The sequence below is a fragment of the Pongo abelii genome, chromosome 7 (assembly GCF_028885655.2).
Source record: "Pongo abelii isolate AG06213 chromosome 7, NHGRI_mPonAbe1-v2.0_pri, whole genome shotgun sequence".
Lineage (NCBI taxonomy): Eukaryota > Metazoa > Chordata > Mammalia > Primates > Hominidae > Pongo > Pongo abelii.
In genome coordinates, this window is record NC_071992.2 from 75896446 (window position 1) to 77049878 (window position 1153433).

The following is a 1153433-nucleotide window of genomic DNA, read 5'->3' on the forward strand; positions in this document are numbered from 1 at the left end:
GTGCTGCGGCCGGGTCAGGAGGGGACATCTGAGGCCCGAGAGACCCGCGCTCATGGACAAGTGTCGCCCGCGCCGGGCAAGGCCGTGGAGACAGACCACGCAGTGACAGGCCGGAGGCGGCTCGAGGGATCCATAATTTATGATGTTGTTCTTACCAGTCCGGTTTGGGATTTCACAAGCTTTGTCAGTTTCCTTCCCATTTGTTGCTTCCGTCTGTCCTTTTGGAGAAAACTCTTTCCCTCCCCAGGACAGAAGCAGTTGCCCTACTGAATTAATGTGATAAGGAGAAAAAAAAAGGGATTGATGGTTAAGAGAATGAGTGAACACAGGTAAGGGGGTGGGGCTGAAAGAGAGGTTGCTTAGTCCTTTGTGTACCTTCGACCAATTTTACCCAGACCATGAAGAAAAAAGTAAAGCCATTTTCAGAGAGATGGGGTGGAGGGTTCATGCTGAGAGGTAGTGAGAGTAGATCTTCCTCACCACTACCACCAATCATCCTCCTCAATTACAAATAAGCCCCTTGGCCCTAAGATTTTTCTTTTTTCTTTTTCTTCTTCTTCTTTTTTTTTTTTGAGACGGAGTCTCTCTCTGTCACCCAGGATGGAGTGCAATGGCACAATCTCGGCTCACTGTAACCTCCAACTCCCGGGTTCTAGTGATTCTCCTGCCTCAGCCTCTGGAGTAGCTGGGATTACAGGCGCCCACTACCGTGCCGGGCTAATTTTTGTATTTTTAGTAGAGATGGGGTTTAGCCATATTGGCCTGGCTGGATTCGTACTCCTGACCTCAGGTGATCCACCCGCCTCAGCCTCCCAAAGTGCTGGGATTACAGGCGTGAGCCCCCGTGCCTGGCCAAGATTTTTCTTAAAGCGCTGCAGGGCGCACCAAAATGAACTTGGGTCTCCAGAAGGTAAGGGGTTAATTGTTCCTCCTTGCAGCTCCCGATCTGGGCTGATCCCTGGGAGGGACCCGCGTTGAGGCACTGCAGCCTTAGTGCTCCTAACTTAGGATACATTTGGGGACCCTTGGGCAAAAGGACACACCTGTCTTGAAAATTCCTTAAGTTGCTTTAGTGATTGGGGAAAACTTTATGGATTTTATTAACTTTTAGTGCAATGAATAAATGTTAGGCACAACAAAGAGCCCTGAACTAGCTGGGGGAAGTTTTTCTCAGGCCACTTTTCCAGTTTTGTTTTGCTTTTTTCTTGAAAAGGAATTTATTCTAGACCCCTTCCTTTTCTCCTTTGGACTTGGTGTTGCTAAACGGAACTCAGGCCAGAGCAGCTGTTGCAAATGCCTGCTGCGGTTGCCTCTGCAACACAGGCCTGTAAAGACGAGTAAGAAGAGGTTTGAAGTGAGTAGCTCCCTCCCAGATGCTGCCAGTGCAGAGGCAAGGGGAGGGTGGTTCCATCCAGGGGCTGCTGCCATTGCTCCTGTGGGTGAGGAGGGGACAGGCATGGGAAGAGCCACGAACTCCAGAGCCAGCAGCCCCTGCAGATGGCTGGGTCATTTTGTGGTTTACAAATGACCAAGTCAGGTTGAAGCCATAGTCACTGTGGTTACAGGCACCCGTGATTAGTCACACAGTTAGTGACCCAGTTACGGCACACCCTCTTTTAAAAAGGACATTATTCAACATCTTGCTAGCTTGATTTCAGAAATGGTCCCTGTATATAAGGAAAATGAAAACTGCAAGGGGTGGGGGATTGAAATCTAGGGTGTGTATTTAGGACTGCCAGGAGTTTGGTCTGCTGAAAAGGAGCACAGGTGGGGTGTGACTTTTGTGGCAAGTAGAATTCCACTGAACTTGAACTAGAGATTGCCTTCCAAGTTCAGGTATGACCCTTTCACAGGGGAGTCTCAAAGGGGTCTGGGAGAGAAAGACAAGGGCCTCCTGAGCTTCGACTTGGCTCATGTGTTTGTGGCCATCTGTGAAAAGAAAGTGGGGAGTGAGGAAAGCAGGAAGGGGAAGAAGAACCCTGAATATGGAGACTTGTGTGGGTTTCTACTTTTTAAAAATAGCATTTCTTTTACCACAATGCTGCAGGAACTTGTAAACATGAATCCCCAGCAATAGTAAACAAATTAGTCTAAGTTCTTTTATGTGAAAAGTAAGTAGAGCAAGTGTCTCTTGGTCTCTGTCTCTCTGTCTCTTTGACTCTCTCATTTTTTTTTTCACTAAGAGAAAATGCAAAACAAAAATATCCCCTCCTCTTAAAAGCTTCTTTGCTGGTGAGTGTTTGTCCAGGAACAAATAGTCTTTTATTCGAATGGTGTCCAAAAGTTCATAAGCAAAAAAAGTGCCCAACGTCTGGTTACCCACAATACAGTCTCTGGCTACATAGTGGAGCTTTTCTGTCCTGAATTTGTGATCTGCTATCAGAGTCCTTTAATTTCTCTGAACAGAAGCCTTTTTGGAAGAAGAAAGGATGGGGGTGGGGAGCAGGGAGCAACACTGGAATCGGTCTTTTTTTTTTTTTTTTCTTTTTGCTGTTTTCTTCCAGTCAGCAAGTAGTGCTTGGATTCTTCTGATCTTTCCCAGCATCTTCCTGAGGTGCGGGCCACGGAAGGGTTAAGGAGGCTGCGGGCAGGTTTCCCTGCAGGGGTGGGGCAGCTGGGCAGGCACCACCCACCCCTGAGGCCCTTTATCTCCTTTGGAGATTTTCTTTTTACAGCGTGTTTAATGCAATCTTCAGTGATGACCGTCTTTTTAAAGCCATAGGTTTCCTTTAACTGTCGGGAGTCTACAGATATTCTCGACATTCCAAATGTAGGATCTGGTGAGATGAAAGGAAAGAGGCAACCGATTAGGGAGAAGATGGACTATTGTTTTGAGAGATGGGCAAAAATAATGATTTGAAACTAAATTTTAATTGCTGATAAACAATCATTTTAAACATTTGGCTGCTTTTTGTGGGTGGAAGCTTCCATTTCAATGAATTCAATTTGACACACTTTTACAGAGCAGCCTTGGTAAAAGCCAGGTGCTCTCCTATGTGCCCCAGATGCAGGTGAGAACAGGGTACCCCAAGGCCATGCTCTCATGGAACTTTTATGGGGTGGTGGGGGCTAGGAAGTAATTTTAAAAATAACTTTTGGATAGAGATAAGTGCCTTGAAGATAATAGAATAGAGAGGTTTCTCTGAGGAGTTGATATTTGAGCCAACCATGGTGCCCCTTGGAAGACATGGTCCAGGCAGAGATCCACATAAAGGCCTGAGGCTGAAATGAGCCGCGTGGAGGCCCCTGTCACTGGGATGGGGAGAAATAGAGTGGAGAAGGGGTTCAGGGTCCCTTCACCCACCGATTCCTCTGTGCTTACCAGAGTTGGTGATTTGCACAACCCCAGGGGTGCTGTCATTACTGTGGGCTGCCTGTAACCAGCATCTACTGTGATTCAGGTCCAGTTGCAAGCCAGTAACACAGCTGACAGTTCAGACCCCATCCCTTTTATCTGTAAATCTCCTTTGCCTTGACTTTAAAGCCAGCCATATTTATTGAAAGCAGCAGAAGCAGCAGAACAAAGACAAATAAATGGTGTCTGATGTGCAGGAGGGAGGTGCAAAGGAGTGTGTCTTGGGAGCTGGCAGACTGGTGGGAGGGGCTGGGTTACAAAGGTTTGAGGTGAGAGATCCATGACTCATCCAATGGAGGACAAATATTCCTCTCAGGTGAATTTTGTACCCACTGGAAGCAGTCCTCTCTGACGTGGGCAGGGCTTCCTTTCTCCTCTTCCTTTGATTCTCCTTCTGCCTATATGTCCCAGAGGCCTGAAATTCAGTCCCCGAATCTGCCCCACATGTCTTCCTGGAGGCCTGCGGCTCTTCACTCACACTCTCTGGCCTGGGTGGTGAGTCCAAAGATTTGATTGTTCTCCCCACAAAAGCACCAAGTCAACTCGGAGTTCCTGGGAAAAGAGGTTCTCTCTCCTCCCTTCATGCTTCTCTCTCTTTTTTTTTCTTTCTTTTTTTTAGATGGAGTCTCACTCTGTCACCCAGGCTGGAGTGCAGTGGCACCATCTTGGCTCACTGCAACCTCCTCCTCCCGGGTTCAAGTGATTCTCCTACCTCAGCCTCCCAAGTAGCTGGGATTACAGGTGCATGCCACCACACCTTGCTAATTTTTTTGTATTTTTCGTAGAGATGGGGTTTCACCATGTTGGCCAGGCTGGCCTGGAACTCCTGACTTCAAATGATCTGCCTGCCTCGGCCTCCCAAAATGATGGGATTACAGGCGTGAGCCACCGTGCCCGGTCCCTGCTTCTCTTTTTTCCTAAACTTAGGTTCTTGATGGACAAGTGTTTTCTAGTCCTTGGGAAGAAATATGAGGGAGAGGAAGAAATAAAGGAAGAGTAAATGAGGCAGCAGGAAGAAGAGGAACTAGGGGCTGAGGTGGGGGTGGGAGGACTCTTCGGCCTTCACCCCCGGGTCTCCATGTTGGGGAAAGAATTGTTGTCAGGTGTAAGTAAACTCAGGCGCTAAGATTGACTGTTTCTGGCATCTTTTAAAATGGGGTGCTGTGGACACCCCAGCTGTTTGCCTCAGGCAGGTCCCCTAGTGGGGTCTCTAAATGGGTGGGTCTGCCCACCTCCTGTTCCTTTCAGGGTCTCTGTCTCCTGCCAGGGCTGCAGGGAGCTTTACGCATGGGCCCTGGGAAGTTGATTGGAAGCTAGCAGTTCATCTCTGCTCTGCCAGCTCTCAAGGGCCCTTTGGCCTGCTGAAAAGCACTCAGAATGGCAACCCTGGGGCTGTTTACAGTCAGGAAGCAGAGAAGACTCTGGAGAAGCCACCTTAGCTCACTCTTTTAGGCAGAGGCAGCTGCTGGGCAGAGGCAGGGACATGGGTCTAGAGGCCTTGGGCTTCCTTCTCTCCTGGCCTCTGACTATCACCCTCTCCTGGTCCCACTCATCAGAAGAGAAGCTAGGCTTCCTATCTTTGTCAACTTCAATTGTCTTCCACAATAGAGATTTCTGCTTTGTTTCATCAAGCTATCTAGAGTCACAGAAAACTGATATTCCCCTTCCCCGACCCCACCATTCCATCTTTCCCTTGATCTCCCAAGTTCCAGCTTTGAGTTCCAAGACAATGGGTCTGAGTCCTAGCTCTGCTGCTTTCTGGCCATATGACCTCAATAAGCTGTAGGCTTTCTTGGAGCCTCAGGTAACTCATTTGTAGAGTGAGAATAATAGTGGCACCCATCTCATAGACTTGCTGTGAGAATTAAACAAAGTCATTGATGAAAAGTTCCTCAAAACATGCCTTGCTCATGCAAAGGGCTTAAATACATGCTGGCCATTACAACAATCAGCACTGAATCTTGCAAGCTAGCTCCTCCTTAATCTCTCTCCTCTCTTGGCCTTCATAACCTCATATTATGCTCTGGGGATGGATTCTAGTCTCTGCTTTCTCACTCATTCCTTGAAGTCCTCCTTCCATCTTCATCTCTGCTCTTCTTGACTTAACTGGCAAATTCCTGTTGGCCCTATATTTGGCTCACACTGTAGAAGCTCCTTCATTCATTCTTCCACCATCACCTCTAGACAAGTTACCTCCAAATTGTCATTTCTGGCCCTTGCCTCTCTGCAGCTGGTGTCCTGCCACTCTGAGTGTCACTTGGACTTCTTGTGCCATCACAAACCCAATTAGACTCTCACAAAACCAAATCATCATCTTCCTGCTAAACCAGAAATCCTTTCTCAACTTCCAAATGTCTTGGAGCCATACTGGTTCCATCTTTTCCTGAACACTCTTCTTCTCTACCACTGTCCTCATCTACTGAGACTGGTCCAAAGCCTCTTTGTTCTTACTGACTCCTTCTTACAGCTATTTCTTTTCCAAGACCATCATACACGCCTAGATCCTGAGCCCCTCATGGCTGTGATGCTCTAGTTGCTATATAACCAGGCCCCCAGGTTCCACATTCTCTTCTCTGATCACAGGATGGGCTCAGCATTGGAGATATAACAGAGCAATACCCTGCCTGCAGGGAGTTTACAATCAAACCAGGGAGAAACACAATCAAGTAATTACAATGAAGGTTGGCAAGTACTCTGGGTGGTCAGGCACAGAGGTCACAGGGCCACATACGAGGGATACTTAACCTTAAGTTCAGAAGATCAGAGAAGACTTTGTGGAGGACATGAAATCTAAGCTGAGGCACAAGAGAAGAGTAAGAGCCGCTAGGTAGGGGAGGAGTTCCACACTGAGAGGCACAGGGAACACAAAAGTCCTTCAGGCAGAGAAGCATGACATGTTTGAGGAACTGAAAGCGGTTCAGCCTGGGCAGAGTGTGGGCAGGATGCTGAGACACAGGACTGGAGAGGTTACAATGAACAGTGCCCTGGAGACCATGCACATGAGTTTTGATTTTACCCTAAAAGGAAAGCCATGGGAGGGTTTTAAATGCTGCTGCGCACGCGCAAGCATGTGAGTGTGTGTGTGTGTGTATGTGTTTGTGTGTACACTGACCAGACTTGAGTATTGGCTGTTGGAGAGGAGCAAGACCAAGGCAGGAAAACCAGCAAGGAGGTTGCGGCCTGCAACAGGGAGGTGGTGGAGCCTGCACTGGGGTGGGGCAGAGAAGCAGAAGGATAGGGGCAGTATTTGAGAGATTTGAGATAGGTTGGATATGGGAAGCTAAGAAGGGAGGGTTGAGGAGAACTCACAGGTCAGAAACCTGGGAGGATATTAGTGACATTCATTGAGTTTGGAAACACTGGGAGCATATGGAGGGAAATGGATGGGTTCACTTAATGAATACTGAGTCTGAGGTTCCTGAGAGACATCCACATGGATATGTGTTTGGGAGCACTGGTCATGATTGGCAAAGCCAGGCAGAGACTTGTGACTTAAGATTCTGACAAAGTGTGTGTTTATTGCTTCTGTAGTTTGAGATCTTTCTTTCTTTTTCTTTCTTTCTTTCTTTTTCTTTCTTTCTTTCTTTCTTTCTTTCGTTCTTTCGTTCTTTCGTTCTTTCTTTCTTTCTTTCTTTCTTTCTTCTCTTTCTTTCCTTCCATCTTTCTTTCTCTCTCCTTCCTTTCTTTCTTTCTTTCCTTCCTTCCTTCCTTCCTTCCTTCTTTCTTTCCTGTCTTTCTCTCTCTCTCTTTCTTGTTTTTTGAGACAAGGTCTCACTCTGTTGTTCAGGCTGTAGTGCAGTGGTACAATCATAGCTCACTGCAGCCTTGACTTCCCAGGCTCAAGCTATCTTCCCACCACAAGCCTCCCAAGTAGCTGGAACTACAGGTGCACACCACCACACTTGGGTAATTTTTTAAAAAAATTTTTGTAGAGACAGGGGTCCCACTATGTTACCCAGGCTGGTCTCTAACTCCTGGGCTCAAGCCATCCTCCCACCTTGGCCTCCCAAAGTGCTGGGATTACAGGCATAAGCCACCGCACCTGGCTTGTAGTTTGAGATATTTTTATTGCAGGAAAAGAAATTCACTCAAGCTAGTTCAAATAAAATGTGGTATTGTTCAAATACAGAGGGCTCCATGGGAAACATTGTCCACAGGGAAGCCATGAGAATGGGAAAAGCTCTTCTGAACTACACAGGAGGACCATATGGCCTCTTGTTCCTCCATTTCTGCTTCCCTCCCTCCTTTGTAGGCACGTCTTCTCTGCTTATCCATGCGGCCTCCATCCTCTGTTATCTTTGCTCTCTACGGAACCAATCCTTTCTACTCCCCCAACTGGCCTAAGATCTGAATTGAAAAGCTTACACTAGACTTTACCACAATTTATACATCTCCTTACGTAAGTTATTGAGAAGTTAATGGCTCAGCAGCTTTGAGTCAGGTGACCATTCTGGTCCAATCAGTGACAGCAGTGTGTGTGTGTATGGCGGGGAGGGGGATTCTGTGTAAGGAGTATAGTCAGACCAGTTCAATAGAGTGATTTTTGGTAGGACAGGATGTTACACTTATTTATTTGTCTAACTTATTAAATGTTTCTGTTGCTACTACGTCTTTCACGTAGCAGGAGGAAAGCATAAAACACTGAGTGTGAGTGGCCCCTTTACCAGTGAGATCTTGAGCAATTTACATGCACTTTGAGAGCTTCAATTCCCTACTCTGTAAAATCAGTGCCTCCTTTACCAGCAGAGGGAATTAAATGAGATAATGCTGTGATGTGCCCGACAGACAGTAGGAAGCACTCATGACTGCTCCTTTCCTCCCGTTACTTCTTCTTATGCTCGTTCAAGTCACTGTTTTTTCAGAAAACAGAAATTGTACTTGTCAAGTCACTTTTTTTGAGTTATTCCTATACATAAACATTAACCAATATTTATGGAATGATCATATATTTTATTCCATTAGCAAGTAATTATAACCACTCAATAACATCTTGGAAAACTGAGATGAGAAAAAATCATTTACTCATAATCCTGCCATCCAAATAAAAACATAAACCATTTGATTTATTTCTTTTTAGCTTTTCTTCTAGGCATTTTTTTAATTTTACATAATATAATCATAATTTATACATAATAAAATGTGTTTTAAGATGTTTAAACGTAAATTATTTGCAGAATGAAAAACATACTTTGAAAGCATTTGATTTTCATTAATCTAGAATATCGATTGACATCTTATTGTAGTTTCCTCTGTTTCACCCAGAACATCTCAGGATGGGGCAATATTTGGTGAGAACCATATTGGATTCTACCAAATTACAAATATGTTCCAGGTAAGAACTATGTCCATTCAACCGCACTTTGAGATGTTAGATTTAATGCAAGGCTAATAAGGCCAAGCCATAGGTTTCATTCTCACAGGAGCCAATTAGCCTTACTACTATATCCACAGATTTTACCCCAATCCTGGTTTCCTACCTTGAAAATGAGTGCCAGGGGTCATAAGGAAGACTGAAAGAGGACAGAGTTCAGTGCAAATCCATTGCCATTACTAGACAGTAACTCAACAGCTTCATCTTTGAGCCATTAGGTGAACTTCTATTAGGTGAAGTTCCATTAGGTGAACAATTAGGTGCATTCTAGATACAGCTAGAATACAACTAGTCCAGAACCAGCTCTTTTCAAGGATGTGATATGTAAAAATCTCTCTAGCTTCAAATGAAACAGGGTTAAGCAGCTCTAAACAGTGATGAACACTAGAGAATTCCTTAAGCAGTGAAGTCTTTCCTTAAATAAATACCACTCAGCTGGTTGGAGTTAGTAATTCTGAGAAAAGTAAAGTATACCTGCTGATTGTTCTATGACATGAATAAGCCTTGGAGAAGATCTTGAAAGCACTTGTGAGAGGTTGGAGAAATTGATATATGCTGACTGTCTTAGTCCAGCTATAACCAAATCCCATAGACTGAGGGACTTATCAACAACATACATTTATTGCTCACAGTTCCGGAGACTGGGAACTCCACAATCAAGGTGCAGGCAGTTTCAATGTCTGGTGAGGCCCTGGTTCCTGGTTCATAGATGGTGTCTTCTAGCTGCATCATCACATGGAAGGGGTGAGGAGTCTCTTTCAGGCCTCTTTTATAAGGGTCCTAATCTCATGATCTAATTACCTCTCAAAGGTTCCACCTCCTACTACAATGGCTTTGGGGTATAAGATTTCCACATAAGAATTTGGGGAGGACACAAACATTCTGACCATAGTACACATTATCGCATTTACCTGGGGACATCTTAGAGCAGACGAAAATTTTAAAAATTCCATTAGAGAAAAATGCATCATGTTCTTGGGGAAATTTTTGCAATTATACCAAATATTTGTCACTGAGAATCTGCACTGATAGCATTTACTTTCTGTGTGCTGATGTGCTTGCTTTTAAGGATGGCCTGATCACTCACTCACTACTCCCTGCAACTCCATGGAGAAGATATAAGCTGTCAAAAATGTATTTGTGAGTCTGATGAGCTCTTTCACCCAGGTGACAGGGGTTTCTGCCATACTAATATTCTTATTCTTCTTCACCTTTTGTGTTTCAGTGCTGGGCCTGGAGAAGGCAGGGACCTTGGCTCTTCCATGGTGGCTGTTCATCAGCACTCACACATCCACTACACCGGTTTAGTCGCATGCTGGAAGGTAAATGTGTACCATGGAAGATATCGGGCTGTTTTTGTAGCATCTGGATTGCCACTGCCCCCTCCCCTCCACTACCCCAAGTCCTCTTTTCTCCTCTTTGGAGAAGACACAGTTCAGGCTAAGAGCTCATGTTTGAGGCCTCACTGAGTTGCTGTTTGATATTGTTCTTGCTTCTTACCACATTGGTGGCATTGAATGTCCTTATTGATTTTTGCCTGATTGGTCTAACTTGGAACAGGATCAGCTTCATAAATGGGACATCTTGTGGGCTGAAATATGAGATTTGTTTTAACAAACCACTCCTAACCATCATCTCTTTAAGGGAAGCCAGGAAAGGCAATTGCTGAATTTCTTCTTGGCTTTCTCTCTGGTTATCCCTCTCACTCCTCCTACTTTTCCTTTTCTCTTTCAGGCTGCTTTCTCCTACTAGTTACAAAACAAACAAAAAACAAACAAACAAAAAAAACAACAAAAAAAACTAAACTAAACCAAAAACAACAAATGCCAAACAATACTCAAAGAACTACCAAATTATTCCCTGGGCCCCTGAATCAGATGGAGCTGAATCATTCTGGCTGCTAACTGAGTGAAGGGTGTTGGGAAAAAGTGCCATTGTGTAAGTTAAGGAAAGGGTCAGAGAACCGAAAAGACGGCAGCTGTATGAAAGGGCTTCTGTGCTGGGATTCTCCTTTTAAGCTATCCAAAGTCACAAATCAAGAACCGCAACCTTGGAGATATGACAAATGAACACAATTCTGGTTTTTTGTTTTATTTTAAAGTGAAATTCCACTGTTTCCCAAGAATTTGCACATGAAGCTTTACATATTTTTCATGTCAGCCCCCTTCCTTGCCACCTTTGTTTTCCAGCCTGCCTCCCCTTAACAGCTGGACACATCACCGTTCCATTTTTCTATTGGTTGTGACTGAAGTAGCTTGAGGTCAATTATTTCCCCAGCAATTGACAAAGAATCTTGATGAAGAGGAAAGTGACATTGTCCCTTGAACAACACTGCTCCCTCCTCCCCCTGCCCTCCCGGCTGAGAGGAGAGAGCAGGGCAGACTTTCCTTTTGCAAGGAGCCCAGCAGGGCGGTGGCGGTGGGGTCTGTGGAAGTGCGTGGGTAACATATGGTAAGTGGAGAAAATATTTATATTCATGGTGAAAGAGCAGGAGAAGATCCAAAGAAGGTCATTCCACAGAGATTTCAAGCAAGAGACACTGACTTGATATTGCATCTTTGACCTGGATACAACAGAGAATTTAAAGAAAGAGTTTTCTTTTGTGGCTTTCCTGCCACCTTTACTCCCAACAATCCGAATTATTGGCAATTTAAAAAAGAAAAGATTCCGCCCACTAAACTTGATAAAAGTATCACACTGGCCCTTCCCCGGGCTCTGGCCAGGCTGCCACGCCTTCTCCCCTCCCCCTGCGCCTGGTCCCCAAATCCAGAATGCGGAGCTGCAGTCACCGAGCCTGTGCCTTGGGCCTGCGGGCGGTGTTTGTTGTTGTGACTGGGCGGCTAGGTGAGACGGAGCGCACGGGCAGAGTGGGCATTTGGGGCGACTGGTTCTTGGGGGAAGATATAAATAATGAATCGGTGTTAGATTATTTTCTGATGAGACACATGAAACCTCCAGTGCTTTCAGCAGGCATTTTGCATCACAGCTTCCTAAGAAAAGTAAAAGGCCCTCTTTCGGTCCCCCAGTGGCAAAATTCGCAGCTGTCGCTCAGCACCACAATCAAATGCGTGCGGGGCTGCGGGACGGAGGCGTCCTCGCGTACCCTCGGACCTACCCACACGCGGTGGGGCGGACAGACACGTGCGCGTCTGGTCTCCCGGACTAGCAGCTGCTTGCGTCCCCTCTCCCGCGCACGGTGGCGGCCCCGCACCAAGACCTGCTGAGGAAACGAAGGGTAGGGTCATTTCCTATCTTGCCGTCGAAAGTTTACCCCATTTCCCGGGTGTGCAGGAAGAGATGGCGCGAGGGCAGGAAGGTGTGAAACTGGGGTTCTGCGGGAGACCCACTGTGGCTCTATATTCACTCTCGTTTGAAAACTGCCGGCGTTCCACTCCCCCTAGATTCCAGTTCCCGAGGGGGAGGTAGTGAGATGGGATACAGGTGCGTCTGGGTCCTCGCTTGGGAGGGGTTCTCCCACTTTGGGACCCCTCGTGGAGCAGCCCATAACCGAGCGGCCTGCTGTACAGAGGCCATGCTTAATGGATTCTTGCAGATAAAAGGGCCTGGCTACCTTTCTTTCCTATAATAATGGCCCCTGAGGCTAATGTCTTAAAGAGGAAACAAAGGGATTGTTTTACAGCACACAACGGGGGTGGCGGGAGGAACAGGGAGAGGAGGAGGAAGGGGCACTGGATACGCAGAGGGGGAGGAGGCTCCCCGCTTCTTAACCCTTCATCTCCTGCGACCGCCCAGGTCTCCCGAACTCCGCACCCTCATCCAGGACCCGAAACAGCGGGGAGGAGGCGACAGTGCGTGGAGGGCCCCGCCCTGTGACTCGACCTCCAGCTCTCCTCGCCTCCTTCCCCGTCTTTTTAAAGAACTTCTGGAAGGGAGAACGGAAAAGATCAGGGGACCCATATCTCGTGAGCTGCAGTTCTGAAAAGTCCGTTCTAGAGGGGTCGTCTCTCGCGAGGCCCGGGTGCCCACACAGGATCGACGCGTGGCAGTGCCACCTGGGCCCGGACTCTGGGACTGCGGGAGGCGGGAGCGCCTGGGGCCAGGACCTGGGCGTGCGCTGAGGGCACCCGGTGAAGGCCGGGGAAAGTGGGGCAGCTCCGAAATGAGGCCTGCACGTCGCCCTGGGAGTCGTTCCCGGCCCCCTCTGCAGACACAGCCTTCAGGTGTGAGTGGTGTGCGCGCCGGCCGGGGGCGTCTCTTACAGGAAGTTTACATTTGCAAACTGGGCGGGGAGCGGGGGGCGCGGCGGGAGAGAGAGAGACTCAGTGGCTTCTGCTTTCTGGCTTTTCTGTTCTGGCTCCAGGAAAAGATCAAAACAATAGTTAAATAGCAATTGAAGACAAGTGATGTAAGAAATAAATAACTCGACAACAAAAATGCCCATAGGGATGGTTTTTTAAAATCCTTTATTATGGAAATCAGAGCACATGCACAAAAGGAGAGAGAAAGGTATTGTGTAGTGGGTCTCAAATTTGATCAAGCATCGGAACCGCTGAGCGAAATCCTCTGGAGGGCTTGTTAAAACACAGATTGCTGGGCCCTAGCCCTAGAGTTTTTTGTTGTGTATTTTTAAGTAGATCTGGGGTCAGCTCCCTCCCGAGAATTTGCAACTTGTTAGAGCCCTCAGGTGGTGCTGCTTCTGGTTTGGAAAGGACACTTTGCCATCCACTGGTCCAATAAATCTCCGCGTACCCTCTCCCACCTTCAATATGTACAACACCTCCCCACTCTGTTCCTTCTATCCCCTCCCACAGTTTGGTTTGCTGGAGAATTATAAAGCAATTCCTAGCCATCCTATCATTTCACCTATATAGATGATTTATGATTCGGTGGTTACTTAAGCCGAGAGGACTGCAGGCTAGGGAGGTAGGAAGTTCAGGCTTCCTTGTGGTCATTTCACACTGGGGCAGAATCTGGTACCTCTCTCTGGGAAAGCCATGCCCATATCTTGGTTCTGAGACCACCCTTCAGGAGTTCCTTTCCAGCAAAGATTGTCACGTGCCCAAACACCACCACTGGATCTGCTGGCAAGCTGGCCTGGCCTGGTCAGGGCACCACCTGGTCCCCATCTTTCATTTTCTGGTCATTGTCCCCAATCTGTCATCATGTACTCCCACAACCATCGTTTCTCCTGAGGTATTTTCCTAACAAGGCGTCTTCCCCCCAGGGTGGAGTTCTGAGTGCTCAGGGATGGGGTGGTACCCACAACAGTGCAAGCCCATAGGATTATTTGCATCAGTTAGGTCCAGGACTCACACCCCAAGGGGAGCTTCTCTGGGCTACTTGACCCTCCTTATAATTCCTGATTGGAAAAGGGGACATTCTAGGCATAGCTTCTGGGAATGGCCATCACTGACATCTGTCATAACCTCCCTTGATTGTCGGGCCCTAGCTCAGTCTGGCTATCTGTGTTGCTTCTGTTCCAGGAAGGCTCCAAGTACTCTCTTAGACTCCACCTGGCTAGTTCTAAGTGTGCAGGCTCTACCTATCTCCTTGCCTCTCCTTTGGGCCACTCCGAATCAAGCTTCCCTTCTTTCCCTCCCCTCCCCATCCTGGTTTAGGATACCATCTGCTCCTTCCACAACTTTCTCATCCTAGCCCCTCCCAGTCCTACCCCCACCTCAACCCTCAGAGGTCTCTTGGGCTGTTACAAAGTTTAGACTTTTTTTTATTTTTATTTTTTAAACTTTTAGAGATGGGGTCTCACTGTGTCACCCAGGCTGGAGTGCAGTGGTGCGAATTCGGCTCACTGCAGCCTTAACCTCCTAGACTCAAGTGATCCTCCCACCTCAGCCCCTAAGTAGCTGGGACTACAGGCATGCATCACATAGGCCGGTTAATTGTTGTATTTTTTTTTTTTTTTTTTGTAGAGACAGGGTTTTGCCCTGTTGCCCAGGCTGGTCTCGAGCTCCTGAGCTCAGGCTCCTCGAGCTCCTGAGCTCCTGCCTTGGCCTCTCAAAGTGCTGGGATTACAGGCATGAGCCACTGTGCCCGACCTAGACTCTTATATTGTTCCCTTTCTTTTCCTCACTCTTCATGAAGCAAGCATACTATATGAATTCTTCATTTTTCCATCTGCTGTTAAAGAAAGCCCCGGGGATGGAGTAGGTTCCTCCACCCCAGAGCTCTGTTCCTATTTTCATATTGCCTCATCTTCCTATGTTTTTCTTCCTTCACCAGCCTGGAATTAGCTGTCACTTTTGTATTTTCTCATGAGTCCTACCACTTGCCTTTGCTTTTCTAGCCTTTCTCAAAGAAATGCAAACAGCTTGTGTTTTTTCCCCTTGGGTCCTATTGTACCTACTTTTGTTTGATGGGCTCTCTGTCTCCCATGATGCCAGTGAATGTAGCAGTTTCTCTCCACTTCCACCAGTGCCTGGGGAAAATTTGGTATTGGCAAATTTGAGTTCTGCCTTTTTACAGCTTGCATTGCTGGATTCAACCTTAGGAGCCTCAGTTCCCTTATTTATTCACGCGACACGTCTGTATGAGCCTTTACTACATGCTAGGTGCTATTCCAGATGCTGGGGATACAGCACTGAGCAAAACAGACATCGTCCTGACTTTATGGAGCTTTTGGAATATGTAATTATAAATGTTATATATTTTAGCCTGGGAGACAGGCAATAAGGGAAGTAAGATGGCATACTAGAGAGTGATTAAGTGCTAAGGTGATACATGGGGTCGGATGTGTTTACATAGGGGTTGGTATGGATATTTTGTTTTTGTTTTGAAACAAAGTCTCACTCTGTCACTCAGGCTGTAGTGCAGTGGTGTGATCATAGTTCACTGTAGTCTCAACCTCCCAGGCGCAAGTGATCCTACTTCCTCAGCCCTCTGAGTAGCTGGTTCTACAGGCACATGCCACTGTGCCCAGCTATTAAATTTTGTTGTTGTTGTTGTTTTGTAAAGATGAGGTCTCTCTATCGCCCACGCTGGTCTTGAACTCCTGGGCTCAAGCAATCCTGCCGCCCTGGCCTCCCAAAGCGCTGGGATTACAGGCATGAGCCACCGCACTTGGCCAGTGTTGATATTGTAGATAGCATAACCAGGGCAAGCTTCCCTGAGAAGTTGACATTGGGCAAAGGCCTGATGGAAAGGACCTCCTCTGTTGAATGTGGGTATTAGTATTTCACACACTTGTGAGTAAGTGGGAAGATGTGTGTGGAAAGCTGCACATAAAGATAGAGCCACTTGCCTTTGTCTTGTCAATGCCGTCTTCTGAAGTTGGTGGTCGCTAAAATCGTCTCTGAACAAATACGAGGTTAGCATTCCTCTGATGGCTTTGGCGGCCATTTTTCCTGTTACACACTTCTTTAGGTCAGCCCTGGCTTGTTGGAGAGTCTCAGTGGGAAGCCTGGCTCATTCTTCCCTAACTCTGCAAAAACATGATGTCACTGGGGAGGTAGGACAAAGTACCCATGGGCAGGACTAGGCGGGGTGTCACTCTCTCCCTTACATTTTTGTGGCCTCAGTGACAGTGCAAAGGAAGTGATAATGCAGAGGCTGATTTTTAATGAGAGGAGGTAATAGTGGTCAGGGGAGAGTTCCCCATGAGAAAGAGGATGAATTATCTGGCTGAGGCAAATGCTGAAACTAGGTTGTAACCGCAGAAGCAGCAGCAGCAGCAGCCGGTTGTTATATTCATTATAGTTGCTGTGCCTTTTAGCAATCATCCTAGCTGCTGTTGCTGGTTGTTTAGTAGACCAGAAATCCTCAGGGCTGTTCATGCCCCATCCTGTTGGGCATGCAGCAGGTGCTTCTCAGCATGCCGTGGTCCAGTGCTTCATACTTCCCACTTTTTGGAGGTCATCCCTGGTGCTGGGCTGTAGCTAAAATGAACAGCGAGGGCCACGCTCTTTTCAGCCTCCATGCTCTCCTCAGAATGATGTAGGAAAGGAGGGGAAGGTGCATTGTTTACCTTCTCAATTCTTGGGGGTTCTTGGCTATACCAACTCCAAATTTGAAGAGCCTTGTAACCTGTTTCCCTAAAGTAAGACTGCCTGGCTCTCCCTGTTCTCTTTGTCCCTGTTTAAAGCTGTATTGGTCATGACACAGATGAGTCTCTGTGCAGTTGCCACTCTCTATACCCAGGTCTCTGCTGGGGAAGCTGGTGCTTTGAATCCGAAAGCAAACCTTAGTGCTGCTGGGAAGCCCTCCTCCCCATTCCTGGAAGGTAAAGGAGCCACTCTGGCTACTGCTGGTGAGTCCCTGGAGCATTTATCATCTTAGGACTGTAGAAATGAGCCATCTGATCCCTGGAGATGCTTAACCCTCTCTGAAGAAAGTGTGAGGGGTGTTTCTGGTCTCTGTTTTGGAAAAGTAGATAGACTGTTGGCCAAACCTTCTCAGAGAGAATTCAAGAGGCAGGCTGGGCTGGAAGGACACAGTCCACTTAACCGCTTGTCCCGGGCTCCTCTCAAAGTATCTAGTGAGTGTGGCTGGCTGGCAGGAAGGGAGAAGCAGCTGAAGGCAGAGGATGTGGTTACTTTGCAAGACCCTAGTTCTGTTACAGGATCAAAAAAAATTGTTGCAAAACACATTTATGTTACAATTTAATAGGTGTGTACCTGCTAAAACAGCTCAGCTTGTGTCTGTGTGTGTGTGTGTGTGTGTGTGTGTGTGTAGGTGTTTGCCTTGGTATTATATGGAAGGTCTTGGTCACAATACACTTCTGTGGTCAATGAATGTTAGTGTGATCCGTATAGTTTACCCAGAAAGACAATCATATCTCACTGGGTTAGTTTTCTGGGGCTGCAGTAACAAAGTATCAGAGACTAGGTGGCTTAAACAACAGAAAGTTATTTTCTCACAGTGCTGGAGGCTGAAAGTCAGAGATCAAGGTGTCAGCATGGTTGGCTTCTCCAGGGCCTCTCTCCTTGGCTTGTACATGACTGTCTTCTCCCTGTGTCCTTACATGGTCTTCCTGTGTACACATCTGTCTGTGTCCTAATCTCTTTCCTTAGGGACATCAGTCACATTGGATTACTGCCTACTATAATGGCCCCATTAATGCGATTAACTTAGTCACCTCTTTTAAAAACTTTGTCGCCAAATGCAGTCACATTTTGAAGTACTGGGGTCAGGACATTAACATATAAATTTTGGGGGGACACAATTTGGCCCATACCGCACACATCAAGAGTCACCATGGTGCAGAATAGGTTCTTGGAGTTTAGAAGGTATAGGGGTTTAACCATGAAAAAATAAAATGTATTAATAAGTTTTTTTTTTTTTTTTTTCTGAAAAGAAGAAATGCTTCACCCTGGGAGGTTGAGGCTGCAGTGAGCCAGGATTGCGTCACTTCACTCTAGCCTGGGTGATATGGCGAGACCCTATCTCAGAAAAAAAAAAAAAAAAAAGAAGAAGAAAGAAAAAACAGCAAAAACATTTTAGTACTTTTCGGAACCAGTTATGCTTTGTTTATGCTGCGGAATAAAGACAGGTAAATATAAAACTAAAGTATTTATGTTAGGGTGGTAGAATTTGGGTCATTAAATTTGTTTCTATTTTATTAATTTTATTGGTATGTGTTACATCACCCTTATTATTTTATATATATTTATTTTTTTATTTTTTTGAGACGGAGTCTCAGTCGTCTGTCACCTGGGCTGGAGTGCAGTGGCGCGATCTTGGCCCACTGCAAGCTCCACCTCCCGGGTTCACGCCATTCTCCTGCCTCAGCCTCCCAAGTAGCTGGGACTACAGGTGCCCGCCACCATGCCCGGCTAATTTTTTTTTGTATTTTTAGTAGAGATGGTGTTTCACCGTGTTAGCCAGGATGGTCTCGATCTCCTGACCTCATGATCCACCTGCCTCGGCCTCCCAAAGTGCTGGGATTACAGGTGTGAGCCACCGCGCCCGGCCCCATCACCCTTATTATTAAACGTTGTCAATGCAGAGTGAATAGAGACATTGCACATTAGAAACTACTAATTTCTACCTCTTCATTTTAGCATAAGAAGTTGAGACACAGAAAGACAGAGTGAGCTGCCAACCCCTGGCCCCCATCTGCCCACACTGGGCAGGTGAAACCCCCTGACTGCATGGATGTAGTTGGGTTGGTTCTTAGATTCACACAGGCTGACGGAAATAGACTGGAGTTATTACATGAGATGATCATCCTCTGATCCGGAGTTGGGACTTTTGCTGCTGTTTCGGAGAATACTTTCCTTTGTTTGTTTTTCTGATAAATCTTGAAACCAGTGCAGACTCTTCCGCAGCCTCCACAATACCCAGGTGAGACATGCATTGTCTCATCTCCCTTCTCATCTCTGCCCGCAACGCCCACACAAACAAGAGTTGAGACGGGGTGAGTACTAGAGTCCTTCCTGATTCTCTGAACATAGTAGTTTATTCCTTTCTTTGTAAAAACAATGTGAAAGCACCAGATCTTGGTGCTGCTTGTTTCAACAGGAGGCAGGTGTGGCATGAGCTGGTCCTTCATGGCTTCCCACTGTTCCACCACAGCCCTCCTGGGAAACACTTCCTGCAACACAGGAACTGCCCGTCAGCACGCATTTATCATGAGCAGCACCACACTCTCTTTTCGGAGTCTGATGGGAATTAACATCTCGGGTTGCATGAATGTCTCCTGAAGGCCAACTAGTGACTTCCTAAGTCAACTGCTTCTTTATTGCAATTACCATTAGGATGCACAGATGTTTATTTATAGGTCTGAGGAAGGATACGGTATTGTTTGATATGTGGAAAGGCTAGTGTGTGTGTGTTTTTAAAGTCATTCCCCTGAGTCCTGAGCTAGATGGTTTATTTCTTAATGACATGGAATCCCTCAGCCGTTCCTTGCTGTCAAGACCAAACTTGCCATCTGCTCAGAGACACTCTGGGTCTGTGCCCAGGATTGTCTAGCAGACCTCATGTCCTCCGCCTTTTCCATTTCTTCCCTCTTCTCGGAATATGCAACTTTCCCCCTCTTGCCCTTACCTGCATCTCCAGAACATACTCCCAGAACGTAATTCCTTATTTCTACATTTATGCAAGTCTCAAAGTTTTTCTTTTTCTTGATTTGGGATAGCACAATTCGTCCCAAATCACTTTTCGGGAGCAATATTTAAAATTTGTGGTAAAATGTACATAACATAAAATTTTATTTTAACCATTTTTTTCTTTTATTTTAGGTTCATAATGTACATGTGCAGGTTTGTTACATGGGTAAATTATGAGGCTTGATGTACGAATGATCCCACCACCAAGGTAGTGAGCACAGTACCGAGTACGTTGCCTTCCCACACACACACTGTCTCACCTGCCACCCTCAAGCAGTCCTCTGTGTCTATTGTTTCCATCTTGGTGTCCATAAAACCTAGTTTTCTTTTGTTAATTTTTAAAATTGAATTTTAATTAATTAATTAATTCATTATTTTTTAAACTTTTATTTTAGGTTCAGGGGTACATGTGCAGCTTTGTTACATAGGTACATTGCATGTCACAGGAGTTTGTGTGCAGATTATTTCATCACCCAGCATAGTACATGATAGTTTTTTGATCCTCACCCTCCCCCCACCCTTTACCCTCAAGTAGGCCCTGGTGTCTGCTGTTTCCTTCTTTGTGCCCATGTGGACTTAATATTTAGCTCCCACTTACAAGTGAGAACATGCAGGAAGAAATTGAATCCCTGAACAGGCCAATAATGTGTTCTGAAATTGAATCAGTAATAAAAAGCCTATCAGGCGAGGCGCGGTGGCTCACACCTGTAATCCCAACACTATGGGAGGCCGAGGCAGGTGGATCACCCGAGGTCAGGAGTTCAAGGCCAGCCTGGCCAACATGGTGAAACCCTGTCTCTACTAAAAAAACAAAAAATTAGCCAGGCGCGGTGCTGTGTGTCTGTAATCCCAGCTACTCAGGAGGCTGAGGCAGGAGAATTGCGTGAACCTGGAAGGTGGAGGTTGCAGTGAGCCAAGATTGTGCCACTACACTCCAGCCTGGGTGACAGGGTGAGGCTCTGTCTTTAAAAAAAAAAAAAAAAAAAAGAGCCTACCAATCTGAAAAAGCCCGGGACCAGATGGATTCACAACTGAATTCTACCAGACGTATAAAGAAGAGCTGGTACCATTCCTACTCAAATGATTCTAAAAAATTGAGAAGGAGGGACTCCTCCCCAACTCATTCTATGAGGCCAACATCATCCTGATACCAAAACCTGACAGAGACATGACAAAAAAAGAAAGCTTCAGGCCAATACCCTTGATAAACATAGGTGCATAAATCCTCAACAAATCCAAATCCAGCAGCACATCAAAAAGCTAATCTACCACAATCAAGTAGGCTTCATCCCTGAGACACAGAGTCGGTTCAACATACACAGATCAATATATGTCATTCATCACATAAACAGAACTAAAAACAAAAGCCACATGATCATCTCAATAGATTCAGAAAAGGCTTTTGATAAAATTCAACATCGCTTCATGTTAAAAACTCTCAATAAACTAAGCATTGAAGGAATATACCTCAAAATGAGAGCCATCTATGACAAACCCACAGCCAACAGCATACTGGATGGGCAAAACCTGGAAGCATTTCCCTTCAGAATCAGAACAAGACAAGGATTCCCACTCTCAGCACTCTTTTTTTTCTTGAGACAGGGTCTTGCTGTGTCACCCAGGCTGGAGTGTGATGGCATGATCATGGCTCATTGCAGCCTCGATCCCTTGGGCTCAAGCCACCCTCCCACCTCAGCCTCCTGAGTAACTGGAACTACAGGTATTACACCACCATGCCTGGCTAATTTTAAAATTTTTGGTAGAGATGAGGTTGCACTATGTTGCCTAGGCTGGTCTTGAGCTCCTGTGCTCAAGTGGTCCTCACACTTCAGCCTCCCAAACTGCTGGGATTACTGGTGTGAGCCACCATGCCTGGCCCATTTTAGCCAGTTTTGAGTGTACATTTCAGTAGCATTAAGGACTTTCCCAATGTTGTGCAACCATCATCACCATCCATCTCCACACATTTTCTGTCATCCCAAGTAGAAACTCTGCCTGTTAGACATGAACTTCTCATTCTCCCGTCCCCAGTCCTTAGGAGCTTCTATTCTACTTTCTGTATGTATGACTTTGCTTAGACTAGTTGCCTCATATAAATGGAATCATAAACATTTGTCCTTTTGTGACTGGCTTATTTCACTTAGCATAATGCTTTTAAGGTTTATCCATATTATACCATGTGTCAGAATTTCATTCCTTTTTAAGGTTGAATACCATTCCATTGTATGTCTATACATTTGTGCATTCATCTGTTGATGGACATTTCTATCAATGATATTGTTTCTATCTTTTGGCTATGTACAATGCTGCTATTAACATTAGTATACGACTATCTGTTTGAGTCCTTGCATTTAATTCTTTGGGGTATATACTTAGAGGTCGAAATGCTGGATCATATGGTAATTCCATGTTTAACTTTTTGAAGTCCTTACAAAACCAGATTAGATTTTGAACACCTCATCATAGTGCATGGTCACCAGTCATAGGGGCATTGTGTACTTATTTGTGAAAGCAGGACCATTTCCTCTCAGAGATAGGACATCAGAGGTCATCAGGTTCAGTTACCTCTCCTGATGGGGCTGAATAGGACAAGGGTTAGGTACTCCTTGGTGCCAGAAAGGCAGGGCTGAGTTCCAGCTCCCTTGCTTCCAATCTGTAATCTTGAGTGAGTTACCTAAACACTCAAAGCAACCATTTCCTGGAAAACAAAAAAAGGCAGGGGTTGCAATCCTAGTCTCTGATAAAACAGACTTTAAACCAACAAAGATCAAAAGAGACAAAGAAGGCCATTACATAATGGTAAAGGGATTAATTCAACAAGAAGAGCTAACTATCCTAAATATATATGCACCCAATACAGGAGCACCCAGATTCATAAAGCAAGTCCTGAGTGACCTACAAAGAGACTTAGACTCCCACACATTAATAATGGGAGACTTTAACACCCCACTATCAACATTAGACAGATCAACGAGACAGAAAGTAAACAAGGATACCCAGGAATTGAACTCAGCTCTGCACCAAGCGGACCTAATAGACATCTACAGAACTCTCCACCCCAAATCAACAGAATATACATTTTTTTCAGCACCACACCACACCTATTCCAAAATTGACCATATACTTGGAAGTAAAGCTCTCCTCAATAAATGTAAAAGAACAGAAATTGTAACAAACTGTCTCTCAGATCACAGTGCAATCAAGCTAGAACTCAGGATTAAGAATCTCACTCAAAACCGCTCAACTACGTGGAAACTGAACAACCTGCTCCTGAATGACTACTGGGTACATAACGAAATGAAGGCAGAAATAAAGATGTTCTTTGAAACCAACGAGAACCAAGACACAACATACCAGAATCTCTGGGATGCATTCAAAGCAGTGTGTAGAGGGAAATTTATAGCACTAAATGCCCACAAGAGAAAGCAGGAAAGATCCAAAATTGACACCCTAACATCACAATTAAAAGAACTAGAAAAGCAAGAGCAAACACATTCAAAAGCTAGCAGAAGGCAAGAAATAACTAAAATCAGAGCAGAACTGAAGGAAATAGAGACACAAAAAACCCTTCAAAAAATCAATGAATCCAGGAGCTGGTTTTTTGAAAGGATCAACAAAATTGATAGACCGCTAGCAAGATTAATAAAGAAAAAAAGAGAGAAGAATCAAATAGATGCAATAAAAAATGATAAAGGGGATATCACCACCGATCCCACAGAAATACAAACTACCGTCAGAGAATATTACAAACACCTCTATGCAAATAAACTAGAAAATCTAGAAGAAATGGATAAATTCCTCGACACATACACCCTCCCAAGACTAAACCAGGAAGAAGTTGAATCTCTGAATAGACCAATAACAGGAGCTGAAATTGTGGCAATAATCAATAGCTTACCAACCAAAAAAAGTCCAGGTCCAGATGGATTCACAGCCGAATTCTACCAGAGGTACAAGGAGGAGCTGCTACCATTCCTTCTGAAACTATTCCAATCAATAGAAAAAGAGGGAATCCTCCCTAACTCATTTTATGAGGCCAGCATCATCCTGATACCAAAGCCTGGCAGAGACACAACAAAAAAAGAGAATTTTAGACCAATATCCTTGATGAACATTGATGCAAAAATCCTCAATAAAATACTGGCAAACAGAATCCAGCAGCACATCAAAAAGCTTATCCACCATGATCAAGTGGGCTTCATCCCTGGGATGCAAGGCTGGTTCAATATACGCAAATCAATAAATGTAATCCAGCATATAAACAGAACGAAAGACAAAAACCACATGATTATCTCAATAGATGCAGAAAAGGCCTTTGACAAAATTCAACAACCCTTCATGCTAAAAACTCTCAATAAATTAGGAATTGATGGGACGTATCTCAAAATAATAAGAGCTATTTATGACAAACCCACAGCCAATATCATACTGAATGGGCAAAAACTGGAAGCATTCCCTTTGAAAACTGGCACAAGACAGGGATGCCCTCTCTCACCACTTCTATTCAACATAGTGTTGGAAGTTCTGGCCAGGGCAATTAGGCAGGAGAAGGAAATCAAAGGTATTCACTTAGGAAAAGAGGAAATCAAATTGTCCCTGTTTGCAGATGACATGATAGTATATCTAGAAAACCCCATTGTCTCAGCCCAAAATCTCCTTAAGCTGATAAGCAACTTCAGCAAAGTCTCAGGATACAAAATCAACGTGCAAAAATCACAAGCATTCTTATACATCAATAACAGACAAACAGAGAGCCAAATCATGAGTGAACTCCCATTCACAATTGCTTCAAAGAGAATAAAATACCTAGGAATCCAACTTACAAGGGATGTGAAAGACCTCTTCAAGGAGAACTACAAACCACTGCTCAAGGAAATAAAAGAGGATACAAACAAATGGAAGAACATTCCATGCTCATGGGTAGGAAGAATCAATATCATGAAAATGGCCATCCTTCCCAAGGTAATTTACAGATTCAATGCCATCCCCATCAAGCTACCAATGACTTTCTTCTCAGAGTTGGAAAAAACTACTTTAAAGTTCATATGGAACCAAAAAAGAGCCCGCATCGCCAAGTCAATCCTAAGCCAAAAGAACAAAGCTGGAGGCATCACACTACCTGACTTCAAACTATACTACAAGGCTACAGTAACCAAAACAGCATGGTACTGGTACCAAAACAGAGATATAGATCAATGGAACAGAACAGAGCCGTCAGAAATAATGCCACATATCTACAAGTATCTGATCTTTGACAAACCTGAGAAAAACAAGAAATGGGGAAAGGATTCCCTATTTAATAAATGGTGCTGGGAAAACTGGCTAGCCATATGTAGAAAGCTGAAACTGGATCCCTTCCTTACACCTTATACAAAAATTAATTCAAGATGGATTAAAGACTTAAATGTTAGACCTAAAACCATAAAAACCCTAGAAGAAAACCTAGGCATTACCATTCAGGACATAGGCATGGGCAAGGACTTCATGTCTAAAACACCAAAAGCAATGGCAACAAAAGCCAAAATTGACAAATGGGATCTAATTAAACTCAAGAGCTTCTGCACAGCAAAAGAAACCACCATCAGAGTGAACAGGCAACCTACAAAATGGGAGAAAATTTTCGCAACCTACTCATCTGACAAAGGGCTAATATCCAGAATCTACAATGAACTCCAACAAATTTACAAGAAAAAAACAAACAACCCCATCAAAAAGTGGGCGAAGGACATGAACAGACACTTCTCAAAAGAAGACATTTATGCAGCCAAAAAACACATGAAAAAATGCTCACCATCACTGGCCATCAGAGAAATGCAAATCAAAACCACAATGAGATACCATCTCACACCAGTTAGAATGGCAATCATTAAAAAGTCAGGAAACAACAGGTGCTGGAGAGGATGTGGAGAAATAGGAACACTTTTACACTGTTGGTGGGACTGTAAACTAGTTCAACCCTTGTGGAAGTCAGTGTGGCGATTCCTCAGGGATCTAGAACTAGAAATTCCATTCGACCCAGCCATCCCATTACTGGGTATATACCCAAAGGACTATAAATCATGCTGCTATAAAGACACATGCACACGTATGTTTATTGCGGCATTATTCACAATAGCAAAGACTTGGAACCAACCCAAATGTCCAACAATGATAGACTGGATTAAGAAAATGTGGCACATATACACCATGGAATACTATGCAGCCATAAAAAATGATGAGTTCACGTCCTTTGTAGGGACATGGATGAAATTGGAAATCATCATTCTCAGTAAACTATCGCAAGAACAAAAAACCAAACACCGCATATTCTCACTCATAGGTGGGAATTGAACAATGAGAACACATGGACACAGGAAGGGGAACATCACACTCTGGGGACTGTTGTGGGGTGGGGGGAGGGGGGAGGGATAGCATTGGGAGATATACCTAATCCTAGATGACGAGTTGGTGGGTGCAGCGCACCAGCATGGCACATGTATACATATGTAACTTACCTGCACATTGTGCACATGTACCATAAAACCTAAAGTATAATAATAATAATAATAATAATAATAATAAAAGAAAAAAAAAAAAAAAAAAAGAAAAAGCAGAGAATCTTCTTTAAATAAACTTCTTGAAAAGAAAAAAAAAAAAAAAAAAAAAAGCAACCATTTCCAATGAGAAAAACGATATCTACTTTTAAAAGCTATCATGAGAATTAAATGAGACAATGTGGGAAAATGCTTGGCACAGTTCCTGTTACAGGGAAATCCTCAATAAGTGGTAGCCATTGTTGTTTTTGTGACCATATTTGTAGATGAGGATGCCGAGGCCCAGAAAACATAACAGTTCTGTGGTTGCTTCATCCCATAGCTGGTTTTGAAGTTTTGATGTAGATTACCATGATATACAGTTTAAGGTCTAATCCTCCTGTGAATCTTGTTCATCTCCTCTCTGCTTTTCATGCAGGTTGGTGGTTCAATAGTTGGTTGATGATGCTGGTCCAGCTAAAATATTTCAGGAGGCAGCATGATTTTACACTATCCCACTTGCTACTTACTAACCATGTGGCCTTCAGGGGGTCACTGCATCTGTCTAATCCTTGTGTTCTGCCATAATAGAGGATATCGTATCAAATGCATGGAGCTGTGAGTGGAGTTAGGCAAAACCAAAAGTCCCTGTACCAAAGCATTTGCTGAAGGACAATTTCCATAGTCCATCAAAACAAAGACATTAATTGTAAGATGGGCCAACTTAGTTATTACACAAAACAGAGGTGCCGTGGACTATAAAATGCATCTCCATATCAGAGATGTTAAAAGGTGAAGAATACATGCACTAGAACTGATGAAATACGGTAACTGCCATTTGGTGACTTCCTAAGGAAAAGGCCATACAGGGAAAAACAGAAGCTTGGAAACTGCCTCACCTTTTGGAAAAGGAGCAAAGGAACCGGAGCAGTTCTGCTTTTCCTGTGATTAAATTGGGACCACATCTGGGTCAGCACTTTTATGTACTCCTGTCCAAAGAATTCAAGGGGAAAAAACTCTTGGAAATGCAAGCTCAGCCTGGCACCCAGAATGGAAGATGCAATGTTTTCGGGGAAAAAAAGCTCTGTTATCTTTTTGCGTACCTTGCAGAATGCAAGCAGCGTCATTCACTCAGCAGACTTGGCTGGTGGCTGGTGAACTGAGCTGGGGGATGGGGGAGTCCTCTTCAGTCTCTCCAGGTTAGCTAAGGTCCCACTACCTCGACTCTTTTTATCCAGAGTATCTTACACGATCAATCCATCTGATGGTGCCAATTATAAGAAGGTGACTAATTTCTGAACCTCTGAAACACCAACTTGTTGGGTTTTGATGCAACTTTACAGGTGACCTTAATAATGGCCTTGCCTACAAATCACATTCCCATAACTGGTGGTAGTTCAGCGGGTAGTAGAATCTAGGACTTTCTAATCCCTCCCCAGCATGCACATCGTCTCCCATAATTTTACAAATGAGGTTAACTATCTTGTGAGAATTTGAAGAGGGTTGCTAGTAATATTCCCCAGATTGCTTGGACTCTCAGCTGACTAGATTAACGAAGTTTCTTTTTCCTTTGGTAGAGTTAGTCTCTGATAGCTGCGACCTATTCAAAGTTCTATGGTTAACAGTCTGTACTTTCGATATTCTCTTCACTCCTTAAACTCTTCACTGGCAGTGAGCAAACACTGAGCATTTGCTGTGTTTCAGGCATAGCTGGAAAAACTTTTATGTTTGGAAAGGTCCTATAACATTCCCATTTCATAGACATTGATCAAGCACTGGAGAAACTTGTCCACTGTTATGCAGCAAATTTGAGCTCTGACTCCGGAGACTAACTTTGCAATCCAGGGTTTCAGTGCCTCCGTTGATTGACCTAGGACATCCTCCTCAGAACAAACAGAAGCCTGCAGATGAGAACACACTCAATTTCCCTCCACTAAACTTACAAACCTACCTACATCTGCACCCCATGTTCTTTCTTTGCACTCCTTGCCTGCCTTCTCAGGGACCTCACTCCATGACCATATTTTTTTCTCCTATAATTTCAACCTCTTGTTATCTACTAGCTCCTTTCCTAAGTTAAGTATCTCTCATATTGAAAAGGAAATACAATGCTCCACCCAAACCCTTGTGCCTACCTCCCCATATGTGTCTTCTACGCTTACTGAATGGGTCGTGTCAATTCCTGCATTTGTCTTCCCACCTTGCATCACCACTTCTCAGCAACCTGGCTCCACCACTGCTACCCCTTTAAATCTGGTCTTTCCAAGGTCACAGTAGCCTCCTTGCTGCTAGATGTAGTGAACGCACCTGAGTCCTTATCTCCTTTGCCTAACTGAGCATCTGACAGCATTCCCACTCCTTTCTTACAGAAACACTTCTTTTGCCTTCTCTAGTGCTCCTCCAAAGTCAGCATTGTTTTGGGCTACTCTCAGAGGCATTTGAACCAGAGTGACTCCACCTTGAACAGGGGCTGGGTAAAATGAGACTGAGACTACTGGGCTGCATTCCCAGGAGGTTAGGCATTCTAAGTCAAAGGATGAGCCAGGAGCTCAGCACAAGATACAGGTCACAAAGACCTTGCTGATAAAACAGGTTGTGGTAACGAAGCCAGCCAAAAGCCACCAAAACCAAGACGGTGAAAAAAGTGACCTCTGGTCATCCTCACTGCTCATTGTATGCTAATTATAATACATTAGCATGCTAAAAAACACTTCCACCAGTGCCATGACAGTTTACAAATGCCATGGCAACATCAGGAAGTTACCCTATATGGTCTAAAAAGGGCAGGAACCCTCAGTTGTAGGAGTTGCCCATGCCTTTTCAAGAAAACTCATGAATAATGCACCCCTGGTTTAGCATACAGCCAAGAAGTAAATGTAAGTATGCTCAGTTGAGCAGCCCAGGCCACTGCTTTGCCTATGAAGTAGGCATTCTTTTTCATTCCTTTACTTTCTTAATAAACTTGCTTTCACTTTACTCTATGGACTTGCCTTGAATTCCTTCTTGCATGAGATCCAAGAACCCTCTCTTGCGGTCTGGATCAGGACTTTTTCCAGTACACTACGGTGATGGTTAATTTTATGTGTCAGCCTGACTGGGCCATGGGGTGCCCAAACATTTGGTTAAACATTATTTCTGGGTGAGTCTGTGAGGGTGTTTCTGGATGAGAGTAGCACTGGAATCAGTGGACTGAGTAAAGCAGGTTGTCCTCCCCCGTGTGGGTGAGGCTCCTCCAATCCATTGAGGGCCTTCACAGAATAAAAGGCTGAGTAAGGGAGAATTCACTCTCTGTGCCTGTCTTCAAGCTGGGACATCTGTCTTCTGCCTTCAGACTCAGACCTTGTCTGGAACTACAACATTGCCTCCGTCGGGTCTCCAGCTTGCCGACTGCAGATCTTGGACTTTTCAGCTTCCATAGTCACATGAGCCCATTCCTTATAGTAAACCTCTCTTTCTCTATATATCTATATCTACATCTGTATCTATCCTATTGTTTCTATTTCTCTGTGAACCCAGTCTGATACAGCTACTTATCTTCTGATCTTCCTCCTTTAGAGAACAAGCCCCTTTTCCTTTTGGAAACTTCCCCTGCCTTACTGGTGGGACTGTCCATGAAAGCGCTGATCTCCCTCACCAATCCACCACTTGCCCTGGACTGGCCCACATGCCTGGTTAGGGAGGAATGCTTGTTTCTTGCTCTTTGTTTCCTGCTAACTGTTTCCATGTGGAGGGATTTCACTAGAGCACTGGTTTCCAAAGCATGGACCCTGCACCAGTGGTGTCAGCATTCCTTGGGAATGTGCTAGAAATGAAAGTTCTCAGGCCTCACCCAAACTCACTGAATCACAATGATTCCCAATCAGGCTCAGCAATCTGTTTTATCAAGCTCTTCAGGTGACTCTGATGCACATTAATGTTTGAGAACCACTGTACTACCGTAACACTCCTATTTTGTTTTTGTTTTGTTTTAGGTTTATTGAAGTTTAACTTATAAATTGTAGTATTCACCCTTTTAAGATACACAGTTCTATAAATTTTAACAAATGCATATAGTCATGTAATTACTATTATTAATGAGATATCTAATACTTCTATCACCCAAGAAGGTCTCTTCATCCCCCCTTGTATTAATCTCCCCCTCTACTCTCAGCCCCTGGCAAAGAGTGATCTGAGTTTTGTTCCTATAATTTTGCCATTTCCAGAATGTCATACAGATGTAATCATCCAGCATATAGCCCTTTAAGACTGGCTTCTTTCTTTCTTTCTTTTTTTCTTTTTTTATTTTTAGCATCTTTATTTGAGAAGTTAATTCTGCAGATGGGTAACAGTTCCAAGTGTTGACATATCTCAACCATTCTGTACAGAAAATAACAAATCAAACTCAAGCAGCCAGTCTCCCCACATATGCTTCAACCACATCCGGAGTACCCACCATCAGTCCCTTGGCTACTTTCAAACCAGAACTTAAATGCAGACTGTTTTCCTTATGAATCATTCCCCCAACCCAGGTTTTCTTCAGAGTTCTTTTTCCAGGACAGGATTCTAGCCCCACTTGAAGACTAGGTGGATATAGGACAAGTACCATCCTAGGCCTGGATCACAGCCAAAGTCCATCATCCATTTTCAGCCCCGAAGAGCAAGATCTTCACCAGGTTTCGTTTTTGTAGCCCCCATCCAGGGACAGCACCACTGAAGTTTTGCAAGATAACTGGGTTCAGTGAAGTATTTGAAAACAGAATATAGCACCATTGGAAAACAAAGGCCTACAGCCACACTTGATCACCTCCACATTAGACAGATAGGAATTAGGATCAGGAACACAGATCAATACAGAGGCCAAAACAAAACCTTTGGCTACTATATAAAACCAGGAGTGCTCCAAGGCAGATTCAGCCAATAATTAAGAAAAAAATCATCAAAGCCTCAACCTTTGCTTACAATCTTTATTGGAGTTATACAAAAAGAATCCTCCAAAAGTGAAAAAATACATTATATACAAAAACACTTTCCCTTGGGAGGAGGGCTGTGCCCCCTCTTTACATGCAGTGCTTTCAACTGTAGCTCCGCCTCCACTGTCCCCTCCACTGCCGCCCAGCTTTCAGCCCGATTCTGAGCCTCCTCCTCCATGTTTTCTGAAACTTCATTTCCACTGGGGGCAGCATCTCCACTGCCTCCATTCACCTCCCGCTCTTGTTTGGCTTTCTTTGCATCATCTTTCCGGGGACCCTGTTCCTCTGGTTTCCTCTTCTTTCTGACAAGGTGGGAAATATCAGTCACACAATTTGATGAGGAAGCACCATCTGTTGGCTTTCTACTGGCAATCATGGAGACTGAAGAGCCTCCTCCACTAGGAGTGAAACCTGAAGTAGAGCTCTCCACCAGAGTAGCTTTCAGAGCCAGTTCAGCTACATTCCCAGTACGCTGAGACTCCTTTGCATCTTCTGTCTTCTCTCTAATTTCGGGTAGCAGTTCCTTCAGTTCCTCGATTTCTTTCTTGTATTCAGCAGACGATTCTTCAGCCTCCTTCACCTGCTCGATTAGTACAGCCATTCTCTTCTCAATGACTTCAATAGATTTGCTGAACTGTGCCACTGCCTCATCATACTGAGAGTTGTACCCATAAGCCAAGCCCAGCTGGTAGTGGGTCTCTGCAAGGAGACGGTCGTGGGCTTCCAGGTACTGTTCCTACGGGTTTAGGCAGGACTGGAACTCCTTCACAGCTTGCACATAGTTTTCAGATTCAACACTAACTTCTCCGAGTTTAAGATGTGCCTGGGCAACATAAAGCTGGGCTTTTGTTTCTTGCCTTTTAAAAACGATCTTTGCTAAATCCAGCATATCCTAGGCAAGCTCTAGGTTCCCAATTTCCTCCTCTTCATTTTCTTGAAGAGACTTGTTTTCAAGGACTGAATCATTTGGCATTTCTTCAGTCTTATCATTTTCTTTATCATCCTCTTCCGAGCCTTCAGTTTCTTCACCCTCTTTTATCTGTTCTTCTCTCTCTTTTGTCTCTTCATTAGCAGCTATCTGAACTTTGTCTTCAGGTGATTTCTCAGTAGCTCCCTGGGCTACCTTGGTATCAACCCCATCTCCAGCTGCCTCAGACTCATCTACAGACAGCTTAGTCTCCTCCTGACTAGGAACCAGCTTTGCCCTGACCTTCTCCTCTAGTCCTGAGCCATCTTTTGTTTCTGTCAGTCTTTCTATAGAAGTCTGTGGTTCAGTAGGAGTCTGATCTCCTATAGCTGACAGTCCATTAACTGCACCATCCTTAGGGAGAACTGTAGCCTCCTGCCCAGGCTTTTCAGAGACTTCTGATCCAGCCTCTACAGCTGAGGCCTCTGCAGCCTCTGTTGTCACCTCTGGTGACTCTTCAGCAGGTGGCACTTCTTGACCTACCAGTTGCTCAAGAACCACCTTTCCTGCCTCATTTTCAGAGGTAACTACCTTCTCCTCTGGCTCGTCCTCACCCACATCTACTGGCTTGATTGTTGGGTCTAAAGATTCTGCTTCTACCTCCATTGCAGTGCCCTGCTTTTCTAGAGTCATCATAGGCTGCTCTTCTGAAACTTCTTTTGGCTTCTCCTCTATGCTCACAATTACCTCTCCATGCTTCTCCCGATCTCCTTTTTCTCTGCACTCTTCTTGGACATCAGTTTCAGAAACTGATTTTTCTTCCTCAGCATCTGGTACTTCCTGTTCTGACTTCCCAGAAGTGACCTCAGCTTCATTCCGTCCTTCTGGTGCTGCTCCTCCTTTTGCCCCTTCAGAGGTTTCAGTTAACCAATCTAGAATCAAGTCAACTTTTTCCTGTGGCTCCTCTGCAGATTCACTTATATCCATATCTTCTCTTCCACCCTTCTCCATTTCACTGTCCTATTCTTTTTCAGTTTCAGGCTTTGCCAAAGACTTGTCTTCTGTTTTTTTGGCTTCTTCTTTTTCTCCCATGGCGTCATAAACCTGTTCTCTCAACTCTTCCCTTGCTTCCTCACCTATGTTATCATTATTTTCTACCAGAGATTCATCTTCTGTTTTTTCTCCTTCTTCCTCTTCCACATACACACCTTCCAAGGTGTTTCCCAACACACCGTTCTCCATTCTCTCCACTTTATCTGCAGATGTAGAAGGAGCAGGAACATCTTCATTTTTGTCGGCAGAAACCAGCTCCACGGTGATGGCGGCAGTGGCTGTGGACTCCGTGGCCATCATTCCCCTGAGGTGGCAAACCAGCGAATGGAATAGAGCCTGTGAGAAAAACAGGTGATATGGGATGCCAGAGACTCACTCAGGGACAGAAAATGGCAGATTGAGATTGGCTTCTTTCACTTATCACCATGCATTTGAGATTCATCTACATTGTTGCGTGTGTCTGTAATGTCTTTCTTTTTATTGCTGAGTAGTATTCCATTGTGTGGATACTAGAGTTTGTTTAATCATTCACCTGTGGATGGGATATTGGATGGTTTTCAGTTTTTGGTGACTATGAATACAACTTTTATAAACGTTCACTTACGGATCTTTGTGTGGACATAGATTTTCATTTCTTTTGGGTAAATACTTAGGAATGGGATTGCTGGGTTATATGGTAAAGTACATTTAACTTCATAAGAATAGTCTTTCAATGTGACTTTACTATTTTGTGTTCTTATCAGCAATTCCAGTTGCTCCATGTCCTCATCAGTGCTTGGTATTGTCAGGTTTTAAAATTTAAGCTATTCTAATGACGATGTATCTGGGATGTCCGCCCCCCGACCTCCATTATTCCCTAGGGGATGGTGGGGAGTGGGTGGGAAGGAGGGTAAAGAGGTAGGTAAATTTAGGAGGAGGCACGTGTGGCTCAGCTTCATTCTCCCACTCTTCTGCCTGAAGAGAAGGTGCATTATGATGAGAAAATATGTTAGGATGCCACATGGCCAGCTTAGCTGGGTGGCCTGTTTTCCCAGGATGTGCCCCTGCTAGGGCAGCTGGCAGTTGTCCAGTGTGGCCTATGACTTGGGTAACTTTTATTCTTAGGTGCAATATTAGAAACCTAATTTTTTGCCAAACACGTAAGTCATGTCTCCACTATAGCTTCCCTCCCCATCACCTTTAAATCTGACATGTAGACTCTGTGGACTCTGCTTGCCTTCTACACTTATCTCTCAATTGATTCTAAATTTGGAGTGAGGGAGAGTTGTCCCAGTTTTTTCAGGCTGCTATAACAGAGTACTATAGGTTGGGTGGCTTATAAACAATAGAAATTTATTTCACACTATTCTGGAGGCTGGGACATCCAAGACCAAGGTGCTGGCAGATTTGGCATCTGGTGATGGCCCACTTCCTGGTTTATAAATTGTATTTCAAAATATGTTCTCACATGGAAGAAGGGCCACAGTGGTTCTTTGGAGTTTCTTTTATAAGGGCACTAATCTCATTCCTAAGGGCTCCACCCTCATGATCTAACCACCTCCTAAAGGCCGCACCTCCCAATACCATCATATTAGAGATTAGGTTTCAACATATGAATTTTTTTTAAACATTAAAATTATTTATTATCAAGGGATTATTGATAACATTTTGGTATATAGTCTTCTAATCTTTTTTTTTATACTTTAAGTTTTAGGGTACATGCAGACAACATGTAGGTTAATTACATATGTATACATGTGCCATGTTGGTGTGCTGCACCCATTAACTCGTTATTTAACATTAGGTATATCTCCCAATGCTATCCCTCCCCCTCCCCCTCCCCCCACCCCACAACAGGCCCCGGTGTGTGATGTTCGAATTTGGAGGACACACAAACAAAAGGAACTCATCTCCCTGGCCCCTAGGATTGGTGTAAGGTAAGTAAGCAACAGGCAAGGCTTCTTCCTTGAAGATAATATCAGGCTGGATGTGCCAGGAGTTGTCTTTGTCAATAGAGCTTGTCTGAGAATAAAGGCAACGCTAGGAAAGCTGATCTGAGAAATGGAGAGCGGCAGGGGTGAAGATGGCAAGGGCAGGAGAAATGATGGCATTGCACCAATTTCCCCAAGTGTGCCTGAAAAATTATATGTTGTTTGTTCCACCCTTCATCTTTTTAGTTATGGTGAACCTGTAAATTCCCTCTTATGGTTAAGTCAATTTGCACTGGGCTTCTGCTCCTATAACAGAAGGAGTCAATTTTGCTTAAGTGGGTAAGAATGTGGGCTTGGAGACAGCACCTGAGTTGCCATTTACTAGCTGCCTGGCCTCCGGTAAGTTACTTATACTCCGTTTGCCTCAGTTGCCTTATCTATAATAGAAGGAGACTAACATAATAGTACTTACCTCAAAGGGGGGCTGTAATGATTAAATGAGTTAACACCTCCTATCCATTTAGAACAGTACTTAGCACATGCAACATTTTAAGTAAATGTTGCCTATTAGGAATACAACTGTATTTCTAGTTTTCCTCCTGTTTCTCTGGGCATTCTTACTTAGAATCCTTTGAGGCTTCTTATCTACTCATGTTGGTGAGTCCTCTAGTTTCTGTCCTAGACCTTCTCCTTGTCACTGCATGCTCTCCCATGGCTTTGGCTACTATCTCTGTGTGAATAATTGCCAATAAACTCCAACATTGACCTCTGTCTTGAGGTCCAGACCCAATATCCAATTGCTTGTTGACTATCTCCAATTAGATGCTGTATTATTTTAAACCAACACATATCTATTATCTTATGGTGTCCATGGGCCAGAAGTCCAGACATGGCTTGACTGGGTCCTCTGCCTCTTCTCATGAGGCTGCAGTTGAGGTTTCAGTTGGGCTGTGTGCTCATCTGGAGGCTTGACTGGAGATGTATCTGCCTCCAAGCTCACTCAGGTTGTTGGTAGAGTTAATTTCCTTGTGTCTATATGACCAAGGATCCCAGACTTTTGCTGGCTGTCAGCTGGGGCCATCTTCGGGTTCTGGAGGCTACTCACAGTCCCTTGCCACGTGGCTTTTTCCAATACAGCTTTTGCTTCATAAAGCTCTCAGTAGAGCCTCTAGTTTCAGCAGGCTAAGAAAAAGTCTTATAGGAGTTACATTCTATTGATTATAAAGAAATCACAAGTCCTGCCTACACTCAAGGAAAAGTGATTATCCAAGCGGGTGAACACCAGGAGGATGGACCATGGGGCCACCCTAGAGTCTGAGTGACACAGATGTCCATCATCAACACCCCCCAAGTGGCACTTATCACCTCCTGACCACCACTCTGCTCTTCTTCCATGAGTCCCTGCAGGAGGGAATGGCATCACCATTCAAACCAAAGGCCAAGAGGTCGTCCCTGATTCCTCATTTTTTTTCTTTTGAGACAGAGTCTTACTCTGTCATCCAGGCTGTGATCTCAGCTCACTGCAACCTCCGCCTTCTGGGTGCAAGTGATTCTCCTGCCTCAGCCTCCTGAGTAGCTGGGATTACAGGCATGTGCCACCTTGCCCCACTAATTTTTGTATTTTTAGTACAGATGGGGGTTTCACCATTTTGGCCAGGCTAGTCTCGAACTACTGACCTTAGGTGATCTACCTGCCTCGGCCTCCTAAAGTGCTGGGATTATAGGTGTGAGCCATTGTGCCCAGCTTCCGATTCCTTCTTCTAGCCAGTCTTTCATACAATCAACCATCAAGCCCTAATGATTTGCCTCCTAAATGCTTCTTGATTCCTTCATTCTCTCCACTGTGGTTACTACAGCAGCCACCTACTTGCCTTCATTCTTTTCTTCCTACAGCAGCCAGGGACATCTTGCTGAAATACAATTCTGATTACATTGTACCCTTACATTCTACTTAAAGTTCTGTGATAACTTTCCATTGATCTTGGGATGTGGTTCAAATTCCTTAACGTGGCCCATGAGATCCTTTGTCATGGGGCTTCCCTCTCCTTGCCAACCTCTCTCATGCTGGCCTTTACATGTTCTGTCCCTTCTGCCTGGAACACTCTTTCCCTCCCTTTGCTTGTTGTTTGCTTCCCTTTCCTTATGTTTCCCTGAGTTCTGTGAGCTTCCTTCACCCATAGTCAGGCCCCAGCTTCCATGCTGCTTCCTTCAGGAGGCCCTTCCTGACTGCACACCTATATTAGCCACCGCTGGCCCCCACACTCAGCACCCTGGATTTCCATGTTCCCCACACTCAGCACACAGAGTGATCACCTCTTGTTCACTTGTCCTTATTCTCCTCTAAACCGTAAGCTCTGTGAGGCTGGGGGACATCCCCTCTCTCATGCTTTCAACACTCTAAGTCTGCAAATAATTGTCAAGTGAAGAAAATGACAGATGAAGCCTTGGATCTCAGCCCACCCTTAAAAATATTTCCACCCTTGCCTTGCAGCAACGTTCAGGGTTCACTCTTGATGGGCTCTGTTCCAGTTGGCAGATCTTTTTAAGTAGAAAGTAATATATTAAAAGAGGCACCTTTGTTTTGGGTAATATTTCCTTCCTATTATGGTCAGTCCAGGCTCAAGACCTTTACTTGCTACTGATACACTCCAGCGACATGAGAGCTGGGACATCATCTATTTCCTCCTTATGCAGTGTTTGTCCTTCTGCTGTGTAATTGGAATTTTGTAAAAATAGCTGACCAACTGCAGTACATATAGTTCTATAAACTCGCTGGGAACAGTCCCCTCTGTCCACCCTATGGAGGGGCCCACAGCTGCTCCCCGGACATTCCAAGAGATGCTCTCATCCACTGAGAACAGAGGGAGCATTTGTTCCCTCAGCCCACTTTGGAGGGACAGCTGAGGCTTGGCCTCATCCAGCCAGGTTGGCCTGCCCTGGGCTTCGGGTCTAGTTTCACGCAACAAGCAATTGAGCTTAATTGACAGGTGTGAAGTGTGTCCTCTCTAATCCATCTCGACTTACTTCTGCCTTTAGGGGTGAGACAAACTCACTTGGGAGCCCAATTAGCATGTCATGTTGGGGGGTGAGTGTGTGTGTGTGTGTGTGTGTGTGTCTGTGTGTGTATGTGAAAGAGAGAGAGAGAAAGGGAGAGAGAGAAAAGAGAAAAAAGGGAGAGAAAAACCTCAGATGCAGAAAAACAGAGAAAGAGAGATGGAGGGAGAGACTCAGAAAGGGAGAGGTAGAGAAACAGAAGGAAACAAAGAGAGAAGCAGAGAGCTGGGAGTAGAGAGATGGACAGATAAGAGGGCTTTGGAGCTGGTGCAGACAGGCACCACTGGTGGCCTTTTAGTTGGGTTAAGTGCACACAAATGGAAAATGAGATAGTGTAGAATGTCAGTCCCATCTGGAGGACCATGTGTGAAATAATGACAAAATGAGCATCTATATGGTCCTTAGTGTATTCCTAATGGGCCAGGAGTGAATTCTGGGAGGGAGTTGGGCTGGGATGAGATTAGACTGGGACACATGTGTGTCCATGGCAGGAAGCATTACCCTCAATCCCAGTCAGCTCTTGTGCGCACGTGTGAGGCTGAGTAGGTGAGACCACCAAGTCATCATACTGGGGCCAGGATGGCCTCAGATGTGAAAGCCAGTTCTGCATGGAGTGAAATCATTCTCTGGAATGCTTAGGGGTGATGGTAGCATACAGAGAGTCTGGATACCCAAACAAAGGCAAGGACAAGGTTTTTTTTGAGTTTTCATTGACTTCAGAACTCCCTCTAAATGAGGCCTCCAAGTGTGCATAAAGCATGCACTATTCTGTGCACTTTTCGTTTTTGTTTTTCTTTTTTCTTTTTTTGAGACAGCGTCTTGCTCTGTCATCCAGGCTGGAGTGCAGTGGTGCGGTCTCAGCTCACTGCAACCTCTGCTTCCCACGTTCAAGCGATTCTCCTGCCTCAGCCTCCCAAGTAGCTGGGATTACCCATGCACCGCCATACCCAGCTACTTTTTGTATTTTCAGTAGAGAGAGGGTTTTGACATGTTGGCCAGGCTGGTCTCAAACTCCTGACCTCAAGTGATCCGCCGCCTCAGCCTCCCAAAATGCTGGGATTATAGGCGTGAGCCACTGTGCCTGGCCTCTGTGCGCTTTTCAAATATTGTCAGTTAGTGCTCACAAAACCCTTATGTGGTAGATACTATTATTGCCTCCGCAGCGGAAGTTATGGGGTAGAGAAATTAACCAGCTTGCACAATACCCCTCTGCTAGTAAGTGGTAGAGCTGGACTTTGAAGCCGGGAAATCTGGTTCCAGAATCAGTGCTCTTCCCACTTTGCTATACTATGCACTGAGATTCAGCTCTCAAACTAAATCCAGTTCTTTGTTCAGGAGTCTTTCCAGAGAGGAAGAAGAGTAGCATGTAGTAGAAAGAACTGACTTCTGCCTTGATTCTGCTGTCCCTAGCACTGAGATTTTTAGATAGGCTTTGTAAGCTTCAGTGGGGTGAAATGACTAGGTGCATAGACTCTGGAGCCAGACCCAGCTAGCCCACCTGCCACCACCCTGGCCCTTACCAACTGGGTGCCCTTGGTCTTTTACTTAGCCCATTGACACACAGATTCTTTCTCTGTAAAAGGAGGACAAAACAGCTATCCTCATGGAATTGTGAGGGTTAAACAAGGTTGTGTATTTAATGCAGGTAGTAAGCCGTCCATAAATGTTACCTATTGTTATTATCTATTAAATGGTGGCCCTTCCTATTTGATATACTTATGGTAGGAATGATACAAGATGATGAATGTGAAGTGCTTTGTAAACATTTCTGCATTACTCAAGTGATAGTATTATTGTTTTTATGCATGTAAGGTACATGTATAAGGTGGATGAATCAATAGCTTTAGCAGATAGCAAGTCGAGGAGGCTAGGATGGGCAGGGTGGGGGAGGGGCTGAGAGGAGGAGTAGACAAGTCACTGTAATACCAGATTGAACATGGAAGGTCCCACCAAAGAATTCCAGCACCATGCTCTGGAGTCCTGTAGAAGAAAGGATCAGAAAAGACTTAATTGAAAAACTAATATTGGAAAAGGCTGTGAAAATGCATTCATTCAATGCATATTGAGTGTCTACCCCTTGCCAGACACTGTGTTGGCTGCTGGGAATATAGCCATGAATAAGGCATAGTCATGGCACTCAGGAAATGGTCTTTGGGATCAGGCTTCAGCTGGGATGGGGATAGTTTGGAAGATCATTTCAACAGGAGGAAATCGGGTGAGCAAAAACATAAAGAGGAAAAAGATAAGCAAGCTTTTTTTTTTTTTTTTTTTTTTTTGAGACAGAGTTTCACTCTTGTTTCCCAGGCTGGAGTGCAATGGCACGATCTCGGCTCACCGCAACTTCCGCCTCCCGGGTTCAAGCGATTCTCCTGCTTCAGCCCCCTGAGTAGCTGGGATTACAGGCACGAACCACCACGCCTGGCTAATTTTGTATTTTTAGTAGAGATGAGATTTCTCCATGTTAGTCAGGCTGGTCTTGAACTCCCAACCTCAGGTGGTCCACCCACCTCAGCCTCCCAAAGTGCTGGGATTACAGGCATGAGCCACTGCACCTGGCCAGATAAGCAAGCTTTATAAAGCATCCAGGAGTCCACTATCGCTGGTCTGAAGTTTGTTGAGTAATGGAAGGGGAATCCAGAAAAGGTGTTTGAGGTCATACTTGGGCAGTCTTGAAGGACAGTCTGCAATTAACGTGAATGGCAATGGGGAGCCTTTGCAGGGCGGTAGTGTGCCTGCAGCCACACAAAGGCCACTCTCAACTAGGAATTCATATTAGTGCAACGTATTTTTACTATTGTAGAGATCATGTCTTAAATATACACGATAGCTTGTCCCAGAAGAGATCTACTCAAAACTTTTTCAGAGCATGAGAATGTACACTCAGTCTTTGAGAGTGATATTAAGTCAATTGCAATAAACCAGCAACTAGCACTTGTCATAGATTTAGTACACACACACTCATGCATACACAGTAATAGATCGAATTTTAAAGTCAGTTCTGAGTTTGAGGGTATTTACATGTGTCATTTTCTCTTTCAGTTTCAAAATTTAATGTGTCAATATATAAAATTTAAGAATAAATGTATATGGCAGGGTAATTGTTCAAGAATTAAACTATATGCCAACAGAACATTGGCAGGCTTTATTTTGTGACATTTAGGGATCTTGTCTTTGCAATTTTTTCTTGTGGAAAAAGAGGTAGATTGGAAATCATTGCAAATCAAAGTGATGCTTTCAACCTCTGAAACAAACGCTAGCTTGTCTTTTTCCACTTTTCACACATTAGCGTAGATCTGTCAACTGAATCTGAATTTTTTAAAGGGTAATGTGTAGTACAAAGTTATGAACACCCGCGTACCACAAAATTGCTCTGCCCCTCTCTTCTTCAGTTCACAGCCCCATGCCCTTCCCCTCACCCTCTCAAGAGCATGTTCCTCTCAGAAGATTTGGAAAGAGCTTAATGAGATGGAGTCAGAGCCTTAATAACAAACTAGTCACTGCCAAACAGAACAGAACTTTTAAGTAGGAGATGACCTCTCCCTGCCACTGTTCCTTGCCTGTGAGTTGTTTTGTTTTGTTTTTGAGATAGGGTCTTGCTTGCCCAGAGTGGAATGCAGTGGTGGGATTTTGGCTCACTGCAGCCTTGATCTCCTGGGCTCGAGCCATCGTCCCACCTTAGACTCCTGAGTAGCTGATACTACAGGCGCATGGCAGCACGCCTGGCTAATTTTTGTACTTTTTTGTAGACACAGGGTTTGGCCATATTGCCCAGGCTGGTATCAAACTCCTGGGCTCAAGCGATTTGCTGGCCTCAGCCTCCCAAAATGCTGGGATTACAGGGGTGAGCCACTATGTCTGGTCGAGTTTCTGTGTTTAATTGCAGTTCTACAGATAGTCAGAGAAATGTGTTTTCAGATGTTTCCCAGTGAAACAACCAGAAGTATCTCGTGGCCAGATCCGAGTACTCAGGTGTGCATTCCCCCTGGGGGAGAAAATCTGCTCCTGGCTTCAGCCGGGTCAAAAGGCCTCAGAAGTGGGTGGGTGAAAACCCAACTGGCACATGCCACTAGCCCATCTCCTTCAACTGTAATTTATGGATCTGCACAGGGATCCAGTGATTCATTTGACTCTGATTGGCTGCCAGCTCTGCTCTAATGTATTGTCAGACACCACTCCAGTGTGCAAGAAAGTCAGCTCTGCTTGCATTTGGGTTACTAACCACAACTGCCAAGGACTTGAAAAGAAACAAAACCCCGGGGCAGGCAGGGTCTTGATTCTGTATATGTTTTGTTGTCTGTTATTTTTATTCCAAATTAATAGTGCAGATCAAGCCCACAGTTAAATAACACATCTGCCTGGGGTTTGGGTAGCAATTCACAGTATGTTTTTATTCATTATTGCTTTAATTATGGCTCAGGATTCTTTTGGATCTCTCCCAAGTAACAGGTGGTTTTCTGACCATGATAAATGCTAAATGCTGCTCAGGATAAGGCAGCTAAGGCATTGTTTTCTTAGCTGGGGTTACACCTAGGCCCCAGGCAGCTTCTGAATTAGCAGCCTGCAACAGATTGGAATTCCTGGGGGACTTCACTTAACCCTTAGTTCTGCCAAACTTGTTTTCAATGCACTGTTGCGTGGGGGCTCCTCGTTGCACCCAGCTGTGTGGCAGATGTGCTTTTTGTATTCTGGGAAGTAGCAGGAGGGTTTGGGGTAGGTCAAAAAGTTAATATGTCAATGTTCTGAAGGGTGATGGGAGTAGAAACTTGGAGATATTAAAGATGATTTGAATTTAGATTCTTAAAAAAAGAATAAAAGCATTCTTTTATATATCTGCAATGGATAACAATTAAATAAGTCACACATGAATCATCAAAATTAGAGTGAGGGCAACGACCTATTAGATCATCTAGCCAGTTCCCCAGTGAACACAGAATTATTCCCCGCAGTGTTTTCAGGGGTGCTTTGTACAGTGTCTTTTGAAAGACTCGAGCAATTGAGGCCTTCAATTATTTCCTTAGGGAGACACTTTCCCTTATAAAAGGCCATAGTGTTTTCCTCCTTTGCCTGATAGTCAAGCTAAAAAAATAAATGTCTGTATGGTACATGCAAAATCATTTGCACAATGACACTGATCAGAGGTAGAAATTATACCTATAGGTCTCCCAGAAAACAGTGAGCGTGCAGTTGGCATTCTTCCCTGCACTATTTCAAGTTTTTACACTTGAATTTGCATACTTCATGGAGGTGGCAGTAGTGAAATATCCCCGGCAAGCCTCCCTGTTTCCGATACCACTATTGCAAACTGGTCAGAGGTAACATTGCATCTCTTAATTTGAAACTAGGTGGGAAAAGCTGTTTTGAATAAATTCTGTTCAGACTGTCCATGTTGTCAGGGTAGAGAATACTCAGTCATCCAGGAAGTAGCAACTGCTTACAATTCCTCTCTCTTTGGAACAGACTGGTATTGTCTTTCCTGGGTTGTTTGTATTGGAGAGGTTGCCGATTGTGCACACACGTGACGGGGGCTGTAGGATAGACAGCCCCCAGATTTTCAGCCTTTGAAACCTGGAGCTGCAGAGCCAGTGCCCGCAGGTGGGGCACACACAAGGCTTCCTGCTGAGTTGCCATGGCTTGTGTCACAGTGCCCTTAACGGCAGTTTTCAGTTCAAAGAGGTCAGATTTTGCAGAGTTATAGACAATGGAAGGGACAAATTGTCTCGATTTCCAGAACTCAAGAATGCTGTGACTTGAACACCTCCTATCCTATTCCCCTCCGCCTTCATTAGAGTCCAATGTACCGGGCAGTGAGTTTGGAAATGGCAAACAAGGAATCACATTTCCCACCTTGGAGGACCTCATAAGGCAGGCAGGGAGGTGTGGAAATAATTTTGAAGTATTGGAGTGAGGGCTATGAGCTAGGTAAGCAGGGTGGCCACACAGTACAGGGAAATGGCACTCAGGAAATCCTGGGTGTTGGAAACTTCCCAGGGAAGCGGAACCGAAAGGACAGAAGGCAGGAAAAGCAGAGGGAAATGCAAACAAGAAAGGAAGTGACCAAAGCAAGGCAGAGGCATAGGGAGCAGTTCCAGTGGGTGGGGGAGTGGGAGGGTGTGGGGAGGTGGGGCTGAGGTAAAGCACCAGGAAGCCTTGCCTGCCATGCCAACTTCAACAGTCTAGAGAGGGGGCTTGCCATCATCATTTTGGAGGTGAGGACACTGTGGTTCAGAGAAGTGAGGTGGCTTCTCTGAGGTCACACAGTCCAGTGAGAGAGCTAGGATTTAAACCAGGTCCATCTTAATCCACTGACTGTGCTATATCAGGAGAGAAAGGTATGCTGGAGTGCAAATTTGGGGTGGGCATATTTGTGGCTTCCTGAAGGGAGCAAGTGGCTAGAGGAGCTGCAGAGCTCTGTGGGGCTTGAAAGGTGGCCATAACCTTCCATTATCCACCTTGACTGGGACAGAAGCATTAGTTCATGGGAGAGCAGAATTTGGTTCCTGCAGAGTTTATCAGTTCTTATAATTATCCAGAATGACTCATGTTGCGGCCAAACCAAGTGCCTTCTGCAAACAGGCCATCTAGACCAGGGTTGAGTCAGCTGCGTCAGTGGGAGCCACACGGGGCTTGTGGCCATGGTCAAGACAAATATGTAGCTTTGTGGTCAAGGCCTTCTAGCAGGCATGAGAAATATGGGGAAGTCATGGGAGCACTTCATGCTTCAGAACTAAAGGGAGGGATTAGGAAGACAGAGCAGCAGAAGCAGGAGGTGAGCACTGGGGCATATGCAGCAAGTGCGGGTGTTTGGGGTGCTTGTTTCCATGTGGGCACTACTTCTATTGGAATAATAGTTCCACCTCTTTCCTTATGTCTTGCTCATCCCTTACTCTGTTATTTCTGCCACACCTACTGAAATCTGCTCTTATGGTGCAAAAACAGCCTAGACTATATGTATATGAATGAGTATGGCTGTGTTCCAATAACATTTTTATGGTATTGTTTTAGTCCTTTGCAGCTGCTATAACAAAACACCATGAACTGAGTGACTTATAAACAACCAAAATGTACTGTACAGTTCTGGAGGCTGGGAAGCCCAAGGTCAAGGAACAAGCAGGTTCAGTGTCTGACGACGGCCTGCTTCCTGGTTCATAGATGGTCGTTTTTTTTTCTTGCTGTGTTCTCACATCATGGAATGGGAAAGGCAGCTCTCTGGGGCTTCTTTTATTTATTCATTTTGTTCGTTTTCTTTTTTAGAGATAGAGTCTTGTTCTTTCACCCAGGCTGGAGCACAGTGGTATGATCATCACTCACTGTGGCCTCGAACTCCCGGGCTCAAGCAATCCTCCTTCCTCAGCCTCCTGAGTAGCTGGGACTGACTGCAGGTGTGCACCACCACACCTGGCTTGGGCCTTCTTTTATAAGGGCACTAATCTCATTTATGAGGGCTCCACTCTCATGACCTAATCATCTTCCAAAGGCCCTACCTCTTAGTACCAACACAGAGGTGATTAGGTCTTCAACATGTGAATTTTCAGGGATACAAATATTCAGACATAGGCCCCAGGCAGCTTCTGAATTAGCAGCCTGCAACAGATTGGAATTCCTGGGGGACTTCACTTAACCCTCAGTTCTCCCAAACCAGTTTTCAATGCGCTGTTGCATGGGGGCTCCTCGTTGCACCCAGCTGTGTGGCAGGTGTGCTTTTTGTATCCTGGGAAGTAGCAAGAGGGTTTGGGGTAGGTCAAAAAGTTAATATGTCAATGTTCTGAAGGGTGATGGGAGTAGAAACTTGGTGATATTAAAGATGATTTGAATTTAGATTCTTAAAAAAAGAATAAAAGCACTCTTTTATATATCTGCGATAGATAACAATTAAATAAGTCACACATGAATCATCAAAATTAGAGTGAGGGCAACAACCTCTGGGTCTTGAAAGGTGGCCATAACCTTCCATTATCCGTTCATTACCATAGCAGGTGCTGAAATTTGAATTTTATATATTTTCACTTGTCACAAAATAGTCTTCTTGTGGATTTTTTCAACCATTATAAACATATAAAAACCAATCTTAACTCATAGCTGTACAAAGACAGGTGGTAGGTTGGGTTTGGCCACAGGCTGTAGTTTGCTGATCCTTGATTTAGGCAATAGTCAGGTTGCCTGTAGCTAGAAAACTTCTTGGATCATTGATCTCATCAAATACGTGTTGGTTTTAAATGTAATTATTAGGAACAAACTTATTTTCAATTGGTAGGGTGTATTACACTTTGCTGTCTCTCTTTTCCATGCCTCCTTCCCACTATGTAATGGCTATACCTACCTTGTAGTCCTATATACCTTATATGTGAGGGCTAAATGACATAACATAGTGCCTAGTGCCTAGTCATATGAGTTTTCACTTCCCTTTTCTTCTAAGGTTGTGCTTGGAATTTGCCATCAGCAATGCCGAGGCCTGGCCTTGGTGGAAATGCAGGTGCTGCTTATCTTTTCTTCCAAAACATAGTACAAACCCAGTCATCCTGATGAGTAACAAGATTGCTCCATAATACAACCTAGTGAGTAATCCCTTTTGCTAATGGTGAGTGGTATGGAGAGAAAAACATGAAAGTGCCCTGTGGAAATAATGCCAGTAGCTCCCACCAGAAATCCCTTAGGCTCTGCCTGTTAGAGCTAGGGTACACATCTAGAAAATGCCCCTTTCTTTACCATTACCCAGCATATAGGACCTGTTAACCCTGCTCATGCTTTATGTACACATTGAACGTTTATCTGGCTCTTGATGCCATCTCAAGAAAAAGACTCAACACCACAAAATACTTAAGAGAAGTGCATATGATATGGTTTGGCTGTGTTACCATCCAAATCTTATCTTGAATTGTAGCTCCCGTAATTCCCACATGTTGTGGGAGGGACTTGGTGGGAGATAATTGAAGCATGGGGGCAGTTCCCCCATACTGTTCTCGTGGTAGTAAATAAGTCTCATGAGACCTGATGATTTTATAAGGGGTTTCCTCTTTCGCTTGGTCCTCATTCTGTCTTGCCTGCTGCCATGTAAGACATGCCTTTCGCCTTCTGCCTTGATTATGAGGCCTCTCCAGCTACATGGAACTTTGAGTCCATTAAACCTCTTTTTCTTTATAAATTACCCAGTCTCAGGTATGTCTTTATTAGCAGTGTGAGAACAGACTAATACAATATATTTTACTGAAGATATTGTGAACATCAATAGGAAGAATCCACAATGCATTTCACACTGCAAAAATACAATAAAACACCCCCATTAAACATATTTCTTGATTTTCAAAGAGCATTTTTCTTTACCAGCTTTCTTGTCTCCCTTTCTTTTCTTGCTTCAAAACACTCTATTCTCTGAGCAATTCAGCTCAGTGTTTCTTGTCCTAACAGAGCATTCTGCAAGGATCATGTTCCTTCTTCCACATATTCATCCTTTAGATGTTTCTTTCATGAGAGGCTATGAGTGGTAAACTGTTTCGGTTATTGTTTCACCAAAATGTTTTTATTTTGCTATCATTCTTGAAAGGTAACATTTCTGAGGACACAGTTCTAGATTGACAATTATTTTTTTCAGCCTTTGATGACATGATTCCACTGTTTTTGTGCTTTGTTATTTCTGACAGAGGTCTGCTGTCAGACTATAGTCATTTTGTAGTAGATGAGCTATCTTTCATTTCATGTGACTTAAACCATTTTCTCTTTTGCTTTGGTGTTTTACAGTTTCACCTGATGTGCCTAGTGTGTGTGACTATTATTATTATTATTATCATTTTTTGAGATAGGGTCTCACTCTGTCACTCAGGCTGGAGTGCAGTGGCATGATCTAGGCTCACTGCAGCCTTGACCTCCTGGGCTCTAGTGATCCTCCCACCTCGACATCCTGAGTATTTGGGACCGCAGGCACATGCCATCACACCTGGCTAATTTTTTAATTTTTTTGTAGAGCTGAGATCTCATTATGTTGCCCAGGCTGATCGCAAACTCCTGAGCTCAAGCAATCCTCCTGCCTCAGCCTCCCAAAGTGCTGGGATTACAGGTGTGAGCTGAGATGCCTAGCTATATTTGGAAATTTGTCCTTTATTATACTTCCTGTCTCTGAGGATTCATGTCATTCATTAGTTCTAGAATTTCCTTAGCCATTATCTTTTGGAATGTCTCTCCCATTTTTTCTATTCTTTCTTGTGGGACTCTGGGTGTATGTTAGAACTTCTCATTCTTTCCTCCCTTTTTCTTACTCATTGTATTCTCTCATCTTTTTCTTGCTGCATTCTGAGTGCTTTCTTAAGATCTGTCTTCAGTTCACAAATTCTTTAGTCATTTATGTTTATTTTGCTGCTTCACTTATCTATTAGTTTATTTATCTTTGCATTCATTCATCTATGTATCTTTCATCTACACATGTACATACATATATGTAGTTTAATGCATATTATTTTAATTAGATATAGTTTTATTTCTATACATTCTATTTGATTCTTTGTTAAATCTGATCATTTTTGATAGTCCTCTTTTTCTTATTAATTTTTTCTATCATCTTTTATTTCTTTTAATATCTCTCTATATATAACCATAATAAAAACACAAACATATATATACAAATATATATATACAGATATACACATAAATATATACATACACAAATATATATACATATATTTGTGTTTTTATTATGGTAAAATATATATTTATATTTATGCTTATATTTATAAATGTTGAAAGAAATAAAAAGTGATAGAAAAAAATTGATACAAAAAAACACAAGTATATTTGTGTTTTTATTATGGTAAAATATATATGCTATGGTTTGAATGTCTCCACCAAAACTTGGGTTGAAGTTTAATTGCCATTGTAACAGCACTAAGAGGTAGGGCCTTTAAGAGGTGTTAGGTTATGATGGCTGTCTCTCATGAATAGGATTAATGCCATTATTGTGAGAGGAGGTTAGTTATGGAAGGAGTGGGTTTCTGTTAAAAAGAAATTTGGCCTGATTTGTCTCTGTCTTGTGTGCTTGCTTCTGCCTTTTTCCATGGGATGACCCTTGCCAAATGCCAGTGCTATGCTCTTAGACTTCCCAACCCCCAGACTGTGAGCCAAATAACTTTAAAAACCAAATGACCCAGTCCATGATATTCTGTTAGAGCAGCAGATAACAAACTAAGACAATACATAACATAAAATTTAATATGTTAGCCTTTAAGTATATAATTCAGTGGCATTAATTACCTTCACATCATACATAGTTATATTCTATATCTGATAATTCTAATATTTGAAGTTGTTGGAGTTTCAATCACACTTGCTGTTTCTGTTGGCTCCCACTTATAGTCATTGGCTGTCTTGAGGTTTGGTAAAATTTTTCTCTTTTTAAAACATATTTAATTGAACTTAAACTGTTGGGAATCCTCATGTAACTGTGTAATGAATACTTTGTTCTGGAGATGTGCACTTCCCTCTGCCAGACATTTATTTTCTCTGTTTGGAGTTTTCAAGATTCACTGGGCAGTAAAAATTTGAACCTGAGACCTATGTAAAAATTGTAACTAGCAGTCTCATAGTTAAAACTTTTCAGGGGAGACCATCATTATTGTTTTTATTATTATTATTGTTACTATTATTAATAATATTTTTTACTTGAAGCTGTGGTGAAGGTAGATTTCCCTCTGGATTGTTTTACCAACAGTTTTTGTTTTTTTTCTAGTCCACTTTTTCCCTGGAGGGTATGTCCCTTTGAAGATCTAAACTATATGTGAGTCTCGGGTTTCTCCTTTTCTTTGTACAGGCCCAAAAGACTTCATTTCCCTGAACAACTATTAAAAGTGTTCAGAACGGGTAAGGTGGTAAATATTTTAGGCCTGTGAGCCATATGGTCTCTGTTGCAACTACTTAACTCTGCTGTTGCAGCACAAAAGCAGTCACTGACCATACATAGATGAATGGGCATGGCTATGTGCCAATAAAACTTTATTTACAAAAACAGGTGGTTGGCCTGTATGCTGTAGCTTGCCCACGCTGCTCTAGAATCCTGATATTGCCTTTGTTTCCTAAGCAGCCTTGACTCCTGATTTTCTTGCTTTTTTGCTCATGGCTTATTTTGTTTTATCTTACTTTATGTTTCTGGGGATTTCTCTTATTATCTTGAGAGTTAACCAATTCACTTAATATTGCAATGTATCCAGCATTTTAATGCTTTGCAAGGGAGGGATTTTAAAAACAAATAGTTCTAGTAGCAAAACCCAACAATTTCTCTCTTTCTTTCGGCTTACATACCCTCTTAGCTAAACAAAACCTAAAATTAGCTAAATGACAACCATCTGTTTTTCTTTAAGCATCTTCCCTAGTCCTTTAGCATCCTGTCACACCAATTTATAGCTACTCTTCTCTCTGAGAGCTTATGGTCTCAGGGTAGCAAGATTTCAGAATAGAGACACTAAGACTCTGACCTCCCTTCTGTCATGTCAGAGGATACATAGAAGAGACTTGGGTATTGTGTGTGAATGTGGCCATCTGAGAGCCTTTTCAGTTGTGTTCATTGAACCTCTTTTATATGTCTCTTACTGTCTTACGGCCTAGAATTCACAGGTGGAAACAACCAAAAAACAACAAAAACCTGTTCTCTTGGACTTGGTATTTTTTTTTTTTTTTCTTTTTTTGAGACGGAGTCTTGCTCTGTCACCCAGGCTAGAGTGCAGTGGCACGATCTCGGTTCACTGCAAGCTCCGCCTCCCGGGTTCACAGCATTTTCCTGCCTCAGCCTCCCGAGTAGCTGGGACTACAGGCACCCACCACCACGCCTGGCTAATTTTTTGTATTTTTAGTAGAGATGGGGTTTCACTGTGTTAGCCAGGATGGTCTCAATCTGCTGACCTCGTGATCCGCCTGCCTCGGCCTCCCAAAGTACTGGGATTACAGGCATGAGCCACAGCGCCCAGCCTGGACTTCGTATTTTAATTGAAAGGGACATAAAATAAATAGGCCAGGTGCGGTGGCTCATGCCTGTAACCCCAGCACTTTGGGAGGCCAAGGCGGGTGCTTCACGTAGGTTGGGAGTTTGAAACCAGCCTGACCAACACGGAGAAACCCCATCTCTACTAAAAATACAAAATTAGCCGGGTGTGGTGACACATGCCTGTAATCCCAGCTACTCAGGAGGCTGAGGCAGGAGAATCACTTGAACCTGGGAGATGGACATTGCAGTGAGCTGAGATCGCACCATTGCACTCCAGCCTGGGCAACAAAAATGAAACTCTGTCTTAAAAAAAAAAAACCAAAAAAAACACCACGAATACAATTAGAAAAATATTAGATAATGGAAGTGTTATGTTGAAGATGAAAGAAGTTGTTTTAATAGGGAATGACAAACAGGTTGTTTTTGTTTTTTATTGTTGTTGTTTTAGATGGATAGAGGACTGGATGAGGAGGCAACATTTAAACCTGACTTGAATGATATAAAGGAACAAGCTATGGAAAGATCTGAGGCAGGGGAGGGGAACATTTTTGGTATTTTCAGAAGTCAGAGAGAATGTGAGTGTAGCTGAGATATGGCATAGCAAAATTGAAATGAAAAGGTCTCAACAAAAAAAGAAAATGAGAATCTGAGAAACAGTGGGACTAGCCTAGGAGTGCAATGAAAAGGAGCCCGGGGATGACAGCTGTGCAGCAGTCTTAGGAAACAATTGGTCCAAATTAGAACAGAAGAGCTGAGGGCCCAAGAATGGATTGAATGAGAAAGGGGATTACATGGCACACCTGATATAATGAAGAACCTGGGAGATTTGCATGATAAGATGGGGACATATGTCTTCTGTTAATCAGAAAATAGTACGGTAATGGCAATTGTGGGAAAAATAAATATTCAGAAGAAATTTATAGTTTAAATATGAAGTAAGCTGAAATGTGGCATGACAGCAGTTGATTTAATTTAATTAAACAGAAAGTATTTGATCTTGATGTCTGGTACTTCTTTCTGTAGACAGTACAGGCTTAGTGATGTATGGTATGGTTACTATATTGAGTTTTTTAAAAACAGCTTTATTAAGATATTGACATATAAAATTGTATATGCTTAAGATGTATGACTTGATGTTTTGATACATGTATACATCATGAAATGATCACCACAATGAAGCCAATTAATGTATCCATTACTTCTAATTGTTACCATTTGTGTATGTATTATGTACTGACTTTTCTATGAGAAAAAGCACACTCCTAAGCACTGCAGTAGATGATGATTATGCAATAAAGGTAGTATTATAGATGTGGTTTCCAAGTTCAAAGTTTTAGAGTCAATCTATGCTAACAAAACAATAAAGACCCAAATATAGTTATAAACAATACAGCATATGGACAAATATAGTTATAAATCTTGATGCTGTAGAAGTGAGCACACAGGTGACCAAGGATGGGAGAATGATGAGCCCTAGGTACGATTATCTCCTCATCTTATGTGGTGGGTCTGAGGGGCAAAGGTTTGAGGGAGAATTTAAATCTTCAATTTTTGGATATGCTTTAAAACTTTTAAAACTCTTCTTGTATCATTTTTACATGTTTATTTTAGAAAGCATTTTCCTTTAGTTCTTTTATTCTACAATATTTATGGATCATTTTCTATGTCCCATATGTCATGTACTGGGAAATAAGAGGAGAACAAGAGAAAAAAATCCTTGTCCTCATGTAGCTTGTATTCCAGTGGGGGAGAGTGTGCCTTTCTATAGCATCACAAAAAATGCAAGTTAAAGGAATGGGGTATTAGTGATGTTTTTGTCGCATTAAGGAACAAGGTTCTCATTGAGCAATAAGGTCATTTTGATGACTCCTAAATCTCTATCTTCAGACCAGATCTTGTTCTTGAGCTTCAGATCTGCATATCTGAGTGCCTAATGGGCATCTCCAAACCTGATCTTCTTCCAGCATCCTGCAACTCCATCAGAAAACATCTTTGTCCCTCTTCTACCTTCCTTCTTCTCTCACCCTCACACCACTTTAGGTCCAATCCATGACCAAGGCCTTCAGATTCTACCTCCTGCATAGAGATTGACTTCCTGTGTTGGTACTGTACTCACCGCTCCTTTTCAATCCTGGCCATCAATCCCTCAGTTGAATTATTGCAAACACACCCTTCACTGCTCTCCAACCCATTTTCCACATGGCAGCCAGAGCCATGTTTCAAACAAGTCTGAACATCTTGTTAATGTGCCTAAAGTACTTCAGTGATGTCTTATTCTGTTTTGTGCTCCTATAACAGAATATCTGAGAGTAATTTATAGTGAGCAGAAATTTATTGGCTCACAATTCTAGAGGCTGAGAAGTCCAAGATCAAGGTGCTGGCATCTGGTGAGGCCCTTCTTGCTGTGTCATTTCATGGTGGAAGGGCAAGAGCACAAGAGAGTGCACCTACCCCCATTTGTATAATGGCATTAATCTATTCATGACCTAAACACCTCCCTTTAGGCCCCACCTCCCAACACTGTCACATTGGGGATTAAGTTTCCAACACATGAACTTTGGGGACACATTCAACCCATAGCAAACAATTTGCCACGACCCTTAGGAAAAATTTCAAATTCTTTGGTATGCTTGCAAAATCTGTCTTTCAACCTTATGCACACATGTGTATGCACACTCATGCATACACACACATAAAATACCCTCCCCATCATCTAGCTCTCCTATGCCAGGGACTCCCCTCCCTGCCTGCCTGCCTGCCCAGCTGCCTCTGTTGCTGGTAGGGCACCAGCCCCATGCGTGGCTATGAGAGTCTGCTTGTTTTTGTGTCCCTTTGATAGTGTTTGGGGTGGAGTGATTCTGGAGTTCAGGCTCTGGGGTCTCACCCTCTTGGTTCAAATCCTGATTCTACTACTTCCTCAGGCAAGTTACTTAACTTCTTGTAAGCTCCATGAGCATCTGTAAAATGGGGATCACAGTGACCTCACTTCACAGAATCATTATGAGGCGTGTGATGTGCCCTGTAACACCCAGCACTGAGAAACCCCTAACCCCTTGTGAATGTTAGCTAGCCTCTCCACTGCTGCTGTGACTCTTACTGTGACTCTCTTGATCTGGTCTCAACTTAATGAGGTTCTCTGGGTGGCCTCCCCATGCCCTCTACCTCTGTGGCTCCCACATTTCCCCTCCATGACACATGTGCCCCTCTATTGTAAGCATTCCTAGACGGTTAGCATGTGAACTCCTGTTTTCTACAACATTCCCAGGGTTTTCTACAGTGTTGGGTACCTGGTAGGGCTCAGTATAAAAGAAATAGATAAGGAATACATGAGATAGATGCCGAATTCAGTTAATCCAATTTGACCCTGGAAAGAACATTCTGACCTTGAGAAGTACTGGATGGACCCTGGAACCACTGAGCAGGACTGTTCCACTTCTGGAAATGCATCTGTCATTCTATAGTTGTTTAGAAGATCTTGAATAAGTGAATTTCTTTATTGATTTTTAAAAAAATGCTTGTTTCCCAAGCATGTTTCTAACTTAGAGACTATTAGGAGGTGTGTCTAGATGTTGGAAGGGTGGAACCACTTCCACCGGGTAAGTGAAGAGAGGTGGAGTGCTACACTGGCAGAGTGCTGTACAGGCCTCAGTGCAGTGTCTTTCTGCCTGGGAAAGCTTTTCTTTCATGAGGCTGTGTCATTTATTCATGCATGCCCTCATGCACACCTTCCGCAGGGCCAGCCAGCCCTCCTCTTGCAGGAACCTTGCTCTCAACTGAGGCTGGTAGACTGATGTCTGGGTAGGTGTGACATGAGTTTAGGCAGTAATTTGGCTCTTTTAAGAGTGCAGACAGTCTCCTGGAGTCCCACGGCTCCCATCACTCTGCAGCCAGGAGCAGAGTCCAGCTGTCCTCAGGCCCCATGGGGACCTCGCTGTGTTTACATGACTTGTCATATGGTAACCTCTTACAGCTCTTGGGCAGGCTGCACTGTTACCTCATCTGCAGTCCAGTGACCTCATCCATGTAGAATGTAGCGAGTGCAAGCTGGGAGTGGAGCGGGCTCAGCCTCTCACTTTGAGCCCAGGAGAAACGTCCTCCACGTGGGCTCAGGGAATCCACCAGGTGGAGAACTGTCCACTTAGTAATTATTCCCAGCAGGGATCCGATTGGGAGCCAAGAAGATGTGTTTTCCAGGGGCTGGGGCTGGGAGGTGCCAGTGCAGACATGTGTGTGCCCATACCTGGAAGTTAGTTATCTCATGTGATTTGTGTTGCCTCCAAGAAGGGCTACTGACCCCCGGCACAGCAGAGTTGCTGTCCCTCTCAGCCTGTCAGGTAGGAGCCTCCAAGATGGTGGTGTGCAAACAGGCTGTGAAACGCACCACAAAAGGGACAAGGAAGGCACAGTCTCAGAATGGGGGTGGAAGCATCACTAGGTACTGTTTTTATTGTTTATCACTTTCTTTTAATTATATTTGCTCTCCCCCTCCAAAAAATATTGCATGTGATGACTAGGAATATAAAATAAATTACCTTTGCCATAGGCTGCTGGGTTTATTAGCCTCTTTCAAACTCTTCACAATGTAAAGGACAGGCTGACCTACAGTGGCCTCCTCCTTCCAATAGGCTCTCCCTCTCTCCCCCTCACTCCCTCCCTCCCTCTCTCTCCCCGCTCCTCTCTCTGTGTAACAGGAGCTCTATTTGTGCATTTAACAGCTTAACCTTTTGAGTTACTTCAGAGCTCTGTATTTCTTCTAAGATTTCTTTGGGATACAATTAAAATTTTTCCACCTTTATTAAGGTATAATTGACAATTAAAAATTGTATATATTTACAATGTACAACATTGTGTTTTGATATATGTATACCTTGTGAAGTGATGACCAGAGTCAAGTTAATTAGCCATTGCCTCATGTGGTTATCATTTTGTGAGTGTGGGGTGAGAACATTGAAGATCTACCCTTTTAGCAATTTTTAAGGATACAATACAATATGATTAACTATAGTCATCATGCTGTCCAATAGACCTCCAGAACTTAGTCATCCTCTCTTACTGAAACTTGGTACCATTTGGTTAGTCATTTTAAATTTTAGGTGCTGATTTAGCTAATATATATATATATTTATTTAAATTTAGCTACCTTACATATTTATATTTAGAAAAAAGGCAAAGATTAAAAAACAAGCTTAGGAAACAAAAATGGCAGAAATAACACAAAAGTTAAATACCTCCAGAGGTCAAGAATTTATTTGGGGGCTGGGCGCAGTGGCTCGCGCCTGTAATCCCAGCACTTTGGGAGGCTAAGGCGGGTGTATCATCTGAGGTCAGGAGTTTAAGACTAGCCTGGCCAACATGGTGAAACCCTGTCTCTACTAAAAATACAAAAATTAGCCCATTGTCGTGATGGGTGCCTGTAGTCCCATCTACTCGGGAGGCTGAGGCAGGAGAATTGTTTGAACCCAGGAGGCGGAGGTTGCAGTGAGTTGAGCTCACATCACTACACTCCAGCCTGGACAACAGAGTGAGACTTCACCTCAAAAAAAAAAAAAAAGAAAGAAAAAAAAGAAAAGAATTTATTTGGAAAAGCTCTGGCAATGAAAATAATACTCCCGAGGGGGAGGATGCTAATTTTAAGGAGCAAATGTTAGTAAACTGACAGAGTCAGTCATTCCCCTGACTATGTGGAGATCAGTGAGGAATATAGGACTCGTTGCTCCTGGTCTGTAAATGTGGAACAAAAGCCATTCTTAAGAGTGGGATCTTAGTCTTCTTGGGGTGAGAGGCAAATGCTTGGCTATAATGAGCAAAAGAGCTGGGGTCATTATTTTGATAGTGTGTTTGCTGCCTACTTTTAGTCATGCACCTGAGACATTCTTTCTTATTAGCAAGCTTGGAGCAGCAGTGGAGTGTTGAAATAATTTCTCTCAAACCTGGGCTCTACGACGGTCCTCCTGCACACAGATGAATGCCCCTGTGAGCAAATTGCCTCCCCAGCCTGTTCAGAGTCACCTATGCTGCTGGCAAATGGTTTTTCAGAGCAAGGTAAGCACCGCAGAGACCCAGAGGCTGTATATTTAAACAATTACGGCCTGTGTGTGTCTAAGCCTCCTGCTGCATGCTCCTGAGCAAGATGGTGTAATATGTGCACTTTACATATCAATAGCAGAGGAGGCTGTTTCCAGATGGCTGTACCTATTTCAAAGCCACCTTTTTATGCAGAAGGAAGACTGTGTGACCTCCCTCCAAGTAAATGTGTTTTGTAAGTCCTGGGAATGAATGCTTAAAAAATGGTCATGGGCTATATTTCATGTCCAGTCCAACATGTTGTGTGTGCACAGCTGTTCGGGGCTGGCATGTGGTAGCATATTAAAAGGAAGATTAGCATTTCCAATTTTTTCCCCTTCTGAAAGCTTGATATGCATATATGAAACTTGTGGAAAAAAATATGCATAATGGGACAGGGATGTTGGGTCTCAAGGCACTAGTCGGTGCACATCTGGAGTTTCTAGCATTCTAGAGATAGTTACTTATTCCCAGGAGCCGCCGCCGGAGTGGGAATGGTAGCCCGGTATCCATGGTGAGCTTCCCTATCTTACCGTGCCAGGTGTGCGTGTGTGTGTTATTTCTTGGAAAGGCTGTCCTCTGAGGGGGTGGGGAGGGAAGAAGGCAAGAGAGGAGAGAAGGGAAAAAACAGAAGGGAGGTAATTAGGCGCCACCTTGCCCAATGGAGCCTGCTCAGGCGTCTGAAATCAAGGATGGGGATTGGAAGGGCGCTGATGGAGTCTGATGATTCCCCCTGCCTGCCAACTCCACGCTTGTTTCTATGGGTACAAGACCAGGGGAAAGAAACCCTGGGGTCAGAAAAGAGGCATGGATCACAATACCAAGCAGGATGGGCCTTGCTACTTGCCTCTTCTGCAGTGTGATATTAGTCTTGAACTGACAACCTGAATTCATGCTGATTTTTTCCCCCAGTTTAGACATCGGAAGTGTTTCAAACTTCGTAGGCTGTTATTTAGAAAAAGCCTTCATGGGATAGCATTTTTTTTTTTTTTTTGAGACGGAGTCTCGCTCTTTCGCCCAGGCTGGAGTGCAGTGGCGCGATCTCAGCTCACTGCAAGCTCCGCCTCCTGGGTTCATGCCATTCTCCTGCCTCAGCCTCCGGAGTAGCTGGGACTACAGGCACCTGCCACCACATCGCGCTAATTTCTTTTTTTTCTGTATTTTTAGTAGAGACAGGGTTTCACCGTGTTAGCCAGGATGGTCTCGATCTCCTGACCTCGTGATCTGCCCGCCTCAGTCTCCCAAAGTGCTGGGATTACAGGTATGAGCCACCGCGCCCGGCCGGGATAGCATTTTAACTGCATAGCTCACTGGCTGATTTTATATTCCCACTTAATGGATAGAGAAATTGAGGCATTAGGAACCATATGGACCTGCCTTACTCTAAGAGGGAAATAGGAGCAGGCCTGGGAAGTTTTCCCAGGAAAGAGAGTTTGTTATAGCTTCATAGATTCATGGGATGCATGAATTTTTTTTTCTTTTTTTTTGAGTTGCAAGACTGTGAGGTTGCAGATGCTCTGTGTAAAACAATGCCCCACAGGGAGGGAAGTGTGAGGTCCAGCCTGAGGCCACCCTTAAAAAGGGCTATAAACAGCAGCTGCTTCTATTGTGCGTGCCAAGTGCTGCCTATTAGTTTAGGTTTCCAAACTCCTTGTTTCTTTCTCTTGAACCAGATGTGACCAAGCAAGAGTTTGTCAATTCAGAGGTAGAGCCCAGATGGTGGGAATCAAGGGAGGGAAGTGAGGGGCACACGGGCCCCTGGGGGCTGAGGCAGGAGACAGCTCTCTGCCTTTCTCAGGTACTCTGTTTATCTGTCTTGGTGTCTGATCTGTCCTTCCTTCTCCTCGGGGTTTGGCAGCTGAAGCAGAGTGGGAAAGAGTGTCTGTGGTGTCTGATCTTCAAGCTCACACATGAGCACATGGAGGGCTCAGGACACAATGGAGGGGGATAGATGATAGTGGAAGAGCACTCGGGAGCCCCATTAGGCACCCCTGATGGAGGGCAGGGAGGGGGCAAACAAAAGAGCCCCAGGCTGCTGGGCCACACAGAACCTGGATGATGAAACAGGAGGATGCAGGCAGGAAGACAGAGCCACCTCCCTCTGCTGCCCCTGGCGAAGGGGTGCATTCGTTCCCTGGTTGGTGGGGGAGAGACGCCAACCCAGAGCCATGTTATTTCTGATTCGTGGTGTGTGGCATTTTTATTTACCATTTATGAAACTGTGGGTTCAGATGTGTGTGTTTTTTTTTTTTGTTTTTTGTTTTTTGTTTTTATTTTTGAGACAGAGTCTCTTGTCACTCAGGCTGGAGTGCAATGGCATGATCTCGGCTCACTGCAACCTCTGCCTCCCAGGTTCAAGCCATCCTCCTGCCTCAGCCTCCAAAGTAACTGGGATTACAGGTATCCACCACCATGCCTGGCTAAGTTTTGTATTTTTAGTAGAGATGGGGTTTTGTCATGTTGGCCAGGCTGGTCTCCAACTCCTGACCTCAGGTGATCTGCCTGCCTCAGCCTCCCAAAGTGCTGGGATTATAGGTGTGAGCCACTGCGCCTGGCCCCAGTGTTCTTAATCTCTTTTATTTCTCTTTCCCTCTTTCTTTCTTCTTCCAAGGTAGAGGACCTTTGGAGATGTGAATGAAAACAGCTGTCTGAACAAGTTGTACCCTAACTAGCGCGGCTGCGAGTCTGAAACTTGAAACGGGGAAGTTGGTCAGCATGGGTGAAGCTATGCAGCCCAGGTGAAGGGATCCTCAAGCAGCAGCCTCTGCCTTTTTGTCCTCTCCTTTTCATGGAGATGACAAGAATCACCCCGGGACTTATCTTCTGAGGTGCTCAGCTGTGCTCCCAGAGCTGCTTTGGTCACTGCTATGGCGGGTGGAAGCAGGATGGGTGAAGTCATTCTGGAGAACAATGTAAATTATAGCCAAATTATATATTTGCACATGCTATGACCCAGGATCCCAATATATGCCAGAGAAACTCTTGCACAGATTCATGTGGAAATAAACATAGTAAAGATGTCCTACATATCTTTCTGGGTCCCAGGGAGCTGGAGGGAACTTAGGTACCCATCACTTGGAGAACAGAGAAAATGTGGTGGGAGCTTATGCTGGAATACCATGCAGCAGCTGAAGTAATGAATGAACACAATTCTTTAGCAAGACTGTTGAATGAACATGTAAGAAATAGGACAGTATCTATAGCACGGTGTCATTTTAATAATGTTAACAGAAGCATACACGTACAAACAATATTGTATTTTTACGTTTCTAGGCACAAATTTCTTATACATGACATTGGGTGGAGAGAGAGGAAGGAGACATGTCATGGGGATCAAGGTTAGAGTGAAAAAATTCAAATAAAATTAAAGAATAGAGAGGGTTTAAAATGCCCAGTTATGATAATTAACACGCCATGAACTGAAGAAACAACTCAGTTTTGCACTTAAATTCCTATGTATGGAAATGGAAATTCTCTTTGTCTCTCTTCTATCTACATATCTTTAACATACCATAGTTTCTGTGATAAAAAGTATCACAGAAATGCATAAATGCATATGAAATCTCACCGTCAATAATCAACCATCAAATATTCTCTAAGCCTATACTATGGATGTAGTCCTGTGCTAGGTCTGATGGAACATGCAAGAGCATAGGGTATTGTCCTTGTTGTTACCATGCAGATTGGAACTTACATATGAAACAAGAGCATGCAATTTAAAATAGCATATAATGAATGCCCAAACTGTGTAAGACATACACAAAGAGGTGCATGAGAATTAAAAACAAAGATGGCTGGTGAGGACAGGAGTGGTCAGAGAAAACTCACTGGAGAAACAAGCTCTGCACTGGGCGGTGAAGGATGGTGGTATTGGCTTGGCAGAGGGAAGAGGAACGGAAGCCGCATAGAGACAAAAATCGTGAAGCTACCAAGGGGACCACGAGTGCAGTAGCCAGACCCCAGCAGAAGGGGCCGGCTTGAGGTGTGGGTGAAGCAGGGTGCAGTGCATACTTACCCTGTCGTCTGCACAGCATTCAGCTTCTGGGAACCATGTGTGGCTGCCTCTAGCTCCTTTATCACCAGGGCTTCTCAGAAGCCATTTATACAGACGCTTTCAGGCCTCTCCTGCCCACTGCTCAGGGTGTGGGTGCTGAGGGTGGGATTTGGGATTTGGCCAGGAGGAAGCATCTGCCACCACCGGCATCCCTTTTGCTTTCTTTTCTCTCTTACGAGTACTCAGGGCTGCTTCCTAGCTTTGCCTAATTGCTCTGTCCACGGACCAATGAGAGCGGGTGACGTTTTAAAGTGACAATCCTACATTGATAATATTTTCTAGAAAATTCTCCACACACCTGTGGACTAATCTTCCAGAGATCATTTAATTTAATTAATTTATTTAGAGACAGGGTCTTGTTCTGTTGCCCAGGCTGGAGTGCAGTGGTGTGATCTCTGCTTACTGCAGCATCAAACTCTCAGGCCCAGGCTATTCTCCCACCTCAGTCCCCCAAGTCGCTGGGACCACAGGCCTGCCCATGGCGAATTGTTATGTATTTTTTGTGGGATGGTGTCTCACTATGTTGCTCAGGCTGGTCTCAAACTCCTGGGGTCAAGTGACCTCCCACCTTGACCTCCCAAATTGCTGGGCTTATAGGTGTGACCCACTGTGCAAGGCCGGGCGCAGTGGCTCACACCTGTAATCACAGCACTTTGGGAGGCCGAGGCTGGCGGATCACCTGAGGTCGGGAGTTCGAGACCAGCCTGACCAACATGGTGAAACCCTGTCTCTACTAAAATACAAAAAATTAGCTTGGCATGGTGGTGCACGCCTGTAGTCCCAGCTACTAGGGAGGCTGAGGCAGGAGAATCGCTTGAACCCGGGAGGCAGAGGTTGCAGTGAGCTGACATTGCCCCACTGCACTCCAGCCTGGCCACAGAACAAGACTCCGTCTCAAAAAAAAAAAATCAGATTTATAACCTGTATGAGTTTAATCAATATTACTAACAATAACTAATATTGTTACGTTTGTTAAGAAAACTAGGGCAGGCATGGTGGTGCACACCTATAATCCCAGCACTTTGGGAGGCTGAGGTGGGCAGATCACTTGAGGCCAGGGGTTTGAGACCAGCCTGGGCAACATGGCAAAACCCCGTCTCTACAAAAAATACAAAAATTAGCTGAGTGTGGGGGCATGTGCCTGTAGTCCCAGCTACTTGGGAGGCTGAGGTGGGAGAATCACTTGAGCCTGGCAGGTTAAGGCTGCAGTGAGCTGCAGTCATGCCACTGCACTCCAGCCTGGGTAATAGGACAAGACTCTGTTTCAAAATAAAATAAAATAAAATAAAAAAATAAAAGAAAGAAAAGAAAAAGAAAACTAGGAGGCCAGGCATGGTGCTATGGATGTTCACAAAGGGGGTCCTAATGCATGTGTTCTGAACAAACATGTATATTACATACGAGCCATGTTCACCTTGTGGTGGAGACAACAATGAAGTGTATCACAATCAAGCTCTATACGTCAAAAGGTGAAGCAGGGACACCAAGGCACTCAGTGTACAGCCTCTGTAAACCAGCCAGAACCAGTCCATGGTCAGTGGTCTCTTATCAGGAGAAAGTTACTGAAATAAAGCTCTTATCCAATCAAAGCTGAGCTGTAGTTATGGCTGTGGAACAGTGGATGGGGGTTAGTCAGGTGGTGTCTGGTGGCTGGCGAGCTGCAGTTGTTTCAATATTGCTTATCTCAGGGCCACTGCTTGTTTGGCTGCCAGAGAAAAAGAAAAACCCTGTAGCCCTTAGGACATAGTATACTCTTTAAGTGTAGGGGTGCATGACTTAACCCTTGCCTAGCATGGCCTTAGGTTCTGTTTAGAATTCGGTATCTTACTGCCACAAAGATTCTGTTCTGTCAGCCTTACGATCTCTGTTTTAACATTAATGCTTGTCAGTGGTTGTGTCTAAACCATAAAAGAAAGGGGATATACGTGTTTGACGTCCTATCCCATCATGGCCAGGAACTCAGTTTTTAAGGTTTCTCTGGGATCCCCTTGGCCAAGAGGGTGAGGTCAGTTCAGTCAGTTGGCAGGGGCGGGGATTGTTAGGATTTTATTTTTAGTTCTTATTGATTTTATGTTGACATATTTTGGATATATTGAATTAAATATAACACACAGTCAGCCCTCCCTATCCATGGATTCAGCATCCATGAATTTAACCAACCTAGGATCAAAAATATTGAAGAAAAAAATTAAAAATAAAACAAATAAAAAAGCAATACAGTATAACAACTATCTATAGAGCCTTTACATTGCATTAGATATTATAAGTAATCTAGAGATGATTTAAAATATACAACAGGATGTGCATGGGTTCTATGCAATTACTACACCATTTTATATAAGGGGCTTGCGCATCCATGGATATTGGTATTTGAGGGGGTCCTGGAACAAGTCCCCTCCCCCGATATACCAAGGAGCAACTGCATTATTAAAATAAATTTGAGTTCTTTTAAAAAATGTGATTACAAAACATTTAAAATTACACACGGAGCTCACATTCTGGTTCTGCTGGGGAGGGCTGCTCTGGATTAAAGTTCTTCTTGGTTTATTTATTTGGTTTTCCATGCACTTTTCAACTCTGATTCTATGCCTGTGATCTGGATCTCCTCTTGAGATGTGGATTCACATCCGCCATTCTGTCTCCTCATCTTCTGAGAGGTCTGCCCTGGAGCCCTCTGCTGAGCTCTCCTCAGGACTGGCTGCTGGTCATCCTGAGATCCCTCTTCACTAATGTCCTGGGAATTTCCTTTATTGTTCTACTGTGTTGAAGCCTGTTTCCTGGATCTCGTTTCTTCCTCCTTGGTTAATTCCTTTATTTTATGAAACATGCTCTCCAGTTTCCTAAGAAAAGTGTGTGGGAGGTTAATTTTTTGCAACCTTATATGTCTGAAAATTTGTCTGAAAATCACGTGCCCTTGATGCGCAGTTTGGGTAGGTGAGTCCAGGATGGAAATAATTTCTCTGAATTTGGAAGGCATTGCACCCATGTCTTCTACCTCTCTGTATTGCTGTTGAGAAGTTCTAAGTCATTTGACTTCTTAACCTCTGTACATGACCTTTCCTTTGAAATCTCCACTCCCTCTTGCAGAATCTTCTTTTTCTCACCAATGCTGTGAACTTTCATGATGATGTGACTTGGTATATGTCATGCCATTCAATTCTGGGAAGTTTCCTTGAATTATTTTATTGGTGATTTCATCCCCTCTATTTCTTTAGTTCTCTCTCTTTGGAACTCTATTATTTGGATGAAACAGATAATTGTTAGTCTGCACTGGTCTTCTGATTTTTTTATCTTTTTTATTTTCCATCTCAGTCCTTTGCTCTCCTTTCTAAAAAGTTTCCTCAACTTATCTTCCAACTCTTCAGCTGAGTTATTTATTTATATTATTATATTTTAAATGTCTAACAATCTACCAACTTTTTTTTTGTTGTTCTTTGACGACTTTTCCTTTTTTTTTTTTTTTTTTTTTTTGAGACAGATTCTGACTCTGTCACCCAGGCTGGAGTGCAGTGGCACAATCACAGCTCACTGCAGTCTTGACCTCCTTAGCTCAGGTGATCCTCCCACCTCAGCCTTGCGAGTAGCTGGGAATACATGCACCCACCACCACATCCAGCTAATTTTTCTGTATTTTTTGTAGCGATACGGTTTCGCCATGTTGCCCAGGCTGGCCTTGAGCTCCTGGGCTCAAGCCATCCTCCTGCCTCGGCCTTCTGAAGTGCTGGGATTACAGATGAGAGCCCCTGTGCCCGGCCTACTTTTCCTTTTTAATAGCATCCTGCTCTTCTTTGTTTTGTGGGTGCAGTATCTTCTACATCTTTGTCCCCAAGGACAGTAATGCTCACTTTGATTTTAATTTTTCTATTGTCTGCATAGTGTCTGTTTCTTCCAAATCCCCTTTTTTTCTGTGTATTTGGTCTCTTTCATGATAAAGTCTTCCTCAGGTGCAGAGTAAACCTGGGTTGTTTACACATGTTTATTGGCATGGGGGTTGCCTGCCTATAGCTGGGGTCCTGTGAAAATGAGCCTGTCAGCAGGGCGGCTGTGAGGAATCCCTGAGTGAGTTGCTTTAGGTCTTCTAGAGCTGTTCATGTTTCCCAGAGGAGAATTTGCCAGTCTCCTGCCCAGAGGGTAATATCTTGGCTGCCAGCATTCTGAGAGCTGAATCGAGAAGACGGTTTGGGATTTCAACATTCAGGAAGTATACATCACCCCCACCCCCACCTTCCCCCATTTCTCTTTGAGATACCCCGGGCTGCTGTTGGCTGCCTCTGTCAGTTTTCTATTTTTGTGTAACAAACTACCCCAAAACATTATGGCTTGCAAGCAATTGTATTTGCTCATGATTCTTAGGGTCAGGAATTTGGTAAGCTCAGCTGGGTGGTAGGTCTGATCACGTGGCCTCAACTGGTGCAGCCGCGATGGAAGGTTCACTTCTGTGCTGGCTTTGTCATTCTCATGGCTGGTGTGCCTTGGCCTGTCTGTCTCTGTCTTTGTAACTGTCTTTCTTTCTCTCTCTCTATGCTGTCTCACCCATTAGGGCCTCTCTGTGTGACTTGGGCTTCTGACAGCATGGTGGTCTCAGTGTGGTCGTGAAACAGCCTTTGCAAAAATCATAACAGTGAGAAAATTATGACAGTGAAGGAGATCAGACCTAACCAACTCCATCTTGCCTTTAACCTCCAAAGTACCCATGGTCATTCCTGGGCATGGGTCAAACTAACTCTGGGAAAAATTTAGTGTGTAGTTTAAATAATAATAGCCCTCTTCAAACTAAACTTAAAAACTTAAAATTAATCAGTTTATTAATTTTAAAACTCATGAAAAGACACCAGGTTAGGAGGATGAGAGGGGCCTGAATTCCCTTAAGATGTAGGTATAGTTAAGTGATTACCAGCCATTATTCTGGAGGTCACGAGATTAGCAACTTCTGCAATTATTCCTGTAAATAACATTATTATTGTAGAACCTAAGGTTGGCCTTTTGAGATGTCTTTTCAGGCTTTTGCATTTTTGATGACCAGATGGCCCTACCTGGACCAGCAACTCCTTTGTGGCCCCCACCCATAAGTGGACTCAGTGCAGGAGGACCGTTTTCCACAACGCTATGATTGCATCCCCAACCAATCAGCATTTCCTCTTCACTAGCCCCATGCCCATCAAGCTATCCTTGAAAAACTCTAGCCTCCAAAAATTCAGGGAGGCGGATTTGAATAATAATAAAACTCTTGTTTCCCTTTTAGCTGGCTCTATGTGTATTAAATTCTCTCTATGCAATTCCCCATCTTGATAAATCGACTGTGTTTGGGCAGTGGGCAAGATGAACCCACTGGGTTCTAACTTCCAGCTGCTGACTTCCAGTGGGCAGGAGGCAAATGCTGCCAGTGCCGGGGTGGTTGAGGGCTATGCCCAGAGCTGGCACAGTGTTGCTTCTGTTGGTCAGAGAAGTCATGGGGGTCTGTCCAGATTCAGGGGTATGAAGAAAGAGACTCCTCCTTGGGTTGGAAGAGAAAGGGCCCGTTGCAAATGAGCATGTGGGTTGAAAGATTGGCCATCTTTAGAAAATTTAACCTGCCACACTGTGCAAGTTAAAGTTGATTTAAAAAAATGTTTAGTGAGCATGATTTTCATTGGGTAGGAATATTTATCAATTGTTTTCTCTTTATACAAAATTAAAGATTGTGTTAAACTTACCTTCTGCTTTTGGAAATAAGTATATTTCAGAGATAAACATTTGCTATGAGTTTCCAAAATTTTTTCTGTTTGTTTACTTGATCTTTTCGTATTGTCATTGATGATGGGTATCTGAGTTACTGGTGGCGAATCTGTATGGGTCTGTAGCAACCTCAATTCTTGCCTCCTCAGAAGAAAGAATTCAACTGAGGGGCATAAGGCAGAAGAAGAGACCGAAGCAAGTTTTAGAGCAGGAGTGAACATTTATTAAAAAGCTTTAAAGCAGGAATGAAAAGAAAGTACACTTGGAAGAGGGCCAAGGGATCATCTTGGAGGTCAAGTGTGGGGTTGCCTTTTGACTTGGGGTTTTATATGTTGGCATGCTTCTGGTGTCTTGCATCCCTTTTCCCATGGAATGCCCCCAGAACGTCATATACCAGTTAAACTCTTTTGCCTCATAATGCTCATGCTCGAGCTCACTTGCCCAGCTCCTGAGATCTTACTGGGAAGCTGCTGATCGCCAGTTTCAGGTGTTTCCTATCACCTGATGGTCACCTGACTCTCCTGGGTGGGGGGATGGGGGTGGAGGCCCTCTCCTGTCCTGTTCATGTCTGACTAGCTGCCCACTGTAACAAGATGATCTGTGATTTTATTTTTATTCTTTTGATTTGCTTTTTCCTTTGGAAGGAGATCTATATTTATTCAGTTTGGAGTCTTGAGATGGTTTTGTCAGTGATTGTGTTGGTTCCTGTTCTCTAACTCCCGAAGGGGAAATTTTATGTTTTTATTTATTTGGCAGTTTTATTTTCCTTGTGTAGGGATATATTCAGCTGGGAGAAGTTGTTGGAAGGCAGTTTTCCCTGAGGAATTCACTGCTTTTTTCAAATACTTTTTTTTAAGCCTCTGTGGGGAGGTGAGATGGGGGCACTCCCCAAGTCCCCCGCCTCCACGAGTCCCTCCCGGAGGCCAGCAGCTCTGTTTGTGAAGCCCTGGTGGAGCTGCCAAACTGCTCTCATTTGCCACCCTCCAGAGTCCCATCCTCTTCCATTTCAAGTTTGAGAACTTCCCAGATCTTTGGGGAATCACCTACTTGATTCCCACAGGGTCCTTCCTTTGTGAGTATTGAACAGGGCTGTCAGTACTTTGATCCATCCCTTCACAGGCACCAAATTACACAAACATTGACTTCCTCAAAGTTTCTAGCTCATTGATACCATGCTTATTTTACCTTGATGTGATAGAGTTTTCTCCCCACTTAGTATGACTCTCTGATTCTTTCAGTGGAATTTGGGAAGGGAAGGACACTAAATATGTCAGCTTAAGTGTCATTGGCCACTTTGGTTTTGGTTTTAGTCAACTGGTTTATTAAGAATTGCTCCAAATAGAATGGCGTGAACCCGGGAGGTGGAGCTTGCAGTGAGCCGAGATCGCGCCACTGCACTCCAGCCTGGGCGACAGAGCAAGACTCCGTCTCAAAAAAAAAAAAAAAAAGAATTGCTCCAAAAATTTGATGATATTTGAAAGAGTGAATATTTTATTTGTTATGGCTTAGAAGAGAGACAAACATCTACAGCAGTAGCTCTCAATCCTGGCTGCACATGTGGATCAGCTGGAGGGGCTTGGATAAACTGTTGATGTCCAGGGCACACCCTCAGAGGTTATGATTTGATTGGCCTGGCCTGGAACCCAGTCATCAGCTTTGAGAAAAGCTCCCTGGATGGTTTTGGTACTCAGAGTGCTGAGAACCATGGATCATAGGGTAATGGGTGCAGATCCTAAGCCTGTGAGTACCCTTGGAATGGGGAAAAAGGAAGAAAAGGAAATAGCAGGAGTAAAAAGGAAGACATCATAGATGAGAGAAAAAAGCACAGGATTTAGAACCTGTGTCTGATTCCCAGTGCCACAGTTGAATGCCTGCATAATCCTGCATTACTTTTTTGAGCCCCATTTCACTCTTTGTAAAAGAGCACTAATGTTGCCTACTTCATGGCACTGATGCAAGACAAAATTGCATGTCTGGGAAAGCAAATGTTTGTTATTATTTTTAAAAACTAGGGTTTTGTAGTGGCACTTAAGTATAGGATCTTGAGATGAGATTATCTTGGTTTTAGGGTGGGTCTAAATCCAACGACTGATATCCCTATCAATCAGAGACTGGAACTGGCAAACAGACACACAGACACACAGAGGAACAGGTCAGGTGAAGATGGAGGCAGAGGTTGGAGTTATGCTGCCACAAGACAAAAATTTCCTGGAGCTCCCAGATGCGGGAAGAGGCAAGGCAGTATCTGGAGTTTCAAAGGGACCATGGCCCTGCTGACACCTTAATTTTGGACTTCTGGTCTCCAAAACTGTGAGAAAATAATTTCTTGTTTTGAGCTGCCAAGTTCGTGTTAATTTGTTATGACAGCTCTAGAAAACTAAGACATCCTTCCCCACCCCCTCTTCCTGCATTGTCTTCTTCCTCTTTCACATTAATTATAATATTTAAGAAATAATTCTTGTTCTTAAGAGGGAGCTAGTTGTGCTGGAGTAAAGAACCCATGTCCCAGCAGAACTTAAATGATGTGAAAGTTAAATGGTCAAGGAGGACCATAAGATGGAGATGCCACAAGCCACCAGGAGCCAAGCGCTAAGTGAAGAGTACATACAATAAGTACAAGCAGGCCGGGGGCTTCTCTGCCCTGAGACCCAATGTTTCTCTTGATCAAACTTTCCTTAATTTTGAAAACTCGTTTTCTCTTTTGATTCCCTAGAAGATGTACCTCATTGAGTGACATCACTTTGATCTCTCAATTCTGACCTTCTAGCTTTAAATTTTTTTCCAATTCAAGTTACCAGCATGTTTCATACTTTTCCTGCCTCCTAAAGGAATTTTTAAAGAATATCTGTGACTTAAAGATGGCAGACAAAAGTCACTGGGTTGTTTAATCCCTGATGAGAGACTATGAAAAAGCGAAGACCCACATTGAAGAAATGCTTTTTCATGTTTGGGAAAACATGTACTTTGAAATTTGAATTAATAATTACTTTCTCTATCTTGTTTCTTTTCTTTCTTTCTTTTCTTTTTTTTTTAGAGACAAGTTCTCACTCTGTTGCTCAGGCTGGAGTGCAGTGGCATAATCATGGCTCACTGCAGCCTCCACCTCTTGGGCTCAAGCAATGTTCCTGCCTCAGCCTCCTGAGTAGCTGGGACTACAGGTGTTTGCCACCAGCCCTGCTGTCTATCTTGTTTCTAAATCAAAATTAAGCACTACTGGGTAATGTCATGGGAAGATGGTGGAGTAGGAAGCTCTAGGAATTTAGGACTTGAGCGTCAGCTAGGAACTGTCTGAATCAACTATTTTGGAACTCTGAAGTCTAATAGAACAATTGAACATTCAGGTGAGAGCTTGATAAAGAGACCTGCAATTTTCAATGAATTTCAGCTCTTTGTCTAGCAGTGGCTACCACCCTTATCCCCTGGCCCTGCATGTGCTTGCCATGGGGGTGGTGGTATGCATTCCTGATGAGGCTTTCTGCCGCCCAGTGGGGCAATAGAAACTTTATCCTCCAAAAATTGGGGTTGTGTGTTTTGATTGCTGATCACTGCTTTTGATTGTGGAGGGGCTGGCACAGAGGTTGGCCATTGTTTCAACTCACATGGGCTAAAACAGCTCCCGAGGGGATTTAAAGAGACAGGATCTATTCCCTACCTGCTAGTTTCACTCCTCCATCCCCTCAGACACTTTTGGGAGGTAGACAGTCTGGAAATATCTGTCAGTCATTGGCTCACTGCAGAGGCAACGGAGCAGAAACTTCACTGACCACAAAAAACAAGTAATATACAATTGCAAAATTTGTTTAGAAAAGTTCAAAATAGTTGGCCCTAGTCCTCCAAAAGCAAGATTTGGCAATTCCTGAGATGTGGGAGAATTAAATCTCTGGAGTTACCATAACATAACACTCAAAATATTCAGTTGCTAACAACAAAAATACAAAATATACAAAGAAATGGGAAAATGTGGTTCATTCACAGGAAAAATATAATTTGACAGAAATAATCCCTGAGGAATCTGAGACACAGGAATGATTAGTCAAAGACAGTAAATCGACAGTCTTAAATATGTGAAATCAGTTAAAGAAAACCATGCCAAAGGAACAAAGTAAATCAGAAAAATAATATATGAACAAAATGAGAATATCAACAAAGAGATAGAAATTATGAAAAGGAACCAAATAGAAAAGTTGAAAAGTGCAAAAACTAAAATGAAAAACTCACTAGAGATGCTCAACGGCAGATCTGAGCAGGCAAAATGAACTTGAGACAATTGAGACTATCCAGTCTAAGCAGCAGAAAGAAAAAAGAATGAAGAAAAATGAACTGAGTATGAGTGATGTGTTGGATATCATTAAACACACCAACATACAAATTTAGGATTTCCAGATGTAGAAGAAAGAAATATTTGAATAAATAATGGCTGAAAACTTTCCTAATCTGAGGAAATACATGAATACACAAATCCAAGAAGTTCAGTGAACTCCAAGAGGCATAAACTCAAAGAAATCTACACAGAGACACATTATAGTCAAATTCTTGAAACCCAAAGACAAAGAGAGAACTTTGAAAGCAACAAGAGAAAAGCGACTTGTTCTGTACAAGGAATTTTCAATAAGATTAACAGCCAATTGCTCCTCAGGAATCATGGAGACCAGAATTCCTTATGTAAAGTCCTGGAAGAAAAAACTGGAAACCAAGAATTGTATATCTAGCAAAACTATCTTTTAAGAATAAAGGGAAAACTAAATATTTCCAGATAAACAAAAGCTGAGGGAGCTCATTACCAGTAGGCCTGGTACAGAGATGTTAAAGGGAATCTTTCAGGCTGAAAAGAAAGGGCAGTAGACATTAATAGTAAATTGAAGCTATAAGAAAAAGAAAGAGCACTGGCTAAGGTAGCTACATAGGTAAATATAAAGTCCAGCATCATGCTTTTGATATGGTATGTATCTTCTTTTCTTTTCCTAGATAATTGAATAAGCAAATGCATAAAACAATAATTATATGTTAATGGGCATGCAATGTATAAAGGTGTAATCTGTGAGAAAAACAATATAAACAAGGAAGAATGGAAATATATATGAGCAGAATATTTGTATATTATTGAAATTAAGTTGGTTTGTTGAAACTAGGTTGTAATAAGTTTTAAGATGTTAATTGTAATCCCAAGGTAACCTCTAAGAAATAACTAAAAAAGGCCAGGTGCAGTGGCTCATGCCTGTAATCCCAGCACTTCGGAAGGCCGAAGCAGGCGGATCACCTGAGATCGGGATTTTGAGACCATCCTGGCCAACATGGTGAAACCCCGTCTCTACTAAAAATACAAAAATTAGCCAGGGGTGATGGCACCTGCCTGTAATGCCAGCTACTCAGGAGGCTGAGGCAGGAGAATTGCTTGAACCCGGGAGGTGGAGGTTGCGGTGAGCGCAGATCGCGCCACCACACTCTAGCCTGGGTGACAGAGTGAGACTCCATCTCAAAAAAAAAAAAAAAAAAAAAAAAAGAAATAACTAAAAAAATACAGGGAAAGAAAGGAATAAAAATGGTACACTATAACACTATAAAATCAAGCAAACTAAAACCATTCCAAACTGTTTCAGAGTACCTTCTAATGGTTTTATTAGTGGATTCTCACAATCTGGCCTGTGTGAGAGGAGCCACCTACATATTCTATATTTTGACAACTTGAAAAACTTAGCTGTGAGGTAGCACACTGAGCTAGTTTTACAAGGCCAAGCGTAGACCTTATGTTAAAGAAAGAACATAACAGAGTGGAGAGAGCATTGGACTAGAAGCTAGTAGGACTGGGTTCTAGTTGCCTGAGTTATTTGTGCTAGCAAGCCAGGTGACATTGAACAACTCTCTTTTCTTATCTATAAAGGCGGGTTGTTGAACTAGATAGTCTCAAAGGTCCCTTCCAGCCAGAAGATAAGCATCAAGGTTTGCACACAGCTCCCCTCGATGGGGCCTGCCCTCTGAATTGAAGAGTCTGTGTAACCAAGACCTCTTTCTACCCATTTCCAGCACAGATGTGCACTCTCTGAGGCTAATTTTAAAAGAGACAAAAATATCGTATGGCTGGAAGGAACCTTGAGAAATGACTTAGTACAAGAGCAACAACATCTGCAGCAGTACTGATTCCTCCTGTCTTATGGAGAGTTTCAGAATTATCTCTAGAGGCATCCCTCCTGGTATCTGCTTTGAGTCTTGAGTCAGGTAAGGCAGACATTCAACTGAAGTAAACAACTATGTATTGAGGGTTTTGTGTGTGTGCCAGGCAATGTGTTCAAATCTGCACACAGAAAAATAAGAGCAAGTCCTGCATTTAAGGAGCCCACATGGTCCACCAGCCCCAGGTGAGGAAGTGATGCTTAGAAAGGCAGTTTTGTGAATGAAATTACACAAGAAGATTTGTAGCTGGGGTGGGAAGGCAGGTCTGATTTTTAGAGAGAGGTTGTCACACTGTCAGCCTGCCTGGGTTCAACCGATGCACCATTTTCATGAGGTCCAGAAGAAGTGATTGTAGAACTCTTTTGGAAAATAAACTCTGGTCCAGTGCACCTTACTATAGGGATTTTTTTCTAATCACTATCAGGCTGAAGTTAACACTTACTTCCTCTTGTTCTATTTAATTGAAAAAGACATGATCTCTGCCCTTTTTCACTTCTGGTCAGCAGCGTAAGTTCCTCATTCAACACTTTGTAGAAGACATAAATACAACACCCTTGGGGCAGGATGAGAGGCTGAGGAGGGAGAAATAGAACTGCTGACCCAAGCCCTGTGAGATCATCAGGGCTCAAGAACTGCACAAGTTCTAACGGCCAGGTTTGCAAAGCGTGTATTTTATTCATCTACAGGCAAACAAACAGTCCTGTGTCCTCTTCTAGGTCTTGGTGAAAACTTATAAGGCTTTGCCTTTTCTTTAACCATTACCTCAATCCTTAACTAATTATTTTAATGAGCTTTGGCATGGATGTGTATTTAATTTAATTTGGTATCAATCTTGTCACATCTTTGAAAGCATTTTATGTCTCTGTGTCATAAGACTCAGGGCTAGAATTGTGTGGTCAATAAAGAATTAAGCATAGAAACAGTAGTGGGTTCAATGCCGGCCCCAAAGACATCAGGTTCTAATTCCTGGAACCCATAAATGTTACTTTATTTGGAAAAAGGGGCCGGGTGGGGTAGCTCACGCCTGTGATCCCAGTACTTTGGGTGGCCAAGGCTGGCGGATCACCTGAGGTCAGGATTTTGAGACCAGCTTGGCCAACATGGTGAAACCCAGCCTCCACTAAAAATACAAAAATTAGCTGGTATGGTGGCACATGCCTGTAATCCCTGCTACTGGGGAGGCTGAGGCATGAGAAATTGCTTGAACTCGGGAGGCGGAGGTTGCAGTGAGCCAAGATCGCGCCACTGCACTCCAGCCTGGGTGACAGAGTGAGACTCCATCTCAAAAAAAGAAAAAGAAAAAGAGTCTTTGCAGATGTGATTAAATTAAGGACCTTGAGATGAGATCATCCTTTTGATGGACCTTAAATGCCGATCAAAAAGACTCAAGAAAGCACTCTCATAAGAGAGAGGCAGAGGGAGAGGACACACAGAAGAGGAGGAGGCCATGTGCGCACGGAGGCGGAGACTAGAGTGACATGGCCACAAGGGGGAGGGATGCAGAAACCACCAGTAGCTGGAAGAGGCTGGGGATGGCTTCTCTAGAGCCTCCAAATGGAGGAGGGCCCTTAATTTCAGCCCAGTGATGCTGATGTTGAATTTAGGAGAACACATTTCAGTTGTTTGAAGCCACCAAAGTTGTAGTAATAGTTGCAGCAGCCACAGGAAATTAACACAGGAACAAAAAAGTTTAGGTCTCTACTGTTACAGCTGTCTGGCAAAGCCTATGGATTCCTTCTCAGAACAATGGTTTTAAATCACACAATAAAATACATAGGAGTATGCCACAAGCCAAATATATTGAAATACAGATGCTAGAACATAAGAAAATGAATTTGTGTAGCTTTGAGCACATGAATCAAGACAGTGCATTTCACATACAGGCAAGTTAAAGATGATTTTATTTGTGAAAGATATCAGCATGTTTCAAAACAGGCTGCTGCTCAGTTTGACTCAGCACACTGAACTGTGTGGAGTGGCCTGCAGGAAGAAACGTGGGGATCACGTGTTGTCCACGGAGGGGACTCATACTCGCTGTTGCTCTGCAGGCATGAAGATAGTAGACAGTGTCCCAGGATAGTTATAGTAACTGCAATGTCATTGTGCAAGTATCTGGTGTTCCCTGGTGGCTAAGATCTGGGGATTGCTGATGCTCTGTGGTTTGTTCTATATTCATAATTGGAGGAGATGCTACATTTTAGTTCATGAACCTCTGAGTGGCAGAAAGTACAGAGGAACAGCAGCTTGAGCGGCCAGGGTGAGTGTGGAGTCCGGTCTGCAGAGAGGCCGAGGATGGCAAGGCTTGGTGTTTGTAAGGATGGAGGCCTGTGCAGGAGCGGGACCCCTCATGAGGGCACCCTGCGAAGCAGGAGGCGCAACGAATTAGACGGGTGTCAGGCTGACTGTGAAATATGACAGATTAACAGCCAAAGCTGGTGGTGTGACCTGCTTTCAGACACTTCATTTAGAAGTTATCATTTTGCTGGATGCTTCCTATAATTTGTGATGATGCTGATTGTGATAAATCATGAGTTTCTGGCAAACTCCGCCAGTCTGATCCAATGGCTGAACAGAGAAAATGTGTAATTCTGTGGGAACATTCATGCCACGAATGAGAGCAAGGGTCTGGCCGTAACAACAGAATGCTCAGTCAGTGAACAAAGTAATTAAATCAAGCTAATTAAATCACAATAAAAATAATTTTAATTTAATTAATTTCTTTGCACTGATTGAACATTATGTTGAAGCCAAGAGGCTTTCTGAACACTAATAGAATTTAGGAGCTGGGACACCAAAGTTGTGGTCACTGGTGTGGTACGCGGGTTATTGTTGAGAGAATGAAATTAAATACATTTAACCAGATGCTGGAATGTTGACTGAAGCACAAATAGAAAATGATTTTGGAATCAAGATAATATGGTCTCTTCCTTTCTCAGTTAGATTTCCGTACTAACTGGGCCAATAAATGTCAAATTTGGTAATCCTTTAAAAGGCCTATGTAAAGTAGACCGCATACAATTGCCTCACTGTGCTGGAATTGGTGAGAACCTTTAGGTCAGGATCTCGGTGGTGAGTGGAAGTTCTAGGACACTTGCCTATTGTCACCACTGCCCCCAGCCCCTGATACCTAATAAAGACCCTAGAAGCATTAGAACTGGAATCCTTGACTAAACAAGTAGCAGTGAGGTTTTTAACTGCAGCCTGAAAGATCTAGGTGAGGCATCTAGAAGAACTTCCTGTCTGGGCCAGATATTACCCAATAACCAGTTACTACTCCTTGAAAATGTGATGCTGGGCATGGTGGCTCATGCCTGTAATCCCCAGTGACTCAGGAGGCTGAGAAGGGAGAATGGCTTGAGACCAGGAGTTTAAGGCTGCAGTGAACCACAATCACATCCACTGTACTTAGCCTGGGTGAGAGAGTAAGAACTTGACTCAAAAAACAAACAACCCCCACCCCAAACTGAGTCATGCTCTGCCCACCCCATCCCCAGGGCTAAGCAGAAAGACTTATGCTAGCTGGTACTCATATAATTATTATTAAATTGAATTATTGAGGTCTCTTAAGGAATTTCTTCCCTGAGGGCTTGAAAATTAGGATGGATACTCTGTTTCCGGGGATATTTAAACATCGTACAGTCTATGAGCAGGAGGATGCTCACACAAGACACCTCTCAAGGTCACCTCTCTGAGACTAATTTTGTCACATAAGCAACACTGGAATTCTGAGTGTGTGCTAGCAGGCGCTCACATAATTACCAACTGCGATTTTAGAGGAGTTCTGTGCTTTGGATCCCAATATTATTTATCATGCACGTTATTTTAATTAATATGTTGTGTGTGTGCCAACATTTGAACCAGACCTCATTATGAGTATTCGGGGCACTGCATTGTTTGTTGAGTGGAATTGTTTTCCGGGATGCAGCTGGTTTCCCTCCCCAGCAGCCAGGGAGGGCAAGGGAACCAAGGAGCCAGCATTTGCAAAAAGCCTTTGCTGCCACAAAGGTTTTCAATGATCGTCTGTACTAGACACTAACCAGCAAGGAATTATTTCTCCATCAAAAGGATAGGGTGTGAGGTGCCCCCAGGGAAGACTCTGGAAGCTCAGTGAGGTTTTGCAGGGAGAAGGGAGGGAGCATCAGGGTTTGTGATATCTGAGTGCTGCACCCAGTCCCAGGAAAGAAGCATATCCAGGTGGCTTGGAAGAGGGAATTGGCACCTTTGCTGTTGTCTGTTGTTGTGTAATTGTGCACACAGTGTGAAATCCATGGAAGCGCAATGCCCATGAGCTGCAGCTGGCAGTTCATCTCTGCCTGAACAATAACCAGAGACCCCCACTTCCTCCTACAGCCTGGTAGGACTTTTGGGCAGGTCTTCCTTTTCCTGGTAGAGCTACCCTCCCACAGCCCCCGCCAACACATGCCGTGCCCTGAGGTTCAGAACATGAACATTTTCCAGAAGAATTTTCCTTTTTGGAAGGGAGAACTTCTGGCTTGACCTGCATTCCAGCCAGTTGGGATGGCTGCAGCCCCAGCCTAGCCTGTACCCTGACCCCGACCCCAGCACCTCCTGGGTCCCTCCCTCCCCTGCTCCTTCCTCACCAGTGGGAAAGGGTGGTGAGGATGACCCTGGAGAAATCCCTTTCTCCCTAGGATATCTTTCTCATTCCAGCACCTGCTTTCCACCTGTGTGTAGCTTCTTGTCCCAGTATTTGCCAATGAGAATTAAGACCCTATTGTCTTTAACTGCTTGTCTTCACAAAGAGTCATAAGGTCTAGTTTTTTTCTTTTTTTCTTCTTCTTTTTTTTTTTTTTTTTTTTGAGACAGAGTTCCGCTTTTGTCGCCCAGGCCGGAGTGCAATGGTGGGATCTCAGCTCACTGCAATCTTTGCCTCCCAGGTTCAAGCGATTCTCCGGCCTCAGCCTCCTGTGTAGCTGAGATCTGAGATTACAGGCACCCGCCACCATGCTCCGCTAAGTTTTCTATTTTTACCAGACATGGGGTTTCGCCATGTTGGCCAGGCTGGTCTCGAACTCCTGACCTCAGGTGATCCATCCACCTCAGCCTCCCAAAGTGCTAGGATTTCAGGCATGAGCCACCGTGCCTGGCCCATAAGGTCTAGTTCTATTCATACCATTAAAAATGCTTCAACTAATACTATCTTTCATCCGAGGTCAAATATGTGCCCCGCAATGTGCTAAGCATGGTACCCAGATCATCACATTTAATTTTCCTATGGACTCTATGAGGTAGGTGCTAGTTTTATTTTCTTCTTGTAGATGAGGAAATGGTGGCTTCAGAAGTTAAATAACTTCCCCTAGGTCACAGCTAGGAAGTGACAGAGCTGCTCCTGGAATCGAGGTTCCTGTCTTTCCCAAATCCCTCCTCTTAACCCCCTTGCTGCCTCTGGAATGAATCAGTGGTGGAGAAATATTCTGTAAATGTTCTGCAAGCCTCTCAACACAGCGCTGCCCACCCATATACATGAGTTCATTTGCACCCTTTGCCCAAGTGAAGTCCTCTCCAAATCCTCTTTTCCAACCCTGAAAGCTATTTTACAGAAGGAAGATTTCGGACCAACTAAGAATGCTAGGGCTATTTTTTCTTCTCTCAGAAAGTCAATTAACTACACACTGTGCATCTATATTGGTCCAAGGATTCTGTCACGGGAGGAAATCTCTTTAAAAGATTTAACTCAGAGACCTCAGGACACCTCCAACATGGGGCTTTCAATCCGTTGTGAGTCCCCAGCTCCTGCGCATGCCCAATGTCCATGGCACACAGCTGTGCCAGGCCCTGCTGTCGGGATAACTGGCACCAGCCACGGGCAATAGATGACCTCAATCTACCAGCCTGAGAGCTCCACCTTGATCGCCACTGGTCCCCCTCTTTGATCTCTTTCTCTCTTTCTGCTCATTGTTTCTCTTTTTCCCTCCAAATGGACTTTGTCCACTCTGGTTCCCATCCTTGTGCCAGCCCCCCCATTTCCTGTCATCTTGACTCTGTGCAGTTGGCTCCACACTACGCTTGTTCAGGTGGCCTTTGCCTGCCTCATAATTCTCTGCTGAAACAGAGTAATAATAAAAAACCCGAGAAAAGAAAATATTTACCAGTTCTGAAATGGCTTGAATTAATGAAATAATGTTTTGGGGCATTTAGATTGAACCCGTGTAATTGTAGGTTGCAAAGTATAATAGTAGCTCATGCAGAGATATCATTTTGTGCTATTTTACTTTCAGGTTTTTGTTAATCCAGTGGGTTTGGTGGAATTAGAGGGCTGCTGTGAAAAAAAAAAAAAAAAAGCCTGAGCAACCTGCTGGCGAGAGAACAGCTTTGTCAAACTAGCAGGTAGCTGCACGTTTAGCCTTTATCCGGCATACAATAAGGGCAATCACCATGGCCTGTAGAAAGAGTATTGAACTGTCGACACAGGACATTTTTGTTGAAAGTAGTCCTTTTGATTTCATCTTCCGAGACTAATGTAATAAAAACAGACATTATGGAACACATTCATCTCAGTTTGATAGGGACCATCCTGAATACCCAGCAATGTGTGCAGTCATAAAGGTTATCCAACTGCTGTAAGTAACTTGGAAGATGATTGTAGATGCAAAGGTTATGAACACCTCTTCCTAGATAAGGATGGACAGCTGTCACAGGGGCAGGCCACTGTGCAGATAGACTTGCCACTTTATTTCTACTAGAATGTTAAACTTTGAAAATATTCTAAATTTCAGCCACAAGTCCATTTTCTCTAATTAACAAAACCTTGAGTAGTTATCTCCAAGGAAGAAGAAAGGAAAACAAAGTGAAGAATCTTGCACTTATTTTTGCTGATCGGATGGCTGTTTCTATGGAAACAGAAACAGAGGCAGGAACCAGCCATGAACAGCCAGGGTCAGAGGCCTGGCTTGTGTCAGCTTCTCCCACTCTCTATATTCCAGAATTCCATACTCTTTGACTTTTGGAGTTTATGACCTCAGTGGGGACCATTTGCAAAGCAAAGAGCTTCACATAACTTAAGAACTTAGGAGTTTTCTCTCAAAAAGCTCGCAGGAATTGAGCCAACTCTGGAACTGCGGAAGATTAGAACTTACGAAACCTTCTGATTTCTACCTGAAGCATTCCAAATCTGTTGCTAACATGGTAAATATTACTCCCAACATTTATGTGTATACTTACTAAGGTGCTATTTTTCGTGCACTCACTAAAGGGCACTGAAAGGAACTGCTTATCCTCCATCAATTATATCCTGCCATAAGCTTATGGGTAACATTGTACTGGGCATTAGAATGAGAACAGGTGGGTAATTGCAGATTGAATTTGAAACAGTATAGTAGTATCGTTCCTCAAACTGAATAAGAGGCATGACTTGATATTTCTTTGAGACTAGAAAGGCTTATGTGTCATTGTACTCATCATTGCTGTTGAGTTCACTGTAGTTTAACCTATTCATTTGCTCATGCATTCATTCAGTAAGCTGCCATTGAGTAGCCACTGTGTGCTAGATATCGGATTCTGGGAGTTCAGACAGAAGACACAGTCCCTGCTCTCAGGCAAGTGACAGTCCAGAGGCGTTTCTAAGACAAAGCAGATGATTACAATGGAACGTGGTGAGCGCTGTGATAGGGAGATGCCCAGGGTACTGGAGGAGGAGCTGGGAGGGGAGCCACATACCCAGCTTTGTGTGTGTGCATGCTCACATGTCTGGAAGTGCATAGTTTAAGAGTGGCTTCCTGATGGAAATGATGTCTAAAATAAATCTTGAAGGATAAATAGAAGCTAGACAATGAAATGGAAATGGGTTACGTTGCAGACAAGAGCAAACGACATCCCAAGAACTACCAGTTACTCTGTGAGAGCTACGGTTACTTGAGTTGTGATGGTTGAGTCTGGAAAGATTGGCAGTGCTCTTGAGTTTCATGCTAAGTTGCCTGTTTGTTGGAGGGAGGAAGGAAGGAAAGAAGGAATGATAGCAGGGAGTCACTGAAGAATAGGAAAGGATCTAAGATTTACTTTCTGCTTGGGCCTGGTGATTTAAAAAAATAAATGATATCTTTCAATAGTTAACCTCTGAACCTCCATTTCCTCATTTATGAAAAAAAATATATCCTTACTTTACAGGGATGTTATGAGGGTTAAATGAGATACTGATATCAGGCACTAAGCACAGTTCCTGACACTTCATTCATGCTCGGTAACAATGGTCATCATTATCATGATAAGCATGGAGGAAAGAGTGTGTAATAAAAGTGCCAATGAGAGCCAGTGTGGTGGCTCGAGCCTGTAGTCCCAGCTACTCAGAGGCTGAGGCGGGAGGATTGCTTGAGCCAGGAGTTCGAGACTACAGTGAACCGTGATCGTGCCCTCCAGCCTGGTGATAGAGCAAGACCAAATCTCTTAAAAAAACTTAACAAATAATAAAAGTGCTAGTGAGAGACGATGGTAGTCTGAAATGGGGTGGGGAGTGTGCCAGGAATCTGAGAGACATCTGGGAAGGTAGGATTTGCAGGGCTGGTGAGTGGCAGATGTGAGGGAGAGGAGAACCAAGAATGACTTCTGATTCCTGGTTGAGCATGTGGCTGTCCCCTCACTGAGATGGATGCAGAGTGAGCAGAGAATGTTCACAAAGAGAAAGACCATCCAACACCAAAACCCAACTCCATTCTTGAACTGGAGAGCTTTTCAAAAAAGGACCCTGTAGACCCAGTCTCTACTGGGGGGTGCAGAGACATCTCCATGCAAGTGGTGGGGGGAGAAGTTAGTAGCAACCCAGATGACCTCTCCTCAATGCTGAGAAGAGGAGGTGCAGGTAGTTTTCCCAGCCTGCCCACCTGCCAGATACTGGTGCCTGGGCCAGCTTCTCTCCAGCTCCCAGAGAACCTGTAAGAATCAAGCTGCTCCCATGGGCCCAGGTTCCTCATTAGGACATATGACCTGTGATGCCGGTGACCTTTGATATTCGCTGCACACCAGAACCAGAGTCATTCTATGTAAAACAGCTGCTGAAAAAAAAGAATTATGAATTCTACTTCTTAATGTGCTAGCCAGAGCAATAAAATTTATTCTCAATACTAATTCTGCAATTTAAATTTATTATCTTTGTGCTTTACAGTATCCATAGCAGTAAAATCTATTCCCAAGAGTATGATTACAATTTCCAACTACTTAAGAAGGAATTTATTTTTGTTTATGTTTTAAAGCCACAGCAATAAAATTTAACACCAACAATAGTACTCCAACTTTGTATGCCTTAAAACTTGCCATAAATGATAATTGTGAAAAGAATGTAGGGAAACATGTAAATGTTTTTTCCAGGAGAAAGTAGCTTTTTTGGTTTGTCTTATAGAGGTTCAGGTTCTTTTTTGCAACAGAGTCTTGCTCTGTCATCCAGGCTGGAGTGCAGTGGCATGATCAAAGTTCACTGCAGCCTTGATCTCCCAGCCTCAAATGATCCTCCTGCTTCAGCCTCCCAAGTAGGTGAGACTACAGGTGTGGGCCACCATGCCAGCTAATTAAAAACAATTTTTTTTAGTAGAGATGGGGGTCTCCCTATGTTGCCCAGGCTGGCCTTGCTTGAGCTCAAAAAATCCTCCTGCTTTGGCCTCCCAAAGTGTTGGGATTACAGGCGTGAGCCACTGCCCTAGCCCCAGATTCTTTTTTTGGTTTTGTTTTGTTTTGAGATGGAGTTTTGCTCTTGTTGCCCAGGCTGAAGTGCAATGGCGTGATCTCGGCTCACTGCAATCTCCACCTCCTGGGTTCAAGCGATTCTCCTGCATCAGCCTCCCAAGTAGCTGGGATTGCAGGCATGTACCACCATGCCCAGCTAATTTTTTATATTTAGTAGAGATGGAGTTTCACCATGTTAGTCAGGCTGGTCTTGAATTCCTGACAGGCAATCCACCCACCTTGGCCTCCCAAAGTGCAGATTCTTAACAGAGCATTGGAAACACACTCCTTTCCACTTAGTCCACAAGTTTTGTTGATTCCACCTCCTAAACATTTCTTGAATTGGCCCATTTCTTTGTCTACATGACCCCTGAAGCTACATGCTACTGCTCTAGTCTGGGGGCTACTATCTTGTGCCAGGGCAAGTAACGTGGGCGTTTCAATGTCCACTCTCCCACTCTGTATAATCAAATCTCCACAAAGCGGCTAAGAAAAAATTTTCAAAATAAATCTTGCCAGTTTTCAGGAAAACCTGGGTAATAGAAAACAAGTTATATGATACTGCAAGAAAGCAATCAACTAAGTGCAGAATGTGGACAGTGTTCAGGACAGATGACTTGGTTGCTCTACTAAATCCATGGCATAAAAGTGGCAGAGGAGGCTAGGTGCGGTGGCTCATGCCTGTAATACCAGCACTTTGGGAGGCCGAGGCAGGCGGATCATGAGGTCAGGAGATCGAGACCACCCTGGCTAACACGGTGAAACCCCATCTCTACTAAAAATACAAAAAATTAGCCTGGTGTGTTGGCGGGCGCCTATAGTCCCAGCTACTCTGGAGGCTGAGGCAGGAGAATCGCTTGAACCCAGGAGGTGGAGGTTGCAGTGAGCCGAGATCGCGTCACTGCTCTCCAGCCTGGGTGACAGAGCAAGACTCCGTCTCAAAAAAAAAAAAAAAACAGGAGGAGGAAACAATGATGGAATGAGAGAGAACTAAGAACTATGAACACAATGTTCAGGTATCATCAGTGGATTTGTGTGGCTCCTGCTAATTCCAACAAGCTAACTGTGTAAAGACAGTTTTTGCCAAAATCAGGGAGGTCTGATTATGGTCTGGACGATAGATGCTGCTAAAGAACTGCTGTTAATTTTGTCGGCACAGGTTTATGTTATTAAAACAAAGCCTTTATCCATTAGAGGTGCTCCTTTGGGTATTTACAGATAAAATGATATGATGTCTTGCATTTGTACTAAAATACCTCAGCCCTCTTCTTCCCCAGGCTGGATGGGTGGTGGGGATGGGCAAGGATCAAGATCACCAAAATGTGGAAATTTGTTAAAGCTGGGATGAGTACACAGGAGTCTATTATGTCTACTCTGGTGAATGTTGGAAAAGTGGCAAAATTAAAAGTAAAAAATTTGAGAGAATAGGATAGATGAACCATTTGTTCTTTTTAATAGTAGCTGATGTTTTCAACAAAGATGGTTACTCATCACCTATATCAATTAACCGGTTTTTTTTTTGTTTTTTTTTTGAGACAGAGTCTCATTCTGTCACCCAGACTGGAGTGCAGTGGCATAATCTTGGCTCACTACAAGCTCCGCCTCCTGGGTTCAAGCGATTCTTCTGTCTCAGCCTCCCGAATAGCTGGGATTACAGGCACCCACCACCACATTTGGCTAATTTATTTTTGCATTTTAGTAGAGATGGGTTTTCACCATGTTGACCAGCTGGTCTTGAACTCCTGACCTCATGTGATCCACCCGCCTTGGCCTCCAAAGTGCTGAGATTACAGGCATGAGCCACCGTGCCCAACTAATTAACAGATTTTTTACTGAATACCTATCTTTTGCAAAATTGAGTAAGATGCAGCTTGTGTTTCCCAGAAGCTTACCATCTGGTAGGAAAGGAAAGACCTACATTGGTGAAAAGCTAAGTAATATTAATAATAACAATAATAATACTACTACAAGACGTAAGTCAACAACATACAAAATAGTCGAGAGCTAGCACAAAAAAAAATTGAAGGTACAGAACACTGCATGGTATGCTACTTTTTGTATATGTAAAGAGGAAAAAAGAATTTCTAGTCTTGTTTGCTCTAGTCATATGTGTATAGGCATAAAGGAAGTCAGAAAGGGCACATATAAAACTGAAAAATTGTTATCTATGTAGGAGAGAGGAGAACCAAGCCAGAAAACACTTTGTACTGAATAGCTTTTATACTTTCTGGTTTTGGAAAACATGTGAATGTGTTGCATATTCACAAATTTAAAGTGAAAAATACTCCATCTCCTTCCTCACAGCAGATCCTTATCAGATTCAGATCCTATTACCCTTGGTGTATAATCGGAAGTCCTTTTCCTGGCTTTTCAGGACCGCCACAATCTGCTTCTGTGTCCTCTTGTCTCATGCCTGTCAGCCCTTGACCTCTGAGCTCCCCAATGCTGGACTCTGAGACTCTCAGCTCTGCCATGCTCCCTCTAACGTGGAATTCAACAAACCAGGACCTCTGCTTGGCTTGTTCTCTTTCACCCTTTGGCCTGATCAAGCCCCACTCCTTTTTTTTGTTTTGTTTTTTGTTTTTTTGTTTTTTGATATGGAGTCTTGTTCCGTTGCCCAGGCTGGAGTGCAGTGGCATGATGTGGGCTCACCGTAACCTCCATCTCCCGGGTTCAAGAGATTCTTTTGCCTCAGCCACCTGAGGAGTTGGGATTATAGGAGTGCGTCACCGCATCCAGCTAATTTTTGTATTTTTAAGTAGAGATGGGGTTTCACCATGTCGGCCGCACTGGTCTTGAACTCCTGATCTCAAGTGATCCACCCGCCTTGGCCTCCCAAGGTGCTGGGATTACAGGCGTGAGCCACCACACCCGGCCTCCTGTTGCTTCTTTAGGTTCCTATTGAGATGCCACTTTCTCAGAGCAGCCTTCCCATGCCATCCCCTGAGCCCAGTCAGCTCCTTGCTTAAGTCCCTTTACTATATGCTCCCAAAGAATGGCCCATGTCTCTTCTGGTAAGGTAACATGTCCAATTTGTAAGAATTGTCTGACTTTATATTTTTTACTCATCTGTAAACTCCATGAGAGCACAGCTATGTCTCATTTTTTTCTCCTGTGTTCCGTCACCTATTTCCAAGCTTCGTATTGAGTGGAGTTTAATATAGAATGCTTAGGAGAGGGAGCCACAGTTATAGGAAATAAAGAGAAGATCATTTTGCCTGTGCATGATACATAGACTTCAGGAGGAGATGGAGTTTCCCTGAGAAGCAAAGAAAGAGAAAGACTGCTGGAATGATCAGAAAGATGTGGGTGAGACGTAAACAAGAGGAGCCATCTGAAGCAGAGGTCTCTCTCGAATCAATGTAATGGAGACAAACATTTGTACTGGAGAGAAAAAACATTTGGGAGTTTATTCAAAAGGAAAAGGAAGCAACTAGGATAGGGGTTCTTAGAGAGTGTCCCTGTTTGGTAGGTCAGCGAAGCTCTAGCAACTGCACAAAGGCTCCGTAGAGGTATCTACAAGCATACTTTTTTTTTCCTGAGTAAACTTGATTGCTTTTTGAGGATTCTAAGAACTGGAGATTTAAGAACTAAAGATCTTGTCAGGCTTAGGCAAATGAAGAAGAGCAAGACAGGACCCGTGAGACAGGGAGAAGTGGGAGGTGAATTTGAGAAGTGTTTCAGAGGAAAGAGCAGCAGTGAAGGAAGGCGAGGTGGTCTGGAGGGCATTAGGGAAGGTCACGGAAGGACAGTGAAACTCAGTGGAGGAGCCCTGTCAGGGCCTGGATTGCCAGCAGGTCATTCGTTTCCTTGAACCTTGCTTTTACTGTGAGGAAGAAGAAAGGGGGCTGGAGCACTAAAAACCACCTCCTCATCAGCCTCCTGATGTGGCCATGAAGGGATGAGAAAGAGCCCTAACACCTGGAAAACAGTGGGGCTCGTTCTTGCTTTAATTTGTTCTGTCTGTCATTTCCACCACATGTGGTGTACAGATGATGACGGTCACCACCGATTGGTGGGAGGGGCTGCCCCCAGCCCAGCTTGCTCTCTAGATCTCAATACATTTCTGGAACTGTGAAGAAAGACTTCCAGCCTCTCCCCACCCTACACAATCTAGTCTCAGTTAATGTCTATACTGCCAGTGTGGAATGGCTCTATGCTTCATTTCTGTCACATCTCCAGTGTGGAATTTGGCTCTAGCACCCGGCACTCTAGAAGTGGTTTCAGACAGTGGGAAGGAAACCTGTGGGCCCCCGTGTGCTCTCGTCTGTGCTCCGCTTGCTGGCTGGTGTCTCTGAGCCAATCGCTTCACCTCTGTGCCTCAGGCTTCTCATCTATTATATGGGCATAACAGTCATCCTGAGCCCAGTGGGCTGTGGTGAGGATGATCTGGTTTAATACGCAGGAAACCCTTAGGGGAGCCCTAACCACACAGGCTGCTCGATAGTTGGCCCCTCTGACTGCCTCCCAGCCTGGTGGAAGGGCAGCTCCTCCTGAATAGCCAGGATGGGTCAGCCCTAACGTGGCCCATTGCACAGCGGCTAGCACCGCCTCTTACTAACCTCCCCCATCAACCATTTCTCTAGAGCTACCATTGGGTAGCAGGTTTAAGGTGATGCCTGACTGTCCCTGGGGCAGCAAGTTTTTGTCCAGTGCTTCTGTCTTTAGGGAGCTGGGAGATGCCATTTTCTTTTCAAGGCCGTGGAGTGAAAGTCAGAAGATGTGTTTTTATTCTTCCTCTGGCCTCTTGTGATTCTGAGATTCTGAACTAGTTCCTTTCTGTCATGGAGCCTTTCTGTCCTTGCTCCTAAACTGAATATATAGGCTGTTGGGAAGGTGCATTAGTCTGTGAGGGCTACCATTATGACGTGCCGTAGACCGGATGCTTAAACAGCAGAAGTGTGTTTCTTCACAGTTTCGAAGGCTGGAAGTCCACAGTCAAGGTGTCAGCAGCATTGGTGTCTCCTGAGGCCTCTCTCCTTGGCTTGCAGATGGCCATCTCCTCCCTGTATCTTCACGTGGTCCTTCCTCTGTGTGTGTCTGTGTCCTAATTTCTTCTTATAAGGACACCGCTTGTATTGGTTGAGGGCCCACCCTAATGACCTTGTTTTAACACAGTTATCTCTTTAAAAGCCCTGTCTCCAAATACAGTCACACTCTGAGGGGTTAGGACTTCAATATATAAATTTGAGGGGGACATAACATAACAAAGGGTTGAACGAGAAACTGTATGGTAAAACTCAGCATAAAGCAAGCATTTGGTAAACAGCAGTTAAAAATATTGATGCATGTCCCTGCACTATGTTTTGCTAAGCAAACCTGTGGTCTGTGAAGGAGGATGAAGCTGCTACTCTGACTTGGCTGAATTAGCAGTCAGGCCCTATTTTCTTCTGTTTCACAGGGCAGATCTCTTACAACAATGCCTCTCTACCTGATGGGCTACCACTGGCAAGGGGTAAGTGAATGGTGAGCTGATAACATTAAAAAATATTTCTTTTTTGGCTGCAATGCTATTGAATGGAAAAATCTATTTGGTAAATCTCCTTAGCCTACATATTATTAGGGTTATTATGACATCATCTCTTTTGTCTGGATTTTGCTTTTACTGGTCACATGCCCTGTGTCACTGGAGCACGAGCTCACAGTTGGCATCTTACGAATAAAGGAAAGTCTGCCTGAGCCATTTGGGTTGCATGCCATATCTTTACAAAATGGCTTTTCAGTATCTCTTCAATTAAAACAAAAGCAAGCAAACAGCAGCTATCACAACAACAAGAGAATGACGACAGCGGGAGAAAGAGCTACTTGGTTCCAGATATAAGAAAAGTGGAAATTTCTCTTTTAGCTGGATCATTCTCTTGGACCCTCCACCACCAGGCCCACCTCAGACAGTTTCAGAATGGTAGCTGTGACTGCTGTTGGGCCTCTATTCTCTTTCTTCTTGTTCCCGGGTTCCCAGGTGACTAATGCCACCACCAGTTATGTATTCCTTTGTGTGGTGCTCTGGTGGCTGTCTGTCACTCAAAATGTCCCTCTAGCTGAGGTTAATGATGGTGAGCAAGGACTTGCTCATTGGCACCTACCCTTCTTCAGGAGAGAAGCACACAGAGGCTTTCAAGCCCTGCGCGATTGCCTGCAACCTCTGACTCTCCAAGGCCTCTACATCCTGACCTTCTCTGCTCTTTTAGTTAATGACAATTATAATGTTCAAGAGGCACACCACTGAGGCAAGAGGCCTCGGCTAATTGGGCTACATGATTAAATGGAGGTAGATTCCCACTCTCACCCCCGTCCCCACCTTGGTACACAGCAATGTGTATTTCAAGAGTATAAATAATGAAATAAAAAAAAAAGATCTGGAACCTAATAGAGGTTTAAAAGAAAAAAATTTAAATTTGGATTTTGGGAAAAAATATTCCTGGTTGCAATTTTTGATTTTCTTGATGGATGGATTTGCTTCAGGTGGGGGATGTCAAAGGCTCAGGTGTGTGTGGCGGGGGATGGTGGACTGCAGCTGCAGTGCGGAGAGGCCAGATGGCTTGTAAGGAAGGAGCGAAAACTCGGGGAATTCTAATGATGAGAAGCCCTCAAAGAGCTTTCAGAGAGTGGGCAGACATGCTGGGAATCCTGGGAGCTGTCACAATTAGCATCTAGAAATGATTGTAGGACATCCTTGCCTAAAATACAGGTTTACAGCACAACACAGCCTCAGCATCTGGAGTGTGTGCTGAGAACAAATACACAGACCAGCCAACTATATAAATATTTAGCATCTATATGCATGCATATATATTTATAGATCATATACAAATAATATATATACATATATAAAGGTTGTACACATTGTTAAATCTATGCTGATTAGAATGGAGTCATATAGGGGGAGGGTGGCTGACCACAAGGGTTCACAGTCTCCATCTGTCATGAACTCTCCTATGTCACTATCAGGAATGAGTCCCTGGCTGCCTTTCTGGGAAGGGAATGGCTTCCTGTGGTGATGAACGATGCCAGCCAAGCGCAGGTTGAGGCATGCTCTCCATCCTCCCTAGAAGCTGTGCCACCAACGATAGGTGAGGCTGCCACCATCACTCAGGCTGCAGTGCAGCTCTCTCGAGCTGAGAAGAGCCTAAGACTTTTTTCTTTTAAACAGTGCAGGATCACCTTGAATAACCAATGTTCTAAGATTCAAGTGGAGTTCACTCAAAAAGAGATCATAGCCTTCTTGGGACTCTTTCTAGTTCTTAAGGTGCTTCTGTGTGTGTGTGTGTGTGTGTGTGTGTGTGTGTGTGTGTGTTTGTGGAGGATGGTGGGAAGGTTGGGAACAGGTTGGAAGGAAGGCATCATCTTCCTCTTTTTAAGGAAAACAGATGCACTGAGTTTGTGATTTGCCCGTTGTCTCTCAGAAGAAAGGAACCCACGTGGGGACTCGTAGTTGAGTGCTCCCTCAAGGAGGATGTAAAACAAAAGGAGAAAAGTGCCTGGTCCCACTCTTTTACCGACAGTGCTGGGGCTGGTAGTTGGCAGCGATTTGAGAGCAGGACATGCAGAGGGAGAGGAGGGGTGCTGAGTCAATGCTGGAGGGCTGGCTGGCAAGTCCTTACCCACACCCTACCTACTTCCTGCCTATCCCACTATCATCTGCCACTTCAGCCCCTTGAGCCTTATTCAGTGAACTTATTTGACCTTGATTCCACTGCTGCAATGTCACACCGGAATACCCGACTTAAGTTTCATATGAAGTGTTTGCCCTGGTGGTGAGGGGTTAGGGGTGAGGGTGGGGCGTCCTGTCTTCTCTGTGGCCATGAGAGCCTGCCTGCCTGTTTGGCTACCATCACACTTGGTGACACAGGAGATGGATTAGGGGACAAAAAGAATTCCTGCTGAGCTTGGGGGTACTGTAGGAATTCCATTTACTTCCCCCACCCCCTGCCTCTGGCTAATTTGTGCCTTTTAGAGCAATGCTGCATTTTCTGCTATTTGGGTTTGTTCCGGGTCTTTGGAGGGGAATAAATATGACCCTGAAAGTCTCCGTTTAAAAAGGAAGAATCCACAGCAAAACAGTGTATTTGTATTTGTATATTTTGCAGCTTTTCCCTGCACCTGTAGTAGAGGTTTGCTGAGCATCTCACCCAGTGTCAGTTGAGCTGCAGGTAAGGTGGCTTGGGCTGCCGGACTCTGCCTGCTGGGATTTTCTTTCTTCTTTTCCTTTTTTTAGTATTTATTTGCCCCCAGGGAGTGCTACAAAATACATTGAGGATGAGAAAAAAGGAAGCACAGAGAAGAGCCTCCCAGGTTTTACAGCCCAGAGTGGTTTGAGAACCCAGGAGACAGTCCTGCCATTGAGGGCCAGTGTCTTGGGGTGTGATGGGCATGTGTGGGATCGAGGTGACAGGGGATGGAGTGCAGGTTGGGAGAGGACTAGTGACAGCATTTGAGATCCAAAGCTCACTCTAAAGCCAGCTCAGAGCCAAACCAGGGTGTTTAGCTCTAAGACGGAGCAAGACTTCTAGCTGGTTAATTCCCTTCAGCTTAGCGTGCGGTGCTACTACTGGCTGGCAGTTACTGTGCAAAGGAACATGGGCAGAGAGCCAAGAGAAGAGGAAGCAACCTGGGTAAAGCTGAACTGAGCAGAGGCCTGGGGAGAGGTGTGACAGGCCAGAAATCAGAATGAGAACATGGAATAGTATATGATGAGGAAGTGAAACAGTGGGGTATGGTAGAAAGGCATTGCTCTCTGGGGGCAGAAGACCTGGCTCTGACCTCTGCACTTTATGAACTGGGAAGCCTTATGAAAGAGATTTACCATCTGTAAAATGGAGCCAGTGATCATCTCCACCCTGCCTACCTCACAAGGATATTGTGAGAATTAAATGAAAACATTAAAGCCCCACAACCCCAAATCCATGCCAACATACTACCTGGCCAACTGTGATCACCTAACAAATTTGTTTGAATAAGTAAGTAGTATAAAACAGAAAATAGATAAAAGATGATTAATGAAGCAAGAGGGAGCTAGGTGGAGAAGGTAAGAAAGAACCAAATGGCGATGGTGTTGGCAAAGGCATCAGACTCACTCAAAAATGGGGGAAGACAGTGGCAGTGTCCAATGGCTGTATAGCAGTACTCTTGCTGTGAACACCTGTAGTACCAGCTACTGTGTTGATGGGTGGGAGGGAGGTACAGGGAGAAAGGTTCACAGGGGAGAAACGACTGGGTGAAAGCGGGTAAGGGAAAGTCTAACAACTTTCTGTTGTCTGTTTTAGGGAGGCTGAAGGGATAGGCAGGAAGTTGCATAATAATCAGACAGATGGAGTTGGCTTGGATGGGTTAGAGTTGAAAGTGAGGAAGAGCTGCATCTAAAGCCTGAGGCAGGTCACCTTATTTGAAATTCAAGATAGAGGAGTTCTTTATTCAAAATGGCAATCTAAGGAAGAGACTAACAATTTTCTCAGGAGAGACGGTATTCACTGATTTGCTCTGAATCCAATGATTTGGTTCAAATTGGAAGTTAAAGCAAACATAAAAGAGACCAGAGAAAGAGAGTCCCATCTCTAACTGAAGAGACAGCAAGTCAGGCTTCTGTAATTCAGTGTCATGAGACGAAAAGGAAAGGATTTCTGGAAGGAGGTGACTACACTGTTTTTCCTTTCAGGAAGGGAGTCAGTGAACATGGAATGATTGTAGTTGATTTAAGGGGTAAAAGTCGAGAGGCAAAGGACAGCTAAGGTTGAAAGGGCTTCTCTGAGTAGTTCTTTTGTTCATGGGCAAGATGTTGCTGCTGATGGGTTCAAGGGGAGTGGGAGGGCACGGGAGATGTGGGAGGGATGATGGATTGCCAATGAACCTATGAAGAATGAGGCAAAGCAGCATGAAACCATTTGTTTGGGCTTTATAGATTTTCTAATAAAAACGTCAAGGATTTTTCACACCATTTTGAAAATGTCATCAAATGCAAAACAGTTCTCCTCATGCTCGCGACAAAGGCTGAATTTCCAATGGTAAATTCCAGCTCAAGAGGTAAGAACAAACCTTGTGGGGTTTTCCTCCAAGTCAAGCCAGGGGTCAGGTTTGGTACAGGGTCCTTCATCAGGGTGACCTTTGACCCTTCACAGTGACTGAACCCTCCCAGTAGAACCCAGAACTTTCCTAGTTGTGAGGTATTTGGCAAGTGACTGAGGGTTGGTGTTAGTCCAGTGGGAGCATCAGGTAGTCCACTTCTGAGCCATATTTGGGGAGTGGAGTTCAAATCTCTGAGCCTCTGACTCAATCAGGTTCTTCCTGGTGCAGCCATTAAAAACACCTTTCAATGGACTTTCTTGTCTGTAGTCTTCCCAACTTGCAATCTACCTCACACACCCCCTTAAAGTTATTATCATTATTATTTTAGAGCATCTCTCATCAAGTGACTTCCCAGCTCAAAAACCTTCAATGACTCCCCTGTGGCGCCTTTTGCTGTTTCCATTTCATTATATTTTTTGGTCTTATTTTTGAGTTAGGGTCTTGCTATATTGCTCAGGCTGGTCTCACTTGAACTCCTGGGCTCAAGTGATCCTCCTGCTTCAGTCTTCTGAGTAGCTGGGACTACAGGTGCACACTACCATGCCTGGCTCCCATAACATTTTTATTTAACCCAAGAGATTCAAAATGCTATCATTTCAAAACATAATCCACATCAGAATGATGTCTAAGATATTTTCTATCCTTTCTTCATACTGAGCTTCAGCATCCAGTGTGTGTTTCACCAGTTACAGCACATCTCAATGTGGAGATTACATACTTAATCTGTATTTTGCTTTCATAAGATTTACAGGTGTAAGAGAAGATTCACAAACCAAGTTGTCCAGACACACCTTACAGTTTTCTAATAACTGAATCAAATATTAGTCTTTAGAGCTGAATTAAATTTGAATCAAATGACAAATCCTTGTCTCACTGCAGCGTAGTTTCCCATTGTGTGGATGGACCACTCCCCTTTGCCTTTTAAATCAAGCGCAAACTCCTTTGACTGGCTTTCTGCATCCTAATTCCTTTGCAGCCTTATCTTCTTTCATTCCTTGGCATGTATCCCAAGCTCTGGCTAAACTCAACATACTTTTCCCCCATCCCCAGTGCTTTGCCCCTCTGGCTCTGCACTGCTGGGACATTCTTCCTTTACATCATCGTTGCCTATTGAAATCCCACCATTCCTTCAAGATTTGTCTCAGAAGCCACTTTCATGAAATCTTTCCTGACTCTCTCAGTCTGTCGACTGTGATTTCTCCTTTCTTTTGTACCTTCTTTAAAGCATGTTGTGCCTTCAATCAACCCACTTTTTTTTTTTTTTTTTGAAACAGGGTCTTGCTTGTTGCCCAGGCTGGAGTGCAGTGGTGCAATCTTGGTTCACTGCAGCCTCCGCCTCTCAGGCTCAAGCAATCCTTCAACCTCACCCTCCTGAGTAGCTGGGACTATGGGCATATATTAACATGCCTGGCTAATTTTTGTATTTTTTGTAGGTATGTGGTTTTGCCATGTTGCTCAGGCTGGTCTTGAACTCCTGGGCTCAAGGAATCCTCTCACCTTGGCCTCCCAAAGTACTGGGATTACAGACAAGAGCAACTGCACCCGGCTGATCAATCCACTTTAACATGTATTCTAGTTCCTGTATGCTTGCTTGTTTCTTTTTTTTTTTGACAGAGTTTTGCTGTTTTGCCAAGGCTAGAGTGAAGTGGCATGATCTTGGCTCACTGCAGCCTCTGCCCCCAGGTTCAGGTGATGCTCCTCCCTCAGCCTCCTGAGTAGCTGGGATTATAGGCACCTGCCACCATGCCCGGCTAATTTTTTTTGTATTTTTTAGTAGAGACGGGGTTTCACCATGTTGGCCAGGCTGCTCTCAAACCCCTGACCTCATGATCCGGCTGCCTCAGTCTCCCAAAGTGCTGGGATTACGTGTGAGCCACTGCGCCCAGCCCGTATGCTTGTTTAATCCAAGATGCTCATCTCCTTGAAGTAGAAAATCATGCCTTACACATTTGTGAGCCCCCAATACTTACCATCTGCAATAAAGTTTGAGTTGCCTCCTTGCGGGCCACCATGGTTGGGAAAGAGAGAAAGAATTCATCTTGGAGTCAGTCTTCTTTTTGAGTTCTTCTCTATTAAGTTTTCCTTGCTAAAAGGATCATATATGGTGGAGGGTCTGGTAGAAAAGGAAATAAGAAGGCAGGGCCTTGGGGTTTTGTGTCTTGGTCTAGTCTAGCCTATCAAATCTGCTGCCTTACATTTTGCTTTTGCAGGTGTGTCTTTCCTGGGCCAAGAAGCAGAGCCCAAGAGTGGACTTGCAAATATGCTGTCCTCTTCCCTTGCTGGCTCTCTGCAGCTCAGAGGTACACAGTTAAAAGGCAGACAGATAGGTAGATAGAGAGAGCGGTTTCTGAGAAAATTCTGTTACACTTGAGTAACTTCTAGAAGAACTTGCTTTGGAGGGTCTCTGGTTGGGTCCTGCTCCAAACATTTCCTCTTGGATCTTCTAAGCATGAGGTTGTCACTGCATGCCCCCCAACACTGGAAGGGGTCACTTTCAAGGATTAGAGAGAACAGAGAAATTATCTTTTTTGACTTAAAAGAAAAAGTATGGTTCTGGGGAGGGGATAGAGGGAAGGTAGTAAGGGTTACCATGATTTTTCTCAGAACAACACAGGGGTCAACTCAACAGGCTCACCACCTTTGGCCTGTCAGGAGCCACCAACATGTTGGAAGTCAGGTGAGTGAGGTCTAGGCAAGAGTTTTGTAGTATGCAGGAAGATAACTTTGAGAAGCTTAATAAAGCAGCTCCCAGCCACAATTTCTGGGGTGCAGGAAGCTACTGCAAGGATAACTGGCAATGACTCAGTTTGTTAGTCACAGAATTTGATTGTTTAGCTCTAGATCTACCAGTGCCTTATGGTAGAATCCTGAACTGGTCCGTCTTGTGCCCGGGTTTCCATATCTGGGAGAGATTGTTACCTGTCATTTCTGGCAATTTGACCAAACATTATGACTGTTTTGCCTTTAACATGGAAAGACATGCAGCCTTATTTATTCATCCATCCATTCGTTCATTCACTTAACAGGTATGTATGACGTACCTGCCATGTACCAGGAGAATACAGCAGTGAGCAAAACAGATGAAGTTTCTGACCTCATACACAAACTAGCACAAGTAAATATAGATACACAATATTAGGTGGTGAAAAATTCTCAAAAGAAAGATAAAGACAAGGTAAGGGGGCAGGAGGTAATGCAGTGCTGTTTCAGACAAAGCAATCTGTCTAAAGGAGCCTCATTTGAGGGGGTGGCATTTGAGCAGGGATCTGAATGAGGTAAGAGTGTCCCTGGGGAAGCTCCCAGGTACCTGAAGAGAGAGAGGAGTCGATTCAGACAAACGCATAATAATAAGTTCTGTGAGCCTCAGTTTCCATGGTTTAAAATAAGGCTAATAATGCCGACCTGGCAAGGTGCTTGTGTAGATTAAATGCAATAGCACATATAAAGTGCTTTGCGCGTGGTAGAAAGCCTCAGGTGGGTGTTTCAATGTTAGCGGATGCTCCTTTATATATCTTGGGTGAGCAGACTGGGAGCTCATTCTGTTCTTCCCCAGGACCACTTCAATCTGCAGTCTCTCCAGGCTTCTTTCTCAGCCTGTAAAGGGAGGAAACAACTCTTGTCCCTTCCTCAACGGAATGCAGGCAGCCAGATGAGGAAGCATCCATAAGAATGCATTGAGCCAGCTCTTGGGAGAAAGGTCCCCAGAAAGCCAGAGCCATGTGAGAGGCCAGCCCTGACTGAAGGCTCAGTTCGGACTCCAAGACCAGGCCTGGTCTTTAAAAATGTAAGGTTTAGACTGTGGCAGAGACAGATTTGCTAGCACAAGAGAGAGCTGGGAAGAGAGCCAGTCCCCAGGATGGAGGCTCTGCAGAAGGGCAGGCTCAGAGTGACCGCCAGGAAGCAACAAAGCAGCGACACAAACAGGAAGCTGGCGACAGGGTGGGTCCTGCGCGGGCCTGGAGGAGCTGGCAGCAGGGCTGCGGGGGAGCTGGGATGCACCCGTGACGCACCCTGGGGCAGGAAGGGAGGCCTCTGCCCGGGCCCCGCAGTGAGGGTTACCTGCCATTCAAGTACCAAATAAAGCTTCCCCTTTCATTTTTCTTAAAAAGGACATCAGAAAGCTGCCTATTTTGTAACCCCCTCCCCAATTCCCATCTCCCATCTCTGTTGGGAAAGGTGTTTTTTGTTTGTTTTTTGTTTAAAACAAAACAAAACAAAACACAACCCTCCTTCTTACCGATGTACACATCCACCTGGTAATTAATGAAATGCCATTTCATCCCAATGTCTGTCATTGCACTCTGTTGAGTCCAGAAGCTGGGAATCCATGCCAGCCTTATTATTTAGAAAACTGCCCGATAGGGGCATCTTGCAGATGACTGACTCCCAATGACAACAGGATCTGCATCTAAAATAACATGAGTAGATTGCGGATTGATTCATGGGATCCAGCATTGAGCAGCCCAAACTCCATCCTTTCAAGTTTCATCTCCGAACTCCTGTCAGTCTCAAAATTGATAGAACAGCCTGAAGCCATTAAACAGAGTTATGTCGGCAATCACCTTTCTCATTCTCTCATATGGGTGCCAATACCTCAAGGGGACCCAGGCAAGGGAAGAACAGGGTGGCTTTTTTTTTTTAGCATTATGACAAGCAAACGCTTGAATACCAAGGAGCACATGAGCTTTACAGCAGCAGGGAAAAAAGAAAAGAAAAGAAAAAAAAAGCCCCCACATGGACGCCTGCCTCCAACTCCAGTGGCCCTGCACGGTGCAAAAAGGAGATTGCTAACAAAAAGGTTATTCAGCGCTTCTGCGAATAAACCCAAAGGTAACAAGTATGGACGGAGCAGATGTCAGGAGGCTGAGCGCTACTTTGGAAAACTGCCGAGATATTTAAAAATAGCGCTTTCTTATTAACCCGAGCATAATGCTGAAAGTCCTTTAAAATAAAACTTCCCAGATGCCACCTGCATCTGACATGGCAATAGGATGAATGCCAGTGTGCCCACTGATACTGGAAATGCTCTCAAGAAACAGCCTCGACTGATTGTTCCGGCACAAACAAATCACAAACTAATTTATGTATTCCTGCAGCTGCACCCCAGCCGAGGCGGGGGAGTCGGACCAATTCACAGTTGACTAGTGCTGCCTCATTCTTTGCAGATTTTGGCATTTAACTATAATTAAGATTTATTGTTCACTAGCTTGCAGGTCAGGGCAAGCATGACAATATGGGTGACTTTTCTGTTTACTAGTGAAATGTCTGGTAGGAGGAAGCCTCAAACCTTCCAAGCAGAACTTGACAGAAATAAATAGCGCCTCTTCTCTCCAGGACTAGCACATTACCGATTTTAATCAGATGTGAGGAGTCACTTGAAGGGAGGGCACGGGAAAATCGGAAAGAGCTAGTGAACTGTGCTGTTGCTTTTGCACCAGAAGGGTAATGGCCAGAAGCCAAATCAATTATTGCTGATCTTCTGGATTTGGGAAAGGGATTGTCTGCTTGGTGTGGGAGGGAGGGAGCCCTTGATGGTTCTGCAGAGACTGGGACCTGTAGTTTCTCCTGGCCTCTCCTTGCCATTGAAAGGAGAACCATTCCTCATCTCTTCTTACTCTCAAGGATGCCGTTGGACCAGATCAGATGGCCCGAGGAGGAGGGAAGCAGGGTTCAGCAGTCCGCGGCCACTCACCTGCCTTTACTGTCTGTCTGCTGAGGTCCTGGGCAGGTGACCCACGACACAGTGGGTGTGAAGAAACAAATGATCCTGAGCAGACAGATGAAGAAGGGCATCCCATCCCCACTGCTTTATTAGAAGGCAGAAATGCTAACGTGCAATGTGCTTCCATTTTCTAGCATCTATAATTGATTGTACATCACCGTTTGGACTCCTTGGGATATTTTTGTCGCTGTCTATATAAAACAGAAAAACATCACTTACAAGGACCAGAGGTTTGAAGCCTGAGCCTGCTGTGTTTCTCTTGTTCCCTGACAGAGGAGGAGGGAAAATCCTTTGCCCTTCTGTAGTGCTGCTAACTACAGAATGTAATTATATATAATAATATAAAAAATGCCTTTGTATCTCACCTTAAGCTGTGAAGGATTCAAAATATGGCTTTCAAATGTCTATACAACACTTTAGGGAACAAAGGTGAAATAAGTGAGTGAGAAAATTGGGTGATTCCTGCGTTCTTCTGTTTCATGCTGCCTGTTAACATTAGCGCTACCAGTTCCTGGAAGCTGAAGTTCCTGGTTTGATTCAGTACTGTATAATGCAGGACTTAATTCCAGCGCATTTGTTTTTCTCTTTATCAGAAAAGGATCTCGAGATTCTGAGAAGTAAAAGGAAACTTTTGTTTTAACATTAGGAGAAGGCTGTAAAAGCAAGCATTTTCCCCAAGGTAAAAATAGTGTGAAATTAATTTTAGTGGTGTTTAGATATGAGATCGGAAAAAGGATTTAAAAGAAAATTTTTCATCTATTTTAGCAAGTGAAGATGTTTTATAGTAGCAGATTACAGATTGCTAATGCTGTGGAATTCAGTTCCATTGAAGTGTTACTGAATCACGGAAGAGGAAAATGGAATTGTGGGAGGGTGGATTCTAATATTTAGATTTGGCTATTTGTAGTATTTTTAACCACTTAAAAAGTCAAGTTCTTGGTTGCACTAAAGTCACTATTGTTAGTTTAATTTTCAGATTTTGCCAGTTAGATCAGCATCACTTTATCCTAAGGAAACCTGAGACAGGCATAGAAAGATTCCAGTAAGTCTCCCAGAGAGCAAACCTGACCCTAAATGCAAGCCTGGTTTACTAAGCCATGGAATTTTGAACTTGGTGATGCTCTGTAAGGTCATCTCCTGAGAACGCAAGCAGCCACCACGCCACTCCCGCATTGCTGATAGAAGCAAATCACATTTATAAACACGGGCATCTGCCACTGTGGACACAAACCGGCACAGAAAAGGACGTGCAGGACACAGCGGCCATTTAGTGGACGGGACGTCTTTGAGCGCACAGCCCCTGGGTACAGACAACGGAAGGGGGAGGGAGGGAGCAGTGTGGCAGGGCCATGCGCTCGGAACAGGTGGGAAGCTGGAGGAAAATCACTTTGCTCTCAGCTGGGGAGGGCTTTGTGGAGGAAGCAGGATTTCAGGAGCTGCTAGAGTGATTGCAGGAGACAGCTTGACGGGATGGGATGGGGCAGGATTCCAAGCACAGGGACTCCTGCCCAGGAACGAAGGAAATCTTGAAGGAGGGAATATGTGCTTAGTTGATGGGGCAGTGGGAAGAATTCCAAGGAAGAAAGAGGAGGAATGGGCCATTTATTAGTAGGGCAACTTGGATGCTCAGGACGCAGATCGTCATCTACTCAAACATTGTCGCTGTTTTCCCATCATCCCTGAACGTGCAATTACTTTGTTACAGTCCTCCACATTTAAGCTTTGTTTTTTTCAACAATAATATGGCACCCAAATTGGTCACCACACTCATAAGGGAATATTAAAAATGAGACATGATTCATCAAGCTGCCTTCAGTAGAGATAAAATGGATCAAAACATAGGCAAAATAACCCGATTGTTAGAAAATTTTTCTAAAAAATGTGTTTTCTAAATTAGAGAAGAGAGGAGTACCACGGAGTAACTATTATTTCCTGAGACAGTAAGAATTGGGGATTTACTTTTTTTTTTTTTAAGAGATAGGGTCTCACTATGTTGGCCAGGCTGGAAAGCCGTGGCACAATCATAGCTCACTGCAGCCTCAAACTCATGGGTTCAAGTGACCCTCCTGCCTCAGCTTCCCCAAGTAGCTGGGACTACAGTCATGTGTCACCACAGCAGGCAGGCATTCACTTTTAAGAGGAGGAGGGTAAACAATAGTTTTCTATCTTCAAGGAAGAAACAGAGATGTTAGAGATTTCAGGTCCTTGTAACTGATATTGCTGAGTTACCCTGCAAAAATGCTGCAGGAATATTTACTCCTACGAAGTTTGTGAGAGACTGGCTGTTTCCCCAAATGCTTCCCAGGAATAGAAGTTATCAGGACTCATGATGTCATAGGACAAGACAAGTATCTTGGCCTAGTAAAACAAAACTAGTATCTTGTTTTACTTTGATCTTCCCTGGGTGTGATGGGGAGCATTTATTTAAATATAAATTTCCATATCTGAATCTATATCTATACCTAATCTCTTTTGACCGCTTGCACCTCTTCTGTGAATTGGCTATTCAATCCCTTTGGTCATTTTTTCTGTTAGGCTCTTTGCCATTTATTATTTTATCTAATTTATTTGCATATTAGGGATACATATACCATTAGTATAAGAGAGTATACATTCTATTGTGCCCTTGCCAGCATTCGGTAAAATTGACACTCTTACAAATTTTTTTTTTTTTTTCTGAGATAGGGTCTCCCTCTGTTGTGTAGCCTGGAATGCAGTGCCTCGCCCTCCCAGGCTCAAGCGATTCTCCCACGTAGCCTCCTGAGTAGCTGGGACCACAGGCGCATGCCACCACACCAGGCTAATCTTTTAATTTTTAGTAGATACAGCGTCTCCCTGTGTTGCTCAGGCTGGTCTTGAACTCCTAGGCTCAAGTGATCTACTCGCCTTGGCCTCGCAAAGTGCTGTGATTACAGGTGTGAGCCACTGTGCCTGGCAAACTGATATTCTTAATTTGCCAATTGAAGAGTCTAAAAAGAGTATTTTGATATTTTTGTTTACATATACTTGCTTATTAATGAGGTTGAACTTTTTTCATATATTTATTAAAAATTTTTATTTCTTTTGCAAATATCCCCTTGCCCACTTTTGGCAGTTGCCAATTGTGTTTTTCTTATTGGTCTGTAGGAACTCTTTATGCGGCATGAACCCAACATCTCTTACTTGTTATACATATTTTGTCATGCAAATTTTAGGCACTTTAGGTATCCTATGAGCTATCAGTGAGTTTTGCACTTGGTTTGCAGAGACACTGTGGATGGGGTGGGAGAAAAGTGTGTGTTTCAACGCTGGCTTGTGTTCTAAGTTTCTGAAATCAAACATAATTCACTATCTTGAGGATTAACTTCCTGTGGAAAAATACCCCATTTGGTCTATATAAGAAATGGCTTTGACCGTGCCATACAACACAGCAACCCTGGCCTTATTGTGCCAAAGGTACATTTGCTTGATATTATTACCATTGAGCTGATGAATTCAAATGCCTCTCCTTGCTCCCTTGACCACAGGAGCTGGGGCTGGGATGGGAATGGGGAGGGAGTAGGGGATCAGTAAATAGACAGCAGAATCACTAAGGTGTAGGAAGGGCAGGGAAAAGACTTGAACCTGGCCCCAAATGTTGTCTACTCTTGCTCCATTCACCTCTGCCTGTTGCTGACTTCTGACTTCCTCTAATTTTCTCCCTTGGTAGGTTGGCCTTCTTCATGTGACAGAAAATATCTTGCACTGTCCTCCCCTGAGAGAGGTAGACTCGTTTGTCTTTTAATTGCATCCTGCAGAAAGCACTCTCTTGAGGGCCCAGTCCAGGTCATGAGTAAGGTTGATAGATAAAATACAGGACAACTGGATGCATTAGAATTTCACAGAAGCAACTCATCATTTTAAAGTTATAAGTATGTTCCACAAGTTGTATGGGATACACTTATACTAAAAAGTTATTCATTGTTTATCTGAAATTCAAATTTAACTGTATGGCCTGTATTTTTATTTGCCAAGTTTGGCAAACCTATGCTGCTCCTGGACCAATTGACCTAGAGCCAGGGAGCTGAGGTTCTGTCTACTCTCACATCAATTAAAGAGTGGGCCAGATTATGTCCTTACTGTTGCCCGTTTGTTGATGGTGGGGATGAGGGGGTGGTTAATTACACTAAACAGGCAATTCTATGAGTATCCACCATACCTGTTCTACTTAAAGCAGCTGGTCTCTCTGCCCAGAATGGACTTTCTACCAGCTCTCCTGCTCCCAGGCTGGCTTGCCTGCATACTGCTTACTCTCTGGCACAGCCCTCTCAGGTTCCTGTCATTGTTTGTCAACTCTCTGGGTCTTTGTTCTGTGCTATGATGTAAGCTATGTGAGAAGCAGCGCAGCGCCTGGCCGGGGCTTCTGCAGTGCATACCCACATTTCATGCAGGGCCCGGCACATGTTAGGCGGAAGGACACACTTGGTTCGCACCAATTCAGCCAAGAGTCCCCGCTATCTGTTACATGCTTTTCCTTCCACCCCTGTCCCGTCACCGCTGTAATAGGAGACCCGACACTTTGATCTGGAGAGACCATGCATGTGCTTGTCCTTTCTACTTCTTCATAGTTTTCGCTTGTGTAGATGAAATGACTGTAGTCCCAGCTACTGGGGGAAGCTGAGGCAGGAGGGTCTCTTGAACCCACGAGTTTGAGGCTGCAGTAAGCTATGATTGTGCCACTGCATTCCAGGCTGATCAACACAGTGAGACCCTATCTCTTAAAAAGAAGTAAATTCCCAATTCTTACTGTCTCAGGAAATAATAGTTACTCTGTGGTACGCCTCTCTTCTCTAATTTGGAAACCACGTTAATAAATTGTTCTAATGATGGGGTTATTTTGCCTGTGCTTTGACCCATTTTATCGTATTGCAGGCAGCCTGATGCATCATGTCTTTTTTTTTTTTTTTTTTTTTTTTTTTGAGGTGGAGTCTCGCTCTGTCACCCAGGCTGGAGTGCAATGGCATGGTGTCGGCTCACTGCAACATCCACCTCCTGGGTTCAAGCAATTCCCCTGCTTCAGCCTCTCGAATAGCTGGGATTACAGGGGCCTGCCACCACACTCGGCTAATTTTTGTATTTTTAGTAGAGACGGGGTTTCACTATGTTGACCAGGCTGGTCTCGAACGCCTGAGCTCGTGATTCACCCGCCTCGGCATCCCAAAGTGCTGGGATTACAGGTGCGAACCACCGTGCCCAGCCCATGTCTCAGTTTTTAATATTCCGTTATGAGTGTGGTGACCAATTTGGGTGCCATGCTATTGTTGAAAAAACAAAGCTTAAATGTAGAACACTGTAACAAAGTAATTGGGTGTTGGGGAATGATGGGAAAGCAGTGACTGTGTTTGAGTGAATGGCGATCTGCATCTGTTTACCTTCAGTGTCTTCCATTCCGGCCTGCCTGGTCACTGCCAAGCCTCACGCCCATGCAGGGGCTCAGCTCTGAGTGGAGAAGGCCAGTGTGTCAAGGCACACCTTTTAGCCAAGGGAGACAGTGCTAGGGCAGATGCTCACCCAGAATCCGCTCACCCAGGGATGCTGGACCCTGCATATCCTGGGAGGCTTCTTAGCAGATGGCTCTGGAGAGCAAAGGTGTCCAGCTTTCCCCTTCCTGTGTTCTTCCCTCCCACTCTTGCATTTCCTCTTCCTCTATCTGAGTCTTCTCCTCCCCCAGTACCCTTCCCTCTAACTTCCTTCCACCCCACAACCTGTCCTGACCACACTGCCCACCTTCTCGCTTATCCAAGCTCTTTTGCACTCTCTCTCTTTCCTCCCATTTAAAGAACATTTGTTATATACTGGGCACCTTAGTACCTTACATACTTTTTGTTTTCATTATATCATTTTTCCCAATGCTATAGTGTAGCAATATTTATTTCCATTTTGCAAATGAAAAATGGAAACATTAGGAAATGAGAACTGTGAAGGAGATCCAGCCCAAGAGGGATGGAGATGGGCTTTGAACCTGGATCTTCTGACAGCAGAGTCTGCACTTGTGAGTGTCGTGTTGTACTGCCATGCAGCCCTCAGAGGCTGACGTTTCAGCGTGCATGACATGTATATGGGTGGAGTGGGGAGGGCCAATGTTTAGGGGTAGGTGTCCTGTGCAGCACTGCGCGAGTCCTTGTCCAGCTTCATCCATGACCAGGCTTGGTGCTGTGCTCCCCAGCTTTTTCCATCTGTGCCAGCTCCCACCACCTCCATCATCACCTGTCTTCACCCTGCTCCTTTGTTTTTCATTCATTACACTGTGGGCTAGCTTCTTCCTCCTCACGTCTAGGGAAGCATTATTACTTTGCAAACAAAACATGTCCTGCTTGCCCTAGAAGATGGGTTGTCTGCAGAGATTTCCTGCAGACTGCTGTGCTCATCGTGGCTGAGGATTCTTGTAAACTGCAGTCACAGAGGGTGGCACTTCCTGCCGGAGGGAACCTTGTCCTCTTCCCTGGCCCCTGCCTTATTATCCCTTGCCGTCCATCTTGGAATCCCTCTCCCATTTGCACTGAGGCCCTCCTGCTACCAACATCAGGACATCCCAGTCAGGGAGAGAACCGTGTCATTTGGAGATGGCAGGGGACAGACAGACATTGCCAAGTGAGCTGTTTTCCTGCCTCGGTCCTTCCTGGCCATTTGGTGGGTCTACATCCTGACCCTCCCCCATAACCACTGGAGGCCAAGACTTGCAATGTTCCTGAGCCCCAACACAGCCAATTATGCCGCAAATAAATAAAGATGGAGAGAGCAGGGGGCTCCTTCCCATCCTCCACATAGAGCCTTCTTTGAATGACATGGCTCTGGTCCCCAGCTGTGGCTGAGAATGTGTTTCAGGGCTGTACCTCAGACAATGCTGGCCCAGTCTCCTTCCCCAGCTCCCAGCTGCATTTTGCCTCTGGCCTGGGAGTCTCTGCATCTCTCCCCTCTCATGCTCTCTTTCTCTCTCTCGGTCCTTTGGTCATTTTCTTTCCAGATTTTAAAAAGGGGAAGGGACTGGAAAACAAATTCAAACCCTGATTTTTGAGTGGGGTGAAGCCTTCTGCATGAAGAAATAAAAGAACATACATTGATAGCTTGGAAAACAATGGTAATATTTAATTAACCTTTTGAAATGGCTGATCTGCAAATCTGCACGTGTCAGCTCATCTTCAGAACAGAGGCACTGTGTGTGCCGATGCCAAAATCAACATGCTGGTCCATGGATTTCCTCCATGGGGATTTCACAGGGGGAAAAAGTAAGAATATATTCCGTGACCCCTCCTCCCACCATCAGTTGTGTTACTTTTAAAAATTCATGTGATCCAGCTGCCCTCGCCAAGGTTGGACGCAGCCTGTTGTGCTGCACATCTGAGGACCCCGAGCTGAAGCTTGGCTCTTGTCCCTGTCATTGTAGCAGACAGGCCTCGGGCCTCCTGGGGGACTGAGGGTCAGTTCCGATGACAGCAAAAATCAGCTCGATGCACTTGGAGTTCTCCCAACATGGTGCATATCCACAGGACAAAGGGAATTAGACTCATCTGCAAGTGTCAACTCTCTGACTTTTTTAGTTTTTTTTTTTTCTTGTAAAGGTGGCATGGTCTCTTAGTTTGAGAAGTCATGTCATCCAGGGAGCATGGAGGTTGGCTCATTAAAATATCACTTGGTTAAAGTTAATCAGTGTTGATGGAATTGTTTAAGGTATTCCCCCTCATGGAGCTGGTGTGCCACGCTGATCAACTTGTTACTCCCATCACCATAGGCTATGTGGAAACTCTTCCTTTCTACTCTGTACCCCATACCTGCTTTAATGAGCATGTCTCCAAATGTAATCGGAAGCCTGAGTTGATGGGCGGTGACTCATACATTTCATTTCCTTTTATCAATGGCAGTAGCAGAAAGAATCAGGGAGGGTGATATTTTGCTCTTTGGGACTTCTAGGAATTAAAGGAGTATGGGCATCAAGAAAATGAATATGAAATAGGTGATTTCAACTGTACGTACACATCAATCAAGCAACAACATGCACTTTGAAATGTTTAAAGAAATTACTGTAACTTATGAGAAGTCTTTCGTTGTTTTTATGTGTTTTGATTGATCACAGAAAAACGCATGGGGCTTTTAAGAAATGTGTGGCAAAACTGTAAAGCTTTGAATAAGGAAGATTTAAGGCTTATGAAGATTTGATGAAGGTAGGATGATGCACAGTGGGGTAAATGAGGTAATTATTTAATTGCAAAGGTCACTTTTTCCTAATTGGAAGGACACAGCATAGTTGGGCAAAACAACTGCAAAATAATCTTATCTCTGTCATCCTGGCAGGCTCAGTAGATGTGGGGATCAATAAATGAGGCTGGAAGGTATGAAGCCTTCCTTAAGTGACCAGGAGAGTGCCTTTCTAGAAGAAGTAGCTCCTCTGTGACGGCCTGACCATCAATGACTCTGTTCACAGGGCAAGGACAAGAAAGCCAATGACCACAATGACCCAGAAGTGTTAGAAATATCAAATCTGCCAGTGGCAATTGCCAGGCTGAGACCCAAGGTCTTTTTGGTCCCAGAAAGCATGGAAGGTAGCAGGAAATAAGTTTTCCTGGAGGTAGAAAGAATATTTGTGGTTTGGCTATAAGCCTACACATAGTGACCACTTGCTGCGCTTCAAGCTTATAGTAGGTGCTTTACGTGCCTTATCTCATTTAATCCTCACAACAAACCTGTGAGGTATTTACTAGTATTAGCCCCACTTTATAGTTGAGGCAATTGAGGGACAGAGAGGCTAAGTAACTTGTTCACAGTCACACAGAATATACTGATTCTGAGTAGCAATTGGAGAGTTGAGCTGAAGAGGAAGGTTATCTGTTATATCCAATGGTTTGTATTTGTTCAATGGATTTATCTTGTTTTAATAGTGTTTAGTAGTTGGGCTCAGCTGCTCAATGTGACTTGCACAGTGTATAGTAGTGTTCAGACGGTCCAATGTCAGGCTTTCTTCAGAAGCTGATCCAAACTACCTCATCCACTCTGAGTCACATGGTCTTTCTTCTGTGAAAGCAGCAACAGGACAGATCTTAGATTTCTGGAAGAGCTTCACCATCCTGAACACACGTGGGAGAAAAGTGAGCCAAATTGAGAAAGCAGAGCAGTATGGTGGAGCAGGGGTTGGACACACAGAAACCATTCCCCTCCCCTACCTTTTGTTCCCTCAAAATGGACCTCTCAGCTTCCAGAGGGAATTAGAATATAAAATGGAATGGCCAACTAAAGGAGAGCTTATTGGTAGAAAAATGTGATGGCTTCCATCTGGCCTTCCACCGCTTCCATCCCAAAGCTTCCAGCCCAAAGCTTTATCTGACCCCTAAGACTGGCCTGAGCATGATTAGACCACCAGAATCAATAAAATATGGTGAGCTGGGTGGTTACTCAATAAGGAAATACAGGTTGAGCATGCCTAATTTGAAAATGCCAAATCTGAAATGCTCCAAAATCCAAAACTTTTTGAGTGCCAACACGACATAGTGACACCTTTGCTTTCTGATGGCTCAGTGTACACAAATTTTGTTTCAGGCACAAAATTAGTACAAATATTGTATAAAATTACCTTCAGGCTATGTGTATAAGATGTATATGAACCACAAAAACATCTTGTGTTTAGACTTGGGTCTCATCCCCAAGATATCTCGTTCTGTATGTGCAAGTATTCCAAAATCCCAAAACCCAGAAATCCAAAGTACTTCTGGTCTCAAGCATTTTGGGTAAGGGGTACTCAACCTGTAGCACATGGATGTGATGCTATGGAGGCCCCACGATCCAAAGTCTTATGGGTCATAACACAAACAGGCTTAATCCCACTCTTAAGAGGTTTATCTTGGGCGGGGGAGCAGCCCCTTCACCAAGGGCTCTGTCTGACATTATGACTAGAGGCCACCAAAAGACAAGGTAAATGACAATGTCACTGATGACTACTGACAGTGGGAACATCCACCAAACCTAGGGACTTTACTCTGATGTCTCATGTATTCATGCCTGTCTAATTCCCTGAGCAGCTAAACGATCACTTTCAGTGATTATCACTCTGGCAAAATCTAAATGGACTCCCAGGGGGTGGGGAAAGAAAACTGCATGTGCATACATAAGAGTGGAAGCTGCGTAAATGTGTGTGTGCTTGCATTTGTGCATGCAAGTGGTGAGAAGCTGAGGGTCTGAGCAGTTTTCCGAGACTCCCCAGAATACAGAAGGCTTGTGGTGCATATGGGAGAACTGACAAGTATACCAGAAGGTGAGGAAATGGCTGGAAGCAACACTAATGCCACTCCATCTGGAAAGAGGGGTACTGTTTAGTACGTCTGGAAAGCATTATTTCTGCAAATAGCTCAACCTCTATCAACTTTCAGGCAGGGATCCCGATCTGCTGCCAAAATGAGATCTCCCTTACGGCAATGTGGTGGGAGCGGCTGAGCAAATGAACTAATAGCACAAAGCAGGAAATCTGTAGAGATGGCAGCCGGTAAGGTACCACACAGCAAGCACCTGCCTCTCTCCAAAAAGACAGCCAGGGCTTCGCATCACATTAGGCCAGGGCTGCACTGGGGGAGAGCCGAGCCTGGTGGGATTTTTGGGCTCAGCAGCCATTTCCAACAATTTCTCACAATTTTTGGGCTCAGAAAAGCCCCAAATAGAGTTAGCCAAATGGCTTTCCTGCATTGATTTTTATACCCGTGGGTATTTTGAAGGAAATTAAATCCATGTGTTTCTGATTCGGTTGCCATTAGCACATGAAAACGCTGTTTTGTGAGAATTATGGTATGCCGTGGGTGCCTTCGCACAGTGCCGCTAAATGCCATAAAACCGTCTAGCCAGACATGGAGGTGCAAGAAGCCGGGTGCGTTCTGCTATACGCCATTTCCCTGCCTGTCCAGAAGGCAACATGTTTTTGTCATTTGCATCCTTTCTGAATGTAGCACAACATGTTTTCTCATGCCTGTTAATCATCTATCATTTCCAATTTGAATGAAGCAGTATTGGTGTGGATGATGAGAAATTGCCCTTAACCACTAATAGCTGGACAAGATTCATAGGAAAGCTGCCACAAGGACTGGTGCTGGTCTCCAGGTCCAGGGGCAAAGAGGCCAGCTGAAAAGTATCCCCAGAAAGGCCATGCAGGCTCCAGTCTGCAGCCTTTAGAAGCAGGTGAGCATGCACTGGCTGTGAGAGAGATTGAGGAACCCTGGTCTGAGATCAGGGGTGGGGAGGCTCCTCTGGGCCCTACTACTGACTGCCTCTGAACTTCCTCTGTATTGATCACCTGGTTGAATGCCATCAGTTTAGGGCTCTTTCTGGGCCTGACATTCTACGAATTAAAATCTAGCCCCAATACGTCCTTAGTGATCAACTTCACTGCATGGTTGCATATATTAAATTCCTACTGTGTTCAATGTTTTATGCTCAATGTAGTTGAGGGCAGAAAGATGAAAAATCTGTTTTTGCCTTTGGAGAGAAGATGAAAAAAGGAAGGGGAGAGGACCAGTTATTGACTGTGAGTCAGGCAGAGTGTGTGGGCTTTATTCGTCAATCTCACATCATTGGCAAGAATTTTCTAACGTATGCATTATCACCCCTATTTGATGAATGGAATTTTACTGAGTCAGGAGGGGTGAGTAATTTGCTCTTGGACAAGAGCTTGGAAATGGAGGAGTTGGGATATGGGGTCTTTTTTCTATGACTCCAAATTTCTATGACACAAATTTCCTCCTTACTGTTTCTTATAATTTAATGTGATAAGTTTCAAATATACACATATAATCTAATATTTTATATCTAGAATTACAGGGAAGGAGTGCCTAATTCTGCTTTGGGAAGATTGGAAGACTTCACTAAGAAAATGACATTTGCTTTGAGTTTTGAAAGATGAGCAGGAGTTGACCCAGTGGAGATGGGAGATGGGTTGGGGATAGCAGAGGGAACAGTGTGTGCAAAGACATAGAGTAAAAAGGAGGGCAAAGTGTTTCAGGAACTGAAGTCATGCCACTTACCTCATTTCTGTAACACTGATTAATGTATAAACTGCTGAAACATTTCAGGTCACATTTCTTCTATAGACACAATTATATCTTGATTGTACGTTTTCTGGAGCTCCAGTCTAGTCTCATCATTGCATCTACTGGGCTACGGAGGATCATCTTTGAGATCAGGCAGCATCTCAGCAAGTGGCTTGGTTGACTTTGACTTTGGCAGCCTTGATTAACTCAGTGGAAAAGGGGTTTTCTACATTTACCTCCATTCACGTTATTGTCTACAATATTTTGCTCCTCACTTGCAATAGAAGAAAGAAAGTTAGTCGAGAGCACAGCTGGTGGCAATTTTGCTCTGAATTCAGAGGTTGTGGAGCAAACAGGAAATTTCATGCTGCAGCCGTGGTGGAGGCCAACTGAGCTTTAGTGACTTACATGGTGTGTCCACAACCTGCTTCCCGTGAAATTGCCTATAAGCATGGACAACCTGGGAAGCTGCAGCTGAGTTGCTTCTCTAGAAGCCTCTCTGGATTTTATAACTAGGCTCCTTCTAGCATTTAGTAAAACTGTACTCTCCTATGCCTTAGATTGACTGAACTTGGCCTGTGCCCTATTTTAAAAGTCAGCTGGGCTTCTAAAGCATGAGAGTAGGCAGTCCATGGAGAGTCGTCTTCTCCCATCATAAAGATTCAGGAGATCTCTCAACTCCTGGCAAGGAGTACGCTGTGTTCCTGGCTGAACGAACTCACTTACCTCAGTCTAGAATTTAACCTGAGGCACGCACACCTTTGGTAATGTTTGTGATTCTAATGATGTCTAAACTGATCCTCCTGGCCTGGTGTCAGCCACTTGTGAGAATCTCACACTCCATTTAGACTCAGGAGACCTACTTCTCATCCAGAATATTTTCCTAAAAAAAAAAAAACTTCATCCTATGTCAAATGAAAGGGTCAAACTCAACAATCACTAAGGTCCTATCGGCTCTAGAATGTTCTAATTTATTTTATTCTAGCTTTGCTGGAAGTTGAGACCAGCTGCTTATTCTCATTAAAAGAGAGTCTCACTCTCCCATTATCATTCTAGAATGTTTTAAGGTCCCATATCCTCATCTTAGCTTTCTCTCTTTGCTCCACTAAAGCAAATCTCCATTTATTTGGCCTTTTCTCAGAGGGACAATTTTCCCAAACATATCATCATCCATGTGGACATGGAACTTTTTGGGACCCTCTCTAAGGTCTTTACATCATCCTCCAATTGTACCTTCCAAGCAGAACACCAATACAAGCTTAACTGGAGTGAGGTGATGTGGTTGGGTATGGATACAGTCAGATTCTCCCTTTCCAAGCCTTGCTTCTGTAGGAGCTAAACAATTTCAGGGAGCTTGCAGCCCACTGTCATCTGCAGTTGGGTTCATTCAGAGTAGAGGCCATGTTAGCTGTATTATAAACATGGTGGCCAACAATTAATGGCCTGGACTCATTCTCCTCTTGGCTTGTGCAGAGAGAGGCCAGTCAGGTGGCTTAGAGACGTTGTTGGCAGGAACCATCGCTCCCTCTATTTGGGAATGAAGGACCATAAACGGTGGCTGCCTTCCAAACTGCCAATAAATAAGTAAATATAGAGAGTGTTGACATTGGTCTCCCTGCCAAACACCAGTCTGCTTCTATTCTCATTTTGGGGGAAACGAAAGAGAGAAGGGTTATTGAATAGGCTTTTGAGAAGTAGCCTCAGTTCTACTTGGAATCTCTTCCCTTTTTGGAAACATTTCAGTCGGCTTTCTGGCCCTTATTGGAGAGAGGGACAATTCTGTCAAACATGAGATTGTGTTAGTTTATTCATAATAATGATCAGCAATAGGCTGAAATTGAGCCACTTCTAAGGTTGAACTGTTGTCAACAGATACTTCAGCTATAGTTTGGAATAACAGCTTAGCCCCTGAAAGGGAGGGTGTGAATTTAGCATGCAGCCAACTCCAAGAGAGTTTAAGGTACTGGCCAAGCACGTGGCACTTTAGGAATACTCAGCTTTAGGGCTCAACTTCCTCTCAGCCCACAGATTTACCATGTTTTTAACCCCTGCCTCCTGAGTTAGAAGGTTTTGTGAATTGATTCAGTCTGAAGTTGGACAACATGGCAGCATGTTTCTGAGCATGGAAGGCATTGAGAAGACATAGCTTGCTTACTTTTGTATGCCTGATGCTTAACATGGTGTCTGTCACATCAAAGGCACTTAATATATACTTGTGGAATGAATGAATGAATTTAGAGATGCTTTGCTTCCTCTCTGCTGTTATCAATAATCTCAGACTGTTCCTGTATTTTGAATTATTCCAGAGCCACACTCTAGGATGTCTGAAGTTTTAGGATTTGGCTCTTTCACATGCTTCTGTTGCCACCTACCCATGCCCAACTATCTTCTCCTTAACACCTACCCCACCAGCATGGTGGAGGGCTCTATATAGGCTCTCCTAGCCCATGCTGCACACACTTTTTCCTGTTCTGAAGCATGTCGCTAGAAATTCTACACACTTGCTTCCCCCCTTTAAAAAAATCATTTCACTCCTTTCCTGTTCCTTTTCCCATTTCTCTTGAGAACTTTCAAGAGCCTGCAATATAAACAGCTCTAAATGAGAAAATCTGACTAAGAAACTGAGGAAAGAAAAGGCCAAGGGCCAATGGAGGAGTCGGGCACAATAACTTCTCTTTTCATGAGATTCGGTGGGATTTTCTCCTTGGATGGCTGGTCTCCTGGGCAGAGCCGCTAGCCTTAAAGGGCCACACACTTTAGATTTCTACAGTTGTGTTTTGTTTGTTTGTTTTTGAGACGGAGTCCCACCCTGTTGCCCAGGCTGGAGTGCAATGGCACGATCTCGGCTTACTGCAACCTCCGCCTCCCGGGTTCAAGCGATTCCCTTGTCTCAGCCTCCCATGTAGCTGTGACTACAGGCACACATTACCATGACTGGCTAATTTTTTTTTTTTTTTTTTTTTTTGTATTTTTAGTAGAGATGGGGTTTCACCATGTTGACCAGGCTGGTCTTGAACTCTTGACCTCAGGTGATCCGCCTGCCTTGGCCTCCTAAAGTGCTGGGATTACCGCATGAGCACACCCGGCCTCCATGGTTGTTTTGACAGCTGAAGTGCAAAGGAATTAATTTTCTATTTTATGTTATTTTAAAAATAATTTCACCTTTTATTTTAGATTCAGGGGGTACATGTATAGGTTTGTTACATGGGTATATCGCATGATACTGAGTTTTGAGTTATGAATAACCCTGTCACCCAAGTAGTGAGTATAGTATCCAATAGTTATTATAGTTTTTCAGCCCTTTCCCCTCTTTCTTACTGGCCCCTACCCCCAGTAGTCCCAGTGTCTACTGTTCCCATCTTTATGACCATGTGTACCCAATGCTTAGATGCCACTTATAAGTGAGAACATGTGGTATTTTGTTTTCTGTTCCTGTGTTAGAAATTAACCCTTTAAGTCAAAGTCTTCTATAGTTTAGTTACTGCTTTTCTTCAAAGTGTGATTTATTATTCACCTCCTAAGGCATGAGTGTCAGCGCACATTCACACACACATACACACTGGATGCTATTGGGTTTTTTGCGAGTTTAGACATGACCGATTTCTCTGCACATCCTCACGGCATCTGAATAACCCAAGACTTCCTACTAATGGTTTCAAGAGGAGACTTTCAGGTAATTAGGGAGATTCTGTTTTCCAAGAAAAGCTCTTCTTTTCAGAAGTCTAATTCCAAAGAGTTGTAGATGATTGCTTCATTTTGGGAGGTGGTATAGTTTAATGGGCAGCTTATGCCACACTGATCTCTAGCATATTTGTATCGACAAGGAGACACAAGCCTGCATGATTGTCGTTTTTTCCCTAGGTTCCTAATAGACCTTTGTTATTTATATTTTTAATTGTGTGAAAGTACCTGAAAGCTTAGTGGCAAAGAAGACAGTTGTAAAAAATTGAATAAATAAATACATTTAAAAAAATCCAAGTTAGTGATATCTGACTTCCTCTATTCATGTTATTGCTACTCTTGTTGCTTTTTGGTTTTTGTTTTGCTTCTTGACTGTTGTTGTTTTCCAGGAAAGCTGTCATTTATCGTGAGAACAAGAGCAGCCATGTGTTGATTTTTCTGGATTCTTTTTGGATACTATCCCAGTGCTAATGAAGGCCCTTCCAAAGTGCTAAAGAGCTGGTGCCAAAATCAGTTACGCTGAAAACAATAGAGAGTGGTACACAGACAGCATATATATACCCGTATATGTATACGCACGCCTCGATATCTGAATTAATACGTGTGTGTGCACCTCCCTCTGTTTATGCAAATATATACACGCATTTGTGCAAACACATAACGTGTGCGCCGGAGCTACACTGAGGAGAATGTGACGGCTGCATTTTAATAAAAGGACTTTTTATAGCTGCTTGCAGAAAATTTTTCTTTGATCAGGGGATAAGCAAAATTTCTAGATGTTGCAGCACCCGAATTTGTCAGTTTGGAAGCTACTAAAAATGTACCTTCATCCATTAAAAAATTTAGGGAGGAAAATAAATATTATTATAGATCGTATTTGTTTTACTAGGAGATGAGGATACTACTACAAGAAGCACCTGTAAAGTGCTTAGCATAGGCATGGTTGCTGTGCTTATATTAACAAATTCTTTAACATCGATCTTTGCGTACTTTAGAGGTAGTTTATTAGCTGAAAGAGGGGACATTTTGTAGCTGGGCTCTCTGTGCCCTCAATAGATTCTCCCTGCCTTTCTCCCAATGTGTAATTATTCTGTCCTCAATTTGTTTACACAGCTTGGAGACGGGGACAGAGTTCTCTGGCGACCATGCAGCGGCGTGCAATCGCCCTAAAGAGAAACATTTAGAAGCGATAAAACCTAAATGCCCTGCCATGCACCATTACATCCCACAGTTATTCAAATTTAGTAAGTTAAATTAAATAATATCAAATAACTTGATTTCGGGGCTTTAAAAATTCATCTCTATGGTGCCCAGTAGTCAATTTCCTTTATTATTATTGTTCATCAAGCAGGATTTATGTTTTTTATGAATCAGGATCCTCGCCTGCGCCGTCCGCAGCGCTCGTGGCGGGCCCGGTGAGTCGCAGCTCGGAGCGCCATCTACCGGCTGCTTTCTGCACGGCCGCCGGGAGGTTGCGCGCCGGCCCCAGGGTGGGGGAGAGGCCCAGGGAGCCAGGACTGCCCAGCGCGCTGGCCCTGAAAACATCAGAGACAGGACAGAGCTCTCAGCCGCTGTGCTCACAGCTTCCTTGGTCTCGGTCACTGGGGGTCCGCCTGAAGTCGCAGGGAGAAGCCAGAGAGACTGGCTGCTGAGGCTGGAGGAGTTTTTCTTCTGCTGCAAAGCTGACACGTGTGGTGGTGTTCCGCGGCTCCCGTTCTTCTTTATAAAGGCCCAGACATCCAATTGAACTGCTGTGTCCCGGCGTATCTGGGAAGCCGTTCCTGCATAACTCAAAGCCTTTCTCTGCTCTCGCACATTCCTGTTAGACGAGGACACTGGATGTTTAGGCACAGTGGCTGCTGATGCCAAAAAGTCCCCCAGGGAAAGACAGTGATAAATTTTGTCATGTGTTATGTTTTTAAAAAGTATTTTACTTCCAGGGAAATCTTTTCCCTTTAACATTTCTGAAAAGGAGTTGAATTCTGGTGTGGTGGGGGCAATGGCAAGCCATTGGTTTTCTTAGTGGCAGGTTTCCATTTAAGCTTAATTTGATTGTGGTTTAGCAAATAAACAACCATCAGACAATGGCAGTGTGTGTTGAAGGGAGAAAATCCTTTCAAAGCAAAGTTAAACTATTCCCTAATTCAAACCTCTCTGGTACCTTTGTTTGATCTATCTTGCTTCAGTAAAGTTCCATAAGTGTGACACTTAGAAGTTTGCTCGCATTTTCAAGTAATATAATCTGAGCATCCCAACAGGGCATCCAAGAAGTTCCTTTTCTTCTCTAAGCTTCTAAACAGAGTGCTCAGCATGGATATGTGTGTGTCTGAAAGTGCCTTGCAGTTGATCAGCTGTCTCCTCTCTCTCTCCCCCCAGTCAAGTGTTTCAACATAGCAACAGATGGTGTTTTAAGCTTTTTGCTGAGTTTAGTATGGTCTTTTTTTTGCTTTCCCAGGACGACTGTGGTGATAAGTCCACTCTGCCATTAATAAGTCCAAATGAGATGGTACAACTTTCTCTTAGAAATTAAACTGACTTCACTGAGTCCCATGATTTAGTGTTGTTAATGCATTTTTCTTTTCTATTTTTTTTTTTTAGACAGAGTCTTGCTGTCACCCAGGCTGGAGTGCAGTGTTGTGATCTCTGCTCACTGCAACCTCTGCTTCCCGGGTTCAAGCAATTCTCTTGCCTCAGCCTCCCAGGTAGCTGGGTTTAGAGGGACATGCCACCACGCCCGGCTGATTTTTTGTATTTTTAGTGGAGATGGGGTTTCACCATGTTGGCCAAGCTGGTCTTGAACTCCTGACCTCAGGTGATCCTCCTGCCTCGGCCTCCAAGTGCTGAGATTACGGGCATGAGCCACCATGTCTGGGTGTTAAAGCATTTTTCAAAAGGAGCTCTCCTTCCCTTTCCTTAAAAGTAAACCTCTCTCTCTACCTTATACCATCACTCTATAGTTTCCAGGCATTTTCTTCAGATGTTTGTGCAGAAAAGAAATGTAAGAAAAAAGTTGCCAGGCTGGAAGCAAAATCACACAATTTATATTTATTCTGCATGTGTTAGGTTACAAATCTCTGGAGATTTTAAGACCATTCTACTCTTCAAGCAAGAGTCAAAACTAAGTAACATCCTCCATTTGACTTAAGAGGAACAGAGTGAATCATGCTAGAGGGTCTTTTTTCTGAGATTGCATTTACCAAAGAAAATTCAATTCTTAAAGGACTCCAGAGAGCCTTCCTCCTTGTTGTTCAGTGGTGTGAGGAAAGACCAGAGACTCTTTTGCTAGGTTGTTGAAGTTCAAGGTGGAATCATCTTTTCTTCACTTGTTAACTGAAGGCAAACCCTTCGAAATATCCTGGCCTTGTTGTTCATGTTGTTTTCGCATTTTTATCATCAGGGTCGCTTTCGTTATAGATTTGTCATAGTGTGGATCAACCTGCATTCTGTCAGGATTTGCAAGCCTCCCTGCCAACGTACTGATCTGGTGCCTGTCCTGGAGTTACCCGGCTCATCCTGGTCTGTCTTTCTTAGCACAATGACCTTCTAGCTCTAGCCTAATACAATAATTTGTTTGGTGGTTTAAAGGAGTTGGCTAAGAAACACAGGAAAGAGCTAGCATTCCTAAACTCAATCCTTAATCTGTTTGTCTTACTTGTTTGTGGAGAAAAACAGAAACAAAATCACCCTAAGGTTGTGCTATCTGAAACCAAAACACCTCCAGGAAGATGTTCCAGGCTGAACGTCCCACCCCCCTTCCCTCCCCCAGCTACCCCTCCAATTCACATGTTGAAGTTCTAATGCCCAGTACCTCAGAATGAGACTGTGTTTGGAGACAGGGTCTTTATAGAGGTACTTAAGTTAGAATAAGGTTATTAGGGTGGGCTTTATCCAATATGGCGAGTGTTCTTATAAGAGGAGGAAATTTAGATACAGACACGAGCAGAGGGAAGACCCTCTTCATGAGAAGACACAGAAAGAAGACGGCCATCTAAAGCCAAGGAGAGAGGCCTGGAATGGTCTTTATCTCACAGTTCTCAAAAGGAACCAACCTTGCCTACTCCTTGATTTTGGACTTCCAGCCTTCAGAACTGTGAGACAATAAATGTCTGCTGTTTAAGTCACACAGTCTGTGACGCTTTGTTATGGCAGCCCCCGCCCTAGCTGAGGTGAAGGAATTAATTCAGTCATCTATATATTTTGATATTCCAAAATAACTTCTATTATTTAGAAGAGCCTGCAGGCAGGGAGATGTGGTGTGCTTTGGGAAGTCTTGATGGTGTACTAAACGAGGCCCTTGGAAGATTCCAGCCTGGCCCTGCCCAACTTAGCTGCTGAATCCTCCGCAAACCATAAGGTAGTACTGAAGTCTGTGGAGCACTACTACTATGTGTAAACCACGGCTAATCATAGAAATAACTTGTCTTCTATTTAGCTTCATGTACCTAGACACAAAAAGCACTTTCCTGGTGAGAAGCTAACACTTCAAGAACATAGGGCTTTATGCACCTCTTTTGCAACTCCTTAACATGATTTGGAACAGAGTTAAACTCTGTGGACCTGCAAATTTAACTCCAGAGGTATTGCCGCACCTGTCTATGCCACCCAGACAGAAGGCTCAGGTGAGAGCTTTCTGCTTGTGCACTTGAAAAGTGAGGCCTCATCAACAAATACTCTTTATGAAACTTGCCTGATTAGTCTTTCCTTCGTTGCAGCTGTTTCCATCAATGCAGTGTCCCTTTAAGAACCTGCAAGATTACTAATGGATACAGGTCACGGTGACGGACCTAAGTAAACCTTCAGCAATAAACAATCATGTTGAGTTTTCATATGATTACCATCATCTCATGCCTATCCCAATAGGGTGAAGAACGCATGAAGGAAATGAACATGATGGATCATATACATCATACTGTCATCCCCCAAGAGTGAGACAAACAGTATCTTGAGGAGGCTCACACTGTCTTCCTGATAAAAGCCAACAAGAATGTGCATTAAAATGGATCCTGTATTTTATGATAAACTATTCTCGTCCTGTGTTATATTGTGTTTTACACATATACACACCCCACCTTTATAGAATAAAAATGAATTCAGTAGACATAAGGCATTTGCTCTGGGGATTTGGGAATTAAATACTGGAGGACTAGACAATGTCAAAAATTGGAGTGGAATTAATAAAATTAATAAAATGAGCTGTCTAATTCAAAATTATATATGTATGTCATCTTTGCTTGGGGTTCATATCTCAAGACCCTGCATAAATTAAGTTCATGACCTGACCCATTTAAAAATAACTCTCTTTTGCTGTTGAAGTCTTTAAGGTCAAGTTCAAGAAGTGTCAGCACTACAATGATTTACCACTTCATGATTCCTTACTGAGTGTTATTCTCTAGCATTGGTGTGTTTTTTCTCTCCCCCTCCCCATTTGCATTAGAGAACTGATGGGCTGTGTATTTTCAATATCCAGTGTCTGGTTAGAAGATGACAAACATCTGCATTATTTTTCATTTTTCACTTGTCATCAGGATATTTGAGGCGATATACCAAATATACTCACATGAAGTCACATGACTTAAAAATATCATTTTCCTCAAGGTAATCTCATTCTAATGTTCTCATTTAGAAACATGATTTTGTTTATTGGTGAATCGACCACTCTGTGGTAAGGTGCATTAAGCAATCAAGAGAATATTTTCATGGCTTAATAGAAAAGATCCCGATGTTTTTCCTATCTGAATGGTCCTTGAGATGAATGTGGTGTAAAAATATGATACATTTCCCTGCTTCAGAAGCAGCTCAGTCAGAAATATACGTGTAACGATGGGCTAACAGCTGCAAACACAAGGTGACATCTTTAAAGATAAGGACACTGAGGTATTGATTAGACAAATCTATTTGGCAAGGCAGCAGTGATGTATAGATAGTGGAAGGGGATGTCGGGAGAAACCTGTGAATGCACATATTAGAAAATATCTTGCACCGTTCATAAATAATAATGATTATAATAAAGGCTCTCCCAGTGGTTTAAGGATCCGAGTAATATGAATTGATTGTTAACATTTCACTTTAAAGATAGATTAATTAATGCTGAATCATACGGTAATTCTTATGAAAGTACTGTACATATGACATTGAAATTAATACCAAATGAATTCATTACAAGTGAGATAATTACAATGAATACCCAATAAATTGGCCACGACAGGACATTTAGAATTCTAGGCATTAAAGTATTGAGAGTAGTAGCAAATGCCCTGGCCACTGCTGAGGTGTCAGGTCACCTCAAACTTAATTGGGTAGGTTCTTGGGCCTTTCAATGTGAGTTTCCTTCTGGTTGGGTATGGGAAGGGCCATGTTGGCTGTGCTGGCTCAGGTATGCTGACAGTGGCTATGGTGGTCACTGGGCCCTTCTACGGGGGTGGGTTGTTGCCACAGTCTCCTTAGCAAACTGTTACCAGTGAAATACTGATGAGCCCAAGCAAACCACTAGGACTCAGTGAATAAAGAACTTGCAAAGATTCTCCAGCTGAGGTTCTGCTTGGAGCACAGAGAGCCAACTCCTTTGATTGATCTTCTTATCCCTGCTGTCTGCTGCCATATTCTTACTGTCTGCTAGAGCTTCCTCTGGCCTACAAGGGCATTTTGTAAAACTCTCTCATTTTGCATAGGTTTGTGCTGGAATGCAGAGAAGTCAAGGGACTTCCCCAAGAGCAGACATCTGTAAATCCCCAGCCTAGGGTTCTTGTTTCTAAGCAATCTGACTAGGAGACAACAATAAACATAATAGCTAATATTTATTAAGCAAGTAACACAAGCCAAATGTTGTGCTGAATGTCTTATGTGTGTCTTCATACAACCGCCTGAGGGAGATGGTAACTCTATTTTGCAAACAGTCCACACAAGTTGAGTAACAAGTGCAAGGTTACCTAGCATGTGAGAGGAGTGTTGGGGACTCTAACCCAGGTTTATTTGTCACCATCACTTGGCTCTCCGACAGCCGTGAGGTTCCACCTGGTGTTGGTGAGGCATGGTCTCCTGCCAAAGTCTGGTTTACTGCGAGTTCCCTGCAGCCATGCCAGAAAACTGGGTCAACTGTGGGAGAAGAACAGTGGGAGGCGGGGCAGAGACGCAGCTTCTGGGATGTGAGCAGGTGAGTGGGAAAGAGGCTGCCCCTTCTCATCGAGGGTTTGAGAGTCAGGACTTCCTTTCCTGCTTCCTTAACTCCTTTCTGCCCGGGGATGGTAGAGCCTCGAGACGAATGGGGCCTGCTAACAGGGAGCCCAGGCAATGGGCTGCTTTCCACATGAGAAACAAATTTCTTTTTTTTTTTAAATTTTTTTATTATACTTTAAGTTATGGGGTACATGAGCAGAAAGTGCAGTTTGTTACATAGGTATACAAGTGTCATGGTGGTTTGCTGCACCCATCAACCCAAGGTCTACGTTAGGTATTTCTCCTAATGCTATCCCTCCCCTAGGAGAAACAAATTTCAATTGTGTTAAGTCATAGAAACATCGGGGAGTATTAGTTCCCTAAACTAAAATGGGAGGTACACAACAAGGATGCAGGTCTTGGGTGGCTTTAATTCCTACTCAGCTCCATCAGGGTGACTTTATAGCTCCTACACATTGCGTCAGGATCTGTGACAGTTTTCTGGGAGGAAAGGCCGCCCTAGAGCCATCCCTTATGTAGAAAAGTCGAGGTGTGTTGCATCTAAGGCATCCCTGCAGGAGTCCCAGATGCCACTGGAGGCCTCCGTGAAGCTCTGGCCCAGCCGGCCTCTGCACCCTGTGGGCTGATGCTGCCATTTGGCAGCAAGTGTGCCATTAGGCACACCCCGGTGGAGACGGCCATGTGTTGACCACACGAGCCTCACTGGTAAGGCTCCAGGAATCAGACCAGAACACTCAATAGAAGTGGGACCAGGGCTTTAAAACATTTAATTCAGAAATAATTTTAGTGTTAAACAGAAGAACTGTTTCTCTCCATGGAACTTAGATCACTTTGCAGGAGAGAAGGGAAAGAGAAGGCGGCAGGGGCGTGGGGGGGCAAATCCTGAATCAGCTGAATCTATCCAAAAATGTTTGAAAAACAAATCTAGAATTGGTGAAGTTATGAACTGGCAAGACTAAATTTTGCAACATTAATGGAGATGGGAGCTAGAGAGATAATTGTTTGGTTATAGGGAAATAAAGGCGACTGCATCTTTGCACACATGCTACACACTCTGTGTTCAGACCCTGCAGTGTAGCACTGGTTAATACTGGGCAAAGCTCAGTCTCCTTCAGGCTCTATTAATAGTTGATTGTGACATTGTAACACTGGGACGGGAATCTGCCCAGCAATGCAGTTTGTGCCGGGAAGGTGGCTGTGGACAGGGGTCATTTATTCATCCAACCAGTATTTATTGAGTCCGTATTATGTGCCAGGCATCAGGGCTTCCAAGGTGCTGAGAAAGTCCCTGCCTAAAAGGATGACTTTTTTACTACCTAAAATTTCTTACATTCCTGAGCAACATTGTCTAAATACTTTGCTGAGGTCAGCCACCACGAGGGAGACAGGCAGAACAGTAGAAAGGTGTAGATTTGGGATTCAGGCCACCTGGGACCAAATCACATCTGAGTTTGTAAATTTGGATGAGTTATGAACTCTCTTAGGGCTTCGCTTTTCTCATTTGTAAAATGAAGATAATAAAAATACCTATTTCGGTGCAGTGTTGTTGTGAGGATTAAGTGAGATAATTTATTGAACCTCCAGAATATATTAGCTCTGAGTCTATGAAGCTCTGGGCAACTGAGTACATTGAAGCTATTATAGTTGATGGAAAAGAATTTTGGTGAGAGGAAGGAAAGGAAGATTCTGCAAGAAGAACAGAACTGAAGAGAATGCCAGGGCCTGGTGCCTGGGCAGCCTGGGAAAGGGGATTTGGGACAGAAGAGTCTCAGGGAAGTAGAGGACACACACCTGCTCTGCCACCCTCAGCACAACACCTGGCATGGCGCCAGGTCATCAGGAAGCTCAACTGCAGGGTGGTGTTTGCAGAGCCCTTCGTATGGGCTTCCTGGTGCCATCTTCCCCGGAAGTGAACCGTTCCCCACCCAGGAGCTACCCTGCCTCCGTTCCCCACCTCCAGCTCTGTCTGTCTCCACACCAAGACTCAACCAGAGCAAAATGCTAAAAGGGCAATTTCTGTGGCACTGTAGAAGTGAAAAGCACCAGAGTGATTTACGATGCCCCAATTTTCCTCTGTGCCTTTTAAGAAAAGCATCGTTTTATTCCTTTGGGGTTCACATTGTTATTCCTTCATTATTCTCTGTTTGGAGTAGTAAATGAACACAGAACTGCACGGCAGAGGAAATAAACAAATTGCAAAGTTCCTGGCCGTCGAAAAACTTGAAGTGTAGCAGCGTGAGTGGCATAAATAATAATTCAATACAGAATGGGGACAAGGTGATTAGTGGCTTTTACCAACGATGTCCTCTGTGGACCATGTGGGGTTTCAGTAGCAGCAAAATACAGCGGAAGCAAGAAAACACAAATTGGCATATGTTTTAAATAAAAGGGAAAAATGGGGCGAGGCGGGGGAGAAGTTACAAAATTAAGATTTTACAATAAAGAAGATAGACAACTGAGAATTTTCTGGATTGGATAAAAGGACTCAAAGGAAAAAATACGATAAAATATGGGGGCAATATAGTGGTGGCAGTTTTGGTTTTCAGACAAAGAAACAGGATCTTCATGTAAGTTCAGAGATATTGAGTGTTAAAGAGATGGCAGTGTGGGAACAGGTTGTACAACCCAGCCAGAAATAGCTGGCGCAGGGGGCAGAGCCTGGGCCTGGGAAGTGTAGCAGCACCAAGGATAACCAAACTCTACTCTTGGAAAGAGCTGCTTCTATCCTGAGAGGAGAGACTGTGCCCTGGGGACAGGCAGGGCACCAGGGGTGACAGGAGCAGGAAGGGGCCTGGGGCTTCGGAGCTGAGTCTTGTGTTAAAATATTCCTGCCCCTGTGGTCTTCATGATTGGAGCACCTCCTTCTGCTTTCTCACACCCAGTCTAAGCTACAAGGCAGAGAATGGACGCGCTAACAAACTGCCGCTTCACTATGGTTTTGCTGCCTTGCCTTTGATAATCTCTGGGTGTCAGAGTCCTTTTTGGAAGCAATGCCTATCTTCCTATGTGAGTAATGCATGTAAAGCAGCCCAGCCCTAAAATGTTGCTGTCCAGGGAGCTGATGGCCATCGACAGGAGACCTCTATTACCAGTTAGGCCTTGGGGGCTTCAGGGAATATCCAGGCCTCTAAGCTATAAAGAAAAACAGGACCTTGAATGAAGCCAGAGGACTGCTTCTCTCTCTGTGAAGCGCCTCTTCCATTTAAACATCCAACACACGAGATTCAGGTATGAGAAACCACAGAGGAAGAGCAGGTAATAGGTAAAATAATATTTATTTCTTCTTCCAGTGCTTTCTGGCTTCAAAATTTCTTCTACTCATAAGTAAAGTTGCAATGAAGTTGGTAAAAATGAGCCCCCATGGGAAAATCCAATAGGAAGTATTGGCAAGCTATTGCCTCAAAATACTATCTGTAAAATTTCTGAAAACTCTAGAATTTGAGACCAGGAGTTTGAGACCAGCTTGGACAACATAGTGAGACCCTGTCTAAAAGAAAGAAAGAAAGAAAAGAAAGAAAGAAAGATGTAGCCAAGTGTGGTGGTGCACATCTGTGTCTCAAAACAAAACAACAACAGCAACAACAACAAAACCCCAAAAAACCAATAGCCACTGCTTAGCTCTTCTAAGTCTAAGGACCTGCACTCCAGCTGGAAATGGTTCTGGCCTGGTGTCTTTCCCCTCCTCCTGGGGTAGCCGGGCAGCCTGGCTTGTTCTTCTCCCAAGGATGACAGAAATGCAGAAAAGCAAGCAGTCACAAGTCCTTTGCTTGCATGAAGTCTGCTGTCATCCCATTATCCAGAGCAAGTCACAGGGCTGGGGAGGAACAGGGCAAAGGTCCAGAGAAACAGCCCCTCACACGGAATCTCTTACTGGGTGAGGAGGGAAACCTGTCTCCCTCAGTCAGAGGGGGAGTGTGGGTGGGCCCTTCCTCACTCTCCTGCCTCCACGGACTTGTGCCACTCCTGGGGAATTGCCCTCGACTGGCCACGGTCTGGAACAGCCTGGGAGCTTTTGGGCAGAACAGCTCAGATGTAACCACCTGGCTGGGGGGTCACTTCTGCCTTTAGAAGGGTCTGTGTCCCTGGCCACTGCTCAAGCAAGGAGCTCCCTCAGGCTGCTGAAGGAGAGTCTACGTTTCCTGCTACAAGTCAGCGCTGCACCAACCCTGACAGATGAATCAGGTCTTAGAACATATGACATTTATATTGAAAAACAAGAGAGACTGATGTTTAAACTCTGCAATGGACAATAACACCCTGTGAATAACCGTGGTCTTAGAGACTCCGGCTTGGTCATGACATTGAGAAAAGTCCTTTGCCAGCTCTTCTGGCAGCATTGGCTCTGCCAGGTCTGCTTGATCATCCACAAGTTCAGCGGGAGAGGCCAGGGCCAGATCCATCCACAAGTTCAAGGGGAGAGGCTAGGGGCCAGGGTCACATCAATTTTCACCCTGGGCCCGCAGCTCCAGGCCTCAGAAGCCAGCACATCCTTTTCTAGAGCTTGAGAAACTGGTTGTGACTGTCAACACTTGGACACCTATGAGCCACCAACTAACAGGTTAAGAAGTTTTACTTATTTCATTTCATTTATTTATTTATTTATTTTTAATTGACAAATTATAATTGTATATGTTAATGGAAATGTAATGTTATAATATATGTATACAGTGTAGAATGATTAAATCAAGCTAATTAACATGTCCATCACCTCAAATGCTTATCACTTTTTTTGTGGTGCAAACTTTGAAATTTACTGTTTTAACTATTTTGAAATATACAGTATATTATTAACAATAGTTGCCATGCTGTGCAATATATCTCAAAAAACTCATTTCTTCTGTCTAGCTGAAACTTTGTACCATTTGATCAACAACTCCCCATCCCTCCCCCAAGCCTCTGTAATCACCATTCCCCTCTCTGCTTGTATGCATTCAATTGCTTTACATTCCACATGTAAATGAAATCATGCAGAAGTTTTACCAATTCTCTCAGGATCTTGCTTATGTAATTTGGTGAACTTCCACTTCAGCACTATCACAAAAGCCAAGAACAACTTTGAGTAAAACTCTGAGTGAGATTTTATTTTACTTGCAATGGCGGTGAAAATGATATTCAGTATTTTCCAAGGGAATGCCAATACAGTGGTTACAAGAAGGAAGCAGAGGACTTGAAAACAGAGAGAGATTACAGGGATCCAGAAAATCAGGGTACATCAGATCAAACTACAATAAACAACTTTCCTGTGTTTCCAGATGTTCTGGATCATAGATATAGTCTCCTTTCTCAGATTCACAACTGGGGCCTAATCCTTTAAGTTTAATCAATACTTCATCAGAAAAGGGTCCTTGAGGGTGAAGAAAAACATTAAATATATTACTTTAATATCTGTATTATTCAAAAATTAGCTTATCATGTGTTTTTTGATATCCTGAAATTTGTGTTTAGGGTTCAAAATAGAGTGCAAATTGTATCAAGCAAAATAAAACTCTTGAGATTGCTGCTTTTTCATTTTTCTTTCTTTCTTTTCTTTTTTCTTTTTTTTTTTTTGAGATCTGCAGCTTCTAGTTTTCTACCCTGACCTCAATACAATTATGGGGAGGGTTTGAGAGGAGAGTCTGAAATTTTTCATTCACTAAAGCTACATCATTCCTGAGAGCTCAAAAATCATTTTCCAGTCTGATGTTCTATGTTATTTTCTTTTTGTTTTTGTTTTCACAAAGTTGACTGGTCAAATGATGACGAGATACCAAAGAGTAACTTTAGGATTTTGCAGCCTCAAAGGCTGAGAGAGATTGCCAGCAATTTGAATCTGATCCTGAAGAGTAGATGTGCAATGGGCTGGGCTCTTGTGGCCGGCCCCGAGCATCTGACCTGTCTCACCGTTACAGAGAGCTGGTCTGCATTGTCCGGGCATCGCCAGGATTCAGAGAGGGGAAAAAGGAAGCTCTGTTTAGTGTAATCTAAACACCAGCACAAAGCTGCAGGTGTCTACCCAGAGAAACACAAGTGCCATTTCTCTTAGGCACAGGAAGTCTTCTTCAGACTTGTTTAAAGAAGAAAGACCAGGCAGACACCTCAACAATGATGATACATTATGTCTTAAAGGGAGTAAAGTGCTAGCGAACATAGATCTTCCCCTCCTCAAATCCTTTCTTTTTCCTCTTCAAATTGCTGTTTCTAAACATTATCCTGACATATGAACTGGTTTAACCTGACATTCATAATAAAAACATATTTATCTGAATAAATTTCAAATCAGTGACACTTTTGTGTGCACCTGATGCATTTTGCTGTGGGTAGGTTGATACTGTTCAGGCACAGCCTCCACGGACTTTCTTTCCTATAGCTTCTTTCTCCACTTCCCTCCTCATTTCCCACCCCTGCCACCACGGCCTCCACCACAATCTACACCACACTTACATTCTGGCTTTGCTCCTGTAGCATTAAAGCATTTGTATTGGCATTGTAGGTTGTCTTACCACTTTAAATGCAAAGGAGACGGTGAACTAGAGCAAAGGAGAATGGGAGAGTTGATTTTGTTCCCCTACCTACCAAGGAAAGGGAAAGAATAGCTAGAGGAAATGAGGTCTTCTGAAACTCAAAAATGGGACTCGAGAACAATGCAGCCTTCTGGAAACTGTGGAGTGTTAAGGGAAGTTATGCTCTGTCACAGGAAGGGTGAGTGAAACACTGTGCCTTGTGAGACCTCTGGCCAGGCTCTGTGGCAGCTGCAGGTGGGGCAGCAACCTGGGAAACAAGAGGTGACTTCACTTGGTAACACTCAGACTTGGATTGAGGAAGATCGGAGGCCCACCACTGAGTTGTTTGTATTAAAAGGTGTGCATTAAAGGGGGCCAAATCGTTGACTATGGCTTGACTTTTAAATTTTAAGAAGCTGAACTTGAAGCTTATTGTCCTCTCCTCCCCCTCCTCTTCCCTCTCCCTCCTTCCTTCCAGAGAACTAGTAGAGTTTATTGGTTAAGAACATGAGATCTGGTTTGCACGCCTGTGCTGACAAGTCTTAGCTATGTGCTTTTAAGCAAGACATGGATCCCTCTGTGTCTCAATTATCTTTCCTGTAAAATGTGGGCAATAGTAGCAGCCACCTTGCGAACGTTTGCCATTAAGATTATGATATGACTTTTTAATCTTTGGGAATGAAACTCTTCTTTCAGAAGTACAAGATACAAGAATTTAACACAGCTTATCATTCTGCCTTTCTTCTTGAGTCTTCTCCAGCCATCCATTCAAGGAATATTTGTAAACACCCATCGTGGATGAGACGTGGGGTGACATGATGGGCCTCTCTGACCAGAAAAGAGGAAATATGAAAGCTCCACTAAATTACAGCTAGAATACAAATTTAGTATGTGACTCACATTTTCAGTATTTCTACATCAATGTTTATACAAGTACTGCCATGAAACTAAAAACATTCATTTGCGTGGTAATTAACACTTAATATTATTAAATTTTATTATAAAAATTGTGTCAAATAGACATGAAATTTACCATCTTAACCATTTTAAGTGTTCAGCTCAGCTCAGCTCAATAGTCTAAAGTCCACTTACATTTTTGCACAATTATCGCCACCATCCATTTCCGGAATGCTTTCATCATCCCAAACTGAAACTCTGTACCCATTAAACAACAACTCCTCGCTCCCTCCTCCCCACAGCTCCTGGGGATTGCCATTCTTACTTTCTATCTTTATCAATTTGACCGCTCCAGGTACCTGGAATCAGTGGAATCATACATTATTCATCATTTGTGACTGGCTTATTTTGCTTAGCATAATGTCCTCAAGGTTCAGCCATGTTGCAGGAAGAGACTGGATTTCCTTCCATTTTAAGGCTGTATAATATCCCCTTGTATTTATGTGCCACATTTTAAGGATCCATTCATCCATTGATGGACACGCGTGTTGTTTCCACCATTCAGCTATTGTGAATAGTGCTGCCATGAACGTGGGTCTACGTAAGCACTTAGGATTTTGATAATGACAATCTCTTCAAATTTGATAGCAGAACACCTGCTTAATAGTAGGTAACAAGATTTCAATTTTATAAAGAGACCGCCTTTACTACTTCAACAAACACTCACTATCTCTGAGTGCCAGGTGCTGGTGTCCAGGGCAAACCCCAGAGCTGTCAGAGAACTTCAGTCACCAGGGAGGCAAATAGGAAACAGGCAAACACTCCAGTTGGCATTTATCATTATTCATGGCAGCCAGTGCTGTGAAGGAAGCAGCAGGACGCGCTGAGAGAGCCCTGGCTGGGTGACCTGGCTCTGGCAGGGTGGTCTGGGAGGGGCTTTCTCACAAGGGGATCTTTGTGCTGAGGCCTGAGGATGAGAAGAAACCAGGGCAGTGCAGAGTGGGAGGTAAGAACTTTCTGGGTGAGAGCACAGCAAAGGAGAGTTCTGGGTAACACACCTGGACTGTCCCCCACTCTGTAGATCAGTTCTGACTGTGCTCCTAGTTGCCGAGTGTGACTTGAGTTCCTGACATTCCGGCAGCTCAGTCTTGGTTTATGAATCAAGCATAAAGTTGCCTGCTATTGACACATGCTTTGTAACCTTGGAACTGAAGCATCTCAGGAGTGGATAGAAGCATGAATATCCTTCTGCTTTGGTGGCTCCCAATCCAGCCCTGTTTTAGGGTCTGGGTCCCCAGGGAGTTCACAACAAAAACTCCTTGCTGGTGTTTCCCATATGAGAGGAAGGAGGGTGCTGTTTCAATATGGAGCATCACTCAGACAGAGCCCTTCCTTGGTGAAATGTGCTCTAAAGCTTACACATTTCCTCCTGTCGTATATACATACATATGTCATATATATACACATATATATGACATATATACATATATGTCATATATACATATATGTCATATATATACATATATATGTCATATATACATATATGTCACATATATACATATATATGTCATATATACATATATGTCACATATATACATATATATGTGTATATATATCTCACTGTGTCCCAAATATGTATTTATTTGTCCCAGAATGGAATAAGTCTTAAGTCAGGCAATTTTATATTGTGGAATGGATTGCTAAGGAAAAGATTCTGGATTTCCAGGAAGCCAACACAAATAGCAAACTACAATGATGTAAAGTAGGAACAAAAAATGACTTCAGTTTTGGAAACTTCTATCTCAAGCCCATGTCAGCCTCCCCCGTCCTCATTGTGAACGTGCATGTGTCTTCTCAGGCCTGTTCATCAAAGCCATTTCCTCAGACCCACTTTATAGAGAAATGAGTGTTCAGCGCATGTGAACTGAAGGTCCTTTTGTGATATGAAGTGACTCCGGACACTCACAAACACCTGTCTGTACTAGATGTCCCTGAGATAGGATGAACCTATTTCACTGAAAACTTAAATAGGTTAAGCTCTTTGCTGTTACTGTTGCTGATGTAATGTCACCCACATTTTTTTTATTAATATGATCCCTTAGGATATGAAAATATTTATATTAGTCTCAGATAGCCAAGGAACACACTTTTGTTTTAGTCATTCAATTTTTTCTCACATAATGCTAACTCAGTGCCGACTTTGCCTCTTGGTCTGAGGCTGGCCTATTTTGTTTATTGTTGTTAGTGTATTTTTATATGTGTTGTGTGCAGTCCTTTTTGAGGACTAGGACAATAAGAAATATATTTTACTTCATCTGAATTAACAGATTTTCACAAAACAACATTTATTACTTACTCCAAGAGACGCATTCTAGTATCTTCTATTCTATAATAGTCTCTTTAATTATGTTCTATTTCATCTTTAAAAATGCTAGCCCAAACCTACTAAAGTGCCATGATTCACTAATGGGTTGAGCCCTGCAATTTGAAACACACTGTACAGTCAAGCTGTGGGGACTTCTGTGGCTCACTACCTGTCCAGAGCACACAGGCTCCTTCAGGTAGCATGGTGGTTTCTTTCTGAAGGCTCAGTACATGGCAAGGGTTTCCACTAGATAATTGTTGAATCAAGTGACTTAATTTTTGTTTCTTTTTAATAATTTGAACTTTTTTTTTTTCAGAGGTAGAGTCTTGGTCTGTCACCCAGGCTGGAGTGCAGCGGCGTGATCACAGCTCACTGCAGCCTCCACCTCCTGCTCAAGTGATCCTCCTGCCTCAGCCTCCTGAGTAGCTGGAACCACAGGCATGTACCACCACGCCTGTCTAATTTTTTATTTTTTGTAGAGACAGGGTCCCCCTATGTTGCCCAGGCTGATCTTGAATTCCTGGGCTGAAGCCATCCTCTCACCTGGGCCTCCCAAAGTACTGAGATGACAGGCATGAACCACTGAGCCCAGCCTAATTTTGACTTTTATTTTAGATTCAGGGGGTACATGTACAGGTTTGTTACATGGGCATATTGCATGATCCTGAGGTTTCGGGTACAAATGATCCCATCACTCAGGTAATGAGCATAATATCCGATAGGTGGTTTTTCAGCCCTTGACCCTCTCCCCCTCACTCCTTCTAGTAGTCCTCAGTGTCAGCTGGTCCCCTTTTTGTGTCCATATGCACCCAATATTTAGCTCCCACTTACAAGTGAGAACATGCAGTACTTGGTTTTCCATTCCTACATTGATTTGCTTAGCATGATGACCTCCAGCTACATCCATATTTCTGCAAAGGACATAATTTCATTCTTTTTAATGTCTGCGTAGTATTCCATAGTGTATATGTACCACGTTTTCTTTATTCAGTTCACCATTGATGTGCACCTGGATTGATTGCATGTCTTTGCAATTGTGAATAGTGCTGTGATGAACATATTAATGCATGTGTAGAACAATTTATTTTCCTTTGGGCATATACCCAGTAATGGGATTACTGAGTTGAATGGTAGTTCTGTTTTTAGTTCTTTGAGAAATCTCCAAACTGCTTTCCACAGTGGCTGAACTAACTTACATCCCCACAAACAGTGTTATAAGCATTCCCTTTTCTTTGCAGTATTGCCAGCATCTGTTATTTTTTATCATTTCAGTAATAGCCATTCTGACTGGTGTGAGATGGTATCTCATTGTGGCTTTGATTTGCATTTCTCTGACAATTAGTGATGATGAGCATTTTTTTCATATGTTTGTTGGCCTCTTGTATGTCTTCTTTTGAGAAGTGTTGGTTCATGTCCTTTGCTTACTTTTCAATGGGGTTATCTTGTTGAGTTGTTTTGAGTTCCACACAGATTGTGGATATTAGACCTTCGCTGCATGCAGAGTTTGAAAATATTTTCTCCCATTCTCTGGGTTATCTGCTTACTCTGTTGATAGTTTCTTTCACTGTGCAAAAGCCGTTTAGTTTAATTAAGTCCCACTTGTCAATATTTTTTGTTGTTGCAATTGCTCTTGAGGACTTAGTCATAAATTCTTTGCCAAAGCTGACATCCAGAATGGTATTTCCTAGTTTTTTTTCCATGGTTTTTGTAATTTGAGGTCTTAAATTTAAATCTTTAATCCATCTTGAGTTAATTTTTGTATATGGTGAAAGGTAGGGGTTCAGTTTCATTCTTTTGCATATGGCTAGCCAGCTATCTCAGCACTATTTATTGAATACAGAGTCCTTTTCTTATTGCATATTATTGTCAACTTTGTTAAAGATCATTTGGTGTAGGTGTGTGACTTTATTTCTGGGTTATCTATTTTGTTCCATTGGTCTATATGTCTGTTTTTGTAACAGTACCATGCTGTTTTGGTTATTGTAGCCTTATAGTATAATTTCAAGTCAGACAATGTAATGTCTCCAGCTATGTTGCTTAGGATTGCCTTGGTTATTCAGGCTTTTTTTTGGTTCCAAATGAATATTAGAATAGTTTCTTTTCTAATACTGTGAAAAATGGTGTTAGTATCTTGATAGGAATAATGTTGAATCTATACATTGTTTTGAGCAGTATGACCATTTTAATGACATTAATTCTTCCAATCCATGAGCATGGAATATTTTCCCATTTGTTTATGTCATCGCTGATTTCTTTCAGCAGTGTTTTGTAGTTCTCCTTGTAGAGATCTTTTACCTCCTTGGTTAGCTGTATTCCTGGATATTTTATTTTTGTGTATGGCTATTGTAAGTGGGATTGCATTCCTGATTTGGCTCTCTGCTTGAATGTTATCAGTGTATAGAAATGCTACTCTGTGTTCGCTTCGGCAGCACATATACTAGAAATGCTCCCCACTTTTGTGCATTGATTTTGTATCTTGACACTTTACTGAAGTCATTTATCAGGTCTAGGAGCATTTTGGTAGAGTCTTTAGGGTTTTCTGGGTAGAAAATCATATCATTAGTGAAGAGAGATCATTTAACTTCTTTTTCTATTTGGATACCTTGTATTTCTTTCTCTTGCCGGGATAGGACTTCCTGTTTTTTGTTTTTTGAGAGAAGATCTGACTCTGTCATCCAGACTGGGCTGCGGAACCTTAATCTCTTGAGTTTTGAACTCCCTGTCATTGAATTATAAGAGAAAAAAAATTTTTTGATGGATACTCTGCAAATTAAGAGTTTTCTTAACTAGGACCTCCTCTGGTCAAAGCTCCAACCAGCTTGAATCCCTTTCTTGCTATTGATTGCTTCCTAATTTTTTTGGTCATAAATAACCTTAAGGAGGCAATTCAAACTTTGGCCACTTCTCTAAGAATGAGTTTTCTCATCCACAAAATGAGGAGAACTCTCTCATAAGGTCATGAGGATTAAATAAAATAATTTGGGTAAAGCATTTAGAATATGTGGTAATTCCTCACTATTAACCATTGTTATTGTTGTCAATTTTGCTTTCAAATATGTTAGCCCCTAAGAATCCACAATATTCTCTATCTTCATATTCTTGTATTTCAGCCTGTGATGTTAAGAGGAAGTCATCAAGAGAAGACCTTCTTAGTCCATTCAGGCTGTGAAAACAAATGATCAGGAACCAGGTGGCTTATAAACAATGTATGTGAAATTTGTTTCTCACAATTTTGGAGTCAAGAACAAGGCAGATTTGGTATCTGGTGAGGGCCCACTCTTTGGTTAATAGACAGTGTATTTTCACTCTGTTATTTTGTGGAAGGTAGATAGTTAGCTTTCAGTAATTTCTTTTAAAAGAGCACGAATTCCATTCATGAGGGCTCTGCCCTCCCGATGTAATCATCTCCTCAAGGCCCACCTCCCAATACTATCACATTGGTGGATTTCATCATATGAGTTCTGGGGAGATAGAAACATTCAGATCATAACAAGGTGGCAGAAAAAATTTTCAGGAGGTCAGGGACTGTATCTTTTTCATCCTTATAGCTATAGCAGCCATTATAGGTTATTACTTTATAAATATGGCATTGGAAGGGAACAAGAATGAAGAAGAGAATAGAAGGAAAGGTCCCAGTGGAAACTCATGATCTGTTGCCTAAATTCCAAACATGAGCCAGTTCTCAGACGCGGAGCCCATTAGTTGAGGGTCAAGTCCCAGTAAGGAAGGATTCTGCAACACTGAGACAAATGTATACTGTAGGGATTCCTCAGTTCTCCTTTAAAGGCACATATGGGTGTTTACTCGGGTAACCCTTGGGAATAGGTTATGTCCAGCTTGTTCAAAAGCTGTTGGTTATAGGTCTGAGTTGATGTTGATTCCTCCTAACCCAAAGCACCATCATCATGTCCCTGTTAGAGGAGGGCTTTATGGGGCAAGTAATCAATGGAGCCATGGCCCTGAGCCATCGTGAGATGATGGGTCTCCCAGGTCCACAGACCAACAGATGGTCACTTCCCAAATTCCTGAATACATACTAGGTAAGAACATACTTATCTTGGCAGAATCCTCATATTTCTTCCTGACCTTGAAGTAAAAGCTATTGTCATAGGAAAAGCCAAATGGAGCCTCCTGAAACTGCCTTCCCATATCAGGGTAGTTAATCGAAAGCAGCGTGGTATCCTGGAAAGAATGGCAGAGGCTAAGTGCTACACTAACTGACACATGACGCAGAGGTAGTGGCTTTTATCTTAATCATCAGTCTGGTTCTTACAAAACCAGATGGATCATAGCAAATGACAATGAACTATTACAAACAACCAAGTAATGGCTCCAATTACAGCTGCTTTGTCAGATGTGCTCTCTTTACTAGGGCAGATTATCACAGCCTCAAGTATGGGGGATGCAGTTATTGATCTGGCAAATGCATTCTTTCCTATAAGGTAGGAAGAACAGAAGAAATTAGCATTTAACTGGGATGGACAACAGTACACAGTAATGAACTAGTCCCAGGTATATGTTGATTCTCCTGCCCTCTGTCACAAGATAGCCTGAAAGGACCTGGATTGACTGGGCATTCTGCAGGACATTGATCCACTAATGATAGGTACTCTAGATGCCTTAGTAAGATAAATTCTTCAGAGAGTGGGAGGTAAACTTGCCAAAAATTCAGGGATCTGCTACATTAGGGAAGGTTATAGGTGGTCCAGGGGTCTGGGGCATGTCAGCAGGCCCTCTAAAGTAAGTAACAAGTACCTTATTCTTAGTAAGGAAGAAAGTAAGGAATAAATGAATACTTTGCACCCACTTCTACTCAGAAAGAAGCACAATTGTTAGCTCTTTTTGGGTTTTGAAGGCAGTATATTCTGTACTTGAGAATATTTCTGATTCATTTATCAAGTGACATGGAAGGATGCTACTTTGGAGTTGGACCTGAAGCAAGAAAATTCCTTATATTATAGGTATTCCTGCTGTTTAGACTATATGATCCAGCAGACTCCATGATCCTAGAGGTATCTGGGTAGAATGGGATGTGGAGTAACAGCTCTGGAAAGCCCCCAAAGGAGTTACAGCACAGAACCTGTGGTTCTGGACAGGGTCACACTATCTGCGGCAGAGTGCTGTATGCCACGTGAAAAATATTTCTTGGCATGCTATTGGGCACTTGTAGAGACAGAACATCCAAACACAGAATACCAATTGACCACATGCCAGTCATGAACTGGGTATAATCAGCCCCACCAAGATATGAGGTCAGGCAGGCCCAGCAACAATCTGTTGTAAAATGAAAGTGGCACATCCTGGACTGGGCTTGAGCAGGTCCAGAGGATACAAATAAGCTACATAAACAGGTGGCCCAGACCTCCACATGATCTACCACTTCGCACTGATGTCTTTCCCTCAACTCACACCTATTGCCACATAGGGGACTTCTTATGAGACCAGCTGAAGGAGGAGAAAAAACAACCTTGGCACACAATAGCTGAGCATATTGACATGAGCTGAAAATGGACTATTGCTGCACTATAGCCCCTCTTGTGGTCTTGAAAGACATTGGGGTGCAAAATCCTTCAATCGGTAGAGTCTCACACCAGTACTGCCTCTGGCCATCAACTTTGTACAGAGGCCATCAACTTTGTATAGAAAGAGAAGAGGATTAGGTAAGAATATACGTGGGTTCTGGGGAAGTGACTCAACTCATTTTTAAGGGGCATAGAAAAAGAGGAACAAAAAATTTTGGAGAAGAGGTATGTGGACAGACCTATGGGAGTGGTCCTAAAGTGTGATCTTTGGATTGCATGTAAATGCACAACAAGAGCCACTGCAGCAAAAGTACAAACAACCAAACAGATGGGATGGATTGGCCAGTGGCTGCCAGCCTCTGTCCTTGGCTTCCCCAGGGCATGATCAATGGGCTCAAGAGTGGAGCTATCATGAAGGCAGAAACAGAGGCTATGCATGAGCCCAGCAGCAAGAACTTCCTCTCACCAGGGCTGATTAAACTACTGCTGCTGCTAAACATCAGATTTGTAAGCTCAAAAAAGCTAAGATCCTGAAGCTGATCAGCAAGATGTATGCGGTAAATTTATTCCAGAAGCCTCTTCTCACCCTGGTTAGAATAGTGATTCACTCACTGAGACTGAGACATATTCTGGATATGGCTTTATCTTTCCTGCCCACAAGACCTTGACCATCTCACTATCCAAGAGCCCAAAGAGTGTCTGCTTCACTGACAAGGGATCACCTATAACATCTCTTTGGACTGAAGACAAACTTTATGGCAAAGGAAGTGTGGCAGTGTGCAGACAACCATGGGATCTACCTATTCTACCCCATGCCACATCATTTAGAAATTGCCAACCTGAAAGAATAGTGGAAAAGCCTCCTAAAGAAGCAGTTGAGTCACCTTCTTGAGTACGGCACTCCAAGTGGGTGAGGGACTACTTTAGAATGCAGTAAACTTTTAGAACTAATGCTGTTGTAGCTAATATACCTAGAGGTAGAAAACATGGTTCCAGGAAGTAGAAGTGGCTTTGTTCATCATTTCCATCATCATGACTGACTGAGGAAATTTGTATATTCCACCCACACAATTTTAGGTAACCTGGTTCTTGGAGGTGGCTGCTTCCATGAAAGAACATAGTCAGGGTCCTAGGGAATGTAAAGACATGGCTGTGCCTCTGGCCACTTTGGTCTTTTTACGCTAATAGACAACCAGGCATAGAAAAATGTACTATAGATTCTGGATATCAGCCCTATGTCACATGAGTAGGTTGTGAAAATTTTCTCCCATTTTGTAGGTTGCCTGTTCACTCTAATGGTAGTTTCTTTTACTGTGCAGAAGCTCTTTAGTTTAATTAGATCCCATTTGTCAATTTTGGCTTTTGTTGCCATTGCTTTTGGTGTTTTAGACATGAAGTCCTTGCCCATGCCTATGTCCTGAATGGTAATGCCTAGGTTTTCTTCTAGGGTTTTTATGGTTTTAGGTCTAACGTTTAAGTCTTTAATCCATCTTGAATTGATTTTTGTATAAGGTGTAAGGAAGGGATCCAGTTTCAGCTTTCTATATATGGCTAGCCAGTTTTCCCAGCACCGTTTATTAAATAGGGAATCCTTTCCCCATTGCTTGTTTTTCTCAGGTTTGTTAAAGATCAGATAGTTTTGTAGATATGTGGCATTATTTCTGAGGGCTCTGTTCTGTTCCACTGATCTATATCTCTGTTTTGGTACCAGAACCATGCTGTTTTGGTTACTGTAGCCTTGTGGTATAGTTTGAAGTCAGGTACTGTGATGCCTCCAGCTTTGTTCTTTTGGCTTAGATTGACTTGGCGATGCAGGCTCTTTTTTGATTCTATATGAACTTTAAAGTAGTTTTTTCCAATTCTGTGAAGAAAGTCATTGGTAGCTTGATGGGGATGGCACTGAATCTATATATTACCTTGGGCAGTATGGCCATTTTCACGATATTGATTCCTCCTACCCATGAGCATGGAATGTTCTTCCATTTTTTTATATCATCTTTTATGTCATTGAGCAGTGGTCTGTAGTTCTCCTTGAAGAGGTCCCTCACGTCCCTTGTAAGTTGGATTCCTAGGTATTTTATTCTCTTTGAAGCAATTGTGAATGGGAGTTCACTTATGATTTGGCTCTCTGTTTGTCTGTTATTGGTGTATAAGAATGCTTGTGATTTTTGTACATTGATTTTGTATCCTGAGACTTTGCTGAAGTTGCTTATCAGCTTAAGGAGATTTTGGGCTGAGACAATGGGGTTTTCTAGATATACAATCATGTCATCTGCAAACAGGGACAGTTTGACTTCCTCTTTTCCTAATTGAATACCCTTTATTTCCTTCTCCTGCCTAATTGCCCTGGCCAGAACTTCCAACACTATGTTGAATAGGAGTGGTGAGAGAGGGCTTCCCTGTCTTGTGCCAGTTTTCAAAGGGAATGCTTCCAGTTTTTGACAAATTTACAAGAAAAAAGCAAACAACCCCATCAAAAAGTGGGTGAAGGACATGAAAAAACACTTCTCAAAAGAAGACATTTATGCAGCCAAAAAACACATGAAAAAATGCTCACCATCACTGGCCATCAGAGAAATGCAAATCAAAACCACAATGAGATACCATCTCACACTGGTTAGAATGGTAATCATTAAAAAGTCGGGAAACAACGGGTGCTGGAGAGGATGTGAAGAAATAGGAACACTTTTACACTGTTGGTGGGACTGTAAACTAGTTCAACCATTGTGGAAGTCAGTGTGGTGATTCCTCAGGGATCTAGAACTAGAAATACCATTTGACCCAGCCATCCCATTACTGGGTATATACCCAAAGGACTATAAATCATGCTGCTATAAAGACACATGCACACGTATGTTTATTGTGGCACTATTCACAATAGCAAAGACTTGGAACCAACCCAAATGTCCAACAATGATAGATTGGATTAAGAAAATGTGGCACATATACACCATGAAATACTATTCAGCCATAAAAAAGGATGAGTTCATGTCCTTTGTAGGGACATGGATGAAATTGGAAATCATCATTCTCGGTAAACTATCGCAAGAACAAAAAACCAAACACCGCATGTTCTCACTCATAGGTGGGACTTGAACAATGAGAACACATGGACACAGGAAGGGGAACATCACACTCTGGGGACTGTTGTGGGGTGGGGGGAGGAGGGAGGGATAGCATTAGGAGATATACCTAATGCTAAATGACGAGTTAATGGGTGCAGCACACCAGCATGGCACATGTATACATATGTAACTAACCTGCACATTGTGCACATGTACCCTAAAACTTAAAGTGTAATAATAATAAAATAAAAAAAATCATCATCCATTAATGAGAAAAAAAAAGAAAAATGTACTATATTAGAGGAACAATTGATCCTGATCATCATGGGGCAGTTGGACTGCTGCTACACACAGGAAAAGGGAGGCACGTGTTTGGTGTTTTGATGCACCTCTGTGGTGGTTCTTGGTGATCCTAGGCTCAGTTTAAATTGCAGTTGGACAAGTACAGTAAACATAGTTGTTCAGGAAAGGTAACAAGGGCTCAGATCCTGCACAAAAGTCACCTAGAACTATAGAGGTGCTGACCAAGAGTGAGGGGAATCTAGAATGTGTGGCAGAGCAGGGCATGGTAACTATCAGTGATGGCCTTGGACCAACTGCAGCAGAGGAGCTGAAGTTCATCTCACTGATAGTGCTCTTGTAAGCTCCTTAAGAATCATGACACAGAATCCTGCAGAAGCCATGCCTGCATGGAGTGAACTCAGTGTGAGGAGAAAGTGGAAATTAACAGGCAAAGGGTGGGTTGCAGCAGGTACCACTTGAATCCACTTTCCTGGGCTGAATGCCCCAGATGTTGTGTGTGCCAGTAGCTTACAGCTAGCAAGTCTTTCCTTCTCCCCCAAATTTCCCGCAGCTGATGGGAGCAGCTTTGCCCAGCAAATTCAAGCTATCTCTCCAGGTTAGGAGGGTCCAGAGGCAATGACTGACTGATATAGGGGTATAGAAGGCAGGACCTCTTGCATCAAGCGGTGGTGGTAGTGGTGGAGAAGACCACTCTGCAGTTCTTTTTGTGCTATGGAGCTCCCCCAACCTCCCACCATGGACCAGGACAAGGCTAGAGTCTACCTGAGACAACAGCCTTGCCCTGCTCTCTCCCCTCCCCCACCATCCTTCCCTCTTCCCCTCCCTCACTGTTTTTTTCTGTAAGGCACTCCCTCCATCAATCTTATGCACCTGAATCTTTGACTGAGGCTCTGATATCCTTCTTCCTTTGGTCCTCTGTCCTGGAGAGTAGGGATTCTTTAAATCATCCCGTAAAAAATTAAATACCCTGGTGAATGGAGCCACCAGAAGGGTCCAGAATTTTGAGGACTGAAGGGTTCCTTAGAGGACAAAATTTATTCAGGGACACCTCTTACTTTTGCACATTTTATTTAAGCATAATGCATACACTGAAAGTAAACTGCAATGTATAGCCTGCTGAATTTTCACAAGGACATTATAGGAAGGGAAGAGATGGGGTTACAGTGGCACCCACTTTTCTATAACACAGTCCAGGAACAATCATGGCCCTCTCACTGACATTTCACAGGCTGGAGCTTGTCACATGGCCCACCCACAAGAAGAGGGGAGAACTGGACATGGGCAAGATTAGGGATCTCTATAGCAATAAACACAAGTCTGACCAAATCATTTTTTTCTCCATTGAATTTTCTTGCATATATCAATTTATCTCCCTTTCTCCAGTTTTGGTGGCCAGTTTAAACCGTCTCAACCAATATACAGAGATAATGCATTTAGGGTGTTTGTTCCAATGATAAATTATGAAGAACTTCATCAATTTGATTTGGCTACATTTAGTATATCATTAAACGATAGGAAAGTCACCTTTACCACAATCTGAGGTCCAATTGGAAACAAAACGGTAGTCAAAAAACTTTCTACTGGGACTATCTTCTGCAATTTTTAAATTTGCAGTGAAATTTTAGATAGAAGCCTCAAAGACACATAGAGAGAGGCTGCAAAGACACATGATTACACCAAGAAAGGTGTACAATTTAAAGGATCACTGATGATACTAGGAAAAATGTAAAAATAATTATAGATCCTTTGGTTTTAATGCACATTCTCATAATGACCACCATTACTGGCTTTGGGGCCACATGCCATAATGAGTCATTTTTTAGGACTTAGTGTGCATAGAAGTGGCGCTGAAACTGTGTTTCTATTAATGAATGTATAGTTCTAAGCTGCAACAATGGCAATCCTGTATTATTCTGTGAACAAAATTCTGCTGAATTCACAGACAGGTGACATTGTGTGGGCAATAATGTATATGGTGCTCTCTGTTGTAATAAGGCTGCTATTGTCTTTAACACAATACTGCTGAATGTGCGCTGGACTTACAGCAGGTGCTGTTAGCTAAGACTGGACTTAACTCTTTGGAGTCTGATTTAAGCACCCTCTTACAGCCTCATCAGTGGCTGCCAATCTCAAAAATTCCCATTCGTGTCTTTAATTTAATTTTTTTTGCTGTGTTCATCCTCCCTTTCCCTGCCTCCTTGTATGTTTTTGTAATGATGCCATTTGCATCCAAATTCTTCGATATGTGGAAATGCATATTTTGCCTGCTTGTCTGAGGAGGTTGTTGACTCATCTCTTCATTCTTTCTGTCTGGGGGAGATGCACCCTTGTGCTTTACTTGCATCTCCCACCCTGTCCCCCAGTCTAAGAGGACTCTATGTGGGAGTATCATTTCTTTCAAACACTGCATTCTCTAGCAGCAGTGAGTGCTCTGGGATGGAAAAGGACATTAAACATCACCAATGATTTGACTAGGACACAGTGTGCTGGGCCAACAGAGGGTCATACAAAGCAGGAAGAAAGCCCTGGCTCTTGTCTCTGGTCCCTTGGCCGCCAGCAGCCCAGGGCCCAGGCGCACACGTATCAGGCAGTCTCCATGCATAGAGAGGGCTGACCTGGGCACACAGAGGGTCCTCAGGGACATTTCACTCTTCCCTTTTATCTGCCTACAGATGATCAACTTTTGAGATTACCTGGGAGAGGGCAGCAGCCGCTCGTCCATCTGGCCTTAGCTTCGTCATTGGTTTCCTTCCTCGCGTTTGGCACCTGTCTGTGGCCTGCAGCCCAGCAGTGGCAGGGAGAGAATTGGGAAGGAGAGCCACCATATCTCTGGGCAGCTATTTCTGTCAACTGAAAAGGCCATTTAAGCAAAACACTTAATTACCTTTCCTCTTCCCTGCCACCCCTGGGAAAGTATGAGCCAGTCAGATAATGAGCTTAGAGCGAGTGAGCAGCTTGGGAGGGCAGAGATTTCCATCCGACTGAGGAGTGACCTCCTCTGATCCCATCATGAAATGGGGAGCAGAGACAAGAGCAAGGGGTGAAGTAAACAGGCTCCTCTGCAGCATGGCTTCATTATCTCACCTGTCACGTTGCAGATTCCTAGAACATTAGAGAGCTCTAATTCACAGGTAAAGCACCCAGGCCTGGACTGGGATGAGCCAACTCTGAAATGGAAGCTACCTCCACAGCATGGTGCTGTGCAAAGAGCTCTAAGCTGAGCATCTACCCTGCATGGCTGTTGCCAGCTGGGAGTTTTGGGCAACTCACTCAACCCTCTGGGCCTCAGGTTTCTGATAGATAAAAGGAGGACATTGGACTTGAGGGTTGCTAAGTCACCTCTAAATTTTATAAAGCTAGAAAAATTGCTTCGGGTGTAGGTGAGTTGGGAAAATGGGGTCCCCTCCAAGCTGGGAGCCTGGCTGAAGCTGGGGGAGGCACTGTGGCTGCATTCTGCACCAGGTGCCCCTTGGGGATGTGTGTCAGGCCAGGGGAAGATGCCCTCCTGGGCTTGTCAGAACCAGTTGTTGGGGTCCCGCCCACAGAGGCACAGCCTGCCAAATGAAAGGCATGGAGAGCCGCTGGCCTGCAGGGAGAGCCCCACATCCGCAAAGAGCTCACGCCAGCCCTGTCTGGAAGGGGCAGCAGTTTGCCTGCCTCTGTGGCTGAGCTCACTGGGTGTCTTTCTTGGTTCCCATCCATTTTTACCTCAGTGAGTCTCATGTTTTCTGTTCCCTCATTTGCCCTGCTTGGACCCAGCATCTGGCCCTGCTGGCCCAACAGAGGACAGTGGCCATGGAGTGCCCCCCAACTGCAGCTGCCAGGCCATCCCCACTGCTGGGCCCTGCCCCACCCCTGGAATGTGATATCCCACCCACATTTTCCCTGTTGCCCAGGCCTCCTGTCCACCCTCTGGAGTCTGGCCTCACCTTTGCTGGCTGGACTGTGCCATCCGGCCATGGCCTTGGCCTGGGCTGTGACCCTGTGTTGCCTCCTGGTCCCTGCCTGGGGAACCATCAGTGAGGGGGGCTCAGAGGCTGGGACGGGCAAGGGGGATTGAGGCCACAGCACCCCGTGGGAGACAGATTGGAGGACTGAGAAAGCCACTCCATTTAATTCACACATCAGTCATTGCAAGCTATCCTTAGGTGTGGAGGTTATAGCATTGAACACACACCACCACCACCTCCCCCTGTGGTGCCCAGTGCTGGGGAAATAGAAGAGGACCAAAATAAATAAGCCAAAACATTTTGAAAACCTAACTAACTAAATAAGTAAAATGATGTTTAAAATAAAATGAGTATGTGTAGTAGAAAGTACCCACTAGGATGGGAAAAAATAAAACCATGAAGGGTGACAGGAATCCCCAGAGTGAGGATGGGGTTTGCAGGGTTAGACAGGGAGCAGAGTGAGGATGGGGTTTGCAGGGTTAGACAGGGAGATCAGAGGGGGCCTCACTGAAAGGGAAATTTCAGTGAAAATCTGAAAGACCCAGGGAGGGAGTCATGCCGAGATCTGGGAAAAGAGGACTACAGGCAGAGGGAACGGCACATGCAAAGGCCCTGAGGTACAATCGTGCTGGTGAGCAAGAGGGCTGGCCAGGAAGCCCGTGTGCCCTGAGCCGAGGGAGGGGCAGGCTAGGAGATCACTCCAGAGAAATAATGGGGATGGGTGGCCGAGAGCAGGTGGCGTGGAGCTCTGCAGGCTGCTGTGAGAGTTTCCCTCTGAGTGAGTTGAGGGCCACTTCAGGGCTTTGACAAGAGGAAGTCATTCTCTGGCCATGCTGACAGATTCATTCTGACCGTTGACACGAGAGAACACTAAAAGAGAACCAGGGCACTGATGGGTGCCTGGTTGGGAGGCGGCTGTGATCACACAGATGAGGCATTACACGACTTGGCCCAGGTTGGTGATGGTGGAGGGGGTAAGAAATGGCTGGACTCTAGATGTAAAGGTGGATTGACATGATTTACTGATGACCTGGATGTGGCATGTCAGAGAAAGAGTGGAGACAAGTATGTTTTTGAGATTCTTGGCCTGAGTAACTGCAGGAAAGGAGCTATGGTTAATGGTAAGGAGTGGGGTCGACCAGGAGCTCAGGGCTGAATGTGTTCGTTTCAGACGCCTGTAGGTCACGAGATGGAGGGGAGGAGTCTGCAGTGCATGAGAGGACAGTATAATTTGGGTGCCCACAGCAAGTAGATGGTATTTAAGGTTGCAGGATGCAATGAGATTACCACTGGAGTGCAGGTACAGGCTAGAAGAGAGAAAGGTCAAAGGCTGAGCACTGGGGCCTCCAGCATGAGGAGGTTGGAGTCAGGAAGACGAAAGAAAGCTGGGAACGAAAGGCCCAGATAAGAGGAAAACCAGTGCTGTGTGCTGCAAGGTAGATGCAGTGTTTCAAGGAGGAGGGAGTGGTTATCCATGTCAACTAAGATAAGGTCTAAAATGACAATTGGGCATAGCAAAGTGGGGGCTATTATTGAGTCCCATTTTCTGCATGGAAAATTCATTTATTGGACTGAGGATCCTGGCCCCTAGCTTTAGCAACAGGGAAGACCACGTGGCCCAGGTCTGGCTTACAGGGAGCTCCTCCCCTGGTCACAGAGATTGGTTCAGAGATGGGACATGTGGCTCAAGCTGGGCCAATTAGAGTTCTCTCTGGATGCAGTGATTGGTTTAGAGATAAGCATGTGGCCCAGGCTGGGCCAGTTAGGGTTCTCTTTGAACATTCTGTCCTGGAGCTGTCAGGAAATATTGGCTCCTTTCTCTGGAATTGCTAAGTGTTAGGATGCAAATCTTGGCCACTAGCAGACATCCTACATGTCGGTGACTCGCCATTCCTAAGATGAAGAGAGAAAGATCCCTGACAATAGCATTTGAGGCTATTCTGGCTCCAGTCCTGCCCAAGGCCTGCTGCTCTCTTGGACTTCCATATTTCATTTCCCAGACAATAAATTCTCTACTTGAAGCTGGTTTGAATCAGTCTCCTCTCTCTTGCATCCAAAATGTCCTAGCCAATTGAAGGAGATTTCTCTGAAGCCAGCTGCTTAATAGTGGGAGGCGCTTCCGCAATAGTGGGAGTGCAGCCTCCTACGTGAAACCTTATGGAGCAACCCCTGGATTCAGGACTATTTTTAGCTGCCGCAATTGCCTGGGGAAAGCCGCCGCCCTGGGCACGACCAAACAGGGTCAACTCCCTATCTCCTCCTGCAGCAGCCTCTGACGCAGGCCTGGAATCTGGGGCAAGGTAGGGTTGCGACCAGAGAAGCTGGATGAGGGTATCAGATTCCACCCATAACCCAAGAGGTGGCATCCTGTGGGCTGCCAGGGATCAGTACTGGGAGTTCCCCAGGACCTTATGACAGCCAAGCAGGGAACTGCTGCAGGCTTAGAGGGTGACAGGGTCAGCATCTGGGGAAAGCAGACCAAGTAATGGGAGACCAGGGTAGGGGAAGCGGTTGCTAAAACAAACTGACTAATCCTGCCAGATGATGTTTCTCTGGCCTGGAGCTGTTATTTAAAGGGCCAGCCACACACAAATGGCAGCGTCTTAAAGATAACTGGTGCACAGCCCCATTCATGCTGGCTTTTGGCTTTAGAAATCCAGTCTGCCACCTTTGGGTGTCTTCTCGGTGTGTTAAAAAGGAAAGCACTTTGTACTATTCTTTGGGTCCACATGCAGATAAACAGGTTATTCAGCCTGCCTCATCTCTTTCCTATACCTGGGCAAATAAATGCATGAGTCACCCATGGGAAGAGCTCTGAGCTTCTCACCCTGCACACCGATAAGGATAAATTATGCTCCAGTGATCATTTCTAGCTACTTACACTCAATAAACCAATCAAGGCCTCATAGAGCCTTGGAATATCTATGCACCAAAGGACTTGGTATAAATCCCTTTTGTCCAAAATCATTACCTCATTGCTTGCTTCTATTTCAGGGTTTCTTTTGTTCTTGGAGAAGACATATGTTTCACACCAACCCTTTCATTATCTAACTGTGGTTGAGACTTCCTTCCAATCGTGTAGTTTACTCTCATCATGGAATAGAAATGATACCGACTCAGAAAACCTCATTAAATGAAGTGCCACACAGTTGGAATTTGTAGCATTTGACAGAAGCTAAAATGAAATTCACTTGTTGCTCAGATAATTACAGGTAGTGCATATTACTAGACTAAACATATTTGTAGGAAGGGTGAATTTAAAGTGTTTAAGAGAAAAACTGTCTTAAACACCCTCAAGCACTTTAAAATGTCACGTTGCACCCAAATAAGCCAGGTACACATCAGTCTTCTATAGTCACAAAAGCAGATCTTCCAAGATTTCTGGCAGGCAGTGGTTGTTTAGCCTATTTTTAATTTACCGCAATAAAACTACATAAAAACCGTATCATTCACCCTTTTTGCTGATTTACTTCGGTCTTCCCCACAATCAGTCTGAAAAGGAATATTCTACTTCATGACTTTACCCTTCAGTGAGGTATATTCTTGGTGCCATAATTGAACTATCCTTTCTAAATCACATAAAGCGAATGTTTCCCAAACCCTTTCCATACTTTCTGTAGATGGGACACAAATTGCAAGAGAGAAATATTGTGGAGATGTAGAAGCAGACAGGCCTTCCCTTCTGATGAGAGTGGTTTTGTTCTTCTGGCTGTTGTGTTTTTAGACTCATGATCTCTATGAAGTGAGCAGAACCAAGCCTCTGGTATATTGGTCAAGGGAGTGTGAACTACTACAATAGGAAAATCCTCACATCCTAGCAGCTTTCCATACTAAAAGCATGTATCTTGCCCGTGTAACTCTCCAAGGCCAGTCATTCTGGCTGGGCAGCTCTCCTCCATGATGTGGTTCAGAGGCCTGGACTCCTTACATGTGTGGCTCCACCAGGCTTAACATGTGGCTCCCAGCACAGTTCCAGGAGTCTCATTCTGGTTGGCTGGGGGGAGAAAAGCTCATGGAGGACTACACAGGGCTGTATGGTGCAGATTTGGGATTGGTGCAGACTTATCAGCTCTGCTCATTTCACACTGACCAGTGTAGGACTGACGTTGGACCATGGTCACACCTTCCTCTAAGGGAGGTTGGGAAGTATCATTTGGCTATGTGCCCAGGGTCTGAGTAAAGAGGCAGTAGTTTCTGCCTCCTGTGGCCATAGTCAAGAGGCTTTTGACTCCAACAGTGGCCAAGTTCTTACACCAAAGGTATTTATAAATACTAATTGGGGTAGGTCCCAAAAAACTGAGTAAATTTGGTTAATTTCCCTTTTTTTGTTATTCAGTTTTGCTTCTCTATTTTTATCTCATTGATTTCTAGAATGGAATTAAACATCTTAACATCTCGGTCTCCAATAATATCTCAGAAAAGCTACATGGAGTCTGTAGCAAAAGAAGTCTATTTGACCCTGTTTTCTTGTAAATCATTGGAAAGTGACAGGCTTCACACCAAAATATTCTAGTGGTCTGAGGCAAACAGCATCATGATTACTCTCTCTTTCTTTCTCTCTGTCTCTAAGACCTGCATATCAGCGAGTGCCTGACTCATAATTCAGGACATTAGACTTCACATAGGCCACCCTGCTGTCTCCACACCTGTGAATCACCTCCTTTCCTTGGGCTGATGTGGACACAAATCTCAAGCCCACCACATTGCAGCTGTGAAGTTCTGGCAACTTATTTAACCTTCCTCAGGTTAAATTATTCCTTAAATTATTCTCCTTGATTCCTTAATCTGTGCAAAATCAGATTAACACTTCCCATCTCTTGGGACCTTGAAGGGTTAAGTTAGATATTGAAGGAGAAATCACAGAGCACAGTGCCTGACATCAGCTAGACAAGCAATCCCTACCGGCTTCCTTCCTGCTTTGCTCCGCTCAGGGAAAGGTAAAGCGCCAGGGTCTTTATCAGAATGGTGGTGCCTCTGCTAGTGGAGCTCTCTCTCCTCCCCCACACCACAGACTCCATGAAGACCCAACTGCAGCAACAGTTCTTTCCATTCAGGCAGAAATCAGAGGGTCTGAGGGTGAGGAGGGAGTAGGAGCCAGACAAAGGCACAATTACCCCCACATGACTGCCTGCTAAGAATTCTGGCTGCAGAAGAGGCTTTTCTGCAGTTTGTTTTTGCTAGTTCTGCTCCAAGAACCCAAGAGGTAAGGCCTTCAGTCAAGAGGACAGCCCACGTCTCATTGTTCCAGTGTAAGTCAACTTAGCTAACCTCTGGCATTTTCTATGCTTCACCTCTTCTCTCGTGTATTTTCTTGATTCATAAACAGCTATCTACCCCAGTTAGCACAATTTCTATTGATTGAGCCTGGCTAAGCTTAGCACACTTCACACACACACACACACGCACACGCACACACATCCCATCCAAGGAAAATTTGGCCTCTAAATGAAGGATGGGTTTGTACTCTCTGTTTCTTAGGCCATGCCTGAGTACATGTTGGAGGAAGATGAAAATCACTTCCACCAGTTCTCTTGAGCTAAGTTTATGAGAATCAATTATAATCCTTAAATCTTCTCATTCTTATATAGGCTTATTTTGTACTTAGTTCTGGTATCCCACTCTGAGCCAGTCAGAAGAAAAAAAAAACCTTTGCATTTGTGATACTGCACAACTGTGCAGCAACCAGGATGATATTCTGGGATAAATCAGCAAAAGACTTGGCTGTTTCAGTCGTAATCCTAAAGATCAACAGAAGAAATTGCTTGAAGTGGGTGGATAAAATTCTTAGAATAATCCTGCTCAAGCCCTCTAGAGTTCTTTTATGATGCCTTTATATATTTCAGCCTTTCACCTAGAAAGATTCCAAAGCATCACCCTACCTCGTGGGCTGTGCTGTAAGGAAGGAGCATGACAGCTGCAAAAGGGCTTAGACTCGAAAACGTCTTTTGAAGGAGTGTTGGGAGAAAAGGTCCCATTGAGGCTAATGATAAATCTGGGGAGGCGCTTTAAGAAAGTTTCTATGGAAAACAGACGCAGTAACTTTTCTCTGTTGAGAATGTCAGTCAAAGTGTACGACCTAGCTAGACATACAGTATATGACCAAAGTGTCGACCTAGCTAGAAACTTGTTCAGCAGGCTGAACTGCAGTGGGGCATCCTGCTGGTGAGCTTATGACAGGTGCATTTTGGCAGGCAGGGCTGAGGCTGGTGTGCAAAGTCATTGGCAGCTGGCAGTGTAAATTATTGAGGGGGTTTGATGGGATTGTGCAGGACAGGATGTGTTTACTGCATGGATCAAGACCGGAGATGGAGACGTGGCTGGTGTTTCAGAGGCACAGGAGCAAGAAGCTGGGGCTACAGCTACAGATCATGCTATTTCTTGACAAGAACCTTTCTTTTATGGCCTCTCTTTTTCTGGTCCAGAATTTCACAAAACTTAATAGCAAAATATCAAAAAGATACCATATGTGGAAGTTACTTCTGATTGACCACCAAAATCTGTTCTCCCCATTATCCATAAAAATGGAGGGCATGTACTTTTTAAATTGAGGTGGAATTGACATACAATACACCACAAATGTGGAAAGTGTACAGTTTTCTAATTTTGACATATGCCATACTACCATGAAATCATCACTGCTGTCAAGATAGTGAATATATTTATCATTTCAAAAAGTTTTCTCGTGCACCATCCTGATCCCCTTTGCTTCTGTCTCTCCTTGCCTTGTCCCTTCTTTGATCTGTTTTCTGTTATAATAGTTGCATTTTATAGAATTTGATATAAATGGAATTATATAGTGTATATTCTTTTTTTTTCCTGGCTTCTTTCACTTGGTGTAATTATTCTGAGATTCATCCATGTTCTTGGTGTGTTTCAAAAGTTCATTCCTTTTAATGAATGAGTCATATTTTATCATAGATATTATACAGTTTGTTTATCTGCTCATCTTTCAATGGACATTTGGCTGTTTCTGAGCTTTTAATATTACAAATAGAGCTTCAATGAACGTTCATGTCTGAGACTTTTTGTGGACATGTGCTTTCTTTTTTGTTGGGTAGATATCTAGGGGTAGAAAGCCTGGGTCAAACAGCAGCTGTACATTTAACTTTTTGAGAAACTGACCACTGTTTTCTATTTGATTGTGCCATTTTTTTATTCATACATTAGCAACATATGAGAGTTCTAGTTCCTCCATACCTTAACGAAAAATTGATGTGACGAGTCTTTGTAATTTCAGTCATTCTAGTATATGTGTTGTAGTAGCTTGCATTTCCAGGATGACTAATGATTAATGATGCTGAGTATCTTTGCAAATGCTTATTTGTTATCTGTCTGTCTTTCTTGGTGTAAGTTCAAATCTGTCCACTATTTTTGAACGTTTGGTTTTTTTATTCCTGAGTGTTGAGAATTCTTTATACATTCTGGATGCAAGACCTATATCACATATATATATATCTTGAAAATAGCACGAGGCTTGTCCTTAATTCCCTTAATAGTGAATGTATCCCAGCACTTTGGGGGGCCAAGGCAAGTGGATCACCCGAGGTTAAGGAGTTTGAGACCAGCCTGGCCAATGTGGTGAAACCTCATGTCTACTAAAAATAGAAAAAATTAGCTGGGTGTGGTGGTGGGTGCCTCTGATCCCAGCTACTTGGGAGGCTGAGGCAGGAGAATCACTGGAACCTGGGAGGCGGAGGTTGCAGTGAGCTGAGACCACGCCACGGCACTCCAGCCAGGGCAACAGAGTGGAACTCTGTCTCAAAAAAAAAAAAAAAAAATAGTGAACGTATATTTATTCTGCAGCCTCCCTTGCCAAGCGGTATGGCCATGTGACCAAGTTCTTACTCACAGAATGTGAGTAGAAGGGCAGATGTGAAGTATGCTACTTCTGCCTTCAGTCCTTGAAATAGTGTGTGTGCTTCTCCAACCTCTCTTTCATGCCCTCAAGTGGATGATACAGCTTTGATCATGCTGGTGAGGACAGTGCCCTGGCGATTCTGGAATGACCTTGGCAGTAGGATCACTCACCTTTGGGCTGTAGCATGATAGAGGATTAAACCTCTATCTTTTAAAAAAATCACTGAATTTTGGAGTGTCTTTTTTGTCCTTAGCAGCTTAGTCCTTACCTTAACTAATAACAACAAGAAAGACATTCCTTCTTCCTCCTTCCTTCCTACTTTGAGCACTTTCCAGCAGGACTTTAGGTGGGCCTGAGGATGAATTCATTTTTCTATAGAATAGAATAAACATTTCTTGAGCACTCAATCAGGTACTGTTCTATGTAATCAGCCTGCAAAGAGGAATAAAACCCAACCTTTGCTCTTGAGGAAATGATGGTCCAGTGAAAATCTTTGGATTTTGGCTCATATCTAGCCAGTCTGAAGTTATAGAGCTGATCATTCAGCAGTTTAGGGATTTTGTTGAGCTTAGAGGAACCTGAAAAAAATGCAGAAATTTGGCTTTAAATTGGTATTTTTCTCTTAATGTTCTGCAGAAAATCACATTAACATGAACTGCACTTTAACCCCTCAACCTGTGAACTGAGAACAGGTCTCAATATCTAAGTGCCCACAGCGCCCCTTCCCACCCCTTGTATTCAGTACTAGTCTTTCCAGGTTAAGTGGTATCATGTAGTTTCCATTTATTTGAGTTATTATCGGGGCATGGACTCTACCAGACAATATAATTCAACTAACTTACTTCTCTCAAGAAATAAATTGAGGTTTACAGATGAGAAAACTGATCCAGAGAGGTTAACAAACATGCCCGAGGCCACGGAGCCAGCTAGAGATGGAAGCAGGGTTTGAAACCAGGCCTGATAACAAAATCTGAGCCCCATTCCTACAAACTCTGCTGCCTTTCATGGGAGCAGCTTCAGACATGGACTCTTCAGAGTATTGCTTTAGGAGTTTTCTTTTCATGGGAGAAATAACTTCACAGACTCAGGTTGTGTTTTTATAGCCTCTCAGCTGCAGACTTGATGACCAGACTCTGTTACTCAGAGGGACCTGTGTCACTCCCTGCCTCTTTATATTCAAGCATCAACATGTTTGGCTTTTGTTTTCAATCCAGAACCTGTCCTGGATTTTATAAAACAGAACTCCAGCTTCACAATGATCACAAAGTGACAGTTGATCACTGGCAAACAATTTAGAGCCCAGTTCCCGATTTTTACACAAGCTGAAGTCACAGTTTCTTATTGGATTCTTCCAATGCCAGGACACCTTGGTAAGAGGTTTCAGCCATATCAAACCAGAGGTAAAGGAAAGAGGCTCTTTCTTTTTCTTGCTGTTCCAGATCAGATAACATTGCCTGATTAGTTTCTCTGCCATGAATTCTTACCGCACGTACCCATATGCCAGTCCTTTGCTACCAGGCCATCAGCTGTATTGCTTCCTGCACAATCATTCATATTTTGCCTCATGTTTTCCCTTCTCCACCTCTGTTTCCGGCTCCTCCCCATGAAGTAGCACAAATGTTTGAAAAGAAAATGTGACAACAGGTAAAATTTATAGGAGTTTCCTGGCCCACACAGAAATAAGAACCACAGCCATCCCCAAAGGAGGGATTTCCTTACCCAGACACTGAGCCTCTTGAATATGCCCTGATTCGCTCACATGGGAGTTCTCTAGAGAAACTGGTTATCTTTTTTATGGAATCAGAATATGGAGCTCCTCTTTGGGAAGGGTGGCTTTCAGAAATGCCAGGGGGATTATCTAGTTGCAGTTACAGAAAAACCCAACCCAAACTGGCTTAGTCAAAAAAGGAATTTATTGACTCACAGAAGCTGAAAAGAGGAGGGCGAGCTTGAGGCATAGCTCCATTCAGGGCTCCAGCATATCTGTAGCACCTGGGCATTTTTATCCTTATTTCCTTGTTTTGCCTTCTGTTATGTTTATTTCATCCCTGAGTTTTATGGAAACTAGAAGGGTCTCTGTGAACCCATTCATTATCTTATGTTTTAGGTCATAGTTTCTTTTTCAAAAGATGCAGTGAAAAATGTCATTATGCCTCATTGCTTCTGACTAGGTCACGTATGAACTATGAACATCAGTGGACAGGGAAATGAGACTTGCTGATGGCTTAGACCTGGGTCAAAACTCCACCCCTGGGATGCCACTCCGTGGAGTCAGCTTAATGTGACTGCATGAAAATCCTGTACAGTTACCAGGAGGTTACTGGAAATGTTCACTGCAGTGAGTTTTGCCTTCTAAGAAATAATGAGTGTGTATCTACTGCACAAGCCAGCTGCACACCTTGAAATAACCAGTGTCTACTCACATAAAATAAGAATTTACACCCAAAGCCAGGCGTAGAGACAGGGTTACTTACTGATTTAATCTCTAGGAGCAAAGGCAGTTTGCCAAAATGTTGGTGTAACTACATCAGTATAGAAAACTTACTCCAGAGTTTCTCTAAAGTCAGTAGGAAGACCACCCTACATTCCTTAAAACAGGAAGATCCTCCACTGGTTTGGTCTTGAAGCCTATTGCAATAAGCCTTTCTTACCTGTTTTCATTGAGGGCTTGCTTTTGTTTTTATTTTCTGAGAGGACTATGGTATTGAGCGATAAGGAAGTCTATGGCAGGATCTGGCTGGTTCTGGATGGAGTAGAGTTTATGGCAGAAACATGAAACTTGTGAAGTCGCTAGAAGCATTTTGACTGCATTATGGTCCACGGGCCAAAAGAAGTGCCCTTATGTTGTTCTTTCTTCCAGTCATTCAGCTTCTCCACATGTCTTTCTAAATAAATGTCTGCGATTAGGTTATTCATTCTTCTTACAAACTCCTGACTTTAAATGTTCAACCCTCTAACTACTGAACAATTGTTAGTTACTATGAAATTACCCAATACTATGTTATTATGTGATTGCTATGCATTTCCTTTCTTTAAATATTTTGTTGTTTATTGTGTATCAGACTCTCTGCTAAAGCACTTTATATGCATTATGTCATTTATTCCTCGTAACTATGACATCGAAACTATTATTATTCCCATTGTTTGAAAGATAAAACTTAGGCCTAAAAAAGGTTAAATATCTTGCTCAAGGTCACACAACTAGAGCCAGAGATCTTAAAACCATGCTACGTAAGTAAGACAAAGGCTTTGCTCTTGCTCCTCTGGTGCAGAACAGGAAGACAGACCTATAAATAAACGAGTGCATTGAATGCTATATTAGCCACGATAATGATCTACACAGGAGAAAGTGAGGAAGCGAGAGAGAGAGAGAGAGACAGAGTGAACAGTCATTTTCCTGGTGGGGGGTGAGGGGTGAAATGGCTGTTGGTAAAAGTTCTCTGGAGGAGGCTAAGCTGAGGTGCACGGGAAGGTATTTTCCAGCTAGAGGGTGGTGTTGAGAATAGCATTACAGAGACAGGGACTTGTGCACGTCAAGCACAGAGACATCTAGAAGTGACACAGGACAGGAATATTGCAAGCTGTTTGGCCTGGCTGGGGCACAGGGTTCAAGAAGGATGGACACAGGAGAACACGGCAGGACCCAGTACAGGTAAAGCCTAGTGGGGGTGAGGAATTTGATCTGAGAAAATGGAGCCATTGAAGGGTTTGAAGGAGAAAGGCGGCATTCATTCCAACATTCATAACCAGTAATTTAAAAACATTCCCAAGCTTTATTTTTTGAGCTTTTTAATTGTATAAGATACATAACATAAAATTACCATTTTAACCATTTGAAGCCTATAACTCAGTGGCATTAGGTATATTTACAATGCTGCACAATCATCCCCCCTATGTTTTCAGAACTTTTTCATCGTCCCTAGTAGGAACTCTGTACCCATTAACCAATAACCTCATTTCTCCATTCCCCAGCCTCTGGTATCCTCTCTTCTACTTTCTGTCTCTATGAATTTGCCTATTCTAGGTATCTCATATAAGAGGAATTATACAATATTTGTCCTTTTGTGTCTGGCTAGTTTAACTTAACATAATGTCTTCAGGCTTCACCATGTTGTAGCATGTGTGAGAATTTCATTCCTTTTTAAGGTGCATGATATTCTATTTTTTGGACATACCACATTTTGTTTACCCATCCACCTCTCGGCAGACATTTGGGTTGTTTCTGCCTTTTGATTACTGGGACCAATGCTGCTATGAATAATGGTGTACAAATATCTTTTTGAGTGCCTGCTTTCAATTTCTTTGGGTATATACCTAGGAGTGGAATTGCTGGATCATATAGTAATTCTACATTTAACTTTTTGAGCAACAAACTGTTTTTCACAGACGCTGCGCCATTTTACACTTCAACAATGAAGTATGAGGATTCCAATTTCTTCACAACTTTGCCTACACATTTTGATTCTAGTTGCCCTAGTGGTGTGATGTAGCATTTCATTGAGGTTTTGATTTACGTTTTCCTAATGACTAGTGCTGTTGAGCATCTTTCCATGTGCTTCTCAGCTATCTGAGTATCTTCCTTGGAGAAATGTTTATTCAAGTTCTTTGCCCATTTTTTTTTTTGAGACAGAGATTCAGTCTTGTTGCCCAGGCTGGAGTGCAGGGGCACAATCTCGGCTCACTGCAACCTCTGTCTCCTGGGTTCACACGATTCTTCTGCCTCAGCCTCCTGAGTAGCTGGGATTACAGGTGCCTGCCACCACCTCCAGCTAATTTTTTTTTTTTGAGACGGAGTCTTGCTCTGTCACCCAGGCTGGAGTACAGTGGCACGATCTTGGCTCACTGCAAGCTCTGCCTCCTGGGTTCACACCATTCTCTTGCCTCAGCCTCCCGAGTAGCTGGGACTACAGGTGCCCGCCTCCATGCCTGGCTAATTTTTTGTATTTTTAGTAGAGACAGGGTTTCACCAAGTTAGCCAGGCTGGTCTCGAACTCCTGACCTCAGGTGATCCACACGCCTTGGCCTCCCAAATTGCTGGGATTACAGGCATGAGCCACTGCGCCCAGCCAAAACTAACATTTTTTAAAGGACTAATATGTTCCAGCCACCAGGCTGATCAGATTTGTAGTTTAGAAATGCAGTTGTCCCTCAGTATGTGTGGGCAATTGGTTCCAGGACACCCTCAAGGTTACTAAAATCCATAGATGCTCAAGTCCCTTATGTAAACGATGTGGTATTTGCATTTAACCTATGCACGTCCTCCCGTATACTTTAAATTACTTCCAGATTCCTTATAATACCTAACACAATGTATTAGATAATGTAAATAGTTGTTATATTGTATTTTCTAGGGAACAATGACAAAAAAAAAGTCTGTGTATGTTCAGTACAGATACAATCATCTTTTCTTTTCCCCTGAATTTTTTGGTGCTTGCTTGTTTGAATCCATGTAAGTGGTACCTATGGATACAGAGGGCCGACTGTACTGCTCTGGATGTATTTGAGAGGGGCACAAATAAAGGTTTTTGCTGTAACCCATATAAAAGGTGAAGGGAGACTGAATTGAGTCAGGAGCAGTAGGGGTTGAAACCAAGGAGCAGATGCATTTTCAGTTCTATATAGTACGAGACATCACTGAATCACTGATCCTATTATGTTGCTCCTATTTTTTTAATCTCTTGAACAAAATGAGTTAAGAAAATTTGTTTTTTGTCTTATTTTAACCAGAGTATATGTTATTTTGCAGGTGCAAGAAGCAATAGGCAAGCTTTCTCAGAAAGCTAAGTAAGGGTATAGTATATAGAGTAAATTCTTTGGTGTGGAACAAATTGCAAATAAGGCAGTCTAGTTAGATTGGTAACTTTTGGTGAAAAATTTGTGGGTTGTGTAGTGGAAAGCTTTTTTGTTGGTAAAATTGGAGATGACTTAAACATTCATCAATATAAAAATGATTAATAGATTATGAAATACTGGGCAGTGGATCAATACACATAGCATGTTGTGACTTGGAATAATCCTCAAAATACATTGTTAAGTAAAAAATGAGACCTAGAACATAACATACAGCATGATCACATTTATGATAAAAACAGTCTTTTTTTATGTGGACATATTTCTAAACATATGTATGAAGATCAGGGGTGTATTTACACAGTGCAATTGGGAAGGACGTAAGGGGGTAAAAGTGGAGGGTAACTTTGTGTTGTATCATCTTTATTGTTTTCAGAGTTTACCAAGAGAATATGTTCATGTGTTCATTATATATTTAAAAAAGTGTTAGTGGCCAGGCATGATGGCTCACCCCTGTAATCCCAACACTTTGGGAGGCCAAGGCAGGTGGATTGCTTGAGCCCAGCAGTTTGAGACCAGCCTGGGCAACATGGTGAAACCCTGTGTCTACAAAAATAATTTTAAAATTAGCCAGGTGTGATGGTGTGTGCCTGTAGTCCCAACTACTTGGAGGGCTGAGGTGGGAGGATTGCTTGAGCCTGGGGAGGTTGAGGCTGCAGTGAGCTGTGATTTACCACTGCACTCCAGCCTGAGCGACAGGGCAAGACCCTGTCTCAAGAAAAAAAGAAAAAGTGCTAGTGTTCCTAGATTGATGGCTATAAAATGGCTTTTCCGTTTTCTCCTCTACCTGTGTTCTTCTCTATCCCACCTCCTCCCAAGACATTTCTACTCCACAGTCCCTGGGGCATGAGCATCATTCTCCAGAATGCCCCTGTGGGTCAACGGAGGTTGCCCTGAAAAACAAGGGGAAGCAAGTGTACACATTCTCAATGTACAGTAATGTGAAGAACATCGCAATTCGTGCTTTTTAAAAATGAAAAATGTCAATGACACACAACATTTCAGGGGAAAGTGTCCATGCAGTGGTATTTGTGTGTTGTTCCTGCCAAATTAGCCAGAAAGTTGGGAGTGTTCCATTATTTCCATACATGTCCATCTGTAGTTTTTCTGCAAAAGCCAGGCTGGTGCCACACATGGCTGTCATAACTAACACGGCTGATGAGCATTCCATGACTCCAGTCTAGTCATCAAACACACACTGAGCACGTGCTGTGTGCACAGTCCTGAGTCAGAAGCCATAAACGGGGGGGGGGTGGGCAATGATGTTCAACCTTGAAAGGAATGGGTCACGAGAAGGACATTAACACGTTGATCTGTGACATAAGGGGGGACGAAATAATTTCTCCTATACCCTGACCTGTATTGACTGCAATTTCTCATTGATTTTTATAGCACTAATTGTATTGTAATTTTACATTAGTTTAAATATCTTTTTGTATTAATTATCAGACTGTTAATTCCATAATGGCAGACACTTCATCTACTTTTGTCTCTTCAGTCTCTGACGCAGTTCTTGGCACATGGAGTGTGCTCGACAAATATATATTAAATAAATGGTTGCTAAATTATATATATGTGTGTATATATAATATGTGTGTACATATATAATTGTATTATATAATTATATATGTGAGTATATATACTTATAATGATATATATTATTAGTTGATATATTATTATAATGATCATTATTATAATGATATATTAATAATATATCATTATAAGTACAAGCCATAGCTATGAGAGCACAAGCAAAAAATCCAAAATAGTTCAAACTATTTTTTAAAAAGCTACCACTTCAGGTCCTGGCACAGAGGCTCATGCCTTTAATCCCAGTGCTTTGGGAGGCCAAGGTGGGAGGATTGCCTGAGGCTGGGAGTTCGAGGCCAGCCTGGACAACATAGAGAGACCATATCCTAAGTGAATTAATACTGGAACAGAAAACCAAATACTACATGTTCTCCCTTATAAGTGGAAGCTAAACTTTGGGTACTTATAGACATAAAGATAGCAGCAATAGACACTGGAGACTACTAGAAGGGGGAAGGAAAGAGGGGGTCAAGGGCTATAAAACTAACTATTGGGTACTATGTTCACTACCTGGGTGATGGGATCAACCATACCCCAAACCTCAGCATCACACATATATCCAGGGAACAAACCTGCACATGTACCCCCTAAATCTAAAATGAAACTTGATATTGAGAGAGAGAGAGAGAGAGAGAGAGAGAGAGAGAGACCTTGTCTCTACAAAAAATCAAAAAAAAAAATTAGCAGGTGTGGTGGCTAGCTCCTAGGGAGGCTGATGCGGGAGGATTACTTGAGCCCAGCAGATTGAGGCTGCAGTGAGCCCTGATTGCACCACTGCACTCCAGCTTGGATGACAGAGCGAGACTCTGTCTCCAATTAAAAGAATATATATATATACACACACACACACACATATCAAAAAGCTACCACTTCAGAATCAATAGCTTCTTCAAGGCCTTAATACAGTTTCACTATGGCTAAGACTCCAGGGTGGGAGAGCTGTGTGAGTTAGGCCCACTAATCATATCTCCTCAAGAAGGAGAGACACACACAGCAGCCGGCACTGTGCTGGGTGCGTGGGAACCTCTAACTGGTGGCCCTCAAGCTTACAGGATGTTCAGACAGAGTCACATACCTACCCCTTAGGGCTGATGAATTAGGAGATATTTATAGCCTCCCCTGACTCCTCTCAAGACCCATTATCAATTCCTGCTCCCTTCACTCTCAGCAGATACCCTCATCTCATGAGTCACTGGGGACGCTGAGGTCATCAGTGTGCTTTCTGGTAATTTCCCAGTCTTCTACAATTTGCCTGCACCCATGTCCCTCCTCCAAGCCAGGCCTCCAGCCAGGGGAGATAAGGTGGCCTCCTTGCCACACTTTCTGGCTCTCCCAGGGTTTGCATCCTCTTGTCCTGTGCCCCTTCCTTCATCTGCTCCCCACACCCACACCTCCTGGGGTCTCTCGAATTGTTCCTTCTGTTCCTACCGATGCCCCCTCTGCCTAGGAAGGGTCTCCCACTAATGTTCCTTTTCTAGATTTCTACTCCAGCCTGAGACTCTGTTTTGTGTTTCCATTTGTACCTCTTCCACAGTGCAGACTGAAGAATTCTTTTTTTTTAGAAGGAGTTTCATTCTTGTTGTCCAGGCTGGAGTGCAGTGGCATGATCTCGGCTCACTGCAACTTCCGCCTTCCGAGTTCAAGTGATTCTCCTGCCTCAGCCTCCCAAGTAGTTGGAATTATAGGTGTGCCCCATCATGCTTGGCTAATTTTGTATTTTTTTTAGTAGAGACTGGCTTTCACCATGTTGGTCAGCCTGCTCTCGAACTCCTGACCTTAAGTGATCCACCTGCCTCGGCCTCCCAAAGTGCTGGGATTACAGGCATGAGCCACCGCGCCCAGCCAGAATTCTTTTTACAGTGTAGGTCATAGGCCATTCCCAGTGCACCAGCTCTGACTTCCTCGCTTTCCAACATTTTGAGAAATCACATCAGACTGTGAGTAAGAGTGACACTAAATCCTTCTACTTTTTCCTTTCCTTCTTTCTCTCTCTATTCCTTCCTTCCTTCCTTCCTTCCTTCCTTCTTTCTCTCCTTCCTTCCTCTGTTTTCCCTTTCTTCCTTTTGAATGTAAATTATATGCATACTTGAGTATTTATCAGCAGTCACACTTTCTTTGGTGCATCTTATAGCAGATAGGACACATCAGTGCTTGAGACATCTTGACCCTGTGGCTGGGCTTGTGTCTTCCTCTGCATCTCATGCACCTTGCCTTGTGTTTCTGCTTCCTCTCACCTAGTTCACTTCTTGTTCTCAGTTCTGCTCCCAACACTATACCCTCATTACCACTGTCAACATCTGCCCCATCCTTATCTGTTGCTTCTGCCAGTGTTGCTCTTGCAAGTCCTCTGACTTCCTCACCACATTCTTGAGGCTTTCCTTTTTTTCTTTATTTTTATTTTTAATTTATTTTATTTTATTTATTTATTTATTTTTGAGACAGAATCTTACTCTGTCTCCCAGGCTGGAGTGCAGTGGCGCGATCTTGGCTCACTACAGCCTCTGCCTCCCGGGTGATTCTCCTCAAGTGATTCTCATGCCTCAGCCTCTCAAGTAGCTACAGGCGTGCACCACCATGCCTGGCTAATTTTTGTATTTTTAGTAGAGACAGAGTTTTGCCATGTTGGCCAGGTTGGTTTCGAACTCCTGACTTCCCGTGATCCACCCGCCTCGGCCTCCCAAAGTGCTGGGATTCCAGGCATGAGCCACCGTGCCTGGCCTCTCCAGGTTTTTCTTTAATGGCTCCTTTTCTCTTTCCTTGGCTGCCTCGTATTCTGCCTGCCCCTGAGGCCCTGTCCTCAGGGTTCTGCCTTCTGCCTATTGCTTACTTTCCTATCTCTGCAAGCTTCCTGTGGGATATTTTCTGTGTTTTGTGTGCGTCTCTTATATCACATGCACTCCTCTTATTTTAGTGTTGTCCTCTGGGCCTTCTAGTACTTTGGCCCACCATTGAGGCTTGCTTGCTGGGCTACAGTCATGATTCCGAGGAGGATTATATTGTGATTTTATGAAAGTTATCCTTTTTGTTTTATTGTCAATACTGTTCCTAAGGGCAACTAGCATTTTGATGACATTTTTCAATAAAGCAGCACATTGCCTCAAGTTTTCAAGAATTTCCTGTTTTCCCATCTTCCACCCCTCTGCTTGCTGACATGAGGAAATGCTCCTCAATTCAGAGGCCTGGCAGGGTGTGGTGGCTCATGCCTGGAAAACCCAGTACTCTGGGAGGCCAAGGCAGTAGGATCACTTGAGCCCAGGAATTCAAAATTAGCCTGGGGAATATTGGGAGACCCCATCTCTACACAAAATTAAAAAATTATCCAGGCACAGTGGTGTACATCTGTAGTCCCAGTTACTCAGGAGGCTGAGGTGGGAGGGTTGCTTGAGCCCAGGAGATCAAGGCTACAGTGAGCCATGATTGCACCACTACTGCACTCCATCTTGGGTGACAGAGTGAGACCCTGTGTCTCTAACTTAAAAAAGAAATAGAGACTTGAAGGAGCACCTATGAGTCTCAAACAGTGTTCTCTGGTTGGGGCCCTTCCTCTTTGATCTATGTAGACAGCTTTTGTAGGTGCACCCTCTTCTCTCTTGCCCACCTTCATTAAGCGTCTTTCAAACCTTCCTGCTCCTGTCCACAGAACCAACATCCCGCTCTTGACCTGTAACTAAGTACGTTTTGGGCAGATTCTGTGAGCCCAGTTCTATGCAGTGGAGGCAGCAGTAAAAAGAGACAGGCCTACCCTGGAGGAAAGTCCATTTATGAGGCCAATGTGTCTTTACCAGAGAAAGGCATGCAACTGCGTGTTTTGCTACAAATGGAACTATTTTTCCAAAGTGTGTTCTTTTCTTATTGCCTCTGTAAGAAAGTATCTGACAGGTCTGAAGCCAGAAGTCTGAAAACATTTTTATTGTGTGCCGAAATCAAGGTGTCAGCAGGGCTGGTGCCTTCTGGAGGCTGTAGGGCAGAATCAGTTTCCCTGACTTTTGTAGCTACTGGAAGCCACCAGCATTCCTAGGCTTGTGGCCCCTTCCTGGCATCACGTTAACCTCTTGCTTCCATAATCATGTCTCCTACTTCCTCCTATGCAGTCAGATCTCCCTTGGCCTCTCTCTTATAAGGACATCATAATAACATTTAGGGTCTACCTAGATAGTTCACGATAATCTCCCCAGCTCAAGTTCCTGAATTTAATCACATCTGCAGAGTCCCTTTGGCATATAAAGTGACACGCACAACTTCTGCGGATGAGCATATGGATACCTTTGGTTGTAGGGGGACATTCTTTAGCATACCATGGTATCTTACACTGAATTTCACTTGCCCTTTTCCTACCCAGTCACATATCTTTGTAACACTTTCTTGAGTTTTATTCTGACTGTAGACTGCTAGGTAATAAGACATTTTCCTTTAAATACATGCAAATGCACATACAAGTTGACTTTGAAAGTCAGCTTTCAAGGTGTACTGACACATCTTTAAGAAAGAAAACCAATTTAGAGGGTGTGGTTTCTGTTGTCAGTGCTTTTGTTTAATTTCACGCACACACACACAAATCACACCCTGCCACTCTTATTTCCTCGTTCAGCCTGTTGAAAGAGAGCCCCTGTGAGGGCACATCAAAGTGTCAAGGGAGGCGTCTGAGTCATGGAAAGACGTTGCGCTGGCTTGCTCAGATGCGGGTGAATGGCCACCTCTTTCTAGTCTCTGAAGCCCCGAAGCCCAGAGTGACGGATGCTTTTCCCTGTGTGATCTGTCAGCTGCACGTCCTGGTTCATCTCCGGCTTTCCTGGCTCCTCCTTTGCTTTCCTCAGCTTCACCCACTGCCTTCAACACCCAGCTGGAGAGATTTTCATGAGGCCTCTGTCCTCTGTCCACTTCCCCACTCTGTGGCATTTTTCTTTGTTAATCTCATCTCCTTATAGAGCTTCAACACTCGTCCATGAAGATGCATTCCAGACCCATGTTTCTAGTGTAAAATATGAAAAGTAAATATTCCTTTGACAGTTTCCTAAGACCCTCTCTTATTTCTCTTGGTTGAAGATGTTTGAAGGATGACATTTTAATCTATAGACCTTATATATTTTAATGGCTCATCTTGGTTGAATATTTGGTATGGTAATGCTCTTATTCCAAGCATGCGTCCAAAACAAACCTTACTTAAAAGAAAAGCTACGAAAGATGCATTCTAAACAGATGCATTTGTTAGTTAGCAAATTACACTAACAAAAATTTGATTTACAGCATTAAAGTTTAGAAAACCAATGTAAACACAGCTAATGGGTCCATTCATTGCTTCTCACTTATAGCACCAATGGGGGTTTGATTACAGTGCTCACGTAATGAATGAAATCCCACTTCCCAGCTCACACTCTCACATAAAATAAAATAACACCATGAACCATAAGTATATGTTTGCTAGAGAACAAACCATTTTCCAAATAGAATTGCCTAGCTATTGCCTTTAGGTCAAATATCTCAAGTCTCTGGGAAAATCTAGCTTAGTGAAATGGAATAATAAATTCCAAGTGAAATGACAAGGCTTTCCTCCATTGAAGTCTATAATTTTTTTTGTACATGGCTATCCTCTGTTCATCATATTATATTACCAGTAGTTTTAGCACTTTCTCTGGGTTGAGCTCTTTTTGTCGGATTTTTACACTTATTATATTTATGACAAGGAATGGGAGCAGTATAGTGTTGGGTTTCAATTCTGAAGTAAAAATTTCTTAAAACACTCCTTCTAAGTTCCAGTTCATTTGCTAATTAAATGCTTGTCAAGTTTAGGAAGAATCAGATACATATCTTCTGCTTCTAAATCACTTCAGAAAAAAAAATTACAATCTACTTGGAAACTAGAACAATTATCTATATTGCTTGTTCTTACCATAATTTCTTTGCCTTGTGGAAATTACTGTATTCAGTGGTGTAAAATGTTTGTAGTTTTAGGCCTCTATAAACCATATGCTGTCAGATTTCCTTTCATTGGCTTCTTCTAATAGCTTCTAAGACCATGACTACATTTTAAACACATGGAAATATGTTGTCATGAAGACATGTTTGTAAGGAAACCAACAAAGCCACAGATGAGACTTGTCTCTTCGAAAGTGGGCAGTGATTCTTCATAGAATCTGTTTGTTCATTCACTTATTCCTTCCCCGTTTGCATACCTGTTCATCGCCCACTTACTGAGTGTTTAGTGGGCAGTACCCTTTGCTTTGCTATAATAATAATATAATTTATTATAACTTAAATAATATCCATCATATCTAATGATAGATATTACTAAGCATAGAGTTTGCTTTTCATGAGCCCATAGTCTAATACAGTACTGTTATAAAAAATTATAACTAAAAATAAATATGTAAGGCCAGGCATGGTGGCTCACACCTGTAATCTGAGCACTTTGGGAGGCCAAGGCGGAAGCATGGCTTGAGCCCAGGAGTTTGAGACCAGCCTGCACAACATAGTTAAATCTCGTCTCTGCAAAAAATACGAAAATTAGTTGGGTGTGGTGGTGCATGCCTGTAGTTCCAGCTACTTGGGAGGCTGAGACGAGAGGACTGATTGAGCTAGGGAGGTAGAAGCTGCAGTGAACCATGATCCTGTCACTGCATTCCAGCATGGTCAACAGAGCGAGACCCTGTCTCAAATTTAAATATGTGTGTGTGTATGTATATATTTTATATATATATATATAAATATATATGTATGTATATATAAGTATATGTGTATATATATGTATGTATATATAAGTATATGTATATATGCAAATAAAATATCTCTTTTCATTAGACCATGAGACCTGTGAGGCAGAAAGCTCAACCTATGTCTTTGCTTTTGTACATGAGTAAGATCTGTGGTCTGATCTTGACCTGGATTTGAACCTGGATACTTTGTGTACTAGCAGCGTGGTCATTACCAAGTTACTTATCTTGTTTTGCCTCAGCTTTCCCATCTTAAAATGATGATTGTGGGAGTGGGTGGATGGTGGGGGCAGTGCAGATAATAATATTACCTTGCAGGATTGTTTGTAAAAACAAAGATGAATATAAAGTACCTGACACTTAGTAGGCATTTAACAAATGTTAAATGAATACATACCCTTGGAATTAACAGAAATGAAAGACTACTCCCAGCTTGACTGAATAGAGAGGGCTTCTAAATGTTTTATCTGATCTCAGAGAATCTGGGGAGAACCACACTTTTGAAATAGAAAATCATCCTCCCCCCCTTTTAAATGCTTTTTGATTTCTTTTTCCTGTTGTTCAGGCGGGCATACACAGTTTCTATGATCCTGCTCTAATCTTTACTTACACCTCTTCCGAAGGCAGCATGCCATCCGTGACCCAGGCTGAAGGGAAGGACTTTCCAGCAGCCTCAATGCTTGAGGAATGGGGGGCACTGTGGACAGCTCAAGGGGAAGGGGCTGGTGGGATGCTAGACGGTGGCAGGTGGCTATTTTCACGTAGCAGTCAGCAGCAAATGAAAGAGGTGTGTGGAGATCATTCTCCCCAGAGGCCATTCATTTCTCTACAGCTGAAAGAGCAATGGGTTGATCCAAAACAGGACCAAAAGTTCAAAAGGATTATGACAGATCAGTCAAGCACCCCCAAGTTTATCTGGATAAAAAAGCATAAGCACCCTCCAGTGTTGACAAAGCTCCAACATCTGCAAAGGCTGAAAGGGGAGGATCTGAGCTGTGCTAAGAGGGCTGTTACATTTCCCTAAATGCATGAAATGGATCCAAATTAAAATGAAGTACCTTTTACATTGGTGACATCTTTCTAACCTTAAACTAAGATGGAAACTACTCCAGGCATGATGCAAGTAAAAGTATTTCCTGAATTATAAGCACCTAATTATGATTGTCTGATAAATATGAATGACTGGTTGGGCACTGGTTTCCCTCAGATCTCTTACACCCTTTTTCACCTTCTGCCTTTTACGTTTCCTCCTCTGTCTTGACCCAGCAGCGCCTTGATTGCCCATGCAGTGTCGCTGATATAAGGCTGGTACCACTGTGCTACCTTTGCCTCCTCCCTTTCACTGCTCTGTTAGTTCAAGCTGAGACTAACTTTTTCTCACACATCCTATCCAGCCTCCTTCCTTCTTCCCTTACATCTTCCATCTCCTGTCCAGTTAGATTAGAAAAATTAATATTAGTTTTTCTACCAAGAGTTGAAGCTGTGGAATGAAATAAGGAATACAGAGTCCCTGCCTTTACTGAGTTTAAAATCTAAATTAGAAAATAATTTATCTCTACCTGTGTCTATCTATCTATAAACTCATCATGAAATGAAACAAGGTGTGTAACCTGGCATGACTCAAAAGAAAGTTACCCATTTGCTACAGTACTGTAGCAAAAGTCAGTTTTACAAATTTCTTTCTTCTTTCATTTATTTATTCTTTCTCTCTCCCTCCCTCCTTCTCTGTCTCTCTTCCTTTCCTCCTCTCTCTCCCTTTTAAAAGAACCATTTGGTAGCATTTAGTCTGTTCTATGTTCTATGCTTTTCCCCATTTACAGTTTATGATTATGTTTATTTTTCAGTTACACATTGGTATGCAAAAAAACGCATGCATGCTGGGTGGGGACCTCTTTGTCTCTCCTTAGCCTTTTCCTTTTCCCTGTGAAATCAGATATTCACAAGAAAGGGCTAAGATCACAGCACGTGTTAGCAAATGTACTGAGTAGCCTGTAATCTCTCTCTCCTTCTGTGCTTCCATTTCCTGACTATCTAACATATCAGGGAGTGTTTTTCTGCAGTGCTGGCAGGATCAAAAGTCAGGCAAAGACGATTCGGGTTCCATTTCTATTATGATATAATTGTCCTATCTGCATGATAATACACACATATATTCCTGCTAAATTATCTACAGCCTAAGCATTCATTCATGCCCCAGAGAAGATGATGAATGTGCCAGATGCTTACATTTGTGGTAAGATCACCAGGATGGGTGGAGCAGGGCAGCTTGCCAACTGTTTGGGTGGCTATTTGTCAGGAGAACGAGTCATCTCTGCAGCTCCTGCTGCACCACCCCTGATATTGGTTTTAATGTGCTCCAGTGGAAGAAGGCCAGAGCCCCTACACCAAAATTTAGGCCCATTTGATGCAATGGTATATTTCCCATATTACCCTTTTCCTCCCTGCAAGTCCCCGGCTCAGCCATTCTGTGCCTGTTGCGGATGATCTGCGTTTCCCTGAGGCGTGGTCTGAGGCTTTGTTCTGAGAATGGGACTCCTGTTTTATATTTTACATTTGGACCTTGAAATATTCACCATAGTGCGTTCATTACAGGGCTTGGGTCAGGACTTAGCTTAGAAACCGTATGATCTAATTTTCTTTATCTTTTTTTTTTTTTTTGACGGAGTCTTGCTCTGTAGCCCACGCTGGAGTGCAGTGGCGCGATCTCGGCTCATTGCAAGCTCCGCCTCCAGGGTTCACGCCATTCTCCTGCCTCAGCCTCCCGAGTAGCTGGGACTACAGGCGCCCGCCACCACGCCCGGCTAATTTTTTGTATTTTTAGTAGAGACGGGGTTTCACCCTGTTAGCCAGGATGGTCTGGATCTCCTGACCTCGTGATCCACCCTCCTCGGCCTCCCAAACTGCTGGGATTACAGGCGTGAGCCACTGCGCCCAGCAGATCTAATTTTCTTGAAAGTGATATCATTCAACTATTCCTGAGCTCTTAAAGTCAAGGGACCCTCTAAAATTATTATTCTTTTTATTATTATTATTGAGACAGAGTCTCACTCTGTCGCCCAGGCTGGAGCGCAGTGGCGCAATCTCGGCTCACCACAACTTCTGCTTCCCGGGTTCAAGTGATTCTCTTGCCTCAGCCTCCCAAGTAGCTGGGATTACAAGTGTGCACTACTATGCTTGGCTAATTTTTGTATTTTTATTAGAGACGAGGTTTCACTGTGTTGGTCAAATGAAATACTCGAAAAGCTTGTGCCAGCAGACCAGGATTTGAAATTGATGCTTGAAGGAGAAGAGAAAGAGAGGAAATGCTCTGCTCCCTCCCAGCACTGGGAGGAGCCTAGGGCTGCCCATGAGTGGGCCCAAGGCCATGCCGGAGCCATCTGCGAGGATTTTGGTTGGGGCCCGCTGCTCTGCAAGCCTCGTGATGTGTGAGCTGCTGCGTTGCCATGCAGTGGGCAGGAAGGGGGCTCCGGCTCCTCGGGTGGCTTTTGTGTTCTTGAGATAGACTGAGCTGGCTTGACTTGGGATCAGACCTCCCCTGCTGTCCTATTGTCTTAGCAAGTAGTACTGGGGCGGAGGAAGCCGAGGGGAGCGCTGATCTGAAGTTTTAAATAGAGCCCCAGTGCAGGCTTCCCTGGGTCAGGATCCGAGGCAGGCGTGTCTGCCTGCTAGAGCTGCGTGTCTCCGGGGCGCATGAGGCAGCTGATAAAAGAAGCTGTGTGGTATGGGCTGTGGGAAGGAGAGAGCTTTATTTGTTCTGCATTCTGCAGTGTGATTATGTTAACCTGTCTGTGTGACCTTGACACACACAGCGGAATTGCCCGCTTGTGTGATGTGACGAGGGCCAGGTGATTACTTCTATTTGCTAAATTGGGACTGATTTGGACTGGGACACCTGGCTACTTAGAGTGTGTGTTTGTTTATCTGCCAAGTTCAGCAATCAATCCAGGGTGGGAGGCCAGGCATGGTGACATTTCAATGTCTTGGTCAGAAGTGTGGAAATTCTAGTTGCAGCTTATATCTATTTTCATGGCCATCTTGATTTGTGCTGCTGTTCGGTTTTCTATGAGCCTGGAATGCCTGCAAACCTAAGATTCAATGTGAAATCTCAGAAGCCTTCATCTAATTCATCCTGAAACTGATTGGATTTTTACTCTAATAAATCTAACAAGTTTCGGGGACACTTTTGAGTTCACTAATTTTCCTTCTCTTATTTTTTTGGGGTGTTAGTCAACAAAATCCACCAGTGTGGAAGCCTCAAGGCTTTCTTCTGTATCTTGAGAGACTCCTTTTTAGTTTGCCAATTAGCTCTCCAGGGCTAATGATGTTTCCCTAATCATTTTCAAAGAACTGGATATCATTGCAACAATGAAGTTATATAAATTCATTTTTAAATTAAATTCCAGTGTTTAAAAACTATTACCTTATTATATAATGTTCAATGTTAAAATGGTTAGCTGAAAAGTCAAATTAGCCCAGTGAGAGTATATTTATTTATAGAATTTTCCAAAAACATTTGTGAAGGTTGAGAAAAAAATAGGTAGAAATAATTTAAGATCAAAAACATGCCAAAGACCAGAACATCAAAATGTCTTTCTCTGAAAGATGTTATTGGGGGAAAACTCAAAAAACATCTGGTTTAGATTATAAAATATAAGAGTAAAAAGAGTAGTGGTGTTTGAGACATCAGCTTTATACTTCTGGAATTTTATAATTGCACTGTCTTTCTTTCTTTAAAAACAAAGCAAAACAAAACCTTTTGTTTTTACTATTTATGTTTTATTCCCTTATTGGGGGAGGGGTGGTTTGGTGAAGCTGAAGGGATATGTCACATATGATATTAAGGGAGGCCCATGTGATTTCTTTCTTTACTTTTCATATCTCAATTCCCTGACCATTCAATTTAGTTCCGGAAGTGCTGACAGCTGGTAATATGTTAAACTGCAATCCACTTTTTGGAAGTTATTGATATTTCCTAACTGAGGTTTAATGGTGTGAGTTGACTTAGGTGAAAATGTGCCAAGGTCTTGGGTCTCCTGTGCCTCATTCAGGTTTGTTGGAGTTCCAGGAACATACTGCCAGGAGCTAGAAACCATGTGGCTCCCTGGTCCTACCAAGTCAAATGAATCTCAATTACCTATGACTTTCAGCATGCCCTGCATAGACCAACAGAGGGACCAGACTGTGATGCTTTCTGAGGGCTGTTTATTTGTTTGAGTTACAAAAGCTGTTGAAGGTCAGAGATTTAAAACATTTACTTCTTCAAAATTAATAGCTGCTTACATTTTAGAAAGTAGTCCCAATTTATTTTAGCAAAAAGCCATCAGGAAAAAAAAAACCCACGTCAATAGATCTGGAACTAGACAGCAGTGATGGTTGCACAGTATCGTGAATGTACTAAATGTTACTAAATGTTACTAATGGTAAATTTTGTGTAATGTGTATTTCATCACAATAAAAAGAAGTCAGTAGAAAAAGTTCACCTTACTCTAGTGGCTAAGAATGTTGATGCTGATTATTATTGTAGCTGTGTTGTTTCTAAAGAAGTGGAGGAAGAAACGAATGGATGCATGGGGGTAATACTTCAAACTCAGAATAATTTATTGTGGGCACTAAATTTTGTCTATGGAAAGTAGCAAATATTGTGAATATTCTTCTTAATATAATATTTTCGATTAACAGTAAGGACTTAACATTTGTGGTGGTCACTATTTGTAACAAAACAAAACAAAACAAAAATGGCTTAAGGTGCATAATTTATAGTAATTAGTCATTTTGGAACGATAAAAAAACAGTATATATTACAAGTCTACTTGGCCACCAGTAGCTCCCCTGGTTATGTATTGCCAACATATGTATAATAATATTCATGAGGTGATACAAACTTTGCTTCTTTGGGTAAAACAGTCATCACTTAAAAGATAAAAGTTAAAGAAAGATAGAAAATGACATAGTTTACATGTGGAGAGTTGGTAAATACATAGATGCCGACAGAATCCCCCTTTAACAATAAAGGGGGATTTTAAAACAACTATGAAAATCTCTGAGTTCTAGCACTTGGGATTCATTTATTTCCTTTGTGAATGTCAAGGATATACCGTAATCTACTTTATTCAATACATCAAAACCATAATGAATGGGCTAAAACCCATGGATTGCCTTCTTAAGATAACTTGCTTTTGGTTAAATTAAAGATATGTTTGTTGAGTAATTATTGTTTGCAAAGCATTGTGCTGATTGTTTTGGAAGAATATGGAGATTAGTAGGGTACAGACTCTGTCCTTACAGAACTAGAAATATCATAGGTAGAAAAGATAGATGCCCAAAAGACAACAATCCTTTAATAAAAGATTGATAAATGCTGGAAGTGAAAGTGGCCTGGAAGTTCACAAAGGAGAGAGGAAGTGAGCCAGCAAGAGTTAGCTCTTGGCTGTAAGGATGAGAAAAGATTCATAAAAGAGGTGGTGTTTGAAGAATAGATAAGAATTCAACAACTGAGAAAGCATTTTAGGTGGCAGAACTGAAATGATAACACAAACGTATGGAATAAGAAATGGCTGAGTATTCAGAAAATGTCTACGATCTTAGTTTGGTTGGGAGTAGCTTGTTTGCAGGAGATCAATAAGAATTAAGATTAAAAATTGGTCTTAACTGTTAGGACTAGGAATGTTGTATTTAATTTGGAAAGCTTTGGGAAGACACTGAAGGTTTCTGAGGAGGCACTGAAATGATCCAAGTTGTGCTTTGCTGCTAGGACTGGACTAAGTTGCTTGGGAAGAGATCTGCAGAGAGCTGATAGAGTGCCCTGTGAAGAAGAGAGAGCAGAAGGAATGAGGGCCTGGGCTGGGCTGGTGGCAGTAAGAAAAAGAGGCAGAATGTACATGATTTGGCAATCAATTGGGTGCAACTGGATTAAGAAAGTTCTTGGGAGATGGTAACATAAGTGTGTCCAAGCTTCCCCCCAAGCACATACCCCTCTCCTGAGCCGAAGCTTGCTGAGGCCAACAAGCATGTTAAGAGCTACAGGGGGTAAGGATGGCCCCAGCTCTGACTGATTCAGTTAGGGAGGATTGCTGCAGGATTTTTCTCCTGAGACCCTTATGAGAACCTGGAGTTAGTGAGAAGAGCCTTGGTGAGAAAAATAAAATAAATTGTATCCTGGAGACCAGAGATGGGCATGTTGGTGATGATGTTATAAACAGAATAAAGAACTTCTGGCTTCCAGTCTGGTATATAAGAAAATTAGAAGTCATCCCTTCCACAGTCACAGCAAGAAAAAACTTAACAAACTGAAAATCAACAACTCTTTCTAGATCCATGAGAGAGTTGGGTCATAGGACAAACCATTTTTCCCCAAATTAGAGAGACAGACAGGAAGTTACAGACAATCACAGCTCACTGAAGCAGAAATCCAGGAGCAGAAACCTCTATGAGAACCAGTATTGGGTTCCTTTTACCCAGTACATCCCATTCAGCTTTCAATAAAAAATGACAAGGCATACTAAACGACAAAAGCACAGTTTCAAAAGACAAAGCAAGCATTAGAACCAGGCTCATATATGGCAGAGATGTTGGAATTATCACAGTGGAAATTCAAGACAATATGGTAAGTGCTCTAATTGAAAAAGTGAACAACATGCAAGAATGGATGGGTAAGGTAAGCATAGAGATGGAAACTCTAAGAATCAAATGGAAATATTAGCAATAAAAAAATTCAACAGAAATAATGTCTTTGATGAGCTTCAATACACTGGACATGGCCAAGGAAAAAAGTCAGTGAGCTTGAAGAAATGTCAATAGAAACTTGCAAAACCATGCAAAGAGAAAAAGATTTAAAAAGGCACAGTATATGTAAGAGTTGTAGGATAATTGCAAAAGATGTAATATGTAATGGAAATACTAGAAAGAAAAGAAAAAGAAAAAGGAAGAGAAAAAATATTTGAGGGAATAATGACTGAGAATTTTCTAAAATTAATGATAGATGCCAAATCACAGATCCAGGAAGCTCAGAGAGCATGAATCAGGAAAAATACCAAAACAAACAAACAAACAAACAACAACAACAAAAAACTGTGCCTTGGTAGATCATATTTAAACTGCAGAAAATCGAAGACAAACAGAAAAATCTTGGAAGAAGCTGGTGGCAGGAGGGTGGGGAAATACCTTACCTAGAGAAGATAAGAATCACATCATAGTTCTCTTCAGAACCCATGTATGTGAGAGTGGAGTGAAATATTTAAAGTGTTGAAAGAAAAGACACACTAACCTAGAATTCTGTGTCTGGAGAGATTATCCTTCAAAAGGAAGGGAGAGGCCAGGTGCAGTTGCTCATGCCTGTAATCCTAGCACTTTGGGAGGCTGGGGTGGGAGGATTGTTTGAGCTCAGGAGTTCAAGAACAGCCTGGACAACATGATGAAACCCCATCTCTACAAGAAATTAGTCTGGCGTGGTGGCACATGCCTGTAGTCCCAGCTACTAAGGAGGGTGAAATGAGATGCTTGAGCCTCTGGGTGACAGAGAAAGACCCTGTCTTAAACAACAACAACAACAACAAAACAAAGAAACAAAAAAGAAGAAATAAAGATGTTCTCAGACAAACAAACATTAAGGAGGTTTGTCACCAGTCAACCTATCTTTCAAGAAGTGTGAAAATAAATTCTTCAGAAAGAAGGAAAATGTTATAGGTAGGAGAACAGAATCTATGTAAAGAAAGGAAGATCATTTGAGAAGGAATAAATGAAGGGAAAATAAACAAAAGGGAGAGAGTAACACTGGACTCGGTAGCTATACGTGCCACTCTCCTCTGCCTCCCAAGGTGCCATGGTGGTCCTGAATAAAGTGGTTCCCACTTTCTCTACTTTAAGGCTGGATGAGTGTGAGAAGGCCAGAGAGCAGAGAGGCATCATCTTGGTGCCTTGCCAGGGACCTAGCAGCCACTGGGCCACCTGAGAATATACGACTGCATCTTCCACCATTCAAGGAGATCCAGGAGTTGAACCTGAGGGCCAGTGTACAAGGGAGAAGAGCAGCCCAACTGAGGGGGTTTGGGAGTCAGAGGCAGGGAGAACACAAAGACTGAGACCTGGACCCTAATGAAACTGAGCAACTGGAGAAGACAGGCATCAACGTGAACAGAATAGGAGCCTTGAGGAGATTCAAGTGCAGTACTGAAAACATTTTTTGGGATAAAAAACCCAGGATGTTATTTAACATTGGAAAATTGGTAGGTAAATTAAAGGAGAAAATGGCCATTATTGAGTGAAAAACAGAGTATATAGATCTATGAAACCTGATACACGGACTAAAGAAATTTCAGAAGAAGAAAAAAGATGGAGATGGAGGAAAGACAATCATTGAGTACATGGTAGAAGAAAATTTTCCTGAGCTGAAGAAATTTATGAGTCTGCAGTTTGAGAGAATTAAATGAATTCCTGGTGGGATTGATTGGGTGTGGCGAAATAAAGATGTACATTTACTATATTCTGGTAAATTTCTTGACCCCTAATGATAAAAACAACATCTTACAAGTTCCCAGCTGGGAAGAACAAATTACTAAGAAAGGGACACTATCAGATTAGACTCAATTTTTTTTAAATGTATTCCCCTTTATGCTAGAAAATGGGGTAAATAATAACATCCTTAGGCTACTGAGAAGATAGGACTAAGATTGAGAATTCAATACCAGACAAGATAACACTTACCTGGCAGAACAAAAGATATTAGTGAATTTTCAAGGATTGAAGACTATATCATCCATTAAAATTTGTTCTGGTTTTCCTATTATTTTATCTATTTTAGCACTGAAAATTCTACCTCCTGGAGAACCATTTAGTCACAGGCAAACCAGGACAACTAGTCAACTTATAATATAACCCACCTGAAGAAAACCAGCATCAGGTGGAAAAAGAACAGCGACTTTAAGGTGGGGAGTTCTCAACCAGGGGTGATTTTGCCCTCCCCTCCCGTCTTGTCGTCTTTCCCCTTCAGAATTTGGCAATATTTTTGATTGTCACAGTTGGAGCAATGGGGGAGAGAGTTCTACTACTAGCTAGTGAGTAGAAGCCAGAGATGCTGCTAAACATCCTGCAAGGCACAGGATAGCCCCTCACAACAAAGATTTATTTTGCCCAAAGGTCAGTAGTGCCAAGGTTGGGAAACTCTGAGATGGGGGGAGATAATAAGAAGTGGAAAGAGTAGTAAGCTTCAAACCTTGCATATATATTTAGATATATGAAATTTAAATGTAAGTGGATAATGAAAGATTGTCTTGGGATGTGTAATGTAGAAACCTGTGAAAGTTTCTTGAAATAGAAGAGACAAGCTGCAGAGAAATCCCAATACTGATCTAAAAGTTTGAAACTGTCTCCCCAAAACCTAGTCATTGGGGGTAGAGATAGAAGAGGCTGATGAAAGAGGTGAGGCATTCAAGTATTTTCCAAGGTTTCAATTTATTGGAATGGGAATGAAGCTAGTCAGGGTATAAGATGTCTTAGAGTAGAAAATCATAGATATCTTGTTTTCACATAATAGTAAAAAAAATGGTATGTCAATACCAGGAAAATGTTTTGCCAGGAAAGGGAATTAGTGGAACGAAAAAGTACATCAGAACTGCTATATTAGCAAAAGGCTGAAAGGGATTGAGCAGCAACTTGAAGAAACCTGGGAAAATATGAGAAATGATGCAGGTATTTGGAAGGGAGCAATGTCCTGCCAGCCAGTTTTGCCAGCCATGATTCTAAGAGGGTTGAATAATGTCGCTGTTTTATTTCTGTATACTATCCAGAGGCTGAAAATCCATAGCCTTGTAACAAATATGTGTGGTTTATTTCAAAGTTCTTAATGAAATAGTACAACAACAATTATTACTTTTCCGCTGTCCCAAAACATGTAAGTAGGTCTATGGCATGACATTATTGGTTAATACTTGTCTCCTTCGCTAGACCCCAATCTTCACGAGGGTAGAAATCATGTCTCTTCTCTCTCATCATTGCATCCCCAACAACCTATCAATGTTTATTAAACAAACAAATCAATAACAGCCTCTCAATCTATGATTAGAAGACTAGATATAAGGAGAAAAAAAGCCCCAAGCAAAAGTTCGGGCAGTTGCACATTTTACTGAGATTCGTGAAAAAGAAACAAAGGAGAATGTAACAATGCATGACCTTGCCAAGCGCGGTGGCTCATGCCTGTAATCCCAGCACTTTGGGAGGCCGAGGCAGGTGGGTCACTTGAGGTCAGGAATTCGAGACCAGCCTGGCCAAAATGGTGAAACCTGTCCCTACTAAAACATAAATAAATAAATAAATAAATAAATAAATAAATAAATAAATAAAAATAAAAAGACGGCACAGTGACTCACACCTGTAATCCCAGCACTTTGGGAGGCCGAGGCGGGCAGATCAGGAGGTCAGGAGATTGAGACCATCCTGGCTAACACGGTGAAACCCCACCTCTATTAAAAATACAAAAAAAATTAGCCGGGTATGGTGGCGGGCGGGGTGGCGGGCGCCCGTAGTCCAGCTGCTCGGGAGGCTGATGTGGCAGAATGGCATGAACCGTGGAGGCGGAGCTTGCAGTGAGCCGAGATCGCGCCACTGCAAGCCAGCCTGGGCGACAGAGCGAGACTCCCTATCAAAAAAAAAAAAAAAAAAAAAAAAAATATATATATATATATATATATATATATATATTAGCTGGGTGTGGTGATGTGTGCCTGTAATCCCAGCTACTCAGGAGGCTGAGGCAGTAGAATTGCTTGAACCCGGGAGGCAGAGGTTGCAGTGAGCCAAGATTTCGCTATTGCACTCCAGCCTGGGAGCCAGAGTGAGGCTCTGTCTCAAAAATAAATAAATAAATAAATAAATAAATAAATAAATAAATAAATAAATAAAATGCATGACCTTATGAGTCAGTGAAGTCTGACTTGAAAACCTAGGAGACTCAATTTGCATAACATTAAAGTTGTAAAAGAAACTTCCTCCTTAGACTAAGGTTGCCAGATTTAGCAAATAAAAATACAGGACACCCAGTGACATCTGAATTTCAGTTGAGTAACGAACAGTTTTCTGCACAAACATTTTCCGAATATTGCAAGGAACATACTTATACTAAAGCAATATTCATGGTTTATCTGAAATTCAAATTAACTGGTTTCTTGTATTTTTTGGGTAACTCTACCCTAGACCATACATAGTAGCAATATTTTCTGAATAGCTAAAGAAAATTATTCAGGAAATGGGTTACTTTTTTTTTCCAAGTTGGCATTTGAAAAACATTACCCAAATATAACATCTATTAATGTTTTAGTAGCAATCACCTTCTATGAATTCCTGTGACCTTTCAATTATATTTTATTTTCTCCCTAATTATGTATTATTTTCTAAGAGACTTTGATCCTGTCTCCTACGGTTATTTTCTGGAACATAATCTCCAAGGTAGTCAAGGAGGAACTATAATCCTAACAGTAAAGGCAAGTTGTATTCGTGTGGTGCTTTCACCCCTGTATCCAGATGATGCTTGCCTCAGTGAAGCAGGTAATATTCTCCCCATTTCATAAATGAGGTCAAAAGTTGTTGTGTACTCATGATAGTTGCTGTGCTGGTATAATGCCATTGAGGAGAAGCAGCACGAGGTACAGGGCTAAACAGGACAGACCTGTCCAATGGCCCTGGGTGCTAACTCCCAGGGTGAGGACCTTCTAGCACATGCAAGCCTGAACTCCATCCTCCAGCTCCGAAATCAAGAAGGAAAGCAGGCTGGGCCAGTGAGCTGTTCTGGACAGGACAAGAGAGAATGAAGTTGGGACCAGGAGACATGAATGTTTCCTGTGGAGCAGATGTGGATTGCACAGGCCAGAGGGCTATGGTCTATCAGTGGTCCAGCAGAATCCCTGTGCAGTGGACCACTGGGAAACCGGGAAGGGGGGCATTGAGGCAATGGAGTGAAATGCATGGCGTACCACATGGCTGTCACTGTTGAGTTCTTGCAGAGACCCCCAAAGGGATCCTTGAGGGAGTCAGGTCTAGAATTTGACATGTCCAGTGAGCTCAAGGTCAGCTTATGATTTTTTCCATCAAGTGAGGTCATTCTGTTTCTTTCCTCTCCCTCCTCCTCATGCTCCAACTCAGAGGAGGATTTGGTAGGAGCTGCAGGGGTTGGCTGTGGAGGGAAGCATAGAGAAGAGGAGTAGAACTTAGGTGGCGTACTGTGACGTGCCTGGTGGGTGGAAGTGAGGGAAACAGATCTCAACATTGGATGAAGGTTGAAGATGCCCTAATTTCTGATTTGAGTCAAATAAGATGACTGTAGGAATATCTATCATGTAGAAATGACCAGCAAAGTCATGGGGCCTGCCAGCGTTTTAATCCAGGTGTGGGAAGGGAAGGGTTCCCCAATAAACTAATTTTAAAAGGATGGTGGGAGAGTTTTAAAACTTTATCTTGAATGCTGAGTACACTTAAAAATATGTAATATACATGTAAATTATTTAATAAACCCCATGAATCCACCATTTGACTGAAGAATAGAAATGTTTCTTAAAGTTCCCTGTGGGCTTCCCCAGTCCTATCTTTTGTCCTGCTCCCAGTTAATCAATATCAATATCTTGATATTTGGTTTATTTTCACTGCCTTCTGTTGTTCACAATTCTATTACACATATTAGGATTCTATAACATGTTTTGTTTGCTTGACTTGAACTTTATTAAGTGGCATCAAACTATATGTATGCATTTTTCTGTGAATTGTGTGTTTCACTGATTCATCCATATTGAAGCATGCAGTTATATTTGTTTGTTATCAACTGCTGTATAGTGCCCCTCTGTGTGAATAATGTAGCAATGTAATTGCCCGGGCACGATGGCTCACTCTCGTAATCCCAGTACTTTGGGAGACCGACGTGGGCGGATCACTTGAGGTCAGGAGTTCGAGACCAGCCTGGCCAACATGGTGAAACCACATCTCTATTTAAAATACAAAAAATTAGCCAGGCATGGTGATGCTCACCTGTAATCCCAGCTACTTGTGAGGCTGAGGCAGGAGAATCACTTGAACCTGGAAGGCGGAGGTTGAAGTGAGCTGAGATTGTGCCACTGCACTCCAGCCTGGGTGACAGAGCGAGACTGTCTCAAAAAAAAAAAAAAAAAAAAGTAGCAATGTAATTATCAATTTTCCTGTTAATAGATACTTGGATTAGTGGCATTTTTCTGTTATATGCCACAGTGCTTTAAACATTTTTAAAAGGGCATGTATGCAAGTGTTTGCTCAGGGTATATTCCTAAGAGTGAGATTGCTGGGTTTATAGTATCACTTTTTAATTTCTACCAAATCCTTTTCCAAATTAGTTGAATCAAATTCTGCCCTTCCATCCCATTTTAGAAATGTCCATTTTTACACATCCCAGGCATCACTTGATATGGTCAAACTTTTTTTTTCTTTTCTTTTCTTTTTTTTTTCTGAGATGGAGTCTCGCTCTGTCTCCCAGGCTGGAGTGCAGCAGAGCGATCTCGGCTCACTGCAAGCTCCGCCTCCCGGGTTCACGCCATTCTCCTGTCTCAGCCTCCCAAGTAGCTGGGACTACAGGCGTCCGCCACTACGCCTGGCTAATTTTTTTTGTATTTTGGGTAGAGACGGGGTTTCACCATGTTAGCCAGGATGGTCTCGATCTCCTGACCTCGTGATCTGCCCACCTCATCCTCCCAAAGTGCTGGACTACAGGCGTGAACCACCGCACCCGGCCTAGACTTTTAAAATATTTGCCAATCTAGCAGGTTTAACATGATATCTCATTGTGGTTTTAACTTGCATTTTTGTAATGGCTAATAACCCTATTTTCCATTGCTCTAAATTAATAAATTTCTATAATTTAACCAAATTGGAATTGCAGAAATCAGATGGAAAGGCAGATAGATGGAACATTCTGTCTCTAATTTATACTCCAAATAACAAATGATTCACCAAAATGTATGACAAATTATTCTAGAACAAAGTCGACCTGATTTAGGGTTTGGCCAGAAATGGTGCTGTAGGTTCTGGGACATATGTGGTCCCACGATGTGACTCTTCCTGGCAGAGCAGACCTCTGGTACCCTGCTGACCACACATGCTGGAGTCTCTACCTGGTTTATTATTTTTTTCCTGTAGCTGGGTCAGTGGATGGGAAGTGAAATGATGGTTTGATTACTGCTTCTTTAGTGTTCAACTTGCCAGCAACGAGAACTCTAACTCGGGAAATAAGGTCCTTGGAGCTATCACTTTCAAAAGAAGTTATGAAGAATCTACCAGGCTGGGCATGGAGGTTCACACCTGTAATCCCAGGGCTTTGGGAGGCTGAGGCAGGAGAAATGCTTGAGGCCAGCGGTATGAGACTAGCCAGGGCAACATAGCAAGACTCTTATCTCTACAAAAAATAAAAAAGACTAGCTGGGCATGGGGGCATGTACCTGCAGTCCTAGCTACTTTGGGAGGCTGAGGCAGGAGGGTTGCTCGAGCCCAGGAATCCAAGGCTCAGGTAAGCTGATTTTGCCACTGCACTCAAGCCTGGGTGACAGAGTGAGACCATGTTTTGTTTTGTTTGTTTGTTGTTAAAAAAAATCTCCCAGGAAGCAGGTTCTGTGACTTCATTTACCATCTAATACTAATTTGGTTGCCTATGAAGAAGTTCTCCCTAATACTTCCGGCTGTTATTTGAGCAGCCCCCTCCTTTCTTTGATTATTCTTTAGTAGTCCTCGGCATCCTCTGGGCACCACTGTTTTACTTTTTAGTACTCATTCAACTTTTTCCTGTAAGGAGATATATCACAGTTGAAAGGTCTTTCAGATAATATCATGTCCTAGCATGTAACTTGAGATTTAGAGACCTGACGTACCTTAAACACACATTTAAGAACTTTGAATGATTGTATTCTTTGTCCATAGTGCTTCATAACACAGTCAAGTCCATCCTTCAGAAGTCACGTGTACTTCCCTTTATTAATTATCCTGTCCATGCTGTCTGTGTCAGGCTGAATAATGGCCCACAAGGTTTTTGAGAATGTTATACCAGCAGAAGCACAGCCTGCTTGCACTGAACAGGACAAGAGAGGATAGAAGGAAAGAAGCCTGTTGGACTCCCAAAATTCGATAGGCAGAAAACAGGCTGACAAAATGACTCAGCTGCAAACATGTGCTACCCTTTAAAAAAAAAAAGCGTGATTCCAAGGGTGGATCCGTGAGCCAAGAGCCACAGAAAATCATTCCCAGGCCCTGAAATGCAATGGAGTTGTAGGCATGACCCATGCCCCCCACCAATACATTTGCACCCTAATCCCCAGAACCTGTGCCCATTACCTCACATGGCAAAAGGAACTTTGCAGACGTGATTAAATTAAGGATCTTGCCATGGGAGATTAGCCTGGGTTAGCGAGGTGGGCTTGAGGTAATCACAATGGTCCTTATAGGAGGGATGCAGGAGGAGTGAAACACAGAGGAGAAGGCCATGCAAAGCAGAGATCTGAGCGATGTGGCCAGGAGCCAAGGCATGTCAGCAGCCTCTAGAAGGTGAAAGAGACAAGGAACATTTTTCCCCCAGGGCCTTCAGAAATAACCAGTCCTGTGACACCTTGATTTTAGCCATAGAAGACTCATTTTGCTCTTCTGACCTCTAAAACTCTAAGACAACATGTTTTGTTGTTTTAAAACACTAAGTTTGTGGGAATTTGTCATAGCAACAATAGGAAATGAATACACATTCTCTGTTGGGCCAGGGTCCTGACATGCTCTTTTATATTCAAAAACTTTAGCTAGAGCCATTGTGTGAAAATGAATGAGGGAGCAGATTTCTTTTTCCTAGGTGGACTATTTAATTATAACTGGTGAATCTATTTTTTTCTCAAACAAAATAATATTTTTAAACAAACTACAAAAAAGAACTTGAGTTATCGAAAGCCCTTTATAAAACAAATGTTCTCTAATTCAGCAGATACTACCTGGAGTATAATACTTCAGCTTTTACTAAATATCTAAACTAAGCATACTAAATAAAAAATCTCTCTCTGGAAGACCTAAGGCCTTTTTAGGAAAAAAACTAACAATGACACATAAAACTACCTTTGCCAAAATGTCAGTAAGGTCACATTATTAATATTCTTATAAAATCCTGATAGGAAAAAAGTGCCATGGTTAAAACTCATGAGGTGTGTCTTTGATGGGGCTGGTTATTCAGGACAAGTTTGGGCAGACCTGGCAAGACACAAGAAAAATGTGTGAGCTTCCAATTTTAGGGAGTTAAGAAATTTTTTGGTCTTCATCCTCATGTTTACTTTCTTCTTTTGATTGATCAGAGATGCCAATGGGTGGCATTTAACTCATTTACACTTAATGTATGGATGTGAATTATTTAATTAGAAAATAATTGTTAATGATTTCCATTTGAAAATTATGTTTAGACATGGTAATATCTATGTTGTGAAGCCAACTAACTTATAAGCTAGCTTTTTTCCCCTTAGCATTTGAACTTTTTCCATTAATTACCAGTTTGCGTTTATGTCCCTGTATCAGTAACAGTGCAGTCAGGAAACCAGGCATGTAGGTTATATATGTGATGGACAACCTGTAGGCAATCAAGGACAGTGGGGCGACTTCTACAGCTTGGCAACAACAGGACTCTGCTTCCACACTCAGTGCTTGAAGACTCATAAGAAGAGGTGGAGCGTTCATCATCTCCCACTGCTGTAAAGTCACCATAAACGCAGTGGCTTATAACAACACAAATTTACTGTCTTATAGCTCTGGAAGTCAGAAGTCCAAAATGGGTCTCCCTGGGCTAAAATCCAGGTGTTTGCAAAGTTTCCTTCTTCTCTGGAAGCTTTAGCAGATAATCGGTTTTCTTTCCTTTTCCAGCCTTGAGAGGTTGCCTTGGCTCGTGGCCCCTTCTCCATTTCCAGGGCCGGGATTCACAGGTTAAATGTGCTTCATATCACATCACTCGGAGACAGACTCTTTTGACACCTCTTCTACATTTAAAGACCTTCGCGATTACCTGAATAATCCATGATGATTTTCCTATTTTGACATCAGCTGATGAGCAACCCTAATTCCATCTGCAATCTTAATTCCCCTTTCCCATGTGTCATAACATATTCACAGTTTTCAGGGACTAGGACTTGAACATATTGGGAGGCCATTATTCTGCTTCCCAAGTGGTATCACTGGGATTGGAAGCTGAGCCATGGCAGGGATTATGGCCATGGATAGAGCAGTGCATGTACGAGACACATCCCCGACAATATGGGGGAGGAAAGAAAGAAGCACCTTAGCTCCTCACCGCAAAATGGGAAGGGCTCAGTAGGTAAACTCCTGGTTCTAAAACATCTGACTCCTTTCCTTTTCTTTCTTCTTGTGTATTCTCAAAAGTTTGTTATTAGGTGGTAGGGAATATATTTTCTTCTGCTTATACCTTACTGTGTATATGACAGCTATGTACATCTTTATGATGTATACCAATATAATGGAAAAAGGACTGACTCAATCAAAATAGACATACCAAGCCACACAAAACTGTCCCCTATATACCTTGAGTTGTTTGTGTGGGAAAAATCATGTGATTAGAGCCATTCTCCTTAAGCGCTTTTCATAACAATGGCTAGTGCAACGATTTGTAATGCAGCCTCTATGGCTGTAGCATTCTTCCTGGACTCAGGCCAAGTGAGGTGAGTGTGGGGGTCCAAAAACTGTGTGGGTCATTCAGGTTTTTCCCAAATACTGGGAAAAGATAGCTCATTATAATGTGCTTACAAAAAAAAAAAAAGTCATTTTCCTGTCATTCTGCAGAAATTTACAGCAAATGGGATTCAGAGGATTACTGCATGAAGGAAATGTCAGTGTTAAATCTATAGACAGTCCCTTTAGTGCTGCATGTCATAAATTAAAAGCAAGCACTAGTGAAAAGGCTTGGTGAAAGGGAAAATAGTGAGGCACTAAGCTGATCTTCATTTACTTTTCTTTCTGGAACACACATGCTTAGCTGCTTTTTCTTGGACCCCTCCCCCCCAGCAAGAAATCACTGCATTTATGTGTGCATCCAGCTCTCTTCAGCTACCTTAGCAATGCTGTTTCAGCAGCTTGCTGCAATGCCAGCATCAGGTGTCACAACTACTATGGTGACTGAGTTAATGGCTGTGCTGTTTTCCCTGGAGAAGCAGGGACAGACAGGCCAGTCTTTGTCTCTGCCAGGAGAGGTCTGAATTTAAAACTTCATCCCAGACAATGTGCCTGGGAGCCATGGGGTTTTCGTCATTTGGCCTGGCTTATTCTCTGCTCCATCACCAGCTCGGTGAGCCTCGGGCTCACTGTGCACAGCCAGGCACTTGTTTGAGGGGAGGAAAACGCATCTTTCTTTTCTTCCCTTTATTCTGAGCCCAAGTTTGTTTCAAGTTTTTGAAGTCAGACCTGTGAATGGACTGCCTTCTGCTGGACTCGCCTGTGGCCCCAGCAATTCCTGCTCTGAGATACCAGTGTGTAGGAAGCAGGAGGTGGGTGTGGAAATCATGTTTTCATCTCTCTTATTTATCTTGCCAGTCCTCCCACCACTATGGTTCTAATGCAAGGACTCAGGGCACTGACACTGGGGGTGCTCATGTGTACTGTCCTCTGAATGCTGCCTCATTGATGATGATGAAGACCACAGCTAGGAATCCCTGAGCTCTATACAGTGCTGAGTGCTTCATGACATTGTATCAGTTTATCCTTAGAAAAACTCCAAGGCTATTAATATTATCTTCTCCTTTTTATGCATGGGCAAATTGAGGCTCACAAGGTTGGGTAACTGTTATGTGCTGAATTGTGTCTCCCTCACCAAATTCACATGTTGAAGCCCAAAACCCCAGTACCTTAGAGTGTGACTGTATTTAAAGACAGTCTTTAAGGAGGTAATCAAGATAAAAACGAAGTTGTATGAGTGAGCTCTTATCCAACTTGACTGGCGTCCTTGTATGAAGAGTAGATTAGGACATAGACACACAAACCAAGGGAAGTTCTGCTGAGGGCACAGGAAAAAAACATTCATCTCCAAGCCAAGGAGAGAGGCCTCAGATAAACGAAACCTGCTGACACCTTGATCTTGGACTTCAAGCCTCCAGAACTGTGAGGAAATAAACTCTTGTTCTTACCCACCTGATCAGTGGTACTTGGTCTTGGCAGCCCTAGCAGACTAACACAGTAACTTTCCCAAAGCTACACCCTTGGGCAACCTGACTATAGAAGCCATGTTTTCAATGTAAACTCCATAATTATTCTTTGTTATGTATATTTAGGCATTAGTTAATATTTTGTAATATTTAGCATTTAGTAATATATTTAGGCATTAGTTAATATTTTGGAAGGATGTGTTTTTAAATACTGATTAAGTCTCTATCTCCTTTCATATTCATAACATATTTACAGCCAAATTTTGAAAGAAGCCACTCTGAGAACTGAACTCGCCCTACCTAGTTATCTCTAGGTGAGCTGTGAATTTTTCAAAACAAAACTTAGTCAATTTTTCTTCAATTAAAGAAGAAAAACCAACTATGCAAAATAGCTCTTGCTGTTTTAGGGGCAGGAGGTAGGTTTCAGGAAATCAAACAAACAATAAGGTTTGGAAATCCCCCATGAGTGGGGCTTTCTGACCCCGGAGCAGGGGCTGGCAGTCTCTCAAAGAAGTGGAGTATTTCTTATTTTTCCAAACGTTGAGACCATGGGTGAGAGGTGAGAGGTGAGAGGTGAGAGGTGAGGGACTGGGGCAGGAGAGTCCGCACAGGGCGCGCCTAGGAGGTGCTGGGCAGGCAGTGTCCCATGGAAACCCAGCTGAGCGGGAAGGGTGCCTGCAGCCCTTCTTGGTCATCCCCAGGTAGGCCAGCGACCTACTGGTTGATCCTGATCTACTGGTTGAGAAAGCTTCCCCGAGAGGATCTTACACAACTATGTATTCAGAGTTTTCCAGAAGACTTGCTCTCACTCTGTTCTTTGATCTATGATAGGGTTTCACATCAACACATCAAAACAGAGACCCCAAGCATAGGGATCGGGATATTTGGTGTTTCAAGGCACGCTGGGATTTTTATTTTTAATGCCTTAAGACGTTTATCCCATTAGTTTATCCCATCAGATATCTTTTTTAATGTAGTTCATGAAAAAGCAACATCAGCCCAGTTTCCTGATTTCCGCTGCAGATATAGTTCATAGCATTAGCTACTTCTTCATCAATTTCTTCCTAAAAACTACCCAGGGAATCAAAAAAGCATAGTAAACAACAGTTTTTATCGCATCCATGTAGATTTCAACAGAGGAAACAAAGAAGAGTCAATGTCTGCAGGAGGTAAGGAAATGGGATCGCGCTGGCAAGTCTTGATTGGCTATGACCTTGAGTATAATCAATAGGCCACTTCCCCTTTTGTCAGGCAGAACTGAATTCCACGTATTTTTTTTTCTAGCAAAGGCAACTTACCTAATGATATTAAAATTTTAATTGATTATGCTCGATGTTCTGAAAATTGAAACAGCTCAACTCAAACTCACTCAACCCGCTGGCCCTCCAGCCGCCATTGACTTATGGATGCGACAGCTATAAATAAATGCTGCCACCTACAGGAGAGAGTGGGTTTGCGCAAGGCAAACTGCATCCTCTCGTCCTCTGCCTTCTGTCTTATTTTCTGCCTGGAACTCACATTTTACTGCTTTTCTTTCCTACCCTCTTCTCCATATGATTCAAAAAATCAGGATATGTATTTGTTTGAATTTCTTGATTTTGTTTTAGAATACAAAAAGAAAACCCCATATTCTGTAGGAAAAATGATTCTTTATAGTGAATCTCCAGATTCTCTAAGACTCATATAGTAAGTATTAAAATAGGATGTAAATATTTAAAGTGAAGCCTGGAGAAAATAATTTGTGAGACTCAGTGTCTGAACTAGTAACCAAACACTTCACACACTTCTATTCAGTTTTTCCCCCGTTATACCAGAACGTGAGTCAATAAGGCTTCTCACTCTAAAATGTCACGTAACACAACTTCCGTCATGCTCGGTAGCTCTGCTTGAGTTTAGGAAGTGGGCGGTGGCCAGCCCACTCCATCTTGGGTTGGCACTATTAGCAAGTGTGCCCTTCCAACCAGCCCAAATGACCATCAGTCAATGAGTGGATAAAGAAAATGTGGTGTATATATACCATGGAATACTACTCAGTCATAAAAAGGAATGAAATAATGGCATTTGCAGCAACCTGGATGGAATTGAAGACCATTATTCTAAGTGAAGTAACTCAGGAATGGAAAACCAAACATTGTATGTTTTCATTTATAAGTGAGACCTGAGCTATGAGGATGCAAAGGCATAAAAATGATACAATGGACTTTGGGGACTTGGGGGGAAAGGGTGGGAGCGGGGTGAGGGATAAAAGACAACACATTGGGTATCGTGTACAGTGCTTGGGTGACAGATGCACCAAAATGTCAGGAGTAAGCACTAAAGAACTTATTCATGTAACCAAACACCAACTGTTCCCCCAAAACCTATAGAGTTTTGTTTTGTTTTTGTTTTTGTTTTTAAAGAAGAAAGCGTGCCCTTCCAGTGGATTAAAATGTGTCCATGCATTGGGCATTGAGCCTGGATCTGTGTTTTGGAATGATGAAGAGAAAGCAGATTCCCTCTCTCACAGGATAGCATTTCACATTTATGAAGACGGTCATCACAGCTCCCAGGGTTTGGCCCTTTAGCCTGCTTTCTTTGCCTCACCTCATAGATGTGATTCCTATCCCTCACCCCAACTAACTGGCCACTTGCTTCTCTGGATGTGACAATTCACTGTTGTCCTCTCCACTAGCATCGTATTGTTTTTCAGCATCTGTAACAGAAATGCATGGATCCTGCAGGATTCTGTGAACCCTGCGTTCTATTATCTCCACTCTCAGACATCAACTTGAGTAGCAAAAAGAGCACTTTACACAGTTAAAGGTCTCTAAACCCACTATTAAAAACACAGCATAGGCCGGATGTGGTGGCTCATGCCTGTAATCCCAGCACTTTGAGATCCTCCTGCAGGAGGATCACTGAGGCCAGGAGTTTGAGATCAGCCTGGGCAACACAGGGAGATCCCACCTCTATTAAAAGTAAATAAATAACCCAGGAGGCGGAGCTTGCAGTGAGCCGAGATTGCACCACTGCTCTCCAGCCAGGGTGACAGAGCGAGACTCCACCTCAAAAAAATAAAAATAAAATAAATAAATAAATAAATAAATAAACAATTAATAAACAAAAACTCAGTGTATATGGTCATTTGGGAGAAGTATGGTGAGTGAGCATGATGCTATTTTATGAGTTCTCACAGTACTGTGCCTTTTTGCCCTCAGAAACTAGCAAAGACAGCACAGGTTTCGGTTTCACTCATGAGAGTTTCCAGGACGTGCTGCTTGTGCATTTCTCTAGAGTGGTGTGAGCACAGGCTATTTTGTGGTGGAAGAAGAGAGAGTTCTCTGCTTTACAGACTATAGTACATGTGAAATTGTGAAGGATGCTGTTTCTGGCTTTCGGATTTGAGTCTCTCATCTTGGCACCAAGTCCCTCTTATTTTGGAAAACCTCATCACTATTAACTTCAATGTACCTGTGCTGGGTGGAGGGTAGGATTTGCTGTTATCTATGTTGGTGTAGACTTAATTTGCAGGCTAAAGACTCTGCTTTACTACCCTGAGCAGTATTTGTGCTTTAACTCTTCTCTGTAATTTGAAAAGGATTTGGTTTCTATTAAGGGAACTTCTATAATCTACAATCACGTGGAAGAATGGCTTAGGGGCAGTGGATCTTGTTGATATCCCTAAAAGTTCTTCCAGAAAGCCTATTTTAAAAGAGCTCACATTGTGCCAGTCTGGGCACCATTGTGATACCCTGTCTCTACAAAAAAATTTTAAAAAAATTATCCAGGTATGATGTCGTACACCTGTAAGTCCTAGCTATTTGGAAAGTTGAGGCAGAAGGATTGCTTGATCCCAGGAGTTGGAGGCTGCAGTGAGCTGTGATCTCACCACTGCACTCCAGCCTGGGTGACAGAGCGAGACTCTGTCTTTCTAAAAGAGACAGAGAGAAAGAAAGCGAGCAAGGGAGAGAGAGCGCAGACAAACAGCTCATATTGTGGTAGGTGAGGATTGCCCTCATGGTTTACATAAACCCTGGGTTGGGCCAATACTCATCACCTCAGGGTGATAATGGAACTATGCATTTACTCACAGTGATTAGGAGGGCTCTGCTCAGGAAACAGGTTTATTTAGGGAAACCGTGAAATCAGATTGAAATTCCCTTTTAGGGAAACTGATATGTATATATATATTTGCATACAGGTTCTCTGCTATATCTGAGTTCTGATTGTTGTGGCATTTGGGGTTAGCTCAGACCAACATTTCTGCTAGAGCTTTTAATTACGCATAATAACCATCACACTTTGTTCTTAGGTATCACTTTCATCCAAAGCTCAAAGTGCTCTTCAAGCATTATTAGCTCATTAATCCTTGCAACACTCCTGGGAGGCAGATTGGAGGCAAGATGATTAACCCATTTACCAGATAGGGACATAGAGGCACAGAGGATTTCAGCAACTTCCTTAGGGTTGTATGAGTCAGAGTTGGGTAGAGAACTGAGCCTACTCATATCCACCCCCAGTCTGCCTCTCTGAACCTTCCCTCCTCCTAGGAGCAAAACCTAGTAACATTTGGGTCTTGGGAATTGTCTCTACCTGTTTTCTGCATATCAGTGTGCTTCAATATACTGAACATTTTGCCAAAAATGAAGCAAAAAAAGTTTTTTATTGAAATGTAAAGCCTATGCTCTTTAAGGGGAAAGAGAGTTGTATATTGATCACTAAAACAAAATAGGGTAATCACTTAGAGCCTTCATAGTCCTCAGCATCTTTTAATATAGACCCTTAAACTTCTCTTACATAGAATCAGGAAATTCCACTTGGCCCAGCAGAAATGAAACTTGAACTTCATAAGGGTTAGGATTCAGGTCGTAACTGAGAAGAGCTAACATCTGTCTTTTAAGTTTGACAAACAACGTTTTCTCCTTGATTTCATTTGAATGCAGGCTAGTTTCACATGGACGTCATTGTTGTTTCAGTGGAGTTAGAGGAGGGGAGGGGCCATGGTGTGATCTGGTGGGCATCCAAAAGGAGAGTTAATGTTTGCGGAGCCACTGAAGGCCTGGAATGGGGTCAAAGGGCTCCCGAGAGCGGCTGGAGAGGTAGAGTAGCAAATTCAATGGGAAGCCAGGACTCTCCTTGGGCCTTTGTCTTTTTTTTTAATGATTCATTTATTTATTTAACAAACATTTTTCGAGTATTTATTATATGCCAGTCATTGGCTGGATTTAAGTAATTGTAAGGTGAATAAGATGTAATACTCATCTTGCAGGAGTATAAACAAGTGAACAAATATTATATACAGTCATGAGTGATTGTGGAGATATTTACAAAGCGTAGTCAGGGTGAATTTGCTTGAATGGCTGAGAGAAATCTTTCTAAAAGTATCTCTGAAAGACTACATAGAGGGAGGGAGGGTCCAAAGAATGAGAGAGTTTGGCGAGCAGGTCTCTGGGACTAAACTTTCGAGGGTTATCTGTTGAAAGTTTATTGTGATTGACATCATCATTTACAGCAGCAGCAAGTATTTACTGAACTTCTAATGTGGGCAAGCTAATATTCAGGCTACTGGGGATATAAACACACATCAGAAATGATTCCAATCCACAGACAAATTGTAATCTGTTTAGAAATACAGAATATACTTAAAAATACAAGTAGCAATATAATCGGATATATAGTTACAGCTACTTTGGAACACAGACAATAAGCACAATAGAAATCCAAAGAAAAGAGGGTGATAAATTAGAATGCTAGAATTAGGACATTTACGACACATGGGAAACACCATCTTCCACCTCCCTTTTCACTCTCCAAAGGTGTTAATGCCATTGAATTCCACTGCATGTGTGTGGATGACTGATGATTAATCTATTTTATCCATGACCAAAGGCTCCTTTCAAGGTATTTTCTTAGGGTAACAGAATTTAACTAAGAAGATGAACTTAGTATTTTTATTAGGCAGGACAACTTGCATGATTAGGACAATGGGTACCAATGACAATGATCATGACACTCAATGCATTATGAGGCACTGACCCTTTGAGCTGTTAATCACTATTTTATTAATCACTATTTTATAGCATAGACAAAAATAATACAAATAAAGCTAGTGAGTGGTCTAAATTAGTGAGTAAGTCCCAGCACTAGAAATTACATTAGAACTTCGAATAATGCCCAGACATTTTTTTGGATACTCTTTGAAGCTTCTTTGTCTTCCCCACAAAAGCTTTGAAGGAACACAACTTTCAAGTCACAGTTTGCCTTGAATACAACTTTCAAGACTTTTAAAAATTGTTCTTCCCTTCTTTTTTCAAAAACAGCTTAATTGAGATATAATTCACATAATCAATTCACCCATTTAAATATATAATCAATGGCTTTAGTATATTCACAGATTTGTGTAATCATTCACCACAATCAATTTTAGAGCATTTTCATCACCCCAAGAGGAAACTTCATAGTCCTTAGCCATCGTTCCCAATCCACTAGGTGCTGTTCCCACCTAGCACCCTCTCCCACAACCCTAGGGAACCACAATTCTATTTTCTATCTCTGTGGATTTACCTATTTTGGACATTTAATATGGATAGATCGTCCTTTTGACTGGCTTCCTTTACTTAACATAATATTTTGAAGGTTGATCCATGGTGTAGCATGTATCAGTACTTCATTTTTTTTGGTATTGTTGAATAATACTCCATTGTATGTATATAATACACTCTATTGTATGTATATAATACACTCTATCCATTTATCAGTTGACAGACACATTGATTGTTTTTACTATTATGAATAATCCTGATATGGACACTTGTGTTCACATATTTTTATGTACAAATGTTTCATTTTTCTTGGTATTTACCTAAGAAGTGGAATTGCTGGATCATATGGTAACATGACCATACATTTAAATATACATTTAAACATTTGAAGAACTGCAAGACTTTTTCCAAAGTGACTGCACTATTTTATATTCTCACCAGTAGAATATGAGGATTTTAATTTATCCACATCCTCACCAATACTTTTTGATTCTAGCCATCCTCGTGGGTGTAAAGTGGTATCTCATTGTCATTTTAGTTTGCATTTCTTTGATGATTAATGATGTTGAGCATCTTTTTATGTGCTTATTGTGTTTGCACATCTTCTCTGTATAGACGTTTGTATGTCTTACATGTGTTTGTATATCTTCTCTGGAAAAATGTCTATTCAGATTCCTTGCTCATTTAAAAAAATTTAGTTTGTCTTATTACTATTGAGTTTTAATAGTTCTTTATATGTATTCATGATACAAATTCCTTATCAGACACCTTATATGCAAAATTTTTATCCCATTCTGTGGGTTGTCTTTTCACTTTCTATGTGGTGCTTTTGAAATGCAAAAGTTTTTAACTTTGATGATGTCTGGTTTATTTATTTATTTATTTGCTTTTGGTGTCATTTTGAGAAACCATTGGCTAATCCAAGGCACAAATATTTACCCTTAGGTTTTATCTACAAGTTTTATATATTTTTAAGCTCTACATTTATATTTTTATTACATTTTGAGTTAACATTTTAAATATGGTGTGAGTAGGAGTCCAAGTTTTTTTTTTCATGTAGATATTCAGTTGTTCCAGCACCACTTATTGAAAGACTATTCTCTTATCATTTAGTCTTGAGGCCCTTGTGAAAAATCAAGTATCATAAATGTAAGGGCTTATTTCAAGACTCTCGATATATTTCGTTGATCAATATGTACCACAGTACCACACTGTTTTGATTACTGTAGCTTTGTAATAAGTTTTGAAATTGGGAAATGTGAGTTTTCCAACTTGGTTTTTTCTTTTCAAGACAGTTTTGACTATTGTGAGTCCCTTGAATTTTCTTATAAATTTTGGGATCAGCTTGTCAAATTTCTCTAAAGAAGCCAGATGAGATTTTGAGCTGGAGATTGCATTAAATCTGTAGATCAGCTGAAGGAGTGTTGCTATCTTAACAATAGTCTTTGTCTTCCAATTCATGAATGAATATAGGATGCCTTTTCATTCATTTAGTTCTTTCATAATTTATGTCAACAATGTTTTATAGTTTTCACAGTATAAGTTTTACCCTTATTTTGTTAACTGTATTTCTAAGTTTTTTTTATTGTTTATGCAATTGTAAAAAAAATTGTTTTCTTAATTTAATTTTGGTTTGTTCATTGCTACTGTATAGAAATACAATTGATTTTTGTACATTTATCTTGAATCCTGCAACCTTGTTGAACCAATTTATTGGTTCTAATAATTCTAAAAATGGCTTTCTTAGGGATTTCTATGTACTAGGTCATATCATCTGTGAATAGAGATGGTTTGACTTCCTCATTTTCAATCTGGATGCCTATTATTTTGTGTTCTGCCTAGTTGCCCTGGCTGAAAATTATAACTTCTTGAGAGGGTACTATAGACCATAGTAAAAAGCTCCATGACCCTCACAAGCTCTTCACTCCTAAATGCTATCATGGGGCTGAGGTATCATGCTGGGATCTACTGCCAGGTCATAAGGGGCAAAACTTATGAATATAGGAAAAAGGAAAAGAGACAGGGAAAAGAAAGAGAAGTGAGAGGAAAGAGAAAGAGGAAATAGAAAGAGGAAAGAGCAGTTGGAGGAGGAGGAGAAGGAAAAGGATAGAGAAAACAAAAAGGTAGCTCTCAGGCTGAAGGCAACCTCCCTGAGCTCTATGAAGGCAGTAGTGACAGAAGTGAAGCTGTTAGTTTTTATGGGTGATCTTCTTGCCACCGGGAAAGGTAGGCAATGATAGTAGATCACAGTGAAGACTTTCATTTCGTTTATGGAAGGTAGAAGAATATCAAATTTTTTTTATGTAAGGCAGACAACTTTAAAGAAAATAGCACCAGGTTGGCAAATGATGTAACACAAGGTCCCATGTAGAAAGCAGCAATACTTTTCTTTGCTAGTGGGCCTGAAATGACTTTGAGCCAGGACTGGGAGGGTGAAGCACTGTTTGAGTTGCTGCTCTTCCTTGGCCACTGGTGAAGATCTAGGTGTAAATGAGGGATAGCAGTGAAAAGGCAACCAACCATTTAAATCTAAATGGCCCTACTCCAAATGCTGCTGTTTGCTAAGGACCAAAAGTAGCTATGAAGATTATTGATTTATGATTAACTTGTTCAGTCTCTGGGTGAGGGTGCCTATTTTAAATTGGATAAACTGAGAGTAGTTCGATCTAAAAAAAGATTAGCATCTGAAAGAAGGATGATTCTTCAGAGGTTTTGGGGTTATAAGTAAATATCCTTGGGGGTCCATGGCTTTCTGAAGAAAATTAATCAGAAAATGTGCATATCAGAATGCAGACAGCACATAGCTATGAACTGTGCCACTTCTGGAATAACAAAAGGCAAGCAGGACCTTAAGGAAATGGGCTGGTTTAGAATTATGAATCACTGAGCCCATTTCTTTCAGTGATTAATGATGAATCACTGTTTTAACTTTGGATGAAATAATAGGCTGCATCTGAGGAGCTTCATTAATCATCATAAGAATTAGGCTTGTGCCAATTCATTACTGCAGGGTCGACATGTGCTGAACACTTGAGCTGAATTTCAGGAAGGGGTGAACTTTAGGCAAGGGCTTGCTTAAAAGAATGCAAACATCAGGGGTCTATTCTTGCCTGGATGGGTGGGGATTTATGAGTAAAGAATAGATTCTAATGTATCATCCCTCATCTGGAAGCTTAACAAAACACTAACTACAAAATCTTTGGCTTTTTGTTATTCAGGGTCATGATACAATAGATAACCAACATGTGTCATAAAATCTGATACTGTTATCTGTTGTTCACTTTGCATGTTTCCTGTATTCAGAAAGTGACTAACAATCTACTGGACATTTGGATTTCAGCAGGCATGAAAATAAGCAAATTTAGCTCATTGTTCTTCTTTGAAGAGCAAAATCATCCTTGCAAAATCCTAGAAAAAAAAAGCTCTCCTTAAAAACTTCTTACTATAGAGAATGAAAACCTGAGCTACAGACAGCAAAAGAAGAAACCTGGTTCATACAAACAAGAAATCAGGCTAGATTCATCATTTGGTGAACTTCAAAGACCTTGAGCTGAAATGAGGGTTAAAAAGTTGTTCCAACAGATTTAAATTGACGTGCTGCAGAGATATATAGGTAGCGTGTATGTCTCTCTTGCAGTAGCCAGAAGTGATGGAAAGTCCAAGGTAATTTCTTGTAGTCCTTAACTCCAACAGATGTGATTTTGATAAAGTAGGAGAAAAATTCACCCAAGTTATGAAAGATGTATATTGTTATGTCTTAATGCTTGATTAGTTTTAGTAACCTTTAAGAATCATGAACCCATTCACATCATTTGAAAAGTTGGCTTATTTTTTATAATACATTTTTATCCCAAATCAAAAGCATATGGGTTTTTTGAAGGAAAAATCAAGGATTGGATCAGAATGTTAAAATATCATTATTTTTAAATTGACTGTTTTAGAGACCAGGTCTTGCTCTGAGGCACAGGTTGGTCTGAAACTCCAGGGCTCCAGTGATCCTCCTGTCTCAGTCTACCAAGTAGCTGGGACTACACTGTGTACCACTGTGCTGGCTTACATTTGTTTTACTTTATTTTTTTATTTATTTAGATAGAGTCTCGCTCTGTTGCCCAGGCCGGAGTGCAATGGTACGATCTCAGCTCACTGCAACCTCCGACTCCTGGGTTCAAGCAATTCTCCTGCCTCAGCCTCCCAAGTAGCTGAGATTACAGGCGCCCACCACCACACCCAGCTAATTTTTTATATTTTTAGTAGAGACGGGGTTTCACTATGTTGGCCAGGTTGGTCTTGAACTCCTGACCTCAGGTGATCCACTTGCCTCGGCCTCCCAAAGTGCTGGGATTACAGGCATGAGCCACTGCCCCCGGCCACATCTGTTTTAATTTAAAAGACTAACTATATTTGAGATATTTTTAAATATAGACTTCCTTAAGGTAGTGTTCATCAGTATTTACAGGAGAAAAAGAGTGAATTGAATTTGAAAAACAAACTTGAATCACTTAGAAGTACATATAAAACTATTGGTTATAACTTACACACATACACATACATGCACACACACACAATTTCACATAAAGCTTCTATTATTGAGATTTAATAGCTTTCTAACTGATTTATTTGACCCCAGGTTCTTTCTTATCTAGTCCATTTTTTCAACCTATCAGAGAGAACTTCTTTAAACATAAAACTCGTCTTACTCTGCCTACTTAAAACCCAGTGAGGTAAGCATTAATGATTCTCAGCTCTTAGGGCTCAGGTTCCTCAGGCTGTGGGAGTGGAGAATGGGGCCAAGGGCAGCACATGGCCAGGGACATGAGGCCTTCCACACACCAGGTACTCTCTGTGCCCCGAATAAGGCCTCACAAATACTTGTAGAGATTGTCATTTGTAAATAAGTAAATTAATTTCAAGGCATGTATCATTGTATTCTCTTTTCATACATATTTTCTTAATCATAGGACATTAAAAGCACAATCATGTTAGGGTAGGAGGTCCCTGAACATTTTTTTTTTTTTTTTTTTTACTTTAAAAAGGGATCCTCCTACTCCCCAAACTTAGGAATCAGCAGCTATAGGATAAAGGACAAACTTGTCATGGACTGCAACCCGTCACAGCCCAAATTGGACCCGTTGAACAAAATCGCTCCAGTTTTAGTTGTTCTCCCGCTCATGCCCGCCCTGCGTCTGTCTGCCTCCAGGGATCCCTTGGAAACCGGAAGCCGGTTGTAGTTCTGTCTTCCTTTGCTGTGCCATCGGCACTTGTGTGTTCCTGTGTACTACAGCATGTTTCCTATCATGCTATCGTTATTTGCCTGACTACCCTACTAGACTGTGAGCAGATTCCACCACGCCTTCCTCAACTTCCTCCTTTTGCTCCTTCCCTGGAAGAGGTGGAGGAGCCCTTTGTAGCCTCTCAGTTAAGGTTTGTTTAATTGAACTGTATTTTAAAGCATGAAGCCAGTGCCAGAATTTCAAAGTGGTAGGAGAAGGCCATACAAGGAATTCTCTAAAAAACAAACAGGAAACAAAACAACACACAAGCACACACCAACTACAGGTGGGTGGCTCGCTGTTGATTTTATCAGCCAAATAAAAGATTTCTAACAACGTTGAAGTGATGGAGCACAGGAATGAAAACTCGATATTCAAAGAAACATAGAATGCAAGCTAATGCGCATTTTGGAAGCTGGGACGGAAAAACAATCCTGGAACAGGCTTTCATACACAAGCTGGATGCTGGGGCGGCAAACAATAAGGGGTAGGAGGATTAGAGATGAGGAAAATGAGCACGGAGTCCAGGCCTGCCCAGTACACCACAGGAGGAGTTGCTGGCACCTCCGTGCAGGCGGTGGAGGGTGCTGTGCCTTTGAGCCTTTGGCAAGTTCACAAACAGCCCAGGTGCAGGTGGCTTGGACCAGCTACTTGGAAACCCACGGAGATGCCTGGATTTTGTTCCCCTGCATTCAGAGGAATGACACAACTATGGAAATTTTACTGGGTAAACTCCCAGGTACTGTGAAGCTTCTAGATAAGAGTCAGCCCAACTCTGCCTGGAGGCTCTTACCAATACATTGAGACCAAAAGATGGGGCTTACCATCTCTGGAGGCGGGCAAGCAGAGGGCCACGTGCTCAGTGCTGGGTGGAATGAATGAATGAACGAGGAAAGGGTGAACATACAGCTATGTGGTTCCATATGACAACCTACCTGCTGGGAGTGCTCAGGCCATGACGGTTCCAAATTCCATAGAAGATGGTTTTGGAGGGCTGTGTGGAAGCAGGTGAACTGCCCTTCTCCTCTCTCCCATAAATGATCCTGATGGATTTTAGACACTTCCATTCATTTTATGTCCTCATTACTCTGACTGAGAAGGCAGACTTGATACAAACTGGACAATTTGAAACTATAAGGATTGGTTTGCAAATTAGAGAGAGGGAGACGTGCTCTATCTAAAGGCTGGACAAGAATTCATGTCTGAAATCTTCCTTCTCACTGCCAAATCGAATTGAATAATGTTCTTAGTCTAGGAGACCCTTTTAGTTGGTTTGGGCTGCTGTAACAAAATACCTTACACTGGAAAATTATACACAACAGAAATTTACTGCTCACAGTTCCAGAGGCTGGCAAGTCCAAGATCAAGGTGTCAGCAAATTCATTGTCTGATGAGGTCCTGTTCCTTATAGATGGCATCTTCTAGCCATATCTTCACATTGGTGGAAATGGAGAACAAGCTCCCTTAAGCTTCTTTTAGAAGGCACTAATGCCCTTCATGAGGGTGGAGCCCCCATGACCTAATCACTGCCCCCAAAATGCCTACTTCTTAATGCCATCACGTTGGGTGTTAGGTTTCAGCATAAGAATTTTGGGAGGACAAACATTCAGACCATAGCAAGGACTAACCTGGAGATGGCAGATGGTTCTCCGTGAAGATGAGCATCGCTGCTTCTTCATCTGTGTCTCCCTATTACGTTACTAAGCACAGCACCTTTGTTTGCTGAATTGAACTAAAATGTCACCTGAGCTGCTTTAAAAATATTTCCCTCATTCCTTGCAGTTTTCAGAATTCAAATTATTGGATTTTCCTTTGGATTTGGTGAAATTGTGAACCAACATATTTTTATGTTCTCTGGTTATTTATCAGCTGAAATTTAATTCATTCAACAAATATTTATTGAGTGTTTACATCAGACACTATTCTAGACACTTGGGATTCATCAGAGAAAACCACAAAAATAACCAGGCACAGTGGCTCACGCCTGTAATCCCAGCACTTTGGGAGGCCGAGGGCAGGTCATTTGAGGCCAGGAGTTCGAGACCAGCCTGGCCAACATGGTGAAACCCCATCTCTACTAAAAATACAAAAAAATTTAGCCAAGCATGGTGGTGCATGCCTGTAGTCCCAGCTACTTGGGAGGCTGAGGCAGGAGAATCACTTGAACCCTGGAGACGGAGGTTGCAGTGGGCCAAGATCATGCCACTGCACTCCAGCCTGGGTGACAGAGCAAGACTCCGTCTCAAAAAAAAAAAAAAAAAAAGAAAACCATAAAAAAAATCTCTGCCCTCATGGGTCCTACATTTAGTGCAACAAAAATCTGCAATATTGGTTGCAAATATATGGTAACAGCTAGATTTCTCTTGTACAATAAAATGAGTGATATTTAATAGGCACTTTTCTATGCCATTCATTATTGTTGACAACTAGTCGGTTTTGCAATTCTGGTATCCAAAAGCTCTAAATGGCTCCATAGATCTCTGTTTTAATCTATTCCAATCTCTGTTTCACTCTTTCTCTATATGTATATACACCCTGAGATAATATGTGCATCCTTAACTACACTTGGAAGGAAGGATGAAAGAAACATATATTACTATGTAATACTTCCATGGGTAAGCCTAAGTCAGTCTATTAGGGCTTCCAAGAGATCTCTTAAGACCCAACCACACTAAATATGAATACTAATCCAAGGGTTGGTATTTCATCCTAACTTTATTGTTTCTTCCAGTTACAAACTTCTCACTCAAAGTTTCACTCATATTTATGTCCCCCTCTATCTGTGATTACAAGCTTAGCGCCAAGTCTGGTTTTAACATTTCAGAAGGATCTTTTTTCTTTACTGAGACAGACAGCCCGAGTCAGGGGCCTGAGGGTATTCTCAGTTCAGCCCTCATATTTAAGATAGTGCTCTGTTGGTTCTAAGTCACATTGCCTTAAGCAGGACAACAGATTTCCCTGCAAGTGACAGAGAACATTTTACTCGGCCAGATGCCGGATGGAGGGAAAGGGGTGAGGAGGGATTTTTCCCATCCCCTTTGGGATTCACATATATAATTTTCTACTTGGAGTTTCTCACACTTGACTAAATGCTGGCTCAGGACCTGGTGTGATCGGGGAGAGGGATTTGAGAGGTTCCTTTTGGAGGGGATTGTAGAGGCTGCTATGCATTCTGGCTGGGGTTGGGGTCGTACTCGTATCCACATTCTGCTTCTTCCAGTTACTTCTGTGTGCACTTCCATTTTTTTTCATTTGCAATGTAAGGAAAATGTTACTCTTAAATAGTTGTTCCAAAGTCTAAATGAAGTAATTTCCATCAAAGGCCCTGGCACCTGTGAACTGTTGGAGCAGATGGTGTTGAGGTCCCACTTAGGGTCACCAAATTTAGCACCTAAAAATACAGCACACCCGGTTAAATTAGAATTTCAGATGAAGGACAAATGCTTTTTAGCTATAATACAATACATAAATATAACCAAATATATTACACAATAGAATATATAGTAACATAAATATTTACAAATTTAAATACTTCAGTATAAATATTGCATGGGGCATATTTATACTAAAAAATAATTTGTTGGTCATCTGAAGTTCAAATTCAGTTCAAATGGCAACTGTAGCTGCTATGGTTTGCATGTGCCCTCCAAAACTCAGGTAGAAACTTAATCCCCAAAGGGTCAGTATTGAGAAGTGGGGCTCTGAAGAGGTGATTGGATCATGAGGGCTCTGCCTTCATGAATGAATGAATCTATTCATGGATTAATGGATTATGGGTTAAGGGATTAATGGTTTATCATGGGAGAGAACTGGTGGTTTTATAAGAAGAGGAGGAGAGGCGTGACATAGTACGTTAGCACTCTCAGCTCCCTCACTGTGAGATGCCCTGCACTGCCCCAGGACTCCACAGACAATCCCCACCAGCAAGAAGATGCGCCCAATCAACCTTGGACTTCCTAGGCTCCAGGACTGTAAGAAATAAATTTCATTTCTTATAAATTACCCAGTGCCAGGTAGTTTATGAAACAGAAAACAGACTAAGACATTAGCCTGACTTCATCCCCTCCTCTGTGCCTGTGCGCTGACTCCCAGCTGCCCTGAGTGTTGGCTGCTAACGGTGCACAGTTGCCCCTTTTTATTGAGGCCTTGGCTGAATCGGAGCTGTCTCACTTGGGAAATTAATCCCCCTCCCACCACCAATGGGGTCAGCCTGTAACCCTGACTGCCTGGCAGGTGCAGCAAACATTGGCTGCCTTTTCTCAAGTAGGGGTAAATTCTGTGTGCTGTTAGGGAGCTGCCCTGAGAACCAAGGCTGTAGCTAGACTCCAGTCAAGACCACGTCCCGCTAGAATTCTTCCCTTGTTCTCTCCCTTCCCTCTCTTCCTTTTTGAGAGGGCTTCCTCAATTATTCCATGGAATCCTCATCTCCAGTTTTGTCTTAGATTGAAACCTAGTCTAAGGCAGCAATCCATGAATGTGGATTTTCCCCCTTTCCTATAATGAAGACATTGTGAGGGTCTTTTAAAAAGTGGGATTTAAAAAAGAAGTTTTTTAATTTAATTGTGGTAAAAACTATGCAACATAAAATGTACCATCTTAACCACTTCTGAATGTACAGTTCAGTAGTAAGTATATTCACACTATTGTGCAACCAAAGTCTAGTCTAGAACTTTTTCACCTTGCAAAACTGACAATCTGTACCAACTAAACTACAGTTCTCCATTTCCTGCCTCCCCTACCCCCTGGCAACCACCACGCTACCTTCTGTCTCGAGAAGTTTGACTACTTGAATTATCTCACATAACTAGAATCATACCGTATTTGTCTTTTGTGACTGGCTTACTTCACTTACCATAATGTCCTCAGTGTTCATCCATGTTGTAGTCAGAATTTCCTCCTTTTTTAAGATGGAATAATATTACCTTGCATGTATAGACCACATTTTGTATACCTATACATCTGGTGATGGATATTTGGGTTGTTTCTACTTCTTGGCTGTTGTGGATAATGTTGCTATGAATATGGTGTGCAAATATCTCTTTAAGATCCACTTTCTCATTTTTTGTATATATACCCAGAGATTGGATTGCTGGATTGTATGGTAACTAAATGTTTAATTTTTTGAGGAAACTTCATACTGTTTGCCATAGTGGAATACAGTAGGAATTCCTGAAAAAAGTAGGAATTCCTGAAAAAATGCAATGACGCTCAAGAGAGTGTTTTCAGATATTGATATATGGCTTTCACTGTGCAAAATATTAGAAAATTCACAAACATAAAAAATCATACTATTTTATCAGATTATAAGTCCCCTTTTAAATGACAGTTGATTGCAAAAACAAGATGGTCTTCTTCCTCCAAAAGGAGGAAGAGAAGGATGTCATTTTCCCAAAATGATGAGTCAGTATTTTCTTTGGTATCTTCTTGGTTTGTACTTTTGATATAGGCAGACATGCTAAATTATCCTTCAGATTTGGGACAAAACAATTGGGAATGGAAAGGAAACTGAAATCAGCATCAATTTGTGATTTAATATTTCACATTTAAACTTTAATTCAATTGAAACTTATTTTAGTTAGCAAGTAGTTCCACCTATATTTATGGATCATTTCCATATTGGTTGGGATGCTACCTCTATCACATATTTGTTTAAATGTGGGCCTCTTTCTGGTCTTCTGTTCTGTAAATCTTTCTGCCTAGCTCTCTGCTATTAGTATACTGTTTAAATTCCTAAAACATATTTTAGAATATAGGAGAACAAGGCTTTCTTTATTACCCTTCTTTAAAAAAATTGGCTATTATATAGTCCTTCTATCAAAAAGTTCGTCATTTTTATAGATTTTAAAATATTTCATTGAAATTTTAATTGAAGTTGTATTAAATTTATAGATTGTTTTGCAGAAAATTGGCATTTAATTTTTCCAGAAGATCTCCCCAATTCAGAGTCTTCTTTTAATAAAATTCTTTAGTAAACTTCAGCAAAGTTTTTTTCAAATCAGTACTGCAGAATTCTTGTTGAATATCCCCTAAGTATTTAATTTTTGTTTGCTAAACAAAGGAATATGAATAGTTAAACTAAAGTTGTGAATAAGATCTTTTATTTCAAATGACTGTTACAGAGAAGCAAAAGAAAGAAATAAGCCTGATCTGCATTCCCACCACCTATCATAATCACCGTTATTATTTTAAAGTTCTCCATGCCACACACACACACACACACATACACACACAGAGAGAGAGATAGAGAGAGAGGTTCATATTTTTTTCCTCTGACCATATGTAAAGTTATAGAATAAGGCCTACTTGATCATGGTGTATTAGTCTCACTAATGTATGCTATATTAAATTTGCTGACATTTAATGTAAAATTTCATGTATTTCTATTGTAGATGAGGCCATTTCTATTGGCCTATCATTTTCTCTCTTTTTCAGCATTTCTAAGATTTTGTATCAGAGCTCTGCTACGTTGATCAAATAATTGTGAAGCTTTCCACATTTTTACAAGTTTGGAATAATTCAATAGGCAGCGAGATTACTTTTTCCTTAAAGATTTGAAATAATTAGCCAATTAAAGCCTGTAAGTGAATACCGGATATGTATTTTTATAAGAGATTAGAGGTAAGGAACTTGTTGCCTCACTATTCCAGTAGATGTAGAGCAGAGATCAGTAAGATAGATTCTAAAAGGTCTGAGAGGAGGAGCCTTGATTGAACCTCAGACTGGAGAAGCAAAAGGACCTGTAAGCTTCAGGATTGGGTTTGGGTCCTTGTGCCACCAGCAGATGACATTGCTCATCTCTGTAGTTTCCTTTTTTTTAGTCTGTAAAATGGGAACAATCATGCCAACCTTCAAATAAGTGATAACTGAATCAGCTATTTTTGCAGGAACCTCTGGGAAGCTCTGAACACATGTGGAAAGTTTTGGATGCTTGGTGCAGACAGTACTGCAATTTGGGAGGATATCTCCTCCCAACTATCACTTCTGCATTGACCGCTGTATTGCTGTGGCATCTGGAGCATTGGAAACTGTGAGACACAGGAGGCGGCCCTCACTGTGGTTATCCACAGAGGCAGCCTGAGGCTCCCTATGTGAGAAGCAGAACTGCAGAGAAACAAGGTGGGCACTCCTGGTGACTGAGCTGGTAATTTGGCCCTTGGGCACATGGGGACATCAGTGGGGACTTTCAGAAATACATGGGGCAGGGAGTTGTGGGGTGATGCAGGGTAATGGAAGTTTTTGAGAACAGCAGAGCAAAAATAGAAAATTGGGTTAATGTTGTAAAAGTGACCTGCTATAAACCCGCAGGCTGCTGAGTCCTAGGGAATGTCCAGATGAAACAAGCATCATATTTTGAGTGGTGCAGATGGGTCAAACAACATGGGGAGCAAAAGGAAGGAAGATACTAGTTACCAACCTGGTTACTTTTGAGGTGAGCAGAGCCATGTGGGAGAAGCCTGCTTTAGACCTGAACTTGGTAATCCATCTGCAGGAAGCCAGCTTCTTATTGCATTATCCAGGAAGTGACCCAGCTGCCCATAGTTCACACCTTCTATGCAAAAGAGACAAAAGACTGAAAAACAAGTTGGACCCAGGAAAGTGTTTCAAGAATGCAAGTTTCAGGGTTAGCAGCCATGCCATGCAGTGTCACCTGGAAAGGATGGCTCTGCTTACAGCACCTGCAATGACACCCGCCCATCAGTCCTATCCTACCCTGGGTCCCGGCTGGTAAGTTAGCCAGGTGTTGTGGGTGTGTGCCACCATGCCCAGCTAATTAACTTTTTTTTGTAGAGACGGGGTCCCACTATGTTGCCCAGGCTGGTCTCAAATCCCTGGCTCAGGAAATCCTCTCGCCTTGGCCTCCCAAAGTCTTGGGATTGCAGGCTGAGCCACTGCACCTGGCCCTGGGTATATTCTTTACATCAGATGACAGCTGACTTTTGTGTAAAGGGCCAGGTAGTAAATACTTTAGGCCTTGTGGCCCTGTATCAACTACTCAACTCTGTCCTTGTCTTGCAAAAGCAACCACAGATGACATGTAAATTAATGATAATGGCTGTGTTCTAGTAAAACTTTATTATGGACATTGAAATTTGAATTTCAGGTGTTTTCATGTCATGAAATATTATTCTTCTTGTGTTTCTTTCAATCATTTAAAATGTAAAAATCATCCTTAGCTTTCAGGCTTTACAACTGGTGGCAGACTATAGTTGCTTTACTCATACAAAAGATTCACTTGCTTTACCAAATCCCTTGGTGGGATCAATCCCACCCATAGACATAAAACTAAACAGCAAAGGATCTTGCTGAAAATTCAGTAAAGCATCATCTACAGCAAATTGCCCAGAAAACCCTAAAAATTTTGAGCTAGCTAGTCTTCCAGACAAATGCTCTCAGGTAGTGACTTTAACAGAAATGATGTAATGAAAGACCAGATTCCTAGATAAAACCACTCTTGCCTTAATGGTTCAAAAGAAGAAAATACAACTACACTGTCAGTAGTTTATTATACTGATAAATTAATGTTTATCAGCCAGCTAGCTGCTACACTGCATTTCTTCCCCTTTGAGCAAGATGGTGAAGCTAACACCTAGTACATCATTCTGAGTTTAAAAAAACATCATTGCAAGTGAAACAGGTATTTACCAAGAGTTCTAGAATGGCCAGAAGAATTCTTGATATATTAAATATCTTATAAACATCTAATGAAAGTGAATAGAAATCTTTATTTTAGCCTTCTCAAATCTCAGGTTTCATCTTTTGTTTCTGTACTTACATTCTCAAGTCACTGAGTACATACTACTCTCCTATTTTTTTGAAAACCCAAACAAAACAAATATAATAACAAAAAGCTTCCAGTGTCTTCATGTTAGTATAAGATGGCACTGGAAGATCAGAAAAAGCTCTTGAAGCTCTGGAAAGTACCATACAATTTTCTGCGTTGTCATTTTCAATCACTGAAGGTGCATAGAAGCTGGACTTTTGTAAGTTCCAAAAATGATTGTATAACTTTTTCCCCAGCAGACATTGTTTGAGCCATCTCTTTGTAGAGGAGACATTAAAGCATAGTGTTCAAGGGCAAAAATTTTAGCAAGACAGAGCACTAGGCTCAAAATTCAGTTCTGCTACTTACCATGTACAACTTTGGACAAATTACTCTAAATCATAGTATTCTCATGAGCAAAACAAGGCTGATAATAACCATTTCTCACTGTTATTGTGAAACAAAATGAGATATTGTATGCAAGGCATTTAGTACAATGTCTAGCACATAGTAAGGATTTAAAAAAATGGCAACTCTTATTTTTTCAACTATTGGATTTACTCTGTGTGTGTGTGTGTGTGTGTGAATGTGTGTATCTGTTTGCGTGTATTGGAATATATTCCAGGAAGAATCATTGAAACATGTTTGTCTTGTGACACTCACAGATGGATATAAAAATGTTCTGGGAAATAAAATTATCATACAGAATTTGTGTCTCAATCCATCAGGTTTTTGCAGAAGAATCAAATTCGGAGTGAACGGATATTGTGGCCTGTGAAATCAAAGAGAGACGCTGAACATTTCAAGTATGTTCTTTGCTGACTGTCAAAGCAAAGTATACACAAAAACAGCAGGACAGTTCATAACAGAAACACACCCACCCACACACAGACATTAATGCAGTTGGATGTACATTCTATGGCTCACACTTGCTTAAGATAGCACAGAATAGAAATTCTCGAAAGAGTCCTAGAGGAATAAAAAGCTGCATGAATGTGTGAAAACTATTCATATTGGAAGTGTTTCCTTCGAGAAAAAAAGAATGCCAGCAGAATAAAGACCCTGAAATACAACAGGAGGACTCAACACAGTGGGAGGTAAAGAATTAGAAGCCATTGGTGCATTACAATACCTGCAGATTAAACACCACCACCACTGGATTTGGTGAACATTTCTTCTGGATTTAACTATAAAACCCCCAGAAGGATCTAAAGCCACTTTCTTCAGCAATAGCTGGATCTGTTGGTAGACACGACTTACAGAAATGACCCAGGTAAAAGCAGCTGATTTAGTTACTCTCAAGCTGCCTCTGCTTGTAAGTACAGAGCAAGATAAGAAGAAAGAAAGACTATAATACAGATACTGGTACAGTTTTGTCATATGCTTCTGCAACCATAAACGTTTTGGATGCAGGACACGGTAGTAACTACATAAATAATGTTATTGCTGAGCAGGATAGTAAATAATTCAAGCTTCATACTCAGGATCCTTACAATTGTTGCAAAATTCAGATTATTTCCAGGTACTTGGGCCAGGGATATAGATTGCCAGGAAATCTGTCAAACACATCTTTCTGGTGACCTAGTGGCAAGCCTTTGCAATCTCAGCCTTTGGCTCATCTTATTTTATGCTGAATCCTATTTATCAATGTCCTACAACGTGTGAACGACATCAGCCTATATTAAGAAAAAAAAAAAAACACACACACACACAAGAAAACAGCAAGCAAGAAGTGAAAGACTACATAAAAGTGTGAAGTTAATCATTTGAGTTTTTAGAGCATTGTGAAAGTGATAAAGCATTAACACCAGAGGAGGCTGCAACTGCCCAGGGGTTAGTTCAGAAAAGAAACAGGTGTGGATAATACCAAAAGACCAAGGTGCTTTTGACCAGCTTCAATCCTTTCCCAGCTCTCTGGCTCCTTTGCTGAAAAAGGACACTCAACTCTGATGGCCTCAAGTACAGAAAATGTGATTTTCTGCATTCACTCTTAATGTTCGTGGTTTCTTCAGTTTTCATGTTTCTGCATGCTTTTTATAAACTGGTAAAAACAAAAGAGATATCTACTGCTTTAAAAAGTCTCATAGTGGCCAGGCACGGTGGCTCACACCTGTAATCCCAGCACTTTGGGAGGCCGAGGCAGGTGGATCACCTGAGGTCGGGAGTTCAAGACCAGCCTGACCAACATGGAGAAAACCCATCTCTACTAAAGATACAAAATTAGCCGGGCATGGTGGTGCATGCCTGGAATCCTAGCTACTCAGGAGGCTGAGGCAGGAGAATCACTTGAACTCGGGAGGCGGAGGTTGCCCTGAGCCCAGATCACGCCATTGCACTCCAGCCTGGGAAACAAGAGTGAAACTCTGTCTCAAAAAAAATAAATAAATAAATAAAAAATAAAAGTCTCATAGTTTATATCTCCCTTTCTAGAAAACAACACAACATTTATAAGTCAATTCAATCAGTAATGTTGTGGCTATTTTAAGTCACTCTTTCCTGATTTACAGTAAAAATCACTGTGACATTTTATGACCTGGGGGAAAAAAGAAGTTATAAATACATTTGTATGCTACTAAGCTAAAAATTATATGTGGTAAACATAGTTCAAATTGTTCTCCAAATTTTCCTTTTAATCAAGAATGTTTTGGAGAAAATTTTAAAATCCTAATTTTTTCCCCAAGGTTTCAAAATAACTATAAATATTTTTTTCTTCATTATTAACTTAGTAGGAAACTTTGCTCCAAAAAATTGGGGAGGGACTCACCAATGTATGCTATGCTGATTTGGGTCATTCTTTTGTGGAGTTTTGTACATTTCAGGTCAGTCGGTGTGCATGGACTAAAGCCTGTGGAGGAATGGCCTTGTGCAATGGAGGTGACCCCTGCTCACTCAGCCAGGCTGGCGTTGGCTTCCACTGGGCTTCAAACCCTGTGTTTACTCTGCAGTCCAGCATTTTCTTTGCTACAGCCTGATCATCAAAGCAGACAAAAAAGAGAGTTGGAGCATGGCGAGGAGGATGCTATTGCTTCTTTCCTTTCTTTTAGTACCAAACATAAATAGAAGCAAGACAGGACTTCAGTTTGATTCTTAAAGAAGGGTTTAAAATGTTTTGTTCTTGCGCAACAAAGGCACAGAGACAAAAAGACTCTTACTTTCAAAGCAAAATTTATCTATCTTAAAAAAAAGAAATGGATGAAAATCAATCATTTTAAAAGTTGCTGAAACTTTAGTAAATTATCCATGGTTTTGGAAATGAGCAGATCACTGTTCCTGTGTGGTTATACTTCATGTTCAAACCCTTGCAAAAGAACAACACTACAAAATCCAGTGTGGTTGAGTTTTAAAACCACGAGTCGAATTAAAGCAAGGAATATATATAACCAAACAATGACACTTAGGAGGTCTGAAAAAAATAAGCAAACTACTTCATATGATATTCCAGGATTTGTTACTGAACAAGATGAATAGTTTCCAAAGTGGTCAACTTGTTTGACTGGACTTGATTGCATTTCTTTGTTTTAAAGGTGGTTCATACCTGTCCAGGCAAGGCCGTCATTTCTTAGAAACAGAGCACGCTATTGTCTTATGTTGATCAACTTTTTTTTTTTTTATTTTTAATAGCTCCTGTGTCTTGTCCCCTCTCTAGTTGATCTGATCTATTTTCTTGACTATTTACTAAATCACAATGTATTATTGTTGTTCCTTTAGACCCTTTAATGAATGCCCCAGACTTTGGTACTTACAGGCTTGTAATCTTGCAGAAGTCACTTATGGCTGATGAGCCTCAAACTCCTCATCTGGGAGATGGCAGTGCATCCATCCACTCATTCCTTTAAAAATTGTGAATGTCTCCTAGATGTGGGGCATTGGGTGCAGAAAGACAAAGACAAATCAGACCTAGTCCTTGCTGTCATGGGTTTCGCTGTAATGGAGAGACAACCACGTACATGCCATAAACGTCCTGAAGTGTGATCAGTGCCTCATGTGCCAGTGAGGGTGGGATGGTGTGATCAGGTCTACTTGGGGGTGAGAGGAGTGGGAAACATCAGCACAGGTGAGAGAGGTGAGTGAGACATGTTTGTAAAAGCACTTGGCTCATAACGGTAGCCAACAATCATGAGCATTTCCTATGGGCTGGGTACTGGGCTGAGCGCTTGAGAGACATTTCATCCCGTCTCTCCAGTTCACCTCTTTGGTAGTTACTCTTATTATCTCTAAATTGATAAGGAAATTGAGGCCTTCTGAGATGAAACACTTTGCTCAAGGTTACACTCAAAATGACAATCTCAAGGTTCTACCCCCGGCATTAGAACCCCAGAACCCTCTTGTTTAACCACTAAACCATGCAGCCTTCCCCTTTCCTCGCTTTGGTTGCAGAAGCACCAAGTATTTGTTTGCATCCTCCACGGCGCAGCAGTGCCCATAGCTATGGATGGTTTTGGGGTCAGGGGGAAGGCTCTGTGGGAGAGCAGGACAGGTTGTAGGGGGTTGGGTGCAGAGAGCTGAACAAAGCAGCTTTACCCATAAGGGGTTACTCAAAACTAAAACAAAAACTAAAAAAAGACATAAGTTCAGTTCCTCATTTTGGTCTTTCTCTTCCAGATAATATTTCTTTTCTCACTTAGTTCAAACTGACTGAAAAAGACATTGGTGATTCCCAACACCTTTAAAACCCAAGATCAAAGGAACAGTGGGTCCCACAATAGACGCAAATGGACTCTCATACTTGGGGGATTTAAAATAAACAGCCAGGCAACAAACTTTCAACTATTGTTTAAATTCAGTCCAAAGGGATTTTCTAATCTAAAGAATTCCACTGTTTTATTTCAGGGTCAGAGCAAGTTCCCACTTAGTACACAGAAAGGTTTTCTATGAGGGAATTTTAAAAAGACATATGCAAATATACCAGAGAGATTAATAGGACGGCATAGCTATGAGACACACAAAATGAAATACAATGACACATAATATATTTTAGTTTGATTTTTCAATATTATATAAATGCTCTTAATTAATATTAAAACAACAATTAATGGAAAACAGCCTAGTTGGTTTGATAAATGGAATAAAGCCTTTTTCAAGGACTTTTTTTTTTTCTGATTCCAAGTGTAATATAGTTGATTGTGGAAGAATGACAAATGCATGATAAATATACAAAGAAATGGAAGTCACCCCTTTGACTCTAGGCTCTCTAAGCTCTACTTACAGCCCCACTGTGGGCCTTCTGGAGGTATGCCCTGCCACTCTTAGGAATACTATAGCACATTCTCACTTCTCTCTTCTCTTTACACACATATGCACGCACACACATGCATGCACACACACACTGTCTGACTCTCGGTCCAGCTACCTCATGGCCTGACCTGTCCTCCCACCCAGCTCTCACCCCATCTCCCATACCAGCCACAATTGTGGGTGCCACTGCACTGTGGAGAAAGCAGACATGTACTGAGTGCTTCTGCTACCAAATCAAAGAAAGTGGAAGGCAACTGGGTTTAGTGGTTAACCATCAGGGTCTGGGGTTCCATTGCCTGGGTTAGAATCTTGCCTGGCATATAGTAAATGGTCAATAAATGCTTGCTATTGTTATAACTAGATTTAGTATATACATTATTGTTTCACAAAATTGGGCTTATAAATTGTATAGTTTTGTATCCAACAGAACTGATAATATTAAAAAACTTTAAAGTAAAATAACAAGGCAAGTTATATTAATCAGGGTTCTTTGCATTGTAAGAGGCAGAAACCCAACTCAAACTACCTTAAGCACCAAGGATTTGTTGACTCATTGTATTTAAAGTCTGGGAAAATTTCTCTTCTTTGCACAGCTGAATCCAAGTGTTCAAACAGTGTTGTCATGTTCACTTTCCTTCCTCTCATTTCTCAGCTCAGCTTGTTTCTGTGTCTTTTGTTTGCATGTTGGACTTATTCTCTCCTGCTTTACACAACCTTTCTCTACATTGCTGACAAGCCTTGAGTTGACATGATCCAAAAAGAGAAAAAATGGTATTCCCTTAAGTAGCACAGAAGACTCTAACCCAGCTTGAGTCAAATGTCCATTGTCAACCAATTTCTGTGTTTCTGATGTTCCTCAATTGGCCTGGAACCTTCCTGCAGTGTGAGATGGGGCTGCTCATGATCTTGGAAGGGGCACAGTGACTTTCCCACAGTATAGGAATTTTCCAAAGGAACCAAAAAGCGTGAGTTAGTAACTGTGCTGGGTAAACATAAAGCTTTAGCAATCAGAGTTGTCATTCTTAGTTTTTAAGAAGATATGGAATCAACTTTGAATTAAGCCTCAGAATTGCTTCTTGGCCTTCGGCTGAGATCAAGCTTTTTTTTTTTGAGATGGAATTTCACACTTGTTGCCCAGGCCGGAGTGCAATGGCGTGATCTCAGCTCCCTGAAACCTCTTTCTTCTGGGTTGAAGCCATTCTTCTGCCTCAGCCTCCCGAGTAGAGTAGGTGGGATTACATGTGTGCGCCACCATTCTGGGCTAATTTTGTATTTTTAGTAGAGACGAGGTTTCACCATGTTGGTCAGGCTGGTCTATGAATTCCTGACCTCAGGTAATCCATCTGCCTTGGCCTCCCAAAGTGCTGGGATTACAGACATGAGCCACTGGTGCCCAGCCTCAAGCATTTTTTTAAGCCTCAGAAAAAAGGTACCTATACAGTGGGGAAAAACAACATAATTTTATATGTACAGTACATTTTTAACTGGAATATGCCTGATTTCTTATGAAGTATTGTACAGATATTTGGTAGCACACTAAGTATTTTGAGCTGAATTGATTAACTGATGAGATATATCTTTGAATATATATATATTTTTCTTTCATCACACATTCCAGTTGGATATTCATTTTCAAACAGCACCCTTGCAAAGTCTAGACAGATATTCCCTCTCCTCATTCTTTTTTCTAGATACACAGTCTATCTATAAACCATGTAAGCCAAATACTACTAGTATTCTATTTTACAGAATTAACTCTCATTATTGGAGAACCATTCCAATTAGTAGTTAAGATGAGAGACACCTGTTCTTCAGGTGACTGCCAACAGGGCTAAAAGGCAATGCTTGTTGGATGGATTTTAAAAACACAGAGATGATGTTGAAAGCAACCATAGTGGGTAAAAATGGTTATTTTGAAAACTCATTAACCAGCTGCCATGGAGTGTTCAGTTGATTGAGTTTACTATTTTTTAAACATGATTTTTGATGTCAGCATGGCCAAATATCTGATTTTTTGAGTTCTTTCTGTATGTGACCATGTAAATCTAATATCTCTAAAGCTATTTTCCAGTCATGATACCAAGATTTATGCATAAGTACATCCAATCTGAAAGTTACTGTGCTCTCACTTGTTTCCAGGAAGTCCCTGCAGCAAGGAGGGGTAAGGCCTAAATTGCTCCAGTCATGTGGGTTATGTTTTACTTTTCATCATCATTTGGATGCTTTCAAATATATTGGACTCTTTGACAGTCAGAACTGGCCACAGATGGGTCTATTCAGTTGATCTTCATCATCTATGCTTTTTCTGCAATTTTTTTCTCCATGTGTAGGGTTCCTTTCTTTATATCTTTTTCTTTCTAACAATTGTTTTATCTTACTGCAAGCTCCTGCAATGAGAAGCCCTGATTTGATAAGTCATGTAACATGGCATGAAATCTAGGGTCCAGAGGAGAGCAGGACACAGGTGGCCACCAAGTGTGGCCTCAGTCCCTGTGCTCTTTCATCCTACCCTGGTGCTTCTCAGCCTGGTTCAACGCTTGGGTCAGGTTTGACGTTCAGTACGTGAAGGTACCTCTCCATATGAAGATGCCTTTGCATTTTTGCAGTATGTCTCTTGCTTTTCACTCTCAACCCAGCCCCCTGAAAACTGTGTTGCTGACTTAGACACTTCTTATATCAAGTCGCTCCATCTACCTGTTTTCTTACTGTCAAAAGAGTGGATCTGATCTCAGTTTGTTTTGGGAATAGAAGATAAACTTACAGTCTTAGAGTTTCTTTTCTTACTCTTTAGAGTGATTCCACTGTTCCCCCTACTGCATAGTGTTTCTCTCCTGTTATTGGAATTCTTAATGCTTTAGTAAGTGATTTCTTTTTTATTGCATTTGATACTGTTCCAGCATGGTGTTCACCGACTCTTATTTCCACAATGAGAAGATCTCATTTCAGAAGCACATCAGGTTTCCTTAGAACATCAACCCTCAGCTGATTCATTGTTGCAAGGTACACCACAGGTACACAAAAGAGATAGAATTTTCTGTAGCTAAATGGAACTATGTGGAGAGTAACTCGTGGTTGCTGTTGCTAGATAATTTAACAGCAATTTATCACATTATCTGTTTTGGAGAAAGAAAGGCAGAGTGGAAGCTTTTCCTGTGGTTGAGTGAAGTTTGTCTGCTTAGGGTGCGTAGTGATTACAGTACACTGATTTGGGCACCTGCTGTGCAGCTATGAAGTAGAGCTCCTGGTTCTCTGTATAGTGCTACCAGAGGGATGGTGAGGCTTCCACATGGGCTAAACCTGCATTTACTGCTTCTTCCTTTAAATCTGTCTTTTTTCAAAATGTAAACATGTAGGAGTATCTTTCTTAGTCCATTTGGGCTGCTATAACTAACTGCTATAGTCTAGATAGCTTATAAACAAGAGATTTATTTATTTTTTTAATTTCTAGAGGCTGGGAAGTCCAAGATCAAGGAATTGGCAGATTCTGTGTCCAATAAGGCCACTTTCTGGTTTATAGATGGTGTCTTCTTGCTGTGTCCTTGCATGGTGTAGGGGAAGACCAAGCTCCCTGGGGCCTCTTTTATGAGGGCACTAATCCCATCAGCGAAGGCTTTGCCCTGTGATCTGGCTACTTTTCAATGGCCCCATCTCTTAGTACCATCACCTTGGAGGTTAACTTTACCTCTCAGTGACATCAGTGTCAAAGAATTTGCAGACATATTTTAAAAGCAGCACACCTCTCTAAGACAGTGTTAATATATTCTTTAGATTTGAATCTAAAGGCATGCCTTGTTTCTGTAATTCTGATTAATCAATTGATTGATCAATTGATTCAAGAGTTAAGGCCAGGTGTGGTGGCTCATGCCTGTAATCCCAGCACTTTGGGAGGCCGAGGAAGGTGGATCACTTGAGGCCAGGAGTTTGACACTAGCCTGGCTAACATGGTGAAACCCCGTCTCTACTAAAAATACAAAAATTAGCCAGGTGTGACAGCATGTGCCTGTAGTCCCAGCTACTTGGGAGGCTGAGGCAGGAGAATTGCTTGAGCCTGGGAGGTGGAGGCTGCAGCGAGCTGAAATCATGCCACTGCACTCTAGCATGGGAGACAGAGTCTCACTCTGTCTCCAAAAAAATAAAAATAAAAAATAAATAAAAATAAAAATAATTTTAAAAAAGGAGTTAAAAAGCACACATCTACTGTAAAGTTCCACCACAGGTCAATATATTCAGTGATATCTCCTGAGCAGTATTGAGCCCTTGTGCATACCACATTGACCCAATTCATGCCAAGCATTTTATAGACAGTTAATAAAGAGACAAAATGAATGAATGGATATATAATGAATTAGTTCACCTATCTGTCATCAATCAAAAGAGCTTTTAAGCCAGACAGATTAGAAGCCAACAGAATGAATTATAACTTGGTATCTTGGGTGAGAAAATATGTTTCTAAAATATAATTAGTATAACATTTGTTTTGCTTTGTTTTGTTCTGTTTCTACATATAATTTAGTTAAAAGGCGTATATTCAAATAATTGACTGATTTGGTGGCAGAAGGCAAATGTTTCCTGAAGAGTATTAAGAGGCTTCCAGTCACATGTTTGAAATGTACAGGTGATAGTAACCCCACACCTCTCCACTGTTGGTGGAAAAAACACTGGGTGGGCTCAGAAAGCTGGAAGATTGCTGCCAGAGGCTCCTTAGGGCTTCCCTGGACCCCTTTCTTTCACTACAAAATTGATGCCAGTGCAGAGGCCTAAGATAGTTCTAAAATTCCAGACTCATCAACTCATAAAAATATCACTAATCATTCATACAGTGAGGCAGGATTTTAGAGGAGTATTTTGTTTGGGCCCCCATTTTAGACATGGATGTCACGGGCTCTCTTCTACTTCGAGGTTATTTTTCTATGTGCCCATCTGCATATCTGGAGGTAGTTCTACATGAGGATCATGTGCCTGAGCCTCAGTGGCTAGTCACCACCCTAATGTGAGCCTCTTACCAGCCAACATTCTCCCCTAGGGAGACTCTTCCCTATGCCCTGGGTAGGACATTATCACTGCAACCGTGGATTTACACAGGATTTTGAGACAAAACATGTCTGCCCTGAGCACATATGCATTTTAGGAATGAGGAGAATGGATTCAAGACAGAGAAAAGATGACTGGAGTGGGTCAGATGTAAGGTGATGAAGGCACGAATTATGCAGTGGTTATGCAGGTGAAAATTAATGCACATATATGAAGAGTTTGCGGAGTCAATTTACAAATTATATGAACTGCTTGGGGCTGAGGGACAATATTGGGCTGGGAGTACATTGTGTTTGAGCGTTTCCATCTGTGTAGTGGGAGTGTGACTCACTGAAAGGTGAGGAAGGACGGGACTTTGGCTGGAAGGTAGGGAAGAAAAGGGAACTGGGAGAAGTTGTTCTTGGTTATTACACAGGAAAACATGACCCCCAAAACTTTGTTGCTGGCAGAGAAGTTTGTTGCTTAGCAAAGGGCATTTACTTAATGCAAAGAACTTCCTTTTCTAGGGGCCAGATTTTTTTTTTTCTTTAACCATCGCTACTCAAATAACAAGATTTAAGTGAGTGCTGTTTTTTAAAATCCAGACTTTTTTTTTCCTTTTTAATTAAAGGGCCTAATCAAGGGAATGGAAGATGAGGAGAATGAAGGCTCTGGGAATTTATTTTCATCGTGGACCAGACTTTTTATCAGCCAGGAAAAAGGTGAGTAATTATGACCTGGTGTTTTTGAAAACTGCATAAACTTCAGTGCTCGGGGATTTCCTGAAGGTGGCTCTTAATGGGGGCTCTTCCCCTAACACCCAGGAGACCTGTGGGTGTGGGAAGGGGCCATCTGATTGCCACAACGACTGGGTGGGGTGCCTCTGGCACTTCCTGGGAGGCCATCAGGGGTGCCAAGTGAGCCACGGTAAGTGGACACTCACACATAAAAGTCTTAAAGGCTTGTACCTCTCACAAAATGCCAATAGCACCTGCTCGATGAGCTCGCACCAAGGGCTCTGTGATTCCTTGACTTTAAGCTCAACCCTAAACTGACTGAGTCTTGTTGCCTAAGGTCTCTTTGGGAGGGAGCCCGCAGGCTGAGCTGGGATCAGCTGCTGGCGGTGAAAACCGATGCTGGGGTTGCGACAGGGGAATCCTGGGGATGAGGAGGCACAGGAGCTGTGCATGCCAGGCCTGGTGGGAAAGACTTTTCCAGAAAGCACCCGGGGCTGGAGAGACACAGTCCTGGGGACAATGCGGGCTGAGGCTTTGGGCAGGATGTTCGAGGGTGGCTGAATGAAGAGACTGGCTGAATGGGGCAGGCTTCCGGGTCTGTCAGATACCTGCCCCCAAGAAGCAGTTTCTAAAAGAGAAAAGAGAATCCCTGTCTTGTGTCCTTCTTTCCATCACAGATGTCAGCATCTGATGGCATTTCCCCTTCTGTGTGGCACAGTTCAGGGCTATTTGTTGGGTTTTACTAGAGAACAACATGTCTCCTGGGATTCCGTAGTGATGAGGCTTCCGCGTGAAGCTTCAGATGTTCTAAAAGCGGGGTGCAGGGCACAATGAGCTGCGGAGTGATGAAGTGGGGAAAGTTCCCCAATGTTGCTGCTGGGACACAATGCCTGACTCCCATAAGTAAAGCAACACCACAGGGGTGGCTTAGGATTCACACAGCCTGCCATTAGTGGAGCAGGGCATTTGGTTTCCCCTAACAGGGATGAGGCACCATCATTGCTGCTCTGTGCCAGGTGTGGGAGGAAGCTTTTGTGGGGTGGGCCTCACAGGATCTGGCCTGGAGGCCTGAGCGGCACTAATCTTTTCATGACGAAAAGCAGTCAGATTCTGAACTGGAGCAATACTATCTTCCAGCACCTGAGTCCTATAGCAACCAGCATGCTTCCACTGCAAAGTCTGGAAATGCATCTGAGAGGCATCAACCAAGGGCCAGATGCTCTGCCTGGTAGGGGACACCAGGGGACATTGCCCTCAAGGAGTTAGCCTGCAGGGAAGGCAGACGGGAAAGCAAACAATGTCAATGGAGTTCAACACATGGCCACAATAGACAGCTGTAAAAGATAGGAAGGGGGCACAGACGAGGTGGTCATCAATTCTGCACAGGAGGGTAGAGGAGGCAGGGCAGGGAAATCTCCCCAGGAGATATGATGGCTGAGTGGGGCCTTGAAGTGTGGGTATAGAGTAGCCAAGATGACAAAGGGATGTGGAAGTCCAGGAAGAAGCCGTGGCATAACAAAGGCATGGCTGTGTGGAATAACACATGGAAGTTGCAAGTAGGTCCTTAGGGCTGTTTATGGGGGTGAGCTGGGAGCAGTGGCAGCTGGCAGTCAGGTAGGGGCCAGACCAAAAGATCTTTTGTGTCACATTGAGGAGCTGAGAAGTCATCCTGTGAATGAAACGGCACCTTGAGGGGCTTCAGATTGGACAGCAAGGCAGCCGTAGTTGTGTATCTCTGCTGGAGGATGCTACACTGCCAAAATACATCGGAAGGATTGGGAAGGGGAAAGATTGGGATTTGCAAGGTCAGTTTTAGGAGGCCATTGTGCTGAAGAGTCTTGGTGATGAAGCCTGGGATGAAGGCACTGGCCCTGGGGTAGTTCAAGGGCACTTCTGTGATATACTCAAGAGGTGGACACAACAGGATCTCACGGTTCCTGGGAAATATGATGGGGAAAAGGGAAATATAGCTCTAGAGCTCCAAATTGGGTGACAGAGTGAATTGTGGTGCTAACAACCAGGTTAAGGTGTATAGGAAAAGGTTCTTTGTTTTTGATTGAGAGTGGTTGGGTATGAGAGGTGGGGAGGAAAAAGACAGAGAGAATGACCTCAATGGAGTTAGTTTTAGACCCAATGCATTTGAGATGTTTATGAGATGTTCAGGTGGAGATGTCCAGCAGGCAGTTGGGTGTATAGTGGAGCCCCCTATCATTCACATAATTCATTTACTCAAATTTAAGGACACACAGTCAGCAAACAGAGAGACACAGAGAAAGAAACAGACAGTTTAAAAAGTGTTGATCACTCCACTCTGCTCAGCACATGCTTAGGACAGAGGATGAGATGGAAGACCCCCACCCTCCAGTGCCTCAGTGGGGCCCAATTGCCAGTTGCGCCTCAAAGCCTGAGCATCTGGCCTTGCTGAGTGTGGCTCTAGGGTGGGGTCAGCAGGCCTGTGCGTAATGGCCAGATCTGACCCGTCACCTGTTTTTGTTTGGCCAGTGAGCTAAGAATAATTTTTAAAATTCTAAATGTTAAAAAACAAATCGAAAGAATATCTCATGACATGTAATAATTTTATGAAATCCAAATGTCAGTGTTTATAAAGTTGCATTGGAACATAGGAACAGGGAGTCAGCAGGGCCTTTCTGGAGGCTCTAGGGGAGAATCCATTCTCTTGCCTTTTTGCAGTTCCAGAGGCTGCCTGAATTCCTGTTTGCAGCTCCTTCTCCATCTTTAAAGCCAGAAATGAGGATTGAGTCTTCCTCACATCACAGTGACTCTGACATCACTCTTCTGCCTCCTTTTCCACATTTAAGGACCCTTGTGGTTACACTGAGCCCACCCAGGTAATCCAGGGAAATCTCTCCATCTCAGGCCAGTTGATGCACAGCCTTAATTTCATTAGCAACCTTAATTCCCCTCTGCTATGTAACACAACTCAATTACAAGTTCTGGAAATTAGGACATAGACATCTTTGCTGGCGGGGCGGGGCGGGGGGGTGGGTGGGTAGTTTTATCCTGCTGACCACAGATAGGGATACAGACTTGGGAATTCACAGATTTAGGGTGGTATTGAAGAGCAAGAGAATGGATGGTACAGCTCATGGAAAAGGCATGACTGAGATGAGGCATAAGGAAAAATCCATGGCACACACAAGGCTTTGAGTGGCACAAGAAGAAAATCCTAAAAAGGAGATGGAAACAGGAACAGTTCAAGGAAAGTATCCGATCTAGAAAGCCAAAAAGAGAAAAGAGTTCCAAGCAGAAGAGAGGAAAATGCTATATGGCAGCCAGGAGAGATCTGGGCTGAAAGGCAGCCTTCAGACTTGGCGACTACGCATGGTGGCTTGGCAAGACCTGTTGTTAGCACCCTCGTCCCCTTCCAAGCCCCTGTGACTTGTCTGGGGAACAAGAGTGGAGCATTTGATTTAGGCCTATCCACAGCATTGCTTTTTCCCGCCTGTAGGAGTTGGTTCAGGGCTGAGCACTTGATTCCATGTGCGTCAATGAGAAGCAATGAGCAGCCATGAGACTGTGCTGGGATGATTTTAATGTAGGGTTTTTCCAGGCCTGTGGCTTCCGTGACCATCTTTACACCCAAGTGAAGAAGGTTTGATGATGGAGTAAGGGAGAGAGGAGAGAGAGTAGGAATAAGAGCAAGAGAAAGGAGAGATTGAGAAGAAGAAATCAGGTCAGGTGACATCATGTGAGCCCTGCTGAAGCCAAGACTGGACACCTCACTTCTGGAACCAATATTTTTGTTTTTATTTTTCTGAAGTCAGTTGAAGCCTGGCTTTCTGTTACTTGAGCCATATGAATCCTATCTGATCTGGGGGCCTTTAGCATCTTTTGCCATGCAGAATCGGTGAGTAGAAGCTTGAAGATGGTGTGCTAAAAATGCACCTCACAAAAGAAAAGAGCCTCTAGTAGAGATGCATTCGCCTTGGTGACTACCACATGTTAAAAGATGAAGCCCGTAGGATATTCAGAGAGGGCTCCCCGCTGGGCCTGTGCCCTCTCGGGCTCTCTGGCTGACTCTCTGTGGTGATGACTGCTCTAGAGCAGCCGCTCTGGAAGCATGGACCTGGCACAAGCCACATCAGCATCACTTGGGAATTGGTTAGAAATCCAAAGTCTCAGATTTCTCCAGACTTGCTGGATGAGAAATTCTGGCGACTGTGGAAGCCTACAGTCTATTTTTAATAGGCCGTTAATGACTGTGATGTACACTAAGGTTTGAGAACCATTGTTCCTGGACTGCAGTTTCTAACTGTTGCAGGGAAGAGTATCACTGGAGGGTCATATTGGATGCACGTGGAATTCAGTGGATCTTGAGGTCAAGGGAGGCTGGAGATGTGATTTCCCTGCTGAAACTGACACACTCAAATTCTTACCTTTAAACACTTGGTTCACAGCCTCACTGCAACACCATGATTTTGTGATAGAAGTTGAAACACGGGTTTGGGTTTTCCTGAAACATCAAAGTGCAGTGATTTTTCAATTGCAAAGACACGGCATCAACCTAAATGCCCATCAATGATAGACTGGATAAAGAAAATGTGGTACATATACACCACAGAATATTATGCAGCCATAAAAAAGAATGAGATCATGTCCTTTGTAGGGACATGGATGGAGCTGGAGGCCATTATCCTTAGCAAACTAATGCAGGAACAGAAAACAAAATATCACATGTTCTCACTTATATGTGGGAGCTAAATGATGAGAATACACATGGACACATAGAAGGGAACAACACACACTGGGGCCTTTTGGAGGGTGGAGTGTGGGAGGAGGGAGAGGATCAGGAAAAATAACTAATGGACACTAGACTTAACATTTGGGTGATGAAATAATCTGTACAACAAAACCCCATGACACAAGCTTACCTATGTAACAAACCTATGCACATGTAGTCCGGAAGTTAAAATAAATGTTAAGAAAACAAAGCGCAGTGATTTGTGAGTTCTGGTTTCTTTTCTGGAAATTGTGATGATTGATTTAGATCTCTTTAGTCACAGCTGTATAATCCCACTGGCTCCTGACGAAGTGTGGTGTCATGGAAAAGAATGATCAGTGAGGAAGCATCCCACTTCTCCAAGTACAACGGGGTGTACGAAAGCGGGTGTCTTCTATATAAAATAGGAAATGAAGCTCTTCTATATAAAATGGGAAATGAAGCTCTTCAATCTAGGGCTTGACTGGGCTAAGAGCTATGTAGCATGCTGCATTATAGAAGACATTTAATGGGGTGCATTTCAGAGACACAGAAATCCACCAGGACTCCCAGTTAAGATGGAGGGTGAAATGACCTTGGGAAAGTCTGAATCACTTTCCCCAGAGGTAGGAGGTGAGTACCTGCTGGTGCCAGGTACTTTTGCTTTACTTCTTACAGCAGAGTAAACATTCATGGAGGGAGAAAACATGGGCTTAGAAGTCACAGAGCCTGAGTTTGAATCTTTGTTTTCTTAACATTTATTTTAACTTCCGGACTACATGTGCATAGGTTTGTTACATAGGTAAGCTTGTGTCATGGGGTTTTGTTGTACAGGTTATTTCATCACCCAAATGTTAAGTCTAGTGTCCATTAGTTATTTTTCCTGATCCTCTCCCTCCTCCCACACTCCACTTGGTAGCTGTGTGACCTTAGATATGGAACCAAATCCATCTGAGCACCTGTTTTTCCATTTAGAAAATGGGGATAATACTTGTCTTCTTCAGTTGTCATGAGGTGTAGAAGGGATGTAAGAAGCACTTGATACATAACACATACTCAGTTGATTTTCCTCTCCTCTAAGCCATCTATTACGCTTCCCCAGTCTCCTTTCCTCAAGTGCCGAGTGTCTTCATATTGAGTGTAAGTCTCAAGTCTTACACTCTTGCCAGACTGTTTCTCTGCTATGTCCTCAAGTCTTCGGAATTACTTTCCTTTCCTCCTCCAATAATAACCTCCCCTTTCCAACATAGCCACGCTCGATGTTGCCATTACCATCTAATTAAAGAAACTGATGATCCTGCTGAACTTGACAGGGCAAGGCCCCCCGGGTGCTCACTGCTTTGCACTTTCCAGTCTGCAAAGGAGCTGATTAAGCCACAGGACTCTCCCGCTGGCAGGTGTGTGGAGAAGGTGCACCTTGGGGCTGATAGGTGCTTCTGGGATCTCCTGTCATGGATGCGTTCTCTCCTGCCTCCATTCATTTATTCATGCAGTGAACAGGTGGAGGGTCTGACGTACAGGAGCCAGGTACTGTGCTGGTTACAGGGGAAGGAAAGATGAATGAGACAGTCCTGCAAGTCAAGAAACTCAGACCTGGAGAGTAGACAGACTCAGAAAGTTATAATGAAGAATAGAGTATTTGGGGAATGCAGAAGAGGAGGCCTAAGTCAACAAGATGGGTAGAGTGTGCCCGTCAGGAAGGGAGGATGCCTTCAGGAAGGTTTGAGTCTCAAAAGATAATTAAATAGGTGAAGAGGTCAGGAGACGGCCTGTTAGCTAAGGAGCCAGTATTACCAACAACAGAGATAAGACACACAGGGTGTGTTCCTGAGAACCTCAGAAAATTACAATGTTCCTCTGTACAGTTTGAGAGAATGTTTGAAGATAAGGCTGAGTTAGGCTGTGGCCTGCTAATTTTATCCAATGAATGGGCAGCCCCTATAAGTGTCCATTGGGCATGGACAGGGAGTGGCTGATCAGACTTAACTAAATTTCTAGCTAAAATGTCTTGAGTGCTTACCACGTGCCAGGCACTGTTTTAAGCGTTTGACTGTAATTGAATCATTTAATGTAGCTCCCTCTAGTACAGAGGGGAGGATGGGCTTGGGAAGGGGATATGGGGGGCAGGGAGGTTGATCAGAAGCAGGAATGAATGAACATGGGGTGAGGGAGGGGGGACAGGGGTCCAGTGGGTCCCCAGGAGTCCAGCGCTGGCAGTGGTCTGAAGAATGGTATCATGGACCGAGCCAGAGAAGGGGGAGAGCAGCAGGCTCCCAGGAAGGGCTGAGTTATCTCTGGGAGTGCCCCATAGAGCTGGGCGTCACATCTCATGGGGAAAGGGTAGTTTGTCCTTGGACCCTGAAGCTGGAAATCTTGCATTAACCCCAGGTCTGGCCTTTGTACTACCAGGTGTTGGCTCGCTCTTTCCCGGTTGTAAATATAATATCTCTGCCTCACACACATCTTTGTTCCAAACCAGATCTCTTGCAGGAGAGGAAAGTCGTCCGCGACAACGGCTTCTCCTTGCTCTTGTTGCACTGAAGCTTTGAGAACTGCTAGAAGCAGCCGCGCTGCGGGAAGATAGCTGAACATCCTTGCCTCTCCAGGATGCCCTCAAAGGAGGCGAGTTTCTGCTACGCCGCCCTTGACCTCTGCCTCTGCCCCAGCGCTCTGCCCTCCTCAAAACGCACGCGGGTAGTGAGGGGCTCATCGCCAGGCGCCGCCGGTAGCGCCGGCGGCCAGCAGAGGGCAGCATTGAGACACAAACGAGGGAGCGCCCGCGAGGCGCAGCTGGGGCAGCGGAACCGCAGGACCCCAGCTCCGTGGCGGCTCCAACCTTTCAAACGACTCCCCCGGGAACCCTTTCTGCCGGGTGTGGGCTGCCGAAAATGAGCAGGTGATAGGAGTGAAAAATGAAACAATTCTGTTCCGCAGAATGAAAATGAGTTGTCAATTAGCGTCTTATCTGCCGATGTCACCTTCTCCGCGCTTTAAGATGGCTTTGTCTGCCGGCAGGAGCCGGGGACCTCCCCAGGGCAGAAAGTGGTGGCGCCGCCAGCAGCGGGAGGGGCGTCAGGGGACCAAGCGGAGGCCGCGGGCGGGGGCTAAGGACCCAGGGCCAGTGCAGAAGGGAGGGCGCAGGCGTATTTCCAGCCTGCTGGGGCCAGGTGGAAGGCGACAGCCCTGCCTCAGGGGGAGGCACCGGGAGGGCGCGAGAGAGGGCTTCCAGGATCGCGCTTCCCCTCCGTGGCCGGGGTCTGCTTCCACGTCGGTTCTGTTTATCAGGAGGGCTGGGGGTGGGGGTATGTTTGGAGTTTTCTTTGTCCTTCACGGTCTCAGTTGAACCTCTGCGGCCCGGCCATTCTCCTTGCCGGCTCCCGCTCGTGGGAGAGGGCGATTCCTGGGCGCAGCACGAGGCTACACCTGGTCCTGGATCCTCTCTATTTGGCCAGAAGGGAGGGAGTCTTTTTGTCTCCATTTCCTGCTTCCACACTGTGGAGGCTGAGCCACGTTCCAGAGTCTGAGCTGGCCCTCAGCGGAGCTCTTGCAGGAAGCAGCTGAGGTGCGTCTCCGCCACGGACCCCAAGCTGCCCAAGTTAAGTCCTTCTAGAAGGGCGCATTCCATGGAGACCAGAAAGAGAGCAGCAAGCGAGCTGGGAGGGCTGGGTTAGCAGGAGGCGGTCACCGTGAGATCCCCTTCCTTCAGACCCATTAATGATTTTATTCTTGGGCGAAGGTTCCTTGCTGCTACAAAAGCGGAATCTTTGCTGTTCCCCAGCGTGCTTTATTTCTTTACAGATAGTATTGATTGTTTCCTCTGGATGGTTACCCTCAAAGCCCCAATTTCACCCGCACTCATGGTCTTGGTGTAAATGAAAGCCGTCTCATTTGATGATCATGAAGACCATACATTAACCTCCGCTAAGAGATTTGGAGTGGAGGGAAGCATTTCTTCCGTCCTATTAGAAGTGATACACTTGGTTGGTTGAGTCAAATTCCTACCCGGCACCAGCAAAGGAAATGCTTGTAACTAGTTAGAGAACCCAAAGCATATTTAGGAATATGTACTTTAATCTTTTTTATTATTTTATTTTATTTTTTATTTGTTTTTATTTTTTTGAGACGGAGTCTCTCTGTGTCGCCCAGGCTGGAGTGCAGTGGCGCGATCTCGGCTCACTGCAAGCTCCGCCTCCCAGGTTCATGCCATTCTCCTGCCTCAGCCTCCCGAGCAGCTGGGACTAAGGCGCCCGCCACCATGCCAGGCTAAATTTTTTTTTTTTTTTTTGTATTTTTAGTAGAGATGGGGTTTCACCGTGTTAGCCAGGATGGTCTCGATCTCCTGACCTCGTGATCTGCCCGCCTCGATCTCCCAAAGTAGTGAGATTACAGGCGTGAGACACCGTAATTTTTTTTTTAATTAAAATTTCTTGGAAAAAATTCCTGTTGTTCAAACATGTGTCAGTGGTGACATATTACAGTGGTGGGACCTTAACTGAGTCAGGCACCTCTCTCCTTGTTACCAAGGGAGTGGTGAGAAAAGAGCAGAGATTTTGTGATCAGACGTAACTGGGTCTGAAACACAGCTCTGCCTTTTACTAATTTTATTATTTCACTTATCTGAGCTCATCTGAACTTATCTAAATGGGTGTAATAATGGCTGACTCACCTTGAATGCAAATACATATAAAGTAAAATAATGTGTATAAAATGCCTGCAGCCCTCTAGGTCCTCCATATTAACTTCCCTTTTCTCATCCTCTTCCTGCTTCTCCTCCTCCTTTTTCTTTTCTTTCTTGTCCTTCTCCCACTTTGCATGGTCAAAAGGCCATAAAATAAACATTCAGACAAATGGAGCCTACCTTATAACCTCAGTTGTATACAAACTCACTTAAGAAAAGTTACAGCATTTGGCAAATGGAATATATGTGTGTCTTGTGTGTGTGTGTATGTTATGTGCATACACACACATATTTATTTCTATATTTATCTGTAAGTTGAATACTGGCCCCATTGACCAATATATTGGCTTATGTATATATATTTTACATATGGGCCTATAGGCCAACAATGAACATTAATTCTCTCTCTCTTTCTCTCCATCCCTGCTACACTTTTCCTGGAGATGAATACATAAAAATAGGTATTATACGAGTTGAGTACCACTTACTCTCACAAGGCTCTTTTGTGAAGCCCAAGTCACAAATAATACTTCACTTATTCACTTATTTTAATTAACTTTTGTACAGAATATCAGGATTGGACAAGATTTTGCTCACCTGATTCCACATTTCATTTGATAATTTTTGATATGTCTGATACTTGCCTCCACTTCCCAGCACAGGACAGGTGGTTGGCCAGTCTCTGCTGGTGACATAGTTCCAGAGTCAGCCCCGTCTACCATATGATGGCCTTAGCGAGTCTGCTTTTATTTTGAGCAGGGCTCTATTGGCCCTGATTCTGTTTTCCGAAATACTTCAGATTTGTAGGTGTCCATCGTCCCTTAATCTTTTCTTCTGGCTAGGCATCGCTGTTTTTCTCAGAAGTTTCTTATACAGCACAGTTTTTCTTGTGCACAGGCCTCACCTCTGGATTATAAACTTGTGCAGACCCTCTTTGTAACTCTCACAGTAGCCAGTGATATGGTTTAGCTCTGTGTCTGCACCCACATCTCATGTCAAATTGTAATCCCACATGTGAGGGAGTGACTTGGTGGGAGGTGATTGGATCATGGGGGTGGTTTCCCCCATGCTGTTCTCATGATAGTGAGTGAGTTCTCATGAGCTCTAATGGTTTCAAGTGTGGCACATCCCCTATCTGTCTCTTTCTTGCTGCCATGTAAGATGTGCCCTGCTTCCCCTTCGCCTTCCACCATGATTGCAAGTTTCCTGAGGCCTCCCCAGCCATGTGGAACTGTGAGTTAATTAAACCTCTTTCCTTTATAAATTACCCAGTCTCAGGTAGTTCTTTATAGCGGTGTGAAAATGGACTAATACAACCGGGACGTTGGCCTTGCCATGAGTAAGTGGGCCTCACTTAAGTCTCACTGGCTGATTGAGAAGCATCACTAGGAAAAAAGGGAAAGGAAGAAACAATGCCTGCCTCTTGCCATCACAGATAAAGCATATCAAGTTGAGGCTACCAGACTGCTTGGCAAATATGTCACCTTTCTTTTTTGTAGCCTTTCTTCCTCTTACATTGAGTCCTGGCCTTCTGGGGAGACGCTGAAGCTGAGCAAAACAGGCTTCTCATGCTTGTCTTGTCCACTTTAATTTATGAGAGTACAGCTCAGATTAGAGGGGAGGAGGGGGAAACAGATACACACCTTCTGTAATGCCAGGAGGGATTGCTCCTTTCTGGTTGTTCTGATCTGGTGATACTTTCATAGAGCAAGTGAACCCAGCTTTCAAACCTCTTCGACACTTGTGAATGGACATACTTGCTATTAAAATGAGAAATATAGGATTAACCACCCAAGCAAATTAAGATGGAGAGATGAAACCTCCTATTGAAGGAAGGAAATTAATAGCATTCTTGTTTGAATTACCTAAACTTGATGAGTTAAATTGTTTTCTCTTCAGCTATTGATAATATCCATTCTCAACTTTGCTTTGTATGTGATCATAATCTTTAGATTCGAATTAGATTCAAATTAGATTGAAATCCTGAAACAGAAACAAACAAGGGAAAACAACCCACCACACCCACCAAGACAAATCAGAAACCATAATCTTAATTTTGGATAAAATATACTTTTAAAAATACTCTTGAGGCCAGATAGGTAGAGTCAAGGAAGTAACCCTGTCCTTGTGGTGCAGCAACTGTGGTGACCTTACAGTCAACACAATAAGGCCCAGGATTCGTACTGTGGTCCAGCTCATTCAAACAAGGCTATCTTCAGCAGGGAATTTCCCCTGTAGAAAGCATGATTTTACCTGTCCTCAAACTGCTCATTCTAATAGTAAAAAACACACTCCTGGGTGGAGATTTAAGATGCTAATGAGACTTGTGACATATGAGCAAGCATGTACAGCTACTGCGTGTGTGCACTCAGAGAACCACCCAGAACATGCTTACTATTCCCACCCCCTTATGAATAATCATGTAGGACTCCCATAAAGAGAGTTTCCCTAGTGCCAGTCTTTGCTGTCTCATCCTTTTATGAGCAGCCTGCCCTGAATTTTCTCTCTCAGAGTGTACTGTCTATTCTGAACCTAATTTTAAAAATATTATTTTTATTTTACAACATATTACTCTATGCTGGATCTTCTTTGCTGTGCTCTTATTTAAATTCATATATATAATATGAATATATTATATATAATATGAATATATTATATATAATATGAATATATTATATATAATATGTATATATTATATATACGTAATATTCTCATATTTAAATTCACATATATAATATGTATATATTATATATACATAATATATATACACATAATATTCTCATATTAAAATGAGAAACATGAGATTAACCACCCAGGCAAATTAAGATGGAGAGATGAAACATCCTATTGAAGGAAGCAAATTAATAGCATTCTTGTTTGAATTACCTAAACTAGATGAGTTAAATTGTTTTCTCTTCAGCTATTGATAATATCCATTCTCAACTTTGCTTTGTTGTTTATGTATATACATATATATATATATATACTTTAAGTTCTGGGATACATGTGCAGAACATGCAGGTTTGTTACATAGGTATACACATCCCATGGTGGTTTGCTGCACCCATCAACCCATCACCTACCTTAGGTATTTCTCCTAACGCTATCCTCCTCCTAGACCTCCCGCCCCTGACAGGCCCCAGTGTGTGATGTTCCCCTCCCTGTATCCATTTGTTCTCATTGTTTGACTCCCACTTTATGAGTGAGAACATGCAGTGTTTGGTTTTCTGTTCTTGTGTTAGTTTGCTGAGAATGATGGTTTCCAGCTTCATCCATGTCCCTGCAAAGGACATTAACTCATCCTTTTTTATGGCTGTATAGTATTCCATGGTGTAAATGTGCCACATTTTCTTTATCCAGTCTATCATTAATGGGCATTTGGGTTGGTTCCAAGTCTTTGCTATTCACTTTGTGAATAGTGCTGCAATAACATATGTGTGCATGTGTCTTTATAGTAGAATGATTTATAATCCTTTGGGTATGTACCCAGTAATGGGATTTCTGGGTCAAATGGTATTTCTGGCTCTAGATCCTTGAGGAATCGCCACATTGTCTTCCACAATGGTTGAACTAATTTACACTCCCACCAACAGTGTAAGAGCATTCCTATATCTCCACATCCTGTTCAGCATCTGTTGTTTCCTGAATTTTAATTATCGCTATTCTAACTGGCGTAAGACGGTATCTCATTGTGGTTTTGATTTGCATTTCTCTAATGACCAGTAATGATTAGCAATTTTATTTATTTATTTATTTTTTGAGACGGAGTCTTGCTCTTGTCGCCCAGGGTGGAGTGCAATGGCACAATCTCAGCTCACTGCAACCTCCGCTTCCTGGGTTCAGGTGATTCTTCTGCCCCAGCCTCCCCAGTAGCTGGGATTACAGGTGCCCGCTGCCACACCCAGCTAATTTTTGGTATTTTTAGTAGAGACAGGGTTTCACTATGTTGGTCAGGCTGGTCTCGAACTCCTGACTTCAGGCGATCCTTTCACCTTGGCCTCCCAAAGTGCTGGGATTACACCTTGGCCTCCCAAAGTGCGGTGTGAGCCACCGCACCCGGCCAATGAGCTTTTTTCCATATGTTTGTTGGCGGCATAAATGTCTTCTTTTGAGAACAAAAGCCAAAATTGACAAATGGAATCTAATAAACTAAAAAGCTTCTGCACAGCAAAAGAAACTATTATCAGCGTGAAAAGGCAACCTACAGAATGGGAGAAAATTTTTGCAATGTATCCATCTGACAAAGGGCTAATATCCAGAATCTACAAGAAGCTTAAACAAATTTACAAGAAAAAACAAACAACCCCATGAAAAAGTGGGCGAAGGATATGAACAGACACTTCTTAAATTTTTTTAAAGTAAACAGATAAGAACCGTGATATCACAACAGCCGTCAACACATCCTCTGAAATAAAAACGTTGGGGTTGGAGTGTGATTGGTTTTCTGAAAGAATAAAAGGTGACTCTTCAAATACGGTAAGTACAAAGACCCGTTGTACTGTTTACATTTCAAAACTAGGTTTAAGCTGATAGCTTTGAAGATGAAACAAGAGGAGGAGGAGCCAGGCCAGGTCCTTGGGGGCATCTTGCCTGTCCTTCCCCCTCCTGCTGCCTCAGTGTCTCCAGTGTCTGCTGTGCAGAAGTTTTTTAGTTTATTAGATCCGATTTGTCAATTTTGGCTTTTGTTCTCAAAAGAAGACATTTATGCAGTGTCTCCAGGCTTTTCAGTTACCAACCCCTCCCCTCGGGCAAGTCACACATGCACCCACAACTGCTGGAAACAATTGTGATCAGTGGATATGGGCAGTTATGATGTCGTCTCTTTGTGGGGCATTCACAGTATCCAAGGTGGCCGCTAGCATGCCTCTTCTCCATGCATTTGATCTCATCATAATTCTGTCACGTAAGTGTTACAAATTCCCAGTTCTGGGTAAGGAAACGGAGGCACAGAAAGATTAAGTAATCAGAGGAAGTTTCTTCTGTGGGTTACTGGAAGGCTTCAGATTTAAGACCAGTTTCCTTCTACCCCAGCGTGTTTCTCAGACCTATTGCATTGCTGTGCAGTCCGAAAATGCATCCTCCTTTGTTTCTCATGGTGAGTGGCAGCAGTGCCCTGTTTGGTTGTTTGTATCTGGAGGCTGTCATCACCATCAATATCAGTTCCAAAATCTTACTTTTCTTGCAGCATGTGGCTTCATAGGAAAAAAAAATTAAATGCACAGGACTTCAGCTTGTTATTAGCTGAATTCACATGTGAAATACACTTTTTTAAAAGAGGGAAGTATGTCACTCTGAGTCAAGGAAATAAGTATCTTAGCATAAACCTATGAACCTGATATTCCAAGTTTAACCCCTATTTAGTAAGGATTAAATGGGGTTCTAGCTGCCATAGAAAAGGAGGAAGGGGTTCCAACTGATAGTGGAAGGCAGGACACAATCCCCAAGAAAGGACTCTGAGTAACGAGGGAGGATCCCCCTGGAAATGGGGGTGCTCTCCATGAAATCTGTGCCCAGGCCCATGGAAGACATCCTGCAATGCCCTCTCATCAGAGAGGACTCACATTCCCTACAGTGGCACCACAGATTTGTGAGTGGCATTTAGGGAACCATGTAGCATGGTGAAATAAAATAATATTCATATTAGAAAAACTGTTCCTGATGGATCACATTTCAGCAGATAAGATATTAGTTCTTGGCCTAATAATACATGGCACAGAATCAACAAGGAAGAACAGGACAAATGGCGAGGAGCATTATTGGATTGGGGATGCCCCCAGCCATGCTGGCTGAGCTTCACCAGCTGCCTCACTTAACTTTATCTGTAGTTTGCTCTATCTGTCTGCATCCATACACATGTAAATAAATGTTCACACTGTGACTTGTATACAGCATTTATGTCACAGCATGGTGTGATGTGAATTCATATCATCAACACGGTGGTGGGGTCTTCACAAAGTCTTTAGTTAAAGACACCCTTTAGGTATTGTTTTGGCGACATATCTGAACTAGGTATGTATGCTCAACCCGCATGTGAGGTGACTCTCCTGGTGGCCAAATTGAGCAGGTCAGGGCAATAGCAACCCTTGCTAAAGAGCAGCTGAAATAGGACCTCCTTCTACTGGGGGTGTCCCCTTTATAAGATGGAGAGCTTTTCACAGCAGGTGAACAGACTGGGCATTGAAAGTCCTTGTTGATGCTTCAGCCTGAGGGAGGAAGGGAATGACGTGTTTCCAGTGCAAATCTCAAGCTGGCTTGGGGAAAGACCTAGTCATGAGCAAGGGCTTTAAATATCCAGACCTCAGCTTGAAGCGTCACTCAATGAAATAGAACAGCTGAGAGATTTTTCAGTTGTTTTGATGGCAGTTCTATTTCTCGGAAGTTAAGAGAGGTGGATATTGCAACTGTGGAACTAGTTTAGATCAACTAGGGGAATACATAGTAGTTGAAAAAGCCCGGGTGTAAAAGAGAATGTCATCTGAGCCATAAAGACATTTCTGGGCATAGTAGTTATATTGGGCACCTATGCATTTAGAAATCCAGTTTTCAAAATGTCCTAGATAGGTGTAACTCTATTTAATTCTTGTGTGGGTTTCTTTTCTATCACTTTCTGTTGTACGCTCTGAAAATGTCTCCATATCCTCAAATAAAAAGTATGAAAAACAAAAGTAACATAGGAAAAGGCAAAAACAAATGGAACTTGCTTAATTCCTGTTTTCCATTTAAATATTTCTCAGGGATAAGAATTTTATTGGAAATAGTGGCATTGACTACCATAAAAGGAACTCAACATTGGATCAATGCTTATAAAAGCGAGTCTGTTATGGTTTACACATTTTTAAGTCTCTGGCCAAACTGGGTTGTATCATAGGAAAGTGAGAAAAAAAACTTATATATTCAATTGCAATGACACTGTCAGGAACCCCTGAGGGGTCTTGGAGCATGATCCAGGGGCCTTATAGTAAAGACAGAATTTTCAAATGAGAAAAATCAAAACCGTGTATTCTGAACTGGTGAGCCTATATATAGTTTAGGCAATATTTTAGAACACATGTTTAGAACATAGTTTTAAATGGGAGTTTTTGAGTACTCCAAGTCAGGAGCAGTGATCTCTCAAATTCAGCATTGGTTCTTAAGGATGTTCTGTCACACTGACAACCTTTCTTTATTTTTTGAGTCCTGAATGAATGTATATGGTATACTAGAATTTCAGCAAGATGTCTTGCATATTTCTCACTTATGTGGACTGTCTCCTGTCTCATAATATTGTTAGCTGGATCAGTAACTGCTTGAATACTCATATTCTTTCTCTGTCCCAGCCTGGGAGATGCTTTTATCACAACACAGATGAGGAGGTGGGTGGCATGCTTATCAAATCTGTGGTGACATATGGGAGGACAGTTAAAATCCTAAATGACAACATCCACAGTACAAAAGAACAATATTAAACAGGTGGCCAGATGGCCTCAATAGAAAAAAGTCAACACCAGGCTCCTACCCTTGCCTGCCCCTCCCCACTCTCATTGATACAGTGAGAGGCTACTCGTGATGAGGTTTCGCGGTAGCATGTGATGGATAGATGCCATTTTTAGTTGGCTGAGAGATTAACAATGGAGAGCTAACAAGATACAGGTTTCTCCAGGTTTTTGCAGCTTTGGAATTTGAGATTTAGAAGCACAGTTGATACCAGTGTGGTGTCCAGAGCAAGGGAGCTCTCTGATGGGCCCATCTTTCCTGTGACAGCCAGACCAAATCTAGACTGCTCTATCCCACTTTGAACAGTGCATTTTTAGAGAGGCATTGCTAAACAGGTGTATATGATTGAAATGACTGAGGAATATAGATGTTCAACCAAGAGAAAAGAAGAGCGATGTGTGTGTGCCGACACATGTGTACGTGTGTCATGATATCTGGGTTCAAACACAGCAAGAGTCACTTGCGGAAAGAGGACTGGAAATATGTTATGTGATTCCAGGAACATTCCAATTGCAGCTCAAATCTCACTTTCTCAGAGGCTCAGAGGACCCATTTATGGCCCCCATAGAAAGCAGTCCCTCCCAGGCACACTCCCGTTTAATTTCTGCTATAAACACTTAGCATACGTTGAAATTTTTGTTTGGTTGTTTTCTTATTTAAAAAAAAAATCCACTAAAATATAATCTCCATGAAGCAAGGGCCTTGTCTTTCTTGTTCAATGCTGTATCCCAGGTGCCTAAGCCAATACACTGCACACAGTAGTTACTTACTAAAAAAATAGTTGAAAGAAAGGGAGGAGAGGAAGAAGAAAGGAAGGAAACAAAGAAAGAGAGAGAATCAGCCAGGCAAAATGGCTCATGCCTGTAATCCCAGCACTTTGGGAGGCTGAGGTGGGTGGATCACCTGAGGTCGGGAGTTTGAGACCAGCCTGGCCAACATGGCAAAACCCCGTCTCTACTAAAAATACAAAAATTAACCAGGCATGGTGGTGCATATCTGTAATCCCAGCTACTTGGGAGGCTGAGGCAGGGGAATCACTTGAACCCGGAAGGTGGAGGTTGCAGTGGGCCAAGATAACGCCACTGTACTCCAGACTGGGTGACAGAACGAGACGCTGTCTCAAAAAGAAAAGAAAAGAAAACAGAAAAAAAGAGAGTATCAGTGAATTCCAATGCAGAAAAGTAGAAGCAGTGGATAGAGTTGTGGGAGACTCATTTGAACTTAACATGAGGTGGGATGTTCTAATAATTGCATCTGGCATTTGAGCCAGCTCTTTCTGGAGACAGTCCCTCTAACTGGATATTTTCAAAGAGAATATTGTAGCCCAAAACTAGAAGGTGAAATAGATTCAATGACCCCTACAATTTATTCTGACCTTGAGATTAAGCTAAAAATATATTTTATACTTAAAATTTGCCATCCTTTTTAGGAATTCAACATTCTATAACATCAACTAAGCCTTATCAGCGTAAGCCATGTGGATTCTGCTTAGTAAGGAAGCACATAGCTGCGGGTGAGGGGAAGAGGTGAGAATGTGACTGTGCTCAGAATCTGTGACTAACACAAGGCTGAAAATCCCACTTTTGAGTAGCTTTGGGAAAGTCAATTTTAACTTTTTGTTTCAGTTTTCTCATTTGAGAAACGTGTGTGTATGTGTGTGTGTGTGTGTGTGTGGATGGACTCGACCTGGTGCAGGCCAGGAAATCCTTTGTCAGTGAGATGGGAACCCTTGAAAGACATGATTTAGTTTCCCACATTCCAGTTTTGCTCTTCTCCAAGCCCAGGAATGCCTTACTTCTGGCCCAGCAGGGGAAGGCACAGAGCTTGCCAAAGGAAAGCTACACAGAGAGCCAGGGGCATGGCGCTTAGGACTTCCCACGGTTGACCAGATGCTTGGGCAGCTTTTGGTGACTTATCTATTCCTTTCCACATTTCTCTAAGCTTAGTCTCCTGAGACCAGATGCTAGGGGAGACTGGCCTTTGTCTCATTCTCCACACCTCACCCCCACATCCAGTTTCCATGGGGGTCGGGGGCGGTTGGGAAGCCTGGCTCTGATTCCACCCCCGGCCCTCCTCCCCTCCCACCCAGACCATGTTGGGAGCTTGGCCCCCTGCCCACAGTGCAGATCAGCAGTCCAGCAGAGCTTCCTCTACTGCTTCAGGGGTGAGACAGCAGTAGCTGTGCCAAGGAATCCCAGCTGGTGTGTGCATGTGTGTTGCTTGCCTAGGTAGCATCCACCCTTCGGTACATCATGGCCACTCCCTCTTTTCTGTGGTTTCACTTGAAGCTGTGGCTCAAACTGGCCCAGTCTGGTCTGGTTCCTGGAGTTGACATGTAGACATTGCGACTGATGAGTCCACTTTTCACAGAGGTTGCTATGCTGGGAGGATGAGCATCTAGACCCCTGAAAGTCAGCGTTCCTGGCCACAAGCAAAAAGCTACCTGCAGCAGGTGAGTTGGCCACAAACCAAAGCACAACCTCAAATGGAACCAGAGAGAGCCAGGGACATTCTGGGGGCCTGGATAAGCCAAATGTGGGAGCCAGTGCACCCCCAGACTATGTTTGAGCAGTTTAGATTTGTCACTTGCAAGAAAAAGAATTTCAATGAATGCATGAGCTACCAGTGGCAAGACAGGCACAAACTCTTGTATCTACTTATAGGCAACAGAAAGGCAACGAGAGGGGAAGAGAGGTGAGAGCCAGGCTTCTGAGATAACAGTTTAGCAGCTTGGTGGAATTTGGAAGGTAGGTACTGAAGTCAAGGGGGCTGTTCAGAAGATATTGCAATAAACAAAATGGAAAAGGGTCCAAATGGTTAAACTAATATTTACTGAATATTGAAATATTTATTTATAGGCCCTTGAGCTCTATTCTTAATTACGTTATCTTGTTCATATTCGCAATAACTCTATGAAGTATATTCTCCCCATTTTAGTCATGAGAACAGTAAGGCTTAGTGGGGTTAAATTACTCTTTAAAGACCCCACGCCTAGAAAGAGGCAGTTTTATGGAGTCTAGATCAGCCTTATTTCTGTTTCTAGTACCCCCAAAGACTAAGAAGTCTTTAAGAAAACCCTTTAAGAAAAGTGAGAATAGGGCCCTAAGGAGAGCTGTGTGTTTTTGTGAAAGACAGGATATCAAAGCAGGGGACAGTAGGAGGCAGTGAGGGATGGGAGCACCTGGGCCCCGGGTGTGCCTTTCACAGGGGCAGGGGAGAAGTGATGAGTCCAACTTTGGATGTGCAGAGTTCAAGAGGGCCCCTGCTGGTTCACCCAGGGCCTTGCACAGTGCCTGGCATCTAACAAGTGGCTCACAAATATTTCCTGAAAGAAGTAGTTTCTAATTCATGTCTTTTTCCCTTGCTAGGGGTGATCCTGTCAAATATAAGGCCCCTTCCTTGCTGAATTTCTGATCTGAGGTCTTTAGGGTCCTAGTTTATGAAAATTGAAGTAATGAGTTGGAGAGCTTTAGAGGAAGGCAGACGTCAGATAAACATCCTAACCTTTGCTCCTCTCTCTGCCTGCTGGGCATGCCATGGAGGAGGATATTTTGCCCCCCGCCCCCAACTTTCTTTTCTATTTCTTCTTCTTCTATTGGCTGGTGTGGGTTAAGATTATCTATCTATATGTCTTAGCTCAGGCTGCTACAACAAATTACCATAGGCTGGGTGGCTTAAACAACAAATATTTATTTCTCACAATTCTGGAGCCCAGGATGCCAAGATCAAGGTGCCAGCAGATTTGGGGTGCAATGAGGGCTCGCTTCCTGGTTTGCAGATGGCTGCTTTCTTGCTATGTCTTCACATGGCAGAGGGAGAGCACAAGATTGCTCTTGTATCTCTTCTTGTATGGGCATGGATCCCATCATTAGGGCCCTACCCTCAGGCCTTCATCTGAACCTAACTACCTCCTGTCTCAGCCCGTTTGTACTGCTATAACAAAATACCACTGCATGGGGAATTCATAAATAATAGAAATTTATTTCTCACAGTTCTGGAGGCTGGAAAGTCCAAGATCAAGGCTCCGGCAGGTTCGTTTGTATGGAAAAAGCTGCTTTCTTCTTCCAAGATGGCGCCTTATCACCACGTCCTCACAAGGCAGAAAGGGTCAATATTGTGTCTTCACATGGTGGTAGGCAGAAGGGCAAAAGCATTTAGCTAGGTCCCGTCCCTTCAGTCCTTCCATAAGGCACTGATCCCATCCATGAGGGTGGGGCTCTCAGGGCGTAGCACCTCTCAAAGGCCCCACTTCTCAGTACTGTTGCACTGGGGATTACATTTTAACTACATTTTGGAGGGGATATAAGCATCAGTCCCCAGCATCTCCTAAAGGTGCTGCCTCAAAATACTATCACGTTGGGGGTTGGGGGTTCAACATACGAATTTTGGAGAGTCACGTGCATAGCACTATAGGTATCTGAAAATGGTGAGTAGTAGATTAGGAATAGGCCAAGTGCAGTGCCTCACACCTGTAATCCAAACACTTTCAGAAGGTGGGTGGATGACCCGAGATCAGGAATTCGAGACCAGCCCTGGGCAACATGGTGAAAGTCGGTCTCTACAAAATACACACAAAAAATTAGCCGGGCATGGTGGCACACACCTGTAGTCCCAGCCACTCCGTAGGCTGTGGGGGGCTGCACTCCAGCCTGGGTAACAGAGCGAGACCCTGTCTCAAAAAAATAAAAAGGGAAAAAAGAAGAAGACCAGGGACAAATAATAGTAACCACCAAATTATTTTCTCTATGCAGAGCACAAGCAAATTTTCAAAATGAGTAATAACAAATTCAGTATTTGAACCATCGTAAATAAGGACTTGAAATGGACAGATTTGCATTTTAGAATTGCCAGTTCAAATGCTCAAATATGGACTTTTGATGCCTAATCAAGAAGCTGCAATTAAAATTTGAAATCTCAATGTTCCCAGGAAAGCAGTCACGATGGTGTGCCAAATGCTTGCCTTTGGAGGCTTTGTGAAAATGTTTACAGGTTAGAAGAAAGAAATGGCTCTCCCAGATGGTGGCTGTGGGCAAGGGATTTCTCCAGGGTCAAGGGTGTGAAGAAAATAACAAGTGCTGCTTTGTTTTGTTTTTGGCAGCTGGCAAGGTAAGCAGGAAAATAAAATCCTCCAATAAGAAGAATAAAGGCAAGCAGGAGAGCAGGTTTGCACCACAGTCGGGCAGCTGAGAGACTGGGACCCAGCACAGCCCACACTCAGGGCTCTGAGTCAGCCCAAGGGAAGGTGCCTCGTGGTCTCAGGGCTGGGAAAGGAGATGGGGGTTGCCTAGAAAATCTGTGCCCTGCTTACAGTGTTCACTGCCATCTGTCCCTGCAAAATGATGGTTCCAGTGCTTGTCCTGGGTCTCAGGTAGTCTCAGGGATATTGGAGGAAGGGATGAACTTAGGCCACCTGGCAGGCCTGAAACTGGTGTCCTGGGGGCATTTTCAAGCAAAATTGCACCAATACAATTGGATGAGGTTTAGATGTGGAAAATAACTTGTCCTTTCCAAGTCCTTCAGGATCCATTTTTAGCTACATCCCTAGGTTTTTAAGAGTGAATATCTGGGAGCTGGACAAAAAATCCTATAAATCAGACACCACTTTCTTCTTCCCCACAAAGAAAAGAGTGGCAAAAGGAAACCCAAGGCAGCAATTACAAGAGACTCAGCACTGTTCCTGCTTTTGTTGCTTCTTTTCTGTAGTTTGGTCTTGCTTTCGCTTTGCTATCCTCCACTGTTCACACTATTAATATGAAACCCAAGATGCTTTTTTTTGTTTTTGTTTGTTTGTTTGTTTGTTTTTTCCTGGTGGAGCATGTCATTTTATGTTTTAGGCAGGCAGACATTGATTTTTGTCTGCTCTGAACGAAGCTCTGAATGAAAGTGGCTCTATTCAGCTACAAAATCAAATGCAGTGGAGGTAACATCTTTTCTCTTGAAAACATTTCAATTCAAAAATCAGAAACAATCATGACATAAATGGTAGCTACCAAGCTTATGAAGGCAGTATACCATTTTTTGATAGGGAGTGGGGAGAAAAAATGTTCTGTTTTAACGTATGGTTCAATATAACAAAAAAGGGAGCAAAATAAAATAAACAAAACCCAAAGCAACATCAGAGAGTGCCATGGACTTGAGAATGCATCTTAGTTAGGAGCCAACAGTGAAGTCTGACAATCCTTTGTTCAAGTTCAGGATTAATTAGCCCTGTAGCCACGGGCAAGTTATTGAATGTGGACACTGAGCCTCAGTTTCTTTATCTGTAAGATAATAATAATAAAACCTTCCTTAGAGGATGGCTGTGATAATTTGAGGAGATCTATCTCCTTGAGAACTGTAAATAACTTAACTATGAAGTTCATTATTCATAGCATAGAGTCAATGTTCAACAAATCTTAGCTATTGTTATTGATCATTTCCTTGTAAATTCAGCTGTGGAGGGAAGAAGAAGAATGTGAAAAACAGAGAAAGCATGAGCTGTCCAGGCCAGCTGATGCTAATTATTCTCACATCCATTAAAAGGGCTCAGCAGGCCCATGTGAGTAGGTGTGTGTGCATGTGTGCATGTGTTTGTGTGTGTGTGGTTGCACAGGTGCCTAGAAGGTGAAGGAGAGTCGCAGGCTCTGGAGCTTTGGGCTGAGCAGGCCTGCACAGATGTTGTCAGAAACAGGAAATACAAAATTTCGAACAAACTGCATGTTAAGTTCATGAAGGCTAAGTGCGTATTGTGGGTTGTGAGTGTGTTGGATGTCATATATTTGGAAAACCCTCCAGGATCTCTCTCCTAAAGGATACGCATAGCACCTCTACATTGTCTTGATTGCTTGCAAGTATCTACAAGGAGTGTTTCCCCACTGCAGGATTCTCTGCACTGTTTGACAAATAACCCACAAGAAAATGCCCCTGCTTGCCTACATTGCCTTCCCCTATCCTGAGTCTGCCAAAAGGATGGCAACTATTAATTAGTACTACAATATCTCCTTATGAAGGTAACACCAGGAATCTGTGCTTCAATCACTGAAATCCTCTTATGCTTTGGGATAAATCTCTGATTAGCCTTTTAATGGTGATTATTCAAATGTTCTCTAAACCTTAACTTATTTCATGCCAGTAGGAACAATTATTTTTTTAATTTCAGAATGAGACTTTTGAGTGAAGGAAACCACAGTACTTAACCCCAAAATATACATCTTTGGCATATTTTGATAAGCCTATTTAGACGGGCTGCAAACCATGGGAAAAGCTGTGAAAAAATTTTCTTTTGTGGGAGAGATTTGCATCTGTAGAGAAAATCCACATGGGTAAAATAAATAGCCAGGCTTTCTCTGAGGCTCCCCTTATGATGAACTCACAGGAAAAGGAGACTAAAAGCCTGACACCTTAAAGGTCCCACAGAGAAACTGTTACCCCAGGCACTCATCTGTTCTTTCTGAGAGCTCCTCCCTGAGGGATGTCATCTGTAAACAAGATAGCCTGTTGTGGGCCTGGCCCATAATGTCTCACACCTGTAATCTCAGAATTTTGGGAGGCTGAGGTAGGTGGATCACCTGAGGTTCAGGAGTTCGAGACCAGCCTGGCCAAAATGGTGAAACTCTGACTCTACTAAAAGTACAAAAATTAGCTGGGCGTGGTGGTGGGTGCTTGTAATCCCAGCTACTCAGTAGGCTGAGGCAGGAGAATCGCTTGAACCCGGAAGGTGGAGGTTGCAGTGAGTCAAAATGGCGCCATTGCATTCCAGCCTTGACTACAGAGAGAGATTCCATCTCAAAAAAAAAAAAAAAAAAAAAAGCCTTTGCGACTTTCCTACCCTCACTCTCCCATCACCTGTGTCTCCACCTCCCCCGAGAAGCTCTAAGCCCCTATTCATTCTGTAACCTCAGGATAATATAAAAACCTCAACCGTCTGGTCCCTCCTGTGAGTCTCATACTTCGGATATGGCTCCTGTGTCCATGTGCATGTTAATAAATTTGTATACCTTTTTTTTTCTATTAGTCTGTCTTTTGTCAGTTTATTTCAATAGACTCAGACTTAAATTTTCACAGGGGAAAGTCTGAACTTTCCTGTACAAGAAAATTCTCAAAAGTCAATACAATTTATAGAGGATGTGTGTCTGTGTGTTTTGTTTCTTTTTGAGTTTCTTTTCCATTAACAAGCACTCAATATATATTTAAAAGATTGCTACACTATGATTTTGATAAATAACAATAATAATTGGAAGGAAAATTTTTAAACAAACCTTCAAAAAGGTATATCTGCCATGGGTTTTAAAAAATATTATTCCCAAAATGTCAACTTACCTGTGATAAAAATTACTGTAGAGTTTATGAAGGGGAAATAGGAAAATAAAAATTGGTCAGGCCACTTACTCCTTAATTTTGATTTAGGGCAGCATAAAAACTCTCAATATATCTGTCCAGTGCTGTAGCACTGATGACGTTTCCAAGCAATTTTCCAGAGATGGGAGTCAATGGCTCTGCATTTATAATCAAGGGGGGTCCCACATTGCAGAGATCTATGAAGCACCTTGGGCAATTCTTTTTTGATTGCAGAAGGAAAACAATGCATTTTGACTTCACACTTCATCAATGCCAAAAGCTCTTTTGAATGTATTTCCTTAGGTTTTCCTAAACCTATAAGAGCCTGAAAAAGTGGTATAGAAATCGGGCCTCAGGTATAAAGGCACTCTAGCTTGTGTCAGTTACCTCCCTAGGCTGAACTCTGGATTCTGGCCCCTGCTAAGGGTAGGCTCTTTTTTTGCATAAAACACATAAAAGTAAGGCTAAGTCCACACATAGGCAATTAAATGATTTTTAACAGACGCACTAAAACAATTTAACAGGGAAAGGAAAATCTCTTCAACCAATTGTGCTGAGATAACTGAATATTCATATAGAAAAATCAAGATGTTTGACTTATCTAGCCATACGCAAGAATCAACTGAAGATGAATCACAGACCTAAATAAAAAAGCTAAAATGATAAAGCTACTGGAATAAAATATAGGGTTAGCTTCAAAGTTATGAAGCTAACCCTATATATCTGTACAAATTTCCTAGAGAGAACCCAAACCCATAAATTATTAAAAAGAACAAACATTATTTGTTTAGGCTATCGCAATTAAAAATCTCTGTGCATTAATAAAAAGCATCAAGAAATTGATAGTCAATTCACAGACTGGGAAAAATAATTCACAACACATATATATGACAAATGGCTTTTATCTAGTATATAAAGAACTCCTACAACTCAATAATAAAAAAGACAACAAAATAAAAAATGGGCAATGGACCTAAACACTTCTCAAAAAATGATATATAAATGGCAGTAAACACATGAAAAAGCAAATAATATCATCTAAGAAATGCAAATTAAAACCATAATGAGATGCAACTACACACCCACTACAATGGCTAAAATGAGAAAGAATATGAGCCAATCAGAACTTCCATACATTGCCAGTGGGAGTGCAAAATGGTATACCATGTTTAGCAATTTAAAAAAGTTAAACATACATCCAGTGTATGACCTATGTATTTATCCAAGAAGAATGAAAACAACATGTGAAGGATGTTATAGCAGCCTTATTATACACAGTAGCCCCAAACTGGAGACATCCTGCATGCCTATCAATGGAATGGATAAACTATCATTTATTCAGGTGATGAAATATTACCCAGAAATGAAAAGGAACAAACTATTGATGTTGGCAACAATATAGATGAATCTCAAAAACATTATGCTGAGTGAAAGAAGCCAGATCCCCCATCCCTAAACTACATAATGTGTGATTCTACTCATATAAGATTCGAAATGGGGCAAAACTATGTTCCATGGTGATGAAAATTAGATCAGTGGCTATTTCTGGAGGAATAGACTGGGAAGGGGTGGAGACACTCTCCAGGGCAATGGAAGTGCTCACCATTTGATGTGTGTGTGTTAAGACTGATTGGACAGTACATTTAAGATCTGAGCACTCAGTGTGTACAAATTAAACCTCAATTTAAAGAAAAGAAAGGTAAAATAAAAATCACAGCCAAAAGAATGCCAAATGATCATTGGTAGCAAAATTGGTAGCTTTGATTGTCTTGCAAGTGGCCCCAGCAGAAGATAGAGCAGTGCATAATGAAGGGGCTCAGGTGGCCTGGGTTACTAGGATAAAGCAGCTCTCACAGGCCTAACCAGGAGGGACAGCAGCAAAATGAGACTAGGAGTGAGGTGGGGCCAAGAGCAGAAAAGAAAGGAGACTAACGAAAGATCTCACTTGAAATGGATTCTGAAAGACTAAATGACAATGGTAAGAATAATAAAAAAAAAATTTGCAACAGCATGCGGACATGATATATAGTAATAAAATAATTCTCTTTTCTTTTTAAAATGTAGGTCTTTTAAATTTTTAATTTTTTTAAAGACAGGGTCTTGCTATATTGCCCAGGTTGCAGTACAGTGGCTCACAGCCGCCTCAACCTCATGGGCCCAAGTGATCCTCCCACTTCAGCCTCCAGAGTAGCTGGGACTACAGGCATGCGCCACCATGCTCCGCTAATTATAGCTGGGACTACAGGCATGAGCCACCATGCTATAATTAAAAACACTTTTTTTTTGGTAGAGATGGGGTTCTCACTTTATTGCCCAGGCTGGTCTCAAACTCCTGGGCTCAAGTGATTCTCCTGCCTCAGCCTCCCAAAGCGCTGGGATTGATTACAGGGATGAGCCATGCAATGGCTGAAAATGGATTTCTTTATGTTCCTCGGCTGTGCTTACAACTGACATTGTTGGGCAGAACCATATGTTTAGGAGATGCTAAACAAATACTTGTTGAGTGCATGTTCTTCTGGAGGGGCCTTCTTTTCTACCTTAACCTATCTCATCTACCTTAAACTTCTCTTCCTACTTTTGCTAGCTACTCCTGGGGCTGGCATGATTTAGGACAAGCTGCAAAGGCATGCTCAAGAAGATAATGCTGATAAAGGATGCTGAAGTGGATTGTACCAAAGGAAAAACTTTGCAAAAACTGCTGGATATGGGGGAGATGTACTCCTTCCCTCCTGGTGAGCAGCTTTTAAATAACAGCCTTTTGTCTCCATTAATCAAATTGGATTTGAAACAGAGAAAAGCACTTTTATTTCCTCAGCCTCCTGAGCTATCTAGTCCATCCTACTGGGGTGGATCTTTTTCAGGCACTCAAATCATTTATCATGAATGAAATAACTCACTGAGAATATGAAATGTCAGAGTCAAGTAATGGACCTAAATCAATTAGAGAAAGTCAAACCTTCATGCCTTTAATTTATTGTCAGGAGAGAGAATGGCTGGTGTGACATCCCTCTGGAGCTTTGTCATGTGTGTAACAGAAAGAAAGTGAGCTATGTCCTGAACAAAACACAGAGGGTGCAAGAGCAAGGAGACATCAAACCATTGTCTACACCCAGGAAAGGAATTCAGAGTGGTTAGAATCACCTTGATTTTCCTGTGCATTCTCCAACAATTTGTGGGAGGCCTTCAGAAGTATTTATAGTTCCTTTCCACCCAGGCTTAGACTTTTGCAGATAGAAGTGGCTGACACTTCTTGAGGATAAACTTTTGATCTTGCTGCTCACTGTAAGTGGAGCTGAGGGGTGGTACATTTCCATTTCTTCTCTGGCCTGAGCTTCTCTGCTGAAGAAACAGAGGACAGATTAGGTCTTCAGATGAGGATGGAAGAGCGCTGTTTGTACAACTTATAAGATTTAGCTGAATTCTAACCTTAAATTTTTACATACATATTGATAGTAGAAATTAATTGTACAATCTTCGAAATCAGTACCAATATTAAGTCAATAAGCCATTAAAAATGACTGAAATCAGTATCTGATTTATGGGGAACATTTGCTTGTTTAGCTTTTATTTTACCATTATGATTCCTTAGTATGTGAAGGAATCTATATTTAGTAAACAAAATAAAACAAGCATCCTCCCAAAACAAAAACAATTCTACCAGAGCCTTCCTAATGCCTGCCAACTGTGGCAGCCCAGGGGAACTGGCAGTCCAGACTACAGGAGCAGAAGGAAAATGGAAAAAGGAGAGAAGACTTGCTTACATCTCTACCCTCAGGACCTTAGAGTATCCCCACCCACCCTTTTCCAAAGATTGTGCTTCTAAATTTCTAAACTACCTCTTCTTGTTAAGAGATGTTTTTTTTCCTGAGATTAATTAGTAGCCAGGTATAAATGACAGAAATAAATGACTTTTTTTGGTGGGCATTTACTTTTCAGCAGGGATTTGTTGAGTCCAGTTAAATATTTAGAGGATGGAATTGACAAACACCCTCTCCTTGACAAAACTTTATCCAGGCTTCTCTGAGTCTTTTTCTTGACTAGGCCTCAACCTTGCCTCTGTTCTAGCCAGGTCTGCATAACCCAGTCTTAGCAAAAATCCTGCTGTCACTTTAGCAAGAATACTCTCGTAGAAGAGGAGAAAATATTTGCAAACCACATGTCTCATAGGTTTTTAATATCCAGGATATATAAGTGACCCAAATAACCCAATAGTAAGAAAATAAATAACCATATTAAAAAATAGACCAAGGAACGGAATAGACACTTCTCCAAAGAAAATAGATAAATGGCAAACAGGTATATGAAAAATGCTGAACATCACTAATTATCAGGAAAATGCAAAGCAAAGCCACAATGAAGTATCAACACACACCTGTTAGAAGGGTTATCAAAAAGACAAAATATAACAAGTGTTGGTGAGGATGTAGAGAGAAGTGAACCCTTGTACACTGTTGGTATGTAAATTTGTACACTTATTATGGAAAACAGTATGGAGTCACCGCAGAAAACTAGAAATTACCATATAACTCAACAATTTTACTTCTGGCTATATCCCAAAAAAATTGAAATCAGTATGTGAAGAGACATCTGCACTCCCATGTTCATTGCAGCATTATTTACAATAGTGACAACATGGGTTTGACCTAAGTGTTCATCAATGGATGAATGTATGAGGCAAATATTGAATACTATCCAGCCTTAAAAAAGAAGAAAATTCTGTCATTTTTGAAAACATGGATGAACATCTAGGACTTTATGCTAAGTAAAATGAGCCAAAAGACAAATACTACAGGACTTCACTCATATGTGGAGTCTAAAAAAGTGGAATTCATAGAAGCAGAGAGGAGAATGGTGTTTCACAGGGCTGGGGTTAGGGAAGAAAAGATGTTGGTCAAAGGGTACACAATTTTAGTTATGCAGAATGAATAAGTTCTAGAGATCTAATGCATAGCATCATGACTATTGTCAATAGTACTATATTTATACTTGGCAATCACTACCAGAATAGGTTTTAAATGTTCTTATCACAAAAAAATAAATACGTGAGGTGATGGCTGTGTTAATTAGCTTGATAAGCATTTTTAAACTGTGTATGTATATCAAAACACCACATTGTACACCTTAAATATATACAACTTTTACCTGACAATTATACCTCAATGAAGCTGGAGAAAAAATGCAAGGAAATATAATTCTATAGTCACAACTACTTTTTGACAAAAAAAAAACATAGTGTTGATGAAGATAATATGCAAATGTTTGGATAATAGCAAGAGCTGTGTTTGAAAGATCACTCTCTTACCTTCTTGCCATCTTTCCCAGAGCTCGGAGAAACTTTGTCCCAGGCCATTGTATGGTCTTCAAGCTCATTCAATCACTCAGAATTGTTCACTATGCTTCAAAATTGCCTATATTCCCCTCATTTTCTTCTCCCCTATGAAGAAGATAGTTTAGCCACAACCAAGTGGCCTTTCTTTGAATCCCATATTTGCAGGACTACTGCAGACACTTGTGTGTTAATAAATTTGTATGCTTTTTCTCCTATTAGTCTGCTTATTGTCAGTTTGTGTAGCAGACATGAACCTTCAGGGAGTGAGGGAAAATTGTCTTGGCCTCATGGATTTGGCATAGCTGGCAGGATACCAAAACCACTCTTGCTCCTTTGGAATCTGCAGCTGAAAGAACCTAGGACTGAAAGGCCAGCAAAAATGGGAAGAATTTCTTACCGGTCAGACTCCTGGTTCTCTGTCTATGAACTCCAGCTGAATGAATGGCAAAACACACTATTTTCTCTCTTTCCTATCAAAATTTAGATTAATAGGGGAAAAGCATTTGTATGGACTGGTCCTCGGGTATAGCAACTCCAGTGTATTTTTGGTATGAGCACTCATCTTGTCTGATCCTTTTCCTTCCAGAAATGACCTTTGTTTTCCTTTGTCTCTATCTTTCTGTGTTGTTTGTCACAAAGAAGAAAACTATTGGGTACAACATGGGCCTAAGGCCCTTATAAACCTGTTGTTTGAGCTAGCCTTTTGTCTTGTTTTATATCTCGAGAGCCTGGCTTTTGGGGCCAAGTGAAAACACTCTCTCCGCTTGCCTCCCAGCTGGGGGCATGGTTATTAGATCACATCAGGTGGCCAGTCTGAAAGGCCTGGTAACCCATGACATGTAAAATTATTAAGTAATACTCTCTTTTCCAAAGTGCCAAACTCACAGGGGCATTTGCCTTAATAAGAAGTCTCACCCATGGGGCTTTCTGTCATTTCAGCCTTTGTTGCCTTGTTAGTCCTAGGAAAGTCCAACCCCAGAAAACTCTGCCTGGACTCACAGGTTGGTGAGTCTGTGACTGAAGGCACCCCCATGTGTCCATGTGTCCACATATTCATAAGGAGACCAGAGACACTGTTTGCACAGACACCAGCCTTAACCATCTGTGTCAACAGGATCTTTTGACTTCTTTAGTCTATTTCTGGGAGTGAATTTTTGGGTATCATGGGAGCTGCCTCTTCCACACCTTCTTTGGGAATGCCTCTTACCTTGATGAAAAATTTTATTCTAAACTTAAAAAAATTACCTCCTAGTCTTTCCTTGAAGAGGTTTACTAGATTACGTCAGTACTAAAATAAGTACACCATTGGGGACCCTAATTGTCAATGACAGATAATGGATCTTTTGACTTAGAAAGACTCTATATGTAAAAAAACGATCTCAGAAAGCTCTCCCTCCAAGCCGTTGCCTTACGTGTATTTGTTACGGATAAGTCTTTGTTCTTAGAGCTCCCAAGATGGTGGTGGGCTGCTCCCAAGATGGCAGCAAGCCTTTTGCCCTGTAACCTGGGGTACTTGGCCTCACAGATTCCAAGGAATGGAACCTTGGGCCATGCGGTGCGTGTTATAGTTCTATTAGAAGCTGTGGGTCATGGAAGAGAACCGTGGAACCCAGCAACTAGTGTTCAGCTTGATTAGGATGAACTCGGGCACTTAGCCTTGCAGGAACGATCACAAGCCTTTAGGCCAGTGGGGAGTACCAATGGGTGCCTTGCTGGATCCGAAACGCAGCAGACAAGGATCTGGAGGGGTGGAAGTCAATGGCGTGTCTGCCATGGCGGCAAACAGCTGAGCAAAAGCTCAGCTCAAGCTGGAACAAACACGGACCAGAAGAGTGTGTGGCTGCAAGATTTAATAGAGTGAAAACAGAGCTCCCATACAATGGGAGGAGACCCAAAGGGGGTTGCCCACTCCCGGCTCGAATGCATGGGGTTTATATCCCAATCATTGTCCCTCCACCTGTGCTCTCAGGCGATAGATGATTTGATTATGTCTTTACCTCCTGTTTTTAGCCTAATTGGTATTTTAGTGAGCCCTCTTTACTACCTGATTGGTCTGGTGTGAGCTGAGTTAAAGGCCTGTGTTTAAAGATGGGTACGGTCACCTTCCCCAGCCAAGCTTAGGAATTCTTAGTCGGCCTAGGAAATCCAGCTAGTCCTGTCTCTCATTGCTATTATAGGAGTTATTAAGAAATTATTTTAGACAGATAGGGAGGAAAAGGGTCTTTGGGAAGTTATTTTTCTTTTAAAGCAACTCCAGAAATATTTCTTGTCTAGCAGGAAAGCCTTGGCTCTTAGAGCTGGGCCGGCAAGCTTTGGTATGCAAATACAGGCCATTAGAAACTGTGTCCACCCAAACATTGCGATTCCCGCTGTCTTCTTGCCCTTGCTCCAACATGTGTCTGACAACATGGCTGCCCCCACAAAGCCCCATGTGTGCAGAACATCATGGCGCCCTGAATTTGCATATTAAAAGGCTAGAGTGGGAGGGCCAGTTTTTTCCCCAGCAGGCTACATGAATGACATGCCTGGTCAAACCAATCCCCTGAGCCCTATGCAAATCAGACACCACCTCCTCCAACTTCCTCATATAAGCAGCTACTTTTCCCTCCACACAGGAGGTTTTCTCTGTTGGAATCCCCCCTCCTTCTGTGTCTGTATGGGGGAGCTGTTTTCTTCTTCCTTCCTTCTTTCTTGCCTATTAAACTTTTTGCACTTTAAAACCACTCCATGTGTGTCCATGTCGTTTTATCCAAACCTGTGTGAGACCAAGAACCCTGATGTTCGTCCAGTCATTGGAGCCATATTATTACCAGGGGTCCTTGCTCATAGAGCTTCCAAGATGGTGGTGAGCCGCTTCCAGGATGGTGGTGGGCTGCTTCCAAGATGGTGGCAAGCCTCGTGTTCTCTGACCTGGGGTTCTTGGTCTCACGGATTCCAAGGAATGGAATCTTGGGTCATGCGGTGAGTGTTATAGCTCTATTAGAAGCCATGGGTCATGGAAGAGAACTGTGGAACCCAGTGACTAGTGTTCAGCTCGATTAGGACAAACCCAGGCACTTAGCCATGCAGGAACAATGGCAAGCCTTTAGCCTCATCGGGAGTGGCAAGGGGCACCTCTTTGGTTAAGGAGCATGGCAGACACCCTGCTGGATCTGGAAGAATGGAAGTCAGCGGCGGGTCTGTGACGGCGGCAAAACAGCAGTGGTGGATGGCGAGCAAAAGCTCAGCTCGAGCCCTAACAAATATGGACCAGAAGAGTGCAGTTGCAAGATTTAATAGTGAAATAGAGTGAAAACAGACCTCCCATACAAGGGGAGGGGACCCAAAGGGTTGCCCTTGCCGCCTTAAAAAAATTACCTCCTAGTCTTTCCTTGAAGAGGTTTATTAGATTACGTCAGTAATCTAATAAGGGGGTTGCCCTTGCCAGCTGGAATGCCTGGGTTTATATCCTGATCCTTGTCCCTCCCGCTGTGCTCTCAGGCAATAGATGATTGGCTGTTTCTTTACCTCCTGTTTTTGCCTAATTAGCATTTTAGTGAGCTCTCTGATTGGTTGGGTATGAGCTAAGTTGCAAGCTCTGTGTTTAAAGGTGGATGCGGTCACCTTCCCAGCTAGGCTTAGGGACTCTTAGTCAGCCTAGGAAATCCAGCTAGTCCTGTCTCTCAATATCACTGCCTTTGTATTTCTTAAATGTATTTGATTGATATCTCATGCCTCCCTAAAATGCTAAAATGTATAAAACTAACCTGCACCCCGACCACCTTGGGCACATGTTCTCAGGACCTCCTGAGGGCTGTGTCACGGGCCATGGTCACTTATATTTGGCTCAGAATAAATCTCTTCAAATAACTTACAGAGTTTGACTCTTTTTGTTGACAATAGCTTTTGATTTTCTATTTTTCAAATGGACTACTTGTCTTTTTTGATTTTCCATCAATGGAAACATACATGTTATCAGCCTTTTGTGTGCATGTGGCCAACCAAAGGTTGGGAGCTCCCAAAATATAGCAAGGGAAGAATGTGGGTTACATATTTTTGTGGCTAAGCATCTAAGCCGGTTTTTTTTTTTTTTTTTTTTTTTTTGCCTGCCTTTGGGAATGCTACAGGTTTGAAAGGGCTGCATCTTTTCTCCCTCTTTATAGGCCTTGCTTAAAAGCCCTTATTTATTTTATTTTATTTTTTTTGAGACAGAGTCTTGCACTGTCACCCAAGCTGGAGTGCAGTGGCACGATCTCGGCTTACTGCAACCTCTGCCTCCCGGGTTTAAGTGATTCTCTTGCCTCAGCCTCCCAAGTACCTGGGATTACAGGCACCCGCCATCATGCCCAGGTAATTTTTGTATTTTTAGTACAGATGGGATTTCACCATGTTGCCCACTATTTTATTGGTCTCAAATTTCTAACCTCAGGTGATCCTCCTGCCTCAGCCTCCCGAAGTGCTGGGATTACAGGTGTGAGCCACTGTGCCCGACCTGAAAGCCCTTATTTATTTTGGTCTCATGTGCTTATTTGTTTCAGCCTTATGTCATTTGAGACATAAATTTAAAATTTTAAATTTCTGTTTATATTTGGAGCATAATAAAAGCTTTTTTTTTGTTTCAATTGTTTGTTTGCTTTCTCCCTTCTCTGAGGTAAAAGAGAAATTTATACTAAAAAAAGTTTTTTTTGATTAGTAATTACCCTAAGCCGCTAACCACTTGTATTATTTCTCTGTGCCTTTTGAGATGTAAACTCTTTCCTCAGTCTTACCTAAGAAACTACCCCCTTTAAAATGCAAATTTCAATGCAGAAAGCCGGGAAACAGGAATTTCTACTGTTTGCCCAGCTAAAACCTAGTAATAAAATAGTTTAAAAAATTTAAAAAGTTCTATGGTCAAAAGTCAGCCTAATTAAAAGGTAATGCTTAGGTCACAGTTTTTTTTTTTTTTTCTTTAAGAACTTTCTTCTTTGGATCCTGTTTTTTCCATAACTTTTTTCTTAGTCAACTGAAACACCTTTTTTTAAATTAATAAATTTATTAATTTATTTTAATTTAATCAATACATTTAAATACATTTGCTTCCTTTCTTGATGACATAAATTTTGCCAAAGATAATGTAAAGTTTTATTAGACTTGTGGGAAACTGAAGATCTTCTCAGTCTGGTTCCCCTGAGTCTTGTTCTTTTATTTGCTTCTGCTCCTTCTATCTCCTTTTTACCTTCGATCTTCCATCCAGCTTCCTTTAATTTTTTTTTTTTTTTTGAGACAGAGTTTCACTATTGTTGCCCAGGCTGGAGTGCAATGGTGTGATCTCTGCTCACCGCAACCTTCGCCTCCTGGGTTCAGGCCATTCTCTTGCCTCAGCCTCCAGAGTAGGTGCCACCAGGCTCAGATAATTTTTTTTTATATTTTTAGTAGAGACGGGGTTTCTCCATGTTGGTCAGGCTGGTCTCGAAATCATAACTTCAGGTGATCCACCCACCTCAGCCTCCCAAAGTGCTGAGATTACAGGCATGAGCCACCATGCCCCGCCCAGCTTCCTTTAATTTTTAATGTGTACCCTTCAAGCCTCTACCTTCTCTATTTGGTGTCAGTGGATAAAAATTACCGTGAGGAAACATCAGAGTTCTGTCAGAGGCGTTTGAACCACAGCAACTCCATCTTGAATAGGAGCTGGGTACAATGAGGCTGAAACTTACTGGGCTGCAATCCCAGATGGTTAAGCTATTCTAAGTCACAGGATGAGATAGGAGGTCAGCAAAAAGTCGCAGGTTATAAAGACCTTGCTGATAAAACAGGTTGTAGTAAAGAAGCCGGCTAAAACCCACCAAAACCAAGATGACCATGAGAGTGACCACTGGTTGTCCTCACTGCTACACTCCCACCAGCGCCTAAACAGTTTACAAATGCCATGGCAACGTCAGAAAGTTACCCTATATAGTCTAAAAAGGGGAGACATGAATAATCCACCCCTCGTTTAGTGTTTCATCAAGAAATATCCATAAAAACAGGCAACCAGCAGCCCCCAGGGCTGCTCTGTCTATGGAGGAGCCATTCTTTGTTCCTTTACTTTCCTAGAAAACTTGCTTTCACCTTACTCTATGGACTCACCCTGAATTCTTTCTTGTGAGAGATCCAAGAACTCTCTTGGGGTCTGGATCGGGACCACTTTCCTGTAACATGACTACCACATGAAGAGATCTAAACGAGACTTCTAACAACCCTGAGATCCCCTAAGAAACACAGAAAAGGTGCCACTAGCCCTCTTTTTGGGGTCTTCTTTCTTCTTCATTGAGGCAAGTCTATATGTATTACAGCCATAATTCAACGGTGACTCCTTGCCCTGGCTTTCTAGCCTTGACAGGCTTTTAAAAGAATAATCTAACATTCTTTATTAAAAATTCCAACAAAGCAGACTTAAAAAGAGCCTAATCAGTCACCAGTCTTGTTAGACTTATGTAAATGGTCAGGGCAAGTATAACAAAACTAATTTTACAAGTAAATTAAACTTGCTATGATTTATCTTTGGTAGCAATGTAGAGAAAATAATTATATTTTAGAAAAACCTATAGTATACCTGTTATTAGATCCTAGTTCATTGTTTTTGAGATTTTATTATTTATGTACAATCTGGACTAAATACTAAATTATTTTTGTTTCTTCCAACATCTGGCTGCAAATCTCCAAACTAATGTTTCCAAATTTTCTCTCACTCCTCTGACCTGGAATCACAAAAAATTAAAACTGTGTTTTTCCTGAAGCTCTGCAAGCTGAAGCTAGTCAACCTAATAAATAAACTCCAGAGAAATCATTGTGATGGCTTGTATATGGACAGCCTTTATGATATTTAACCTGCACACCAGGATATTCTGTCAGATTGCTACTGCATACCCTGCTCCAACTGAAGATGCTTCAGACCAGATTTAAAAATATTCTCAGCTGACTGCTGTCCAGTTGCAGACTAGATTATATACTGCTCCAGACATCAATTTTTAATTTTCTTTTGCTTCCATAGACAAGTCTCTTATTAAATACCTGTATACTTGCACCATATTGAGACCTAGCCTTGATGGAAGTCCTACTGTCTCCTTAAATGAGCTACAACTGTTTAATTGGATTGGCCAGGATTGGGAGATGGGTTTAGTGGTATCCTTTGCCACTTAGCTTCTAACTCAAATTCTGTCTCTCCAGCCACCAGTTCAGCTTTTAGTGTGTGTGAAACTTCTAGGGAAGTTTCAGACAGGGGTATGGCAGGGCACAGAGACTGATACCCCAAAGTATGGTGCTTTGGCATGCTTTCAGTTAAAGGAAATTGGAAGACCATAGAAGCTGCCTCAGAACCAAAGACTTTTTAACCTTCACTTTTTGTCCCCACCAAGCATAGGGAGAGGCTCTTTCTAAAAGTTCCTTTACCTAACTGAAGAACAATTATTTCCCCCAAAAATACAGCTGTCTTAAAAGCCCCTCCCTAGAAATCTCATCAAATAGCCAGAAAATAATCAACTGCTGGGAAAAAAAAGATCAAAAGTCATTGTCTGTGCTCAGACAGCCTGTTCATTTATTCTTCTAAGGACAAATCCAAAAAATGACCTGAGAGACTTTATCTACATAATAAGACAACCTTTGTTCACAGCAAAGTTCCATTCCACTCTTTCTTACCACTGCCCCGAAGAACCAGAAGTATTTTGTCTCAGGCCGTTGTCTGTTATGTGGGCTCAGTTAATTCCCCTAAAATCATTTACTACCTCTCAAAATTGCTTACACCCCACCTTTCCCTCTCCCCTATAAAGATGGTGTTTAAGCCTCAACCTTCTGGGCTTTCTGTGAGTCTCATATTTGTGAGACTGCAATGGCTAGGTACACATGAGTAAGTTTGTATGCCTTTTCTCCTGTTAATTTGTCTATTGTCAGTTTGTTTAACAGACTCAAATCTTCAAAGGGGAAGGAAAAATTATCTTCACTTTTATGTGGGCACCTAAGTATATATTTGCTCTACTCCTCATGCTTCCTAATGATACAGAAGCTACTTATTATTATTGTGGTGCTTTTATTGAAGTATAATTAATATATAATAAGCTGCACACATTTAAATTGTACATTTGTAAATTTTGACATATACATATATATATACACACACATATACACACACAAGTGAAATCATCCCACACTCAAGATTATGAGCATACCATTATCCCCCAATAGAAGCATTATTATTCACACCGTTTTACTGATAAGATAGTTGATTTCATTTGTTGGGCATTACACTGGCTACTATGTGGTGAGCCAGGACCTGAAGCTGTGTCAGCTAGATTTCAGAACCATCTCTCTTCCCACAGCATCAGCTTGTGTCTATCTGTCTGTCTCTGTCCCTCTCTCTCACTTTCTCCCCCTCTCTTTCTGTTCTCCACTCTACCTCTCTTTCTGCCTCTGTCTCTCTGCCTCTAATATTGGGCACTCACTCTGAGTTAAAGGGTATATATTTAGATTCTCAACACTGTCATTGTAAGCCAGTAACAATGATAACCAGAAATGCCAATTACAACTAACATGTATGACAAATCACTGTGAAGAATTCCTTATATGGTGCCATATTTGAGGCAACATGGCCCTTAAAATTTTGACCTTGCAATCAGGCTGACCCAGGTTTGAACCCTACTCCTCATATTTCCTGAATAACCCTGGGTGATCCAAGCATCCTCTCTGAGCCTTGACATCCTTACTGGAAAAAAGGAGAATAATGCTTATTTTAGAACCGATGTGAGAATCTCATGGCATAATCTACTTAGCACCATATTTGATAATAGCAAGTATTCCAAAACTATGATTATTAAAAGCATCATAGCATGATTTTCCTCCTTAAAAAATAGAGTTCTTCCTACACTGGTAAATGAATATACACACAAGAGCATGTCCTGATTTACCATATTGTATAACACCAGAACAACAGAAAATATAGTGTTTTTGAAAAGGAGTAGAGAAAATTGGAAATGGTTAACATCTTCCTTACTTTCTGTCCTTGTGTGTTTATTTTTAGTAAAAGATTTTGAGTAAAACATATGACTCTTTAGATATTAGTAGGTTTTTTTTTCTTTCTTTTTTTTACAAGTTTCCATTTAACTGCCCAGGTGTCAGGCCAGGAATGAGTTTCACAGCTTTCTGTTAGTCCTCATTTTGTTAGTTTTAAATTCCATGGCTCAAATTTCAGCATATATGCACAATCATCTTTGAGCAGATCAGCAAATTTGAAAACATTTTCCAGGTCCTGTGGTCAATACAAAAATCAAGTTAATAGATTGTCATTGAAATAGATAGTTATTGAAATAGATAGTGAATTTGAATGTTCAAGAGATCAGCAGGTCAATACTGGAGAGAAATTAATCAGTATAAAAAGTGTGTTGGAAGAGGGCCAATTTAAGTGGATTTTTTTTTCTTTTAAATGAGAAATAATCACAGCAGGGGTTATTCATATCTTTGGAATGTAACTGAAATCTCATCTTTTAAATCTTGGTCTTACAGACATTTCAGGAAGTGATCAGAACGTAAATAACCTACTTTGGAAACCTGGTCATTTGCCTTCTGTTCAATAAGGAGGTGGGAAGTTTCACAAAGGGTATCTTTGTTCACTCCAACTCTCCATATGGCTTCGCTGACAGTAGCAGAGGGCAATATAAAATGAAATAAGTCAACAGGATTTGTTCTTTCCTCCTTTTAAAATAAGCATGCTAAGGAGCAGGCAATGTATTAGATGCTGAGTGCACAAGGGGATAAAAGCCACATTCCTTATCTCTTAAGAGCTATACATCTTTAATTTTAGCTAGGACAGCTAAGTATATCCATATTAAAAAATAAAAAAAATAGTGTATGGCTAAAAACAGGCACCACATGAACGATATGGATGAGAAATACTTTTGTAAGAAAGAAATTACTTTGAGCTAAAGTCAGGTTACTGTGGTGTGGAAGTCAAGCAAGCGTGGAAATCAAGCAGGCTTGGTGCAAGACATAGATTCTGAGCTGGACTCAGGGTTGGATTTTATCAGGAAGACTGTGGAGAATGACAAAAGCAAATCCTCAGTGAATGAAAGGTCAAATTCACCTCCAAACTCTTGCTGATCACATATTCTTCTGCCTAGTCCATCTGTACTATGACTCTTCCCAATCCCAAACTGTCTTGAAATAGGATTATTAGACTTCATCCATCACTTCAACATATCAATATATTGTTGTTTCGTTAATGACTGCATCTTTTGTCTATGTTAGGTATTCTTCCAGGTTACATAAAAGGCATTTGAAGAGGGCACTTAGAGGTTTTTGGCTCATGCTGTTGGAGTGAGGATATTGTTATTCAGCCAAGTAGGAAACATCAAAAGAAGACTTTATTTGGGGGAAAGATCCTTAGTTTGGTGTTGAATAAATTGAATTTGAAGTGACTTTGAGACAACTTGTGGGATTAACTATAGCTATCATTGAGTGTTTTATGACAGAAAATTGTTATTTTCTCTTTCTCACTTTTCTTTCTCTTTGCAAGGAGCAACAATTTTGCAAAATATGTAATGCACATGTATTATTTTAAAAGTAGAAAAAATAAAATAATAAATAACATGAACAATTCAAGAGTTTTTAAAAATTAATATTACTCATGAGATTTTATTTTGATCCAATTATTTTATAAAAATGTGAACAGCAAAGCACCAAATTTAGAGGCTTCATTACAGAGGGTATCTTCAACTGCTGCCATACAAATCTTTAAAATGTGCAATGTCTCAACACAATGAAAATTTATCGTTTTTTCACATAAGCACACAAACAGTGTTCCTAACTAGTGAGCAGTCTCCTCCAAAGGAGAGTCAGGGACCTAGTACTTTCCATCTGTGGCTCTCCCATCTTTAGTGTGTGCCTTCTGTGGTTGCTACTGTTGTCTTCTTTAGGTGATGGAAAAATAAAAAGCATGGAGGATTTTTCCATGAGGCATTTCTTTGCTCCAGACTTGAAAGTGGCACAAATCATTTCTTCTCATATTCCACTGGCTAGAACTAAGTTACTTGGGGTTATCTTCAATGGAGGCTGGGAATTATATTCTAGCTTGTGTGTCCAGTAAGAATAGTGAACAGGTTTTGTGGCAAACTAGGAAAATTCTGCCTCATGTGTCAAGTGCGCATTTAGTACTTTCCCTCTACAATGGCATCTTACTGGCATCTTTTCAGTTCCTTCTTTAATTATTATCTGGTTAACATTTTCATATGCACACACACAAGTAGATAGGGTATTAGTGGTTTTGGTGCAATTCAGAGATATAAGTAAGCATTCCCCTGGAATATCAACCTAGTAATGCTGTGTTAAAGAAAATGAAGTTAGACTGAAGTGATTTGTTCTGACTGAACGAATCACTCTTTTATTTTTTAGTGCATATCAACATTACATTAAATATTAATTTTAGAAATTTGTGGAGATCAATGTGGTCTTCGTTTGGGTTTGGTTTGTTCTCATTTCTCTAGTTTCTTGACGCGTGAACTTAGATCGTCTATTTGTGCTCTTTCAGACTTTTTGATGTAGGCATTTAATGCTGTGAACTTTCCTCTTAGCACCACTTTTGCTGTATCCCAGTGGTATTGATTGGTTGCGTCACTGTTATTATTTAGTTCAAAGAATTTTAACATTTCCATCTTGATTTTATTGTTGACCCAAAGATCATTCGGGGGAAGGAGACCCTATGATTATCACAGCATATTGCCTAGAGAGTTTCCAGGCTAAGAGAAAAGGGGAGCTCAGGCTATGTCAAATGAAACTAAGGTGATTGGAGTTTGCAGGCCAGTGTACTAGAGGAAACAGAATTGTGTATAGAGGAAACTCTGGATATGTTCAGAGGGTCCCCTCAAGTATTCAGCCGAGTACTGATCAGCACATGCATGTGAGGAAACTACCTGAGTCTGGGGATAGAACCAGCTGAGAGGATTAGAGGTAATAGTGTCTGATATTTATGCACAACTGAAAATATGGTTTATTTTTGCCAGTTAAACTGGAAAATGACAAGATTCATGGGGCATTGGTTAGAGTGCTGATTGGCAGGTTCTGGCATCTGTAATGGGATAATTAGCCAGAGAATGAATACTGCTCTAGTCCTGTCTGACAAATATCAAAAGCAAGATCTGAAACAATAAAATAGTTTTCAAGTAACTTAATTTCACTCTAGAAAAGAGCTCAAGAATATTTAGAATGAAACAAAAAATATTGCTCAACATGGTAATATTCACAATGTTTAGCACCTCCCCAAAATTTCCAGGCAAACAAAAAAGCAGGAAAATACAACCTATAAGGTCAAATCAATTAAAACTGGCTGCAAACCACACAGATGTTAGAATTAGCAGTCAAGGACACTAAAACTGTATTCTGTGTATTAAAGAAGTTAAGTCATGAGAGGAAGGAGAATCGCTTGAACCTGGGAGGCAGAGGTGGCAGTGAGCTAAGATCACGCCATTGCACTCCAGCCTGGGCAACAGAGTGAGACTGTCTCAAGAAACAAACAAACAAACAAACAAACAAACAAAAACCATATATTTTAAAGACCCAAATTCCACTTCTAAGGAAAAAATGATAATGTGCGAAGTTAAAAATACACTGCATGACCAGCTAGAACTCTCTAGCTAAGTAAATTGTTCCCCAACCAGTATTTTTTGTTGGAATTCAGAATGACTTCTTGACCATTATAAATTACGGTGCCTCATGAATTTTAGGGCTTGATTGAGAATAAAGTCATGAATGTTAATTCCTCAATGATTAAGAGTTCATTTATATTTACAAGTGGAAAATTGTACCTGGCTTCAAGAACTTACAGTTTAATTGGAAAGACTGAACCCTCATGAAGGTAAGAAGAGAGTAAATGCAAAATGACATGGTGAAATGTATTGAAATTTTTATCCCCCCCCATCAGCTTCCCTTATCATTACTCTGTTCTATAAGGGTAGAGTTTTGAGGGTCAAAAGGTCTTCTATTTTCTGTCTATAAGAGGTGTTTCTTGTTAACCTAAGAGTGGAGACCTAGGACTCAAGAAATTCAGTTTTACTATCTTATGTTTGAACTTTTTAGGTTGCTTCTGGCTTGCAAGTCCTAGGATGTTGAGGTCTAATAGTGACTCTACTTAGTAAGTCATAGATAGGTGTTGTGAGTTGAACTGTATTTCTCCAAAAGAGACATATTGAGGTTTTAATTCAAGTATTTATTTGCTATGGTCTGAATATTTGTAGCCCCCAAAATTCATATGTTAAAACCTAATCTCAATGTGATGGTGTTAGAAAGTGAGGCCTTTGGGAAATGATGAGGTCATGAGAATAGAGCCCTCATGAATGGGATTAGTGCCCTTATAAAAGAAGCCCCAGAGAGCTGACTTGTGCTTCTATCATGTGAGGACACAATGAGAAGGCACCATCTATGAACCAGGGAACAAGCCTTCATCAGACCCTGAATCTGTTGGCACCTTGACCTTGGACTTCCCAGCCTCCAGAACTGTAAGAAATAAATGTTTGTTGTTTATAGGCCATCCAGTTAATGGTATTTTGCTATAGAAGCCTGAATGGACTAAGATACCTTAAATGTGACCTTATTTGGAAATAGGGTTTTGCAGATATTATCAAGTTAAGATGAGGTCACCCTGGATTAAAGTGGATGACTAGTGTCCTTATAAGAAGAGAGAGATTTAAAGGCACAGAGGAAACACAGGGAAGAAGGCCATGGCTATACAGACGCCGAAACTGGAGCTGTGCTGCCATAAGCCAAGGAATGCCAAGGATTGCCAGCAACCACCAGAAGCTAGGAGAAGTGAGAAAGGATGATCCCCTAGACCCTAAGAGGGAGCATGGCCCTGCTGACATTCTCAGACTTCTAGCCTTCAAATTGTGAGACAAAAAAATCTCTGTTGTAAGCTTTCCCATTTGTGATTTGTTACAGCAGCTTTAGGAAACTGATACTGTAAGAAAGAGTGCCATCTTAGCTCAACGTCTGCCTAATCAATGCCCATGCCCCAAACTTGTAAGGTGGCAAGAAGTTGTTGCCATCCCTTTCCAGAGTACTTCCTGACTTGCCAACTTTCTCCAGACCAAACACACTCTAGATGGAGAGACATATAGTTCCTTTACAGAGTTAAGGGCAATTGCAGCAATAACCTCAATTTTAATGTCTGTCTTTATTCATTCTCTTTGAAAGTGCTTTTTCATACTGGGTTTGGATCTGTGGTGCTGTTTTGTTTTTGTCTGGTCAGTGGGACAGTAGCAAATACAATTCAAGCAGAGATATAGGATGTGCTTGAACATCTGGGGTTGCCCTCTTATTGCTCTCAGACCTTATTGCTATGTGAACCCACCTGGGAGAGGCTGTTGGAGAATAAGAGACATCCCAGTCATTCCACCTGAGGCTTTCATAAGCCAGTCAGCTCCACCTGGCTCACACACTAACCCCGGACTCATAAACAAGCCCAGCCAAGATTGACAAGGCCCATACAAGAGCAGAATTTCTGCCCAGCTGAAGCCAGTCCAAGTTACTCTTGTGAATTTTGTTAATAAGTAGGTATTAAAAGTATAGCTACTATCAAATATGATTATGATTTTTTTTTTTTTAATTTTAAAAGAAGAGGGGGTAGGGCCAAGATGGCTGACTAGAAGCAGTGGTGATCAGAGGCTCACATTGAAAAGAATCGAAAGAGTGTGTGAATCCTGCACTGGCAACCAAGTATCCAGGTTCTGTCATCAGGACTGACTAGGCGGCTGGCATGACCCACGGAGAGGAAGGAAGAGCAGTGTGGTGCGGCAGCCCACTGGAGAGCCACATGGGGTGGGGGAGCCCTCACACCTCAGCCAAGGGAGGTGATGAGTGAGCTTGCTACCCAGCCTGGGAAACCGTGCCTTTTCCACGGATCTGTGCAACCCCACAGATTGAAAGATCCCACTCATGAGCCCACACCATTGGAGCCTAGGATCCCAATCATGGAGCCACTCAGATTCAGAACAGCCACTTGACTAGAATCTGCCTAAGTCTGCTGAGTTCCTAGGGGGAGGGGTGGCCAGCACCACAGCCCAGCTGCCTGCTGTCTAAGCCATCTGAGTTCCTTGCGGGAGGGGTGGCAGCCAACACTGGGGCTGCTAGCTGCCTAACACACTAAGCTCCCGGAGTGGTGAGGGGGCGGGGCGGGGGACAAAGGAATGGCGGCAGCCATCTCTATGGCTCCAGGCAACACTTTTCCCCTGCTGGAGCCAAGGAGAATGGACCTCTTGGTCCCAAGAAGTATTCCCCACAGCCCAACACACCGGCTGTGGCAGATTGTGGCCAGAGTGCCTCTTCAGGCCGGACACTGGCCCATTTCTCCTCACTGGGCAGGGCCTCCCTGCAGGAACTTCGACTCCAGCCAGGGGCTCAGGGTCAGAACTCTGATCTCACTGGGCCTGAGCCACTAGCAGGAGGGGTGGCCATAGTCTCCATGGACCAGAAGAATTAGTCTTTCCTCCTGCTAGCTCTGAGGAATCCATCAGCCCAGATGAGTAAGTTTCCCCCAGTGCAGCACACCCCTTCCACCAAGGGACAATCAAAGTGCTTTGTTAAATGGGTCCTGCTTCCTGTGCCACCCAACTGGGTGAGACCCTCCAGCAGGGGTTGTCAGATACCTTATACAGGAGCTTTCTGACTGGCATCAAGTTGGTGCCCCTCAAGGTCAGAGATTCCAGAGGAAGGAGCAGGCACCCATTTTCGCTGTTCCCCAGCCTCCTCAAGTGACATTTCCAGGCATGGGAGTGAACCAGAAGAATAGGGACAGAAGGGAACCCCTAGCAAACTGCATAGCCCTACAGAAGAGGGACCTGACTATTGAAAGAAAAACAAACACAACGGAAAGAAACAACAACAGCATCAAAAAAAAAAAAAGTCCCCACAAAAACCTCATCCAAGGGTCAGCAGCCTCAAAGATCAACTAGACAAACTCATGAAGATGAGAAAGAATCAATGAAAAAATGCTGAAAACCCAAAAGGCCAGAGGGCCTCTTCTCCTCCAAATAATCACTACACCTCTCCAGTAAGGGTGCAGAACTGTATGGAGAATGAGATGGACGAATTGACAGAAGTAGGCTTCAGAAGGTGGGTAATAAAAAAATTCTGCCAAGATAAAGCAACATGCTCTAACTCAATGCGAAGAAGCTAAGAACCTTGAAAAAAGGTTACAGGAGCTGCTAACTAGTATAATCAGTTTAGAGAGGAACATAAATGACTTCATGGAGCTGAAAAACAAAGCACAAGAACTGCTTGAAGCATACACAAGTATCAATAGCTGAGTAGATCAAGTGGAAAAAAGAATATCAGAGATTGAAGACTATCCTGTGGAAATAAAGCAGGCAGACAAGATTAGAGAAAAAGAATAAAAATGAATGAACAAAACCACCAAGAAATTTGGGGCTATGTAGAAAGACCAACCTATGATTGATTGGAGTACCTGAAAGAGATGGGAAGAATAGAACCAAGCTGGAAAACACACTTCAGGATATTATCCAGGAGAACTTCCCCAGCCTAGTAAGACAGGCCAACATTCAAATTCAGGAAATACAGAGAACAACACTAAGATACTCCATGAGAAGATCCACCCCAAGACACATAATCATCAGATTCTCCAAGGTTGAAATGAGGAAAAAATGTTAAGGGCAGCCAGAGAGAAAGGCCAGGTCACCTACAAAGGGAAGCCCATCAGAGTAACAGCAGATCTGTCAGCAGAAACCCTACAAGCCAGAAGAGAGTGAGGGCCAATATTCAACATTCTTAAAGAAAAGAATTTTCAACACAGAATTTCATATCTGGCCAAACTAAGCTTCATAAGCCAAAGAAATAAAATCCTTTCCAGACAAGCAAATGCTGAGGGATTTCATCACCACCAGGTCTGGCTTGCAAGAGCTCCTGAAAAAAAGCACTAAATATGGAAAGGAAAAACCAGAATCCACCACTGCAAAAACACACCAAAATATAAAAACCAATGACACTATGAATAAACTGCATCAACTAAAGCACAAAATAACCAGCTAGCATCATGATGAAAGGATCAAATTCACACAAAAGAATACTAACCTTAAATGTAAATAGGCTAAATGCTCCAATTAAAAGATAAAGACCGGCAAATTGGATAAAGGGTCAAGACCCATTGGTGTGCTGTGTTTTAGAAACCCATCTCACATGCAAAGACACACATAGGCTCAAAATAAAGGGATAGAGGAAAATTTGGCAAGCAAATGGAAAGAAAAAGAAAGCATGGGTTGCAATCCTAGTTTCTGGAAAAACAGACTTTAAACCAACAAAGATCAAAAAAGACCAAGAAGGGCATTACATAATGGCAAAGGAATCAATTCAACAAGAAGAGCTATCCTAAATATATATGCACCCAATATAGGAGCACCAAGATTCATAAAACAAGTTCTTAGAGACCTACAGAGAGACTTAGACTCCTCCACCATAATAGTGGGAGACTTTAACACCCCACTCTCAATATTAGACAGATGAACAAGACAGAAAGTTAACAAGGATATTCTGGACTTGAACTCAGCTCTGGATAAAGTTGACTTAATAGATATCTACAGAACTCTCCACCCCAAATCAAGAGGATATACATTCTTCTCAGTGCCACATGGAGCTTATTCTAAAATCAACCACATAATTGGAAGTAAAATACTCAGCAAATGCAAAAGAACTGAAATAATAACAAATAGTGTCTCAGACCACAGTGCAATCAAATTAGAACTCAGGATTAAGAAACTTACTCAAAACCACACAACTACATGGAAATTGAACAACCTGCTCCTGAAGGACTCCTGGGTGAATAATGAAATTAAGTCAGACATCAAGACATTCTTGGAAACCAATGAGAACAAAGAGGCAATATACCAGAATCTCTGAGACATAGATAAAGCAGGGTTAAGAGGAAATTTATAACACTAAATGCCCACATCAGAAAGCTAGAAGGATCTCAAATCAATACCCTAACTTCATAATTAAAAGAACTAGAGAGGCAAGAGCAAACAAATCCAAAAGTTAGCAGAAGACGAGAAATAACTAGATCAGAGCAGAACTGAAGGAGATAGAAACATGAGAAACCCTCCAAAAAAATCAATGAATCCAGGAGCTTGTCTTTTGAAAAAATTAACAAAATAGATAGACCACTAGGTAGACTAATAAAGAAGAAGAGAGAGAAGAATCAAATGGACACAATAAAAAATTATAAAGGGGATATCATCACTGACCCGAGAGAAATACAAACTGCCATCAGAGAATACTATAAACACCTCTATGCAAATAAACTAGGAAATCTAGAAGAAATGGATAAAATCCTGGACACATACACCCTCCGAAGACTAAACTAGGAAGAAGTCGAATCCCTGAACAGACTAATAACAAATTCTGAAATTGAGGCAGTAATTAATAGCCTACCCACTAAAAAAGCCCAGGACCAGGTAGATTCACAGCCAAACTCTACTGGAGATACAAAGAAGAGCTGCTACCATTCCTACTGAAACTACTGCAAAAAATTGAAAAGGAGAGATTCCTCCATCACTAATTTTATGAAGCCAGCATCATCCTGATACCAAAACCTGACAAAGAGACAACAAAAAAATAAAACTTCAGGCCAATATCCTTGATGAATATCAATGCAAAAATCCTCAAAAAAATATTGGCAAATCTAATCCAGAAGTACATCAAAAAGCTTATTCACCATGATCAAGATGGTTTCATCCCTGTGATGCAAGTCTGGTTCAACATATGCAAATCAATAAATGTAATCCATCACATAAACAGAATCAAAGACAGAAACCATATGATTATCTCAATAGATGCAAAAAAGGCCTTTGATAAAATTCAACATCACTTCATATTAAAAACTCTCAATAAACTACATATTGATGGAACATATCTCAAAATAATAAGAGCTGTTTATGACAAACCAACAGCCAATATCATACTGAATGGGTAAAACCTGGAAGCATTCCCTTTGAAAACCAGCACAGGACAAAGATGTCCCCTCTCAGCGCTCCTATTCAACATAGTATTGGAAGTTCTGGCCAGGGCAATAAGGCAAGAGAAAGAAATAAAAGTATTCGAATAGGAAGAGAGGAAGTCAAATTATCTCTGCAGATGACATGACTCTATATTGGGAAAACTCCATAGTCTCAGCCCAAATACTCCTTAAGTTGATAAGCAACTTCGGCAAAGTCTGAGGATACAAAATCAATGTGCAGAAATCACAAGCATTCCTATACACCAACAATAGACAAACAGACAGCCAAATCATGAGTGATCTCCCATTTACAATTGCTGCAAAGAAAATAAAATATCTAGGAATACAGCTAACAAGGGACATAAAAGACCTCTTCAAGAACTACAAACCACTGCTCAAGGAAATAAGAGAGAACACAAACAAATGGAAAAACATTCCATCCTCATGGATAGAAAGAATCAATATCATGAAAATGGCCATATTGTCCAAAGTAATTTATCAGTTCAATGCTATTCCAATCAGACTATCATTGATGTTCTTCACAGAATTAGAAAGAACTATTTTACATTTCATATAAAACCAAAAAAAACCTGTATAGCCAAGACAATTCTAAGCAAAAAGAAGAAAGTTGAAGGCATCATGCTACCTGACTTCAAACTATACTACAAGCCTACAGTAACCAAAACAGCATGGTACTGGTACCAAAACAGACATATAGAGCAATGGACAGAACAGAGACCCCAGAGATTATACCACACATCTACATCCATCTGATCTTTTTTTTTTTTTTTTTTTTTTTTTTGAGATGGAGTCTCACTCTGTCTCCCAGGCTGGAGTGCAGTGGCGTGATATCTGCTCACTGCAAACTCCACCTCCCAGGTTCCTGCCGTTCTCCTGCCTCAGCCTCCCGAGTAGCTGGGACTACAGGTGCCTGCCACCGTGCCCAACTAATTTTTTTGTATTTTTTAGTAGAAACGGGGTTTCACCGTGTTAGCCAGGATGTTCTCGATCTCCTGACCTCGTGATCCACCTGCCTCAGCCTCCCAAAGTGCTGGGATTACAGGCATGAGCCACTGCGCCCCGCCCAACCATCTGATCTTTGACAAACCTGACAAAAACAAGCAATGGGGAAAGGATTCCCTATTTAATAAATAATGCTGGGAGAAATGATTCCCTTTTTAATAAATAGTGCTGGGAAAACTGCCTAGCCATATGCAGAAAACGAAAACTGGACCCCTTCCTTACACCTTATATAAAAATTAACTCAAGATGGATTAAAGACTTAAATGCAAAACCCAAAACCATAAAAACCCTAGAAGAAAAACCTAGGCAATACCATTCAGGACATGGGCATGGGCAAAGATTTCATGACAAGAATGCCAAAAGCAATTGCAACAAAAGCTAAAATTGACAAATGGGATCTAATTAAACTAAAGAGCTTCTGCACAGCAAAAGAAACTGTCATCAGAGTGAAAAGGCAACCTACAGAATGGGAGAAAATTTTTGCAATCTACCCATCTGACAAATGTCTAATATCCAGAATCTACAAGGACCTTAAACAAATTTATGAGAAAAAAGCAAACAACCCCATCCAAAAGTGGGCAAAGAATATGAACAGACTCTTCTCAAAGAAGACATTTCTGTGGCTAACAAACATATGAAAAAAAGCTCAACATCACTGATCATTAGAGAAATGCAAATCAAAACCCCAGCGAGATACCATCTCATGTCAGTCAGAATGACGATTATTAAAAAGTCAAGAAACAACAGACGCTGACGAGGCTGTGGAATGTAAATTAGTTCAATCATTGTGGAAGATAGTGTGACTATTCCTCAAGGATCTTGAAGTAGAAATATCATTTGACCCAGCAATCCCATTACCGGGCATATACCCAAAGGATTATAAATTATTCTACTGTAAAGATACATGCACATGTATGTTTATTGCAGCACTATTTACAATAGCAATGACATGGAACCAACCCTAATGCCCATCAATGATAGACTGGATAAAAAAATGTGGTACATATACACCATGAAATACAATGCAGCCATAAAAAGGAATGAGATCATGTCCTTTGCAGGGACATGGATGAAGCTGGAAGCCATCATCCTCAGCAAACTAACACAGGAACAGAAAACCAAACATCGCATGTTCTCACTCATAAGTGGGAGTTGAACAATGAGAACACATGGGCACAGGGAGTGGAACAACACAGACCAGGGCCTGTGGGCGGGGTGGCAGGCGCAAGTGGAGGGAGAGCATCAGGACAACTAGCTAATGCATGAGGGGCTTAAAACCTAGATGATGGGTTGACAGATTCAGCAAACCACCATGGCACACGTTTACCTGTGTAACAAACCTGCGTGTTCTGCACATGTATCCCAGAACTTAAAGTAAAATAAAAATGAAAAAAAGGAAGATTCTTCTATTAATTAAAGATTATGTAACTGTAAGTATATCCTCTGAATTTTCACTATTGGCTTTTAATGATGATCAGATGACATAGTAAATTTGTCCTGAGTTTCCTGTCATATTTGTTATCTCAACCAACTCTTTGTCAGACAGTTAATTTTTTTATCGCTTCTCTGCATCCTGAGAGCTGAGGTGAATAAATGGTGTTGTTATACGCAGCTAAATTTTGGGGTGGTTTGTTATGTAGCAAGTGCTACCTGATAGAGAAAGGTTGGCAGATCCCACAGAGAAGCCACACTAACAGCCCCCAGGGAAGAAGCCTCAGGAAGAATCAGACCTTCAGAAATAAGGATGTTTTCTTCCTCTTAGCATTTGCAACTCCTATTTCTCACTCTATTAAGGAAGAGATTTGAATATTAGAGAAAACTTAATTGAATCTAACACTCCCCCACCCCGAATGAGTAAGTAGAAGCCACTCACAGCTATCTTTCTTGATGCATATGACAAGCTCAGGACAAAATCAGATGACCCTTAGCAGAGCAACATTAGGGTATAATAAAAGACATGCTAATGGGAAGATGTGTTTTCCTCATATAAGAATATAACATGTTGTTTCAGAAAAAGTAATGTCTGCTGTAGGAAAGTGTGCCAGCTTCCTAGGCAACTTCCAAGGAAATCAGCTACAGCTTCCAGGTGGGGAGATTGAATTGGAATAAGAAGCACTGACAACCCCCTGCTGACCCCTTAATAATACCAGAACCTACTTGACCCCTTTCAACTAACCATAGGAAAAATTTCATTAGCTTCCAGCCCAAACTTGAGAAACTTTAGTTTGTAGAAAACAGGAAGAAGGATCAAGGAGTGTAAGGAACCTCTTCCTCGCATGGGGAGTGGGGAGTCAGGACACCCAACCAAGGCATTGGAAGTAGGAGTCTGGGGTAAGAGGATGGACATCGAGGAGAGGAGAAAGTGAGCATTTGTGTAGATATCAACTTTCCAAAGTCTTAATCCTGTCAGGACTTTCTTCCTGTGCAGTGAGGATGAGGCAATATATGTACAAGAAAAAGACTTAGCCTCACTCACAGCACTGCTTCTACCAGGCGCGGGAGGCACAGTAGATCCTCTGAAATGGCACAGAAGCAAACTTCAATTCGTTTTATGTGGTGTGCAAGGGGTTAAGGGAAGGCTGTAGCAGAGAAGCAGTGGCGGGTGCCTCAGCCCTCCCTGTGGGACACTAGACTGTCTTCACTGGGGATCAGCTGCCTAGAGAGAAAATGGTAGGCTGGAGAGCCAGCAAAACGGAAACTGAATTTCCTCATTATCTTTGCCTGCCCCCCACCATCCCACTGCCAAACAAAAGATGCCAGGAAGATACCTGGGTGAGAGAGAAGAGGAGAGGATTTAGCACAGCTGGGGTATACAAAATATCCACAAATGCAAGTGATAGCAGACCTTTAGAATAAATAGATCCCTAGAGGAGTAAGGAAGTACTCAGAAAGAATGGTATTATCTGATAAACATTTGAAAAATCATTTTATTGTTTTTCTTTGCTGATAAAATTAAATTAATATGCATTCATAACATACAATTTTTAAAGTTCACAGAAAAATAAGAGAATACTACCTACAATATTTTCGTGAATATATGTGTGTATATTTATGTTTACATGTGTGTATATAATGGTTTTAGGTTTTTTTCTAGACACATATTTTCCAAAATTGGAATCATACTATGTATAGATTTGTAATCTATTTTAATTTTTATTTAATGTTATATAACAATTATTCTTAAATGCCATTAGACAGTATAGTTTTTTTTTTTTGAGACAAGATCTTGCTCCATCAGCCAGGCTAGAGGGCAGTGGCAGCATCACTCTGTTTGCAGCATTGACCCCTGGGCTCAAGGGATCCTCCTACCTCAACCTCTCAAGTAGCTAGGATTACAAGCACACACCACCATGCCCGGCTAATTTTTTTTTTTTTTTTTTTTTTGCATTTTTTTGTATAGTTGGGGTTTTGCCATGTTGCCCAGGCTGTTCTTCAACTCCTGGCTTCAAGCTATCCTCCTGCCTTGGCCTCCGAAAGTCCTGGAATTATAGGCATGAACCACCACTCCCAGTTAAGAATTGAGTTTTAATGGCTATACTGTATCAGTCTTACAAATGCAGCCTAATATTTTTTACATTATCCTCTATTTTTAAATGTTAGTTAGCTTGTAACTACATCACATTTCCACATTGTACTGAAAATTTCTGTAAATAAACTTTATGTATATTTCTGACTTTTTAAAATGATAAATTATTAGGAATTCTACACATTAGAACAAAGCATATGTACATATTTTAGTATTTAAATACTAAGACTTTGGGTTCTGGAGCCAGAAATCTTGGTTTTGGCAACCAGACTGTCATTTACTTGTGGTATAGTCTTAGGCTATTAATAATATCTTTTCAGGGCTCAGTTTCTTCATTTGTAAAATGACAATCAAAATAAAAACACCTAGCTTCCAGAAGGACCATGATAATTTAATGGGCAAATACAAAAGCCCTTAGCAAGGTGTAAAGGCTATACCAATGTTAGTCATTCGTATTACTGCCATGTTTCCAAATCTTGTTTCCTCCCTAGTTGCCACTTGAAATATGACAGCCATAACCCTGTTCTGTATATGCCATGGAGATAAGGACAGAGTAAGCAAGGCTGTTCTTCAGGGCTAACGGGTGGGGGAGGACGCTTCCTACCTTCCACTAGAAGTCTCTGTAACAAGAATTTATGTCTCTCTGACATCTCACGCCAACCCTGCATGGCCTGTGGGGAAAAGGGTCACAGAGAGTACGCAGCTAGGTTAACTTATTACCATAAATGTGCTTGGAATTGAAGAAGAAAATCAAGTAAGGGCAAATGGGAAAAAGGTGCTGTCTGCAGCTGACATTTACTTTCTGCAAGATTAAAACATTCAGCTGGATAAATTGATGTCATATCTCTGTAGCTGGTCAGGGGCACATAATGAAATAAAAATGTAATGCAATTGCAGCCCCCCTCAAGAGAAGGTGCAATTTTCATTCCTTCTCTGCATACCTGAAGCACTGCAAGCATTGAGAAGGAAAGACAGGTGAGGCCAAGTGTCTCAGGATGCATTGGGATGTGTGAACTTGAAGGGATGAGAGAGGGAAGAAAGTGACAGATAAATGCTCTTTTGGAATCAGGGCCAATCAAACTGCCTTTCCTCCCATTCCCCACCGTTGTGGTTTTGCTAGGTGGAAAGTATATATGAGAACAATGAAGAATGGGCACTATAACTATTTGAAGAAGGAGAGAAAGAGAAGACAAAAGAAGAGAGGGAGAGAGGAAGGGAGGGAGAGAGGGAGAGAGAAAAAGAGACTCTGTAATTGAAAATAGTTACAACAGATGCCTTAAAATAACCTTGAGAGTCTGGCAATTGGACTTTTAAAAATGTAAAACTCCAAACATGTTTCATCTAGCTCTGTAGTTTCAGAAAGGAGTGAACCGACATGTGAGGAAGGATTTTGGACAGAAAGGGCAGTTGGACTGAGAAAAATTGTAGCACCTTCCCTGAGATATTTAAAAATAGCCTTATTGCTCTGGGATGTTAAATGTGGGTATGTCTGAGAGTGGGGAAAGTTCAAGACCAATCTTGGTTTACTCAGATCCTGCTATGTTGTACTACACAGCTAAACTTATTTCTTTTATAGCTGACAACATGAAATGGAAGCCTAAAGTATAAAACTTTATATACAGCGATGAGTGTTTCCAAACATTTTCCAAGGCATTGCAATATTTTTTTTTCCCACAGAAAAGACTCTCATCCATTCAATGAGCATTTTCGCTTTGAGGTGACATTTGAACTGGGTCATAAAGGCAGAAATTGATTATACAGGCAGACAAAAGGAAATAAAATTACCATTCATTTAAGCATGCAGGATATCCCATATTTATTATAGCTCAAAGTAATAAAAGATTTGTTTTCAGCAACCTCATTTCCTTATTGTCTTTGATTTTCACACAGCTTACCACCTCAAGCCTTTCCTTTTACCCAACATTTGCTCTCACAAAACATGTGCTGACCTTCCCCCATTAAAAAGCCTTCAAATCAAGCCATTTAATGTGATAATAAAAGGAAAAAGGCAACTATTCTGTGCCAGACATTGTGATGTATACGGTACATTACTCATCTCGCTTGGTCTTTACAACAAACTTATTTAATAACCAAAGTGCAGACAAGTTTGACAGTTTGCCCAGAAGACCAGGATTTTGAACCCTGCTTCTCTCCTTCCTTTAGACTTTGCCAGATATATTCTATTTCCAGTAATGTCAGGCTTGGTTGCTTGGACCAGCTGTCTCAGTAAAAACAGCTAAAATGAATGTATTAAATATATGATAATCTATTTTTTAAACTTATAAAATAAGTATATGTAAGATAATATCTATATATAAAATGTTATACATAGATTATATATAATTGATTATATATGTATACATACATGTACACACATATATGTAATATTTATTTATTAATATTTATTATTTAGAATATAAGATATAATAGGATATATTCACGTCTTCATAGATATATTATAGAGCTGAGAAAGTACTAGGTTAACATTGCAAGAGAACAGCAACTCAGAAAAATTGCACAAGCATCTGGAAGCTAGTCCTGAGATAATTCACTGAGACTGACAAATTTGAACTTTTGTTTTGATGGCTTTATGAGATGTGAGGACAGAAGTAAAACCAGACCTGCATTAAGATAGGTAATGTAGCTGAAAAATTAGCTGAGAATTTGAAAAACTCTACTCTCATTATGATGGTGAATTGGATGTAGACTAAACCTCTCATGACATTGAAGCCCAAGTCAAATCATTCAGGCTTGAGTAAAACTGCAAATCTTGAATTTAAGTTAACTTGTTCCTGATAATGTTAGTTCAGCAGGCATGGGGCAGAAGCAGACAAGTGCTCTTTGGTGAAAGGACATTCATTCTAGACCACAGAGTATTCACACAAATAACTTTTAAGGCATAATGACCACAAAGATAGCCAGGCATACAAAAAAATCAGAACACATTAAGGACAACCTAATAACAGACAACAGAAAGATACAGAAAAAGACCTTATTAACTAAAATGATCAAAAACAGATTATGCTGAAATAAATTTGAGAAAAACTTGAAACTAGTATTATTCTTAAACAAATTAGAGAAGAATTTGAAAGCCGTCTGCAGGATATAGGAAATGTTAAAAGGGAAATCAATATAAAAATTAAAATTGCTAAAATTAGAACCTTTATAACATGTTAAACAGTAGGCATAGCTAAAGGCAATATTAATGAACTGGAAGACTAATCAGAAGAAAATTTCATGTAAGTAGCATAATATGGAGGAATAAAAAGAGGAAAAACATGAAAGAAGGTAAGTTATGGAGCATTCAATACAGAAGAATAATTTATATTTAAAAGAAATGCTCTGTAATTCTTTAGAATGCTTTAGAATTTCCCTTTAAGAAAAAAAGGAATGGGATATAGGTAATATGTAAAAAATAATTATTAAGACTACTCAAATCAGATGAAAGATTATAAACTACATTTGCAGAATACCAAGAAATCCTAAGCAGGATAAATTAAAAGAATTATACATTTAGATATATTGTAGCAAAACTATAGAGAAGTAGAGACAAAGAAACATACTCCTCGAAAAGAGCAAATCCAAGACACATAATTGTCAGATTCACCAAAGTTGAAATGAAGGAAAAAATATTAAGGGCAGCCAGAGAGAAAGGTTGGGTTACCCACAAAGGGAAGCCCATCAGACTAACAGCGGATCTCTTGGCAGAAACTCTACAAGCCAGAAGAGAGTGAGGGCCAATATTCAACATTCTTAAAGAAAAGAATTTTCAACCCAGAATTTCATATCCAGCCAAACTAAGCTTCATAAGTGAAGGAGAAATAAAATCCTTTACAGACAAGCAAATGCTGAGAGATTTTGTCACCCCCAGGCCTGCCCTACAAGAGCTCATGAAGGAAGCACTAAACATGGAAAGGAACAACCGGTACCAGCCACTGCAAAAACAGGCCAAATTGTAAAGACCATGGATGCTAGGAAGAAACTGCATCAACTAACAAGCAAAATAACCAGCTAACATCATAATGACAGGATCAAATTCACACATAACAATATTAACCTTAAATGTAAATGGGCTAAATGCTCCAATTAAAAGACACAGAATTGCAAATTGGATAAACAGTCAAGACCCATCAGTGTGCTGTATTCAGGAGACCCATCTCACATGCAGAGACACACATAGGCTCAAAATAAAGGGATGGAGGAGGATCTACCAAGCAAATGGAAAACAAAAAAAGGCAGGGGTTGCAATTCTAGTCTCTGATAAAACAGACTTTAAACCAACAAAGATCTAAAGAGACAAAGAAGGCCATTACATAATGGTAAAGGGATCAATTCAGCAAGAAGACCTAACTATCCTAAATATGTATGCACCCAATACAGGAGCACCCAGATTCATAAATCAAGTCCTTAGAGACCTACGAAGAGACTTAGACTCCTACACAATAATAATGGGAGACTTTAACACCCCACTGTCAACATTAGACAGACCAAAGAGACAGAAAGTTAACAAGGATATCCAGGAATTGAACTCAGCTCTGCACCAAGCAGATCTAATAGACATCTACAGAAGTCTCCACCCCAAATCAACAGAATGTACATTCTTCTCAGCACCACATCGCACTTATTCGAAAATTGACCACATAGTTGGAAGTAAAGCACTCCAGCGAATATAAAAGAAGAGAAATTGTAACAAACTGTCTCTCAGACCACAGTGCAATCAAATTAAAACTCAGGATTAAGAAACTCATTCAAAACTGCTCAACTACATGGAAAATGAACAACCTGCTCCTGAATGACTACTGGGTACATAACAAAATGAAGGCAGAAATAAAGATGTTCTTTGAAACCAATGAGAACAAACACACAACATACCAGAATCTCTGGGACACATTTAAAGCAGTGTGTAGAGGGAAATTTATAGCACTAAATGCCCACAAGAGAAAGCACGAAAGATCTAAAATTGACACCCTAACATCACAATTGAAAGAATTAGAGAAGCAAGAGCAAACACATTCAAAAGCTAGCAGAAGGCAAGAAATAACTAAGATCAGAGCAGAACTGAAGGAGATGGAGACACAAAAATCCCTTCAAAAAAATAAATGAATCCAGGAGCTGGTTTTTTGAAAAGATCAACAAAATTGATAGCTGCTAGCAAGACTATTAAAGAAGAAAAGAGAGAAGAATCAAATAGACTCAATAAAAAATGATAAAGGGGATATCACCACCAATCCCACAGAAATACAAACTACCATCAGAGAATACTATAAAGTCCTCTATGCAAATAAACTAGAAAATCTAGAAGAAATGCATGAATTCCTGGACACATACACTCTCCCAAGACTGAACGAGGAAGAAGTTGAATCCCTGCATAGACCAATAACAGGCTCTGAAATTGAGGCAATAATTAATAGCTTACCAACCAAAAAAGTCTAGGACCAGACGAATTCACAGCTGAATTCTACCAGAGGTACAAGGAGGAGCTGGTACCATTCCCTCTGAAACTATTCCAATCAATAGAAAAAGGGGGAATCCTCCCTAATTCATTTTATGAGGCCAGCATCATCCTGATACCAAAGCCTGGCAGAGACACAACAAAGAAAAGAGAATTTTAGATTAATATCCCTGATGAACAAAGATGCAAAAATCCTCAATAAAATACTGGCAAACCAAATCCAGCAGCACATCAAAAAGCTTATCCACCATGATCAAGTGGGCTTCATCCCTGGGATGCAAGGCTGGTTCAATATATGCAAATCAATAAACATAATCCAGCATATAAACAGAACCAAAGACAAGAACCACTTGATTATCTCAATAGATGCAGAAAAGGCCTTTGACAAAATTCAACAGCCCTTCATGCTAAAAACTCTCAATAAATTAGGAATTGATGGGATGTATCTCAAAATAATAAGGGCTATTTATGACAAACCCACAGTCAATATCATACTGAATGGGCAAAAACTGGAAGCATTCCCTTAGAAAACTGGCGCAAGACAGGGATGCCCTCTCTCACCACTCCTACTCAACATAGTGTTGGAAGTTCTGGCCAGGGCAATCAGGCAGGATAAAGAAATAAAGGATACTCAGTTAGCAAAAGAGGAAGTCAAATTGTCCCTGTTTGCAGATGACATGATTGTATATTTAGAAAACCCTATCGTCTCAGCCCAAAATCTCCTTAAGCTGATAGGCAACTTTGGCAAAGTCTCAGGATAAAAAATCAATGTGCAAAAATCACAAGCATTCTTATACACCAATAACAGACAGACAGAGACCCAAATCATAAGTGAACTCCCATTCACAATTGCTTCAAAGAAAATAAAATACCTAGGAATCCAACTTACAAGGGATGTGAAGGACTTCTTCAAGGAGAACTACAAACCACTGCTCCACAAAATAAAAGAGGACACAAACAAATGGAAAAGCATTCCATGCTCATGGATAGGAAGAATCAATATTGTGAAAATGGCCATACTGCCCAATGTAATTTACAGATTTAATGCCATCCCCATCAAGCTACCAATGACTTTCTTCACAGAATTGGAAAAAACTACTTTAAAGTTCCTATGGAACCAAAAAAGAGCCCGCATTGCCAAGACAATCCTAAGCAAAAAGAACAAAGCTGGAGGCATCATGCTACCTGACTTCAAACTATACTACAAGGCTACAGTAACCAAAACAGCATGCTACTGGTACCAAAATAGAGATATAGACCAATGGAACAGAACAGAGCCCTCAGAAATAATACCACACATCTACAACTATCTGATCTTTGACAAACTGGAGAAAAACAAGAAATGGGAGAGGATTCCCTATTTAACAAATGGTGCTGGGAAAACTGGCTAGCCATATGTAGAAAGCTGAAACTGGATCCCTTCCTTACACCTTATACAAAAATTAATTCAAGATGGATTAAAGGCTTAAATGTTAAACCTAAAACCATAAAAACCCCAGAAGAAAACCAGGCAATACCATTCAGGCCAGAGGCATGGGCAAGGACTTCATGACTAAAACACCAAAAGCAATGGCAACAAAAGCCAAAATTGACAAATAGGATCTAATTAAACTAAAGAGCTTCTGCACAGCAAAAGAAACTACCATTAGAGTGAGCAGGCAACCTACAGAATGGGAGAAAATTTTTGCAATCTACTCATCTGACAAAGGGCTAAAATCCAAGATCTACAAAGAACTCAAACAAATTTACAAGAAAAAAACAAACAACCCCATCAAAAAGTGAGCGAAGGATATGAACAGACTCTTCTCAAAATAAGACATTTATGCAGCCAACAGACACATGAAAAAATGCTCATCATCGCTGGCCATCAGAGAAATGCAAATGAAAACGACAATGAGATACCATGTCACACCAGTTAGAATGGTGATCATTAAAAAGTCAGGAAACAACAGGTGCTGGAGAGGATGTGGAGAAATAGGAACACTTTTACACTGTTGGTGGAACTGTGAACTGGTTCAACCATTGTGGAAGACAGTGTGGCGATTACTCAAGGATCTAGAACTAGAAATGCCATTTGACCCGGCCATCCCATTACTGGGTATATACCCAAAGGATTATAAATCATGCTGCTATAAAGACACATGCACACATATGTTTATTGTGGCACTATTCACAATAGCAAAGACTTGGAACCAACCCAAATGTCAACAATGATAGATTGGATTAAGAAAATGTGGCACATATACACCATGGAATACTATGCAGCCATAAAAAAGGGTGAGTTCATGTCCTTTATAGGGACATGGTTGAAGCTGGAAACCATCGTTCTCAGCAAACTCTCCGGACAAAAATCCAAACACTGCATGTTCTCACTCATAGGTGGGAATGGAACAATGAGAACACTTGGACACAGGAAGGGGAACATCACACACCTGGGCCTGTTGTGGGGCGGGCGGATGGGGGAGGGATAGCATTAGGAGATATACCTAATGTAAATGACGAGTTAATGGGTGCAGCACACCAACATGGCACATGTATACATATGTAACAAACTCCACGTTGTGCACATGTGCCATAGAACTTAAAGTATAATAAAAAAAAAAGAAAAACTCTTCAAAGCAATGTCACAGAAATGACAGTAGTCTTAACAACAAAAGTCAGAAGACAAGGAAATGTTTTCAGTGTACTGTAAGAAAACGACTGCCAACTAAAATTTTCTACAAAGTTTTCTACAAAACTATCAAGAATGAAGTTAAAATAATGTCATTTTCAGACAAAAAGAGATTTTGACACCTATGGAACCCTACTAAAAGAAATTCTACAAGATGCACCCAAGCAGAAGAAAAACACACCCTAATAGAAAGTCTAAAATGCAAAAAGAAAGGAAAGGCTTAGGAAGTGTTAAATATTTGGGTAAATTTAAGCAAACATTGTGCTAAACAATAGTATTAATGTCTTGAGGGATTAAAACAATAACACACGTATCAGTAGCATATAAATTGGAATGTAAGTAAATGAAAGGAATCCATTCTAAGTACTTGTAATGTCTTGGATTAAAGTTATTATTTTTACAGTTTGTAAAAGTTACATATGTATGTTTTAATGGATAGATAAATACTATATAAGAGAAAGAGGGTATATTCATTTCAAAGTCTTAGTGGGGAAGCAATGTAATGAAAATACATGTTTGATTCAAAGAAGAAAAGGAAGAAGGCATGATAAAGCAAACACCACCAATGGATAGCATAGAATAAAATGGTACATTTATCCCAATGTGCCAGTAATTCTATTAAATGTAAATGACTAGATGCTCCAGTTAAAATATAAAGATTGTCAGCTTGGATAAAAGACAAAAACCATTTATATGCTGTTGAAAAAATGCACATCTAAAAATTAAAGTTAAGCAAAGACCAAAAGCCAAAGATAAAAGAAATATATGTTAGCCAAATACTAACCAAAGAAACCCTGGCATTATTTTGCGTTTTCTTTTGAGTAATGTCTGATATATCAATGTCAGACAAATTAGACATTAAGTTGGTGCATTACTGGAAATGAATTGGGATAGTTCACAATGATAAAAGGTTTAATTCAACATGAGAATTTAGCAATTTTAAGATTTTATGTTTCTATTTATATAGGCCTCCTTTCCCCCAAGGGAAATAGACAAATAAATATCATGATGGGAAATTTTAACACACATCTCTCAAAAGTTGATGGAAAAGTCAGAAAAATTAGTAAAGTTATTTAAGATTTCAATAACACAACTATATATGTATTTATGTATATAAATTCATACTTAGATATATAAAAATTCATATTCCTTTGAAGAAATGCAGAATTTATAATCTTTTCAGGCTCATATGAAACATTTTTTAAAAACAACCAAACGTCATGCTAAAACAAAAATTTATAAATTTCAAGTACTATGTTAAGTATATTGAGTATTTTATTAAGTATATTCTTTGACCACAATACCAGTAGCAAACTGAAAATTAGAAAATTCTCATATGTTTTGAAATTTTAAAATACACTTCAACTGACAATCAAAAGAGAATCATAATACAAATGAGAAAGAATTTTGAACAGAATGATAATGAAAATATTATATATCAAAACATGCGGGATACAGCTAAAGCTAGATACAAATCATAGCTTTAAATGAACTCATTAGAAAAGAGGAAAGGCTGAAATTTGATGCTGATGTTAGAAAAAGGAGAGCAAAATATACAAGTAAGTAGTAGGAGCAAATAACAAGAGCAAAAATTAATAAAATATAAAACAAACAGAGAATCAACAAAGTCAAAAGTTTTTTTTAAAGACTGATAAAATGGACAAACCTCTAGTGAAATCAGGAAGGGTGGGAGACAGAGATTGGGGGAGAGAGAGAGAGAGAGATTCCAAATGATCCAAATCAGGAATTAAAAGCTGAATCACTGCAGAATTACATTTTCTCCTACTCTTAAATTTATTCTTACTAATAAAGTATTTTACATACTTTTTCTCACTTAATATATTGTAGTGAGTACTTATCACGTAAAACAAACAGCTGGTGCTTGCTTAGTTTTTAGTCCTGGCTTTTTTTCCCTATGATGTGCTTATTCAAAAGGAAAGTGTATTTTTTTCTCAATTATATTTTACTTAGAATTAAGGATTATCTTAAATCATAAATGACTGCCATATCATAAAAGAATAATTAGCTTTTCATTAGATTCATGCAATCTGAGCTCCTGAAAGTTTGGAAGTATCAGATGAAAATATATGAGAAATTATTTATTTCAAAATTTATTGATAGAACAGAATGGTCCTTGAATTTAAAAAAGGGGGAAAAGTGAAGATGATGATTATGAGGAAGTTAATGACTGGGAAAGGTAGAAATGATGAAGAAACAGTGAGACTTGTAAATGTGAATGGCCACAGTAATAAAGAGTAAAAGTAGAAAATCAGTAATTTCAGACAAATCACTTTATTTACAAGTATGTAATTAAAACATCCGTGTACAATCATTTCTATAGAGACTATCTTACAGAGCTGTTTTGTGTCTTTGGAAAAACTACATATGAGTTTTGGGTTTCAGCTTCTTTTTCTACTAGATGAGTAGACTGGATAAGATAATTCCAAATCTTCAAAATAGGATGGTTATTATGTTAGAAAGGAAACATTCTAGAATAATTAAAAGCATAGACTTTAGAGTCATGAATTCATTTGTTCATTTAACAAATATTTATTGAACAACTATTAAGTGCCAGCAGCTCTGTGTTAGACCCTGAGGATAGAGACAAGGTCTTTCTCACCATAGAATTTCTCTTCTATTAAAGAGATGGGCTCTAAACAGGTAAAATATTATGCAAAAATGTAAAATACTATGTGACATGTGCTATATGAGTAATAGGATGTTGTGATACAGATTAAAAGATGTTTGAAAGCTTCTTGGTACTGTACCTAACTTATAATAAAATGCTGGTTGAGATCATAATTTTATTCTAGAAGCCTATAGAGCTGATCTTTAGTCAGGACTCATTTCGTTGCAAAAGGTGGAAACCCAACCAATATTGGCTTAATTAAAAAAAAATGGAATGTGTTTATTCATGTATTTTGGAAGCCCAGGGTTGGCTTAGGCACAGGTGAACTTGGTGTCTTGAAGGATATTGTCAGGTTTACTTGTTCTTACCTGTTTCCCCTACCCTACTGCCAGAGATAAGCTTCATAAGAGCAGACATTATCTGCAGCTTGAGTGTATGGTGGTTACAGTCAGGGACAATAGAGGAATAAACCTGTTTGTGGATTGCGGTATTTAGGTCATTGTGCCTGAGGCAGACAGACATTTCCCCCTTTGCTCTTTTGGTAATAACATCTTCATAAATTTTATTTAAGCATGTGGCCATCTAACTAGAGAACATGTTTCTCAGTCTTCCTTGCAGCTAAGTGTGGCCAATTCTTCAACAATGCAATGTGATTGGAAGTGATGTGTGCAACTTCTGTACCACTTTTAAAAATCACTTGCCCTCTCCCGGCTCTATCTCTTTTCCATGTGCTGAAATGAAGACACAGTGTTGGTTTCACCTGCTTCATCCATGTAGACAGCACTCTAGCAGCCTTTCTCAATCAGGGGTTTCAGAAAAGAATTAAGCCCTAATGCCCTCAGGCATGAGGCATCCATTGTATAATGCATTCAGTTCTCTCCTATGCATCAAGAATGGTATTAGCAGTAGTTTCATAGCTTGAGGTCTTAAGTCTTTAATCCATTTTGATTTGATTTTTGTATATGGTGAGATATAGGAGTCTAGTTCCATTCTTCTGCATATTGATATTCAGTTTTCCCAGCACCATGTATTGAAGAGACTGTCTTCTCCCCAGTGTATGTTCTTGGCCCCTTTGTCGAAAATGAATTCACTGTAGACATATGGATTTGTTTCTGGGTTCTCTTGGGTTTGTTTCTGGATTCTCAATTCTGTTCCGTTGGTCTGTGTGTCTGTTTTTATGCAAGTACCATGCTGTTTTGATTACTGTATACTGTAGCTCTATAGTATAATTTGAAGTCAGGTAATGTGATTCCTCTAGTTTTTTATTGTTGTTGTTGTTTGTTTGTTTGTTTTTGAGACAGAGTCTTACTCTGTTGCCCAGGCTGGAGTACAGTAGTGTTATCTCGGCTCACTGCAACCTCCACCTCCTGGATTCAAGCAATTCTCCTGCCTCAGCCTCCAGTAGCTTGGATTACAAGCACCTGCCCCCACACCCAGCTAATTTTTGTATTTTTAGTAGAGACGGGGTTTTGCCATGTTGGCCAGGCTGGTCTGGAACTCCTGACCTCAAGTGATCCGCCTACCTCGGCCTCCCCAAAGTGCTGGGATTACAGGCATGAGCCACAGTTTCATTCATACCCAGTATGGCTTTACTCTCCACTGTGAAAGGGCAGCACCAAGTTCAATGTAAAGTCCTACAGTCACTGTTCTCTCCCTCCCCCAAGTGCACAGACTCTTCCTGCTACACAGCCATTGCTGGGGATAGGGGAGGGGTGGTATCTGCAATTCAATGCAGTCTTTCTGACCCTCCTCAGTGCCTCTTTCCATGATATGAAGTTAAAGCCAGGTGCTATGATTGTTCACCTGATTTTTGGTTCTTGTGATGGTGCTATTCTGTGTGCAGATAGTTGTTAAAATTTGGTGTTCCTTCCGGAGGTACAAATGGTGTAGGCTTCTATTCTGCCATCTTGCTTTGCCCTGTCCTTTTGTTTCTTGAGAGGTATTATATTAAGGGAAATCTAATATACAACCCACAATTATGCTCTTGAAAGTCCCTTCCTCTTGTTTTTAATATTTAAATTTCAATAGCTTTAGGGGTACAAGTGGTTTTTGATTACATGGATGAATTGTATAGAAATGAAATCTGGGTTTTTATTGTACCTGTCACCTGAATAGTATACATTGTACCCAATAGATACTTTTTCTTCTTTTTTCAGAGGTAGTCTCACTCTGTCACCCAGGCTGGATTGCAGTGGCAGGATCTTGGTTCACTGCAACTTCTACATCCTGGGTTCGAGCGATTCTCCTGCCTCAGCCTTCCAAGTAGCTGGGATTATAGGTGTGCACAACCATGCCCGGCTAATTTTTGTATTTTTAGTAGAGATGGGGTTTCACCATGTTGGCCAGGCTGGTCTCAAAGTCCTGACCTCAAGTGATCCACCCGCCTTGGCCTCCCAAAGTGCTGAGATAACAGGCGTGAGCCACTTATCTCACGCCTGGCCCCAATAGATATTTTTCATCCCTCACCCGCCTTCCCTCCTCCCTTCTTCTAAGTCTCCAAAGTCCATTATACCACTCTGTATGTCTTTGCATACCCATATGTTAGCCCCCACTTATAAGTGAGAACATCCTGTATTTGGTTTTCTATTCCTGAGTTACTTCACTTATGATAATGGCCTCCAATTCCAACCAAGTAGCTTCAAAAGACATTATTTCATTATTTTCTAAGGGTGAGTAGTATTCTGTGATGTATATGTACTACATTTTCTTTATCCACTTACTGGTTGATGGGCACTTAGGTTAATTCTATATCTTTACAATTGTGAATTGTGCTGCAATAAACACTCATATGCAGGGGTCTTTTTGGTATAATGACCTGTTTTCCTTTGGGCGGATACTCTGTAGTGGGATTGCTGGATCAAATGGTAGGCCTATTTTTAGTTCTTTGAGAAATCTTCATACTGTTTTCCACATTGAAAAACCTAAGAAAAACTCTTCTGGACATCGGCCTGGGCAAAGGATTTATGACTAAGACTCCAAAATCAAATGTAACAAAGCCAAAAATAAATAAATGAGACATAATTAAACTAAAAAGCTCTGCGCAGCAGAAGAAATAATCAACAGGGTAAACAGACAGCCTAAAGAATGGGAGAAGATATTTGCCAACTATATCTCCAAGCAAAGGACTAATATCCAGAATCTATAAGGAACTCAAACAAATTAGAAAAAAATACAAATAATTCCATTAAAAATTGGGCAAACAACATGAACAGACATTTCTCAAAAGAAAATATACAAATGACCATCAAACATGGGAAAAATGCTCAATATCACTAATTATTAGGGAAATGCAAATTAAAACCACAATAAGATACCACCTTACTCCAGCCAGAATGGCCCAAAAATCAAAAAACAACAGATGTTTGTTTGCATGGATGTGGTAAAAAGGGAACTTTTATCACTGCTGGTGGGAATGTAAATTAGCACAACCTCTTCTTCTTTTCCTCAGGTGTTTTGTGTTGTTTTGCTTTGTTTGTATACAAAGCTGCTGAAGATACCTTCTGTGCCACATGATCGAATGTCTTGCTCATTCCCAAAGGGGCTTTGTCCCATCCCACTTTCCACCTTTTTATGTAGAGAAACTTGCTTTCTCTGCTAAGTCGTCCCCCTCATATTTTACCTCTGTTGGTTAGTCTCCATTATTAGTTTACCATTCTCTAGTCTATGTAACCAAAGATAAGGGATCTTGTTGGGAAAGTCAAGGGTGCTCTGTTGAGGACTGAAAGGGGTGGTGAGGCATTGAGCAGGCAAGGACAACCTTCTGTTTAGTAAATTGTAAAGGAGGAAAAATATAAACACTCAGGAGTTAATAAAGCTATCACTGCAATGTTACAACATTAATATATTGTGAAAATTTTCCATGAAAAAAACAAGTGCATACTTAATTTTTATTTTTTGAGATGGAGTTTCATTCTTGTTGCCCAGGCTGGGGTGCAGTGGTGTGATCTCGGCTCACTGCAACCTCCATCTCCTGAGTTCAAGCAATTCTCCCACCTCAGCCTCCCAAGTAGCTGGGATTATAGGTGCCTGCCACCACGCCAGCTATTTTTTTTGTAGTTTTAGTAGAGACGGGGTTTCACCATGTTTGCCAGGCTGGTGTCAAACTCCTGACCTCAGGTGATCTGCCCACCTCGGCCTCCCATAGTGCTGGGATTACAGGCATGGGCCACCGCGCCCGGCCTACACTTATCGTTAGTAATGACTACACAATGCATCATTCCATATACAGGTGGTATCTATATATATACTCTATTTCCTATTGGTGAGTACTTAATTTGTTAAAAATGTTTTATTAATATAAAACCTGCTGTGAACATCCATGGACATACATCTTTGAGTATTTTTCAACTTATTTATTTTGAGCAAGTTTTGTAAAGTGAGATTGCTGGTCCAAAGGAATGCACATTAATGAAAATTTTGCCTTATTGCCCTTCAGAAAAATTTACCAATTTGTCTTTTACTAATGATGTGAGATATCATTTGTCCCACAATTATGCCAGGACTAGTTATCATCACTTTTTTAAGCTTTGTCAATCAATAGGCAACGTAATTATTTCATTTATTTCTTCATTAGTGAATTTGAATTTTTTTGTTTTTATCTTTTTTTGTTTTACTCTTACTGATTGTTGATTTTTAAAATCATATATTTGTTTCCTACTGAGGTTGAATTGTAATTTAACATTTGGCCAAGTACCATATGATTTTGGGGTTGGAAAATGTTTTCAAGATATTGTTAGCCATAACATATCATGGTGAAATTTACTAAATTGCAATCCTTTCCTTGACCTCCTTTTCAATCATTTGCCCCTATAACTCACACACACACAAAGCAATTCCAGCAGAATGAAATAAATTCATCCAATAAATTTGATAAATCGAACAAAAAAGTTTTGTAATAGAACCATATAGCTCTTATCGTCTAAGGGTCAGGACCTTATTGCTTTTAAGGAATAAGATAATCATGATGGGTTAGCTAACCTTACAGATGGAATGAAGCTCAGGAGGCCTAGCCAAATTAGTGATAGCAACACAGTACATAGGCCAGTTTTGTGCAGTGGCAAGTAAGAAAAGTTAGTATGAAGAAGCGGAAATGCATTTCCCGAAGCTTCTGAGCAAGGGCACAATCAGGACTCAAACTCAGATCTGTCTACAAATCAAGTGTCTTTTTCATAAAAAACAAAAACAAAAAGCAAAAAAAGACCAAAGGAAATCTAGAGAAAGAAAATGATTGTTTCTTTTGTAGGACAGCTATGGTTGATTAGAGGAGGCAGGACATGTTCAAACCTTTCTTTCTAGCATAAATAAAAGGCTGATTTGGTCATAATGAGAAAAGTAATGTTTATGGTCAGTAATGTGATGGGCCAAAGAGATCATGTTTTTAAAAGTTCTGTGTTTTAATTATTACATTTATTGCCCTTTATTCTGTTTCCTGACAATTAGAATCCCCGTTGTTCTAGAAGGCTGGTGCCTCCTAAGTCTCTCTTCTTCTAACAAGTGTCTGTTTGAAATGCTTGTTCTCCACTGCCGTAAAGAAATAGCACTTGAACATAAATTTAATTTACTCAGCAAGGCCATTTTTATACTTTCTGCAGAAAGGGTACACTTGCCAGCAGTTTTGCCATGAGAGTACACCGAACAAAGGAGACAGGGTCATTTATAACCTGACAGATCCACCCTACTGCTGTGTCTGGTTTCCATTGGCTGGAACAGGATCTCACATTCTGTATTTGTCCTGATTGGCTAGCAACTTAGAACTTTTTAAAAGAGGCAAAGGTAGAGGAGAACAAAGGAAGGAGGAAGTAACTTGTGGAATGCTGAGAAAGGTAAAAACACCTTTAAATAAGGAAGAGGAACAGGTTATGTCCTAATGCTTGCTTGGACCATTATAAGCATGCCAGGGCAAATATTTAGGCTAAGTTATAGGAGCTAAGAACATAAAGTACATTGATTTCTTTATCACAGCTAGCAGATGTTTAAGAATGTCCCCTGGCGTGATTCCGTCCTGCGCGGCTGTTCTCTGGAGCAGCGTTCGTTTATCTCCGTCTGCCCTTTCTCCTACCTAAGTGCGTGCCGCCACCTGATGGAAGATTCGATGGACATGGACATGAACCCCCTGAGGCCCCAGAACTATCCTTTTGGTTGTGAACTAAAGGCCAACAAAGATTATCACTTTAAGGTGGATAATGATGAAAATGAGCACCAGTTATCTTTAAGAACGGTCAGTTTAGGGGCTGGTGCAAAGGATGAATTGCACATTGTTGAAGCAGAGGCAATGAATTACGAAGGCAGTCCAATTAAAGTAACACTGGCAACTTTGAAAATGTCTGTACAGCCAACGGTTTCCCTTGGGGGCTTTGAAATAACACCACCAGTGGTCTTAAGGTTGAAGTGTGGTTCAGGGCCAGTGCATACTAGTGGACAGCACTTAGTAACTGTTGAGGAAGATGCAGAGTCAGAAGATGAAAAGGAGGAGGATGTGAAACTCTTAAGTATATCTGGAAAGCAGTCTGACTCTGGAGGTGGTAGCAAGGTTCCACAGAAAAAAGTAAAACTTGCTGCTGATGAAGATGATGATGATGATGATGAAGATGATGATGATGAAGATGATGGTGATGATTTTAATGATGAGGAAGCTGAAGAAAAAGCGCCAGTGAAAAAATCTATACAAGATACTCCAGCCAAAAATGCACAAAAGTCAAATCGGAATGGAAAAGACTCAAAACCATCATCAACACCAAGATCAAAAGGACACGAATCCTTCAAAAAACAGGAAAAAACTCCTAAAACACCAAAAGGACCTAGTTCTGTAGAAGACATTAAAGCAAAAATGCAAGCAAGTATAGAAAAAGGTGGTTCTCTTCCCAAAGTGGAAGCCAAGTTCATCAATTATGTGAAGAATTGCTTCCGGATGACTGACCAAGAGGCTATTCAAGATCTCTGGCAGTGGAGGAAGTCTCTTTAAGAAAATAGTTTAAACAATTTGTTAAAAATTTTCTGTCTTATTTCATTTCTCTAACAGTTGATATCTGGCTGTCCTTTTTATAATGCAGAGTGAGAACTTTCCCTACCGTGTTTGATAAATGTTGTCCAGGTTCTATTGCCAAGAATGTGTTGTCCAAAATGCCTGTTTAGTTTTTAAAGATGGAACTCCACCCTTTGCTTGGTTTTAAGTATGTATGGAATGTTATGATAGGACATAGTAGTAGCAGTGGTCAGACATGGAAATGGTGGGGAGACAAAAATATACATGTGAAATAAAACTCAGTATTTTAATAAAGTAAAAAAAAGAATGTTAGCACAGTTCTTTAAATAAATGTTGCTTGTAAGATAAGTTACTATTTATTTCTAATAAAATAGGGAGGAAAGTCTTTGAAGAGGAACCTTTATTTTTTACATGTCCCATGCAGGTCAAGCTCATATGGAACTGTTTGACATTTGGAACCTGTCCCACTCAACTTCCAATGGATTATTTTACAGCTTCTCTTGCTTTCTGAACATCCTTGGATGTTATTCCTACTTGCCCCTTACACAGATTGCTAGCATCCCATATCAGAAGTTTAATCCCCAGTGCAAAGCAAGGCACACAGTAGGGTTTATTGTAAATGCAATGTGCATGATCTAATGATGACTTAAACAGCTCTACAGAAAGATTCAACCAATATTTATGAAGCAACTGCTAGGTGGTAGTTACCTTCATATAAGATATTAAACTCTTAAAATCATCCTGCCGTGTAGAAGATATTGGCCCATTTTTCAGATGACAGGAATGAGGTCAAGAAGAGTCAATTAATTTCTCAAGATTCCACTCTCAGTGGGGCTGGGATTTGAATTCTGGTTTCTTGGCATCAAAGCTGGTGCTCTTTTCACAGACCCATGCTCCTGCTGGATTTGCTCAGCATAACCTGATCATAGGTGGAAGAGCTTTGCACAGAGACCTCTAATGACTGAAGAACTTATTGACAGACAACGAGAAAAGAGTATCGTAATTATTTTTTTGGTTCTTGCTAACCAAACCCCATGGTGCCTATGTTCTTGGGCAAAGATTGATTTTAAAAAGCAAAATAAAGTACAGAGAGACAGCTTTTGCATTGAAGCGAAAATTGATGGGTTTTCAGGAAGCAAATTATTGGATTTGTGACTGTTTTCTGCTAGATAAATATCCAAGCAGAATTTTCAGGGGCTATAAATGCAAATTGTTTACACTATTAAAAATATACTTAATGCTAAGGACGTTTTAGCATGCCTATAGAACTTGACTGTTTCTGCCTGAAAATGTTAAATGTAGGCAAAGCATAATGAGGCTTCCTAAACATTCTGTAAACGACATTAAGTACATTATTTCCTCATTAAAAATAGAAGAATTTCATAGAACAAAATAAATGTAAGTGCTACAAATTGCTTTGTATAGCCACTTTTCGATTAAAGCAGATTCCACTATAAATGGGAATCCAGCTGCATTAAGCTCTCATAGGTCAGATTATTCCACTAATAGATCACCAGCAGTACTTAGTGTAATTCGTTTGCTTTCTTCAAGAGCTTTTGTCACTAAAAAATAGGGAAAAACCATACCCATCCCCCCACCAAAAAGCAAAATTGGAATGGTTTGTGGGTGTCAAATTTGTAAACTACAGTTTGAGGATGTATGTGTTTCAAAATCTGTTGTTTAAGCCATTAGAAATGGTTGAACTTTTCATAAAGAATAATTGCTTACAAAAGAAATTTTAGAGATGGATAGAATTGTTTCATCAGTGGAAAGAATGGAAAAATCTGCCAGGTTTCAAGAATTCATACATCACAAGGGAATTCACAAACCTAATTATGAGAATGCTGTTTAAAAATTTAAAAAAAAATTTTAAAATTGTGGTTAAATATACACAACATAAAATGTACCATGTTAACCATTTTTAAGTTTACAGTCCTGTGGCATTAAGTCCATTCCCATTTTTGTGAAATGATCACCACTGTTCATCTCCACAAGTTTTTCATGTTTCCAAATTGACATTCTGTACATTAAACAAGAACTCCCTACTCTCTATTCCCCCCTCCTCCTCACTCCTGGCAACCACCACTCTACTTCCTGTCTCACATCAATGGAATCATACAGTATTTGTCCTTTCGTGTTGCATAAAGACTTCAGGGTTCATGAATGTTGCAGCATGTGTCAGAATTTCCTTTCTTTTAAATAAATATTCCTTTGTACATGTATGTTACATTTTGTTTATCTATTGACTCATCAGTGGATTCTTGGGTTGCTTTTATCTATTGTCTATGCAGATAATGCTGCTATGAACATGATGTGCAATATCTTTTGGAGTCCATGCTTTCTATGTATCCTGCCTTTGGGTATATTTCCAGAAGTGGATTTGCTGAATCATATGGTAACTCTATGTTTAATTTTTTGAGCAACCACCATCTAGTTTTCAAAATGACTATATTATTTTACACTCCCACCAGCAATGCACAAAGGTTCTCATTCCTCCACCTCCTCATCAACACATGTAATTATTTTTTGAAAATAATATTCATCCTCTTGGGTGTGAGAGAAGAATGTTCTTAACACTAAACTTAAAATTTTTTTTATTTGCTAAAGTTCTTTAAACTCACTGATCTCTTCTTAATTTTTTATATTTTTAGATGTAATTTTATACTTTTTTGATATTGTTATTTGACTAGTTCTGTCTCTCTCATTAGCCTGTAAGCTCAAAAGAGTGCAGAATATGTCTAGTTAGCAAAATTTTCCAGCATATGAAGTGCTCAATAAAGTAAGTATCTGTCGAGTGTATAAGTAGCAGAATTAATAAATTCCCAGGTCAGTACTTTTCTAGTTCATTTTCATTCTATTCAGCAAATTTGAATGATCACCTACTATTTACCAAACAGTATTTAACAGTATCCTGAGAATACTGTTAAATATCTTTGCTCAGATGTTGTCTTTCTTAAAACTGGCTATCTTTGTTAAAACCCTAACCCATACCATCAGAACTTAAGGCAATTTGTCAGAGTAATATCCCCACTAACGTCATTAATCCAATGAGTATATATTCAGGACTGTGTATATGCAAGGAAGTGTGCAGTAGGTTTGGAGCAGGAGGTGGTGTGTATGGTAATGAACAGAATGACTAAAAATACAGGGATATCAGTTTTTTTCTGTCTGGGGAAATCTCCAGTCCCTACTAATTAATACTTTACTCAGCATTGAGGGCTTAAATAAATATCACTTCCACTGGGAAACCTTCCTTAACTCTCTAAGCTAGATTAGACTCCCTTGTTATGAACTGCCTTACAGCATTTATCCTAATTTTCTTTCCTTTTTTCTTTCTTTTTTTTTGAGATGGAGTCTCGCTCTGTTGCCCAGGCTGGAATGGCACGATCTCGGCTCACTGCAAGCTCCGCCTCCTGGGTTCACGCCATTCTCCTGCCTCAGCCTCCCGAGTAGCTGGGACTACAGGCGCCCACCACCACGCCCTGCTAATTTTTGTATTTTTAGTAGAGACGGGGTTTCACCTTGTTAGCTAGGATGGTCTCGATCTCCTGACCTCGTGATCCACCCGCCTCGGCCTCCCAAAGTGCTGGGATTACAGGCATAAGCCACTGCGCCCGGCACCTATCCTAATTTTCATTAATTATTGAATAATTTTCTTCCTAGTAGATTCTGAGGTCAATGATGGAACAGCTGTATGTGCTTTCTTCACATCTTTCTCTGGTTCTAACACAAGGCCTGGCCCATCTCTATCAGTCAGGAGACATTTGATGAATGAATGAAAGAGCTCATGAAGCATCTTTGTACTGAGGGAGACTGCAGTCTAATAGGGGAGATACAAAATGCCTTAGCATCGCAAATATTAATATAAATAAACCACTGTAGAAGCAAAGAGAAGGAAAAAGTAATTCTAACTGCAGAGGAAGGGAATCTGAAGACTCAACGGTGAAGTTGCTTCTGAGCCATGCTGTGCATGGGCTTAAGTGAAGTTCAGAGGTGCACAAGCTCAAGTGAAGTTCAGAGGTGCACGGGCTCCAGGGATGTGCAGAGGTGCATGGGCTCCAGGGATGTGCAGAGGTGCATGGGCTCAAGTGAAGTGCAGAGGTGACCCCAGCATCCTAACTCACAGACTCTTTTTATCTTTCTAAGTCCTCCTTCAGTCTCTGCTGTGTGCATGCACAATTTTTACATTCTTGTGACCAATATATATGCAGTTTCATTGTCTGCAGATACAGCTCAACATCATACCACAATTTTACAGAAAAGTCTATAGTTTTCTGTGGCTGAAAATATTCCAGGTGTGTGGCCACAGATATTCCACTCTAAGCCTCAGTTTCCCATTTGCATATTGGGTTTTGGTAAGGGGGAAATGACTATAATGTAGTTGGTTGGTAATTTCACGTGGTTTCCGGCCGCGCAGTGTATCTCGGGGAAAGGTTTAAGTTTTTCCGCCACGATTTTCAGCTCAAACTTTGTTCCCAGGGAGGGCAGGTGAAGCTTGAAAAATCACTCAGGCTTCCCAGGCAGCCCAGTTTACCTGGTTTTTCAGACACTGGAAGTCCTTGGAAAGATTTCTGACTGATATTTCAAGAAGCTGTATTAGCCATGGGAATGGATACACCCTGATTATTGCAGGTAGATAAAAGCGAGGAGCAAATGGTGGGCTTAGCGGCCACAGCCAGCAGGAAATTCAGGAAATTAGCTCCATTCTCATCACCTTTTCTCAACGAGTCTTGGTCTTACAATGGAAGTGAAAATGCAAAGTCAGAAAACAGAAATGCCTTCAAATATTTTATTGCACACTGATAGATGAAGTAATTTTTCTCTGTGATCCATCACCAGAACACTTCTTAAGGGAGGTTATTTATTAGTTTCACAAAATGATAGATTTTTTCCAGGCACACATGCTGATTTAGTTTCAACTGTATGGCAGAATTCCTTAAAGACCCTATCTTTCATAGACTTTGGAGCAAGGTATCCAGATTATTAATTTTGAAGAAGGGGCTCTGACAAAATAGCAGATAAATCAGAAAAATATTACATTCTTACTCTTTCCTGGCAACAGCTGCAATAGTTTAAGCAATTAGCTTTAAAAAATTGCAAAGCTGAGGTAGATTTCACATTTTAGGTACTAAAATATTTTGCAGTGTTTGAATGTGAAATTCAACAAATTATAAAAATTATCAGAACGTATCTGCTGGATAAGAAAAATAATTTACTATATTGACTGCACCCCATTTTTTTTTCTTTTTTTTGAGATGGAGTCTCACTCTGTCGCCAGGCTAGAGTGTAGTGGCACAATCTCAGCTCACTGTAACCTTTGCCTCCCAGGTTCAAGTGATTCTACGGCCTCAGCCTCCTGAATAGCTGGGACTACAGGCACGTGCCACCATGTCCAGCTAATTTTTGTATTTTTGGTAGAGATGGGGTTTCACCATGTTGGCCAGGATGATCTCAATCTCTTGACCTTGTGATCTGCCCACCTTGGCCTCCCAAAGCACTGGGATTACAGGCGTGAGCCACAGCACCCAGCCTTTTCTAACAGGATTGGAGTTGTTTCCTCATAAATCCTCTTGGATTCCTAAGACACAGCTGTGGGCAGGGGTATAATCCCATTAAAAATAGTGTAAAAGATGCAAAGTGATCTCACAAAAACTAGCCAGTTGATAGGGCAGTGTAAGTCCTCACACTGGAAAGTAAGTCCTTACTAGGAAAGCCAGTTTTCCTAAATTTAGAAGCTATTTTAATAAATTTCTCCATTGCTGAAATATCAACCTTTCTGCACAAACATTGACCGTATTTTCAAAGTAGGAAAAACTAGAACTTTAAGGAAGATGCAAAATGAATAGACTGAATCATGGATGTGTAAGGCAGGCTCAGGGGCCAATCTTTAGGCACCCAGCTGTAGGGCTAAGCTTGTTTTCTTGGTTTGGAGGCTGCAGTGTTGGCTGCCCAGGCTGAATTGCCTCCAACTTAGAGAGTTTTATTTCATTCTCATAGAAAATGTTCATTGTCACATTTTTACATTTTGCACAACTACGAAAAGAGATAAACTGAAGTATGATAGAACATTGGCTATAGTGTGGAGTTGGGCAGGCAAAGACCATAAGCATGGTGACCTGCTTAAAGACTATGTACTATAGTTGTCCAGGGTAAAAGATGACCATTGCCTGATTGAGGCAGACACAATAGAGACGGAAGAAGAGACCAGTTCGACTTTGTGTTGTCTGAATGAGTGGTGAGAAGAAATGAGTCCATGATGGTGGCCATGTTTTTCGACTTGAGCAACTGGGTTAAAGTTAACTGAGCCTCTGAAGAGAGGAGGAAAGAGAAGATTTAAGGAAAAGGTGATTGGCTTACTTTTGCACATGGTTTGTCAATGCCTGTGATGTCTCAGATAGCCAATTAAATAGATGAATTTCAAGGTCAGTGTGGTAGGCAGAATTCAAAGATGCCACCAATATCCTTGTACAATCTTCTTTTGAGTGTGTTTTTGTGGTGGGGATTGGGAGAGTAACTCATAACTTGCTTCTAACCGATAAAGTATGGCAAAAGTGATGGGATGTAACTCCCATGATTTGATTTCACTAAAGGTATAGGGATTTTGCAAATGTAATTACAGTAAATACTCTAATCAGTTGACTCTGACTTCATCAAAAGAAAGATTATAATGGGTGGGCCTGCCCTAATCAGGTAAGATCTTTAAAGCAGGATCAGGTCTTCCCTGAAAGTAAACACTCAAAGTGAGACACTCCTGTTACGTTTGAATGTATGTGTCATGCTAAAATTCCCATGTTGGAACTAAATGTCAAGGTGACAGTATTAAGAGGTGGAATCTTTTGGGAAGCAGTTAAGGGCTCACCGTAATGACTGGATTAGTGTTTTTATGGAAGAGGTAGAAAGGAGTACTCTCCTGTTTCTCCCACTTTCCTGCCATGTGAGGACATATAAGAGGGGACTGTATTGAGGAACAGCCCTCACCAGACACTGAAACTGCCGATGTCCTGGTCTTGGACCCCCAGGCTCCAGAACTGTGAGAAATAAATTTCTGTCATTGATGAATTACCCAGTCTCAGGTGTTTTGTTATGGCAGTGGAAGAAGACTGAGATGACTTCCCTGCTGCCTTTAAAGAAATGAGCTGCCATGGCATGAGAGGGCCTGTGAGAAGGCCACATGGCAGGGAACTGTGGAGCTTCCAGCTGCTGAGAGCTTCCAGCTGCTAATGTAGTTGACAATTAGCAAGAAGTCAGGGCCTGAGTGCTACAGCTGAAAGGAGCTAAATTCTGCAAACAACCTCGTGAGCTTGGAAGAGAACTCTGGGCTCCGGAAGGGAATATAGCTTATGTACTATCTAGACTTGCACCCGAGGAGAAATAAGTCCTGCCTGGACTCCTGAACTATGGACACTGTGAGATAATAAATGTATGCTGCTATATTTGTTCACAGCATAGAAAACTACTGCAGGTAGCACTAGGACTGGACATATAGATTGGGGATTCCACGACATAGAGAAATAAATGCTATCACCCAGGGACAGCCTGTAGAGTAGGAGATCAGTGTGTCAAAGAAAGAGCCTGGAAGAAAACCTACATTTTAGGGAAGAGAGGGAGACTTGCTACCAAAAAAAAAAAAAAAAGGAATCTGGAAGATGCCATCAGGAAGGGATGAAGAGAGCAAGGGGAGAGTAAAGTAGAGGAAAGCCAAAGGGATGGAGGGCTTAAAGAAACACCAAGTGGTCAACCATGTGCAATGCAGCGAAGAGATCCAGGAAGTGAAGACCAAAACATGGCCAATGTAGGAATCGTGGGGGACCTTCTGAACAGTTTCAGTCAGGGGTGGTGGTGAGAAATGTGGGGGTCATATACAATGGGCTGAGGAGTGAAGGTGGGATGATTTTTCAAAACACTAAGTGAAAAAATAGTCCTTAGAGATTCCGAGAATCCAGTGAGGAGTCTTTTGTATTTTGCTCCTCCTCCTCTCTCTTCTTCTCTTCTTCCTTCCCTGTCCCTCCTCCCCTCCTCCCTCCTCCTTCTCTTTCCCTTTCCTTCCTCTCCCTCCTTCTCTTCCCCCTCCTTCTCCTTCTTTACCTTCTCATCCTTCCCCCTTTACCTCCTCTTCCTTCCCCCTTTACCTCCTCCTCCTCCCCCTACTCTTCCTTCTCCTCCTGTCCTTCCTGCTTTTCCTCCTCTCCTTTTCCTCTGCCTCCTCCTCTCCTCCTCCTCTTCCTTCAGAATGAGATAGTTCTGAAATGTTTGTGGGATGAAGGAAAAGATCCACCGGAGGGCAAGTCTTTGGGCTTAACTTCTCATGAGTCATTCATGATTTGCCACTCACTGTGTGCCAGGCAATGGCTACAAGTACAAATCTGCTTCTTGCTTTGAAGGCAGCTGTGCTAGGCAGAATTACGGCCCCCCAAAGACATCCTTATCTTAAGCCGAGACTGGCTATGTTTCCTGTTACTTTGCAGATGTGATTCAATTATGGATCTTGAGACAGGGAGGTTATCCTAGAATACACGGATGGGCCCAATATAGGGGTTCTTATTATAGGAGGGAAGCAAAAAGGTCAAAGTCAGAGAAAAGAGCTTTGAAGCAGAGGGAGGTGGCATCAGAGGGAGATGCAGAGGCTCTGTGGCTGGCTTTGAAAGGGAAGGAAGGGGCCACAAGTGAAGGAAGGTAGGTGGCCTCTGGAAGCTTGAAAAGGCAAGTGACAGATTTGGCCCTCTATCCTCTGGGGGGAGTATGGTTGTGCTGACACATTAATTTTGGCTCAGTGAAACCTGTATCAGACTTCCCATCCCCAGAACAGGAGATAATAAATTCGTGTTGTTTTAAGCCACTGAGCTTGCAGTTTGTCGCAGTAGTCATAAGAAACTCACACAGAGGCTGATGGCAGAAGCAGCCTCTCCGCCCTCCAGTTCCATGCTCTCCTTGGGAACCACCAGGGCTGCAGCGTCTGGGGAGGAACTCCTGGAAAGCTTTCCCAGGGAGGTAGTGTCTGAACAGGGTTCAGAAGGAAGAGTGGGGATCAAACGGCGACAGAGGTAGGCAGAGAGGTGGCGGGGGACATTTCAGAGAGGGAGCATCAGGGACAAAACCTAGGGTCAGGAGTGTGCAGGAGAAACCCCAGATGCCTCAGAAGGTGCAGTGGGGGCTGGACTCCAGAGCATGGAGTGGGGAGCCCAGGGTACTGAGGCTGGTGCTGCCCAGCTGGCCCCAAGAGATCCTGATGACACAGAGGAGCCGTCGAAAGGCTTGTGTAGGGGAATACACATGGTAAGATGTGGATGTTGGGGAAATGATTTTGGAGGAAGAGGGAGGAAGGGATTGGAAAGCTGGAAGCAGGAAGTCCAGTCACGTGGTTGTCACAGTGATAGGAGCTAAGATGGTGGTGTCAATGGAGAGAAAAGACAGAGTTAAAATTCCTTAAGGCCACAGAGCGGGTGTGAATAAGGTGAAGTTCTAGGGAAGACAGAAGATGGGGAGCTGAGTGGACACTCCTCAGCCGGGCTGCTGCCAGCAGGGAGGCGCCTTGGAGATGAAGCAGGTGGGGCAGGAAGTAAACCTCAAGGGACCAGCAGGTGTATGTAGTGGTGCCTGACTGCCTGCTTCCCTAGTGCCCTCCATCATCTTCTGGCAGTGCCAGTGTTGGGGACAGGTGAAGCTTGGAAACACCTGCTTAAGAGATTAATTAAGGATCTGACCAAGCCCAAGGGTTAGGTTAGTGGCTTCTTCCAGCTCATCCTAGACCTACATTTTGGTCTTCTTCCAGCTCATCCTAGACCCACTATCCCTCCCCACTCCCAGGTAGCATTTAATATTTGGGAGTAGGTTGCACCTTCTCCCATCCCCGGGGACATCTGGACGAGGGAAAAGGAGGCTCTTATCTGCTCTAAGCTTCTTGGTTTAGTGTCACCCCTCAGGGATATTCAAGGCTCAGTTTAGGTTCCCAGTTACTGAAATGTGTCCACTTGCTTCACTCCCAGCTTCCAGCTCTGTTCTCATGTTCTAAGCATTCCTTACAGGGAGCCTCTGATCTTTGACTGCTGCTAATCTCTGGAAAGGACTGGTTTGCCTTTCCAGCACTCCCATCAGCTTGCAGGGCTGTAAACACCCTGGGACCTAGCTTTCTGCCTGTGGGAGGAAGAAAAGAGATTTTAGCCACACAGTCACCCCTCCTATTGATAGTGCAAACCATTAAAGAGTCTTTGGGGTTACGAGGGTCCCTTTTCCAGGTTAGCTGATCACTCTGTGTACACGGAGGGAACAATTCTCCCTCTCAACAGGGAGGTAGGAGCTAATTTTAATGGCATAAGTAATTTGTATATAGGCACGGATCTTGGTGGCAGATTTACTGGCAGCGTGTAACATTGGCCAAGTAACTTACTGTATTCGTTTGCCAGAGCTACTGTAATCAAATACCACCGACTTGGTGGCTTAGACAATAGAAATGTATTGTCTCAGTTCTGGAAGCCAGAAGCCCAAGAGCAAGGTGTCGGCAGGCTGGTTTGCCCTGAGCACTCCCTGCTTGGCTTGTTGATGGCCATCTTTGGTCTGTGTCCTCACGTAGTCCCCCTTCTGTCTCTGTCTCCTATTTTCTCTTTTTATAAATACCTCGGTCAAATAGGATTAGAGCCCAACCTAAGAATCCCATTTTAACTTTAAAGACTCCATCACCAAATCCAGCCACATTCTGAGGCACAGGGGTTAGGAATTCAGCATACGCAATCTCAGCTGTATATCTGCAAGGATGCACTGGAAATTGGTGATACAGGCACTGTGTTTTCATGTTGAGTCTGTCTTTTGTTGTAAAGGAAATTAAAAAAAAACTTTGATGTGGGCTTTGTTCTGTTCTTTTTCTCTCATGTAGTATCATAATTTTCATTTCTTGGTTGACATATTTAATTACATCAACATTTTAAAAAAACTTTCTTTTTCTCCTCAGCTTTATTGAGCTATAAGTGACAAAAATTTGTATATATTTAAGGGGAACAATGAGATGTTTTCATATACATATATATTGTGAAATGATTACCACAACCAAGCTAATTGACATATTAATAACCTCACATAGTTACCTTCTTTTTTTATGGTGAGAATACTTAAGATACAGTCTCTTAGGACCAGGTGCGGTGGCTCACACCTGTAATTCCAGCTCTTTGAGAGGCCGAGGTGGGCAGATCTTTTGAGGTCAGGAATTCAAGACAAGCCTGGCCAACATGGTGAAGCCTCATCTCTACTAAAAATACAAAAATTAGCCAGACGTGGCGGCATGCTTGTAATCCCAGCTACTCTGAAGGCTGAGGCAGGAGAATTACTTGAACCAGGGAGGTGGAGGTTGCAATGAGCTGAGATCGTGCCACTGCACTCCAGCCTGGGTGACAGAGTGGGACGCTGTCTCAAAAAAAAAAAAAAAAAAAAAAAGAAAAAAAAAGGTACATTCTCTTAGCAAATTTGAAATATACAATACGTCATTATTGACTATAGTCATTACGCTGTACAATAAATCTCCAGAACTTATTGCCTTTGTTTAAAACTTTGTACCGTTTGACTGACATCTCTCTATTTCCTTCACCCCTCAACCCCTGGTCACCACCATTCTACTATCTCTCTTTTTTAAAGATTCCACATACACATACTTCCTTTCCCCTAAGGGTGCAAGGGTCATGCAAACCTGTGGTCCAATCCTCAGAGACTCTGATTTCATTGCTAAGAGGTGTGACCTAGATGATAGTTTAAATGTCTCCTCGGGTGATTCTAATGTCTCACTCAGCATTTAGTGTAACTATGTTCCATGCATATTAGAGACATACTTATGCTACAAAAGTTTCATTGTCCTGCGTTGTATCCAGTAATTCTGTGCTTGCTCTGGCACTTTTGAAGCTCTGTGATCTGTAATTTTAACAATTCCCTGGTGATTGTGAGGCACATGAAATTTGAGAAAGGTTCTGTACTACACCAACTCCCTAGTGGGGAGTTAAGTCATTCCTTCATTGTGTTTTGTTGGCTATCTTTCTTAGTGTTAATTTTTCTCATGTGATTTTAAATGATAGTTCGCAGTTGCATTAAAAGTAGGTTATTTTCAAAACTCTCCCTCTTCTTGTTTTCTCCTCTCTGTCTGGTGTATCTAAAATTGCCTTCATCTGGTCTCCTGTGTGTCCAGAAGCAGCTCATTTGTTGGCAGCTTGACTTCCATGGCAATCTTTCGAACAGTGCAGATCTAGTCATCAATCCAGTGGGCACTTTGGCACAGGACCAGCCTGCCCTGCTCTTCTGCCTCATTTTTCTGCAGCTTTGGTTTCATTTAGAGCTGTGCTTATTTCTGGTCTCCATATTGTATCTTTTGTTTTTAAGTGCAATTAGGCTATACAAATAAAAAGAGAGAGAGAGAAGAAAGAGCATGAGATAATCATTGATGTGCTTAAAACAGAGAGAGAGGCTGGTTGTGCGGGCTCATGCCTGTAATCCCGGCACTTTGGGAGGCCAAGGTGGGTGGATCACCTGAGGTCAGAAGTTTGAGACCAGCCTGACCAACATGGTGAAACCGCATCTTTACTAAACACACACACACACACACAAATTAGCCGAGCGTGGTGGTGCATGCCTGTAATCCCAGCTACCAAGGAGGCTAAGGCAGGAGAATTGCTTGAGCCTGGGAGGTGGAGGTTGCAGTGAGCCGAGATGGTGCCATTGCACTCCAGCCTGGGCAACAGAGCAAAACTCCATCTTAAAACAAAAACAAAAACAAACAAACAAAAAACAAAGAGGAAAACTTACAATGACAACAGCATCTTTACAAGAAGTAGTTACAGCTATTGTGATACAATTGATAAAATTAGAAATACATATTTGGTCTTCATCCCTGATTCCCAGCACAGAGCTCTTGATACCCTTATAATTTTCTGAGTGATAGTGGTGATAGAAGCATCTTTTGTTAAATTATTTGGTCTTAGTCTGTGGTTCCTGACATAAGAACCTCAAAGACACTTGAAACTCCGGAGTTATGAGTGTATTTTGTATGCTAACGAGATGGCTGGTAGCTGGGGGCCCTTAAATAGCTTCAGGATGGAGCCTGGTCACTAGAAAGACCAAAGCATGATTAGAAGGTTGAGACTTTCAGCCCCACTCCTGACCTCCAGTTTGCGTTAATCATCAATGGCCAATTAGTCAATCATGCCTACATAATGGAACCTTTGTAAAAAGCCTAATGATAAGATTTGGAGAGCTTCTAGGATGGTGAATGTATCCGTGGGCTTGGAGCGTGGTGCACCTGGCTACACAAGGCCAGTGGCTTGTGTGCTTGGGACCTTTCTGGACTGCACACTATGCACCTCTTCATCTGTGTGCTTATAAAATCATTTATAACAAACCAGTAAATGTAAGTAAAGTGCTTTCCTGAGTTCTGTGAGTTGGTACAGCAAACTATGAAACCTGAGGAAGTGGTGGTAGAAACCCCCAATTTGTAGCCAAGCTGGACAGAAGTGTGAGTAATCCTGGGACCCACTACTCACGATTGGCATCTAAAGCGGGTGGGGGAGTCTTATGAGACTGAGCCCTTTAGCTGTGGGGTCTGTATTAACTCTGGGTAGTGTCAGAATGGAATTAAATTGTGGGACAGCCAGGTAGTGTCTGCAGAGAACTGGAGAATTGGTTGCTGGAGAAAACCCACACATTTAGTGTCAGGAGTGTGGTGAACAGATGAACAATATTCTTTTAGCTATATTCTAATTCCCATTTCTTTACTCAGTGGTCTAGTGGCAATCAAAAAGTATAATGATGAATCTTTAAATGCGATTGCCTTCTGTGAGTCAAACTCATGAAATCCACTGTGTGAATGGGTTGGTTGCCTGTGGAAGAAGCCTAAGGGAGGCAGAAATGTGTAAGAGCTAGGAACGCCCCAAATCAAAAACTGCTGTTAGAGAGTGGCAGTACTGAAATAAAACTCTAGCTCAGAAAGTTTAGCTCTGATCTCTTGAACAACATCTCAAGAAACACTGCAACACAGGTAACACTGTCATCACTGAGCTCAGTATGGCAATCCCATGGAACAAGAATTGTTTTCAGAGCTGCTGGGAGAGTGTGCCCTGAAGAAACCCCACAAGTGCATATCTTCTTGGCAGGTTCACCTTACCGTGAGGATAGGCTCAGCAAGTGACAAAAACATTGGTGAACCAGTCTTGACGGTCATTCATTGTTAAGGAATGAATTGTGTTCCTCCAAAACACATGTTGAAGTCCTAATCCCCAGTACCTCTGAAAGTGACTGTATTTGGAAATAGGGTCTTTAAAGACGTAACTAAGGTAAAACGAGGTCATTAGGGTAGGCTGTAATCCAATAAGACTAGTGTCTTTTTTTTTTGTATTTTTATTAGAGACGGGGTTTCACCATACTGGCCAGGCTGGTCTTGAACTCCTGACCTCAGGTGATCCCTGCCTCAGCCTCCCAAAGTGCTGGGATTACAGGCATGAGCCACTGCACCCAGCCTAGTGTCCTTTTAAGAAGAAGAAATTAGGACAGATGTTGCGGGAAGTCAGGGACCCCAAATGGAGGGACCGGCTGAAGCCATGGTAGAAGAACGTGGATTGTGAAGATTTCATGGACATTTATTAGTTCCCCAAATTAATGCTTTTATAGTTTCTTATGCCTGCCTTTACTGCAATCTCTAAACATAAATTGTAAAGATTTCATGGACACTTTTCACTTCCCCAGTCAATACCCTTGTGATTTCCTATGCCCGTCTTTACTTTAATCTCTTAATCCTGTCAGCTGAGGAGGATGTATATCACTTCAGGACCCTGTAATAATTGCATTAACTGCACAAATTGTACAGCATATGTGTTTGAGCAATATGAAATCTGGGCACTTTGAAAAAAGAACAGGATAACAGCAATTGTTCAGGGAATAAGAGAGATAACCTTAAACTCTGACCGCTGGTGAGCCGGGTGGAACAGAGCCATGTTTCTCTTCTTTCAAAAGCAAATGGGAGAAATATCGCTGAACTCTTTTTCTCAGCAAGGAACATCCCTGGGAAAGAGAATATGCACCTGGAGGTATGGGCCTATAAATGGCCCCCCCCAGGTGTGCCCGTCTCTTATGGTCGAGACTGCAGGGGTGAAGTAGACCCCAGTCTCCCATAGCACTCCCAGGCTTGTTAGGAAGAGGAAATTCCCACCTAATAAGTTTGGTCAGACCAGTTGCTCTCAAAACCCTGTCTCCTGATAAGATGTTATCAATGACAATGGTGCCCAAAACTTCATTAGCAATTTTAATTTCGCCTAGGTCCTGTGGTCCTGTGATCTCGCCCTGCCTCCACTTGCCTTGTGATATTCTATTACCTTGTAAAGTACTTGATGTCTGTGACCCACACCTATTTGCACACTCCCTCCCCTTTTGAAAATCCCTAATAAAAAATTGCTGGTTTTTGCGGCTTGTGGGGCATCACGGAATCTACCGACATGTAATGTCTCCCCCAGACGCCCAGCTTTAAAATCTGTCTCTTTTGTACTCTGTCCCTTTATTTCTCAAGCTGTCCAATGCTTAAGGAAAATAGAAAAGAACCTACATGACTATCGGGGCAGGTTCCCCAATAGACGTAGATATGTACACAGGAAGATCATAGGAAGACACAGGGAGAAGGCAGCCATCTAAAGGCCATGAAGAGAGGCCTCAGAAGAAACAAACCTGTTGACATCTTCATCTTTGACATCTTACCTCCAGAACTGCGAGAAAATAATTTTTCTTGCTTAAGCCGCCCAGTTTGTGGTGATTTGTTATGGCAGCCTTAGCAAACTCATGCATCCGTCCAACTTTTTGCACCTGATTTCAGATGCCTGGGGTAACTTTATGGTTATAATTTGATCCATGTCTCTGTCCTTATGGGCAAAGAATGCATTGACCATATATCATGAGAATCCTGGCCCACTTGGCAGCTCTGTTTCCCACTGTGAGTTTAACTGGCATTCTGGTTAATGCATCTGTCTTATGAGCATGGGTAGGGTGGCTCATTTTGAATACCTCTCATACTTGTGTGTGCTGGCAAAATTGAGCTCCTGGACCTGAAGAACCATTTTCACATTGAAAATGTTTTGGCTGTAATTCCTATTGTGTAACATAAAGTAAATATTTAGCTTTTCAAGTGCCTTTTATTTTTTATTTTTTAAAGAAATTCGTACAGCAGATAGCCCCATTCCAACCCTAACCACTTATCTTCTGAAGTTTTATGGTCAAAGATGGGATGGAGGGATGGGATAATGTTTTGGCACATGATGAGGATGTCAGGTATTCAAAGAACTTAGAAAAATAAGCCTTAAAGTTTAGTAGTTTATTTTTAAGCTGTATTAAATATCCTAGCAGTCACTTTAAATGGGCTATATAAAAGTATAATTATACTTTTATAATGGGCTATATAAAAGTAGCATTAAATTTATTGCTCTGGCCACATGGCACATGGTCAGTGGGAATGTACATAAAAATAGCTCAAGAGGTGAGTAATTGTACTAAAGTCACTGTGTACCTGAGCTTGACAAACTGTGAATTCAAGCTGCTTATTATATTGGGTCAACCTCATGAGCTAGCTTGTTTTCCAGTGATTGAAGGTAAAGTTTAATGGATGTCTTTTTTTACTACGATTATGGAGAAGAATCAAGTTTGCACTTGAATTTTCATCAATCTATAAACAGGATCCTACTAGCTAGAAGTTTGAAGCCTCATATTTCCTCCTTTGTATTCAATGGCGTTGAACTTGGAATTGTGGCCCTGAAATTGAAAATGTGTGTGTGTGTGTGTGTGTGTGTGTGTTTTCTGTGTGCCATCTTATTCATCCATGTAAAGGTTTCAAAGTCACTGCCAAGAGAGGTGGAATTTAATTGACAATAGGAGAGCTTTGTTGTTTTCCAGACTGAGTGCTGTTGCTACTCAGGAAGCTGACCTTGGGTAAATGGATTCCCGTCTCCTACCACCCCTGAGTCATTCCACCCCTTGTTCACTCGATTTCTTGGATCCTTTTCAAGGTGTGGACACAGCAACTGAGCAGTGGAAACCCAATCCTGGTTTGTGAAAGGAGTTATCTTATACAGGGCAGATTAACTAACAAGCAGGATGGGAGGAGAACGGGGAGAAAATATACGCTTGCCTTCACTTTCTCCTCTCCTAGACTGCCTTGGGGATTGAGATTTCTTTACGGTCATCGTGAATTTAGAGTTCTCTTAATAAAGAGTGTCGCCATCTGAATTGTACACTGACTTCTCTCACAGGATAATAGATGAAATATTGGCACAGGCTCCTTACTGTTGAAATCGTTAAGAACTCACTGTCACATGGCAAAAACTGGATGCTGAGGGAATATGATTGAGAGACTAGAATCCTTAAGAATAGAGTGGAAGATCCCCAAAGCCTTGCTAGCCAAAAACATGCTCTGGAAGCCACAGAGTGCTCTTGAGATATATCTGTTGAGCTCCATCCACCCTCTAGTCTGTCTGAAGGAAGTTTAGCAGACCTTGCTAGTATTTGTCTTTCAGCTTCCTCAGAAAGATGAAGATGCTGTTTCATTGGCTAAGCTTTGCATCATAGGCACTCCAATGTGTCTGTGCATTCGAACAGAGAAGAGGGGCTTATCTGAGAGGAGGAAGATGGAGGAACCAGATTGATTTCATTACCTTGGAAGCAGGATTATAAGATGACAGTTTAGTAATAGTATTTTATCCAAGGCAGGGAAAAAATATTGTAGATATAACAAGGATTTGAACCCACAGTTTTCTGTTTCCATTATGATCTGGCCCCTCAACCTGTGCAAAGCAAGGAGACAGCTGAGCAGAGTTCAGCCTCTGCCTCAGAGCTAAATCTTAGTTTGGATCCCGAGAGCCTAGCAGATAGTTTCTGATCATGTGAATCTTGGGCAGATTTCTTATTGGTGTTCTTTTTTATGTCAGTATACAGTCTTTGAAAAAATATCATTCAATTCCTGGGCCATTATACATATATTTTCCTTCTGAAGGGTGAAACAAATGCACAGATTTAAGCATTTTTAGTCTTTCTAAGTTCTCCATTACACATGAAAAGTTTGCTCATCACTCATCTAGGTCTAAATTTTCCATCTTCTCTTTTCTAAAATACAATTTTAATGAACCAAAGTTTATTGAAATCTCAGCTCCTCTAAAATTTTTCATTATCCTTTCTGAGACTTTTTCATGATTTTCCTTCAATTTTCCAAGTGTTGTGATATGTAGCATCTCATAACTATAGGTGGATTTGGTTTTGATTTATAAAAGATCTCTTATACTTACAGAATAGAAAGTTGGAGTTGCAGATATTCCTCATTCACTGAGATAGTAAACACCATGAACCACTAGAAGAGAATGGGAGGGGCCAAATGAAAAGGGCTATAGTGCTGATTGTGACTTTTTATTTAACAGACTAGCTAACTTTAAGGGGAGAAGGAGGAGGGAAAGTAGCCTGCAACAAATGTTCAAGCTCTTCTAAAATGTCAATGCTACGAATAGTGTATTTTGGATCAAAGGTATGTCTCAACTCTCCATTTAGCTCCTCCTTTAGAATATTGAATATATTAACATCATGGTTCAGTTTAACACACTTCAATTAAACGTGTATTATGTTCTAAACTGTGGGCTTGATACTAGACTTCATAAAAACTGGCCTAGGAAAGCACAGGCTGTTTAAGACCTCGATTAAGACCTCGAAAGCACAGGCAACAAAAGCAAAAGTAATCAAAGTAGTTGATTTACCAAACTAAAAAATTTCTGCACAGCAAAAGGAAACAATCAACAGAGTGAATAGACAACCCACAGAGTGGGAGAAAATATTTGTAAACTACTTATACAGCAGAGGATTAATATCCAGAATATACAAGGAACTCAAACATCTCAACAGCAAAAAACCCCAATTTAAAAAATGGACAAATGATATGAATGAACGTTTCTCAAAAGAAGACATGCAAATGCTAACAAATGTATGAAGAAACACTTGACATAATTAATCATCAGGGAAATGCAAATCAAAACCACAGTGAAGTATCATTTCACTCCAGTTAGGATGACTACTATCAAAAAGACAAAAAATAACAAATGCTGGTGATGATATGGAGAAACGGGGACTCATACATTGTTGGTGGGAATGTAAACTAGAACAGTCACTATGGAGAGCAGTATAGAGGTTTCTGAAAAAACTACCAGTAGAAATACCAGATGATCCAGCAATACCACTACTGGGAATTTGTCCAAAAGAAAGGAAATCATAATATCAAAGAGACATCTGCACCTCCATGTTTATTGAAGCCGTATTCAAAAATAGTCACAATATGGAGTCAACCTGGGTGTCCAAAAACAGATGAATCGTTAAAGAAAATGTGGTGTATGTATACCACGGAATACTATTCAGCCATAAAAAAGAATGAAATACTGTTATTCACATCAACATGGAAGGAATGGAGGAGATTATGTTAAGTGAAATAAGTCAGGAAGAGAAAATTAAACACCACATGTTCTCACTCATACGTGAAAGCAAAAAGAAATTGATTTCATAGAAGTAAAAAGTAGAACAGAATATACTAGAGTCTGGGAAGGATAGGAGAAAAGGAGAGGAATAGGGAGAAATTTGTTAAAGGACACAAAATTACCCTGATCTGATTACCACACATTATATGTATTGAAACATTACTATGTACTCCATGAATATGTATAATTATTATATGTCAATTAAAAAAAAAAAACAAGGCCAGGCATGGTGGATGACGCCTGTAGTCTCAGCACTTTGGGAGGCTGAGGCGGGTGGATAGCTTGAGGTCAGGAGTTCGAGACCAACCTGGCTAACGTGGTGAAACTCCATCTCTAGTAAAAATACAAAAAAAAAAAAAAAATAGCTGGGAGTAGTCAGGGGAACCTGTAATCCCAGCTACTAGGGAGACTGAGGCAGGATAACCACTTGAACCTGGGAGGTGGAGGCTGTAGTGAGCTGAGATCGTGCCATTGCACTCCAGCCTGGGCAACAAGAGTGAAACTTCGTCTCAAATAAAACAAAACAAGAGGCAACAACTGAGCTCAAGGTACTCACAATTGTTGGGGGGAGATGAAGGTAGACAAAGAACCTCACTAGAATGTGGCTAATGCTCAGACAGAGGTGTTCATAGGATCTCTGAGGTCACTGAAGGACAGAGTAGTGGGAAGCTTAGCTAATGGCTGCAGTCATTTATTTTTTATTTTTTTAGTAGGTCTTATTAATTCTTTTTCTTTTTTCTTTATTTCTTTGTTTCTTCTTTTAGAAAAAAATGTGATACATGTGCAGAACATGCAGGTCTGTTACATAGGTATACATGTACCATGATAGTTTGCTGCACCTATTGACCTGTCTTCTAAGTTCCTTTCCCTCACTTCCCCCCACCAACAGGCCTTGGTATATGTTGTTCTCGTCTCTGTGTCCATGAGTTCTTGTTGTTCAACTCCCACTTATGAGTGAGAACATGTGGTGTTTGGTTTTCTGTTCCTGTGTTAGTTTGCTGAGGATGATAGCTTCCAGCTTCATCCATATCCCTGCAAAGGACATGATCTCATTCCCTTTTATGGCTGCATAGTAGTCCATGGTGTATATGTACCACATTTTTCTTATCCAGTCTGTCATCAATGGGCATTTGGTTTGTTTCCATGGCTTTGCTATTTTAAATAGTGCTGCAGTAAACATATGTGTGTATGTGTCTTTATAGTAGAGTGATTTATATTCCTTTGGGTATATACCCGGTAATGGGATTGCTGGGTCAAATGGTATTTCTGGTTCTAGATCCTTGAGGAATTGTCATACTGTCTTCCACAATGGTTGAACTAATTTACATTACCACCAACAGTGTAAAGGTGTTCCTATTCCTCCACAGCCTTGCCAGGATCTATTGTTTCCTGACTTTTTAATAATCGTCATTCTGACTCGCATGAGATGGTATCTCATTGTGGTTTTGATTTGCATTTCTCTGATGATCAGTGATGTTGAGCTTTTTTTCATATGTTTGTTGGCCATGTAAATGTCTTCTTTTGAGAAGAGTTTGTTCATATCCTTTGCCCACTTTTTGATGGGGTTGTTTGTTTTTTTCTTATAAATATGTTTAAGTTCCTTGTAAATTCTGGATATTAGACCTTTGTCAGATGGGTAAATTGCAAAATCTCCCATTGCATTTCTGCCATTCTGTAGGTTGCCTGCTCACTCTGATGATAATTTCTTTTGCTGTGCAGAAGCTCTTTAGTTTGATTAGATCCTGTTTGTCAATCTTGGCTTTTGTTGCAGTTACTTTTGGCGTTTTTGTCATGAAGTCTTTGTCCATGCCTACATCCTAAAAGGTATTGCCTAAGTTTTCTTCCGGGGTTTTTATGGCTTTGAGTTTTACATTTAAGTTTTTAATCCATCTTGAGTTGATTTTTGTATAAGGTGTAAGGAAGGGGTCCAGTTTCAGTTTTCATCATATAGCTAGCCAATTTTCCCAGCACCATTTACTGACTAGGAGATTCTTTTCCAATGGCTTATTTTTGTTAGGATTGTTGAAGATCAGAGAGTTGTAGATGAGTGGTGTTATTTCTGGGTCTCTGTTCTGCTCCATTGGTTTATAGGTCTGTTTTGGTACCAGTACCATGCTGTTTTGATTACTGTAGCCTTGTAATATAGTTTGAAGTCAGGTAGCGTGATGCCTTCAGCTTGGTTCTTTTTGCTTAGGAATGTCTTGGATATAGAGGTTTTATTTTTATTTTATATGAAATTTAAAATAGTTTTTTCTAATTCTGTGAAAAATGTCAGTGGTAGTCTGATGGGAATAGAATTAGATCTGTAAATTGCTTTGGGCAGAATGGCCATTTTCATGATATTGATTCTTCCTATCCATGAGCATGGAATGTTTTTCCATTTGCTTCTGTCCTCTCTTATTTCCTTGAGCATTGATTTGTAGTTCTCCTTGAAGAAGTTATTCATGTCCCTTGTTAGCTGTATTCCTAGGTATTTTATTCTCTTTGTAGTGCTTATTTTATTCTCTAGTGTAGTGCTTGTGAATGGGAATTCGTTCATGATTTAGCTCTCTGCTTGCCTATTATTGGTGTAAAGGAATGCTTGTGACTTTTGCACACTGATTTCGTATCCTGAGACTTCGCTGAAGTTGCTTATCAGTTCAAGAAGTTTTTGGGCTGAGATGATGGGGTTTTCTAAATATAAAATCATGTCATCTGGAAACAGAGACAACTTGACTTCCTCTCTTCCTATTTGAGTACACTTTATTTCTTTATCTTGCCTGATTGCCCTGGCCAGAACTTCCAATTCTATGTTGAATAGGAGTGGTGAGAGAGGGCATCCTTGTCTTGTGCCGGTTTGCAAAGGGAATCCTTCCAGCTTTTGCCCATTGAGTGTGATATTGGCTGTGGGTTTGTCATAAATAGCTCCTATTATTTTGAGATATATTCCATCAACACCTAGTCCATTGAGAGTTTTTAACATGAAGGGATGTTGAATTTTATCAGAGGCCTTTTTCTGCATCTATTCAGATAGTCATGTGGTTTTTGTCTTTGGTTCTGTTTATGTGATGGGTTACATTTATTGATTTGTGTATGTTGAATCAGCCTTGATTCCAGGGATGAAGCTGACTCGATCACAATGGGTAAGATTTTTGATGTGCTGCTGGATTCAGTTTGCCAATATTTTATTGAGGATTTTTGCATTGATGTTCATCAAGGATATTGGCCTGAAGTGTCCTCTTTTTGTTGTGTCTCTTCCCAGTTTTGGTATCAGGATGATGCTGGCTTCATAAAATGAGTGATGGAGGAGTCCCTCCTTTTCAATTGTTTGGAATAGTTTCAGAACCAATGGTACCAGCTTGTCTTTGTACCTCTGGTAGAATTCAGCTGTGAATCCATCGAATCCTGGGCTTTTTTGGTTGGTAGGTTATTAATTATTGCCTCAATTTCAGAGCTTGTTATTGGTCTATTCAGAGATTTGACTTCCTCCTGATTTAGTCTTGGTAGTATGTTTGTATCAAGGAATTTATCCATTTCTTCTAGGTTTTCTAGTTTATTTGCATAGAGGTGTTTATAGTACTCTCTGATAGTAGTTTTGTATTTCTTTGTCAGTGGTGATATCCCCTTTATCATTTTTTATTGTGTCTATTTGATTTTTCTCTCTCTTCTTCTTTATTAATCTAGCTAATGATCTATCTATTTTGTCATTTTTCTTTAAAAACCAGCTCCTGGTTCGTTGATATTTTGGAGGGTTTTTTCTGTCTCTATGTCCTTCAATTCTTCTCTGATCTTAGTTATTTCTTGTCTTTTGCTACCTTTTTGGATTTGTTTGCTCTTGCCTCTCTAGTTTTTTTAATTGTGATGTTAGGGTATCAATTTGAGATTTTTCTGGCTTTCTGATGTGGGCATTTAGTGTTATAAATTTCTCTCTTAATACTTCCTTAGCTGTGTCCCAGACAGTCTGGTACATTGTCTTTTTTTTCTCATGGATTTCAAAGAATTTCTTGATTTCCACCTTAATTATTTACCCAGGAATCATTTTATTCAGGAGCAGGTTGTTCAATTTCCATGAGTTTCTATGAGTGAGTTTCTTAATCCTGAGTTCTAATTTGATTGCACTGTGGTCTGAGAGACTGCTTGTTATGATTTCAGTTCTTTTGCATGTGCTGAGGAGTGTTTTACTTCCAATTATGTGGTCGATTTTAGAGTAAGGGCCATGTGGCATGGAGAAGGATGTATATTCTGTTGATTTGGGGTAGAGAGTTCTGTAGACATCTACTAGGTCCACTTGACCCAGAGCTGAGTTCAAGTCCTGAATATCCTTGTTAGTTTTCTGTCTTGTTGATCTGTCTAATACTGACAGTGGGGTGTTAAAAGTCTCCCACTATTATGGTGGGGTAGTGTAAGTCTCTTTGTAGGTCTCTAAGAACTTGGTGCTCCTGTATTGAGTGCATATATATTTAGGATAGTTAGCTCTTTTTGTTGAATTGATTCCTTTACCATTATGTAATGCCCTTCTTTGTCTTTTTTTTTGATCTTTGTTGGTTTAAAGTCTGTTTTGTCAGAGACTAGGATTGCAAAAAAAAAAGACCTGCTTTTTTCTCTTTCCATTTCCTTGGTAAGTTTTCCTCAATTCCTTTAATTTGAGCCTGTTTGTGTCTTTGCACATAAGATGGGCCTCCTGAATATAGCACACTGATAGGTCTTGACTCCTTATCCAATTTGCCAGTCTGTGTCTTTTAATTGGAGAATTTAGCCCATTTACATTTAAGGTTTGTATTGTTATGTATGAATTCGATCCTGGCATCAAGATGCTATTTGGCTATTTTGCACACTAGTTGGTGCTGTTTCTTCATAGTGTCATTGGTCTTTATATTTTGGTGTGTTTTTGCAGTGTCTGGTACCAGTTTTTGTTTTCTACATTTAGTGCTTCTTTCAGGAGTTCTTGCAGGGCAGGCCTGGTGGTGATGAAATCTCTCAGCATTTGCTTGTCTGGAAAGCATTTTATTTCCGCTTCACCTATGAAGCCTAGTTTCGCTGGATATGAACTTCCGGGTTGAAAATTATTTTCTTTAAGAATGTCGAATATTGGCCCTCACTCTCTTCTGGCTTGTAGGGTTTCTGTTGAGAGATCCACTGTTACTCTGATGGGCTTTCCTTTGTAGGTGACCTGGCCTTTCTCTCTGGCTGCTCTTAACATTTTTTCCTTCATTTCAACCTTGGAGAATCTGATGATTATGTGTCTTGAGGTTGATCTTTTCATGGAGTATCTTAATGGTGTTCTCTGTATTTCCTGAATTTGCATGTTGGCCTGTCTTCCTAAGTTGGGGAAATTCTCCTGGATAATATCGTGAAGTGTGTTTTCCATCCTGGTTCCATTCTCTTCAACTCTTTCAATCAATTGTTGGTTTGGTCTGTTTACATAGTCCCATATTTCTTGGAGGCTTTGCTCAAACCTTTAGATTCTTTTTTCTCTATTCTTGTCTGCATGTCTTATTTCAGTGAGGTGGTCTTCAAACTCTGATACCCTTTGTTCTGCTTGGTTGATTTGGTTAATACTTATGTATGCTTCACGAAGTTCTCGTGCTATGTTTTTCAGCTCCATTAGGTCATTTATGTTCCTCTTTAAACTGGTTATTCTGGTTAGCAATTCCTCTAACCTTTTATCAAGTTTCTTGGCTTCTTTGCCTAGCTTAGCATAGATTTTTATTAACCATCTTCTAAAGCCTACTTCTGTCAATTCATCTATCTGCTCCTCCGTCCAGTTTTGCCCCCTTAATGGAGAGATGTGATCACTTGGAGGAAAGAGGCACTCTGGCCTGTTGGGTTTTCAGCATTTTTTCATTGATTCTTTCTCATCTTCGTGAGTTTGTCTAGTTTCGTTCTTTGAGACTGCTAACTCTTGGATGGGGTTTTTTGTGAGGGCCTTTTGTTGTTGCTGATGCTGTTGTTGTCATTTTCTGCTTGTTTGTTTTTCTTTTAATAGTCAGGCCTCTCTTCTGTAGGGCTGCTGCAGTTTGCTGGGGGTTCACTTCAGGCCCTATTCATCTGATTCACTCCCGTGTCTGGTGATGTCACTCAAGAAGGCTAGAGAACAGCAAAGATGAGTGACTGCTCCTTCTTCTGGCACCCAACTTCGAGGGGCACCAACCTGATGCCAGTAGGATCGCTCCTATATAGGGTGTCTGACAACCCCCGTTGGGGGGTCTCACCTTGTTGGGTGGCATAGGGAGCAGGATCCATTTAACAAAGCACTTTGATTGCAATCCTAGTCTCTGACAAAAGAGACTTTAAACCAACAAAGATCAAAAAAGACAAAGAAGGGCATTACATAATGGTAAAGGAATCAATTCAACAAAAAGAGCTAACTATCCTAAATATATATGCACCCAATACAGGAGCACCAAGATTCATAAGACAAATTCTTAGAGACCTACAGAAAGACTCAGACTCTCTCAGTAGGGAGAATTTCTAACCCTCTAAGTGCACCATGAATTCTCTTTTGTAGCTTTTAGAGAAATAGAAATGAATGATATATTCGTGTTTTACCAAAGTAATTTTATAGTTTGGAAAATGGAAATTTAAAAATATAAATGTGGCTAGGCATGATGGCTCATGGCTGTAATCCCAGCAATTTGGGAGGCTGAGGCGGGTGGATCGCTTGAGTTCAGGAGTTTGAGACCAGCCCGACCAACATGGTGAAACCCCATTTCTACTAAAAATACAAAAATTAGCCTGGGTATGATGTCATATGCCTGTAGTCCCAGCTACTTGGGAGGCTGAGGCAGGAGAATCACTTGAACCCTAGAGGTGGAGGTTGCAGTGAGCTGAGATAGTACCATTATACTACAGCCTAGGCAATTGAGCGAGACTCTGTCTCAAAAAATAAAATAAAATAATAAGAAAAAAAGAATGTAAAAATTTCTTTATGCATAGTAGATGGTTATTATTAATTATGGTCAACCACCTTTTATACTTATGAAATCCTGAAAAACAAGCTTTAAAAATCACACATTGTTATTTTTAAGTGTAATTATTTGCAGCCTTATTTCAATGCTCTGAACTTGTTAAGATTTGAAAATGAGATTTTTCCACTGGATTCTCAAATCTGAGCAGTTTCAGCGCCAAAGGGATTTTTCTAAATTCATATCATAGTTACCTTTACTGGTTTTACAGGAAATGAACCATTAGTATGATACTTGAATAAGAAGAAAAAAAATCCTACTTTATTTTTTCCTGTGCAGAATGTACAATTCAAATGGTGGAAAGAAAATGCATTCTATAAGCCAGCATGTGTATTTCAGGCAATTTGCGCAATGTACAATGGTCTGAGCCACTTACCTGGACAGTACCACCCAGGGAAAATGATTAGTTGGAATTAATAGAATTTGGGCTTCAACTCAGTTTATTGGCAACTCCTGTGCTTTCATTAATCCCCAGGATGCATCTGCCTTTCATGGTAGTGCTTCCTCCTGGGTAGCAACTGCTAAATGTAGTGCACTGAACAAAGTATGTGCAATCCAATTATACCAGGAAAGATGGTGTAACCATTGGGTTTCTAATGTTACCACGGCAAAGTCATCTTTGCTTATTTGTCAAGACATTTTATGTAAGCTTTTTAAGAAGAAAAAAACAAATTCTGAATTTCCAGTTTGAGATGCATGGACGATACCACCTAACTTTGACTACAGTGAACATAATCATTGTGCTTGTATCAGTATTAGAAGTGTTGCAAATGGAGCAGAGATGCATACTGAAGTAAAATTAATATGCTCCAGAAACAAAAAAGCACAAGCTGGTCATATCATTATTTTTATAAAACCTACTGGCTCTTTTCAAGATCGCTGAATTAATTAGTGAATAATAAATGTCACTTTTTAAAGGAAAGTCAGCCCACAATTTTTTGTTCAAAGGTATTATTAAAAATCGTTTCAGAAAATTGACTGCGTTCTTGCCTTGCAAGACACTAATGAAATTTGTTTTAAAAAATTGAAACAAACTTTTCAGACACTAAAAGTTTTCCAACTTCAGCCTTGGCCCTTAAAACTATAAGGTATTTTTCTCACATGAGCCCTTTAATTTTGTGCATAGCTGACTTTGTGGAACCTGAGTGTTAAAGAAGTATCAAATCCTCCACTTTGTATCTTGATGTTTTCTTGGAGCAGCATTTGTGACTGAACTATTTGCCTTTGAAATCAATAAAATTTAGAGTGAATGAAGAATAATCTTGGAATCTTCCTTATAATGACTTTTAAGATCAAAATCATCTTCTGTTCACTGGCAATCATGTAAGCTGTCCTGTAACATCAACTCTTCATTTTAACACTGAGGCTGGGGAGGGAAGAGTGTCAAACTGGGGGGAAAGATAACTGGTTGCTATTTGGTGTCAGCAGTGATAACTCACACCCATCCAGCGAGGACATCGGAAAGCAATGGGCTCTAAAGAGGATGGTGCAGCTGCAGTAATGACAGTCTCCCTTTAGAAAGTAATTTGAATGAATAAGAGTTCCTTTCTGATGATCCAGGGTTTCAGAATTATATGAAGAACACCTGCTATATTACGAAAACATGTTTTTTTTTTGTTCAGCTTCAGTGTTAAGTTTAGCTTTTCAGAAATAGTTCAACATTATATCGAGGGCTGATTCTAACTGATAAGATCTGAGTAGTTGGAAGGCACACTACAAGACAAAGCTGTATTGTCAATAGGTGGACAATGTTTGCATGTGCCCTTAGCAGTGTAGATGTGTCCTAATAAATGAGCAAAGTAGATTGATTCTACCATAGACCAGCAGTGCTATTTTGAATTAATTCTCATTAAGAATGAAGTCCCTTTTGGATGTGAGGAATTAGCCCTTCAAGGATTAGGCGAGAAATGCTTTTTTTTTTTTTTTTTTTTAAATATGTTGAGGTCTTATAATATTTCTGATCAGGTACACAGCTGTAAAATCTGATTCTGGGAAGCTATATAATCACATTTCCAGCAGTCCTTTGATGTACCCTGAGCTGAAACCACACCATTACATTTTCATGAGAACTTGCTGCTATTTGCCTCATTATAAGCATTTTGTCACATTCTCTCCTGTTTAAATAATCCAACTTAAAAAGAAATACATTGAAGGGACATGAGTCACTGTTTTCATATAATTCTTGTTTTAAATCTGCCAATAAATTAGTAGTTATTTCCCATAAATGTGACATAGTTATTCTCATGTTTACCTTTTTGCTGTTGTGATCATATTTAAATGGAGACAGTCAGAGAGAAGGCTCATCTCGCTCTCTGTCAAAGGTCAGTTGCAAAAGAAGGAGTGTCATTTGGAGATACTTTATATTGGAACAATTGATACCCAAAAGTTAAGTTTTTACAGTCAAAGATGTCTGGGTTCCCAGTAGGGTGAGGTGAGGGGTTTTCCTGGGCACAGGACTTTCAGTGCTAAAACTGTGAAGGCCCAGATAAAAAAATACTGTTAGTCAATCAAGTGATTAGTTGAATAATAGAGCAGTAAGGAGAAAGAGAGGGAAGCCTGGTGGGAAGAGGAAGTGTTTCCTGTTTGAAAATAAAGTACACAGAATACAATACCAGAAGTGATGTGAAGACAAAAAATGAGTGCCCTTGGAAAGTGGAGTCTGTGGGATTCTGTGTTAAGTTCCAAAGAGAAGTGACTTTTTCTGAGAAAGCCTGTTTTTAGGTTTCCTGAATTTTTGGTATGTCTTTTTATTTTTCTAGTAATTTTTTATGATCCATTTTAAAATTTGATTTTATTTAAAAAATTTTTAATTGACAAGTAAAAAATATATATTTATAGTAGACAATATGTTTTGAAATATGGATACATCATGGAATAGCTAAATCAAGCTATTTAACACATGCATCACCTAAAGTACTTATCATTTTTGTGTGTGTTGAGAACACTTAAAATCTACTCTCTTAGCAATTTTCAAGTATACCATGTATGGATGCTCTTCAACTTATGATGGGGTTAGATTCAGATAAACCCCTCATAAGCTGAAAATATAAGTTGAAAATGCATTTAATATACCTAACCTAGCAAACATCATAGCTTAACCTAGCTTACCTTAAACATGCTGAGAACACTTATACAGTAGCCTATAGCTGGGTTAAATCATCTATCACAAAGCCTATTTTATCATAAAGTGTAGAATATTTCATGTAATCTTTGTTTTTATGAGTTCTACTTTTTTACACTCCACATGTAAATGAGATCACACCATATTTGTCTTTCTCTGCCTGGCTTATTTCACTTAATATAATGTCCTCCAGGTTCATCTGTGTTTTTGCAAGTAACAGAATTTCCTTTTTTAAGGCTGAATAGTATTCCACTGTGTACATGTACCACATTTTTAATGCATTTATTCATTGGCAGACACTCAGTTTGAGTCCTTATCTTGGCTATTGTGAATAATGCAACAATAGCATGAGAGTGCAGACATTTCTTCAACATACTGATTTTATTTCTTTCGGATATATATATATCCAGCAGTGGGATTGCTGAGTCATGTGGTAGTTCTATTTTTAAAGGAACCACCATGCTGTTTTCCATAATAGCTATAGTAATTTACATTTCCACCAACAGTGTGCAAAGTCGCCCTTTTCTCCACATCCCACATCCTCCCAACACTTACCTTACATCTTTTTTGATGATTGATGATGTTGAGCACTTTTCATTTACCTATTGGCCATTTGACTGTCTTGAGAAATGTCTATTTAGGTCAAGTTTCCCTGAATTTCAATGAGTAAGTTAAAGCTCAACAGCTAAGTGGTTTGTCTCATCTACTCACTCATTAATTCTTTCAAAAATCTTTATTGAGTACCTCTTCTATGCCAGGCACTGTCAATGGAAATAGAGAACAAAGCAGTGTTCCTCCTCTTGTGAGATTTACATTCAAAACAATGTCCCTGGCCCTTACTGACCACTTGCCTCATGCCAAATGCTTTACCTGTGTTCCCATTCATTCCTCATGACTAATTCCTGAATCCTTTTGTTAGCCCCACTTTCTAGACAGCAAATTGGAGGCTCGGAATGACAAAGTAGCTTGGTGAAGGCAGAAGGTGGGATTTAAGCCACTGTGAGTCTGAAACAAAAGCCCCATGCATGACACTTCACCACACTGGCAGAGGGAGTGTTCTCTCATTCTTGAAGAAAAGCCCTGGATTCAAGAAACGCCTGAGTCATGGGGCATTCACCTTGTGCCAGGCATGTTTATTTCTTCTGAGACAGAGTCTTGCTCTGTCACCCAGGCTGGGTGCAGTGGCGCAATCTTGGCTCACTGCAACCTCTGCCTCCTGGGTTGAAGCGATTTTCCTGCCTCGGTCTTCCAAGTAGCTGGGATTACAGGTGTCTGCCACCATGCCTGGTTAATTTTTGTATTTTGGTAGAGACAAGTTTTCGCCATGTTGACCAGGCTGGTCTCAAACTCCTGACCTCAAGTGATCTGCCCACCTTGGCCTCCCAAAGAGTGGGATTACAGGCCTGAGCCACCGCTCCCAGCTGAGCCAGGCACATTTCTAATAGCCTTCACCTAGAGTCCTCTTATTTGACGTTCACATCAGCTAGGAGAAAAATGCTGAGCTATCTGAAAGGGACCCTTCTCTCTAAGATCTGAGAAGCTCTCTGTTACCAATGATCCTTACACTATGGTGAGGGGGCCTCAGGGTCGGGGAAGGAGTGTTAGACTAAAAGGGAAGATAAGTGAGAGGGAGGAATAAACTAAGGTTGAGGGGAGTGGTCACAGATAAGTTCTTCAAGGCTGTTTTGCTGAACCCCGAAGGAGACCACCTTGTAGCCTGTTTCTACTTTTCTTTGTGAGGGCCAATAATCTTAAATGTTAATACGAACAGAGGGACAGGATGTAGCACAGTGGTTGATCTCACAGACCCTGGACTGCCCAGTTCTAGATCCTAGCTCTCCCATTCTTGGCTGTGAGATATTGGGCCCATGACTAACCTCTCTGAACTTCAGTGATCTCATCTATAAAATGTTAATGATAAAAGTAGCATATTTTTGAAGCTTATTAAGAGAAATTAATTAGGTAATAGACATAAGCACTAAAAATGGCAATAAGTATTGTGCCTGGAGCACAAAATTATCTTTTTAGCTATAATTATTCAAGTCTAAAGTGTATTGATCTTATGTGTAAGGCAAATATTGCTTTTATTTAAATTAACCTTAATTGTGTACTTTATAATTTGCTGTTTTTTCTTTACTTCCCCCTTTTCTGCTCATCACTCAAGCTTCCTACTTGAGCTGAGCAGGATTAGCCCCTTGGCTTAGCGTGTGTCTTATTCTATTTGGGCTGCTATAACAAAAATACCATAAACTAGGTGGCTTACAAACAACAGAAATTTATTTCTCACAGTTTCAAATGCTGGGAAGTCCAATCAAGACACTGGCAGATTTGGTGTCTGAGGAGGGCCTGCTTACTGGTTCATAAATGTCACCTTTTTGATGTATGCTCACATAGTGGAGAGGGCAAGGGGGCTATCTGGGGTCTACTTTAAGAGAGTACTAATCCTATTCATAAGGGTTCTGCCCTTACGACCTAATCACCTCCCAGAGCCCCACCTCCTAATACCATTACCTTGGGGATTAGGTTTCAACATGTGTATCTTAGAGGCACACAAATATTTGTTTATAGTAGTATGCAAAACTGGACAATGTTGTCTATTTGGGGATGCACGACTCAGGGAGGCTGGCTTTCCTAAAAACTGTTTGAATCCATGAGCCAGCCAGGCCAATACCCATGACAGAGTCTGCTGCCATTATAAAAACCGCAAAAGTTCAGGTTAACCACCTCCAGTCTCTTCCTGCAAAACCCATGCATACAGGCACCTGTGCTTGCACACACACACACACACACACACACACACACTCTAATATTAGGAAACATCTCTTATTTTACAGAGCAGTGATTTTCAGCTCTGGATACCCATTAGAATCATGTGGGGAGTTGTAATAGAATTTCAGTTGAATGAATCTATGAAACTAGAATTTTCTGAGTGTTGGGGTAGGTCTCTGTATTTTTTAAAAGATCTCTAGGTGATTCTGATGTGCAGTCAAGGTTGAGACCCACTGCTCTAAAGCAAATCCATTCCCGTTGTCCCTTCCTCCCACCCACCTTCCTGGCACAAGGAGAGTTTCACCTCCTGAGTATAACAGAACATTTTTGGAATTCACCTATTGTATTATTTAAGGTATTATGGATGACAAATAACAGAAATCCCAGTAGAAACAGGATCACCTGGAAACTTGCTGGAAATACGAATCCTCAGGTCCTGTCCCAGACAACAGAATCTGAAACTGGGAATGGGGGAGGACAGGAAATTGCCTGAATAAATTATCTGGGTAACGCCAGCATAGGCTGAAGTTTGGTGTAGACCAGTAGGGACCCATCCCTAGCAAGGAAGTTGGGATCACTTTCAGTGGAACCTTACCCATGCTACACAATGCAGGAGTGGGGGGCAACGGTGGATGCTGGGGAGGTGGGCACAGTGCCCTCTATGCATGTATTTTGCTGAAGTAACATTGGATGCTTAGATCCTAGTGCTCCAAGGAGCAGCCAGAGAAGGAGCCCTAAGTTTTTTTTTTTTTTTTTTGTGAGACGGAGTCTCGCTCTGTTGCCCAGGCTGGAGTGTAGTGGTGTGATCTCGGCTCACTGCAAGCTCCACCTCCCGGGTTCACGCCATTCTCCTGCCTCAGCCTCCCAAGTAGCTGGGACTACAGGCACCTGTAGCAATGCCCAGCTAATTTTTTGTATACTTTTAGTAGAGACGGGGTTTCACCGTGTTAGCCAGGATGGTCTCGATCTCCTGACCTCGTGATCCGCCTGCCTCAGCCTCCCAAAGTGCTGGGATTACAGGCGTGAGCCACCGCGCCCGGCCGAGGAAAGTTTTAGGATAGTGTTAAGGTACAATTTGCACTGGAGACCTCCAGTTAGCTAAATGCAAGAGGTCTGTTCCTCATTTGGGAGGCCACATTTGGGACTTTTGTGAGTATGGAAAGTTTGTGGATCTTTTTGAATAAGAAACCAGGCTTAAAATAAAATCTTATGTAACTCCCCAAATCTCCAAACTAGTTTCCTTCCTTTGAGAGATTCATCTCTATAAAATATTTTACTAAATAGAAACTGATCAGATCTGCATGTGGTGGTGTGAGAAAGAGGCTGCCATAAAATACTCCGTAGTCTTCTTAATATATGGATATTCATAAATCTAGAAACTTACTGAACGACTTCCACACCCTCAATTTCCATATTTGAATATCCTCTGTCTTGGACTTTTTGACCCAGCATCATGCAGTTACCTTGGCAATTGTCTGACAATGTCATTCTATCTGCCCTAGGAAAGGTGGGACTAGTTGGACAAAGGGCAACAGTATTACTTATGCTTTATCTCAACATTTTGCATTAAAATTAACCACATTTGATCATCTCTTTAACTCCTCATTGATGTTTGGAATTTTCTTCACTTTTCATCTGTTTCCTAGAATCTCTGGAAAATAAAAAAATACATAAAAACCATATAACCATATAAAATTTAGTAGAGGGTAAAATATGTTTTTTAAGCATATCTGAAGAAGATAGTAATTGTGTTAATACTTTTCAAAAACTCATTATTTATTAATCAAATGACAAACACCTTAACAGGCATATGAACATTTGACAGTTTGAACCTTCAAAAGGAAATCACTTAAGAGGAAATTGTACCCATCCTTCTCCCTCAGTAATAATTGAGAAGTATTAGGAAATAAATGTTTATCTACCAGACAAGTTAAGCAAGAGTTTGTAATTTTGTGTTCCACTAGGTAAATGAGAATTTTCAGGGCGTCAACACATTCTGAACACCCTTGCCTTGTTAGGACCTCGGAATTGGAGGATAATTGTTATTTCAGTGTATGATATTCGGTGAGGTACGAACAGGGAATGGATTTATGTTTCTCTTCACCATTGTTGTCAGCCATTCTCTATCAACTCTTTCTCCTTTCTCTTGCCATAGTGAAGTCTCAGAAAGAACCCGTAGCTTTTTGTAACATTTGGTTACTTAAAAGACAGACTCTGTATCAAAAAAAAAAAAAAAAAAAAACGGAAAGAAAGAAAAAGAAAAAGAAAAAAAAAGTCCACGTCAGTCAGGTCTAGTTTAAGATTTCAAACTGCTTCTGGCTTAATTCCCTACTCTTAGAACCAGACTCCTTCCCATTCTGCCTCCAGAGCCATGTCTCCGGGCTGGGTGCCCCCTGGCTTCTCACTGCCAGGTCTCCTCTCCTGGCAGCCTGCCCTCCTGGCTGGGAAAAGGGCCTGTGACAGGCACAGTGTCCGTGGAGCCCAAGGAGACAAGCGTACATCCTTGCTGCACGGGCTGGGGGTTGCCACACACTCCATTCTCTGCCCGGTGGGTGAATCAGCAAGTGGGCTGGATGAGGCTGCCCCAGGCTGACCTCATCCCAGGGAATGGGAACCCAGCCTCTTGTCTCCGCACATCCAGTGTTTGGCTTGGTTTTCTTGGAGACTCGCTCTCTCTCCCTTTCTTTTGGTGAGTAGTCCCTCAAAGAGAGAGGAAATGATTGGATGGTGAGTCTTTGCCCTGGAGGAAGTGATACTCTTTTCTTCTTTCCCTGCCCTACTTGGGAAGGGATGATGGGAGGGGCTGAGGCGGCAGTGGCAAGGGTAGGAGGGTAGGCGGGCCAGCTTTCTGGTAAATCCTGGAGGCCCACCACAGACCACCAGCGTTAGGGGTTACCAGCCCAGGGGCAGAAGTCTGCTCTGGCCAGGGGGTAGAGAATGAAGGTGAACTGGATCCTGTCCTTGGCTTGGCTGGACTGTGTGCATGTGTATTCTGGCGAGAGAAACAGCCTGGTTCGACCAGTGCCTGACGTCACTTGTTCTGCTGTGTCAGCATGGCACAGGAGCCTGTATCCCCTTGATACATTTCTCATGAATCACAATAGCTTACATTTCCGGAGTGCTTTTTATATGCCAGATTCTGTGACGGAAGTTCAGGGTACACAGCACAGAAAGACATGTCCTTTTTCTCACATTGAGGGCAACTAGAAGTTCGTATATCCAGTCACAATGAGCCAGGGAGATCCAATCAAGATGAGGCACACATTGAGACTTTCTGGGCTTTCTACACGCTATCCTGTTGCATCCTCAGGTCCACCCTAGGAGACGAGGGAATTGGATTATCCAGTTTTCATATGAGAAACCTGAAGCTTAGGTGTGTGCATAACTTGCCCAAGATCACACGGGTGGACAATGACAGAGCCCAGGTTCAGTTCCCAGCCACTGGTGTTGACGTTAACCACTATCCTTTATGTGGCACTGAGTCTTTCCCAGCCTAGCAGATATGGATCTCCGCAGAATAATGGGGATGCTCAGAGCTCACAGCCCTCAGCATAACTGGTGTAATTTTGCTGTTTTTCATAGTTAGGTCTTTAAAAAAAATAGAGTGGACAGAATGGCTGCTATGGTTAGCTTCTACCCTGCATCTCTATGGAGCAGGCTGTCTTCTTTGTATGCGATATACAGTCCTAGGCAACTTCGGAATGAACATTGTCATCCCAAACAAAGTGAGATGAGTGATGCTTTTTCTGACTGGTCTAATTGCAGCTCACAGATGAACCTAGTAGCCACTTAAATAGGCAGTCTAGGGAACTGGGCATAGCTGAAGGCACTAACAGAATTTGTGGAGACAGCATCTCAATGACTCCGCTTTCCTTTAAGCAATTGCTGGTTAGATTGTGAAGTAAAGACTTCAAAGGTCAAAACACAAGCATGTGCGCAGAACACGAAACTGTCCCAGCTGCCTGAGGAGCTGTGATTGTCCCAAAATTGACCAGAGAAAGTACCCATGCCTGAGGGTGATTCCATTGCAATGCTCTGGCAAATTGCAGAGGACTCCAGTGAGCTACATGGAAATGCTTTAAAAAAAGTGGTTTCAGGAGGCAAGAATTTCAAATCACAGATGCACTTACCTAGTACTGTGCTGTTATCAATAACTACAAATAACTACAATTAAAGCTTAAGAAAATGGAACTTGAGAGGTCACATTTTGTAGAATAGTTTTTTGTTTTATTCAAATTTAGCCCAACTTGCCACTTCATTTTCTTAAGGCTTCTGAACATGTCTTTCAACTAAAACAATTAAACATTTTGAAGGCAAGATTGTCTAGAAAGTAGAGACTAGTAGGGGAAAGGAGAGTTTTCTGTTTGTCTGTACACAATCCTTTTCCTTGCCTGATATATCAAGGAAGGAAGTCTGCATATGTAAGGAGGCTGGAACTCACAAACATCAGGTGATTTGAGTGGAAAGTTAATATATGAATGCCTTGTTCCCCAGCACACCCTCTGTTCTGAGGTTAAGACAGAATGTACAAGCCACTTCTTGTTGCTAGAGATAGAGATCATTAGGGCCAAGATCATTTGAGACTTTACTTCTGTGTTATTAGTCCCCATCTCCAACCTGGGAGCCCTGTGGACAAGAGCAATGTATCATCTGGCACATGGTCAGATGACCCGACACTACTGGGCTGTTAGGTTTCAGACCACAAAATTGGAGGCTGGGGTCCAATCTGTTGAGAGTTGCTATCTCTGTGAGGATCCTTTGTTACCCTCCTGGACTGCTTTCCACCCTTGGTGAGAAAGCAAAGTCTGCCAGTAATGAGTTGGCTGTGCCATAGATTCCCAGGTGAGCTTCCTTCCATTCATCTTGGCTGTGCTGATTTGATGCTAAAATGAGGCAAGGCACTGCCAGGGCCAAGGGTAGAGAAAGAACAGTACATTGGCTAAGGGCATGAGACATGGGCACAACACCTGAAGCCAGAGAAGGGGTGAATGAGAGCCACAAAGGGTATGAGACCGATATTTACACAGTGGCTCAGAGAGGCAGTAGATGTGGTGACAGCACCAATTAAAGATGAATGTGTTCAGCTCGTACATCATAGGGTCCGGAGTGAAACCTACCTGCTAGATGTTAATTTCCAGTAGCAGCAGGCCCTGAAAAGGACTCCTTCCAAGATGAAGCCTGCAGTGGGGCATGCCGACATTTCTGAGACAGTCTGCTGCTCACTTGCTCAGATGTCCCTCTGGGACCTAGAAGTCTAACCAAAAACAGAGCTCTGGAGTTGAGAGTAAAATTTTACAAATGCAGCAGCAGCAGCAGCACTGTTCCTGGGTGGGCAGCCTTTTTCTTTTTGTGAAATCCCGTCTCTCCTCCCTGTGCTCAACACCTGCTAGGCTCTTTAATAGCTCCCCAGGGCCTAGATTCAGCTGGGCTTCATTTACACAAACAAGAAGGATTACATGTTTCTAAATGGAAAAGACTGTAGAGATCATGGAGTTCACCGACCTCATTTTACAAATGAGGAAATGGTGGTCAAGAGAGCTGAGTCGCTTCCCCAGGTCACAGAGCTGGTGCAGGGAATTAGCTCCAATGGAAGAGCCGCACTTGGGATGAGACAGGTCAGAGAGCCAACACCTGCACCTCTGACTGCCTACAATGCTGGTGGATGGCAGAATAGAGTGCAATTCATTAATGAACAAAGTTGTGTTATTAATATGGCTTCATGAACAATCTGGCTCAGAAACACTTAAATCCTGTCTTCAAGATAAATCGATTGATTCTTTATGTGAAGTCCCAAAGAGAAATATAACCAGGGGAGGATGATCAGTAAGACAAAGGGGGATTTTTTAAATTAGCTGGACCTTTGTTATCCAACCCAAGAGAAGTCCAGTGAACTAAAGTCAAACCACAGGATGACTCCTATTTTCAGCATAGCTGGCCAAGGTAGCAAGCCACTGGCCACTGTGATAGAGTCCATTTCAAGAAGGTTGTTGGTCGTGCCTGCAAGGGCAAAATAGGAGAAGAAAAAAAATGGAGGCCAGGCATGGTGGTACATACCTGTAGTCCCAGCTACCCAGGAGGCTGAGGCAGGAGGATCCCATGAGCCCAGGAGTTTGAGGTGGCAGTGAGCTATGATTGCACCATTGCACCCCAGCCAAGGTGATAGAGCAAGACTGGAAAAAGAGGAAAAATAAGAGGAGGAAGTTCATGAAGAAAAGTTCTTCTCTATTTTGAGAATCTTGAAGCCACTGAGCTGAAAGGGACCTCAGAGGTTGTTTCTCCAAACTTCCTCAATTACTAACCTAAGAGCTGAGCATATTGCAGTCTAGAGAGGTAAAGTGAATTATCCTTCAAGTTTGACAAAAATTCTAGGACCTTGGGATAGGTCATGGCACAACAGACTCTCCAGAAGGCAGGGGTTTGATGGGATGCTACAGAGGCTGGAGAGGTGTGAGGAGGGCCCACAGATAAGCAAAGGCCTGTGTCCTACCTATGAATCTGCAACATGTGGAGATGGTCAGACCAAAAAAGGGTGGGCCCTTTTGTTCTCTCCAAAGTCACGGGGATTCAGAGACACAGGGAGCCCAGAGGATGTGCGGTAGGCTTTCTGCTGCCTTAGGGTCACGTAAGCCACAATTTTGTATCCATCCAGGTGCTCCCATGAGAGGAGCCTGGGAGAGAGCAGAACTCTGCAATACTGAGGCATCCAAGCAGAGGCTGAATTAGCTAAAGAGACAGTTTAATTACTGGTTTGGTCTGAGAGTCTGATTTGGTCTAAGAAGGTCTAATTTGTAGGGTTCCTCCTACCCTGTCCCACACCTCTTCCTGACACAGCAGGGGGTCCTATAGAAGATCTGCTTTCTTATTTAAGAAATAAAGAAGCTATGAGATCATTTGAGACTATGCTGTAAATATTTTAAAAAGAGAAACAAAAATTACCTATAATTCTAACACTCAGAAAGGACCTTTGGCTACGGTTTTTGTCCCTTCCTTCCTTTCCTCCCTCTAGCCTTCCTTCTGTCCATTTTTCCTCTTCCTTCCCTTTTCCTTGCCTCCCCTTCCCTCTCTTTCCTTCCCCCGCTTACTACCCTCCACTGTTTTCCTTTCTTTCTTCTGACTGTCCCTCTCCTCCCCTCCTGCCTTCCTTCCCTCCTTTTCTTTTCCCCCCACAAAGAGATATGTTATTAGAAGGCTGTGGTGCGACTTCTGAAGCAAAGAGGATGGCTGTTCTGGGCCTGAGCTGCTGGTAAACCAGGGAATCTCTGCTCTGCTTCCCTTGGCGAACGGCTTCATTCTGTTCTCCAGATGGATGGGTTTTCTCTGCTTCTCAATTCAAGTGACAGGTAGAGGGCCCACCCACACTTGCAAGCTCTTTCTGTTTCCAACAATTACACTCTGCCAATTGGCATCATACCACTCTTGGTTTGAACAAAATTTTTTTATACTTTACTTAATATTTTACTGTGTGCAATTTTTCATGCTATTAAATATTCTTTAAGAAGATTCCATCAAATGAAGATAATTTATTTAATCAATCTGCTATTGGAGCTATTGAGGTAGTTTCTAATTTTTCACTCTAATGGATATCTTTAAACATCAATCTTGGTCCATACCCAGGACTATTTCTGTAAAGTAAACTCCTACATGCTGAGAAGGAAAATTCTCTTGTTTAAAGATACATATGTGTTAGTGGTCTTGATACATTCTGCCAAGTTTCTTTCAGGAAGAAGCAAACCAATTCACACTCCACCACTCCCAGCAGATATAAGAGTGTCCATCTCTGCCACTTCAGCATTTTACCTTTGCCACCTGGACAGTTGAAAAATCGTATCTAATTTTTGTTTCAAAACAAAAAACTATACCTCTTTAAATAACTCCTTAAATAGCATGCTATTAACTGCTTTGTTTAATTTCTTTGTTTAATTTGTTTAATCCCCTCTGTAATTTTATTTGTTACCATTTTATACAAATGTACTATTGCTCCATACAGTTGTACATCGTAGAACCTATGCAACTGGACATATCAGCCCTGCAGAGACATTGTTTAACATTGGTAGAATCACATGTAGAATTTCTGCATATTTCTTTTGTGATTTCTTTTATTGTTACTGTGCTTAGAAAGCCACGCCTTATCTGGAGATCAATTATGTTCTATTATAAGTATTTTTTTTAGTCTTTTAATATATTATTTTTTTAACCAGGTGTGGTGGCTCACGCCTGTAATCCTAGCACTTTGGGAGGCCGAGCTGGGAGGATTTCTCGAGACCAAGAATTCAAGACCCCACCTGGGCAACGTGGTAAGACCCCTGTATCTACAAAAAAATTTAAAAATTAGCTGGGCATGGTGGCTTGTGCCTGGAGTCCCAGCTACTTGGGAGGCTGGGGTGGGAGGATTGCCTGAGGCTGAGAGGTCGAGGCTGCAAGTGAGCCAAGATTACACCACTGCACTCCAGCCTGGGCAACAGAGGGAGACCCTGTCTCAAAAAGTAATTATCTTTTCAATACAAAAACTCATTTTTGAAAGTGCTTCCTCTGAGCCAGTTTTTATGATAAGCTTTCACGCAATATGTATTTTTTGACATGTATATCAGTCCTGTGAGATTGAGACCCTTGTTATCTTCTTGTTTGGAAAATAAAGGCCGTGAGACTCAGAGGGGTGGGTACCATGCCCTGGGTACAAACCCAGGAGGCTGCAGAGCCATAGACTTAGTTCACACCCCTTCCGTCAAACACAGTGCTTTTCCCCAGTAAGCCACTAGGCGAACTCACTTCTTATACAACTGGGATTTGTTTTTAATGTAGCCAAGTCTTTCCACCATATAGGGAAAATCCATTTTCAGTAGAAGAAAACAAGATCAACAAACAATGAGAAGTAGAGATGAGATTACAATGGAGAGGTTATAGCGCTGCTTTTTTTCTGCTTAACCTCTCCCCAACTTCCCACCACCATTAGAATAAAAGCAAACTCCCTGCATGCATCACTAGACCTGGTCTTTTCTTCTCTCACCTCCATTCTCCCCCGTGCTCTCTGTGCTCAACTCTCATTGACCATTTTCCTGTTTCTTCAACAGGAGGAGTTCATTCCTGACTTAGGGCTTCATCTAGTGCCAGTGCCTGGACTTCCCTTCACACAGAACTTCCCAGGGCTTCCTCCTTCCTGTGACTCCACAATAGCCCCCTGCCGAGCAATTGGTCACTCTCTGTACATCACTTTGAGTCCATTTTGTCAAACAATTTCTATGTGAAACACGCTGATTTATTTGTACATATCTATTTGTTTAGCCACAAAAATTTATGCTGCAGTAAAGGCAAGATCTTTGTCTATTTTATTCACAATTGTGCTCCCAGTGCCTACATTCACCTTAATTGGCTACTTTGCTAGTTTCACATATTGATTCCAATGGTAAATGTGTTGGTTTGTTTTCGATTTGTGTGCACTGTAGTATGTTATCTGCAAATACTAACACTTTTATTATTATTTTTTTCACCTGTATTCTCCCACCCCCATCTTACTGCACCAGCTAAAATCTACAGTGCAACATTATACAGAAGTGGCAATAGTGGGCTTTTTTGCCTTGGCCTTGATCTCATGGGTAAAACTCTCAGAATTCTAAAATGAATGATGTTTGCTGTAGGTTTTTTTTTTTTTTTTTAATAGCAAACTATCTTCATCCATACAAGCTGCTATAACAAACTACCATAGACTGGGTGGCTCATAAACAGAAATTTATTTCTCACAGTTCTGGAGGCTGGGAAGTCTAAGATCAAGACACTGGCAGATTCGGTGTCTTTTGAGGGCTGCTTCCTTGTTCACAGACAGTCATCCTTACATGGCAGTCACCTAGCAAAAGCCCCACTTTCTGTCACCATCACATTGGGCATCAGGATTTACCATATGAATTTTGGAGGTATACAAACATTTAGTCTATAGCAACATCCTTTATCAGATTTAAAGACATCTTCAATTCATAGTTTATTATGAATTAGTATGAATGAATTTGAATTGTAGCCAATGCTTTTTCTGCAACAATTAAGGTGATTATTTGATGTTTTTAATTCATGAGATGAATTAGATTTTCAAATTTTCAACCATCTTTGCATTTCTGAGATAAGTCAAGTTTGTCATAATATATTATCTTTACTAAATGCTGTTGAATTCAGTTTGCTAACTTTTTTTAATGATTGCTTTGGGGAGAATATATATTCCAATATATAATCTTAACTTTTCACAGTTCACTTAGGGTTAAAGATTGTACCACTTCATGTAAAAAGTATAAAAATTAAAAAAATGCAAAATACAAAGATAAAAGTAGGCTTACAGGTTTATTTACACTCTCTCCACCATTTTTTATGGTATAATTTTCATTTGTAGTACATCTACATACATTAGGAACCTTGCAAGACTGTGTTGAAATTTTTGCTTAAAAATGAGCGTATATCATACAAAAGAGGAAAACCAATATTTATGATTACGCAAATATTTACCATTTCCGAGTCCTTTTATTTCTAAGATCTGAGTTTCCTTTGTGAATTATTTCAGTTCTTCCAGAAGAAATTTCTTTCACATTTCTTGTAGTGCATCTGCTGGTGGTGACTCCTTTTAGTCTGATTTAGTTGGCCTTCATTCCTGAAGGATATTTTCACTGGATATAGATTTCTGGCTCCACAGTTGTTGTTTCTTTTCTCCAGTACTTTAAACATATTTTTACAGTCTCTGTGGTATCTATTTTTTCTAAACGTGCAGTCATTGTTTAATTGTTGTTTCCCTGTATGTAATACTTTTTTTTTGTTCTGACTTCTTTAAAGATTTTCTACCCATCTTGAGATTTTAGCAGTTTAGCTATGATATGATCAGGCATGGTTTTCTTCAACTATAATCCTGTCTAAGGCTTGCTGAGCTTCTTGAATCTGTAAATTTGTATCTTTCATTAAATTTTAGATATTTTTAGTTATTATTTCTTCAAATTTCTTCTGGCCCCATTCTTTCTCTCTTCTCATTTTGAGACTTCAGTTATTCATGGTAGATTTTAAAAATTACTCCACATATTTCTGAGTCTCTGTGTATTTTTCCAATCTTTTTTCTCCTTCATTTTCAGATTGAATTGTTTCTGTACATTTACCTTCATGTTCTCTGATTCTTGTTTCATCTCTTTCCTGCTCTTTGAATATCTCATGGATTTTAAATTTTCAGGTATTCTCCTTTTTATTTTTAGAATTTCCATGTTTAAAATATATTTTCTAAGGCCAGGCATGGTGGCTGATGCTTGTAATCCTAGCACTCTGGAAGGCCGAGGCGGGAGGATCACTTGAGTCCAGAAGTTCAAGACCAGCCAGGGCAACATGGCAAAACCCCGTTTCTACAAAAAATAAAAAATTAACCAGACATGGTGACACATGCCTGTAGTCCCAGATACTCATTCTGGCTGAGGCAGGAGGATTGCTTGAGCCTGGGGCATTGAGTGAGCTGCAGTGAGCTGTGATTGTGTCTTTGAACTCCAGCCTGGGCAACAGAGCAGGACCATGCTTCAAAAAAATAAATAGATAAAAATAAAACAAAATAAAATGTATTTTCTATTTCTCTGCTGACCTTTCCTCTCTTTCATTGTGAACATATTAAAATTGACCTCTTTGATCATAGTAATAATGGGTGCATTAAAATCCTTAGACTGATAACACTAGTCTGGTTCATCTCAGAGTTATCATTTGTTGTCTTTTCCTTTAACAATAGGCTTCATTTTCCTTGCTTTTCTTATGTGGAGAAATTTTGAATTGTATCTGGATCTTGTGAATGTTGTTTTTCATTTTGTCTTACTGTTCTGGGTTCTGTCATATTGCTCAGAAGAGTATTCATTTAATTTATTCAGGAAATTAATTTGGATAGAATTATATGGCAAATTTTCTCATGCCAGCAATGGGTGGTTCAGATCTAAGATGAGACTGCTCTTCTTTTTTTAAAAAAATATTGTACATATTTAACACGATGTTGTAAGATACATATATACAGTAAGATGGTTACTATAGTGTAATGTATTAACATATATCAGGTTTCTTTTAGGCTGATTCACACACGCATGATTCAAGGGCCAGGCAGAGCCTTGGGCAGAATTTATATACAGACTGGTATTCATCTAGAGTGTCTTTTACCGGAGTCCGTACTCATTCTTTGATCATCCTGGTTGCCCCAGGCTCCCCATCTGGTTTCTCCGGCCCAAAATATGCAGGTTTTTCTATTGGGGCTTTAGTTGTCTGTCACTGTCACCATGACTGTGACTGACCTCACAAAAAGCCAGAAACATGAGTAACTTGTTGTTAGTTTTTCTGATTTATCTGTTTCACCCAAGGTGATAAATTTGTTGGCATAAATGTATTCATATTATATTCTGGTGATTTTTTAATGTCTGTAGGATCTGTAGTGATGTTTCTTTTTTTGTTCTTGATATTATTTAAGGCTTCTCCCTGTCAAGCAGTCTCACTAAGGGTTATCAATTATTTTAGCCTTTTAAGAAACCAATTATTAGCTATTTATGTCTACTGTATGGTTTATCTGCTTCATTAATATCTGCTCTTTCACTGTTAGCTTCCTTGTGTTTTCTTTGGGTTTAATTTGCTGTTTCTTCTTCAGTTTTTTGAGATGGATACTTTACTCATACATTTTTAAGATCTTCTTTTCTAATATAGCTGATTCTCATTATTTGTGGCTTCCATATTTTTGAATTCACCAAAATTTATTTGTATCCCCAAATCAATACTTGTTATGCTTTTGTGGTCATTCATAGAATGCACAGAGTGGTGAAAAATTTGTCACCCAGGGCAAACATTCCCAGCTGAGGTTGAACCAAATTGCTTGTTTCAGCTTTCATGCAGAGATGACCAGAGGATGGAGACAGTAGGGGGCAGTGCAGTATAGTGCATTGTATTTTTTTTTTAAATCCTTTAGTTCAAAATATTTTTAAATTTTCTTTTTTATTTCTTCTCTGATCCATAAGTTATTTAAATATATTTCTTAATTCCCAAATATATGGGATTAATAAAAAGGTTTTGTTACTGATTTATTTCTTAATTGCACTTTGGACAGAAATCATACTCTCCATAAAAAAATTATTAGAAAGTCGTCTTGTTTTATGGCCTAATGTATGATTAATTTTTGTAAATATTTCCTGTACATTCAAAACTATATGTTTCTGAAGTTGTTGGATGTAGTGCTCTACATATGACAGTTAAGTCAAGTTTTAATGTTGTTCAGTTCTTCTGTAGCTGTACTAATATTTTGCATGCCTTGTTTTATTAGTTGCTGAGAGAGATTTGTTAAAATGTCCATAATGAAAACTTATACAACACCAAAAAGGAACCCCAATATAAACTATGCACTTTAATTAGTGATAATGCCATATTGTCTCATTAATTGTAAAAAATGAGCCACATGAATGCAAGACATTAATAATAGTGGTTATTTTGTATGTGGCATGTGTGTATGGGGGTATAGGGGAACTCTGTACTTTCTGCTCAATTTTTCTGTAAACCTAAAACTGCTCTTAAAAATCTATTGATTTTAATCTTTTTAAATTTTTATTTATTCATTAAAAAAATTTTTTTACTACACTTGTAACAAAACTGCAAAAAGTCTATTGATTTTTAAAAGTTTCCATATGATTGTGTATTTATTCACTTTTTTCTACAATCCTGTCAAGAAATTAGGTTATGTAATTACATGCATAAATAATCAGAATTTTTATATCTTTCTGGTATATCCAGCCTTTTCTCATATGAAATGCCACTTTTTACTTTTAACAATATTTATCCTGATGACTGCTTTGGCATATAGTAATACAGTTATACTGGCTTCCTTTTGATTAGAATTTTTATGGTGTATTGTTTCTCATCCTTCCACTTTCAACTTTGAAGTCTCCTTACATATTAGAGCTGTCTTTTTTTTTTTTTTGACAGAGTCTTGCTTTGTTGGTAGGCGATCTCAGCTCACTGCAACCTCTGCCTCCCGAGTTCAAGCAATTCCCCTGCCTCAGCCTCCCGAGTAGCTGGGAACACAGGCACGTGCCACCATGCCTGGGTAATTTTTTTTTTGTATTTTAGTAGAGATGGGGTTTCACCATGTTGGCCAGGATAGCCTCAATCTCCTGACCTTGTGATCTGCCTGCCTGGGTCTCCCAAAGTGCTGGGATTACAGGTGTGAGACACTGCACCCGGCCAGATCTGTCTTTCATAAGAAGCATATAATTGTATTATTTTAACATTAAATCTGACATCTTTTATATTTTATAGTTGTCTTTTTCCATTTATATTGTATATAATTACAGATATACTGGGGCAAACATCTTATATCGTCAGCATCTTATATCTTACTATTTACCCTCTATCCTGTTTCATTATATACATGAATGGATATATATATACACATATATAAATTATACCTTTTGGCTTTTTTTAAGTTTATTACTTTATAAATTTTATTTCTTTCCTTATTATTAGCTTGGTAGCTATACACCATTTTATTATTATCTTAGGGATGGCTAGAGGGCAGGAGGGCAGTGTTGTGATCATTGGTCATTGACACCTTGACCTACTGGGTTCAAGGGATCCTCCGTTTTCAGTCTCCAAGTAGCTGGGACTACAGATATGTACCACCACACCCAGCTAATTAAAAAAATTTTTTTTTTTGTAGAGACTGAGTCTCACTATGTTGCCCAGACTGGTCTCAAAGTCCTGATGTCATATGATCCTGCTGTCTTGGCCTCTCAAAGTGTTGGGATTATAGGTGTGACCTACTGCACCCAGCACTGTCTTATATGTTTTAAGATAAATGAATAATTTATCTCTTCCAAGACAAGGCAGCACATTAACATCTTTAAACCTTTTTCTCTTCCTTCCCAACTTTTTTTTTTTTTGAGATGGAGTCTCACTCTGTCACCAGGCTGGAGTGTGATCTCGGCTCACTGGAACCTCTGCCTCCCAGGTTCAAGCAATTCTCCTGCCTCAGCCTCCCAAGTAGCTGGAATTATAGGCATCCACCACCATGCCTGCCTAATTTTTGCATTTTTAGTAGAGATGGGGTTGCACCATGTTGGTCAGGCTGGTCTCGAACTCCTGACCTCAAGTGATACACCCGCCTCGGCCTCCCAAAGTGCTGGGATTACAGGTGTGAGCCACTGCACCAGGCCTTCCTTCCCAACTTTTACATTATGGTTATATATTTTAGTTCTACATGTAAAATCTCAAAAGCCATTATTATTGCATGGCATACTAAATAATTACTTAGATTTATCCATATATTTACCCTTTCAATTGTCCTTAGCTTTTTCTTGAAATTCCTCTATCTGCAGTCCTTTTCTTTATAGTAGAACAATGGCTCTTAGTGTTAGTCTTAAAAAAATTCTTAATAAAAATAATTTGGGTTGAAAACTCTTCCAGTTTTTGTTTGTCTGAAAATGTTTTCATTTTTCTCCCATTTTTGATTACATATATGTTCTCTCTAGCTTGGTAGTTATTTTCTTTCTTTTTTAAAAAAATTTTATTTTAGGTTTGGGGGTACCTGTGAAAGTTTGTTACATAGATAACTACACGTCATGGGGGTTTGTTGTACATATTATTATATCACCCAGGTATTAATCTCAGTATCCAATAGTTATCTTTTCCGCTCCTCTCCCTCTTCCCACCCTCCCCACTCCAGCAGACCCCAGTGTCTGTTGTTTCCTTCTTTGTGTTCATAAGTTCTCATCATTTAGCTCCCACTTATAAGTGAGAACATGCAGTATTTGATTTTGTGTTCCTGCCTTAGTTTGCTAAGAATGATAGCCTCTAGCTCCATCAAAAAACTTGATCTCATTATTTTTTATGGCTACATAATATTCCATGGTGTATACATACCACATTTCTTTATCCAGTCTGTCATTCATGAGCATTTAGGTTGATTCCATGTCTTTGATATCGTGAACAGTGCTGCAGTGAACACTCGTGTGCATGTGTCTTTATGGCAGAATGATTTATATTCTTCTGGGTATATACCCAGTAATGGGATTGGTGTGTCAAATGGTAGTTCTGCTTCTAGCTCTTTGAGGGCTAAGAGACATACTGATTCCACAATAGTTGATTTAATTTACACTCCCACCAACAGTGTATAAGGGTTCCCTTTTCTCTGTAACCTCATCAGCGTCTACTATTTTTTGACTTTTTAATAATAGCCATTCTGACTGGTGTGAGATGGTATTTCACTGTGGTTTTTATTTGCATTTCTCTAATGATCAGTGATATTGAGGTTTTTTAATATTCTTCTTGGCCACATGTATGTCTTCTTTTGAGAAGTGTCTGTTTATGTCCTTTGCCCACTTTTTAATAGGGTTGTTTTCTCTTATAAATTTGTTTAATTTCCTTATAGGTCCTGGATATTAGACCTTTGTCAGATGCATAGTTTGCAAAAATTTTCTCCATTCTGTAGACTGTCTGTTGATAGTTTCTTTTGCTGTGCAGAAGTTCTTAAGTTTAATTAGATCCCATTTGTCAATTTTTGCTTTTGTTGCGATTGTTTCTGGTGTTTTTGTCATGAAATTTTGCTTATTCCTAGGTCCAGGATGGGATTGCCTAGGTTGCCTTCCAGGGTTTTTATCGTTTTGGGTTTTACACTGAAGTCTTTAAGCCATCTTGAATTGATTTTTGTATATGGTGTAAGGAAGGGGGTCCAGTTTCAATCTTCTGCATAAGGCTAGCCAGTTATCCCAGTCCCATTTATTTAATAGGTAGTCATTTCTTCATTGCTTGTTTTTGTCAGCTTTGTCAAAGATTGGATGGTTGTAGATGTGTAGCCTTATTTCTGGGCTTTCTATTCTGTTCCATTGGTTTATGTGCCTGTTTTGGTATTAGTACCATGCTGTTTTGGTCACTGTAGCCTTGTAGTATAGTTTGAAGTTGGGTAACATGATTCTTCCAGCTTTGTTCTTTTTGCATAGGATTGCCTTGGTTATTTGGACTTTTCTTTTTTGGTTCCACATAAATTTTAAAATAATATTTTCTAGTTCTGTGAAGAATGTCACTGGTACTTTGATAGGAATAACATTGAATCTGTAAATTGCCTTTGGACAGTATAGCTATTTTAATGATATTGATTCTTCCTATCCATGAGCCTGGGATGCTTTTCCATTTGTTTGTTTGTTCTCTGATTTCTTTGAGCAATGTTTTATAATTCTCATTGTAGAGATCTTTCACTTCCCTTGTTAGCTGTATTCCTAGATTTTTTTTGTGTGTGTGTGGCAATTGTGAATGGGATTGCCTTTCTGATTGCGCTGTCAGTTTGGTTAAAAATACTTTTTTTGAGATTTTGAATATGTTTTATTAATCACCAAGTCATTTATATATATATATGACAGTATGTACAATGTAAGTTATATTTTATTCAGTCTGTCAACAATGCTTAGAGTGCAAATAGATAAAATGATCTCCAATCACACCTTCATATTGTGCCTCTAAGACCCCCAGAAATCCTCTCTTATTTATTAAAACCTACAACCTGCTATAGGATAATCTGATTGTGTGATTTTATTAGGGCATATAATACATTTATGCTAATCATACACTTGAGGTTAATGAGTGATCGTCAACTATGATCTATATGAAATGCAATTCTTTTTTTTTTATACTTTAAGTTGTGGGGTACATGTGCAGAATGTGCAGTTTTGTTACATAGATATACATGTGCCATGGTGGTTTGCTGCACCCATCAACCTGTCACCTACATTAGATATTTCTCCTAATGCTATTCCTCCCCTAGCGCCCCACCCCCTGACAGGCCCCAGTGTGTGACGTTCTCCTCCCTGTGTCCATGTGTTCTCATTGTTCAACTCTCACTTATGAGTGAGAACATGTGATGTTTGGTTTTCTGTTCCAGTGTTAATTTGCTGAGAATGATGATTTCCAGCTTCATCCATGTCCCTGCAAAGGACATGAACCCGTCCTTTATTATGGCTGTATAGTATTCCTTGGTGTATATGTGCCACATTTTCTTTATCCGGTCTATCAATGATGGACATTTGGGTTGGTTCCAAGTCTTTGCTATTGTGAATAGTGCTGCGATAAACATACACGTGCATGTGTCTTTATAGTAGAATGATTTATAATCCTTTGGATATATACCCAGTAATGGGATTGCTGGGTCAGATGATATTTCTAGTTCTAGATCCTTGAGGAATCACCACACTGTCTTCCACAATGGTTGAACTAATTTACACTCCCACCAACAGTGTAAAAGCATCCTATTTCTCCACATCCTCTCCAGCATCTATTATTTCCTGACTTTTTAATGATTGCCATCCTAACTGGTGTGAGATGGTATCTCATTGTGATTTTGATTTTCATTTCTCTAACGACCAGTGATGGTGAGCATTTTTTCATATGTTTGTTGGCTGCATAAATGTCTTCTTTTGAGAAGTGTCTGTTCATATCCTTTGCCCAGTTTTTGATGGGGTTGTTTTTTTCCTGTAAATTTGTTTAAGTTCTTTGTAGATTCTGGATATTAGCCCTTTGTCAGATGTATACATTGCAAAAATTTTCTCCCATTCTGTAGGTTGCCTGTTCACTCTGATGATAGTTTCTTTTGCTATGGAGAAGCTCTTTAGTTTAATTCGATCCCATTTGTCAATTTTGGCTCTTGTTGCCATTGCTTTTGGTATTTTAGACATGAAGTATTTGCCCATGCCTATGTCCTGTATGGTATTGCCCAGGTTTTCTTCTAGGATTTTTATGGTTTTAAGCCTTACATTTAAGTCTTTAATCTATCTTGGGTTGATTTTTTGTATAAGGTGTAAGGAAAGGGTCCAGTTTCCGTTTTCTGCCTAGGGCTAGCCATTTTTCCCAACACCATTTATTAAATAGGGAATCTTTCCCCATTGTTTGTTTATGTCAGGTTTGCAAAGATCAGATGGTTGTAGATGTGTGCTATTATTTCTGCGGCCTCTGTTCTGTTCCATTGGTCTATATATCTGTTTTGGTATCAGTACCATGCTGTTTTGGTTACTGTTGTAGTATAGTTTGAAGTCAGGTAGCATGATGCCTTCAGCTTTGTTCTTTTGGCTTAGGATTGTCTTGGCAATGTGGGCTCTTTTTCGGTTCCATATGAAGTTTAAAATAGTTTTTTCCAATTCTGTGAAGAAAGTCAGTGGTAGCTTGATGGGGATAGCATTGAATCATAAATTACTTTGGGCAGTATGGCCATTTTCATGATACTGATTCTTCTCATCCATGAGCATGGAGTGTTTTTCCATTTGTTTGTGTCCTTTCTTATTTCCTTGAGCACTGGTTTGTAGTTCTACTTGAAGAGGTCCTTCACATCCCTTGTAAGCTGTATTCCTAGGTATTTTATTCTCTTAATAGCAATTGTGAATGGGAATTCACTCACGATTTGGCTCTCTGTCTGTTATTGGTGTAAAGGAATGCTTGTGATTTTTGCACATTGATTTTCTATCCTGAGACTGCTGAAGTTGCTTATCATCTTAAGGAGATTTAGGGCTGAGACGATGGGGTTTTCTAAATATACAATCATGTCATCTGCAAACAGAGACAATTTGTCTTCTTCTTTTCCTGTTTGAATACTTTTATTTCTTTCTCTTGCCTGATTGCCCTGGGCAGAACTTCCAATACTGTATTAAATAGGATTGGTGAGAGAGGGCATCCTTGTCATGTGCCAGTTTGCAAAGGGAATGCTTCCAGTTTTTGCCCATTCCATATGATATTGGCTGTGGGTTTGTCATAAATAACTCTTATTATTTTGAGATACGTTCCATCGATACCTAGTTTATTGAGAGTTTTTAGTATGAAGGGCTGTTGAATTTTGTCTAAGGCCTTTTCTGCATCTATTGAGATAATCATGTGGTTTTTGTCTTTGGTTCTGTTTATGTGATGGATTACGTTTATTGATTTGTGTATGTTGAACCAGCCTTGCATCCCAGGTATGAAGCCAACTTCATCATGGTGGGTAAGTTTTTGATGTGCTGCTGGATTTGGTTTGCCAGTATTTTATTGAGGATTTTTGCATCTATGTTCATCAGGGATATTGGCGTGCAATTTTCTTTTTTTGTAGTGTCTCTGCCAGGCTTTGGTAATAGGATGATGCTGGCCTCACAAAATGAGTTAGGGAGGATTCCCTGTTTTTCCATTGTTTGGAATAGTTTCAGAAGGAATGGTACCAGCTCCTCTTTGTACCTCTGGTAGAATTGGGCTATAAATCCATCTGGTCCCGGGCTTTTTTTGTTTGGTAGGCTATTAATTACTGCCTCAATTTCAGAACTTGTTATAGGTCTATTCAGGAATTAGACTTCTTCCTGGTTTCAACTTGGGAGAGTGTATATGTTTAGGAATTTATCAATTTCTTCTAGGTTTTCTAGTTTATTTGCATAGAGGTGTTTATAGTATTCTCTGATTGTAGTTTGTATTTCTCTGGGATCAGCGGTGATATCCCCTATAGAATTTTTTATTGTGTCTGTTTGATCCTTCTCTCTTTCCTTCTTTATTATTCTTGCTAGCAGTCTATCTATTTTGTTGATCTTTTCAAAAAACCATCTTCTGGATTCATTGATTTTTTGAAGGGTTTTTTGTGTGTCTCTGTCTCCTTCAGTTCTGCTCTGATCTTAGTTATTTTTTGTCTTCTGCTAATTTTTGATTTTGTTTGCTGTTGCTTCTCTAGTTCTTTTAATTGTGATGTTAGGGTGTCAGTTTTAGATCTTTCGTGCTTTCTCTTGTGGGCATTTAGTGCTATAAATTTCCTCCTACACACTGCTTTAAATGTGTCCCAGAGATTCCGATACATTGTGTCTTCATTCTCATTGGTTTCAAAGAATGTCTTTATTTCTGCCTTCATTTCGTTATTTACCCAGTAGTCATTCAGGAGCAGGTTGTTCAGTTTCCATGTAGTTGTGTGGTTTTGAGTGAGTTTCTTAGTCCGGAGTTCTAATTTGATTGCACTGTGGTCTGAGAGACTGTTTGTTATGATTTCCATTCTTTTGCATTTGCTGAGGAGTGTTTTACTTCCAATTATCCGGTCAATTTTAGAATAAGTATGATGAGGTGCTGAGAAGAATGTATATTGTGTTGATTTGGGGTGGAGAGTTCTTCAGATGTCTATTAGGTCTGCTTGGTCCAGACCTGAGTTCAAGTCCTGAATATCATTGTTAATTTTCTGTCTCATTGATCTGTCTAATATTGACAGTGGGGTGTTAAAATCTCCCACTATTATTGTGTGGGAGTCTAAGTCTCTTTGTAGGTCTCTAAGAACTTGCTTTATGAATGTGGGTGCTCCTGTATTGGGCACATATATATTTAGGATAATTAGCTCTTCCTGCTGAATCGGTCCCTTTACCATTATGAAATGCCCTTCTTTGTCTCCTTTGATCTTTGTTGATTTAAAGCCTGTTTTATCAGAGATTACAATTGCAACTCCTGCTTTTTCTTTTGCTTTCCATTTGCTTGGTAAATATTCCTCCACCTCTTTATTTTGAGCCTATGTGTGTCTTTAAACGTGAGATGGGTCTCTTGAATACAGCACACTGATGGGTCTTGGCTTTTAATCCAATTTGCCAGTCTGTATCTTTTAACTGGGGCATTTTATCACATTTACATTTAAGGTTAATATTGTTATGTGTGAATTTGATCCTGTCATTATGATGTTAGCTGGTTATTTTGCTCGTTAGTTGATGCAGTTTCTTCCTAGCCTCGATGGTCTTTACAATTTGGCATGTTTTTGTAGTGGCTGGTACCAGTTGTTCCTTTCCATGTTTAGTGCTTCCTTTAGGAGCTTTTTTAGGGCAGGCCTGGTGGTGACAAAATCTCTCAGCATTTGCTTGTCTGAAAAGTATTTTATTTCTCCTTCACTTATGAAGCTTAGTTTGGCTGGATATGAAATTCTGGGTTGAAAATTCTTTTCTTTAAGAATGTTGAGTATTGGCCCCCACTGTTTTCTGGCTTGTAGAGTTTTTGCCGAGAGATCAGCTGTTAGTCTGATGGGCTTCCCTTTGTGGGTAATCCGACCTTTCTCTCTGGCTGCCCTTAACATTTTTTCCTTCATTTCAACTTTGGTGAATCTGACAACTATGTGTCTTGGAGTTGCTCTTCTTGAGGAGTAACTTTGTGGCATTCTCTGTATTTCCTGAATTTGAATGTTGGCCTGCCTTGCTAGATTGGGGAAGTTCTCCTGGATAATATCCTGCAGAGTGTTTTCCAACTTGGTTCCATTCTCCCTGTCACTTTCAGGTACACCAATCAAACGTAGATTTGGTCTTTTCACATAGTACCATATTTCTTGGAGGCTTTGTTCGTTTCTTTTTATTATTTTTTCTCTAAACTTCTCTTCTTGCTTCATTTAATTTATTTGATCTTCCATCACTGATACCCTTTCTTCCAGTTGATCTAATCGGCTACTGAGGCTTATGCATTCGTTACGTAGTTCTTGTGCCGTGGTTTTCAGCTCCATCAGGTCCTTTAAGGACTTCTCTGCATTGGCTATTCTAGTTAGCCATTTGTCTCATCTTTTTTCAAGGTTTTAACTTCTTTGCCATGGGTTCAAACTTCCTTCTTTAGCTCGGAGTAGTTTGATTGTCTGAAGCCTTCTTCTCTCAACTTGTCAAAGTCATTCTCCATCCAGCTTTGTTCCGTTGCTGGTGAGGAGCTGCATTCCTTTGGAGGAGGAGAGGCGCTCTGATTTTTAGAATTTTCAGTTTTTCTGCTTTGTTTTTTCCCCATCTTTGTGGTCTTATCTACCTTTGGTCTTTGACGATGGTGACATACAGATGGGATTTTGGTGTGGATGTCCTTTCTGTTTGTTAGTTTTCCTTCTAACAGTCAGGATGCTCAGCTGCACGTCTGTTGGAGTTTGCTGGAGGTCCACTCCAGACCCTGTTTGCCTGGGTATCAGCAGCGGTGGCTGCAGAACAGCGGATATTGGTGAACAGCAAATGTTGCTGCTTGATCTTTCCTCTGGAAGTTTTGTCTCAGAGGAGTACCCGGCCGTGTGAGGTGTCAGTCTGCCCCTACTGGGGGGGTGCTTCCCAGTTAGGCTTCTCAAGGGTCAGGGACCCACTTGAGGAGGCAGTCTGTCTGTTCTCAGATCTCAAGCTGCATGCTGGGAGATCCACTACTCTCTTCAAAGCTGTCAGACTGGGACATTTAAGTCTGCAGAGGTTTCTGCTGCCTTTTGTTTGGCTATGCCCTGCCCTCAGAAGTGGAGTCTACAGAGGCAAGCAGGCCTCCTTGAGCTGTGGTGGGCTCCACCCAGTTTGAGCTTCCTGGCCACTTTGATTACCTACTCAAGCCTCAGCAATGGTGGGCACCCCTCCCCCAGCCTCAATGCTGCCTTGCAGTTTGATCTCAGACTGCTATGCTAGTAATGAGCGAGGCTCTGTGGGCATAGGACCCTCTGAGCCAGGCGCAGGATATAATCTCCTGGTGTGCCGTTTGCTAAGACCGTCGGAAAAGTGCAGTATTAGGGTGGGAGTGACCGATTTTTCAGGTGCCCTCCATCACCCCTTTCCTTGGCTAGGAAAGGGGATTTCCCAACCCCTTGCACTTCCCGGGTGAGGCGATGCATTGCCCTCCTTTGGCTCAGGCTTGGTGCACTGCACCCACTGTCTGACAATCCCCAGTGAGATGCACTGCGTACCTCAGTTGGAAATGCAGAAATCATTCGTCTTCTGCGTTGCTCATGCTGGGAGCTGTAGACTGGAGCTGTTCCTATTTGGCCATCTTGGCTCCACGCCCCTATTTGTTGTTTTTTGTATATTTTTTTAGGTAGAGTTGTAACATTCTGGGGATTCAATGAGATGACACTACCTTGTAAAACTATAATTCTAAAGCTGTAGGGAAGACAGGATGAGATCACAGAATATTTCAGTGGGAAGAAACTTGGAATTCCTTTTAAAACAAGAATATTGATTTCCAGAGTGTTGGGGAGAGTGCTTGAGGTGGCCTGACTGAATTAACAGTAATGCTAAAGCAGACACTAAACATCTGATCTTTTGAGAGAATTCTGGTACCTTCACATTACCAGACTTCTCTTTAAGCTTCTTCCGTTATTCATTCACTTAGCAAACGTTTACTAATCATCTAAGAAACTTGCTAAGTGCTGAGGTTATAGCAGGAAACACTACAGACAAAACCTCAGTGCCAGCAGAAGTCGAATTCTTGTCTGTATGTGTGTGTGGAGAGGTGAAGGAGCGAAAATAAACCAGTAAGCAAAGGTATAACATAATTTCAGCCATCAATAAGTTTTATTCTATCTCCTTTATGAGCTTCTCCTTATCATCATTCCTGTCCTACAAGTAGATTTCTAAGAACAAAAAGGTCTTGTGTTTGGTTCCAAGGCACGTCTTTTCAAGTAACACAATAGAGGAGGAAGAGAGGTCAAATAAATCTCTAGGGCAGCACGTTTTGTACTATCTGTCAAAACAACCAAAAGATTTGCCATAATTTAAAAAAACCCTGAAACTTGACCTTACTATAAGAAGTAGGCCTTACTGAATGAGAAGAAGATGTATACTTTTGAAATCGAAGTATCATCTTTGGCTTAAGGAATGTGTAATTCAACTTTCTTTCACATGAATTACATATTAGTGCTTTGAATAACAAAAATATTATTTGAGTTTTATTTTTTATATGATAAAATATATATAACATAAGATTTACCATTATAACCATTTTAAGTGTATATTTCAGTGGCATTCAGTACATTTACATTGTTGCACAATCATCACTACCATCTGTCTCCAGAGCTTTTCATTATCACAAACTGAAACCCTATTCCCATAAAACAATAACTCCCAATTCCCCCATCCTCCTAGCCCCTAGCAACCACCATTTTACTCTCTTTCTCTATGAATTTGGCTACTAAAGGTACCTCAGGTATGTGGAACATACAATGTTTTAAAATATTATTTTAGCCAGGTGCGGTGGCTCACGCCTGTAATCCCAGCACCTTGGGAGGCCGAGGCGGGCAGATCATGATGTCAGGAGATCGAGACCATCCTGGCTAACAGGGTGAAACCCTGTCTCTACTAAAAATACAAAAATTAGCTGGGCTTGGTGGTGGACACCTGTAGTCCCAGCTACTCGAATCGCTGAGGCAGGAGAATGACGTGAACCCGGGAGGCGGAGCTTGCAGTGAGCCAAGATCGCGCCACTGCACTCCAGCCTGGACGACAGAGCGAGATTCTGTCTCAAAAACAAAAAACAAAACAAACAAACAAAAATATTATTTTAAAAACTAACCTACTCTTTATCTCAAAAACAAAAACAAAAAAATTATTTTAAAAACTAACCTAGTCTTTATAGGAATCAAATGTCAAATTACTAGCACAGGTAACTTTGTTCTGGCCACTGTTATTAATTGTGGTTTTTATGCATTTTGCTTATTAGAATTGTGAGGTGACAAGTGAAGGAAGCAATTTTAGAAAATTTCAAACCAAATAAATCTCTAGAGCCTTGCCATGTCATGCAGAGCTTCTATTGGCTTAAAGAAGTCAAGTTTTGGAATCCAGAGCTTCTTAATTACTTTTACATTATTGTTATTGATTTCCTTACTGCAGGTATAAGTTTATAAGACCTGTAAGGTATTATACTGTGTAGTTTTGGGGTGATGTTTCCCATGCAAATGAAACAATTTTCCTAATGTTCAACATTATTTTTCCCCTGAAACAACACGAAAAAGATGGCTTTGATTGATCATAACACATACATTTTATAATGGGGTAAAATCAATTATAGCTGCACCATTTGATTTAAACAAAACCCAGATTGTGGGGATAATGCTAACAAATGCGTTAGCAGCATCACTTTCATTTTCTGTCCCAGTGCTAATTGAGTAGACAGATTTTTCTTTTGCAGCAACCAAATACTGATAAAATCCCTTTTGCTGTTCTGTCACCTATTAAATTGATGACGTTCAGGCCTTGACTTCCTACAAATTTGGTCTATATTCAGCAAAGCTATACATTTAAAAATCTTGACTTTTAAGATTTTATTACATTTTAAATATGTTTTAACTCAAGACCAGAAACATTTAAATTATATATGATTCAAGCATACTTGAAAAGGCTAGGTGAATGATTTTCAATGCCTTCAATTCTCTGTCCTCTAAAATTAACTTTGGAAATGCTCCTGTCTGCTTGTAAAGTTGGAGTGGTAAGATTTTGCATGTACCATTGCAGAGCAAAGGCTGAAAAACCAGTAAGATCTGTAACCACGTTACAGTGGGCTTACTGAGTATTTTTCCAAAGTTAAAGGGATGAGGGTTGGGAGACTTACCTAGAAAAAGCTGAATAATTAAGAGGAAGAAAATGGCAAAAGGAACCCAGGACCTAATTTAAAAAAATAAGTAGGCTGGGCTTCATTGATATGTTTATAAAGAGATATATTAACCTAAATCTGGAGTTGAGAAAATAAATATGCCTCTGTGCCACTCATTGGCTCATGCTGCTCTGAATTACCATATATATATTATTTATGTGTCTTGTTTCTCTAGAATAGGAGACTTGCTATGCATTGCTAGTTTATAAAATATGTATTGGTGGCTATTAATGTCAATGGTGGTGGTGATGATGATGGTGGTGGTGGTAGTGACTACTACCACTGAGACAGCCAGGAGCAGGGGGAAAGGCAGGACAAAAGGAAGAAAGAAATGCATGAAGGAAAGCCATCAGTGAAACCTCCTAATAGGGCAGACCCATCCAATCTTCTCTTCTCTGCTCCCACGGGCCATATCTCTGTTGCACAAATGCTCTTGCCTTTTTTAATTTAGATGGTGGCAAATCTCATTTTAATAGCAAAAGCCTTTACTGACAGTGATTTTGATAATGAACAAGAAGTGGAACTGCAGATTTTTGGGCTACTGCATGTGTAAAAGTTTCTTGGCATCCAAGTAGTCAAGATAATAGCATTCAGCAAGAAAGCAACCTGCCTCAGTTTTCCAAAAGATTGACTATTTTATATTTTAAAAGATTATTTTTTATTCTATGTCCCAGAGAGTGCAAAGTAGTGCCACATACCTTGTGAGGAGAGGAGAAGAAAATGTTATTTCATATCATTGAGCAAATGCATATCAGGAGGACATTTCTGAATCAGGCTTGAGTCAAGTACTAATAAATGCAGCCCAGTGGAGGGAGGGGATCAGGAGACAGAAGCATCTAACAAAGTGCAAGTTAGTTGCACCAGCAGAATCAGTTCTCACCTCTGTGACCCCGGCATCTTACCCGAGACTCCAGAACAGGTTATTTATTGCTCTCTTTACCCAGGGCTGCTGAATGGCTTTCACCTAAACCACGGAGAACATCCTTTGTGAGTGAATTCAAAATCGCTACTGAGTTTATGTCATGAAAGGGAGTTGTAAGTGAATTTCTGTATACTTAGATTAGAACTTCCATCTACTTGTCTAGTACAATGATTACATAATTAACATAATTAACATTCTTGTTCCTTTAAGTGCATATTCTGCACAACAGAATGTTTTAGGGAAAAACAGTGCCTAACTTTGGTTCTATTTTATACATTCCAAAGGTATAGAGTAAACAGAGAGGAGGAGGTTGATACATGTTCCCTAACTGCATCCTAATAGGTACAAAACATTAAAAAGTTCCAATGTCTAAAAAATTGTATTATTACAGATTCCTAAGTAAAGCTTAGGAAATAATTATGTGGTCAAACTACCACAGTATTGTAGCAGGAACATGTGTTAAAAATCACATACAAAGTGATTTAATATATCATCTCTGTTTAGAAACTGAGGCATACCATTAGCAAGTAACTCCAGCGAGCACATCTAAAAAATGAAATACAATAGCTAGTGCTTAGATACTTGGAAAGTCAAGCTGTTTTTCCTGGGTGGGTTTTCCATTTGGCTGAGGGCTGACATGAAAAGTGATAGGGGTTTCCTCCTAGCTTCATTCACAGAACTCCTATTTTATAACAATTATTGCACCATGGTACATTCACTCATATATAAGCTGAGATGTCAGAGGAGTTCCTGACCTTGACATATCAGTAGAAATTCCCAAAACACAGCAGGTCAGGTAGTCCTTAAATGTCCAGACAATGCTATTTAGGCAGGAATCACTAACATGATATTTTCCTTGCAGGGAAATTATTGCAAGGCATCTATCATATGCAGTCCTGCGTGGAGTTTGATTAACTATGGCAGTAACTGCAGTCAAGGCTTTTAGGGCAAAATCAAAGATCTGGTAATAAAAGAACGAGATGATGTAGGCAGCATGTTGCTCATGTGCATCATAAGGAGAGAGATTTCAGTAGCGCGGCGCATGCAGCAAGCATCTATGCATTCAAAGCCACCTTCTAGCTCAGAATTTGAAAACTGGTGCTGGTTGGGCTCTCTGAAGCACTGAACATTGTGAAGAATTTCATGGGTATTTATGGTTAAGAGCAGACAAGGAGCAGGATATTGGCGGTGTGGCAGGCTGCCTCAGCTGCAGCTGCGGGTATATCCCTGCATGCAGAGGGTACTCAGACCCCAGCTTCCCCTGCTGCAGCACCAGGCTTGCAGGAGAGTCTGCAGCACCACCTTACATTTCCTCCTTTACCCAGTCATGTGGCATAGGGCTGCAGTAACTCCAGAGCCTGCTAATTGCTCCCTTCACACGTGTTGCCTCTGCCTAGAATGCATAACCCCCATATCTGATTTCTCCCCCTTTGCTTTCAGTTTAAATGTCACCTCCTTCCCTGCCATCGCCCTCCCTCATGTAAAGTAGAATGGCAGCTACCTGTCTTTATTACTCTATTCTGGTTCCTTCTTGGTTCTCTTGAGAGCACTTATATGCTATATTTTGCTTATTTGCATGCCATTCAGTCCATTTTCTTCCTTTTTTAAACAGGGATATTAATGGCCAGAGAGTTAGAGAAAGTGCTTGAGCTTACTTATTTAAATTAATAGTGGTGCCCTTAACTATGTCTATAACATCTGAAAGTGCAGGGACATCTGAAAGACCATTTGTTTGCAAATAAAACTGATGATTAGTGATAAAGCAAACAGCAAACTCATAGTCCAAAGGAAAGAACAAAACATTTTTCCTTAGGCTGCTAGCAGACATCGGTTCTCCCTCTTCTTCCTACACAGCCACTGAATAAGAATAAGTACATTTACCCCTCTCTCTGTCTCCTCTCCACCTCTCCATACCAGGGCTTCATCATTTCTTTCTCTAACACTCTGGACAAAATATTGGTTAATAGGATCTGGAGTGGGCATCTGGGAGGGGCATCTGATCTTCAGGGCCTTCAGGTCTTGCTTATAAAAGGAGGAGATAAAGAAAAGTGGTCCTGCCTGGTCCAGCCCGAACATATTGACAGGCTCCTAGGGCCCAAGTCCTGTGCTGAGTCTTTTGTCCGGTTTCCATTTTCTATTACCCTAACTTGATAAGGGCCAGCTCCCCAGAGGAAGCAAGGAAGCACCCCGATCCAGAAAGTGAGTCAAGGGGAAGTAGATAACCGTGCTGAGGAAGTCATAATGGTGTTCAGAATGCAGACACAGAAACACAAAGCTTTGCAAACTTGGTGTGCTTGAGAATGATACAAGGAGCTTGTTTCAATTCAAATTCCCGGGTTTCCCTAACCGCTTGAAATTTGGATTCAGTAGGTTTGGGTGTGAGTGTTAGACCTCAGAATCTACATTTTAAAGAGACATCTGATAATATTGTAAAAGTTAGTTTTATATCTTTACCTGTCATCAAAGAATCAAGCATCTGTGGCTTGAGCTCTGTGATCTAGGTCAGAGCTTCCAACTGGTGTGTGTTCCAATACTGCTTCCCATAAGTGGCTAGGAAGCCCTGGTCCAGAGGGATGACCCTTGACCAGCCCCATCCCTTTACCTTGCTGTACCTTATAAATGCTATCATTTGTTCTGCGTGTCTTCATGTGAAAGCAGTTGTGAAACACTGGTTAAGCAACACTATTTTATAATCTCAAATGGGTTTACTATCCTTTGACTAACAAAGTTAATTTCAGAACTAATAGGAGTGAAGAAAAGATATAGTTCAGGGTTAGTGTTGAGTGCAAGAGGGGCCCCTGTTGGATATTGCCATTTGCCACCCACTCTACAAATCCAGAAAGACACAAAGTCCTGGAGACTGAGTGTGAGTGCCAGAGATGGAACGTTTTTGTCCCCCCACCCCACCCCACATTTATAGGTTGAAGTCCTAACTCTCAATGTGATAGTATTAGGAGGTGGAGCTTTTGGGAGGTGATTATATCAGGAGGGTAGAGCCCTCAGGAATGTGATTAGTGATCTTATAAAAGAGACCCCAAAGAGCTCCCTGGTCCCTTCTCATGTTAGAAACCAGTCAGAAGGAGCCATCTGTGAACCAGGAAGGGTCCCTCATAAGAACCTGAATCTGCTGATGTCTTGATCTTGGACTTTGTAGCCTTGGAAACTGTGAGAAATAAATTTGTATTGTTGATAAACCACTGAGTCTATGGTATTCTGCTTCAGAAGCCTGAAAGCATTAAGACAGTGAGGACTCCATGCTGCATGTTCTTCAGGCAAGGGACCCACTCTTCTTGCATTGAATCACTGCTTCTTTTCTTTTTTCTACCATTTGGCAGCAATTCTCATTGCTGTGTGTGTGTGTGTGTGTGTGTGTGTGTGTGTGTATTTTTTGGAGACAAGATCTTCCTCTGTTGCTCAGGTTGGAATGCAATGTTGCAATCATAGCTCACTGCAGCCTTAAATTTGTATTGTTGATAAACCACTGAGTCTATGGTATTCTGCTTCAGAAGCCTGAAAGCATTAAGACAGTGAGGACTCCACGCTGCATGTTCTTCAGGCAAGGGACCCACTCTTCTTGCATTGAATCACTGCTTCTTTTCTTTCTTCTACCATTTGGCAGCAATTCTCATTGCTGTGTGTGTGTGTGTGTGTGTGTGTGTGTGTGTGTGTGTGTATTTTTTGGAGACAAGATCTTCCTCTGTTGCTCAGGTTGGAATGCAATGTTGCAATCATAGCTCACTGCAGCCTTAAATGATCTGAAGTGATCTCTTTTCATTTCAGTCTCTCATGTAGTGGACAGTACAGGCACATGGCCACCATGCCTGGTTAATTAAAAAACAATTTTTTTGAGATGGGGTCTCACTGTGTTGCCCAGGCTACTCTTGAACTGCTGAGCTCCAGTGATCCTCCTGCTTCAACCTCTGGACTAGTGGGGATTACAGATGTGAGTGATTGTGCTCAGCTGTCTTGTATTTTTAAAACACGTCATAGGATGCTGCTTGTCTCTCCAATAAAACAGAGTTCACTCATCAAACATACAGTCACCATGTGTATAATCTCAGATACTCCAGGCACAGTGTCTATAATCTCAGGTACTCAGCAGGCAGAAGTAGGAGGACTGTTTGAGCTGAGAAGTTCAAGACTAGCCTGGGCAACATAGTGAGACACTATCTCAAAAAAAAAAAAAAATAGAGTCTCCAGGCACATCTGATGAGAATTGAGAAGGTTTTTTATTACTTACTCTGAAAGGAGGAATTGTACCACTTCAAGCAAAGCACAAACTTGTCTTTGACTTCAGCACCTGGAAAGACAGAGATTAGGCATCCTCCCTCTGCTGACCAACACCCATCTCATATTTGGATGAGTTTTCCCTTGACACATCACTTCTTGCCTCCCAGGTTGCAGGCAGAGTGCACAGTGACAGGGTGGCAGGCATTCAGGATGCTCCCACCCTCCCTGTTCTTTATGGTTGACTTGCCCTTTCTTGCCTCGGGTCTGCCAGGAGATTCAGAGCTGCAGCAGCAAAGAGCACTCATTGCTCTAGGAGCCTGAGGCACCACACATCTGCTCCTGATGAAGACACTGGAACTGAGGGTTGTTGGGGGAAGCTGCCCATGATTTAAGATGATCTTATGGGCAATTTAGTTAAACCTGCTGTGCCACGTTGTCTCAGGGCAGGAGGATGAATGTAATTTTTAGTGATTGAATCAGCTGGCATTCGAAAGAGGAGGAGCCAGAAAGAGTCACCTCCTTGGGAAACTTGGTAGACGAAAAATGACCCAAAGATGTCCCCTGCTAAGTATTCAGCTTGATTGGCACAAGGTACTGAAAACCTCTTCATATTTACAATAATTTACTTAAGATTTCTGCTAAAACTCCCTGCCATTTCCCCAGCAGAGGATGGGGTCTGGGTTTTATATATTGCTATTTTTTACCCCCATGCTTTTCTTTGAATATAAATTATCAATTATTTGTAATAACACAAATATACAATTGTGGTTTAAAAATGAAGTTTATTTTCAGTTGACTTTTGAATATAGTTTTGTATTTACATATGAAAATGTGTTTCATGCTTTGAGAATTCATGTTTAGCAAAATAATGAAGCCCCACTGGGTAGCTCTCCTTCAGCAAGTGTTGGAAGGCTGCTCAGTTCCTGTCTAACTCCTTTCATTGGCTCTTATTTATAATCCATGATGTACTGAGATTCAACAGTATCAACCTTTAGACATTTTGGCTAGTAGGAGAAAGGTAAATATTTGCATTTCTACTTTTTCTTTTTTTGATGAAGTGAATGGAAGTTGCAAACACTATAATGCAGCATACTAGGTGTCCTGAGCAGGCATGGCATTGCAGAAAGATCATAGGAATTGGTATCACAAGATATGGGGTTGAGTCCTGCTACTTAATAATAGAGCCTTAGGCAAGCTATTTAGTCTCTCTAAGCATTAGACCTTCCTCATTAAGGGTTATCATTGCCAGTACCCTGTTTATCCCATGGGATGGTTATGAAGATCAAATGAGATGGTAGATATGAAAGCATTTAGTAAACTGCAACATGTTCCTTTCAAGCAGTCTAGGGTTCTGGCACTAAACAAGCATCTTGGGTTGAGAAAGTGGTAATTGTCACAGAGATTGAGTGTGAGAGTTTCTGTTTACAAAGAGAGCGACTACCTGAAATAATTGCAAATGAACTTTCAGTGGACTTTCAAAAATTTATCTTCAAGCTGAAACAGTGTGAAAAGGAGGTATCAGAACAGATACCCTCATGCCAAAATGAAGAGAACCTATAATAGAGGCTCAAGCTGGCACTTGAGCCTCTGACATTAGTTGGTTGCAGACCTTGTCTTTTTCTTCCCTCTGTATCTCTCCGGGTGATCTCATTCAATCCCATGATGTTAAATGCTTTCTATACACTTGAAGATGCTGAATGTTCTAGCTCCAAATTGGAACTTTCTCTGAGTTTAATGATATGAAATGGGGTCTGCTCACCTGGTATGGTAATATCAGATATGCACACCGAAGGTTGCAGTGGGAGAAATGAAAGGCATTTATTTTCAGGGTGCCAAGCAAGGAGGATCAAGCAGCTAATGCTTAAGTCCTGACCTCCCCAGTAGCTTACAGGTAAGGGTCTTTTAACAGCAGGAGTAAATTTCAGGAAAGCAGAAGTTACAGGCAAAATTGTAAATCAATACATCAAGGTTGCACGTTGGTTCTGGCCTAAAAGGGCAGGATATCTTGAAGTGGAGGCTTACAGACTGTAGTCAGATTCAAAGATTTTCTGAATTGCAATTGGTTAAGGAAGAGAAGCTTTATTTTAAAATTTGGGGTCAGCAGAAAAGAATGTTAGCTCTGGCTTATGAGTGTAACTTCCTCCAGGCCCCTCAGGAAGACATTTAGAACACAGAATGGTGGTCAGAGTTCAGTTTCCAGTTCCCCCTTCTCTGATGTCCACATACCAGCAGAGGTGAAGTTTGTAGGAATGGAGATCTGAAGTTGGTGGGAATTGGGGTTTCTGAAAAACAACTCAGAGACATACGTTGTGGGGTTATCTTTAGTTTTTATAGGAAACCAGCTGTCCCATGATTCTAGCTTCATTGGTTATTGTTTTAAGCTACTTTCTTGCTTATCAAGTTGTTTATTTACTTCTCAGAGCGCTAGGTGCCTGGAGTTTCCCTTGAAGGAACTCAAGATTTTCCTTTATTTCCATGCTTGGAGTCCCACAGGTCCATAAGGGGAGGTCCTGACTCCTCATGAGCTCCAAACATACATCCAGTTAAATTTTCAACATTATCACATGGATGTATGATAGGCATTAGAAAATTAACATGGCCTATACTGAGCTACTATCTGCTCGTCAAATCTACTTCCCATCAAGGCTTATTTATCTCAACAGATGGCATTACCATTCACCCACTGGTTCAGGCCCAAATTATGAGAAATATTCATGCTGGACTCTGCATGGAAGTCTGCCAAGTGTTCAAATCCCAGGTCTGCTGCTTATTAGCTCAGTGACTTTGGATCAGTTACTTAATCTTTCTTTACTTCAGTTTCCTTAACTATAAATGGGCATAATCTATGTCTCCATTTTTAATCTGTAAAGTCAGGATAATAATAGTACCTATTTCTTTGAAATTTTGTGAAGTTTAAATGTAAAGCACTCAAGTTAGTGCCTAACACATCGTAAATTCTATGAGAGGTTTGTTGTTATTGTTATGATTTTCCCACTACACCTAAGTTTCACTAGCATGTTGTCAGCTCTGCTTCCAAAATATACTCTAAATTTGACCACTTCTCACTATTCCATTATTACAGCCCCTGTCCAGACTGTAATTCCTTCTCTGTTGAAGTCCTGGATACTTCCTAACTTGTTGCCTGCTCCACTTACCCTCTGTTACTACAGAGCAGCCAGCATCTGGGCCCCTCACCAGGCCTGCTGGGCCACAGCCACTCAGGTCCTGCCTCCTTTCCCATCTTATGGCTTCTCTCTACCTCATTCAGAATGAGCTAGCATGCCATGATTGCTCTTGTGCACCAATTATTTCTCAACTCAGTTGTCACCCCTTCCAAGAGATCTTCCTCTGTCTCCACAGAGAAGCCCCCCTCGCCAGCCATTGCCTGCCATTGTTATTCCATCTGGGTTTATTCCTAGCTCTTAGCAGGATCTGAGTTCTAGCAATGGACAGGTCTAAGGCCTCCTGTTCGTCTCCCCATGAAATGTCAGATGAGAGCCTGTCTGTTTTGTTGCTATGTCCTGACAATGTTAAAATTTACCTGATTTCTGTGATCCTGAAAGACAGCAGAAGTTGAGAAATCCCTTTACCCTTTGTGTCCTGGGAAACAGCTTACTTTAAAAGAACCATCCTTCCCCATCCTTATCTTTGATAAGATTAACAGATGACCTCCCTTGTTTACTTGTGACAATGCCAGACACAAACCCTCCAAATTTTCTTTCTTTTCTTTTTTTCTGCCTCATAAATGCATAGCTGAACTGCTTTTCCCCACTGGCCAATCCCCACTGATCAATTGGAACAAAATGCTTTTTAACCAAATTTGGTTAATATCCTTTTCTTCCCCCAGGCCAAAGAACTTTGGCTCACATTCTGCTTGAGCCAGCAGACAGCCCCAGAGACTAGGTTGGTCTCAGGGTAAAACATTCTTGGACCTACCATCCAATCATGCCACCCTTTCATCCTATTTCTCCACATCTATTTGGGTCCTATTGAAATCCTTTTTCATCCTATTTGTCTACACATGTTTTTCCTAGCCTCTTTGCTCCTTCCTATAAAAAAAATGCCCTTTTTGCATAACCCTTGAGATGATTACAGATCAGTGTTGTCCCTGTGGCAATAGCTTCACTCACCCTATGCAATAGTTCTTTTCCCCTCTTGCAATAATCTTTTCAAATAAAGTCTCTCTTAATAAATCCAGATTTGTTTTCTTATTTGACAGTCCCCAGTGTCTAAAAGGTGCCTGGCTCATGATAGATAGCTAATGGATATTTGTAATGGACTAAAAATAGATTGCTATTTGGGATTCTAGCCAAAATATTGTAGCTCTTTTGTGTCAACCCATATGCCTGGTGAATCCCAATGCTTGTTGTTGAAATCCCAACACTGTGGAGCCACACAGAGGCAGTTTCACTTTGAACTGGCTGCAGGATGCAGAGACAGAATCTCAGGAGAGACAAGGCATTCAAACCCAGAATGGGTGCCTGATGGTAGAAATAAAATTGCCATTAACCTATTATCTCATTTCATTGTATTCACTTGCAGAAAGAAATACATGTTCTGATCATCTGGAGATTTCAGTTTCCTTGTTGCCCACTCAGTCCTTCACAGCATACCACCAGCGAGAAAGATAAGCGTAGTGTGGGGGCATGTCTTTGTATTTATGGAGACTAACTATCCATGTAATCCAAGGGTATTATTATTATTATTTTTTAAGTTTTTCATTTTTCAATTATGTATTTATAACTTTATAAATCTTGTATCTAAATTTGTGTTGTGTTCCTGGCTGCATCTAAAAATTAAGACCCACAGAAACAAAATAGAATAAAATAAGCCATAAATCCATTCTCTATCTCCAATACATACACACATCTATATCCGTCCACTATTTTTAAAGTTTTCTTTGTTTTAGATCAGTCACATTTAGCCTCTGTTTTTTGAGCATGGGGTATTTAGCCAACTATAATTTTATAGGAAAAATTATCTTTGGCCTTGAAAGATAGACCCACTCGTATTTCCCATATCCTGCTTAAACAGCTGTGATTTAAAAAGCAAACAACTTTCCATACCAGTTTAGATTTTCCTCTTCTTGTGACTAATCTAAGCATCCTTCTCAACTGCAAATATATTAAATGATAATCATGACTGAGGTACATAGCTAATTTGGGTTTATTGCCTGTTTATACATATAACAAATGTAAGCTTTCGAAGTTAGCATGATTATGTTTCAAGACTCATAAAATAGGCTTTAATTTATCGTTAACTATATTGTCATTTTGAGTTAATTTATTTAAGAAAATTCAGCTCACTGCTATTAAGAAATCTTTTTCAAAGTCAAGCATGAAAAAGGCCATTAATTAACTCTTTATTGATGGATCGATCAGAGGAGGAGACTTTGCCATTCATGGGCCCTGCTGGATACTGAACACAATATAAAAGTCTTGTTGCCAGCTGTATGGGGATAAGAGAGTCATTCTGAATATGTAAGTATCAGAAATGGCTAATTATTCTGGCTAAAATTTCTTAAAAATAACATTCAGAATATTTTAAACGTTTCACGTGGTATTAGGCAATCAACAGTAATTTATTGAACACCTTCACTGTGCCCAGCATTGTGCTGTGAGCCATTGGGTGATTAAAAGATGCTGTAATATTCATTCTTTCAGTGCTATTTTAGGGAATCTATTTCATTTTGTTGCCATCTGCTTGGACTAGATTAAATATTCTTTGACTTTTTATATTCCCTGCATTGATGCTGAATGTACTCACTTATTCTAGTGGAAATTAGCTCTATTTCCCTGAGCTTAAATCTTCTTGATGGTTATTGATAAGGTCATTTCTCTACCCCAGTGAATCACTTAACCAAGGACATACTTAATTCCTTTGAACTTTTACCTTGTTGTTTTCTTCTCCCCCTGCATCTTAACCAAATTCTGATTAGTGAGTTCATTACCATTTGTGCCTTATTTCTTTAAACATGTAGCGAATCTGAGATGTTTTCATCAAATCTGGAAAATTGCTACTTCTCTCTTTCATCACGCCGAGATTGATTTTCAGGTCCCCAAAATTCATCTTCATTTTGAGGATGCATCATGGCAAAGGAGCACACAATCACTGGCTATTTTTAAATTTGAGTAGCTTAAAACTGATTTAAAACACATCCTTTCTGTTTAGATGGAGTTACTTGAAATTTGGTGCTACTTTCTTAAATTAACACTTGTAGTTTCTTATGTCTTCATAATTCATATTACAACTCTGTCCATTTCTCCAAGTACAAATAGGGTTGTCAGACAGCTTTAAAGACTGCAATCATTGAGTAATACATAAACAGTCCAACTGAATAAATAATTTATTGGATGGCTCTCTGGTGATGCAAAGAATTAATGAAGTTTTTAAAGGTGCCCAATTTGCAATCAGGAATATAAATTGCTCAGATGCTGGGAAATTTTGACTTCAAGCCAAAAATTAAAAAAAGAAAGAAAGACAAAAGGCTATAAATTATTATAATTGAAGTGGAAGAAAAATATTATCGAACCCAGAGATTGCAAACAGGAGACCTCTAGGCTTGGCCTGGCCTAAAGATTGCTTTTATTTTTTATTTTTTTAGTTTTTATTTTGAAGGTCTTTAAGAAATGCAAACTGATCTTCAGTCTACCACATTCCCCACCATTACTGCTGCCTTATTCCTGACCCCATTTATGAATTTATGCTACCTGCCTGGCACCTAGATGCATTTAAATCTGTGACCCAGTTTTTATCAATAAGGAAATGAGAAAACTGTGAGTTAAGTAATTTATTCTAGGTAACTGGTTAGCAATATGTTTCACACACAGTTTACTTCCCAAATATCCTGATTACCCATCTTGCATCCTTTCCACTGCATACATGGTTGTATTTATTGAAGAGATTAAAGTCACAACAAACTAAAAATTTAGGTCGTTAATATAACACTTCATATATTTGTGAAACAACAAAAGTATGTTGGAAGGAATAGTAAAAAGGAAGCTTAGTTCAAAAGGTTGAAGAATTTGACCAAGCTAAGGGAGAAAGCTGAGTTGTGATCTTGAGTTCAATCCCCCACACAGGCTAAATTTATTGCTCATTTTGCACAATGAAGAAAACAACCAGTAAAAACCAATTTGATTATAGCATTTCTTTCTAGAAGCTTAAAGTTAGTCTCTCAAAGGTCTTACCTTTACAATACCATTGATCCCTCAAAAGAACAAACCACTGAATTCAAATAAATAAAACCCTATGACAGGTTTAGAAATTATTCTCTCTTAGCCATCATGTTGCTCGTGCAATATTTCTTTATGTCAACAGGACTTCATTTTAAGAAGATCATATGGTTTTGCATAAGAGGCAGTGATATTTCATAATTTAAGTTGCCATTAATATGGTTAATCGAGAGTCACTGCTACACCATCTAAGCATTAAAGGGGAAGAAAGGTTTAGTTTGTGAAATTCTGGATTTCTTGCACTTTCTGACTCAGAGCTGAACATCCATTAAGAAAACTATGCTTGGGATTTTCTAAGATACTTGGATTAAGCCATTAGCAATCAGCAGGGAAGGTGCCTACAAAATGAAGGACAAAATCCAGATTGGTAATTCGAAAACACTCTCCTGTCATTCTTGGTCCAACCAGTTGCCATCAATATCCACCCACATTAGTTTACACTCTATTTTCAATTTCTTCCCTTCCCTTCTTATTTCTTATTCCCTGTGTGGTGAATGAACTTGGAATATATTTTTCTTTTCCCCTTTGCTCGTTCTGGTTTTTCTCTTCTAGGGATAATCCCAAACAGTCCCAGCGGGAGGTTAAAAAGATTGCTCAAGAAACCCTTGCATTCATGCACCAGTAAAGTTGTACTTCTGACAAAATTCTCTTGTTTGTTTTTAGATCTTAATTAAACTAGACTCAGTTTTTAAACCTCTTCAGTGCTCCACAGCATTTTTCCATAGCTAGCACTTATCAGATTGCACTATAATTATTTGCTCACATAATCAGCTCCTTCCTTTGGCTTTATGTACCTACCTCAATGACAAATGATTATGTCTTAATCAGGTTTGCATTCCTAGCACTTAACACAGTAAGTATTCTATTACTGAAAGAAAAAAATGAATAAAATGATACAAGATAATAGGTGTTTATGAAAAGTCTTACTTTTTTTGTTTTTAAAGATTCAAATGTTAGTTATTATGTAAAAACAGAAAAGCGACCTAATGGTTGAACTGGGAGGGTCAAGGAGGACAAGTTATGTACGGGATGGTGCCCTCAAAGGAAGGGAAGCTGGCTTCAGTCCAATGTCCCAAATAGATCCGAGCACAGTGGCTACTATTGTTCTCTCTGTCAAATTTTTCCTTTGATGCCTTGTTCCTTACCCTTTTAACACCTCTTGATGTTTAGGAGAGCTGTTGCTCCTACTGGTAAATTCTTTATCAATACCTTTTTATTTTATAGCTGTTGACCTACTCAGTCTGACTGGAGTCAAGTCTTGCTGACTCAGGAGCCACATTCTCTCTTTCTCTCCACTGATACAGCACTTAATATACCACGCATGTTCTAAGCACCAAGCACTACCTTTAGGCTGAAGAATGAAGCTTTTGCCCTCACCCTGTGCATACCATTTCCCTAGGATGAGGAGCTCAAGGTGCACAGCTCATGGATATCTGGAGTCTATACAACACTCCCATGTTCCAAGGACCAGGACGCAAGGATCTTCTGCACAAATTGTCCCCAAACCTGCATTCAGGGCTTGTGTGGACCTCTGCATAAGGTCCTGCTTCCTGAGGGTGCCTGAGCTATTGGTTTGGGGTCAGGTCAGATGAGCTTTGTTGTGTATGATGTCCGCACACAGATCTGAAGCCTCCAACGATGCAGGACAAAGACACAGGTGAAGACAGAAGGGATGGTCTATGGGTGAGTATAGGGGAGGTTCTGTTTTTACTCTATTACTACTTTCAGCTCCCATAAATGTTAAAGCTAGGCCTGCTAGGTGCTTTATATATATGGCCTCATTTGTTCTTCCCAACAAATGCATGGGGGTGGGGGTTAGGGAAGAAATAAAGTTCTTATGGGGAAAACAAGATTACAGGGAATTACTGAAGTCTCAAGTAAACTCATCTTTTCAACAAATATTTGTTGATAATAACGTCCATAGATTCTCAATTAGGATTAACCCCTGACATAAAAGACAGATTAATGAGAGAGAAACAGAAGTTTATTAGCATGTATTTGAATTCCAGCTTATATATCATCTTCAACAAAGAACAGTACTTTAGAGAAGTGACAAGACAAAAAAAAAGGACTTTGAGTCTCTGTGTGCAGCAACTAGTGGGAAGGCAAATAACTAGCAGGTAAAAGTTAGTTAGTAAAGCTTGTTAATGTAGATTCCTCTGGTATCATGTCCAGTCCTAGAAGGGTCTAAAGCTGTCCTCAATGGTTAACTTTTGTTCTTTCTAGTGGTGGTCTGGCGGGTGAGTGGGGAGTAGATACCTATTGTCACTGTAAATCTATGCCCTAATTTTGGCAAATGGTGGGGGCCGAGAGCATTCCTGCATCTGCTTCTTTTTAATTGTCTTCAGCTCAACAATCCTTCATATTTCAGGAAGGTATATTCTGATCTCCCACAATAAACATAGTGGTGAGCAAAAACAGAAGGCCTCTTCTCTCTTGAAACTTTTTACGTCTACTAAATAAAGATATAAAATATTCCAGTAAGCTAAGGAAACACTATGCCATTGAACATCTCTTTAAATAGCATAAGTTTACTGTAACACTAATTTCTGTTTACCAGTCTTGGATTGCTAGAAAATGTTTATGCCCATCTTCCTCTACAATTTTAAAAGGATCCTTGTATAGATGTGTTTCCTTTTTTTGAGCATTTTCCTCCCATGTCCTGTTTTCAAAGCAGATATTCAAAATTTTTCTGATGTTATAACTTGGAGGTGTTGGACATAACTTTCCAAGATCTCTGCTAGTGTTAATAGCACAAACTTATTTGGTTATATGTGTTAGTGAATGTCATCAGGGATTAATGTGTGTGTGTATAGATGTAGATATAGATATAGATAAAATATATTTTTCTTAGTGAAACAGGAGCCTTGAAATAATTGAAGGTAACTTCTTTCCTCCAATGCACACCCTCCAGTTTAGGGCTGTGCCCCTTAGAATGACTCAGTGGGTCTCCCTCAGAAGAGGTGATTATCTTGGAATCACTGAGGGTGGCTTTGCCTTGGGACATGAGGATAGTTGTTGCCTTCCTACTCCCATGCTCCTGGGGCCTCTGGGCCGAGCTGGTGGTGAGCACTGGTGCATTGACAGCACAAGCTTGGGACAGGGGCCACAGCAATGGATCAGGCATCCTCACTGACAGGCTGGCACCACCTGCATAAAACTGTTACCAGAGATGGCATGTGGCTGAGAGAGTCATTGGCCATAGTGGGCCAATCAAACTCCATCTCTAGCTTCTCGGGTGTGGGAGCCGGGGCCTCCCCTTTGGACTGACTTAGCTTTTGAGGTATGAATGGAAAAATCTGGGGTGTAAAAAGGCCTGAAGTGTATATCCCTGCCCCAGCTTTCCTCCTCCTTACAACACAGCTGTGCTTGGTGATGTCATGACAAGCACCTACTCAGAGCTGGCTCTTATTTTGCATCCCAGCTCCAGCTTCCCATCAGGCAGTGAGGCGAAGGCCATTCTTGGCCAGAGGTGCCTTAGTTTTCTCATCTCTCCCAAGTCTTCATGAAAGAACTCTGCTCCCTCTGCCTGTTGCTTTATATTTTTTTCCTATTCCCAAAGATCAATTCCCTCTTTTTCTAATGATCTCTCAGAATACTGACTTGCAAGTTACAAACGTTAAAACCAAACTCTTGTAGTAGCTAAAAAGACCTGCAGTAATAATTCCACAAAATTTGAATAACTGCATTCAAATTTTGCAGAAAGAGGAACTCATAGCAGCTGGAATGCATTCAGACATGATTTGTAGCATCGATTTGCCAAACCATAACTCCCCTCTGATGCCCTATTAAGATATCCACTGAAAGCTTTGGGAGGCCAGAAGGATGTAAACTTGAACTACATCACAAGAATGTAATTTGAGATAATCAGTGTTATAGGATACACATGTAAGTTGGATGTTTGATTGGTTTAATATTTATTTATGAATACATCTATATAATAAATATGTTAAACATGATTTTAAAACCTAGTAAATATTTTATCCAGTTTCAGAGTCTGAATAAAATTTTTGGTAAGGTTAATGTGAATTCAGAAATAATACTAACTTTGAAATTGATTAATTGTCATTAGGAGAAATGAGACCTCATCTAATATGATAGTATTTGTCATGGAGGTATAAAATTACATGAATAAAAGAGTGTGAATTTTAAATATCTTATTTTAAATAAGATAAAAAATCAGCATAGCAAATATTTTCTGTACACATTGTTATTCATATTATTCAAAGCGTGGGGTAAAAGGGTACATTTTTAAATTAGATGGATAGTAAGTAACAAACTTAATTAAATACTCACTTGCTACTGTTTATCTTCTACATTAGATAAACTTGTTCTTTTGGAATTCAAAATGATGTCGAATTTCTGCTGAATCCATTAAAAAATCAGACTACTGATATTTGGTATTGATGAGTTATTTTATCATAAGTTTTATAAATATTATTCGAAGTTTATGGTAAGTTTTATGAGAAGAAGAGAAAAAGAAGCAACTGGTATTAGCAGGGGAAATGGTGGGAGATGCCATGATAGAACCTGATTACAACATCACAGGAGCTGACACTGAAATATGACAACTTTTAGTGCTCCAAAAGGCCTGATAGCCCAGTCCTTCTGGGATTCACATTGTATAATAGAATAGTGGTTCAGAGAATTGACCTTGGGAACAGGCAGATGTGGGTTACAATCCCAGCTGCTCAAATAATTCAGGCATGTTACTTAAACTCTTTATGAATTTATATTGAAATTGAAAAGGAAAATAATTAAAATAGTAAGACCATTAAATATCTGCATTAACATATGCCAATAAAGTATTTTTGTAAAGAAACTAGATATACATTTCCGTGGGCCTTGCCTTATTCTTTGTGGCAACAAAGTCCCTTATTTGTGAATGTAATAGCTCAAGAAAAGAGGAAGTCTTGGGATATTCTCATATTCTTCAAAACAACTTTAGCTCTCATAAGTGATCATTAATTTTTTTGTGTGTTTTTTGTAGAGATGAGGTCTCACTATGTTGCATCACATGGTCTTGAACTCCTGGGCTCAAGCAATCCACCCACCTAGGCCTCCCAAAGTGCTCAGACTGCAGACCTGAGCCCCCGTGCTTGGTGATCATTAACTTATTAATGTGCACATACACATCTTCATAGTCTTTTTCCCCAAATGGCATTACATTCTCATTTGAGAAATGCACGTACTTTTCAGTGTTGGAGACAATCCTCCTCAAATCTATACTCAGAAACTTGAATTTGCTGCATTTATTCTACACAGTTCTCCTTTGAGCAGAATCAACAGCATCATTGCAAAAATCTCCAGAAAACTTCAAAGAAATGTAATTTTTCCTTCGTTCCTGAAATGAGATATATTGAAAGTCTTCATCAGTTGTTAAGCTGCGTGAGAAGGATGAGTACAGGGCTGTTCATCACCTAAAGGGTAGGGAAATGCATTTGGGGGTATTATAGACTTAATTATGTCCCCCAAATTCATATGCTGAAGCTTTAAACCTCAATGTGATGGTACTTGGAAATGGGGCCTCTAAGGAAGTAATTAAGGTTAAATGAGGTCATAAGGGTGGGGCCCTAATGTGATAGGACTGATATAGCCTCATAAGAAGAGAAAGAGACATTAGGAATGTGCATACACAGAGAAAGGACCATGTGAGGACACAGTAAGAAGGTAGCCATCTGCAAAACAAGGAGAGAGCCCTCATCAGAAACCAATCCTGCTGGCACTCTGATCTGAGGCTTCTAACCTCCAGAATTGTTAGAAAATAAATTTATGTTGTTTAAATCACCAAATGTGGGGTATTTTGTCATGGCAGCCCTAACACACTAGTACAGAGAGTGCCCTTCCATTTACTGGTTCATCTCTTTCTGTATTTCTGCCGCATTTCCTACCTCATCCCACTAGATATCCAAGGCCCTCTTGCTGTACTCTGCATCTTCAAGGTATCCACTTACCTCCTGTATCCCAACCTGCCCTTCTGATTCGAGATCATTTTGGACACTCCAGCCACATAAATATACTACTCTTATATCTCAAATCCTAGGAACATTTCCAAGTGACTGGCTTGCCAATTTTAGTCTTAAAAACTGCAAAGATCTTCATATAGCAACAAATAACTAACACGCCATGAAATTCTGAACACCTTTTGCAATGCCCTTTGAGAAAAGTGCCCATGGGTGTTTCATTACAATCATGTCACTTCCACCATCACCCTAGCCACAACTAATTAGAACAAAGGTTGGTGCTGAGCAAAAGGCTAATAGCAATGGGAGGCCTATTATGCTGCCTATGAAAGCATCTTAACTGAGCAGACTACTCTTCACCTGATAATGACTAAATAAACCAAACAGACTGTGGTTCTAAGAAAGTTTGAATGCAACATACAAAAAGAATCTCAGTAAGTAGAAGACAGAATAAGGAAAGTTGCAGATCGAACTGGCAGTAGGCAGAAGGCTTGAGTAGCAGAGGCCATAATTAAGGAGGGATCATGAGGTAGAGGGAAGAAGAGAAAAAGAAGCAGCTGGTAGAAGCAGGGGAAATGGTTGGAGATGCCACAATAGAACCTGGTTACAAGATCACAGGAGCTGGCATTGAGATATGACAACTTTTAGTTCTCCAAGAGGCCTGATAGCCTAATCCTTCTGGGATGCAGATAATATAGCAGAACAGTGGGTCAGAGCATTGATCTTAAGAACAAGCAGATGTGGATTACAATCCCAGCTGCCCAAATAATTCAGGCATGTTACTTAATTTCTTTATGAGTCAGTTTTCCTGGAAAAATGGGGGCAATACAAGTACTCCCTCATGTTATTACTGTGAGGATTCAATGCCATATTGCTTGAAAAGTTCTTGCTATAATGCTTATACATTGGGAAAGATTAATAAGTTTTAGCTATTATTATTACTATAAATTGTGTATCCTTATAATAAGTTCCCATCTGATAAAGTAAATGAAGTATGGATCTATTTCCTGCAACCTGAAAGGGACTAACACATAGTGTGGCTCAGATAATCGAATGAAAAGTCGCAGGAACAAAAAACTTGGGATAGGAAATGGAAACTATAGTACTCTGTTTTCATAGGTCTCCAAACACTCCCTGGCTTCATTCCCTCCTACCCAGTGATGCTGTGCAGCAATGAGTCATCAAAATGTCAAGTGCCTTCCATGATATGGTCTGGACAGGAATATTGGATAATGGGGGAAGGAGAGTTCCTCCAGAGGAGTACTGGTCAGGCAGAAAACATGTCTTTACTGTAGCAATTCATCTGAGATCCCACAGCTAAATAAGATTTGAATGAAAGTATTCTCTCTCCAACTTCCATGCTCCTTCCTCAACCTTTCTGATATCAGTTATTGAGCTCTTTTAAGTTATAGAACTGATCATTTTGATAACAGCGGTTATGCCACCCTATTTGGTTCACTGTAGACATTCATTACAGGTTGAATTACTTTACTCTTCCTTTCTGTCAAGAATTTCCAACCTTGAGCACTTCCTGCTGTTTGATGCTGTGCAATGGTCCTCTGGGATGAGTATCAGTATACAATGATGCAGCATTAGATCTTTGCTTTTAGTCTCTCAAGTCTTGCAGAAATATGCTTGAGTTTGTACTTCCTCTTGAAAGTCTACTACACATCAAATACTGCCACCTTTTCCAGCTCCATGCAGTCAAGTAGGACCAAATTTCTTATACTGGTCAATGGGCTATGAGTAGAATGATGTACACCACTTCTAGGAGTGAGTGAGTGTTCTCATGTATACATTTCCCCCACCATGATAGCTTTCAAAATGATAGAACTTTCTCGAGTCTGAGTTTGTGGAGTAGAGATCTTCTGTTGCCCTACACCTCATCTCCCTGCCAACATAGCATCGAACCTCTAGCCTGAGAAATTAAACTTTGTTGTATCAAGCCTCTGAGATCTTTGGGTTTATTTATTATTGAAGAATAGCCTATCATGTCCTGGAAGTGAAGTGCTGAATTAAAAAATAAATTGTGTAGTGTTGACCTGGTGGTTGGCAACACATGGTTAGGAGGCTGATATTAAAGGTGGGAAACAGCAATTTGTGTTGTGCAGTCATAAAACATTTGGTAAAATGGTCACCTGCAATAACTTAGAAGTAAGTTATTCCAATATATTCCAATATATATTCCATATATTCCAATATATGGAATCAGCCTAAGTGTCCATCAACAAATGGATGGATTTTTAAAAAGTAGTATATATACACAATGGAATACTATTTACCTGTAACAAAGAGTGAAATCCTGACATTTGTGGCAACATAGATAAACCTGAAGGTCATTATGTTAAATGAAATAAGTCAGATAGAGAAAGAAAAATATCTCATGGTCTTAGTCATCTGTGGAATCTAAAGAGTTGTTGTCATAGAAGTAGAAAGTAGAATAGTGGTTACCACAGGATGGAGAGGGCAGGACAGAGGGAGGGTAATGAGATACTGGCCACAGATACAAAATTACAGTTAGAGAGGATGAATAAGTTCTGGTGTTCCACTGCTATAGCAGAATGACTAGGGTTAACAATAATGTACTGTATATTTCAAAATAGCTAGAAGAGAGGTTATTGAATGTTCTCATCACAAAGGAAAAAGTAAATGTTTAAGGTGATAAATGTACTAATTACCCTAATTTTGTCATTACACAATGAATATATGTATCAAAACATCATATTGTACCCCATAAATGTATACAACTATTATGTGTCAATCATACAAAAAGATTGTGTACTTAATTCAGAGGTTTAGTGAGAAGTGGGTAAAGACCAAAGTGTCAGTAGTGTGTCTTGGTTATTACTTGCTGCTTTTGCAAGATAATAAACAAAGAAAAGCCTGGTTATTAAAGTGGAAATAAAGAAGAATAAATATTTCCATAATTGCAAGGTCTTGCCATGTTGGAAAAGCCAATCCATTTTTGCTCCCAAAAGAAAGAGGAAAAATTAAGTAAGCATTTGAGGCAAAGTCTGTTAAAACTAAATATTTTTGCCAAGAATAAGATGAAGGGTGTGACCTTCATGTCTACTTAAAATCTTTCAGTGGTTTAGAATGTCTCAAAGAAGAGATGAGGTAAATGATCTGGCCTTACTACTTACCACTCCAGAGAGACTCACATACATTATGAAAGATATAGAGGTGAAAAAGCAAATAAATATAGCAGATCAAAGCTCTGTGCCTCTAAAGACCTATGGTGTGGCTACTGGAATAGGGAATTGATTAAGTCAGATGGAAGTTGTGCCTCTAAGGTCTTCAGACAGTTATACTTCCAAGGAAACTATGAGACTGTACTAAAAAAAGTCTGTGGAGCCTTACAGAATTAAAATAAGCCTTGGACTTCCAATCATCTATGGGAAGAAAGTAGCACATCCCCCAGGGATATGTTTCAAAATACTGTAAAGAATGCCTCATCCTGTTTGTAAATACTTATTTGCAACTGCCTTACTTGGGAAATTGGCTAGATGTGAACTTAATTTGATTTTACACTGTTTAATGTCATTCCAAAGGAAACTGGGCTACTTTGATAAGCATATAGGTCCTTTGCACAGAACAGATTAGAATATAATCATTCAGTAAGTTCCTTTCCTTCACTTGCCCTGATTGACATTGTGCTGATGTTTTGCACACTCTGCTTGACCTCCATTTCAGCTCCATACATGGAAGCTGCCTACATATTTGTTTACCAGGATTCATCCATGGACCCCTTTGTGCATAAACAGTCAATGGCAAGAGTGAAGGCCCGGCCTGCTTATAAGCATCTTTTATGCTGCCTGACCTTGCTCCTGGCACACCCAACTCAGTACTCATTTCTGTACTCCTTTAAAGGCACTGTTAATGTTGGGTTTGCTGTGATGTAGGTTAGCGTACAGGAGGAGTGCCTTCTGTGTGTTGACCAGTGACAGGTAAAGGCTCTATCCACGTGAGGGTGCACTGAAGTAGAGAGTCCAGGAATAATGGGCTTAATACCCAGAGAAATACCTGTATTTATGAAGGAGATGTCAGGATGATTTTATAATGGTGAAACAGCACATTGTTGAACATGTGACTAGCATGGATGTTTAAGAGCCAAGAAAATGTGTGATGAGTAAGGTCAAATTGTAGAAGTAAGAATATTCTAGTTAACTGGATCATATTTTGTTTTCCCTGTAGCTTTTTTTTTTTTAAGCACATAAGACGTTGTCATTAATATTTCTATGATCTAATGTGCAGGCCATTTTTTTTAAGTTTGAGTTTGAATTAGTCAGCATAGGCTAGGTAATGCTGGAAGAACAAATTAACTCTGCAGCCCCAGTGACTTCCCATAACAATGGCTTCTTCTTTGTTCACAGTGGGAATGGAAATTTGAAATGAAGAGGGGGCTAGGTGAGACCGTGTTCTACTTAGTCACCTGGGGACTAAGTAACGAATTGTCATAGCCCATGGCCAGAATAAGCTCATGGCCCTGCCCATATGTAATAGGGCTGGGAAGTGTGGGCAAGCATCAGGATATTAGATGATCAGCCAATATTTCTGCAATAATCTGCTCTAGTGGTTATCAAAAATATCTTAGCCCCTGTGGAGCCATAGAACATAGAACTTACCACCCATGTATCACACCCAACCCATCTCCAAAAATTCCTTCACTTGCTGCAACCATTTCTCAATTTTGAATCTCTAAGTTTTAGATGGTTGTCTTATCGCTACATCATTTCCAGATGTGGATTCTCTCATTCTGGGAATAGTATGTTGTTCCAGGCATACTTGTAAGTGCTTGGGAAGTAGTAGTGAACAAACACACAAATTATCTGCCACATGGTACTTACATTCCATCAGAGAGAATGACTAAACAAATAAGTAAATATATAATACTATTTCAGAGTTGGAAGAATTCTGATGACTTTAAAGTCTTTGAAATATATGATAGAAAGATTACTTTAAAATATTTAATAAGTTTTCTAACTTTTTAGTAAATGTGAAAACTTTAAGCAAATACAAGTAAGAAAATCAAGTTATCTTGGCAAAAAGAAAATTTACTCTTAGTGATCTAACTAATTTGAAAACTGGGGAAAAATGGGAATGCTGTATTTGATATCTTGCTTTCCTTCACTTAACACTTTGCAAGTATTTCTTTTTTGGCCTTAACCAGTTTTCAAAAATATGTTTTAATAGCTGTAAACATTACAGGCTATATAAAAATTAATGCTTTTTTATTTTTTGACAATTTCTATGATCATAAATGAAATTTAGACACATAAATCTTTGCATATCTGAATATATCCCTAGCATAAGGTACGAGAAGTGCAATTACTGGATCTAAATGCCATGTATATTTATGACACTGGATATACATTGTGAAATAGATTTGTAAAAATGTTATGCTTTCTCACTATTATTCCAACAATATAAGACATGCATATTTAAAACTTCAGCCTAAACTGCCATATTAAACTTCATATTTCCATTTACTGGTGAGGTTGATATTAAAAAAAATGTATTTATTATGCATCCCCATTTCTTCTGTAAATTGTCATTTAAAATTCCTCCTTTTTTTCTAAAAGGCTGTTAGTGTTTCTCTTATATGTGATACTTTGTGTATGAAACATCTACTTGCTGCAGTTTTTTAAAGTGGTAATTTGTATTTACTTTTTTTTATATTTTGACATTCAGGAGTGTTTTTATACGCTCAAACTTACCGATCTTTTTCTTTTTTATGTCTTCTATTCCTCTTGTGCTTAGAAAACCTTCCCTAACCTGAGATCGGTAAAATATTTCTGTTCTTCTAGTTATATTTTTAAATTTTATATTTTTGATAAAAACATCTATGTGTAATTTATTTTGGTGAAATAAGACTTTGATTTGAGTTTCTTCAAATAGTTCATTTTCTTAATACCATTGTTAGTAAAATAATTCATCCTTTTTTCTCATAGGTTTGTGATACTTTCTTATCTATCAAATTTACACACACACACACACACACAGACACACACATCTGATTTTGCGCTTTCATTAATCCGTTTGAAATATTCTATTTTTAATGTTGTGTGGGGAGTGATGGCGCCGGTACTTTTTGTCCCAGATGTTAACAAAATTACAAATAATTATTGGTACGTCTCAACGGAACCAGGGAGGGTTGTGGTACGGAGGCATTTAGGACCCAGGGGAAAGCTAGGCTCGGTATAGAAGGACAGAGAATCGGGCGCACACGCCTCCTACCAAAATCACAGACCCGTGTGGAGCCCGAGCTCTCATTCACAGCTTTCTAGAGAAATCTGAGCCCGAACCTGCCAGAATAGGGGATCTCACCCACCCAGTTCAGCAGCGAGGACACCTGCAGAAATACATTCCCAAAGCAAGGCTGGGCGGACGTGTGAAGGTATTTGTTACCTTTTTTCTCCCCTCTGTATTTGCCGAGCCTCCCCGCCTTTCCCCCGCTCTTGCGATGCCATGGCTGCGGCGTTTCAGCACTTCGGTATGTGGACAGCTCCCATCTGCAATCCCTCTGCACGCCATCCCTGCCGCACCGCACCCCGCTCCCCGCCGCCTCCGCGGTCCATCCTCCTCCCGGCGCCCGCTCAGCCTGCGCCCCCTTACACATCAGCACCCCCATCTCCACCATCACCGTCATCATAGCCACCATCACCAGCGCGGTAACTATAGTCACACAACTGTGTCTTGCCACTTAGACAAAGCCCGAGGTCCGCAGGATAGAGGGAAAGAGCTCAAGTTGACAGGCATAGGAAGGAAAGTTCAGGTGAACAAACCCCTGAAAACAAAGAGAGACGCCTGTTTGCGAGAAAGAGAAAGTGAAGGCAGGAGGGAGAGACCCCAGGCACGGGGACAGATGGGGCACTTGCCAGACACCAGCAGTTAGCCAGCTGCCTTTCAGCAGATTAGGGTCTGTTTAGTTGAGGAAATTAACATGGCCTAGGGCATAATGTGATTCCAGAAAAATAGAAATGTAAGCTCAACCTGTGTTTCTGGTTTTCCAATGGAGAATCACCAGGAAGCAGGGTGGGGGTGTCCGATGACTCATATTCACCCACACGTCCGTTTCCTTTCCTAAGTGTTTAATGCAGAAACTCCAGAATTAAGTTTTTTCTTCTTTTTCTACTAAAATGTTTTGTAAAATAGGGATCCTAAAGGTTAACTCTGTCCAGAATAAAAATAAAAATGATGGTAATGATTGTAACTTAAGAAAGGGGGCTCTCATTCGAATGAACTATTTGTTCCAATGTTTCTTCCTGTCTACTTATTTCATTTCTATTTTCCAATCTTAAACCTCTCTTTGAAGCAAAGAAGATAGATCCCTTGCCCAAATGGCAAAAGTAGTAATCATATTCAGACCAGATGGCCTTGCTTTGTTCGTCACCAGTCAAGGACTGGCTCAGATTTGGAAGACGAGATTTTTGTGTGCTTTCTCAGTAATCAGGTGATAACACCATTTTCCTATAATAGTGAAGGGTAATAGAATGCCAAAATTGAAAAGGCATTTTATGTAACTCCATTCTGCCAGGCTCTGCTTTTAGAGTGCTATCATTTTCTATCTCAGCTGAAGGGAAGTTGGAACATCTTTCAAATGTCTGATTAATTTGAACCTGAAAGTCTAAGCCCAAGTCATAGTCCCTATTTGATTTAGCCAGGATTATCTGTTTTATAAGAGCTAACAAGCACCAGAAAATAAGTGCCTGAGCCTGTCATCAATAAAAATATTTTGCTGGGTGCTCATTTAATTGATTTTTACTGAACAGTAAAGCATTGGGATTTTTTGACAAGTTATTTTCTTATGAAATTAACATCTTAATCAAAAATGAGATTATTTAAATGAGAATAATAGGTCACACGTGACAAGAAAGTTTAAACCAGAGCACAGAAAAGCTTGATTTTAAAATTGCTGTTGTGTATTTATTCTGCCTCTTAAAGACACTGTAGCAAGTTTCATCTAAACCAGCTTGTTCACCATTAGAGGCATTGCCGAAAATAAAGACAGTCACAAATATGTATCTTCCAGAAGAAGTTCTGAGGAAAATTCATACTTGATTCTCTTTGAGAATGAGAAATAGTAGCATTGTGTCAAAAGTTAATTACTGCCACTAATTATATAGACATAATTCCACCTGCCTCTAAAATTCATTCACTTTTGGATCCCAAGCAAGAAAACTAGTAAAATATGTGGTGAAATGGATTTTATAGAAGAAAATTTGGTCATTCACATAATGTCCTTGGCTTGGTAATATCCACAGTAACCAAGACCTCTTAAAAGTCCCTGAGAAAGGAGATTCTTAAAACTCCCTTTTCTATCTGTAAAGAATGGTTCAGCTCAGACAATTTTTAAAAGTGTACATATTGCCAATTCTAGCTGCTTCACACCAGAAACGCAGGCCAGGAATCCAGTGCCTCTAGAGCTTCTGTCTTCCTCTGTTTAATACAATCTCCTGGGGCTCGGGAAATTTTAAAACAATGCTGCTTCAGTGAGATTTACAGGCATCTGTCTGTAAGCAATGACTTTTCTTGACTGAAATGTTATGCTGAGCTTATTAATTTTTATAGAATGACAGTATCCTGGCTTCCTTACTTAAATCTTTTCTATTGTGAGCTATTTCGCCTATAAAAAATATTTTCAATAACAGAAATTACTCCTTTTTATAATGGATTTAAAGGTGAAGAGAAAATGTTTACCAGCCGAGTGTCATCATATATTTTTGTAGACATGCTCATAGAAGAGTGCATCATTTTAGAATCATGGAGTAGACAGCTGGAAGGTCTTTCATTTCCCAAAAGGCAAAATCTTGAACTTTTCAGAATTGGTAGTGTCTGCTCACTTCTGAAGGTTTTACAAAGAGAGGCACTTTATTATCCCTAAGAAGTCTATTCACAACTTTACGTACTCCCTGAGAGCAGAGCCTTCCATCCTTAGTAAATGGATCCAGGCTGACTTTGATCTTCTCTACTGTTCCTGTTACACAGTGACTCAGACATAGGAGGCAGCACAGCAGAATGAAGCCTGACTATATGCAATCAGTCCAGAAATATGTCCTCAACATTGCCAAGAGAGACCTTCTTTTCAACCTCCCAAATATTGCTTGTTTTGATTGTTGTTAATTTTATCCAGATATCGCTGGAATAAAATTGTTTCAAAAGAAGTTCCACAGTGTGAATTTTGACAAGTCTGCAACCTCTAACTGATGTATGTCTCTTTATTGAAACTCATGCTTAATTGCCAATCTAAGTTTTTCTTAGTTTAAGGGAAGCTTATATTCTTTTGCTTGATTCTTTATGGATTGAAAATGAACTGGCCAAACATCCCCTGCCCCATAAAAGGCTTCCATTTATTGAGATAATAAGTTCATTTTTCTTCCCTACCTCTGATGCCTCCCACAGCCCTTTATTATACCTTCTCAGGTCAGGTTGCCCTAGGCTCTGTCCCTTTATGCACCTATTCTGTGACAGGGAGTATCAGAGAAAGTTTCCTGTGTGGTAGGCTAATTTCCTGTGAGCTTTTGTGCTTCCTAATTTCTGAGCCAGCAGAAATTTCTCCACATGTGTTTGAGATGATCTGCTCTTGTTTCCAGGATGCTTTTAGCCAAATCTGTTCCTAAATATTGTGCAGACCACTGATAACTCCTTTTCTATCTATGCTCCTTAAAATAGTATCAAAGATCTTAGACAAAGTTCCATATATTTGTGTGTGTCACTTACATGGCTTATTCAATGTTCATTATTTTATAGTTTTGGAGGAAGTAGGAGAGAAGTTATGGGCCTGGGAATAGCATGTTGTAGGGGGGCATGTTAAATTATAGGATCCACACATAAAAACTTCTTAATGTGTGGTCAAATTAAAACAAAATAAACAAAACCCATGAGATCTTTCTCTCTTTCCTTTTTTCTCTTCTTCCCTCCTCCTTTCCCTCCCTCTCTCTAAATTTCCCTGCCTTCCTCTCTTCCTTCTTTTGTGGTTGATATATAGAGCATGCAAACATAGTGAGGGTAATTAACAGGGTGATCTGATAAACTATTATGAGTGCCATTGCTCCATAGGTAAAGAACACATTGTGGGTACTTCTATGTTCCTCCTGGACAGTGCATTAGGGCTGCCCACAGACAGCGTGAGTTCTGGCCTCAGAGGCAATTAACCTACCTCTCAACCCCTCTGGGTCATTATAAATCCTCTGGACCAGCTTTTCTCAAACATTAATTTGCATACAAATTGCCTGGGGATTCTGTTACCTGTTCAGTAGGTCTAAGTAAGTCCTGACTTGCTGTGTCACTAACAAGCTCCTGGGTTCTGCTGCCACTGCTGATGCATGGACCACCCTTTGAGAAGCAAGGGCAAAGAAAAGTTTTCTTTTTAACATTCTCACTTTTACATCTGACTATTAAATAATAAGACCCATTCTAAAACAAAACAAAAACCACCCCATGTTCTGAAGAAATAAGAGCTCAGAAATTCTATTTCTAATTGAGGAGAAAGTTATAAAAATAGCCTCTTTCCTCCTACCTCACCCTTAAGCATGCTGCTGTGTTTTACTTTTGCCAGGCAGTTTTCTTAGCTGTGATTCCTACTGCTGCCATTGTCTGTGCAATCACATCCAGAAGAAGGGTCACGGTTACATGGATCTGCTGGGAAAACATTTAGTGGAAAAGGGGGCAAATAGAGTTAATGGCCGTTTTTGGGTGAGTCCTACCTTTCTTATCTTCCTTTAGGTCCTCTTCCTTAAAAAAGAGAGTCTATTCTTAGAGAAATACTCTTTCCCTTTGAAGACAGAAGGGTCAAGGTTTTTGTTTGTTTGTTTGTTTTCCTTTCTCTTCCCATTGATACCCCTAGGAAGCACAACTAATCCGTTTTAAAAATTGAGGTATCAACTGCCAATGACCTCTTATGGGGATAGTTGAACAGCCTACGAAACATTCCAGTCTAATATTCTATGACTCAACAATTATTTCCCTATATATTAACTTTGTTTAAGATACATTGAGGTGTAAGGTAAATGCTACTTCAGTTAAAGACTTTTTCTACCAAACACAGTGAGGAGGAACAAAAATCTCATACTTTATAAGTTGGCTTTCCCCTCAACTCCTTGCATTATTTGCCCCAAAGAAAACTGCAAAATGGTTCTAGAATCCTCTGTCACATAGGTCCTTCTTCCCTGAGTTGCAGTCTGTTCTAATTCTGACCTGGCAACTATTTGGGTTCCAAAAGTTTTCAGTGTCTCTACTCTGATGGAGCTCATTCCAGTCTGCTTTTAACATTCCTTGAGAGCAGGACCAAATGGGAGCAAATGATTGTGTGCTTCTTTGCTGTTTTAAAGGGAGCCAAGGGAGTCTACACAATGAGTATTTATGTGGCAACAGTTAGTCCTAGGCTAGGACTAAGCTAAAGGTGGTGAAAGGTGGACTGTGTAGCATGGGCTAAATTCTGGTCACACCATGCTTTCAGATAATTCAGAGTCTCCTCTCTATCTTTGTAGACTACTCTCCCTGCCCCTAGTACAGATAGTTTATATCTGTAAGTTGGCTAACCTTTAAAGAAAGTCAATGAATTCGGGGTCACTTTTTACCCACAGGTCTGATGTTCCTTAGCCAGTACTTATGCAGAATTCCTACAAACCATAATGACCAACCTGAAAATTCATCCTTCAGAAAAAAGACTCCTTCTGGTCAGCACCATGGAACATGTAATCAACCAGCCTCTGAGATTTAAATATAGGCTAAATAGGCTGTAAGGGAGTGTATTATCTTTCAAGAAAGATTTCAAATAGAGTTACACTTAAAAAGAAATATTTTTGGTCACTATGATTTTCAGTTTTGGCTTAGATATATCAGCAGCATCTATTTTTATTTCATTCAGTATAAAAATTCCTTTTGGTATTCCTAGGTAAAAATTCATATTCAATTTAAAAATTTGAAGTAAGTTTTTAGCAAGGTAAAGAGCTATAAGGGTTAACCCAATTCAATATATATTAAAAATTTGGAAACATAAATTCACACATACCAATGGATGAGGTAGTTGGTTAGACTTTCATGTACAAAATGTTGTCACCGGTATTAATTTTTCATCCTTTTCTTGTAAAAGAAACCCACAAAACAAATATGGCTATTGTTTCTTATTTTATATTTGTATTAATTTAAATTTATGTGTACTTAAAAATTGTTCTTTGTATTACTAAGAACACCCAGAAGCCATGCAAATTTGAGGTGTTGTTCAGCAGTTATTGATGTTCTTATATTTCAAATAATATTTAGGCTTTACAGATTTTATCTTTCTGATGATGACAACAATATTCTATTTCCTCCCCAAATTTGGGCAATTTTGCAACATTCCTTAAATGATGTCCTTTAGGACTGACAGGGTGTGGATGTGTGTCTATTATGTGAGTGTAGCTGAGTGTGAGGGCACCAATACTCAGAGTGATGTTAAACAAGGCACCTACTTGGAGAGCAGAGTCTTGGACAAACCGTGGGTAAAGTAGGTTTGAGTGCAAATCTTTGTTCTTTCAGCCATATCTAAATCTCAGATTCATCTTTTCATCTAGTAGTAATAAGCTACCTTTAAGGATTGCTGTGGAAATTAGACTATATAATATCAAAGACCTTGGCATCTACTAAGTACTCCATGAATATTTGTTGGTTTTCCAACTCTGAAACAAGCTCATTATCTGACTTAGCTGTTATGTACCCCGAATATTTACCTGGATACAGCATAATTATAATATCAACAGGAATTTACAGTTAAAGTAAAGTAGATCTTTTCCTTTCACAAGCAGTTTTACCAACATCATGTCACAGAATTTTACCTTAGCACTTCCCAGGGAATTATCTTTCTTCTATCTATTGCAGGATCATTGTAACAAAGAAAAAAGACAATTGATATAAAATGCTTTGAAATACTACATACACACATACATATACATATTTTTAGATGAGACATTGCTAATAAATTCTGACTTTTTCCTAATATATTGTATGTGTGTTTCTGAAGATTATAATAAAATAAATAAATGAGAATAGATCATAAAATTACCAAATTGATTTCATTTGAATTATCATAGTTTTCTGAAAGTATTTTTATGCTTAAACTCTTTGACTCATAAGGAATATGGTGTATGTTTGTAGATGTACTTTCTTAATACTAAATTCTGTATGAGGAAATACAAAAGGATTTTTTTCTAATGTAAACTTGAGATGAAATATAAAACTAGAATCTACAGATAACATTATTTTAAATATCATAGTATGGATACTCTTCTTTTCTCCCTCTCATACAAAAATACTATTACCTAATTTTCTGGTTCACTGGAAAAGGTGTGGATTGGAGTGAAAGAAGGTATCCTCCACCTTGGCCTTCCTGGAGAATGTTTGTGAATTACTCTCCATGCATTTGAAATGGTGTCAAATACAGAATCATTTGGGACTAAACCACATTGCAGGGAGATGGCCTCTGAGGCTTATATGAATCTGCCTAAAGTGGCCTGTTTGATCATCAAGCACATTTCAATGCTGACATTGAATGCCATGCTTGGCATTCTGCTAGGCATGGCAATCAATCCTTTAAAGAGAATGACAAGATCTGTTATCTTTGATCTGTCATTTTTGCCAAAGGAAAATACCTAAAGGAAGAACAAAAGTTAGTGAATGCTAGAAAAGGCAGAGACAGCTAGATTTTGAACAGCACCAGTCATCTTCCAATGAAGGAAGGAGGAAAAGATGGCAACTGGACATCTGTAAGGCAGAGTATTAAGCCACCCAAGAATATCTATTCATCCACTGGCATATTTAGGCTCATAGAATGGTAAGTTTGAAAGGAATTTTAGGGAACCAGAGTGAGGTTCTGAAACTTGAAGATGGTCACATAGGTCTTAAATCATAAATAATAAAATCTCTCTGCTACACATAAGATACAGGGCAGCATAACAGTAAAGAGCATGGGTTCAGAGAAAGATTAGTTTTGGCTGAATCCAGTTTCTGCCTCTTAGTCTCTGTGTAATTTGGGGCAATCATTTAACCTCTCTGTGCCTTAGTTTCCTCATTTGAAAAATGAGGACAATAATATACTCATTTCATATAGTTGGTCTGAGGATTAAATACTGTAGTCTATAAAAAGAGAATCTGCAAATGCCTAGAACATAATAAATAGCTATAATAAATAATAAGTATTATTATTATTAATATTGCCAGCACAGAAAACCATTTCCACTTCTTCATGTGATACAAGTTCAATGTATCCATTTATAATTTGGAAAAGTTGAATGAGAACCAAGTCCTTTATGTGAACAAAAGATTATAGTCAAATGAAAATGCTATATCCTGGTGAACATTCTTCATACAGCCTTTCTAGTGCCTTAAATATTATCAATTGAAGTTGTTATTTAAGTAGCAGTCTATTCAGACTTCTGGTATGAAGAATTTGCCTTTAACAGAAAATATCTATGTTATCCTAAGTTATGAAACCCAGTGACCCTGGCTTAAGCATTCTCCCCAGAAGCTTCTACTGTATGCTGAGCACAGAATAAAGATATAGATTGAAGCAAATTTATTTCAGATATTATAGATTGGAGGCATAGCTATATGTGGAAGCAGGCCATGAAAAATGCAACCTCAACTTTCCTTTTGAACTCATAGTAATTTATCTCAGAAACATTGTTGAGTTCCCTGAACTGTAAGGTAAGTAACTTGCCCCACACTTTAAATCCTCTGTAGGGAATAAGTCATGGCTGTGCCTTGTGCTTTAAGCACTGTGCTCCATGGCTTGGAACTGTGAACATTACCTGGCATGCTTGCTTTAGGAAGGTGAGAATCTGAAGCACAACGTGCTTAGGCTAAATTCTCCAGGAAAAAAAGTACTTTGTAGATGAGGAAAGACATTAATCCATCAGACACAACATCTCATTTAAGGATAAACTGTCCTGGAGGTACTGAAACACTTATTCACTCATTCAAACATTTTGACTACTTTCTTTATTCATGTATTCTAGGTCTATTTACTGAGCATCTACTTCATGGCAGGCACTGTACTAGGCACTGAGGATGTGGTGGTGAATGCAATGAAGTCACTCTGCTCATGGAGCTGACCCTCTTTTGGCCACACCCTGTATCAGGGATACACAGATGAATTAAATCCAGTCCTTCCCTGCAAGATGTTCTGGATAAAGAGAGAAAAAGGAAAATGGCAGTAGAATGTTGTATGGGACTACTTTGACTTCTGAAGGCCAGGAAGGGTTTCCTGGGGAAATGAGTTTCAAGTTTACTTCTGAAGGGCAAAGAGGAGTCAATCAGTGGTTATTCTAGGCAGAGAGTGCAGCTTTTACCAAGGCACACAAAGGTGAGAAGAAGCTGCCGATGGCTGCATGGCCAGACAATAAATCTGGAGAGTAAAGAGACCAGAAGATGAAAGGTCTTGAAATCATGTTACATAGTTTTATACTTTATCCTAGGACAACTAGATGCTAATGATGGATATTAATCAAGGAGTGACATGAGCATATTTCAACTGTAATACAGAGAATGGGTTGAAATGCAAAGAATGGACTGGCAGCAAGCGTATCAATAGGGAGAATGTCACAGGACTAAACAGATGAGTAGTGATGCAGTCTAAACAAAGACAGTGATCATGGGGATGGAAATAACTGAGAAACTTTGAAAAATATTATGGAAGTGATTGCCTGATAGTGGGCGATAAGAGAGAGAGTGGAATAATAGTTGACTCCCAGATTTCTAGTGTGGGAAACTGCATGGAAAATGATGTCATTCACTAAAAGACAAAGACAGAGGAGCAAATTCAGGATAAGGAACTATGATTAGTTTAGTTTTGAACAGATCGAGTTTGTGTTGTCTGTGAGTCAAGAAAGTGGAGATGTTCAGTGGCTGTAGAATGTGCAGTCTGAAGATCTGAAGGGAGCTACGGACTGATATTGTAAGTGGCAGATCATGGGGGCAGGATCTTAGAAAACACTAGTATTGAAGATGTGAGCACAGAAGGAGAAGATGGAGTAGAGAGGGACAAAGGGCTAGGTGACAAATCAAGGGTACATGGAGTTACAGAAAAGAATGGTAAAATGTGAGAAGGAGGTCTAAGAAGGATGATGTAGTCAACATCAAATATTGAGAAAGCTCACCTACAGTAGGTGCGGAAGTTTGTTTATTGGATGTAGTAACAAAAATTGTATCCATTAGTAGAGTGACCATCTGTCTGAGTTTGCTTGGAACCCGTTGTTCTAGCATCATTATTATTAACACCCTGTAGTGCGTAAGTTTGGATAATAAGTTAAATCATCACCCGTGTCATTGATCAGTGTGAGTACTTTCAGCAGCATGTCAAAGATAGATTGCAATGAGTGTAGGGAAGAACTGGAGAAGGAAGACATTGGGTGAGGCCGCTTTCTGAAAGGGCTTTTGGAGAAGGAATTTTAACATCAGGTGGGCATTGAACTAGATAGATTTTGAAACTTCTTACAGTTCTGGGAAGAGTTTGTAATACTATTTTCCTTTACTATTATGAGTCCTCAAAATTAGTGAGAAGTAAGACTCTTCTGTTTCTTAGAGAACATCACAGAGCTAAATGCTATTTTCTTGCAAGTTATTTTGCAAAGCCGATATTTTATAAATAAAATTATTTTTATTATTCTGTTGTCTTGAAAATGAATACCAGTTACTTTTTTTATCTCCTCCATATCCAAAGACATATAAAGTAGAAATATGTGAGCTGATTGTCTCTCTTAAGAAATTACTGTTAGTCCTAAATTAAGCAGAACAATCATCATTTAAGTAATTTTGTATGATAAAGCATTACCAATAATGATTAGATTGGGAGTAAATATTCTGCCTCTTACTGAAGATAAGATTGACTAAGAAAGCTAGGAAAAATAAATGCCTCTAAGTTTATTTATATTTAGTGTGTCTTCTGATTTTGGAAACTTCCAGGTTAGACCAAACAGATGTCTGCAAGAGTTTAAGCATTTATATTTAAAATAAGGTGGAAACAGTATGGGTGTTCCTCTGTATACCATTTTGGTGGAGAAATCATAAAGGTTGTATCTGAGGGGATTAAAATATCATTATCATAAGTAAAACAGCATCTTAGGAAAACAGGCAGGTTATATACAATGGAAGGATTTTTAAGCCCATATGGACATTGGGTTGGGTAGAGAGCCAACCAAGAGTCTCAAGTCCCTCTGCTTTCCTAGTAAAAGAATGGCAAATGCAAATAATAAAGCCATTTGCAAACGTCCCTATGAGTCTCCTTGCCCATTGTTGAATTTGATTATTGGAGGTCAAGTTTCCAGCCATAAGCCTATCCCCACCCCCACTCTTCACAAGTACTGGTGGAGGAATCCTGTGAGTCACTGACACTGGTGGGGTTAAAATAGGGGAAGTTTTTTATAGTTAAGATGCAAATGGCTGGCTTTAAGAAAGTGGGAGAAGGGGCATTTCTGTGAAAGATACTTCTGTTTGAGAAAATAGGCCAACGGGAAGCAATAAATTGTACCATAGCTATAATTTCTCTGCCATATCCAGGCCTGTGAGTGGTCCCATAAAGCATGCTGTCACAGAGAAGTATCCTTCTCTCCTCTCACTGTTTCTTAAGGTAATTAATAAAAGTGCATGCTATTGCTAATCTGATCAAGCACTATTACGTTAACTAGTCAATGGAACTAAAACGTTCCCAAACATATTTCAAATGTTAGATTTTCAAGTTGTCTATAATCAACTTATGCTCAATACCCCATTTTAAGGATAATTTATCATTTGTTCTTTGGACACCTAATCTAATCAGACCCACAGCCTAATATACTGTTTTTCTATCTAAGCTCCAATTAATTTGCCCAGACTTTCTTTGTATCATCTCTCTTCTGTTTCTTTTGTGTGTATTTGTTTTTCAGTAAGCAATGGCCTCAGTTTTGCTTCTCTTTTGGATGAACACCACCACATAGGGCCTGAATGTGAAAGAAGACCCTCTATTTGTCTGTTGCGGGGCAGCCTGGTAGTAAAACACTGTTGAATGGGCCACAGTTTCAGCAGACCATCAGGTGAATGGGACCAGTCTCTCTTCTTCCAAAATATCAGAAGTTAAACACTTGGAACGGAGATTTGGCCAAGATGACCCATTTACAGGCTGGACTCAGTCCAGAGACTATAGAGAAAGCTCGCCTGGAACTGAATGAAAACCCCGATATTTTACATCAGGATATTCAGCAAGTCAGGGACATGATCATCACCAGGCCTGACATTGGATTTTTACGTACAGATGATGCCTTCATCCTGAGATTTCTCCGAGCCAGGAAGTTTCACCAAGCGGATGCCTTTAGACTCCTGGCTCAGTATTTCCAGTACCGCCAGCTAAACCTGGACATGTTCAAAAACTTCAAGGCAGATGATCCCGGCATTAAGAGGGCTCTGATCGATGGGTTCCCCGGGGTGCTGGAAAACCGAGACCACTACGGCAGGAAGATTCTTTTGCTGTTTGCAGCCAATTGGGATCAGAGTAGGTAAATGTAGATAGTGTCTTTACTTGGTTTTTCTTTGCTATAAGCATTATCACTGCATGTTTGGGGTTGTATGGCTTTATATGTAATGGACTTTCATTAAAAAATATTTCACATGTTCACCAAGGAATCTTTAAGGCCACAGTTGTGCTGTCTTCAAAAGGCAATTCCAGATGAACAATAGAATTGTAACATTAGAGTTGTAAGAGACCTTAGAAGTCATTATTCTTTTCATCAAAGTGGGTCATTCACTTTAGTAAAATTGAAAGTGGATCTTCTAGAAGAACCATATATTCTGTCTTTGGTGTTCTCATCTTTATTAACAAAAACAAAAATGGAGTTAGTAGACGGCTTAATATCAAGTAGTTTCAATGCATAAAATAATTTCTTGGATCCTCTCCATGACTTGAATTACCTCTATTTCTCCTGAGTGCCAGACATTTCTATCCAAATCCCTGCTAGACATTTCTCCCTGAAAGACCTATAAGGGACCCAAAACTTGGCATATCCCAAACTGAAAGCATCATCTTTCTCACTCTACCTGCTCTTTCATCCACCTAGTCTCTCAAGCCAGAAATCCAGGAGCCATCCTTGACTGCCGCTTGCTTTGGTCTTTACATCCAATTAATTTTCAAGTCCTACCACTTTTTTCTTATAAACCTGTGAAATCTCTTCACTTCTCTTTGCTCCCATTAGTATTGCCTTAGTTTAGGTTCTCATCATTTCTTCTTTCATTGCTGCAACAGCTTCTTAGCTAGTATCCCTGCCTCTAGTCTTATCTCTTCTGAGTCATTCTAGATTACACCGTAGCCAGGGTGACCCTTCCAAAATTCTGTTACATCACTTCCCTGATTAAAGTTCTTCAATGACCCGCAAAGCTATCGAAATAAAGTAAGGTTCTTATGATCCACCTTCAGCATTTCCTGCTCTGCTTCATCTTCTGACCTTCTTCACATCCTCTGGTCCAGCTGGTTGGGACTATAAGCCTTGCCTTGAACAGTTAAGCTTTTTAAATACCTCCAACCCTTTGGACTTGACCTGTCAGACACCCAAAGGAGAGACAGCCATCCCCTATCCCAACTCCAATCATCCAACTCCAACAACACAATTTGCCTACTGATGCATCTTTATGGTCCTTGAGGAAGGTAGTCTTCTTCTACTTCCCTCCCAACCCTGTTTTCCTCAGGCGCCCTACCTCTGTTTATATTTCTATGAATGCAGTTACAATGGAAATGTAACAGCTATCATTATCATAGCTAACATTTTGAATACTAATGACAAGCTCTGCTAAGCATTAATATATATTACCTAATTTAACCCACCTGAGAACTTTGCATGATAGATATTAGTACTATTACCCCTCTTTTACCTTTGATGATATAAGGCTTTTAGAAGTTAAGGAACTCACTCATGTTACACAACTAGTGAATACGGAGTGGGAGTTGGGCAATGGTAGTCTGATGTGAGAGCCAGTTGTCTTAAGCCGACTTCATTGTAATTGTGTGTATACTTTGTGTATTCTTACTCCTCCTCCCAAGACTGCAGGTTCCTTGAGGGCAGGGGATCATGCCTTTTTCATATTTATGTCTTTGGTGCATGGTGCAATATCCAATGAATATTGAATGAGAAAGAATAATGAATCAATTTCCAAAACATCACCTATGAATTGAGCTTTCACAGAGATGTAATCATTAACATTCTTATGTTTCATGGGGAGACATGGGTTTAACCTAAAAATATATCAACCCCCATAACCATTAAAAGGAATTTCTAAAGTGCCTCTTCACTCACTCACATCACTACTCTTCCTCTTCAAGATGATAACAGTGTTGGGCACCTTGGTGACCACTGGCTGTTTTGTGGTTGATAATTTGGGGTGGGGCTGTCTAATCTTGGAAAGGTATTTGCATATTTTAACACTATCAGTCTAGAATTTGGTCAGGACCCCACCTGGGCCTGGGCTACCTTTCCGTGTTTCTACTCTGTTATTCTGTAATGATATGGAATAACATATCATATATCATATCATCATTAACATAATTAATGATGAGTCTCTCACTACATTGCTTCACTGATGAGACAGATTTTTAGGTGTTATGATTCATCCATCTTTATCATTCACTCAACAAACATTCAGTGAGTATAGACTTTGTGCCAGAGCTTGTCTTAGGGCACTGAGGACAGCGATGAGAACAGACAATCCCTGCCGGTGAGGACCCCATTGTTCAGCTGGATGCTTAGCAATGGTGCAAACATATAGATGGCTCACTCCAACTGCAATAGAATAATTCTTTCTGAGACACACAATTCATTGGTGCAGGACACCAATGTAAACTAGAGGCAACAGCTGTCCTCCCAAAAATGGCACATTAACATTTTGGATTTTGAAATAGGAGAGTATTGATAATTCTGGAGAATAATTTTATTAGTCCATTCTTGCTTTGCTATAAGGAACTACCTGAGACTGGGTAATTTATGAAGGAAAGAGGTTTAATTGACTCACAGTTCTGCAGGCTGTATAGAAAGTATTGCGAGGGAGGCCTCAGGAAACTTATAATCATGGCAGAAGGTGAAGGGGAGGCAGGCACATCTTCACGTAGTGGAGCAGGAGAGAGAGAGTGAGGGAAAGGTGCCACATACTTTTAAACAATCAGATCTCCTGAGAATTCTGTCACCAGACAGCACTAGGGTGATGGTGCTTAACCTTTAGAAACCACCCCCTTGATCCAATTACCTCCCTCCAGGCCCTACCTCCAACACTGAGGATTGCAACTCAACATGAGATTTGGTTGGGGACACGGAGCCAAACCATATCAATAATTGTGCTGACTTCATTTATGCTTAGTTGTTTTCAGTGTTCTAGAACTTCCATCTGCTAAGACAGATGAGGTAGAGAACATCAGTAAATGGAGACATACACATAATGAAATCAGCCATAGTAAAATATTTTATTTTGTGTTAGGATTTGGTCCATGTATATCCCAAAGTATGTTGTTAAGAAAAGGAGACAAATCTCTTAGTAAATAATCCAAATGTTTATGATTATGATAACCTCAAACAAATTACTTCACCTCTCTGTTTCTCAATTCTCTCTTGTGTAAAATAAGAAGTTTGAACTATGTAATTCCTGAGATACCTTCCAGCTCTAATGGCTCATGAATGTGAAGCTTATTCAGCCTGATCCTATGGATGGGAAGGGACTTAAAAATTCACTTTATGGTCTCCTAATTCGCTAGACTTTTCAAAGTAATCTCTCTTTGCATTCTCCCACTCCACATTTTTCAACCTGTGCAATATTATTTGTCCCAGACCATTATGGTTTTAATAAAAAGGTTGTAATGACAAGGCTATTCCATTGGCAGCCAAATATTCGATGCAAACAAGCCTCAGTTTGAATTTAGATATTCTCATGTTGTTTACTGGTTATATAGCTTTCGACAGGCAACCTCCCTGAGACTCAGTTTTCTCATCTGTAAGTTGGGAATGAGAGTGATGTCTATCTAACAGTATGGTTGGGAGGATTGAATGACATAACGCACTGAAAAAACACAGCTTATTGTTTGATACACTGTAAGCACTCTAGATATTAGCTTCTAGTATTATCACTAATACTATAAAAGATTCCATGTAAAAACTAATAGAGGACAGATGGTAAAACGAATTGCAACCAGGGGCTGGAGTACAATATTTGAAAATGGGAATGGGGCAATGAATGTGAACTACGGCATGCCCATCCTAAGCACCTGTTTGCTTTCTCCCCAAATGTGTTTCCTTTCACCCAGACCCAGCCCTGTGGGGCCCAAAAGGCCTGGAAAGGCTGACACAGCTTTGCAAGGAAATGACTTCATTCTCACCAGGGGCCTGAGATGACTGGGAAGTCATTTGAATATCTCATGTGAAGGGTTTACTAAGATTAAAGTGGTTATGAATATTTATTAAGACAGTGTAAATCTCATTAATCTGGACCCAGACACATGGACAAAAGCTCAGAACAGTGAGCAATAGGAAACACTATCCTGTGAGGGCTCATGCCAGGCTCTGCCTGCTTGGGTTCAACATGGCAACTGAGGTATAGGCAGTGCCTGGGCTACCTGAGCATAAACTGGCCTTGCCTGGACATTGGACCTCAGCAGAGAGCTAACTGACTTCTTCATTTTTTGAGGCTGCCAGGCTGAACTGAAACCAGATGGATTCAATCAGCTCACATGTATTTATTCAAAAATGAACTTGGCCCTCCCAGAGTGAGCAGAGTTTGTATCCCAGCACTCCAGCTTGGTATGTAACGGAGACCTAGGGGACACTGTTGGTCGATGAGCCCTCTGATTTTTCCCACCTAAACTTGTGTCAGCATTGGCAATAATTCACCATTTGCCCCTTTAAGATCTGATGAAAAATAAATTCATTTCTTGCTTCTTTCTAAGCTGCAGACTTGCACTTGGTCATAAGCCCAGTTTGCCATGAATGCCCCAGCGCTGGAGAAGAAAAACTGAGCATAAAGGGACACATCTATTTTTTTCTGGATTTCACTCAGTTAAAAAGAAAAAAAGGTTAAAATTGGTCAAGTAATTTTACTTTCTAGGGCCTCAATTGTATCAAGTGGAAACGATAAGATATCTGGCTAATGGGGCTGTTGCAACAATTAATCACAATTGCCCTTTTTGGTGGTGTCCAGAGGCCAAATAGAAAAGTGATTAAGTGCACAAACTCTGAACCCCGATGGCCAGCTTCCAATCCTAGCTCCTCCTAACCTGCCATGGGGTCTTGAGCAAGTTGCTTAAATCCTTATTACCCTCAGTTTCTCACCTGTACAGTAGGGGTGACGAGGGTCATGGGTGAGTACTAGTTGGTGCTCAGTAAATGGGAATTGTTTCTTAAGAAAAAAAATCAAATCAGGCAAATACCTAGGATACTGGGTCAAAAGATGTACTGTCTTTTGTAATAATTTGTTATTGAGGTAAAAAATATATATATACAATTTAACATCTTTTTCATTTTTTAGTGTACAGTTCAATGGCAGTACCTACAATTATATTCTTTGTTCCCCCTTCATCCTCCCTCCCCGCTCCCCTTACCCTCTCTGGTAACCACCAATCTACTCTCTATCTTCATGAGATTCACATTTTTACCTCCTGCATGTGAGTGAGAACATGAAATATTTGTCTTTCTGTGCCTGGATTATTTCATGTAACATAATGGCCTTCAGTTCCATCCATGTTGCTGCAAAGGACAGAATTCATTCTTTTTATGGCTGAATAATATTTTGTTGTATGTATATAAACTCTATTTTCTCTTTTTTAACTTTTAAGTTCAGGTACATGTGCAGGTTTGTTACGTAGGTAAACTTGTGTCATGGGGTTTTTTTTGTACAGATTATTTCATCACCCAGGTATTAAGCCTAGCATTCATTAGTTAGTTTTCTTGGCCCTCCCTCCTCCCACTGTCTACCCTCTGAAAGGCCCCAGTGTTTATTGTTCCCCTTTATGTGTCCATGTGTTCTCAACATTTAGCTCTCACTTATGAGTGAGGAAATGTGGTATTTGGTTTTTTGTTCTTTTATTAGTTTGCTAAGGATAATGGCTTCCAGCTCCATCCATGTCCCTGCAAAGGACATTATCTCACTCTTTTTTATGGCTGCACAGTATTTCATGGTGTATATCCAGTCTATCAGTGATGGGCATCTAGGTTGATTCCATGTCTTTGCTATTGTGAATAGTGCTGCAATGAACATACACGTGCATGTGTCTTTAACAGAATGATTTATATTCCTTCAGGTATATATCCAGTAATAGGATAACTGGGTCAAGTGGTATTTCTGTCTTCAGGTCTTTGAGGAACTGTGACACTGTTTTCCACAATCTTTGAACTAATTTACACTTTCACCAACAGTGTATAAGCATTCTTTTCTTTCCACAACTTCACCACCATCTGTTATTTTTTGACTTTAATAATAGCCATTCTGACTGGTATGAGATGGTACCTCACTGTGGTTTTGGTTTGCATTTCTCTAATGATCAGTGATGTTGAGCCTTTTTTCATATGATTGTTGGCCTCTTCTTTTGAGAGGTGTCTGTTCATGTTCTTGCCCCCTTTTCTATGGGGTTGTTTGTTTTTTCCTTGTAAATTTGTTTAAGTTCCTTACAGATGATGGACCATTGTGGGATGCATTATATGCAAGAATTTTCTCTCATTTTGTAGGTTGTCTGTTTACTCTGTTGATGGTTTCTTTTGCTGTATACCACATTTTCTTTACCCATTCATCTGATGATGGGTGCTCAGGTTAATTCCTTATGCTGGCTATTGTTAGTAGCATTGCCATAAACATAGGAGTGTAGATATCTCTTTAATATATTGATTAATTTCTTTTGGCTGTATACCCAGTAGTGAAATTACTGGATCATGTGAACATTCTAGTTTGTGTTTGTTGAAGAACCTCCATACCATTCTCCATAGTAGCTGTACTAATTTACATCCTCTCCAACAATGTATGAGGATTCCCCTTTCTCCACATCTTTGTCAGCATCTACAAGATGTACCCTCTAAAGGCTGCAGCATTTGAGGCCATTACCAGGTTTCCTCCACCTAGAAAAGTACACAAAAATACAGCTGAGAACCCTTAACGGTATGCACTATGGGTACATAAGTGCAGACGGTCCTCTGCAAAGACCTCTGCGATAGTTCAGTTATGGTTGAGAAGCTCTGAGAAGTCACCTTTTTTTAGTGATCCTACCTACTACGTTTATTATATTCTCAAGATATAAGAAATGAATGGGGGTTGGTGTTGAATCCAGATAATAAAAGCCCCAGAATACACTATAATAGTATCCATTAGTGTTGTGTAGACCAGCTATGGTCCCCAAGTACCCTGATGGGGAAAAAAACAGTTGGAAATGCATTGCAAGTCATAATATATAAAATTACACTGAAGATTCTTTTGTCAGTGTATTATTTGTTTCTCATAATTAAAAGCTCAGAAATCAGCAACCAGGTTGAAAACTAGATGAAAAATTCGTTCCTTAAGGAAGAAGAGGTACTTTAAGGATGAGTTAAGTTACGGTAATTTACTAGAGAGGAAAGAAAGTTGGTAAACAATTTGATTAGAGTCATTGTAAGAAGGCCAAGGATCCAGGAAGCTCTTTCTCCCCAGAATACAGAGCAAGGGCCAAAAGGTTGGATTGAAGATGAAAAAGTATGAGGCAGGACCTCAGACTCAGGGTTGTAAAGGTGAGGGATAGGGCAAAATTTAAGGGGGCACCAAGAAACTCAGTAATTAAATAAATAATATTGTAATAAAATATTTTAAAAACTCACAATGCAAAAAAATTCTTGATGAACAAAATATCCAAATTTTATTTATTTACTTTGTAAAGAAAGCATGCTTACACTTGCCTTTTATTGCTAGATTTTTTTTATTTTGATAGATTTAGGGGGTACAAGTGCAATTTTGTTACATGTTTATATTGTTTAGTAGCAAATTCTGGGCTTTCAGTGTAACCACCCCTTGAATGGTGTACATTGCACCCAATAGGTAATTTCTCGCTTCTCCTCCCCCTCCCACACTCCCACCTTATGGAGTCTCCAGTGTCTATATATTCCACATTCTATATCCATGTGTACATATTATTTAGCTCCCATTTATAAGAGAGAACATGTAATATTTGACTGTTTCTAAAATATCAAATTTTTAAAGAAGGCAGGATCAGTATTATTGATTTTCCTTTGGCTTCAGGCTCCAACTTGGCTCAGAGAAGCACTGCTCAAACCAATCAGATTTCTCAGGGGAAGAACTTTAAGTTGGCTGCTGGTCAATTATAGTACAGTATATAATACTGCACATATATAGACTCTTCAGCTGCATAGTCTTTATGGTTCTCAAGCATTTCCATGTACGTTTTCTTATTTAATGCTCATAAACATTTGGCAGTTTCAGTATCACTAAGTTACTAATGACATAAAAATAGTTTCAGGAGGAGAAGACACTTTCTAGTCAAGAAGCAACATGACTCATCAATGGGAAAACTTGGCTCAGACTCAGAGCTTCCAATTCCAAGCTCATCCCAAAGGCATCTGAAGCTAGTCACTCAGCCCCTGAGTGGTTAGATGTTTCAAAATATCCATGGAGCTTCTGAAAGACTGCAAGTGGGTTTCTTGGCGGAGAATGAGCATGTGCATGCGCGCCATGAGTCACGGTGGAGGGGATCGGCGGTCTGGGCTTAGTGCTTCTTAGAAAGAGCAGAGTCAGCAGGGGGAGCTGCTCAATGTTATCCGGTAGAACCGTATTAAGCACCATGAAATGCTTAGCATCCCCTCTTCTGGGCACTGTGATAACCCAGAAGACCTCCATATTTCCAGCACCCTTAGGGGAGCTGGGGCCCACCTGGAGAGCCCCCGATTGGGACTGTCTAGAAACATCTTAATATCAGCATCAATAACTACCAGTTGTTAGGTGCTTTTGTGCCAAGTGTTTTGTATACACTATTTCTAAGGCCTGCCGTAGTCCCATAAGGATCTATGTTTCTATATGTGTACTATGTAACAGTGATGGAATTATTCCCTAGTCTGTCTGCACGTAAGGACTATGCTTTGCCACTAAGTCCTACTTATGATCTCATTCCGACCCTGCACTCAGTTTCCAAAGTCTTTTTCAATCAAAAGCTGAATCACTGGTATGCTGTTAAGTGGCAAAGTAGCCCCAGGGTCCAAATTCAAGTTTGTTTCTACATTCTTTCTTCAACTCCCTCTCCCAGCCAAGAGGTAGAGGGTGGCTTAATGTAAACAACGAAGCCATTCCGTGTGTATTCGAATGGGACTCAGGCAGTGATGCATGTGCATTAGAAGTTGGGTGCACCAGAAGTTGAGATGATTCTGAAAGCTCAACATCCAGGGCCTATTCAGTCCTCGATGTGAGTGGGAAGAAAGAAAGTGGAGAGGGACTTGTTGGTTCAGTTTGAAAGTGAAAGGGGTGTTGACCAATTGACGAGGCTTGTTATGCTTTAATGGAATGAATCCGAGTCTCCATTCCTTCATGCACTCTATAATACATATACTAAATGGTTACAGTCATCTGTCCTTGTGTGTTTCCTGAAGGTTCCAAGGTTGCATTCCTGTTCTGAACTCATGGTCTCAGAATGACATCTCACAGCAGTTCTCTCACCTCCAAACCCCTCAGGCATTAAATGATGAAAAAATGAATGTTACTAGGATATTTGACCTTCTTTCCTTCACAATTGTGAACATGAAGACACTGTCATATTTACTTTCTAATGTAGAAAAACACCCCAAATCTGTTTGTTCTTAGAGGACAGGTGCTTTTCCACTTGCCCTTGTTTCTGGGAAGGTGTTCAGCTGTTTCTTGTCCCCTCATGCCTTGCAGTAATTTATTTGATGGATACGCTGAAGACAGCAGCTTCTTCAAATGTCACCAGTCACTGCTGACCTGTGGCAGTATCTAAAGGGCTAACATTGCAAAAGCCCCCATAGCTCTGTGGTGTGATTTGGCAGTGGGAGATGAGCATTAAGCAGGTTCCTTCTTCTGATTAAAACCCCGAGGCCGTAGGTGGGATATAACTCTTCAAACTATAAATAAGCCCACTGATTGAGATTTGCCTTTGGCTTTTGCAAGAGTGTTAAAGAGCTTTTTACAAGTAGCAGGAGGTCTGTGCCTCATTCAGTTTGATTGTCCTCAGTTATAAGAACTTGTAGCATGAAAGGGAAAGATTTGTAATGTATCCATGGTGAATATTGGTGAGGAAAGAAGGGAGGAGGCAAGACAGGGAGATGTTAGGCTTCTCACCAGGGTCATAAGGTAACCCTGCCCCCAAAGCCTATTAAGAGAAACCCAAGAAAAGGTTTAACTGTCTGCCCTTCCCACCAAAACATTTCCTGAATCTCTCTGGTGATGATCAATTTTTCTTTTGAGTTTGAGAATGAGTAAACATAAACGGAAGAGAAGGACAGTTATTACAACCATAAAAGCAAACAATATTGAGTGCTTACTAAGGCAGTAATGCTCTTACGTAAGCACTACTAATAGCCATATTTTGCAGATGATGAAATTGAGGCTCAGAGAGGTTAGGTGATCTGTCCAAGGTGACACAGCTGGCAAGTGGCTAAACCTGGCAAGATCTCAGACCTAATTTCTCAGTTAAAACACTATGCTGCACAGCTTATCACTTATCACTGGAACTCATTCACCAAATTTGGGGGCTGCAAAATCAGACATTAACGACAGGTCTCCATGAGCTATCAGTAAGCAAGCCTTCACCTGTCACTTGAGGTCTCAAAATACTTTGAAAGGACCTCCTAGCTCAAAAGACAAATCCTGTTGCCACATACTTCAATCTCACAGAAACCTAGCCAACCAAATGTTCAAAATCCTTACCCAATGTCTGCCCTAATTATCTGACAATAGGAACAGTGATGACAAAAACAACTTTGATTTTTCTTTTAATTCCAGCCCAGCAAAGGACACTGGATATTGCTTGAAATGTTTTACAAAATTTGGTTCTAATCTAAGCCTGATTTAAGACAGCGATTGAAGGCATCATTTCTGCCTTGCATTGAAATGAGTGTTCATATAGACTTTCTGTTGGCAAACAGAATCTCAGCTCAGCTGCTACCAGTGTTGTGACCTTGGCAAGATTTGTACTCCTTTTAGCCTTGTTTTTCTCCTTTGTTTGGTAACAATATGTATTCTGTAGAACTGTGAGGACGAAATGAGGTACTAGAGAAGAAGAGGTCAGACAGGCAGATAGTCATTTCCTTTCTTCCATAAGTGAGGTGGTTTTCCTATTTTGACCTAATCCAGAGCCTAAAATGCTCAAGATATGATTTCTCATTCAGTGTAAATAGCTGATAAAATACAATATGTCTCTGCTGTGTGCTTCTAAAAAGGTGTTGATTGATGAGGGATGAAGTTAGGAGAGTTTATAATGTGCCTTGATTCCGGCTTCCTCGACCCACTGCATGTGTGTATGGTGTGCCATGTGTGTCAGCCAAATAGTTCTTTGAATATTTCTTTTATTCTCCCTTCTCCCTCTAACAATCTCCTTGTCAGGTATACTCTACCACTCACTCTCTAATTCCACTTCATCCAGGGCTCAGCTGCTTTCTGCCCACCATCAACGTGCCCTTACAATTGCACTCAGGACCTTACAAACTTGTCTGTTAGAAGCCATCTTTCCCACAGATTGGATGGGAGAGTAGTTGGGTCTCGGCTCAGAGATAACACAACAGTGTACATCCCCGTGTGCCCAGATGGCTGCCCACCAGGAAGATGTGAGCCATTACAGGGCTCGGAAAATGTCGTTACAAAGGCAAGGTGGGCTTGCAGTGAGGGGGCTGTAGTGACCTGGAGAACAAGGTTTTATTGACAGCATATCTTTCCAGGCCAGCTGCTCCTCTGAAATTCTCACTTATAAACTCAGAAGCTAAAAAGACATAACATTCATTAGCTCATAGATAAAAAAGTCTCCTCTGATAGCTAGAAATTCAAGGGCCTAAGAATAACTTCTTCCTTCTCAGAGCAAGTCCCAGTGAAGGCAGCCAATGCTAAGCTCGCTCAATTAGTTGATTTGAAATTGTGCTGCAATCCAGGAGCATGACCTGTGTTTGCTCTTCCAAAGGTCAGTGTCAGTAAAAGAGGGCACGTAGAAAAGGCGTTTTAAAAACAATGTTGCCTGTATGCTACATTCACTGTTGGATTTTGTAATAAGCATAGCTGGCTTCCTGAATGAATGCATTGCAGGTTATGAGGCCTTTTCCTGCACTGAAGCTCTTCTGGGCTATTCATTGCTTTCCCCAGTTCTCAACAAGCCAGGAAAGCAAGTTTTGTCCCCTTCATAAGGAAGATACTGTACAGCCGAGAAGGAAAGCCCCTGGCACAAGCCCAGACTCCAACCCCCAATTCCTGTGCCCAGAGCCTCACCTCTATAACCATCTGCCAGCTCCCCTGCCCTTTCGATATGGTTCCCAGATAATCACTCGGAACAGTGATATACAGAACCTTAAACAGCCACTGGGAATGATTAAGTGCCCATGCTTCACTCCAGTTGTAAATCAAGCTCCAAAGCCATTTATTGTGAGTGTTCTATAAAGCAGTAGAAGTTATTGCCACTATGCTGCAAAACATAATGTCAGACAAGAAAATAAAGATGGAGTAAATTTTGTTGTGAAGGTTTTAAAGTGATGTGTTGTTTTTTCTTTGCACATTCTTTCTGTTTCTCACCATTTTTCTCTTCTCTTTGCTTCTATTTTTTCCCTATCTCCAATAGTCCCTGATAAGTATCTCCAGATCTAATTTCAAATATGGCATTCCCATCAATAACAGCAGTGCCTTTCTGGATTACAGAGTGTTAATGTTAATAATGCTCCCAGGCATTGAGCACTTACCTGAGCATGTGGTTTCATTTAATCCTCACAACAATTTATGAAGGAGATGTTGTTATTCTCATTTTAAATAGAGGGTATTTAATCTCAACAAAATCGCAAAGCTCGTTAGTGCTTTGATCTCTCTCTCCTTCTTCATGTTGCCTAATTATGTTTGGGGCCTGCTGTCAGGGATTGTGCCACTTAATCTCTGATGACTCACAATTTGTTGCAAAGTTCTTACTAAAGAATCTTTATGGCTTCCTAATAAAATTGGTTCAGTCTCTTTGCCATACATTTTGGCACATAAAACCTTAATCATTCAGCATTACTTTCCTTATCCAAAGGACATCTTCCACTTGAGTCAAACGATTCTCCCCACTCTCCCCTCCTGCTCCTCCTGCATCACAGCTCTTCCCACCTTCGAGTATACGGTTCCTCCCATTCAGTCTTCGTTCTTATAATGTGGTGAACATGGCCCTACATGAGAAGAGGCCTCGAACCCAGCGGGGAAGCTGGGACCTCAGAGGAATCATACTACAGGTCTTCTCTAGCTTTAAGGAGAAGTCAGAGTGAGCAGGTGAAGGGAAGGGAGTGTGAGGGAGGCTGCTTGAGACAAAACGGCACACCATGTAAAGGTCTTGGAAGAAAGAGCTTGCCAAGCTGGGGAAACTTCAGTTGGTTCTAGTGAGCACAGAAAATAAGGGCCCACATGGTTACAGTTGAGGCTGAGGAGGTGGGCTGAGGCTGGGAATGGAGGAATTTGGGCTTTATCCTAAGGACAAATCAAGTTCTGCTCATGTTTCCAAGCTCATATTCACACAAAGGATTGGAATAGATATGAGCATGCCAGTCATTTAGGAAAGAACACAGGAGGGATCAATGCTGCCTTAGCCATGGCAAGGGATGCTCCTCTTTACCTTACACTTTCTCATGCTTCCTGGAAGCTCCTGGAGACAGGGAACTGTGTCTTTTCTCCTTGGTATCCATGAGTACAGTGCAGGGGGCAGTGGTGTCCTGTTGGTTGCCTGACTTGTGGGGAGAAATCTGAAACAATGAAAAGCCCAAACTAGAGAGACTCTTTCTAGACTCTTCCCAACAACAGCATTCCTGTTGAGATGACTGGAGTTGTGTGCAATTGAACTTGAGAATGAGGGAGGAAGAGACTAGGATGCTCTTGCCTAGCTCTTGCCTACTTATCCACAACATGGCCTAATGTAGATAGAGAGCATGTCGTCGAGGCAGCAGTGGGAGGAAGGGCACCACCTGGGAGTCATGGGCTCTGCAGGGGCTGTGTCCACTATGTGACTTGAGCTCTGGGTGACAACTTCCTCTTCTGATAGTAAGGATGTGCAAGCGGTTGACTCATCGCTTTCTCTCAACTCACAAATTTTATATTCTTTGTGTGTCATTGTGCACAAGATAGAGTTAAGAAAGGCTTCGACGTTATAGAAATCTCCACTGTTCAGGATGCTGCTTTCCATGGAGAGCTTGGGGAAGGGAAGCTTTGTGAATGGCTTTTTTGTACTCAGTGTCCCCTTTCCCTGACAGGTTCGTGTAGATTCTGGTGAATCTCGTGAGTTTCTGAGGAGTTAGTCTGTCCTATAATTTTATAGCATGTGTCTTGATTAGTATATCACACCACCATGGGTAGGGTATTTCAGTTTGATATTTAATCTCTAAAGTTTTCTAAAATAATACTGTAATGCCTCATTTACTTTAAATCTTTGTAAGAGAAGAGAGCATTCCAGAAAAATTAAATTTCCAAGTAGTTGAGGTCTACATTTTAAAAGCCAGTTTTAAAATTTTATTTTATTTAGGGCTGGTTCAAAACACATAAGCATACAAAAGAACTTAAGAACTTGAAAAAGCAAAAATAAAATAAAATAAAAATGAGGAAGCTAATCTTGGAATGTATTCCGTACTCTCTTCCCTTGTTAAATTAATACTTTCTTCATGACGCATGGTGACTACAGTGAATTTAAATGATTATACCCTGGGCTGTGAACCAACCATCCTGATGAAGATTCTTAGAGAATTATGAAGAGCTCTGTTCCCAGCTACATGACCCATACTGCCATGTTTTATAAGTCTTTCTAATATCTTTTTGTTGTTGTTGTTGTTACTTCTTTCTCCTTTTAGCTGTTAATTCAACTTGCTGTTAATGAGCCTGCTTTGAAAACTCCTCTCTTTCTAATTTTCTGTAGATTAGGAAGCCAGAAAACTGAGCTTGTTGAATTATGTGTTATAGGCGAGAACCCATGGGGAATCCCAATAAATAAAGTAAATGATCTGTAGCAGTGCATGAATTTTATAACGTCTCATCGGTATGCTTGGAAATGTAGTTCTGCCCAATGGACCAGCAGGCAAGCATGAAGTATCTTCCACTGCAGCATCTGTTTGGAGCTGTACAAAACGGAAAACCTAGGCAGTTTTTCTTCAAGGTTTCTCCAACCTTGGATTCATGTACTATGTCCATCTTTGATATTTGTACTTTTCTTCTCTCTAATACTCTCCCCAAACTAACAGAAAGAGACTTGCATTTTCATTTGAACTTGAACTAAAACCCATTTTTACCAAAGTGGTGTCAGTCCTTTGTATTTTAATTTTAAGACTTTTTGAGCTATTAAAGATAAGGCTTTGTCTTTGAGCAAGGATGTATTGGGGAGGGGGAGAGATAAAGTAGCCTATCTTTCTGTTTGTCTTTTAGTACCTTCCTTGTCTTCCTTCCATACTTACTTTAAGGTAGTGAAAATCCAAATAGCATTGCCACTGGGCTCATTCCCTTTGGTGCCCTCATCTGAGCTACCCCTTGCTTATTTTCAGGGTGGTCATCATGATATACATGACTGTGATCCTGCTACCATGGCCACAATTTTCATATTTATAGATTTACATTTATACTGCTTTGGTTCCTCCAGTACCCAGATACGCACAGATAGGGACAAGGGCAGGGACATTGACAAGGGCCACCAGCTCTACAACATCGTAGTGGGGGAGGGAAACATGGGTCGTACTTTCTTCCCTCAACTCTGCAGTGGTCTACGTGGTTGAAGCTGTTGAATAAGTGGCACCCCTTAACCTGGTTTATTCTTTTTTTATATATATATTTTAAGTTCTGGGATACATGTGCAGAAAGTGCAGGTTTGTTACATAGGTATATATGTGCCATGGTGGTTTGCTGCACCCATCAACCCATCATTTACATTAGGTATTTCTCCTACTGTTATTCCTTCCCTAGCCCCCAACTCCCTAACAGGCCCTGGTGTGTGATGGTCCCCTCCCTGTGTCCATGTGTTCTCATTGTTCAACTCCCACTTATGGGTGAGAACATGCATGTTTGGTTTTCTGTTCCTGTGTTAGTTTGCTAAGAATGATGGTTTCCAGCTTCATTCATGTCCCTTCAAAGGGCATGAACTCATCCTTTTTTATGGCTGCATAGTATTCTGTGGTGTATATGTGCCACATTTTCTTTATCCAGACTATCCATTTGACCCAGCAATCCCATTATTGGATATATAACCAAAGGATTATAAATCATTCTACTACAAAGACATATGCACACGTATGTTTATTGCAGCACTATTCACAATAGCAAAAACTTGGAACAAGCCCAAACACCTGGTTTATTCTTAACCCAAGGATACTGACCTTTGCTCTACAATTGGCTACTGCGAATACATGAATCTCTTGAAATGTAGACACGTGCATTTGGTGGAAGAGAAGATACCCAGCTTCTATCAGATTCTTAAGAGCTTCACAACCCAAAGAAGTTTAAGAATCACCATATTATATTCTCCTTTACTTGTTAACTCAAGAGTATAATTCTGTGGTGTACTGGGGAGGCAAATATCCTATTGGGATAGTGTTACACAATGACCTTCAAATGAATTGATTGCTCAATCCTAACTATGAAGTGTTGCACGATTGTAAGACTAAGCATTCTCATAGAAGAAAATAATGAAAATAAAGAAAGTGTAAGGACATTAAAAATTATCTCATCACTTAGAACCACAGTTTACACTGAGAATTAAGATATATTTTGCTCTCTCACACATACACATACAATTGAGCATCCACTGTGTATAGATTTCTGAATCTAGATGGGACAGCACTGTGATGAGAGCTCAGGTGCTATGGCTAGATTGTCTGGGTGTGAGTCACGGCTCCATCACCTTCCCATTGCCTGAGCCTAGACAAGTTAATTTAAACACTCTGTGCCTCAATTTTCTCACCTATAAAATAAAGATAATAGTATCTACCTCTAAGGGTTGTATTGAGAATTAAAGGAGCTAATACAAGTAAAAGTCCATAAAAATGTCTGGCCCCTTATTAGCACATAATAAAGGTCAACTATTTTTATTATTCTGCTTTTTATCACTTAAAATTATATTGTGGTCACTTTATTAGGTTACTAAATATTGTCTTAGTTCACTTGTGTGCTACTATAACAAAATACCTGGGGCTGGGTAATTTATAAACAACATAAATTTATTTCTCAGAGTTCTGGAGCCTGGGAAGCCTAAGATCAAGGGGCTGACAAGTTACATTGTCTGGTGAGGGTTATTCTCTGCTTCCAAGATGGCGTCTTGTTGCTGCTTCTTCCAGAGGGCAGGAATGTTGTGTCCTCACATGGCAGAAAGCAGATAGGCAAGTGAGTCAAATGCTGGGGGAAGCCACTTTTACAATGACCTTACTCCCTTTCCAGAGGGGAGGAGTCCTCATGATAGTTTAAAATTCAATCCTGGACATTAGGCTATTTCCAATTTCTCATCAGTATAAATGTCTTTATATATGAATATTCTCCCACATCTTCAATTTTTATCCCCTAGGATTAATTCCAAGAAGTAGAATTAATGAGCAATAAAAATGTTTAGGGCTCTTGGTCCATGCAGTTTTCCAGAAATGTTGTTTCATCTCTATTTCCACCAGCAATCTATGAGAGCACCCATTTCTCCTTAGCACCGCTGTTGGTCTGAACAAGTATTATTTTTTTCTTCACTTCTCCACTTTCTCTTCTGGTTTAGAAGTTATCTATTTCTATATTTTACACGTTATTTCCAAAATGTTAATATAGATGCTTAGCAGTATATTTTGCTTAAAATGTCCAAAATCAGTCAATGTCTCTATTCTCATCCTGAATAAAAATGCTTCAGCTCAACTCTGAACTCTCCTATCTTTAAAATCACTGCCTGCTGTCTATTGTTACCATTGTATTGTGTATTCAACACCATGGTTACTATTATTGTTTGTTATTACTTGCAGTGAAAGCCTGTGCAAATTTATCAAGGTGTTTTACCAACGTCTTTGCTCACTATGAAGCCTTGCACCCGACTCCTCTTTGTGGGTTCATTTCCCTTCCTACTGAAGTAAGGGACTGTAGCTAGTAAACTCTCTTAACAACCTGTGTATGCTTGAAAATGTCATTTCTCCTTTTTGCTTAAATTATGTCAGCGTGTATTTAGTTATAAATTAAAATTATTTTCCTTGAACTCTCTGAAGATGTTAATTAATTGCATTCTGGTTGCTTTAGAAAGCGTGTTGTCAGTCTAATTGCTGTTTCTTCATAGTAATCTGGTTTTTCTCTCTGGTGGCTTTAAATTTTTCACTTTGTTTGTGGTGTTCTGTAGTTGTGTTAAGATGTTTTTAATATCATTTTTTTTAATCCTGCCTGACACTTGATATGCTTTTTGTTTCACTCATTTTATTTATTCTTTCAACAAATACTTATTGAACACATACTGCATGCCAGATGTTTCCTAGATACCAGGAATACAGAGCTGAACAAGGAAGAAGTTCTGTTTCCAAGGACCTGAAGTACTCATGGAAGAGTTTATAGTCATATGCTCAGATTTTCAATCTCAGGACTCATGCATTTCTGTAGTTCTAGAAAATTATCTTTTATCTCTTTATTGCCTCACTTTTATTATTTTTATCTTCATATGAAATTCCCATTTGTCTGTTGCCAGAACTTCTCATTCTATTTTCAAGACTTTTAACTTTTCTTTCATATTTTCTAAGTTTTTGTCTTCCTGTACAGCCTTTGGGAAAACCTCTTCATCTCCTCTTCATTTTCTCCCAGTTCTGCACTCCAGTTCCCTAATTTTCTTTTAAGCCACATCTGGTCCTTTTGTTTGTTTGTTTGTTTGTTTTAAGAGATGATGGGGGTCTTGTTATGTTGCTCAGGCTGGTCTTGAAGCCCTGGGCTCTGAAGAGTGTTCTGCTTTGGCCTCCTAAAGAGCTGGAATTACAGGCATGAGTACCTGTACCTGACCTAAGTCTCATCTGTTTTTAACTCAATGTCTATAGTTTTTATTCTTATAATTTCTATTTGAATATTTTAAATATTTTTTCATAATGTTTATTTTTATCTAAAATATTCTATTTTTTATCTTTGAATATTTTAAACACACATATTTTAAATTTTCTTCCAGATTATTCAATTAGCTATAGTCCTGGATGTAATTTCTCTATGTCTTTTGGTTGTTGACTCTACCATGGCATTGAATTTTGTCATGTTGTTTGTGGTTTTTGTCGTGAGCTCATTGTGGTGGGAATGATCTTCTGCAGAGTCTCTAAGTGAGTCCTCTGCTGTTAGAGCAGCCCTATTACCTTTCTGTGGCCTCACTAATTCTGTACCCATTTTTATATTGCTTCCTTATGCAAGGATTTCTAACCAGATATTGGGTATTGCACCAATTAGGGGAGGTTAAGGATTAATTTTTGGTTTTGGCTCATTATTTTCCCCCATGGACCTAGATGAAAGCCCCATTCTGTGTCATGCCCAAAGACAGAAAGGCAATGTTCTCTTCACTCCTGTTACAACTAGGATTCCTCACTTCCAGCTCCTCATTTTATGTGGGGAGACAAGTTTTAGTTTAAGTCCCAAAGCCTTGACTTCCATCTCATCACTATGGAAATGTTAAAGCCCCAGCTCCTGAGAGGTAGATCTAGTTAATTTGCTCCATAAGGCTTCAAGACCCTCATTCCTCTGATGAGTCCTGCTTATTTGTGACTCCTGGAGATTTCTTAGTTTTGACTCCAGTTATAAATTAGCACTTTTAAATGTATATTTATTCCACATTTTTGTTTGGTTGGGGAAATGTTAATGCTTTATGGCATTAGCTTATGCTGCCACTTAAGCAGGATTTCTAATATAGAAAAATAAATGTGTTTTTGCATATTTACCTTATATTTATTCACCTTATTTCTCTCATTTTCTTGAGTCTCAAACATACAATCATATCATCTGAAAGGTTGATAAATTTGTTCTCTCTCTTAATAAAAAAGTTATGCCTTTAATTATTTTTGCATATAGTCTGTCATAAGCTGATAAGAGTGTGTCAAATTCTTCTAATGTAATTGCATTTTTATCAATCTCTCTGTAGGTTTGGTTCCTTAAGTACTATACTATTCTTTATGTATCCAGCATTTATTATAGTTTCTATCCATATAAAATTATGCCATTTATCCTTCTAATGATTCTGACTTATCAGATATTAACATTCTGTCTCTACATACAGCTCTTTTTTGTAGTTATCTGCTCTGCCTTTGAACACCTTGTTTCAAGCTTTTCTGTATTTTGTTTTATACACGTTGCTTGTAAGTTATAATTGTTGTGGATGATGTTACTGTTTAAAGATTTTTTCTTTTTGCGATTTATGTGCTTTTTGTTTGTTCATTTTTGCTGTATACATTTTATTTTTATTTGCTATTTTTCTGGCAATATTCCAAAAGATAAGTTTTTTTTAAAAAAAAGATAAGCATGTGCTTTCAATGACAATACTGCTTAACTTAGATTTTTCAAAGACAATCCTTGATCTGTACTAAATTAACTCTTACAGTAAATACAAAATTGGTAGTTTTAAAACCTTTTGTCTTAGTTCATTTGGGTTTCTATTACAAAATACCATAAACTAGCATCTAAACAACAGAAATGTATTTCTCACAGTTCTGGAGGCTGGGAAGTCCAAGATCAAAGTACTAACAGATTTGGTGTCTGGCGAGGGCCTGTCTCCTGGTTCATAGATGGTACCTTCTAACTGTGTCCTCACATGGTAGTAGGAGAAAACAAGCTCTCTAGGGCCTCTTTTATAAGGGCACTGATTTCCCTAGTGCCCTCATGAGCTAATCTCTTTCCAAAGGTTCCACCTTCTAATTCCATCACCTTGGGGGTTAGAATTTCAACTTTTGAATTTGGGGGTTGGGGAACACAAACCTCAGACCATCTCTTGTGGAAGATAAGAAATATGGTACTGTTTCCCTTTATACTAGTTTTTCCTTTACTTACTCTGTGTTATGGATGCCATCAATTGTTTTCTATTAACTGAAAAATAAAAGTGATCTTTTCATTCACTTAAAAAAAACTTTTAATCTATTTTATAACCATTTAAAACATGCTTAAAACAAACATTTAAACCCATCTCTGCAACTTATTCATTTTTCTGCTCAATGTCTGTTTTTCCACCAAGATTTTCCCATTCTGGAAATGTTTGATGTGTTTTTCATTGTCCTGGTGTAGATTTTTCAGTGGCTTATTCAGGAAGCTTGCCTTGGCAGGAGAATTCTGCGTGCTTCAGTAGCTGAGGACCTGCTTGTGTTGTTTTCCCATGTGAAGGGTGAGCTGATGGGGCACAAGCTCTCAGGCTTTATCCACAGAAGTTCTTTGGTGGTTTGCTAGCTTGCCTCCCAGCACTTTCACTTGCTGAGGAGTCTGAGAACAACCTGATTTTGATGTGGATTTTTTTTTCTGGGTGACCTGATTTTTTTTTCTTCTGGATGCCTATAAGATTCTCTGCTGTTCTTCTTCTTCCTCTTTTTCTTTTCAGATCCTGAAAAATTCCCACTGCATATGCGTGGGAATGGTTGTTATTCTGACATTTTGTTTTCTTGGAACATAATGCAAACTCTACATTCTCTACCTAGAGCATTTCTTTGTTTCAGGCAACATTTCCCATATTGCTTCGGCTGATGACTCTCTTGTTACTCTTGGTCAGCAGTAGTGCTATACAGGTCTATGCAGTTCCTCCTACCAGGGTGACCCTCTTCACATCAGCTTCTTAAAGTTCCAGAGATGCCATATCCTCTGGGATTATTTTAAAAATGACAAATTAGAAAATTTTATTTAATTTTCAAATATTTTCTCGTTTCTTATAAGAAATCTACTTTAGAGGGAGAAATATCTTCAATCCTCTCTCATTCAAGTTTTTGCTCTGCTGTCATATTCTCAATGAGACTTACCTTGACCACTCAAGTTAGCATTGCAATCCCTCTTCCTACTTGTACTCGATTCCCCTGATTCTATTTTTTCTTTTCCATACATCTATCAGTTTCTAAAACATTGTATATTTAGTTGTTTGTTTAACCTATTTTTTTATGGTTGTCTTTCTTTCACCTGTACCCTAGCTTCACTAGAATATAAATTCCCAGAAGGAGAATAGAGATCTTTGTATGTTCTGTTCCCTGATATATCCAAGTACCCTATACATCCCCTGGCACAGAGTAGGTGCTCATTAAATATGTATTGGATGAATGACTAAATTCTTCAGTGTGAGTAAATATCCAGGGATTTATTTTCTGTTTGCCCATATTTACAGAAACAGATGTGTTCTTCTCTAATATTCATTACAGGCATGTAGAATGGAAATATGGTAGATCCCTTTGGAGACTGATGTGGATCCTTGGCAAGCTCTTTCAAGTCCTGATAGACATAAGAAAGGAAAAGTGCACATTGACTATAAATTGGTGTCATCCTTCCAAAGATTCTGAGCCTCACATGAGGGATGAGAGATGGAATGATGAGTAACTACAATATCATCTCTCTCCTGCACAACTGCCCCTGTGTGTTTGCTCTGGGTGCCTACAGTTTACTTAAGTAGTAAACCTTAGGGATTTCCAGTGCCATCGGTGGTGTCAAAATTCTAGCAGCTCACCCAAAGAGGGTTTTACTCACTTTCTCTTATTAAGTAATAAATATAGAGAAGTTTGTTGTTAACTGAAATGGAAAGATAAGGAAGCTCTTACTTTCTGGAAACAGGAATGGACTATTCATAGGTTAGAATGATTCTTCCCATCTTCCTCAGCCTACTCTTGCTCTTTTTGGAAGCAGTACTCTTCTCATCTCAATTAATCAATTGATTAATAAATTACTCCAAGAAAACTGAAGATTTCTGCTTGTTCTTCCTTTAACTAAAACACTTTTCAAGATTCAGTTTAAAGATTATCTTAAATATAGATATTCACCAGTCTTTCCAAACAAAATTGAGTCTCCCTTACTTTGAACCTCCCAAATTTTACTGCTGTGTCTCTTGTGGTACTCCGCACAATCATCCTTAAATGTATCCTTAAGAAAGTGTGTGTTTTCTCTCTTCTAATACTTTATAGGCACCTAAGGAACACAAACTGTCTTAGCTATGCATTGCTACATATTATTGCTTGCCTTTCCTATTTCTTATGATTCTGTGTGTTGACTAGGTGGCTTTTTCTGGAAGCCCACTCATGTGATGCATTTATTTGGGAGCAGGGAGAGTGTCATTTAAGTACTGAGCTCAGCTGGAATAGGTGGGATGGCCAGGCTTCTCTTTCAGCCCAGGTTTCTTTAGGGTTGGGATTCTCAGGACAGTTCTTCAAGAGGGCAAAAGCAGAAGGTTTGAGGCCTCTTGAGGTCACAGCTCCTGCAGTGTCACTCCTACTCCATCCTGTTCACCAAAGCACATCACAAGACCTGTCCAGATACAAGGGGTAAGGAAGTCCATTCCACCTCTTGGGGGAGGAATTGCAAAGTAACATTGCAGAGGAACATGTAGGTTGAAAGAAATTGTTGAGTCTTTTATTGTTTCAAGATCTATCCTGTGCCCAAAATAATTCACACTTCTCTCATATGCAAAATATAGTCACATTCCACCAAAAGTCTCACCTCAATTTTCGGTGTCAAGCTCAAAGGCCATGTTTTGCATCAGATCCAGAAGTGGACAAGGCTTCTCTGGTGCAGTGTCTTGAGAGCAGTAACTCTTTTTTTTTCAACTTTTATTTTAAGTTCAGGGTTACAAGTGTAGCTTTGTTACATAGGTAAACTTGTGTCATGGGGTTTGTTGTACAGATTATTTCATCACCCAGGTATTAAGCCTAGTACCCATTAGTCATTTTTCTGGCCCTCTCTCTCCTCCTGTGCTCCACTCTTCAATAGGCCCTAGTGTGTGTTGTTCTCTCTATGTGTCTATAAGCTCCCACTTGTAAGTCAGAACATGCAGTATTTTGTTTTCTGTCCTTGTGTTAGTTTGACAAGGATAATGACCTCCAGCTCTATCTGTGTCCCTGCAAAGGGACACATTCTTTTTTATGGCTGCATAGTATTCCACAGTGTAAATGTACCACATTTTCTTCATCCAGTCTATCACTGATTGGCATTTAGGTTGATTCTATTTCTTTGTTATTCTGAATAGTGCTGCAATGAACATACATGTGCATGTTTCTTTATAATATAATGATTTATATTCCTTTGGGTATTAATGTGGTTTGGCACTGTGTCCCCACCAAAATCTTTTCTTGAATTGTGCTCTCATAATTCCCATGTATTATGGGAGGAACCTGGTGGGAGATAATTTGAATCATGGAGGCAGTTTCCCCTATACTTTTCTCATGGTAGCGAATAAGTCTCATGAGATTGGATGGTTTTATCAGGGGTTTCTGCTTTTGCATCCTTCTCATTTTCTCTTGCTGCCACCCTGGAAGAACTGCCTTTCACCTCCCACCATGATTCTGAGGCCTCCCCAGACATGTGGAACTGTAAGTTCAATTAAAGCTCTTCTTCTTCCCAGTCTTGGGTATGTCTTTATCAGCAGCATGAAGATGAACTAATACAGTAAATTGGTACCAGGAGTGGGGTGTTGCTAAAAAGATACCAAAAAATGTGGAAGTGACTTTGGAACTGAGTAACAGGCAGAGGTTGGAACAGTTTGGAGGGCTCAGAAGAATACAGGAAAATGTGGGAAAGTTTGGAATCTCCTAGAGATTTGTTGAATGGCTTTGATAAAAATGTTGATAGTGAGTGATATGAACAATAAGTTCCAGGCTGAGGTGGTCTCAGATGGAGATGAGGAATGGATATTGCTGGGTTGAATGGTATTTCTGCCTCTAGGTCTTTGAGAAATTGCCACACTGTCTTCCACAATGGCTGAATTAATTTACACTCCTACCAACTGTGTGCAAGCAGAGAACAGTAATTCTTGATCTAGAGATCTGTGGACTAAAATGTCAAGCCATCTGCCCATACACCCAACATACCATGGCATGGATAATTGCAATAGGCACTTCTGCTCAAAATAAGGAAGAACAGGAAGCACACAGCAGCTCCTAGCTCTCAACAATTTTGAAGTCCAGATGGGCCATATTGCCTACTTTAGGGACAGAAAATGTTCTTTGATAGGAGCTTGTTTCTGCATTTTTGAAGTGGTTTCCTGGTTTATTATTCTCCTTGGCAATTTGCTCTGCCCTCTGGGCTCCTGGTTCTCCCCTCTGAGACATCTTTTCTTTTCCTTAAGAAATAACCTATGTACACACACACACACACACACACACACACTAACTATGTGAGGATGTGAACATGTTAGGTAACTTGATTGTGGTAATCATTTCACAATGTATACGTATATCAAATTATCATCTGTATACCTTTAATATGTACAACTTTATTTGTCAATTTTACCTCAATAACTTTAAGAGAAATAAGCTATGTTTGCAGCTGAGTAGTGTTCTATAGAACATTGAAGGCCCAGAGGGCTCTTTGCATTTTGGACTAGCAGTCTATTTTGGTCTAAGCTATTAGTGTTTTTATCATTATGACTCTCTTAAAAACATTGTGAGTTTCCTATGAGTCTTCTCATTGTTCATTCCATGAACCATAAGCCACATCTATTCTTGTTTTGAGATAGACTTCTCTGTATTTTAGGTGGATAGCTGCTGTGTGACGACAGCTTGAGTTTCTCAGATGTTCTTTTATCTAGCTGACAGCATCTACTGGGCACCATCTAAAACCTTTCTGAAGTTTTAACAAAGTCCAGCAACCATAGCTGTGATTTGATGTTTGTGTTAAGACCATCTCATACGTTGATAATTGTTTGCTAGCAGGAGAAACTGACTATATGAAAGAGTTTTATTTTCCAACCTAACAAATCCTGGCCTTATACCCCTCCTCTAAAGTATACTAACAAACTGAAGAGTTTCCTATTTATAGTTCATCTCACCCTGACATAATTTATCACACATAGAAAAATGTGCCAAATAATCCTTTCCACTTTCTGCCAATCCACAAGTTTATTAGGCGCACTTTCCATGCTCTACATTATCTCAGAAAACACTTTTGCAAATGTAACACCACTTCGTAATACGAGTTGCCTTTCCCCAGCCTTAGAGATTTCCCCAGCCCATAGAGATTTCCGTACTGCTCTTCCAGCTTTTACTAATAGTCTTTTCACTGCCTTTCAGCCTTCATTTGCAACACAGAACTAAAACCAATGTTATATGTTTTAAGTCTTTGTTACAACAAAGGTACCAATTTGGGTCTGTTGTGTACTTTGGAATAGCAAGCTACATCAAAACTTAGTGGCTTAAAATAACAGTGGTTTATTATTTCTCATGATTATGTGACTTGAATGCCTGGTTCTTTCCTGATTTTTGGTGGGTTCACTCATTTGATTGCATTCAGGTGTAGGGTCAGCTGTTAGTTGAGCTTAGCTGCAAGAGATGGAGAGCTTCAGGTAGTCTTTGATCTTGGTCTTCTATACAGTATAGTGGCCACAGAGTTCCAAGAGAGAAAGGGCAAAAGTTGTGAGGTCTCTTGAAGTGGACTCTGGAACTCACAGATTCCTTGTACCACATTCTATTTGTCAAAGAAAGCTGCATAACCAGCCTGGTTTGAAGAGGTGCGAGAAGCCTGTACCTCTGGGTAGGAGGTGCAGCATAATCACAGTACAGAGGAAGATGTCACCTGAGATGGGAGGAATTTGTGACCATTAAACAATGTACCACATAAACCAAATCCTCTTAGTTTTTGTATTCTTTATGGCATAAAGCAGATCATCTAACATAAATAAATACTATAATCGATATTTATTGAAGTGAAGGAGAACAAAAGAATAATTGAGGTCAATAATTCCAAATCTGATGTTCTATATGAAATAGACTTAACATTCAGATACTTTCAAAGGCATTTTCTTCTGATGATGTAGAAGGATTTCACTCCACATTATAAATGTAGCCAGAAAAATGCTGATTTTATCTTTTAATTTTCGAAAACCATAAAAACATAGTTCAGTTCAGCTAAAGGATTTTCGATTTGACAACTCTTATGAATACAATATTCAGGCTATCATTAAGAGTGAGCTAAAGTAGGTCTTTTTATGCTGGAAAATTCACACATATGAATATATCTGGCCATATATGTCTGAGTACATGAAACCATTAAGGAATGTAGACAGCATGAGAGAATTCAAAGTGAATCCTTTAGGAATAGGGCCAATTTTTTCTCTTTAGTGAAAAAAAAGCATTGTTTACATATATATTGCAATACATTTTTTCTTGAAGTAATCTAAATGATTTTAAATTCTAACAACTTAAAGTATCTTTGGTGTTGAGCATAAACACCTATAGATATTGACAAATTAGTGTTCTAATTGTCGTGATAATGCTCTATTGTTTACAGAATCTCATTTGATATTTCTACTTATTATGGATAAAACAGTGAATAAGAAATTTCAAATTACTTTTAGACTATTATTTGAATATAAATATTTTCTCTTCTAAATAGGTGCTTTAAAGGCAAAGTCTACATATTATCTACTTTCCCATCACTAGCTCAGATCATTACACTAGCTCAATATTTGCTGAATTAAATCAAATGGAGATTCAAGTTCAAATTTCAACTATGACTCAAAAGTTTCAACTTTTTCATATGATTTGATTCCTGTGTGCACATTGAAAGTAAATGTTTTTCAGATGTGTTCAAATGCATTTTTCTCTTCCTCATTTCAAGAGGTGTCACAAGGCCACTGACTCTACACCTAAGTGTCCTTGTACCTGTGTCAGGACTAGACTCAGTGGCTTACCCCTACCTATCAACATTTAAGACCCCTCACATTATTAGTAGCATGGATTTCTCCTTCTCTATGCAACAGTCTGTGCAGTGGCCTTCTCTGGTTGATCAATCTATATGGATTCAATAATATCCACCATGTGCCTGGCATTAGGACACTGAGGAGGGAAAAAGTAAAAGTCCCTACTTTAAAGACATGCATTGTTTAATTAAAGAAGTATTTACATAAATAATAATATTTGTAATCACAGCAGCTACCATGTTTTTGCATGCCTACTCTTTGCCAAGGGCATTTTACATGTTATCTTCCTTTCATCCAAGCACACTGTAAGTTAGGCAATTGTTATGCCCAATTCGTGGGTAGGGGAATAGGCTCTGGGAGTTTCATGAACTTGCCTGAGACCATAGCTGTAGTAAATGGGTGAAGCAGGGATTCCAACTCAAATTCAGTGTCACAGGCCATGCTTTTGCTGCCTTCTGATCCAGGGAATAGCTGGATAGGGACACATGGCAGAAAATTTAGAAAGAACCCAAAATAAGAGTGTGGGATCCCAGCTAAAGGAAAAGAGGAGGGAGGAATTATTGTTGTATTTTCTAATGGGGTATGTTTTGTGGCTTAGGTGGAGCTTGAGCTTGAATTGAAAGGTGAGGGTCAACTTGGACACACAGGATGGGCAGGATTTACATGGACCAGCTACAGCTGGGTCAAGGTGGGCAGGCTGCCTTAGCCCCTTAGCATACATTGCCAGCTGTCCCCTTTCACCTTGCCTTGGCCAGTCTCTTTTTTTTTTTAAATCACTTCCCTTATCCTCATCAAAGAACTGTCATTTCTTTCTTTATTTAAAGCATCATACAAATCGATTACTTCCATAAAGCCTGCTCCAGACAGAAAATTCCCAGATGCCTTAGAAGCTCTCTAGCATGCATGTTCATTTCTCCTCTGCCTTAGATAGATTTCTCTCATCTGTGTTTTCATGTTTTCCCACTTACGTTGGTTGTCTCTCAGCAGGAGGGAAGTCCCCTGGAAGCAAAGATTTGTCTTTTGTTATTAACTCCCCTCTATCCTCATCCTGCACCCTATTTACACTGGACAGCTGAAAAATGTTACCAACAGACTAACTCAGAGGGATGTTGAGGGGAATAAATTAAGTCAATAAAATTATGAATGACAACCCACAGAAGCTTTGCTGAATGGCATACCATGTCTAACATGGAATTTTTATTATTGTTTCTGCAAGTTAGACCTCTGCATTCTTGTACTTTTATCTTGTCTTTATTTGCATTTAAATAGTTTATTCCCCTCTTTAACATTTCTACATTTTCTGTTTTTTCTCACTTTCCCTAATAATCTTCTTTCTTTTAATTTAATTTTTGTCAAGATAATAATGTAAGTCATTTTGAAAGTCAAATAATAAAAACCTTTAGCGAGTAGGCAGCATCTTCCTACCCCTCCTCATCTCTCTCTCTCTCTCTCTCTCTCTCTCTCTCTCTCTCTCTCATCTCCTTGCTCACGGGCAAATAATTTTAACTGGCCTAACTGTATCTTCTAGCATTTACTTGCATATTTTGAAATAGCATGCACATACTGCTATTTGTTGATTAGTTTAGTTTTAGCTATTAGTTAGTAATCCTACTATGAATGTTTGATCCCACCTTGAACATAAATTTCCCCTCTTTCCAGCCTTTCCAAAGAGTTAAATCAATCTGGTGTTCAATAGATCAGCAGGGTGACTACAGCTAATGTTATTCAATTGGACATTTCAAAATAGCTGGAAGATAATAATTGAAATCTTCTTAGCATAAAGAAAAGAGAGATATTTAAGGTGATGGATGCCCCAATTACCTTGATTTTATTATATGAATGTATCAAATTAGTACTTGAACCTAAATAAAGTACATCTATTATGTATCAATAAAAGAAACAAAAACAGTTAAATCACAATTTGAAGCTAAATCAATATTTGTCATTTATATTATGATCACTATGTAAATATTATTTATAGTTGAGTCACATTAAAAAACTCATTACATTTTAAATGTTCCTTTAAGTGAAAACCTATGATGACATTCCCTTCCCTATATAACATTTTGCCATCCCTTCAGTTAGTAATTGCTTTAACAAGAATTTCTTGACTGCTCTATGCACCCAGTACTGCCTATTGACCTGGGGGACAAGGGCCCCTTGTCCTTGCCATGAGCTTTAGACTCTAAAGTTTAGAGGATTCCCTTTAGATTTCCCCTAGCCTCAGCTTTCGCCATGCAGCAAGAGACCCATGGTGGGGAGGGAGGGAGACATGCCCACCTGCAGCTGGTACCACTCTACCTTTCTAGACATTGCTTTTGAAACCCAGGACCCCAGAATTCCCTGCCCAGATGATCCCAATTCCCCTTCCTGGTCCCTTCTTGCAAAGCTAGGTGGTGCTTCTGTGTGTACCATCTCCAAGGCTGAGGACTCCAAGGCTGAGGACTGACCAAGAAGCAGCTGTTGTTACAGTGTCCACGGACTCGTGCAAGAACCCTCATGGTAAAGAAAGGAGCTTTACCATGAGGCTTCTCGTGCAAATCCAGTTAATAGTTGGAAAGGGACACACGGCAGAAAATTTAGAAAGAACTCCAAATAAGAGTGTGGGACCCCAGGTAAAAGGAAAGAGGAGAAAGGAAATATTGTTGTATTCTAATGGGGGACGTTAGAAAATACATGCCCCATTTGGATAGCATGGGCTGCAGGCTGGAGGTCTTCTCACTCTTTACCCAGCCTTCCAATGTAAGGGACCTGTGTGTGTGCACTTAAGATTAATTCACCTTCAGCAGTGATGGGACTAAATCTCCTCTCAATTTGTTCAAACACACTGACTAATATCTTTAGTTAGAGAAGTCTCTCCTTTTACAGTCATCCAAATCCACCAGCCCTGCTATACAGATGTACATCACTTCTCTTCTTCATCTTTTTCGGAATCCCTTTTGGTTTGTTTCTCCCCTGTGTTGTCTCTGCTATTTTCTGGATCCCACAGCATCTTCTTTCTTGATTTGTCTTGAGATACACTGCAGGTTGAAAAACATTGTATGGTGCTGGACTGGGCTTGGTGTCTCATGCCTGCAATCCCAGCACAGTGGGGGGCTGAGCCAGGAGGATTGCTTGAACCTGGGATTTCAAGACCAGCCTGGGCAACATACTGATGCCCCATTTCAAAAAAAAAAAAAAAAAAAAAAAATTAGCTAGGCACGGTGGCATGTTCCTGTAGCTACTCAAGAGGTTGAAGTGGGAGGATCACTTGGGCCCAGGAGTTGGAGGCTGCAGTGAGATATAATTATGCCACTGCACTCCAGCCAGGATCCAGAACAAGATCCTGTCTCAAAAAAAGAAAAAGAAAAACATAGTATGGTGTCCTCACATTAAGCTTGGTATCAAATTTGTAGGTTGGAAATTGCTTTCCTTCAGAATTTTGGAGGCATTTCTCATTTTTGTTAAGCTTCCAATATTGTCATTAAGTCCAAAGATATTTTAATCCTTGGTCCTTCACATGGAATGTGAATCTGTTTTTTTCTGGAGCCTTTCCCAGGAAACATTTCCTGGTGTTCTGTAATTCATATTGCGGTGTTTGGTCTGGGTCTTTTTTATTTACTCAGTTGAGCACTCTATGAGCCCATTCAGTCTGAAAAATCATGTTCTTCCATCCGGAGGACTTTCTTACTTTATTTCTTTGTTAAATTCCCTCCTCCATTTTCCCTGGGTTTTATTATTATTATTATTATTTTTAACTTTTGTTACTTGAATGTTTGATTTCCTGGAATTGCCTTCCCAATTAAAAAAAAAAACTCTTTTCTTGCCAATTTTGGTTTGTCTTTTTGTTCTACTTTCCGGAGATTTCCTCAACATGATCGTCCTGTCCTTCTCTGCGCTTTTCACATAGGGCATAACACTTCCTCTCTAAGTGTACTTTTTTGGCTATGGTTGTCAATAACATCCTATCCTGCTTTTCCCCCACAGATGCAGTGTCTTTTATTATATCTCTGAGGATTTTAATTATAATTCCTTTTTCTACATTTTCTCATTTCCTCCAGCTGCTTCCTCTTCCTCTTCCTCTTCCTCTTCTCCTCCTCCTCCTCCTCCTCCTCCTCTTCCTCCTCCTCCTCCTCCCCCTCCTCCTCCTCCTCCTCCTCCTCCTCCTCCTCCTCCTCCTCCTCCTCCTCCTCCTCCTCCTCCTCCTCCTCCTCCTCCTTTTCCTGTAAGCTTGTCTGTTCTCCCTAGGTTGGAAAGTTTCCTCATGTGTCACTGATTCCTGGCTGACAAATCATCCCTTGGATGGGGTGCACTAAAATTCCTTGTGGAAGTTCTGTCCACATGCGAGAGTTCTGCCGACTCTTGCGGTTCATGGCGGCATGGCAGGGCAGCACGCTAGCTTTGCATTGGAGTGCCTCCAAGTGTTAGTATCTGTACATCTTCATCCTCTGAGAAAAGTCCCCCCAATCTCTTAACTGAGGGAAAAGGTGGCTGCCAGCTTTCTGGGGGCTGAGTAAGGGACGGGAGCAGGTGGTTTCTCAGTTTGGGATGTAGACTTTCATTTAGCCCGATTTGGCTCCTTAGCCTTGACCTTTGCTGTGCTTGGCATCCTGAAGCCTCTCTTTTCCAGAACCCTCAGACAGTAGATTCTTCCTCTTCTGCTGGGTGGGATCTGGGTGTTGAGCTGCTCCTTTAAACCCTTCCATGGACTCTCCTTGTGTTAGTTGCTTGTCTCTACCTTCAGAGGGACTCTACCTCCTGGGTATTTCTAGGAGTTTGTGGTGCAAATTGACTGCTTTTTGCTGGCTTACTTTCTCTGGACTCTTAGGACAGTGACTATTTGTCTATCAGCTTGCCAACTTCCGAAATTTGTTGACACTTCTAATCTGCTATCATCTCATATTTCTCTTTGTTCCCTAAGTTTATGCATTAAAACATTCCTTTACTCTTATGTAAATGGAGTTTTAAATGAAGAGGAGATAAACTCACAAGTTTCTTTTTTAATTTTTTTGAGACAGAGTCTCTCTCTGTCGCCCAGGCTGGAGTGCAGTAGTGCGATCTTGGCTCACTGCAACCTCTGCCTCCTGGGTTCAAGCGCTTCTCCTGCCTCAGCCTCCCGAGTGAGTAGCTGGGATAACAGGCATGCACCACCATGCTTGGGTAGGTTTTTAGTAAAGAAGGTGTTTCACCATGTTGGCCAGGCTGGTCTTGAACTCCTGACCTCAGGTAATCCACTCACGTTGGCCTCCCAAAGTGCTGGGATTACAAGCTTGAGCCACCATGCCTGACCTAAACTCCCAAGCTTCATCTTCCATCTTCATGTATAAACAGAAACTCTACCAACCTTTATTTAGTTTCGTTCATATGTTTTGTTTCCATTTTCCCATGATTCTGTTCTTGACGATGTGAGTTAGCATTTAAAATAGCTATATGAATTATCTTTAATGCCATCGAAGTTTTTTCCATTTCTTTTCATATGCATTTACTGATTTTGTTTTTATTACATTGCTTAGGAAGCAAAAACATTCAAAAATATCCTATCAGTTAGGGTAAGAATAAGCAAAACTATGGAGAAATTTGAAAGTTTAATAAAGTTTTTATATACCCAGTGGCAAATAGGTAAACACCATAGTAAGAAGTACTTACAACCAGAAAACTCCTTTACGTATCAAAGCTCAGTCATTGAATTGTGACAGTTGACAAATCTTTACAGGCCACAGATCTTTATAGTGTCCTATAAAGATTTCAAGAATAGTAGAGGATGTGACTAGTACAAGAATAACTGCAGCCTGCAGGAAAAATAAAACAGAAAGAAAAGTCTGGGAAATTAGAAACATTGAGTTTCAAAAATGACAAAACTAAGCACAGTTTCAAATTTGTGCCAAGTGCTTATTACTATGTGAGAATAAAAATACTGTCAACTAAAAACCAATCTGGATTAGTAAGGAGAGACCATTCAAAAGGATTAGAGCAAGTAGAGGACAGGAAATGTCGCAATGGGGAGAACTCTGGGAACACAAGATCTGTAAACTCTCAAGGATTAGGCAAAAAGGGTTTGCTTTTATTTTTAACTTTTATTTTAAGTCCAGGGCTACATGTATAGGTTTGTTACTTAGGTAAACTTGTGTCATGGGGGTGTCAGATTATTTCATCACCCAGGTATTAAGCCTAGTATCCATTTGTTATTTTTTTCTGATCCTCTCCCTCCTCCCAACCTCCACCCTCCAGTAGACCCCAGCGTGTGCTGTTCTCTTCCATGTGTCCATGTGTTCTCATCATTTAGCTCCCATGCAGAAGTGAGAACATGTGGTATTTGGTTTTCTGTTTGTGTTAGTTTGCTGAGGATAATGGCCTCCAGCTCCATCCATGTCCCTGCAAAAGACATGATCTTGTTCTTTTTATGTCTGCATAGTATTCCATAGTATATATGTACCACATTTTCTTTATGCAATCTATCACTGATGGGCATTTAGGTTGATTCAGATTTTCTTATAGGGAGGAATCAATGAGGTTATAAGAACCAGGTGTGAGAAGTGGAATGAGAGAGAGGCATGATTGGATAGTAGCTCTGATGCCAGCAAGTGGCTGAGTAGGGGCCTAAGTTCAGGGGCCAGGAGGAAGGAAAGACTTTTAAACAAATTTGGTTAACAAGCATTTCATTCTGACTGATCAGTGGGTATTGATCAGTGGGGACGAGAAGTTTAGCTAACCATTTATGAGGCAAAGAATGGAAATTTGGAGGGTCTGTGTCTGGCCTTGTCCTAGACAAGCAAGAGGGCCTCTGTGTCTTCTCTAAGTCCTATGGGAAGTGGGATTCTTTGTAGTCAACTGGTTCCTGGAACACAAAGGGCAAGGGATTTCTCCGCCTTTGCTGTTTTCAGGATCACAGGAATCAGGTAAATTTAACACTGTCCATATGAGTAAGCAAGACAGCTATCCCAGGAAAGCAAACACGCTAACATGAGAGAAAACTAGTGAAGTATTTCCCTACAATGTAGTAAGTGCTGGGACAAACAAATATATAGGTTGCCATGGTGATACAGAGGAGAGGCACTTTCCACTGAGGGGAGGGGTGGGCAGCTGAGGTGGGCAGCTGAGGTGGGTCTTAATGGATGGCTGGGATCTGTCCAGGTGGGAACACACCATTTGGGCCAAACTGTAACTGCCCAAGGGGTTCACATGGCCAGCTGCCTAGACAGAGCCAATTCACCAAGACAGGGGAATTGCAACAAAGAGTAATTCACGCAGAGCTGGCTGTGCAGGAGACCACAGTTTTATTATTACTCAAATCAGTCTCTCTGAGCATTTGGGAGAGGAGCAGAGTTTTTAAGGATAATTTGGTAGGTAGGGGGAAACCAGTGAGCCAGGAGTGCCGATTGGTCAGAGATGAAATCATACGGAATTGGAGCTGTCTTCTCATGCTGAGTCAGTTCCTGGGTTGGGGGCCAAGATCAAGTGAGCCAGTTTATTGATCTGAATGATGCCAGCTGATCCATCAAGTGCAGAGTCTGCAAAATATTGGAAGCACTGATTTTAGGAGTAGTTTAGGGAGAGTCAGAATCTTGTAGCCTCCAGCTGCATGACTCCCAAACCATAATTTCTAATCTTGTGGTGAATGTTAGTTCTACAAAGGCAATCTAGTCCTCGACAAGAAGGAGGACTGCTTTGGGAAAGGGCTGTTACCTTCTTTGTTTAAAGTATAAACTAAGTTTCTCCCAAAGTTAGTTTAGCCTATACCCAGGAATGAACAAGGACAGCTTGGAGGTTAGAAGCAAGATAGAGTCGGTTAAGTTAGATCTCTTTCACTGTCTGTCATAATTTTGCAAAGGCAGTTTCAAAACCAGAAAATATCACTGAAGATCATCAAAACCAAGGTGCTCTGTAAGCATTGTGTACCCAAGCTTATGCACAAGTGGATGAGGGAGAAACAGCCTTTTCTGATGAGAGATTTTCCTCCTTAGGGCTGTTGTGACAATTTTCTTCAGAGTAGGAGTCTATTTGTAAACATCTAGTAAAAATCTAGATAACATATAAGAATTTATCTAGAGTGTATTTTCCAACTTAAGGCGTATATTGTCTTCTAGCATCAAAAAGTGTCAAACTCCTGCTTTATTCTTTTTGAGAAGCAGACCACTGCAAAACCAATTTTTTCTCTTGCACTGCAAACAGAGTATAAAAGCTAGGGGAGCAGACATCAAAGCATCCCAGATGGGGTGCGTGTTCCCTGCATTTTGTGTTTAGGCCTGAGTTCCTTGCTGAAGGAAAACCTACTTGTTCATCAGAATTTAATCAGCAGTGACATAAAATATGGTGGGTGAGGGACACTTTTGGAGGCTCACAGGTTGGGAGACAAGAGTCAGGGAATAGAGGTATGGCTGCCTGAGGGTAAAGGCACAGCCTCTCAGCGAACAGGATTCACTGAGAAAAGCAAGAGGACGGGTCTCTGCTGAACCCTCATTCCCACTTTACACTGCTAACCTGGGTCGGGGAACTGCAGGACTCACAGCAACCCCTAGGAGTTGTTATGACGCCATTCAAATTTCCTTCAGGATACAGTATCACCATATATCCTCCTTGAGAACATGCAGGATTTAACCTAATTTGAGACTCATATTTCCTTCTCAGGGGTAATGGGGGTCTGCTTTGTTATTTCTTGATCATTGTGGCTTTTATTTTAACTTCTAAAATGCTATAGCACTTGTAACAAGAGGGAAGCAAATGTCTTCTTCCAATTATAGAGGATAGTAAAACACAACATGTCCTAAATACAGAGCCAGACTGCAGCCTGGCAGTGTTTCAGTGGCTTCGAGTTTGGCATCATGTCTCTTCCTGCACAAAGGGTCCTCACAACCAGAGAAACCTCTGCCCGGCACCCCGGGTGGTACAATAGAAGTGAGCAGAACCCTCCCTGGTACTGGTAGGCACCTGTTATGGGGCCCACAGAGGTCTCTGTGAGAGGAAAGGTGTGCATAAAAGGAGAAAAGAGGCCAAAGCAGAAAGAGGAGACTTACAGAAGTTAAAGTCAACAACAATAATAACAATAATAATCCAACAGAATGGGAAAAAAAGGAGCCAAATACCTTAAAAATAAAGAATAGCCTAGAAAAAAGTAAGGTAAAGATAGAAAAAGCCTGTGCATGTGAAAATACATAAAGTTTCACTAAGGTAGGTGGTGCAAATATAGGTATCTAAGAAAGGGCAAAAAATGAGTGTCATCTGCCAGTAATAAATAAACAGGAAAAAATAAAACAAACAAACAAACAAAAAATTAAAACCTCTTCTGTATCCAAAACTACAGAGGGAATAGGATATGGCAAAAAGAGCCAATTGGGAACCATAAGGTAAATTCAGTACTGGTTTTTTGTGGGAAATTCATTGTTCCAGGGTAAAAATTTTGGGGCTTTCTCAGCTTTCTTTTCTCAGACTGAATGCTTGACTACAGTAACTGACAAAGATGATCAATTGCATCACCCAGATTTCCACATTGACTACAAGATCAGGGAAACCAAGCTCCTACTCTCTGTCTACGCCAATCCTTTTTTAGACCAAAGTAGTAAACACTTTTAAGGGCAGGTTCGGCCCTACCTATGTTTTCGGGCAGTCCCAAGCAAGTCTGCTGATATTTCACGTATCTCGTGCCACAAGTGGGTGAGTTATGAAATAATTTCCCTGTGAGGTAGGTCCAAGGGCCTTGTTTTTGCCCTCTTAGCCTCCGGGTTCTCTGTATACTTTCATTTCATATTTACCCTATAATTGCCCGATGAACTTGGAGCCTAGTTCTTGGTTCCTGGTTCCTGGCTAAGGTTCTCCCACTGCCCAGCACTGGACAGTCCCTCTCCCTGACTTGCACGGCAGCTGAATGGCTTGCTTTAGAGTGACTGCCCCTCCAGGATTTCCGCCCTTCCAAAAGCACAACTAAGACACCTGCCAAGTTTGAGATATTTCCTCCGCTGTGTTCTGCCTTCCAGATCGGCCCCACCAGATCCAACCAATTGCAGTTTGTGATGTGGGCTGTTTATGTGTCTTCCTGTACAACCATTTAATCTGCAAAACAAATGTGTGAGGGTGGCTATTGTGATTTTTATTTTCAAAAGGAGGAAACTGAACACCAGAATCATGAAGTAATTCACCCAAGGTCAAACAGCTAAGGGAGTGTGGCAGGGCAGGGGTCTAGATCCTGATTTGGGTGACATCAGGAACTGACTTGTTCTACCACATCATGCAGAGGACTAGAACACATCTTCTTTATAGACCTCATTTTAAAATGACAATAAAGAAAACAAAGATCACAGAAAGTGGTTTGCTTAAGACTATACAAATGGTTAGTGGAAAAACTGACTTTTAAATGATCTCCTCACCTCCACATGATCTCCTTGTTTCCAGACAAGTAACCTGCAGAAGACCTTGAGACTTGGCACCCTAATAGGGAGAAGTTTCAACAATTTTCAGTCTTTACGTCCTCAGGAAAAGATCTGGACCCTCAATGTCACACTCGGAGCCCAGCGCAATCCATCTTCTCTCACTTCATTTTGTGTCCCTACAATGCCAGACACAGAGCCTCCATTTCTGCAAATATTTCAATTAAACTGAATTGTTATAGGTTTGAGCAATTTTTTTAAAACTCTATGCTTCTTTATTTCAGAATAGGAAAATGGAAAAAAAGAGGCTGTCATTTGCCAAGCATTTACCATTTCAGATATTGTAATAGGCACTTTTAAATTGACCAGTAATCTTTTAAACTTAAAGGTAGACCACAGTTACCTGAAAACCTCCTTAAAACCAAACATTTCTGGGCCTCACCCCCAGAGTTTTTGACTCTGTAGGCACAGGGTGGAGTCTGAGAACCTGCATTTCTAATAAATTCCCAGGTGATGCTAACGCTGCCATGATCAAGAGACCACAGTTTGAGGCTCACTAGCACAGACAATAGTCTGTACTTATGCAATAAGGGTATCAGGATTGCAGCACACATTTTCGGGTTCCAAAACCATGTGCTCATTCCAAAAATCATGCTCCTCCATATGCAGCAGATTCTCAAAGGAGCAGCTGGCCCGGTGTCTCTCTCCTTTCTGGTGCAGGAGCCACACACAGTGCTCCCACACTGAGGTCAGGGCTGGCAAACACACCGAGGGACCCCCCCACCTTCCCCTGCCCCCTGGCTCTGGCTCAGCTGTCATACCTCTGCCCCGGGGAGGCCCTTCCTCTCAGCCTCTGCCCCGGGGAGGCCCTTCCTCTCAGCCTCTGCCCCGGGGAGGCCCTTCCTCTCAGCCTCTGCCCCGCGGAGGCTCTTCCTCTCAGCCTCTGCCCCGGGGAGGCTCTTCCTCTCAGCCTCTGCCCCGGGGAGGCCCTTCCTTGCTTGCAGGGGAGCTCAGGCCCAGTGGCAACACATGGACTAATTTACAGCCCCTCCCTTCCTGGCTCTCTCAGGTCAGTAGGCTTGGCCACCAAAGGGAACACTGTGTGTGTGTGTGTGTGTGTGTGTATGCATTTGTGTGCATGTGTGTGTGTGTGTTTCTTTTGAGGAGGCTGAGGATGCTTTGAGGTTGGAGAGGGGAAGATGGGAGATGACTTATAAAGACTAGTGGGCCAGGACACTATGCCTTCAGCCTCTGGTAGTGTCAGGGGAGGCCAGCATGAGCTGCTATTGTGGGTCTCCTCTGCCCTTCCCTCATCCTCTGTAAAAGGAAACAGGAGAAGCATGGTGGTCGAGTGAGAACGCATATCAGACCTCTCGCCTGCCCCGTCCCATCCTCCATTCCCCAGCAATCCCAGTCCCTTGCATGGTGGGCAGGGCCACATGGACAGAGCCTCAAGGCAGAAGTCTAGGAGTCAGGTTTTAATACACTTGGAATTTTGCTTAAGGTGGGAGAGATCTTTATATCCAAGCAATTAAGAACCAAGTGGAGCTTGACTACCTATGGGCATTTAGCAGCTGTGAGAGGCATGCAAGTGGCCCAGCCCAGAGCTGGGCCTGTGACCTGTCCTGTGTCCTTGAAGGTCACCCATGTCCCTTAAGGGGCACTGACAGAACCAATTACTCACCTGTGCCCAAGGGGACCCCTGGACATAATTGAGAGGTACTCTACCAAACTGAAATGTTTGGCCTATATCTCATTAGCAAGCAGGTATGCAGGAGAGTAACCCTCAGGCAAGCTGATGAACTGAGAAAAGGAAAGAGAGAAAGAGAGAGTGAAAGAGAGAAAGAGAGAAGGAGGGAGGGAGAAAGAGAGGGAAGGAAAGAACAAGAAAGAGAAAAAAGAGAGAGGAAGGAAAGGAGGGAAAGAAAGAGAGAGAAAGGAAGGAAGATAAAGAAATAGAAAAAAGAAATAGAGAAAGAGAAGGAGGGAGGGAGAAAGGGAGGGAGAGAAAGAAAGAGAGTGAGAGAAAGAGAAAAGAAAGAGGGGGAAAGGGAGTGAGGGAAAGAAAGAAAGAGAAAGAAAGTGAAAAAGAGAAAATGAAAGAAAGAGGCAGAAAAAAGGAAAAGAAAGAAAAAAAGAAGGAAAGAAAAAAGAAAGAAAAAAGGAAGGAAAGAAAAAAAGAAAGAAAAAAGAGAAAGAAAAGAAAGAAAGAAAGAAAGAAGAGAAAGAAAGAAAGAGAGAAAGGGAAAGAACCCTGCATTGTCAGAAAGTTAGGAGACGAGAAAGTTAACATAAACATTACCTTGCACATGTAGTTTTTATGGTGAGAACTCTTAAAATCTACTTTCTTGGCAATTTTCAAGTATACAATACATTGTTATTAACTATAGTCACCATGATGCACAATAGATCTCTTGAACTTATTCATCCTGCCTAACTGAAATTTTGTGTCCTTTGACCAACATCTCCCCAGTCCTCCAGCCCCGGGTAGCTGCCCTTCTACTCTCTGCTTCTGTGAGTTCCACCTCTTTAGGTTTCACATATGAGTGAGATCATGCGGCATTTGTCTTTCTGTGTCTGCTTATTTCACTTAACACAATGTCTTCCAGGTTCATCTATGATGTTGCATATGACAGGATTTCCTTTTTTTTTAAGGCTGAATAGTATTCATATATATATATATATATATATATATACCACATTTAAAAAATTAATTCATCCATTGATGGACACAAGTTGATTCCATGTCTTGGCTATTGTGAATAATGCTGCAATGAACACAGAATGCAGATACCATTTCAACATACTGATTGCATGACTTTGGCTATATGCCCAGTAGTAGGATGGCTGGGTCATGTGGTAGTTCTATTTCTAATTTTTTTGAGGACCCTCCATATTGTTTTCCATGATGGCTGTACCAGTGTTAGATACATTTCTAATTGGAATGAATTTCAATATTATATTGTTTGAAAGCAAAAGGAAATTTTGGTTCTGATTAATTCCTCTCTCTTTTTAATTGGTTCAATAATTTTTAAACCCTGGGGTGGGTGGAATGTTTTCAGATTGGCAGTTTTGGGAATGTGAAGACAATTTGTATTTCCTGGTTTTTGCTTTGTTTTGTTTTATAACTCAGTATCCATGCTGTCAGCTCAGTGCAAACATCACAGGCAGGATACAAGCACTGAAGATAATAGCTTTCTCTTAAAAGTATTGTCGATAAAAACATACCTTTAATGCACTGAAAAGAATAAATTATGCCTCGTAGGGAAACAATAGAAGATATCTCCTTTTTGGCTTCGTGATCATTTCAGTGTTTGTCATTTCCAGCCACCACAACAAAATGAATCCTGTTTCACATGTTGGTAAGTCCATCATTCTGTCTGGAGGGAACTGGGTCTGAAAATTGCACTGGGACTGAAATTGGACAGCAGCATGAAGTTGTTAAAGATAATAGACCTGTGTTAAAGCCAACAAATGAATGGAACCGTTCTCTGGCCTGCAGAAGAGCGCTCATTGTCCTCTGCGGTCCATTTTCCACACGTACAATGTGTTCACAGCTGGCTGTTCATTCTCTTTTGGAGACACTTGTGAATATGCATATCCCAAATCACAGGCACAGCTTAAGGGCCAGGAACTCACGTCCATGTCCACTTCCTCAAACATCAGAGAACCCTAATCAGTTCGACACCCACCATCCAGTTTCCTCATTCTGGTGGGCCCTGTCTTCCCTCAAATGCACACCTCCATGAATGGCAATCCAAGCTGATTTGTTTTGAGCAGTCACTAGGATGGGCATTTCCCCTGGGGTTGAGGATTTTGTTTCAGACAAAAAAGATACATGTAGGAGACAGTCTCACAGTATTTTCTATCTTTTAAAGGTGGAGGTGAAATCCAGGGGTTGTACTAACAGATTGGGATGGAGCTACTGGGATCTAATTGATGGCTTTTAACGGAATTTTGCAAGGCTGAAGGTGTGAATGCCCCTGAATAAAAACAGCTGCTGTCTTCTTTTTGAATGGATGCTGAAATCACTGCCATTTCCTCCAGGGGCTTTTAGTGCTGAGCATTTTAAGAGTGGCAGGTTCAAAAAGTCATGAAATGTGTTACTTGGCTTTCCAGTGGAAAGTAATAGAATTTCTGAACTTTAGCCACCCCTGAACACCACAAATTCCTGAGGGGTGTTCACAAGGAAAACACTAGGAAGTTTGCCCAAATCTCTCTGGTAGGTGCACGTGTGGTAAAGCGGGTGACTCTTGCTCTTCTCTCTTCTTTGAAGTGTCCTAGTAGGGATCTACTTTTCAAGACCCTCCTCCTGCTCAGCCTCACCGTGACTCCATTCAGACTCCTTTAGAGGATGAGAAACATCTCCCCAACCAGAGCCGGCTTAGGCTCCTTTTAATTGCATCATTGGCCTGGTGGGAGGATAGAGAGAAAGGAGAGCAGAGTAGAGCAGAGCCCTGAAAATGGGGGATGGTAATGGAAGGAGGAGAGGACTCTGAGCTCCTCGATGGCTAAAGCAAAGAAATGGAATTCTGACACTTGTTGCCTATATCCGCTCTACACAGAGCTCCCTGAGAAGCCCCTGTCTGCCTTGCTCCCCATCTTGCGCGCCATTCCGCTTTTCGCACTATATGTCCTTGGTTTTCTTCTTGATCTCCCCAGTGATGAGCTTGAAAGCAGCGTCTGTTCTCTCCGTGCTTGTGCTGGGCCTGCATCTGGCACAGCGATTGGCGTACGGAATCCAGTTAACCTTTGGCGAAAAACATGAGCGATATTCATTGCCCTTTTTCAAACCTCAATTATAACAAATTGCAATTATGTGGCGGTTCGGAAAGGCTGCCGTGCACATCACATGTAGCCATTTAGAAAAGAACTCTGGCATCCTAGAGCAGCAAATTTGGAAGGAGGACATTCTGAGGCCTTTAGGAGATCAACTGTGTGCTGGACGGACTTTTCAAGCTATAATGTAATTATAATGTGTTATAATTTAACTTTGAAAGGATAGAACAATATCCAAAAGAGGAGATGTGTTGGGCACCCAAATAATCAAAGGAAATCACAGTTGGGAGAAGAACAAAAAGTAGAGGGAGAAACATGGACACAACGTTTAAAAAGTCTGAATTTTTTAAATGCCACCTGTTTTCAGGTATTAACATTGGAGTGATTTTCGTATCTCTGCACTCGATGGAGACCTCACTGTTCCACTCAATTTAACAAAACAAATATGACTTCAAAGTAACTTTGGGTATATTTTATTTAGCATTAGCAGGTACAGCATGATTCTGTTAAAATACATAAAAGCACTTTCTTCCAATTGCCCAGCCCTTGCCCATTCTGATTTTCTGGCTATCTTTGGATTTATAGCAAAATGTTTGTTTTTCAAAAGATAAAAATATATGGGGATGTTTATTGGCTGAAGTTCTAGCTAAGTATTAGAATGCAAATTTTATTATGGTTGTAGGTGGCTAGTGGTGAGGTAGATCCACCTTTAGAACAAGTCTAAAGAATATAGATGAGATAATAGTGTGTTGAAAGATCAGTCATTTAAAAACCAGTGGGATGTTGCTGCAATGGTCTGTGACAGTATGATTCAGTTACTGCTGAGAGTTCCCAGGAATTTTCAGGATGGCATCTCCAGAGCTAAAGACAATGTACTTGTACTACATAATTTGGTGTCATGCTCTTTTAAGCAAATCTGAGTAATGAAGAAAAGCATCCAAAAACAAAGTGGAGGATTAGAAACCTAAGACACAAAAATCTTAGCCTAAAGTCAACAGTCTGGGCAATGAGGGTTCAGGACTGGGTCTTGGAGCCAGTTGCAAAATTAATGCTGAATATGGAAGTTCTCGCCACATTCCTCTGATTCTCCAAAGTGAAATCCTCAGGAGACACCTCTTAGAGACAAAATTTTTCATTTTGGTGATATGTTTGAGGAAATATCAATACCCCGATAACATCCTAAAAAGAAAATGCTGTATAAAATAAAACATTTCTGCTGTCATCTCCTTAATCCACTTTAAATCTTAATGCTAGGCTAAGGGTATGAAGAAAAATAAAATCCATTTTCTGTCTTGAAGGAGTTTGTTGAACATGATATACATACATACATATACACACATTCTTAATCTAAAATAGAATATGGTCCTATGCCAAACGACCAATATGTGCAATAATAATTGCTAATATTTATTGGGCACTTAATGGTAGGCCCTGTTCTGAGTTCTCTTGAAGGCATCAATTTTTTCACAAAAATTATATGGATTTGGCACTATCATTTCAATCATGCGGGTGAGGAACTTGAGACACAGAGAAATTAAAAAAAGAAAAAAAAAAGAAAATTTGACCAAATCAGAGCTAATAAATTTGTTTTACTTTTTCCATATTAGTCAGGTTGGTCTTGAACTCCTGACCTCAGGTGATCCACCTACATCAGCCTCCCAAAGTGCTGAGATTACAGACATGAGCCACCGCACTCGGCCTAGAGCTGATAAATTCAAATCCAATATCCAGATTCCACTGTCTGGCTCTAGAGCTCCCACACATCTCAATGACTGTCAAGGTAACAATGCAAGATTAATACCTCTTTAATTCAGTAGGACCAGGCAGGGCAAGAAGCTTAGCTCAAAATGGTAGGGTTAGACAGCTCCAGGGAATGGAGCAATCTGGTTCTACTGGATAACCTCTCCCTCTTCCATGACCCGTTAGCAATCTGCTCAGCCCTCAATTGTGGCATGTTGCTGTATAGACTAGAGTTTGTGCAGATGTCCCTAATCTCAGCTGTCCAAGCATGGAGCAGAGGACCCGCATATAATGGGGTACTTCATAAATACATGAATAAATGAATATCCAACTAGGAACTGAGATCGTACTTTTTCCCTTGTTGAAGGAGCTAACTTTATTTTTTTTCTTGGTTCCCATACTTGCCTTAACTTTAGCCATGGGACTTACTTCTTTGGTAAGTAGTAATATTAAAACCATTTTAAATTGAAGTTTTGCAGAAAGCATACTATTTGGGGACTGGCAAGAAAAAAAAAGTGCAATTCCAAAGAAAGTGGAAAAGTACCACATGGACTGGATAAAATGGAAAATTATATTTGTGTGACCTACTGTGTTACCAAAAGGCAAATGTGTATTTTGTTGGCTTGGATTTGCTCGTCTGCTGCTACACCTCCTTCTCGATGCCTCTTTGGTGGCAATTTTCTAAACTATCTTTATGTTCAAGGTTTTAATAAAAACAAGTCCTCTGTTAACCTACATTTGAGAGTGCATTTCTACTGAGGAGCATTGGCTCCTGATTGCCTATCCACAAGAGCCAAGATGAGGCAAGTTCCACTTGATTTCTCAAGGCAGTAGGCCCCATACACTTGCTACTCATTTTCCTTTATTATAATCTTTGGGACAATATTTTCCCATTATTGACAATAACTTTTATGAAAACTCCTTATAAAAGCACATTTGCATTTTTATTCTATTTTATTTTATTTTCATTCTCAAAGCAAAGGCTGGGCTGACATTTTCGATATTCAAGAATCCCGATACGACAAGTGCAATGTAGTAGGACGCTCTGATAGGCTGAAGGGCATTTGGAAAGCTCACGGATGCAGAGGACGCCGTTTTCTAAAAGCAGATGGGTGCTCAGGAACAGAAGCAACAATTAAAAGTCCTGGCTGAGAAAGAAACTCTTAATTACATTTGGATGACTTGATGTTCCCTCGAATATGGTGCCTGCTCTTTTCTTTCTTCCTTGTTTGGAGCCTCTAGGGATATGTGTGTGTGTGTGTGTATGTGTATGTGTGTGTGTGTGTTTGGTTTGACAACATGTGTTACTATTACTCAGTTGTTTTAGGGAAAGAATAGTCTTTGAAAAGTGAAGAGATAGGGGAAAGAAAGAGGTAGAGAAGAGGAAAGGTGGCTGAACAGCCTCTATTCCTACCTGGGGAGGGCTGTAAATGGTGGCAGAAGGTGTCAGAGAAATGAGATCTTGTGGCTGGCAGGGTCCCTTGGGGTGAGGCTCAGGAGAAGGCTTAGCTTGACCTGTGGGGACAGATATTTCAGGGAACTCAGCCAGCTCAAGAGTGACACTGCTGTACCAAACCTATATCTGATTTTTAATTATTTTAATTGTTTATTTGAGAGAGTGCATTTATCTCTCTTCTGAGTTACTTTAAGAAGTATATTGGCCTAATGGACTAAAAGGTAAATCTTTGTCCATCCATTCCCAAAAATAAATAAATAAATAAATAAACTTCCAATTTCCCTGCATTGGGCATTTCCCTGAAGAGTTATTCGCACATGGTATGGAATGTCAGTCAGTGTTTCTTAACCCAGGGTGCCTGCGACTCACTCTAAACGATTACATCAGAATCTCAGGGGGTAAAGCAAGGGCATTAGTGTCTTGGAAAAACTCCCCAGAGGTGAAGCCAGGGCTGAGAAGAACTGCTCCAGACATTTGCACACACTGTTCTCTTGGTCTGAAAGTCTCCTTGGTCTGAAACAGCAAGGAGACTTCACACAGAGAAGCAGAGGTCGCAGATGAGGAAACTAAATAGAGTGAGAAAATAATAGGGATGGGAGTCTTTTGGAGACCCTTAAAGCCTTATAGATATGTTGTGCTCACTACAATATAATAATAAAGACTCCCAGCCAGTCCTAATGATGACCTTTTACATGTCTCTAATTAAAAGGCAGCACACAATTAATTTCTGTTTGTTATCCCTTCTCACTAGGAAACCATCAATATTATCCTCCCCTGATGTCTCCTTGTAAACTAGTTTTGACTTTTTTCCCCCAGATAAAGTACTCATTTGACAAACACTGAGCCCCCCTTCCTGTGTAAGGCATGGTGCCAGGAGCGTGGCAGATCATAGTCCCGAAATCATGGGTTTCCATCTAATGGCAGAGACAGTCACACAAATAATGTCTCATCTAACTGTGTAAGCACAAATGTGATCAATGTTCAGAGAGAACAGGGTGCCAATGAATGGAAAGCAATTGTTGCAGATCTACTCTGAGACAGATAGTTAAGATCTCCATCTAAAAGAGCAAGGGTTATTCTGGACCAAGAGAAAACAGTCTGTACAGATGACTGCAAGTGGTAAAAGACATCATATATTAAGAGAGCTTAAGGAGGGTAATGAAGCTAAAAAACAAGAGTTTGGGTAGAGAATAATCCCCCCATGTTGTACAACTAACTCTAAGGAGCATGAATCACAAGAGAGGGCTTTGGCAGCACCAAGAGGGGACCCCTAGTTGCCTGAGATGAAGGCACAGACATGCTGAGCCTTGTAGGTCATCCTAAGAAATAGCAGTAGCAGGCCATGGAGGCCTTCAGCCAAGGAGCATCTCAGCAGTTTTGTCTCTGAAGAAATTCTCTCTGCTTGTCAGACTGCAAGGAGTGGAGGATTGCAAACCTGAATTCAGGAGAGACCAGTCCTGACGCTACTTCCTGCAGAGAGGAGATGACTGAATTAGAGAGGTGATGGTGGAAACGAGACCTGACACATTGAAAGCTATCACTGTACAATTTCACTTACCTATGAATTCTAAGAAATTGTACTCAAAGGAGCAGAGAGTAGAGTGATGGTTACCAGGGGTTGGCATGGGGGGTTGGGGATATTAATATATGTTGGTCAAAGGATATAGAATTTCAGCTAGATAAAAGGGATAAATTCAAGATATCTGTTATACAACATGTTGTACATGTTTGTTAGATGTTTATACATGTTTATTTTATTAGCTCAATTTGACCATTCCATAATATATATATATGTCCTGAAGTATACATTGTGAAATGGCCAAACTGAGCTAATTAACATGGGGCATGGTAGTGCAAGTATTTCTTTGACATATTGATTTCATATCCTTTGGCTATATACTCAGAGGTGGGATTGCTGAATCATATGATAGTTCTGTTTTCAATTTTTTAAGGACCCTACACAGTGTTTTCCATAATGGCTGTACCAATTTACATTCCCACGAGCAATGTACAAGGGTTCCCTTTTCTCCATATTCTTTCCATTAACATATGCATTGCCTCACCTACTTGTCTTTTTGTGATTAGAACACAAAATCGACTCTCAGCGATTTTCAAGTGTACAATACATTGTTATTAACTATAGTCACCATGTTGTATAATAGATTCCTGACTTTATTATTCCTATGTAACTGAAAATTTGAATCCTTTAACCAACATCTCCCCAAACGCAACCGTTGTCCCCAAATCCCTGGTTTCCACTATATTACTCTCTGCTTCTATGAGTTTGGCTTTTTAATGTTCTACATATAAGTGATATCATGCAATATTTGTGTTTCTGTGTCTGCTTGTTTAACTTAGCATAATGTTCTCAATCATAGGTGGGAATTGAACAATGAGAACATTTGGACACAAGAAGGGGAACATCACACACTGGGGCCTGTCATGGAGTGGGGGGAGGGGGGAGGGATAGCATTAGGAGATATACCTAATGTAAATGATGAGTTAATGGGTGCAGCACACCAACATGGCACATGTATACATACGTAACAAACTTGCACATTGTGCACATGTGCCCTAGAACTTAAAGTATAATAAAAATTAATAATAATAATAACTTAGCATAACGTCCTTCAGGTTCATTCATATTGTTGCAAATGACAGTATTTCCTACTTTTTATGGCTGAAAAGTATTTCCTTGTGTATATATGCCTCATTTTCTTTATCAATTTATCTACTGATGGACATTTAGGTTGATTTCATATTTTGGCTATTGCAAATATTGCCTCAATGAACGTGGGAGTGCAGGTATCTCTTCGACATACTGATTTCATGTCCTTTGACTATATACCCAGAGGTGGGATTGCTGGATCATGTGGTAGCTCCATTTTTAACTTTCTGAGGAACTTTTGTATTGTTTTTCATAATGGTTGTACTAATGTACATTCCCACCAACAGTGTACAAGTGTTCCCTTTTCTCCATATCCTTGCTAACACTTGTCATTTTTCATATTTTTGATAATACTTGTCCTAGCAGGTATGAAGTAATATTACATTGTGGTTTTAATTTTTATTTCCCTGATGATTAGTGATGTTGAGCACGTTTTCATGTATCTGTCGGCCATTTGTATGTCTCTTTTTGAGAAATGTTTATTCAGATCCTTTGCCCATTTAATTGGGTTGTTTTCTTGCTATTAAGTTATTTGAGTTCCTTATATATTTTGGATTTTCACCCTTTGTTAGATATATGGTTTGCAAGTATTTTCTCCCATTCTGTAAGTTGTCTTTTCACTCTGTTCATTGTCTCCTTGGCTGTGCAGAAGCTTTTTAGTTCGAGATAATAGCACTTGTCTATTTTCCCTTTTCTTGCTTGTGCTTTTGGAATTTCATTCAAAAAATTATTGCCCAGACTCATGTCATGGAGCTTTTCCCCTATAATTTGTAGTTGTCAATTAAAAAATAATAATTTTTCAAAAGGAAACAAATGAAAAGCTATCAGGAGATAAAACCAACAGAGTTGGGCCACTGATTGGATATGGGTGAGAGGAGGAGGAGGGAAAAGAGGGTCAAGGACACCTCTCAGATTTCTGCATGCAAACCTGTGCTTGGGGTGGTGCCATCCCCTGAGGTGGGGAACAGTGAGAGGACCAGGTTTGGGTGGGCAGATGGTACGGGACACATACCAGGAAGATTTTTCTGTTTTTGTTTTTTAGGTTTTATTTTTTCATTTTTCTGTTTGATCTTCCATCTTAATGTTCAGAACCTTCTTAATTTTCTGTTTGGAATCAATAAGAAACAATCTGAATTACTTTGCAATTCTAATGTTCTTGATCCCAAACTCCCATACTCCCCTGGTTTGGAAACGCCAAAAGTCAAAAATAGAAATCCAGAATAAGGCTTCATAAATGGAAGTTTCACACAGAAGTGATTGCTGGTTGGTAAAGGATTGCCTCCTGGCTCTCTAGCACTCCCCAAACACAGTGTAAGTGTGCACTACCAGCTTGCGTCTTTTAAGTTTCATGCAAATAACCCCTGAACTGCATCACCGAGGCACATGCTGTCTTTGCCACGTAAGAATTTTTTTCAGGAAGGTTTAATTTTCTCTCTTGGATAGACTAATACATGTATGGAGTATTAAATTAACTAAAAAGCATTAAACCATAACATTAATATATGTTGGTCAAAGGATATAGAATTTCAGTTAGATAAAAGGGATAAGTTCAAGATATCTGTTATACAACACGTTGTACATGCTTGTTAGATGTTTATACATGTTTATTTTATTAGCTCAATTTAGCCATTACATAATATATAGGTATTTCAAAATATCATGTCCTATACCAAATAATAAATACCTATTTATCCTTCTCCTGAGGGTTTTTGACCACTGAAGAGAATCAAGTATCCCATTTGGGTCATTGCTTACTTCTTTTTCCAGAGGTCTAGTTAGCGTCTCTCACCCAATACATTTTCTTCACTTCTCTCTATTTCCCAAGTGAGCTATTTCTCTTACAACTCTTTGTATTTGGCATTATTTGATTTGTATCAGAACATACTTTTCTCCCTATCATAAACTACTGTGATAATGCATTGCAAGAGGGAACCATTTCAATAAACCATTAGGAGATTTTTGGATCCTGAATGGCAGTTTTAGTCTGAAGATAAGGTAATGCTGTAATCTACCATCTTGTTAAATGTACACACACATTCAAACAATTGTCAGACTGCAGGCAGCTTAGAAAATACATCTCCTCTTTTCCACTCTTAACACCATTATGTCTTTGTGCATGTGCACTGAATTCAAAGGTAAAGCAAAAAGGAACAGAGCAATTATCATGTAGAGTGGAGGAAATTAAGCTGAGTAAAAGCTTTTAGTTAACTATGTGATTCCCAGTCACCCACACGGCAGCAGCAACAGAGAGCTCAGGGGCATCTGGTCATTTCCTGTCATGGCTTCTGCACCTCTCTCTGGCTGTGGAGTTGAATAGTGATTATATACTGCCACTCTGGTAGACATGGTGGGCTGAAGGCAGTTCCTAGGTAAGCCTGGGGTGTATGGAAGGTTGGTGAGGCATTGATACATGTCCTCATTTGTCCCAGGAAGATGTGGTTGTAACCGTGCTTGGTCAGCAACTTGTTTTCCCTTGCAGACCATTTTATGGGTATCCTCTGAATCTGGTCCCTTCTCTCCACTTGCTCAGGTATGGATTTTTTTCTCCAAAAGATCCCACATAGCAGAAGCATCCCAGGATGTTCTAAATAGGACCATATAAATGCTTCAGCAATTGATTACAAATTCTCTGGAAACAAATAAAAAATTAGAAAATCTCAGTAAAGGAATAGAAGTTATAAAAAAGAACCAAGTGGAAATTATGGAACTGAAAAAATATAACAAAATAAAAATTTTAAAGTGTTGTTTTAAACTTGAAATGATAGGTTCAATAATAGAGTGGAGACAAAAAAGGATAAAGCCAGTAGGTTTAAGGACAGATCAATAGAATTTACCAAATATGAACAGAGAGAAAATATACTGGAAAAATAACTGAATAGAGACTCAGGCTCCTGTGGGACAACATCATAAGATCCAATATTCATAGGATCAGCATTCCAGAGGGAAAAGAGGGAGTGGAATGAAAGAGTATTTTAATAAATAATGGCTGAAAACTTCCTAAATTTGATAAAAAAAAAAAAATACAAACTTACAGATCCCAAAAGTTGAACAAATCCCAAACAGGATAAAACAAATGAACACACATCATAATCACACACTTATAAATAAAAGACAAAGGAAATATCTAGAAGGCAGTCAGAGAGAAAGAACACATCACATGCAGAGGAACACCAATTCAAGTGACACTGAATTTTCGTCTGAAACCATGGAAGCAGAAGGAGGAGGTACAACATTTTTCAATAGCTTAAAGAAAATAGCTGTCAACTGTGACTTCTATATCTGGTGAGACTATTCTTCAGAAATAAAGAAGAAATAAAGATATTCTTAGACAAGAAAAAACTAAAAGAATTTGTTCCTAGCAGACCTACCCTTAAAAGCTGGCTAAAGAAATTTCTTTAAATGGAAAGTAAAAGATAGAAGAAAGAATCTTGAAATATCAGGAAGAAGGAACAAGAGGAAGAGTAGAAACGTGCATATAATAAACTATTTTTTACCTCATGAGTTTTATAAATCATATTTGATGATTGAAACACAAATTCTAACACCATCTGCTATTCAAGACAGTGATATTTAAAAGAGGGAAACGTACAGGGACTTTAACGGTAATGAAGCTTCTATACTTCATTGGAAATGGTAAAATGTTGATACTGTACCTATTATGTCTCATATGTATACTGTAATGCCTAGAGCAATCACTATGAATATCATGTAAAGAGGTATACCCAAAAACACTCTAAATAATTCAAGACAGAATCCTAAGATGTTTAAGTAACTCAAAGGAAAGAAAGAAAACAGAAACATCTCAGAAGAAAACAGAAACAGAGGACTGATCATCAGAGGAAATAAATAGAAAAGAATTAATAAAATGGTGGACTTAAGCAATAATATAAAAATAATTATGCCAAATGCCAGTAGTCTAAGAGACAGAGATTAGCAGTGAATTAAGAAATCAAGCTTCAACAATATTTTACAAGAAAATCCGTTGAAATTCATTAACATAGACTGAAAGTAAAAAGATATATCATGCAAAGATGGATTTAAAAAAATAGACGTGGCTGTATTCAGATAAGGTAGTCTTCAGAGGAAAGGAAACTACCATAGATAATGAAGGAAATTGCATAATGATAAATGGATCAATCCATTAAGAAGACATAAATAAGTCAGCCCTCCATGGGTTCTGCATCCACAGATTCAACAAATGGTGGATCAAAAATATTTGAACAAAAAAGCAATAAAAAAAAACAATACAACAATAAAAAATAATACAAATAAAAACACCAACACAGCATAACATTCACTTAGCATTTACATTGCATTAAGTATTATAAGTAATCTAGAAATGATTTAAAGTATATAAGAAAGTAGGTTATATGTAAATACTATACTGTTTTGTATAAGAGACTTGAGCAGCCACAGATTCTGATATCCTCAGGAATCCTGGAACCAATTTCCTGTGGATATTGAGAGATGACTGTATCTTAAATGTGTGCATACATAAAAAGTCTCACAATACACAGAGCAAAAACTAATAGGGCTTAAAAGAGGAATAGATAAAACTGCAATTATAGTTGGGGACCTCAACCTCCCCACCCTCAGCAACTGATAGAACTACTAGACAGAAGATTTGAACAACACAATCAACCTACAGGATCTAATTGATATTTATAGAACACACCACAAAACAACAGCAAGGTACACATTTTTTAAAGTGCTTGTGGAACATTCATCAAGATAGACTGATAGATCTGAGGTCATAAGGTAAACCTTAACAAATTAAAATAAATGAAATCATACTAAGTGTTTTGTCTGACCATAATGGAATCAAACTATTAATCAATAACAGAAAGAAAACACAAAAATCTCAGAAGACACGGAAATTAAACAATACACTTCTAAATAATCTGTAGATCAAAGAAGAAGCCTCAAAGGAAAATTTACTTCTAAATAATTTATAGATCAAAAAAGAAGCCTCCAAGGAAAATTTAAAAATTATGTCCAACTAAATGAAAATGAAAATGCAGCATATCCACATATATGAGATGCAGATAAGGCAGTGCTGAGAGGGAAACAATATGAGATGCTGATATTAGGAATGAGGAAAGATCTCAAGTCAAAAATCTGTTTCTACTTCAAGAAACTAAGGAAGAATAAAACAAAATAAACCCAAAGCAAGCAGAATAAAAAAATAATAAAGAAAGAACAAAAATCCGTGAAAGTGAAATTAGAAAAACAAATAGAAAATCCATGCAAAAAGTTGGCCCTTTAAAAAAAATCAACAAAATTGATAAACCTCTAGCTAGACTGACAATAATAAAAAGAGAGAAAACACAAATTAGCCATATTGGAAATGAAGTAGGTGATATCACTACAGATCTTACAGCCATGAAAAGGAAAATGAAGGAATATTATGAACAACTTTATCCTCATAAAGTCAATAACTTAGAAAATATGAAGCAATTCCTTAAAAACTACACAATGTGAAAACTCAATCAAGGTGAAATAGATAATCTGACTAGCCCTATAGCCTTCAAATTCGTTGAATTCATAAATTTAAAACTCTTGAAAAAGAAACTTCTGGGCCCACGTGCTTCCACTGGAGAATTTTACAAATATTTTAAGAAGAATTAACGACAAGGTTGCATGTTCTCTTCTAACTCACTTTATGAAGCCTATTCGACATCACTAGTTATTAGGGAAATGCCAATCAAGACCACAATGAGATACATGCCTATCAGAATACCTAAAATAAAAATTATAATAGCAGGAACACCAACTGTTGTTGAGGATATAAGGAAACTGGATTACTCATCAAGATTGCCAGTGAAAATGTAAAATAGTGTCATCTTTCTGGAAAGCAATTTGGTAGTTTCTTTAAAAAACTGAAAAAAAAAACTGTACATGTGATTACCATACAGCCCAGAAATTACACTCTCGGGCATTTATCTCAGATAAATAAAAACCTATATTCACACAAATCCTATACACAAATATTCACAGCACCTTTGTTGGTAATAGCCAAAACCCAAAATCAGCACAGTTGTCTAACAACAGGTAAAATGGCTAAAAAAAACTGGTACATCCATACTGTTGATTACTACTCAACAATAAAAGGAATGTACTATTTATATATGTAACAACTTTGATGAATCTTCATGTAATTATGTTGACTAAAAATGCTAATCCCTAAACATTATATAGCATTCAATTTCTATAACATTTTTGAAATGACAAAATTTTAGAAATGAAGAACGGATCAGTGATTACAGGTTTTAGGGAATGGGAGGAGAGAGTTATAAAAGGGCACCATATAGGGTCTTTGTTGGGATGGATCTGTTTAGTATCTTGACTGGCTTGGTGAATACACCAATGTACGTCAGATAAAATTTTATAGAACTAAATAAACACATACACATGCACACATACAAACAAATTATTACAACTGCGTCTGAATCTACAATTACCTCAATTTAAAAAGTATTCTGTTCTTCCTTGTTTCTCCTAACTATGAAGTTGGTTCCACTCCCACCTACGCCCAAAACAAATGTATCTTGTCACCACTTTCTGCTGAGCTTTGATATAGCACTTGCCTTTCTCAGCTAGAGCTCTTGCAGCAACAATCAACTGGTCAGAATTGTTACTGAATTCAACTCTATTGGCACATCATCTAGAAAACAATCTTCCAGAAATATTTAGCCTGAATCCAACCAAGCTTGTGTACCTCATTCCAGTTTAAGAGGAATAAGTTAAATGGCATCAAGAGAAAACAATAGGCTAAGCCAAAATTTAAGACGTTCTACAGGGCACGTGGCATGGAAATCATTTTTTTAAAGTCATGATCTTTCAGCTTATTTTTAACTGTACCTATATTGATGCATACATATGCATAGAGGATAGATAAAACAACCATGCAAAATGTTGACAATTGTTGAATCAAATGGTAAGTATATCACTGCAGTATTTTTCCAACTTTTCTGTTTGCCAGGACATTTTTTTTCCTTGTTTTTCTTTGCTTTTTTTTTTTTTGCTTTTTTTTTTTTTTTTTTTTTGAGATGGAGTTTTGCTCTTGTTGCCCAAGCTGGAGAGCAATGGCGCGATCTCGGCTCAATGCAACCTCCCCCTCCTAGATTCAAGAGATTCTCATGCCTCAGCCTCCCGAGTAGCTGGGATTACAGGTGCCTGCCACCATGTCTGGCTAATTTTTTGTATTTTTAGTAGAGACAGGGTTTCAGCATGTTGGCCAAGCTGGTCTTCAACTCTGTTGGCCAAGCTGGTCTTCAACTCCTGACCTCAGGTGATCCACCATCCCTGGCCTCCCAAAGTGCTGGGATTACTGGCGTGAGCCACCGAGCCCGGCCACCAGGACATTTTCTTAATAAAAAGTTGGTGGAAACAGATTCTACTGTCTGACTGGGATTGATGATCTTTCAGATCCCTTCCCACTGTGATATTCAGACACAAAGTTCAAATCTTGACTCTGATATTTATTAGCTGTGTTCTCTCAGTCTCAGTTTTTCTTATGTATAAAGATGAAGGATTTGGAACAGCTCTAAAATCCTGTTTCTTAAAGTCAACAGAGAATTGATTCACAATCTTTCAGTAACCTACGACACGATGAAGAACCGTCCATGCCAGCACATTTTTCTTCCAGTCTGGATCTTTCAAACAGTAATTTAAAGATTTCTTCAGCTTCTGGACCCAATAAAGTAGGAAGGAAGAAGATAAACTACTGACTTCTTTAAATGTTTGTAAAATGTTATTTGTTTGACCCTCACCTACCTCCTTTCCTATGTTAGTCATTTCCAGCAAGTAAAATCAACATATAATTATATTGTACACTGTGTGCAAGCCTTGTTAGCTTTCCCATTATGCATATTTAGTCATATGTGACTTTCCTCTGTATCTTTCCAAAGTCTATCTGCTCAGGCTTAGTCAATTTTATTCTATCTCTCTGAACTGCCCAACCAGTATATCTTATCCAAGGGTAAGTCCCACATTTGATCAGAATTTCAGGCATAGCATCATCATTCTTTTCCAAGGTACAGTGGTGAACATGATTATAAAGATTTGGGCCAACACATATGCTCACACTAAATTAAAACAAACAAACAAACAAAAAACAGCTTTGGGAACAGAGGATTGAGAACCCATCTTCACTATTGAGGTCTGAGTATGCCCAGAAGAGAGGCCACCCAAACAGAGTATTAGAGAAAGAGCAATAGAATGTTAGAATATAACCCAAGTGATCAAGACACTATGAGGCTGGGTGTTGGATACATCGGGCACATAGATTTAAGTTGTCCACCCAAATGTATAGAAGGCCTTATGAAACCTTTTCCTTTTGTACTTGTTCTTATTTAAGTATATTTAAATGTATATTTTTTCTGTTTTTTTTTAAGTTATGGAAGCATACTCAGCTATCTCAGCATATTTTCATGCTGCCTTGAAAATTTGTATTATTATAATTTAAAGTTTAATCCACTCTCAGTTATATTCTTTCTTACAATCATATTTCTTTTATGGATTTCTGTTTCCTGAAATTATCTTGTTGATATGAAAGAAATGGTTCTAAATTTTGCCTTGAGAAATGTTTTTGTTTGCTGATTATGGTTTATTATGACTGCTATTTACAAATTAAGCCCTCATCATTCAAAGAACTAAGTTACCAACCACACTGGCTCAAAGAGTTAGGTTCCTGTAACTGGATTATGTCCACCACGTATGATTAAGTTTTCAGACCTTTTTAAGTGGGTATCTGCTACAGAATTGGAGGAGAGAGAAATTGCTCATTTCTAAAATGTAAATATAAAGGTGTGTCTCTGTTTAATGATGGTAGAAAAGACTTTTTTTTTCTTTTTTTGAGACAGAGTCTTGCTGCGACCCCCAGGCTGGAGTGCAATGGTGTGATCTCAGCTCACTGAAACCTCTGCTTCCCAGATTCAAGTGATTCTTCTGCCTCAGCTTCCTGAGTAGCTGGGGTGATAGGCAAGTGCCATCATGCCCGGCTAATTTTTGTATTTTTAGTGGAGATGGGGTTTCACCATGTTGGCCAGGCTGGTCTTGAACTCCTGGCCTCGGGTGATCTGCCTGCCTCGGCCTCCCAAAGTCCTGGGATTACAGGTGTGAGCCACCATGCCCAGCCAGAAAAGACTGTTAAAATCAATTTAGATGTAAGAACTCTGAACCTAGTATAAATATGACTGCATTTTACTAATAGTCAACTGGGATCATGAAGAAGTTATATAATTTGTTTAAGTGTATATAATTAACCTATGGCAAAACCTGGTTTCCTTTTCCCCTATTAGATGTTTTTTTGTAGATGAGTGATAACAAACTGGTGGGCCTGTGTCCCCCTGGCCTGCTTCATTCGCTCACATGTCCTGCCTGGCGTTCCTAGGCATTTGAGTTGCCAGCTGCTGAATCCTGTATCTGGAGCTCTTTGGGATTACCTAGCACCTGCTATCGGCATGGCCCTCCACTGAACAGGGATAACACACATCCCAGCCTCTGAAGCAACTTGCAACTCTACAGAGTCATTGTAGGCAGGCCCGCAGGGAGTTTGGGAAAGGGCAGACTTGAGTGGAAGTGGGTAGTACTCTGCGCATTGAGATCTGGAGGAAAAAACACTTAAGAGACCACTTAGGATCTTCAGTTAGAAGAACACACCTTTCCCACTGCATTAAGACGCCTTCCTGGTCTTCCCAGAGACCAGGATTTGCCATGGGTGACTGGCAAGAAAATGCTTTCTAATCACCTTTAAAAAACCCAAAAAAAACTAAAGCAAGGTTTTATTTGGGATCTAGATGATTCCAGAAGTCCCCTTTCTCCATTTCCAACCCAGAAATCCTCTGACTATGGAAAGCATCCCATAGTCAGTGATAAAAGTCTGGTTGAACAAATATTTTGTATGCATGCATTTAAAACAGAATTGCCAATCAATCAATCAGTCAATCAATCAAAAACGCAAATATTACCTTCTTCTAAGAGAGGCCAGCCCAAGTAAAATTTAGCTGGAACAAACTGTCTTTTGGCTTGTAAATGAATAAGCTCTGTGCTCTTCTGAGATGGCTTTGTCCAACTTACTGGAGCTACATAAATTCAGAAGAAGTTTCTGTTTTGTTAGATTTCAAGATTAGTCTGAAGTTTTTGTTTTTGTTTTTAAAGTATGATGTTCTCTTCTTGACAACTTTGCATTAGGCATAAGAAAGAATATGTGAGATGCCATTTTATAGCACCGATGTGGAATAATAAACACAAGCTCTTTCACTGATTCTTGAAGAATTTGTGATGACTTGCTTAAATAATAAGCAATAAATGTTATAGTTGATTTTCTCTAAGAGATGTTGTATTAGTCCATCCTTGCACTTCTATAAAGAAATATCTGAGACTAGATAATTTATTTTAAAAAAAAGAGGTTGAATTAGTTCATAGTTCTGCAGGCTGTACAGGAAACAGTGGCTGCTGCTTCTCCAGAGGCCTCAGGAAACTTACAATCATGGTGGAAGGTGAAGGGGAAGCAGGCACATCTTACATGGCAGGGGCAGAAGGAAGAGAGAAAAAGGGGAGGGGGTGCTATACACTTTTAAACAACCAGATCTCACTATAAGTCACTTACTCTTTATCACCAGAACACAACCAAGGGGATGGCGCTAACCCATTAATGAGAACTCTGCCCCCATGATACAATCACCTCCCACCAGGCCTCACCTCCAACAATGCAGATTACAATTCAACATGAGATTTGGTGGGGACACAGATCCAAATCATATCAGATGTCTTCAAGCTTTCAATGATGACTAATGTGTCAGGGAAGAATGCACAGATTAGTAGAAATGAATGTGTCCAGTAAGCATGGAATAATAACTGAAAGAGTCTGCCCTACTCAATAGTATCCCAGCTTTCATTTTGTCCACATAATCCCAAGATGCTAGGTTGTCTCTTTTGTAAATTAAATACCTCAAAGGACATTCTCCAAGTCTTTTAGAGACTTACTTTTCCCTGTCTCATAGGTTGACACAACTGTCTGCCTTGGCTGTAGAGAAAGCTCATTAGGACAAATGAATGCAATAAGTCTTCCCCATAGCCCATCTCTGGCTGTACAGAGAGAGTTCTTCAGGGTCTTATTACAGAAGGAACAACCCAGTCTCGATTGCATTCACCTTATTAGAAGTTCCTTTATCTCATCCACCATGTTTCTATCCCTACTTTCAGGTCAACTTTCCCATGTGGAAACAGCTATCCAGATAACTCATGTTTGGAATATATGCATGTGATATATATTCATTTATTAATATTATAAAAGAAATGGTATACACTGGACACAAAATGACAAAAAAGACTTTGCTCAAGTGTATTGCAATAGGAGGTAAAGGCTACTGTAATAGAGTACAGAGATTGAACACAACTCCAAATACAACAGGAACAAATGAGAATTTATAGCCACAGGCAGAGTGAGGCTGTTGATGAAAAATTACTAGGAGGAACGTAGTCAGGTGTCAAGGACAGAGTGAGGAAAAAGAGGAACTTGATTAATATCAAGGGTAAGGGGATTCTCAACAAATTGGCTTAGCAGAGTTCTTTGCTAAAACTGGGCTTTGAAGGCTGAGAACATGGGCCAAGCATGAGGCCTACTCAGGGAAAGGGCTCAGAGTTTGGTCAAGATGGGAGTCATTGTCAATACTCTGTGACTTCCTGCGGTAGGAAGGTCTCCCTAAGAATGGGACATTTGGCCAAGACCTGAAAGATGAGAAAGAGTCAGCTCAGTGTGGAGAAGGGAAAGAATTTTCTAGGTGGGGAAGAAGAGGAAAGAATATTCCTCATTTCATACGTTGGTCAGTCTCCCCTTACAGTCATTTCTTTCTTTGAATGTTCTGTAAGTCTCACAGACATGTCAAGCACACTGGACCTAGGAGTCAGGAACCTTGTACTCACTGTACACATAACTGCTCATCTGGTTTCACTGAGCCCTTCCAGATCTGAGTTTCATTATATAACAGAAAGAGGTTACTACCATTTGGATGGGATATTATTCTGGGGGTTATATTGCACATTGCAGGATATTTATAATACTGCTCTCTGCCCAATAAATGCTGGTAGTATTCTCTAAATATTCTGAAAACCAGTAATGAAGTCCCACTTACACACATTTTCAGAGGTCCCCCAAATGGGAAGGCGGTGAATTTACCTCCAGTTGAAGATCACTATGTAATTACAAAGATTCCTGTTAGCTCTCAGTTGCCTGATTCTATCTGAATTGTAAATCCATCTGGAAGAACCAGCCTCCATCTTAATTCACTCTCTCCCCAGGCTTCCCTGATACTTCAGCTTGCTGCAGTCAGCAATTACTTACAATATTTATATGTTGCCTCAGGGTTCAAAGAATTATGTAGGTGGGTAAGTATGACTCCTGATTTCTGAATGTGGGTGAAAGAGACAGCTCTTTTCTCTGGGAAGGTTCTATATGAGCCAGAACTAGGAAAGCACTCCTTGTAACTTAGTTAATGGAAAAAGAATAGGTAATGGGGTCATCAACTTGTAGCAGGCAAGGATTAAAGCAGGAGGTAAAATTTCAGATAGAACTTTCCAAGGGCAGAGCATTCACATTTTTTCCTCTTTTCCCCTTTGGAAATTAAACTGCTGATCTTTCTAAGCAGTCTCCTCAAGGGTTTCTCTATTGAGACAATCCCTGAGATTTTGTTAAGATAAATATAGGCACCGACATCCTTCTCTAGCAAAATCCTAAATCCTAAAATGTTGTATTTTCTCCTTGTGTGAGAATTTAAAATATGTAAATTGTGTCTATATACATATTTAACGCATTTTCTAAATTCTGTTTGCTATTCAGAGTGTAGGATATTTTGGACCCACTTTGAAGGGAATGTACGCTGATGTTTTACAGTATCTCCTGCAGTGTAGCTACTGTTAAGTGGCAGTGATAAATAATAACCACTGGCTCTGATTGCTTAGAGAATTGCCAAGTGATAATTTGTGATGTAATTAAGGAAAAGAAACCAATGTTTTCTTTCACCACTTTCATAAAATAATTTCCCAGTGAGGCATCAGAGCTTCTGTGGGTAATGTTACCTGGTAGAGCAAAATTAACTCTCCAAACACACAGCACTTTGGATAGGAAAAGTCAACCAGTCCACTGGGTTTTGTTGTTATTGTTGCTAAATGAACTATGTTGACCCCATGTTCCTATGTTTGTTCTTTTGTAAACTTATTAAATGCTATCTCTTGTTTGTTTCTGATTCTTAGAATTAAGCTGGAGCCTATGTTGTGACCAGGGAACAAAAGTAGGTCCAATAGAGCTCTCAGCCCACTGGTTTATGAAGAGAGTGCAGGGAGACGGTGAGGCCACTCTTTAGTCTCTGTGACCTGCCTGACTTGGGCTAGGCTGGGGCGCCATGGGTGTGTCTGTGGGCCCTTCTCTAGAAAAATCATAAGAACTCCCACATCTCTATCCTGAGACGTCTGGTCCTGCCAATTAACTCTTATATTTACAGCGCTCTAGGCCCCAAATGACTTTGGAAACCTCCAAAGGTGACTTTTCTGCCCAAGTTAAGCACATATTCACTTCTAGAAGAAGTGTAGGTAGCATTTGCAGAAAGTTTTTCCCCTCAGGGCTATGGGAATATATTTAACCTGGTTTTAAAGGATGAACAAGCCACCTATCATTATTGTTACTTGTTAGCCACCACTAGGCATTACAGGAGTTGGTCAAGACCAAGAGTTCTTTCCATCAGCCTTGCCTTATTGGTGCCAAAACTCAGAAATAGTGTAGTCAGTGGTCAGGGTGTTCCTGCACCTCAGAGCTGTGGAAGTCACAGCAGCCTTATATCCTGCTAGCTCCAAGAATCTAATAACCATGATGTGTCTTGAGGAAGATAAACAGTTGAAGGATGATACCCAGGTAGAAGAATATCAGCCTGCAAAACAGCCAACAAGTTGCATTTCTATCAAAGCTGCCTTGAATGTATTACCTATGAAGATAAGACTTTTCTTTCAGTTACATAATAACTTCCTACAGCTCATTCCTTCTAATATTTCATGAATTTGATTGCCTACTTCTGTTTAGGTTTCTTATGATTAAGAAGGATAGAATTTGTAAAATGGAGAAAGGATAAACCAACTTTGAAAACTTAAATCAGACTACAGACTCTCTAAGTTCAATCCGTTTCTATTAGGTGTGAATCACCCATATTTTTCGGGGTTCAGATTTCTCATTATAGGCAACTAATTTTAGAGCCTTGGGGCTTCCCTTGGTTGTAAAAGCTTGTTATCCTTTTAGAATGTATTGATCTCTTTATTAAATATGGAGGTTTGGAGTTTTCATTGGAGTAGGCAATTTCCTGAGTTAATTAAAATTACGAGATGCTGTATACTTCTAACTCAAGTTAGAGGTGTGCTTCCCGTGAAAAGCAATACCTAGAGTTGCTTTACTAATTCACTATTGAATTCAAGTTGCCTTGCACACTGTTATCAGAGTTTATGATTTCAGAAAGGTCCCTCTTGATTGCAAGAGTGATTGCAGAATATCATTGAGAGGGAAGGAGCTCAGGAGTGTAAAATCATTCAAAGCAATGTAGTACCACAGGATAGATATTTTTCTTTAAAAAAGCCTCATCATATTATCCAATTTCTTATCCCAAAAGTGATTTTATGGTTGTAAGATTCAGGTTCAGGAGAAAGAATATTCGATTTCAGGTAGTGACTAGCACATTTCCATGAACCCAATGCAAGATTTATAAATGTCGGCCAGGCGCAGTGGCTCACGCCTGTAATCCCAGTACTTTGGGATGCCGAGGCGGGTGGATCACCTGGGTCAGGAGTTCGAGATCAGCCTGCCCAACATGGTGAAACCCCGTCTCTACCAAAAATATAAAAATTAGCTGGGTGTGGTGGTGGGTGCCTGTAATCCCAGCTACTCGGGAGGCAGAGGCAGGAGAATAGCTTGAACCCCAGGGGTGGAGGTTGCAGTGAGCTGGGATTGCACCACTGCACTCCAGGCTGGGTGACAAGAGTGAAACACCATCTCAAAAAAAAAAAGAATCTATAAATGTCAATTGAAGTAGGAGTAACGTGACCATCTTACTTAATTCACTCATGTCAGGGGGAGATTTTGCTGTTTGTGGCTCTGAGTAGTCTGATATGATCCTAGCTCCATGCCTAGTGTTCAAGAAATCTTCATGGAATAGTTAAAGAATCATCTCCGAAGTCATATGTTTGTAATTTTAGAAGATGCCAGTTTACAGTGTGTGTGTGTGTGTGTGTGTGTGTGTGTGTGTGTGTGTTTGTGTGTATGTTGTCCATCATGAATTGTGAAATCACTCTATGTCGTTAGACAGGAAGGCTGAGACATCTGGTGACCTACTGCCTGCTTTTGGTTTATGGGTGTAGAAAAACCCTGGTGTAAACCTTGACTGAAAATAGAATGGCCAAAACGGAAGTGCTTAAACCAATGCTAATTTAGCTGTTTTAAGCGCTTATTTGCATTCTTGAAACTCTTCCTAGTTTTTACTTTCTGCAGATCCTCAGCCAAGGGATTTACTAGAACAGACAAGCATGAAATTAATTTTTTATATTTGTTTAGTAATCGATGGGAAGATCATAGCTCACTTCCATTGGGATGGTTTTTTGTTTTGTTTTTAATTTCTTCTGCTGCTGCTGTCTATGGGCCCTGGTGCAATCTCTATCCAGAGAGCTACATGAAATAAACCCTTCACCATTTATATTTTGGGCTGTCTTAAAATGGTGTTTGAGGACCAGATCTTTCCCAATGGCTAAGAGTCTCATGGTATAGAAGCCTTCCTGTTTGTAAGCATCCATCTAGCATTTGTTATTCACTGTTCTTGACTGCATTTTATCACTGACTGCATTCACACTACATTCACTACATACACTACTGCATTCACACACATCTGGCCCTCTCCTAAACCAGAATCAAATCTGTTTCCTTTCCTCCTCTTGGACCCAAGGTGCTCAGTAATACATTGTTCTCTATAAGCATGAGTCATAATAGAAAAAGTACTTAAGGACACAAATCAGACATCAGCAATGAGCATGAGAAACTTTGAAGAGTAAGGAGATTCAACCACTAGTGATCTCAGTGTTGGTCAAAGCAAGTTGGCACCATGCCTACCTTCCTTCTTTCACTTAGAAACATTTGCTGAGCATCTACTATGTATAGGTACTGGGGATTTTCAGGGATTCAAAGGCAAATGCATCAAACCCCCAGCTTGAATGGAGCTGATGGTCTAGACTAGCAGGGCAAGCATTCCTTTGTTATAAATAGGACAGGAAATACTCTCTTCTGCAGACATGGCACCTGCTTATGGTGGTATTTTATCACATTTGGTAGACCCTACCAGCCCATATACTTCTGAGTAACCCTTGACAGCCCTGATATCAAGTAATGTTAATATTAATATTGTGTGATACTGTGCTGGGTGCTGATTCTTACTGTGTAAGAACTAGTCACAACTACAGCACCTCTGACTCACTCCTACCTGACTTAGTTCCTTAGGTCCTTCCTCTCTTCACACCCATATCTAATTGGTACCTAAGTCCTGGCTACTATCCTTCATGGTTCCTCCCACATCTCTATTATTTCCATTCAGCTCTCACCCAGTGTATTGCATCACTTCCCTTTAACTGAGCTGCTCGACTCCTGTCCCCTGACTTTGATGCACATAGTTCCTGCTGCCAGCCCAAATCTCCCTGAGGCACAGAAGCCATCATTTCCTTCATCAGCATAACAGTCAGCAATTCTCCCACCAAGCAGAATGAGATGAATCACAATCACATTTCTGATCTTATTTTTATCTTCCTTTTCATTTGCCCCATGGCACAGGAAAACTCTGCATTTCTTCAATACATGATGTCTACACACTAAGCTCTTACTGTTGTTTATGTGGCTCCTTCTGCCCTTTCCTTTCTATGTCCAGTGTCCAAACCTCCCCATTTCTCATGACCCAGTGGAAGACTTTCCAAAACTCCCCAATCATAAGTGATCTCTCCTTCTTGTAATTCCCAAGCATTTTGCAACCCCTGTTACTTTTTCCTTCATGTCATGTTTACTCAGGTAATAATGAAGACTACCATGACCATCAGCATTTTCTGTGCATTACCGTGAGCTGCTAAGGCTTTATGTGCACTCTGCACTTCATCGTTACCAGTGAGGTGTAGGTGCTGTGATCCTCCTTCTACAGATGAGGGAATGAAACCACACAGAGATTAAGTTACTTGCTAACCTTACATAGGACAGCTGGGATTTAAATCAGACTCTGCCGAACTCTAAACCCTCATTGCCTCCCATGTACATATATTTTACTGTCTCCTACTGATTTCCATCTACTGGCAGGAAAGTAAAATTACTTTTTTCTCTTTGTGTCTTCCACAACGTACAGAATGATTAAATCTTTGAACAAATGCCTCCTGACTCCTTATTACAGTTGCAGGTACTTCAACAGTTTTAAAAGAAGACATTGAATAATAAGAAATTGCATTAAATTTTGAAGTGAAGAAATAGATGCATTTGATGCTAATTTCATTCTCTTCAATTCTTGAGAGAATATAGAAGCACCTGGACCAAATGTGATAAAATGTTGGTTTTTATTTATTCAAACCACTGCTTTATTTAAACCAAAGAACTAGAGGGAAGACAACATCTAGGGAAATTAACTGTAAATGGTGAGTTATTGCACATGCACACACACAGTGATACATACTCTATTTCTCCGCAGAAACACAAATGAAAAACTATCCTGGCATGTTGGAGTTTAAAAGCTTTAGTTTCAAGTGTCATTTTAAGTGGTGGATATGAATGCTTTGCACTCTAGTGTCTATATCCAGAGATGGATAGGCCTGCCAGGAGTGGTCTGGAGAAACACAGGCTCTTATTTCCATGCTGTACTTGAGAGAATATTGTCTTCACTGTTTTTGTCCAATATTCTCTATGCTATTTCAAAATCAGGGCCTTGTTCTTGGACAAGAACATTACCCTTTGTGTTTTGTCCTTAGTAGCATTGGTCAGATAGGGGTGGACTCGGGCAGAGGATGACAGTCCCCAAACTCTCTCCATATATTGTTGCCGTACTTGCTAGAGAGACACACATTTGCAATGACTCTAGCTGTTTTTATAAAATAAACACTGTTCTTAGTCAAGCGTCTGTGAACTGAACTGAACCAAAAATTCAGAAGCAGATGAAATAATGTAGCTGGCTCCCTATCTAAAACTCCACCTGTGTGTTATCAGATGTTTGAATAAAATAGTATTCAATACATTATTTTTAAAAATCTGATGCTGAGGCTTTGAATGCCAAGTATTCTTGAATTACAATTAATAATAAGTTAGACAACTCATTATTCTGGTATTTCAGAGAATTATATTCTTATGCTAATACAATTCCAAAAGTTTCCAGTACTGATTGAAATAAGATAAAATTCAAAGAGATGAAAATTTGCTTGCAGGATTTTTTCTTTCCTTTATTTTCCTTTTGTTCTTTTCTTCTCCCTCTCCCTCCCTCCGCTCTTCTTTCTCATCCCTTCTTTGTTCCTTTTTGCTTTTCTCTTCTTCCCTTCCATCCTTCCTTTTTCTTCTTGAGAATGTGAGCCTCATCAAATTATGTGAGATGGAGTTAAATCCAGGCTTCTGTTCTCTTTGTGACCAACTTTGCTGAGAAAAGTGATTGTCTAATTTAAGTTTCCAGCTAAGATTCAGGGTAGTAAATTTAATACAATCTTTTGCTAATATTAATTCTACTAGAGCAAAGCCAAACATTTTTCATTCACTGCTTGAATCTCATATTTTCAGAACACAATTTTTTTTTTTCTTTCTCCTTCATTATCTCACTGAGAAATAAGGATTTATTTGCTTAGGAGCATGATGGCACATATTCAGCTAAAACCTGAATTATCTAAGAATTATTACAAACCATTTAAGAAAGTGTCTCACATGCATTCCCATTTTAGACAGTTTTTCAAAGACTCACAGGCCTAGAAGAGGAGAAAATAAGCTCACCTGGAAACAAAACAATTAAAATTTGCACACTCCCTATTGTCCTGCTACCATCATCATCATGAAAACAGTGACTAAGAGGGATATCTCTATAATTCATGTAAATACAAATACTGCCTCCTGTTGGGATAGGAGGCTCCTTCACATGTATTATTTTGGATAGTGCTAGTAATAACCCTACAAGTGTAAGGAACAGGAAATTGTCCATTGCTGAACTTCAGTTTGTATGGATGGTTGCATGTTTGGTGAGTGGCAGATCCACAGTGTTAAGCTCAATCACCTTTCTCAAGTACAGGCCCTTTTGCCAGTTTGCCAAAGGAGGATTTTTCCCCAGTCTAGAGGCCAAAATACATCAGCAGATGTACAGAAGGAGCACATTTGCCTCTCCACCTTGGCTTAGACATCATTATCAGAGGAAAGGCAAAGCACACTCTGAAACTGTAAGGACCACATCATAGTTATTTTAGGAAGTATTTTTGGGAGAAGTTTCAAATGGGACGAAGGGAGGAAGACGTGGTGGATTGCAATGTTTTTGCACCTATAACCAAGACATAGATATTTGGCGAAAATCATCTGCAAAACCACTTTGTGGTTTGTGGTGGACCTTAAGAAATTTCCAAAATCAAATCATCATATTAAGTGTGATGTCAAGAGGTTTAAAGACAGAACTGGCCAAAGAGTTTTTTTATAAAAAAAATTTTATTTTTTTGTTTTTATTTCAATAGAGTTTTGGGGGGAACAGGTGGTGTTTGGTTACACGGATAAGTTCTTTAGTAGATTTTGGTGCACCCGTCACCTGAACAGTGTACACTGTACCCAATGTGTACTCTTTTATTTCTCATTCCCCTCCTATCCTTCCCCACAAGTCTCCAAAGTCCACTGTATCATTCTTTTTTTTTTTTTTTGAGACGGACTCTCATTCTGTCGCCCAGGCTGGAGTGCAGTGGCACGATCTCGGCTCACTGCAAGCTCCTCCTCCTGGGTTCACGCCATTCTCCTGCCTTAGCCTCCTGAGTAGCTGGCATTACAGGCGCCTGCTGCCACACCAGGCTAATTTTTTGTATTTTTAGTAGAGACGGGGTTTCACCGTGTTAGCCAGGATGGTCTTGATCTCCTGACCTCGTGATCCGCCCGCCTCGGCCTCCCAAAGTGTTGGGATTACAGGCGTGAGCCACGCGCCCGGCCACTGTATCATTCTTATGCCTTTGCATCCTCATAGCTTAGCTCCCACTTCTAAGTGAGAAGATATGTTGTTTGGCTTTCCATTCCCACGTTACTTCACTTAGAATAACGGTCTCCAACTCCATTCAGGTTGCCGTGTATGCCATTATTTCATTCCTTTTTATGCTTGAGTAGTATTCCATGGCATACTACATTTTCTTTATTTTCTCGTTGATTGATGGACATTTGGGCTGATTCCATACTTTTGAAATTGCAAATTATCCTGCTAGAAACATGCGTGAGCAAGTGTCTTTTTCTTATAATGACTTGTTTTCCTCTGAGTAGATCCTCAGTGGGATTGCTGGATCAAATGGTAGATCTACTTTTATTTCTTTAAGGAATCTTCATGCTGTTTTCCATAGTGGTTGTACTGGTTTACATTCCCACCAGCAGTGTAAAAGTGTTCCCTTTTCACCACATCCATGCCAACAACTATTATTTTTTGATTTTTTTGATTATGGCCATTCTTGCAGGAGTAAGTTTAGGTATTGCATTGTGGTTTTGATTTGCCTTTCCCTGATAATTGGTGATATTGTGCATTTTTTCATATGTTTGTTGGCCCTTTGTATATCTTCTTTTGAGAAGTGTCTATTCACGTCCTTAGCCCACATTTTGATGGAATTATTTGTCTTTTTCTTGCTTATTTGTTGGAGTTCCTTGTAGATTCTGGATATTAGTCCTTTGTCAGTTGCATAGTTTGCAAATATTTTCTCCCACTTTGTGGGTTGTCTGTAACAGACGTCTTGCTGCAGCACAAAAAATAAGTATAGGAATATGCCCTGTGATTTCAGAATTGACTAAGAGGCTGCCTCATATTCCTTCTAAAAAAAAATGTCGCCTTCAACTCCATCATATCTTTACGTGGTTATCTGATCACTTATAGCCTAATTTTTCTTATGAGTCTAGCACTGGGATCAAGTTCTGGAATCTCCACTAAAAACTCAAAGCACAAATGGGCCATGTCTTGAAACTTGAATACTTTCTCATTGGTAAAAACTTACTAATTTCCACTATTTTGTGTTTTGTTTGTATTGTGCTGTTGACTTAGGTTTTAAAGCCTCAGGTGCTTAACTCATATATACAACAGTAGAACCTAAAAATGAGTCACTATTCATAATCTCTAACTGCTCACAGTATAATGATGAAACCCCTGTAGATAAATATTTACTAAGTCCTAATTTGTATAAAATTCTTTATGGGGAAAAAATTTAAGTTTTCTATTTTCTGCTAATAGAGTTCTCTACATTTCACTGGCAATTTGCAGTTCACATAGTCCTCTCACATACATTATCACATTTGAACTTATAATTAATTCAAAACTAATATCCATAACTGACTGTATAAATGCTATTAAAATTATAGAAAAGGGTGGAAGAAATGTAAATATCCATTTGTCATGTTAGTTCATTTTGATAGAAGTGCTAAAATACTCTGATAGAATTGTGATTGCAGGCAATAAAATAAATCAAAAAAATTTTCCCCCTGAGTTTTTGGAGTTAAACCATATATAAATGTAAATGATTTAGTAGAATGAAGAAACTCTAGATATGTCTTCTGTTCTCATTTCTGCAATTTGCATAAAGTAGGTGAACTGCTTATGACCATTTTTGGTTTGCTTAGAATCCTTGTTAGAATATTTATGAAGATTTATTCTGGCAGATTATAAACTCTAGAGGGCATCTATTTTTTGAAAATAAACTTTTTATTTACAACAATGTTAGATTTACACAATTACTGTGAAGACAGTACAGAGACTTTCCCTATGTCCTGCCTTCTAATTTTCTCTATTATTTTCAGCTTATAGTAGTACAGTGTTACTGTTATGACTAATGAACCATTATTAATACGTTATTCATTAATGTCCATACATTATTTGGATTTTTTTTTAGTTTTTACTTAATGTCCTTTTTCTGTCCCAGGATCCCACCCAAGGTCCTACATTACCTTTAATCTTTATGTTTCTTTAGGCTCCTCTTGGCTGTGACAGTTTCTCAGACTTTCACTGTTTTTTGATAAACTTGACAATTTTGAGCAGTACCTGTCAGGTATTTTGTAGAATGTCCCTCAATTGGAATTTGTCTAATGTTTTTCTCATGATTACTCTTGGGTTATATTTATCTGGGAGGAAGAGCATAGAGGTCAAGTGCCATTTTCATCACCTTAGGAAGAATAAATACAGTCAACATGATGTATCACTGGCTAGGTTGAGCTGGATCACCTGGCTGAGGTAGCATTTCTCCAGTGTACAGTAACTCTTCTTCCTCTTTCTATACTGTACTCTTTGAAGGGAGCCACAATGCTCAGCTCACTTATGGAGTGGGGAGTTATGCTCCATGTTTTTGAGGGTGGAGTATCTACATAAATTATTAGGTCTGATAGCCATTTTAAATTTTAAAAAGCTAGGAGTCCAGAAGTCAAAAGGTGTTGTAAAAAGTGAAGAGGAAAACAACGAGGAAATTCATACAAGGAAGCCAAGAACTAAGGAAATCAAGGTAATGACTGCAGCTAAGGTAAGAGGTAGGTTCACACTCCTCCACATTGGCAAAGCTTCATGACTCGAGACACAGTCCATGCAACTGTTTCCTGCCTGCCCGGTTTCTCTGGAAAAGTAAAGCATTCAAACATTTGGAAACTGTAATGAAGTCCATAAACCTTTTACTTTTCTCCTGGGATCATCCCAGGAACATAACATTTCCTTCACTGCCAGTGCCTGTGCTTCAATAAAGGTTGTGGTCTCCAAAATACATAGAATGGTTTCCAGGCAGAGCTCAGTATTTTCTCTTGGAGTGGATAAGTGTGGATATGTGTTGAAAAGACGTGCCAGCTTGTAGTTAAAGGAGTAAAATGAGATAGAGATTAAGTAATTTGCTTAAGATCTTCAAAATTAATTATTTCTATCTTCACCATTCAACTAAAAGTGCTCTCCCACAACCCCCCAAAGAGTATTTGTTGTGAAATTCAATGGTCCTTTCTCCTTCCTATTCTCCTTGATCTTTTTTTTTCATTTGACTTTGTTAACTACCTTTTGGTGTTGAATAGCTATTGCTATGTAACAAACCATCTCAAAACTCTGTGGCTGAAGAAAGCAATCATTTATTGCTGCTTATGCACCTGTGGGTAGCTGCCGTTTATCTAGGCTGGGTTCACCTAGGTAGCACTACTTCTAATGAAAACCTGCTAGTTGGCTGGGGAGTCACTGGTCTGTGTGTCTTTCACCCTTGTTCACAGTTCAGCATGCTGGCTGTGGCATATTTTTTTACTATAGCAACGGTAGAAGGGCAAGAGAACAGTGGTAACATCTGAAGTCTCTTAAGAGCTAGGCTTGGAATTGGCATCCTGTCATGGTGCCAGTGGTTAAAGTTACTAATAATGTTTACTGTCAAATCAAGTCACATGAACAAGAGACAAAAAATACACTGTATCCTCAAGGAGGCCATAGCTAGTGTGTGGATGCAGGGATAAGTGAAGAATTGGTGTCAGTAACACAGTAATGCAATCTGTCATACCCTTGCTTCTTGAAATATTCTGTTCTTCTTCTTTTTCTTTTTTAACACAACCCTGATCCTCTCCCCTTTTATTATTTAATTCTTCTTCCTTCAACCTCAGTACTGTATGTAAGCTTTACCTTAGGCTTAACCTTTCCATCCTGACTTTCTCTGTGTTTATGCTCTTCCTAAGAAAGCTTATCTCGGCTCAGACTCCCTGATGCCCTAATGATAATTTCCGGTTTACCAGTTGGGCATTTCCATTTGGAATTGCCTAAACTCATAATCTTTGCTCCCTTGCTCCTCTTAAATCAATGTTTGCTTCCAATACAAAGCTGTATCTCTGAAAAAGACTTGGGTCTTTGGATAATTGTTTTGATGTGAAAGGAAAAACAAAAGCACACAAAGTCCCAATGAAAACCTATTCTACAACAACAGGAATAGGACATCTCTAAAAATGAAAAAGGAATGTATCTGAAAGGAAATAATGACAAAAATAGTATTAAGAACCATTTTCTATGAGAAAAGGTTAAAGTTACAATTTTTTTTTTAATCTAGAGATTATGTAGGGTATCATGACCACCATGCTTAGATAGTTGAAAGTGTGTGGTGTGGGGAGACTTGAGGGTTTTTTCTATATAGCAGAACTACCCCCACTGGGTGGATTTGAAGGAGGAAAATTTTGGCTTAATATAAGGAAATGATTTTTAGTAAGAAGAACTATACAGAAACAGAATGGGCTAATATCTTTATTTTTCATCTGTGTCACTTCTCTCTCCTGAAAAAGTCTTGCTCCCCCTTTTCCCAATTATCCATAAAATTCCTATCCATTCTTCAAGATTATCCCGAGCCTTCATCCCTTCATAAACTCTTCCCTGACTACTCAAATTGTATTGATTCCTTGCATGTTGCTAATCTACCACCCCACCCCAACTAAATTAAGAGTCCTTTGAAAGTAGAAATAGGACATTCTAATTTATAACTTTAAGCATGAGGCATAACACTGAGTTTACACCAGGCATTCAGTATATTCTTACTGGCTTACCTTTTTTTTTTTTTTTTTTTTTTTTTGAGACAGAGGCTGGCTGCAACTGCCAGGCTGGAGTGCAATGGCACGATCTCAGCTCACTGCAACCTCCACCTCCTGGGTTCAAGCAATTCTCCTGCCTCAGCCTCCCAAGTAGCTGGGATTACAGGTGCCCGCCAACATGCCCAGCTAATTTTTGTATTTTTAGTCGAGATGGGGTTTCACCATGTTGGCCAGGCTGGTCTCAATCTCCTGACCTCAGGTGATCCACCCGCTTCGGCCTCCAAAAGTGCTGGGATTACAGGCATCAGCCACCGCGCCCGGCCCTGGCTTACATTTTTATCACAGATTTCCTGATTTCTAATCTGGAGTCATTGGCATTTGAACCAGATTGGAATGCTCAAGAATCTGACTGTTTCACACTGATTTCACAAGAGGACTTGGCTTCTGATTTTAAGGAAAACTTGAAGGGAGTAGCAGATTTTGCCATCACTTGCCATCCAAGCTCATATTTTCCTGCTCACCAAAGAAAAACACTGAATCTAGAGATCCTCTAAGATCTTAGATTTATAGCTGAGATAATTTACTGAGTGAAATAGAGTGAATTTGCCATCACTTCTTCATGTCTGAAAATTATTGAAAGCAAAAATCACTTGGCAAATGGGCATATATGATGTGGAGGAATACACACAGAACTGGAGAGCTGTCATTCTAGTTTGTTTTCAGGTCTGCCTGTTGTCATAGTTACTGATGTACCCAAAGCGAATTCCCTCCCAAACCACACTCTGTAGACCTTCACTGAAAATAAGTCATACTTCCTGTTTTATTTTTCTCTATCCAAGAATTGAAGCTAAAAAATAGCATCAATGGCATGAATGTTTCTACACTCTTAGCAGGATTTTTTAAATACAAAGGAAATAAAAGAGCTTTCATCAAAATAAACACCTCTGATTGAGGCCTCACCTCGTTTGTTCAGCAATGATTCATTGTACTGGGGAAACAACTATGATTATGGCCCAATCCCTACCCTCAAAGACATCAGAGCTCTGTGAGAGAGAAAGATGGGTAAGAGATGTATTTCAACAAAATGCAACTGGGGCTGTGGAGGAAGCAGAGTATGGAAAGCCACAGGAACACAGAAGAGGGACATCTCATTAAGTTTGGGGTGCAGATCCAAGGGAGGTGTCCAACCTGCAAGCCTTGAAGCATTATTGCTATGAAGTTTAGCAAATGTATTTTCAGTCCCTTTGGGTACAGGATGCCAATGTGACCCTGCAGGCTGGGTTCATGGAGCAGTGGCATGCGGAGGCCAGCACTGTTGCATGCAACGTGCTATCACCTGCTTATACTCACACACAGCTCTCTTTCTACTCTGGCTGCAGGAACTCCTTCACAGACATCCTTCGTGCCATCCTGCTGTCATTGGAAGTCCTAATCGAAGATCCGGAGCTTCAGATAAATGGCTTCATTTTAATTATAGACTGGAGTAATTTTTCCTTCAAACAAGCCTCCAAACTGACACCTTCAATCCTTAAACTGGCCATTGAGGGGTTGCAGGTATGTTCAATGAACGCGCAATACAAGACCATGTGTGGCAACATACTTTTTAAAAAATTATTGCAACCAAAGTAATATTTATCCTTTGGAGTGGAAAAAGGAAACATGGATTAAATTCATCTGAGTACTCCATGTTTTTGCCTCAGCCAGAGTTTTAGATGCTTTTTAAAATTAACTTTCATTTTCATTAATAACTCCAAATTACTGTTACCCCAGGCACAAATTATCCACTGTAGCAATAATGAATAAAGCTCCAAGATGTTCGGCTTAATCCATCAGAGAGTTCACAAAAATTAAAACTAGGAAACATCTGCTTTATGAGCATGTCATATACAGGGGTGGCATGGGGCTTTCAGAAGCATTTTTGTGCCCCAGAAATGCACCCTGCAGATCACTACTTCCAAGAGTGTAACGTGCTACCGAGCTTGCGCTCAAGTGGATCACTTCAGTGCAAACAAAGGAAGCAGATGAAATTACCTCCTGTTTGTATGACCTCTTATGAGGATTTTGGAGAAGAGGTTTCTGGGCTACATGGAGGGTAGAATGGTTAGTCTTTAGGGTTCTTTCTACTTTCTAAGGATCTGGGATTCTATGAGAAGTAACTCAGAAAGGCAATGCTGCTTAGCTTTCTGGTGACACATTATTACAAATTACTATTACTATAACAAATTAAGGGCATAGTTTGGAGACATTTCAAATCAGTGTAGATAAAACTTATGTCCCTTCTTAATTTCATAGGCAGATTAACTCTATGGAGTGACCCTCCCCCCATAGATGGCAGTTATAGGCAGCTATGTATACAGCAAAATATGACATTCTCAGATCAAGTAGTCATTACTCATGCTCTTCAAAGTGCAAGACTAGGACTCATTTCGATCATCCATTACACTCCACTGCAATAACTGGTGGGTCTGTTTCTTACATTATGGCTTCTTCCTATTTGGCCACCAGCAAATATCTGGCACCTAGTGGGCCTCTGATAAGCATGTATTTATTGAATGGATCTTATTTTATTGAAACGTATCCTATTTCCCAGAGGAGGAGAAGTAGGGTAGGCATTTCAGAAAAGAAACAGCAAGTCCACATTGTTCCAGGGATGCCACATTGTCCTGGGTGGCTACATCATATAGTGTATTTGGGGGACATTTGTAAAATTGCTTTTGAATGTACAGACTACATGGAGCATCCTGCCTTGCCTAATCATAGACTTCTGTGTTCTTTTCCATCAGTCACTTCCTCTTAGCTCTAACTCCTTTTCTCCAACCTCCTCTCACCTAAGCCTCTGAACATCTGATCTCTCTCTTTAAAGCTTTTATCAAAGGAAGTTTTAAAGTAAGCTTCAGGGCTTATATCATGCGCTTAAATTATGCTGACCATATTTCCAGGAATTTCTGTACAAGCTGCATGTAATCTTACCTTTTTAAAAAAAGATAATTTATTACATGTGCAAGTAGCTGTGATTCAAGTTCTAGCCCTTTATAAATTTTTTTTCTTAAATCAGTAAGAGAAATGTCCTTTATCCAACCCTATGTTCCAATTTTTCTCCCTGAAAATGTATGGATTACTTAATACGTCCCTTGAAAAGTTCAGTAGGTTGACGTGAACCTACTGAGATCTTACTGAATTAATCCATGTGAATGTGTTTTAAAAGGTAATGCTACACATAAATCAAAGCTATTCTTGTGGGAAATACTAGAGGACCTTTGGAGGGGCAACTTGGGTCCCATTTGGGCCTTCAGTTGTCACACTCCAGGGTCCAAGATGAATTTCATAATGTCCTACGGCTTTTGTTAAGGAACAGCCCGCCTGTCATGGGGAGGAAGCCCATGGTCCATGGGGAGCTGAGCTGGGGTACAGTTCCTTCATCAAGGATAGGGGCTCCACCATCCCATGCTTTTTAGCTTGTTGACTTGGCCATGCTGAGGAAGCACTCAGGGCTACTGAAGACAATTCTGCTCTTGCCCACAGTGGATGGTCAACTCTGCCCAGCTACTTAAAACTTCTCACTTCTGGCTATCCGCTCTCTGGTTTTGGGATATTCAGATGCCTCGGTCAATCTACCACTGGCTCTCCTAGCAACTTTTTTCAGGTAGCCATTAACCCCTCTGATGTCTTGAAAAAGCCATAAGTGGTACTAAGCAGAATTCATTCCTTTGTGGTCTGTATTGTGCAAGGAGGGCCCAATACAGGTGTCCATTTATTAGCCACAAAAATTCAAGATAAATTCCAACACCACTGGCAGACTTTAATAGGGAAAAGAAAAGCCGCATGCAGCCAGCATTGATGAGAGAAGACAAGCCACATGCTTCCTTCCTCCCATGCACCCTCAGAGAGACCTGAAGAAGCCAGGCATCCTTTGGACATGTGGGAGGTTGTGAGGGAGGGAGATCCTGTGTTCCCGTGCAGAGAACTTGCTCTCTCTGCCATCCTGCCTTCTCTAGGGTAGGAGTGAGAAAGTGGCCTTGTCAGGGGAAATAAGCAGTCCAATTTGGTGCTAGGCCATCTGGTTTGGGATTTCAGCTGTTTGTTTATAGCATTTGTCTAGGATTACCTGCTTCTCAACCTCTGGAGAATTTTGGGCCTTAGGGTATGAAACCCTCCCCACCTTCCCCACCCTCCCCCATCTCCCCCACCAAATAGGTAATACAATACCTCCTGCAAGGACAAGGTGGTTGGGCCCATCCCAGACAGCTCAATCTTTAGGCAGTGAGAATTTAAGGTCATTCTGGGTCAATCCTGCACTTTGCATCACAGCATGGTTCCAGAACCTGAAGCTTTAGTCCTATTACCATGGTTCCTAGTTCTCCATAAAGACAGTTGTTGAAGGAGAACTTTGATTAGTAATTGCTACACGTTGGGTTCTTTGATTACTAATTGTTACACTTTGAGTTCTCTGGGGAGCAGACTATGATGTGACTAACATGCCAAAGATTTATTAGGGAGTGCTCTTTGGGTCAACACCTGTTGGGGAAGCTACTACAGAAGAAAGTTGGACAGTAGGAGAAATTAAGCTGGCATTCAGTCATCTCCAGTGAAGCCTCAGACATTCTGAAGCCGGAATGAGCATTTGCAGTTTGACTTAACAGTCAGGGCCTTTATATGCACACAGCGCTCAGTCACTGTGCTGGCTGTACTAGGAAAAGGTAGTAAACTTGGGCAAAGTGGTTCTCTTCAGCTAGAGGTTCCAAAGGGAGCTGTTATCTGAGGACTTTCTGGCAGCCCTCTCTGTGGCTGGGCAGCATATCAGAGCATCTGTAATACGCAAAAGATGTTTGGAATATCTCTTGGAAAAGCCATTGCAATGTAACATCAAGGAGCTTCTATTATTCTGAATCAGAATATATACCTGTGTTTTCTGGATTACTCACATTCCCAATAGACCCCAAAGTGGATGTGATTCTAGGTACTGTAGAGGTAAGGGGTACTGGGCTAGCAAGCAGGGGACAGTCTTCTATTTTGGTCTACCAGTTGTATTTCTGTGCTTTAAAAAGTAATTAATACTGCTTCTGACCATAATCATTGAAAAATGGCATGTGCATGGAGCTTGGTTATGCCCTTCACAGGCTTATTAATGAGTCATTATAATAATCATATTGAAGGCCTCTCTTTAGGGATCATCAGATTTTTACATCAAAATTTATCTTGTATCAGCCAGTCATGAAATGCTAATAGTGTATGTATTATAAATTCCTCCTTTTAGAGCAATGCTTTGAAGAATTGTCATTGTTTAGAATATTAAGTTGCCCCAGTTACATAAATATTCTATAAATATTAGTTCAAAAAATCTTAGTCAAAATACTAATTTTGAGAGTGCTTGAAAGTCATGTACTCCTGCTGGGCCGTTTGATCTTTAAATGTGGTCAATATAAAGTCTAAAAGAGCCGTTGTATCTGTTCATTACAATTTGTTTAAATTTTAATCAAACAAAGTAATATTTATGCTACCATTTTAATACAGCTCAGCGTTATTCTCAGTTCTGCTAGGGATTTCTGGCAGAATGAGAAGTCCTGCTCTTGAGCATTGTGACGTGTCCAAAATCAACTTTTGACATTATTTTTTATAAATCACTGCAGCCCAGTGATTACAATCAATGTACTGTGTTTATCAATGTTCAGCCAACCCAGATACTTCAAGAGCTACCTTCCTCAAGTGTTTCACTTAGGAAGAGTTACAGTCTTGTGTCCTGTAGGCGATTTAAAAATATTTGATTCCTTGGAGGACCCAGATATTTGTTACGGATTTAGAGAAGTGTGTTTTTCACTTTTTGGAAGAGATCCAGAAAGCGATCTATTTTTTGTTTTTTTCTCATTTTCATGCTCATGTCATTATGGTCTAGCCATTCTGAAAACTTTATGCGTTCATTAACTCTTTGTTCAAGGTTTATTGTGTGACTTTTTTTTTCTGTTAAAGCTGTTTTTTATGACATTTATATCAACTTTGATTCAACTTCTTCCAACAGTTTTGAGCCACTTTAGTAGAAAAGGAGGTCTGTTGCTTTTCCAACTCTTTTCTTTTTTTGACCCTAAATGATGACTTTCTAACTTTTAGTCCAGGTAGGATGGAACATGGAGCAATGCTCAGAGGCTTAGCCAACTGCAAATCACTTATCTCCCTAGTGTCCTTTATTTATTTAATTATTTTTTGTGTTGCGAGAATTACATTTTTTTCCTTTCAACTTTTATTTTAGGCTCATGGGGTACATGTGCAGTTTTGTTACATGGGAAAACTGTACATTGCTGAGGTTTGGTGTACAGATTATTTCATTACCCAGGTAGTGAGCATAATACTCAATAGGTAGTTTTTTGTTCCTCACCCTCCTTCCACCCTCCAACCTTAAGTAGGTCCTGGTGTCTATTATTCCCTTCTTTGTGTCTATGTGTACTCATTGTTTAGCTCCTACTTATAAGTGAGAATGTGAGGTATTTGATTTTTTGTTCCTATGTTAGTTTGCTTAGAATTATGGCCTCCATTTGCATCCATGTTGCTGCAAAGGACATGATTTCATTCTTTTTTTTTACGGCTGCATACTATTCCATAGTGTATATTTATCACATTTTCTTCACCCAGTCCACTGTTGATGAACATCTAGGTTGATTCCATGTCTTTGCTATTGTGATAGGGCTGTGATGAACATATGCATGCATGTGCCTTTGTGGTAGAATGATTTATATACTTTTGGGTATTTACCCAGCAATGAGATTGCTGGGTTGAATGGTAATTCTGTTTTTAGCTCTTTGGCATCTCTTTTTTAATACTCCTCAAATCTTGATTTATTCTCTCTGGCTTCCTTCCCACAGCCTGCCCCCTTTTCCAAAACATGATATGTTCACTTCCCTTTGGCAAATCCAAACTGCCATATTCACTCAAAAGATTAGAACAATGAAAATTCTGTCACATCAATGGGCAATGGTAGTTCATGAGTATCAATGATGGATCATATTGTGATTAGTAATTTTGACAGTCAGGTTGGGCAGATGCATTTCAAGGTAGCAATATTAATATATTCACACCAATTCTGCAGTCCATACGTCAGATATGCAGATATCCTGACTCATGGTGTATTCATCCAACATAAAATATGGGTCAGCTAGTCTTCTAAACAGGAGTACAGCAGGGAAAAAAGCCAACCTGGCTTCCAGGTGCTTACAGTCAGTCTAGGGCCTTCCTTCTCCAGGTGTAGTCCACAAACCAGCACTACCAGCAGAACTGAGAGCTGGTTAGAAATGCAGATTCTCAGGCCCTGCCCCAGACATACTGAATCAGAGCAGTATTTCAATGAGTCCTTCAGGTGATTTGCATGCATGTTAAAGTCTGAGAAGCCGTGCCCTAAAACATGGTATTATAGTAGAACGTGATGGATATCAACTTTAAGCACCGCAGACGCCCATGGAGGGTTAGTTACAATCCAAAGTGCTGACCCCACTCCCAGAGTTTCTGATTCCATAGATCTAGAGCAGAGCCCAAGAATTTACACTTCACACACACTTCCAGAAGATGCTGATGCTGCTGGTACAAACCACACTTTGGTGTGGGTGAGAGTAGAGTCCACTGTCTGGGCTTCAGTCTTGGCTCTGCCCCTCAAAGACTTCAGGCAAATCATTCACTTTCTGGGTCTCAGTTTCCTCATTTGTGAAATGTGGTGTCAGTACCCTCCTCCGAGGTTTATGGTGAAAATCAAATAGTACATGCAACATGCCTGGCAGACAGCCAGTGGCTACTCAATGTTAGAGTGTTGTTGAAAGAATGAAGAGGCCAGCCCTTGTCTGTGGGCCCATGTGGTTCTAGTGCACTCATTTAAATGAAATCACTCTCCATTGCCCCAGCGTTGTAATTTGGATCTCTGAAAATTAGACCTTACCAGCCTGTTCACTGGCCCTAAATAAACAAGAGAGTTCCTTATTTCTGCTCACTATAGGTAACGACTTAGGGCGAGATTGGTGTCACCTGCCCACGCAGTGACCCTTGAGGCACTTTTTCTTTCTGTTCATTGGTGTGATCATTTTAATTATCACCTGACAATTGAGGGATGAATCCTTTCCCAATGCCTTTGCAGTGTGGTGATTAATGAGGCTGAAATGCACCTCTTTCATCCTGTAGGACTCTCTTCAGTGGTAACATTTATAGCATCTTTTATTAATTTTTACAGTTTTCATGTATTAAAGAATATCGGATAGAACAGATGGAAGGAAAAGGATATTTGCATTTTGTCAAGAAGTTTTTTAATTCATGTTTTCTAAACACTCTGGTGATGCTTGAAGGACACTTTTCCTCTAGGCAAACTATGTTTTACTTCCTCAGGTCACAAAGCTGTAATTTTGAATTTGCAAGAGTGCATTATGTTATGATATGAATATTAGAAGAATAAATATCTCCTCTAATGCTCTACCTTATTAAGTATCAATTAAACTCAGGAAGATAATTTGGGCTAATGACACTCTGGTGATTCTGATGGCAGGCTCAGTATGGCCCATTTTAAATAGTTCCATTTAAATGAGTTTATCTTTGGTGTACTTTTGATAAATGGTGTTTTCAGACTCCCATGCATTATAAACCTCACCAGCCCTCTGATTCATCCATTTAGGAAGCAGTCACTAAGCTGTTACTTCCAGCCAGTCACAAAGATAAACAGATGCAGTTCCTCTTCTCAGGAAGGTCATAGTTCAAAGCAGAGGTGGACTTACAAAGAAATGATTTCTTTAAAATAATTGGAAAAAGAGACATGTACCAAGCTAATAAAATCCCAGAGGAGGAATCCAATCTAGCCATGTAGAGTTAGGAATTGCGTCCTGGGCAAGGCCAGGCCTCAGCTGATACTCAGCAGGTGAGCGTGGAATAGTAAGTGAAGATGCAGGAAGTGCTTACAGACAGTGGAGAGAATATGGACAAAGACATAGAGACAGCTCAGTAGGAGAGAGAAACAGAATTAATTTAATTTTTCTGGAATGCACAAGCACCAGGCAAGGAGCTTGTGTGCCCCTGGACCATGCTAAAGAGTTTGTTCTCTTCCTGCAGACTTAGAGAGCCACCGGACATATGGAAGCAAGATGGCAACACAGATTTATATTTCACATGGGATTAATTTGGTGGCTATGAGCAGGGAGGGGTTAGAGGCAGGAGAACCAATTAAAAGGCAACTGCAATAATTTACGTAAGAAATGATAAGCATCTAAACTAGGAGTGATAAAAGGGATTCAATAACCACATAGGAAGAAAGATAAGGCAATGGTTGAGGGTTGGCTGTGTGGCAAGTGGTGGAGGAGGAGTCAAGGATGAAGGTCAGGTGTGAAGCTAAGGTGAAGGGTGAATGGTGATGCCTACTGGTGAGATCGTGCAGACAGGAACAGGCAGATGTGGGAGGTAATGAGCATTTTTTAGGGGTTAGATATGCTGAATTTAAGATACTGTGGATATCTTCATCATTTACATTAAATCTGAGCTGAAGGAAGAGGAAGAGGTTTAGGATGGATCCATAGATTTGGTGGTACTTGAAATCAGAGGAAAGAAAATATCATTCAGAAAAAACCTAGGGAGGGAGAAGCAGCGACTGAGAAAAGAACCCAAGTGAAGAGCAACGTGTCATGAACAAGGTAGATGAGAAGCAGGAGAACAGGGAGATCGGGACAGAAAGCTGTGAGAAGAATTAGGACAGAAACTAAGGAACTGGGGCTTTGGAGAGAAACCGTGGCATTGCATTGGTGGGGGTGTCATCTACAGAGCTCTGGATTGAAAGGGGGTGGAGAAAGGAAGATAATTGTGCTAAGAAATGTGTCCACAAACCACAGGTGGTGGGGGCATAGAGGAAACCGGAGGAGAGGTAGCAGGAGCATGGTGGTGGAAGAAGTATTCCATCATACTCTCCGTTGGGCAAGATTTTCACGAGAAGAATATATTAAGGGTCTTCAAACAGCTGGGGGAGATTGATCTTGACAAAGGACTGGCCTCTGTGAATTGTTTAGTTCCACGTTAATGTTTCTCAGTTCACCAAAGAAGAGATCTCTGCCTCTCATTATTATAAAATGAAGTGTGGTATGGCTGTCCAGGGACTCTGTTCTGAATACACTATGTAATATATTAGCAGAAATAGAGACTATTACAGGTTTCTAGTCCTGTCAGTGTTCTAGGGGAGCTAGCATCAGACTTAAAGCAGCATTTGGCTTTCTTGAAGGGACTCTGTTGGAAAGAAACTCTGTGGAGAACCTTGCCCTGCACAGCCCACACTCTCTGGTGATTAAACTACAGGTGTTTAAAATAATGCCCTTGCAAAAGAATTAGTGAAAAAAAAGAGGAGAGGAGGGCATTTACATAACAGGACAATTCTCTGTATTTTCCAGGCTGAGCTAGACCAGAGTTGAAGTTGAAACAATGTCATGGAAACTATCACTTTTTTCTGTCCATCTCTGTCTCACTTTTCTCTGTACTGACTTTATTTTCGGTCAGGATTTTTTCATAAGATAACAATGAAGACTGAAAGTTTCAGGTATGGGTGACCTCTAGTGTCTGCGTTGTCTGCGTTCTTGGCAGGAGTGAGGGGATTGAGGGGTGCTTTGGCTAAATGAGATCTTGAGCCCACCCAAGGTTCTACACCTGAACCATAGAGACTAAAATGTTGGGGAGTAGTCCCCAAAGATGCCAGGCAATGACAAGCATTTCCAATTAGAAACTTAATGAGGTAGAAATTTGAGGGACTTTTTTGTTGCATTTTTTAACTTATTGTCCAATACACCACCCGGGAATTGGAAAGTTGATTATTGTTTCCGTTAGGCAACTAATTCCATAGATATGCTTGGGAAAATTGCTTGACACCTGGAGACCTGAGATTCTTTATGAGCAAGAACTGAGGGGATTGGACTGCAGCAGTGGTTCTCATACTTTATAACTCCCAGAGTCACTGGAGAACTTGTTAAAACCTTGATTCTAGAATCCTAACTTTGGTGTGTGTGATTCAGTAGTTTGGGGTGTGAGGGTAAGAATTTGCATTTTCAACAAATTCCCAGATGATGCTGCAGGTGGCTGAAGGACCACACTTAATAAACCCTGGACTTCATAAATCTTTACAACCCTTCTCATCTTCTAATGCTATGAATCTGTAATTTTACCTCTACAGAAATAGCCTTAGAGCCTAGGTCAGAACGGGAAATAGGTTTGCTCTCACATATCAAATTTAAACAATTAGAATGAAGTATTGAGAAGAATTCTGATGCAAACGCCATGCTCAGCTGAAAAAGAGTACAGTGATTGATTCATGATTTTCCTTCAGTGTGGATGGTACCCAGGCAATCCTGCCACATATTGGCCCTCTCTGATGTGGGAATTTCTAGCTCAGGAGGCAGTCTAGTGTTCATGATATAAGTCTAGTGTTTATGATATAAGAAATAAGCAAAATAACCATAGGGAATGACAAATATCTCAAGCTCATTTTTTCTAGTCTACGGTAAATACAAGGATGCTGCTGATGATGGTAATGATGATCATGATGATGATAGCAGTGATGGTACCTATTAGTCTGGCACTTAAAATACTTTCACAAACATTATCTTATTTGATCCTCCCTACACCCCTTTCATTAAGTGGAGCAGGAGAGCAACAAATCATCACTTCAAAATAAGAATACGAAAAAGATTGATTGAAACAATCAAACATCAATTTCCAATAAAATTTTAATTGCCTTTGAGGCCAACTAAAGACCTTGGACTTTTTGTTGTGTTCCACCATGAGAGAAAGTATACTTTGTTTGAATAAATAAGTGGTAACATATAGTCCAAATTCACCAAAGAAGAACATTTGTTGCTAAGAAACTAGTAAGACCGGGCGCGGTGACTCATGCCTATAATCCTAGCACTTTGGGAGGCCAAAGTGGGCAGATCACCTGAGGTCAGGAGTTCAAGACCAGCCTGGCCAACATGGTGAAACTCCATCTCTACTGAAATACAAAAATTAGCCGGGCATGATGGAGGGTGCCTGTAATCCCAGCTACTCTGGAGGCTGAAATGGGAGAATCGCTTGAACCCGGGAGATGGTGGTTGCAGTGAGCCAAGGTCATGCCACTGCACTCCAGGCTGGGTGGCTGAGCAAGACTCCATCTCAAAAACAAAAACAAAAACAAAAAGAAACAAGAATTGTTAGCCCTTTATAGCCCAAAGACAAAATTCCACTGTACAGTTCCTTTTTTTTTTTTTAAATTTCAATAGGTTTTTGGGGAACAAGTGGTGTTTGGTTACATGAATAAGTTCTTTAGTGGTGATTTCTGAGATTTTGGTGCACCCATCACCCGAGCAGTGTACACTGTACCCAATGTGTAGTCTTTTATCACACAACCCCCTCCTAAACTTCCCTCTGAGTCCCCAAAGTTCACTGTATCATTCTTATACCTTTGCATCCTGATAGCTTAGCTCACACTTATGAGTGAGAGAATACTATGTTTGGTTTTCCATTCCTGAGTTAGTTCACTTGGAATAATGGTCTTTAATTCCATCCAGGTTGCTGCTAATGCCATTAGTTTGTTCCTTTCTGTGGTTGAGTATTCCATGATATACATATATCACATTTTCTTTATCCACTTGTTGATTGAAGGACATTTGGGCTGATTCCATATTTTTGCAATTGCAAATTGTGCTGCTATAAACATGAATGTGTAAGTATCTTTCCCGTATAATGACTTCTTTTCCTGTGGGTAGATACCGAGGAGGGGGATTGCTGGATTTTTATATTTCAAAGGACTTAATTTTTGTGTAAAAACTCTTTTGATGAGTAAGGTACATTGACAGAACTACCCAAATCATAAGTGTGTAGCTCAGTGACTTTTCAGAAAGTAAAAGCATCTAGTAAACCAAATGCAGATCAAGAAAAAATAGTAACTGTGACCCAGAGATACTACGTACCAGTGATTGACCCCAGTGGTGGTCACTATCTTGACTTTCAAAACTATAGATCAGCTTTGCTGCAGTCCAGTTTATACAAAAAGAAGTGACTGACCACTTATGTCATGGTGTTCCTATCTGAATCAATCATTTTTTTTGGTTGGTTCAGACAGGAGCACCATGACATAAGTGGTCAGTATGACAACACCTTGGTATCATATCTGTTTGTAACATTTTTATAAAAGATCTGAAACTATTAATGTCTATATTTAGAATTTATTAAATAAATTATTCTTGAAAATTTTGAGCCTAAAAAATGCAGTAGCATATTGTCTTTGTGGAACTTAATTATACAGCAATTGTATCTCCTAAAATATAGGATATGCAGCATCAAATAAGTGTCACAAAATGGCTGCACTAAGCCTGCACACTTCATTCTTTTTTTGTTATATCTTTTTTATTATTTATTTTTTAACTTGAGACATAGTAATTATAAATATTTATGGGGTACATAGTGATGTCTCAATCCGTACAATATATAGAGATGAGATCAGGCTAATTGGCATATCATTATCTCAAACATTTGTCATTTCTTTGTGTTGGGAACATTCAACATCCTCTCTTCTAGCTATTTGAAAATATATATTATTGTTAGCTATAGTGATCTTAACAGTGCTATAGAACACTAGAACTTATTCCTCCTATCTGGCAATAAATTTTGTACCCTTGAACTAATTTCTCCCATTCCCCTGCTTCCCCCTAACCCTCCCTAGCCTCTAATATCCTGTGTTCTACTTTTTCCTTCTATGAGATCAACATTTTTAAGATCAACATTTTGAGCTTCTGCATATGAGTGAGAACACGCAGTGTTTTATTTTCTGTGCCTGGCACTTAACATAATGTACACACTTTATTCTTAAGAAAACCCCTCAAACTTCCCTTAGAGACTGTTTATTCTAATTTTACACATAATTCTTGTTGATTTGGTCATGTAGTTTCCAACCTCACCACATACTAGAAGTCTCAATAAAGAATTTGGGTTGAGAGGCTAACCCACATTAGCATATAGACAATATCAAGAAATAACAGGGCCAAGCACGGTGGCTCACCCTGTAATCCCAGCCCTTTGGGAGGCCGAGGCGGGTGGGTCACAAGGCCAGGAGATGGAGACCATCCTGGCTAACATGGTGAAACCTAGTCTCTTCTAAAAATACAAAAAAAATTAGCCAGATGTGGTGGCATGTGCCTGTAGTCCTAGCTACTTTGCAGGCTGAGGCAGGAGGCTCTCGCTTGAACCTGGAAGGTGGAGTTTGCAGTGAGCCAAGATTGCACCCCTGCACTCCAGTCTGGGTGACTCCATCTCGAAAAAGGAAAAAAAAAAAGAGAGAGAAATAACAGCCGACAGCCAGGGAAGAAACACAAATAACATAAAATTTTACAACTGAAGCTAGAAAGCACTATGACTGAGGCCATTTAGAGTCATGTATCTTAGTAGCCCTGAGAGCACTGGCATATCATAGAATCAGATATGACATGCACAGCCATGAGCTTGAGCTATCTGGAAGAGTGTCAGTCATATTCAACAAGGATTACTGAAGCCATCACGGAAGTGCATAAAATATTAGAGAGATGTTCATCTAAAATAGCTATAATATGGTATAAAATGTACAGCTTAAGAGATAAACCTTTGGTCATTTGTATATCTTGGAAGCTCCAGAAATTATTAATACTAATTTTTTAAGGTTTTATGAGAGTAAAAAAGTCATTTTATAATAAAAATAGTTTCCATATGACCAAGAAAGAGCTCTTTGAAGGTTTGCCTTTTAGATTTCCCAAAATGGAAGAATAATACGTGTTGTAAATGCCTGGAGGTTGAAATCCATAATATTGTCTAAACTCAACTTCAGCTTGAAAAATCCTACTCTTGGGAGTTCCTTACACATGCCCACTGTAAAAAGATTTTTTCCTTTAAATACTGCTAATTCTGATAAATAAAAATGAGAAAGTGCAAATTATATCCAATCCTACTCAGAAATAAACATTTTAAACCGGGCATCTGCTCTTTTCACTTTAAAGTGAACAGCTTTCTAGCCCTTTAAATATTTTACTTCATTGTTTACAATGACTACATCATTGTTTAGTTATATGATCATGTATTAACCAATTCCCAACTGTTGAATGTTTAGATTGTTCCCAGTGCTTTCGGTATTGTGTGAAATTATGACATGAATAATTCTTTAGCTAAATTTTTGGCCACAGGAGTTAACTCCTTAGGATAAACTTCTAGAGGTGAAGAGCATCTTGAAAATGCTCTGCAGAAGGGCTTTTTAATATTCACCAACAATGTATGAGAGAGTCTGTTTCCTTAACCCAAACCAACACTGGGTACCAAACACAAGTTTTTGTTGCTTGTAGCCTCTCCACAATGCCTATACTGCATAGCATCTTTTTTTTTCAGTTTGCTTTGATTACTAGTGAGGTGCGACAATTTGCCGTATGTCTATTAAATGTTTGTATTCTCTTTTCTGTGTATTGCCTGTTAATGTACTTTAGCCATTTTTTGATTGGGGTTTTAAAACTCTTGTTTTATTACTAATTTGTAAGATATTCTTGTTACTTAAGGAAATTAACTTTTTATCTTGTCACAAATATTTTTCATAGCTTAAATTTACAAGTGTTTATTTTTGCTGTTCTTTTTTAAAGCAGTTAAAAAAGCTTATATAATCAAGTCTGCTAAACTGCCTTTGTTATAGCAAGTCTTTATCCCAAATGTTATATAAAACTCACTACTGTTTTCTTCTAGACTTAGATTTTTTTTTGTATTTTAACATTTTAGTCTATCTGGAATTTATATTTGAAGAGATACGAGCAAGAAATCTAAGTTAACTATTTCTCTATGTATTTTGATTTGTCCTAATACTGGTTATTGGATAACACATCCTGAAACGCACTTTAGAAGATGGATAAAATCAATGCTGAGGACCTATTAAGAAGGACAGTGATGCCAGAGCTAGTTATTCATTGAACTCATTCTGTGAGAAATGTCAGCCAATCTTTGATAAGTATGAGTAATGTGAATTTGCAGAGGACAGAAAGATGAGACTTACTTCAATTCAGCAACTATTTATTCAACTTACCATGTGCCAGAATTTTTAGCAGTATAGTTGGAGGAACCAGCTGGTCGTACTCCCAGGACGGGATGAAGATTAACTTGATGTTTCTTTGGGACCACCTGGAAGAAAAGGACAAATGAGATGGGTAAGCCAGACACAGGGGTAGTTGTTGCAGGGCTCAAAAGCTGGACTGAAGAGTTTGGAAAATACCTTCACTACTGAGAATTCTAAAGTACATAGAAAAATGAATTTTTCTGCCTTAATAATAGACTGGATTTTAGTAATTTAAAGATGTTTAATGGATAATATTAACAATGTGAAATAACCAAGAAGATTAAGCTAATGCTAGCTCAAATGAAATGTCATTTGTTGAGAGGAGTAATCCTTAATGCCCTAATCTGTAGACTCATTAAGGATTTGGAAGAAATTATGAATGACCTTTTTCACTAACTGAATGAGGATTTAATTAAGATATTCCTTTAATAAAAGAGTATAGGGCAGCATTAAAGGGGATTTCAAGACTTTGGAAGGGGAAAGTTTGTTCTAAAAGAGCATCTATAGAGAAGACCCAGTTTTATAGCTCAGAAGCTATAAAAGAAATGACATCTTGATAGAGCTAAAACATGAAACATTCTGCAATTCTTTTCTCAGGTCAGAGCATGTTATCATTAAGTACTTTGGTACAAAGTTCAATTTCTTGATTGTTCTTGTGGTTTTGTTCTATAATGCTTGCATTTCTTTAAGTTTATATAATAACTCCATTAGCCCAAGTATAATACATACATAGGGAAAATAATCAACTTTGAACGTAAATCTGATATTCAGTATTTGTGAGCTGTCCTAGCCTGGGCAAGATGGTGAGACTCCATCTTTACACAAAAAATTTTAAAAATTAGTTGGGCATGGTGGTGCAGGTCTATAGTCCCAGCCACTCAGGAGACTGAAGCAGGAGGATCTCTTGAGACAAGGAGTTGGAGGCTGCAGTGAGCTATGATTGCACCACTGCACTCCAGCCTGGGCGAGAAAGTGAGACCCCATCTCAGAAAAAAAAAATTTCTAAATTGGCCTACTCTACTCATCTAAGTTTGTTGATCAGTGCTGACTAATGGTGCCCTCTTCCCTGCTCCAGTTATCTGATTTTCTCTGATTACAAATCAACTATAAATTATAAAATTATAAATTCCCATTTCTGCATTCCCACTGGTACCTCAGCCTGTAGTATTGCCAATCCCCCTACCCTTTTACCTCTTAAAATCTTATCCCTCACTTATGATTAGAATGATAGCCTGGCACAGTGGCTCATGCCTGTAATCCCAGCACTTTGGGAGGCCGAGGCAGGTGGATCACTTGAGGGCAGCAGTTCGAGACCAGCCTTGCCAACATGGTGAGACATCATCTCCTCTAAAAATACAAGAAAACTAGCTGGGCTTGGTGCCACATGCCTGTAATCCCAGCTACTCAGGAGCCTGAGGCAGGAGAATTGCTTGAACCTGAGAACCAAGATGGTACCACTGGCACTCCAGCCTGAGCGACAGAGCAAGACTCTGTCTCAAAAAAAAAAAAAAAAAAGATAAATTTTAAATCATTGTTTAATTCTTTTTCTTTTATTTTTATTTTTTGAGAAAGAGTTTTGCTCTTGTTGCCCAGGCTGGAGTGCAGTGGTGCTATCTCGGCTCACTGCAACCTCCACCTCCTGGGTTCAAGCGATTCTCCTGCCTCAGCCTCCTGAGTAGCTAGGATTACAGGCAGGTGCCACCACGCCCGGCTAATTTTGTATATTTAGTGGAGATGGGTTTCTCCATGTTGGTCAGGCTGATCTCCAACTCCTGGCCTCAGGTGATCTGCCCGCCTCAGCCTCCCAAAGTGCTGGGATTACAAGCATGAGCCACCACACCTGGCCGAATTCTATTGTTGAAATTTTCGAGTGTATTTTGTATTTCTCTAAGTATGTCTTTCATTTCTAGAAGTTGTGATTGTCTTTTCTTTATGATATATATTTCTTTGAAGATTTTTTCATTCATATCCTGTATTTAAAAAAAATCTCTTTAAGTTGGTTTTCACCTTTCTCTGGTACCTTCTTGAGTAGCTTAATAATCAACCTTCTGAATTCTTTATCTGGCAATTAAGAGGTTTCTTCTTGGTTTGTAAACACTGCTGGAGAGCTAGTGTGGTCTTTTGGTAGTGTTATTGAACCTTGTTGTGTAATATTACCAGAATTACTTTTCTGGTTCCTTCTCATTTGGGTAGACTGTTTCAGTGGAAAGATCTGGAACTCAAGGGCTGCTGTCCATATTCTTTTTTTCCCATGGGGTGATCACTTGATGTTGTGCTCTTCCATTTCCCCTAGGGATGGGGCTTCCTGAGAGCCAGACTGCAATCATTGTTATTTCCCTTATAGGTCTAGCCACCCTTTGGGGCTACTAGGCTCTGGACTGGTGCTGGAGAATGTCTGCAAAGAGTCCTGTGATGTGATCCATCTTCAGGACTCCCAGTCATGAATACCAGCACCTGCTCCAGTGGAGGTGGCAGGGGAGTGAAGTGGACTCTGTGGGAGTCCTTGGTTATAGTTTTGTTTAGTGCACTGGTTTTCTCAAATGATGGTTATTCTAGCAGGGAAGTTGTCACCTGCTCAGACTCAGAACCTCTGGTTAGCCAGGATGTTGCAGGCAATGGAATTGGTGGTTGTTTTCTCCCTCTTTGGAGCAGGATTGTTCTGTTATCAGTTGCTTGAGTTGGTTGGCCCAGGAGGTGACACTTTCAAGAGAGCACCAGCTGTGGTAGTAGAAGGGGGATGTAAGCTTGCCTTATGTTGGCCAGGATAAGTATTCAGGTTTCTTAGGTGATGGGCTGGGCCATAGAGCTCCTGAGTTTATGTCTTTTGTCTTTGGCTACCAGAGCATGTAGAGAAAAACCATCAGGTCGGGGCAGGGTTAGGTGGGTCTGAACTCAGATGCTCCTGGGGTGGGGCTTGCTGCAGCCACTGTGGCGGATTGGCGGGGGTTCTCAGGTTATCAGAGTTATGTTCCAGGGAAAATTATGGCTGCCTCTACTGGGTCATACAGGTCATCAGGGAAGTTGGGGAAAGTCAGCGGTGACAGGCCTCACCCAGCTCCCATGCAGCCAGCGAGGTGAGTTTCACTCCTTCCACGCCTCGCCAGCAGCACTGAGTTTATGTCCAGGCAGCCAGCATGCAGGGCTCTCCTTTTAGTTTTTTTGAGGAACTGTCATACTCTTTTCCACAATGGCTGTACCAATTTACATTCCCACCAACAATGTACAAGTGTTTCCTTTTCTCCACATCCTCACCAACACTTATCATTCATCATTTTAATAATAGACATTCTAACGGGTATGAGGTAATATCTCATTGTGGTTTTAATTTGTATTTTCCTAATGAATAGAGATGTTGAGCATTTTGTCATATATCTGTTGGCCATTCATATCTCTTCTTTTGAGAAATGTCTGTCCAAATCCTTTGCCCCATTTTTTTACCAATTGTTTTCTTGCTATGGAGTTGCTTGAGTTCCTTATATATTTTAGATAGTAGCCTCTTATCAGAAATTTGGTATATAGACACAAGTGGAATACTATGCAGCCTTTAAAAAGAAAGAAATGTCATTCATGACAACATGGATGGAACTGAAGGACATTATCTAAACGAAATAAGCCAGGGACAGAAAGACAAATATCGTATGAAGTCACATGTGGAAACTCAAAAAGGCAATTTCATAGCTGCAGAAACTAGAAAGGTGGTTACCAGAGGCTGGGGGAGAGGGGGAGGAATGGAGAAAGGGGAAATGTTGACCAAAGGGTACAAAGTTTCAGCTAGACTGGAGGAATAAGTTTTAGTGATCTCTTGCACTGCGTGGTGAACACAGTTAATAATAATGTATCTTATATTTCAAAATTGCTAATAGGCTTTTAACATTCTCACCACACACACAAAAAAATGATAAATCATTGAGGTGATGGATATGTTAATTAGCTTGATTGAATCTTTCTATAATTTATACATAGATCAAAAATAACATCATACCCCATAAATATACACAATTATTGTCAATTCATAACAAATGAATAAAAAATAAATATTAAAAGAAAAAGATTGCTGGGCCCACACATGGAGTTTCTGGTTCTGTAGTGTTGGGGTGGGGTCTAAAAATCTGCATTTTTATCAAATTCCCATGTGATGATGCTGATGTGGTTGGGCCAGAGACTACTCTTTTACACTCACTGTTTTAGAGTATCTTCTTATACAAATTCTCAATGAAGAATCAAAGTGTTTTGTTCAACATTACAAAGCTAGTTAGTGACACAACTAGAAACGTCATCGTAAACTTCAGGAGTGGGTGTTTTCAAGGTAAGACATTTTGACTCTCAACCTGTGCTTTAAGACTATTTTCTCCTTAAATAAAAATTGATTTTGAAGTAATATACATATTTTCCCACACTTGTCAGTTATTTCTAAGGTATTGATAGGTTCCACCATTCACCCACTTATCCCAAATGGAAACTCTGACTGAATTCATGAATTTATTCTTGTTATGTATATAATTGGTGATTTTCCTCAATATTTTAAAATGTTCCATCCTTTTCACTTTATCCCTAGAGCCACTGCTTTGATTTGGGACTTCATTAGTTGTTTCCCAGAGGACAAAACAGTTTTCCTAACTTTTCTTTCTGCCTTGTCTAGGTTTGCTTTAATTCATTCACAAGTTTTCATATTCCTCTTTCTAAAAATCAAATCTGTCTTTTAGTATATACCATTTCCTTTTACTGTAATTTGAATACATATTTTAAATTGTAAGTTTAAAAAATAAAAAGTAATAAAAAATTGTTGCAGCATTTTTCAAAATTCCAAAAAGTACGAAGAAAAATATAAAAATCAACCATAATTCCTCAGCACAGAGAGAACCATAATTCATCTTTTGGTGTATTTTCCTTTCATCTTTCTGTTGGTCACAAAGTTATATTTTTAAAATTTAATTTACTTTGGGTTAGACAGCTTAATTGAGATATAATTCATATGCCATGTAAGACACTCATGTAAAGTGCACGGTTAGTACTTTTTGGTATATTCACCGTCGTGTAACCATCATCACAATTTAATTTAGAACATTTTCATTACCCCCAAAAACACTTCATACCCACTAACAATCATTCTCTGTTTATTACTCTCCGCTTTTACAGAGATATAGGCAACCACTAGTCTACTTTCTGTTTCTATAGATTTACTGATTCTGGACATTTCACATAAATGGAATCATACAATATGTGGTCCTTTGTAACTGGCTTCTTTCTCTCAGTGTAACGTTTTCAAGATGATTCCACGTTATAGCATGTGCCACAACATCATTCTTTTTCATTGCTGAATATTTTGTTGCATATCTATACCAAACTTTTTTATTCATCTGTCAGTTAAAGACTATTTTGGTTGTTTCCACTGCAGGCTATCGTGAATAATCCTGCAATGTACATCCCTGCACATATTTTTGTATAGATATTTGTTTTCATTTTGCTTGGTTATATATCTAGGAATAAAATTGCTGGATCATATGATAACTCTATATTTAACATTTTGAGAAACTGTCAAACCATTTTCCAAAGTGACTGTGCCATTTTATATTTCCACCAACAATGTGTGAGAGCCCCAATTTCTCTACATCTTTGCCAGCCCTGGTTATTGTCCATTTTTGTTCTTGTTTTTTTAAATTACAGCCATATTTGTTGATATGAAACAGTATCTCATTGTGGTTTTGCTTTGCACTTTCCTAATGACTAATGGTATTGAAGTCTTTTTCATGTGCTTCTTGGCCATTTTAATATCTTTTTTGGAGAATCATTTGTTCAAATCTTGTGCCAACTTTTAATTTTTTTAATTTTGGAGTTATAAGAGAAACATGTTTACATATAATTCCCTGGTAAAATCAAATATTTTCTCTCATTCTGTAGGTTGTCTTTTTACCATATTAACAGAATCTCTTAAGGCATAAAGGTTTCAATTTTGATGAAGTTCAATTTATGTATTTTGTTGTTGCTAGTGCTTATTGGTGTCATATCCAAGAAACCATTGCCTACCCCAAAGTCAAGATGATTGACTCCTATGTTTTTTCTAAGAGTTTTACATTTAGATCTATAATCTATTTTGAGTTGACTTTTGTGTATGGTGTAAAGTAGGGCTCCAACTTTATTTTTTGCATGAAGATATCCACTTCTCCCATCATCATTTTTTGAAGACTCTTCATTTCTCATTGAATAGTATTGTTTCCTTTGTTGGAAATCAATCGACCATAAATGTAAGGGTTTATTTCTGGTCCCTCAATTTTATCCCATCAGTCTATATGTCTGTTGTGTGTTAGTACAACATTGTCTTGATTATTATAGCTTTGCAATAAGTTTCAAATCAGAAAATGTTAGTCACCCAGCTTTATTTTTATATTTCAAGATTGTTTGGGCTATCCAGCCCCTTGCATTTTCATATGAATTTAAGGATTAGCTTGTCAATTTTTGCAAAAAAAGGAGCTTGGATTTTGATAGAGACTGCAATGACTCTCTAGACCTACTTGGGGAGTACTGCTATCTTAATATTAAGTCTTTCCGTTTATTTAGATCTTTAATTTCATTTAATAATGTTTTATACTCTTTGTTTTATAGGTCTTACTTTTTTTTTTTTTTTTTTTGAGACAGAGTCTTGCTTTGTCACCCAGGGTGGAATGTAGTGGTGTGATCATGGCTCACTGCAGCCTTGACTTCCCAGGTTCCAGCAATCCTTCCACCTCAGCCTCCCAAGTAGCTGTAACCACAGGTGTGCACCACAATGCCTGGTAAATTTTTGTATTTTTGGTAGAGACGGGGTTTCACCATATTGCTCAGGCTGGTCATTAACTCCTGAACTCATGTGATTCACCTGCCTCAGCCTCCCAAAGTGCTGGGATTGCAGATGTGAGCCACCATGCCCAGCCTAAGTCTTGCATTTCTTTTGTTAAATTTATTTGTAGGTATTTTATTGTTTTTGATTTTTTATTTTCAACTTTTATTTTTAGTTCAGGGGTACATGTGCAGGATGTGTAGACTTGTTACATAGATAAACGTGTGCCATGGTGGTTTGCTGCACAGATCATCTCATCACCTAGGTATTAAACCCAGCATCTATTAACTATTCTTCCAGATGCTCTCCCTCCTCCCTTAACTAACCCTCCAACAGGCCCCAATGTGTTGTTCCCCGCTTGTATTCACATGTTCTCATTATTCAGCTCCCACCTAAAAATGAGAACATGTGGTATATGGTTTTCTGTTCTTGTGTTAGTTTGCTAAGTATAATGGCTTCCAGCTCCATCCATGTCCCTGCAAAGGACATGATCTCACTCCTTTTTATGGCTGCATAATATTCCATGGTGCATATGTACTACATTTTCTTTATCCATTCTATCATTGATGGGCATTTAGGTTGATTCCATGTCCTTGCTATTGTGAATAGTGCTGCAGTGAACATACACGTGAATGTATCTTTATAATACAATGATTTACATTCCTTTGGGTATATACCCAGTAAAAGAATTACTGGATCAAATGGTGTTTCTGCCTCTAGATCTTTGAGGAATCTCTAAACTCTCTTCCACAATGGTTGAACTAATTTACACTCCCACTAACAGTGTAAAATTGTTCCTTTTTCTCCACAACCTCTCCAGCTTCTGTCGTTTCTTGACTTTTTAATAATAGCCATTCTGGTATCTCGTTGTGGTTTTGATTTGCACTTCTCTAATGATCAGTGATGTTAAGCTGTTTTTCATGTGTTTGTTGGCCACATGTATGACTTCTTTTGAGAAGTCTCTGTGCATGTCCTTTGCTGACTTTTTAATGGGGTTGTTTTCTTTTTTCTTGTAAATTTGTTTAAGTTCCTTGTAAATGCTGGACCTTTGTCAGATGGATAGATTACAAAAATTTTATCCCATTCTGTAGGTTGTCTGTTTACTCTGATGATTTCTTTTGCTGTGCAGAAGCTTTTTAATTAGATCCCATTTGTCAATTTTTGCTTTTGTTGCAATTGCATCTGGCGTTTTCATCATGAAATCTTTGCCTGTGCCTATGTCCTGAATGGTATTGCCTATATTTTCTTCTAGGGTTTTTATAGTTTTGGGTTTTACATTTAAGTCTTCAGTGCATCTTGAGTTGATTTTTGTATATGGTGTAAGGAACGGGTTCAATTTCCATTTTTTGCATATGGCTAGCCCGTTCTCCCAGCAACCATTTATTAAATAGGGAATCCTTTCCCCATTGCTTGTCTTTGTCAAGTTTGTTGAAGAGCAGATGGTTGTAGGTGTGCAGTCATATTTCTGGGATGTCTATTCTGTTCCATTGCTCTATGTGTCTGTTCTTATACCATTACAATGTTGTTTTAGTTACTGCAGGCTTGCAGTATAGTTTGAAGTTGGGTGGCATGATGCCTCCAGCTTTGCTCTTTTTGCTTAGGATTGTCTTGGCTATTTGGGCTCTTTTTGCTTCTATATGAATTTTTAAATAATTTTTTGTAATTCTGTGTAGAATGTCAATGGTAGTTTCATGGGTATAGTATTGAATCTATAAATTGCTTTGGGCAGTGTGGCCATTTTCACAATATTGATTCTTTCTATCCATGAGCATGGAACGTTTTTCCATTTGTTTGAGTAACCTCAGATTTCTTCAAGCAGTGATTTGTACTTGTCCTTGAAGAGGTCCTTCACTTCCCTTGTTAGCTATATTCTTCGCATTTCATGCTTTTTGTGGCAATTGTGAATGGAGTTCATTCATAATGTGGCTCTCAACTTGCCTGTTGTTGGTGTATAGAAATGTTAGTGATTTTTGCACACTGATTTTGTATCCTGAGGTTTTGGTGAAGTTGCTTATCAGCTTAAGAAGCTTCTAGGCTGAGATGATGAGGTTTTCTAGATATAAGATTATGTCATCTTCAAACAAAGATAGTTTGGCTTCTTCTCTTCCTTTTTGAATATGCTTTATTTCTTTCTCTTGCCTGATTGCGCTGCCCTGAACTTTCAATTCAATGTTGACGAGGAGTGATGAGAGAGTGCATCCTTGTCTTGTGCCAACTTTCAAGGGGTATGCTTCCAGCTTTTGCCTATTCAGTATAATACTGGCTGTGGCTTTGTCATATATGGCTCTTATTATTTTGAGGGATGTTTCTTCAATACATAGTTTATTGAGAGTTGTTAACATGAAACGATGTTGAATTTTATCAAAGGGCTTTTCTGCGTCGATTGAGATAATCATGTGGTTTTTGTCTTTAGTTCTGTTTATGTGATGAATCACATTTATTGATTTGCGTATGTTGAACCAACCTTCCATCCAGGGATGAAGCCTACTTGATTGTGGTAGATAAGCTTTTTGATGGGCTGTGGGATTCAGTTTGCCAGTATTTTGTTGAGGATTTTTGCAATGATATTTATCAGGGATATTGGCCTGAAGTTTTCTTTTTTTGTTTTCTCTCTGGTATCTTTTTGATATTTTAGATAAAATTAATTTGTTAATTTTATTTTTGGATTCTTCATTGCTAGTGTATTGAAATACACTTGATTTTTATATACTAATATTTTATCCTGAAACCTTGCTGAACTGACGTATTAGTACTAATCATTTTTAAAATTGGATTCCTGAGGATTTCATACATACTAGATTGTGTCAACTGAAAACAAATAATTTTACTTTTTCTTTTCCAATCTGGATACATTTTACTTATTTATTTTTTCTTGCTTAAATGCCCTGGAGAGAACGATGTTGAATAGAGGTAGTGAGAATACACATTCTTGTCTTGCTCCTGATTTTATGTGAAAAGCCTTCAGTCTTTCGTAATTGAGTGTGAGGTTAGTTGTGGGGTTTTCATAGATGTCCTGTATCATTTTGAAGAAGTTTCCTTCTATTCCACATTTGTTCAGTTAATCACCACTACCTTATTTTAAAATCTTTAAATAGGGAAATGAAGGACTTCTTCAAGGTGAACTACAAGCTATAAACCACTGCTCAAAGAAATCAGAGGCGACACAAACAAATGGAAAAATGTTCCATGCTTGTGGATAGGAAGAATAAATATTGTGAAGACGGCCATACTGCCCAAGGCAATTTATAGATTCAATACTATTCCCATGAAACTACCATTGACATTCTTCACAGATTTAGAAAAAAACTATTTTAAAATTCATATGGAACCAAAAAAGAACCCAAATAGCCAACCACGATAATCCTAAGTAAAAAGAACAAAGCTGGAAGCTCCTTCTGTTTTGTCCCTGCTCTTCACCTAATTGTACTCCAAGACGCAGCTCAAGTGCTGGTAATTTCAAAAAATATGTAAATGCACTAGATCTGGCTTCCCCTCTTACGTATTCTCATAACATAATGCACATATTTTCATGCCAGAATTAAACTTACTGCTCTGCATTGTTGATTTAAGTTTCTGCCTCTTCAAGTAGAGTAAATTTCTTATAGGCAAGGGCCTATAAGAAATCTTAGGTATCTTTTATTCACAAGGCCTGGAACCCACTCAGTAAATTGATGGACAGACAGATGTATGTATGTTGAGATTTATGCCATGTTTTAATTAAGCATACATAAATTAATAAAAATACTGACACAATTCTAAAATTCTTAGTAGCCATAAAAAACAAGAGACCCTAAGGGCAAATGGAGTTGTTCTAGGGCCTCTGGAATGTAAATTTGGGGAAAAATGATTGGCAAATTAAAAGGCATGTCGAGCAAAAAAAAAAAAATGTTGGAAGCTGGAGTCCTCACAGAACTTGTTTGTCTCTATTCCTGGAAATAATGCTCTATGACATATCTTCCTAGGGGTCCTTATACCCCTCACCCACAATCCCCAATACCAGTTATTATATATTCTATTCAACTCAGAAAATATGGCAGGACATATGTTAAGTAATCAACCAGGTTCACATACAAAACAAATGAGCACTGTGGCCCGAGATCACAATAAACCAAGTTTCACCAACTGGTTAATGTGCACACACAATTCAATGAGATATTAAAAACAGATAATTAAATACTAAAATGAACAGTATAGACATTAGGTCAGTGGATGGAGTGACTCATTTGTTAACAGTTATTGTGTGCTAACAATATTCCAGGTACCGGGCTACATGGTGAGTATATAATGTTGAATGATTCAGAATCCATGTGCTCAAGGAATTTGTAGTCTACTAAGGGAGTTGTGCAACTTAATCTATAACTTATTATTGATTCAGCAAATTCTTGTTGAAAATTATCACAGAATCTATCCTAGCAGTGCTGTGAATACAGCTATGAATAAAAAAGACCAAAATATCTGCCCAGATAAAGGATACATTGTGCATACATACATTGGGGAGAGACAGGCAAAAAAACAATGTAGTTTGAGTGTGCGTGCGTGCTTGCGTGCGTGCATGCAGGCATGTGCATATATAATGCTAAAACATGCTAAATACTATTAAAAAACAGGTTAGGGTGATTGAAACTACTAGGGTATGAATAAGAGTGGGTTGCAATTTAAAGTAGGGTCATTGTGGTTGGCCTTATTGAGGTGACATTGGAGTCAAGACTTGGAAGAAGAGAGGTTGTTGGCCACACAGCTATTGAGGGAAAAATGTTCCAGATAGAAGAAACAGTCAGGGCAATGCTTTGGGATGGAATCATGCATACAGTATTCACAGAATAGCAAGGAAGCTCTAGTTCTAAAGTAAAGTGACTGGGAATAGTGGTATGGGATGGGTCAGAGAGTGGGAGGCCCTGTCAGCCTTGGGAAGAATTCAGTTTTAGTAAAGTGGAAACAGTTGGAGGGCTCTGGGCAGAAGGGTGATGCAATCCAATTTATGTTTTAAACAGATTAATCTGACTGCTTGTGAAGAATAGACTTAGGTACAAGAGGAGACGCAGGGAAACCAGTTGGGAAACCATTGCAATAAGCTAGTTTTGAGATTATTCTAGTGGCTGAGATTGGGATGGAAACAGTGAAAGTGGTGGGAAGACAACAAATTCTGGATGTATTTAAAATTTGAGCCACTGGAATTGGATGTGTGATGTTTGAAAACGAGAGGAGCTGAAGATGCATTCAGAATTTTAGTGGGGCTACTACTTAGGAGACCAGAAAAGGATGGGGACAAGACTGAAGACTTCAGGTAAAAATGACTGGGGATGGACCCAGGGAGATCAGGAGTTCAGTTTTGCATGTTGTAAACATTAAATATTCCAAGTGGAAGACTTCAGCAGTTGGATTTGTATGTACTAAAACAGAGCTTGGCACAGGATTCCACGAAAACATGTAGAAAGGAAATCTACCTAATGCTTCCCAAGGAAATGGGAAACGCTGCTTCGAGAAAGCAGAAGTTGGCTGTGTGTTCAAGAAGGCGTCAGGAAATGAAGTGGGCATTGAACAGTGGGAGCTATCTGGCTACAGAGGGTGTTGTGAGAGAATTCCAGACATAAGGAATAATCAAAGCAAGACCCATAGAATGGAATAAGCAGAGTGAGTTTGTGAGTGTGAGCAGAACCCTGCCTGGAGTGAGGATTCTTACGGAGCTGCTGGCAGATAAACATGGATGGGTGACTTAGGGCCATATTTTGGGGGACCTTGAAAGTCAGGCTCCTTTTAGAAAAGCATCCCTTGCCAATTGGTCAGCTTGGAGCTTCTTTCCAAGCCCTCTGCAGCCAGAGTTCACATTTCCATCTCAACACCATCCAGAGTATTCTGTGAGTCTATTCATTTACTTTTCTCTCAACCTCATGGGATTGTATGTTTCTTGAGGGCAAAGACCTTATATTTTTATTTTTATCTACCCCAAAGATTCATTAGTGAAAGCTGAATAAATGTTTGTTCAAAGAATAAATTATATTTGATACACACACCTCTTGATCATATTTTCATTTCAATACCCATGGGAACTTCTTTTGAAAAGAAAAATCTTTGTCTGTAATGAATAGGTGAAAGATCCAGTACAATTATCTCACATTGTAAGAGCTAACATTGCTGGAAAGATTGTAGAAAACAGTTTTTCAAAACAGTGACTACTGAGTGACAAGAGGCAAAGCCCCTTAAAGCTGCTAAGGAGGAAACATTGGAAACTTGAAGGTAGATAAAAGACCAGGTTTTTAGGAATAAATTAAAGAGAGGGAAATGGCTGGTGGATTTGCAGGGAGGGAATTTGTCCAGGCCAGTTGCATATTGTATAAGGATGGAAGAGTGAAAACGCTTACTGCACCTCAGGTATAAGAACTTCGGGAATTTGGTGATCATCCCTTCAGAGACCTGCCAGCAAAATGCTGGGCTCAGCATTCCCACAAGGACCCCAAGATGAACACCATGGTTTACAGAGGAGGAGATTCAATGTCAAGCTCAATCCCCAGATCTGCCAAAGAGGATGGGAGGGACTGAGTGGCTGACAGCAACCAGTTACCACTGACTGAGGGCTGGCCACCAGAACCAATTGTGGCTCTGCTCAATGTGGGCTCAGGGGAAATAGCTGCTGCTTGAGTCACCAACAATGCACTCCTGGGTATGTTTGAATGTTATGAAGAACTTTCTGGGGAGTAGTGAATATATGCACTAATTCATTTAAAATAATTCTGTTAGGCACTATTCTAGTCTTGTCTCTAGTCTTAACTCCTCTGATTCATAGAGTCGTATGTCCATTAGCTCATTTAAAAAACTCCATTACTTGTTTTTCTTAAAGTAACAGGGTCAGTTTGTTCATTGGAGAAAACATCTGCCACAAACCCAAGTCTGATTATCCCTAGTTTGCCATTTAGTCATTCTTTCACATTGAAATGGTGTTTAAGTGTAAAAAGCAGCTAGTTCAGCTCCCAACTCAAGCAATTACACAAGGGCATTTCCACAAGACAACATTCATACTTACCATACAGGAGCAGTGTTTCATGTGTACTTCCCATTTCTTCAACAGAATATTAAAAATATGTGTATTCTGGCCATGTGCAGCAGCTCACACCTGTAATCTCAGCACTTTGAGAGGCCAAGGCAGGAGGATCACTTGAGCTCAGAAGTTTGAGACCTGCCTAAGTAACATAATAGGGCCCCTCTACAAAACATAATGAATAAAGATGTGTAGTCAAGGGCCAAAATTTAATAATGTTACTGTTTTTTACTACTTTATCAATACACTGATAAGTGGAACTGACATATATATATATATATATATATATATATATATTTTTTTTTTTTTGCTCCTGGGGCAAGGCACTGTGGAAGATGAGTTCTAGCATAGTCAGGTGCCGCTGTCTTAATTTATATTGCACCACTGGTACAAATGACCACACAGTGAAAATGGGAAATAACTCAATATCATTATGAAGATAGTTTTGACCTTGTGGCACCCCTAAAGTGGTCTCAGGGATCCCTGCAGATGGCAGACCACAATTTAAGAATGACTGCTATATAGAAATTTCTTTGCATATACTAATTTTTGTGTACTTCACATTCTTGAGTCAAAGTCTATAAAAATACTTTAAGGTGCCTGACATGTATTAACAAATTGCCTTGCAGATAAGGTCCACCTAAATAATTCACACTTCCCTCTGCAATGTATGAGAGTCCATTTTATCAGCCAAACACTCTACAGCATTAAAGCTCCTAAGTATGTCCTGTTTGTAAGTAAGATGGAGGCCAAATTGTAACTCATTGCTCAATTGTGTCTGAGCTAAAAGCAGTGATTTCTCTTCAATTTCCGTTACTTCTCCCAGTTTAGATATTTCAACCATTCAATACATTCCTCACATAAACTCCAAACCATTCTACAAAACAATACCTGTCACAACAGATCAGTGAATTTAGAGAAGAAAAGAAATAGTGATAAAAATAAGTTCATGACCCATTACTTTCCCTACTCTGTGCTTCAAGAAGCTCTTCTTTTTAAACTAATTCACTACATAGGCTAGCAATCAGTTGTGTTCCAGCTCCTTTAATCTAAAAAGTGATTTTTAAGCCATAATCATTATAATAAAATTCCAAGGCAAAAATATTTAATGTATAGTCCTAGGAATGGAAGGAAGAAAATGTAAGCTAGTTTCTGATTAATTCACGTGATTCCAGGAGGTTTGACATAATTTTTTTTTTTTTTTTTTGGAGATGGAGTCTCGCTCTGTTACCCAGGCTGGAGTGCAGTGGCACAGTCTCAGCCCACTGCAATCTCCTCCTCCCGGGTTCAAGCAATTCTCCTGCCTCAGCCTCCCAAGTAGCTGGGACTACAGGTGCACGCCACCTCTCCCGGCTAATTTTTTGTATTTTTGGTAGAGATGGGGTTTCGCCGTGTTGCCCAGGCTGGTCTCAAACTCCTGCGCTCAGGCAATCCACCCACCTCAGCCTCCCGAAGTGCTGGGATTACAGGTGTGAGCCACCGCACCCGGCCGACATCAAATTCTTTCTAGGTAAAATGGTCTAATCAAAAATTCTCTGAAGGACAAGATTCAGTAGTTTTAAGGATTTTACTAGGTATATTGAACTTGATTATAATTAGTGATCATTTTAATAGGATAAGATTTATCTTAGACACAGATCAAAGGGATTTAGCTACCTAAGGGATCATCTCATAATGTACATCACATCGCACATAATAATCCCACAAAGGGAATTCCTCATAGGCTGAGTGCTGGGCAGAAAACTCCAGAGAACATTTGGTTGATGTCTAACTTATGAAGAATACTCAGCACCATGGCTAGAACATACCTAAACACACAACAGATATTTATTCATCCTTTCAAAGCCTGGTCCATCATCTGTAATTTCCCCTCATCAGAAGAGGACATGTGTTCAAGAAGGAAAGTGTTATTTCTAAAAAGGGATGTTAAACCTCATTAAAAAACACAGATATTAGTATTTTCAAATGTAATTATGCCTAACAGACTATTAATATTGTAAATGTAATCTTGTGGTTAGGATTTGCTAAATCAACACATCAATAAACTCTAGCTGTTCATACAATTATAAAACCTATTTTCACACTTATAAAAATGACATTTGAAAATTAGAATAAAGCACGTAAAGAAACATTTCATTGTGGGTGACAACAAATTTTGTGCAACTGACTTTTAAATCAATTATTGGAGGAAAAATAGATTCAGTTTAGTACAAGTTCCATTGATTCTCAAGAAAGAAACTGAATGTTCAATAAATAAGTAATTAAATAAGGCTTTTAAGTTAAATATGCCTTATAATGCATATTGAAGCTTTTAAACAATACTAAAAATATGAGAGAATTCTTTTTTAATTTTGAATTTCAGGGATCTCAATAATTGTATTAAGTGTGGTAGAAAAGGGTGATCACCAAGAAGTAAGGGCCAAGCCAGAGACTTTTCTTTGCCAGTTCAAGTGTTTCAAAAGACAATGTTCCTGTCTAATGGAGAGACGACTTAAATGTACTTATTCACTGGATGAGGATTTGTTAAGTGTTTTTCATTTGCTAAGTTTTGTGTACAAAACTCATCAGATCTGAGCCCTAATATTCCACCTATTTATACTAGTATTTACAAAGGTTTACTAGTATTTACAAAAGTCAGACACTGGTCCAGGCACTTCAAACAGGTGGGAGGCAGGATAGACAGGGTCTTGCTCTTCTGGAGTTTATGGTCCATTGGGCAGTAGGGAGAAAAGGGACAATAAATGATAAACAAGTAGGCAAATGAATGAATGAGACCATTTCAGAGATTAGTGCTAGCAAGAAGACAAAACAAGAGGATGTAAGGAAGCAATAGAAGTACATCTCAAGAGGTAAAATTTGAGCTTAGCCCTAAATGACATGAGGAAGGCAGACATGCAAAGAACCAGGGTGGAACTTCAAGACAGGGGAAACGGCAAGTGCAAAGGCCTTTAGAAAAATAGTTAAAAGAGATTTGATTGAAAAGACAGTCAAGTGGAACCTTCCTCCTTCTCCCAGCTGCCCAACTCACCTGCCCCAAGTCTTTACTACATGATATTAGAATCTGATCTACTTCTTTTCTCCGGACCTGGAAATCAACCCACCAGGCCAGGGGACTGGGTTTTGTGTGCCTCTAGCAAATTAGACTTGATTTTATCTACTTAGCTGTATTTAGGAGTTTTTATGTTTTACATGGAAGCAGTATTAAATCAAACAATTTATAAACCACTGTTTATAAGTGAAGAAAGTAGGCTCTAGCCTGTAAGAGCAATTTATAGTCAAGGCCAGGGTTAAAATACCTGGAACTCCTGCTGCTATTCATCTTGGGGAGACACATTACCTTTTACCTTCAGTCACTCTTGGGCCGAAACATGACAGCTGTTGATCTACTTGAGTGTTGTTAGCAGGTTGAGAACAGTGATCTATAGAGTAAAACACTCAGTGCATTAAGAAAAGTTGGCATTTCAAAGATAGATACCCAGAGTTTATGGGGAAACGATGGTCTCCATATTGTTGACGGAACACCCCAAATCCTCAGGCCACTCATCAGCATGGTTATTAATCTTCTTCTCCAAGTCAAAGGAAGAAATATATCAGGCTTAAAAGCCCTAAGGGGAACAGAAAAAAAAAAAGAGACACGGTAATTTATAAAAAACCATTTTGAGTTTTGTTTTGATTTTCTTAAAAAGGACAATTTGGTGAGACTATTAAAATCAGACATATTTCAATATGACTGACACATATAATATATAAACATTTTTAATAGGTAATCCATTCACAAGGCATATAAATCAAAACGATATAAAGAGGTAGTCAGCAAAATGTTTCTACTTCATTTCCATCCTTCTTTTCCACAAGGGTAAATTTTTATTAGTTTCTTTGTCTTTGTTTTTTTGTGTTACATAAACAGAAGTATATATTGTTATTTCTCCTCTTTTTTATACAAGATTTCATATTATATATAGTGCTGTACACTTTGCCTTATTATTTAAACAGTATGTCTTAAGGGTTTCAGCACAGTATTTCAGAGAATGGAAATCTTTCCCCATCAGTCCATAGAGAACTCCCTCCTTATTTCTTTTGAATGTGCATAGTATCCCATTAAATAAATGTACCACAATTTGTTAAACACAGTCCTTTATAAATGGATATTTAGTCTAATTCCACCCTTTTGCTACTACAACCAATGCAGCAGTGAACGTTTGTTCATAATATCATTTTGCACATGTGCAATTATCTACAAGTTCTCAGAAGAGGGATTTTTGTGTAAATTAAAATTATCCATTTGCAATTTGGGTTAGTCCATGCGGAGGCGGGGGGGTGTGCTAAAGTATCCTCTACTGCCAATCATGTATGAGAATGTCTACTTACCCAATAGAATGTTTCCTTACATTCTTAGATTTTTGACAACCTGGTAGATGAAAAATGTCACAGTGAAATTTTATTTTGCATTTCTCTAATTATGATTGAGATGGATCATTTTTTCATGTTTAAGTGGAATTTGTACTTTTTGTTTTGCTAATTTGTTACTAATATCCCTTTCCCATCTTTTTATTATGTTTTTCTTAATTTATATTAAGGAGATTCACTTTTTGTGCTATGAATTGCAAATGTTTCTCAATTTTCTTTCATTTGTCCTGGCTTTACTTGCAGAGTTTTTTTTTTTTTCTTTGTTTTCACTAGGTAAAAGGATATTTTGTTGTAGTATTTATCAGCCTTATATAGCTTCTGGATTTTCTCCTAAAATTATATAGCTTAATTTTACACTTAAATTCTTTATCCATTTGCAGTTTATCATACTGTACAGTGTGAGGTGTTTTGTTTTTGTTTTTGTTTTTTTTTCCTAGGAGACTGCCTAGTTGTTCCAACACAATTTATGGAAACATTTATTTTCCCCCTTCTGATTATACTTTCCATCTCCATCATATGCCATATATACTTGTGTCTATTCATGTAGAGATACCATGCTGCTTTAATTATTGAGGTTTAAAAATAAGTTGTAACATCCGGTAGATCGACTTTCTTTACATAATTCTACATAATACAAATCCATCTGCTGTGAATAGAAATAGAGTTGATTATCCAAAGCCCATTGTGCAATTTCTTGGGTCAGAAGCCTTTTGGCCTCCATCAGAACAGCCTTCTTCGCTCTACTTCTATTCTCTGCATACCCGCCCCACTCTCCACTCCATCAGATTGCTTTGTTTCTTTTTCTTTTTCTTTTTCTTTTTTTTTTTTTTGAGACAGAATCTTGCTCTGTCGCCCCGGCTGGAGTGCAGGGGCATAATCTTGGCTCACTGCAGCCTCCGCCTCCTGGGTTCAAGCAATTCTCCTGCCTCAGCCTCCCGAGTAGCTGGGACTACAGGCATGTACCACCACAACCAGCTGATTTTTGTATTTTTAGTACAGAGGGGATTTCACCATGTTGGCCAGGCTGGTCTTGAACTCCTGACCTCAAGTGATCCACCTGCCTCGGCCTCCCAAAGTGCTGGGATTACAGGTGTGAGCCACCACATCCGGCCAGATTTCATTATTAAAACTGACATTTGTGGGCACCGAGAACCTTGTTCTCCTCCTGCCCTTGTGCTCTCCTCCTATTTGTCAGATGGACAAATGCAGTGCTTTTTAAAGCTTCCACATGTGGGGGACCTATATCTGCATTCTAGGCTGTTGGATCCAAATTCTACAAGTTGTTCTGGAGAGCAAATAATCATTAAGTTTTTGTAGATTCACTATAGAAATATATGCTTCCAAGAATGTGTGTAGGAGAAATAAACATAAAGGACATAAGGAAAAAGAAAAAATAAAAAAGTTGTTTTTCAGGTTCCAGAGGTTGTTGCTTGGCTTTGAGCAAAGCACTGAATTCCTCCTGTCTGCAAGGCAGCCTCCGCCCACCCCGCCCCTGTGCTGTGAAGTGACAGGTAAGCCCCTGACAGCTAGAGAAATTAACACAGAAGCAAGGCTCTATGTCTCCTCCCCTGTCTGAGCAATGGAGACAGAGGCTGGGTGGGATAGAGAGAAGGAGAGAGAGAAGATAGAGAAGAGACTGCAGGAGCAGAGAGAGAGAAGTGGGATAAGATAGAGAAATAAATTAAACACACAGGAAGAAAACTTCAAAAACCCTATGCCAAGGAAGCAGCTCTCCAGGACTAGTAATATTGCAGTCATTTTTAAGAACCTCAGGCACTGACAGCATTTTCTCCGTGGGTACTTCTAAAGAGGGATAGTCCTGTCACATTTGTGGTCACAGGTCACAGGAGTGGGAGCCCTGGCAAACCTCCTTTACTGGATGAGCCCTGGCCTTTCATCCTGAGCCCTCCCATAGTGGGTCACCTTCCTTCTCTTCTTGGTCCCTAGTTCAGGGCTGTCATGCAACAGATATGTCACCCCATGTGGTGCTTCAGAGTCTGGGAGTGGCCTGGGCATTTGGATCAGAAGATGCAAATCCAGCGTCCACCACAACCCACCTTGGGCATTTTGGATATCTGAGGGTCACCCTCATCCCTTCCTATAACACAATGTGAGGGTGGAGGTGGGCCAAGTACTCCATGCTGGAAACTGGGAAAAAGGCCCAAGGGGCAGGGAAGCCTTCATCGAAACAGGGTGAAGGCCAGGGCTGGCCAGTGGATGGAGGCCTGGCCTCTTCCTAGCAGTGATCATCTTAACACTCATTAGCAAATATTTCCTCAGCATTCACACCACACTAGGTCCTGGGGATAAAATGATGGGAAAGGGAAAGTTCCATCCTTACAGAAAGTGATGATTTGCTGGAGGATGTGAATATATATACCATAATTAAAACATACATTTTTCATTATTTCTAATAAAAATGTTAGAAGTTAAAAAAGAGCACACATACTATGAGATATGTACTGACAACCACAAAAACACAGGGACAGGACCAAATCAAAGAAAAAGCAAAAACAAAGTACTGTGAAGGTTTGAAAAAAACAAAACAAATGACCACATGTTGTGGGGGTCTCAGTGGAGACTTTGGGAGGAGAAGGATTTGACTCAGGCTTTCACTCAGACCTCAGAAAATAGGTTGAATTACGACAGAAGCTCTGTATAGGTATCTACTGTGGCTATAAGAAGGGATTACTGGTAGGGATGGGGCTGGGAGGCATTCCATGGTATTCATGAATCTTCCTTACTTGTGCACAGCCCATGTGCTCTCAGGTATGCTGGCAGTGCACCTTGTAACAACCACAGATGGGGCAGCCTCCTGCTCCTCTGCCATTGCACCTCCCCTGGTAATGTAACAACAGTCCCAGCAGACACACGTTTTCCAGGAACAACAGGAGCCAACTTAGCTAAGACTAAACCACACATAAGGGGAGGTAGTGAGAAATTAGGCTAAGACCTGGGTTTGAGTTACTTTTTTAGAGGGCCTTGAATGTCAGCTAATGAGTCAAGAACTGGTGATAAGAAGCTCTAAATTCGTTAGCTTTTCCTAAACCTTCTTATCAGAATCACCATAGGGGTCACTAAATTGCAAATCTTCATTCTCCTTTGATTATACTAGCTTTTCCCCCACACTAATAATGGATGCTTATTTCCTCTTCAATTTTTGCCTTCCTGACTTATGTTTAGAGGCTTTGGTGCATTTTTGGATTTAATATTTTGATTTAATCTATGTATGAATGATCCTTAAGGGCTGTGGTAAACAACTTGTTATTTTATTGAGGCCTTTGAAATTAGCGAGTCTAGAGAAGTAGCATTTCACTTAGTACTGAGAGTGTGGAGCCCAGCCCAAGATCTATATTCCAATCCCATGTGAGTTCTATTTGAAACCCCATGTTGTGGGGTGGGGGGAGGGGGAGGGATAGCATTAGGAGATATACCTAATATTAAATGACGAGTTAATGGGTGCAGCACACCAACATGGCACATTTATACATATGTAACAAACCTGCATGTTGTGCACATGTACCCTAAAACTTAAAGTATAATTTAAAAAAAATGAAACCTCTGGTAGAAGATTTATTTTATGGGCAACTCGTATGCTACAGTAATATTCACAAAATACAAAGGATTTATTATATTCCATTAGCATTGCAATGCAGTTGTTTTTGGTTATTCATGGCTGTTGTCCTGAACCCCTATTAACTTCAACAGGAAAGGTACCAGATTCAAGAGGCCAAAGAAGAGACCCAGAGCCAGCTAATGAGACATGGGGTTTTATTCAAGGCTTACATATAAGGGAAAGACTCCAGTGATGGTGGGCTGGACAGCAGAACCGCATTAATTACAGAAATGATCCAGCGGCATGGGATGGACACAATCGTCCCCTTACCTACAGTCCAGTGGTGGCAGGCCAGGCAGAAAAACTGCAACTGCTTACAAACAGCATGCAGTTTATATAGTATTTTCACTTAACACCCTCCCCTTAACAACCTCCATCTGGCAACCTTCATGTAACCAAAAACTCAAGGCTTCAATCCCCTGTATGGCTTGTGTTTCATGGGATGGACTGGGGGCTCAGGTGTTCCTCATAGATAAGGAACAAATCTCTGGGTTTGCTACTCCTGGATTCCCTAGCCTGGACCAACATTCAGGTGTGTCTGCCATGCAGGGCCATTCTAAGTATGTTCAAGGTACTGCTGCCAGAGGCATTTGTCCTACAATGGCTAATGCACAGGGTGCCTCCTTAATCCCAAATATGTATTTGCAGGGAGTTACTGATGATTCCAGAAATGTGATTACGATTCTGGGCATTGAACTTACAGGGAACTGCATTTCTAGTCTCAGACAACTGATTAATAAATTAGCCTGGAGGACCTAGACAATCAACAGATATTGTGATGTGAGTATGGTGTGTGCCCACCAATGGTAATAAGAACAACGTGAAATAAAATTAAATGAGGGGAGGGAAAAATAAATCTGGCTTCCTGCCCCAAAGTGGCTTACACCCTTATAAGAAAGATAGCTATATTAACAAATAATTACAAAGAAAACTGAGCATATGATAATAAAGGCATTCCCAAGTTGCTATGAAACTCTGAGAATGGAATGCATAACGTGAGAGTTGGTGTGATTAGAATTAAGAAAGGCTCCGTGGCTGAAGTTGGATATGCCAGGTGATTTTCAACAACAAAGAGGTTATTAAAGATGAAGAACACAAAGGGCACTGCAGCTTCACTTGGAATTTACCAAAATTGGTTTTTTTTCATATTTTTCCATTCTTTTTTTCTACTTATATTGAGCTGAGATTTTTTGATGGCACGAAGTGGGGACAGAATGAGGTATCTGTGATAAACAAAGATGTATTGTGACCTGCCAGGTCTCTGAGTTGTTTCTCCAAGAGATTGAGAAATGCCCTCTGTTTTGGCTGGGGTTGCGAGTAGATCAGAGTCTCCCAGACTGGTATAAGGGACCAGCTCTTCTTACCTTTGTCTTTACTGTTACCAACCTATAATCAACTAAGGAAAGCTGCAGTCCACAGACGAAGAGAAAGAGAAACACCCTCAAGGTGTTGAGAGTTAATATGATTAAAATGAGCCCATCTGTGCAGGCACAAACCCTCACTGATCCTCTCAGTCAGGTAGCTTCCCCCAGGCCTGCTTGGACAGATGAGATGTCAAATGTGCTTCTCATCCTCACAGCACCTGCCTCTGCTCTAGGTTTTCCAGCCAGGGACAATCTGCCTACTTATCAGGCAATTTATTAACATATTTTATAGATTCATAAAGTTTAACTTATTCTCCTTACTTCATTGTAAGCCACAGAGTGGCAGTAGTTGGGAGCCATTTGAGATTGGGAAATGGGAATAGTTAACCGAGGTTTCCCAATCCAAAAAACGGAGTGATTGCAATGCTGCTCTGGGCAAAGGCCCAAGGCTTTTGGCTTAATTATGCTCACTGGCTCTTGCCTCATCTGTATTCTGAGACCTTTTCCCCTCAAAACACTTCTCTCTGTTTTTCTCTACTCTCACAGGCTTTGTTACTTCACATTGGACCCACTTTTTGTGTTATTCATTTCTGCCTAACACTTCCCTGAGGGTAGGAGCAAAGGGGGCAGCCTCTGAGTGGTGGCCCAGGTAGCCACCCAGCATAGCCCCATGCTAGAAGCCGGGGCACCTGCCCTGGAGGTCACAGCATCTAGGGCTGCACTGCTATCACAATCCCAATCTCTTCATTTTGCAGTAATCAATTTGTGGTGGGATATTATCTAGTAAAATGGGGTAAAATCTGTAAGAAGAAAAAATGACACTAGGACATTCTCAATTGTCTTTCAAATGATTATGGCTAAGCCTTCTTAAGGTAAAAAAACTTTATTCAAACACATCAAAATAATCAACTGTTCCATAGATTCTCTGCTCCTTGTCATCAAAAATGCCTGGGCAACTGCTCATGGGATCACAGAGCTTCCAGAATGTTAGCAGAACTGTAGTATTCCAGGGGCCTTAGAGCAGCATCTTCCACGGGTGCCAGTAAATGCTCCATACTGTTTGCGTTCAGACATGCACAATGTTTCCAATGACTGGCCACCTACCCTCTTCATTGAAGAGATGAAGTTAATCGCACATGTGTAATTAACAAGGGAGCAGACTAGTGATCCCAAATGGTACACAAGATGATCCACTGATGGATAGGAAGAAAAATTTTATTTCCTATCTTCATTGATTTTTATCCATACATTAATTTATGCATGAATACACACTACCACAAAGTTTGGAGACCCCTGCACTAGAACCTGACCAGCACAAAACAAAGCCTGGTGAATTCTCTGTAACACTCATCCAAAGCATACGTGCATGGATGCTTTCCTGCTATGTGTGGGCTGACTGGGGGTTTCCAGACAACACTTGGACTAGAGCTAAGAGGCATCCTAGCCACCTGCAGATGTGGAGACATGTGCTTGCATGACAAGGTTATGGGACTTGTAAAAGAAGAAAATAAATAACAATCTTCCTGTTTTGCTTAATTTATGGAATTTGAGAATTATACATGTATTTGCAATAGTGATATTTTTCTATTACCATTTTTTCCTAGATTTCAACAATGGTTTCCTAAAAAGCATTAGTTGAACAAGATAGATAGCTACATAGATAGATAGATAGATAGATAGATAGATAGATAGATAGATACATACATACATACATACATACATATAGACATACATACATATTCCCATGTCTATAATAAATACTAGAAACAATAGGTGGGGAAAATAATGAATTTTGTATTGGTTCATCCCAAGAGGATCTGTCACTGTGTTCAAGGCCTTCATTCTTCTCTATTTTTGCTGTCTTGCAAAATATGAAACACTGATGTAAAACACCCTATTGAGTCTCACATTTCTGCATAATGGGCATTAGCTCCATCAAAAAGAGCAAGAGAAACACCCAAGAAGTGCTGAGAGTTAATGTGATTACGATGAGCCCATCTATGCAGGAACAAACTTTCACTGACCCCTCAGGCAAGTAGCTTCCCCCAGGCCTGCTTGGACAAAACATGTGCAATCAATGGACAGAGCTTCCGCCTAGTAATAATGCAAGAATGGAAAAGGGGTAACCTGAGTAACCATGGAAACCTTCCTTGATGCAGTTGCCAGCTGAAGCAGCTCCACTTTTCTTTGATTATTTACTGTAATCTACCAGATTATGGTTCTATACCTTGGGCTTTAAAGATGAAATTTAGTCTTGTGAGATGAAAAGTTCCATCAGCCAGAATTCTAGAGAGTTTGAGAGGGTGGAAGAGGGATTTGGCCAAGGCAGCGTGAGGCTGATTCTTAAGAGAATAGCAAGCCTAGTGGAAGCCACTTCTCACTGTGTAGCAAGGGAGGTAATTGACAGCAGTGGTGACACAAGGATGGAGAAGGAGAAAATGATCTGAGGGCATACTTGGCATAAGGAGACAGAGAATGACAAAAGAGATGGGGAAGACAGGCAGGATGAGTGTCAAGGGGTGACCATGGGCTGGAGAGAGAAGAGAAACCTTGTCGGGGAGTTGTTGCAGGGCATGGAATGAGGAGGAGAAAGACAATGATCTCTAAACATAAAATTAAGAAATTCAGCTTAACATTAAGAAAGCATCCGAATCCTCCACTCTGGCCACTTGTGAAAAGCACTAAATACAACACTGTATTTGAGAAATACGGAATACATCTGAATCTATGCTATATTTTTTCTCCCAGATGTTTGTTTCTTTGAATGTGATACAAAGCAGAAATTGAGCCACGTAAAAGTTTAATTTTGCTCCACCTGTCGGACTTTCTGGTGTTCTGGCAGGACTGCTTCAAGTGCCAAAGTTTTCTGGCTGCTTACCTGCCCAACTACAGGTGCACTGAATTTCTTTGACCACTGTGGGATGTCACCACTATAAAATCACTCCTCTTTTCAAAGAGCCTTCCTTGGAGAAAGTAAAGACTCCTCAGTATATAAATTAATTTTTACTGGCATAAAATATAAAAAGCTATTCAAAACAGAGAATCAGGTCAGAAAATATCTTATGGCATCTTCCAACTAGGTACTCACAACGCAAAATTATCCATACCTACAAACAAGAGTCACCCTTAACCTACTTCCTTGTGCCAGAGTTGGGTGCTGTGGCCTGAGAGCCATCTGATGATAGCCATTAGCTCTCAGGGGATCTGGATTCAGAAGGGAGAAACCTTGAAAGGGTTATGAAGACCTTGGTGTCTTCCACCTGGTGGCTGTCCTCACTCTCAGAGCCAACTGGTCTACAGTCAGTCCTTTCAGTCAAAATGTCTTATCCCCCGGTACCAGAGCATTTCATGTTGCTTTGGTACACTGCCCTAAATCTTAACAAGTTGCAATGTGCTTGTTCTACAGAAAGGATACAGCTGCCAGGGGCAGAAATCTCGCTCTCAACCAGAAGATCTGGAAGGGAGCCCGGCTCTGCCTGCTACTGCCCCTGTCACCTGAGCAGATCCTGGTTTTCCCCCAGGCTCAGTTTCTTCAACCATAAAAATGAGGAATTGCTGGTCTCAACCTCATAGGATTGTTAATTTTTTTAATGTAAAATTTATATTAGAGTCAGGCATGTTGGTGTGCAACTGTAATCCTTGCTGAGGAGGCTGAGGCAGGAGGATCGCTTGAGCCCAGGAGTTTGTGACCAGCCTGGGCAACATAATGAGACCCCAACTCAAAAAAAACCAACTATTTGTTATTACTTACATTGCAGACATAATGCATGCTTATTTTACCCAATGAATCAGGTGCTAACACCTGTTACCTAACAAAGCCGAATAAAGCAAAGACAATTTTCTCCCTTACCCCCTCTATTACCACTCTTCTGCTATAGGCAATACACATTCTATTACTAATGTATATTCTTTTACCCTTTCCCCATACTCATACAAACATAGATAAATAAATATGGTGGAATTTCATTTTTACCAAATAATACCCACAATATATACATTATTCTGAAATTAGATTTTTTCCCACTCAATATATTGTTGTTTTGAGGAGCAAATGAAATGAGACTCGTGAAAGAGCTTGATAAATTGTAGTCACCACTCTTTGAAGCTTACAAGATGATCAGGCGGCTTGGAATTAGGTCACTCAACTTACTCTCCCTAACATCAACAAGAGAGCAGCTGAGTGAAGGAATGAGTGAGAGTTGATTGAACACAAGTAAGTCAGTAATGCTGTTGCAGAGAATGCAAAATTGCCACATATGCCTGCCCTGGATGGAGGCTGCATCAGTGCCAACAATGTGAGGACCCAGGGGCTGGGGAAGAAGCGTGCCAGGAACACATTGTCCATGTTTGGCCCTAGAACCAAGTACACTGCCTGGCACAGAGTGGCCAATAAATATGGGATGAGATGGGAGAGGTGTTGGATGAATTAATGAATAAATCAGTGAACTTTAAAAAGAACAAATGAAGGCACAAACAAGGCCACAAATAAAAATCATTTATTGGCTGGGCGTGGTGGCTCATGCCTGTAATCCCAGCACTGTAGGAGGCCGAGGCGAATGGATCATGAGGTCAGGAATTCAAGACCAGCCTGACCAACGTGGTGAAACCCCATCTCTACTAAAAATACAAAAATTAGCTGGGCATGTTGGCAGCTGCCTGTAATCCCAGCTACTCAGGAGGCTGCGGCAGGAGAATCGCTTGAACCCAGGAGGCGAAGGTTGCAGTGAGCCGAGATCACGCCACTGCACTCCAGCCTGGGTGACAAAGCAAGACTCCGTCTCAAAAAAAAATATATATATATATATATATATATATATTTAAAAGGTGTTGTGGTGAAAATAAGAAAGAAAATAATGAGGGAAAATGGGGAATTTTTTCTAAGAGAGTTGAAGATGCATTTGAATAAGCAATGCAAAAAATTGCTGACATGCTGAAGGCTGATGGCAGGGGACCTGTACTTGTTTCATCAGCCAAGGGAACTCCAGAGCTGAACTGGAAACCAGGCTTCTCCTTTACCTTTTTACATTAATACAGTTTAACATACTGCTTTGGAAACCTCCTCAGGGAAACCTGCCTCTGAAAGCAGCTGACTCTAGGAACTGAATGCCTTAGTTATTCTCTTTTTCTTTCTTTAGGCCTCTGTAGGCTCTCAGGCTTTCCTGGCATAGTGCCCTGATTCCAGATGCTTCTGCACTGCTCCTGTTAAACTTAACTGCATATCTGCAAACTGCCTGTCAAAGACATGACATCCAAAGGGTCCAAGACTGACTTTTAAACTAGAGTTTCTAAGAATAATTTCCTAACCCCTTGATATTTGCTGTTCACCTATTAGCATTATTAAATAAGCTTGTGAATATTGGCTTGATGGTAAAGAGCAAGTAACCGACCTGTTAATTATACAAGTCTGGAACCTTTAAAACTGATTATTATTATCTAATATCTTTCAATAACTTTCCTCCCTTTTATTTCATGGAACTCATACTCAACATAGGAATTCCTGAGTCAGACTGCTTGCATTCAAATTCTGACTCCAAAGGTTGTAGGTCTTAGGGTAAGTTAGTTAACCTCTCTGTGACTCAATTTTCTCACTCATACAACAGAACTGATAATATATTGCCTTTCATAGGGTTGCTACAAAAAGCGTGTGACAGAGGGTCTGACATATGGTAAATACCCAATAAAGGTTGAAAAACAAGCTTTTAAAAAAACATTGTTGGCTGGGTGCAGTGGCTCATGTCTGTAATCCCAGCACTTTGGGTGGCTGAGGCAGGCAGATCATGAGGTCAGGAGTTCGAGACCAGACTGCCTGGCCAATATGGTGAAACTCCTTCTGTACCAAAAATACAAAAATTAGCTGGGCATAGTGGCTCCTGCCTGTAGTCCAAGCTATTCAGGAGGCTGAGGCAGAAGAATCGCTTGAACCCGGGAGGCAGAGGTTGCAGTGAGCCGAGATCTCACCACTGCACTCCAGCCTGGGCGACAGAGCAAGATTCCATCTCAAAAATAGAAAAAAAAGTCATTATTTTAGGAATGATGTCTATTAATCATTAATTTATGTTTATATTGAATACTCAAAAACATATGCAGCCAGGCACGGTGGTCACGCCTGTAATTCCAGCACTTTGGTAGGCTGAGGCGGGCGGATCACCTGAAGTCGAGTTTGAGACCAGTCTGGCCAACATGGTGAAACCCCATCTCTACTGAAAATAGAAAAATTAGCTGGGCATGGTGGCGGGCACCTGTAATCCCAGCTACCCTTGGGAGGCTGAGGCTGGAGAATCACTTGAACCCAGGAGGCAGAGGTTGCAGTGAGCCAAGATCGTGCCACTCCATTCCAGCCTGGGCAACAAGAATGAAACTCCATCTCAAAAACAAAGAAACAAACAAAAATATGCAACTCAGTATGCAAGTTGAGAGAAATAGAAATTTAAAACTAGCATCAAATATAGGGTTGTTTTTGCTTTTGAGGTGCATTGGAGGTGGTTGGTGCTTTGGTTGGGATAAAAGTTCCATTCTGAGGCAGACTCTTTGAAACACTGAAAGTAGATGCCTAGAACCGAACCCGTCAGAGTACTCCAGCTGGATGCCATTGTTCAAATCATGGACTGAGAGGCTGTAAATGCACAGCTGTACCACCACAAGCATCACTCAGCAAATGATGATTGTCATGGTGCAGCAAAGTGGGCCTGGTGAGGAGTATATAAAGCAATGCTCTGCAGAATAAAGACAAAAATAAAGCAATGATACACTAGAGCTGTAAGTCCACTCAGGTCCTCTCAGAGGGTGGTACATGTGTAGGGTGTTTCTCCAGCAATAGAGCCATCCTCCATCTAAAGGGTAGCCCATATCTGGCTGATTCTGATGAAAGCAATCCCTATCACTATTGAGCTGAACTCAGGGTGTTTCCAATCTAAGCTAACTATAATGCCCTAGCACTATGAAAGGGACTAAACTTTTTCAATTTATGATTAACCCAGCTATACCATTCCTAAGTGCACAGCAGGCAGGCTCAACTCCGCTGGATGTGGTATCCAGCCGAACAGGTTGCTGTATGTGTTCCACTTCCTTATAGGACCAACTTCACAGCTCCTCAATCAATTTCCATCTCCTTCTCTGGAAATAAAACAATGACATGCTGTTGCTGCCTTTTCATGTTGGAAGCCAATGCTTGTAGTGAAATGTGAAGAGAGAGCCAATTGCTACTTCATCCCTCTGTGGTCATGCTAGGAACCTTCATTCTGTAGTGAAATGGAAAGATCCAGCTAAAGCAGACTCCTTCATTGGATGAGGATCTTACAGCACTACTTCCTGCTGTGAACACATGAATTGAAACATCAGACCCACATCTGAAAATATTGGGCTTTAGTCAGGAAACTGTGTTCAAATAATCAAAGAGGATTTTCTTGTTTGGGAAATAGTGTGAACTGGATGATTCTACCTCAGTTCTGAGTGTGATTCCTTTTGCCAGGTTTTTGTTTTTTTTTTTTTTAAGAACATTTTTTCTCCAGCTTTAAAGGCCCTCAAAAGTAGAGTGGATTACATTGAACTTTCTAATTAGAAGCAAGGAAAAAAACTTAAAGGATCTCTGAATAGTCTGACCTAATGTCAATGGACATATACATACATGTGTGAAATTGGAGATGACACATCTGCTAACATAACGTGAACTCAGTCATTTAGTGACTATTTACCAAGTCCTTTCTAGTTCCTGATGTTGAGTTGAGTGCTGGGTCTGCAGCACGTGAAGCATGTGTGATGTCTCCGTCATGGGGAATGGGATCCAGAGGAGAGGAAAACAGGACAAATAAATAAATAATTAAAGATCATAGAGAAAATGAAGAAGAAAAAATGAAGAAGAGAAAATGAATCAAAGTTATTTGCCTTGGTAAAAAATTATCCTTAATTAAGCTTTCCTCCTATTAGTCTCCATCATTTTGTCCAATTGCTTCAACTATTTTCTTTTAAGGCCTGATGTATACCTAGTGCTTAGCTTTCCACCTGAAAACACAAACCGTAGAAGTTCCAGTGAGGAACCATATAGTATTTGAATAGCGTTACCTAGAATATGGAGGAAAACAAGTGATGGAATAAAAGTATGAAATCACTTTTGAAATGTGAATCACTTTAAGAAATAATCATATAGGGAAACTTCTTAACTGAACAGACTCTTTAAACCCCAGGATCAGCTGTCTGTGCTCTGGAAGACTAACCGAAAGAGTAAAAGCAGAGGAAACCTGCTGATCAGCTGTGTTCCCTGGTCTGCCCTCTTGAGTTAGTGAAACAACAGCAGGCACCTAAAAAAGGAGAAGAGAGATAAGCCCCTTCCCCGGTGGACTGTACTCCGGGTGGGAAATCCCTCCTACAGAGAGCTGAGTGACCAGGAGGGAGTCTTTTGGAAGATGAATGGACTGCTATTAGCCTTCAGAGTCCACTGATGGTTCTTAATGGGAAGCTACAAGGATCAAAGTGCATCTCAAAGCATTGTCAGAATGAGCCCAATGCACCTTGCACTGTCCCACCCCTCCTCCTCTGACCCTTCCTGCCGAGGTCACTTCCCTATTAGTCAACTGCCCCCACCTCAACCCCTGGGCTCTTTCCCAGTCTGTGGCATCAGAACTAGGTACTTATTTCTTTAGTGCCTCATGTAATCCTGATATTCATATGAAGTTCCCACTGCTTTAACATTAGCAGAGTTTAGTGACACTAAAAATTAAAGCATTCCTTAAGCCAGGCCATGTAGAGAATTACTTAATTTACAGAACACTTCCAACTAATGATGCTCATTAGCTTACTCAAAACAAATCGTTATGACTTTCACCTCTTTTCTAGGACAGGCCAAGCATAGAAATATTATATAGGGATTTCTTTCTACAGGGGACACCTGCTTTCCTTTTCTTGCCTAGTTATAAAATATCTTTCAAAGTGAAATCCTGGCAGTGTTATGTAATTGTGCTTATAAATGTTTGTTCAATAAGAGAATGCCTGGTAATGAAGAGCATCCTAAATCTCACCAAGGATGTGTCAAAAAATAAGTGTACAAGTATAAACCTGTATGGAAAAATTGCAAATGTTATATCTGTGCTCCAAATTCTACAAAATGGGCATATGGGTACTGCCCACATAGATTTTATGCAGATTCTTAGTATATTATAAAGTCTACTTATTGGCCACCAATACTCACACACACACCCTAGTGTCTCTCAGGTATGAATGGACTGAACTAAGGTGGAAATGTAACTTGAGCAACATTGAAGGATGAAAATGGTTAATTTGCAAATATGAGAATAATAATTTTCTGTATGTGGCAAAGGTATCTAATTTAGAAACAGTAGTTTGCAGAGACATGGAAACATATATCAACATTTTATGACATTATTATTTAAGGCTTCAGAACACAATTTATAACCTCTATCCTCATCTCTCCTCCCTTGCACACACACACAAATATGCACACACACATACAGTACAGAGCCACCTGTGACATTGCACTAAACACAGATAAACCTGTTGAACTCTACTGTAATGAGGAAGACTCATTAGCAAGTTCACTCATTAGCTCCTGTAATTTTTCCCAAAGTTGTCCACTATAATCATTCACCTGTGTTCTTAAATTGTCTGCCATTATTTGCTTCATTAGTGCCTCTCAGTGAATGCTTGGATTTCACAAAGGTCTTACACTTTCCATGGAGCAAAGCCTTCAGGGTGCTGAGGGTTGTGAGAAAAGCATAGAATTTTCCTTGATAAATGGCTACTCTTCAGCACAGAGCACTGCAATGAAAGACTAATTCCTAATTTGTTTGTTCTACATGTTCAGCAGCAAAGAACCATAAACACGAACACATAGATGTCAAACTAGCTTAGACGAACTTCTATAAATAAGTTATAATTTGCAGATAATTTATTGCCATGTAACAGTAGAAGCTTTATTAACTAAGTGGTAGTCTATGTAGACTTGCCTTTATTACTTATAAAATTGTACTTTTCTTCTAAATTTACTAGTACACAAATATCACAATTAGAGCATGTATAATAGTGCTTTAGTTCTTTTTTTCTGATGTCTTTCCCCCACCAAATTGTATCCTGCTCAAGGGAGGCTACACAGTTACTCTATCTTTTTATCTCCAATATTCCCAGGTACAATGGGTCTTATTAGATAAAGGTATCTAAGAATTTGGTGTGCATTCCAGTTATTCTGTCAAAATATGGGTTTTCTGAAGTTGGGACTATTCACAAAAAGGAAATGTACATAGAAGATTATAATAATGAATCTTGAAGATTACATCCCTACCTTTTATGCAATGCAAATAAAATTATCTCTTTCTCCTTGCTATGAGTTATTTATCCACAAGGATATTAAGAATAGAGCACTGACATGATGCTCAAAGTATATGCTCATTGGGGCATTTAGGATTTTGGATTTCCAGATTAGGAATGCTGAACCAGTATGTAATGTAAATATTCCAAAATTTGAAAAGATTTGAAATCTGCAACGCTTCAGGTCCCAAGCATTTTGGCTAAGGAATACTCAACCTGTGCTACTACTCAAATTTATCAATAAATGTTTGTTGGTTGAAAGATCAAATGAACCAGTAGCCCATCTACCAATCCTCTGATACACAAACAAAATATTTTAAGCTCTAGGTTAATAAGCCCATGCTCATTTGCATTCAGGTCTTCTGTTTAAGGTACTTTGCTTTTCAAAAGAATAATATTTTTCTCTATTCTAAGATTATTATTTTCATTGGGTAGGATGTTAATCCCCTTATTTTCGAGAATAAATCTAATTCATTATACTATGCACCAGGACCTGTATTTTGGATTCTCAAGTTCTAATGTATCTCATCAATATATATCTCAACAGTGATTTTAAAAAAAATAAGTTTTATTAAGACATAATTCACATACCACAAAATTCACCCATTTAAAGTGCACAATTCATTGGCTTTTAGTGTATTCATAGAGTATTGCAACTATTACCACTATCTAATTCCAGAATGTTTCATCAACCCAGTAAGAAGCCCTCTGACCATTAGCAGTCACCCCCAGTACTCCCCTCCCCTAGCCCCATTTAGCTATATCACAATTGGGAAAATTGTTTTAAAGGCTTAGTTTAGCATTTTTTGTAATTAGAATAAGCAGTGGACTTTTCTGGTGTGGTCGTTTATCACTCCTATGCCACTCACTTATTCATTAGCTCTACAAATATTGACTGAATAGTGTCTGGGGCATAAAAGTGAGGGAGAGTAGGCAGTTCCACATGTCACATGCTGTTCTTTCTTGAAGAAAGCTCAGACTACAGGGACTATGTCTCATTTCTGTGCTTGATTTCTGTAAGATCAGATACAACACCATTTTGCATGAAGTTAGAGCATTAAGTTACTAGCATACCATCATCTGATGTATCTCACCCTTTAGAGCTGTGATTACACTCTTATAAGGATGCAGATTATGCCTGTGGCCTACAAGTTTATCCAGAGTTAGAACCTGGCTCCAATCAGAAGAGACCACAAGGAATATAAATGAAGAAGCCTGGCATGCTTCCATCTCATACTCCACCCCTATTCTAATCCCTTTCAGGGGAAACTGACCAGATGTGGCCAGTGAGCACCAATTCCTCATTCCTGTGCACATGTGCCTTCCACTGGGTGGTCCATAGTTTTACCTTAATATACTCAAGTCATTATTTTGAGTATTTACTTCTGTTGCACAAATCCTTTGATGTGGGAGAGGTTTACCTAACAGACAATTCCTGCAGTACCTTTTTACTTCTAGCTCACGATTGTGTGCATCACTGCATATGGGCTTATAATATTTGCTAATTGTACCCTGTATTTGTCTTATTTTCCCAAATAGATAGCTTGTGTCAGATGTTTCTGTGTCTCTGCCCCATCCCAGCACCGTCACCTCATAGTGTGTCCTCATGCCATTTATGTATGACGATTGATGGGAGTTGGTTTAGTTGTCAGTAGAAAGCCATAGGTTGAATCACCTTTTCTCCTGACCCCCATTTTCTGACAGTATTCAGTGGAGGATTGGGCCCCTGCCAACTGGTATTGCTGAATCCCTGCTTTTGGTCTGCGGTCCTAGTACCGTCTACCACTGGGTTCGCCTGGTGTTTGAGGACGTGTCATATGCCTGCCTCTGTGCTAGGTGTTGGAAGACAGCAGCCCTCTTCTGTGCTTATCCTGTATCTTCATTTTTATCACTACATTGACCACATGAGGTGAAGGATGTTGTGTTTGCTGTCTTTTTTTCATAGGCTGTGAGCTCCTCATGGGCAGATTAGAGTCTTACACAGAGCCTGGTACACAGGCCCTTAGTATTTGTCATGTGAATAAATAAATTAAAAGGCAGTTGTTAGCAGCTTTCTGACTAGCTAAAAAGGCAGCACACATACATTTGAAACAATGAGAGAGCAAAATAGTATCATCTAAACTGCTAATTATGTAAACCAGACAACTCATAATCCAAATACACTTCAGGTACCCATGGAGTATGGTGTTCACAAAACATTTCAAGTACAATCCTACCACTAAAACTCATTTAAAAGTCAATTAGAGTTTTGTTTGCATCTCTTAAAGAACTTTAAAGGATATGTAATTCACTCAACAGCATAACTTCATAAAATCAATCATCTTTGTCCTCTCAACTTCTTATACCCCTTTCTGCTCTGTAGCCTATCACTCTCCAGTTCCCATATCTCTCCCCATACCCTCCAGCGCCTGCTTTCTGGGTATCTCCCCCTTCCCTTTTTCTCAGTGGCAGACTGAGTTAGCCTTGCTGGCTTCCTTTATTCCCTCGCTCAGTCATTATCCCAAGTCGGTGCTGCAAAATAAGCCTGGACCCAACCCAATCAGCAAGAGAATCTCTCCCCTTTAGAAAGTGAGAGGATGGGGAGGGGAAAGAGTAAACAGCAGTTGTATAGGGAAAGATGATCAATACTGCAGTATTGGAATATGAATGTTTGTCCTTATGACAAGTGCAATAAGATTGGGAAATGGGGAGACTCTGCCAGGGCTGGTAAGGAGTCTTGCTCTCCATTTTGGGGGTGCTGTGGATTTTATACATTCATCCACTGAATCCTCACTGTCACCTGCAGAATCCTACCAGGAGGAAACTGGGCTCAGAGAGTTTAAGTTATTTGCCCCAAACCACTTATAAGTAGCAGCAAAAATGTTTGTGCCTGCAATGTGATGTCACATTCTCAAAGGTTTCCATAAATATATCCTTTCTGGTAACACTGTTAGGATGGAGCTAGTTGAAATCGTGAAGCAGGAAAAACTAGCAGTTGGCGCCTTTGTGCCTTCCATCGCAGGTCTCCTTCTCAGGAGAGCCCTACAAACATTCATCAATGTTCCTTCCTCCACCCCTGGCACACAGACACACACACACGATATGCACCAATAACACAAAACCCAAAACACACTCCAAATCTGCTCCTAGGAAATAATTAAATTAAAACAATTGGAGTGTTACCCTGATAGTGCTGTCTTTATTTTAACAGGAGATAAAGCTCTATGGCAAAGGGATGAATGTTTCATGATGCATTTGCCAGTTTCAGAAGAAGTGGAGATTTGTAGTCATCCCTAAGATAACACCCCATTAGTCACAACTGAGTCCACCTGCTTAGAAGGCGGCTTCTACATTTTTTTCTTTTGTAAATTTGAATGCATTTAGCCGAATTTAGGATGCCCATTGATAACTAAGAAAGAAAATATAAAAAATATTGATATGTGTCAATTGCATGCTGAAGTCTGTGAAATGTGTGTGTGTGTGTGTGTGTGTGTGTGTAAAGAAAGGAGAGAAAGAGCAAAATAAAACTTTTATCTTGAGCAAATATTCAATCAAAATACAATGGCTAATAATAAAATGGTAACATGAAACTAAGAAAGGATGATGGCATTACAACCTCCAGAATAAGAGCCTAGGAAATGTGTACCTTCTGAGAACTGTTCCCTTTAAGTATTGGATTTCTCATTTCTTAAGAAAGTGCTTCATGGAGGGCATGTGGCTAGGATAGCAGATATGAATTGTGCTGATAGAAAAAGGCACATTCCTCCCCTTACAGCAGATCGAAGTGCTCCCTGATGATGTTTTCCTACAGAGAAATATAGTCAACCCCCATTATATGCTAGGGATTGGTTCCAGGACCTCCACGTATACCTGAATCTGTGCATACTCAAATCCCACAGTGGGCCCTGCAGAACCTTTGTACAAGAAAAGGTGGCCCTCCCCATAAGCGGGTTTTGCATCCCACAGATATTGATCCACAACTGGTTGAAAAGAATCTGTGTATAAAAGAACCCCACAATTAAAACCCACGTTGTTCAAGGGTCACTCACACACACATACATACACATATTAAGTATATACACATGTAAGTATGTGTATGTGTGTCTTAGTTTGTTTGTGTTGTTATAGCAGAATACCTGAGACTGGGTAATTTATACATGGTAGAAATTTATTTGGTTTACAGTTTCAGAGGTTGAGAAGTCCCATATCGGGGTGCTGGCATCTGGCAAGGATCTTCTTGATGTGTCATTCCATGGTGGAAGGGCAAAAAAGCCTGCCTGCAGCTGGGTGCGGTGGCTCATGCCTGTAATCCCAGCACTTTGGGAGGCCGAGGTAGGTGGATCAAGAGGCCAGGAGTTCGAGACAAGCCTGGCCAACCTGGTGAAACCCTGTCTCTACTAAAAATACAAAAATTAGCTGGGTGTGGTGGCTCATGCCTGTAATCTCAGCTACATGGGAGGCTGAGGCAGGAGAATTGCTTGAACCTGGGAGGTAGAGGTTGCTGTGAGCTGAGATTGTGCCACTGCACTCTAGCCTAGGTGACAGAGTAAGACTCTGTCTCAAAAAAAAAAAAAAAAAAAAAAAAAAAAAAAAAAAAAAAAGCCTGCAAGAGAAAGGAAAGGGTTAAAATTGTAAAATTCATCTTTTTATCATGAGCCCACTCCTGCAATATTGGTATTAATTCATTCATGATGGCAGAGTCCTCCAGATCTAATCACCTCTTAAAGTTCCTGCCTCTCAATGTCATTGTATTGGGGATTAAGTTTCTAACACATGAACTTTGGGAGACACATTCAAACCATAGCCATGTGTATGTTTGGAATCATTATATCCAAAAGCATTTCTTAAAGATCATAGCTAATACTTAAAGCCTCTAATCTGAAATAGAATAGCTTAATGGTATAATTTTCAACAAATATAGTGGCTTTTGGTGGTATAAAATACTTATAAGAATTTGTGTTACTAATAAAAAGCATGAAAGCCACTTTTCCCAAGGTGTAATATAATAATGGTGGTGAATTTTCTCAAGTCAAAAATATCTGATTTTATTAGTAATAATTTTCTCTCTTTTGGCCCTTAAATTCCCAAAGCTTCTTGTAGCTAAGTTAAAAGCACAAACAGTAGAATTTTAGCATGAGCTGCTGTTTTATCTGGAACCATTTCTATCCTATTTGCTTTCCTTTGTTTTTAACTATCAATGTAAGCTTCCCTTTTCATAACAAAAATTACTCAAATACTTGTACTGATTTACATTTACTAGGAAGCTAATGCACTTTTTTTAAGTTGTGCCCTTAAAACAACACTCAGACCAATGAAATACACAGACAAGTGTGTCAAGACTGTTGCAAAGTCTATATACCTATCAAAAATCTTTTGCAAACACCTTTATGAATCATAGATTACAGATGCATCAGTTCTCTAGAGTTGCTTAAGTCAAAGTTTAAATTTTATGGAACCATGTGGTTGTTGTATGATTTAGCAAGCATTTTCTTTAGATAGTGGAGTAAGTGGTTACAAAGCACTCTGGGCCCATCCAGCATTGAGGACAATGGAGCAGAAAGAGGTATATGAGATAATTTTTCAGAAAGGAGGGGGAAATAAAACTCCCCCCAAGGGCATTTACTTGTCTTCCATGTCCAAGGCATCTTTTCCCTTCCAGCAAATCAGCGAACTCAAATCTAGGCAGTGAAAAGCAATATTTTCTCCATGTGTGAAATGACTCCCAACTCCATGAGGGGCCTTACTTAGGATCAGAGGAACCCAGGCTGGCTCTTCTCTGGGTCCCAGGTTCCAGTGATTTACAAGCTGTCTTTCTGTGCTCTGCTATTGCCAGGTCCTGCTCTCAGGACAATATCAAATTAGGGTTCAGTGTGTGCCAATGTGTTATGCTCTGCCCTAATCTCAGACAAATATGGGCACCATTGAAACTGTAATGGACAGTGCACTTGTTTTGCAGGATCTCAGATCAAGGACACTGAGTGGAATACAGACTGACTCCTCAGGAGGTTCAGTTCTTCTGTTCTTATTTTCTTCTAGCAAGAAATCAGTGGGCTTCTCTTTCAGGACATGAAGATGACGGCAAGCTGGGTGAAATATGAATAATAGAGATTTCAAATGACTAAAATGCAGTTCTAATTTTAAAAAGGAGACAAAATAACTACTAAACTCGCATGCTTGCTCCCTAGAACTGTATGACTTTCATAATAGATTGCTTAAAATAGTATTCAACAATATTTAAACTGTCACATCACCATCTCAATTCTGATAGATCTGATACCTGAAATACATTCTTTTCTCACTTACATAGAGAAGTCAGTAAGTCCAAAACTTCCTCATGTGGATTTTCTAGAACTTTTTTTTTTCTTTCTTTCTTTTTGGCTAATAGATAACCTTCCAAAAATGGGTCTCATGGTGGGGAACATTTGGGAAACAATGTATTAAACAACGTTCAACAGATTTCTTGTGTAAGAGATTTTCTCAAAGGCATTAATTAAGTATACAGACATATCCCTTTGTCTCCCAAGAGGAGGCCGTGTATAAAGTGTAACCTGGAATTCTTTTTTGTATGTGGAAACCCTTCAGCATCAATAATGTGCAGCACTTACTATGGGAAATACTAGTTTAGTCTCTTCTTTCTTCAATCCTGGTGGCATGGCTGACTTCCCACATAGCTACCTGCTACCTAGCCAGCTTTTAAAATTCAAATCCCTTCCCCAACCTCTAGCCTGCTACCTTGTTCATTTTCTAGGGTAACGTGTTCTGGCATTTTCTTTTTTTCTTTCATTCTTTTTTATTCTACTTTTTAATTTGTTTATTATCTCTCTCTTCAAACTAGAGTATAAGCTCCTTGAAGGCAGGGACTTTTAATCTCTTTTGTTCTTTGACGTATCCCCGGGTCCTGAAATTTTAGGAGTCTACCTGGCTAGAGCAGGCACTCGATATATATGTTACATAAAGCGATGGTAAATTCAAACTATCCATGCCAGAAAATTTCTGTGTTTTCCCACATGGTTAATTTGTTTCTTCACTTAAATAATTATTGAGTACCTACTGTGTGCCAGGTTCTGTATTCATTGCCAGGACATCCTTTTTAGTGAAATGTAGAAAACGTTTCACCAATATCTTTTTGTCACACTCTGCCTATCTTCAAAGACAAGTATTTGGTTTCCTCTGTGCTTCCAGCTCTGGGTTTGGCCAATGCATGTCTTTCAGCTGAGCCTTGTAGGTTTTGTTTTCAATGCACAATGCTCATCTATGTTATAAAAAAGTATGCCTTAGAATGGATGAAAACAGCTATATAAAGTATGAGACAACCAAATTCGAATGAGGAAGTGTGAGATCTCTTTGAATTAACATTAGAACTAAATTCTTGGACTAGACCTCACCTAGTATCAAAGGGTAAAAACTTTGCTGGATCCCATGAAATCATCATTCACTTAACACTATTATGGGATGAATTGTTACCCCCCAAATTCACTTGTTGAAGCCCTAACCTTCAGTACCTTAGAATGTGACTATATGTGGAGATAGGGTCTTTAAAGAGGTAATTAAGGTAAAACGAAGTCATTAGGATGGACCCTAATTCAACATGATTGGTGTCCTTATAACAAGAGGAGATTAGGACACAGACATGTACAGAGGGAAGTTCTTGTGAAGATGCTGGAAACAGACAGCCATCTGCAAGCAAAGGAGAGAGGCCTTGGAAGAAACCGGCCCTGCCTCTGCCTTGGTCTTGAACTTCCAGCCTCCACAACTGTGGGAAGAGAAATTTCCCTTGTTTAAACCATCGAGTCTGTGGTACTTTCTTATGATAATGCCAGCAAACTAATATAAATATCTGTTATATAAATAGACATAACAAAAATCTTATTCTTGACTCAGTAGTTTGAGACAACAGAGTATAAACCAAAAAGTGACCGAGGCAGATCTCAATCAATTCGAGGCTTATTCTGCCCAAGTTGAGGATGTAGGTTGAGGAAAAAGAAACACAAGCCACAGTAGGATCTGTGTCCTGTGCTTTTTCCAAAGAGAGTTTTGAGGACTTCAAAATGTAAAGAGGAAAGAGCGAGTAGGAGGGGAAGGAGGAAAGGAAAAAAGGGGAGGAGGGTAGGCAATGAGGCCAGTGCTCACTCTGTCACCCAGGCTGGAGTGCAGTGGCACAATCACAGTTCCCCACAGCCTCAACCTCCCAGGTTCAGGTGATCCTCTCACTTCAGCCTCTTGAGTTACTAGGACTATAGGCACCCGCCACCACACCTGGCTAACTTTTGCATTTTTTGTAGAGAAGGTATTTCACCATGTTGCCCAGGCTGGTCTCAAACTCCTGGGTCCAAGTGATCCACCCACGTTGGCCTCCCAAAGTGCTGGGATTACAGGCTTGAGCCATCGGGCCAGACCAGCGGTTGCATTCTTGTAAGGCTTGTTATTAGTGTTCAGTGATTCTGTATTTTACACATGAAAAGAGTAGGTGGAGAAGTCAATTACACATTGTCTCAGGCTCTCAGTAAATCTACATTTTACATACAATAAAGTAAACATGTGAAATTACAGCTACCTGTTTGTGAACAAAAGGAAGTCAGATTTGTTGTTGTTTGTTTGCATGACTCAGTGCCCTAGCTTAACTTTCCCTTCGGCATGGTGAGTTTGGGAGTCCTGAGATTCTATTTATTTCTTTCTCAAGAGAACTAAATAGATAATTATAATTATCTTCAATAACTCCTCTGATGGAGATGCTTACACGGTGCCCTGGAGCAGGCATACCAGGAGCATCTGACTCCGTGGGCTTCGAGTCAGGTGGGCAAGCTGGGAGGATGTGGCCCCTGGACCAGATTTGAAGGGCAAGTAGAAGTTGGAAATGGGACGACCCTGGCCAACATGGTGAAACCCCATCTCTACCAAAAATACAAAAATTAGCCAGGTGTGGTGGCTGGCACTTGTAGTCCTGGCTACTTGGGAGGCCGAGGCAGGAGAATTGCTTGAACCAAGGAGGTGGAGGTTGCAGTGAGCCAAGATTGTGCCACTGCACTCCAGCCTAGGTGACAGAGCAAGACACTGTCTCAAAAAATAAATAAAACATATCATTCATCTAAAAAAAAAAGTTGTAGATGGGCTAGAAGAGGGGGCTTCCAGGCAAAGCGAGAGGCACGAAGCAGTCAGAATTGGGCAAAGTCTGGTAGGATCCTGGAGGGCTACTCTGTGGCTGCAGGACACAAAGCTGAAGTAAATAGAAGTCAGATTATCAGGGCTTTTAATCTCTTCCAGGGAATTACAAGTTTTACTTAAAGTAAAGTGATGGGAAGTCACTGGAGGGTTTTCATCAAGGTCCCCAGACCCAAATTTTAGCAACATTTCTTGGGAAGTACAGGGAGGTAAAGAAACCAGTAATGAAACTGGTATCGAAATTCAGACACAGAATTTAGAAGGCCACATCTAAAGTTGCATGTAAAGAAAAAGCATTTAAGAGATAGTAAAGGGAATGAACATGGCTTGAGAATAAACAGTGAGCATCAATTGTCAACGAAAAGAGTCAAACTCTGTAAAATATTTGAAGAGATTTATTCTGAGCCAAATATGAGTGACCATGGCCTGTGACACAGCCATCAGGAGGTCCTAAGAATGTGTGCCCAAGGTGGTCAGGGTATAGCTTGGTTTTATATATTTTAGGGAGGAGGCATGAGACATCAATCAAATACATTTAAGAAATACATTGATTTGGCTCAGAAAAGTGGGACAACTCAAAGAGGAGGGCTTCCAGGCTATAAATAAATTTGAACATTTTCTGGTTGGCAGTTGATTGAGTTTATCTGAAGACCTGGGATTAATGGAAAGGAATGTTCAGGCTAAGATAAAAGATTGTGGGGACCAAGTTTTATTATGCAGAGGAATCTCTCAGATAGCAGACTTCACAGAGAGCACAGGTTATAAACTGTTTCTTATCATTGGACCTAAAAGGATGCCTGGCTCTGAGTTGATTATCTCCTGGGTCTAGAGAGAAAGGAAGGAAAACAAAGAGGGAAGGGGATTCTCTATAGAATGTGGATTTTTCCCACAAGAGACTTTGCAGGGCAATATCAAGATATGGCAAGGAAATATATTTTGGGTCTAAATATTTTTTCCTTGTGTCACAATGTTATGCCAGAGTCAAACTGAAAAGTAAGTCACAATATATAGGGTCAAATAAAACCTATCTGATGAGAATGTATCGTTTGTAGGGCATGACTCCCTAGACCCCTTAGGTAGGAATTTGGGCAAGATAAGAAATCAGAGCTCACTCCTTAATATGAAATACCCCCGTGAGAAGGTTGGTGGGAAGCAGAAGAGACAGAGACTTGAAATATGGATCCTAGGTTTAGCAATAGTGCAGCAGAGTGAGGCCCCAGGCCCTGAAAGGGAAAAACAATCAAAAGCAGCAGAAAATAAGGAGTCAGCCCTCAGGAGCTATTTTTTTTTTTACTTTAATTTTAGGAAGCACTTCTGCTTCCTTCTCTTTGGAGACTTGCATTCTTAAAAGATTTTAGCCGTTTGTAATGAGTTAGAATTTTGTCTTTAAAAAATCTCCTTAGGGCCATAGTCAGTATGATTTCTTGAATATTTTCATTCTTTGGCACAATTCAATTCAATTCCATAAACATTTGAACTTCTATTGCAAGGTAGACAGTTACTAGAGCGTGATTCTTCTATTAAGTTCATTTTAATGGTCCTAAGATTTAGGTGGCTTAAAAGGGATAGCATATTAGTTAATAGTGAAATGATTGTGATAGTAAAAAAAAAAAATGCTTCACATATGTATATACTTTCTGATGCACCACCATAAAGCATTTATCATTTGCAATTCAGAGCAACACTGTGAAATAACTGAAGACTTCTGTCTTGTACAGATAAAGATGTAAGGAATATAAAATTAAGGCAGAAAATTTTATTTTTATTATTGTCATTTTACAGTCAGTTTTTAAGAAGGAGATCAAAACCATTAATAATTACTCAGGATTGGCAAGTTTCATAAATTCTTGAATTCATTTCTCCCCTGATTGTAAGAGAAACAATTGTTCATTGTAGAAAAAAAATTAGAATACAAAGTCACCCTATTTGTAACACCCACAAATAAACACTATTAATATTTTAGTGTGTATTTTCAAGGTTTCAAATATTTTTACATGTTTTCACAAGTGTGTAATTATCTACACATTTTGCAGTCGCTTTCTCATATAATGTCAGCTCATAATTTAAACAGCCTACAAAATAGCCTGTACTAGAGCCTAGTCCACTTCCTTATTCAAGGACCTTATCCTTGAAAAAAGTCAGTCCTCTCACTTGCATAATCAATTATTTCCTCTCTACTGGGTCATTCCCACCAGCTCACAAATGCGCTGCAATGTATCTCATCTTAAAGCAAAACAAAACAAGAACCACTTCTCTCTGAATACCACATGCCTCTTGAGTTTCTACCTTTCCTTTTACTGTAAAAGTCCTCAAAATATTTAGCTGCACTTGCCATCTTGTACTCTCTCTTCGGTACATTCCGGTCAGGCTTTTGCTCCAACCACATCACTGCAACTGCTCTTGTCAATGTCAACGACCATCACGTGGCCAAATTCTAAGGACACTTCTCAGCCTGCATCTTATTCAGCCTCTCAGTAGCATTCCACACCATTGATCACCATGTCCATTGCAAAAATCCTGAGATACTCTGAAAATGCTCCCTTCCCTTGGCCTCTAGTACACCACATTTGTTCCTCCGTTAGTCACCACCCCTCAGGCATCTATCCTGGATTCTTCTCATGTTTCTGCCCTTAAAACACTGGCAAGACCAAGGGCTTAGTCCTCAGATCTCCTTTCTTCTCTATCTCCACTAATTTCCTGGGAGACGTCACCAAACTTAGGGCATTACATATCATCTACAAGCTGATAACTCCTGTAGGGGTGTGGGAAAAGCTTCCCTTCTGCCCTTTTTGAAGGTTGGCTGGAATGAACTGACAATAGATAGATTAACAGGAGAAAAGGCATACAAATTTACTAACATGCATAAGCACAGGGGCCATATAAAATATGAGACTCAAAGAAAAGCCAGATGCTTGAGGTTTAAATACCCTCTTCACAAGGGGAAGGGAGGTAGTGAAAATGTAGGGGTAGTAAATGATTTTCAGGGGAAATGAATAAGCCCAAAGAACAGACAATAGTTTATAAATAAACAGTAGGGAGGAGTCTATCCAGATAAGTTTAGACAAAATCATTAAATTCCTTTGTGGTACTTCTCCTTTTCCTTTGCTATAAGGTCATACAGTTCACCAACACTTGTTTGCTCTTCCCAGGAGCATGGCTAAGCTGTCTGGGTGTGGTGACAACTTGTAATCCCTTCATTTGTAAATAATTCTCTTTGGAAACTGAATGGGATGAAAAAGTCACTGGAAAGGTGAGGGGTGGAACTGTACTGTGAACAAGGGTTATTTTATTACACAAATAAAGTTTTCAGGTAATTTCTTGAAGCTACCTTCAGAAGAAACCACAAACAAATTTAATGACTTTGTCTAACTCTGTCTTAAAAGAATCCTCCCTACTGTTTATTTTGCAGATAGGTTATTGATAGTATTTAGTATGAAGAAGCAATGTGTACTTAGCAATTAGGGGAGGAAATGTATCCAAATAGAAGAAAATTTATAGCTGACTAAAATCTCCTACAGAATAAGGCAATTTATAATAAGTACAATGCTTCCTAATAAGGCAGGACCAATATGGAGATATGCAAGTTCATTTTTTATACTTTCAGAGTGCTTACTAAGAATACTTGTTCATTCTGTTCCAATAACAACTTTAACTTTCTTTAAATGACAACATTTTCAAATCATGGTTCTCTTGTCAAAGTCAAGTCAAACACGTGCAGCTGAAACAAGAATAGGAATTTTAACTTGGATTTGAGATGTGAGTTTATGAAATTTTAATTGCTTTGTTTGAATTAGTAAGCGTATGCATCCTTAAAGTCCCACAGGAAGATGATCAATCGTTCAAATTTTACTGATGTGTAGAATTTAAATAAGCCAATAGTAGAGAAATATAGTAGAGGAAATAAGACCTTGAACTGTAAGATCTGACAGGCCTGGATTCAAATTCCACTCATCCTCTGAATTGATGTGTGAACTTGGACAAGTTTTAAATTTAATTTAATTTTGTTTAATTTTAAGTTCTGGGGTATATGTGCATGATATGCAGTTTGTTACATAGGTACATGTGTGCTATAGTGCACTTATCAACCCATCACCTAGGTATTAAGCCCAGCATGCATTAGCTATTTTTCCTGATGCTCTCTGCTCACACCCTCAACCTCCCCCAACAGGCACCAGTGTGTGTTGGTCCCCTCCCTGCGTCTATGTGTTCTCATTGTTCAGCTCCCACTTATAAGTGAGAACATGTGGTGTTTGGTTTCCCATTCCTGGGTTAGTTTGTTGAGGATAATGACTTCCACCTCCATCCATGTCCCGGCAAAGGACATTATCTCATTCCTTTTTAGGGCTGCATAATATTCCATTGTGTATATGTACCACAATTTCTTTATCCAGTCTATCATTGATGGGCATTTGGGTTGATTCCATGTCTTTGCTATTGTGAATAGTGCTGCAGTGAACATACATGTGTGTGTATCTTTATAATGGAATGATATATATTCCTTTGGGTATATACCCAGTAATGGGATTACTGAGTCAAATGGTATTTCTGGTTCTAAATCTTTGAGAAATCGCCACACTGTTTTCCACAATGGTTGAACTAATTTACATTCCCACCAACCAGGTAAAAGCGTTCCTATTTCTCTACAACTTCCCCAGCATCTGCTGTTTCTTGAATTTTTAATAATTGCCATTCTGACCGACATGAGATGGTATTTGGATAAGTTTTTAATCATTCTAAGTAAGGTTATGTTTCCTCATCTGTAAAATGGGATAATATAGATAATATAATATTGCAACCTTTATAATATTGTCAAGAGTGTTGCATGAGACAATATGTATAAAAGTGCTTAACATAGTTCTTGATGCATACTAAGTAACCAGTAATTCTTAGCTATTAAATTATCTATACTGCTTTTAAGGTTTTCTCTTAAATTGTATCTGTTAAGACTTTAAAATGTTATTATACTTGCTTATTGCAAACTTCGTTACACACTAAAGATATTTGTGTGATTCAAATTTACCACTTGCCAAAGATGTTGCTTTGAATGACTTCCGTATTCCTTCCATCATGCTTCCTTCTCCAAGAGACACCATGATCTTATGAGTTTAAGCACTAACTGGCAGGTTGCATCATATGAAGCATACTGTCACTTCTGGCATCGATTTCCTCTGCACATCAGCGATTCAAGTGATCTGAGTTTCTCCATGAAATGGCTTTTAAATAATGAGCAATCATCATCTGTTAACCACTTAGGGGCCCTCAGGGAAACCTGAATGAAGATGAAGTATTTTGTACTAACCATAATGTATTTGGTATTTAATAGTCAAACATAAACCCTTTTTAAGGTCACTGTGGTTAGAGAAGTTGGAAGTGATTTTTATGGCAAATTAAGTTTCCATTGTTTGAACTCAGTTCTGCTGATTGAGAATGCAGGCTGGGTGGATTTGCATTTCACTCCTTCTCTCCTCCCAGCTCTAACAGTGCTTTACCTCCTCACTCATCTCACCTGGGCAGCAATAGGATTGCCAAAACAAGGAAAGGATAAAATTCTCCCACTTGAGCTCTATTAAGCAGAAAGTAAAAGAAGCAATTGAGATTATCTTAGTTTCTTCATACTAAAGGATTTCCTACCAGGAATGAGGCAGATAACTGTAATCAGTATGTTCTTTAAATGTATAGTCACATTGTCTGTTGCCTTGGCAGAAATTTGACAGGTTTGTACCATGAGATAATTTTTCATCTATCACTTCCCTCTCTGCTTTCACCCCTCCCTTCTTTTGTGTTTTTTTTAATAGAGATTATCTATAAATTTATGATTAGAAAAAAAATGGGACTAAGAAAAATGTAGGGACCAACTCTTAAAGACGCTCAAACATAGTCAAATATATCTCTTCACCATCAATCTTTTGCTAGCTCTTTCACGTAAGGCTTTTTTATCTGCCCTCTGCAGGACATTCAGCCTTCCCTTTGTCTTCATGTCTGGTTATCTAAGCAATTTATTAGCTCTTCCCTAAGGAACTACCATAAATAACAGAATCTAAACTCTGCATCTTCTCTTTCCCTCAAATAAAGCATTGCCTTTCTCCATCTCTCTCACTGGCAGATGAATTAATTGAAGACAAGGAATTTGTCTTGTATATCGCTGCACCTCCTGCATTTTACTCAAAGCAAGAGCTCAATAACTACTTGTTGAATTATTGAATATAGAAAACATAATAATACAACCTCTATAATATTATCAAGAGCGTTACATGAGACAACACATATAAAAGTGCTTAGCACAGTTCCTGATGCATACTAACTGTCCAGTAATTCTTAGATTAAATTATCTAAACTGCTTTTAAGGTTTTCTCTTAAATTATATCTGTTAAGACTTTAAAATGTTATTATATTTGTTTATTGCAAACTTCCTTACAGACTAAAGATATTTATGTGGTTCAAATTTACCATTTGCCAAAGATGTTTGCTTCAAATGCCTTCCATATTCCTTCCGTCATTCTTCCTTCTCCAAGAGACACCATGATCTTATTTGAATTGTTGAATATAAAAGGGACAATTAGGGAATATTGTTTAGGTTGCAGCTAGGAAAGCTTCTGTGCTTGATCTGCTGATCTGGGCTAGTTTTGCAAATGCCAGTTTTGCTTAATATGGTTAGGACAATTGCCAAAGAGTTAGAACTGTTCTAAGATCTGCTTAGAAAACTTTATCTTCTGGTGCGCTCTGATATGAACCTGCAGAAAAAACCTAGACCCCTGCTAACCTCAAGGGAACACTGGGTTGGTACAGCTTCTCGGACATCAACAGTGCCTTCTAGGAACATATATTCTAAGAAAATCCATTTCCTGTTAAGATACGGAGTGGTTGCCTAGTTTCTTTTCTAATGAGTGCATTCTCTTCTCTCTTATGTTTGCTCTCTTGTGTTAATATAACAAAAAGAGCATTTGGTGTGTAACTGCTATTGCATGAGCTCTTCATTTTCTTGCAAATAGGTGGATATGTGACTTCCTCACTAATGACTGTCACATGGTATAAGAGAAACCCATCACCATAAAATATAGCATTCTTAGAAGACTCTTTCGCATCAATGAAATCCACTTAACGCTGCTGAAAATGTTTTTAACCTGTCTGCTTCGATGTGGGAAATGGATGTCATTGGTAGGACATGCATGAACTGAATAGATAAAGCCTAACTTCGTGCTGTGTGCTTATACCACCTGCAGATCTGCATGCATGCAGGTATGTGACTAAAGGACTCCTCCACCCAAGCCCTGAAAGACGGTCCTCCCTTACACTAAAGGGAAGGAGACAGAAGATTTCAAAGTCAGCTCCTGTGTCATCTTCTCCCTTTTCTTCTCCACATTTGTTTTTCAGAGGAATCTTAGTAGATGGAGGGAGTTCATTGTATTTGCAACTTGGAGGGGTCTCATTTTAGTTTTCACATAAGAGCAATAAGAAGTGATAAGGACAGATGAGAGTTATAAAGGGCAGCCAATGTGAAAGAAGCTTCCCAAGGCAAGGTGATATTGAGTTCAGGTATGTTTTGAATCTTGTTGTGAGGTATGTTAGCCTGCAAGCATTACAAATCTTAGAAAATGGCACTAGTAAGTCCTTCATTATCCAGCAGAAACTGAACCAACGGCCACTGGTGACATCTGTATCTGATTGTTGAAGAGAGAGAGGGAATACTTTTGCCTATATTATGTTGCTCCTAAATTCTGACTGAACACAAAACAAGGCAGTTGAGTGATGCTTGTATAGTGCCGGTGGGAAAATGAAGTGCAAACAAAGTGCCCATTAAAAAATGAAGTGCATTTCTAATGGGTTGCAAGAATCACTTAACACTGTCTGAGACTCCTAAAGAAAATCAAGAGATTCTGAGACTGAATGTACTGAAATGTATCTTGTGCCTTGCAATTTATCATGGCACTTTTTGGTTTCTTTTTTAACATCCCATGTAAGGCAGAAAAGACCATCCTTCTTTTGTATATCAAGGTACAGAACATTCCATCATCGCAAGGATGGCCCATGTTACCCTTTTATAGCCACACTCACTTCCCTCAACCCCACCTACTCAGCCCCTGGCAATCACTAATCTGTTCTGTTTCTATAATGTCATCATTTCAATAATGATTTCATCATTTCAATAATGTCATATAAATGGAATCATAGAGTATGTAATTTTGGGGGGATTTCCCTTTTCACTCAGCAAAATTCTCCAGAGATTCACCCAGGTTGTTGTAGATATCAACAGTTTGTTCTTTTTTATTGCCAAGCAGTGTTCCATGGTCTGGCTGTACCAGTTCACTTAACCATTCTTTTATTGAAGGACATGTGAGTTGTTTCCACTTTTTATTACAAATAGAGCTGCTGTGAACATCTTTGTACCAGTTTTTGTGTAAATATAAGTTTTTATTTCTCTGAAATAAATGTGCAGGAGTACAATTGCTGGGTCATATGGTCATTGTATGTTTTGGTTTTTAGAAAACTGCCATATTATCTTCCAGAGTTCCTATACCATATTACACTTCTATCATTGTATGAGCAATCCAGCTTGTCCATATCCTGACCAGCATTTGGAGGTGTCACTTTTTTTTGAGACGGAGTCTTGTTCTGTCATCCAGGCTGGAGTGCAGTGGCGCGATCTTGGCTCACCACAACCTTCACCTCCCGGGTTCAAGTGATTCTCCTGCCTCAGCCTCCTGAGTAGCTGGGATTACAGGCATGCGCCACCACCCCTGACTAGTTTTCGTATTTTTAATACAGATGGGGTTTCACCATATTGGCCAGGCTGGTCTCAAACTCCTGACCACATGATCTGCCCGCCTTGGCCTCCTGAAGTGCTGGGATTATAAGGCATGAGCCACTGTGCCTGGCCGGAGGTGTCACTATTTTTTTAAGCCATTCTGATGGATTTGTAGTGTGATATCTCACTGTGGTTTTAACTTGCCTTTCACTAATGGTTAATGATGTGAAATATCTTCTCATGTACTTATTTGACATCTTATATTTTCTTCGGTAAAATTTTCTGGCATGTTTTTGCTCATATTCTCATTGGATTTCTTGTTTCAATACTGTTATATTTGAGAGCTTATTATATATTCTAGATACTTGTCCTTTGTTGGAATGTAATTTGCAAATATGTTATATCAGTCTACAGTTTTTGCTTTCATCTACTTCACATGAGCTTTCACAGAGCAAGTTTTTAATTTTTGCAGTAACCAACTTATTGTCTTTTTATTTGTTTTATGGATCATGCTTTTGGAGGCAAGTCTAAGAACCTCTTGCCAGTCCTAGATCTTGAAGATTATTTCCTATGTTTCTTTCATTCTAAAAGTTTTATGGTTTTATTGCATTTAAATTCATGAGTTAATTTTTGAATCAATTTTGTATGAGGTGTGAAGGTTAATTGTTTGTTTTTTGTTTTCTCTATGGATGTCGTATTGCTCCAGCATCATTTGTTGAAAAGCTATCTTTACACCACTGGAATGCTTTTATACCTTAGTCAAAAACCACTTGAGCATTTGTGTGGTTCTATTCTTGGGTTCTCTATTCTGTTGCCTTAATCTATATATCTTTTCCTCTACAAATACCACCCAGTCTTGATTAATATAACTATATGATAAACCTTGAAATTTGGTAGAATAATTCCTTCCACTTTATTCTTTTTCCAAATTATTTTAACTATTCCAGGGCCTATGCTTTTCCATAAAAATTTTTAAATAATTCTATCAATATCTGCAAAAATAAAATTCTTACTTGGATTTTGATGGATGTTGCATTAAACCTGTTTACCAATTTGAGGGGAATTAACATATGTATTATCTTAAAATCTACAAACGTATGTCTTCCATTTAGGTAGACCTTTTTTTACTTCTTTCATCAGAAATGTGTAATTTTCAGCATACAAATTCTAAATATGTTTTGTTAGATTTAAACTTAAGTATTTAATATTGTGAGCAATTATATATAGTAATGTATTTTTAATTTTGGTGTCTTCATATTTATGCATTGTTGGTATAGATAAATATAATTTTTTTATATTTATCTTAAATCCTACAACATTGATAAACTCATTAATTAGCTATAGGAAAGGTACTTTTATAGATTCCTTGGGATTTTTTAATGTAGACAGTCATGTTATCTGCAAATCGAGACAGCTATATTTTTTCCTTTTTAATCTGTAAGCATTTTGGTTTCTTTTCTTGTCTTTTTGCTGTAGCTGGAGCTTCCAGCATGTGATGAATAAGAGTGATGAGATCAGATACACTTGTCTTGTTCCTGTTGTTAGGGGAAAAATATTCAGTTTTTCACCATAAAGTATAACATTAGATATAGGTTTTTGGCAGATGTTTTAAAATCATGTTTAGAAAGTTCCTCTCCAATTCTATTTTTCTGAGCATTTTTAACATGAATCAGTGTTGAATTTTGCCAAAGTCTTTTTATGTATCGGTACATATGATCACATGACTTTTCTTCTTCGGCTTGTTAATATGATGAATTACTATTGTGAAAGTACCAGGGATTTGTTTTAATCAGATACAGTAAGACAGGCAGACATGGAGTAACTGCTATGATAAGTTTGTTACACTCACAGATCCCTAGAAACAGGGAGCATTCCATACTACAGAATGGAGTCACATGGGAAAGCCCCGAGGTTAGTCAGGAGGCAGCGGAGTGAGTAGAGAACTTGGGCAAGAGCCTTTATTGTGATTTTCATAGGAAAGAATGGGTAAGGCTGGGAATGAAGTCTCAGCAAGTTTAGGATTGATTGGCTAGTCTGAATCATTTTGGTGGACCCTTGCGGGTAGGTGTTGTTGCTAGTTGTCTAGTAACTGACCCTGGGGTGATTAGGATAAGGGAATAGTGGCCCAGAGCATAGGAGCCCAAAGGAGGTGGTTGGAAGTATGGGTGCTAGATTGGTCAGTTTGCATACGAAAGGGGAGCTCCCAGGCTAGTCATTTGTTATCTCTAGGAATCAACCAGTTGGAGCAGCTCCTCCCTGGTCCAGAAGACCTCAGATGTCAAAGCATTAAATATAGAAACTAGAAAACATGATTAATACAATTACATTGATTTCTATAATATAAGTTAGCCTTGCATCTCTGGAATAAACTCAATTTGATCATAGTGTATAATTCTTTTTATATATTGCCGAATTCTACATGCTAATATTTCATTAAGAGTTCTTACATCTGTATTAATGAATGATATTGATCTATAATTTTATTGTTTCATTCTGTTTTTATCTTGTTTGGGTACATAAGGATTGATATAATTTGGATATTCATCCACTCCAAATTGTTAGAGGCAGAGCCTAGTGGGTCATGGGGGTGGATCCTTCATGAACTGCTTGGTCCTCATGGTAATGACTTCTCACTCTAGTTCCTGGGAGATCTGATTCTTATAAAGAGCCTGGCACCTCCCTCCCCTCTCTCTCTCACTTCCTGCCATGTGATCTCTACACACCTGCTCCCCTTCACCTTCAGCCATGAGTGGAAGCTCCCTGAAGCCCTCACCAGAAGCAGATGCTGGCACCATGTTTCTTATGTAGCTTGCAGAACCATCAGCCAAATAAACCTCCTTTTTTTTTTTATAATTTGTTTGATCTTGGGTATTTCTAGCAAAACAGGCTAAGACAAAGGTAATACTAGCTTCATAAACCAACTGGAAAGTGTTACCTTCACTTCTATTTTCTGAAAGAGACTCTGTAAAATTAGTGTTAATTCTTCTGTAAAAGTTCAGTAGAATCTCCCAGTAAAATCGTTTGAGTCGGAACATTTATTCTTGGTAGCTTTATAAATTACACATTTAATTTTTTAACAGTTAAAGGGCTATTCAAATTACCTTTCCTATTGGAGAAGTAGTTTATATTTTATGAGAAATTGATCTGTTTCCTCTAAGTTGTTAAATATATGCATGTAGAGTTCTTTATAGTATTCCCTGCTTATCCTTTTGGTGTCTGCAGGGTCTATAGTAGTATGCCCTATTTCATTCCTAATGTTGGTAATTTGTGACATCTTTTTTTGTTCCCTTGTCAAACTTGCTAATGGTTTGTTAATTTTATTGATCTTTTCAATGAATCAGCTCTTTGTTTCATTGATTTTATTATTTTTCTATTTTTAATTTTATCAGTTTCTGCTCTTACCTTTATTTATTTATGCTTACTTTGGATTTATTTTGCTCTTACCTTTATTTATTTATGCTTACTTTGGATTTATTTTGCTCTTCTCTTTCTAAATTGTTGGGGTAGGGGCTTAGATTATTGATTCAAGACTTTTCTGTTTAATAAAGAAATATGTATTTAATGCTACAAATTTCCCTATCAACAGTGCCTTAGCTGTGTTCCACAAATTTTGATATGTCCTATGTCTTGATCTGTTTTCTGTTGTTATAACAATATGCCTGAAACTGGGTAATTTATAAAGGAAATAAATGTATTTCTTACCATTATGGAGGCTGAGAAGTCCAAATTAAGGGGTTGTATCTGTTGAGGGCCTTCTTGCTGGTGGGGACTATGTAACATCCCAGAGTGTCATAGGGCAGTTCGTGTTGAGTGGGCTGAGCATGGTAGTTCAAATCTCTCTTCCTCTTCTTAGAAAGCCACCAGTCCTACTCTCTTGATAACTCATTAATCCATTGGTCTACAAATGGATTTATTCATTCATGAGAACAGAGCCCTCACGACCCAATCACTTCTCAATACTGCCCCCACCTCTCAGTACTGCCACATTAAGGAGTAAGTTTCAACATGAGTTTCAAGGGAGAAAAAAACATTCAAACCATAGTGCTTTATTTTTGTTTTCATTCAGTTCCATGTATTTTAAAAATTTTTTGAAGATTTTTTTTTTGGCCCATCTGTGGGTTATTTAGAACTGTGCTGTGTAGTTTCCAAGTGATCAAAGATTTTCCTCTTATCTATTATTGATTTCTAGTTTGATTCCATTACAAACAGAATAATCTATATTATTTCACTGGTTTTAAATTTGTTGAGGTTTGTTTTATGACTTAGGTATGGTTTATCTTGGTGTATGTTCTATGTGCACTTGAAAAACAAAGTATATTCTTCTGTTTTGGGGTGAAGTATTTTATAAATATCAATTGACTTCTGCTGATTAATGATGTTGAGTTCTTCTATATCCTTGCTGATTTTCTGTCTAAAAGATTATCAGTTGTTGAGAGAGTGATATTCAAGTCCCCAGCAATAATTATGGATTTGTCTATTTCTTTTTCCAGTTCTACTAGCTTTTGCTTTGCATATGTCGCAGCCTATATATGTATATTTGGAGTGAGTTTCTTATGGACAGCATATATAGCAGATCATGTTTTTTAATTTACTATGCTAATCTCTGTCTTTTAATTAGTATACTTAGATCGTTTATATTTAAATTAATTATTGTTATGTTAGGGCTTAAGTATGCCATTCTAACTTTTTTTTTCTATTTGTTCTTTCTGTTCTGCATTTCTCTATTTTCTCTTTCCTGCCTTCTTCTGGGTTACTTGTACTTCCTTTTCAAATTCTGTTTTTATTTATCTATAGTATTATTAAATATATCTTTTCATGTATTTTTTTAGTGATTGTTCTAGGTATTATGTTATGCATTCATAACTGATAGTCTTTTATGTTGTCATTTCACCAATTCAAGTGAAGTATGGAAAACTTGCCATCCCTTTTTCCTCCCTAATTTATAATATAATTGTCTTAAATATTTCCTCCCCTACATACATCTTTGAACCACATCAAAGTATCATAATTTTTACTTCAACTATCAAAGACAATTTAGAAAACTCAAGAGGAAAAGAAAAGCCCATAGTACTTACCAATAGTTTTCTTACTGTGTTCTTCCTTCCTGATGATTCGAGAATTCTCTTATCATTTCCTTTCTGTTTGAGGAAAGGTTATTTTATAATTTCTTTCCTGTTTAGGAGAACTGAGCTATGCTTTTAGAATAAATCTACTGGCAACAAATTTGCTTAGTTTTCCTTAACCTGAGAATTTCTTGATTTCTCTTGATTCTTGAAGAGCATTTTTACTAGAATTCTGGGTTGACAGTATTTTATGACTTCTTCTGGCCTCCATGGTGTCTAATGAGAAATCTGTTGTTATTTCATTTGTTCTCCTCAAGAGTCAAGATTTTTTTTTTCTGTATACCTTCAATATTCTGTCTTGAGCTTTCAAAAATATAATTATGATATGTCTTGGCATCAATTTATTTGAGTTCATACTGTTTGGTATTCACTCAGCTTCTCGAATCTGTAGGTTTATGTCTCTTTCTAAATTATGGAAGTTTTCAGCCATTATTTTCTTAAGTACTTTTCCAGCCTCGATCTCTCTCCTTCCTTTTAAGGACTCCAATGACACAAATTTTAGATTTTTTTGTTATAGACCCCAAAAAGGAAGGTTTCTTCATTCAGTTAGTCTATTTTCTCTCTGTAGTTCAGGTTAAGTAATTCCTATTTTTTTCTATCTTTCAGTTCACTGATTCTTTCTTCTGTCACTTCTTTTCTGATGTTCAGCCCATCTGCTAAGCTTTTTATTGGACTTTTTTGGTTATTTTTCAGTTTGAAATTTCCAAATGAGCCAGGCACAGTGGCTCATGCCTGTAATTCCAGGACTTTGGGAGGCTGAGGCAAAAGGATCACTTGAGGCCAGGAGTCTGAGACCAGCCTGGGCAACATAGTGAGACCCTCTCTCAAAAAAAAAAAATCCATATGGTGCTTTTTTCTGTTTTAAAATTATTTGCTATCAATTTCTATTTCTTTTCTAAAACTACTTTTTCATCTGCATCATACATGTTCATAATTGCTTTTGAAACATTGTTCGTGATGGTTAAATTAAAATCTTTGTCAGATAATGCTAACACCTCTGTCATCTGGTGGTGTCCTCTATTGACTGTCATTTTTTATTTAATTTGAGATCTTTCTGATTCTTGGTGTAGAGAGTGATTTTTTAAAATCTGGACATTTCTGTATGATGTCCTGAAACTCTGGATCTAATGTAAACCTTTTGTTTTACCTGTTTTTTTTTTTTTTTGACACCACTCTGGCAGTGAAAGTGGGGTGTGCTGCCTCATCATTACCAAGTAGAGGTAGAAGTCCACGTTCCTCACTCAGCCTCTGTTGACACCCAAGTAGGGAGGGCCTCCTCATTACTCCTGGGCAGGAGTGGGAGTTCTGGCTCCCCATATGGTCTCCACTGACACTGTGGTGGTAGTGGCTTCATTAACACTGGACAATGATTAAAGTCTTGACTGTCTATTAGTCCCCTTCCAACACCATCAGTGGAGAAAGGGAAGGGATTCTCATTACTGACAGGTGGGGGAGGAAGTCCAGTTTACCCACGTGGTCTCCACTGACACTGCCAGTGTGAAATAGGGTCTCATTATTGGCTAGGAAGAACAAAAGTTCTGGCTCTCTACTTGGCCTTCTATAACATTATTCTGACAGGGATGTTATGCATCTTGTTACAGCCTTGCTAGGGTGAAGATCAGGCTGTCCACTCAGACTTTGCTAGCATGGTTAGGAAGGGACCACAGTTTTTTTCCTGTGATGTTTGACTGGCATAGAGCAACTGTTATCTAAATATTATCTATTTTGCTAGACTGCCTGTTACTAGTCATTTCATTAAAGAGCAGCCTTTTTTTTAAGTTGCTTTTTATTTATTTATTTGTTGTCTGCACCAGTTGGTTTTTCCAGGTACTGCCTTCTTCTGTCCCAAGTCTTTGATATATAGAGCTAAATAAAAGGAATTCTGGGGAACTCTCTATTGTGTCCTTCCTTGATCTCAGAGTCCCTGGCTGATTTGTCTTCTTCTCTCCACCTTTGAAGTCTTCATATGTTTATTTTATACACACTATCCAGGTCTTAGTTGTACTTAGCCAAAGAAATAGGGGAATGTATGACTACTTCATCTTTGCACAAGGAGGAAATTAATAATCATATTTTATGAGAAAATCTTGAAATACACTTGGGACCTTCAGTTACCACTGTACATGCAGAACTCCATTGTTACAGCAGAAGAGTGCCTGTGAGACCCCTCAAGAGGACACCTTTTTGCTAGACCATGGCATTATGCTCTCATCTCAGAGGCTCTATGGGGAGAGTGATGTATTTTAAATTTAAAAACATAAAACAGAAGAAGAGAATGCAGCAGCCTTAAATGGAGTCTAAAAATTGAGTAAAGTTGGGCTGCACCACCTAAATGAGGGTAAGCTTACCACAACTGTTCCTTTGCTGTGGCATTTGAGACTATGAATTAAATGGAACTTTGAATCAAATAATAAGTTTTTTAAAAAGCAAAAACCTTATGCTTATCTAAGGTTTACAGGCTTCATTTTTTTGAGAGGTTTCAACTTTACATAAAATGAAATCACCATAAAATGATATCACCATAAAATGAAAGCTACTAACCTCAGCAGTGTAGGATGTGAGTAGAGCTGGTTAGAGAAGGCAAGAAAGGGGATAAAAATCACAGAGGGCCCTGGTCACTAAAGTACACTTTAAAGAATATGCCCACTGTTTGTCATGTAGTAGACACTCATAAATATGTGCTGAATTGAAGAGGTGCAAGACGTGAACTAATTGTTAAGGCAAGAATTGAATACACTAAACATATCATTATATAATTGCTGTTTTCAGTTATCCTCACTGCCCTGAAGACTCTATATTTGTATTTTTCAATGCATTAAGTGAGACATACTGTAGGCCATCAAAAATAGTCATTATATTCAATTAAAAAATGATCACATTTAAAAAGGACAGAAAAAAAGAGAAGTGAAGGTTTGGCAGAGTTTGGGTAATTATTACTGCTATTCACCAATACTTTTGGTCCTTTTCTTACTGGAGACATGGTAGATTTTACTTTCTGATCCCCTGGAAGCCAGGCATGAGTTTGACCTTTAAAATGAGGCAGATGAAGCAGGTCACTTTCGGAGCCAGCTTTAAGAGCTAAGGTATGATTCTTCCATGTGGTTTTCCTGGGCTATGTCAAGCAGCACTGCTCCAGATGGAGGAGGCTGCATCTCTGGCTGCAGGCAAATCAAGAAGGGCAGGACATTTAGTGTGAGCAGGAAATTAATCAGGAAAGACAAAAATCAAGCAAGACATTTAATGTTAACAAAGAATCAATCTTTACTGTTTAAAATGATTAAAAAAAAAAAGCACGGGTTATTTGTTACTATAACATTACATAATCCATCCTGAATAATAGAAAATAGTAAGAGTGTGTCTTTGGCAGTAGGATTATAGGGGCTTTTTCTTTTCTTTTTTCTTATCTTTTCGTATTTTGTAATTTTTCAAATAATGTTTTTATCTATTTTTTACTTTTGTAGAATGTGTATGGTTTATAATAAGGAAACAAAATTAACTTAAACTGGGGGTCAGACACATTTTTATGATTCAAATATGTTTAAAATTTGAAATTATGTTATATTTTATTGACAAATATATAAATGTACAGGATTAATGCCATTTTCTTGAACTTAGAGTATGTTGGTGCATGCTCTTTAGTCTCCAAGAACACTGAAAGACAAAGTGTTACACTGTCATTGAACCAAGGCCTATGATCTTGAGATACATCTGCTCTAGCCCTTAAGAAATGCTCTTCTAGGAGGGTGGTAGGCCTCTTGGGGTTCTGGGAGACTTTTGTGTGACTGACAACTTCCCTTTTGTCTGCAGTTGGTGGATGTGATCAGGCAAGAGGCAACGAATAATGATGTGTTGACCATGAGAGGGGTTTGTTTGCTGATTTTCCCTTCCCTCACCTTCCCCTCTGTACAAAACACACACACACACACACACACACACACACACAGAGAGAGAGAGAGAGAGAGAGAGAGAGAGAGAGAGAGAGAGAGAGAGAGTACAGAGAGTAGCATGGCTGGGTTCGTTCAAGAAGACCCAGAACATCTGCACATTGCCTTTATCAGACAGGAGGCCTTTCATGTGAATTGTATAGGAAGTACCTGAATAAAAGTGATTCTGTTTCTATTCTGGTACAAGCTCAGAACTTCTAGACACAGGGTTCACATGTGTTTGTCTGCACATATTCACTGGATGATTTGAGTCAGATCAATAAAAGCCCATGCCTTCAATCTGGCAGAATCATCAACCAGGGATAATATAGAGAGTAATTACAGAGTCTCAGCACTATAATTTTTCTTTCAACCTCCCCTGACACAATCAGAAGATAGTTTTTGATGTCTTTGATGATTGAGGCTTCATAAACTAAAACTAAGAATGTCTAGATATTTTAAAAGGTTAATATTTTGCAACTTTGCCTACTGTCAAGTATTATTTAGAGTTCCACTTTAGTAACCTAGAACTATATAACACACCATCAATAGAAATAAACCTCTTATTGGTCCCATTAAAAAAGATAGTGAAGCCCTGGTTTTATAAATAAATGCTTGTTTCTTATTCTTTTCCTATCACCCCTCAGAACCACATTTAGTATGTGAAATAATGAATTCTACTTCTAAATAAGAAGTTAAAAGGAGCCAAAAGAAGTGATAGTGAATAGCACTTATTATAAAGGAAACGCTTTCAGGAATGGTCTCTTTTTTTAAGGAACCAAAAAACTTTTAGATCCTAAACTGTACCTGGAGGAAAAAAGATAACCTTATTAAGAACCTTTACATTTCTCCAATTAGTTTTGGAATAGCAAGTTAGTATAAATGATCTCTCTAGCCCTACACTTCTTCTGTTAAGTTTTTGAAAATAAAAGAAACAAAACAAAACGTATATACATATTCTGAAAGCAAAGGCCTTTTACTGATATTATCCAGTTTAGCCTTCAAAATATTTAATGCCTTTCTACTCTAAAATGTCTAGGTAGAGGAAAAAATTATTTTTAAAGTTTTTCAAATGGCAACCCTTAAGTGCAGTTCCATGCACTCACACTGGAAACTAGGTCTTGGCATGGAAGATGCCTGGGGATCCTGTAGACTCAAAGGGTTCTGAAAAAAAGTTAATAACCTTTTTTCCTCGTTACTAAAAAAGACCCGGGTGAGGCATCTCATATACCCACAGGGAGCAGGTAGCTGCTGAACCATTTCCTCTGCCAGCCAGACTCCCTCGGCTTTCATCTCATCTTGCTAACATTTTACAAAGATGTTTGTGGCAATGAAATTGATAGCAAACTTGACAATTCATACAGCATTAGAGGTTCCTTCTTTTTCAATTCTATTAACTGAGATGAACCCAATCTGCTGAAGCCATTCATTGGGAGATCTCAGGACCTGGTCTTATAAGACTAGCTCAGACTTTCTGGCCATGGTCCCTTGTTCCGTAGATCTAATTAGCACTGAGAGCAGCTTCTTAGCATCTAAAACATAAGCTGATCTGGATTCTAATGCCCTGATCTGGATTCTAAATTTGGAATCATTTTTCTTAAATGCTCTTACTTCCTATTATTTACGAAATAGGTTGATCTGCAGAAAAGGTTGCTCATATTCCCTCAACTAGCAGAATCAGCTAGCCCATTAATCAACAAGTATCTTTTCCCTGGGATCTACTATGTGCCGCAGGGTGCACTGGAGCTAGTACTGCAATCTGTGAAAAAGTTGTTATAACCTTGTTAGCATTTGGTTGATTCCACAGAGCTCCATCTCCTAAGAGCCTTTGAAATCCTTTTTGCAACTACTTCCTACACAGCCAGCACTCACTCACCCAGAAAGTTCAGTTACTGTCATGATTAAGCCAGTGGAGAGGGTGGGAGTGGGAGAGTGGAAATGAGGATAAAGAGAGAGATCTTGTGCTGAGAGCCTGGAAGCCTTCGTTACCTAATGCAATGAAGAATTCAGATTCCCCTCACTCCCCAGGCTGCATGAGCTTCTGTGCCAAGTAGAAGGTCATGTAATTGTGATTTGAAAAGGACAGACCTGGAACCCATGCACAATTTTAAAGTTACGCATGGAGTCAAAGGGAGAGAAGGAAGGCAAGGGGAATAAAGACATCCTTAACAACTAGGAAGTGAGTGTGTTTCCTTCCTCTCCTCATCCTGAAGCTAGAGCTTCTACCAGGCAGGAAAAACAGGTTGTTCTTTGGGGCATTGTTCCTGCTGGTCTAGTCTAACAAGGCGTGCTTACTAATTGGTGTGCATTTCTCTCTTTCTGCCCCAGGACAGCTTTCCTGCCCGCTTTGGAGGAGTCCACTTTGTCAACCAGCCCTGGTACATTCATGCCCTCTACACACTCATCAAGCCATTTCTTAAAGACAAGACCAGGAAACGGGTAATGAAAACAAATGCATCATGTAAATTCTTGGGACAATTATGGTGCTTCTATTTTCTCTCTCCCCTCCTCTCTCCTTTCCCCCCTTTTTCTCTCTTTCTCTATCTTTCACTGTGGTTTTTATACAGCCCCTAAGCATTTAAGCCTCAGCTGGAGTTTGCAAATGGCCTGGTTTAATTAATAATTCGGTAGAACTGGGTTATTTTCAGAGTCCCAGTGATGAACCAAAAGAAACTTTGAAGGCATGCAAATACCAGATGCCCATGTTACTGTAAATTCTAATGGGAGATACTGGGTCCAGCAGCTTTCTTCTTCATAAAATATTTTAGTAGCTAGCATTTTGTTCTGCAAATGTATTAGTGCTATGAAGAATGATTACAATTTTTCTTCCCTCCCATAGCTTTGGGTGATAACTGCTAATTCCATCACCTGTAAAGCTGGAAAAGCATTCTTCTTTGGAAATAACACTGCTCTTATGAGGAAGGCTTTTACAGTCTTAATTATATCAATTGATAACACTTGGGAAGCCAGCTTTTTCCATCAATCAGAGTTGTGCTTTTTCATGGCATTTTGATGAGCTGAGTAACTGAACATTCCTTAACCACCCTGAATCTCAATTTTCTCATTTATAAATTGGGGAAACTAACACCTACATCACAGAGTTGTTGGGGAAATCTAATGAGACAGCTAACGAAAACATGTATCATGATGCAGTTGGTACATCATGAGACTTGGTGACTTTTATTTATCTTTACCATTTAGCTCTCTTTTCTTTTTTTCCCAATGTTATTAAGGTATAATTGACAACTAAATATTGGATATATTTAAGCTGTTCAATGTGATGTTTTTATATACCTATGCATTGTGAAATGATTACCACAATCAAGCTATCAACACATCTATCACCTCCTATAGTTATGATTTGTGTGTGTGTGTGTGTGTGTGTGTGTGTGGTGAGAACACTTAAGATCTACTCTTTCAGTCAATTTCAAATAAACAATACAATATTATTATTACAGTATCCATACTGTACATTAGGTCTCCAAAATCTATTCTCATCCTATATAACTGAAACTTTGTCCTCTTTTTCCAATGTCTCTCCATTTCCCCCTACTCTCAGCTCCTGGCAACCACCCTTCTATTCTATACTTCTGTGATTTCAACTCATTTAGATTCCACATATAAGTCTGATCATGCAGTATTTGTTTTTCTGTGTCTGGCTTATTTTTGTTAATACAATGTTCTTTAGGTTCATCCACATTGTTGAAAATGACAGGATTTCATTCTTCTTTAAGGTTGCATAGTATTCCACTGGGTATATATCCATTTGTCTGTTAATGGACACTTAGGTTGTATCCATATCTTGGCTATTATGAATAATGCTACAGTCTTATCTTTGAGACTTTCTATTTTCAGCTACCTCCTGGGTCAGGAACACCACTCCTTATGGGAACCTGGCTAGGGTAATCCTACAACACCTTCTCCTGACACCCAGGGTATCTGACACTAGGGAAGAGCTCTGAGTATTCAGGAGGGACTGATAATGTGAGGGATTCCCCGCCACCTCCCACACTCTGCAGGGTTTCTAACTCCTAGATCTCAGATGCTTCCAGGTCCTTTAGAGAGCATTGCAATGGGGTAGGGCAGGGGTAATTTCCCTGTTCTCAAACAAGTTTGAAACCAGGAATTAGAACTCACTGGGATCAGGAGGCAGAAATGTTTTAAAACCCATCTGGGGCTCAGGACAGTGCTAAGAACAGAGAATTGTTCTAGGACTGTTCTCAATATGGCTTCAGGCTTTCCAGCAACTTATTCTTCTATTCAGGTTGGAGCGAGAGAGAATTCCTCCCATGGTGGACACTTGCTGCCATGCCATAGGTGGGCATTTTTGGAGCTTTGGGCACAGGATAGACTCTAACAGGTAGAAGGTCCAGCCTCCTCCTTCTGCATTCCTCCATTCCACAAGACCCGCAGAAGGGAAGGTCACCTTTAATAGCACTCTTTGTCCTTCAAAAACTGGACATGTTGGGTGGAGGGTTACAAATGTTTTCTCTAAACACCAGGGCTGATATTTTGCTCCAGCATGTTTCATATACAGCACCCTCTGAAAAGTTTTATAAAAGCCAGAAAAGTGACTTTCTTCAAAAGAAATAATTCTTATTAAAATTCAGTCATACTCAACTGCAATATCAGAAATTTTGATATTTTGATATACTTTCTGAAGTTCTCCAGTAGTCTTCTGAAGAATTAGCACTTCTTGTCCCCTTCATCTTTAAATGATGTCATTACATCATGAGTTAAAATCCATACAATAGAACAAGGTATCAAGTGTTTATTATTGAGGTCCTCTATGTAAGTATTTAAAAAATCACATATAGGCTGGGCGCGGTGGCTCACGCCTGTAATCCCAACACTTTGGGAGGCTGAGGCATGCAGATCACGAGGTCAGGAGGTCGAGACCATCCTGGCTAACATGGTGAAACCCCGTCTGTACTAAAAAATACAAAAAAATTAGCCAGGCGTGGTGGCGGGCACCTGTAATCCCAGCTACTGAGGAGACTGAGGCAGGAGAATGGCATGAACCCGGGAGGGGGAGCTTGCAGTGAGTCAAGATTGCACCACTACACTCCAGCCTGGGCGACAGAGCAAAACTCTGTCTCAAAAAAAAAAAAAAAAAAAAAAATATATATATATATATATATATATATAGATAGATTTTTTTTTTCCTGAGTTGGAGTCTTGTTCTGTTGCCCAGGCTGGAGTGCAGTGGCAAGATCTCAGCTCACTGCAACCTCTGCCTCCTGGGTTCAAGCGATTCTCCTTCTCCAGCCTCCTGAGTAGCTGGGATTACAGGCATGCGCCACCATGCCCAGCTAATTTTGTATTTTTAGTAGAGACAGGGTTTCAACATGTTGGCCAGGCTGGTCTCGAACTCCTGACCTCAGGTGATCTGCCCACTTCGGCCTCTCAAAGTGCTGGGATTACAGGCACAAGCCACTGCACCTGGCCCACGTTTATATTTCATCATGGTTATACTGTATGTATATGTGCATGCATGTGTGTATACCTGATGATCCTATACTTGGGTGCACCTTATGTGTTACACATAATTACTTCATGCCTGCAACATGAAGAAGTGTGGGAACTGACATTAGTACATGGATACACTTTAAGTCACCTTTCAGAGTCAACTCCTAAATTGCAGTCAGTGCTAATTATCTATTCATGGCTCATCCACTTTGTGGATTTGTCTGGAAATAATTGTAACTTGGAGGTGTGCCTTCTCTCCTGCTTGACCAATTTTTATCACTATGTATTGTATGTTCAGAAGATGCAAACTTGTTTGGACTTTAGTCCCCAATCCAGACAAAAATGGAAAATTGCAGCAAAAATATCTCACGATAACTTCTCAGGCTGTGGTTTTTGATTCCATTAAATAAGAATTGATTTTCTTCTACCTTATGCCCACATCACCCTAGGAGCTAAGAAGCATTTCAAAGGAGTAAGAAAACACCAACTTTTTCTCTAGATATTTTCCCCCTGTGGGGAAACAACACGTAAATGAACATATCAGAAAAAAAAAACGAACAAACAAACAAAAACAGAAGTCGGCAGTCAGCAGATACTGAAGAATTAATTGGAGGGTGGTTGGAAAGAAGCAGAATAAGCAGTTATCACCAGGACGAATTAGGAAGAAGCTGCAACTTTGTCTAGGCCAGGGAAGGGGGGAAAGATCTGGAGGACTGGGTGAGAGCACACAGATGGGAGAGCAGAGCAGTCTGGAGATCCAGCAATAGCTGGGGTTTCAGGTGGTCTGCACCATCACTCCTTTTACCAACAGGGATAATTAGGAGATGACTGTATGTGTAAATTTGGCCCACAGCCAAGTAACGCTCAATCTGTTCATAAACTTCATTTTTAACGACTATTAATTCAGCCCCTTTTCTAAGTAATAAATTAACATTTTATGAAGACTAAGCTACAGTCACAAAATCAATGCCTCTTTAAACACTGTGATCACCAGCAGTGCATCCAATTTGTCATTGCTAAATTGTGTATTAGATGAAATCCTTGGTCGTATGTTTTGGATTTTGTATTGCTAATTACTTTTTTTTTTCCTTACAGATTTTCCTGCATGGAAACAATTTAAACAGCCTTCACCAGCTAATACACCCTGAATTTTTGCCCTCTGAATTTGGAGGAACTCTTCCTCCTTATGACATGGGAACTTGGGCCCGGACGTTACTCGGTCCTGACTACAGTGATGAAAATGACTATACTCACACATCCTATAATGCAATGCACGTGAAGCATACGTCCTCGAATCTGGAGAGAGAATGCTCACCTAAGCTGATGAAAAGGTAAGGCCTGGGTTATCAGAGCCCCCACCAGTCAGAGGTCAATGGAATTTTTTATTTGGACCTATTGTGAATTATTAATTAAAGACCTTTATGGGCACAGAACTTGAATGAAAGAAATTGCAATGCATTCTCAGCTGATTTCACTAAAACTGAAAACAGATGGGGCTTGGCTGGCCCAGAACTATAGTTGTCCCCATTGTATCAAAGGAATAGTTAAAGGTTAGGACCTCACTCATGCCACAATTATAGCCCTGGTCTTTAGGGAGTTTGTTAATACACACAGAATAAAATGTTGGACCTTTGAGATACACTAGATGGAAAAACAACCTGCTAAAAAATGTTCCTATCATTCATTTATTTGGAACCATTTATTGAGCATTTACTTGGCTGCAGCACTGATTAGGGACAAGAGGTACAAATGAGAATAAGATGTCAAAAGAACAGAGAAGTATGCCTCAGGGAATCTTCCAAGTAAGACTTTTGCAGCATATTTATAAAGCAGGTGACATTCAGTCTGAGCTCTGGAGACCAGCAACCCAGGCTTGGGAAATGGCATATAGCAATCCAAGCAGAGGAGACAGACTGAGGCATGTAGGCATTAGAGTGATGGAATAATCTGGTGTGGTAAAAAGGCATGCAAGGGTGGGAGATGGGACTGGACATGAAATAAAGCTCCAAAAACAGTTGGATCCAGGTGGTGAAGACAATTGCATACTATAGTCAATGGAGTGCCATAAAAGAGGGATTAAAAAAATTGATAAGCGGGTATTTTCTCATTATAAAAATTAAAACCTGATTTTTAAAATTTTATTTTATTTTTCCATAAGTTATTGGGGTACAGGTGGTATTCAGTTACATAGGTGAGCTCTTTAGTGGTGATTTGTGAGATCCTGGTGCACCCATCACCCGAGCAGTATACACTGCACAATATATGTTGTCTTTTATCCCTCGCCCCCCTCCTACTCTTCCCCCCAAGTCCCCAAAGTCCACTGTATTCTTACACCTTTGCATCCTCATAGCTTAGCTCACATATCAGTGAGAACATACGATGTGAAACCTGATTTTTAAGACTAAAATCCCCTTCAGCCACTATTCTCAATCTCAGCCTCAATCCCATTTCCTCCCAAATGGTAACCACTGTAGAGGTGGGCCCTTGTAATTCTGTTTTCCATACATCACATGCATCTATACACACCCATAAAAAACATCTAATATTGTGTAATTTCTAGGGCTGCTGTAATAAATTACTACGGACTGGGTGGTAAACAACAGAAATTTATTTTCTTACAGTTCTGGAGGTTGGAAGGGCAAGATCAAGGTGTTGGCAAGGTTGGTTTCCCCTGAGGCCTCTCTCCTTGGCTTGCACATGGCTGCCTTCTCCATGCGTCCTTACACGGTTTTCCTTCTGTGTGTGTCTGCCTCTGTCCTAACCTTTTCTTATAAGGACACCAGTCGTATTGAATTATAGCCCACCCATAGAACCTTGTTTTACCTTAATTGCTTCTTTAAAAGTCCTATATCCAAATATAGTCATATTCTGAGGTACTTCAACATATGAACTTGGGGATGAGGAAGACTTCAGCCCATAGCATATTGTTATGAAACGTTTTTCCACGTCAGTATATTTAGACATATGAAGAGACTTGAAAATATTTGTGGAAAAATAAGATTAAAAGATAAAAATTCAAAATATAAACTTATATGGCTCAAGGACATCAGTTCATATATGTGTGTATATATATTAAGTATATATACAAACACCTTATTTTTCAGCCTAAGTTCCATCAAGTTCAAGACACTTTTGTGAGTGACAATACCAGCCATTTAGTTTATCCCTAAATAACTGAGGGTCCTAGGAACTTAGCCATGTCAAAGTGGTCTTTTTTACATTAGATGAACAAAAATGGATGCCCTTGAAATATTACTAAGATTAGAAAACAAAAAGAAGTCAGAAGGAGCCAAATCAGGACTGAAAGGTAGTTGCCTAATAATTTCCTATTGAAACTCTCATAAAATTGCCCATGTTTGATGAGAGAAATGAGCAGGAACATTGTCATGGTGCAGAAGGACTCTCTGGGAAAGATTTCCCAGGAATTTTTCAGCTAAAGCTTTAGCTAACTTTCTCAAAACACTCTCATGTTAAGCAGATATTGTTATTCTTTGGCCCTTCAGAAAGTCAACAAGCAAAATGCTTGGACCAGCCCAAAAAACTGTTGCCAAGACCTTTGCTCTTGACTGGCCCACTTTTGCTTTGACTAGAGCACTGCCACCTCTTGGTAACCATTGCTTTGCCTGTGCTTTGATTTCAGGATTGCACTGGTAAAACCGTTTCATCTCCTACTACAATTCTTCAAAGAAATGCTTCAGAATCTTGATCCCACATGTTTAAAATTTCCATTGAAAGTTCTGCTCTTGTCTGTTCCTGATTTGAGCACAATGGTTTTGGCACCCAAGTGGAAAGTTTGCTCAACTTTAATTTTTCAGTCAGAATTGTGTAAGCTGAAACAGTTGAGGTGTCTGTGGTGTTGGCTATTGTTTGTGCTGTTAGTGTTTGGTCCATGAACAAGATAAATTAGGTCATGAACAGGACAAATTTTTTCCTGGCAAATTGATGTAAAATTGACATGAATTGATGTCCACGACTGAGGGCTTCACCATCAACATTGCCTTGTCCCTTCTTAAAATGAGTTATCCAATTGCAAACTGCTCATTTCTTTGAGGTATTGTCCCCATTAGCTTTTTATAAAGCATCAGTGATTTCACAATGTTTTTACTCAACCTTCACCATAAATTTGATGTTTGTTCTTGCTTCAATTTTAGCAGAACTCATGTTGCTCTGATAGAGGTTCTTGTCAAACCTGATGTTTCTGATGTCTTATCTTCTTAGTGCCTCAAACTAGATTCTGTTCAGACATGCTATAACAAGTTAGCACAAGTTTATTTTGGTACAAAAATTTTTTGAACTCCATGCATAATTTTTTATAATATGCATTTTCCATGAACTTTGTGAAGACCCCTCATAGACCATGTGTTTAATACTGCATGCTATTTTAGAACATGGATATACCACAGTTTATCCATCTCCTCATTGCTTTGCATTTGGGTTTTTGAGGTTTTCCTTTTCTAAATAAGGTTCAATAAATGTCTTTGGTATACCTCCTTCATTTTCTTAGGAAGGTTCCTCTGAGTAGACTCAGAACCCTGTAGTTGGTGGGTATGTGCCTTTAAAGTTTTAGTTCACACAGTTTAAAAGCCCTCCAAATGACACCAATTGATACTCCCAGCTGTGTATGAGAACCTTCTTCTCTACACCCTGGAAAAATGCAATATGATAAGACTTTAATTTTAATGATAATCCTGTGATGGGAAAACGCTATGTCATTTTGTTTTCATCTTTATTTCCTCAACATACATAGTTAGGCAGAGAAATGACATAATAAGATCTGGGTTTTATAAGGATCATGAGATTAGCAAGGAAATGGTTTGTGCATCAGAGACTAAAAGCCACTAGAAGGCTGGTGCAGAGACTTAGTTGGGAAGATGAGAGCCAGAACTAATGCCAAATCAGAGGAAAACTGGCTCCAGCCTATAGATGTTTGGCTATGGAAAAGGAGGCGTAACATTCATGAGGGTTGGGCTCAACTTCTTCCAAAGTCCTGTTAATGTGGATATTTTGACCTCTTCCCATGAATCTTGAATGTTCTAGAATGGCGTCCAGAATGGTGAATCCTTTCCAGGAAGTTTTCAATTTACTTTGTCCAGATCCATCAGACAAATCACTATCTATGGTAGCTATAGTCTTATGAAATGTTTTTTTGTTTGTTTGTTTGCTTGTTTTGTTTCGTTTTGTTTTGTTTTTTGAGACTGGAGTCTTGCTCTGCCACCCAGGCTGGAGCGCAATGGCATGATCTCATCTCACTGCAACCTCTGCCTCCCACGTTCAAGCAATTTTCATGCCTCAGCCTCCTGAGCTGAAATGTATTTCTTAAGTAATAAGATGTGAAAGTCATGGACTGCAGAATGGATGTTGTGTTGGGCATGAAAACAACCTTCACCTCCTTGTACATATCCACCAGAGCTCTTGGGTAACCAGGAGCACTGTCAATAAGCACTAATATTTTGAAAGGGATCTTTTTTTCTGAGCAGTCTCGTCAGTAGACTTAAAATTCTCTGTAAACCGTGCTATAAACAGATATACTGTCATTCAAGCTTCATTGTTCTATTTATAGTGCACAGGGAGAGTAGATTTAACATAATTCTTAAGGGTCCTAGGATGTTTAGAATGGTAAATGAGCATTGGCTTCAACCCAAAGTCACCAGCTGCATTAGCCCCTAACAAGAAAGTCAGCCTGGCCTTTGAGGCTTTGAATCCAGGCTTTGACTCTCCTCTCTAGCTATGAAAGTCCTAGATGGAAGAAGTCTATTCTTCCAATAGAAGGCTGTTTTGTCATTGAAAATCTGTTGTTTAGTGTAGCCACCTTCATCAATGATCTTTCCTAGATCTTCTGGATAGCTTGCTTCAGCTTCTATATCATCACTTGCTGCTTTACTTTGCACTTTTATGTTGTGGAGACAGTTTCTTTCCTTAAGCCTCATGAACCAACCTCTGCTAGCTTCCAATTTTTCTTCTACAGCGTCCTCACCTCTCTCAACCTTCATGAAATTGAAGAGAGTTAGGATCTTGCTCTGAATTAGGCTTTGGCTTAAGGAAATGTTGTGGCTGCTTTGATCATCTATTCAGACCTCTAAAACTTTCTCCATATCAGCAATAAGGTTGTTGCACTTTCTTAGCGTTTGTGTGTTCACTGAAGTAGCACTTTTAACGCTCCTTTGCATTCACAACTTGGTTAACTGTTTCATGCAAGAGGCCTAGCTTTCAGACTTTCTGAGCTTTCAGTGTGCCTTCCCCCCCCCAGGCTTAATCATGTCTAGCTTTTGGTTTAAAATGAGAGACGTGCAACTCCTCCTTTCACTTAAACATTTAGAAGCCATTGTAAGGTTATTAATTAACCTAGTTGCAATACTATTGTATCTCAAGGAATAGCGAGGCCCAAGGAGAAGGAGAGAAATGAGAGAACATTTGATCTGGAAGCAGTCAGAAAACACACACCATTTATCAATTAAGTGTATTGTCTTAAATGAGCACGTTTCACAGTACCCCCAAAACAATTACAATAGTAACATCACAAATTTTTTTATCACAGATCACCATAGCAGATATAATAATAATAAAAAGTTTGGGCCAGGTGCAGTGGCTCAAGCCTGTAATCCTACCACTTTGGGAGACCAAGGCAGGAGAATTGTCTGAGCTCAGGAGTTCAAGATCATCCTGGGCAACATGGTGAAACCCCGTCTCTACTAAAAAAATACAAAAAAAAATTAGCCAGGTTTTGCGGTGGGTGCCTATAGTCCTAGCTACTCAGGAGGCTGAGGTAGGAGAATTGCTTGAACCTAGGAGGTGGAGGTTGTAGCAATGAGTCAAGATCGTGCCACTGACTGCACTCCAGCCTGGGCAACAAAGCGAGACTCTGTCTCCAAAAAAAAAAAAAAAAAAAAAAAAATTTTGAAATATTGTGAGAATAACCAAAATGTAATACAGAGACACAAAGTGAGTCATGCTGTTGGAAAAACGGTGCCAATAGACTTGCTAAATGCAACATTACCGCAAGCCTTCAAGATGTACAAAGTATAATATCTGCAAAGGGCAATGAAGTGAAGCACAGTAAAACAAAGTTTGCCTACATGTAAATGATTTAATATTAATGTTGAATGAATATTATTATCTCCAAAACCCATCCTTGGTACACGTGTCTAATTGCTTCAAAACCGATTAGTTGGCTCTCAGATAGAAAGAGCCAATTCCTCCTCCCTCCCCCTGTCTTTAACAAGGCTCTCATGGTTCCTGCTTGTAGAATCTTACATCCTGGTAGGAAAGAGAAAACGTGCCCCAAATAACTATAATGTAGAATGTGAGAGGCACTACAAAGGAGGAGCAAGAGGCTGCTACAGCGTTCTGAGGAAGAATCACTAATTTTGTCCAGGAAGACTCTCAGAGAAGCCTCCATGTGGAAGGTTTGGCTGACCCAGGGTTTGGAGTAGTATTGCATTTCATTACATATGGGAGCCAAAATTCAAGACTAGCTAGCAGGAGAAGCTAGCAAGTGTGCACACATTTCATTTTCCCCACCATGGCCACAAGGATGTCCTGCCCACTGCTGCTGCCCTTTGTGATGACTTCCTTGAACGCTTGCCTGGAGATTTCAGGCAGTGGCAGGATGGGCAGAGACTAGAGAGGAGGGATCAGCCCTGCTGTTGGCATATATCTCCTGTCAGGCACCTCACTGATAAGGAACAGAGCAGCCACTATTCATTGTCTTTTTGACCCCTCAGAACCCACATGGATGTGCGAAAATTGGGAACAGAATTGGAAGAGACCTTACAGGTCATCTCTTCCAGTCTCTCACCCGATAGAGAGGTCTGTTCTCCAGCACAGAACATCAGCCAGCCTCCGCTTGCACCGTCCAGAGACAGGCAGGCAGCTTTCTGGGCAGCGTGTTCCCTGTGGTGTGGCCTTGTTAGAAAGCACCTCCTTATTCTGAGTGAGATGACATAGGTCTGCCCTCTGAACAGCACTGTAATCTCCAGTAGGTTCACATCATCTATTTTTGTAACCCCGTTACCTGACCCCCATAGTTCCCTACATGCTTCAGGTCCATTTGGATTCAAGTGGGCTTTGTGCACCGACCTGGGGACCCAACCACTTTTTGTAATGTGGCTTTTGGGCACAGATGGCCACTGTGTTCCAAAGCACTCTCGACCCATGCTTTCTGGTATCCATGTAGAGTAAAAGCCAAGACTCCCGGAATTCTCAGTGAATGAGTGGTTCTAATGAGCTCTTGTTTTTTTCTTTGGATAATTGTAGCTCAACCCTTATGTAGAAAAAACAAAATAATGATTGGTTTAGCTGGAAATTCCTCTAAACAAATTATTTCAATATTGTTCTGCTATTTAATACAATAATGCCATGGTGGGCTTTTGAGGTGTGTGGCATTCTCTGCTCTGGTACTAAATGACCCTGAGTTTTATATTTTTAACTTTTTATTCCTGTTTTTTCTTGTTGTTGTTATTGTTGTTTGAAACAGAGTCTTGCTCTGTTGCCAGGCTGGAGTGCAGTGGTATGATCTCAGCTCACTGCAATCTCTGCCTCCCGGGTTCAACTGCTCCTCCTGCCTCAGCCTCCCAAGTAGCTGGGACTACAGGCATGCACCACCACGCCCAGCTAATTTTTTTGTATTTTTAATAGAGACAGGGTTTCACTATGTTGGCCAGGATGGTCTCGATCTCTTGACTCTCGTGATCCACCTGCCACAGTCTCCCAAAGTGCTGGGATTACAGGCGTGAGCCACCATGCCTGGCCTTATTCCTGTTTCTTATTTTATTTTTCAGAAGTCCACTTCTTTGCTCCCACATCGTCAGCTGTTTTCTGTTCTTAGGAGTGTATGTGTGAAGCACCTCATTTTCTCCTATCTAATTTACTCCTTGAATATGTTTTAGGCTTGGTGAATAGGTAACCCAACATTAAAACTGTCCAACAAAGAATAGTAAATAAGGTTTGTATTAGTTATTATTATTTTCACTGCAAGAAAGAAGAAAACCCGAATGAACTGCTTTAAACAATGAGGAAAATGCATTATTTCACAGGAGACATCTTGAAGACAGGTGACTGCAGGAGTGTTATTCTAGGGACTCAGTAATGGCCACAAGAACCAGGTTCTCTCCACTGTGTCCAGCACAACTGGAGACTTCTCAGGCAGGGGCTGATTTCTGACTCTCACAGGAGATCACAATGCCTACATGAAAGGAGCTTTTGTTGGAGAAAAACGAAGAAAGAATGGCTTAGGGCTGGAAACCAACAGTCCTGCTACACACAGGCTTATTCAGGGGTGTAGGCTGGAAATTTCTGCCAGGAAATTTCTGCATTATTTTTTAATCAGCATGTAGAGTTTGTGACCTTTAATTGTTAGGCCATATAAAGCAATCACTTTCTGGTTCTTGCCTTTATTGCTGATAAAGTAATTAAAATGGCTATAGATATTATTGTTATTTTATTATTTTTTTTTGAGATGGAGTTTTGCTCTTGTCACCCAGGCTGGAGTGCAGTAGCACGATCTCAGCTCACTGCAACCTCCACCTCCCGGGTTCAAGTGATTCTGCTGCCTCAGCCTCCCGAGTAGCTAGGATTACAGGTGCCCACCACCACGCCCAGCTAATTTTTTGTATTTTTAGTAGAGATGGGGTTTCACCGTGTTGGCCAAGCTGGTCTCGAACTCCTGATCTCAGGTGATCCACCCGCCTTGGCCTCCTAAAGTGCTGGCATTACAGGTGTGAGCCACCGTGCCTGGCCTATAGATATTATTTAAAAGGCACGTGTGCACACACAGAAACACTATCTTGATGTAACTACTGGTGAAGGATGAGCCACTTTGAGAGGTCTTCAAATATATGTATCTGTATATATACACACAGATATACATGTACACAAATATATAATTGTTAAAAGATTACTGGTGATAAACCTCATGTAAATTTTGTCCTGTGATTTTGATTGAGGGTAAGAAACTTGAGCCATTCCCTGGAGTTGAATCCATCTAAATGCAAATTGATCCAAAGGTAGAGAGTTCTGGGGACAGTGCTCATTAGATGCAACACGCAGAAGGATAAGTGATGACGGGTGCCCTTGCAGCAGGTTAGAGATCACAATTGCTCTCAGACGCGTCCTTTCATTTGTTTCATTTATTCTTAGCCAGTCCTGACAGCGGCTATTAACAATGGACTTGATGATCTCAAGGAAACAAAGAGCATCTTTCCTGGTATTTCTTGGCAAAAATAAAAGGGGGGGACTCTGAAAAGCCAGGTTTTGTGCTGCCTCTGAACCCATCACCATGGCCAGGGAGAGGGTGCGTTTGATTTCCAGGAATGAGAAGTGTGTTCGTTCTGGTGGACAGGCACGGGTGCAAATCCTGGATGAAACAGGATTATTATAGGAAGGGGCAGTGGTTTCCCAAAGAAGAGGTATGGACCATATCGAAACTGTATCCCCACCATACAGGAATGGCAGGTAGTTCCTTCCACGGCCAGCAGGGGGAGAAAGTGGGGATTTTAGGCTGTCTTCTTATTGAGCTTGAATGGGTTCATCTTGGCTGTACCACACTGCAGAAGCCTCTGTTTGCAGGGTAAACATTCTCCACAAAAAGTTTATATAAAATACATTTTATTATTCTTCTTATTAGCGACCTTTGAAAGTTTAGATCTGGAGGAAGTCCTTAGATGTCATCTAGGGATCGTCAGACTTTCCACCACTAAGGACCTCTTCTGTCCCCCACAGGGTATATGTGTGCAGTGAAAGATGCTGGCTACCAAAAACATTGCATTTGTTAAATAATCACAAATTCAGTGTAATCAGTGTTAATTCACAGAATTATCCTAAGAGACTGAATTTTAATAAACACAAACATATTTTAGATTTAATTTAAATTTTAGTCTCAGAGAGAGTAAATGTGAAATTTCTATAAAGTTTTATGGAATATTAACAACAATGTAAAACAAACCTTTTGCTCATTACTGCTTATGTGAAATGGCTGGGATGAAAACTCAAGGCCCCTAACTTTGAGTCTTGGGGATTTTTCTGTGCTGTTTGCTTTTCCAAAAGCATAGTGTCTTGCACGTAGCAGATGTTCCTTTCATAGTTAATATTTTAGTTTAAAAAATATAAGTATATGGTGCATAGATGTATCCTTTTCACAGTGGTACTAAGATTTAAAAAATGTTTGTTTGTTTGTTTGTTTTTTCTCTCATTATCATAGCTAAGGTACTGAGAAGTTCTACAAGGAAAAAAGCTGCATCACCAAACCTCTCTTGTCCTAGGATTCTTTCTGGGTAGAACAGCTGTTAGCATCTCACTGCACATTTGTCTCTCAGAGACTAGAGTATAGAAAATGCTACTCCAGTGATTGAAATGGAAAGTTGGGAGCAATTTAAGTTCATGGAAACCTAACTAAGCTGAATCTTGACTGACAATTTTTATCCTCTGTTTCCTGGAGGCCCCTCCCTGGTGTTTGCAAAATCATCTGCATTTCAGCCTGAGCTCAGTCTGATATCCCAGCCATATAAGTAAAAGGACTTAAAAAAAAAAAAAAAAAAAAAAAAGGTAGTTACTATGTGGTATTTCAGCCTCATTCAGCTCATGGACTTACCAAATAAACATTTATTTCTCAGCACTGAAAGAGAAACTCACAGTCTGATGACAGTGGAGCCACCGCTTCTCGGAATTCCAGAAACTACCAGGGGCAGAAAAGCACATTTTAGCTTCCCTTTTGTGGCCAGTGAGCTGAATGGAGCGATAACACCACCCCACGAGGTGCTGCCCTCTGCCTGTAACACAGCAGCACAGCCACCTAGGCCAAACAGTCTGAGGAAAAGCAGAGATAGAGGGACCTCGAAGAATCATGCAGAGGTCTTCTAATGTGGGCAGAATCCCAGGAGAGAGCAATGGCCAGCCTACCCTGTCCATGTCCACTCAACAAATATTTACCGAGCATTTTCTCTGGGCTGAGATCACAGGCTCCTGTGTTTCATGGACTCAAAAGACCAGTGTCAGCAAAGCACCTCCATGCAAAAAGTGACAATATTACACCATCTGTGCAGATCACAAACATAACATTTTAGTTATTAATTCTGCACTGACTTCTTAAATTGGCATGACATATGCCATAGAAGACCTACTTCTGATTCTTACGGCCAAATACCTTCATCCTTACGTTCTGTAAATACCCCTCCTAGATCCCGCGTGGAAGAAGTGAGATGTCATAATGACATGGTGAGCCATCTGATTTTGGGGGTGGGTGGCAGGCTGCGAATGCCCGGATTAAATTCAAATTTCTGAGCCAGAAGGAAATTTTAGGCCATGTTTCCCTACTTGGCCCCTGCCTGGGTGGTAAAAGTCAGCTTAACTGTTTTCAGCTGTCAATAGAATTAGCTGTGACCTTGGTGATCTTTGAGCATGTAGTCCTCTTTTTATAGGGTGAATTTGTGCATTTGCTGGATAACTACTCATTTCCGGCAGAGGTAATACATCATCATGAAATACCATCTATATGAAAAGAATAAGGGGTGGCAGTGTGGGAACAGGAGGGCCGTTGTCTTCTGAGCAGCCAGGGCATGGGGCCTATTTTACTTCATGGCTTGGGAACAGATGTTCCATATGGCTGTTCCATTCAACAACACTATATAATGCATCATTTCTTAATGAATGATCCACAGTCTCCACTGTCCTCTAAATTGCCTTTGTCTGATGTTCAACTAAAATGTGATTGAACTTCTTAGTTGTGGGGTCTCACTGCTACTCAAGCAGCTAATGCCTGAGATGTATCATCACTTCTAGAAGCAAATACTTCTAAGGTAAGCCATAAATTCCCAGTGTTTTATGCTGGTTATTGGATACTGGAGTGTTCCACAGATGCCAATAGGAATTTGTTAACATTTCTTAAAGAATGAAGAAAAATAGCTGTATAGCCTCATCATTACTTGTACATCTGGTCGAGATGGATGTCCTGCTTACATACAGCTTTCTTTTCTGTGGCATAAATGAAAGGACCATCTTCTTACAAGCACATCCTATACAGCTGTGTAACATTGGAGTGAAAGAAAATCTATATAATGAATTTAGTTAATAAGAGAATGAATGGGGCTAGTTAAAATGTTGGGTACAGAGGCATGTTTTCTCTTAAAGAATGATGTGAAAAATTATCAGATAAAGAGTTCTAAGCTACTGGCAGACAAAAGAAATAGAGTTGAATTAGAAGGAAATGAGCGGATGTGAGTAAACTGCCTGGTGTAGTTTCAAAAATGAACTGTTTGATTACTCACTGTGTTATGTTCTGAAAAACATGCCTGTTTGCTGAAGCACCATGCTCAGATGCAATTACTTGGAAAGGGAGATATAGCCTAGGCAAGAATGACAAGGAATATTTATTTCTTGTGACATATTGCTGTTGGTAAACAACCATTCTGCCCAATTCCAATTAAGCTGATGCTGTTTGTGCCTAACATCTAGCCAGCAATGAATCTCTCTTAGGAGCCGTAATGATCATATGAATGAAAACAAATATTTGACATAATATATGGTAGAAGTCTCTGTGCAATATTTTCTTAAAAACTGTGCAGCTTGCATACTATGGTTGAATTTCTTTTTAGGTTTAGGCAAACTTTGTTGTAGATATCAGCTGAGCTTAAGATGTTCAAATGGTGGTATTAGAGTTTTATGTCAAGCCCATAAATGAGCATTGTCAAGCTTTGAGCATTTCATTGGAAACTCCTTCACAGCCCCACTTAGAACGCACCTCTCAGGGTTCCTGTTGTCATGGTGATCAGCACCAACTAGCGCCCTCACTGTGCTCTGCGGCTGTTCATGATAGGCCTCCAGGGCTCCACGTACACAGCCCAACACCCTGATCTCACTGGCTTGTTTCAGCCTTGTGACTTTGAGGCCGTGATTACACTGATCTTTTCCTTTCTATGGGTCTTCATTTTCCTATCTGGTCATTTTCTTACACTGGTTATTTTATTTACAATACCTTGGGCGGGTCATGTAACCTTGCTGAGTCTCAGCTTCCTTGACTACAGAGTGGATGTAACATGTGCAAGAGCTCCGGGCTTGCTGTTAGGGTCAGAAGGCAGCAGAGTGAGAAAGTCAACTGCAGAGCACCACAGAAAAACAGCATGATGGCTATTACCTTTCTTTCCTTCCCAGCGTTGTGTAGAAGGCTTGCCATTTTGTCACGGTTTTGATTTCTTTCCAAATAAAAGTTTTCTCACTAAAAATGAAAAATCCTAACTCCCTAGCAGAGAAGCATGGTGGCTTGAAATGATTATACGTGGTGGCTTGAAAGGAGGGGCCTTGAGTTCCTGATTAGAAGTCAGACTTATACTGCCTCTTTCCCTCTTCTTTGCCTTAGTTTTTGCCTAGGGTCAATATAAGGCTTTTGTACCCCTGGAGCCCTGCACCCAGAGCATGGCCAGGCACCTTGGGAGCGGGCCACAGAAAGCCAAGCCAAGAAGAGGGTGGAATTAGCAGCACAGCACCCCCGCCTTCCTTCCTCCTGGTCTGCCAGGAGGGCTTTGCGGTTACAGGAGCCCTCATTCCCCACTTGCCAGTCCCCTCCCAGTCTGAGCCTGCCCCCTGGCCTGGAGGACAATGACATTTTTGTTGGGTCTTTATTAGTGTTGCTCCTTTTGCTCCAGCCCTCAAATCTAAACTGTTATCCCTGTGGTCTTGAGTGTAATTTTTGAAGTCATAATGATGCTTCTCCTCCGCCTAACTCCCTCCAAAGCCTTCCCCTGGCCTCCCGCAGGCCCCTCCCAGGCACACACAGCCCCTGTCACACTGGCTTCCATCCACTCCTTCTGCATCCCAGGGCTTGTACTTGCTCCAGGACAGCCCTGCTCCAGCATGCTCCTCCCCTTGCTCAAGCCAGCTCCTCATTCACTGGGTGCAGTTTATACCTCCGCTCCTCTCAAGGGCGCTCGTCCCGCTCCCCATGCCCCTCTCTTCCCATTTGCTATTCTCTATCACTGAATTCTGTTTCTGTCTTAATAGGGACCACAATTCCACAATTATGCATTTATTGGTTTACCTATGTATTATATCTCCTTTCTGAAGATCATATGTTTTCCAAGGGTGGGGATGATGCTGTTTTATTTACCACTGTGCCTCACTTATTCCCTAGTATATAATAGGTGCTCATGACATAGTTTCTGGAGAGGGGAGGGAAGGAAAGAAGGTAAAAAAGACATGGGGGGAGGAGAAGGAGGGAAACAAAAGAGAGAGAGGAAGGAAACAACAAAGGAAGGAGAGAAGAAAGAAAGGAAAAATCGTGTAACAGTAAATGCTGTGAGGAACACTCTATTTTGTAGAGTGATGAGGAAGATATCGTCAACCATCCAAAAAGGAATAAGACATGGTCTTTGTAATCAATGTTTCATTAGAATTTGAAATTCTCTCTAAGGTTATCAATAACCAACTCCTTAGTCTCATTATTTCTCCCAGTTTTTGAATTTCCATTAACAATTAACATTTAAAATAGTTTTTGAAAATTTTATTCATTCATTCAATAATCATTGAGTATACATTTTACACAAGTAGGATAGAGGGCAGTTAAGAGAACAGAATCAGTAATCAGATTTTATGCGTTCAAATTAATAGCTGTGTGACCTGAGTAGCTACCTCTCTGTGACCTACTTTTCCTCTCTATAAAGGAGATAATAATAGATCTACCTTATTATTGTGCTGTGAGGATTAAAGGAAGTCAGTGCAGGTGTTATCTGCTGAAGATAGAGTGGTTAACCCGGCAGACACTGCCCCTGCAGTGTCTCTGAGTTTGTGGTCTATGAAGGGGGACAGACTTTAAACACATTACCCATACAAACAGCTGTTTCATGGTCGCCATAAGTACTTTGAAAAGTTAAAGTGTGCCATGAGGATACAGGTGTGTAAGGAGGATCCTAACCTAGTCGTGGGTGGGATTCTAGAAGCACTTTCCTGAGGAAGTCACATATAAGCCGAAAACTGGAATATGAGAAAAGTACCCCAAGCAAAAAGGGAGGTGTGGGAGTGGGATTGGGAGCAAACACCCTGCATTTGGAAGGGCCAGTGTCAGGAACTACTGTGTTCTACCAATTAATTATAAGATGAATTTTCCATCACATTAAAAATCCCTGAAATGAAGACATGTCCTACAATTGATGACATCTGAAATTCACGGAATTAAAAAAAAAAAAAAAGACCAGAAACATTGGAGAGGAGAAAGCGAGGGCGAAAATGATGGGGGTGATGCACAGGTGCCCACCGTGCAGAGCTGCATAGGGCACATATGAATATTGGACTTTGTCCTATAAGCAATGGACAGTTTCAGAAAAGTTTTTGCAGATGAGTGCAATGAATAGATAAGTTTATTAAAATTTTCACTCTGTTGTGAGAACAAATTGGAGGTGGAAAGAATAGTAAAAGAAGGCTGTATGAGGCTACAGTAATGGTGCATGTAGGAGATCATTGTAGCCTGGATTGGAGTGCTGAGCGTGGAGGTACAGAGAAGAAGATGGACTCAAAAATGTTTAGTGAATAGAATAAACAAGTTCTGATGATCAAGTGGATATTGGGATGAAGGTAAGATGCTTCAGGAATGACCGGAGGTCTTTCACATATGTAAAAGATGCAATGCTGCTGAATGGAAAGCAGACCCTTTTCCCAAGATAAGGAACTCTGGAAGCAGTGCTGACTGGAGAGATGATTGTGAATTCAGTGTTGGACATGATTAGTGAGTGGGCTAGTGCAGTATGTGGTTAGAGTAGTCATGTAGGCTGTTGGATACCTGGTTCTAAAGCTCAGGAGAAAATTCTGGAATGGAAAAAATCAGGAACTCAAAGGCATAAAGAAGCAAATGCAAGCCATGGGAATGAAGGAGAACTCTCAGAGAGAGCTTGTAGAAAGAAAAGAAGAATGAGTGCCTAGGTTTGAGCTGAGAGGAAGTTCGGTATTAGAATGTCATGCAGCGCAAGACACCATTCTCCAACATGGAGAATGGTAGGAAGTAAATTACATGTGGTGTTGCAGAAGCCAAAGGAACAGAGAGGATTTCAGGAAGGGTGGAGTAATCAACTCTATTTACTGCTTCTGAGAAGCCAAGTAAGGCGAAGATTTAACGTATCCGTTGGACATAATGACTTGAAAGTTATAGTAAGCCTTCGCAAGAGCTGTGGTGGAGTCACATGGCTGGTTATGAAGATGCAGCAGGCTCAGAAGTAGGTAGGATGTGAGCAGAGGGTGAGAGACTATAAGCATTTATGTTGTGAGGTTTGGCTGTGAAGATGGGGAAGATATTTGTATCTGGAGAGGCACGTGAGGATCCAGAAGGCTTTTTTGTTGTTTTTCTATTTTCTGACTTTGTCTTCCTCTTTATCTTCTTCTTTCATTGAAACTGGGAACACTAGGATATTTCAATGCGAATAGCAAAGATCCAGTAAAGAGGGAGAGTTGGAAGATGGAGGAGAGGGAACAATTGGTAACACCAAGCAGGTAAGATGGGTTAGGACCCCGAGCCTGAGTGGAGGAAGTTGTTGCTTTTCTAAGAGCAAGAAGCTCTCTTTACAGTAATCAGGCACCTGTGCATGTGGCACCCCAAAGCTGAGAAGTTCCAGAGGATTCTATTTTCCCAGTGAAGCAGGGCAAGTCTTTTTTTTATTATTATTATTACTATACTAAGTTTTATCGTACATGTGCACAATGTGCAGGTTTGTTACATATGTATACATGTGCCATGTTGGTGTGCTGCATCCATTAACTCGTCATTTAGCATTAGGTATATCTCCTAATGCTATCCCTCCCCCCTGCCCCCACCCCACAACAGTCCCCAGAGTGTGATATTCCCCTTCCTGTGTCCATGTGTTCTCATTGTTCAATTCCCACCTATGAGTGAGAACATGTGGTGTTTGGTTTTTTGTCCTTGCGATAGTTTGCTGAGAAAGATGGTTTCCAGCTTCATCCATGTCCCTACAAAGGACATGAACTCATCATTTTTTATGGCTGCATAGTATTCCATGGTGTATATTTGCCACATTTTCTTAATCCAGTCTATCATTGGTGGACATTTGGGTTGGTTCCAAGTCTTTGCTATTGTAAATAGTGCCGCAATAAACATACGTGTGCATGTGTCTTTATAGCAGCATGATTTATAATCCTTTGGGTATATACCCAGTAATGGAATGGCTGGGTGAAATGGTATTTCTAGTTCTAGATCCCTGAGGAATCACCACACTGACTTCCACAAGGGTTGAACTACTTTACAGTCCCACCAACAGTGTAAAAGTGTTCCTATTTCTCCACATCCTCTCCAGCACCTGTTGTTTCCTGACTTTTTAATGATCGCCATTCTAACTGGTGAGAGATGGTATCTCATTGTGGTTTTGATTTGCATTTCTCTGATGGCCAGTGATGATGAGCATTTTTTCATGTGTTTTTTGGCTGCATAAATGTCTTCTTTTGAGAAGTATCTGTTCATATCCTTCGTCCACTTTTTGATGGGGTTGTTTGTTTTTTTCTTGTAAATTTGTTTGAGTTCATTGTAGATTCTGGATATTAGACCTTTTTCAGATGAGTAGGTTGCAAAACTTTTCTCCTATTCTGTAGGTTGCCTGTTCACTCTGATGGTAGTTTCTTTTGCTGTGCAGAAGCCCTTCAGTTTAATTAGATCCCATTTGTCAATTTTGACTTTTGTTGCCATTGCTTTTGGTGTTTTAGACATGAAGTCCTTGCCCATGCCTATGTCCTGAATGGTATTGCCTAAGTTTTCTTCTAGAGTTTTTATGGTTTTAGGTCTAACATGTAAGTCTTTAAACCATCTGGAATTAATTTTTATATAAGGTGTAAGGAAGGGATCCAGTTTCAGCTTTCTACATAAGGCTAGCCAGTTTTCCCAGCACCATTTATTAAATAGGAAATCCTTTCCCCATTGCTTGTTTTTGTCAGGTTTGTTAAAGATCAGACAGTTGTAGATATGTGGCATTATTTCTGAGGGCTCTGTTCTGTTCCATTGGTCTATATCTCTGTTTTGGTACCAGTACCATGCTGTTTTGGTTACTGTAGCCTTGTAGTATAGTTTGAAGTCAGGTAGTGAGATGCCTCCAGCTTTGTTCTTTTGGCTTAGGATTGACTTGGCTATGCAGGCTCTTTTTTGGTTCCATATGAACTTGAAAGTAGTTTTTTCCAATTCTGTGAAGAAAGTCATTGGTATCATGATGGGGATGACACTGAATCTATAAATTACCTTAGGCAATATGGCCATTTTCATGATATTGATTCTTCCTATCCATGAGCATGGAATGTTCTTCCATTTGTTTGTGTCTTCTTTTATTTCATTGAGCAGTGGTTTGTAGTTCTCCTTGAAGAAGTCCTTCACATCCCTTGTAAGTTGGATTCTTAGGTATTTTATTCTCTTTGTAGCAATTGTGAATGGGAATTCACTCATGATTTGGCTCTCTGTTTGTCTGTTATTGGTGTATAAGAATGCTTGTGATTTTTGCACATTGGTTTTGTATCCTGAGACTTTGCTGAAGTTGCCTATCAGCTTAAGGAGACTCTGGGCTGAGACAATGGGGTTTTCTAGATATACTATCATGTCATCTGCAAACAGGGACAATTTGACTTCCTCTTTTCCTAATTAAATGCCCTTTATTTCTTCTCCTGCCTGACTTCCCTGGCCAGAACTTCCAACACTATGTTGAATAGAAGTGGTGAGAGAGGGCATCCCTGTCTTGTGCCAGTTTTCAAAGGGAATGCTTCCAGTTTTTGTCCATTGAGTATGATATTGGCTGTGGGTTTGTCATAGATAGCTCTTATTATTTTGAGATACGTCCCATCAATACCTAATTTATTGAGAGTTTTTAGCATGAAGCGTTGTTGAATTTTGTCAAAGGCCTTTTCTGCATCTATTGAGATAATCGTGCTTTTTGTCTTTGGTTCTGTTTATACACTGGATTATGTTTATTGATTTTTGTAAGTTGAACCAGCCTTGCATCCCAGGGATGAAGCCCACTTGATCATGGTGGATAAGCTTTTTGATGTGTTTCTGGATTCACTTTGCCAGTATTTTATTGAGGATTTTTGCATCAATGTTCATCAAGGATATTGGTCTAAAATTCTCTTTTTTGGTTGTATCTCTGCCAGGCTTTGGTGTCAGGATGATGCTGGCCTCATAAAATGAGTTAGGGAGGATTCCCTCTTTTTCTATTGATTGGAATAGTTTCAGAAGGAATGGTACCAGCTCCTCCTTGTACCTCTGGTAGAATTCAGCTATGAATCCGTCTGGTCCTGGACTTTTTTGTATTGGTAAGCTATTAATTATTGCCTCAATTTCAGAGCCTGTTATTGGTCTATTCAGAGATTCAACTTCTTCCTGGTTTAGTCTTGGGAGGGTGACTGTGTCGAGGAATTTATCCATTTCTTCTAGATTTTCTAGTTCATTTTCGTAGAGGTGTTTATAGTATTCTCTGATGGTAGTTTGGTAGTTTGTATTTCTGTGGGATTGGTGGTGATATCCCCTTTGTCATTTTTTATTGCATCTATTTGATTCTTCTCTCTTTTCTTCTTTATTAGTCTTGCTAGTGGTCTATCAATTTTGTTGATCTTTTCAAAAAACCAGTTCCTGGATTCATTGACTTTTTGAAGGGTTTTTTGTGTCTCTGTTTCCTTCAGTTCTGCTCTGATCTTAGTTATTTCTTGCCTTCTGCTAGCTTTTGAATGTGTTTGCTCTTGCTTCTCTAGTTCTTTTAATTGTGTTGTTAGGGTGTCAATTTTAGATCTTTCCTGCTTTCTCTTGTGGGCATTTAGTACTATAAATTTCCCTCTAAACACCGTTTTAAATATGTCCCAGAGATTCTGGTATGTTGTCTGTTTGTTCTCATTGGTTTCAAAGAACACCTTTATTTCTGCCTTCATTTTGTTATATACTCAGTAGACATTCAGGAGCAGGTTGTTCAGTTTCCATGTAGTTGAGCAGTTTTGAGTGAGTTTCTTAATCCTGAGTTCTAGTTTGATTACACTGTTGTCTGAGAGACAGTTTGTTATAATTTATGTTCTTTTACATTTGCTGAGGAGTGCTTTACTTCCAACTATGTGGTCAATTTTGGAATAAGTGTGACGTGGTGCTAAGAAGAATGCATATTCTGTTGATTTGGGGTGGAGAGTTCTGTAGATGTCTCTTAGGTCCATTTGGTGCAGAGCTGAGTTCAATTCCTGGATATCCTTGTTAACTTTCTGTCTCCTTGATCTGTCTAATGTTGACAGTGGGGTGTTAAAGTCTCCCATTATTATTGGGTGGGAGTCTAAGTCTCTTTGTAGGTCTCTAAGGACTTGCTTTATGAATCTGGGTGCTTCTGTATTGGGTGCGTAGATATTTAGGGTAGTTAGCTCTTCTTGTTGAATTGATCCCTTTACCATTATGTAATGGCCTTCTTTGTCTCTCTTGATCTTTGTTGGTTTAAAGTCTGTTTTATCAGAGACGAGGATTGCAACCCCTGCCTTCTTTTGTTTTCCATTTGCTTGGTCGATCTTCCTCCATCCTTTTATTTTGAGCCTATGTGTGTCTCTGCATGTGAGATGGGTTTCCTGAATACAGCACACTGATGGGTCTTGACTCTTTATCCAATTTGCCATTCTGTGTCTTTTAATTGGAGCATTTAGCCCATTTACATTTAAGGTTAATATTGTTATGTGTGAATGTGATCCTGTCATTATGATGTTAGCTGGTTATTTTGCTCGTTAGTTGATGCAGTTTCTTCCTAGCCTTGATGGTCTTTACAATTTGGCCTGTTTTTGCAGTGGCTGGTACCGGTTGTTCCTTTCCATGTTTAGTGCTTCCTTCAGGAACTCCTGTAAGGCAGGCCTGGTGGTGACAAAATCTCTCAGCATTTGCTTGTCTGTAAAGGATTTTATTTCTCCTTCACTTATGAAGCTTAGTTTGGCTGGATATGAAATTCTGGGTTGAAAATTCTTTTCTTTAAGAATGTTGAATATTCGCCCCCTCTCTCTTCTGGCTTGTAGAGTTTCTGCTGAGAGATCAGCTGTTAGTCTGATGGGCTTCCCTTTGTGGGTAACCCGACCTTTCTCTCTGGCTGTCCTTAACATTTTTTCCTTCATTTCAACTTTGGTGAATCTGACAATTATGTGTCTTGGAGTTGCTCTTCTCGAGAAGTATCTTTGTGGTGTTCTCTGTATTTCCTGAATTTGAATGTTGGCCTGCCTTGCTAGATTGGGGAAGTTCTCCTGGATAATATCCTGAAGAGTGTTTTCCAACTTGGTTCCATTCTCCCTGTCACTTTCAGGTACACCAATCAGATGTAGGTTTGGTCTTTTCACATAGTCCCATATTTCTTGGAGGCTTTGTTCATTTCTTTTTATTCTTTTTTCTCTAAACTTCTCTTCTTGCTTCATTTCATTCATTTCATCTTCCATTGCTGATATCCTTTCCTCCAGTTGATCGCATCAGCTACTGAGGCTTGTGCATTCGTCACATAGTTCTCGTGCCTTGGTTTTCAGCTCCATCAGGTCATTTAAGGACTTCTCTGCCTTGGTTATTCTCATTAGCCATTCGTCTAATTTTTTTTCAAGGTTTTTAACTTCTTTGCCATTGATTCGAACTTCCTCCTTTAGCTCGGAGTAGTTTGATCTTCTGAAGCCTTCTTCTCTCAACTCGTCAAAGTCATTCTCCATCCAGCTTTGTTCCGTTGCTGGTGAGGAGCTGCATTCCTTTGGAGGAGGAGAGGTGCTCTGATTTTTAGAGTTTCCAGTTTTTCTGCTCTGTTTTTTCCCCATCTTTGTGGTTTTATCTACTTTTGGTCTTTGATGATGGTTACCTACAGATGGCTTTTTGGTGTGGATGTCCTTTCTGTTTGTTAGTTTTCCTTCTACCAGTCAGGACCCTCAGCTGCAGGTCTGTTGGAGTTTGCTGGAGGTCCACTACAGACCCTGTTTGCCCGGGTATCAGCAGCGGTGGCTGCAGAACAGTGGATATTGGTGAACCACAAATGCTGCTGCCTGATCGTTCCTCTGGAAGTTTTGTCTCAGAGGAGTACCTGGCCGTGTGACGTGTCAGTCTGCCCCTACTGGGGGGTGCCTCCCTGTTAGGCTACTTGGGGATCAGGGACCCACTTGAGGAGGCAGTCTGCCTGTTCTCAGATCTCAAGCTGCATGCTGGGGGAACCACTACTCTCTTCAAAGCTGTCAGACAGGGACATTTAAGTCTGCAGAGGTTACTGCTGCCTTTTGTTTGTCTGTGCCCTGCCGCCAGAGGTGGAGCCTACAAAGGCAGGCAGGCCTCCTTGAGCTGTGGTGGGCTCCACCCAGTTCGAGCTTCCCGGCCCCTTCGTTTACCTACTCAAGCCTGGGCAATGGCAGGTGCCCATCCCCCAGCCTCTCTGCCGCCTTGCAGTTTGATCTCAGACTGCTGTGCTAGCAATGAGTGAGGCTCCATGGGCATAGAATATTCCGAGCCAGGTGCAGGATATAATCTCTTCGTGTGCCGTTTGTTAAGCCTATTGGAAATGTGCAGTATTAGGGTGGGAGTGACCTGATTTTCCAGGTGCCATCTGTCACCCCTTTCTTTGACTAGGAAAGGAATTCCCTGACCCCTTGCACTTCCCAGGTGAGGTGATGCCTCACCCTGCTTTGGCTCACACACGGTGTGCTGCACCCACTGTCCTGCACCCACTGTCCAGCACTCCCCAGTGAGATGAACCCGGTACCTCAGTTGTAAATGCAGAAATCACAGGTCTTCTGCATCACTCACACTGGGAGCTGTAGACTGGAGCTGTTCCTATTCGACCATCTTGGCTCCACCCTCAGGGCAAGTCTTAAGAGTGAGATTAGACTAGGGTACAGAAGGGTTTTTAGGTAAGATGGTAAAGACATGCATGGGCTTGAAATTGCCTTGGGGGAAACATTGAACGGGGAATGCTGTTTTAAGGGTTGGTAGGAGGGGTAATAATGAGTTTACAGTGACCTCTGTATTCTTGGGTAGTGTGATCCGTACTTCTCAGCTGCTCTGTAGCTGACATGGAAGAGGAATATTGTTGGAGTCATCCAGAGCTGGGATTTGATTAAAGGAGCTCAGTGTATGGCCAAGAGAAAGACTGAAGTGCCTGATTATGCATTCTCGGTTTAGAGGAAAGGAAAGGAAGCTAGGACAGGCTTCGCACTTAAGGGGACATAGGTGTTGTTGACCTGTGAGGGCTGACTAAGGAGGTAGACACATTACCAGTTACTGACTAATATGAGCTAATGGAAAATGTGCAGCTGTTCATCCCCCTGAGCCCTAGCTCTGCAATTTGGTGTATAAAAACTAAAATAGGGGGAGGTTCCAAGATGGCTGAATAGGAACAGCTCTAGTCTGCAGCCCCCAGTGTGAGTGACACAGAAGACGGGTGATTTCTGCATTTCCAACGAAGTACTAGGTTCATCTCACTGGGGCTTGTCAGACAGTGGGTGCAGCCCACAGAGCAGGGTGGGGCATCACCTCACCCAGGAAGCGCAAGGGGTCAGGGAATTCCCTTTCCCAGCAAAAGGAAGACGTGACAGATGGTACCTGGAAAATCTGGACCCTCCCACCCTAATACTGTGCTTTTCCAATGGCCTTAGCAAACGGCACACCAAGAGATTATACCCCATGCCTGGCTTGGAGGGTCCTGCGCCCACAGAGCCTTGCTCACTGCTAGCACAGCAGTCTGAAATCAAACTGCAAGGTGGCAGCAGGGCTGGCGGAGGGGCGTCCGCCATTGCTGAGACTTGAGTAGGTAAACAAAGAGGCTGGGAAGCTCGAACTGGGTGGAGCCCACTGCAGCTCAAGGAGGCCTGCCTGCCTCTGTAGACTCCACCTCTGGGGGAGGGCATAGCTGAACAAAATGCAGCAGAAATTTCTGAAGACTTAAATGCCCCTGTCTGACAGCTTTGAAGAGAGTAGTGGTTCTCCCAGCATGGAGTTGGAGATCTGAGAGTGGACAGACTGCCTCCTCAAGTGGGTCCCTGACCCCCGAGTAGTCTAACTGGGAGACATCTCCCAGTAGGGGCCAAATGACACCTCATACGGCTGGGTGCCGCTCTGAGACGAAGCTTCCAGAGGAAGGATCAGGCAGCAACATCTGCTGTTCTGCAATATTTGCTGTTCTGCAGCCTCTGCTGATAATACCCAAGCAAACAGGGTCTGGAGTGGACCTCCAGCAAACTCCAACAGATCTGCAGCTGAGGGTCCTGACTGTTAGAAGGAAAACTGACAAACAGAAAGGACATCCACACCAAAACCCATCTGTACGTCACCAACATCAAAGACCAAAGGTAGATAAAACCACAAAGATGGGGAGAAACCAGAGCAGAAAAGAGGAAAATTCTAAAAATCAGAGAGCCTCTTCTCCTCCGAAGGAATGCAGTTCCTCACCAACAATGGAAAAAAGCTGGATGGACAATGACTTTGATGAGTTGAGAGAAGAAGGCTTCAGATGATCAGTAATAACAAACTTCTCTGAGCTAAAAGAGGATGTTCGAACCCATTGCAAAGAAGATAAAAACCTTGAAAAAAGATTAGACAAATGGCTAACTGGAATAAACAGTGTAGAGAAGTCCTTAAATGACCTGATGGAGCTGAAAATCATGGCACAAGAACTATGCGACACATGCACAAGCTTCAGTAGCTGATTTGATCAAGTGGAAGAAAGGGTATTAGTGATTGAAGATCAAATGAATGAAATGAAGTGAGAAGAGAAATTTAGAGAAGAAAGAATAAAAAGAAATGAACAAAGCCTCCAAGAAATATGGGACTATGTGAAAAGACCAATTCTATGTCTGATTGGTGTACCTGAAAGTGACAGGGAGAATGGACCAAGTTGGAAAACACTCTTCAGGATATTATCCAGGAGAACTTCCGCAACATAGTGAGGCAAGCCAACATTCAAATTCAGAAAATACAAAGAACACCACAAAGATACTTCTCGAGAAGAGCAACTCCAAGACACATAATTGTCAGATTCACCAAAGTTGAAATGAAGGAAAAAATGTTAAGGACAGCCAGAGAGAAAGGTCGGGTTACCCACAAAGGGAAGCCCATCAGACTAACAGCTGATCTCTCAGCAGAAACTCTACAAGCCAGAAGAGAGAGGGGGCGAATATTCAACATTCTTAAAGAAAAGAATTTTCAACCCAGAATTTCATATCCAGCCAAACTAAGCTTCATAAGTGAAGGAGAAATAAAATCCTTTACAGACAAGCAAATGCTGAGAGATTTTGTCACCACCAGGCCTGCCTTACAGGAGTTCCTGAAGGAAGCACTAAACATGGAAAGGAACAACCGGTACCAGCCACTGCAAAAACAGGCCAAATTGTAAAGACCATCAAGGCTAGGAAGAAACTGCATCAACTAACGAGCAAAATAACCAGCTAACATCATAATGACAGGATCACATTCACACATAACAATATTAACCTTAAATGTAAATGGGCTAAATGCTCCAATTAAAAGACACAGAATGGCAAATTGGATAAAGAGTCAAGACCCATCAGTGTGCTGTATTCAGGAAACCCATCTCACATGCAGAAACACACATAAGTTCAAAATAAAGGGATGGAGGAAGATCTACCAAGCAAATGGACAACAAAAGAAGGCAGGGGTTGCAATCCTCGTCTCTGATAAAACAGACTTTAAACCAACAAAGATCAAGAGAGACAAAGAAGGCCATTACATAATGGTAAAGGGATCAATTCAACAAGAAGAGCTAACTACCCTAAATATCTACGCACCCAATACAGAAGCACCCAGATTCATAAAGCAAGTCCTTAGAGACCTACAAAGAGACTTAGACTCCCACCCAATAATAATGGGAGACTTTAACACCCCACTGTCAACATTAGACAGATCAAGGAGACAGAAAGTTAACAAGGATATCCAGGAATTGAACTCAGCTCTGCACCAAATGGACCTAAGAGACATCTACAGAACTCTCCACCCCAAATCAATAGAACGTACATTCTTCTTAGCACCACGTCACACTTATTCCAAAATTGACCACATAGTTGGAAGTAAAGCACTCCTCAGCAAATGTAAAAGAACATAAATTATAACAAACTGTCTCTCAGACAACAGTGCAATCAAACTAGAACTCAGGATTAAGAAACTCACTCAAAACCGCTCAACTACATGGAAACTGAACAACCTGCTCCTGAATGTCTACTGGGTATATAACAAAATGAAGGCAGAAATAAAGGTGTTCTTTGAAACCAATGAGAACAAACAGACAACATACCAGAATCTCTGGGACACATTTAAAGCAGTGTTTAGAGGGAAATTTATAGTACTAAATGCCCACAAGAGAAAGCAGGAAAGATCTAAAATTGACATCCTAACAACACAATTAAAAGAACTAGAGAAGAAAGAGCAAACACATTCAAAAGCTAGCAGAAGGCAAGAAATAACTAAGATCAGAGCAGAACTGAAGGAGATAGAGACACAAAAGACCCTTCAAAAAATCAGTGAATCCAGGAGCTGGTTTTTTGAAAAGATCAACAAAATTGATAGACCACTAGCAAGACTAATAAAGAAGAAAAGAGAGAAGAATCAAATAGACACAATAAAAAATGATAAAGGGGATATCACCACCAATCCCACAGAAATACAAATTACCATCAGAGAGTGTTATAAACACCTGTACACAATTAAACTAGAAAATCTAAAAGAAATGGATAAATTTCTGGAAACATACACCTTACCAAGGCTAAACCAGGAAGAAGTTGAATCCCTGAATAGACCAACAATAGGTTCTGAAATTGATGCAATAATTCATAGCCTATCAACCAAAAACAGCCCAGGACCAGACGGATTCACAGATGAATTCTACCAGAGCTACAAAGAGGAGCTGGTACCATTCCTTCTGAAACTATTCCAATCAATAGAAAAAGAGGGAATCCTCCCTAACTCATTTTATGAGGCCAGCATCATCCTGATACCAAAGCCTGGCAGAGACACAACAAAAAAAGAGAATTTTAGACCAATATCTCTGATGAACATTGATGCAAAAATCCTCAATAAAATACTGGCAAACCGAATCCAGCAGCACATCAAAAAGCTTATCCACCATGATCAAGTGGGCTTCATCCCTGGGATGCAAGGCTGGTTCAACATATGCAAATCAATAAACGTAATCCATCATATAAACAGAACCAAAGACAAAAACCAGATGATTGTCTCAATAGATGCAGAAAAGGCCTTTGACAAAATTCAACAGTCCTTGATGCTAAAAACTCTCAATAAATTTGGTATTGATGGGACCTATCTCAAAATAAGCTATTTATGACAAACCCACAGTCAATATCATACTGAATGGGCAAAAACTGGAAGCATTCCCTTTGAAAACTGGCACAAGACAGGGATGCCCTCTCTCACCACTCCTATTCAACATAGTGTTGGAAGTTCTGGCCAGGGCAATCAGGCAAGAGAAAGAAATAGAGGGTATTCAATTAGGAAAAGAGGAAGTCAAATTGTCCCTGTTTGCACATGGCGTGATTGTATATTTAGAAAACCCCATCGTCTCAGCCCAAAATCTCCTTAAGCTGATAAGCAACTTCAGCAAAGTCTCAGGACAGAAAAACAATGTGCAAAAATCACAAGCATTCCTGTACACCAATAACAGACAAACAGAGAGCCAAATCATGAGTGAATTCCCATTCACAATTGCTTCAAAGAGAATAAAATACCTAAGAATCCAACTTACAAGGGATGTGAAGGACTTCTTCAAGGAGAACTACAAACCACTGCTCAATGAAATAAAAGAAGACACAAACAAATGGAAGAACATTCCATGCTCATGGATAGGAAGAATCAATATCATGAAAATGGCCATACTGCCTAAGGTAATTTATAGATTCAGTGTCATCCCCATCATGATACCAATGACTTTCTTCACAGAATTGGAAAAAACTACTTTAAAATTCATATGGAACCAAAAAAGAGCCCGCATTGCAAGACAATCCTAAGCCAAAAGAACAAAGCTGGAGGCATCTCACTACCTGACTTCAAACTATACTACAAGGCTACAGTAACCAAAACAGCATGGTACTGGTACCAAAACAGAGATACAGACCAATGGAACAGAACAGAGCCCTTGGAAATAATACTGCACATCTACAACCATCCGATCTTTGACAAACCTGACAAAAACAAGCAATGGGGAAAGGATTCCCTATTTAATAAATGGTGCTGGGAAAACTGGCTAGCCATATGTAGAAAGGTGAAACTGGATCCCTTCCTTACACCTTATACAAAAATTAATTCAAGATGGATTAAAGACTTACATGTTAGACCTAAAACCATAAAAACCCTAGCAGAAAAGCTAAGCAATGCCCTTCAGGCCATAGGCATGAGCAAGGACTTCATAACTAAAACACCAAAAGCAATGGCCACAAAAGCCAAAATTGACAAATGGGATCTAATGAAATTAAAGAGCTTCTGCACAGCAAAAGAAACTACCATCAGAGTGAACAGGCAACCTACAGAATGGGAGAAAATGTTTTCAATCTACCCATCTGACAAACGGCTAATATCTAGAATCTACAAAGAACTTAAACAAATTTACAAGAAATAATAAATAAAACCCATCAAAAAGTGGGCAAAGGATATGAACAGACGCTTCTCAAAAGAAGACATTTATGCAGTCAACAGACACATGAAAAAATGTTCATCATCACTGGCCATCAGAGAAATACAAATCAAAACCACAATGAGATACCATCTCACACCAGTTAGAATGGCGAACATTAAAAAGTCAGGAAACAACAGCTGCTAGAAAGGATGTGGAGAAATAGGAACGCTTTTACACTGTTGGTGGGACTGTGAACTAGTTCAACCATGGTGGAAGACAGTGTGGCGATTCTTCGATGATCTAGAACTAGAAATACCATTTCACCCAGCCATCCCATTACTGGGCATATACCCAAAGGATTATAAATCATGCTGCTATAAAGACACATGCACACATATGTTTATTGCAGCAGTATTCATAATAGCAAAGACTTAGAACCAATCCAAATGTCCACCAATGATAGACTGGATTAAGAAAACGTGGCACATATACACCATGGAATACTATGCAGCCACAAAAAATGATGAGTTCATGTCCTTTGTAGGGACATGGATGAAGCTAGAAACCATCATTCTGAGCAAACTATAGCAAGGACAAAAAACCAAACACCACATGTTCTCACTCATAGGTGGGAATTGAACAATGAGAACACTTGGACACAGGAAGGGGAACACCACACACTGGGGCCTGTCGTGGGGTGGGGGCAGTGGGAGGGATAGCATTTAGGAGATATACCTAATGTAAATGACGAGTTAACGGGTGCAGCACAACAACATGGCACATGTATACATATGTAACAAACCTGCACATTGTGCACATGTACCCTACAACTTAAAGTATAATTAAAACAAACAAACAAATAAATAAATAAATAAATAAATAAAATGGGGGAGCGATGCCTCCAATGGGGTCAGAGGGAATGGGAACAAGAACACAGACAAGGAGCTCAGCTTTGAAAGAGGTACTCAATGGGACAGGTAGCATGTTTGCTTTTTGCTTAGTTTTTTTTCTCATGCCTTGCTCAGAGGCAGGCCAAAAGTAAATGTCCAGTACAGATTCTATGAATGAAGAATAAACGAAGGAATTAATGAATAAAGAGGGACAATGTTAGTAGAACTATTCTTACAAGAACTCATCTAGTTAGTCTTTGGTGTTTGACTAAAATCGTAGTTCAGGCTACTGACCTGGATGTATTACTGTAAAATCTGACTTTTACGGTATTTTGAAATTAACCTTTAATTTGAACCAATGTAAAACAATGATTCAAACTGAATCTCAATAATCCTTCACGTACCGTAAACTGTAGATAGAATACATCTTTGCAGTTGAATAATGAATTGTAGTGTTGAAAATGGAGGAGTTGAGGAGGTAACTGTGGATCAATAGCAGAAAGGAAGCATTGAATTCTCGCTCCAGGTGAAAGAATGAGGAGGAATAACTGGTCCTGCTACAGGTGCATCACATTGCTGGAGACTCCTCTTGGTGGAAGTGCATCCTCACTAAAGTATCATGACCCCTTTCCCTGCCACCCTGATTCATTTGCACTTACCCTTTCCAAAATTTCCCGTTTGCCTATGTGTTCATTGTCTCTATCAGCCCCCACCAACTGTGCATGCTGAGGCTTATCTGATTGGTGCAGTCCTGTAGCCCAGCACCTAAACTAATGCCTGGTGCCAATAAGGGATTGAGAAATATTTGTTGATTTGATTAAGATACTATTCCAATTCACTTGGAGTGTTTCCTACCTGTGTGTGAGTTGTTGCTAGCTCTAGAGCAAAGCTTTGAAAATTTTATTTGAAAATTTTAATAAGCATACAAAGCACCGAGATCTTGTTAAAATACAGATTCTGATTTAGTAGGTCTGGGCTGGGTCTGAGAATCTGCATTTCTAACCAGCTCCCAGGCTCTGCCTGTGCTGAGGGCCCAGGGACCACAGTTTGAGTGGCAAGGCCCTAGAGTGTAGTCGTTTCCCACATGTCAGACTGCAATATGGATGTTCCCTGGACTTGTTCTGAGGGTTCTTGAAAACTGAGCCATTCAAGTTTTGAGAATTTAAATAAAAAATATAGATTTAAAAAATATATTTAAACTAGATAAGAATAGATAGGTTATTATCCACATTTTATAGATGAAGCGGCCGAGGCACAGAGCAGTTAAATAACTTACCTCAGATCACAGAGCTAGTAGGTGGCAAAATATTTTAAATTCAGTTATTTTTATTCTAAGTAAAATGCTGTCTCCTACATCGTGTTCTCACACTATTTGTGTATTCACTCATTCATTCTTCAGTGGTTTATACAGTATCTTTTTTGGGGATTTACATTTGCTTAAACTACTATTTTGGATGTATGTTCTCATTCCTGGCAGCCCAAATTCCATCCTGTTTTTAAGACAGTTGAAAAGCAAGTTCCTCCATCACAATTTTCGTGCACTGCACTGTTCCCCAAACTCCATCCCTAGTGGGGAGGATACAGATATTCAAGAAGAAAATTTATATTTAGGCTAATCTGGTAATGCCAAAGAAGATCCACTAATATACTGTCATTTGACTCAAAAAACATAACTATGAAACCTACTTTTTACCGGTAACACGGGCCATCCTTTTCAAACTCATCCTGCAGAGGGAATGAGTCATCAACACTCCTTCAGCCATTGACAACTTCTGGCATTTCTCTACCTGCTTCAGAACACCATATTTTCTTCTACCAAAGTAACTGCACTGAGCGTGTGCACCCCAGTTTCAGAGGGAGTGTGATAATTAGGGATGCTGTGAAACTGACTGGCAGCTCTTTGTGCCAGTCTAATTCTAATGGAAGATGACTGTTCAAAGCAGGTGGTGTAAGCACCTGTAGTCATTTTCTGTTATGATTGGTAGTAGAAAAAAACCTTCCAGAAATATCCACATGATTGAAATGCATGGATTTAACACTCCTTCTGACCATCTCAGAACACCTGAACCCACACCAAAAATGTATGTAGTAGCGCATTCCACTCCTCAAAAGTCAATAAACCTATACGCATCGAATTTTGAACGTCTAAGGCTTCTATACATCTCCTGCTGATACCTGGGGTTCCTATGAAGGATTTGGGCACAACGCACACTAGTTATGACCTTGAATGTTCTCACACTTCAAGCTATGAGGGTGACTCTGTTTAATGGAATTTTTTTGTTGAATTGCTCAGTAAAATTAAGAATAACTTTATAATGTAAATAATCCACTGTTCCATATCTGTTTTCTCAGTCTTTTGTCTTTTCCTTGATTTTCTTCAAGTGGGTAAATACGGCTATTTCTGTTATCAGATATGGCAGAGTATCAGTAGTTTATTCTCAGAAATATGATACTCTAGGAAGTGTTATAAAATGATAAACACTTCTGATTTAAATAATTTCTCCTTCAAAGAGCTCCAAGCACTTTATTGTATCTTTTATCTTTCATGGCCCTGTGGAGAATATGGCAATCATTTATCCTCGTTTTACAGATGAAAAACTGAGACGAGTGAGCTAATATGGCAGGAACGCATAGTTTCATAAAGAGCAATAAGCCCTTTTGTAGGTAAATTAAGCAGACTGTCCAGCTGTGGCTGCCAGTTTCCACGGTGGCCTTCCCTGGCTCCCTTCTCCCATTCCTTCCTCCCCATCTGCAAGTTCCAGGATGGGTGTGTCTTCTGGCAGCTGAACTGTGTTCTCAGTTAAGTCTAATCCACTCCCTTTCTCTACTCTCATCAACATTCAGTGTTGATGGATTGCAGTTCTTTATAGATGCTGCCAGATATTTGGGTGAATGCAGTACATTTAGAAGACAGGATCTTGAAGTATTATTAAATAATACCCTGCTGATGATTAGGGATAAAGTATGATTCTATAACCTATACATTCTTAGAACACTTTTTTCTCAATAATGATCTATTTTTTATTTCATTTGCTGTGCCTAAAACAAACATTTTATAAATTAACAGCTGATTAATGTAAACTATTGGATTCATTAACATCAATGAGAGAAATGGTTCTATGAGAACTTCAATATTAACATTTACTAATATGAATATGCATGTTCATGTCCTTTCGTTTCTTACCAAGGGTACTTTTTGTACAGTATAGCACAAGAGATAGTGCTTAAGAATGTGGACTGTAGACTCAGATCTGGGTTCCCGTTCTAGTTCCACAACTTACTGTGGAATATTGCACATATTCGTTACCTTCTTGGAGGCTCAGTTTCCTGATCTGCAAAATGGAATTAACAATACCCAGCTTAGATTATTGTGAAGATTTATTTATTTATTTATTTGTTTGTTTTTATTTTTTATACTACAACCATGACAGATGAAGATTGTTGTGAAGATTAAATAAAGATAATGCAGGCTAAATACCTAGTGCAGAACCTGGCATGTAGTAAGTGTTCAACAAATGGTTGTTGATGATGATGATGATGAAGAACAGCTGTGGAGATATGAAACACTGCTGTAGATATTTCTTAAAATAGTCAAATAAAGTGTATATTGAAATCGTCTTTTCCAAAATGGTATCAGACTGATTTCAGATATGTCAAACAAGAGTTACTGAGTGCTGCTTAGAATTGTGGTGCACATCTGGAATATGCTTGGTGATTACAATTCAGACTTAAAAGAGTTTGGTGGGAGCTACTCTCTGTAGCAGGAAATTGCAACCTGAGGGCAGACTACTCGTAGCAATACAATACTTTAAAGAAACTAAAACTTTATTAACAAGGACACAGGCAAATAGCTATTAAGTAGCACCTGGCAGCTCTCAATTTAACGTTTAGAAATTTATGGAAGTCAGGCTGGGCACAGTGGCTCACGTCTGTAATCCCAGCACTTTGGGAGGTCAAGGTGGGCGGATCACTTGAGATCGGGAGTTGAAGACTAGCCTGGCTAACATGGTGAAACCCCATCTCTACTAAAAATAAAAAATTACCCGGATGTGGTGGTGCGCTCCTGTAGTCCCAGCTACTTGGTTGGCTGAGGCAGGAGAATGCTTTGATGCTTTGAACCAGAGAGGCAGAGGTTGCAGTAAACCAAGATTGCGCCATTGCACTCCATCCTGGGCAACAAAAGCGAAACTCCGTCTCAAAAAAAAAAAAAAAAAAAGAAAGAAAGAAATTTATGGAAGTGAAAAACATTTATAAAAGGTAAATTGGGCCAGGCTCTGTGGCTCATGCCTGTAATCTCAGCACTTTGGGAGGCTGAAGCCGGTGCATCACCAGGTCAAGAGATTGAGACCATCCTGGCCAACATGGTGAAACCCCATCTCTGCTAAAAACACAAAAAATTAGCTGGGTGTGGTAGTGCATGCCTGTAGTCCCAGCTACTCGGGAAGCTGAGGCAGGAGAATCCAGGGGCGGAGACTGCAGTGAACCGAGATCACACCACTGCACTCCAGCCTGGGTGACAGAGCGAGATCCGTCTTAAAAAAAAAAAAAAAAAAAAAAAAGTAGGTAAATCGGCTGTGGCTCATGCCTGCAATCCCAGCACTTTGGGTGGCTGAGGTGGGTGGATCACTTGAGGTCAGGAGTTCAGGACCAGCCTGGCCAACATGGTGAAACCCCGTCTCTACTAAAAATACAAAGTTAGCCGGGTGTGGTGGCGGGTGCCTGTAATCCCAGCTACTCTACTTGAGGCTGAAGCAGAAGAATCGCTTGAATCCGGAAGGCAGAGGTTGCAGTGAGCCAAGATCGCACCACTGCACTCCAGCCTGGGCAACAGAGCCAGAAGCCACCTCCAAAAAAAAAAAAAAAAAAGAAAAAAAAGAAATCATTTTGACTCATGAAGCCTAAATGTATTGGGCACATCCTAACTTTAGGAAAGGCCAAACTTCTGTAATTTTTAGACTTTCTAGGCTTTTCTAGAAGGAAGTTAAAGCAAATGTTGAGGCAGAGAAGTGCTTAGACTATTTGAACAAATTAACTTAAAGTGTGAATTTTAGAATTTTGAAAAATAAAATCTAATTATTTTCAAGAACAATTGGTGATTGTAGTCCAGTCTAGTAGTATGCACAGAAACTAGTGACTAAAAAATGTGATCTTGTTCAAAATCATTGTTTTACATGGGATCAGAGTAGCTGTGTGAGCTGCTTCATACTGGCACAGCAAGTTAGTGACATGAGTGACAAGAAGAGGTGCCCAAACCATGGCCCAGTGCTCTTAGTTAATCTACCTCTCAGAGGGCCCTTATCATGAGCAGCCACAATCATCTGCAGTCATAAAGTTAATGTTAATTTTGCTATAACATCTTCAAAAAGAACTTATTTTTTAAGTAGTTTATATTACTTCCTGAAGCTTTTTTGTAAGAAATGCATAATTTATTAAGAGAGATTAAATTCGAACTTTCTTTATATTGCACTACATGTTGCAATAGCAATTTCCCTGGATGCTGTAACCTCACAGAAGTGGGAAACTAATATTAAAGGGCTAAGAATGCTAACTGTTCTTCAGGTGTCCTTAAAACTAGGCAGAGTTAGCCTGATCAAAAAAGCAGGAGAAATAATATTTTGGCTAAACAAAATAGCGTGAACACTTACAAATGGAAAAAGCACAGACGATTGTTACTTCCTCCAGTTTTATTCATGTTATTTATTTATTTTGAGATAAAATTACAAGTACAATTTCACTTTTATCTAAATGATAACAGATGAATGGAGTCTAACCTAAAGTTTCTTTCCAGTTAGAATTTAAATAACAACAGTGATACTAAGGACATAGCTCTCCTATCATGGGGGCAGGAGGAGGGCTTTGTGAGTGTCGGTTTGAGAACTAAATGAGCTGATACATGGAAAGGGCTTGAAACAGCGAGTGCTAGTGATGACAGACACTGATGTTGTTACCAAAACTCTTTAACATGACTATAGATTTCTAAGTAAGGATTACTAGATTATTCTAGGTTCAGCCACAAGCATAATGGAATGAATGAGGCTCCAGACCAATGCTATCCAATGGAAAAATGTGAGCCACATATGTAATTTTGAGTTGTCTAATAGACATGTTACAAAAATACAGAGAAACAGGTGAAATAAATTTTAATGTCTTCTTTAATCTAATGTATCCAAAATATTATAATTTCACTGTGTGAGTTAAATAAATATTAATGAGATAGTTTACTTTTTTTGGTACTAAGTCATTAAAATTTGGTGTGTACATTACCTTTTATAGTCCATCTTCATTCAACCTTGCCTAAGTTCAAGTCCTCAGTAGCCTCTTGTGGTCAGGGCTGTGTACCGGACAGTGCAGCTCTTCATGAAAACCACGCACTTCCATCCTTTCTGAAGGTGCACATGTTTTTTTGGGGGGGGTCTTTCTTCTTTGTTACAAGATGGGCAGTCAATGTCCAAGCCCACCACATTTTGGTAGAAATACATGTTACATGAGTTATAGTACATATAGACAAGAGCTGGGAATTGAATGTTTGGCTCACTCTAAAAATAGTTTGCTTCAAAAGTAATAGAATATTTATTTTTTTGGACTGGTTTTCTTATATTTCCAGTTCAGTAAATTGTGGAAAATTGTATTGTCAAAGCAGAGAGAGGTTTATTTATTATTTTGTTTACTTTGATAGGGAAAAGATTTGCTGCTTAGGCTTCTCTTTAAAAAATTATTTATTGGGTTCAGTAAACATTAATTGTTCCCAGTGAGCACAATCATTTTGCCTGCTAGGATGATTCTGATTATGAAGAGTTTGGTAGCTGAACAGAAGAATACATGTCCTACAAATATTCCTTAAGACTCCTTATCAAGGTCACTATTGAATGCATTATAGTAGAAACAAACGTCGTAGCTTTACACAGTTGAAAACAACCATAACTATATTGCACTGAAGCTACATAAATAATTGTTAAGCAGATGGAAATTTCTGTGTTATTTCTAAAAATTTAAAGATATTAAGTAAGGTAATAAGGTTAGCTTTTATGTGAAATTATTTTATCAATTATTTTGATTTTTTAAAATACTAGACTTCATCCATTTTGAAATGTTAGTTTTTCATTTATTAATCATATTACATAATGTGTCAGTACACTCAGTTGTCTCTTGTAAGTCTTTTAGTGGGGCCATGGAAATTTTGAGTTCAATTCATGCTTTGTGGCTAAATTTGTAAATGGATATCAATCAATATTCCTGGACCTTAATTTTCTTATCTGCAAATGGGGAAGAATAATAAGAGCTAAAAAGAATAAACGTGTATACCCAGCTGACACTGAGCTAAACACTTTCCACACCTTAATTTATCTAATTCTCATCATCCCTAGCACCCATGATGTGGCCACTATCCTATCTTCATTTTTACACATGAGGAGGCCGAATTCACCCAAGATCACAAAGCAAGTGATGGACCCATCATTCTTCAAGTGCAGGCCGGAGCTTGTCTGGGGAATTTCCTCGATACTTAAAGTTATTTGGGGGAAAAACTGAGCAGAATTACTTAGAATTATTTGAAAATACCATTTTAAAAACTTATTTCTTCCTGTTTAGAAGTCTTTACATAGGCTTACTAAGATATTAGGCAATTCTGTGTTATTCCATAAAACCAAGTTTGTTGTTTACTTTAAGAAAGAAAGCTGGTACTGTGGAATAGTTCCTTATGGAATGATGATGTTGGTCCTGGAAAACAGATGGGTAGAACCTGATTCAAATGCAGGTTTGACTGAATCACTCCTGAAGTTCCTTGTAGCTAGGGTGTTCTATGACTCTTGGTGAATGCCTGGGGTTGGAGAGCAGCATTCCTGTCCCTTTGTTGGGGTCCACATAACTCAAGAAGGCAATGCAGGGCATTAGTAAGAAGAAGAAAAGGTGAGTGTTAGCTGTTGAGATAAGGTAGCTAAATAAATTTTTGAACATAAAAGTAGACCTGAGAGCAGAACTCTCAGTCCAGTTGTAGGTCTGTGCAGAATGGACTGAATCATGGCCAACATTTTCCATTTTCATCTTGTTCTTCATGAGCATTGATCACCACTAGAATCAGCAAAAATTAAACCACAGCCATAGATCTTTAATGAAGTGGAGAAAGTTCCAATTTTGGGGAAGAAAGGGGAAAGAGAGAAAGGGAGATGGTGAAGTAAGGGAGGGTAGAGTAAAGGAGGGTGGAGAGAGAGAGAGAGAGAGAGAGAGAAGAGAGAGAGAATAGCAGGAAAAAAAAAAGTGGCTATCTAGGCTAGAATGAAGCCTTGTTAGAGTTGCCTACTATGCCACTGAGATAATGATGGCTGAAATAACTCAAATCACTCCCCTGCCTGCCCTTGGGGTTGAGCTGGCTTTCAGTGTTGGAAAGAGAACCCAAAGAAATGTTTGTTTTAGCAGACATGTTAAGCTTCTTGTGAGAAGACAAAGCCACCGAATGAAGTGATTACCACCAAGAGTGATCTGGACAGCAAAGCCTCAAAGCAAGTGGCTTCTCGATAGTTAATGTACTAAGTGCAGAATTCCTAAACACTCTGTTCAGAAGTGGTGGAGACATGTTTGTCAGTGAGCAGTTGATTGGTCTTCCCTGAGAGCATTTTGAATTAGCTGAATGTATTGAGGGCAAGATTTAAAAGGTTGTGTCTCTTGGCTTTATTTCTTTTTTTCTAGAGGTTTTGAAAAGCAACAATTACTTTCTAATTTTTTCCAGTGAATTTAAAATACTTCATAACATAGTGTGCTACTTATATCAAATGTTTATTGTGTGACCAGGTAACTAGAATTATGTCATGCTGAAAGTAAAAAGACTGTATGGTCATCTTCTCACTCAGGGAAAATGTAAACCAGGAAAATAAAAAGTTATGTTTGGTTCCTCGGCCTCACTATCTCAGAGTTGTCTTATTGCTACTCACCATTCAACCATGGCACAGTTTATTGGCAGAGGTAAGAGAGCCTGCATTCTGGGTCTGTGCTGCCAGTACATCTATTAGAAGAAATCATGTAGATCCCAATTTGACTCATGTGGAGGGGGAAGTGAAAGTTGGCTACCTGAACAAGAACTATGAATAATGTGTGAAAGATAATTTTTTCTTCATTCCTTTTCTTTCATGTCTAACACCTTCCCTTCCCAGAACTGCCTCTCCTCTGACTGGGTAATGGGGGTGCCTGTCACAGTGATTTTAAGTCTGTTTGTGGGTCTATGGCTGGACAACTGAAGCAGTGTTTCCACAAAAGCATAAAGGTTTTGGCACATTGCTCATAGTCCGTTGCATACAGCAGATGTTCACAAATATTTCTTAGCATGAGTTTGTGAATAAATGATTCTTTAAAAACTCATTATTTGAGAATTTGATTTTCTTTTCATAGTGCCTCCCAAAACAGTGAAAGGGGAAGTTTTGAAACAGATCCAAAACACAAAAATCCCATATAATCATTTGGATGGGTAACAAATTTCAAGATCCAAAAGGATGGAGATAGATTGGAAACACGAGGCGAATTCAATAAAATGAAATTTAATACCCAACCATGTACCTTTGAGAAGGGAGAGAAATTGTTAACAGCAGCATGGCAGCATGTGTAAATACAGCCAGATTTCCCTTTGGTTGTGTTGTATCAGTGCTAGAGAGGCTAATGCAATTCTAAATTGCCTCAACAGAAGCAAACAGAGCAAAAAACAAACCAAAACTCAAGAAAGTGAAGCAATTATTTTATTCTGAGGTCACACCAGGAGTATGTGGGCAACCCAGCTAGTTGATGAAGAGATACAGGATAGTGCTAAGGTGGCCAGTTTTAGAAACCTTGGCACAAGAGTAATCGGACTAGCCTTGGCTGGGCAGGTGTGGGAGGGCTGAAAGGTACTTGTGTCTAGTATGGTGGCTCCAGGAGAAAGAATCAGAAATTGTACATAGAAGTTTAGAAAGGGCAGAGCTGAGTTCAATGTAAGGAAGAATTTTCTAGCTGAGTTGCCTGTTTAGGGGCATGGAGGAGCAGATTCCTCAAGTTAGTTATGTTCAAGAAGAGGCTGCACAACTCCTTACTGAAGATTTCCTATCAGGTTGGTCTAGATGAGTCACTGTTTCCCTCTAACTCTGTGGCTGTGGTTCACATGCCATGTTGTGAAATAAAGTGAAGTCATATGATAGAAGGTAAATGGAGTTTAAGGTCTGTAAAAGTAGATGGCCATCAATATTTTCCATTTCCACAGGGTCCGTAGGTCAAAGCAGGCAGGCAGCTGTCCAAGGTGCTGGAGGGAGGTTGGGCTGTGTCTCTGGTTGTGCTCCCTTGATTGTCTTCATGCTTGCTGTTTGTTTTAACGCCTCTGGATTTTCTGCTTTCCTGTTCCTTGTACAAACCTACACTTCTCCCTTCCCCACATGCACACTGGGCCTTAAACTAAAACAAAGAGAAAAATGCACTGGAAATGTGTTGGGGGCTGGGGCTAAACTACAACCTAGGGCTTCCTTCCTCTGCCCTATCCCAGCAGTAAAAGAGCCATGAGTCCATTTCACTTTCAAAGGTTCAGCTTGATATATAAGGTTGGACTGTTTGAATGGATTGTTAGTTATAGTAGAAATAAATTTTTTTGAGACACTTTTACTGATTTGCTTCTTGATTTCTTAATTTTATCCTTTCTACAGTACATACATATCTTGAAAGGAGACAGGAATCTTAGGCAAAACAACAGTGATGTTTATGGTAAGGTGGAAGGAACACTCGATGTTTTAGCTAAACACGTCTGTGGCCTTTGGTATACCCAGGAGCTGTGTGTTGGTAATAAACCTGTCAACGTCTCCACTTTCTATTTGTGTTGCCTTTTATACATCATTTGACTTCTCAGTCCCTTAGTTTTTTAGATGGAAAAAACTAACGGTTGTGAAAATGAAATGTTAATATATGTCAATGTAAATACATGTTAATATACAACTATGCATTATGAAAATGAAATAAGCTAATATAGGTCAAGAACTTCTTAGAACAATACCATGCACAAACATAGTGTTTTAGTATGTTGTGTTGAGGGGGTCCTCAAGACCACCCTTTTCTGTATTTGCTAATTTTGATAATGTCTTCCTAACTTACTAGAAAGACCCACAGGACACAGAAAAGTTGTTAGACTGACAGTTGTGGTTTACTACAGAAAAGGATATAGGTTGCAATCAGGAATGGAAAGCCATGCATAGGGAGGAGTCCAGGAAGGACCAGCTGTAAGTTTCCAGTTGTCCTTCCAGTAAAATCACATGAACAGAACTTAATTCTCTTAGCAATGATGTGTGACAACATCTGCAAAGTGTTGTCAACCAAGGAGGTTCATCTGTGCCCTGGCTTCCAGGTTTTTATTGGGGGGGGGGTGTCAGTCTCACGGGCATGCAGTACCTTTGTGACTGACCTTAACTGCTCAGTCCTCAGCCTTCCCCCATTCCCTCTTGTTACCAGACCCCACCACTTACTTACCCAAAGTTAGTCTTTGGGTCAGGGGTTTCCTCAGTATCGTCCCTTCATGGTTCATCAGAAAGATGTTACCGGAAAGTGGTCCCAATTCAGACCCCAAGAGAGGGTTCTTGGATCTCATGCAAGAAAGAATTCAGGGCAAATCCATAGAGTAAAGTGAAAGCAAGTTTATTCAGAAAGTAAAGGAATAAAATAATGTCTACACCATAGAAAGAGCAGCCCTGAAGGCTGTTGGTTGCCCATTCTTATGGTTATTTCTTGATTATATGCTAAGCAAGGGGTGAATTATTCATGCCTCCACTTTTTAGACCATATAGGTTAACTTCCTGATGTTGCTATGGCATCTGTAAACTGTCACGGTGCTGCTGGGAGTGTAGCAGTGAAGATGGCTGGAAATCACTCTCATTGCCATCTTGGTGTTGGTGGGTTTTGTCTGCCTTTTTTACTACAACCTGTTTTATCAGCAAGGCCTTTATGATCTGTATCTTTTGCTAACCTCCTATCTCATTCTGTGACTAAGAATGCCTTAACCTTCTGGGAATGCATCTCAGCAGGTTTTAGCCTTATTTTACCCAGCCCCTATTTAAGTTGGAGTTGCTCTGGTTCAAACACCTCTGACACTCTTACTGCCTTAAAAGGGTCAAACTGATACAGTGTGACCTAAAGCCCAGACATACAAAAGCAAGCATGCACTATAAATCACACTGTTAGCATAAACTACTTGGCATGAACTAAGGTCTCAGATACACAAAGATCTTCTTATCAGGTAGACTATTCTAAGGGCTCAGAGGAGCCAAAGGTCAGTCTTGAAAACTTGTAATGTGTAGGGTTTGGGCACCCCAGGTCTACCGAGTTAACAATTTACTGCACATATATGTAAGTTTTACTTATTTGAACAATTTAACCATTTTCATAATAATTTGTTTTTAGTTGTGAACATTTATTAAATATCTACTGCATAGCTCCTTTTATAACCTTTTCTCCGTAAGCTGGAAAATAATTTGGTTTAATTCATATTATAAACTTAGAAAAAATCATTATTACTCCAGTATGAAAGGACACATAAAAAACTAATGATCATTACTAGTATTGCAATAGTGGTTGGTCATAAGAGTGCTTCATAAGTTTTAACTATAATTCCATGCCAAATGCTCTATGCATATTATTAGTTGTAGTCTTTATCAACAACTGTGGGAAGTAGGTAATACTTCTAGTATACAGGTGAGAGAATCAAGGTCCAGAGAGTTTCAAGAACTCCCCCAAGCTTCCCAGCCAGTAAGGGACAGAGTCTAACTTTACCATCTGATTCATGGTCTTAACATCATGCATGGTAGTTTCCAACGACTCTGAGAAAAAAAAGGTTTAAAAGGTACACTAAAACATTAAAAATTCAACAAACTTTATATATCTCAAGGTACACAGAATATTTAGATGCTGGGGCAGAGTGTGGCTAGAATACATATGTCCCTTTTACCAAGAGAAGAGACCACTGCGAAGAATGTTCCAGTACTCCAAAATGCTTTTTTGCCATAAACATATGGTTTAGCAAGCAAAAGTAAGAAAAACAGAGATATGAAAGGGAATACATTATGTAGTTATTTTGAGTGTCTTTATTTCTTATTTTTATTTTGGAGACAGGGTCTACCTCTGTCACCCAGGCTGGAGTGCAGTGGCACAATATGGCTCACTGCAGCCTCAAACTCCTGGGCTCAAGCGATCCTCCCACCTCAGCCTCCTGAGTAGCTGGGACTACTGGCATGTGCCACTGCACCCAGTTAATTTTGGAGTGTCTATTAAAAAGAGAAATATAAAATCCGGATGTCTTCAAAGGTTCCAAAATTGTCACCATGAATTGTTTGTAATTCTGTCTTTTTCCCTCCCCTGTTGTTAGATCTCAGTCTGTGGTAGAAGCTGGGACCCTGAAACATGAGGAGAAGGGAGAGAATGAGAACACTCAGCCACTCCTGGCTCTGGACTGAACCCTGAGTCACCCCAATGCTCCCGCACACTGGCCTTCAGTGGTATCAACCACCCAGGAAGCACATGCGCAACTGACCCACACAGACACGTGTGTTCTGCTTGACACAAGGTCCTCCACTCCTGAACCCCTGCAGTGACTGTCACCAGCCATCGGTCTGAGCAGCCAAAGTTGGACAAAGACTTGAGAGATGCTTTTTCTTCCTTCCCCAGTGAGGGGACTGGAGGATGATGCAAGGCATTTATGTAAAAAAGATTCTCCCTCCTTTCATATTTATGGTAGTAAATTGAAAAAATAAAGACTAAATTTGATGCACACACTGCATTAGGACAAGAATTTTTCTGGGGTATCACACAGGGACCCTCTCCAGTTTTTGAAAATTAAGTGCATTTCCAAGTAAATGTATCAGAGTTAAACTGTGCAGACACCACTCTCAAGTTTCATGTAGTACAAAGCCCTGAGACAATAGTATCTCCAGTAATTTCCATTCTTACTGAATTATTTCCTTTGACCTCATCACCAGCATCGAATTGTTCAGCCTAAGAGCATGTTCTCATAGGTCTGGGTATTTGCAAAGTTTGCTTATTTTGATGTCCTGCAAAAAATTATTTTGATGTCACATCTCTTGTCAGGCCACTAGCTGACTGTCATGAGCTGACTTTAAAGGAAGACACATGCACATGAAATACGATTATTTCATCTGAGCAATGTGAGTTCCCACAGGCAGCTCAAAAGCCCATTAGTGCAGCGTGTGTCTGCAGAGGAGATGTCTCATGAAAATCACATGTCAGTGATTAATGAATCCATTCCAGTTGCCTCAACTGGGTCACTACAGCAAAGAAAAGTGCTGTCAAACCATTTACCCTTGCCCCCCTAACCCTCCTGCAACCATTAAAGATGTGGAGAAAGAACATGGTTGTTGCTAAGAGGGTAAATATTCAATCATGGAGCATGACCAATATGGATGGCTAAATATGCAAGTTCTGAAGTAAGAGAAGACTAGAAATGCAGGATGAAATGTCAAAGGTCATTTTATTTACCTATTCTCCTTAGAAATGGAGTCCCCAGCTACTCATTCAAAAGAAATCAGACATAAAATAAACAGACATCATACGATATGATATCCTTACTTGTGCCATGTTTTCCAAGACCAGTGCATATTTTTAGATATCTTATTGCCCAGCCATCTGCATGACATGGGTATTTATTGGTATTACCAGTTGGTGCTCGAAGTCAAACAAAAATATTTTAGTTAATAATGGGCAGTAAAATATGATTTTACTTTTTAAATATTTGGGAGAGTTAATTTGTTAGCTAAATAATTCAAGGGAAAGAGATTATTCAACTGGTCATAATCACCCCTGATGATATTATTACTAATCTTAATTATTTATTACATCTCTTTCTCAATGGATCTAATGTTTTAATTTTTTTCCCTATTGGTAGAGAACAATAACAGAAGTAATTTTTATATTATACCCTTGGAGAAATAAAGTTGAAACAGAATTAAAAATATTTCTCAAACAACTGTATCACAATATAAATTAAACTAATTCATTTTTGTGCAGACATTTGAAATCACAAAAATAATAACATTGAAATAATTCTACCAATGCAGTGATGGAAACACTTATCTTATGTACCAAGACATAGGTGAGAGAAATAAAGAGTTGAAGTGAATTAGAAAATCCATTTTATTGCTTGGGTTTAAAATAGTTGTGGGATACAGGTATTTACAATGCTATTGGAGTCAATTATTGACAACACTTTGCAACAGTAATACCATTTCTAGCTTTTCAATTGGCAATACTTAGAACCCTACTGTAGTGACCTGATTTTAAATACCATATTATATTTACTAAGTTAAGAGCTAGTTTTTACTCTCTTCCATAATTTCATTACATGAATGTAAGATGATGGCTCAACAATGATGACTTATAGTTTGAATTTATGTGTATGCAATATACATATGAGAACCAAATTCAACAAGTGACACGAATGTTAGTACATGAGCATTGAATTGTATTGCCCTTGTCAGTTATTTCCTCTGTTCAATAAATACTGAAGGACACAAATACCTTTTTACTTTTCAAGAGTTTGCCTTCTCTTCTCGATTTTAGTAATTAATTTGGATATTTTTCCTCCCATGCCTCTTCATCTGATTTAGTGGGATGTTTTCAATACCAGCAAAACAAAAGAACAGGAAAAGTATTTTGCAAACTCATCTACTGGAACCTAATCTCCTTAAGGTCAAGCAAAAAGGGTCAATTTCAATTTCAAAGAGCTGTTTTTTAAATGAGATAAAGAAAGTCTCCTTTTGTTTTTAGATGGAAAAGAAAGCACAAGTTTTTTGTACCTGTGAATGAACTTTGGTGATCTATGTGCCATTCATGCAGCATTTTTGTTAATATTGGCTTAGAATTCAGTGCATGAATATCATTACATTCTTATATCTAACATTTCTAGTTAGCTTTGATTCAAAACATACAAAATCTGATGCATGAATACTTTACTAGATTAATGACTTGATCATCTTTGGAATGAGTAGGCAAGACGATATTTACCTGTTATTTCTATGTTGTGGGTAATGTTAAAACTAAATATAGATGATAATAATTGCTATGTCACAGTGATGTTTAAAATGGCAGAGATTTCTCAAGCCAGAGAGATGGGACAGTCTTCCAAACTCTTTCATCAAAAAGGAAAGCAATCTGGACCTCCTACACCCAAGAAAAAGATCCCGGCATTCTTGGTAATCCTTTACTCTGCCATCCTTAATATTTCTACAGAATTGTAGCAGAAATCATCTCCAAGACTCAAGAGCTGGCTTCCTGACATTCACATGGATCTACCATAGGCAAAGACACTGTGTTCCCAGCCCTTGCCTCATGGATGGCAAAGCAGCCAGGAGCCAGACAGCCTTGCAGCCACCTATCCACCTAACCCTGAAAGAACATATTTTTATTTCCATGAACTATACTTTTTCCCCAGAAGCTCTAAATAATTGGCATTAAAAAATTTGCATCTGGGATTTTTATAACAATATAAAATAATTCCATGCTCTTTTTTCAGTGTGAAAAGTTCCTCTTTGAAAGAAATAGGATTTTGTCAATATCTCCACCACTAGCATAGTGAGAAGAGGATCTCAATCAAGATAAAAAAAACCAAATGACTCGAGAGTTGGGAGGGGTACAGTTCATAGACACTGACATAATGACCTCTTTCTTTTTTTGTGTTAGGAAAATAAAACTGCTTTTTTCATGAGTGTCTTTTACTAAGAAGAATTAAAAGAGGGAGGTCTGAGTTCCCCAGTAATGCTACCATTAAATAGCTAGAAGTAAAGCATTTATACAGCTTGCCATTAAAATCAACAAAATGTAGTGGTACATGATGACAAAAGAGTCTAGCTACACTAGAAAAATATAACTGCATAGAAAAATTACAAACTAAAGCAATCCATTCACAGTTTCTACATATGTTCTCATTATACATTGAATTAGACCTATTCTATGTGGAAAAAATATCTTTGGCTGGTAAGGTAGAAGCTATCAAATGTTCACCTTAAATACTGGCAAAAGACCAGTGCTGTCATGAGATGACACACAGCAGGGTATTTCCTAAATGAATTGCAGCAAGGCAAATATTCCCTTTAGTGTCTTCTAACCCTAGGAGGAGGCTTAGAATTACTCAGGCTGCAAGTCAAGGGAATTGAGTCTTGGTGTTCGAAATTCTATCCTCACACCCAAGGAGATGGAACCGGAAAGGCAGCCTCTCTCCAGAGTTTCCCAAACTTGCATGAATTCATGCTAAATTGCTGGAAGGCTGCGTCTCTGTTGTGGTGTCAGTTCCGGATGCCACACATCCACGATGAATATCAGCCGGAAAGATGCGGCATCCTGCCATACCTCGTGCTCAAAGGAGTCATCAAAGATGAGCACCTTGCCTTCCTCCCAGGTCCTGCAACAGAAAGACAAGGATTCCTGAATATAGTTTTGTGTGGTTCAGATGTCTGAGCATCAATTCCTGTCCATGTGTGAGAACTACCTTTGGTAACAACCTTTGGGACATAACCAAATAACTAGAACATCAAGCCCAAGTTTATTCTTCCCTTGATGATGAGGAAAGAATTTCAGAAATCTTGCTATGAACATCAGTTTTCATTGCTCAGCGCTGGAGATGTACAAACAACAGAGGATTTGTGATGAAGACATATTGGTCTCATTACATGCCTTGCAATTATTCTGTATATTATTACATGTCTTGCAATTATTCTGGTTTAGACATATGGGCAGTGACTGGGTCTCAGGCATCTCTATGCCTCTCAAGACACTTCCAATCAATTGTCTTTTCAGCTCACTCCACTTGTTCAAGTTTCATTTTATGGAAGAAAGGAATCTGCTTAAACACAGTATCCATAAAGCAGAAAACTAAATTAGGAGTTTCCTAGCTAGTATTCCAGCTGAAGAAAATGGGCAGATTGGGAATAAATTTTGTTTATATTTTTAGTATCATCTTCTATGCAAGTGGGTTATCCATGGAATATTTTAAATCAATGCTGCAAAACACCCTATAGAGCTTCCAACATTACCTCATAAGATATCTGTATAGGGACTACGATCTAAATATGGTGTTAGTCTATTAAGAGAGAAACATACAGGAGGCAGTACCACAATGCTTTGCAAATCCAAAGAGAGTTTATGAGGGACACTGATGGTTCCTTATTTTAAAAATAGATATTAACTGCCAATATATTAAATACCAAGTTATGTTTTTAAAATAAAATTTTTGCTAGAAAATTTTCCTTAGATACTAAAATGCCACTTAAGCCTTCAAAATTTTACATCCTGGATTAGCAAATAATTATAGCATGGGAAATGCTAGCTTGATTTCAAGTTACTGTATTATCATAAAGAGGTTTTCTGTGCGAAAACTAGTGGTGAATTTTTATGTTCCATATCAGGTGATTAACTAATATAAACTGAGCAATACTACATATATTGCAGGGCTTCACAACCTTGGTACTACTGACATCTAGGCTGGATCATTCTCTGTTGTAGGGGCTGTTCCACGCACTGTAAGATATTTAGCAGCATCCCTGACCTCCATCCACTGTATGGCAGTAGCATTCCCTATACTATTAGGTTGGTGCAAAAGTAATTGCAGTTTTTGCCATAGTTGTGACAACCAGAAACGTCTCTAGTCATTGCCAAATGTCCAGGGTGGGAGCAGGAGCAAAAATCATTCTAGTGGAAAATAACTGACATACTGAATAAGCCTGATAATAAAATTTCCAAGTTATGTAAACTAACAGATAAAGTACTGAGTATTTGCAAGTTGAAAGTTCACTGAAGTTGGGAACTGAACCTCTACTTCTACTACCCACCTTCCCACCTCCACCCAGTGTGCTACTCATACACTTCATGATATGGTTTGGATGTGTCCACACCCAAATCTCATCTTGAATTGTACTCCCACAATTCCCACAGGTTGTGGGAAGGACCCGATGAGAGATAATTTGAATCATGGGGGCAGCTTCCCCCATACTGTCCTCATCATAGTGAATAAGTATCATGAGATCTGATGGTTTCATCAGGGGTTTCCGCTTTTGCATCTTCCTTATTTTCTCTTGCCGCCACCATGTAAGAAGTGCCTTTCAGCTGGATGCGATGGCTCGCGCCTGTAATCTCAGCTCTTTGGAAGGCTGAGGAGGGTGGATCACAAGGTCAGGAGTTCGAGGCCAGCCTGGCCAACGTGGTGAAACCCCCATCTCCACTAAAAATACAAAAATTAGCCAGGCGTGGTGGCGCATGCCTGTAATCCCAGCTACTCAGGAGGCTGAGGCAGGAAATTGCTTGAACCTGGGAGGCAGAGGTTGCAGTGAGCTGAGATCATGCCACTGTGCTCCAGACTGAGTGACAGAGCAAGACTCCATCTCAAAAAAAAAAAGAAGTCCCTTTTGCCTCCCACCATGATTCTGAGTCCTCCCCAGCCATGTGGAACCGTAAGTGCAATTAAACTTCTTTTTCTTCTCAGTCTCAGGTATGTCTTTATCAGCTGCATGGAAACGGACTAATACACCTTGCCTCATCTCTTGCATTCAACACACACATGTTGATTGGCTCTTTTACAACTCCTCTGAAGGTTTTTAGAGTTCCATTGGAGTTCCATCAAGGGTAGCAAAAGACAGAAATCTATGGACTTAGGAGAAAATGACAGAATATGCATTCATTACCACGCAAAATCCAACTTGAGAAGAAAGGCAAAACCAAGGCGGGGAAATACGCTGACAAGAGAAATCAGTGAAACAGTCCACAGCTTCCACAGTTAGGCAGGCATTTTCTAGGTCTCAGTGTTGTCACCGGGATTAAGCAATGTCAGTGGGTACCACAAACGAGCCTATAATTTATGTAGAAGATGAGGGAGGAAGCGTACTCAAAATGAAAGGCAGTGCACCTATGTTCACAGCAGCACTATTCACAACAGCTAGAAGGTGAGAGCCACCCACGTGTCTATCAATGAATGAACAGACAAACAAAATGTGGTATACACATACAATGGAATATTAATTCAGCCTTAAAAAGGAAGGAAATTTTGACACATGCTACAAAATGTATGAACTCTGAGGACATTATGTCAAGTAAAATAAGCCAGACACAAAAAGATAATTACTAGTTGATTCTACACATCTGAGGTCCTAGACTAGTAGTTAAATTCATAGAGGAGAAAGGAGAAGAGTGGTTGCCAGTGGCCGGTGGGAGGAGGGGAATGGGAGTTATTTAATGGGTATAGTTTCAGTTTTGCAAGTTAGAAAGAGTTCTGAGGATAGATCGTGTTGATGGTTATACAATATGGATATGCTTAATGTCACTAAACTGCACACCTAAAAATGGATAATATGGTAAATTTTGTTATGTGTATTTTACTATAATTAAATAGAGAAAAAAGGGAAAGGCAAAGGAGAGCACGTGATAGAGGAGAAAGAGAGAAGCAATACAGCAAGATGGAAATTTATGGTCTTTGAGGGGAATCCTCTTGACCTTGGCATTTATTACTTATGGGACCTAAGGTGAGCTACTTAGCATAATTGATTCTTTGCATCTTCATTGGCATAATTGATGTGAGGATTAGCATATGATTGGCAATAGTAGATATTCAATTAATGACAGAAAAATGAAAATATAAAGAAAAATAGGGAAAAGATAAAAGACAGAGGTGAAATGTTGGGAAGTGGTATGGTACCAAAAATGACCTTGGCATCACTCTTTATGAAATCTGCCTTCCTCTGAGACAACTAAAAACTTCCAAGGGAGATGAGATATAAAAACATCTTCAGAGCATCTGTGAAATGTAACTTGTACAGCAATGACAAGTGATTTTCAAAGTTTTTTGGGTGGCAGAGAACCTGGAAACTACTTAAAACACTAGAAGTAATTAAAATAACTGAATAGAAAATTCTAGCCCACACAAAATGACATTTTTCACTAGATTATGATAGGTATAACAAAGCCAAAGATCTAGAATTGTTTTCTGGGAAAAAGGCCTTAAGCATTCCATTCATTAAATTAAATTCCCTGAGAACTGGGAAAAGTTATTAGCACCGCAACACGCTGGTCACTCATGGAAGATCAGTGCATATAAAAGTAGAACTTAAGAACCACAGGCTTGCAGCTGTCCAGATACATTAAGTACAATACAGATTAGTGTAAAGCATTAATTAACCAATTTTATAAATGAGAAATTTGGGGAGGTATCCCAAAGGGTTGTTAATTGGCCTGTTTCAGGGTCATAAAACTCTATGGGGAAAGTGAGTGCTGTCAGACTTATTTGCCCTTCCACTTTCTTTCATACATTTCCCCAGACAATAGCAAAGATAGTCAATAACATAATGTAGATTTTTTAATCTAGATTTCTTCTGAATTCTTTAAAAAATGGTGTCTTTCAATCAGTTATTAGAGACAGAACGACTAAAACTATAGTCACGATTCACCTAAAAGGGGAAAATGAAGAACAATAAAACCTCCTACAAGCCATGTCCAGACTTAAGTGACTCCAGGTTAAATTCGAGATGTATCACATGCTTGGGAAAGGATGAATGTTTTATTTCCACAACAAAGGGAGAGGAGCATAAAGATGTCAAATCGCTTCTGACTGAAAACCAAAGACTCTCATTAGAATGTAAAGAACTAGTTTTCAGGCCACTTGCTTTGTGAACAAAGCTCCATCAAATAAGATTAAGTTACACTCGAATTACGACATAGAATCAGCCCTTTGGAGAAACAATCTTCAGAGTGGCCTGTGACAGAGGTCTGCCTGGAAGTACTGCTACAGCCCTTGTCTAAGGACCCAGAGAAGCAGCACTGGGGGTGGGCACTGCTCTCCATCCCTGGAAGCTTGGCTCACTGTTGGAACTTCCTCTTTCCCTTCCTCTCTCTCTTTCTCTCCTCCCACCTAACCCTTTATTTTTTTCAAGATAGGATTTGCTCTGTCACCCAGGCTGGAGTGTGGTGGCACCATAACAGCTCACTGCAGCCTCCGCCTCCCAGGCTCAGGTGATCCTCCCCACCTCAGCCTCCCGAGTACCTAGGACTACAGGTGTGTGCCACCACATCCAGCTAATTTTTGGATTTCTTTGTAGAGATGGGGTTTCCCCATGTTGCCCAGGCTGCTCTCCAACTCCCGGGCTCAAACAATTCTCCTGCTTTGGCCTCTCAAAGGGTTGGGATTACAGGTGTAAGCCACTGTTCCTGGCCTTCTGTTAGAATTTCTTACCACTAAGAGAAGAAAGCCTCTCTCTGGGTTGTCAAAAGATATAAGAATATCTCGTCCTAAGATAAAACAGTATTCCATAATCTGTCAACTTCTCAAATTATTACAATTATAAATAATGATAATGATAAAATGGTGGCAGTGCATATTTAATAACTATAATTTGGTCACAGAATTACCATTGATATTAATAAGGCTAAGTAATGATACTAGGTGCTTATAGAGTCTTCTACCTACAAATTTTATAGATAATATCTTAGCTATCTTTGCTAAAATGTTCTGAGATAGGCAAAGGACATGACTGTGATTTTCATGCAAAGGAATCACATGGAAACAAGTTCAGATGTCTGCAGTGACACTGTGATTCTGTGGCAGAAGCAGACAGTCATTACAGCCCAACACATTGACTTAAGACCATGGTCCTAAGAGACATTTCTTAGTGCCTGTAGATGACATGCTGAGGTGGCCTGCAAGGCATGAAACAGGCTGAGTTGAAAACAGAAAAGGGTCAAAGAGCTCAGGAGTAAGGATATTTGACACAGCTCTTACTCATTCTGATCTACTGAAATTCCCCAGTTCAGACTCCATTGAAAGCCCTGGCATGGCACACACTGTAAGCAAAATGTAAAACTGCATTGTCACACTTCCTCTTCTCTCTCTCCCCTTCTAACACACACAAACAACTTCTGCCTTCCTCCTCTTAGTTCCAGGTCACCAGTATTTAAGGGGTTTGTAACTCAGATGAAGGCACTGAAGGAGGAGGAAAAAGAAGGGGAAAAGGGAAAGAAAAAGTCATAGTGTTACTGGAAAGGGGCCCTGATCCAGAGCCCAAAAGAGGGTTCTTGGATCTCAAACAAGAAAGAATTCAGAGCGAGTCCATGGAGTAAAGTGAAAGTAAGTTTATTAAGAATGTAAAGGAATAAAAGAATGGATACTCCAATGGCTACTCCATAGGCTGCTGGTTGCCCATTTGTATGGTTATTTCTTGATTATCTGCTAAACAAGGAATGGATTATTCAGGCCTCCCATTTTTAGATCGCATAGGGTAACTTCCTGACATTGCCATGGCATCTGTAAACTGTCAAGGCGCTGGTGGGAGTGTAGCAGTGAGGATGACCAGAGGTCACTCTCGTGGTCATCTTGGTTTTGGTGGGTTTTAGCTGACTTCTTTACTGCAACCTGTTTTATCAGCAAGGTCCTTATGACCTGTATCTTTTGCTGACGTCCTATCTCATCCTGTGACTCAGAATACCTTAACTATCTGGGAATGCAGCCCAGTAGGTCTCAGCCTCATTTTACCCAGCTCCTATTCAAGATGGAGTTGCTCTTGTTCAAATGCCCCTGACAATAGGGCTGTAGAGATGGGATGCCTTCCTCCTTTCCCCTACCTCTCCAGTTCCAGGGTAGGGGCACAGAGAGAAAAAGGAGAGATGTGAGTAGGGGGGAGGGTCTCTGCTGCATTCTTGTCACACCTCCCTTCTTCAGGGTCCCTCCCAGCTCCAGGCCTATCAAATCACACCCCTATCTGTACCACTCCTTCACCTGCCCTGGCCCACACGAGCAGCTCCTATTTCACTCCTCCTTCCTAACTCCTTAAAGTCCCTTCCCCCATCGCTGTCAGAGTACTCACTGCAGGCTGTAAGCACCACCTCCAGTGTTATGAGAGTGCTTGATCTCACTACCTGGAACATAAGGGCAGAAGTTTCCATTTCTGCAGCAATCAGACAGGAGGATAATAAAAGCTCAAATATACTGATTGCATTTACCACACAACACTTTATAAATACAGTTCTGAGTGCATTCGTATGGATTACTTTAATACTCAAAACCATACAAAGACATACTTTTACTCTTCCTAATATACAGATGGGGATATTGAGGCTTAATGAAGTTTTGCAAGTTGTATAGAGTTACTCTTTACAAGAGGGAAAGCCAGGATTTGAACCCAAGTCATGCGACTTCAACGTTCTTAATATGTTTTTATGAAGATATATAACACTAAAATCTGAAATAAAAGCTCAGGATGCATTTTTTCCTACAGAAACATTACTATAAATAGTCACTGGTTCTAGAGCCCTATTAATAAAGATTATTAGTTAAAAAGCTTCTGGGAGCTGACCTAGAAACCGCCACACATCATTTACTATTGCCAGAGAAAAATGGATCCCAACTTTTCACCAATCAGTTTAACAAACAAATGTTTGGAACATAATCCATTTTCCATATGGGAACTGCCATTCCCTGTGGAGGCAGAGAAATGTATGTGTGCACTTTCTATGTACTCATGTGTAGGAACAGCCACAGACACACCACTGGGTCACAGAGCAGGGGTCAAGATATGGTATGGATGTGTTTAACTCACCAAGTTGCTCAAATGAAAGGAGGAAAAAATGTTACTATTCAATAACAAACCTTCAGGAAAACATCCTATTTGGTTAAAAACTGTCCTTTTTGTCCTAGATGGGCAAGCTTCAGTGATGACCTGTGGATAAGGTCACACTGCAATGCAGATGAAGATGGGAGAATATCTTGTGGAACAGAAGGTTTATGATTTCAGGAAGAACAGTAAAAAAAAGGAGAAAGGAGGGATGAAAATATTTGGCTCTAAATGATTTGGTAAATTGCAACTTCCACATGTGATTCAAAAATTTTAAGACAGTAAGTCTTAAAATTATCTCCTTGGACACTTTATGAAAACTAAACAATTATTGTCTATGAGGAATTCATGATGGATTAAAAAAATTAAATCTCTCTTACTGTTAATATTTTAGCACGACTTTCACACAATCTTCCTAATTGGAACCTTGAGAAATGAATGAAAATATATGTTATAAAATACTTGAGGTCTATGGAGGAAGGCCATTATTTCTACAGCAATATAGAATTATATAGGATTAAATGACTGATTGCCAATTCATTTTTTCAGTCTGTCGCTAAGTGACGCTAATGTAGATGTGCACTTTCCTGACAACCTATCAGTCTTGTTCAACATTTCAGGCTAGTAATTTGCAGGCAATAATGCTGAATCTGTAGGAGAGCTCCAAGGTCACGGTTCCTTCTCTTAGCACAGTTCCAGCACGCTGTGGAATGCCCTTGGAGATTCAGAAGAATGAATTTCTCTCTGGGATCATTCAAAGCTCACAAACTCAGCCACTTCCTGAGTATAACAATTAATTCCCACTCGGTGGGGACATGTTTATCCCCTGACTCAAGTTTACTCAGCTCTGGATCAAAATTGCTAATGAGTTTATCTTTTTTTTTGAGACGAAGTTTCACTCTTGTCACCCAGGCTGGAGTTCAATGGTATGATCTCAGCTCACTGCAACCTCCGCCTCCATGATTCGAGCGATTCTCCTGCTTCAGCCTCCCGAGTAGCTGGGATTACAGGCATTAGCCACCATGCCCAGCTAATTTTTGTATTTTTAGTAGAGACTGGGTTTCACCACATTGGTCAGGCTGGTCTTGAACTCCTGACCTCAAGTGATCCGCCTGCCTCGGCCTCCCAAAGTACTGGGATTACAGGTGTGAGCCACCACACCCAGCTCTAATGAGCTTATTTTACAGACCACAAAGCATGGTCCCCCTGAGGTGACGTGAACAGAAGGCCCAGAAAGGGAAACTCCCAGCTGCTTTCTCTACTTGTCTGGAAACAAAAACCAGCATTTGAAGTGATCACCTTATAAGTACAGCATGATCCTAATTTTATAAACTACAACAAAATCCAAAAAGCCCAAGCAAGGCTATGTGATCATGTCTAGAACACAAACTTTCAAGCCAGAATGCCTGGGACTGAACCCATTACTAATATTGTAGTGGGCTGAATGTCCCCATAAGCCGCCCCGCCCCCTTCCCCGCTAAAAAAGATAGATCCATCTGGAACCTGTGACTATCACCTGATTTGGAAAACAGATCTTAGCAGATTGAATTAAGTTAAGGATTTTGAGATAAGATCAACCTGGATTAGGGTAGGCCCTAAATCCAATGATAAATGTTCTTATAAAAGAAAAGAGGAGAAGACTCAGGGAGAAAGCAATGTGAACACAGAGGCAGGGACTGAAGTGATGTGTTTATAAACCAAAGAACACCAAGGGCTGCCAGTAGCCAGAAGCTAGGACAGGAGAACAGATTCTCCCTTAGAACCTGCAGAAGGAACAACCCTGCCAACACCCTAATTTTATACTTGGGCCTCCAGAACCACGAAAGAATACATTTCTGTTGTTGTAAGTCATTCAGTTTGCGATAATTTGTTGTGGCAGCCTTAGGAAACATACATAATTGTCAGCCTCAGGCAAGTTATTTATCTTTATACCTCAGTCTCCTCCACTGTAAAACAGGAATTTTAATAATCCTAATTGTACAGGATTTCCATAAGCATGAATGAGTTAATGTATGTAGAGTGCTTAGAGCGGTGTTTGACACAGATATAATTTTGGAACAACATATATTATTACTATCATCATTATCATCAATACACATATATAGACATTGAGAAGCACCTGGCAATAGCTCTGGGTATTGGAATAAAACAATACATTTTTATTGAGCTTCTCTGTGTTACACAAATTGTGTGTGACGGACATGTATCAGTTTTCTAATCAGAAGGCATTTATTAATTTGAAATAATAATTTCATTTACAGTGGTAAGGGCTGCATACCTGCCAGTTCATCCTCAGAGAGCTACGCTATGCTTTGCAGGGATGGAATATTTTAACAGTATACACACTGGTGGAAATCTTAATCTGATTATTAATACCTGAGAACAACAATGTACAAATTGCTACAGATAACCTCCTCTTGTAGAAGTTGAGACAGTCTGAAAAATTGCTGCCTTTGGCTAGCACAAGGAAACTGATTTCTTGGTGTGTGTGTTTTTCTTTCCATGCCAAAAGTACTTCTACAATCATAGCACAGAACTTCCAGATTTCATACTAGACTCTTTCTGTCCTCAGAGTTTATAAACTGTCTACTATCAGATTTCTAGCTCTTTTCACTGGAAGCATTGCACAGCACTTTAATTGACCCATTTCTCTTATGAAAAGTCCTATTTTGTAATGAAGTGCTAAGCCCAACTCAAACACCCTTGAGTTAAGAAATATTAAGGATGAGAATGTAACACAACATAAAGCTGGTACAATAAAAAGAATGTGGAGAAGGGCTGCTGACTGGCAGTCATGATGAGGCAGAAGGGCCCCTGTGCTCAGCAACTCTTGAAGGAGGAGAGGACAGAAGCATTGCAGTCTCCCTGGCCCAATAATAGGCAGGTGAGTTGCAAGCGCTTTTAAATAATCACTGTGGATTTGCAAAATACACTGTCTGCAAATTATTATTATCAGCAGCTCCTTCCTGTCACACAAAGTAGGTTGTGTTTTACCTCAGCAGAAACTGAGGGGCTGCCAAGTCAATGTTCTCATTCAAGATCCCCCTCTGAGTGGGCTGCAGTGGTCCTTCTAACTCGCCTCTGCCTCTGCTAGGTGAAGATGGTTAACCTAATTATGTTTTAAGCTTCAGGGGAGGGGTTGGCGGTTGTTTTCTTTATCAAGCATGGACACAAGGTGTTTGCTGGGAGCCTGGGGTGGGGAATGCACCTACAAATGTGCTCCTGAGGCAGGTCTCCCAGCATCACTCCTGCATTTGTTTTTCTGTTTTTTTAAAAAGATGGGGTCTCACTATGTTTGTTGGAGTGCAGTGGCACAGTCGTGGCTCACTGCAGCCTCAAACTCCTGGGCTCTAGTGATCCTCCTGCCTCAGCCACTGGAGTGGCTGTGACTATAGGTCCATGCCACCATGCCCAACATGCATCTTGAGCCCTCTGTGACTTTGTGCTAAGCCTCCTGGCACCATCCACCTGCTCCCGTTCTTGGCTGCCACACCCATTCTTCCAATCTTGGCTTTCTCTTTCTGCCTCAGGCTACTGAAGACTAGGCTCAGTCCCATCTCTCTTCCTCTCCCTGCCTATGCCTAAGTAGATTTTTTTTTTTTTTTTTATTTTAGACATGGTCTTGCTCTGTCACCCAGGCTGGAGTGCAGTGGTGTAATCACAGCTCACTGCAGCCTTGAACTCCTGGGCAATTTTTTTTAAAGTTGTTTTTGTGGCTGAGTGTGGTGGCTCACACCTGTAATCCCAGAATTTTGGGAAGCCCAGGCAGGCAGATCACGAGGTCAGGAGATCAAGACCATCCTGGCTAACACAGTGAAACCCCGTCTCTACTAAAAATACAAAAAATTAGCTAGGTGTGGTGGCAGGCGCCTGTAGTCCCAGCTACTCGGGAGGCTGAGGCAGGAGAGTAGCGTGAACCCAGGAGGCAGAGCTTGCAGTGAGCCGAGATCGCCCCATTGTACTCCAGCCTGGCCGACAGAGCGAGACTCTGTCTCAAAAATAAAACAAAACAAAACAAAAACAAAAACAAAAAAACTTGTTTTTGTGGAGACAGGGTCTTACTGTGTTGCTCAGGCTGGTCTTGAACTCCTGGCTTCAAGCAATCCTCCTGCTTTGGGTGCCCAAAGTTCTGGGATTATAAGCATGAACCACCTTGCCTGGCCCTAAGTGGATTTTTCTCTAGTGATTTTGTTCCAAGTATCTACAAGCAGAATACAGAAGAGAAGGAGGAAGGCAGGAAGGCAGGGAGGCAGGGAGGCAGGGAGGCAGGAGGCGGGGGGGGCAAGGAGGGAAGGAGGGAGGGAGAGAGGGAGGCAGGCACGCAGGCAGAAAGGAAAGAAGGGAGGGAGGAGGAAGGAAAAAAGGGAGGGAGGGAGGGAGAGAGAAAAAATAGGAGGTAGGAGGTAAGGGAGAGAGCGAGTGAGCTGATGAAAGAACAAATAAGCTGTAAAAGCCTAAGGAGCACTGAGGCATAAGGCTGGGTGCTCTTCTCCATCTCCACTGCCTCATGCTCTCATGAGATCTCCAAGGAGTTACCTTGTCAATCTCTGCCTGCTCCAGCATTCTCCCACCTCCTCTCTGAATTCCTTGCATCCCCCAATGTGTCCCTGATCCTTTTCACTTTGGCAGAGAGACCCTGAAGACCCAAACCGAGTTCCCAATGTAAGACAAGATTCATTCCATGCCTGAAGAAACTTCTACCTGACCAGTGATCCCCGATTCCTCCTCCTGGTCTACCCGATTTTGCCTTTCTTGCCCCATTTCCTTCTTGGTTCTCCTTCCTCCTTCTGTCTTCTAAATACAGATGTTTTCATGGAACTTTTTCATTTCTGTCATCCTTCGATTGTCTCAAGCTTCCTCTAGAGGTTCCTGCTAAGTCTGACTCTCAAATCTTTATCTTTAGACTTACCTTCTCCCCTGAGTGCCAGGTCTCTATTTCCAGCCACCTCCTGGATGGTTCTACAAGTATGTTCCAATAGCAACTAAATAAAATACATAAGCACTAAATTCATTTTCCTTTCCTTGAACTTGCCTCACGCCTCCCAAATTCCCAAGGTTTGCTCAAGCATCGCCACCCACCACTGTCCAAAGACTGTGATTGCAGCAGCATCTTGGATGCCCCATTTCTGTACCACACATTCAAGGGTCAACTGATATCTCTTGCATCTGCTCTCTAGTCTCCATTTCTTTCCAGCATCCTAATTCCAGCTCTGTTTATCTTTTGGGTGGGCCGCTGTGACAGCCTGCTAATTGTTCTTCCCACTGTCCCCACAGGATTCACCCATGGGTTCCACAGTAACTTCCTAACAAAGGTCTGATCCCATTAGTTTGGGATTCAAAGCCTCCTATGATTTAGTTTCTAAACGACTCTTTCACTTTGCAACCTTATTCTTTATGTACCATGCACTTCTGGCTGCTGAACTATTCTTCAATATTCTTCATATGTGGCCATAATTTTTGGCCTCTGTGCCTTTAATGGATACTGTTCCAGAATACCCCTCTTTAGCTTTCAATGTCCAAATCCTTCTTATCTTGAAAAACCGCCACTCTGCAAGTTGAGTGTCTGTGAGCAGGTAAGGCTCCTGCTCATGGAGCCATCTGTAGTATTTTTAGCTTATCTGTAGAGAGGCCATCTGTAGTACCTCTTCTATGTGACCACTGTGGCCTTCAATCTTGTGTTATCTTCCTGAGCAGACACACCCAGCAGAGGACGGCCCCTTCTGAGTCATCTCTGAATTTCCCACAGCACCATGGGCTGCCCAGGGCAGTTATCTGCCAATAACCAAATAGACAATTCTGCAGACCCCTGAACACTCATCCTCCACTCAGTCCTCTACTAAGGACAATAAGAAATGTGTAAGACAACAATAACTTGGTTTCTGATCTCCAGGAGCTTACATACAGCTTGCTGTGGAGATAAGGGTAATATATATTAATGAATAAAGAGTAATAGAAGATAGGGAATGGGATTACTGAGGATATATACTCTGAGAGGTTCTATTTTTATAAAACTAAATTGGATCTTAGTAATAGGTTTATTTTGGACAGGTGAAAAGATGGGCATTCTAGGGACAGAGATTATCAGCATCATGGGTACAGAAGTCAGAGCAAGTATGGTTTGTTCAAAAGATCATGAATAAACCTGTCATGATTAGTAAAGTAACACGCAAGGGAGGGAGAGGAGATCTAACATTCATCACATCCCTACTGATACCAGAACATGGACTGAGCACCTTGTAGGCATTATTCCAGTTAATCCATACAACAACCCTGCAAAGTAGATGTTGTCACTGCTAATTTTATAAGCAAGAAGGCTGATGTTTGAAGGGATTAAGTAACTAGCCAAGGTTACACAGGTTAGGTGGCAGAGCTGGGATTTGAAAAAGGCAGCCAGCTTCCATTGCACCATACCATCTCCTCTAGATCAAAACGTATAAATATCATGGGATGAGTTCTTCAGTTAGGGGGACTTCTTGTATTCATGAATAAGTCAAGTTGCAAAGCAGGAAGCACAATGTATAACATCTGCAGGGCTCAATGCATGTTGGCTGACTCTGAATGCACATATGTCTACCCAGAGAGAGAAACAAGGCAGCTCCTCAACTAGATAAGTACTCTGCTGAGAAATAATGGAGGAGAGCAGCCCCAGAGCTGGGCAATGTCTCCAGGCTAATAGAAAGCACCAAGAAGGGATATAGACTCAAGAGTTTGGATTAATATCACTTTGCTCCAGTCTACTTCAGCTACAAAAGAAGATAAGTAATCCAAAGGAACACAGCTCTGTTGTAACAAACTCTCATCCTCAGAGGTGATGGATATGATGGATAACAGAGGATACGTACTTGGTCTCATTAGCACATCGAATCTTGCAGCCTTCCTTGGGAATCACCAAGCCCAGGTGCATTCGGAGCCTGCAGTTTGTGGGCCCTGTGTGCGGCCACACGTGAGTCCCGGGGTGCATGATGGAATATTTGATCTGCATAGAAAACATGACACTCCGTTCAGCCATTTATCAAGGTGTGGAGGAACTGCTAAGTTAAGGTGACAGTACAAAATTACTGTCACTTTGGATTAGAGCCTTTGTAAGATTTAATATTTATATTCAAGTCATTTCTTTGTGAAGGAACTAAAAATAAGCACTCACATTTTCCACAAAGCGATAAACACTGAACATTTTCTACCCTCAATTCTGACGTCAACCACATAAAATTATGTTTCAGTAAAAAGGGCATGTAAAAAGAGGCATTCATTGGGCCAAAGGAAACAACCATTTCTTTGTAAAGGTCAACACACCCTTATTCCTAACAATTAATTGTATTCTCCCCAGCACGACACTCTTGGTACCTGTCCTCTTCTGCATCCTGTTGTCTCGGGGAACTTTTCTAGTAAGGCACAAGTTTTAGGAGCTCCTTTGCAGGCATTTTCATTTCTTCTTCCTAGAATAAATAACATAATTGTTGGAAACAAATCACAGTAAAGCTTAAACTTATCCCATTTAGATGAGGTGAGAGCTATATGTCATCCTCACTGCAGGAATGAGAAGATTGAGTAACATGAGAAGATGAAGTAGGAATGCAAAAGGCTTATCGGAAAAAAATAAAAATTTATCAATAAACAAGACGTGTCTTGCTCCAATAGGTAGTGACTGGCAGAGCAGGGATCCAAATTCTTCACTCGGTGTTCGACTATTTGACTAAGAATGTCTAACAGACAAGACGCAGTTTAAAGGCAGTTGACCTTGAACAACACAGGGGTTAGGGGCTTCAATCCTCCATGCAGCCGAAAACCTGTGTATAACTTTTGACTCCCCAAAAACTTAACAACTAATAGCCTACTGTTGACTGGAAACCTTACCGTATATCATAAATAGTTGATTAACATATTTTGTATGTTATATGTATTCTATACTATAGTCTTACACTAAAGTAAGCTGAAAAAAAGAAAATGGTATGAAGAAAATAATAAGGAAGAGAAAATACTTTTACAGTACTGTACTGTATTTTATCGATAGCATAAGTTTATATCATCTGTTTACAAGATGAATTGAATGTCTGAAATGGCCTGCAACTACAGGTACAGACCTTAATCTACAGTACATATCAAGCAATTCAACTTTTTGTTGTAGGGTTATGACTTTTCTCTGCTTCTTGGCAGCATTTCCAGCATCACTAGTTGCTCTTTGTATAGGTCCCATGATGTTATTCGAGGTTTGCAGCATTGCATTAAACACAAGGAAAAATACACAAGAACCATAAGAGACCACTTTTCACTGTGATATGCAATTTAGCAGAGACAGGAACTGCTCACATGGAGACGACAGTATCACATGGCATTTTAAGCGGATGCTGAAAACACTTGAGCTTGCCAAATAGTAACAGGAGGCAGCTATGAAATCATTACAGTAGTATAATCTGTACTACAGTTAATTTAATGGAGTTATGATTTAACACTGCATCTTCATGTTTGTTTACATTTCTCTTGACTATGAATGGTGCTATGTATGGTCTGTAAGTGCTTCCATGCATATGTTGATAAATTTTATTTCTTTATAATAGATTCGTATATATATAGTAAATGATAAAATAGATTAGTACCTATATATATTTCACGCATTCATGACATACCTAATTTTTCTTAATTTTTAAAAATATTTCCAGGCTATAAGGTTCATCTGCAAGTTTTTTTCAGATTGTCACAAATCTCAAAAAATTTTCCAATATATTGACAAAAATTCTTATGTAAGTGGACCCGTGAAATTCAAACTCATGTTGTTCAAAGGCCAACTGTACTTATTTTTTCCCCTGTGACAGGCAAAATAATAGTCAGCTCCCAAAAGATGTCCATACCCTCATCCCATAACCTGTGAATATGTTACCTTTCATGCAAGGGGGAATTAAGGCTGTAAGTGGCACTGAGATTTCTTATCAGCTCACCTTAAAAAAGGGGATTATCCAAGATTACCTGGATGGGCCCAAGGTAATCACAGCATCCTTAAATGTGGGAGGAGGAGGCAGATGAGTAAGTGTCAGAGTGATACAGCATGAGAAAGACTTGATTGGCCACCGCTGGCTCTGAAGATGGAAGGGGGCCACAAGCCGGGGAATGTGGGCAGCCTCTAGAAGCTGGAGCCTCCAGAGGGAATACAGCCCTGGTGACACTTGTATTTTAGCCCAGTGTGATCTATTGTAGACTTCTGACCTCTAGAACTGTAAGATAATAAATGTGTCTGTGTTTTAAGCTATTAAATTTTGTGGTAATTTGTTACACCAGCCACAGGAAACTAATACATCCCCTAAAGAAGGAAAACAGCTTATATTATATTTCTAACTTAGAAATGCATTTCTAGGACTATATTAGTTGCCAAAACACTATTTTTATTGGAATTTAATGTCTTTTCCAATATCCAGATCATCCTTTATATGATGATAAAGAATAGGATTTAAATGAAGAAGGCGTCTTTGAGAGGGGACATATTCTATGATTAACTGTCAAGAGCACAGATTCTGGGACATGTCATTTAAGTATCCTGAACTATGCAAATTTCTTTACAGTCTATAAAGCCCCTGCTTATTAGGGAAGATGTGCTCAGAATGTACATAGTATCATCTGCTCTCACGGGGGAGTAAAACAATGGGATTTTTAAAAGTCAGAGACATTTTAATTCCCTATTCAAGATTCCTACAAGAGACTGCTACATCTAAAGCTGAGTTTAATTTTATTTAATTAATGTTAATTGTGTCCTAAGATAATCATATACTGAGAATAAAATAAGAGTTACAAAAAATGCAACTAAAAGGTATTCACCCCAATCAAATGGAGCTCAATGTTTTAGAAAACAACTTAGCTTTTTCTAAGTAACCTTTTTGGCTCTTAATTGAATAAAATGTTAATTGCTATTTTTAGTTATTAATGGAGCTCCCCAAATGAACAATAAATGTCAGTTTGGTTGAATATTACATAAACCTACGAGTCATCGTAAAGCGTTTTTGAGCCCGGGCTTTCCAAGGCTTCTGGTATGCAGGGCCTGGGGCTGCTTGGCAGGAGTCCCCAATTCTGAGCTCTGTGCTGTCCAGGCAGCAGTTAAGTGAAACTGGTGGCTTGGGGAACAACCATAGGTGGCCTGGAGTTCTCACAAGCACCAGGTGGCTGAGCATGTACTACCTGGAGAACAGATGTGCCTTACCTGAATGACAGGTGATGAATGGGTAACCAAATGGGTTGTGTCCCTGAGATTTTCAAGGGATTAGAGAACACCTCTAGCTCTTTAGACACATTTATCTTTCTGGTCTGTAAACCCAGATTCTCTGTGCAGTAGACTCTGGGCATTCATGCACTGTCACTGGTCATTTTAACTATTCACACCTGATCATGAGGGTCCAAGGAATGCAACGACAGTTCCTTGATGCTCACCACAGGCCAGGAACCACTCTACATGATCAGAGTGCCTCATTTGATGTCTACAACATGCCATAAGAGAGCCTCGATTAGTGTTGTATTTTATAGAAAGGCAATTGGGCCACAGAGGGGTCACATAGCAAACAGCAGAGCAGGAATTTCAATTCAGCCAGACTGGACCTAGTGTTCATGCTCTTAACCAGACCAGAGACCACCTCTCCACTACTGTTATTACATCATTGCTATTGTTAGACCATAAAAATATAATATTACCATCATATATTGGATAACTGTGCCAAGTCTTTCATCTAGTGCTCACTGATCCTAGTAACAACCCCATACTTGAGGCACTATTTGCCATTTTTCAGATGAGGGATTTGAAGTTCAGAGATTCAGGGACATGCACACATCACACAGCTAACAAGCGGTGCATCCAGGACTCTAACCTAGGATTGTTGGTTTCCAAAGCCTATGCTTTAAAGCATAATTTCTCATTTTGTTGCATTGTAAGTTAGAAGGCAGCTGTGCAGGAGCAAACCAGTTAACTCAGCCTGAAGAGGAATGCCCAGCATCTGCAACTCACTGTGGCTTTGTTGTCGTTTGATTATTTCTCACCAACGTTAAACTAATTCTCAAGAAGTAATAAACCTTGCTTCTTTGGGAAAATAGCTCTAGAAAGAGATCTAACAGCCAATGCAAATCTGGAAGAATCATTTAAATTTATCACTTCTTACACATGAATATACTTTGTGAGGGCTATTCATGGAGCTGGTATCCTGGGTTGTATCTTTTATAAATTTCAAGGCTTTACTTCTGGGGCAACAACAGGTTCCATCTTACATGACAATTCTGATCAGTTGCTAGCAGCCACCTAGAACACTGTGTTGAGGACTTAGAGGTTCAGCCTCAGCTTATTCAGAAAGGCTATTGGGGTCAGTTAGCACCTTTCCCATGGGCTCTGGAAGAAAAAAATGACTGCATATGTGTGGCATATTTTAATCACTGTTGGTGGTACTTATTAAAATATGAGCAAAATAGATGTTCCATAATATTCACATAACAATTTAAAAACATATTTTTGGGGAACAAAATCATTATTTATATTTGCTGGTTCTGTTTTTTTTTCCTTCAACTCTAAAAAGCCAGTCCTTTAAAAAGGAACATAGTTCAGTCATAATGAAACTACTTGGATACTGTATCAGTTCGCTAGGGCTGCCACAAGCAAATACCATAGACTGAGTGGCTTAAACAACAGAATTGTATTTTCTCACAGTTCTGGAGTCTGAAAGTTCAAAATTAAGGTGTGGCCAGGCTTGGTTTCTCCTGAGGCCTCTTTTCTTGGCTCCTAGGTGGCCACCTTCTTCTTGTGTCCTCACACGTCCTTTTCTCATCCCTAGTGATACGGTTTGGCTGCGTCCCTACCCAAATCTCATCTTGAATTATAGTTCCCATAATCCCCATGTGTCATGGGAGGGACCAGGTGGAGATAACTGAATCATGGGGGTGGTTTTCCCCATCCTGTTCTCATGATAGTGAGTTAGTTCTCAAGAGATCTGATGGTTTTATAAGGGGCTTCCCCCTTCATTTGGTACTCATTCTCTCTCCTGCTGTCCTGTGAAGAGGTGAATTCCACCATGATTGTAAGTTTCCTAAGGCCTCCCCAGTCATGTGGAACTGTGTGCCAATTAAACCTCTTTTTGGGATAAATTACCTAGTGTTTCTTCATAGCAGTGTGAGAACAGACTAACACATCTAGTGTCTCTTCCACTTCTTATCAGGGAATTAGCTATATTGGGTCAGGGCCTCATCCGTATGACCTCATTTAATCTTAACTATCTCCTTAAAGGCCCTGTCACCAAATACAGTCACACTGGGGGTTAGGGCTTCAACATATGAATTTTGCGGGGGACACAGTTCAGTCCTTAGGAGAGACCTACCATAATTTTACTTCCCAAAACTTCCAGCATCAGCCTTAGGCATTCAACTACCCAGCAGCATGATTTGCTAACTAGACAACAGCTAAGTCTTTACTGAGCCAGATAGTCATCACCTTTTTCTCTGAATCTGAGCTCTCAATGTGGCTAAGCAAACTGGTCTCTCACCTCCCTCCCTACCATGTCCGCCCCTGTCCTTTCCACTCCAGAATTCTTCTCCTCCATTTCTGAACCACAGCACCTGACATGGATGCCATCCTCCTTCTGCGTAAGCTACAACAGTACTTGCCATTAAACTTATTATTTTCTTTTTCTTTTTTTTTTTTTTTGACAGTCTCGCTCTGTTGCCCAGGCTGGAGTGCAGTGGCATGATCTCGGCTCACTGCAATCTCTGCCTCCTGGGTTCAAGTGATTCTCCTACCTCAGCCTCCCGAGTAGCTGGAATTACAGGCATGTGCCACCGTGCCCAGCTAATTTTTTGTCTTTTTGGTAGAGATGGGGTTTCACCGTGTTGGTCAAGCTTGTCTTGAACTCCTGACCTCAAATGATCTGCCTGCCTTGGCCTCCCAAAGTGCTGGGATTACAGGCATGAGCCACCACACCGAGCCCCAAACTTATTCTTTATACTATGAATTTGTTTCTAGAAAATAGTTACTGGATTCCCCCACTAGAAGCATGGAATCACAAACCAAAGACCATAAAGAACTTTAAAAAATCTTCCTAAAAGGGAAACTATGTGAATTTTATCCCTTTATGACAATAAAATAAAACTAGAAATTCAGTTTAAAAATTTGAAGCAGGCTGAGTGCAGTGGCTTCCACCTGTAATCTCAGCATTTTGGGAGGTCAACGTAAGAGGGTCACTTGAAGCCAAGGAGTTCAAGACCAGCCTGGGCAATATAGTGAGACCCTATCTCTATAAAAACATTTAAAAATTAGCCAGGTATGTAGATGCACACATGTAGTCCTAGCTACTTGGGAGGAGAATTGCTTGAGCCCAGAAGTTGCAGCTGTAATGAGCTAGGATTGCACCATTGCAATGCCAACCTGGGCAAGAGAGCAAGATCCTGTCAATCAATCAATCAATGTTGAAGCAACTACAACAGATTGGAAAACACATGCTCAATCACACACAGGCACATATACATATAGATCATTTTAAGTCAATGCGGAAACCAGGGCAGAAATGCAGTCTTTTTTTGAAAATAACTCAGGTAAAAATACCATATATTACAGTGTAGGGAATACATCCAAACCTGTAACTGTAGGTCAGTGCATAGCTTTAAATGCTGTTATTAATAAGAAAGAATGAAAATAAATTTACTAAGGAATTCCAATCAAAATATTTAAAAGAAAAATAAAACAAAACAAAAAAGAACAGGAGAAGGAAGAGAAAATATAAATTCAGGAATTAGAAAATATAATCATAATCATGTAAGTGAGAAATAATTTTATGGGTTTTTTAAACAACAGGGTAGATACAATTCTATCACGTGTAAGAAAGAGAAAGAACATGTAAATTCCATTCAATGGGAATAAGAATTTAACAGATATTAAGAAAGTAAAACACATTCTAAGAAGTTAAGTAGTCCATGGAAAATCAGGTATATTCCACCTATGTGAAAATGTAGAAGACAAAATGTTACCTCCAACAAAATTATTGACTCCATAATTTATTTTCTTTCTTGCTTAATGCTTTTTATGTCCTATAATACTTTGCATATTAATTTTATCAAATACCTTTTTTTTTTGGCAGAAACTACAGTTTCTAGAAATTAGTGCTAGGATGCCTGCTATTCTGAAGCATTGCTCTAGGAGGCCCAGTAGGTTCTGTGATGCATAAGGATGTTAATGGAATCAAAGTACGAGGTGAATGCATAAGTGCCAATAGAATGGACTCATCTTAATGACATGTCAGAGGTAAATTAGCATATTGCTTACATATGGATTGTATAGCTCCATTTAAAAAATTCTTGTTGGCAAAAAGTGGATAGACACTTTTTTTCATGATTCTCTCTCTTTAGATGGAAGTATCCCTGAAAACATTACTAAAGTAGTTCCTCTTATTCTTACATAGAAACCATTCTGAAAGCATAATTGAGATAAACCACTGTCCTTATTTGTCCTTTAGTGTAAATTAGATGCATATTACAATCTGAATTTGTTTTCTGTAGCTGAAGATATGCAGCATGTGCTGTTTAGTCTTCAAAATAAATTTACTTTTGTATAGTTATTGTTAACCCAGGCTAACTCCACTTTTCAAGGAGAAAACTGGAGTCTTAAATGCTCCGCATTTTAAAGATAGATGAATATATCAATTCACTGAAAACACACACACATACACACACGGTGGAGCTCCATATGTGTGCCTGTACCTGGGTTAAGCTAAAAAAATATGAAGTTCAGTATGAACCACTTCCTATTCCTGAAGAGCTGAGACAGCAGTTATTATTGTCTTGTCACTCTGGTGTGTTACCATTTTTACCAGCTGGTGTGTTACCATTTTTACCATCATCCGTGTTAATATCATTTTGCCATGCAACGTCACCTCCATTTTATAGGAGCAAATGATGCTCAAGGACATAACTTTCTAATACACTGATAACACCGGCTAGACTTTTCAGTTATGCCTACACAGTAGGGTTATAGTCAGTAACACATCATTCAACAGGAAAGACCAGAAAAATCAGAACACTATTCATAAATATTTATCCAAATACACACGTGGATATACATACACAGCAATATACCTGGACACATACAAATAAGGGCTTAGATGTAGTTTTCAAAAACAATGAATGGATTTCAAAAATCTAGGTTTTTTTTGGGCCCCTCGTTTAAGCCTGGGAATCCCAGCTCTGGGAAGCATCACCAGAAGACTCTTGTCAGTACCCACCTCCCATCAGGTTTGGGCTGCAGAGAACCACCTAGAAGTCAGAAGCTCACCTTGCTGCCACAGCGTGAACTGGCTCCAGTCCCCTTTTTCCCTCAGGTTTTCATCCTCAGGCAGGAAGAGACCTTTGGCTTTATCCATCACTGCAAGGCCTTCATCTCGGATTAACTTCCAGTTTCTTTCTAAAGACTAGAGGGAAGATTCTGGCTTTACTGGACTGAAAATGGGCCTGGTGGAGCACCTCATAATGACTCTTGTTTTTTTGAGGTTTGTTTTGAAAGGAACTAATTCTTTGCCTTATCTAGATTGCTTATATTTCAATTTCCTCTGGGACTTCTTGTCACAGCTATAAAAACCCCAAATCTCATGATTTTTCCAAACCAAAAGTTTTTGCAACATAACAATTTCAATAACTCCTAGAAACTTCAGAGAATAACTCTTCCACAATTTAAGTTTTGCCTAAAGACTTTTTTTGAAACCACAACCTAAGAAGAGTACTGATCTTGTTGATCAGACTACATCAGTACACTGTAATAAGTTCCATGTGACACTCCAGCCTCTAAACTGGAACAGAAATCACAGACTTAATTCACCTTTTAACAGAGTTCCTCACAAAGATGCCATTAAAGATGGTCAATATTAGTTAAACATTCAACAGCATCAGAAAAGTATCCATTGGAGGATTTTTGATATATAACATTAACAGCAAACCAAAACAAATAAATGCACTAGTGTTTAGAATTCAGCCAAACAAAAATATTTCCTTGACTTCTCATTTGTGAGGGAGCCTTAGCTCCTGCCAGAAAGGGAGCTTATGACCAGTAGAGACTAGGAGTGGCAGAGCAGGTGACGGTAGATCCTGTGGAAGATCCTCTGGGCAATCTGCACCATCACACTGGGTGTTGATTAGGAGTGGGAGGTGAGGGACGGTAGGGTGGGTAGGGGAGAAGGCAAAGGTGAGGATCTGAGCAGCAAACTAAGATGGATTTCCATCAGGAGACAAGCATAAAAACAGCTTTCCTACTTCAGGACAGAGACAAAGCTGTACAGATCTACCAGAATTTTGAAATGTTAATAATTTCAATCACTTCTATGTTCTATGAGAAATGGATGAAATAGTTGAGTATATGGATTCATGGACAGGGAGGAACATGTTAGCTGATTTCAACAAGAATCAGGGGCAGATCTATTTTCAGTGACTCAAGAGCATGGGACTAGAACTAGTAAGTTACAAACCAAAAAACAGATTTTGATGGAAAAATGGAAAACCAGTAGCATATTCTGAAGATTGATTGAGTTTCTTTGTAAATCATGGTTCTCTATCTTTTGAATTGGTCAAGAAAAATGATCAATTATTGGTTAGAGCAAAGCATGAGATAATGTGTAGGGTGTCTTTTTACCAAGTCCTGCTTTATAAACTCATGATTCCACATAAGAAGGCGATGTGGAATCAGGATGGCTGCAGAGCCAGAAGGCTGTGATATAGACAGAGATTTCTGTGGAAACATGGTGCCAGCCCCAGCCAAACAAGGGAATACTTTTTATATCATGTGAAAACACTAGCTATTAAAATATTCTAGGGCAAGAAAGAGATTTTGGTTGATTTTATAATTTTATGACATATATGCATTAATTTGTGTTAATATTGTTAACAGAAGACCAATGAGATGTGTGGAGGCCAAAGGAGAACTTTATTTTTCAAAAGCAATCTGCATATTAGGGAGATGCAGCTTTGGAAAGTGCACTCCCAGGAAGGGTCGGGGGGAAGGAGACGACAAAGGCCAAAACTGCAGGGCAGGGCAGGTGAGGAGTGTTGGGAGCAAGGAAGAATGTTGGCTGGATGGTCTTTCAGCCCCAGATCACCAGTCTCTGGTGGTTAATTGGCTGGTTCCAGGTGGTTGGTTGGCTTGTTGGTGCTAGGTGGTCTTGTTGGTGGTCAGATGGAGGAATTTCCAGTTGCAGTTGTTTTCAAAAACTGTTCTTTGACTTGGTTGCAGAAAAACAGATTCTGAAACACTTTCCAAGGACACAGAGAGCATGACTGCCTCCTCACCTTGACATGGCCTCTTAGTTCTGCTTTTAACTTTTGAGCCAAAGGGAGTTCATCTTGTTTGCCAACTGGGGGCATAGTTTGACCACATCTACACCTGCTACTGCCATTGCCCAGCTTGGCGTGGTCCTGGTCATTTATCCATGTTTAGGGTTCTGTTCCACCAACTAGGTTCCATATTACTTCATCCCAAGTGGGCAGTTCATGAAGAACAGGGCAAAGATCGCATTTCAATAAAGAGACATTCAAAAGCCCTTACGTTGTCAGATCCACAGATTGAGAGCATACAACCGTTTTGTAAAAAACCCCAAGACCATGGAAAAGAAAAAAATGCACGCTAGGATTTCGCTGTATGTTCACATCTTCCCAAATGCACCTCAATTGCCAACACTCACTCTGGATATTGTCACTTGTTCAAGTTGCTAGATAAATCTGTTAGATTCTTGTTAAATTGTCACACAGACAAGGGGAGAATTGCTCCTCTAACACATAAAATTACTTTTCAAATGAGGTTATTGGTGCCTTATAAGGACAACCTATTCCTTTATTCCCTCCTGGTATTTTAGAAGATTCTTTTATTTCTTTAAAGCTGATTTAGGGGCATGGTTGGAAACAGCTGATCTTTTTTTACTAAAATAGGGCACAAAGCCCTAGGGAAAAATGTTAAAGTGATTGCATCACTCAATATAATTTAACATTTTTTACTTAAGAATAGACTATCTTTTATATATGAAACGTTGCCCTTCCTGCCCCTTCACCCACAGTCTCCCATGGGAAGTGTTGCCAAGGTACTTTTCGTGAATAGTAATAACTTTTTTTAAAATGTTTTGGCTTTTCCTTGTTACATGTGGCACACATGTGCTGGATGACAGACTAGTGCTCAAAAGGGACAAACTGGTACAGAAGGGTCTCTCTGAACACATGCCCTAATATGCCACCAGACATGATCAGTCCTAACTAGTACTACTAACTCAGTACTATCTAGTCCATTTTGATTATAAAACAGTCACTTATTTTCTCTTTTGAGTTCAAAACTTTCTTACAGGATTTTACATTGGGAAAGAACCATACTGTTAATCTAGCTGAAATTTCTTCAGTTTAGGGATGATGAAATGACTCCTTTTGTGGTTAATGAGCCTAAATCCCACAGTCTGGTGGTCAGCACAGGTGGTGCCAAAACCCCTCTGTACTATCTCCTCCTCAATTATTAGAGAAGGTCACATTTAGGCATAGGGATTTCAGGCTGCAGTGGACTCAAGAGGCCCTGTTCCCTTCGAGCAAAAGAGCAATTGTGAGGTACCCCGGCCTCCTGGTCTCAGAGATTTACTAGGTACCTGTGACTGTGGGTGCTGGTCAGGAGCACTTTCAAGGTGCTTAGAGAGCAACATGCTCCCTGGTGAGCGGCCCTGCAGAGGGCATGCCTCCAAGACAGTTCAACATCTTTGACAAGTGGGGAAAACCGAGGGAACCAAAAGATACCACCAGTTAAACCTGATGACATGTTCTTGAAGGCGTTTTCCAACTTTGGAAAGACAAGCCAGGGGCTTTTAGGGGCACTGGGGGGAAATCTGGGATGGAACCTAAGAATGCTGTTTTTAAGCACAAACCAAGGAATCACGTAATATAATATTCACATGGTTAGAGGAAATTAAAGATCAAACCTAATTACACTCGGCGTGTGTGTGTGTCTATTCAGGACAAAAACAAAATACCATAAACTAGGTAGATGATAAATAACAGAAATTTATTTCCCACAGTTCTGGAGTATGAGAAGTCCAAACTCAAGATGTTGGCAGATTCTGTTCTGGTGAGGGCCACTTTCTGGTTCATAGATGGTACCTTCTAGCTGCCTCAACAAATGGTGGATGGGACAACCAAACTCTCTGGGGACTCTTTTATAAGGGCACTAATCTCATTCATGAAGGCTTTGCCCTCAAGGCATAATCAACACCCAAAGCCCCACCTTTTAATACTATCACCTTGGGAGTTAAATTTCAATAGATGAATTTTGGGGAAACACAAACATTCAGACCATATCAGTGTATGTGTGTGTAGGAGAGAGGGAGAGAGACAGAGAATATGAATTTTCTATACACTAATACCACCCACTTGTCTTCAATAGCAAATAATTCAGTTTTTAGGAAATTCCAACAGAAAACTTGAAGGCTCACAAACAGCAGGCAATGCCTACATTTTTAAAAGCCTCTTCTGAAATATTACTCCCTTGACTCTAAACTCATCTATTTCATAAAACTGAAAGAGAAACTAATCGCATTGGTATTTGAGTTGGTTGCCCGAAAGACACCAGTTTCTAATTTCCATTTCTTCTTGTGGCAAAAGAGACTTTAGAAAGCAGAGGTTTGATTCTTTCTACAGCGGCACATGGCCTCATAAAGCCATCTCAGCATGTGCCTCACGAGTTACACCTTAGCTATATTGTTCACTCTAGGCATCTATAAATGGACTTCCCAGTTCTGACCTCATGAATCCCACATCCTGCCCCAGCTCTCCTGAATCCCTGACCTGCATCCAGTTACGAGCACTTTCCTCATCTCCCCAGACAGCCTGCTCATGCCACTTGGATGCTGTACTTTTCTCTGTAACATCAAATTAAATTAAGTCCTATTTGTAAAATCTTCTCTTAAAATTGACTTCCTGCAGAAAGCTTTCTCTTGAGAAGCAAACTAAAGCCTAACTCATTTTTATCTAACTATTTTTCTTACTAATGTTTTTGTTCTATTAAAAAATACACATTTTTAAAGTCAAATATTATTACAGGTCTTATAATGAGAATTGTAGTCTCTTCCCCAACTCTTCCCCCATCCTCAGTCTAACCCCCAGCTAATTATTTAAAATATTTCTTCTGTTATTAACCTGCTTATATCTAAATAGCATGTTATACTGCTATTCTTGATTTATTAATTTGAGGCATTATCACTCATCTATTATAGAAGGTTAACAATTAAACAATTTAATGTCTTCCTTCTCCATCCTTGTAATACAGTTAATTTCACCAATCTTTCCTATCAGTGCAAATTCACATTCAGGTTTTATAATATTATGACAATCAGGTATCATTCATACTTGACTTGAGTTGTAATGATTACACTTCATGTCACATGCAGCATTTTTTTCCTGTCCCCTTTTCATTGGCTTTATTTTGTAATGCACTTCATACTATTACTTCATTAACTCTGAAAGAGTGCTATAAAATCCCTTGATGCTTTTATTCTACCTTTTGCCAAAAACATTATAAATTGATTACTTTCTTGCTTTTTCTCTTTTTCTGAAGATAACCCTCCCACAGCCATTTGCCTTGCTCTGATCTGGATCAGCTGCTGTCTGAATTTGCTAGACAATTATGGCCATGGAACTCCCCTTGGCCTCTGCCTGGTACTGGGCTCCCTAATTACTGGATTCTAGTTGTTCCTGAGGAAGGACACACCACACGTAAAATTGAATTCTGAAAGTGTCTCAAGTTCTTATACCTGATTGAAGGCTTGAGTATGTATGGTTAGGTATTTAAGTCGTAAATTTATTTAGTTAGTAAATAATTTTGTTTTATAATTTTTTTCTTGTTATCTAGTGTGATACTATTTTTATTTTAAAAATATATAGTTGACAGAGACTGAATATATTCGAAGCGAACAAGGCAAAGGGCAATGTATATCAATGAGTTGATATACATCTTATAACTGAAAGTTTGTACTCTTTGACCAACATGTCCGCATTTCTCCCACTCCCCACCCCCAAGCAACCACTACTCTATTCTCTGCTTCTATGAGTTTGACTTTTTTAGATGCCACATATAAGTGAAATCATACAGTGTTTGTCTTTCTATATCTGGCTTACTTCACTTAGCATAATATCCTCTAGATTCATTCATGTTGTTGCACGTGGCAGGATATCCTTCTTTTTAAAGGCTAAATAATATCCCATTGTGTTTATATACTACAGTTTTTCTTCATTCACCTGTTGATAGACATTTAGGTTGTTTCCATATCTTGGCTATAGTAAATAATGCTGTAATAAACACGGGGGTACAGATACCTCTTTGAGTCACTGATTTCATTTCCATTAGATACATAATTAGAAGTAGGACTGCTGAATTGTATAATAATTCTATTTTTAATTTTTTGAGGAACCTCCACATGGTTTTCCATTATGGCTGCACCAATTTACATTTCCACCAACAGTGTACATGTGTTCCCTTTTCTTTGCATCCTCATCAACACTTGTTACCTCATTTTTTCATAATAGCCATCCTAACAGGCATGAGGTGGTATCTCATTGTCTTTTTGATTCGCATTTCTCTGATGAATAGTGATGTTGAGCACATTTTCATATACCTGTTGGCCATTTGCAGGTCTTTGAAAAAATGTCTACTTAGGCCCTTTGCCAATTTTTAAATTGGGTTATTCAGTTTTTTTGCTATTGAGTTGCATTAGTTCCTTATATATTTTGGTTAATAACCCCTTATCAGATATATGGTTTGCAAATACTTTCTCCTGTTCCATAGATTGCTTTTCATTTTGTTGTTTCTTTTGTCGTGCAGAAGCTTTTTAGTTTGCTGTAGTCCCACTTGTTTTTGTTTTTGTTGTCTGTGCTTTTCATGTCATATCCACAAAATTATTGCCAAGATGAATGTCTTTTTATAATTTTGAAAGGATTAGTCCATTACATTATAACTTTTAGTGTTGCTGTTGGAAACCTGATGCCTTTTAGATTCTCCCTCTTCCTATCCTTCCTTCTCTAGAAGTTTTATAAGAGTCAGGATAGTATAGTGTTTAGGGGTATAAAATTTGGAGTCAGACTGCATGTTTGGAGACCTGACTCTGCCACTTACTTGCTGTGTGATTTGGGGCAAATTACTTATCTCTGTGCCTTAGTTTATAAAGCTTTTCTCAAGAGTCCCTTTGAGAACTAAATGTGTGAAAAGTGCTTGCACTTTATGCAAGTATAGCTATGATGATGATGAGGATTTTAAGACCTTCTCTTTCTTTCCTGTTTCTTGAAATTTCATGGCAATATGCCTTAATGTAAAGGCAGGGTACTCAGTGGCACCCTTCAACCTGAAAACTCACATTTTTTCTATTCTGAACTATCTTCTAATATTATTCATTTCTTCTCTTTTATTTATTTTATTTATTTATTTATTTTTTTGCCTATTCTCCCTGGAACTCTTTTTATCTGAATGTCAGCTATGTTAAATTGAGCCTCTAATCATCCTATGTTTTCTATCTTCCATCTTTGCCTTTTTGTTTTTCCTTCTGGGAGATTTCCTTAACTTAGCTTCTAATACTGCTTTAAATTCTTATTTCTGCAAATCACACTTTTTAATTTCTGAGAGCCCTTTCTGGGTCTTCAATTGTTCCTTTTTACAGTATCCCATACTTGTTTTACAGATACACATCTTCTCTTATTGCTTTGAGTATATTAGAGGTATTATTTTGTTTTTCTTTTGTTCCCTACATTTTCTCGATTTCCCACAAGCTACATCATTTTTTTGTTTTGTTCATCTTTCATGTTAAAAATCTCCTTAATGTTTGGTGATCCTTGGCTGTCAGTCCTATAAAATTGAGACAACAATTGGACATCTTGTTAAAGGGCAGAGCCTGGGTCTGACAGGCCTCCATGTTGGGTACATTGTGAAGCCAGTTTGTTTTTTAATTGGGGACCCTAAAATGTCAGCGGAGATAAGTCTATTCTTTGAGGCCATGCAGTTTCTTGAATTGCTGTAGTACCAGCAGCTTCTCTGTGATTACTACAGTTTCTGCTGTCTTAGATCTGCCAAATCGTCTACTTCTGTTTTCCACTTTCAAAATTACATGCTGACACTGTTCATTTGCTATTGTGCTATTGTCTCCCTTTAAAAAATACCATTTGTGCCATTTTATTCTTGTATTGTCATTTAAGTGAGGTTTCAGGTCGGGGGTGCTATTAAATGCATGTACTCAGTTTGTTTAATCCTTCTTGACTCTTTATTTTATTTTTTTGAGACGGAGTTTTGCTCTTGTTGCCCAGGCTAGAGTGCAATGGCGCGATCTCGGCTCACCACAACCTCTGCCTCCCGGGTTCAAGCAATTCTCCTGCCTCAGCCTCCTGAGTAGCTGGGATTATAGGCATGCACCACCATGCCCAGTTAATTTTGTATTTTTAATAGAGATGGGGTTTCTCCATGTTGGTCAGGCTGGTCTTGAATGCCCAACCTCAGGTGATCCTCCCGCCTTGGCCTCCCAAAGTGCTGGGATTATAGGCGTGAGCCACCATGCCCAGCCCACTCATATTTTCTATATATCTCTAATAATTGAATTTTTTTTTTTTTACTTTTACCTCCTTTTCTCCTAGACTAGTCAAATCTTGTAATATGTAATCCAACCACCTAGTGATGCTTAGAAAGAAAATCCTATTAGCTGGCAAAACCCTTTATTAGTCTTTCAAATTCATTTTTAAGAGATCATCAAACTCAAAGTAATGATATTCCACATGCTAGAGATATGCAGTAGAAAGTAAAAAAAAAATTATCAGCATATTTTACATTTTGAATCAAGCTGCTAATTCATATATTGATTTCTTGTTGACCTGATTTCTTTTTGCCTCTTGGCCTATACACTTTCTTTGCATCACTTGGTTAGTATATCCTCAATCTCATGATGCTCAGATGATGATACAAGTGATACTTGAGGCTTGACCTAAACCATTTTAATTTTGTTCTAATCAATCATAATTGGTCTGAGCTTTAAATATTTTCTTGTATGTGGGAAAATAGGACCATTCCGAGAAATGTTTTTGCTGAGGCAGTTAGTACGCATTTCAGTAAGGGGATTTACGAAGGGAAGTCACTAACGGTAATTTGCAAGGGCAGCCATAACAAAGTACCACTGGGTGGTTTAAACAACAGAAATTTCTGTTCTCACAGTTCTGGAGGCAAGAAGTTCAAGATCAAGGTCAGCAAGTTTGGTTTCTTTCAAGGCCTCTCTCCTGGGCTTATAGAGGGCCAACTTCTCACTGTCTGCATGTGGCATTTCCTTGGTGGACATGCATCCTGGGTGTCTCTCTTTGTTTCCAAAGTTCCTCTTTTTATAAGGACACCAATCAAATTGGACTACGGTCCACCCTAATGGCCTCTTTTTAACTTCACTATCTCTTTAAAGGCCCAAACACAGTCTCTTAATACAGTCACATTCTGAGATTGTGGGGAGTAGAATTTCAGAGTAGGAATTGTGGGGAGCAACAGTTCAGCCCATAACACTTATGTAGATTCAAGTTTGAAAAAGCTCTAGCTACAAAAGCAAACAGCAGATGGAAGGGGATCAAGAATATATTCACATCAACATAGGAAAAGGTAAATTCGCAGGAACAAAATAAAACACAGTTTTGAAGAAATGCAGGAAGAGCTGTTTTTAACATGCGAACAAAACAACTCTTAGGGTTCAGTGTAACATAAGCAAGATTAGGTAAGTAACTGTTTGTGACTAGCTGTTAAGAAAAAGAGGCATCGAGAAAACAGACATTGGAAATTGAGAAAAGTTCCAGAGTTTTATACATTCCTTGAAAGTTTCTGACTCTAAATTGAGAAAAGGGTTGCTGTGAAAGGCTATTCTTGGCAAAGTCTGTGTATTAAATTGGAGTTAGAATGAATTGATAACAATGGTACATTAGTATACTGTGTACTAAATTTTATCTAATTGGTTAAGAATATGCTTGTCATTAGTTACTATTTGAGGAATTATGTATCTTATTTTTAAGAGATAAAATCAGCTTGCTTAAATTTTAGCCAAAACATGCCTATACTCTAAACACGATAAGACGAGTAGCAGTGTAATCTGCCTTAGAAACAACATCCCAGGATGGCGGGGATCCCCCTGGGTGCTGAGATGAGGTTATTACATCAAACACCATGGGACTGTAATGCTATTGCAGCAAATTCTCTTTGCAATACTTCTAACAACACCGCTAAGGAAATTAGTAGCATTAAAGTGTAATCTCTCACTGGTCCTAACGCATTTTGATTAGATCTCCTTGTTTTTCAAGTTTGAATATACAGATAAAAGAAAACAGGTGACTTTTTTTTTTTTTTTTTTTTTTTTGAGACAGAGTCTCACTCTGTCGCCCAGGCTGGAGTATAGTGGCATGATCTTTGCTCGCCGCAACCTCTGCCTCCCAGGTTCAAGCGATTCTCCTGCCTCAGCCTCCCAAGTAGCTGGGATTACAGGTGCATGCCACCATGCCTGGTTAATTTTTTGTATTTTTAGTAGAGACGGGGTTTCACCATGTTAGCCAGGATGGTCTCGATCTCCTGACCTCACGATCTGCCCGCCTCGTCCTCCCAAAGTGCTGTGATTACAGGCGTGAGCCACTGCACCCAGCCAACAGGTGACATTTCTTACTGTGGAAATAAAAGCCAATGAAGTGAGAAACGCAAAGGCTATTTATTCTAAGCTTGCTACAGCAAGGGAGTCAGCCACTGTCACTTGTGTTTTGGCAGACACTCTAAAGGCAGGCAGAGGAGTAGGAAAGCTTTATAATAGGAAGAGAAGGCTTCAGGCATGCTCTGAGTGGGGGCTGTTGGCCTAAGGAAGCTAGAGGTGGCTAACTAGAAGCAGGACATCCTATGTGATTGGAGGAGGGTGCATATTTGGCTCTCTCTGGTTGGTCTTAAGTTGGAACCGTGGACAAAATTCAGGGAAGCCTTTAATTATTAATCAAATCCTGGCTATTTGGGGCTATTCTGATTGTTACAGAATTGATTGTGTAGCTCCCTGGATTGTTACTAGACACAGAAGTCTGGCTTCCTGCAAGTCTGACTTATAGCATGCTGGTTTCCTGGGCTGTTTATCATAGATAAGTGATTGGTTTCCTGGGCAAGTTACTGCAGGCCGTGGGTCAAAATTCTATTTTTACATATAGTTTGGCTACTGACTGTGAATTCAGTCTCTCATCATCCTTGCTGAAGGAAAAGTATAACATGAGGCACGTAGCTAGCATTGGGGCGACAGGAGAGTCTTAGAGAAATGACTTTTGCTTGTTCTAGTGAGTGAGAGAAAAAGGATTGCTTCACCTGAGAGGAAGGAGAAAATATAATCCAGGTTGCCAGGACAAACAACCAGCCTGAGGGCTTCAAGGACTCAGACGGCAGAGGAGACCCATATTCCTCATATATTGGCTCAGGCAGGCAGGGAAGCCAGTCTGCCCTATCAGTCAGAGAAGGTAAAGGGAAGATGGGGAGCTGACTTCATGTCCCACCTACCAGCTGTAAACAGTGCACTAAGGGACATCCTGAGTGAGTGATGCTAGAGTAGCAGCCCCACAGTCGCTAATCTCAGGCAGCTGAAACTTTATGTGTACATAAGCAACAAATTGCTTGACAAAGAGATAAACAAATTGCCTATAATGTGTATGTGCATACGCACATTTTTTCTAAGAGACAGGGTCTTGATCTGTTACCCAGAATGGAGTGCAGTGGCACAATCATAACTCACTCCAGCTTCGAACCTCTGGGCTCAAGCGATCTTCCTGCCTCAGTATCCCAAGTAGTTGGGACTACAGGTGCACACCACCATGTCTGGCTAATTTATTATTATTATTATTATTTTGTAGCAACAGGTCTTGCTATGTTGCCCAGGCTGGTTCTAACATCTGGCCTCAAGTGAGCCTCCTGCCTCAGCCTCCCAAAGGGCATATGCATATTTAAGACATCTATCTGTGTAGCATATTGAGACAAATCATGACCTACTGAATTAAACATTTTAGAACCCCAAATGGAGTGCCAACCTAGATGTATAGTTTGCAATTATTCTGAAATATCAAACACCGTGCTGTGAGTTCCTAAAGAGGGTCACAGAGAAAGCCAATTTGTAGGTCTTTTTTTTTTTCTCCCACATTGACAAATAATAAAGACTCACTGATTTTGCTTTCAGAAAAAAAAGCCTCTTTGTATGAAATAACTCAAAGAATATAAAACACTGTGTTCCTTTGCTCTGCTGCCATAATTGGCATCATAGGCCACTCTATAGCCTCAGCTGTGTGGACTCTTATTAAGGGCTCACATCTAAACAGCACACAGGAACATCCACAATGGAAGGCTTCATTTTGTTTTGTGTTTTAAGCCTTACCAAAACCTCATGGGAGAGGGGGAGCTGAGGTAATTATTTTGCATTTAGAGATAAAACAACAACAACAACAACAACAAAAAAGCAGGCTCAGATGGGTAAAAGGACTTGCCCAAAGTGTCAGAGCTGACAGCAAAACAAATCTGTTTCTAATTATGGAGCCCTTTTAAAAAGTTCACCTTTAAATCATGTAATTATCAAACTCCACACTCCAATTGTTGTTTTGTTGACATCTTCAGTGAAAGTGTCATCGAAAACCAAACAGTTTAAAGTTTGATTTAGAAAGATAAGACTAAGCTATTATATCTTAAGAAATTGCTTTCAGTACTTCTTGATACTATATTTACTTTTACATAAAAGTAAATTATATAAATTATTAATCCTCTTAATTTACAGCTTAATTCCACCATAAGTCTGACATTTTTGCTTCTTTCTCAAATTATTTCATTTCAAAAGCAGTCCAGTGAAAACATTCAAATATTTAATTACAAAGAAAGAAATGCTGAACCACTAATTTAGTGCTGTGTAAGTCTTATTTTTGTCTAGGCGAAGTCATTCATACACAATGGATTTCTTAATTAATAAAAGCTACAGTCTGAAGGAAAGTGACAGAGTGCTACTCTAATCAATCATTCCAATGCACTATGTCACATCACTGGCAAAGTATTACTGGGCACTCTTCCAACTGTAATAAAACTACAATATGAAGAAAGGCAAACTTACATATGATGCTGTTTAGGATCACAAAACTTATTTGTGATGCTGTTTGGATGTTCTTATATCCAAGCAGCTGCGCTGAAAAACTGGGAAAAGAATGCAGGAGCTTTCCTTTTTCTCAGTGATGAATGCAGAGTTAGATAGCAGGAGAAACAAATACAAAAAATATATTTTAGGTCAGGTGTGGTGGCTCATGCCTGTAATTCCAGCACTTTAGGAGGCCTAGGTAGACGGATCACCTGAGGTCAGGAGTTTGAGACCAGCTTGGCCAACATGGTGAAACCCGTCTCTACTAAAAATACAAAAATTAGCCAGGCGTGGTGGCAGGTGCCTGTAATCCCAGCCACTTGGGACGTCAAGGCATGAGAATCGCTTGAACCCAGAGGGCGGAGGTTGCAGTGAACCAAGATCACGCCAATGCACCCCAGACTGGGCGACAGAGTGAGACTCCATCTCAAAATATATATATATTTAAAATTATAGTTTTTGTTATCAGTGGTAGTTTTCTGTACGGGTCTGCAGCAACCTCAATTCTTTCCTCCTCAGAAGGAAGAATTCGACTGAGGGGCATAAAGCAGGAGAGACTGAGGCAAGTTTTAGAGCAGGAGTCAAAGTTTGTTAAAAAGCTTTAGAACAGTAAAGAAAGAAGGAAGGAAAGCACACCTGGATGAGGGCCAAGCAGGCTGAGAGATCAAATGCCCTGCTTGACCTCTCGGCTTGGGGTTATACTTCCAGGATCTTGCGTTACTTCTCCCCACTCCTGAGACCTTACTGGGAAACCGTTGATGAGTTTCAGGTGTTTTCTATCTATTAGGAGCCTGCCTTTCCCTGGTGCCAGCTGTGACCAATTATTACTTTAGAGAAAAGTTAACAACTGCCTGACCATCATGTGATGGTCACCTAACACTTCTGGGTGTGTGTGGGTGTGTGTGTGTGTGTGTGTGTGTGTGTGTGTGTGTGTGTGTGTGTGTGTGTGTGTGTGTGTGTGTGTGTGTGTGTGTGTGTGTGTGTGTGTGTGTGTGTGTGTGTGTGTGTGTCCGTCCCTCTCCTGCGCTGCTTATGCCTGATGAGCTACCTACTCTAACAGTTTTGAGTTGCTATTGGTTGTTTATTTTCAATGTTACTATAGTGTTTTCTATGAATGTGTTTACATCTAAATTAGTGTGGATCAAATAGTTAATCCTGAAAAGGGAAGAGCAAAACTCTTAAGCTTTAATGGCTTTTCTCTAACTATAGGAGATCTTTTCTATTTTTACCCTAGCAAAGATCTTAATCCATTTTTGTTTCACTTTCTATGTTAAATAAGCCCAAGGCACTCGGTGCTTTGATAGTTGTGATTTGGGCAACAATCTACTCAATTTTAAGGAAAATAAGCTGAAAAGAGAAAACTCTACTGGAATATTTTTCACTAATGTTTTCCTTGAGTTGAATAGCCTCTCCACACTCCTAGTGCTAGAGCTGCCAAATTATATTTACACAATGAGGGGTGATATTGTTTGGATGTATGTCCCCATCCAAATCTCATAATCTCATGTTAATTGTAATCCTCAATGTTAGAGGTGGGGCCTGGTGGGAGGAGATTGGACCATGGGGGTGATTTCTCATGAACGGTTCAGCACTATCGCTCTTGGTACTGTCCTTGTGATAGTGAATGAGTTCTTGGAGATCTGGTCATTTACATGTGTGTAACACCTCACCCGCCCCAGCTCTCTTGCTCCTGTTGCCATGTAAGCGTCCTGTGATTGAAAGCTTTCTGTGGCCTCCCTAGAAGCAGATGCCACCATGCTTCCTATACAGCCTGCAGAACTGTGAGCCAATTAAACCTTTTTTCTTTATAAACTACCCAGTCTCAGGTATTTCTTTATAGCAATGCAAGAATGGACTAATACCAGTCTCAGGTATTTCTTTACAGCAATGCAAGAATGGACTATTTCAGTTTAATGCTAACATAATTTCAAGGGCATACAGAAATTCAACCAAAGGAGAAAACACATATGATGCATTTTACTGAACACTGTCCCCTGCCTTCAGGAAAACTGCACTCTATCTCTCACTGTAATGTAGAGCAAGAAGTAAGTTGAATGAAAATGTGCTATCAGGCCAGGTGCAGTGGCTCCTGCCTGTAATCCCAGCACTTTAGGAGGCGGAGGTGGGTGGATCGCTTGAGCTCAGGAGTTCTAAACCAGCCTGGGCATCATGGTGAAACGCCATCTTTATAATTTTAAAAATAAGAATTGAAAAAAAAATTAAGAAAGGGAAATGAGAGGCCAGGTGCAGTGGCTCACACCTGTAATCCCAGCACTTTGGGAGGGCGAGGCGGGCGGATCACGAGGTCAGGAGATCGAGACCATCCTGGTTAACAAGGTGAAACCCCGTCTCTACTAAAAAATACAAAAAATTAGAATTAAGGCAATATAATGATTTTGTATTTTAAAAGATGGAATTTATTTATTCAACATGACTTTTATAAGATTAAAGATATAATTCATCTAAAAAAAAAAATTAGCCGGGTGTGGTGGCGGGCACCTGTAGTCCCAGCTACTTGGGAGGCTAAGGCAGTAGAATGGCGTGAACCCGCGAGGCAGAGCTTGCAGTGAGCTGAGATTGCGCCACTGCACTCCAGCCTGGGCAACAGAGCGAGACTCCGTCTAAAAAAAAAAGGGAAATGCCCTATTCATGCTATTCATGGTAGTTAACAGTCACTCAAGGGCCAGAATCTGGGTAATTATTCTAAAAGTATTTTGGCCAAATGTTGCAGCTACCAAATCTAGAGGGTTTCCACTTTAAGACGTCAATACTTGGGTAATGTTCCATGACTCATAATATTCAATTCTGTAATTTGAAAATTACAGTAGAAGAATATCTTGATGTTCCAGGGTCTGTCAACTAAATGGTCAATGAACTCTGGGTTTCTGCACACAGCAGCTCTCTTAATGTCACAGTCATTATTGTCAAGTGGTCATTTTGACATTACTTTTTTTTTAAGTCATAAATTAACATTCCTGCAAATGTAGTTCTCAAAGTACAATCACACAGCACAGAGTTGTAACCATGAGATGCCACACACACTGAGATTCCATGCACTGAGAACTCTATGATTCACTCTGATCTTGCTTTTCTTCTTAAATAAAGCAGAGTTTAAGACAGGCAGGGCTGAAAGAAAAAAGCCCAAGGAAATAAGAATTTTAACAAGACACTTGGTATCAAAAAGGAAAAGGAGACAAGATATATAAGCAGAAGTCAGTAACTTTGATGGCAGTAGTGCGGTACTGGCAAGCAAACAGATTTTGAGGACAAGGAGAGCTTTTAGTTGATGGTTCCTAATTTCATTCCTTTGTGGTCAGTAAACATGCTTTGTATGATTTCAGTGCTTTTAAATTTGTTGGGGCTTGTTTTATGGCCTAGCATATAGTCTGTTCTGGTTAATGTTTCATGTGGACCTGAATTGGATCACTTTTTAAAAATCTATTTTGTTAATCTGTACTTTTTGATTGGAGTATTTCATGTCCTTACATTTAATGTAATTGCTGATAAAGTCTGCCATCTTGTTATTCATTTTTAATGTCCTTTTTGTTGCTGTTGTTGTCCCTCTGTTCCTCCATTACTGCCTTCCTTTACAGACAGATATTTACTTGTGTGCCATTTAATTACCTTGTTGTTAATTTTACCCTACTTTTTTGAGTTATTTTCTTAGTGGTTGCCCTGGGCACTAGAATTAATACCTTTAATTAAAACAATCAATTTCAGTTTATTGCTAACATAATTTCAAGGGCATACAGAAATTTTGCTCCAACATAAATCTTTTCCCCTTCCTCCTTTGTGCTATTATCATACAAATTACATCTTTCTATGTTATAAGTCCACAAACAATACATATTACATTTATTGCTTTATGCATTGGTTTTGGAATAAGATAGAAGAAAAAACTAATAAAAACACATATATTATCCCTTTTATGTGTACCCACTATCTTTAGTGATACTCTTTTCTTTTCATGTGGATTTGCGTTACCATCTGGTATCTTTTTATGTCAATCTAAAGAACTGCCTTTAATATTTATCGTAGAGCAAGAAATATTGTCTAGCATTAAATTCTCCCAGTTTTTATATATCTGGAAATGTCTTAATTTTGCTAGATGTAGAATTCTTGGTTGGCAGTCTTTTCCTTTCAGTATTTGAATGTCATTCATTGCCTTCTCTCCTCTATGGTTTCTGATGACAAGTTGGCTGTTCATCTTAAAAGGAAGGTTCCTTTTGTGCAATAAGTCCTCTTTCTCTGTGTGCTTTCAAGAGTCTCATTTTATTTGATTGTCAATTTGAGATTAGAATTTGAAAAGATAAAATAAAAGTGAAAATAAATTTTAAAAGGATCTCATTTTGTCTTTGAATTTTGACAATTTGATTGTGATGTGTCTAGGTATGTTTCTGAGTTTATCCCCTTACAATTCATTGAGCTTCTCAGATGTGTAGATTAATGCTTTTTATCTAATCTGGAGGATTTCTGGCCATTATTTTTTCAAATAGTCCTTCTGCCACCTCTCTTTCTTCTCCTGAGGATTCCATTATGCATATGCTGGTACACCTGATTGTTTTCTTCATAGGTACATAGGTTGTTTTCTTCATTCTCTTTTTCTTCTGTTCCTCAGCATGGATAATCTTAAAGAACCTATTTCCAAATTTGTTGATTATTTCTTTCACCAGCTTAAATCTGGTGTTGAGCCCTTCTAGTGAGTTTTTTAACTTAAGATATTGTACTTTATGACTCCAGATTATCCGTTTAGTTCTTTTTTATAATTTCTGTCTCTTCATTGGAATTCTTTATTTGGTGAGACGTCATTGTAATAATTTCTTTGAAGTCTTTAGACATAGTTTTCTTTAGTTATTAAAATATACTGACGATAGCTGACTTGAAGCCTTTGTTTAGTAAATTCAGCATCAGGGCCCCTCACAGGCAGTTTCTATTGACTGCATGCTTTTCTGTGCATGTATATACTTTCCTATTTCTTTGTGTGTCACATAATTTTTGTTGAAACTGGACAGTTTTTAGATAATATAATGTGGCAATTCTGGAAATCAGTTCAGTCCCTCTCATAAAATTTGTTGTTGTTCATTTTTGTTATCATTGTTGCTATTTGTTTGTTTACTGACTTTCTGGATTAATTTTATGAAATCTCTATTGCCTGTAGCCTTACCTGTAGTTTCTATGGGCACTTGTAATGTCAAAAAAAAAAAAAAAACCAGCCAATTGTTGTTTTGACTAATAGCCTAGGAATAGAGCTTTTCTTGCAAGTGAGGACAAATAACAACAATGTCCTGAGAATGCAGCTTTCCAGGTAGAAAGAGAGAGGTTTAAAATGGTGACAATGCTCTGGGTATGGAAATTTGCAAGATACTAAAAATGTGATGTGGCCCCACTAGTGCCTGGAAAGCTGTGGTTTTCACTGCTCCAGTGTTTTGAGATTGCCAGTTTTCAAGGCTGCTCTGGAACTGGGGAAGAATGGTTGGGAGCAGTTAAAGTTACCACCCCACAAACCCTGCTATTCTTATTCAGGTTCAGCAGTTTTTCCTTCAATAAATATTCCTCTAACTATTGTATGTCTTTGCTAATGTACAGAGTTCTAAAGAAGTTGATTTTAACAATTTTTCTCAGTGCTTTTGTGGAGGGGTAGATTTATGAAGACATTCCCTCTGCCATTCTGATGTTCTGCCTCATTACACAATGTTTCATAAGCAATTAAATGCTTGAGGTTTCATCAGGAACTGAGAACATTCTAAATATCCTTCTCTCTTAAGCAGTAACAATTTCAAGAAAATGAATACCTTTGTCCCTTGCTCCTAAAATAGCAGGTAGAGATAATTTTCTTTCTCTCTAGGCCTTCCTCTCCTGGTGCAGTGCAGTAAGGGAGAATTTTCCTCACATTCAGGAAAAACCAAGGATACCAACTGTTGCAACTTCTTATATGTAAGAAATGCTTAGTAGTAACATTTTTAAATCCCTGGGGCTTCTAACATATTTATGAAAAAACTAGAGAAAAGAAAGTTTATAGAAGGTCATACAATGAACCTAATTTTTGAGAACCCATCATGTATTAGAGACATGGTCCCTGTTATTTTAGAAGACACAATCTCAGAGAACTAAGAAACTTTAGAATATAGTGTGCTATTTAAAAAGAAAGTATAAAGTGCTTTTGGCTTTATACAAAGGACTGATATTCCTAGAAGAAGTGACAATTTCTCTAACATCTGAAGGATAAAAAGGAATTGGCTGTGAAGGATATAGGAGAGAAGGAAAACAGAAAGAGGTAAAGAAGGAGTCCTCCAGGAAAGAGGGCTACCATATGGGAAGGTCTGTTGGAAGAATTTTGGCTGGAATGAGGATGGTAAAGGGCAGTGGTAAGAGATAAAGGCAAACTAAAGCTGAATCACTGACTGCTGTGGTCTGAACGTTTGTGTCCCCCAAATTCATATGTTGAAATCTAACCACTAATGTGATGGTGTTACGAAGTGGGGCCTTTGGGAGTTGATTTAGGCAAGTAAGATAATTGTCCTTATAAAAAAAAAAAGCCTCAGAGAGCTGCCTTCTCTTTTCCATCATGTGAAGACACAGCAAGAATGCACCATCTACAAACCAGGAAGCAGGCCTTCACCAGACACTGATCTGTTAACACCTTGGTCTTGGACTTCCTCAGAGTAAATTTCTATTGTTTATCAGCCACCGAGTTGATGGCATTTTGTTACAGCAGCCTAAATGGACTAAGACACTGACCAAAACTGGAAAGCTGGAAAAGGGTATTAACCAAGGGGTTACGTGGTGAGTTAATGTTCACACCGAATGTTAATGTTTTAATAGAGCTGAACACAGAATAGAAAGAGGGAGAAGTCCATTTGGGGAACATAGCTTTGGTAGAATTTTCACAGCAGTTAAACCACAGTGGAGAAGATTTCTTAGAAAATGAATGGCAAGAAAAAGAGAAAAGAAAGCAAAGAACAATGTTTGGGTCCATGCCAGCCCATAGTAGACTGCCTTCACACAATCAATCATGCTTCTTTCTTCTTAACAAAAGCCTGACTTTGAGCATCCACCTTCCTCCAGATAAACCATTTATTTGATTTAGAGGAAACTAATCCTTTTCTGGCTGTAGGGGTTGATCTGTTGGTTTGAGAATAATCTCATATCCCCCTGCCAGTAATTCATCTAGAGTGGAAATCTGACTTAAATTGGCTCAATAAGACTGAAAGGAAAGATTACGGGTCCTCAGATGATAGAGAGGTACACCCTCTCTCCTCCTGGAAGCTGGCTGCCTCAATCTGTTGCCAGCCACCTGGTGTTTCAGACTCCCTTGTAACTGTGAGTGCCCATGAGACATGGTTTCCACCAATAGAAGAGTGTCTGCCAGGAGGTTTCCAGAAGGCCATTTATGGCTGGGGTGGTAGCTCAGCAATGTCACTCTCTCCCTCTCTCTTCCAGAGGCTGCTGGCAGCCATCCTGCAGTCAGCCAGCACAAGGACAAAGCTGACCAAGGAGGAAGTGCAGAGCCAAGAACATCTTCCCCTGATTATACCGCCCCGAAGTCTGCCCTACTGCTAGGCTTCCAGCTATGTCAATCAATAACATTTCTTATTGTTTAAGCCAGGTTTGAAGTGCATTTCCGTGTTTTGAATTTGAAAGGATCCCAAAAGGTACAGTACAGAAATGAACTCACAAAGACACCATGAATAAAAGATAGTAAAGCAGAATCAGAAGAGTTTGATGGGATCCAATCTGAGGGAGGGTGAAATTTGACAAAAACGAAACAAAACAAAACAAAAAAACCCGACAGTGCTAAATGTAGCCAACCTATCAAGGAAGATGTTGTTCTTGTGCTATTTCTAATCTGGATATGGAAATTTAAAAGATCAATCTGTATTAACTGTCACCATACCATGGTTCCCTGAGCTATAAAATATTCAAAGGCTAACCAATGGCAGCCTATTTTACAATTGGATTATGAAGATTATAAAGTATGCTTTTATAATGACATACAGAATAAACACAGTCAAGTAAGACATAATCTAAGTACATGAAAACCTCTTTCCCCAAGTAGACCAAATTAATCAATGAAGTCTTGTAAGTCTTATAGATACAGTTTATTTTAGATGTTACTTAAAGGAAAAATTATGAAAAATTTAAACATATACCTAAAGGAAGAAAGAACAGTACGACAAACCTCCACATATCCATCAGCCAGATTCTAACATTATCAATATTTTGTCACTCTTGCTCTTCATCCCTGCTTCTTGCATGTGTAAAATCAATTGTTTGAACATCAGAATATATTTTCTTATATAAACCATGTACAAATAGCAATTAGAGTCTGAGGTCAAAACCCTGAAGCCATCTAACCTGTAAGATACATGAAGTTTTTACATTTTGAGTAGAAAACAACATGACTGAAACTATGAGTTAATTAACTGTGAGTCTCATTTTATGACTGTCTAAGAAGGAGGGGCTTACCAAAGCAAAAGTAAACTTCTGACCAGCCCCTACCGAAGTCACCAGTAGAGAGCGTTAAAGTTCAGGTTTAACCTACTAATATAAAACCTTCCAATTATTTTTATAGCTATTTAGAATCACTTAGTTTCTCCAAATGCTACAACATTTTCTGCCACAGCATTTTCTAAAAATATGTATAACTGCGTTTTCTCTCCATAGTTGCAGGGCCAGTGGTTCTCAAAGTGTGGTCCAAGGACATCTGAGAGTTCTCTAGACCCTTTTAGGGGCTCTGTAAGATCAAAACTACTTTCTTAATAATACAAAGATATTATGTGCTCTTTTCATTCTTTTCTGGGCACACAGTAGAGTTTTCCAGAAGCTACATGAGGTAGGACATCACAGCTCTAATAGGTACATGTGTAAAGCACATGTGAGGATTCTCCTGTTGTCTATTAATCCAGACTCTAAAAAGATTTGTAAAAATATGAAACAATTCCAATCTCCTCACTACATTTTCTGTTTTGAAAATATAATTTTTTTTAAAGTTATTTATACTGACATGTTATGAGGTTATTATTTTTAAATAATTCATAAATATATATACAATTTTCTTTCACTTTTAATGTCTAATGATTATATTGGTAGATGTAAACCACATTCCTTGGGGTAATCAATAATTTTTAAGAGTATAAGAGGGTCCTAAGGCCAAAAAGGTTGAGAACTCCTAAGTTCCGCACGAATTCCCTTCATCATCTAAATGAAACTTTTGGTTAATGAGATGACAATTCTTTTTCCATTATATTTGGCAAATGTCACTAGAAATAAAATCTATCTCTTCCCTGACATTCCTTTTTATGATAAACATTTTCTGATTTTGAGTAGGAAATAGACAGAGATCTGGTGAGGATGATGTCTAAGTTATACTTACCTTTACTAACTCTGTGTAGCCCGTTTCTTTTGGGGTCCACCAAGGCTGTGCTTTCAGTCCATTCACATTGTAGAGTGAGCGTTGCCAGACAGACGCAAAGTGTCCTCTCTTGTGCCCAAGCTCATACCACTTATATGCCTGAAGGAACAGAAAGAATGTGCTCCAAACTGTTCCTTCAACAGAGCGTTTTTATTACTTTTAAAATTGAAAACATTAAAAATAAGGTATTACTTCAACATATTTAAATAAAGAGCTTGCTGCTAGGCATCCAAGTCTGTTGAAATCTGGTGAAAATATTGTTATTTTACTGGGTTTCTGATTATGACCTATTTGTATAATGAACATGTACATTTTCTTTTCCCCCTTAGGCTGCAGTCTCTCTGGATAGTGGATTCATGCCCTACACATTTTGGTCTCCCTCGAGTGTCCAGCAGGGAGTCGAGCACTTATTTTTTGAATGCATAAATAAGACACCAAAGGGCCTTTTCTATTTTATATTTCCATTAGAAAAAGATTATGATTTTAATAATTTCTTCAAAGATATTTGCATTTACTGAATCAGAATGCTAAAATAAAAAGCAGCTTCTTTTCACATGTACTTTCCATGTCCACATTTAAGAAGGTCACCCCAAGGCGTCAGAGTGCAAACTCTCCATTAAATTAAGTAGACAGAGGGGAAAAATTATTCTGAGTGGGCAATAAATACAGTGATAGCCCATTTTAGATTTTTAAAGAAGGAATTTTTGTTCATAATATATATTTTTTTCTGCCATAAGGGATAACATGTGTGGCTTTAGGCTAGCTGCAACATGATACTACTTGCCTCCAAGACTAGCCTTTTCAGGGACAGCTGGCTATGGAATATGACGCTCTTTATGGCTCCTTTAAATGATGCCCTCACCATATGCTCTCCAAGGAGCCCTGCCCAGTTCCTGCACCATGCGTGTTCCATTGTCTTTTGAATGGAAGGCTTTCTAATGGTACACTTAATATTATCCCTTTCACTATTGCAAACCTGATCTAATGATTACTTTTACAGAGATAATTCAAATGTATTTTTGATAAATAAAAATAAGTATTTCATAGTAAATCACCAGATACACTTTAGATGTAAAAAATGTTAGCTTTTCAAATTTTCCCTCATTAAGAGACTGAAGGGGGATAGCAATACCAACTCATATTTTCAGTAACACTTTACATTGACTACTTTCTTTGAATGTGTTATCTCATTTGATTTTTCCAATAACCCCAAATATCTCCATTTTACAAATGTTGAAACTGAGGTTTATAAAGGCTAAATCTTCTGAACTAGCATTTGGGGCTCCTGGCAACTTATTCTACTCTCCTCCTATTTATATCATTTAGCAAACACTATGAAAAATGATTTTCTTATTTAGTTATCTTTTTTATTAATATCTGAAATTAAGAATGCATATACAAATCATTCTTAAATACTTTCCTTATAATACATGTAAGTTGTAGCCAGAATTCCTCTAAAAACCAGAAAGTTAAAATGGCTAATTGTTATCTAATTTTTTTAAAAAATAGCATGTATCTTTGAAATTAATTTGACTATTGTGGTTATTTTTGTCCAACTTAAATTTAGGATTTTATTTCCTATGCTTTTCAGGGCAAAAGTGAACAATAATATTAAGGACAACAGATTGTTTTTTCAAAAATCTGACAGTCCATTTTTGAGTCATCACAATTCATTTTAAGGATTAAGTGTATTGCTAGAATAGTGAGAAAAGAAGTTATTGTAGAAAAATAAAAACAGCAAACATTATAGCTGTAGCTCAAGAGTTGGAAGTCTTAGATTTTAGTTCTAGCCTTTAATTAGCCCTAAACATGCTAGATGTCTGGGCAAGTTACAATAGCATGTTTAAACTATCTATAAGGTCTTTTCTGACACTCAAAGTAAGTAATACTGCATCAAGTAGGACTCAATTTTTCACTCTCCTGTCATTTAAATTTTAGGAGAAACAAAATTGTGAAAGTGATATATCAGAAATTTTTAAAAATCACCTTTAATCATATGTGACACAGGGGACCCAATGAATTCAGCTAGATTGTTTTTTAAAAAAACATCTAAATTACTTTACAATAAAAATTGCTATAAAATCAAAGATCAAGTTAGAATCCTCTGAAAATTTCTCTACTATTTCCTGTCTAATCAGCAATTTTACACATGTAATTAGGAATATTAAAATAGACAGTAGGAGGCCCTGGGACACAGAGGCAGTAAGAGCCCCTGGGCCACATTTAAGAAGTTAAATGTGTTTTATATCAATGTTGTCTCCACTTTCTTCCAATCTTGCTATGTATGGTTTTTATGCACATGTACGTGCACACACACACACACACACACACACATACACACAGAGAGAGAGAGAGAGAGAGAGACAGAGACAGAGAGAGAAAGTATGTCGGATGACTGGATCCCAGAAAAGCCCAGGCCACATCTGTGGAATGGGCTGCCATAAGTGGCCCCAGCTGGGGTATGTTCTGCCTGGAGCCCGCTGTCCAGTGGGGCCTGAGAGACACACTTCTGGTGAGAAGAGCTGGCTGCAACTTGCCTAAGGATTGTAAATGCTATTGTGTGCAAACAGAACGTTATGTTATTTTGCATGGTAGGCTTTTTGAGCATAGGGTGGCTTGAAAGAAACTGAGACCAAGTAAGAAACAACATTCAGGTTCTTACAGCTATCATTGAGGACGCAGTTGACAAAGTCTGGAGTTAGCACTGACTGAGCAAGACGGAGGGTGAGGGGGATGCCAAAAATGTGAGAAAGCCAGATCTCCACAGCTGGCCCTGACTAGACTGGAGTGAGGAGGAGAGGGAAGAGCTCAAGCTCACTCAGATCTTGATCCTGGGAAGATGGGAGTATCATTGAATGAGAGAAGGAACCTAGGAGGAAAAACGGTTTAGAGAAAGACAAGTAAGTTGTCTCTGTGCCATCGTGTGGGACACTGAGCAGGCAGTAGACATGAGAATGGGGACTTGGAGAAGGAGACTAAATCTAGCTAGAACATGGATTTGGAAGTTATGGGAATACCAAGAACTGCTATCTGAATTGCTGCAGACCCTCATGGTTTGCCCCCGTCTTCCTGACCATACTAAACGGACCACTTAGAAAAATTTTCCTCACAACCCATTTTCTTGTCAGTCTCGGCAGCACAGAGGCTGTGGCTTTGCTTTTTGCAGATCCATCCTCTTTCAGAGGTGGAGCAGTGCTCTAGGCATAAAAACGTGAAAGGTGTTTACTTCCTGATATGCAAACTCAGAGCATGACAGCCAAGTCAGACTCTACACCCAATATTGGGAATATACTAACATGGAGTTTCTACAGGTTTGTTTCTGTTCTCCTGTAAGAACGAATCCTTCTGAACTTTTTAAGTTCAAGAACTGTGCTGTTCTTTGCATATTCATGATAATTAAGTTGGTAGAACAGTCCCATATGTTCAAATCCCAAGCCCTTAACAAGTGTATAGTAATGAACTTTTTGCCCTTGAAGTAACGGCTGTTTTCATCTAAGATGTGAGATAAACCATAGGCTTCTTTCATCTGTCTTTGCCCTGGACTCTGAAATGTTTAAAGATAAATTAATTAGTGATGATTACATTTACAGTAGTCAGACATGAACATTTATGCAGTGTTAGATGTTGTAGCAAAATCTTTCTTATCCCTCTCATTCAAAGGAGTTCTGAGTGATTACATCTAAAAGAAAAATGGGATGCAAAAAGGATTACTAATCAGCAATTTCTTCTCCCATCTTTCTCTTTAATTCTAATATCTCATTCCATTTCAGTTGACTGGTAGGTTAGAGGGGGAAAGGTACAGATAAATAGACATGTATAAATTAAAAAGTGTCAATTATCTGAACTTCTAGTACCTCCAGATTGGTTCATGTTCCTAGCAGACAATTATGTTATCACAAACCCCTTCACTTCTCTGAACCCTCAATTCCCCAGATGATTCCATGTTCTTATTAATTTTAGAAACCTGAAGCTGTATTATCCTTAGATGTCACTTTATTACATACATGGAATGCAATGGTTACAAAGATTCAGTGTCTCACTTTACCCTTTTATCCACTGACTTAAGGAGATCCCAGCTCTCACCCCTGCAATGAAGCAGGACAGGAAAGGAGGGCTTTGCCATCCAGCAGGGCTGCATAAATTGTAAATCATGGTAGACTGTGACAGAGTTTTGAAATTTATAGTATGCGATGTCATGATTAATGAGACAATGTTATGGTTATAGAAGCAGACACTGTACTCAGAAAAAGATAACCATTACAAAGGAAACATGGAACTTGTTTAGCTACTACATTTTTTGTGTCAATCCCTATCATTACTATCATCACAATGTTCGTCATAAACTTGGTATTAAATATTTCAGAGGATAAGTTACACAACTAACCATTAGGATCTGTGTGATTAGGAATCAGCTGATAAAGACTTCATTCTAAAAAGAACTACTTTTAAAATTCCAAAATAAAACAAAAACGAATCTAGTCAAACTGTTAAAATATTTCTAAAAATTTAAATTATTTCAGTGACATCTCTTCATTTCAAAATTTAAAAAATACTTTTCCAAGGCAATTTCTATCTCTCTGTACACACACAGACACACACACACAGATACACACAGACAAAAACATACACAGACATGTACCAACTTAGAGATTGCTTCTGTGATTACTTAGCTGATTTCTTGAAAGAAACTATAAAAGCCAAATCCCAAAAATTCTTTAAAGGGTTAAGCTGGAGTTGTTGGGTTGTTCCAAAGATAGTTTAAGTAACTAAATAGTTTATATCACTGCTTTCGAAAGTTCACACTCAAAATATTTTTTGAATTCTAACTTTCCTGAAATAATTATTCTCCCAACTCCATCCTCTGTTAGAGAGAATCAGAAATTCACACACCCATTACCTCTTTGTTCCCAACCCTCTGCATGGCATCCCCCAGGTGGAAATAAAATCTCCCATCATCAGTGCCAGGATCTCCGGATTCTATTCCTTCCTGTAGAAAGGACAGTGTTAGTATGGGTAAAATAATTAAATACCAGATTCCATTAATTGATTTACGTAGCTTTTCTTATGGCACATCATAAGAAAACCTAAAAACCAGAAAAATACATCTCCATATTAAACTTTGGGAATGAGGTTACTGGTCAACATTTGCAATGCCAAAACAAAAGGAGGTCATAAAGCTAAATTTAACAATGCATTCATCATTAATTCACAGTGGAATTGCCCACAAAATTAGTATGATACTTTGTGTACTTTCTGTGTGGGAGCAATCATATTTCAATATTTTGAAGAATTTCTCTGGCTGGATAGCTCTTGCATTTATTTTGCTCTCCAAATCTTACCATATGTCATCTAGAGGCTTTTTATTCCTAAACCAAAATGTTTAACTGCTCATGTTTGAAGTGATGGCAGTCCAACTGCGAGTATTATTTCTTTCCATTCAAAACAAATGTGTCCTTACCTTTTAATGATTTTTTTTTTTAAACAAAACATACAGGAGAATTAAAGCCAATTTGAATCTTAAAAATGTAATTTTTATTAAACAAATCCCTATTCTAAAACATTTACCTAATTCTCTGATTTCTCACACAAGGACTGAAATTGAGATTGATGAACCCCATTCCTTTCCCCACAAACAGAAAAGAGAAAATATTAAAGCAACAGAATGCGTTTAGAAAAGCAGAAGGACAAAAGTTAAAAATATCTAAATGTCAAGGACTTCTTTCTAAAAATCTGCATCCTTGAGACCTCTTCACAAGAAGCTTATTATCTTTCACTAGGAAGAAATTGTATTTACATAATGTTGGAAATGGGCAAGCTGCATGACAGAATGGGAAAGGCATCACTCAGGACAGGAAGGGAGCTGCGGCGAGGGCTTCTAATTGACCAACACTCAAGTGTCCTTGCTTGATAACTGACCAGCCCAGCTCTTGCTTTCCCCATCTCTGAAGCAGGCAGAGTACCAGTAAGCCATCCTATGTCAAAAGAAATGTAAGGAGACACTTTAAATCACAGAAGCCCACATGCCCACTGGGCCCTGGCAGGAAATGTGAAGTGCTTGACAGGGGTCCAGGGACAGCCCCATCCCAAGGGGGGATCACTGCTTGTCTGTGTGCAGGGAAGTGAGCCAGATATGACGTTTCAAGAGAAACTAGAAGTCTGCATAATTATATAAAAATGCTCAGATTCTCAAATAAGGCAAGCAATTAAAATGGTTTTTAATAGAACTATGCCAGCCAAATAAAACATGCAAGCTATTTGCAATCAGTGGGTTACTATTTGGGATCTCTGATTTAAGTCATGTGAAAGAAAGAGATCATAAAAGTGGAATATATTGATACTTAAAAAAAAAGCCTACAGCTATCTAATCAGCTATGTCCAATATGGTAGCTGCTAGCCACACATTACTGCTAAAATAAAATAAAATGAAAAATTCACTTCCGCAGTCCCAGTGGCCACATTTCAGGTGCTCAATGGCCACATGTGGCCAGCAGCCATCATATTGGAGAACACAGATAAAAAACATTTCCATCACAGTAGAAAATTCTTTTCTTTTTAGAGACAGGGTCATGCTCTGTTTTTTTTTTTTTAATATTATATATATTTTTTAGAGACAGGGTCTCACTCTGTCACTCAGGCTGGAGGGCAGTAATGCATTCACAGCTCAATGCAGCCTCGACCTCCTGGGCCTGAGTAGCTGGGACCACAGGCACGTGCCACCACATCTGGTTAATTTTTAGAATTTTCTGTAGAGATGGGATCTCACTAGGTTGCCTAGGCTGGTCTCAAACTCTTATCCTCAAGTGATTCTCCCACCTTGGTCTCCAAAAGTGTTGGGCTTACAGGTGGGAGCCACTGCACCTGGCCCACAGCAGAAAATTCTACTGGGCAGCCCTGGTCTACACCACCTGTGATTCTGCTGAATTGATGAGGATTTCATTAGATATGAGAAAAAAGGCATATTTTAATTTGAATATTTTGAGCAATGACCTTTTCAGCCAGTATTTGTTACCTCACTTTGTGTGGGTAGTTAAGAGTACTATTTTGAGTACAGTAAATATATAATTAACTTGCAAAAGGAACATATAATGCATTGTCTATATTTAATATACACGTGTGTGTGTATATATATATATATATATATATATATTTTTTTTTTTTTTTTTTTTTTTTTGAGACACAGTTTCACTCTGTTGCCCAGGCTGGAGTGCAACTTCTCCAGGGTTCTCCTGGGTTCTCCAGACTTCTCTAACATCTCCTGGGTTCAAGTGATTCTCATGCCTCAGCCTCCCAAGTAGCTGGGATTACAGGTGCACACCACCACACCAGGCTCATTTTTGTATTTTTAGTAGAGACAGGGATTCACCATGTTGGCCAGGCTGGTCTCGAACTCCTGACCTCAGGTGACTCACCCACCTTGGCCACCGAGAGTGCTGGGATTACAGGCATGAGCCACCACACCCGGCCCATTGTCTGTATTTAAAAATATTTAAAGTATCCCTAATTTTGTCTGCCTTTGCCATTTATTTAAAAACTAACAACAACTTCAGTTTTATAAATTTTTAAATAAAGTATTTTCCAAATCATCTCTGCTCAAGTGGTTGGTATTCTGATATCTGACACTGTTGGTTACAGTGGAGGCCCACATTGCTTATGAATGTCATGGTCTGAGGGTGGACATCCTGAGGATGAAAATACGCAGCAGTGCATGCAATCAATCTACAAGGAATAAGCAAGTGTGTCCCAATAACTCGAAGGACTCAAAAGATGAAAGGAGAGGAGAAGCAGTGAGCATTACCTTTAAATATGGGATGCTCTCAGCAATTTTGTTCTGTGCCTTCAGGATGAAGCCATAATGGACTTTAGCAAAGCCATCATTAGGTGTCACACTCAGCACCTAAACTCAAAGAAAACACAGAACATAACTCAAAGAAAACATAGGTGATTGCTTAAAAAAATCTACAAATGACTGTCAAAACCAGTTTTAATTAGCTTTGTTGTGCTTGGATTGGATTATGATGTTACAGCTGAAAACACCATAGTACTTTGTCTCATGGCAATATCATTACGCTTAAATGGCTCCATTTTCTCTCAACTCAATATGCTTTTCACATTTACATAATGGTTCTTCAAGAATGAAGAAATGAATGAAAAGGCAATAACCATTAAAGCATCACTTTAACAATGCAAATCAGCAAAATATCTCTCAATTGATATGACTTCAATATTTTTTAGTGATCAAGGGAAAATGGCTTTAAATTTGCTATACTTGAAGATAATTCTGAATGGTTATTAGACATCACTTCATATACAAGCTTTATACATTTCCTTAATTAAGAGAAAATTTAGATTTGGATTTGTGATACATCACAATCCATTCATTCAACAGAAGACTTCTTGAGTGCCCAGACCATTTTAAGCCCTGAAGATAAAGTGGTGAGCAAATCCAATATTCTGTGATAAAACCCAGGTAAATATTTCATATAAATCACGTCATTGTTTATTATTATATGCATTCATTATGATTTAAAGATAAATTATGCAAAGTGCCTCTAAATTAAATATTAATAGTGAGAAACCAGAACAACAACACTCAACTTGAAAAACTACTTAGACAAACTAATTTATGGAACAAAAGAGAAGGATGGAGAAGGTTTGAGTTGGTGCATGTAGGAAAGATGCATCTCCCATCTCTTCTCTCCATCCTTGAGTCTGAGTAGAAAATGGGAAGTCTCAGACACAGTAGGGCTAAAATGGGGTTACACAGAAGGATCAAGTGTACACGCAGGGGACACCAGGCCCTCGGGGGGGACCACACAACACATACTGCAGATGCTGTAGCATTTTCAGCTTGCATCTTGTCCTGCACCTCATCGATTAGCAAATCTGGTCAACACTACCTTCAAAATATATTCAGAAACATACCATGTGTCACTTCCTTCACCACGGCTACCCTGGCCCAAGAGAGATGTCTCATCATCTCTCTATATCTTCTTACAGAAGCCTCCTCACTGCAGATCCTCTGCACACCTGGCTCTGCCCCTGTGTAGTCCACTCTCCGCTTGCTAAATCCTAGGTCAGATCTCAACCCTCCTCTGCTGCACTGCACTCAGAGTGAGTGCAAGATAGAGTTCCTGGAACCACCCCCAAGGCCTCCCTTGGCTGGGCCTCTCCATTGCTCTGGCCTCCTCTCCTGCTCCTGCCCCTCCCAGCCAAGCCTCTGAGGCATGTTGGACTTCTTGCTGCTCCACAGCAAGCCAAAGATACCCCTGCCTCAGGGTCTTTGCATTCACAGTACCCCTCTGGCTCAGACTCTTCCGCCAGACATCCCCACAGCAAGCTTCCTTACCTCCGTGAAGCCTACCCTGACCATCACCCCCACTACTAAAACAGAACACCCTCCATCCCTAGTCACTCTCCAACTTCTTTACCTTGACTCACTTTTCTTCATAGCACTTACCACCATCTGACCTAGTGTACTTTTATTCCTCCCACTAAGATGCAAGCTCTACAGGGATTTTGTCTGTTTTGCTCATTGCTCATTCCCACTGCCTGCTATGCATAGTACAGCATTCAGGTGCCTGAGAAACCTGTACTAAATGCTCAGATGAGTACATGCTGGGCTTTCCTCCCTAACTAGACCTCCGAAAGCCCAGATCCTGCTTTTCTGCAGCTTCCACAGTACTGTTCCCAAGCTAGACATTGAGCAGGAGCTCAATAAATACCTCTGGCATTGAGCTAAATTGACACAGATGATGATTCTGCCAGCATAAGAGGGATTATTATAATTATTACAGCTACACAGATGACATTTCTGCCTACTGCAGGCACACAGCCATTATCTCAAGTAATTAACACATTTATTGATTTACTAGACATCTTAGAACACACAGAACTCTTCCAGGCCCTGGGCATAGAAAGATAAATGAGATATACTCTCTTTTCTCAGGGGGCTCTCACTCAAGTGAGGGAGACAGATTTAGAAGTAGACAATGCAAGATGATAAATGTAGCTATAGATAGGCACGAAGCATGCAGGGGTTATACAAGAGGGGCACCTGGCTCACTCTAGGGTGAGTGTGGGCAGGGCCAAGGTCTGAAAAGTATTTAGGGATAAATAGGAGTTCACCAGGAAAAGGAAGTGTGGGATGGTGGAGGAAAAGGCATTCAAGGTGTATTAGAAAGTGAGTAGAAAGGGATAGTGGGCCAGGAAGAGCAAAAGAGAATGTTGTTAAATTATGAACAAAAGGTGATAGAAGAGATTGGAGAAAAGGCAGAAGTCAAATTAAATCACAAAGGGTCCTGTTTAGTATCAAGTGCAAGGTAATCTCCTGGGGAGTAGAAAAAAATTACGTACACTTCTACTTGTATCTGTCTCTCAAATAGTGTGAAACAAGCTCTGTGGCTCTACTGTGATCTGCATGGTGGACAGCCATGTGTCCCATTCAGGAAAAACACTGTCAGGAGGCGAGGGTCGGGGCTCAGGCCCCAGGGTAGCTGACAGTGCTGCCCTCCCTGCTTGCTTCTTTGTGCTTGGGTACCATGCTCACTGCAGTTTATATGCGGATGTGTAATGGACATGCAGGTTGTATTATCTAGTTGTAATCAACAAACCCTCAGAAAATGACAAATGGTTTTATGAGATTTCTAAAAAACCCAGATTGAGGCTACAGTTGCCCTTCGAACAACATGGGTTTGAACTGCATGGATTATCTTCCGCCTCTGCTGCCCCTGAGACAAGACCAACTCCCCCTCATTCTCCTCCTCTTCCTCGGCCTAGTTAACGTGAAAGCAGTGAGGATGCAAACTTTAATCATCCACTTCCTCTTAATGAACAGCAAATATATTTTCTCTTCCTTATGGTTTTTAAAGTTTCTTTTTCTAATTTTTTAATTTTTGTAGGTACATAGTAGGTGTATGTATTTATGGGGTACATGAGATGTTTTGATACAGGCATGCTATGCATACTAATTACATCATGGAAGATGGGGTATCCAGCCCCTCAGACATTTATCCTTTGTGTTACAAATAATCCAATTATATTCTTTGAGTTTCCTTATGCTTTTTAAAATAACATGTTCTTTTCTCTAGCTTACTTCATTATAAGAATATAACATATAGTACATATACAAAATATGCATTAATCGACTGTTTATGCTACCCAGTGGCTTCTGGTCAACAGTAGACTATTAGTAGTTAAGTTTTTGGGGAGTCAAAATGTACACATGGATTTTCAACTGCTCAGGAGGTTAGCATCCCTAACCCCTGTGTTGTTCAAGGGCCAACCGTAATATTAGACAGATTGTCTCTCTCTTTCTTTCTCTCTCTCTATAAAACACACACATCCATACACAAACACAAAGCACAGACAAAAACAACCACAACTTCATACAGCTGACATTTCTATCCCCAGTACAAACTCTTTGTGTGATACATTCCTGGGATTTTAAAAAGTTATATAATCATAAAATCATAAATATTAATTTTTCAGCAAGAGTTAAAAGATTTTCTGGCAGTTAAATAGAATTTTATATTTGACATCATCTTAAAAATTGTTTTGGGGTATGTACCTTTTGTAATGCACATATATATTAGTGCATATATATATACATAATATTATGTGGGTACATACATGTACACATAACATATAAGTATACAAACATATCTCAGGCATTTGCTTGAACATTTTTGTCTGGAAGCGCCGCCATCAAGCATGTTTGAAGACCACTGCTGCAGGAAATGAGAACAACAGAAGATTTAAAGCCGAGGGAGATGATCAGTGTTGTGTTTTAGTGTTAGTGAAGGTTGGGGGAGAGCAAGCCAGGACAGGATCAACCTGTCCCTGCTCAGGCAAGAGATGACGGGTGCTTTGGTTACAAAGGGAAGGGATTTGAAAGTTAATCAGAAGTTAAAATGAACACAAATTCGTGATTTGGTACCAGTTTATAAACTTCATACGGGCACATTCTGAGTGGGTTTCATTAACTACTGTTTCTGTAGCTAGTGTGTATGGGTTTTAATAGATGTGTGCTGACTGAGTGAATGGGTATACGTGAGCAGTGGCGGGTGAGTCAGGAGTGGCATGAAACTCCCCACTGTAGCGCCTGGGCAGCTGCTAATGTTGCCGACTTGCAAGAGAATCCCAGGAGGGGCCGCAAAAAGCTACAGACTGGAGCAAACGATGTCACACCATTTTAAAGCCAGTTTCTTTGTTGCAACTAAAAGCAGCAAAAAACTGGAAAAATAAAAATATCAATGATTTTTATAAATGTACTCAAAAGTAATAATTAACATGAAGAAAAATATAAAATTACAATGTCTGTTTTCTAAAAATGATCTTTAACATAAACATATCAAGAAAAACCTTGGTTAATGAAAGAGACTCCATTAGATAATAGCTTATTAACTTAAAAGTGAGAGGACCAGAAAAAAGGCAACCCTCACACATATTTTCAGTCTATTCATGCTTTAAAAAAAAAACTCACTCAATTGTATAATGTCCTTATATTTTAGACTTTCTGCATCCTATTATGCATATTCAAATGAGATTATTATATAAAATGTATAAACAACAGGTAAATTTTATTTTTCAGGATGAAGTAAAATGTTTCACATATCTGAGATTTAGCGTCAGGTAAAGGGATGAATATCCTGAAGTGAGGTTTTAAAACGGTGAGGAAGGACAAATCCACAGTGTATTAGAGAAACCAGTATGCTGTCAGATCCTGCCCTAACCTCAAGCGTGCTTGCACCCAGTCAACACTTGAGAATGTTTTTTAGATGGAAAGAAAGAAGGAGAAAGGAGTGCAGGAAGGTAGTAAGCGAGAGAGGGAGGGGTAGAGGGACAGAAGAAAGAAAATAGGGAAGAATTCTACAAGGAAGGAAGGGAATGAGGAGTAAGGGAAGGAAGGGAAGAAGGAAGGAACGAAGGAAGGAAGGAAGGGAGAGAGGGAGGGAGGGAGGGACAGAGGAAGGAAGGAAGGAAGGAAGGAATTCTACAAGTTCCATTTTTGTGGCCTCTGACAGTGACAAAATAATGGATGTGTTTGTTATAACTTCACAATTCTTACATTCACAGACCCTGATTCACTGAGGTATATGATGCTTCTCTTAACCATACTCTGTAAGACAGGGCATTGAGTGTTATGTGTTGGCCATTAACAAATGGAATGTTCCACATGGAATTAATTTATGACCTGGAATAGGTCTTTAGTAAATGGCACACATTGTCAACATTAAAGGTTCAATCCACCCTGTGTAGCTATTAGTGATGTTATAAAAGCAAAGGTCTTATTTCTGCTCTCTCAGAAAATATAAAAATTATGAGAAAGGTAAAAAGACAACTGCTTCAAAATTCAATGATTTTCATTACACAATAATAGCAATACACAGAGGAAAGTACCACTTTGGGAATTGACCCAGTCCCTGCCAGATTATGAAATTGCTGTTCTTGATGGCATTTAAAAAATACTGTAAAAGGAGTAGGGTGAGATGACTTGTGCCTGCAATCCCAGCTATTTGGGAGGCTGAGGCAGGAGGATCACTTGTGGCCAGGAATTTGAGTCCAGCCTGGGTAACATAGGAAGACCTCACCATCACTAAAGAATTTTTTAAAATTTAGCTGGGCATGGTGGCATGTGTCTGTAGTCCCAGCTACTTAGGAGGCTGAAGCAGGAGGATTGCTTGAGTCTGGGACATGGATGCTGAGGTGAGCTATGATCACGTCATTACACTCCAGCCTGGGCAACAGAGTGAGACTGCGTGTCAAAAATAAAAACAAAAACAAAACAAAACTGTAGCAGAAATCATACTGACTATCACTGAGTGGTAGCATCTTGATGTAGACTTCACCAGCTTGAAAACCATTGATCAAAGGGCCTAAATTAAAGAATAACAAGTAAACATGTTCATCTTTCTTTTACAGAGGCATTAACTTTCTCCATCTTCAAAATTCATTGGGCATCCTGTTCATTCTTTATCAAATGAATTCCTCCACTGCCTAAAGAAGTCACATTTGTCTAGATTTTCTAGTTACTTGTGACTTATAGGTTATCTATCAACATCTGTTATAAAGTAGAAATCCTTTGAAAGGCATCCTTGCCAGAGGATTTGAAGAGTCAATGCCCTGCTGAAAAGTGAGTAATTTATGTCACATGCTTGAAAGGTCCCTGTTCCATAGCCTCTCTCTAGACCATACTTCTGCCAAAAAAAAAAAAAAAAAAAAAGGAAAGAGAGAGAGAGAGTGTGCATGTGTGTGTGTGTGTGTGTGTAACATTCACAGGAACTTAAATTCTTCTTCCTGTCATAAAGAACAATTTTAGAAAGACTATGTATGGAAAGTAAATATGAAGTTTTAAAAGAATCACAATTATAAGTTGAAGGCTTAATGTACTAAGTGTTAACTAAAATTTAAAAATCTTCTGATCTAGGAAAAAAAGCATTGTTAAAACATAGTTTAGAATATGTTAACTATAAGAATACTTACATGCTTTTTAACTTAATTTAAAATAGAGACTGGGTATAATAAATGTAATTTGCAAATAGCCTTAGAACTTAATTTGACGTAGTTAATACAAGATTGATGCTTACCTCTTCGTAAACTTTCTTTGCATTGTCATTATCTCCTATCAAGAGGTATCCCACGCCAAGGTCATTTTTTAAGGAAGTATCATTGGGAAATAGTTGAACTAATCTCTGCAGGGTAAGCAGGGAACCTCTCATATGACCTGAGTAGATAGGAATTAAAAAAAATAGAAATAAAAACAGATTATGTACACTTTTGTATTGAGAATGTAAGTCATGAGAGACTATTCACCAGAGCCTGAGAACCAGCTCAAATCCGGCTTTATTAGTGGTTTACTAAGTACCTAGTAGGGTTTCATAATGTAGTTGCAATGGTATTAATAACTGCCATAAGTAGATACTGAATATGGTTTTGATTATAAACATTCTAAAGACATTCTCATTTTTTAAATTCAGCAATGTTTACCATTTTAAGTTAAATTCCTTCTCAAGAAAAACTTAGTTAACAATTCCTTGTTAAAAAAAAGTTATGCTGAAATCTTTCTGGTTTATTAACTTTATGAATAGGGGAAAAGCAGTAAAAAGTCTTAACTAACTTCAGGGTCTAGCATCCTGTATGAAATTCGAAAAGGCACCAAAGTACATAGGACAGTACCTAACTGCTGACACATCCCCTATGAATGACAAGTGTACTCATCTCTAGGTAATGACTTAGTCATGGAGCAAATGATACATCATCCAGTATTATGGGGCCCTCTCGTGGACAAAGGCATACTTTGCACGCATGAATCATGAAAAAACCCAGCTTCAATTATCTGTATGAAAGAACATGTGCAAAAAGAGGACTAGCATCAATAAAAAAAGCCATGAATTATCTAAAGGGCTTAGTTGCCCACAGTCTAGGAGAGTGATAGGAGTGTCATTATGCTAAAGCAGCTGTATATTCCACTGCCAAACCATCTGCCATAAAGCATCACCAACTCATTCAATGGCCTATGCCCTATTACCAGCCAATCATATTCCAACCAGAACCGTAGTCATTTCCTCACTAACAAATCTGGGCTTCCTTTTCTATACCTTTACTTCCCCCTATCTGCCCACTTTCTTCTAGAATTCTCCTATTATCCACAACAAAAGCATGGACACAAACACCTCCTGCAGCCATCTGCTCCCCGTCCCTTCCACTCTGCATCTGGGAACCCTGTTGTGTTGTGACCAACTTCACCACCTTGTCATTTTCACTAAAATCTTCTGTCTCCATTTGCCTCAGAGCCTTCTCGAGTGAACTTGCTTCATTCTCAAGGACATTCTGAGAGGACTACATTCAAATGCTGATGGATTGCTGTGGACGAGGCAGTCACCTTCCCAGGGCCGAGGACAGGGTGAGGCCAGAGAGGCACTCAGAGTTAGATTTCAGAGGATGCCAAAAAAGTTCATAATTTTGATGTGAAGGCTAGTTTAATGCATCCTTTTAAAAAATCAATATTAATGTAAAACATTCACGATGAAGAAAATGTTAACACTTCAGTGACAGAATCACTAAACATTGCTAAGCAGAGCCATACCACTATGAGGCAAGAGGAAAACTCAGTAATGCTGATTCTTTTTTTTTTTCTTTGAGATGGAGTCTTGCTCTGTCGCCCAGGCTGGAGTGCAATGGCATGATCTCGGCTCACTGCAACCTCTGCCTTCTGGGTTCAAGTGATTCTCCTGCCTCAGCCTCCTGAGTAGCTGGGATTACAGGTGCCCGCCACTATGCCCGGCTAATTTTTGTATTTTCAGTAGAGACCGGGTTTCACCATGTGGCCAGGCAGGTCTGGAACTCCTGACCTCAGGTGATCTGCCTGTCTCGGCTTCCCGAAGTGCTGGGATTACAGGCGTGAGCCACTGCACCCGGCCAGTAACGCTGATTCTGCGTCCATGGTGAGTGTCCACATTGCCTCTCTGGAGTCCCGGCCCTGCCTTTTCTGTGCTGAATTTGTGCTGCGTGTTTTTCTTCTGCTGCACTGGTCCCTATGAATATTAGTCTAACTGACCATTTCTTATCATTTTTAATCATCACATGGACTTTAGTCCTATTTTGTTCATCTACAAAAGTGATACAACTCCTCTTCATTCTAATCCTCGGAAAACTGATAGGGGGGTCCATTGGGCCTTGACTCTAATCTATAGGAGCCTCCCTTAAGTGACATTAATAATCTGTCCATGTAACTTTCTGGCCAGCCAAGCACCTGCCTTGGCAGTGACTCATGGCTTAGCTCCTTCCCTCCATGTTGACTGATGATCTGTTATGAGGAGAGAATCATAAGCCTCGTTATCGTGAAGTTAGCTGACAGCTAGTCTTACCTGCCTTCGGTACTGGGAACCTGGGTCAGTCCAGAGGATGGTATAGGATGTTCTATATTTGTATGCTACTTTTAGCATCTAGCTGGTATCATCTTTCCTCAAATGATAGGCTTTAGATTGTAGCCTCCTAAATCTGATGATATATGATATGATGTTCTTTTCAAAGCATTTGCAAATTTACTTCATGATTAATTTTTTTCTAGCATTTTCCTTGATATAGGGTCAAATCTTACCAGTAAATTTTTTTTTAGAGTACCAGAAACAGCTATTATTCATTTATACAAAATTTCCACAGATAATTTCAACCTCCATGAATCATTTTGCTATAGTTAAGGGAGAAAAGAATTTGGTATCACAGGAAGAGTTTTTTATTCCAGACCTATTAATCTATTATCTATGATTCCTTAGGCAAAGTATACAAGCTATCATAAAATGGGAAGAAAGAGGGAGAAGAGAGCTAGCAGAGATTTGTTCATGAAATTTAAATGAAGAAAACATCTCCATGAGATACAAGTGTGAGATGAAGTAGCAAGTGCTAATGTAGAAGCTGTAGCAAGTTTCCAGAAGATCTAGCTAAGATCATTGATGAAGTGATCTACACTAAACAGCTAAGATCACTGATGAAGTGATCTACCCTAAACAGCAGATTTTCTATGTAGACAAAATCACTGTCTGTTGGAAGAAGATGCCATCAGGACTTTCATAGTGAGAGAGGAGAAGTCAATGCCTGCTTTCAAAGTTTTGAGGATACACCTACTGTGTTGTTAGGAGCTAATGCAGCTGGAGACTTTAAGTTGAAGCCGGTGCTCACTTACGATTTTGAAAAACCTGGGGCCCTTAAAAATTATGCTAAATCTACTTTACTTGTGCTCTATAAATGGGAAAACAAAGTCTGGATGATAGGACATCTAGCATGGTTTGTTGAATATTTTAAGCCCACTGTTGAGTCCTTAAAAAAAAAAAAGATTCCTTTCAAAATATTACTGCTCATTGATAAGCACCTAGTCAGCAAGAACTCTGATGGAGATGTATAAGGAGGTGAATGGTGTTCTCATGCCTGCTAACATAACATCCATTCTGCAGTTCATGGATCAAGGAGTAATTTAGACTTTTAAGTTCTATTCTTTAACAAATACATTTTATTTAAATGTCAAAATATAAAAACTAACAGGAGTTTGGGGAGGAAGTTGCTTCCAACCCTCATTAACGACTTTGAGGGGTTCAAGACTTCGTGGAGGAAGTAACTACAGATGTGGAAATAGCAAGATAACTAGAATTAGAAGTGGATCCTGAAGATGTGACTGATTTGCTGCAATCTCATGATCAAACTTTAATAGATGAGTAGTTGCTTCTTACAGATGAGCAAAGAAAGTGGTTTCTTGAGATGGAATGTACTCCTGGTGAAGATGCAGTGAACATTGTTGAAATGGCAACAAAGGATTTAGAATATTCCATAAACTTTGTTGATAAGGCAGTGGCAGGGTTTGAGAGGATTGACTCCAATTTTGAAAAAAGTTCTGTGGGCAAAATACTGTCAAACAGCATTGCAAACTACAGATAAATCTTTCCTGAAAGGAAGAGTCAATCAGTGCAGCAAACTTCATTGTTGCCTTATTTTAAGAAATTGCCTCAGTCACCCCAACCTTCAGCAACCACCACCCTGATCAGTCACTGGCTATTAACATTGAGGCAAGACCCTCCATCAGCAAAAGGATTATAACTTACTGAAGGCTCAGATTATCATTAGCATTTTTTAGCAATAACATATTTCTAAATTAGGGTTTGGACATTGTTTTTTAAGCCATAATGTTATTTCACACTTAAGACACTACGACATAGTATAAATACAACTTTTAGATACCCTGGGAAATCAAAAAATTTGTGTAACTCTCCTTATTCTGATGGTCTGGAACCAAACCCACAGTATCTGTGAGGCATGCCTCTATTAAGGTTAGGATTACAATTTCAGTTTTAGAGATGGTGAGCCTAGGACAGACACATTACTTGAAATCAGTTGTAAAACTCAGGTTTCCTCCCATGTAATTCTTCTAAGAGAAGAATACAGTCTTCAGCTTCTTCAAGATAAAAAGTATGCCATTTCCTACTGAATTACCTTTGATTGCATCTTACCTAGAAATTGTTGCCTGTCTGAGCGACGCTTCAAACTCAGCTTCAGCAGGTCTGCAGGGACATCAGGTAGGCTGGCCACCTCTTGGTAGGTCTCGATGGCTCCACGTAGCACCTCATTGCTTCTCCTCTTCTCAGCCAAATCATCCTCACACTAGAAGAAGTCCCCAGACTGGATAAATGTCCCATGACTAGCTGTGTTTGTAATTACCCAAAATATTCATAAAAAGTTAGCTTTTGGACATGCTTTAAAAGAAATGTAAGACACATTAGCCTTTTCTCCTTATCAAGAGATTAAAAAAACTAACAAAAGACAGAAAATCAATACACTACTTTAATAATACAAAGAAAAGTTTGTTACTAAAGACAAGAAAGAATGTCATAAAGGCAGGACTAATACATGCTGGGGCTGATGGAGATGTATATCCTATTACACACTAACATTATATAGGCAGGTCTCCAGCCCAAGTTCCCGTTCTTTCATTAATTTATTCATGTGTGCATTCATTCATTTAACAACTGTTTTCTGCGAAAGAGGCACTCTTCTACAAATATGGCAGGCATATTGAACAAAACAGACAAAGTCCTTTTTGCTTCTACTTTGCATCCATTTTGGAAAGGTGGCAAATATAATTAAACAAATAAAGGTACCATGTGTCTAACAGCCATAAGTGCTGTGGATAAAAACAAAGCAGGCTTAGGCATGCTGGGTGGGAATGGTAAGAAGTTGCTAATTTAATCAGGATGATTGGGGGAGGGCCTGAAAGAAGAGAGGGAGCAAATTATGAAGATACCTTGGGGAGTAGCATTCTAGGCAGGGAAAAGAGCAAGAACAAAGGCTTGGAGGTAGGAGTGAGGAATCGAGGAAAGGCCAGTGCAGTGGAGGGGAGGAAAGGGAAGACCAGTGGAGGCTATCAGGTAAAGTAGGGCCTGGCAAGATATTGACAATTCTAGTACACAAAGTGAGATGGGAAGACAATGGGGGCTTTTGAAATGATCTGATGTATGTGTTGAGGGATCATGGTGGCAGCCGTATGGAGAACAGACTGAGAAGCTGGGGGAGGCAGAACACTCCAGCAGGAATCCAGGTGTGGGATGGTTATGGCTTGGACTAAGGTAGCAGTAATGGAAGTGGTAACAAGTGGTCAGATTATAGATACATTTTGAAGGTCAGAGCCAACAGATTTGCTGATGGTCTAAATGTAGGGTGTGAGAAAAGGGGAGAGAGAAAAACCAAGAATGAACAAGGTTTGGGCTTCAGTGATTAGTGGATGAACCGTCATTCCTTGAGAATGGGAAGAAAGGGCAGAAGCAGGTTTGGGGGCAGTATAGAATCAGGAGATATGTTTTGGATATATTAAACCTAAAATGCCTATAAGATATCCAAATAGAGTTACTGACCAGGAAGGGGCATATATGAGTCTGAAGTTCAGGAGGGAGGTCAGAGTAAGAGAAGTTAAGTGTGGGAATCATCAAGGATGAAGACGGTATGTAAAGCTAGGAAGCTAGAAGCAGTCAAGAGTGTAGACAGAGAAAAGAAGCAGTCCAAGAACTGAATCCTAAAGAACTCCAATGTTTAAAGGTCACTAGAGATCAGGATAACAAGGGAGGAGCAGCAAAAAGGAGGGAGCACCAGAGTATGGCAGGTTCAAGAAAACATGAAATGGAAGGAGGTGGAGATAACTCTTTTGAAGAGTTTCACTCTAAAGCAGAGCAGAAAAATGAGCCAGCTGGCAGAGGGTAATGTGCAGACAAGGGGAGTTCTTTAAGGATGGGAAATAGTACAGCATGTTTCCAAGGAGATGCAAGAGACTCAGTAGAGAGGGAAAATCTGATGATACAGAAGGAGACACAAAAATTAAAGGGATGTCCTTCAGCAGGTGAGAGATGAACAGGGACCAGAATAGTCCATCTGTGCTAACAGGAGGGAAGGCAGAGCATATGGGCACAGGTAGAGGATGGCTGTTAGCATAGTAGCAGCATCATGTGGAAATTGTCTGGATATTTCTATATTCTTAACGAAATAAGAATCAACATTCTTAGCTGGAAACTGAGAATGGGAAGTAAAATACTGGAGGCAGGAAGAGAGAGGAGAATGTGTAAAATGTCATTAATATCTCATCAGATTTAGGAGGCTACAATCTGAAGACTATTATTTGAGGAAAAATGATTCTGGCTAGACGCTAAAAGTAGCATATATTTTTTTCTCATAATATTTAAACATGTTTATGTTGTTAAAATGTGTGCTGTAGTTAATATATAGATGTATGCAGAACCAAAATGAAGTATCGCTCCATAATTTGAGGGCACAGTAAGAAAATGACCCATCCCTCCCATATCCCAAAGTAAAAAACAAACAAACAAACCTAAGAATCAGCACAAATTGACAAAATAAGACAACTATGGGATTTTTTTTTCACAAAATAACACATCAATGAAATAACTTGATAATATGAACTGATTAGGATAAGTTACCCAAGATGATGAGAACTAGAATTAAAGCAGTAGTGATAGAAGTGGACAGATTTATGAGAAAGAAAACTTGGTAGGATAAAAATCTCTAGATTAGAAAAGGAAATTCACCCTTGCTAAATGGAGATATGCTCCAGACCATTCACTATCTTTGGAAGTCTGTAAATGGTCTCCAGACTAGTCTTATCTACCAGGACAGAAAGTCCAGTGTCAATGACCCACACTGATCATGATGCTGGCATGGCCTTCTATTATGTATTCATATACTGGCTCTTCTGTATAGGTATCAGCTCCTTGTGAGTTTTGTTATAGTGAGTTAACTCCCCAGAATATGAATGTTGATAGATAACTTTGCAGAAACACAGAGTTCTAGACCTGAGAGTCCTTTCAAAACTGTCTACAGATGTTCACTGACTTTCGATGGAGTTACACCTCATTGTAAGTTGAAAACATTGTAAGTCAAAAATGTATTTAATACAGATAACCTACTGAACATCATAGCTTAGCAGAGCCTACATTAAATGTGCTCAGAAAACTTAATCAGCCTACATTTGTGCAAAATTATCTAGCATATAGCCTATTTTATAATAAAATGTTGAATATCTCATGTAATTTATTGGATACTATACTGAAGTACAGTTTCTACTGAATGTGTATCACTTTCACACCATTATAAAGTTGAAAAATTGTTAAGAAAAACCATTGTAAATTGTAAACCATCTGTCGTTCACTCTCTTCATTTTGAACCTACAGAGTGCCCAAAAAGATCCTGGAACTGGAGGTCTCCATAGCATTAGTGAGAGGACAAATGCCTACCAAGATAATCCTTCTTTATTGAGACTGGAATAAACATCTTTAAACTCAATCTGAAAAGGGAGAGAGATAGTATAATCTGTATGCCTTGTCCCCTCTCTGGTGCCCCAGGGCCCTTTGTTTTAATGAAGTATTAACATTTACAACTTGCAGAACTGGAAAAATATCACTACTAAAATGGCACATAATTTTTTATAATCTCTTGAATAAAACTGATAGGCACTTGCACTGAAAAGTCTGCAGATTGATTTTTATCAGTTTAGCATCTGTAGATAAAACAAGCTAAACTGAAACTGAATATTTGTTACAGGATGTTAACATCGCAAAGCCTTTTGTTGACTCTAACTAATTAACCCAACCAATCTTCCTATGAGATGTGTCATTTTCTGCCTCAAAGGCATTAATGGTTTGTGAAAGATAATAAAGTGAATTGAGTTTATATTTTAATATTTTGTGTCCAGTGTTCAGGGGACTTGATCAAAATTAATTTTGGTGATATGAAGAAAAAGACAATATCAGTGCTACTTTAGAAATGAGAGATACTATAGTTTATATATGACTTAATGTTGCTAAATTTTAAAAATTTGTTGGAATATTCCAAAGTAATTGTTTAATCTGCTAACAAAGAATGAAAAAGTCATAATTTCTTCTTATAAAACACATCTTCCATTGAATTTTTATTTTTAAAACTACTATGAATTTGAAGTTTCCTTTAAATTACTCTATTAAAATTTAATTTACCATGGCTAAATTTTGCTGTAAGCCACATTAATATTAATAGCAATAACACATTGAAGCATAATAGCTTAGAGATAAAAGATATTGCTTGAAGCCTAAACCTCAATTTTCTACTGTGAAATAAGGATATACAGTCATCCTTAGTTATATACTGGAGATTAGTTCCAAGACCACCACCATCACTGCCGCACTGCAATACCTCAGTCTGCAGATGCTCAGGTTCCTGATATAAAATGGTATAGTATTTGGATATTGCCTATGCATATCCTCCTGTATAATTTAAATCATCACTAGATTACTTATTATACCCAATACAATGTAACTTCTATGTAAATAGTTGTTATATCATATCATTTTTATTTGTATTATTTTAATTGTTGCAGTGTTATTTTTTATTTTTTTTCTGAATATTTTCAATCTGCGGTTGGTTGAATCCATGGATATGGAACGTGAGGATTCGGAGGGCTGACTGTAAATATAACAATCACATTGTTTCAATAGCACTTCATTTACTTAGACTTTGGTACTCACAACTAATATTACATATAAGGAAAACTTCTAAAGTATAAAACATTTTTGCCATAATTAAATTAGCATTTGCATAAACCATTTCTCTCTCTACTTATTATGCTTCTCTTAATGAAATGACTTAATACTAGTGACAGAAAACACTGCTTATTTGAATAGGCATGATCTTTTTGGTAACAAACACACTCTCTCTTACTTAATAGCAATATGATTTAGCAATTTTAGAGAATTACTGACCAAATTAATTTATAAAAATCATACAGTTGCTGTCTGCTAAAGTTGGTCTGTACCATGGACAAGAGGAACTTATTTGAATCAATTTTTCAGAAATTTAATTAAAATCGAATTAATAAAAAATATATTAATTACTTTTTTTTTTTCTAAAATGTCAACTTTTATTTTAGATAACAGGGGTACACGTGCAGGCTTGTTACATGGCTATATTGCACCCAGGTAGTGAGCATAGCACCCAATAGGTAGTTTTTCAACCCACACCCTCTCCTCCCTTCCCCCACTAATAGTCTGCAGTGTCTATTGTTCCATTGTTTATGTCCATGTGTGCTCAATGTTTAGCTCCCATTTATGCGTGAGAATATGTGGTATTCAGTTTTTTGTTCCTGTGTTAATTTGCTTGGGATCATGGCTGCCTGCTGCATCCATGTTGTGGCAAGGGACATGATTTTATTCTTTCTTAGGGCTGCATAGGATTCCATGGTGCATATGTACCACATTAAAAAAATCCACTTCACTGTTGATGGGCACCCACATCGATTTCCTGTCTTTGTATCGTGCATAGTGCTGTAATGAACTTATGAGTGTATGTGTCTTTTTGGTAGGACAATTTATATTCTTTTGGGTAGATACCTAATAGTGGGATTGCTGGCTTGAATGGTAGTTCTATTTTTAGTTCCTTGAGAAATCTCCAAACTGCTTTCCACTGTGGCTGAACTAATTTACATTTCCACCAATGCGTATAAGCATTCCCTTTTCTTTTAATGGAGATATAAGAAGATACTGAGCATCTGGATCTCAAGTGGTCTCCACCTTCAGTTCAGAACAAAATTCACTTGTTTTATCTACAGCTTGTTTTATCTACACACATAGTTCCCGTGTGTGTCCTGCACAAATGTCTGCATGGACCTTCTCCAGAGGGGTACTGTCAGCAACTCCTCTGCCTGGAAAATTTCTGCACTCTGAATGTACCATTTCCCAGCAGGGTTGACAATCTTGACCTCTAGGCAGAGCTGTTGGAGCTTTACTTCCTTGCACATTTTGATATCCTGCCCTGGCTTTTCCTTCAAGTTCCAGGCTCTGTGAATCCAATGGTCTACTTGACATGTCTACCTGAATGTCTCACAGGCATCACACACTTAATAAGACCAACAGCAAACTCTTGAACTCTTGACTTCTGCATCACTCCAGACTTGCTCTTCCTGGTCAGTGACCGGCATTATCCTCTACTCAGTTGGCCGAACCAAAAACTCAGGGGTCAGCCTGGAGTCCTCTTCCTCTGATGTTTTTACATCTAATCCATCCTCAAGTCCTTTCAGCCCCACCACCTGCCCACTTCCCTCATCTCCATGGCCGTGACCACAGACCGAGCCACCAGCATCTCTTGTGTACACTTGCAATAGCCTTCTATTCTTTTTGCATCTACTTTTGCCTCCATAATCCATTTTCCACTCAGTAACCAAAGCAAACTTTACAAAAAACAACCAGACTGTTGGTACAAGGATGCCCTCTCTCACCACTCCTATTCGACATAGTATTGGAAGTTCTGGCCAGGGTAATCAGGCAAGAGAAAGAAATAAAGCGTATTCAAATAGAAACAGAGGAAGTCAAATTGTCTCTGTTTGCAGATGACATGATTGTATATTTAGAAAACCCCATCATCTCACCCCTAAAACTCCTTAAGCTGATAAGCAACTTCAGCAAAGTCTCAGGATACAAAATCAATGTGCAAAAATCACAAGCATTCCTATATACCAATAATAGACAAACAGAGAGCCAAATCATGAGTGAACTCCCATTCACAATTGCTACAAAGAGAATTAAACACCTAGGAATACAACTTACAAGGGATGTGAAGGACCTCTTCAAGGAGAACTACAAACCACTGCTCAAGGAAATAAGAGAGGACACAAACAAATGGAAAAACATTCCATGCTCATGGATAGGAAGAATCAATATCGTGAAAATGGCCATACTGCCCAAAGTAATTTATAGATTAAATGCTATCCCCATCAAGCTACAATTGACTTTCTTCACAGCATTAGAAAAAAACTACTTTAAATTTCATATGGAACCAAAAAAGAGCCATATAGCCAAGACAATCCTAAGCAAAAAGAACAAAGCTTGGAGGCATCACACTACCTGACTTCAAACTATACTACGAGGCTATAGTAACCAAAACAGCATTGTACTGGTACCAAAACAGAGATATAGACTAATGGAACAGAACAGAGGCCTCAGAAATAACACCACATATCTACAACCATCTGATCTTTAACAAACCTGACAAAAACAAGCAATGGGGAAAGGATTCCCTATTTAATAAACGGTGTTGAGAATACTGGCTAGCCATATGCAGAAAACTGAAACTGGACCCTTTCCTTATACCTTATTCAAAAATTAAAGACTTAAATGTAAGACCTAAAACCATAAAAACCCGAGAAGAAAACCTAGGCAATACCATTCAGGACATAGGCATGGGCAAAGACTTCATGCCTAAGACACCAAAAGCAATGGTAACAAAAGCCAAAATTGACAAATGGGATCGAATTAAACTAAAGAGCTTCTGCACAGCAAAAGAAACTATCATCAAAGTGAACATGCAACCTACAGAATGGGAGAAAATTTTTGCAATCTACCTGTCTGACAAAGAGCTGATATCCAGAATATACAATGAACTTAAACAAATTTACAAGAAAAAAACAAACAACCCCATCAAAAAGTGGGTGAAGGATATGAACAGATACTTCTCAAAAGAAGACATTTATGCAGCCAACAAACATGAAATAAAACTCATCATCACTGGTCATTAGAGAAATGCAAATCAAAACCACAATGAGATACCATCTCACGCCAGTTAGAATGGCGATCATTAAAAAGTCAGGAAACAACAGATTATAGAGAGGATGTGGAAAAATAGGAATGCTTTTACACTGTTGGTGGGAGTGTAAATTAGTTCAACCATTGTGGAAGACAGTGTGGTAATTCCTCAAGGATCTAGAACCAGAAATACCATTTGACCCAGCAATCCCATTACTGGTATATACCCAAAGGATTATAAATCATTCTACTATAAAATAACTACATGCATACATATGGTTATTGTGGCACTATTCACAATAGCAAAGACTTGGAACCAACCCAAATGCCCATCAATGATAGACTGGATAAAGAAAATGTGGCACATATACACCATGGAATACTATGCAGCCATAAAAACAGATGAGTTCATGTCTTTTGCAGGGATGTGGATGAAGCTGGAAACCATCATTCTCAGCAAACTAACACAGGAACAGAAAACCAAACACCACATTTTCTCACTCATAAGTGGGAGTTGAACAATGAGAACACATGGACACAGGGAGGGCAACATCACACACCGGGGCCTGTCAGGGATGGGGGGCTAGGGGAGGGATAGCATTAGGAGAAATACCTACTACAGGTGATGGGTTGATGGGTGCAGCAAACCACCATGGCCTGTGTATACCTAAGTAACAAACCTCCATGTTCTGCACATGTATCCCAGAACTTAAAGTATAAAAACAAACAAACAAATAAACAAAACCCAAAAAAACAAACAAATCCTACCATGGCTTCTCAGCACATGTACAATAAAATCTGCAAGGCCGCAGCCTCCTTGATCCTCACTTGCCTGCCCCCAGCATGCCCTTCTTTCTTTCCTCAGGCTTATCCCAAGATTGTTTTCCTGACTCAAAGCCTTTGGCTTGCTGCTTTCTCTTGCCTGGAGAGCTCCTTCTAGTAGTATAACCTCCTCACATCTCAGCCACATGTTGCCTCCCTAGAGAGACCTTTCCTGTCCAACTTGTCCAAAGCGCTGTCTGCCCCATTCTTTCAGTCATGTTACCTGCAGCCAAGATAATCTTAACAGGTATGCTCTTTATTCCATTACATTTTCTTATTTTCTTTACAGCATGTCTTATTAGGTAAGATGATCTAACGTGTTTATTCTTAATACTTTATAACTTTCTTTAAGTACATATTTATTTATAAAGACTTTCTGGGCTTTGCTCAAATGTCATCTCCTTGATGAGACCTTTCCCTGCCACCTTTCATACCACGTCAACCCCCTCACATGTCTATTGGCTGTTCTCTGTTTTCTTTTTCCTCTGCTTAGCACTTTAGCCCTAGAAAGCATATACATTGGACTTACTTGTCTTATGCATTGTCTTCCCCTTTACAATGGAAACTCTATAAGTGCTAGGGCTTTTAAAATATGTTCTATTGATGGTTGTATCTCTAATGCTTAGAACAGGGCCTAGCACACAGTGGGCTTTCACCAAATATTCATTAATAATTAAAAAAATCTTCCACTGGAATCCACAAGAATGTTCATTGTATTGTATTGTAATTATTTTTAAATTTTCTGTATATTATGATGTTTTGACATCTTAAAAAAACCTCTCTGGCTCGGGAGAGACTGCCCTGAGGGAGACAATTCTGAGATGGCCAGTGCTCAGCCAGGAGAAAGCTTTTGATATGCAAACTAACCAATCCAGAGCCACGCCTCCTCTACTTTAATCATCTCAGGGCCAGGTACCACCCCTGTAGGCAAAAGGTACCACCTCTGTAGGCAAAAGGTACCACCTCTGTAGGCTGGAATTATTCAAACCAGCCAGTCCTAAATTGTTCACCCTGCCCTTCTTTGCCTTTTCCATGGAAACCTCAATAAAGGCTATGGCCAAACCTTCCCCTTGCTCTTGCCTACCATCCCCTGTCACCTTGAGTCTTTCCCATGTAGCCCTGTGTGGCATGCTGGGCCTCCTGTCTCTAGGACTTGTGAGCATAATAAACTTTGCTTTTTCCTAATCCTGTCCTGTGAGACCTCTTGTAGCTGCACCTGACTAACCATCTCATAAAAGAATACAAAACAGACATTTCCAGGGCCTAAAACACTGACATGCAGTGGGTTTATGCAGTTACAGGTGAACGGGGACATGCTTCATGAAAGAAGTTGGAAACTAGAGAAAGCCAGATAAGAAAGGAGATGGTGGGAGATGAGGATAAAGGTAGCTGCTAAGAAATGAGTCCGTTGGAAAAAACTATAGAGACATCAAAGTATGTTCCACTTTATATTTTAGAAAGGTCTTTCCTAAGCATACTTGCAACCTCCAGTTATAAAACTGAGAGTCTGAAAGCTCTGAGGAGCCTCAAGTGAACACTGTATGGTGGGATTAGATGGAATGGGACATGAGGGGATGGTAAATCAATGACAAAAGTGTTACTCTTTATTTTCTTTTCAAAGCCAGAGAGAAGTCATATGGAGGGGGAGCAGAAAAAAATGTTACTAAATTCAGCAGCATGCAATAGTGATAATTGTATTTCTTGCTTATGCATATACGTGAGAAACTGATTCTGTATAGAAATTAGAAAGGGAAAATAGTGAGGTGTAAAAAATTCAATTACACAAAACACATGAAAAAGTATCCTAAGGAGAAGGGTCTCAGAATACCTGTGCCTTCCCATATCTTGCTCGTGGACTCTGAGGGTATTTGCGTACTAGTTCTTTAAATGCATTCACTGCTTCCTCAATTTTTCCCTGTCAGAAAGACAAAATTACATAAATAAAATAAATTAAAATGCATAATCAATCAATATTGTTATTTAATATTCAGCAAGTGGTTTTGTCAGAATTTCCTAGATTCCATCCTGAGTGTAAAGATAGTTTTATCTAAGATTGTAAAAAAAGCTATATTAAGGCAAACAGAAAACTAGTAATGAACACATATTTACTTAATTTTTAAAAAGACAGAAGGACAGAAAACCAAACACTGCATGTTCTCACTCATAGGTGGGAGTTGAACAGTGAGAACACTTGGACACAGGGTGGGGAACATCACACACCGGGGCCTGTTGTGGGGTGGGGGGATGGTGGAGGGCTAGCATTAGGAGATATACCTAATGTAAATGACGAGTTAACGGGTGCACCACACCAACATGGCACATGTATACTGTATACATATGTAACAAACCTGCACATTGTGCACATGTACCATAGAACTTAAAGTATAATAAAAAAACATAAATAAATAAATAAAATGACAAAAAAAAAAAGAAAATGGCAAGGATACCCAATCTCGCAAAAAAAAAAAAAAAAAAAAAAAAGACAGACACCTGATAAATGATGTAATATGTGGTTTTGCTAAAGAAATTGAATTTTCCTTCAATATAAGTACAGGTTCTACCATGTTCTCAAATATTGTATTAGTCTGTTTTCACACTGCTATAAAAAAAACCTGAGACCGGATAATTTATAAAGGAAAGAGATTTAATTGAATCACAGTTCCACATGGCTGGGGAGGCCTGAGGAAACTTGTGATTGTGGCAGAAGGCAAAGAGGAATCAAGGACCTTCCTGACATGGTGGCAAGAGAGAGAAGAGTGAGGAGCGAAGGGGGAAGATCCCATTATAAAACCATCAGATCTCATGAGAACTTACTCACTATCACAAGAACAGCATGGGGGAAACTGCCCCCTTGATCCAATCACCTTCCACCAGGTCTCTCTCTAGGCACATGGGGATTATGGGGATTACAATTTGAGACAGGATTTGGGTGGGGACACAGTGAAACCATATCATTCCACCCCGATCCCTCCCAATTCTCATGTCCTCACATTTCAAAACACAATCATGCCTTTACAACAGTCCCCCAAAAGCTTAACTCATTCCAGCATAAACCCAAAGTCAAAGTCCAAAGTCTCATCTGAGACAAGGCAAGTCCCATCCACTTAGAAGCCTGTAAAATCAAAAGCAAATCAATTACTTCTAAGATACAGTGGGGGTACAGGTATTGGATAAATGCTCCCATTCAAAATGGGAGAAAGTGGCCAAAACAAAGGGGCTTCAAGTTCCATGCAAGTCTGAAATCCAGTGTGGCAGTCATTAAATTTTAAAGCTTTGAAATCATCTCCTTTGACTCCATGTCTCACATCCAGGTCACGCTGATACAAGTAGTGGGCTCTCATGGTCTTGGGCAGCTCCACCCCTGTGGCTTTGCAGGGTACAGTCCCCCTCCCAGCTGCTTTCATGGGCTGGTCTTAGGTATCTATGGCTTTTCCAGGCACACAGTACAAGCTGTTGGTGGATCTACCATTCTGGGGCCTGCAGGATGGTGGCCCTCTTCTCACAACTCCACTAGGCAGTGCCCCAGTGGGGACTCTATGTGGGGGATCCAACCCCACATTTCCCTTCTACACTGCCCTAGCAGATGTTCTTCATGAGGGCTCCACCTGTACAGCAAACTTTTGCTTGGACATCCAGGCAATTCAGTACACATCCTCTGAAATCTAGGCAGAGGTTCCCAAACCTCAATTCTTGACTTCTGTGTACCTGTAGGCCCAGTATTGAAATCTGTGTTACTCTTCGATGGCCTCTGTAACAAACTACCACACACTTGATGGCTTAAAACAAGAGAACTTTGTTCTCTCGCAGTTTTGCAGAACAGATTTCCAGAATTAGTTTCTCTGGGATGAAATCAAGATGGTGGCAGGGCTGTACTCTCTCCAGAGGTTTTATGGGAATATTTGTCCTTGTCTATTCCCAGTATTTCTTGATTTGTGGATGGATCACTCCAATATCCAATTCTGTCTTCACACTGCTTTCTTTCTCCTCTGTGTGTGCTACTTTTTATTTTGTCTGCATCAAATTTCTCTCTGTCCCTCTCTTATGAGGAAACATGATTGCATTTAAGGCCCAACTGGATAAACCAGGATAATCTCTCTATCTCAATGTCCTTAATCACATCTGCAAAGATCCCTTTCCCAAATAACATAACATTTACAGGTTCTAGACACATATATTTTGGGGGTCTATTTTCAGCCTAGTATGCACCCCATGCAACTTAAATTGCAAATGTAAAAGCTATTTCAATGATAATTGTGCTAAATATACTAATATCAGACTTAAAACATAAGAATAACAATGTTCATAACAAATTTGATAAGGTGTGATATTCCTGCTTGACACTGTCAAGGCTGTTAAAATAATGGGATATTTTGGCTCTGTCTGCAGCATCCTTTGAATCCCTGCAAGACAGAGGCTCTGTGACTTTCCTGAGGGGCCATTAGTCTTGCTTTCACTTCAGTTGGCTGGCAAAGTAAATGTGTTTGCTTTTAGTCTGAAAGAATTTCCCTTCCCTAAGTTCTTGTATAGCTCCTAACACTATTGCTCAATTCTTATTTAAAAACTCAGCTGCAAGACACACAATGTTTGAAGAATTGCCTGAAAATGATCTGTTCCTCAACATAGCTTATAATGTTGTCCTAGGACCAAGACAGTTCATGGGAGAGACATGCATGTAGGCCACACTGTGTTGACATGAGGCCAGTGGGCTGTGTGGAAGGATAATAAGATACATTCCTGCAGCTGCATGGTAGAATAATCCACTGGTATGATGCCAGGGGGGAAGCAGGAAGTTTTGCATCCATCAGTATACCTTTTATGAAGATCTACAGCCAAATGTTTCTCTCTGGACTTGGAGCAGAAAAGCTCTTCTGATGAACAATATTAATCTTATCTTCTGATTCTGTTTTCCATGTTGTCCCTCGAGGAATTGTTGACTTCATTCCTAGCATGGTTTAGAGTCGGTGGTGTGAACTTTCAGGTATTTGATTACATTTTCTTTACTCCCTCCCCACCTTTTTAAAAATCACTTACAATGCTGTAATAATAAATGATTCCAACAAATAAGCAAATATATTTCAGTATATCATTTCAAACTCTTTTTCCAGAGGTAAGAAAGCATTTTAAATAATAAATATTATTATTTTTAAAAATAGAGGATTGGAATATAATCTGATCTATATTTTTCTGGGGGGATAAAAAGCGAACACGTACTTTCATGTAATGTAGTCCTTGAGCCTAAGGCATGAACTGAGGCTGCACTGGCTCCGTGTGGAGTGTGTGTTAGTTGGTCTCGGCTGGTCCAGTGCACTAAGGTGCATCCTCTGAAAATACTAGCCATAAAAACAACCCTAAAAGACTGAATTATGTTGATGAATCAGTCAATAACATAGCTTCCTGTTGTTTCAGAAGCAAGAATTGTATATGGTGCCACTTCTTCCTCTTTTATTTCCCTGGTATAAATTCAAGATACTCCTTGAGAAAAATATAACTTCTCCAAAGGAGCAACACTGCAGAATACCCCATAACTGAGCCCTCCTTTATCATTCATATACTTACATTAAAATCCTTCCCTAAAGCTGCTCATATGTTTTTTACACTGAAAGTCACCTGTGCAATAGGCACTCCCATTTTTATATATGACATTTAGTATAGAGAAAGTGGAGGTTGACAAAGGAGGTGGCAGAAAAAGATTATTGCTTCAGTTTAATTAAGAAATACAAGCTGACCACAAACAGTAGATGGCCTCACTTCATAAAGTTAAACAAGACAGTTAACTTTCTTGTTTACTATCAGAAAGTAGGAATCATTCCACGTAGTTAGATTTAAGGGAAGTGAACAATGACTTTGCTGCAATATTCTTTGGAGTTACTATGTTTTTACTGGCAAACTTTGGCTTTGGAGTCTCACCTAATGCCAGCTCCAAAAGCCTTTACGCTCATTGGTACACTTTCAATAAACACGCGGACACACAGTCTTGTCCCATTTTAGTTCCTAATGAGTGTTTTTATTGTTGTTTGTTTACTTAAAGTCCACTTGTTCCTTTATTATTGCAGCCAATGTCTACTGATTAAAAAGCCTATTACAGGAAAACTAATGAACATTACAGAGTCTGCATTCAAGTGCAGAGTAGAGAAACAAATTTCTGCCAAAAACAAGGAGATGATTAATTGAAGATATGATTAAATACATTATAATAAATATTTTTGCACCCGATAATTAGATGATATGACCAAGGTAAGGGAACGAATAACTTAAATCCAGTTTCAATTTATTGTTTTCAAAATTGCAATATCTATAAAGAAATGCAAGTAATATTTCAAATATATTGATAAATTAAAATACAAATAAGTTACCCTGAAAACTGGAGGTGCATGAGGTTAACCCTAAGTAAGAAGAATGTCATTTCATCTACCAATTACTATCCTGAGTAATGGACTGACCTAGTTTTTCTTTTTGCATCAAGGAGCTATAAAATTAAAAAGTTCCACTTCTATGATACTTGACAGTGTTATTATTATTATTACTATTTTAATCTCATTTATGGCTCACACCTGTAATCCCAGCACTTTCGGAGGCTGAGACGGGTGGATCACTTGAGGTCAGGCGTTCAAGACCAGCCTGGGCAACATGGTGAAACCCTGTCTCTACTAAAAATACAAAAATTAGCCAGGCATGGTGGTGAGCACCTGTAATCCCAGCTACTCGGGAGGAGAATTGCTTAAACTCAGGAAGCAGAGGTTCCAGTTAGCCGAGACTGTGCCACTGCACTTCAGCCTGGGCGGAGGCTCTGTCCAAAAAAAAAAAATTCTCATTTTATCTTTAAATTGATCTTTAAAAAACTGAATTAGGAGATGGAAAGAATATTTATCATTATCATGTCTGTAAGAAAACTAATGCCCAGAATAGCCAAGTGGTTTCCCCAAAGCTACATAACTAGAATGTGATGGAGGTAGGCTGACACCCGCATCGGCTGGCCTGAAGGAAAGTTCTATTTCTCTTTGGCCATATGGTAGCAATTCTCTTCCATCTGATTCATTTCATGTGGAATGTTCATGTGCCTGGGGGAAAATCCACTCTATTCAACTGTTGTTTCTTTTACACTTACTATTTTTTTTTTTAACAAATCAAGAGTAATGCCTGAGTTTATTTAACAACAAAACCATTGCACAAAAAATATCAACCTACCCTTTTACGGAGTTTTTCTGCAGCATCAAGTTCAGCTTTAATAGTCTTATCAAATTTATTTAAAAGTTTAGGCTTCTTTTTCTTAACTGAAAGAAAAAAGAGATTTTTATTTTTAACTTTTTTTGGCTAGAAATAGTTATTAAGCATAACAATTTACAAGTAGTGGGAAACTTGATGTTGGTCTCCACCAAAGACCTGCAGGAGAAGGCACACTGCAGGCTCGTCTTCCATTTCCTCCCCTAGATGGTGTGATGAAGTCAGTGACTGCCAAGGAAGGCAATGCAGCCCTTACCTATCTGCTACAATGTGTTCTTGTAGCAGTATACTGAAACTCTCCAGGATACTGGCTTGGTTTCTGGGATGTAAATGGTGGGTATGACTTCTAAACTCTCATAATCTACTTCTTGGCTATGTCCAAAAGATTGTTTAAAATAGTTTTTTTGAATATGTCTACAACTTTTTCTGATACAGATAAAGATGAAAATGGAAGGCTCCTCTCAAGGAAGTCAAATAAAACAGAATTTCTTCGTTTAGCATTCAAGGTCCTTCCAGTGCATCCTGGACTGACCACCCCAGCTATGTTCCATACTTCAGCCAAAATAGACTGCCCCATGTTCCCCAAATAAGCTTTTTGTGCCATTTCTTTTCTTTCTTTCTTTCTTAAATCAATCTTTCTTTCTCTTTGTTTTTCTTTCTTTTTCTTTTTTCTTTCTTTCTTTCTTCTTTCTTTTTTTCTGTAGAAACAGAGTCTCACTATGTCACCCAGGCTAGTCTTGAACTCCTGGCCTCAAGCGATCCTCCTGCCTTGGCCTCCCAAGGTGTTGGGGTTATAGGCATGAGCCGCTGTGCCCAACCTGTGCCATTTCTTATGCTACCTTATTTAAAGAAAAAGCCTGTTCTTTATCTTCTTCTGTGAAAAACATGCCTATCCTTCAACAATAAGTTCAAAACCACGCTCCTTATAAAGTTTCTCCTGAAATCATCCACACACTACTCAGTTCCCTGCTCCACTGTGTGCGTCTTTAAGTCCACTACACCCTGCATATCTCTGTCTTGTGGTCCTTCCCCACTAGGGGTTTTGTTATAATCCTTCATGCACTTATCTTAGTCCTAACTCTTGCGGGGTGGTACCATGTCTTAAATGCAGGCTGAATCTATTTATGTAAGCATGAATCCATTGCTTACTTAGCAAACAGTTTTTGGCTCTGTGCACAACCCCAGCACCCAGCAAACAGGAGCCCTCCTCCTGAAGGTAAGACACACCCAGCAGGTGAGAGGGCCAGTCCTGCTGGTGCACAACTGGCAGTGCCCGCAGAGTGGATGGATGCAGAGCACTTCTCAGAAGCCCCAAGTGACAAGAGTGGAAGCTTGAAGGGTAAGCAGAATGTTCTGGAGAAGAGGAGTGGTGGCAGGGAAGGGGGCAAAGCAGGAGGGATAGAGAGGAATTAAAACAATCAGAAGAGAACTTCCTCAATTTTCTGACAATAAACCTACAGATGTTAATAGCTTCTTCCCTATCTTCTCACAAAGGAAGAGGGGCTCTTCTTTCTAAGGTCCCCTCCCCACCAACACACACACCTGTCCTGTGCCTTCTGAATGTCTCCTCACTCTCAGGATCTCTTGTGTGCCCCCTGATGGGAATTTAATAATGCGTTAAATAATGCCAAAGTTTCTGCCATCTTACAGCAAACAAACAAACCAAGACAAACCTCAGCCTACCCTCCTCCACTTGCCACACTCCCTCCCCTCCCCTGGGGGTCACCTCTTTGTCACCTTTCCTCTCAGCACTTTGGCTTCCTCACCTACCACATGAGCAGAAGCAAGTCTTCCAGAGGAGGGAGGGCTGTGTGGTTAAGCATCGATGGCAGGGGTCTGAGTCCCAGCTCTGCCACCTCCAAGCTCCGTGACCTAAGCCAAGCTGGCACTAAACTTTTCTGGGTCTCACCTACCTCCTCTACAAAATTGGGGGTGTTTTTGAGGGTTAAATAAAGATAGTATATGAAGCATTTAACACAGTGCTTGGCATACAGTAAGTGCTCAGTACCTGAGAGCTATTATAATAATGGCTACGTCTTTCTGCAAATCTATTTGTTCTGTTTCTTCCTAGTTTACCCGGCTCTTTTGCAGCATTTGACACAGTTGATGCCCTCCTCTTTCCTAGATGATCCCTTTCCTTGACTTTTATGTTGCCCACTCTCCCAGTGTTCTTCCTCATTCTCTAGCCTCTTGAATTTCTCTTTACTGCCTCTGTAACTCCTTCTCCCTGCTGCTCCTTGGGATTTTATATTCTTCAGGGTCAGTCTTCAGTCTCTTTAGCAGCTTTAACTACTTAATTTCCAGCTGAGCTACAAACCAACTAGTTCATTTTCTCCTGCATCACGAAAATTATAAATCCAAGCACCTATTGACACATACCTCAAACTCAGTAAATAAAAAATAGAATTTGCTATTCCTCACACATCTATTCTTTTTCATATTGACTTTATTGCAGAGAATGACACCCAATTGTCCAAATCAGAAACTTGGTTATAAAAGGCAACCAAAATAAGGGCAAAGAGGAGCACATGGAATCATCCTAAGGAAGATGGAATGGAATCACTACTGTCTTTTTGGCACTCACTCTGCGCCAGTCGCTGGGCCACGCACTATACATAGATACCTTTTATTTTCTCAACTTCCTGAATACAGGGAATTTAACTACACGGAGAAGACCACTGAGGTTCCAAAAGGGTTAGTTACCTTGACCCCTCCCCTCTCTCACCCACATGGAAAGAAGGGGATACTTATTTCTTGTTTCCCAAGAAGAGGGAAGATTCTCCAAAACCCTTAGTCTCCTACCTCTCCCTGTGGGGGAGTTGATATGCCTTAATCCACTTGCTGAGTTGGTAGAAGGAACTTGAAGTTCAGTTTCACTCCTTCCCTACCTCTCAAGAGCATGCACACTGAGCTGAGCTGAGCTGACCTTCTGAGAACATTCGTGCTGAGCGGAACTGCAAGAGAGGCTCTCACATGGAAGAACTAAGGCTGTTCCACGCTGTCTGGAGCAGTGGGTATGTCCAATTCTGGGGTTCAGTGTTAAGAAATCTGTTATTCCTGATTATCCAAACCCCATCTTCAATTCAACTTTCATCAAGTAATAAAGCTGACACTCTGATCACCTTTTAATTACTTACGCATTTATTTGCTATGATCTTCTATTATATTTATTTGACTTTCCTTCTCTCTCCTCCCAGAAACCCTAATCCCTATATTGTTGAAAGCTATATGTGTCTAAGGCAGAGACTGAAAAAATAGTGAATAATGAGCTTTAAACTGCATGCCATTATATGTTACCATATATGCTGATATGGAAATGAATAGACATTTCTCTGTGACACAGATGGGTGGTGGTGGGAGCTCATGCCTTGTCATATCAGCACAGACTTATGTCTCCCAATTGTTCATTTTGCTTTTGTAGAAGTGTCTATCAACAGAATGACAGTGAGACCTCCAGGAAAGGCTGGTGTGCACCTGAGTAGACAGTTTCACTGTGGGCATCACTGGTTTTCCCCAACATGTCTCTTGTGTTGTAAAATTCAAGCTAAAATGACATTTATTTAAAAGAAACTAAAAACTGGCAGTTTAGGACATCCAAAACAGTCAACTGCAAAATTATATGCTTGTTAATGAGCAATGCTGTATCTTAGTGTCACAATATTTCAATAACATCACTAAAATAGACAAAATATTAAAAATCTCACTGTATGTCACCATGTTCTATCTTTTTATACATCTTCATATTTGATAGCTTCTAACTATTGTACCTGTCTTTGAAATTCAAATTTTATCCTATTTTTATTTTTAAGTACACGGAAAGCCTGAGGCAATTCTCCCAACTACTAAAAACCAGACTCACTCTTTCTTCTCATTCTGGGGAGGCACATGTTCTACCTGTAGAAAAAAGGAGTCCTCATTCAGGTTGGTGATGGGACCCTGGCGAACTCTCTCCAGCACTCTGGGCCTCAGCTTTCTCACCTACGTCACAAATGGGTGACATGGGCTGCTTCTATTAAAGTCTCTTTGAACTCAAAAGGCCTGTGCTTCTAACAGTATTTAAATTATGTTCATAGTCTTTTAAAGTACACCTATAAGGTACTAGAAAGAATTATTAATTTTGTTGAATTTGGATCTTTCAAAATGGTTTAGGAGAAAGCTATCTATGCTATATATAAATTAAAGTTTTGTTTTGTTTTTAAATCACTGCCATTACAAGTGTTTGGCCCTTTTTCAAAAGCACAAAGAAGAAAAGAAAAAGGAACACTTACATTTCAAATCCTTACTTCCCTTGCCATGCTGTGGTTGAAATATTAAGAGCAAATAAAATGGAAAAGAAGGAAAATAAAAGGATAGCTGAAGGCAGGAGGAAAACACTAGTGATGCATTTGTAGATTATAAAAATTACGTTGACCCCTTTTCATTTCCACTTAGTTCATGGAAGATGTTTTTATACTACAGTCCATGGGGAGAAGTTGCTCATCAATAAAAATAGACACAGAATCTTCATATTACTCTATGTCCTATACCCATTCCATTGAAGACAGTGAAGAAAACAGCAATTTCTGCTACAAGGTATATTTTGAAAAGCAACAATTTCCTAACTAGTCTCCCTGACTCCAGTCTGTTCCCATGTTCTACCTTGTTCTCAGGTTCTTTTTGAAACACAGTTTATTCATGTCATTACATTGCTGAAAATACACCCATAGATCCCCAGAACATAAAAAATAGAAATTAAATTCACTGGGATGCCCTCCTAGCAATCCTTCTCCTAATTATGGACCCAAGAAAAATGAAAACATAAATCATGAAGACGTATACAAAGACTTGTATGCAAATATTCACCACAAGGTTGTTCACAACAACCCCAACGTAGAGAAAACCCAATGTCCATCAACTGGTGAATGAAAACAATCTGTAGTATATCCATACAATGAAATACTACTCAGCAATAACACCAGTACCTGCAACAATATGGATGAATTTTAAATGCATTATGTTAAGTGACAGTGGCCTAGTCCAAAAAGCTACTGACTAATTCCATTTAGATAGCATTCTGGAAAACTGAAAACTGTAGCGACAGAGAACAGGTAAGTGGCTTCAGAGGCTGTGGTGGGAAAAGGGGATGACTACAAGGGCACAAAATAATTTGGGGGGTTGCAAAGTTCTGTATGTTAGTTGTGGTGGATAAACTGTATCTAGATGTATATGCATAAGCCAAAACTCATAGAATGCACACTATAAAAGGTAAATTTTACTGTATGTAAATTCCTTCTTCATGAACCTGACTTTTAACAAAAAAAGTTACAAGGCAAAGATAAGCTCCATGATTCTCAGTGAAGACTCTTACTGTGTAGGTGTAATAGTATGAGAAACACTTGGGAATAAAAACAGCATCCTTTTCAAAAATGAAATTAAATTTAGTTTGAAACTCTCCAAAAATCTGTTGGGAGGTAATTCACTCACCCATATTTAAGACACACTTCCCTGCACAAAAAAAGGAAAAAACCCAACATGCGAATCTAGACCTAGCTAGGCCCTCAATGACATAGGAATATTTTTTGTATTTAACATCCCACCTACCTTTTCTACTCCAGACTGCCCTTTTCCTTACCAGCCACCAGCCTTCCAAGCACCCTACTCTTGAACTACATCAAAACACTGGCCATTCCTCAGCATGTCACTCTGCCCACAGTGGAGGGAGACCTAGGACTGTGGATTAGGGCCCATCTTGTTCACCGGCTTGTTTATTCACTCAAGAATTTGTTAAAGTGCCCGTTTTCCAAAAATTGTGGGAGGTTCTCAGAATTCAACAGGATCTTTCTTAAGGAGGTTATAGTCTTTTGGGGAAGACATAAATGAATAACTAGTAGTTAGAGGAATGTGTGCAATTATAAGGATGAATGAGGAGTGGTACTAATCTATTTGGGAGGGGAGCCTTCTTGGGGGAAACTAAAAACTTCTGTATACCCAGGGATAGGTAGCATTCTGGGCAGAGGAGAGAGTATTTATTTTGTAACTCAATCACAGTCAGGAACTTGAACCTTTATTATTAGGTTTTTTTTTTGTTTGTTTGTTTGTTTTGTTTTGTTTTTAATGTGAAAGGCTAAAATTCCTCTCCTGCTTGGATGCTAGGGTTTGGTGCCATAACATATAAATTTTCTTACAATAAGAATCTGAGCTTTCTAGAATTTTGGAAAGCTGAAGGTGTAGATATTGCTCAGGGATCCCAGACACTGACTTGCTTTCTCCCCACGTCTGAAGTAGGAACTTTATTGATGCTGAGCCTGCTTCAAGAGCCAGTAGAGTCCAGAGTGTGTGCTCTGGGAGTATAAGTTTTTTCGAGAGAGGGTATACACACTGACTACAAAAGGGCAGTGGCATAGCAAGAACTGGGCTTTTGAAAACATGCAAGACAGAGAGTGGAAAACTGTGGCTCCCATCTGCATGAGTGAAGGACTCTAGATGGCCAGGGAAGCCATGCAAAGGGACATAGCATCTGCCCCTGCCCTGGTCTGCCATTTTGCTTCTGATACAATTTTGTATGGCTGATTAAATAAGGACCTTAATTTAACTCTGTGTGTGTGTGTGTGTGTGTGTGTGTGTGTGTGTGTGTGTACGAATTTCTCCCACTAGCCCATCTGAAATGCTATACTATTCAAGGAAAATAATGTGCATCTTGAGCTCTTGCACAGTTGCATTTCCTTGAACCAGCTTTTGCCTTTCACAAATTGGCCCCTAATCTCCATTTTCCTCTTCTATTAATTTCCTTTCTATAGACTCTCGAATGTGGCATGAACATTGACACTTCTGTGGTTTTTCTCATGGTGTTTTATCTTCCTGGAAAACCCTTTCCTTTATTTCTACCAAAGAATATTCTATATTTTAACTTTTGAGACCTAGTTTAAATGTCATTTCCTCTATCAAGTCTAAGACATCTTTAGGTGGAAAAGAATCTCTCCTATGGTCATATAACATTCTATTACTATTACTAGTATGTTCATTACTATTTCTAGAAATAGTAAACTCTTCAGGCTATGTTCATGCTGGCGGTATATACACAGTGCTCGCTCAAACTCTCCCCCCTCACTCCCACCTTCCTCCCTTGCTGGATTGTTAATTTCTGAACTGTGTTACTTATAATTTACAAACAGCATTTGGCACATGGCCTGTCCTATAGGAAATCCTCAACAAATTTTCATGTTTCTAAAGGCATGAATGCATGCAGGCATGAATGAAGCAAGACATTCTAGAAGGGGATATGTCAATGTGAATTTGTAATTGGGCATATCAGGTGTCTTTAAAAAAATGAGAAAACTATAAACAACCAATACAGAAAATTACCTGAGAGTTGCTTGCTTTATAAAGAGTTCAAATCCAAAAAGTTTCAATGGACAATGGAGGGGCCTGAAGAGGAAGATTAAAAAAAAAAAAAAAAAAAGCAAGATACTTGCACCATAATCCCCACTGAAGATCTTGTAGGGAACACTAACATTTATTCTACATCTTATTCCATGTAGGTTTTTCAGTATATTGAGCAAATGGGGACACACATGGCAGAATACAAGGCACAGCTAAAAGTAAATTCTTGGATTGCAAGATCCCGCTAATTTTAGAATAACAAAAACTTCCCAAAGCAGCTTGCTATTATGTTCTGAGTCACTGCTTAATGCCTTAGCCAATTCTGTGCTGATAATAATAGCTGACATTTATTGAGCACTTAAGCCTTCTAGACATGTGTGACTCACCCAAGCTGCACAAACTGTAAACAGTAGGCACCGAGACTGAAGCTTGGGGTTGTCTCCAGTAGACTCCAATGTCTGTACTCTTAACCATTTTGCTATATCTTTGGCATCTGGCCCAGAAGTCAAGAAACTAGGGTGTTCCTAAGAGTTTTAAGGGTGATGACACAGTGGAATTAAGTATTAGTATAAGTATTATTTGTGTAAAGGAAGTAGTTGAACTTTGTATTACTTGTCTGTAAGGATAAAGGCAGTTAAATAACCGTAGTAATTTTCCTTCATTTTGTGTCTCAAGACGTAGCATTTAGACATTACACAGACACATCCTGGCTTGGTAGAAGGACCACAGAGTACAAGCCTGAAGGCCAGTCTGTGAGCCTCAGTTCCACTACTTCTGAGGCAGCTTGCTTAATTTTGTTGAGCCTTTGTTTTTTCATCCATGAAATGGGGAGAATATCTGACCTCCTTCCTACTACTGTAAAGGAAAGTCATGGAGCATAAAACATCATATAAATGTTAATTATGACTTTCACCTACAGTATCTTATTTTTAGTTACTTTAAAATTCTGTTCTTAATTAAATGGGAAATGTGCCTGACTCTTATTAATAAATGTTTAAGCAGTTAATTTTTTAAAAAGATCAGATTTTCTCTATGATCAGACATTTCCCTGGGAGAGATTTTGGGCAACTAATAACTTTATCACACTATACCTGTATTCAGTTTGGATTTCGAGTCAACAAAGGATTAAAGAGCTTTGAGGTCATGCTAAACTTCCCCTGCTTCCCAAACTCTAGTATGTGTTTTTAAGCAGAATCACATAAAATATTAAATACTGCTTTTGGCTATGGTTATCCAAAGGTGGAATTTGATGAAAAATAATCTAAAAAGCAAAACAATGTAAGGGAAGGAAAAGTAAGACCAAAATAAGATATTAAAGAAAAAGGTGCTCCATATCTGACTGAGATGTGGTGTGAAGCCTCAAAGTCATCATATAAAGCAAACTTACTGCAATATTATTCATAGCAATTAACAGTTAACCCAAGATAGGACCGCTGCTTATTTTAATCTTCCTTTATTAGGATTGGAAGTTAATTTTGCTTTTCTTTTTAAAATCACTGATAGATTTCAATAAAAGAAACATCACTCTACATTTGTCTGACAGTGAGGTAAATCTATAAATTAAGGCAAAGGGTAAAAAAGAAGAAAACATTCAAGAATTCAAGAATCCCATGTTAGGATTTTTGATGAAACATTATCTGCTAATCACAGGAAAAGCAAACCTGAATCTACGAGTGTTCCTACAGGCGGGGGAAGTGGGTAGGAGCCCTCAGTTATTTTCTCTTTCATTTAAAAGTCGGAATTGTGAAAGGCATTCCCTACTGTGATGCCTCACACTGGGGTCTGAAATAAATCTGCTCTCATATTGAGGGAGAGACATGCTATTTGCTGTGGAGAAACCCAATATGCAGACAGCCATGGAGGTGCTTCTGGCAGTAGCCTTTGTTTGTATTATCACCGTGTGAGAAAGAAAAGCTAATGTGTTTGATCCAAAAATAGCCCCTTCTGAGGCTTTTTTCTCTAACACTATCTACTCTATAGGTATTACCAGAAGAAGAAGTAAATTTGGGCAACTCTTGAAAGACACTCTTACCAAGGATGGCACACCCTTTCTTGCCTCCTACAGCTAAGAATAATGGACTTCTGTTTTTTTCAGAATTAAATATCAACTATATACCAGCAGGAGGTCAATATTCAAAGCTTAAACCAAACAGTTAACAAATATTTTTCACTGAGATATGCTAACTTATACAACCCAGTAAATAGTATATAAAGGGCAATTGTTTTCATCTGCTCCCTCTACTGAAATAACATGAGATTCTGCTGGGAGCATTCAATGGAGACAGCAAGTATTCCAGTTTATTACATGTAGTTGGCTGTCTTCCCATAGGGTTATTTTTATAAATTATACATCACTCCCCTTCTAGAGTAATAATCCTTTAACAGATGTGACCCCATATGTTAAATTAGAAATTTTAGAGATGCTAAGTGATGTGTTTTCTAGACATAACAGAAAACCCTTCAGTGCCAAAGCAGTCCGCAGCCTCACCAACAGCAGTGCCAGACACTGAATTTTATCCCCACGCACACTGTTCCATGAGAGAATAGCCACCTTCCTCAAATGTTATTTTAGATAAAATTCTAATAATCTTGGTGTTCTGTTTCTCTAGCCCTTAAGTTATTATAGGTAACAAACTAACAAGATGGAGTGAGGGTTGTTTGAAGCAGGTATATACTCAGCAGCAGATACAAGCTGACAGACTGAAAGTAAGAAAGTCAGAAACCAGAAATAAACCTGAAATAAACCCAGCTCAAATAGCACTGCAACATGGGTTAAACTGTGTAGACATAAATGGTGCCAAACACTTCAACAGTCCCCAAAAGCATCACTGCATGATACGGTAACTGATGTTCATTAAAATCAGAATTATAGTCTCCAGTCACCAGGGAATGTTAAATTATTTGCACAACACATTTTTTAAATGGGGAAATGATTTAAAAATGCTTTAGAAAATATCACCCAAATTTATTAATTTTGCTTAAATGATGCTTAAAGTTATAAAACATCATCTTTAAATAATTGTTTCTATGAAATATTGATTTCCCAGTGATGTCAAATGAAATAATAATTTCTAAGCCCAGCTTGCATCAGTGTCTCCTGAAGGACCTGAAACAAAACAGATGTTCCCAAACCCCAATATCAAAAAAATTGCTACAGATGATTTTGCTCTGCAACATCTCAGCTATATGTAAAGATTAGTACAGGAATCCCCTTTTATCCACGGTTTTGCTTTCCACAGTGTCAGTTACACATGGTCTACAATAGTCCCAAAATAGCTGAATACAATACAATAAGGTATTTTGAGAGGGAGACCACATTCACATAACTTTTATTACAGTATATTGCTATAATGTTTCTATGTTATTATCAGTGATTGTTGTTAATCTCTTACTGTGACTAATTTATAGATTAAGTTTTGTCATAGTATGTACGTATAGGAAAAAATATAGTATATATAGGTTTGGTACTATTCATGTTTTAGGTATCCACCAAGGGGTCTTGCAATGTATCCCGTATGGACAAGGGGGGATTACTGTATATGTTATATGAATGAATAATTTCAGTATTTTTAAGCCTATGTCTGATACTATCTTATTTTTCACTTGATTGTTTAGATGTCAACAGGATCTATATGTTTGACCGATGTTTGTTCTGAACTGATATTGACTGGTTTTCATTATTATAACTTTTAAGAAATAAATTACATGGAATTCATATTTTTTAGATATCATCTAAGATTTCACCAAAACAGAGTGGATATCTTTAAATACAACTTGAAAATCACAATGAGAGAAACCCCAAGGGTATCTTTAGAGTTTCTCCATGTGCTGTGAGAATGAAAACCTGACATTTCAAAATTGATTAATCTTGCTTTATAGTAGAGGTGGTAGGCATGACAGGATGACCACAAACTTTCAACAAATAACCCAACTGTGAAGATCCTGGTCTCCAGGGAGTAAGAAATAGTTAAGTTTACTTGAGCAATAGCAGGATGATGAAGTGACAAACTATTTTTGATGTATTACCTAACAGAGAAAATACACGTTTCAATGGGAGGTTTCTCATTACAGACAAATGAGATTATAGATCAGTAACAGAGACGTAAATCTATTATTTGATATATTGAAAAACAAAGCCATTGCCTTTCTGAAACAGAGGTAGTGAAAAATAACAATAAAGAAGAGGAGGACATTATCTTCAAATACTAAGGTTGAGAGTAAACTTGGTAAAATTTCTAAATATTTCCATATTATCTATGAAATAAATGATGGCTTGCATGAAACTGTACATCAGGTAATAAAGGTCAGTATAGGGATCACATTTCTCAAATCAGTGATAAAATAAGGATCGTAAAAGCAGACAGAGAGAATAGACATGTCACACACAGGGAAATAAAAATAAGAATGGCCTGGATGCACCATCAGGAAGCCCAACAACAAGCCTGCCCCACCTGCTGCCACTGGCACCTGCCATTTAGGGGCCTAAAAACAGGGCCACCTGGTTTACTGACATAGCTATTGGCACCTAAGTGTATCATCTGGAAGCCTGGGAATCGGCCCACTCAGCCTGTCACTGCAGGCACCCATGCATGCTGTCTGGGGGTCTGAAGATAGATCCACTCCACCCACCCCCACTGTCACTGATGCCCCAGTGTGCCATCTGGATGTGTAAGGATTGCCCCCTGCCCCACCCCTCAATGCAGCCTGCACTCATGTGCACTCTCAGGCAGTGTAAGAACAAGCCTGTTCTACCTGGCACCACTCCTGCTACTCCCTGTGCATGTTGTCTGGGGACCTGGAGATGGTTCACCTGGCCTGCCACCACCAATGCTTACACACATGGTCCAGGGGCCTAGGGATTGACCCACCCCATCTGCCACCACTGGCACCTGTGCATGCCTTCCAAGGGCCTGAGGATGGGCCCAGCCAGCCTGCCACCTCTACTGCAAGCAACCACTTGTACACCCTACCTGGGGACCTAGGTACCTGCACATGCCACTTGAGAGCCTGAGGGTTGGCCTGCCACTGCTACTGCCATGGCCAATACCACACATGCTGCCTAGGTGCCTGAGGACCTGCCTGCCCACTGCAGCCACTGCTGGCAGCCAAGTAAGCCTTCTGAAGGCCCAAAGGTCTGCTCTCCTGGACCCACTACCACCAGTGCCCATGCACACTGCCTAAGGGCCCACAGACGGGTATGCCCAAGGACCAGCCCACCTGGCATCCCAGTCCCCAGCAAAGCCTCACCACAGCCTTCACTAAAATTCACAGCCTAAACCACTGAGGAAATCATAGACACCACTGATGCTGAACACAGCCAAGGAAATCATACTGAGACTACACTATTGTGCCAGTCCAGAATCAAAGAAAAAGTGCCCTACACAACCAGCATTATAGATACTTCTACAGGAAAAAAGTCTTTCCTATGAAAGCCAACTCATAAAATTGGAAGAAGTGACTGTTATACCAAATGCGCAGATGTCAAAGGTAAGGACAAATGAAGATAAAAAAAGGAATAAGACTTGACACTTCCAAGGGAACACAATAATTTTCCAGCAACAGCTTCTGATGAAAAGGAAATTATGAAATATCAGAAAAGGAATCAGAATAATAATACTAAAGAAACTCAGTGAGATATAAGAGAACAGAGATAAATAATACAAAAAAATTAAGAAAATTTATGATCTGAAAGAAAAATTCAATAGAGAGATTGATACCATTTAAAAGAACTCAACCTGGAACTCAAGAATTCAATGAGTGAAATCAAAAATAAAATCAAGACCATCACCATCAACAATAGACTAGACTGAACAGAAGGAAAAATTTCAGAACCAGAGGACAGATCACTTGAAATAATCCAGTCAGAAAAAAAAAAAAAAAAAAAAATGAAGGGGCCAGGCATGGTCAGGCATGGTGGCTCATGTCTGTAATCTCAGCACTTTGGGAGGCTGAGGCATATGCATCGCTTGAGCTCAGGAGTTCAAGATCAGTGTGGGCAACATGGCAAGATCCTGTCTCAAGAAAAGAAAGGAAAGAAAAGAAAAGATTACATAATATATATGACACCATAAATCAACCAAATAACCAAATGTCCTAATTTATGGATATGAACAAAGGCAAAGAAAACTTATTTAATGAAATAATAGCTTTCAAATTTCTCAAAGCTTGCAAGAAATATAGACATCCAAATATGGAAAGCTCAAAGATCCCCAAATAAATTCAAACAAAATGGTCTTCTCCAAGTTACATTATAGGAAAACTGTCAAAAGTGAAAGACAAAGAGAAAATTATAAAAACAGCAAAAGAATCAAGTTATTTAAAATGGAATTCCCATTAGAATAACAGCATATTTCTCAGCAGAAACCTTTCAGGCCAGAAGAGAATAAAATGACATTTTCAAAGAGCTGAAAGAAAAAAAAAATTGCCAGCTAAGATACCAGATCCAGCAAAGCTACCCTTCAAAAATGAAGGAGAAATAAAGTCTTTCTTAAGCAAAAACTGACAGAATTCATCACCACTAAGCCAGATCTACAAGAAATGCTTAAGAGGGTCCTATATCTGAAGGAAAAGGACAATATCTGCCATCATAAAAACACACCAAAGTATAAACAAAGTATAAAACTCACTAATAGAGCAGACAGACAAATGAGAAAACAAGAGTTGAATGTTACCACTACAGAAGACTACCAAACTGCATGATAAACAATAGAGGATAAAGGAGCAAAATATATACTACAACAACAACAACAACAAAAGGAAAAGAAAGCAGTTAACAAAATGACAGGAATAAGTTCTCACCTATCAATAGTAACCTTGAATGTAAACAAATAAAATTCTTACTTAAAAGATATAATCTGGATAAACTGACAAAAAACACATACCACAACTATATGCTGCCCACAAGAAACTCATTTCACCTGAAACACATATAAACTGAAAGTGAAGAGACAGAAAAAGATATGCAGGCAAATGGAAAGACGGAAAAAGATATGCAGGCAAATAGAAACCAAAAGTGAGCAGGAGTAGCTATTTTATTATCAGATAAAACAAACTTCACATGAAAAACTTAAAAAAGAGACAAAGAAGGTCATTATATAATGATAAAGGGATCAATTCTTCAAGAGGACATAATTCCACATATCATGCATCCAGATATATAAAGCAAATATTATTATCTCTAAAGGAAGAGACAGACTCTAATACAATAATAGTTGGCAAGTTCAACACCCCACTCTGAGTACTGGACAGATCAGCTAGACAGAAAACCAACAAAATAAACACTAGATTTAAACTGCACTTTTAGACCAAATAGACTTAACAGACATTTACAGAGCATCATATCCAACAGCTACGGAGTACACACTCTTCTTGTCAGCACATGGAACATTCTCCAGGTAGACCATATGTTAGGCCACAGAATATGTCTTGACAAATTTTTAAAAATTGAAATCATATCAGGTATCTTCCAGAACACAATGAAATAAAACTAAAAATGCAGTAAGGAGTGAAACTCTGGAAACTTTACAAATATATGAAAATTAAACAACACGCTCCTGAATGACCACTGAGTCAATGAAAAAATTAAGAAGGAAATTTTTAAAAAACTACTTGAAGCAAACGAAATAGAAACACAACATACCAAAACCCATGAGATACAGTAGTGCTAAGAAGGAAGTTTATAGCACTAAACACCTACATCAAAAACGTAGAAAGATTTCAAATAAACAACCTAATGACATGCCTCAAAGAACTAGAAAATCAAGAAAAAGCCAAACCTAAAACTAGTAGAAAGAAATAAATAATAAAGATCAGAGAAAAACTAAACAAAATGGGGACTAAAAAAAAAACTACAAAAGATCAATGAAATGAAAAGTTGCTTTTTCAAGGACAAAAAACCAAACACTGCATGTTCTCACTCATAGATGGGAATAGAACAATGAGAACACTTGGACACAGGAAGGGGAACATCACACACCGGGGCCTGTTGTGGGGTGGGGGGAGTGAGGAGGGATAGCATTAGGAGATATACCTAATGTAAATGATGAGTTAATGGGTGCAGCACACCAACATGGTGCATGTATACATATGTAACAAACCTGCACGTTGTGTACATGTACCCTAGAACTTAAAGTATATTAAAAAAAGATCAAAAAAAAGAAAAGAAAAACAAAATTGATAAACTACTAGGTAGAATGACTGAGAAAAAAAGGAGGGAAGACCCAAATAAATAAAATCAGAAATAAAAATGAGACATTTTAACTGATGCCACAGAACTATAAAGGATCATCAGAGACTATTATGAACAATCATACACTAACAAATTGAAAAGCCTAGAGGAAATGAATAAATTCCTAAACACATACAACCACCAAGATTGAACTAGGAAGAAATAGAAACCCTGAACAGACCAATAACAAGTAATGAGACTGAATCAGAAATCTCTCAACAAAGAAAAGCCTAGGACCAGATAGCATTGCTGTTGAATTTCACCGAACTTTTAAAGAACTAACACCAATTCTCAAACTATTCCAAAAAATTGAAGAGGAGAGAATTCTTTCTAGCTCATTCTACCAGGACAGCATTGCCCTGATACTAAAGCCAAACAGGACACAACAACAACAAGAACAACAAAAAAATACACACTGATATTCCTGATATGAAAATCCCTAATAAAATATTAGCAAAGTGAATCCAATAACACATCTGAAAAATAACAGGCCATGATCAAGTGTAATTTATCCCATGGATACAAGGATGGTTCAACATATGAAAATAAAAAAAAATACATTGATAGGACAAAAACCGTATGATCATCTCAATAGTTACAGAAAAGGCATTTGATAAAATACAACGCCCTTCTGAACAAATTAGGCATAGAAGGAACATACCTCAACATAATAAAGGCCATGTATGACAAACCCACAGCTAACATCACAGTGAGTGGGGAAAAGCAGAAAGCCTTTCCTCTAAGAACTGAAATAAGAAAAAGGTGTTTACTTTCACTGCTCTTGTTTAACATAGTATTGGAGGTCCAAGCCAGAGCAAAAGGGCAAGGAAAAGAAATAAAAGGCACCCAAATTGGAAAAGAGGAAGTCAAATTGTCCTGTTTGCAGATAACATGATCTTATATAGAAAAAAATCTAAAGACTCTACCAGAAAACTTTTAGACTTGATAAACAAATTCAGTATAGTTACAGGATACAAAATCAATATGCAAAAATCAGTAGCATTTCTATACACTATAGCAAACAAGCTGAAAAGAAATCAAGAAAGTAATCCTGTTTACAATAGCTACAAAAAAAAAAAAACCTAAGAATAAATTTATCCAAGAAGGTGAAAGAGGAAAATTGGAACAAAGAAGAAATATGAAAAATAGAAAACATACAGCAAGATAATAGATCTAAATCTAATCATAGCAATAATCACATTAAATATAAATACTCCCAATTAAACGCCGAAGAATTTCAGCTTGGACAAAAAAGTAAGAGTCAGCTATGTGGTAACTTCAATAAATACACTTCAAATATAAAGACACAAATATGTTAAAAGCAAGTGAGTAGAAAATGGCATATCATTCTAATAAAAAGGACAATAAAAAAGAGCTGAAGTGCCTGCCTGTGTGAATATCAAAGCAGATTTCAGACCAAAGAATATTCTCAATGATAAAGGGGATTATTTCATAATGATAAAGAAGTCAATTCATTAAGACAACTTAATAATCTAAATGTTTATTCCCCTAGTTATAGAACTTTAAAATCCATGAAACAAAACCTGACAGAACTTTAAAGAGAATAGAAAAATCCACAATTCCATCGGAGGCTTTGGTAGCCCTCCCTCAGTAATTAATAGGAGAAGTAGAGAGAACATCAGCAAGGATATAGAAGATTTGAACAGCGATATGAAGCAACTTGACCTAAATGACATTTCTAGACTCCCTGCAACAATAGCAAAATACACACCTTTGCAAGTGGGAGGCTGAGACAGGTGGATCACGAGGTCAGGAGTTCAAGACCAGCCTGGTCAACATGGTGAAACCTCGTCTCTACTAAAAATACAAAAATTAGCCAGGCGTGATGGCGGGTGCCTGTAATCCCAGCTACTCAGGAGGCTGAAGCAGAGAATTGCTTGAACCCGGGAGGCGGAGGTTGCAGTGAGCCAAGATTGTGCCAGTGCATTCCCGCCTGGGTGACAGAGTGAGACTCCATCTCAAAAAAAGAGAGAGAGAGAGAGAAAAAAAAACCTCAAAAAGGAATAGCAAATTAAACCTAAAATAAGTGGAAGAAAAGAAATAATAAAGATCAAGGTACATATTGATAACTTAGAAAGCAAGAAAATACCAGAGGAAGATAATAAAAATAAAGCTGATTTTGAGAGAAGATAACTAAAATTGATACTCCACCAGACCCATCAAGAAAAAGAGAGAGAAGACACAAACAAAAATAAATAGCCAACATGACGAATGAGTCAGGTGATATCATTACAGATTCTATAATTATTAAACAAATAATAAATATTATAAACAATGTTATGTCAATTAACTCAACAAATTAGATGAAATGAACACAATTCTTGAAAGACACAAACTACCCAAGGTTACTCAAGAATAAACAAATAACCTGAATATCTTGTATCAGTCAAATAAATAAAGCTTATGGTTAAAAACTTTCCAAAAACAAAATACTAGTCCCAGTCATCTTCACTAGTGAATTCTACCAAATATGCAACAAAGAAATAATACATAAATTCTTAAAGAGAAGGGGTTGTTTCCCAACTCCTTCTGTGGGGTCTGCATTATTATGAAACCAAAATCAGAAAAAGATACTACATGAAAAGAAAACTACTAACTGATATCCCTCATGAACACAGATGTAAAAAGCTTCTTATCAAAATGTTAGCAAATCGGGGGGAGGAGCCAAGATGGCCGAATAGGAACAGCTCCGGTCTACAGCTCCCAGCACGAGCGACGCAGAAGACGGGTGATTTCTGCATTTCCATCTGAGGTACCATGTTCATCTCACTAGGGAGTGCCAGAGAGAGGGCGCAGGTCAGTGGGTGAGTGCACCGTGCGCCAGCCGAAGCAGGGGCGAGGCATTGCCTCACTCGGGAAGCGCAAGGGGTCAGGGAGTTCCCTTTCCAGGGGTGACAAACGGCACCTGGAAAATCGGGCCACTCCCACCCGAATACTGTGCTTTTCCAACGGGCTTAAGAAACGGTGCCCCAGGAGAATATAGCCCACACCTGGCTCAGAGGGTCCTACGCCCACGGAGTCTCGCTGATTGCTAGCACAGCAGTCTGAGATCAAACAGCAAGTCAGCAGCGAGGCTGGGGGAGGGGCGCCCGCCATTGCCCAGGCTCGCTTAGGTAAACAAAGCAGCCTGGAAGCTTGAACTGGGTGGAGCCCACCACAGCTCAAGGAGGCCTGCCTGCCTCTGTAGGCTCCACCTCTGGGGGCAGGGCACAGACAAACAAAAAGACAGCAGTAACCTCTGCAGACTTAAATGGCCCTGTCTGACAGCTTTGAGGAGAGCAGTGGTTCTCCCAGCACGCAGCTGGAGATCTGAGAACGGGCTGACTGCCTCCTCAAGTGGGTCCCTGACCCCTGACCCCCGAGCAGCCTAACTGGGAGGCACCCCCCAGCAGGGGCAGACTGACACCTCACACGGCCGGCCAGGTACTCCAACAGACCTGCAGCTGAGGGTCCTGTCTGCTAGAAGGAAAACTAACAGAAAGGACACCCACACCAAAAACCCATCTGTACATCACCATCATCAAAGACCAAAAGTAGATAAAACCACAAAGATGGGGAAAAAACAGAGCAGAAAAACTGGAAACTCTAAAAAGCAGAGTACCTCTCCTCCTCCAAAGGAACGCAGTTCCTCACCAGCAACGGAACGAAGCTGGACGGAGAATGACTTCGACGACCTGAGAGACGAAGGCTTCAGACGATCAAATTACTCCGAGCTACGGGAGGATATTCAAACCAAAGGCAAAGAAGTTGAAAACTTTGAAAAAAATTTAGAAGAATGTATAACTAGAATAACCAATACAGAGAAGTGCTTAAAGGAGCTGATGGAGCTGAAAACCAAGGCTCGAGAACTACGTGAAGAATGCAGAAGCCTCAGGAGCCGATGCGATCAAATGGAAGAAAGGGTATCAGCCCTGGAAGACGAAATGAATGAAATGAAGTGAGAAGGGAAGTTTAGAGAAAAAAGAATAAAAAGAAACGAGCAAACCCTCCAAGAAATGTGGGACTATGTGAAAAGACCAAATCTACGTCTGATTGGCGTACCTGAAAGTGACGGGGAGAATGGAACCAAGTTGGAAAACACTCTGCAGGATATTATCCAGGAGAACTTCCCCAATCTAGCAAGGCAGGCCAACATTCAGATTCAGGAAATACAGAGAACGCCACAAAGATACTCCTCGAGAAGAGCAACTCCAAGACACATAATTGTCAGATTCACCAAAGTTGAAATGAAGGAAAAAATGTTAAGGGCAGCCAGAGAGAAAGGTCGGGTTACCATCAAAGGGAAGCCCATCAGACTAACAGTGGATCTCTCGGCAGAAACCCTACAAGCCAGAAGAGAGTGGGGGCCAATATTCAACATTCTTAAAGAAAAGAATTTTCAACCCAGAATTTCATATCCTGCCAAACTAAGCTTCATAAGTGAAGGAGAAATAAAATACTTTACAGACAAGCAAATGCTGAGAGATTTTGTCACCACCAGGCCTGCCCTAAAAGAGCTCCTGAAGGAAGCACTAAACATGGAAAGGCACAACCGGTACCAGCCACTGCAAAATCATACCGAAATGTAAAGACCATCGAGACTAGGAAGAGACTGCATCAACTAATGAGCAAAATAACCAGCTAACATCATAATGACAGGATCAAATTCACACATAACAATATTAACTTTAAATGTAAATGGACTAAATGCTCCAATTAAAAGACACAGACTGGCAAATTGGATAAAGACTCAAGACCCATCAGTGTGCTGTATTCAGGAAACCCATCTCACGTGCAGAGACACACATAGGCTCAAAATAAAAGGATGGAGGAAGATCTACCAAGCAAATGGAAAACAAAAAAAGGCAGGGGTTGCAATCCTCGTCTCTGATAAAACAGACTTTAAACCAACAAAGATCAAAAGAGACAAAGAAGGCCATTACATAATGGTAAAGGGATTAATTCAACAAGAAGAGCTAACTATCCTAAATATATATGCACCCAATACAGGAGCACCCAGATTCATAAAGCAAGTCCTGAGTGACCTACAAAGAGACTTAGACTCCCACACATTAATAATGGGAGACTTTAACACCCCACTGTCAACATTAGAGAGATCAACGAGACAGAAAGTCAACAAGGATACCCAGGAATTGAACTCAGCTCTGCACCAAGCGGACCTAATAGACATCTACAGAACTCTCCACCCCAAATCAACACAATATACATTTTTTTCAGCACCACACCACACCTATTCCAAAATTGACCATATACTTGGAAGTAAAGCTCTCCTCAATAAATGTAAAAGAACAGAAATAATAACAAACTATCTCTCAGATCACAGTGCAATCAAGCTAGAACTCAGGATTAAGAATCTCACTCAAAACCGCTCATCTACATGGAAACTGAACAACCTGCTCCTGAATGACTACTGGGTACATAACGAAATGAAGGCAGAAATAAAGATGTTCTTTGAAACCAATGAGAACCAAGACACAACATACCAGAATCTCTGGGATGCATTCAAAGCAGTGTGTAGAGGGAAATTTATAGCACTAAATGCCCACAAGAGAAAGCAGGAAAGATCCAAAATTGACACCCTAACATCACAATTAAAAGAACTAGAAAAGCAAGAGCAAACACATTCAAAAGCTATCAGAAGGAAAGAAATAACTAAAATCAGAGCAGAACTGAAGGAAATAGAGACACAAAAAACCCTTCAAAAAATAAATGAATCCAGGAGCTGGTTTTTTGAAAGGATCAACAAAATTGATAGACCGCTAGCAAGATTAATAAAGAAAAAAAGAGAGAAGAATCAAATAGATGCAATAAAAAATGATAAAGGGGATATCACCACCGATCCCACAGAAATACAAACTACCATCAGAGAATACTACAAACACCTCTACGCAAATAAACTAGAAAATCTAGAAGAAATGGATAAATTCCTCAACACATACACCCTCCCAAGACTAAACCAGGAAGAAGTTGACTCTCTGAATAGACCAATAACAGGAGCTGAAATTGTGGCAATAATCAATAGCTTACCAACCAAAAAAAGTCCAGGACCAGATGGGTTCACAGCCGAATTCTACCAGAGGTACAAGGAGGAAGTGGTACCATTCCTTCTGAAACTATTCCAATCAATAGAAAAAGAGGGAATCCTCCCTAACTCATTTTATGAGGCCAGCATCATCCTGATACCAAAGCCTGGCAGAGACACAACAAAAAAAGAGAATTTTAGACCAATATCCTTGATGAACATTGATGCAAAAATCCTCAATAAAATACTGGCAAAGAGAATCCAGCAGCACATCAAAAAGCTTATCCACCATGATCAAGTGGGCTTCATCCCTGGGATGCAAGCCTGGTTCAATATATGCAAATCAATAAATGTAATCCAGCATATAAACAGAACCAAAGACAAAAACCACATGATTATCTCAATAGATGCAGAAAAGGCCTTTGACAAAATTCAACAACCCTTCATGCTAAAAACTCTCAATAAATTAGGTATTGATGGGACGTATCTCAAAATAATAAGAGGTATTTATGACAAACCCACAGCCAATATCATACTGAATGGGCAAAAACTGGAAGCATTCCCTTTGAAAACTGGCACAAGACAGGGATGCCCTCTCTCACCACTTCTATTCAACATAGTGTTGGAAGTTCTGGCCAGGGCAATTAGGCAGGAGAAGGAAATCAAGGGTATTCAAGTAGGAAAACAGGAAGTCAAATTGTCCCTGTTTGCAGATGACATAATAGTATATCTAGAAAACCCCATTGTCTCAGCCCAAAATCTCCTTGAGCTGATAAGCAACTTCAGCAAAGTCTCAGGATACAACATCAATGTACAAAAATCACAAGCATTCTTATACATCAATAACAGACAAACAGAGAGCCAAATCATGAGTGAACTCCCATTCACAATTGCTTCAAAGAGAATAAAATACCTAGGAATCCAACTTACAAGGGATGTGAAGGACCTCTTCAAGGAGAACTACAAACCACTGCTCAAGGAAATAAAAGAGGATACAAACAAATGGAAGAACATTCCATGCTCATGGGTAGGAAGAATCAATATCATGAAAATGGCCATCCTTCCCAAGGTAATTTACAGATTCAATGCCATCCCCATCAAGTTACCAATGACTTTCTTCACAGAATTGGAAAAAACTACTTTAAAGTTCATATGGAACCAAAAAAGAGCCCGCATCGCCAAGTCAATCCTAAGCCAAAAGAACAAAGCTGGAGGCATCTCACTACCTGACTTCAAACTATACTACAAGGCTACAGTAACCAAAACAGCATGGTACTGGTACCAAAACAGAGATATAGATCAATGGAACAGAACAGAGCCGTCAGAAATAATGCCACATATCTACAACTATCTGATCTTTGACAAACCTGAGAAAAACAAGAAATGGGGAAAGGATTCCCTATTTAATAAATGGTGCTGGGAAAACTGGCTAGCCATATGTAGAAAGCTGAAACTGGATCCCTTCCTTACACCTTATACAAAAATCAATTCAAGATGGATTAAAGACTTAAATGTTAGACCTAAAACCATAAAAACCCTAGAAGAAAACCTAGGCATTACCATTCAGGACATAGGCATGGGCAAGGACTTCATGTCTAAAACACCAAAAGCAATGGCAACAAAAGCCAAAATTGACAAATGGGATCTAATTAAACTAAAGAGCTTCTGCACAGCAAAGGAAACTACCATCAGAGTGAACAGGCAACCTACAAAATGGGAGAAAATTTTTGCAACCTACTCATCTGACAAAGGGCTAATATCCAGAATCTACAATGAACTCCAACAAATTTACAAGAAAAAAACAAACAACCCCATCAAAAAGTGGGTGAAGGACATGAACAGACACTTCTCAAAAGAAGACATTTATGCAGCCAAAAAACACATGAAAAAATGCTCACCATCACTGGCCATCAGAGAAATGCAAATCAAAACCACAATGAGATACCATCTCACACCAGTTAGAATGGCAATGATTAAAAAGTCAGGAAACAACAGGTGCTGGAGAGGATGTGGAGAAATAGGAACACTTTTACACTGTTGGTGGGACTGTAAACTAGTTCAACCCTTGTGGAAGTCAGTGTGGCGATTCCTCAAGGATCTAGAACTAGAAATTCCATTTGACCCAGCCATCCCATTACTGAGTATATACCCAAAGGACTATAAATCATGCTCCTATAAAGACACATGCACACGTATGTTTACTGCCGCATTATTCACAATAGCAAAGACTTGGAACCAACCCAAATGTCCAACAATGATAGACTGGATTAAGAAAATGTGGCACATATACACCATGGAATACTATGCAGCCATAAAAAATGATGAGTTCATGTCCTTTGTAGGGACATGGATGAAATTGGAAATCATCATTCTCAGTAAGCTATCGCAAGAACAAAAAACCAAACACCGCATATTCTCACTCATAGGTGGGAATTGAACAATGAGAACACATGGTCACAGGAAGGGGAACATCACACTTCGGGGACTGTTGTGGGGTGGGGGGAGGGGGGAGGGATAGCATTGGGAGATATACCTAATGCTAGATGATGAGTTGGTGGGTGCAGCGCACCAGCATGGCACATGTATACATATGTAACTTACCTGCACGTTGCGCACATGTACCATAGAGCCTAAAGTATAATAATAATAATAATAATAATAATAATAATAATGATAAAAAGAAAAAAAAAAGTTAAAAAAAAAAGAATGTTAGCAAATCAAATCCAACAAGATATATAAGGAATAATCAGTCATGAGTTTTATCTCAGAAACGTATTAATGTATAGTTGTTTTAACATCTAGAATCAATCAGTGCAATTTATATTATACACAAAAATGAAACAAAAAATGATCACTTCATTAGACAATAAAACAGCCTTTGACTAAATCTAAAGCCAATTCCTGGAAAAAAACTTTAAGCAGAGTAGACATAGAAGGAAACTTTCTCAATCTGATAATGAGCATCTATGAAAAATCTAAAGCTAACAATACTAAATGGTAACAGACTGAATTCTATCCTCTCCTGCCCCCAAGATCAAGAAAAAGACAAAGATGTCCATGCATAACTTCTCAGCATTTTACTGGAGGTTCCAGCCACTGAATCTGGGAAATGTAAACTAAGTCATAGGGACCTTAAGCAGATCAGTGGCTGCCTTGGGTTGGGGAGGGGCACAGAGAAGAACATCCAGGAGAAGTCACAGAGCAGCACCAGGAAACTTGGGATCACTGGATATGGTCATTATCTTGATTGTGGTGAGGGTTTTACAGTTTCACACATGTCAAAACTTATCAAACTGTATGCTTTAGGTGAAGTCTATTGTATATTAACTGTACCTCAGTGAAGTTGTTATAATAAACATATAAAAACATAACCACAATACTGTTACCATATCTAAAAAGAAATTCACGGCTGGGCGCAGTGGCTTATGCCTGTAATCCCAGCACTTTGGGAGGCAAAGGCAGGCAGATCACTTGGAGTCAGTAGTTCGAGACCAGTCTGGCCAACATGGTGAAACCCCATCACTGCTAAAAGTGCAAAAATTAGCCAGGTGTGATGGTTGGTGCCTATAATCCCAGCTACTTGGGAGGCTGAGGCAGGAGAATCGCTTGAGCCTGGGAGGTGGAGATTGCAGTGAGCCAAGATTGCACCGCTGCACTCCAGCCTGGGTGACAGAGTGAGACTTGTCCCAAAAAAAAAAAAAAAAAAAAAAAAAAAAGAGAGAGAAAAGAAATTCACAATAATTTCTGAATATCATAGTTGGATACTTTCACTGAATAATCAGTGTTTACAATTTCCCTGATTCTCTTAAAAATTTATAGAGTTTGTTAATTTGAAATGGGACCTAAACAAGGTCCAAAGACAGCAATTGGTTTTGTGTGAAACAAACAAATCAGAACTTCCTGCAGAATCTTGTGAGATATTAATGTCTATTAATGTCCACTCTTGTCCATTAAGAAATACTGAATAGAAAAGGGCCAAAATCATTTTAGGACATCTATAAATACTGCTACATAGAAAAAAAATTCCTATCTGGAATATGACAATCTGCTCTGACCTGTTTGTCTAAATTTTTCCATTGCATTAGTTTGCTTATTGGATTCTCCAGAACACTATGTGTGACCATTTTCAAACCATTTTGACACGTATTTATTGAGTGCCTCACAGGTATTATGCTAACTAGTGTGGGGACACAAAGATAAACAAGACAATCCCTATCCCCAAGTACTTCACACATTAGAAAGTGGTAGGAGGGAAGTAAATTAATGACTAGAATAAAAGACCGAAAATGATCACACAAAGTAAGAATTATAAAATACTTTGGGAACAGAAAGAAGCAAAGGATTACCACTAATTGGAAAAACAAGGAAAAAATTAAGGAATGACAGAACATTAGAACTGACTCTTGAGGCACAGATCTAATTTGGAATGAGGTAGACAGTGAAAAATATTTCAAAGAAAGGGGGAAAGTATGTACGTATAAATGTGAAAAAGGTATGTTCAGGGATTTGTGAAAAATCTTGTGGAATTCTATAAAGTACAGGGACACGGACAGTTAGGGCCAAGCCTAAACAGGTGGCTTACAGCCAGATTATGGGGTGCCTTGAACAAAATTCTGATGAATTTTCCTCCACAGACAATGTGGTATTACTGATGGCTTCAATGAGTGAGTGTATGAATCCTGTCTTTCAAGAACTTTCTCTTGTGGTAGGTACATATATGCAGAAGGGCAAAAACTAGAGGCAAGAAGACTCCCTGGATGTGATATACAAGCCTGAGATGTCACAGGGCCGAGGCAATGGTAGTACAGAAAGAGAGAGAAATGATTAAATTCCTGGCTAAATAAAATGGTTAAATTTTAGGGAGGAAAAAAAGACTTGAAAATAAAATTCAGGAAAATTTAGATTTGAAAATATCAAAGAAAAAATTAAAAATTATAATTTCTTATCAGTAACACTGACATTCAGATAAATCAATTTCACGTGAATAACAATACATGAATTATTTCTATTACATTTATAGATGATCATGTTTTTTAACATAATGCACTACTGAGCATACTGTCACTTAGAAGGTGACATTCGAAAACATCACAGATTATTGTCAGCCCCAAAGATGTGATATATGTTGTGATCCCTTTTATGAATAAGTGCAGTTTATTTTTATGCAACAGCACACCACATGTTTTGGTTGTTAACAGATGGCAAACTCTTTTTACCATGGTTTTAAACTTGCACACTGGGAATGAAAACTATTTATACAGTAAACAATTTAGCAGATCCTATCTTTGGACAAGTTTAATTAAAGAATGAAAGACCAATTGCACAATCAAGCAGACTCAGGGGAGGAAGCAGGAACTTGCTTCTTTGCTGAATACATTATTTTTTCCCAGCAATTTAAAGCATACATGGAAATTAATGGCACTATTGAATTTTATAATAAATCCCTTAAGCATTTAGCTTTTTTTGTTAGCTGTTTTCAAACTCAGTGTTAATAAAGCTGTAACACCCAAGGTAGAAGGAAAGCATAACTTACGCTTTAATGAGATGCCACTACAAGCATTCCTCAAATAGCTTTCCAATATTCTCATACCTTATTCAACTTGTAGATGTTCACTTTCATATATAAACACTTCCTAGAAAAACATCCCTGAAGAATAACCACCCTTCTCTTGCACTTAAAGACATTGGAATGTCATGTAGATAAAGTTTATCACAGTCATTAAGAGCCTCTTAGAAAAGGAACATACACAAGCAATATCAGATTACTCTTCTATTGCATTTGGACTTAGGGATAACATGCATTTTATACAAAGTAATCACTGGAGGGAAAGTAATGATAATAGTTGCTTATATCTGTATAGCATGACACCAGCGACAAAGCCAAATGGCCATCTGACCTGCACGAAAAATGCAGGAGTGCAGGTAGAATTATCTCCATGTTTTACACATGGGAGAAAAAGCTCAGAGAGGCCAGGAGACTTGTTCAAGATGAAATAGCAAATAAGAATTGGTAAAGCTGATTAAAACTCCTAGTCAAGAACCCTTTCTACTGTACTGCAAGAATTTTCTAGAATTAAATAAGTGATTTCACACTAGTAAGAGGAATTCATATGCCTATATGGAAAATGCTCACTGATAAAATGATAATAATGGCTACTCAAAAGCTGAAGCAGACAAAAGAACAGGCCTCGTAAGAGCCTTGACCTCCAACACCACATTCAGCCACACACTTTCATCTAAAAACAAACCAGATCAAATCCCAAACTCAGAATGACCAAGAATGGAAACCTCCTGTGTATTTCCATGACGCTAGTACCAATGCAATGTGTTTGATACTATTAATCTAAAAGGCAATTTAAAAATATTCCTCATTTTTCTTTCTTTCTAACAAGTCTCTTCACTTGTATTTAATAATCACAGAGAAATACTCCAGTAAGAGCACTGTCAAGCTATTATCATACTTCTCAGGGGGTGAAAGACAATCTGCCTCTGGCCTCCTTCCTCAGAAGGTGCAGAGATATGCAATTAATGGCGCAACAACACATACCCTGCTGGGTCCTATACTGCTTGACTCTTAGGACTGTCTGGAAGTGCCATGAAAAAATATACTGCAGAGAATGCACATGTATGCTCACAGCAGCAGTTAAAAAGCAAAGACGCAGTATGAATCAAAGTGACAAGGCCCAGAAATTAAATGCTCACCCAAGTTCATTGGTTTTATGTTGAAGCTATAATTTGCAATTAATGCTACCTCCACCCTATGACTAGCTGAATGACATTAGTAATAACATCACTAACATGATGATATAAATGCACAAGGAAGTCAGTGATCCTTGGGGGAGAGGAGCCAAATTTCAATGAAGCATAAAAATCAAGGTTATTACCTGAAACACAACTTTATCAAACCTTGGCTTTTATGTAAGGGTATCAATTAAAGGCATCACACTGTATAAATAGATTTTATTCACTTTTATTTCAAGTTTAAAGTGTGCTTCACACAACTTGAATCAAGTTGATGTTTTAATTGTGGTAGCTGGCCCACCCCAAAGGCTTCAGATAAATAATATATACATATAATCATAGATGTAGGTGCTAATTAAATCCATTACTTTAATTTCATTAAATTATTATGAAGCAGGAATGGGACAAAGAGGAGAAGGTATCATGAACGTACTGATGAATCAAAGTAGCAAAACAGTAAAAGTCATTGGATATTAGAAAAAAATGAATTATGATAATTTTCCCAAAAAGTTGTGGTATCAAGGGTTTTTAAGACAAGACTCTAATCTAATCTTCTGTATAGAGAGCATAGCCCATGATACCCAAGTAAGTACTGCTCTTGGAGCACTGCTGGGCTTGCTGTGAGCAGAAACACCTGTGATATTTTTTCCATATCAACTTATCATCCTTGTCATTAGACATACTTCAGTATCTGAGTTCACAGGGCTCTTGCATGGATGTAACCCTCACCCACTACTTGAGGACCAGCTCAAATGTCATCGCTCCATGAAGACTCCAGTTGCTTTCCATCTCCTGCCAGCAGTGTGTCATTTCCTCCTTGGTGTTCCCACAGCATTTTGTTCATAGTCTCTACCTCTTTACATTGTAGTTACTTCCTTTGTTTTCAGAGTGCTCCACAGAGCATAGCACACAAAAGGAGCCTATATATTTGGCAAATTAATGCATCATCCCTCTTAGCTAGAAGCTGTTATCTTCTTTATTCAGTTCCCCCTTCCATTCTTTAAGAAGGGTCAACACGTCAAGGGATGACTGAAGTCCCAGGACATGGTGCAAGCCGCCTGGCTTTCACCAGACACAGATGAGTCCTCTGTAAATGAAAGTGTGTCAGAATATATATAATTCTTTCTCCTACTCCGTTCATCCATACACGGTGACTTTTAAAAAATGAACTCAAAGGCAAAAATCAGTGTTCTCTTATTCTACCATGACCGACTCAACAAATGTATTTATAATTTGAAATGAGTTTAGAATTCACAACATAAATTGCTATATATTCACCTTAAGTGGTTAACATATCTAGTAGTAAATAATTTAGGAGAGGAACCATGAAAGAAGTACTGTTATGCCCTCAGTAATGTTTTCTTATTACTTTAATAATAAGAGTTAAAGGAAAAAAAAACAACAACATTCTTTCTGGCATGAGAGACCCATGAATCGGTCTATGGCAATGACCCAGGAAATGCATCTGCCATTTATTATTAGGGTTATGTTTTTCCTCAAACATCTTCATCCTATACAGCAATATTTGTTCAGTAAATGACATGTCCCCGCATACATGATGAGGATTTAATTAGTTGCCTCAAATAGTTAAGCAACAAAAATCTCAAAGAAGATAGTGTCCACCCTCAGCTGCTGAAATCAGGGTGGAGAATGAGGACAGCAGGAGCAGGGAGGAGGATGGGGGACTTGAGGCAATGGTCAAGTGGGTCTCTCCAGTCCTAGGCCAGAGGCAGTTGCTGTCTTTCCCAGGCAACACATTTGCAGCACTGGGAAAGGCTCACCCTTCTTCTAGCACTTGCTGGCATCAATGCACTAGTAACTGACGGCATCAGAAAAAGCTAGACCTTTGAAAATATCATTGATAAAAATCTTGTTCTTTCATATCTGAAGTTTGAGCATGTATAGAGGGCAACTGAGAATTTGTTAAAATTAGTCTTTTAGTCCTGATTAAAATTTGCACAGTTTGCTAAAGGAATGGAGCTGAGTGAGGTGAGAGTCTGCCGATGAGATAGAACATGGGTCATGAGATGAAAAGGGTCTCCGCCAAGATTCAGGCAGTAACTGCTCCCTCGACTACCAAGCTCAGTATTCTGTCCACACCATGAGAAGGAAGCACTGCAAGGTTTCCTCAGCTCCTCAGTACAGCTAGGTTTGCTTACCATTTGTGGCTCATATGGTTATCTTTAAAATAGCTGTTTAATAAACTTAAAATTTTTTTTTCATACTTCAGGTTCAGCTTTTCTCAAACAATCCTTTTGTTGGCTTTATATTTTATTAAAAAACCCCTTCAAATCGGATTCAAATATTGTCAAAAAATGATTTCTGAATCAGGTGATACTAATAAAAATGTTTAGTTAAGATGGGCCTGATACACAGACCAGACTGACTAGGTCAGCAGTGTATCTTAACTAACACTTCTCAACCATGACTACACATGAGAATTATTGCACCTAGAGTGATGAAATCAGAATAGTTTAGGGTGGGACCCAGGGCACTGTCTGAACTCTCCCCCATGTGATTCTACCACACTTTTTTCTTCCTCGTCATCCACTGGGATCCATCCTGCAGTCCTTTGCTCTCACTGTGCCTGTCCAGCAGTGACACAGAGCTGGGTGAGATTAGCAGGCAGGTAGGGGTGGGAAATGCTACAGTATACAGTGGTGCCTAAGGAGAACTTAGTTTTGTTTGGGTGCATCACTGGTTTCAATAGCAGTTAATTATCCATTTATTAGCTTCAGGTGCTCTAGATGGAGGGTGAGGAGGAAAGGGGAAGGTTAGATTGAAGCATTATGGCAGGTGATATACCATGAGTGCGGCTGCTCTCCTGGCACTGAGCTCATGCCCTGCTACCTTCATCCTGGACCAGCTCCTAACGACGTGGCAGGGCTAGCGACAGGGCTTTCTGTGCTATTCCAGTACTTTGAGGATCCAATGCTACCCCTCCACGTGGAAATCCTGCTTTCTGTTAGCAAACATCCTCTGCTGGCAGCTTTACTTGTGGTCTGTTCCAGAATCCCTGTGAGGCTGGGTTTCTCCGTATTTCTGAGATAGATTTGCCTGCTGCCTCCTGTGTGGCCTCCAGACACTGCCTGTGGGAGATGCCTAATCTTCGTTCCATGCTCACGCACCTCTCTGTCACTGCTGACCAGGCATGGTAGCAGCAAAGGACTGTGGGATGGATCCCAATGGATGAAGAGGAAGAAGAAAGAACATTGCAGCAAACAGGAAAGGCATGACTGACATTCATAGTGTTAAGGAAAGGTGATAGACTGGCTTCCCAGGCAGAATGTAATAAAATCACTCAAATTAAAACAGAATTTGATTTAATTTCACCATTACTAATATTTTCCTATTGTCAATATATATTTGATTTTTAAGTGAAAAATATAAAAATATGGCAGGAACTACTGCTCCAAATGCCACTGGACCTACCATTATATTAGAAGAATGAAAAGTGCTATGGGGAAGAGGTCTACAGGGCTCAGACTAAGGTAATTTTCAGTAATGCATTTTTCAAACTAATGTACTCACCAATTTGAAGTCTTGTTTAAATAAATGAATATATTCAACTACTCACAGCACTGTCTTTTTATGGCACAGTTTTTGAAAGCTTAATTTTAAGTTAATTTAGGCATATGTGGTTAAAGTTAATCTTTAATTTGCCTCAGTATACAAATAGACAATGTGTTCATAAACAATGAAGTGGATTGCCTGATTTGAACGAGTGTCACATCTTCCATCATTAAAAAAATTACAATCTTAACAATCATTTTAAAACATACCAATACCTGATTTTTTTTTCCCTTAAGAAACGTATTTTACTTTCCTGCTCACATTGTCACAATCATTACACAAATTAGCTTTGTAAAATGTTTGAGTGCTCCATGGGCAGCATTAGAATGGGATTTTAATGATAATGAAGAATTTGCTATTGTTGTCCTGTGGTGTGTTTGACTGAGGATGAACCCTGGTGAAAACAGGTGTCCTAAATTATCACATGTACTGCACTATGGTTAGAAATCATGAAATGAAAAATAAAAACAAAGAGAATGTGTATTTCAACACAGCTAAAAACCTCTACTATACTTGCTAAGAGTGGTGATATATGCTGAGCTTATTTCAATCACTAAAATTGCCATAATTAAACTTCTCTCTAAATCAGACTTGTATGAGAGTCAGAAATCTTGTATAATTAACTTATCTGTGGAAGTAATCAGACAATAACTGCTGGTGTATTTTAGGAACCACTAAAACTACTGTAGCTGTTGAATGTAATGACTATAATAAATCTTTAAGAGCAGTTATCTCATAATCTCTTTTCACAGCTGCAAGGGTGGACGGGAGACTGTTTTTTCAAAGCTTTTCCTTGAGTTGGTCTAATTGTGCTATTGCTACATTGCTCTTCTACAACATGGAAAAATTACTAGGCATAGTGGTTAGCTGGAACTGAACCACCAGCCTGTGCTGCAACATCTCGGCAGGCTGTTGTCAATGAGGAATACCTAGTGTTTCAGGACTGCTAAAGACAACACTAAAGCATCTCCAGTGGGCAGCAAAAAGACAAAGACAGATCTAACTAGGCTAACCATGCAGTAATTAAGTTCAAGGCAGTGATGGCTTGATCAAGCCCATATGCATCAATGGAATGGACCCTCAGAGACTGAATGATTGCAACTTCATGACAGGTGTCTTTGCAGCCAGGCACTACAGTTCTCATCTCAATAAGATGAATGAATAAATTTTTAAAGGAAAGGACCACACTTCATACTTCCCAAGCTCACAAGCCAAAGCATCCCTGGCTGACTTACTTTCCACCTTCATGGGTAGCCCCAGGGAGTCAGGTGAAAAAGCTAGCAGAAATTTGAGGGGGATGGATTAGCTATAATGACTTCAAAAACAAATCATCCCCAACTTCAGCACCTTGCAACAGCCATAAACATTTATTGTATTTCACAAGTTTTTTGCTATATGGGCACAGCTTCTTGTATACTCTCATAATGTAGGAGCTCATTTCCTCCAGAGTGAGCAATTAAAAGGGATTATGGTAAAAACTGCAACATCTTTTATGAGTTAGCCTTGGAAGTCACACTCTGTCATTTCTGCAATATTCTTTCGGCCACACAGGTCAGCTTTATTCAATAGACAGAGAACTACACAGAGGCATGAATACCAGGAGGCAAGAATCACTGGGGGCTGCCTTCGAGGCTGACTACTATAAAAATCTACCTCCGGAAAGAGCAGCTTCTGATGAAATGTACAAGTCGTTGTGTTTTGCTTGAGTGCATTTCCCAATACAGGAGATAAAAGTCCTACTGGTTTGAGGTGTAAGAGGGTAGAACTTGGGGTTGGCCAAGCAACTGAAATTTAGATAGTGAATCCCAGAAGCAAGCGGAAATTCCAGCAGCAAATCTGGAGTATGAATTCTACTCAAATCTTTGGCAGACAAGTAAACTCTGAAGGCACAAGACACCGCCACCCTTTCTGACCAGACTTTAAACACAGCAATTAAAAGCCAAAAATCCTGAGCAGAGATATTAGCTGCTTTACACTGTTGGAGAGTCAGATTTTTCAATTTGAGTCCAGCCAAGTTAACTGTTTACCACACACCAACAGTCCTCAGAAAGAACAAAACAAATTCCAAAGTTGATATAACAAATTATATACACAATCCAGTTTTCAGCCAAAAACCACTAGATATGCAAAAAAAAATAGGAATCACCTGACTCAATCTCAGGAAAAAAAAAAAAAGGAGCAAACTGCAGCTGCCTGCCATTGTGCCCAAATATTGTGTTTATTAGAAAAATACTTCAAATTGTTGATTATAAATAAGTACAAAGAATTAAAGAAAAACATAGTATTAATGAGTAAACAGACATGGAATCTTAATAGTGAAATGGAAACTACAAAAAAGAAGCAGTTCGAGATCTAGAGTTGGAAAGAACAGTAGCTAAAACGAAAACTTTACTAGATGAGCTCAACACAGATTTGAAACAGCAGAAGAAAGAATCACTGAACTTGAAGATAGAATAATAGAAAGTATGCAATCCAATGGGGAAAAATGATTAAGAAATGAACAAAGTTTTTTTTTTTTTTTTTTTGAGCCGAAGTCTCGCTCTGTCACGTAGGCTTGAGGGCAGTGGTGTGATTTCAGCTCATGGCAACCTCTGCCTTCGGGGCTCAAGTGATCCTCCCACCTCAGCTTCCCAAGTAGCTGGGATTACAGGCACACACCACCACCTGGCTAATTTTTGTATTTTTAGTAGAGAAGGGGTTTCACCATGTTGGCCAGGCTGGTCTTGAACTCCTGACCTCAGGTAATCCACCCACCTCAGCCTCCCAAATTGCTGGGATAACAGGCATGAGCCATCATGCCCAGACTAAAAATAAACAAAGTTTCATACACCGGTGGGACATTTTCAAGCAGTCCAATATACATTTGATTATAATCACAGAAGTAGGGGAGTGAGAAAGAAGATTAAAAAAATGAAGAAATGGTAGCTGAAAAATGCTTATCTCATAAGATTGATGGGTAAGGCTTAAACAAGAACCCATCTGAAAATAACTTGAAATGTAGCAAGTATATTTGTAGACACTTAAAGTTAATTCATAGTTTGACTTTTCTGTTTATAACTCTTCTGCCCACCATTCAGGCTATTTGCATCTTATAATATCACTATCAGATGAGGGGCAAGAATGAAAGGGAAGGGGGTTAGTCACATTTTTTTTCATACTACTACTATTTATTCAGCACCCACTATCTATGGTTAAGCACCACTAGAATAGTGTGATGGTTAATTATATTTGTCAACTTGGCTAAGCCATGGTACCCAGATATTTGGTCGAACATGTCTGGATGTTGCTGAGAAGGTATTTTTGGTGAGATTAACATTTAAATCAGTAGACTTTGAGTAAAGCAGATTACTCTCCATAATGTGAGTAGGCCTGATCCAATCAGATGAAGGCCTTAAGAAAAAGTCTTATCTCCTTCCAAGGAAAAGCAATTCTGCCTCCAGACTCAAACTGCAACATCAACTCTTCTCTGTGGATTTTGGACTTGCCAGCCTCTACAATCATGTCAGCCAATTCCTTAAAAGAAATCTCTATTTCTATCTATTTCTATATCTATACACATACACACATCCTGTTGGTTTTGTTTCTCTGGAGAACTCCGTAAACTCTGATTAATATAAGGGGATAAGGGTTGGTCATGGTTCCTACTCTTAATAAGCTTTTTGTTTAGAAATTAAAAGGAAAATTCAAAATATGTACTAATAAAAAAATCTGTAAGCACAAGGCATCTTGGGAACAAAAACAGAAACACACTTTCTGGTCTGGGGTAGGAGATGGGAGTGCAGTCAGAGAAGGCTTCCTGAAAGACAGAACATCTAAGCTCAGTTTTAAGAAATGGGAGTGATAAAAGGAAAGTGGAGCGGTTAGGAAGAGCATTTTGAACACAGGGAGGCCATAAGCAGGGGCTATATCCTAAGATGCGTCATGTGCTGCACTAAGAAGTTTATTTTTTTATCATCAAAGCAATAGAGAACTTTGTTCAAATATGTTATATACAGTTATAAGAATCACAAGGAAAACTTCATTGAAGATTTTTTAAATAAGAAAACTGAATGACACTTGATTATTAGCTATGTCTGTTATATTTTCTTTATGATCACAGAAAACTAAGAACTATCCATATGAAGTACTAGTTGCACCAAGCTGATTTACTGGCTGTAATACAGCCATCTACCTTTCTTTAAGTTGCTTTGCAGATGTGATTTCTGTTAGTGTAAATGTGATTTGTTTTCTAGCGCCATCTGGTGTTTTGTTAGGGCACTGATTATGACTTTTAAAAAAAATGCAAATAGTACCCAGGAAATCTTTAAGTGTTTTAAAGACATGTAAATACTGTTTAAACATATTCTTAATTGTAATGAATAATTTAATAAGATATTAAGTATAAGTCTAAATAAAAAAATTCAGGAAAAGTCCACAATACAAATACAGTTTTATCTAACACCCACCCACCCACGTGCACACATGGATACACACAAGCAAAAACACATTTCCTTTGCTCTTCAAATTTCTTTAAAGGCTCACAAATCCCAAATGATAACTGACCTTTGATAATATACTAAATCAAGAACATATTGCACATTTTTGTGTTCAGTGAATTTGTCAAAGTACAGCTTTTAAAGGTTAGAGTGAATTCTTTTCCCTTGAGTCGGGATCTTGCTCTCTTGCCCAGACTGGAGTGCAGTGGCATGATCATAGCTCGCTGCAGCATTGATCCTCCTACCTCAGACTCCCGAGTAGCTGGGACTACAGGCACATGCTACCATGCCTGGCTAAGTGTTGGGTTTTTGTTGTTGTTGTTTGTTGAGACAGTATCTCACTATGTGGCCCAGGCTGGTCTCAAACTCTTGGCCTCAAGTGATCCTCCCCTTGGCCTTCCAAAGTGCTGAGATTATAGGCATTAGCCACTGTGCCTGACCATAGATCCATATTTGACCTCTCTCACTCCATTATTCCACCCATTATCAAACCCTACTAACTTTATATCCAAATACATGTAGAATCTAACCAGCACTCACCACTTCTACCCTACATCGTAATCCTGGCCATCATCATGTCTTGCCTGGACCACTGCAACAGTCTCCTAATTGGTTTCCCTGCTTCCAGTCTTGCACTCCTATGGCCAGAATGAGCCTTTGAAAACATAACACAATCATATCCATCTTCTGCCCAGAATCTCCCAATGGCCATCTCACTGGAGGTAATACACAAGTTCTTACCTTTGTCTTCGAAAGCCTATGTGATTTGAACCCTTGACCACTCTGGTCTCATGCACTCCTACACTCTCCCCTCATACATTCTTTACCAGCAATTGCCTCCTTGTTAAGCCTCAAACATGCTAAGCACACATGCCCTAAGGACTATGAGAATGCTCCCCAAGTCTCGGAACTCTTCTCCCAGACGGTGGTGCAGCTCATGCCCTTGCCTCTTCAAATCTCTGCTTAAATGTCATCATCCAAGAGGCCTATTACACAGCAACACCTCCTGCTCATTCTGTTTTCCTTTCCTGTCTTATATTCCTTTTCACACTTCACACTGCCTGTTAGATTTTAATTTTTTAAAACTACATATCCAGCCCCACTCTCTCCCCTATACACACTAAAATGCAAGTACAATGAGAGCTGCAACTGTTTTATTGACTGTTTTGGGCCCAGTGTCTAAAACAGAGCCTGGACATCACAAGTACTCAGTATGTACTCAATAAATGGATGAACACAAATGACTGTTTGAATTTCACATTTAACAAGCCATTTTTGTATTGGGTTATTTTGTAGTTCACACATTTTGTGACCATGGGCTATGGAATATGTGGGAAAAGATGACATCCAGTGGGGAGAAACTGATATCGCAATTTTATCTAAAACATAAAAATAATCTGATTTGACTCAAGTAACAGATGTCTGCAAATGAGAGCCAATTTTGCCTTAAAAAAATTTCAATTTCTGTTATTATGAAACTAAAGTCTGATGAGTGAAGGCCATTCCATTTTTTTTACTACATATTCCGGATACATAATGTTTACCTAATGTTTCCCTTTCCCTTTTCCCTACCAGATAACAGTATCATATGAATCGATTTGAATAAAAAATACATGGAATTTCCACAGCTCACAATTTGCTCCAATAGATTTTTAATAAACCTGTGATAACATTGATTCATTATTTCTTTTAATTCTGTCTATTCCTGCATTTCCCCCTTAATAAAAATAGTTTAGTTACAAACATATTTTGGTTGGTACTGATCTAAAGTGCTAATTTTAAATGGGGGGAGAGTGACAAACCAGTCAACAGAAGCTGTTGCAATGATTTTCTTTGCAGGTTCCAGAGGTCCCAGCCCCTACACTCCCCCAGCAAACCCCCTTTAGGATCAGAGTCCCTGGAGGTCAGACCTGTGCATCAGGGATACCCGGCAGTGCAGGGGAAGGTACGGGCTGCTAAGGCTGGAATGGGAGGTCTGGAGCATGAGAGTCAGAGATATGAGGAGCTCACAATTGCAACTGCCCTGTGAGCAGCAGATTTGGGACAGGTTTGCAAGTGTTTCTGTTTATCTGTAACAAGCCATGCCCACCATTCGGACTCCCTGTCCCTCCCTTTGTAAGAATGCATTACAGTGAACCTCCCAGAAGCAAACCAGTCAATGTGTAAATGAGAAACGGCTCTGTTTGGTACGGAGATGTGCATGGGCTGGGTACGGTGTCCACAGCATGAAGAAAAGTCCAGACTCCCACCATGGTCTAGTCTTTGAATTTCTCTAACTGTATCTTATACACTCTAGGCTTGTTCAGGTGCTCCAGCTTCTTGGGCCTTCTCTCCTGTCTCAGGACTTTTGTACAAACTGTTCCTCTGCTCAGAGTGCTTAGGTTTCCCTAACCTCCTGGGACACCTTCTTCCCTGATTCACCACCCCTTCTGCCTACGGCGTGCTCTCCTGCTTTGTTTCCTCAGAACTCTTACCACAATTTCAGTCTGGTGTGTACTGCTGGTCTCCCTACTGGGATGTGAGCTCCCTGAAACAGGAACCTGGTCTGTCTTGCTCTCACCTGCAACCACTTGTCTAGAACAATTCCTGGCATGTAGTTGGCACACACATATTTAAGGGGATGAAGTGCGTTTTGAGGGGGAAAGATCAGGAGTTGGTTTTAGACTTGTTAAGTTGGAAGTGATTATTACACATCCAACACATTGACGTTATCAGGCAGACACCATGTAGACAGCTGGACACACCAGTCTAGAGTGCAGGCAAAAGACCCAGGCTGTGGGTAAATTTGGCACTCTGTGGCATACAGAGGCATTTAAAGGCATGAGATTAGATGAGATCATTAAGGGAGTGCGTGTATATGGGGAAATGCTCCGAGGACTAAGTCTGGGGCACTCCAGTGATTATTGGTCAAGGAGATGAGAAACATCCATCCAAAGAGCCTGAGAAAAGCAAACAGTAGAGAGCAGGAGAAAGACCAACAGAATGTCGTATCCGGCAAGCCATGTGAAGGGAGTGTTTGAAGGACAGGAAGTGATCAACTCTATCAAAAGCTGCTGATTTGCCCCTTCTTGCCTTGTGTTTTCTCATTAGCAGGTATCGCTATCTATTATAGTTATGTCCTAAATATATTGGAAGATCCAGGAAGTAAGGCAGCGGAAAGCTTGTGAGAGTATGAAGATCGAGCTAATCTCAGCGATCTATAAAACAAAGTCAGCCAACGGTTTCTGATATTAAGGAGAAAACTACAGAATTATACACATTATTTAGAAATGCATAGCTAAGTACTAGAAAGAAACAGCTAAGGCCAGGGGCGGTGGTTCATGCCTGTAACCCCAGAGCTTTGGGAGGTCGAGGCGGGAGGATTACAAGGTCAGGAGTTTGAGACCAGCCTGGCCAACATGGTGAAACCCTGTCTCTACTTAAAAAATACAAAAATTAGTTGGCGTGGTGGCATGTGTCTGTAATCCCAGCTACTCGGGGGGCTGAGGCAGGAGAATTGCTTGAACCGGGGAGGAGGAGGTTGCAGTGAGCCAAGATCATGCCACTGCACTCCAGCCTGGGTGACACAGTGAGACGCCATCTCAAAAAAAAAAAAAAAAAAAGAAAGAAACAGCTAAAAGAAAGTTAGGAGTGAGACTTGGGGATATGAAGTAGTAGGGAAGAGGACTGCTGCTATTCATTATAAACCTCAACTTTTTAAACTATATCCTTGTACTACTTTGACAAAAATTAAAAACAACTAGTTAGAAAAAAGTTTTCATGAATTAGGGGCCTACTTCTCAACTTGTGGGCTGTGAAATTACAGCCAGAGGCCAGCAACTCCACATGCTCACCAAGTATCATTTGCACACTAAGTAAGATCTTATGCACAGTATGTACAAGATACATATGTACATACTGCTTTCATTACTACAAATTAAAAGCATTCCTAAAATTGTAATAATATTCAATTATTAAAGATCATATCATTCAACTGATACTAAAAATAGCCATTATTCTATGATCATCCATATAATTTTTTAACTCTTTGTAATAAACTTTTGGCAAGTAGAAATAATTCTTTCTGCATAGCTATAACTTCGTTTGCATGTCTTTCCAACAATTCAGAGTTCCTTGAAAAAGATACCATGTTCTAGGAATATTTGGATTCCTATACCTAGTACAGTTGTTGACATATCAACAATAAATGATATTTAATATATCCTAAGTGTTTTCTCTGTTAGCTATTGCTTTAAGCACTTTACGTATATTTTCATTTTATTACTATCATGGAAACACAGCCTTCAGAAGTTGGTACTCTTATTATTCCTACATTACAGAAAAGAAAACTGAGGCACAAAAGTTAAGTATTTTTCCCAAGGACGCATGAGTGCAAATGTCAAAACTAGAATTAGAAGCTGGGCAATCTCTTTCTATGCTTTGGCTCTTAATGTTTATGTAAAATATTAATAAGTGTTCGTTGATAAAATCATTGAAATAACAAACCCAGGAGTAAATTCTTTTAATTAGTGACATAAAATAAAATCATGTTATTCTTGGATGGAAAATAAAATCATGTTATTCTTTTCCCCATGTATATTTGAAAGGCTGTTTATTTGACAATCTCACCTTTTGCTTTTTGTTCTGGATCATCTGTTTTTCTATTTGTTTCTGAAAATTAAAGACAAAACATAGTAAGTACTATGCAAGTCACCATTAAGTATCTCAAAATATAGGACAATATTTAAATGAATTCAATAAGTATAATCAAAGAAAAATATATCTGAGCATACAATTCAATTTTCCTAAATCCTGAATTCATTACACATGAAGTTCATTAGAAAAGATCAAGATTTGGGCATATTTCAATTACTTATACTAAAAGTCACAAAACACTGACTAGGCACCAGGCTAAGTACTCCTTGTCTATAAGATAAGAGAGTTGGAGTGGGTGATGTACATCAACTCCAAGTGTCTCTAAGGTACAAAGACATGTGGGTGGGGAGAAGCCATCATTAAAGCTTGTTCAATATTGTTATTGTCTCTTAAAACCAGAAAACTACTTGAATAATTGACATCATGTGCTTTAAAGGAATGCAGCATGTCACACTTCTTGGAATATTAGTCTGCTACTCTAAGGACGTCACATATATACAGATGATCCATTGGGGGAGCTTGTGCTGAAGCCCAGGTGAGAAGCCAGAGATGAACCCAAGACCCCACCTGTGTCAGATGCACTAAGTAAATCACAGTGTCTCTCCCACAAATAGAATTACCTAGGACAGTGACACCCACCAAGAGCCTAGACTGAACATCCACCCCTCACATGGAAAACAACAGCATATGAGCTGACCATGTGTTTTTAACCTCATTTCTGCACCTATTAACTCCACATCAGGACTACTGTGTAAGGTAAATTAGGATCTAGTTAATTTTCAAGGTAATCACTTGATTACAGCCCTAGTAGGAACTTATCTGTTCTTTGTGTATTTCTAGGAACATGGGTGTATGTATGCACATGGGTTGGAGTGGAAACAAGGCAGAGTCTGGGAGATTGATAAAAAACCAGACTCTGTCCTCTCCCACAGAAGCTGCGAGTGGATGTCGGTGAGATCAGGGATGCGGTCAAGTGAACATTGACACGGATCACTCAATTTGTTGGTCTGGAGTTTCCCACATTCATTCATATAAAACATTTCCATTTGGGGAGATGAAAAGTAAATCTGAGGCTGGTTTTAATAAAGGGAAGGGATTTTTATAAGTCAAGTTTTCTTGCTCCTTTGAGACTCTACATAAGAGGAAGAAAGGGGAACTAACTTTGAAATCTAGTGTGCCAGGCTAAGTGCTAATCACATCATTTATGAATTCTCTTGTCTTCTCACACCCTGTGGAGAAGGTCTTACCTCCCTCTTTGTGCATAGGAGAAAATAGATGGCCGAGAAATTAGCGTCCCCAAAGCTATCAAGGCCAGCAGTTTACATAATTCCAAAGCATACGTTTTTTTCCACTGAACCACTGTGTACCTTTCTTCAAAGAGAAGTGCCAGTCTTGACTTTTGCAAAGAGTTGATTTTATAGGGTTGACAGCACATACCTCCTGCGCAGTGCCACAAGAATAATGCAGGACTTCTTTTTTTTTTTTTTTTAAGGACTTGTAGGTCTTGGTAGAATGTTCTAGAATTTCTGATCTTTTTAACTATAGCCTCCTTATTATAAAGTTAGGTAGCTGAACTATTCAATACCATTCATTCATCAAATATTAACTGAGCACCTACTAATGTCTGGCAGCCTTGTAGTCATCGGAGATACAGCAATAAAGAAAAGCATAAAAAATTTCAGTCCCGAAGGAGCTCTTTCTAGTGGGATCAGCAGTACCTGCAGGAACACTGCAACCCTCCACATCCCCCAGTCATTGCATAAGGCTAATGTGATTAGAAAAATCAAGTGTAAAATGCAAGTTTCTAACTGGACTAGATAGAACAGGTGGGCGCTGGTCATGAAGGGGAGTTTAGGGCTCTCCACAGATCTTCCCACTCTTGGGAGGGAAATAAGGAAGGAGGAGTGGTTTGAACGGTCACATTCCAAATAGAAGTGGAAGGCGCTGATCCTGATGTGGGAGGGCCCTGGCCAGGTCTCCTCATGTCCTTTGGACTCACGTCCTCCCAGGAACGTGGAGGGTGAGTGTGGTTGGACATATGCCCAGAAACAAGGGCCACCATCTTTCTTCAACTTCCCATGCTGTATCTAAAAGGGGTTGGCAGTCTGACCTAAAGCCTGGACCAGATCATTCCAGGCCCCAGGCCAAAAGCTCCCTTATTCTCATTCTTGTCCTCTTCTGTCCTTCACCTCACATCAAGAAGCTAAGTTCTGAGATTCATTTCGGATATGGAGAAAATACACAGAGATAATAGTAATACTGTGCATTAGTTTTATATTGTTATACATAAATTACTGCAACTTGAGCAAAAAAAAAAAAAAAGAAAAAGAAAAAATACACAGAGAATATGTTTTAGGCTCTACGAGTTTTATTGCTTAAATTTAGCTTAGGCAAAGGAGCTTTCTGTGAGATTCAGCTTCCCCACTAGCATTCTGCAAAGACAATAATGAAGTGATACTTTGCTTTATTCTCTGTACCTATGCTTCTCTGGGAGACCTCATATGAACCTCACTGTGCCAAAGAGGAAAATGACTTGAGCACGTATTATATACAGGCATTGTTCTAAGCACTTAACACAGACTATCCCATTTAAACTTCTCATCATTCATAGGAGGTAGTTATAATTTTACAAATAAGGCAACTGAGGCATAGAGAGGCTAAGGAATCTTGTCGAGGATCACAAAACAAACAAAACCAGTTTCAGAGACTATATTCCATAAAATACTACTTTAATCACACTCTATATCCCAGTAATGGGGAATTCATTAACTAAAGGGAGCTATATGCTCAGCCCATCCCTGAAAATTACAAAAGTACAAGCTCACATGTAACTCATATGTAGTGTTTAAATATTCGTATTCAGAAAAAAAAGATGTTACACTACTCTTTACCTGTCTTAACGTTCCTTTTTTATCCTTTAAATATTTTGTCAGAGCAGTAAACACCTTACTAAAAAGAATGGGATATTGATCTTTAAATATTGTCATACAACCACTAAAGCAAATCACTTTGGTGGATTCAGATATACTGTACTCAGCCAGGCACAGTGGCTCATGCCTGTAATCCCAGCAGTTTGGAAGGCCGAGGCAGGCAGATCACAAGGTCAAGAGATCGAGACCATCCTGGCCAACATGGTGAAACCCTGTCTCTACTAAAAATACAAAAATTAGCTGGGCGGGCGTAGTGGCACGTGCCTGTAGTCCCAGCTACTTGGGAGGCTGAGGCAGAAGAATTGCTTGAATCCAGGTGGCAGAGCTTGCAGTGAGCCGAGATCGTATCACTGCACTCCAGCCTGGTGACACAGTGAGACTCTGAGACTCCGTCTCAAAAATAAACAAAAAACAGATATACTGTACTAATGTTCCAGCCACTGTGCTAACCTGCCAGCTGAGCAGTTCTTGCTGGACTCAATATATATTCAAAGTGAATTTCCACCCAGGCCTGTTCATCCCTGTGAGTGCATTACCACACTGGCATCTGTTCTCTCCTTGCACCAGGACATGAGACTGCTCTCTCCGAGCGCCCAGACTGACCGACCAGTCCTCACGTCACAGCTTTCCAGTCTCCTTCTCTACTAGCACTTCCTTAGCTCATGCTGTATCACCATCACCTATTACTGGTTAGTTGCCTAACCATCTTCCTGCCCGCTCTTTGGCCTCTCTCCAATGGCTTCCACCTCGCACCAGCTGCCCGAGAGTTGCTCTGGATACTGGTGTGTCACCTCGGGCCAGCAGGCACCCCACCTCTGTGACCTTGGCTTTGCTCACTTGCAGGCAGAAATAATACTTATCTGCCGAGAAAACTCAGCTCCGCGACATGTGCGCACAGTACTCAGCAGAGTGGATGCATTCAATAAAAGTGGGTCTGCTTACCATTAGTGTTTATTTTTGTTTCTTCTGGACATGCTGGAGCTGAAAACAACCTGTTCTAGAAGCCCAGGGGCTTCTTCCTTATTTAGTTCTCCTTTTCTGTCCAGAGAATGAAGACTGGAAGTGGAAAAGAGAACTTTCCATATCCATTTCTGCCCTTCCATCCACTCACGATGAAATTAATATCCTCCCATTATGAAGCGATGTATAAGGTGGGGCAGTAGTTCTATTTTCAGTCTTTTGAGGAACCTCCTAGTGGTTGTACTAATTTAAACTCCCACTAACAGTGCATGAGGGTTCCTCTTTCTCCACATGCTCACCAGCATTCATTACTGCCGTCTTTTGATAAGTCATTTTAACTCAGGTAAGATGATATCTCAATGTAGTTTTGATTTGCATTTCTGATGATTAAGGATGTTGAGCACCTTTTTGTATACCTGTTTTGCCATTTTCATGTCTTCTTTTGAGAATTCAGATCTCTTGCCCATTTTAAAAATCAGGTTATTAGATTTTTCCCTATGGAGTTGTCTGAGCTCCTTATATATTCTCGTTATTAATCCCTTGACAGATGGGTAGTTAGCAAATATTTTGATGTATTCTGTGGGTTATCACTTCACTTTGTTGTTTCCTTTGCTGTACAGAAGCTTTGTAACTTAATGTGATCCCATTTTTCCATTTTTGCTTTGGTTGCCTGTGCTTTTGGGGTATTACTCAAGTAATCATTGCCTAGACCAATGTCCTGGACAATTTCCCCATTGTTTTCTCTTAGCAATCCCACTGCTAGGTATATATCCAAAAGAAAAGAAATTAGTATATTGAAGAAATATCCACACTCCCGTGTTTATTGCAGCACTATTTACAATAGCTAAGCTTTGGAATCAACTTAACGGTCTGTCAACAGATGAATGAAGAAAATGTGGTACATATATAATGGAGTACTATTCAGCCATAAAAAAGAATAAGATCCTGTCATTTGAAACAACATGGATGGAACTGGAGGTCATTATGTTAGGTGAAATAAGCCAGGCACAGAAAGATAAACATCACATGTTCTCACTAATTTGTGGGTGCTAAAAATTAAAACAATTGAACTCACAGAGGTAGAGGGTAGAAGGATGGTTACCAGAGGCTGGGAAGGGTAGTGGGGGGAGAGGGGAGCAGGAGGTGAAGATGGTTAATGGGTACAAAAATATAGTTATATACAATGAATAAGATCTAGTATTTGATAGCAAAACAGAGTTACTATAGCCAACATTAATTTATTGTACATTTTCTATGTCTGTATCGAAATATCTCATATAGTCAAATTTATACATCTACTACATACTCATAAAAATTAAAAAATTGGGGACAAAAGGTGGAGCAGGCTGTCCAGGGAATAATCAAAACCTAGGTGCAGGACAAAATCTACAAAGGATGGATGCAGGGGCTATTTAATTTTAATCTTGCTTCCTGGCAATGTAGCATGATAGTAAATGTAAAATAAGCATTATCTGTTAGAAATACATTAACTGGCTGAAGGTATTCCTTTGTGATTTTAGTTATCAAAAATGCTATAATCTTCTAAAATACTAGTAAGGATAAAATGAACTGATTTAATTATGTAACAAATTAAAAATACCTTATACTTCAAAAATAATGACAATATAGAGAATTCTTCTGTATTTTATTGCACTCAATATTTAATAGAAGACATTTACATTATTTTTAGAAAATCCACTGATGTTGCACAATGGCATATATTTGTAAAGACAAGGCTCATTAATTCAGATATTTGGAATTCAAAAATATTTAAAGTTAACCACAGCATAATGAATCCTCAATGTCCAGAGTTCTACAAAAATCCAGCAAAACTTATTTTACTCATTCATCAGTTCTATGTCACTCCTTAGTTTCCCTAAAAAAATATGGCTTTATAAAAAGTAGCTTCTATAATTCACAAATGAAGAGCTTTATTATAATTTGAGTATCACCTCTGTATCACCGATATCACAGCTTTAGAAAATTATTGCTTTTCTTATTATCTTATTATTTCAGGTTTCATTACACATTGAGTACCCATGCAGGACTCACTACATTGTATAATAACTATGATCTATAGTGATAAAAATATAGAAATCTCTTCGATTTTAATCCTAAAAGCAGGGGGAAAAAGTCACCTTATCTCAATGTTAACAAAATCAAGAGCTACCTCTAATGTATCGATCAAACCACTTCTTATGGCTTTACTTATAGTTGCTCATGGTCCTTTCAAAATGATGTGGTAGCTACCTTCTTTTCTGACAAAGGATTATTTTCAACACAGCAATTATTTCTGAGCCCAAAATAAACCACATTAAATAAAGAAGAAAATCTTCAGTGTAGAAAGAAAAAGGCTTATTGCCGTGAAATAGCAGCAGGCATCGGGCTCTGTGAGCTTTTCACACATCCTCAATCAACCCAGCTCAAGGCGTTACTGAGTTCATCTAGTAAGAGCACTGAGAGGTCTCTAGTGCTGCAGGGGAATTACTCAATTAGCCAAAGGCAGAATAATCTTTAAGTTATGCACCAGTAATTTATACAGGTTTTCTAAAATTTAAACAAATACTGAAGAGACTATAGCTATTATATGATTAATCTGAGGTGCCAACAAAGCATTTTTGCATGATAATAGTAGGGCCATTCTTTTTCCTTGTGTCTTAACAAGGAATTTCAGTGTTCCCCTCTCATTTAAAAAAATAAATAAATGATAATTTAAAACTTTCATTGAAATATTAAATTTTTCTAATTAATCAGCTAAAAGCTACAAAAATTTCAAAAGTTTATCTGAACACTTGAAGCTAATGTAGAAATTTTTTGATAAGAATATCAGTGCAGGTATATACAACTCAAATCTTCACAGCTAATGATGATCTCTGTTAGCGTTTTTAAGAGTGCTAACACAAAGTACTCTTAATAGCTTTTAAATCATGTTTAACACAGTTTACACAAGTCAGTCCAACAGTTAGTGTTAATTACTAATAATATATGAAAACCCTGCCAACACAATTGCTGCTACATCACCAATATAATTATTAACCACTGTCTGAAAAACACACATAAATTCAGGTAAGACTAAAAGCTGTCTCACAAAAAGAAAAAAGAAATCCAATGGATCCACTAATGCTATCAAAAGGGACATGCAGGAATGTAACATGACATTTTTAGAAACATGTGTTTCTAAAAAGAAAAAAAAAATACACTAAAATGCCAGTGGACTATAATTCATTCAAAACATCTTTAGTGTTCCTTCCCAAAGATCTTGATCTGCTCAGTAATTGCTTCACAAGATCTATCACAGCCATCTTTTGGAGCGTATGGTTAGGCTGGTCCTCCTGTGGTGGTAGGGGCAGTCTTTTTGAAGCTTTAAGTATCTGCAAAAATAAGGGAAAATCTAAATTAAAGGACCAACCAGACACAGACTGTGAAACTGCTTCATTTTCATTCTACTTTTTAAAAAACCCACCAACAAAGTAATTTTTTTTTTTTTTTTTTGGTGTTTGTTTTTAAGGACAACTTGGTAACAGAATAATCAACTACCGAAAGAAGCCAGGGGGGATGCCTTGCAAAGCTGCTGATGAAAATCTCAGGTTCTTTAGAGCACTTGAGAATTAAAACTGAACTGAATAATCTCAATCTTTTAAGAAACACAGCATTGAATTTCTTCAATATTTTTACTCTATTAAAAAGAAACAGAAATCTAGTATGGTATTTGAAAAATAAACACAAGAAGCAGTTTCGAGGATCAACTGGACACTATAAGCTGCATTTAAAATATATTGTTTTAAAAATTAAAATAAATTTAAAACATTGATAACATAAATGGTTGACAATAAAAGTATATAAGTATTTTAAAAGAAGTAAAATTCATTCCTATCCAACTTTTTACGATTTTTTTTTTCATTCTTAACTTTAGTATCTGATTTGTTTTACTATCACAGCATTGGATTTGTGTTACAATTAAACTAGAAAAGGAGGTGGTGCACAGAAAGGCCCTGCAAAATCTTGACATAATTTTTAAAGCTGGATCCCAATATTTCCTTTCTTCCTTCCTCCTTTCCTAACAATTTCTGTCTATCTATCTATATATGTGCAACCAAAACTTTTTATATAAGTGGAATTGTTTGGGAACATCTAGACATTTTATATATACCTTTACATATCCAACATAAATGAATGCTTCTATTTCCCCAAAAAGACATTACAAAAATATTCATAGCAGCTTTCTTCATAGTCAACAATTGAGGAAAAAAAACTCACTGTGTCCATTAACAGTAGGATGGATTAAAAACTGTAGGAAATAGTTATGAGTAAGAGCAAATGACTACACTTAACAAGGTGGATGAAACCACAGACAAGATGTAGAACAGAAACAAGTTGCAAAAACAAATGTGTGTGTTTATGGATCTTAAATTCAAGAGCAGACAAAACTAATCTACGATGATGCAGTTCACAAGAGTGGTTACCTCTGGTTGGGGTATGACTGAGAGGTAGGAAGAGGGAGACATTTCTGGGGTGCTAAAAGCTTTACATCTTTTTATCTTGATCTGAGTAATGGGTACGAGTATATACGCATGGAAAAAATTCAACATTTGAGCACTTCCACATGTATAAATTATACCCCAATAGAAAAAGTTTTTTTAAATGAGTTTTAGATTCTCTTGGCATTCAACAGTTTTCTGGACTTTGATTTGAGAGGAAGATACATTTCAGAAGTACCTTGGGAAAATGGAAAGTTGTTCAAAGTATAACAATGAGTATTTATAAAAAGGCAAATAAACTAAAAGTTCTACTGCAATTTTGAACAATTCCAATAAATGTCTGAAGACCCCATTCAGAAGTGGTTATGGTGCAAATCCAACATCTCCAAAATCAGGACCGTCATCTCTTCTGCTACTCTCTATTTCCTCCTGCCTTCTCTTTCTCCATTAACATTCTGCCATTCATTCACAAGGATTCAAGCGAGAAATGTAGGAACCTGGACTCCTCTCCCTCTCCCATCAAATTATTTCCAGCTCCAGTTTCCACGAAATCAGGCACCTTTCCATTCATTCTACTGCAGCCAAGCTCCCACCATTTTTGGCTTAGCCTATGGTAGCTGCTTCTTACTAGTCTCTACCTCCTTGCTGGACTAATCGAATCTCAAATTGAGATTCGATCACGTGACTCCTCTGCTTGGATTTTTTCAGTGGCTTCTTGTCATTTTTAGGCAAAGATCCAAACTTTTTTTTTTGAGACAGGGTCTCACTCTGTCACCCAGGCTAGAGTGCAGTGGTGCAATCATAGCCTACTGCAGCTTTGACCTCCTGGACTCAAGGAATCCTTCTACCTCAGCCTTCTGAGTAGCCTGGGACTACAGGCACGTGACACCAAGCCTGGCTATTTTTTTTTTTTTTAAGAGATGGGGTCTCACTATGTTGCCCAGGCTGGTCTCATACTCCTGAGCTCAAGCAATCCTCCCACCTTGGCACCCCAAAGTGCTGACATTACAGGCGTGAACCACTGTGCCCAGCAGATCAACACTTTTAAACATAGTATATAAGATCCTCTGAGAAGAGACACTTGCCTACATTTCCCCTGTCCTCTTTCACCCCTGTCTGGCATGCTGTCATGGCCTTTGTGCTTTGTAAGCTCTAGCTTCCTCTGCTCTCCTCCTGCCAGCTCCTGGAGCTTTTATCAACACCTCAAAACAGCTAAAACTAGCACAAGGACATCTGGGAGGCTAACCTCATTCTCTGTCCCACCCCTCTGAAGCTGGATGAGTTATCTCTCCTTCTGTGTGTTGCTGTGCACAGCTCTGAGAAATTAATTGTACTTATTTTACTCCACCATGTACCCACAGGACTGTGAACCAAGTCAGCACAACATTGTCAATCATGTATCTTCACTGGCCAGCACAGAGCCTATACCACAGCAGTTGCTCAATATATATTTTTTGAATAGATGATCAATAACAACAATATATATATAAAGCACTTATGGAATATTAGCTACTAAGAATATAAAGTCAATTTCCACCCTTGCCCCAGACCTCTGGTGTTGCTAGCCTAAAACTGGTTATAGGCCTTATTGATCAATGTTAAAAAATGCTGGGTAATGGGGAGGCCTGAGTGAAAGTTCTGGATGGACACAATGGAGTGAAACCATTACCAATGCTAGAATACTCAGCAGTGGGATAAGCTGCAAGTGGTATCTCCATTTTCAAAGAGAGGAGCAGCAGAATTACCCAGAAACCATGATGCTCACATACCTACATTCTGAAGAACATGATTACACAAAACATAAATTAACTTTTAAAATTCTTTTCTGGCAGGGTATAACAGAAAAATGGTTAATAGACTCAGTCATATGACCTAAAGTATTGTTTGAGAGGAAATTTTACTCCAATGAGCTTTCACAAGTAATTCCTTCATAAGTCATTTCATTTGTGTTGTGTATATTTATGCTGTCACATTGCTACAAATATGCTGTATGATTTCAAGTAAAAATATGAGTTTAAGGAGAAAGGTGAAAACCTGCTAATGGATGAGAAATTCCAAAATCAATCTTAAAAATCTAATATCCAAAGTGACTGGCCTGTAATATCAGAAAAATCAAATCTTAAGCTTAAGCTTCCACATGCTCGCCAAGAATCCACCTGCACAGCACTTATAAATTTATAAATATGCAAGAAAGAAGGCAGAATGCAAACTACTAGACAACTTACTTTTCTACTATACATCATAACTCAACCTTCGACATTCCTGAGGCCTATGTGATGAACTAATGCAGATTAAGAGAAAGATGCTGAAGAATATATAACACATCTGATTTTACCAAACCAAAACAGCTCTCAAATCTCTCAGCTGTCAGGTCTTCATTTATTTAAAATCCTTTGAAAAACGGCAGCTGACAGTGTGACTCTGGAGCCAGAATGCAAGGATCAATCCGATTTCTACCACTTGTCAGTTCTGTGACCTGGGGAAGGTTATTTGGCCTTGCTGTGCCTCAGTGTTCTCACCTGTAAAATGGAGATAATGGCATATCTACCTCTTGGGGTCTTAGAACTATTAAAGGTCAATCCACAGAACGTGCTTAGAAGAGTGCCTACATAATGCTTAATAAACATGAAAATTCACTGTTCCCTACTTTAGATGGAGGCAATGGTGATAATGCCCCTTGGGATTAGCACATTGATAGCTACATTATTATGAACTTTGATAAGCTATATTAAGACTGTATAACTTAGTATTAGGATAATGAGGGAAGGCAAATCAATCATCAATTAGGTTCCAAGAGAAAAGAAAAAGTGAACTAATATCCAGCACTTTGCAGAAGTCCTCAATTTGAGTCTTCCACTGAATAAAAGAATTTTAAAGACTGAAAAATGGCAAGAAGGTAGGCCCTATAATTAGTGTTCCTGCAATCAGATGCAAAATTAGACTATGCAAAAATACCACAAATATAGATTTATGAAGATTGCACAAGCGAATAATAAAAAAATTGTAATATGCGGTAGGACTAAGAGTAAGACTTAAGACTTATAGAAAATAAGAAAACCAAGTGCAATGGTTAAAAATACAGTCACGTGTCACGTAGCAATGTTTTGGATAGATCAAATATATGACGGTGGTCCCATTTGATAATGAAAATTCCTATTGTCTAGATGCATCTCAGCTTTCATAACGTCCCAGCACAACACATTACTCATGTGTGTGGTGATGCTGGTGTAAACAAATCTACTGCACTGCCAGCACAGCACATACAATTATGCACAATACATAATATATGACAATGATAATAAAGGACTGTTAATGGTTTTACTCTCCTATACTTTTATGGTTCTTTTAGACTATATTCTTACTTGTTAAAAAAAGTTAACTGTAAAACAGCCTCAGGCAGGTCCTTCAGGAGGTATCCAGAAGAAGTCATTGTTAATCATAGGAGATGACAACTCTATGCCTGTTATTACACATGAAGACCTTTCAGTGGGACAAGATGTGGCGGTGGAAGACAGTGATATGGATAATCCTGCAGGCCTAAGCTAATATGTCTGTCTGTGTCTTAGGTTTTTACAAAAAAGTTTAAAAAGTTAAAAAAATTGAAAATAAAAATGCTTATAAAATAAGGATATAAAAATATTTTTGTATGGCTGTATGATATGTTTGTGTTTTAAACTAATTTTTATTACAAAATCATCAAAAAGTTTTTAAAAATTAGGTTTACAAATTTAAAATTACAGTAAACCAAGGTTAATTATTAAATAAAAATTTTAATAAATTTAGTGTAGCCCAAGTGTACAGTGTTTATAAAATCTACAGTAGGGTGCAGTAACGTCCTAGGCTTTCACATTCACTCACCACTCACTTGCTGATTCACTCAGAGCAAATTCCAGTCCTGTAAGCTCTACTCATGAAGCACCCTATACAGGTATATCTTTTTATTTAATTTTCTATACCATATTTTTACCATACTTTGTCTATGTTTAGGTATGTTTTCATACACAAATATTTACCATTGCATTATAACTGCCTATGGTATTCAGTACAGTAACATGCTGTACAGGTTTGTAGTCTAGAGGCAATATGCTGTACCATATAGCCTAGATGTGTAGTAGGCTACTCTATGATGTTCACACATGGACAAAGTCACCTAACTACACATTCTCAGTCTGTAGCCCTGTCATTAAGTGACACATGACTGTATTGCTGACTCTCAGCCTTACATCCTCTTCTGGCAGGGTCAAACTACAACAATGCAGTGGATCATTCAAATTTTTATGATACCAAGTTACAGGTTACAACTTCTCCATGAGGTCTTTCAGAATGTAGCTTCTCTTGATCTTGTTTGGAGGTTCCAGCAGGGGAGCTACTCATATACCCTTGACTGAAGACCGGTCCTCCTGTATCGGGGACAGTCGTCCTCTTCAACTGAGCATGCAGCTTTGGGAGGGATGCACATGGAGTGGAGAGGGAGGAAGGGGACACCTGCTTGGCCAGCCAGATCAGTTGAATCAACCCTGGTGATCAATGGGGTGACAGATGTCACAGCCAGATGGCCCTCACATCCATCACAGAGGTAGATCTTGATCTACCTCTGAGATCAGGCTAATTGATTACTAAACAATAGTCACAGCCACCACTTACTGGGAGCTTATTATAGGTCAGGAGCTATGCATATTAATCAGATCTTCATTTGTATGTGCTTTGGTTCTTAAAAATCTAAAAAAGCACCTTATTCCATCACCTCAGACACTTGGTGTTTCATATTTACATTCCAAATAAACTATTGGGTTCAGTTATAAAATGTTAAAAGTATAGAAATTTTTGGTCTGAAAAATATTATCTTTCATATCTTCACAAAAATTAGATCAGTATTTTAAAATACGAACTATAATTAGAAATATATTAATGTTGTACAAACATTATTTTTAGGAATATAAAATTTTCTGTTAAGGCATGGAATAGTCATCAAAATGCTAATTCTGTAACTGGTCCTGCCTCTTTGATAGAAACAGGGTACTCTGTGAAGCAGTATTCAAAAATGAAAAGGAAACCAGCAGAAGGACATAAATATCAGCTGCCCTTGCCCTCTCCAAGTATTTTAAACACAAATACACACTGCCTAGCAGTCATCAAGTAAAAGGCCAATTTCTCCATGGACTGCTTTTCTCATTCATATAATAATACCAACAATTCCATTATCTTAATCAAATATTTGTTTCTGCAGATAATTATTATTAATGTACATGGCAGGACAACTATCAAAACCTAAGGCATCCCATATATAACTAAATATATTCTTTGATTATTTTATCCTTTTTTATTATTAAAGAAAGAAAATTGAAATTTAGTATTTAATAAATTTTGGCAGGCACAATTATTTCTACCAAAATCAGTAATAGGAATGCACATTACTGCTACAAAATTCATGTTAAAATGTAGAAAATATAAGTAAAGGTTGAACAAATAAATATGACACAAAAATAAAATGCAAAAATGAGAAGAAATACACTTGGGAAAGAGGTAGGATTTTCCAAATCCTCTTTGATAGAACATTCTTTCCCACTATGAGAATAAGAGGTTTATAAACTCACTTCTGGTTGCAGGTATAGTTTATGTCATCCTAAAACGCATTTGAAAGCATAGGCTTTGGTGGAAATGCTGTTACCACTCTTTATATTAACTGGTGACAAGAGGGCTCAGGTGGAGGAAAGTAGGAAAAAACAGGGAAAAGTATGTAATGCAGTGAACTCAAAGGAAACACCCTGGGGCACCGACAAGCACTGGGCAGCCTGGACTGTCACAAAGGACTAAAGATGCTCTCAGGAGAGATGGGGAATGGGGAGGAAGAGGAGTAATGTCACAATTTACACACTATTCAACTTTCATCCCAAGGCAATTCTGATTCCACATCCTCCATCAAACAGCCTGTCAATCAAAGAGGAAAACAAAAAAACTCTAACTTCCACTACTACCACCATCTATAATGGCAAAATCATATGATCATTAATGCTCCTCAAATTCTAGCTCAGCAGATATGTACTGCACTGAATCTGATGTGTATTTTCCATTACTTTGGTTGAACTGATCAAAACAGAAAAATTTTAAATTAAGGTACAGTTAATCTATCTCAAAATTTTTATCCTTCGTAGATTCATTATAAAGCTACTGGTAATATTAACAGGATTTATAAGAATAACAAAAGAGGAAAATACGACATACAAAATGTCATACCTGGTGGTACTTCCTGTTGTTCTTCCACAGGAAAAATGCTTACTTCTAAAATAAATAATAAAGTTATAATCTGTTACATATTGCTGATCAGTGTTTAAAATATGCACTGCCAGATTTAAGTAATGATGATACTTTTCATAGATTTTTTAAAAAATTCAATTGAAATTATAATAAAAACATTAGGCTTTTATACCCTCACAACAAAGAATGATCAGCTACAACTTAGCAAAATGTTTTCATTTTGAAATATTTCGAAATGTTTTCAAGTTTCAAGTTGCACCTGTTCAGCACAGCAGGTTTTACAGTACCTGCCTAACCTCAAACTTCACTGCCCAGCAAAGGAGCTATGGACTAAAACTTATGCTTTCACCACAATTTTGCATCAGATTTGATAAGAGAGCTGTGGAAAGACACTTAAAGTATCTTGTTTCTTCTTTAACATCAAACACTATCCTTTATGAAGTTGTTTTAGAAAACTAATATTCCAGGTAATATATTCTAAGACTAGTCAAAGATGTGGATGTGAATGTTTAATATCCTGTCTTTTTCCTTGGTTGCTTCAACCCAGTTACAATTAAAGAGATGGTAGATGTCCCCATCCAGTGATTTAAAGACATAGTGATCTGATTTGCTCCATGAAATTACATCACATATTAATATCTTCAAACCTAGCAACCCATTTAACGTTACCTTAACTTAGAGGTAAGATTATATCAACATTCCTTTTGGTCCTTAAGAATTGTTAACAATCTTTGGCCAAAGGAAAGTTTTTTTTAACAGCATTTTCGAAAACACAAAACATTTATGGAGCTATTTTAATAATTTTTCTTCTTGCATTAATTTGCTTCTAATTATAAAAATGACACATGCTCAAAACAGAATATTTGGAAATATTTCACATAAAAGTAATTGAAAACAGCAACAAAAATCATACCCATTCCCACTAACCACTGTTAGTATCTGGCAATATTTTCTTCTTATAACAGCAGTACAGTGACTATTGAATAGCTATGTTGTGACTGGCTTTTAATAGGTTTGCCTGTTTATTTTGTTCTTAATTATTTGGAGACAAATTAACACTTTATCAACTTTGCCAATATTTTTCTCAGAATTTCTTTTACTTTTGTTATTCTACGCTGAAAATATTATACATCATAAAGTATTAGTTGCTGCTTTTGTTATTTCCATCACTGATGTTATACTAAGAAAGTCTTATTATTATTGCAAGTTAAATTTTCATCTAAATTTATCACAAAAGATATACATTCAACAAACTCATATGAAATTTCTTCTGGCATATGATGTAATAACATGATTTCTAAAAAGTAAACAGTGAATTAATTCTACCAGCACAATCTGGGTAACCTATTTTATAGCCTACTTTTCCTTACTCCAGGTCTTTTTGAACCCACTTCATTCTGTATGGCTTTCTCTTCCCCTAATTTACTCAAACGGATTTTGGTAAGATCACTCACAATCTCTATGTGGCCAAATGCAACTGATACTTCTCAGTCCTGAAATTCCTGGGCCACTCAACAACAACATGAAACATATTCCCATTTTCCCTTCTCTACTTCTCTTCTCCACTGGCTTTCCTCCTCACACAATGGCTGTTCACCTTCCACCCAACCTCACAATATTAGATTCTTAGAGCTCAGTCCTGGGCATGCCTCTCTATCGCCTCTCCATTTGCTTCCAAAATGATCACATCCGCTTCCATGGATTTAATACCATCTCCACAACAATGGCTCCCAAATGTTTATATTCATCTTAAAACTCACCCAACTGGCTCAGGCTGGCATATCCAACCCCCAACTTGACACTTTCACTTGGATATATCACATAACTCCCAGAGTTAAAATGTCTGATCTGGGGCCTTTGATTTTCTCCCCTAAACCAGTTTCTTCTATAAGGTTGGTGCAAAAGTAATTGTGGGTTTTGCTATTACTTTTGCACCAACGTAATACATTCTATTAATAGTTTTCTTCTCTATAAATGGCCCCATCATCTAACAGTTACTGAAACCAAATAAAAGACCCCCTTTATTCCTCATCTTTGCTTCACAACCATCAGGAAGGTCAATTAATTTTAATTCTAAAATATATCTCGAGTTCAATACCTTCCCTCCATTCCCACTGCCATTATCTTATTTTAGGCTACCACAATCACTTCCTTGGATTAGTACACAGTATTTTCCTAACAGGGTGTTTTGCTCTGCTTCCATTCTTGCTCCATTCAATCTAGTGAAAGCAATTCACTTTCACATCTAAAACAAAAATCAGATTATGCTATATCTTGTTTAAGAATTTTCATAATTCACACTGTGCCTAGAATATAATCCAAAAAGCCTTAGTAGGCCTTGCAAGGCCCTGACTGATCTGTACCTATCTCTTTATTGCTTAAGCCAGTTTGAGTTTCGTTTTCTATTATCTGCAACTGAAAGTTAACTTTACTGACACAGATGGAGAGTAACAGAAGGGTTTAAACACAGGGCTGATATAATGAGAGCTATACTTTTGGACAGATCATCCTAACAGTATGTGAAAGATGGGTTTGAAGGGGACAAGAACAGAATCAAGACGTCTAGCTAGCAGACTACTGCTATTATCTAGGAAGATGAGAAAGGGCTGAGCCAGACAAGGGGCTGTACAAGAGCTATGGAGAAAAAAATGGATTTGAGAAATGTTTAGGGAGTCTATTAACAGGTCTTGGGATTAGCTATAGAGACAGAGGGAGAGGACTCAAAAACAAGTTCCATGTATCTGGTCTGGGAATCCAAGTATATATTGATACAACCGGCCAAGAGAAGAGGAGGCAGGGAAAACGAGGTTGGTTGCTGTGAGAGAGAAGCTCCCCTCACTGTCCACGCAGGCACTACAGGAGCCCAGCACAGAAGCTGCAGGATGGGTGGCAGGTGCACAGCCGGGTGCCTCACTGCCCAGGACAGGAAACTCCCTCAGCCTCTGCTATGTCCTCTATCAACATATCAAAATACTGAAAAGTCTTAGGAAAAAACTATTTCTAAACCAAGAAAGGTAGGGTCAAATTGCATAGTTCTTTTCTATAAACCATATGTGGGGTAGGTTGGAGAAAGTTCTGCCCAGAGATTATGGGTTTCCATCTTCTGATTCTCACCAAATAAACATATAGACTCAGTAATATTCTTCAGAACATTAACATCCCTCATAGAGAACTGTGTAACACAAGGTGGGAAAAAATCTCAACTCAATCCAGCCTTGCCACACAGAGATGGATCCTGCCTTTACACAAGGGCCCACAGTGCCTGTACAGGGGTCTCTCGCAGCAGCTAAGTGGACATAGAGAGCAATTTTAGCCTCCCCTATTCCCTTATACCTATTTCCCCCCATTTCAGTCAACTGCACTATTCCATTTTCTGTTCTGCCTAACCAAGCTCAAAAGCAGTAACATTTAATCTGAAAGGTGACAATTAGCTGCTCCTAAATAAATTTTAAGAGTAATTGTAAGAGCAAAATTCTCCCTGTTACATGCTCCCCCTGGCAACTTATGGTTGTTAAAGCAGACACCCCTACTCCCTCACACCTTCATACCCCCACGCAGAGTCACCCACAGGTCCCAGTCCTGGGTCGAATAACCCCTTGGTCACTTACAGCTATGAAACCTAGGGCTAGCCAGTCACCTGACCTCACTCCAGTTTCAGGTCTTCATTTGCAAAATAAGTACAAAGATCTCCGCGCTCCCTGTTTCTCAGTATCTATTACGAGAAGAAACTGAAATAATATATGTGAAATAACTGTAAACTGCTAAGAACTATATTTAAATCTAAGTTCTATTGAAGTGCCACTGTTTAATACATGCAATTATTTTTGTTTTTCAGAAACCATCCCTTCAGTTCTCCACCACCAAAAAAAAAAAAAAAAAAATCTGTTTTGTTTTCCCAGGTGAGTCATGACATAAAGACCCATCTTTTAACCCGTCTCTGCCCATAGCTATGCCCTTCTCACCAGATCACACCTCAGGGGTGGTAACCTGCTGCTACTCAGGGTAGCCCTCCACACCCTTATCAATTGTTTGCTGTTACAGTAGCCTGTTTTTATCACTATCATTGTACTTCTCATAATCCTTAATTCCTTTATTTATTATCTGTTTGGCCACTGGAATGCCAGCCCCAATGAAAAGAGGACTCTGTGTTTTCTTCCCTCTTGTACTCCTAGCTCCTAAGCACTGTATAGACAGCAAGTAGGAAATGTTCGACAAATAATTGAATAAACAAACATAATTCTCATATGGAAGGTAAACCCACTTCCATAAATTTAACTTACCTTCTACAATTACCTGTGAATCTTCTACAGGATTATCCTCAGGGGGAGCAGTTACTTCTAAAATAAATAATAAAATCAGAATCCATTACATGTTGCTGACCAGTGACACATCTTACATTCACTCGCCTTCACTCAGATTCCTAAATTAACCCGTGTCCACTCAGATTGCTAAATTTGACTCTTTTTAAACTGGGTCTTCTGGAGAGTATTTATACTAGAATATTAACTTTAATTTTGATACTCAATTATTTTCTTACTGACTTGAAAATGTCTTGCATTTTTTCTACACTGATTCTTTGTTCCACAAGTAAGAGTTTTAACAAAATACAGGGAAAGCTGACTTGCAGAAAATATCTGCTTACAGAAAAAACTTACCTGTGATTTCTATCCCTTCATTTTCTGGAGGTTCATATACTGCTAAAAAAAAAAAAAAAAAAAAAAAAAAGGGAAAAAAGAAGAGAAACAAAATCCCGTAACTTTCATTGTAACACAAAAACTGACAACATGCTTCAAGGGCAAGAGACAATGCCTTATGCATCTTTGAACCTGCAAGTTTCAGTCACTGGGAAACAGCTGACTAGAGAGTAGGGTGGAGAAGAGTTTGGTCTAGGGTAAAACAGGCCTGGATTCTAATTCCAGGGCAGCCACTTACTACCTTTTTAAAATTTTCTTCATGTCTGTGGTGGAGGTTTCGAATTAGCCGAAGCTGTACCCTGGGAATCAACTGGATCCTGGTGTTCATGGGCAGATTCCCTGCTTTGTTTAGGAAACAATTCTCAGACCTCTAACCTGGGGCCAAACGCCTCTGCTGCCAGCCCCTGAGAATGAAGGGTTCCCCACCCTAATTAGGGCGTGCTGCCCTTGCCTCCCTCATTTGCTGGCATAAGGCTCAGTGCTTCTTCTCTGCTCTGCTGCAAGGAAGTCTCCTCTCCACACAGGCCTCTCCAGGGCCCAGTGGCTCATAGCTTCCTCAGTCAACCTGATCTTCCAAAATACCTCCAATTTTCTGGCACACTACAAGCAAACATCCTTCTTTTTCCCAGCATGGTTGTAAGTTTATTCTTTCTTATTTATTTAATAAAGAAAAATTATTGAGCACCTACTATCTTTCAGACATTCTCAGTGTTGGGGTACAGCAGGGAACAATGTTTAATGGGTCGTTTTGTCCTTTTGGGGCATTTGAAAGATGAAGGAGCAGTGAATGTGTGCTCACTCTGTCGCCCTGAGCAGTGTCAGCATTTAAACATGCTCAAGCTTCTAAGGACTTAAAAAAGCAATAACACTCTTTCTTAAGCTTGCTTCTCGTCACCCTCTCTTTCTTCCATTGAACAATCTAATTTCTTCAGAGTCATTTACATCTCATGGCTCATCTCCTCCTCTCCCCTCAACTCACTCCCACCTGTCTTCAGACCCTGACTCCATCCCTGAAAAGGCTCCTGCTGAGACCCCCTCCAGTGCCTCATTTGATCTGATGGACACTCTCCAGCCCTCGTTATATTTTTAGCGACACCATTCTTCTCCAAACACTGTTGCCCCTGGACTTCAGGGTGACCATACTCTCCCCTTTGGTCTTTCGTTTCTCCCGCTCAATCTTCTTTTTCACTTCATCTTTCTTAGCCGTCCTTAAATGCTGGCTTTCTTCAAAGTCCAGCCATAGAACCACCTCATATCTCCCTCAATCTGCTCTCCTTAAGGGATCTCAGAGCTTGGTCCTAATGACCACGTAACTACTCTGATGGTTCCCACCCTCACAATCACGAAGTAGACTTCTCTTCTGAGAGTCAAACACCACCAAATGGCTCATTTGATCTCTCCTCTTGGATGCCTCAAAGAAATCTCACTATCACCACGTAAAGAACTGGACTCACGAGCCCCTGCCCCGTCCTTGTCTCCAGTATCTCCCACGTTAGGAAAAGAGCACCCCCTGTCACCAGGCTGCAGAAGTAGAAGAGTGTATGTGGCTCTTGGCACCTTGTTGTCTCCCCCCAGCTACACCCATGCATCAAGACCTGCCGATTTTACCTTCTAAGCATTTCTCAACTTTGCCCACATCCCTCCTCCACCATTGCCACCACCCTGGTTTAAATTATCATCTCTGTCCTATCCGTCCACTGAAACAGTTCCAGCTAAAGCCACCCGTTGAGGCCACTGCAGCGCCAGATCAGGGCAGGTTTTCAGCACTCATCTCACATGGTTCTCGGTAGCACAGGGCACCACTGAACATCCCTTTCTTGAAACTCACCTCCTTTGGTTCCTTCAGACAGAGAGATATGTGATGCAGCGAAAGACCCAATTTGGATGATTACAGCTAACTTAACTGTTCTCCCTGTACTGACTTGTCTCTCCAGTCTGTTTGTTGCATGCCAGACCGATCAATCTTTTCAAAATGCAGATCTGACTTGGCAGTGCTCAAAGGTGAAGATGAACGTCCTTGACCTTGCTCACAGGCATCCTCTGAACCCAGCCCATTTCACCACTTCAGCCTTACTCTTGCAAGTTCACGTCAGAGACCTCATACGACTCTCCAGTCACCTTTCCGCTTGCCTTGTCAATTGTTCTCACCTTCAGCTCAAACTTCAGGAAGGCCCTGCCTCATCCACAAACTAGGTAAGGTCTCTTTATTTTATATTCTTGTTACCACTGTACCTGTTCTTCCTAGCACTTATCACAACTGGAAATGAAAACTACATTGAAATTGTTGTTTAATTTCTACTCCCCTACTAAAATATAAGATCCATGAGAACAGGAACCATGTGTGTTCTTCACTAGAACTGCTCCAGTGTCCTATGTTTCGAATAGAAGACACTAAACAGTGTATGAATAAATAAGTCAATTACATGGTAAGGCCATACTGTCACTTCCCAGGTTTGTCCAGTGTAGGCATGATGATTTCTAGGTTATCTTTGATGTAGAAGCTGGTTCCTGCTATAGTTCTATCAAAGTGTATGTTCTAGGGTTTGGGAGTTTCATACAGAATATATTCTGTTCTCCCATTGAATGTGGCTGTTTTCACCCTACTTACAGCTTCACTTACATGTCAGTTACTCTGATTCCTGAATTTTCACAAAGGTATTGTTTTAGCATATAGTGAATAATACTCTGTTCAATTAGATCTATTTGTTTGAAACAGTTTATGTTCTATATAGCAAAGAAATCCAAAGTAGCTTACCAAATCAATCCCTTAGGTTATATTTACTGCCTTTTGCTAACATTTTAAATTACATTTATTATGATACTCTGCCCCATGAAAATATATAACATTCTTTTTGCATGGTATCTAATTTTATACTTCTTATGAGTTTGAACTTAAATTCCTCAGATTTAGTCTTCAAATTGCACTCCAAACATGTTCTTTATATTTTTAAAAACATTATAATGATCAGTAGAAATGAGGACAATATCTCAAATCCCATCATTACATGCAACTTGTATTTATAAATTCCTATTTTCTCCTTCAAATTCAAGATTAGAAAGAAAATCTAAGTGCAATCTCAAGACCAAATTATTCCCCAACCTTCCCTCGGCCCCAAATTTTCCCGTGAACACATCAGGTCCAAATTCTTTAACTTTTCATAGAAATTATCAGTACCTTAAAGACAAAACCTAGGATTTTCCCATGATGTCATTCATATCCCATTAGAAATAGCCACTATAGATGATGAACTTGGTAGGGTCTCAAATCTTAAATCATCATATAAATATGACTCATATTTATAAACACTCCTAATTTTCAAATGTGATTCACTATCTATCATGACACTGTAAACTCCTTGAAAGCAGGGACCCTACGTTACTCATATTTGAATTCCAAGCCCTAAAACCATCTAGAACATAGAAAGTCCTCCATATCCACCAACTCAATTACAATGTATTTCTTCATCTTTCTTGCATTACACATAAAGTTATACCCAACTGACTTCTCTCTTTCTACATAATCATCTTTGAGGACAATGGAATAAAAAGGATATACTATTGGTTCTATTACTTCTTAGTCATACATTCTTGGGCAGCTTATTTATAATGTCAGAACCTTATTTCTCTCCTCTGGGAAGCAGAGAAAATAAAATCTACTTCATGGAGTTCAACACAATAGTCCATGCAATGCTTGGACACAAGAGGAGGGAGGTATAGGCCTAAACTGAATCAGATGCTGCTGATGCTGCAAATTGGCCAGAACTGTTTTCTCCATACTGCCTTTAAGCCTGGAATGCAGTGCTTCTTAACCTTCCCCAAGGTGACAAATCAGTCATCTTTGATAGTGGGATTAATCTGTAGAAGCAGCTAGAGCAATTTAACTCTGGCTAAAGTAGTTGTTCATGCATATTTTAGTCAAAAGAGAGACAACTATAAAGTACTGAGATTGGTTTTCTTGAATGACTGTAACTGCCTCCTAAGGCAACTTGTAAAGAGTTTAAGAAATTATTTAGGCAATGGCAGAAGCAGTGGAATGGGTAAACAGTCTCCCCAAGTGAATTCTTTGAACACTGCCATTCATCTGGATGTTTTAAGTTGCAATGTTTATAATTTAAAGCATAATGTTCCACATCTTATAGTCAAACTATAGGTATATTTTAAAACAAGTAGGTGGCTTAAGGTTAGAAAGCATTTGCAGCAGGCCAGGTGCAGTGGCTCATGCCTGTAATCCTAGCACTTTGGGAGGCCAAGGAGGGAGGATCACCTGAGGTCAGGAGTTCGAGATAAGCCCTAAAATACTAAAAATACAAAATTAGCTGGGCATGGTGGCACATGCCTGTAATCCCAGCTACTCAGGAGGCTGAGGCAGGAGAATCGCTTGAACCCAGGAGGCAGAGGTTGTAGTGGGCCAAGATTGTGCCACTGCACTGCAGTCTGGGCAACAAGAGCGAAACTCCATCTCAAAAAAAAAAAAAGAAAAAAAAAAGAAAGCATTTGCAAACCTTGTTCCTCATAGACTTGGTATGTTACGTCATCTGAAAAAAAAAAGAGAATAAAAGCAAAATAAGTATTAACTGACTCATTCTACACAATTGTTCAGTTAAAACAAAAAACTACTTAATCGTAAACACAGAACTCTACTCCTTCAAATATTAATGTCTGCACAGTCAATAATAAATGTCTCTGCCCAAAAGCAATTAAAAGGCAGGTAAATTATTTTCATTAAAATTTCTCAAATTAGCAGAGAGGAATTTGATACACAAAAACAGCATTAAAATTTGACATCCTGTTTTGTTACGGAATGGCTAGTTGATGAGGTGAAATATGAAAGCCTGATATTCTTGTAACAGTCTAACTTTGTTATAAAACAAAATGTCATGCATTAGATGTCGAAATTACTTCTTTGATGCTTTAAAAGAAAAATCACCATGTAAACACAGCATGTGATTGAAAAATCTACAGTAATATTTTAAATCTAATGAAAATGCTCATCTAATACCTGTATCATGGTGCAATCTTTGATCTTCTACTACTGGTTCACTGGAATCTAAAAAACAAAAACATACCTTTGCCAAACAGGAAAAAACCAAACACATTGCCAGACAGCATTCTAGGAGATTCATAAATTAATTATCTTCACAACTTTGCCAGATAGATGTTTTCATTATCATTTAATAAAATTTAAGCTGAATAACTTTCCACAGTTTGACGCCTAAGTCACAAAGATAGGAAAGAGTAGAACTGGGATTTGTACCCAGCCTGACTTTATAGTACATCATACTGCCCCTTCAATTTTCAAATATTCTTTCCAGCACCCTACCTACAAAGACCAAAGTCTCAATGGTGGTTTGAAAAATATGTCTCCTTTTTCACTCATCCCTCCATGTAGTATGAAACTATATTCAGACATTTCTATAAATATCTGACCAATCAAAAGTGATTATAAATACCATACAGGGATCTCTGTGTTGAATCACAATTGTTAACCCTGGAATAAAATGGCCTTGGCCACTGCCTCAATCAGAAAACACATATCAATAATTTTAACATTTACAAACCTGGATTTTCCTGCTCAGACATCATCTCTTCCATATCCTGATTATAGTCTTGTGAAACTATAAATTAGGGAATAATTAAGAAATTATAACTACGTCTCAAATAAGGAATACATGTAATATTCGAAACCAGAAAGACACTATTTCTAGTTGTGGATAGAAATGCAAAATTAAGTCATAATGATATTCAAACATGTTCACTCCTGAAACAAATAGGTATTAAGTGTGTTAAATGCCAAATGCAAAGATGAGTAAGGGGGGCCTGTCATCAATTGGTTTACACTCAAACCGCAAAACAGTAAAGTGCTGACAGATGATGCACCCACCTCCTGTGGCCATGCCCTTTAAGGGTGCTGGCATGTGACAAAACATGATTTAGACCTTTCGTTGACTTTGTAATTGAAAGGTACAAAACATGCAATTTGATTGTATCTTTTGAACTAGTAATCCTACTGAGAATTTATCCTCAGGAAATAGGCATCAAAACACAAAAAAGTACATTCACAAAGAAATACCATAAATTATAAGACATAATAAAATTATTAATTGCATATCTTGCGTATATTAATTTAAATATATCATTAATAATAGATATTATGTACTTTACGATGCCCTTTTAAATGAAGACTTGCTCTAATTAAGAAAGAACAGAATTAAATTAAAATCTCACCTGTCTCTTCCACATGGTAACTATGCTCAGTTTCTAAAAAAAAAATATTAGATTGATATTTACTGCTTTTACAAAATGGTATGTATATATCCTGTATATGTACTCTGAATCTATGCTTATCATTAATTTTATTTAAAAAATTTAAAAATGGGACTATCAATTAAAAGTCTGCTTAACACTTTTATATTTCACTAGAACTACACTGTGGGATGTCTCACACATTTTCCTTCTCAATCCACTCATCCCCACAAGGCTGACAACCACCACCCCCTGGACTAAAGAGAGAGGACAACTTAGAGTGACACAGTGACACAGGCCAGACAAGGAAAGCTGTTCATTTCTAATCCACTTCACATCCAACTAGAATGTGCTATTTCCTGGACCTGTCCTACCATTTTCTAGAGCGAAAGTACAGCAACTATGGATAAGAACAGAGAAAAACAGTGGAAGAGGCTTTATACCCTTAGGGAGCTGAAGGGTAAATGTGTTGAACACTTAACCCATACACCCCAGATAGCAGAAGAGCTGCCATCGTATGACCGTCACCACACTTATGACCTTGTTAATTTTATTTAATGCATATATAAAGAATAAATATTTTTATTTTCTGAACACTTTTAACAACCAACTTTTAAGTTCAAACTGCATCTATGTCCTAATTAAAGATTAGATCAGAAAGTAAGGTTTCTGCAATTTGTGAACTTCTTAGAAGTGTTTCTTCCTACTCCCAATCTGTGACTCCTAACTTTAAGAATATCAAATTCCTCATGCTTCTGTTTATTTGAGCATCTTAACTGAAATTTATTGTATAAGCAGCACGTAGATAGAAAAATTCTGAGCAACTGTCAGTCTTACTGAGCCACTTAGGCCAAAGACTGGAGAGAAGAAGCAACAGGAAATGTGGAAATCATTTTATCAGTATCCCTACTCAGAAATTGGAAACATTGTCCCAAAGAAATCATGACATAAATGATTACTAAAGGCATAAAGTTCTGAAGCTAGTCTATAAGTGCCTATTTTCAATGTGTAATCCAGCAAAAATCAATCATATAGATGTTTAAAAGGATTGTGTGCCTGTATTTTTCACAGAAAATTATGCATTATATACAATTCTTTTGAAAACCAAACCATCCCATATTTTTATGGGAAAGTGCATTTCCTGTTCTAAACAATAGACATGGATATAAATTTTTGGAAATACATGTACTCATAAAGTAGGAGCTACCTGCTTCTAAAGTAATTTTCCAAAATATTTAGTATTGTGCAAAATAGATAAACTACTTTTCATTTTTATGCTTTTAAAAAGTGTTTGCTAACTGGACACACAATGGCTCATGCCTGCAATCCCAACACTTTGGAAAGCTGAGGCAGGAGAACTGCTTGAGGCCAGGAGTTTGAGACCAGCTTGGGCAACATAAGGAGACCTTGCCACTATAAAAAATTTAAAAATTGGCAGGGCATGGTAGCATATGCCTGTGGTTCCAGCTACTCGAGAGGCTGAGGTGAGAGGATTGCTTGAGCCTGGGAGGTCAAGGCTGGAGTGAGCTGTGTTCCAGCCGCTGCACTTACCAGCCATGTTGGGTAGGATTTTATAAATAAGTTGCATAAAAACACAGCCACACTGACCCACTCAGGAACTATCGAAGGCTGCTTTTATGCTGTGATGGCAGAGTTGAGTAGCTGAACAGAGTCTGTACGATCCGGAAAACCTGAAATATTTACTCTCTGGCTATTTACAAAAAAAAGTTTGCCAATGCCTGGCACAGAAGCTAAGAATTGTGTTTTGCTCACTGTAATTACAGAGTTCATGTGAGAACATGAGCCTGTGATAGATTATCAAGTCCAATATTTCATCAGTTGTTTGAATTTTATTTAACAAATAGCACCCTAAGCAGAAGAATATAGTAAAACTAGTTTCCTGAAGTAGATGACTTACTATTTATAAGAAATTTGTATATTCTGAGTTTCCCTGAAAAGTGCTTTGAACCAAAATCAAGATATCTATTTTAAGAAAAAATTTGCTTTAATTGAAGCTTTAAGCTTCAACTTTTAAAAATCTAAGCAAAAGTTAAATATCAGTTTTAAAGGGGTTTAAGAAAAACTTCAGTAATTATAAGTCATTGATTATATTTTATCCTGAAACTTGAAAAAAAAGTGTTCTACCTTCATGAGATACTTCAGGTTCCAGGGTCTCAAATCTATCATCTACATCAGTCGCCAGAAGAAACTCGTCATCCTCTTGTTGTGGTTCTCCTGTGGGTCCATCTTCTTGTTGCAAGTCTTCTCCTTCAACTATGACAATGAACAAAGTGACACTGGCAACATACAACTGAGACATGAAAGCCCCGGTGAAGGGCCGCCACACACCTGCTCCTGCTGTTGGGGCTTCCCTTGCCCCTCCTTTCGGCCGCTGAAGACAGCATTGTCCACTCCACAGTTATTTTCTTCCTCTGGCTAATCTGCCTAAGTATATGTGGTGGGGGATAGGTTTCCTCTCATTAGGATGTTATACATCAGGACAGGAAGCTTATATATTTTATTCATTATATATTCCCAGTCACCTAGGGCCATGTCTAGCTATAGGAAGCACTCAATAAATATTTGATGAATGAATAAATGAATTCATAATTATTACTAATATATTTGCCTCTTCAATTATCCTCAGGTCAGAGAAATGGCTACTCTATGGCCTTTTCCTGGGAATTGACATAGAATTCCAGGTAACAACTTTAAATGACTATTCAAATATTCTACAGCAAAGAGTAACTAGCCACCTATCTAAATTATATGCTAGGGCCGGGCACGGCAGCTCACGCCTGTAATCCCAGCACTTTGGGAGGCTGAGGCAGGCAGATCACTTGAGGTCAGGAGTTCAAGACCAGCCTGGCCAACATGGTAAAACCCCACCTCTACTAAAAATACAAAAATTAGTCAGGCATGGTGGCACGTGCCTGTAGTCCCAGCTACTTGGGAGGCTGAGGCATGAGAATTGCTTGAACCTGGGAGGCAGAAGTTGCAGTTAGCCAAGATGGTGCCACTGCACTCCAGCCTGGGTGACACAGTGAGACTCTGTCTCAAAATACGTAAATAAATAAATAAAATAAAATAAAAAATAAATAAAAATAAAATATACGCTAGGTCACAGGTTTACCCGAATCATACTATGCATTCAAATGTTCCTATTAGGCTTTAAGTTATGCAAAGATGCCCACTTTCTCTTCTGTGATTAACTTCTATGATATATTGAACTGCTCTGCTTCTTTCGTGTAGAGGTTGGACATGTTATATTATTCCACTGCAACATGGTTAAGACTGGGTATTGCATCCCAATGTAACTTGACCTGGCTTCCAGCAGAGTATCTCCTGTGTATAATACTCTAAAGAAAGTGAATGGGCAGGACTTGGCTTTGCAGTGCAGCTCAGGGATTAGGAGGAGTATGGGGTCTGGAATGCATGGCTGTAGATTCAGGCTCTTCCATACCAGCTGCGTGACTGTGGGCAAATTACTTAACTATCCTGTGCCACAGACTTCCCTCCCATAAAATGGGAATAATATCTATTTGTAACATTGTTGTGAAGATTAAAACACTTAGAAAAATGCCTGGCCCTAAGTATTTAGGTGTCATTATCATCATTATTATAGTAATAACAACATTGTCATTTGTACTGCTACTGAATCCCCCTACCCCGCAACCCCAGCCCAGACTGCAAGAAGCCTTCCTTTCTTACTCTCCCTTTAGTGTGGCAAGGCGATGCTCTCGGGTGTTAGTGAATCAGGCAGGCCTATTTATGTTGATTCTATTTGTTTTCTATCTTCTCCTCATAGCTTGCAATACTGTTTTTCCTCATTTCAGATTTTTGCTATTCAGCAAATCACCAATTTGAATTTCTGTTACAAATTTTACTTCTCTTTTTATTTTTATCATATTTCTCTTTCCTTATTCTGCTTTCATTCTATCCAGTGAAATCTGATGATTTTTACACTAGCAGGATTTAGCTTTCATATGCAGTTGTTCAGTGGAAGTATTCCTGTTTTCTGTAGCGAAATCAGTCTAACATTGAACACTATCTTTTGAGTCTCCACTGCTCAGTGACAGCCTATCATGAAAAATTTCCTAAGGGGTCACAAGACTCTAGGCATGGCCAAGCCCTCTGCAGCTGTTATATCCTCCCTGTGAGGTAGGTACTGGTATCCTACTTTGAAGGACGAAGAACTTGAAAAACTGTGCTAAAGCCATATGACTAATCAATGGCAGATGCAGGACCTGAATCCAGTTGTGAATGCACCATGATGGGGACAGGGAGGTTATGTTCAGTCTGAAAGACATGATTGGGCAGGGGTGGGAAACACATCTCAGCAAAAGATATAACAGGTGCAGGGGTGCCAAAGCAGTGATAGGCTTGGCAATTACAAGGAAAAGAGAGGTCAGCTCGGCTAGAGAAAAGTCACTGAAGGGGAAAAAGAGGCTAGGATCAAACAAGGCAAAACTGGCTGGGCCACATTAAGCACAGGTTATAGAGGAGCAAGTATGGAAACAGGGAGACCCAGCTGGATGCTACTGTGCTACTGCAGTCATGGCAAGAAGCCACGGTCACACCGAGGCCCTAGAGAGCCAAAATCAGTGCTGGGGCAATGCTGACAGGATTTGCTGATGGATTAGATGTGAGGGGAGAAGAAAACTCAAAGAAAACTCTCGAGTTTTCAAGTTAAGCAACTAAGAGGGTAGGAGGACCATTAACTAAAATATAAAAGACTAGCATAAGCAATCTGGGGAGAACTGGGGTGAGGAGGAGCTATGGGGTGTGGGAAGAATCATGAGTTCTTTAAGTCTGAAACACCCGTAAGACATCCAAATGGAGATGCCAAGTATGCAGTTAGGTAAACCTGGAGTTTAGATGAGCAATCAGGGCTGCAGCTATATATTTAAAAGTCATCAACATACAAAGAATATTTATAGCCATGGGCCATAAATGTGATTTTCTAAATGTGATTAAAGAAAAGAACAAGTCCAAGAAGGAGGCTGTGGCCAGGACACAGTGCTAGACTTGACTACTTCCCTCTTTTGGCTGCCTGCCCACCCCCCACCACCTAAACATCTTAGGGGTCTTTCTATTTCTCTCTATTCCCTCCTTTGGCTGAGGCAAGTTTGCTACCATCCTGAATCACTGTTACCTGCACAACCTCCATCTCGTCTCCCAGCTGCACTCTTGCATCCCCCCCATGCATTTTTCCTGCTACAGACAGACGGCACAACACTCCTAAATACCTTCCCCAATGGGTTCAGTTACTCTTAGAATCAAGTAAAAAATACCCTTTTTTTCATGACTCTCCACCTACATATTCCACATGCCAGCCATTCTGAACTACTTTCAGGTCCTTTCCTGTCTCTGGGATATGCCTTCTGCTTAAAACACTCACCACCAGCACTGGCCTGATGAAAGTCTACACCAGCCTCTTCTGACCCCCCTTCTGAGTAAGACCTAAAGAGCATCCCGTGTTTTATTACCATGACAGCACTTACCCCATTATATTTAAGTCACTTATTTATTTAGACTGGATTTTCCTTCTGTTAAGTTAAAGTTGGGGTGCGGTGGGGAAGGAAGGCTTGAGGAAGGGGAAGCCTGCACTTGCTCATATAGGCCCATGAGTGGCTTTCCGGGCTGCAAAGAAGCTAGAAATAAAGGCGTACAGGCTCCTACACCCCTAGCATCCACTGGCAAAAAACAGTTTAAACTATAGGGCATTGTTTGTTTTTAAGAAACATAATTTTATTTTCCTTTAGGCCACCCTTGGATCACACCAAATCATCAGGAGAATCAGGATTCCAGAGCATCCTGCCCACTCCACAATCCCTTCATGAGATACGTTTTGGGACACGATCTCTGTTTTTATCAAGGGATGCTTCAAGAAGCAGCCTTATAAAACCTTAAAATGTTAGTTCCTGGCTTGTTACTTAGTATCCTCTACACAGAGCTCCCCATGAAAAATTTTTAAATTTAAGTACTGGGAAAATGTTTTACATTCTCACGTTTTTTTTTTCCGTCTGCTTAGTGCAACCTATGTAACTAAAAGTGTCTTCGTTTTTGTTGTGGTGACCAGCCAACCATGAAGCAAAATCGAGGTGGAGGACACCTGGATGAGCCCGACCGTGGGCCTGTGTCCCACTTTCCTCCTCTCCGCCTTTCTGTTCCTGATGGATCACTGTTTTCAATCTGTTCATTCTCATTTATTCCCACCAGTTCTCTCTTAGATGTATGCAGTGAGTTCCTCCACAGTGAAGTAGAATAAAGTAAGTTTAGTGCTATTTCAAAAACAACACCTGCTATCTAACTTTGAATTCAAAAACAACACCTGCTATCTAACTTTGAATTCAAAAAGTTTTTAAAAAACACAAACACTCAATTAACCTTTAAATTTTAAAACAAATGTCCAAGTCATTTTACATAACTAAGCATTATTTTAGTAACCCAAAACAAAGAGCAGATTTTAGTTCATACCATGTTCTGCGTGTACCATTTCATGGAGAAGGGACTGAATTTGTTCTTTTGCTTCATCTTCGATATTCTGGGGTTCTAAAATAATTGCAAAACATAGCTAAGTAGAAAAGCTCAAACATTAACATGGAACCCTAACACTCAAATACGACATTGGTGCATACACATTAAAATGAACATATTTGACTAAGCAACTATGCGTTCCTTCTCTGTCAGCTTACATTTTTTTGTTCTGTGTTGGCAAACATGGTAGATATGTAAAATTTGTTTTATTCTGTCAACAGACTTAAGCATTAAAAGACTTTCAATAAGATTTTTAAAGAAAGAAAACTCAGGCTCAGATTTGTATTTAAAAAAAGAGCCTTATTAAAAGCAAAATGACTTGTTTCTAATTAATAAAATTCGCAATAATGATAAAATAAAGTGGGAAGAACAAAGCTTTCATAAAGGGAAATAGTTGGAAATAAAGACAGAAATGTGGAAGACAAGGTCAATACAGATTGAAGTATCTGGTCAACCATTACCTATCTTCCCTGAGAGGAGAAAGGGCACTCTTGTGGGTGGGAGGACTGAGTACTCAGAGGCAGCCGACTGCTCTCACTCAGATTTGTCAAGAAGTGTCAGTAGAAAACCTTACACTGTAACTGACAATCCTTTCAGCTTTGGAGAACCACATCTGACACTGAGATCCATAAATTCAAATAAATTGAATTACAAAAGTGAACATAAATGATGACATTCCAAAAACACTGTGGTGCTTATCAGATTATCAGATTTAACTGCAACATCACACAATAAACAAGAAGCTATAACTATATTGATACTGTTATAAGTTCTCTAATAAATATAATCTATGTTCAGTGAATAAAAGTAGCACTACACTTGGTATCATAAATGCTGTCATGTGAGATAATGCCAGTGACATCAGTTGTGTCAAAGAGCTAATCTTCCATGACAAAAAATAGAATAAGTTAATTTAGACTTCAGGAAGGAAAAGAGTTTAAATGTAATATCTACTATGCTAATCACACTACAAAATCATTTCCAAAGCATAAAAATGCCTATTTTTAATAAATGTTTATATTTCACAAGCCATTTATATATGTAGTCTTGTGCTATTATAGAGTCTGCCAATCGCCATCCTCTCTCACAAAGCCTAAGATAGCTTCCTAACTGGATTCCCAGGTTCATAACTGCTGAAATCACCATCCAAAGAGAATATAATTTGAGTTACTAGAAGTGGAAGGTGGTGCACTCTGCTCACTCTTTAATGGCTATCTTTGCCCAAACTGGTGAAAGTCTCAGTTTCTAGGAGCAGAATATAATACCTCCACAACTAAGTCCTCACACACTTCTCCAGAATCATCTGCTACCAGCACTGGCTTTGAACTTAAGTGAGGACTCCATGCCATTTCAACTTTCCATAATTTTGCAAATACTCCTTCTCTCCTCTGGAGGGGATTGGAAGATGCAGAAGCCAGAGTGTAATGGGTTAAAAAAATGAATGAAAAATAAGGTAAAAAAGTAATTGTGGATTCTTCTTTCAAAATCGTGGCTATTGTAGAGGGGAGAGGGATTGGGTGGCAGAAAAAAGAAATGTGGGGGTCTAGAGGGGTTTTATTTTAGTACAAAGTAAAATTTGAGGTGCTAAATCCAAACACACATTAAATTATAAAACTTTTTAAAAGTTACTGTCTGTTCTGGAGCTATGGTATGATCATAGCAATTCTACAGGAATGAGAGAGAATACATTGTCCTAGGATTAAAAATTCAACAAATAATAAAACTCAGAGCAACATATTGGCCTTAAAGGAAAAAAAATCAAATATTATTCCTCAGCACACACTGAAAAAATCAGCCAAAGTACCATTTGGATTCAGTACTTAAGTTTTCAGTAAATATGTAGTGTCATTCCTTAAACTTCCAATAGGTGGCATAAGAAAACCAGAGATTTAGAGACTGTATTAGATTTACTAACTTATTAAAATATTTCACGATTTTCCTACCTATAGTCATAGGCTTTGGGGTAACTATGGAGATGCTTGATTTGTGAACCCATGTAAACACAAAACAGGCTCCACAGATGACCACAAGGAGGTTTGGGAAGTCTTTTAAAATAAACAGGAGACCCTCATATAAAAAAGACTGAGAAACCACTAGATCTACTCTATTAAAATCACGTGACAAATGATAACACTAGTGTAGAATTGTGTGTATTTTTACTTTCACGGTAATATAGTACAGTAGTGCTGGAACTGGAATCAAGAAACAACATTCAGTTCATGACGTTCCTAAATGTGTGGTTTTGGACAAAGAACAACTGTCTGCCTTAGAGCTGATCTTAAAAATTAAAATTATCCTGTGCCAATTTCTACTAGAAAAATACTACATAATTTCAGAAGAGAAAAAAAGTAGTTAATTATTCTGTAAATGATGTGAAACAAATTCCAGGTAAAACATGATTCTGTAAATGGGGATACCTGTCAGGATCTGGCACACCTGGGCGAGACTCGAGGATGAGGACAAGCTTACCTGCCTCCACAGGAACCTGCTCCTCGGGCTCAGTGTGTGGCTCAGCCTCTTCTGGCGGGACTGCTGGCTCTGAAGTAGATCTCTCTTTAAGTCCTGCATTTTTTTATTCACAAAGTTAACTTGAGTTTTTGTGGGGTTTTCTGTCACATTAAACCAGGAAAAATAATATTTTCAAACATTTAATTAATAGTGCAGGTAATTAATAGTTTCTAAAATTGTATGCTTAAAAAGTGAGGTAGGAAAATAGTTTGCTCTTCAACTTCACATGAGCCTTGAATATATCTCTTTGTCTTAGTTAGCTTTTCACTTCAAATTAAAACAAAATCATTGTTTAAATGTTCATGAATCTCTAAAATAGTCATGTCTAAACCTGCCAAAAGTTCAATATGAGTTCAAGCTCCTTTTGTGTTCATAAGCGATTAATTCCTAAGTCCTGCAGTTTGAATTCAGCAATGAGGCAACTAAGATGCACTTGAACTTTCTGTTATTCAGGTACACTCGATGTTTTCACTTATATAATTATTTATTCTACTTGAAAAACAGTTAAAAAGAAAAAGAAATCATACATAACTATTTATTATCTTCTAAAGGAAACCCCTATAAGTAATCATATTATTCTGTAACAGCTAAAATATATGAAAATTTAAAAGTTCTTCTCCCTTTTACAAGTCCTAAGAAAAATAAGACAGCAGGATATGTTAACATGAAACTGATTTTAAAGTCAAGGCCAGTCTAAAATCTATTATATTAAGTTAGTTATTTGAAGTTATTTGATATTTTGTATGTGGAACATTAAAATAGGTCCTCAATTAAATCCAAGTATTTAGAAAACAGCTAAATTCAAGAGTTAAAGATTCCGTTTGCTGATCCTGAACTCCTCCTGACCTCATTAAGAATCTCCTACCAAGAGTAGTCACTGTGTATGGACAGCCTGCAGCAGGAAGGTCACGGTGATGTGAAGGGCAGTGTTCTAATCTTAAGCAGCTCTGTGCAGCTCATCTATGCACACTAATGTGGTCTGGAAAATTCTCATTTCGATGTATTACTCTTCTTTTTTATTTTTCCTATGTCTCTTCATGTTTCTTTTATTGACAAAAACATACTCCCACATTCCTCTTCCCAAATCTTAAAAAAAACAGAGACAGATACACAGGACCCTGCCACATCACTTACATTTCCTCTAGTTACCATTTGCAACACTATTTCCACACAAAACTCACCACTAGTACACCTGACACCAACACATACAGTTGTGTTCTATACCTAAGTTACCTCTAACTGTAAGACAGGCTGCAAAGGGATTATACACAGGTCCTAATTGTAGTTCAAGTTCAGGGAGGAGGGGGTAGAGATGAAGTCCTAGTAAAAGACATCACATTTCAAATTCAAATTTAGGGCTGCCCTCCCTTTTACCATTTAAATAATCATTTTTACATCTCTCAACTGTTAATGAAACAGGTATGGAATGATTCATTGCCAAGTTCTGCTGAATGAATGGGAAAAAGCTTAAGAATCTCAAGAATCAAGTAATTTATCTTTGTGCTCTCAGCACCTCAGCTAACACTTGGCACATAGCAATTGCTCAATGAACACTTGCTGAAGGGCTGAATACATCCAGTGGTGTTACTCTGCTAAGTCTAAATGGCTGTGGAGATTCCCTGCAGGGCCAGGGCTTCTTAGGTGCACTCCAGTAGCTGAGTAGAAGAGGGAAGGGGACTCACATTAGTACTTCTCTACTCCTATGTACCAGAGATCCATATTTCTGCTCCAGCATCCACCATTTCAGTGCCATGAGTCTAGTTTGCCTGAGACACTCCCAGTTTATGTCTGCTGTCCTGAAATTATTTCACTCTCAAAACTATCTGTCTGAATGAAAAATTACAGGGTCATCCTTCACTGACCCCACTGTAGCAGGCTCTCAAACTGTGTTCCATGTGTTATACAAGCAATGAAATGTTTTCTCACCAAACGATAAAGATTTAAACTGCCTGAAAACCCCATTCTTAATGAGTTTTGAAGTTTCATTTGAAAAAAAAATCATAATGCTACGTGTTCAAATACTACTAGTATACCAACATTCCGACATACAATGCCCGAGAGTCAGCTTTCTCTAACCAACTTGAACTTATTTGTCTCTAAAATTGAAATTGCAAAACATAGGAAAAACAGGAGAAAGCAAAAGCACAGAGCAAAAAATATTGAATTTTTTACCCTGTCCAAAGTGGAAGGTGTATTATAAAATTGTTAATACCTGGTCATAGCTATTTCCAGATATGAAATCAGTACAAAAAAAAATTGTAAACTTCAAAGAAGCTGAGATCATATTACTGTATCTCCTCCTCCAGACCTCTATAAACTTTTTGAAACTTAACAAAAACACATTCTAGACTACAATTGCTTTAACAATCCATATGGAAGAATTTGCCCTACAAGATTTTATTTCAGTGTTTCCAAAAAACTTTTTGCCACCCAAACTCATTTTAGTTCTAAAATTTGAGGGAAAAAGCAAGCGAAAATGAATCAAGAAAAGTAAATGCATATAAGCTCAATTCAGTCATAGGAAAGGTTTTCAAAATGGATTTATTATGAGGTACAAGTGGCAACAATGTAGCAATGAAATAAATATTCAAAATTAGGTTATGACATGAGATGTGTCGGTTTTGATGTTCCTGGGGCTGCAGTTACCAAACTGCCAGCTTATAATGGTTGAGCAGGAAGGAAATTTATCATCTAACTAAACAAGAAGTGCGGAGGCGGCTGACTGCATCGCAGGTCAAGCTTCACCCTCAGGCTGGCAATCAGAGCTCCCCAGCTGCAAGCTTCTTTTTCAGACAAGGCGATGTCCAGAAGCAAAAGGAGCATCTCTTGCTCTGCTTCTTTCTTAGGCTTGAGGAAATCTTTTCCAGAAGCTGCCAGCAGTCTTCCTTTTCAGTGTTAATCATCAGGACTGGGACCCACTTCCATTCCTGCTCTGCCAAGGGAAGAGGGTGTCCACAGCTGCCTTCTAGTCATTACGTATGGTGAATAGATACTGCCAGTCCACAGCAATGGCCACAACATGATTTGGAAAACACATTAATTCCCTTAAAACATACCTTGGTTTTAGTTCTTTAGGTTCATCAGATAAATGTGGAAATTATAAAACATTTGCATTTAATCACTATATAATTGCCCCTCAAATTTTAATTAAAATTAAATGAAGCTATGAAAAGCAAATGAAATCAGCACTTTAAATCAACCACTCATAGCAAATATGATAAATGACACAAATACCCAAGCCCAGGATTAGCTTACTTTATTCACTGCTGCCCATAATGAGAAAGAATCAATATATTTCTTTCCATAAATATGTAGTAGTTGTAAACTTACTAAATTGTATGTTGCATTCAATCATTCAACAAATATTTAGCACTTATTAATTCAAGGCATTATTCTACAGTAAATGAAAACGACACACCTACCTTCCAGGGGAGAGAGCAATTTAAAAAATAAGAAATATGAACTATTTAGAGTATATTGGATGGGGACAGATGATACGGGGAAGACACGGAACAGGGAGCACATTAGGGAAAAGTGGGGGGTGGGGACTATTCATAATACTTTGGCAAAAGGACTCACTGATAACATGTGAACAGACCCTGAAGGAAATCAGGGACATGGCTATATAAGTTACACGTGTGTTTCGGGTAGGGAACTGCATGTTCAGTCATGTGTTGCTTAACAACAGCGATACATTCTGAGTAATGTGTGGAAATACATGTTGAAATGTGCCATTAGGAAATTTTACCACTGTGGGAACATTGCAGTGTGCCCAGGCAAACTTAGAAGGTATAGTCTGCCACACACCTAGACAGTATGCAATATCCTATTGTTCCCAGCCTACAAAACTGTACAGCACGTACTGTACCAAATACTGCAGACAACTGTAACACAAAGTACTTGTGTATCTAAACACAGAAAAGGTACAGTATAAATATGGCACTATGATCTTATGGGACCACTATCATACATGCAGTCTATCCTTAACCAAAATGATAGCATTAGGCATGTGACTGTATGAAATTCCTCAACTGGGAACATATTTGGCGCCAAGGAGAAGAAAGGTGGCTGAGGCACCAAGAGAGGTGTGCATATCAGAAAGGCCCTGGATGCTGGATCCAAGGGCTGTAACTTGAGGGAACACAAAGGATTTACTTCTCGTAAGAGTTATAAGCAAGCCACTCCCTCAACAAAACCTGGGAAACAATTATAAACTTATTTTGTTTCATAGAATTTCATACACCTAGCCCATTAAAAAGCTAAAAAGTTTTTTTAAATTAGTGTTTTAATCTTTGGTTTACTAATTCAAAGGTGTACAGATGAAAGAAAACGTGTCCTTACTAATCCAGGTTACTCCAGGTATGGTTATCTGTGCTCAGGGTAAGTGGTACTGTTTCAATTGCAAGGAGTCTAGCAGTATAAGTCAATTTATCCCAAGAATAAGGCTCATAGGTATATGAAATTTGAGAAATATTCTGGAAAATCAATATGCCAGAAAGGCATGCATACTAGGTAACCATGTTAATCCTCGTTGTTGCTCCTGGCTTGTGTAATCAGTGAATACAGATTTTCCTCAGTATACCAACAGCAGTCTCGGAAATTATCAAAATTCTGAGACTACCAGGTATTGAAAGCTGCCCCATGATACGCAGTAAGAGCCATTCCAGATCCAAAGCATCTTCAAGTAACCCAAGCTGGACAGACAGATTTCAAACAGACATAAATTACAAAAGAATTAAACACTGCCAATAAGGTTCCCAAGAGCCTGGTTTCAGCACCAATGAAGGGACTCAACAAAGACTGGTGAGAGTGGACTCACTTTAACATCATGAAAAATACAGTTCAAGGACATGCAACTGAGCATGGTGTGTAAGTTCAGGCACCTGGGACAACAGGACGCCTTTGAATTCCATTTGAATTCTATCTCAGTGTTAACCGCAGCTACACTTTTTGGTTTCCACAAATGCAAAAAGGGGACAAAACAGGACCCCTAAGAAGGGCTTTAAGAATTAAATGAGATAATTTAAATAAGTATTTTTCCAAAAATTTACCATTTCATTTATTTCTTCTAAAAAAAATCTTTACACCTCCTCCCTGCCAGTCACAGGCAACTTCCAAGGTAGTTAAAACACTGCAATTACTGAACAATCTTTTGGGTTCTTCAAAAACACACACACACGGTTTTCTTCTTCCTAATATTCTTCAACGGTATATATACACCTGAAATATTTTTAGATAATTTGTTTTGTATATTCACCATTCAACAAACAAACATTGAATGCCTATTAGTGTCAGTTACTAGGATAGGTGCTCGAGATAAATCGTAGTCCGGCAGCAAAGTCCAAGAATGAGGCAAGGTGATGAGTGCGATAACTGGAGTGTGTGGGGTGCAGCCCTTGGGAGGGTCAGAGATGTCTGAATGCAGAGGTGATGACTGGGCTGGGTCCCGTGGGAGAGACAAAGGCAGCCCATCACACAGAGCAGGAGCACATTCAGGAGCACGTTCTAGGCAGAGGGACTAGTGGGCTGTACTGACAATCGTTCCAGTCTCATTACTTTCTCTCTCAGCCCCTTGCTTATTTTGTAGCATTTCACTGGAGGGATTGCAGCCACCTCAATCTCTTGTATCCCCCATGCCTTGCCCAGTCCCCAGCATGCTGTAGATACTCAGAAATATTAGTTGAATCAATAAATGGGAACTATAGACACCGCATGTAGGTGTTATATAATTATCAAAAATAACCCAACAGCTTTAAGCATAGATCATCTCCCTCTAATAGGACACAAGAGAAGTGATACATAAGGCAAAGAAGATGGAAATGAGAGGCAGACTTCTATGATGTATGCATACCTGACTTAACATGGAGCAATAAATAGATACACAAAGTGAAATCAAATAAGGCACTAAATGAGAACAAAGAAAAAAGAAATGGATGACTTTCTGCTTTGTAGGGCTTACAGAGCTCTTTCAGAAATCGATTCCTAGGTAAAAATGATAGCCAAGGAATAAACATCCAGCTTATACAATTATATTCTTAGGCAAATGGAGAAGAAAGGATAAGACACTAAAGACTGTTATTGAGGAATCTTTCAGATTAGCCCAAGCTAGGTTTTTCATGAAAATAACCTTATGGGTCTGCTACATATCACCCATCCTCTAGTTTCCTAAACACAAAAACTTTCCTTTTAAACTGAATGGGGCAAAATGGAGAGAGCTTAACAACAAAATAAACTTTATCACCTGACATCTAAATGGCAATATTTATTATCAGGTCAACATTCTCTTATATTCTTTCAATGGTCTAAAACTATTGTTGACCAATAATTGTTTGGAATAAGATCTCTCTCTTCTCCCTAGCTTTTTTTTTTTAATTTTTAAATATAACTTCAACTTAATATTTAGATTCAAGGAGCACGTGCAAGTTTGCTGCATGGGTATATTGTGTGATATTGAAATTTAGAATATGAATGATTCCATCACTCAGGTAATGAGCATAGTATCCTATAGTTAGTTTTTCAACCCTTGTTGCCCTTCTTCTCTCCCCTCTCTAGAAGTTCTAGTGTCTCCTGTTTCCATCTTTATGCCCATGAGTACCCAATGTTTAGCTCCACAGCTTCTTATTTTGAAATACCTATTTTGTCCCATCCTATTCACCTCTCTGTATTTGGGCAGGGGGAGAAGTAGGAATGGGATGGGTAGAAAAAGGGGAAACAAATTCCATCATCTGCCTGCTTTCAGTGCACCAATTCCTCCTCCTTCTGGTAAAAACACACTAACTTCCTTAGGGGAATCCAATTTTTCTTTACCCAACAGTTTAAAAGTGGGCACTCACATATCCCAGGGTGTCACCAATCACAGCTTTCTTATCTCCCACCCCATAAGGAGTAGGGTTGAAGATGAGCATACAAGACTCTGCCTGAGAAGAAAGCCAACATTCCTGAGGGTCCATAGACAGATGTAGGTTGAGAACATTGTTCGAGCACCTAGATCCAGCATAACAAAAGAAAAAAGCCAAAACTACTCCTGGGCTTTACAATTATGTGAGCCAATCCATGATTTTTGCCCATGTAAGGTATCTGAATGAATTTAACACCATGGATGTAACCAAAGAAATTCTGGAGAACATTCAAAAGTAAAATTAAATATATTCCTAATATCCCAAGGCAGAATGATAAATGCATTTTCCATAGAAACATAGTTACAATGAGACTTGCAGAACTGGATATTAGAATTAAATCAATTTTTGTGGACCAGAGTAAAAAAAAAAATCTCTGAAGACCATAAAATCTCATCTATGGAAAAATGTGCTCTGAATACAAAACAAATGTAAGCTTTTTCACAATTAGGCTGGTTATTAGGCTTCTCGATTGTACCATATACTTAAGGCTATAGTTTATTTCATAACTTTTTTTCTAGCCTTTATATCTTGTGTTTTCATGTTGTCACAATATTCTTTTAAAAATTAAGCATTCTTACGGCTTCACTCATGTGCGACATTTATAATTATTTGCATTTGCCCCCTCAATGATCGCAGTAGAATAAATCAGGTTCCACTATACTCATTTCACAAAGACACATTCATTACAAAGGATAAAGGACTTAAATATTTGTTTTGCAATCTGTTGACCTAAGTAGGAATAGGAAGCACAGTTTCAGTGCTTCCAAGTTTTTAACCCCTGACTGAGACATTTTGGTTGAGTATTATTAATCTTATTCTACCAATGATAAAGGAAAACTGACTGCCCAACCATGTGCTGGCTGTTTACACATATGCAACATTGACTGGTTCTCACAACCACCTTGAGGAACAGGCATTGTCTTCAATTTACAAATGAGGAAAACAACCATTTCCAAGATGCATTTTACAATGGAATATTCTGAGCAATCGATTTTGAGAATTATTACCAGTGGGCATTAACAGGAGAAGAAATAATTGCGGACACAGGAGAAAGAAATCAATGTCAGGAGATAGAGCCTAAGTCACCAGATCCATTTCATGGACAATAACATTACAGTTAACTTAAAACATTTCAAATGAAAAATGATACTTGTTTACTTCCTTTCTTTTTCAATGGAAGTGTCTATGGGGAATCTTTATTATCCAAGTATCATTATGAGGACCTCTGAAGTTACAAACTTGCATAGCTAAGCAGGTCATAATACAAAATATTCTCAATAAAGCAACCACCAACAGAATTAACTTAAGTAGTCCTCTGGATTAATTTAAGTGTTCATGCTGATGGATTTATATCAATTTCATCAGTCTCTCATTGTGAAATTTTGAGAGGATCATCTATATACAATGCAAATTACCTATAAAGTAAAATTGAAAGTCTTGTTTAAAAAAAAAAATTCAAAACAGTGACTACCATTGATGTTAGGAATAACTAAAATTCATTCACATATGAAGCCATTAGAAAATGAAACAGAAATTAGATGACACAACAAATGACAAAAAAATTCGATGATGATGTAAGTGCTTCAAAAGGAAGTATCTAAATATTAAAGGATAGAAGATCATCCTGGAAAAATTGATTGGCACTCAAATATTTTCACAAAATTGACGATCTCTTCACAATGATTGTGCTACTAAAATGTGAAATGTTATCTTTTTCTTACAAAGTTTAAGAAAAATATGCCAATAATGTCATTTAAAAGATTTGTAAGTATCAAGTCACAATATAATTTAAATCAAATGTTGTTAGGGATATGGCAAAATAAACTTACATTTTTAGTACTTAATTTTCCCTTTTCAGGTCTTCCCAAAAACAGCTTCTGACTCCCAACTACTTAGTATTGTGAATTTTTTGTCCCTGTTGTAACTGGCTTATTTAAAAAGGTAACCTTTCTGGTTTTAATTATACTTAGAAGACAATATGAAGCAAACAATACAGAAATAACAACCTACTGAATAAAAAGTGTAAAACTGAGAGTGCAAGCATGATTTTAACCCACTAATCATGACTGAAAGCTTGTTTTTAGTTGAAGCTTAAATGTTCATGCAGTTGGATAAAGTGTGACTTCAACTTCAATAAAAGTTAGTTAAAACATTTACAAAAAGAAAGAAAAGAGAAGGAAAGGGAAAAAGAAGAGAGAAGGGAAAAAATAAATCAAGTTCTAGTCTACAAGTGCTTTTAAAGGATCTTTAAATGTTTTAGTTGAGGTGTTTCAATTCTTGAGCTAACAGTCAAAGGAAAAATCAATGAGATAGCCAAAACATTTCAAAGTACTTTACTAAATAGCAATAGACAATTCTTATGTGCTTTTGATGATTAGGTTATTCCAAAATATTTTCACTCATTTGTTTAGAATTTAGTATTTATGTATTTTCTGCCACATAGCCATTGAACTTAAAAACTAAGGTAAAAATTACCAGAATGCTCTCAACAAATTCACTTATAATTGTTTGCCCTTCTTCAAGACAGAACAAAAAATCTTTAGCGAAGACAGCACTTAAAATTTTGTACATAAGTTTTAAAAAAACATTCCATTTATCTCAGGAGAAAAGATCTAACACGGGGATATGGTTTGAGAATCGTGTAACTTTCATATGCCTGGGGGACATGTTCTGCTTCTTCTTCTATCCGGTTCTCAAAGCCTCACTTTCTTGTCCCAGAAGCCCTACGTTTGATGAAGTTTGAGTGGGACCCACTCAACTCCCATTCCAAAGCTTTGTGCACAGGTGTGCGCCTGGGAAGAATCACCATCCTCAACTACAAAAATGGTCCCAGATGTTCACCAGGCCTAACCAGGCCAACCGGAATTCTCTGTCCCAGAGCCATCTGCATTGGGGTTGGTAAAAGTTAGAAAGACTGGTCTGGAGCCTGCTGAGGGCCATCTTGGTTATCAAGTGGTAGCATCTCCAAATAGAATAAGTCAGGCAGAAACCAGCATAGTTAAGACTTAGGAAGTGAGCTAAGAGGAAAAAGAACTCTGATTCCAGGTCTAGACTTGGGATCTAGTCATCTGAAGTTAGTGCCCTGTATCTGCCAAACAAAGCAGCTGTAAAATTCCCTTTTTGGTTTACTATGTTCTTGTAATGTGTAAAAATGGCAAAATCCTGACTAATCAAAACATAAAACTCCAAGTTATCAGTTTACAATATCTTCAGGCCTCAATTTTTAAGCAATAAAATAACAGGATTATATTAGAGATATCAGATATTCTCTAGGATTTCTTCTCTGTTTTATAATTCTATTGAGTTGAAATTTCTGTCAACTAAATGTCGTAAAGTATTTGACTTTAAATAGTAAAAGGCGTTAACCTAAGAAAAAGGTGTACAATACATTTAGAAATATTTACACTTAAACATACTCATTTCTGAGTTGAAATATCTTTGATTAGGTCAAAAATCTCGTTTTTAACATCTTCATAAAAAAGTAAATAAATATGTTTTAAAAAATAAAATCTTTGTGGTAGCATTTTTGATTCTGTTGTTAATAAGGTTAACATTAAGAAAATCAAAAATGCTACCACAGAGATTTTATCATTATCAATTAACTGCATTTCACAGTAGTCACAATTAGATATTTAATATTTGAGGCATAGAATAGTACAAACCATTTGTAGAATTAATTTCTCACTAAAACTTCACTTTTATATTAAATGTTTTCTGAGGTACTAAATTCTGATCTCTAGTGAAGAGATTACATTTGCAATTCCTTAGAAATGGTAAACAATAATGACACAAATATGAAAAATGTATGCCATTCAACCAAAATAATGGAAAAAAAGTGTGATATAAAATGAAAGTACATCCTAATCTGAAATAATTAAAACCTTTCTATAGTTATTCTAAGACTATAAAGGTATCATAAATAAAAGTGTTCTGAAATTGTTCTTCTAAATACAACTCTCCCCTTTATTCACGGTTATGGCCAGAGTTCTCGGAGCAGTGTATGTGGTACATGGTAAGCACTAAGTATGTGCTGGATGATGGGAGAAGGGTGGGGTTGTTGTAGGGAGGTCAGGAGTGAGAAGCATGCAGGAGTGAGGGGCAGCGGTGAGGTGAGGAGTGAAGGAAAGGAGAGAGTAAAAGACTTGGTGAGGGAGACTAGAAAAGGGGAGATAAGAGGGAAAAGTGGAAGGAGAATCCATGAAAAGCCTGAGGAACGGCCCCCTGAAAGGCTGAGGGAGGGCTGGGAGGGCTGGAGAGGAGGGAAGGTGGTGGCACATGAGCCTGGGGAGGTGCCCACGAAAGAGAAAAACAGGGAAGCAGGAAGGGGAAGGAGGGAAGAAAACAACGAGCAAATCCATCTCCCTGAGTATTTAGCACACTTGAAAAAGTTACAAGGCATTATGCATAGAAATAACATTTAAAATCTTAATATTCTTATTTAACGTCAATGAAAGTATTCAATATATTAATCCATAAAAATTCATGATACATACACATTTGTCTGAATACATGATCAACAAATAGAAGTTATTACATCATATTCTATGACATTTTAAAAATGTTTTTACATTTAGAAGCATGAGACGGTATATTTAAATTTCAGGTAATTTACTTGCTGAGCACCAATGATACATTCAATGGCTAATTTACACACCCTCACCAATCAGAGCAATATTACATTTTCCATGCTTTTTTGTAACAAATTGCAATCTGGAACATGACCATGTTCTGGGATGATGATGCCAGAGTTTTAGTAGTTTCTTTTCTGGGTATTTCCCTTTGTTAAGTGTGCATATCTAGTAGAACTTCTACTTTCCTTTCTGTCGTCTTTGTCTCTGGATGCCATTTTACTAGAAACATCCTTTATATTTGTTGATTTTTTCCTATTTTCCTTGGTTTTAGCACTTTTTTCTAGGTCCACTTTCTCTTTTTCTCTGTCCTTTTTCCCCTTAGGAGACTCCTTCCTGGATAGGTCTGCAGCAGCAATTTTCTTATCCTTTCGGACATCCTCTTTCTTCCCCTTTCTTCTCTCTTCATTCTTACTTTCCTTCCTTGACTCAGGTTTCTCTTTCTCCTTCTTGAGCTCTTCTTTAGTGAGTTCTTTAACTTTCAGATTTTCCAATTAAAGGAAAAAATGTTTATTGACAGGATCTCTTAATCACAGAACAGGAAGTTAGTGAAAAGGTATTCTCTTTTTATCTCTCCACACACAGGAAATGCACATTCAGAAAGTTACTTTAATTCACTAGTCTTTATGGTGGCTAAAAATAGATGCAAATCTCTATAAAATATCAACTATTAAAAAATGCTAGAAGCTTGTCATATTTTCCCTCTTGAAATACAGTATGCCTTGTCTTAAAACATTAACATGCAATATTATAAAACTGAGTGCACCACGAAGGCAGTACTTTACACAAAGTATTAACTCACACTTTGTAATTATAATTAAAGGAACACTGGCAACGTAAGAACAAATTTTTCATAATTTGTAAGAATATATACAAAGATAATTTAAAATGTTTAGCTCAAACAAAAACATATGTCCTTAAAATACACGTGCTTCTCTGAAGACAAATATATGTAAATAGCTTTAAATATAATTTCATTTTCTTAGTTAACTAGGCAAAAAATTGTCATGTGTATGACATTTTTAAATCATTATCTGTAGTATTTAAAAGGAAAAATTAGAATTCCCTTTCTGCTTATATTCATCATGAAATCAGTATTCCTTTAAGTATGATTTCCCTGTTAATTCACATAGAACCACTCAAGCTAACACACGTCTTCTAGTTCATAGGGTTGAGAGAGCAATTAAATGAAACACACAGCTAATTCCAAATCTCATGGAAGGTATTGCTTTCAACTTGCTTTACATGGTGATAAAGCAGTTAGCAAAAGCTCTGAATTTCATCTGTTTGTACTCTCATGAAGAAATCATAAGGTAAGGTGTTTGCAATGCCACATTTAAGCAGAAACAATGCCACATTTAAGCAGAAACAAAGAAAATGAAATATTTCTTTAATATAATAAAATGTGAAAGATGTTTTTGCCCATCAAAATCACATAAAACTTACACAGCACAAATGGTATTCAAAATGAGCATTAGATTTGCAGTGCTCACTAAAAGTACTGTATCTTTCTAGGCTGTCTAATAAAACCTTGATTAACAAACAAAAACACCACATAGGGTTTCTCCATTAATTGAATTTCCTGGTGATCAACCAGGAGATTCTTCAGTTCTTCCTAAAAAACCTTATTATAGTCTTTTAAGAATACAGAATAGTATTCATTCAGGATCATGCTGAGTCTTCATTCTACTTCAGTGCTGTTTGGATAGTAACATAGATACTGGCATTGCAAAAGTATAAAATGGATGTGCAATGCTATCGTGTCTTATTCTGAAAACTGCTTTTAAAAAATTCAGTCTTTAATGTTTAATTTGCTTCTCTAGATCAAGAAGTAAAACATTTTATTGTCCATTTGTTTCACCATTATTTATATAAAAATAAGATGGTGAAAATTGTTTTCATCCCCAGAAATTATTCAGAAGAGATAGGAGGTTAAACCATTAAAAGTTCCTGATCTTAAAATATAAATCACAAAACCCTGTGAATCACACAGTAAGTCTCATCTGTTCATATTTCACCAAAAAAACAAACTACAAACAATATGCCAAGCCCATGAAATGATCACAAGAATATCACAGGCTTATAAAGAAAAACATGCACATCCCCCATGCCTCTACCCACAAAGAATATGACTACTAACATATGAACAAGAATAACCACTGGCATATAAAGTCAGGCTGTAATATTGAGCTGTTAGTCTACAAATGGCTGACAGGTATAATAACTTATTTATTATTATTATTTTTTTGAGACAGCGTCTCACTCTGTTGCCCAGGCTGGAGTGCAATGGCGCAATCTCAGCTCACTGCAACCTCTGCCTCCCGGGTTCAAGCTACTCTCCTGCCTCAGCCTCCTGAGTAGCTGGGATTACAGGTGCCTGCCACCAAGTCCAGCCAATTTTTGTATTTTCAGTTAAGACAGGGTTTCACCATATTGCTCAGGCTTGTCTCGAATTCCTGACCTCGTGATCCACACGCCTCGGCTTCCCAAAGGGCTGGGATTACAGGTGTGAGCCACCGTGCCCGGCCAATAATTTTTAATGAATTAAAATATCAAACACAGCAAATTCTATGTCAATGTAATGTAGGGTTCTACATTATACATTCACGTTTTCATTTTACTGAAAACTACACATTTGAATCACACTAGCTTTCACTGTGCTCTAAGACAGAGTGTCATGAGAGCTTTTGGAGAAATAAAAACAATTACTGAAGACTTCATCTTTTTTTCCCAAAAGTAATTCAAAAAAACCAAAGTAAGAAAGGTTTTAGGGAACAAGGTAAGATGTGTACATGTAAATTTAATATATACATCATAACAAATATAACACGATATTTGTATAATATATACATTCTTAATTTAAAGACTGTTACAAAGCTTTGATAACATGAAAAGATAATGACTTAAAATTATAGGCTTGAAGCAGAAAATCCTTTGATGAAATCCTGATAAAACTACTTATAACCTAAAGTTGCACCCAAGCAAGACTCAAAAGCAATAATGTTTAGCATTAGCAGCAATATTAACATTCCCAGAAAATGTCATGCATTTTCAAACATTAAACTCGATTCACTCAAGGCTAATTTGAAAAAATGAAAATACCTTTAGCCTTAGTTTTTCTCTTGGCTACCCCACTGGGTCCTTCTGTTGATATTTACAAGATGAAAATAGGTTATAAACAGAAAATTTAAGGGAATTCAAAAATAAGTGTCTATTAAATAGGTAAAATCAATGCCACTATAAAATATGTTAAGTTACTTAAATTCATCATTAAAAAATACTCCAATATCTCTCTTATTTGTCACTTTAAAGCCTTCCTTTCACTGTCTTTAACAGATAAATGCGTTATAATTGGCCTATGATTTAACAAACTTCACAATTTGGCTTAGATCTTTAAGAATTGTTGGCATTAGAAATACTTAATTGCCACTGGAAATGGCATTTTCTATTCAGTGACAGACTTCCACTTGGGTCACAGATGATCAATTAAAAGTACTAGAGTGAAGGACCAAGGACCTTACTTCACTACTCAATCACATTTGCCATTCAAAAAAGGATAGCATATTTTGATAGAGTTCATCTTTACTGTTTGAACAATCACTGCTCTTCCACCAGTTCGCATTGTCTTTTAAAAAATTATATGAGTAAGTAAGAATGACAGTATTATGTACATACATTTTACATTTTTCACTCTAAAAACTTTGCAATAGCTTTCTATTTCCTCTCTTGGCAAATGAAAGTTCTGCTAATAGATTTATTTTTGAGTCTCTAACAATATACCTCTAACTCTTATTCCAACCAGGCTGTACTTAGCATCCCAATGAACTGATCTTCCCAATTCTCTCAGTCACATAAAGGCTGGTTTACGCTATGTACTGGCAAACTTTGTAAAGTTCCATTCCAAGTTGCCAATCCATTTCTTAGGCACATTAGGGTTGGAGGTGCAATGTAGTGTTCATCTCCTCAGGAATGGTGGCCTTTAGCCTGTCACTAAAGAATGAAGGTCTAAGGTGTGGTCATAAGAAAGTCCCCAAAGCCATCTGACATTTTTCCAGCTGTAAATTGTAAAACCCACTTTGTACATTTCTCAAAACTTCTACTTTCAGTATTAGACGTTTGTACTATTATACTGTTCAAAACTCCCCTTTCACTATTGATAGCAATTTGTATCTATCAGTTGAGGTCATCCATTTGAGAATGGTAATTTATTTTGGTTGAAATGTCAATATTCTTCAAAAATGTATTAGTATCTCTTACCATTGACAACATAAAAATGGAAACAAGTGACTATGGTTATATTTGTCCACTTACATGAAATACATAGATAACCATAATCAGTACTTATTCCCATGTGTTTAAAAATTATTTTTCCCAGACAAAACTTGATTCTTTCCTAACCTCTGCCAAAACCAGTGTATCACCCAGTAATAATGAGTGCTATTTCCAATCACTCTCCACTAAAGTTTATTTCAGAATAAAATATCAAAACTATTCTTGTAATACCCACTTTTAAATATGAGTAGTATCAAAGGTGTAAAACACATTAGCATAAAACATTAAAATATACTACTAGTACCGCTATGTTCCCCTCCTGACTCCTGCATGTTCTCCCACAGCAGATTCAGATTTTCCTATTAAAAAGCAGAGTGAGGAAACCCAGACTGCCCTCTCCCTACCCCCACTGTTATGATCTAGGTAAAAAGAGCTATATGGATGAAAAGACTAGAGTTAACTTTTGTCATGAATAAACCAAAATATTAGATTAGCATCAGATTAGTGAAACATATAAAAATAAACAGTGCTGTGCTTTATTTTAAACTTTCTTGGTTTGGGTATAAATCCTTACAGTGACACAAATGAACACGTGAACAAAGTGCGATGCACGATATAAAACTCCAAAGGATCATCTTATGCTTTTCTGAACTTAAAAACATAGCCAATAATTTTTCAATATTTTTGACATAACAAGGACCAAGCTAATAATTTAAACAATTATTACATTCAGTTTATGAAGAAAAGCATATAGACATGAAAAAAGTATACCACCAAAAACAGTTAACAAAGGAGTCCCTAAGTAACAATGAAACAAAAAGAGAGTAAAGAAAAAAAAATTTTTTTTTTTGCATCCCGGAACTTAAAATAAAATGAAATTAAATTTTTAAAAAAAGGAAATGTGTTTTTTTTTTTTTAAAGTGAAATGATCAGTTTTAGGAAGGAAGGCATGAACAAAGTTTTAGGATAAGGGCACTATTTTATTATGTTAGTTACTAAATATCCTCTAAGGTTCTTCAGAATACAGTTTTACAAGCAGTAGAGAAGGCAGTCATGCCACAGTGATGAGAAAACATAGGTGGAAGGAAAGGTGACCAAAAATCTAGGGTGCTCACATCAGCCTTCCTCATTTCCTTAGAAGAAAACTGATCATATATGGAGTTTCCCTAGATTCTGAGGGGGACAGAGAAGGAAAAAGTTTGAAGAATTTTACCAGGGTTTTGTTTTGAAGGTCGAGGAAACGCAGGCATGTCTGTAAGAAAAAGAAGCTAAGTTCATAACAGGAGAGAGGTGATGAGGTCAGGAGGAGGTACAGGCTCAGTGGAAAGGGCTAGCTTTGGAAACCAGAGGATGCAGTGTCTGAAAAAACGATGAGTGAATGAGAGAAGAAACAATAGCTCAAAAAAATCCTGAGATAGTAACGTTGTAAAGGGAAGAGAGAAGAAAATAATGGAATGAAGGCACACTAGATTATCTTAGGAAAGCAGAAAGCAAAATCATCTCTACAGAGGAATAAAATGACCCTGGAAGAAGGAAGGTTGAGGAAAAGTTTAAAATGACTGCTAACAAGGGAAATTGTTGGAGCAGCATGCCCCCGACAGAGGCTCAGTACAGGTAACTTTATAGCAGATTTTTTTTTTCCCCAGCAACAATCGGAAATACAGTAACGGAGAAAGGGGTCAGTGGTAATCCAAGATTAGTGACAGCACGTAGAGGGGAAAATATATTAGTTTGTGGGAATTAGAGAAGTGGACTTAAGGGAAAACCACAAGGCAGGTACGAAAGGGCCACCTTTCTATTCTTCCTAATTCTTGACAGAATTAAATTCTTATCATTTGTAACTTTGGTTGATGTAGATTCTCCCTACAGTGCCAAAATGCCACAAGCATGTGCTACTTTTCTCCTTTTCTATCTTTACTACCATAGCTAATGTCTAGGGAAAAAAAAGAAAAAAAGGGAACATTCCACTAATCAATAAAATTCATGACAACACAAAGGCTCTTCAGAAATAGTTTCCAAGTAGTATGAAGAAAATTCTATCAATTCGAGCAAAAATGGAAACATCTTGGTATTTCTTAATCCATTCAGACAAAAGTTGTTTTTAATTAATAGAATACATTCTAATTTAAGAAATAATCAAAGCAGCATTAGGATGTGCTTAAAATACATGCTGAAAAACAACTGCCATGCTATTTACTTTCTTTTCGTCCTTTTATACTTATTTTGATGTAAGTATTTAAAGTGATGATAGTTAATAGCTCTGGCAACTATTTGGGAATTCTTACACAGAAATTAGGAAAAAGGTTTTACATTCTTCCCTTAGAACATAAGAGAGTTGCCTAAAGGAAATTTATGCTATTTTGGCAACTGCCTCAGGCCACCATTCCACATTTTCAAAATCAAATGTTCTCTATGAAATTAAAATGTTTGAACCATTAAGCCAATGGATAGATCTGTGGTTACACCACATGCAACAGACATGATTTTAGAAGACTGGCTGCATTACACATACACAAGTAGCTACTTCAGACTTTCAGACAGCTCTAGAATTGGTCTGGATATCACTTCATACTCAGGTCATTTCAGCCACTCTCACCATGTCTGGTGAGACCTGTGAGTCACTTTGAGCCTTCTCATCTTCCTCTGTCCCATACTGGAACATCATAATCATTTCAACATTGACTACACATAGCAAAAAGAGGCCCTAAATGTCTGAGTAACCATCCTGTTAGCCAGGCAGACTGTTCCTCTAGAACGGATGTCTACTCTTAGTAAAATGCATGTCAGGACACTACACTAATTTCTTTTTTATTTTTAAATAGACGTAATAATATAGTACAGATTAAAAAAAGAAGAAGAAAAAGCTACAAACCCACCAACCCTCTACAGTAAGTGGGGAACGGAGGATCAGAACATAAGAAAACTGAAAGACTAAATAAGCAGAAAGGGATTACATCCAGAGACAGAGAAAAAAAGGTAAAATGCAGATTCAAATACAAATTGGAGATTGGAAAGGTCACCTGAAGACTTTTGTTAGCATAGGTTAGTTTGTTATAGAAACTCAAAATGTCATTTCTATTGCAAAAAATATGTCCAATAATTTTACTTATTTAAACCAGTTTAAAAAAAAAAAAAAAAACTCAGTATTTTATTATGCAAGGAGTAACTCCTCATCCATCAGGACCCACACCAGCATATGACATTATTCATATGATATTAATGAATATCACATGCAGGGCTTCACATTGAAGGGGAATTCAAATAAAACCGAAGATCTGGTTCCTAGTTTCAAGGAGTCTGCAAACTACTTAATATCTAACTCCTAAGTATTACAGGGTCATCTCAACAAATAACAAAGGCAGTGAATTCTGAATACTGGTTCCATCATTTAACTTATGAAAATAAAGTCTGGGTCACTGAGTTTCTTTAAGTATTCCAAATATGCATTGTGATCAAAGATTCCACAGCCAAATCACAGAAAATTTCTTGTATGTTTTATAGACTTAAGGAGCTAGCCCAGCGGATTATTTAGAAAGGGTCATGAAGCATCAATTCCCAAAAAGTTAACTGCCAAGTGACCAAATTAAGAATAACTGGCTGTGCTAGATCTAATTTTTTGATAATTCTTCTAAGTCACAAACATCAGGGTAAACAAACAATCTGTTCTATCTAACTAAATAAAAACAATTCAAACAGAAAATAGTCCTTCTTTCATGTCTGGATACAGCTCTATAAGACAGGGAGGTAATTTCTAGAATAAAGAAAGAATCAAGGACAAGATGAAAAAGCAGGACAGCCCACTATTCCATATGTCCTCAGCACTGAGGCGTCTGGAGGATTCCCAGGGCAGCAGGCTGACAGCCACGCCTCAGGACTGGGTAAAATTGGCACCCAGAAGACACTTCCCCAACTGACTTATACCCACCACTCATGTCCCAAAGCAAGGCAGGCTGAAGGAAGCTAAAGGGCTGAAAAGAATCCCCAAAGTGCTGCTGTCTTGTTTTTGTGCCAAACTCCGGAGAACCCAGCGCCTTTGCAATCGGACAAATGTCAGCGCATCCGAAGAAGCCAGAACAGTGACTCTGAGGAGACAACACTATATCTCAACACGGAGCCTGTTCCACAGAGTTTCTCAACTCTGAAAAGGTAAAGTAAATACAGTATAACTTAAAATTCCATAACTATATAAATATTCAAATTAACGGGATACGATTTTACCTTAATTTAGTTCTTAAGTTTAAAAGAAATGAGGTAGGAAAAGACTTATATTATGAAACAAAGTCAGAAAATACACGCTTAGAAAATTAAGAATTTTAGCAATACATAATAAATCAAACTAAGGTGAAGTAATTTTGTTCAGCTTCGAGATACTTTATAGCGCAGTTTGGCAAACACCTTTATTTTATCTCACACACACACACACACAAGCCTTAGGCACAAGTTGACAGGAGTCACAGAAGTCAGGGGTTTGTCAGCTACCTGGGTGTCACCTTCATCAGAGGCTTTCAGAGGAACTAATGAGAGGTGGTACAAAATAAGCAGCGAATTTTTATCCCACATTCTTGTTTTTCACTTACAAAAATAAAGCATAATTAATTTCTGTACATAAAATATGCATTAGTATGGCAAATAAAGCCTGATGAAAATTTAATAATTTCAAACATTTTTAACACAAAATTTAATTATTTACTTCTTATCAATTAATCGAATATCTTCTAGTGTTAGTAGTAACAACACGTTAACAAATAAGATTGCTTTAAAAAGTATATCCCGGAAATTAGGCTGGGTGAATTTCATTGAGTGGGGCTGAAGATTCCTTTAGAATTTAAACCTAATAAACTTTGATATTTCATAGTACCCAAGTATGAAAGCAGAAGACACAATAAATACAAAGACTGAATAAATTTTCAGAAGGAACATTACTGAATGATACTCATTTGTTGCAGAACATGCTACTAAGTGACAGCTTAACTGAGGTCCTTGAATATTTGAAAACAGAAGCTTTAACAGCTATCTTCTGCATTAACAGAATAAAACATATTTGCCCATTAGTGTGGGCAAGACAAATTAGAGCTTTAATAGTCATTTAAACTTTAAGAGATTATTGTCCAGTGTGTATATCCACATCCAAAAGTAGCTACAGAATGTTTGCTTTTTAATAAGATTAGCAAATTGGACAGTATTTGCAGATACAGGTAAATGGTGGGCAGGGGGGATGGATGTCCCGTGCTGACTTGAGGCTGCTACTTTCAGGCTGTTACTATGACAGCCTACAAGAGTAATTTCTAACAATTTAAATTTGTCATAGTCCCCTCAGAATAAATGGATGAATGATACACTTATTGAAAGTAATTTGATTAGATATAGAAGACAAGAAATATTTGAAAAGTAGAAATTATAGTTAAATAAAATGTGAAGAAGTGCAAGCATTTTCAAATTTTTAGCTCTCTGACAAACTAACACTAAGTAAAATCTTAGAGAAGCTGGAAGAGATTTAAAACCATGGAACATCACTCCTTCAAAAAGTAACATCCCTTTCCTTATCTTCCTTATCCCTAGAAGAGCTTTGCTTGAGGGGAAACTGATGAAATCTCATTTTAAGAAATGCATTTTGTATATAGCTGCTACAACTGTTTTTGTTACTATTGAAGCAAACTCATTTTTAAAGAAATTGATTCAAATATGTTTTTAAGGTTTTCTAATGGGAAAAGTTTACTGCCCTAAATGGAATTACCACTTCAATAAGTTTATAATTCTAAAAATCACATTATATCTAAGCCAAAATCAATATCCAATTAATAAGTTAATGAAGGAAAAAATGGAAAAAGACTTATTTAGGATGAATAATTTTAATATGTACAACATTAAGATACATATTCACATGTCCCCTCTTGTGTAATATGCCTACTTTAAAAAAAATACAAATTACTTTCTCTGGATGTATATTTGGAAATAAAATTTAAATAAATTTTGCTTTCATAGACAGAAATATGTCATGCTACTATCTGAAAACAGTGTTAACTTACTCTAAGGCAAAAACATGGAGTTATTTTTAAATTATTTTAAAAGCACCATTAACACAGAATTTTACATAGAAATTTGTATGAACCTATCTGACAAACCTAAACAAATTACAATAAAAAATATCAGCTTAGTAAAGAACCATCATTTTATACATCAGTCATGTTAAAGAACAGAGAAGTATTTAACTTAAAAATCATGCCAGAAATATTTTTATAATGAAATCCATTAGAATCATCGTAATTAATAGTGTGTTAGAAAGACAAGCATCAAGGGTTAACCACAACACAATTTGCTGTTAAGTGTCCAAATTTAGTTCAGTGAATACATGAGTTGAAACAAAACGATACAGAAACCAATTATATCACCAAGAACATCATTTTCAGTGTACTTTGTAGCTGACTACAAGAATGAGGAGTACTATTTTCTTCAATAGAAGTTGGGGGAGCTGAGGGAGCAAGGGACTAGCTAGTAGCTGTACTGGGCAAGATCACATGGTTGACTTGCACGGTAAGATCACAACCGCCCCACCGCACATTAAGCCCTACATAAGCCAAGGAAAGAAAAGAAAAAAGAGGCTGCTTCAGGTGTTCATTAGCCAATGACTTCAGTCCCTGAATCAAGGTTACTGGTTATGTAAATCCAATATGACACAAGTCTTTCCCTGAACCCCTTCATTCTGTGACGTACCATCAACACCATCTGCGGTTTCGCTTTCTTCTTCTTCTTCTTCTAGCATTTCAAAAGGAGTCATTATATCATAGAGAAATGAGAGGAAACCATAAAACCAATCTGAACTTTCCTCTGCTAAAATATTAAGGACTTCCTCAAGAGAATCAATATTTTCAGTACTGCCATCTTTGGTCAGGCCTACATAAGAATAAAGGAAGAGAGAGAAAATAAGGAGAGCAGTTAGGTGGAAAAAAGAAGTGGAGGAAGGGTGATCTCAAAAGCGACGTGCATCAAGGTCAGAGAGGTTTACAGAAACGGTATTTGGAAAATAAAGAAGTCCATTAAAATGCACACCTTACAATCAACTCTCAATCAAATGTCAAAAGAAAGCCACAATTTGACCAATCCTCACCACTCCTACCAGCCCCTACCCAGGTTTACCTTTCTCTCATTAGTGTTGAGTTGAAAGACAAAATTTTATCGTCAAAAATCAATAGACAGTAATGGAAAATCAGTTGACAGTAAAAGGAAGAGTGAGTAAAAGCAGTATCAGGGAAAAAAAGATATATACTCTGACAACCTCCAGATTTGCTCATTTACCAACCAGATTTTATCGAGAGTTGATTATACACACATTCATTCATTTGTTCATTCAAACTAGAAAGGCTTATTTCCTCAAACTTCTCCCCTCCCCCCACCACCACCCCACTTAAGACCTGGAGTTAACTTAGGAAATTCTGGAGTTAATATAATTGCAGTATTACCATTTATAGCATCCATAGATGGGCAAAAATACACTCAAATTATGTAACTCAGATAATTTTAACATTTAAATTTTAACACTATTAAATGTGGTAGCTCTATAAAACTCTGGCAACTGACTCATGGTCCTGTAATTCTGGCCAATGACAAGAGTCAGCTATTAATAATAATTCACTTTGCCTACCGATATGAAATGTGATCAAGGCCTTAGCTGGTCACTTGCAATAGGAACATTCCAAATTCCTCTCCCCATGGGCCTGTGAAATTAGCGTCTATTGCTAAGACCCTTTACAACTAAGTATTGGACCCCAAACAGGCCCTTAGGATAGAAATAAATCAAAGTATATATTGTTTTCATCATTTGTTTTTTTCCTGTGAAGAACTGGCTCTGGGTAGCAAAGGTTTCTTAGCTCCAGTAGGTATCAGAATCTGCCAGTACTACCAAGCTGTATACCAACCCCTTAATTCTGAGGAGGAATAATAGGGTGGGGTGTTGTGACTGTAAGAAATGTGAACATCCATGACCACTGAGCTTTTCTGGTTGTAACCACTTAACTCAGTCATTTAAGGCTTTGGCAACACACAATTTCTCCATGTAGTATAACTACCAGCAATCAAGATAGGCAGATAAAGGATAAGATGACAACTAATTTAAAAGTTTTAAAGATTACAGTGAATTTTCTCTGCTTTACTCAAAAGAACTGTATTGTGTCATTGTTCATGTTTTTGGTAGGAAAAACGCAAATTGCAGTTGGTATTTAAATTACTTTTTGACAAGCCTAGAATGTTTTCACTGAATTTAGCAGTAGACAAATGCTGTGAACAAAGATCTATAATCCCAACTAAGTCTCTGTGGGAATAACACTGTTTCTTCTTCCTGCCTTAAAACACTATAGCTGCATATTTAGTACAAACATCTTTATTTCTCTCCATTTGCCAATATATTATAAGTACTTCCAAGTATTACATATAAAATATAAAACTTTTCCATCCTGCAGTATGACAGGTGACCATATGCAACAAATACGCAAAAGCATTTGAACAAAACTGTTTACCCAGCCAAGCAACATTCCTGTGGTTCTCAAGACAAAAGTACTAGTCCAAAGAGAAAAATATATATTCTCGGCATGCGATTCCTTCTGAACCTCTAAGAACAGGGCTCAACCAAAGGGAATGCCTTTGGCTTGGCAAAGTCTGGTCTTCTCCTCCCATCAGCTCACTCATGCATCTATCAGTCTACAAATGTTTTTCCAGGATGTAGCAAGTGCTGACTGGCTTCCCTTTTGCTTTCCAGCCATACCTGATACGATGCCAGCTAGGTGCTAGCCATAGGACAAAAGGACAACCACATGATCCTTACTTAGGTGGTGTCACTCTAAGGATTTAGTCCTCACGTCATTTAGTTCTCAGGTCATTTTCCTGTTGATTTTATTTGGAAAATAAGTTTTTATAGAATATATTTTCAAACAAGGTAGTTTTCAATAATCTGAACTACAACCAAAGATACCTATATTTTAGTTAATTTGGCCACAAAAATAAGAAGCTATGTAAATGAAGAAAAGTGGGCTTAGTACACTTTCAAAGAATCAGAAGGGCCTTGGCCAGAAATAATCAAATAATAAAATTAATGATGGTTAGGGGTCTTGATTTACTCACATATATTTAATTCTCTCTATTTCACAAGAAAAGCCACACCCTAAAATTGAGTGAAATGTACCATGTAAATGTGTACATTTCTCCAAATTTATAAGATTTAGATATATGCAGATTTAAGAATCTAGAAAAAAAAACTTATGAAACAAATGCAAAATCTTATGAAAGTTTAACATATCTCAATTATTACTATACCTGCGATGCCAACAGCTCCTCTAATCTCTGATTTCCCACCTTCCTCCCTCCCCGTGGATCTCCTGGGCCTTAATCTAAAACCTAAACCCTTAAAGTTTAAACTTTACCGTTAAGCTCCCTCTCCAGTGAGAATGTACCTTGGAAGTCTGGCTTCATTTTGGGTATATGCTCAGTGTAGTGCTCCCCCCATAACCTCTACCTGACCACAAAGAACCCATTAAAGCCTCTATACTCCCAACAATTTCACCAGGCTGTCTTTGCAGTAACCTTCCAGTAACAGAGGCACCACTAAACTACAATAATCTCACAAACCAGAAAAGAACTTTAGTCATAAAACTCAATTCAAGTTAAGGTTGCATTTCATGCAGAGAACTCAAACGCTATGAAATAAGATTAGAGGTGACAAGTAAGCCTAACATTTCACCTTTGGTTTGTTTCATCTGTACTGAAGCCACAAGCCAACTGCAAACTAGTACAGGAAGAATAAAAAAGTATTTATGTAGCTTTATCTGATCTGTCTTTATGCATTTATTAGTAAAGTTACCAAAATAGACCTTGATATTCACCAAATTTAGTTCCACCTCCAAGTGTATAATTCTTATAAATGGCACAATTTATGAGTTCCTCACTCTGTACCTGCAAATAGCAATATTCAAAGTTACAATTAATTAGCTTCTTAATGGTAGGTTAAAAACCTTAAAGGTGATGACCTTTTGAAATCTCAAATACACTAAAAATCAAGTTAAGGTAATAGTTTGCTATAGAAATCAGTGTGTTTTATCAAAGAAATACCACATTTTAATTTCTAATGGCATTTCCTGACAGACCACATAGCTGGTTTTAAGCAAAAACAAACAAACGAATAAAAATCAATAAAATACAGTAGGTGAGAGTAACATTATTTCTAAAAATGAGGGAACTCGGCCCACATTTTATTTTATCTTTAAAATAAAAAGCTTTGCTATTCAGAATGTGTCATTTAAAGTAATATAATGAAGTAATAATAAACCATTTATAGGCAAGCAAATTAACATCATTCTGATAAGTTCTATATAATTTTATTTCCTTTACATGCCTAGGATTATAGTCATCTGAGGATTTAATATATTTAGAGAAACTCAAATTCAGATACACAATGACAGGACTACATTGAAAATTTCATTAAAGTTAAGACAAGAAAAGAAATTTCATAGTAAGTTTCTATGCAGCAAACACTAATTCCCAATGGGCAGTAATAATTAAAAAAAAAAAAAAACCACCAACATAGGTCAACATTAGGAAGGTTTATTACCTTTAATCACAACTAAAACTCTATTTTCATATTTAGAACTTTATTTCATAAGGAAGTGGAATTAATCTACTAAAAGCAGTTTCATTGGTTACAGATGTGGCATCCTACCGTGTTTTCATGTCTAAAAAATATACACAAAACAGTGTATCTAAGAAGAATTTATTTGGGTCATTATTTTATAAGCTTAGTGTATCATATCATGCCATATCCATTATTTTTCTAAAGACTCTGATATAAAAAGTTTTAACATATATTATGCTACATACAAAAGCAAAGGAAGTCTCACCAGGCCGGATTATATAAAATTTGCATATTAAAATTAACACCATTCTTTCCAGCAAGACAGCACTTTAAAACAAATAAGGGAATACCACATTGTTATTTATTACAAGAAACATCTCTGATAAAGACAAATAATTCTGATAATGAAAGAGAAAGGTCCAAGACTTCCAAAATAAAGACACTGGGTCAAAAGACCAGGAGTTCATATTTTAATGCTACCATTAAAATACGCATGGGACATTTTAAGATGTTTATTATCACTTTTATCTCATCATTAATTTCTGTAAGCCTGTAGAAATTTACATTTTGAAATGAAGTGAATGTGTAATGTTAATGAAAAATGGCTATAATTACCATATCTAAAAACGGACTAGGATATTATCTATTCAAATTCTAAGTTCAGAATAAGAAGTACTTTAAATCTGAAAATACACATGAAATTATCATACTTATCAAAAGATATATGTGTAAGAGATATACACTTATTCATTGATAAAAGTAAATTGACATGAAAGAGTGTGGAAAAATAAGCCATTTAAAATTTTAACAGTAACGAAATATATGATTTAAGGGAGAAAAATCTTCTGTAAGATATATACTATTGAGATAGATATTATTAAAGCAAAAATATTTGTTTACAGCATTTCCAGCATCCTAACAAAAAACATAAAATGTGTACTTGCCTAATAAAACTTTGGCATCATCCACATCAAAATCTCCATCACCATCAGCATCATAGATTCCTAGTTTTCCTACAATAAGGGAGAAATGATGGATATGGGAATAAAAAAGAAAAGAAATTTAATAAGGTATTACAACTTAGTGAAGTCCTGCAACTCAGTCATAAATGTTACCAATTAATACAATTCTTTGCTCTTTCAATCCTGCAAAGCAGTGTCAAATGAATATCTTACCTAAAAATAGCAAGCAATTCAGTTAAGAGAGTCAGGAAATGTTCAGCTAACAAATTCTATGAAATAAAACTGACACAGCATTTTCTTTAAAGATTGAACAATATCCTGATCTAATTAGTTCAGAATAATTTTTATTATACTGCTAAAAATATTTTTGGTAAAGTTTTTAGCATATATGAAATAATATTGATGCATTCCTAAGTTACTTGAAATTTAATGTTTCTAAAGCATGAAATTTCATCACACTATCAATATCTGAACCAAAAGAACAACCAAGCCTCAAATAAAGACCAAATGTAAATAGATTAACATAGAATCTAAGTATTAAAATTAAAAAATCATTAGTTTTATATTTTACAATCATGACTTATAGCAGAAATATCATGAATTAACCTTTAAAAATAAAAGACCATTCTGGAAATAAAGTATATAAAACTGGAGGCTTTGGAAATTATAAAGGAAAACTTAGGATTACTCTACTTAATTAGCACAGGCGATCTATACTAAGAAAAAAAAGGGCTTAAAACAGATATGCTGAGAAGACAATACTACCAAAACCTTTCCTCCTGACGAACAGAAAATGTTTTTAGGCTTTAGTGCTTTATCATAAGGAACACTGTTATTTTGTTTAGCATTTCAAAAAGTCAAACACATTCAACTCCCTAAAAAAGCATCCTAAAATCTACATGATTCTAATTCATTACTGGACAATGACTGTGGAGAAACATAATAATGTTAATGTACAGCAATTTTTTAAACAGCATTCTCAAATATAGCATTAGTACTAAAAAAAAAAAGTTGGCAATTGTTATCATTTCTTTAACACAAAGTGCATTAAAAAATTACAGAAGAACAGGCAGAAATTTTGGCTCAGATTAGTTCTGATCAATCTTTATCTCCCGAGAGCCCTTGCTCTACTTAGGAAAATGGTAAACTTGTTATATAGAAGTCTGACTTAGCAAACACATACACATTTAAAATGATAATGATGAAAGAAGAGATAAGGATGTTATTTCAACTGCTAAGAAAACAAAAAGTACTAATCAAGGCTATGCAGAGTACAGAATTCAAGACACAGTAAAAGATAGAAAATACTATCCTTTCTGACAAACCCGTAATGGGAAATTGGTCCTATCACTTATATTCTGCTGTAGATAATAACTAAATTAGTAGAAAAAGGATGAGCCATTAGAGACTAACACACGTAGACTTGAAATGCAACTCCAATAGCCTACCTTGAAGCACCTCTGATAAGTTATAACGGAAGTCCTTTGCTTTGGCTGCATGCATGTAAAAACATGAAAATTGTTATTTGTGCTTAAAGGTACAAATATTTAAAGTGTCCTCTTTTAAGATACGTTCCCTAACAACATATCACTGTAAGTCAGTAAAAGCATAGATCTACTCAGAAATTTGTCTCCAAACTAAAATTCTCCCTCAGTTGGTCTGTCAATCTATCCAGAGACACTTTCTTTAAAGTAATGAAAATGAAAAACTTCAATGAAAGACAGATTACAGATAAGCATATTTTGTTATTCCTACAGCCAAAAATTTGTTTGCCCTTTCTCCCCAAAAAGATGTCTTATAATTTGACAAGTAAAGCAGAAGAACAGGAGGTCCAATGCAAGGGGAGATCAGCCATGCAACATTGCACATAGACACAAGTGTGCATTTTTTCCAGTGACAGGTCCATATCTTTCACTGGATTACTAAAGAGGAGGGCCATTATTCACAATAGCCAAAAAGTGGAAACAACCCAAATGTCCATCACTGATAAACAGATAACCAAAATGTGGTGTGTCCATATGATGGAATATTATGCAGCCATAAAATGAAGTACTGAACCTTAAAAACATTATGCTAAGTGCAAAAAGGCAGATACAAAAGACCATATAATGTATGCTTCCATTACATGAAATGTCCAGAATAAACAAAAGCACAGACACAGAAAGTAGATTAGTGTTTCCCAGGAGAGGGAAAGAGGAAGAGTTTGGGTATTTAGGGGAAGGGGGTAACAAAAATAATCTGGAATTAGATAATGCTGATGGGTATATAAAATGATGAATATAGTAAAAAAAAAAAACTGAATTGTACACATTCAAATATATATAATATTGAATTTTATTTCAGTTTAAAAAAAGATTTTTGGGGAAGTGAAGGAGAATGTGACTCCAAAAATAACAAAGAATCATTAATGTAAAAAATCATGAAAAACTTCAGTGATTACAGAAAAAGAAAAAGGTGGAGAAAGGACACTATCAGAAGGACCACAGCAACTTCCTCAGAACAGCACACAGAGCACACCTACACACACACAATCATATCTACAAACGCCTATCTCAGCACACCTTTCCAGTACCTATATGTGTGCACACGTACTCATCCCATCCCAACAGAGACACAGAAGGGTGTACTTTGAAAACCCTCTCTAAGGAAGAGTTTTGCATATTGTGTGGTTATGATCCATTAGCAAGTCCTTAAATAAATGTAATGGCTCATGATCAAGTATTTTTAAAATTTATAATATAACAAAATTGAATAGAAATCAAAAAGTACTGCATATAGTCAGAATGAGTACTGTTTGATAAAACTTCTCCGTGTGTGACAGACATACAATATAAAGCCTTTTTTTAAAAACCTACAAGTCATGTTCAAAGAAGTTCAAAAGACAGTATTCCAAGGTAACCCTCTTCATATCCCCTTTCAGCCTCACTCTATTGAGAACCACTGAAAGGCTATAGAAATTACCAGTACCAAAAAGATGATAACAAATATTCAAGACTCCTAAGAGATGTCACTTACTCCCTTATAAATTCACATAAGGATATCAAAACTCTTACCTAGAACTTCCTCATAGTCAACAAGATCAAACCAAACGACAGCTACAGACGTCCAGACGCCCAGCAATGCAATCACCATAAACCACGTGAAGAATGAAGTTCCCGAGAGTCCTCCTTTCCTCCCATTCTTGTGTCCTCCATGCTTTGTCTCTGTTTAGAAATAAATGTAAGATGTCATAAGAAGAAAACACTTTACTGAACACCTCTTCTCACAATTATTTTTCCAATAATTTGGGATTATGTACAATGACAGATCATTTCAAAAATACTTTCCAGTTAAATTCTCAAAACACGTCACACAAAATATTTTTGAAAACAGAAAAGATTGTTTAGATGCAACACTAACTTTGAAGTAGTGCAGGAAATAAACTCCTGAATTTTTTTTAGAGATTTAGTATAATATATATATTCCATCCAAGTTACTCATCAAAATGACCTGAATATTACCTCTTTCCAAAGGCAGAGCACATCAACAACTTAATGAAATCACATAAAAATGTAGCCAAATCCTTTTCTCCATCCCATTTCATTTCTGCAGAATCTTAAAAACTCTGTTAACACACAGAAGAAAATATCTCCCCCTAAACCATTCCATATTCTTAGCCAGAGAGAAAAGGACAGAAAAGTGAAACAGCACAATCCGTTCCTACTCCTTTACAAGATCCGTTGAGGCCTAAGGAAACAGGAAAAGGCTCATTCACAATTGGTCTCACTGCAGGAAACAGCTTTGTAAACTGCTGTTCACCTAAAGTGTCGTTTATCACATTTGATATGCTTAATATACCTTATATTCTTTTGTAAATATTCTTCTTACAGCCAAAAATAAACAAAAATCATTTGATATTAACAGAAAATAGTCAACACTGCCCTTAAAAAGATAGACAATATTCAAATTTCCCATAAAAAGGAATATAATACATATATCAATATTAATAAATAAAAAGGATAAATAATATCCCAAAATGCCTTCTAAGAAGAGGAAAAGTTTATCAAACAGATGATGGAAGGCCAGGGAGGTGTCTCCTATTTGTGTGGCAGGTGGAGTCGCCATCAAAGTGCTTTCATGTGCATTGCTGCTGGTGATCCTCATGGTGTCCTGCCACTATTTCTACAGAGGGCATTTCTGGATGTTTATGCAGGACAATGTTTCATCCTGTGCACCTGTTCCTCACATTGCAAGATTTCTGGCATCCCTGGTTTCCCCTGGACTCAAAGGCAAGGAGCTGCCAAGGCTTATGACAAAAAAAAAACACCTCCAGACATTTCCACATGTTCCCTTCAGGGGCAGTTCCTGGGTGAGAACCAACAGGAATAAAGACAGGAATAATTATCTGTTTTATAAGTGAAACATGAAATGATTCTACCAAAGTCACCAGTACAAGTTGGGTAGAACTAAGAACATTACTCTCATCTCTACAGCTCTGAGTTCCTTAATCTCTAATCAGTGGGCCAAATTACATGATTTCAAAAAACCCCACTAGCTCTAATCTAGAACTTGCCCTTTGACTTCTAAGTCGAGTTCTAATTACAGAATACTATTAGTAATTTCCAGCGGCTCAAGTCAAGAATATATTGCCAATATATTCTTCTGGAAGTAAAAATGAAATTCTTTGTGTTAAAAGGATATACACATTTTTTAAAAATACACCACTAGGTCAGTTTTTCAAAAGGGGTCATAAAAACTAAATCCATCTGAGTATATATATGTACACTCAAACATACACATATATTTATCTACATGCCTACATCAAAGTATATAGAGTTCTGATGACTAAATAAGACTAATTTTTTTTTTTTTGAGACATAGTCTCCCTCTGTCACCCAGGCTGTAGTGCACTAGCATGATCTCAGCTCACTGCAACCTCTGCCTCCCAGGTTCAAGGGATTCTCCTGCCTCAGCCTCCTGAGTAACTGGGATTACAGGCACCTGCCACCACGCCCAGCTAATTTTTGTATTTTTAGTAGAGACAGGGTTTCACCATATTGGTCAGGCTGGTCTTGAATTCCTGACCTCAAGTGATCCGCCCACCTCGGCCTCTCAAAGTGCTGGGTAATTCTTAAAACATCAAGTAATTCCTTTTTCTGACATTCTTTAAATATTAATGGATCCATCAGAACCAGAGTTGTAAATAATATGGTAATTCATAAAAGTATGCTTACCAAATGACAAATGGCCATCAACTTTGCTTCTAATATAATCTATATAAAAGCTGGCTATATAAAAACATAATTTATGTACTAAGTAAAAATACTTGCTGGGCATAGATCCTATTGTTGCAGATTAAATCAACCTCAAACAGGTATCATTACCTGAAACACAGCCATGGCAGGAGAAGATTGGGTGAGAATGTCTGCAATGTTGGTAGAGAGAAATGGTGGTTTTCAAAATTTTTATGTATTGTAAGCATATAAAAAGAAAAATACAAATTAAACCACTACTAAAATTTGAAGAAAAAAAGATTTACAAAAGTGAGTAAGCTTCTGTGAGGTCAGGAAGCACCACAGATTCAGAAACAGTTTTGTATGTCTAATTTACTACATTTTTATAAACAGAAAGACTTATTTTCTAACACTGTGTCCAAAAAAGAAGACTTATTTCTATATAACATACAGACATATGTATACAAATCCATTTGTGTACAACACTAAGTTTAACAAAAATACTACCTTCCAAAATATCCACATACTCCAAATATGGAATTATACTAGCTAATGACTAAGAATTTCCTGCCTTTGCTACTTATTGCCTCTAAGAATCAAATTGAATTTTTTTTTTTGTAAAAGGAATGCTAAAACTTCAGTAAAACTGGATTCTTGTCTTATGTCCTCTTGAACATTCTGTAGCTGATACCAGTCTCTTGTATTTTTCCTCATTAACTGGAAAACAGCAAGGCTAAACAAATATAGTTCATCTTTTCATTCATCCAACATTTTTATTCAGTACATGAATATCAGATAATTTTACCCAATAATTGAGTTTTTATAATGAGTATGTGGAAAAACAGATACCCAAGATGATACTATTTAAAATAAGCCTATACTGCAGTGAGCTATGATTGCACCATTATACTCCAACCTGGGCAACAAAGCAAGACCCTTTCTTAAAAAAAAAAAAAATTAAAAAATCTGTAATGAAATAGCTAATAAAGTAATAGCTTGAATTCAAATCTTAATCATTTCTCCATTTCTATCTCTCTTAAAGGGAAATGGAGGAGAAAAATTTCTGGGATTCTGAAAAGGAAATTATCATTTATCCAAGTTAACTCAGTGATACTCATTTAAGTTATTGACTGTAACACTAAATATAAGGGAACGGTAGACAAAATATTTTTTCTAAAAAACGAAATGAATGCATGCACCAAAACAGCAAGGGACTGAGATGGGAAGGAGACAGCCAAACACAGTAAAAAATACACCTTTCCCTAGAATTTGTTTACATTTTTATTTTAGATGTGATTCTAACAACTTCAATTAAGTTTTCTAGCTCTATGCACAAAACTCTAGAATAGATTTCAGACACAATCTAACCCAAATGAGTCAAAGCAACAGAGTGGTGACAGAGGAAAAGCCTATAGAGTGCACAGATCTCTCAGCAAGAGCAGGCCCAGGAACTCAGAAAAGCTGAGTGGTGGGAAGTCATTTATGATTGAAATTTTCAGGCAGAATCCCTGACAGTCCTTCAAATAATCTTCAGTACAAGACAGTAACTGGTTTCACATTGATTCTGCCATTAAAACATAGAAGAAATGTACAATAAATCTTAGGAAGATTTTCATTCAAAGTAGTTTTTAGTAAAGAGATTTATCACTTTAAAAGCTAAATGTTTCTTAACTAGAATATATTATCAGCAATATTTTATATATCCCTTTTTAATATCAAATAAATAAGCTGTTACTCTAGTACTATTAACCTTATTACTGTTGATATTGACTAGTTCCACAAAGGAACAAAATACTAAGTTATGGAAGGGATTCTTTTTTAAGACACCTTTTTTAGGGGCAGTTTTTATCGACAGCAAACAATATACTCTTGATATGTCATTTGGTAAATATGCTGTGCCTAGTCCCAAAGGGCAGATCAGTTTCCGTCCAATGAAACTGATGAACGCATGGTAAGACAAACCCTTAAGAGGGTTTACAACTCCCTAAGCAAATCTGAAACCAGTATCTTGTTCCAAAGGTATTTGGGAAGAACATCTAGTAGATGTCCCTATTTTCTAAGATCAGAATAAATCTAAGTCTTCATTTCATTTTCTAAGATCAGAATAAATCTAAGTCTTCACTTCATTTTCTGGCTTCATGTTCAACCTGTAGTTCTGGGATCAGTCAAAACAGATTTTTACTGGGGTTTAAGAATACCGCAAGAACTATGCGATTCATTTTTTCCCATGTTATTCCATCAAAAGTACATGACCTCCAAATCAGAAAATGTTCCCACATACCACCAAACACAGAAATTACTATGGCAAGCAACAGTCCAAAATGAAGACTCTCCAAAACAAAAGCCAGGGGAAGAGCAATGTGTAGTTTTATTTATTTGGTCGAGGAAAGGGAGACAAGAAGATGAACCCCAGCACTTGAACAGTCATCAGCTACTTCACTGGCCTACTACTAACTGAATTATAGATCATTTATAAGTTTTAGTTAGCATTATGTTGGGAATTTCATATTTACACATAAACTCTATACATTTAAAGTTTTTTGAAAAACACAGAAACTGTCAAGCAACTCATCAAACTGATTATTTTTCCATGCTATAAAATGTCACCCTTTGGGAATCAAAAACTGTTAAAAGTGCGTCAGATGTAACAGCTGATTTTTCCTAACTACATAGATTACGTAATCCACAAGAGGGGAGAAATGTCTTCCAAAAGAACTAAAAGTCAGATACATATCTCATATTCTTCTTCATGGCTACATGAAGCACTTTATCAGACGAGTCAAGTGACCCATTCTCACCAATTATTCAAACAGTATTCACACAGGACATGCTTCTATTCTCTATCCTAATCGAAGAATCCTTTCAGTTGCTGATTAGACAGCTGAGAGTTAGAAGCAGTTTTCATACATCTATTCTTTTCTTTTATAAATCTTCAACGTAATGAGTGAATGCAGTCTTTCAATTAATGGAAAGACTATCTTAATTTACAAAGTAAAGCAAAAGCAAATATACACAAAACATTAAATTCAATACATAGTTAAAGAATACTTCAAAGTTAGAGTCAATTTAATACCAAAATAAAACCCTTGTGTTTTTTCTTTGCATTTATTGTCTGCTTCACATAAAAGTAGGTCACTTTCCATAAACGGTAAGTCCTTGCTTGAACCAGGTAAGTCTGTTCGTTAATATGAGACTGAATTTATATCTCCTATAATTTTATATAAAATCTAAATATAGATAATTCTTTAAATTCATTGTAATTAACTTATAAGAATAAGAAGAGAGCTTGTACATTTTTTGAAGTTTGTAAAATGCAGCCTCCAGTAGTACAACATACTAAAAGATCATCTAAATTAAGACACCAAAACATATTCAGATTAAAGACAGATTATTCCATGAAATATTCAGCTACTATGAAAAGTCAGTATCTCTGGGAGTTCAGAATAGAAAACGTAGATGGTGCAGTCAAAGCACTTAGCCAAAAATATTTTAACAGAGCACCACTGAAAATAAAGTGAAAAGTTGTCAGCTAGATCTAAAGCCACTTTTAGCCTAAATAACAAAAATATACCTTTATCTTCAGCCATTTTGATTTCTTCAATCCATGAATAATAAATGCTAAAGTAAAACAAAAAACAAAAAAACTCAAAAGTACTGCTGGTAGGTTTTAGGCACACTGCATGCACTTGCCTACCAGAGCTTGAGACTGGCCAATCCCAGCACTGTAAGGGCCTCCAGAACTGAAATTGGACCTGACTACAAACTCTGCTCACCAGTTATTTTTAGAGGCTAAATGCTGCTAATCACCACTTAGGCTGAAGTGCACTCCCTAACAACATGACAGCCTTTCTCCCACTTACGGGATTCTTTTCCCAGTTGGTCCTAGCTAACTCCAACCCCTAAAAAATCAAGCACGCTGAAAAAAAAATGAAATGGAACAAACTGTGCTGCCAGTTTTGTTTTCTTGGAAGCAGGCTTTAATGGCTTTAGCTTAAGCACCAATTCATTGAAAACTCAAACAAGTCTTGCTATAAAATATGGCCCCAAGCCCAGAAACAGCTTGATTTGGCCCTTCAGAATCTAATAAAATGGCTACAAGGAAAGACCATTAGATTGTTTGAATGAAACAAAACCATACATAGTAAAAAATTAATTAATGCTCTAGAATTCTTATTCACAGACACCATCCCAGGAATAATTCCTCCAACAGCAAAAATAAAGCACCAACATAAAATGTTTTACTAGAAAAGGAGGGAGAGAGGACTGGTGGGAAGGAAAGAAATAGAAGGAAGGCTGGGAGGTGAGGAGAGGGAAAGAAAGAAATCTTCAGGAGTAAGAATAATGACCTGGGAAAGATCATCTTGAAAGGGAACTAGGAAAAGATTACACAACCACATTCTGATTTTTTTTTTTCAACTTCTCCCCAACCTCATCTCCAAACATTCTCTTCTGGGAAATAAAATCAGCCATTTATTCACTGATCTAACATTAGCAGTTCACAGAATTCATTAGAGTTCTGATTAGTATACTAAATTAATTTAGCACAAATAGTATCTGGAGCAGGCAGCAACCTAAGTTGTTTATAAGACTAATTTTTTCACTCAAATTTAAAGCTTCACAAGCAAATTAAACATTTAAAAGCTTTGAACACTACTAGTAATTTCCAGTGGCTTAAGGCAAGAATATATTGCCAATATATTCTTCTGGAAGAAAAAATGAAATTCTTGTTAAAAGGATATGCACATTTTTAAAAAATACACCACTAGATCAATTTTTCAAAAAGGGCCATAAAAACTAAATCCATCTGAGTGTGTGTGTGTGTGCACTCAAACACATATATTCAAAGCTAAATGTTAGTTAACTGGAATATTAAATTATTAGCAATATTTTATCTATCCTTTTATAATATCAAATAAATGAGGTGTTACTCTAGTATTATTAACCTTATTACTATTGATATTTACTAGTTCCAAAAAGGAACAAAACACTAAATTATAGAAGGGCTTCTTTCCTAAGATGCCTTTTTTAGGGGCAGTTTTTATCAAAAGCAAACAATATACTCTTGATATGTCACTTTGTAAATATGGTGTGCCTAGTCTCAAAGGGAAGATCAGTTTCTGTCCAGTGAAACTATTGAATGCATGGTAAGATAAAGCCTTAAGAGGTTGGTACCATAGTCTGCAACCTATGGTACCAACATTTGATGGTCCAGGTTTAGGACAGAGTGAAGTAGGTAGACATCATGGCCAACTAAACAAAATGGTCTCAGGTGCCCTCTGGCCAAGCGTCATTTCCCCCATTACTTTCTTCAAAGATCTGTCCCACTAAACTTAGTGCTTGCTAAATTGTTAAATGATAATGAATCACTTGTTGACAGGGGTTAAGGTGACCCACCATTTCATCACCATACAAATTTATTAAGACAAATATTCTGGAAGCTTCCTTTCATTGTGTTGTTTTTGGAGGGAGAATGACAGCAACACGATACCCCCACGGGTGAGACCACTAGAAACCAAATCCCTACACTGATCCAGCAGGCAGCTTGGTATGCTTTCATACTTAAGACACCTGGATTTGCCTCACGGCTTCTCCATTAAATTTGATTTGGGGGAAGTCATCAAATTTCTAGGCCTGAATTTCCTTGCTCATAAAATGGGTCTTCGCACAAACTAATGCAAACTAATGCATGCAAATATTTGTTGGAGTCATCAGTGAAACAAACTTCTATTGATTCAATCGTGACTAGTGCACAAATAACCTTACCCCCAATTTAGAGCTCGTTTCATAATCCCATCTGCCCCTGCAACTGCTGGAGCTGGTAGGGTTTCTTCTCTCTTTACTGGCCTGTGCAAGGTCAGCTCCACTCCAAATTACAGAACGTCTACGGCTAAACGTCAAACTGTAGGAATCACAGCTACTAAAATGTGGTTATACCTTACCCCAAGACTTCCTCAACACAGCTCCAATTATTCCTCCTTGACAAATCTTTATCAAGCACTTTCACAAGTCCTCTAGTTAATCTTCTTTTGTCTTCTGCAATAATTGAATAGTTATTTTGATAAAAATGTCTTTCCTCCTCAGTTCACAATGACAATGACATACCTGATATTTTAGATACAGAGATGAGGAGAAAATCCTCTGAAATATCATTTAATCTATCATAACACTTTTTAAAGAACAATAAATTCTGAATTCTGAACAACTGCCTCTTATAATGACAATTCATTTTTATGATGGAGAATGTTTATGAAAAGTTTAAAAATAAACTTAATTTGCACATAGTAAATCATGTTTTTAAAACTTTAGCAAACGCAACTAAAATGACACTAAGTTAACTATTCCTTGTAATAGCTACTGGTACTAATAGCAACTCCAAGTCTAAGCAAAGACCAAACTTCCAACATATGTTCTGAGACCATTAGTATCAGCCTAATGCCACTCGCAACCAGGGGAGCCAGGACATATGTCCACTGAGTCGAGGATTCTACCTCCCTCCAAAAACCTTCCAGGTGAAAATCCATCAGCCTTCTCATGAGTCAGCACTGAATACTTCCTTCCCCTCACCCCGGATCAGCTATCATTACAGCAATGGTTCTCAAACTCTGAGCACATCAGAGTCAAACAGGGCTTGTTAAGACATGACGCCGACCTCACCGCCAGAGTTTCTGATTTTGTAGGTCTGGAGTGGGACCCTGGAATTGGCATTTCTAAGTCCCAGATGATCTGATGTTGCTGGTCTAGGGACCACACACAAAGAATACTATACCAGCGGTCCCTAATTCTCAGGGTCTCAAGGAAGGGAAGTAGTTCTTGCTTTTACCAATTTCCAGACCATCATTTCCTTACCCACTAGAAGGAAAAAAAAAAAAAAGAAAAAAAGAAAGTGATGACATCAACAACAAAACCCTGCTCCCTGTTCCTCTGCGGTCTATGACATCTAATTATCCGACCCTCCACTGTGCCTCATCGCTGTCATCCACCACCTCCAGTGACTTTCCCACTCCTACCCCAGGCTCAGGGAAGTCTTCTACACCTCAAGTCCAGCCGTAACCACGTGATTTCAATGTCTATCCCTGTGGCCAGCTAGACAGGTGCTTTTTGCTTCATTTCTTCATCCCCAGAGACCTTGTTTGCCTCCATTTTATATCCAACACTCATTCTTACATTCTTCCCATGGACCTCATCATAAACGCAACCTAATTCACATTCCTCTTCACACCTTGTTTCTTGTTGGATGGCACAACCGGCCATCCTAACAGATTCCGTAACCCTGCTGAGAAAGCTCTGCTTTTTTGGCTCCATCATAATGACTGTAGAATGTCAAGAGATAGTGAAAATATGATTCTTTAAAACAAAAACAAAATTTTTTTCATCTACACATAGTACCCAAAGTTAACAGGAGAGAATTATAACATTTTCGACCTAACACTAAACAACCAGTATTGCCAAATAACAAAATGCAACTCTGCAGACACAAGTCAAACCTGCTTAGACAGACTCCCACGGCCACCACCACTGGGGAAGGCCACCTCCACATGCAAGGGTTTAGGTTCTCTCATCACGAGATACACAGAATGGGAACATTCACTCTTTGATCACAACTTCCTATATCTCCACTTTGTTTCCTCAATATTTTCTTGTTGGATCCTGTAGTTCTCTTATTTCTGCTTCCTGTGTATCCCCTCTTCACCTCCTGCCTTCATATCCATCAGTGGCCATCTTAGACTCCACAGTTGAGCATTTACATCACTCCAGCGACCCATGAGCCTTTGTTGCTCCTCTATCAGTTCACTGCGTGGACTGTCGTGACTGCCTCCCTGGGTGAACACAAGTATCCCCCGCCACGGAGGCAAGGGCAGGTGGGCTCACGGAATCAAGATCGGGAACTGAACACAGCAGGGCCAGCCTCAGCTGGGCCTTGGTGCTGCCTGCCACCCTCCCATATTCTCTACAAACTCACCTCACCATTCTTTATGATGACTATGTCAAACTTCTCTGCCCTCAATGTATCCTACGTCCTCATACTCAAACTGCCATAACCTCATACTTCACAGAGAAAACAGAACCCTCAGCAGGAAGCTATCCTGAGTGCCCAATGCCCAGCACACAAACCTGCCCTAGCCTGCAGCCATTCCGAGTTTCTCCTCAGCTACCTCGCACTCTGCACTGTCTCTTCACGGCCCTTCTCCCCCAGCCTCACTGCCTTTGCCAGGTTTCCCTCCACCCTGCTGCTAGCCCCCATGTCATCTTGCTCTTCCTATCACAGATGAAATTCTCCACAGAGCCGCTGTTTCTCTGTTTTCATTTTCTAACCTCCCACTCACTCCTTACAACCTGTAGGCTTCCATCTGGTTTCTGCACACAGCTCCAGCATAGTGGCTCTAATGTCACATCAATGATTTCCAGGTCATTAAACCCAACAGAAAACTTTCAGTCCTCATCTGACTTGACCCTCTCAGCAGAACTCTCCCTCCTTCTTCCACACTCTCTTCCCTCGACTCTCATGACTTCAGAATCTTGTGGCGCTCCTAACACCTCTTTAAACTTCCTAGTTTTCAGTCTCCTTTGCTAGCTCATTCTCATCTAGTTGATTTTTAAGTGTGAAAATTCTGTAATACTTGTTCCTATGCCACCTCTCTAGTTCACTTCAGCTATCATCTACATGACTTACCTTTTTCTCTCCTTTGAGCTCCACAACCATGTGTCTACTCAATATTCCATTTGAATGACTTACAAAAACCTCAAATTCAGCATATACACAATAAACCATGGTCTTTCCCCTTTCCTGTTCAGTGTCCTAAATCTCAGAAGCACTTCTGTGAAGACAGTTGCTTAGACAAAAACCCCAGGATTCATCCTTGACTCTTGTCCCAAACACTCACCTCTCAAAATTAAGAGTTTATCACCTGGCTCTTGCAAATGGGTGATTTCAATGTCATCTGGCTGTTGCAAATGGGTGATTACAACAAGGCCAAGATATGGATTCTCCTCAGCACCTGGGTCACCCTTGTCCATTTACCACAGCATAGTTTTTAAAAGCATTTGCGTGTGCCACAACATTAAAAAGTGAGAAACTCTGTCTCAAGTTCCAACGTTCTTTCAACTGTGATCATCAAAATCCAAGTTATCATCATCTCCTAGGTGATTTCAATAACTTAGCATACACTTTTCTACTCCATACAGCAGCCAAAATATTTTTTAAATCTGATTATAACACTGACCTGTTAAAAATCCTTTAATGTCTTAATACTGCTTTTGAGATAAAATACAACACTTCCATGTGGCCTACAAGGCTACATGTGATGGGGCCCCAGCCCGTGGCTCCAGCCTTAGTGTTGTATCACCCCCCTAGCTGCCTAGACTCCTGCCCAAAATACCCGACCATGGTTTTTCCTGTCTTGGGCTCTCAGCCCAGACTTTTCCCTCTTCCCATAATTATGTCAAAGCTGCACCATCACATACAACCTCCACACCCCAGCTATTGCCAGCTCACTCGGCTTACAAACCACCTCCTCAAGGAGGCCTTCCTCACTTCCCTCACTCTCACAGCAGTGTGCACTTCTTTACTATGTTACTACACTGCTAATTAGACAACTATACAACAAATGATTTCTTAATCTCTTTCCACCTTTAGAATGTAAGTTTCATGCAACAAGGAACTGAATCTGCCACGTTCATTACTGTACACTTCCCTTGGATCTATCTAGTAGGAACTCAATAAAATAATCACTTGTGAAATAAGTGGATACATTCCTTCCCAAATCCTTGATATGATACGAGTAATCAAACTTCTTCTGCTAACACTTTAGAAATAAGGGAGCAACTTATTGCTTAGTTGTTTGGGCTGTCAAGTCACTTCAGTTTTCCCCATCTCCAGGAATTTAATGATCCTAAAATTAATTCACTAGAGGAAAAGACCTACAAATAGCTAAGAGAGAGAAATTCAGAAAGCAGCCCAGTGGTTTCTAGACTCTGATTTCAGACTCAAATTGGTCCCTTCACCAAGTTTTCACAGTTCTGTCTCAGGTGAACTCCTCCCTGATTGATCCTGGATGACTGTCACATGGGCTGTACATGAGTGGGGCAAGGTAGGACAGGCTCTGTAGCCTCCTCCACCTGTCCTGGCAAACACCAGATACTGCTCTCTTGACTGCCCCTGTGTAGAAAGGTACCATGGCTGGAAGAATGACAAGGGGTGCCATGAGTTTTAGAACTTAGGAAAACAAAATTGAGAAAGCTGCTTGCATTTTCATCAGTATTAGTAAACGAAAGTGAAATATCAGCAATACCCATTTATATCAGCCTCCAGGTATTTTTGGAACCTTTCCTATCCTTTAGAATACCCAGCTGAAGAGCTACTGCCCTAGCCCACACCTCTGTGCTAATACTGATTTCCTGCAGCAGAGAATGTGAATCAAAATATGGGTCCACCCATGCCTGTCATACGAATCTCTGATGGACCCAAACACCACTGATAAGAAGATAAAAACACAATATAAATAGTAGCTAACCTCACAGGCTAGTTCCTCAAGCCAGGCCTAATGAGTCCGTTCTGCAAACGTAATTATTTCTCCCTACAGAGCACTCAATAGAGAAGATGGTCTCATGGAAAAAAAAATACTCCTCTGGGCTAGTCAATTGTCCACATGGGTGGATGATAATTATTAACATGGTGTTCAAAATAAGACAGTCTCTCACTGGCCTGAGAGAAGCAAAAGGTGTAAAGGAAGATGAGCTATGTCCACTGAGAAACTCTGAGGTGGTGAAAGAAAAGTTATTACAATGAACAAAAAAGGTTATTTTTTTAAAACTAAGAAACAAAAAAGCTTCATCCTGCTTTAACTCTTAATTTCAAGGCAATGAGACAAGGACACACTGCCAATATGGACAACTACCACTGGTTTACAGCTGTGCCCATGAAGACTCTTTGACTTTAACCTATTTTGACAGCAAAAGATCCATGGCCCTCCTCCCCACCAGTTCCCACTTTCTGGAGCAAAAGAATCCAGCATTTAAAATAAAGTGCCCTACAGATGCAAATGACGAGGGAAGTGAGGGATTACAAAAATTCATTAGTACAGCATACACAGAAGAATCCTGTAAATTATAAAACACACGTCTTACAGTTGAGTTAGTAGAAAATCATAGGTCAAAAAACAGTTGATACAATTATGAATTATAATATATCTTGGGGATAGTATAAGGATATTGGGAAAATTCTATATTTTCTCCTTCTGTCCTCTCACCCCACAGTCAACACAGAATATTCCTGCAGCCCCTGGTCACTAAAACATATGGGGATTTCTCCTCACCAGCAAGTAAGCAATCAATTCTGCAGCCGATCAATTCTGCAGTAGACACCGGCTGGCTGTCCTCTAATTCAGTTCAATTCTGATACTATCTACTTGCAGATAGTGTCAGATCCCACAGGTTAAGGGCTCAGTCTCACAAGACTGTCTCTACTTCTGAGGCCAGTCACAAGTAGTAGGTTGTCACCTATACTTCAGACCAACTGGCTATAAATTGGGGTTCCCAGCACCCCCTTCTCCAGTTTGATTAATGTGCTAAAGGGGTTCACAGAACTCAGAGAAACAAATTTACTAGTTGATTATAAAGGATATTACAAAGGATGCAGATGAACAGGCAGATGGAAGAGATGCATAGGGCAAGGTATGTGGGAAGAAGTGCCCAGCTTCCATGTGTTTAAAGAAAAACTTTGGCCAAATTAAAATTATTTTATTTGATTTTAATTTAGACAGTCTCACTCTGTTTCCCGGGCTGGAGTGCAGTAGTGCAATCACAGTTCACTGTAACTCCTAGCCTTGAATGCAATCCTCCCACCTCAGCCTCCTGAGTAGCTGGGACCACAGGCATGCACCACCATATGCAGCTAATTTAAAAAAAAAAAAAAAAAAATGTCTTTTAAAGAAAGAGTCCCACTTTGTTGCCCAGGCTGGTCTTGAAATCCTGGCTTCAAGCAGTCCTCCCACCTCCACTTCCCAAAGTGCTAGGATTACAGGTGTGAGCCACCACACCTGGCTGACAAATTAAATTTACAGAGTTTAATTTAGCAAAGAACAATTGTTGAATTGGGCAGGCCCCAGAAGCAGTTCAGAGACTCCAGGGCTGCCACAAGGTTAGGTAGTACTTATGGACAGAAAAAGGCACAGAAACAGCTGGATTGGCTACAGCTCAGTGTTTGCCATATTTGAATATAGTTTGAACAGTTATCCACCTGTGATTGACTAAAATTCTGTGACTGATACAAGGGTAGGTTATAGTCTGTTTATTCATTTAGTTACGTTACAATTTACTATATGTGGAAAAGCCTTTAGGCTGAACTTGAAATAGGCAAGGAGGCAGCTTTAGGCTAAAATTAAACACATGTCATGCCCTCTTTGGGCACACTGCCTCCTCTATTAATCTTTGTCAGCTATCTGGAAGCTCCAGGAACCATCTTTTTAGTTTTTTATGGATACTTCATTACTTAGGAATGATTGATTACATCAATGGTCACTAGTGATCAAGTTAACTTTTAGCCCCTCTCTCCTCCCAGAGGTTGCGGGTGGGGCTGAAAGTTCCAATCTTCTAACGATGCCTTTGTCTTTCCTGTGACCAGCACCTGTCCTGAAGCTATCTAGGGGCTGTTAGCCACCAGTCAATTATTAGTGAAAAACACTCTTAAGACTCTGGGAGAACACAAGGGTTTTAGGAGATATATGTCAGGAAACAAGAAGAAGACCAAACATATATTTCACAATATCACAGATGGCCAACAAGCTCTTACTAAATAAATTAATAATAAAAGTGAGTAACAGTAATAAAAACCAACAATGGCTGCAACTAAAAATTGCATAAACAATTAACTTTACCCAAAGAGAAGTCTGGTCTTTGCCCTTGGTTACTTCAGTGGGGTCTCCAGATCCCAGGAATGTTCTGCCTGATAACAGCGTCTTTGCTTGGGGGCTTTGGCCACCGGACAGCCTAACCAAGTGGGCGTTGGGACATGCCATATCAGTTGTGATCTCCAGAGGACCCTGGGGACCCCAAAATTATAGCTGGTGCCTGAAGTGAGGGCAGTCTTGTGAGAACTATTCCTTCAGACTGTATGGTTTGCCTAACTTCTTGCAGAAACCATGATCAACTGAATAAACAGGTGATGCACTAACAGTGGCCTTCACCCTAACAGCACAAAGTCTGACTTTTCCTACATACGGATCAGTAAAAATTTCACAACTTTGCCAAAAGCTAAATAACCACACTTCTGTAGAATAGTGAATCTCATATTTCAATCTACTTGGTAAGGTACAAATATTTATTTATAAATTCCAAAAATCCCTCGCCATAAGACAAATGAGAGAGGGGTACTGCAGGTACTGCAAGGTAAGTTCCTTGTTTCATGGGCCTCAGTAAAATGAAAAATAATGAATAAATGAAGTATATTGTCTCATGTCTCTTCTAATTCTAAAAATTCATTATTCTAATTCACAAAATCTCGACTCTTTAAATTAAATCACCAGACAGTTGCAATGAGAAAAAAAAAAAATCAAAAAGTTTCTCTTAACTGTGAGTTTCACTCTATCAACCTTAGAAAATCCTAAGAAAATTTTTTAAAAAGCAGTATTATAGAGGAAGGCACATAGTTTACTTGCAAGACTTTGTGAAAAAAAATTCCATTTTATCATAAAAACTTAAAAAATTTCTAAGAGATATCAAGAGTTCTCTGCAGGAGAATGCCTGTCAGAGACCAAGGGTGCCTGCAGGGAGACTGACTTCTCATTCCCCAGTGGATGTCCACTCAAGCAAAGCATAGGCCCACCCTATGCCTAGTTGAACAGCAGAGAGAACTGGGGAATGACGGCTACAGAGAAAGGTGACAGCTACAAGGGAGCCCAACCTCCAGGCAAAATGTCAGCTTCCCACAAATCCAAGAGGGCAGCAGGGAAGTACCAGAGTTTGTACCATTTTGCCAGCACCTCCCTCAAAAGGGCTGACTGACACACAATGGGCTCCCAAGAGCAAGGCGGGATGAAGTATTCTGCCGGGAGTGGAGGCCCAGGGGATTGAGGGTGGATCAAGTCGTGTCACAGGGAGGGTCCATACCAGGCCTTTCAAAGAACTCACATGGGCACTGTTTGAGCACCTGTCACTTGTGAATAACCATGCCAGTCAATCTTATCAACTTAGAGAGGAGACGGAGAGGGGCCTCACCCCCTTTTCCTCCCCAGCACAGCCCCAAAGGCAAACCACAGGAGAGCACACTCACTCCTTCCCCTTCTGCCCTGATGCAAAGGGGAGACAAGAACATAAGCCCCGAAAATGAGATCAGCTCTAATCCAGACAGACTTTGAAAAAGAGTGACTGAGATGTTAAGGTCTGTCCCAAAGATGGTCAAGATCCTCTGCTACCAAGAGCAAACAGATTAATCTATCCCAACTGTTCACAATGATTGGAGAAAAATGAAGCTACTTCCTGTTACTATCCAGGCAGATAAAGATGCCTCAATAAAATGGCTACAAAATGTGCTTCCATATGTCGGGCTCAACCACAGGAAATTGTCAGTTTCTGACCCACAAAAATGGCTATTTCACAGGAAACAAACAACGTAAGAATTTCCCCAATGTTTTACTATGAAAATTTCCAAAACACAACAAAGCTGAAAGGATTCATAACACTTAGATTCCGCTACAATATTAACATGGTATTATATTGTTTGTAGCATACCTATTCATCCCTTTACATCTATCATCACCTTGTTTGTATAATGCACTGCAAAGTAAACTGTAGACATCAGCACACATCTAAATAATTCGGCATGAGTATCATAAACTATAGTTACACATTTCTTTATAGTATTTAAAGTGAAATTTACACAAAATGAAATGCATAAATTTTAAGTATACATTCCCTGAGATTTAACAAGTGTATACAACATGTAACCCAGATCCCTATCAAGATCTAGAACACTAATATTTCTGCTTAAATTCCCTCATGGCCATTTCCATTGCACCCCATCCCCAGCCTCAGAGGTGGCCCCACTTGTTCTGCTTTTTTTCTCACTGTAGTTTGCCTGCTCTTGGAATTTCATAAACATGGCAGCACAAGCTTGTGTGTGCAAGGCTCCTCTCCCTCAGCTTTATGTTCCAGAGAGTCTTGTGTGTTATCTGTAGTGGCAGCTCATTTCTTTTTATGGCTGGGTAGCATCACATTGGATGGACATATGAGTATATATAAATGACTATGTATGCGATATACAGAGCATAGCAGAGTGTATCCAATCTCCTACTGGTAGAAACCTAGGCATTTCCCATTTTGACCTATTATGAATAAAGCTGCTAGACATATTCTTGTACAAGACAACTATGAACACATGCCTACATTTCTCTTAGATAAATATGTAAAAGTGGAATTGCTGGGCCACAGGGCGTATATACATTTAGTATTAAATGAAACTCCCAGATCTTTCCCCAAAATTGTTCAACATTTTATGTATTCACCAAGAATTTGAGTTCTATTGCTCCACAGGCTTACCAACATTTGGTGTTGTCTGTCTTTTTAATTTAACCATTTTAGTAAGGGTGCACAGGTATCTCCATGTGGTTTTAACTTGTATTCCCTTGAGAACCAATGATGTCGACCATTTTTCATATGCTTCTTGGCCATTTATTTCTTTTGTGAACTATTTGCTCAAATCTTTTGCACATTTGCCTATTTTTAAAAACTGAATTATATGAGTTCTTTGTATTTCCTGGACACCTGTCCTTTAACAGATGTAAAAATGTTCTCCCAGTCTGTGGCTTTCCTGCTTATTTTCTTAATAGCATCTACTGATGGGTAAAAGTTTTAATTTTGATGATGCCTCAGGGGGGTGTATGTGTGTGTGTGTGTGTGTGTGTGTGTGTATGTGTATATATATACATATGTATAGCTTCACACTCTGAAACATGAGATCTATTTCAGGACTTACCCTATATGATCACTGAATCTGCGACGTTCAATCATTGACAGAAGTCCTGTTACTGGCTTAAACCTTGTGCCAGAACAGGGCCACATGCCAACTAAATGTCTATTAGTGGTGAATATCAGAGAGTAAAAGCAAGGGAATTTTGATAATTTTGAGAAATATTTTCATTAGCTATGATGAGGCACAAAAAAGTTCTAAGTTAGTCACTAAAACTCAACAATTTTATGAATCCTTTAACTTCTTTCAATAACAATTTTTTTGTCTTCATACTTAATTTTATACTTAAAAAATGTATACTTAGTTTTATACTTAATTTTGTGGTTTGTGTTTTATTTTTATACTTCCCTGATGTTTTATTTTGAAACTTTTAAACATACATATAACAAAAAGATTAGTATAATGAAGCCCTTGTGTACCTTACACCTGAGCTGACCAATTATTAACATTTGGCTACATTTGCTTTCTTTACATGTATGCGTGTGTGTGTGTGTGTGTGTGTGTGTGTGTGTGTGTGTATAATTTTCTTTGTTCCTCTCTCCTTCAGAAATAAAAATTCTTTCCTCATCTAACATTCTTATATACTAGAATCTATGTGGAAAATTCTGTGAGCTAGGAATTAGCCCATGATTTTAGGTAAGTTCCTTGTTTCATGGGCCTCAGTAAAATGAAAAATAATGAATAAATGAAGTATATTATCTCATGTCTCTTCTAATTCTAAAAATTCATTATTCTAACTCACAAAATCTCGACTCTTTAATCACCAGACAGTTGCAATGAGAAGAAAAAATCAAAGTTTCTCTTGCCTGTGAGTTTCACTCTATCAACCTTAGAAAATCCTAAGAAAAATTTTTCAAAAGCAGTATTATAGAGGAAGGCACATAGTTTACTTGCGAGACTTTGTGATACAAAATCCATTTTATAATAAAAACTTAAAAAATTTCTAAGAGAGATATCAAGAGTTCAAAAATGGATGAGGGATCAGTTTAAAGAACATTATTAGAAAAAAATCAGAAAAATTTGTATATGGACTTTATATTGGGTGATAGTGTTATACAGGAGCATATCCATGTTCTTAGAGAAAACAAACTGAAGAACTTACAATAAAGCATCTTGATTTAACTTAGAAATAGTCCACCAGCAAAAATAAATAAATAAAATAAATAAAAAATAAGGTGTATAAATGTATCTAGAGACACAGAGAATGCAAACACATCAAAATGTTAACAGGTGGTAAATCTAAATGATGAACGGATGTACTCACTGTACTTCACAACTGTCTTGAAGTTGATTTTTTCAAATTAAAAAGTTGGGCAGGGTGGGGAACATGTCCAGGCCTAAAAAAATCAGAATCTCCAAAGTTAAGGACTAAGAATCTGAAATATTAAAAGCTTCTCAGGTTCACTCATGAATGGATTCTGGATAAGTAAAAAATAAAACAACAACAACAACAACAAAACAACAAGCTTCAGGTTTTAGGGATGGCTCTGGAGATAACTAGAGAAACCTGAATATGGATTGCACTTCGATGATAATATGGTATCGGTGCTAAACTTCCTGGGTTTGAGAATACTCTTGTGGTTCTGTGGGAATGTATTTGTTCTTAGGACAAACGTGGCTAAGGGGTGAGGTGAGTTACGCTGCCAGGATGACTGCAGCTTACTTTCACAGAGAAGAAACCAGGAAAGCCAAAAAGACAGAGGCAAATCCAGTGAATAGTAGAAGAGACTCATGAACTAATCTTTTTGCTGTTACATAGGCTTAAAAGGTTCAAAACAAACAGCTGAAGAAATATAAATAAATAACTAACAAACAAACAAACTGGGTTTTAAAAAAGAGAAGTCAAGGGTCAGTCTCTTAAACCAAGCCTGAAATTACACCATTCAGCCTCAAACAATAAAAACCAAAGGGAACATTTACTCCACTCGATGTCTCGTATACACAAGTTCTGCTTACACATCTGTGTCAGGCACTCTTGATTCAAGGAGCTCTATCTTAGAAAAAGACTCCGTCTTACATTTTAAAAGGCATCTTGCCAACAGGGACCAGATGTTTTGTCTAATCAATAAAGACTGTATCCAACAAGATAAGGGTATAACCCAGCACACTCTTCCACCATCAGTCCTCACCAGAGGACTCCGTGGCCATAAAAACAGTACAACTTCAGCAGCTCAAAACAGCCATGTTCAGAGATATCATCTTGCAATCACCTGTGACAAGCACCAGGCCTCTGCCGCTGAAGGCTCTGTCCACAGCAGAGAGTCTTCCTTGCAAGACCTACAAACCACCTGGTCCAGACTGGGCTATTTTTCTGTCCAGGTTGCTCTCCCCAGACTGGTTTGTTAACTCTTTCTTATTCTCTTTCTTTTAATATTAAATGTTACTTTGCTGTGGAGTGTTTAATCCAGAACATTTACATATTGATTAAGTATTCTATTATGTACGGTTTGCAATACTGACTGTCTTGTTGAGTGGCATGAGTTTGTGTGCCTGTGGTTCTGACTACCAAGTGAACTGGAAATACTAAGGAGAACTGCCTCTTTCAGAATCCCATGTAGCTTGTGGCTTTTGTGATTGAAATAGCATCAATAAAAGTCTGACATCATGGAAAGACACAAACATGCACAGGCCTGGTTATCTCTGAACTTGCGCTGCTCAAGATAACATCTCTAACTGCTTGGTGCACATTCCCAACTGGATTCCGCAAGTTTCACGTCAAATTCCAATGGGAGAATAAATCTAATTCCTCTGCCACGTTGGAAACCTTTAGACCAGAGGTCCCCAACCCCTAGGCCATGGAATGATTCCGGGACCGTGCCCTGCGAGGAACCGGCTGCACAGCAGAAGGTAAGCAGCAGGCAAGCATTGCCGCCTGAGCTCTGCCTCCTATCAGCTCAGCGGGGGCATTAGATTCTCACAGGAACAAAAACCCTACTGTGAACTGCGCAGGCAAGGGATATCTAGGTTGCACGCTCCTTAGGAGAATCTAATGGCTGATGACCTGAGGTGGAACAGTTTCATCCCAAAACCATCTGCCCCTTCCCCACTTCCCCGCCTCATCCATGAAAAAATTGTCTTCCGTGAAACTGGTCCCTGGTGCCAAGAAGGTCTGGGACCGCTGCTTGAGACACTTGGGGATAGTGATGCCCCTGAGGAGGACTCCCCTCTGGGCCAGCCATGGAGAGGGTTTTCACTCCTCCCTCACAGTGGGCTAACACACCCTTACCCAAGGGCCTGTCAGGAGGAGGCTCCTCTGTCAACCTCCATCACTGTCCCTCCTAACCCGCAACCCCCCAACTCAAGCCACATTCCAGATGCAGTGTGACCATCACAGAATCGGATGTGCACCCCTCACTCTGGTAATAACACTAACTACCAAAGGGGCTTTTCTGGTCAGCCACGTTATGCAGGCAACTCCCTCTGAGACTGCAGGCATTTAAAAACAACAACAACAAAAATCTAGGCCTTTTTAAAAATCATTAAAAATACCTACTACTTCTAACTTCTTTCAGCTTATTCTCTACAGTGAATTCGCTTTGCAAAAACTGAGTTAACCCTTTCAAGCCCACTTTCAGTGTCAGTTATCCCTTTGTATAGAATTTTTACTTCTGGATACCAGACTTCCCTCATAGCTTTGTGCCAAACGATAGCTAATAAGCATTAATTGGAAGGGCTTCTCTTGCGGTTAACATCAACCCATTAAATCAGCACTCTCTTGAGGTTAACATCGACTCATTAAATCAGCATTCTTTGGATACAGTTCTGCAGTCAGCAGGTTCAAACTGTACCTGGCCAATGTTTACCATCTTAGGCACAGGGAGATTTTCAGAGATGGCGTTAAATGCCTCAGTGAAGTTAGGAAAAATTACAAGATTGTATTCTGACCAATCAATCAGTCTACAAAGCCTACAGGAATGCTTAATTTTTTTAAAAGCAACCTCCACGGTAAACCTGTAGTGTCTCCAAGTGTTCACAGTTTTCTTTTTTGAGCACTTAAGAATAATTTTTAATTCTAGAATTTGCCTAGGATTGCCATGAAACATTCATTTATACTTGCTCTGAATCTATTTTTCTTTCCTTTAATAAAAATGGGACATTTGCCCCTTGAGTGTCTTTGCAACCTCTTCTAATTTTCCTAATTCCCCAAAGGTTATATACAAAAAGCTTTGGTTGGGGTTGTAATTTTGAGACTTCTGACAAGCCTCAGCCCCTTCCTTCATTTTAGTCTTCTTCTCCCTCCTCCTTGATCATGCACATCTCATTCATTCAACAATTCAACACATACTTACTCTCTGCAGGCCATCCTACTGTTGAGTTTCCAGAGGCCAGCATGAGATTTTACTCCTGTGTCCCCTTCCTACTGAGCAGAGCTCATTAATCTCACTGGTGAGTTTACAACTTATCCCCACAAAAATCTAAAATATAAACACAAGTTATTTTTGTTCTGTGTCAATGAAAAAGTAAATCTAACCTAAATGGAGTATTTTTAAAAGAAAACCACAGAACAGCAGAAAGGTCACTCTGGGTGTAGAAATGGCCAGGACAGGTGCTGCTGGCACTGTCAGCTTCATCCCTGACTTGGCTGCCTGTCTGTGCCTCTCCTCTCACCCACGCCGCAATTCAGAACCAAAGTGATGGCCAGTGTCACTGCCATGCTCAGAGCTGACCGCTTCACCGTACTCTCAATGACTTACGCTCTAAACCCCCTCCACATCCCTCTTTCAGCTCCAACTTCATCAAATACACCCCCACTTTCCCCAGGCTGAGGTTACCCAGAATAAAAAACACCAAGTACCCAATTATCTGTGCTGGAAGGCATCAAACACTGTTTCAAACACTGGTCTCTTGGCTGTGTTCTGGAATAACCTAGTCTGAGGCTTGAGGTTGACAGGAGTAGGGCCCCAAAAAGATCTGGTGAGCTACAAAGGCTGGTCTTCAAGTTCCATGCAAGTTATAGGTAAGCTATGTTTGGGCAGAAGCAAGGTATGTTGTGCAGGTGCTGTCCTGAACAGGCCATGAGTATCTCTCACATAGTAATGGTTAAATAGTTTTAATACCTTTCTGGATAAAAGTATTGCTTTAAACAGAACATTTCTGGCCAACATAAAATTCAGGTCAGCAAAATAAGGTTCTTTCAGCCTGTGGGCTGATGTGGGTTTTAAGACACAAAAATCTCAGAATGGTAAATTTTAAATGGCTTCCATGGTTTTCTCCAAGCACTCAGATACTCAACCATTCAATAAATACTCTTTAAATGCCAACCTTGTGCTACAGCAATGAACAAGAGAGGCCATTTAACTTACAGTCCAGTGGAAGAGAAAAATTAAATGGTTAAAACTCCCTTTGGTAAGTATTACATCAGGATAAAGGATACATGGGACAATATATATGCAAATAGTCATTTCGGGAGAACCATAATCTTGGAATTTTAAAGATACAGCATTCTAAAGTATAAATCAGTTCCAAACTTTTTTTTTTTTACAAACATTAGCCTTGCACAACCCGTTGTTTATATTTTTTAATCAAAATTGACAAATTATAACCTCATGTCAAGGAGGAAATTGTCAAAACTCTTACAAAAGAATTTTAAAGCCAAAACCAAAAAAAAAAATGGAAGAAAAATGTAGCAAATTACTCCATACTTCAGCATTCACATGAATAATTTTAAGCCTATCCTTGAGTCATGTTTAAAAATAAAGTGAGAGGAAAATTGAAATTTTGCAAAATAAGCAGCATTTTCTAATTTCACAAAAAGGCAGAACAAATAAAATGCCTGCTTCTGCCCAACCTGCCTCCCAGTGACAATGAATTACGGATGATAAAGCATTGGGAATGGCTCTCATGGCTCACAACAGCTTCCTATTGGTAGGATTCCAAAAGCTTACTGTGTGGAAACTACTCGCGTGGTGCCTAAACAGGACCTGTTACTTAATGACCTTGACCCACTGAAACAATTTTCTATTACAATGAAGTATACACACTCTTATCACTTTGTTTCTTTAGCTCCAACTCTTATAAACATCAACAGGATGTTTTTTATTTGTGCTCTTGCCCATAATATAAACCTAAAAAAATCTACCCAGGCCAAACATAATTTTTGAGTACTTACACATTCAAGGCAGTGTAGAGGACACAAAAACAGTTACTCCTACCCCAGTGTCCTTTTGGTCCAGTAGAGGGAAATATGACTTTATTTGTATTTGTCAATTCCAACATTTATTGAGTATCATTTTGTGGACTGAGTACCTACTGTGATAATCATTAGTCATAAACTATTAAATACTGAGAATCTACTATGTCCAGGAAGCCATTTAGGCATTAAAGATATAAAAAAATATATATATTGCTCACCTATATCAAACATTAGCAGTAACTCTCCCAGCCCCAGCAATTCCTTTAAACCAAGGAAGCAAACTATAGTATATTTCATGTTTTTTGCATGGATCAGGAGCTAAGAATGGTTTCACTTTTTAAAAAGAGTTGAAATCAAAGAAGAGAATTTCATGAGAAAATTCTATGAAATTCAAATTTCAGTGGCCTTAAATACAGTTTTATTGGGAAATGGTCATACTCATCTGCTTGTCTATGGTTGCTTTCATGCTACAACAGCCAAGCTCAGTGGCTGCAACAAAGATTGGCCAACAATGTCAACCCTTGAGTAGTTGCAACAGTGACTATATGCCCAGCAGCGCCAACCCTTGGTTCAAACCATCATGGTAATCCCTCCACAGCCTGGATCATACAGGCAGGACTAAGCTCATACAGACTAAGAAGCAGCAAGGAGTCTGCTCTCAGCAAAACAGAAAGACAGGCCCCTTTCCTTCTGCTGAATGCGAACAAGGAAGTATGCAATCCCAGTTGCCACTGGCTGCCATCTAGAACCCACAAGGGAACCAGCCTTGGGATGACAACTTTGCTGAGAATAAGGGTGAGAAGCTGGAGGAATGTGAGTCCTTGAAGACATTTGAGCCACAGATCATACCACAACTGGAACCAGCCCTACATTTAGTTTTCTTTTTAAATGAAATAAATTACCTAATTATTTATGTGAGTTTGAGTCTGATATCTATCAGTAACACAGATAGTCCCCTGACAATCAAGCAGGAATGAAAGACAACAGATCTTTACAGTACAAAACAAAGTATTTGTTTTGTTCATGGTAATATCACCACCACCACATTCAATAACTATTTACAAGTCACTTTATAGTGAATCCTCATAACTATGATGTAAGTACCATCATCTTCATTTTAAAGACGGAGAAAAATATAAAGGAGCTTAGGTTTGATGACTTACTCAAAGTCAAAAACTGGTAAGCGGCAGAGCTAGTACTTGGGTCTCATTCAGCCTGATGCCGCTTTGTTGTCTAATATCATGATTTGCTCACATTTTCATCTGTTGAAGGAATCATATGATTACAACGGTACAGGGTCAGGGAGGGGAGGAGAGGTTACCAAATGCAGTCTATGGGAGGAGAGGGGAGAATAGGGAAGAAATGATGAGGGAACTAAATCCGGAAGGAAATATAGGAGTCAGACAGGGAAAGGCAAGGTGGTGAGCTGTCCTAGAAGAAATAGCAATGTGCAGATACTGAGGCTACAGAGTGATTTAGTATGTCTGGAGCATTAATATAAAGAGGAGGAGGCAGAGAGGGTAAGAGAGGATCATGAAGCGCCTCCTCTATACTTAGGCATTTGAACTACATCTTGAGTGCTTTGAGGACACTACTTGAGGTTTTTAAAAAAGGAAGTGGACAGGATCTAATTTCCACTTTATAAGATGACTGTGACAGAAGGATGAAATAAAACAAGTTATGAGTAATTTAAGTAAGAACTAACGAGAATCTAAAATATTCAACTAAAGTAACCTTAGAGTCAGAATTGGGACCTCCAGCTTCAATTTTTAATAGCTCCATGATCTTTGACAAATTAACCTACTAGTTCTTCACCAACAACAACAAAAAAAATTGAGATAATTACTGTGAGAATAAAATGCTAAAACAGAAAGATATATACAATGTGTGATGTGTAGCTAGCACTCAGTGGTAGCTATGTTTTTTTCTCTATCGTTACTGTTATTTCAGTCTGTAGCTCAGCAGTGCTACAGAATTGGGAGTTATCAGTAGATTGTAGTTAAAGTTATGAAGAGCATGCAGCATGGGATTAGAAGATGCTCAAGCAAAAATCCTGGGAAGACTATCCTTTAAGGAGTACATAAAGGAAAGGAACAAGAAGAGTTCAGTGGATTTACTACTAAGATAGTGTCTGCTGACTTTGGACAGAAACATTTGAAGGGAAGAAGAGAAAAAAAGGGACCCACACTACTCAGTTGTAATATTTGGCTGGGAAGAGTAGTCAGAGTAAAAGGAGGTTTTTGTGGGTTTTGTTTTGTTTTTCTTTACATGAGAAAGCCAAAGCAAGAGGTACATACTGTGGGAAGGAATGGAGAAGGAGAATTCTCAGAAGCAATGGCTCAAGATATATGAGAAAATGGTGTCCCAGTCCACTAGGGGTTCCTCAGAGAGGCCCAGCATTCCTGCCCCAGTCTTCGCCTTTCCCTTAGGTGGGTGGGGACCCAAAGGTCCCTAATAGCTGTGACTGCCAAGATTAATAATTTCTAACTGTGATGCTGGCTTATCTCCACTCAGCCATCACCCTTCTAGGTCTCCTCTTTAGTGTAAAGAAAGAAAAGAGGCTTTACCAAACTATGATAAGATGTATCCCCAAAACTCAGTTGTTGGATACTTTTGCATCCAAATTGGAGCAATCCCTCTCCAAGATTCTCAACTGCACTGGCTTCAGATCCCGTCTACCCACAGGATCTTATACCAGGGGGTTGTAACCAGCCTCATATCAGTAGGCCCCCATTGTCGCGCAACTCAAAGGCCAATCCCTACCAACCATGCAACAAATGAGGGAGCTCTTAAAGAATGTCCTCTGGTTTCTCTGCAAAATGGAAGGGAGCCGTCTGCCACAATGGAAAGATAAACAGTAAGATATTGGCTGAAGTTGGTGAAGATGTGAGACAGCTGGCGTTGAAAATACGAATAAGCATAAACTAAAAGCACACTAAGACCACAAGGCACTGGTGAAGGACCAGCTGAGCAAGAAGGTCTTGAACATACATAGTTTATTTCAAGTTTACTCCAAATCAGTAAAAGTACTTAAGGTAGTGAACTATGCTCTTATTCAATGTTACTCTAACCTACCCAGTCATCTTAAATGTCTCACTGATAACAAGATAATTCTAAAAATTAGCTTGGGTACTTATTAACACAAATAGTGCACTACTTCTAGAAAAAAACTATAAAATAAATACAAGGGGCTTAAGAGTTTTCCACCTTCATATAAGTTAACTTCATTTTAAAAATGTTCTACCACTATAATGTTACAAAGCAAATACGTGATTGAAACATTGGGCTATGTTTGGATCCATGCCAGGCTCCCTAGGTCTCCAGGTATATTTACTGGTTGCAACTAAACAGACTGACCAGCTAGAAACCACCAAATAATCAAATAAATCTTAAGACTCAAGAAAATAAGCATTATATTTTAGTCATGAAGAAAGTTCAATTTTTAACAAACCAATGTACCTATTGCTAGTTATTACCATTCAAGGAGGAAAATGAGCAGCATATCAAGTCAATTAAACCAAATTACCAGTATTAAATGGCTTACCTTCTCACAGATGTTAGAATATCCCATGTATTTTATAAAGAATTTTTACTTTAATAAGCTTAGCAAAACATTCTTAGTATCTGAAATAGCTACGGTTTAAAGAAACTTAGTATTTAGTCATTTTAAATGGAATTTTATTACAAGGTAATACTAGACATACAATAGCTATATTCTGTTTATAAGAAGCACTAAAACCATACACAACTTTTTGCCAGTAAGTTTGAAACTTCAAAGACAGAAAACGTTTTAGAAAATATAAGTTACTCAAATGTACCTACCAAGAGAAAATATAACATAGCAAACCTAACTCAAGAAGACACAGAAATTTTAAATAGTCCTGTAAACATTTAAAAAGCAAAGCCGTTTCCCCTCATGTCTACCCACACCTCACCCAGTGTGGGGGTAAAATGACAAAAAGGTTCGAATGAGTTTTACCAAATAGCTACTTCTTTTTTTTTTTTTTTTTTTTTTTTTTTTTGACAGTCTCGCTCAGTCGTCCAGCCTGGAGTGCAGTGGTGCAATCTCGGCTCACTGCAAGCTCTGCCTCCTGGGTTCACTCCATTCTCCTGCCTCAGCCTCCTAAGTGGCTGTGACTACAGGCGCCCACCACCACACCCGGCTAATTTTTTTTGTATTTTTAGTAGAGACAGGGTTTCACCATGTTAGCCAGGATGGTCTGGATCTCCTGACCTCGTGATCCACCAGCCTCGGCCTCCCAAAGTGCTGGGATTACAGGCATGACCTACCATGCCCAGCCCCCAAATAACTACTTCTATACAAACTATGCCAAAGAATAGAAAAAGAAGAAATCTTCCTAAATTCATTTATGCAGCTAGAATATGACCGTGATAACAAAACCAGGAAAGAAAATGTTGAGTCAGTTTTACTCATGGATCTATTAACTAATCCAATAATACTGAAAATATATAAAACCACCATGCTGGATTCTTCCCAGAAATGTAAGGATGGTTTTAAATTAGAGCATCTGTTGTTATCATTTACCATCTAAAGTATGGAAGGAGAAAAACCAAATATATAATATCAATAGGTGCAGAGAAAATATTCCGTACTAACCATAATTCTTAAGGAAGTAAGGGGAAAAGGAGAAGCAGGGGGAGAGGAGAGGAGAGGAGGAGAGGAAAAAAGGAAGGAAATTACAGACCCACATCTAACAAACACAGATGCAAAATTGCTGACAAAATATTAGCAAATAAAGCAATATATAAAAAGGACAATTCAAATCAACCAAGTGGGACTTTGAGTTGAGAAAAAGTATTTGACAAAATTCTCAACCTAGAAATACAAATTTCCCCAATCCAATGAAAAGCATCTACAAAACACCCTGAGTTAATATTTTACTTACTTAATGGTAAAATACTAAATACTTTGCCACTAAAATCAGAAACAAAGCCAGAATGTCTACTCTCATCACTGGTATTCAACATGATACTGGAAATCCTAAGTAGTGCAGTAAGGCAAGAAAAGACTGGAAAAGAAGTAAGACTGTTTCTATTAATGGGCTTCATGATATTTACATAGAAAATCCCAAAGAATCTATTTTCTTAAAAAAAACTACTAGAATAAATGAATTTAGCAAAGTTACATGATATAAGGTGCATGTAACAGTTCTATGTCTACATACTAGCAGCAAATAATGGGAAAATGAAATTTTAAAAATACGATTTCTAATAGCATCAAAAATACAAAATATTTAGAAAAATGTTTAACAAAAAAATGCGTAAAAGGATCTCCATAGCAAAATCTACAAAAAAAAAAAAGGCAGAAGGAAACTAAAAACCTAACAAATGAAGAAATCTACCCCTATCATAAATTAGAATGTGCAATATCACTGTGATTAATGCTCCCAAAGTTGGTCTATGGAGTCAATGCAATCCTAATCATAAACCCTAGCATGCTTTATTCTGTGGAAACTGACAAGGTGATTCTAAAATGTATATGGATACACAAAGTATCTATACTATTTAGAGCTATTTTAAAAGGAACAACAAAGTAGGAGGATTTACACTACCTAGTTTTAATACTTACTGTATAGCTAGAGTAATCAAGATTGTGTGATAAAGTAAAGGCATAAGGACAAATAGATAACAGAAAAACAGAGGGGCTCAGGAACAGATTTATACTTACACTGTCATTTGCTTTTTGACAAAGGCACCAAAAGCAATCCAATAATGAAATCAAAGTCTTTTCAACACATGCTGCTAGAACTGAAATTCCATATAGAAAAATATAAATCTAATTCAAAATTAATGTGAAAATGCTCACAGACAAACATAAAAACTAAAACTATAAAACTTCTAGAAAATAAAAGTGGATAGCTTTGAGACTTGAGAACGTGCAGTTTCTTAGAACACAGAAAGCAAAAACAGAAAAGAAAAAATAAATATCAGCATTAAAAATAAAAAAATAAAAAGTTAAGTTATAGACTGGGAGAAATATGTGCTATATATATCTGAAAAGAACTTCTATCCAGAATACATAAAGAATTACAGCTCAGCAACAAAAACAATAAAATTAGAAATGGGCAAAAGAGAAACTTCACTAAAGATAATGGGTGTAGCCAATAAGCACAAGAAAAAGTGCTTGACATCGTTATTCATCAGGGAATTGCAAATGTAAACTACAGTAAGAAGCCGCGGCACACCCACCAGAATGGCTAAAATTAAAAAGACTGACACCACCAAATGTTGGTACATATGTAGAACAACCAATTCCACACATTGTCAGTGGGAGTATAAAATATATTGTACAACTACTCTGCAAAAGAGTTTAACAGTTTCTTAATAAAACTAAACATACACCTACCCTACAGCCCAGTAATCCCTCTCTTGCTCAAGAGAAATAAAAACATATGTCAAAAAAGGCTTTTATAATATTCATAGAATTTTATTCATAATAACCCAAAACTAGGAATAGCCCAAGTGTCCACCAATAAAAGATTGGGTTAAAAAACTGTGCTATACAACATGAATGGAGCTGGAGGCCACTATCCTAAGCAAACTAACACAGGAACAGAGAACCATGTTCTTATTAATATTTATAAGTGGGAGCAAAACATTGACCACCTATGGACATAAAGAAGGGAACGACAGACACTGAGGCCTACTTGAGGGTAGAGGGTGGGAGGAAGGTGAAGATCAAAAAAACTACTCAGCAGGTATTAAGCTTATTACCTGTGTGACAAAATTATCTGTACACCAAACCCCTGTGACATGCAATTTATCCATATAACAAACCTGCATATGTACCCCTGAACCTAAAATAAAAGCTTAAAAAAACTGTGCTATAGTCAGACACTGGAATACTACTTGACAATAAAAAGGAACAAGTGACTGTGTATACAACATAAATGGACTCAAAAATATTATGCTGAGTGAAAGAAGACTTTACAAAAAAAAGTACTTGCAAAAGAAGTTCTAGAGTAGAAAACACTAATCTATGATCAAAAAATGTAGTACAATGGCTGCCTCTGATGGCAGAGGTGGGGGCAAGAAAGGGGCTTGAGAGAACTTTACAGGGTGATGAAAATATTCTCTATCCTAATAGGTTGTTGTTTTACAAAGGTAGAAATGAGTATAAAAACTTCTCAGATCAGACACTAAAATTTGTGCAATTCACTATGTGAAAATTTTACCTCAGAGGGAAAAAACAAACAAACAAATGGTAAGCTCTAGTTAGCTACAGGCACACGTAAATGTTTACGAAAGTGAAATATACTAATACCTGCAACTTACTTCGAAAGGCATGAAAGAATAAGATTGACTGGTAGATATGACAAGGCAAATCTATCAAAATGTTAACTGCCGTAGCATCTACATGGTGGAGTCATTACAGAACTCTTTCAACTTGGATACATATTTTTAAAGTTTCATTAAAAAATGTTAATTTAAAAATACTATTGAAAATGTTTTTTAAAATATAAAGTACCCAGACTTAATCTAATAAAAGATGTATATGACTTTCAAATAAGATTATAAAAATTGTCAGACTTAAATACATTAGAAATTATAGGCCAGGCGCAGGGCTCACACCTGTAATCCCAGCACTTTGGGAAGTCGAGATGAGCAGACCACTTGAGCCCAGGAGTTTGAGAGCAGACAGGCCAACATGGCAAAACCCCATCTGTACAAGAAATAAGAAAATTAGCCAGGCATGGTGGTGCACGCCTGTAGTCCCAGCTACCGGGGAGGCTGAGGTCGGAGGATCACTGGAGCCTGGGAAGACAAGGCTGCCACAGCACTGCAGCCTGGGTGAAAGAGCGAGGCCCTGTCTTAAAAAAAAAAAAAGAAGAAGAAGAAGAAGGAGAAACAAGAAAAAAGAATGAAGAAAGAAGAGAAAGCAGGCCAGCCGGCCAGGTGCATGTATAAGAAGATTCAGTATTTTAAACATCTGTATTTGTCCCAAATTGTTCTATAGATTCAATACAATGCCAGTAAAAATTCTCAAATATTTTTCATGAACATATTTGATAAGGAGATTCTAAAATCTAGAGAAATGGATGAGGAAAGGTCCCAAAGCAGCAAACACAATACTGAAAAAGGCAGGGTAGAGGACATGACCTATCAGATATGTGGACTCATTACAAAGCTATAGTGAGCAACTCAGTTTGGTGTTGCTTCTACATGCCTGGAACAAAATAGAGCCCGACATATTCATACACAAGAGGTGATGCTGCAGACTACGGTAAAAAGATGACAAATTAACTAACAGTGCAGGACATTTTCACTGGCCATTTTAAAAAAAAATACTGAATTAGATCCCTAATAACAAAATATATAATAAAATGGTACACCAGGTAGTTCAGAGATCTAAACGTAAAAAAGCAACGTTTCAGATCTTTTAGAGGAAAATACAAGAATAATTCATGACATCTGTGTTACGTGTCTTACAAAAAGTATAAAGGTGTGAACCATAAAGTACAAAATAGAAAAATTCCATTAATATATTAAAATCTTAAAATTCTGTTCAACAACATATACCATAAAAAATGAAAATGTGAGTAATCACAGACTAAGAGAAGTCCTTTATCACAAATAATCAAAAGGTTCAGGATATAAAAAAATTCTACCTATCAATACTACAAATACAAAAACAAAAACAGAAAAATAGGCAAGATATACGAACAGGCAATTCAAAGGAGGAAACACAAGGCTACTCTTACCAGTAACTTCACTAGTAATTAGAAAAAGGCAAGTTTAAACCCTCAAGTACTACTTCACACCCACTCAACTGGCAAATATTAAACTTCACCAAATGTTGATAATGTGATGATGGCACAGGACAAGCTCTTATTCATTAGGGGCAGAACTGTAAGTTGATACAACCACTTTGGGGGTTAAAAAATGGCAATATCCAGTAAAGTCTAATGTGTGTACTTTCTATGACCCACAATTCCAATTCCAGATTATGCCCTAGAAAAATACTCAGACATGTATGCATGGGGAGAGATAGGCACATACATGTTCTCGGCAGCATTATTTGAAAGAAAAAAAGTGGCCTGCGATAGGATGGCTAAATGAAAAGCAAGGCATATTCATATGGTGTAGAACTACATATGTGAAAATAAAGTACTGGAGCTTGGAGGAATTTCAAACAAATGGCGTCAAAATAGTATGCCAAGTAGAAGCCTGTTCACAAAACTTTTAATACATGCTATACAGTATATATACATATATGTGTGTGTGTCTATAGGTATATTTCTACACATAGGGATACAGATATACTTCCTGAGCAGTTTTCAAATACATTAACAATAGATATAGTTTACATGTGTCGATACATAACATGTATGTGCAACATGTTATATATTATTTTGTGCATATATACCTGTATTTATGATAATGACTATCATAAAATGTCTAACAATGGTTAAGAAGGAATACCACAGAAGAGGAAAATCTAGGAATCTGATAATGTTTCATTTCTTCGCCTATATGGTAGGTACATGGGTGTCCACTGCATTACTCTCTACAATTATTTATAGGCTTAAATATGTACTATTTCAAATACGTACAATTTTAAAGAGCAATACATAGAAATATTTTTATTATAAAGGTTAGAGAACTAGCTCTCTGCCAAAAAGCAAATCCACGAAACAGCTTACAAAAACTCAGTGACAAGCATCTTATACAAATTGACTTGATTCAAAGAACGGAAAAGTAAAGTTAAATGCTAGATATTCTTTCAACAAATATTTACAACACAGATTTTGAGGTTTATGTAAGTTAAAAAATTGACTGTCCTAAATAAAATTTACAAGTGAAACTAAAACCAAAAGAGTCTTTCCAGTATACCAAGAAAATTGAAATTGAAAGCAGCCTGTGAAAGATAGGGACAAAAACTGTATATTAGAAGAATAATAAATAAGAAAAAGAAGTTACAGACAGGATAGAACAACAAAATAATAGTGACTCTGCACTATGGAATGGTAGAAATGGCTGTCAAACCTATGTAAAATATGAGAAAAGGCAGTTACAACAATGCTGGTTGTGAAATAAAATTATCAAAGGATATTCTCCTACTTTAAATTGAAGACTGATCCTTGGGGTCTTAAGTATAGGATGAGTCACTGGGTTCAACGTGTGGGCACACACGTAGGAGAGAATGCTGGTATTTCTCCAAGTACAGAGATAGTGGCTGCCCTTGGAAACCTTACTATAACTGGACAGCAACCATCCCCACCCCCCTGCCTCCCACCCCTCAACCAAGTCAATTCACCAACGCTCTCCGCTCTGGAGAACACATAGTATCTACGGCAGATGATGACAGTCAACTGACTAGGCAAGTGACCTGGATCTCACAGGGGGCCAAATAGCCCAGATCCTTCAAAAGATGATTTTCTTTTTAAAAAGAGTTATTCACTAAGGGAGCTCAACATTTCCTTTGAGTCTAATAGGTTATCGAGACCAAATTTTTCCTCAGCTGTGGCCAATTTGATAGGAACTAAATTACATTCAGTGATTTGCCGTTAAAAGATAACTGCATTAGCCAAAGGTAACCAAGACACATCCTTGAAAAACAAAGATCAAATGCAGAACAAAAGCCAGAAGCATCCCTCACATCAGGGGAATAAAATACTAAAATTTTAAAAATAATGACTAACAAGAAAATACCATCTTGGCTCCCAGCAGTACCAGAAGAAAGTATAATTAAAAAAAAGTTAAAGCACTGGCCTCCAGACTATACTCCCACAGTGGTACACAGGGAAGAAAAGAACATCCTGAATCCTTAGTCCTCTAATAAAAATGGCCAGAGCTGCAGGACCGAATCAGAGAAACTCATTACACCCACGTGTGCAGTGTAGAGCAGACACTGGCAGCAGATAATGAAGCAAGCAGCCCTTGCACCTCCACATTTCCCGATAGATGGCTGAGGCTTTTCCCCGGAGGTTTAGGTCGGGTGTAGATAGGTTATATGTACATACAGGGTTTATTAAAGAGAAGTACATTTGAAAAACATTTTTGTACCTTGGTACAGAATGAAGTCAAGCCATTTAGACGTGATATGGAAGTATCCAAGCCACAAACTAAGCTGCATATTTTCATGATATTAAAACAGTGGCTGAAAATACCTCAAAAGACTAAATATATCTGAGCCTGGGTAAGATAAAATAATGTTACAGATTTCTGAGCCATTAAGGGCAAATCACCAACTTGAAAGTTGATGTGCAAATGGATACTTACACCTCCAGAAGCTGAGAGAAATGTATCAAGTAGTTCTCAAAGCATAGTATAAACTCTATCTCAAGAATATACATTTTACTTAACACAAAGATGCTACGGAACATAAAAATAAATAAATAAATAAGAATAAATCATCAAAAAAGTCAAAGCATGCAACGGCCTGATGATATCTACACTTTTATAGTCTCCAAAGTTCTGCACTCACCCCTATTAGACGTACTTTAACGGAAACAATTGAGAAAAACAAAGGCATATGAAATCAGTATTAGTGATATCAAAACTGAAAAGAACGTAGATAATAATTCTTTACATTTAAGGAGGCTGGGAACAGAGATTTTTAGCGATTCTTGGTTCTGATTCTTACATAGATATGATCCAGGTCATCATATTCTTTCTCCCAAACTGCACTAGCTTTCTGGAGAAAAGGGTTTTTCTATTGGAACCAAAGAGCTCAGGGGCTAAGTATCTGATATTAACTAACAACAAGACGGATAGACCCTATGAGCCTTTATCCAAGTTCCTCTGTTGATAATTGGCTGAAAATGAAAATGTCATACATTCATTTTCTAATAATCTCTATGAGACAGATTATTTTAAAGCAAGACTAAAATATAGTCCAAAATACAGAACTTTCACTTCCACAGACCACCAGAGGTTAACTGGTCTCTGGAAAATGTGTTCATAAACTCCTCAGAACATTATTTAGTGCTTGGTTTCATATGATCCGGTCAGGATGGACAAAATGCTGTTGAACTGAACACAAAACAGCTGACGGTTCTTGCAGTGGAAGAATTATGGTCTTCCTATCTTTTCATCTTAGAATGACTAATGGAGGATTAAGCAATTGGCTCTGATGGTCTTTGGCTAAAGAAAGAAAATTTTGCTAGGGCCTCTTCATTCAAGGGCTCCACAATGCAATCAGCAGTGTATTGAATCCCTCAGTTACTTAGTAATCTAAGAGACACTCAAAGTAGAAAGAAAAAAAGAAGCTAAACTAAACTCAGAAGTGTGTTTCTAAATGACAAATACTCATCAAATGAAGCTGTTAATGTTTTACAGGCAGTACATGAATGTATTTCATTCTAATTAAGCCTAAACAAAAAGGCTGCTCAATCTACTGAGACACCTTGAGAGAGTTAAAAAGTAGCTAAGAGTTTTTAAGTGCTTATCTATCAATAGTTTTGAGTATATACAGATGGATTAAATAATAATAATAATTAAAACCTGCTGTTACGTAAACCCAAGCTTCAAACTAAAAGGAGAACGTATTCTACAGTGACACCTAGTGGCAAAAGGTAATGTAGTAGCAAGACACCCAGACAAAATAAACAGGGAGATGGAAAGCTGCTAGGAGATATGGGGAGTTAAGGGGTGATACTCAAAAGAGAAGAACTAAACAAACAGAAACATTACACATACAAGTGTCTACAAAATAAGCCCAAAAGGACATCATGATCCTTCTTTGCCAAACTATTTTCAAATCAATAAATTTGAAAAAGGCTTCCCCTGGGCCCAACTGGCCATGCAAGTCCAGTTCTATATGCAAAATAAAGGTAGGAAGTCTAATTTATTCATGTTTCTTTTATATTATAAAGAGTAAAACTGAAAAACAAAGTAAAATTGAACTGTGTAGAAAACCATTTTATCATTTTTCAGCTTAAGCTGAAGAAAATAAAAAGCAGACACTTCCTTTAAAAATCTGTGATATAAATTCCCAAATTCCAGCTTCCAAACATCACTTTTCAGCAAAAAAAAACCACCAAGATAAAGTTTGGCCAGGAAAAAAAAAAAGAAATCACCTTTTCCCTAAAATGCATGTTTGAAATGACTGGGTTCCTTTTTCCCCATACTTTTACACAAAAACTTAAGAAATAATAATGTTTAATGTGACCAACGCCGTCATTTTCTGACTCTCAATGTAAGACATCTCAAAAAACGTACTATCTGAACACATATACTTCTTCTCAAACTAAAATTTCAAATACTGTTTCAAATAGAATTTTTGTCAAGGGAAATGTAATTGGTGATAGGACAAAAGCATAGTTTTCTCCAATAATTAAATGTAGTACTCATGGAGACAGCCAGAAGAAAACTTGATAATCTAGTTCAACTCCAATTACGTATTAGAGAACCTAAAATTCAAGCATGGCAAAATGAATAACGCCCTGGGTTCTTAGTCTCGGTTCTTCCAGTAATTAGTTGAGTTTCCATGAACTAAACAACCTTCAATGAACTCGACAACTTTTCTGGGCATTAATTTCCTCATCTGTATGATTTGAGCAGGAAACTAAATGGGTCTCACAGTATGACACTGCTAAAAAGTCTTCGATTTTCCCAGTAGAAGGGAATGATTCGCACAACGTCCGTACTTTAATGACCAGGTAAACAGCATTAAAAGAAAAGCCGGCTGTATCTTTCGAGTACAGCCTACTATCCACAACACTGTACTTTAACTGTTTAGGATGATGGAAGGAAATGGTTTCCATATCCAGTGCCTTCTATCTGGCACACAGTCAGAACTCAGTATCTACTGGAGAAAAAAAAAAAAGTTGCGGATATGCGGATAAAGAATACTCATTACGTCACATGCAGGGTTCCAATATCAACTTTTGTTTTTGTATCACGGGCATTCCTCCTTTTTACATATTCTTTTACATACTATGTCTGTTTCATGACTATTAGAGAACCAACGTGTAAAATGCTTAAAAGGCTGTAGATCCTCAAGTATGGACAGAGTTTGCTCTAAAATGCCTGAGTACGAAAGTCAGGAGAAGTTAATTTAAGTTACTGCATTTCCTAAACCTATCTCTTGCCTGTTAAAATGCTTCAAATAGTTATGGGGTAGGTATACAAACGTGAGACACATTTCCCAGTATTAGTTCTCACCAATAAGAGGCCATATAAAGTGACTTCCCTCAGATGCAATCAGCCCTCTCCTCATAAACACAAAAATGAAATGGAACGAAGATATGCATCTCTGGCAAATAGCTACAGAAACCTTTTGAAAACAACTAACATTAAAGTCTTGTTCATCAGCTTTCTCTGCTTAGAGCCCTCAGAGGCACAATGAGTTCTTCTCATTTAGGGATGTTAAAAAGAGTAGCCTCAGTCGGCTGAGGCAATTAATCTATCCCTCTGCAGGTTTAAGTAAGTGACATTTAAGAACAAGTGAAAAAGGAACACAAACTTTTACTTATGTCAAAGGTGAATTAATATGCTTGCATCGAACTTCAAACTGTGTGTACATCTTTACATTTAGAATACAAATATTAGTCCTTAGAATGTAAATTTGTGCAATGGATTTAATGCACTACTTTCCCCATTTAAATTCATTCATTCATTCACTACTCAAATATTTATTGAGCACCTATTATGGGAAAGGAACATTCTAGGAGCTGGGGATACAGAGAGAATGAGCCAAAGACAACACACATGAAAGTAATAAGACAAGTTCAGATAGTGAAAAGTGCTATAAAGAAAATACTTCTTTGACTATAGCTGATACATTCTCTTGGTATATTATGAACGCATGATCTGAAGATCTCAGAAAACAGAGTCTAAATCACTTCAAGTGAAGTTTACAGCTCACATTCCATACACATGTGTATTGCAGTTTCAATATCCTAAATATGAGTCAAAGGAACTATAAAAGAAACCGAGAACCACTGAAATATGAGACGAAACAGATTTAAAAATCTGTTCTCTCTGCTGGATATGCACATGGACGAGGAGAAAGGTGAATATCCAATCGATTTTTATTTTAAGTAAAAGTGGTAAAAATACAGACGCTCGTCCAGTATTTCATGACATTCTAAGATATTTTAAAGGCAACTGCAACGCATATTAAGAAAGCTACATACAAGCAAAAATATTTAAAATAATTTCCAAGAGCATTCAAATCACTCCCAACTTCTTCCCTCCCCCTGCCCCCCGGCGCCCCCATTTTCACCTCCTTTGAGTTGCTCTGAAACGCTGCTGATTAGGCAGGAACTCAGTTTCCCTGACTTTGGCTCATTTTCAACTCCCCAAAACATGCAAGGCAAAGGATAAATTGTTCTCTTACTCCCATGTTCAATTCCACGGAAAGCCAAGAAACAGTCGCTCAGCAACCTCTGTCTCGGCTGCGCCCTGAAAGTGAAGGAACCGCTAGGAAGGGGCTCCCCGAGACTACCATTCGGAGGGCTCGGACCCCGGTCCGCCTAGCCCCTCGCCTGCCCGCCAGGCCCGCCGAGTGCGGCCTCCGCCCCGCGCGCCTAAAGGAGGAGCGTCGCGGGGGATGGAGGCGGCGCGCGGTGGGACCTAGGGAGATGCACCCGCAGCGTCCGCCGCGCCAGCCGGCTCCCTACCCCGAGGCGAGGCCCCAGATCCCCGCCCCGCAGGGCCTCTGACCTCTCCGGGCCCCGGGGCTGCTGCTGCCCCCGCTGCTGCCCGCACTCGTGCTACCGCTGCCGGAGCCGCTGCTGCTGCTGTTGCCGCTGCTCTTGGCATTCTTACGCTGGGCCATCGCACGCTCCGCGGGGGCTGGTGAGGGCTGGTGGACTTCCTTCAGTGCGCGGGGGTACACACGCGACGCGGGAGCCGCTGGCGGCCGCGGGCGCTGGAGTGGGTTCGGGCCGCTGCTCCTGCAGCAGAGCCTATGCCTCAGCACCGCCTGCAGCACCTCGGAAGACTTTTCACCCGCGGGCCGGCTGCGCGCGCCCGCCCTCGCGTGTACGAACCTGTGACTCCCTGCCGGGGCGAGAGCGCGCGGCTCGCCGCCTGACGGCCACGCCCCTTCCCGGCCTCGCCCCGCCCCCGGAGGGCTGAGTGACGGCGCCTGGGACCCAATCGCAAGGGCCCTTACGAGGCGGCGGTACCCTGCCGCGCTCCCCGCCCCTGCTCACTTAGGGCTGTTTGGGCTCTACGCAGCTGCCTGTGAGCGGGAGCCTCTTTCGGCTTTCCAGTCTGTCTCGGTCCTTTGGAACGTGGCAAACGTGGAAGCCGAGAGGGCTCTCGCGAGCGTTGGCAGACCCCGCTCCATAGGGATGGGACAGGGCGCGGTGCGGGGTAGGTGGACACGTGGGCCGCCCCTGGGCGGAGTGCGCCGCCTCTAGGCCTTTCACTGTGGATTTTGTCCCCTTTCACTATACAAAGAAAGGAAGGAGTGCAGTCTCGCTTCTTGCGAAAGAGATCCCTATTTCTTGTCCTGATTAATACTAAGACATTTCTGGAATGGTGATATTAGGACCAGTTCAATGCTTAAACCGTAGTAGTTCATCCATTTGGTGCTGAAGCAGGAATTTAGTTCGTTTGTGCCATCAGTATTTTCAGAGACTCTTAGTTAAGGAATGAAAATGCAAATGTGACACAAAAAGTTCATTTTCTTACCCTGGATGGCACCTTCTGTCTGAAATCCCTGCCTGCTTTGCTAACGCCTGGGCCTGTGCTGCCTGAGCCTGTGCTGCCTGAGAATTCCCAACAGAGTATTAAAATGTCTTGGCACGTGGTTGAACCAGACAAGGAGTTGAGATCAGCGACGTCTTTATCATCTTTGTGTCACCATTGCTAACACCATGCCCAATGTGTAATAGACAAGCAAGAAATGCTTAGTGATTTGATACATTTCTGTCAATTGCTGGACCCACAGCTGTTGATCATGTTTCGTAGCAACCCCTGGGAGTGCCTCAGGAGGGCTCAGGGACCAGAGAGAGCAGTTGCAGTGGGGCATCTGGTTTCATTCCTCTTCTCCAGCCCCACAAACCCACCCACCCCCGCCTTCGGAAGCACTCCCGCCTCCCCCCGGCCCCATGCCTTTTCACCTGTGGATGGTTGGATGCTGCTTGACCCTGCCCTGATGATGCACAGAAACCCCCCAAAGGTCATGTTGCAGAATAAAGAGAATGCCTTTCTTTACCTTTCGTCAAATAGTGTTAGGCTATTATCAAGAGAGGGTGGGAGGGGAGAGTTCACAGAGTTTTTATTGAAGTAGCTCTCTCAGCTTTTATCTTGTGGCATCTCCTTCTGCCTCCATATATCCTTTCTCCCATTCAGGGCCCCCTTACAACCCTCTATTATATTATCTCAATGAAGGAGGTGGAGAACTGGATTAAGAAATAAATCTGAGTGATGGTGCTTCATATAAAATAAAAATGAGAGCTAAGCTTCAAAACACAATGCTCTAGCGCCCCTGCCCCACCCAAGATAGTTTTACCCTTAAATTCTCACAAAACCCTGTAGTCATATCAATTTTTTAAAGAAATGAGATACTGGAAGCTCAGAGAGATAAAACAAATTACGGTCACTGTATTAGTCCGTTTTCACACTGCAGATAAAGACATATCCCAGACTGGAAAGAAAAAGGGGTTTAATTGGACTTACAGTTCCACATGGCTGGGGAGGCCTCAGAATCATGGCAGGAGGTGAAAGGCACTTCTTACATGGAGGTGGCAAGAGAAAATGAGGAAGAAGTAAAAGCAGAAACCCCCAATAAACCCATTAGGTTTCATGAGAATTAATTCACTATCACGAGAATAGCACAGGAAAGACCGGCCCCCATGATTCAATTACCTCCCTCTGGGTTCTTCCCAAAACACATGGGAATTCTGAGAGATACAATTTGATGTTGAGATTTGAATGGGATCACAGCCAAACTATATCATTCTGCCCCAGTCCCTCCAAATTTCATGCCCTCACGTTTCAGAACCAATCATGCTTTCCCAACAGCCCCCCAAAGCCTTAACTCATTTCAGCATTAACCCAAAAATCCACAATCCAAAGTCATCTGAGACAAGGCAAGTCCCTTCTACCTATGAGCCTGTAAAATCAAAAGCAAGCTAGTTACTTCTTAGATACAATGAGGGTACAGGTATTGGGTAAAAACAGCCATTTCAAATGGGAGAAATTGGCCAAAACAAAGGGGTTACAGGGCCCATGCAAGTCTGAATTCGAGTGGGGCAGTCAAATTTTAAAGCTCCAGAATTATCTCCTTTGGCTCCAGGTCTCACATCCAGGTCACTCTGATGCAAGAGGTGGGTTCCCATGGTTTTGGGCAGCTGCATCCCTGTGGCTTTGCGGGGTACAGCCTCCCTCCCAACTGCTTTCATGGGCTGACATTGAGTGTCTGCGGCTTTTCCAGATGCACAGTGCAAGCTGTCAGTGGATCTACCATTCTGGGGTGTAGAGGATGGTGACAGTCTTCTCACAGCTCCACTAGGCAGTGCCCCAGTATGGACTCTGTGTGGGGGCTCTGACCCCACATTTCCCTTCTGCACTGTCCTTGCAGAGGTTCTCCATGAGGGCCCTGTCCCTGCAGGAAACTTTTGCCTGGGCATCCAGGCATTTCCATACATCTTCTGAAATCTAGGCAGAGGTTCCCAAACCTCAATTCTTGACTTCTGTGCACCTGTAGGCTCAACACCACGTGGAAGCTGCCAAGGCTTGGAGCTTCCACCTTCTGAAGCCACAGTCTGAGCTGTACGTTGGAGCCTTTCAGCCACAGCTGGAGTGGCTGGGACAGTCACAAAGCTAGTAAGTGATAGAGGAGGGATGTGAACTTAGTTGGACTGGCTCCAGAGTCTATAGTCCAAATTATTCCTCCTGGATAAGATGTAGTTTTGAGTGGAGAAAGTCTCACCTGGCTCCCTTTTCAGTTAATGGATGTCTCCAGGAAGGCTCCTTGGTCCTACCTGCAAAGATAGGGCTGAAACCCAGTGGTAAGTGCTTATCAAAGCCTATCTTTTTAAGGAAATCAAATTTGTTTTATAGCTAACTCCAAAATGCCATTAAGTGATGCTTTGCTTCTGCATTTCCAGAAACTAAATCTGGTACCCCTGACAAGGTACATTGCTGTGTATCTTGGGCAATATCAGGCCAAAATAGAGGTTTTTGTAAATATGAATCACAGAAAGTAAGAGGCTACCTAGCGCTTTCTTGTATCCTGAGGAAACAACTATAATAACATGTATGCACTCAATATTATCGAATAAAACTTAAATCAGATGCCATCAGTTCTAGACACAGTTTCATTTCAGGGACTGAATTCCCTCAAGCTAAGTATCAGAACTATACATTTTATATGTGTCTGTACTTCCAATATTATGGGCATCAAAAAACGCAAAGCTTATCTAGGATTCATATATTTCTTTACAAAGGACCTTTTCTTAGCATGGGTGTGAAGACGAGGGAGACAAAGTATCTTTTAGTATCTTTTAAATTAAAGGAGAAGTCAAATGTCCCTTGCTAGCTTTTCCTCTTTTCTGTAATTTGCAAGCGAACTATGAAGAACCCTGGGTGAAATAATGTTAAAAGGAACATAAAGACAAGACTTATCTAGGACAATTTATTAAAGTACTAATTTAATAGAGCTTTTGAACTAGGCCAAATGTGTCTTTCAGGTATTTCCATAAACCTTCCACTGCCTTCACTGGGATTTGCAAGTGAGAACTGGAGGACACCATTTGCCCTACTTTTTTTTTTTTTCCATTCTGATGACCCTTTACAACCTCCAGTCAAATTCCTTCCAAATTAGTATTTCTGGACTTACTTATACCTACTATAGCATCGTTTTAAAAATTCCACTTTAACCTGCTTCCTAGAAAATGCCTCTCATTTTTATGCAATCTTCCTAATGTGAAGTTTTATTATTGCAAACTGAAACTGAGTATTTCCTCATCTTTATTTGCCATAGTAAATTGGACCATAGTGGAAAACAATAAATTTCAACTGGTCATGATTCATTTATATGTTTTTCATATTATATTAGTGAAATTTGTTGCAACGAAAGGATATTGGTAAGTATAGGAGGATTTTGAAGGCATTCCCTACTCAGTGTTTTCAAAGCAATTATCCTCGTATGAGTCATATCTCAACACGTAAATGAACTGTCATTTTCACCAAACAGCTTGACTTCAGATTACCTAGAAAAAATAAGCCTGACTAATATCTACACCATAAATAAATAGAATAAATTTATATGAGCAGAAGTGATTTTAAATCCAGTCAAAAATGGATTTGAATTAGTATTATTGTGTTATAATATGGTAAAATGATCTGAAGTCACATTAGTTAAGAAACCTATCATTTCCTTTTTCCTTTCAATTCTTTAAATTTCCTATCAAGATCGGTACTTCTTAGAGCCAAAGTTCCTTTCTAACAAATAACATTTAAGTAAGTTCTATTGCCAGGTCTTGAGTTTTCTAGCACAGGGAAATGATGGAATTAACTGACTCTTCTTAAGTCTCAAACTTAATGCCAGAAAGAAACTTAAACATGGAGAAAAAGCCAAACATTAGAGAATAACAACAAATTACAGTCATGCCAATTCCATAGTATATAAAGGACATATTAATGTGATTTAGGAGTAGTTAGAAAGTAAGAGGAAAAAAGGAAAAAATGTGGAGAAATCTCAAGAATTCAATTGTTTGCAAGATAATAATTTTACTTAAACTGTATTTGCTTCAAGGATCGTGTGAGAATGTGTGTGTGTGTGTGTGTGTGTGTGTGTGTGTGTCTAAGTAAAGTAATTATTTCTTTGTCTTTCATGAAAATAACCAGCCTCTTCCATTGGATACAAGTCCCTTATCTAAAGAAAAGTATCCTGAAACTAGCTTCTAGAATCCTCCAATGTCATCAAATCTAAATATATAAATCAGAAGGATTTGCCTTAAAATGAATAGTGTTATTACAATATGCAAAACTGGATCAATTAGTCAACCTAAATTCTTGACAGTTGACGGGAAATCACACGTACACTACATAAAATTAGTATTAACACAGCCGTTTTTGCACTGTCATCATTCTGACTTGACTCTATTCTGCAATTTCATAACCACATGACAAATATTACCAGCCCATGCCAAAAAAAAAAAAAAAATCCTGAGAGACTTTGCCAAAGAGCTTGCAAGCATAAAAAATAGAGAGGATCTCCAGGTATCATTGCAACAATATTTTATTAACCTGAAGACCACTACTAATATATTTGAAATTCTACAGTATTTCTTTACTTTAAGAAGTACAATATCCATTACTTTAAAAAATTATTTCATGACATATTGTGGCAAACAAACAAGTGGTCCAGAATATTTTGTCATTCTTGGTGAAACTGCTATAATACTGACTTCATCAAATAACAAAGTCATTTCTCTTTTGGCAAATCCATTTGAGTTAGAGACATGCACCAATATCCTAGATGTTTACTAAAGCTACTTCTCCTAGCCCCAGAAAGCATATTGATCAAGTAAAATTTAGTGGAAATTGTTTCTAAGCAGCTGTCTCACAAATTATACAAAATTCTGTTTTTCCTACTTTTTAAGCTACACGTATTGCACTTAGTTTTTCTGACTACAATACAAAAGAAGAATTGAGTAATGCAGCTACCAAAAGGTATGCATATAAAAGCAATCGTCTAAAAACCTAAGTATAGAAGGTTTGGCTGATTAGATGTATCCCAAGAGATTGATTTTTTAAAATTCTCTTTTCCAAATTTGAGAAAATAGAAATAAAATATGAACTCCTCAATATAGCACTTGGGCTTATGTGAAAATAAACTAAGTTACAAATAGTATTAAGGAAACTATGTTCAGGCTACAGACCGTAAGAACTGTTGACGTTCTCAACTCCATATCCCTGGTGAGCAGGACAGTGTCTAGAGTGGAGTAATTATGTAAACATTTTCACCTTGGACTCTTTGAGCTTGTTATTCCTCAGCCCGGGGTGTGCTTTCTCGCAGAGGGCCACCAGACTCTTCACTCGTCACCCTCTTAGTTTAGCCCTTCAGCCCTGCAGTGCCTCTCAAGCATACAGTTGTATGTGTTGGTATGAAATGGTTAGCCATGAAAACACTGGGCAGCTGCAGGTAAGAGCTTATGTTTGACAGTAACAAGGAAGAAGACATATAAAGTTGATGTCTTGTTAACAGAAGGGAAACAAGTAGTACTTTTTTACAGGTAGTACTCGACTGAAAAGGATTATTTTCTTAAAAACAGGTAAAGATAGCTCATTTATCATCTATCCCATCGTACAAATGCAGGCAGCCATGAATAGCTGAAGAAAGAAATCAAAAAGCAAGCATAGGAAGAAAATGAACATTGTATGGATCTGTGCAGTAATCACTTAGGGAATACGGTAGCTTGAAGTAGATAGAGAACTACGTTTAAGGAATACCTACTTAAAATGTGAAACCTAACCAATTTTAAACAGATAGGCTGCCAACTCTCTGCAATTATGATAGCTTCACAAAATCAGTGTGACTTCAAATCAGAACAGCATAAGACAGAGAAGATCATCTACGAATGACATAAAACGAGGAGGGGAGACAGCGAAAAAAAAAAGATTTGTTCCATTAGCTAAGTTTGACTGGGTCTTTTTGTTTTTTTCTATTTCCAAGTTAGGAGAGGTTGGATCTAATGCCAGAATTATGGTCAGTCTTATTTGTAGTTGGTTGGACATGTGTGCATGAGCAATAAGAACTTGGTAAATTTCACATAAGTTGTGGTACACTGTCAGTTTATATTTCAACTAATCCTTAAAAAAGGAAGTTAAGTCTCAAATTAAAAGGATCATTTCAAGTATTAAAGATCTCCAAGTGGACTCATTAGGCTCAAATTCAGGTCTGCTCAAATTCAAGGTTAGACTCAAATTAGACTCAAATTCAAGGTTCTGCTTACTCAGAAAGAGCAGATATTAAAAACAGCAAATCACACTGAATGATGCTTATTCAAGTCTAATTCCTGCTTGCACATGCAGGCTGACTCATAACACAGGCGGTCGTAGGGGAGGAGCGGTCATCACTAAGCACTACTATGTGCTCCTCACGCCTCATCATCCTTTGCCGCCAAGCACCAAGGAAAGGTGTGTGGGATGCCTCTGCCCCCTGCCCTTTCTGCTCTTTTCTAATGGCTTTTCTCCTTCAAACTGCCCTTGATGGAAACCTCATTTGACACATGTTGGGCACAAAAAAAAGGAGAGAATTCAGAGTCACCTGTAGGTCTCTTACCCTCCGGCCATTTTTCTCTGACCTGTCATCAATGAAGGCCTGGGAGATATTGTGGACTCAGAATTAAAACATTTTCCTTGGTTGAGGCTAAAAGGTGGGTTAAAAGTCCTGTAATTCTTGAGAAGAATCCCCACCAATCAACAGAAAATCCTCCTTCCTCCTGTCCCCACTCTCAGGACTCCCAGGAAAAATGCAAGTTGCTGGGGTAGAAAGATGGCGTGTTCAGCATGACTGGCAAAAATTTGGCCTGCCTCTGGCTATGATCCTGCAGAATAACAATTCTGTAATAAATAAGGCACCAAGCCAGAGATATTGGCCAAAGGAATTTACAACTGGGAGTAGGGGGTGGGGTGACATTACCAATAGGCAACAGTCCAAGGCCTGCAAAGGACACAGTACTGACAGAATTCCATCTCTCTCTGACCCACTGTTTTCTGCAAGGCAAGCACAGCAACCATTTCAGAAGCCCTCACTCCAGACTGGGCATACCTCTTTTCAGTTATTCTAGCAGGAGTGGAGAAGGGGTTCTTGCAGTTGCTACCATCTGCAGGTAGTAATCAGAATTTGAGATAGTTAAGGAGAGAATTGCTATATGGCAGATGTACCTGACAGCAATAACTTAACTTAAGCATACCTTGAGAATGACCCTATGATCTAAAAAGAATGTGTGTTCAGAGTTCCAAACTAAGGAATCTGGGAGTGGCCAACCTGAAAATTCATTTCTTATCTATGAGCAAAATCTAAACCTCTAGCCCATTCTGTGGAAGACAGGCTGTAGAGGGGATGGAGGCCCTTTGTTTTGGGTTAAATGAAGGTTGCCAAGTAGAGGTTGCTAGGGGGAGGGTACTAAGTGAACATGCTATATAAACTGCTTACTTTTTTTATAAGCAGTTGTGGTTCTCCTGCCCAACGCACTGCCAGTGGACCCCTTGTATTAAGTCCTCTTACTAAACCCTATGTCTTGTTTGCCAGCTCCAGGTCCCTTCTTCGGCCTTTGAACCTGGTGCCTTCCCTACTGAAGTTAATAGGGGGCCAGCATGACAACCTCATGTTACTCCTTATGTTCCCCTCCCAGCCTTACAGGGCCTACCACATTGTCAGCTGGTCCTTGGGCCAGTGGTGGGTAATGTAACAATCCTTTGTAATACCTTCTCTGCAATATTCCCTGCACCGAAAAGATTACCATTATCCAAAGCCACGATTTTGTGGTTGCTCTGAACACTCTCCAACTGTTTTCTGAATGGCCAAAAGCTGGAACAATAACCAAAAGATGGAAGTGCCATTTCCCCAACTTATGAGGTAATAGTCTCATGGCAGTGACTGATAGCTGGCTTCCCCGCACTGTCCCTGACTCTTCCTAGGCTTTCTTCCACATTTTCTTACTTCCTTATTGCCAACTCATCCCCCTCAGAAGTCCAAATGTAATTAAAACTGTCAAGAAGGATTCCAGAGTTCCTCGCTTTATCCTGTGCATCTTCAGGGCCACTGCCACTGTCAATATGTTCCTTCTAAGGGGACGGGGCAGAGCCACAGGGACATGGCACTTTCACTCCAACTCGACCTCTGTCACCCCTGATGAGCTCTTCCCATGCTAGAAATCTTGGGATTCAAGGCCTCTCTCTTCTCCATCTTCTTCTCTCCATATTAGGGGTAATCTGGAAGGCTTTGGAAGAAAGGGGAGTTGTGCTTCCTACAACGCTTTGGGGAACTTTGTTGGCTGCTCAGGAACCAACAGAAAAATGTACCTACTGTGCCCCTGCTTCATTTGGAACCTGGTGCTTCCTTTCCTTTGGATCCGTGCTCTGTTTAACCCTGTTTTCAGAACTTTGCAGTGCTAGAAAATGTTTGGACATTTGCTCATTTACTAATTGGGTAATGAACATTTGTGTGCGTGCACACACATGTGTTTCCTGCGGTTTTTAAGATTTTGGCAGTTTGCCACATAGACATGACCATAGTGTCAGACATTTATCTTTTAGAATCATGAACTTTTTCTTGGGAGCTAGTTTTGATGTAAGCATCTGAATATCTGAGTGAAGGAAGGAACCAGAATGAAGGGTATAAAATCTACTTTTTAAAAACCAGCTACAACTGTTTCCCTATTTTTAAACAATTAGCCATCTAATGAATTATTTATCCTTGGGTTATATTCTTGCTGATAAGACCACTATCATGAAGAAAAGGGCTATTCAGATAGTTTGGAAAAATTCCCACTTACCTAAATGAGTAAACTTTATTGCACATAATTCTACTAACAGTTCCTATATTCCCACTTAAAACTTTAGCACTGTCGCTTTTTCAAAATTTGCCATTGACTCTTACCTGATTCTGATAGTTTTCAGCATCATAACTGCTGTTTTTTAAATAAATGATTTAAGTTTGTTCCAGTTTATAAATTAGATTTGCTCCCAATTTCTTAATTCGTGAATAGTTTCCTCTGCCTAACCATTTTCAAGGAAACTGAATATTTGTGTTTATCTGTAATCGTGTAGCATTACCAGCTCTATTCAAATTTTAGTGCACAACAAATTTTCTGCTTGTAAAAATGACTCATTTTCTGTATATTTTACTTCTGAGATGGTATAATTAAAGCAGTGCTAATTGATCCAATTAAATGCTGTGTCCCCAGTATAAACTAGACAGGCATGTGCAAGACTCTTTCATATTCTATGTTACACATTGTTATAACTATTCCCTGATTGGGGTTAGAAAGTCATGGCTTCTGAATATCCGAGAGAGAGAGAGAGAGAAATAGCATTTAACTAAGAGTGCCACAAATCTGATTCTGCCTCTAACTAGCTGTACTGTGGAACCCCAAGAAACTCACTTGGCTTCTACTGTATCACTTGTCTCATATGCTAATAGTGGCTTGTCATCACGGATTCCTATGTCTTTAATAATCTGATGAAAGCTATGGACCATCATGAGAAATATTATCATAGCCATAAAGTTTCCCAGACAATTTTAGAGAATCATGTGCCCAAGGTTAAGAATATCCACACCAGAAGATAAAGTTTCTTCTCCCGCCTCACGTTCCATGATATTAAGCCTTGGTAACTGCTATTGGAAATGGTCTTTTGCATTTTCTTAGTTTATTCATAAGGCTAGTGGCTGAGGGTGGCAAATAAGTTATCTTGTACCCAAGGACACTTTGAATACTATCAACTACAGTGTGAAGAGAATGCTCAAGATCTCTACATAAAATATAAATGTGGTTATAACAATGATTCTATTACCGATGCGGTGGATTTACTCAGTTTGACTGCCTTTCGCACAATATGAAACTTTCCTGGAGACTGCAATGTGATAATTAATAAGAAAAGTTCCTTGGAAACTATAACATGCTTTACAGAATGTAACCAGTTGTTTACTTCTTAATTTTATGACCTAAATTAATACTATAAAGACATTAAATTTTTCTATGGCAATATCACTACATACTTAATTTTAACCAAGTTCAATAACTATCCTGCTGGATCTAGGGGAAAACAATCAGCTAGAGTTACGAGAAGTTTTTGAAGAAACATAAAAATTTAACGGTACGCCTTCTCTGATACTTCCTTCTCCTTTACTGTAAACTTCCCTTCTTTCCTTAAACATTTCTTGACCCTTGACATATCAGACAGTACCCTGTGAACTATAGCAGCATTCCCCAACCTTTTTGGCACCAGGGACCAGTTTTGTGGAATGGGGTGGGGGTGTGAGGGGATTGTTTCAGGATGAAACTGTTCCACCTCAGATCATCAGGCATTAAAGTCTCATAAGGAACACGCAACCTAGATCCCTCGCATGTGCAGTTAACAACAGGGTTTGTGCTCCTGTGAGAATCTAATGCCTGTGCTGATCTGACAGGAGATGGTGCTCAGGCAGTAATGCTAGTTCGCTCACAGCTTACCTCCTGCTGTGCAGCCTGCTCCCTAACAGACCACAGACCAGTACCTGTCGGCAGCCCCAGGAGTTGGGGACCCCAGAGCTGTAGTACAGGGCAGGTACCATGTAATTCCATGGTACGTGAGTTAGGCTATACAATTGCTGTCAAAAAGATCTAACACTGAAAATTTCATCTAGTTCAACCTGTGAATATACTCTATAGTCCCTTCTACAAACATTGCTTGAGTGTTAGCTTCCTGCCAGGTACTATAGCAAATGCATGTGAACTTTGTTCTCAAATGTTTATGTTGTTTTGAAAGGAGACTAGCATGCAAACTAATGATCTCAATACACAGTGCTACCTTCTGCCTCTGCCTGCAAAGGTGGCATAGACGAGGAAGCAGGGAGTACAGGAGGAGTAAGCCACGGTGGCTCCATGCATACCATATAAAAGTCCTAGGACTCCAGTGTTGTAAATGAGTCTTCAAGACCATGTTGTTAAACCTTTTCATTTTACAAATGAAAAAATTGAATCCCAAAGAGCGACAGTGACTTACAAAAGGTTGCAAAGTCAGTTAACACAGAACTAGAACTCAAGTCACCTTACAGTGTGCATTTTCAGCAACTGAGATATTACCCCATTAAGGTAAAAATTGGTTCTTGGGGAAAAAAAATTAAAGTTTACAATGGTCACCGCCTATCTCAGTCTGTTTATTCTGCTATAACAAAATGCCACAAACTGGGTAATTTATAAATAATAGAGATTTATTGCTTACAGTTCCTGAAGCTGGGAATTCCAAGATCAAGGAGCCAGCAGGTTAGGTGTCTAGTGAGGGCTGCTCTCTGCTTCCAAGATGGTGCCTTGTTGCTGCATCCTCCAGAGGGGAAGAACCAAAGACAGTGAACCAATTCTCTGAAGCCCTTTTGTGAGGACCTTAATCCCATCCATAAGGGCTCCACTCATATAATTCAATTCGTTCTTAAAGGCCCCAAGTCTTTTTTTTTTTTTTTTTGAGACGGAGTCTTGCTCTGTCACCCAGGCTGGAATGCAGTGGCGTGATCTCAGCTCACTGCAACGTCTGGCTCCTAGGTTCAACTGATTCTCCTGCCTCACCTTCCTGAATAGCTGAGATTACAGGCGTGCTCCACCACACCCAGTTAATTTTTGTATTTTTAGTAGAGACAGGGTTTCACCATGTTGGCCAGGATGGTATCGATCTCTTGACCTCATGATCCGCCCACCTCAGCCTCCCAAAGTGCTGGGATTACAGGAGTGAGCCACTGCGCCCGGCCACCACATCTTAATACTATCACATTGACAATTCTGTTTCAATATGATTTTTGGAGAGGACAAAAATGTTCAAACCATTGCACCGCCAAAGAACCATAGCACATAAACAGATATGTAGTATATTTATAGTATTACATTTTCATGGGATGAAGGACAATTATGAAAAAAATAAACATCTAAAAGGCTTCTTGTGGGGATGGGTAGGGCACTAATTTTAGAAAAGCTTGAGAAACTCATAGCCAGGCCACTGTTCCTTCTATAGTGACACCTCCTCTTTACTCCATGGTCCTGAATATTATTTTATTTATTGTTTAGCTTTGTCTTCTCTCCTCTTCATATTTTCTCCTTTTCTTTTTCTTTAATCAGTTCTTCCTTCCATTCAACCATTATAGTTTTATGAGGGCTAATTTGCTTTTTGATTTTTAACTTGTGTAAATGTCAGGGGTACAAGTACAGTCTTGTTATATGGATATATTGCATATTGTTTAAGTCTGAGCCTTTAGGGTATCCATCACTTGAATAATGTACATTGAACCCATTAGGTAATTTCTCAACCTGAAGAACCCTTCCACCGTCCCAAGTTTCCAGTGTCTATCATTCCACACTGTATGTCCATGTGTATACATTATTTATCTCCCACTTATAAGTGAGAACATGTGGGATTTGACTTTCTGTTTCTGAGTTGTTCCACTTAAAACAGTGGCCTCCAGTTCCATTCATGTCATTGCAAAAGACATGATTTCATTCTTTTTGATGGCCGAATAGTATTCCATTGTGTGTATATGCCACATTTTCTTTATCCAGTCATCCATTGATGAACACTTAGGTTGACTGAATATCTTTGCTATTGTGAGTAATGCTGTGATAAACACAAGAGTGCAGGTGTCTTTTTGAAATGATTTCTTTTCCTTTGGTTAGATACCCCCTGAGTGAGATTGCTGAATTGCATAATAGTTCTATTTTTAGTTCTTTGAGAAATCTCTATACTATTTTCCATAGAAGTTGTAATAATTTACATTTTCACCAACTGTGAGAGTAATAATTTACATCCTCACCAACATCTGTTATTTTCTGACTTTTTAATAATAGCCATTCTGACTGATATGAGATGATATTACAAGGGCTAATTTGTTTTCAGTGGATTACTTATGTTCAGGCACTATATTTTCTAATATGGGTGACTATTTGTGAAACAGGAAATACAATCTTCCAAGTTTATTTTTTTATCTAAAAAAAGAAATTCTTATTTAAAAATGAAATGCATAAAGGCAGTTTTACTTATATATTTGTTTGTTTGCTTTTTAGACGGAGTCTTGCTCTGTTGCCCAGGCTGGAGTGCAGCAGCGTGATCTCAGCTCACAGCAACCTCCGCCCCCTGGGTTCAAGTGATTCTCCTGCCTCAGCCACCTGAGTAGCTAGGACTACAGGCACATGCTACCACACTCAACTAATTTTTGTATTTTTAGCAGAGATGGAGTTTCTCCATGTTGGCCAAGCTGGTCTCGATCTCCTGATCTCTGGTGATCTTCCTGCCTTGGCCTCCCAGAGTGCTGGGATTACAGGAGTGAGCCACCATGCCCAGCCTTGCATTTTTTACTTATTACTGAAAAAAACCTTTTTATGATTAGTTATCCATCTATTTATGTACATATGTACAGTTGGAATTCATTCCAAGGGCTTGCAGTTGAGCTCTCGTTCTATTTTACTGTCTACATATGTATATAAATAGATGGAAATAGATATTAATGACACCGGGCACGGTGGCTCACACCTGTAATACCAGCACTCTGGGAGGCCAACGTGGAAGGATCACTTGAGCCCGGGTGTTTGAGACCAGCCTGGGCAACATAGTGAGACGCTGTCTCTACAAAACATAAACAAAAATTAGCCAAGTGTCATGGTGTGCGCCTGTAGTCTCAGCTACTTAGAAGGCTTAGGTGGAAGAATCACTTGAGCCTAGGAGGTAGAGGCTGCAGTGAACTGAGATTGCACCACTGCACTCCAGCTTCGGCAACAGAGCAAGAACCTGTCTCAAATAAATAAATAAATAATAGACATTAATGAGCAATGAGCATTAATTATGTATCTGGCGCTAGTGCTTGCTTTACATGAGTTTACTGTCATAATCCTCAGCTCACCCCTATGAAATAGATGTGATTGTTATCTAAATTTGATGAACAAGTAAACTGAGGCACCAAAAATGTTCAAAGTCACACATCTAATAGTCAAGGCCACACATCTGATAAGTGGCAGCTTCAGGATCTGCACCCTAGAAGTCTGGTGCTAGTGCACAAGCTTTCCCCTCCACACGATCCTGATGAGTCTTACTCAAACTTCAAGACTTTGCAGGGGCTTGCACAGCTGAGCTCTTGTTTTCCTGAGAGCTAACATAGGGGACTTAGGACCCAGTTCCTGAGGTCAGCTGTAAATGTATTTCCAAGAGCTTGCAAAATTCAGGGAGCTGAAATGGCTGTGGGGAGGGATGATGATGGGCCCTGCACAAAGGTGGGATTAAGAATTCTGAAAAGCACAGGAAAATCCATACTAGAAAGATGATGGGATGTAGTCCAGAGGTCAAGGGTCAAGAGCTCTTATGGGAACAGCAGTGTGCAAACATGCCTAATGTTGAACTGGCTACTTACAAGTGACACCTTGCAGGGAGGACATGTGCTCTATGTCCTGATGAGAAGAAATGCTAAAATGCTGAAGAACCCTACCTCCAGAGACCAGACCCTGCCCAAGGTCCTACTGGTCTTCATTAAAGGCAGCATGTCACTTAGGATCCGAGAGAGGCAGATGACAAGACAGAATCAGACATGTAAGAGGTATATTAAGAGAAACACCTGAGAAGGCTGAAAGAGCAGGGAGCAGGAGTAGGGGAGGGAATATTTGGCCTGTGATGCAGCCTGATTCTTGTAAATGGAGAAAGAAAAGGAAAGATGACTGGATAGCGGGAGCCATAGATGGTTCAGAGGAGCTCACAGAAAACCTCAACTAGGCCAATGGGAAACTCTGGCAAAGTGTGATCGTTAGAGCTCTGTCCTATACTGGGCAGAAATGGCTGAGGTCTCTTACTGCCACCATACTTAGGCTGGGAGCAGTGGCCTTTGGTGTAAATGACAGGACAAATCTGAAGGCGTGGCAGCCAGGGTCATTGGCCAACTGAGCTTCTCGAGGCAAGAACCTTTGAAAGGCAGTCTGAGGGGTGCACTCCCATGAGTACCATAGGCACTTACTGTGGGCTATTTTCAAACACCTCACTAGGTGTCACTAGCCCCACTGAAAGATGGAGAAACATGCTCAGAGAGGGCGAGCAACATTTCAGAAGTCACACAGATTGTAAATGGAAGATGGGATCTGAACCAAAGTCTTTCTGTTTCTGTTTGAACACATGGCCTCTCTAAGATATTTATAACCATATTGAGGTGCTTAATAAATCCATGAATTAGGTAAGGGAAGCTTTGAATTACCGTAGGGCAGAGAAGAGGCATTTCAGACAGCATAATTTCATCAATAACCTCAAGCATGAAAAACGAACTAGCAAAAACTGCATATGAACAATTCAGATAGTAGGTCATTGACACTCATGATTTAAAATTAATGGTTTCAACCATTTGTGAGACTCCCTTGTTTGTGACTTAAAATAAATTCAAATTTTATTAATAAATACAGTTGAATATTCCAGGAATAAGCAAGCTGACATTCCTGAAAGGCCTACTTAGCCAGAGAGAGAACCTCATAGCTAACTTAGGAAACTTGCCTCGACTTAGCTTTCTTATCCTGAGTCATTGTCTCACATTCAGAAATATTCATAAGGTGAACCAAGCTCTATTTCTTCTTGAAAAGTGGCCAGAAAAGAAGCTGCTAATGCTAATGATGAAAGTGAAATACCTAAAGGAGTTCTTAGCTAAAAATGAAAAGTTTTAGATGAGTTAGAGTATAATGCCAAATTTATCTGTGGACAGAGTCATACCCCAAAGGGGTTTACCATGTGGTCCTTTAAGAAAAAGGTATTTGAGACCCCATTTCCAGACAGTGCTCTGACTACCATCAAAATTGGTCACTGAGCAAGGGAGAGATCTTTAAGGGACTAAAAAGGAAGAGGCCAGTTGGCTGCATTTTTTGTGAAATCTTGTAGGCTATGGTGATATGTGTGAATTTGAAAGATTCCTAAAGGTCCTATACTTATCTCAAAAAAAAAACGTTAAAGTCAAGGATCCACTGCATTGGGGTTTCTTGATTTCTCTCCATAGACCTTCTCCCCGCTTAATGTTTTCATTTTAGAAAATGGTCCCACCTTTCACGCAAATGCTCAGGCTCAGAAACTCATCCTCTCCTTTGATGCTGTTTTCCTTATAGCACACATTAAATTCTGCAGCAATTTTTTTCAGCTCTAAATGGAAAATTTATCCTACATTACAGTCATCTCTTTTCTTTTCACCTCTACCACAATTACTCTTTCCTAAACTGCCACCATCTCCTAGAAGAGCGTCCTGGATGATCTCCCAGTTTCTGTAAATCCTCTGAGAGACCGTCCTTCCCACAGCATCCACAGTGATTGTCGGGAAGCCTAAGTCAGAATTAGCAAACAGCAAAAAGCCTTCAATCATTTTCTACTTGATTTAGAAGAAGTCCAAAGTCCAATATAATTTCCAGTTAATTGTAAAAACCTATGGAGTAAACAAAATCAAATATTCTTATAAAGCATGAGTAGGAGAGGCTAATATAAAAGGGTAGACAAGAAGGTATATCTAAGAAAGTGGTGTTTAAAAGAAAACATCCTGTTCATGGCCTGTAAAACCATATGTGATCTAGTCTTTGGATTCCTTTCTGACTTTATGTCCTCCCATGTTCGCTCACTCTGGTGTAGCCACACTGGCTTTTGGGCTTTCTCGAACATGACAGATACGCTTCTACCACAGGGCTTTTGCATTTGCCTGGGACCCTATTTTTCTACACATCCATAACGCCTCTTTTCTCTGTTCTTAGAGTCTGGAGGTCATGGACACACATGTACATTGAATAATGTACATTGAACCCATTAGGTAATTTCTCAACCTGAAGAACCCTTCCACCGTCCCAAGTTTCCAGTGTCTATCATTCCACACTGTATGTCCATGTGTATACATTATTTATCTCCCACTTATAAGTGAGAACATGTGGGATGTGACTTTCTGTTTCTGAGTTGTTCCACTTAAAACAGTGGCCTCCAGTTCCATTCATGTCATTGCAAAAGACACAGAGGCCTTTCCTGACACACCTATGACCTTGTCATTCTGTCAATTTCTACTTTCTCAACCTGATTTACTTTTCTCCCTGGTGTTTATCACCATGGCATTATAGTGTATATTTGTATATCTTTCTACTTCAGTATTTATTTATTATCTATATCTCATCATGGAAACATATACTCCATTAGAACAGAGAATTTGTTTTGGTCATTGTCATTTCCCCAGCACCTAAAACATACATAGTGCATAGAAGGTACTCAATAAATATTCATGGAATAAATAAATAATGACTGTCTGGACAAGGTGTGTCCTGTCTAATTAGTTGTTTAGGAGAAGCAGGCACTGGAAAGTGGATGAAGGGTTTGTGGATTGTTTAGAGGTACCAGTTCCATTTCTTCTCCTGTGGCTACCAGAGGCTTCCCTAGCCCGTGGGGGTACAGGATGTGGCCTGTCACCATTAGATACCCAGAACACATTGATATACTTCCTGATGGAGTGGTTTATGTAGACAGCTGGGAAGAGGAAGCTATGGGTAGAATTAAGCCATAAAACAAAGCCGGCTTCGTAGATAATCACATTCTCTTAAAAAAAACTGAAGATTCAGGATTGCTGAGACTGATGGGTGGCATTTGCATACTTCTTTGAATAACTTTTGCTTTGTATTATACAAATTCTATTATTCCTGAAGATTTCTCTTTTTATTAAAGTTTCAATCACTTTTAAGATGAATGTATCACATTTATATGGCTATTGCTTATTTTGAATAATAAAACATTTTACTCTCTGTTGTACAAAATATTAGCAGTAGCTGAAAACAGCACAGACTTAAATTATGCAAGAGGCAGCAAAGTCACCTTTTCCTGAGATAAAGTTATAATAAACAGTAACATGTTGGAGCCCAGTGAACATACTCTATCTTCATATTTTAAATGTCTATTGCCTACATGGAATTTGGCAAACAGAGACTACTGACAATTAAATAAAAATATTAACTCATGTTTTAAAAGGTAATCATTAAGCAAAAATATTTACATCAAATTCAAAGTGAGTTTAAAACAGGGTGACACTTTCTTCATTCATTCAGTAAAAACATATCATTTGTTCTATTTATTTCGTTTATTGAAATGTGATCCAATATTGAAATGTGTTGGTTATTTTTCAGCTAATCTTATTCAATTTTATTAGTTTTTTAAGTTGTTAAGTGGGTTATGCTTTCCATACAGGTAGTAAAAATATCAGTGATTGCCAGGAGCTTGAGAGAAAGGAAAGAACACGTGAAGCACAGGAGAGTTTTAGAACGATGAAACTATTCTGTATGACAATACAGTGGCAGACCACATGACATGATGCATTTGTCAAAGCCCATGGAATGTACAACACAGGGAGCTCTGAAGTTAATAATGGACTTTAGTTAATAATAATATATAAATACCAGTTTATAAACTGTAACAAGTGCTTCATGCTAATACAACATGCTAATAATAGGACATTGTGGGGAGATAGAGAAGTTAGGAAAGGGAGGGTATATGGAATTCTTTACTTCTGCTTAATTTTTCCTGTAAATCTAAACCTGCTCCCAAAATATAGCCTGTTAATTTTTTTAACTTTTAAAACATGACCCAATTACATGGGGTCTATAAGAAGTTCAGTTCAAATATAACAATATAAGTAGACTCAAAAGAATGGAAAATGGTATTCCATGTAAACATTAGAAATCACAAGAAGTAGACATTAAAAAGTAGTAAAGAAAATTACCTGGGACAGAAAGGGACATAATGATTAAAAGATTCAGTCCAGTCCTGATTATAGGCATCAGGTAGCTCATGCCGATAATCCCAGTGCTTTGGGAGGCTGAGGTAGGAACATTGCTTGAGCCCAGGAGTTTGAGATTACAGTGGGCTGGATCACTGCACTTCAGACTGGGAGACAAATGGAGACACCATCTCTCTCTCTCTCTCTCTAAAAATAAAATAAAATAAAAAATCCATCTACCACTAAGAAGATATAGCAATTGTACTCCTGGGCATTTATCCCAGAGAGATGAAAAAATGATGTAACAATTCTGTATCTCAATTTCAGTGATAGTTACATGATATACATATGATAAAGTGACACAGACCTACACACACACGCATACATCTTCTAATGTCAACGTCCTGGTTTTGATGTTGTACTGTGTTCACACAAGATGCAACCACTTGGGGAAACTGGGTGGAAGAGACATGGAAACTTTTTGTATTATTATCTTTGCAATTTTCTATAAATCTATAATTATTTCAAAAGCAAAAAAAAAATGATGCTGGTTGATAAAGTGATTTTTCACAGCATGGTTAAATGTCATCTGGGTTGATTTTGTCTTTAGCAGCTCTGCCAGCTGCTGCTTCCTGATCCCTGGAGAACTTCCTTAAGGCGGCCTCCTGTAAGCTCTGCCAGCTGTCACCCTCTGATTTCTGATGAACTGCATTGCAACGCTCCTCTACAATCTTGCCAGCTGTGGCTCTCTGGCCACCATTAAACATTTTTAAAGCAGCCCTCTACAACTTGTTGCAGGTGCAACTTTCTATCAAAAATATTTCTTTCATTTTGCCTTTTTGAAGTACCTAAGAAATGGGAAATTCTTTTCCTCATTTTCATTTGGCTTGTGTAGTTACACATCCCAAAGAATAAACAAAAAGGCAAACACTGAGGATAGGCATATAAGGATTCTACCAGTTGGTGATGAGCTGGAAACTGAATATCTGAGTATTCAGGATGGCTGGGACATCAAAGCTGACAGGAATGTTAACAGACGAGAGTGTCTTGATATTCATGCAACAAAGGAGCAGGGCTCCAAACATTCGACTTTGATTTAATTGAGTTGCTTATATAAAAATACTGGCTGCTCACAAGAATCACCCTGGAAGCTTTAAGAAATAGCAATGATTGTCCTTCCACAAACCAGTAAATCAGAATTTCTGATTTAATATATACCAGAGATACATGAATGTATATATCAGATTTCACACACACCAGTGGTATGGATAGTATGTTAATAAGTGCAAAGGAGGAAAGTTAAGTTTGAAAAGTCAAATAGAAAATTGTATGTGTGTGTTTGGTGGAGAGGGAGAGGCTGCAAATTAAAAATTGAGTGGTTAGAGAAGAGCTTCTTTTCCCTCTTTTTTTTCATTTGCTATTTTATGAAATTGTCTCAGTACAATACACAATCCTCAGAAAAGGAAGTCTTGTACTATATCAATGTCAGCTTGCATTTAGTAAGTCAACATTATCAGCATAAGGAACTTGTCTTGAGAGTAAATATTTATAAGTTTGAATAAGTGGGCCTGATTGCAATCTCCTAACTAAAATGAGCCAGAAAGAAAGTGACTCACTGGAATTACTGTTTGCATTAGATACTCTATACTGATACATTGCAATATGTTCCATAGTTCATAATATTACTTCCTCAAAGACTAAGATATTCTGAGAGAGCTAAGTTGATTTTGTATAAATCATTTTCTTTTGAAATGTAAATTGTGTTGCTTTTTATGATTATGGAAATACTATTTGATAATTATACATTTGGAAAAGGAAAGAGAAAAAAATTAAGTGCAATCTCACTGTTAATATTTGGGTTTCTGTACATGAAGTTCTTTTTATTCATGTGTACATATGTGATTTTTTTTTTCTTCCTCCTTTTTAAAATGTATTCAAAACATACTGGGCATGCTAGGCAAATTAATTATAAATATGTACTATATAAACTACATATACCCTAGTATATACTATATATATAATTATACAGAAAACTTTATTGAAATTTATGGGGAAATTGAATAGATGTTCTGTGCTTTTTTCCTAATTTTTCCTATTTTGCTTCAGCCATGCACACCCTTGGCTATACCCAGACTCGGTCATTATTCAGCCCTGTCCACATCCGAAGACTCAAGTTCTAACCGTTACTTTCAGATTGCAACACTCTAGTCTTCCTCTTTTCTCACTCAGCTTCTCTTGCTACATTACTTTTCAACCATACCAATTCCTTCCAGTCTCTTGAACTTTCTATTTTCTTCCCAGTAGCCCCCTTCCCTCATCAGTTCCTTCTCTATTTTGCCCAGATCCTGCAATCCACATCTGTGACTTCCTTTATCGACAATTTTTCAGTCATATTCCCCAGTCTCCCAATAATGAACTAACATAACTATAACTGCACACTTTGCCAGGCTGCACAGACCTGCTGTCTTACCACTGCCAGAGAGGGCCACCTAACCTCATAGACAGGTTCTGCCATAGTCTTCCATTGATTCTCCACAATGGTAGAAATTCTGTTTCAAGCTCCTATTATAGCAACTATCAACTTAAAAAGGTGGAAATTCTGTTTCAGGCTCCTCTTATAGCAACTGTCAACTTAAAAATCACAGGATCTTCATAAATTTGAGATGAAGAGGAGACAGTATTTCTTGTAAGGGTTACAGCCCACAAGGTGGCCAGGCTGAGAAGTGTGCCTCAGGCAAAGACCAGAGCCAGGGCTTCAAAGGATGAGGGGTTGTGGTAGGAGCTTTATGATGAAGCATGCATATTCAACAGGTTACAGGAGAAACTATACATTATTCATGAAGGTAGTCCTGACACATGCATATTGAATAAAAATGCATGTAACATAAGACCCATGTTCACTTTTGGGGTAGAGACATCCCACTTAAACATTAGTAGAGATGGGGTTTTACTGTGTTGGCCAAGTAATCCCAAGCACATTAATTCTTGTTTTTACAGGCACATTAATTCTTTTTTTTTTTTTTTTTAGATGGAATCTCACTCTGTTGCCTGGGCTGGAGTGCAGTGGCACGATCTTGGCTCACTGCAACCTCTGCCTCCCAGGTTCAAGCAGTTCTCCTGCCTCAGCCTCCCGAGTAGCTGGGATTACAGGCACCTGCCACTACACCCAGCTAATTTTTTGTATTTTTAGTAGAGATGGGGTTTCACCATATTGGCCAGGCTGGTCTCGAACTCCTGACCTTGTGATTTGCCTGCCTCAGCCTCCCAAAGTGCTGGGAATACAAGCATGAGTCACCATGCCCAGCCTTAAACACTAATTCTTATTGATACGATTAGACTCTACACATTAAAGAGTCTTTTCAGGACACAAAGGCACTTAAGTGTGCAGCCTCATGTGAAGTGGCCAGAACCAGTCCAAGGGCAATGGTCTCTTATCAGGAGAAAGTCACTAAAATCAGTCTGTTGTACAATCAAAGCTGTAGTTATGACTGTAGAACAGGGGTTTAGTTAGTCAGTGTCCATGAGCTGGATGAGTTGTAATTGTTTTAATATTACTTATCTTGAGGCCATTGCTTGTTTCACTGCTGGAGAGAAAAAAAAAAAACCTTATGGCAGTTACAGCATAGTTTATTCCTTAAGTGTAGGGTGCTACCTTAAGGGATGACTTCACTGTTGTATAAATTGATATCTTATTACCACGAAGAGTCTGTTTTATCTGTTTTATAATCTCTATTTTAACATGAATACTGGTCAGTGGTTATGTCTAAATTCTAGAAGGAAACGGGTATAATGAGGCATGTCTGACCTCTCATTCCATCATGGGCTGGAACTCAGTTTTTATGTTTTTTTTTTTTTTTTTCTGGGGTCCCTTGGCCAAGATGGGGGCTGTTCAGCCATTGGGATGCTTGGGATTTTATTTTCAGTTTACTCAACCATCCCAACCCTTCTTTGCTCTCCTTACTTTCCTCTCTAAATTCTCCCCTGCCCCCCTGCGGATGGCTTTTCTTCCTACTTTACAGAGAAAACACAAGCTGTCAGATGGGAACTCCTCAGCTTCCTTCCATATCTCAGCGATAAACTTACCTACTTCCAAAGCATCCTTTCCTTCTTTTCTCTTTTTCCATTAGAAATAATGGCTCTCCTGCGAAGTTGTAGTCCTCTGCCCCTGTTTGAGCCATTTTTGTAGTGATTATTTCTCCCTCTTATATTTTCTATCTCTCTCTCTCCTGGGTCCTTCCCTTGGACTAGTGGTTCCAAATCTGGCTGTGCATAGGAAATCACCTATGGAGTTTCCAAAAAAGTAGTGATGCCTGGGCCTCACTCTAGACCAATTTAATCAGAATATCCATCAATAGTGTCTGGCCATAGGTATTTTTATTTTTATATTTTTAAGACAGAGCCCAGGCTGGAATGCAGTAGCGTGATCTCTGCTCACTGTGACCTCCGCCTCCCAGGTTCAAGTCATTCTCCTTCCTCAGCCTCCTGAGTAGCTGGGATTAGAGGCATGCGCCACCATGCCTGGCTAATTTTTGTATTTGTAGTAGAGATGGGGTTTCACCATGTTGGCCAGGCTGGTCTTGAACTCCTGACCTCAAGTGATCCACCCGCCTTCGCCTCCCAAAGTGCTGGGATTACAGGCATGAGCCACCACGCCTGGCCAGTCATAGGTATTTTTTTTTAAGTTTCTCAGGTGGCGCTACTTTGTGGCCACAGTTGAGAACCATTGACTTACTCGTCTGAACATGCTCAGTTCTTTAATATACAAAACCCTGCCCATTCCTCTGTGTCCTCTTTACAATCAAATATCTTAAAACAGTTGCCCACACTTGCTGCCTCCTTCACTATCAATTCACCCATAGTTAAATTTTGTTTCTTCTTCCAACACTCTGAACTCCACAACCTCCTTACTCCTAAAATTAAGGACACCTCATTCCTGGTTGCACTTAACCTGACTAGGACATTAGACATGTGTTGCTCTTTTCTTCATGGAGAACTTGACTTCCCTGGCTTCCGTAATCCTCCTGCTGGAGGTTTTGCTTGCTTCTGTCTCACTGCTCCCCAGTGAGTTCCACCGTTGTTCTGGCATCTGCCTCCTCTGCCTCTTACTCCATCAGCCTCTCATGTTTCACTGGCTGCCATGTCTTCTGCTGCCCCTGTAAACTGGTGACGCCCAGGCATCCCCAAAGTGGCCGACCTGTGGTGCCAAATTCCTTCTAAACGCCTGTATTGGTATAAAAGAAAGTTTGCTTCTAAAATAAGGTAGTGCACCTGGTAACTAGAGAAAGTTAAATGTCTCCGAATAATGACAGGCTCTTAAAATTTTACAGGGCAAACACTGATCCTTTTCAAAAGTATGTTTTCTGCACTGTACTCAAATAGCTCTTTGAAATTTGCTATCTTACAGTTAAAGAGTATCATTTCCTTCCCCTGCGGAGAACTCTCTGCTGGGAATCACTAGGGCTTCTCTCCCTAACCTTACCTTTTCCTCTTCTGCCTGCACCAGACAGCTCTGGAGGCAGTGTTAGATTGTACTTGGGCATAAAAGAAAGCTTTTAATTTGGGTGTGCTAGGGAGCTAGAGTGACTAGTTTCCAGTTCCTACCAGACCTCGGATTTTGTTATATATCCCAAATGAGATCAACCTGGAAGAATGCTAGAAAACCTAAAACACTGAAAAATTTGAGAAACCCCAGGGGTGGGGAAGAGCGGGGGTAGTATGTGAGTATGAAGTAGCTTTGGTGAACCATAGAAGGTAGCTGAGATGCAGCTGGAGGATGAAATCAGAAGGAACATTTTGCTTTTCTTGCTACTGCTTTGGGCCAGACAGAGCCCACCTGGACATCTGCAGAAAACTAGAGCCCTAATTTAAGGGCCTTTGAAAGAAAATCAGGGCAGCACAGAAGTTCTGTGCTTAAGAGGAGCAGAGAAAAATAAGTTGGGGCTGATTTTGGACACTGCTTTCCCCCCACCCAGTTCCTCCACACCCCTGCGATGGTGAATTCTAATCTTGAAAGTCGTCGCAGGCTTGCAGTCATCCTGCTTGCAGTGGGTGAAGGGGGCGGGCTGGTAAGGGTAAAATGTGGGAGCTGAGGAGCTGGTCTGAGGCAGGAGCACTGGTTGATTGATAAGGTTTGGGGGTTGGGGCCCTCCATCCTGGGCCTATTCACTGCTCCTCCTCTGAGCTCAATGGGGCCATGCTCTCTGGAGTTTTGCCAGACACACTAGCCTATACATTCAGGGCAAAAAACAGCTCACCAACCAACATAACACGACGTTCGAGCTGCACTTCAAAAGAAAAACATGCTGTGTTACAGTTTGCCTAAGTGGAACTCTTAGAACAATAGGCCAAGAATATCAACATAGCCTGATAAGCACATACAAAAAAAAAATGAGATAAAAGAAAGATATTGGCAATAAGAACAAGAAAACAAAAATGAGAACCCAGCAGACATATTTGATATTTCCACAATTATACTTTCAATAAAATATGCACCATTGTGAAGAGTAAGGGAATGGATACAGCTGAGGAAGAAATGTGCACACTGGAAGAATACATTGGGAAAATTTCCCAGAAAGGAGGACAAGGCAAAGAAATAAAAAACATAAAAGAAAAGTTATGGAATATAGAGAAGAGAAGTAGCACTTCTAAATAATAGCAGTCCTAGAAAAAGAGAAAAACAAAAAAAGTAAGGGGATGAAATATTTTTAAAAATCGTTGAAGAAATAACTGAGATAAATTTCACAGAATCAATATAAAAAAAAGACCTTGGATTGAAGAGACACATAGAGTACTAAAGAGAAGAAATGAGGAAAAATGTCCACACCTTATAGTGAAATCTAGTCACACCAAAAACAAAGAAAAAATTCTAAAATCTACATATTTAGAGAGAAAAATACAAAAAAACAAAAATTATATCACTACAGAGGATAGAGTAGTGTTTTCTGAAACAAAAGGAAAAAATTTAGGAAGTGGAATTTTATATCCAGGCAAACTATCATTCAAATATGGGGACATAAAAAAAATATTCTCAGGCATGGAAAGCTTTGGAAAAATAATATTCTCTCTTACAGAAATCTTTGGACACCTACTCATGCAAAACTCCTCATTGAAAAGAGTTTCATATGAAGTATTTTTAAAAGAGAGACAAATCTAGGAGACTTGCCAGAGATTGTGTGAAGAAAAGATGATTGATTATATTGATAATGTTTGTTGTCTTTACAGATTGCTGTGACAACTGAAGGTTTGTGGGGTATTAATCTGATAAGTATTCAGGGTAAGGGATAGGCCAAGGGGCGTGAGAACATGCTGAAGTTCTTGTCTTTTGGGTCATAAAATGAGACATAGAAAAAGTGAGAACAAACTGAAATAATACATAAATATGGTAGAAACAGAAATATGTATCAGTTATTACAAAAAAGTAAATGCACTAAACGTACCAGTTAAAAAACAAATATTGACATATATATGCTGTTTACAAAAGACTGGATAAACTTACTGGATACAAAGGTGGACAGAAAAGGATATTAATAACATGTTGTTAAGAAACTAACCAAAAAGATAGCTGGTATACTTATAGTAATGGGGATTTTAATGCAAATTAAGACCGTAACAGCATAATGATAAAAGGTTCCAGTCATTAAAAACTTAATAATATTTTCAAAATATATGAGGTAAAAATTGATACACCAGTTGGAAGAAGTTGATAAATTCCCTATCATAATGGGAGCATAATAAGCTGGAGCAGACAAAAATAAGCAAATAAATAGAAGAGCTAACAATTAAAACAGTAAGTCTGAATGAGTGGACTCAGGAGTTCTGCCTCTAACAGGTTATAGAATACACATATTTCTCCAGCAAACAGAAAAACACTTATAGAAATTTACCATAACTCAGCCATAAAAAAGCCTCAAAAATTTTAATATATAGATATTATATGAACTATGATTTTTGTGTACAATGCAAATAAGATATGTTAATAAAAGATACATCAACAATTCTCAAATATTTGGAAATTAAAAATCACATTGTTTAATAACACATGGGTTAAAGAGCAAATCACAATGAAATTAAAAAATACCTAGAACCAAATAATAACGTGTGTGTGTGTGTGTCTGAGTGTGTGTATAGTGTTAAGAGCAGCTTTAGGTTTACAGACATAATGGGAAGTCAGTACAGAGAATTCCCACATACCCTACACCATTTTCCTTTATTATTAACATATTAGTATGGTACACTGGCCACAATTGATGAACCAATATTAATACATTATTATTATTAAACTTTATTCAGATTTTCTCAGTTTTTCCCTAATGTTGTTTTTCTGTTCCAGGATCCTATTCAGGACACTACATTACATTTAGTCATCATGTCTCCTGAAGCTACTGTTGGCTATGACAGTTTCTCAGATTTTCCTTAATTTTGACAATTTTGAGGAGTACTTGTCAGATATTTTGTAGATGCCCACTATTGGAATTTTATGACATGTCTTCATGATTTGACTGCAGTTGTGGTTTTCTGAGAGAAAGATAACAAATTTAAAGTGCTGTCCTCATCACATTGCATTAATGGTAACAACTGTCAACAGGATGTATCCCTGTTGATGTTGACCTTGATCATGTGGGCAAAGTAGTGTCAGGTTCTCCTCTGTGAAGTCACACCTCCTCCCTCTTTCTATAATGTACTCTGTCAAAGGAGGTCGCTATGTATAGCTCATGCTTACAGAGCGAGGAATTAAAATGCTGTATTTCCACACTATTATAAAAATGATGCTTTGAGGGAAATTCATACCTTTGAATATTTCTGTTAGAGAAAGAGATAATCATCAGAATGAATGAGCCAGTTGTCCATCTTAAGAAGTTGAACAATGAACAACAGAATAAACTCAAAGAATAGAAGAGATGATTAAAAATTAAAGCAGAAATCAATAAAATGGAAGACAAAGCTATCAACAACATGATAGTTATCAATAAAACTTAAAATTAGTTCTCTGAAAAAGAAACTAATAAAAACAAACAAATCTCTGGAAACAATGCTTGGGAGAAGAATAGAGAAGTCCCAAAACAGTATTATGAAGGAACTGGAGTATTATGGTCCACATGGAGGACCCCAGCCGCTAGCTCTTGAGTCCTTCCTTCTTTTCTTCTCACACTGCTATTCTTAGTAGCAAAGCCATATTTTATATTCTGAGTTGACGAACTTTGTTCAACCATAAAGCTCACCGTGGTTTGTTCCACTTTCCCTTACCCCAGTAAGTAAGCAGACCTTAGTAGACAAGGATATTAGCTTCCATTATTAGCATCAAAACCAGGAGAGCACCAGGTGTCTGAGATAAAGTCTTGTAGAATGTGGTCTCCCAAAGCAGATTCTGACATGGGAATTGGGGAGCAATATGTTTTCTGGAGATCAATACCTGTGAAAGGAAGAGTCTGAAGCAGGATGGGCAAAAGGAGACATCCAACTGTGGTAGAGTTCCTGCAAAACCTCAGACAATCCAGCAGGGAGCTCAGGAATGAGTGTCCCCCATCAGAATGTCCTCCACTGGCTGAAGTGGCCGTGCCTTTATACGTTTGCATCTTTCAGTCAGTGGATGCCAGCTGCTTCAGGGAGGGTGTGACCTTGGGTAAGTGGTTCTCTATAGCTGAAGGGGACCCTAAAGGATTGACAGCTGGCACTTTTGCTACCCAATCTTAAAGAAAATGAGCAAGACAAGAAGACTAACACTACCAGATATCAAAATACATTATTAAGTAACAGTAACAAAGACAGTAAGGCATTGGCATAGAGATGGACAAATATACCAATGGAACCATAACGAGTACAAAATAGAACTACCCACATGTGGGCTTTTGATTGTGCAAAACGGTATTGCAGTACACTGAAAGAAGAAAAGATCGTTTTTTGTTTGTTTGTTTGTTTTGTTTTGTTTTTTCCTTTTGAGATGGAGTCTCGCTCTGTCGCCCAGGCTGGAGTGCAGTGGTGCCACTCACTGCAAGTTCCACTTCCCGGGTTCACACCATTCTCCTGCCTCAGCCTCCCGAGTAGCTGGGACTACAGGCGCCCGCCATGACGCCTGTAGTAGAGACAGAATTTCACCTTAGTAGAGACAGAATTTCACCGTGTTAGCCAGGATGGTCTCGATCTCCTGACCTCGTGATTCTCCCGCCTTGGCCTCCCAAGTGCTGGGATTACAGGCATGAGCCACCGCACTGGGCCAAGAAATGATATTTTAATAAATGAAGCTGGGTCATTGTATAGTGTATCAGTCAAGGTCCAGTGAAGAAAGCAGACATCACACCATTTCCTTCAGCAGAGAGAATTGAATGTAGGAATGTGGTAAACAAGTGTTAAAGAACTGCAACAGCAAAATGGGCACAGTTAGAAAATAGAGATAGTGTGCAGAAAGCAGCTAACCCTGCTGGGATTTAGTAGTCCAAAAGGAAGAGTTTGTGATTCTTAGAACCTAACAGCTTGAAGGAAAGGCCCATCACAGTGGGGACCTAGGCCTCACAGGAAGGGGTACCGCAGGGTTGGTGCTGATTCCTCTGAAGGAGTGCAATGAGGCTAGCTCTGGGAGCATGGAAAAAACTAGCAACCAGAACAACTGCTATTGTAAACAAGACCATTGTTGTACCTAAGCTCCTTGCTGGAGTGACCCTAACAGAGTGAACAGGAAGGAGCATGTGCCTGGTCCTTCTCAAACTTCTAGTCTCCCTCGACACAGTATGACAAAGGAGATGCGGGGTTTGTTGAGTCCCACCCTGACATCACAAAGCAGAGTACAGAAGAGTGGGTTTGTAGCCCCCCAAATAGCTTAATATCCAGCACTGATGTTTAAGCAATATGTGTATATTACTTAAAAATAAATCTTGATCCCTACCGCATTAAAAATCTATGCCAGACAGATTTTTAAATGTAATTAGGAAAGGCAAAACATAATTTATCTAGAAGAAAACGTAGACAATATAGGAGAATAGCTTTGAGAGAGGAGAAGGGAGAGAGAGAGAGCGCGCACATGCACTCAACAGCAACAAAAAGTTAACAAATAATGAATCTAGGTGAAGGGCATATTAGTGTTTATCATACTATTTTTCAACTTTTGGTAGGTTTGAAAAATTTTAAAACATTTGAAGCAAAATAAGCAAAAGAACACTGATCAATGACAATGAAAAAAATATAGTAGTATCCATTCCCATGTTCTAAATTACTTTCCAGCCTGATGGACACCTGGAGACATTGGTAAACATGTTTGTTCAACACCAGTATAACTATAGTTTGCCCCTAAATTAGCATAAAAGTTTTCTTTGCCAGTACAAAATAATTCAAAGTTCAAAAGCAATTTGATAGTCTAAATTCTAATGGGAGGTGATATTCATTCAATTTTTTAGAAATATGTATAAGATGGGCCAGGCATGGTGGCTCACGCTTGTAATCCCGGCACTTTGGGAGGCTGAGGCAGGCATATTGCCTGAGCTCAGGAGTTCGAAACCAGCCTGGGCAACATGGCGAAACCTCGTCTCTACTAAAAATACAAAAAATTAGCTGGGAGTGGTGGCTGGTGCCTGTAATCCCAGCTACTTGGGAGGCTTAGGCAGGAGAACTGCTTGAACCCGGGAGGCAGAGGTTGCAGTGAGCCGAGATCACACCACTGCACTCCAGCCTGGACGACAGAGCAAGACCCCATCTCAAAAAAAAAAAAAAAAGAAATATGTATAAGATGATTTAATTTGACTATTTCTAGGGCTGGTCCATTTACTTAGTATTACATTTAAATTAATACCAGCATGGGGGCCAAGAATGATTTTAAAATATTTTAAACATTTGCATTGTCTAAGATAAGTCTAAAGAAAACGCAATCAAAACTAACAAATTCTTAAAAAGGCTCTTTCTCTACTTATCTTTGTCTCTTACACATTTTACAGCTTCAAAAATCTTTCTCTAAATGTGAAACCTCCCTTACTGCTCAGCTCCAACAGAGACTCACTTCTCCCCATGTAGTGTCTTACATTTTAAAATCCATTTTTTTCCATACTCTACTATTTGTTTTCATTTTCAATCTAAATCCTACCTCCCAGCTTCTGGCTTGCCCTAATTTTTTAATTCTTTTTACTTTTGTTCAGTTAAGATAAGGTAACTGCTGTAACAAAGGGACCCAAGAATCCAGGGGCTTCAAGAAAAAAAATTTTTTTTCTCTTTCTCATGTTAACAACTCCAAGGCAGATGCTCTAGCTTCATGATTCAGCTCTGCTCTATGTGGTCACTTCACAATCCAGGCATTTTCTGTTTTAGAGCTCCACAGTTCCCTAAAGTATTGTCATCATCTGCATGGTTAAGGTTTGATTACTTTGGATTCCAGCAAACATAAAGGAGGAAAGTAGGATATTGAGGAGGCAGCTCACAAGTGACAAATATAACTTCAACTTGTGAGAACTTAGTCACATGGCCACACTTAAAATACAAGGGAGCCTGAGAAATGTGGTCTAGCTATGCGTCTGGTAACAAGGGATGAATAATGAGTAGCTTTGTTGGATAACCAAAAGTTCCCCCAGACTACTCATTATTCTTCAATTTAAAAAAAAACTTTGAAGATTAGAAAGGAAGTGCCATGTGTATGTTTTGGGGATGTCTAGTGTTATGGCTGTGAATAGGTTAATATTACTGTTTTTCTTGTCCGCAAATGCTTTTTATGTACATTAAACTGCTCAATTCAGTAAATACTTCTTGACTATCTGTTATGTGCTAGGCACAATGTTAGTGTATTCATCCATTTTCTTTCTTTTTTAAAAACATTTTTATAGATTCAGGTGGTACACATGCAGGTTTGTTACATGAATATATTACATAATGGTGTGGTTTGGGCTTTATTAGTCCATTTTCTGTTGCTACAACAGAGTAACACAGAGTGAGGAATTTATACAGAAAAGAGATTTATTTATTGCTCATTGTTCTGGAGGTTGGGAATTCCATGATCAGGGGCTGCCTCTGGTGAGGGCCTTCCTGCTGCATTATGACATGGCAGCAGGGCAATTGAGCACACGAGACAGAGAGAGGAAATGTGGCTGAACTCATACTTTTTATTAGGACTCCACTCCTGTGATAATGGCTTTAATGCATTCATGAGGGCATAGCATGAAGGCATGAGGGCAGCTCTCATGACCTAATTGCCTCTCAAAATTCCCACCACTCGACACTGTTACAATGGCAATTAAATTTCAACAACATCAATTTTGGCAGGGACAATCAAACCATAGCAATTAGGCACCAGCAATACAAATCTTAATAACATATAATTGGTTCTTTGGGGAATTTGCTGTTCAGTGGAAGAGACAAACCCAAAAAGATGATGTCAGTATACTGTGGTACTTCAAAGGGAGTTTTTGATGGAATTGATACATTTCATTTAAAGTAATGTCTGTTATTCTCAAACAAAATATGTTCCCACTTACATTTTTTATAGTCAGTAAACAGGTTTTTCGGTTTATAATATAAACAACTCCTTTTTTTCTCCAAAGAATTCCTTCAATTCATATGGTTCTAGTGGCAGCCACCAATCACAGTATGCCACCTCATGTACAATGATTGAACTAGAGATTGTCACATGACCAAAGTCAGCCCAATCAGAACTCTTACCTCGTGTGTCAGTCCATTTGTGTTGCTATAAAGGAATACTGGAGGCTGGATAATTTATTTTTATTTTTAAATACGTTTATTTGGCTCACAGTTCTGCAGGCTGTACAAGAAGCATGGCACCAGCATCTGCATCTGGGAAGCAACTCAGATTGTTTCCACTCATGACAGAAGTGAATAGGAGCAGGTCTGTGCAGAGATCACATGGCCAGGAAGAGGAAGAGAGAGAGAGAGATGAAGTGCCATCAGTTCTTTTCAACCATCAGTTATTATGGGAACTAAGAGTGAGAGCTCACTCCCGTGTGAATGGCACTAATCTATTTACGAGGGACACACCTCCAAGATGCAAACCTTTTCCATTAGGCCGCACCTCCAATACTGGGGATTAAATTTCAACATGACACTTGCTGGGGCCAAACAAAGCATATCCAAACCACAGCACCTGGGGAGATTTTTTCACAATTGATCTGGGAAAAGAGTGCTCTCTCCTCGCTGGTGCAGAGGCATGAGGATGTGTGCTGTGAGTAGAGGACAGCTATGTTCCTGTCATCTGAAGAAACCTACCTGCAGCTGCAGAGAAGGAATATCAGAAATAAAAGGTAGCTATAACTATCTGAAAGATTGTGTTAGTCTTTAGCTCTCATCATCCCTAACGACATGTGGTTTAGGCATGTGAACCAATAAAATACCCTTTATTTCATTCAAACACATTTGAGCTGGGTTTCTATCATTTTTGTAATTAAAAGAGTCCCACATAACTCAGTAATGGGTCATATACATGGCACAATATTTTTTAGGAAAGAATTTGTCTAAGTATAAAATTATTTCTAACTTTTGAAGTAAAGATACAATGAAAATAGGATGTCATTGTAAAGATAGAAAAGAATGAATGGGGATAGGAATGACATAAATAACTGTATCAAGGCAAAATGAACAGCATCAGAACTCAAAGTCTATTTTAAAATCTGAAAATTCACCAAAAAAACTATATAAGAAAGCAAAGAACGTAAATTATTCTCTCAGATTTTAGAAATGGAACTTAATTTTAAGTCAAATATGGGAACTTACTACTCTTGCTCTGAGTACTGGATTCCATTTTTACAGTGTTAAGAAATAACTCAGTTGCAAATGTTGGTCATTTTTTAATGTTATTATTATAATAGCTGAAAACAGGACATTTTAAAGCTGCAATCCCTCAGCCTAAATTAATTGAATCAGCCATGTGTTAAATATTATATTGTGCTAAAATGAAAGCTGCAGCTGAATTTTGGTATATATACTTAGTAGATAGCAATTGAAAGGATAAACATCAAATTTTGAAAAAAAGAGTGACAGCTGCTGTATCTTTTAAAATATAATTTGTTTTTCTATCCTCTTCTACTCTCTGCTCTTATTGTTTCCTTTTTGCACATCCACATTTAAATGGTCTCCTTGGCTCTTATTTTAGAGAATGCCCAGCCACTCTGTAAGCATCCTCCAAGCCTGTCTTCAGAATATTCTCAATTTCTCCCCTAGAGCTCTGCCTCTGAAAGTGAGGCTGGCCAGCTTCCACTAGACTATGAATGTTCATCTATTAGGAACTCCAGGTCAGGGAGAGTTCTAGACCTTGCTTTGGCAAGAATTCTAGACCTTGCTTTTCTGGTGCTGTTTAGAAAAGTTATCAAGTGGAAAGGTCTAATCACTCTATAGTAACTAGCTTTTAAGTAATGTCTGAAATGCATAAAGCAACTTTTAAATTCTTCAAAATCTAGCTCCTGTCTATGTCTTAGACCTTACCTCTTAGCTCCCTTCTCCTTTGTACTTACCTCACCGATTATACTCAGGTTCTTTCAGCTTCGTTGACTCTCTCTTATTAATGTCTTAGGGCTCACTACTTCTCTCTTTACTTGGCAACCTTCGGATGTCAGCTTAACCACTGTTTCCTCTTTCACTGCCCAGGCCAGGTTTGGTGCCTCTGTTTATAGAACTTGCATCTGGCAGATACCACATATGCCTTTGCACTGCTGCATCCCCAGTGCCCAGTATGGGCTGACATATATTAATTAATTTTCCTGTAGACCACGCAATGATGAAAGGGATTCAATAAATATAGGAAATCAGCACCATAAATTAATAGAAACTCCTCCCTGGAAGAATTCCCGGCTGAACGTTTCTTGTTCTGATGACTTAGCAGCTACATTTCCATGCGGCAAGGTGAATTTATAACTTTCATCTAGGTCACTGGGTGATAGGACAAAAATTTAACATAGATGCTATAGTAAGTGTTTACTTTAACAATGAAAATAAACATCATTCCTCCTATGAGCTATTTTCAAATAACTTGCATGGTACTTAAAATGTTTGCTGAAGTCCTAATAGTAACTGGATGTTTAAAGAAAACTTGGATAAATAATACTGTAACTCACATTTTAATAGAAATGTTATCTGTCCACTTGGGGCACTGGCCTTGAACGTTTTGTTAATTTTTAATTTAATTTAATTTTTAATTGACAAATAATCATTGTGTATACTTATGAGGTACAATGTGATGTTTTGATATATGTATACATTATGCAGTAATAAAATCCAGCTAATTTACTTATTATTTGTAATGAAAATATTTAAAATCTGGCCTTTCAGCAATTTTGAAATATACAATATATTATAATTAACTATAGTCACCACGTTGTACAATAGATCACTAGAAGTATTTCTCCTGTCTCGCTGAAGCTTTGTATCCTTCCACCATGTGCTTTTTCCTCATCACCTCTCCCCACCCAGGCTCTAGTAACCATCATTATACTCTCTGCTTCTATAAGTTCAATGTTTTGAGATGTCATATATAAGCAGGATTATGCAGTATTTGTCTTTCAGTGCCTGGCTTATTTCACTTAGCATAATGTCTTCCAGGTTCATCCATGTTGTCTCAAATAACAGAGTTTTCTTCTTTTTTAAAGCTGAATAGTATTCCATTGTATATATATACCACATTTTAATTTTTGTATTCATTCATTTATTGATGGGCAGTGGCGTATTTTTTATCTTAAATCCGTTTTACATTTTAAGCCTCTACGTCTGTGTACCAGTCTGTGTGTTTATGTCTAAGTGACTCTATCTATCATCTCCATTTGTATATTAAAATTTTACAAAATAATACTTATTCTTACTATACATGATATACTCTGGTCTATTCTCTTCTTTTCTGTCGTTATATTCTATACTAACTGATAAACTAAATTTTTTTTTTCTTTTTTTAATTTTAATTTTAATTTTAAGTTCCAGGGTACATGTGCACGATGTACAGGTTTGTTACATATGTAAACGGATGCCATGGTGGTTTGCCGCACCTGTCAACCCATCACCTTGCTATTAAGCCCAGCATGCATTAGCTATTTTTCCTCAGTCTCAGTGTGTGTTGTTCCCCTCCCTGTGTCCATGTGTTCTCATTGTTCAGCTCCCATTTATAAATGAGAACATGCGGTGTTTGGTTTTCTTTTCCTGTGATAGTTTGCTGAGGATAATGGCTTATATCTCCATCTATGTCCCTGCAAAGGACATGATCCCATTCCTCTTTATGGCTGCATAGTATTTCATGGTGAATGGTTCATGACCTCAAGTTCATAAAACACAAATCTAGTGTCTTTTATCTTTTCAAATTCTTGCTAGCCTCTTCTTGCCTTCTGCACTCCTAGCTGTGTAACAAAGAATTTGCCAGGGATTTTTTGTCCTTGTTTTCTGGTGTGGTGCTTTGACAACCTTTGATGTTTCCTGAGTGATAGAAGTGGCTTTGTTATTCATGGGACCCAGGGTCACACCTGACTTTATGCTAATGAGATGACGCAAGGCAGGCCCTTAGAGAGCTTTAGGAGGAGCATTGGCCACCAGAAAGACCAAGTATAGGTTAGCCTGTTGGGACTTTTAGCTGCCTGACTTCCAAGAAGAGGAAGACAGCGGGAGATTGAGTTCATTCAAGTGGCCAATGATTTAATCAACTGCACCTACATAATAAGACCCAAATAAAAACTGAACATGGAAGCTTATGATGGTAAACATATCACTGGGCAGACAGGCAACATGCCCTGATTCCAAAAGGAGATGGCATGGACACTTTGCATTTGGGACCCTCCCAGAACGTACTCCATGTTTCCCTTTATTTATGTTTCACAGTTGCATCCTTTATAATCAAGTGGGAATCACAAATATAGTCTATTCCTGAGTTCTGTGAGTCGTTCTAGCAAACTATTGAACCTGAGAGAGATTTTGTGAAACCCCAAATTTTTGTCAGTTGGCCAAAACTGAGGGTGGCTGGAAGACTCGCTGGACTTGTGGCTGGTGTCTGAAATGGGGACTGGCATGTGGAGGACTAAGCCATTACCTTGTGGGGTCTGTGCTAGCTCAGGGGGTTAGAGCCAGGATTGAATCACAGTACACCAGTGAGGGTTAGAACTGGATACCCCTCCTTGTTCTTTTCAAATAATCCTTTACAAAAACATTCTTGAGGTGAATATGGATTCTTATAATCCTATTAAAAGACATTTTTAATGGGATAAAAGTGTCATCCTGCTGGCTGTAATAATATCTCAGTTACTATTTTGTATTTCCTCATTTTTTTTTCATACTGCTTAGCCATTTGGACTTAATTTTCTGTGAAGTTTATTTCCATAGCTTTTTCTCATATTTCTAATAGGTTGCTGCTATTTCCTTATACATTTTTAAGCATTTATAAATTAGTTATAAATATTAAGTCTTAATTTGTTTTTAATATTAAAACTAATTTCTCTGGTTCTACCTGGGACTCTTCAATCTGCAGAATCAGGGTGCAGTATCTCAGTGTTTACCTCAGACACTGATCTCCTTATACCAATAAAACTAATACCAGCCCCTGCCTAGCCTTTTTCTATGGATTGTCAGCATTTTAATTTTGTAATTTTTAAAATTTTCTTTTATTTTCAATTGTTCTCTGATTTAGGGTCACCAGATAAAATAGAGAGTCCCTGTTTAACTTTAAATCTCGGAATACTGGAGTTCTGTATTTTTATTTGCTAAGTCTGGCAGCCCTATTCTAATTACTCTTCCAGTAATAAAAATGAATAACTGGCTTTTAGAAATTTTCAGGTACAATGCATAGGTTCTTCATGTAAAAACATCAATCATGATACTGAATGCAGTATTTAACTTGAATGCTAGATTTGGCATGACATTTGACATCAAAGATGTGAGTTTTGAAGTAGATTAGGAGACATTCAAAGTTTACTTTTTAAAAATCTAATTGTCTTTAGCATTTTGAATTTTGAAAAAATGAAATCATTTTTTTTAAGTTCCCAAAGAAATTCTGCAGAGTATTTGATGAATGCAGTTTTCATCACCACTACTAGCTACCATATAAAATTTGTTTAAGCTCTCACAATTACCAGTCTATGACTGGACTGAAAATTTATCCTCCACTTGACCAGTTAAGTAGCTACCTAATATTTAAATAATTAGATGCATTTTAGGGGTACACTTATTTCCCCAAAATCTCAAGTCATCTTCAGCTAAGCTCCTTTCTGGAAGTTGCGTACCCCTTGCTGAAGACTCTGTGATGATCCTACTTATCAGCTACTTCTTGGAGGCAGGAGCTCCTTGTTCGTTCGTTCGTTCCTTCCTTCCTTCCTTCCTTCCTTCCTTCCTTCCCTCCTCCCTCCCTCTCACCTTCCTTCCTTCCTGCCTTCTTTTCCCCCCTCCCTCTTTCCTCTCTATCCCCTTTCTTTTTTTTATTCTACAACGTACTGTAAAATGTTTCGATAGGAACCTTGAAATTTGACAATTTTTATTATAACTTCTAAGGTAAAGAAGCAAAAAAGGGAGCAAGTTGGGGAGAAAGTTTGTTTTGGTTCCCAGAGAAATGGTGAACAGTCAGAAGGAGGTCAGGAGGTGTGGTTGGTATACTTCTTGGCACGGACACAGGTTGCAGAAATTGCTGCTTACGGTCTGTCAGTTTGTATTAAGTTCCAGAAAGAAAAATAAAGGGTACTTTGATTTCTTCTTGATCATGCATGATAATAGGGCTCAAAATGAGTCAGACACATAAACAAGAGAGCCCATGGCCATAGGTGACTTGACATAGCTTAGAGCAAAACTACCTACATTTTGCACGTATCTAAGGAATCAAAGATTTTTAGAAAAGATTTGGTACTGTCCAAAGTTCAAATGTGTATAAAAGTGATAATTCAAAGTTAAAATCATTTGGCTTAAAATCATTTATTAGTATTTCACAAAGCCAGCCTGTATAGTTGGCACTTCAAGATAATTATCTCATCTAATCTTCACAACAGCACTAAGAGGTACATATTACTATCCTCCTTTTATAGATACGGTAACTGAGGTTCAGAGAGGTTAAGTATCTTGCTCATTATCACATAGCTAATAGTGGTAGGTGAGGGTTTCAAATCTACATTTTTAAATCTTTTATGTTGCCTATTATGTCTATGTTTTCTGCAATTATAGATTGTTTAGCTATTAAACAGTTGTTGATATTCCTTCTATTTAAAAATTTTTTTTTTAAAGGTCAAATTGATGTTGATTTTGAGACCTAGTCAAACTTGGTCATTCTGAATATCCCTGCAAGAAAATTAACCTTAAAACGATACCATTTTCCTAGCAATGCAAGGGGTATAGAAACAAAAGATGAGAAATTTCAGAGATGGGAAAAGTTTTTGTTCTGCTGAAGGCTGTTGACCCAGGCTACGCAATTCACAATAAAAGGCAACGTAACCTACATTCAGTTTGTTTGACTTTGGTAGTGATAGGGGAGTTAGGTTGAGGAAAAGGAGGTGAATGTGAGTGGATAGAAAAATATAGAAGAATTATAACTCATTGTAAAAATTAGAAACAAGAAATTATTATTTGTGCAATACATTATTTATGCAATAAGTAATGCACAAATTAAAACACATGCACGCACACACACGCACTCACACACACACACACACACATTTCAGCTTCATACTGTGAGTAGTTTAGTTAAAGACACATAGAGCCAGAAAGGCTGACAGAAGAAGATTGGCAGGAGTGACTAACCAGAAGCTTCTAATTCCTAGCAGCTCAGACAAGGTCTCCAATTGGCCAACAAAAACAACCACAACAATAACAACATCACTAATAATATCTACTGACCTCTAAAGACTCCTTGTTTTGTGCCAGGACCTCTATGTGTTAACTTATTTAATATGACAAGTCTAAGTGCTAGGAACTATCATTATCCTTATTTCAGAGAAGGAAATTGAGGCAGAAGAGGGTAATTTATTTGCCCAAGTCTTCACAGTTGGTAAAAACAAGTTAGCTTCAGCTAGCATTTTCTCATGCCACACAAAAAGCAGGGTGAAATGGAAGTGGTTTCAGTGTTAAATCTCCTTAGTGTTGGTTCTTGCTTTTTACATAGTTCCATAATGTTATTCCCACTGCTTTCAAAACCTGAAATATTTTCTTTCTCAATATACAGAGACTCCCTGGATTCCTTACCTCACTTGGTTTCACAAAACCATGCACTATTACTTTCTGCATTTTACGATGGAGAGTTTCAGTAAGGTTGAATAGTGGATACATAGGAAAACTCGTCCTCAAAACTAGGCCCTAAGGAGAAAATCTATATGTATGCATGTGTGTGTGTTTGTGTGTGTATTCACACACTATATATACACATAGGATACACACACATTTATATATAAATATATCTATACACAAACAACAATAACTAAGCCCTAATGGTTGTAAGTTAAGTGTTTTTTTCTTTTCTTCTGTCCTGACCTCTTGCCTTACTGAGCTTCAGATTGGCCTGAGCCTAATATCCTCCTTCAGCAGTTGCTTCGGGGCTCAGTCCCGCAGCTTTGGGCTGGCTACCCTGGGTGGACTCACGGCCTTTCTGGCTCAGTTTCCAGGGCCCTGCTGCCAGCCTTTCCCAGCTGCCTCTGTTTCCTTGACCTTTCCCAGCTGCCCTGCTGCATGGCCCCGCTTGCTAGTGGATGGCATCACATCTCCTTGCCTCCTATTCTTTACCCTTAGCCTTGTGTCTTAGCACCTCTGAGAGCCATGATCAAGACAAACATTCAGAGCCAGGCAAAGCAGAGAGAAACTCATTCTTTTATGAATACAGACCTGACTGGCTACCTAAAGGAGAGATGCTTGGGAGTCGAGATTGTGTCCCCATTTATTTAAACCAGTATATCACTATAGTTAACAGCACAAACTTTAGAGTCAAAATGACATGGATTTGAATTCTATATTATAAATAAATAAAGCTGCTACAAGCATTCTTGTACAAATCTTTTGGTGGATACATGTTTTCATTTCTTTTGGAAAGGACTTCTTCAGTGGAATTGTTGGTCCATAAGTATTTGCCTAGTTTTATGTAATGCTGCCAAACTTTTCCAAAGTGGTTGCATCATTTTATTTTCTGCCATTGGATCCTGGAAAAGTTAATTCCACCTCTTTGGGCATAAGTTTTCTTCTGAGGGCAATGGGGATAGTAATAGCCACCCCACAGGATGTTGAGAGGATTAAAAACAAGATATTATGATGTTAACAGAGAGCACGACGAAGTAATTTCTCAATAACAGCAAGCATTCTTTTTTTCTTTGTTGTCATTCCTGAGTTTTTGAACATTGCATTATGAAAAATTTCAAGCCTATCAAAAAACTGAAAGAACCTGGTTGTGGTGGCTCACGCCTGTAATCCCAGCACCTTGGGAGGCCAAGGTGGGAGGATCACTTCAGTACAGGAGGTTGAGACCAGCCTGGGCAATATGGTGAAACCCAGTCTCTACAAAAAATACAAAAATTAACTGGGCATAGTGGCATGAGCCTGTGGTCCCAGCTACTCAGGAGGCTGAGGTAGGAGAATGGCTTGAGCCAGGGAGGTGGAGGTTGCAGTGAGTGGTGATTGTGACACTTCATTCCAGCCTGGGCAACAGAGAAAGACCATCTCAAAAAAAAAAAAAAAAAATTGAAAGGATTGTGAGCGCCCATATACCAACTTGTAGATTGTACAATTCACATTTTACATTTACTTCATCACCTCTCTAGCCACACATTAATCTGTTCTTAATGCATTTTATGGTAGACATTAGTACATTTCCTACTAAATACTTAATCATCAGTATATGTAATCTAGTTAATGTATCATTTATTAGAGTTCAATATTTGTTTACAGTTCTTTTTGTTCTCTTTGAGGTAAAATTCACAGAGAATAAAATGCACAAATTTTAAATGTACCATTCTATGAGGTTTGACAAACTCAGAAAGCTAAGTAACTCAAAACGCCAAGATACAGAAATTTTCTTCACACCAGAGAGTTTTCCCTTACCGTTTCCTAGTTAACCATTGTCCTTACCCACTCTCAACAAGGCAACCATTTGTTTTCATTTTCTCAGGTATATAGATCAGTTTATTTTGTCCTAGAACCTTCATGTAAGTGAAATCCAGTATGCTCTCTTTTTATAAGGCTCCTTTTGCTCAGCATGTTTTCATATTTTGCCCAGGTTGTGTATGAGAGTAACTGTTCCTTCTTATTGCTGAGTATAATTAGTTTATATAAATATGCTAGAGTTTGTTCACCTATTCTCTTACTTTGTAGATATCTGGACCGCTTTCATTTTTTTTCTATTATAAATAAATCTGCAATGAATATTATTTTGTAATATTATTTATTTTTTTTCATAGAGACAGTGTCTCACATAAACCCGAGGCTAGTCTTGAACTCCTGGACTCAAGCAATCCACCTGCCTCAGTCTCCCATCAAATGATGTGTTGTCAAGGTCGCTGCTGTAGACAGCAAGGTTCCATTATGGCAGGACTTCTGCAAAATGTACAGAGTGCCTCCAGGAATTTTTTGGGTCATATGTTTTCGTTTCTTTTGGGGAAGACTTATCGAGTGGAATTGCTAGGCCAAAAGTGTTTATTGAGTTTTTGTCTGTTTTGTTTCTGTTTATTTATTTTTAATAATTTTTTTAAGAGACTGGGTTTTGCTCTGTCACTCAGGCTGGAATGCAGTGGCACAATAATGGCTCACTGCAGCCTTGACCTCCTGGGCTCAAGCAATCCTCCTGCCTCAGCCTCCTGAGTAGCTGGGACTACAGGCACACACTGCTATCCCTGGCTAATTTTTTTTTTCATAGAGACAGGGTCTCACATAAACCCCAGGCTAGTCTTTAACTCCTGGACTCAAGCAATCCACCTGCCTCAGCCTCCCAAAGCGTTGGGATTACACGCATGAGCCACTGTGCCTGGCCTTTATTGATTTTTATATAAAACTTCTAAACTGTTTTCCAAAGATTGTGTCCCCATTTATTTAAACCAGTATATCATGATACTTAACAGAACAAACTTTGGAGCCAGAAAGACCTGGATTTGAATCATATATTATAAATAAAGCTGCTAGAAGCATTCTTGCACAAATCTTTTGGTGGATATATATTTTTATTTCTTTAGGGAAGGATTGCTTGAGTGGAATTGCTGGGCCAAAGGTATTTGCTTAGTTTTACATAAAGCTGCCAAACTTTTCCAAAGTGGTTGCATCATTTTATTTTATCCAAAGTGGCTGTACCATCTTATATTTCCATCAACAGTTGCTCTATACTCAGATTAGGATTTGATGTCATTACTCTTTTTCATTTTAGCCACTTTAGTGTGTAGTGATTTCTCCTTGTGGTATTAATTTCCACTTCCCTGATGACTAACGATGTTAACAATTGTTAACACACTTATTGGTAATTTGTTTGTCTTCCTTTGTGAAGTGTCTATTCAAATATTCTGCCCATTTTGTTTTAAGCTGGACTGTTTGTATAGTTAATATCCTTGCTTGTAGGACACGGGGGGATGAGGCAGCCACATAGTCTGATGGAAAGGTAAAGAGAATGAAAGAGAGGGAGACAGGTATCTTTGACAGCAAGTCCCAAAGTCGCTCGGCTATCACTCTCCTCTTGTCCATGGACTGCATTCGTGTGGGCAGTTGCTGGTTTGCTCTTTGTCTGGCTGAACGCAGACATAGCGCCTGCTCGTGATGTGAAGATTTGGCTCACACAAACACAGTGGTGAATGTCTTAGTTTTGAGTTCTCCCCAAAGCAAACTGAGACCAGAATTCAGTGCAGGGAGTTCATCTGGGAGGTGATCTCAGGAAGCCAGGGTGAGGGAACAGGAGCATGAGTCACAAAAGGAGGAAAAATCAAATGATGTGTTATCAAGGTCGCTGCTGTAGACAGCAAGTTTCCATTCTGGCAGGACTTTTGCAAAATGTACAGAGTGCCCCCAGGAATTGTTCATGACAGGACATTCATCCTCTGGCTGCAGTGGCACAGGCTCCCCTCCCCTTCCAGGTCTTTTGTAGGGTGGGCAGCTACTGTGGTGTCTGAGAAGGCCAGGACCAGAAGCGCATGTGAGCTCTCACCCAGCGTGGGCCAGGCGATGTGACTGGGAGCACCAAAAGGGCTTGCTAGAGTGAGAGTGCTTATCAAGGATTTTCCACGGGAGGTGGTAGAGTGTATCCCATGACTCCCTGTATGTGAACAACTTCACAATCACTGCAGCTGTCCTGCAAAGTCACCTCTTGGCTTAGTTACTGCTGCTCTTCCGCAAAGTCACCTCCTGAATTAGTCACTGCTGCTCTCCTGCGAAGTCAATTCCTGGCTTAGTCACTGCTGCTCTCCCATAAAGTCACCTCCTGGCTTTGGCAACCAGGGCTTCTTTTTTAGCCTCCACCCCCAGCTCTTCCCTGGTACCCTCTCTCCTGCCTTCTGGATTCTACACCAAAGTCAAATTCTCCCAACTCCTGGGAAGAGCGGCCTCTTTCCTGGCTTCAAGTCCAGCTTCTAGCGGTCACAGGCCTGAGGCTCAGCTCCTACCCCAAAGTAGGTTTATCCACACGTCTGCTCAAAAAAGGTAGTGACAAATAATATTTCTTCTCATTATTGCATGAGTTTTCCACAAGCCCGTCCTGACCATATCTTGGATGGATTCTTCAGTCCACTTGGGCTTTTATTCTTGCTAGTCACCATCCGGCCTATTCTGTGCTCCACTGAAATACATCTGTTATCCTGTTATGGACAGGAGCTCTTGTGTTTTTCCCAAGGCAATAATTAGGTCATTCAATGGTGAAATTCTTGCTAAGAGTGGTGGCCCAATGACAGTCCTGGTGAGTCAATCTGCTCGTGTCTGCCCGTGCCATCTCTGTGCCAGCCTCCCCACTCCTTCCCTCCACTTCCCCTGTACTTGCACTTCTTCCTGCACTAGGTCAAAATTTTGAATTTTGTTTTTTTGTTTCAATGTCTCTTTAAGTCTGCCTCGATCCAGGAATTCTCTTGTGCTTTGTTCATATGGCTAGCAGCAAACCTCCCTATATTTAACTGAATATATGCCATTTAAAAAGCATCACTGAGTATAATTATCATGGTGCCTCTCTCTTTTTCTTTCTGCTGACATCTGTTTCAAATCTTCATCACTCCTAACTATAGATTTCTCTTTAAGACGCTGCTTCAATGTGGCTTTCCTATTCTCGGAACAAATAGAATGGAACTCACTGCATTCTTTTCCAGCTCTTTTGGGTGATGTAGGACAAGGCTGCAGGAACTCGGCTTTTCCAGAAGTAGAGCATGGAGCCATATTAGCTGCAGGGTCGCTGAATGGTACCAGGTTCAAACATCAGCATAGCAAAGTCATTATGAGCACAAACTCCTGTGACTTACTCAGCTGTGTGACTCAGGGCAAGCAACATAATATTGCTGTAGCTTGGTTCATTCTTTTTTACAGTGGTAGATACAATAAAGTGATACGCATCTCACAGGGTCGAGTGGATGCTAAAAGAGTTAGTAGATATCAGGCACTCCAGAGGTTGCTTTATACAGCAGGCACTCAACCTTCATTTATTACTATCATGTTGCTCCACCAGAGAGTCACAGATTTCATCTCTGGGGTCACTTGGTCCCTTTGCTCTCTGAAACTTTTGTAGCTTGGGAGGAGCTTCCTTGACAGGATAAGGAATTTATTTATTCCTCCAGCCAGTGGGATTTCCGACTATCCGGGGAGGTGGTTTAGAACTAAGACTTAACATAAAGAGAAAATACTGATATATTCCATGGAGACGATCTATTTTCCATTCCAACTTGGAAGACTAACACTTGACTGTCTCACCGGTGGAGGCAGCAAGAGGGTGCATAATACAAAGTTTCTGCAAACCTTGTAATCTCTGACGACTTGGTACAATGAGAAGGACTGTAATGTGTTGGATGCTACCAGTTTTTACTTTGTGAGGAAAGTTTTTCTTCTATTTTTACAGAATAGTCATGACTTTTACACTTTGCACCTTCAGAAATCTCAAAGTCAGAAAATAAGCATTCTCTGCATCCTGTTCTTTTCTTAACTTTACACTATCACTGAATTTTCATTTCAATAGTTTAATAGTAGCAGCTAACATTGACCCTTTATCATGTGCCAGGGACTAAGTGTTACACAGTTAAGTTCTCATTTAATGTCCCAGATAGATTCTTGGAAACTTTGGCTATAAACAACATGACATATAATGAAACCAATTTTCCCACAGGTTAATTGATATAAACAAGAGTTAAGTTCCTCTAACATCACAAAGACCTCACCAATCTTCAAAATAAAGACCCCCTAAACACTTCTAATACTAAAGCTAAAATAAATGTGAGCTATATATACATTTAAGAAACATTAATAAAAACAAGGAAGATAATTACCCAATTATTGCAGTTCAGGGTCACGGGTGGCCAGAGCCTATTCTGACAGCTCAGAGTGCAAAGAGGGACCTAACCCTGGCCAGGAGGCCATCCTATTGCAGGGCCCACTCATATAACAAAACCGTGTTGAAGAAATGACATTGTTCCAAGACCTGCTGCATATTGAATTTCTCATTCAACCCTCCCAATGAGCCTGAAGGAGGCCATATAGCATAGCGATTCACTGTGACATCTCCAGAGTTTACCAGGGGCCAAGTCATGGCTTGCCCACTTATTTGTTGTCTCATGATGGAAAATTTATTTAGCCTCTATGTTTCTCTGTTTTTGTTTCCTCATCTAGTAAAAGGGCTTGAGTGTATTTTTTCACTGGGCTATTGTAAAGGATTAAATAAAATATTGCAAACAGTGTTTGAAACTGTCAATACATATGTTACGATGAAAACAGTGTCAGAAATAGGTCAACAAATACATGGCATAATTAGGCAGATGAGACAACTGAGACTAAGTAAAGGTGATTCAGTGGCTCCAGACACACAGCTAGTAAACTAAGGAGCTGGGATTTGAAAATGGCTGTACACCGCCAAAGCCCATACTTGTGACCTCTATGTCATTGTAAGTCATGAAAATCAAAACTAATGAAGTTTTCATTCATGTGCTAAATAATACTGTGATCAGGCAAAAACAACGTAGCTACTTACTCCTGGAAGTAAGGCTCCTGAAAGACAAGACAGTGAACCGATTTAAACTCCTTATTCATCAATAGCCTTTAAGGATCCTCTCCTCACTACAGCTATCCATTCAAAAATATTATGACATACATTTCCCAATCCCAATTAGAGTCTTGCTTTGCAGAAAATCATCCAACTCAGAGTTGCCCTCTAAATGCTATTAATGTTCTCCCCTGACTTCTCCCTTCTGATTCACTACTAAAGCTGTCAAAGAAGTCTTTTCCCTTACTGCAGCAAGCCTAACCAACTTAGCTTTGTTTGAGCAGCAGATTTTTCTGCTGATATGTTGGGAAGTCAGTACTCAACAATACTTGAACTTCCACTGAGATTCATTAAATTCCCCCTTGCTGCTGAGGCCCAAGACTCCTCACTCAGGAGAGGGTGGTACCTTGGGGCCTCTGAGCCTTCCACTCAGAAATCTCTCCAACCGTAAGATAGGTGGGGCCCTGATTACGTCTGATCTCTTGATTTCTTATTTGCTGTTGCTTGAGTTGATTTTCAAATACATTCATTTTTTTCTCCTAGGAATGAGGAATCATTTTAAGTATCCTTCCCTTAGATAATTAAATTTGAAAATTATTATTCATGGTGAAAACCTGCCTAAATACCAACACTTCCTCTCTGTTTCCTGCTGTCCACACTCCTCCCTTTCTCCTGTGAGTCCGCAGGAGGAAGTCTAGAGAGAGGGACCACACGGGCTCTCGAAGTCCATCTTTCAGACCACTCCAAGACTGATGAGTTCAGTCTCATGAGACTGACAATTTTTTGACAAACTTTGGCTTGGGATACTGTTCAAAAACTTGTAGGAACTTTCCATTGTCTTGTCTTTGCATCCCTGAGAAATATTTTATTTAGTTTCTTCTGCCCACTGTTGGGGGTTTCCTTGGGCCTCTTATCAGTGATGACTGGTCTGTGGCCATATGCTAGAGATAAGAAGTGGTACAAGACCAATTCTTACTGTCTACTGTAGTTCTCATGGGCTCTACTCAATGTGTTTGGCCCTCTGGGACAAACACCTGCTCCCTTGAAGCTTTCATTTAAGTGCATGTCTCTGTCATGAGTCCATCATGGTCAAACTGAAATTGCAATGATCACTTTGAGAAAATTGTAACATAAACATGATTGTCTATTAGAGATACACATTAGAACAAAAAGGAAAAGAAATCTTCAGGAGGTGATTCTGCCTTGTCTAAGAGAGAGATGACCTTGAAATAGGAGACCCCTTTTTTCTTCTTTTTATTTATTTATTTATTTATTTATATTATACTTTAGGTTTTAGGGTACATGCGCGCAATGTGCAGGTTAGTTACATATGTATACATGTGCCATGCTGGTGCACTGCACCCACTAACTCGTCATCTAGCATTAGGTATATCTTCCAATGCTATCCCTCCCCCCTCCCCCCACCCCACAACAGTCGCCAGAGTGTGATGATCCCTTCCTGTGTCCATGTGTTCTCATTGTTCAATTCCCACCTATGAGTGAGAATATGCGGTGTTTGGTTTTTTGTTCTTGCGATAGTTTACTGAGAATGATGATTTCCAATTTCATCCATGTCCCTACAAAGGACATGAACTCATCATTCTTTATGGCTGCATAGTATTCCATGGTGTCTATGTGTCACATTTTCTTAATCCAGTCTATCATTGTTGGACATTTGGGTTGGTTCCAAGTCTTTGCTATTGTGAATAATGCCACAATAAACATACGTGTGCATCTGTCTTTATAGCAGCATGATTTATAGTCCTTTGGGTATATACCCAGTAATGGGATGGCTGGGTCAAATGGAATTTCTAGTTCTAGATCCCTGAGGAATCGCCACACTGACTTCCACAAGGGTTGAACTAGTTTACAGTCCCACCAAAAGTGTCAAAGTGTTCCTATTTCTCCACATCCTCTCCAGCACCTGTTGTTTCATGACTTTTTAATGATTGCCATTCTAACTGGTGTGAGATGGCATCTCACTGAGGTTTTGATTTGCATTTCTCTGATGGCCAGTGATGGTGAGCATTTTTTCATGTGTTTTTTGGCTGCATAAATGTCTTCTTTTGAGAAGTGTCTGTTCATGTCCTTTGCCCACTTTTTGATGGGGTTGTTTGTTTTTTTCTTGTAAATTTGTTTGAGTTCATTGTAGATTCTGGATATTAGCCCTTTGTCAGATGAGTAGGTTGCGAAAATTGTCTCCCATTTTGTAGGTTGCCTGTTCACTCTGATGGTAGTTTCTTTTGCTGTGCAGAAGCTCTTTAGTTTAATTAGATCCCATTTGTCAATTTTGGCTTTTGTGACCATTGCTTTTGGTGTTTTAGACATGAAGTCCTTGCCCATGCCTATGTCCTGAATGGTAATGCCTAGGTTTTCTTCTAGGGTTTTTATGGTTTTAGGTGTAACGTTTAAGTCTTTAATCCATCTTGAATTGCTTTTTGTATAAGGTGTAAGGAAGGGATCCAGTTTCAGCTTTCTCCATATGGCTAGCCAGTTTTCCCAGCGCCATTTATTAAATAGGGAATCCTTTCCCCATTTCTTGTTTTTCTCAGGTTTGTCAAAGATCAGATAGTTGTAGATATGTGGCGTTATTTCTGAGGGCTCTGTTCTGTTCCATTGATCTATATCTCTGTTTTGGTACCAGTACCATGCTGTTTTGGTTACTGTAGCCTTGTAGTATAGTTTGAAGTCAGGTAGTGAGATGCCTCCAGCTTTGTTCTTTTGGCTTAGGATTGACTTGGCAATGTGGGCTCTTTTTTGGTTCCATGTGAACTTCGAAGTAGTTTTTTCCAATTCTGTGAAGAAAGTCATTGGTAGCTTGATGGGGATGGCATTGAATCTGTAAATTACCTTGGGCAGTACGGCCATTTTCACGATGTTGATTCTTCCTACCCATGAGCATGGAATGTTCTTCCATTTGTTTGTATCCTCTTTTATTTCCTTGAGCAGTGGTTTGTAGTTCTCCTTGAAGAGGTCCTTCATGTCCATTGTAAGTTGGATTCCTAGGTGTTTTATTCTCTTTGAAGCAATTGTGAATGGGAGTTCACTCATGATTTGGCTCTCTGTCTGTTGTTGGTGTATAAGAATGCTTGTGATTTTTGTACATTGATTTTGTATCCTGAGACTTTGCTGAAGTTGCTTATCAGCTTAAGGAGATTTTGGGCTGAGATGATGGGGTTTTCTAGATATACAATCCTGTCATCTGCAAACAGGGACAATTTGACTTCCTCTTTTCCTAATTGAATACGCTTTATTTCCTTCTCCTGCCTAATTGCCCTGGCCAGAACTTCCAACACTATGTTGAATAGGAGTGGTGAGAGAGGGCATCCCTGTCTTGTGCCAGTTTTCAAGGAGAATGCTTCCAGTTTTTGCCCATTCAGTATGATATTGGCTGTGGATTTGTCACAGACAGCTCTTATTATTTTGAGATGCGTCCCATCAATACCTAATTTATTGAGAGATTTTAGCATGAAGCATTGTTGAATTTTGTCAAAGGCCTTTTCTGCATCTATTGAGATAATCACGTGGTTTTTGTCTTTGGTTCTGTTTATATGCTGGATTACATTTATTGATTTGCGTATATTGAACCAGCCTTGCATCCCAGGGATGAAGCCCACTTGATCATGGTGGATAAGCTTTTTGATGTGCTGCTGGATTCGGTTTGTCAGTATTTTATTGAGGATTTTTGCTTCAATGTTCATCAAGGATATTGGTCTAAAATTCTCTTTTTTGGTTGTGTCTCTGCCAGGCTTTGGTATCAGGATGATGCTGGCCTCATAAAATGAGTTAGGGAGGATTCCCTCTTTTTCTATTGATTGGAATAGTTTCAGAAGGAATGGTACCAGTTCCTCCTTGTACCTCTGGTAGAATTCGGCTGTGAATCCATCTGGTCCTGGACTTTTTTTGGTTGGTAAACTATTGATTATTGCCACAATTTCAGCTCCTGTTATTGGTCTATTCAGAGAGTCAACTTCTTCCTGGTTTAGTCTTGGCAGAGTGTATGTGTTGAGGAATTTATCCATTTCTTCTAGATTTTCTAGTTTATTTGCGTAGAGGTGTTTGTAGTATTCTCTGATGGTAGATTGTATTTCTGTGGGATCGGTGGTGATATCCCCTTTATCATTTTTTATTGCATCTATTTGATTCTTCTCTCTTTTTTTCTTTATTAATCTTGCTAGCAGTCTATCAATTTTGTTGATCCTTTCAAAAAACCAGCTCCTGGATTCATTAATTTTTTGAAGGGTTTTTTGTGTCTCTATTTCCTTCAGTTCTGCTCTGATTTTAGTTATTTCTTCCTTCTGCTAGCTTTTGAATGTGTTTGCTCTTGCTTTTCTAGTTCTTTTAATTGTGATGTTAGGGTGTCAATTTTGGATCTTTCCTGCTTTCTCTTGTGGGCATTTAGTGCTATAAATTTCCGTCTACACACTGCTTTGAATGCATCCCAGAGATTCTGGTATGTTGTGTCTTGGTTCTCGTTGGTTTCAATGAACATCTTTATTTCTGCCTTCATTTCGTTATGTACCCAGTAGTCATTCAGGAGCAGGTTGTTCAGTTTCCATGTAGTTGAGCGGTTTTGAGTGAGTTTCTTAATCCTGAGTTCTAGTTTGATTGCACTGTGGTCTGAGAGACAGTTTGTTATAATTTCTATTCTTTTACATTTGCTGAGGAGAGCTTTACTTCCAACTATGTGGTGAATTTTGGAATAGGTGTGGTGTGCTGCTGAAAAAAGTGTATATTCTGTTGATTTGGGGTGGAGAGTTCTGTAGATGTCTATTAGGTCCGCTTGGTGCAGAGCTGAGTTCAATTTCTGGGTATCCTTGTTAACTTTCTGTCTTGTTGATCTGTCTAATGTTGACAGTGGGTTGTTAAAGTCTCCCATTAGTATTGGTGGGAGTCTAAGTCTCTTTGTAGGTCATTCAGGACTTGCTTTATGAATCTGGGTGCTCCTGTATTGGGTGCATATATATTTAGGATAGTTAGCTCTTCTTGTTGAATTGATCCCTTTACCATTATGTAATGGCCTTCTTTGTCTCTTTTGATCTTTGTTGGTTTAAAATGTGTTTTATCAGAGACTAGGATTACAACCCCTGCCTTTTTTTTGTTTTCCGTTTGCTTGGTAGATCTTCCTCCATCCTTTTATTTTGAGCCTATATGTGTCTCTGCACGTGAGATGGGTTTCCTGAATCAGCACACTGATGGGTCTCGACTCTTTATCCAATTTTCCAGTCTGTGTCTTTTAATTGGAGCATTTAGTCCATTTACATTTAAAGTTAATATTGTTATGTGTAAATTTGATCCTGTCATTATGATGTTAGCTGGTTATTTTGCTCGTTAGTTGATGCAGTCTCTTCCTAGTCTCGATGGTCTTTACATTTTGGCATGATTTTGCAGCGGCTGGTACCGGTCGTTCCTTTCCATGTTTAGTGCTTCCTTCAGGAGCTCTTTTAGGGCAGGCCTGGTGGTGACAAAATCTCTCAGCATTTGCTTGTCTGTAAAGGATTTTATTTCTTCTTCACTAAGCTTGGTTTGACTGGATATGAAATTCTGGGTTGAAAATTCTTTTGTTTAAGAATGTTGAATATTGGCCCCCGCGCTCTTCTGGCTTGTAGAGTTTTTGCCGAGAGATCCGCTGTTAGTCTGATGGGCTCCCTTTTGTGGGTAACCCGACCTTTCTCTCTTGCTGCCCTTAACATTTTTTCCTTCATTTCAACTTTGGTGAATCTGACAATTATGTGTCTTGGAGTTGCTCTTCTCGAGGAGTATCTTTGTGGCGTTCTCTGTATTTCCTGAATCTGAATGTTGCCCTGCCTTGCTAGATTGGGGAAGTTCTCCTGGATAATATCCTGCAGAGTGTTTTCCAACTTGGTTCCATTCTCCCCGTCACTTTCAGGTACACCAATCAGACGTAGATTTGGTCTTTTCACATAGTCCCATATTTCTCGGAGGCTTTGTTCGTTTCTTTTTATTCTTTTTTCTCTAAACTTCCCTTCTCACTTCATTTCATTCATTTCATCTTCCATCGCTGATACCCTTTCTTCCATTTGATCGCATCGGTTCCTGAGGCTTCTGCATTCTTCACGTAGTTCTCGAGCCTTGGTTTTCAGCTCCATCAGCTCCTTTAAGCACTTCTCTGTATTGGTTATTCTAGTTATACATTCTTCTAAATTTTTTTCAAAGTTTTCAACTTCTTTGCCTTTGGTTTGAATATCCTCCTGTAGCTCAGAGTAATTTGATCATCTGAAGTCTTCTCTCAGCTCGTCAAAGTCATTCTCCATCCAGCTTTGATCCGTTGCTGGTGAGGAACTGCATTCCTTTGGAGGAGGAGAGGTGCTCTGGTTTTAGAGTTTCCAGTTTTTCTGCTCTGTTTTTTCCCCATCTTTGTGGTTTTATCTACTTTTGGTCTTTGATGGTGGTGATGTACAGATGGGTCTTTGGTGTGGATGTCCTTTCTGTTTGTTAGTTTTCCTTCTAACAGACAGGACCCTCAGCTGCAGGTCTGTTGGAGTACCGGGCAGGCCGTGTGAGGTGTCAGTCTGCCCCTGCTGGGGGGTGCCTCCCAGTTAGGCTGCTCCGGGGTCAGGGGTCAGGGACCCACTTGAGGAGGCAGTCTGCCGGTTCTCAGATCTCCAGCTGTGTGCTGGGAGAACCATTGCTCTCTTCAAAGCTGTCAGACAGGGACATTTAAGTCTGCAGAGTTTACTGCTGTCTTTTTGTTTGTCTGTGCCCTGCCCCCAGAGGTGGAACCTACAGAGGCAGGCAGGCCTCCTTGAGCTGTGGTGGGCTCCACCCAGTTCGAGCTTCCCAGCTGCTTTGTTTACCTAAGCGAGCCTGGGCAATGGCGGGCGCCCCTCCCCCAGCCTCGCTGCGGCCTTGCAGTTTGATCCCAGACTGCTGTGCTAGCAATCAGCGAGACTCCGTGGGCTAGGAACCTCTGAGCCAGGTGCGGGATACAATCTCCTGGTGCGCCGTTTTTTAAGCCCGTCGGAAAAGCGCAGTATTCGGGTGGGAGTGACCCGATTTTCCAGGTGCCATCTGTCACCCCTTTCTTTGACTAGGAAAGGGAACTCCCTGACCCCTTGCGCTTCCCGAGTGAGGCAATGCCTCGCCCTTCTTCAGCTCGCACACGGTGCACGCACCCACTGAACTGCGCCCACTGTCTGGCACTCTCCTAGTGAGATGAACCCGGTACCTCAGATGGAAATGCAGAAATCACCCGTCTTCTGCGTGGCTCACGCTGGGAGCTGTAGACAGGAGCTGTTCCTATTCAGCCATCTTGGCTCTGACCCGACCCCCTTTTTTCTTCTTGTACTGTGCACATGTGTGACTGTTTTTGTGTATGTGAATATGTGAGTATGTGCATGTGCATGTGTGTATAAGAGTGTATGTGTGCAAGTATGTATGAGTGTGAGTACATGTGCATGTGTACATGAGAAAGAAATGGTTTTTCTTGTGTCTAGGCTTTTCCTTTCCTTGCAAAAAGAAGGGTAAGTAGCCTTTTTACAGAGATGATTTTATATTAGAAGCCAGTTCCCTTTCATTTCTTCTTTTCTTTCCTTCCATTTTTAACTTCTCTCAGAAAACTTTGGAGATTGAAAGATTATAAATTATTTATATATCTCATAGAGGTTTACTTCTACTAAAAAGAGAACTCTTTTACCAAATATGAGTAATTAAATTTTAGCTTACAAAGGCTCTACATGTTTTTCTCTGATCTTATTACTATATAAAAAACGTTCACCTATTATTTAGTTAAGACAAGATTTGAGTACAATTTCTCATGATTAAAATTTGAGAATATTCTATATTAGTTCTATGGCCCCAATAATTATTATATCTGCAACTTATATAAAGTTAAGAAATATAAAATTGTATTTAGTCCAATAAATTGTAAATGTGAGTGTCTTTTAGATATTTAATATTGCGAATTCTTATTTAACAGATCATAAGGGCTTAATGTGTTGGTAAACTTTGTAATTTCTGGATCTTTGGTTAGCTTTAAGACCTTAGACTAATATAAAATTAAGCTAATTAATAAATGCTATATGTATACCACAACTATTTCTAAATAAAAATAAAAAGTTTAAATATCATTCAAGAAACATTATTTTGGGTTTTACTCATTTCCAATCTTTACAAAATACTACAGACTAATATGGCATTTAAATGCCTTTGAATTATATGTATATCTGAATGTGTTTATCTCAAGTTTATTAAAATGCAGTATAAAATGTGTACTCATGGAAAAAATCTAAGTAGATATTGCTTCTAGTTTCCTTGTGGCCAGGAAAACAAAAGTTGATTAGTTAAAGGTAGTAATTAATATAAATGTTTGAGATGACACTAAGTACTATAATTACAGAGTAAGACAAATGGGTATGCAAGATGATAATATATTTTGTCTGTTTTCTTCTTAAAAGGAATTATTATAATTTATTAAAATGGAAAATCCCATTAGGCAAATACTATGTATTTTAAAATTTAGTATGCTGACAGTTAACTGCATTTTAGCGCTAAAGCTAATAATTTTATTATCTGTTTGCTTAGTTATATATTCATGTATGTTTAAATGCATAAATATAAGAATATCTTTATATTACTTTTAAAAGTGAATAAATAATGAATAAGATAATGAAAGACAAAATTGAGGACACTCTGTGAATATAAAAGATCTAAAGAAAATGATGTTACAGGTTTCTAATACCAAAGATGACCTAATAATCTCCTAATGGCCTCCCTTCCTAATGCCCCCACATTGAGGGTTAAGATTTCAGCATATACATTTTGGTCTAATATAAACATTCAGTCCATAACAACCCCTAAGCTAATTCATCTGTCGTTCATAGACGGCTCTGCTGCAGTACCTTTGGGCATGGAACGGCCCTTGAAGTTGTTTATTCTCATCTCCCTGGCACTTCATTGTTAGAAAATTAGAACTTGGAAGCTCAGAGAGGTGAAGTGATTAGCCTAAGGTCACACAGCTATTTCATAAGAAGGATAGGGCTAAAACTGTTTAGTCATTTTATACTCTTACCACTGAGTTCTTTTGACATTGGAGGGGAGAAAATTTTACTCATAAAACTCAGTGTTGGTGAACATTGAAAGTAATACTTTTAGAAGGAAAGGGCCTTTAAATCAGGCTTATTACACTGTTTGTGGTCAAGTAATATAGGAAGGAAGTAGGTTTTTTTAGATGTCTGAAAATTTAGTGGTGATCAGCTATAATATAGATACATTGAGATTTTACTTTCTAACATTCTACCTTCATGTCTTCAAATTTTATAAACCCAATAAAATAAATGAACAATGGAGGCTACTGTTTATAAAAATTTAAGCTGGGTTTTTTTCAACCCCATTTGAAAATCTTAGAAGAAATATCAACAGGGTGATTTCCATAAATACTCAGTTTTACCTTCAAAATGGAGAATTAATTCAAGCAAATTGTGTGAAGTGTTTCTTTTTGAGAGTTTCATATTGATTAATTCATGAAATGGTTATAAACTAACTTTTTTTTAGCAGTTTGTGCTGCTTTTATGAATGCTATTTCATTTTGTAATGCTTAAAATAATAAATTTATGAGGCATTAGCTCTGAAAGCCATGTTAGTAATTCCCTGTATTAAATTCCTCACTTTATTGATGAGGAAAGAGGATCAGAGAAACTGAAGGACTCACCTATAGTTACCAGTGCATAAATGGAAGAGCTATGTTTGTATCCAGGTTTTACTTCAAATCTGGCCCTCTGTCCATTGCATCAGAACCCATGAACTGACCGAGTTCAAACAACTCTCATTTAGTTCCATATGGTGTTACATGTGATCTATTTTTTAAGTAGACTATGATACAATAAAAATGCTGATTCCAAATAATATGTCTTACAAAGTAGCATCCTTTCCAGAAGAGAATGCCTCTCTCTCCACAGTATCAAACAGCTTCTGGTGGAGCTTCCACAGTAACTGTGACCTCTGGAGACACAACAGAGTCTGCTGGCTAGAGAAGATATAGGATCCTAAAACTCATATTATCTGTGACTATGAAAGACTTGAAACTTCTCCTTCACCTAAGATTCTTTTCCAACCTCGTAAGTACTTGACTAAGATATATTTGTGTGATGACTTTGTCCAGCTGAAGTAATCTAAAAACCTTGATGGGCTGGAAATGGTGAATTTTTCTTTTGTTGGTGACTAATACAGTGAGCAGGCAGTTTTTCTAGTTCTTTTAAGGCAGTATCAGCCTAAAGGGTCATGGACAGGCATTAGCAATGGGAGAGTACACAGAAGTTAATTTCAAAACAAATAAAGTGGATGGAGCAATTCAACAACTGTGCATTCTGAAATGCAAGTAAATGACTTATATGCTCAACTGATTTGAAGCGTAAGTATTGATGACTTGTGTGGCTTTTAACCATATCTGGGAAACTCTCATGTGAGTATTTAATCCATTCATACACAGCAATTATCTTCTATAATACCCTAATGAGTGACTAGGCAGTGAAGTGTAGTGGAAAGAATATTTAAGAGTTAAATATTAATAGTTGAAAAAAGACTTTTCCTGAGAATCACCTGGTGGGAAGGGCAGATGGATTAGGGTTTGTTCATCTGCTCCCCTTTTTAGTTCTGTAACTTTAAGTATGTCAGTAATACTTCTGATCCTCAATTTGCTTATCTGTAAAATGGAAATCTCTATTTTCTCACATGATTGTTGGGAAAATAAAAAGTACTTAAGTGTACATTGCTCATAGCCATATATTTTTAAATATACAAGGGGTCTTCAAAAAGTTTATGGAAAATGCTATAATGAACAAACTATGCCCAGAGTTTAAAATTGTTTTGCACCAAAATGAACTTGAACTAACTTGTTATAGCATATCTGAACAGGATATAGTTTGGGACACTAAGAAAGATAAAACATCAGTTTGAAAAGAGCCCCTATCAGAGCAAGATGAATTTGGCTAAAATTAAAGCAAGGACAAACATTATGTTTGTAAAGATTGGGAAAAAGAATGGTGAAATCATAGTTGCTTTGTGAAAAGTTTATGGGGACAATGTCCCCCCAAAATTAGCAATTTACAAATGGAAAACTCATCTTAATAAGGGACAAGATAATGTTGAAGATGAAGTCTGCAGCAGCAGACCATCCACATCAATTTGTGAGAAAAAATTAATCTTGTTTCTGCTCTAATTGAAGAAGACTGACAATTAACAGCACAAACAACAGACAACACCATAAGCTTCTCAATTGGTTCAGCTTACACAATTCTGACTGAAACATTAAAGCTGAGCAAACTTTCCACTCAATGGGTGCCAGAACCATTGTGCCCAGATCAGCTACAGACAAGAGGAGAGCTTTCAATGGAAATTTTAAACACGTGGAATCAAGATCCTGAAACATTTCATTAAAGAATTGTAACAGAAGATGAAACATGGCTCTACCAGTACTATCCTGAAGACAAAGCACTATCAAAACAATGGCTACCAAGAGGTCACAGTGGTCCAGTCAAAGAAAAAGTGAATTGGTCAAGAGCAAAGGCCATGGCAATATTTTTTTTTGTTTGTTTGAGATGCTAAACACATTTTGCTTGTTGACTTTTTAGGGAGCCAAAGAAAAATATCACCGGCTTATGATGAGAGTGTTTTGAAAATGTTAGTCAAAACCATAGCAGAAAAATTCCCAGGAAAGCTTCACCAGAGAGTCCTTCTCCACCACAACAATACTCCTGCTTATTCCTCCTATCAAACAAGGGCAATTTTTCAGGATTTTTGTTGGGAAATTATTAGGGATCCACCTTAGAGTCATGATTTGGCTCCTTCTGTCTCCTTTTTGTTTCCTGATCTTAAAAAATACTCAGAGGGCGTCCATTTTTGTTCAATTAATAATGTAAAAAAGGCCACATGGACATGGTTAAATTCCCAGGCCCCTCAGTTCTTTAGAGACGGACTAAGTGGCTGGTATCATCACTTATGAAAGTGTCTTGAACTTCATGGAGCTTATGTTAAGAAATAACATTTATATTTTTATCCTTTTAATTCCATTTTTTCATGAACTTTTTGAAATCCCTTATATAATTTATGTAAAAGCTGCTCAGATTATTGAGGAAAAGTTTCACCAAGTTAGTTTTAATAGAACTCAAATAGGAACATTCTCATCTTCCTAAAATAAACATGATAAAATTGACACTTACCCACCTTTTGCTCTGCTGAAAAAAATTTTTAGACCTTTCATGTATTTTCCTAACAGTGATACTCTATTAATAGTGGAGTGGAAAAATAAATGAGATCTTTGGTAAGATGTTTAAATAATGTGGAGTGGGTGACTTAATAATTTTGCAAATAATTGTTGAGAAACTATTCTCCAAAGGCTAAGTGGAGCTCCCTGGTGATGTTAGGCCAGGAGGAAAAGCTTCCAGGAAATTTTCTTCCTCCCACTTAAAATGAAGCATAAAGAATGTAAAAAGCAACCAATAAAAATATACCTTACGTGGGCCTGACACAATGGCTCACCCCTGTAATCCCAGCACTTTGGGAGACCAAGGTGGGGGAATCACCTGAGGTCAGAAGTTCAAGACCAGCTTGGCCAACACAGTAAAACCCCATGCCTACTAAAAACACAAAAAATTAGCCAAGCATGGTGGCACATGCCTGTAATCCCAGCTGCTCACTCGGGAGGCTGATGCAGGAGAATCACTTGAACCCGGGAACTTGGGAACCCGGGAGGTGAAGGTTGCAGCGAGCCGAGATCGTGCCACTGCACTCCAGCTTGGGCAATAACAGCAAAACTCCATCTCAAATAAATGTATATATACACATATATATATTTATACACCTTATGTGGCCAGGTGCAGTGGCTCACGCCTATAATCCCAACATTCTGGGAGGTCGAGGTGGGTGGATAGTTTGAGCCCAGGAATTCAAGACCAGCCTGGGCAACCAGGCGACACCCCATCCCTTCAAAAAAAAAAAAAATTAGCCACGCATGATGGCACATCAGGCATGTCCCAGCTACTTGGGAGGCTGAGGTGGGAGGATTGCTTGAGCATGGGAGACAGAGGTTATAGTGAGCTGAGATCGCACCACTGCATTCCAGCTTGAGTGACAGAGTAAGACTCTGTCTCAAAAAAAAAAAAAAAAAGAAAAAGAAAAAATACATACCTTATGTACCTGAATATAGCCTGAGGTGGTCTGGTTTTTACAGTAGTCTTGAATGGGGAGATTTAGTAGGCTTGAATGGGGAGATTTCATTCATTCATTTATTCATTCATTCCACTTATATTGACCATTTACTCTGTTTATTTCTACTAACATCTGGAGATACAACAGAAAAGGTATGCAGAACCATCCTCATGAAATTTATATTCTAAGAGAAAGATAGACATTAGCCACTCATCATATGGTAGGACAAATAAGTACTCTTCTTTTGAAGTTTACTCTTCCCATTGATGCTATCCTGTCAAAGATCTAGAGATTCTTTATCTGAATGGAACAAAAAGATTCTCTCTTAATCTTTGTCTGTACTATCCAAGGGGCTGATTTATTAGCCAACTCTCCGAATTGTCGGAGTGGGGTCCACTTTAGTGATCTGAATATCCTCGTTGGATATTTGTACCTCTACTTCTATTGAAAAACATGAAATTCATGAAAGCTTTTATAGATTTCTTAGTACAATTATTTTTTCTGAATATCTATAAGAAGGTAAAGCAGCCACAATTGAATATCAAATCAGCCATCTGAAGTGTTTAAATGCTTAATGTAATACTTATAATTATTTTTCTCATTAAAAATTGACATTTCATTATTTGAGAGTAGGGTTTAAGAGTTTTACATTTTAATAAGGTACTTCAGTCCTACACATTTGGCACACTGCTGTTTTATATATTTCCCTCTATACCACCATAGTTACAGGTTTGCATGCTTCCGAGTTGAGAAATTCATTTCTGAGTAGTATTTGTTAAGTGTTGTTAGAGAATGAATTTGAAGGATATGGATTTTTGAGACAGAGAGTATATTCCAGTGGGAGCTTTATTGAGCTATATATAAATAAGCAAAGGAAGCATACACAGTACATACAACATTTTAGTATTGTTACTCTCAGGATTGAAAATCAGGTAAGGGATACTATTGACTTTACTGAATTTTTTAATTGGTGGATTTACAGGTTATTGCTTTTCGTCAGTTGTCTCAGGCCCCAAGGTCACTTGTGGTTTCAATGCTGATCTCTCTACAGATGCATCCCAAGCCTGTTTCTTTAGGTCTCTCTTTGTCCTTCAACCACTCTCACATTTACACTAGACATTTTCATCCAGATAGCCCATGGCCGCCTTGGATGCGGTACATCCCTCTGCTCATCATCCCTTCAGTGAGAATTCAGTTTACCTTCCATATTATCATTTTGTTTGTTAACAGTGTCACCATTTATATTCACTTTGATTTGAAACATAAGCATCTTCCGGGTTGAATTACCTCTGGATTGCTTTGGCAAGCTAAACAAAAGCCAGGTAACAATAATCCATTTCTCTTCCATTTTTTATAAAACCTGTTCTGCACTTCAGACCCTCATTGTCTTTGCTTGGAGGATGTCCCTGCTGGTCCTGGCAGCCTTCACACTGCCGAGTCTTTCCACACTCTACAGCCTAAGGAGTCATCTTCTGCTTGTGGTTTGGTCGCTTCAACCTTGTTCTCTACAACCATCCGCCATGCGGGTCCTCAGCTCAGAAAACTTCAATGACTTCCATTATCTGCTGAAGTTTTAACTTTCACATCTGACATTCAGGTTTTCCAAGAATGGCCTTGGCTGTCATTTCCTCCTTGTTATCCTTTCTGCCTCCCTCCATATTTTCCACAAATGATTTGGAAGTACTGTAAAAACCTCTATATTAAGTGCTGGGATATATTGATGATCAAGCTGCCTTTGTAAAGTGTGCAGATAAAAAAGAAATCCACAGATAAGTAATTCAAGTCAAGCAGGATGAGTGATTTGGTAGGGCAGTGTCAGGGCAACGGGAGGATGCACAGGGAACTTCAACAAATTGACCAGGCTGATTTCTCTGAAGAAGGAACACGTCAGTAGAAATGTGTGAAAACTGATCAACAGAAGAAGGGGCTTGATCTTTCCATCTTAGAATATGTGCTCAGGTTGCGGTGTGTGCGGTGTGGAGAAATGATTTGGGGCAGTGGCTTTCAAATTTGAGTGTGAGTCAGAATCTTCCAGAGGTCTTTGTAGAACACCACTGCAGGACTCCCTCTCCTAGTAGGTCTGGGGAGACCCTGAGAATCTGCACTTTTTTTTTTTTTTTTTTGAGACGGGGTTTCGCTCTTGTTGCCCAGGCTGGAGTGCAGTGCTGCCATCTTGGCTCACCGCAAGCTCCACTTCCCGGGTTCAAGCGATTCTCCTGCCTCAGCCTCCGGCGTAGCTGGGATTACAGGGGCCCGCCACCACGCCTGGCTAATTTTTTGTACTTTTTAGTAGAGATAGGGTTTGGCCATGTTGGGCAGGCTGCTCTCCTGACCTCAGGTGATCCGTCCGCCTCAGCCTCACAAAGTGCTGGGATTACAGGCGTGAGCCACCGCGCCCGGCTGAGAATCTGCATTTTTTAACAAGCTCCTAGGAGAAGCTGAAGCTGCTGCTCCTGGGACTGCACTTTGAGAACCACAGTTCTGAGGTAAGCAAGACTAGAGGCTGCGGGGCCTCGCAAGAGGCTGATTGACAGCCCAGGTGCGCAACAAGGGTGACCTGGACTATAAGCAAGGCAGAGGTGGTAGAGAGGAGAGGCCTGAGAAGGATATGGGAACCAGACACGCCTAGATTTAGGCGTGGTATGAGATGGATGGAATGTGGAGGTGAGAGGGAGGAAGGAGTCAAGGACGGCAACCAATTTTTGCCATAAGACCTTGGATGGAAGGAATGCTGTTTACTGAGATAAAAAAAAATCCAAGAGTAGAAGCACAACTAGGCAGAAGGTGTGAAGTTCATTTTGGGGTAGAATATGCTGCTGTAGTTAAGAATATAGGCTCTGAAGTTAGATTTCCTGGGTCTGAGCATTAGCTTTGCTTCTTCCCAGCTGAATAACTTCAAGCAATTTTCACAACTTTACTGCATAGTTGCTTCATTTTAACATTGCGACAAAAATAGTACCCATCTCATAAGGTTGTGGCAAGGATTGAATAAGACACTATATATAAAATATTTGTAACCCTGTCTGGCATACAGTTTGTACTCAATATTAACCATTATGAATAAGTGCCTTTACATACACTGGCTGTTTCCAAACTGATTGCATCACTCCTTGGAGGCTGCTCAGGCCATGCTTTTCTATCTTTGTTGCTTTGCTTATTGCGGCTCCTTTGTCTAGAATTTGTTTCTACCATTCCTACTTATCTCTGTATGAAGTCATGCTTGTCTTCAGAGTCCAAATAAATGCCGCTTCCTCCAGTTGCCTTCCCAGTTGCCCCCAACCTGGCTCAGTGATCTCTTGGTTCTCAGCTCTTACCACCATCATTATAATTTCATTTTAAAACAAAGTACTTTTAACCTGTGTTTTAATTACTTCTACATGCCTCCCTTCCCAACGCTGGCAATGATGGGTTCTATTGTGTTTTGTGGCTTTCATTTATACACTAGTTCACTGTTGAGTGAACTTGGAAGTTAGTTTATAAACATTGTATGTAGCTGCTGGGCCTAATTTTCATGTTTATTTGGATTGGAGTTGGGAATATTGTTATGATTTTCTTTGTGCTTAATAAATCACATCTGCATCCATAGAGGAGGGTTTATTTGTGGCTTATTAATTAAATAGTAATTCATCATATGAACAAATGCTCTATTGTACTGTTTTCCTCTCCTTAGGGAAAACCATTTTGCCGCAAATTAGAATATTTGAAATCAATACTGCTTCCTAATATGAAAAGACAATCCACATTCAAAAACTGAGTAGGGATATTTCTCTTTCTTTCTATATATGCTGTTACTCACACACACACGCACACACACACACACAGTTGCTTTCAGTAATTCACAGTACTCAGTTCTGTTTTGATCTCTGCTTTGGTGGCATTTTGAAATGTTCTACATGGGGCACATGTTTTAGTTAAAGAAGCTTATTTTTACTACTCCTGTTTCACTTCTACCAACTAATATATTCCAGAATTTTTTTATTACAAAACAAACTGGAATAAATCCAGAGCATTTACTAAGAAATAGTCCTTGATCATCATTTTCCCTGAGGAGAGTATAAGTGGATTATAGCACTAAAAACAGGAAATACTTTGGAAACTGCTGAAAATTAGTGTGGGAAAATCATAACATAAAATATGCTTTTAAAGTTCTTTCTGAAGCTTGTGCTCTAGGGAAGAAAGCAAATATAATAATATTTTTATCTTGAATTTAGTTATTATATTATTCTTTTAGAATGATAAACTTATCCTAATAAATGCAAACTCTTCCCTTCCTTGTGGTAAAAAGAGAGATCAGACATAAAATGGTACAATTCATGATTAAAGAAATTTTTTTTCCTATTGAACTTATGCCACATTAGATATTCAAACTACACCGGATCCTGATATAACTTCCATATACACCTATGAGTTCTTCATTCCTTTCACATCTGGTGGACTCTAGCCTGCATTTTCCTGGACATGGAATGTTTATTTCACTCACATCTTTCACAGTTTTCCAAGCAAATATTCTCCTGCCCAGATTCATCAGCAAATAAACTCCCTTCTCCCAAAGTTAGGCATTGCGTGTTAAAAGAATTAGTGTAACAAAGCTCCTCAAATTTTGTGAAAAGCTCTGGCCAGTTTCTTGGGGCATGATTATAAGCAGTGTTGTTCAAATTTCTGACATTCCCCTACCACCTTCCTGAGTTCAAACAGATGCCCCTGGCAGCATCGGGGCAGCCTGCAGTCCAAGCAGGATGTGCCAGTTGAGCAACAGCAAAGCTTACCTACTTCAGCCTCAGATTAGAAATAATATTGTGAAATTGTGCATCTGATGCTAGGTATATATTTAAAATGTATGGAAATATATATACCTAGCCATTACAACGAATGGACATTCCCGGTACCAGCTAAGTCCGATAATGTCCACAGCAATCTCTTTACCATATTTAGGGAAACACTGATTATAGCAGCAGTGAGGCCAGATCCTCCCTGCCTCCTGGGTCTCAACCAGGCTGCATCTTCAGTGGCTCTGGCCATCTGTGCCAAGTTCTTTTCCCTCATTAACTGTGGCAGCCTCAGCCAAGACTTCTCTCTCTGCAATCGACTCCTTTCACCTGCCCATAACTGACTTGGCTGCTGAAATCGCACGTGCACAGATTGACATTTTAATTTTAACAATGTTCTCTTCTCTTCCTTTTCCTTCAGGGGGTTCTCTGTGACCCTCATTCCAACTCCTTTCCCCAGAAAGCTGCATATCATCTCACTGTCTTTTTCCTGGGACATGTAACATTTGAAACATTTAGAAACTTGGTTCTGTTCTTAACTTTGAGTGGTTTATTGGTGGTGCATTTTCCCATTCCCTTACTAAACTCCTTTGCACACATTATTTCAACAGTTTGGGGAACCCCGTGGCCTATATGACATCTCAGAGTGATCAGAAAAGACTAGGTGGATTTTTCCTTCTTCACCTCATTTGCGCAAAATGGATTCCCCCATGACTCCTTCAAATGGGCCCCACTTTTCAAAAATATATTTATCAATGTTGTATACACAATGTAAATACTTTGCTCTGTAGTGATGTGTTTCTGTTGCATTATCCAACAATCCATGTCACAAATAGTTATGGAACACCTGCTGTATGCAAGGCATTGTATTCCTACTGGATGTCATACAAAGACAGATAAGAAATGATTTCTGTTTTCAATGGGGACTGGAGGAAAGAGTAGCACCTGCAATTAGACAGAAATCAGATTGGAAACAGCCACCCCCATTTTCTGTTCTACATTGATCTTTGTCAAGACATTTGCTTTTTATTAATAATGAGTACAGAAAACATAGCTTTGCGAAGACAATGATAGGATCTGAAGGAATGTAGCACAATGTAATATTGAAAATGTGAACTAACTCAAGGTAGTCTTTTGCAGGATGTCAAACAGATGTTGAGTAGCACTGTGTTTCCCCTGAAAATTTATAACATCATGAATAATCCTTGTGAATCTATTGTGGCACCATGGCATGTCCTGAAGCACTTTTTGGGAGCTGTAGCTATTTTAAAGAAAATCAGATTATCATGAATATATGCTTTCACAAGCTTTAAAATATTTATTTTTGTCTTTGTTGCTGTTTAGCAGCTCATACCAACTTGCCATGCAGTTTAAATGCACAATTCTATCGGTGTATATTATATATGCCTTTCTTTATTACAATATTAATTGCTACATGCGTGAGCCTTGGGGGAAGCAAATTGTTACTGTCAGATGTTAGGTCAGAAAGCTGGACATTTCTTTTTATTCAGACAACTGTAAACAAGTAAAGCATTTTTCTTGGTTCTACCTAGTAAAGATGGTCTAACAGATTGTCTTTTTTTTTTCTGTGACCAATTATTTTTAGATTTTAATTAGACAAATGATAGAGGATGGGTTAAGAGGAGTAAGGAGTAGAGTCACAGGTGTGTTTGATGTCTCACCTGTGAGTTCATATGCACACACGAGCACATGCACACACACCTCTCAATCCTCTCCATTTGCAGCCAGCCTCTGTCAGAATGAATGTGACCTTACCCCGCTCTGTTCAGGTTAAGGCCTCTCTCTCGCTGAGATGGAAGAACTTGAGCGATTGCTGCAGAAGAGGATTGAGGAGTCACCTTCTTTTCTCCCTGGCTTCCCTAAGCCATCCATTTTACTGGAGTCCCTGTAGGTCAGTCCTGAGGCAGGCATCTTCCTTGGCCACCTGTCCCGGCAGTACCCCTGGGCTGTGACATGATTGTGAGCACATGCTTTTTGGCCATGTCTCTTCACTCTTTATTGTATAACTAATGAGGAGCCTGTGAAAAATGGGCATGTGTTCATTTGCTTGCATTTATAGACACCTGCTCTGTCTAGTAGATATATAAGTAGTGGTAATATAATTCTTATACTCAGCATTAATGCAATTTACCTGTTTGCAATCATAATTGAGGATAATATAATTTTTATACTTAGTATTAATGCAATTTACCTGTTTGCAATCATAATTGGCAGCATGGTAGCACGTCATTGGGAGCTGTAAGAAGATGAGCTTCAGCGTTCTAAACTACACTAGACAACATTACTGTCTAGGGGCTAATAAATAAGTGCACGCTATAAGATAAGATAAAAACAAATATGAATGTGTACACGAAACTCTAATAAGTATGTTAACCTAGATTACAGAGAGAGGCTCTCTAAAAGAAAAGATATTTATTTGGAATACAGCAATGTAATGGGAACACACATGCCATAGTAAACGATGTGCATATTCAGGGAGGCAAAGGAAGACAAAAGTTTTTAAAGGAAAAAATGAGGAGGACTCGATAACTGTTTTGAAATCATTATCTTTGGCTACAAAGACCAAAGCCAAGAGGGATGAGTCTGAGGTTAGACAGGCAGATGCTGGGCAGATGTCCTTGCAGAAGGATCTTTTGTATAAGGTTGTGATGGCATTTGTGCAAAGTTATGGTTGTTGCAGACTCTTTCTCATCATCAAGCATATATGCGTGAGAATCCTCTCTTCGTGGTCTTCCCTGGCTCTGTTTGTCAGAGTTTTCTTAATATTAATGACTTGTTAACGTTGATGACTTCTTTTTGATTCTGACAACTTTCACAAGGATAAACATTTCCTATGAGCTTTCTGTAATGCACAAGCAGTATTATTGGTAATTATGAATTCTAGAAACAAACAAATGCTAGACTAAGTGAAACTTAACAAGTTTCTCTATTGCAGGAATTCTCTGAGCCTTTAATATGCTTATATGAATGGTTAAGCTTCCAAAGGGGGCCATAGAGTTCAGTATTTTCTAAACTTTATTTTAGAAACTTTTACTTTCACAGACAAACTGGGCTGATGTTCACAAAATATAAGGCAGTGTTCTTTTGTAGTCTAGCTATGATGTTAGGAACCAAATGTTGGTACTTTCCCTGCTGTTCTTTCTCATTGTTGAAATGGAGATAATCACCCCTATCTGTCAAAGACTCAGGAAGCCCGTTGGTAAGTTGGGTTTGCATAAGCACATAAAAGCATTCTAAGTGTAAAGTATAACAATAGTTTTGAGCTGTACATCTCACACAGAATCCACTTTATAAAACATACTCATAGCTTTATAGTCTGTAAACTTTGCTTGCAGATTGAAGACCAAATTTTTAAAGTGTAGCTTTTCATTTGCATCCTGAAGGACGTGCAGTGGCAAACATTACATGTGCGGCTTGCTGCATTGGCAATTGTTACCAAGGCAGCTGAGAGCCACTGCTTACATCTAATGAAAAAAGACTCCTTAAAATTGTCTCCAGTTATATACCTAATGTAAATGACGAGTTAATGGGTGCAACACAGCAGCATGGCACATGTATACATATGTAACAAACCTGCACGTTGTGCACATGTACCCTAGAACTTAAAGCATAATAAAAAAAAAGAAATTATCTCGTTATTGAGTCTTAACCTTGAAAAATTTACCATTAGCCAAATATTTGCATTCCTTTTCATTTGAGATATTTCATCAGAATGTCATTTAAACATTTAATGACTCACAATAGAAAATATCCAGAGTGTTACTGTTGGAATCAGATTTTGAAGCCTGCTCATGTAAAGGTCTAGGAGCTGAAAAGAGCCCATTTTACAGATGCATGTCCCACCTACAGGTTGCTGAGTCAACTCTGCTTAGGGATGGAGAAAAGAATGACTTAGGGTTTGAAACATTTTAAGTGAGTAAGAACAACAGAATACCAGCGTGTACATATTTACAAGAAGGAACTCTGAAAGACACGAATTAAGAAACATTACCATTTAGTTTTTGAAATTGTGGTAAAATATACATAACACAAAATTTATTATTTCAACTATTTTAAATGTACCATTTAGTGGCATTAAGTACATTGACAATGTTGAGCAACCATTACCACTATCTAGTTGCAGAATTTTTTATTACCGCAAATGGAAACGTCTTACCCATTGAACAATGACTCCCTGTTCCCCACTCCCTCAAGCCTTCGGTAACCTTTAGTCCTGTTTTTGTTTTTCTGATTTTCTTGTTCTGGGTGTTTCAAATAAATGTAATTAACATTATGTGGCCCTTTGTGATTGGTTTTTTTCATTTAGCATAATATTTTTTAAGGTTTGTCCATTATGTTAGAAAAAACTCAAACTTTTTCCTCTGCTGTTATACCACAACAATCGTCAACACGGAAGCCTAGGTGACCGAATCTGGGGGAGTTTCTCCCCACAAATCAAGCAATCAGTTATCTAGCAGACACCAGTAGGGTGTTCAGGTGTCTTCCAATTCAATTCTGACACTATCTACCTGGAGGTAGCCTCAGAGTCCACAGGTTGAGGAGGCGTCAGTCCTCCTGCCTCTCCACTTCAAGACATGTTGCAAGTCCAGGCCTCTGGAACTTCTGACTGATTGGCTTTAAGTTGGGGTCTCACGGCTCCTTCTTTGGGTTCGATTAATTTGCTGGAAAGGCTCACAGAACTCAGGGAAACACATACTTAACGTTTACTGGCTTGTTACAAAGGATATGTTAAAGGATGCAAATAAATAGCCAGATGAAGAGCAACATAGGGTGAGGCCTGGAAGGGTCCCAAGCACAGAACTTCTGTCACTGTGAAGTTGGGGTGTGTCACCCTCCCCAGCACATTGATAAGTTCTTGTTCACTTTCTTCTAAGCCTCCATATATTCAGCTATCTGGAAGCTCTCCAAATCTTGTCCTTTTAGGTATATATGAATCTTTGTTACATGAGCACTACTGATTAAATCATTGGCCATTGGTGATCAAGTTACTTTCAGCCTCATTCCCCTCTCTGGAGGTTGGTAGGTGGTCTTAAAATTTCAGCCCTCTGGGCTCTGAACTGGCTTCCCTGGCAACCAGCCCCATATCCTGTGGTTTCTAGGGGTTTTTCAAAAATTGCCTTATTAACATAAGCTCAGATGTGTTGAAAGGGCTTGCTGTAAATCATAGAGGACTCTTTCACCTTTATCATTCAGGAGCTACTTTAGTAACCGAAGTCAAAGGGTCAAATACTTTATCAAAAGATACCCTTATTGCTTAAGTCACTTATGAAATGATAAGGCTTCCCAGAGCTGAGAGCCATGGGTTTCTTTCACCTTTTTGCTATTGTGAGTAGTGGTGCTATGAACATTCTTGTATAAGATTTTGTTTGAACACAGGTTTTCAATTCTTTGGGTATGTACCTAGAAGTTGAATTGTCAGGTCTTGTGGTAATTCTATATGTGACTTACTGAGAAATCATCAAACTGTTTTGCACAGAGGCTGCTCCATTTTACATTCCCATCAGCAAAGCATGAAGGTTTCAATTTTGCCACATTCTTGTCAACACTTATTATTTTCTATTATTGTTATTACTATAATTACTATTTGGAAATAGCCATCCTAGTAGATGTGAAATGGCCTCTCATTGTGGTTTTGATTTGCATTCTCTATTGACAATTGTCACTGAGCACTTTTTCATGCACTGCTCATTTGTATAACTTCTTCAGAGAAATGTGTATTCAAATATTTTGTCCATTTTTAATTGGATTGTTTGACTTATGTTGCTGAGTCCATTTTATTTTTAAAAAAGAGAGATTTATTGCCTATCTATTTCGGATACTTTGGTAGGTGGAATAATCTCCTGAAGATGTCCAAGTTCAAATCCCCAAACCTGCAAGTATGATGCCTTACATAGAAAAAGGGACTTTGCAGATGTGATTAAGTTGAAGATTTTGGGGTGAGAAGATTATCCTGGATTACCCGGGTAGGCCAAATGTAATCCCATGGATGCTTACGAGAGAGGCAGAAGTGTCAGAGTGAGATTGTGTGACAATGGAAACAGAACTTGGAGTGAAGTGCTTTGAAGATACGGGAAGAGGCCATAAGCCAGGTGGTCTCTAGAAGCTAGAAAAGGGAAAGAAATGAGTTCTCCCCTAGCACTTCCACTATGAAATGTAGCTCTGCCAAGATGTAGATGTTAGCATAGTAAAACTCCTTTCTGACCGCTGACAGTCCAACTGTAAGATTATAAATTGATATTGTTTTGAGCCATGGAACCTAGGGTAATTTCCTGCAACAGCCATCAGAAACTATCCAGTATTTTTGAAGACAAGATGAATATTTTGAAAGTGTAGTAAAAAATTTAAAGCTCTTTAGAAAGAGATGGGAGAAAGATTTGCACAGATTGTGGTGCAAGGCAAATACACTGTAGGTCTACAAAACACCTCAAACACCTCCAGTGGACTCAAGGTTATCCTGACCCTACAGATTCCTCTACTAGACGTTCTAATAGAAATGTATTCCTTAGATGCAGGAGTTTTAAATAAAAATATATATTTGTGGAGAAACAATAACTAGGAGGAAGGAAACCTATTAAGATAAGGACTTTTAAATTTTCTTGTAAAATCTACTTACTGCTCAGTAGAGGTCAGTAATGGAACATGACAGAAAAAGATAAAAAAATGAAAACAATAAATGTGAAAAACTTGGAGACATTAATATTAAAGTTTTTATGTATGATTCTCAAAAAATCAAGTTAGAGATATGCCTTGTCTTAAACTATACATTCTAAAAATGCGTGTGCATTTGGTTTTTAAAAAGCCATCTTTATGGAAGCATAATTTACTGTCAATAAAGTTACCTCTTTTAAGCAAACAATTCAGTGACTTCTGAATAATGTACACGTCCATGAAACCATCCCCATCATCAAGGTATAGGACATTCCTATCACCTCCAAAGTTTCCTTGGGTCTCTTCTCAGGCAATGACTAATTTCTTGCCAGGACTTTATGTTTGTTCTTTGGGAGTTTGTACAGATGCACATTAAACCTTTAATTTTATATCTTAAATAATTTTAAATGTGATAGGAGAACCATCCATTAAACTATGACAAAAATCCTAGGTGAAATGTATCATAATTTTAAAAATATTAATCCTCTGAATTATTACTTCAGGAATTAAAAAAAATATATATATATCTGTCTTGCTAAAATATTTCTCTTAAAGTTGTTTTTCTCTTTTCCATATTTCCTACTTTAAATTACCAATCTATAAAATAGCAAAAAAGTAAAATCATAGTTTAAAAGTTCTATTAAATTTTTTATTTTTGAGACGGAGTCTCGTTCTGTCACCCAGGCTGGAGAGCAGTGGCACAATCTCGGCTCACTGCAACCTCTGCCTCCCAGATTCAATCAATTCTCCTGCCTCAGCCTCCCAAGTAGCTGGGACTACAGGCATGCACCACCACACCCAGCTAACTTTTGTATTTTTTGTAGAGACAGGGTTTTGCCATGTTGGCCAGGCTGGTCTTGAACTCCTGACCTCAAGTGATCTGTCCACCTTGGCCCCTAAAACTGTTGAGAGTACAGGCGTGAGCCACTGCACCCAGCCTAGAAGTTCTATTAATATTTTAATATGAAAAATTTCCTTGGTTGCTTTAGAATCAAGGTTGGTGCTTATTTTTCAAGCAAGCAGTCATGGTTGTTTACAGAGCTAATGTGGATTACAGGTAAGCAGAACGGAACATTTTGGAATGATTCCCAGCTAAGGTACATGAAAATGATGTTTAAACAAGCCCTGCTATTTCCCAAGAGATATTGCTTAAAAGTTAAGACAAGCAATCTAGTAACAGGCTAGATACGTGGTCTATCTTAGAAGGGCACTACACTGATCAAAAAGTACACTTTTAAAATTTGTACCCGTGTGTATGCCGGGTAGGCCGGCTCCACTCCACATCTTCCACTCCACTCCACATCTTCCAGCTGTAATACATCCTGAATATAGTAAATGCTAATGCTCCATTTAGCTGTTACTGGTTTCAGCAGTTTGAGGGCTATTACTGTTTAACCTGAGAAAGAGGTTATACAGTAATATGCATCATACATAGGGCTTAATTGTAAACACATTCTAATTTCTTTTCTAACATATGTGTTTTTATTCAAAGTTGTACATCTTTTACCTCTGATTTGTTTGGGTCACCTTAACAAATGAATTACAGAAAAAATATTAAAAAGTGTGCACTGTTAGACTTCAAACCACTTTACCACTATTTGCCCTTCTGTCATTCAGGATGGAGAAGGCAGGGTCAGCAGCTTTCCTAAGCTGACAACCATGAGTGCCAACAAAGCTCTACAAAGAACTCAGTAAAACACACCCAATTACCAGACCACGGAGAAGGGACTTTCCTATGCTTATCAAATAAACAGTGCTCAATCCTCTTGGACTTCCCTGAGAATCAGAGCTACTTTTCAGCAAACTGACAGTTCTCAAAGGTAATCTGTAAATTTCAGCTTCTGAGAAAATGACCATTTCTGACATCAAATATTGGAATGCTGAAGTTAAGAAAAGCAGTGAAAATGGAAGCAATGGTTGAAATGGACCACTAAGACCCACGAATGATGGAAGTGTCAAGTAAAAAGTTGGCAATATTGTGTAAAAGGCTGGGCTGAATAATGCAGCGTCAACTCAATGCTACACGAGGGACACTAGAAATCTGCAGTGATGCTGGTGATGAGCTGGGTCTGTGTTCCTTCTCTGGGTGGTGGTCCTATTGTGTTAAACCACTGGAGCGGCTCTGTGGGGAGAATAGTGTGTGTGTAGGTAGTCCATGATGGTCTGCATCTTTCAGCCTGAGAACCAGGAAGGCTGAGGGCAGGAAAACATTAATGTCCCAGCTGAAGCCGTCAGGTAAAGAGAGAATTCAACCTTCTTCCACCTTTGTGTTCTCATCAGGCCCTCTGTAGATTCGATAATGCCCACCTACACTGGGGAGGGCCATCTGTGCTACTCAGCTCACCACTATAAATGCTTATGGTGTCCAGAAGCACCCTCATAGACACAAGAATTAATGTTTTGGCAGCTATCTGAGCGTCCTTTAACCCAGTCAAGTGGACATAAAATTAACCATCTCCGTGGATAATCCTCATTTTTCCTCTCTCTTTGTAGACTAGATGAAAGGGCCTTCTGTCATCACTAGAAATGGCACCATAGTCTGACCCAATGCAGGGGAAGGGGCATGCTCTGACTAAACTGCTAGTGGGGAACCATCCAGTCTGCTGGACTCTCAACACTGCAGCACTTCTGCTGCTTTAAATGTTTCATTAAGAAGTTTGTGGCATTTAATACCCCTCCAAGTACTTCCATGCACATCATTGGAGACGGAGTAGTGAGGAAGTGATTTTCACTTTGTTCTACAGATCCCAGGGTGAGGGAGGGGTTTTCACTTTGTTCTACAGATCCCAGGGTTCTGTGGGGGATTTCTTAGCATCCACACACGACTTAAACCACACCAGTTGGGTTTGTCAATCTATTTATTATGAAGCTGGGTACTCTTTGGATAAAAGGCTTTAACTGCTGAAAAAAAAGTCTGAAAAATATGAATAAAATGCCTTAAAAGCCTGTAGTTTCCTCCTGGCTTTACACTGTCTAGCCCTGTGGCCTTGGATGTTTAACTCATCTAAACTTTAAATTATCTATCTATAAAAGAAGAGTAGTAACATCTCACAGGGCTCTTATGAGAACAAAAGTTCATGAACATAAAACTGTTATTGGAATGCCTGACACTTAGTGCTCAAAACACAGTGGTGGTTGTTAATACTGTTGTAATTTTATCAGATCTAGAAGTTTAGGAAGAGTCTGGAGTGGTCTTCAGCATTATGAGGTCATAGTTATCCTTGTGTCCAGCTTTAGCGTAGAGCAGAGTCTGCTCCTTAATGCATCCCTGGATCATAGCAGACTCTGCCTATAGAGGCCTGGGGTCCCTTTGGCAGCACTTTTGTCAAGAAAGTAGAGTTGTGGACAACCAACTGCACAGGTTGGGTGGTAAGAACTTTTTCTTTTTTTTTTGTATTGGGAGTAAGCTCTGGGGTGACATAATGGTGTAGTTTGCTTTAGATACTTATTTTTTTTAATAAACTAAGCTGGGTGAGCAAGTGTTTTAGAAAAATATCTTAGGATCCTGAGAGAGCTAAAAAAGCCATGGAGAAATCATTACAGGATGCATTTTAGTTTTGTGAATTATATTTAACACAAACTGATTAGTTCATAAAATGATTTACAGATGCAATAATAGCTACCATATTTTATCACTTTACTTGCATTTTTAAATTCTCATTCCCATAACACATTGCAAGGCAACATTGTAAATATGAAAACGCTGCCCTATAATCAGAAGCAGAAGGTGAATGAGGACCCAAGTCTTTCTGACTCTAAAACTCATGCAATTTTTGCTTTACCCCACAGACAGTATCCCAGAAAATGTCAACATCCTGGAGGATGGGAACCCCTTATTGGGGATAGATGCTCCATGTCTATCTGCTTAGGTGGGACTTACACTTCACTTTCCCTGGTGCCTTGCCCCAGTGCCTCCTTTCACAGCAGATTTGATCAAATATGGGCATCAGACAGGTAGAGATCACAGCATCTTCCTCTGTGCCAATCTTGGGACTACGAGAGAGAGAGAAATTCACCTTTCTCATTTTCTCCCACCCATTCCTCCCCTACCTAGTCCTTAATTATAGCATAATCAGGCATACTTTTACAGAGAACACCAAAATTTAGAGCCAAGGAAATATGTTTATGCTGGCACCATCCCTGTGACTTATCCCTGCAGATGTCCTCATAAGGATTGTTATTTAGTTAATATTATAATGTCAAAATTTAAACTAAAAGGAGATGTGCACTCTCCTAGAAGCACTTAGATTTGGTGAATATTGAGCCACACCCTTTCCTTTGTTGTTGGCACAGAGGCACGATATCTCTGTAGGAAGATAATTGCCAATGAGTGGGTCATTTTTTTTTCTAGGAAAACTTACAGCCTCCATCACTCTTCAGGAGAGTGGCAGTCAAGGAGTAAGACTCAAGGAAAGGTCAGTGCTTGGTTCAGAGCCTAAATCTTTACCTTGAGTTGCAAGTGAACATTTGGGAAGAGCCCATGGCCTGGAGAGAGAGCTAGTGGCCAGGAAGAGCAAACAAACAGGGATTGCCACTGCCATCTGCCACATTGGGCTGCCACTGGCAGAGCTGCTGAGTCTGCAGGTGCAGTGATTATGCTGTGAAAGATTCAAGCAGGACAACCCTATGTAGCAGTGGCCAGGGGGCAGGTGAGTGGTGTAACTCTGGAAGGGGTTCTTGTTATTTTCAGCTGGGATTCCAACAAGATAATGACTGTTGGTACTAAAAAGAGCTTGAAACAATTATCTTTCCAAAGTTTTCCTAGAAAACTAATGAGCGCAGAATGTCACCATAGAAAACTCTAGACCCGGGTCAAAAGGCATTTGGCTTGTAACTATCACTACAGAACCAAGTAAACAGTCAAGAATAATAAATGCCTGGAATAATAAATAGCAGCATAATCAATTGGTAAAAAGCTTCCTGAAAAATCACTGTTGAGCATTTGCAGATATAAAAGTTAAGAATTTAGTACAAATAATAGTAAAGTCCCTAAGGGAACATAGAAAGAGGGGATAGCTTTGTGTTCAAGATCATGTTTCACAATTATTTTTCCACTAGGTGAGTTATCATTATCCACAGCTCATTTTTCTTCTTTCTTCCTTCAAAATATCCCAAGTTAACATATTCATATGATCCCCCTTCTTGAAGAACCAGGGTCCTGGGCATTGTGTGTCCCAGGGATCTGGTCAGGTTCAATGGGAAGTTTCAAAGTTTCGATGGGTGTGTATGAAGAGGGCCAGTCCTCCATGGCCTGCACTTTGTGGAACCCAGGAGGGTGACCTAAATGGCAGGTCCATAGGGAAATCTTTCAGATGAAAATCAGGTAGATCATGGAACAGTTGGCTTGAGGGAGCCAGACAGAGTGGGAGGATCCAGGTTCAGGGAAAAGGTACAGAATTTTAGGAAAATGGATGAGAGCAAGTAGATTGTGAGCAGTGGCTGGTTGGGAGAGCCTGAGGAATGTTCTGAACCTAACAAAGTAGCCACATCCTAGTCACAAGGACACTGGGCTTCGGGCATTGGTGGTGGGAGGAGAGGTACTGGCAACCTGGACACGATAGAGTGTTTCAGTGCTCCATTGCTGGGTGTCTGCCCTCTGACAAGGCAACAGTGGTTTACTCTTTCTCATAATTCTGTGGGTTTGCAGTCTAAGTGGTTCTTCTGCATATCATGAATGGCTTGACTGGAGCTGGTGGCCAGGCTGGCCTCACTTACATGTCTGACAGTTGGTACTGGCTGTTGACTATGGCAACTTTGTTCTCCCCATGAGGCCTCCCATCCTCCACTAGGCTAGAGTCAGCTTCTCCACAATGTACTGGTAGCAGGCTTCCAGGAGAGCAAGAGCAGAATCTGCCAAATCTTTGAAGGACTAGGCTTTGTGATTTGTAGGATGCCTTATTTTACGTTCTGTCGGCCAAAGAAATTTTGAGTCAGGGCAGATTCAAGGGAGCAGAGCAATAGACTACCTTTTGATGGGAAGAACAGCAACCACACATTGCAAAAGAGTGTGGACATGGGGAGGTCTGGTTCATTGGGGATCCTCATTGTAATGCTTTAACACAGGGAGTATTTTTCTTAACATGGCTTATCTCTTTTGGTGTATGCATTATGTTACATAGATTATCCTGGTCCTTTATGCTTATTTTTGATGTCACATAGGCCTTTCAAAATTTATTCAGTAAGCATTTATTAGGCATCTGTTATTTTCTTGGCAGTGTGCTAGATTCTGGGGATATTATGGTGACCAAGATTAGAGGTAGTCTTAAAGGAATTTTCTTTTTATTTCCTATAACATCAGGTAAACAGTGAGTGTATGGGTGGGGTAGGAAGGGGGAGAAATACAACAGGATATAACAGGATAGAAGGGTGGCAGTAGAAAGCCAGCAACGTGGTAAAGTTGGTTGGAAGAAGCAGAATTATATTCTCTGATTTTTCCAAAAGCTACCAATAAGGGATGATTTCATTGTTCCAGACATAAAATTAATTTTTCTTTTTTTTTTCAGGAATAATCTGAGTTTAAAGAAAGGAGGAGTCAGTGCTGGGATTTCTTGGTTCTAGTGGAAAGTAGTTTTTTAAAATTTAACTGACAAAAGTTATATATATTCAGGTACACAATGTGATGATTTGATGTACATGTACATGTATAATGATAGCCACGACCAATTAATTAATGTAACCATCACCACCTATAGTTACCCTTTTCTGCTCGTGTGTGTGTGTGTATACGTGCATGCAGTGAGGACACTTAAAATCTACTCTTACAAATTTCAAGTAAACAAGACAGTATTATTAACTGTAGTTCCCATATTGTACATTAGATTTCCAGAACTTATTCATCTTTTTTTTTTTTTTTTTTGAGACAGAGTCTCACTCTGTCACCTAGGCTGGAGTACAGTGGTGCAAGCTCGGCTCACTGCAACCTTCACCTCCCGGGTTCAAGCAATTCTCCTGCACAGGCACGTGCCACCAGGCCTGGCTAATTTTTTGTATTTTTAGTAGAGACTGAGTTTCACCGTGTTAGCCAGGATGGTCTCCATCTTCTGACCTCGTGATCCGCCCACCTTGGCCTCCCAAAGTGCTGGGATTATGGGCGTGAGCCACTGCGCCCAGCCAGAACTTATTCATCTTATAACAAACTTTGTACCCTTTGACCAACATCTCTCCATTTCCCCTATCCCTGAGCCCCTGACAACCGCCATTCTACTCTCTGCTTCTTTGAGTTCAACTTTTTTAGATTCCACACATAAGTGATATCATATAGTATTTCCATACATAAATGAGACCATATAGCATTTTTTTCTGTGACTTTTTTATCCCAATTACCATAAATGTCCCCAAGGTTCATCCATGTTGTTGCAAATGACAGGATTTTCTTCCTTTTTATGGTCCAGTAATATTCTACATTTTCTTCAACCATTTATAAATTCATGAACATTTAGTTTGATTCCATACCTTGGCTCTTGTAAATAGTGCAGCATTATTTACAATAGCCAAGGTATGGAATCAAACCAGATATTAATTCAACATACTAATTTCATTTTCTTTGGATACATACCCAGAAGTGGGATTGCTGGATCATATGATCTGTGTAGCTTTGTGTTGCTGTCTATGCATTTCAAGTACCAAATACCTCTTTCAGTCTGTATAGCTGGTTCTGTAGATAAAGGCCCTCTTCTATTAGGTCCCCAGGCTGACTCTGAGATTTCCTCTGGGATCACACTTGAGCAGGGTTAGAGCTAGGTCATGTGGCTTCTACTGAGTGCATAGTGAGGTATAGGGTAGGTGAGCCTATTACCAGGGGCTCAAGCAAATGTGGATCCTGTCTGGGCTCTGGGTGGACTGGGCTGCCCCCAGAAGCATGGCCAGTAGGGCTGGTGCTGAATGAGGGTCTACTTCTGAGTCTGCAGATGGCAGTCCTATCACCTGGTATGTGGATAGGTGTGGCCTCCTCCGGGTTTCTGGATTGGTTTGCTCTGGGTCACTGGGTGGGTCCCTGGGCAGGCTGTGCTGGCCCTCAGCCATGGCTGAGAGGGGCTGGACCCGAGTCACAGGGCTGCTACAGGGTCCACAGATAAGACCGAGGTCTGCAGGGAACAGACCCTTGGGGGACACAGATGAGTGTGTCTCTCTCTGGGGTCCTGGAAAAGCAGGCTGCTTTCAGACTGCAGCTGAGAGGAACTAGAGCTGAGGCTCAGGGCTATTTCAGGATCTGCTGGTAGTGGAAAGTAGTTTTAATGCCCTGGGCTATCTCCTAGAGAAAGGAAATGTCCAGTGATGACTCAGAACTACAGTAAGCCACATGTGGGTTATCCACGACAGTTCCCAAACTCAGAGTCAAGGCCAAACCTGTTCATCCAAATAATTTTGCCCTAAAGCCTGCACTCCTGGAGCAATCCCATACGGACATGGAGCCATGGCCGGTTTCCTGGGTATAGCAGTGAGAGGAGAACCTCCTGCACTGGCAAATCTGATTGGTGCAAATGTGCCATCTGTCGCTTGTCTGGCCCACAACTACCCCTTCAAGCATGCCGGTATGGGATGAAACATAGAAAACAGAGCCCGGTTCTGTTCAGTCCTTTGTTACACTGATATGGCTACCAGGTTGCCTCACACTCAACTATGAACCACCAGGGCTTAAAACAAGCAGAATCTCATAGTTTCTCAAATCTTATGCCTTATGTTGTGTAAAAAAGTCAGAAAATACACTGTCAGCTGGCACAATGAAAATCTAAGTGGATTTACTAGTTTTTAAATAAGATTAAAACTCTGATTATGATAATTTAAATAATCTATTTTCATAACGCTTCATTGCAAAAAAACTCAATGTTTTCTGAACTTTCTTCGTGAATTATTATTTTTTTTTTATTTTGAGATGGGGTTTCACTCTTGTCGCCCAGGCTGGAGTACAATGGCCTAATCTTGGCTCACTGCAACTTCCACCTCCTGAGTTCAAGCGATTCTCCTGCCTCAGCCTCCTGAGTAGCTGGGATTACAGGCGCCGGCCATCACTCCCGGCTAATTTTTATGTTTTTAGTAGAGACAGAGTTTTACCACATTGGCCAGGCTGGTCTCCAACTCTTGACCTCAGGTGATCCACCCACCTTGGCCTCCCAAAATGCTGGGATTGCCGGTGTGAGCCACGGCACCCGGCTTTCTTTGTGAATTCTTTCAATATTTTTCTGAGGCAGATGGAGAACAAATACCTCTATTGCAGGTGCTCAGAAAATCTACTGTGGGGAATTATATTAAGAAGAACCCAGCACATGTCTTGCTCCACACAAGCACTCAGGTTCCCTGCACTGATGTTAGAATGGTCCTAGCTAGGCGTTTGCTTTCTGTGAAACCCCAGCTGCCTTTCCCACAGTCTTTCAGAACATCTGCCAGTGCTACCCAAACAAATCCTGGTGTAATTAGGCAGTCCTAATGTAAATGCTTAATAGAGACATGGCATTCTTGTTTGATTACTTTGCTGCTGCAAAGAAATAGGGCCCAATTTAACATTAAGCCTGTCATTAGTGAACAGTGCTCTTTTGCTGGTGTAAACAAAACCCCTTGCATTTTGATAATAACATTCAGAATTTAAATTAAACTAAGCTAGAAAATTATAACTGTAGGGTAGCAACTAAGTCATTCTCAAGCAGAATGTTTGTAAAACGCAAGTTGACGGCTGGACATGGTGACTCACACCTGTAATCCTGGTGCTTCAAGAGGCTGAGATGAGAGGATTGCTTGATCTCGGGAGTTTGAGACCAGACTGGGCAACATAGCGAGACCCCTGTCTCTACAAAAAATTTAAAAAAATTAGCCAGGCATGGTGGCGTGCACCTGTAGTTCCTGCTACTTCAAAGGCTGAAATGGGAGGATCACCTGAGAGGAGAGCAGGATTGTGTCACTGCACTCCAGCCTAGGTGATAGAGTGAGACCTTGTCTCAAAAATAAAAAAATAAAATAAAATAAAAAGTAAGTTGACATCACAATGTAGTAGAATTGACTTTATGGGAAGGGGGTGGGGGCACTGGCTGTAAAATCTTTTTGTCCTTTACGTTGGGGGATCTCTCATGTCTTCTGGTTATTTATTTATTTATATTTGTTTGTTGATTCAAATGCACTTGTGGGGAATGTGAGTGGATACTAGACAGGCTATGTATTTTATTTAAGAAAGGAATGGTGTAAATAATACAAATAGGCCTTGATGTTCATCTTCCTGTGGCCTTCTCTATATAAACCAAAAAGCTTCTCCATCTTTTAGTTTCCAAGTAGGGGAAGTGGAGTTGGTCAGTGTCTCAATGTTTGTGGACATTTATTCCTAAGTGTTGCTGTAAGGGCTTTTGTTGATAAGAAGGGCAGCTCTCTTCTTGTATATCTCAGGTTGTAGACTGAGGTCTCAGCAGAGGCTGTCATTCTGTTTAGCAGTTACTGATAATGACAGGTCTAGTGTATCACCACAGGAGGGAGCAGATGGCATGCAGTGGGTGAACAAGGCTGTTGTAGCGAGGAGACCAAGAAACCAAGGGATCAGAGTGTTGTAAGGATCATCTCTGTTGAAGATTAAAACTTCTAAGAGTGAAGTCAGGAGAGAGTCTCCATTCTAGGAAGAATGATGGGAGCTCCTATGGGGTCTGTAGGTGACAGGAAAAATAAGGAGTTACAGTGGTGTTATTTTATGACATAATCTTCAAAGCTGGAGTGTTTCAGAGAAAAAGGAGGGAGAGTGGTTTAAAACTGGGAAGGAGGAACAAGAAGAATATCCTCCTATCTCTGAGTAGAACTGTATAAGGCTGGTGGGAGAAAAACAGGTATTTCTTAGAAGGATTACAGAAGTAATATTTTCAGGGAAAGCCAGTTTTTTGTTCTACACAGAAGGTGAAATGAATATTTAGAGATGAGGTTACAAATATGCGGGATTTAAGTGAATTAACACAGGAACAGAAAACTAAGTCCTGCATGTTCTCACTCGGAAGTGGGAGCTATACATTGAGCAGACATGGACATTAATATGGGAACAAGAGACACTGCAGAATACTGGGGGTGGGAGGGAAGAAGAGGCAAGTGTTGAAACTACCTATCCAGCACTATGCTCACTACCTGAGTGCAATATACCCATGCAACAAACCTGCACATGTATCCCCTGCAACTAAAATAAAAGTTGAAATTAAAAAAAAAAAAGAATATAGGGATTTTGCAGATAATGGATGGGGAGTTCTAAAAGGCACAGTAGAAGGATTTCTGGAATTTGAGATGGAGAAAGATGAGAAGAAATAAAAGGATCAGCGAAGGGCTGGTGGATGATTGAGGGATGACTGGGAGTCCAGCCTTGGGTGACAAAGAGAAAAAAGGCATGAGTTTAATTCCAATGTGTAATCAAGGCAGAGACTACGATATTGGGGGATAAAAAAGTGTGCATTTCAGCAGCTTCCTGTTCGTCTCGATGAGGTGTAGAAGGTCTAAAGGAGGAGACTCCTGTTTGACTTCTAATACCTATTGGTAGAGCAGGAAGTGTGTATTTTCCATCTTCATCCCTTTGGATGGAAGGGAATCTTCTGGGGAAAGCCTGATGTACCCCCTCAGTAAGGCCTTTTCACCCCTGATGATAGGGACAGAAGAGTCATGTGGGGATGGTCTCCTCCCAGTGAGCTGGTTCATTTAAGACCCTGGGATAACATGATGTACTGCCTGAATTGTCAAGGAATTGAGGTATTCTCCAAATTCACAGGGACGTAGAATATTGAAGGTAAAAGAAATCTAAGAAAATTTCAGGCTCAACCCTTCAGTTTCACAAGAGAGAAAACTGAGTCTGAGAGGGTCAACTACCTTGGCTGAGGTTTCCCCTTCTAATAGAATTATAACGGAGATACCCTGATTTTAGGCAATGACTCCCACATTTCAACAGCCCTGTGTTGGTCCTGAGATGTTCATAGTTTTAATTAAAAAAATCTTTCCCAGTCAGAAAATTCACAGGCTTTTTACTATATAAACTATAGTAAAAACTTTGCTATAAAACTTTTTTTTTGAAGCTTATGTTTTAATAATAAGGATAAAGAGTTTGCTTATATTTCAAGCATTTTCCACAATATATGAAATACCATTCCGTAGACAATTTGGCACATGTTCAAGAGGATGGTCTTCCAGGGCACAACGCCTGTGCCTGTGAAGTTGAGGAAACTGTCACATGGAGACTGTACCTAAGAAAGGTTTCTAAGGCTGGGCACGGTGGCTCACGCCTGTAATCCCAGCACTTTGGGAGGCCGAGGCGGGTGGATCACGAGGTCAGGGGATCAAGACCATCCTGGCTAACACGGTGAAACCCCGTCTCTACTAAAAATACAAAACATTAGCCAGGCGTGGTGGCGGGAGCCTCTAGTCCCAGCTACTCTGGAGGCTGAGGCAGGAGAACGGCATGAACCCAGGAGGCGGAGCTTGCAGTGAGCCGAGATGGTGCCACTGCATTCCAGCCTGAGGGACAGAGCAAGACTCCGTCTCAAAAAAAAAAAAAAAAAAAAAAAAGAAGGGTTTCTAAACTTCTGAGGGTAAAGTAAAGCCTCTCCTTAAATATCTGTGGAAATATGAAACACATTGGGTCATCAAGATTTCTCAATTTTATAGCTATGACTTTTTAGTGAACAGTTTTTGAACTCTTTTTTTTTGAGGAGGACTTTCCTGGGTAACTTGAAACTCTACTTCTTCTCTTTAGAACAAAAGTGGATAGTCCTCCACAGATATTATATATCTGAGGACATTTTATACCAATGTAATTATACAATAGGTGGCCTTTTGTGACTGGTTTCTTTCACTTGGCATGGTCTTCTCAAGGTATATCCATGTTGCTGCATGTATCAGTATTGCATTCTTTTGTGGTTGAATAATATTCCGTTGCATGGATACATCCCATTTTGTTTATCCATTTATTGGTCGATGGAAATTTGTATTGTTTCCACATTTTGGCTATTGTATTACTCCTATGAACATTCTTGTACAAGTTTTTGTTTGCCACTTGTTTTCATTTTTTGTGTGTGTGCATATACCTAGTATTAGAATTTCTGGGTTATATAGTAATTCCATAAATAACTTGTTGAAGGTTTGCCAAACTGTCTTCCAAAATATCTACATCATTTTACATTTACACCAGCAATGTAGGAAGGTTGTAATTTCTCTGACTTCTTTCTAACACTTGTTCTTGTCTTTCTTTTTGATTTTAGCCATTCTAGTGTGTGTGAAGGGCTATCTCCTTGTGGTTTCGATTTGCATTTCCCTAATGACCAATGATGTTGATCATCTTTCTGTGTGTTTATTATCTATATGTATATCTTTTTTTTTGGAAAAATGACTATGCAAATCCTTTGCCCATTTTTTAATTGGATATTTATCTTTTTATTGCAAGTCGGGAGGATTCTTTGTATATTCTGGAAACTAGACTTTTATTGGAGATATGATTTGCAAATATTTTCTACCATTCTATGTGTTGCATTTTACTTTGTTAATATGTCTATAAGTGCTATATCTTCTTGATGGACATTGACACTTTATAATTACAAAATGTCCTTCTTTGTCTCTAGTGCAATTTTTTTAAATTAAATTTTATTTTGTTTTAAGTTTTGGGATATACGTACAAGATGTGCAGTTTTGTTACACAGGTAAATGTATGCAATGGTGGTTTGCTGCACCTATCTATCCATCACCTAAGTATTAAGCCCAGCATGCATTAGCTATTTTATCTTGATGGTCTCCCTCTCCCCAGCGTCCCCAACAGGTCCCAGTGTGTGTTGTTTCCCTCCCTGTGTTCACGTGTTCTCATTGTTCAGCTCCCACTTACAAGTGAGAACATATGGTGTTTTGTTCTGTTCCTGTGTTAGTTTGCTGAGGATGATGGCTTCCAGCTCCATCCATGCCCTTGCAAAGAATACGATATCGTTCCTTTTTATGGCTCCATAGTATCTTGTGTTTCTTTTTGTATGATCTTATTATAGCCACTCCAGCTTTCATTTGGTTAGATTAGATGATACATTTTTTTTTTCAGAAATTTTGCTTTCAAACTATTTGTGTTTTTGGATCTAAAGTGTACCTCTTTTAGACAGTATGTAGTTGTATCATTTAAAAAAATTCAATCTTCCAACCTCTGTCTTTTAATTGGAGTGTTAATTCATTTACTTTTGATATAATTACTGATATATTAGGATTTATGACAGCCATTTTGCTGTCTTTCCTATATCTTTTTTCTTGCCCTTATATTTTTCTATTACTGTCTGTTTTGTGTTAAATAGATGCATTATTCTATTGCACTGTTTTAATTTTCTCATTTATTTTGCTAAATTTTTTTGAGTTATTTCTTAGTGCCTAGTATTACAATTAGTGGATTAGGTTAAAAAATCTAGTTCACAATAAAATCATCTAAATTTCAATAATATACAAAAACTTTACTCCAGTCTAGCTCTATTCCTTCCCTCCTCCTTTTTGCTATTTTCTCATGTAAATTATATCTTTATACATTGTAAGCCGACAAGCACATGTGTGTAATTATTGCTTTACGCAGTTGTCTTTTACATAAGATAGGGGAACAAAGGAGTTAAAGACAAAAAATGCATTTACATTGTCTTTTATTTTTACCTATGTAGGTACTAACTGGAGCTATTGATTTCTTCATGTTGCTTCAGCTTACTCTATCATGTTCTTTTATTTTAGCCTGAAGAAATCCCTATAGCCTTTTTTTTTCTAGGCCAGGTTTGCTAGCAACAAAATTCTTTTAGTTTTTGTTTGTCTGGAAATGTCTTACATTTTCCTTTATTTTTGAAGGATAGTTTTGTCGAATATAGAATTCTTGGTTGAGGGTCTTTTTCTTTCAGCACTTTGAATATGTCATGTCACTGCCTTTTGGCTTCCAGTTGTTTTTGATTATAAGTCAAATGTTAACTTATTGGGGAACTTTTTGGAGGTAATAAGCTGTTTTTTTCTCACTGCTTTCAAGATTTTTTTTTCCTTTCCAGGTTTTGACAGTTTGACTATAGTGTGTGTACATATGGATTTCTTTGAGATTATCCTCCTTGAAGTTTGTTGAGCTTCTTAGATTCATAGATAAAACACTTTCATCAAATTTGTAAAGGGTGCCATTATTTCTTCAATTATTCTTTTTTTTTTTAAATTTACTTTAATTTTATTTATTATTATTATTATACTTTAGGTTTTATGGTACATGTGCGCAATGTGCAGGTTAGTTACATATGTATACATGTGCCATGCTGGTGCGCTGCACCCACTAACTCGTCATCTAGCATTAGGTATATCTCCCAATGCTATCCCTCCCCCTCCCCCAACCCCACAACAGTCCCCAAAGTGTGATGTTCCCCTTCCTGTGTCCATGTGTTCTCATTGTTCAATTCCCACCTATGAGTGAGAATATGCGGTGTTTGGTTTTTTGTTCTTGCGATCGTTTACTGAGAATGATGATTTCCAATTTCATCCATGTCCCTACAAAGGACATGAACTCATCGTTTTTTTATGGCTGCATAGTATTCCATGGTGTCTATGTGCCACATTTTCTTAATCCAGTCTATCATTGTTGGACATTTGGGTTGGTTCCAAGTCTTTGCTATTGTGAATAATGCCGCAATAAACATACATGTGCATGTGTCTTTATAGCAGCATGATTTATAGTCCTTTGGGTATATACCCAGTAATGGGATGGCCGGGTCAAATGGAATTTCTAGTTCTAGATCCCTGAGGAATTGCCACACTGACTTCCACAAGGATTGAACTAGTTTACAATCCCACCAACAGTGTAAAAGTGTTCCTATTTCTCCACATCCTCTCCAGCTCCTCCTCTACTTTTGAGACTCACATTATACATGTGTTGGCATATTGAAAATATCCCACGTGTGTCTGGGGACTCTTAATTTTTGTAAATTTCTCCAGACTTGATCTATCTTCAAGTTTATTTAATTCTTTCTTCTGCTAGCTTACATCTGCTCCTGAGACCCTCCTATGAATTTCACACGTCAGTTATTGTACTTTTCAAATCTAGAATTTCTATTTGGTCCTTTTTTTAAAAAAAATCTATATCTTTATTGATAGTCTCAATTTGGTTATTCATATACTCCTATTTATTTCTTTAGACACTGTTTCTTCTAGTTTTTGACTTTATTTGTAACAGCTGGTTTTAAGCATTTGTCTAGTAAGTCCAATATCTGGGCTTCCTTGCATAATATTTCTGTTGAATACATTTTTCCCCATTGTGCATAGGCCATACTGTGTTTTTGTATGCCTCATAATTCTTTGTTTAAAGCTGGACATTTAAAACAACATTATGTGGCAATTCTGAAAATCAGACTCCGCCCTACTTACCATAATTTTTCATTGTTGCTATTTGTTTTGGTTGTTGTTATTTACTGTTTAGTGACTTTTCTGGCCTAATTCAATAAAGTCTGTAAGCTTTATCATGTGCAACCACTAAAATCTCTCCTTGGTTAACTTAGTGGTCAGCCAATAATTGGGCAGAAGGTTGGTTAAGTGCTTTGAACTAATAAGTGCCCTATCCTTTCCAAAGGGTTTCTCAGTGAGTGTGTGTGTGCGTGCATGTATGTGTGTATGTTAGAGTATGCCTCAAATGGAAGTTGACAGCTTTAACTTAGCCTTCACTCCTGTTTTCAAAGACCCTAAGGGCCAGTGAAAAGTGATACATTAAGTCAGTCTTAGGTCTTTCCTGAAAATACACATAGCCTCACACATGCATGTGACTTTCTAGATCTCCATGAATATGTCAGAGCTTTTCCAAGGACTTTGTGGACATCTTGTCCCCAAGACCTCGTTTATGTTTATGTTTTTGTTGTTGTTGGCCCACCTTTTAAAAATCTTACTTTTTTGTTTTAATTTTTAAATAACTTTTATGTAATAAAAACTGAGAAATACTCTTTTGTTGAGTGTTTTTCCTAGACAGAAGCTACTCAGATAATGTGCTGATATTTTTATAGACACATTTACTCACATTTTGTATATATAGATGATTAAAAATCATATAAATATTTACTCTTTTACTTGTCCTTTTCTACTGACAAGTCTTTGGAGACAGGAATTATATCTTGTTTACCATTCTGTGTACAATAAACTAGCACGTTGGTTGACACATGTTATTCAGTCAATAAATACATAGAGGCAAATTTTAGCAGAAGAATTTATTGAAGCAAATATTATGATTGATTTTCTTTTAAAGAAATGCCTAAACATCTTAATACTTTCATACTTGGTGATAACTGCAATGTGAGATAAAATGCCTTTGTCATTTCTGTAAAAAAACCCATCTGAGTGGCTGTGTGTGGTGGCTCATGCCTATAATCCCAGCACTTTGGGAGGCCGAGGTGGGTGGATCATTTGAGGTCAGGAGTTCGAAACCAGTCTAGCCAACAAGGTGAAACCAGATCTCTATGAAACATACAAAAATTAGTCAGGTGTGGTGGTGCATGCCTGTAATCCCAGCTACTCAGGAAGCTGAGGCAGGAGAATCACCTGAACCTGGGAGGCGGAGGTTTCAGTGAGCCGAGATTCCGTCACTGCACTCCAGCCTGGGTAATGGAGTGAGACTCCATCTCAAAACAAAACAGACAAACAAACAAACAAAAGCCATCTGAGCTAAAATATTCAATAGCGTGTGTGATATTTCAAACAACTTCTGACACGTTCCATAGAAGTTCTCATGTTTTAGCATGCATTGTTTTCATGAGATATTTCTGTGTACCATGGAAGGAACTCCTCCCTAGCCAGCATCAAGCAGCTCAGTTGCTAACTGAAAATCTTTAATTGTCAGAGGAGGAAGATGTTTACGAGACTAACCTGTCACTAATCTGGTATACAAAAATTCACCTGATGCTTCTGTCAAGCATTCTATTGATGCCTTCAATAGAAATGTTTTGAAATTTTCATGTTATGTTTTGTCATTCTTCAGATAGAAAATCCATGTGTGGAAAATAATACTTAACATTATTAATGTATTTCGTGTATGTCTAATGATGCTTTTCAAATGAAATCAATAGGTATTTAAAATCATCTTTTCTTTTTTAACCTCCAAATTTACTTTCAGTTGAATTCAAAATTTGCATCTGTGTTGTTTTAATTATGTATATAAAAGAATTTACACATTAGCTTGTGTACCAGCCTAAGAAAAATGTAATGTAAAGTTCCATACTTTTCTTTTTATCAGGTGACTGCTTTAACTTTACAGGAATTAAACATTTGCAAGGGAGGCATTTGTTTTTATGGAAAACTGTAGGAAGATATACTTTCTTCGTTGCTGATATGATTGAATGATATTTTTGAGTCCAATTTCTGATTGACAGAAAATGAATACACCGATATATACAATGTCAAGAAGTGAAACATCTCATTTAGATACATTACAGAAGTAATTGGTCCTACTTTAATGAATATATCATGAAGAAATCTGAATTATCTAAATGTTCTCCACTCCCTCAAAATCTTCCTGGCTTAAAAAATTCAAGTCATAGAATTTCTATAATATGACTAACATTCAGAGTAATTTTATATTAATCATATAAGATATAAACCAGAATGTCCTCCAAGCATATATAGTGTGTGGTGCTTGGAGCCAGAGACATTGTAAAATAAGAGAAGAAATTCAGTCATAGGACTGACCCTTTGCTCCATCAAATATAAACCATAATTTCAGCAGTCTGATATTAGCATTCTTTTCTGGATGAGACTTTATGCCATTATCAATATAGAGTACATTGATAACAACTTAGTAGCACTCAAAGTAGATGAATATTTAAGTAGAAAAAAGTAAATAATAAGTTGTTTAACCTTATTAGAAATACCAGTTTGCCGGGTCCATTAGCTAATGCCTGTAATCCCAGCACTCAGCACTTTGAGAGGCTGAGGTGGGAGGATTGCTTGAGCACAGAAGTTTGACAACAGCCTGGGCAACAAAGGGAGACACTGGCCCTAAAAAAAAAAAAATTTAGCCAGGTGTGGTGGTGCATGCTTGTGGTCCCAGCTACTCAGGAAGCTGAGGTGGGAGGATAGCTTGAGTCCAGGAAGTCAAGGCTGCAGTGAGCCATGATCATGCCATTGCATTCCAGCCTGAGAAACAGTGAAACCTGGTCAAAAAAAGGAAAAAAAAAAAAAAAAAAAAAAAGCAAATTTATTGGAGGCTTATTTATTTAATTTTTAATTGATTATTATACCATTACATAGTCCCAGCATGATTAGCAAAAGCAACTGAGAAAATATCCTGTGAAAGAAAAAGAAGTTAATTCTCAATGTTTTAACTTAATAAATGATATGACCAATTCATTAGAAAATACGTGGAATAGAGCATTGATTTATTTATTTTTTGCCAGCTCTCTCATTTAATGGCTTCTGTGGCGAAAGTTAAGCTTCTCAACAGCAAAGAGACTACAGACTTAGATGTTGGGCACATACACTTGAGAGTCCTAGTACTTGGGTTTAAAACCCAGCTTGTCTACTGACTAGCCGTGTAACCTTGGGCAAGATGACTCAACTCAACTTTTTTATTCTCAGTTTCTTTTTCTGTAAACTAGGGATAATATCACTACCTCAGATTGTTGGTATGAAGGTTAAATGAAAAGAATATGTCAATCATTTTGAACAGTGCCTGGCATATAATAAGTACTATATGTGTTTGTCAATATTACTATTATTAAATTATTTTATAGGACAGAACACATTAGAAATTTTAAGAATAATCTATTAGTTGTCATAGCTAAATAATATATTTATATATTGCTTTTACTTTAATTATCTATTCACCATTAATTTAAAAATAGATACCATTTTTACTTCTTCTGAGCTTTTTGCAGAATGGAGGCATCTGGGACATTTTCACCAAATCATTCATCAAAAGGTCCATTACCATTAGTTGAACTAATGGCTACTTGCACCATTAGCTTAAATCAACTATCAGGCAGCAGCAATTTCCTCAGTCTTTTTTTATAAGTGACTTTTTTTTTTCTGCTTGGACACTTATTTGGGTTTAAATGTAAAAAAAAATCATTAAGGATTTATTCCTCTACTTATATATTGTAAGAAATCTTGACAAATACTCATATTCTAGCTCATTTCCGCTCCAAATTCAGTGCATGTCCTTTAAAAGCTTTTACTTAAAGGACAGAGGGAGGAAAACTAAATTATTGGAGGTCAGGGCAGATGGAGAGTACATATGGACTGTTTTTCTAACTGTAGTAAAGTTCTAGATTTTTAAAAATTTTTTAAATTTCTAAAAATTTCCACCCTGTTGCTGACCAATACTTTTATTAAATACAATAGAATTGAACTTCTAACAAAGGTGATCATGCGAGTAGATGACATAGTAATGTCAAATTGCCATAAAAATTTCTAAGCTTCTACTTTTAAATTCCATATCTTGAAATGCACTGGTAACAAATACTTTGTGCGATGGTACCTTGGATAGCACTAATATAGAGCACATTAAGATAGGCCTATTTCCAAGGATTACTTTAGGACATTGGTTTCTTAGGTAAGTGGTAACAAATTTCCACCATCCTCCACAGAAGTGGCTTTATATAATTACTTATTACTCATTCAGTATTTAAATTCTAATTTGAAACTTTAGTATAGTAACAGAAAACAATTCAGGATTTGCCTGCGTACTAGGATGGGGGGATATTGACTAGAAAGAGTCATAAGAAACTTTCTGGGGTACTGAAAATGTTCCATACCTTCTTTGTGTTGGTGGATTCACTGATATATACATTTTTAAGACTTTTTGAATTGTATGCTTAAAATGAAGGCCCTTTATTGAATGTAAATTATATCTCACTAAAGTTGGTTTAACAATACAGGTTTTAGAAAGTATGTTGTTTACTTTGTGAGGAATGAAGAAATTGAGGAATAGACCTACTACTTTCTTTACTTCTAAGATAAAGTATTGTGGGCATACATCTTTCTCATTTTGCTTCTTACCATAACTCTGTTGTCACTCAGCATGCATCAGGTGGCACTGCCTGGTGACAAGAACCCCATGAGGTTGGAAACTTCTGCATGTGATAAAAGTGGCTGTTGTGCTCATTGCATCATCTTTCTTGGCCTGAAGAAAGGTACCTTTCCATTTTCACAGAAGCTATATCTTCAAAATAAAAAGATACTAAGTTTTTTCACAAGAAAATTTGAACTCCTTTTAGAACATATTTTATTGTTGTTTGAATGTGAAGTAAATTTGGGTTCTTCTCAAAGAGAATTTTTAAATTAAAATTTTAAAACACCCAAATAAAATTTTAACAAATTACACAAAATATAAAAATTTTTGGGGAAGAAGTAACCATGCATCAAAATATGGAAACTCGAGATTGATCTACTTAGAAAATCACAGAATAAACATGCAAAGTTTCTCCATAGTTTTTATATTACAGACACATTCATGATTTTGTTACTGGCAAAAAGCTATTATATATCCAAGTTGACAATACTGGTTACTCAGCATAGGCTAAGAAAAAATTTTTCTCTACCATAATCACAAAGCATTTTAAGCAAGTTTCTTCTATCATAATAGCATACTATACTATGCATTAAATGAGCAGTAAAAGTCTTTTAACAAACAAATATATCGCGGACTACCTAAAACCTCAGACTATACGGCAAAGTGATTTTTCTTCTAAATAGCATATAAGAGTGCTCATTTTAAGTTGCCCAAATTTCCTATCTTTCTCTCTCTATCTATCTATATCTATCTTTCTATCTTTCTATCTTCTATCTTTCTTCTATCTATCTTTCTATCTTCCTGTCACCTATATAGGCATAAGAGAATTATTTTCTTTATTTTGGTGGGTTGTTGCCCTAGTTTCAATAATTGAGTTTTGAATTTAAAATAATATTTGCTTTTTTCCTGTTTATTACATAGAAAAGTGTAAGTAAAATTAATATCACTTAATTCATAATACAGAGATAACCAGTATTAATATTATACTATATATCCTTTCTTTATTTCCCCCCAATGACCACATGTGTAAATAGCAAACATGAGGTCTGGCTTTCTTTAGCCAGAAAACCAAATTTATTATTTGATATGGCTTGGCTGCATTCCCACCCAAATCTCACCTTGAATTGTAATAATCCCTACATGCCAAGGGCAGGGCCAGGTGGAGATAATTTAATCATGGGGGACGTTTCCCCCATACTGTTCTCATGGTAGTGAATAAGTCTCACAAGATCTGATGGTTTTATAAATGGGAGTTCCCCTGCATAAGCTCTCTTGCCTGCCACCATGTAAAACGTCCCTTTCCTTCTCCTTTGCCTTCCGCCATGATTGTGAGGCCTCCCCAGCCATGTGGAACTGTGAGTCCATTAAACCTCTTTTATTTATAAATTACCCAGTTTGGGGTATGTCTTTATTAGCAGTGAGAGAACAGACTAGTACATTTTTATATATCAGGGTTTCAGACAGTGGAGAAGCCTTGAATAGAGGAAAAGAACCCAGGGAGCTCTGGAGGACTAAACAACATGCTTTTCAGCCTTGTTCACATAGCAGATGTCAGCTTATGAATCAGACTCCCAACTGTTGCCTCCTCCTTCAGTCACTTTAATTGCAGCCAAAGAATACAATATTCTATAAGCCAGAGAAAGAGATGGAATCAGCAATTCTGGCTTCCACAATGGGAGGCTACTACTTCCTTCCCTGGACTGTCATGGTGGAGAATTCCCCAGAGGAATTTGGGATGCTGGAGGAAGTGGGTGGTTGAGTGATAGATAGCTAGAAAGTTACCAGTGACCACTGTGGGCCTCACATTTGCCCATCCAACATCCACACACACCATCTTAATATATTCATACATTAAAACTTATCTCAACCTAGCAGAGTGAGACATCTCTCACACAACTAACAGGAAATGATCCAAAGTCGAGTTGGTTCCTACAGGCAGATCTGAATAATCCCAGGATAATTATATGCAAAACTGCAAAGTTAACTACCCACAAGTTATGTATATTGAAAGACTAAAAAAAGAGGAGAGAAATGATTAATAACAATACAGTCATGACATAAAAAGGAGGGAATATATGAGGAGGGTGTAGTCTCTGCTTCCACAATTTATCACAAGGCTTTTGCTGCTAGTTTTTGTGTCCTTTCTTTACTATTCATTCACTGTTCCTCTTGCCTTCAGTCTTCACCTCAGCTAGTCTATATGAGTTTTTTCATAATGGAGTGACCCAAACATTCATTCCTGAGGAATCTGCATTCATGTGGATTACACTCGTGTAGGACTGCCCATGCCTCCTACTCAATTATGTGTTTAAACCTGACAGTACAATGAGGCATCCCAGGATTCCCCTGGTTTCTCTTCTCCCTGTGCTCAGTGTGCAATAATCACTGTACCTTTTCCTCCTTTATACTCAGAATTTTACTCAATTGCTGACCCCTCTCATAACTTGTTTTTTCAGTGGCATGAGGATCTTAACGTGATCAAGTGTCAATGGCAGCTCCATCTTCTTGTTTGGTGGAACTATGTGGTGTCCCTGGTAGAAGTCTCTCTCCATTGGATATTTTGACAGAGTGAGTTTTCAAAAGTGGTCACATAAATATATCCCGTCCCCCATGCTCATTTTATTTTGTAACTTTGATAGTCCTCTATCAATATGTGGGGGTCTATGTTCCGTTCCCTTGAATCTTAGTGGGCCATGCCTCCCAGGGAGGTAACACTGTGTGACTTCTCAGTCTTCGATATGAAAGGCAATACAGCTTCCATCTGGCTTTCTCTCTTTCTCAAGACATGCTTGGAAGAGGCACATGTCATGCTTGGCTTGATAAAAGAGGCGCAGCTATTCTGAAGCCACCATGCAGGAGTGATCTTGTAGAGGGAGCACAGAGCTAGAAATTCTCAAGGAGTTCCAGCTACTCCAGTCCTCAGCTATTTGCGTCTTCCCAGTTGAGAGTTCAGCTGTGTGAGTGCGTGAGCCTTCAGATGATTTCAGCCCTTAGCCTTTGGGCCTCTTCAGCTGTTGCTGTCCCTGAGAAGCCCAGTCTAAACAGCACATTCATGAGAAAAGTAAATGTTCTTGATTTGTAAAGCCAATATATACTGGGGAAGGATTTATATGGAGAAATAGATAACCCAAGTAGATATTATAATCTCTAAACCAGCAGAGCCCAGAGTTTCTGGGATGGAAGGCAAACATTTGTGAAAACGTGATTAGATGCAATTGTTAGTGGTACAACCTCCACTTCCACACCTTGGCTCCTGAACCTGGATATTCTAGATATGGGAGAAAGCATTATATTACCATATTATGTTCACTGGTTCAGATAACTTCCTATACCCTGTGAGAGAGAACCAAACATTTAAAACTAGAGCTAGCATTGTGACTAAGAACTTGATAGATCATTACAGGGTTGCACAAAGCCAGCTACTTCTGGAGAATGAAGGTGCATATGAATTCCACATGTGTTAGTTCATGCCATATTTCTATCACTGTAAAATGAAGTTCTTAGTAGCAATGCTGAGGCCAGTACTGTACTTCTGTATCAGGTACTTGTTATTCTGCAGATGGTGGTGTTGGCTCTGTTGTGAGAGGTGTGGAGAACAAATCTAAACCCAGAATAAGTGTTTATTCCATTTATTGCCAGTGACTGCCTATTTCATGGTGGAAAGAGTCCAATGTAAACAATTGCCAAGCAGCTGCTTAGTTACCTTGAAGCACGAGATCTTATCAAGAGTTCAAGGTTAGTCACTACTTCTGGTAAGCTGTATATTTGGCAGAGGCTCTGGTCAGATAAGCAAGCTATGGATCTACTTATATCCTCTGTTCTTCTGCCCATGGCCATTGCTTTCATGAGTCTGTTGAATAAACAGGTGGGGTGGGGGGGGGGAATATTGAAGAAGAAATTAATAGAAATAATAGTTGTGTCCACTTGATTCATGAAAGACTTCTCTATAGTAGTGGTCTTTTGGCAGGCATTCATATGAGACACAAATATCCTCAAACTCTCACACCTTGGGCCCATTCTGAGAGGTCCAATAGCGTGCTCCTTCCCCAAGTCACTTTGTCATCAATCCTCTCTTCTTGCTTTTTCCAAGCCCTTGACCCTCTGGTCAAATGTTTTCCATTGCTCATAATTTAATGTAGATATTAACAATTCATCTCTTCTAGAAAAAGTGGACATTGAGGTGTGCTGTTCAAAGTTCTGCTCAGTGAAAGTGTTTCACTTCATCATTGTCCTCTAAGCCCACCCTGAGAGGCCCGTAACAGTGCACAGGTCTCCTCTGGCCTGTATCAGTATAGGAGGCAGATCTAACTGTAAATTAAATTTAAGTTTCTTCAGGTGAAAGCAAAATGTTTAAAAATTTTTATATTTAGTGCAAAAGAGAAGCTAATATTTTCAGGATAAACAGCTATATGCCAAGCACTAGAGTCTGTGTAGATTTACTTCAATGAGATAAAATCTGAAATAGCAGCTTTCATTTGTGTCATCATCTGATTAAGTTTAGGACAATTCACTGTCATTCTCAAAAACTCATTTATCTTTGGTGTACTGCACTGGAAAATTAAATGGAAATGAGATAAATTACTACCCTGGTATTATTGAAGTTTTATTGATGTCTCTATCCCTGTGATTTTTCTGGGAATGTGAGAGTTTTTGATGTACTTTTAGTGGGAATGAGAATTCCAAGGGCTTCCACTTGACCTTTTCTACCACAATACCTATTGATGAAGGAGTCAATGCGGGAATTCTGACAATTTTTACAGATATCCTTTCAAAATATATTACACAATGGGGTTTAACTGCAGAGTTCTTCCCAAAGAGTACCCAGTCTCCTCTTTATTCAAGGGCCTCTTTGTTTATGAATTAATTAAAGCCTAAGGATTGAATGAGGACTACAATTCTCTATTGTGGTTGCTGTAGACTGAATTCTGATCCCCAGATCTGTTTTTTTTTTTTTTTTTCTATACAAATAAAGCAGAACATTATTGGGCTGCTTATCTCTGTTGGCTCCAGAAAATCCCTGTTCAATCAACTGTGATGGATATTACTGTGCTCAGACCATGTGATTACCATGTGGCTACCTGGTTCTTATTAGGATAACCATGCCCACTTTGCTTTTACTTAAATGATGCTACTTGACTTTTGATAGCCTAAAGTCCTTGAATTTATTTATTTATTATTTTTTATTTTTGAGACAGGGTCTCACTCTGTTGCCCGGGCTGGAATGCAGTGGCATGATCATGGCTCACTGTAGCCTCGACCTCCCGGGCTCAAGCAGTCTTCCCCCTCAGCTTCCTGAGCAGCTGGGACTACAGATGTGCACCACCATGCCTGGCTATTTAATTTATTTATTTATTAGAGATAGGGTTGCGCTACGTTGCCCAGCTGGTCTCAAACTCTTGGGCTCAAGCGATCCTCTCATCTCAGTCTCCCAAAGTGCTAGGATTACAGGTGTGAACCACTGCACCCGGCTTTCTATACTCTTCATGTCAGCAGGAATGCAGCCACCTAAAGCCTTACCCTAGAAAGAACTTGATTTGGGGAGACCATAGGTGATAATTTAATTAGTTTTGTAGCTACTTTGTAAAGTCCTGAATTCCCACCTGGGGTTATTATTGAGAATTTCTTTGCCTTCTGCTTTATCTTAGACAGGTGACTAGATTCAAATTCTCCATATTCCTTTTGGAGCCTGTTACCTACACCTCACTTTTTGGAAATAATTTCTGTATCAGGTAGGATTTTTGGATGCAATTAGCAAAAATAATCTCTTAGCAAAAAGAGGGATATATTAGAATGTTATTGGAACTTGCAAAATTGATGGGGGCTAGACCATAGGCTTAAAGGGCATGCTGAGATCAGGAAGTTCAGAGGGCTGGGCAGGAGAGGTGACAGTATTTTAAGACAGGGGCAGGGCGGCCAGAGTCCACTGTGGTTCACAGTGTGAGAAGTAGGTCTACTCTTAGAAGTGATTATTCTTAGCGTGTATTTACTTCTTTTGATCCTGGCAGACTTCTAAACACAAACAGACTTCTCAGCAAACAAACTTAAATGTACATATATCCTTCAAAATATTTGAAGAGTTTAGTTTAATTAAAAGTCGTTTCCATCACCTCTAAAAAGAGTTTTTATATTCAAAACATCCATCCTACTAGGCAAACACACAAGAGAGGAAAGACATTAAAAATTTTCCCATTTCCAAGCATGAATGTCTTTGGGTCATTTATCAAAGTTCCCAAAGAAAGAATCCATGTAACTGAGACAATAGATACATAGACATATGATAAACAATCAACCTGAACATTCATGGTTCAATGTATCCTAGAATACCCAAGGGACAACATCTTGGTTCAGAATTAGATAATTTAATTAGGACAAATGTTCTTATTAATTCAGAAACAAAATGGGTTATTTGAAGATTTAAAATCAGACAAACCCTTTTGGAAAAAAATCTATGAGCTGACTGAACTCGGCATCCAATGAAGAGGATAAATATTTGAATTAAGAGTGTTTTAAGAATTCAGATTGTGATGGCCCGGTGTGGTGGCTTATGCCTGTAATCGCAGCACTTTGGGAGGCTGAGGTGGGTGGATCACTTGAGGTCAGGAGTTCGAAACCAGCCTGGCCAACATGGTGGAACCCCATCTTTACTAAAAATACAAAAAATTAGCCGGGCATGGTGGTGCATGCCTGTAATCCCAGCTACTTAGGAGGCTGAGGCATGAGAATTGCTTGAATTTGGGAGGCAGAGGTTGCAGTGAGTGCAGATAGCGCCATTGCTCTCCAGCCTGGGCAGCAAGAGCAAAACTCCATCTTATAAATAAATAAATAAATAAATAGGAATTCAGATTGTGGCAATTAAATGGAGGATGGTATGAAGTACAAAGAGGCAAAGAGACTGAAAGTCATAGATGCTACTTATGGGAAAAAAATAAAAACCCTAAACAAACAAATATGCAAGAACAATAGGCTTCATTTTCTTTTTCTATTTTTGAAACCATGGAAAAAATATTGCCTAGTGGTTGATAATTTCACGTGGTGTGATGTTCCATGTAAACCCTCAGAGGGCTTCCAATTGCAAAAAGAGATTATCCACAAGCAGAGAAAATGATGAGGAAAACTTAATTGGCTGAATTGTAAAGATCCCTCTCTCAAAAAGGAAAGCCTTAGGCCAGGTGCAGTGGCTCACATCTGTAATCCTAGCACTTGGGAGGCAGAGGGAGGAGGATGGCTTAAAGCTAGGAGTTTGAGATCAGCCTGGGTAACATAGAGAGACCGTGTCTCTACAAAATAATAAAAATAATAATAATAATAAGCCAGATGTGGTGACAGGTGCATGCAGTCCCAGCTACATGGAGGGCTGATGCAGGGGAATAGCTCAAGCCCAGGGATTCGAAGCTGCAGTGAGTTATGTTAACACCACTGTGATCATAGTTGTTGCCCAGGGTAGAGGTTTCAGCTGTCTTAAACCTCATCTTCCTCTAACCTGGGCTACAGAATGAGACACTGTCTTAAAAAAAAAAAAAAAAAGAAAAAAAAAAAGAAAAAAAAAGACAGCCTTGTAAACTGTAGTTAGGGCAGACAATTACTGAGTGATTGCTTCAGTTCACCATAAGGGAAGTGAAAATGTGTGATTTTGATTGGGCTAAGAAAGAAAGAATTCTGTGCCTGTCTCTGTCTCTTTCACTTTGCTTAGGTAACATCTATTTGTCCTCACAGCCTTAGGGAGGGGAGACCACTTGTTTCTTGCTCCCAGCGGGTGGTCATGGTAGACAAGGCTGTTGGTCCTGGTGATGGTGGTGATGCTGCCCAGAGTGGTGGTCGGGTAGTGCTGGAAGGATTTGAAAACTCAAAGATTATCTTCACATACTTGTAGAACAGATTTGAGGCCAGTGTAGTCAGAGAGAAAGAAGTGGTTCCCACAAAACAATTCAGATGGTGCTCCATAGCCCTGAAAAGTCTTCCTCAGATTTACCCTCTATCAAAAGCAGAAGCTGAATTTGAAAATATCTGTTTCATTCTCTATGTATGTTTCTGTGCTAACTATATAATTTACTGGAGGTGAATTATTTTATTTTGGAACGCATTTTTTCTTTCTTTCTTGTTTTGAATGAAACAAAATGTCATTTCTCAAACTGCCATGTTTTTCGTTTGGGATTTTTAGATTCCACGCTTACTCGCTGTGGACACTAGGGGTCAGCAAAGAATAGATGTATTTTCCACTAGCGCTCAAACTTAAGCTTCTGCTGTCTTAGGCTGCGTAAAGATTCAAAAAAGGCCGGCTCGGTGGCTCACGCCAGTAATCCCAGCACTTTGGAAGGCCGAAGAGGGCGTCATCGTCTGAGGTCAGGAGTTCGAGACCAATCTGGCCAACATGGTGAAACCCCATCTCTACACACAAAAATAAGCTGCGCGTGGTGGTGTGCGCCTGTAATCTCAGCTACTCCGGAGGCTGAGACAGGAGAATAGCTTGAACCTAGGAGGCAGAGGTTGCAGTGAGCCGAGGTCGCCCCATTGCTCTCCAGCCTGGGTGACAAGAGCGAAACTATATGTCAAAAAAAAAAAAAAAAAAAAATTCAAAAACAAGCCATGGTATTATGCACCGTGGATATTTAGATATCTGTTTTTGATGGAGTCTTTTGAATGATCATTATTATTGCTTTAACCTACATTCGCTATTTGTTCACAATGAAACATCTAAAATTAAGTTTAAAAATTAAGGTTTTAAATAACATACTTTTAATACTTATTCCAAAGATTTTCCTGATAATATCACACAATACAAATAATCATTTGAGGAAAGTTTAAATATAAAATTCACAATCAAATGAATGATAATTAGTAATCTGCATTCTTTTAGCCTAAATAGGCAATGCACATTTTCTTGTGCTTACTGTCCCAGTTCCTTTCTCTTCCCTTCCTCTCTTTTCATATTACTTAATAATAAAAATTATAAGTACAAGAATAGCAATGATGACTTCCTACAGTATTAGAAAACTCTTGAAAATCAAATAAAAATAAATTATAACAAGGTAGAATTAACAAAATTCTTGCTGGATTTTAGTATCCAGGTTGTGACACACTTATAAGGATGTATTTTATGAATTGCACTTGAATTAGTTCGGCTTCCTTACTTATTCCAGTGTGCCATATGTACAGTGTGCCATATGTACAACCACACACACACACACACACACACATACAGGAATAAATAAACACTGTTAAATTTTTCATTGTTCCATTGCTAGCCAAGGTGAGTTAATCTATTGCCAGTTAAATTAACTACTTGGAAATAGCAGCAGGAAGAATATTAAATGGAAGTAAAAGTACAAAGAAGAACAACTTTTAAAAAAATGAAACTAAAGTTGAAACTATTCCAAAGAACATATGGGGAGGTTTCATATTCCTGTGACCCCCCTGTAACCAATGAGGTTAACATGGGTCAATTCAGATGAAAAGAGTTTCTCTGCAGATAAAATGTACTTCTTACCTTATATGAAAATTACTTCCAGACTGAATAAAAAAATTAAAAGCATCTTTTTCCCTTTAAAAAGTATGTATATTTTTTCTTCATTCAATTTTATTAGTTTATACATTTCTAGAGAGCAATCACTAAGTTGTTTTACATTTTGTCTGACATGACACTCCAAGCATATAGATCCTTAAGAAGACTGCACTCCTCTAAAAGAGAGGATTAATAAAGGAAATATTCTTGAATTTCCAATTATATCTATTGCCCAGTGTAGTCAATCATTTTCAAATTCCAGGATCTTTACCTGAAGAATCATTTGATAAAGAAGTGTCAAGTCACAGTGTGGAGGGAAGATGTCCTAATGAGATTCCTGGCGTTGAGACACTCTGAACCCAGGAGAGTTCTCCCTGTCAGTCATCTCCAGCTTGCTCTGACCCGGCATTTTGTGAACTGCAGCCCAGCTCACCCTTTGTGGAGAGGCTGTAAGCTCTCCCTGCCAGACAGCTTGGATCAATTGACCTTTAATAGTTTTTATTGTTTACGCTGCCCTTTAAAGTATCCATCATCTTTTTTTTTAAACCTTCTAGTCTAAAGATCTTTCCAGACCTAGACAAATAGAATGCTTCTTTGTCTAGGAAAATGAAGGCTCTTCTCAGGGTTTAGAGGTGGGGATAAAAGTCCTGGGGTGGAGAAGATCCTGGGGCTAAGAAGAGGGCACACATTTTTTCCTCTTTCCCTTTTTTTTTTTTTTTTTTTTTTGAGACAGGGTTTCACTTTGTTACCCAGGCTGGAGTGCAGCGGTGTGATTTTGGCTCACTCCAACCTCTACCTCCCTAGCTCAAGCAATCCTCCCACTTCAGCCTCCCAAATTAGCAGGCCACCATGCCTGGCTAATTTTATTTATTTTGTTGTACAGATAAAGTCTCACTATATTGCCCAGGCTGGTTTTGAACTCCTGGGCTCAAGCAATCCTCCCACCTCGGCCTCCCACATTTTGAAATTACAGGTGTGAGCCACTGCACCCAGCCTTCCACCCTCTTTCTGATGCTGCTGATAGGGAAGAAAAAAACTCTCCATATTTTTGCTTTTGGACACACCTCTGTCTGTTTTTTTTATCCTAATGGCAAGGTCATAATTCTAAACTGAAGGAAAAAAAGTGTGTGTGTGTGTGCCTGTGTGTGTGTGTACATGCCTGCCAAGAACACGTTTTTTAGCACATTCTCCATCCATACTTATCATCCCTCCTCAATATGATAACAAGTGAGGAGCTTTTCTTTTACTCTTGTCCCTCAGCAGTTCCTTTACCATGACCTCTGAGTCTTGAGGGTCATGCTCTTCTCTCTAAATCCCTGGGGGCCTATGGCCACAGAGCTGCAGTAAAGAAGAACTCCAGCTTACAGGGAGGCAGAAATCAGAACAAAGTGCTACTTAGAATTTTTCTTCATTGCACCTTCCATAGTTAATCTTTAGCAACCTAAAACACATCAAGTGGTAATGTTCACCTCAGTGCTTTCTTTATTCTATTTTAGTTTTTAAATTTTTGAGACAGAGTCTCACTCTGTCCCCCAGGCTGGGGTGCAGTGGCACGATCTTGGCTCACTGCAACATCAAAGTGCTAGGATTACAGGCGTGAGCCATTGTGCACCGCCAGTGCTGTCTTTAATATAAGTAAATATATGACGAGGGGGAATAGCAACTGTCATAAATTCTGGTCTCATTTCTGGTCTTAAACCTCACCTTCCCTCAGAGAAGAATGAACTGGCCGGGCACAGTGGCTCAAGCCTGTAATTCCAGCACTTTGGGAGGCCGAGGTGGGTGGATCACCTGAGGTCAGGAGTTCGAGACCAGCCTGCCCAACATGGCGAAACCCAGTCTCTACTAAACATAAAAAAAGTTAGCTGGGTGTGGCAGTGGGCGCCTGTAATCCCAGCTACTCCGAGGCTGAGGCAGGAGAATTGCCTGAATATGGGGGGAGGAGGTTGCAGTGAGCCGAGATGTGCCACTGCACTCCAGCCTGGGTGACAAGAGTCAAACTCCGTCTCAAATAAAAAGAAGAATGAACTAACTTTTCCTTCCTTCCCTTCTTCCCTCCTTCCCTCTTCTCTTCTCTTCTCTTCTCTTCTCCTCTCCTCTCCCCTCTTCTTTCTTTCTTTCTTCTCTTTCTCTCTTTCTTTCTTTCTTTCCCTCTTTCTTTCTTTCTTTCTTTCCCTCTTTCTTTCTTTCTTTCTTTCTTTCTTTCTTTCTTTCTCTTTCTTTCTTCTTGATGTCTTTGCAAAGTATACCTAATAGCACTCAGTGCATAGGTCTGACTGTCCCAGTGTATGAATGTCTAACATATCTTCTACTCATTTCATTCTGAGGGCATCCTTCATTGAAAATCTCTTTCCTCCTGTCCACTCTCCCAAATTCCCTTCTCCACTGAGCACATTTTTCATTCTGCCCCTTAGCTTAATCCTCCCTCCCCCAATTATTCCCTTTGTAAATTCTTAGAGACCCCGAAGTTATCTTTGATGCTTATTTCACTGGCCCGTCAAGTGTGGGGGATGCACATAATAAACACTCACCAGTCAGGTAGGCACCTTCAATTAAAACCTCATCTTTCATGCTAGCCAGTCCCACTTCAATAGCATCTCTTAAACAGCAATCACATATCACATGTTCCAGGGCTTTCTAAAACAGGTAACAGATGCTGCTAAGATCTGGCAGGCTCCCAGAGTGTAGCTGTCTGTGGCCGACATTTACTTGCAAAGGTCCCGATATTCTTGGGTTCGACAATAATTTCCCTCTAGATGTTTAGATTTTAGAAAATAAATCCCCTCTGTTCTAAAGCTTTAGGTTTCTTTCCTCTCTACTATGAGGTAAAAATATGGTGGAGGTAAGCAGGCTTGGCTATTGTAGTGGGTTGAGTAGTGGTCCCCAGAAAGATATATCTAAGCCCTAACCTGCTGTATCTATGAATGTGATCTTATTTGGAAATAGGATCTTTGAAGATGTAATTAGGTTAAGAATCTCAAGATGAGATTATCTTGGATTCAGGGTGGACCGTAAATCCAATGGCAGGTATCATTATAAGAAGAGGAGCAGAAAGAAAGACACACAGGAGAGGCCATGTGAAGTCAGGGGCAGAGATTGGAGTGAGGAGTCTATAAGTCACGCTATTCAAAAGCTCACCAACAACTACCAGAAGAAGCTAGGAGAGTGTGGAGGAGATCCTCCCTTAGAGCTTCCAGAATGAACCAAACCTGCTGACATCTGATTTTTGAGTTTTGGCCTGCAGAACTATGAGAGAGTCGATTTCTGTCATTTTAAGCCACTTAGTTTGTGATAATTTGTTGTGGCAGCCCTAGAAAACTAATAAAGCTATCGTAATTTCGATTAATGAGATTTTCCTTCTTTTATACCAGTTGTGACCCTGACAATGGATATGGTTGTTTCCACAGCCCAGAGTACTAAGATTGTCATGCATTACCAATGTCCTTTCCGTGTCCAGTCTGGATGGGAAGGATTGCTATTCTCTGGGACTACTCTTCTTGAGATAGTGGTGTGACTCTTAGTGGCACACATGTAACCAAATTCATCAGTTAAATTTGGACATGGCAAATTTTACAAGCTGATCTGTACTGTTATTCGTGCACACATTTTATTGGTGTAAATTGATTTTAGCTCTTTGAACAACAATATTATATATTTTGTCCTCCCCTGCCCTGCTCATAGGCCCTGATGTGGTATCTTCAGAGAGCCAATGCTCAGTGGGGTGTGAGATACCAAATGACCAGACTCTCCAGGGTTCAGCAGCATGACTAAAAAAAGAAGAATGCTTTCAAAGAATTCAAAAAGGCAGGGATAGAAAAGTAAGCAAAGAGGTTAAATTTACATCACATGTTAAATCCCTTAGCGATCCTTTTAGGAAGCTGGAATCGAAGATGAAGGTGAGATGTAAAGATGAGCATTGTCACTTCTGCTTTGCTGCCCCTCCCTCTGCTTCCTCAGTTTCTCTGACTTGTCTTCAGTTATGATCTCAGGCCTGGCTCCATTTCTTAGCTAATCCTGAGACCCATCTCTTTTATCCCATTTTCCTGTCCTTATACCTCTCTCCTTCCTCCCTCAAAATCCTTACCTCCAAATTAAGTTGAGATCTAAAGCCTGATCGAGGGGTAGTACTTTCCAGAACATGGGCTTGTTCTCTCTGCAACAGTCACATAAGTGGGTGCACCAGCGTTCACTGTGTAGGCCCAATCTCAGCCCCTACCCCATCCTCCCAATGATCCTCATTTAGAGAAGTTGCATCTGCACAGGCCCCTTGCCGGTCTCATTTAGAGGCTCATCCTGAGCTCTCATGCACTCATTTACTGTCTTAGTTCCTTGTTCAGCCCTTCAGTGGCCCTCACTTCATCCTGTTCCTATGCTCCAACCAGACTTGGATACCTAGAACCTTAGAGCAATAACACCTGTTCACCTGGGTCCCTGTCTACTGGTAGCTACTTGGTTGGAAGTCCTAAAGCTGACAAACTCTAGAAATGGAACTGGGAATCCTGGGGCCCTTCGGACACCTAGGGACTTGAACTTGTCTACAGCAAGGCCAGCTTTTAAGGCCCAATTAGCTCTCTTCAGACCATCTCCAACTCCAAAAATTGAAGATCTGTGGAGGCCTGGGTTCCTCTTCTCTATGATAACACTGTGTTTTTGGGCACCTTTCTTATATGTTGTCAAAGTATTCCCAAGTTATAATAAGCATTTAAATATTGAAAAGGGTAAAACAGAATGATAAGACAAAGATAAAAAGTGGTTCAGGTACTGATTTATTGGGCTGTGGAACTAAGCAGGTGGTGCTTACTGTGAACATTTTGAATAATAAATAGGAATGGTTAATCATTAGTTAATACCCCACTGAAAATAAAAAGAAGTAAGGCTTAATAGCTGTGGTCAAATACCACTATTCAATAAGAAATACTAAAGACGATATGGAAGTGCGGTTTTAGGACATAAAAGAGAAGTGTACATTATTTTTGGCTCACTCACCCTTTGTGTGGGTGATGTTAAAAGAAAACAATGCCAAATGAAATCTAAAGGGAATTAGAGTAATAAAGCATCACCAGGTGCACTCTACTTATCCTCACAGAAACTCTAACCAACAGGCATATGAGGAAAGCAAGTTTGCAATGGCTTTGCAAAATAAGAAGTCAGTATTAAAGTCCTCAGAGAAAGGATGCTATGAAAAGATTTATATTAATAGATCCAAGAAGATCAGTAAAAAAGTATAGAGAAGGAAAAGCCTTCTTCAGCTCCACCATTCTAAGTTTAGGAACCAAACACAGCTGTTCCAGAGGGTCTTTGGGCTAAGGGAGGGAGTAATTTTATTGGGAAGTGAGAAGCCTTTATAATGGAAATGTCTTAACAGGGCTTGGTACTTCTTAGCATATTTACAAGACTCAAAATGGTCTGGTTTACCTTTACCAACACTATCTTCAGATATTTATGAACGTGTTGTTAAAATCTTGGCTCGGTAATGGGAATCGCTTGATGAACTAAATCCCAATGGAAGGCTATCTTACTTAAGACAGAAAATTAGCATGGAAGGTGTAGGCTTGGATATCAAGAAGTTAAACAGGTGTAAGAGAAATTACTCTGAAGAAAATAAATAGAAAATAGAATGAGACAGACTGTCCTGCAAAATGCTGGAGGGAAGGGAAATTGGTAGAAAATTTTCCAGTCAGTTATTTTGTAAAATACATAGAACTTAAAAAAAAAAAATTAACCTACTAATTCTATTTTTCCCAATTCTATTTTCCCTACCATACCTATTTTTCTTAATATAATTCAAACAATTATTTAACTGAAAATAATACAGATAAGTATCATCTTTCACTGTACTCTTTTAATAAAAATCACCAAAAATAAGAGGTACTAGAGGGCATAATGCTTGCACAAATAAACATTCATGGTGTTAAAATAACTATTTAGGAAACAAAACTTTGGAAATGTTTAGATATTGGTTGTTGTCCCTAAGTGGTATGTCCTTATGTGGGGATTTGAAATATTTAGATTTGGTTCATTTTAATACTGAACAAAATTAAATCAACCAGCTAGTAAAGTATGACCAGATCTTGTACATTTTCCAGCTTGCAGTATTTCCATTCACAAGGTGAATGGTGCCTGTATCAATTAGGGTTCAGCCAGAGAAAAAGAACCAGTGGGAGATATATAAACAGATTTATTGCAAATGACTGGCTTACACAATTGTGGGGTTGGTTGGACAAGTCTCAAGTCTGTAGGGCAAGCCCTCATGAAGGGCAAACTGGACCTCTTGGGCATGAATTGAATGGCTGTCCACTGGCAGAATTTCTTCTCCTTCTGGAAAGCCTCAACTCTGCCCTGAAGGCCTTTCAAACACATTTAATCAGCCCCACCCAGGTTTTCTACACTTGATCTTAGCCAAAAGGCCGAGAAGCAATCTACCCAGGTTTTCTAAGTCAAGTTTGCTTGCATAAAGTCAACTGACTACGGACTTTTATCACATCTACAAAATTCTTCAATGACAGCAACACTCTAGATTAAGTTTGATTGAATAACTAGGGATTAACACAAAAACTGTCCATCACAGTTCACTATGGGTCAATTTGGCATTTAAACACAAGTCCTTAGTTTATACATAATCTCCAAATACAGACAATAACACCAACATACTTCTCCCGTCTATGGCAAAACTATCCCCTATACAACAAAAACATGCTCACCCTTTCCCCAGAAGACAATGCAAAGTCCTCGGCGGATGCTCACTCTTCTGTAATATAAAGTTAGTTATCATTCATATGTCTTATGTTAGATAACAAGTGAATAAGAGGAAAGAAAGTAAATATATTTAGTTCACAACAACTAAACAAATATTTAGTTCAAAACAAACATTCACAAAAAATAAGGAAAATACTCATAACTATTATAGTCTTCATATCTGCAACTGATCATATGGTCCTAGCTGATATTGATAACTACACTATAATACTATATTTTCCCACACCCATTCAATATTCCCTTTGCCCTCAACAAGCATCTTAGCTGGTCATGGTTTTGTGCCAGAGGGGGTGACTCTACCTTCATTCCTAAAGGGTTTGGGACATTAGAAATCTTAACTAAATTGACTTTTGTTACTTTTCCATAGACATTAACTACAAGACATGCTAGTACTATGAGATTCCCCGAGGAATCTCTTGTGTTCTAGAGATATTCTTCATTACCTTCATTGTGTACTAGAAGCCCATTTTTTCCTTGGTTATCATGGCCAAACTGTAATAAATATAGTAACCCCATTCTTCTATTGTTCTTTCAGAGGCATGAGTAATCCAAACTGTTTGTGTGGCATTCTCAACTTCTAGTTCAGTGGGATCATGCTTTGTCTTCTGGTAGAACCATTTATTCCTTAAAAACTAGAATCTCTAGACTAGCAAAACTGAAGGTCTCAGAGATGTTTTTAAAAATTGCTGATAAAACACTAGGGCTAATAGTAAGTGGAACCATTCCCATTTCCCTGCCTTAATTTTGGTTATTTGAATTATAACTATGGTAGTAATAGCAGCATATATTGAACACTAATTTAGAGTACATACAGCATCCTGGAGGATGCCCCAGTCTCTGCCCCAGTTTTTCAAGTTATTTCCACCCAACTATTACTGTAATTGAGTCTTCACCATGTTATTTCATCATTCTATCAAGCTAGCTGCTTCAGAATGGCGGGGAATATGATGGTGGACAAGTCTTTCTGTAAGCTCATAGTTTTGGCAGAAACGTTGCATTCAGGAAAGGCAAATCCATACCAGAATAAGTGTCTATTTCTTTAAGAAAAAACCACCTTGTATATCATGGTGGAAGTGGAAGTGGTCCAATGTAATTAAGTTGCCACTAGGTTACCTGGATGATTACCTTAACGAACGAGTCCATATAAAGCACTCAGTGTTGGTCTCTCCTGCTGATAGACTGGGCACTCAACAGTGGCTGTAGCAAGGTTGGCCTTAGTGAGTAGACATTGTGCTGAGCCCATGCATGGATAAGCCCATGCATAACTGTCACCATTGGGTAACGACAAGAATGGCTGGGAAATGAGGCTGACTGGTATTGACAGGATGGATGGTATTGACAGGATGGATCATTCTATTCACTCGATTAATAAAACCCTCCTCTAGTGAAGCAACCCGTGGTGAGCCTTCACATAAGACATAGATATCTTCAGATTTGGTGCCCACTTAGATGGTCTCCATCCATATACCTCAGCAATTTTCCAACAATGTTTTTTCCAAGCCTCTGATCTTTCAGCCAACCCATTGGCTATAGCCTATGAATTAGTATAGTCTTAAACCTTTGGCCATTTCTCCTTCTAAGTAAATAAACAACTGGGTACACTGCTCAAATTTCTGCCCACTGGGATGGTTTTCCTTCTCCACTGTCTTCAGGAATGTCCAGAATGGGCTATAGTGCTTCAGCCATCCACTTTTGGGTAGTGTCTGCATATTGTGCAGAACCATCTCTAAACCAATCTCGAGTTTTGTCTTCCTCAGTCAACTAGTTGTAGGGAACTGGTTATAAGATCATATGTGCAGACTAGGATACAGAGTACGTAATGCAGCAAGAATTGGTGTCATGAGCATTTGGCTCACTTCCTGATGAAACTTACTTATGCATCCAGGGCCTACTTAAGCCCAATTTTATATATAGGACTTCCACATACAATAATGGAATATTTTTGTGCATGCTCAACTTTGGCTTGTAGAACAGACAACATCCAATATGTGATAGAAAGCTCTGGTCATATGGTTACTTGGTTGCCCATAGCTAAGTTTTCAGTTTAAGGCTTGGTAGCAAGCCAAAAACTGTTTCTCAAAAGGAGAGCAGTAATGCACAGAGGATTTCAGGGCTTTGCTCCAAAATATAAGGCATCCACTGTATTTCACCCATAAGTGTGCAAAAGTCTTAAAACAGTGTCCCTTTCTGCTGCTGACACATCAAACGCCATTGCATCTACTGAATCATGTGATCCAAGCGGCAGAGCAGTTTGCACAGCAAACTGGACCTGTTTCAGAGCCTTTTATTTTTCTACACCTCAGTTAAAACTAGCAGTTTTTCAAGTCACTCAGTAAATGCTGGAGTACCATACCCAAATAAAGAATATGTTGTCTCCAAAATTTAAAGAGGCCTTATAAGCATTGTGCTTCTTTTTCAGTTGTAGGAGAAGTCAGATGAAACAACTTATCCTTCACCTTAGAAGGGATATCTTGCCATGCTCTACACCACTGGACCCCTAGAAATTTCACTGAGGTAGAAGGCCATGGCATTTTTCTAGATTTATTTTTCATCCTTGGACATGCAATTGTCTTACAAACATGTCTACAGTAGTTGCTATTTCCTGCTTTGCAGGTCCAATCGCCATAATGACTTGTCTGTAATAGACCAGTGTGATATCTTGTAGAAGGGAAAGGCAATCAAAGTCCCTGTGGACTAAATTTTAGCTGAATTAATTTATATGGACTAAATATAAGTTTGGAGAGTTGATATACCCTAGAGGCAGGATAGTGCAGGTTTATAGGTGGCCTTGCCAGCTAGACAAACTGCTTCTGCTTGTCTATATTAACAGATATCAAGAAAAAAGCATTTGACAGATCGATGGCTGCACACCAGGTACGAAGGGATGTGTTAATTTGCTCAAGCAATTAAGTCACAACTGAAACAGTAACTGCAATTTAAGTTCACTTGATTCTGTTCCTGGATAATCTATTGTTATTCTCCAAGATCCATCTCTTTTCCACACAGGCAAATAGGCAAGTTGAGTGAGGGTGTGGTGGGAATCGTTACCTCTGCATCTTGATCATAGTATTAATGTTTGCAATCCATCCAGAATTAAGGTATTGGCTTTAATTTGCTATTTTTCAAAGTAGAGGCAGTTCTATGGGCTTCCTCTTAGTATTTTCTTACTATAATAGCTCTCACTTTAGAGGTCAGTAAACCAATATGGGAATTCTGCCAGTTGTTGACTATTTCTTTCCAATTATTTATTCTGGAACTGGAGAAGTAACTGCAGGATGGGTTTGGCAACCCACTGGGTCACTATAAGATGGATCTAAGCTAAAACTCCATTGATCTTCTGACCTCCATAAGCTCTGACACTGACTGGTGGACAAACTCATGTTTTGTCTCCAGAAATTAGTATCAATTCACAGCTAGTGTTCAGTCAGTAACTCTCCAAAAGTTTCATCATTTTCTTTTCCTCATTGCACAGTCACCTTGATAACAGGCCACGAGTTCCTCTGTGGAAGGCTGAGAGAGAAAGATTAACAACATAAAGTTTTAACTGTGTACCAGGCATTCTCCTCAAAAGGACCCAGCCTCCCTTTCATTCAAGGAGTTCTGGGTCTATAAACTAGCTCAAGTTGGGAAACTGGTTGAGGAGTTCAGTCTGTCTGTTTTGGTGATTCCTGCTAGACTTCTGTTCACTAGATACAGCTCTCTTCTGCTAATATAAATCAAGTACTAATTTAGTAGACTGCCCATCTATTCCTTTTCTTTTCTTTTCTTTTCTTTTCTTTTTTTTTTTTTGTGAGATGAAGTCTTACTCTGTGGTGCAGGCTGTAGTGCAGTGGTGCTATCTTGGCTCACTGCAACTGTCACCTTCCAGATTCAAGCTATTCTCTTGCCTCAGCCTCCCAAGTAGCTGGGATTACAGGTGCCCACCACTATGCCTGGCTAATTTTTGTATTTTTAGTAGAGATGGGGTTTCGCCATGTTGGCCAGACTGGTCTCGAACTCATGACCTCAAGTGATCCACCCACCTCTGCCTCCCAGGGTGCTTGGATTACAGGCGTGAGCCACTGTGCCTAGCCCTATTCCTTTTCTAGGGACATCAGGATAAACTAGAAAACCCCATGGGTTTTGGTGAATCAGATTTTTTTACTACTACGTTGGCTCTGCTGTCCTTTACAGTAGCCACACCCACCTTGTCTGAGGCAATGAAGAGCCACCACTTGGCCTCTGCCACCCTGAGATACTGTTATACCCAATTCACTTAGAGATCCCTTTATTTTTTTTTTTGTGGCAGGGGGATGGAGTCTTGCTCTGTTGCCCAGGCTGGAGTGAAGTGGTGCTATCTCGGCTCACTGCAACCTCCGCCTCCCGAGTTCAAGCGATTCTCCTTCATCAGCCTCCCGAGGAGCGGGGATTATAGGCACCTGCCACCACGCCCAGCTAATTTTTGTATTTATAGTAGAGACGGGGTTTCACCATGTTGGCCAAGCTGGTCTCAAACTCCTGACCTCAAGTGATCTGCCCACCTGGCCTCCTAAAGTGCTGATATTACATGTGTGAACCACTGCGCCAGCCTGCGATCCCATTTTGATGATGTCAGTTCCCACTGTACTTTCTGACCTGAAGAGAGATGAGAGAGCTCTTCAAGGAGGCTGGGACATCCTTCAAAAATCTATTTCTCAAAGTTGTGGTGAAAACTGTGTCTTATAGACCCTACCAGGTTAGTTGAGGAGATCTTTCTTACATGATCTTTCGAACATTCCACTTTTCTTAACCCTTTGGATATCTTATTATACAGTGTTACAAGGCAGTTCTAACATTCAGCATTATTTGGCATAGGCCACCTTCAGGTTCATGTTTCTGCGAACCCACCAACCAAACCAAGCCTTTTCTAACCACTCAAGCTAACCCAAATATTTGATTAGTGGTTCATATCAAGAAATTTGGCTAGATTCAACTTTATATTTCTTCCACTACAATCTTACATTCTTACAATGCATTCCCACATGAATTCCCCGGGTTTCTGTCTGTATAAATTGGAAACATCGTGCAGTTCTTTTCTCATATGGCACACCTTCTCACAGCTTACACTTTCTACCTCACCCTTGGGGGCCTGCTGAGGTTGAGTCTAATTATAGGTCTAGAAGCAAAGAGTAGTACTGGCAGTGGGCCCTAAGGAGAATCAGCAGTATCTTTCAAGGCAGTCACCTCAGGGAAAGCCATTACAGTTTCTTCAGGCTAACCTCCTCAGGCGGGGTGTAGAAAGGCTGCTTCTACTGACAAAGAAGACTCAGCTTCATTGTGATCTACCCATATGTCCCCCTTCAAACTTTCAGGGTCCCCTCCCTTCCCAGTCAAAGCTCTCTGCTTAACAAAAGACACCCTGCAATGTTGAGAATCTAATTTGCATTTTAATTTAGCCACTCACAGGGTTAGACTCTGAATTTGGTTTTCAGAAATTCTTGCCCCTGGGCTACAGATGATAAAGGTTTCTTTCAAGGCAGACAAAGAAGCTTTCAGATTATTTATGTAGAGACTGAACTGAGAATTTGAAACTCTGAGCTTATATTATTCTTTCTCCACTCTCTTTAGTACAATTAAGAATAACCAGCCAAACATATTGTACTCTTTGGTTTTACTAAAATGTTCTAAGGTAGAAAATATGCCGTAACCCAAATCTCACCTTTCACAGGTATTTGATTAAGAGTATCCAGTGGCTATATTTTGTATATCTCTATTGTTACACTGTGACATGAACTACCAATGCCCTTTTTACCACTGGAATAGATCCATAGGTGTCTTTAAATCTAATCATATTAGGGAATCAATTTCAGAAACCCCAGAACCAAAGCAGAAAACTCACTCATATGGCTCTAGAACCCCTTCCAGTATCAAAATCTGTATCAGTTAGGGTTCTCTGGAGAAATATACATGGTGGGAGATTTGTATTAACATATTTATTACCAGTAATTGGCTTATATGATTGTGGGGGCTGGCTGGGCAAGCCAATTGTATTAGTCCATTCTGTCTGCTATAAGGACATACCCAAGGTTGGCTAATTTATCAATGCAAGTGATTTAATTGACTCACAGTTCCCCAGGGCTGGGGAGGGTTCAGGAAACTTACAATCATGGCAGAAGGGGAAGCAAACACATCTTCTTCACAAGGTGGCAGGAGAGAGAAGAATGAGAGCCGAGCAAAGGGGGAGGCCCCTTATAAAACCATCTGCTCTTGTGAGAACTCACTATCACGAGAACAGAATGGGGAAAGCCTCCCCCATAATTCAATTATCTTCACCTGGTCCCTCCCATGACATGTGGGGATTATTGGAACTACAATTCAACATGAGATTTGGATGGGGACACAGCCAAACCATATTACCAATGTCCTCTAAAATCTGTAGGGAAAGCTACTGGGAAAGGCAGACTGGAACTGCTGGGCATGAGTTGAGCCTGTTGTCCACAGGAAGAATTTCTTCTCTATCTGAAACCCTCAGCACTACTCTTAAGGCCTTTTAACACAATGAATCAGGCTACCCAGGTTTTCTAAGTCAAGCTCACTTACAGGAAGGCAACTTATTATGAACTTTCATCATATCTATTAATTGCCTTTACAGAACATCCAGATGGGGATCCAGATTGAATAACTGAGGTTTTAGCCTAATCAAGTTGACAAGTAAAACTTACCATAATAGTGCTCATTAGAACTGGTGCTGCCTGAACTCATGGAAGATGTCTGACCATCATTCTGTCATATCCTGATAATACTGATGAGAAAATTGAGAATCTAAGAGAATGTAAGGAGAGTGATGGTGACATATTGAACCTAAGGTGATACTACATGATCCCTGTTTCTGGCATTATACTCTTATTGTCCCCTCCTCTTTAGTGTGGGTAGGACCTGTGACTTGCATCTAACCAATAGAATATGACAAAGGTAATAGGATGTTATGTGATGTCATAGAAGACTCCATATTACCAGCTGACTCAGTCTAGAATCTTGGTGTGCTCACAGGCTTTGAAGAACAAGCTGCCATGAATCCTACAGCTACAAGGAAATGAACTCTGTTAACTTGAGTGAGCTTAAAACTAGATCCTTCCCCAGTCAAGCCTCCAGGTGAGAGAGAATTCAATCCTGGCTGGCACCTGGATTGCAGCTTACAGAAGACCCAGCTAAGGCCATGTCTGGACTTTAAATCCACAGGAACTGTGAGGTAACCAATATGTGCTATTTTAAGCTATTAAGTTGTGGTGATTTGTTACACAGCAGTAGAAAGCTAATACTGTGGAGCTTGAATCCTGTCCTGCCTGGTCCCATGCCTTGTCCTTTCTCTGCTGAGCTATATGTTTCCAAGCAGAGTCCAACTATACTGTACTGCTTTAGATGAAGACACTCAGGGTTAGATGCAGGCGGCTGAGGACACAGTGTTTGTTATCAGCAGAGTGCTGAATTGGAAATTCTCTTCCACTGAAAATTTAAGGAAACTGAGGGGTTTGTGACAAACTTGAAAGCAGGAGTTAAAGTGGTTCTGCAGAAGCAGTTGCTGTTAATGGTGTTAAAAATGACCAGAAGGCAGAGAAAGCAGAGAAAGATCCAGATAAATGATCTTGTTTCACAACATAGAGACCTTTGGAAAATGAGAAAAGGATAGTTTCTGTGGTCTAAAGGGAGATAAGTTAGATTATGTCAGGGAGAAAATGATGAGGTGTTCAGTTTAATGTTTATAAGAATGCAGACATTTGAAATCTTAGGAAACTGTTATTGGAGACTTAATATGGCTTTTTACTTGTAAATCATACCTTTTTATAAAACAGTATATTAGAAACTATGATAGCAATTATGACTACATAAATTCTTTTCATTTAACTGAAGCCCATGGGGATATCACACAATTTTGAAAAAGAAAGTGACCTGTTCTTCATAAGAAATCTCCAATAGACCAGAGCAAAAGTTACTCTTCCTCACATGTAAATTTCCAGAATTAGATGGGAAATATAAGCAGCAGAGATATGGGGTTAGGGATCTGGGAACACCTGTCAGATGGGCACTAGGTCCCACAGGGATTCTTGTCATTCAGTGCAGACACACTATCATTATTTCAGCAGAGTGGGAAGACCTGTTCTAACATGGAGCATCTGGGAGTGGGGTGTGGAAACCACCACTCTTAGGACCAGAAAAACCAGTGTGAGACTCCAAGTGAACCACTGCTACAAACTCAGAAAGACTGTAGCCATTTTTAAAAAATTGTTATCTTGATGCCAATGGCAAAACAGTGAGGGTATTTACCTTTTAAACCTTCTTCAAATAGGTAACTTTCATGTTCTTCTTGACATGGGCTAAAACTAACCCAGGGGGCATTTTATTAAAAACTAATGGCCTAGACTGGGTGTGATGGCTCACGCCTGTAATCTCAGCACTTTGGGAGGCTGAGGCTGGTGGATAGCCTGAGGTCAGGAGTTCAAGACCAGCCTGGCCAACATAGTGAAACCCCGTCTCTACTAAAAAATATAAAAATTTAGCTGGGCATGGTGGTGGGCACCTGTAATCCCAGGTACTAGGGAAGCTGAGGCAGGAAAATCGCTTAAACCTAGGAGGCCGAGGTTGCAGTGAGCCGAGATTGTGCCATTGCACTCCAGCCTGGGCAACAACAGTAAAACGCCGTCTCAAAAACAAACAAACAAACAAACAAACAAAAAACTAATGGCCTAATCCTAATGTTTTCAAAATGGGCAGAGTTGTCCCATCAATAGAAATGGTTTATAGGATTTAAAAGTAAATGGGAAAGTATTATGTGTCAATGTGTCCAAGAATAAGAAAGGAAGGTTAATTGTACATTCAGGGGGAATCTAGTAGAAGAGAACCTAGAAAGCAAAATTGAAACAGCTTTTTTTTTTAAAGAAATGATAACTTTATTTATATACATTCTTAGATAGCCAAAGTGATGGTAAACATTTAGATTTTTCTTTTATTTTAGTTTCAGGGGTACTTGTGCAGGTTTGCTATATTGAAGCAACTTTTATCCTCTAGTAACCTATGGCTATGAGTCTATTTTTGTGAATTGTTTTAAGTGCTACATCACTGATACTGTTAATGGCACAGTATGTGGAAAAGCACGGACATTGATAACTTTGTGTTGAAATAGGATTCTGAATAGTTGGGTAGGAAATACAAAGAAGTCTTTGAAACACTTTAACCAACTTATTTCACTTATGTTTTTCTTTTAATGTATGCATAAAAGTACTCTATGATAAAAATCTATGTCTAATTAAACTTAAATGATACATTTCAATTACTATAATTAAAGTTTCAAAATAGTAAGGAAATGTTATTGTTGAATTCATAGCTATTTTTCTTCTTAGTAGTATAGATAATAATGTTACCCCTGTAAATAGATTACATCTTCAATTTGATGATCAAATAAGTTCAGTACTTAGGATTTTTCTTAGGATTAAATAACAGAAATCTTTTTGTAGGAAGCAAACTAAGCTCCAGGAGATTTGCTTGTGTCTTCTTACAGAGAACTGTTTGATACAGGCAACCAGGACTGTATGAGAGGCTGGAAAAGTATCTATCAGTACCACTTATCTGTAGTAAAGACTTTTTTAAGCTCATTTATGATTGCACAACCTAAATAACCATACATGGCTGGGCCTGGGAAAGGCAGAAAGGCAGATGGGTGAGTATTTGCCTGAACTGAGTGATACAGGGCACAGTGCACTTGTAGGAGGAGGAGGGGGATTGAATGAAAACCAGAGGGCAGTTATTAAGGCAAGTAGAACTCTGGGGTTTAATCAGCAGCATTTATCATAAGGTCACGAACAAATTTTATCCAACTCACAGGTCAATATCCTACTATTATAACAGGGATTCTACGGACACTTAGGGTGGTGACATCTTCATGGAATTGCTGATGTCTCTAATTTTTGCAACTGGATCACGTGGCACTCACTTGCAGTTCCTTCCAAATGTAGACTCGAGTTCCTACCCGGTTCAGAATGTGCAGGACAATGACTAGGGCTCAGATAAAATGTCTTCTTGTCAATCCCATATAGACCTTGGTGTAACTTTATTGTTTTTGCCTGGTATTCCATTTCTTGCTTCTTAAATCTTAAGTAGATCCCTTAACTGGGTTCCTAAGACCAAAAGACAGTGCTTTTCACCTACTACATACATGCTGCAAATATTTTCTCCCAGTTTGCCATCACATATTTCTGAAATGCAAAATATATATTTAAATATAATTTATTTTTTTAACACAATTATACATAACATAGAATACATATAAGATATAAAAACCACATATGCATGTAATTAAATATATTGTTATTATCTTTTATCACATCTAGATTTGATAAATGAATAGAGCCTTTCCTTATCCCTGGTGGGTTATGAAAGAACGCTTCCATGTGTTCTAGTACTTGCATGGTTTCATTTTTAATACTTATTTCTCAAGTCAGTTGGAATTTCTTATTTTGTATGGTGCAAGTTAAGGATCCAATTTTATCTTTTTTTCAAATGTCTTTGTTTTTGCTTGTTTTAGAGTCAGGCTCTCTCTCTGTCACCCAGGCTGGTGTGCAGTAACATAATCATAGCTCACTGTAGCCTTGAACTCTGGGGGCTCAACTGATCCTCCTACCTCAGCCTCCTGAACTGTTAGGACTACAGTTGTATACCACCATGCCCAACTAATTTGTTTGTTTGTTTGCTTTTTGTAGAGATGGGGAAGGCTGTTGGCAGGGGAAGGTCTTGTTATATTGCCCAGGCTGGTCTTGAACTCCTGGGCTCAAAGGTTCCTCCTGCTTAAGGCTCCCAAAGTGCTGAAATTATAGATGTGAACTACTGCCCATGTCCTCAAATGGCTTATTTTGAATTTTTTGCCCCAGTAATGTAAGACACCATCATCATCATATATTACATTTCCATTTTTTTCTTTGATCAATTCCTGGACTCTGTATTCGATTCCACTGGCCTATCAGTCTATTCAGGTGCCAGCACCACATTGCTTTAGTTATAGAGGCTTCAAAGTCTATTTTCGTATCTAGTAGGATTTCACTTCCTTGTAGTTTTTATTTTTCAATGTTGTCATAGCTATTCTAACATTTTATTTTTTCCTATTGATTTTAGTATTGACTGGTCTAGCTCCATAAAAATGCCTGTCATTTATTTATTTTTGATCATGTTAAGTTTCTAAATCAACTGAGGAAGAACTGATATACTAATGATGGGTTGAATCATCCTATCCCAAAGAGCAAAGGATGTCTTTGTGTTTATTCAAGTCTTCTTCAGGAGTATTTTAAAGTTTTCCTTATAGAGGTTTTGCAAATTTCTTGTTAAGCTCATTCTTAAGTATTTTATATTTTATTTTCTTGCTGGAAATGGGGCTCTCTCCTACATTATATCGTCTGATTATTTTTTGTATTGAAGGCTACTGTTTCTTGTATGTTAATCTGACAATCTGCTTTATTACTTAACTTTTGTTTAGTCTACTTTAACTTTGTTTGCAAATGTATTATCTTTCTATAATATTTTGAGTTAAATGAACTTTTGGAAGATAGTCTGACCTCAAAAACACCATTGTTTTTCAGGAAAAATACATTGTGACTTTTAGAACACAACACACACATAAAAATAATTGCTTGAATATTTTAGCTATGAATATAAAGAAATGTAAAAATACTATATGTTATTTATTTATTTATTTACTGGAGACAGGGTCTCACTCTGTTGCCCAAGATGAAGTGCAATGGCACTGTCATAACTCACTGCAGCCTTCATCTCCTGGGCTCAAGTGATCCTCCCACCTCAGCCTCCTGAGTAACTGGGACCACAGGCAGGCACCACCATGCCTGGCTAATATTTTTGGATTTTAAAAATAGAGACAAGGTCTTGCTATGTTGCCCAGGCTGGTCTCAAACTCCTGACCTCATGTGATCTACCTGCCCCAGCCTCCCAAAGTGCTGGGATTACAGGTGCGAGCCACTGTGCCCAGCCTAAAAACACTATATGTCATTTTAAAAAACTGTATGGCATGATATGTGCCACTTAATTTATATATTAATATTCTTTTATAGTTTGGATTTAGTGCTATTCCTTTGAATTTTTTTAACTACAGTCTTGTTGTTAAACAAGAATGTGATTAGAGAAATTTGATATTTCCTTTAAGGAAAGACTTTCTTCATTTTTTTCACATTAAATGATATATTAAATATTCTGTATATTTAAAGATTTTTCCAAGTTTGTTGCATTTTTGTAGTCTGGGTAATTCCATTTGCTAAGGCAGCACACTTATTTAGTGCACAATAAATGCTTACCTAAAATATTTTAGGTTTGCTTTCTTTACCAGCTGCTGAGATATAATCTTTTTCAACTCAGCATATTGATTTTATGGCCCCTATCATAGCATCCCAGGTTAGATAAACACCTCAAGAAGCAACTATTCAGGATCCCTGGCTCCACAGAGAACCAAAGAACTTCACATGAAGATATCCTGCAATTTTTTTTTCAGACTTTTTTTCTGTTATCTATATTAAATAACGAAGGGTGCACAGATTTTGAATTTTAGTTCTAAATGACTGGAATAAATGATCTTTTCTAGGAAAACAGATCTTCACATAGGATCTGAAGAAGTGTTGTAAAATAAATGGAAAATATGACCTCTCTCGCTGGAGTAAGAGATTTTCAGTTAAGTGCCCATTTCCACTAAGTGTTTGTGCTGTACTGAGCTGGGCGATTATTATCAATTGTCTTGGACTCAACCTTCTTGGACTCTCATGAGTAATATTAGCACTGACAGCACAAGATGAACTATGACACAGAGTCCAAATATTGTAGTTGTGCTGTCAGGGTGATGTGCTATGCACAGGAACAGGCACTCCAGGCATGTCTCAGTAAGCACACTGGGTCCAAGCAGACAAGGACAGGCTGACTTATGGTGTCCATTGTACTTGTGCTGCTTGAGCAGAAACTCCCTCCATCCCTCAGCACAACTGTGAGTCTCTTCCAGGGCAGGGTCCCCTGTTCTTTTGCTTATCCTCTAAATGCTGGTTTGGCTGATGGTTGACCTTGACATGTCTGATACTATCTGATTGTGGACAGTCATGTGTTTGCAGGAATAGGCAGAAATTCTAGTGACTGGATAGCATGGTGGTTAAGGGAGCAGTGCCATTCACCACCTGATTCCAACCCAACAGGAAGAATCATGGGCAATGTGTGTGGACGGCGTCTGGGAGAACCTCCCGAACACGCAGCAGACTTCCTTTTTCTTTTTAAAAATAAATGTTATTGTGTACATTTGAAGTTTACAACATGAGGTTATGGGATTCCTGTAGATAGTACAATGGTTACTGTAGTGAAGCCATTGAACATAGCTATCATATCATATGGTTACTTGGCATGTGTGTGTGCAATAAACAAAAGCTTGTTGTCCTAAGCTGCTGGGATTTTTTTGGTTGTTTTTTTTTTTAATTTTAAGTTCAGGGGTACACGTGCAGGTTTGCTAGATAGGTAAAATTGTGTCATGGGGATTTGTTGTACAGATTATTTTATCACTCAGGTATTAAACCTAGTACCCATTAGTTATTTTTCCTGATCCTCTCCTTCCTCCCACCATACACCCGCAAAGGCCCCAGTGTGTGTTGTATCCGTTTATGTAACCATATTTTTCCTTACTGTGGTGTGACTTTGACTCTCCTGACCAATGCAATTTTGAATCACAATTGGAAGGTGCCGCATCTTCCGCTTTTTAAATTTAACATTATGTCAAAAGCATATGGCAATATTTTAAACTAGTCGCCCTTTTAAAATGAGGAAAGAGTCCCTTAACTTGATGCATCATCATTGACTCAGCTAATTCCTTATGGTCAATTATTTAGATTTCCTCTCCTCTCCCAATTCATAGAACTTCTTCAGATTAATTTTCAAGAATGAGTTATTGATTTTAATTAAATTATAAATTAACATATTTCTTCCTAGTCTCAAAACACGTAAAAGTTCGAACATCTGTAGTGGGTCACGCCGAGTGGAGCCAATACACTGTGCCTAACAGATGAACTTCACAAGGATTGTAAATGTGCCATTGAATACAAGAGATAGGCCTATGCTAAGCACCGTGCTGGAGTCTGTAGGTTCACCATACGGGGCTGGGGTGCTAGTCTCGCTTTTTGGCCAGAGACTTACTAGTCGTGCGCTGTCACTGGCTTCTCATGGCAGCCGCTCTAACCTGCGTGCGCCGTCCCTTATGTGCCCTGCTAGTCGCTCTGCAGGACTCCTGCCTTGTGCGGAAGCTTCCCTAGGGCTGCAAAGACTGGAGGCTCTGAAGGATCTGATTGGCACTGGAGGAAGGGAGGCGTTACCGCCCCGCTATGAGAGCTCGACCAATGGGAGCTGGAAGCAGTGGGGACCCGCCGTAGATACCTCTTGCATCATGCCTCAGATAGACGGTTTGAAGATACAGTCAACTTGTCACCAAAATGTGTCCCGTCCTCCAGTCATGCACTCTGGGTTCGCCCTCCTTCCTTTCCGGCCTTTCTGCATTTTCCCTTCACTCTTGCTTCACTGGGATTGAGCTCCTCTCAAACATCTTGGCTTATGAAGTTTTGCTCAGGCTTTGTCTTCTAAGGAAGCTGGCCATACAAATTACTATTATTTGAAAAGACACTGGAAAAATGAGGGGAAAACGAGCTAAATTACTCTTTTTTTGTATTAGCACTTTGACACTACACTCACTTTTTTTTGAGACGAAGTCTGGCTCTGTCACCTGAGCTGTAGTGCAGTAGCACAATCTTGGCTCACTGCAACCTCTGCCTCGCGAGTTCAAGCGATTCTCCTGCCTCAGCCTCCTGAGTAGCTGGGGTTATGGCTGCCCGCCACCACACCTGGCTAATTTTTTGTATTTTTAGTAGAGACGGGGTTTCACCATGTTGGCCAGGGTGGTCTGGAACTCCTGACCTCAAGTGATCTGCCCGCCTAGGCCTCCCAAAATGCTGGGATTACAGGCGTGAGCCACCGTGCCCGGCCTACAATCACTATTGTAACATGGCTAAATATATCGCAAAGGAGGCCAAAGATCCTCATTCAAACTCATATTAACTTTATACCAACAAAAAGCTTTGGGGTTTGCACAGCTCAGCTTACAGAGGCTTTTAAGATATTCATAAGCACTAGAGATATACTTTGTGCATGTCACTGGGATACCTTGAGCAGCGGCAAAGAGGGAGAAAAATATAATCTTTCAGGAGACAGAAAAAACAGGTAGATATATTGGATGATGATTAGGTGCTTGGGGAGACTACTTGTATCTACTACACTTTTTTTAACTGTTGCTCTAACAAGATATGTAATTATAAGTAGAAAGTGGAAGTAGTATATCTTATATAAACTAATAAAGAAAATATATTAAATATAAAAAACACAAATGTAATGCATTTTGCCAATGGTTTTAGGTTCCTTGAACAAGTAGTTTGTTTATTTAAAGTTTATGGCTGAAAAGTATATCTAGGAAGAAATGAAAGTCCTCTATAATGTTTGTCCTGAAAACTTAAGTCTTTTAAATCATGTGTACAGTTACAACAGGCAAAACAATTTTTGTGTTATGCCCTTGAATAGTTCTTGCTCACCAATCATTTAAATTGTGTAGCTTTCACTTCAGTCCTTGTCATGACACATTAGGGTGAGGATGTGTGATGCACCTACCCAAGCAAGGCACTGTAGAACATGTCTCACTGTTTTGCCGCTGAGCAGATGAGAAGCTGGGTATTCATCCGCCACTGTCCGTCTGTCGTTGACTGAGTGCTGTTTCCAGAATCACTCACTCTCTTGCTTTGCATGTGGGCACAGAGTGTTCCCACATCAATATCAAGCTGGGCAATGGATTCCTGTATTTCTCAAACCCTATCATCCTATCATTCTGGGGGGTGTGTTCTGTATTTCTGAAAAAGCCCTTCTTTCCAAGGGCTTTTGTGGGATCCTCTGGGAGCTCAGCTTCTTAGGCTAGAAGTGCCAGGGAATTACATCACCAAATTCCCCCTTCTACTGGGGCTGCTGGTAAGTACCCTACCTCCTCCTGTAAGATACTGTAAAATTTGCAGGCATTTGTTTACCCTAATGCTACTCAAAATATGCTTTGTTTTCTGGTGCAAACACTTTATAGGCTTGTTAAATTAAGTTTAGCCTAAAGCTGTGTCCTCATGGATTTTAAGTTCAGCCTTAACATTACTCTGTATATAGTGAACTGTAACTTAACTAGATATGGAAACAGTCTGTAAACTACTTTTGTACCAATCAGCTAGTTTCAGCCAATGAAAGGTGGCCAACTGTTCCAACCAGGTTCAAATAAGGCAAACACTGAGCTGTAACAAATCCAGTTTTTTTTGTACCTCACTTCTGCTTTCTGTACATCACTTTCCTTTCTCTAGTCATAAATCCCCTCCAAGCATGTGGCAGCACAGAGTCTCTCTGAACCTATTCTGATTCTGGTGGCTGCTCAATTTGCAAATCGTTCCCCAACAGATGGTATCAGAAGTGGGACCTGCAGTGGGGCATCTAGCAACCCCCAGGAGCATTGAGTGACCAGGCATGGTACCCACTGGGCTCAGGGTGTCCATTGTTCTCTCGAAGCAACTGAGAATTGTGGGTAAGTTTTCTCTTAGATTCTGAAACTCCATGGAGTTCTGTTTTGAGTTCTTCCTTTGTAGGTATCCTTGGGCATAGACATGGCTATTTGGTATCCAGGATGACTGGGGAAGACAGGAAGGGTACCTGTAGTCATAGTTTCAAAATTATTTTCAGTAATTCAAAATCTTAAAGTCATCTTATGTTAAATTAAGTAATAGATAATCATAAAATGGCTGAGTCATTTCTAAATAAGTTAAAACACTGAAACATTAATTATTAAACATAAATACAGGTTAACATATGTTATCTTATTTTCACATGATATAGAACAGCTACATATATTTAGATCTGTTAAACAAAAAAGTGAGAAGCATAGCTTTCAAAAAATTATAAAGTGGTTTTCTCTTCAAATAGTTTTGTAAAATAATTCAAAATTACTTCCTAGGGTTTTCACAAGCAATTAGGGTTACTAAGAGTTAAAATTGTAGTTAATATACGTAATTAAAACTACTAGATATAAAAGAAACAATTCTGTATACAGAGTATAAAAATAGCAAGATATATTTTTGGTAAGAAAAGTTATAAAAGCATAAAAAATGTGCATTTGTTAAGAACATATAATTTTGTCCAGTTTAGAAGTTACTTAAAAGTCATTTCAAATTAAAAGAATAAAAAATATGTAGGTTAACTAACTAAATATAAAAAGTTGGAAAGTATCTCAACTATGATCATTTTAAAATAGTTTCCACAGTTAATTCCTTAACTTTGATGCATTTCTAGTCTATTGTTGAAGGACTCAAATGTATTTTGTATTTCCTTCAATGAATTCTGTAGCTGTAGAATTTCTATTTGGTTCTTTTAAAAAATCTTTTTGGTAAGTTTCCTATTAATATCTTGAATTATTATTCTGATTTCTTTGTGTTGTTTTTCAGAATTCTCTTGAACCTCATTGGGCTTCTTTAAAATCAATATTTTGAATTCTTTAGCTAGGATTCTGAAGATTTCTTTTTTATTAAGGTTTATTGCTAGAAAATTATTGTGTTTCTTTGGAGGTGTCATATTTCCTTGTTTCCTGTTTCCTGTTTCCTGTGTTGACCTTTGCACATCTGATAAGACTCTTTCCTGGAGATGTATCTCAGTGTTAGTTGGGTGGCATACTTCCCTTTGATTCTGGGTACATGCAGTAGGGTAGTCTCTGATTTCTTTGGCTGTAAACAGTGTTAGTGGTACCTGTGATTTCCTCAGTGGGCTGTGTGGCAGTTTTAGTGAAGGCTGTGGTAAAGCTGTGCTGGGGACTGTGATGCCAGTGGGCCAGTCTGCAGGCCAGTGGTGGCAGTGGTGGGCTGGGTGTGCCTATCTTTGTGTCCCAGGGCAGTGTATTCTGGTACCTGTGTTGATAGCTACCAGCAGGCTGATTCTTGGGCTTCACGGTGGCTTGCTTGGATTCTGGCAGTGGCAGCAGTAGACTGAGCAGGGGGGCAAGTTCTCAGTTCCTCAAAAGTCAGTGTGGCATGGGCAATGTCTGCAGCAGTGGTGAGATGATTCTCTGGATCTGCAGCAGTGTGCACTGATGGTGGTGGTGCTGAGTGGTCCACTCTGCAAGTTCGCAGGTGGTGCTGGCGGGTAGGTGCCAGCTGTGTTGGTAGCGATTGGGAGTTTAGAAGCAACAACCTCAGGCCCCTGGGAAGAGTGATCAGGTGCCCAAGTTGGCGGCTTGGGCAATCCCCAGGAACCTGGGCTGTGTGCTCTGTCTGGGGAGGGTGGGGGGCAAGGCTGGGCTGGGCAGGCTTGTGCTGAGGCCCTCAATGATGAGAATCGGCACTGGTCATGGGGGCTGGGGATGGTGCAGTCCTCAGCCAGACAGAGTACTTGTGTGAGGGGTTGTGGTAGCTGCACTGAAGCCCTGCCAGTGGAGAAGGTGGAGCTGTCCTCAGTGAGCACAGCCCAGTCCAGCAGGTGGAAAATGCACATCCCGCTCACACTCCGGTCTAGGCAGGGTTCGCTCTCCAGCCCCAGCAGCGGTATCCTGCGCCTAGCTCACACTCCCACTCCAGCTACAGAAGCCCTCACCCAACTGGCAACCAAGCCCACAATTTTGCTGTAGGAGGTTATTTCTTGTCATTAAGAGTTTTAAAGCCAAACATAATTTTAAAAAGGGAAGCAGAGGCTGCTGTGTCATTCATTTGCTCTGTAACAAGAACCCAGTGGGAGCCCAGCTACTATGGCATCTAAAAGTAAAAGCTCTTGGCATCCTGAGCTGTGGCCAAATTCTGCCATCCCTTTGGCTTTTAAGCCATGGAAATTGATTTTAGATCCTCAGGGTTAGAATTACTCACCCCGTTCACAATATTATAATTCTTTAAAAAATGTCTTGTGTGATTGCACTAGAGTTTGCAATGTACATTTATAACAAAGTACACTTAATACTAAAATGCTTCATAGGTAGTGCTGATATCTATCAGAGTTTTCCCAATTCTTCTCTTCCTTATAAAACTGCTGTCATTAATTACACATATTCATATAATATAATCATGCAATATGTTGTTTTTGTCAGCTTAAAAGAAAGAAGCCTAAGCATAAAATGTAATATGAAGAGTATACTTGAACCAAAGTGAGGACAGCTGCCTGGGACACACTTCCAAGTGGCCTTGGGGAGTGCTCTGTCACCTTTGTTACAAGCAGGTTTTTAAATGCAAAAGGGAACAAGTAATGGGCTGATACAAAATTGTTTGACAGGAAGTCTCATAAGAGAATTTACTTTTACCTCTACATATTATTTATCTTTTCTTGATGGTTTCTTTATGTAGACTGAGTTTCTGAATATATCATTTTATGTTTCCCTGAAGAAATGTTTATAAAGATATTTTTTAAAAGCAGATTTAGGTTCAGAGCAAAATCAGACAGCAAGGACAGAGAATTCCCGTATACCCTTCACTGCCACACATACATAGCCTCCCCACTACCAATATCCTGGTCCAAAGTGGTATATTTGTTACTGTCAATAAACTTTTGTTGACTTTCACTGGTCAATATCACCAAAAGTTCACAGTTTACATTAAAGATCATTTTGGGGTTGTACATTTTATAGGTTCTGACAAATCTGTAATGACATGTATCCATTATTATAGTGTCATGCAGAATAGTTTCACTCCCCCAAATATCCTGTCTTCTGCCTATTATCTCTCCCTTTCCCCTAGTCCCTTGCAATCACTTATATTTTTACTGTTGCCACAGTTTTGCCTTTTCCAGAATGTCATACAGTTGAGACCATACAGTATGTAGCATTTGTAGATTGATTTCTTTCACTTAGTAATATGCATTTCCATTTCTTCTATATCTGTTCATGCCTTGATACTCATTTCTTTTTAGCACTAAATAATATTTCATTGTCTCAATGTACCAGAGTTAACTCATTCATTCCCCTGCTAAAAGACATTGTAGGAGCCAAAGAAAGCTTCCCCTCCACTCTCTGAAGGTTCACTGAAAAGTCAACTCACAAAAGGAGATTATTAGGAAAAATGGAATCAAATTTATTAATATGCACATAAAGGAGAACCATAGAGTGATTACCTCAAGCCCCAATGTGGTTCAGAAACTTATATACCGTCTTGAGGTTACTGAAAGAATGGGGGCTTGGATCATCGTGAAACAGATTACGGTGGCAAAATAGGTTATGGGAGGGGGAGAAGAGAAGGCCTGGCTAGCAAAGGTGGACGCATTATGTAAATACACTCTCACAGATGGTAGTCCTCAGAAAGAATAAATGGTAAATGTCTCTTTCAGTTGCTTAAAGGTGTCAGACTCTCAGTTTATCATTCCTAGATCCAGACAAGGAAAGGCCTCAGAAAAAGCCAGGCTGCATCAATGCAGATCTCTACAAAGCAAATCTCCCCTACAAAAGACAACTTTTCATTTCTTCTTGTACCTTCAGCCCTTCTTAATATCTGTCTTCAAGGAAATATATTTTAGGGTGAAATATTTGAATTTTCTTCAACATCTGGGTTGCTTCCCAGTTTTGGCAATTATGAATAAAACTGCTGTAAACATCTATGTGCAGGTTTGGAGTTGGACGTACATTTTCAGCTCCTTTGGGATCAATATCCAAAAGCATGATTGCTTTATCTAGTACTAAGAGTAAGTTTAATTTTGTAAGAAACTGTTGAACTGCTGTTACAGTATGTTCCTAGCCAACAGGCAGAATGGGCTCCCTGTGGCTAACTGAGGTGATCAAAGTTAAAATAGAATGAGTTGGCCATGTCTGGGTGAGGAAGCTGTTATGTATTCTGTGCTTGCAGAAAAATGTTGTAAACATGTCACAGGACCTCTCTTTCTACAATCAAGCCAAACCAGTTCTTGTTGGCAGTGCTGAGATACACTACAGCTGGAAATTCCCCAACTTACTTCAAACAAACCACCTGGTCCCAACTGACTGACCATCTGGAATCAGCCAATTAAGAGAGACTGGTGATTTGGGACTTAAAGGTCCCCCAGTCAAGATTCTGTTCTCATTCCCCTGACTCCTCTCTCCTGCCCTGCAAGTTTTGCCTTTATCATCACTCATTCTCTAACCTCACCCCCTCAGGGAAGGCTTTCATTCTACAGTGGAGGCTGTATCTCCCCAGTCCACAGATTTTTTTTTTTTAAGAAAATAAAACTCTCCTTTTCTCCTCTGCAGATCCCATGGTCTTTTGTTAACACTGTCTTTCAAAGTAGCTGCACGATTTTGCATTCCCACCAGCAATGAATGAGAATCCTCATTGCTCCAAATCCTTGCCAGCATGTGGTATTCTCAGTGTCCTGGATTTTTGCCATTCTAATGGATATGTAGTACTACTTCACTGTTGCATTACCTCTCTACTTACGTTACCCATTTGTCCTTGCATTTTGTCTACTTCTTCCGTTAGAGTCCTTAGCATATTAATTATAATTACAGTTATCTTACATTCCCTGTTTGATAAATCCAAAATCTGGGTCTTGTCTGAGTCTAGTTCGGATGCTTGCTTTGTCTCTTCAGACTTTTTTGTTTTAATGCCCTTGATATGTCTTGCAACTTTTTTCTTGAAAGCCAGACATGACGTATGAGGTAATGGGAACTGAGGCGAATAGGCCTTTCCTGTGAGGTTTTATGTTAATCTGTTAGGGGGATGGGATGCATTTAATATTTGCTGTTGCTGCAGGTGTCAGAGATTTCAATTGCCTATAGTGTCCTTGTTTTCTGTCTCCTTTGTTTTCTTGGGTTTTCCCTAAAATCTCTTTCTAAATAGCATATTGATGGAAATCAAAATATTTAACCTCAAGATATACTTCTTTGACATATTTTGAGATGACTGTTCATATGGCCTGCAAACAGAAGTAGCCCTGAAAAGCTGTCTTTTATGGGGGAGATTTGCATCTGTAGAGACTCAGCATTGATGCAGCCAGGCTTTCTCTGAGGTCCTTGTTTGTCTGGCTCTAGGAAAGATTAACTGAGAGTCTGACACCTTTAAAGTTATGAAAGAAACATTTCCCATCTATTCTCTCTGAGGGCTGCTGCCTATGAGACTTCATCAATATAAAAAAATGGCCTTTGCTAGCCAGGCCTGCTCTTACCGCTCCATAACCTGTGTGGCCACTATATCCTAATTTACCACCATCACCTGTTTATGGCCATGCACTGAACCCCTGTTTCTTCTGCAATTTCAAGATGGTAAACAAGCTTCTGTATCTCATTGGGGCATTGGGATAATCACTCTGTGGTTCTCCCCATGCATGTTAATAAATTTGTATGCCATTTCTCCTATAAATCTGCCTTTTGTAAGTTGATTTTTCAGTGATCCTTCAGAGGGCTAAGGGAATCCCTTAGCCCCTACAGTGTGCATCTTGTAGGTTTTAAAGCTGAAATCCCCTGATATTATATTGAGGCCTTATTGATGTGGTGGTAAGGTGCAAGGGGAGGGTAAGTATTTTATAATTCTGTGAGTAAATTCAGCCTTTCAGTGTGCCTATGTCCCTGGGTTGTGTACCTTGAGAAATAAAAGTATAATTCTAAGCCCCCAATCAACTGAATGTGCCATCTCTTGGCCAAGGGGACCTGAGAGTAATCTTGAAAACAGTTCTTGGCCATGACAGGATGGGAGGGGTAAGACACACCTTATTACACTTCCTTCCTAGCTAAACATGATTAGGATCAGGTTTTCTTCCCTAAAGACCTAACAGAAACCAGCCCTTTCCAGAGACTCCACCTCTGATATCAACCAACCACCTGCTGATGCCCCTTCTTTTTTGCCTGATAAGAAACCATTGACCACAGAGTCATTCTGGCCATACTACAGAGATTGCACAGTGAGGATTTTCATGTCCTCTGCTTCACCTTTTGATGTTGGATGCCTGAAAACACCCTTGAATCATGCGAATGCCACTACGTTTTCATGGGACCCATGAAGGAGCATCAAGCTCAGCCTCAGGTGTGTATGTTTCCCCTTTTATAAGTCTTCATGACTCCTATAGCTTATCAAATATGTATATTTGCAAACCCCACTCAGCATAAATTCTGTTCCCTTTGCCCCTCCCTAGAAGTATAGAGGCTATGCTTCCCAACCTGTCAGAATGGCCAACCTGCAGGCTGCAGCCCTTTATGAGAAATACAGTTCTCCTTTCCTGGTTTATGAACCTTGTCATTCTTCAGTTGATAACTTCTCAAGTCTTAGTTTCTCTCCTCCTTAAGTGAGACAGAAAGGCTGGAATGTGCGGGAATTGGGTTATTTCCCTTCTCTCCTCTCAGATGAGGCTTTAGTAAAGTTTTTCTGTATGGATTGGTCTTTGCTATGGAGAAGGCTCTAGAAATATTCCAAAATGGTTATTTCCTTACCCTCTTCCTGCCAGAAACATGAAGGGTTTTTCTTGGCTCTTCAGCATGAGAACATGGTGGGGTTCCTAGAGGTAAAACCCTTGAAAAAGGGGTCCCCCTAAGGCTCTAGATACCAGGAATCTCTCCCTCTCATACTAGTGTAAATTTTACTTCTAGCACTTCCTCAAGGTTATTGTTTAAGTGTTCCTACCAGCTTGTGGCTCTATTGGCATTTGAACCAGATAGGCTGATCTTGACTGCACTTCCCTATATGCAGTTGTCTCTTCAGATTTTGGGCTGGCAATTTTCCCTGTGAACGGAAGGAAAAAAGGAACTTCTATTTGAGGAATGCAAGTCCTTTTAATGATCAGGCCCAGGGCGAGATTAAAATGAGACAGCAAATCATACCTTACTCCCCCACTTGAGTTATGTATTCATCTCTTGAAACTGGTTGTGATTGCCCCAAGTAGCTATAAATTAACCTAATAGGCTGGGCTCAGTGGCTCACGCCTGTAATCCCAGCACTTTAGGAGGCCAAGGCTGGCAGATCACCCGAGGTGAGGAGTTTGAGACCAGCCTGGCCAACATGGTGAAACCACGTCTTTACTAAAAATACAAAAATTAGCCAGGTGTGGTGGTGTGCGCCTGTAATCCCAGCTACTTGGGAGGCTGAGGCAGGGGAATCGCTTGAACCTGGGAGGTGGTGATTGCAGTGAGGCAAGATCGCACCACTATACTACAGCCTGGGTGACAAAGAGAGACTCTATCTCCAAAAAATAAGATAAAAAATAAATTAACCTAATAATGCCATACAGGACACTATAAACCACACCCTATAGCTTAAGAATGTATAGCCAATCACTAATCAATGTTATTTCTATAAACCAGCGAGAATTCCTGGCAAACAATCTTGTATCAGCCCACTCATTCTCCCTCTTTTTTTTTTTTTTTGGCTTTTAAAAATCCACTTGTAACTGCTGCTAATAGGAGTGTGTATTCAGGGAAACTTGAATGTATGTTCTTTGGTTGCAATTGGCAAGGTTTGCACAAATAAATTTCTTCTTACTTATTTTAATTTTGCCTCAGCCTCTTCTTTTGTAAACCAAAAATGAAATTAAAAGCCCCTAACCAATGGAATGGATCCTTTCTTTTGGCCAAAGACATTCCAGAGTAAAACTGGAAAACTAGTTCAGGCCACAATGGCATGGACAGGTTGGACATGCATTATTACACTCTCCTCCCTTTGGAATTCAGGCACAATTAACCAGCATTAACAGTAAAACAGAGATCTTAAGAGTGAGGAAACAGACTCTTTGTAGCACAAAATATCAAATTCCAACCTGGCTCTAATATAGCATCAGATGATAGGTAGCAGGCTCTGAAAGAAATTGAAGTATTTTACTCTAAAATATATTCCTTTGACATATTTTGAAATAGCACTGCAAAGCTGTCTCTTGTGGGGAACGTCTACATCCTATTGAGAATCTCCCTTTGTTTTCAGATCGTTTCTTGATGCAAGAGAGATTTAACTAGGAGTGTGACACATTTTTAGGTCTGATAAGAGACATTTATCATCTATTCTCTCGGAAGCCTGCTAACTGGAGGCTTCATTGACATAATAAACACCATGGTCTCCACAACCCCTTATCTCAACCCAGACACTCCTTTCTGTTGATTCTAGGTCTTTGGATAATATCCTAACTCTTTCAATCAATTGCCAATCAGAAAAATCTTTGAATCCACTTATGACCTGGAGGCATGCCCCTACCCTGCTTCAGGTTTTCCTGCCTTTCCTTACCAAACCGATGTACATCTTACATGAATAGATTGATATCTGCCTGTAACTTCTGCCCCCTGAAATGTGTAAAATCAAGCTGTTACCCAACCACCTTGGGCACATGTTCTCGGGACCTCTTGAGACTGTGCCTTAGGCTTTGGCCACTCATAGTTGGGTCAGAATAAATCCCTCCAAATATTTTACAGAGTTTTACTCCTTTTTAATAAGAGAAGGTTTAATAGGCAGAAGAGAAGAGAAAGAGAAACAGCTCTCTCTATATATAGAGAGGGGTCTCCTAGTGGAAAGGACTGGCTGGTGGCAAATTTGCTGGATTTTATAGTCCCCCTTTTTTATCAATACCTTTTAGGTTGACATATCTGGCATAAGTCAGCAGGATTCAGAGTGACCTCCCCAACCATCTGAACATGGCATTTGGTACCAGCATGACCATTTGTCTTCAGAAGTCCCACCAGGTGTCGCTGGTCAGTTCTCCTGAATTTTGACCTCTCAACCTTTTGGTCTTATTTGGGCTCGCTTGGTCCCATTTGGACCTCTTATTCGGGCTGTTTCTCTTTCTCTTCTCTTCTGCCTATTAAACCTCCTCCTTGGTAATTTTACCAAGGCTTTAACTGGAATGGCATATTTTCAAATATGACCAGACTGCTTTGGGGAATGCAGGTTGAGTTTACAGAGCCAATAAACAGCCTGTACCTTGTTTACATGATTCCTTTACAAAGTTTCTATTCTTGCAGTAGGTAAAGAGTGTTATCTTCTGACCGGCCCAGGACCCTCAAGTTATTTTGGCACCTTGAGAAGATAGGAATTCACCCAATTTGTACAAGTATTACAGACAGTCTGATGAGAAGTCTTTCACTTGGTTAGCCTCAAGGGTTTTAAAAGTCTCATCTGAAATTTCTTATGAAATAAGTCCCAGCAAAGCCAACTTTAAAATAACCAATATGGCCATTCTGTATTCTTGTTGCACTTTATGCAAATAAGCAGGCCAAGTATAATAAGACTAAAACTTGTTTTGCAAATAAATTGGTCCTGCTAAGATCATCTTTGATAAAAATGGAGAATTGGAAAAAGAAAACAGTATGTTTCAGAAGGAAGTTATAGTATATCTATTGTTAGCTTATAGCCTTGTTTGTTATTTTTGAGTTTTATTATTTGTCTACAATTTGGAGTAGATGCTGAATCACTTCTTGGCAACAACAAATCTCTATAAAAGATCCCAGTTTAATTTTCTTTATAAAATAACCCAGTTTTAGTTGACGCCCTGATGAAATAGATTTTGTTGTTGTTGCTGTTGTTGTGGCACACAAATCCTCTTTTGATTGTGCACTATGTTTCTACTATTTAATTTTTAAACGTTATTTATTTTTCATTGTTTTACTTCTTCTGAAAAAACTAAATTCATAGTACTCTAATGAGTAGGTATAATTCAACAAGTGACAGCAGCCATAGATCAGTGACTTTGACAACACTACTCAGCAACGAATCTTCCCAGCAATGACAGACATTTTGACACTCAACTTTTGATCATCAATTCTTTCAAGAATAAAGATTTTAGATCAAAAAAGGGAAATGAGAAAAGAAAAGAGCTTTTATCTGAGGAAGGCAAGTTCTATTAGTTATCAGGCCTGGACAATAAGATGAAACAGCAATCCCATCCTACTCTCCACTTTGAGTTATGTATTCCTCTCTTGAAACTGCTTGCTATTGTTACAAGTAGCTATAAATTAACTTAATAATGCCATACAGGACACTATAACCTATACCCTGTAGCTTAAGAATGTACAGCCAATCATTAATAAGTGTTATTTCTATAAACAAATGAGAAATAACTTTCTATAAACCAATGAGAAACAAACAACTTTCTATCAGCCCACTCACTGTTCCCCATTTTTTGCCTTTGAAAATCTGCTTGTAACTGCTGCTAATAGGCGTGTGTATTCAGGGCAACTTGAATCTACTCTCCCAGGTTGCATTTCTCAAGTTTGGCTCAAATAAACTCTCTACTTATATTAATTTTGCTTCAGCTTCTCTCTTTTAGGTCAACAGGCCAATTTTCTGAAGGGCCTTGGGAAATTGATTTTTCAGTGTCTTTAGCTTTTTTTTTCTTATTGTAAGATGAGATTAATGACTTCCAAGCTTTTTATGTGTTACAACTGAAACCAGAAACCTAACCTTTTAAATATATATGGTATTATGTGGAATATTTATTCACCTGGATTCTACATCAAACCAAAATTGAAAAGTGAACTATAATTTTTCTTTTCTGTCAATCTACTATTTTTCTTGTATTTTCTGCTGACTGAATAAAACAAAGTATGTTTCTTCAATGAGAGTTTTCTACATAGACTGATCTGTACAACACCATCTTTATATTTTGGCAACATTCACAAATTATTTGGATAGGCTTTTTATTTTGGAAGATTGCCTCCACTCATTCTCTATTACTGTTCCCAAGTTTGGAGCTATACATAAAATTATTCTGTTTAGGCTTCCCATGAATGCCACAGATATTTTTATTTTAGTGGAATTGGGGAAAGAGATAGCACCTCTATATTTCTTTTTTAAAGCACATACTTTTCATTTAAGAGGTACAGAAATTACCACAATTAGTTCCATTTTAATGTAATTACTTCTTAAAGATTATAAATAAGAATACAGGATATACTCATGGAAATGTATTTAGAGAAAGAAAAATTAGAAAAAGAGAGAATGTAAGTTTATACAATAAATAATATGCAAAATATTTTGAGAATATCTTAATAATTTAAATATCATAGTGTCATAGTGTTAGTCATTTCCATTCACTTGTTAACTATTCATATGTACATTTTTGCAGATATTCTTTATTATTCCATCATCATCTCAAACCTCTTGGGTATAGTGTTTGAATGCTACTCTGACCATAAATTCCAATAAAACCTAGGAAAAAATGAAACTACTATATTAACTGAAAGGGTAAGCAATAAGAATAATATTTTCTAACTTCCTTGAATAAGAAGAATCTTGATGATGATTGTTATTTATTAATTCCAGAGAGAAAGGAACAAGCTAGTGAGTCAGGAGAAAGAATTATAGCTTATTAAGTTCATTTACTTCAATTGTGAGGAATAGAAAGTTAATGAGATTGAATAGGTAAGTGGCTAATACTTATGGAGAACAAATATTGAAATCTTTTAAATATGATTTTTCAAACTTAAATGGCATAAAATTTGAGAATATCAATACTTTATATGAGTACCAGCATTAATGAGTCCAATTTACTCCCTTAAGCTTTAGCAAGCTCAAATCATATATTTTTCAGACGGAAAGGATATTATAAGCCCTTCTTTCTGCTGTGTTCTCATAAATCTCTCTAATGCTAGACCTAGGCCTGTATTGAGTGGAAAACTCAATGTAGACTTCAGAGTTTCCTGAAGAGAAAAGTTCAGGACTTGGTGACCCAGCCTTTAAGTTGCATTTGAGCATGATAGTGTCAAATGCAGAAGGTGATCTTTTTCCACTCCTGAGAACAAAGGTGCTAAGTAAGTAGCCCCAGGTTCTACATTCCTAGAAGTGTCAGCTTTGGGATCTTCCTTCCATTGCTGTGAGGTGACATCTCCCCGACCAAAACTAGTAATATGATTCAGAAGAAGAGGAAGTCTCATTTTTCAAGAGGCCAAGATTCTTGGAACTGGGGAAGGGAACACTTCCCCAGACTTAAGAATGAGATGCCTTAGGGTGTCCATGTGCCTACAAGAAAAAATTCCTTAGATGACTACCTGCTTTACTATCAGAATTGCTGATGTCTTTCTATATTGCTGAATTATGGAAGACAACATTGGAGAAAACTTGTTGGGTGGATTCTGCTCAGAAGGGAATAGTCCTCAATCACCATGTTCATTATTTTTCTTAACAACCCTTGACTTCTCAGTTTTTGATAGGTCAGGTGGATCCCACATATACCTGCAGTCCATGCATTGATAGTGAATAACACATGAGAATTGGAGCTCTAGTTATGTAAATCAAAAAAAGGCAACAGGAGACAAACTTATGCTTCCAGGAAAATGGAGTAGACATACTTCTCCCAATTCTTTCTACTAAGTACAGCGAAAAACCTGGACATTAAATATAAAATAAATGCAAAAATACCCTGAATGTTGGAGAGAAGAAAGCAGACCAAGTAGGTACTTTGGATTAAAAAACAACACATTGGTGAGTTCCCTAGCTTTTATTTTTTGTCTTCTATATACCAGTTTAGAGGCTGGAGAAGCCAGAACTCCAGAAGTACCAACACGTTTAGATGAAGAATGCCCTAACAAAAGCTCTTTCTCTCTTATGTAAGGAGTAGGAGAGGGACAGCGTAGCAAGAGAGAACCTTTAGAAAATAGTGACTACTTCAACCAAAAACCACGGAAAGAATTGTGGCCCCACCCCACCCTTGCCAGCAAACATGAGTGGGGAGCCTAGATTTCTACTTTTTCAAGGCTGTAGCAAAGCGTCCCAACCGTCCTGTTAGGGTGGTGTCAGATAAGGCCATCTGTGCCTGGCATTAATGAGCCCCTTCCCCCTTTCCCACAGGATCAGTGTATGTGAGAAGTTTGGACTTCTACCCCCACCTGGCAATAATAAGGTACCCCTTCACTTTCCCACTGAGGTAGTTTCAGAAAAGGCCTACTGTAAATATTTTCACAACTTCCCAGCAGTAAGGAAGTCACACCTCTCCCATGATGTCAGTGGTGACAAAGTATGGAGCACTAATGAAGCACTCCAGCCCACACCAGCCAGGAAGGTATAAGTGAAGGCTCAGTCAGACACCAGAATTTCCACTTCCACTTAGCAATAACAAAGAGCTTCCCCCCATCCGGTGTTAGTGAAAGTTTATGGGGAACCTGGACTTCTCTACCCAATTGGCAGTAATGAGGTGGTACCTCCTCTTCTCACCCCAGATTGGTGTCAGAGGAAGACAGCCAAACCAGAAAGTGTAAATAAGATCTAAAATCTAATAAAAATGTACACAATGTTCAGGTTTTAATAAAAACATTACTAATCGTTATCAAGAACCAGGAAAGAAATTGAATGAAAAAAGACAACAGGTGTCAACGCTGAAAGACAGAAATATTAGATTATCTGATAGTTTAAAGCAGCCATCATAACAATGTTTCAGTGAGCATTTGCAAGCACATTTGAAGAAATGAAAAATATTGAAAGTCTCAGAAAAAATAGAAGAGATAATAACAAAATATTTTATTTTATCTATTTTTTACTTTTATTTTTAATTAATTTATTTTTTTGAGATGGAGTTTTGCTCTTGTTGCCCAGGCTGGAATGCAATGGTGTGATCTTGGCTCACTGCAACCTCTGCCTCCTGAGTTCAAGTGAATCTCCTGCCTCAGCCTGACGAGTAGCTGGGATTACAGGTCTGCACCACCATGTCCAGCTAATTTTGTATTTTTAGTAGAGACAGGGTTTCACCATGTTGGTCAGGATGGTCTTGAACTCCTGACCTCAGGTGATCTGTCCACCTCAGCCTCCCAAAGTGCTGGGATTACAGGCGTGAGCCACTGTGCCCGGCCATATTTTATTTTATGTTATTATTTTTGAAACAGGGTCTTGCTGTGTCACCCAGGCTGGAGTACAGTGGTGGAACTATGGCTCACTGCAGCCTTGATTTCCCAGGCTTAAGTGATCCTCCTATCTCAGCCTTCCAAGTAGCTGGGATTGCAGGCATGCACCACCACACTGGCTACTTTTTAAATTTTTTTGTAGAGACAGGATCTCCCTATGTTTCTTAGACTAGTCTCAAACTTCTGGACTCAAGTGACCCTTTCTCTTTGACCTTCCAAATGTCAGGATCGCAGGTGTGAGCTGCCACTCCTGGCTCACATAGTCCTGTCCCACATAGACATTCTTCAACTAAAAATATACAATAACAGAAGTAAAAACTAAATGGATGGGCTAAAGAACAGAATAGAGAGGACAGACAACAATGATAGACTGGATTAAGAAAATGTGGCACATATACACCATGGAATACTATGCAGCCATAAAAAATGATGAGTTCATGTCCTTTGTAGGGACATGGATGAAATTGGAAATCATCATTCTCAGTAAACTATCGCAAGAACAAAAAACCAAACACCGCATATTCTCACTCATAGGTGGGAATTGAACAATGAGAACACATGGACACAGGAAGGGGAACATCACACTCTGGGGACTGTTGTGGGGTGGGGGAAGGGGGGAGGGATAGCATTGGGAGATATACCTAATGCTAGATGACGAGTTAGTGGGCGCAGCGCACCAGCATGGCACATGTATACATATGTAACTAACCTGCACATTGCGCACATGTACCCTAAAACCTAATGTATAATAATAAATAAATAAATTAATTAATTAAAAAAAGAATAGAGAGGACAGAGGAAAAACAATCAATGAAATTGAAGATAGAACAATAGACATTATACAATCTGAACAATAGGGAAATTAGACTGAAAAAAAAAATGAACAGAGCCTCAGAGACTTGTGAGACTAAAACAAAAGGTATAACTTATGTATCACTGAAGTTCTGGAAGGAGAGGAGCCGAAAAGCAGAGCTGATAAAATACTTGAATAAATAACGGCTGAAAACTTCCAAAATTTGACAAAAGCAAAGTACTGTAGATTCAAGAAGCTGAGTGCATATCAAATAAGATAAACTCAAGGAAACCACACAAATACATTAGCTTCTGAAAAATAAAAACAGAGAAAAAATCTTGAAATCAGCAAGAGAGAAAAAACATGGGGGAAAATAACTCAAATGGCATAAGATTTCTTATCAGAAACTATGAAGGTCAGGAGGCTATGATACAACACTTTCCAAGTGCTGAAAGAAAAGAACTTTCAGTCCAGAATCCAACACTAAGTGGAGCTGTCCTTCAAGAATGAAGGGGACACCAATGCATTCTCAGATAAAGAAAAAATTAAAGAATTTGTCATCAGGAGACCTATCCTAAAAGAATGGTTAAAGAAAATTCTCTAAACAGAAAGAAAACAATAACAAATGAAATATAAAATCAAGGAGGAATAAGGAAATGGCAACAAAAATGGCTAAATTTAATGTACTTTCCCTTCTAAATTATGGTTGTTGGTTGAAGACAAATTATAATATTTTCTGATATGGTTCTCAATATATGTATAGGAAATATTTAAAACAATTTTAAATGGGGAGGATAAATAACTTAAAAAGGGGTAAGTTTTTAATACTTCACTTATACACCAATATACATTTGACACTAGTTTTTTATAATATAATACCTGGTGCAACTACTAAAAATTATGTAAAAAGAAATACACTTAAAAATACTGCAGTTAAATTAAAGTAAAATTGTAAAAAGGGTGATTAAACTAAACAACTAAACATACTTCTAGCATATAACCCAGCTGCCATACTCCTTGGTATTTACCCAAATAAACTAAAAACTTATGTCCACTCAAGAGCCTGCACATGGATGTTTATTTATAATTGCCCAAACTTGGAAGCAACCAAGATGTTTTCTAGAAGGTGAATGGATAAACAGCAGCAAATTCATACAATAAAATATTATTCAGCATTATAAGTCATCAAGTCATGAAAAACATGGAGAACCCTATTAAGTATATTACTAAGTAAAATAAGCTAAATTGGAAAAAGTAGGTACTGTATAACCCCAACTATATAATATCTGGAAAAGGAAAAACTATGTAACAGTAAACAAAAATAACTGGTTGACAGGGATTAAGGGAGAGTGTTGTTCAAGGGTCAACTATATATAAAAAGTTTTACACCATGTCCAAGTGGGATTATTCCAGGGATGTAAGCCTTGTTAAATATTTTAAAATTATTTAACAAAATATACCATATTAAGAAGCTAAAGAAGAAATATTACATGATTATATCACAATCAATGCAGAAAAAAATTTGATGAAACTCAGTACCTATTCATGATTTTACAAACTCTTGGAAAAATAGAAATAAAGGGAACTTCCTCATCTTTATAAAGGGCATCTATAAAATACCTATGGGAAACATAATAAATAGTGGTGAAAACTTTTCTTTTAAAATTTTTCTTCTAAAATTGAGGTTTAATACCATATGGCTACTTTCATCATTCTCATTCAACGTGATGCTAGAAGTTCTAGCCAGTGCAATAAGGCAAGAAAAGGTCAGAAATGAAAAAATACAATTTTTATTTGCAGATAGCATGAATGTCTATATAGAAAATCCCAATGCATCTACATAAAAGCTCCTAGAAATAATAGGTAAATTCAGCAAGGCCACAGGATACAAGATAAATATACAAAAATCAGTTATATTTTTAAATACTACCAATAAACAAATAGACATTGAAATTAAATATTGATTTCATTTATGCTTGCTCTAAAAATGAAATACTTGAATAACTCATATACAAGATTTTATGCTCTACAAAACACTGATTAAAGAAATCAAGAAAGACCTAAATGAGTGAGATGTACTATGTTCATGGATTGAAAGACTCAACTTAGTAAGGATCTCAGTTCTCCTCAAATTGACATACAGAGTTAGTGCAGTCACTATCAAATCTCAGCATGTTTTTTAGATATAGACAATTATTGTACAATTTATATGGAGATACATGGGTTCTAGGATAACAAAAATCATGACAAATAATATGGCTGGAAGAATCATTTCATTCAATTTGAAGAGTAATTATATAGCTCTCTCTATATAAAGTACAATGTATATACAATACATTGTATACAATAACCATGACTGTGTGATATTGGCAGAAAGATAAGACACATAGATTAATGCAACAAGGTAAGGACCCAGAAATAAACACACACAAACATGCCTAAGTGATTTTTGACAAGGTGGAAAAGCACAAAGGTGTAGAAAAGATAGCCTTTCAACAGATAGTGCTGGAGCAATTGGACATCCATAGGCAGAAATATAAACTTTGAGCTATATTTCACATCATATAGAAAAATTAACTCATGAATATCAATGTATAAATAAATGTATAGTTTATATACATCTATAATTTAAAAATATAAAAGTTTTACAGTAAAACTTCAGAGAAAATTTCCAAGATCTAGGGATAGGCAAAGAGTTCTAAGACTTAACACAAAAAGCATGGTCTATTAATATAAAATAAATTGGTAAAGTGTAATTAGTCAAAACTAAAAATTCTTGCTCTGCAAAATACCCTTCAACAGGATGAAAAACAAGCTATAGACTGGGAGAAAATACCTGCAAATGATATTTTTCACAAAGAATTATTATCTAGAATATATAAGGAACTTTAAAATTCAGCCATAGAAACCATATCATTAATAATCCGATTAGAAAATGGGTAAAAAAAACCTGAAGAGATATTTTATAAAACAGGATATAAAAATGGTGGATACACAAGAAAAGATGTGCAATCTCACGAATCATTTAAAAAATGTAAATCAAAACCACAATGAGATAACATCACATACTTATCAGAATCGTTGAGATAAAAGTGAGTAACGAAACCAAATGCTAGTGAGCAGGCAGAGGAACTAGATTATGCATATACTACTTGTGACAATGTAAAAATAGTACAGCTACTCTGGTAATGATTTTGACAGTTTCTTCGGTAACCAAACATGGAGCTACCATATGATTCAGCAATTACACTTCTTAGCATTTATCCTGGAGAAATTAAAGTTTATAATCACACAGAAAAAACAAGCTTATAGCAGCTTTATTTGTAAGAGCCAAAAATAGAAACGACCCAGATGTCCTTCAGCTTGCGAATGGTTAAATAATCAGTGGTTTGCATGGAGTACTATTCAATAACAAAAAGAAATGAAGTATTGATACATGCAAAATTTGGATGAAGCTCTACAGAATTATTCTGAGTAAAAAGTCATTCCTGAATAGTTACATAATATGTAATTCCATTTATACAATATTATTTTAATTAACATCTTTATATAAAATCCATAAACCACAAAATTCACCCATCTAAAGTATAGAATTCAACGGTTTTGGTATAACACAGAGTTGTGCAACCATCACCAAAATATAAATTTAGATTATTTTCATCCCTTCATGAAGAAACCCCTTGCCCATTAGAAGTCACTCTAGTTTTCTTCTCCCAGCCCCTGAAAACCACGAATCTGCTTTCTGTCTCAACAGATTTACCTATTCCGCACATGTCATGTAAATTGAATCATATGCATGGCCTTTCGTGGCTGGCTTCTTTTACTTAATGTTTTACTTAATGTTTTCAAGGTTCATCCTTTTTGTAGCATGCATCCATATTCCATTGAACATATCTGGCAAATAATATTCCATTTTATGAATATATCACATATTGTTTATCCATTTATCAGTTGATGGACATTTGAGTTCTTTTTACTTTTTGGCTGTTATGAATATTTGTGTGCAAGTTGCTGTAAACATTTGTGTGCAAATTTTTGTGTGGATATATTTTTTCCATTTTCCTTGGGTATACAATAAGGAATTTCTTGGTAATATGGTAACAGTATAGTCCACTTTTTGAGGAACTGTCAAGCTGTTTTCCAACGTGGCTGCACTATTTATAATCCCACCAGCAATGTGACAGGGCTCTAATTTCTCCACACCTTCATCCACACTTGTTATTATCAGTCCTTTTCTTATAGCCACCCTAGTGGATATGAAGTGGTATCTCTCTGTGATTTCAATATGGATTTAACTAACAGCTAATGATGTTGAGCATTTTTCATGTTCTTATTGTTCATTTGCAAATCTTATTTGGAGAAATGTCTATTAAGAGTTTTCGCCCATTATAATTGAATTATTTGTCTTGTTACTATCAGGTTTATATATTCTGGATACCAGGATCATATTGTCAGATATACTACTTGCAAATATTATCTCCTGTTTTGTGAGTTGTATTTTCACTTTCTTTGTGATATGATTTGGAGCACAAAGTTTTGATTTTGACGAAGCCTGATTTATATATGTTTTTCTTTGTTGCTCGTGCTTTTTGATCTTTTAGCTAACCAACCAAGGTCAGAATGGTGCAAAGAAGTGGTCTAAATTTAACATTTTGCAGGTGGATATCCAGTTGCTTCTGCCTCTTTTTTTTGAAAAGACTATTCTGTGCTCATTGAATTGTTTTGGCATGCTTATATAAAATAATATAGCATTAGTGAAATGATAGAATATTGAGATGGAAAACAGATTTGTGTTTGCCTGGGGTAACTTACGTGGTAGAGACAGGAGGTAAGTTGGTGTTGCTATTAATACAAAAGGGCACCATGAGAGGGTGGTGATGGAAGTGTTCTATGTCTTGATTATATCAATGTCCTGTATTCTGGTTGTGATATTGTACTATAATCTTGCAAGTTGCTACCACTGGGTAAGTGGATAAAGAGTGCATGAGCTCTATCTGTATTATTTCTTACAGCTGCATATGAATATAAAATTATTTTAAAATAAACACTTAAAAAAATAATGCACTGGGAGGCTGCTAGCAGGATCAGTTGGAAGATGTTGCCAAATCTTAAAAGTGACCACCAAGAGTCGCTGAAGAATGAGTCCCTCATAAATGAGACAGAAATGCTATTGCTTATTTTCAGAACCTGGTGTTGTGGCCATTCAAAGGGAGAGCCGTACCCTCCTGGATGGAGTCTGCTCAGTTCTCTGCTTCCCCTTCTCTCTCCACACTCAACATGGAGTGATTGACAGGAAAAAGTGGGGAGTAGTCTGTGAGAACGAGAGTACAACCTCCTTCTACTTCTTGAGCAAATGCAGGATGGACACAATATCTTTGAAACACTCATGAGACTGAAATTTCAAAATGAACACAGCTGAGTTTTAAGAATCCAAAATGACAGCTTTAATAATTAATATAACTAAAATATTCTTGATTCTGACTATGATTAAGTAGTGGGAGTCCACTAACCAGGTACATATGGATATATTTAACATAGTATTGTAAAATTGGTGGCCCTTACTGAAAAACAATGACATAGTTTCATTTTTATACTTTAATGAATTGTCTTGCTGAAATAAGTCAGTTGTACACTGTAAAAGTGATAGAAGAAATTATAGCCAGGACAGAATAGCTGAGAGGATATTTGCGTCTTCTATCATAAAGCCTTTGTCGTCTCCTGTAGGAGCTTACTCACTTCTTGGGAGTCCTTTATTAACCCTTTATAAAGGCAGAAATCCCTCCGCTCTTCACCAATCTCTCAGAACAGTAGTTCCTCCCTACCTTCAGTGGGGGATACATTCCAAGACCCATACTGGATATCTGCAACTGTGGAAGGCACGAAATTGAAATTCTTTTTCACAATTTCATGGGTAGAACATTTGTTCTTATCATAGATCTTAGCAACCTCAGCTTATGATTTATTTTCTTTCCATAGTAAGTGGAGGATTTTCACCTTTTTACTTGAAGGAAGCATTTGACAGCTTCTCTTGGGCATATCAGAATCGCCAGCATCACTACTCTTGCACTGTGGGGCCATTATTAAGTGAAATAAGGATTACTTGAACACAAGCACTGCAATACCACTACAGTCAATGTGATAACCCAGCTGGTGACTAAGTGACCAAGGACAGGGAGCATCTACAGTGGGGAGACTCTGGAAAAAGGGAGGATTCACATCCAGTGCCACTGGGGCAGCTCAGAGTGAGAGTTCATCATGCTACACAGAATGGCACACAATGTAAGACTTGTGAGTGGATTATCTCTGGTATTTTCTATTGACTACATTTGTACTACAGTTGTATGTGGGTAACAAACTGTGGAAAGTGAAACCTCGGATAAGGGGGAGGCTACTATAGATAGCCCAATATTTCTCATTTTGTGGATTTGTTTATCTTTCTGCTCACATCCTTTTCCTTCTGCATTACCACTTTAGTAAAAATAGATAGCATCCATTTGGTGTTTAGTATGTTTCTGGCACAGTCGAACATTTTGCAAACATTATGTCATTTAATCTGCATAAAACCTATACAGTAGGTACAACTATTATCCAGTTTTTTAGACAAGGCAAACTGGATCACAGGGAGTTCAAAATGCCTCTTCCCTTGGTCAAGTTGGGTCACATAATTGTCAAAGTTAAAACATGCCCCTTAGGAGATGATTTAAAATTCTCTAATTTTTTAGAAGAATCTTTAGTTTTCCTAGGATAGAACATTTATTGATATGGTAAATATGTGGAAAGACCCACTAACCCCACTCCAATCTTACATTCTTGCCATTAAAAAATAAACATAAAGACTGTTCCCTATGTTTGTTTTTCTTTTAAAATGTATTCTAGGAGTTACAATGACATGCATTCTAATGAATATGTAGAATAAATTAAATTTGAGATAACTTGTAAAATTGTAAGGTATGTAACAATATGCACCTTAGTCTAGGACACAAGCCAAAAAAGGTAAAAAATAATGAAGAAAGACTACTCAGAAGCTAATCCATTTTTTATTTTAGAAGAGAGATGAAAGGGGAAAATTGTAATGTGGGGTAATCTCTATCCAATAATCACAATGTGGTTTCTGAAGAGATGTGTCGGCCTTTAGAAATGCTAAAATTACAAATGCAGATTTAAAGGCCTCTGCATTTTATCCACTTTTAAATTTACATAAAGAACGAGTGCAAGATTATTGGAAAAGGGTCTGTGATTGTTATCATAACCAGCAAGTGTTGTTGGAGTGTGGTACAATGATAAGAAGGGCAAAGGTTAAATTGCCACTAGTAAAGTCTATGCCCATTATTGAAGCCAATTCAATATTAACTTTGTATTTAACAAAATGAAAATTAAGATGCTACTCTCAGAGAAACCTTGGGGAATATCTACAACATGTTCACCTCTTTAAAAATTCACTTGTCTGTATAGCTTTCTCTTAAAATCTCATTTAATGTGCTTAGATATACAACCAGTACAATATATTATAATGGCATGGAATTTAGTAAGGAACATATGGTAAGTATTTCTTTACATTCACCTGTCTTGGAACTCAAATAAGTTTTCAAAATTAGGTTCTGAAATAATGCCATGGAGAAAGCAAGAACCAAGGCCATTTAGATGAACCCACAACAATTTCCATTTCTACTTAGGAGGTAGAAGCAAAAGGCATCTACCCTTGGGGAAAGGTCAAGGAAGTTGTTGAGGGCCAGCATCCTACACTGACACAAAGCAGAGGTCTGCTTCTGCTGGGGTTGAAACAGAAAACACACTTCTGTCCAAAAATCCCTGTAGATATAAGGCAGAGTTTATATTCAGAACAACAAAATTAAGAACACAGTAGATGTCTTTTCAGAAACTATGTGAAGCAGAAGACAACAAAGTAACATATTTAAGGGACTAAAAATAATCCTATCAATCCAGATCTCTGAACTCAGAAAAAAATCTTTTTAAACATTGAGACAAGTAAATACTTTTCTAACTCATCAAAGCTGATAGCATTCATTGCCAGCAGACTACACAACAGTATATACTAAAGAAAGTTATTAGGTGAAAAGTAAGATATTAATGGCAAAAACGATAATAAATATAAAAGACAACTTTTCTACTTTTAATATCTTTATAAGATAACTGACTATGTAAAGCAAAAATTAGTAACAATGTATTATGGGGTTTACAGCGTATGTAGAAGTAAATATATGCCAGAAATATCACAAATGATGGAACTGAGGAAATATAAATATAATGTTGATAGGTAGATAGCAAATAAGCCATGAAGAGATGCCCAAGAGCATTTATTACTAGAAAAATACAGATTAAAATCACAATAAGATATCATGGTACCCCCACTGGAAAGGTTAAAATTGAGAAGACTGACAATACCAAGTCTGGTGAGGATGCAGGGTGAGCAAAACTCACATACTGCTGATGAGATATCAGCAACTTTGCAAACCAGTTTGCCAGACTCTTATAAAGTTAAACATACACTTAGCTTATAAACCAACAATTCTGTTTCTAGGTCTTTACCGAAGAAGAAAAGAAATTTCTATACAAAAAGCTCTATGTGAATCTTTATAGCAGGTTTACTCATAATCAACAACTACTAAACACCACTCAAATGTCCTTCAACTGATGAATGAAAAACCAATTATGGTACATCCATTCAATGTTAACGTTACTTGCCAATAAAAAGGAACAAATTACTGATGCATTCAGCAACATGAGTAGATTTCAAACCATTTTGCTGAGTAAAATACATGAGACACACAGGCTATATATGGTGTTATCTTGTTTATATAACCGGGAAAAAGCACAACTCTATTGTCAGAAATATAATCAGTGGTTACCACAGGCTGGGATGGGGGAGAGGATGACTGCATAGAAGCCCTAGAGGCATAGAAATGCTGTATCTCTTCATTGTTGTGGTGGTTACATAACTGTATTCATGTGTCAGAACTCATCTATACTTAGAAAGGGTGAATTTTGTTGTATATAAATTATACCTCAATGAACCAGACTAAGAAAAAAAAAATAAGCCTTCAATATAATTTGGCCTATGCTCTAGGGCAGTGCCTTTTGATCCCCTAATATATGGCAGTATCATAGGTCAAAAGTTGTTCTTGTTTGACCAACTTATTTCCTCAGTGACTCAACTTGGCTTCTCCAGTCTCCACCAAGTCATCCTGAACAACATGCAGTTAAAAAATTCAAGGCATAATGAGCCGAGATTGCGCCACTGCACTCCAGCCTTGGTGACAGAGTGAGACTTTCTCTCAAAAAAAAACAAAAAAAAAAACAAGGCATTTCTCCCAATCAGATCTGCCAGTAATTCTACCTGAATTTCAGTCCTGAAAGCTGACACTCACCCACTTTGACTCCTTTCCACAGATACGGATTTTCAACAACCCCTAGTAAGATCCTTATTGCATAAACTACCATGCATGGCTCCATGGCTCCACACGTTTTCATTCTGGAAATTTGTTATTCTATATGTTACACCCATGCCTAAGAGAAGGGATGACTCCAGCAGAAGAGAAAGAAAAAGAGGCCAATACTTCTGTCTTAAAACCAGACATGGACAAAAAAAATATGGAAAGATAATATGGAAAGATATGTGATGAATAAAGCCAGACTGTTTTTCTCAAAATGTTAATCCCAACCTCCTATTCCAAGACTAGATACAGGTTCTTCAGGTGAAGAGAAGGATGAACCAAGAAGAAAGTGAAGAAAGCTTACAAGCAACTTGCCTAAGAAGGGGCGTCCTCCCTCCATCATTAGACTCTAAGACAGAGAGGAGATCTGTGTCCCCTTCCCCTGGCTAGCACTCTAATATCTAGCAAGGTGTCAAAGATTTCCCATACCCACAAAGTTGTAGGAAGAAAAAAAATATTTACTTAGTATGTTTGGGGAGATTGTCCTCAAATCAGTGTAGGAGCAGGGGAACATCTTCCATGGGCCCTAGAGTGGCTCAAGCTTGTCATGGTGAGCCAATAGTGGTGCAGAGAGGTAATAGTCAGCATAGAAAAGTCCCAGCATGATCAAATAGCTGAAGACCAGAAGGGAGAAGGGTGTGCTGATGACTGCTAGCCCATAGATGACACAAAAACATCAATGGATTCCACGGTATTTCCCCCACTTCCAATCTGAGGTCTTGGCGTCACATAAATCCACATAACATAGTATCATCCTAGAGAAAGTGATGGGGCAGGACCCTAATTTAAGGTTAAGCTTCAATCATTCAGCTAATAAGATCTCTCAAACACAAATTGTGTTGCTGGAGGAATGTGAGAAAAAATTTCCGTTATAGCATACATGAGTATGTAGACTGAACTTTTTACTTACACTAAATTCTTAATTAAGATAAGAATCTGAACTACAATGTAAGCACATACTGACTTCTTTTAATTCCAAGAATTTTCAACAGAATGTCTGAGAATTTTTAATTTATATTGAGTCTTCTTACTGGCACCCTATTTAAAAAAATTTTTATAGACAGATCTGCATGATTACCATCGAGACTCAAAGAAGTTATAAAACCTCTTTAACTTTTTCAGGCCCTTAAAATTAGCTTAAGACAGTGAGTCGTTTCCAGTGTCTTTACTAGATCTCGTTGAGTCATTTCCAGCTTCTTTACTAGATCTTATTTTTTGATAAGCACAGTTGCCGTCTCATTTTATGTGCTTTAAAAATACAGTTTAAATAAAGAGAAATCATTTAGAAATCATATGTGTATTTTTCTTCACTAAAGTTTATTTCATCAAAGTTATAATTACTTTTCTGAAAATTTATAGTGTAGAAACATTATCGAAGTTTTATGCAGAGAGGCATTGAGAGATATATAAATAATCATTATATCACCTTATTTATTGTGTGTATATATATATATATATATATATATATATATATATATATATATATATATATACACACACCCAGGCTGGGGTGTGGTGGCATGATCATAGCTTACTTCAGCTTCCAACTCCTTAGCTCAAGCAATCCTCCCGCCTCAGCCTCTTAGCTGGGGTTACAGGCATGCAACATTATGCCTAACTAATTTGTTTTTTATTTTGTTTCTTTATTATTTTTTTTTTAAGAGAGGGGACTCTTGCTGTGTTGCCCAGGCCGGTGTTGAAGTCCTGGCCTCAAGTGACCCTCCTACCTCAGCCTCCCAAAGCAATAGGATTACTGGTACAAGCCACCTCACCTGGCTATAATTATATTTTGATTCAAATTACCACTATGTTTAACTTTATTGATTTTTCATATTGAATAAAATGAAAATTACTGTTGTAGAAGTTCACATTATGAGCATGTATTCACAATGGAATTTCCCATGATCTCAAAGTGTTTCTAGTTGCTTTTTTCCTAAAGGGAAAAGAAAAAAAGGGCAATAGCCAACTCCCTTAACAAACCACCATCTCTTGACAACACTAGGGAGGCTGTCTCTGTTCTTGGTAGGTGTTTCCTATTAAGAGTTGGTCTTTATCTATTATCCATCACCACTGCCACATGCATCCTCTTACATTCATTGCTGGCTGAAAACAGACTCAGTAGCCAAGACCCCCTTCTTCCTGACCCCTCAAATCTACTCACCTGCCTGCTTTATGAGGCCCCCGCAGTGCTGTCTGATGATCTCTTTTCAGCTGTTTTCCTGGGCATTGTAGTTTCTGATTGTTTGTCCTTGCCCAGCCCTGAATGGTCAGCACAGCTTCTGAACCGTTTGAGAGATCTGAACCGGTGGATCACTCACTGTGGCTTCCAGGGAGGTCTCCCTTCCTAGTGATATCTTCCCTGCTTCCTCAAAACTCACCTTAGTTTCTCTGGTCCTGGCCCCAGTCTCGAATCCTTTACCACTATTATTAATCAGAATGTTGACCTATTCATTAAATATAGTATAAGCAACCATTCATATGTTATGATGATATGATAATGTAAACCCTTATTTTCCAAAATTCTCAATGTTTGAATTAATAGGGGGAAAATAAACAACTAAAAAAGCATACCATTTTAGCCAAAGAATTGTAAGATATTTTGGGAATAAATAGTTGAATTACTATGCAGTTACACTAATAATGATTGTGAACATGTTGGAAATGACTGAGCTATAAAATATTCAGTCTAGTTATTTGGAATATTTTAATAAATTACCTGAATCAACAATGTACTAATCTAATGAGCTATTTGGTGATTGGTTATTATGGGTAGGTAGATCGAGTTTGGAAGAGACTGTTAATGATTTCTTATAAGCTATAAAATATTGTCAAGTACTTATTCTGTTCTAATTTTAATTGAGTGACCACTGTATAAAATCCACTGCACAATAAGTGAGCACACAGGAATTCTATATTCATAGGATTATAGTTAATTTAAGAGGTTTGTGGGCCCACTGCCTGCTTTTGTAAATAAAGCTTTATTAGAAAACAGCTACGCTCACTTATTTGTGTATTGTCTGTGGCTGTTTTCATACTATGACAAAGAAGTTGAGTAGTTGTGACAGAGACGAAATGACCTGCAAAGCCTAAAATATTTAGAGATATATCTCATCCTTTACAGACACAGTGTGCTGACGCCTTGCTTATTATAATATCAAAGCATAATGGCAATATCACAGGTATATCCTTAAAGGAATTGAGAAAAGACAAGGAAACACTTCTGGCATTAAAAAATATGCCTGTTCTAGATTAGACACTTAATAAATGTAGTTGAATATATTGAAGCTATCATTTGATTTGAACCCTTATGTATTTGAACTTGGAGGTGGGAATTTATATCTGGCAATCCAGTCAAGTGGAACAATGCAAACCAATTTTTAAAATGTCTTTTTCAGTGCCACTCTACATCCCATGAATCTGCACTCACTCCCTGTACTTCACCTAACAAGACCCCTGCCCTTCTCCCCAGCACTTCTACTCTGCTGCTTGGCTCACTCTCATTGGTTTCATTGAATATCTCTACTCATTTCCTTATCGTTATCTATACCTATGGAATCTTACCCATCCTTCAAGATTCACATGAAGTACTATTTTATTCTCATAAAACCTCATCATCTTGTCCTCACATTTTGAAGTGATCTTTGAGACATTTGTCTTCTTTAAGCACTATTCACATTTTTCTTATGTGACGTTTTACACTCATGTTTTTCCTCTATACACACAGAAAACTGCTAGACTAGACTATAAGCTCCAGGAAGGCACAGTTTATGGTTTTGTTTAGGGTTCCACACAATAGCACTAACAGGCAGTCAGTAAAGATGTAAAACATGACTGCTGCCACCTGGCCTCTCTCTGTTTTAACTCTCTGGGGAACATTTTTTGTTATCTGATTTTTCCTTATTGATTGTTCTGTTGAAGGACTGCATCCCACCACCAGAATGTAGACATCATTTGAATAGAGATCTTGTCTGTCTTTTTCATTGCTGTGTCCCACTACCTAAAACAACCTAGGTGCTCAATCCAAATGTGGTCAGTGAATGAATGAAATTATAAACTTATAGTTTCAGAAAACAATAGCTTATTCATAAATTAAATAACTTTATTTTGTGGTTAATAATAACTTCGATAAATAAGATTCTCTAATTATCTGTGAGCTAGTGTTCTTATATTTAGAGTTTACTATATAATTATACAGGAAATAGTATGCAAATTCAAAGCCATTAATTCTATAAATATAAAACTCAATTTATCTGTAGGAAGATATAGCATTCTTCAAGAATATTTTGCAATGTGGCATTTTAAAGGTTTTATACTGATTTTGAAGTTCAGGAGATTGGACAACTCACTAATTATCTTTTAATGCTTCCTATTGCCTGATAAATTTTAAGAGGTTAATTACTAATATGTTCCATCACTATTGTTAAGGATAAGACATGATGGACAGAAATTTCCAGGCAATTATTCCATTCTGGTGAGATTAGAAGGTGCTAACCAGATAAAGAAATCATCTTATCTAGCAAGAAAAGTACCATTTACTGAAGAAGGTCTGCTAAACTTTTATCATGACTGAAAAAAAGACACTTTAAATGGATAAATGCAGCTATTGCACACAATTGACATGGCTGTAGAGATGACAGGGTGAAGAGGTATTTGATCAGTCATTTGTTATAAAAGCTCAGGGAAAACAAAAATTTCCACTTAAAAATTTCTCTTCATTGCTTTCTCATTTTCTTTGACTTGCTAAATTCACAGTTAAATCACATCCGTATGTTCTCAGTTTTAACTGCAACCATATTTCTAACATCACCCTTTTCTCGGCTAGAAAAATGACTCCATGTCACTTTCAATGCCTCCTTTTATGTTCGTGTTTGACAGAGAGTGCACACATTTAGGGTCTGTGCAGTGGGGAAAGCTTAAAATGGCAAGGCATGTTTCACAGTTACTTTCCATTGGCAGATGGTAAAAGACGGAGCTATCAAACTCTAATCTCAGACAGACCTGAGCTTGATTTCTTACTGAGACAACACTAATTGTGTTCACTTAAACAATTTATTTAGAATCTGGTCTATAAATTAGGGGGTAACAATAGTACCAGTTTCACATGGCTATGGTGGGGAGGTTAGGAGACAATGCATACAGGTATAACACATGTGCTACGAAGTGTGCCAAGCATTCAGAATGTATTATCCCACTTACTGTTCACACCAGCCCTAGAAGGTCAGTACCGTTACTACCATACAACTCAGAGGAAGATACTGAGGCACTGACTGAGACACAGTCAAATCTTGGTATACGAGGAGGATTTATGTGTATTACTTGACTAAAAATATACTAATAATCAATGAGCATTACAATGACCCTGGAATTAGGTTGAACACATTACATGGGTTTCTAAATTAATCTTCACCTCATCCTTGTTGCTCCCATTTTGCAAATCAGAAAATTGAGATTTAAAGGGATTAAGCTATATATCTGAAGTGCTAGAGCTAGAAAGCACAAAAATCCAATCTACAAACCCAGGAGGTCTGACTTCAAGGACTGTAAAAGTAACCTGTAGTACTGTATACTAATTCTGGCCCCTTACTTTATATCCAAATGACTAAATTAGTAAAAGGGAATAGATTTGACAGAGAAGTAGGTAGTGGAATAAGAAGGCAAAGAGCATCCAGAGTGACTTTAACTCAACTGACTACACATATATTAATCTTCAAATAACACCGCGCCATGCATTTAAGAAACACAAGTAGTTTTACATGTCGTCGACAAGGACGCCTTCATTTTGTAACCTGGATGATTATTTTATTTACAACTAAGAAAGAGAGTACTTCATATAGGGGGTGTGGCAGGAAACCCGACATTAAGCTGAGGCAACTACTACATACTTGGTGTAAGGGCAAACAAGAAATAAACCTGACAAGCAGAAAAGGACAAGAGAAGTCACCTGTCTCAATCTTGGCACTGGATGAGGGAGGGAAAACAAACCTCATCTAAAAATTTAAAGCTAGTACTCACTCATCTTTATGTTCTGAGTATACACTGTAAGTTTAAAGTGGTTTCAAATTGATAGTTTCTGACAAAAGCAACTCATCTACTCTCTACAAGAACTCACTGCAATTTGAGCCTATAATAATTGTATACTGCCATTTATTGTGAAAAGCATTCGGATTTCAGAGTTGTTAAAATATGAAAAAAACACATATCAGAATGGATGAAAGATGGTATGAGATGCACGGCCTGCCCTAAAAGAGCTTAGAAGCATCTGAGGTCATGTGATCGACAAGATAAAACACAAACAACACAAGTTATTATATAAAAGTGTAAAATTAGTTTTGAGATGTGTAGGAAAATGAGAATTCAAAATTGGTAAACTTCTGGGAAGAACAGTGAAGTGGGAAGTCTTCATGGGAAGGTGAGACTTGATCTGGGCCTTGATAGCTGGATTGGGTTGCAACGGGGGAGGGAAAGAGGGGATACCTATACCATGTTAGGTGTGGAGTCTGATTTAATGACAATATTTTTAGATTGGAGAAAGTGAGGAGATCACTCCAGCTGAAACAAAGAGCTTGTATTGGGTAGCAATGGCAGGTAAATTTAGAAAATCCTACTGAGAAGACATAATAAAAGGCCCTTAAGGAAATGCCAAGCTAAGGAATTAGGAATGGAAATGATATTCATTCAATCATTCAGTTAGCTACCTGACCAATCAGCAGCCAACCACCAAACATTAAGCAGCTGTATATGCCAGATGTTGTACTGAGAATTCAGTATAAAATGGTGAATAACACAGCATTTTGTCTTCTAAGTTACAGTATTTTAGTTGAATAGACCAAAAATTGGGACAATACTGCAGTAAGATCTATTAATTTAGCTGCAATTTATTGAGCAGCTATTATTTTTCCAGGTACTATATAGGTAATTTATGTTATATATTACATTTCAAAACCAAAGTATATCTATTTTAGAGATGAGAAATCTGAGGATCAGAGGCACAGAGATTTTTCTGCACTTCTTAGTATCTCAGTAAAGATGGATTCTATCACTTACAATACAGCCTTGATTACTCAAATTATGTGATGTCACAATTATAAAATATTCAAAATCCTGGAAAAAGACTTTGCAACTTTTTGAAAATAACCAAGAAACTTGTTGTATTTTGATATTAAGACAAATACATTGAATGATGAAGTTTTAAGTCAATTAATATCCTCAACTCTATGTAATCTCTGATGTAGAGTTTGTGCAGTTATTTTGGAAACTTAGCTGAGGCATGGCAAATCACTGATGTAACATATTATCTGCAGCAAATCATTAGTATGTATCACTAGTGTCATTAATTTACAGCCACATAATTATAGATGGGGAGACAAATTTTACATTAATTTAGTGAAACTGTGGTGTGGATTCAAATTCCTCCCAGTACCACTCAAGGCAGAAATGTTCTTTCCCTCACTGCTGATGGCACAAGGACTAGCAGCTCTCAGATGCATCCCTCTCTCTGGGGCTGTCATCCAATGAAAAGAGCAGCCTTACCCAAGATTATGTCATTTTCCCAGGAGCAGCCTGTACCCGGTGACTAGTCCATGAGGGCTAAGAAGACCTATCACCCTGGTCCCAATTCAGGATGGCTCTGAAGGGTCATCTTCTCTGCAGGATGACTGAATTTACTTCCAATTCTCTGTGGTAGGCAGAATGATGGCCACCTAAAGATATTCATATCCTAACCTCTTGAATCTGTGAATATATGAAGTTAAACGGAAAAGTGGAATTAAAATTGCACACAGAATTAGGGCTGCTAATCAGCTGACTTCAAGATAGGGATATTATCCTAGATTATCTGTATAAACCCAGTGTAATCTTAAAAGTGAGTTCTTAAAAGTGAAAGGGAATCAGAAGAGGAGATAAAATGATAAAACCTGAGAGAGACTCAACATGTCATCCCTGGATTTGAAGATGGAGGAAAGGCGGAGGAGCCAAGGTGGGAAATCTCTAGAAGCTGGAAAAATGCAAAGAAAGGGATTCTCCCCTAGTTTTCAGAAGGAAACTGATCCTGGAAGGCATCTTGATTTCACTTCAGTGAGACTCATGTTGGACTTCTAAACTACAGGTAAGCTTAGAAATGAGTGTTATTTTAAGCTACAAAGTTTGTGGTAATCTGTTATGGCAGCAACAAAAAATTAAGATATTTTCTTTATGACTAATTTGGCTTCCTTCTTTCTCTCAGGAGTGTTGATTCTGAATGTATTTCCTAATCAGCTTAGTGCAGTAAATCTCTGTCTCAAAGTCTTGTTCATGTGGTACATAACCTATAACAGAAATACATATTAGGCTCATATTTTTCTACTTAAATTATAGAGCTCATGTTAACCTAATAATTGATAACACTGCTCAGACAAAGGCACAGTTTAGTTGCAAATTTGCAGTCTGATTCCTCAGGCTATGAGATATCGTAGTCAAGAATGTGACTGGCATATACTGCAAGTCAGGTGAATCAGAGGCTGCTATGGTTTGAATGTTTGTGTCTTCTTCAAAATTCACGTTGAAGCTCAAGCCCCCATGTGATAATATTAAGAGGAGTGGCTTAAGGAGATGATTAAGTCATGAGGATGGAGCCTTCATGAATGGAATTGGTGACTTATAAATGGGTTGGGAGGCACTGGCCAGGCCCCTTGTGCCCTTCTGTCTCTTCTGCCATGTGCCAGCACTCAAAGCACCATCTTGGAAGCAGAGACTGGTTCCTTATCAGACACCAAACCTGCTGATGCTTTGACCTTGGACTTCCCAGCCACCAGGACTGTGAGAAATAAATTTCTTATATTCATATATTGGCTGGTCTAAGATATTTTGTTATAAGAGCACAGAAAAACTAAGACATAGACCTAGGTCAGCTATGTCAGGGAGGCACAGGCCAGCACCATAGGCCATGTCAGTTAGGGGTCATTTTGGGGAAAATCTCTAAGGCATGTCTTAGGTCCCAGTCCAGGAGACTGTAAACAGAGGATTAAGAACCAAAGGACCTGGTCAGTGTATTTCCTGTGTGAAGATACTGAAACTGGTGTATAAGAGGCAATTAGTAAATGTTAGCTCCCTATTTTTCCCCTCATGCAGATATCAGAGAGACTTCTCTACTGCTTGGGACACTTGTTCAGAGTACAATTTCCGTAGCAGCAAGAAAAGGAATTTTTGTTTGTGGATACTTTAAAGTAAATAAAGCTATTATAGAAGGCAAAAGAAAAAAATGCCAAACAATTTCTCTTTTCATTTAAAAACAAAAACAGAATAACAAGCCCCAGATGTATGTTTGAATGTAACTACCCAACAAATGTGCTCAGCATTACACCTGCCAATGCAATGTATGGTGTGCAGTGGAAGTGGGGGATAAAAGCTCCCATTAGTGTCACTGAGTCTGCACCCTGGGACCTGTGAGATGTAGGAAATGCATTAGGCACAAAATGTGTTCTTTTGAGCATTTTTCTTGAGATGTCCTAAGGCTTTTTCACATTAGTCAGTGTACAAAGCACACAGCCTTCTGCAGTATCTCGAACAGAATCATCCCAATACCAAATGGACTATGGTGATGACCTAATGAACTTAATCCATGTTGTGAATTGATCTTATGTTCAAATTATCCCAGCCCCTGAGAGTGGGATAGTGGCTGTGACATTTGCTCAAAGAGGTTCAGAGAAAGAGATTTCTGATGCATACTAGGCTTTCCTTCTCTGTGCTCCCTAATTACAACATTTTTAACCCTTTGTTGTGTATTGTATTTGTGATCTATAGATCCATTACCTAATAGACTTAAAGCACCTTACCATGAGGGTCTGAGTCTGACGATTTTTCAACAAAGCAATTTCCTATGTCATCTTGCACAGCAAATGCCTATTGAGTGAAGAGGAAGAGCAATTTGGGTTGAAAGTGGTCTAAGTAAAAAGCACAATTCTGATTGTGGTCTATAAATGATGCTAGGTATATTTGATGAAGCTGAGATGATATGATCACCTGCTCCCATGGGGAACTTCCTACAGGTCACCATCACCTCCTGTATCACCATTGCCTAGTGGTCCTGAAAGTGTACCTCACAGCTTTTTATGAGTGAGGGAGGGGGAGTGATAGCTGTTGGCTCAGGCTCACATCTGTTCTAGCCCAGCAACCTTTCAGGATCTCTGACTTCAGTGTTTACCCACAGAGATGTTGTAGGCATCTGATCCACCACTGGTGGAAATGTTGTAAGCCTGGCTGTCTGCAATTGATTTTTCCTAGTGCCTACCCAAACCAGACTATAATGCTTTGGGAATTTTAAAAATAATTTGACTTTAGTATGATATAAAAGTGATCACTGGAATAAAGGAGTCAGCAAAAATGTTAGAGTTATGGTGTACAAAAAAATTTGACTTTATAGTCATTAATATCTGTATTACTCTGCTCAAGTTACTGTAACAAAACACTACAGATTACATGGTTTAAACAACAGAAATGTATTTTCTCACAGTTCAGGGGCTGGAAAGTCCAAGATCAAGATTCTGGCAGGGTTCAGCTCTTCTTTGAAGGGCACTTTTCTTTGCTTGAAGACTGCTTCCTTCCTGCTATATTCTCACATGGCTGAAAGAGAGTGAGCTCTGTGGTGACTCTTTTTAGAAGGCCACTAATCCTGTGGAATAAGGGTGTCACTCTCATGACTCATTTAACCTTAATTACTTTCACAGAAGCCCTATCTCTAGCTACAGCAACAATGAGAGTTACAGTTTCAGCATATGCATTTTGAAGGGACATAATATTCATTTCATAACAATATCCATTAGGTTAATTTGGAAATATTGATTTATTTATACATAAAAAGAATGTTGAATTGTGAAATATTTTATAATTTACAGAATTTCAAGAAGATTAGTAGTTATGACTAGTTGGCTATTGCTACAGATAGTTAAAAATCATTTCACATTTTTACTGTGCTTTTCAGTTTACAACACTCTTCCTTATATATTGTTGAGTTTCATTTTTTTATTTTCCTGTCTTAAGAATATGATATGTTTTGTTTTTCACTCTACACTGTGTAACACAGAGACTTGCCCAATACAGACACAAAGGAAATATATACTATAATAAACTAACATCTTTCAATAATAATCAGCACAATTAAGAATTTTAATTTTCTCCATCTATCAAGACTTTGGCACTGCAATAGTTTTAGAAATAATAGGAGAACAGAAAGCCTATCTTAATATGTTCTCCTAGTCAATACATGTTGAAAAGGCATTGGTGTTGAATTCATAGCAATATGGTGTTGAATCCTATGTTTATTACTAATTAGATATTTGACCTTGAGCAAGTTGCATGACCTCTTTGAGCTTAAGTTTTCTTTACTCTAAATTAAGAATCATACTATTTGCCTCACATATGTTTTGATATGATAATATAGGTCAAATGTCTGGCACTTTGCCAGCTGTGGGCACTCAATCAATTAGTTATAAGTCTCTTAATGAATTAAGAAGAAAGTGTTAGTAAGAAAGTCTGCTTACATGGCATATAAGAGAAAAAATAAGATTCTGCCCAACTAGTTTGGCTTTGATATATAATAGGCCAAAATATATAAATATATTTCAAATTGACAGAATTCCTGTGCCAAAGATTTGATTGAAGATATTTATTTAAAAAATGAGTTATTCAGAAAAGCAGAGATAGAGTCACTGTGGCACACTTGAGCAGTGCCTACCTGAACCTTGTTCTAGAAAGAAGGTGGCCAGGCTTAGAAGATGCAGGAATTTTCCTCTGAAAGTTTGATGTCACTAAATATCTAAATCATAAAACTTGTCGTCCCATCCCAGTTCCGCATGTACAAGGCAACATTTGGATAATAATTTCGCTGTGCTTATAGTTTGCTTATATGGGGAGAATGTGTTTAGAGGATGAAAGTACTTGGCCCTCTTGGCCAATAACCTTTCAATTTTTAAAAATCAATTGGATTTCTGAATAATACATTAATGTCATACCAACTCAGCATGAGTCAGCATTTCTTGCTTCATTCAGTAGCTCTCGGGCACACAAGATCAAAGTTCTGTAAGGGAAAGAAACTAGAACAAGCAAGGTCAACTCCAGCTAATTTTGCTACATAATGCCCTAGTCTCAAGGGTATAACTCATTCTACCTGACACTTTATGGCCATGAGTGGAGGATAAAAGATATTTATTTATAAATCAAGTTCTATAAAATGAAGTAGAGTTTAGAAGATATTCTACAAGTGTTATAATACTACTAAAAGAAGTGAAAAGAAGAGAAAAAAAGAATTTAAGAGAATATGTATTTTGGTTGAGCCCACTACATATTTACCACACATATTCAACATTTCAAATTTTTGAGAATGAAGGCAGCATACTAAAACAGTTTATATAAAAATGAAAGTGTCAAAGAAAACATGATTATATTTCTCAGATGTTGCATGAACTCTTGTACTCTCTAACACCTGTCATACCACACTTTCGTTATTCATAAACTTAACTGTGAATATTCACTTTTTGAAGACTGGACCGAATACACATCCCACTAGGATTTTGGTTACCACCTTTTCCATAAGATTTAGAATCATGACTTAGTACCAGTTAGGGTTCTTTGCCACAAAAACCAGAAATGAACTCTGACTTGAGCAAGAGGGATTTGCTTGTGAGAAAGGATATCGGTGTGTATCTGTAGGGGGGTGTGTGTGTGTGTGTGTGTGTGATCGCATATGTGGGGTCTCATAGAATTAATATGAAGTAACATACCAGGTTTGAATACAGGAAGAAGCCAATAGAGAAACAGAAGGAAACATACAAGCATATAACAGGAAACAGGAAACAGGAAGCACAATAACCATCTCTAACCATTAACAGCCTGGGCAGGAATCCCCACTGTCTATAAAATGATGAAATACTTTCAACCTCCCCCTCCCACCACCTAACTTGGTTAAGATGAAAATTCCCAGGAGGTAGGGATCATTTGGTCAAATAGTGGAAATGTGCAGGGAAAGAAAAGATCTGTTTTATTTGGCTTGTGCTTCTGCAGTGAAAAGCAGACACTTAGAGTTACTCTTCCCAAAGGAAATCAGGGTAATATTAGAAAGAACCATGCGCTCTATCCAGACAAAATGGCACAACTGGCAACTATATTATCTATAGTACAAGAATTCACAGTAATTTGTTGCTCTTCTTATAGACATATGTTGTTAAAGGAGTAAGCAACATGATTACTATCATTTTGTTTAAGCTGGTCAAAAGATTAAAATGTTTCTATAAATATACAACTGAAGTGTAAAATGCCACTACTCTTCTAGGCACAAATTTGGGAAAGAAATTTCTTAGAGATAATATTGATGATCATGCTGTGTAACTCTCTGGAATATAGTAGGAGGAAAAAGCTTGAGACTGCAAGCATGTGTGTTGTATTCTGCCACTCATACAGCCATCCTAAAAGCAAAAGATAGACTTCTTGCATCCACCCTTGACAAGATGGATGAAATTAGTTTATTCATTAAAAATGCTTCTATTGGAAATACCACACTGAGAAAAAATGAGGCAGTGTATTTATTCCAAGTCTTCATAAGGCTAGTTTTCTAGTCAGCTATGGTGGTTTATTCCTCCCATCTACAAAATATGGCATGATAAACTTGATTTCCAAGTGCCTTGCCTTTGCTATATTGATTGTTTGAAGTTAAGTGAAGAAACAATAGTTCATCCTTAGACTAAAAGCTCATGGACAAAAGCTTTGGGGTTTGCTTCAATGATAGCAAAGAGGCACAAAAGAGATGATAGGTTGATAAAAGGGAAAATGCATCATTGTTCTTCGACTATGAGTGCCTATCCTTAACACCACAAAGAATAGTCATAGAAGAGAGCAATCACACTTTTCTATAAAGCAGCCCTTTGTAAATATAATTCACTGGTGCAATATCTAAATACTCAGTAGGTTCTGACAGTTTCATCCATCACAATACAGGCCTCACCATGTCACTGCCTCAGACTGATAAATGCAAAATGACAGTCATTCATCCGGTGGAATAGAAGAAGCCAGGGAAAATACAATGTGAAGTCACTTATGCCGTCTGATATAGCTTTGCAATGTGTATCTTTTCTCTCCTCTATCTTTTGTTGTGTGTGTGTACATGCCAGCATGATTATATTCTTTGCAAAAATATATACAAGACAACACATTTCCCAAAAATGAAAAAGTATGAATTTAGAAAGATTATAGCTACATTAAAATGGATTCAGATTCTGCTATGACATAAATAAAATTAGTTAAAGATTAAGGTTAGAAAGTAAATGTCACTTCTTAACTTTTTCTCTTTCTTTCTATTGAGGAGCACAATCTAAAATTTGTGGGAAAATAGAGTATAAAAGTAATGTACAATTATGGCACTTATACTAATTTTTTTCTTTTATACAACAATTCTACAAAAATAATGACTATATGTACACATTAAAGGAAACATTTGTAGATTTACTGAAAAATAGGTATTAATAATATGGATATCAACAGCTGTGTACCTTTAATTTAAAAATTAAAAACATAAAAATAACACAGTAAACTGAAAGTCTCCATTCTCTCATCTTCCTTTTCCTATGTTTATTTTTAAACAAATTATACTGCGTATATCAATATCTATTAGGGTCATTTGTTGACTTAGCAATAAATTTGATTATTGGTTTAGATATCTTACAGATATATGGAATCTCTAATATACACATTTTTGTTTAATATGTTACTGAGAAAGACAGCTCAAGTGATAGAAATAACACAGGACAGGAAGTAAGAAGACAGTTCTGGTCTGAAGTTCTTCTCTGACAGCTCATAAACTAGTTAATATGTAAGTTTGAAAATATAATTTCTGTATTTTATTGCAAATTTCAAATAGATATTTATTTCCAGCTTTATTGAGGTATAATTGACAAATAAAATTATATAAATTTCAGTTGTACAACATGATGTTTTAATATGTATATGATTGTGAAATGATTACAGAAATCAAAATAATAATATATTCTTCAGCTCACATAGTTATAATTTCCTATTTGTGGTGAGAACATGTAAGATCTATTATATTAGCAAATTTCAAGAATGTAATACAATATTATTAACTATAGTCTTATTGATCTGGTAGATCAAAAACTTTGCATCTTTTAAGCCCCAGTTCCTGGTAATCACCATTTTAATGTCAACTTTTGTGAGTTTAACTTCTTAAGATGCCACATGTAAATGAGGTCATGCAGTTGTAGGAAATAAAAATATTTCATGCCAAAATATCCTTCTTCAGCACATTTTGAGATGGCTATTCAGAGGGCTTGCAAATGGAATTAGCCCTGAAATGAGTCTTTTGTGGGGCATACATTTTTTAGGAAGAAGTCCTGCCCTATGAAAGTAAATTAAAAAATAGAGAAACTGACTATTACACCAGATGCACAGATATCAATGTAAGGACACAGGAAGCATGAAAAAGCAAGAAAATATGACACCTCCAAAGGAATACAATTATTTTCCAGCAACAAATCTTAATCACAAAGAAATTTTCAAAATCCAAGATAAAGAATTCAAAATATCGATTTAAAAAAAGCTCAGTCAGGCATGGTGGCTCATTCCTGTAATCTCAGCACTTTGGGAGTCCAAGGTGGGCAGATCAACTGAGGTCAGGAGCTTGAGACCAGCTGGGCCAACATGGTGAAACCCCGATTCTACTAATAATACAAAAAATAGCTGGGTGTTTGAGATTTTTTAGCCATTATTTCTTTAAAAAACATTTCTACTCCTTTCTTGGAATTTCCAAATACATGCATCGGTTCATTTGATGGTATCCCAAAAACCACATAGGGTTTTATTTCTACACTCTTCGATTTTTTTTTTTTCATCTGATTGGATGATTTCAAGTAACCTGTCTTTGAGTTCATAGATTTTTTCTTTTGCTTGATTGGGGAAAGAGCTACTATTGAGATGTTTGAAAGCTTCCTTTGAAGCTCTCTGCTCCATTTTGGATTCTATTCATTGTATTCGTCAGCTCCAGAATTACTGTTCGTATCTTTTTTATGATTTGTATATATTAGTTGAATGTCTCATTTGTTCATGTATTGTTTTGATGATAACATTGAGTTGTCTGTGTTCTCTTGGAGCTTGCTGAGCTTCCTTAAAACCATTATTTTGCATTATTTGTCAGGTAATTTGTAGATATATATTTCTTTGGGGTCAGTTATTAAAACATTATTGCATTTCTTTGGTGGTGTCATGTGAAATTTTGTTGTTGTTGTTGTTGTTTCTTGAAATCTTGAGTTGCCTTCTTTGCATTTCAAGAAACAATCACTTCATTCAGTTTTTACTGACTGGCTTTGAGAATGAAAAATCTTCATCAGTCATCCCAGTTAGGCATTGTGGGGGTCTCTAAGATCTTTTCTGTGGATGCCCCACTCCATTATTCTTTATCCCTTTTGGGGAGAAAGTATTGGTATCATATGCCTTATCTCCATCCCACAAAGCCATCTTTTTTCCCCTAGGGAAGTGCCCTGAAGAGTTCAAAGTCAGATGCTTTTCCCGAATTTGGTAGAGTTTGATCTAGGTGTCTGTGTATTGTGTATGATTTTTGGAGACTCGCATGTACTGTCTTCAGGGGAGCACGGGTGCTGCTTATGAAAAGGAGGGGCATGCAGAGTGCTAGGGACACGTGTGGACCACCTAGGGGTCTGCAGTTAACCTGCGTTATGAGGTTGGTGGTCTGGACTCTTGGTGGAGTTTGCAAAGTGGTTTGTAAAAACCACAACACTTTATTGACTTCTGTGCTCCATTGCTCTGAGTGCCTATTCAGTTTTTCTTCTCTTAGCTGCCTGCAAACTATTGAGTAATCGCAATTCTCTCAGTTTTCTGGGTGGGATAAGACAGATGTTGGCCTCCTCGGTAGTGTCCCAAATGGCTAGGGAGACAGGGTGCTCATTATACTCTCACTTTCCCCTGTGAGATAAATTAAAGACAAAGAGGGTCTTCTGGCACAGCACTGAGCTGTGCTGCTTTGGTGGAGGGGTGATGAGGATATAGTGAAACTGTTCTCTTACCCTCTTCAATGTGTCTATTCATAGATTAGAATAGACACCTACAGGGTGCTGGCATCTCTCTACTGGCCTCCTATTCTCCCTCAAAATTACCCTCATCCTTGTATAGTTGTCGAAACTGATGTTTGTTGGGAAGATGAGAGCTACGAACTTCTATTTTGCCATCTTGCCAGTTATTCCACTAGGTTTTTATTTTAATAATTATTAAAATGTACACTATAAAATACTTAAGGATATAATTTTGTTCATTCATTAATTATTTACTCAGGCTTGGCTGATTGCAAAATATTGGGAACATACCAAGGAAAAAGACAAACACCATGACCTCTGGAAGTTTAATTTCTAGTGAAGGAGACAAAACTGAACAAAAAAAGAGTGATATTATTTGTGATAGATATACTGTGATGAAAAAAAGTAAAACAATGTAAGGGGAAGGAAACCCTTGTGTAATTCTTGTCAGGGAAGACCTCTTTCAGGAAAGGAAATTTGCTAGAGAAAGACGGTAAGATAATGAGGGGGAAGAGTATTTCAGGCAAAGGGGAAAAATTCTGGAAGTCATTTCTATCTTGAAAGAACATAATAATTTAACAGAACTCAGAAATTTCTGTGAACTACATAAATAAATGCCATTCAACCACAATAATTGTATCACCACCTCAACTTCCCCATAGACCAGCACCTTCTCTCATGCCATCTGCCATGAGAGGAAATGTTTTTCAGTGCTTGGCACATTTTACAGAAATGTAGGGGATAATAATTTCCATTATTTGATCAATAAAAATAAATAAATGTTTGGTTATCTACTAGAAGACATGCTCTATGAAGGCAGGAACTTTGAGTTCTCTGTTGACTGCTCTAACTCCAGCATGAAGAAGAGAGCCCAGCCCATTAAATATTAGCTGTGTGTATATACTCTTCAATCTGAAGACTGGATATGTGGACTTTTAAGACTATTGTATACCAGGTCCACCTGAAGGGTAGAAGGAAACGATGACTCTTGTGAGGAAAGTAGTAAAGAAAAAGAATTTTAAAGGGAAAGAGAATAAAAACAGTGGAAACAAGGATTATGTTACAACTAGTTTGGGAGTGGTTGGTATGTCTCAAAGAAATACTTATTTCAAAGAAATAGAGAAAAATGTTGTAAAAGTCAGCTGTGGCTAGGGAATGGGAAAGATGAAGTCTGGGAATGCTAAGAACATTGTGGGAAATTCTGAGAACCAAGGTACATTTTACCACCTCTTATTAGTTTTCTGGTAAGACTGAGGGCCAAGGTCATGATTTGCAGAAACCGTAGTGAGTAAATATGGCAGCTCAGTATGTCTGGGCAAGGAGGGGACAGCGTAAGTGCTCTTCACCCAGTCTGGACTCTTGTGTAGCATAGAGAGGATCATCAGTTACTGCTTCCTGTGAGAGAAGGGATGGTTTAAGCACTGGGGAGCTTTTAGAGGGGCTCCTTTTGGCACAAGTAAAGTGACCCTGAATAGAAGGTTTGATGGACAGGTCTCTTAAGGCTCACACAATTACCTTGGTGGGTGAAATATAGTGATGAGAGTTGGAGAGAGGCCTACTCAGCCATGAAAGGTGCTGGCCTCCCAGGGAAATGGCCTGGCTGAGCAAACACATCTGGAGCTACAAAAGCCAAGATTTTAGCAGAAGCACAGGCAGAATGCCTTAGTTAAGACTAGATAAACCAGGTTTTAGCATACATAGTCAGCAGACGGTGAGCATCAAAGACTTGATACAGAAGAGTTGAGCCCAAGACCTCCTGTGAGACCTAAGATCCCTTTCTTCATCCTGATATCAGGAGGGTAAGAAGCTTTTCCTACAGCTAACAGCCATCTGGGCAATCAAGAGGGTAGAAGTTGGTAGGAACAGGTCTGTTAGAGTGAGACTCTGCATCAGTAAACTATTTGAAATAACCTGGGAGACTGCTAAGTTTACGTCTCCCTCACCCTCTTGGTCTCAGCCTAGGGAAGTGGTGGCTGGTGAGGAGGAATTGAATCAGCTAGAGAAAATAGCTTTTGCTTTTGTGGGAGTTTTGATGTCTTCTTCATTTCTGAAGAAGACATTCAATCTTTCAAATTCGCAAGTGAGTTCTTTTGCTTGATAAGTTCTGCTCTTGATCCTCTCTATTGCGTTTTAAAATTTCTGCAGTGGGATGAAATCTGAAGAATTCTACTCTAACATCTTGCTGATGTTTATCTGATCATCTTTTGCCATCAGATGTGCCTGTCACAGTCTCCACCAGGAGCTTTATCTTACTACAGAGTCCAGATGCATTAAGGCTGTGTTCTAGCCATGATCTTCCTCTGAAGAAGAAATGAAGAAGAAATTTATATTCTTTTTGGATATAGTGTTCTTAGTTGGCAGTTTAATTATTATTTTTACTTCATCACTTTGTATATACATCATCGCACTTTCTCTTGGCCTATAAGATCTCTTCTGAGAAATTTTACGTTCTACTTTACTGGAACTTCATTAAATATTATTTGCATCATTTTTCTCATTGCTTTCAGGATTTTCTCTTTGTCCTTGGTTTTTGATATCTTGACTATAACATGTCTTTGTATAGTCTTGTTTGAATTGAATTTGATTGGAGGACTTTGACCTTTCTATAACTGTACTATTTATATTCCTCTCCAAAATTTGGAAAGTTTTCTGCTCTTATTTCTTTAAAAAAGGTTTCTACATTGTCTTTCCTTCTTTTTTACATATTCTTATTACTCTAACACTTGCCCTTTTGATGCTGTCCTATACATCCCACAAGCTTTCTTCACATTTTTTCATTCTTTTTTTTTCTCCTCTAACTGTATATTTTCAATCAATCTTTCATGTTCCCAAATTCTTTCTTTTGCTTGATCAGTTCTGTTGTTGATTCTACTGCATTTTAAAATTTCATTCATTGTATTTTTCAGCTTCAGAATTTCTGTTTAATTTTTTAAAAAATAATTTCAATCTCTCTGTTAAATATCTTATTTTGGTCATTTATTCTTTTTCTAATTTCAGTTAATTGTTTGATTTTTTTCAGGTTATTAAGCTTTCTTAAAACAACTATTGTTAGGTATCTATCAGGCCATTTGTTTATCTTCATTTCTTTTGGAGTCAATTATTGTGAGATTATTGTGTTCTTTTGGTGGTGGTATGTCTCCTTGGTTTTTCATATTTCTTGTTGCCTTATGTTGATGTCTGCACTTTTGGAAGAAGCAGGGACTTATTTCAGTATTTGAAGAGTGGCTTTGTCTGGGAAAGCCCTTTACCAGTCAGCCTGTCCAGAGATTTTGAACAGGTTGTCTGGTATAGTCCAAAGGTGGGTTTACTGCTGGAGTCCTCAGTCAGACTGACCTTGAGCCTGAGTCAGCAGGTGGGTGGCCTAATGTCTGAGTCTGCAGAATTGAGGCTGAAGGCTGGATCCACTACGGTAGACCTGTTAATTGAGTGTGTGGGGATGGCCTGGACCCTGGGTTCACAAGGAGTAAACTGGTGCAGGGATGGGCCTTAATTCTGAGTCTCCAGGGGCTGACCAAGATCTGGGATGGGCCTAGTGCCTGGGATCACTGGAGTGGACCTGGGCCCCAAGTCCACATGTGCTGGCTTGGAGCCTGCTTTCACATGGGGTGGTCTTGGAGCCTCAGTCCATAGGGTCCAGCCTGGCACTGGATGTATTGGGTGGGCTTGGGCCCTGGATCTCCTAGAGCAGGCTCGGCCTCTGAATCCTCTCAAGTCAGGGGCCACAGGGACTGGCCTGTGGCCTGGGCTGGCCAGGTGCTGGAGCTGGCATAGAATGTGGGTCCAAATGGGCTGGTGTCTAACCTAGGATTTTAGGTTCTTGCTTGGTGTCTGGAGTCACTGGGATTGGCCTGTAGCATGGGGTTGTGAGGATTGACCTGGAACTTGTGTCCGTTAGTGCTGGCCTGGAGACTGGATCTGCAAATGCTGGCCTGCAGGCTAGGTCCTTAAGTGTTGGCCTGGGTCCTGGGTCCTTGGGAACAAGTCTGGAACTTGAATACACAGGGGCAGTCCTGCAGCCTGGGTGTGTGGCGATCAATCCAATCCTGAGGTCTGCTAAGACCATCCTGAACACTGGGTCTGCTGATGTGTGAGGCTGCAGGGGCCAGTCTGGACAGTGGGGCTATGAGGACTGGCCTGGCACTGGGCATGCTTGGAAACTGTATCTGCAGGTGCCCACCTGGTAATAGAGGCCAGCAGTGTTGACTTGGTGCTAGGATATGCCTGAATCCTGGGGGCACAGTGTCTGGTTTTGTGCTGAATGGGCCTATTTTCTGTTTCTGCAGGGTCTGGCCTGTTGGCTGGGTCCATAGGTGCCAGCCTGTTGACTAGGACTGTGGAGGCTGGGATCATGGGGACCAGCCCAGGGCTTGGAGTTGTCTGGAGCCCAGGGCTGCTGGGGCCAGCCTGGTATTGCCTAGGCTGGGCCTAGAACCTTACTATGTCAGAGCTGGCCTAGGGTCAGCATTAAGGAGATGGAGACCGAGTCTACTAGGCAGGCCTGAAGCTTGAGGCCGTGGGATCCGGCATAAGGCATAAGAGCAGGCTCGGATGCTCAGTCTACAGATACTGACCTAGAGCCTGGGGCTGTGGGCGCATGCCCAGTGCTGGGTTTTACTGGGGTGGCTCCAGTGTTGGGGTCTGAAGCAAAGGTCAGTGCTAACTTATCTCTCTTTCCTTCAAATGTTGGGTATCTTCTGTCTCTTCTCATTTTCATGAAAATGAGAAGTATCTGTAGACTGAGCATCCAAGCCTGCTCTTATGCCTTATGCCGGATCCCACGGCCTCAAGCTTCAGGCCTGCCTAGTAGACTCGGTCTCCATCTCCTTAATGCTGACCCTAGGCCAGCTCTGACATAGTAAGGTTCTAGGCCCAGCCTAGGCAATACCAGGCTGGCCCCAGCAGCCCTGGGCTCCAGACAACTCCAAGCCCTGGGCTGGTCCCCATGATCCCAGCCTCCACAGTCCTAGTCAACAGGCTGGCACCTATGGACCCAGCCAACAGGCCAGACCCTGCAGAAACAGAAAATAGGCCCATTCAGCACAAAACCAGACACTGTGCCCCCAGGATTCAGGCATATCCTAGCACCAAGTCAACACTGCTGGCCTCTATTACCAGGTGGGCACCTGCAGATACAGTTTCCAAGCATGCCCAGTGCCAGGCCAGTCCTCATAGCCCCACTGTCCAGACTGGCCCCTGCAGCCTCACACATCAGCAGACCCAGTGTTCAGGATGGTCTTAGCAGACCTCAGGATTGGATTGATCGCCACACACTCAGGCTGCAGGACTGCCCCTGTGTATTCAAGTTCCAGACTTGTTCCCAAGGACCCAGGACCCAGGCCAACACTTAAGGACCTAGCCTGCAGGCCAGCATTTGCAGATCCAGTCTCCAGGCCAGCACTAACGGACACAAGTTCCAGGTCAATCCTCACAACCCCATGCTACAGGCCAATCCCAGTGACTCCAGACACCAAGCAAGAACCTAAAATCCTAGGTTAGACACCAGCCCATTTGGACCCACATTCTATGCCAGCTCCAGCACCTGGCCAGCCCAGGCCACAGGCCAGTCCCTGTGGCCCCTGACTTGAGAGGATTCAGAGGCCGAGCCTGCTCTAGGAGATCCAGGGCCCAAGCCCACCCAGTACATCCAGTGCCAGGCTGGACCCTATGGACTGAGGCTCCAAGACCACCCCATGTGAAAGCAGGCTCCAAGCCAGCAGTACAAATATTTGTGACGAGAGAGAGTCAAGTGCATGGTTTGACCTTTTGACTTGGGGTTTTATACGTCGGCACACTTCTGGGGTCTTGCGTTACTTCTCCCCTGATTTTTCCCTTGGGGTGGGCTGTCTGTATGTGCAATGGCCTGCCAGCACTTGGGAGGGGCCACACGCATAGTGTTTACAAAAATTGTGCACATGCTCACATGTTCCCTTACCTGTCGCGCGTACCTAGAGTAAGGTCATATACCAGTTAAATTCAGCCATTTTGCCTCTTAGTGCACATGCTTGAGCCTACTCGCCCAACTTCTGAGATCTTATCGGAAAACTGATCACCACTTTCAGGTTTTTCCATCTATTAGGAGACTGCCTTTCCCGGTGCCGCTATGACCAATTATTACTTTAGACAGACAGTTCGCCTGACCATGAATCGATGATTGCCTGACATTCTTGGTGTGTGGTGGGTGCCCTTTCCCACCCTGCTCAGGTGGGCCTGACTACCTACTATAACAATAGGCTCATGGAAATGAAAAATTATACTTAATTTATTATGAATAATACTCAATAAATGTTACTCAAGTTGAAAAAACCACTTGGGAAATTCAATGCTAAAGTCCAATTATCACATTTTAAAATACTAAATATATATATAACTAATTTACTTTGAATTTTATTACAGTATCTAGATGTCCTCAGTAACTCAAGGTATTTGACAGTAAATAATCAAACTCTGAGACAAAAACCTACTTTTTAATTTATGCACTTTTCCCTAGAACATACAAGTCTATTGTTAATAGAAAATGTAAGGCAGCAAAAGCCTTTTGTCTTGAGACCACACTAAAATTAGGTATACAAGTGAGAAATATCTTCTATTTTCGAGAGCTGATAAATAAAATACTACTATCAGGAAATTTGTTTTTTTGTGCTTCATGAGATTTGTAGTTTTTTTGTTTGCTTTATTAGGTTGTATAGGAAAGTCAACTGATTCTTGAAAGTGATGAATTTTTTCATTGATAATATTAATTAGCAGAAAACATGTACATATTACAAAACAGGGTTTTGCTATGTTGGGGCAATATAATTAATTAAAAGAAAAATCTTTTCCCAACCTCCAAATCTTTTCCCTGATAGTAGTAGAGAAAGAAACAGTTCTATTATTGAATAAGCATTAAATCAGAACGTGATGGGCATCACAGGCAATCTAGTAAGAGGTTACAAAAACAGAAAGGAATCTCACTCTTTTATATAGCCTGTGAGAGGCCGGGCGCAGTGGCTCACGCCTGTAATCCCAGCACTTTGGGAGGCCGAGGCGGGTGGATCATGAGGTCAGGAGATCGAGACCATCCTGGCTAACACGGTAAAATCCCGTCTCTACTAAAAATACAAAATATATATAGCCTGTGAGATACTAGCCATAACATACATGTTTTCAAGATACACAATAACTAGTTCTCAAATAAGAGGACTTGACTGTAGCATTTATTAAATAGTTCATTGTAAATTAACCTGGGAATTGGAGTAATCATCTGTGTTAGTTGGTTTTATACAAAGGAAAAATCATTTTTCCTATCTTTATGAAAGGAGGTTGTTTTGCAACTGGGAGTGGGGTGCATACCTGATGTTAGGCTCCCATTCTTGCACAGAAACTGAGAAACAGGAATAAACATCTCCCTTGATGTTTACATTTTAAAGAGATGGCTGTTAGGTCCTTGAGAAAAAACATTTCTGGGTCAAAAGCTGGCAAGAGGCTTATTTAGCTTCTTGAAAGATTTACACACATTTCAAAGACAAAGAAAAAATACTTAATATTACATGTTTTATAGGAAAAGAGAGGATGAAGAAGTCTCTTCCTTTCTTATCAATAGATAAGCCTCTTAATTTTAATTTTAAATTGTTCTTACAGCTATCTCTGTTTAAATTTTTATCTAACAACTGTGGATATTTTTAGATGAAACTCATTTGTATGTTATTTTAATGAATTAATATGTATTTAGTGCTTTAGAACACCCCTCCTGCCCCAATGTGGAATTCCTAACTTTCAAGACATAGATTTTACTGATGCCCCCAGTATTAGTTATTCCGGAGTTAGTATTAACAACATACCAACTGAGAGTGTGGGGAAAATTGAGAAGTTAAATAATTTTGCCAAAATGAGTGTTCCCTTACCCTTTAAGTAAAATTTAAGTAAAATCATCTCCAAAGTCTTTTACAGAGCTGGGTGCCTGTAGTCCTAGCTCCTCGGGAGGCTGAGGTGGGAGAATCATTTGAGTCTGGGAGTTAGGAGTTAGAAGCTGCAGGGTCCTATCACGCTCCTGGCGGCAGAGCAAGACACCTTCTCTAAAAATAAAAAAATAAAAAACAAAAATCTTTTACATTTAATATAGTGTGATCTTATACTGCATTGATTTAAAACATGCTTTACGTCTTTGAAAAATTTCTAAACTAATGGTCAGTAATCCTCAGTGTGGTTCAAGGATTCTTTGCATCAGAACTGCCCAGGGAAATGGCTCTCAAACCTTAGCAAGAATAAGCCTTACTTGGACTGCTTGCTAATACCCTGGTTTCGGCACCAGTCTCTAGAGCTTTTTATAAGTCTGGCATGGAGCCTAAAGATTTGCATTTCCAACAAGTTCCTGATGCTCTTGCTGTTGCTGCTGGTTGGAACCACACTTTGAGAACCACTGACCTCGGTTATCTGGCAGGCACCTATACACCCCATACTAGAACTAGAATTTCTGAAATTGGGGTCTCTGAGATCTTCATTTGAAAAATGCCCAGGTAAGAGTTTGAAAATCACAATTGGAGAACCAATGTGAAAATCTGTCACGTTAATTTCACTATCACTGGCGTTGTCTGATGCCATATGCATGACACGTGAGGATGGAAATAATTCTAAATGACTAACCCTAAGCCTGGCATGCTGAAAAAAACATACAGGGTTTCAAGTATGAACCTTAGTTCTGCTATTTTCCACCTTTGTAACACGGGGCAAGTTGCCCAAGTCATCTGATCCTCAGTCCTCATCTGTAATATGAAGTCATATCCACTTTGAGAGAAATAAAGGTATTTTGCCCAACTATAATGCTTGGCATACAGTAGGCACTCAGTAAATGCTATTAATTGTTACATGAAATGCAAAAAATATTTTCTTTAGTATCTGATTTGATCAAAGTAGGTTTTTCAATTTAAATGAAATAGTTATACCTGAGGGCAATAGCATAATAATAAAAGCTTATATTTATTGAGTACCTACCGTGGGCCAGATAGGGCTCTAAGAACCTTACATATGTTAGCTCATAATTCTCATACACAGCCTGTGAGGTGGGTACCATTATTAGCTCTAATTACAGGAGAGGAAATGGGGGCATGCAGAGCTCAAGCAAATTGCTCAAGGATGCTGCCCACTTATTAACTTCCTGTATGTATGTTTAAAGATATTTTTAGATGTTTAACAGAAACTGTACACCTACAGTTAAAAATAAGTACAAATATACAAATTGGTGTCCACATTAATGTAAAGAGTTGTTAAAAATGGAAATAAATCCTAACAAATTTTGGTGGAAGTTACCATCATGAAAACAATATAACAAATATAATAGGTAAATAGTGGTGAATATTTTTAGCATGTGGAGAAAGGATTCTACCATTAGTCACTAAAACGAATATTCTTTCTCAAATGTGCCATCCAAAGTGGTCATGGTTTTTACAAGTTTTGACAAATAAATACAATTTATTCAACCATTTAAAATTAGTAATATGGCAAACATATGAGAGATTTTTCATCTATTACTTCAAATATAGAAAGACTGTAAATTATTCTGTTATGACATACTCGGATGTTATTGCTAAATGAAAGAATTGAAATTTCATTTTTTTTTCTAGAAACTTTAGAGGATCAGTAAAATTGATGGACATATTTGTGAATGTATTTTGGAAGATAATTTTGAGTGACTAATGAATATTCTACTTTATTACAATTATCTATTAGCAAAACTTAATTTTCAAAGAGTAAATACCAGCAAACTTTAGACTATTATTCATAAATAATTTGGTATTTTTTGCTATTGTATGTGTTAAAATGGAATGATACCTATAAAAATACTCAAATAGAAAACTGTATATATTTAGTTGAATATTTGGTTTTTATGTGTCTAAGAAAATACCTTAACAATCAAACATTATATTTTTGGTATTTTCCTACAAAAATAATAACTTTCATATATAGTTTAGATTAATTATAACAAGGGTCCACTGTGATTTTCAGCTGTTTCCATTTTCTGGAAATAATATTAATTAAGCTTAAATGTAATGTAAAAATGCATAACTTCATACTTTTTAATTTACAACTTTAAAAAATTAACATTAAAGATGGAAAACATGAAATAGTTTATAGAACCAGTTTCGTATGGAAGAAAATAAGCACTCAAGTCAAATAGGTACTACATTTTCACCTTCTAGTAACTGAAAGAGTTTCACCTGTGAGGATGCTAATCATCTGTTTAGCTTGCAACTGCCTCACTGAGCATTTTAATTCTGGCTTCTATTCTTGTGTGTGTTTGGCAGTGGGGGTCAGGGGTTACAAAAAGACATAAAAAATGTACCATCATAACCGTTTCGAAGAGTACATACAGTTCAGTAGTGTTAACGCATATTCACATTGTTGTACAAGAGATCTCCAGAATATTTTCATTCTGCAAATCTGAAATTCTACACCCACTAAACAACTCTCCTTTTACTTGCCCTCCAAATTCCTAGTAACAACCATCCCATTCGCTGTTTCTGTGAGTTTGATGACTTTAGATACTCATATAAGTGGAATCATATACTAGTCATATTTTTGTGACTGGCTCGATTTACTCAGCATAATGTCCTCAAGTTTATCCATGCTATAACATGTCAGAATTATCTTCCCTTTTAAGGCAAAATATTAAATAATATTCCTTTGTACATATGAACCACATTTTGTTTATCCATTTATCATCATGGGCACTTGGGTTGTCAACTGAAATTATTATAAGTCTTGACCATGTCAAAATACATACAGTTAAAAATAAGTACAAATAAATTGGTGTCCACATTAATGTAAAGAGTTGTTAAAAGTGGAAATAAATCCTAACAAATTTTGGTGGATGTTACCATCATGAAAACAATATAACAAATATAATAGGTAAATAGTGGTGAATATTTTTAGCATGTGGAGAAAGGATTCTACCATTAGTCACTAAAACGAATATTCTTTCTCAAATGTGCCATCCAAAGTGGTCATGGTTTTTACAAGTTTTGACAAATACATACAATTTATTCAACCATTTACAATTAGTAATATGGCAAACATATGAGAGATTTTTCATCTATTACTTTAAATGTCTTATAGAAAGACTGTTTTGTTGTTTGTGTGTTTGTTTGTTTTTGAGATGCAGTCTCAAAACTATTTGAGACTTAAATTCTTTTGTATAAATTACCCAGAAGTAGAATTGCTGGATCATGTAGTGGTTCTATTTCTAATTGTTTGAGAAACTTCCCTACTATTTTTCATAGCCATTGAAGTATTTGGTCGTTTTATTTCTGATATTTATCTTGGTTTGTTTAAGTGTTCAACATTTTCTCACATTTTGTATAAAATTTGTCAAAATCTTGCATTCAAACTATTTTGTCAAAATAACTAATGGCCACAGTAGATACTAAGAAGGAAAGATTTTAAAAATAACTTTAAACAAGTCATGAAAGACATAAATAAGTCCTCACTTCTCAACATGATGATAGTTAAAATGTAATTATGTAGTTGGAAGTGTTTCAGTTAATCAATTAAAATGTCACTTAGTTTGAGAGTGGCACTGATTAAAGAAAAGAATTGAATGCGTGAATGTAAAAATAGCATTACATTTACTATTTATTTGTAACTCATAATTAACAAGTAGATTTGAGACAAAACATTTTAAAATTGCATATTTATAGAAGGCTACTAATGCTTTGAGTAAAGAAATATGAGTAGATGAGAATGATACTCAAGAGACTTGGTTAAACATACATACGAAAGAGACCACAGGGACTCAGTGAATATTACTCATTCTAGTAAAAGATTAACCACTAATTAAAACCAAGTACATGCCTGAGATCTCAGCACTTTCGGAGGCTGAGGCGGGTCAGAAGTTTAAGACCAGCCCGGCCAATATGGCGAAACCCTGTCTCTACTAAAAATACAAAAATTAGCCAGGCGTGGTGGCAGGTGCCTATAATCCCAGCTGCTTGGGAGGCTGGGGCAGGAGAATTGCTTGATTCTGGGAGGTGGAGGTTACAGTGAGCCAAGATCGTGCCACTGCACTCCAGCCTGGGCATTGCAGCAAGACTCCGTCTCAAAAACAAAACGAAACAAACAGATCAAAAAAAACAAATATATGACATAGTCAAGACTTACAATAATTTCAAAATGTGATTTTATTAGTGCATTTTAGGACAAGAGGCATTCTTATTCTACCTTTTTCTGGAAGAAATACAGCTATTTATAAATAATCACAGACATTTTCATAAGACAAAAGCAGTGTGAATGGAGCAGAGTTTGGCTCATTTATGTCGTACTGCAATATAAGCTCATGTCCTGAGTTAAAAAAACAACCTACCACAAAGGTTTCCTTCTAGAATTTTCATTAAGTCAAATTTGTTTAGCCTCGTGTGTTTTACTAACTTGGTGCAGTGTAGTTTTTAGCAAGTTTAATAGCTTTATCTTCTCAGTGTTTCTATTTCATATAATCAGGCAAAAAAAAATCTTCCTCTACGGGACCATTGTTTTAAAATATAATAATATCCATCAATTATCTATCTATCTATCTATCTAATCTAATCTATTAAAAACACATTTTAACATACTTCACTGCTCCTGCTAATGCTTTAGTTTACAGTCGCTCCTATGAAGTTTTCTAATAATATGGAATGTTCACTTAGGAAGAATTGCTCACTGGGACCCTAGTGTTCTCTTCAAAGATGGGAAGACCTTTCCTCCCTGCAATGTTAGTCATGCTATCTTTGTTTTCTCATGTGTTTCTTTTGAGGGTTTCTTAGGTCTACTTTTGGATCCTCTCTTTTGTTTGCTTTGCTTATTTCCTTTAACAGATCCTCAGGTAAGGCAGGTTGATATCTGTATAAAAAACCATAAGGATGAAGATGATAAATGAGGTATTCTAACCCATATATAACTGTAGCATCAACATAGTAAAAAGAAATGGCAAAATCAGAACAGCAACTGGGATCCTCTATAGAAGGATAATAGTTAGATTTCCAGTAAAAAGGTTCTAGTAGAAAATCTGTAATTAATGGCTGTTTTGCTAAAAAGGGATGAAAAGTCTCTTTTCCAGTGTGATCTCTGGAATCCCCTGGTTCCACCTTTAAAATGTCCATGCATCTCCCCAGTGCCATGTATTCAGAGAAGGACACAGGTGTGCACGTTTTTGTTTTAACGGCATCAATTAATCTCCTTGGGGCTTCTTTGCTCAGTACATATCCTGCTCCTCCATTCACGTAGTCCTGTTTTCTGCAGTGCTTAAATCTTTTCCCAAAGTAAATGGATTCATCAGGGTTATAGTTTGTGAGAAGTCATTTCAAATTGTCCAATGTGATATATACACATATATCATCATCTGCTTTCATGAACCCATCCATGTATTCCAGATAATGGTCATGTGCATACTGAAAAGCTTTAACTATTTTCCAGGACAGTTAGTTTCTGCCTTCTTTGGTATGTAATCCCACAGTAGAGAAGTCTTTATTTTCTTTTGAGCTCATAAACAACGCTTTATTGCAATCCTGGGCCCTTGTATCTCTGATGCGTCTGACCCTTTTTTTCTAGATTTTGAGGTCCTGTCATAATCCAGCAAAGAATTTTCATCTTTTGATAGAGTTTGTCAGTGACACCTGTGTTCTGGTATTTATTATGACTAGCATTTGCAATAAACTTCATCAGTCTTTATAGATGATGCTGCCCAGTATCATCTGAAGGCCTTACGTAAGAATAATTATTAATGGGCCGGGCGCGGTGGCTCACACCTGTAATCCCAGCACTTTGGGAGGCGGAGGCAGGTGGATCACGAGGTCAGGAGATCCAGATAATCCTGGCCAACATGGTGAAATCCTGTCTACACTAAAATACAAAAAAATTAGTCTAGTGTGTTGGCGCACGCCTGTAGTCCCAGGTACTTGGGAGGGTGAGGCAGGGGAATCTCTTGAACCCGGGAGGCGGAGATTGCAGTGAGCCGAGATCGCGCCACTGCACTCCAGCCTGGCGACAGAGCAAAACTCCGTCCAAAAAAAAAAAAAAAAGAATAATTATTAATAATATTAGGCTAGCTGACACCCTGTTCTTCCAACAAAATACTGAATAGCTAAGAAAAAAAAAATCCGACTGGTGAGCCAGAGGAAGATTAAAGCACCGTCCCCAACCGTTCAAAGCCATTTTAGAGTGTATTTCTGACAGGGGTGGTTCTCTCTGGCTCCTCCAGGAGGAAGCTGGGGCGGCGACGCAGCCAGGACCCTCGCCTTTCTCCAAAGCTGCAGGTGCTCGGGTGCCCAGGTGGTCCTTGCAGCTTCACTGCAGCGGTACCCGCGGAGATTGCACTGAGCGCTCCCGTCCGCGCTCCGGCCTGTAGCACTAGTTTTAATGGTCCGTTTGTGTGCATGCATGTGTGTGAGATTCTGTACATTATTTCCATTACATTTGTTGCTCTGTAACAGCTGTAAAAACTGTAAAGTTTATCATCTGTTGAATCGAAGTTGCTGATGGCAATTTTTAGGGTTATTAAATGTAATATGGACTTAGGTCATAATGATAATTTTAAAAATGGAGTGGGTTTCCAAAGAAATCAACCTAAAAATATATAGATAAGTATGTTAAGAATGGATTTTACAATATCTTTTAGTAAACATTAGCAATGTGTAAATTAACTTTTGTCTTTCAGTTTTATGTTCAGAAAAAGCTATCACGGGTTTAATAAGAACATTTTTATGTGGAAGCATATAATCTTTTAAACTGATTTTTTTCTTTATTGATAGTTGGATTGGATTAAGGCCTGAAAATTATTTCTAGGTCTTAAGTTATTTAAATGTGTGAATTGAGTTGATTATAGGGGTGGAAGAAGGGTGATCAAATTAAAGACCTTTCCTCAAAGTTGCATTTGCCACACAGCCCATTTCTGGATGTTATTTTCATCCTTCTAATAAGATAATGCAGAAACGTTTATGTTTTCCCGAGGAGTGTGTGTAAGGATGACCTGCTTGCATATGCAACTATAATACTAAATGTAGATGACTGTATAAACAATTAATTACACAAACAAATTAATCAGCCAGCAGTTATTACTGACCTATTCTGTACTTAGCAGTGTCGTAGGTGGTGTAAATGATGCAATATAAAGGCCTTCCAAATATACATTAATTGCTAAGTAACTATTTTGTGGAAAAACCATTAAATGCTATTTAAAATAAAAGGCAAATTGATATTTAAAAATGAATATGTAGGCATTATTTAGTATTCAGCCATAACCAAAAATATACACTCTATTGTTTTCCTTTTCACTGATTTTACTAGGTAAATATCTGATTTATTTAATGCTACAAAGAGTCCTAAATATCACAAACCTGACTCTCTAATGACTTTGGGGTGTACATAGGTGATATTAGTTAGAAAGACAGACAGATGTATAGTGATATATTCTTCTGGTTGTCTAAGAGTACCATTTTGAAGGATTTGGCTGTTTCAAATGCTTCCTTGAAAATAAAACAAACAAAACAAAAACAGGAAGAATAAACTAGCCCTACTCCTTAACCAGAATATAGTGATTTCAAATCTTTTTAAAATATTAACATATGAAAGTTTGACATTTGAATCAGTCAGGATCCCAAGAGGAAAGAGGTGGAATGATCAAATTAGCATATTTAAAGAAGGGTTTTATTTACAAAGGAAATACTTCCCAGGCTTAGGTGGGAGTGTGTGAAACTACAGTGGATGGAGCAGGAATCCAATAGCAGTTGAGATATTCCCACTCCCTGACCTGAAAGGTGATGTCTCAGATGTTAACAAAAAGACAATTGTGTAGACACACAAAGCAGAACACACATGTGGCTGTTAATTCTGCATTCTCCTACAGGTACTTTAAACATTTTAAAGTCATTCTTCTTAGTGCTTTCCCAGTAGGTGAATTATGTCTGATGAGTTGAAAAAGGACAAAAAATCACCTTGATTTCTTCCAGCATTGTACCACTGCAACAACAGTTCTCTCAGGGCCATTAGTGCCCCAATGCTAAATCCACTGGACACTTTTCTGTCCTTATAGTTATCAGGAATCTCTCAGTTACAAGTGACAGAAATCCACCTAAAACTGGCTTTGAGAAAAAAGGAACATTTACATCACACAATTGAAAAGTCTAGGTTTACAGCTTTTTCCCAGTTGTTCTTGCAAAAGTCACGAAATTGTGCCTCATTGACCTGGCTTGGTACACGTTCTCCCTGTGACCACAAAGATGAATTTCTAATGGCTGTGTCTGGGTCATCTTCCAATCCTGGGGCCACTAGATAGATTACACTCAATTCAGAGCACATGACCCAGAGTAAAAAGAAGTGTAGTTTCCCACAGGAGATGTTAATTGCCTTTGCCACGAGAAGGGACCATGCATTAAAATTAGCTACAGGGTTTATCCTATTCGATTTATCAGAAATGTTTGACATAGATGACTCCTCCTCCATGAGACACTCTTTCTTTGCCTTCTTTGACATTACTTAATTTTTCATCCACCCTCCAGGTCAGACTTCCTTACAGGATATACAATTCACAGTTCTTACACTGGTACCCAGGTTTGTCTGGACAAACCTTCGTCCTTAGTCTCAGCAACGTACACTGATCTCAGACTAGATAAGCCCAGTGGTGGCTTGCATCATCACTGTGATTATAAACTCCTGGCTGCCCCTGCTATTGCTTCATCTCCTGTCACTTACTCTTGTTTTTGCCTCTTCTGGGGACAAGGACCTGATTTCAGCAAAGTCTGCCTGGGGCCTGCCATGGGGGAGTGGCAGCAGCTCCAGTGACCCATTTAACCCAGTGAACCCCCGGGAACTCGGGTTTTCCAAGCAGCTGCTTGAGAGAACAAGGTAACGGAATGTTTGGAACCTAGAAATATGCAGTGTTAACACACAGGGACCGAACTTTGATCAGCAAGAAACTGGAAACTGGAAAAAGTGAGCAGATAAATTGTTTGCCCTTTCTTACCCTGAAACAACAACAACAGCAGCAACAACAACAACAACAAAAACCACACACCCAAAACTGTTTCATGGGCTTTGTATGGCCTTTCTGGAGATGCCCTGTGTGAAGCAGCAGTTGGCTACTTTATCCTGTGGGGCTGTGGCTAGCAGGGAGGTGCATCACCTTCCTTAACTTCTGTTTCACCCTCATTGAATTCTCCCAGGCTTCCGCCGGAAATATGGTGTTAGGACACAGCTTTTCCTCAAGCTTTACTTGCTGACAAACTTGTTATATGACACAAGACTTTTCTGCCCATCACTCGAATTTGGCATTCGCTGGGGTACTTTCCAGGTCCTCCTTTTTCCTCATGACCCATGTTCTGCGGGGGAGATCTCATTGACTCATGATTCCCATTATTGAGGACTCCCAGATCTCCATCCTAGGCTTCTTTCCTGAGCTCCAGAACCAAGGATCCAGATCTTGGTGGACATCACTACTTAGATGCTTCACAGGTGTTCAATTGCAACATGTCTAACATTTAAGTCATGGACATTTCTACCCCCACCCTGCCTCAAATGGCTCATGTTTTGCCATTTCATATCTGTGAATGACATCATTGTGCACTAAGTTGCCTGAATCGGATATCTGAGAATCAAGCCTGACTCCTCGCTCCTTCTTACTTCTCACTGTGCACATTCAATCTCTCACCAGGCCTGGCATGTCCATCTCATAAATCCACCTCAGCCTCACCAACTTTATTCCATCTCCATCACGGCAACCTCTTTAAGCTGTTTTTCTGTGTCTCCTGCATTTTTCCAGTGTGTTCTTTAGAGAGCGATCCTTGTAAAACACACCTCTCAAAGATTTTCTCTTATTCTTAAATATTATTTAATGTCTTTACTTTGGCATATCTTTCCAGCTATATTTCTTGTTTATGCATCTAGAATCCAGTCCTACTGAATTATTTTTTCATGACCCCAGGATCTTTCTTACCTCTTAGTCTATTTTTCCTCTGCTTGAAATAGACTTCTCTCTCTTCTTCACCTTGCTAACTTATACTCATTCTTCAGGCCTCAGCCTAAATGCCTCTTCCCCCAGAATGTCCTTTGGATCCCTGTCTGTTTCTCAGTCCAGGTCCAGGGTTCTTGCCATGGCTCTCACTCTACCTGTATGTCTGCTCTCACTGCACTCTACCATTTAATCAGAAAGGCTATTTAATTGTCCTTTTCATTTTTGTATAAGGGCAGGCCTCTATCCACTATGCTTAAAATTGCCTTCCCCAGAACCTGACACAGTGAGTGGACTTACTTAAAACCCCCGTTTAAAATCTCATTTTTTTTTTCCTGGATAGCAAATTCTCCAAATTTCAAAAACTGAAGGTGCATAGTCTTGCTTTGTTTGTGTTATCAGCTCTCCTTAACAAAATTATAGGAGATGGCATTTTAATGACTTTTTTTTTGAGATGGACTCTCACTCTATTGCCAGGCTGGAGTGCAGTGGCACAATCTCGGCTCACTGCAACCTCCACCTCCCGGGTGCAAGCGATTATCCTGCCTCAGCCTCCTGAGTAGCTGGGACTACATGTGTGTGCCACCATGCCTGGCTAATTTTTTGTATTTTTAGTAGAGATGGGGTTTCACCATGTTAGCCAGGATGATCTCGATCTCTTGACCTAGTGATCTGCCCACCTCGGCCTCCCAAAGTGCTGGAATTACAGGTGAGCCACTGCACTTAGCCTCATTTTAATGACTTTTATGACATTGGCATCTAATGTAGAATATATTATCACCTTCTTTAAGAAATAAAACCACAAACATATGAATGTAATTGCAATTACATTTTCAGAGATTTTCTGTTTTCTGCTTGCATGCTGGATATGACTAAATATAGAGTTTAAAACTCACAGTCTTGAAGTTTTAAAGACTTGATTTCACAGCAAGTGAGTGATGGAACATTTGGGATGGATTGCTGGCAGGGCGTGGTCTATCACTTGTGCAGATGTTGCCAGGAAATACATTGCATTCATACACGTGAGTCTCTTAGTGTTAACAGTCATTGCTGTATTTGATCACAGTGCTCTCTGGGTTTTATTTCATGATTGAAATTGGCAAGGTTTAATCTTCTGTTCTTTTTGAAAAGTTTTTGACTCATTATTTTTTATGATTTTTTTTGGTGCTTCTTTGTTACTTTATATGGGAACATGCATTGTTTCCATTTTATATGTTGCTATATGTATAATTTGTCATCTCTTCAACAGAAATTGCTTATAGTGATTCATAGGACTATGAAATAGACTGAAGGCTTATACAAAATGAAAATTTAGAAAATTTAATAAATTTTCAAAGAAATCAAAATTAATAAATAAGTATGTTGGAAATGATAAATATAATGCTGTATAAGCATTATAGCCATAACTGTAAACTCTAAGCATTAGAAATACACGAATTAACTTTCAGCATGGTGTTCTGCAAGAGCTGGGTGGCACAAGGAGTGGTCTGCCCAGCAGGAACCTCCATGTGTCAGTTCTATGTCTAGAGCAAGCACTATGTACTCAGCAAAGATTTTTTATTGTCTAAGCATATTATCTCCTAGAATTGCTTTCTCTTTAGTGTTTAAATGTCTCAGTTGGGAATTTTGGAAGGCAATGAAAAAAAAAGAGGCCAAGGCACCAAAAGACAGATACAATTCTTTATTTTGTACACTGTTTTCCAGTTTTAAATGTAAATAAGTTTTTCATATATTATGCAAAGAGTTGGCTTAATTCCCTGAAAATCATCTTCTAAGCTTTATTTTATTTATACCTCTAAATTAATCTGGGCTTCAGAAATTAAACTGTCTAGGATACATATAATCAAAAAACTCCTGTCAGCCAACAATTCCTATAACTACTTTCCCCAAAGTATAAGAAAAATGACTTTGAATTTTAGGCTTTTGCAACAATAAAAAGCTCTTCTGATAGAGCAGTAGATAAAAAAATAACACAAATTAGTGTCTTCTTCAATCTCCAGACTTACCTGCCTCTTCTAGCTCAACAATAGCTCGACGGTTGTGCCTCCGATGAACTTGCCCCATCTCATCTCTCTAGGCAAATCTAGTTCCACAGATCTGCACCTATGGCTCTTGGAAATACCTCTGTGATCAGATTCACTCACTTCTCTCCCCCATTTGGACTGGGAGTACTTCAAGAGCAGGGGACTGCATGTTCTTTTTCTTGGTAGCCTTGGGTCTAGCACAATGCCAGTCATATTGTAGAAAATTAATGAATATATGCTGAGTGGTAGAGGACAATTAAAAAGGCCTCTCTGGAGACTACTGGTTAGGAAACCAAAGACTGAGATTAGTAGGTTGCCATATTAATGTATTTTTTAAATATAAACTACTATTAAGCTATGGCTACATTTTTTTTTCTATTATGGTTAGTTTTAATTGTAAAAAATGTATTTAACAGATAAGATGTTTCATCCCTAAAAAGTCTTTTAATTCATTCTAAAGTAATACTTGTCAAGAATTAATTATAAAACAAGAAAGAGCTTGGGAGAACACTAACATCTTGGGAAATGATCACGCTAATTTCTTGTGTACATGTAAATGGCTTTAGATTAGATGGAAAATGTGATCATTGAAAGTTGTTTTGGTCCAAGCCTTCACATTTAGAAATCTTAGTTACTGATGTTTTATATCACAAAATTGGTCTTATGGTCACAAAATAGAAGTATAGAGTGAAAATTCCAACAGAACTCTAATTGTCCAAACTAAACCAGATATGACAGTAGTAATGCATTTTAAATTAGACCCTAGAATAGATCTACTAAAGAAAAGTAAATCTTTGAGCTTCAATATCAGCTTCATATTTAACAAATACTCAAATCAGTATATTCATTTATCTTTAATATGGAAAAATATTTGAAAAACTTGGATCTAAGTGTCTGTGTACATATGTATGTGTGTACACATGAGTGTATTTGTGTTTGTGTATGTGTGTAGGCAATATCCTTGCCTCTTCATTGCTTTAAGTATAGTTATCCACATTCACATTTAAATAAGATGCCATTAAAAAAACAGGTTTTCTTTTTACTGCTACCACCTTCTTCTCAGAAAATAACCTGACTTCATTATATTTATCAAATGTAACTGAATAAACAGTGTCATTCACATATTACTTGGTAGAATTTAGCTGTTTCTCTCTCCCTTAAAAGGTGTTAGATATAAAGTAATAATTTTGGATAAACACGGGGACTTAGGTTGAGTTCTTGCTAAGTATGAAGCAAACAACATCCTCAAAAAATTGCATTGTCTACTTTTCCAAGAAGTTATCCCTGGTCTTGTGACACTCAAAGTTATGTTGCAAAATCATTAGGGGGTGAATTGCTTTTAGTAGTAGCTACCCAAGCTCTATTCCTATACTGTACAGCTTCCCCTTGTCCAATGACTTCTAATTATTATTGGGGACAATAAAGATTCTGCTATGATTTGACTTATATGAGTATTTCACAATCAAAAGAATAAGGAGGACTCTTTCTATGAGTAGTACTTAACACACAATTCTCCTTTGGATGTTATTTTAATCTGTGTAGCGAGAAATATTTGAAAATACAATTTTTAAAAATGATAAAGCTATGAATAACAATCTTCACGTACAGCTACACAGCTATATGTAGACAACTGCATGTATAATTATGGAAATAAATCATCTGCCTATGCCTAATACCATGTTAGGTGCCATGGACAAGGCAGAATGAAGGCCTTTAAAATTTATATTGATTTCTGGGAAACTATTTTAAAATAAACCTCATAAAATCATTCAGAAAGAAAAAGGCAAGATCAATATTTGAAATCAATACATAGCCATTATTTTGCTTTTAGTAGTGACCGACATTTCTGTTTTATATTTGTTTTCTGTGATCCTCTGACTTTATTAGGTGAATGTGTGATTCACTTAATCTTTCAAAAGGCTCTAAGAGCAGTAAACTCAAATGTTTAGTAAGTGGAACAGAGTCAGAGAGATGACAGAAGCTTGTTTGCAGATGCCATTTTGAAGGAGTTAGTTGTTGACCCACCCACTTTCCAACCAAGGAAAATAAACACAAAACATTTTTATTTCCTATCTGAAGACCAACAGGCCTCAGTGTTCCCTAGTAAAAACAATTATGTAAAACTTTGACATTTGTATCAGTCGAGATCCCAAGAGGAAACAGATGGCACATTGAAATTAGGATATGTTGAAGTATTTTTCATGCACAAAGGAAATAATTAGAAAGTAGGGAGATGGTATAAAGAACCACACAGGTTAGTTCTGGGACATGAACAACAGCCAGCAGTTTTCATCGTTGGATCTGAAAGAGGGAGAGGTTAGTGACATGTGGAGGAGACAGTCCCTTAGTGAAGGTGAGACTGAGAGGAGCAGTGACCTCTGGGGGACACTCAGCCATCAGGGCCATATTTTGCATGATCTTTCTTATAATTTTTCTTATTTTCTATAATTTCTTATAATCTTTCGTATAATTTTCAAAGTTTTCAAGATTTTGAGAGTACAATTGAATTACCCTTATTTTAAAAAGTTGTCTTCCTCACAGTACAGTGTGGTTGTAAACCTATCATGATATTGCGCCCCCTATGAAACCTCCCACACATGAACATGAGACTTCCGGCCACCAACAGCGAGGGAGGGAGGGCCTGCTCTGTGGCTGCCAGGCATTTCCACATTTGAGTTTAAAGACACCGAGGGGATTACATCAACCTTAGAATAACATGTCATATAATTAAATGGAAAATAATTCTTTAAAGACTGAAGAAATGTGTCAGATTTGTAGCAAAGAGGAAAATCATATATAAAGGTTTCTAATTATTAGTCCCACTAAGTATTTTCAGGAAAATAACTCTTGTGATTTCCATGTTCAAAAGTGATCGTGAATTTGTGCCTTAATCTATCCTAGAAAAGTTTTTCTGTGCCTAGGAGTATGGTACCAGAAATAGCCTTTAAGTGACACAGATAAAATTTTCCTCAATGACAGCTGTCCTCAGACCAATTTATCACAAGCCTGAAAACATGGTACAAAATGTTAATAGATTACTGAAAACATTTTTGTTATTGTGATTAGGTATTTCTTAGCTACAAAGATCCATCCATGTGGACAAATGCAGCTCCTTTCAATAGGGGTCAGTTGGCCTAACAATTACTTTTAAATTAAAACCTTTTTATATCTTAGGTCAGTATTTGCCTAGCAGAAATGCAATGGTACTACATGTTTCCACTTTATGAAGATGAATTTAAAAATCATTAAACATTTAAATATTTTTGTGGAACCTTTAGTATAATTTTGTAACCTTGTTTGGGGACTTTTTTCATCTTAGGAAGATGAAGCTGTTTTTTCCATTTCTAAGGCAAAGTCTACCATATATGGCTTTTTCTACCATATTGTTGAGAGTTAGAAAAAAATTTGACATACTTTGATATAATGTTCCAAGGAAGTAAACTGGAAACTGACACCCATACAGGTGCTACTTCATGCTCCAGAAGTTCGACGGGCAAATAATTTATCTAACTTGAACCTGTTCCAGGGGTCTCAGAAGGGATCCATTGGATTCCTTTGGTGACACAAGTGCCTCTGGCATAACCAAAACCCATGCTCTGTGTATGTGCATAAGAGACATGACAATGGATTTGTATAACCATTTTTGTTAACAAGGGACAGGACAAAGAGAAGTGCTAGATGCATTTCCTGAAGTAGTTTATTCAGTTTATTCAATGTTAAATTTCACAAATGTTCATGAGAACAACATTAACTGGCCAGAGCACTAAAATATGCCCTGGACATAATACTAAGAACTATCATCACCTTGACTTCGAGGAACTTGTAATTAATTTGTGAAGACTTGATTTACACATAGAAAATGGTTATTAATAAAGTTATTTAGAAGAAGATAAAGGTCAAATTAGAGACCAAATGTAGAGGCTGCATTATTTTTAAATCACAAATTTCTGCTGAGATGCAAAGTGTAGCCCAGCAATCCTATTAAGATTCTCTAGTAACTACAACTAAGATTCCTTAGAACGACAACTTCTTTTCTCTGCTAAAAATCTCTAAATACCTGTCTCATTCTCATTTATTGACATCATCTCATTCATCCTTGAGAATATAAAAGCAACAGAAATAGAAACATCACTGCATCTTCCAGTCACCAAATCTAATTCCGTACACCTCCTGCACACACATTCTCTTCTTTCACTTTGGTAAATGCCCCTGTGCCTGCCTAAGCTGAATCCCTCCACTTGTGCTTTAGATGGACCTATTTTAGTTTACTCGAGACCATACTCTGGAATTAGCTCCCCTCCCTTGAAAAAATCATTTTTCTCCCAAACTGATCATTTCCATTGACATACAAATGCATTTTAATTTTAATATTTTCTATATTTGAAACAACAGAAACAAAAATCCAGTGCTCCCTTGATTCTTGGTCTTCCTTCAGTTACTACTTCATTTTCCTGTTTACCTTGGCAGAAAAATGGTAGCATTTGCCAGGCTCAGTCTCCAAGGCCTCCTGGTCCTTCTTTCTTCCATACAGTGTTAGAGAGCTTCTCTCCTGGACTGTCCATTGCAGGGCTGTTATTAAAAACAACAGAGATTTCCATTCTGCCAGAACCAATGGTCAGTTCTCCCTCTCTATCTTATTTGAATTCTTAGTAGTATCTGGCCTGGCTCACAAGGCCCCTCCCTCTTGAAATGCTTTTTTCTCTTCATGACACTGCCCTCCTGGCTTGTCTCAGGCTTCCCTGTCTCCAGCTCTCTTTCAGCTCCTTCACTGGTTTCCTTTCTCAGATCAGCTTTTATGTGTTAGAATTCCCAGGGCCCAAGCCTTAATTCTTTTTTTTTTTCTACTTTTAAGCCTCAGGTGATCTCATCTGGTCCCCTGATTTTTAAATACCATCTTCATTAGGATGGTGTGAAAGTCTGACTGAGTCATTTTTCCTGCCTCTGGAGGTGACAGAATAGTGCAGAGATTTCAGCTAAGAGAGCACATTGCTGAGAACAAAGTCACTAACTTCTCCAGGGCCAATTTCTAAGCAAGCCCAGTTTTGGTACGAGAGTGCTGTGTCACAGGGGGCAAGAGTGTTGGGACCACTCAACATCAAGATGGTTCAAAGGAGAACTAAGAATGAGAATAGAGTTGACTTTGGGGAAAATGCAGGGCACCCAAGTTCCTTCATATAAATTTACAGGAATCTGAACTATCCAGGGTATACTATGTGGGGACTGATGATTGATTATCTCTATGTAAAAAGTGGTTCTACTTTTGGAAAAATGGCTAGATAGCATTTGATTGTGGAGTGAGGGTAGAATCAGAAGCATTTGACAAGCAGTCTGGTGTGGAACAATTAAAATTGGGCTGCCTTTTGTTGTGAGCATTAACTTGGGGCAGGTTTGAGAAAAAGAAGCTACCAGAAATATTCACAGGTATTGCCATTTTTGGCAATCAGAGCTGCATTCACAGGCACTTAAAGACCCGCTCCACTCATTCAATCTACTGCTCTGGGATTTCACCAGGCCCTCTCACTTGCAGATCAGAGGATCATCTTGGGCAACTTAGAGGATGATGCTCTGCATCAAATAAATTCTAGGTGGGAATAATTAACGTATTATGACACATCTCGTAGCGGTCTCCGTGTCTGCCCAATTCTGTTTCTCTCATTTCCAGGTATCCTCCTCTCAACTTCAGTGCCTGGATGCAGGAGGTAACTCCCTGGTGAAGAAGACTTAAGTATATGGCCATAGATTCATAAGGAGAATGGAAGAGAAAAGTGCTTTTAAAAGTGATAAATTTGAGAAAATCTTTCAGATGAGATATCCTAAGTTTATTTGCTTGTGTTGTTTTTGTTTCTGTGTTTGGTAAAATGATTCCCCTCTCTGACCCATGATTACTTTACAAAACTTAATGTGCCAGCCAGGCATGGTGGTGCATGACTGTAATTCAATTATTCCAGGGGCTGAGTCAGGAGGATGACTTGAGCCCAGCAGTTTGAGGGTGCAGTGAGCTATGATCGCACCACTGCACCCCTTAGCCCATGAAGCATTATAAACGCCATCCTAAAATGACCAGAAATGTACTTATGGCAGGTTTTATTCAGTCCAAAAGAACTGCCAAGTACATTTAACTGACTACTGATGATACTATAATGTTTTTAACAGGTAAGATACCACACAGAATAGTAATAAGTTCTGTCTTTTCAAAATCATGTAAAATCTCAGAAATAGGCTTTCCTCCAAATAAATCAGCCTTGAAAAGCTTCGAGTGATTGACCCATATTAAAAGGAGTTTAAAAAGCTCCCAAGCCCTTTATGTGCCCATGATACCTTTTGTTCTATTTTTTCTTTGTATTTTATTTAATTAATTAATTTATGTATTTTTGAGATGGAGTCTTGCTCTGTCGCCCAGGCTGGAGTGCAGTGGTATGATCTCGGCTCACTGCAACCTCTGCCTTCCAGGTTCAAGCGATTCTCATGCCTCAGCTTCCTGAGTAGCTGGGATTACAGGCACCCACCACCATGCCAAGCTAATTTATGTATTTTTAGTAGAGACGGGGTTTCACCATCTTGGCCAGGATGGTCTTGAACTCCTGACCTCAGGTGATCCTCCTGCCTTAGCCTCCCAAAGTGCTAGGATTACATGCATGAGCCACCACACCCAGCCTCATTCTATTTTAAATATTAAAAGTAACACATTATGCCATACCTTTTAGTACACGATTCAAGGTCTTAATAAGCTTTTAAAATATGTGTTTTTTTCTGAGGTAAATAACCAATTTAGATGCAGTGTGGATAAATACCAGAATTAAAACAATGTCTGCGGAGTAGGACTAGGCAATTTTAACTCTTTGTTTTGTACCTTTTCCCTGTTTGAATGTCTATTTCTACATGTGTAATAACAATAATAACTACCAAAAACACTTACCTTAATGTGGCCCTTTTCTTTCATGAGATTTTAGCTCCTTTTAGTATAAGTCAATCACTCGAAGCTTTTCTAGGCTCATTTATTTATAGGAAAGCCTATTTCTGAGATTTTACATAATTTCAAAAAGGCAGAACTTATTACTATTCTATGTGGTGTCTTACCTTTTAAAACGATTATAGTATTGTCAGTAGTTAGCGAAATGTACTTGGCAATTTTGGGGGGGACTGAATAAAACCTGTTATAAGTACATTTCTAGGTATACCAGGACAGCATTTATAATTTCTCATGGGCTGAGGGGCCAACACAATGCAGTTAGCATATTTTGTCTTGTAGAAACCTAAACTTAGATTCTACTGTGCATTCTTGTTCCTTACGTCCTCTTTCTGGTTCTCACCATCTTGCCCAAGACAGAAGATTTTGGATCCCTTAAGTCCAGTGTGACTCCCCCAGTCCTTGAGATTCACCCTCTGGGAGGCCCCCTTCCATCCTACTCTTTGTACTGTCACAACACATCCTGACTTAGAGAATGGGTTCACCATGAACTCTTGGAGTTATAGTCCCTTCATAGGAATAGGAAGACCTGGATGTCCATCCAGCCTCAATTAATAAGAATTCAAAGGACAAGAAAGGTGGACACAGAAATTTCCTTTTTCTGAAGTGCTAAATGGAGCCCTGAAGAACATTTTCTGTGGGATCTGCCAGTCAATTGAGCTCTTTATTTCCTTTCTAGGCAGGAAACTTCAGACTTCATTTTCACTGTCCAGCAGTGACCTTATTACTGTCTTCCTATTGGAACTTTCCTGTGTGGTGGGATATGGTGGAATGTGAGCAGGGATAACCCAGTCCAGAAAGGCTGGCTGAGACTGGAATCTCATTTGCATGTGTGTCCTACTGCACAGTGTGCCAGGCATCTCTCTAAAGCTTGCTTGTGTCATATAACAGAGAGGTGACAATTGCTAGGAAGCCTTTGAACAGCCTCAGGGATGCTCTTCAAAGACACAGTCCATGAAAGTGGAAAATATTTGTTTTATGTCTGGCTTTAACTGCTATTAATTTTGTCAATAAGATATTCCTCACTAGAATAATAAACTTTAAACAATACTTTCTCAATAATATACTGAATTTTATTTAATTTTTTTAAAGAATCTGATTTTTGTTGGTGTGTATAAAAATAAAATTTATAAAAATGAAAAGACTTCACTGCAAATCAAATTTTCTTAAAAAAATTGAGAGTGTATAGTTCCGTGTTTCACTTACTCAAAATGCATCAGTGAGATTTGCTAACAATTGTGTAATTTACCAACAATGATAATGATTTACTGTCATTATACTATATGAATTTAAGATTAATTAAACATACTTAGTTCTGTCATGTAGTTCTTTGTAGCAGAATTTACGCCACAGCATGGTTTCCTCCTATTTAAAAAATCAATGCGCTGGAAAACTTATAAATAATTTATTTCTCTAGGACTTGTCAACCACACTTTCATAAATGCATTCTAGTGTATGAGAAAGGGTCCGGAGGAGAAAAAGTGATTCAATCAGTGACAGTGGAATTACTGACGGATACCAACTGAAATATTGTCACATAGGCAGCTACAATTTACATGTACTCAAATGTCTTATTAGTTTCAAAGAGAGGGTTTTATATTCAGGCTGACACATTTTTCTTAGAACTGCTAAGGATGTGACTTTTCTAAATTTCTGAGAAATTTATATTTTAAAAGCTGGTCTGTGCTACTGCACGTTTCGTCTTTCGAAGGTAGGAAGATATTTATTTACTCTGGTCCTACTTGAGCAGGGAATCGTAGTAGGCAATGCAGGTGGAGGTGGTAGCTGTGTGTCAGGGTGTGTGTGGGGATGTTCTTGTGTCACCCTAGAGGCTAAATTATTTAAGGTCTTTGGAATTTTTGAAATACATAAGTCCTGTATTTCTTTTTCTTGAGACTTTCTCAAGAAACTCGCATGATGATATATTGCTATAGAATATTTGGGGGATAGATATGTCACAATTGTGAAATGGGTACTGCATGTGTGTTGACTATTAATAGAATTGAAAACTTGGCATTCCCAATCACAATTCCTAACCTCCAACTTTTTGGTGCTTAGGAGGAAAACAAAGTAAAAAACAAAAACCAACATTCAAAAAGTTGCACTCTAAAAACCCTTTTACTCTGCATCACCTCATTGATTGGGTGGATTCTTAACTTGGTACAAGTAGTGGGTTGAATGTTGCTTCCCCTCCCCAAAGATTCTCCACTCAGAACCTGTAAATGGGGCCATATTTGGAAAAAGGATCACTGCAGATGTTATTAGGTTAAGGGTCCTGAGATGAGATCATCCTGGAATATACAGATGGGCCCTAAATCCAGTGACAAGTGCCCTTATGAGAGAAAGGCAGAAGATATTTGAGACATAAAGACACAGAGAGGAGGCAGAGATTGACCAAGAAATGGCTGGAACTGCCAGAAGCTGGACGAGGCAAGGAATGGACTCTTTTTTAGAAACTTTGGAAGGAGTGTGGCCTTGCTGACAGCTTCATTTCAGACTTTTGGCCTCCAGAACTGTGAAAGAATAAATTTCTGTTGTCTTAAGCCACTAGTTTGTGGTGATTTGTAACAGTAGCCCTAGGGAATGAATACAGGGCATATGATATGTATAGGTAGGTCTATTTTACACTAACCTGAGGATAGGACTTTACTCACCTATTTCCTTTGGGGTGTACTTATGCACACTACCATGTGACTTCTGTAGCAATTTTATCTCCAATTCATATCACTAACATATCAATATGTGCAAATATGATAAAATTATCCTAAGACAGCTCCCAAATCTAAAACTACGCTACCTTCTTTGGATAGAGGCAAGTTCCTGTGGTCACCACCTGGGAGTACCCTAATCTGTGACACTGGCCTCTACATGTCAAACTTTGTATTTTGGTATCCTCAAATTTTCTTCCAATATGTAAATGTTTTTTTTTTAAAAAAAAAAACAATTTGTGCAAATCTTAGAAGAAAAGTTAATGTAGAATAAACTATATATAACTCTGATGACACAATGGCACAATTTCATGGTATATAACCTACCAGGCATATAAAGTGTTTAAATATCTTTGTAAGATAGTCTCATCTTTATGTTCTTCTTTAGTTTTCAGATCTAGGCCTATGGAGAAGAAGAATTATTTTTATCCTCCCAAGATTCCCACATTCGAGGCAGTACAAATTCCTCCCAAACTGAACTAGAATTTCTCACCAGTTGTGTAATCTGTATCTGAATTCTGAGTTTTCTATCTTTTAGGCTCCCTGAGTCTCCAACAAAGAACAACACTGGGGATTCCCTCTTTCGTCCTTCCTTCCACATTCCCTCTTCTTTCTCTACTTTTTCCTCCTCTGTCTCCTTCATCCTAACATATTCGACATGCTCACTCCCCCATAGGAAATTTGAAAGATGTTTGACAAAACTAAGATGTCCAGGTCTTGTTTCTTCCTATTTTTGTCCCTTCCCTCTCCACTGTCCCTGGCATGTCTCCCACCATGGGTCACCTCTTTTATTTTAGAGAGATGAAGGAAAGCACAGACAGGTAATTCCAAGTTCTTGACTTCAGTTAAGTTGAACATGGGTAGCTTAATCCATCCTACATTTTTATTTTGAGAGAAGAGGGATGAGAGTCCCAACTCCAAAAGTGAATACTAAGCCCTCCCACCCCTCTTACTTGTATTAGTTGTGCTCTCTCAGACATAAAGGAGTAGAGAAGTGTGGAGGTCACCAGGAATGACAGGCGGCTCGTAGAAGGATGCCTGTCCTCTCCATATTCTCAACCCCTCCAGGAGCAAAGCGCAGGTCTGGTGGGCATTCTTCCAGGCAGGGGCCTGCCAGTATCCCTGTGTGGCTACCTCTGGACTATGCACCGAAGCCTCCAAGCACATGGCTGCCATTGAAGGTGTCCACGGCAGAGAGCATGACAGCTGTGCTGAGAGATGAGCTGAGCTTTTGGCAGCTTCGTTCCCAAGGGGCCATGGGCATGACTGTACCAGGCATTTCATGGACTGCCCTTTGGCTCACTATTCCTCTCTCTTATCTGCAGTGTCCCTCTCTCCTGCAGCCACTGATGCCTACCCAGTGAGGCTGTTGTACAGATTAGAAATAATATATGCAAGGGCCTGGCAGGCAACTAGTGACGACACTTATTACTTTGATTTCCCATCTCTTTCCACTGTAGGTAAACTTTCCAATCTGAAAAAAACTTTTTCATTCTTCAATCATTCATTTACTTATATATCCAACAACTATTTATTGATCACCTACAATATATTATGCAGTGCTATGGTTTGGATATAATTTATTTGGCTCTGCCAAGTTTTGTGTTGAAATCTTGGCATCTACCCAAAGGAAAAGAAAAAAGTATGTCAAAAAGATCTGCACACACCGGCAACCCTTTGCCTTTCACCACTTGTGGAAGCAGTCTGAGGGCTTCATCAGATGCAGGCGCCAGTGTCATACTTCTTGTACAGTCTACAGAACTGTGAGCCAAATAAACCCCTTTTCTCTATAAATTACCCAGCTTCGGGTATTCCTTCAGAGCAGTGCAAAGGGACTAAGACATATACTTTGCTCAGGCCCTAGGAATACAGGTGAAAATGACAGGGTTTCTGTTCTCAAGGAATTCACAGCTTATTCGAACTGTCCAACAGCAGAGGGAAGAAGGTCCACAGCAAGGCTGGTCATGATGTAAGTGTGCACTTCATTTTTGTTGATGACAAGCAATTCAAACATTATTGTTTTGTCCATTGCAGGAAATATGGGACTTCAGAGAAGAGTCAGAACTGACATAGATTTGACTTTTTGTATGTGAAATCTCCATCTGAAAATATGAGGTTCCCAGTGAAAAAAGTCTAGCATTGATTAGGGAGTTCATTTCCCTGAAATAGTGAGAGGTGAAATTAGCAATAGAAACACAGAAGAAATCATCAAAGAGATAGTCCATGGAGAGTAAGAAGAGTAGGAATGTATATCCTCTGAAATGATTTTAGTATTCATTTCTAAAATATTGACAGATAAGAACCACAAAGGTTTACTATGTAATGTACTTTTATCTTTCAAATAATGAATTACACATTGAGGCTCAGAGATGTTAGATAACTTGCTTAGTCACCCGCTAGGAGGCAGTAGAGTGAGGATTTGGAGTCAGGAGACTCAGGCGCCTAAACTCGTGCTCTTCCCTGACTGTTGGTAGCCTTCATGCCTGTAATCTGAGAAACTGTTTGGGGCCTCGTCACCTATCTGGGGATATGATCCATCTTATACGTTGTCCAGGGGAATGTAAATTTAGATAATTTGCTTTCAGCAAAAAAGACACTCATTTCCAGCCCCACTGGAAATGAGAAAAAAAAAAAGCCACTTATTGAAATAGAAAAAAAAAATCCTTAAGTCAGGGCAATGGTCTAATAATAATTTCTGTTCACAAACCACTTCAGTGTTGACTTCTACCATTTTACATTTTACCCTTGAAAATTTGAGATAAAAAATAAGAAAATAATTTATTAAAGTCTTCATTCTTCTCCCCTTTGAGGAAAAGTATAGAGAAAAATGATGGAAACATATCAAACTGCATAAGATAGAAGAAGACGTTAGAATCACTCTTCAGATTTATTTTATTGCTAAACAAAAAGGAAATGTTGTCTAGTTTCTCATATGGAAAACAAAGCTTCAACCTGTATTTTATGATGACTATTGGCATATGCAATCTCAGAGTAGGAATTACAAGAAGAACCCTGGTTTTACAAAGTTTGGACTCCCAGGAAAATGTTGAAGCGTTTAATAAATTAATGTAAACACTAAGAATAAATTTAGAAATATACACTAAGTTCATGTTTTTTTCTAAAGCACAGAGAAATGATCAACCACACACTATATACCGTTGCATTTGAATTGTGGAATCTTTGTCCCATAGATTCTCTTTGAGTAGCCACCATTTTTCAGGACATCTTGAAGTTTACAATTTTTACTGGAAATGTAGCTTTATGTAGTTTCCTCTAAAATTCAAGGAAAAAGAATTTGTTTCTAACTTCAATATCAATAAAAGATTTAAATGGCTTATAATAAGAAAAAATAGTGGATAGAAGTTTAGTTTTCAATTGTATTAGTTTTCTAGTGTGACAAAGTTACATCAAAGCAGCAGATAGGGCAGCTTAAAGCAACAGAAAACAATCTCACAATTATGGAGTCCAAAGTCTAAAGTCAAGGTTTTAGCAGAGTTGTGCTCCCTCTGAATTCTGCAAGAAAGCAACCTTTTTCTTTTCCCTCACTTCTAGTGGAGACTGGCAGGCCTTGGTGTTCTTGGCTTGTTGACGCAGCACTTCAGTCTTTGCCTCCCGCATTATGTGGTGTTCTTCCCTTGCACGCTTGTGTCTTCTCATGAAGACACCAGCCGTATTGGTTTAAGGCTTCATCCTACTCCAGTATGACCTCATCTTACTAACTAACTACATCTGCAAAGACACTATTTCCAAATAAGTTTACATTCTGAGATATTGGGGGTTAGGGCTCAACATGTCTTTTGGGGGGACACAATTCAGCCCATATCATCTATTGATCATTTTTTTCTTTAAATTAAAAAAAAAACAAACCTTTGGTATTGAAACTGTTTAGATGTACACAGAAGTTACAAAGATAGTACAGAGCATTCCCTTACATCCTTTACCCAGCTTCTCCTAATGTTAGCAACTTTCATATCCATGCTACTATTAATTAAGCCAGAAACTTTATTTGTATTTCACTAATTTTTCCACTAATGCCTATTTTTGTTTTTGTTGTTGTTGTTCCAGAATTCAACCCAGAACACCAAGTTTCATTTAGTCAACTTTGTCGCACCTCCAATCTGTGACAATCTTTTGTGTTTCCCTGGTTTTCATGAACTTGCCATAGAGACTTTGAAGAATACTGGACAAATACTTTGTAGAATGTTTTCATTTCGATTTTTTTTCTGATTTTTTCCTTAGATTAGACTGAGATTATGAATTTTGGGAAAGATATTTTAGAGGGGAAATCCTCTACCCATCACATCATATTGGGGGTACACGATATCAACATGGCTTATTCTAGATGATGCTAATCTTGATCCCCTAGATAAAGTGCCGTATGTCAGGTTTCTCTATGGGAAAGTTACCATTTTCCCTTTACGTGCTCTATTCTTTGGAAGTAAGTCAATAAATCCAGCAACATGGAGAGTAAGCAGAATTAAGTTTCACCTTCTGGAAGAAGGGAATATCAAATAATCTGGAGACATGTATTAAAACCAATAGAGTAATTAATAAATATCTTGAGGAAGATACTTTGAGGCTATACAGATAACCTGTTTCTCCTTAAAGACTGACCCATTAATTTTAGCACTCATCAGTGGATCTTGCCTGCGGCAATTATTACTGTGTTATTCAATGATGATGTTCCACTTTGCTCATACCATATTCTTTAGAAGAGCAACTAAAAAATAGGAATCCTGATGCAAGATTAAAGTAACTATATTTTTATGGTTTGAGACTATGGTTTGAGTCTATTAAATGAGATGGTTTGAGACTATTAAAATGCATTCATAGTGCTTTCATTCTAATAATATCAGTCCTAAGAAATAAAAGCCCATGGGCATGCTTTCTTATGGATGCCAAGTGCATTTGAGCAGTGAATGATGCAAAGGTAGGTACTTAATGGTCCCAAGAGAAGGTGTGTCACCCTTCTGTGACAGGGTTCATTTGCATTCACATGGTTAGCCCCAGCAGGGGTGTGCATTCAGGGGTCTCCCAGAGCAGAAATATAGACATTTTCAGCAAAAAGCAGCTCTTTGTAAACTTTATAACTTCATTCCAAACTCCAGGTGTCAGTTTACAGCTTTTTAGATTGACATCTTAAATCAAGAAAATGTCACATGTGTACAGTAACTGGCCTAATCTTTTCAGTAAATTGCTGCCTGCAGTTTTCAAAAACATAGTAAATTGCTGGCAATTGACAATGTGTCTCTTTGCATGGCTAACTTCACTTCTGCACGGTTAACAAATCAGTCTTTATTCATGCACATCACACTATGTCTAGGCCTTGATTGACAGCTATTGATTTTAGGGAACTGTAATTCTCTCTTTTATAGGGAAGAAAAATATGTCACCTGATTGTTTCCATTTTATTCAGATGTAAAATTAAAACTGTAAGCAGGAAAAATAACTGTACCCTCTGTCTCAGTATTTCAGTTAAAGGTGAACACAGCTCACTACACTACACTAACTGTCGTATGCTACTATAAAGTAGGACTGGCCATTTTCTCAGGCTAATAGCTTTAATGTCCTTTAGTATTTTAAATACACAGAGGAAATTTTATCTCCATTAATTCTATAATTACAGGAGACCAAAAAATGATTAATTATATGTACAAACTAAAACATCAGATGGCCCATTATGAAATGGTACTATTACCCCATTGCACATTATTCTAGAAACAAAGATGAGATCATTTCTTAAAACAACCAAAGAGAATTTTTATTCCTAAAATAAGCTTTGGGATATGGTATTTGTTCTAAAAAGATTTCTTAATGCCATTTTCTTTTCTAGAAGCATACTTTTTAAAGGGGAATTTTCTGGAAGCATATTTATCCTTCCTTGAAGCACTTTTTGAATCAGCAGTGGCTCTAAACTAATATACTTGTGCCATATAGGAGTCTTGTATTTGAAAAGTACATCTGTCCATATGTGATTACGAAAAATGATTTCCGGGCATCTCAAAAGGCACCCCAGGAGGAAAGCATGTTACTGCTGTTTTTGTCTGTAACATCAAAACTCAGTAGTTTTGTTTAGAGTGTGTTTCTGGAAGACTACCTTCTAAGGACAGTAATCTATGATAGTGTGTAATCATAAATATGAACCGCATGTAGTGGCCGGGCGCGGTGGCTCACGCCTGTAATCCCAGCACTTTGGCAGGCTGAGGCGGGCAGATCACGAGGTCGGGCGATTAAGACCGTCCTGGTTAACACGGTGAAACCCCGTCTCTACTAAAAATACAAAAATTAGCCGGGCGTGGTGGTGGGCACCTGTAGTCCCAGTTACTCCAGAGACTGAAGCAGGAGAATGGCGTGAACCCCGGAGGCGTAGCTTGCAGTGAGCCGAGATAGTGCCACTGCATTACAGCCTGGGTGGCAGAGAGAGACTCTGTCTCAAAAAATAAAATAAAATAAAATAAAAATAAAAATAAACTGCATGTAGAAAAAGAGTCTGGAGAAGGAGTGTTTGATGGTGATTGATGGATGAATACAATTCATCTCAAGAGACAGAAAAACAAACTGCTTTTCTCACGCGTTATTGGTCATGAACATTGTCCGAATACGTGAATATCAGCATTAAATATTAAACATTAAGGCTGTATTGTCTTAAACACAGTAATGCATAAACCCATCACGTTTTCCTCAGGGAGACCTTTGCTCATCTTGATGTATTTAACACTCCTGCTCTATGTGCTCAAAGTTCTAAGGGAAGTCCTTGATTATAACATGTTTATATTCTATTATTATTATTATTACTTAAATTTATTATTACTTATATTTCCCATTGTGTAGAAAATTTCATGAGAACAGAGCTATCTGATATATTCTTATGTTCCAATTGCTATGCTCATAAGTTCTAAACTAAAATTTGTGTGTCAGTTTGCATTAGGCTGGGTTATATATCAGAGAAAAGCCCCAAAACAATGGCTTAAAAGATATTCTATCATATAAAATAAATTCAATATTAGGCAGACTAGAGATAATGTAATATCTCCACAAAGATATAAGGCCTCAGGCTCTCCCATCTTTCTTCTCTATTATCCTAATCAATTACTTATCTGCTCAAGGTTATCTTTTTGCCCAAGTGGGCTGTGCAGGCCTCAGCCAATCTTTTTTTCCATCTTTCCTTATATAATTGCTTTGCTTTCCCCATCATCCTGCTTAACTTGAAGCTTTAGACTTATCATTTTTGGGTGAAGGATCTAGAACGCTTGTGCTAACCTTAAGGGCACTTTGTGGCACCCGGTCATGGTCATCTCAGTCAAATCATAAATCAAATGCATGGCCGTTATAGTGCCTCTCATGTTCAAGGTCACTCCAAAGCATTTAACCCGTAATTTCTCATGACATCAACAATGAACTTTCTCTGTGCAAAGAGAAAAGTTTTTAGATATACCTACAAGTTATATGTAGTTTTTAAAAAAGGAGTTACAGAGGTAAATTTTTGTAGTAATTTAGTGCTTTTTTTTCCTTTACAACATCACAGAAGGTAGTGTTGCATAATTGTATTGTAAGCTCCTCTGTTCCTGCAAGCCACTTCAACTAAATGTTCATTCAGATCATTTCATTGTGTAGTAGTATTCCGTTTTATTGCGTAAAACTACACAGAGGCATACATTGCTATTCAGTTACAAAAAAGATGACATGCAAATAAATCTGTTTATCAGGCTTTCTTTTATCATCTATGAACCATTGCAAATCTCACCTAAAATTCTTCATCATTCAGATTTTACTCTTAATTGAAGTTTCTCAACCATGAGATTGTATCCATGAAATGCATTAACATCACAGCAAGATAATTTATGATCTTAATGGCATTTACTGGTGTTCTATTTGTTCTACATATTGTTCTAGAATGACCTTATATTCAGATTGCTCCTTCAAGAATTACACTCGTATATTTGAAATTCCTTCTAAAAAGCACAGCAACACTTTTCATTAGAAGCTATTCAAGCCGTTTTCTCTGGAGCACAAAACTACTTTCATTGAAGTTTGGCAGCCATGGCCTACCTTTAATGGTTTAATGTTCGCAATCTGTGGCCCAACTAACTCTCACTTATTGGAATAGGTATAGCTTCATTGAGAAAGAAATGTTTCTATAGAAGCATGTACAAGAACTGGGCAAATTTGGAGACCATTGTATTAGCAGGGCTCCCAGGGGCACTGGAGAAGTTGAATGAGAACAGGGTCACCTCCCAGCCTCCTCCCGGCTTTTTCTGGCAGGGTGAGATGACCACCACAGCCCATATCTTCCCACACTCAGGCAATAAAGTCTGGAAGTCAATGCCTGGGAAAGATAGAAAACCTTCAAGCCACAAGTCACAAGTGTGGTTTTCTTTGACCAGAGATGGAGGCATGAGAACAAGTTTTAAGAACTCAGTTCAAACAGTTAAAGTTGGTACAGAATTATGATGTGTTAAAGAATTAGAAAAGGGGATTCAACACAGAAGAGTTGGGGAGTGAGTTGTTGGAGAAACTAAGATCATTTCATATTTATACTTCTGAATTGAAACTATGAAATAAATAAATGACACAGGTAAAACACTTTTCTTTAAAAATTGTTTTCTCATATTTGATTGAAGGGATAATATTATATAGAAGAAAAATAACAGAAACCATGTATTTCTGCATAGCTGTTCGCTTATTTTTGCACAAACCTTGCTCAATACAGTGACTCTAAACAAACAGCAACTGCTTTTTGAAAACCCAATTGCTTTTGAAAAAAGACAAAAATAAAACCTACTTGCAACCTATTTGTCTGCAAAGAGAGACATATTGCTGTTACACAAATTTCTGATTAACAGCTATTAATAAAACATCAACCACATTGATTACTTAAAAATTTAGATGGTTTCTGTTTGTCACTAGATTGTATAACCCCGCAGTAAATTAAATTTTCGGTGAAAAGATTCCTCAAATCTTTGTATTTGCATTAAGCATCATGATAAATACAATACAGTCTTCAAATTTCATAGATTTCCTTCATTGTGGAAAACATGCAGAAGGAAAAATTAGGTCACCATATCTGTGAGAGAATATTGGAACTTAATTTTTTAGGAATTATATTCACTTCAAACTTTAAGGTCTTTGGAATAAGAAATATCTCTAAGATGACTTGTTCCATTTTCTGAAATATAATTGCATCCCTTGGAAAAGTTTTGTGAAGCAACAAAATATATCATCTACTGTCCATAGGACTTTAGATTTTTTACAATCAAGACCCAAAGTCAAATTTAATTATAGAGATCTTCCAAATCTAGACAAACCTCTGTCCCCATCACCTCCCTTCTTTCACTCTGCTCTGCAAACAATATTTGAGAATAAAAACAGAAAAGTAGAATACATACAGAGCTTCATTTTCCCCTACTGATGTAAAAGCATTTATGCATTTAAAAAAATGCCCAATTGTATTATTTGTTGAGTATTGACAATATGGTTAACAAACAAGTAGAAGTATTGCCTAGAGGCTTATAAACCTAAATAACCTATGTAAATTCCCCTCATCCTCCAAAAAGTGCCTAATTGACAATGATACTAGATTATTAAAGAAGATGCCATTCTTGTAGCTCCAAAATAAGGCATGGCCTTTGCTGTGTTTTTAGAATGCTATTTCGGTAAAGGCGTCCAGATTATTTCCTTGAGACATTATTCTTGAATATAGGTATTAGCAGCCTCCAGAACTCCAAAAATAAAAACATTCAAGATTTCTTTCAGTAGGAAGAAAATATACACAGGAAAAGATAACAGTAAATTATAAAAGATAAAACTAATTACTAGATTTAAGTAAGTTGTATATGTTTAAATAATAATAAAAATATACAAAGCAGGGTTGCCTAAGTTTCACCATCTGAAAATAAAAAGAAACCTGTGAGGTAAAAAAATTATTAAATAGTTTATTAAATGTAATAGATGGATTGTAGCCACCTGGAGGAAACTGGGATTTGGGGTTTCCTACATTCCTGGCACAAAAAAGATTGAAGATTAGAAAAAAAAAAGGTAAATCTTGAGCTAGACAAAATGTTTTCCCAGCAATGTTCTGAGGAAGAATTTAAACTAGGTATAAGAATTACCTGACAAAGAAGAATTATTTCACTGACCCTGCCTGACTCCTCAGGTGAAATACACAGGTGAAATATTTCATGGGAAAAATGAGCTCTCATGGGTAGTGATGTCAAGTCAAAATAGCTAAATAAGGTTCTATTGCTGGTACTTTGAAAAACTGCTTAACTTTCTTAAAAAATTGTAAACCAAAAATAAAATTCTAAGCCCCCAACCAACTGAATGAACGACTCCTCTTGGCCAAGGGCATTCCAAAGTTAACTCAAAACGTGAGTTCAGGTTATGACGGGAAGGGGGGTTGGACATACCTTATCATACCCTTCTTCCTTTGGAATTCAGGCACAACTGATCAGCATTAACATGAAAACAGAGATCTTAAGAGGGACAAATCTGACTCTTTGTAGCAATAAGATACCCAATGACAGATAGCAGGCCCTGAGAGAAATAAAAAGCAAATATATTTCTTCAGCATATTTTGAAATGGCCCTGCAAAGCTGTCTCTTATGGGGGAAATACACTCTATAGAGAATCTCCTTTCCTTTCTAGATCTTTTTCCTTACCCAGGAGAGGATTAACTAAGAGTCTGGCACATTTTTAAGTCTGATAAGAAACATTTACAATCTATTCTCTCTGAAGCTTGCTACCTGGAGGCTTTGCCTGCATAATAAGAACCTTGGTCTTCACAACCTCTTATTTCAACCTAAACATTTCAATTCCAGGTCTGGAGATAAACTCTTTCACCAATTGCCATCAGAATACCTTGGAATCCACCTATGACCTGAAAGCCTCCCTTTGAGTTGTCCTGCCTGTCCAGACCGAACCAATGTACATTTTACATGTATTGATTGATGTCTTATGCCTCCCTAAAATCTATAAAATCAGGCTGTAACCTGACCATCTTGGGCACATATTCTCAGGATTTCCAGAGGCTGTGTCATGGGCATGTCCCTAATCTTGGAAAAATAAACTTCTAAACTGATTGAGATTTGTCTCAGATACTTTTTGGTTTACGGATTCAAAACAATAGCAAATCAGGCCACTATAGAAAAAGATTACAAAACATTGTACATAACAGAAAAAAAGAAAAATACATACTTGAAAACCCATGTTTGATAATATAGATGATTTGTGGACTAAGCTATGTGATGGATCAGGCAAAAATCTTATAGTCAAGACCTGGGAATTGTAAACTAAAAATGAAATTCTAAACCCCCCAACTGACTGAATGAACCATCTCCTAGGCAAGAAGACCCCAGAATAACCCTGAAAACTGAATTCTTGGCCATTATGGGATGAGGGAGTCAGACTACCTCCTTTGCTAACCATAATTAGGCTTTCTTCCCTAAGGGCCTAATGGAAACCAGCTTTTCTGAAAAACTCCACCACTGATATCAACCAACCACCTGATGCTACCCATCCTTTTTTGCCTGATAAGTGACCACTGACCACTACTGTTCTGGCCAGTCTACAGAGAATGCACAGTGAGTGTTTTCATGTCTTCTGCTTTACCTTTTGATATCAGAAGGCCAAAAACGCCCCCAGATCACCACCGTTTTTTGAACAGAGAGACACAGGGAGCTCCATTGTGCATGTACATGTTTCTCCTTTCATAAATATTCATGACGCCTTCTGTAGCTTACTGAAGATGTATATTTGGTCACCCCACTTAACATATTCCTGTTGCCTTTGCCCCCGCCTTGAAGTATCTGTTTTGAGCTTTTGGTCAGAGTCTATGCTTCCCAGCCTATCAGAATGGCTGTAGGCTGCAACTCTTTATGATAAATAAAGTCTCCTCTTCTAAATTTATAAATTGTATTATCTTAAGTTGACAGAAATAAAGTCTCCTCTTCTAAATTCATAAGTTGTATTTTTTTAAGTTGACAGGATAAAGTCTATTTCCCCTATTCACTAAATGTGTCCTCTTAGCACATTACTTAGACTCTTTGAACTATAGTTCTTCATAGAATAAGGAAAATAATATTCACCTCAAAGGGTTGCTGTAAGAATAGAACAAAAAATATAAATGTAAAGAACATATACACAGTAGGCAATCAGTACCTATATGTGACGTAATAGGAAAGCCCTTTTTTTCTGTCATTGCTTTTAGAAGGTTGCTAATTTAAGTTCCTGATTAATGTGAGACAAATCTACAGATTTCTTCACATTTACCTGTCTTATTTCTATGCCTAAGTTTGTTTATGTATAATTGTACATATGTTGAGTACTTGGAGATTTTGAAGCATTGAAAACACTCTGGGATCAGAGGAAAAGTTCCACTTCTCTCAAGAAAAGTAAATAATAAAGAAAATTAGCCTATAATGTTAGTCATCACCAAAATAACAGAATAATGTCACACTCGTTCCTTAGGAAAATAAAAGTATGATTTGGATTTTCAACATAATTCTTGGTATCTTAAATGTGCCAGATGAAAGAAGCTTTTGTATTTATGTGCTGCATGTGTTATTCAGAAGGAAGATGATTCCAAGTCATGTTATTTCCAAGGAAGCAACAATAACTTCACTGGACCCCTGCTGATCTTAAAGTGCAGCAAGAAAAACAGTCTTGGAGACTTCTAGAGATGTCCGAAGTACGCCTACGGGGAGCAATAGGGATACCAGGAGAATCTGATGGTAGATGTATATTAAAAAAGCTATTTACATGTTAAAGGATAGAATTTAATTAATAGTGTTACAGCTGTGTTGAAGTTAATGTGCATATCTGAGATTCTATCAAAAGGGACCATTATATATATTTAATGTGTCACTTAGTCCTTCATTTTCCCCTTTTACTTTAATGCATCACAATTAATATATACCCCAAAGTATTTGCTGGGTGTTGTGATGACTGTTAATACTAACAGTAATAATGACCATGATGATAACTGTCACTTATTAAGGCCTCACAATATGCTGGGTCCTTTACTAAGTACTTTTTATGCATTATCTTATCTTCTCAGCAACTCAACTAAATGGATACTATTATTTTCTCTATCTTGTAGAAAAGAAACTAAGGATTTAGAAGACTGAGTAATTTGCTATGGAGGATACTTTTGTTTAAATACCCAATTGCCACTCCTTACTGTTCCCCTATAAACTTGCAAAGAATATACATTTCTTTCAAGCACAAGAACATCTAGAGAGTCTCAGTGCCTGTCCAGTCCCAGGGTCTGACTTTGAGCAATGTCACTCTGGCACAGTCCTTCTGTCCCCCTTGGGATTTATTGAGAGGTGAGACAGGACACATATCTCTGAAGGAACAGTTAGGGATATTTTTGCTGCATTACTTATGGGAAAATAGTCTACCTTTTTAAAAGAAACAAAAAAATCTGTGCTCTGTCTTCAAGACTGGATGTTGTGTCGATGTAAGACCGACATCTGCTATTAGCATCTTGTGAAGATGATTGAATCTCAAGATGAAACCCTCAAGCCACCCTCCAACTTCCAATTCTCTGTTCTATTTTTCCCCATAAAACTCATTGCTTTTTAGTGTACCATATGATTTCCTTTTATCATATTTATTATTTATTATACATTATCATCTATTTATTATTTATATATTTGATAATCTATTATACTCCTTTATAGCTTTCCCCTCTGGCAACAGTGCAAATTCCACAAAAGCAGGGCTTCTGTGTCTGTTTTACTAATATTTCTTGAGCACCTAGAACTATGCCTGCCAAAGGAGAGGCTCTGCTGAATATGGAAGAGAGTAAACAGTAGAACGAACCTGGACCATTGAACCCCTGAATTATCCAACCATCTTACTTCTGGACTTCTTATTTTGTGACTAAAAAATTCCTTTTGAAATAAGAGTTATTTGTGATTGAGATCTGGTTTACTTAAGAGCCAAAAAACAATAAGTAACACTCTTATCAAATTGATAAGCTACAAAATATCAGATAAGAAATTCAAATGCATGTCTAACTCAAGACCATATTCATTAACCAGCATGCTATACTGCATTATGGACATATTGCTGGGAGATGCTATGAGATCATCTTGGAGTTGGAGAAGGAGGTAGTGATAATCATTCACAAATTGTTGACTACTGTGTGTTAGGCATTGGGATGAACAGTAGAAATGTAACAGTACACAGAACTTGCTCTTCATCCTAATAATATACAGGGTGGTAAATAATTGACTAGGAGGAAATATGAAGAAGTAACTCACCTCTATCAATTAGGTTGCTTTCAGCAGTAAACAACAGAAAATCCCAGTAAATTTCATCTTCTCAAATAATATGGAATTTATGGTGTCATTTGATAAAAAATCTGGAGGTAAGTGACATGGGTTTGTTTAATTCTATTGTTCAATATGTACTGTTATATTAAGGATGCTTTAATATAATGCCTTCTGTTTTTCTGTTCTGTTACCCCCAACTGAGTGATTTTCTCAATATCTCAAGGTGGATCCAGCCATCACATCCTCATCCACATAAGTGTCTAGTAGCAGGAAAAAAAATAATGAGATAACACTTCCTTTTATCTACTTTTATTAGCTAAGAAAATATCCCTAAAAACTTCCCTAGGCAAACTTCACATCATGTCTCATTGGCCAGATTTGGATCATATAACCATTTCTAAGCAGGGAAAGGGTATATGATGACCATAATTAACTGAGCAAAGACAGACTCATTCCCTGAATCTGCAGTGGTTCAACAGGGATGTGCATTTTATGCAGAACAAGGTGACATAGAAAAGCTCCAATATCTGAAAATACCAGAGTTCTCTTAACAAGGAAGAAAAGGAGAATGGCTATTGGGCAGATGTCAATGCTGTCTGTGACTGGTTTAGTTCTCACTTTATATGATACCCCATTGGCATTCAACACAGTTGCTCTAATGCTTTTTCTGGAGTTCTATGAAACAACTTTCTGTCAATTTTTCCTAATTATTGCAAAAGTAAATATAATAAACACCAAACAAAATACAAGTTGGATGCTTTGGGTACCATGGTTACATAAAAAGACACCCCAAAACTTTGTTGTTTAGAATAAGAACAATATTTATTTTTCTCTCAATCTGCAATCTGGGTAAGGCTCTCTGGGTATAGCTTGTTTCTGCTCCATTTCAGTATCAGGTAGGGAGGCATGAGAACTGGGGGCTGGGATTATTTTTTATTTATATGCCTGGTACTTGGGTTGAAAAGACCCAAACAGCAGGGCATCTTTCTCATCTTTTATGTCTCTCCATGTGATCTCTTAAGCTGTGGACTCAGGGATTCCAAGATATGTATGTTGAAAAAGAAAGGAGAGAGAGAGAGAAAGAGAGAGAGAGAGAGAGAGAGGAAATACCAGGAAGAAGCTTGATTGGCTTTTAAATCTAAACTCAGAAGTCATATATCACTTCCATTATAGCCACAGTCCCCCATCCCCAGATACAAGAGGAGGGAGCATAAAATCCAGTTCTCTATGGAGGACTGTCAACATCACATGGAAAGGAGAGAATGTGGAATGGGATGTATAAAAGCATAGATATTTATATGTGCTTTTAGAACATTGGCAACATTATTCTAAAGATTGTATGGAAAAGTAAATAGAAAACATAACAGTAAGTTTAGTGAAAGAAGTACATAGACAGATAAACCTTATCATATGTTAAAATATCATTCACAAAATTAAAATAATTATAAATAATACTGTTGACATAATCGTTAAAAAATCAATGAAATCAAATGGATACCTAAGAAAAAGGACTTCTAAAACTTAGTATATCATTTAAAATGCAAGACAAATCAATGGAAATATTGCTAAGTAAATATTGTTTATATGATTATTTAACTATTAGCAACATCTATTTTAATCTTCATCTTACAACATATTGTGAAATTAAACTGCCAAGAAATCAAGCAAAACCAAACAAAATACTACATTACCAAAGGAAAAATGTCAAAAAATACACAAACACTTAGCAAATATAAAAACAAAATTAGCTGTTTATTAAGTATACAGGAAGATATTCAACTATATTCATAATCATAGAAGTACCCAGCCTTGAAAATAAAGCATTTTTTTAACTACCAAAATATCAAAAGCAAGAAATGACATCAGACAGTGTTAATGACAGTGTGACAATTTATATATTGCTATGATGCCATTTACATTGATTACCTATTGCTGCCTCACAAATTATCCCAAAAGTTAGCGACTTAAAATATCAATTGAAATTTACTACCTCAGCATTTTCTATGGGTCAGGACACTAGGAACAGTTTAGTTGGTTTGGGATTGCTCATGAATTTGTAGTCAGGATTTTGTCGAGGGTGAAAGCCTACTAGAGTCGGAGGGCCTTCTGAGATGGTTCACACACATGGCTAGTTCAGTTTCTCACCATGTGGACTTCTTCATAGGGCTACTTGAGGTTCCTCACTATGTGGTGTCTCACCTCCCCGTGGGCCAGTAATCTGAGAGAACAGAGTGGAAGCTGTAATGCCTTTTATGAGCTAAATTTGAAAGTCACACACAGTCACTTCCATAATATGCTATTTATTAGAAGCATGTTACTAAGGGTAGTCAACATTCAAAGGAAAGTGTCAGAGACTTTGTCCATGTATTTTTAAACCATCACAATTTTTTTATTTGAAAAAAATTAGTAAAAATGCATTATGAGCCTTTAAATGTGCATATTTTTAAGTCTATAATTTTGGTTCTGGAATTGTAATAGGTAAAACAAATTTAAACAAAAAAACTAATGATTTTCATTATCTCATTAATTATTACAGTGACTTTGGAGGGAACATAATTGACAAAAAAAGAGAATTATGTATTGTATCTACATGATGACAGTGTTTTAACAACTTAAAATAAAAGACTGACACTTCTGGCCATGGCATAGTAAACTGCTGATGGAATTGTCCTTTTGATGAAAATAACAGTAAAATAACAAAATATATAAAGTAATTTTCCAGGCATTAACATCAGGCAGATCAGCAATTTGATCCTTGAAAGCATGAAAATATAAAATGTGATACACAAAATAGATCATCCTAGCTTCTTGACCAGAGACACTTTCTTACTATGGACCAGTGTTACTTATTGGAGGAAGATGGTTGGGTTTTTGAGTGCTATGGTGTTAATGTGTTCTCTAAAATTTATGTGTTGAAAACTTAATCCCCATTGCCAGAGTGTTGGGAGGCGAGGTCAAATGGGATGTGTTTAGGTCATGAGGGATCCACCTTCCTAAATGGATTAACACAAATTATAAAAAGATTTAAGGCTGCAGGTTTGATCTGTTGCTTTCTCTCACCTTGACTTTTCCCTTCCACTCTTCCACCATGGGTTGACACAGCAGGAAGGCCCTTGCCGGATGCCAGCAACTTGATATTAGATTTCCCAGCCTACAAAACTGTGAGTCAATACATTTCTATTCATTTTAAATCACCCAATCTGCAGTATTTTGTTATAGCAACACAAAATGGACTAAGACATTGGGTTTTTGACATGGTGAAAATTTATGTGACAGAGACTGAAAATAAGGGAGGGAAGGAGTAAGTAAGAGAGGGCAGAAGTTTTCATGAAGATTCATAAAATTTTAGTGGCCAAGCATTACAATGCACATGCACATGCACAAGATGGCTTTCTATGAAGTGTAGCAAAGATAACCTGCTCTGGGGCTGAGAGACGAAGTGTTACTAGAGATCTAGACTGGGAGATTTAGCATTCTGGTTTATCCAGAGTTGAAAGACTTTACTGAATAACTTGGACATTCATTTGAGACTTCAGAAAGGACATGTCTTAGAAGTAGGAAGCATGCCTTCAAGGAATAACCATGTTGCAGGACTAAGTTGAAGGCTGAAATATAATTTCTAGCCAAGAGTAAAACCAAGACTTACAGAACAAAGGATTTTCCAATAGTTAACTGCCTGCCAAAACACAACTCATCACCCCTGTAAAGCAGGGCAACATATCTAAACTCCCTATAATATATCATCAACACCATTCTGCACGCAATGAAAAGTTAAAAAAATACACGAATAAGTGAGAAAATATGGCCTACTATGGAAAAAGTAAACTACCTCAAGATGACTCAGATGCTAACATTAATAGGCCAGCACTTGATTTATTATACTTTTTTAAGCTGATCGTCTGTTGGTGTTGTCTTTTTAAGAATTTTATTTTAAACTGAAAAATAATAATTGTATATATTTATGGAAAGCAATACAATATTTTGATATATGCATATAAATTATGAAATCATTTAAATCAGGCTAGTTAACAAATTCATTACCTTACATGTTTATTTTTTTGTGGTGCAAACATTTCAGACCAGGATTTTAAAATGCTATATTATGAATATGTTCAAGGACTGAAAGAATAATAAAATAATAATGAATGAAGACATAGAGAATGTCACCAGAAAAATGGGAAACATAAAAATTAGAAATTCTAACAGAAAAGTGCAATATGTGAAATAACACATTAATTGGATAGGCTGAGGAAAAGATTGAAGACTACAGAAACAAGCAATGCTGACCTTGAAAACAAACTAGTAGACATTATCCAGTCTAAAGAACCTAGAGACAAAAAGATGGGGAGGGGGCAGAAGGAGAGGCTAGTGCCTCAAATTCTGACATATATGCAATTAGAATCCCAGAGAGAGATTTTTTTCATATTAAACTAATAATAGCAAAAAATTCTTAAAGTTATTAAAATGCTCCAGTTTACAGATCAGAGAAGTCAAACAAACTTCCAAGCAAGATAAACACAGTAAACACACTTAGCTATATTATAAACTGCTGCAAAAGGAAGATAAAGGAAACATACCTTAATAAAATGCTCAGAGAAAAAGAATGTATTACATACAGTTAAACTGTTAATAAAAGCAATTGTCATGTTATCAGAAACAGTGAAGGCAAGAACACAATGGAGCAACATCTTTGAAATGCTAAAAGAAAAGAAAATTCTGCCATCTCAGAATTCTGTATTTTGTGAAATTTTCTTCAGAAATAAGGGAGAAATTAAAACATTTTTAGATAAATGAAAGTGAAAAAATTTGTTGCTAGTAGATATATACTAAAATAAATACTATACAAGATTTTTTAAAAAGAGAAGGAAATCAGATTGAAATTTGGATCCATAAGAAAGTCATTTGGAAATTTCAAACAGGAGGCTAAATGTGAAAAAGTAAAAAATAAAAAGGATATCAAAACCAGATAAATGAAATAAAATGTTTCAAAATATTAATAGTAGTTCTCTTTGGATAGTTTTATCCAAATCATCAATGGAAGTCAAATCATCTACGGAAGCATCTTGCATATCTGACCCCCTTAATTAGAGAGGTCTTCTGAATGCAAAAAAGTCATCAAGAACAATACTTCAAAACTTACTCAAATATAGTAGGAGGGATAAATATATGAGTAAAATCTCTATGCAGCTGCTTCTGCCTACTGGAGATGTGGCATAACACATCTGTAGGGTAGAATGTTCTGTTTTTATATGTCTTTGGTTAAGGGCAAGACCAAGAGAAATGAAGAACTGTTTTATTCCAATATATAGGGGCAGAAATTTTGTTTTCCACAGTCCGGATAAGAAGAAGAAAAAAACTCAGAAATCAGGTGTGTATGGAGAAATGAGGAAGGAGACCTGTGAAATAGTGGCACATGGAAACATTTGAGGAAAAAAATGGCAAATGAGAAATTCCCTGTGGAGGAGATGGTCCAGGATCACTGATGTCTAATGCTCAAGTCACGTTCTATTCATAATGTGCTGTGGTCATCGTTTTTAATCACCAAGTCTTCAGTTAGGGTCTTCTAAAGACAAAGGCCCTGTGTTTATGTGATTTTCAAGCACTGAGGAAGTGAGCTGGAAGAGGGAGAGCCTACCGGGAAGCTGAGAGTGACAATGGAAGACCTAATTGCGCAGAAAACAGGATAACAGGGTATTTATTCTACAGGGAGTGCCATCTGTAGTCGAATCGATGATTGATTTCACATCACACTAAATGGAAGCAAATAAAGTAAATTCAAATTACAGCCCACAAAATGAGTTGAAGGACAACATAAAACAATGTTTATAATTATTTTATTTATAAAATCTGAAGTTATTTTATAACTTGCATGTGATAGAAGATAGTTGGGCAATTATTGAAATACTAGCACATTATTAAATAGAAATATTAGTTTATAGGTATAGAACTCAATGTGGGAAATTTCATGTCTGGTTCTCTCACAAATTCATTGATGTGAGAAACAGTAACAGGTTCTGACTATAAAGTGATTATAAGGTAAAAAAAAAAAAACCAGATCTATGACACCATCTTCCCAAAATAACACTGTTCTCCTTCATGCTTTGGATAGAAATTGATCATCAGTGTTTTCTAGGGAACATGTGGCAGTGGCACGCAGGTATCACATGTAATGACAAGTGTTATTTATACCTATCAAAGCAAATGTCTTTAAAAGGAAATTGTCTCTCCAATTATTGGAGTTTTACAATTTTCATTAAAAGGAAATTGTCTCTCCAAAAAAAAAAAAAAGGTAGAATAAATAGAAACCACCTCCGGAGGCGCTAGAGGAAATCCTTGAGGATTTCTCACTCTTTGACTGAATCAAATGCTACACATTAGGCCTCTCTGTAGTCTTTGTTAGACAAATTCCTTAAAAATCTTAGACAGCCAGGCAGATTTTCTAAGATCTAAACCACAAGGGCAAGTAGAGGTCCTTTGTGGTACTCAGAGAGCTTTGAGAGTGACTTAAAACATCAGCATACATTTGAAAACTATAATTGCAAATGAGAAGTTTAAAAAATAGATGTGGCTTTTTATTTAATCATACTGTTTTAAATTCTTCTTTACAATAACAAATTATGCTGTATACAAGAAAATATTTAAGTCACTTAAATAAAAATTCAACACAAGCTTCTTTTCTATTTGGATGGCAATCGTAAAATGTTTCTGCAGGAATTATAATAACAATCCTGTGCTCTTCTGACATTTGTTCTAGATAGACTGATATAACCCTTGTCTAAGAGTTCATCCTGACAGTGCTATGCCATCTAATCAGGAATTAGAAAGATGAGTCACCATACTAAAACATTTAGTTGGTCGTAAATAAGAGTTCCACTTCAATATGTACATATGCCATTCTTTGTTACAATTCATTTTCCAGAATTGCTGTATGATCTGTGATACCAATTTGCTATGTGTATTGTTGCATTAAAATTCTTAGTCAATTCCTTTTCTTGTTTTAATAACAAGCATGTTTAAAATATTTTTTTTTTAGTCATTTGGAGCTGTGGTATGCTGATGTTATTCTTTTATAAATGTAGAGATTAGAAACCAACTCCCACTTCAGCATAAAAAACCAAAACATAAGGCTATTGTCTTGAAGCTTTATTATATTTACATATTTCCAAAGTCATTATTTAGCATTTAAATGGGCATTTCTTTTATCACATTATTTTGATTATTATATAAACAATAATGTATAAGCATAATAATTTATAAACATATTTCTACTTAGCAACAGTATAATAAATAGCAGATAAACTACCCATAGAAATGTTACCTACTTCCAGGTCAAAATAGATAATAAAAACATTCCAGGTGATGCAAAGGGCAGTTCGCATTGTACATAAGAAAAAAATAAAAAGAGAGGAGAAGAATGTGGCGATTAAAGGCATTTATTGGAAACAAGTCACTAATAAAAATGTCAATAAGTTTAAATCTAGAAAAAAAGAGGCAGGGCACCCAGAAAAGTGTGAGCTTTACAATGTCTGCTAGGATCTTTAAAATTTCAAAGAGCAATAGTTTCTGCCACTTGTAGTACATGCCAATAAAATTCGATTTATTTTTAAAGTGTTTTATTGGCCTGAAGATATAACTTAATTTTAAGTGCTGAATTGACTACTGTTTTCTGAGTATTCTCATTTTGTTACAAATAACATTATACAAATTTTCTATCATGCCACCCATAAAATCAGAATAAATTATGCTAGTAAACTGTCAGGACTAGAGATAGTAAATGACAACACTCCCATACCCCTAATAGTAGGCTAGTTTTAAAAACAGAGATGTGGTCTTAAGTGAGTATAGTGTACTTTCTTGGTTCATTTGATAAAAATAGAAAATGTGCTTTCTCTGAATCATAATATTAACTGAGGACAAAAATATTAACTAAAAAAGCTATGACAATTTAATGAATAGAATTAGGAAGAATAAATTAACAGTAGATTTCCATAATGATGGAAACCCTTCTAATCAAACTCAGCAACTTGTGAATCTGTTGACACCACAGATGAAATGGTTTTTATTAATGGCTCCTTTGTATTAGAAAATGCTATAATTACTAATTTGGTGTTTTTTTTTAAGGAAATCACCTTTTTATTTAAAATAGTTAATTGACAAAAACGACTGCATATATTCAAAGCATACAATGTGATGACTTGATATTTGTATAAATTGTGTAATGATTATGAAAATAAAATTAGTTAATATACCCATCACCTCTCATACTGTATATCAGATCCCTAAAACTTATTCATCATTGTATTCTTTGACCCACATCTCCCCATTTCCCCACCCCCAGCCCATGGCAATTGGTTAGCTTTAACTTCACTGGTTAGCCCCAGTTGGAGATCTTAGAGCTCATCTAACCCAGTCACTTTTAGATTTAGATAAATTGTGCCACAGAGAACTTAACTATAGAGAAGCTTGAATTACTGAGAATGATAACTTCCTTGGGAGAACGTCACCACAATTAAATACAATAGTTGTTATTTACTTTACTTTACTATAAAAGTTCATAAATTCTTAATTTCCTTAATATTCATTATATAGGCACACTAGTTATATTATGGCTTTCTATCAGTGATAAGAAATGAGTTTTAAGTGAAATAAAATATAAAGATATTATATTGATTAAATGTATTTCTTTAAGTAATTTTATAATCTACTAAATGATAGAATTATGCAATGTGGGTGATATTTAAGAATGGTTACAGTAATCATAAGTCACTCAGCAGCTCATGATAGTCACACAATTTCATTTACATTCCCTCTGTGTTGTCATTCATGATTTTTTCTGAAAGTGTAGTCCCAGAGTTGATTGCATTTGATGTCATACTTCTCATTTTGACTTTGAAGTGGAAGTTTTCCTGGTATAACTTACTTTTAAAGGACCACAAAACTACAAAAATGACCCAGAGCTCCTGACTCTGGAGATATAGAAAAGTTGGCTAATATAAGTAGAAATTTAAAAATAGGTTGAGGAGGCTTCCAGCTTCAGCTCCCACATATAAAGAAATTGGAAATCATCACTCCCATTCTTATAACAGGAAAAGCTTTACAAGCTGAAAATCAATAACTTTTACTGAACCAATCAGAAAATGGAGATTCCAGGACAAACTGCCACCCTTAAATTTGGAGGGGCAGGCATATCCTGAGAGATAGAGCTGAAGTCTGTTTACCTGGAGCAGAAGCTGCTGGAGCCATAAACTAGTAGGACATTTAATGTTGATTCTGATGAATTGCTGGATGCTGAATGTGAAATAACCTGAGAGAGAGAAGCTCCATAGGTCTACAGTCTTGAGGGCTCCCAAGCTTCCATGGGCTTTTCCTACAGGAACCCCATCAGGTTCTTATGTAAGAATCTGAGAAAGATCCCTTTATGGCTCTCTTGAAGGGTGGGGAGTGGGAAGGAGTAACCACTGTGAAATATACCCATGGCCTTCTCCATAGCAAAGCCTACTATGGAGGAAAGAATTTTGCCAGAGCAGTATCTCATCTGGGAGAAGAGGATTCCTCTCCACTCCAAACTTCTCCAGACTTCTAGGGTCTAGTAAGGTGAAAAAACATATCCACCAAAGTTCTGTTCTCTAAGAAAATGGATTGGAAACACTGCAGCCCAGGAAAGGAACTAGGCAATATAAATGAAGGGATGGGAGGAGCGGGGGTTAATACAACAGAGAAACACTTGTGAAAGCCTGAGACACAGACTTACTGAAAGACAGATTTAGTTGGAAGATTATAAGACACTCACTCTCCCTCATGCCTTGTCACCACACCAACAGCTCTCCGGTGGCAGACTTATCATCTAAAACATGTAAGCAAGAGTCAAATAAAACATTTAAGATGTTAAAGAAAAAAACACGAACCTTAATTCTATATCCAGTAAAATTGTCTTTGAAAAATGTTGAAGAAAATGTTTCTCAGATTAGGAAAAAAAAAAAAAAACCTGAAGGAAATTAATGAAAACAGACTTGCTGGGCAAGAAATGTTAAAAATATTTCTCAGACAGGAAGAAAATATCAGAAATTTGGTCTACATAAAGAAAGGAGGGCCAGGCGTGGTGGCTCACGCCCATAATCCCAGCACTTTGGGAGGCCAACGTGGGTGGATCACTTGAGGCCAGGAGTTCGAGACCAGCCTGAGCAACATGGTGAAACCCTGTCTCTACTAGAAATACAAAAATTAGCTGGGTGTGGTGGCGGGCCCTTGTAATCCCAGCTACTCGGGAGGCTGAGGCAGGAGAATTGCTTGAACCCAGGAGGTTGAGGTTGCAGCGAGCCAAGATCGCGTCACTCCATTTTAGCCTGGGAGACAGAGTGAGACTCCATCTCAAAAAAAGAAGAAAGAAAGATCTACACAAAGAGAAAGAATAAGTGATGGTAAAATCATATGGAAAATCTAGAAAAACATAATTTACATACTACTATGCTTGATAAAATGATTGGCTTATGATATTTGAATAATAACTTCAGGCTAGCAATAATATATTTAGTACTACATGAAGAAAATGTCACATTATTGTCTCGCTATGAGTGAATACACATGGTTTTAATTGTTTTCCCGAGAATGGCAATTTTGATGAGTACTAACCATGTATTAAAAGCAAAGTTTTCTATTACTTGCTATGGCCTAAGGGTCCTAATGCAAAATTGGTGGAAAGCAGTTCCTTTGAACTCCATTTTGTTGAGAACTAATGCTTACAGGAAAATTTCTCTTAGAGGAAGTAAAATTCTTTTCAAATATTAAAGTGAAAATCACAGAGCCATAAGAGTTTTCAGTAAGCCTGTTTTCATTGTATATGTAACACTGTTGAACAATTGAGAAATATGCTAAAGTATGCATTTATATATATCGTGTATGATGATGCAACTGAATTACATCAAGTTCAGTGACGATCAACAGGATTATAATCATGTAAAAAAGACCATTTTAATTATATATATAATTTTTGTAATCCCATCTACTGTAGTAGGACTACATGTCATATTTCAGGCATTCCCCCTCCTCATCAGATTTACACTGATGAAGTAATATTCCAACAAAATGAACCAATGATTAGCTCTACTGATAGCAGTATGAGCCACAGATTAGAAGTGAAAATGACACTCAAAGTATTTTGCTAGATATGCGCAGCAGGTGTTTGGCTTGAATAGCTTTAATCTTTGACAAAAAGAAATGCCCTTCATCCAGCAAGCTGAATTTACCTTGGTTAAGATTCACCTTCAGTAAGCTGCAGAGAAGAGAACAGAGAAAATGCCTGAAGACAACCACACCAGAAACACATTCATTTCATAGGTGTTATTGACTCATCACCATCTTCTGCATCCACAGATTGAAAGATGTGTAGAAATGATAACAAAGCAAAATTATCAGAGTAATGTAAGTGAGAGGGCAGTCTTGAAATTCTCTGTTTCTCTCTGCTTATGATTCTAATTATTTCCCAGGAACGCTACACTAAAAATGCAGCCATTTGTTTCTCCATCTACGTGTGGCACGAGGGTACAAACACAAGTGCTCTGCTCAGAGAAAAAGATCCCTGAAGAGCAGCTGCAGGCAACACATTCTGAAAAGAAACAATATTTTAAAGCTATCATGTAGGACAAAATGTTGAAGGTAAAGTTTTCAAACAGATAATAACACAATAACCTGTTCTGTCAGAAAATGCATGAGTAACATTTCATTTTATGGTGTTAAACAAAAAGTATATAATGAAAAAGACTACAAATTAATGACGCTTATTAGGAGATCTGTATTCTTTACTGAGGAAGATTATCTATCTATCTATCTATGAATCATCTATCTATCATCTATATATCTATTCTATGAATACGCTAATATACATTTTAGGTGGCTTGAAATAAGAACCCCTAAAATAATTAACACATAAAAAGAAACCAAATGATAGAAATTGAAGGGAGCGAATTATGTCAAGAAGCAGACTAGCCAAAGAAAACCTATAATAATAGCTGCTATAAAATCTATTGAAAGTATATTTGAGTGCTGCACTTTAAGAAGCAAACTATACACAACAAAAAGGAAACAAACAAAAAACTTCTAAAATCTTTCAGACCACTTATTCATTCAGATTCCCAGCAAAAGTATCTCTATACTTTATAACCTGTCTGATGACATTATTTTATTACATTGGAGTTAAAATATATACCTATAGCTCTGTTAGCTCAGAAGGAGTTTGGAATATATATTGGAAATAGTTCTGTAAGAATGGTTATAATACAAAGTAGAGTTAATCAATATGCTTAATTTACTGTCAAAAGGACAGTAAATTTATCAACTGATTACATATCAACAATGAACAAATATTGATTTCTTGTTCTATACATTTTCTGACAAGCAAATATTTCTAATAAACATATATTTCAAGCTCTGACACAGTATCATTCAAATAATCTAGAGTATAACAAGGTCATGGACTGACACAAAATTTAAAAATCTATCTATATCCATCTCTCACTCTCTCTATATATAAATATAGCCTGTGTATATGTATATATATAGATAGAAACTGTCTATCTATCTATCTATCTATCTATATCTATCTATCTTGTATTAAATCCTATAATCACCATCTAAGGGAAGATAAACTTCAATACTATTGGGACAAAAGGACCTGAAATACAAATATTCTCCTAACTTTCAAATACATGTATTTCTTGGGTCTTAAATTTTCTTGCTCTGGAAAGGAAAGCAAATAGTTTAAACCACAGAAAAATAATTCTGAAAATAGTAGAAATTTAGATAAGTTTTTTTTGTGCCCATAAATGCTAGAAGAATTACGAAACATTCATGCTATTATAGATAAACTCATTTCCCAAAATCAGGAGTATATTTATGCCATGAATAGATTGCAAAATTGCTTTTTCTGAAATTCAACTTCCTAAGACTTACAAGCTAACAGTAACACCAAGGCTGTTATAAGTGTATTGCTACTTGCTCAAGAAAAATATAATTCCCAGATTCTATCATATAAATGGAGGACTATTGATTTAAAACTTCCAGATGTTTTCTTTTCTTGAACCTCTGATGTACTATTGAAAATCTATTTGGATCCACAGAAGAGTGAAAGTTTGTGTTTAATATTTGAGGTATGCTGATTCTGGACCCTCATTTCTGCAGGATATTTATGCAAAATTAACAGATTACAGAACCAGTTCAGAATGAGCTTAATAATTTTCTGGTTTTAGGTTAGATGATAGTTTGGAGGACAAAATGGATTTTGTCATTTATAGGCTATTACTGAGATACCACTATTTTACCCATGATGTTGGCCAATGATTCCACATATCTCATAAATTGAAAGGCATAGAAAACTGGCATTTTAATACACTGATCACAACAGAATAAACTATAAAGACCTTCCTCAATCTTAAAAATGTGAATCAGGGTTTCTAGATTCATATTGAAGTTGATGATGTATGTTTGTAATCTTTCCTTCCATGGCCCTCTCCAAAAACTAGTGTAGGAATTGAAAAGCTCTACTATGATAACAGTGAAGAGAATGATAGGGGTGCCTATATGCACATGAGAAATTTTGTCAAATAACTTGAAAACAGAGCCAATAGAAGTGGGCTGACAGATGATTAAACCTGACTAGAGGAACCCTTAAGAGTCAGAGATTCTAAACAGGAAGGACCACAGAATCTGGCCATGAAAAACCTGGCTGGAGACAGGAGACTCAGTTAACACTCTGCACATAAAAAGTCTCTCCACACCTCACCTGCATGCAGAATCCCACAGACAGATCTCCTTTTACTACTTCTCCCACTGCTCTCTGTCTCTGTCTCTGTCTCTGTCTCTGTCTCTCTCTCTCTCTCTCTCTGTCTCACACACACACACAAACACACACACACACTGCTCTGTGCACAAACAGAAGGAACTGCATGATAAGAACTATAATAGGCAGTATGTCTGGTGTATGAATAGATATCCTGGAGATAAACTTCAGTTGTTCAAATATTTAGCTCCCTCCATAGTAATAACCAGATTCTTGCACACTCAGCCACCTATGTTGCCAGGTGTGCCAGACAACACAGCCTGCCCATGTAAGCTGACTTCCCAGTCTATTTGGCAATCGCCCTATTGTGTGGTGATGAACAAACACTCAAGGCTTACCAGTCAATGGAGGACAGTCTAGAGCACAGCAGAAGAAAAGAGGGATCTAAGAGCAAGACCAAGTGCACAGAGATACACATAGTTCTGGGGGAAGCAGAGAGTTCATGCAAAGTCACTTTTTACAGAGTGTCTGGTATCTTCAGAGAGTGCCACAAAGCTATTTTGGTCTTATTAGAATAAAAGGGTAGTGTACAAAATGGAGAGTTAGAGAATGCAAAAGGACTGTTAGGCACTAGAAATATGCTGAAATAAATAATTCAGATATTTGGAAGTTAATATTGTAAAAATCATCCTCAACATAGTAAGGGATCAAAATTTTAAGATAACTGATGAGAAACACAAAGCAATAATCAAGTACATTTTCTGCTAATAGAAATCCCCAAAATAAAAGGGAAACATAAGAAGAAATGGCCAAATAATTAAAACAGATTTTCTAGGAAAGAAAGGGACACTAGCTTTAGATTTAAATGTTTTACTGAGTGAAGAGCAGTCTGAATGAAAATGACCCATATGTAGACACATCATTATATTATTCCACAATTCCTGTAGTAAGAAGAATGCTCTAAAACTTTCCCAAATGAAAAAGCAAAACAGAAATAAAGGACTAACGTTTAGACCAACATCAGACTTTTCTTCAGCAAGATTGTCAGAGTGCTTCGACACTGACTCTGCAATGTGGTCAGAGTTCTGAGGGAAAACTATATTCAACGTGAAATTCAGTATTTAGATAAAGTGCCAATCAAGAGATGATCACAAAATAAAGATATTCCAGACTAAGGAATCAGAAAAATCACAAATGCACTTTTATTGGTTAATTACCTGATGACATAACAATTAAGGAGTAAGTCAGGAGAAACAAAAATACAGGCTCCACAAAATAGTGGCTCTAACTCAGGAGAGCAGTCAATATCAGCCACTGGTTAACAGTAATTAAGCCAAGTAGGAAATAACCATTCTAGAGAGAGCAGAAGAAAAGAGGGATCTGAGAGGAATGACACCACAGATTCCATGCAAATGACAGAATAGTGTACCCCAGAGGTTTTCAAACCATGGCCCATTGGCCAAATTTGTCTCATCTCTTGTTTTTGTAAATCAGGTTTTATTAGAATACAGCCACACTCAATCATTTACATATGGTCTATGGCTACTTTTGTAACACAGCAACAGGGTTGAGTAGTAGCAACAGAGACTGAATGTCTTGCAATGGCTAAAATTATTTACTATCTGCCTCGATACAGGAAATGTTTGCCAATTCCTGATGTTGGCAGCTGAAGAATTGGAGGGTACAATAAGAGTCACAGAGGTCAATAAAAAAGAGGGCAGCTAGACACTCCAGGAAATTTTTTAAAAAGCTGAATGTGTAGCAATCAGTCAACTTGTCTGAACAGGAGGCAGGACCTTAAAGAAGAACAATGGAATGATCCTATTTGATAGGTAGGATGCATAGTAACCAGAAGTTATTAGGGATATAATGAAGAATATATATGTCTCATTTTTTCAAGATAAAAAGATGAAATGAAATTAATATTATTGAAAAGTAAAAGAGGAAGAAAAGAATAAAGGAAACCAAGGCAAATGTTACTTGAAAGATGTGCTTCACATAAAAAGCATACTAACATTGTCCTAATTTAGAGTGTATGAATGTAGATAGAGTACATGGACACATGGGTCTTGATGTTGGTACTGTGGAGGGGGAATGTGACCTTATTACCTGCTTCTGCATTGAGTATATTATGTCATTACAAAATTAATGCCATTATTGTTTTGTAACATTGAGAATCAACCTACAGAAAAAACATTAAAAACTTCATTATAGTGAGGGAAAAGAATGGAAGTGTATACACATTCAACAACATAAAAGCCTGTCAAACAAGGGGTATGAGGTGCTGACAGTTCTATGCTGTATCATGCATGTGAGTGCAAGTGGAAGGCGTTTTTAACTCTTTTCACAATGTCAGGCATTTCCTCATCTAGCACAAAGGAGCAAATGACTTTCCTCATTGAACACCAATGTATTTGCCTTGAAATAAATCAGTAACTTTTTCTAATTCCTCAGAAGATGGACTTACTGTGCCATGTTATATCCAAGTTAAACACACACACACCCTTACACACACTCACTCTTCAAAGTAGTCTTTTATTAATCTTTGCCGCACCTAAATGCCTAATATAGTACTTTGCATTGTATTTTGTTTATATTGATGAAATTCAATTTTTATTTAAATAGCTTTTAAAACTCCCCAAAACAGAGTATATTTTGGATACTTACCTAGGCTGAATTCGTAGAATGAGCTTCGTCCAAATTGAAACAGTAAGAAAGTTTTTTCTTAAGAATTGAGTAACCTATTCTTGGAAACTAAATTTTCTTGTAAATAAAGTGAGCTGCCTTTTATTCTTATTCTTCCTGCTGACTAGAGGCAGAAACAATAAAATGATTGCAACCTGAGAATCAATACAAGGCCATTCACAGCTGTGTTGACAGCCAAGAAGCATATGCTTCATTGTGAATAGACAGATCTACAGAGGCTGAGGAGTTGAAAGACTGTATGTGAAGGGCGTGTACCACACATGCACTCAGAAAGGTTCTTTCAAGTATACTGTGCACTGACTTAGCAATCCACTGGCAGAGTGATAATGAAAACATAGGAAACATGTGATGACTATTTCATCAGCTTCTCAATATGTCAGGGAATAAACCCAAGTGTTAAAGAAATGCTCCAAGGTGATAGTATGGATAAGAAATAATTTACCACTTTAATTTTTCCACATCTGTTAATCTCATATGATTCTAATAAAAGTATGAAATATATTATTATCCTACTGGGTATATGAGAAAAAATAACAGTTACTAATTGGAGACAGAGCTAAGAATAGAAATTTAATGTCTTGATCCTATTTCATTTCCATCATACCACACTGAAATCCTGCAGCAAAAAGCTCTTTATTTAGTAAGATTGAATTCCAAAATAAACTGCATTATCAGAGGTAGAAATAACATAGGAAGCAATTAGAAATGATAGGGCTTTGCCCCATTTGATCTCTTTGCTTCCTCAGCTTAATCCTAATCTCCAAGGTGGGCAATGCAAATCTCCCTATCCTTCAGTAGAGTAACATGGCACTTTTTGGAAATTTATCTTGTGTGTGACAACCATCAAGTAACAACCTCTCAGCTTTAGTTTATCTGTCAAATATGTATAACAGTAATCCTTGCCTTGCAGGTAATCATTAGCAATCGAATATCTATGAAACACACAGAGGACAATCGATCTAGATGGCAAAACTCCACACCAACCCATGCAAAATCGATACCCACCCTTCTCCTCTCTCAACCCTAAAATTATTTGTCTGAGTTAACATCATCCTTTCCAGATTCCATTGTCATCAATCCAGTATTGTGTAGACCAACAGTTCACAAAAACTTACCTGCACCAAAGACATTCTTGTTAAAATGAATCATTGTTTCTTGAAAATTTCATTGATACAGCAGTTTCATATAAAATTTATCATATAGCAACATTAGCATTTGACACAAATAAATGCAGGTCTGACTACACAAGATATAAAGTTCCAAGATCAGGGCATAAATGAAAGGAAATATAAGTGTTTCCAGCACACCATGTCTCCTAGTAATATGCTTTTTAAAATGTCAATATTATGAGTAAGTCCTTACCCTTTGCCTAGAGAAAATGACTTTCATGCCAGTAATGAAGAGAATCACTTGTGCTATGTTGAGTGATTCTTAACGATCAATAACAATAATTAGCACTTATGTAGCAGTTTTCATCTTCAAATCACTTTACTGGCATTGAACAAATTCAAGATGCTATCATTTTCTCTCAAGAAAATCCATGGGATGGGAAGTTGTAGTTTGCTTTGCCATCCAATATTCCAGGATGTGAACTGTGGAAGCAAGTATTTTGCACAAATCATGGGGTGCCAGACCTTTTTAGGCATCTAGAGATACTATATCAATAGTTAATTTTATTGTTTATAAAAGTAATAGATCTCTACTGTGCTGTCAAAAATGTGAGAATATGCCAAAATGTGAAGAAGAAAAATTACATATGGACATACATGTCCTTTCAGTGAGGCATTAAAAGAGGAAACAAGAGTCCCAGTAAGGATCTACTCCAGGAGGAATAGAGAAAAAACTTGTCCTTCTCTGGAAGAGAGACAGGGAGGCTCCTTAGATCCAGCTTCCTGTACAGTTTATAAGGCAGAGATCTGATACCCTTGGGTGTAGGCAGGAAATTCTCAAGACTCATCATAGGGTTTGCCATCCTATGAAAGTAGGAGAATGGATGCTGAGAAAGCCATACCCATAAGGCCCAGGCTCACAGGGCTTAACTAGGTCTGGGACTTAACCATGAGACCAAAGAATCCCCACTTCTCTCTTATCACTATTCTAGCACCAACTGATAAACAACAGCTGACTGGTTGTAAAGAAGATGCAAAGGCATCTGGAGTGCCCCTTCCATGGTACAGTCATTCAAGCCACACTGAAAACCAAAACTAAGAAATACTTTCAAGCATCTCAGGCCCTGCATGAAGCCCAAGGTCACAACAATCCATCATCAGAATGTTAAGTTTTTGATACACTGAAGATAATAATGGCAATAAAACACCCCAAAACACAGCTCAACTTCTAGATTGATTCAGCTCCTCACACCAGGGACCTGGAAGAAAAGTAGGCATGCCCAATTTCAGATATTCACATTATTCAGCTTTGCTTACCCCTCTTTTCACATGATGTCTGACATTCAATAAAAATTATGAAATATTAATACATTAAAAAGAAAGGAAAATAACCTGCTGTCAAGTGATAAATCAATAAAGAGAAACTGACTCAGAAATACACTGAATGCTATAATTGATCAGATAGGGACTTTAAAATAAATATAGTCAGTATGTTTAAGGACCTAGTAAATCTAGTGCTAGAGAATTTGTAGAAATGGAAAGGCTGGAAACAAGTTAAGTAAGTTGTTCCAACTATGTGGTTTCGTAGCTCTGCACTTTCCCTGATATGACACTTATTACAACATGCAGTTTTTACTCGTTAAATTATCTGTCTATGCTCGATGAGAAAAGGAACGTTTTCACTTATCTTTGTATTCCTGTGTATTTGTATAGTTCCTAATATGAATCTTGGTCCATAGTAACTAATTTGTAAATATTTGTGGGAACATGAGACTGAATATAAAAGTGATAAATATAATATTACTTCTTTTATATTATATTTTATTAATTTAGTTTACATGCAAATATGTACTCTATAAAAATTGGGCTTATAGTTATAATAAATTTAACTTCAAAATATATGTGAATGCAAAAGACAACTGTTTAAATTTGTCTTTAGTATGATATGCAGTATAAAGAAAAAATGACAAGACACTACAGAATTATGAGATTATAACACAAGGTCCTATAATACATATGACTTAATAGTTTAAACTAAAGTATCACTTTAAAAAATAGTTCTAGGCTTTACAGCATCCAGAAACTAAAATAATCTTTCTGAGACAATGGCACAATTATCCGTATATCTGCAGAACTGGTTCCAAACACTTGAAACACACAGTCATATGCGCAAAAGCTAGAGGGCAGCCACATCAAATGCCTAGGCTGACATATTCATACTGCTTTGCCACTAACAAGTTTGTCTTTAAAACTAGAAAAGTGATTCTCAGCTTAAGAGATCAAGGGGAGATCTCTCAGTAATTGATATAGTACAGGGATGTATTATTCTCCTGGACCACTGATTCCAAATAGCTTCACCTCTCTAATTGTGGGTTGTAGCCCAGCACCATAGCATTACCAGGGAATATTACCAGAGAACTGCAGAACGTTGAATTCTACCTCAGACCCAGTTAATGAGAATCTGCATTTAACAGGGTGTCAGGTGATTACACACATACAACGTGTGTGTGTGTGTATATATATATATAATGTATATAATATACAAATTTGAAAACTGCCATCTCAGAAGACCCCTTCATTTCCATTCCATGCCAATTGTACAGCAATCAATAGAGTGACTCCTGACCTACCCCACAGACTGAAGCCAAGCAGAGCTGATGCCCTCACTAGATTCTGCTTGCTGTAATTGGAGTACCAATTTTACTCTTTTAGATCATCATTGAGCTAGTACTCAGGAACTCTTCAACTAACTTAAAACAGCATCAAACATTAGAGCTTTTCTGGGCACTAGGGTCAAGGAATATAGACTTGTGTTTCTCCTTATGACTAGAGCACCACTCCTTGAGTTCTCCTTCTTGGCTGTAGAGAGTGCACCTGCTTGACCAGGAATCAGTGACTAGGTGTGGCAAGAAGGCCCTGGACATCCGCTGAAGCCACCCAAAGTTGAAACCTTATTTTTACTAAATGTCAGTGAAATTTGTTTCTTAACAAATAATCTTTTAATGAAGTTGGAATTGCTATTTTGCTTTTGGGAAATTCATAAAGTAGAAACACATACGTACAAGTGTTTGTGTATGTGTATATGTGTATACATGTATATATATATACACACACATAGATATGTATATATAGAAACATACATATTTTATATTGTGTTGGTTTTTTTTTTTTTTTTGAGACAGAGTCCCACTCTGTCACCCAGGCTGGAGTACAGTGGCACAATCTTGTTCACTGCAACCTCCGCCTCCCAGGTTCAAGGGATTCTCCTGCCTCAGTTTCCCAAGTAGCTGGGATTACAGGCACTCACCACTACGCCCAGCTAATCTTTGTATTTTTTTGGTAGAGACCGGGTTTCACCACGTTGGCCAGGCTGGTCTCGAACTCCTGACCTCAAGTGATCCACCTACCTCGGCCTCCCAGAGTGCTGGGATTACAGATGTGAGATACTGTGTCCAGTCTGTGATGGTTAATTTTAATGTGTCAGCTTGACTGGGCCATGGGATGCCGAGATAGCTGGTTAAACATTAATTCTGGGTTTGCCTGTGAGGTTTCCTGAAGACATGAGCATTTGAATTAGTGGACTGACTATAGCAGATGGCCCCCTGAGTGCGGGTGAGCATCCTCCAATCCCTTGAGGGCCTGAATAGAACACAAAGGTAGAGGAATTTTGGATCCACACTCCCTCCACCTGAATGATTGGGCTAACACATCATCAGTCTTCTCCTGCCATTGGCACTCTGGCTCTCAAGCCTTCAAACCACACCACTGGCTTTCCTGGGTCTCCTGCTTGCAGGTGGCAATTCATGGGGCTTCTCAACTTTCATAATAGTGTGAGCCAATATCTTGTAATAAATATATTACACTATACGTCCAAGAGCCAGGCACTGGCATCTGGTGAGGGCCTTTTTTGCTATGTCCTTACATGGCAGAAGGTGGAAGGGCAAGAGAGATGAACTACCTCTATCAAGCCATTTATAAAGGTCACTAACCCCATGCAACAGGGAGGAGCCCTCATGACCTAATCACCTCTTAAAGACCCCACCTCTTAATGCTATCACATTGGAAACAACTGAATTATAGAGCTGACACATTCAAACCATAGCATTCATTCTTCCTTGTCTGTCTTCAAGCCAGTCCCTGAATCCATCTTTAGACCATAGACATCAATGATGAAAAGAGTAGCCTATGACATCAACTGAGCTGCACCAGGCCTCTGCAAATTCATTTCCTCCCTGGCACCACACACTAGAAAATAGAATATTTATTGTCTGTATAAAACAATATGCCGCATTGGCGTAAATATCATTTTCAATATTTAAAGCTATTCTGGTTCTTGTGACATGCTGTGTCAGAATCCTGGGCATGGAATGCTAAGTGTGCACCAAGCTCTAAAGATCTGAAATGGTATTTCCCTCTTTTAATATTTTCCCACACACTTAAAGTTTATACTTAAATGGAAAGAAAATGACAAATATTCCATCTCAAAAAATAATGCAGAGAATTCTAGTTTACAATGTCGTCTCTCAAAATTCTGTAATTTGTTTTATTATTATTATTATTTTTTTGAGATGGGGTCTTGCTCTGTGGCCTGGGCCACAGAGGGCAAGTGGCACTGGCAAGTGGCACAAAGCAAGAGGGCAGTGGCACTATCAAGACTCACTGCAGCCTCAAACTCTTGGGCTGAAGCGATCCTTCCACCTCAGCTCCCTGAGTAGCTAAGACTACAGGTGACTGCCATCATGTCTGGCTAATTTTTATAGAGACAGATGCCTTGCTATGTTGTCCAAGCTGGTCTTGAACTCCTGGTCACAAGCAATCCTTCCATTTTGGCCTCTCAAAGTGTTGGGATTACAGGTGTGAGCTACTACATCTGGCCTGAAATTCTGTAATTAAAAACACAATTGGTGGCGTACATGAACTTGTTGCTTAGAAAACAACCAAATGTGAAAGTTTGAAAATAGTTTACAGAGAGCTCATCCTGAATACTGCTTTAGCTGCTGTTCCTGAGTTACACATTAGTTCAAGTATACAACTGACTTTGGCTTTTGGAGGCAGTCCATGTGCTGTATCAGCCTCTTCAAGTCTGCCTCCATTCAGATTGCAATGCCCAGAAAAAGCTGGGATTGACAGTGGACTTGTGGAAATCTCTCGAATCTTTGTAAGTTATAGAGTCTCACAATAATATTTTATTAGCGGGGGTGTAACATAGACAAGTCCTGGAAGCAATGCATATTGGGGGACATATTTCATATACTATTTACAATGTGAGATAATCAGCCCCTGATTTATATTAGAGGTCAGAAAAAGATAACTAGTGGGCCAAATCTAGTTCCCTGTCTGTTTTTGTAAATAATGTCTTATTAAAGCACACCCGTGCTCATTCATTTCTACGTTGCCTATGGCTGCTTTGTGCTATAACACAGAGTTGAGTAGTTGCAAGACACATGGATGTGTATGGAAATAAAACACTGTAAAACAGCTTCCAGTAAAAGATATTGATAAGTACATGAGTTTATCTAAATTCCTGGTTGAAATTCCACTAAAATAAAAAAATTGAAAGATCAATAAAGGCATAAATCCACAAAGACAAAATATAAGTGAAGATGATAGCAACAAAATTTGGTAAGCTGGAAAGAGGAGGACAAACAGGAACTGATATAATGGATCAGAGAAAACCGGAATCAAAGCAGCCATTGTAGAAAGAAGTAACTCAACCTGCATCACAGAACCTCAGAAAAGCTCAGGAATTGGCATTCTCAGATATCTCTTGGGGAGGTGGGCGTGTGGTGAAGCAGAAGAATTGACATAAGCAATTTTGGAAAAGACATCTGACAACACCAAACATTTTCAAGATTTAAAGTGAAGGATCAAAAGAACATTATTTATTCTTAGTGTCTTATTATACTTTTATTTACAGGCATAGTCTTATGGATGTATAGCAAAGGAAAATTTCTTTTTTTTTAATTATACTTTAAGTTCTAGGGTACATGTGCACAACGTGCAGGTTTGATACATAGGTATACATGTGCCATGTTGGTTTGCTGCACCCGTCAACTCATCATTTACATTAGGTATTTCTCCTAATGCTATCCCTCCCCCAGCCCCATACCCCCCTACAGGCCCCGGTGTGTGATGTTCACTGCCCTGTGTCCAAGTGTTCTCATTGTTCAGTTCCCACCTATGAGTGAGAACATGTGGTGTTTGGTTTTCCGTCCTTGTGATAGTTTGCTGAGAATGATAGTTTCCAGCTTTATCCATGTCCCTGCAAAGGACATGGACTCATCCTTTATTTACGGCTGCATAGTATTGCATGGTATATATGTGCCACATTTTCTTAATCCAGTCTATCATTGATGGACATTTGGGTTGGTTCCAAGTCTTTGCTATTGTGAATAGTGCCGCAATAAATGTACGTGTGCATGTGTCTTTATAGTAGCATGATTTATAATCCTTTGGGTATATATCCAGTAATGGGATTGCTGGGTCAATGATATTTCTAGTTCTAGATGCTTGAGGAATCTCTACACTGTCTTCCACAATGGTTGAACTAATTTACACTCCCAACAGTGTAAAAGTGTTCCTATTTCTCCACATCCTCACCAGCATCTGTTGTTTCCTGACTTTTTAACAATCACCATTCTAACTGGCATGAGATGGTATGTCATTGTGGTTTTGATTTGCATTTCTCTGATGACCAGTGATGATGAGCATTTTTTCATGTGTCTGTTGGTGGCATAAATGTCTTCTTTTGAGAAGTGTCTGTCTATATCTTTACCCACTTTTTGATGTTTTTTTTTTTCTCTTTTCTTGTAAATTTCTTTGAGTTCTTTGTAGATTCTGGATATTAGCCCTTTGTCAGATAGGTATATTGCAAAAATTTCTCCCATTCTGTAGGTTGCCTTTCACTTTGATGGTAGTTTCTTTTGCTGTGCAGCAGCTCTTTGCTTTCATTAGATCCCATTTGTCTATTTTGACTTTTGTTTCCATTGCTTTTGGTGTTTTAGTCATGAAGTCCTTGCCCATGCCTATGTCCTGAATGGTATTGCCTAGGTTTTCTTCTAGGGTTTTTATGGTTTTAGGTCTAACATTTAAGTCTTCAATCCATCTTGAATTAATTTTTGTATAAGGTGTAAGGAATGGATCCAGTTTCAGCTTTCTGCATATGGCTAGCCAGTTTTCCCAGCACCATTTATTAAATAGGGAATCCTTTCCCCATTTCTTGTTTTTGTCAGGTTTGTCAAAGATCATATAGTTGTACACGTGTGGTGTTATTTCTGAGGCCTGTGTTCTGTTCCATTGGTCTATATCTCTGTTTTGGTACCAGTACCATGCTGTTTTGGTTACTGTAGCCTTGTAGTATAGTTTGAAATCAGGCAGCGTGATGCCTCCAGCTTTGTTCTTTTTGCTTAGGATTGTCTTGGCAATGCAGGCTGTTTTTGATTCCATATGAAATTTAAAGTAGTTTTTTTCCAAGTGAAGAAAGCCATTGGTAGCTTGATGGGGATGGCATGGAATCTATAAATTACCTTGGGCAGTGTGGCCATTTCACTATATTGATTCTTCCTATCCATGAGCATGGAATGTTCTTCCATTTGTTTGTGTCCTCTTTTATTTTGCTGAGCAGTGGTTTGTAGTTCTCCTTGAAGAAGTCCTTCATATCCCTTGTAAGTTGGATTCCTAGGTATTTTATTCTCTTTGTAGCAATTGTGAATGGGAATTCACTCATGATTTGGCTCTCTGTTTGTCTGTTTTTGGTATATAGGAATGCTTGTGATTTTTGCACACTGATTTTGTATCCTGAGACTTTGCTGAAGTTGCTTATCAACTTAAGATTTTGGGCTGAGAAGATGGGTTTTTCTAAATATACAATCATGTCATCTGCAAGCAGGGACAATTTGACTTCCTCTTTTCCTAATTGAATACCCTTTACTTCTTTCTCTTGCCTGATTGCCCTGGCCAGAATTTCCAACACTATATTGAATAGGAGTGGTGAGAGAGGGCATCCCTGTCTTGTGGCAGTTTTCAAAGGGAATGCTTCCAGTTTTTGCCCATTCAGTATGATATTGGCTGTGTGTTTGTCATAAATAGCTCTTATTATTTTGAGATACATTCTATCAGTACCTAGTTTATTGAGAGTTTTTAGCATGAAGGGTTGTTGAATTTTGGTGAAGGTCTTTTCTGCATCTATTGAGATAATCACGTGGTTTTTGTCATTGGTTCTGTTTATGTGATTTATTATGTTTATTGATTTGTGTATGTTGAACCAGCTTTGCATCTCAGGGATGAAGCCTACTTGATTGTGGTGGATAAGATTTTTGATGTGCTGCTGGATTTGATTTGCCAGTAATTAACTGAGGATTTTTGCATTGATGTTCATCAGGGATATTTGTCTAAAATTCTCTTTTTTTGTTGTTGTCTCTGCCAGGTTTTGGTGTCAGGATAATACTGGCCTCATAAAATGAGTTAGGGGGGATTCCCTCTTTTTCTATTGATTGGAATAGTTTCAGAAGGAATCGTACCAGTTCCTCTTTGTACCTCTGGTAGAATTCGGCTGTGAATCCATCTGGTCCTGGACTTATTTGGTTGGTAGGCTGTTAATTATTGCCTCATTTTCAGAGCCTGTTATTGGTCTATTCAGAGATTCAACTTCTTCCTGGTTTAGTCTTGGGAGGGTGTATGTGTCCAGGAACGTATCCATTTCTTCTAGATTTTTTAGTTTATTTGTGTAGAGGTGTTTATAGTATTCTTTGATGGTAGTCTGTATTTCTGTGGGATCAGTGGTAATATCCCCTTTATCATTTCTTATTCCATCTATTTGATTCTTCTCTCTTTTCTTCTTTATTAGTCTCACTAGCAGTCTGTCTATTTTGTTGATCTTTTCAAAAAACCAGCTCCTGGATTCATTGATTTTTTGAAGGATTTTTTTGTGTGTCTCTATCTTTCAGTTCTGCTCTGATCTTAGTTATTTCTTGCCTTCTGCTAGCCTTTGAATTTGTTTGCTCTTGCTTCTCTAATTCTTTTAATTGTGATGTTAAGGTGTTGATTTTAGAACTTTCCTGCTTTCTCTTGTGGGCATTTAGTGCTATAAATTTCCCTCTACACACAGCTTTAAATGTGTCCCAAAAGATTCTGGCACTTTGTTTCCTTGTTCTCATCAGTTTCAAAGAATATCTTTATTTCTGCCTTCATTTCATTATTTACCCAGCAGTCATTCAGGAGCAGGTTTTTGAGTTTCCATGTAGTTGTGTGGTTTTGAGTAAGTTTCTTATTCCTGAGTTCTAATTTGATTGCCCTGTGATCTGAGAGACAGTTTGTTGTGATTTCTCTTTTACATTTGCTGGGGAGTGCTTTGCTTCCAATTATGTGGTCAATTTTAGAATAAGTGTGATGTGGTGCTGAGAAGAATGTGTATTCTGTTAATCTGGGGTAGAGAGTTCTGTAGATGTCTATTAGGTCACTTGGTGCAGAGCTGAGTTCAAGTACTGGATATCCTTCTTAACCTTCTTTCTCCTTGATCTATCTAATATTGACAGTGAGGTGTTGAAGTCTCCCATTACTATTGTGTGGGAGGCTAAGTCTCTTTGTAGGTCTCTAAGGACTTGCTTTATGAATCTGGGTGCTCCTGTATTGGGTGCATATATATTTAGGATTGTTAGCTATTCTTGTTGAATTGATCCCTTTACCATAATGTAATGGCCTTCTATGTCTCTTTGATCATTGTTGGTTTAAAGTCTGTTTTATTAGAGACTAGAATTACAACCCCTGCTTTTTTTTTTGCTTTCCACTTGCTTGGTAGATCTTCCTCCGTCTCTTTATTTTGAGCTTATGTGTGTCTCTGTATGTGAGATGGGTCTCCTGAATACAGCACACTATTGGGTCTTGACTCTATCCAATTTGCCAGTCTGTGTCTTTTAATTGGAGCATTTAGCCCATTTACATTTAAGGTTAATATTGTTATGTGTGAATTTGATCCTGTCATTATGATGTTAGCTGGTTATTTTGCCTGTTAATTGATGCAGTTTCTTCATAGCATCGACAGTCTTTACAATTTGGCCCAGAGGGGCACCCACCTATATGAAGTGTCTCTCGGCCCCTACTGGGAGGTATCTCCCAGTTATGCTACATAGGGCTCAGGGACCCACTTGAGGAAGCAGTCTGTCTCTTCTCAGAGCTCAAACACTGTGCTGGGAGAACCACTGCTCTCTTCAGAGCTGTCAGACAGGGACGTTTAAGTCTGCAGAAGTTGTCTGCTGCCTCTTGTTCAGCTATGTCCTGCCCACAGAGGTGGAGTCTATATATGCAGTAGGCCTTGCTGAGCTGCAGTGGGGTCCACCCAGTTCAAGCTTCCCAGCTGCTTTGTTTACCTACTCAAACCTCAGCAATGGTGGATGCCCCTCCCCCAGTCAGGCTGTCACCTTGCAGGTTGATCTCAGACTGCTGCGCTAGCAGTGAGCAAGGCTCTGTGGGCATGGAACCTGCCAAAGCAGGCACGGGAGAGAATCTCCTTGTCTACCAGTTGCCAAGTCCTTGGGAAAAGCACAGTATTTGGGTGGAAGTGTCCCATTTTTCCAGGTACAGTCTGTCACAGCTTCCCTTGGCTAGGAAAGGGAAATCCCCCGACTCCTTGTGCTTCCTGGGTGAGGCGATGCCTTGCCCTGCTTCGGCTCGCTCTCTGTGGGCTGCACCCACTGTCCAACCAGCCCCAGTGAGATGAACCAGGTACTTTAGTTGGAAATGCAGAAATGACCCATCTTCTGCATCGATCATGCTGAGAGCTGCAGACTGGAGCTGTTGCTATTCGGCCATCTTGGAACAGACCACCAGAAAATTTCTATACTGCCACTGGGAGAGTACATTGATAAAACTCCTTTGGAAATGACTCATCCACACTGAGTAAAGGTGAACATGCATACACCTTGTGATCCAGAAATTCCATTTCTAAATATATAGCCTAGAAAAATTATAAAATATATATACCTGAATGCATGAATAAAACTGTAGCAGTGCTGTTTGTAAAGAAACAAATAATAAATATAACCCAAATGTCTATCAATAGCAAAATGGATACATATATGAGATACTAAAGTCTACAATGAATGAACAAGAGTTATACATATAAATTTTTCTTAAAAACAATGCTGGATAAAGAGTTCCATGTTTAAATAAGAAGCAGACATTTTCTATGACTTGGCCATACACTCAGTAAAAGTATTAAGTTCAGCCATTTGAAATGGCCATTTTATAGGTAAAAATGGTTAAGTAGAAATTTCATAAATGGTTTCTTTTGGAGAGCAGGAATTAGGAACAAATGTGGGTAAGGAGCTGACATTATTTCCTACAAGCATTGTTGAAGTGGTTGATTTTTAAATTACATAAATACATTTGATAGGAAGTTTAGAAATCAGTTAAATATTATAAACTACTCATGAGCACATCATTCATTACTTCTCACACGTTAAAGCTAATTCAATATTTATAAACAGAAAATGAAGCAAGCTATAGATCATTGGTTGCCTTTATTTTGAATGTGGTTGACTGGTAAACAATACACATTGGAATGTTTCTTCCTGAGAGAAGCAGAGTGTCAGTTTGCTACAGAGTGTCAGTTTGCCCAGATATATTCACGTGATTCAGTCAGAAATCATCCTTTAGGCTTTTAATCATCTGTGCAACATGTTTCTCAGATCTTGGTGATTTTTAGTGAGAGTCTATGACAGATGGCCAATTTCATGTTGTAGGGGACCTGAAATAAATCATTACCCTTGTTTCTGCCAGTTTTACAGTTCAACCTTTCAGATGTTGGAAGTAAATCTATTTCAATACAAAATTTTAACTTCCCTGCTTTGATTCTCAATCAAATATCTAATATTTATATTTTATAGTTCCTGTAAATTTCCTCATGATGATTCAATTATTCAAACAAGAAATTAATCCTCACAGTGCCATATTTCCTTATTGTGTGGCTAATTTTTATTCCTACATAAAAGGAATTGATGATCAGTTGGGATGGTTTAAACCATTGTGAAAATGACACATACTTTTGATGGCAAAGACTAAAAGTAGTGTGTAGAGTGTATCAGGCTTAAAAGCCAGGAGAACTGGAAAGCCTACTGTTTCACCCATTCCTTCAACAAACGTCTGTTGAAATCCTTCTCTGTGCCTAATATTGCTGTAGCTGCTAAGGGAGGGGAATAAAATTTCAATTTTCATGGAACTTATAGTAAGTGTGTAGCATGTCACATGGAATAAAGTGTGCTATGACAAAGGCAGATGCTGTCTTACATTTTATTCACTTCTTAAGTGCATTTGAGTAAGTCCTATTCCCTCTCCTTTCCCTTCTCCTTTTCTTCTTCCTTCTTCTTTGTCTTTTATTTCTTATTATTGGTTCAAATTATAAAAGCTGGATAATACAGAATTTCACTAGGTAACAAGGTATTACAAAGAGTTTGTACAAAAGAATATTAATGACAAAAAGACAGAGAAATCATTAATTTTAACTCTCCATGGTTGAAACTATATATAGTGCTATAAATTATTTGAAATTAGTAGTAGAGAAACCTCCTTATAACCCCACACTGCAGAAATCCAAAAGGAATCACTTTTGTTGCTGTAACTAACTAATGTGAACTTTATGACAATAACATTCATTCTGAAACTGCTTCTCTCCTGATATCCACTCTAAATCTATTTTGGAGAAAGCGTCATAAGCAAGGAAAGAGAAAAGTATACAACCTCTTCTGCAATAACGACTATTCTTGGAAAGTACCTGTTTACAGATCAAGCCAGACCTATAATTTTCCAAGCTTCCTTGGGGCTCTGTTTTCTGCCCCTTTCCCTGTTCTTGGCACCTGCTTTCTGTCAAGGGAAGCAGCTCCTGGCAGAGACCCTGGACTCCAGGGAGGTTGTGCAGTAATCACAGTTGCCATCACTGTGAGGCCAGGCACAAAAAAGACACAGCTCCATCCCCGATCTTGACTTCTCATAGGTTGTGCCAGGAAATGTAGAACATTCAGTATCTTGCATAAGGTTCTGTAAATTCCAGTTCAGCAGAGCATTTTTCAGAAAGAAATCTGACCAAAGTGGTTCAGGGAAAAGCAAGTCAACTTTAAAAGCCATCAGTTCCATTTGTACTTGATAAAGCTCTTGTATTTCTTCACCATAGTTTCCCTATATTCCTGAAGAATTTATAACAGCCTCTGTGGAACTGCCCATTACATGTATTATATATGATATATAAAGGGCTGTTGCATTAAAGATATAAAAGGAGACAAAGGATCAGAACATTACTAAGTGTAATGAGATTCAATTAGGTAGAAGGGCCAAGAATGAAGAAGTTAAAGTAAGACAAGATGTCCTGAGAAGTAAAACTGGGGAATAATTTGGTTTCGATTGGAAACATTCTTTCATTTCGGGTATTAAAAATTGTTGAACAAAAGCCTGATATTCAGTTTGTATCTCCTTATTCATAATAGCAACACCAAGGGGTGGATTTGGGGAATTCTTTATACCCTCAGTAATTTCCATCAATATCCCCAGCTGCCTCACACAGAAAGAAAAGAAATTTATACATATATATGATTTTATATACTTTAATATTATGTATATGTTTATATTATATAAATTATAAGTGTATAATACAGATCATATTCTATAAATTATACATGAAGCAGTTTTAGGGAATCTTGTTAATGTATCCTAAATAGAAACTTCACATGTATTTCAGAACACTTAGCATCTCCTTCCAAGCAGATTGTTTTGTGTTTAACTTTTACAGAAATTCTGGAATATCTCTTGATTCAATGACAAAAGTTACAAAAAGAGTTCTTTCTAATTGCTAGGATGTATTTGCATTTTGCCATCATTGGAAATATGCCCTTACCAAGAATTCCTTCCAAAGTAAAGTCAGAGGTAAAAGCCTTTGTTTGTTATTTTTTTCTGAGCTATCAGAGTGTACTTATAAAAATCTCATATCAAATGATGTAGTGCCATGTCTATTAGTAATCATGTGCCTGTCTTTTGCTTCCCTCCCTCTGAGTGTAGCATAAGGAAAATAGAAGTTCTCGGTGATGCTGGCAGAGTGAATAGATTACATCCATGTTGGTATGAGAGTCTGGTAGGTACCAGAGTTTAGGCTGAGATGTTTTTGTTTGCAATGGAGGTAACGAATACTCTAACTGGGTTCTAATGCCATTGTGGCTAACATCAAATTAAAGAGAAGCTAGGCAAGTTGCCTAATTGAAATGTAACTGCCTCCTTGGCAAAATGAATGCCAAAAATAAAAGGGAAGAAATGAAGAAATGGCAAATGCTGCAAGAGTGCTAAATACATTGTTCTGGGGAGATCTATGGCCACAGAAGCTTTTCCTGGATACACATTTTCCAAGACCTTCTTAGGTTTTTGTCCAGAGTTCCTTGTAAGCCAGATGAGGAGGGAGAACATTCAGGGCAAATGTCTCCTACTGTTTTACTATTCCCATATCTAATTTTTACAAAGAATGTAGCCAAAGCCTATATTATCCTGTAAGTCTCTTTATTAGGTTCCGTCACCTGCAATATGGAGACAGCTCTTTGGGAGAAGGGACTGTATATAAATAGCAATTTTGCATTAGCCTAGAGGGTACCTTGCATTGGCACATAGTATTTAATAAATGGTGTTGGATATTTATGCCACTGATATATTTTTCTAAAACCAAGAGTAAAAGCAATAAGGATATGCCACATCTCTGTACTTAGGCTAATAGTCTGTCATGAAAAGAGCTTGTCAAGCCTAATTTTTAAAGGTAATAAAACCAAAATTGTAATTTTAAATGAGTTTTAATTTATAAATTACTAAAAAATTACTTAAGGTCACTTTTTAAAAATTCTGCCAAAAGGTCTCTGAAACATTTAATACTGGTACAAGGAAACTTAAATGTCAAAAGAAAAAAAGTAGAGATGCCGCTTGTACTACAAAGAATTTACAGATTCCACTGAGTGCTTGTTTGTTGGTTCTACCAATTCTGAATAGAGAAATCACATAGTGACTATCTGAGTGGTGGAAATGACTCTGTGAAGGGAGCCTTATCCTTATTTTATAAGTGATGCTACTCAGAAGTAAAGAGTGCACACAAATGAAGTTAAAATATTATATACATACACACACATATATGCTTATGGGTAGAGTTGTTTCACTTACCTTGTTTGCCTAAGGAACTCTTTATGCACTCTCCCTTGGAACCATCTATGTGACATTTAGATAACTAGAATATCCATGGAAAGAGAAAAACAATTTGGATGTTAATAAAACTCTTCTATGAAGAACAAACCCTTTACCAGACAGGGGATGGCAGATCCTCCATCTGGAAACTTAAACACATCAGGAAAAGGGCTCAGCTGTTTGATATCAAGCATAAGGAAAGGGTGTTATGTTTTACAGTTCACCGGAGGATTTAGCCTACCTCTATGAGAAGTTGAATAGTCTCATATTTAACTGCGATAAAAATTATAAAAACGGAAAGGGATGGATAGTCATGGTCTCATTATTCTAGAACACAGCTGGACAGAATTGTGGGAGAAACATTAAGAATAGCAGAAAAGTTATGCTGTCTATTAGCATTCATCATATGGTATTTCCTTCTGACATTTCTAGTCTATGTTTCAAAGACATCGGTTCAGTCCTGCCCACATTGTGCTTGGGCTTTAACCCAGAGCCAGCTTCTGGTGCTTGCTCTTATTGGTGCTAAATTGACTCTGATCTACTCTCTCATTAAGCCACCCCTTATTTCATGACCATGACCATTGGCCAAGAGAAACAGGGGAAAATATGACGTGTTTAGGGATTACACCGGATCTGTGTATCAATCTTCACAAATACCAGTAGTCCACTGAAACTCAGCCTACTCTTCTGATTTTCACGAAGTTGCCCTGGTGATAATGCATCTGAAGTCAGGGAGGATCAGAGTCCGGGGACTTGCAGTGCCCTCTGCAAGCTGCGTGCTCTCTGTTGTGTGCCAGTTCTCAATTCCAGTCTGATTCCTGTTTTTTTCCATGTCTAACAACTTGCAAGTCTGGATGATATTGAAGAATAACTATTATCACAACTTTGTTTTCTGTAATTCCGTGGTGGTGGAGTTTCATTTACTCTGAGTCCAGAGGGAAAAAACTTAAATAAATCCAGATACAATTCACATTTCTATGAAGAAAATATACTTTATCCCCAGTACCTTTCTAGTTTTATCTAATGAATGATAAAGATTTTTCAAGAAAAATCACGGTCAATTTTAGAAATTAGAATTAAGCCACCATCCCATCTACAAAGGACAATAATATTAATAGGCTTAAGAGGGAAAGCTATTAAAACCCAACATGGAGGGAATTCTGCCTTCCACCTGTAATATGTGCCTGCCAAATAATACTTCCCTCATCCAAGTGCCAGGAAACTCTGGTTTGGAAGATAGGAGGATGGGAATTAAATTTTCCTTAGATAAAACTATGAAACAGTTTGTCTAAATTTCACGGCTACACTTAGAATCTCTAAGCCCAACTGGATCCTTTATCTTATTCTATCTCACTGGAGCCTTGCTTTCCAAGAAAGGGTTAAAACCTTCAAACATATGTTATTCATAATTAAAGTACATTTAGTTTTTTTTGGCTTGAGATAATTAGGTGTTTTTAACTGACTAATCATTCAATTGTCTCAGTCACACTGGAACTTTTCCTGATCAAACAATTGAAGATAAAGCCAAGCCACTATTTCAAACTCTCCTTTCTTCTAATCTTTTTCCCGCTATTTTTGATAATACTGTGCAAGATCATTAGATTTTATGCATTTACTTGATTTACTATCTGCCTTTCTTCAAAAGAATGCACGCTCCAGGAAGGAGTGTTTTTTTCTTTTGTGACCTGCTGTATCCACAGGATTTTGAAAAATGTCTATCAAATTGAGCTACTCATAGATCTCTGTGGAATGAGTGAATGAATAAATGAACCAGAAGGTAAAATCATTCAGATTACAAATGTTCACTCAGTAATGCCAGGATGCTAAGTAGGACAAAACTGTTGTGTTTGTCCTACTTAGTCCCTGAAAACAACCACCTCAGCCAGGTAGTTAACTTCACCTAGAATGGGGAGGAAGACAGAGATGTTGGTGGGGAAGGTTCCCGTAAATTTTGGCTACATTTTGAAACTTACATAGGGTGGAATCACATGGCAGAACTGGACCACAGAACTATGGTTTTATTTTTATTTTTTCTTCTATTTCAGTATAGATAACAATAAGGTAATCAGACAAAGTACAGTGTACAGTTAAACAGTATATTGCCAAATATGCTGTACAATATATTGCTGTATTCGCTGATAGGAAGAAATACAATGCAAAACTGTATCATTACTGAACAAATGCAAAATCCTGAGCCTGCTTGACAGGGACACTAATTCTTTTTTAAAAGATTAAGATCTGTGGAAACATGGATAATTAGAGCATCAAATTTATAAAGCACACGTTCATTATGTTGTAGTTTTCCCCCTAAGTCTTTAGTCTAAATATAGATGTTGTCTTTTGGGCTGAATCACGAATTACAAAGCTTTAGCCCAGGGAAGACAGCAGAGGCTGAGTGAAAGCACATCACAGGCTTGACATAGATGGAGCACTCTGTCTCTCTGCGCCAAGCCTTTGTGTTTTTACTTATCTTACCTGGTACTATGCAGTCATCCTTCTTCAAGTAACCAGCCACAATCAATGTGACCACATATGGTATGTTAAACAATTGCCTTATTTTACATGGACACTCTGAATACATACTGGCTTACCAGAGCCTCATGCCATTCCTAATCCAAGAATGTAGATGACAAAGTTTGTCTGTTGGGGCTTATACGGTGGTTTTTAATGACAATATAATTATCCAGATATGTCAAGTTTTGATACATTAATCCCCAGCTTCCTCACTGTCATCTGAGAGAACTAGGCAGTCATGATAGCACTTAGCAAGGACCTACATGCATGGAGTTTTGCGCACCTACACACAGCATTCATACTACAGCAATGGGTGCTGTTGGTGATGCAGAAGAGTACAGAGGTCTGGTTATTTTAGCTAAACTTTCTTCCCCATCTCCAACTAGACATCAGAACCAGGCTTCATTATTGCAAAGTCCTGGGAAAACTAACCATGAGATGACTGTTGGTCATTCACTTCAGTCCATCTCTGGGTTCTTTACATTGTGAAGTACATGTAAAGAACATGTACTTCTTTATTCAACACACAGCTATCACCCATTAATTGAATAGATACTATGCTTAAGATACAAATACAGGAAATATCCTGATCTCTACCCATAAGTAGCTGACTAATGAATTGGGAGAAAAGATGTATAAATATATCCCCTAATTTTAAGGAAGAAAGGGGGGAAAAAAGACAAACATATCCTTGTAATACAAAAGATTACAATATAACAGATAATTAAATATATCCTTATAGTGCAAGGCAATACGAGCAAGACAAGTGTTCTGGGTTAATGAGAGGGAACAACAAAGGGAATCTCATTCTCAAGGGAGAAATCAATAATATTTTTAAAAGGATTTGATGTTAAACTATCTATAAGGCTAAATGGTATCTTCATAGGCAGATTAGAGAGTAATACATTTCAAACTGCAAAACACACAAAAAAGCACAATCAGGTAAAAGTTTGGCATGTTTGTAGCGGGTGGTTTTTAGGTGAGGATGAGGAGAATGTCAGGAACTGAAGTTGGACTATCATGGCAATAGACCACACATGAAAAGAGTATCAGTTTTTCAAAAATGTTTAATGAGCACATACTCTACACCAGGCAGGGGATTTGTGCTTATCTGGTGCCCCACTATGTTTCACTTCTCTGTGGTAGACCTAATTTATGATTCAATTATCATTTAAAAAGGAAAGATTAGCACAAAATAAAGGCACCAGTGATTGCTATTTTCATTTAATGACATTTGGAAAGTTTGGGCCAGTACAATCAGGGGAGGAAAAAAAGGGGGAAATGTGAGATAAACAATAGGGAGGAAAATATATTAGTCTGCCTTTCATTGTTCTAAAATAAGATGTCAGTTCTCTCGCAAGGACAAAAAGCAAACACCGCATGTTCTCACTCATAGATAGGAATTGAACAATGAGAACACATGGACACAGGAAGGAGAATATCACACTCTGGGGACTGTTGTGGGGTGGTGGGGGGGGAGGGATAGCATTAGGAGATATACCTAATGCTAAATGATGAGTTTATGGGTGCAGCACACCAGCATGGCACATGTATACATATGTAACTAACCTGCACATTGTGCACATGTACCCTAAAACTTAAAGTATAATTAAAAAAAAAAAAGATGTCAGTTCTCATCTCCAGAGCAACTACAAATGAAATGATGTGAAAATATAGTAAAATAAATAACAAAGGAATTAAAGTAGTTCACTAGAAAATATCTATTTAACCAAAAGAAGAGAAAAATGGAAAAACCGAGTAGAAAAAAAGATAAGACATATAGAAAAATGTATAGCAAAAGGCAGAAAGAAGTTCTTTATTAGTAATTACATTAGATATATATCTATTAATATTAGATTCTTTAATAGGCAGAGATTGGCAGAATGAATTACAAAACAATATTCAACTATATGCTGTCTGTAAGAGTCTAATTTTAGTTCAAAATCACAAAGAGATTGAAAGTCAAAGGATGGAAAAGGGTATTTCACGCTAACAATAACCAAAAAAAGAAAAAAAGAGATAGAGTTGCCAGGCGCAGTGGCTCATGCCTGTAATCCCAGCACTTTGGGAGGCCGAAGCAGGCAGATCACCTGAGGTCAGGAGTTTCAGACCAGCTGGCCAACATGGTGAAACCCTGTCTCTACTAAAGATACAAAAATCAGTTGGGCGTGGTGGTGGATGCCTGTACCAGCTACTTGGGAGGCTGAGGCAGGAGAGTCGCTTCAAACTGGGAGGCAAAAGTTGAAGTTGCAGTGAGCCAAGACCATGCCATTGCACTCCAGCCTGGGCAACAACAGCTAAACTCCATCTAAAAAAAAAAAAAAAAAGAAAAGAAAAGAAATTGAGTGACTATACTAATATCAGAAAAAGTAGACTTTAAGACAAAAATTGTTATGAGAGACAAAGTGACATTATGTAATGATAAAAGGATAATCCATCAAGAAGATATCACAAATATAAACATCTGCACTGAACATCAGAACCTCAAGATACATGAAGTAAAACTGACAGAATTGAAGAGATAAATGACAGTTCCAATGAGAGTTGGAAACTTGTACCCCATTTTCATTAATGTGAAGAACAACTAGACAGAAGATCAACAAGAAAATAGGTTACTTGAATAGTATTGTATATCTACTAGACCTAAACACATCTACAGATCACTTCAGAAAGGACAGCAGAATGTGTGTTCTAATAATATGCACATGAAACATTTTCTAGCATACACCATATGTTAGGCCACAAAACAAGTTAGGATAAACCTAAATAGATTGAAATCATTCAGAGTATACTCTCCAATCACAAAGAACCTAAATTAAAAGGCAATAACAGAATGAAATTTGAAAAATTTACAAATATGTGAACATTACACCAAACTCCTAGATAACCAGTGGGGCAAAGAAGAAATCACAAGGGAAATTAGAACATATTTTGAGATAAATGAAAATGACAACATAACACACTAAAACTTATAGAACACAGCAAAAGCAATGCTCAGCTGGACATTAAGAATTTTAAAAGTCTACCTTAAAAAATAAAAAAAACTCAAACAACAACCTGTCTACCTTAAAACTAGAAAAAGAAGAGCAAACTAAATTCAAAGCAATGACAGAGAAGAAATATTAGCTCAAGATGACAGCATCGAGAAACAGAATAGATAATAGAAAATCAGAAAGAATAAAAAAAACCAAAAGTGGTTATCTGAGGAAAAAAAAAAGGGGGGCCCCCCAAATGGTAGTCATGTCCTCTGTTTCACTCTTGATTGTAGTAATTTGAGGTTTTTTTTGTTTTGTTTTTTGTTTTTTTTTTGTCAGTGTAGTTAATGGTTTGTCAGCTTTGTCCTTGGGTTGAGATCTAGGTATTTTGGTACTAAAGGAAATAATTGTTTTCCTCTCAAATAAAACCTGATTCAGAAGCCTTGGTAAATATGCTTGACACAGTGTTTCTTAAACGGTGCTAGTTTTTAAATAAAGGACTAGTTTTAAGAAAATTTTGCCAAGTATGTTGTGGATCAGTACTTCTGTAAAGTAAAATAAAAGTAAATGAGTAGACAAATGAAATGGAAAGCATTGGAAATACCACCAAATCTTTCATTATTACATCCAACAGACATAGAACTACCCTGTGAAATTGTTGTAAAATTTTCTAAACATTTACTCTCAATTTTTTTTAACCTCATTGTGGACTAGTGCACACACAGGCCAGAAGCCAGCACTTAAGAGTTGCACTGGTCTGGTAGCATTGCCATTTTTTTCTTTACAAATTCATATTTTTTCAATTATGCAATCAGAGCATAGATGAAATTGCCCTTTAGACTAATGCAGAACACAACTTTTAAGAGAACTAGCCTTTATCCCTTCTCTGGAGTAAGGGAAGAGTTGAAGGCTTTGTTTCCAAAGCTGAATATAAGACAATAATTAGAAAAAGAACTCGTTAAAAATAAAAAGCAGAGTTGGTGGCATTGTCAGTCTCATGAAAATAGTTTCAAGTGTTTTACACTGAGTATATAATTAAAAGTTTATTGCCAATGATATTTTCTAATCACCTTACACTATAGTTGACTTAAAGTCTTTTCTATAAATCCAGTGCTTGGACTTCGTCAAAAAATAGCTTTTCTCCATTTCTTTCTTTTTTTCCTCCCCTGTGAATGGCCTGTACTTTCCTATTTCTACACCTTGCATTTTGTTGTTGTTGTTGTTGAAAACTGGACATGTTGAATATTATAATGTGGTAACTCTATAAATTAGATTTTCCCTTCCTTCAGGTTTGCTGTTATTGATTGAGGGCTGAAGTCATTTATTTGTTTAGTGACTTTTGCAAACTATTTTTGCAAAAGCTGTATTCTTTGTCATGCACAGTCACTGAAGCCTCTGTTCTGTGACCTCAGATGTCAGCCGGTAACCCAACAGCTGACAGAGATTTTCTTAAGTGCCTGGAGGAAAACGATACTAACCAACCAATCAGCCAGCCAACCAAAAGAAATCTGTCTCCCTGTCTGCAGATTGCTTCTGACTTGTGGCACGTCTTCAACCCTAATCCAGGCTACATACACCTCTGCTTTATGCTTCACTTCCTGCTTGCATGGAACTCACAGACTAGCCAGAGGTGCAAGCTGATGCTCTTCTCAGGTATTTTCTGAGCATACATCTGGCCCTGACTATGTGCATTGCATTCTGGCTTCCCTGGTGTACATAGTAACCCTTCAAATACCTTATTCCCCCAAGAATTTTCCTCCTCAACCTCCTTCCCAGCCTGTTGAGTCTGTCTGATACTTACCCGATCTGCCATTGTTTGCCCCAGGCAACTGTGGATGTTGCCATGTTTGGAAAGCTGCTCCAGCTACTCCAGAGGATAAACTTTCCTTTGTCCCATTCAGGCTGTGCTAGTCCTTCAGGGAATATCCAGAAAGGTCAAAATTTACAACCAAAACTTTTGGAAAATAAGATCTACATTGCTCCCCTTCACCCCAGCAACTTTCACCAGTAATGTCAGCTGCTGTCCATCCAGCCACTCCTGAACTGGAGAATGAGGGATGATAGACAGGTAAGCAGAAATGCCACAGTGACACTCAGCAGTCTTTTTCCTTTTTTTGTCTTTATTAAAAACTCACCTGTAAGTTTTTGTTTAGATTTAAGAGTTCAAGAAAAGTTGATTCTGTAAGATTTTCCAGCTTAATGGTTGGTTCAGTTAAGGCCCTGATTCTTCTAGTTTCCAACTCCACCATTTTCTATGACATCACCATTCAATTCAACAAAGGGAGAATAGACGTTTCAATAGGTGATGCTGGGGCATCTGGATATCCACACGCAAAAAATATGAAGCTGAACCTTATTTTATGCAAAATACAAAAATTGGCTCAAACTTGAAGGCCTCATGTAAGAACTAAAACTATACAATTCTTAGAAGGAAACATAGGAGTAAATCTTTGGGACCATAAATTTGGCATTGAGTTTTTAGCTTTGACACAATAAGCACAAACAACAAAAGAAAAAGTATACAAATTGGGGCTTAAAAATATGAAACACTTTTGTGTTTAAATGGGTGCTATCAGAAAAAAGAAAGACAACTCACAGAATGGGAGAAGATATTTTCAGATCAAGCATCTTATGAGGGACTTGTATATAGAATATATAAAAACTCTTAGAAATCAGTAACAAAGACAAATAACTATTAAAAATTGAGCTAATGATCTATATAGATAGTCTTCAAGGAAAATATACAAATGGCCAATAAGATATAAATGATGCATGAAAGATGCTCAATGCTTTTAGTCATTAGGAAAATGCAAATAAAAACCACAAGATACCGTATTATAATTTCCATTGTAATTATAAGATGAGTATAATAATGACTATAATAAAAAGGCCCGAAATAGAAAATGTTGGTGAGAATGTGGAGAAATTGTAATTCTCAGACATTGCTTGTGGAATATAAAATGATGGAGCCACTTTGAAAAACAGTCTGGCAGGTCCTCAGAAAGTTAGACATACAGTTACCGTTTTACACACCAATACCACTCATAGGCATATACCCGAGAGAATTGAAAACATATGTCCACACAAAAACTTAGACGCAAATGTTTTTAGCAGCATTATTCATAGTAGCCAAAAGGTGAAATAACCTGAATTTCCATCAAGTAATTAAAAGATAAACAAAATGTGATTTTCTATACAATGAAATATCATTTGAACATAAATAAGAGTGATAAAGTTGAAATTGGCCCAATTTTCCCATAGGACTGAGACTTGAGAAATACACATTTGTTTTATGTAAGTTCCTTTCTCAAGAAACCAACCATCAGGGCTCCCAGATAGTAGCAAGGAATTGAGCCTTCCCAGGTCACAACATCCAGACAATGAAATGCACCTGCTGCCTACTGACCAACTCTTTTTCTTACCTCTTCCTAATTCTTTGCTATATAAACCACTAACTTAAGTCAGTTTTGGAGATGTGTTTGAGACTGGTCTCCAGTCTCCCAGCTGACATCACCCGCATTAAAGCCTTTCTTCCTTGCCAATACTCATTGTCTCAGTGATTGGCTTTCTGTGAGGCGAGCAGCTGGACCTAGGCCAAACCCCTGGCATTTGGCAACACAGTGATACGTGCTACAATACAGATGAACCTTGAAAACATAATGCTAAGTGAAAGAAGCCAGTCACAAAGACTTCATATTATATGACTTCATGTATATAAAATGTCTGGAAAAAGCAAATCTCTAAAGACAAAGTCAATCAGTGGTTGCCAAGCTTCGATGAGAAGAGGGAATATGGTACAGTGCAAGCTAAAGTTGTACAGGACTTTGTTTTATGACCAGGAAAATATTCAGATGGCTGCACAATTCTATGAACACACTAAAAACCAGTGAATTGTATACTTTAAGTGGGTGAATTGTACACTATATGAATTATATCTCAATAAAGCTGTTACAAAAAATATACTATAAGCCATTCAATAAATTAGAAAACCGTGAATCCATATTGATAGAAATGAAGGAGTGGATCAATTCACAGTTTGATGAGGAGCAGAGCATTTCATAATCTCAAAGTACCTTCACAGAACCAATTTAGAAAACTCATCTCTAAGATTCTGTTCCTTGTAAATCACTTCCAGTATCCAAATCTCTACCAGTCAGATCAGGGTTCTCCAAAGAAACACAACTAAAGGAATAGATATATAATTAATTAATAGTTACTAATATATTATACATATATATTAAGAGATTTATTTCAAGGAATTGGATCATTAGATTGTGTGGGCTGGGAAGTACAGAACACACAGAGAAGGTCACCGGGATGGAAATTCAGGCAGGAGTCGATAAGTCCTGAGGCTGAATTTCTTCTTCCTCAGTTTTGCTCTAAAAGGCTTTCTCCTGATTGAATGAGTCCCACCCACACTAGTGAGGTAATCTCCTTAAAGTCAACTGACTTTAGATGTTAACCACATCTATGAAATACCTTCACAGCAACACCTAGATTAGTATTTGATTAAATACCTAGGTACTATAGCCTAGCCACATTGACACATGAAACTAACCTACTACAAAATGCTTATTGATTATAGAGAAAGGAAGTTACTTTACAATGGACCCTGGCAGATCTCACATCATCAGTAAAGGTGCACATAAAAAAACGTGTACCACCTGATAGAATACAATAACAAACATACTTAACATCATTTCTCTGATATCCCTGCTCAATATGAATAAACTAAAAATGATTAGATAAAGCATCAGTAAAACTCCTGTTGAAACATATTCCACCAATAAATGGCCTTTAAGCTTCAAAAGTGCCAAGGTCATGAAAGTGAGGTAATATGCCTAACTTTCCAATGTGACTTGGCAAGTCTATGTTTACAGCCTTGACAAATAGAGGAGGCATCATTGTGATTATGTAAGTAGACTCTAAGGAATCATATTCTTTCAGGACAACAGTTCAGATTTCTATTTACAAACAAGAGACAGATGATTGGCACTTGCAATTTAACTCTTTGAAGGTAGAGAATTCCTTCGCCAAATGTCATTATGTAGGGTGTGCTGTGGGTCACTACCAGATGCTCTTTGAAGTGTCTTTCCATTCCTATGTAGCACAAATGCTACTCATTCACAGCTCTATAATTATTGACTTTATATCTTGTTCTATTACTTGTGACATGCTCATAAGATGTATTTCCTAAATATTAAAGATTTAAGTTGTGCAAGTTTGAAACTTTAATAGAACAAATTCAAACTTGTATCTATGAAGCAATTGTGCTTCTATGTCCTCTCTTGAGTTACAAAGGACATGATGTTGACATGCCAGGGGTGATTGCAGGTGTGGGAACCCAAATGTTGAATTGTGTTACATGTAAAGATCATCTTCCATGTGCATTGCTATAGGGACCTATACATGTTGATAACTTACCTAACAAAAGATAAATTTACCTAAATTATCTTGAAATTGGCTACTCACTCAGGTTAAATTGAATGGTAAACAGATTACATTATTAGTGGACAAATTATGGGCTGAACAAATAAATGAGAACAAATGCTTTTGTAATGACTTATATGCCAAAAGACTATAGGAACACTGTAAGTTAAAAAGCTTCTGATGTAAAAACTCAGGCTAGTTCCGGTGCCTATTATATTCTCAAAAAGAGCAAGAAACTGGTGTGCAAAACAGAACATAAAGAGATGCTCGCCCCATGGCATGCCTTCACGGGTTTACCAGCATTCTTCTGATATTACCTTCTCCTCCAGTTATGAAACTGCTTCTTTATCTGCTTCGTCCTCCTCTACCTTCTCCCATTCCTCAAACTGTTTTGTAATTTCAGTTTCTGAAAGGTTACAATTCGCCATCAAGTAAGTATGCTTCTCTGAGTAAGCATTTGAAAAAATGTAATCAGCCCTAATTAGGAGGTTCTAAGTCAGGATTCTTGGTACACAACTCCCCATTAAAGCTAATCTGAGTAGTTGATGGCTCACAGAAGGGATTCTAAAGTTGTTGCTGATTTTAAAAATGCATAAGTTTATTTATTCCTTATCAGTTGATCCATTCCATCCAACCTCCCAAGAGAAGCCTCTGCAAAGGATAAGGTGTCAGAGTAATAAATGATAATGTGCGAGCTCTTTTTCGTGGACCCTTCAGTCACATTTAACACTGAAGTGCAATTAATACATCTTTAATATGACTATATATATCACTAAATTAGAGCAGCTGTTAGATATGAGTAAATCGTGCATTCTCTTGAGGCTTGTATTCATTCTCAAAATGTCAAGATGTACTCAGTAGTGAGCAGAGTAACTAAGCTTCAAATAAGTTGGACAGAGTGCTCTTAAGAATAAAGAGTTTAAATATAAAAGAGTTGAAATATCGACATTGTTTTGACTAAAACCTTTGCAAAAACAGGAAAACAAACTTGAAAATACTGGATAACCATATAAAGCATGGAAATGGTATTAATTAAAGAATGCCTTGAGAATTTATTAATATTAGTGGGATAAAGTTAAAGATGAATTGAAGGTGAGCAATATTTTCTTCTCAGTCCTGTTTTGTGAATATTAATATAGAATTCATTATCACTGATAATTTCTCTTCACAAATGTTCATTTTTGACAAATTAATGTCTAAATTAATCTAATAATTAATTTTTAATTAGACCAAATAGCAGGATAAATCTTCACAGTGGAAAACCTTGGAGATAATACTGAAAATATTGTCAAATTAGTAATATAGCATATTTATCTTTCATAAACAAAAATGTTATATATTTAATGTATTTTCAGTCTTAATAGCCCTTAAGTTATTCTACGGGGAGAGTAAATTAACTAGAATTTTATTTGGAGGGATGTAGTCTGATAAATTTAATTATTCATATGCATATGCAAATCTACTCTTCTATATTGCTAACTTTTAGAATATTGATAATTAAAAATAGCTCGTCTTCATCTGGCTATGTTATATAGCCAGATAAAGGTGGGATACTGACCAAAAAATCCATAAATTTCAAAGATTAAAATAGTCCCTTAAAACTGTTTCATCACTTTTAATCAAAGTGACATATAAAATTTCCCTGCATTTACTGTAATATTTCCTGCGTAATAAAATAAGCCAGATTTCTACTTGATCTTCTAGTCTATAGAGCTAGATATAGCCTCAGCCTTTAGTTTAGAGATATTGGCATCCAATTCAAAAGTCTGTAGCTTGTTTGTGTTCTACTTCACCCTTGTGGGTATAGCTAAATGTGCACAATCCTGCTATTTGTACACAACCCGTTCCCCTCTTCTAACATATAGAGTCCTAATGTCCTTAGGGCTATCTGGTGTTGTGCCAACCTACAAAATCAGGATGTATTCTCAACCAAAACTTGGTTTGGCTATGAAAACGGGAGATGCCACATGAACACCAAGAGGGTATAAAAACATTTATTAATGAAGAGTTTTGTGGGGAAAAAGCAAGGCACTCTTCCTAAGCGGGTCTGAAACTGGCTTAAGAGAGGAGGGTTTTTATTGTGGAAGGTGGGAAGGGCTGGTGTGAGAGTTCCTGCACATGGGTGGACAGGGGGTTGTAAAGTTTGTCTCTCACAGGTGCTAATGGAGGGGGCGCCCAGGCTTTCTTATCAACTTTCCCAGATGTGGTGCAGAAGATGAAAGAAGAGGGGTGAGGCTTAAAAGCAATTAGCAGTCAAACACAAAAATAAGGAGTCAGCCTTATTTCTATTACCTATAGAAGTGGCGGCATTCCTTTAGTGGTATCTTGGGGACTCCAGGGTGTCCAATGTTGGACACTACACAGATGTGAAAATTTCTATTTATTTTCTCTACACAAACAAACCTTTCCCCATGCAGATCCACTGTGTAACAGTGGATAGTAGTGGGTCCGTTAACTCTTCTCCACGAGGAAGCTATATAGTTGTTCCCTTCTCACTGAACAACAGTACACTGGTTTATGAATTTAGTTAAATCAATAAGGGATACTGTGAATGAAGATATATTGAAGAATTGTATAAGACCAGCAAAGAACCAGTTTTGGCTCAAGCCTTAGCAGTGCCCCCCATTCCCACTATGTACAATAATTTAATAAATACTATTTCAGATGTGCATATGATGAGCTTGAATGCTACTATCTTAACTCCTTGTAATCATCACATAACTTTCAAATTGTTTCCCTTTTTCTCCTAGCTTTGCCTCCATTAATAGAATGGCATAAGTTTCAATTATGGACTTGACTGCTATGGATACCACTGTTTCCTAACATGTGGCTTTTCCAGGGACTCCACGTCTAACCTAAACCAATACAGTAAGGTCTTCTTGCTCCATATTTCCTAAATTTTAAAGCAATCACAATTTATCAGAGTTGAAGTCTCTTTGATATTATAAATAAAATGAATTAGGCAAAACATTATCTGTAGTCATATTCTATAATAAAAATGTAAATCATGTTAATCAGAGACATTTGCTCAATTCTAGAATTGCTCTTTCTATAATTCATCTCCCCTAAGTACTTTTCATTAATGCATCTCCTCATGTAAATTGAAAATTATGGAGTAAATAACGAGATACTACAACCCAGGTACAGACTTAAGATGATCCTTTTTGTGCATAATTCAGCCATGCTATAGATTATTTGCAATCATTTGCAAAGGATAATTATTCATAAATGTGGTCCATGGGCACCCCCCGCTGCAATTAATTTAACATGAGTGTGTCCCTGGCCTCAGAAGTTCTCTGCTGGTCATTTAAATGGGGTGTTTGTATGCCCCTCAAAGATAGATGTATAATTTAATGTGTATTAAATATGATTACAGTTGTTTCTACGAAAAGAATTTCCCTACTAGCTGAGTTTTCCCATTTTTATAGTGAAGATACTACTCAGTTTATCAGCACATTTTCAAGCAAAAATCAACAAATTCTATAACATTAGTCAAATAATCACACAAACTATTTGCTTTCCTAACAATATTTTAAAACAGCTGGTCATGTGGCCTCTCCACCCATGGGTTATCCTAGAATCATAGAGCAGGAAGAGATTCTGAGAGAAGATTGGTGCAATCCCCCATCCCTCAGGAAGGGCTGCAACTAAATCATCCCAGACAGAAGCACATTTGCCCTAATTTTGATGAGCTCCAGAGACAGAGCTCTTGAGACTTCCTATTCTGAATAGAGAGAAATCCTTTCTTACAGCTAAACAATCCCTCTCATTAGAGCCAAACTCCATTTATCTGTGTCTGGCTTTTGTTTGCGTTGGAGAAGGGCCCCTCTAACAATGTTTATATCATGTACTCTTTCCACATGAACTTACTTATTTTTTAATTAAGTATTTTAAGAGACAGGACCTTGCCATCTTGACCAGGCTGTTCCTGAACTCTTGGCTTCAAACTCTCTGCCCGCCTCAGTCTCCCGAGTAGCTGGGATTATTAGTGACTGGTTCTACAAGAATTTGAATCAATTTTGTCCTCATGGATGTTGTTTCCAAACCTTTAAAAACACCTTTAAACGCTTTTAAACCTCTGTGATGACCCTCTCATCTTTCTAGAACGTATCTCCATTCCTCTTCAGTTCCGTAATCTAGAAATATATATCATTTTCCAGCAGGGCTCTAACCAGTGATGGGGAGGGTGAAGATCTATATCTTAGATGACATTTCTTTCTCCATGTAGGCATTTTTTGTTTTCATATGGTTTGGTCATATACAGACTATTTGAAAGGTGCTTTCTTGAAACTTTGTAATATAAATTCTTGAGATTTAAGACATGTCTATACTCATTTTCTACCTTCTTAGCACATTAGCAATGTATGACCCCCATGTGTACATTTTCACTACTGATTGTATTACATGATGAACATTTTTTATTATGTAAGTGAGAAAAACATTTCTACATATAAACTTGGCAGTGTAAAGGTGCCATTTTGTGAAAATTACCCAAACACACATCAGCAGTTTTTTACAAATCTAAGGTAGTGGGACAGCTAATGTATATGAATAAGCTAATTTAAACTTCTTCCCTTTCGTTGTGATAAAATGTACATAACATAAAATTTATTACTCTAATCATTTAAGTTTATAGTTCAGGGGCATTAATTATATTCACATTGTTGTGCAACCACCTCCACAATCTATATTTGGAACTTTTTCATCATCCCAAACTGAAACTCTGAACCCATTAAACAATAACTCCTCATTTCCTCTCCCCTAGTTTCTGATAACCACTATTCTACTTTTTGTTTCTATGGATTTCACTATTCTAGGTACCTCATCTAAACAGAATCATATCCTATTTGTTCTCTTTGGTCTGTCTTATTTCACTCAGCATAATGTCTTCAAGGTTTCTCCTTTATCTTTTGTTCCAGATTTGAAAATGATACACCAGGAGATGCAGTGTGAATAAAAGAATACTGAAAAGGGAATTTTTGAATTCCTCAGGATATATAACTAGTCTGGGAAGGTTTCCAGAATTAGGCCTATCTGCAGAGAGCTATGCTAATTATGACATAAAAGAACAGGTCTGTGGCTTGTGTTTTGAGATTCAAAGGCTAAATTCATATCAAGTTTCTGACTAATTGAAAGCTCAGACAGTAATTTTGGAAACAGCTTCCTGGAAATGAAAATATTAAATGCAGAATAATCTTGAAAAGTTTTTTTTTTAAAGTTACAGATCACGGGTTAGACCTGAAAATAGGCCCATTATCAGAATCCCACGCAGGCAGGTGGAAGCTGATCAGTCAGAGACACCCACAGCAATGTGGAGTTTTTCATGCCTTCCATGAAGACATTCACTTCCATCACCAAGTGTAGAAGATTTCTGTTTGTCTCCTTGGACATCTCCTTGAGAGTGTCTGTTCATGACACCAGGCACATGGTAGGTGACTCCCACTAGGGTGACATGCATGAATCATAGGTGTGGTCGTGTAGATTCTAATCTGCAGAGAAAATAAAATGTGGAGTGACAGGTGGCTCCTTGTTGATGTGAATATTTTTGTTTTGTTTTGTTTTTCATAATGACACCTTTCTAAGAATCTGAACATTGAATCTGATCCTTCTGAGAGGACACTACACCACTAGAGGGAATCAAACAGAAGATACAAAATTTCTGCTCTCAGTTCTGTAAGTGAATCATCTAGAGAACTTCAGCAAGTCAGCTTACGTCTTTGTCTCTTCCTAGACATTTTGTAATGCTAGCGATGTTTTACTTTTTCTGTCTGTAATGTGTTAACACTGCAGCAGCCTTAACTACAAGGGTATTGGAACCTCTCCAAGGGAAGAAATGTTGAATTCAACTTATTTTTTTTCCATGCAAAAATCCTACTGTTTATATGATCTATTCAGGAATGATGGTCTACGTGAAGTATTATGACTGAGACTCTAAGAGGAACACTTTCCACATCATACTTTGAGGTTGAAATTAAGTATTCGTATTGGAAACTGTAAATAATCCTAGAGCTGACCTGCTTAAATCTCAGGAGAGCTGTGGTCCAAGCATGTTAGGCTGTTTCCAAATCCCAAAGCTAGTAAGCATTGAGATTAAGAATATCAGTTCCTGACTGCTAGAAAAGTTAAAAGGTAATTTTTAAAATTAGTCTGCCTATGAATATAGTACTAGCTTGTGCTATTAATATAAGTAGCTAGTGCTACTAAAAATAATGTATTTAAAGTGGTAACTCATGGAATAGAGCTGAGAATAAGCCAATAATCAGAATTAAACACAGGTTAGGGAAACATTACCTGAGGTTATATAGGTGAAGTTTCATGAATAACTCAAAAGCATGGCTAAAACTGTTTAATGTTTAATTTTCTCTTTCTGCTTTTTTTTTCTTCTTCTTCTTTTTAGACAGAGTCTCGCTCTGTCACCAGGCTGGAGTGCAATGGTACAATCTCAGCTCACTGCAACCTCCTCCTCCTGAGTTCAAGTGATTCTCCTGCCTCAGCCTCCCAAGTAACTGGGATTACAGGCACGTGCCACCACACCTGGCTAATTTTTTTTGTATTTTTAGTGAAGATGGGGTTTCACTGTGTTAGCCAGGATGGTCTCAATCCCCTGACCTCGTGAACCACCCACCTCAGCCTCCCAAAGTGCTGGGATTACAAGCCTGAGCCACCGCGCCCGGTCCTCTCTTTCTGCTTTTAATTGTGAACATTGTATAGTGACTGTTTAAAAAGTAGATTAAATTCATGTGTACTGAAATGTACAGATTTTTAGCATACAATTTGATGTTTTGATGAATTTACACACCAGGGTAACCACTATTCCTGAGAGGATGGGATATTTTCATTACCTCAGAATGTTCCTTCATGCTCTCTTCCCATTAAGTCCCTATTCCCTTTAGGCAAAAACTTCTAATTTTTATCTTCATAAGTTAATTCATTTTACCTGTTCTTGAGTTATACATAAATGGAATCATAGAATATGAATTTTATATCTGTTTGTTCCATACAACATAATATTTTGGGGGTTTATCCTGTTGCAACATTGCTATGGTTTGAATGGGTCCCCTCCAAAATTCAAGTGTTGAAACAATGGTCATTGTGATAGTATTAAGAGATGGGGCCTTTAGGAGGTAATTAGGTCATGAGGTTAATTCCTTATAAGGACTATAAGGGTCCTTATAAAAAAGGCTTCACACGGTATTTCTTTGGTGCTCTTACCCTTTTGCCTTTCATCACGTGAGGACACAGTGTTCTTCCCTCCAACTGTGAAGCAGAGAGCAGCCTGTGCCAGACAACTAAAGCTGCCAGTGCCTTGTCCTTGGATGCCCAGCCTCCAGAACAGTGAGAGATACATTTCTGCTCTTTATAAATTACCTGGTGTCAGGTATTTTGTTATAGCAGCCTGAGTGGACTAAGACAAATGTATATTATATAGTTCATTATTTCTTACTGAATAGATTTCAGTGTGTGAATTTGTCTTCTCCATTCTCAAGATAATTGACTTTTGCTTCCTATATAAGTCTAGGATCTATATCAGACTTTAAAAACTTTGACATGATTTTAAATATATAGAAAAATGTTATATAGCACAAAGAAATCTCATATTTTTAAATCAAATTCAGCAATTGTAGAGAAAAGGGAACTCTTGCACACTCTTGGTAGGAAGGTAAAAACTAGCACAGTCATTATGAAAAACAGTATGGAGGTTCCTCAAAATACGAAAAATAGAACTATCATATGATCCAGAAAGCCCACTCATGAGTGCATCTGTAGAGGAAATGAAATTAGTATGTTGGAGAGATATCTGCTCTCCCATGTTAATTGCAGCACTCTTCGCAGTAACCAGAATATGGAATCAACCTTTCATCAGTGGATGAAAGGATAAAGAAAATGTGTTATATATACACAGAGGAATACTACTCAGCCTTTAAAAAAAGGCTTGTCATTTGAGACAAGATGGATGAACCTGGAGGACATCATGTTAATGAAATAAGCCAGGCATACAAAGATCTCACTTAAATGTAGAATCTGACAAAGTTGATCTCATAGAAGCAGAGAGTACAAAGATGGTGATCAGGGGTTGAGAGTGGGGAAGTTGGGGAGATGTTGGTCAAAGGGTATGAAATTCCAGTTAGATAGGAGGAATAAGGTCAAGAGATTATTGTACAACACGGTGACTATAGCTAATAACATATTGTATTCTTGAAAATCTCTAAGAGAGTAGATTTTAAGTATTGTCTGCTCAAAAAACGGTAACTATGTGAGGTAATACGCAGTTAATTCGCTTGATTTAGCCATTCTATGATCTATACGTATTTCAAAATACGCTGTACACAATAAATACATACAATTTTTGTCAATTAAAAATAATTAATCAATTTAGGAAATTCAACAATTGTTTGCATTTTGTTTTATTTGTTTTAATGTTTCTGTCTTCTCTGCGTATATACATGTACATATGTATATGTGTATCAAGGATAGAAACTATATGTACATACATTTATACAAATATAGTATTTGTGTACCAATACATGTATAAACATATGTGCATACATATATAAACACATATGTATAGACTTAAAGATTTTTAAAAATCTATAAGTTTGTAATCTTAAAGTCTTTAAGCCTATATGTCTGTGGATATGTATGTGCACACAAAAATAGGATGAAATGTATGTATATACATATATGCATATGTTTATACATATCTTAGGATTTTTAAGAGAAACAGAACAAATAGAATATATATAGATATACAAGAGAAGTTTGATTATGAAAATTGGCCCATGCAATTATAGAGGCCAAGAAGTCTTACATGATAAATTGTATTTCATAATTTAAAGCTTTTTCTCATTAAAGGCACTATTAATAAAAGGAAATAAAAGCCACGAATGGGAGAAAATATTTGCAAAAGAGTATAGGTGATAATAAACTTGTATCTACAATAAAGAAAGAACATGAAATTCTTGCAAATCAATAATAGAAGACAAAACACACAATTAAAAAATAGGTTAAAGATTTGGACAGACACTTCACCAAAAAGGATGCAGGAATGGCAAATAAGTGAATAAAAAGTTTGCTCAGTATTTTCAGTCATTAGGAAAATCATTATTATTCCTATGCCAGCTTTAGTAAGATAAACTTCATGTGCCATGAAATTCACCTAAAGTGTACAGTTTAGTGGTTTTTAGTATACTCACTGGGTTGTGCAACCATCACCACAGTCTATTTGGCAACATTTTTACCACCTCAAAAAGCAAGCCAGTACTATTTAGCTACTATTTCTATTCTCCCAACCTCTCCAGACAGAAGTAATCATTCATCTATTTTCTGTCTCCATTGATTTGCCTATTCTAAATGTGTCATACAGTAAATCATATAATATGTGGTCTTTCATTAGTGGCTTATTTCACTTGGCATGATGTTTCCAGGGTTCATCCATGTTGTAGCAAATTACCCCCATTGTATAGATGTGCCACTTTTTATTTATCAATTAATCAGTTGGTGAACATTTGGGTTGTTTCCACCATTTGGCTATTATGAATAATGTGGTTATGAACAGTTGTGTACAAGTGTTTGTGTAGACATATGTTATTTTCTCTTGAATATACACATAAAAGTGGGAATGCTTGGTCATAGGGTAATTCTGTGTTTACTATTAAGAGAAATTACCAGAATATTTTTCTAAGTGTCTGCATCATTTTACATTCAGGCCCACAAAGTAAAACACTTCTGATATTCCACATACGCAACATTTGTAATCATCTGTCTTTTTTTGTGCAGAACGTGCAGGTTTGTTACATAGATATACACATGTCATGGTGGTTTGCTGCACCCATCAACCAGTCATCCACATTAGGTATTTCTCCTAATGTTATCCTTCCCCTAGCCCTCCACTCCCTGACAGGCCCTGTTGTGTAATGTTCCTCTCCCTGTGTCCATGTGTTCTCATTGTTCAACTCCCACTTATGAGTGAGAACATGTGGTGTTTTTCTGTGTTAGTTTGCTGAGAATGATGGTTTCCAGCTTCATCCATATCCCTGCAAAGGACATGAACTCATCCTTTTTCATGGCTGCATGCTATTCCATGGTGTATATGTGCCACATTTTCTTTATCCAGTCTATCACTGATGGGCATTTAGGTTGATTCCAAGACTTTGCTATTGTGAATAGTGCTGGAATAAACATACGTGTGCATGTGTCTTTATAGTAGAATGATTTATAATCCTATGGGTATATACCCAGTTATGGGATTCCAGGACCAGACAGATTCATAGACGAATTCTACCAGAGGTACAAAGAGGAGCTGGTACCATTTCTTCTGAAACTATTCTAAACGATAGAAAAAGAGGAAATCCTTCCTAACTCATTTTATGAGGACGGCATCATCCTGATACCAAAACCTGGCAGAGACACAACAAAAAAGAAAATTTCAGGCCAATATCCCTGATGAACATCGATGTGAAAATCCTCAATAAAATACTGGCAAACCAAATCCAGCAGCACATCAAAATCCTTATCGACCACGATCAAGTTGGCTTCATACCTGGGATGCAAAGCTGGTTCAACAGACACATATCAATAAACATAATCCATCACATAAACAGAACCAATGACAAAAACCACATGATTATCTCAACAGACACAGAAAAGCCTTCGATAAAATTCAACACCCTTTCATGATATAAACTCTCAATAAACTAGGTATTGATGGAACGTATCTCAAAACATTAAGAGCTATTTATGACAAACCCACAGCCAATATCATACTGAATGGGCAAAAGCTGGAAGCATTCCGTTTGAAAACCGGCACAAGACAAGGATGCCCTCTCTCACCACTCCTATTCAACATAGTATTGGAAGTTCTGGTTAGGGCAATCAGGGAAGAGAAAGAAATAAAGGGTATTCAAATAGGAAGAGAGGAAGTCAAATTGTCTCTGTTTGCAGATGACATGATTGGATATTTAGAAAACTCCATTGTCTCAGCCCAAAATCTTCTTAAGCTGGTAAGAAACTTCAGCAAAGTCTCAGGATACAAAATCAATGTGCAAAAATCACAAGCATTTTTATACACCAATAATAAACAAACAGAGAGCCAAACCATGAATGAACTCCCATTCACAATTGCTACCAAGAATAAAATACCTAAAAATACAACTTACAAGGGATGTGAAGGACCTCTTCAAGGAGAACTACAAACCACTGCTCAATGAAATAAGAGAGGAGACAAATGGAAAAACAATCCATGCTCATGGATAGGAAGAATCAATATCATGAAAATGGACAAAGTAATTTATAGATTCAATGGCATTCCCATCAAGTTACCATTGACTTTCTTCACAGAATTAGAAAAAGCTACTTAAAATTTCATATGGAATCAAAAAGAGCTCACATAGCCAAGATAACCCTAAGCAAAAAGAACAAAGCTGGAGGCATCATTCCACGTGACTTCAAACTGTACTACAAGGCTACAGTAACCAAAACAGCATGGTATTGGTACCAAAACAGATATATAGACGAGTGGAACAGAACAGTGCCTCATAAATAATGCCATACATGTACAACCATCTGATCTTTGACAAACCTGACAAAAACAAGCAATGGGGAAAGGATTCCCTATTTAATAAATGGTGTTGGGAAAACTGGCTAGCCATATGCAGGAAACAGAAACTGGACCCCTTCCTTACACCTTACACAAAAATTCTCAAGATGAATTAAAGACTTAAATGTAAGACCTAAAACAGTAAAAACCCTGGAAGAAAACCTAGGCAATACCATTCATGACATAGGCATGGGCAAAGACTTCACGACTAAAACACCAAAAGCAAGGGCAACAAAAGCCAAAATTGACAAATGGGTTCTAATTAAACTAAAGAGCTTCTGCACAGCAAAAGAAACTATCATCAGAGTGAACAGGCAACCTACAGAATGAGAGAAAATGTTTGCAATCTATCTATCTGACAAGGTCTAATATCCAGAATCTACAAGGAACATAAACAAATTTACAAGAAACAAACAAACAACCCCATCAAAAAATGGGTGAAGGATATGAACAGACACTTCTCAAAAGAAGATATTTATGAAGCCAACAAACATATGAAAAAAGCTCATCATCACTGGTCATTAGAGAAATGCAAATCAAAACCACGATGAGATGCCATCTCACACCAGTTAGAATGACAATCAGTAAAAAGTCAGGAAACAACAGATGCTGGCAAGGATGTGGAGAAATCAGAATGCTTTTACACGTTGGTGGGAGTGTAAATTAGTTCAACCATAGTGGAAGACTGTGTGGCGATCCCTCAAGGATCTAGAACCAGAAATATCACGCTTTTTGACTGTTGTTATCCTAGTGCTTCTGAAGTGATGTTTCATTGATGTCTTGATTTGCATTTGCATTCATAAGAATTCTTTATATATCCTAGATACAAGTCCCCCACCTATGATTTATAAATATTTTCTCCTATATTGTCGGTTATGTTTTCAAGTTTTTGATAGTATCACTTGAAGAAAAAAAGTTTTAAATTTTTATGGTCATTTATCTGTTTTGTAATTGCTGTTGTTTATACATTGATGTCATGTCTAAAAATACATTTCCAAATTTGAAGTCATGCAGATTTGACTCTATGCTTTCTTCTAAGAGTATTATCTCTTACATTTAAGCTTTTATTCAATTTTTAGCTGAGTTTTATATATTGCATAAAGTAAGGGCCCAACTTCATTCTTTTGCACATGGATATCCAGTTGTCCTAGTACCATTTGTTGAAAAAGTCACAAATTATTAACATACATAATAATAGTAGATGTGATTTGCTAACATTTTCTTATGAATTTTTGCATCTACAACCTTGAAAGATACTGTCCATAATTTTCTTTTCTTAGAATATCTCCTCAATGTTTTGATATCACAGCAATACTGACCTCTTAAAATGAGTAGGAACATGTTTCTCTATGTTTTTAAAATATTTTGTGAAGAATTGGTATTATTTATTTCTTCCCAGGAATATTCAACAAGAAACCTCTCTGGTCCTGAAAATTTCAGAATGAGAATGTTTATCATTATGAATTCAGTTGTTTAATAGATATTTAGCTATTCATATTTCTCTATTCATTAGTGAGTCTGAAAAATTTGTATCTATCTAGAATTTGCCTGTTTTATTTAAGCTGTTGAACTAAACGGAATAAAGTTGTTCACAATATGTCTTTATTGTCTTTTCGATATTCAGGATCCATAGCAATGTTTGAGCTTTCATTCTTTTTAAAAAAAAAATTTACTTTAAATTCTGGGATACATGTACAGAATGTGCAGATTTTTTACATAGGTATACATGTGCCCTGCTGGTTTGTTGCACCCATCAACCCATCATCTAGGTTTTAAGCCCTGTATGCATTAGGTATTTGTCCTAATGTTCTCCCTCCCCTTCCCTTTGACTCCCTGACAGGCCCCTGTGTGTGATGTTCCCCTCTCTGTGTACATGTGTTCTCATTGTTCAACTCCCACTTATGAGTGAGAATATGTGGTGTTTGGATTTCTGTTCCTGTGTTTGCTGAGAATGATGGTTTCCAGCTTCATCCAGGTCCCTGCAAAGGACATGAACTCATTTTTTATGGCTGCATAGTATTCCATGGTGTATATGTGCCACATTTTCTTTATGCCGTCTATCATTGATGGGCATTTGGGTTGGTTCCAAGTCTTTGCTATTGTGAACAGTGCTGCAACAAATATACATGTGCATGTTTCTTTATAGTAGAGTGATTTATAATCCTTTGGGTATATCTAATGGGATTGCTGGGTCAAATGGTATTTCTGGTTCTAGATCCTTGAGGAATCACCACACTGTCTTCCACAATGGTTGAACTAACTTACTCTCCCACCAAGAGTATAAAAGCATTCCTATTTCTCCACATCCTTTCCAGCATCTGTTGTTTTCTGACATACAGAAGGGCATATTATAAATGCCAGTCCTGCTTTGAGATATTCCCTTCTCTACCCAGTCCAAAGGAATCTATCTCTTCCCTGAATACCCTTTTGTGTAATTCTTCTTTGGATACTTAAAACAAAGGCATTTATGTAAATATTCTGACTAACATTATTAGACAGTAGACAAATGAGGGCAGAATCCATGTATAAGTTATATCCAATATTTAACACGATGCTTTGCCCATAGCAATTCCTCCATAAAAAATACTGATTCTGTTACTGAAATGTCCAAATGGTATGTCTAGAGATGTCTCTATATGAATAAGACTGGTAAAAGAGGAAAAATAGATAATATTATACTTAGGAAAATTACAGCAAGGAATAAATTTCTCTCAAAAGAAACAAAATTAGAAGAACCAGGTAAAGCTACATAAGAATTTTGCGATTATGGTTCCAGGTCTCATGGAAACCTGGTAATTATATTAGCCTCTATTCCTTGGATGCTTAATATGCTTAAATATGAAACTGTAATCACTGCTGAATTTCACTAATAGGCCATAAATAAAAAATACCAAACATCAGATTTTTGTCCCATCAGGGACACACAGTATAGACAATAAAGGAAGGGTGCATAGAAGCACAGTCAGATAATGAAAGTGGCAGATAAAGGATGTGATGAACCAGAGCCACAAATCTCACCAGATAAGACCTTTCTCAGGACAGATGGTATGGTGGATACTCAAGCTCACTCTGATGAAGTGAGGCAGACCCTGGGGCATGAGCTACAAAGTGATATGTAAACTTAAAAGGAGATGTCTCAATAAATGCCTTTCTGCTCCTAATTTTAATATTGTGGCAAAATTTCCTTAAATTTTCTCATTCTATTCTTTCCTTTATTTTCTTTGATCAATATTTCATCCCCTACATATAAAGTTTATCATGTGCACTATCACTTTGTACACGTATAGTTATTTGCCATTATTATATTTTACTTGTTTCCTTTACTTTTCTGTCCCTGTTTGTTGGCATCATTGCCCTCAATAAGATTACAAAAAATCCAGGGGTAGGAACTATTGCCTGATAATGGTGTAGAAAGCACACCCGCCCCTGCCACCCTAAACCTAGTGTAGAACTCTGCATACTATGAGTGAACAATACATGGGCCTTCAGTGAAAAACTGAATTATGAAGAGATTCTTTTTGAAAAACTAATTTGATTAGTATGATATAATGAGATGGCATAGACTCATTTCTCCTGCACATCCTTGGTAAGTACAACTATTAACACTGGAAATAATGTAAGAGAAAACCAAAGGAGAGCTCTGAAGGGTAGAGAGAGAAAGCATGCTTTGGAACCAAGACTGAAGGAAGAACACCTATCAGAAAAAGGGAAAAAGGTGATCTGGCTTGGCACTTCCCCACCACAACCTAGCAACAGCAGGCAGCCCAAGTAGACTCATTTTATCTCAGGTTGAATGAGAGTCCCTCCTACAACAGTGGGGGAGCCCTGCACCACCAGAAGGGGCGATTATCAGAGCCCCACTAACAGTTAACAGCAGGGGAATCTCTTTTCTCCTCTCCCCAGTGGAAGATAGGGCGGTGGAACAGGCAACAGTGGCAGGACAGATTTCACCCCAGCAACCGATCAGACCAGGGAAGCTTCCTGGTGTTTATGGACCAGGCCTGAGACTCCTCTTCCCCACTAAGAGATATCAGGCTGCCTGGCCCAGGGAAACCCTTTTTGTCCCCTCAGGCAGTACTAACAAAGATTAGTGGGAACCCCAGCGACAGCACTTTATCCAAGCAGACCAAAATGACACCACAAAGGTTCTGAAAATTTAAAAGTAGCTCTAGACCCACATAATACATCTAAACAGGGTGACTCTTACTAAAATAACAGATTTAAATCAGACTCAGAGTCTCCTAATGTAATAGACAAAATGAGCAGGATACAATACCCATCATATCAAGAATCAGAAAATCAAACTTGAATGAGAAATACAATCAATTCACGCCAAGATGAATTGTGTATTGGAATTATCTAATGAGAATTTTAAAGCAAACATAAAAATGCTTCAACACTGACTTATAAATTCTCTTGAAGCAAAAAGATAGAAAATCCCAACAAAGAAATGTTATAAAAAAGACCTAAATAAGAATTCTCGAACAAAAAACATAATAATTAAAAATAAAAATAAAAAAAACCTCACTGGGATCTCAATAGTACAGTGGAAATTATAGAGGATAGAATCAGTGAACTTGAGGTCAAATTGTGTCTGGAGTTGGTTCCTTCCGCTGGGTTCGTGGTCTCGCTGACTTCAAGAATGAAGCTGCGGACCTTCACGGTGAGTGTTACAGCTCTTAAAGGTGGCACAGACCCAAGGAGTGAGCAGCAGCAAGATTTATTGTGAAGAGCGAAAGAACAAAGCTTCCACAGCACAGAAGGGGACCAGAGCGGGTTGCTGCTGCTGGCTGGGGTGGCCAGCTGTCATTCCCTCATTTGTCCCTGCTCATGTCCTGCTGATTGGTCCATTTTACAGAGTGCTGATTGGTCCATTTTACAGGGTGCTGATTGGTCCATTTTATAAACCTCTAGTTAGCTACAGAGTGCCGATTAGTGCATTTTTACAGAGCACTGATTGGTGCATTTTACAAACCTCTTGTAAGACAGAATACTTCTCCAAGTCCCCACTCGACCCAGGAAGTCCACCTGGCTTCACCTCTCAAAATCAATAAAATTTACCCAATCTGAAAAACAGAAATAAACTCTTTTACCCCTCAAAATGAATAAGAATCTCAGAGCTCTATAGAACAATAGCAAAAGACCTAACCTTTGTATCATTAGCATCTAATATGGTTTGGCTGTGTCCCCATCCAGATCTCCACTTAATTTGTATCTCCCAGAATTACACGTTGTGGGAAGGATCCAGGGGGAGGTAATTGAATCTTGGAGGCCAGTCTTTCCCATGCCATTCTCATGATAGTGAATAAGTCTCATGAGATCTGATGGGTTTATCAGGGATTTCTGCTTTTGCTTCTTCCTCATTTCTCTCTTGCTGCCACCGCCACCAAGTAAGAAGTGGCTTTTACCCTCCACTATGATTATGAGACCTCCCTAGCCATGCGGAACTGTAAGTCAAATTAAACCTCTTTTTCTTCCCAGTCTCAGATATACCTTTATCAGCAGTGTAAAAACGGACTAATACAGCATCTCAGAAAAAAGGAAAAACAGAGTGTTTGGGGCTGAAAGAGTATTTAAGAAAAAAGCTCCACACTTTCCAAGCTTGGCAAAAGGCACAAGCCTCCAGATTCAAGGTGGGCAAATCTGGGAAAGAATAAACCCAAAATATTCATGCTGAGACACATTATAATTAAACTTTTAAAAACAAAAGACAAAGAAAAATCATGAATGCAGCCAAGAAGAAATGACTTATTACTCATAGGGTTACACTAATTTAAGTGATAGCAGATTTCTCTTCTGAAACCATTAAGGCCAGATGGAAGTGACACATTTTTCAAGTGCTAAGATAAGAACTGTCAACTGTGAACTATATATGTGGCAAAACTATTCCTAAGGAGTAAAGGGGAAATAAAGGCATTCTCTGGTAAAGAATAACTAAAAGAATTTGTCAATCTACCCTCAAAAACTGGCCAAAGGAATGTCTTCAGAGAGAACCTTTAAAAGTAAAGATTCTGGGAGCATAAGGAAGGAAGAAGGAGCACAAGTGGGTTCATACAGTAGACTATAATTTCTCTCAAGAGTTTTATTAATTGATCGCCTAATTGAATCAAAATTATCACACCATCTGATACTCAAGAAAATGGTGTTTAACTCGAAGTATAGCAAACGAACCTAAAAGAAAGTTAGATTTCTGCTCTCTATATGAAATGAAAAAATGTTGATTCCTAGTAGAATGTGATGCCACATATGTATATTTTTATACCCCGTGAAACAACTATAAAAGTGACACAAACAGATGCACTCAAAATATAAATTAATCAAAATGGAATTCTAAATAATTTCTAAATAACTCTTGGGAAGATAAGAAAAGGAAAACAGAGTAATAAAAACCAGAGAGAAATAACATAAAATACAAAATTAAATGGCAGACTTAAGCTCTAGCATATAAATAATTACCTTAAGTATAAATAATCTAAATTTACCTGTAAAAAGACAGAGATTTGCAAAGTGGATGAAAAAACATGAACTAACTATATACTGTTTACAAGAAGGTCACCTCAAATTCAACAACATAGGTAGCTTGAAATGAAATGATGAAAACAGATATGCCATGCAAACATTATATAATATATTAATAATATAGATTGTACGTGTGTGCGCGTGTGTGTATGTGTGTGTGTGTGTGTTAAAAACCTAGTAAAGGTCTGAATGAGAGAAGATGAGGGAGCCAAATCAGTGTACATCACTGAATCTGGGTAGGAAGTTTACGGCTAATGTTACGGAATTTAACAAGCATATGTAAACACATTGTCTCATTGGGTTCTCCAAATACATCTGTGGAACTGGTATGTCTAACTGGCCTTCTCTAGCAAACAAGGTGCCTAGGGAATTGTCTCAGGCTGGTGTTCCAGGTGCTGTGGTCACTTTGGAAGTGACGGATTCAACATGTGGAGCAAAGGGAAACTTTGCTTCTCATGAAAATCAGACCCTGAAAGGTTGGAAGAAAGAGGGGAGCAAGAGGAAAAATGACTCCCAAGGCAAACCGGCAACAGGGAAGAGGTTAAATTGAGCAAACATGTTGCAGAAGGCCTGACCTTACATTGTTCTGAAAGACTATTCAGAGCAAAAAGCTAAGTCCCATCTGTGAGATGATGGAAGAGACACCCAAGGGCAGGAAGAATGCTACTGAGTTAAGTTGGCAGGGTTGAGAGTATTCCCATTTTGTGAAAAATGAAATGAACTGACATGTTAAAAGTCACATCATAAATGATAGCACCAAAATCTCAGAACGCACTGCTAAATAACTTTTCTAATCACCACCCATTCCCCAATAACTATTGAAATAAAAAAGTCAGCTGACGATGAACCAAAATAACACTAATAATTGGTAGAGTTGGGATTCAAATCTAGGGCATGTTCTTCAATATCATGTGACTTATTTGAATTTGAAGAGAGGCCTCTTAGGGAACAGGACATATGAAAGATTGTTCTCTGGAAGTAATAAGGTATCACATTCCTTTAGATAACCCAATTAACGAAGTCGTAATGGAGATGTTTGTCTCAGTGGAGCCTGTCTTGTACACATCAGAATTTTTTTTAGCAGTCTTATGCCATTGAGCTGAAACCTGGCATTTTTTGACACCAGCATATGAGGTGAAGGGATCTCTTCACTCTCATCACCACTCTGCCCTCCCATTTCTTTGCATGAGTCTGTCTGCAAGTTATTCCCTTTCTGACAGTTGGTATAGACAGTCTAGTACAGATATCATGACTTTGGAAAATTACATCAAGTTTTTAATCTGTTGAGTAATTTGTGTCAACTATATACATGTAAATAAGAATATTGTAAAGGAAGAAAGAATGCTATTAATACTGTCTTTCATCTAATCAGTAGCCAATCCCTGTCCCAACCAACAGGAAAAAGAAATCCGATATCAGGCTTATGGTTCTAATGTGGTGGGGTATAATTTTAACATTATCGAGGACGGTGATAACACTAACAGCATTCAGAAAAGAGTCTAGTATTCTGTACTCTATAGAGCAATAAATCGTGTCTTAGTGTGGGTATGAGCTCCAGAATGGCATGAACAACAGGAATAATAAGCATTAATCTAATTGACAATGCGAATTATCTCTACCTGTTTACCATATCTGTCACTTGGCAAGAATATAAAGATGACTAGTGAAAAGGAGAGTAGAAAATACTTCTATTATTTAGATGTTAAGCATCTACTGAGTCCCTGCTATGTGCCCAAAACTAGACAGTTGCTGAGTCAGTGACTCAATGGGTTTTTAATATGTCTCAGTAAGTATTTCATAATCCAGAAAAAGCTTTCATGCTTTGTTCACATTCAAGTTTCAAATCAAAAAATCTTCATCTAACTGGATTTTTATCCACAATATTTAAGTTTGTTAAAATTTTCTAAAGTGAAGCCAGTAGACTCAAAATAGCAATATTTACTAACCATTTATATTCTTTAATTGTGTTTATTCAGCAGATCACATAAACAGCATGTTCACCACTAAAAACATTTTACTACAAGAATAAAGTCACTTGTTTATCTAAGAGCTAACCACTGTTGATAGATATTAGTATTATTGTTTCACTTTGCTTTGGGCAAAGAAATGGAATAGATGCTTGCAACCTATTATACGTTACACATCAGATGAGGAAATGCAGAAAAATGAAAAGAGATAGCTCAGAAGGAAATGAATACAATAATAACTAAAAGGAAAACAGAATCTTGACAGACAGGCAGAACACGCCAGCTGCTCTCTTCTGATTCCAAAGATTGACATCGAAAGTCAAGAAAAATAATGCTTGTGTCCTAAATTAAAGATACACATGTATTTATATGATTACCTATAAATTTAAGGAAGAATAAGACTGTTTGTTCCAAGAACTGGGTGCAGATTTATTTCATAGAGTTTGCTCATTTGAATTTTTAATTAGGAGTTACAGTCACAATCCACACAATACATTGGGACATGCCAGTGATAGGAGTTGACAGTTGAGAATCACTTAGTACTAAGTATTAAGAAAATGTATAGAACAAATTTGAGTAATGTGTCAAAGCTATTGCTGTCAATGTGTTTGGCTATACTTGATTATGATGCTGATGAACAAAGACACCATTGCTGTTGAGTGTTGTAATGTAATGTACTTGTAATGTAGTGAGGTAAACTGCTTTTTGATTCTCTATGGAGTTTTGCATCTATATTTTTGTGAGAAAATTGTTGAGACTCATGCCCATCACTTTATTTGATGCTTCATAAGGTCCCAATAAACTTTTCTTAAACATTAGTAGTGAGAGAAATTTTTCTTTTTTGAAGAATAATCTGTATCTTCCTCTTGAAAAATTTGAAGTATATAACTTGGCACCTTAAGTTCCCTATGAACTTGACATTTGTGTCTCAAGGATCTAACATAGTATAGGACTTAAGGAAGGAAGGCGTTTGTGAAATGTATTTGTGAAATGGATGAAAAAATAAATAATTAAATTTTGTTTACTAAGAAATAATGGCAATGATCACAATCATATTGGGCCATAATGTTGGCATATTTATTTTCCTCAATCCTAGTTTTCCATTTTTATTTCTATTTTACTAGCTTCGTTGTATAGTCATTTCTGCTTCCAGTGAGCTTCAACTGTGGTGAAGAAAGACACCCACATACCTAACAACACTATAAGAGAGAAAGAAAAAAATACACTTAGCAAAGGTACAAGCAACATGTTACATGATCACTGAGGAAGAAGCAGGTGAGTCTAGCTGGAATTTGTTAAGGAAATAGAGGCATTGAGAAGGGAAGAAACGTCTTGAGCATTCATGGCATGTTAATTATCGAGCAGAGATTTTATAAGGTGAAAAAGTAGGAGATAAAACTAAAAAGGCAACTACAAATCAGACTGAGAAGGATGGTGAATGGTACCTTAAGACAGTGGTCCCCAACTTTTTTAGCACCAGGGAATGGTTTCATGGAAGACAATTTTTCCAGGGATTGAGGTGGGGTGTTGGTTTTGGGATGGAACTGTTCCACCTCAGATCATCAGTCATTAGATTCCTCTAAGGAGCACGCAACCTAGATCCCTCACATGTGCAGTTTACAATAAGGGTTGCCACTGATCTGACAGGAGGTGGAGCTCAGGCAGTCATGCTGGCTGGATCACCACTCACCTCCTGTGGTGCAGCCTGGTTCCTAGCAGGCCATGGAGCGGTACCAGTCTGTGGCTCAGGGATTGGGAACCCCTGGCTTAAGAGTTTGATCATTAAATTGCGCAGTGAGGAGCCACTGAAGCTAGTTGAGGAAAAATCTAAAGGCATTGTTGTTATTCCTTAGGAAGATAACTTAAATGGCAGTATGATGGATGATTTGGAGAAATGAGAGACTTAAAGCAGAAGAAACAATTGGAAGGTTTTACAATAATCTGTTATAGATAATAAGATACAAAGGAATACAGATATGGATTCAAAGAAAAAATAAAAATCAAGATGACTAGGCCACTAAAGGGATATGAAGATAAACAGTGAAAAGAATTCATGATGGGACTGCAATAATACTATTTAAGGACAAGAGGGCTCCAACAAGTGAAAAGCCATTGAAAGGAGGCAATAACACAGAATAACACAGACTATCACGCAGGTGTTACTGTGCATACCTGCAGGTAGTCTTCTTAGGGTCTTTTATTCTTTTTTGACTGCTAGATATTTATTTTATCAAACATACTGCCTGAAATATAATGGCACTTATATTTCAGGTAGTATGTTAGGTATTTAATCTTCACTGTAACTCTGTAAGGCAGGGTACTTTCCTCTAAATTACAGCTGCATATACTATTTGAGTGTCTTTTCCATAAATACACAGTGGACAAGTGGACAAGGAAAAATTGTAACTCTCAGGTTTGTCAGAGTCCAAAGGCCATGCTGTGTGCACAGTTCCTCACTGTCCACTTTTCTTTTGAATATGCCGAGTCAAGTATAAGGGGACCATCCCTATCCAGCAAATGCAGACGCAGGTTGCAAATGCAGATATGGTGCCCTGGAGAAGAGCTAGGCTGGGAGAACAGAGTTTGAACCATCTGAAGGGAGGTGAAAGTTGAAAGCATATTGGGGGCGGAAATCACTAAGGGGAGCATGTGTGGGAAAACCAAGAATTTAACCTTGAGAAAGTTACACCTATAAGGCAGGTGGAGAAAAAGAGGCCATAGAGAAGGCTATTCAGTAAGGAAATGAGAATGAGGAGGTTAAAATTAAGAAGTAGGTCAAAAGGGAATGGGTGATCAGCAGTGTCAATACTGCAGAAAGTCACATGAGCATGAGATTCAGGAAAAGGCACCTAATGCTGGGAGGAGAAATTAATCAGGGACTCTGAACAGCAGCATTTAGGTATTAGAGACTATAAAACTCAGAAGCAGCTCTTCTGAGAATGGAGGGGTGAAGATGCAGGAAAAAACTAAAGACTTTTTATTTGTGATATTTGGCAGTGATAAAAAATAGAGGTGGAAAAGAAGCTGGGGATAGGGCACATTGTGATGAGGTTTTATGTTAATTGTTTTGATATTTGTTTTCCTTTTTTATTGACTATAGTGAAGTTATTGAAATTATTTTGATTTTTGTTTTTCTTTAGCTATAATGAAGATGTGTTAAAGTGTAAAAAGGAAGCTGTGAAGGAGATATCAAAAATAGGAGGAAGAGAGAGAGAGAAAATGAAAGATGTATAATCCTGGGCTCTAGCTGCATGGCCTCTGATGTGGTGAACTGCAGACAGAGCAGTGTGGCAGCTGAATGACAAACACAGCAAATTGGAACAACATAAACCCTCCGTAACTTTAACATCATAGCTGATTAAGTTTTCTGGCATGTAAAATGCATCCACTGTGAGAAATTCTGTATCTCAGACATGACTCACTGTTTAGCATATTTATACCATTAGGAAATACTAAAGATGTTTCCTCAAGCATATGATTGTATTGTAAGAGCACTTATTTTGATAGTAAAGAGTGGCTACCAGTAGCTTACGTTTGCCACAAAAACCTCTATATTCAATCTTTAAAATAAGTGATTATAAAATAAATATCTAGCAGTAAAAAAAGAATTAAATACCCTAAGAAGACTATCTGCAAGGGTCACAGGCTCTTGGTCTAGTTGATGTCAAGCAGTACACACAAGAGCAAGACTATGCATTTTGCATAATGACTAGACGTAACAGAGAGAGTAGAATATATGATAATTTGGCTCTAAAAGAAGAGATTTATCAACATTTTTGGAATCAGCAACTTTGAAATTATGGGAAATGAGGAGAATATAAAAAGACATGAGTAAACAGGATGCCTAGTAATTTGAGAAGAAATTGAAAGAGCAAATTAGAATATTGCAAAACAAACACAGCAGCCCTAAATGGAAGTCCCCAAAACAAAAACTTTGTTCCATCCTAGATAAAGATAGCAAAGGATTTCTAGGAATGGGATTGCCATGTCTTAGAATGTGTGCTTCACTTCATAAGAAACTGATGGGCTCGTACCTGTAATCCCATCACTTTGGGAGGCTAAGGCAGGAGAATTGCTTCAGCCCAGGAGTTCAAGACCAGCCTAGGCAACATTGTGAAATCCCATCTACACACACACACACAATTAGCCAGGCATGGTTGCACACACCTATAGTCCCAGCTACTCCAACAAGGCTAAAGTGGGAGGATCACCTGAGCCAGGGAGCTCGAGGTTGCAGTGAGCAGTGATTGTGCCACTGCACTCCAGCCTGGGTGACAAAGGAAGACCCTATCTCAAAAACAAAACAGAATGAAACAAAAAACTGAAACTGTTTTCTAAAGTGGGTGAACCATTTTGTACTCCTACTAGCAATGTATAAGAGCTCTGTTCATTCTGTATCTTCACAGTGCTTGGTATTTTTAAGATTTCAAAATTTATCCATTCTAACATGTGTGAAGCATATTTAATATTTTGAATATTATATTTATAACGTAAATCTGGGCTATTTTGGAAATAATACAAGATGAAGTCAAAATGATTTCTTCTTTACAGTCTCACAATTACAGTCGTGTTGGAAATAGAAAATCCATGCATTTGTTCAGTGGTATTAATTGGCAACATAAAGGAACTCTCATTTTTACCCAGAAGGTTATTGATGCGTTAGTTCTTCATTTTCTCAAAATTAAGGGAAATGTTAATCTCTCCTTTTATCATAAATTTAGGCAAAGCAAATCACAATTCTTCCCACATGATGCTAAATAAGTCATATGCAGGAGGAACTTTCTGCTGTAGCCACATTCCCTGGACACATTTTTATTTATAGCTGCAATTCTAAGTCCTAGTAGATAGAGATGGCAGCAAATGTGGGCTGCGTATGTTAAAGGGCATGTATCATCTCATCACTTGTGGTAAACTGAGTTATTGGACACAATCCTTCATGCCTCCCTTTATCTACATCCTTTACTTTATACTTTCTGCCCATAAAAGGCCAAGTGTACTCTCCCATCTTTTGAATTTGACTTATCTACGTAACTTGCTTTGGCCAATATGTTATTTCTAGTTGTGATGCAAGTGGAGGCTTGATATGAGCTTGCACAGTGGGCCTTGCTCTCTTGTACTTTTTCTATTTTCATGAGAAGAATATTCCAATTATCCTGATGGTCCCAGAGTCAAGATAAGAGACATAGAAATGACCCACTCCCATGACTGCAGCCTGAAGCCCAGCTTCCTTGTCCACCTAGCACATTAGTAGGGAAAAATCAGTGCTCATCATGATATGCCACTGAGATTTTGAGGTTGTTTGTTATGCAGCAGTAACTGACAGGTAACAGATTCCACATCTGTATATGATATAAAAAATAGATTGACTATGAAAACTGATGAGGCCTTTAGAAACAATGTGATGAAATAGAACTATGATTGTATTTCTGTGTGTGTGTGTGTGTGTGTGTGTGTGTGTGTGTGTTGGGGACTTCAGAATGGGTCCAGGGCAGAGCAATCGAGAGATTGTCTTGGAGACCAAGTTGAAAAATTTGTATTTCAATGGGGAATTTGTGGATTAAAATGAATGAAATGATAGAAACACTGTGTTTAAAATGGAGTAAAATAAGGTCAGAAACTAGAGGCTGCAGCAGCAAACTATTTTTTCATAAAATTCTGCAATGCTCATGAAAAAAGAGTCTTGATTCACTGTCTTTCTATCCCCTTACTTTGGCAAAACCCATAGATCTCCATTATGGCACATATACCAATTATTATCCTAAATTTGATCTTGGCTAAATGTTATTCACATTCGATTTAATCAAAAAGCCTAGTGACTGCCCATCATCACTTAATAGTGATAGCTAGCAACACATATTTATTAAAAAGCACGCTGAGTGTCTGGCGCCGTTCTACAAACCAAATAAAAGTAACCGAGCAACAATAGAGAATTTAAATTCACTGTGCCAAGTAAAAGGCATTAGCCATTTATCATGTTAATCACACAACCACTTCAAGCAGTGCATGCCGAAAGAGTTACCAAGGTTAATATAAAGCCTTTTATAGACAATAAGCCTAGGCTGGCTGAATACCTGGACATAACTGAAGTGTCAGAGTAAAGTCATTAGTCCATGGTGGAGGACAGTTAGACTTTAGCTCAAGTTCAAATTGATGTCTCAGAGTATTCTAGTCAGAAATGATATTTGGTCTGTATTAGATATTTAGAATCCTCTACAAACTGGAAGAGGTCTCTTACAATACAAAGACAATTCCTGATGACAGGACTCTCCATTGAAGCCATCTGGAACCCACCAGGGTCTTAGAGGTAGTGAATTTAGGATCAGCAGACAGGATTTTTCCTGTGATGAGCATCTATTCCAATCAGGCTGCTTGATGAACTGCAGGCACAACTTTGCAATTCCTGTGAGATGAGTGAGAAGGAAATTCAGAGTATACTTATTGTAGCTACCCAAGTACCGCACATTGTATTGAGTATAACTTTGAAAGGATTGCTTCAATTCTATTACTGAAACAGAAAAGAAATATAATCAACCCTTTCACTATTACTAATCCTTCTAGTTGACACTAAAAACAGAATTTATATGTGTATTAGTTCATTCTTTAAAACTTGTCACTTTTTTCTTCCTTAAACAATGTTTTACTAATAATTTTAAAATGATTATATATTAAAGTACATCTATACCTACTATAATATATAATATATATCATAGTCAATATAAATATAGATGCTCTGCCATATGTATGATATAGTAGATTTAGATATGTTCTGAATCTGTATTATGTATATTATGCTATACTATATTTAATATTTCATATACACATTCACAAACACACATACATAGTAGTTTTCAGTGATAGTAGTCCAACAGTATTTCACATATTTGAATTATGTCAAGATTGGGTAGAAATAAGAATAAATTAATGACTTTGAGTCTTAAATCAGAAAAAAAAGACTGCTTGGATTACTAACTCAAATAAAAACGTTATGATTAGGAAAATGTCTTTTTGATAAGACCTTGAACTTCAGTACCTTCTTAATTGTGAAATTTGTTAGGTGTTCAGAAATGACATTATTCTCTAAAGCTCATATCCATTAAGCAGGGTGTAGCCATCCCATTGTACTTATTAAGATACCAGGAATTGCTGTCCTGGAAAAGAGGCCAGAAACTGAGATCACTGAACAAAAATAAAACATTTCTGGCTAGGACACTAATTACATAAAACTACAGAGAAATGAAACTTCTACCTCTAGAAAGAATGAAAACGAAAGTGAGTCTAATCTTCTCTAATTATGTTCCCAACACATTTTAACTTTGCTTCTTGGAAAGGGGATCCCTAGTTGTCTCTCAGAACTCTTTCCATATTTTCTGCCACAATTGCAAGTTACCAACCATATGATCTCAATCATGATGAGGGTGAATAAATGCATGCATGAATTAATCAATGACTAGTCCTAGCTTTGAACACGGAATGCCAGAGGTGCTTTCTGCTGAACTCATTGTACTGCACTGACAGAGCCAGTGGGTGAAATGACAATGAATGGCATTCTTTCCCATACAGTTTTAGTGACTTTGGAGGCGCCCTGTCAGTCTCTAATGACCTCATATGACATTCTGGCCATGCCTCAATACTCTGCACTCTCAACATCATTGAGATAGAAATAGAAATTGGCATCATTAGAATGAGTAATCTCAATCTCCCTCACCTACCCCCTCCCAGCCTGTTTATGCTGTATTAGGAATTTTGGCAGCTTTTCATGCTGACTTGAAGGCACTTACTGCTCTAGCTTAAGATGACCTATTTCATTAGGTGTATTTTCATAACTTTTGTCTTTCCATTTGTGTTTACATTTGTAAGCAGTAAGCACAGTATTAAAAGCTGTTGAATTAATAGTGCATGATACTTTTAATAAAACCACATAACCATATAAAACAATGTACACATAAAGGCCACCTAAACCTCTCTGCCTAGTTACTGGGCTCCAGATTCCCAATTTAGCTGTTTCAGAGGCTCAGGCACTGGTTATCAGTACTGTAGAGTGAATATTAGGATGGGAGTCAACAGACCTGGGCCCCATTGCTGATGAGCAGCATGGCTATGTGACCTTGGAGAAGTTAACTAATCTTGCTGAATCTCAGTTGCCCGATCCTTAAATTGGGAGTCTTGTTTCTAAACGTTGTTGAGAGTATTAAATAAGATAATGTGTGTATAATGTGTGTAAATGACTTAAGGCAATACATCGCAAGTGATTAATGTATGGTATTAAAAATACTATGGTTTAACACAGTGGGAAAAATATTTGCAAACTATATGCAAACAGCCAACAAACATATGAAAAAAATGCTCAACATCACTAATCATCAGGGAAATACAAATAAAACCACAATGAGATACCACCTTACTCCTGCAAGAACGACTATAATCAAAAAGTCAAAAAATAATAGATGTTGGTGTGAATGTGGTAAAAAGGGAACACTTTTACACTGTTGGTAAGAATGTAAATTAGTACAACCACTATGGAAAACAGTATGGAGATACTTCAAATAACTAAAAGTAGAACTACCATTTGATCCAACAATCCCACCACTAGGTATCTACTCAAAGGAAAAGAAGTCATTATATGAGAAAGACGCATGCACACATATGTCTATAGCAGCATAATTCACAACTGCAAAGATATGGGACCAAGCTAAGTGCCCATCAACCAACAAGTGGATAAAGAAAATGTTTGGAGTATTACTCAGCCATAAAAAAGAATTAAATAGTGTCTTTTGCTGCAATGTGGATGGAGCAATTGGGTTCAGAGGTTTAGGTGACCATTATTTTAAGTGAAGTAACTCAGGAATGGAAAACTGAATATCATATGTTCTGACTTACAAGTGGAAGCTCAGCTATGAGACGCAAAGGCATAAGATTTATATAATGGACTTTGGAGACTCGTGGGGGAAGGTTGGAAGGGGGTGGTGAAGGACAAAAGACTACATATTGGGTATAGTGTACACTGCTCAGATGACAGGTACACTAAAATCTCAGAAATCACCACTTATCCATGTACCCAAAAACTATTGAAATAAAAATAAAAATTAAAAAAATATATACATACATATATAATGGGCTCGTTGAACCTCTTTATACTCCAATCTTTTTACTTATAAAATGAACAGGTTAGATTAAAAAACAGTTTTGGGTCTTTCTCATTGTAAGTCTATACACTTGATAGGCTTCTTACTAGCTTGTATACCAAAAACAGAGACAATTTCTTATGTATTCTTCCCAGAGATAGTGTCGACTGAGTGAATTTTATAACAAAGAAAAAATACCAGAAACATCAATTGTTTATTGTCAAGAATGTGTGCCTGAGAGATTCCCACAACTCTCAGACCCAAATCTTACGAATCTCAAGACAGTCGTATTTTTAACACGCACCTCATATTCTGCCATCTCTCACTGTTATAATCTCGGCTATATATTCCCTTTTCTTTTGTTGGAGTCATGTCCATTGTATTCTTGTTGTTTATGGTAACTACTCTCCCATGCTCTCATCATAATAATTTCATTTCCTCATTTAATCTATTCTCAATTACTAATTCAGAAAACATTTAATGGTGAGCCCCATATCTTAGACCTAAGTGGGCACAGGAGAGTGAGAAAGCAAAACCCCAGTGCAGCATCAAGCAGACTATTTTAGTTACAGCTGCTGTAGCTGGAGGGGATTCTGCATAGTGAGAAACTGAAAATAAGACTAAAGGAATTCTGAGTAGTGCTGAGTAGATATTTTTTTCTCTCGCCTTCAAAATCGCTACAAAAAAAGTCACTGAAAGAATACTCTGGCATGCAAAGGCAGCTTCAAAAGGCATAACTGCAAATTAGTAGAAATTGTATTTGGGATACTTTTATAGATTTGTGATGTAAATTAGAATATTTGAAAATATCGAGCAACATAATTATAGTTGGTGCGTACTTACTTAACATATGACTAAGCTCAGCTGGCACCATCACAGCAGAGGTGAGCTGTCCAGGTGAGCCCTGACTGAATCACCACTCTGTAGAATCACATTGTCTTGTAACACCTGGATCCAAGCCGCCATCATGGGACCATGAGAGGAGGCTGCTATAGAAGGTGGGTCTACACTCTGTGACTGTAGCAATAAAGTGGAAAGATTCTGGATCCTTAGGGACACAATTGAGCCACTGATTTACTAAACTTGGACCCCAACATTTAGATGAATTGGCTCCAATTGTTTTTTTTCCTATATTGGCATTAATCTATTTATGTTTCAAAATCACAGGAGACATAGTCCAATTGGTTTGCCATGGGCCACATGTCCACACTGAGACCAAAGGTCCATGACAGATCACTTTATTTGGATACTACCACCGTCCTGCACAAGAACAGTGATTGCTCAAAAAGCAAATGGCAATGAGGATGCTTTAGCCTACGATAGGGGCATGGGTACTTAGTAGTACAAAAGCAAGTGTTCACTATATGAAATGGAAAAGAAAGTCTAGTTTTTCCCTGAGCATATAGCTTTGTATAAACTAAGCATTCTCTATGAATCCTCACAAACTTAATTTATAACAAATCAAAATTACATTTTTTAATGCAAGGATTTTAGGTATATAAAATAGTATACCTTGAAAATGATTTAGGTTCTATATAGATTATTGGGTTATTTTAAACGTGTGATTATTTTCACACAAATCTCAATTTGAAAATATAAGTGAAATTTGCATCTGTTATATAAGGTGAGTAGAATATTACCATCCATGTTAAAGGATAGTTTTTTAGTGGTATTTTTATTATTGTCATAAATACATTCCACTTAAAGTAAGCTGACAAGGTACTCTGCTGTGAACATAAAAGCAAAGTTTTCAGATTTAAAGTGGGTAGTTTGAAAGAAAAACAGAGGTGAGGCTCTCCTTCCTCTTCTATTATATTAATTACACTTTATATTAAAAACAAGTAGTTGAAAAGTGATAAAAGATGAAAGCAATAGTAATGATGACATCAGGGATTATTAGGTCAACATATCTGAGAAATTTACCCTGAAGGGTTATTCTTTTTTTATGACAGAGTCTTGCTCTGTCGCCAAGGCTGGAGTATAGTAGCACAATCTCGGCTCACTGCAACCTCCACCTCCCAGGTTCAAGCAATTCTCCTGCCTCAGTCTCTCAAGTAGCTGATATCACAGGCGTGTGCCACCACACCTGGTTAATTTTTGTATGTTTAGTGGAGATGGGGTTTCACAGTGTTGACCATGCTGGTCTCGAACTCCTTACCTCAAGTGATCCATCTGCCTCAGCCTCCCAAAGTGCTGGGATTACAGGCACCAGCCACAGTGCCTGGCCCCTGAAGGGTTATTTTTTAGATATTTAACATTCCCTCCTTTTTGTGACAAAACAAACAAGGAATGCATGACTGATGGCAGCAGAGGGTGATGAGCACTAATAAAGAAGCCTACTGCCCTGTGCAGGTTCCTAGTAAGAAGTTCATGCAATCAATGAGGAAACAGCGCATAGACAATACTCAGTTCCACAGGATTAACAATAAGCTGTGCTTACTTCAATGCGAACTTACCATATCTTAGACCCTGCACATGCATTATGTCCTTCGATTCTCATAACCACCCGTAAGGTAAGTATTAATATCCCCAATTTACTTTAAAAGATGTTGAGACTCAGCAAGAATAGGCAGCTGATATTTCCCTAACAGGATTTCTACCCAGACGTGCCAGCCTTCAAGACCTCTTTCTTTTGAACAACATGCTGCCTCTACCATGACAACAGCCTTGTACCTTCATTGGCAGAATGAGACATCCCTTGTCTTCTAGGATCACCTGATATACATTGCTGAACATCTACTATTTAGTGATTGAGCCCAGCACCACATAGCTAAATTGATGATCATTGCTTATTTTTATCATCTTCCAATGTGGTCCCTCTCACTGTAACTTCTCAGGGAAGTTCTAGTCCCCATTGATAACCCTTTATCTCATCCTATTTTCATCTGGGCTTTCCATCATTATCTTATCTACAAGAAAGCGTGTGAGTGACATTCTATTATTATTATTTTTAGTGCCAATAATTCATTTAAGTTTATTTGTACCATGCTCATTCTAATCCTTGAAAGATCTCTGAGGTAGTAGGAAGAGAGTTGATTATCCCCAAGTTATAGAAGAAACAGAGGATCTGAAGACTTAGATAACATGTCCAGGGTCACTGAGTTAGCCCACAATGAAGGTGGTACTTGATCCCATGCCTGCTTTTGCAGTCACCTTTTGATGGAGTTCAGTGCATTAATTATTCACCCATGGCCCTGGGCAATATTCACAAAGGGGTAGTGCTAATGCTGCAATTTGCAGTTTGCCTCAGATCATATTTTCAGACCACTTTTAAATTCGGTGAATTATGCCCTGGGTTTACTGATTTCGTTTTGCTTTTTTTTTTCTGATAAAAGGACATAAAATACAATTCCACCTTGTGACACTTTAAAGATTAAGTGCTTCATTATTATTTTTGCTATTTGCTATTTCTAAAAACCTATCTATAGTCAAGTTTTAATTTTTCTCTCTATTTGCCAGATAACAAAAACAGAGCAAGGTGTGCCTAAGGTTACAAAGAACATCAGAGATCATTAGAGTTTTGGTCTAGCTGGTGTCTCTCCCAGTGTAATACATAAGTGATGAAATATTTTAGAGCACATTTTTAATTGAGTGGTTGTGGATGCAAATATTTATTCAAGCCTCAGAGAAGCATGTCTACCTTGAAAACTCAAAGGAGCAGAAATAGGATAGAAGGTAAAAATCATACATAAAAGGTATAATAATAATAATAGCTACAATCCAGCACTTAGCATGTGCCAGGCACCTTAGAAAGCACTTTATGTGATATTCATCTTTTTAATAATGCCCTAAACATTAGGAGGTTGGCTTTATAGAAGAGACTGAGACTTATGTTAAAATTTAGCTTGGCTGGGAAATAGCAGTGCCACAATTAAAACTAAGGATGTGAGTCTAGAGCCTATGTTCTTAGCCCCACCAGCCATACTCCCTCTCCAATCAATGCAGCCTGATGGACTTTAAAAAAATCAGTTTCTACAGTTTCTGTCTTGCTCATGGTAGCATGCTGTTCTATCTATACTACTAGTGCAGACCTTTTAATCATTCTTATATCTTTTTATTTAATTCATTTTCTTCCATGTTAAAATAGGACTGTACTTTGGTAACTTCCCCCAAAAGCTTCTGTAAAATGTCTCCAGCACACGGCATTCTTGAGTCATCAACTCACATATTCATTCATTTATAATAGACATTATTGGATTAATGTGCCATACTCATGTATGTACTAAGGACACAACGATGAGTAAGAAGGAATCTCTGTTCTTGAGGAACTTGATGTCTGATGAGTGTATGTTGAGGAGTAGATAATTATGTGCAATGATAGGTGTTATAATAAAGGCACAAGCGTATGCTTTGGGAGATAGGAGGAGCTAGAGACAATTATTGAAAAAATCTAGATGTCACTTCTGGGGAAGTGACATCTGAGCTTATCCTTGACAGATGGGGTAGAATTACACAGAATAACAAAATAATAACTTCAGAACACATAAAATAATATGTTTTTCATGCTGTTTTTGGCTACAGTAACCAAAACAGCAATGTACTGGTACCAAAACAGGTATATAGACCAATGGAACAGAACAGAGTCCTCAGAAATAACGCCATACATCTTCAACCTTATCTGATCTTTGAAAAACCTGACAAAAACAAGCAATGGGGAAAGGATTCCCTATTTAATAAATGGTGTTGGGAAAACTGGCCAGCCATATGCAGAAAACTGAAACTGGATCCCTTCCTTACATTTTATACAAAAATTAACTCAAGATGGATTAAAGACTTAAACGTCAAGACCTAAAACCATGAAAACCCTAGAAGAAAATCTAGTTAATACCATTCAGGATGTAGGCATGGGCAAAGACTTCGTGACTAAAACACCAAAAGCAATGGCAACAAAAGCCGAAATTGACAAATGTGATCTAATTAAACTAAAGAGCTTCTGCACAGAAAAAGAAACTATCATCAGAGTGAACAGGCAACCTACAGAATGGGAGAAAATTTTTGCAATCTATCCATCTGACAAAGGGCTAATATCCAGAATCTACAAGGAACTTAAACAAATTTACAAGAAACAAACAACCTCATCAAAAAGTGGGAGCAGAATATGAACAGACACTTATCAAAAGAAGGCATTTATGTATCCAACAAACATATGAAAAAAGCTCATCATCATTGGTAAGTAGAGAAATGTAAATAAAAACCGAGATACCATCTCATTCCAGTTAGAATGGCGATCATTAAAATATCAGGAAACATAGATGCTGGAGAGGATGTGGAGAAATAGGAACGCTTTTACACTGCTGGTAGGAGTGTGAATTAGTTCAATCATTGTGGAAGACAGTGTGGTGATTCCTCAAGGATCTAGAACCAGAAATACCATTTGACCCAGCAATCCCGTTACTGGGTATATACCCAAAGGATTATAAATCATGCTACTGTAAAGATACATGCACACATATGTTTATTGCAGCACTATTCACAATAGCGAGGACTTGGAACCAACCCAAATGCCCATCAATGATAGACTGCATAAAGAAAATATGGCACATATACACTATGGAATACTATGCAGCCATAAAAAATGATGAGTTTTGTCCTTTGCAGGGACATGGATGCAGCTGGAAACCATCATTCTCAGCAAACTAACAAAGGAACAGAAAACCAAACACCACATGTTCTAACTCATAAGTGGGAGATGAACAATGAGAACACATGGACATAGGGAGGGGAACATCACACAGCGAGGCCTGTCTGGGGGTGGAGTGCTAGGGGAGGAATAGCATTAGGAGAAATACCTAATGTAGATGACAGGTTGATAGCTGCAGCAAACCACCATGGCATGTGTATACCTATTTAAAAAACCTGCACATCCCGCACATGTGTCTCAGAATGTAAAGTATAATACAATAGAAATAAAAAAAGAATAGGTTTTCCAAAGAGTAGATGCTCCCTGTATATGACCAAAAGCAAGAGGACAGTACATGATGAAGTTTCTGGATGACTTACGGGTGATAACTTTGGATTCTCAGGAGGTTGAGCTTACATTTACATGGATTATTGATGAATAATTACATCACTGTATTTTATTGGAGCTTAAATGCTTAAATGTTATAAAGTTTTAGTGTAAAAATGCAATGCTTTAAGTTATACAGATAAAGATGAAAATTATCACAGCACATTGCCAAGAATGAAGTGGGCCAATAAATCTCTTGAAAACTGAAGGTGGGTTCTTTAGTGATTCGGGTGCCTTCCTAGGAATCTCATAGCTACTAAAGTGAAGTTCTTACATTTGTTAATATTACCAGGATCCCTCAAGAGATATACTGTTTTCGTTGTTGTTTTTATTCTCTTGGTTTACTGCCTAACTCAATTCTCCTGAGTCGTGTGTGGCTAGTGACCAAACACTGTAAATGAGTTAAGTGCAGCTTTTATAGAAAGTGATGTGCTGCACATATCGAGAGAATGTGATTGGTTTACAAGATGTGTAGTAATAATGGGGTTGTGAATTATTCAAGTATTAATACTTCAGAATAATCCACATCCTCCAGCTTTTTGTAAATTGGTGAGCTAGAAATATATATGTTTGTCATCACATTTGACAGTGCAGATATCTCATGATCTTGAAAAAGTCAACTTTAATGAGACTAGCAGAAAAACATTAATGCCACATGGAAATTTAACCATGACTCTTCATATTTGCAACATTATTTTGAATTACAATATGAAATGCTGTTGTATCCTCAAGAAGTACCAATATACCATTTTAAACATTTTATAAAAGGTGATTTATGTTCTAGAAATTACTCCTAAAGAAATTAATGGAACCACTGTAAATTGGATATATTGCCTCAATTGCCATATCTCATCAAACCTTTCCCCATCTTGTCATCCCTGAGTGGCCCATTGCTATCCTTCATCCCCTAGACTGATCTCCATAGTTCTGAATTTATTCTGCTTAAAAGAGAGGCGTAGATCTTTTCAATTCCTTAGCACATTCTGTGTCACCTTGGAAACTAAATGTGTGTATCAGACACCCCACTCTCGAATCTCCATCTCATCAGATGCTGCAGCCCTGCTCCAATTACAATACCCATCCCCAAGTGACTGTCTAACATGCAGGTGAGTCCACAGCATAAGGAGGATAATTATTACCTTTAAGATATTTTAAGTTATTAAGCTCTTATTATAATTAATTATAGAGAACTCCCTAAGCTGGCAAGGCCAGGGAATGGAGGTATTCTGGCTACTGGTTCAATTGAAATAAAGAAAAAGAAAAGATGTTAGTGCTCCTGAGATTCAGTCTGGGACTGCATGAAATGACTGGATTTTTCCAGAGTGTTGTCCCTTATCTAGAAGACCATTACAGTGCACCATTGGATATTTAAATAGCAGCAAGATAAATTGCAGAAATGTATCAACCCTCGTTTACGTGACCCACCACACTCTTCCTGTCTTCCAATTTACAACTTTCCTCAGAGAAAGTTGTTGCCAGTCACCGTTTACTAAGCCTTGAGACAATGCAAAGCAGTACCAGGAAGAGAATTGACAACATCTCTCTCTCTTTTCCATTCGTGTGGTCTAGGGCATTTTGCGTGTGTACTTGTCAAGCTGTAATAAAGAATACTGCTTTTCTCATTGGTTTATGTCAATGATTCCACGTCAAAAATCTAAGGGAAATGATCAAAATGTCCCATTCTTGTTAGCAGTGCAAGAGGTAAATCTTGCTTCTAAATTTAATTTGAGCAATATTTCAAGTTTCCCTAGTACTCCCTTGAAATATCTAATATATTATTTGGGCAGCATTTTTTTAAATATCTCAAAAAGTTTTTAAAAATGTAGTTAAGAAACACTGTGACCCTGAGCTAATAATGCAATGAATTGCCTTCCCTACATAACTGTGTCCTTCAGCACAGTACTGACTTTCCAAAGCCTTCTGTCCTCTTCACTCTACTGACTACCTCAATCCACTGATTTTGTTTTTCCTTTAATAAGGCAAGCTGAATCTCCACTTCTTGATAGTCTTCTCATAGTCTCCTAGTACTACTCTTGCCTGCTCGCCCACCTGTCTGGCTTTCTTAACTGTCTCTGCTGGCTTTTTTCTTTATCCTGCCTCTTAAATACTTCTGTTCTTAGGATTCTGTAATCAGCTTTTTTCTGTTTCTATTCTGCTCTCTACTTGTGATTGTATTCCTTCCATACAGCTTCAATGATAAGTGAAAAATTAATAGAATACAGTTTAATCTCTATTTCTGACCTCACTCCTTAGCTAAGGAATCTTTTAAAAATGTTTAGAAGAGTTTTCTAGCTACAACCATCCCGGTCTGGAGACTTTTATGGGTTACATTTTTATGTTAATGCTCCTGTTCTTGTTAATTTATGCACAAATGCTGGCGTTGAGATGTGTGCTCCTTTAATTGTATTATCGATTGTAAAAACAATGGAAAGATTTTTTAGCTTATTTTTTCAAACATCTTAGTGTCTTCTCATCCTCATTTTTTTCTATTTACCTATTTAATAATACTTTATTAATTAAATATTTATTTCACAATTATTAATTACTTATTTAATAGTAATTTATTAATTTATTTGCCAGAGCTTTATTGATATGTTATTTACATACCACACAATTCACCTAATTTAAAGTGTACAATTCAGCAGATTTTACTATATTCACAAATATGTGCAAACATCACCAGTCAATTTTAGTACATTTTCACAACCTGAAAAAGAAAACCCCAACCCTTTAGCTATTACCCTACAAGCCCTCATTTTTTCCATCAGCCATAAGCAACCACTAATTTACTGTTTCCTTATTCTGCATTTTTATATTAATGGAGTTATATAGTATATAATCTTTTGTGGCTGACTTTTAAAACTCAGCATAATGTTTTGAAGTTTTATCCATGTGAGAGAATACATTAATACTTCATTCTTTTTATGGTCAATAATATTCTATTGTATGGATATACCACATTTTGCTTACTATTGTTTGTGTATTGATGGACATTTGGGTTGTTTCTACCTTTTGACTATCATGATGAACAAGGCTGCTATAACATTTATGTACAAGGCTTTATGTGAACATGTGTTTTCATTACTCTTGGGTATATACCTAAGAGTAGAATGGCTGGGTCAAACAATAATTCAATATTTAATTATTTGAGGAATGGCCAAAGAGTTTTTCAAAATGGTTTTGCCATTTTATATTTCCGCTAGCAATATATGAGTGCTCCACTTTCTCCGCATTCTCATCAAAATATGTTGTTATTTGACTATTGGATTCTAGCCTACTTAGAAGGTGTGAAGTGGTATCTCATTGTGGTTTGCTCTGACAACTGATGATGTTGAGAATCTTTTCATGTGCTAACTGACCATTTTATATCTTCCTTGGAGAAATGGCTATTGTATGACTTTTTTTTGTAGTATCATGTATTACCTTAGTCTTGGACTTACTCTCACTTACTGCCTCTAGTGAGATTTAATTTTTGCCTAGTATTTTCCCCAAAAAACTTACAGCATGCAGACATATTTTGTGAGCTATTTCTTACCCAATCTCCTCTCTTGTGCAGTGATGTCACTTACAGAATACAGATATAGTGAGAAGTCTCAGATATAGTGAGATCTTATGTTCACAAAAGCCAGCCTATTCCCTGTCTTTTGTCATATTGTATTACAGACTGCAATGAAACATAGACTCTTTCTCCTTTTATCATTTCCTCTTATCAGTGTTCATATTCCTTCAGTACACAATGCTTGTATTTTAGAGTTTTCTCTTTAGAACCTGCACATTGAAATGCACAATGCTTGTATTTCATAGTTTTTTCTCTTTAGAATTTTCTACTAAAATAAAAAGGAATCATGTATTTCTTTTTGGTTTAATTCCCTTAGACTAGATTCATGTTATACAAACAAAACTAACAGCTTTTCTTTGGTAGTTTCTCAGTCTCTGATTTACTAAAGAGACATTCTCTTCCCCCAATTCCCATACACCATTCCTTTTACTCCTGACTTTATAGATGATTTTCAGTCAGTTTCATAATCTTCCCCTTTGTATACATTTCATCAGATGTCGCAGGTCTGCTCCATGCTTCTCCACAGAATTCCGGCATTCCATTAATTCACCTTCTGTTTCTCTGTGGTGCTTCCTGAAACCTCAAAAAAAAAAAAAAAAATGCCCTCTGCCCCCAGGATGCCCTTCTGCAGCTCTCACTGTTGCAGATGAAGCCAGCACCCTTGTCTGTATGCAGTGCTGCTTCCAAAACCCAAAATACTAGAGTTTGAGGAGTGTGAAAGTGATAGCCTTAAAATACCATTCACATGGGAATTGTTTCTTTGGCTTCTGGCCAGTATGTGAGCAACAGTTAGCCTTAGAGAGCAAAGAAATGAGTCCTTGCTGATGGCAGAACCCAGGCTGAGGCTCCTCACCTTCAGAGGCTATGAACAGGAAAGCCACAGAACATGAAGGGACAAGGCAAGGTGGAGGTGCTCAGGGAAAGTCTATCAGGTCTAATGTATGGGTACTGGGGAATAGCCTATGCCGTTCACATTGCCCACTGCCAGGGGAACATGGATGTGCAGTTGCCACTTTCAGAGGACCCTTAAAATGTGTGTGTGTTCATGTGCATGTGTGTGCATGAGTGCGTGGGTATGAATCAGTATGTAAATCTGAGCCCATCCTTGCCCTCATTCCAGCCCTGCAAGGAGCCCGCACTCCCACCTGGCTCAGTTCCGTGTCTATTTCCCCACATGATTGACACTCTCTGTCTTAATCAGCTGTTTCCTCCTCATCCCTCTGCAAAAATGTTTTCCCCTCTAAGTTTTCCCTTTGCCCAGGAGATCTGTAATGGTTTCCTCTGATTCTTCTCAGACTTTTCCTATGTTTCACCTCAATCAAAGCTGTCTCTGTGTTTGCAGTCAAACTGCATATCTTTCCATCCTAAAGTCACAGTGTATTCCCTTGCCTCTCATTTCCTCCTTTACAGCTGTATCAATTTAAAGTCCCCGTGACTCCTTTAGAATGATAGAGAAAAGCAGTATATTATTTATGAAAGAGGAGAAAGGAGACAGGGACAAAGAGAGAAAAGTAAAATATAAATTGCCAAAAAGAAACAAATGGGAGCAGTAAGGGAAACATTTCATGTATTTTTAGAGCTACTAGGGAAACATACACCTCTATACAAATCTGCACGCTTCAACAGCAATGCACACACAGTACAAATACAGATGCCATTCCCTTCCTTTTTAAATGCAGAGACTTCTCTGTTCTCTCATCTGAAAGAAAAAGTGAGTAATTTACTCGCTTGATATTTCCCTCTGTGTTTTCATAAATCTATTCCTCAGAGGCTCAATAGTCATGAAATACGTGTCATGGTAGTAGTTCTAAAATTTTGTGCCTTCTTATTTGATGCTGATGCAGAGCAACACAATGCTTTAAATTGCTGCTAATGCAAGTCTAGTTGGCAATTTCATAATTATAATTTACAATGATAATAGTAACAAATATTTATGGAGTACTTACCTACGTGGCAGGTATACGTCTAAGCACATTATTTATTTGTTTCATTTAGGTCTCATTGCAGCCTTGTGTTGTTACAGTTATTGTATTGTTACATAGTGTTTCAGTTATGTATTAATACAGTTGAGTAAATTGAGACACAAAGAGTTTGGGTCATTTATCTAAGTTACTCAGTAAGACACAGGGCAGAAAAATAATTTGCCTGGGGGAATCAAACCATAGAGCTACTGCTTTTGACCACATTTTTATGCAACTCTTTGGTATTAATAATAAGCTACATTATCATTGATATTCTTTAGAATGATATTTTCTGTTTAAATCAACTTGAATTTGACTAGGGCAAACAATTGTACCCCCACACCCTTATAAACACAACATGCATTATGCTTCTTGGAGATTTTCTACAATAGGGCCTTCAGCACACAGGGAAATTACTGTAACATTGTTCTTACCATAAGAATACTTCTTAGCTTCTAAGGACTAATAAAGAGGTAAAAGGCAATGAAACTTTGGTTAGAAGGGAGAAGAGTTGATGCAGTTCTTCAACTCCAGTAAAACATGAAGATTTCTGGGCTCAAACCTCACATTTTAGTGTCCGTTAAAGTTGTGTCATCATCTCAATTATCTTGCTTTTTTGTTTTGCTTAATATTTCAGGTTCTCTCTTTAGACACTAAGTCTCCCTTCTGATCCCTGTGCCTTAAATATGGTTTCTCTAGAAGATCCCAGCCTCTAGAGTCAGTATGTCCACAACCCAATATACCCACAAGAGATAACACAGAAAAAGAAAGTATAATTTTCTTTTAGATTCCAATTTGTAATATTTTTAATGGATAATTGAATATGACTACCAATGGACAGATACAGGACCCAAGGAAGTACTAAAGGGTTTAGGCTAAATAAAGAGTGAAAAAGATTTTAAAGCCTCCACCTTTTAGAAAAGAAACATAATTCACTCTAGGTAGATAGATGGCCTTTAGAAATACAGTATTGTGTCCAGGCATGGTGACTCACACCTGTAATCCCAGCACTTTGAGAGGCCGAGGCGGGCAGATCATGAGGTCAGGAGATCGAGACTATCCTGGTTAACAAGGTAAAACCCCATCTCTATTAAAAATACAAAAAATTAGCCAGGTGTGGTGGCATGTTCGTATAGTCCTAGCTACATGGGAGGCTGAGGCAGGATAATCGCTTGAACCTGGGAGGCAGAAGTTGCAGTGAGCTGAGATCAGGACACTGCACTCTACCCTGGGTGACAGTGAGACTCCGTGTCAAAAAAAAAAAAAAAAAAAAAGGCCCCAGTGGCTCATGACTGTAATCCTAGCACTTTGGGAGGCTGAGGCGGGCAAATCACAAGGTCAGGAGTTTGAGACTAGCTTGGCGTTCATAGAGATACCCCATCTCTACTAATAATACAAAAATTAGCAGGGCGTGGTGGTGGGTGCCTGTAATCCCAGCTACTCAGGAGGCTGAGGCAGAAGAATCACTTGAACACAGGAGGCAGAGGTTGCAGTGAGCCAAGATTGTGCCACTGCACTCCAGCCTGGAGACAGAGCAAGACTCTGTCTTAAAAAACAAACAAACAAACAAACAAAAAAGAAATACATGATTTTTTAAAACTCACCTATGAAAAATAAAATAACATATTCCTAGGAGAAAACAGGAAAACATTATTTCTATTTTCCATAAGCTGAGAAGTCTGACTGAGGCTATAATACTAAACTAGCTTGAAAATAAGAGGTGATGAATGACAAGTGCATATGCTACGCATCACATAATTTCAAAGGAGTTTAAAAAGAAGACGCAGTAGTAAGTTCAGAAAGGATCCAAGAGGAGACAAAAATTGAGTTGGACTGCTAAAGATGAAAATAATTTGAAAGAAAAAAATCATGAGAAGTCCTATTTAATCAGCGTATAATACACAGAGAAGTAAGAGGAAAAATGATCAGAGAAACTTATCTGTCAAGTTCAAAAACTGTTGAGGTTTATGAATGTTAGTATGAGTACAAAAATAACAATCTGTATTTTGCTGTCAAAGGATACAAAGAAGGCTTTTTCAGTAAATTCCTCAAATTTGGCCCCTTTCAAGTTATCAGTAACAATGAGAGTAAATGTTGTGCTATAGACTTTCCTTAGAGAAGTCTTCAGATTTTTTTAGAGCTCTTTGCTTCAATAAGATCCAACGTTTGTTTCCCTTTTATCCAGCTAAAAGAATTATGATGATGACACCATCAGGAATATGAAACAAATAAAGTTTTCTATTTTCTATCAGATATCTGAAAATCTAAATGGTGTAAAAATTGTAAATGCGGAGCAAAAGACATCTAAGTAATTTGGTGTACTTCAGTGCACAATTATAAATCCTCCTTGTGATCTTCTCAGACATTCAGATCTGCCAGGAGCTAATTAACTGCTCTGGCAGTAGGAAGATGTGGCAACTTGATTCACAGTTTCTGAAAGGCTGCAAGGTACTTAATTTGAACAATAGAAGAATTAAAGGGCAGCAGTTAGCAAGAGTATCAGCAGATAGCGTATGCCTACCTAAATGGTTCTTTTTCAATTTCAAAATTGCCTACTTGAAGATTTGTATTGGGATTTAAAAAAAAAATTAAAGGAGGCTTACATTGTAAATACCAGCAAGGAAAGACATCACTCTAATTCTCCCTTGGTAAAACTACCAAGGTATTTCTGGTCAGTAGTGTCCTGGGTGTGACTAGCTAGGGCTGGCATTGTCTTGGGTGGTAAAGGAATTTACCAAGACAGTCATGAATAAACAAAGGCAGGTTTATTAGAGAAAGTACAAAGATAGGTTGTAAGAAAGCAATAGGCAGCACAGCAGAGAAGGGGCTGTCTGCAAAGAGTCAGGGGCTGGAGGGAAGTTTTATAAGGTCATGCTGGAAGGGACGATGAGCAAGGGAGTTTGTGTTGTTTGCTAAGAATATGTTGGGGTAATTTTTAACTTCCAGTCCTTTTCTCTTAAGGTGCCCAAAAGAAATGCTCTGCTGTTCTTAGCAACCTTCCTGTCTTCCATTTCTGGAGTTGCAACATAGTGGCTGTTTTTTTTTTTTTTTCCACACAAAAGGGATGCAAACCAGGTTAAGTCTCTGTTCTGCCAGCCTGGTTCGTTTTCAGGTTATGTTAACTTATTTATTTATTAGGGCCCCACAAGTGGCAACACATGAATAAGGATGACTTTATGGGTCAGCGTCTGAACAGCCAGGCTTCCTGTAAGCTTATATAACTGAAGCAAATTACATACCAGGCACTTGTAATGGTTATCTTGAAAATTGGAGGAATGTCCTCAGAATCCATTGAGTACCAACAACATGAATGATAATTTTTGCATCCCAATCTCAAAAGAAGCAACCGACATTGAATTTTTCTTGAATCCTTCCAAGAGAGACCTTCAGATAAATATTCCAGACTGGCTTATCTCCTCTCTATCTCATCTATAATATTGTTTTGGCTTTTATGCTTGTGGGAGGAATCTTTTATTGTGGTGCCAAAATCTTTACCCATGTTTTTTTCATTAAATCTCCACAAAAATATATTCAAACTCAAGAAACTGAGTCCCTGAAAATTTCAAATCCAGGTTTATGACATCCAATCCAACTGCATGGGTGTTCTGCCTCATGAGCCAACCTCCTGTGCATTTCTCACCAGAACAGCTCTGATTTTATTTTTATTTTATCCCTGGGCCATTTCTGATTTAATGTGAAGTTAAAGACACAGCTTCCTTTTCACCTCAGTTGAGTGCTGACTGTAACTTAATCTACTACTCCTGGAAATGAGATGGATTGTGGTTGAGGGGACCTCTCAGGGTCTGTTACCTGATTCCCTTGGACACTGAAGATTCCTGTGTGCTTCCCCAGCCCCAAGCACCACAGAGTTGAGGGAGAAAGTGTTTGTATTTATTTCCCATGGCTGCAGTAACAAAGTACTACAAACTTGGTGGCTTTAACAACAGGAATTGATTCTCTCACAGTTTGGAGGCTGAAAATTCAAGTGAAGGTGTTGACAGATCGGTGCTGCCTTTGTCAGCTCCAGAGAAGAGCCCTGTCTAGCCTCTTCCTACATTTTGATGGTGGCCAGCAATCTTTGCCATTCCCTACTTGTGGCTACATCACTCCAGTTTCTGCCTCCATCTTGACATGGCTGTTTCACTCTGTGTATAACTGCGTCTCTGTGCATGCTCTCTTTGTTTAAGGATACCAGTCTTTGGAATTCAAGCCCATCCTAATCCAATATGACCTAATCTTTACTGATTATATTCACAAAGACCTTATTTCCAAATAAGGTCACATTCTGAGGTTCCAGGTGGACATGAGTTTGAGGGGGATACTATTCTCCACAGTACAGCAGGCCTTGTAATACAGTCATTTTGTTCTTCATTGCTTCATTATAATGTTGATGGGGACAAAAAAATCAATTCCCAGCCAGGCCACTGTCTGTGAGGAGTTTGCATGTTCTCCTCATGTCTACATGTCTACACGGGTTTTCCCTGGGTCAGGTTCAGCTTGCATCCCAAAGTTGTGCCCGTAAGGTTCATTGGTGTGTCTACATGGCCCCAGTGTGAGTGAGTGGGATGTGGGTGTGAGTGCACCCTGATGGGACAGTGTCCTGCTCAGGGCTGGTTCCCATCTCATGCCCTAGGCTGCAGAAACACACTCTGGCCACCCAGCCCTGAGCTAGAACAAGAAGCTTATAAAATGAATAAGTGAATGAATACAAATGATTGTAAGGCAAACATGTGTAAAGTCTATGCTAATCACACAAATGCATGACAATAAATGATGCAGTCCGAAAGCACTCCACAAGCCTGCCATGTTTGTGATTGTTTTTGAACTTTTTGGTAAAAGGAGGTGCTCCTGACAATTTTTCTTTGTAAACATTTATTTTCTAACTTAAGCCCTCACCCCTATGAGTGCTGTCACTGCTTCACCAAAAATTAGGTAAATAATATCTTACTTTTTAAGTTAATCTCTCTTAAATTGGTGGATAGCTCACAATTATTTTCATGTTGAATATCAAAAGTGTTTCTCATCTTTATTTAGAAGTTTTGTGATGCTTTTGTGACCAGAAATATGCCATGGGAACTTAACTTCCGTTTATATCAATTAACCTATGGTAGAATTGGTTTGATTATATCATTTTACTTAACGTCAGTTTCTAACAACTTATCCACATTGTTAAGTAAGGACTTACTATAGAGTGCTGTTTAGTTTTTTAATTATGTAAACCTTCCTGTTGTCTGTCATTTTTTCATGGCTGCAATTTTAAAACTTATAGCTAACTTCTTTTATATGAGGCAATTAGATATGTGCATTGATAGATCCTTTTATCTGTGACTCTAATGCACTTAGAATAGATACAGAAATTTTGTTTGATAGAGTACTCTAAACATGTTTATAGAAACTTGTTTAAACATGTTTAAAGCTTTTTTACAATTATGAAATGTTCAAGCAAATAGAAAAGTACAGTCCGCAGTAAACCAGACACCTATATAGCTACCACCAAAATTAAACAGACATTATCACTTTTTCTTGTTTGTTTTATTAGTTTTAAAGAGGAAAAGATAAGAATACAGCTAAGCTTTACCCTAATTCCTTTGCCCTCCTTCACTCCCAAAGATGACTGCCACCCTGAAGCTAGAATAAATCATTCCCATGCACTTTGCTAACTCTCTTCAATAAAAACTATATCTATAAAAAATTTAGTAATATAAAAATTTATTTCAATTGTGTTCTACTGTACCTATTTTTTTAAACTTCTTTTCTGAGGTTTTCTTGGTGTTCATGCTAGAGAAACTAGTTGTTCCCAAGATGTATAGAAGAATTTTTACCACAGCATGGCATATAAGGGTGTAAAAAAATTATAAAAAAGGTAATCACCCCCACATGGGTTAGTATAAATAAAACCATTTTATCAATTAAATGGAATGCTCCCTAGCAGCCAAAATGAATAGATAAAATAAACTACGTATGTAAAATGTTTCTTAAAAATTCTCTATTGTTCAAAGACCACTTCCTGCATAATATAAAATATTAGATAACTTCATTCAAAAAGCTATTGGCATAAATATTTTCTGTATCTGAATACCTGTAAACCATTCAGTTCGTGTTTAAATCTTACATCACCTGAAGGATACAAGGTCTAGACATTGCAATAAGTCAACTTGTTAGCAAAACCTAATCCGTTCCTTTTAATTAACTATACTAAGAAATGTAAAAAACTCTTGCTTTTAATTTTAGAAAACTGTTTCCGTTTACTATAGCTGTGAAGAGTAATCAGATTATTGATGCTTTTTAGAAGCTTGGGCTCTCTTAGCATCTTGATACAGCAGCTTAGTTTTGCAAAGGTTATAGATGGCTCATTTGTGTGCATTTCCAACCTGGCAGCTCTAACTATTGCAGCATCTAAACTGCCGTACATATACAACAGTAAATTATTTTCAGTATTACCTTCAGACTATTAAAGCTGTAGTGGTATGAGAATAATGCATGCTTGCATATTGTCACTGTCAGTAGGTACACAATCAATAAAACAATATTGTCCAGTGTTTCAATAAAGCAGATGTTTGATAAGCTAATAGCAGCTTGAAATATGGTAAAGAATAAACATTCACTAACACTTCACACAGGGGAGGAAGTACCTGTGGAGTCAGAGAATAAATATTCTGTCCTCCACCTCCAGTTGGTGAGGTACAGCAGCAATTCTTGGACCTGCAGGAACAGGCCTGGTCTGTTTTGCTGTGCATTATACTCTTCCCTGGTAGAGCTTATTACAATAGCAATTACACAGTTATTTGTACAATTACTTGGTTAACATTTTCCTCCTCTGCAAGACACTAGCTGGATGAAGTTAGAGACCACACTCAGGATTTTGAAGACCTCCAAAAAGAGCAGTGAGGGGAACACATTCACTGAAACTAATTCAAACCAGTGGTGTCAGTGAGTAGGCATAATAGATGATATTTTATTATTTGCAAAGGATTTGTCACTACAAGTGACAAATTATGCAAAAATAGTGAAGACACTTAAACAAATCCCTAATGGCCATAATCTTGTCAAGAAATGGCCAATAAATGGCACACATGCTGCCACTTCCTGATGCTATGGCTTTGGCAGACCTCATGGAATTATGTGGGCATTCCACGTTGGTGAGCCCATAGATGATCTCAGAACCATCCGCAAAACAGTGTAGCAGCCTCTCCTGGCCAATCAGATTTGGCTCATACAGGAGGATCTACTCACCTTTGCTGATATAAATCAACCTCTCCATGTGAGAAAACTGAGACCTCAAGGGGTTAAAGTTTTCTCCCTAAAACCAACAGCCAATTATTGCTGCTCTCCTGGTTAACAGGTTTTCTTTCTCTTTTTAAAATATCCTCATTTTTATTTCTATCTGTTCAATTAACTTAAGGGTTATAGGCTATCTCAAATATATGTTAAGCAAATGTCAGATATTAAGTGTATACACATAATGATTTTTCTGAAGTCACATAACTAGTTCTTAGTAACACAGGAGTCCAGTAAAACACTAAGTGACTGTACTGCGATCTTGAATAAGTTAATTAAGTAAGCAAGTACGAAAAGAAAAAATCTTGAGTCAGTTTTATTTTTAAAAACTCTCTTGACCAGGGGCAGTGGCTCACGCCTGTAATCCCAGCACTTTGGGAGGCCGAGGCGGGTAGGTCACCTAAGGTCAGAAGTTTAAGAACAGCCTAGCCAACATGGTGAAACCCCGTTTCTACTAAAAATACAAAAATTAGCTGGGTGTGGTGGTGTATGCCTGTAGTCCCATCTACTTGTGAGGCTGAGGCAGGAGAATACCTTGAACCCAAGAGGCGGAGATTGCAATGAGCGGAGATTGCGCCATTGCACTCCAGCCTGAGTGACAAGAATGAAACTACGTCTCAAAAACAAAAAACAAAAACAAACAAACAAAAAATACCTCTCTCCATGGGAGAAACACATTTGAGGATCTTCACTATCTTCTTGTTGCCAAGAAAGTGACTGAAAATGAAGATCTAAGCACAAGCTTCCATTAGAAGCTTATTAATGACATTCCTGTAAGAGTTTTGCCAAACTCTTATAGATTTGAAGCAATACAAATAACAGGTAATTTATGTTAAATGCTGATTTTAGCTTTCTGGTTGAATGTGGATTAGATTTAGTACAGAGAAAATTGTATTTTTGACATACAGTATTTAATCTATACACTGATTAAATAAGGAGTTGCAACTTAGTAGTATTTCAGCATATATTAAAATGCGTATAGGGATTTATAATCGATAGAGCCTTGTTTTTTTTTATATTTTTCTTCAACTTTTATTTTAAGTTCAGGGGTAGATATACAGGATGTGCAGGTTTGTTACACAGGTCTTTGTTCCTATAACATTTTTAATCATAACTTACTTATTTACTATGGTCATAAATGCCTCGATTATTTTTCTGTGAAAATATGTGTTCCCTTTAGAGTGTTTTGAGTTGTATTTTTTATGTTTTTGGAGAAAAGACTTGTGAAAGGGAAAGTGTCAGCCTTCCTTAAGTGATGCAGTTTTTTATACATATATGGAAGTTGTACAAAGAAAGTGCCACCTAGAATCTCTGACCTTTGTGGAACTTGGGGACAGAAGAGCAAGAGCCTGACTTCCAGGCAAAGGGAACAAAACGAGGACAAAACCCCTGTGGGCAACACAGTGAGACTCCATCTCTACAAGAAATAATAATAATAATAAAAATAGCTGGGCATGATGGCATGAACCTGTAGCTCCAAGTATTTGGAAGCCTGAGGCAGGAAGATTGCTTGAGCTAGAGTTCAAGGCTGCAGTGAGCTATGATTAAGCCACTGCACTCTAACCAGAGGGAGACCCTGTCTCTAAATAAAAAATTTAAGAAAATAAATAAACAAATAAAAATGTGCATTGGACCAATTCTGGCCACATCTAAAATCTGAATGGAAAGGAAGAAATATTTAAATTAGTTGCATTTATTATTTATTGTTAGAGATATAATTAGTTTCTGAAATTATTCTTCTGCAGAAGTTTATTTTCTACCCTTGTGTTAATTTTCTTATTTTATTTAAGTAATTTCTTACTGATTAACATGCATTTAAATAGTTATGATACTTTGTTGTTAGATCTTTATAAAGAAGTTAAATTATAATAATTATACATTTAAAGCATATAATTATAAAACAAATAGGAAGATTTTATACTGATGACAATAGATAGGATAGTGGCAATGTAATGACATATTACAAACTTAGAATATTGAGTACTATTAATTTGACCTCAAATATTCTCAAGATAAGCACTGTAGGGTGTTAACTTCTCTCTTTACTCTTTGAATGTACTATATCTTATCTGCCTAATTTTTTCCCAAGTGGATTCAATGTAAATTAAAAGATTTTTCAAAAGAAACTAAAATTTATCTTTACATGGTAAATTACTCTATTAAAAAGATTCTCATTACATTTTCAAATGTAAAAGATAGCCTCCTATTTTTGAAAATTTCGATTTTCATTGATTTAAATTGTTAGGATAGATAATTCACAAATGTGTCTCTGTTACCATGTGGCAGTAATTAAATTGTGTATTCAGGCATGTGAATTGTAGCAGCACGCATTTTCCAAAGGTGGCTGCAGTAACATCCTTCGCCCCATGAGCCCTTTTGCCATGTGGCCTTGTCACTCCCCATCAAGAAATAGACTCTATTCCTTCTACCCTTGAATGTGGGCAGGCCTGTGGCATAGTTTGGTAGTCAGCTTTTGGTCATAAAGTTGGCTTTACTTTGTTTAATAATATTAAATTTCTCTTCTGTGTATCTTTGCCTTTGAACACAAACATTACCTGGGAGGCAAAATCCTTTACTTGAATTAGGCTTGTACTTTGTTCTCTTTAATCACTATACTTAACCTTTAATGACAGTTCTCTTTAATAACTATACTTAGTCTTTAGTGTGTTTTGAGTTGTATTTTTTATATTTTTGGAGAAAAGACTTGTGAAAGGGAAAGTGCCAGCCTTCCTTAAATTACAAAAGTGCTTTGTTAATTCATTTGTGCACATCTTTCAATGTAATTGACTTTTCCCTGGTTGCTTAACCATAAAGGCCGGAAAGTATAGATACTGTAGACACCACAAAGATACTGTAGACACCACAAAGCGGTTAGTTTAACATTTAAATGGTAGCATTATTATATACAAAGAGGACAAGAGCAGAGGATATAACATTTGGATTGTAGCTTGGCTCTTACTACCTATGAGACTCTGGGCAGGTCTAACCATCCGAGTGTCTAACAACTTAAATGTAATGTATACATGTCACACTAGATCACTTCTAATGTCTGCATTTTATTTCTAAAGATAAGCTGTGGAATGCTTCAATTATTTTAGTAATGTCATCAGTTTGGCGATTATGTGACTTCCAAGATGTTTTTATAAAGCATATACAGTCATGTACCATACAAAAACCTTTATGTCAATAAGAGTTTGCATATACAATGGTGGTCCCAGAAGATTATAATGGAGCTGAAAACTTCCTATCCGTTAGTGATGTCTTGCTGATCCTGACCCTGTGTAGGCATAGGATAATGTGTTTGTGTCTTAGTTTTTAACAAAATAGTTTAGAAAATAAAAAAAAGTAAAATGTTCTTATCAAAAAAGCTTATATAATAAGGATATAGAAAGAAAGGATAAATAAAGAAAATAATTTTGGACAATTGTACAATATGTTTGTGTTTTAAACTAAGTGTTATTATAAAAGTCAAAAAGTTAAAAAAATAAAAAGTTTATAAAGTAACATAGTTACAGTAATCTAATGTTAATTTAATATTGAAGAAAAAAGTTTTAAATAAATGTACTGTAGCCTAAGTATACATTGCTTTTGAAGTCTACAGTAGTGTCTAGTAACATCCTAGGCCTTCACATTCACTCACTCACTCACTCACCCAGAGCAACTTCCAGTCCTGCAAGCTTAATTCACGGTAAATGTCCTTTAAGTTGTATCATTTTTATCTCTTATGTAGTGCTTTTACCGTACCTTTTCTATGTTAGGTGTATTTCGATACACAACTGCTTCCCACGTGTTGTAATTGCCTATAGTATACAGTACAGTAATATGCTGTCCAGTACAGTAATAGCCTAGGACCAATAGGCTATACCTTATAGCCTAGGTGTATAGTAGGTTCTATTAACTAGGTTTGTGTAAGTGCATTCTATGATGTTCCCAGGGTAATGAAATCACCTAAAGATGCATTTCTCAGAATGTATCCCTATCATTAAAGGATACATGACTGTACATAGTTTTTTTTTTTCAGTTTGCAAAAAGATTCTTCCATTTATATCCATTAATTTTCCATTGCTGTCCATTAAAACATATTTTCTGATTCAGCCGTATTTTATTAGGAATGTATACAAAGTGATGTTCCGTGGGACGATCTAGACTGCTCCCTGTTTTTGTAAACAAAGCTTTGTAGGAACACAGCTGTGCCCTTCCTTTGCGTATCACCCATGGCTGCTCTTCTGTCTGGCAGATGTTAGCAGCTGAGACAGAAACTATAGTGCCACAAAGCTTAAAATATTTACCTTCTGTCCCTTTGCAAAAAAAGTTTGTCAGTCTCTAATTTGGAGCAAAAAAGGTCAAAACCAAAACCTGAATGTAAAAGTCCTCAGAAATTCCCATTCTTAGTTTGAAATACTCTGGTTGAACCTAGGTACTCCAGAAGCTTTCCAAATCCTTAAACAGTTTTCCAAATAAAAAATCCTTTAAATTTACATTTTTAAAGCATGTCATAGTAATGGATTTGGCATGGAGCCCTGGGATTCAAATTAAGTTTGTTTCTAACTTAAAATAGCACTTCTTTTTTGGTGACTTATTGAGGTTATCCAGGAACTCATCTTTATCACATCATTTTTCTTATGTTCCTGCTAATCCATATATTATTCCTTTGTAACAGGTACAACCAGTTAGGACTTTCAATGCCCAATAATACCATCCTTAACTCAAATTAACTCATTTATGCCAGAGTTAGCAATTTTTTGAATTTTTGCATGAGTGAAAAATCAGACCTTGGTGATGACCTTGAGCAGGAGGATATAAACAACTCCCACATGCTTAGTGTTCCAATAATGGAACACTAGGCATAAGTGGGCTTTAATTAATCACAATACCAAAAAATCATTTTTCAGAACTGAAGATGATAATGATCTATTCAGTAACTTTTCTAGTTAAGAGAGTGATTTTACAGATTAAATTTTTAGAGAAAACTTTACTATGCCACTCTAATATGGTTTCACAGCTTTAGTTTATTTGAAGCACCATGACTTTCTTCATGAATTACCAAATTGTGTCATGGCAGATGTGAGACATAACTATGAAGGAAGGACTGAAAAATGCAGAAATCCAAAGCAAGATATAATTGCTGCATGAAACACCTCATAAGCATACAGACTCACTAGAAATCTAAATGCAAAGAAGACTGAAATTAAAGTTACATTATTTTGTATCTCCTGGAGATCCTGTTTCAAGATACTGTGTATACCCATCCCTTTCAAGATGCACTAAGTCAAAGTCATGTCACTGCATGATTGACAGGTGGCAGTCCCGGAATACAAGAACCACATGGGCAGTGATGTCTTTACTTGTGGTCCATACAGAAATTGAGTAACCTTGTGCGACTCATTACAAGTTTGAATGAACACAAGTTTAGTTCTTTCTGACAACTCAGCAAGACATGATATCAGCAAGATTTAAATAAGCATGGAGGGGGAGTTTAACATGAAAGGTAGCTTTCTCCCTTAAATTGCAAAGTATTTTCTAGCTGTTTTTAATGACAGAATATAATTTGCCACTCTAAATCATTTGCATATGATCTGAAGAACAGAGAATAAAATAAACTTTAAGTATGTATGAAAGTGTATTCTTAGCTTTATGACAGTCCTAAATGGAATACAAGGAAAGAGCACTGTAGTTATAGCTAACATAAATGGGCAACAATGACTGGAAAGCATGGCACAGTGCTGCATGTGTGAATAGATCATTCTGACAGTCCAAAGTGCTGGCTGGGCTTTAAATATTTTAACCTTCCTTATTTGTTGATGTTTCCAGTCAAACATGGATATAAATTGGAATGCAGCAGGCTGGCTGGAGCTATGGCTTGGGAAATCAGGCATGCATTTAATGGACTATGGATAAAATAAGTTTAGTTTCTAAAGTTGGTTTTTACTCACCTATTTTTTCAAACATCTCGTTTTTATAAAACTCTAATACCTTTATTGTTTTGTCCAAAATGAATCTATCCCTATTACGAAAACTCAAGCATGTGAGAAAAATATAAAATATATAAAGTAAAAAGTGTATGACCTCTTTGGTTACCCACTCTTCTATTCCAATAAGAAAAAAAAATCAACAACTTAGAATATAATGTTACAGGGTTTTTATATACATATATCAATGTGAATATAAACAAAAATACATATTACATATAAATGTATGTGTATACATTTATATATAAATGTATATATGAAGTTGATCCTTGAAGAACTCAGAGATTAGGGGTACTGAGGCCCTATATAGTCCAAGATCCCCAGATAACGTTTGACTCTCCCAGAACTTAACTACTAATAGCCTACTGTTGACAAGCTGTACCAATTACATAAACAGTCCATGAAAACATTTATGTTATATGTATTATATATTATATGTTTATAACAAAGTAAGTGAGAGAAAATAAAATCTTAAGAAAATTATAAAGAATTGAACATATATTTACTATTCATTACATGAAAATGAATAATAATTAAAGCTTTAATCTTCATTCTTTATCCTCATCATCATCATGTTGAGTAGACAGAAGAGGAGAAAGAGAAGGGATTGGTCTTACTGTCTCAGCAGTGGCAGAGGTAGGAGAAAAAAGTCCATACATAAGTGGATCTGCACATTTCAAACTCATGTTGTTCAAGTCAATTTTCTATTTATACATGAAGCAATTGCATTATAGATTCTACTTTGGAAATTGCTTTTTAAATTTAATTTATTATATAGCTTTCTATGTTATAGCCAAAAGACCTGTTTTTTCTTCAAATTTTATTTTGAAATAATTTTAGACTTATATCAAAGTTGCAGAATGGTACAAAAATTCCATATACACCCTTCACACAGTTTCCTTTGATATTATCAACTTACATAACCATGGTCCAATTGTCAGAATGGAAACTAACATTGGAAAAAAAAAAGAAAAAAAAAACGATTAACTAAACTACAGGCATTATTCAAATTCAATCAGTTTTTCCCCTAATGTCCCTTTTTTCTATTCCTGGATCAAATTCAGTACCTTAGAATGCAATAAATTGTTGTCTCTTTATTCTCCTCCCATCTGTTACAGTTCTTCATTCTTGCCTTTTCTTTCATGATTTTGACACTTTTTATGAGTACTGGTCAGTTATTTTTCAGAATGCCTTTCAATTTAAGTTGGTCTAATGTTTTCTTATAATTATACCGGGGTTATGTATTCGACAAGAATACCACGGAAGTGATGCTTGCTCTTCCCAGTGAATCATGTCAGGTGTTGCATGATGTCCATATGTCTTATTAATAGGGATGTTAACCTCAGTCTCTAAGATAAGAAGATGTTTGATAGGTTTCTCCACCCTAAAGTTACTATTTTTTTTTGTAATTAATGTCTTGGGGAAATATTTTCATATAATACTAATATATTGTTTCTTTATAAATTTGTCCCCATGGATTTTAGCATCCATATGTGAATCTTGCCTCTAACAATTATTACTGTGGTATTTTCCTAATTTTAAATTTTCCTCATTTTTGTATTTTACAATTCTGTATTTCCCTCATTTCTTCTACACTTTGTAATCGGAATTCTTTTGTAAAGAAGAAATATCTATTCTCAATTTTATTATTTATTCATTTCCTATGAATATCTATTGACTCACCGAAATTTATTTGATTCTGTGAGTTATAACCCAATACAATCATACTTATTTTATTTGTTACATTGTTACAGCTTTGGCCAACAGTAGCTCCCTCCAGTTGGCTTCCGTGCATGTTTGACCATTGCCTTTGCTTCTTCAAGTGCCTCCTTATTTGCTGGCATTACAAGATGTTCTAGGCTTGCCTTGCATATTCCCACTGCAGCCCTAGAACTGACTTGACTAGATCTCCAAGGAGCTCAGGCTCCTTTTATCGGACAATTGTACTTAGAAATCAAGATCTGGACCATAATATAACTGATTTATCATTCCAACAAAGGTGGAATTGCTCCTAGTGCTTTTCAGTGGACAGAACCAGGAAATATATGCTACCTGCATGCACATATGCTTGTGGACACACATAAATACTCAAACACGCACACATGCTACAGACAGATGCGTCTCGACTTACCATGCGGTTACTTCCTTATAAGCCCATCATGAAGTTGAAAAATTATTAAGTCAAACCATCATAAGTTAGGAACCAACTATATATGTATATGTGAGAGGGAGTCTCCCTCTGTTGCCCAGGCTGGCGTGCAGTGGCACAATCTCGGCTTACTGCAACCTCCGCCTCCCAGGTTCAAGCAATTCTCTTGTCTCAGCCTCCTGCTTAAGCTAGGATGACAGGCGCAGGCCTCCACGCCTGGCTAATTTTTTGTATTTTAGTAGAGGTGGGGTTTCACCGTGTTGCCCAGGCTGGTCTCAAACTCCTAAGCTCGGGCAATCCCCCTGCCTCGGCCTCCCAAAGTGTTGGGATTACAGGCATGAGCCACCGCATCCGGCCCCCTTTTCACTTCTAATAATCAATTGTCATTTTTTCCTTTCTCACCTACCGCTTAAGCAATCAATCTCTTTAGTTTCTGTTTTATCCTTCCAGTAATATGTTTTTGGGTAAGTGAGCAGATACATGAGTATTTTTTAAATTGTGTGAGAACACTCAAAATGAGATCTATTCTCTTAACAAAATTTTAAGTACACAATACTGTCTTAAATATAGACACAATGTACAAATACAGTAGTAGAAATACTGTTTTGTATTCCCACCAGCAGTGAGTGAGAGTTCCTGTTGCCCTACATCCCGTCGCCCCCACCCCAGTAATTTGCATTGTCTTTCATTATTATTTTTATCAATTCTATTAGGTGTGTAGTGATATTTCATTGTAGTTTTGTGTTTGCCTAATGACAAATGATGTTGAGCATCTATTCATTTGCTTATCCATATGTTACTAAGTAAGTGTTTATTCAGATTGTTCGCACATTTCTAATTTGTTTAGCAATAACTGAATTTTTAAGAGTTTTTCATATATTCTGTGCACAGGTTCTTTTTTATATACTTTTTTTTTGCAAGTGTTTTTTTCTAATCTGTAGCTTGGTTTTGGTTTTGTTTTTGTCTCTTTCTGAGACAGTCTCACTTTGTCATCCATGCTGGAGTGCAGTGGTGCGATCATGGTTCACTACAGCCCCAACCTCCTGGGCTCAAGTGATCCCCCCGTCTCTGCTTCCCGAGTAGCTGGGGCTACAGGCATGTGCCAGGATGCCCGGATAATTTTTGTATTTTTTGTAGAAATGGGGTTTCACCATGTTGCCCCAGCTGGTCTTGAACTCCTGGGCTCAAGTGATATGCCTGCCTGGGCCTCCCAAAGTGCTGGGATTACAGGAGCCTCTGCACCCAGCTAACTTGTTTTTTTATCTCTTAACAATGTCTTTCAAAAAGCAAAAATCTTATTTAAGTGCAATTTAGTAATATTTTCTTTTGTGGGTAGAGCTTTTATCATATTGAAAAACTCATTGTCAAACTCAAAGTTACGCTTTTTTCTTATGCTTTTTTTCCTCAAAGTTAACAGTTTTATGTTTGGCATTTAGGTCTATGATCCATTTTGGGTGAATTTTTGTATAAGATGTAAGGTATGTATCAAGGTCTACATTTTTGCATGTGGATATCTAATGGTTCTAGCACCATTTGTTTGAAAGACCATGATTTCTTCATTGAATTGTCTTTGCCTCTGTTAATAAGCTGAAAATGTATGTGTATGTTGTGTGTGTGTGTGTGGGTGTTTGGACCCACCACCATTCTTTTCCATTCATGTATGTACTTATTTTGCTAATATTACACTGTCTTGATTACTGTAGATTTATGGTGAGTTTTGAAATTGGGTAATTTAACTCCTCTAAGTTTATGCATCTTTCTCAGAATGATTTCAGCTCTTCTAACTTCTTTGCCTTTCTATATAAATCTTAGAATCACATTCTCTCCAACTATTTTACAGGGATTTTGATCAAAAAAGTTTACAGGTCAGATTGTGGAAAACTGACATCTTCATAATATGGAGCCTTCTAATCCATAAACACAAAATCTCTTTTCATTTATTTAGATCATCTTTGAATTCGTTCATCAATGTTTTACACTTTTGAGCACACAGATCCTACACACATTTTGTTATATTTATACACAAATGCTTCATTATATTTTGGTGAAAGTTTAAGATATGTTGTTTTTTCTTGTTGGTATGTAGGAACATAATTGACTTTTGTATTTTAACTCTGTATCCTGTGACCTTGCTACTCACGTGTTAGTTCTAGGAGTTTATCTTGGTTTGTTTTTCTGTGGGTAGATTCTTTATGGTATCCAAGAGAGATAATCACGTAATCTGCAAATAAAGAAGGTTTTATTGCTTCCTTTCCAATTTGTGTGCTCATTTATTTTCTTTTCCCTTTCTTTAATTTTACTTTTATTTGACTTATTTCATTGGCTATGTGCCTTATTATATTGGCTAGGACTTCCAGTACTATTTTGAATAGGTGTGGTGACAGAGATAATCTTTGCCTTGTTCCTGATCTTAAGGAGATAGCATTCACCATTAAGTGTAAAATCTATTTACATTTAATGTGATTATTGATATGCTTTGAGTGACTGCAACCATTTTTCTATTTGTTTTCTATATATCCCATGTCTCTTTTGTTTCTCTGTTCCTCCTCTCTTTTGTGTTATTTTCTCACATATCATTTTAATTCCTTTGTTGGTTTCTTTAAACTATATTTTTTAGTTACTTCATGTTTCCTCAAGAGATCTTAATTCATTATAATCTAATTCAGATTAATAATAATTCCATGATAGTATCAAAATTTGTTTCTATATAGCTCCATTTCCTCCCTCTACCTTTGTGGTATTATTGACATATATGTTTTAAGTGCATCACAGCAATGTTTATGAATATTGCTTTATGTAATTTTTAAAAAATCAGTTTGGAAACACACACACACATATATATACACATACACACATATATATATAGAGAGATAGATAATATACTTAGGTAATTACTTTCATCTGTGAAATGTAATTCTTTGTATGGATTCAAGTTACCCTCTAGTATTTCCTTTGACCTGAAGGTCTTTCTTTATCATTTCTTATAAGACAGATCTGTTAGCAAGGCACTCTAACTTTGTTTATCTGGAAATAACTTTATTTCTATTCATCATCAAAGGATAGTTTTATTGGATGCAATAATCTTGATTGACAGTTTTTTTTCTGTCAGCTCTTTCAATAGGTCATTCTTTTCAATATGTCATTCTATTTTCCTCATTGTTTCTCAGGAGAAGTCACCTATTAATCTTATTATGATTCTCTTGTACATATTCAGTTGCCTTTTTCTTGTGCTTTACAAATTGTTTCTTAATCTTTAGATTTGAAATGTTTGACTCTGACTATGATTCTACTTGGAGTCTCTTGAGCTTTTTAGAAGTGTAGATTAATGCTTTTCTTCAAATTTAGGAAGTGTTTTAGCTTTTAAAAAAACTATTTGTTTTATTTCTCTGTCTGTCCCTCCTTCTCTCTCCTTTCTTCTCTTTCTTTTTTTTTTTTTTTTTTTTGAGACGGAGTCTCCCTCTGTCGCCCAGGCTGGAGTGCAGTGGCGCGATCTTGTGGCTCACTGAAAGCTCCGCCTCCCGGGTTCAGCCATTCTCCTGCCTCAGCCTCCTGAGTAGCTGGGACTAAAGGTGCCTGCCACCACACCTGGCTAATTTTTTGTATTTTTAGTAGAGACGAGGTTTCACCGTGTTAACCAGGATGGTCTCGATCTCCTGACCTCATCATCCGCCTGCCTCGGCCTCCCAAAGTGTTGGGATAACAGGCATGAGCCACCGCGCCCAGCCTCCTTTCTTCTCTAAGATTCCCACTGTGTATTTATCAATATGTTAATTGTTCCAACAGATCTCTAAAGCTCTGCTTATTTTCTTGAATTTTCTTTCTGTTCTTCAGACTGGACAGTCTCTATTCATCTAGCTTCAAGTTCAGTGTGTTTTTGTTGTTGTTGTTTTTTGATGGTTCATATCTGCTGTTGAGCTCCTCTAGTGTCTTTTTCATTTAAATGATTGTACTGAATTTCCATTGGATTCATATATGTGTTTATATATATACACATATGTAATACTAATTATACTTTTTATGTTTACACTAAAGTTCTCTATTTAATAAGTAATTGTCATTATACTTACTTTTAATTGTTAAAAATACACTTTGCTTTAGTTCTATATATTTATAATGGATGCTTTGAAGTCTTTGTGTATTAAGTCCAACATCTGAGATTCCTCACAGATAGTTTCTGCTTGCTGCTTTTTTCCCCATGTCAATGAGCCATGCTTTCCTGTTTCTTCTCTTCTGCTGAAAATAAGACGTGACATTTTGGATAACAGATTCTGATTCCCCAAATGAGATTATTTTGTTGTTTGTTAGTTAATTTTTTTCTTTATTTTTGTCCTTGCCTGGACTAATTCTCTGTCTCCTATTTAATATGCAGTCACTCATGTCTCTGCTAAGTTATTTCTTTTCTTGGTTTTTTTTTTTTTTTGTAAACCTAGAAGCTTAGATATTACTCTTGGTTAGTATAGCTGAGGAATTAGTTAATAATTGATTAGAGTTTGCACTTAAGCACCTTGAACCAGTGAGAATCAAACCCTTTGCCTCTTGTTCTGTGTGTGGATTGGAGGTCACGTAGGCAACATCTCTGAGGTGTCTTTAAAGTAGTTATATTAATGTGTTTGCCTGTTAAAATTCATGCTTGGTTCAGTTTTGATTCTATGCTATGTAACCTTTTTTGGTCATAGTTTTCTGATATTTACATTTTGTTTTGTTTCTCATGTTATGTTTTATTGTATGTTGAATCTTCTATATAAAATAATTTCAGAACAGAGAAAACCCCTTCTTCTGCCAGACCTGATCTAAGTTCTTATTGAACTAGATCTGGTATGGGTTGCAGCTTGTGTTTGAGTTTACCCCTGGCTTCAAATCCTTTGGGGGTGAGAACTGGACTCCTGATTTCCGAAGGACTTGGTATTTAAGAATTATGAGAATCTCAAGAACTTTTTATGCTTTACAGGCAGATTTTGAGGTTACTGGTGAATTCTCCAGCCACCATCTGTCCAGCATTATACAACTCAGGAGTTCTTACCTTGCCTTCTGGTTTGGCTCCAATATTTTGTATGCTTCCATGTATTTAAAGGCTGTCTGTGAAAGACTTGGTGAACAGATGACGATGTACTTTTTTTCTGGGACTTTTTGGAATCTAATCTATCTTGCCCCCCAATGTGTGTCCATTAAAAGTTTCTCCTTAAATTATAAACATCCCTTGTCTATGGAAAATTATATCCTTTGTCCACAGAGGATATAACTGCAGGCATAAAATTAACTAGCAGTTTCTTATCTTCTAGGTAGTGCTGATTTCTCTCTGGAGTTTGGTTAATTTAAAATTATTTGCATCTTTAGACTTCTAATAATTTTTTTTAAACTCTGACATTTAAAATTTTCCATTAAAAATTGTTACAGTAAGAATTATGACTTCTTGTGACCTTTTAAATACTTACCAGATGCATAAGTTTTATCCCAGTTCTCTTCTCGCTTCATGGGAAAAAGAAAGGGAAGCGATCATATGTCATTTAGAGAAGAATTGGGGGGCAGCAAGGAAGAAAGTTTATATAAACAGGCACACCTTGTCTTATATCACTTTACTTTATTGTACTTCATGGACACTGCATTTTTTACAAATTGAAGATTTGCTGCAACCCTGAATGAAGCAAGTCCATTGACACCTTTTTTTCTAATGTCTATGTTACATGTTGATAATTCTCTTAAAATTTCACACTTTTCCATTATCATTGTATCTCTTATGGTGATCTATGATCAGTGATCTTTGATGTTACTACTGTAATTGTTTTGGAGCATCAGTAGCCATACCCATATAAGACAGCAAACTTACTTCATACATGTTGTTTGTGTTCTGACTGCTCCACCAACCAGCCATTATTCCCGTCTCTCTCCCTTGCCTCAATCCTCCCATTCACTAATACATAGCAAATAAAAACTAGGTCAATTAATAATGTTATCATGGCCTCTAAGTATTCAAGTGAAAGGAGGAGTTGGACTTCTCTCACTTGAGGTGGGAGGATCACCTGAGGTCAGGAGTTCGAGACCAGCCTGACCAACATGGTGAAACCCCATCTCTACTAAAAGTACAAAGTTAGCCAGATGTGGTGGCACATGCCTATAATCCCAGCTACTTGGGATGCTGAGGCAGGAGAATTGCTTGAGCCTGGGAGGAGGAGGTTGCAGTCAGCCAAGATCGTGCCATTGTACTCCAGCCTGGGGAGGCAACAAGAGTGAAACTCTGTCTAAAAAAAAAAACAAAAAAGAAGCAAGAAATGATTAAGCTTAGCAAGGAAGGCATGTTGAAATCCAACACAGGCTGAAAGGTAGGCTTTTTGTGCCAGTTAGTCAAGTTGTGAATTCAAAGGAAAGTTTTTGAAGGAAATTAAATGTGATAATCCAGTAAGCACATGAATGATAAGAAAGAAAAACAACCAACCTATTGCTGATATGAAGAAAGTTTTAGTGGTTTGGATAGATCAAACCAATCATAGCACTCCCCTAAGCCAAAGCCTAATTCAGAGTAGTGCCTAAATCTCTTCAATTCCAGAAGAGATTCATCATGCTAAATTCCATTAAAAACATTTATGATCGATTTTTTTTGCACCCACACTGTTGATTGCTAAACGTAATAGTCCTATCATGATGCTGAATAAATGTCTCTTTTAAAAATGTGCTGTGTAAAGTTACTCTACTCTGAAGCTGTCTTGGTAAATTTCCCCAACAGTGTGAAGTTAGAATTCCTTCAGGGTGATGCCAGGTTCTATTTGGAATTTAAATATAACCTGCTTGGGTGGAGAAGCCATTGTCTTCAGAAACCTTGGTGCAGTTGAACTGATAGTTACTGTTGTGACCTGAAGTTCACCATTAAAAGAGATTACCCAAGCAAAATCATGGAATTATTGGTTATAAAAATGATTGTTGGCATATCCTATGCAATATATCTAAACTGAATAATGGTACCAGATAAAATTATGGATGGGAAAGAAGTTTGTGTACGATTTATTATCATGTGGAATCAGTAAACGATTTAATTCTCTTGAATGAAATGACAGCTGAATGGATTTGGGCCTGGCAGAGATTTGGACTTTCCCTACCCACTACCCTGATAATGTTGAATGCTTCTGTCACAATTCAGTTTCAAAGCTCTGCCAGGGAATAGAAACTGGCTGCTGGCTAATGCTGCTCCATAAATCCACAGATTTGAAGTGTTTGAGAGGCCTTTAAAAATCACCAATATCAGAAAGCATTTTAATAAACACAAAGATAGGTTTACATTAAAGAAAAACTGCAGTTTGGCTGGGTTCTGGTAGGGTGGGCCTTCAGAGGTTTTATAGGTTAACTATGCTAATTAATTTGGAGATTAAAACCATAGCAATAGAAACTAAATTTTTCTGCATAATTTCATGTTAACTGCAGTTTTCCTTTATGGCACAAGATCATACAGACTTCCTAAAATGTTAATTGTATAGAAAATGATTTCTATACCTTTAACAGTCAATATTCAATAATGTGTTATTTATACATAGATTATTTTGAGTCTTACCTTTGGTGCTCTCTCAATTTCCATGCTATTGTACCTAGTAGCATAGAGATTTGTTTATTAAAAAGAAATTCATGATTCATGGAGAATATCAAAATATCAACATTAACAGAAGTTTAGACGAAGTTAATCCCAATACTCATGGATGCCTTTTAGGGGTTCAAGACTTCAGTGGAGGAAGTAACTGCAGATGTGAAAGAAATAACAAGAGAACTAGAATGAGAAATGGAGCCGGAAGATGAGACTGAATTGTTTTAATCTCATGATCAAATTTGAAGGATGAAGAGTTACTTCTTGTAGATGAATAAAGAAAGTGTTTCTTGAAATGGAATCTACTCTTGGCAAAGATGCTGTGAACACTGTTGAAATGACAGCAAAAGACTCAAAATATTATATAAACTCAGTTGAAAAAGCAGTAGTTGGATTTGAGAGGATTGATTCCAGTTTTGTGAGAAGTTCTACTGTGGGTAAAATGCTATCAAACAGCATTGCAAATAACACAGAAATTTTCTGTGAAGGAAGAGTCAATGAGGGTGGCAAACTTTATTGCTGTCTTATTTTAAGAAGTTGTCACCACCACTCCAACCTTCAGCAACCACCACCCTGATCAGTCAGCAGCCATCAGTATTGAGGCAAGACCCTCCACCAGCAAGATGACTATGACTCACTGAAGGCTCAGATGATTGTTAGCATTTTTTAGCAACAAGATATTTGTAAACAATGCATGCATTATTTTTAGACATAATGCTATTGCACACTTAATAGGCTGCAGTGTAGTGCAAGCACAATTTTTATATGAGTGGGAAATAAAAAAATTCATGTGCCTCACTTTATTGCAATATTCAATTTATTGTGATCTGGAAACTAAACCTACAATATCTGTGTGTGTGTGTGTGTGTGTGTGTGTGTTCAGATTAAAAGCAAAAATTTTGTTGGAATGTTTTAAAAATTTTTTTTTAATTTAATTTAATTTTTTTTGAGACGAAGTCTCGCTCTGTCACCCAGGCTGGAGTGCAGTGGCGTGATCTTGGCTCACTGCAACCTCCACATCCTGGGTTCAAGCAATTCTTCTGCCTCAGCCTCCTGGGTAGCTGGGACTACAGGCATGCACAACCATGCTTGGCTAATTTTTGCGTTTTTAGTGGAGACAGAGTTTTTCCATGTTGACCATGCTGGTCTCGAACTCCTGGCCTCAAGTGATCCACACGCCTTCGCCTCCCAAAGTGCTGGGATTATCGGCATGAGCCACCTAAAAGTATTTTTTAAATGTTAAAAGCATTTTGATGCAGTAAAGAAACAATTCTTTCTTAATATAGGTATATTTTCAGATTTGAAGGGCAAACACAAATTGTTTCTTTGTTAACTGTACCTCTTTTTCAGTAGCAATGTTTTTTTTTTTTTTGTATTTTTATTTTTTTATTTTTTGAGATGAAGTCTTGCTCTTGTCCTCCAGGTTGGAGTGCAGTAGCACGATCTTGGCTCACTGCACTCCTAATTTTTGTATTTTTAGTAGAGACGGGGCTTCACCATCTTGGCCAGGCTGATCTTGAACTCCTGACCTCATGATCCACCCGTCTTGGCCTCCTAAAGTGCTGGGATTATAGGCGTGAGCCAATGCGTCCGGCCTGAAAATCCTTTTTTTTTTAAATTAATTAATTAATTAATTTTTGAGACTGAGTGTCGCTTTGTCACCCAGGTTAGAGTGCAGTGGCACCATCCCAGGTTAGAGTGCACAGGCAACATCCACTTCCTGGTGTGTCCGGAATTGGTGGGTTCTTGGTCTCACTGACTTTAAGAATGAAGCCGCTGACCCTCGCGGTGAGTGTTACAGCTCTTCAGGTTGCGCGTCTGGAGTTTGTTCCTTCTGATGTTCGGATGTGTTCAGAGGTTCTTCCTTCTGGTGGGTTCGTGGTCTCGCTGGCTCAGGAGTGAAGCTGCAGACCTTCGCGGTGAGTGTTACAGCTCTTTTTTTTTTTTTTTTTTTAATTGAGTATTGATCATTCTTGGGTGTTTCTCGGAGAGGGGGATATGGCAGGGTCATAGGATAATAGTGGAGAGAAGGTCAGGAGATAAACACATGAACAAAGGTCTCTGGTTTTCCTAGGCAGAGGTCCCTGCGGCCTTCCGCAGTGTTTGTGTCCCTGGGTACCTGGGATTAGGGAGTGGTGATGACTCTTAAAGAGCATGCTGCCTTCAAGCATCTGTTTAACAAAGCACATTTTGCACCTCCCTTAATCCATTTAACCCTGAGTTGACACAGCACATGTTTCAGAGAGCACCGGGCTGGGGGAAAGGCCATAGATCAACAGCATCCCAAGGCAGAAGAATTTCTCCTAGTCAGAACAAAATGGAATCTCCTATGCCCACCTCTTTCTACACAGACACAGCAACAATCTGATATCTCCTTCCTTTCCCCACACTTCCCCCCCTTCTTTTCAACAAAACCGCCATCGTCCTCATGCCCCGCTCCCGATGGTCGCTGTCTCTTCGGAGCTGTTGGGTACACCTCCCAGACAGGTTGGCCGGGCAGAGGCGTTCCTCACCTCCCAGACAGGGCAGCCGGGCAGAGGCGCTCCTCACCTCCCAGACGGGGCGGCCGGGCAGAGGCCCTCCTCACCTCCCAGACGGGGCGGCCGGGCAGAGGCGCTCCTCACTTCCCAGAGGGGGCGGCCGGGCAGAGGCGATCCTCACTTCCCAGTCTGGGCAGCCGGGCAGAGGCCCTCCTCACTTCCCAGATGGGACGGCCGGGCAGAGACGCTCCTCACCTCCCAGAGGCGGCGGCCGGGCAGAGGTCCTCCTCACTTCCCAGATGGGACGGCCGGGCACAGACGCTCCTCACCTCCCAGAGGGGGTGGCCGGGCAGAGGCGCTCCTCACTTCCTCCCAGACAGGGTGGCAGCCAGGCAGAGGCACTCCTCACCTCCCAGACAGGGTGGCCGGGCAGAGGCGCTCCTCACTTCCCAGAGGCGGCGGCCGGGCAGAGGCGCTCCTCACTTCCCAGAGGGGGTTGCCGGGCAGAGGCGCTCCTCATTCCCAGACGGGGCGGCCGGGCAGAGGCGCTCCTCACTTCCTCCCAGACAGGGTGGTGGCCGGGCAGAGGCGCTCCTCACCTCCCAGACGGGGTGGCGGCTGGGCAGAGGCGCTCCTCACTTCCCAGACGGGGCGGCCGGGCAGAGGCCCTCCTCACTTCCTCCCAGACGGGGTGGTGGCCGGGCAGAGGCGCTCCTCACCTCCCAGGTGGGGCAGCCGGGCAGAGGCGCTCCTCATTTCCCAGACGGGGTGACCGGGCAGAGGCGCTCCTCACATCCCAGACGATGGGCGGCCGGGCAGAGACGCTCCTCACTTCCCATACGGGATGGCAGCCGGGCAGAGGGGCTCCTCACATCCCAGAAAATGGGCGGCCAGGCAGAGACGCTCCTCACTTCCTAGACGGGGTGGCGGCGGGGCAGAGGCTGTAATCTTAGCACTTTAGGAGGCCAAGGCAGGCGGCTGGGCGGTGGAGGTTGTAGTGAGCCGAGATCACACCACTGCACTCCAGCCTGAGCAACGTTGAACATTGAGTGAGCAAGACTCCGTCTGCAATTCCAGCACCTCGGGAGGCTGAGGCGGGCAGATCACTGGAGGCCAGGAGCTGGAGACCAGCCTGGTCAACATGGCAAAACCCCGTCTCCACCAAAAATACAAAAACCAGTCAGGCGTGGCGGCGCGCGCCTGCAATCCCAGGCACTTCAGGAGAATCACAGGAGCCCGAGGCAGGGAGGTTGCAGCGAGCCGAGATCACGGAAGTACAGTCCAGCTTTGGCAACAGAGGGAGACCGAAAAAAGAAGGAGAGGGAGACCAAAGAAAGGGGAGGGGGAGAGGGAGAGGGAGAGGGAGAGGAGGGAGAGGGAGAGGGAGAGAGGGAGAGGGAGAGAGGGAGAGGGAGAGGGAGAGAGGGAGAGGGAGAGGGAGAGAGGGAGAGAGGGAGAGGGAGAGAGGGAGAGGGAGAGAGGGAGAGGGAGAGAGGGAGAGGGAGAGGGAGAGAGGGAGAGGGAGAGGAGTGAGAGGGAGAGTGAGAGGGAGAGGGAGAGAGGGAGAGGGAGAGGGAGAGAGGGAGAGGGAGAGGGAGAGAGGGAGAGGGAGAGGGAGAGGAGTGAGAGGGAGAGTGAGAGGGAGAGGGAGAGAGGGAGAGGGAGAGAGGGAGAGAGGGAGAGGGAGAGAGGGAGAGGGAGAGAGGGAGAGGGAGAGAGGGAGAGGGAGAGGGAGAGAGGGAGAGGGAGAGAGGGAGAGGGAGAGGGAGAGAGGGAGAGGGAGAGAGGGAGAGGGAGAGAGGGAGAGGGAGAGAGGGAGAGGGAGAGGGAGAGAGGGAGAGGGAGAGAGGGAGAGGGAGAGAGGGAGAGGGAGAGAGGGAGAGGGAGAGAGGGAGAGGGACAGAGGGAGAGGAGGGAGAGGGAGAGGGAGAGGGAGAGGGAGAGAGGGAGAGGGAGAGGAGTGAGAGGGAGAGTGAGAGGGAGAGTGAGAGAGGGAGAGGGAGAGAGGGAGAGAGGGAGAGGGAGAGAGGGAGAGGGAGAGAGGGAGAGGGAGAGAGGGAGAGGGAGAGAGAGAGAGGGAGAGGGAGAGAGGGAGAGGGAGAGAGGGAGAGGGAGAGGGAGAGAGGGAGAGGGAGAGAGGGAGAGGGAGAGAGGGAGAGGGAGAGAGGGAGAGGGAGAGGGAGAGAGGGAGAGGGAGAGAGGGAGAGGGAGAGAGGGAGAGGGAGAGAGGGAGAGGGACAGAGGGAGAGGAGGGAGAGGGAGAGGGAGAGGGAGAGGGAGAGGGAGAGGGAGAGTTACAGCTCTTAAGGTGGCGCGTCTGGAGTTGTTCGTCCCTCCCGGTGGGCTCGTGATCTCGTGATCTCGCTGGCTTCAGGAGTGAAGCTGCAGACTTTCGCGGTGAGTGTTACAGCTCATAAAAGCAGTGTGGACCCAAAGAGTGAGCAGCAGCAAGTTTTATTGCAAAGAGCGAAAGAACAAAGCTTCCACAGTGTGGAAGGGGACCCAAGCAGGTTGCCGCAATGATTGTTTTATGCAAATTTATGAGAGAACTGTGACAAAATATCTTTTGACAACATGTGCCTGAAAATACTCAGTACATTCAACATGTGAATCAGTGTGAATAAGAGCCAGTGTTAATGTTTCTGAGTTAGACTGAAGTGAATGAAGACTTCCATGTCTTACATAGATAGTATGGTGTGAGGGAGATAGACTCTGTATATGGAATATATTTTTCTTCAGTTTGAAAGCTGCATGAAAAGAACTGTAAGGGAAACGGATTAGATAGCCATGCAGTGGTGCTTATGTTTTAATTTGGGCTGATTTTATGCTCAAACATTGCAAAGTTTAGTCTTTTTATGAACCGAAGAGGTTGGGCTGAAAGGAGTCAAAATAATATTAACAGGACAGTTGGATCTCCATGGTAATTGTCCTAATAGTCTTTCCAAATGCACTCCTGCCTTATTACTAGGTTTATAAATACTGCATTGCACTTAGAAAGCCTTCCTTGTGGAAAGAGAATACATCTTTAAAAATAGTGGACCTTGAATAAAAATCTTGTATATTCTTCAACTATTGGGTCACATTCGACCATAGCACATTAGAAGATCTCACTTTTTCTTTACTGAAAATCTTTCCAGAGTTTCCTAATAAGCTTCTTTAGTATGTTCTACAAGGTTGTGCCTACCTCTACAATATAACTTGGGCTATCCAACAGTTTAATTTTTGTAGCACAGCCACCTTAGTCTATTTTTAGTCCCCACAGCCTCAGCCCTTCTCTGGTATTTTAAAGATAGGAAACCTTGGAAACATCAAGTAACAACAGTTTCATAACAAATATTGTCCTTCTCACAATGGCCACAGTCACCTATCACAGCAGAAGGACTCCTGGCGTTGGTTGTGTGGCACTTCCTAAAGTGAAGTCAGGCAGTGGGAAGGGACAAGTAACCATTTTAAAATATGACCAAAACGTTCTCAATAACTACTCCACCTGAAAAGGGCATTTCTCTAACTCCAGTCTGCCCTTGCTTTCCTATCTAACCTAACGGGGGCAGGAAAACTAAGACACACTAGTGAAGGCCACATCCCAGTGGCACAGTCCTACTAAAAGACTGAGATTCAAGCTTAAGATTGTAGAATGCTTCTCTTCTCAGCATTGTAGAATGCTTCTCATTAGGATTACTGAGTATTTTCAGGCAAATGTTGTCAAAGATATTTTGATGCATTATCACCCCACTGACAGCACTCAGACACAGTAACAGTAACAATTCGCTCAGCTGCAAGATGCAAATTCTACCCAAGAAGGGGTCTGTGAGAAGGCCCAAAGGCAACAAGGAAGACAAAAATCAAGACAGTGGAGAAAATGAAATCTCTTACTCCAAAGGCTACAATAAGTAGTAAACATGCGCTCCTAGCCAGATTAACAAAACCTCACACTGAAGACCTATTTACCTAGGTAAATAAAATATAAATAAATAAATGAAAATTTCAGCAGATTTCTCAGTAAAAGCCATGCAAGTAATAAGAGAGTAAATTATTTCAAGTGTTGAAAGAAAAAAATTACTTCCTAGAATTCTATATCCAGGGAAATTATCTTTTGAAATTAAGGGAGAAATAAAGGCTTTTTCAGACGAACAAAAACAGAAGAAATTCTTTAAAATAAACCTGGTCTGCAAGAAGTGGTTAAAAGAAGTCCTTCAGAAAGAAGGAAAATTACACAGGTCAGAAACGCAAATAACCATTGAAAAAGAGCATCAAATAAATAATAAATGAAGCTAAAATAAAGCATATTTCCCTAATTCTCAATTCATCTAAAAGATTTTTTTAAATTAAAAATAACGACAGAGTATTAGATGATTATAGCAGGTAGAAAAGTAAAATAAATGGCAACAATGTAATAAGGGATGGGATGGAGGAATGGGGAGTATCCTAAGTTATCTGTGTAATATGTAAAGAAGCCCAGTGTTATTTGTGTCAAATATGGATTCATGTTAATAGATACTGCAAATTCAAGAAAAAAACCATTAAAAATTGTAAAAAAAAGTAAAGTTATGTTGAGAGGAGATAAGCTCAATCATAAAAATGCTCAATTAAAATCAGAGAAGGTAGGCAAAAGGAGGAAATCAAAGAACAAATGCAATGAATAGAAGGTTAGAAACTATTAAGCCAAATATTTTTAAAATTCTTTAAAAGTTAATGATATGAATACATCAATTAAAAGACATATTGTCAGCTGGGAATGGTGGCTCATGTCTGTAATCCCAGCACTTTGTAAGGTCGAGGCGGGTGGATTGCCTGAGCCCAGAAGTTTGAGACCAGCCTGGGCAACATGGCGAAACCCTGTCTCTACCCTAAATACAAAAAATTAGCTGGGCACAGTGGTGCACTCCTGTAGTCCCAGCTACTCCAGAAACTGAGGCATGAGAATCGCTTGAACCCAGGCCTGGGCAACAGAGTGAGACTCTGTCTCAAATAAATAAATAAATAAATAAATAAATAAATAAATAAAATAAAATAAAATAAAAGACATATTATTGAAAACTATAATAAAAAACAAGACCCAACTATATATTTTCAAGAAACTCTTTGAAATGCAATGTTTCAGAGGGTTTCAAAGTAAAGAGATGGAGAAAAACATTCTGCAATAACAATAATCTAAAGAATTTGGAGTAGCTATATTAATTTAAGATGAATAAGACTCCAGAACAAGGGATATTTTCAGGGCTAAAGAGTGGCATTGCCTAATGATAAAGGTGTCAATTCACCAAAAAAGCCTAACAATCCTAAATGTGTATGCACCAAACAGCAGATTGTCAAAATATGTGTGGCAAAAACTGATAGAAGCGAAAGGAGAAATAGACAATTTAATTATACCAGTTGGAGGTTTAAATACCACACTTTCCATATTGAAAGGTAAAACAGACAAGAAATATTACAAATATAATTGACCTGAATAACACAATTAATCAAATGAATATAATTGATATTTGTACACAATGTTCTTGAACAACAGCAGAATACACATATTGTCAGTCTTACACATCCACCAAGATAGACGTGATTCTGGATCATATACTTGACACACTTAAAAGAATAGAAATCTTTAAAATATACTTGACACATTTAAAAGAATAGAAATCATACAAAGTGTCTTTTCAAAACATTATGAAATTGAACTAGATATCAATAACAGAAACATGGCAGAAATAGCTTCAAATATTTGAAGTTTAAGCAACTAATTAGCATGAGTCAAAATAGTCTCAGAAAAAATTTGAAAATGTTTTGAGGTAAATTAAAATGAAAAAACAACTAGTCAAAATTTGTATGATGCTACAAAAACAATGCTTTGGGAGAAATTTATAGCATTAAATGCATAAATCAGAAAAGGAAAAAATGCTGGAATCAATAATCTATATTTCCATCATAGAAAGCTGTAGAAAGAACAATTTACATTTAAAGCAGATAGAAGAAAAGAAGTATTAAAAATTAAAGCAGAAATTAGTGAAAACAAAAACAGAAAAACAATAGAGAAAATCAATAAACCCAAAATCCAGCTCTTTAAAAGGAAGGCCAGAAAAAAAAATGGTAAGTCTTTGCTAGATTAACCAAAAAAAAAAAAAAAAAAAGAGAAAAGACACAGGCAATAACAAAAGTATAAGAGGGTTTATCATTAATAATCTTATGGAAATTTGAAAAAATAATAAAGGAATACTATAAACAACTCCATGCCTCCAAACTTGACAAATGCAATGGACCAAGTGCTTGAAAAACACAAACTACGAAAAAGCACACAAAAAGAAATAGATCTGAATAGATGTGTATTTATTGCATAAATTGAATCAATAATTTAAAATCTCTCAAAAAAGAGAAAGAAAACACTAAGCCCAAATAGTTTTACTGTTAAATTCTACCAAATAGTTAAGGAAGGATTGATATCAATTCTCCACAATCTCAGCCAGAAAATAGAGGCAAAGCGAACACTTTCAAATTCATTCTATCTACCATTATGCTAATATGAATGCCAGATAAAGATATAAGAAATAAAACTGAAGACCAGTATCTCTCATGAAGATAGATACAAAATTCCTCAATAAAATGTTAGCAAGTTGAATCTAACATTGCATAAAAGTAATTGAAATTTATTACCGTTACGTGAAGCTGGTTCAACATTTGAAAATTAATTAATAGAATTTACCTATAAACAGAATCAAAAAGAAAAATTGCAGATTGCATCATACGATGCAGAAAATGTTATGACAATATTCAATATCTATTCATGGTAAGACCATCCAGATAACTAGGAATAGAGTGAAACGTCCTCAGTTTGATAAAAAATAATTCTTTTGTTTTGTTTTTTTTAGGTGGAGTTTCACTCTTGTTGCCCAGGCTGGAGTCTAATTGCACTATCTTAGCTCACTGCAGCCTCCACCTCCCAGGTTCAAGCGATTCTCCTGCCTCAGCCTCCCAATTAGCTGGGATTACAGGTGCCAGCCACCACGCCCAGCTATTTTTTTTTTTTTTTTTGTATTTTTTAGTAGAAACGGGGTTTCACCATGTTGGCCAGGCTGGTCTTGAACACCTGACCTCAGGTGATGCACACGCCTCGGCCTCCCAAAGTGCTGGGATTACAAAGAGCCACCATGCTGGGCAATAAAAAAGCATTCTTAAAAAAAAAAACAAAAAAAACAACTACAGCCAACATTATACTTAATAATGAGAAAATAAATATTTTTCTGCTGTGATTAGGGATGAGAAAGAAATGTTCTTTGTTACCACTCCTATTTTACATTGTACTAGAAGTCCAAGATACTGAAGTAAGAGAAGTAAAGAAGAGATACTCAGATTAGGAAAGTAGAAATAAAAGTGTCTTTGTTCACAGGTGGCATCATTATTTATATATAAAGCTCCAAAGAATCAACAAAATTTCTGGATCTAATTACAAGTATAGCAGCATCACATGATAAAAGGTTAACATCTAAAGTAAATTTCTTTCCTATATACCAACAATGAATGATTGGAATTTGAAATATTTTTTTAAATACCTTTTGCAATAGCACCAAAATAATAAAATATTAGATATAAATCTAACAAAATTTATACAGGATCTATTCATGGAATACTACAAAATCTGTTGGAAGAAACATTAAAACATTATCTAAATGAATTAAGAATGTGTTCATGGATTAGAAAACTCAGTGCTGTTTATGGTGTCAATACTTCCAAACTTGATCAAATATATTCAACATAATCTCAATCACATTACTAGCAAGCTATTTTTTATTATTGACAAACTGATTCTAAAAGTTACATAGAAAGTGAAAGAACTGAAATATTTAACACACTACAGAAAAAAAGTTGAGGATTTACACTACCTAATTTCAAGACTATAAAGCTACTAAAATCAAGACAGCATAATATTAGCAAAAAAAAAGCACAAAAATAAATGGATAATAATAGAGGACCAAGGAATAGATACACACAAATATTATCAACTTGTTTTTTATGTAAGACATACGAAATTCAATAAAGTGTAGTTTTATCAACAAATGATGATGAAAAATAGGATGACTATATGCAAAGAGAGAAAAATTCTAGAGATAGACTATATTTCACAAAAATTGATTAAATATGAATTGTAATCCTAATTGTTATAGAACTTATAATCTTATTATATTATAATATTATAATTATTATAAAACTTATAGAAGAAAATATAGGAGCAAGTCTCATGGCCTTGGTTTACACCATGAGTGTTAACATACAACATCAAAAGCACAAATCATGAAAGAAAAATGGATAATTTGAATTGTATTAATATTAACAAAAAACTTCTAGTCTATGAAAACTATTATTAAGAGAATGAAATTAAAAGCCACAGACTAACATAAAATATTTTGAAACACATATTGTCTATACTGATATAAATGAATAGATGAATGAATAAACACACAAATAACTAAATGAGAGAGAGACCGATTTCCATGCAGAAGAATTCCAAATAATTTATGTAATTGTACTTGAGGGGCTGGAGCATAACTCTCCACTCTGGTGTGTGCTGAACATTAGTGACTTTCTTTTAATTAATGTAATATGTAAAGGAAGACAGAAAAAAATGAGTTTACATTGGAGACACCTGACAAACACTGTATTAGACAATGATCAAGCTCAGCATCAACAATGATAAATCATGTTGCTAACATGTACCCTTGAAACGATGTAATAAAAATTATACTTTAATTTTGTGACTTCCTCCTATTGTCAGTCTAGATGTAAGAAAAACACCAAACAAATTCTACACAATACTTGACCAGTAATTCCTCAAAACTGTCAGTGTCATCAAAAACAAGACAAGTCTGAGGAAATGTCATGGCCAAGATGAGCCTGAGGAGAAATAATGACAAAATATAATGTGGTGTCCCTGGATGAAATCCTGGAACAGAAAAAGGATATTAGGTAAAAACTAAGGAAATCTGAGTCAAACATGAAGTTTAGTTAATAATAATGTATCAATATTGATTCATTAATTCTAACAAATTGCTATACTAATATACAATGTTAAAAATAAAATAAATGATAGAGTGTTTTAGAAACTGTATGTAATATCTTCACTTCTTCTGAAATCTAAAACTGTTCTGGAAAAAATTAATTGCAAAATAGTCAATACAATTTATTTAATTATTTTCTGCAAACAAAGATAGGATCCATAGAGACATACAAGGATAAATGTGAAAGTTTAAGAAAGAAGCACAGATAAGGGGGCTGACAGAAAGGGAGAAATGGCAGCGTGGGATGGCTGAGTGGGGGAACGGGGAGCGTGGACCCAGATGCAGCCACTTCTGTAAGATGTACTGCATTGGCTCTTAGTGTGCTTTTGCTCTTGGAACCTACAATACGTTTCGAATTTAGAAACTTTTGTATTATAAAAGTAATTAGGGTATGTTCCTGTAGAAAATTGTAAAAATCAGCAAAGTAGAAAAAAAAAGAGAATGACTCATATTCCACATATCCTTATACATATGTTACTTACTCTCAGCAGGGTGCGCTGGCTCACATCTGTAATCCCAGCACTTTTGGAGGCCGAGGCGGTAGATCACTTGAGGTCAGGAGTTCAAGACCAGCCTGGCCAACATGGTGAAACTCCATTTCTACTAAAAATACAAAAATTAGCCATGTGTGGTGGCACAAGCCTGTAATCCCAGCTACTTGGGAGGCTGGGGCAGGAGAATCGCTTAAACCCAGGAGGCAGAGGTTGCAGTGAGCCAAGATCATGCCAGTGCACTCTAGCCTGGGTAACAGAAAGAGACTCCATCTCAAAATAAAAAAAAAAAAAAGTAACTTACTCCCAAGAGTTATAGAGTTGTTAGTTTTCTTATAAAGTTTTTAGTTTTCTTTTAGTTGGCTTATATAGATAATCTCTTAGTTGTATATGTTACTTGTATTCTTCTCTTTTTATAGCATTTTCCAAAGATAATATTTTCCTAAAGTCTTTTTTAAATTACTAAATTTGTCTCACCTGGTGGATGTGCCATTATGTACTCACCCAAATCTTCTTCCTGATATTTTAATTATTTTCAGTTTGTACATACTTACATAGTTAGTCTGGCAATGTTTTTGTCATTACGTATTATCATGAAGGACTAACTTTGATATTTCAAATATTGTACTGATTATATAAATGGAGGTAATAACTTGTGCTCTCCTAGGACCAATGGAAATGTACAGTAATATAAGTAAATTTATTCCTGCAGCATCTCAAACATGTTCTGGAAATTAAATAAAATAATCAGTTAATCATTTTTGTCTTTTCATATTTATAATGGTAAGTAAAGACCATTAGTGAATGAAACACCTAAATATATTTGCAAAACCAAGAAATTTTGCACATATACCAAAGCTGTACATATATTTTAAACATGAAGATATTTTGGAAAATCAGGTCTAAGTTTTCTTTCTCCAAGCTGGTATGTTTAAATTCTTTATAATTTTTTTCCATACAAGAGAAACTTTTTCATGGTACAAAGGATGAAGGTAAATTACAGTCCTATAGGTAATCCTATTAGAGTGACTGTTCTATATGTATTATTGAACATTTTAAATGTACCCTTCTCCTAATGGCCTTTTTTAATTTGTTTATTTTAATGTATTTAATCTGTGCCAAGAGAAAGCTATAAAGCTTTTCTATTCTCTGAAATTTTACAATTAATGATGGTACCACTCAACTTTCTAACTCATTAGTACCAGTAGTAGTAGTAGTAGCAGTAGTAATTTTACAGGAAAATAAGGTTGCATAGGAAAATAATGTGGGTCAGCAAGATGGTGGACTAGGAAGCTCCAGGCTCCTGTTCCTCATGAAGACACAAAATTAATAAAAATATATGTGGATCAAAATATTCTTGGGAAAACCCTAGAAATCATTTAAGAAGCTGCAGGATCCCAGCTAACATCAATATAAAAATGCATTTAAACAGTAGGAAATGACCTGGCATTTTGCCTGTATTTGCCCCATTCCTTCAGAGTACAGTACACTGTGATTGGGTGGAAGCAACCTAACTCCCAACTCCTCCCTTGATACGGAAAGAAAAGAGTGGAAAATGCATTTAACATTCTGGCTTGTATGGGGGCTACCTGAGAGACTGGCTTCTGTCTTGCAAGACTCCAAGTACTGATGGATTGGTGGCATGGCTTGGATGCCACATTAGAAGACACTAAAAACAGCAGTGGTCTCCATGGCACGTTAGGGCTACAGAGGATTAGCAGTCTCACAGGGCCGAGAGGCAAGAGATTACAGGCAGAGTAACACAGTAGAAATCCTAAGGCTTCTAAGAAGAAGCAGAAGTGAGATTCTTGTGGAAATTAAAACACTTAAAATCTGTCGTATATACTGGAATTAAATCACCCATACAGGCCCGGGAAGATGTCCCCAGAAAAGGTTCAAGAAGACTCAAGGCCTCTATGCTGGGCCTATTAGTAAAGGTCTTCCCTGCATGAAGGCAGCCTATAAAGGCTGGAAGAAATGACTGTTTTCTCAAACGCCCAAATTTCAGCAAATAAGCACAAGGCATACAAAGAAACAGAAAAATATGCCTCAATCAAAGGCACAAAATAAATCTCCCCCAAAAATAAAAGCCCTAGCTCTCAGAGGTGGACCAAGATGATGGAAAGCTCCACCAATCATCCCCCCAACAGGACACCAAGTTAACAACTATCTACAGAGAAAAAAATCTTCATAAGAACCAAAACTCAGATGAGGACTCATAGTATGTAGATTTAACTTTATATCCCTGAAAGAGGCACTGAAGAGATAGGAAAAATAGTCCTGAATCACTATGCCACCCTTCCCCCACCCCCTGGCAGCAGCAGCATGAGATCCTCTCTGGGCACTGGAGGAGGGAGAATACAGCAATTGTGAGGCATTGAGCTCAGTGCTGTCCCATTGGAGCAGAAAGGAAAATCGGACCAAACTCAGCTGACACCCACCAACAGAGGGAACATTTAAACCAGCCCTAGCCCTAGGGGAATCACCAATCTCACTGAATGGAACCTGAGTGACTGCAAACTTTGCCACAGGGGGCTACAGCACATGTTGGGGTGTTAGGGGGAGACATGACATACTGAGACACAAATTATGGCAGCAAAGGGAGATGGCATCACCCTCACCCTAGGCTGCACAGCTCACAGCTCCAAAAGAGACCCCTTTCTTCTGCTAGAGGAGAGGAGAGGGAAGAGTCGGGAGGACTTTGTCTTGCATCTAGGATACCAGTTCAGTCACAGGAGAATAGGGCACTGGTCAGAGTCATGAGGCCCCTGTTCCGGGCCATAGCTCTTACATGACATTTTTAGACACACCCTGGCCTGGGGCAGAAGGGAATACACTGCCTTGAAGGAAAGGGCCCAGTCCTGATAGCATTCATCACCTGCTAACTGAAGAGCCCTTGGGCCCTGAAGGACCGGCAGTGATACCCACGTATTACAATGAGGACCTTGGATGAGCCTCTAAGACTTGTTGGCTTCAGGTGAGACTCAGCACATTACCAGCTATGGTGGCTGCAGGGCAAATCTCCTTCTGCTCGAGAAAAGCAGAGGGTAAAATAAAGGGGATTTTGTCTTATACATTAGATACCATCACAGGCACAGGGGGATAGAGCACCAAGTGGGCTCTTGGGGTCCCGAACACCAGGACCTGGCTCTTGGGGTCCCCAAACCCAGGACCTGGCATTTCTGGACCTTTCCTGGGCCAGAAGGGAGCCCACTGCCTGAAGGGCGAGTCCTGGGCCAGGCAGCATTCACAGCAAGCTGATGGAAGAGCCCTTGGGCCTTAAGGGAACATTGGCAGTGGTCTGACAGTACTCCTTATGACCAGGGTTGGTGGGGGCTATGATAGGAGGCTCCTCTGCCATTGGAAAAGTTAGAAAAGAGTGGAAGGAACTGTGTCTTGTGGTCTGAGTGCCAGCTCACCCACAATACAATAGAACACCGAGTAGACTTCTAAGGTTTTTAACTCTAGTCCCTCACTCCAGGACAGCACTTCTGGACCCACCCAGGGCCTGAGGGATCTCACCACCCTAAAAGGAAGAACATAGGCCTAGCTGGCCTGCTGATTGTAGAGCCCCACGGATTTGAGCAAACATATAGAGTAGCCAGGGAGTGGTTACAGAAGGCTTTGGGTGAGACCCAGTGATTTGCTGACTTCAGGTCTGGCCCAGCACAGTCTTCATGGTGGTGGCCACATGGGTGCTTGTGTCATCCCATCCCCAGCTTTAGGTGGTCAGAGGAGAGAGAGAGTCTATATGTTTGAGAGAAAGCGAGGGAAGAGAGCAAGACTCTCTGCCTGGTAATCCACAGAATTCTCCCAGATCTTGTCCAGGACCAACGAGGTGTACTTCTACAAGTCTGCAAAAACCACAGTGTTACTGGGCTTGGAGTGCCCCTGAAGCAGATACAGTTTGGATCACAACACTCAAGGGCTTTTAAATATCTAGAAAGCCTTCCCAAGAAGGATAGCTACAAATAAGCACAGATAGCAAAGACTACAATAAATAACCAACTACAATAAATAACCCAGACACCAAAAAGCATCTACTAGCATCAAGACCATCCAGGAAAACATGACTTCACCAAAGGAACTAAAGGTACCAGGGACAAGTCCTGGAGAAACTGAAATATGTGACCTTTCAGACAGAGAATTCAAAATAGCTGTGTTGAAGAAACCAAAGAAATTCAAGATAACACAGAGAAGGAATTCAGAATTCTATCAGATAAATTTAACAAAGGATTACAATGCTTAAAAATATCAAGCAGAAATTCTGGAGCTGAAAAATGCAACTGACACTGAAGAATGCATCAATCTCCTTTCATAGCAGAATTGATCAAGCAGAAGAAAGAATTAGTGAGCTGGAAAACAGGTAATTTGAAAATACACAGAGGAGACAAAAAAAGAATAAAAAACAATGAAGCACACCTACAGGATATGAAAAAAATAGCCTCAAAAGGGAAAAACTGACAGTTACTCACCTTAAAGAGAAGGCAGGAAAGAGATACTTTATTTTTATTGAAAGTAATAATAACAGCAAATTTTCCAAATATAGAAACAAATATCTACATTAAAGTATAAGAAGGTTATAGTACACCAAGCAGATTTAAGAAGACATTTAAAGGGCATTTAATAATCAAACTCTCCAAAGTCAAGGATAACAAAAGGATCCTGAAAGTAGAAAAAAAAAAAAAAAAAAGGAAAACATAGCATACAATGAAGCTTGAACAAGTCTGGCAGCAGACTTTTGAGTGGAAACCTTACAGGCCAGGAGGGAGTGGCAGGACATATTTAAAATGCTGAAGGAAAAACTTTTACCCTAGAATAGTATATTTGGTGATAATATACTTCAAGGAAAGTATATTTTCTTGAAGGAAAAATAAAAACTTTCCCAGACAAACAAAAGCTGAGGGATTTCATCAATACCACACCTGTCCTACAAGAAATGCTAGAGAGAATACCTTAATCAGAAAGAAAAGGACATTAATGAGCAATTAATAAGAGCCTGAAGGTACAAAACTCACTTGTAATAGTAAATACATAAAAAAACCACAGAATATTATAACACTGTATGTATGGTGTGTAAACTACTTTTATTCTAACCAGAAAGACTAAACAATGAACCAATCAAAAATAATAACTACATCAATTCTGAGCAAACTATCGCAAGGACAGAAAACCAAACACTGCATGTTCTCACTCATAGGTGGGAATTGAACAATGAGAACACTTGGACACAGAGTGGGGAACATCACACACTGGGGCCTGTCATGGGGTGGGGAGAGGGGGGAGGGATAGCATTAGGAGACATACCTAATGTAAATGACGAGTTAATGGGTGCAGCACACCAACATGGCACGTGTATACATATGTAACAAACCTGCATGTTGTGCACATGTACCCTAGAACAGAAAGTATAATAAAAAAATTAAAAAATAATAACTACAATAGCTTTTCAAGACATAGTCAGTACAAGTAGATATAAATATAAACAGCAAGCCATTAAAAAGCAGAGCCAAGAAGTTAAGGTATAAAGTTTTTATTAGTTTTCTTTTTACTTGTTTGTTTATGCAAATAGTGTTAAGTTGAGAATTTTGGTAAGATCAAAGTAAATAAAATCAGAAATGAAAATGGAGACATTATAATGTATACTATAGAAATTCAAAGGATCATTAGTGACTGCTATGAGCAACCATTAATATATGTCAATAAATTTGAAAATCTAGAAGAAATAGACAAATTCCCTAATACGTACAACCTACCAAGATTGAACCAGGAAGAAATCCAAAACCTTAACAGACCAATAACAAGTAATGAGATCAAAGCTGTAATAAAATGTCTCCCAGTAAAGAAAAGCCTGGGACCTAAAACCTTCACTGATGAATTCTACCAAACATTTAAAGAACTAATACTAACCCTACTCAAACTATTCAGAAAAATAGGAGAGGGGAGAGTACTTCCAAACTCATTCTATGTGGCTAATATTACCCTGATACCAAAACCAGACAAAGACACATCAAAAAAAGAAAACTACAGGCCAATATCTCTGATGAATATTGATGCAAAAACCCTTAACAAAATACTACCAAACCAAATCCAACAATACATGAGAAGAACATTCATCATGACTAAGTGGGCTAAGTGGCATTTATCCCTGGGATACAAAGACAGTTTAACACATGCAAATCAATCATTGTGATTTACCATATGAACAGAATGAAGGATAAAAATCATGTGATATTTCACTTGATGCTAAAAAAAACTTTTGATAAAATTTAACATCACATCATCATAAAGACCATAAAAAAACTTGGGGCCGGATGCAGTGGCTCACGCCTGTAATCCCAAAACTTTGGGAGGCCGAGGCAGGTGGATCATGAGGTCAGGAGTTCAAGACCAGCCTGGCCAACATGGGGAAACACTGTCTCTACTAAAAATACAAAAAAGTAGCCAGGCGTGGTGGTGGGTGCCTGTAATCCCAGCTACTCAGGAGGCTGAGGCAGAGAATTGCTTGAACCCGGGAGGCAGAGGTTGCAGTGAGCCGAGATCGTGCCACTGTACTCCAGCCTGGGTGACAGAGTGAGACTCCATCTCAAACAAACAAACAAACAAACCTCAGGATAGAAGGAACATACCTCAACATAATGAAAGCCAAATATGACAGACCCACAGCTAGTATCATACTGAATAGGAAGAAAATTGAAAGCCTTTTCCCTATGATCTGGAGTATTTCAAGAATGCTCATTGCCACCACTATTATTCAACATAATACTGGAAGTCCTAGGTAGAGCAATCAGACAAGAGAAAGATACAAAGAGTATCCAATTTGGAAAGGAAAAAGTCAAATTCACCTTGTTTGCATGTGATATAATCTTATATTTGGAAAAACATAAAAACTCCACAAGAAAACTATTAGAATGGATAAATAACTTCAGTAAAGTTACAGGATGCAAAGTCAATGTACAAAAAACAGTAGCATTCCTATATGCCAACAGTGAACAATGTGAAAAATAAATTTAAAAAGTAATCTCATTTATGATAAGCAGACATACACATAAAATTAAATACCTAGGAATTACCAAAGATGTGACAGATCTCTATAATGAAACTATACAACATTGATGAAAGAAATTGAAGAGGATACCAAGATATGGAAAAATATTCCATATTTATGGATTGGGAGAATCAATATTGTTAAAATGTCCATACGGCCCAAAGCAATCTACAGACTCAATGTAATCCAGACTCAATGATATGGTTTGGCTGTGTCCCAAATCTCACCTTGAACTGTAGTTCCCATAATCCCCATGTGTCATGGGAAGGACCAGGTAGAGATAATTGAATAATGGGGGTGGTTTCCCCCATTCTGATTTCGTGATGATGAGTTAGTTCTCACAAGATCTGATGGTTTTATAAGGGGTTCCCCCTTTTGGGAGCACTAATTCACCTCCTTGCTGCTACCATGTGAAGAAGGACATGTTTGCTTCCCCTCGTACCATGATTATCAATTTCCCGAGGCCTCCCCAGACATGCTGAACTGTTATTCAATTAACCTCTTTCCCTTATAAATTACCCAGTCTCAGGTATGTCTTTATTAGCAGCAGTGTGAGAACAGACTAATACAGTAAATTCGTACTGCAGAGAGTGGGGGGCTGCTATAAAGATACATGGAAATGTGAAAGTTACTTTGGAACTGGGTAACAGGCAGAGATTGGGACAGTTTGGAGGTCTCAGAAGAAGACAGGAAGTTGTGGGAAAGTTTGGAACTTCCTAGAAACTTGGAGGTCTCAGAAGACAGGAAGATGTGGGAAAGTTTGGAACATCCTAGAGACTCGTTGAAGGGCTTTGACCATAATGCTGATAGTGATATAGACGATGAAGTCCAGGCAGAGGTGGTCTCCGATGGAGATGGGGAACTTGTTGGGAAATGGAGTAAAGGTCACTCTTGATATGCAAAGAGACTGGCAGCATATTTGCCCCTGCCCTAGAGATCTGTGAAACTTTGAACTTGAGAGAAATAATTTAGGGTATCTGGCAGAAGAAATAGTCCCTACTGGGGTACTGCCTAATGAAGCTGTGAGAAGAGGACCTCACATCCTCCAGACCCCAGAATGGTAGATACACTGACAGCTTGCACCATGTGCCTGGAAAAGCTGCAGACACTCAGTGGAAGACCAGGACAGCTGCTGGGAGTGGGGCTGTACCCTGCAAAGCCACAGGGGCAGAGTTACCCAAGGCCATGGGAGCCCATCTCTTGCATCAGCATGACCTGGATGTGAGAGATATAGTCAAAGGAGATCCCTTTGGAACCATAAGGTTTAATGACTGTCCCATTGAATTTTGAACTTGCATAGAGCCTGTCGTTCCTTTGTTTTGGCCAATTTCTCCCATTTGGAATGGGTGTATTTAACCAATGCCTTTACTCCATTGTGTCTAGGAAGTAACTAACTTGATTTTGATTTTACAGGCTCACAAGCTGGAGGGACTTGCCTTTTCTCAGATGGGACTTTTGACTTGGACTTCTGTGTTAATGCTAGAATGAGTTATGACTTTGGGAGACTGTTGGGAAGGCATGATTGGTTTTGAAATGTGAGGACATGAGATTTGGGAGGGGCCAGGGACAGAATTATATGGTTTGCCTGTGTCCTGACACAAATCTCGTCTTGAATTTTAGCTCCCATAATCCTCATGTGTTGTGGGAGGGACCCAGTGGGAGGTAATTGATTCATGGGGTTGAGTTTTCCCACTCTCTTGGGACACACTTGCACCAGAGTCCCTGCCCCTATCAAATCAGTGCCATATGATCAGAAAGAGCTCCCAAGCTATCAGCTTCTCCCAAGAGATAGAGGGAGTTTGTCTGTGCATCCGGTGCCCTGACTTTCCGAACAGGGCTTCCCAGAGGACTGACCTCTGTCCTCCCAGTGTTAAATCTCAGACAGGTGTATCCAGCTTGGGGGAGAATGGAAATAGGAACTTGGGCTTGGGCTTATAAACACAATAACT

At 39.4% G+C, this 1153433-nt stretch overlaps 4 protein-coding genes and 3 long non-coding RNA genes across 78 annotated transcripts; 4 read left to right on the plus strand and 3 right to left on the minus strand.

Moving 5' to 3' along the window:
• The first annotated feature begins 11038 nt into the window (after positions 1 to 11038).
• Positions 11039 to 64516, plus strand: LOC129061018 (uncharacterized). Of its 3 annotated transcripts, XR_008527962.2 has the most exons (5): positions 11206 to 11570; positions 35008 to 35087; positions 56979 to 57135; positions 58324 to 58417; positions 59768 to 64516. It is a non-coding gene; the product is annotated as an uncharacterized LOC129061018 (long non-coding RNA). The 3 variants fall into 3 exon arrangements; XR_008527964.2 differs by lacking the exons at positions 11206 to 11570; positions 35008 to 35087 and adding an exon at positions 11039 to 11177; XR_008527963.2 differs by lacking the exon at positions 35008 to 35087.
• LOC100461635 (nuclear autoantigenic sperm protein-like) lies at positions 31170 to 33468 on the minus strand. Its single transcript, XM_054561651.2, is given in 1 exon segment — positions 31170 to 33468. A coding segment is annotated over 1 exon segment (2217 nt). The 3' UTR covers positions 31170 to 31251.
• Positions 64517 to 148922: 84406 nt separating the features above from the next.
• Positions 148923 to 586175, plus strand: CLVS1 (clavesin 1). Of its 4 annotated transcripts, XM_054560859.2 has the most exons (9): positions 148923 to 149244; positions 204838 to 205069; positions 217591 to 217681; positions 330015 to 330110; positions 384389 to 384994; positions 459575 to 459749; positions 537077 to 537187; positions 541313 to 541548; positions 584014 to 586175. In XM_054560859.2, the coding sequence occupies exons 5-9, from the start codon at positions 384540 to 384542 to the stop codon at positions 584099 to 584101; spliced, it is 1065 nt and encodes a 354-aa protein (XP_054416834.1). In that variant the 5' UTR covers positions 148923 to 149244; positions 204838 to 205069; positions 217591 to 217681; positions 330015 to 330110; positions 384389 to 384539; the 3' UTR covers positions 584102 to 586175.
• Positions 288494 to 289651, plus strand: LOC100431653 (nucleophosmin-like). The gene has a single exon (XM_054561653.2). It carries the CDS (start codon positions 288575 to 288577, stop codon positions 289454 to 289456), a length of 882 nt encoding a protein of 293 aa, XP_054417628.2. The 5' UTR covers positions 288494 to 288574; the 3' UTR covers positions 289457 to 289651.
• LOC134761933 (uncharacterized) lies at positions 355342 to 387807 on the minus strand. 29 transcript variants are annotated; one of them, XR_010141136.1, is made up of 8 exons: positions 385407 to 385805; positions 384752 to 385305; positions 379307 to 379340; positions 378505 to 378575; positions 377011 to 377129; positions 376740 to 376826; positions 365721 to 365872; positions 355349 to 355575 (listed from the first exon to the last, which is right to left on the minus strand). It is a non-coding gene; the product is annotated as an uncharacterized LOC134761933 (long non-coding RNA). The 29 variants fall into 29 exon arrangements; XR_010141135.1 differs by lacking the exon at positions 378505 to 378575; XR_010141126.1 differs by lacking the exon at positions 378505 to 378575 and having other exon boundaries at positions 377011 to 377132.
• ASPH (aspartate beta-hydroxylase) lies at positions 585777 to 814003 on the minus strand. 27 transcript variants are annotated; one of them, XM_054561031.2, is made up of 26 exons: positions 813397 to 813792; positions 773510 to 773659; positions 771905 to 771949; positions 770439 to 770507; positions 743042 to 743134; positions 740513 to 740587; positions 736178 to 736306; positions 734015 to 734047; positions 733348 to 733404; positions 732789 to 732836; positions 732292 to 732324; positions 727751 to 727789; positions 727376 to 727432; positions 723075 to 723119; positions 708446 to 708487; positions 667384 to 667469; positions 662027 to 662113; positions 651778 to 651928; positions 647368 to 647504; positions 640578 to 640676; positions 637680 to 637769; positions 632744 to 632881; positions 610518 to 610653; positions 602588 to 602679; positions 602086 to 602219; positions 585777 to 588057 (listed from the first exon to the last, which is right to left on the minus strand). In XM_054561031.2, exons 1-26 carry the CDS (start codon positions 813509 to 813511, stop codon positions 587907 to 587909), a joined length of 2331 nt encoding a protein of 776 aa, XP_054417006.1. In that variant the 5' UTR covers positions 813512 to 813792; the 3' UTR covers positions 585777 to 587906.
• A 115941-nt stretch (positions 814004 to 929944) lies between these two features.
• LOC129061021 (uncharacterized) lies at positions 929945 to 1092288 on the plus strand. 13 transcript variants are annotated; one of them, XR_008527970.2, is made up of 17 exons: positions 929968 to 930178; positions 932483 to 932641; positions 1023321 to 1023482; positions 1025035 to 1025128; positions 1028136 to 1028194; positions 1036517 to 1036685; positions 1056394 to 1056527; positions 1056660 to 1056732; positions 1064830 to 1064956; positions 1065205 to 1065371; positions 1069712 to 1069825; positions 1071484 to 1071601; positions 1073952 to 1074161; positions 1074317 to 1074406; positions 1075131 to 1076068; positions 1089940 to 1090090; positions 1091956 to 1092288. It is a non-coding gene; the product is annotated as an uncharacterized LOC129061021 (long non-coding RNA). The 13 variants fall into 13 exon arrangements; XR_008527969.2 differs by lacking the exons at positions 932483 to 932641; positions 1064830 to 1064956 and adding an exon at positions 1073653 to 1073805; XR_010141151.1 differs by lacking the exon at positions 932483 to 932641 and having other exon boundaries at positions 1028139 to 1028194.
• The last annotated feature ends 61145 nt before the right edge of the window (positions 1092289 to 1153433 follow it).

Excerpts from the sequence above, each read along its gene's own strand:
- LOC100431653 (XM_054561653.2), top strand. The coding sequence starts at position 288,575 with ATGGAAGATTCGATGGACATGGACATGAACCCCCTGAGGCCCCAGAAC.
- CLVS1 (XM_054560859.2), top strand. The coding sequence starts at position 384,540 with ATGGGACCAGTCTCTCTTCTTCCAAAATATCAGAAGTTAAACACTTGG. Across the intron at positions 537,188-541,312 it reads AAGACAAGACCAGGAAACGG|ATTTTCCTGCATGGAAACAA; the intron begins GTAATGAAAACA and ends TTTTCCTTACAG. Across the intron at positions 541,549-584,013 it reads TCACCTAAGCTGATGAAAAG|ATCTCAGTCTGTGGTAGAAG; the intron begins GTAAGGCCTGGG and ends CCCTGTTGTTAG.
- ASPH (XM_024250707.3), bottom strand. The coding sequence starts at position 813,511 with ATGGCCCAGCGTAAGAATGCCAAGAGCAGCGGCAACAGCAGCAGCAGC. Across the intron at positions 771,950-773,509 it reads TGACTATGAGGAAGTTCTAG|CCAAAGCAAAGGACTTCCGT; the intron begins GTAAGAGTTTTG and ends ACATGCATGCAG. Across the intron at positions 727,433-727,750 it reads TGAAGGGATAGAAATCACAG|AAGTAACTGCTCCCCCTGAG; the intron begins GTAAGTTTTTTC and ends TATTTATTTTAG.